This window comes from Eschrichtius robustus, chromosome 7, assembly GCF_028021215.1.
Source record: "Eschrichtius robustus isolate mEscRob2 chromosome 7, mEscRob2.pri, whole genome shotgun sequence".
Taxonomy (NCBI): domain Eukaryota; kingdom Metazoa; phylum Chordata; class Mammalia; order Artiodactyla; family Eschrichtiidae; genus Eschrichtius; species Eschrichtius robustus.
In genome coordinates this window covers 26,388,996-27,542,428 of record NC_090830.1, presented here as the reverse complement: position 1 = coordinate 27,542,428, position 1,153,433 = coordinate 26,388,996, and positions in this window count along the sequence as shown.

Sequence of the window (1,153,433 nt, the reverse complement as noted above, 5' to 3'; positions counted from 1 at the left end):
CCCTAGTAACCAAATTTGGTAAAGGAGAAATGCTGCCACCTTGTGGCCGTTTCCTGCAAGAGCAGCTTTAAAGTCACAGCTAATGGTCACTTAACATTCACAAGGACTCAGGGCTGTAAAGGACACCTGCCCTAAAAAATTGAGCTGAAGTAGGGAATGGACAAAAAAATTCAAAACAGGCAAATGTTTCAAGAAGAGATTATGAAGACTTAAGTTTTACTCACACACTTTTAAAAAAAAAGGAAAATGGATAAAAGCTCAACCTCAGGGTGTGTTAGACGCATGCAATCTAATCTACAAAAAGTTTCAACTTACATCAGTCGAATGACCATCAGCAAAAAGTATATAAACAATAAATGCTGAAGGGGTTTTAGAGAACTGTGTACCCTCTACCTGCTGGTGAGACGTAAAACGGTAACAGCCAATAATGAGAATCGAAAGGAGCTGTGTTTAAAAGTAAAAATGGAGGTATCATTCAACCCAGCAGGCGCACCATTGGACCTCTCACCTGAGAAGACAAGAATGGAGAAGACACAGGCCGCAAAAGCTGCAGTGCAGCCTTATTCACAATAGCCAAGACAGTGAAGCAACCAAAATGTCCACCAACAGGTGAATGGATAAAGAAGAAGTGGTCCATGTACACAATGGAATATTAGCCATGGAAGACAATGAACCACTGCTCTTTGACGCACCACAAATGAGTCTGGAGATAATCACGAAACATGAAGTAACTCGGAAAGCAAAAGACCTGTATTCTATGATATCACCTATAGGCGTTATCTAATAACTGACACAAATGAACATATTTCCACAGAGAAAGACACTCACAGATTTAGAAAACTATGCTCATCTAAAAGGAAAGGTGGAGTGAATGGATAAATTAAGATTAGTGTTACTATATGTATACAAACACATATTATATACATATCTCAAAAATACCGACCATACAGCAAGGAAGTCTGCGGAACCCTCTGTAATATTTTACATGGGAAGAGGATCTGTACTTGAATAGACATATATAATGTACAGATGAACCAGATTGTTTACACCTAGGAGAAACAATATTCTAAGCTTTACCCCAATTAAAAAAAAATTTAAAACCAAGAAGAAATAATGAGACATAAACTTATGGGGGTTTCTCCATGCACATTCCAATGTAATTTACAACCTAGGAACACGACTTCCAGAAAGGCTCTGCTGCCCTAGTAACCAGATTTGGGAATGGAGAAATGCTGCCTCCTTTAGGCCACTTCCCACAACAGCAGCTTTAAACACATTGTAAAGGTCACTAAATATTCACCAAACTTGCAGTTCGGGAAATGACACCTGCTCTCTAAAAAAAGTCTGAGGTGGAAAATCGACCAAAAAATTCAAAAGAGGGCAACCTTCCAAGAAGACAATATCAAGAGTTATAATGTACTCCCATTTGTTTCCTTTTTTTAACAGAAAAGAAAACGGCGGAGAAAAATGATGAGTTTTACGAATTTTCAAAGACATGCAAACCCAAATTACAAAACCCTATCAGCTCACAGCAGCCAGTAGGGGCATTGGCATAAATTCTGCAAACAATAAATGCTGAAGCGATTGTGGAGAAATGTGTACCCTCGATTCTAAAGGGGACGTAATAAGTGCCACTAATGAAAACACAAAGAAGGTGCTTTGAAAAGGGAAAAACGGTGCTACCAGTCAGTCAATCACACCCACTGCTGGGCCTATCACCTGAGAAAATGAGAATCAAAAAGTCACAGGCTGGCAATCCTGCACTCCAACAATATTTACCATAGCCAACACTTGGAAGCAATGAAAATGTCCATCAACCGAGGAATGCACAATGTAGAAGTGGTCCATGTACACAGTAGAAAATTACTCCAATAAAAAATAAAAATTACATGTAAAAATCCAACAAAAATAAGGAGACATCAGCTTGTGTGGGTTTCTCCAGGCACACTCCACTCTAATTTTTAACCGAGAAACACCACAAGCCGCAAGGGCTTTTCCCCATTTACCAGGGTGGGGAAAATAGAAAGGCTGCTGCCCTCTGGCAGTTACCTGCAAAAGCAGCTTTAAAGCCTGTGCTAATGGTCATTTCATAGGAACAAGTACTGCAGAACTGTAAATGAAAACTGCCCTCAAAATGTCTTGAGGGAGGTAATGGCCAAAACATTTCAAAATGTGACACATACTTTAAGAGAACACTTTGAAGAACTAAGGGGTAATCACAGCTTGAAAAATAAATAGGACATGCCTTAAAGCTCAATTTCAACGGATTTTGAGGCACATGCGAATTCAACCACAAAGAGGTATCAGCTCACAATTGCCAGAGTAACCATCAGCAAGAAAACTACAAACAATAAATGCTGAAGGTGTTGTGGAGAAATGTATACCCTCAACTTCAAGTGGGACGTAAGTTGGAAAGGGCCACAGATGAGAACAGAAAGGAGGTGCCTTAAAAAGGTAAACATTGAGCTACCATATGACCTAGCAGGCCCACTCCTCGACCTATAATCTAAGAAGACAGAATTGGAAAGACACAGGCAGGCAAATCTGCATTGCACAGTATCACAATAGCCAAGATATGGAAGTAACCAAAAAGTCCACCAACAGATGGGTGGACACAGAAGAACTCCTCCATGTACAGATGGAATATTCGCTACTGAAAAAAATGAAACAATGCCATTTGCAGCACCATAGATGAGTCTAGACGTAATCACGCCCCCTGTAGTAAGTGAGAAAGCAAAAGACACATATCCTATCATATCACTTTTAGGAGTTACTTAAAAATTGATACCAATGAAGATATTTCCACAGAGAAAGGCAATCACAGATTCATTAAAAAAACTTAGGCTCACCAAAAAGAAAGGGATGAGGATTGGATACATTACCATATTGGGGTTAACAGAGATATACAAACCATGTGAAATATATAATCACCAAAGGCGTACGGAAGACCAGGAGAAGACTACTCAACATTCTGTCATAACCTAAATGGGAAAAGGATGCGAGGAAGAGTAGATACACATATATGTGTGAAAGAACCACATCTTGCACACCAAGAAGAAACAAACCATTGTAATCAAATTTGCTGGGATAAAAAATAAAAAGTAAATTACAAATATGAACAAGAAGTAATGAGACATAAACTTAAAGGGCTTTTTCCTGGCACATTCCATTTTAATTTACAACCTAGAACACCACTTCCATTAAGGCTCTGTTTCCCTAGTAACCAAATTTGGTAAAGGAGAAATGCTGCCACCTTGTGGCCGTTTCCTGCAAGAGCAGCATTAAAGTCACAGCTAATGGTCACTTAACATTCACAAAGACTCAGGGCTGTAAAGGACACCTGCCCTAAAATATTGTGCTGAAGTAGGGAATGGACAAAAAAATTCAAAACAGGCAAATGTTTCAAGAAGAGATTATGAAGAGTTAAGTTTTACTCACACTCTTTTTTTAAAAAAAAAGGAACATGGATAAAAGCTCAACCTCAGGGAGTGTTAGACGCATGCAATCTAATCTACAAAAAGTTTCAACTTACACCAGTCGACTGACCATCAGCAAAAAGTCTACAAAAAATAAATGCTGAAGGGGTTTTACAGAACTGTGTACCCTCAACCTGCTGGTGAGACGTAAAACGGTAACAGCCAATAATGAGAATCGAAAGGAGCTGTGTTTAAAAGTAAAAATGGAGGTATCATTCAACCCAGCAGGCGCACCATTGGACCTCTCACCTGAGAAGACAAGAATGGAGAAGACACAGGCCGCAAAAGCTGCAGTGCAGCCTTATTCACAATAGCCAAGACAGTGAAGCAACCAAAATGTCCACCAACAGGTGAATGGATAAAGAAGAAGTGGTCCATGTACACAACGGAATATTAGCCATGGAAAACAATGAACCATTTCTCTCTGAGGCACCACAAATGAGTCTGGAGATAATCACGAAACATGAGGTAAGTCCAAAAGCAAAAGACCTATATTCTATGATATCACTTATAGGCGTTATCTAATAACTGACACAAATGAACATATTTCCACAGAGAAAGACACTCACAGACTTAGAAAACAAACTATGCTCATCTAAAAGGAAAGGTGGAGTGAATGGATAAATTAAGATTAGTGTTACTATATGTATACAAACACATATTATATACATATCTCAAAAAGACCGACCATATAGCAAGGGAGGTCTGCGGAACATTCTGTAACATTTTACATGGGAAGAGGATCTGTACTTGAATAGACATATATAATCTACAAATGAACCAGATTGTGTACACCTAGGACAAACAATATTCTAAGCTTTACCACAATTAAAAAAATTTTTAAAACCAAGAAGAAATAATGAGACATAAACTTATGGGGGTTTCTCCATGCACATTCCAATGTAATTTACAACCTAGGAACACGACTTCCAGAAAGGCTCTGCTGCTCTAGAAACCAGATTTGGAAATGGAGAAATGCTGCCTGCTTGAGGCCACTTCCCACAACAGCAGCTTTAAACCCATTTCTAAAGGTCAATAAATATTCACCAAACTTGCAGTTCGGGAAATGACACCTGCTCTCTAAAAAAACTCTGGGGTGGAAAATCGACCAAAAAATTCAAAAGAGGGCAACCTTCTAAGAAGACAGTTTCCAGAGTTATAATGCACTCCCATTTGTTTCCTTTTTGTAACAGAAAAGAAAACGGCGGAGAAAAATAATGAGTTTTACGAATTTTCAAATACATGCAAACCCAAATTACAAAAACCTATCAGCTCACAGCAGCCAGTAGGGCCATTAGCATAAATGCTGCAAACAATAAATGCTGAAGCGATTGTGGAGAAATGCGTACCCTCGATTCTAAGGGGGACGTGGTAAGAGCCACTAATGAAAACACAAAGGAGGTGCTTTGAAAAGGGAAACACGGTGCTACCAGTCAATGAATCACACACACTGCTGGGCCTATCACCTGAGAAAATGAGAATCAAAAAGTCACAGGCTGGCAATTCTGCACTCCAACAATATTTACCATAGCCAAGACTTGGAAGAAATGAAAATGTCCATCAACCGAGGAATGCACAAAGTAGAAGTGGTCCACGTACACAGTGGAAAATTACTCCAATAAAAAATAAAAATTACATTTAAAAATCCAACAAAAATAAGGAGACATCAGCTTGTGTGGGTTTGTCCAGGCACACTCCACTCTAATTTTTAACTGAGAAACACCACAGGCCGCAAGGGCTTTTCCCTAGTTACCAGGGTGGGGAACATAGAAAGGCTGCTGCCCTCTGGCAGTTACCTGCAAAAGCAGCTTTAAAGCCCGTGCTAATGGTCATTTCATAGGAACAAGTACTGCAGAACTGTAAATGAAACTTGCCCTCAAAATGTCTTGAGGGAGGTAATGGCCAAAATATTTCAAATGGTGACACATACTTTAAGAAAACACTTTGAAGAAATAAGCTCTAATCATAGCTGGAAAAATAAAAAGGACATGTCTAAAAGCTCAATTTCAACGCATTATGAGACACATGCAAATTCAACCACAAAGAGGTATCAGCTCACACCACTCAGAATAACCATCAGCAAAAACTGCAAAGAATAAATGCTGAAGGTGCTGGGAAGAAATGCATACCCTCAACTTTATGTGGGACGTAACCTGGAAAGAGCCACTAAAGAGAACAGAATAGAGGTGCCTTTAAAAGGTAAACATTGAGCTACCATAGGATCCAGCAGACCTATTCCTGGACCTATAAACTAAGAAGACAGAATTGGAAGGACACAGGTATGCAAATCTGCATTGCATAGTATTACAATAGCCAAGATACGGAAGTAACCAAAAAGTCCACCGACAGATGGGCGGACAAAGAAGAACTGCTACCTGTACAGATGGAATATGAGCTAGTGAAAAAATGAAACAATGCCATTTGCAGCACCATAGATGAGTCTAGACGTAATCACGCCACCTGTAGTAAGTGAGAAAGCAAAAGACACATATCCTATCATATCACTTTTAGGAGTTACTTAAAAATCGGTACCAATGAAGATATTTCCACAGAGAGAGGCAATCGCAGATTCATTAAAAAACTTATGGTTCACCAAATAGAAAGGGATGAGGATTGGATACATTACCATATTGGGGTTAACAGAGATATACAAACCATGTGAAATATATAACCACCAAAGACGTACGGAAGACCAGGAGAAGACTACTCAACATTGTGCCATAACCTACATGGGAAAAGGATGCGAGGAAAAATAGATACCTGTATATGTGTGAAAGAACCACATCTTGCACACCTAGAGCAAACAAACCATTGTAATCAAATTTGCTGGGATAAAAAATAAAAAAGTAAATTACAAATATGAACAAGAAGTAATGAGACATAAACTTAAAGGGCTTTTTCCTGGCATATTCCATTCTAATATACAACCTAGAACACCATTTCCATTAAGGCTCTGTTTCCCTAGTAACCAAATTTGGTAAAGGAGAAATGCTGCCACCTTGTGGCCGTTTCCTGCAAGAGCAGCTTTAAAGTCACAGCTAATGGTCACTTAACATTCACAAGGACTCAGGGCTGTAAAGGACACCTGCCCTAAAAAATTGAGCTGAAGTAGGGAATGGACAAAAAAATTCAAAACAGGCAAATGTTTCAAGAAGAGATTATGAAGACTTAAGTTTTACTCACACACTTTTAAAAAAAAAGGAAAATGGATAAAAGCTCAACCTCAGGGTGTGTTAGACGCATGCAATCTAATCTACAAAAAGTTTCAACTTACATCAGTCGAATGACCATCAGCAAAAAGTATATAAACAATAAATGCTGAAGGGGTTTTAGAGAACTGTGTACCCTCTACCTGCTGGTGAGACGTAAAACGGTAACAGCCAATAATGAGAATCGAAAGGAGCTGTGTTTAAAAGTAAAAATGGAGGTATCATTCAACCCAGCAGGCGCACCATTGGACCTCTCACCTGAGAAGACAAGAATGGAGAAGACACAGGCCGCAAAAGCTGCAGTGCAGCCTTATTCACAATAGCCAAGACAGTGAAGCAACCAAAATGTCCACCAACAGGTGAATGGATAAAGAAGAAGTGGTCCATGTACACAATGGAATATTAGCCATGGAAGACAATGAACCACTGCTCTTTGACGCACCACAAATGAGTCTGGAGATAATCACGAAACATGAAGTAACTCGGAAAGCAAAAGACCTGTATTCTATGATATCACCTATAGGCGTTATCTAATAACTGACACAAATGAACATATTTCCACAGAGAAAGACACTCACAGATTTAGAAAACTATGCTCATCTAAAAGGAAAGGTGGAGTGAATGGATAAATTAAGATTAGTGTTACTATATGTATACAAACACATATTATATACATATCTCAAAAATACCGACCATACAGCAAGGAAGTCTGCGGAACCCTCTGTAATATTTTACATGGGAAGAGGATCTGTACTTGAATAGACATATATAATGTACAGATGAACCAGATTGTTTACACCTAGGAGAAACAATATTCTAAGCTTTACCCCAATTAAAAAAAAATTTAAAACCAAGAAGAAATAATGAGACATAAACTTATGGGGGTTTCTCCATGCACATTCCAATGTAATTTACAACCTAGGAACACGACTTCCAGAAAGGCTCTGCTGCCCTAGTAACCAGATTTGGGAATGGAGAAATGCTGCCTCCTTTAGGCCACTTCCCACAACAGCAGCTTTAAACACATTGTAAAGGTCACTAAATATTCACCAAACTTGCAGTTCGGGAAATGACACCTGCTCTCTAAAAAAAGTCTGAGGTGGAAAATCGACCAAAAAATTCAAAAGAGGGCAACCTTCCAAGAAGACAATATCAAGAGTTATAATGTACTCCCATTTGTTTCCTTTTTTTAACAGAAAAGAAAACGGCGGAGAAAAATGATGAGTTTTACGAATTTTCAAAGACATGCAAACCCAAATTACAAAACCCTATCAGCTCACAGCAGCCAGTAGGGGCATTGGCATAAATTCTGCAAACAATAAATGCTGAAGCGATTGTGGAGAAATGTGTACCCTCGATTCTAAAGGGGACGTAATAAGTGCCACTAATGAAAACACAAAGAAGGTGCTTTGAAAAGGGAAAAACGGTGCTACCAGTCAGTCAATCACACCCACTGCTGGGCCTATCACCTGAGAAAATGAGAATCAAAAAGTCACAGGCTGGCAATCCTGCACTCCAACAATATTTACCATAGCCAACACTTGGAAGCAATGAAAATGTCCATCAACCGAGGAATGCACAATGTAGAAGTGGTCCATGTACACAGTAGAAAATTACTCCAATAAAAAATAAAAATTACATGTAAAAATCCAACAAAAATAAGGAGACATCAGCTTGTGTGGGTTTCTCCAGGCACACTCCACTCTAATTTTTAACCGAGAAACACCACAAGCCGCAAGGGCTTTTCCCCATTTACCAGGGTGGGGAAAATAGAAAGGCTGCTGCCCTCTGGCAGTTACCTGCAAAAGCAGCTTTAAAGCCTGTGCTAATGGTCATTTCATAGGAACAAGTACTGCAGAACTGTAAATGAAAACTGCCCTCAAAATGTCTTGAGGGAGGTAATGGCCAAAACATTTCAAAATGTGACACATACTTTAAGAGAACACTTTGAAGAACTAAGGGGTAATCACAGCTTGAAAAATAAATAGGACATGCCTTAAAGCTCAATTTCAACGGATTTTGAGGCACATGCGAATTCAACCACAAAGAGGTATCAGCTCACAATTGCCAGAGTAACCATCAGCAAGAAAACTACAAACAATAAATGCTGAAGGTGTTGTGGAGAAATGTATACCCTCAACTTCAAGTGGGACGTAAGTTGGAAAGGGCCACAGATGAGAACAGAAAGGAGGTGCCTTAAAAAGGTAAACATTGAGCTACCATATGACCTAGCAGGCCCACTCCTCGACCTATAATCTAAGAAGACAGAATTGGAAAGACACAGGCAGGCAAATCTGCATTGCACAGTATCACAATAGCCAAGATATGGAAGTAACCAAAAAGTCCACCAACAGATGGGTGGACACAGAAGAACTCCTCCATGTACAGATGGAATATTCGCTACTGAAAAAAATGAAACAATGCCATTTGCAGCACCATAGATGAGTCTAGACGTAATCACGCCCCCTGTAGTAAGTGAGAAAGCAAAAGACACATATCCTATCATATCACTTTTAGGAGTTACTTAAAAATTGATACCAATGAAGATATTTCCACAGAGAAAGGCAATCACAGATTCATTAAAAAAACTTAGGCTCACCAAAAAGAAAGGGATGAGGATTGGATACATTACCATATTGGGGTTAACAGAGATATACAAACCATGTGAAATATATAATCACCAAAGGCGTACGGAAGACCAGGAGAAGACTACTCAACATTCTGTCATAACCTAAATGGGAAAAGGATGCGAGGAAGAGTAGATACACATATATGTGTGAAAGAACCACATCTTGCACACCAAGAAGAAACAAACCATTGTAATCAAATTTGCTGGGATAAAAAATAAAAAGTAAATTACAAATATGAACAAGAAGTAATGAGACATAAACTTAAAGGGCTTTTTCCTGGCACATTCCATTTTAATTTACAACCTAGAACACCACTTCCATTAAGGCTCTGTTTCCCTAGTAACCAAATTTGGTAAAGGAGAAATGCTGCCACCTTGTGGCCGTTTCCTGCAAGAGCAGCATTAAAGTCACAGCTAATGGTCACTTAACATTCACAAAGACTCAGGGCTGTAAAGGACACCTGCCCTAAAATATTGTGCTGAAGTAGGGAATGGACAAAAAAATTCAAAACAGGCAAATGTTTCAAGAAGAGATTATGAAGAGTTAAGTTTTACTCACACTCTTTTTTTAAAAAAAAAGGAACATGGATAAAAGCTCAACCTCAGGGAGTGTTAGACGCATGCAATCTAATCTACAAAAAGTTTCAACTTACACCAGTCGACTGACCATCAGCAAAAAGTCTACAAAAAATAAATGCTGAAGGGGTTTTACAGAACTGTGTACCCTCAACCTGCTGGTGAGACGTAAAACGGTAACAGCCAATAATGAGAATCGAAAGGAGCTGTGTTTAAAAGTAAAAATGGAGGTATCATTCAACCCAGCAGGCGCACCATTGGACCTCTCACCTGAGAAGACAAGAATGGAGAAGACACAGGCCGCAAAAGCTGCAGTGCAGCCTTATTCACAATAGCCAAGACAGTGAAGCAACCAAAATGTCCACCAACAGGTGAATGGATAAAGAAGAAGTGGTCCATGTACACAACGGAATATTAGCCATGGAAAACAATGAACCATTTCTCTCTGAGGCACCACAAATGAGTCTGGAGATAATCACGAAACATGAGGTAAGTCCAAAAGCAAAAGACCTATATTCTATGATATCACTTATAGGCGTTATCTAATAACTGACACAAATGAACATATTTCCACAGAGAAAGACACTCACAGACTTAGAAAACAAACTATGCTCATCTAAAAGGAAAGGTGGAGTGAATGGATAAATTAAGATTAGTGTTACTATATGTATACAAACACATATTATATACATATCTCAAAAAGACCGACCATATAGCAAGGGAGGTCTGCGGAACATTCTGTAACATTTTACATGGGAAGAGGATCTGTACTTGAATAGACATATATAATCTACAAATGAACCAGATTGTGTACACCTAGGACAAACAATATTCTAAGCTTTACCACAATTAAAAAAATTTTTAAAACCAAGAAGAAATAATGAGACATAAACTTATGGGGGTTTCTCCATGCACATTCCAATGTAATTTACAACCTAGGAACACGACTTCCAGAAAGGCTCTGCTGCTCTAGAAACCAGATTTGGAAATGGAGAAATGCTGCCTGCTTGAGGCCACTTCCCACAACAGCAGCTTTAAACCCATTTCTAAAGGTCAATAAATATTCACCAAACTTGCAGTTCGGGAAATGACACCTGCTCTCTAAAAAAACTCTGGGGTGGAAAATCGACCAAAAAATTCAAAAGAGGGCAACCTTCTAAGAAGACAGTTTCCAGAGTTATAATGCACTCCCATTTGTTTCCTTTTTGTAACAGAAAAGAAAACGGCGGAGAAAAATAATGAGTTTTACGAATTTTCAAATACATGCAAACCCAAATTACAAAAACCTATCAGCTCACAGCAGCCAGTAGGGCCATTAGCATAAATGCTGCAAACAATAAATGCTGAAGCGATTGTGGAGAAATGCGTACCCTCGATTCTAAGGGGGACGTGGTAAGAGCCACTAATGAAAACACAAAGGAGGTGCTTTGAAAAGGGAAACACGGTGCTACCAGTCAATGAATCACACACACTGCTGGGCCTATCACCTGAGAAAATGAGAATCAAAAAGTCACAGGCTGGCAATTCTGCACTCCAACAATATTTACCATAGCCAAGACTTGGAAGAAATGAAAATGTCCATCAACCGAGGAATGCACAAAGTAGAAGTGGTCCACGTACACAGTGGAAAATTACTCCAATAAAAAATAAAAATTACATTTAAAAATCCAACAAAAATAAGGAGACATCAGCTTGTGTGGGTTTGTCCAGGCACACTCCACTCTAATTTTTAACTGAGAAACACCACAGGCCGCAAGGGCTTTTCCCTAGTTACCAGGGTGGGGAACATAGAAAGGCTGCTGCCCTCTGGCAGTTACCTGCAAAAGCAGCTTTAAAGCCCGTGCTAATGGTCATTTCATAGGAACAAGTACTGCAGAACTGTAAATGAAACTTGCCCTCAAAATGTCTTGAGGGAGGTAATGGCCAAAATATTTCAAATGGTGACACATACTTTAAGAAAACACTTTGAAGAAATAAGCTCTAATCATAGCTGGAAAAATAAAAAGGACATGTCTAAAAGCTCAATTTCAACGCATTATGAGACACATGCAAATTCAACCACAAAGAGGTATCAGCTCACACCACTCAGAATAACCATCAGCAAAAACTGCAAAGAATAAATGCTGAAGGTGCTGGGAAGAAATGCATACCCTCAACTTTATGTGGGACGTAACCTGGAAAGAGCCACTAAAGAGAACAGAATAGAGGTGCCTTTAAAAGGTAAACATTGAGCTACCATAGGATCCAGCAGACCTATTCCTGGACCTATAAACTAAGAAGACAGAATTGGAAGGACACAGGTATGCAAATCTGCATTGCATAGTATTACAATAGCCAAGATACGGAAGTAACCAAAAAGTCCACCGACAGATGGGCGGACAAAGAAGAACTGCTACCTGTACAGATGGAATATGAGCTAGTGAAAAAATGAAACAATGCCATTTGCAGCACCATAGATGAGTCTAGACGTAATCACGCCACCTGTAGTAAGTGAGAAAGCAAAAGACACATATCCTATCATATCACTTTTAGGAGTTACTTAAAAATCGGTACCAATGAAGATATTTCCACAGAGAGAGGCAATCGCAGATTCATTAAAAAACTTATGGTTCACCAAATAGAAAGGGATGAGGATTGGATACATTACCATATTGGGGTTAACAGAGATATACAAACCATGTGAAATATATAACCACCAAAGACGTACGGAAGACCAGGAGAAGACTACTCAACATTGTGCCATAACCTACATGGGAAAAGGATGCGAGGAAAAATAGATACCTGTATATGTGTGAAAGAACCACATCTTGCACACCTAGAGCAAACAAACCATTGTAATCAAATTTGCTGGGATAAAAAATAAAAAAGTAAATTACAAATATGAACAAGAAGTAATGAGACATAAACTTAAAGGGCTTTTTCCTGGCATATTCCATTCTAATATACAACCTAGAACACCATTTCCATTAAGGCTCTGTTTCCCTAGTAACCAAATTTGGTAAAGGAGAAATGCTGCCACCTTGTGGCCGTTTCCTGCAAGAGCAGCTTTAAAGTCACAGCTAATGGTCACTTAACATTCACAAGGACTCAGGGCTGTAAAGGACACCTGCCCTAAAAAATTGAGCTGAAGTAGGGAATGGACAAAAAAATTCAAAACAGGCAAATGTTTCAAGAAGAGATTATGAAGACTTAAGTTTTACTCACACACTTTTAAAAAAAAAGGAAAATGGATAAAAGCTCAACCTCAGGGTGTGTTAGACGCATGCAATCTAATCTACAAAAAGTTTCAACTTACATCAGTCGAATGACCATCAGCAAAAAGTATATAAACAATAAATGCTGAAGGGGTTTTAGAGAACTGTGTACCCTCTACCTGCTGGTGAGACGTAAAACGGTAACAGCCAATAATGAGAATCGAAAGGAGCTGTGTTTAAAAGTAAAAATGGAGGTATCATTCAACCCAGCAGGCGCACCATTGGACCTCTCACCTGAGAAGACAAGAATGGAGAAGACACAGGCCGCAAAAGCTGCAGTGCAGCCTTATTCACAATAGCCAAGACAGTGAAGCAACCAAAATGTCCACCAACAGGTGAATGGATAAAGAAGAAGTGGTCCATGTACACAATGGAATATTAGCCATGGAAGACAATGAACCACTGCTCTTTGACGCACCACAAATGAGTCTGGAGATAATCACGAAACATGAAGTAACTCGGAAAGCAAAAGACCTGTATTCTATGATATCACCTATAGGCGTTATCTAATAACTGACACAAATGAACATATTTCCACAGAGAAAGACACTCACAGATTTAGAAAACTATGCTCATCTAAAAGGAAAGGTGGAGTGAATGGATAAATTAAGATTAGTGTTACTATATGTATACAAACACATATTATATACATATCTCAAAAATACCGACCATACAGCAAGGAAGTCTGCGGAACCCTCTGTAATATTTTACATGGGAAGAGGATCTGTACTTGAATAGACATATATAATGTACAGATGAACCAGATTGTTTACACCTAGGAGAAACAATATTCTAAGCTTTACCCGAATTAAAAAAAATTTAAAACCAAGAAGAAATAATGAGACATAAACTTATGGGGGTTTCTCCATGCACATTCCAATGTAATTTACAACCTAGGAACACGACTTCCAGAAAGGCTCTGCTGCCCTAGTAACCAGATTTGGGAATGGAGAAATGCTGCCTCCTTTAGGCCACTTCCCACAACAGCAGCTTTAAACACATTGTAAAGGTCACTAAATATTCACCAAACTTGCAGTTCGGGAAATGACACCTGCTCTCTAAAAAAAGTCTGAGGTGGAAAATCGACCAAAAAATTCAAAAGAGGGCAACCTTCCAAGAAGACAATATCAAGAGTTATAATGTACTCCCATTTGTTTCCTTTTTTTAACAGAAAAGAAAACGGCGGAGAAAAATGATGAGTTTTACGAATTTTCAAAGACATGCAAACCCAAATTACAAAACCCTATCAGCTCACAGCAGCCAGTAGGGGCATTGGCATAAATTCTGCAAACAATAAATGCTGAAGCGATTGTGGAGAAATGTGTACCCTCGATTCTAAAGGGGACGTAATAAGTGCCACTAATGAAAACACAAAGAAGGTGCTTTGAAAAGGGAAAAACGGTGCTACCAGTCAGTCAATCACACCCACTGCTGGGCCTATCACCTGAGAAAATGAGAATCAAAAAGTCACAGGCTGGCAATCCTGCACTCCAACAATATTTACCATAGCCAACACTTGGAAGCAATGAAAATGTCCATCAACCGAGGAATGCACAATGTAGAAGTGGTCCATGTACACAGTAGAAAATTACTCCAATAAAAAATAAAAATTACATGTAAAAATCCAACAAAAATAAGGAGACATCAGCTTGTGTGGGTTTCTCCAGGCACACTCCACTCTAATTTTTAACCGAGAAACACCACAAGCCGCAAGGGCTTTTCCCCATTTACCAGGGTGGGGAAAATAGAAAGGCTGCTGCCCTCTGGCAGTTACCTGCAAAAGCAGCTTTAAAGCCTGTGCTAATGGTCATTTCATAGGAACAAGTACTGCAGAACTGTAAATGAAAACTGCCCTCAAAATGTCTTGAGGGAGGTAATGGCCAAAACATTTCAAAATGTGACACATACTTTAAGAGAACACTTTGAAGAACTAAGGGGTAATCACAGCTTGAAAAATAAATAGGACATGCCTTAAAGCTCAATTTCAACGGATTTTGAGGCACATGCGAATTCAACCACAAAGAGGTATCAGCTCACAATTGCCAGAGTAACCATCAGCAAGAAAACTACAAACAATAAATGCTGAAGGTGTTGTGGAGAAATGTATACCCTCAACTTCAAGTGGGACGTAAGTTGGAAAGGGCCACAGATGAGAACAGAAAGGAGGTGCCTTAAAAAGGTAAACATTGAGCTACCATATGACCTAGCAGGCCCACTCCTCGACCTATAATCTAAGAAGACAGAATTGGAAAGACACAGGCAGGCAAATCTGCATTGCACAGTATCACAATAGCCAAGATATGGAAGTAACCAAAAAGTCCACCAACAGATGGGTGGACACAGAAGAACTCCTCCATGTACAGATGGAATATTCGCTACTGAAAAAAATGAAACAATGCCATTTGCAGCACCATAGATGAGTCTAGACGTAATCACGCCCCCTGTAGTAAGTGAGAAAGCAAAAGACACATATCCTATCATATCACTTTTAGGAGTTACTTAAAAATTGATACCAATGAAGATATTTCCACAGAGAAAGGCAATCACAGATTCATTAAAAAAACTTAGGCTCACCAAAAAGAAAGGGATGAGGATTGGATACATTACCATATTGGGGTTAACAGAGATATACAAACCATGTGAAATATATAATCACCAAAGGCGTACGGAAGACCAGGAGAAGACTACTCAACATTCTGTCATAACCTAAATGGGAAAAGGATGCGAGGAAGAGTAGATACACAAATATGTGTGAAAGAACCACATCTTGCACACCAAGAAGAAACAAACCATTGTAATCAAATTTGCTGGGATAAAAAATAAAAAGTAAATTACAAATATGAACAAGAAGTAATGAGACATAAACTTAAAGGGCTTTTTCCTGGCACATTCCATTTTAATTTACAACCTAGAACACCACTTCCATTAAGGCTCTGTTTCCCTAGTAACCAAATTTGGTAAAGGAGAAATGCTGCCACCTTGTGGCCGTTTCCTGCAAGAGCAGCTTTAAAGTCACAGCTAATGGTCACTTAACATTCACAAAGACTCAGGGCTGTAAAGGACACCTGCCCTAAAATATTGTGCTGAAGTAGGGAATGGACAAAAAAATTCAAAACAGGCAAATGTTTCAAGAAGAGATTATGAAGAGTTAAGTTTTACTCACACTCTTTTTTTAAAAAAAAAGGAACATGGATAAAAGCTCAACCTCAGGGAGTGTTAGACGCATGCAATCTAATCTACAAAAAGTTTCAACTTACACCAGTCGACTGACCATCAGCAAAAAGTCTACAAAAAATAAATGCTGAAGGGGTTTTACAGAACTGTGTACCCTCAACCTGCTGGTGAGACGTAAAACGGTAACAGCCAATAATGAGAACCGAAAGGAGCTCTGTTTAAAAGTAAAAATGTAGGTACCATTCAGTCCAGCAGGCGCACCATTGGACCTCTCACCTGAGAAGACAAGAATGGAGAAGACACAGGCCTCAAAAGCTGCAGTGCAGCCTTATTCACAATAGCCAAGACAGTGAAGCAACCAAAATGTCCACCAACAGGTGAATGGATAAAGAAGAAGTGGTCCATGTACACAATGGAATATTAGCCATGGAAGACAATGAAACATTGCTCTTTGACGCACCACAAATGAGTCTGGAGATAATCACGAAACATGAGGTAACTCGGAAAGCAAAAGACCTGTATTCTATGATATCACTTATAGGCGTTATCTAATAACTGACACAAATGAACATATTTCCACAGAGAAAGACACTCACAGATTTAGAAAACTATGCTCATCTAAAAGGAAAGGTGGAGTGAATGGATAAATTAAGATTAGTGTTACTATATGTATACAAACACATATTATATACATATCTCAAAAATACCGACCATACAGCAAGGAAGTCTGCGGAACCCTCTGTAATATTTTACATGGGAAGAGGATCTGTACTTGAATAGACATATATAATCTACAAATGAACCAGATTGTTTACACCTAGGACAAACAATATTCTAAGCTTTACCCCAATTAAAAAATTTTTTAAAACCAAGAAGAAATAATGAGACATAAACTTATGGGGGTTTCTCCATGCACATTCCAATGTAATTTACAACCTAGGGACACGACTTCCAGAAAGGCTCTGCTGCCCTAGTAACCAGATTTGGGAATGGAGAAATGCTGCCTCCTTTAGGCCACTTCCCACAACAGCAGCTTTAAACGCATTGCTAAAGGTCACTAAATATTCACCAAACTTGCAGTTCGGGAAATGATACCTGCTCTCTAAAAAAAGTCTGAGGTGGAAAATCGACCAAAAAATTCAAAAGAGGGCAACCTTCCAAGAAGACAATATCAAGAGTTATAATGTACTCCCATTTGTTTCCTTTTTTTAACAGAAAAGAAAACGGCGGAGAAAAATGATGAGTTTTACGAATTTTCAAAGACATGCAAACACAAATTACAAAACCCTATCAGCTCACAGCAGCCAGTAGGGGCATTGGCATAAATTCTGCAAACAATAAATGCTGAAGCGATTGTGGAGAAATGTGTACCCTCGATTCTAAAGGGGACGTGGTAAGTGCCAGTAATGTAAACACAAAGAAGGTTCATTGAAAAGGGAAATACGGTGCTACCAGTCAGTCAATCACACCCACTGCTGGGCCTATCACCTGAGAAAATGAGAATCAAAAAGTCACAGGCTGGCAATCCTGCACTAAAACAATATTTACCATAGCCAACACTTGGAAGCAATGAAAATGTCCATCAACCGAGGAATGCACAAAGTAGAAGTGGTCCACGTACACAGTCGAAAATTACTCCAATAAAAAATAAACATTACATTTAAAAATCCAACAAAAATAAGGAGACATCAGCTTGTGTGGGTTTGTCCAGGCACACTCCACTCTAATTTATAACCGAGAAACCCCACAGGCCGCAAGGGCTTTTCCCTAGTTACCAGGGTAGGGAAAATAGAAAGGCTGCTGCCCTCTGGCAGTTACCTGCAAAAGCAGTTTTAAAGCCTGTGCTAATGGTCATTTCATAGGAACAAGTACTGCAGAACTGTAAATGAAAACTGCTCTCAAAATGTCTTGAGGGAGGTAATGGCCAAAACATTTCAAAATGTGACACATACTTTAAGAGAACACTTTGAAGAACTAAGGGGTAATCACAGCTTGAAAAATAAAAAGGACATGCCTTAAAGCTCAATTTCAACGGATTTTGAGGCACATGCGAATTCAACCACAAAGAGGTATCAGCTCACAATTGCCAGAGTAACCGTCAGCAAGAAAACTACAAACAATAAATGCTGAAGGTGTTGTGGAGAAATGTATACCCTCAACTTCAAGTGGGACGTAAGCTGGAAAGGGTCACAGATGAGAACAGAAAGGAGGTGCCTTAAAAAGGTAAACATTGAGCTACCATATGACCTAGCAGGCCCACTCCTCGACCTATAATCTAAGAAGACAGAATTGGAAAGACACAGGCAGGCAAATCTGCATTGCACAGTATCACAATAGCCAAGATATGGAAGTAACCAAAAAGTCCACCAACAGATGGGTGGACACAGAAGAACTCCTCCATGTACAGATGGAATATTCGCTACTGAAAAAAATGAAACAATGCCATTTGCAGCACCATAGATGAGTCTAGACATAATCACGCCCCCTGTAGTAAGTGAGAAAGCAAAAGACACATATCCTATCATATCACTTTTAGGAGTTACTTAAAAATTGATACCAATGAAGATATTTCCACAGAGAAAGGCAATCACAGATTCATTAAAAAAACTTAGGTTCACCAAATAGAAAGGTATGAGGATTGGATACATTACCATATTGGGGTTAACAGAGATATACAAACCATGTGAAATATATAATCACCAAAGGCGTACGGAAGACCAGGAGAAGACTACTCAACATTCTGTCATAACCTAAATGGGAAAAGGATGCGAGGAAGAATAGATACACATATATGTGTGAAAGAACCACATCTTGCACACCAAGAAGAAACAAACCATTGTAATCAAATTTGCTGGGATAAAAAATAAAAAGTAAATTACAAATATGAACAAGAAGTAATGAGACATAAACTTAAAGGGCTTTTTCCTGGCATATTCCATTCTAATATACAACCTAGAACACCACTTCCATTAAGGCTCTGTTTCCCTAGTAACCAAATTTGGTAAAGGAGAAATGCTGCCACCTTGTGGCCGTTTCCTGCAAGAGCAGCTTTAAAGTCACAGCTAATGGTCACTTAACATTCACAAGGACTCAGGGCTGTAAGGCCACCTGCCCTAAAAAATTGTGCTGAAGTAGGGAATGGACAAAAAATTTCAAAACAGGCAAATGTTTCAAGAAGAGAATATGAAGAGATACGTTTTACTGACGCTCTTTTAAAAAAAAAGGAAAATGGATAAAAGCTCAACCTCAGGGAGTGTTAGACCCATGCAATCTAATCTACAAAAAGTTTTCAACTTACACCAATCGACTGACCATCAGCAAAAAGTCTACGAACAATAAATGCTGAAGGGGTTTTAGAGAACTGTGAACCCTCTACCTGCTGTTGAGACGTAAAAGGGTAACAGCCAATAATGAGAATAGAAAGGAGCTGTGTTTAAAAGTAAAAATGGAGGTACCATTCAATCCAGCAGGCACGCCATTGGACCTCTCACCTGAGAAGACAAGAATCGAGAAGACACAGGCCGCAAAAGCTGCAGTGCAGCCTTATTCACAATAGCCAAGACCGTGAAGCAATCAAAATATCCAACAAGTGGTGAATGGATAAAGAAGAAGTGGTCCATGTACACAATGGAATATTAGCCATGGAAAACAATGAACCATTGCTCTCTGAGGCACCACAAATGAGTCTGGAGATAATCACGAAACATGAGGTAAGTCCAAAAGCAAAAGACCTATATTCTATGATATCACTTATAGGCGTTATCTAATAACTGACACAAATGAACATATTTCCACAGAGAAAGACACTCACAGACTTAGAAAACAAACTATGCTCATCTAAAAGGAAAGGTGGAGTGAATGGATAAATTAAGATTAGTGTTACTATATGTATACAAACACATATTATATACATATCTCAAAAAGACCGACCATATAGCAAGGGAGGTCTGCGGAACATTCTGTAACATTTTACATGGGAAGAGGATCTGCACTTGAATAGACATATATAATCTACAAATGAACCAGATTGTGTACACCTAGGACAAACAATATTCAAAGCTTTACCACAATTAAAAAAAAATTTTAAAACCAAGAAGAAATAATGAGACATAAACTTATGGGGGTTTCTCCATGCACATTCCAATGTAATTTACAACCTAGGAACACGACTTCCAGAAAGGCTCTGCTGCCCTAGAAACCAGATTTGGGAATGGAGAAATGCTGCCTGCTTGAGGCCACTTCCCACAACAGCAGCTTTAAACCCATTTCTAAAGGTCAATAAATATTCACCAAACTTGCAGTTCGGGAAATGACACCTGCTCTCTAAAAAAACTCTGGGGTGGAAAATCGACCAAAAAATTCAAAAGAGGGCAACCTTCTAAGAAGACAATTTGAAGAGTTATAATGTACTCCCATTTGTTTCCTTTTTGTAACAGAAAAGAAAACGGCGGAGAAAAATAATGAGTTTTACGAATTTTCAAATACATGCAAACCCAAATTACAAAAACCTATCAGCTCACAGCAGCCAGTAGGGCCATTAGCATAAATGCTGCAAACAATAAATGCTGAAGCGATTGTGGAGAAATGCGTACCCTCGATTCTAAGGGGGACGTGGTAAGAGCCACTAATGAAAACACAAAGGAGGTGCTTTGAAAAGGGAAACAAGGTGCTACCAGTCAATGAATCACACACACTGCTGGGCCTATCACCTGAGAAAATGAGAATCAAAAAGTCACAGGCTGGCAATTCTGCACTCCAACAATATTTACCATAGTCAACACTTGGAAGAAATGAAAATGTCCATCAACCGAGGAATGCACAAAGTAGAAGTGGTCCACGTACACAGTGGAAAATTACTCCAATAAAAAATAAAAATTACATTTAAAAATCCAACAAAAGTAAGGAGACATCAGCTTGTGTGGGTTTCTCCAGGCACACTCCACTCTAATTTTTAACCGAGAAACACCACAGGCCGCAAGGGCTTTTCCCTAGTTACCAGGGTGGGGAACATAGAAAGGCTGCTGCCCTCTGGCAGTTACCTGAAAAAGCAGCTTTAAAGCCCGTGCTAATGGTCATTTCATAGGAACAAGTACTGCAGAACTGTAAATGAAACTTGCCCTCAAAATGTCTTGAGGGAGGTAATGGCCAAAATATTTCAAATGGTGACACATACTTTAAGAAAACACTATGAAGAAATAAGCTCTAATCATTGCTGGAAAAATAAAAAGGACATGTCTAAAAGCCCAATTTCAACGCATTATGAGACACATGCAAATTCAACCACAAAGAGGTATCAGCTCACACCACTCAGAATAACCATCAGCAAAAACTACAAAGAATAAATGCTGAAGGTGCTGGGAAGAAATGCATACCCTCAACTTTATGTGGGACGTAACCTGGAAAGAGCCACTAAAGAGAACAGAATAGAGGTGCCTTTAAAAGGTAAACATTGAGCTACCATAGGATCCAGCAGACCTATTCCTGAACCTATAAACTAAGAAGACAGAATTGGAAGGACACAGGTATGCAAATCTGCATTGCATAGTATTACAATAGCCAAGATACGGAAGTAACCAAAAAGTCCACCGACAGATGGGCGGACAAAGAAGAACTGCTACCTGTACAGATGGAATATGAGCTAGTGAAAAAATGAAACAATGCCATTTGCAGCACCATAGATGAGTCTAGACGTAATCACGCCACCTGTAGTAAGTGAGAAAGCAAAAGACACATATCCTATCATATCACTTTTAGGAGTTACTTAAAAATTGATACCAATGAAGATATTTCCACAGAGAGAGGCAATCGCAGATTCATTTAAAAACTTATGGTTCACCAAATAGAAAGGGATGAGGATTGGATACATTACCATATTGGGGTTAACAGAGATATACAAACCATGTGAAATATATAACCACCAAAGACGTACGGAAGACCAGGAGAAGACTACTCAACATTGTGCCATAACCTACATGGGAAAAGGATGCGAGGAAAAATAGATACCTGTATATGTGTGAAAGAACCACATCTTGCACACCTAGAGCAAACAAACCATTGTAATCAAATTTGCTGGGATAAAAAATAAAAAGTAAATTACAAATATGAACAAGAAGTAATGACACATAAACTTAAAGGGCTTTTTCCTGGCATATTCCATTCTAATATACAACCTAGAACACCACTTCCATTAAGGCTCTGTTTCCCTAGTAACCAAATTTGGTAAAGGAGAAATGCTGCCACCTTGTGGCCGTTTCCTGCAAGAGCAGCTTTAAACTCACAGCTAATGGTCACTTAACATTCACAAGGACTCAGGGCTGTAAAGGACACCTGCCCTAAAAAATTGAGCTGAAGTAGGGAATGGACAAAAAAATTCAAAACAGGCAAATGTTTCAAGAAGAGATTATGAAGACTTAAGTTTTACTCACACACTTTTAAAAAAAAAGGAAAATGGATAAAAGCTCAACCTCAGGGAGTGTTAGACGCATGCAATCTAATCTACAAAAAGTTTCAACTTACATCAGTCGAATGACCATCAGCAAAAAGTCTATAAACAATAAATGCTGAAGGGGTTTTAGAGAACTGTGTACCCTCTACCTGCTGGTGAGACGTAAAACGGTAACAGCCAATAATGAGAACCAAAAGGAGCTGTGTTTAAAAGTAAAAATGGAGGTATCATTCAATCCAGCAGGCGCACCATTGGACCTCTCACCTGAGAAGACAAGAATGGAGAAGACACAGGCCGCAAAAGCTGCAGTGCAGCCTTATTCACAATAGCCAAAACAGTGAAGCAACCAAAATGTCCACCAACAGGTGAATGGATAAAGAAGAAGTGGTCCATGTACACAATGGAATATTAGCCATGCAAGACAATGAACCATTGCTCTTTGACGCACCACAAATGAGTCTGGAGATAATCACGAAACATGAGGTAACTCGGAAAGCAAAAGACCTGTATTCTATGATATCACCTATAGGCGTTATCTAATAACTGACACAAATGAACATATTTCCACAGAGAAAGACACTCACAGATTTAGAAAACTATGCTCATCTAAAAGGAAAGGTGGAGTGAATGGATAAATTAAGATTAGTGTTACTATATGTATACAAACACATATTATATACATATCTCAAAAATACCGACCATACAGCAAGGAAGTCTGCGGAACCCTCTGTAATATTTTACATGGGAAGAGGATCTGTACTTGAATAGACATATATAATGTACAGATGAACCAGATTGTTTACACCTAGGAGAAACAATATTCTAAGCTTTACCCCAATTAAAAAACAATTTAAAACCAAGAAGAAATAATGAGACATAAACTTATGGGGGTTTCTCCATGCACATTCCAATGTAATTTACAACCTAGGAACACGACTTCCAGAAAGGCTCTGCTGCCCTAGTAACCAGATTTGGGAATGGAGAAATGCTGCCTCCTTTAGGCCACTTCCCACAACAGCAGCTTTAAACACATTGCTAAAGTTCACTAAATATTCACCAAACTTGCAGTTCGGGAAATGACACCTGCTCTCTAAAAAAAGTCTGAGGTGGAAAATCGACCAAAAAATTCAAAAGAGGGCAACCTTCCAAGAAGACAATATCAAGAGTTATAATGTACTCCCATTTGTTTCCTTTTTTTAACAGAAAAGAAAACGGCGGAGAAAAATGATGAGTTTTACGAATTTTCAAAGACATGCAAACCCAAATTACAAAACCCTATCAGCTCACAGCAGCCAGTAGGGGCATTGGCATAAATTCTGCAAAGAATAAATGCTGAAGCGATTGTGGAGAAATGTGTACCCTCGATTCTAAAGGGGACGTAATAAGTGCCACTAATGAAAACACAAAGAAGGTGCTTTGAAAAGGGAAAAACGGTGCTACCAGTCAGTCAATCACACCCACTGCTGGGCCTATCACCTGAGAAAATGAGAATCAAAAAGTCACAGGCTGGCAATCCTGCACTCCAACAATATTTACCATAGCCAACACTTGGAAGCAATGAAAATGTCCATCAACCGAGGAATGCACAATGTAGAAGTGGTCCATGTACACAGTGGAAAATTCTCCAATAAAAAATAAAAATTACATGTAAAAATCCAACAAAAATAAGGAGACATCAGCTTGTGTGGGTTTCTCCAGGCACACTCCACTCTAATTTTTAACCGAGAAACACCACAAGCCGCAAGGGCTTTTCCCCATTTACCAGGGTGGGGAAAATAGAAAGGCTGCTGCCCTCTGGCAGTTACCTGCAAAAGCAGCTTTAAAGCCTGTGCTAATGGTCATTTCATAGGAACAAGTACTGCAGAACTGTAAATGAAACCTTCCCTCAAAATGTCTTGAGGGAGGTAATGGCCAAAACATTTCAAAATGTGACACATACTTTAAGAGAACACTTTGAAGAACTAAGGGGTAATCACAGTTGAAAAATAAAAAGGCCATGCCTTAAAGCTCAATTTCAACGGATTTTGAGGCACATGCGAATTCAACCACAAAGAGGTATCAGCTCACAATTGCCAGAGTAACCGTCAGCAAGAAAACTACAAACAATAAATGCTGAAGGTGTTGTGGAGAAATGTATAACCTCAACTTCAAGTGGGACGTAAGTTGGAAACGGCCACAGATGAGAACAGAAAGGAGGTGCCTTAAAAAGGTAAACATTGAGCTACCATATGACCTAGCAGGCCCACTCCTCGACCTATAATCTAAGAAGACAGAATTGGAAAGACACAGGCAGGCAAATCTGCATTGCACAGTATCACAATAGCCAAGATATGGAAGTAACCAAAAAGTCCACCAACAGATGGGTGGACACAGAAGAACTCCTCCATGTACAGATGGAATATTCGCTACTGAAAAAAATGAAACAATGCCATTTGCAGCACCATAGATGAGTCTAGACGTAATCACGCCCCCTGTAGTAAGTGAGAAAGCAAAAGACACATATCCTATCATATCACTTTTAGGAGTTAATTAAAAATTGATACCAATGAAGATATTTCCACAGAGAAAGGCAATCACAGATTCATTAAAAAAACTTAGGCTCACCAAAAAGAAAGGGATGAGGATTGGATACATTACCATATTGGGGTTAACAGAGATATACAAACCATGTGAAATATATAATCACCAAAGGCGTACGGAAGACCAGGAGAAGACTACTCAACATTCTGTCATAACCTAAATGGGAAAAGGATGCGAGGAAGAGTAGATACACATATATGTGTGAAAGAACCACATCTTGCACACCAAGAAGAAACAAACCATTGTAATCAAATTTGCTGGGATAAAAAATAAAAAGTATATTACAAATATGAACAAGAAGTAATGAGACATAAACTTAAAGGGCTTTTTCCTGGCACATTCCATTTTAATTTACAACCTAGAACACCACTTCCATCAAGGCTCTGTTTCCCTAGTAACCAAATTTGGTAAAGGAGAAATGCTGCCACCTTGTGGCCGTTTCCTGCAAGAGCAGCTTTAAAGTCACAGCTAATGGTCACTTAACATTCACAAGAACTCAAGGCTGTAAGGACACCTGCCCTAAAAAATTGTGCTGAAGTAGGGAATGGACAAAAAATTTCAAAACAGGCAAATGTTTCAAGAAGAGAATATGAAGAGTTACGTTTTACTGACGCTCTTTAAAAAAAAAAGGAAAATGGATAAAAGCTCCACCTCAGGGAGTGTTAGACCCATGCAATCTAATCTACAAAAAGTTTTCAACTTACACCAATCGACTGACCATCAGCAAAAAGTCTACGAACAATAAATGCTGAAGGGGTTTTAGAGAACTGTGAACCCTCTACCTGCTGTTGAGACGTAAAAGGGTAACAGCCAATAATGAGAATAGAAAGGAGCTGTGTTTAAAAGTAAAAATGGAGGTACCATTCAATCCAGCAGGCACGCCATTGGACCTCTCACCTGAGAAGACAAGAATCGAGAAGACACAGGCCGCAAAAGCTGCAGTGCAGCCTTATTCACAATAGCCAAGACCGTGAAGCAATCAAAATATCCAACAAGTGGTGAATGGATAAAGAAGAAGTGGTCCATGTACACAATGGAATATTAGCCATGGAAAACAATGAACCATTGCTCTCTGAGGCACCTCAAATGAGTCTGGAGATAATCACGAAACATGAGGTAAGTCCAAAAGCAAAAGACCTATATTCTATGATATCACTTATAGGCGTTATCTAATAACTGACACAAATGAACATATTTCCACAGAGAAAGACACTCACAGACTTAGAAAACAAACTATGCTCATCTAAAAGGAAAGGTGGAGTGAATGGATAAATTAAGATTAGTGTTACTACATGTATACAAACACATATTATATACATATCTCAAAAAGACCGACCATATAGCAAGGGAGGCCTGCGGAACATTCTGTAACATTTTACATGGGAAGAGGATCTGTACTTGAATAGACATATATAATCTACAAATGAACCAGATTGTGTACACCTAGGACAAACAATATTCTAAGCTTTACCACAATTAAAAAAATTTTTAAAACCAAGAAGAAATAATGAGACATAAACTTATGGGGGTTTCTCCATGCACATTCCAATGTAATTTACAACCTAGGAACACGACTTCCAGAAAGGCTCTGCTGCCCTAGAAACCAGATTTGGGAATGGAGAAATGCTGCCTGCTTGAGGCCACTTCCCACAACAGCAGCTTTAAACCCATTTCTAAAGGTCAATAAATATTCACCAAACTTGCAGTTCGGGAAATGACACCTGCTCTCTAAAAAAACTCTGGGGTGGAAAATCGACCAAAAAATTCAAAAGAGGGCAACCTTCTAAGAAGACAGTTTCCAGAGTTATAATGTACTCCCATTTGTTTCCTTTTTGTAACAGAAAAGAAAACGGCGGAGAAAAATAATGAGTTTTACGAATTTTCAAATACATGCAAACCCAAATTACAAAAACCTATCAGCTCACAGCAGCCAGTAGGGCCATTAGCATAAATGCTGCAAACAATAAATGCTGAAGCGATTGTGGAGAAATGCGTACCCTCGATTCTAAGGGGGACGTGGTAAGAGCCACTAATGAAAACACAAAGGAGGTGCTTTGAAAAGGGAAACACGGTGCTACCAGTCAATGAATCACACACACTGCTGGGCCTATCACCTGAGAAAATGAGAATCAAAAATTCACAGGCTGGCAATTCTGCACTCCAACAATATTTATCATAGCCAACACTTGGAAGAAATGAAAATGTCCATCAACCGAGGAATGCACAAAGTAGAAGTGGTCCACGTACACAGTGGAAAATTACTCCAATAAAAAATAAAAATTACATTTAAAAATCCAACAAAAATAAGGAGACATCAGCTTGTGTGCGTTTCTCCAGGCACACTACACTCTAATTTTTAACCGAGAAACACCACAGGCCGCAAGGGCTTTTCCCTAGTTACCAGGGTGGGGAACATAGAAAGGCTGCTGCCCTCTGGCAGTTACCTGCAAAAGCAGCTTTAAAGCCCGTGCTAATGGTCATTTCATAGGAACAAGTACTGCATAACTGTAAATGAAACTTGCCCTCAAAAGGTCTTGAGGGAGGTAATGGCCAAAATATTTCAAATGGTGACACATACTTTAAGAAAACACTTTGAAGAAATAAGCTCTAATCACAGATGGAAAAATAAAAAGGACATGCCTTAAAGCTCAATTTCAACGCATTATGAGACACATGCAAATTCAACCACAAAGAGGTATCAGCTCACAATTGCCAGAGTAACCGTCAGCAAGAAAACTACAAACAATAAATGCTGAAGGTGTTGTGGAGAAATGTATACCCTCAACTTCAAGTGGGACGTAAGTTGGAAAGGGTCACAGATGAGAACAGAAAGGAGGTGCCTTAAAAAGGTAAACATTGAGCTACCATATGACCTAGCAGGCCCATTCCTCGACCTATAATCTAAGAAGACAGAATTGGAAAGACACAGGCAGGCAAATCTGCATTGCACAGTATCACAATAGCCAAGATATGGAAGTAACCAAAAAGTCCACCAACAGATGGGTGGACACAGAAGAACTCCTCCATGTACAGATGGAATATTCGCTACTGAAAAAAATGAAACAATGCCATTTGCAGCACCATAGATGAGTCTAGACGTAATCACGCCCCCTGTAGTAAGTGAGAAAGCAAAAGACATATATCCTATCATATCACTTTTAGGAGTTACTTAAAAATTGATACCAATGAAGATATTTCCACAGAGAAAGGCAATCACAGATTCATTAAAAAAACTTAGGTTCACCAAATAGAAAGGGATGAGGATTGGATACATTCCCATATTGGGGTTAACAGAGATATACAAACCATGTGAAATATATAATCACCAAAGGCGTACGGAAGACCAGGAGAAGACTACTCAACATTCTGTCATAACCTAAATGGGAAAAGGATGCGAGGAAGAATAGATACACATATATGTGTGAAAGAACCACATCTTGCACACCAAGAAGAAACAAACCATTGTAATCAAATTTGCTGGGATAAAAAATAAAAAGTAAATTACAAATATGAACAAGAAGTAATGAGACATAAACTTAAAGGGCTTTTTCCTGGCATATTCCATTCTAATATACAACCTAGAACACCACTTCCATTAAGGCTCTGTTTCCCTAGTAACCAAATTTGGTAAAGGAGAAATGCTGCCACCTTGTGGCCGTTTCCTGCAAGAGCAGCTTTAAAGTCACAGCTAATGGTCACTTAACATTTACAAGGACTCAGGGCTGTAAAGGACACCTGCCCTAAAAAATTTAGCTGAAGTAGGGAATGGACAAAAAATTTCAAAACAGGCAAATGTTTCAAGAAGAGAATATGAAGAGTTACGTTTTACTGACGCTCTTTTAAAAAAAAAGGAAAATGGATAAAAGCTCAACCGCAGGGAGTGTTAGACGCATGCAATCTAATCTACAAAAAGTTTTCAACTTACACCAATCGACTGACCATCAGCAAAAAGTCTACGAACAATAAATGCTGAAGGGGTTTTAGAGAACTGTGAACCCTCTACCTGCTGTTGAGACGTAAAAGGGTAACAGCCAATAATGAGAATAGAAAGGAGCTGTGTTTAAAAGTAAAAATGGAGGTACCATTCAATCCAGCAGGCACACCATTGGACCTCTCACCTGAGAAGACAAGAATCGAGAAGACACAGACCGCAAAAGCTGCAGTGCAGCCTTATTCACAATAGCCAAGACCGTGAAGCAATCAAAATATCCAACAAGAGGTGAATGGATAAAGAAGAAGTGGTCCATGTACACAATGGAATATTAGCCATGGAAAACAATGAACCATTGCTCTCTGAGGCACCACAAATGAGTCTGGAGAAAATCACGAAACATGAGGTAAGTCCAAAAGCAAAAGACCTATATTCTATGATATCACTTATAGGCGTTATCTAATAACTGACACAAATGAACATATTTCCACAGAGAAAGACACTCACAGATTTAGAAAACTGTGCTCATCTAAAAGGAAAGGTGGAGTGAATGGATAAATTAAGATTAGTGTTACTATATGTATACAAACACATATTATATACATATCTCAAAAAGACCGACCATATAGCAAGGGAGGTCTGCGGAACATTCTGTAACATTTTACATGGGAAGAGGATCTGTACTTGAATAGACATATATAATCTACAAATGAACCAGATTGTTTACACCTAGGAGAAACAATATTCTAAGCTTTACCCCAATTAAAAAAAATTTTAAAACCAAGAAGAAATAATGAGGCATAAACTTATGGGGGTTTCTCCATGCACATTCCAATGTAATTTACAACCTAGGAACACGACTTCCAGAAAGGCTCTGCTGCCCTAGTAACCAGATTTGGGAATGGAGAAATGCTGCCTCCTTTAGGCCACTTCCCACAACAGCAGCTTTAAACACATTGCTAAAGGTCACTAAATATTCACCAAACTTGCAGTTCGGGAAATGACACCTGCTCTCTAAAAAAAGTCTGAGGTGGAAAATCGACAAAAAATTCAAAAGAGGGCAACCTTCCAAGAAGACAATATCAAGAGTTATAATGTACTCCCATTTGTTTCCTTTTTTTAACAGAAAAGAAAACGGCGGAGAAAAATGATGAGTTTTACGAATTTTCAAAGACATGCAAACCCAAATTACAAAACCCTATCAGCTCACAGCAGCCAGTAGGGGCATTGGCATAAATTCTGCAAAGAATAAATGCTGAAGCGATTGTGGAGAAATGTGTACCCTCGATTCTAAAGGGGACGTAATAAGTGCCACTAATGAAAACACAAAGAAGGTGCTTTGAAAAGGGAAAAACGTTGCTACCAGTCAGTCAATCACACCCACTGCTGGGCCTATCACCTGAGAAAATGAGAATCAAAAAGTCACAGGCTGGCAATCCTGCACTCCAACAATATTTACCATAGCCAACACTTGGAAGCAATGAAAATGTCCATCAACCGAGGAATGCACAATGTAGAAGTGGTCCATGTACACAGTGGAAAATTTTCCAATAAAAAATAAAAATTACATGTAAAAATCCAACAAAAATAAGGAGACATCAGCTTGTGTGGGTTTCTCCAGGCACACTCCACTCTAATTTTTAACCGAGAAACACCACAAGCCGCAAGGGCTTTTCCCCTTTTACCAGGGTGGGGAAAATAGAAAGGCTGCTGCCCTCTGGCAGTTACCTGCAAAAGCAGCTTTAAAGCCTGTGCTAATGGTCATTTCATAGGAACAAGTACTGCAGAACTGTAAATGAAACCTTCCCTCAAAATGTCTTGAGGGAGGTAATGGCCAAAACATTTCAAAATGTGACACATACTTTAAGAGAACACTTTGAAGAACTAAGGGGTAATCACAGCTTGAAAAATAAAAAGGACATGCCTTAAAGCTCAATTTCAACGGATTTTGAGGCACATGAGAATTCAACCACAAAGAGGTATCAGCTCACAATTGCCAGAGTAACCATCAGCAAGAAAACTACAAACAATAAATGCTGAAGGTGTTGTGGAGAAATGTATACCCTCAACTTCAAGTGGGACGTAAGTTGGAAAGGGCCACAGATGAGAACAGAAAGGAGGTGCCTTAAAAAGGTAAACATTGAGCTACCATATGACCTAGCAGGCCCACTCCTCGACCTATAATCTAAGAAGACAGAATTGGAAAGACACAGGCAGGCAAATCTGCATTGCACAGTATCACAATAGCCAAGATATGGAAGTAACCAAAAAGTCCACCAACAGATGGGTGGACACAGAAGAACTCCTCCATGTACAGATGGAATATTCGCTACTGAAAAAAATGAAACAATGCCATTTGCAGCACCATAGATGAGTCTAGACGTAATCACGCCCCCTGTAGTAAGTGAGAAAGCAAAAGACACATATCCTATCATATCACTTTTAGGAGTTACTTAAAAATTGATACCAATGAAGATATTTCCACAGAGAAAGGCAATCACAGATTCATTAAAAAAACTTAGGCTCACCAAAAAGAAAGGGATGAGGATTGGATACATTACCATATTGGGGTTAACAGAGATATACAAACCATGTGAAATATATAATCACCAAAGGCGTACGGAAGACCAGGAGAAGACTACTCAACATTCTGTCATAACCTAAATGGGAAAAGGATGCGAGGAAGAGTAGATACCCATATATGTGTGAAAGAACCACATCTTGCACAGCAAGAAGAAACAAACCATTGTAATCAAATTTGCTGGGATAAAAAATAAAAAGTATATTACAAATATGAACAAGAAGTAATGAGACATAAACTTAAAGGGCTTTTTCCTGGCACATTCCATTTTAATTTACAACCTAGAACACCACTTCCATTAAGGCTCTGTTTCCCTAGTAACCAAATTTGGTAAAGGAGAAATGCTGCCACCTTGTGGCCGTTTCCTGCAAGAGCAGCTTTAAAGTCACAGCTAATGGTGACTTAACATTCACAAGAACTCAAGGCTGTAAGGACACCTGCCCTAAAAAATTGTGCTGAAGTAGGGAATGGACAAAAAATTTCAAAACAGACAAATGTTTCAAGAAGAGAATATGAAGAGTTACGTTTTACTGACGCTCTTTAAAAAAAAAAGGAAAATGGATAAAAGCTCCACCTCAGGGAGTGTTAGACGCATGCAATCTAATCTACAAAAAGTTTTCAACTTACACCAATCGACTGACCATCAGCAAAAATCTACGAACAATAAATGCTGAAGGGGTTTTAGAGAACTGTGAACCCTCTACCTGCTGTTGAGACGTAAAAGGGTAACAGCCAATAATGAGAATAGAAAGGAGCTGTGTTTAAAAGTAAAAATGGAGGTACCATTCAATCCAGCAGGCACGCCATTGGACCTCTCACCTGAGAAGACAAGAATCGAGAAGACACAGGCCGCAAAAGCTGCAGTGCAGCCTTATTCACAATAGCCAAGACCGTGAAGCAATCAAAATATCCAACAAGTGGTGAATGGATAAAGAAGAAGTGGTCCATGTACACAATGGAATATTAGCCATGGAAAACAATGAACCATTGCTCTCTGAGGCACCACAAATGAGTCTGGAGATAATCACGAAACATGAGGTAAGTCCAAAAGCAAAAGACCTATATTCTATGATATCACTTATAGGCGTTATCTAATAACTGACACAAATGAACATATTTCCACAGAGAAAGACACTCACAGACTTAGAAAACAAACTATGCTCATCTAAAAGGAAAGGTGGAGTGAATGGATAAATTAAGATTAGTGTTACTATATGTATACAAACACATATTATATACATATCTCAAAAAGACCGACCATATAGCAAGGGAGGTCTGCGGAACATTCTGTAACATTTTACATGGGAAGAGGATCTGTACTTGAATAGACATATATAATCTACAAATGAACCAGATTGTGTACACCTAGGACAAACAATATTCTAAGCTTTACCACAATTAAAAAAATTTTTAAAACCAAGAAGAAATAATGAGACATAAACTTATGGGGGTTTCTCCATGCACATTCCAATGTAATTTACAACCTAGGAACACGACTTCCAGAAAGGCTCTGCTGCTCTAGAAACCAGATTTGGAAATGGAGAAATGCTGCCTGCTTGAGGCCACTTCCCACAACAGCAGCTTTAAACCCATTTCTAAAGGTCAATAAATATTCACCAAACTTGCAGTTCGGGAAATGACACCTGCTCTCTAAAAAAACTCTGGGGTGGAAAATCGACCAAAAAATTCAAAAGAGGGCAACCTTCTAAGAAGACAGTTTCCAGAGTTATAATGCACTCCCATTTGTTTCCTTTTTGTAACAGAAAAGAAAACGGCGGAGAAAAATAATGAGTTTTACGAATTTTCAAATACATGCAAACCCAAATTACAAAAACCTATCAGCTCACAGCAGCCAGTAGGGCCATTAGCATAAATGCTGCAAACAATAAATGCTGAAGCGATTGTGGAGAAATGCGTACCCTCGATTCTAAGGGGGACGTGGTAAGAGCCACTAATGAAAACACAAAGGAGGTGCTTTGAAAAGGGAAACACGGTGCTACCAGTCAATGAATCACACACACTGCTGGGCCTATCACCTGAGAAAATGAGAATCAAAAAGTCACAGGCTGGCAATTCTGCACTCCAACAATATTTACCATAGCCAAGACTTGGAAGAAATGAAAATGTCCATCAACCGAGGAATGCACAAAGTAGAAGTGGTCCACGTACACAGTGCAAAATTACTCCAATAAAAAATAAAAATTACATTTAAAAATCCAACAAAAATAAGGAGACATCAGCTTGTGTGGGTTTGTCCAGGCACACTCCACTCTAATTTTTAACCGAGAAACACCACAGGCCGCAAGGGCTTTTCCCTAGTTACCAGGGTGGGGAACATAGAAAGGCTGCTGCCCTCTGGCAGTTACCTGCAAAAGCAGCTTTAAAGCCCGTGCTAATGGTCATTTCATAGGAACAAGTACTGCAGAACTGTAAATGAAACTTGCCCTCAAAATGTCTTGAGGGAGGTAATGGCCAAAATATTTCAAATGGTGACACATACTTTAAGAAAACACTTTGAAGATATAAGCTCTAATCATAGCTGGAAAAATAAAAAGGACATGTCTAAAAGCTCAATTTCAACGCATTATGAGACACATGCAAATTCAACCACAAAGAGGTATCAGCTCACACCACTCAGAATAACCATCAGCAAAAACTGCAAAGAATAAATGCTGAAGGTGCTGGGAAGAAATGCATACCCTCAACTTTATGTGGGACGTAACCTGGAAAGAGCCACTAAAGAGAACAGAATAGAGGTGCCTTTAAAAGGTAAACATTGAGCTACCATAGGATCCAGCAGACCTATTCCTGGACCTATAAACTAAGAAGACAGAATTGGAAGGACACAGGTATGCAAATCTGCATTGCATAGTATTACAATAGCCAAGATACGGAAGTAACCAAAAAGTCCACCGACAGATGGGCGGACAAAGAAGAACTGCTACCTGTACAGATGGAATATGAGCTAGTGAAAAAATGAAACAATGCCATTTGCAGCACCATAGATGAGTCTAGACGTAATCACGCCACCTGTAGTAAGTGAGAAAGCAAAAGACACATATCCTATCATATCACTTTTAGGAGTTACTTAAAAATCGGTACCAATGAAGATATTTCCACAGAGAGAGGCAATCGCAGATTCATTAAAAAACTTATGGTTCACCAAATAGAAAGGGATGAGGATTGGATACATTACCATATTGGGGTTAACAGAGATATACAAACCATGTGAAATATATAACCACCAAAGACGTACGGAAGACCAGGAGAAGACTACTCAACATTGTGCCATAACCTACATGGGAAAAGGATGCGAGGAAAAATAGATACCTGTATATGTGTGAAAGAACCACATCTTGCACACCTAGAGCAAACAAACCATTGTAATCAAATTTGCTGGGATAAAAAATAAAAAAGTAAATTACAAATATGAACAAGAAGTAATGAGACATAAACTTAAAGGGCTTTTTCCTGGCATATTCCATTCTAATATACAACCTAGAACACCATTTCCATTAAGGCTCTGTTTCCCTAGTAACCAAATTTGGTAAAGGAGAAATGCTGCCACCTTGTGGCCGTTTCCTGCAAGAGCAGCTTTAAAGTCACAGCTAATGGTCACTTAACATTCACAAGGACTCAGGGCTGTAAAGGACACCTGCCCTAAAAAATTGAGCTGAAGTAGGGAATGGACAAAAAAATTCAAAACAGGCAAATGTTTCAAGAAGAGATTATGAAGACTTAAGTTTTACTCACACACTTTTAAAAAAAAAGGAAAATGGATAAAAGCTCAACCTCAGGGTGTGTTAGACGCATGCAATCTAATCTACAAAAAGTTTCAACTTACATCAGTCGAATGACCATCAGCAAAAAGTATATAAACAATAAATGCTGAAGGGGTTTTAGAGAACTGTGTACCCTCTACCTGCTGGTGAGACGTAAAACGGTAACAGCCAATAATGAGAATCGAAAGGAGCTGTGTTTAAAAGTAAAAATGGAGGTATCATTCAACCCAGCAGGCGCACCATTGGACCTCTCACCTGAGAAGACAAGAATGGAGAAGACACAGGCCGCAAAAGCTGCAGTGCAGCCTTATTCACAATAGCCAAGACAGTGAAGCAACCAAAATGTCCACCAACAGGTGAATGGATAAAGAAGAAGTGGTCCATGTACACAATGGAATATTAGCCATGGAAGACAATGAACCACTGCTCTTTGACGCACCACAAATGAGTCTGGAGATAATCACGAAACATGAAGTAACTCGGAAAGCAAAAGACCTGTATTCTATGATATCACCTATAGGCGTTATCTAATAACTGACACAAATGAACATATTTCCACAGAGAAAGACACTCACAGATTTAGAAAACTATGCTCATCTAAAAGGAAAGGTGGAGTGAATGGATAAATTAAGATTAGTGTTACTATATGTATACAAACACATATTATATACATATCTCAAAAATACCGACCATACAGCAAGGAAGTCTGCGGAACCCTCTGTAATATTTTACATGGGAAGAGGATCTGTACTTGAATAGACATATATAATGTACAGATGAACCAGATTGTTTACACCTAGGAGAAACAATATTCTAAGCTTTACCCCAATTAAAAAAAAATTTAAAACCAAGAAGAAATAATGAGACATAAACTTATGGGGGTTTCTCCATGCACATTCCAATGTAATTTACAACCTAGGAACACGACTTCCAGAAAGGCTCTGCTGCCCTAGTAACCAGATTTGGGAATGGAGAAATGCTGCCTCCTTTAGGCCACTTCCCACAACAGCAGCTTTAAACACATTGTAAAGGTCACTAAATATTCACCAAACTTGCAGTTCGGGAAATGACACCTGCTCTCTAAAAAAAGTCTGAGGTGGAAAATCGACCAAAAAATTCAAAAGAGGGCAACCTTCCAAGAAGACAATATCAAGAGTTATAATGTACTCCCATTTGTTTCCTTTTTTTAACAGAAAAGAAAACGGCGGAGAAAAATGATGAGTTTTACGAATTTTCAAAGACATGCAAACCCAAATTACAAAACCCTATCAGCTCACAGCAGCCAGTAGGGGCATTGGCATAAATTCTGCAAACAATAAATGCTGAAGCGATTGTGGAGAAATGTGTACCCTCGATTCTAAAGGGGACGTAATAAGTGCCACTAATGAAAACACAAAGAAGGTGCTTTGAAAAGGGAAAAACGGTGCTACCAGTCAGTCAATCACACCCACTGCTGGGCCTATCACCTGAGAAAATGAGAATCAAAAAGTCACAGGCTGGCAATCCTGCACTCCAACAATATTTACCATAGCCAACACTTGGAAGCAATGAAAATGTCCATCAACCGAGGAATGCACAATGTAGAAGTGGTCCATGTACACAGTAGAAAATTACTCCAATAAAAAATAAAAATTACATGTAAAAATCCAACAAAAATAAGGAGACATCAGCTTGTGTGGGTTTCTCCAGGCACACTCCACTCTAATTTTTAACCGAGAAACACCACAAGCCGCAAGGGCTTTTCCCCATTTACCAGGGTGGGGAAAATAGAAAGGCTGCTGCCCTCTGGCAGTTACCTGCAAAAGCAGCTTTAAAGCCTGTGCTAATGGTCATTTCATAGGAACAAGTACTGCAGAACTGTAAATGAAAACTGCCCTCAAAATGTCTTGAGGGAGGTAATGGCCAAAACATTTCAAAATGTGACACATACTTTAAGAGAACACTTTGAAGAACTAAGGGGTAATCACAGCTTGAAAAATAAATAGGACATGCCTTAAAGCTCAATTTCAACGGATTTTGAGGCACATGCGAATTCAACCACAAAGAGGTATCAGCTCACAATTGCCAGAGTAACCATCAGCAAGAAAACTACAAACAATAAATGCTGAAGGTGTTGTGGAGAAATGTATACCCTCAACTTCAAGTGGGACGTAAGTTGGAAAGGGCCACAGATGAGAACAGAAAGGAGGTGCCTTAAAAAGGTAAACATTGAGCTACCATATGACCTAGCAGGCCCACTCCTCGACCTATAATCTAAGAAGACAGAATTGGAAAGACACAGGCAGGCAAATCTGCATTGCACAGTATCACAATAGCCAAGATATGGAAGTAACCAAAAAGTCCACCAACAGATGGGTGGACACAGAAGAACTCCTCCATGTACAGATGGAATATTCGCTACTGAAAAAAATGAAACAATGCCATTTGCAGCACCATAGATGAGTCTAGACGTAATCACGCCCCCTGTAGTAAGTGAGAAAGCAAAAGACACATATCCTATCATATCACTTTTAGGAGTTACTTAAAAATTGATACCAATGAAGATATTTCCACAGAGAAAGGCAATCACAGATTCATTAAAAAAACTTAGGCTCACCAAAAAGAAAGGGATGAGGATTGGATACATTACCATATTGGGGTTAACAGAGATATACAAACCATGTGAAATATATAATCACCAAAGGCGTACGGAAGACCAGGAGAAGACTACTCAACATTCTGTCATAACCTAAATGGGAAAAGGATGCGAGGAAGAGTAGATACACAAATATGTGTGAAAGAACCACATCTTGCACACCAAGAAGAAACAAACCATTGTAATCAAATTTGCTGGGATAAAAAATAAAAAGTAAATTACAAATATGAACAAGAAGTAATGAGACATAAACTTAAAGGGCTTTTTCCTGGCACATTCCATTTTAATTTACAACCTAGAACACCACTTCCATTAAGGCTCTGTTTCCCTAGTAACCAAATTTGGTAAAGGAGAAATGCTGCCACCTTGTGGCCGTTTCCTGCAAGAGCAGCTTTAAAGTCACAGCTAATGGTCACTTAACATTCACAAAGAATCAGGGCTGTAAAGGACACCTGCCCTAAAATATTGTGCTGAAGTAGGGAATGGACAAAAAAATTCAAAACAGGCAAATGTTTCAAGAAGAGATTATGAAGAGTTAAGTTTTACTCACACTCTTTTTTTAAAAAAAAAGGAACATGGATAAAAGCTCAACCTCAGGGAGTGTTAGACGCATGCAATCTAATCTACAAAAAGTTTCAACTTACACCAGTCGACTGACCATCAGCAAAAAGTCTACAAAAAATAAATGCTGAAGGGGTTTTACAGAACTGTGTACCCTCAACCTGCTGGTGAGACGTAAAACGGTAACAGCCAATAATGAGAATCGAAAGGAGCTGTGTTTAAAAGTAAAAATGGAGGTATCATTCAACCCAGCAGGCGCACCATTGGACCTCTCACCTGAGAAGACAAGAATGGAGAAGACACAGGCCGCAAAAGCTGCAGTGCAGCCTTATTCACAATAGCCAAGACAGTGAAGCAACCAAAATGTCCACCAACAGGTGAATGGATAAAGAAGAAGTGGTCCATGTACACAACGGAATATTAGCCATGGAAAACAATGAACCATTGCTCTCTGAGGCACCACAAATGAGTCTGGAGATAATCACGAAACATGAGGTAAGTCCAAAAGCAAAAGACCTATATTCTATGATATCACTTATAGGCGTTATCTAATAACTGACACAAATGAACATATTTCCACAGAGAAAGACACTCACAGACTTAGAAAACAAACTATGCTCATCTAAAAGGAAAGGTGGAGTGAATGGATAAATTAAGATTAGTGTTACTATATGTATACAAACACATATTATATACATATCTCAAAAAGACCGACCATATAGCAAGGGAGGTCTGCGGAACATTCTGTAACATTTTACATGGGAAGAGGATCTGTACTTGAATAGACATATATAATCTACAAATGAACCAGATTGTGTACACCTAGGACAAACAATATTCAAAGCTTTACCACAATTAAAAAAAAATTTTAAAACCAAGAAGAAATAATGAGACATAAACTTATGGGGGTTTCTCCATGCACATTCCAATGTAATTTACAACCTAGGAACACGACTTCCAGAAAGGCTCTGCTGCCCTAGAAACCAGATTTGGGATTGGAGAAATGCTGCCTGCTTGAGGCCACTTCCCACAACAGCAGCTTTAAACCCATTTCTAAAGGTCAATAAATATTCACCAAACTTGCAGTTCGGGAAATGACACCTGCTCTCTAAAAAAACTCTGGGGTGGAAAATCGACCAAAAAATTCAAAAGAGGGCAACCTTCTAAGAAGACAGTTTCCAGAGTTATAATGTACTCCCATTTGTTTCCTTTTTGTAACAGAAAAGAAAACGGCGGAGAAAAATAATGAGTTTTACGAATTTTCAAATACATGCAAACCCAAATTACAAAAACCTATCAGCTCACAGCAGCCAGTAGGGCCATTAGCATAAATGCTGCAAACAATAAATGCTGAAGCGATTGTGGAGAAATGCGTACCCTCGATTCTAAGGGGGACGTGGTAAGAGCCACTAATGAAAACACAAAGGAGGTGCTTTGAAAAGGGAAACAAGGTGCTACCAGTCAATGAATCACACACACTGCTGGGCCTATCACCTGAGAAAATGAGAATCAAAAAGTCACAGGCTGGCAATTCTGCACTCCAACAATATTTACCATAGTCAACACTTGGAAGAAATGAAAATGTCCATCAACCGAGGAATGCACAAAGTAGAAGTGGTCCACGTACACAGTGGAAAATTACTCCAATAAAAAATAAAAATTACATTTAAAAATCCAACAAAAGTAAGGAGACATCAGCTTGTGTGGGTTTCTCCAGGCACACTCCACTCTAATTTTTAACCGAGAAACACCACAGGCCGCAAGGGCTTTTCCCTAGTTACCAGGGTGGGGAACATAGAAAGGCTGCTGCCCTCTGGCAGTTACCTGCAAAAGCAGCTTTAAAGCCCGTGCTAATGGTCATTTCATAGGAACAAGTACTGCAGAACTGTAAATGAAACTTGCCCTCAAAATGTCTTGAGGGAGGTAATGGCCAAAATATTTCAAATGGTGACACATACTTTAAGAAAACACTATGAAGAAATAAGCTCTAATCATTGCTGGAAAAATAAAAAGGACATGTCTAAAAGCCCAATTTCAACGCATTATGAGACACATGCAAATTCAACCACAAAGAGGTATCAGCTCACACCACTCAGAATAACCATCAGCAAAAACTACAAAGAATAAATGCTGAAGGTGCTGGGAAGAAATGCATACCCTCAACTTTATGTGGGACGTAACCTGGAAAGAGCCACTAAAGAGAACAGAATAGAGGTGCCTTTAAAAGGTAAACATTGAGCTACCATAGGATCCAGCAGACCTATTCCTGGACCTATAAACTAAGAAGACAGAATTGGAAGGACACAGGTATGCAAATCTGCATTGCATAGTATTACAATAGCCAAGATACGGAAGTAACCAAAAAGTCCACCGACAGATGGGCGGACAAAGAAGAACTGCTACCTGTACAGATGGAATATGAGCTAGTGAAAAAATGAAACAATGCCATTTGCAGCACCATAGATGAGTCTAGACGTAATCACGCCACCTGTAGTAAGTGAGAAAGCAAAAGACACATATCCTATCATATCACTTTTAGGAGTTACTTAAAAATTGATACCAATGAAGATATTTCCACAGAGAGAGGCAATCGCAGATTCATTTAAAAACTTATGGTTCACCAAATAGAAAGGGATGAGGATTGGATACATTACCATATTGGGGTTAACAGAGATATACAAACCATGTGAAATATATAACCACCAAAGACGTACGGAAGACCAGGAGAAGACTACTCAACATTGTGCCATAACCTACATGGGAAAAGGATGCGAGGAAAAATAGATACCTGTATATGTGTGAAAGAACCACATCTTGCACACCTAGAGCAAACAAACCATTGTAATCAAATTTGCTGGGATAAAAAATAAAAAGTAAATTACAAATATGAACAAGAAGTAATGAGACATAAACTTAAAGGGCTTTTTCCTGGCATATTCCATTCTAATATACAACCTAGAACACCACTTCCATTAAGGCTCTGTTTCCCTAGTAACCAAATTTGGTAAAGGAGAAATGCTGCCACCTTGTGGCCGTTTCCTGCAAGAGCAGCTTTAAACTCACAGCTAATGGTCACTTAACATTCACAAGGACTCAGGGCTGTAAAGGACACCTGCCCTAAAAAATTGAGCTGAAGTAGGGAATGGACAAAAAAATTCAAAACAGGCAAATGTTTCAAGAAGAGATTATGAAGACTTAAGTTTTACTCACACACTTTTAAAAAAAAAGGAAAATGGATAAAAGCTCAACCTCAGGGAGTGTTAGACGCATGCAATCTAATCTACAAAAAGTTTCAACTTACATCAGTCGAATGACCATCAGCAAAAAGTCTATAAACAATAAACGCTGAAGGGGTTTTAGAGAACTGTGTACCCTCTACCTGCTGGTGAGACGTAAAACGGTAACAGCCAATAATGAGAACCAAAAGGAGCTGTGTTTAAAAGTAAAAATGGAGGTATCATTCAATCCAGCAGGCGCACCATTGGACCTCTCACCTGAGAAGACAAGAATGGAGAAGACACAGGCCGCAAAAGCTGCAGTGCAGCCTTATTCACAATAGCCAAAACAGTGAAGCAACCAAAATGTCCACCAACAGGTGAATGGATAAAGAAGAAGTGGTCCATGTACACAATGGAATATTAGCCATGGAAGACAATGAACCATTGCTCTTTGACGCACCACAAATGAGTCTGGAGATAATCACGAAACATGAGGTAACTCGGAAAGCAAAAGACCTGTATTCTATGATATCACCTATAGGCGTTATCTAATAACTGACACAAATGAACATATTTCCACAGAGAAAGACACTCACAGATTTAGAAAACTATGCTCATCTAAAAGGAAAGGTGGAGTGAATGGATAAATTAAGATTAGTGTTACTATATGTATACAAACACATATTATATACATATCTCAAAAATACCGACCATACAGCAAGGAAGTCTGCGGAACCCTCTGTAATATTTTACATGGGAAGAGGATCTGTACTTGAATAGACATATATAATGTACAGATGAACCAGATTGTTTACACCTAGGAGAAACAATATTCTAAGCTTTACCCCAATTAAAAAACAATTTAAAACCAAGAAGAAATAATGAGACATAAACTTATGGGGGTTTCTCCATGCACATTCCAATGTAATTTACAACCTAGGAACACGACTTCCAGAAAGGCTCTGCTGCCCTAGTAACCAGATTTGGGAATGGAGAAATGCTGCCTCCTTTAGGCCACTTCCCACAACAGCAGCTTTAAACACATTGCTAAAGTTCACTAAATATTCACCAAACTTGCAGTTCGGGAAATGACACCTGCTCTCTAAAAAAAGTCTGAGGTGGAAAATCGACCAAAAAATTCAAAAGAGGGCAACCTTCCAAGAAGACAATATCAAGAGTTATAATGTACTCCCATTTGTTTCCTTTTTTTAACAGAAAAGAAAACGGCGGAGAAAAATGATGAGTTTTACGAATTTTCAAAGACATGCAAACCCAAATTACAAAACCCTATCAGCTCACAGCAGCCAGTAGGGGCATTGGCATAAATTCTGCAAAGAATAAATGCTGAAGCGATTGTGGAGAAATGTGTACCCTCGATTCTAAAGGGGACGTAATAAGTGCCACTAATGAAAACACAAAGAAGGTGCTTTGAAAAGGGAAAAACGGTGCTACCAGTCAGTCAATCACACCCACTGCTGGGCCTATCACCTGAGAAAATGAGAATCAAAAAGTCACAGGCTGGCAATCCTGCACTCCAACAATATTTACCATAGCCAACACTTGGAAGCAATGAAAATGTCCATCAACCGAGGAATGCACAATGTAGAAGTGGTCCATGTACACAGTGGAAAATTCTCCAATAAAAAATAAAAATTACATGTAAAAATCCAACAAAAATAAGGAGACATCAGCTTGTGTGGGTTTCTCCAGGCACACTCCACTCTAATTTTTAACCGAGAAACACCACAAGCCGCAAGGGCTTTTCCCCATTTACCAGGGTGGGGAAAATAGAAAGGCTGCTGCCCTCTGGCAGTTACCTGCAAAAGCAGCTTTAAAGCCTGTGCTAATGGTCATTTCATAGGAACAAGTACTGCAGAACTGTAAATGAAACCTTCCCTCAAAATGTCTTGAGGGAGGTAATGGCCAAAACATTTCAAAATGTGACACATACTTTAAGAGAACACTTTGAAGAACTAAGGGGTAATCACAGTTGAAAAATAAAAAGGACATGCCTTAAAGCTCAATTTCAACGGATTTTGAGGCACATGCGAATTCAACCACAAAGAGGTATCAGCTCACAATTGCCAGAGTAACCGTCAGCAAGAAAACTACAAACAATAAATGCTGAAGGTGTTGTGGAGAAATGTATAACCTCAACTTCAAGTGGGACGTAAGTTGGAAAGGGCCACAGATGAGAACAGAAAGGAGGTGCCTTAAAAAGGTAAACATTGAGCTACCATATGACCTAGCAGGCCCACTCCTCGACCTATAATCTAAGAAGACAGAATTGGAAAGACACAGGCAGGCAAATCTGCATTGCACAGTATCACAATAGCCAAGATATGGAAGTAACCAAAAAGTCCACCAACAGATGGGTGGACACAGAAGAACTCCTCCATGTACAGATGGAATATTCGCTACTGAAAAAAATGAAACAATGCCATTTGCAGCACCATAGATGAGTCTAGACGTAATCACGCCCCCTGTAGTAAGTGAGAAAGCAAAAGACACATATCCTATCATATCACTTTTAGGAGTTACTTAAAAATTGATACCAATGAAGATATTTCCACAGAGAAAGGCAATCACAGATTCATTAAAAAAACTTAGGCTCACCAAAAAGAAAGGGATGAGGATTGGATACATTACCATATTGGGGTTAACAGAGATATACAAACCATGTGAAATATATAATCACCAAAGGCGTACGGAAGACCAGGAGAAGACTACTCAACATTCTGTCATAACCTAAATGGGAAAAGGATGCGAGGAAGAGTAGATACACATATATGTGTGAAAGAACCACATCTTGCACACCAAGAAGAAACAAACCATTGTAATCAAATTTGCTGGGATAAAAAATAAAAAGTATATTACAAATATGAACAAGAAGTAATGAGACATAAACTTAAAGGGCTTTTTCCTGGCACATTCCATTTTAATTTACAACCTAGAACACCACTTCCATCAAGGCTCTGTTTCCCTAGTAACCAAATTTGGTAAAGGAGAAATGCTGCCACCTTGTGGCCGTTTCCTGCAAGAGCAGCTTTAAAGTCACAGCTAATGGTCACTTAACATTCACAAGAACTCAAGGCTGTAAGGACACCTGCCCTAAAAAATTGTGCTGAAGTAGGGAATGGACAAAAAATTTCAAAACAGGCAAATGTTTCAAGAAGAGAATATGAAGAGTTACGTTTTACTGACGCTCTTTAAAAAAAAAAGGAAAATGGATAAAAGCTCCACCTCAGGGAGTGTTAGACCCATGCAATCTAATCTACAAAAAGTTTTCAACTTACACCAATCGACTGACCATCAGCAAAAAGTCTACGAACAATAAATGCTGAAGGGGTTTTAGAGAACTGTGAACCCTCTACCTGCTGTTGAGACGTAAAAGGGTAACAGCCAATAATGAGAATAGAAAGGAGCTGTGTTTAAAAGTAAAAATGGAGGTACCATTCAATCCAGCAGGCACGCCATTGGACCTCTCACCTGAGAAGACAAGAATCGAGAAGACACAGGCCGCAAAAGCTGCAGTGCAGCCTTATTCACAATAGCCAAGACCGTGAAGCAATCAAAATATCCAACAAGTGGTGAATGGATAAAGAAGAAGTGGTCCATGTACACAATGGAATATTAGCCATGGAAAACAATGAACCATTGCTCTCTGAGGCACCTCAAATGAGTCTGGAGATAATCACGAAACATGAGGTAAGTCCAAAAGCAAAAGACCTATATTCTATGATATCACTTATAGGCGTTATCTAATAACTGACACAAATGAACATATTTCCACAGAGAAAGACACTCACAGACTTAGAAAACAAACTATGCTCATCTAAAAGGAAAGGTGGAGTGAATGGATAAATTAAGATTAGTGTTACTACATGTATACAAACACATATTATATACATATCTCAAAAAGACCGACCATATAGCAAGGGAGGCCTGCGGAACATTCTGTAACATTTTACATGGGAAGAGGATCTGTACTTGAATAGACATATATAATCTACAAATGAACCAGATTGTGTACACCTAGGACAAACAATATTCTAAGCTTTACCACAATTAAAAAAATTTTTAAAACCAAGAAGAAATAATGAGACATAAACTTATGGGGGTTTCTCCATGCACATTCCAATGTAATTTACAACCTAGGAACACGACTTCCAGAAAGGCTCTGCTGCCCTAGAAACCAGATTTGGGAATGGAGAAATGCTGCCTGCTTGAGGCCACTTCCCACAACAGCAGCTTTAAACCCATTTCTAAAGGTCAATAAATATTCACCAAACTTGCAGTTCGGGAAATGACACCTGCTCTCTAAAAAAACTCTGGGGTGGAAAATCGACCAAAAAATTCAAAAGAGGGCAACCTTCTAAGAAGACAGTTTCCAGAGTTATAATGTACTCCCATTTGTTTCCTTTTTGTAACAGAAAAGAAAACGGCGGAGAAAAATAATGAGTTTTACGAATTTTCAAATACATGCAAACCCAAATTACAAAAACCTATCAGCTCACAGCAGCCAGTAGGGCCATTAGCATAAATGCTGCAAACAATAAATGCTGAAGCGATTGTGGAGAAATGCGTACCCTCGATTCTAAGGGGGACGTGGTAAGAGCCACTAATGAAAACACAAAGGAGGTGCTTTGAAAAGGGAAACACGGTGCTACCAGTCAATGAATCACACACACTGCTGGGCCTATCACCTGAGAAAATGAGAATCAAAAATTCACAGGCTGGCAATTCTGCACTCCAACAATATTTATCATAGCCAACACTTGGAAGAAATGAAAATGTCCATCAACCGAGGAATGCACAAAGTAGAAGTGGTCCACGTACACAGTGGAAAATTACTCCAATAAAAAATAAAAATTACATTTAAAAATCCAACAAAAATAAGGAGACATCAGCTTGTGTGCGTTTCTCCAGGCACACTACACTCTAATTTTTAACCGAGAAACACCACAGGCCGCAAGGGCTTTTCCCTAGTTACCAGGGTGGGGAACATAGAAAGGCTGCTGCCCTCTGGCAGTTACCTGCAAAAGCAGCTTTAAAGCCCGTGCTAATGGTCATTTCATAGGAACAAGTACTGCATAACTGTAAATGAAACTTGCCCTCAAAAGGTCTTGAGGGAGGTAATGGCCAAAATATTTCAAATGGTGACACATACTTTAAGAAAACACTTTGAAGAAATAAGCTCTAATCACAGCTGGAAAAATAAAAAGGACATGCCTTAAAGCTCAATTTCAACGCATTATGAGACACATGCAAATTCAACCACAAAGAGGTATCAGCTCACAATTGCCAGAGTAACCGTCAGCAAGAAAACTACAAACAATAAATGCTGAAGGTGTTGTGGAGAAATGTATACCCTCAACTTCAAGTGGGACGTAAGTTGGAAAGGGTCACAGATGAGAACAGAAAGGAGGTGCCTTAAAAAGGTAAACATTGAGCTACCATATGACCTAGCAGGCCCATTCCTCGACCTATAATCTAAGAAGACAGAATTGGAAAGACACAGGCAGGCAAATCTGCATTGCACAGTATCACAATAGCCAAGATATGGAAGTAACCAAAAAGTCCACCAACAGATGGGTGGACACAGAAGAACTCCTCCATGTACAGATGGAATATTCGCTACTGAAAAAAATGAAACAATGCCATTTGCAGCACCATAGATGAGTCTAGACGTAATCACGCCCCCTGTAGTAAGTGAGAAAGCAAAAGACATATATCCTATCATATCACTTTTAGGAGTTACTTAAAAATTGATACCAATGAAGATATTTCCACAGAGAAAGGCAATCACAGATTCATTAAAAAAACTTAGGTTCACCAAATAGAAAGGGATGAGGATTGGATACATTCCCATATTGGGGTTAACAGAGATATACAAACCATGTGAAATATATAATCACCAAAGGCGTACGGAAGACCAGGAGAAGACTACTCAACATTCTGTCATAACCTAAATGGGAAAAGGATGCGAGGAAGAATAGATACACATATATGTGTGAAAGAACCACATCTTGCACACCAAGAAGAAACAAACCATTGTAATCAAATTTGCTGGGATAAAAAATAAAAAGTAAATTACAAATATGAACAAGAAGTAATGAGACATAAACTTAAAGGGCTTTTTCCTGGCATATTCCATTCTAATATACAACCTAGAACACCACTTCCATTAAGGCTCTGTTTCCCTAGTAACCAAATTTGGTAAAGGAGAAATGCTGCCACCTTGTGGCCGTTTCCTGCAAGAGCAGCTTTAAAGTCACAGCTAATGGTCACTTAACATTTACAAGGACTCAGGGCTGTAAAGGACACCTGCCCTAAAAAATTTAGCTGAAGTAGGGAATGGACAAAAAATTTCAAAACAGGCAAATGTTTCAAGAAGAGAATATGAAGAGTTACGTTTTACTGACGCTCTTTTAAAAAAAAAGGAAAATGGATAAAAGCTCAACCGCAGGGAGTGTTAGACGCATGCAATCTAATCTACAAAAAGTTTTCAACTTACACCAATCGACTGACCATCAGCAAAAAGTCTACGAACAATAAATGCTGAAGGGGTTTTAGAGAACTGTGAACCCTCTACCTGCTGTTGAGACGTAAAAGGGTAACAGCCAATAATGAGAATAGAAAGGAGCTGTGTTTAAAAGTAAAAATGGAGGTACCATTCAATCCAGCAGGCACACCATTGGACCTCTCACCTGAGAAGACAAGAATCGAGAAGACACAGACCGCAAAAGCTGCAGTGCAGCCTTATTCACAATAGCCAAGACCGTGAAGCAATCAAAATATCCAACAAGAGGTGAATGGATAAAGAAGAAGTGGTCCATGTACACAATGGAATATTAGCCATGGAAAACAATGAACCATTGCTCTCTGAGGCACCACAAATGAGTCTGGAGAAAATCACGAAACATGAGGTAAGTCCAAAAGCAAAAGACCTATATTCTATGATATCACTTATAGGCGTTATCTAATAACTGACACAAATGAACATATTTCCACAGAGAAAGACACTCACAGATTTAGAAAACTGTGCTCATCTAAAAGGAAAGGTGGAGTGAATGGATAAATTAAGATTAGTGTTACTATATGTATACAAACACATATTATATACATATCTCAAAAAGACCGACCATATAGCAAGGGAGGTCTGCGGAACATTCTGTAACATTTTACATGGGAAGAGGATCTGTACTTGAATAGACATATATAATCTACAAATGAACCAGATTGTTTACACCTAGGAGAAACAATATTCTAAGCTTTACCCCAATTAAAAAAAATTTTAAAACCAAGAAGAAATAATGAGGCATAAACTTATGGGGGTTTCTCCATGCACATTCCAATGTAATTTACAACCTAGGAACACGACTTCCAGAAAGGCTCTGCTGCCCTAGTAACCAGATTTGGGAATGGAGAAATGCTGCCTCCTTTAGGCCACTTCCCACAACAGCAGCTTTAAACACATTGCTAAAGGTCACTAAATATTCACCAAACTTGCAGTTCGGGAAATGACACCTGCTCTCTAAAAAAAGTCTGAGGTGGAAAATCGACAAAAAATTCAAAAGAGGGCAACCTTCCAAGAAGACAATATCAAGAGTTATAATGTACTCCCATTTGTTTCCTTTTTTTAACAGAAAAGAAAACGGCGGAGAAAAATGGTGAGTTTTACGAATTTTCAAAGACATGCAAACCCAAATTACAAAACCCTATCAGCTCACAGCAGCCAGTAGGGGCATTGGCATAAATTCTGCAAAGAATAAATGCTGAAGCGATTGTGGAGAAATGTGTACCCTCGATTCTAAAGGGGACGTAATAAGTGCCACTAATGAAAACACAAAGAAGGTGCTTTGAAAAGGGAAAAACGTTGCTACCAGTCAGTCAATCACACCCACTGCTGGGCCTATCACCTGAGAAAATGAGAATCAAAAAGTCACAGGCTGGCAATCCTGCACTCCAACAATATTTACCATAGCCAACACTTGGAAGCAATGAAAATGTCCATCAACCGAGGAATGCACAATGTAGAAGTGGTCCATGTACACAGTGGAAAATTTTCCAATAAAAAATAAAAATTACATGTAAAAATCCAACAAAAATAAGGAGACATCAGCTTGTGTGGGTTTCTCCAGGCACACTCCACTCTAATTTTTAACCGAGAAACACCACAAGCCGCAAGGGCTTTTCCCCTTTTACCAGGGTGGGGAAAATAGAAAGGCTGCTGCCCTCTGGCAGTTACCTGCAAAAGCAGCTTTAAAGCCTGTGCTAATGGTCATTTCATAGGAACAAGTACTGCAGAACTGTAAATGAAACCTTCCCTCAAAATGTCTTGAGGGAGGTAATGGCCAAAACATTTCAAAATGTGACACATACTTTAAGAGAACACTTTGAAGAACTAAGGGGTAATCACAGCTTGAAAAATAAAAAGGACATGCCTTAAAGCTCAATTTCAACGGATTTTGAGGCACATGAGAATTCAACCACAAAGAGGTATCAGCTCACAATTGCCAGAGTAACCATCAGCAAGAAAACTACAAACAATAAATGCTGAAGGTGTTGTGGAGAAATGTATACCCTCAACTTCAAGTGGGACGTAAGTTGGAAAGGGCCACAGATGAGAACAGAAAGGAGGTGCCTTAAAAAGGTAAACATTGAGCTACCATATGACCTAGCAGGCCCACTCCTCGACCTATAATCTAAGAAGACAGAATTGGAAAGACACAGGCAGGCAAATCTGCATTGCACAGTATCACAATAGCCAAGATATGGAAGTAACCAAAAAGTCCACCAACAGATGGGTGGACACAGAAGAACTCCTCCATGTACAGATGGAATATTCGCTACTGAAAAAAATGAAACAATGCCATTTGCAGCACCATAGATGAGTCTAGACGTAATCACGCCCCCTGTAGTAAGTGAGAAAGCAAAAGACACATATCCTATCATATCACTTTTAGGAGTTACTTAAAAATTGATACCAATGAAGATATTTCCACAGAGAAAGGCAATCACAGATTCATTAAAAAAACTTAGTCTCACCAAAAAGAAAGGGATGAGGATTGGATACATTACCATATTGGGGTTAACAGAGATATACAAACCATGTGAAATATATAATCACCAAAGGCGTACGGAAGACCAGGAGAAGACTACTCAACATTCTGTCATAACCTAAATGGGAAAAGGATGCGAGGAAGAGTAGATACCCATATATGTGTGAAAGAACCACATCTTGCACAGCAAGAAGAAACAAACCATTGTAATCAAATTTGCTGGGATAAAAAATAAAAAGTATATTACAAATATGAACAAGAAGTAATGAGACATAAACTTAAAGGGCTTTTTCCTGGCACATTCCATTTTAATTTACAACCTAGAACACCACTTCCATTAAGGCTCTGTTTCCCTAGTAACCAAATTTGGTAAAGGAGAAATGCTGCCACCTTGTGGCCGTTTCCTGCAAGAGCAGCTTTAAAGTCACAGCTAATGGTCACTTAACATTCACAAGAACTCAAGGCTGTAAGGACACCTGCCCTAAAAAATTGTGCTGAAGTAGGGAATGGACAAAAAATTTCAAAACAGACAAATGTTTCAAGAGGAGAATATGAAGAGTTACGTTTTACTGACGCTCTTTAAAAAAAAAAGGAAAATGGATAAAAGCTCCACCTCAGGGAGTGTTAGACGCATGCAATCTAATCTACAAAAAGTTTTCAACTTACACCAATCGACTGACCATCAGCAAAAAGTCTACGAACAATAAATGCTGAAGGGGTTTTAGAGAACTGTGAACCCTCTACCTGCTGTTGAGACGTAAAAGGGTAACAGCCAATAATGAGAATAGAAAGGAGCTGTGTTTAAAAGTAAAAATGGAGGTACCATTCAATCCAGCAGGCACGCCATTGGACCTCTCACCTGAGAAGACAAGAATCGAGAAGACACAGGCCGCAAAAGCTGCAGTGCAGCCTTATTCACAATAGCCAAGACCGTGAAGCAATCAAAATATCCAACAAGTGGTGAATGGATAAAGAAGAAGTGGTCCATGTACACAATGGAATATTAGCCATGGAAAACAATGAACCATTGCTCTCTGAGGCACCACAAATGAGTCTGGAGATAATCACGAAACATGAGGTAAGTCCAAAAGCAAAAGACCTATATTCTATGATATCACTTATAGGCGTTATCTAATAACTGACACAAATGAACATATTTCCACAGAGAAAGACACTCACAGACTTAGAAAACAAACTATGCTCATCTAAAAGGAAAGGTGGAGTGAATGGATAAATTAAGATTAGTGTTACTATATGTATACAAACACATATTATATACATATCTCAAAAAGACCGACCATATAGCAAGGGAGGTCTGCGGAACATTCTGTAACATTTTACATGGGAAGAGGATCTGTACTTGAATAGACATATATAATCTACAAATGAACCAGATTGTGTACACCTAGGACAAACAATATTCTAAGCTTTACCACAATTAAAAAAATTTTTAAAACCAAGAAGAAATAATGAGACATAAACTTATGGGGGTTTCTCCATGCACATTCCAATGTAATTTACAACCTAGGAACACGACTTCCAGAAAGGCTCTGCTGCTCTAGAAACCAGATTTGGAAATGGAGAAATGCTGCCTGCTTGAGGCCACTTCCCACAACAGCAGCTTTAAACCCATTTCTAAAGGTCAATAAATATTCACCAAACTTGCAGTTCGGGAAATGACACCTGCTCTCTAAAAAAACTCTGGGGTGGAAAATCGACCAAAAAATTCAAAAGAGGGCAACCTTCTAAGAAGACAGTTTCCAGAGTTATAATGCACTCCCATTTGTTTCCTTTTTGTAACAGAAAAGAAAACGGCGGAGAAAAATAATGAGTTTTACGAATTTTCAAATACATGCAAACCCAAATTACAAAAACCTATCAGCTCACAGCAGCCAGTAGGGCCATTAGCATAAATGCTGCAAACAATAAATGCTGAAGCGATTGTGGAGAAATGCGTACCCTCGATTCTAAGGGGGACGTGGTAAGAGCCACTAATGAAAACACAAAGGAGGTGCTTTGAAAAGTGAAACACGGTGCTACCAGTCAATGAATCACACACACTGCTGGGCCTATCACCTGAGAAAATGAGAATCAAAAAGTCACAGGCTGGCAATTCTGCACTCCAACAATATTTACCATAGCCAAGACTTGGAAGAAATGAAAATGTCCATCAACCGAGGAATGCACAAAGTAGAAGTGGTCCACGTACACAGTGGAAAATTACTCCAATAAAAAATAAAAATTACATTTAAAAATCCAACAAAAATAAGGAGACATCAGCTTGTGTGGGTTTGTCCAGGCACACTCCACTCTAATTTTTAACCGAGAAACACCACAGGCCGCAAGGGCTTTTCCCTAGTTACCAGGGTGGGGAACATAGAAAGGCTGCTGCCCTCTGGCAGTTACCTGCAAAAGCAGCTTTAAAGCCCGTGCTAATGGTCATTTCATAGGAACAAGTACTGCAGAACTGTAAATGAAACTTGCCCTCAAAATGTCTTGAGGGAGGTAATGGCCAAAATATTTCAAATGGTGACACATACTTTAAGAAAACACTTTGAAGATATAAGCTCTAATCATAGCTGGAAAAATAAAAAGGACATGTCTAAAAGCTCAATTTCAACGCATTATGAGACACATGCAAATTCAACCACAAAGAGGTATCAGCTCACACCACTCAGAATAACCATCAGCAAAAACTGCAAAGAATAAATGCTGAAGGTGCTGGGAAGAAATGCATACCCTCAACTTTATGTGGGACGTAACCTGGAAAGAGCCACTAAAGAGAACAGAATAGAGGTGCCTTTAAAAGGTAAACATTGAGCTACCATAGGATCCAGCAGACCTATTCCTGGACCTATAAACTAAGAAGACAGAATTGGAAGGACACAGGTATGCAAATCTGCATTGCATAGTATTACAATAGCCAAGATACGGAAGTAACCAAAAAGTCCACCGACAGATGGGCGGACAAAGAAGAACTGCTACCTGTACAGATGGAATATGAGCTAGTGAAAAAATGAAACAATGCCATTTGCAGCACCATAGATGAGTCTAGACGTAATCACGCCACCTGTAGTAAGTGAGAAAGCAAAAGACACATATCCTATCATATCACTTTTAGGAGTTACTTAAAAATCGGTACCAATGAAGATATTTCCACAGAGAGAGGCAATCGCAGATTCATTAAAAAACTTATGGTTCACCAAATAGAAAGGGATGAGGATTGGATACATTACCATATTGGGGTTAACAGAGATATACAAACCATGTGAAATATATAACCACCAAAGACGTACGGAAGACCAGGAGAAGACTACTCAACATTGTGCCATAACCTACATGGGAAAAGGATGCGAGGAAAAATAGATACCTGTATATGTGTGAAAGAACCACATCTTGCACACCTAGAGCAAACAAACCATTGTAATCAAATTTGCTGGGATAAAAAATAAAAAAGTAAATTACAAATATGAACAAGAAGTAATGAGACATAAACTTAAAGGGCTTTTTCCTGGCATATTCCATTCTAATATACAACCTAGAACACCATTTCCATTAAGGCTCTGTTTCCCTAGTAACCAAATTTGGTAAAGGAGAAATGCTGCCACCTTGTGGCCGTTTCCTGCAAGAGCAGCTTTAAAGTCACAGCTAATGGTCACTTAACATTCACAAGGACTCAGGGCTGTAAAGGACACCTGCCCTAAAAAATTGAGCTGAAGTAGGGAATGGACAAAAAAATTCAAAACAGGCAAATGTTTCAAGAAGAGATTATGAAGACTTAAGTTTTACTCACACACTTTTAAAAAAAAAGGAAAATGGATAAAAGCTCAACCTCAGGGTGTGTTAGACGCATGCAATCTAATCTACAAAAAGTTTCAACTTACATCAGTCGAATGACCATCAGCAAAAAGTATATAAACAATAAATGCTGAAGGGGTTTTAGAGAACTGTGTACCCTCTACCTGCTGGTGAGACGTAAAACGGTAACAGCCAATAATGAGAATCGAAAGGAGCTGTGTTTAAAAGTAAAAATGGAGGTATCATTCAACCCAGCAGGCGCACCATTGGACCTCTCACCTGAGAAGACAAGAATGGAGAAGACACAGGCCGCAAAAGCTGCAGTGCAGCCTTATTCACAATAGCCAAGACAGTGAAGCAACCAAAATGTCCACCAACAGGTGAATGGATAAAGAAGAAGTGGTCCATGTACACAATGGAATATTAGCCATGGAAGACAATGAACCACTGCTCTTTGACGCACCACAAATGAGTCTGGAGATAATCACGAAACATGAAGTAACTCGGAAAGCAAAAGACCTGTATTCTATGATATCACCTATAGGCGTTATCTAATAACTGACACAAATGAACATATTTCCACAGAGAAAGACACTCACAGATTTAGAAAACTATGCTCATCTAAAAGGAAAGGTGGAGTGAATGGATAAATTAAGATTAGTGTTACTATATGTATACAAACACATATTATATACATATCTCAAAAATACCGACCATACAGCAAGGAAGTCTGCGGAACCCTCTGTAATATTTTACATGGGAAGAGGATCTGTACTTGAATAGACATATATAATGTACAGATGAACCAGATTGTTTACACCTAGGAGAAACAATATTCTAAGCTTTACCCCAATTAAAAAAAAATTTAAAACCAAGAAGAAATAATGAGACATAAACTTATGGGGGTTTCTCCATGCACATTCCAATGTAATTTACAACCTAGGAACACGACTTCCAGAAAGGCTCTGCTGCCCTAGTAACCAGATTTGGGAATGGAGAAATGCTGCCTCCTTTAGGCCACTTCCCACAACAGCAGCTTTAAACACATTGTAAAGGTCACTAAATATTCACCAAACTTGCAGTTCGGGAAATGACACCTGCTCTCTAAAAAAAGTCTGAGGTGGAAAATCGACCAAAAAATTCAAAAGAGGGCAACCTTCCAAGAAGACAATATCAAGAGTTATAATGTACTCCCATTTGTTTCCTTTTTTTAACAGAAAAGAAAACGGCGGAGAAAAATGATGAGTTTTACGAATTTTCAAAGACATGCAAACCCAAATTACAAAACCCTATCAGCTCACAGCAGCCAGTAGGGGCATTGGCATAAATTCTGCAAACAATAAATGCTGAAGCGATTGTGGAGAAATGTGTACCCTCGATTCTAAAGGGGACGTAATAAGTGCCACTAATGAAAACACAAAGAAGGTGCTTTGAAAAGGGAAAAACGGTGCTACCAGTCAGTCAATCACACCCACTGCTGGGCCTATCACCTGAGAAAATGAGAATCAAAAAGTCACAGGCTGGCAATCCTGCACTCCAACAATATTTACCATAGCCAACACTTGGAAGCAATGAAAATGTCCATCAACCGAGGAATGCACAATGTAGAAGTGGTCCATGTACACAGTAGAAAATTACTCCAATAAAAAATAAAAATTACATGTAAAAATCCAACAAAAATAAGGAGACATCAGCTTGTGTGGGTTTCTCCAGGCACACTCCACTCTAATTTTTAACCGAGAAACACCACAAGCCGCAAGGGCTTTTCCCCATTTACCAGGGTGGGGAAAATAGAAAGGCTGCTGCCCTCTGGCAGTTACCTGCAAAAGCAGCTTTAAAGCCTGTGCTAATGGTCATTTCATAGGAACAAGTACTGCAGAACTGTAAATGAAAACTGCCCTCAAAATGTCTTGAGGGAGGTAATGGCCAAAACATTTCAAAATGTGACACATACTTTAAGAGAACACTTTGAAGAACTAAGGGGTAATCACAGCTTGAAAAATAAATAGGACATGCCTTAAAGCTCAATTTCAACGGATTTTGAGGCACATGCGAATTCAACCACAAAGAGGTATCAGCTCACAATTGCCAGAGTAACCATCAGCAAGAAAACTACAAACAATAAATGCTGAAGGTGTTGTGGAGAAATGTATACCCTCAACTTCAAGTGGGACGTAAGTTGGAAAGGGCCACAGATGAGAACAGAAAGGAGGTGCCTTAAAAAGGTAAACATTGAGCTACCATATGACCTAGCAGGCCCACTCCTCGACCTATAATCTAAGAAGACAGAATTGGAAAGACACAGGCAGGCAAATCTGCATTGCACAGTATCACAATAGCCAAGATATGGAAGTAACCAAAAAGTCCACCAACAGATGGGTGGACACAGAAGAACTCCTCCATGTACAGATGGAATATTCGCTACTGAAAAAAATGAAACAATGCCATTTGCAGCACCATAGATGAGTCTAGACGTAATCACGCCCCCTGTAGTAAGTGAGAAAGCAAAAGACACATATCCTATCATATCACTTTTAGGAGTTACTTAAAAATTGATACCAATGAAGATATTTCCACAGAGAAAGGCAATCACAGATTCATTTAAAAAACTTAGGCTCACCAAAAAGAAAGGGATGAGGATTGGATACATTACCATATTGGGGTTAACAGAGATATACAAACCATGTGAAATATATAATCACCAAAGGCGTACGGAAGACCAGGAGAAGACTACTCAACATTCTGTCATAACCTAAATGGGAAAAGGATGCGAGGAAGAGTAGATACACAAATATGTGTGAAAGAACCACATCTTGCACACCAAGAAGAAACAAACCATTGTAATCAAATTTGCTGGGATAAAAAATAAAAAGTAAATTACAAATATGAACAAGAAGTAATGAGACATAAACTTAAAGGGCTTTTTCCTGGCACATTCCATTTTAATTTACAACCTAGAACACCACTTCCATTAAGGCTCTGTTTCCCTAGTAACCAAATTTGGTAAAGGAGAAATGCTGCCACCTTGTGGCCGTTTCCTGCAAGAGCAGCTTTAAAGTCACAGCTAATGGTCACTTAACATTCACAAAGACTCAGGGCTGTAAAGGACACCTGCCCTAAAATATTGTGCTGAAGTAGGGAATGGACAAAAAAATTCAAAACAGGCAAATGTTTCAAGAAGAGATTATGAAGAGTTAAGTTTTACTCACACTCTTTTTTTAAAAAAAAAGGAACATGGATAAAAGCTCAACCTCAGGGAGTGTTAGACGCATGCAATCTAATCTACAAAAAGTTTCAACTTACACCAGTCGACTGACCATCAGCAAAAAGTCTACAAAAAATAAATGCTGAAGGGGTTTTACAGAACTGTGTACCCTCAACCTGCTGGTGAGACGTAAAACGGTAACAGCCAATAATGAGAATCGAAAGGAGCTGTGTTTAAAAGTAAAAATGGAGGTATCATTCAACCCAGCAGGCGCACCATTGGACCTCTCACCTGAGAAGACAAGAATGGAGAAGACACAGGCCGCAAAAGCTGCAGTGCAGCCTTATTCACAATAGCCAAGACAGTGAAGCAACCAAAATGTCCACCAACAGGTGAATGGATAAAGAAGAAGTGGTCCATGTACACAACGGAATATTAGCCATGGAAAACAATGAACCATTGCTCTCTGAGGCACCACAAATGAGTCTGGAGATAATCACGAAACATGAGGTAAGTCCAAAAGCAAAAGACCTATATTCTATGATATCACTTATAGGCGTTATCTAATAACTGACACAAATGAACATATTTCCACAGAGAAAGACACTCACAGACTTAGAAAACAAACTATGCTCATCTAAAAGGAAAGGTGGAGTGAATGGATAAATTAAGATTAGTGTTACTATATGTATACAAACACATATTATATACATATCTCAAAAAGACCGACCATATAGCAAGGGAGGTCTGCGGAACATTCTGTAACATTTTACATGGGAAGAGGATCTGTACTTGAATAGACATATATAATCTACAAATGAACCAGATTGTGTACACCTAGGACAAACAATATTCTAAGCTTTACCACAATTAAAAAAATTTTTAAAACCAAGAAGAAATAATGAGACATAAACTTATGGGGGTTTCTCCATGCACATTCCAATGTAATTTACAACCTAGGAACACGACTTCCAGAAAGGCTCTGCTGCTCTAGAAACCAGATTTGGAAATGGAGAAATGCTGCCTGCTTGAGGCCACTTCCCACAACAGCAGCTTTAAACCCATTTCTAAAGGTCAATAAATATTCACCAAACTTGCAGTTCGGGAAATGACACCTGCTCTCTAAAAAAACTCTGGGGTGGAAAATCGACCAAAAAATTCAAAAGAGGGCAACCTTCTAAGAAGACAGTTTCCAGAGTTATAATGCACTCCCATTTGTTTCCTTTTTGTAACAGAAAAGAAAACGGCGGAGAAAAATAATGAGTTTTACGAATTTTCAAATACATGCAAACCCAAATTACAAAAACCTATCAGCTCACAGCAGCCAGTAGGGCCATTAGCATAAATGCTGCAAACAATAAATGCTGAAGCGATTGTGGAGAAATGCGTACCCTCGATTCTAAGGGGGACGTGGTAAGAGCCACTAATGAAAACACAAAGGAGGTGCTTTGAAAAGGGAAACACGGTGCTACCAGTCAATGAATCACACACACTGCTGGGCCTATCACCTGAGAAAATGAGAATCAAAAAGTCACAGGCTGGCAATTCTGCACTCCAACAATATTTACCATAGCCAAGACTTGGAAGAAATGAAAATGTCCATCAACCGAGGAATGCACAAAGTAGAAGTGGTCCACGTACACAGTGGAAAATTACTCCAATAAAAAATAAAAATTACATTTAAAAATCCAACAAAAATAAGGAGACATCAGCTTGTGTGGGTTTGTCCAGGCACACTCCACTCTAATTTTTAACCGAGAAACACCACAGGCCGCAAGGGCTTTTCCCTAGTTACCAGGGTGGGGAACATAGAAAGGCTGCTGCCCTCTGGCAGTTACCTGCAAAAGCAGCTTTAAAGCCCGTGCTAATGGTCATTTCATAGGAACAAGTACTGCAGAACTGTAAATGAAACTTGCCCTCAAAATGTCTTGAGGGAGGTAATGGCCAAAATATTTCAAATGGTGACACATACTTTAAGAAAACACTTTGAAGATATAAGCTCTAATCATAGCTGGAAAAATAAAAAGGACATGTCTAAAAGCTCAATTTCAACGCATTATGAGACACATGCAAATTCAACCACAAAGAGGTATCAGCTCACACCACTCAGAATAACCATCAGCAAAAACTGCAAAGAATAAATGCTGAAGGTGCTGGGAAGAAATGCATACCCTCAACTTTATGTGGGACGTAACCTGGAAAGAGCCACTAAAGAGAACAGAATAGAGGTGCCTTTAAAAGGTAAACATTGAGCTACCATAGGATCCAGCAGACCTATTCCTGGACCTATAAACTAAGAAGACAGAATTGGAAGGACACAGGTATGCAAATCTGCATTGCATAGTATTACAATAGCCAAGATACGGAAGTAACCAAAAAGTCCACCGACAGATGGGCGGACAAAGAAGAACTGCTACCTGTACAGATGGAATATGAGCTAGTGAAAAAATGAAACAATGCCATTTGCAGCACCATAGATGAGTCTAGACGTAATCACGCCACCTGTAGTAAGTGAGAAAGCAAAAGACACATATCCTATCATATCACTTTTAGGAGTTACTTAAAAATCGGTACCAATGAAGATATTTCCACAGAGAGAGGCAATCGCAGATTCATTAAAAAACTTATGGTTCACCAAATAGAAAGGGATGAGGATTGGATACATTACCATATTGGGGTTAACAGAGATATACAAACCATGTGAAATATATAACCACCAAAGACGTACGGAAGACCAGGAGAAGACTACTCAACATTGTGCCATAACCTACATGGGAAAAGGATGCGAGGAAAAATAGATACCTGTATATGTGTGAAAGAACCACATCTTGCACACCTAGAGCAAACAAACCATTGTAATCAAATTTGCTGGGATAAAAAATAAAAAAGTAAATTACAAATATGAACAAGAAGTAATGAGACATAAACTTAAAGGGCTTTTTCCTGGCATATTCCATTCTAATATACAACCTAGAACACCATTTCCATTAAGGCTCTGTTTCCCTAGTAACCAAATTTGGTAAAGGAGAAATGCTGCCACCTTGTGGCCGTTTCCTGCAAGAGCAGCTTTAAAGTCACAGCTAATGGTCACTTAACATTCACAAGGACTCAGGGCTGTAAAGGACACCTGCCCTAAAAAATTGAGCTGAAGTAGGGAATGGACAAAAAAATTCAAAACAGGCAAATGTTTCAAGAAGAGATTATGAAGACTTAAGTTTTACTCACACACTTTTAAAAAAAAAGGAAAATGGATAAAAGCTCAACCTCAGGGTGTGTTAGACGCATGCAATCTAATCTACAAAAAGTTTCAACTTACATCAGTCGAATGACCATCAGCAAAAAGTATATAAACAATAAATGCTGAAGGGGTTTTAGAGAACTGTGTACCCTCTACCTGCTGGTGAGACGTAAAACGGTAACAGCCAATAATGAGAATCGAAAGGAGCTGTGTTTAAAAGTAAAAATGGAGGTATCATTCAACCCAGCAGGCGCACCATTGGACCTCTCACCTGAGAAGACAAGAATGGAGAAGACACAGGCCGCAAAAGCTGCAGTGCAGCCTTATTCACAATAGCCAAGACAGTGAAGCAACCAAAATGTCCACCAACAGGTGAATGGATAAAGAAGAAGTGGTCCATGTACACAATGGAATATTAGCCATGGAAGACAATGAACCACTGCTCTTTGACGCACCACAAATGAGTCTGGAGATAATCACGAAACATGAAGTAACTCGGAAAGCAAAAGACCTGTATTCTATGATATCACCTATAGGCGTTATCTAATAACTGACACAAATGAACATATTTCCACAGAGAAAGACACTCACAGATTTAGAAAACTATGCTCATCTAAAAGGAAAGGTGGAGTGAATGGATAAATTAAGATTAGTGTTACTATATGTATACAAACACATATTATATACATATCTCAAAAATACCGACCATACAGCAAGGAAGTCTGCGGAACCCTCTGTAATATTTTACATGGGAAGAGGATCTGTACTTGAATAGACATATATAATGTACAGATGAACCAGATTGTTTACACCTAGGAGAAACAATATTCTAAGCTTTACCCCAATTAAAAAAAAATTTAAAACCAAGAAGAAATAATGAGACATAAACTTATGGGGGTTTCTCCATGCACATTCCAATGTAATTTACAACCTAGGAACACGACTTCCAGAAAGGCTCTGCTGCCCTAGTAACCAGATTTGGGAATGGAGAAATGCTGCCTCCTTTAGGCCACTTCCCACAACAGCAGCTTTAAACACATTGTAAAGGTCACTAAATATTCACCAAACTTGCAGTTCGGGAAATGACACCTGCTCTCTAAAAAAAGTCTGAGGTGGAAAATCGACCAAAAAATTCAAAAGAGGGCAACCTTCCAAGAAGACAATATCAAGAGTTATAATGTACTCCCATTTGTTTCCTTTTTTTAACAGAAAAGAAAACGGCGGAGAAAAATGATGAGTTTTACGAATTTTCAAAGACATGCAAACCCAAATTACAAAACCCTATCAGCTCACAGCAGCCAGTAGGGGCATTGGCATAAATTCTGCAAACAATAAATGCTGAAGCGATTGTGGAGAAATGTGTACCCTCGATTCTAAAGGGGACGTAATAAGTGCCACTAATGAAAACACAAAGAAGGTGCTTTGAAAAGGGAAAAACGGTGCTACCAGTCAGTCAATCACACCCACTGCTGGGCCTATCACCTGAGAAAATGAGAATCAAAAAGTCACAGGCTGGCAATCCTGCACTCCAACAATATTTACCATAGCCAACACTTGGAAGCAATGAAAATGTCCATCAACCGAGGAATGCACAATGTAGAAGTGGTCCATGTACACAGTAGAAAATTACTCCAATAAAAAATAAAAATTACATGTAAAAATCCAACAAAAATAAGGAGACATCAGCTTGTGTGGGTTTCTCCAGGCACACTCCACTCTAATTTTTAACCGAGAAACACCACAAGCCGCAAGGGCTTTTCCCCATTTACCAGGGTGGGGAAAATAGAAAGGCTGCTGCCCTCTGGCAGTTACCTGCAAAAGCAGCTTTAAAGCCTGTGCTAATGGTCATTTCATAGGAACAAGTACTGCAGAACTGTAAATGAAAACTGCCCTCAAAATGTCTTGAGGGAGGTAATGGCCAAAACATTTCAAAATGTGACACATACTTTAAGAGAACACTTTGAAGAACTAAGGGGTAATCACAGCTTGAAAAATAAATAGGACATGCCTTAAAGCTCAATTTCAACGGATTTTGAGGCACATGCGAATTCAACCACAAAGAGGTATCAGCTCACAATTGCCAGAGTAACCATCAGCAAGAAAACTACAAACAATAAATGCTGAAGGTGTTGTGGAGAAATGTATACCCTCAACTTCAAGTGGGACGTAAGTTGGAAAGGGCCACAGATGAGAACAGAAAGGAGGTGCCTTAAAAAGGTAAACATTGAGCTACCATATGACCTAGCAGGCCCACTCCTCGACCTATAATCTAAGAAGACAGAATTGGAAAGACACAGGCAGGCAAATCTGCATTGCACAGTATCACAATAGCCAAGATATGGAAGTAACCAAAAAGTCCACCAACAGATGGGTGGACACAGAAGAACTCCTCCATGTACAGATGGAATATTCGCTACTGAAAAAAATGAAACAATGCCATTTGCAGCACCATAGATGAGTCTAGACGTAATCACGCCCCCTGTAGTAAGTGAGAAAGCAAAAGACACATATCCTATCATATCACTTTTAGGAGTTACTTAAAAATTGATACCAATGAAGATATTTCCACAGAGAAAGGCAATCACAGATTCATTAAAAAAACTTAGTCTCACCAAAAAGAAAGGGATGAGGATTGGATACATTACCATATTGGGGTTAACAGAGATATACAAACCATGTGAAATATATAATCACCAAAGGCGTACGGAAGACCAGGAGAAGACTACTCAACATTCTGTCATAACCTAAATGGGAAAAGGATGCGAGGAAGAGTAGATACACAAATATGTGTGAAAGAACCACATCTTGCACACCAAGAAGAAACAAACCATTGTAATCAAATTTGCTGGGATAAAAAATAAAAAGTAAATTACAAATATGAACAAGAAGTAATGAGACATAAACTTAAAGGGCTTTTTCCTGGCACATTCCATTTTAATTTACAACCTAGAACACCACTTCCATTAAGGCTCTGTTTCCCTAGTAACCAAATTTGGTAAAGGAGAAATGCTGCCACCTTGTGGCCGTTTCCTGCAAGAGCAGCTTTAAAGTCACAGCTAATGGTCACTTAACATTCACAAAGACTCAGGGCTGTAAAGGACACCTGCCCTAAAATATTGTGCTGAAGTAGGGAATGGACAAAAAAATTCAAAACAGGCAAATGTTTCAAGAAGAGATTATGAAGAGTTAAGTTTTACTCACACTCTTTTTTTAAAAAAAAAGGAACATGGATAAAAGCTCAACCTCAGGGAGTGTTAGACGCATGCAATCTAATCTACAAAAAGTTTCAACTTACACCAGTCGACTGACCATCAGCAAAAAGTCTACAAAAAATAAATGCTGAAGGGGTTTTACAGAACTGTGTACCCTCAACCTGCTGGTGAGACGTAAAACGGTAACAGCCAATAATGAGAATCGAAAGGAGCTGTGTTTAAAAGTAAAAATGGAGGTATCATTCAACCCAGCAGGCGCACCATTGGACCTCTCACCTGAGAAGACAAGAATGGAGAAGACACAGGCCGCAAAAGCTGCAGTGCAGCCTTATTCACAATAGCCAAGACAGTGAAGCAACCAAAATGTCCACCAACAGGTGAATGGATAAAGAAGAAGTGGTCCATGTACACAACGGAATATTAGCCATGGAAAACAATGAACCATTGCTCTCTGAGGCACCACAAATGAGTCTGGAGATAATCACGAAACATGAGGTAAGTCCAAAAGCAAAAGACCTATATTCTATGATATCACTTATAGGTGTTATCTAATAACTGACACAAATGAACATATTTCCACAGAGAAAGACACTCACAGACTTAGAAAACAAACTATGCTCATCTAAAAGGAAAGGTGGAGTGAATGGATAAATTAAGATTAGTGTTACTATATGTATACAAACACATATTATATACATATCTCAAAAAGACCGACCATATAGCAAGGGAGGTCTGCGGAACATTCTGTAACATTTTACATGGGAAGAGGATCTGTACTTGAATAGACATATATAATCTACAAATGAACCAGATTGTGTACACCTAGGACAAACAATATTCTAAGCTTTACCACAATTAAAAAAATTTTTAAAACCAAGAAGAAATAATGAGACATAAACTTATGGGGGTTTCTCCATGCACATTCCAATGTAATTTACAACCTAGGAACACGACTTCCAGAAAGGCTCTGCTGCTCTAGAAACCAGATTTGGAAATGGAGAAATGCTGCCTGCTTGAGGCCACTTCCCACAACAGCAGCTTTAAACCCATTTCTAAAGGTCAATAAATATTCACCAAACTTGCAGTTCGGGAAATGACACCTGCTCTCTAAAAAAACTCTGGGGTGGAAAATCGACCAAAAAATTCAAAAGAGGGCAACCTTCTAAGAAGACAGTTTCCAGAGTTATAATGCACTCCCATTTGTTTCCTTTTTGTAACAGAAAAGAAAACGGCGGAGAAAAATAATGAGTTTTACGAATTTTCAAATACATGCAAACCCAAATTACAAAAACCTATCAGCTCACAGCAGCCAGTAGGGCCATTAGCATAAATGCTGCAAACAATAAATGCTGAAGCGATTGTGGAGAAATGCGTACCCTCGATTCTAAGGGGGACGTGGTAAGAGCCACTAATGAAAACACAAAGGAGGTGCTTTGAAAAGGGAAACACGGTGCTACCAGTCAATGAATCACACACACTGCTGGGCCTATCACCTGAGAAAATGAGAATCAAAAAGTCACAGGCTGGCAATTCTGCACTCCAACAATATTTACCATAGCCAAGACTTGGAAGAAATGAAAATGTCCATCAACCGAGGAATGCACAAAGTAGAAGTGGTCCACGTACACAGTGGAAAATTACTCCAATAAAAAATAAAAATTACATTTAAAAATCCAACAAAAATAAGGAGACATCAGCTTGTGTGGGTTTGTCCAGGCACACTCCACTCTAATTTTTAACCGAGAAACACCACAGGCCGCAAGGGCTTTTCCCTAGTTACCAGGGTGGGGAACATAGAAAGGCTGCTGCCCTCTGGCAGTTACCTGCAAAAGCAGCTTTAAAGCCCGTGCTAATGGTCATTTCATAGGAACAAGTACTGCAGAACTGTAAATGAAACTTGCCCTCAAAATGTCTTGAGGGAGGTAATGGCCAAAATATTTCAAATGGTGACACATACTTTAAGAAAACACTTTGAAGATATAAGCTCTAATCATAGCTGGAAAAATAAAAAGGACATGTCTAAAAGCTCAATTTCAACGCATTATGAGACACATGCAAATTCAACCACAAAGAGGTATCAGCTCACACCACTCAGAATAACCATCAGCAAAAACTGCAAAGAATAAATGCTGAAGGTGCTGGGAAGAAATGCATACCCTCAACTTTATGTGGGACGTAACCTGGAAAGAGCCACTAAAGAGAACAGAATAGAGGTGCCTTTAAAAGGTAAACATTGAGCTACCATAGGATCCAGCAGACCTATTCCTGGACCTATAAACTAAGAAGACAGAATTGGAAGGACACAGGTATGCAAATCTGCATTGCATAGTATTACAATAGCCAAGATACGGAAGTAACCAAAAAGTCCACCGACAGATGGGCGGACAAAGAAGAACTGCTACCTGTACAGATGGAATATGAGCTAGTGAAAAAATGAAACAATGCCATTTGCAGCACCATAGATGAGTCTAGACGTAATCACGCCACCTGTAGTAAGTGAGAAAGCAAAAGACACATATCCTATCATATCACTTTTAGGAGTTACTTAAAAATCGGTACCAATGAAGATATTTCCACAGAGAGAGGCAATCGCAGATTCATTAAAAAACTTATGGTTCACCAAATAGAAAGGGATGAGGATTGGATACATTACCATATTGGGGTTAACAGAGATATACAAACCATGTGAAATATATAACCACCAAAGACGTACGGAAGACCAGGAGAAGACTACTCAACATTGTGCCATAACCTACATGGGAAAAGGATGCGAGGAAAAATAGATACCTGTATATGTGTGAAAGAACCACATCTTGCACACCTAGAGCAAACAAACCATTGTAATCAAATTTGCTGGGATAAAAAATAAAAAAGTAAATTACAAATATGAACAAGAAGTAATGAGACATAAACTTAAAGGGCTTTTTCCTGGCATATTCCATTCTAATATACAACCTAGAACACCATTTCCATTAAGGCTCTGTTTCCCTAGTAACCAAATTTGGTAAAGGAGAAATGCTGCCACCTTGTGGCCGTTTCCTGCAAGAGCAGCTTTAAAGTCACAGCTAATGGTCACTTAACATTCACAAGGACTCAGGGCTGTAAAGGACACCTGCCCTAAAAAATTGAGCTGAAGTAGGGAATGGACAAAAAAATTCAAAACAGGCAAATGTTTCAAGAAGAGATTATGAAGACTTAAGTTTTACTCACACACTTTTAAAAAAAAAGGAAAATGGATAAAAGCTCAACCTCAGGGTGTGTTAGACGCATGCAATCTAATCTACAAAAAGTTTCAACTTACATCAGTCGAATGACCATCAGCAAAAAGTATATAAACAATAAATGCTGAAGGGGTTTTAGAGAACTGTGTACCCTCTACCTGCTGGTGAGACGTAAAACGGTAACAGCCAATAATGAGAATCGAAAGGAGCTGTGTTTAAAAGTAAAAATGGAGGTATCATTCAACCCAGCAGGCGCACCATTGGACCTCTCACCTGAGAAGACAAGAATGGAGAAGACACAGGCCGCAAAAGCTGCAGTGCAGCCTTATTCACAATAGCCAAGACAGTGAAGCAACCAAAATGTCCACCAACAGGTGAATGGATAAAGAAGAAGTGGTCCATGTACACAATGGAATATTAGCCATGGAAGACAATGAACCACTGCTCTTTGACGCACCACAAATGAGTCTGGAGATAATCACGAAACATGAAGTAACTCGGAAAGCAAAAGACCTGTATTCTATGATATCACCTATAGGCGTTATCTAATAACTGACACAAATGAACATATTTCCACAGAGAAAGACACTCACAGATTTAGAAAACTATGCTCATCTAAAAGGAAAGGTGGAGTGAATGGATAAATTAAGATTAGTGTTACTATATGTATACAAACACATATTATATACATATCTCAAAAATACCGACCATACAGCAAGGAAGTCTGCGGAACCCTCTGTAATATTTTACATGGGAAGAGGATCTGTACTTGAATAGACATATATAATGTACAGATGAACCAGATTGTTTACACCTAGGAGAAACAATATTCTAAGCTTTACCCCAATTAAAAAAAAATTTAAAACCAAGAAGAAATAATGAGACATAAACTTATGGGGGTTTCTCCATGCACATTCCAATGTAATTTACAACCTAGGAACACGACTTCCAGAAAGGCTCTGCTGCCCTAGTAACCAGATTTGGGAATGGAGAAATGCTGCCTCCTTTAGGCCACTTCCCACAACAGCAGCTTTAAACACATTGTAAAGGTCACTAAATATTCACCAAACTTGCAGTTCGGGAAATGACACCTGCTCTCTAAAAAAAGTCTGAGGTGGAAAATCGACCAAAAAATTCAAAAGAGGGCAACCTTCCAAGAAGACAATATCAAGAGTTATAATGTACTCCCATTTGTTTCCTTTTTTTAACAGAAAAGAAAACGGCGGAGAAAAATGATGAGTTTTACGAATTTTCAAAGACATGCAAACCCAAATTACAAAACCCTATCAGCTCACAGCAGCCAGTAGGGGCATTGGCATAAATTCTGCAAACAATAAATGCTGAAGCGATTGTGGAGAAATGTGTACCCTCGATTCTAAAGGGGACGTAATAAGTGCCACTAATGAAAACACAAAGAAGGTGCTTTGAAAAGGGAAAAACGGTGCTACCAGTCAGTCAATCACACCCACTGCTGGGCCTATCACCTGAGAAAATGAGAATCAAAAAGTCACAGGCTGGCAATCCTGCACTCCAACAATATTTACCATAGCCAACACTTGGAAGCAATGAAAATGTCCATCAACCGAGGAATGCACAATGTAGAAGTGGTCCATGTACACAGTAGAAAATTACTCCAATAAAAAATAAAAATTACATGTAAAAATCCAACAAAAATAAGGAGACATCAGCTTGTGTGGGTTTCTCCAGGCACACTCCACTCTAATTTTTAACCGAGAAACACCACAAGCCGCAAGGGCTTTTCCCCATTTACCAGGGTGGGGAAAATAGAAAGGCTGCTGCCCTCTGGCAGTTACCTGCAAAAGCAGCTTTAAAGCCTGTGCTAATGGTCATTTCATAGGAACAAGTACTGCAGAACTGTAAATGAAAACTGCCCTCAAAATGTCTTGAGGGAGGTAATGGCCAAAACATTTCAAAATGTGACACATACTTTAAGAGAACACTTTGAAGAACTAAGGGGTAATCACAGCTTGAAAAATAAATAGGACATGCCTTAAAGCTCAATTTCAACGGATTTTGAGGCACATGCGAATTCAACCACAAAGAGGTATCAGCTCACAATTGCCAGAGTAACCATCAGCAAGAAAACTACAAACAATAAATGCTGAAGGTGTTGTGGAGAAATGTATACCCTCAACTTCAAGTGGGACGTAAGTTGGAAAGGGCCACAGATGAGAACAGAAAGGAGGTGCCTTAAAAAGGTAAACATTGAGCTACCATATGACCTAGCAGGCCCACTCCTCGACCTATAATCTAAGAAGACAGAATTGGAAAGACACAGGCAGGCAAATCTGCATTGCACAGTATCACAATAGCCAAGATATGGAAGTAACCAAAAAGTCCACCAACAGATGGGTGGACACAGAAGAACTCCTCCATGTACAGATGGAATATTCGCTACTGAAAAAAATGAAACAATGCCATTTGCAGCACCATAGATGAGTCTAGACGTAATCACGCCCCCTGTAGTAAGTGAGAAAGCAAAAGACACATATCCTATCATATCACTTTTAGGAGTTACTTAAAAATTGATACCAATGAAGATATTTCCACAGAGAAAGGCAATCACAGATTCATTAAAAAAACTTAGGCTCACCAAAAAGAAAGGGATGAGGATTGGATACATTACCATATTGGGGTTAACAGAGATATACAAACCATGTGAAATATATAATCACCAAAGGCGTACGGAAGACCAGGAGAAGACTACTCAACATTCTGTCATAACCTAAATGGGAAAAGGATGCGAGGAAGAGTAGATACACAAATATGTGTGAAAGAACCACATCTTGCACACCAAGAAGAAACAAACCATTGTAATCAAATTTGCTGGGATAAAAAATAAAAAGTAAATTACAAATATGAACAAGAAGTAATGAGACATAAACTTAAAGGGCTTTTTCCTGGCACATTCCATTTTAATTTACAACCTAGAACACCACTTCCATTAAGGCTCTGTTTCCCTAGTAACCAAATTTGGTAAAGGAGAAATGCTGCCACCTTGTGGCCGTTTCCTGCAAGAGCAGCTTTAAAGTCACAGCTAATGGTCACTTAACATTCACAAGGACTCAGGGCTGTAAAGGACACCTGCCCTAAAATATTGTGCTGAAGTAGGGAATGGACAAAAAAATTCAAAACAGGCAAATGTTTCAAGAAGAGATTATGAAGAGTTAAGTTTTACTCACACTCTTTTTTTAAAAAAAAAGGAACATGGATAAAAGCTCAACCTCAGGGAGTGTTAGACGCATGCAATCTAATCTACAAAAAGTTTCAACTTACACCAGTCGACTGACCATCAGCAAAAAGTCTACAAAAAATAAATGCTGAAGGGGTTTTACAGAACTGTGTACCCTCAACCTGCTGGTGAGACGTAAAACGGTAACAGCCAATAATGAGAACCGAAAGGAGCTCTGTTTAAAAGTAAAAATGTAGGTACCATTCAGTCCAGCAGGCGCACCATTGGACCTCTCACCTGAGAAGACAAGAATGGAGAAGACACAGGCCTCAAAAGCTGCAGTGCAGCCTTATTCACAATAGCCAAGACAGTGAAGCAACCAAAATGTCCACCAACAGGTGAATGGATAAAGAAGAAGTGGTCCATGTACACAATGGAATATTAGCCATGGAAGACAATGAAACATTGCTCTTTGACGCACCACAAATGAGTCTGGAGATAATCACGAAACATGAGGTAACTCGGAAAGCAAAAGACCTGTATTCTATGATATCACTTATAGGCGTTATCTAATAACTGACACAAATGAACATATTTCCACAGAGAAAGACACTCACAGATTTAGAAAACTATGCTCATCTAAAAGGAAAGGTGGAGTGAATGGATAAATTAAGATTAGTGTTACTATATGTATACAAACACATATTATATACATATCTCAAAAATACCGACCATACAGCAAGGAAGTCTGCGGAACCCTCTGTAATATTTTACATGGGAAGAGGATCTGTACTTGAATAGACATATATAATCTACAAATGAACCAGATTGTTTACACCTAGGACAAACAATATTCTAAGCTTTACCCCAATTAAAAAATTTTTTAAAACCAAGAAGAAATAATGAGACATAAACTTATGGGGGTTTCTCCATGCACATTCCAATGTAATTTACAACGTAGGGACACGACTTCCAGAAAGGCTCTGCTGCCCTAGTAACCAGATTTGGGAATGGAGAAATGCTGCCTCCTTTAGGCCACTTCCCACAACAGCAGCTTTAAACGCATTGCTAAAGGTCACTAAATATTCACCAAACTTGCAGTTCGGGAAATGATACCTGCTCTCTAAAAAAAGTCTGAGGTGGAAAATCGACCAAAAAATTCAAAAGAGGGCAACCTTCCAAGAAGACAATATCAAGAGTTATAATGTACTCCCATTTGTTTCCTTTTTTTAACAGAAAAGAAAACGGCGGAGAAAAATGATGAGTTTTACGAATTTTCAAAGACATGCAAACACAAATTACAAAACCCTATCAGCTCACAGCAGCCAGTAGGGGCATTGGCATAAATTCTGCAAACAATAAATGCTGAAGCGATTGTGGAGAAATGTGTACCCTCGATTCTAAAGGGGACGTGGTAAGTGCCACTAATGTAAACACAAAGAAGGTTCATTGAAAAGGGAAATACGGTGCTACCAGTCAGTCAATCACACCCACTGCTGGGCCTATCACCTGAGAAAATGAGAATCAAAAAGTCACAGGCTGGCAATCCTGCACTAAAACAATATTTACCATAGCCAACACTTGGAAGCAATGAAAATGTCCATCAACCGAGGAATGCACAAAGTAGAAGTGGTCCACGTACACAGTCGAAAATTACTCCAATAAAAAATAAACATTACATTTAAAAATCCAACAAAAATAAGGAGACATCAGCTTGTGTGGGTTTGTCCAGGCACACTCCACTCTAATTTATAACCGAGAAACCCCACAGGCCGCAAGGGCTTTTCCCTAGTTACCAGGGTAGGGAAAATAGAAAGGCTGCTGCCCTCTGGCAGTTACCTGCAAAAGCAGTTTTAAAGCCTGTGCTAATGGTCATTTCATAGGAACAAGTACTGCAGAACTGTAAATGAAAACTGCTCTCAAAATGTCTTGAGGGAGGTAATGGCCAAAACATTTCAAAATGTGACACATACTTTAAGAGAACACTTTGAAGAACTAAGGGGTAATCACAGCTTGAAAAATAAAAAGGACATGCCTTAAAGCTCAATTTCAACGGATTTTGAGGCACATGCGAATTCAACCACAAAGAGGTATCAGCTCACAATTGCCAGAGTAACCGTCAGCAAGAAAACTACAAACAATAAATGCTGAAGGTGTTGTGGAGAAATGTATACCCTCAACTTCAAGTGGGACGTAAGCTGGAAAGGGTCACAGATGAGAACAGAAAGGAGGTGCCTTAAAAAGGTAAACATTGAGCTACCATATGACCTAGCAGGCCCACTCCTCGACCTATAATCTAAGAACACAGAATTGGAAAGACACAGGCAGGCAAATCTGCATTGCACAGTATCACAATAGCCAAGATATGGAAGTAACCAAAAAGTCCACCAACAGATGGGTGGACACAGAAGAACTCCTCCATGTACAGATGGAATATTCGCTACTGAAAAAAATGAAACAATGCCATTTGCAGCACCATAGATGAGTCTAGACATAATCACGCCCCCTGTAGTAAGTGAGAAAGCAAAAGACACATATCCTATCATATCACTTTTAGGAGTTACTTAAAAATTGATACCAATGAAGATATTTCCACAGAGAAAGGCAATCACAGATTCATTAAAAAAACTTAGGTTCACCAAATAGAAAGGTATGAGGATTGGATACATTACCATATTGGGGTTAACAGAGATATACAAACCATGTGAAATATATAATCACCAAAGGCGTACGGAAGACCAGGAGAAGACTACTCAACATTCTGTCATAACCTAAATGGGAAAAGGATGCGAGGAAGAATAGATACACATATATGTGTGAAAGAACCACATCTTGCACACCAAGAAGAAACAAACCATTGTAATCAAATTTGCTGGGATAAAAAATAAAAAGTAAATTACAAATATGAACAAGAAGTAATGAGACATAAACTTAAAGGGCTTTTTCCTGGCATATTCCATTCTAATATACAACCTAGAACACCACTTCCATTAAGGCTCTGTTTCCCTAGTAACCAAATTTGGTAAAGGAGAAATGCTGCCACCTTGTGGCCGTTTCCTGCAAGAGCAGCTTTAAAGTCACAGCTAATGGTCACTTAACATTTACAAGGACTCAGGGCTGTAAAGGACACCTGCCCGAAAAAATTGAGCTGAAGTAGGGAATGGACAAAAAATTTCAAAACAGGCAAATGTTTCAAGAAGAGAATATGAAGAGTTACGTTTTACTGACGCTCTTTTAAAAAAAAAGGAAAATGGATAAAAGCTCAACCTCAGGGAGTGTTAGACCCATGCAATCTAATCTACAAAAAGTTTTCAACTTACACCAATCGACTGACCATCAGCAAAAAGTCTACGAACAATAAATGCTGAAGGGGTTTTAGAGAACTGTGAACCCTCTACCTGCTGTTGAGATGTAAAAGGGTAACAGCCAATAATGAGAATAGAAAGGAGCTGTGTTTAAAAGTAAAAATGGAGGTACCATTCAATCCAGCAGGCACACCATTGTACCTCTCACCTGAGAAGACAAGAATCGAGAAGACACAGGCCGCAAAAGCTGCAGTGCAGCCTTATTCACAATAGCCAAGACCGTGAAGCAATCAAAATATCCAACAAGAGGTGAATGGATAAAGAAGAAGTGGTCCATGTACACAATGGAATATTAGCCATGGAAAACAATGAACCATTGCTCTCTGAGGCACCACAAATGAGTCTGGAGAAAATCACGAAACATGAGGTAAGTCCAAAAGCAAAAGACCTATATTCTATGATATCACTTATAGGCGTTATCTAATAACTGACACAAATGAACATATTTCCACAGAGAAAGACACTCACAGACTTAGAAAACTGTGCTCATCTAAAAGGAAAGGTGGAGTGAATGGATAAATTAAGATTAGTGTTACTATATGTATACAAACACATATTATATACATATCTCAAAAAGACCGACCATGTAGCAAGGGAGGTCTGCGGAACATTCTGTAACATTTTACATGGGAAGAGGATCTGTACTTGAATAGACATATATAATCTACAAATGAACCAGATTGTTTACACCTAGGAGAAACAATATTCTAAGCTTTACCCCAATTAAAAAAAATTTTAAAACCAAGAAGAAATAATGAGGCATAAACTTATGGGGGTTTCTCCATGCACATTCCAATGTAATTTACAACCTAGGAACACGACTTCCAGAAAGGCTCTGCTGCCCTAGTAACCAGATTTGGGAATGGAGAAATGCTGCCTCCTTTAGGCCACTTCCCACAACAGCAGCTTTAAACACATTGCTAAAGGTCACTAAATATTCACCAAACTTGCAGTTCGGGAAATGACACCTGCTCTCTAAAAAAAGTCTGAGGTGGAAAATCGACAAAAAATTCAAAAGAGGGCAACCTTCCAAGAAGACAATATCAAGAGTTATAATGTACTCCCATTTGTTTCCTTTTTTTAACAGAAAAGAAAACGGCGGAGAAAAATGATGAGTTTTACGAATTTTCAAAGACATGCAAACCCAAATTACAAAACCCTATCAGCTCACAGCAGCCAGTAGGGGCATTGGCATAAATTCTGCAAAGAATAAGTGCTGAAGCGATTGTGGAGAAATGTGTACCCTCGATTCTAAAGGGGACGTAATAAGTGCCACTAATGAAAACACAAAGAAGGTGCTTTGAAAAGGGAAAAACGTTGCTACCAGTCAGTCAATCACACCCACTGCTGGGCCTATCACCTGAGAAAATGAGAATCAAAAAGTCACAGGCTGGCAATCCTGCACTCCAACAATATTTACCATAGCCAACACTTGGAAGCAATGAAAATGTCCATCAACCGAGGAATGCACAATGTAGAAGTGGTCCATGTACACAGTGGAAATTTTTCCAATAAAAAATAAAAATTACATTTAAAAATCCAACAAAAGTAAGGAGACATCAGCTTGTGTGGGTTTCTCCAGGCACACTCCACTCTAATTTTTAACCGAGAAACACCACAGGCCGCAAGGGCTTTTCCCTAGTTACCAGGGTGGGGAACATAGAAAGGCTGCTGCCCTCTGGCAGTTACCTGCAAAAGCAGCTTTAAAGCCCGTGCTAATGGTCATTTCATAGGAACAAGTACTGCAGAACTGTAAATGAAACTTGCCCTCAAAATGTCTTGAGGGAGGTAATGGCCAAAATATTTCAAATGGTGACACATACTTTAAGAAAACACTTTGAAGAAATAAGCTCTAATCATAGCTGGAAAAATAAATAGGACATGTCTAAAAGCTCAATTTCAACGCATTATGAGACACATGCAAATTCAACCACAAAGAGGTATCAGCTCACACCACTCAGAATAACCATCAGCAAAAACTACAAAGAATAAATGCTGAAGGTGCTGGGAAGAAATGCATACCCTCAACTTTATGTGGGACGTAACCTGGAAAGAGCCACTAAAGAGAACAGAATAGAGGTGCCTTTAAAAGGTAAACATTGAGCTACCATAGGATCCAGCAGACCTATTCCTGGACCTATAAACTAAGAAGACAGAATTGGAAGGACACAGGTATGCAAATCTGCATTGCATAGTATTACAATAGCCAAGATACGGAAGTAACCAAAAAGTCCACCGACAGATGGGTGGACAAAGAAGAACTGCTACCTGTACAGATGGAATATGAGCTAGTGAAAAAAAGAAACAATGCCATTTGCAGCACCATAGATGAGTCTAGACGTAATCACGCCACCTGTAGTAAGTGAGAAAGCAAAAGACACATATCCTATCATATCACTTTTAGGAGTTACTTAAAAATTGATACCAATGAAGATATTTCCACAGAGAAAGGCAATCGCAGATTCATTTAAAATCTTATGGTTCACCAAATAGAAAGGGATGAGGATTGGATACATTACCATATTGGGGTTAACAGAGATATACAAACCATGTGAAATATATAACCACCAAAGACGTACGGAAGACCAGGAGAAGACTACTCAACATTGTGCCATAACCTACATGGTTAAAGGATGCGAGGAAAAATAGATACCTGTATATGTGTGAAAGAACCACATCTTGCACACCTAGAGCAAACAAACCATTGTAATCAAATTTGCTGGGATAAAAAATAAAAAGTAAATTACAAATATGAACAAGAAGTAATGAGACATAAACTTAAAGGGATTTTTCCTGGCATATTCCATTCTAATATACAACCTAGAACACCACTTCCATTAAGGCTCTGTTTCCCTAGTAACCAAATTTGGTAAAGGAGAAATGCTGCCACCTTGTGGCCGTTTCCTGCAAGAGCAGCTTTAAACTCACAGCTAATGGTCACTTAACATTCACAAGGACTCAGGGCTGTGAAGGACACCTGCCCTAAAAAATTGTGCTGAAGTAGGGAATGGACAAAAAAATTCAAAACAGGCAAATGTTTCAAGAAGAGATTATGAAGACTTAAGTTTTACTCACACTTTTTAAAAAAAAGGAAAATGGATAAAAGCTCAACCTCAGGGAGTGTTAGACGCATGCAATCTAATCTACAAAAAGTTTCAACTTACATCAGTCGAATGACCATCAGCAAAAAGTCTATAAACAATAAATGCTGAAGGAGTTTTAGAGAACTGTGTACCCTCTACCTGCTGGTGAGACGTAAAACGGTAATAGCCAATAATGAGAACCGAAAGGAGCTCTGTTTAAAAGTAAAAATGGAGGTATCATTCAACCCAGCAGGCGCACCATTGGACCTCTCACCTGAGAAGACAAGAATGGAGAAGACACAGGCCTCAAAAGCTGCAGTGCAGCCTTATTCACAATAGCCAAGACAGTGAAGCAACCAAAATGTCCACCAACAGGTGAATGGATAAAGAAGAAGTGGTCCATGTACACAATGAAATATTAGCCATGGAAGACAATGAAACATTGCTCTTTTACGCACCACAAATGAGTCTGGAGATAATCACGGAACATGAGGTAACTCGGAAAGCAAAAGACCTGTATTCTATGATATCACTTATAGGCGTTATCTAATAACTGACACAAATGAACATATTTCCACAGAGAAAGACACTCACAGATTTAGAAAACTATGCTCATCTAAAAGGAAAGTTGGAGTGAATGGATAAATTAAGATTAGTGTTACTATATGTATACAAACACATATTATGTACATATCTCAAAAATACCGACCATACAGCAAGGAAGTCTGCGGAACCCTCTGTAATATTTTACATGGGAAGAGGATCTGTACTTGAATAGACATATATAATCTACAAATGAACCAGATTGTTTACACCTAGGACAAACAATATTCTAAGCTTTACCCCAATTAAAAAATTTTTTAAAACCAAGAAGAAATAATGAGACATAAACTTATGGGGGTTTCTCCATGCACATTACAATGTAATTTACAACGTAGGGACACGACTTCCAGAAAGGCTCTGCTGCCCTAGTAACCAGATTTGGGAATGGAGAAATGCTGCCTCCTTTAGGCCACTTCCCACAACAGCAGCTTTAAACGCATTGCTAAAGGTCACTAAATATTCACCAAACTTGCAGTTCGGGAAATAATACCTGCTCTCTAAAAAAAGTCTGAGGTGGAAAATCGACCAAAAAATTCAAAAGAGGGCAACCTTCCAAGAAGACAATATCAAGAGTTATAATGTACTCCCATTTGTTTCCTTTTTTTAACAGAAAAGAAAACGGCGGAGAAAAATGATGAGTTTTACGAATTTTCAAAGACATGCAAACACAAATTACAAAACCCTATCAGCTCACAGCAGCCAGTAGGGGCATTGGCATAAATTCTGCAAACAATAAATGCTGAAGCGATTGTGGAGAAATGTGTACCCTCGATTCTAAAGGGGACGTGGTAAGTGCCACTAATGTAAACACAAAGAAGGTTCATTGAAAAGGGAAATACAGTGCTACCAGTCAGTCAATCACACCCACTGCTGGGCCTATCACCTGAGAAAATGAGAATCAAAAAGTCACAGGCTGGCAATCCTGCACTAAAACAATATTTACCATAGCCAACACTTGGAAGCAATGAAAATGTCCATCAACCGAGGAATGCACAAAGTAGAAGTGGTCCACGTACACAGTCGAAAATTACTCCAATAAAAAATAAACATTACATTTAAAAATCCAACAAAAATAAGGAGACATCAGCTTGTGTGGGTTTGTCCAGGCACACTCCACTCTAATTTATAACCGAGAAACCCCACAGGCCGCAAGGGCTTTTCCCTAGTTACCAGGGTAGGGAAAATAGAAAGGCTGCTGCCCTCTGGCAGTTACCTGCAAAAGCAGTTTTAAAGCCTGTGCTAATGGTCATTTCATAGGAACAAGTACTGCAGAACTGTAAATGAAAACTGCCCTCAAAATGTCTTGAGGGAGGTAATGGCCAAAACATTTCAAAATGTGACACATACTTTAAGAGAACACTTTGAAGAACTAAGGGGTAATCACAGCTTGAAAAATAAAAAGGACATGCCTTAAAGCTCAATTTCAACGGATTTTGAGGCACATGCGAATTCAACCACAAAGAGGTATCAGCTCACAATTGCCAGAGTAACCGTCAGCAAGAAAACTACAAACAATAAATGCTGAAGGTGTTGTGGAGAAATGTATACCCTCAACTTCAAGTGGGACGTAAGTTGGAAAGGGTCACAGATGAGAACAGAAAGGAGGTGCCTTAAAAAGGTAAACATTGAGCTACCATATGACCTAGCAGGCCCATTCCTCGACCTATAATCTAAGAAGACAGAATTGGAAAGACACAGGCAGGCAAATCTGCATTGCACAGTATCACAATAGCCAAGATATGGAAGTAACCAAAAAGTCCACCAACAGATGGGTGGACACAGAAGAACTCCTCCATGTACAGATGGAATATTCGCTACTGAAAAAAATGAAACAATGCCATTTGCAGCACCATAGATGAGTCTAGACGTAATCACGCCCCCTGTAGTAAGTGAGAAAGCAAAAGACACATATCCTATCATATCACTTTTACGAGTTACTTAAAAATTGATACCAATGAAGATATTTCCACAGAGAAAGGCAATCACAGATTCATTAAAAAAACTTAGGTTCACCAAATAGAAAGGTATGAGGATTGGATACATTCCCATATTGGGGTTAACAGAGATATACAAACCATGTGAAATATATAATCACCAAAGGCGTACGGAAGACCAGGAGAAGACTACTCAACATTCTGTCATAACCTAAATGGGAAAAGGATGCGAGGAAGAATAGATACACATATATGTGTGAAAGAACCACATCTTGCACACCAAGAAGAAACAAACCATTGTAATCAAATTTGCTGGGATAAAAAATAAAAAGTAAATTACAAATATGAACAAGAAGTAATGAGACATAAACTTAAAGGGCTTTTTCCTGGCATATTCCATTCTAATATACAACCTAGAACACCACTTCCATTAAGGCTCTGTTTCCCTAGTAACCAAATTTGGTAAAGGAGAAATGCTGCCACCTTGTGGCCGTTTCCTGCAAGAGCAGCTTTAAAGTCACAGCTAATGGTCACTTAACATTTACAAGGACTCAGGGCTGTAAAGGACACCTGCCCTAAAAAATTGAGCTGAAGTAGGGAATGGACAAAAAATTTCAAAACAGGCAAATGTTTCAAGAAGAGAATATGAAGAGTTACGTTTTACTGACGCTCTTTTAAAAAAAAAGGAAAATGGATAAAAGCTCAACCTCAGGGAGTGTTAGACCCATGCAATCTAATCTACAAAAAGTTTTCAACTTACACCAATCGACTGACCATCAGCAAAAAGTCTACGAACAATAAATGCTGAAGGGGTTTTAGAGAACTGTGAACCCTCTACCTGCTGTTGAGACGTAAAAGGGTAACAGCCAATAATGAGAATAGAAAGGAGCTGTGTTTAAAAGTAAAAATGGAGGTACCATTCAATCCAGCAGGCACACCATTGGACCTCTCACCTGAGAAGACAAGAATCGAGAAGACACAGGCCGCAAAAGCTGCAGTGCAGCCTTATTCACAATAGCCAAGACCGTGAAGCAATCAAAATATCCAACAAGAGGTGAATGGATAAAGAAGAAGTGGTCCATGTACACAATGGAATATTAGCCATGGAAAACAATGAACCATTGCTCTCTGAGGCACCACAAATGAGTCTGGAGAAAATCACGAAACATGAGGTAAGTCCAAAAGCAAAAGACCTATATTGTATGATATCACTTATAGGCGTTATCTAATAACTGACACAAATGAACATATTTCCACAGAGAAAGACACTCACAGACTTAGAAAACTGTGCTCATCTAAAAGGAAAGGTGGAGTGAATGGATAAATTAAGATTAGTGTTACTATATGTATACAAACACATATTATATACATATCTCAAAAAGACAGACCATATAGCAAGGGAGGTCTGCGGAACATTCTGTAACATTTTACATGGGAAGAGGATCTGTACTTGAATAGACATATATAATCTACAAATGAACCAGATTGTTTACACCTAGGAGAAACAATATTCTAAGCTTTACCCCAATTAAAAAAAATTTTAAAACCAAGAAGAAATAATGAGGCATAAACTTATGGGGGTTTCTCCATGCACATTCCAATGTAATTTACAACCTAGGAACACGACTTCCAGAAAGGCTCTGCTGCCCTAGTAACCAGATTTGGGAATGGAGAAATGCTGCCTCCTTTAGGCCACTTCCCACAACAGCAGCTTTAAACACATTGTAAAGGTCACTAAATATTCACCAAACTTGCAGTTCGGGAAATGACACCTGCTCTCTAAAAAAAGTCTGAGGTGGAAAATCGACCAAAAAATTCAAAAGAGGGCAACCTTCCAAGAAGACAATATCAAGAGTTATAATGTACTCCCATTTGTTTCCTTTTTTTAACAGAAAAGAAAACGGCGGAGAAAAATGATGAGTTTTACGAATTTTCAAAGACATGCAAACCCAAATTACAAAACCCTATCAGCTCACAGCAGCCAGTAGGGGCATTGGCATAAATTCTGCAAAGAATAAATGCTGAAGCGATTGTGGAGAAATGTGTACCCTCGATTCTAAAGGGGACGTAATAAGTGCCACTAATGAAAACACAAAGAAGGTGCTTTGAAAAGGGAAAAACGTTGCTACCAGTCAGTCAATCACACCCACTGCTGGGCCTATCACCTGAGAAAATGAGAATCAAAAAGTCACAGGCTGGCAATCCTGCACTCCAACAATATTTACCATAGCCAACACTTGGAAGCAATGAAAATGTCCATCAACCGAGGAATGCACAATGTAGAAGTGGTCCATGTACACAGTGGAAAATTTTCCAATAAAAAATAAAAATTACATGTAAAAATCCAACAAAAATAAGGAGACATCAGCTTGTGTGGGTTTCTCCAGGCACACTCCACTCTAATTTTTAACCGAGAAACACCACAAGCCGCAAGGGCTTTTCCCCTTTTACCAGGGTGGGGAAAATAGAAAGGCTGCTGCCCTCTGGCAGTTACCTGCAAAAGCAGCTTTAAAGCCTGTGCTAATGGTCATTTCATAGGAACAAGTACTGCAGAACTGTAAATGAAACCTGCCCTCAAAATGTCTTGAGGGAGGTAATGGCCAAAACATTTCAAAATGTGACACATACTTTAAGAGAACACTTTGAAGAACTAAGGGGTAATCACAGCTTGAAAAATAAAAAGGACATGCCTTAAAGCTCAATTTCAACGGATTTTGAGGCACATGAGAATTCAACCACAAAGAGGTATCAGCTCACAATTGCCAGAGTAACCATCAGCAAGAAAACTACAAACAATAAATGCTGAAGGTGTTGTGGAGAAATGTATACCCTCAACTTCAAGTGGGACGTAAGTTGGAAAGGGCCACAGATGAGAACAGAAAGGAGGTGCCTTAAAAAGGTAAACATTGAGCTACCATATGACCTAGCAGGCCCACTCCTCGACCTATAATCTAAGAAGACAGAATTGGAAAGACACAGGCAGGCAAATCTGCATTGCACAGTATCACAATAGCCAAGATATGGAAGTAACCAAAAAGTCCACCAACAGATGGGTGGACACAGAAGAACTCCTCCATGTACAGATGGAATATTCGCTACTGAAAAAAATGAAACAATGCCATTTGCAGCACCATAGATGAGTCTAGACGTAATCACGCCCCCTGTAGTAAGTGAGAAAGCAAAAGACACATATCCTATCATATCACTTTTAGGAGTTACTTAAAAATTGATGCCAATGAAGATATTTCCACAGAGAAAGGCAATCACAGATTCATTAAAAAAACTTAGGCTCACCAAAAAGAAAGGGATGAGGATTGGATACATTACCATATTGGGGTTAACAGAGATATACAAACCATGTGAAATATATAATCACCAAAGGCGTACGGAAGACCAGGAGAAGACTACTCAACATTCTGTCATAACCTAAATGGGAAAAGGATGCGAGGAAGAGTAGATACCCATATATGTGTGAAAGAACCACATCTTGCACAGCAAGAAGAAACAAACCATTGTAATCAAATTTGCTGGGATAAAAAATAAAAAGTATATTACAAATATGAACAAGAAGTAATGAGACATAAACTTAAAGGGCTTTTTCCTGGCACATTCCATTTTAATTTACAACCTAGAACACCACTTCCATTAAGGCTCTGTTTCCCTAGTAACCAAATTTGGTAAAGGAGAAATGCTGCCACCTTGTGGCCGTTTCCTGCAAGAGCAGCTTTAAAGTCACAGCTAATGGTCACTTAACATTCATAAGAACTCAAGGCTGTAAGGACACCTGCCCTAAAAAATTGTGCTGAAGTAGGGAATGGACAAAAAATTTCAAAACAGGCAAATGTTTCAAGAAGAGAATATGAAGAGTTACGTTTTACTGACGCTCTTTAAAAAAAAAAGGAAAATGGATAAAAGCTCCACCTCAGGGAGTGTTAGACCCATGCAATCTAATCTACAAAAAGTTTTCAACTTACACCAATCGACTGACCATCAGCAAAAAGTCTACGAACAATAAATGCTGAAGGGGTTTTAGAGAACTGTGAACCCTCTACCTGCTGTTGAGACGTAAAAGGGTAACAGCCAATAATGAGAATAGAAAGGAGCTGTGTTTAAAAGCAAAAATGGAGGTACCATTCAATCCAGCAGGCACGCCATTGGACCTCTCACCTGAGAAGACAAGAATCGAGAAGACACAGGCCGCAAAAGCTGCAGTGCAGCCTTATTCACAATAGCCAAGACCGTGAAGCAATCAAAATATCCAACAAGTGGTGAATGGATAAAGAAGAAGTGGTCCATGTACACAATGGAATATTAGCCATGGAAAACAATGAACCATTGCTCTCTGAGGCACCACAAATGAGTCTGGAGATAATCACGAAACATGAGGTAAGTCCAAAAGCAAAAGACCTATATTCTATGATATCACTTATAGGCGTTATCTAATAACTGACACAAATGAACATATTTCCACAGAGAAAGACACTCGCAGACTTAGAAAACAAACTATGCTCATCTAAAAGGAAAGGTGGAGTGAATGGATAAATTAAGATTAGTGTTACTACATGTATACAAACACATATTATATACATATCTCAAAAAGACCGACCATATAGCAAGGGAGGCCTGCGGAACATTCTGTAACATTTTACATGGGAAGAGGATCTGTACTTGAATAGACATATATAATCTACAAATGAACCAGATTGTGTACACCTAGGACAAACAATATTCTAAGCTTTACCACAATTAAAAAAATTTTTAAAACCAAGAAGAAATAATGAGACATAAACTTATGGGGGTTTCTCCATGCACATTCCAATGTAATTTACAACCTAGGAACACGACTTCCAGAAAGGCTCTGCTGCCCTAGAAACCAGATTTGGGAATGGAGAAATGCTGCCTGCTTGAGGCCACTTCCCACAACAGCAGCTTTAAACCCATTTCTAAAGGTCAATAAATATTCACCAAACTTGCAGTTCGGGAAATGACACCTGCTCTCTAAAAAAACTCTGGGGTGGAAAATCGACCAAAAAATTCAAAAGAGGGCAACCTTCTAAGAAGACAGTTTCCAGAGTTATAATGTACTCCCATTTGTTTCCTTTTTGTAACAGAAAAGAAAACGGCGGAGAAAAATAATGAGTTTTACGAATTTTCAAATACATGCAAACCCAAATTACAAAAACCTATCAGCTCACAGCAGCCAGTAGGGCCATTAGCATAAATGCTGCAAACAATAAATGCTGAAGCGATTGTGGAGAAATGCGTACCCTGGATTCTAAGGGGGACGTGGTAAGAGCCACTAATGAAAACACAAAGGAGGTGCTTTGAAAAGGGAAACACGGTGCTACCAGTCAATGAATCACACACACTGCTGGGCCTATCACCTGAGAAAATGAGAATCAAAAAGTCACAGGCTGGCAATTCTGCACTCCAACAATATTTATCATAGCCAACACTTGGAAGAAATGAAAATGTCCATCAACCGAGGAATGCACAAAGTAGAAGTGGTCCACGTACACAGTGGAAAATTACTCCAATAAAAAATAAAAATTACATTTAAAAATCCAACAAAAATAAGGAGACATCAGCTTGTGTGCGTTTCTCCAGGCACACTACACTCTAATTTTTAACCGAGAAACACCACAGGCCGCAAGGGCTTTTCCCTAGTTACCAGGGTGGGGAACATAGAAAGGCTGCTGCCCTCTGGCAGTTACCTGCAAAAGCAGCTTTAAAGCCCGTGCTAATGGTCATTTCATAGGAACAAGTACTGCATAACTGTAAATGAAACTTGCCCTCAAAAGGTCTTGAGGGAGGTAATGGCCAAAATATTTCAAATGGTGACACATACTTTAAGAAAACACTTTGAAGAAAAAAGCTCTAATCACAGCTGGAAAAATAAAAAGGACATGCCTTAAAGCTCAATTTCAACGCATTATGAGACACATGCAAATTCAACCACAAAGAGGTATCAGCTCACAATTGCCAGAGTAACCGTCAGCAAGAAAACTACAAACAATAAATGCTGAAGGTGTTGTGGAGAAATGTATACCCTCAACTTCAAGTGGGACGTAAGTTGGAAAGGGTCACAGATGAGAACAGAAAGGAGGTGCCTTAAAAAGGTAAACATTGAGCTACCATATGACCTAGCAGGCCCATTCCTCGACCTATAATCTAAGAAGACAGAATTGGAAAGACACAGGCAGGCAAATCTGCATTGCACAGTATCACAATAGCCAAGATATGGAAGTAACCAAAAAGTCCACCAACAGATGGGTGGACACAGAAGAACTCCTCCATGTACAGATGGAATATTCGCTACTGAAAAAAATGAAACAATGCCATTTGCAGCACCATAGATGAGTCTAGACGTAATCACGCCCCCTGTAGTAAGTGAGAAAGCAAAAGACATATATCCTATCATATCACTTTTAGGAGTTACTTAAAAATTGATACCAATGAAGATATTTCCACAGAGAAAGGCAATCACAGATTCATTAAAAAAACTTAGGTTCACCAAATAGAAAGGGATGAGGATTGGATACATTCCCATATTGGGGTTAACAGAGATATACAAACCATGTGAAATATATAATCACCAAAGGCGTACGGAAGACCAGGAGAAGACTACTCAACATTCTGTCATAACCTAAATGGGAAAAGGATGCGAGGAAGAATAGATACACATATATGTGTGAAAGAACCACATCTTGCACACCAAGAAGAAACAAACCATTGTAATCAAATTTGCTGGGATAAAAAATAAAAAGTAAATTACAAATATGAACAAGAAGTAATGAGACATAAACTTAAAGGGCTTTTTCCTGGCATATTCCATTCTAATATACAACCTAGAACACCACTTCCATTAAGGCTCTGTTTCCCTAGTAACCAAATTTGGTAAAGGAGAAATGCTGCCACCTTGTGGCCGTTTCCTGCAAGAGCAGCTTTAAAGTCACAGCTAATGGTCACTTAACATTTACAAGGATTCAGGGCTGTAAAGGACACCTGCCCTAAAAAATTGAGCTGAAGTAGGGAATGGACAAAAAATTTCAAAACAGGCAAATGTTTCAAGAAGAGAATATGAAGAGTTACGTTTTACTGACGCTCTTTTAAAAAAAAAGGAAAATGGATAAAAGCTCAACCGCAGGGAGTGTTAGACGCATGCAATCTAATCTACAAAAAGTTTTCAACTTACACCAATCGACTGACCATCAGCAAAAAGTCTACGAACAATAAATGCTGAAGGGGTTTTAGAGAACTGTGAACCCTCTACCTGCTGTTGAGACGTAAAAGGGTAACAGCCAATAATGAGAATAGAAAGGAGCTGTGTTTAAAAGTAAAAATGGAGGTACCATTCAATCCAGCAGGCACACCATTGGACCTCTCACCTGAGAAGACAAGAATCGAGAAGACACAGACCGCAAAAGCTGCAGTGCAGCCTTATTCACAATAGCCAAGACCGTGAAGCAATCAAAATATCCAACAAGAGGTGAATGGATAAAGAAGAAGTGGTCCATGTACACAATGGAATATTAGCCATGGAAAACAATGAACCATTGCTCTCTGAGGCACCACAAATGAGTCTGGAGAAAATCACGAAACATGAGGTAAGTCCAAAAGCAAAAGACCTATATTCTATGATATCACTTATAGGCGTTATCTAATAACTGACACAAATGAACATATTTCCACAGAGAAAGACACTCACAGATTTAGAAAACTGTGCTCATCTAAAAGGTAAGGTGGAGTGAATGGATAAATTAAGATTAGTGTTACTATATGTATACAAACACATATTATATACATATCTCAAAAAGACCGACCATATAGCAAGGGAGGTCTGCGGAACATTCTGTAACATTTTACATGGGAAGAGGATCTGTACTTGAATAGACATATATAATCTACAAATGAACCAGATTGTTTACACCTAGGAGAAACAATATTCTAAGCTTTACCCCAATTAAAAAAAATTTTAAAACCAAGAAGAAATAATGAGGCATAAACTTATGGGGGTTTCTCCATGCACATTCCAATGTAATTTACAACCTAGGAACACGACTTCCAGAAAGGCTCTGCTGCCCTAGTAACCAGATTTGGGAATGGAGAAATGCTGCCTCCTTTAGGCCACTTCCCACAACAGCAGCTTTAAACACATTGCTAAAGGTCACTAAATATTCACCAAACTTGCAGTTCGGGAAATGACACCTGCTCTCTAAAAAAAGTCTGAGGTGGAAAATCGACAAAAAATTCAAAAGAGGGCAACCTTCCAAGAAGACAATATCAAGAGTTATAATGTACTCCCATTTGTTTCCTTTTTTTAACAGAAAAGAAAACGGCGGAGAAAAATGATGAGTTTTACGAATTTTCAAAGACATGCAAACCCAAATTACAAAACCCTATCAGCTCACAGCAGCCAGTAGGGGCATTGGCATAAATTCTGCAAAGAATAAATGCTGAAGCGATTGTGGAGAAATGTGTACCCTCGATTCTAAAGGGGACGTAATAAGTGCCACTAATGAAAACACAAAGAAGGTGCTTTGAAAAGGGAAAAACGTTGCTACCAGTCAGTCAATCACACCCACTGCTGGGCCTATCACCTGAGAAAATGAGAATCAAAAAGTCACAGGCTGGCAATCCTGCACTCCAACAATATTTACCATAGCCAACACTTGGAAGCAATGAAAATGTCCATCAACCGAGGAATGCACAAAGTAGAAGTGGTCCATGTACACAGTGGAAAATTTTCCAATAAAAAATAAAAATTACATGTAAAAATCCAACAAAAATAAGGAGACATCAGCTTGTGTGGGTTTCTCCAGGCACACTCCACTCTAATTTTTAACCGAGAAACACCACAAGCCGCAAGGGCTTTTCCCCTTTTACCAGGGTGGGGAAAATAGAAAGGCTGCTGCCCTCTGGCAGTTACCTGCAAAAGCAGCTTTAAAGCCTGTGCTAATGGTCATTTCATAGGAACAAGTACTGCAGAACTGTAAATGAAACCTGCCCTCAAAATGTCTTGAGGGAGGTAATGGCCAAAACATTTCAAAATGTGACACATACTTTAAGAGAACACTTTGAAGAACTAAGGGGTAATCACAGCTTGAAAAATAAAAAGGACATGCCTTAAAGCTCAATTTCAACGGATTTTGAGGCACATGAGAATTCAACCACAAAGAGGTATCAGCTCACAATTGCCAGAGTAACCATCAGCAAGAAAACTACAAACAATAAATGCTGAAGGTGTTGTGGAGAAATGTATACCCTCAACTTCAAGTGGGACGTAAGTTGGAAAGGGCCACAGATGAGAACAGAAAGGAGGTGCCTTAAAAAGGTAAACATTGAGCTACCATATGACCTAGCAGGCCCACTCCTCGACCTATAATCTAAGAAGACAGAATTGGAAAGACACAGGCAGGCAAATCTGCATTGCACAGTATCACAATAGCCAAGATATGGAAGTAACCAAAAAGTCCACCAACAGATGGGTGGACACAGAAGAACTCCTCCATGTACAGATGGAATATTCGCTACTGAAAAAAATGAAACAATGCCATTTGCAGCACCATAGATGAGTCTAGACGTAATCACGCCCCCTGTAGTAAGTGAGAAAGCAAAAGACACATATCCTATCATATCACTTTTAGGAGTTACTTAAAAATTGATGCCAATGAAGATATTTCCACAGAGAAAGGCAATCACAGATTCATTAAAAAAACTTAGGCTCACCAAAAAGAAAGGGATGAGGATTGGATACATTACCATATTGGGGTTAACAGAGATATACAAACCATGTGAAATATATAATCACCAAAGGCGTACGGAAGACCAGGAGAAGACTACTCAACATTCTGTCATAACCTAAATGGGAAAAGGATGCGAGGAAGAGTAGATACCCATATATGTGTGAAAGAACCACATCTTGCACAGCAAGAAGAAACAAACCATTGTAATCAAATTTGCTGGGATAAAAAATAAAAAGTATATTACAAATATGAACAAGAAGTAATGAGACATAAACTTAAAGGGCTTTTTCCTGGCACATTCCATTTTAATTTACAACCTAGAACACCACTTCCATTAAGGCTCTGTTTCCCTAGTAACCAAATTTGGTAAAGGAGAAATGCTGCCACCTTGTGGCCGTTTCCTGCAAGAGCAGCTTTAAAGTCACAGCTAATGGTCACTTAACATTCACAAGAACTCAAGGCTGTAAGGACACCTGCCCTAAAAAATTGTGCTGAAGTAGGGAATGGACAAAAAATTTCAAAACAGACAAATGTTTCAAGAAGAGAATATGAAGAGTTACGTTTTACTGACACTCTTTAAAAAAAAAAGGAAAATGGATAAAAGCTCCACCTCAGGGAGTGTTAGACGCATGCAATCTAATCTACAAAAAGTTTTCAACTTACACCAATCGACTGACCATCAGCAAAAAGTCTACGAACAATAAATGCTGAAGGGGTTTTAGAGAACTGTGAACCCTCTACCTGCTGTTGAGACGTAAAAGGGTAACAGCCAATAATGAGAATAGAAAGGAGCTGTGTTTAAAAGTAAAAATGGAGGTACCATTCAATCCAGCAGGCACGCCATTGGACCTCTCACCTGAGAAGACAAGAATCGAGAAGACACAGGCCGCAAAAGCTGCAGTGCAGCCTTATTCACAATAGCCAAGACCGTGAAGCAATCAAAATATCCAACAAGTGGTGAATGGATAAAGAAGAAGTGGTCCATGTACACAATGGAATATTAGCCATGGAAAACAATGAACCATTGCTCTCTGAGGCACCACAAATGAGTCTGGAGATAATCACGAAACATGAGGTAAGTCCAAAAGCAAAAGACCTATATTCTATGATATCACTTATAGGCGTTATCTAATAACTGACACAAATGAACATATTTCCACAGAGAAAGACACTCACAGACTTAGAAAACAAACTATGCTCATCTAAAAGGAAAGGTGGAGTGAATGGATAAATTAAGATTAGTGTTACTATATGTATACAAACACATATTATATACATATCTCAAAAAGACCGACCATATAGCAAGGGAGGTCTGCGGAATATTCTGTAACATTTTACATGGGAAGAGGATCTTTACTTGAATAGACATATATAATCTACTAATGAACCAGATTGTGTACACCTAGGACAAACAATATTCTAAGCTTTACCACAATTAAAAAAATTTTTAAAACCAAGAAGAAATAATGAGACATAAACTTATGGGGGTTTCTCCATGCACATTCCAATGTAATTTACAACCTAAGAACACGACTTCCAGAAAGGCTCTGCTGCTCTAGAAACCAGATTTGGAAATGGAGAAATGCTGCCTGCTTGAGGCCACTTCCCACAACAGCAGCTTTAAACCCATTTCTAAAGGTCAATAAATATTCACCAAACTTGCAGTTCGGGAAATGACACCTGCTCTCTAAAAAAACTCTGGGGTGGAAAATCGACCAAAAAATTCAAAAGAGGGCAACCTTCTAAGAAGACAGTTTCCAGAGTTATAATGCACTCCCATTTGTTTCCTTTTTGTAACAGAAAAGAAAACGGCGGAGAAAAATAATGAGTTTTACGAATTTTCAAATACATGCAAACCCAAATTACAAAAACCTATCAGCTCACAGCAGCCAGTAGGGCCATTAGCATAAATTCTGCAAACAATAAATGCTGAAGCGATTGTGGAGAAATGCGTACCCTCGATTCTAAGGGGGACGTGGTAAGAGCCACTAATGAAAACACAAAGGAGGTGCTTTGAAAAGGGAAACACGGTGCTACCAGTCAATGAATCACACACACTGCTGGGCCTATCACCTGAGAAAATGAGAATCAAAAAGTCACAGGCTGGCAATTCTGCACTCCAACAATATTTACCATAGCCAAGACTTGGAAGAAATGAAAATGTCCATCAACCGAGGAATGCACAAAGTAGAAGTGGTCCACGTACACAGTGGAAAATTACTCCAATAAAAAATAAAAATTACATTTAAAAATCCAACAAAAATAAGGAGACATCAGCTTGTGTGGGTTTGTCCAGGCACACTCCACTCTAATTTTTAACCGAGAAACACCACAGGCCGCAAGGGCTTTTCCCTAGTTACCAGGGTGGGGAACATAGAAAGGCTGCTGCCCTCTGGCAGTTACCTGCAAAAGCAGCTTTAAAGCCCGTGCTAATGGTCATTTCATAGGAACAAGTACTGCAGAACTGTAAATGAAACTTGCCCTCAAAATGTCTTGAGGGAGGTAATGGCCAAAATATTTCAAATGGTGACACATACTTTAAGAAAACACTTTGAAGATATAAGCTCTAATCATAGCTGGAAAAATAAAAAGGACATGTCTAAAAGCTCAATTTCAACGCATTATGAGACACATGCAAATTCAACCACAAAGAGGTATCAGCTCACACCACTCAGAATAACCATCAGCAAAAACTGCAAAGAATAAATGCTGAAGGTGCTGGGAAGAAATGCATACCCTCAACTTTATGTGGGACGTAACCTGGAAAGAGCCACTAAAGAGAACAGAATAGAGGTGCCTTTAAAAGGTAAACATTGAGCTACCATAGGATCCAGCAGACCTATTCCTGGACCTATAAACTAAGAAGACAGAATTGGAAGGACACAGGTATGCAAATCTGCATTGCATAGTATTACAATAGCCAAGATACGGAAGTAACCAAAAAGTCCACCGACAGATGGGCGGACAAAGAAGAACTGCTACCTGTACAGATGGAATATGAGCTAGTGAAAAAATGAAACAATGCCATTTGCAGCACCATAGATGAGTCTAGACGTAATCACGCCACCTGTAGTAAGTGAGAAAGCAAAAGACACATATCCTATCATATCACTTTTAGGAGTTACTTAAAAATCGGTACCAATGAAGATATTTCCACAGAGAGAGGCAATCGCAGATTCATTAAAAAACTTATGGTTCACCAAATAGAAAGGGATGAGGATTGGATACATTACCATATTGGGGTTAACAGAGATATACAAACCATGTGAAATATATAACCACCAAAGACGTACGGAAGACCAGGAGAAGACTACTCAACATTGTGCCATAACCTACATGGGAAAAGGATGCGAGGAAAAATAGATACCTGTATATGTGTGAAAGAACCACATCTTGCACACCTAGAGCAAACAAACCATTGTAATCAAATTTGCTGGGATAAAAAATAAAAAAGTAAATTACAAATATGAACAAGAAGTAATGAGACATAAACTTAAAGGGCTTTTTCCTGGCATATTCCATTCTAATATACAACCTAGAACACCATTTCCATTAAGGCTCTGTTTCCCTAGTAACCAAATTTGGTAAAGGAGAAATGCTGCCACCTTGTGGCCGTTTCCTGCAAGAGCAGCTTTAAAGTCACAGCTAATGGTCACTTAACATTCACAAGGACTCAGGGCTGTAAAGGACACCTGCCCTAAAAAATTGAGCTGAAGTAGGGAATGGACAAAAAAATTCAAAACAGGCAAATGTTTCAAGAAGAGATTATGAAGACTTAAGTTTTACTCACACACTTTTAAAAAAAAAGGAAAATGGATAAAAGCTCAACCTCAGGGTGTGTTAGACGCATGCAATCTAATCTACAAAAAGTTTCAACTTACATCAGTCGAATGACCATCAGCAAAAAGTATATAAACAATAAATGCTGAAGGGGTTTTAGAGAACTGTGTACCCTCTACCTGCTGGTGAGACGTAAAACGGTAACAGCCAATAATGAGAATCGAAAGGAGCTGTGTTTAAAAGTAAAAATGGAGGTATCATTCAACCCAGCAGGCGCACCATTGGACCTCTCACCTGAGAAGACAAGAATGGAGAAGACACAGGCCGCAAAAGCTGCAGTGCAGCCTTATTCACAATAGCCAAGACAGTGAAGCAACCAAAATGTCCACCAACAGGTGAATGGATAAAGAAGAAGTGGTCCATGTACACAATGGAATATTAGCCATGGAAGACAATGAACCACTGCTCTTTGACGCACCACAAATGAGTCTGGAGATAATCACGAAACATGAAGTAACTCGGAAAGCAAAAGACCTGTATTCTATGATATCACCTATAGGCGTTATCTAATAACTGACACAAATGAACATATTTCCACAGAGAAAGACACTCACAGATTTAGAAAACTATGCTCATCTAAAAGGAAAGGTGGAGTGAATGGATAAATTAAGATTAGTGTTACTATATGTATACAAACACATATTATATACATATCTCAAAAATACCGACCATACAGCAAGGAAGTCTGCGGAACCCTCTGTAATATTTTACATGGGAAGAGGATCTGTACTTGAATAGACATATATAATGTACAGATGAACCAGATTGTTTACACCTAGGAGAAACAATATTCTAAGCTTTACCCCAATTAAAAAAAAAATTAAAACCAAGAAGAAATAATGAGACATAAACTTATGGGGGTTTCTCCATGCACATTCCAATGTAATTTACAACCTAGGAACACGACTTCCAGAAAGGCTCTGCTGCCCTAGTAACCAGATTTGGGAATGGAGAAATGCTGCCTCCTTTAGGCCACTTCCCACAACAGCAGCTTTAAACACATTGTAAAGGTCACTAAATATTCACCAAACTTGCAGTTCGGGAAATGACACCTGCTCTCTAAAAAAAGTCTGAGGTGGAAAATCGACCAAAAAATTCAAAAGAGGGCAACCTTCCAAGAAGACAATATCAAGAGTTATAATGTACTCCCATTTGTTTCCTTTTTTTAACAGAAAAGAAAACGGCGGAGAAAAATGATGAGTTTTACGAATTTTCAAAGACATGCAAACCCAAATTACAAAACCCTATCAGCTCACAGCAGCCAGTAGGGGCATTGGCATAAATTCTGCAAACAATAAATGCTGAAGCGATTGTGGAGAAATGTGTACCCTCGATTCTAAAGGGGACGTAATAAGTGCCACTAATGAAAACACAAAGAAGGTGCTTTGAAAAGGGAAAAACGGTGCTACCAGTCAGTCAATCACACCCACTGCTGGGCCTATCACCTGAGAAAATGAGAATCAAAAAGTCACAGGCTGGCAATCCTGCACTCCAACAATATTTACCATAGCCAACACTTGGAAGCAATGAAAATGTCCATCAACCGAGGAATGCACAATGTAGAAGTGGTCCATGTACACAGTAGAAAATTACTCCAATAAAAAATAAAAATTACATGTAAAAATCCAACAAAAATAAGGAGACATCAGCTTGTGTGGGTTTCTCCAGGCACACTCCACTCTAATTTTTAACCGAGAAACACCACAAGCCGCAAGGGCTTTTCCCCATTTACCAGGGTGGGGAAAATAGAAAGGCTGCTGCCCTCTGGCAGTTACCTGCAAAAGCAGCTTTAAAGCCTGTGCTAATGGTCATTTCATAGGAACAAGTACTGCAGAACTGTAAATGAAAACTGCCCTCAAAATGTCTTGAGGGAGGTAATGGCCAAAACATTTCAAAATGTGACACATACTTTAAGAGAACACTTTGAAGAACTAAGGGGTAATCACAGCTTGAAAAATAAATAGGACATGCCTTAAAGCTCAATTTCAACGGATTTTGAGGCACATGCGAATTCAACCACAAAGAGGTATCAGCTCACAATTGCCAGAGTAACCATCAGCAAGAAAACTACAAACAATAAATGCTGAAGGTGTTGTGGAGAAATGTATACCCTCAACTTCAAGTGGGACGTAAGTTGGAAAGGGCCACAGATGAGAACAGAAAGGAGGTGCCTTAAAAAGGTAAACATTGAGCTACCATATGACCTAGCAGGCCCACTCCTCGACCTATAATCTAAGAAGACAGAATTGGAAAGACACAGGCAGGCAAATCTGCATTGCACAGTATCACAATAGCCAAGATATGGAAGTAACCAAAAAGTCCACCAACAGATGGGTGGACACAGAAGAACTCCTCCATGTACAGATGGAATATTCGCTACTGAAAAAAATGAAACAATGCCATTTGCAGCACCATAGATGAGTCTAGACGTAATCACGCCCCCTGTAGTAAGTGAGAAAGCAAAAGACACATATCCTATCATATCACTTTTAGGAGTTACTTAAAAATTGATACCAATGAAGATATTTCCACAGAGAAAGGCAATCACAGATTCATTAAAAAAACTTAGGCTCACCAAAAAGAAAGGGATGAGGATTGGATACATTACCATATTGGGGTTAACAGAGATATACAAACCATGTGAAATATATAATCACCAAAGGCGTACGGAAGACCAGGAGAAGACTACTCAACATTCTGTCATAACCTAAATGGGAAAAGGATGCGAGGAAGAGTAGATACACAAATATGTGTGAAAGAACCACATCTTGCACACCAAGAAGAAACAAACCATTGTAATCAAATTTGCTGGGATAAAAAATAAAAAGTAAATTACAAATATGAACAAGAAGTAATGAGACATAAACTTAAAGGGCTTTTTCCTGGCACATTCCATTTTAATTTACAACCTAGAACACCACTTCCATTAAGGCTCTGTTTCCCTAGTAACCAAATTTGGTAAAGGAGAAATGCTGCCACCTTGTGGCCGTTTCCTGCAAGAGCAGCTTTAAAGTCACAGCTAATGGTCACTTAACATTCACAAAGACTCAGGGCTGTAAAGGACACCTGCCCTAAAATATTGTGCTGAAGTAGGGAATGGACAAAAAAATTCAAAACAGGCAAATGTTTCAAGAAGAGATTATGAAGAGTTAAGTTTTACTCACACTCTTTTTTAAAAAAAAAGGAACATGGATAAAAGCTCAACCTCAGGGAGTGTTAGACGCATGCAATCTAATCTACAAAAAGTTTCAACTTACACCAGTCGACTGACCATCAGCAAAAAGTCTACAAAAAATAAATGCTGAAGGGGTTTTACAGAACTGTGTACCCTCAACCTGCTGGTGAGACGTAAAACGGTAACAGCCAATAATGAGAACCGAAAGGAGCTCTGTTTAAAAGTAAAAATGTAGGTACCATTCAGTCCAGCAGGCGCACCATTGGACCTCTCACCTGAGAAGACAAGAATGGAGAAGACACAGGCCTCAAAAGCTGCAGTGCAGCCTTATTCACAATAGCCAAGACAGTGAAGCAACCAAAATGTCCACCAACAGGTGAATGGATAAAGAAGAAGTGGTCCATGTACACAATGGAATATTAGCCATGGAAGACAATGAAACATTGCTCTTTGACGCACCACAAATGAGTCTGGAGATAATCACGAAACATGAGGTAACTCGGAAAGCAAAAGACCTGTATTCTATGATATCACTTATAGGCGTTATCTAATAACTGACACAAATGAACATATTTCCACAGAGAAAGACACTCACAGATTTAGAAAACTATGCTCATCTAAAAGGAAAGGTGGAGTGAATGGATAAATTAAGATTAGTGTTACTATATGTATACAAACACATATTATATACATATCTCAAAAATACCGACCATACAGCAAGGAAGTCTGCGGAACCCTCTGTAATATTTTACATGGGAAGAGGATCTGTACTTGAATAGACATATATAATCTACAAATGAACCAGATTGTTTACACCTAGGACAAACAATATTCTAAGCTTTACCCCAATTAAAAAATTTTTTAAAACCAAGAAGAAATAATGAGACATAAACTTATGGGGGTTTCTCCATGCACATTCCAATGTAATTTACAACCTAGGGACACGACTTCCAGAAAGGCTCTGCTGCCCTAGTAACCAGATTTGGGAATGGAGAAATGCTGCCTCCTTTAGGCCACTTCCCACAACAGCAGCTTTAAACGCATTGCTAAAGGTCACTAAATATTCACCAAACTTGCAGTTCGGGAAATGATACCTGCTCTCTAAAAAAAGTCTGAGGTGGAAAATCGACCAAAAAATTCAAAAGAGGGCAACCTTCCAAGAAGACAATATCAAGAGTTATAATGTACTCCCATTTGTTTCCTTTTTTTAACAGAAAAGAAAACGGCGGAGAAAAATGATGAGTTTTACGAATTTTCAAAGACATGCAAACACAAATTACAAAACCCTATCAGCTCACAGCAGCCAGTAGGGGCATTGGCATAAATTCTGCAAACAATAAATGCTGAAGCGATTGTGGAGAAATGTGTACCCTCGATTCTAAAGGGGATGTGGTAAGTGCCACTAATGTAAACACAAAGAAGGTTCATTGAAAAGGGAAATACGGTGCTACCAGTCAGTCAATCACACCCACTGCTGGGCCTATCACCTGAGAAAATGAGAATCAAAAAGTCACAGGCTGGCAATCCTGCACTAAAACAATATTTACCATAGCCAACACTTGGAAGCAATGAAAATGTCCATCAACCGAGGAATGCACAAAGTAGAAGTGGTCCACGTACACAGTCGAAAATTACTCCAATAAAAAATAAACATTACATTTAAAAATCCAACAAAAATAAGGAGACATCAGCTTCTGTGGGTTTGTCCAGGCACACTCCACTCTAATTTATAACCGAGAAACCCCACAGGCCGCAAGGGCTTTTCCCTAGTTACCAGGGTAGGGAAAATAGAAAGGCTGCTGCCCTCTGGCAGTTACCTGCAAAAGCAGTTTTAAAGCCTGTGCTAATGGTCATTTCATAGGAACAAGTACTGCAGAACTGTAAATGAAAACTGCCCTCAAAATGTCTTGAGGGAGGTAATGGCCAAAACATTTCAAAATGTGACACATACTTTAAGAGAACACTTTGAAGAACTAAGGGGTAATCACAGCTTGAAAAATAAAAAGGACATGCCTTAAAGCTCAATTTCAACGGATTTTGAGGCACATGCGAATTCAACCACAAAGAGGTATCAGCTCACAATTGCCAGAGTAACCGTCAGCAAGAAAACTACAAACAATAAATGCTGAAGGTGTTGTGGAGAAATGTATACCCTCAACTTCAAGTGGGACGTAAGTTGGAAAGGGTCACAGATGAGAACAGAAAGGAGGTGCCTTAAAAAGGTAAACATTGAGCTACCATATGACCTAGCAGGCCCATTCCTCGACCTATAATCTAAGAAGACAGAATTGGAAAGACACAGGCAGGCAAATCTGCATTGCACAGTATCACAATAGCCAAGATATGGAAGTAACCAAAAAGTCCACCAACAGATGGGTGGACACAGAAGAACTCCTCCATGTACAGATGGAATATTCGCTACTGAAAAAAATGAAACAATGCCATTTGCAGCACCATAGATGAGTCTAGACGTAATCACGCCCCCTGTAGTAAGTGAGAAAGCAAAAGACACATATCCTATCATATCACTTTTAGGAGTTACTTAAAAATTGATAACAATGAAGATATTTCCACAGAGAAAGGCAATCACAGATTCATTAAAAAAACTTAGGTTCACCAAATAGAAAGGTATGAGGATTGGATACATTACCATATTGGGGTTAACAGAGATATACAAACCATGTGAAATATATAATCACCAAAGGCGTACGGAAGACCAGGAGAAGACTACTCAACATTCTGTCATAACCTAAATGGGAAAAGGATGCGAGGAAGAATAGATACACATATATGTGTGAAAGAACCACATCTTGCACACCAAGAAGAAACAAACCATTGTAATCAAATTTGCTGGGATAAAAAATAAAAAGTAAATTACAAATATGAACAAGAAGTAATGAGACATAAACTTAAAGGGCTTTTTCCTGGCATATTCCATTCTAATATACAACCTAGAACACCACTTCCATTAAGGCTCTGTTTCCCTAGTAACCAAATTTGGTAAAGGAGAAATGCTGCCACCTTGTGGCCGTTTCCTGCAAGAGCAGCTTTAAAGTCACAGCTAATGGTCACTTAACATTTACAAGGACTCAGGGCTGTAAAGGACACCTGCCCTAAAAAATTGAGCTGAAGTAGGGAATGGACAAAAAATTTCAAAACAGGCAAATGTTTCAAGAAGAGAATATGAAGAGTTACGTTTTACTGACGCTCTTTTAAAAAAAAAGGAAAATGGATAAAAGCTCAACCTCAGGGAGTGTTAGACCCATGCAATCTAATCTACAAAAAGTTTTCAACTTACACCAATCGACTGACCATCAGCAAAAAGTCTACGAACAATAAATGCTGAAGGGGTTTTAGAGAACTGTGAACCCTCTACCTGCTGTTGAGACGTAAAAGGGTAACAGCCAATAATGAGAATAGAAAGGAGCTGTGTTTAAAAGTAAAAATGGAGGTACCATTCAATCCAGCAGGCACACCATTGGACCTCTCACCTGAGAAGACAAGAATCGAGAAGACACAGGCCGCAAAAGCTGCAGTGCAGCCTTATTCACAATAGCCAAGACCGTGAAGCAATCAAAATATCCAACAAGAGGTGAATGGATAAAGAAGAAGTGGTCCATGTACACAATGGAATATTAGCCATGGAAAACAATGAACCATTGCTCTCTGAGGCACCACAAATGAGTCTGGAGAAAATCACGAAACATGAGGTAAGTCCAAAAGCAAAAGACCTATATTCTATGATATCACTTATAGGCGTTATCTAATAACTGACACAAATGAACATATTTCCACAGAGAAAGACACTCACAGATTTAGAAAACTGTGCTCATCTAAAAGGAAAGGTGGAGTGAATGGATAAATTAAGATTAGTGTTACTATATGTATACAAACACATATTATATACATATCTCAAAAAGACCGACCATATAGCAAGGGAGGTCTGCGGAACATTCTGTAACATTTTACATGGGAAGAGGATCTGTACTTGAATAGACATATATAATCTACAAATGAACCAGATTGTTTACACCTAGGAGAAACAATATTCTAAGCTTTACCCCAATTAAAAAAAATTTTAAAACCAAGAAGAAATAATGAGGCATAAACTTATGGGGGTTTCTCCATGCACATTCCAATGTAATTTACAACCTAGGAACACGACTTCCAGAAAGGCTCTGCTGCCCTAGTAACCAGATTTGGGAATGGAGAAATGCTGCCTCCTTTAGGCCACTTCCCACAACAGCAGCTTTAAACACATTGCTAAAGGTCACTAAATATTCACCAAACTTGCAGTTCGGGAAATGACACCTGCTCTCTAAAAAAAGTCTGAGGTGGAAAATCGACAAAAAATTCAAAAGAGGGCAACCTTCCAAGAAGACAATATCAAGAGTTATAATGTACTCCCATTTGTTTCCTTTTTTTAACAGAAAAGAAAACGGCGGAGAAAAATGATGAGTTTTACGAATTTTCAAAGACATGCAAACCCAAATTACAAAACCCTATCAGCTCACAGCAGCCAGTAGGGGCATTGGCATAAATTCTGCAAAGAATAAATGCTGAAGCGATTGTGGAGAAATGTGTACCCTCGATTCTAAAGGGGACGTAATAAGTGCCACTAATGAAAACACAAAGAAGGTGCTTTGAAAAGGGAAAAACGTTGCTACCAGTCAGTCAATCACACCCACTGCTGGGCCTATCACCTGAGAAAATGAGAATCAAAAAGTCACAGGCTGGCAATCCTGCACTCCAACAATATTTACCATAGCCAACACTTGGAAGCAATGAAAATGTCCATCAACCGAGGAATGCACAATGTAGAAGTGGTCCATGTACACAGTGGAAAATTTTCCAATAAAAAATAAAAATTACATGTAAAAATCCAACAAAAATAAGGAGACATCAGCTTGTGTGGGTTTCTCCAGGCACACTCCACTCTAATTTTTAACCGAGAAACACCACAAGCCGCAAGGGCTTTTCCCCTTTTACCAGGGTGGGGAAAATAGAAAGGCTGCTGCCCTCTGGCAGTTACCTGCAAAAGCAGCTTTAAAGCCTGTGCTAATGGTCATTTCATAGGAACAAGTACTGCAGAACTGTAAATGAAACCTGCCCTCAAAATGTCTTGAGGGAGGTAATGGCCAAAACATTTCAAAATGTGACACATACTTTAAGAGAACACTTTGAAGAACTCAGGGGTAATCACAGCTTGAAAAGTAAAAAGGACATGCCTTAAAGCTCAATTTCAACGGATTATGTGGCACATGCAAATTCAACCACAAAGAGGTATCAGCTCACACTTGTCAAAATAACCATCAGCAAGAAAACTACAAACAATAAATGCTGAAGGTGTTGTGGAGGAATGCATACCCTCAACTTTAAGTGGGATGTAACTTGGAAAGTGCCACTAAAGAGAACAGAATGGAGGTGCCTTAAAAATGTAAACTTTGAGCTACCATATGACCCAGCAATTCCACTACTGGGTATACACCCAGAGAAAACCGTAATTCAAAAATACACATGCACCAGAATGTTTATTACAGCACTATTTACAATAGCCAGGTCATGTCATCAACCTAAATGCCCATCAACAGACGAATGGATAAAGAAGTTGTGGTACATATATAGAATGGAATATTACTCAGTCACAAAAAGGAGCCAAATTGAGTCATTTGTTGAGACGTGGATGGATGTAGAGACTGTCATACAGAGTGAAGTAAGTCAGAAAGAGAAAAACAAATATTTATATTAACGCTGGTATGTGGAACCGAGAAAATTGGTACAGATGAGCCAGTTTTCAGGGCAGAAGTTGAGACACAGATGTAGAGCGCAGACATATGGACACCAAGTGGGGAAAAATGTGGTGGGGTGGGGATGGTGTTGTGCTGAATTGGGCGATTGGGATTGACATGTATACACTGATGTGTATAAAATTGATGACTGATAAGAACCTGCAGTATAAAAAAACAAACAACTAATACTAAACTTTCATTCGGTTATTTTTATGGAAATATGTTAATATAAATGTTTCAGACATTACATGAAATTTCTAAAAATCTTATATGTTCTGGTATAATGTTATAATTCATAATCCTAGTTATTACTTTAAAATGTATATCTCAGAAATAACTAATTTTCTTGTCAACTGCATTATTATAAACTTTCATCAAATCTTTAACCATGGTCATTTTTAAGACTTTTGTCATTTACAGACAGTTCTGGGTGTACTCTGATGCTTTTGCAAATATGTTCCTATAAAAGCGTTTCATCTTCATGAAATTCATGGAAAAGACTCTGACAAGTACAGGTTTCTGGTAACTCTACTGTACTGCTGAACTGAATGAATAAGCATTTTCAGAACTCTAATGATAAAACTAATGAACTCATAAAAGTGCTAACAAAAGATCAAGATGAAAAAAAAATTAATTACATGGGACTGAGTGAACTGATGACGATAAGTATAATTTTTGTTACTTTCTGTTTGAATTAAAAAAAAAAATCCCACAAGGACTCAGAGGCAAAGAATATACAAATCAATTTTCACTGCAAAGTAAAGCAGCTGCTACAGTGAAGGATTACTGGACTGAATGTCAATATTATGACATAGTATGAGTGTGTTTCATGTTTGGTAATTGCAATCATTGTTGCTTTTGTTGTGATCATCCATGTACAATGCTTGATGTCAGTCTATTTATCTCTTATAAAAATAAAATACAGTGTGTGTGTTTGGAAAAAAAAAAAAAAAAGAACTAATGAGACATAAACTTATGGGGATTTCTCCTGGCAAACTCCATTCTAATTTACAACATAAGACAACGACTTCCAGAAAGGCTCTGCTGCCCTAGTACCTAGATTGGGGAATGGCGAAATGCTGCCTCCTTTTGGCAGTTTCCCACAACAGCGGCTTTAAACCCACTGCAAACGGTCACTAAATATTCACCAACTTGCAGTTCTGTAAATGACACCTGCCCTCCAAAAAAATTCTGGGGTCAAAAATCGAACAAAAAATTCAAAAGAGGGCAACCTTCGAAGAAGAAAATTTCAAGAGGTATATTGTGCTCACAGATTTTTCTTTTGATAAAAGAAAAAGATGTGGAAAAAATGATGAATTTTAGGAATTTTGAAAGATATGCAAACCCAAATTAAAAATACCTATCAGATCACAGCAGTCAGAATGGCCATCAGCAAAAATGGTGCAAACAATAAATGCTGAAGCGATTGTGGAGAAATGCGTACCCTCGGTTCTAAGGGGGACGTTGTAAAAGCCACTAATAAAAACACATTGGAGGTGCTTTGAAAAAGTAAACACTGAGTGACCAGTCCATCAATCACACCCACTGCTGGGCCTATCACCAGAGAAAATGAGAATCAAAAAGTCACAGGCTGGCAATCCTGCACTCCAGCAATATTTACCATAGGCAACACTTGGAAGCAACGAAAATGTCCATCAACAGAGGAATGCACCAAGAAGTGGTCCATGTACAAAATAGAATATTAACTCCAATAATAAATATAAAATAAATTTAAAAATCCAACAAAAGTAGGAGACATCAGCTTTTGTGTGTTTATCTGGGCACATTCTACTCTAATTTACAACCGAGGAACACCACTGGTTGTAAAGTCTGTTTCCCTAGTATCAGCGTGGGGAATGTAGAAAGGTAGCAGCCCTGTGGGCGTTACCTGCAAAAGCAGTTTAAAGCCTGTGCTAATGGTCACTTCATATGAACAAGTACTGTAGGGCTGGAAATGAAACCTGCCCTCAAAATGTCTTGAGGGAGGTAATGGCCAAAACATTTAAAAATTTGACACATACTTTAAGAAACCACTTTGAAGAACTAAGCTGTAATTACAGCTTGAAAAATAAAAATGACTTGCCTTAAAGCTCAATTGCAACAGAATATGAGACACATGCAAATTCAACCGTAAAGAGGTGTCAGCTCACACTCGTCAGAATAACCATCAGCAAAAACTACAAAGAATAAATGCTGAAGGTGCTGTGGAGAAATGCATACCCTCAACTTTAAGTGGGACGGAACCTGGAAAGAGCCACTAATGATAACAGAATGGAGGTACCTTTAAAAGGTAAACACTGAGCTACCATATGACCTAGCAGACCTATTCCTGGATCTATAACCGACGAAGACAGAATTGGAAGGACACAGGCAGGCAAATCTGCAATGCATACTATTACAATAGCCAATATATGGAAGTAACCAAAAAGTCCACTGACAAATGGGTGGACAAAGAAGAACTGCTACATGTACAGATGGAATATGAGATAGTGAAAAAACGAAACAATGCCATTTGCAGCACCATAGATGAGTCTAGAGGTAATCACACAACTTGTAGTAAGTGAGAAAGTGAAAGACACATATCCTATCATATCAGATATAGGCGTTACCTAAAAATTGATACAAACGAAGATATTTCCACAGAGAAAGGCAATCACAGATACATTAAAGAAACTTATGGTTCACCAGATGGAAAGGTGTGAGGATTGGATACATTACCATATTGAGGTTAACAGAGACATACAAACACATGTGAAATATATAATCACCAAAGAGCTACGCAATACCAAGAGAAGACTACTCAACATTGTGTCATAACCTACATGGGAAAAGGATCCGAAGAAGAATAGATATATGCATATGTGTGAAAGAACCACATCTTGCACACCTAGAACAAACAAAACATTGTAATCAAGTTTGCTGTGATAAAAAATAAAAATTAAGTTAAAAATACCAAAAAGAATTAATGAGACATAAACTTAAAGGGCTTTTTCCTGGCACATTCCATTCTAATTTGCAACCTAGACCACCACTTTCAGTAAGGCTCTGTTGCCCTAGTAACCAGATTTGGTAAAGGAGAAATGCTGCCGCCTTGTGGCCGTTTCCCGCAAGAGCGGCTTTAAACCCACAGCTAATGGTCACTTACCATTCACAAGGACTCAGGGCTGTAAAGGACACCTGCCGTCAAAAATTGTGCTGAGGTAGGGAACGGACAAAAAAATTTAATACAGGCAAATTTTTCAATAAAATTCTATGAAGAGGTAAATATTACTCACTGTCTTTAAAAAAAAAGGAGAATGGATTAAGGCTCAACCTCAGGAATTATTAGACTCATGCAATCTAATCAACAAAAAGGTTTCCAATCACACCAGTCGACTGACCATCAGCAAAAAGTCTACAAACCATAAATGCTGATGCGGTTGTAGAGAATTGTGTATCCTTCAGCTGCTGGTGAGATGCAAAGTGGTTAACAGCCAGTAATGAGAACAGAAAAGAGCTGCGTTTAAAAGCAAAAATTTAGGTACCATTCAATCCAGCAGGCGCACCATTGGACCTCTCACCTGAGAAGACAAGTATCGAGAAGACACAGGTTGCAAAAGCTGCAGTGCAGCATTATTCACAATAGTCAAGGCAGTGAAGCAATAAAAATGTCCATCAACAAGTGAATGGATATAGAATAAGTGGTCCAGGTACACAATGGAATATTAGCCATGGAAAACAATGAAACCCTGCTCTTTGAGGCACCACAAATGATCCTGGTGATAATCACAAATCATGAGGTAAGTCGGAAAGCAAAAGACTTATATCCTATGATATCACTTATAGGCGTTATCTAATAACTGACACAAATGAACACAATTCACAGAGAAATACCCTCACAAACTTAGAAAACCAACTTCGCTCATCTAAAGGGAAAGGTGGGGGGGAATGGATAAATGAAGATTAGTGTTACTATATGATATGGATATGATCCAAATACATATTATATACATATTACAAAAAGACCGACCATATAACAAGGGAGGTCTACAGAACACTCTGTAATAATTTACATGGGAAGAGGATCTCTACATAAATAGATATAAATAATGTGTAAATGAACCAGAGTGTGTACACCTTGGACAAACAACATTCTAACCATTACCCTGATTTAAAAAATTAAAACTACGAAAAAGAATTAATCAGACATAAACTTATGGGGCGTTTTCCAGCCCATTCCATTCAAATTTACAACCTAGGAAAACGACTTCCAGAACGGCTCTGCTGCCCTAGTAACCAGATTTGGTAATGGAGAAATGCTGCTGCCTTGTGGCCGTTTCGAACAACAGCATGTTAAACCTAGTGCTAATGGTCCCTAAATATTCACACTCATTGCAGGCCTGTAAATGACACCTACATTTCAAAACAATCCTGGGGTTGAAAATTGACCAAAAAATTCAAAAGAGGGCAACGTTCCACGAAGACACTTTCAAGACGGATATTGTACTCACACTTTTTTTTTCTTTTAACAGAAAAGAAAAAGGCGTGGAAAAATGATGAATTTTAGAATATTTAACGACATGCATACCCATATTACAAATACCTATCAGCTCACAGCAGTCAGAATGGACATTAGCAAAAATGCTGCAAAAAATAAATGCTGAAGGGATTGTGGAGAAATGCGTACACTTGGTTGTAAGGGGGGGCATGTTAAGAGTCACTAATGAAAACACAATGTAGGTGCTTTGAAAAGGGAAACATTGAGCTACCAGTCAATCAATCAAAACCACTGCTGGACCTATCACCTGAGAAAATGAGAATCAAAAAGTCACAGGCTGGCAATCCTTCACTCCAGCAATATTTACCATAGCCAACACTTGGAAGCAATGAAAATGTCCATCAACCGAGGAATGCACCAAGAAGAAGTGGTCCATGTACACAATGGAATATTACTCCAATACTAAATATAAATTAAATTTAAAAAAAAAACAAACAAAAGTAAGGAGACATCAGCAATTGTGGGTTTATCCGGGCACATTGCACTCTAATTTATAACCGAGGAACACCACAGGCCGGAAGGTCTGTTTCCCTAGTTACCAGAGTGGGGAATGTAGAAAGGCTGCCGCCCTCTGGCCGTTACCTGCAAAAGCAGCTTTAAAGCCTGTGCTAATGGTCACTTCATATGAACAAGTAATGCAGGGCTGTAAATGAAAACTGCCCTCAAAATGTCTCGAGGGAGGTAATGGCCAAAAATTTTCAAAATGTGACACATACTTTAAGAAAACACCTTGAAGAACTAAGCTGTAATCACTGTTTGATAAATAAAAAGGGCATGCTTTAAAGCTCAATTTCAACAGATTATGGGACACATGCAAATTCAACCACAAAGGGGTATCAGCTCACACCTGTCAGAATAACCCTCAGCAAGAAAACTACAAACAATAAATACTGAAGGTGTTTTGGAGAAATGCATACCCTCAACTTTAAGTTGGACGTAACCTGGAAAGAGCCACTAATGAGAACTGAATGGTGGTGCCTTTAAAACGTTCACACTGAGTTACCATATGATACAGCAAGCCCACTCCTTGGACTATAACATAAGAAGATAGAACTGGAAAGACATAGGCAAGCAAATGTGTATTGCAGCAGTATTACAATAGCCAAGACATGGAGACAACCAAAAAGTCCATCAAGAGGTGCGTGGCCAAAGAAGAACTGGTACACGTACAGATGGAATATTAGCCAGGGAAAAAAAGAAAACAATGCCATTTGCAGCACCATGTATGATTCTTGAGGTAATCAGGCAAATTGTACTAAGTCAGAAAGCAAAAGACACATATCCTATAATATCACTTATAGGTCTTAGCTAAAAATTGATACCAATGAAGATATTTCCACAGAGAAATGCAATCACAGATTCACTAAACTAACTTATGGTTCACCAAATGGAAAGGTGTGAGGATTGGATACATTAGGATATTGGGGTTAACACAGATATAGAAACAAATGTGAAATGTGTAATCACCAAAGACCTACGTAATACCAAAAGACGATTACTCAACATTGTATCATAACCTACATGGGAAAATGATCCAAAGAAGAATAGATATATGTATATGTTTAAAAGAACCACATCTTGCACACCTAGAAGTAACAAAACATTTTAATCAAATTTGCTCTGATAAAAAATAAAAATTAAATTAAAAAAAGAACAAGAAGTAATGAGAAATAAACTTAAGGGGCTTTTTGCTGGCACATTGCATTCTAATTTACAACCAGAACATGACTTCCATTAAGGCTCTGTCATCACTAATAAAGCAACTTTATAATCAATGTTGAAGGTAGCTTAAAAGAAGTCTCACTAATTATTGATAGTAACAAGAAAACAAAGAAAAGTAAAAATCTCACTGCAAAAAGTATACATAGAGTAAGTCAAGGTAGATCAAACACTTATTAAACTTCTGTAAAGAATAAAAGACAACAGTAGTATGTTTTTTTAAAAAGAGAGGGCCCAAATAAATCTGAAATGAAAGAGTTGATGTTACAACAGACCCCACAGAAATACAAAGTATCCTAAGATACACACAGGGTAACTCAGGGATCAGATTGGACAGAGCCCCCTCTCCAGTCCCCTGTACATGACTTACAGGAGCCTCAGGAACTGAGGAGGGGGTCCCTGAGGAGAGGCTTAAGATAGAATATGGTAGGCATTAACATGGCTCCATTCATCTTAAACATGCCTGAACTACATTCACACGAGATGATTTTGTCCTGTATGTACATCGGCACCTCTAGTCGGAACTGCAGATCTTTGGCTTCACCACCTCTACTGACAGCATTAGCTTCACCTGCTGTGGACCGTCTCCTATAGGATTTCTAGAACCACAAAGCATCGAAGCTTCACAGGACCCAGAGTCTGTGCAACTCCACGCAGAGTCTCAGAGTCTCAACTCCACTCAGATACTCCACTCTTGGAGGGCACACACAAAGTAGTGAGCACATCAGGACCCAGGGGAAGGAGCAGTGACCCCGTAGGAGAATGACCAGAACTACCTGATAGTTTTAGAGGGTCTCCTGCATAGGCAGGTGGTAGCTGTGGCTGTGGCTCACCGTGAGGACAACGACACTGGCAGCAGAAGTTCTGGGAAATACTCCTTGGTGTGAGCCCTCCCAGAGTCCGCCATTAACCCCACCAAGAGCAAGGTAGGCTCCAGTGCTGGGTCACCTCAGGCGAAACTACCAACAGGGAGGGAACCCAGACCCATGCATCAGCAGATAAGTGGATTAAACTTTTTATTAAAGTTTTATTTAATCTGCAGACAAGCAGATTAAAGCTTTGCCCACCAAAGCAACACCCAGCTCTACCCACCACCAGTCCCTCCCATCAGGAAGCTTGCACAAGCCTCTAAGATAGACTCATCCACTGGAGAGCAGACAGCAGAAGCAAGAAGAACTACAATTCTGCAGCCTGTGGAAGGAAAACCACATTCACAGAAAGATAGACAAAATGAAAAGGCAGAGGACTTTATACCAGATTAAGGAACACAATAAAACACTAGGAACAAAAACGAAATGAGGTGGAGATAGGGAACCTTCCAGAAAAAGAATTCAGAATAATGATAGTGAACATGATCCAAGACCTTGGCAAAAGAATGGAGGCAAAGATCGAGAAGATGCAAGAAATGCTTAACAAAGACCTAGAAGAATTAAGGAGCAAACACCTAGAAGAATTAAAGAACAAACAAACAGAGGTGAACAATATAATAACTGAAATGAAAAATATACTAGAAGGAATCAGTAGCAGAATGACTGTGGCAGAAGAACGGATAAGTGACCTGGAAGACAGAAAGGTGGAAATCACTGCATGAAACAGAATAAAGAAAAAGAATGAAAATAAATGAAAACACCCTAAGAGTCCTCTGGGACAACATTAAACGCAACAACATTCACATCATAGGGGTCCCAGAAGGAGAAGAGAGAGAGGAAGGACCCGAGAATACATTTGAAGAGATTATAGTCGAAAACTTCCCTAACATGGGAAAAGAAACAGCCACCCAAGTCCAGGAAGTGCAGAGAGTCCCAGTCAGGATAAATCAAAGGAGAAAAATGCCAAGACACATAGTAACCAAATTGACAAAAATTGAAGACAAAGAAAAATTATTGAAAGCAACAAGGGGAAAATGACAAATGACATACAAGGGAACTCCCATAAGGATAACAGCTGATTTCTCAGCAGAAAATCTACAAGCCAGAAGGGAGTGGCATAAATTTAAAGTGATGAAAGGGAAGAACCTACAACCAAGAGTACTCCACCCAGCAAGGATCTCATTCAGATTTGACAGAGAAATCATAAGCCCTACAGACAAGCCAAAGCTAAGAGAATTCAGCACCATGAAACCAGTTCTACAACAAATGCTAAAGGAACTTCTCTAAGTGGGAAACACAAGAGAAGAAAAGGACCCACCAAGACAAACCCATAACAATTAAGAAAATAGTAATAGGAACATACATATCAATAATTACCTTAAACGTGAATGGACTAAATGTTCCAACCAAAAGACACAGGCTCTCTGAATGGATACAAAAACAAGACCCATTTATATGCTGTCTACGAGAGACCCATTTCAGACCTAGGGACACATACAGACTGAAAGTGAGGCGATGGAAAAATATATTCTATGCAAATGAAAATCAAAAGAAAGCTGGAGTAGCAATACTCATATCAGATAAAATAGACTTTAAAATAAAGAATGTTACAAGAGACAAGGAAAGACACTACATAATGGTCAAGGGATCAATCCAAGAAGAAGATATAACAATTACAAATATATATGTGCCCAACATAGGAGCACCTCAATACATAAGGCAACTGCTAACAGCTATAAAAGAGGAAATCAACAGTAACACAATAATAGCAGGGGACTTTAACAGCTCACTTACACCAGTGGAGATCATCCAGACAGAAAATTAATAAGGAAACACAAGCTTTAAATGACACAATAGACCAGATATAGTTAATTGATATTTATAGGACATTCCATCCAAAAACAGCAGATTACACGTTCTTCTCAACTGCACACGGAACATTCTCCAGGATAGATCACATCTTGGGTCACAAATAAAGCCTCAGTAAATTTAAGAAAACTGAAATCATATCAAGCAGCTGTTCCGACCACAATGCTATGAGATTAGAAATCAATAACAGGGACAAAACCGTAAAAAACACAAACACATGGAGGCTAAACAATACGTTACTAAATAACCAAGAGATCACTGAAGAAATAAAAGAGGAAATCAAAAACTACCTAGAGACAAATGACAACAAAAACACGATGATCCAAAACCTATGGGATGCAGCAAAAGCAGTTCTAAGAGGGAAGTTTATAGCAATACAAGCCTACCTCAAGAAACAAGAAAAATCTCAAATAAACAATCTAACCTTACACCTAGAGGAACTAGAGAAAGAAGAACAAAACCCAAAGTTAGTAGAAGGAAAGAAATCATAAAGATCAAAGCAGAAATAAATGAAATAGAAGCAAAGAAAACAAAAGCAAAGATCAATAAAACTAAAAGCCGGTTCTTTGAGAAGATAAACAAAAATGATAAACCTTTAGCCAGACTCAAGAAAAAGAGGGAGAGGAATCAAATCAACAAAATTAGAAGAGAAAAAGGAGAAGTTACAACAGACACCACAGGAATACAAAGCATCCTAAGAGGCTACTACAAGCAACTCTATGCCAATAAAATGGACAACCTGGAAGAAATGGACAAATTCTTAGAAAGGGATAAACTTCCAAGACTGAACCAGGAAGAAATAGAAAATATGAACAAACCTATCACAAGCAATGAAATTGAAACTGTGATTAAAAATCTTCCAACAAACAAAAGTCCAGAACCAGATGGCATCACAGGTGAATTCTGTCAAACATTTAGAGAAGAGCTAACACCCAAACTTCTCAAATTCTTCAAAACAATTGCAGGGGAAGGAACACTCCCAAACTCATTCTATGAGACCACCGTCACCCTGATACCAAAACCAGACAAAGATACTACAAGGAAAGAAAATTATAGACCAATATCACTGATGAATATAGATGTAAAAATCCTCAACAAAATACTAGCAAACAGAATCGAACAACACATTAAAAGGATCATACACCATGATCAAGTGGGGTTTATCCCAGGGATGCAAGGATTCTTCAATATACACAAATCAATGTGATACACCATATTAACAAATTGTAGAATAAAACCATATGATCATCTCAATAGATGCAGGAAAAGATTTTGAGAAAATTCAACACCCATTTATGATAAAAACTTTGCAGAGTGTGGGCATAGAGGGAAACTACCTCAACATAATAAAGGCCATATATGACAAACCCACGGCAAACATCATTCTCAACGGTGAAAAACTGAAAACGTTTCCTCTAAGATCAGGAACAAGATGAGGATGTCCACTCTCACCACTACTATTCAACATAGTTTTGGAAGTCCTAGCCATGGCAATCAGAGAAGAAAAAGAAATAAAAGAAATACAAAAAGGAAAAGAAGAAGTAAAATTGCCACTGTTTGCAAATGACATCATATCATAGATAGAGAATCCTAAAGATGTCACCAGAAAACCACTGGAGCTAATCAATGAATTTGGTAAAGTTGCAGGATACAAAATTAATGCACAGAAATTGCTTGCATTCCTATACACTAACAATGAAAGAACAGAAAGATAAATTAGGGAAACAATCCCATTACCACTGCAACAAAAATAAAATACCTAGGAATAAACCTACCTAAGGAAGTAAAAGACCTGTACTCAGAAAACTATAAGACACTGATAAAACAAATCAAAGATGATATAAACAGATGGAGACATATACCATGTTCTTGGATTAGAAGAATCAATATTGTGAAAATGACTATACTACCCAAAGCAATCTACAGATTCAATGCAATCCCTATCAAAATACCTTTGGCATTTTCTACAGAACTAGAAAAAACAAATCTTAAAATTTGTAGGGAGACAAAAAAGACCCCGGATAGCCAAAGCAGTCTTGAGGGGAAAAAAAAAGAGCTGGAGGAATCCTACTTCCAGACTTCAGACTATATTACAAAGCTACAGTAATCAAGATAATATGGTACTGGCACAAAAACAGAAATATAGATCAATAGAACAGGATAGAAAGCACAGAGATAAACCCACGTACCTACGGTCCACTAATCTATGAAAAAGGAGGCAAGGGTATACAATGGAGAAAAGACAGTGTCTTCAGTAAGTGGTGCTGGGAAAACTGGACAGCTACATGTAAAAGAATGAAATTAGAACACTCCCTAACACCATACACAAAAATAAATTCAAAATGGATTAGAGACCTAAATGTAACACCAGCCACTATAAAACTCTTAGAGGAAAACATAAGCAGAACAGTCTATGACATAAATCACAGCAAGATCCTTTTTGACCCACCTCCTAGAGAAATGGAAATAAAAAGAAAAAATAAAAAATGGGACTTAATGAAATTTAAAATCTTTTGCACAGCAAAGGAAAACATAAGCAAGATGAAAAGACAACCATCATAATGGGAGAAAATAGTTTCAAATGAAGCAAATGGCAAAGGATTAACCTCCAAAAAGCAGCTCCTGTAGCTCAATATCACAAAAACAAACAACCCAATCCAAAAATGGGCAGAAGACCTAAAGAGACATTTCTCCAAAGAAGATATACAGGATGCCAACAAACACATGAAAGGATGTTGAACATCACTAATTATTAGAGAAATGCAAATCAAAACTACAATGAGGTATCACCTCACACCAGTCAGAATGGCCATCATCAAAAAATCTACCAACAATACATGCTGGAGAAGCATTTATTGGAGAAAAGGGAACCCTCTTGCACTGTTGGTGGGAATGTAAATTGATATAGCCACTAGGGAGAACGGTATGGGGGTTCCTTAAAAACTAAAAATAGAACAACCGTACAACCCAGCAATCCCACTACTGGACATTTACCCTGAGAAAACCATAATTCAAAAAGAGTCATGTACCACAATGTTCATTGTAGCTCTATTTACAATAGCCAGGACATGGAAGCAACCTAAGTGTCCATCAACAGATAACTGGATAAAGAAGATGTGGCACACATATACAATGGAACATTATTCAGTCAGAAAAAGAAACGAAATTGAGTTATTTGTAGTGAGGTGGGTGGATCTAGAGTCTGTCCTACAGAGTGAAGTAAGTCAGAAAGAAAAAAACAAATACAGTATGCTAACACATATATATGGAATCTAAAAGAAAAATGTTTATGAAGAACCTAGGGGCAGGAAAGGATTAAGGACACAGACGTAGAGAAAGGACTTGAGGACATGGGGAGGGGGAAGGGTAAGCTGGGACAAAGTGAGAGAGTGGTATGGACATATATACACTACCAAATGTAAAATTGATAGCTACTGGGAAGCAGCCACATAGCACAGGGAGATCAGCTCGGTGCTTTGTGACGACCTAAAGGGGTGGGATAAGCGAGTGAGAGGGAGGTGCAAGAGGGAGGGGATATGGTGTTATATGTATACGTATAGCTGATTCACTTTTTTATACAGCAGAAACTAACACACAATTGTAAAGCAATTATACTCCAATAAAGATGTAAAAGGAAAAAAAAAGAAAGCCCAGAGATAAACCTACACACCTATGGTCCACTAATCTATGAAAAAGGAGGCAAGGATATACAATGGAGAAAAGACAGTCTCTTCAATAAGTGGTGCTGGGAAAAATGGACAGCTACATGTAAAAGAATGAAATTAGAACACTCCCTAACACCATACACAAAAAATAAACTCAAAATGGATTAGAGACCGAAATGTAAGACCGGACACTATAAAACTCTTAGAGGAAAACATAGGAAGAATACTCTTTGACAAAAATCACAACAAGATCTTTTCTGATCCACCTACTAGAGTAATGGAATAAAAAACAAAAATAAACAAATGGGAGCAAACGAAACCTAAAAGCTTTTGCAAAGCAAAGGAAACTACAAACAAGACGAAAAGACAACCTCAGAATGGGAGAAAATATTTGCAAACGAATCAATGGACAAAGGATTAATCTCCAATATATATAAACGGCACATGCAGCTCAACAGTAAAAAAACAAACAACCCAATCCAAAAATGGGCAGATGACGTAAATAGACATTTGTCCCGAGAAGACATAAAGATGGCCAAGAAGCACATGAAAAGCTGCTCAACATCACTAATTATTAGAGAAATATAAACCAAAACTACAATGAGGTATCACCTCACACAAGTTAGAATGGGCATCATCAGAAAATCTACAAACAACAAATGCTGGAGAGGGTGTGGAGAAAAGGGAACCCTCTTACACTATTTGTGGGGATGTAAATTGATACAGTCACTATGGAGAACAGTATGGAGGTTCCTTAAAAAACTAAAAATAGAATTACCATATGACCCAGCAATCCCACTACTGGGCATATACCCAGAGAAAACCATAATTCAAAAAGATATTCACACAATGTTCATTGCAGCACTCTTTACAATAGCCAGGTCATGGAAGCAACCTAAATACCCATAGACAGACGAATGGAAAAGATGTGGTACATATATAAAATGGAATATTACTCAGCCATAAAAAGGAACGAAATTGGGTCATTTGTAGAGACATGGATAGATCTAGAGACTGTCATACTGAGTGAAGTAAGTCAGAAAGAGAAAAACAAATACCATATTTAAGCGCATACATGTGGAACCTAGAAAAATGGTACAGATGAACCGGTTTGCAAGGCAGAAATAGACACACAGATGTAGAGAACAAATGTATGGACACCAAGGGGGGAAAGTGGCAGGGTGGTGGTGGTGGGATGAATTGCGAGCCTGGGATTGACATATATACACTTATATGTATAAAATAGATAACCAATAAGAACCTGCTGTATAAAAAAATGAATAAAATTAAAACAAATAATATTTTAAAAAAATAAAACAGAAAAAAAGTTCTTTCCTTCCCATAGACGTATTTATATGAATGAATGATTTCCATGCTTATATCTATAAATACAAAAAGAGGAATAAAACCTACCTTGAACCAAAAAAGAAAAAAAAAACAGAACCCACTGGCCATACAGAGGAAAACCCTATCAGGGCACTTGCTCCAGTGGTGCCTGCAGGTCAGCCAGGATGGTCCTGGCCCCAGGCGCTCTTCTGGAAGCTTTCCATTTCCCTGCCTGTGGTACCCCTCCTGTCCCGGCCCCCACTGCTTTTTTCCTTCCTCACCTCTGCCCGGGTAGAAATTCCAGCAGCAGGTGTGGGTGACACATCCTCTTCTTTAGCAGGTGGCAGCCCGGCAACTCCTGCAGAAAGTCCAGCAGAGCCCCACTCACACGGGGCCACTCATAGAGCCGTGGGCGCTACTCCCTCCTACCAGCACAACCCCGAGACTGCTGACGGGGCAGAGAATATGGCGTCAGGCACAGCTGCAGAGGCTTTGGCTGCCTGGAGGGGTGTTTATATTGACCTCAACCCAGGCACACCTGGGAAGGGCTGGCCGGCAGGGTCAGGCTGCCCAGGTCAGCCAATCCTCTCCCCTCAGGGGCTCAGAGTTGCAGAAAATGGGCTTTGCTGCACCGGCCAGGTCCAAGGAACAGATGTAGGGTCCTGAGAGTCAGGATAGACAAGGGGTGGCAGCCCTGGCTTGTTTTCTAATCATTTTATCTGGTCCATGAGTGGGAGACAACTTCAAGAAGACCCTCTCCTAATTAGAGGAACCCAGGAGTCATGGAGAGGAGGGGTGGTGGATGGAGACAGAGGCCTGGTTCCCCGGCTGCAGTGGAAGCCCCTAGAAGACCAGGGGGAGGGAGGCCGCACAGAGAGAAGCCTAGGGTCACAGACCTGTCGGAGCTGATGTTTGTTAGTTCAAGCCCTGCTCTGAGGTGCTCTGTGTCAGCTCTGAGCGACAGGTGTGCTGTGGGTGCTCTGCAATGAGGGTTATGTGCACGATTCCTGTGTGCCCAGCTCTGCTGGGGTACCTGTCCAGGGGAGCTCCATATCCAGGGAGGGGCTTGCCCACGAGAGCCCCGTGAGCTGCTGGGTACCTGCCCAGGTGAGCTCCATATCCTGGGAGGTGCCTGCCCACGAGAGCCCCGTGGGCTGCTGGGTACCTACCCAGGTGAGCTCCATATCCTGGGAGGGGCCTGCCCACGAGAGCCCCGTGGGCTGCTGGGTACCTGCCCAGGTGAGCTCCATATCCTGGGAGGGGCCTGCCCACGAGAGCCCCGTGGGCTGCTGGGTATCTGCCCAGGTGAGCTCCATATCCTGGGAGGGGCCTGACAATGAGAGCCCCGTGGGCTGCTGGGTACCTGCACAGGTGAGCACCATATCTTGTGAGGGGCCTGACCATGAGAGCCCCGTGGGCTGCTGCGTACCTGCCCAGGTGAGTTCCATATCCTGGGAGGGGTCTGACCATAAGAGCCCCGTGGGCTGCTGGGGACCTGGTAAAGGACGCCAGGATAGTCAGTGAAGCCACAGAGGATATACATCCAGTAGTTCCTAATTCCTATACCCTGCTGGTCATTCTACCATCCCCCAGGACATGATATTCTGTATTAGACTTCAATGATGTCTTCTTCTGTATTCCATTAGTCCCAGAGTCACAAGAAATTTTGGCTATGAGTGGCAGGACTCAACGTACAACAAAAACAATACTGTTGGGCCGTCCTGCCCCAGGGGTTCAAAAATTCCCACACCATCTTTGGGGAAACGTTAGCTAAAGCCCTAAAAGATCTACCTCGGGAAAAGGGAACCCTCCTTCAATATGCAGACAACATTCTGATCACCAGCCCTACTAAGGAGGCCTCTGGACTACCTAGCCAATAAAAGATAGAAGGTGTCCAAGAAAAAGGCTCAAATATCACAGACTAAGGTGACCTGCCTGGGCTTCATTCTCACAGAAGATCGGAAAAGCCCATCCCAGGAAAGGGAAGAAGCCATTTGCAGCCTCACCCTTCCTAAAACTAGAAGACAGCTTAGGGGTTCCTGGGGAGACCGGGGTTTGCTGCATCTGGATCCCTAACTACAGTCTAATACCTGGGCCTCTATATGAAACACTGAAAGGAAAAGATGATGATCCTTTTGAATAGAATCCAGAAGCGGCCTTTCAAGAAAGGAAAGAACAGTCAATTCAGACCCTTGCCATGGACCTCCCTAATTTAGCTAAACCCTTTGACCTTTACATTCCTGGTCGAAGGCGAATCGCCCTTGGAGTATTAGTGCAAAAACTGGGACCACTTGAAATGGAAAAACGCAAGAATGCCCTCCAGGCATTGGCCAGCCACCCCATCCGACCAGGATACTGGGGGTATCTAAAAACCTGGAAATGAGCAGCCCGCAAGGCCAGCTCTCTCCTAAGGGAAAAGGACGCCACTTGGTGTTCCTAACCACCCACCATGCCCTGAAGTTGCAGGGATCGCTCCGTGGTCACAATGACCTCGAGTGAGGAGGCCCTCCAACTCCAACCTCCAGAGAGACAACCTGGGGCAATGGGTCCCCATGACGACTCGTGTGACCATCACTTGACCTGGAGCTTCTCTCAGAAAACCACAAGAGTGTGCCCCAAAAGAACAGACTATTGCTTGCAGGACTTACTGCACCCAGAGCGGAGCTAATAAACTTGGCAGGGGACCTGTAAATAACGCTGCCACCATAGAAAAGCCTACAGACACCACGGTGACGGCGACCAATGAGACCAGCTGGACTCCTGGCTACTTCAAAAGGCCGTTGACTGAGTGGCCGTCATGGTCCTGGATCACCACCGGCCCTGGACTGTCTGGGAGTTGAGCAGGCAGGGCTCTGACACCTGGTGCTGTTTGTACATTAATTCAGTGGCCTAACTGAAGAAAGCACAGACTACTGGTCAGAGCATCTAGGCTGGCAGAAACCGTCAGCCTAAGGGGGCCGAACCAATGTGGAGCAGGGTAAAACCGGCCCCCCCAGCGTCCCTGCGCATCTCTTTCCTGGACCCTTAAAGGTCATTAGAATCTATAAAACTTCCAACGCTGGTGCTCAGGCAGACGAGCAGTGAGGGAGGAGGCCTGGGGACAATCAACCTCACCTGGAGGCTGCTGGGGAGAAGTCCTGCCCCTCCCCCCGGGTATGAGGACACCCAACTCAGCACGAAGCATTTACAGAAGAGGTGTCTGCACCCTCAGCGCCCCAAGAATGTGGAATGGGACAAGAGGCAGAGGAGGGGTTTGTCACCGGCAAAGCCCATTAAAAATTCCTGGGAGATAAAAATAGAATCTGGGCAATAAAATAAAGTCTAACCTTTTTTTCCTTTGTGCTTTTTCTAATTTCACTTGTTCCTAGGTTTCCGCAGGCAGAGGTCCCACACCCGGCACTTCAGACCCGATTTCCTAGTGCAAGATGGCTGGGCCGACACCTCAGCTCTCCGGGCCCCGTGCAGACTCCGCCACATAGAGCCTGAGCTCCAGCCAACCCGGCCCTCGAGAGCTCCGCCCCGTCCCTCCCGCTGACGCTGACGGGATCCCTACACAGCAGCCCGGCCCACAGCCTGCGGGGGAGCGCACACTCTCACTTCTCCATTCTCTGATCAAAATATAAAGTTTACCTTTGCTTCTGAAGCAAACTCAGTCCGATCTTTTGGCTCCAATGACACTGGGCAGGGGGACCCTTGTTTGGGCCCACTCTGCAGGATCAGTAACAGAATTTGAGAACATTGTAACTTCAAAGAATAGATGCGTGAGCCAAACTGTTATTAACATAGAGCAGTGTATAAGGCTCGTGTAATATAAGATGTTTCTAACACTTCCACGTGATATTTCCATCACTTTATTATAAGCAAGTTCAGTGGAGGGGTTTGTCGTATTTGTCAGGTCAACATTAGAGAAATGCAGTGATTTCTTTCCAAGGATGTGGATCTACTAATCTTGGCTGAAGGTTTAATCTTATTTTGAATGATTTTCTATTGAAAATGATACCTCTCTTTCAGCTCCTGGATTTCTGCGAAGTATAAAATCTTATATATTTTATTACCAAAGGGTAAAGGTGGGAGGAGAGATAAATTAACAGTTTCGGATTAACATATACACACTTCTATGTATAAAATATATCATCAACAAGGAACTACTGTATAGCACAGGGAACTATACTCAATATTTTGTAATAACCCCTAAGGGGAAATAATCTGAAAAACAATAGATATCTATATCGACATCATGTATCAACTACAGATAAAAAGGAACATAAAGGAGGCCGATGGCGAGCATTTCTGACCCTGAAGACTTCACTCACCTAAATTTCGGACTCTGCTTACGGCCCAAGTCCCTTAATGAACATAAATGTACCAGTGGCTTAAAAATTCGCCAGATTGGGGTTCGGGGAGACACTGATTTGGAAAAATCCCTGGTGTTCTCCTTACATACATGGGAACTTTCCTAGAGCTAAAACATGCCTGTGACACCCAGAAGATGGTACACGGTTGGATCAGGAAGATTTTGGAAAAGGCACCTCATCTCTCAATCTCATGGTGGTCGAGTTCACCCCACCAGCCTCTTTCCTAACAATCTCCCCACTTGAGGATGTCAGCACCTTCTATGTCCTGTTGCACAGAGTTGGGAATTTGTCCACAGGATGAAGGGGAAGGAGGAGAAACAATGAGAGACAAGCCCTAGATGTTCGGACAGGCAAAATTCACTCTAATTTCCAATCAGGAAGAAGAATTAAGCAAAGGCTTAGCCTGCCGCCCGAAAACACAGTAGGGGCAGAAGCACACCACCGGTTTTGTGGCCAGCTCCCAAAAAAGCGAGTTGACAAATGAAGCTCAGGAAACTTCAATTCACAAATCTGCAGAATTATAAATTATGACTCTCCAAGCAAGCCGGAAATGCAAATCAGCAATACAAAGAAGTCTCACTTCCCATCGGTCAAAGGGGACCATGCTGAAAAAAGTGTAAAAACCAGAAATGCAGGACAGGCCATGGAGAAAAGGGAGCCTTGTTAGGCTGATGGGGGGGATGTAAACTGCCAAAGGCCACTCTGTAGAAGTGTATGGTGTTTCCTAAAACATCTAAAAAACAGAGCTAGAGAGCATAGGGCACTTACACTCATGGGCATATAAATTGGGAAATCTAAAAATAAACAAGACACGGGCACCCCAAAGTTTAGGGCTGCTCTGTTGACAAGAAACTCCAATTCGGTACACCTTAAATATCCCAGGAAAGAGAAAAATGGATAAAGAAGTTGTGGTACTTATGTACAATGGAATATCACTCAGCCATGTAAAAAATGTTATAAGGCTAGTAGCAGCATGCTGACTGGATTTACGTACGAAGTTTAGAAGTGAAATAAGTCACACAGAAAAAGACACTTATCATAAGAAATCACTTATAGAGGGAATGTAAAAATCGCTTCACAGGACATGCACTACAAAACAGAATAGAGCCACACATTTAGAGAACACACCATGGCTGCTTAACGGAAAGGTGAGGTGGGGTGAGGCATAAAACAAGGGTTTGAAATTAGCACAGATAGCGTTCCATAAACCACATATGTAACAGACAAGCCCTATTCCTTGCTCAGTGAACTGGACTCCAAACCCCCTTTTCAACGCACAAAAAATATATCTGACTAAGTAGGAATCTTAAAACCTATATATTGATATCTCTCTGTAAGTGAATCAAGTGGGTGTAAAATGGTATAAACACAGCAGTGAAAATCAGCTAAACCCCAGTATAAAACTAAATTTCAAAAAAAAATAAAAAACCACAAAGACATTAAAAGAGAGAGAAATTCTTACAGAGATCGTTAAGGGGATTTGAAGCAACCTGGATTGACCATATCTAGACACACAGCTGGACTAGACATAAGGCTGGAAACTGTTGGGGCTGAGAGGATTGGTGAGATTGGGTGAGCAAACGAAGACACTTTAAAGTAATACTGCGTGGTACCCATTCCATTTGTTGCAAATCTCCAGGTTCAAGGGAATCATCCTACAGCGAAAACATGCATGGGAAACCCAGATGATGATACACCGTGTGATCTGGAAAGGTTTCTAAAATGCACCTCATTTCACATCTCCCGGTGCTCGGGTTCCCCCCATCCAGCTGCTATACTAACAGTCTCCCCACGTAGAGAATCAGTACCTTTAACCTATTGTTTCATACAGGTTGCAGTTTGTCCTGAGGATGAATGGGATGAGGGGGAACCCATGAGAGACTAGCTCTAGGTATTGGGACAGGCACATGTCACTCTAATTTCCCATCAGGAAGAAGAATTAACGACAGGCTCAGCCTGCCCCATGGAACCAGAATAGTGCCTGAAGCAATCCTGCGGTTTTGCAGCCAGCTCCCAAAAAAGCCATTTGAAAAATGTAGCTCAGGGGCACTGTAATTCACAAACTTGCAGGGTTATAAATTATAACTCTCATCCAAAAATATACTAAGGGGTGGCAACGAACAGTACTTAAAAGCAAGGCAGAATTGCAGGAAACAGATATCAGAAGGAAGATACGAATCGTTTTTAAAGCACATGAAAAGCGGGAAAACGTCGAAAATGATGCACCTGGCCAAAAAGGGCGTATGCATTTTTTCCTGAATATATTTAGGAAAAACGCATACGCCCTTTTTGGCCAACCAAGCAACCCGGAAAGGAAAATCAGCACTACAAAGAAGTCTTACTTCCCATAGTTCAAAAGGGCCATCCTAAAAAAGTGTAAAAACAAGACATGCAGGCAGGACAGGCCAGGGAGAAAAGGGAGCCTTGTTATGCTGATGGGAGGGATGAAAACTGCCAATGGTCACTCGGGTATGGTGTTTCCTGAAACAACTAAAAAACACAGCTAGAGAGCATAGGGCACTTCCAATCATAGGTATATACAATGGAAAATCTAAAAATCAACAAGGCACGGGCACCCCAAAGTTTAGGGCTGCTCTGTTTACAAGAACCTACACTTCAGTAAATCTTAAATATCCCAGGAAAGAGAAAAATGGATAAATAAGTTGTGGTACTTATGTACAATGGAATATCACTCAGCCATGAAATCAACGTCATAAGGCTAGTAGCAGCATGATGAGTGGATCTAGGTACGACGATTGTAAGTGAAATAAGTCACACAGAAAAAGACACTTGTCATAAGATATCACTTATAGAGGGAATGGAAAAACCGCTACCCTTGAACTGAATTACAAAACAGAACAGAATCACAAGTTTAGAAAACACACTATAGCTGCTTAACGGGAAAGGTGAGGTGGGGTGATGCCTAAAACAAGGGTTTCAAATGAGCTCAGATACCGTTCCATAAACCCAATATGTTATAGACAAGACCTACTCCTTGCTCAGTGAACTGGACTCAACACCCCCTATTCACCGCCCAAGAATATATCTGACTAGAAAGAATCTTAAAACCTATGTACTGATATCTCTCTGTGAGTCAAGTGCGTGTAAAGCGGCATAAAGACAGCAGTGAAAAGCAGCTAAACCCCATTATAAAAATCAATAACTTTTAAAAACCCGTGAAACAAAGACAGTGAAAGAGAGAGAAATTCTGACAAAATTCGTTCAGGTGTGTGATGCCACCTGGATTGACCATATCTAGACCCACAGCTGATTGCGACATAAGGGTGGACACTCTTGGGGCTGAGAGGTTTGGTGAGGTTGGGTGAGCAAACGCAGACCCTTTAAAGTAATATTGCGTGGTACCCATCCCATGGGTCCCAAATCTCCAGGTTCAAGGGCATCTTCCTACATCGAAAACATGCATGAGAAACCCAGAAGATGGTACACCGTGTGATCGGGAAAGGTTGCTAAAACGCACCTCATTTCTCATCTGCTTGTGCTCGGGTTCGCCATTCCAGCCGCTTTACTAGCAATCTCCCTCCTTGGAGAATCAGCAGCTTTAACCTCCTGTTCCGTACAGGTTGCAATTTGTCCTGAGGATGAACCGGCAGAGGGGGAACCAATGGGAGACTAGCTCTAGGTGTTGGGACAGGCACAGGTCACTCTATTTTCCCATCAGGAAGAAGAATTAACCACAGGCTCAGCCGGCCGCCCGGAACCCGAATAGGGCCTGAAGCAATCCTGCGCTTTTGCGGCCAGCTCCCAAGAAAGCGAGTTGAAAAATGGAGCTCAGAGGCACTGCAATTCACAAACCTGCAGAGTTATAAAGGATAACTCTCGTCACAAATATATTCAGGGAAGGCAACGAAGAGGATTTGAAAGCAAGGCAGAATTTCAGGAAACAGATTTCAGGAGGTAGATTCGAATCGCCTTTAAAGCACAGGAAAAGCGGCAAAACCTCAACAATGATGCCCTTGGCCAAAAAGGGCGTATGCGTGTTTTCCTGAATATATTCAGGAAAACACGCATATGCGCTTTTTGGCCAACCAAGCAACCTGGAAAGGCAAATCAGCGCTACCAAGAAGTCTCGCTTCGCATCGGTCAAAAGGGCCATGCTGAATAAAGGGTCAAAACCAGAAATGCAGGACAGGCCATGGAGAAACGGGAGCCTTGCTACGCTGATGGGCGGGATGTAAATTGCCAACAGCCAATCTGGAGAAGTGTACGGTGTGTCCTGAAACATCTAAAAAACACAGCTTAGAGAGCATAGGGCACTTCCACTCATGGGCGTATACATTGGGAAAACTAAAAATCAGCAAGGCACAGGCACCCCAAAGTTTAGGGCTGCTCTGTTGACAAGAACCTCCACTTCGTTACACCTGAAATATCCCAGGAAAGAGAAAAATGGATAAAGAAGTTGTGATCCTTATGTACAAAGGAATATCACTCAGCCATGGAATCAACGTCATAAGGCTAGTAGCAGCATGATAAGTGGATTTAGGTACGACGATTCTAAGTGAAATGAGTCACACAGAAAAAGACACTTGCCATAAGATATCACTTATAGAGGGAATGGAAAAACCGCTACACTGGAACTGAATTACAAAACAGAACAGAGTCACACGTTTAGAAAACACACTATAGCTGCTTAACGGGAAAGGTGAGGTGGGGTGATGCCTAAAACAAGGGTTTCAATTTAGCTCAGATAACGTTCCATAAACCCAATATGTAATAGACAAGACCTACTCATTGCTTAGTGAACTGGACTCAACACCCCCTATTCACCGCCCAAGAATATGTCTGACTAGTAAGAATCTTAAAACCTATGTATTGATATCTCTCTGTGAGACAAGTGCGTGTAAAGCGGCATAAAGACAGCACTGAAAAGCAGCTAGACCCCATTATAAAAATCAATAACTTTTAAAAACCCGTGAAACAAAGACAGTGAAAGAGAGAGAAATTCTGACAAAATTCGTTCAGGGGCTGTGATGCCACCTGGATTGACCATATCTAGACCCACAGCTGATTGCGACATAAGGGTGGACACTCTTGGGGCTGAGAGGTTTGGTGAGGTTGGGTGAGCAAACGCAGACCCTTTAAAGTCATACTGCGTGGTACCCATCCCATGGGTCCCAAATCTCCAGGTTCAAGGGCATCTTCCTACATCGAAAACATGCATGAGAAACCCAGAAGATGGTACACCGTGTGATCGGGAAAGGTTTCTAAAACGCACCTCATTTCTCGTCTGATGGTGCTCGGGTTCGCCATTCCAGCCGCTTTACTAGCAATCTCCCTCCTTGGAGAATCAGCAGCTTTAACCTCCTGTTCCGTACAGGTTGCAATTTGTCCTGAGGATGAACGGGAAGAGGGGGAACCAATGGGAGACTAGCTCTAGGTGTTGGGAAAGGCACAGGTCACTCTATTTTCCCATCAGGAAGAAGAATTAACCACAGGCTCATCCTGCCGCCCGGAACCCGAATAGGGCCTGAAGCAATCCTGCGCTTTTGCGGCCAGCTCCCAAGAAAGCGAGTTGAAAAATGGAGCTCAGGGACACTGCAATTCACAAACCTGCAGAGTTATAAATGATAACTCTCGTCCACAAATATATTCAGGGAAGGCAACGAAGAGGATGTGAAAGCAAGGCAGAATTGCAGGAAACAGATTTCAGGAGGTAGATTCGAATCGCCTTTAAAGCACAGGAAAAGCGGCAAAACCTCAACAATGATGCCCTTGGCCAAAAAGGGCGTATGCGTTTTTTCCTGAATATATTCAGGAAAAAACGCATACGCCCTTTTTGGCCAACCAAGCAACCTGGAAAGGCAAATCAGCGCTACAAAGAAGTCTCGCTTCGCATCGGTCAAAAGGGCCATGCTGAATAAAGTGTGAAAACCAGAAATGCAGGACCGGCCATGGAGAAACGGGAGCCTTGCTACGCTGATGGGCGGGATGTAAATTGCCAACAGCCACTCTGGAGAAGTGTACGGTGTGTCCTGAAACATCTAAAAAACACAGCTTAGAGAGCATAGGGCACTTCCACTCATGGGCGTATACATTGGGAAAACTAAAAATCAGCAAGACACAGGCACCCCAAAGTTTAGGGCTGCTCTGTTGACAAGAACCTCCACTTCGTTACACCTTAAATATCCCAGGAAAGAGAAATATGGATAAAGAAGTTGTGGTCCTTATGTACAAAGGAATATCACTCAGCCATGAAATCAACGTCATAAGGCTAGTAACAGCATGATGAGTGGATTTAGGTACGACGATTCTAAGTGAAATAAGTCACACAGAAAAAGACACTTGCCATAAGATATCACTTATAGAGGGAATGTAAAAACCGCTACACTTGAACTGAATTACAAAACAGAACAGAGTCACACGTTTAGAAAACACACTATAGCTGCTTAACGGGAAAGGTGAGGTGGAGTGATGCCTAAAACAAGGGTTTCAAATTAGCTCAGATACCGTTCCATAAACCCAATATGTAATACACAAGACCTACTCCTTGCTCAGGGAACTGGACTCAACAGCCCCTATTCACCGCCCAAGAATATATCTGACTAGTAAGAATCTTAAAACCTATGTATTGATAACTCTCTGTAAGTGAGTCAAGTGGGTTTAAAGCGGCATAAAGACAGCAGTGAAAAGCAGCTAAACCCCATTATAAAAATCAAAAACTTTTAAAAACCCGTGAAACAAAGACAGTGAAAGAGAGAGAAATTCTTACAAAATTCGTTCAGGGGCTGTGATGCCACCTGGATTGACCATATCTAGACCCACAGCTGATTGCGACATAAGGGTGGACACTCTTGGGGCTGAGAGGTTTGGTGAGGTTGGGTGAGCAAACGCAGACCCTTTAAAGTCATACTGCGTGGTACCCATCCCATGGGTCCCAAATCTCCAGGTTCAAGGGCATCTTCCTACATCGAAAACATGCATGAGAAACCCAGAAGATGGTACACCGTGTGATCGGGAAAGGTTGCTAAAACGCACCTCATTTCTCGTCTGATGGTGCTCGGGTTCGCCATTCCAGCCGCTTTACTAGCAATCTCCCTCCTTGGAGAATCAGCAGCTTTAACCTCCTGTTCCGTACAGGTTGCAGTTTGTCCTGAGGATGAACGGGAAGAGGGGGAACCAATGGGAGACTAGCTCTAGGTGTTGGGACAGGCACAGGTCACTCTATTTTCCCATCAGGAAGAAGAATTAACCACAGGCTCATCCTGCCGCCCGGAACCCGAATAGGGCCTGAAGCAATCCTGCGCTTTTGCGGCCAGCTCCCAAGAAAGCGAGTTGAAAAATGGAGCTCAGGGGCACTGCAATTCACAAACCTGCAGAGTTATAAATGATAACTCTCGTCCACAAATATATTCAGGGAAGGCAACGAAGAGGATTTGAAAGCAAGGCAGAATTGCAGGAAACAGATTTCAGGAGGTAGATTCGAATCGCCTTTAAAGCACAGGAAAAGCGGCAAAACCTCGACAATGATGCCCTTGGCCAAAAAGGGCGTATGCGTTTTTTCCTGAATATATTCAGGAAAAAACGCATACGCCCTTTTTGGCCAACCAAGCAACCTGGAAAGGCAAATCAGCGCTACAAAGAAGTCTCGCTTCGCATCGGTCAAAAGGGCCATGCTGAATAAAGGGTCAAAACCAGAAATGCAGGACAGGCCATGGAGAAACGGGAGCCTTGCTACGCTGATGGGCGGGATGTAAATTGCCAACAGCCACTCTGGAGAAGTGTACGGTGTGTCCTGAAACATCTAAAAAACACAGCTTAGAGAGCATAGGGCACTTCCACTCATGGGCGTATACATTGGGAAAACTAAAAATCAGCAAGACACAGGCACCCCAAAGTTTAGGGCTGCTCTGTTGACAAGAAACTCCACTTCGTTACACCTTAAATATCCCAGGAAAGAGAAATATGGATAAAGAAGTTGTGGTCCTTATGTACAAAGGAATATCACTCAGCCATGAAATCAACGTCATAAGGCTAGTAACAGCATGATGAGTGGATTTAGGTATGACGATTCTAAGTGAAATAAGTCACACAGAAAAAGACACTTGCCATAAGATATCACTTATAGAGGGAATGTAAAAACCGCTACACTTGAACTGAATTACAAAACAGAACAGAGTCACACGTTTAGAAAACACACTATAGCTGCTTAACGGGAAAGGTGAGGTGGAGTGATGCCTAAAACAAGGGTTTCAAATTAGCTCAGATACCGTTCCATAAACCCAATATGTAATAGACAAGACCTACTCCTTGCTCAGGGAACTGGACTCAACACCCCCTATTCACCGCCCAAGAATATATCTGACTAGTAAGAATCTTAAAACCTATGTATTGATAACTCTCTGTAAGTGAGTCAAGTGGGTTTAAAGCGGCATAAAGACAGCAGTGAAAAGCAGCTAAACCCGATTATAAAAATCAATAACTTTTAAAAACCCGTGAAACAAAGACAGTGAAAGAGAGAGAAATTCTTACAAAATTCGTTCAGGGGCTGTGATGCCACCTGGATTGACCATATCTAGACCCACAGCTGATTGCGACATAAGGGTGGACACTCTTCGGGCTGAGAGGTTTGGTGAGGTTGGGTGAGCAAACGCAGACCCTTTAAAGTCATACTTCGTGGTACCCATCCCATGGGTCCCAAATCTCCAGGTTCAAGGGCATCTTCCTACATCGAAAACATGCATGAGAAACCCAGAAGATGGTACACCGTGTGATCCGGAAAGGTTGCTAAAACGCACCTCATTTCTCGTCTGATGGTGCTCGGGTTCGCCATTCCAGCCGCTTTACTAGCAATCTCCCTCCTTGGAGAATCAGCAGCTTTAACCTCCTGTTCCGTACAGGTTGCAATTTGTCCTGAGGATGAACGGGAAGAGGGGGAACCAATGGGAGACTAGCTCTAGGTGTTGGGACAGGCACAGGTCACTCTATTTTCCCATCAGGAAGAAGAATTAACCACAGGCTCATCCTGCCGCCCGGAACCCGAATAGGGCCTGAAGCAATCCTGCGCTTTTGCGGCCAGCTCCCAAGAAAGCGAGTTGAAAAATGGAGCTCAGGGGCACTGCAATTCACAAACCTGCAGAGTTATAAATGATAACTCTCGTCCACAAATATATTCAGGGAAGGCAACGAAGAGGATTTGAAAGCAAGGCAGAATTGCAGGAAACAGATTTCAGGAGGTAGATTCGAATCGCCTGTAAAGCACAGGAAAAGCGGCAAAACCTCGACAATGATGCCCTTGGCCAAAAAGGGCGTATGCGTTTTTTCCTGAATATATTCAGGAAAAAACGCATACGCCCTTTTTCGCCAACCAAGCAACCTGGAAAGGCAAATCAGCGCTATAAAGAAGTCTCGCTTCGCATTGGTCAAAAGGGCCATGCTAAATAAAGGGTCAAAACCAGAAATGCAGGACAGGCCATGGAGAAACGGGAGCCTTGCTACGCTGATGGGCGGGATGTAAATTGCCAACAGCCACTCTGGAGAAGTGTACGGTGTGTCCTGAAACATCTAAAAAACACAGCATAGAGAGCATAGGGCACTTCCACTCATGGGCGTATATATTGGGAAAACTAAAAATCAGCAAGACACAGGCACCCTAAAGTTTAGGGCTGCTCTGTTGACAAGAACCTCCACTTCGTTACACCTTAAATATCCCAGGAAAGAGAAAAATGGATAAAGAAGTTGTGCTCCTTATGTACAAAGGAATATCACTCAGCCATGAAATCAACGTCATAAGGCTAGTAGCAGCATGATGAGTGGATTTAGGTACGTCGATTCTAAGTGAAATAAGTCACACAGAAAAAGACACTTGCCATAAGATATCACTTATAGAGGGAATGTAAAAACCGCTACACTTGAACTGAATTACAAAACAGAACAGAGTCACACGTTTAGAAAACACACTATAGCTGCTTAACGGGAAAGGTGAGGTGGGGTGATGCCTAAAACAAGGGTTTCAAATTAGCTCAGATACCTTTCCATAAACCCAATATGTAATAGACAAGACCTACTCCTTGCTCAGTGAACTGGACTCAACACCCCCTATTCACCGCCCAAGAATATATCTGACTAGTAAGAAACTTAAAACCTATGTATTGATATCTCTCTGTAAGTGAGTCAAGTGCGTGTAAAGCGGCATAAAGATAGCAGTGAAAAGCAGCTAAACCCCATTATAAAAATCAAAAACTTTTAAAAACCTGTGAAACAAAGACAGTGAAAGAGAGAGAAATTCTTACAAAATTCGTTCAGGGGCTGTGATGCCACCTGGATTGACCATATCTAGACCCACAGCTGATTGCGACATAAGGGTGGACACTCTTGGGGCTGAGAGGTTTGGTGAGCTTGGGTGAGCAAACGCAGACCCTTTAAAGTCATACTGCGTGGTACCCATCCCATGGGTCCCAAATCTCCAGGTTCAAGGGCATCTTCCTACATCGAAAACATGCATGAGAAACCCAGAAGATGGTACACCGTGTGATCGGGAAAGGTTGCTAAAACGCACCTCATTTCTCGTCTGATGGTGCTCGGGTTCGCCATTCCAGCCGCTTTACTAGCAATCTCCCTCCTTGGAGAATCAGCAGCTTTAACCTCCTGTTCCGTACAGGTTGCAGTTTGTCCTGAGGATGAACGGGAAGAGGGGGAACCAATGGGAGACTAGCTCTAGGTGTTGGGAAAGGCACAGGTCACTCTATTTTCCCATCAGGAAGAAGAATTAACCACAGGCTCATCCTGCCGCCCGGAACCCGAATAGGGCCTGAAGCAATCCTGCGCTTTTGCGGCCAGCTCCCAAGAAAGCGAGTTGAAAAATGGAGCTCAGGGGCACTGCAATTCACAAACCTGCAGAGTTATAAATGATAACTCTCGTCCACAAATATATTCAGGGAAGGCAACGAAGAGGATTTGAAAGCAAGGCAGAATTGCAGGAAACAGATTTCAGGAGGTAGATTCGAATCGCCTTTAAAGCACAGGAAAAGCGGCAAAACCTCGACAATGATGCCCTTGGCCAAAAAGGGCGTATGCGTTTTTTCCTGAATATATTCAGGAAAAAACGCATACGCCCTTTTTGGCCAACCAAGCAACCTGGAAAGGCAAATCAGCGCTACAAAGAAGTCTCGCTTCGCATCGGTCAAAAGGGCCATGCTGAATAAAGGGTCAAAACCAGAAATGCAGGACAGGCCATGGAGAAACGGGAGCCTTGCTACGCTGATGGGCGGGATGTAAATTGCCAACAGCCACTCTGGAGAAGTGTACGGTGTGTCCTGAAACATCTAAAAAACACAGCTTAGAGAGCATAGGGCACTTCCACTCATGGGCGTATACATTGGGAAAACTAAAAATCAGCAAGACACAGGCACCCCAAAGTTTAGGGCTGCTCTGTTGACAAGAAACTCCACTTCGTTACACCTTAAATATCCCAGGAAAGAGAAATATGGATAAAGAAGTTGTGGTCCTTATGTACAAAGGAATATCACTCAGCCATGAAATCAACGTCATAAGGCTAGTAACAGCATGATGAGTGGATTTAGGTATGACGATTCTAAGTGAAATAAGTCACACAGAAAAAGACACTTGCCATAAGATATCACTTATAGAGGGAATGTAAAAACCGCTACACTTGAACTGAATTACAAAACAGAACAGAGTCACACGTTTAGAAAACACACTATAGCTGCTTAACGGGAAAGGTGAGGTGGAGTGATGCCTAAAACAAGGGTTTCAAATTAGCTCAGATACCGTTCCATAAACCCAATATGTAATAGACAAGACCTACTCCTTGCTCAGGGAACTGGACTCAACACCCCCTATTCACCGCCCAAGAATATATCTGACTAGTAAGAATCTTAAAACCTATGTATTGATAACTCTCTGTAAGTGAGTCAAGTGGGTTTAAAGCGGCATAAAGACAGCAGTGAAAAGCAGCTAAACCCGATTATAAAAATCAATAACTTTTAAAAACCCGTGAAACAAAGACAGTGAAAGAGAGAGAAATTCTTACAAAATTCGTTCAGGGGCTGTGATGCCACCTGGATTGACCATATCTAGACCCACAGCTGATTGCGACATAAGGGTGGACACTCTTCGGGCTGAGAGGTTTGGTGAGGTTGGGTGAGCAAACGCAGACCCTTTAAAGTCATACTGCGTGGTACCCATCCCATGGGTCCCAAATCTCCAGGTTCAAGGGCATCTTCCTACATCGAAAACATGCATGAGAAACCCAGAAGATGGTACACCGTGTGATCCGGAAAGGTTGCTAAAACGCACCTCATTTCTCGTCTGATGGTGCTCGGGTTCGCCATTCCAGCCGCTTTACTAGCAATCTCCCTCCTTGGAGAATCAGCAGCTTTAACCTCCTGTTCCGTACAGGTTGCAATTTGTCCTGAGGATGAACGGGAAGAGGGGGAACCAATGGGAGACTAGCTCTAGGTGTTGGGACAGGCACAGGTCACTCTATTTTCCCATCAGGAAGAAGAATTAACCACAGGCTCATCCTGCCGCCCGGAACCCGAATAGGGCCTGAAGCAATCCTGCGCTTTTGCGGCCAGCTCCCAAGAAAGCGAGTTGAAAAATGGAGCTCAGGGGCACTGCAATTCACAAACCTGCAGAGTTATAAATGATAACTCTCGTCCACAAATATATTCAGGGAAGGCAACGAAGAGGATTTGAAAGCAAGGCAGAATTGCAGGAAACAGATTTCAGGAGGTAGATTCGAATCGCCTGTAAAGCACAGGAAAAGCGGCAAAACCTCGACAATGATGCCCTTGGCCAAAAAGGGCGTATGCGTTTTTTCCTGAATATATTCAGGAAAAAACGCATACGCCCTTTTTCGCCAACCAAGCAACCTGGAAAGGCAAATCAGCGCTATAAAAAAGTCTCGCTTCGCATTGGTCAAAAGGGCCATGCTAAATAAAGGGTCAAAACCAGAAATGCAGGACAGGCCATGGAGAAACGGGAGCCTTGCTACGCTGATGGGCGGGATGTAAATTGCCAACAGCCACTCTGGAGAAGTGTACGGTGTGTCCTGAAACATCTAAAAAACACAGCTTAGAGAGCATAGGGCACTTCCACTCATGGGCGTATACATTGGGAAAACTAAAAATCAGCAAGACACAGGCACCCTAAAGTTTAGGGCTGCTCTGTTGACAAGAACCTCCACTTCGTTACACCTTAAATATCCCAGGAAAGAGAAAAATGGATAAAGAAGTTGTGCTCCTTATGTACAAAGGAATATCACTCAGCCATGAAATCAACGTCATAAGGCTAGTAGCAGCATGATGAGTGGATTTAGGTACGTCGATTCTAAGTGAAATAAGTCACACAGAAAAAGACACTTGCCATAAGATATCACTTATAGAGGGAATGTAAAAACCGCTACACTTGAACTGAATTACAAAACAGAACAGAGTCACACGTTTAGAAAACACACTATAGCTGCTTAACGGGAAAGGTGAGGTGGGGTGATGCCTAAAACAAGGGTTTCAAATTAGCTCAGATACCTTTCCATAAACCCAATATGTAATAGACAAGACCTACTCCTTGCTCAGTGAACTGGACTCAACACCCCCTATTCACCGCCCAAGAATATATCTGACTAGTAAGAAACTTAAAACCTATGTATTGATATCTCTCTGTAAGTGAGTCAAGTGCGTGTAAAGCGGCATAAAGATAGCAGTGAAAAGCAGCTAAACCCCATTATAAAAATCAAAAACTTTTAAAAACCTGTGAAACAAAGACAGTGAAAGAGAGAGAAATTCTTACAAAATTCGTTCAGGGGCTGTGATGCCACCTGGATTGACCATATCTAGACCCACAGCTGATTGCGACATAAGGGTGGACACTCTTGGGGCTGAGAGGTTTGGTGAGCTTGGGTGAGCAAACGCAGACCCTTTAAATTAATACTGCGTGGTACCCATCCCATGGGTCCCAAATCTCCAGGTTCAAGGGCATCTTCCTACATCGAAAGCATGCATGAGAAACCCAGAAGATGGTACACCGTGTGATCGGGAAAGGTTGCTAAAACACCTCATTTCTCGTCTGATGGTGCTCGGGTTCGCCATTCCAGCCACTTTACTAGCAATCTCCCTCCTTGGAGAATCAGCAGCTTTAACCTCCTGTTCCGTACAGGTTGCAATTTGTCCTGAGGATGAACGGGAAGAGGGGGAACCAATGGGAAACTAGCTCTAGGTGTTGGGACAGGCACAGGTCACTCTATTTTCTCATCAGGAAAAAGAATTAACCACAGGCTCAGCCTGCCGCCCGGAACCCGAATAGGACCTGAAGCAATCCTGCGCTTTTGCGGCCAGCTCCCAAGAAAGCGAGTTGAAAAATGGAGCTCAGGGGCACTGCAATTCACAAACCTGCAGAGTTATAAATGATAACTCTCGTCCACAAATATATTCAGGGAAGGCAACGAAGAGGATTTGAAAGCAAGGCAGATTTGCAGGAAACAGATTTCAGGAGGCTGATTCGAATCGCCTTGAAAGCACAGGAAAAGTGGCAAAACCTCGACAATGATGCCCTTGGCCAAAAAGGGCGTATGCGTTTTTTCCTGAATATATTCAGGAAAAAACGCATACGCCCTTTTTGGCCAACCAAGCAACCTGGAAAGGCAAATCAGCGCTACAAAGAAGTCTCGCTTCGCATCGGTCAAAAGGGCCATGCTGAATAAAGGGTCAAAACCAGAAATGCAGGACAGGCCATGGAGAAACGGGAGCCTTGCTACGCTGATGGGCGGGATGTAAATTGCCAACAGCCACTCTGGAGAAGTGTACGGTGTGTCCTGAAACATCTAAAAAACACAGCTTAGAGAGCATAGGGCACTTCCACTCATGGGCGTATACATTGGGAAAACTAAAAATCAGCAAGACACAGACACCCCAAAGTTTAGGGCTGCTCTGTTGACAAGAACCTCCACTTCGTTACACCTTAAATATCCCAGGAAAGAGAAAAATGGATAAAGAAGTTGTGGTCCTTATGTACAAAGGAATATCACTCAGCCATGAAATCAACGTCATAAGGCTCGTAGCAGCATGATGAGTGGATTTATGTACGACGATTCTAAGTGAAATAAGTCACACAGAAAAAGACACTTGCCATAAGATATCACTTATAGAGGGAATGTAAAAACCGCTACACTTGAACTGAATTACAAAACAGAACAGAGTCACACGTTTAGAAAACACACTATAGCTGCTTAACGCGAAAGGTGAGGTGGGGTGATGCCTAAAACAAGGGTTTCAAATTAGCTCAGATACCGTTCCATAAACCCAATATGTAATAGACAAGACCTACTCCTTGCTCAGGGAACTGGACTCAACACCCCCTATTCACCGCCCAAGAATATATCTGACTAGTAAGAATCTTAAAACCTATGTATTGATAACTCTCTGTAAGTGAGTCAAGTGGGTTTAAAGCGGCATAAAGACAGCAGTGAAAAGCAGCTAAACCCGATTATAAAAATCAATAACTTTTAAAAAACCGTGAAACAAAGACAGTGAAAGAGAGAGAAATTCTTACAAAATTCGTTCAGGGGCTGTGATGCCACCTGGATTGACCATATCTAGACCCACAGCTGATTGCGACATAAGGGTGGACACTCTTGGGGCTGAGAGGTTTGGTGAGGTTGGGTGAGCAAACGCAGACCCTTTAAAGTAATACTGCGTGGTACCCATCCCATGGGTCCCAAATCTCCAGGTTGAAGGGCATCTTCCTACATCGAAAACATGCATGAGAAACCCAGAAGATGGTACACTGTGTGATCGGGAAAGGTTGCTAAAACACACCTCATTTCTCGTCTGATGGTGCTCGGGTTCGCCATTCCAGCCGCTTTACTAGCAATCTCCCTCCTTGGAGAATCAGCAGCTTTAACCTCCTGTTCCGTACAGGTTGCAATTTGTCCTGAGGATGAACGGGAAGAGGGGGAACCAATGGGAGACTAGCTCTAGGTGTTGGGACAGGCACAGGTCACTCTATTTTCCCATCAGGAAGAAGAATTAACCACAGGCTCATCCTGCCGCCCGCAACCCAAATAGGGCCTGAAGCAATCCTGCGCTTTTGCGGCCAGCTCCCAAGAAAGCGAGTTGAAAAATGGAGCTCAGGGGCACTGCAATTCACAAAACTGCAGAGTTATAAATGATAACTCTCGTCCACAAATATATTCAGGGAAGGCAACGAAGAGGATTTGAAAGCAAGGCAGAATTGCAGGAAACAGATTTCAGGAGGTAGATTCGAATCGCCTTTAAAGCACAGGAAAAGCGGCAAAACCTCGACAATGATGCCCTTGGCCAAAAAGGGCGTATGCGTTTTTTCCTGAATATATTCAGGAAAAAACGCATACGCCCTTTTTGGCCAACCAAGCAACCTGGAAAGGCAAATCAGCGCTACAAAGAAGTCTCGCTTCCCATCGGTCAAAAGGGCCATGCTGAATAAAGTGTCAAAACCAGAAATGCAGGACAGGCCACGGAGAAACGGGAGCCTTGCTACGCTGATGGGCGGGATGTAAATTGCCAACAGCCACTCTGGAGAAGTGTACGGTGTGTCCTGAAACATTTACAAAACTCAGCTTAGAGAGCATAGGGCACTTCCACTCATGGCGTATAAATTGGGAAAACTAAAAATCAGCAAGATACAAGCACCCCAAAGTTTAGGGCTGCTCTGTTGACAAGAACCTCCACTTCGTTACACCTTAAATATCCCAGGAAAGAGAAAAATGGATAAAGAAGTTGTGCTCCTTATGTACAATGGAATATCACTCAGCCATGAAATCAACGTCATAAGGCTAGTAGCAGCATGATGAGTGCATTTAGGTACGACGATTCTAAGTGAAATAAGTCACACAGAAAAAGACACTTATCATAAGATATCACTTATAGAGGGAATGTAAAAACCGCTACCCTTGAACTGAATTACAAAACAGAACAGAGTCACAAGGTTAGAAAACACACTATGGCTGCCTAACGGGAAAGGTGAGGTGGGGTGATGCATAAAACAAGGGTTTCAAATTAGCTCAGATACCGTTCCATAAACCCAATATGTAATAGACAAGACCACTCCTTGCTCAGGGAACTGGACTCAACACCCCCTATTCACCGCCCAAGAATATATCTGACTAGTAAGAATCTTAAAACCTATGTATTGATATCTCTCTGTAAGTGAGTCAAGTGGGTGTAAAGCTGCATAAACACAGCAGTGAAAAGCAGCTAAACCCCATTATAAAACTCAATTAATTTTAAAAACCCGTGAAACAAAGACAGTGAAAGAGAGAGAAATTCTTACAAAATTCGTTCAGGGGCTGTGATGCCACCTGGATTGACCATGTCTAGACCCGCAGCTGATTGAGACATAAGGGTGGACACTCTTAGGGCTGAGAGGTTTGGTGAGGTTGGGTGAGCAAACGCAGACGCTTTAAAGTAATACTGCGTGGTACCCATCCCATGGGTCCCAAATCTCCAGGTTCAAGGGCATCTTCCTACATCGAAAACATGCATGAGAAACCCAGAAGATGGTCCACCGAGTGATCGGGAAAGGTTTCTAAAACGCACCTCATTTCTCATCTCCTTGTGCTCGGGTTCGCCATTCCAGCCGCTTTACTAGCAATCTCCCTCCTTGGAGAATCAGCACCTTTAACCTCCTGTTCCATACAGGTGGCAATTTGTCCTGAGGATCAACGGGAAGAGGGGGAACCAATGAGAGACTAGCTCTAGGTGTTGGGACAGGCACAGGTCACTCTATTTTCCCATCAGGAAGAAGAATTAACCAGAGGCTCAGTCTGCCGCCCGGAAGCAGAATAGTGCCTAAAGCAATCCTGCGCTTTTGCGGCCAGCTCCCAAGAGAGCGAGTTGAAAAATGGAGCTCAGGGGCACTGCAATTCACAAACCTGCAGACTTATAAATGAAAACTCTCGTCTACAAATATATTGAGGGAAGGCAACAAAGAGGATTTGAAAGCAAGGCAGAATTGCAGGAAACAGATTTCAGGAGGCAGATTCGAATCGCCTTTAAAGCACAGGAAAAGCGGCAAAACCTCGACAATGATGCCCTTGGCCAAAAAGGGCGTATGCGTTTTTTCCTGAATATATTCAGGAAAAAACGCATACGCCCTTTTTGTCCAACCAAGCAACCTGGAAAGGCAAATCAGCGCTACAAAGAAGTCTCGCTTCCCATCGGTCAAAAGGGCCATGCTGAATAAAGTGTCAAAACCAGAAATGCAGGACAGGCCACGGAGAAACGGGAGCCTTGCTACGCTGATGGGCGGGATGTAAATTGCCAACAGCCACTCTGGAGAAGTGTACGGTGTGTCCTGAAACATTTACAAAACTCAGCTTAGAGAGCATAGGGCACTTCCACTCATGGGCGTATACATTGGGAAAACTAAAAATCAGCAAGACACAAGCACCCCAAAGTTTAGGGCTGCTCTGTTGACAAGAACCTCCACTTCGTTACACCTTAAATATCCCAGGAAAGAGAAAAATGGATAAAGAAGTTGTGCTCCTTACGTACAATGGAATATCACTCAGCCATGAAATCAACGTCATAAGGCTAGTAGCAGCATGATGAGTGGATTTAGGTACGACGATTCTAAGTCAAATAAGTCACGCAGAAAAAGACACTTATCATAAGATATCACTTATAGAGGGAATGTAAAAACCGCTACCCTTGAACTAAATTACAAAACAGAACAGAGTCACACGGTTAGAAAAGACACTATGGCTGCCTAACGGGAAAGGTGAGGTGGGGTGATGCCTAAAACAAGGGTTTCAAATTAGCTCAGATACCGTTCCACAAACCCAATATGTAATAGACAAGACCTACTCCTTGCTCAGGGAACTGGACTCAACACCCCCTATTCACCGCCCAAGAATATATCTGACTAGTAAGAATCTTAAAACCTATGTATTGATATCTCTCTGTAAGTGAGTCAAGTGGGTGTAAAGCTGCATAAACACAGCAGTGAAAAGCAGCTAAACCCCATTATAAAACTCAATTAATTTTAAAAACCCGTGAAACAAAGACAGTGAAAGAGAGAGAAATTCTTACAAAATTCGTTCAGGGGCTGTGATGCCACCTGGATTGACCATGTCTAGACCCGCAGCTGATTGAGACATAAGGGTGGACACTCTTAGGGCTGAGAGGTTTGGTGAGGTTGGGTGAGCAAACGCAGACGCTTTAAAGTAATACTGCGTGGTACCCATCCCATGGGTCCCAAATCTCCAGGTTCAAGGGCATCTTCCTACATCGAAAACATGCATGAGAAACCCAGAAGATGGTCCACCGAGTGATCGGGAAAGGTTTCTAAAACGCACCTCATTTCTCATCTCCTTGTGCTCGGGTTCGCCATTCCAGCCGCTTTACTAGCAATCTCCCTCCTTGGAGAATCAGCACCTTTAACCTCCTGTTCCATACAGGTGGCAATTTGTCCTGAGGATCAACGGGAAGAGGGGGAACCAATGAGAGACTAGCTCTAGGTGTTGGGACAGGCACAGGTCACTCTATTTTCCCATCAGGAAGAAGAATTAACCAGAGGCTCAGTCTGCCGCCCGGAAGCAGAATAGTGCCTAAAGCAATCCTGCGCTTTTGCGGCCAGCTCCCAAGAAAGCGAGTTGAAAAATGGAGCTCAGGGGCACTGCAATTCACAAACCTGCAGAGTTATAAATGATAACTCTCGTCCACAAATATATTCAGGGAAGGCAACGAAGAGGATTTGAAAGCAAGGCAGAATTGCAGGAAACAGATTTCAGGAGGTAGATTCGAATCGCCTTTAAAGCACAGGAAAAGCGGCAAAACCTCGACAATGATGCCCTTGGCCAAAAAGGGCGTATGCGTTTTTTCCTGAATATATTCAGGAAAAAACGCATACGCCCTTTTTGGCCAACCAAGCAACCTGGAAAGGCAAATCAGCGCTACAAAGAAGTCTCGCTTCCCATCGGTCAAAAGGGCCATGCTGAATAAAGTGTCAAAACCAGAAATGCAGGACAGGCCACGGAGAAACGGGAGCCTTGCTACGCTGATGGGCGGGATGTAAATTGCCAACAGCCACTCTGGAGAAGTGTACGGTGTGTCCTGAAACATTTACAAAACTCAGCTTAGAGAGCATAGGGCACTTCCACTCATGGCGTATAAATTGGGAAAACTAAAAATCAGCAAGACACAAGCACCCCAAAGTTTAGGGCTGCTCTGTTGACAAGAACCTCCACTTCGTTACACCTTAAATATCCCAGGAAAGAGAAAAATGGATAAAGAAGTTGTGCTCCTTATGTACAATGGAATATCACTCAGCCATGAAATCAACGTCATAAGGCTAGTAGCAGCATGATGAGTGCATTTAGGTACGACGATTCTAAGTGAAATAAGTCACACAGAAAAAGACACTTATCATAAGATATCACTTATAGAGGGAATGTAAAAACCGCTACCCTTGAACTGAATTACAAAACAGAACAGAGTCACAAGGTTAGAAAACACACTATGGCTGCCTAACGGGAAAGGTGAGGTGGGGTGATGCATAAAACAAGGGTTTCAAATTAGCTCAGATACCGTTCCATAAACCCAATATGTAATAGACAAGACCACTCCTTGCTCAGGGAACTGGACTCAACACCCCCTATTCACCGCCCAAGAATATATCTGACTAGTAAGAATCTTAAAACCTATGTATTGATATCTCTCTGTAAGTGAGTCAAGTGGGTGTAAAGCTGCATAAACACAGCAGTGAAAAGCAGCTAAACCCCATTATAAAACTCAATTAATTTTAAAAACCCGTGAAACAAAGACAGTGAAAGAGAGAGAAATTCTTACAAAATTCGTTCAGGGGCTGTGATGCCACCTGGATTGACCATGTCTAGACCCGCAGCTGATTGAGACATAAGGGTGGACACTCTTAGGGCTGAGAGGTTTGGTGAGGTTGGGTGAGCAAACGCAGACGCTTTAAAGTAATACTGCGTGGTACCCATCCCATGGGTCCCAAATCTCCAGGTTCAAGGGCATCTGCCTACATCGAAAACATGCATGAGAAACCCAGAAGATGGTCCACCGAGTGATCGGGAAAGGTTTCTAAAACGCACCTCATTTCTCATCTCCTTGTGCTCGGGTTCGCCATTCCAGCCGCTTTACTAGCAATCTCCCTCCTTGGAGAATCAGCACCTTTAACCTCCTGTTCCATACAGGTGGCAATTTGAACTGAGGATGAACGGGAAGACGGGGAACCAATGAGAGACTAGCTCTAGGTGTTGGGACAGGCACAGGTCACTCTATTTTCCCATCAGGAAGAAGAATTAACCAGAGGCTCAGTCTGCCGCCCGGAAGCAGAATAGTGCCTAAAGCAATCCTGCGCTTTTGCGGCCAGCTCCCAAGAGAGCGAGTTGAAAAATGGAGCTCAGGGGCACTGCAATTCACAAACCTGCAGACTTATAAATGATAACTCTCGTCTACAAATATATTGAGGGAAGGCAACAAAGAGGATTTGAAAGCAAGGCAGAATTGCAGGAAACAGATTTCAGCAGGCAGATTCGAATCGCCTTTAAAGCACAGGAAAAGCGGCAAAACCTCGACAATGATGCCCTTGGCCAAAAAGGGCGTATGCGTTTTTTCCTGAATATATTCAGGAAAAAACGCATACGCCCTTTTTGTCCAACCAAGCAACCTGGAAAGGCAAATCAGCGCTACAAAGAAGTCTCGCTTCCCATCGGTCAAAAGGGCCATGCTGAATAAAGTGTCAAAACCAGAAATGCAGGACAGGCCACGGAGAAACGGGAGCCTTGCTACGCTGATGGGCGGGATGTAAATTGCCAACAGCCACTCTGGAGAAGTGTACGGTGTGTCCTGAAACATTTACAAAACTCAGCTTAGAGAGCATAGGGCACTTCCACTCATGGGCGTATACATTGGGAAAACTAAAAATCAGCAAGACACAAGCACCCCAAAGTTTAGGGCTGCTCTGTTGACAAGAACCTCCACTTCGTTACACCTTAAATATCCCAGGAAAGAGAAAAATGGATAAAGAAGTTGTGCTCCTTATGTACAATGGAATATCACTCAGCCATGAAATCAACGTCATAAGGCTAGTAGCAGCATGATGAGTGGATTTAGGTACGACGATTCTAAGTCAAATAAGTCACGCAGAAAAAGACACTTATCATAAGATATCACTTATAGAGGGAATGTAAAAACCGCTACCCTTGAACTGAATTACAAAACAGAACAGGGTCACACGGTTAGAAAAGACACTATGGCTGCCTAACGGGAAAGGTGAGGTGGGGTGATGCATAAAACAAGGGTTTCAAATTAGCTCAGATACCGTTCCATAAACCCAATACGTAATAGACAAGACCTACTCCTTGCTCAGGGAACTGGACTCAACACCCCCTATTCACCGCCCAAGAATATATCTGACTAGTAAGAATCTTAAAACCTATGTATTGATATCTCTCTGTAAGTGAGTCAAGTGGGTGTAAAGCTGCATAAACACAGCAGTGAAAAGCAGCTAAACCCCATTATAAAACTCAAATAATTTTAAAAACCCGTGAAACAAAGACAGTGAAAGAGAGAGAAATTCTTACAAAATTCGTTCAGGGGCTGTGATGCCACCTGGATTGACCATGTCTAGACCCGCAGCTGATTGAGACATAAGGGTGGACACTCTTAGGGCTGAGAGGTTTGGTGAGGTTGGGTGAGCAAACGCAGACACTTTAAAGTAATACTGCGTGGTACCCATCCCATGGGTCCCAAATCTCCAGGTTCAAGGGCATCTTCCTACATCGAAAACATGCATGAGAAACCCAGAAGATGGTCCACCGAGTGATCGGGAAAGGTTTCTAAAACACACCTCATTTCTCATCTCCTTGTGCTCGGGTTCGCCATTCCAGCCGCTTTACTAGCAATCTCCCTCCTTGGAGAATCAGCACCTTTAACCTCCTGTTCCATACAGGTGGCAATTTGAACTGAGGATGAACGGGAAGACGGGGAACCAATGATAATGAGAGACTAGCTCTAGGTGTTGGGACAGGCACAGGTCACTCTAGTTTCCCATCAGGAAGAAGACTTAACCACAGGCTCAGTCTGCCGCCCGGAAGCAGAATAGGGCCTAAAGCAATCCTGCGCTTTTGCGGCCAGCTCCCAAGAGAGCGAGTTGAAAAATGGAGCTCAGGGGCACTGCAATTCACAAACCTGCAGACTTATAAATGATAACTCTCGTCTACAAATATATTGAGGGAAGGCAACAAAGAGGATTTGAAAGCAAGGCAGAATTGCAGGAAACAGATTTCAGGAGGCAGATTCGAATCGCCTTTAAAGCACAGGAAAAGCGGCAAAACCTCGACAATGATGCCCTTGGCCAAAAAGGGCGTATGCGTTTTTTCCTGAATATATTCAGGAAAAAACGCATACGCCCTTTTTGGCCAACCAAGCAACCTGGAAAGGCAAATCAGCGCTACAAAGAAGTCTCGCTTCCCATCGGTCAAAAGGGCCATGCTGAATAAAGTGTCAAAACCAGAAATGCAGGACAGGCCACGGAGAAACGGGAGCCTTGCTACGCTGATGGGCGGGATGTAAATTGCCAACAGCCACTCTGGAGAAGTGTACGGTGTGTCCTGAAACATTTACAAAACTCAGCTTAGAGAGCATAGGGCACTTCCACTCATGGCGTATGAATTGGGAAAACTAAAAATCAGCAAGACACAAGCACCCCAAAGTTTAGGGCTGCTCTGTTGACAAGAACCTCCACTTCGTTACACCTTAAATATCCCAGGAAAGAGAAAAATGGATAAAGAAGTTGTGCTCCTTACGTACAATGGAATATCACTCAGCCATGAAATCAACGTCATAAGGCTAGTAGCAGCAGGATGAGTGGATTTAGGTACGACGATTCTAAGTGAAATAAGTCACACAGAAAAAGACACTTATCATAAGATATCACTTATAGAGGGAATGTAAAAACCGCTACCCTTGAACTGAATTACAAAACAGAACAGAGTCACACGGTTAGAAAACACACTATGGCTGCCTAACGGGAAAGGTGAGGTGGGGTGATGCCTAAAACAAGGGTTTCAAATTAGCTCAGATACCGTTCCATAAACCCAATACGTAATAGACAAGACCTACTCCTTGCTCAGGAACTGGACTCAACACCCCCTATTCACCGCCCAAGAATATATCTGACTAGTAAGAATCTTAAAACCTATGTATTGATATCTCTCTGTAAGTGAGTCAAGTGGGTGTAAAGCTGCATAAACACAGCAGTGAAAAGCAGCTAAACCCCATTATAAAACTCAAATAATTTTAAAAACCCGTGAAACAAAGACAGTGAAAGAGAGAGAAATTCTTACAAAATTCGTTCAGGGGCTGTGATGCCACCTGGATTGACCATGTCTAGACCCGCAGCTGATTGAGACATAAGGGTGGACACTCTTAGGGCTGAGAGGTTTGGTGAGGTTGGGTGAGCAAACGCAGACGCTTTAAAGTAATACTGCGTGGTACCCATCCCATGGGTCCCAAATCTCCAGGTTCAAGGGCATCTGCCTACATCGAAAACATGCATGAGAAACCCAGAAGATGGTCCACCGAGTGATCGGGAAAGGTTTCTAAAACGCACCTCATTTCTCATCTCCTTGTGCTCGGGTTCGCCATTCCAGCCGCTTTACTAGCAATCTCCCTCCTTGGAGAATCAGCACCTTTAACCTCCTGTTCCATACAGGTGGCAATTTGAACTGAGGATGAACGGGAAGACGGGGAACCAATGAGAGACTAGCTCTAGGTGTTGGGACAGGCACAGGTCACTCTATTTTTCCCATCAGGAAGAAGAATTAACCACAGGCTCAGTCTGCCGCCCGGAAGCAGAATAGGGCCTAAAGCAATCCTGCGCTTTTGCGGCCAGCTCCCAAGAGAGCGAGTTGAAAAATGGAGCTCAGGGGCACTGCAATTCACAAACCTGCAGACTTATAAATGATAACTCTCGTCTACAAATATATTGAGGGAAGGCAACAAAGAGGATTTGAAAGCAAGGCAGAATTGCAGGAAACAGATTTCAGGAGGCAGATTCGAATCGCCTTTAAAGCACAGGAAAAGCGGCAAAACCTCGACAATGATGCCCTTGGCCAAAAAGGGCGTATGCGTTTTTTCCTGAATATATTCAGGAAAAAACGCATACGCCCTTTTTGGCCAACCAAGCAACCTGGAAAGGCAAATCAGCGCTACAAAGAAGTCTCGCTTCCCATCGGTCAAAAGGGCCATGCTGAATAAAGTGTCAAAACCAGAAATGCAGGACAGGCCACGGAGAAACGGGAGCCTTGCTACGCTGATGGGCGGGATGTAAATTGCCAACAGCCACTCTGGAGAAGTGTACGGTGTGTCCTGAAACATTTACAAAACTCAGCTTAGAGAGCATAGGGCACTTCCACTCATGGGCGTATGAATTGGGAAAACTAAAAATCAGCAAGACACAAGCACCCCAAAGTTTAGGGCTGCTCTGTTGACAAGAACCTCCACTTCGTTACACCTTAAATATCCCAGGAAAGAGAAAAATGGATAAAGAAGTTGTGCTCCTTACGTACAATGGAATATCACTCAGCCATGAAATCAACGTCATAAGGCTAGTAGCAGCATGATGAGTGCATTTAGGTACGACGATTCTAAGTGAAATAAGTCACACAGAAAAAGACACTTATCATAAGATATCACTTATAGAGGGAATGTAAAAACCGCTACCCTTGAACTGAATTACAAAACAGAACAGAGTCACACGGTTAGAAAACACACTATGGCTGCCTAACGGGAAAGGTGAGGTGGGGTGTTGCCTAAAACAAGGGATTCAAATTAGCTCAGATACCATTCCATAAACCGAATACGTAATAGACAAGACCTACTCCTTGCTCAGGGAACTGGACTCAACACCCCCTATTCACCGCCCAAGAATATATCTGACTAGTAAGAATTTTAAAACCTATGTATTGATATCTCTCTGTAAGTGAGTCAAGTGGGTGTAAAGCTGCATAAACACAGCAGTGAAAAGCAGCTAAACCCCATTATAAAACTCAAATAATTTTAAAAACCCGTGAAACAACGACAGTGAAAGAGAGAGAAATTCTTACAAAATTCGTTCAGGGGCTGTGATGCCACCTGGATTGACCATGTCTAGACCCGCAGCTGATTGAGACATAAGGGTGGACACTCTTAGGGCTGAGAGTTTGGTGAGGTTGGGTGAGCAAACGCAGACGCTTTAAAGTAATACTGCGTGGTACCCATCCCATGGGTCCCAAATCTCCAGGTTCAAGGGCATCTTCCTACATCGAAAACATGCATGAGAAACCCAGAAAATGGTCCACCGAGTGATCGGGAAAGGTTTCTAAAACACACCTCATTTCTCATCTCCTTGTGCTCGGGTTCGCCATTCCAGCCGCTTTACTAGCAATCTCCCTCCTTGGAGAATCAGCACCGTTAACCTCCTGTTCCATACAGGTGGCAATTTGAACTGAGGATGAACGGGAAGACGGGGAACCAATGAGAGACTAGCTCTAGGTGTTGGGACAGGCACAGGTCACTCTAGTTTCCCATCAGGAAGAAGACTTAACCACAGGCTCAGTCTGCCGCCCGGAAGCAGAATAGGGCCTAAAGCAATCCTGCGCTTTTGCGGCCAGCTCCCAAGAGAGCGAGTTGAAAAATGGAGCTCAGGGGCACTGCAATTCACAAACCTGCAGACTTATAAATGATAACTCTCGTCTACAAATATATTGAGGGAAGGCAACAAAGAGGATTTGAAAGCAAGGCAGAATTGCAGGAAACAGATTTCAGGAGGCAGATTCGAATCGCCTTTAAAGCACAGGAAAAGCGGCAAAACCTCGACAATGATGCCCTTGGCCAAAAAGGGCGTATGCGTTTTTTCCTGAATATATTCAGGAAAAAACGCATACGCCCTTTTTGGCCAACCAAGCAACCTGGAAAGGCAAATCAGCGCTACAAAGAAGTCTCGCTTCCCAACGGTCAAAAGGGCCATGCTGAATAAAGTGTCAAAACCAGAAATGCAGGACAGGCCACGGAGAAACGGGAGCCTTGCTACGCTGATGGGCGGGATGTAAATTGCCAACAGCCACTCTGGAGAAGTGTACGGTGTGTCCTGAAACATTTACAAAACTCAGCTTAGAGAGCATAGGGCACTTCCACTCATGGGCGTATGAATTGGGAAAACGAAAAATCAGCAAGACACAAGCACCCCAAAGTTTAGGGCTGCTCTGTTGACAAGAACCTCCACTTCGTTACACCTTAAATATCCCAGGAAAGAGAAAAATGGATAAAGAAGTTGTGCTCCTTACGTACAATGGAATATCACTCAGCCATGAAATCAACGTCATAAGGCTAGTAGCAGCATGATGAGTGCATTTAGGTACGACGATTCTAAGTGAAATAAGTCACACAGAAAAAGACACTTATCATAAGATATCACTTATAGAGGGAATGTAAAAACCGCTACCCTTGAACTGAATTACAAAACAGAACAGAGTCACACGGTTAGAAAACACACTATGGCTGCCTAACGGGAAAGGTGAGGTGGGGTGATGCCTAAAACAAGGGTTTCAAATTAGCTCAGATACCATTCCATAAACCGAATACGTAATAGACAAGACCTACTCCTTGCTCAGGGAACTGGACTCAACACCCCCTATTCACCGCCCAAGAATATATCTGACTAGTAAGAATTTTAAAACCTATGTATTGATATCTCTCTGTAAGTGAGTCAAGTGGGTGTAAAGCTGCATAAACACAGCAGTGAAAAGCAGCTAAACCCCATTATAAAACTCAAATAATTTTAAAAACCCGTGAAACAAAGACAGTGAAAGAGAGAGAAATTCTTACAAAATTCGTTCAGGGGCTGTGATGCCACCTGGATTGACCATGTCTAGACCCGCAGCTGATTGAGACATAAGGGTGGACACTCTTAGGGCTGAGAGGTTTGGTGAGGTTGGGTGAGCAAACGCAGACGCTTTAAAGTAATACTGCGTGGTACCCATCCCATGGGTCCCAAATCTCCAGGTTCAAGGGCATCTTCCTACATCGAAAACATGCATGAGAAACCCAGAAGATGGTCCACCGAGTGATCGGGAAAGGTTTCTAAAACGCACCTCATTTCTCATCTCCTTGTGCTCGGGTTCGCCATTCCAGCCGCTTTACTAGCAATCTCCCTCCTTGGAGAATCAGCACCTTTAACCTCCTGTTCCATACAGGTGGCAATTTGAACTGAGGATGAACGGGAAGACGGGGAACCAATGAGAGACTAGCTCTAGGTGTTGGGACAGGCACAGGTCACTCTATTTTCCCATCAGGAAGAAGACTTAACCACAGGCTCAGTCTGCCGCCCGGAAGCAGAATAGGGCCTAAAGCAATCCTGCGCTTTTGCGGCCAGCTCCCAAGAGAGCGAGTTGAAAAATGGAGCTCAGGGGCACTGCAATTCACAAACCTGCAGACTTATAAATGATAACTCTCGTCTACAAATATATTGAGGGAAGGCAACAAAGAGGATTTGAAAGCAAGGCAGAATTGCAGGAAACAGATTTCAGGAGGCAGATTCGAATCGCCTTTAAAGCACAGGAAAAGCGGCAAAACCTCGACAATGATGCCCTTGGCCAAAAAGGGCGTATGCGTTTTTTCCTGAATATATTCAGGAAAAAACGCATACGCCCTTTTTGGCCAACCAAGCAACCTGGAAAGGCAAATCAGCGCTACAAAGAAGTCTCGCTTCCCATCGGTCAAAAGGGCCATGCTGAATAAAGTGTCAAAACCAGAAATGCAGGACAGGCCACGGAGAAACGGGAGCCTTGCTACGCTGATGGGCGGGATGTAAATTGCCAACAGCCACTCTGGAGAAGTGTACGGTGTGTCCTGAAACATTTACAAAACTCAGCTTAGAGAGCATAGGGCACTTCCACTCATGGGCGTATGAATTGGGAAAACTAAAAATCAGCAAGACACAAGCACCCCAAAGTTTAGGGCTGCTCTGTTGACAAGAACCTCCACTTCGTTACACCTTAAATATCCCAGGAAAGAGAAAAATGGATAAAGAAGTTGTGCTCCTTACGTACAATGGAATATCACTCAGCCATGAAATCAACGTCATAAGGCTAGTAGCAGCATGATGAGTGGATTTAGGTACGACGATTCTAAGTGAAATAAGTCACACAGAAAAAGACACTTATCATAAGATATCACTTATAGAGGGAATGTAAAAACCGCTACCCTTGAACTGAATTACAAAACAGAACAGAGTCACACGGTTAGAAAACACACTATGGCTGCCTAACGGGAAAGGTGAGGTGGGGTGATGCCTAAAACAAGGGTTTCAAATTAGCTCAGATACCGTTCCATAAACCCAATACGTAATAGACAAGACCTACTCCTTGCTCAGGGAACTGGACTCAACACCCCCTATTCACCGCCCAAGAATATATCTGACTAGTAAGAATCTTAAAACCTATGTATTGATATCTCTCTGTAAGTGAGTCAAGTGGGTGTAAAGCTGCATAAACACAGCAGTGAAAAGCAGCTAAACCCCATTATAAAACTCAAATAATTTTAAAAACCCGTGAAACAAAGACAGTGAAAGAGAGAGAAATTCTTACAAAATTCGTTCAGGGGCTGTGATGCCACCTGGATTGACCATGTCTAGACCCGCAGCTGATTGAGACATAAGGGTGGACACTCTTAGGGCTGAGAGGTTTGGTGAGGTTGGGTGAGCAAACGCAGACGCTTTAAAGTAATACTGCGTGGTACCCATCCCATGGGTCCCAAATCTCCAGGTTCAAGGGCATCTGCCTACATCGAAAACATGCATGAGAAACCCAGAAGATGGTCCACCGAGTGATCGGGAAAGGTTTCTAAAACGCACCTCATTTCTCATCTCCTTGTGCTCGGGTTCGCCATTCCAGCCGCTTTACTAGCAATCTCCCTCCTTGGAGAATCAGCACCTTTAACCTCCTGTTCCATACAGGTGGCAATTTGAACTGAGGATGAACGGGAAGACGGGGAACCAATGAGAGACTAGCTCTAGGTGTTGGGACAGGCACAGGTCACTCTATTTTCCCATCAGGAAGAAGAATTAACCACAGGCTCAGTCTGCCGCCCGGAAGCAGAATAGGGCCTAAAGCAATCCTGCGCTTTTGCGGCCAGCTCCCAAGAGAGCGAGTTGAAAAATGGAGCTCAGGGGCACTGCAATTCACAAACCTGCAGACTTATAAATGATAACTCTCGTCTACAAATATATTGAGGGAAGGCAACAAAGAGGATTTGAAAGCAAGGCAGAATTGCAGGAAACAGATTTCAGGAGGCAGATTCGAATCGCCTTTAAAGCACAGGAAAAGCGGCAAAACCTCGACAATGATGCCCTTGGCCAAAAAGGGCGTATGCGTTTTTTCCTGAATATATTCAGGAAAAAACGCATACGCCCTTTTTGGCCAACCAAGCAACCTGGAAAGGCAAATCAGCGCTACAAAGAAGTCTCGCTTCCCATCGGTCAAAAGGGCCATGCTGAATAAAGTGTCAAAACCAGAAATGCAGGACAGGCCACGGAGAAACGGGAGCCTTGCTACGCTGATGGGCGGGATGTAAATTGCCAACAGCCACTCTGGAGAAGTGTACGGTGTGTCCTGAAACATTTACAAAACTCAGCTTAGAGAGCATAGGGCACTTCCACTCATGGGCGTATGAATTGGGAAAACTAAAAATCAGCAAGACACAAGCACCCCAAAGTTTAGGGCTGCTCTGTTGACAAGAACCTCCACTTCGTTACACCTTAAATATCCCAGGAAAGAGAAAAATGGATAAAGAAGTTGTGCTCCTTACGTACAATGGAATATCACTCAGCCATGAAATCAACGTCATAAGGCTAGTAGCAGCATGATGAGTGCATTTAGGTACGACGATTCTAAGTGAAATAAGTCACACAGAAAAAGACACTTATCATAAGATATCACTTATAGGGGGAATGTAAAAACCGCTACCCTTGAACTGAATTACAAAACAGAACAGAGTCACACGGTTAGAAAACACACTATGGCTGCCTAACGGGAAAGGTGAGGTGGGGTGATGCCTAAAACAAGGGTTTCAAATTAGCTCAGATACCATTCCATAAACCGAATACGTAATAGACAAGACCTACTCCTTGTTCAGGGAACTGGACTCAACACCCCCTATTCACCGCCCAAGAATATATCTGACTAGTAAGAATTTTAAAACCTATGTATTGATATCTCTCTGTAAGTGAGTCAAGTGGGTGTAAAGCTGCATAAACACAGCAGTGAAAAGCAGCTAAACCCCATTATAAAACTCAAATAATTTTAAAAACCCGTGAAACAAAGACAGTGAAAGAGAGAGAAATTCTTACAAAATTCGTTCAGGGGCTGTGATGCCACCTGGATTGACCATGTCTAGACCCGCAGCTGATTGAGACATAAGGGTGGACACTCTTAGGGCTGAGAGGTTTGGTGAGGTTGGGTGAGCAAACGCAGACGCTTTAAAGTAATACTGCGTGGTACCCATCCCATGGGTCCCAAATCTCCAGGTTCAAGGGCATCTTCCTACATCGAAAACATGCATGAGAAACCCAGAAGATGGTCCACCGAGTAATCGGGAAAGGTTTCTAAAACGCACCTCATTTCTCATCTCCTTGTGCTCGGGTTTGCCATTCCAGCGGCTTTACTAGCAATCTCCCTCCTTGGAGAATCAGCACCTTTAACCTCCTGTTCCATACAGGTGGCAATTTGAACGGAGGATGAACGGGAAGACGGGGAACCAATGAGAGACTAGCTCTAGGTGTTGGGACAGGCACAGGTCACTCTATTTTCCCATCAGGAAGAAGAATTAACCACAGGCTCAGTCTGCCGCCCGGAAGCAGAATAGGGCCTAAAGCAATCCTGCGCTTTTGAGGCCAGCTCCCAAGAGAGCGAGTTGAAAAATGGAGCTCAGGGGCACTGCAATTCACAAACCTGCAGACTTATAAATGATAACTCTCGTCTACAAATATATTGAGGGAAGGCAACAAAGAGGATTTGAAAGCAAGGCAGAATTGCAGGAAACAGATTTCAGGAGGCAGATTCGAATCGCCTTTAAAGCACAGGAAAAGCGGCAAAACCTCGACAATGATGCCCTTGGCCAAAAAGGGCGTATGCGTTTTTCCTGAATATATTCAGGAAAAAACGCATACGCCCTTTTTGGCCAACCAAGCAACCTGGAAAGGCAAATCAGCGCTACAAAGAAGTCTCGCTTCCCATCGGTCAAAAGGGCCATGCTGTATAAAGTGTCAAAACCAGAAATGCAGGACAGGCCACGGAGAAACGGGAGCCTTGCTACGCTGATGGGCGGGATGTAAATTGCCAACAGCCACTCTGGAGAAGTGTACGGTGTGTCCTGAAACATTTACAAAACTCAGCTTAGAGAGCATAGGGCACTTCCACTCATGGGCGTATGAATTGGGAAAACTAAAAATCAGCAAGACACAAGCACCCCAAAGTTTAGGGCTGCTCTGTTGACAAGAACCTCCACTTCGTTACACCTTATATATCCCAGGAAAGAGAAAAATGGATAAAGAAGTTGTGCTCCTTACGTACAATGGAATATCACTCAGCCATGAAATCAACGTCATAAGTCTAGTAGCAGCATGATGAGTGCATTTAGGTACGACGATTCTAAGTGAAATAAGTCACACAGAAAAAGACACTTATCATAAGATATCACTTATAGAGGGAATGTAAAAACCGCTACCCTTGAACTGAATTACAAAACAGAACAGAGTCACACGGTTAGAAAACACACTATGGCTGCCTAACGGGAAAGGTGAGGTGGGGTGATGCATAAAACAAGGGTTTCAAATTAGCTCAGATACCGTTCCATAAACCCAATACGTAATAGACAAGACCTACTCCTTGCTCAGGGAACTTCACTCAACACCCCCTATTCACCGCCCAAGAATATATCTGATTAGTAAGAATCTTAAAACCTATGTATTGATATCTCTCTGTAAGGGAGTCAAGTGGGTGTAAAGCTGCATAAACACAGCAGTGAAAAGCAGCTAAACCCCATTATAAAACTCAAATAATTTTAAAAACCCGTGAAACAAAGACAGTGAAAGAGAGAGAAATTCTTACAAAATTCGTTCAGGGGCTGTGATGCCACCTGGATTGACCATGTCTAGACCCGCAGCTGATTGAGACATAAGGGTGGACACTCTTAGGGCTGAGAGGTTTAGTGAGGTTGGGTGAGCAAACACAGACGCTTTAAAGTAATACTGCGTGGTACCCATCCCATGGGTCCCAAATCTCCAGGTTCAAGGGCATCTGCCTACATCGAAAACATGCATGAGAAACCCAGAAGATGGTCCACTGAGTGATCGGGAAAGGTTTCTAAAACGCACCTCATTTCTCATCTCCTTGTGCTCGGGTTCGCCATTCCAGCGGCTTTACTAGCAATCTCCCTCCTTGGAGAATCAGCACCTTTAACCTCCTGTTCCATACAGGTGGCAATTTGAACTGAGGATGAACGGGAAGACGGGGAACCAATGAGAGACTAGCTCTAGGTGTTGGGACAGGCACAGGTCACTCTAGTTTCCCATCAGGAAGAAGACTTAACCACAGGCTCAGTCTGCCGCCCGGAAGCAGAATAGGGCCTAAAGCAATCCTGCGCTTTTGCGGCCTGCTCCCAAGAGAGCGAGTTGAAAAATGGAGCTCAGGGGCACTGCAATTCACAAACCTGCAGACTTATAAATGATAACTCTCGTCTACAAATATATTGAGGGAAGGCAACAAAGAGGATTTGAAAGCAAGGCAGAATTGCAGGAAACAGATTTCAGGAGGCAGATTCGAATCGCCTTTAAAACACAGGAAAAGCGGCAAAACCTCGACAATGATGCCCTTGGCCAAAAAGGGCGTATGCGTTTTTTCCTGAATATATTCAGGAAAAAACGCATACGCCCTTTTTGGCCAACCAAGCAACCTGGAAAGGCAAATCAGCGCTACAAAGAAGTCTTGCTTCCCATCGGTCAAAAGGGCCATGCTGAATAAAGTGTCAAAACCAGAAATGCAGGACAGGCCACGGAGAAACGGGAGCCTTGCTACGCTGATGGGCGGGATGTAAATTGCCAACAGCCACTCTGGAGAAGTGTACGGTGTGTCCTGAAACATTTACAAAACTCAGCTTAGAGAGCATAGGGCACTTCCACTCATGGGCGTATGAATTGGGAAAACTAAAAATCAGCAAGACACAAGCACCCCAAAGTTTAGGGCTGCTCTGTTGACAAGAACCTCCACTTCGTTACACCTTAAATATCCCAGGAAAGAGAAAAATGGATAAAGAAGTTGTGCTCCTTACGTACAATGGAATATCACTCAGCCATGAAATCAACGTCATAAGGCTAGTAGCAGCATGATGAGTGCATTTAGGTACGACGATTCTAAGTGAAATAAGTCACACAGAAAAAGACACTTATCATAAGATATCACTTATAGAGGGAATGTAAAAACCGCTACCCTTGAACTGAATTACAAAACAGAACAGAGTCACACGGTTAGAAAACACACTATGGCTGCCTAACGGGAAAGGTGAGGTGGGGTGATGCCTAAAACAAGGGTTTCAAATTAGCTCAGATACCGTTCCATAAACCCAATACGTAATAGACAAGACCTACTCCTTGCTCAGGGAACTGGACTCAACACCCCCTATTCACCGCCCAAGAATATATCTGACTAGTAAGAATCTTAAAACCTATGTATTGATATCTCTCTGTAAGTGAGTCAAGTGGGTGTAAAGCTGCATAAACACAGCAGTGAAAAGCAGCTAAACCCCATTATAAAACTCAAATAATTTTAAAAACCCGTGAAACAAAGACAGTGAAAGAGAGAGAAATTCTTACAAAATTCGTTCAGGGGCTGTGATGCCACCTGGATTGACCATGTCTAGACCCGCAGCTGATTGAGACATAAGGGTGGACACTCTTAGGGCTGAGAGGTTTGGTGAGGTTGGGTGAGCAAACACAGACGCTTTAAAGTAATACTGCGTGGTACCCAGCCCATGGGTCCCAAAACTCCAGGTTCAAGGGCATCTGCCTACATCGAAAACATGCATGAGAAACCCAGAAGATGGTCCACCGAGTGATCGGGAAAGGTTTCTAAAACGCACCTCATTTCTCATCTCCTTGTGCTCGGGTTCGCCATTCCAGCCGCTTTACTAGCAATCTCCCTCCTTGGAGAATCAGCACCTTTAACCTCCTGTTCCATACAGGTGGCAATTTGAACTGAGGATGAACGGGAAGACGGGGAACCAATGAGAGACTAGCTCTAGGTGTTGGGACAGGCACAGGTCACTCTATTTTCCCATCAGGAAGAAGAATTAACCACAGGCTCAGTCTGCCGCCCAGAAGCAGAATAGGGCCTAAAGCAATCCTGCGCTTTTGCGGCCAGCTCCCAAGAGAGCGAGTTGAAAAATGGAGCTCAGGGGCACTGCAATTCACAAACCTGCAGACTTATAAATGATAACTCTCGTCTACAAATATATTGAGGGAAGGCAACAAAGAGGATTTGAAAGCAAGGCAGAATTGCAGGAAACAGATTTCAGGAGGCAGATTCGAATCGCCTTTAAAGCACAGGAAAAGCGGCAAAACCTCGACAATGATGCCCTTGGCCAAAAAGGGCGTATGCGTTTTTCCTGAATATATTCAGGAAAAAACGCATACGCCCTTTTTGGCCAACCAAGCAACCTGGAAAGGCAAATCAGCGCTACAAAGAAGTCTCGCTTCCCATCGGTCAAAAGGGCCATGCTGTATAAAGTGTCAAAACCACAAATGCAGGACAGGCCACGGAGAAACGGGAGCCTTGCTACGCTGATGGGCGGGATGTAAATTGCCAACAGCTACTCTGGAGAAGTGTACGGTGTGTCCTGAAACATTTACAAAACTCAGCTTAGAGAGCATAGGGCACTTCCACTCATGGGCGTATGAATTGGGAAAACTAAAAATCAGCAAGACACAAGCACCCCAAAGTTTAGGGCTGCTCTGTTGACAAGAACCTCCACTTCGTTACACCTTATATATCCCAGGAAAGAGAAAAATGGATAAAGAAGTTGTGCTCCTTACGTACAATGGAATATCACTCAGCCATGAAATCAACGTCATAAGTCTAGTAGCAGCATGATGAGTGCATTTAGGTACGACGATTCTAAGTGAAATAAGTCACACAGAAAAAGACACTTATCATAAGATATCACTTATAGAGGGAATGTAAAAACCGCTACCCTTGAACTGAATTACAAAACAGAACAGAGTCACACGGTTAGAAAACACACTATGGCTGCCTAACGGGAAAGGTGAGGTGGGGTGATGCATAAAACAAGGGTTTCAAATTAGCTCAGATACCGTTCCATAAACCCAATACGTAATAGACAAGACCTACTCCTTGCTCAGGGAACTTCACTCAACACCCCCTATTCACCGTCCAAGAATATATCTGATTAGTAAGAATCTTAAAACCTATGTATTGATATCTCTCTGTAAGGGAGTCAAGTGGGTGTAAAGCTGCATAAACACAGCAGTGAAAAGCAGCTAAACCCCATTATAAAACTCAAATAATTTTAAAAACCCGTGAAACAAAGACAGTGAAAGAGAGAGAAATTCTTACAAAATTCGTTCAGGGGCTGTGATGCCACCTGGATTGACCATGTCTAGACCCGCAGCTGATTGAGACATAAGGGTGGACACTCTTAGGGCTGAGAGGTTTGGTGAGGTTGGGTGAGCAAACACAGACGCTTTAAAGTAATACTGCGTGGTACCCATCCCATGGGTCCCAAATCTCCAGGTTCAAGGGCATCTGCCTACATCGAAAACATGCATGAGAAACCCAGAAGATGGTCCACCGAGTGATCGGGAAAGGTTTCTAAAACGCACCTCATTTCTCATCTCCTTGTGCTCGGGTTCGCCATTCCAGCGGCTTTACTAGCAATCTCCCTCCTTGGAGAATCAGCACCTTTAACCTCCTGTTCCATACAGGTGGCAATTTGAACTGAGGATGAACGGGAAGACGGGGAACCAATGAGAGACTAGCTCTAGGTGTTGGGACAGGCACAGGTCACTCTAGTTTCCCATCAGGAAGAAGACTTAACCACAGGCTCAGTCTGCCGCCCGGAAGCAGAATAGGGCCTAAAGCAATCCTGCGCTTTTGCGGCCTGCTCCCAAGAGAGCGAGTTGAAAAATGGAGCTCAGGGGCACTGCAATTCACAAACCTGCAGACTTATAAATGATAACTCTCGTCTACAAATATATTGAGGGAAGGCAACAAAGAGGATTTGAAAGCAAGGCAGAATTGCAGGAAACAGATTTCAGGAGGCAGATTCGAATCGCCTTTAAAGCACAGGAAAAGCGGCAAAACCTCGACAATGATGCCCTTGGCCAAAAAGGGCGTATGCGTTTTTTCCTGAATATATTCAGGAAAAAACGCATAAGCCCTTTTTGGCCAACCAAGCAACCTGGAAAGGCAAATCAGCGCTACAAAGAAGTCTCGCTTCCCATCGGTCAAAAGGGCCATGCTGAATAAAGTGTCAAAACCAGAAATGCAGGACAGGCCACGGAGAAACGGGAGCCTTGCTACGCTGATGGGCGGGATGTAAATTGCCAACAGCCACTCTGGAGAAGTGTACGGTGTGTCCTGAAACATTTACAAAACTCAGCTTAGAGAGCATAGGGCACTTCCACTCATGGGCGTATAAATTGGGAAAACTAAAAATCAGCAAGACACAAGCACCCCAAAGTTTAGGGCTGCTCTGTTGACAAGAACCTCCACTTCGTTACACCTTAAATATCCCAGGAAAGATAAAAATGGATAAAGAAGTTGTGCTCCTTATGTACAATGGAATATCACTCAGCCATGAAATCAACGTCATAAGGCTAGTAGCAGCATGATGAGTGGATTTAGGTACGACGATTCTAAGTGAAATAAGTCACACAGAAAAAGACACTTATCATAAGATATCACTTATAGAGGGAATGTAAAAACCGCTACCCTTGAACTGAATTACAAAACAGAACAGAGTCACACGGTTAGAAAAGACACTATGGCTGCCTAACGGGAAAGGTGAGGTGGGGTGATGCATAAAACAAGGGTTTCAAATTAGCTCAGATACCGTTCCATAAACCCAATACGTAATAGACAAGACCTACTCCTTGCTCAGGGAACTGGACTCAACACCCCCTATTCACCGCCAAGTAATATATCTGACTAGTAAGAATCTTAAAACCTATGTATTGATATCTCTCTGTAAGTGAGTCAAGTGGGTGTAAAGCTGCATAAACACAGCAGTGAAAAGCAGCTAAACCCCATTATAAAACTCAAATAATTTTAAAAACCCGTGAAACAAAGACAGTGAAAGAGAGAGAAATTCTTACAAAATTCGTTCAGGGGCTGTGATGCCACCTGGATTGACCATGTCTAGACCCGCAGCTGATTGAGACATAAGGGTGGACACTGTTAGGGCTGAGAGGTTTGGTGAGGTTGGGTGAGCAAACGCAGACGCTTTAAAGTAATACTGCGTGGTACCCATCCCATGGGTCCCAAATCTCCAGGTTCAAGGGCATCTGCCTACATCGAAAACATGCATGAGAAACCCAGAAGATGGTCCACCGAGTGATCGGGAAAGGTTTCTAAAACGCACCTCATTTCTCATCTCCTTGTGCTCGGGTTCGCCATTCCAGCGGCTTTACTAGCAATCTCCCTCCTTGGAGAATCAGCACCTTTAACCTCCTGTTCCATACAGGTGGCAATTTGAACTGAGGATGAACGGGAAGACGGGGAACCAATGAGAGACTAGCTCTAGGTGTTGGGACAGGCACAGGTCACTCTAGTTTCCCATCAGGAAGAAGACTTAACCACAGGCTCAGTCTGCCGCCCGGAAGCAGAATAGGGCCTAAAGCAATCCTGCGCTTTTGCGGCCAGCTCCCAAGAGAGCGAGTTGAAAAATGGAGCTCAGGGGCACTGCAATTCACAAACTTGCAGACTTATAAATGATAACTCTCGTCTACAAATATATTGAGGGAAGGCAACAAAGAGGATTTGAAAGCAAGGCAGAATTGCAGGAAACAGATTTCAGGAGGCAGATTCGAATCGCCTTTAAAGCACAGGAAAAGCGGCAAAACCTCGACAATGATGCCCTTGGCCAAAAAGGGCGTATGCGTTTTTCCTGAATATATTCAGGAAAAAACGCATACGCCCTTTTTGGCCAACCAAGCAACCTGGAAAGGCAAATCAGCGCTACAAAGAAGTCTCGCTTCCCATCGGTCAAAAGGGCCATGCTGTATAAAGTGTCAAAACCAGAAATGCAGGACAGGCCACGGAGAAACGGGAGCCTTGCTACGCTGATGGGCGGGATGTAAATTGCCAACAGCCACTCTGGAGAAGTGTACGGTGTGTCCTGAAACATTTACAAAACTCAGCTTAGAGAGCATAGGGCACTTCCACTCATGGGCGTATGAATTGGGAAAACTAAAAATCAGCAAGACACAAGCACCCCAAAGTTTAGGGCTGCTCTGTTGACAAGAACCTCCACTTCGTTACACCTTATATATCCCAGGAAAGAGAAAAATGGATAAAGAAGTTGTGCTCCTTACGTACAATGGAATATCACTCAGCCATGAAATCAACGTCATAAGTCTAGTAGCAGCATGATGAGTGCATTTAGGTACGACGATTCTAAGTGAAATAAGTCACACAGAAAAAGACACTTATCATAAGATATCACTTATAGAGGGAATGTAAAAACCGCTACCCTTGAACTGAATTACAAAACAGAACAGAGTCACACGGTTAGAAAACACACTATGGCTGCCTAACGGGAAAGGTGAGGTGGGGTGATGCATAAAACAAGGGTTTCAAATTAGCTCAGATACCGTTCCATAAACCCAATACGTAATAGACAAGACCTACTCCTTGCTCAGGGAACTTCACTCAACACCCCCTATTCACCGCCCAAGAATATATCTGATTAGTAAGAATCTTAAAACCTATGTATTGATATCTCTCTGTAAGGGAGTCAAGTGGGTGTAAAGCTGCATAAACACAGCAGTGAAAAGCAGCTAAACCCCATTATAAAACTCAAATAATTTTAAAAACCCGTGAAACAAAGACAGTGAAAGAGAGAGAAATTCTTACAAAATTCGTTCAGGGGCTGTGATGCCACCTGGATTGACCATGTCTAGACCCGCAGCTGATTGAGACATAAGGGTGGACACTCTTAGGGCTGAGAGGTTTGGTGAGGTTGGGTGAGCAAACACAGACGCTTTAAAGTAATACTGCGTGGTACCCATCCCATGGGTCCCAAATCTCCAGGTTCAAGGGCATCTGCCTACATCGAAAACATGCATGAGAAACCCAGAAGATGGTCCACTGAGTGATCGGGAAAGGTTTCTAAAACGCACCTCATTTCTCATCTCCTTGTGCTCGGGTTCGCCATTCCAGCCGCTTTACTAGCAATCTCCCTCCTTGGAGAATCAGCACCTTTAACCTCCTGTTCCATACAGGTGGCAATTTGAACTGAGGATGAACGGGAAGACGGGGAACCAATGAGAGACTAGCTCTAGGTGTTGGGACAGGCACAGGTCACTCTAGTTTCCCATCAGGAAGAAGACTTAACCACAGGCTCAGTCTGCCGCCCGGAAGCAGAATAGGGCCTAAAGCAATCCTGCGCTTTTGCGGCCTGCTCCCAAGAGAGCGAGTTGAAAAATGGAGCTCAGGGGCACTGCAATTCACAAACCTGCAGACTTATAAATGATAACTCTCGTCTACAAATATATTGAGGGAAGGCAACAAAGAGGATTTGAAAGCAAGGCAGAATTGCAGGAAACAGATTTCAGGAGGCAGATTCGAATCGCCTTTAAAACACAGGAAAAGCGGCAAAACCTCGACAATGATGCCCTTGGCCAAAAAGGGCGTATGCGTTTTTTCCTGAATATATTCAGGAAAAAACGCATACGCCCTTTTTGGCCAACCAAGCAACCTGGAAAGGCAAATCAGCGCTACAAAGAAGTCTTGCTTCCCATCGGTCAAAAGGGCCATGCTGAATAAAGTGTCAAAACCAGAAATGCAGGACAGGCCACGGAGAAACGGGAGCCTTGCTACGCTGATGGGCGGGATGTAAATTGCCAACAGCCACTCTGGAGAAGTGTACGGTGTGTCCTGAAACATTTACAAAACTCAGCTTAGAGAGCATAGGGCACTTCCACTCATGGGCGTATGAATTGGGAAAACTAAAAATCAGCAAGACACAAGCACCCCAAAGTTTAGGGCTGCTCTGTTGACAAGAACCTCCACTTCGTTACACCTTAAATATCCCAGGAAAGAGAAAAATGGATAAAGAAGTTGTGCTCCTTACGTACAATGGAATATCACTCAGCCATGAAATCAACGTCATAAGGCTAGTAGCAGCATGATGAGTGCATTTAGGTACGACGATTCTAAGTGAAATAAGTCACACAGAAAAAGACACTTATCATAAGATATCACTTATAGAGGGAATGTAAAAACCGCTACCCTTGAACTGAATTACAAAACAGAACAGAGTCACACGGTTAGAAAACACACTATGGCTGCCTAACGGGAAAGGTGAGGTGGGGTGATGCCTAAAACAAGGGTTTCAAATTAGCTCAGATACCGTTCCATAAACCCAATACGTAATAGACAAGACCTACTCCTTGCTCAGGGAACTGGACTCAACACCCCCTATTCACCGCCCAAGAATATATCTGACTAGTAAGAATCTTAAAACCTATGTATTGATATCTCTCTGTAAGTGAGTCAAGTGGGTGTAAAGCTGCATAAACACAGCAGTGAAAAGCAGCTAAACCCCATTATAAAACTCAATTAATTTTAAAAACCCGTGAAACAAAGACAGTGAAAGAGAGAGAAATTCTTACAAAATTCGTTCAGGGGCTGTGATGCCACCTGGATTGACCATGTCTAGACCCGCAGCTGATTGAGACATAAGGGTGGACACTCTTAGGGCTGAGAGGTTTGGTGAGGTTGGGTGAGCAAACGCAGACGCTTTAAAGTAATACTGCGTGGTACCCATCCCATGGGTCCCAAATCTCCAGGTTCAAGGGCATCTTCCTACATCGAAAACATGCATGAGAAACCCAGAAGATGGTCCACCGAGTGATCGGGAAAGGTTTCTAAAACGCACCTCATTTCTCATCTCCTTGTGCTCGGGTTCGCCATTCCAGCCGCTTTACTAGCAATCTCCCTCCTTGGAGAATCAGCACCTTTAACCTCCTGTTCCATACAGGTGGCAATTTGAACTGAGGATGAACGGGAAGACGGGGAACCAATGAGAGACTAGCTCTAGGTGTTGGGACAGGCACAGTCACTCTATTTTCCCATCAGGAAGAAGAATTAACCAGAGGCTCAGTCTGCCGCCCGGAAGCAGAATAGGGCCTAAAGCAATCCTGCGCTTTTGCGGCCAGCTCCCAAGAGAGCGAGTTGAAAAATGGAGCTCAGGGGCACTGCAATTCACAAACCTGCAGACTTATAAATGATAACTCTCGTCTACAAATATATTGAGGGAAGGCAACAAAGAGGATTTGAAAGCAAGGCAGAATTGCAGGAAACAGATTTCAGGAGGCAGATTCGAATCGCCTTTAAAGCACAGGAAAAGCGGCAAAACCTCGACAATGATGCCCTTGGCCAAAAAGGGCGTATGCGTTTTTTCCTGAATATATTCAGGTAAAAACGCATACGCCCTTTTTGGCCAACCAAGCAACCTGGAAAGGCAAATCAGCGCTACAAAGAAGTCTCGCTTCCCATCGGTCAAAAGGGCCATGCTGAATAAAGTGTCAAAACCAGAAATGCAGGACAGGCCACGGAGAAACGGGAGCCTTGCTACGCTGATGGGCGGGATGTAAATTGCCAACAGCCACTCTGGAGAAGTGTACGGTGTGTCCTGAAACATTTACAAAACTCAGCTTAGAGAGCATAGGGCACTTCCACTCATGGGCGTATGAATTGGGAAAACTAAAAATCAGCAAGACACAAGCACCCCAAAGTTTAGGGCTGCTCTTTTGACAAGAACCTCCACTTCGTTACACCTTAAATATCCCAGGAAAGATAAAAATGGATAAAGAAGTTGTGCTCCTTATGTACAATGGAATATCACTCAGCCATGAAATCAACGTCTTAAGGCTAGTAGCAGCATGATGAGTGGATTTAGGTACGACGATTCTAAGTGAAATAAGTCACACAGAAAAAGACACTTATCATAAGATATCACTTATAGAGGGAATGTAAAAACCGCTACCCTTGAACTGAATTACAAAACAGAACAGAGTCACACGGTTAGAAAACACACTATGGCTGCCTAACGGGAAAGGTGAGGTGGGGTGATGCCTAAAACAAGGGTTTCAAATTAGCTCAGATACCGTTCCATAAACCCAATACGTAATAGACAAGACCTACTCCTTGCTCAGGGAACTGTACTCAACACCCCATATTCACCGCCCAAGAATATATCTGACTAGTAAGAATCTTAAAACCTATGTATTGATATCTCTCTGTAAGTGAGTCAAGTGGGTGTAAAGCTGCCTAAACACAGCAGTTAAAAGCAGCTAAACCCCATTATAAAACTCAATTAATTTTAAAAACCCGTGAAACAAAGACAGTGAAAGAGAGAGAAATTCTTACAAAATTCGTTCAGGGGCTGTGATGCCACCTGGATTGACCATGTCTAGACCCGCAGCTGATTGAGACATAAGGGTGGACACTCTTAGGGCTGAGGAGTTTGGTGAGGTTGGGTGAGCAAACGCAGACGCTTTAAAGTAATACTGCGTGGTACCCATCCCATGGGTCCCAAATCTCCAGGTTCAAGGGCATCTTCCTACATCGAAAACATGCATGAGAAACCCAGAAGATGGTCCACCGAGTGATCGGGAAAGGTTTCTAAAACGCACCTCATTTCTCATCTCCTTGTGCTCGGGTTCGCCATTCCAGCCGCTTTACTAGCAATCTCCCTCCGTGGAGAATCAGCACCTTTAACCTCCTGTTCCATACAGGTGGCAATTTGAACTGAGGATGAACGGGAAGACGGGGAACCAATGAGAGACTAGCTCTAGGTGTTGGGACAGGCACAGGTCACTCTATTTTCCCATCAGGAAAAAGACTTAACCACAGGCTCAGTCTGCCGCCCGGAAGCAGAATAGGGCCTAAAGCAATCCTGCGCTTTTGCGGCCAGCTCCCAAGAGAGCGAGTTGAAAAATGGAGCTCAGGGGCACTGCAATTCACAAACCTGCAGACTTATAAATGATAACTCTCGTCTACAAATATATTGAGGGAAGGCAACAAAGAGGATTTGAAAGCAAGGCAGAATTGCAGGAAACAGATTTCAGGAGGCAGATTCGAATCGCCTTTAAAGCACAGGAAAAGCGGCAAAACCTCGACAATGATGCCCTTGGCCAAAAAGGGCGTATGCGTTTTTTCCTGAATATATTCAGGACAAAACGCATACGCCCTTTTTGGCCAACCAAGCAACCTGGAAAGGCAAATCAGCGCTACAAAGAAGTCTCGCTTCCCATCGGTCAAAAGGGCCATGCTGAATAAAGTGTCAAAACCAGAAATGCAGGACAGGCCACGGAGAAACGGGAGCCTTGCTACGCTGATGGGCGGGATGTAAATTGCCAACAGCCACTCTGGAGAAGTGTACGGTGTGTCCTGAAACATTTACAAAACTCAGCTTAGAGAGCATAGGGCACTTCCACTCATGGGCGTATGAATTGGGAAAACTAAAAATCAGCAAGACACAAGCACCCCAAAGTTTAGGGCTGCTCTGTTGACAAGAACCTCCACTTCGTTACAACTTAAATATCCCAGGAAAGAGAAAAATGGATAAAGAAGTTGTGCTCCTTACGTACAATGGAATATCACTCAGCCATGAAATCAACGTCATAAGGCTAGTAGCAGCATGATGAGTGCATTTAGGTACGACGATTCTAAGTGAAATAAGTCACACAGAAAAAGACACTTATCATAAGATATCACTTATAGAGGGAATGTAAAAACCGCTACCCTTGAACTGAATTACAAAACAGAACAGAGTCACACGGTTAGAAAACACACTATGGCTGCCTAACGGGAAAGGTGAGGTGGGGTGATGCCTAAAACAAGGGTTTCAAATTAGCTCAGATACCGTTCCATAAACCCAATACGTAATAGACAAGACCTACACCTTGCTCAGGGAACTGGACTCAACACCCCCTATTCACCGCCCAAGAATATATCTGACTAGTAAGAATTTTAAAACCTATGTATTGATATCTCTCTGTAAGTGAGTCAAGTGGGTGTAAAGCTGCATAAACACAGCAGTGAAAAGCAGCTAAACCCCATTATAAAACTCAAATAATTTTAAAAACCCGTGAAACAAAGACAGTGAAAGAGAGAGAAATTCTTACAAAATTCGTTCAGGGGCTGTGATGCCACCTGGATTGACCATGTCTAGACCCGCAGCTGATTGAGACATAAGGGTGGACACTCTTAGGGCTGAGAGGTTTGGTGAGGTTGGGTGAGCAAACGCAGACGCTTTAAAGTAATACTGCGTGGTACCCATCCCATGGGTCCCAAATCTCCAGGTTCAAGGGCATCTTCCTACATCGAAAACATGCATGAGAAACCCAGAAAATGGTCCACCGAGTGATCGGGAAAGGTTTCTAAAACACACCTCATTTCTCATCTCCTTGTGCTCGGGTTCGCCATTCCAGCCGCTTTACTAGCAATCTCCCTCCTTGGAGAATCAGCACCGTTAACCTCCTGTTCCATACAGGTGGCAATTTGAACTGAGGATGAACGGGAAGACGGGGAACCAATGAGAGACTAGCTCTAGGTGTTGGGACAGGCACAGGTCACTCTAGTTTCCCATCAGGAAGAAGACTTAACCACAGGCTCAGTCTGCCGCCCGGAAGCAGAATAGGGCCTAAAGCAATCCTGCGCTTTTGCGGCCAGCTCCCAAGAGAGCGAGTTGAAAAATGGAGCTCAGGGGCACTGCAATTCACAAACCTGCAGACTTATAAATGATAACTCTCGTCTACAAATATATTGAGGGAAGGCAACAAAGAGGATTTGAAAGCAAGGCAGAATTGCAGGAAACAGATTTCAGGAGGCAGATTCGAATCGCCTTTAAAGCACAGGAAAAGCGGCAAAACCTCGACAATGATGCCCTTGGCCAAAAAGGGCGTATGCGTTTTTTCCTGAATATATTCAGGAAAAAACGCATACGCCCTTTTTGGCCAACCAAGCAACCTGGAAAGGCAAATCAGCGCTACAAAGAAGTCTCGCTTCCCATCGGTCAAAAGGGCCATGCTGAATAAAGTGTCAAAACCAGAAATGCAGGACAGGCCACGGAGAAACGGGAGCCTTGCTACGCTGATGGGCGGGATGTAAATTGCCAACAGCCACTCTGGAGAAGTGTACGGTGTGTCCTGAAACATTTACAAAACTCAGCTTAGAGAGCATAGGGCACTTCCACTCATGGGCGTATGAATTGGGAAAACTAAAAATCAGCAAGACACAAGCACCCCAAAGTTTAGGGCTGCTCTGTTGACAAGAACCTCCACTTCGTTACACCTTAAATATCCCAGGAAAGAGAAAAATGGATAAAGAAGTTGTGCTCCTTACGTACAATGGAATATCACTCAGCCATGAAATCAACGTCATAAGGCTAGTAGCAGCAGGATGAGTGGATTTAGGTACGACGATTCTAAGTGAAATAAGTCACACAGAAAAAGACACTTATCATAAGATATCACTTATAGAGGGAATGTAAAAACCGCTACCCTTGAACTGAATTACAAAACAGAACAGAGTCACACGGTTAGAAAACACACTATGGCTGCCTAACGGGAAAGGTGAGGTGGGGTGATGCCTAAAACAAGGGTTTCAAATTAGCTCAGATACCATTCCATAAACCCAATACGTAATAGACAAGACCTACTCCTTGCTCAGGGAACTGGACTCAACACCCCCTATTCACCGCGCAAGAATATATCTGACTAGTAAGAATCTTAAAACCTATGTATTGATATCTCTCTGTAAGTGAGTCAAGTGGGTGTAAAGCTGCATAAACACAGCAGTGAAAAGCAGCTAAACCCCATTATAAAACTCAAATAATTTTAAAAACGCGTGAAACAAAGACAGTGAAAGAGAGAGAAATTCTTACAAAATTCGTTCAGGGGCTGTGATGCCACCTGGATTGACCATGTCTAGACCCGCAGCTGATTGAGACATAAGGGTGGACACTCTTAGGGCTGAGAGGTTTGGTGAGGTTGGGTGAGCAAACGCAGACGCTTTAAAGTAATACTGCGTGGTACCCATCCCATGGGTCCCAAATCTCCAGGTTCAAGGGCATCTGCCTACATCGAAAACATGCATGAGAAACCCAGAAGATGGTCCACCGAGTGATCGGGAAAGGTTTCTAAAACGCACCTCATTTCTCATCTCCTTGTGCTCGGGTTCGCCATTCCAGCCGCTTTACTAGCAATCTCCCTCCTTGGAGAATCAGCACCTTTAACCTCCTGTTCCATACAGGTGGCAATTTGAACTGAGGATGAACGGGAAGACGGGGAACCAATGAGAGACTAGCTCTAGGTGTTGGGACAGGCACAGGTCACTCTATTTTCCCATCAGGAAGAAGAATTAACCACAGGCTCAGTCTGCCGCCCGGAAGCAGAATAGGGCCTAAAGCAATCCTGCGCTTTTGCGGCCAGCTCCCAAGAGAGCGAGTTGAAAAATGGAGCTCAGGGGCACTGCAATTCACAAACCTGCAGACTTATAAATGATAACTCTCGTCTACAAATATATTGAGGGAAGGCAACAAAGAGGATTTGAAAGCAAGGCAGAATTGCAGGAAACAGATTTCAGGAGACAGATTCGAATTGCCTTTAAAGCACAGGAAAAGCGGCAAAACCTCGACAATGATGCCCTTGGCCAAAAAGGGCGTATGCGTTTTTTCCTGAATATATTCAGGAAAAAACGCATACGCCCTTTTTGGCCAACCAAGCAACCTGGAAAGGCAAATCAGCGCTACAAAGAAGTCTCGCTTCCCATCGGTCAAAAGGGCCATGCTGAATAAAGTGTCAAAACCAGAAATGCAGGACAGGCCACGGAGAAACGGGAGCCTTGCTACGCTGATGGGCGGGATGTAAATTGCCAACAGCCACTCTGGAGAAGTGTACGGTGTGTCCTGAAACATTTACAAAACTCAGCTTAGAGAGCATAGGGCACTTCCACTCATGGGCGTATGAATTGGGAAAACTAAAAATCAGCAAGACACAAGCACCCCAAAGTTTAGGGCTGCTCTGTTGACAAGAACCTCCACTTCGTTACACCTTAAATATCCCAGGAAAGAGAAAAATGGATAAAGAAGTTGTGCTCCTTACGTACAATGGAATATCACTCAGCCATGAAATCAACGTCATAAGGCTAGTAGCAGCATGATGATTGCATTTAGGTACGACGATTCTAAGTGAAATAAGTCACACAGAAAAAGACACTTATCATAAGATATCACTTATAGAGGGAATGTAAAAACCGCTACCCTTGAACTGAATTACAAAACAGAACAGAGTCACACGGTTAGAAAACACACTATGGCTGCCTAACGGGAAAGGTGAGGTGGGGTGATGCCTAAAACAAGGGATTCAAATTAGCTCAGATACCATTCCATAAACCGAATACGTAATAGACAAGACCTACTCCTTGCTCAGGGAACTGGACTCAACACCCCCTATTCACCGCCCAAGAATATATCTGACTAGTAAGAATTTTAAAACCTATGTATTGATATCTCTCTGTAAGTGAGTCAAGTGGGTGTAAAGCTGCATAAACACAGCAGTGAAAAGCAGCTAAACCCCATTATAAAACTCAAATAATTTAAAAAACCCGTGAAACAACGACAGTGAAAGAGAGAGAAATTCTTACAAAATTCGTTCAGGGGCTGTGATGCCACCTGGATTGACCATGTCTAGACCCGCAGCTGATTGAGACATAAGGGTGGACACTCTTAGGGCTGAGAGGTTTGGTGAGGTTGGGTGAGCAAACGCAGACGCTTTAAAGTAATACTGCGTGGTACCCATCCCATGGGTCCCAAATCTCCAGGTTCAAGGGCATCTTCCTACATCGAAAACATGCATGAGAAACCCAGAAAATGGTCCACCGAGTGATCAGGAAAGGTTTCTAAAACACACCTCATTTCTCATCTCCTTGTGCTCGGGTTCGCCATTCCAGCCGCTTTACTAGCAATCTCCCTCCTTGGAGAATCAGCACCGTTAACCTCCTGTTCCATACAGGTGGCAATTTGAACTGAGGATGAACGGGAAGACGGGGAACCAATGAGAGACTAGCTCTAGGTGTTGGGACAGGCACAGGTCACTCTAGTTTCCCATCAGGAAGAAGACTTAACCACAGGCTCAGTCTGCCGCCCGGAAGCAGAATAGGGCCTAAAGCAATCCTGCGCTTTTGCGGCCAGCTCCCAAGAGAGCGAGTTGAAAAATGGAGCTCAGGGGCACTGCAATTCACAAACCTGCAGACTTATAAATGATAACTCTCGTCTACAAATATATTGAGGGAAGGCAACAAAGAGGATTTGAAAGCAAGGCAGAATTGCAGGAAACAGATTTCAGGAGGCAGATTCGAATCGCCTTTAAAGCACAGGAAAAGCGGCAAAACCTCGACAATGATGCCCTTGGCCAAAAAGGGCGTATGCGTTTTTTCCTGAATATATTCAGGAAAAAACGCATACGCCCTTTTTGGCCAACCAAGCAACCTGGAAAGGCAAATCAGCGCTACAAAGAAGTCTCGCTTCCCATCGGTCAAAAGGGCCATGCTGAATAAAGTGTCAAAACCAGAAATGCAGGACAGGCCACGGAGAAACGGGAGCCTTGCTACGCTGATGGGCGGGATGTAAATTGCCAACAGCCACTCTGGAGAAGTGTACGGTGTGTCCTGAAACATTTACAAAACTCAGCTTAGAGAGCATAGGGCACTTCCACTCATGGGCGTATGAATTGGGAAAACTAAAAATCAGCAAGACACAAGCACCCCAAAGTTTAGGGCTGCTCTGTTGACAAGAACCTCCACTTCGTTACACCTTAAATATCCCAGGAAAGAGAAAAATGGATAAAGAAGTTGTGCTCCTTACGTACAATGGAATATCACTCAGCCATGAAATCAACGTCATAAGGCTAGTAGCAGCAGGATGAGTGGATTTAGGTACGACGATTCTAAGTGAAATAAGTCACACAGAAAAAGACACTTATCATAAGATATCACTTATAGAGGGAATGTAAAAACCGCTACCCTTGAACTGAATTACAAAACAGAACAGAGTCACACGGTTAGAAAACACACTATGGCTGCCTAACGGGAAAGGTGAGGTGGGGTGATGCCTAAAACAAGGGTTTCAAATTAGCTCAGATACCGTTCCATAAACCCAATACGTAATAGACAAGACCTACTCCTTGCTCAGGGAACTGGACTCAACACCCCCTATTCACCGCCCAAGAATATATCTGACTAGTAAGAATCTTAAAACCTATGTATTGATATCTCTCTGTAAGTGAGTCAAGTGGGTGTAAAGCTGCATAAACACAGCAGTGAAAAGCAGCTAAACCCCATTATAAAACTCAAATAATTTTAAAAACCCGTGAAACAAAGACAGTGAAAGAGAGAGAAATTCTTACAAAATTCGTTCAGGGGCTGTGATGCCACCTGGATTGACCATGTCTAGACCCGCAGCTGATTGAGACATAAGGGTGGACACTCTTAGGGCTGAGAGGTTTGGTGAGGTTGGGTGAGCAAACGCAGACGCTTTAAAGTAATACTGCGTGGTACCCATCCCATGGGTCCCAAATCTCCAGGTTCAAGGGCATCTGCCTACATCGAAAACATGCATGAGAAACCCAGAAGATGGTCCACCGAGTGATCGGGAAAGGTTTCTAAAACGCACCTCATTTCTCATCTCCTTGTGCTCGGGTTCGCCATTCCAGCCGCTTTACTAGCAATCTCCCTCCTTGGAGAATCAGCACCTTTAACCTCCTGTTCCATACAGGTGGCAATTTGAACTGAGGATGAACGGGAAGACGGGGAACCAATGAGAGACTAGCTCTAGGTGTTGGGACAGGCACAGGTCACTCTATTTTCCCATCAGGAAGAAGAATTAACCACAGGCTCAGTCTGCCGCCCGGAAGCAGAATAGGGCCTAAAGCAATCCTGCGCTTTTGCGGCCAGCTCCCAAGAGAGCGAGTTGAAAAATGGAGCTCAGGGGCACTGCAATTCACAAACCTGCAGACTTATAAATGATAACTCTCGTCTACAAATATATTGAGGGAAGGCAACAAAGAGGATTTGAAAGCAAGGCAGAATTGCAGGAAACAGATTTCAGGAGGCAGATTCGAATCGCCTTTAAAGCACAGGAAAAGCGGCAAAACCTCGACAATGATGCCCTTGGCCAAAAAGGGCGTATGCGTTTTTTCCTGAATATATTCAGGAAAAAACGCATACGCCCTTTTTGGCCAACCAAGCAACCTGGAAAGGCAAATCAGCGCTACAAAGAAGTCTCGCTTCCCATCGGTCAAAAGGGCCATGCTGAATAAAGTGTCAAAACCAGAAATGCAGGACAGGCCACGGAGAAACGGGAGCCTTGCTACGCTGATGGGCGGGATGTAAATTGCCAACAGCCACTCTGGAGAAGTGTACGGTGTGTCCTGAAACATTTACAAAACTCAGCTTAGAGAGCATAGGGCACTTCCACTCATGGGCGTATGAATTGGGAAAACTAAAAATCAGCAAGACACAAGCACCCCAAAGTTTAGGGCTGCTCTGTTGACAAGAACCTCCACTTCGTTACACCTTAAATATCCCAGGAAAGAGAAAAATGGATAAAGAAGTTGTGCTCCTTACGTACAATGGAATATCACTCAGCCATGAAATCAACGTCATAAGGCTAGTAGCAGCATGATGAGTGCATTTAGGTACGACGATTCTAAGTGAAATAAGTCACACAGAAAAAGACACTTATCATAAGATATCACTTATAGAGGGAATGTAAAAACCGCTACCCTTGAACTGAATTACAAAACAGAACAGAGTCACACGGTTAGAAAACACACTATGGCTGCCTAACGGGAAAGGTGAGGTGGGGTGTTGCCTAAAACAAGGGATTCAAATTAGCTCAGATACCATTCCATAAACCGAATACGTAATAGACAAGACCTACTCCTTGCTCAGGGAACTGGACTCAACACCCCCTATTCACCGCCCAAGAATATATCTGACTAGTAAGAATTTTAAAACCTATGTATTGATATCTCTCTGTAAGTGAGTCAAGTGGGTGTAAAGCTGCATAAACACAGCAGTGAAAAGCAGCTAAACCCCATTATAAAACTCAAATAATTTTAAAAACCCGTGAAACAACGACAGTGAAAGAGAGAGAAATTCTTACAAAATTCGTTCAGGGGCTGTGATGCCACCTGGATTGACCATGTCTAGACCCGCAGCTGATTGAGACATAAGGGTGGACACTCTTAGGGCTGAGAGGTTTGGTGAGGTTGGGTGAGCAAACGCAGACGCTTTAAAGTAATACTGCGTGGTACCCATCCCATGGGTCCCAAATCTCCAGGTTCAAGGGCATCTTCCTACATCGAAAACATGCATGAGAAACCCAGAAAATGGTCCACCGAGTGATCGGGAAAGGTTTCTAAAACACACCTCATTTCTCATCTCCTTGTGCTCGGGTTCGCCATTCCAGCCGCTTTACTAGCAATCTCCCTCCTTGGAGAATCAGCACCGTTAACCTCCTGTTCCATACAGGTGGCAATTTGAACTGAGGATGAACGGGAAGACGGGGAACCAATGAGAGACTAGCTCTAGGTGTTGGGACAGGCACAGGTCACTCTAGTTTCCCATCAGGAAGAAGACTTAACCACAGGCTCAGTCTGCCGCCCGGAAGCAGAATAGGGCCTAAAGCAATCCTGCGCTTTTGCGGCCAGCTCCCAAGAGAGCGAGTTGAAAAATGGAGCTCAGGGGCACTGCAATTCACAAACCTGCAGACTTATAAATGATAACTCTCGTCTACAAATATATTGAGGGAAGGCAACAAAGAGGATTTGAAAGCAAGGCAGAATTGCAGGAAACAGATTTCAGGAGGCAGATTCGAATCGCCTTTAAAGCACAGGAAAAGCGGCAAAACCTCGACAATGATGCCCTTGGCCAAAAAGGGCGTATGCGTTTTTTCCTGAATATATTCAGGAAAAAACGCATACGCCCTTTTTGGCCAACCAAGCAACCTGGAAAGGCAAATCAGCGCTACAAAGAAGTCTCGCTTCCCAACGGTCAAAAGGGCCATGCTGAATAAAGTGTCAAAACCAGAAATGCAGGACAGGCCACGGAGAAACGGGAGCCTTGCTACGCTGATGGGCGGGATGTAAATTGCCAACAGCCACTCTGGAGAAGTGTACGGTGTGTCCTGAAACATTTACAAAACTCAGCTTAGAGAGCATAGGGCACTTCCACTCATGGGCGTATGAATTGGGAAAACGAAAAATCAGCAAGACACAAGCACCCCAAAGTTTAGGGCTGCTCTGTTGACAAGAACCTCCACTTCGTTACACCTTAAATATCCCAGGAAAGAGAAAAATGGATAAAGAAGTTGTGCTCCTTACGTACAATGGAATATCACTCAGCCATGAAATCAACGTCATAAGGCTAGTAGCAGCATGATGAGTGCATTTAGGTACGACGATTCTAAGTGAAATAAGTCACACAGAAAAAGACACTTATCATAAGATATCACTTATAGAGGGAATGTAAAAACCGCTACCCTTGAACTGAATTACAAAACAGAACAGAGTCACACGGTTAGAAAACACACTATGGCTGCCTAACGGGAAAGGTGAGGTGGGGTGATGCCTAAAACAAGGGTTTCAAATTAGCTCAGATACCATTCCATAAACCGAATACGTAATAGACAAGACCTACTCCTTGCTCAGGGAACTGGACTCAACACCCCCTATTCACCGCCCAAGAATATATCTGACTAGTAAGAATTTTAAAACCTATGTATTGATATCTCTCTGTAAGTGAGTCAAGTGGGTGTAAAGCTGCATAAACACAGCAGTGAAAAGCAGCTAAACCCCATTATAAAACTCAAATAATTTTAAAAACCCGTGAAACAAAGACAGTGAAAGAGAGAGAAATTCTTACAAAATTCGTTCAGGGGCTGTGATGCCACCTGGATTGACCATGTCTAGACCCGCAGCTGATTGAGACATAAGGGTGGACACTCTTAGGGCTGAGAGGTTTGGTGAGGTTGGGTGAGCAAACGCAGACGCTTTAAAGTAATACTGCGTGGTACCCATCCCATGGGTCCCAAATCTCCAGGTTCAAGGGCATCTTCCTACATCGAAAACATGCATGAGAAACCCAGAAGATGGTCCACCGAGTGATCGGGAAAGGTTTCTAAAACGCACCTCATTTCTCATCTCCTTGTGCTCGGGTTCGCCATTCCAGCCGCTTTACTAGCAATCTCCCTCCTTGGAGAATCAGCACCTTTAACCTCCTGTTCCATACAGGTGGCAATTTGAACTGAGGATGAACGGGAAGACGGGGAACCAATGAGAGACTAGCTCTAGGTGTTGGGACAGGCACAGGTCACTCTATTTTCCCATCAGGAAGAAGACTTAACCACAGGCTCAGTCTGCCGCCCGGAAGCAGAATAGGGCCTAAAGCAATCCTGCGCTTTTGCGGCCAGCTCCCAAGAGAGCGAGTTGAAAAATGGAGCTCAGGGGCACTGCAATTCACAAACCTGCAGACTTATAAATGATAACTCTCGTCTACAAATATATTGAGGGAAGGCAACAAAGAGGATTTGAAAGCAAGGCAGAATTGCAGGAAACAGATTTCAGGAGGCAGATTCGAATCGCCTTTAAAGCACAGGAAAAGCGGCAAAACCTCGACAATGATGCCCTTGGCCAAAAAGGGCGTATGCGTTTTTCCTGAATATATTCAGGAAAAAACGCATACGCCCTTTTTGGCCAACCAAGCAACCTGGAAAGGCAAATCAGCGCTACAAAGAAGTCTCGCTTCCCATCGGTCAAAAGGGCCATGCTGTATAAAGTGTCAAAACCACAAATGCAGGACAGGCCACGGAGAAACGGGAGCCTTGCTACGCTGATGGGCGGGATGTAAATTGCCAACAGCTACTCTGGAGAAGTGTACGGTGTGTCCTGAAACATTTACAAAACTCAGCTTAGAGAGCATAGGGCACTTCCACTCATGGGCGTATGAATTGGGAAAACTAAAAATCAGCAAGACACAAGCACCCCAAAGTTTAGGGCTGCTCTGTTGACAAGAACCTCCACTTCGTTACACCTTATATATCCCAGGAAAGAGAAAAATGGATAAAGAAGTTGTGCTCCTTACGTACAATGGAATATCACTCAGCCATGAAATCAACGTCATAAGTCTAGTAGCAGCATGATGAGTGCATTTAGGTACGACGATTCTAAGTGAAATAAGTCACACAGAAAAAGACACTTATCATAAGATATCACTTATAGAGGGAATGTAAAAACCGCTACCCTTGAACTGAATTACAAAACAGAACAGAGTCACACGGTTAGAAAACACACTATGGCTGCCTAACGGGAAAGGTGAGGTGGGGTGATGCATAAAACAAGGGTTTCAAATTAGCTCAGATACCGTTCCATAAACCCAATACGTAATAGACAAGACCTACTCCTTGCTCAGGGAACTTCACTCAACACCCCCTATTCACCGTCCAAGAATATATCTGATTAGTAAGAATCTTAAAACCTATGTATTGATATCTCTCTGTAAGGGAGTCAAGTGGGTGTAAAGCTGCATAAACACAGCAGTGAAAAGCAGCTAAACCCCATTATAAAACTCAAATAATTTTAAAAACCCGTGAAACAAAGACAGTGAAAGAGAGAGAAATTCTTACAAAATTCGTTCAGGGGCTGTGATGCCACCTGGATTGACCATGTCTAGACCCGCAGCTGATTGAGACATAAGGGTGGACACTCTTAGGGCTGAGAGGTTTGGTGAGGTTGGGTGAGCAAACACAGACGCTTTAAAGTAATACTGCGTGGTACCCATCCCATGGGTCCCAAATCTCCAGGTTCAAGGGCATCTGCCTACATCGAAAACATGCATGAGAAACCCAGAAGATGGTCCACCGAGTGATCGGGAAAGGTTTCTAAAACGCACCTCATTTCTCATCTCCTTGTGCTCGGGTTCGCCATTCCAGCGGCTTTACTAGCAATCTCCCTCCTTGGAGAATCAGCACCTTTAACCTCCTGTTCCATACAGGTGGCAATTTGAACTGAGGATGAACGGGAAGACGGGGAACCAATGAGAGACTAGCTCTAGGTGTTGGGACAGGCACAGGTCACTCTAGTTTCCCATCAGGAAGAAGACTTAACCACAGGCTCAGTCTGCCGCCCGGAAGCAGAATAGGGCCTAAAGCAATCCTGCGCTTTTGCGGCCTGCTCCCAAGAGAGCGAGTTGAAAAATGGAGCTCAGGGGCACTGCAATTCACAAACCTGCAGACTTATAAATGATAACTCTCGTCTACAAATATATTGAGGGAAGGCAACAAAGAGGATTTGAAAGCAAGGCAGAATTGCAGGAAACAGATTTCAGGAGGCAGATTCGAATCGCCTTTAAAGCACAGGAAAAGCGGCAAAACCTCGACAATGATGCCCTTGGCCAAAAAGGGCGTATGCGTTTTTTCCTGAATATATTCAGGAAAAAACGCATAAGCCCTTTTTGGCCAACCAAGCAACCTGGAAAGGCAAATCAGCGCTACAAAGAAGTCTCGCTTCCCATCGGTCAAAAGGGCCATGCTGAATAAAGTGTCAAAACCAGAAATGCAGGACAGGCCACGGAGAAACGGGAGCCTTGCTACGCTGATGGGCGGGATGTAAATTGCCAACAGCCACTCTGGAGAAGTGTACGGTGTGTCCTGAAACATTTACAAAACTCAGCTTAGAGAGCATAGGGCACTTCCACTCATGGGCGTATAAATTGGGAAAACTAAAAATCAGCAAGACACAAGCACCCCAAAGTTTAGGGCTGCTCTGTTGACAAGAACCTCCACTTCGTTACACCTTAAATATCCCAGGAAAGATAAAAATGGATAAAGAAGTTGTGCTCCTTATGTACAATGGAATATCACTCAGCCATGAAATCAACGTCATAAGGCTAGTAGCAGCATGATGAGTGGATTTAGGTACGACGATTCTAAGTGAAATAAGTCACACAGAAAAAGACACTTATCATAAGATATCACTTATAGAGGGAATGTAAAAACCGCTACCCTTGAACTGAATTACAAAACAGAACAGAGTCACACGGTTAGAAAACACACTATGGCTGCCTAACGGGAAAGGTGAGGTGGGGTGATGCCTAAAACAAGGGTTTCAAATTAGCTCAGATACCGTTCCATAAACCCAATACGTAATAGACAAGACCTACTCCTTGCTCAGGGAACTGGACTCAACACCCCCTATTCACCGCCCAAGAATATATCTGACTAGTAAGAATCTTAAAACCTATGTATTGATATCTCTCTGTAAGTGAGTCAAGTGGGTGTAAAGCTGCATAAACACAGCAGTGAAAAGCAGCTAAACCCCATTATAAAACTCAAATAATTTTAAAAACCCGTGAAACAAAGACAGTGAAAGAGAGAGAAATTCTTACAAAATTCGTTCAGGGGCTGTGATGCCACCTGGATTGACCATGTCTAGACCCGCAGCTGATTGAGACATAAGGGTGGACACTCTTAGGGCTGAGAGGTTTGGTGAGGTTGGGTGAGCAAACGCAGACGCTTTAAAGTAATACTGCGTGGTACCCAGCCCATGGGTCCCAAAACTCCAGGTTCAAGGGCATCTGCCTACATCGAAAACATGCATGAGAAACCCAGAAGATGGTCCACCGAGTGATCGGGAAAGGTTTCTAAAACGCACCTCATTTCTCATCTCCTTGTGCTCGGGTTCGCCATTCCAGCCGCTTTACTAGCAATCTCCCTCCTTGGAGAATCAGCACCTTTAACCTCCTGTTCCATACAGGTGGCAATTTGAACTGAGGATGAACGGGAAGACGGGGAACCAATGAGAGACTAGCTCTAGGTGTTGGGACAGGCACAGGTCACTCTATTTTCCCATCAGGAAGAAGAATTAACCAGAGGCTCAGTCTGCCGCCCGGAAGCAGAATAGGGCCTAAAGCAATCCTGCGCTTTTGCGGCCAGCTCCCAAGAGAGCGAGTTGAAAAATGGAGCTCAGGGGCACTGCAATTCACAAACCTGCAGACTTATAAATGATAACTCTCGTCTACAAATATATTGAGGGAAGGCAACAAAGAGGATTTGAAAGCAAGGCAGAATTGCAGGAAACAGATTTCAGGAGGCAGATTCGAATCGCCTTTAAAGCACAGGAAAAGCGGCAAAACCTCGACAATGATGCCCTTGGCCAAAAAGGGCGTATGCGTTTTTCCTGAATATATTCAGGAAAAAACGCATACGCCCTTTTTGGCCAACCAAGCAACCTGGAAAGGCAAATCAGCGCTACAAAGAAGTCTCGCTTCCCATCGGTCAAAAGGGCCATGCTGTATAAAGTGTCAAAACCACAAATGCAGGACAGGCCACGGAGAAACGGGAGCCTTGCTACGCTGATGGGCGGGATGTAAATTGCCAACAGCTACTCTGGAGAAGTGTACGGTGTGTCCTGAAACATTTACAAAACTCAGCTTAGAGAGCATAGGGCACTTCCACTCATGGGCGTATGAATTGGGAAAACTAAAAATCAGCAAGACACAAGCACCCCAAAGTTTAGGGCTGCTCTGTTGACAAGAACCTCCACTTCGTTACACCTTATATATCCCAGGAAAGAGAAAAATGGATAAAGAAGTTGTGCTCCTTACGTACAATGGAATATCACTCAGCCATGAAATCAACGTCATAAGTCTAGTAGCAGCATGATGAGTGCATTTAGGTACGACGATTCTAAGTGAAATAAGTCACACAGAAAAAGACACATATCATAAGATATCACTTATAGAGGGAATGTAAAAACCGCTACCCTTGAACTGAATTACAAAACAGAACAGAGTCACACGGTTAGAAAACACACTATGGCTGCCTAACGGGAAAGGTGAGGTGGGGTGATGCATAAAACAAGGGTTTCAAATTAGCTCAGATACCGTTCCATAAACCCAATACGTAATAGACAAGACCTACTCCTTGCTCAGGGAACTTCACTCAACACCCCCTATTCACCGTCCAAGAATATATCTGATTAGTAAGAATCTTAAAACCTATGTATTGATATCTCTCTGTAAGGGAGTCAAGTGGGTGTAAAGCTGCATAAACACAGCAGTGAAAAGCAGCTAAACCCCATTATAAAACTCAAATAATTTTAAAAACCCGTGAAACAAAGACAGTGAAAGAGAGAGAAATTCTTACAAAATTCGTTCAGGGGCTGTGATGCCACCTGGATTGACCATGTCTAGACCCGCAGCTGATTGAGACATAAGGGTGGACACTCTTAGGGCTGAGAGGTTTGGTGAGGTTGGGTGAGCAAACACAGACGCTTTAAAGTAATACTGCGTGGTACCCATCCCATGGGTCCCAAATCTCCAGGTTCAAGGGCATCTGCCTACATCGAAAACATGCATGAGAAACCCAGAAGATGGTCCACCGAGTGATCGGGAAAGGTTTCTAAAACGCACCTCATTTCTCATCTCCTTGTGCTCGGGTTCGCCATTCCAGCGGCTTTACTAGCAATCTCCCTCCTTGGAGAATCAGCACCTTTAACCTCCTGTTCCATACAGGTGGCAATTTGAACTGAGGATGAACGGGAAGACGGGGAACCAATGAGAGACTAGCTCTAGGTGTTGGGACAGGCACAGGTCACTCTAGTTTCCCATCAGGAAGAAGACTTAACCACAGGCTCAGTCTGCCGCCCGGAAGCAGAATAGGGCCTAAAGCAATCCTGCGCTTTTGCGGCCTGCTCCCAAGAGAGCGAGTTGAAAAATGGAGCTCAGGGGCACTGCAATTCACAAACCTGCAGACTTATAAATGATAACTCTCGTCTACAAATATATTGAGGGAAGGCAACAAAGAGGATTTGAAGCAAGGCAGAATTGCAGGAAACAGATTTCAGGAGGCAGATTCGAATCGCCTTTAAAGCACAGGAAAAGCGGCAAAACCTCGACAATGATGCCCTTGGCCAAAAAGGGCGTATGCGTTTTTTCCTGAATATATTCAGGACAAAACGCATACGCCCTTTTTGGCCAACCAAGCAACCTGGAAAGGCAAATCAGCGCTACAAAGAAGTCTCGCTTCCCATCGGTCAAAAGGGCCATGCTGAATAAAGTGTCAAAACCAGAAATGCAGGACAGGCCACGGAGAAACGGGAGCCTTGCTACGCTGATGGGCGGGATGTAAATTGCCAACAGCCACTCTGGAGAAGTGTACGGTGTGTCCTGAAACATTTACAAAACTCAGCTTAGAGAGCATAGGGCACTTCCACTCATGGGCGTATAAATTGGGAAAACTAAAAATCAGCAAGACACAAGCACCCCAAAGTTTAGGGCTGCTCTGTTGACAAGAACCTCCACTTCGTTACACCTTAAATATCCCAGGAAAGATAAAAATGGATAAAGAAGTTGTGCTCCTTATGTACAATGGAATATCACTCAGCCATGAAATCAACGTCATAAGGCTAGTAGCAGCATGATGAGTGGATTTAGGTACGACGATTCTAAGTGAAATAAGTCACACAGAAAAAGACACTTATCATAAGATATCACTTATAGAGGGAATGTAAAAACCGCTACCCTTGAACTGAATTACAAAACAGAACAGAGTCACACGGTTAGAAAAGACACTATGGCTGCCTAACGGGAAAGGTGAGGTGGGGTGATGCATAAAACAAGGGTTTCAAATTAGCTCAGATACCGTTCCATAAACCCAATACTTAATAGACAAGACCTACTCCTTGCTCAGGGAACTGGACTCAACACCCCCTATTCACCGCCAAGTAATATATCTGACTAGTAAGAATCTTAAAACCTATGTATTGATATCTCTCTGTAAGTGAGTCAAGTGGGTGTAAAGCTGCATAAACACAGCAGTGAAAAGCAGCTAAACCCCATTATAAAACTCAAATAATTTTAAAAACCCGTGAAACAAAGACAGTGAAAGAGAGAGAAATTCTTACAAAATTCGTTCAGGGGCTGTGATGCCACCTGGATTGACCATGTCTAGACCCGCAGCTGATTGAGACATAAGGGTGGACACTGTTAGGGCTGAGAGGTTTGGTGAGGTTGGGTGAGCAAACGCAGACGCTTAAAAGTAATACTGCGTGGTACCCATCCCATGGGTTCCAAATCTCCAGGTTCAAGGGCATCTGCCTACATCGAAAACATGCATGAGAAACCCAGAAGATGGTCCACCGAGTGATCGGGAAAGGTTTCTAAAACGCACCTCATTTCTCATCTCCTTGTGCTCGGGTTCGCCATTCCAGCGGCTTTACTAGCAATCTCCCTCCTTGGAGAATCAGCACCTTTAACCTCCTGTTCCATACAGGTGGCAATTTGAACTGAGGATGAATGGGAAGACGGGGAACCAATGAGAGACTAGCTCTAGGTGTTGGGACAGGCACAGGTCACTCTAGTTTCCCATCAGGAAGAAGACTTAACCACAGGCTCAGTCTGCCGCCCGGAAGCAGAATAGGGCCTAAAGCAATCCTGCGCTTTTGCGGCCAGCTCCCAAGAGAGCGAGTTGAAAAATGGAGCTCAGGGGCACTGCAATTCACAAACTTGCAGACTTATAAATGATAACTCTCGTCTACAAATATATTGAGGGAAGGCAACAAAGAGGATTTGAAAGCAAGGCAGAATTGCAGGAAACAGATTTCAGGAGGCAGATTCGAATCGCCTTTAAAGCACAGGAAAAGCGGCAAAACCTCGACAATGATGCCCTTGGCCAAAAAGGGCGTATGCGTTTTTTCCTGAATATATTCAGGAAAAAACGCATACGCCCTTTTTGGCCAATCAAGCAACCTGGAAAGGCAAATCAGCGCTACAAAGAAGTCTCGCTTCCCATCGGTCAAAAGGGCCATGCTGAATAAAGTGTCAAAACCAGAAATGCAGGACAGGCCACGGAGAAACGGGAGCCTTGCTACGCTGATGGGCGGGATGTAAATTGCCAACAGCCACTCAGGAGAAGTGTACGGTGTGTCCTGAAACATTTACAAAACTCAGCTTAGAGAGCATAGGGCACTTCCACTCATGGGCGTATAAATTGGGAAAACTAAAAATCAGCAAGACACAAGCACCCCAAAGTTTAGGGCTGCTCTGTTGACAAGAACCTCCACTTCGTTACACCTTAAATATCCCAGGAAAGAGAAAAATGGATAAAGAAGTTGTGCTCCTTATGTACAATGGAATATCACTCAGCCATGAAATCAACGTCATAAGGCTAGTAGCAGCATGATGAGTGGATTTAGGTACGACGATTCTAAGTGAAATAAGTCACACAGAAAAAGACACTTATCATAAGATATCACTTATAGAGGGAATGTAAAAACCGCTACCCTTGAACTGAATTACAAAACAGAACAGAGTCACACGGTTAGAAAAGACACTATGGCTGCCTAACGGGAAAGGTGAGGTGGGGTGATGCATAAAACAAGGGTTTCAAATTAGCTCAGATACCGTTCCATAAACCCAATACGTAATAGACAAGACCTACTCCTTGCTCAGGGAACTGGACTCAACACCCCCTATTCACCGCCCAAGAATATATCTGACTAGTAAGAATCTCAACACCTATGTATTGATATCTCTCTGTAAGTGAGTCAAGTGGGTGTAAAGCTGCATAAACACAGCAGTGAAAAGCAGCTAAACCCCATTATAAAACTCAATTAATTTCAAAAACCCGTGAAACAAAGACAGTGAAAGAGAGAGAAATTCTTACAAAATTCGTTCAGGGGCTGTGATGCCACCTGGATTGACCATGTCTAGACCCGCAGCTGATTGAGACATAAGGGTGGACACTCTTGGGGCTGAGAGGTTTGGTGAGGTTGGGTGAGCAAACGCAGACGCTTTAAAGTAATACTGCGTGGTACCCATCCCATGGGTCCCAAATCTCCAGGTTCAAGGGCATCTGCCTACATCGAAAACATCCATGAGAAACCCAGAAGATGGTCCACCGAGTGATCGGGAAAGGTTTCTAAAACGCACCTCATTTCTCATCTCCTTGTGCTCGGGTTCGCCATTCCAGCGGCTTTACTAGCAATCTCCCTCCTTGGAGAATCAGCACCTTTAACCTCCTGTTCCATACAGGTGGCAATTTGAACTGAGGATGAACGGGAAGACGGGGAACCAATGAGAGACTAGCTCTAGGTGTTGGGACAGGCACAGGTCACTCTAGTTTCCCATCAGGAAGAAGACTTAACCACAGGCTCAGTCTGCCGCCCGGAAGCAGAATAGGGCCTAAAGCAATCCTGCGCTTTTGCGGCCAGCTCCCAAGAGAGCGAGTTGAAAAATGGAGCTCAGGGGCACTGCAATTCACAAACCTGCAGACTTATAAATGATAACTCTCGTCTACAAATATATTGAGGGAAGGCAACAAAGAGGATTTGAAAGCAAGGCAGAATTGCAGGAAACAGATTTCAGGAGGCAGATTCGAATCGCCTTTAAAGCACAGGAAAAGCGGCAAAACCTCGACAATGATGCCCTTGGCCAAAAAGGGCGTATGCGTTTTTTCCTGAATATATTCAGGAAAAAACGCATATGCCCTTTTTGGCCAACCAAGCAACCTGGAAAGGCAAATCAGCGCTACAAAGAAGTCTCGCTTCCCATCGGTCAAAAGGGCCATGCTGAATAAAGTGTCAAAACCAGAAATGCAGGACAGGCCACGGAGAAACGGGAGCCTTGCTACGCTGATGGGCGGGATGTAAATTGCCAACAGCCACTCAGGAGAAGTGTACGGTGTGTCCTGAAACATTTACAAAACTCAGCTTAGAGAGCATAGGGCACTTCCACTCATGGGCGTATAAATTGGGAAAACTAAAAATCAGCAAGACACAAGCACCCCAAAGTTTAGGGCTGCTCTGTTGACAAGAACCTCCACTTCGTTACACCTTAAATATCCCAGGAAAGAGAAAAATGGATAAAGAAGTTGTGCTCCTTATGTACAATGGAATATCACTCAGCCATGAAATCAACGTCATAAGGCTAGTAGCAGCATGATGAGTGGATTTAGGTACGACGATTCTAAGTGAAATAAGTCACACAGAAAAAGACACTTATCATAAGATATCACTTATAGAGGGAATGTAAAAACCGCTACCCTTGAACTGAATTACAAAACAGAACAGAGTCACACGGTTAGAAAAGACACTATGGCTGCCTAACGGGAAAGGTGAGGTGGGGTGATGCATAAAACAAGGGTTTCAAATTAGCTCAGATACCGTTCCATAAACCCAATACGTAATAGACAAGACCTACTCCTTGCTCAGGGAACTGGACTCAACACCCCCTATTCACCGCCCAAGAATATATCTGACTAGTAAGAATCTCAACACCTATGTATTGATATCTCTCTGTAAGTGAGTCAAGTGGGTGTAAAGCTGCATAAACACAGCAGTGAAAAGCAGCTAAACCCCATTATAAAACTCAATTAATTTCAAAAACCCGTGAAACAAAGACAGTGAAATAGAGAGAAATTCTTACAAAATTCGTTCAGGGGCTGTGATGCCACCTGGATTGACCATATCTAGACCCGCAGCTGATTGAGACATAAGGGTGGACACTCTTGGGGCTGAGAGGTTTGGTGAGGTTGGGTGAGCAAACGCAGACGCTTTAAAGTAATACTGCGTGGTACCCATCCCATGGGTCCCAAATCTCCAGGTTCAAGGGCATCTGCCTACATCGAAAACATGCATGAGAAACCCAGAAGATGGTCCACCGAGTGATCGGGAAAGGTTTCTAAAACGCACCTCATTTCTCATCTCCTTGTGCTCGGGTTCGCCATTCCAGCCGCTTTACTAGCAATCTCCCTCCTTGGAGAATCAGCACCTTTAACCTCCTGTTCCATACAGGTTGCAATTTGTCCTGAGGATGAACGGGAAGAGGGGGAACCAATGAGAGACTAGCTCTAGGTGTTGGGACAGGCACAGGTCACTCTATTTTCCCATCAGGAAGAAGAATTAACCACAGGCTCAGTCTGCCGCCCGGAAGCAGAATAGGGCCTAAAGCAATCCTGCGCTTTTGCGGCCAGCTCCCAAGAGAGCGAGTTGAAAAATGGAGCTCAGGGGCACTGCAATTCACAAACCTGCAGACGTATAAATGATAACTCTCGTCTACAAATGTATTGAGGGAAGGCAACAACGAGGATTTGAAAGCAAGGCAGAATTGCAGGAAACAGATTTCAGGAGGCAGATTCGAATCGCCTTTAAAGCACAGGAAAAGCGGCAAAACCTCGACAATGATGCCCTTGGCCAAAAAGGGCGTATGCGTTTTTTCCTGAATATATTCAGGAAAAAACGCATACGCCCTTTTTGGCCAACCAAGCAACCTGGAAAGGCAAATCAGCGCTACAAAGAAGTCTCGCTTCCCATCGGTCAAAAGGGCCATGCTGAATAAAGTGTCAAAACCAGAAATGCAGGACAGGCCACGGAGAAACGGGAGCCTTGCTACACTGATGGGCGGGATGTAAATTGCCAACAGCCACTCTGGAGAAGTGTACGGTGTGTCCTGAAACATTTACAAAACTCAGCTTAGAGAGCATAGGGCACTTCCACTCATGGGCGTATAAATTGGGAAAACCAAAAATCAGCAAGACACAAGCACCCCAAAGTTTAGGGCTGCTCTGTTGACAAGAACCTCCACTTCGTTACACCTTAAATATCCCAGGAAAGATAAAAATGGATAAAGAAGTTGTGCTCCTTATGTACAATGGAATATCACTCAGCCATGAAATCAACGTCATAAGGCTAGTAGCAGCATGATGAGTGCATTTAGGTACGACGATTCTAAGTGAAATAAGTCACACAGAAAAAGACACTTATCATAAGATATCACTTATAGAGGGAATGTAAAAACCGCTACCCTTGAACTGAATTACAAAACAGAACAGAGTCACACGGTTAGAAAAGACACTATGGCTGCCTAACGGGAAAGGTGAGGTGGGGTGATGCATAAAACAAGGGTTTCAAATTAGCTCAGATACCGTTCCATAAACCCAATACGTAATAGACAAGACCTACTCCTTGCTCAGGGAACTGGACTCAACACCCCCTATTCACCGCCCAGGAATATATCTGACTAGTAAGAATCTTAAAACCTATGTATTGATATCTCTCTGTAAGTGAGTCAAGTGGGTGTAAAGCTGCATAAACACAGCAGTGAAAAGCAGCTAAACCCCATTATAAAACTCGATTAATTTTAAAAACCCGTGAAACAAAGACAGTGAAACAGAGAGAAATTCTTACAAAATTCGTTCAGGGGCTGTGATGCCACCTGGATTGACCATATCTAGACCCGAGGCTGATTGAGACATAAGGGTGGACACTCTTGGGGCTGAGAGGTTTGGTGAGGTTGGGTGAGCAAACGCAGACGCTTTAAAGTAATACTGCGTGGTACCCATCCCATGGGTCCCAAATCTCCAGGTTCAAGGGCATCTTCCTACATCGAAAACATGCATGAGAAACCCAGAAGATGGTCCACCGAGTGATCGGGAAAGGTTTCTAAAACGCACCTCATTTCTCATATCCTTGTGCTCGGGTTTGCCATTCCAGCCGCTTTACTAGCAATCTCCCTCCTTGGAGAATCAGCACCTTTAACCTCCTGTTCCATACAGGTGGCAATTTGAACTGAGGATGAACGGGAAGACGGGGAACCAATGAGAGACTAGCTCTAGGTGTTGGGACAGGCACAGGTCACTCTATTTTCCCATCAGGAAGAAGACTTAACCACAGGCTCAGTCTGCCGCCCGGAAGCAGAATAGGGCCTAAAGCAATCCTGCGCTTTTGCGGCCAGCTCCCAAGAGAGCGAGTTGAAAAATGGAGCTCAGGGGCACTGCAATTCACAAACCTGCAGACTTATAAATGATAACTCTCGTCTACAAATATATTGAGGGAAGGCAACAAAGAGGATTTGAAAGCAAGGCAGAATTGCAGGAAACAGATTTCAGGAGGCAGATTCGAATCGCCTTTAAAGCACAGGAAAAGCGGCAAAACCTCGACAATGATGCCCTTGGCCAAAAAGGGCGTATGCGTTTTTTCCTGAATATATTCAGGACAAAACGCATACGCCCTTTTTGGCCAACCAAGCAACCTGGAAAGGCAAATCAGCGCTACAAAGAAGTCTCGCTTCCCATCGGTCAAAAGGGCCATGCTGAATAAAGTGTCAAAACCAGAAATGCAGGACAGGCCACGGAGAAACGGGAGCCTTGCTACGCTGATGGGCGGGATGTAAATTGCCAACAGCCACTCTGGAGAAGTGTACGGTGTGTCCTGAAACATTTACAAAACTCAGCTTAGAGAGCATAGGGCACTTCCACTCATGGGCGTATAAAATGGGAAAACTAAAAATCAGCAAGACACAAGCACCCCAAAGTTTAGGGCTGCTCTGTTGACAAGAACCTCCACTTCGTTACACCTTAAATATCCCAGGAAAGAGAAAAATGGATAAAGAAGTTGTGCTCCTTATGTACAAAGGAATATCACTCAGCCATGAAATCAACGTCATAAGGCTAGTAGCAGCATGATGAGTGGATTTAGGTACGACAATTCTAAGTCAAATAAGTCACACAGAAAAAGACACTTATCATAAGATATCACTTATAGAGGGAATGTAAAAACCGCTACCCTTGAACTGAATTACAAAACAGAACAGAGTCACACGGTTAGAAAAGACACTATGGCTGCCTAACGGGAAAGGTGAGGTGGGGTGATGCCTAAAACAAGGGTTTCAAATTAGCTCAGATACCGTTCCATAAACCCAATACGTAATAGACAAGACCTACTCCTTGCTCAGGGAACTGGACTCAACACCCCCTATTCACCGCCCAGGAATATATCTGACTAGTAAGAATCTTAAAACCTATGTATTGATATCTCTCTGTAAGTGAGTCAAGTGGGTGTAAAGCTGCATAAACACAGCAGTGAAAAGCAGCTAAACCCCATTATAAAACTCAATTAATTTTAAAAACCCGTGAAACAAAGACAGTGAAACAGAGAGAAATTCTTACAAAATTCGTTCAGGGGCTGTGATGCCACCTGGATTGACCATATCTAGACCCGAGGCTGATTGAGACATAAGGGTGGACACTCTTGGGGCTGAGAGGTTTGGTGAGGTTGGGTGAGCAAACGCAGACGCTTTAAAGTAATACTGCGTGGTACCCATCCCATGGGTCCCAAATCTCCAGGCTCAAGGGCATCTTCCTACATCGAAAACATGCTTGAGAAACCCAGAAGATGGTCCACCGAGTGATCGGGAAAGGTTTCTAAAACGCACCTCCTTTCTCATCTCCTTGTGCTCGGGTTCGCCATTCCAGCCGCTTTACTAGCAATCTCCCTCCTTGGAGAATCAGCACCTTTAACCTCCTGTTCCATACAGGTGGCAATTTGAACTGAGGATGAACGGGAAGACGGGGAACCAATGAGAGACTAGCTCTAGGTGTTGGGACAGGCACAGGTCACTCTATTTTCCCATCAGGAAGAAGAATTAAGCACAGGATCAGTCTGCCGCCCGGAAGCAGAATAGGGCCTAAAGCAATCCTGCGCTTTTGCGGCCAGCTCCCAAGAGAGCGAGTTGAAAAATGGAGCTCAGGGGCACTGCAATTCACAAACCTGCAGACGTATAAATGATAACTCTCGTCTACAAATATATTGAGGGAAGGCAACAACGAGGATTTGAAAGCAAGGCAGAATTGCAGGAAACAGATTTCAGGAGGCAGATTCGAATCGCCTTTAAAGCACAGGAAAAGCGGCAAAACCTCGACAATGATGCCCTTGGCCAAAAAGGGCGTATGCGTTTTTTCCTGAATATATTCAGGAAAAAACGCATACGCCCTTTTTGGCCAACCAAGCAACCTGGAAAGGCAAATCAGCGCTACAAAGAAGTCTCGCTTCCCATCGGTCAAAAGGGCCATGCTGAATAAAGTGTCAAAACCAGAAATGCAGGACAGGCCACGGAGAAACGGGAGCCTTGCTACGCTGATGGGCGGGATGTAAATTGCCAACAGCCACTCTGGAGAAGTGTACGGTGTGTCCTGAAACATTTACAAAACTCAGTTTAGAGAGCATAGGGCACTTCCACTCATGGGCGTATAAAATGGGAAAACTAAAAATCAGCAAGACACAAGCACCCCAAAGTTTAGGGCTGCTCTGTTGACAAGAACCTCCACTTCGTTACACCTTAAATATCCCAGGAAAGAGAAAAATGGATAAAGAAGTTGTGGTCCTTATGTACAAAGGAATATCACTCAGCCATGAAATCAACGTCATAAGGCTAGTAGCAGCATGATGAGTGGATTTAGGTACGACGATTCTAAGTCAAATAAGTCACACAGAAAAAGACACTTATCATAAGATATCACTTATAGAGGGAATGTAAAAACCACTACCCTTGAACTGAATTACAAAACAGAACAGAGTCACACGGTTAGAAAACACACTATGGCTGCCTAACGGGAAAGGTGAGGTGGGGTGATGCCTAAAACAAGGGTTTCAAATTAGCTCAGATACCGTTCCATAAACCCAATACATAATAGACAAGACCTACTCCTTGCTCACGGAACTGGACTCAACACCCCCTATTCACCGCCCAGGAATATATCTGACTAGTAAGAATCTTAAAACCTATGTATTGATATCTCTCTGTAAGTGAGTCAAGTGGGTGTAAAGCTGCATAAACACAGCAGTGAAAAGCAGCTAAACCCCATTATAAAACTCAATTAATTTTAAAAACCCGTGAAACAAAGACAGTGAAACAGAGAGAAATTCTTACAAAATTCGTTCAGGGGCTGTGATGCCACCTGGATTGACCATATCTAGACCCGAGGCTGATTGAGACATAAGGGTGGACACTCTTGGGGCTGAGAGGTTTGGTGAGGTTGGGTGAGCAAACGCAGACGCTTTAAAGTAATACTGCGTGGTACCCATCCCATGGGTCCCAAATCGCCAGGTTCAAGGGCATCTTCCTACATCGAAAACATGCATGAGAAACCCAGAAGATGGTCCACCGAGTGATCGGGAAAGGTTTCTAAAACGCACCTCCTTTCTCATCTCCTTGTGCTCGGGTTCGCCATTCCAGCCGCTTTACTAGCAATCTCCCTCCTTGGAGAATCAGCACCTTTAACCTCCTGTTCCATACAGGTGGCAATTTGAACTGAGGATGAACGGGAAGACGGGGAACCAATGAGAGACTAGCTCTAGGTGTTGGGACAGGCACAGGTCACTCTATTTTCCCATCAGGAAGAAGACTTAACCACAGGCTCAGTCTGCCGCCCGGAAGCAGAATAGGGCCTAAAGCAATCCTGCGCTTTTGCGGCCAGCTCCCAAGAGAGCGAGTTGAAAAATGGAGCTCAGGGGCACTGCAATTCACAAACCTGCAGACTTATAAATGATAACTCTCGTCTACAAATATATTGAGGGAAGGCAACAAAGAGGATTTGAAAGCAAGGCAGAATTGCAGGAAACAGATTTCAGGAGGCAGATTCGAATCGCCTTTAAAGCACAGGAAAAGCGGCAAAACCTCGACAATGATGCCCTTGGCCAAAAAGGGCGTATGCGTTTTTCCTGAATATATTCAGGACAAAACGCATACGCCCTTTTTGGCCAACCAAGCAACCTGGAAAGGCAAATCAGCGCTACAAAGAAGTCTCGCTTCCCATCGGTCAAAAGGGCCATGCTGAATAAAGTGTCAAAACCAGAAATGCAGGACAGGCCACGGAGAAACGGGAGCCTTGCTACGCTGATGGGCGGGATGTAAATTGCCAACAGCCACTCTGGAGAAGTGTACGGTGTGTCCTGAAACATTTACAAAACTCAGCTTAGAGAGCATAGGGCACTTCCACTCATGGGCGTATAAAATGGGAAAACTAAAAATCAGCAAGACACAAGCACCCCAAAGTTTAGGGCTGCTCTGTTGACAAGAACCTCCACTTCGTTACACCTTAAATATCCCAGGAAAGAGAAAAATGGATAAAGAATTTGTGGTCCTTATGTACAATGGAATATCACTCAGCCATGAAATCAACGACATAAGGCTAATAGCAGCATGATGAGTCGATTTAGGTACGACGATTCTAAGTGAAATAAGTCACACAGAAAAAGACACTTATCATAAGATATCACTTATAGAGGGAATGTAAAAACCGCTACCCTTGAACTGAATTACAAAACAGAACAGAGTCACACGTTTAGAAAACACACTATGGCTGCCTAACGGGAAAGGTGAGGTGGGGTGATGCATAAAACAAGGGTTTCAAATTAGCTCAGATACCGTTCCATAAACCCAATATGTAATAGACAAGACCTACTACTTGCTCAGTGAACTGGACTCAACACCCCCTATTCACCGCCCAAGAATATATCTGACTAGTAAGAAACTTAAAACCTATGTATTGATATCTCTCTGTAAGTGAGTCAAGTGGGTGTAAAGCTGCATAAACACAGCAGTGAAAAGCAGCTAAACCCCATTATAAAAATCAATTAATTTTAAAAACCCGTGAAACAAAGACAGTGAAAGAGAGAGAAATTATTAAAAAATTCGTTCAGGGGCTGTGATGACACCTGGATAGACCATATCTAGACCCGCAGCTGATTGAGACATAAGGGTGGACACTCTTGGGGCTGAGAGGTTTGGTGAGGTTGGGTGAGCAAACGCAGACGCTTTAAAGTAATACTGCGTGGTACCCATCCCATGGGTCCCAAATCTCCAGGTTCAAGGGCATCTGCCTACATCGAAAACATGCATGAGAAACCCAGAAGATGGTCCACCGAGTGATCGGGAAAGGTTTCTAAAACGCACCTCATTTCTCATCTCCTTGTGCTCGGGTTCGCCATTCCAGCCGCTTTACTAGCAATCTCCCTCCTTGGAGAATCAGCACCTTTAACCTCCTGTTCCATACAGGTTGCAATTTGTCCTGAGGATGAACGGGAAGAGGGGGAACCAATGAGAGACTAGCTCTAGGTGTTGGGACAGGCACAGGTCACTCTATTTTCCCATCAGGAAGAAGAATTAACCACAGGCTCAGTCTGCCGCCCGGAAGCAGAATAGGGCCTAAAGCAATCCTGCGCTTTTGCGGCCAGCTCCCAAGAGAGCGAGTTGAAAAATGGAGCTCAGGGGCACTGCAATTCACAAACCTGCAGACGTATAAATGATAACTCTCGTCTACAAATGTATTGAGGGAAGGCAACAACGAGGATTTGAAAGCAAGGCAGAATTGCAGGAAACAGATTTCAGGAGGCAGATTCGAATCGCCTTTAAAGCACAGGAAAAGCGGCAAAACCTCGACAATGATGCCCTTGGCCAAAAAGGGCGTATGCGTTTTTTCCTGAATATATTCAGGAAAAAACGCATACGCCCTTTTTGGCCAACCAAGCAACCTGGAAAGGCAAATCAGCGCTACAAAGAAGTCTCGCTTCCCATCGGTCAAAAGGGCCATGCTGAATAAAGTGTCAAAACCAGAAATGCAGGACAGGCCACGGAGAAACGGGAGCCTTGCTACACTGATGGGCGGGATGTAAATTGCCAACAGCCACTCTGGAGAAGTGTACGGTGTGTCCTGAAACATTTACAAAACTCAGCTTAGAGAGCATAGGGCACTTCCACTCATGGGCGTATAAATTGGGAAAACTAAAAATCAGCAGGACACAAGCACCCCAAAGTTTAGGGCTGCTCTGTTGACAAGAACCTCCACTTCGTTACACCTTAAATATCCCAGGAAAGATAAAAATGGATAAAGAAGTTGTGCTCCTTATGTACAATGGAATATCACTCAGCCATGAAATCAACGTCATAAGGCTAGTAGCAGCATGATGAGTGGATTTAGGTACGACGATTCTAAGTCAAATAAGTCACACAGAAAAAGACACTTATCATAAGATATCACTTATAGAGGGAATGTAAAAACCGCTACCCTTGAACTGAATTACAAAACAGAACAGAGTCACACGGTTAGAAAACACACTATGGCTGCCTAACGGGAAAGGTGAGGTGGGGTGATGCCTAAAACAAGGGTTTCAAATTAGCTCAGATACCGTTCCATAAACCCAATACATAATAGACAAGACCTACTCCTTGCTCAGGGAACTGGACTCAACACCCCCTATTCACCGCCCAGGAATATATCTGACTAGTAAGAATCTAAAAACCTATGTATTGATATCTCTCTGTAAGTGAGTCAAGTGGGTGTAAAGCTGCATAAACACAGCAGTGAAAAGCAGCTAAACCCCATTATAAAACTCAATTAATTTTAAAAACCCGTGAAACAAAGACAGTGAAACAGAGAGAAATTCTTACAAAATTCGTTCAGGGGCTGTGATGCCACCTGGATTGACCATATCTAGACCCGAGGCTGATTGAGACATAAGGGTGGACACTCTTGGGGCTGAGAGGTTTGGTGAGGTTGGGTGAGCAAACGCAGACGCTTTAAAGTAATACTGCGTGGTACCCATCCCATGGGTCCCAAATCTCCAGGCTCAAGGGCATCTTCCTACATCGAAAACATGCTTGAGAAACCCAGAAGATGGTCCACCGAGTGATCGGGAAAGGTTTCTAAAACGCACCTCCTTTCTCATCTCCTTGTGCTCGGGTTCGCCATTCCAGCCGCTTTACGAGCAATCTCCCTCCTTGGAGAATCAGCACCTTTAACCTCCTGTTCCATACAGGTGGCAATTTGAACTGAGGATGAACGGGAAGACGGGGAACCAATGAGAGACTAGCTCTAGGTGTTGGGACAGGCACAGGTCACTCTATTTTCCCATCAAGAAGAAGACTTAACCACAGGCTCAGTCTGCCGCCCGGAAGCAGAATAGGGCCTAAAGCAATCCTGCGCTTTTGCGGCCAGCTCCCAAGAGAGCGAGTTGAAAAATGGAGCTCAGGGGCACTGCAATTCACAAACCTGCAGACTTATAAATGATAACTCTCGTCTACAAATATATTGAGGGAAGGCAACAAAGAGGATTTGAAAGCAAGGCAGAATTGCAGGAAACAGATTTCAGGAGGCAGATTCGAATCGCCTTTAAAGCACAGGAAAAGCGGCAAAACCTCGACAATGATGCCCTTGGCCAAAAAGGGCGTATGCGTTTTTTCCTGAATATATTCAGGACAAAACGCATACGCCCTTTTTGGCCAACCAAGCAACCTGGAAAGGCAAATCAGCGCTACAAAGAAGTCTCGCTTCCCATCGGTCAAAAGGGCCATGCTGAATAAAGTGTCAAAACCAGAAATGCAGGACAGGCCACGGAGAAACGGGAGCCTTGCTACGCTGATGGGCGGGATGTAAATTGCCAACAGCCACTCTGGAGAAGTGTACGGTGTGTCCTGAAACATTTACAAAACTCAGCTTAGAGAGCATAGGGCACTTCCACTCATGGGCGTATAAATTGGGAAAACTAAAAATCAGCAGGACACAAGCACCCCAAAGTTTAGGGCTGCTCTGTTGACAAGAACCTCCACTTCGTTACACCTTAAATATCCCAGGAAAGATAAAAATGGATAAAGAAGTTGTGCTCCTTATGTACAATGGAATATCACTCAGCCATGAAATCAACGTCATAAGGCTAGTAGCAGCATGATGAGTGCATTTAGGTACGACGATTCTAAGTGAAATAAGTCACACAGAAAAAGACACTTATCATAAGATATCACTTATAGAGGGAATGTAAAAACCGCTACCCTTGAACTGAATTACAAAACAGAACAGAGTCACACGGTTAGAAAAGACACTATGGCTGCCTAACGGGAAAGTTGAGGTGGGGTGATGCATAAAACAAGGGTTTCAAATTAGCTCAGATACCGTTCCATAAACCCAATACGTAATAGACAAGACCTACTCCTTGCTCAGGGAACTGGACTCAACACCCCCTATTCACCGCCCAGGAATATATCTGACTAGTAAGAATCTTAAAACCTATGTATTGATATCTCTCTGTAAGTGAGTCAAGTGGGTGTAAAGCTGCATAAACACAGCAGTGAAAAGCAGCTAAACCTCATTATAAAACTCAATTAATTTTAAAAACCCGTGAAACAAAGACAGTGAAACAGAGAGAAATTCTTACAAAATTCGTTCAGGGGCTGTGATGCCACCTGGATTGACCATATCTAGACCCGAGGCTGATTGAGACATAAGGGTGGACACTCTTGGGGCTGAGAGGTTTGGTGAGGTTGGGTGAGCAAACGCAGACGCTTTAAAGTAATACTGCGTGGTACCCATCCCATGGGTCCCAAATCTCCAAGTTCAAGGGCATCTTCCTACATCGAAAACATGCATGAGAAACCCAGAAGATGGTCCACCGAGTGATCGGGAAAGGTTTCTAAAACGCACCTCCTTTCTCATCTCCTTGTGCTCGGGTTCGCCATTCCAGCCGCTTTACTAGCAATCTCCCTCCTTGGAGAATCAGCACCTTTAACCTCCTGTTCCATACAGGTGGCAATTTGAACTGAGGATGAACGGGAAGACGGGGAACCAATGAGAGACTAGCTCTAGGTGTTGGGACAGGCACAGGTCACTCTATTTTCCCATCAGGAAGAAGACTTAACCACAGGCTCAGTCTGCCGCCCGGAAGCAGAATAGGGCCTAAAGCAATCCTGCGCTTTTGCGGCCAGCTCCCAAGAGAGCGAGTTGAAAAATGGAGCTCAGGGGCACTGCAATTCACAAACCTGCAGACTTATAAATGATAACTCTCGTCTACAAATATATTGAGGGAAGGCAACAAAGAGGATTTGAAAGCAAGGCAGAATTGCAGGAAACAGATTTCAGGAGGCAGATTCGAATCGCCTTTAAAGCACAGGAAAAGCGGCAAAACCTCGACAATGATGCCCTTGGCCAAAAAGGGCGTATGCGTTTTTTCCTGAATATATTCAGGACAAAACGCATACGCCCTTTTTGGCCAACCAAGCAACCTGGAAAGGCAAATCAGCGCTACAAAGAAGTCTCGCTTCCCATCGGTCAAAAGGGCCATGCTGAATAAAGTGTCAAAACCAGAAATGCAGGACAGGCCACGGAGAAACGGGAGCCTTGCTACGCTGATGGGCGGGATGTAAATTGCCAACAGCCACTCTGGAGAAGTGTACGGTGTGTCCTGAAACATTTACAAAACTCAGCTTAGAGAGCATAGGGCACTTCCACTCATGGGCGTATAAAATGGGAAAACTAAAAATCAGCAAGACACAAGCACCCCAAAGTTTAGGGCTGCTCTGTTGACAAGAACCTCCACTTCGTTACACCTTAAATATCCCAGGAAAGAGAAAAATGGATAAAGAAGTTGTGCTCCTTATGTACAAAGGAATATCACTCAGCCATGAAATCAACGTCATAAGGCTAGTAGCAGCATGATGAGTGGATTTAGGTACGACGATTCTAAGTCAAATAAGTCACACAGAAAAAGACACTTATCATAAGATATCACTTATAGAGGGAATGTAAAAACCGCTACCCTTGAACTGAATTACAAAACAGAACAGAGTCACACGGTTAGAAAAGACACTATGGCTGCCTAACGGGAAAGGTGAGGTGGGGTGATGCCTAAAACAAGGGTTTCAAATTAGCTCAGATACCGTTCCATAAACCCAATACGTAATAGACAAGACCTACTCCTTGCTCAGGGAACTGGACTCAACACCCCCTATTCACCGCCCAGGAATATATCTGACTAGTAAGAATCTTAAAACCTATGTATTGATATCTCTCTGTAAGTGAGTCAAGTGGGTGTAAAGCTGCATAAACACAGCAGTGAAAAGCAGCTAAACCCCATTATAAAACTCAATTAATTTTAAAAACCCGTGAAACAAAGACAGTGAAACAGAGAGAAATTCTTACAAAATTCGTTCAGGGGCTGTGATGCCACCTGGATTGACCATATCTAGACCCGAGGCTGATTGAGACATAAGGGTGGACACTCTTGGGGCTGAGAGGTTTGGTGAGGTTGGGTGAGCAAACGCAGACGCTTTAAAGTAATACTGCGTGGTACCCATCCCATGGGTCCCAAATCTCCAGGCTCAAGGGCATCTTCCTACATCGAAAACATGCTTGAGAAACCCAGAAGATGGTCCACCGAGTGATCGGGAAAGGTTTCTAAAACGCACCTCCTTTCTCATCTCCTTGTGCTCGGGTTCGCCATTCCAGCCGCTTTACTAGCAATCTCCCTCCTTGGAGAATCAGCACCTTTAACCTCCTGTTCCATACAGGTGGCAATTTGAACTGAGGATGAACGGGAAGACGGGGAACCAATGAGAGACTAGCTCTAGGTGTTGGGACAGGCACAGGTCACTCTATTTTCCCATCAGGAAGAAGAATTAAGCACAGGCTCAGTCTGCCGCCCGGAAGCAGAATAGGGCCTAAAGCAATCCTGCGCTTTTGCGGCCAGCTCCCAAGAGAGCGAGTTGAAAAATGGAGCTCAGGGGCACTGCAATTCACAAACCTGCAGACGTATAAATGATAACTCTCGTCTACAAATATATTGAGGGAAGGCAACAACGAGGATTTGAAAGCAAGGCAGAATTGCAGGAAACAGATTTCAGGAGGCAGATTCGAATCGCCTTTAAAGCACAGGAAAAGCGGCAAAACCTCGACAATGATGCCCTTGGCCAAAAAGGGCGTATGCGTTTTTTCCTGAATATATTCAGGACAAAACGCATACGCCCTTTTTGGCCAACCAAGCAACCTGGAAAGGCAAATCAGCGCTACAAAGAAGTCTCGCTTCCCATCGGTCAAAAGGGCCATGCTGAATAAAGTGTCAAAACCAGAAATGCAGGACAGGCCACGGAGAAACGGGAGCCTTGCTACGCTGATGGGCGGGATGTAAATTGCCAACAGCCACTCTGGAGAAGTGTACGGTGTGTCCTGAAACATTTACAAAACTCAGTTTAGAGAGCATAGGGCACTTCCACTCATGGGCGTATAAAATGGGAAAACTAAAAATCAGCAAGACACAAGCACCCCAAAGTTTAGGGCTGCTCTGTTGACAAGAACCTCCACTTCGTTACACCTTAAATATCCCAGGAAAGAGAAAAATGGATAAAGAAGTTGTGGTCCTTATGTACAAAGGAATATCACTCAGCCATGAAATCAACGTCATAAGGCTAGTAGCAGCATGATGAGTGGATTTAGGTACGACGATTCTAAGTCAAATAAGTCACACAGAAAAAGACACTTATCATAAGATATCACTTATAGAGGGAATGTAAAAACCGCTACCCTTGAACTGAATTACAAAACAGAACAGAGTCACACGGTTAGAAAACACACTATGGCTGCCTAACGGGAAAGGTGAGGTGGGGTGATGCCTAAAACAAGGGTTTCAAATTAGCTCAGATACCGTTCCATAAACCCAATACATAATAGACAAGACCTACTCCTTGCTCAGGGAACTGGACTCAACACCCCCTATTCACCGCCCAGGAATATATCTGACTAGTAAGAATCTTAAAACCTATGTATTGATATCTCTCTGTAAGTGAGTCAAGTGGGTGTAAAGCTGCATAAACACAGCAGTGAAAAGCAGCTAAACCCCATTATAAAACTCAATTAATTTTAAAAACCCGTGAAACAAAGACAGTGAAACAGAGAGAAATTCTTACAAAATTCGTTCAGGGGCTGTGATGCCACCTGGATTGACCATATCTAGACCCGAGGCTGATTGAGACATAAGGGTGGACACTCTTGGGGCTGAGAGGTTTGGTGAGGTTGGGTGAGCAAACGCAGACGCTTTAAAGTAATACTGCGTGGTACCCATCCCATGGGTCCCAAATCTCCAGGTTCAAGGGCATCTTCCTACATCGAAAACATGCATGAGAAACCCAGAAGATGGTCCACCGAGTGATCGGGAAAGGTTTCTAAAACGCACCTCCTTTCTCATCTCCTTGTGCTCGGGTTCGCCATTCCAGCCGCTTTACTAGCAATCTCCCTCCTTGGAGAATCAGCACCTTTAACCTCCTGTTCCATACAGGTGGCAATTTGAACTGAGGATGAACGGGAAGACGGGGAACCAATGAGAGACTAGCTCTAGGTGTTGGGACAGGCACAGGTCAGTCTATTTTCCCATCAGGAAGAAGACTTAACCACAGGCTCAGTCTGCCGCCCGGAAGCAGAATAGGGCCTAAAGCAATCCTGCGCTTTTGCGGCCAGCTCCCAAGAGAGCGAGTTGAAAAATGGAGCTCAGGGGCACTGCAATTCACAAACCTGCAGACTTATAAATGATAACTCTCGTCTACAAATATATTGAGGGAAGGCAACAAAGAGGATTTGAAAGCAAGGCAGAATTGCAGGAAACAGATTTCAGGAGGCAGATTCGAATCGCCTTTAAAGCACAGGAAAAGCGGCAAAACCTCGACAATGATGCCCTTGGCCAAAAAGGGCGTATGCGTTTTTTCCTGAATATATTCAGGACAAAACGCATACGCCCTTTTTGGCCAACCAAGCAACCTGGAAAGGCAAATCAGCGCTACAAAGAAGTCTCGCTTCCCATCGGTCAAAAGGGCCATGCTGAATAAAGTGTCAAAACCAGAAATGCAGGACAGGCCACGGAGAAACGGGAGCCTTGCTACGCTGATGGGCGGGATGTAAATTGCCAACAGCCACTCTGGAGAAGTGTACGGTGTGTCCTGAAACATTTACAAAACTCAGCTTAGAGAGCATAGGGCACTTCCACTCATGGGCGTATAAAATGGGAAAACTAAAAATCAGCAAGACACAAGCACCCCAAAGTTTAGGGCTGCTCTGTTGACAAGAACCTCCACTTCGTTACACCTTAAATATCCCAGGAAAGAGAAAAATGGATAAAGAAGTTGTGGTCCTTATGTACAATGGAATATCACTCAGCCATGAAATCAACGTCATAAGGCTAATAGCAGCATGATGAGTGGATTTAGGTACAACGATTCTAAGTGAAATAAGTCACACAGAAAAAGACACTTATCATAAGATATCACTTATAGAGGGAATGTAAAAACCGCTACCCTTGAACTGAATTACAAAACAGAACAGAGTCACACGTTTAGAAAACACACTATGGCTGCCTAACGGGAAAGGTGAGGTGGGGTGATGCATAAAACAAGGGTTTCAAATTAGCTCAGATACCGTTCCATAAACCCAATATGTAATAGACAAGACCTACTACTTGCTCAGTGAACTGGACTCAACACCCCCTATTCACCGCCCAAGAATATATCTGACTAGTAAGAAACTTAAAACCTATGTATTGATATCTCTCTGTAAGTGAGTCAAGTGGGTGTAAAGCTGCATAAACACAGCAGTGAAAAGCAGCTAAACCCCATTATAAAAATCAATTAATTTTAAAAACCCGTGAAACAAAGACAGTGAAAGAGAGAGAAATTATTACAAAATTCGTTCAGGGGCTGTGATGACACCTGGATAGACCATATCTAGACCCGCAGCTGATTGAGACATAAGGGTGGACACTCTTGGGGCTGAGAGTTTTGGTGAGGTTGGGTGAGCAAACGCAGACCCTTTACAGTAATACTGCGTGGTACCCAACCCAAGGGTCCCAAATCTCCAGGTTCAAGGGTATCTTCCTACATCGAAAACATGCATGAGAAACCCAGAAGATGGTACACCGAGTGATCGGGAAAGGTTTCTAAAACGCACCTCATTTCTCATCTCCTTGTGCTTGGGTTCGCCATTCCAGCCGCTTTACTAGCAATCTCCCTCCTTGGAGAATCAGCACCTTTAACCTCCTGTTCCATACAGGTTGCAATTTGTCCTGAGGATGTACGGGAAGAGGGGGAACCAATGAGAGACTAGCTCTATGTGTTGGGACAGGCACAGGTCACTCTATTTTCCCATCAGGAAGAAGAATTAACCACAGGCTCATTCTGCCGCCCGGAAGCAGAATAGGGCCTAAAGCAATCCTGCGCTTTTGCGGCCAGCTCCCAAGAGAGCGAGTTGAAAAATGGAGCTCAGGGTCACTGCAATTCACAAACCTGCAGACTTATAAATGATAACTCTCGTCTACAAATATATTGAGGGAAGGCAACAAATAGGATTTGAAAGCAAGGCAGAATTGCAGGAAACAGATTTCAGGAGGCAGATTCGAATCGCCTTTAAAGCACAGGAAAAGCGGCAAAACCTCGACAATGATGCCCTTGGCCAAAAAGGGCGTATGCGTTTTTTCCTGAATATATTCAGGAAAAAACGCATACGCCCTTTTTTGCCAACCAAGCAACCTGGAAAGGCAAATCAGCGCTACAAAGAAGGCTCGCTTCCCGTCGGTCAAAAGGGCCATGCTGAATAAAGTTTCAAAACCAGAAATGCAGGACAGGCCATGGAGAAACGGGAGCCTTGCTACGCTGATGGGCAGGATGTAAATTGCCAACAGCCACTCTGGAGAAGTGTACGGTGTGTCCTGAAACATCTACAAAACTCAGCTTAGAGAGCATAGGGCACTTCCACTCACGGGCGTATAAATTGGGAAAACTAAAAATCAGCAAGACACAGGCACCCCAAAGTTTAGGGCTGCTCTGTTGACAAGAACCTCCACTTCGTTACACCTTAAATATCCCAGGAAAGAGAAAAATGGATAAAGAAGTTGTGGTCCTTATGTACAATGGAATATCACTCAGCCATGAAATCAACGTCATAAGGCTAGTAGCAGCATGATGAGTGGATTTAGGTACGACGATTCTAAGTGAAATAAGTCACACAGAAAAAGACACTTATCGTAAGATATCACTTGTAGAGGGAATGTAAAAATCGCTGCCCTTGAACTGAATTACAAAACAGAACAGAGGCACACTTTAGAAAACACACTATGGCTGCTTATCGGGAAAGGTGAGGTGGGGTGATGCATAAAACAAGGGTTTCAAATTAGATCAGATACCGTTCCATAAACCCAATATGTAATAGACAAGACCTACTACTTGCTCAGTGAACTGGACTCAACACCCCCTATTCACCGCCCAAGAATATATCTGACTAGTAAGAAACTTAAAACCTATGTATTGATATCTCTCTGTAAGTGAGTCAAGTGGGTGTAAAGCTGCATAAACACAGCAGTGAAAAGCAGCTAAACCCCATTATAAAACTCAATTAATTTTAAAAACCCGTGAAACAAAGACAGTGAAACAGAGAGAAATTCTTACAAAATTCGTTCAGGGGCTGTGATGCCACCTGGATTGACCATATCTAGACCCGAGGCTGATTGAGACATAAGGGTGGACACTCTTGGGGCTGAGAGGTTTGGTGAGGTTGGGTGAGCAAACGCAGACGCTTTAAAGTAATACTGCGTGGTACCCATCCCATGGGTCCCAAATCTCCAGGCTCAAGGGCATCTTCCTACATCGAAAACATGCTTGAGAAACCCAGAAGATGGTCCACCGAGTGATCGGGAAAGGTTTCTAAAACGCACCTCCTTTCTCATCTCCTTGTGCTCGGGTTCGCCATTCCAGCCGCTTTACTAGCAATCTCCCTCCTTGGAGAATCAGCACCTTTAACCTCCTGTTCCATACAGGTGGCAATTTGAACTGAGGATGAACGGGAAGACGGGGAACCAATGAGAGACTAGCTCTAGGTGTTGGGACAGGCACAGGTCACTCTATTTTCCCATCAGGAAGAAGAATTAAGCACAGGATCAGTCTGCCGCCCGGAAGCAGAATAGGGCCTAAAGCAATCCTGCGCTTTTGCGGCCAGCTCCCAAGAGAGCGAGTTGAAAAATGGAGCTCAGGGGCACTGCAATTCACAAACCTGCAGACGTATAAATGATAACTCTCGTCTACAAATATATTGAGGGAAGGCAACAACGAGGATTTGAAAGCAAGGCAGAATTGCAGGAAACAGATTTCAGGAGGCAGATTCGAATCGCCTTTAAAGCACAGGAAAAGCGGCAAAACCTCGACAATGATGCCCTTGGCCAAAAAGGGCGTATGCGTTTTTTCCTGAATATATTCAGGACAAAACGCATACGCCCTTTTTGGCCAACCAAGCAACCTGGAAAGGCAAATCAGCGCTACAAAGAAGTCTCGCTTCCCATCGGTCAAAAGGGCCATGCTGAATAAAGTGTCAAAACCAGAAATGCAGGACAGGCCACGGAGAAACGGGAGCCTTGCTACGCTGATGGGCGGGATGTAAATTGCCAACAGCCACTCTGGAGAAGTGTACGGTGTGTCCTGAAACATTTACAAAACTCAGTTTAGAGAGCATAGGGCACTTCCACTCATGGGCGTATAAAATGGGAAAACTAAAAATCAGCAAGACACAAGCACCCCAAAGTTTAGGGCTGCTCTGTTGACAAGAACCTCCACTTCGTTACACCTTAAATATCCCAGGAAAGAGAAAAATGGATAAAGAAGTTGTGCTCCTTATGTACAAAGGAATATCACTCAGCCATGAAATCAACGTCATAAGGCTAGTAGCAGCATGATGAGTGGATTTAGGTACGACGATTCTAAGTCAAATAAGTCACACAGAAAAAGACACTTATCATAAGATATCACTTATAGAGGGAATGTAAAAACCGCTACCCTTGAACTGAATTACAAAACAGAACAGAGTCACACGGTTAGAAAACACACTATGGCTGCCTAACGGGAAAGGTGAGGTGGGGTGATGCCTAAAACAAGGGTTTCAAATTAGCTCAGATACCGTTCCATAAACCCAATACATAATAGACAAGACCTACTCCTTGCTCAGGGAACTGGACTCAACACCCCCTATTCACCGCCCAGGAATATATCTGACTAGTAAGAATCTTAAAACCTATGTATTGATATCTCTCTGTAAGTGAGTCAAGTGGGTGTAAAGCTGCATAAACACAGCAGTGAAAAGCAGCTAAACCCCATTATAAAACTCAAATAATTTTAAAAACCCGTGAAACAAAGACAGTGAAACAGAGAGAAATTCTTACAAAATTCGTTCAGGGGCTGTGATGCCACCTGGATTGACCATGTCTAGACCCGCAGCTGATTGAGACATAAGGGTGGACACTGTTAGGGCTGAGAGGTTTGGTGAGGTTGGGTGAGCAAACGCAGACGCTTTAAAGTAATACTGCGTGGTACCCATCCCATGGGTCCCAAATCTCCAGGTTCAAGGGCATCTGCCTACATCGAAAACATGCATGAGAAACCCAGAAGATGGTCCACCGAGTGATCGGGAAAGGTTTCTAAAACGCACCTCATTTCTCATCTCCTTGTGCTCGGGTTCGCCATTCCAGCGGCTTTACTAGCAATCTCCCTCCTTGGAGAATCAGCACCTTTAACCTCCTGTTCCATACAGGTGGCAATTTGAACTGAGGATGAACGGGAAGACGGGGAACCAATGAGAGACTAGCTCTAGGTGTTGGGACAGGCACAGGTCACTCTAGTTTCCCATCAGGAAGAAGACTTAACCACAGGCTCAGTCTGCCGCCCGGAAGCAGAATAGGGCCTAAAGCAATCCTGCGCTTTTGCACCCAGCTCCCAAGAGAGCGAGTTGAAAAATGGAGCTCAGGGGCACTGCAATTCACAAACTTGCAGACTTATAAATGATAACTCTCGTCTACAAATATATTGAGGGAAGGCAACAAAGAGGATTTGAAAGCAAGGCAGAATTGCAGGAAACAGATTTCAGGAGGCAGATTCGAATCGCCTTTAAAGCACAGGAAAAGCGGCAAAACCTCGACAATGATGCCCTTGGCCAAAAAGGGCGTATGCGTTTTTCCTGAATATATTCAGGAAAAAACGCATACGCCCTTTTTGGCCAACCAAGCAACCTGGAAAGGCAAATCAGCGCTACAAAGAAGTCTCGCTTCCCATCGGTCAAAAGGGCCATGCTGTATAAAGTGTCAAAACCAGAAATGCAGGACAGGCCACGGAGAAACGGGAGCCTTGCTACGCTGATGGGCGGGATGTAAATTGCCAACAGCCACTCTGGAGAAGTGTACGGTGTGTCCTGAAACATTTACAAAACTCAGCTTAGAGAGCATAGGGCACTTCCACTCATGGGCGTATGAATTGGGAAAACTAAAAATCAGCAAGACACAAGCACCCCAAAGTTTAGGGCTGCTCTGTTGACAAGAACCTCCACTTCGTTACACCTTATATATCCCAGGAAAGAGAAAAATGGATAAAGAAGTTGTGCTCCTTACGTACAATGGAATATCACTCAGCCATGAAATCAACGTCATAAGTCTAGTAGCAGCATGATGAGTGCATTTAGGTACGACGATTCTAAGTGAAATAAGTCACACAGAAAAAGACACTTATCATAAGATATCACTTATAGAGGGAATGTAAAAACCGCTACCCTTGAACTGAATTACAAAACAGAACAGAGTCACACGGTTAGAAAACACACTATGGCTGCCTAACGGGAAAGGTGAGGTGGGGTGATGCATAAAACAAGGGTTTCAAATTAGCTCAGATACCGTTCCATAAACCCAATACGTAATAGACAAGACCTACTCCTTGCTCAGGGAACTTCACTCAACACCCCCTATTCACCGCCCAAGAATATATCTGATTAGTAAGAATCTTAAAACCTATGTATTGATATCTCTCTGTAAGGGAGTCAAGTGGGTGTAAAGCTGCATAAACACAGCAGTGAAAAGCAGCTAAACCCCATTATAAAACTCAAATAATTTTAAAAACCCGTGAAACAAAGACAGTGAAAGAGAGAGAAATTCTTACAAAATTCGTTCAGGGGCTGTGATGCCACCTGGATTGACCATGTCTAGACCCGCAGCTGATTGAGACATAAGGGTGGACACTCTTAGGGCTGAGAGGTTTGGTGAGGTTGGGTGAGCAAACACAGACGCTTTAAAGTAATACTGCGTGGTACCCATCCCATGGGTCGCAAATCTCCAGGTTCAAGGGCATCTGCCTACATCGAAAACATGCATGAGAAACCCAGAAGATGGTCCACTGAGTGATCGGGAAAGGTTTCTAAAACGCACCTCATTTCTCATCTCCTTGTGCTCGGGTTCGCCATTCCAGCCGCTTTACTAGCAATCTCCCTCCTTGGAGAATCAGCACCTTTAACCTCCTGTTCCATACAGGTGGCAATTTGAACTGAGGATGAACGGGAAGACGGGGAACCAATGAGAGACTAGCTCTAGGTGTTGGGACAGGCACAGGTCACTCTAGTTTCCCATCAGGAAGAAGACTTAACCACAGGCTCAGTCTGCCGCCCGGAAGCAGAATAGGGCCTAAAGCAATCCTGCGCTTTTGCGGCCTGCTCCCAAGAGAGCGAGTTGAAAAATGGAGCTCAGGGGCACTGCAATTCACAAACCTGCAGACTTATAAATGATAACTCTCGTCTACAAATATATTGAGGGAAGGCAACAAAGAGGATTTGAAAGCAAGGCAGAATTGCAGGAAACAGATTTCAGGAGGCAGATTCGAATCGCCTTTAAAACACAGGAAAAGCGGCAAAACCTCGACAATGATGCCCTTGGCCAAAAAGGGCGTATGCGTTTTTTCCTGAATATATTCAGGAAAAAACGCATACGCCCTTTTTGGCCAACCAAGCAACCTGGAAAGGCAAATCAGCGCTACAAAGAAGTCTTGCTTCCCATCGGTCAAAAGGGCCATGCTGAATAAAGTGTCAAAACCAGAAATGCAGGACAGGCCACGGAGAAACGGGAGCCTTGCTACGCTGATGGGCGGGATGTAAATTGCCAACAGCCACTCTGGAGAAGTGTACGGTGTGTCCTGAAACATTTACAAAACTCAGCTTAGAGAGCATAGGGCACTTCCACTCATGGGCGTATGAATTGGGAAAACTAAAAATCAGCAAGACACAAGCACCCCAAAGTTTAGGGCTGCTCTGTTGACAAGAACCTCCACTTCGTTACACCTTAAATATCCCAGGAAAGAGAAAAATGGATAAAGAAGTTGTGCTCCTTACGTACAATGGAATATCACTCAGCCATGAAATCAACGTCATAAGGCTAGTAGCAGCATGATGAGTGCATTTAGGTACGACGATTCTAAGTGAAATAAGTCACACAGAAAAAGACACTTATCATAAGATATCACTTATAGAGGGAATGTAAAAACCGCTACCCTTGAACTGAATTACAAAACAGAACAGAGTCACACGGTTAGAAAACACACTATGGCTGCCTAACGGGAAAGGTGAGGTGGGGTGATGCCTAAAACAAGGGTTTCAAATTAGCTCAGATACCGTTCCATAAACCCAATACGTAATAGACAAGACCTACTCCTTGCTCAGGGAACTGGACTCAACACCCCCTATTCACCGCCCAAGAATATATCTGACTAGTAAGAATCTTAAAACCTATGTATTGATATCTCTCTGTAAGTGAGTCAAGTGGGTGTAAAGCTGCATAAACACAGCAGTGAAAAGCAGCTAAACCCCATTATAAAACTCAAATAATTTTAAAAACCCGTGAAACAAAGACAGTGAAAGAGAGAGAAATTCTTACAAAATTCGTTCAGGGGCTGTGATGCCACCTGGATTGACCATGTCTAGACCCGCAGCTGATTGAGACATAAGGGTGGACACTCTTAGGGCTGAGAGGTTTGGTGAGGTTGGGTGAGCAAACACAGACGCTTTAAAGTAATACTGCGTGGTACCCAGCCCATGGGTCCCAAAACTCCAGGTTCAAGGGCATCTGCCTACATCGAAAACATGCATGAGAAACCCAGAAGATGGTCCACCGAGTGATCGGGAAAGGTTTCTAAAACGCACCTCATTTCTCATCTCCTTGTGCTCGGGTTCGCCATTCCAGCCGCTTTACTAGCAATCTCCCTCCTTGGAGAATCAGCACCTTTAACCTCCTGTTCCATACAGGTGGCAATTTGAACTGAGGATGAACGGGAAGACGGGGAACCAATGAGAGACTAGCTCTAGGTGTTGGGACAGGCACAGGTCACTCTATTTTCCCATCAGGAAGAAGACTTAACCACAGGCTCAGTCTGCCGCCCGGAAGCAGAATAGGGCCTAAAGCAATCCTGCGCTTTTGCGGCCAGCTCCCAAGAGAGCGAGTTGAAAAATGGAGCTCAGGGGCACTGCAATTCACAAACCTGCAGACTTATAAATGATAACTCTCGTCTACAAATATATTGAGGGAAGGCAACAAAGAGGATTTGAAAGCAAGGCAGAATTGCAGGAAACAGATTTCAGGAGGCAGATTCGAATCGCCTTTAAAGCACAGGAAAAGCGGCAAAACCTCGACAATGATGCCCTTGGCCAAAAAGGGCGTATGCGTTTTTCCTGAATATATTCAGGAAAAAACGCATACGCCCTTTTTGGCCAACCAAGCAACCTGGAAAGGCAAATCAGCGCTACAAAGAAGTCTCGCTTCCCATCGGTCAAAAGGGCCATGCTGTATAAAGTGTCAAAACCACAAATGCAGGACAGGCCACGGAGAAACGGGAGCCTTGCTACGCTGATGGGCGGGATGTAAATTGCCAACAGCTACTCTGGAGAAGTGTACGGTGTGTCCTGAAACATTTACAAAACTCAGCTTAGAGAGCATAGGGCACTTCCACTCATGGGCGTATGAATTGGGAAAACTAAAAATCAGCAAGACACAAGCACCCCAAAGTTTAGGGCTGCTCTGTTGACAAGAACCTCCACTTCGTTACACCTTATATATCCCAGGAAAGAGAAAAATGGATAAAGAAGTTGTGCTCCTTACGTACAATGGAATATCACTCAGCCATGAAATCAACGTCATAAGTCTAGTAGCAGCATGATGAGTGCATTTAGGTACGACGATTCTAAGTGAAATAAGTCACACAGAAAAAGACACTTATCATAAGATATCACTTATAGAGGGAATGTAAAAACCGCTACCCTTGAACTGAATTACAAAACAGAACAGAGTCACACGGTTAGAAAAGACACTATGGCTGCCTAACGGGAAAGGTGAGGTGGGGTGATGCATAAAACAAGGGTTTCAAATTAGCTCAGATACCGTTCCATAAACCCAATACGTAATAGACAAGACCTACTCCTTGCTCAGGGAACTTCACTCAACACCCCCTATTCACCGTCCAAGAATATATCTGATTAGTAAGAATCTTAAAACCTATGTATTGATATCTCTCTGTAAGGGAGTCAAGTGGGTGTAAAGCTGCATAAACACAGCAGTGAAAAGCAGCTAAACCCCATTATAAAACTCAAATAATTTTAAAAACCCGTGAAACAAAGACAGTGAAAGAGAGAGAAATTCTTACAAAATTCGTTCAGGGGCTGTGATGCCACCTGGATTGACCATGTCTAGACCCGCAGCTGATTGAGACATAAGGGTGGACACTCTTAGGGCTGAGAGGTTTGGTGAGGTTGGGTGAGCAAACACAGACACTTTAAAGTAATACTGCGTGGTACCCATCCCATGGGTCCCAAATCTCCAGGTTCAAGGGCATCTGCCTACATCGAAAACATGCATGAGAAACCCAGAAGATGGTCCACTGAGTGATCGGGAAAGGTTTCTAAAACGCACCTCATTTCTCATCTCCTTGTGCTCGGGTTCGCCATTCCAGCCGCTTTACTAGCAATCTCCCTCCTTGGAGAATCAGCACCTTTAACCTCCTGTTCCATACAGGTGGCAATTTGAACTGAGGATGAACGGGAAGACGGGGAACCAATGAGAGACTAGCTCTAGGTGTTGGGACAGGCACAGGTCACTCTAGTTTCCCATCAGGAAGAAGACTTAACCACAGGCTCAGTCTGCCGCCCGGAAGCAGAATAGGGCCTAAAGCAATCCTGCGCTTTTGCGGCCTGCTCCCAAGAGAGCGAGTTGAAAAATGGAGCTCAGGGGCACTGCAATTCACAAACCTGCAGACTTATAAATGATAACTCTCGTCTACAAATATATTGAGGGAAGGCAACAAAGAGGATTTGAAAGCAAGGCAGAATTGCAGGAAACAGATTTCAGGAGGCAGATTCGAATCGCCTTTAAAACACAGGAAAAGCGGCAAAACCTCGACAATGATGCCCTTGGCCAAAAAGGGCGTATGCGTTTTTTCCTGAATATATTCAGGAAAAAACGCATACGCCCTTTTTGGCCAACCAAGCAACCTGGAAAGGCAAATCAGCGCTACAAAGAAGTCTTGCTTCCCATCGGTCAAAAGGGCCATGCTGAATAAAGTGTCAAAACCAGAAATGCAGGACAGGCCACGGAGAAACGGGAGCCTTGCTACGCTGATGGGCGGGATGTAAATTGCCAACAGCCACTCTGGAGAAGTGTACGGTGTGTCCTGAAACATTTACAAAACTCAGCTTAGAGAGCATAGGGCACTTCCACTCATGGGCGTATGAATTGGGAAAACTAAAAATCAGCAAGACACAAGCACCCCAAAGTTTAGGGCTGCTCTGTTGACAAGAACCTCCACTTCGTTACACCTTAAATATCCCAGGAAAGAGAAAAATGGATAAAGAAGTTGTGCTCCTTACGTACAATGGAATATCACTCAGCCATGAAATCAACGTCATAAGGCTAGTAGCAGCATGATGAGTGCATTTAGGTACGACGATTCTAAGTGAAATAAGTCACACAGAAAAAGACACTTATCATAAGATATCACTTATAGAGGGAATGTAAAAACCGCTACCCTTGAACTGAATTACAAAACAGAACAGAGTCACACGGTTAGAAAACACACTATGGCTGCCTAACGGGAAAGGTGAGGTGGGGTGATGCCTAAAACAAGGGTTTCAAATTAGCTCAGATACCGTTCCATAAACCCAATACGTAATAGACAAGACCTACTCCTTGCTCAGGGAACTGGACTCAACACCCCCTATTCACCGCCCAAGAATATATCTGACTAGTAAGAATCTTAAAACCTATGTATTGATATCTCTCTGTAAGTGAGTCAAGTGGGTGTAAAGCTGCATAAACACAGCAGTGAAAAGCAGCTAAACCCCATTATAAAACTCAAATAATTTTAAAAACCCGTGAAACAAAGACAGTGAAAGAGAGAGAAATTCTTACAAAATTCGTTCAGGGGCTGTGATGCCACCTGGATTGACCATGTCTAGACCCGCAGCTGATTGAGACATAAGGGTGGACACTCTTAGGGCTGAGAGGTTTGGTGAGGTTGGGTGAGCAAACGCAGACGCTTTAAAGTAATACTGCGTGGTACCCAGCCCATGGGTCCCAAAACTCCAGGTTCAAGGGCATCTGCCTACATCGAAAACATGCATGAGAAACCCAGAAGATGGTCCACCGAGTGATCGGGAAAGGTTTCTAAAACGCACCTCATTTCTCATCTCCTTGTGCTCGGGTTCGCCATTCCAGCCGCTTTACTAGCAATCTCCCTCCTTGGAGAATCAGCACCTTTAACCTCCTGTTCCATACAGGTGGCAATTTGAACTGAGAATGAACGGGAAGACGGGGAACCAATGAGAGACTAGCTCTAGGTGTTGGGACAGGCACAGGTCACTCTATTTTCCCATCAGGAAGAAGAATTAACCACAGGCTCAGTCTGCCGCCCGGAAGCAGAATAGGGCCTAAAGCAATCCTGCGCTTTTGCGGCCAGCTCCCAAGAGAGCGAGTTGAAAAATGGAGCTCAGGGGCACTGCAATTCACAAACCTGCAGACTTATAAATGATAACTCTCGTCTACAAATATATTGAGGGAAGGCAACAAAGAGGATTTGAAAGCAAGGCAGAATTGCAGGAAACAGATTTCAGGAGGCAGATTCGTATCGCCTTTAAAGCACAGGAAAAGCGGCAAAACCTCGACAATGATGCCCTTGGCCAAAAAGGGCGTATGCGTTTTTCCTGAATATATTCAGGAAAAAACGCATACGCCCTTTTTGGCCAACCAAGCAACCTGGAAAGGCAAATCAGCGCTACAAAGAAGTCTCGCTTCCCATCGGTCAAAAGGGCCATGCTGTATAAAGTGTCAAAACCACAAATGCAGGACAGGCCACGGAGAAACGGGAGCCTTGCTACGCTGATGGGCGGGATGTAAATTGCCAACAGCTACTCTGGAGAAGTGTACGGTGTGTCCTGAAACATTTACAAAACTCAGCTTAGAGAGCATAGGGCACTTCCACTCATGGGCGTATGAATTGGGAAAACTAAAAATCAGCAAGACACAAGCACCCCAAAGTTTAGGGCTGCTCTGTTGACAAGAACCTCCACTTCGTTACACCTTAAATATCCCAGGAAAGAGAAAAATGGATAAAGAAGTTGTGCTCCTTACGTACAATGGAATATCACTCAGCCATGAAATCAACGTCATAAGGCTAGTAGCAGCATGATGAGTGCATTTAGGTACGACGATTCTAAGTGAAATAAGTCACACAGAAAAAGACACTTATCATAAGATATCACTTATAGAGGGAATGTAAAAACCGCTACCCTTGAACTGAATTACAAAACAGAACAGAGTCACACGGTTAGAAAACACACTATGGCTGCCTAACGGGAAAGGTGAGGTGGGGTGATGCCTAAAACAAGGGTTTCAAATTAGCTCAGATACCGTTCCATAAACCCAATACGTAATAGACAAGACCTACTCCTTGCTCAGGGAACTGGACTCAACACCCCCTATTCACCGCCCAAGAATATATCTGACTAGTAAGAATCTTAAAACCTATGTATTGATATCTCTCTGTAAGTGAGTCAAGTGGGTGTAAAGCTGCATAAACACAGCAGTGAAAAGCAGCTAAACCCCATTATAAAACTCAAATAATTTTAAAAACCCGTGAAACAAAGACAGTGAAAGAGAGAGAAATTCTTACAAAATTCGTTCAGGGGCTGTGATGCCACCTGGATTGACCATGTCTAGACCCGCAGCTGATTGAGACATAAGGGTGGACACTCTTAGGGCTGAGAGGTTTGGTGAGGTTGGGTGAGCAAACGCAGACGCTTTAAAGTAATACTGCGTGGTACCCAGCCCATGGGTCCCAAAACTCCAGGTTCAAGGGCATCTGCCTACATCGAAAACATGCATGAGAAACCCAGAAGATGGTCCACCGAGTGATCGGGAAAGGTTTCTAAAACGCACCTCATTTCTCATCTCCTTGTGCTCGGGTTCGCCATTCCAGCCGCTTTACTAGCAATCTCCCTCCTTGGAGAATCAGCACCTTTAACCTCCTGTTCCATACAGGTGGCAATTTGAACTGAGGATGAACGGGAAGACGGGGAACCAATGAGAGACTAGCTCTAGGTGTTGGGACAGGCACAGGTCACTCTATTTTCCCATCAGGAAGAAGAATTAACCACAGGCTCAGTCTGCCGCCCGGAAGCAGAATAGGGCCTAAAGCAATCCTGCGCTTTTGCGGCCAGCTCCCAAGAGAGCGAGTTGAAAAATGGAGCTCAGGGGCACTGCAATTCACAAACCTGCAGACTTATAAATGATAACTCTCGTCTACAAATATATTGAGGGAAGGCAACAAAGAGGATTTGAAAGCAAGGCAGAATTGCAGGAAACAGATTTCAGGAGGCAGATTCGAATCGCCTTTAAAGCACAGGAAAAGCGGCAAAACCTCGACAATGATGCCCTTGGCCAAAAAGGGCGTATGCGTTTTTCCTGAATATATTCAGGAAAAAACGCATACGCCCTTTTTGGCCAACCAAGCAACCTGGAAAGGCAAATCAGCGCTACAAAGAAGTCTCGCTTCCCATCGGTCAAAAGGGCCATGCTGTATAAAGTGTCAAAACCACAAATGCAGGACAGGCCACGGAGAAACGGGAGCCTTGCTACGCTGATGGGCGGGATGTAAATTGCCAACAGCTACTCTGGAGAAGTGTACGGTGTGTCCTGAAACATTTACAAAACTCAGCTTAGAGAGCATAGGGCACTTCCACTCATGGGCGTATGAATTGGGAAAACTAAAAATCAGCAAGACACAAGCACCCCAAAGTTTAGGGCTGCTCTGTTGACAAGAACCTCCACTTCGTTACACCTTATATATCCCAGGAAAGAGAAAAATGGATAAAGAAGTTGTGCTCCTTACGTACAATGGAATATCACTCAGCCATGAAATCAACGTCATAAGTCTAGTAGCAGCATGATGAGTGCATTTAGGTACGACGATTCTAAGTGAAATAAGTCACACAGAAAAAGACACATATCATAAGATATCACTTATAGAGGGAATGTAAAAACCGCTACCCTTGAACTGAATTACAAAACAGAACAGAGTCACACGGTTAGAAAACACACTATGGCTGCCTAACGGGAAAGGTGAGGTGGGGTGATGCATAAAACAAGGGTTTCAAATTAGCTCAGATACCGTTCCATAAACCCAATACGTAATAGACAAGACCTACTCCTTGCTCAGGGAACTTCACTCAACACCCCCTATTCACCGTCCAAGAATATATCTGATTAGTAAGAATCTTAAAACCTATGTATTGATATCTCTCTGTAAGGGAGTCAAGTGGGTGTAAAGCTGCATAAACACAGCAGTGAAAAGCAGCTAAACCCCATTATAAAACTCAAATAATTTTAAAAACCCGTGAAACAAAGACAGTGAAAGAGAGAGAAATTCTTACAAAATTCGTTCAGGGGCTGTGATGCCACCTGGATTGACCATGTCTAGACCCGCAGCTGATTGAGACATAAGGGTGGACACTCTTAGGGCTGAGAGGTTTGGTGAGGTTGGGTGAGCAAACACAGACGCTTTAAAGTAATACTGCGTGGTACCCATCCCATGGGTCCCAAATCTCCAGGTTCAAGGGCATCTGCCTACATCGAAAACATGCATGAGAAACCCAGAAGATGGTCCACCGAGTGATCGGGAAAGGTTTCTAAAACGCACCTCATTTCTCATCTCCTTGTGCTCGGGTTCGCCATTCCAGCGGCTTTACTAGCAATCTCCCTCCTTGGAGAATCAGCACCTTTAACCTCCTGTTCCATACAGGTGGCAATTTGAACTGAGGATGAACGGGAAGACGGGGAACCAATGAGAGACTAGCTCTAGGTGTTGGGACAGGCACAGGTCACTCTAGTTTCCCATCAGGAAGAAGACTTAACCACAGGCTCAGTCTGCCGCCCGGAAGCAGAATAGGGCCTAAAGCAATCCTGCGCTTTTGCGGCCTGCTCCCAAGAGAGCGAGTTGAAAAATGGAGCTCAGGGGCACTGCAATTCACAAACCTGCAGACTTATAAATGATAACTCTCGTCTACAAATATATTGAGGGAAGGCAACAAAGAGGATTTGAAAGCAAGGCAGAATTGCAGGAAACAGATTTCAGGAGGCAGATTCGAATCGCCTTTAAAGCACAGGAAAAGCGGCAAAACCTCGACAATGATGCCCTTGGCCAAAAAGGGCGTATGCGTTTTTTCCTGAATATATTCAGGACAAAACGCATACGCCCTTTTTGGCCAACCAAGCAACCTGGAAAGGCAAATCAGCGCTACAAAGAAGTCTCGCTTCCCATCGGTCAAAAGGGCCATGCTGAATAAAGTGTCAAAACCAGAAATGCAGGACAGGCCACGGAGAAACGGGAGCCTTGCTACGCTGATGGGCGGGATGTAAATTGCCAACAGCCACTCTGGAGAAGTGTACGGTGTGTCCTGAAACATTTACAAAACTCAGCTTAGAGAGCATAGGGCACTTCCACTCATGGGCGTATAAATTGGGAAAACTAAAAATCAGCAAGACACAAGCACCCCAAAGTTTAGGGCTGCTCTGTTGACAAGAACCTCCACTTCGTTACACCTTAAATATCCCAGGAAAGATAAAAATGGATAAAGAAGTTGTGCTCCTTATGTACAATGGAATATCACTCAGCCATGAAATCAACGTCATAAGGCTAGTAGCAGCATGATGAGTGGATTTAGGTACGACGATTCTAAGTGAAATAAGTCACACAGAAAAAGACACTTATCATAAGATATCACTTATAGAGGGAATGTAAAAACCGCTACCCTTGAACTGAATTACAAAACAGAACAGAGTCACACGGTTAGAAAAGACACTATGGCTGCCTAACGGGAAAGGTGAGGTGGGGTGATGCATAAAACAAGGGTTTCAAATTAGCTCAGATACCGTTCCATAAACCCAATACGTAATAGACAAGACCTACTCCTTGCTCAGGGAACTGGACTCAACACCCCCTATTCACCGCCAAGTAATATATCTGACTAGTAAGAATCTTAAAACCTATGTATTGATATCTCTCTGTAAGTGAGTCAAGTGGGTGTAAAGCTGCATAAACACAGCAGTGAAAAGCAGCTAAACCCCATTATAAAACTCAAATAATTTTAAAAACCCGTGAAACAAAGACAGTGAAAGAGAGAGAAATTCTTACAAAATTCGTTCAGGGGCTGTGATGCCACCTGGATTGACCATGTCTAGACCCGCAGCTGATTGAGACATAAGGGTGGACACTGTTAGGGCTGAGAGGTTTGGTGAGGTTGGGTGAGCAAACGCAGACGCTTAAAAGTAATACTGCGTGGTACCCATCCCATGGGTCCCAAATCTCCAGGTTCAAGGGCATCTGCCTACATCGAAAACATGCATGAGAAACCCAGAAGATGGTCCACCGAGTGATCGGGAAAGGTTTCTAAAACGCACCTCATTTCTCATCTCCTTGTGCTCGGGTTCGCCATTCCAGCGGCTTTACTAGCAATCTCCCTCCTTGGAGAATCAGCACCTTTAACCTCCTGTTCCATACAGGTGGCAATTTGAACTGAGGATGAATGGGAAGACGGGGAACCAATGAGAGACTAGCTCTAGGTGTTGGGACAGGCACAGGTCACTCTAGTTTCCCATCAGGAAGAAGACTTAACCACAGGCTCAGTCTGCCGCCCGGAAGCAGAATAGGGCCTAAAGCAATCCTGCGCTTTTGCGGCCAGCTCCCAAGAGAGCGAGTTGAAAAATGGAGCTCAGGGGCACTGCAATTCACAAACTTGCAGACTTATAAATGATAACTCTCGTCTACAAATATATTGAGGGAAGGCAACAAAGAGGATTTGAAAGCAAGGCAGAATTGCAGGAAACAGATTTCAGGAGGCAGATTCGAATCGCCTTTAAAGCACAGGAAAAGCGGCAAAACCTCGACAATGATGCCCTTGGCCAAAAAGGGCGTATGCGTTTTTTCCTGAATATATTCAGGAAAAAACGCATACGCCCTTTTTGACCAATCAAGCAACCTGGAAAGGCAAATCAGCGCTACAAAGAAGTCTCGCTTCCCATCGGTCAAAAGGGCCATGCTGAATAAAGTGTCAAAACCAGAAATGCAGGACAGGCCACGGAGAAACGGGAGCCTTGCTACGCTGATGGGCGGGATGTAAATTGCCAACAGCCACTCAGGAGAAGTGTACGGTGTGTCCTGAAACATTTACAAAACTCAGCTTAGAGAGCATAGGGCACTTCCACTCATGGGCGTATAAATTGGGAAAACTAAAAATCAGCAAGACACAAGCACCCCAAAGTTTAGGGCTGCTCTGTTGACAAGAACCTCCACTTCGTTACACCTTAAATATCCAGGAAAGAGAAAAATGGATAAAGAAGTTGTGCTCCTTATGTACAATGGGAATATCACTCAGCCATGAAATCAACGTCATAAGGCTAGTAGCAGCATGATGAGTGGATTTAGGTACGACGATTCTAAGTGAAATAAGTCACACAGAAAAGACACTTATCATAAGATATCACTTATAGAGGGAATGTAAAAACCGCTACCCTTGAACTGAATTACAAAACAGAACAGAGTCACACGGTTAGAAAAGACACTATGGCTGCCTAACGGGAAAGGTGAGGTGGGGTGATGCATAAAACAAGGGTTTCAAATTAGCTCAGATACCGTTCCATAAACCCAATACGTAATAGACAAGACCTACTCCTTGCTCAGGGAACTGGACTCAACACCCCCTATTCACCGCCCAAGAATATATCTGACTAGTAAGAATCTCAACACCTATGTATTGATATCTCTCTGTAAGTGAGTCAAGTGGGTGTAAAGCTGCATAAACACAGCAGTGAAAAGCAGCTAAACCCCATTATAAAACTCAATTAATTTCAAAAACCCGTGAAACAAAGACAGTGAAAGAGAGAGAAATTCTTACAAAATTCGTTCAGGGGCTGTGATGCCACCTGGATTGACCATGTCTAGACCCGCAGCTGATTGAGACATAAGGGTGGACACTCTTGGGGCTGAGAGGTTTGGTGAGGTTGGGTGAGCAAACGCAGACGCTTTAAAGTAATACTGCGTGGTACCCATCCCATGGGTCCCAAATCTCCAGGTTCAAGGGCATCTGCCTACATCGAAAACATCCATGAGAAACCCAGAAGATGGTCCACCGAGTGATCGGGAAAGGTTTCTAAAACGCACCTCATTTCTCATCTCCTTGTGCTCGGGTTCGCCATTCCAGCGGCTTTACTAGCAATCTCCCTCCTTGGAGAATCAGCACCTTTAACCTCCTGTTCCATACAGGTGGCAATTTGAACTGAGGATGAACGGGAAGACGGGGAACCAATGAGAGACTAGCTCTAGGTGTTGGGACAGGCACAGGTCACTCTAGTTTCCCATCAGGAAGAAGACTTAACCACAGGCTCAGTCTGCCGCCCGGAAGCAGAATAGGGCCTAAAGCAATCCTGCGCTTTTGCGGCCAGCTCCCAAGAGAGCGAGTTGAAAAATGGAGCTCAGGGGCACTGCAATTCACAAACCTGCAGACTTATAAATGATAACTCTCGTCTACAAATATATTGAGGGAAGGCAACAAAGAGGATTTGAAAGCAAGGCAGAATTGCAGGAAACAGATTTCAGGAGGCAGATTCGAATCGCCTTAAAAGCACAGGAAAAGCGGCAAAACCTCGACAATGATGCCCTTGGCCAAAAAGGGCGTATGCGTTTTTTCCTGAATATATTCAGGAAAAAACGCATATGCCCTTTTTGGCCAACCAAGCAACCTGGAAAGGCAAATCAGCGCTACAAAGAAGTCTCGCTTCCCATCGGTCAAAAGGGCCATGCTGAATAAAGTGTCAAAACCAGAAATGCAGGACAGGCCACGGAGAAACGGGAGCCTTGCTACGCTGATGGGCGGGATGTAAATTGCCAACAGCCACTCAGGAGAAGTGTACGGTGTGTCCTGAAACATTTACAAAACTCAGCTTAGAGAGCATAGGGCACTTCCACTCATGGGCGTATAAATTGGGAAAACTAAAAATCAGCAAGACACAAGCACCCCAAAGTTTAGGGCTGCTCTGTTAACAAGAACCTCCACTTCGTTACACCTTAAATATCCCAGGAAAGAGAAAAATGGATAAAGAAGTTGTGCTCCTTATGTACAATGGAATATCACTCAGCCATGAAATCAACGTCATAAGGCTAGTAGCAGCATGATGAGTGGATTTAGGTACGACGATTCTAAGTGAAATAAGTCACACAGAAAAAGACACTTATCATAAGATATCACTTATAGAGGGAATGTAAAAACCGCTACCCTTGAACTGAATTACAAAACAGAACAGAGTCACACGGTTAGAAAAGACACTATGGCTGCCTAACGGGAAAGGTGAGGTGGGGTGATGCATAAAACAAGGGTTTCAAATTAGCTCAGATACCGTTCCATAAACCCAATACGTAATAGACAAGACCTACTCCTTGCTCAGGGAACTGGACTCAACACCCCCTATTCACCGCCCAAGAATATATCTGACTAGTAAGAATCTCAACACCTATGTATTGATATCTCTCTGTAAGTGAGTCAAGTGGGTGTAAAGCTGCATAAACACAGCAGTGAAAAGCAGCTAAACCCCATTATAAAACTCAATTAATTTCAAAAACCCGTGAAACAAAGACAGTGAAATAGAGAGAAATTCTTACAAAATTCGTTCAGGGGCTGTGATGCCACCTGGATTGACCATATCTAGACCCGCAGCTGATTGAGACATAAGGGTGGACACTCTTGGGGCTGAGAGGTTTGGTGAGGTTGGGTGAGCAAACGCAGACGCTTTAAAGTAATACTGCGTGGTACCCATCCCATGGGTCCCAAATCTCCAGGTTCAAGGGCATCTGCCTACATCGAAAACATCCATGAGAAACCCAGAAGATGGTCCACCGAGTGATCGGGAAAGGTTTCTAAAACGCACCTCATTTCTCATCTCCTTGTGCTCGGGTTCGCCATTCCAGCGGCTTTACTAGCAATCTCCCTCCTTGGAGAATCAGCACCTTTAACCTCCTGTTCCATACAGGTGGCAATTTGAACTGAGGATGAACGGGAAGACGGGGAACCAATGAGAGACTAGCTCTAGGTGTTGGGACAGGCACAGGTCACTCTAGTTTCCCATCAGGAAGAAGACTTAACCACAGGCTCAGTCTGCCGCCCGGAAGCAGAATAGGGCCTAAAGCAATCCTGCGCTTTTGCGGCCAGCTCCCAAGAGAGCGAGTTGAAAAATGGAGCTCAGGGGCACTGCAATTCACAAACCTGCAGACTTATAAATGATAACTCTCGTCTACAAATATATTGAGGGAAGGCAACAAAGAGGATTTGAAAGCAAGGCAGAATTGCAGGAAACAGATTTCAGGAGGCAGATTCGAATCGCCTTAAAAGCACAGGAAAAGCGGCAAAACCTCGACAATGATGCCCTTGGCCAAAAAGGGCGTATGCGTTTTTTCCTGAATATATTCAGGAAAAAACGCATATGCCCTTTTTGGCCAACCAAGCAACCTGGAAAGGCAAATCAGCGCTACAAAGAAGTCTCGCTTCCCATCGGTCAAAAGGGCCATGCTGAATAAAGTGTCAAAACCAGAAATGCAGGACAGGCCACGGAGAAACGGGAGCCTTGCTACGCTGATGGGCGGGATGTAAATTGCCAACAGCCACTCAGGAGAAGTGTACGGTGTGTCCTGAAACATTTACAAAACTCAGCTTAGAGAGCATAGGGCACTTCCACTCATGGGCGTATAAATTGGGAAAACTAAAAATCAGCAAGACACAAGCACCCCAAAGTTTAGGGCTGCTCTGTTAACAAGAACCTCCACTTCGTTACACCTTAAATATCCCAGGAAAGAGAAAAATGGATAAAGAAGTTGTGCTCCTTATGTACAATGGAATATCACTCAGCCATGAAATCAACGTCATAAGGCTAGTAGCAGCATGATGAGTGGATTTAGGTACGACGATTCTAAGTGAAATAAGTCACACAGAAAAAGACACTTATCATAAGATATCACTTATAGAGGGAATGTAAAAACCGCTACCCTTGAACTGAATTACAAAACAGAACAGAGTCACACGGTTAGAAAAGACACTATGGCTGCCTAACGGGAAAGGTGAGGTGGGGTGATGCATAAAACAAGGGTTTCAAATTAGCTCAGATACCGTTCCATAAACCCAATACGTAATAGACAAGACCTACTCCTTGCTCAGGGAACTGGACTCAACACCCCCTATTCACCGCCCAAGAATATATCTGACTAGTAAGAATCTCAACACCTATGTATTGATATCTCTCTGTAAGTGAGTCAAGTGGGTGTAAAGCTGCATAAACACAGCAGTGAAAAGCAGCTAAACCCCATTATAAAACTCAATTAATTTCAAAAACCCGTGAAACAAAGACAGTGAAATAGAGAGAAATTCTTACAAAATTCGTTCAGGGGCTGTGATGCCACCTGGATTGACCATATCTAGACCCGCAGCTGATTGAGACATAAGGGTGGACACTCTTGGGGCTGAGAGGTTTGGTGAGGTTGGGTGAGCAAACGCAGACGCTTTAAAGTAATACTGCGTGGTACCCATCCCATGGGTCCCAAATCTCCAGGTTCAAGGGCATCTGCCTACATCGAAAACATGCATGAGAAACCCAGAAGATGGTCCACCGAGTGATCGGGAAAGGTTTCTAAAACGCACCTCATTTCTCATCTCCTTGTGCTCGGGTTCGCCATTCCAGCCGCTTTACTAGCAATCTCCCTCCTTGGAGAATCAGCACCTTTAACCTCCTGTTCCATACAGGTTGCAATTTGTCCTGAGGATGAACGGGAAGAGGGGGAACCAATGAGAGACTAGCTCTAGGTGTTGGGACAGGCACAGGTCACTCTATTTTCCCATCAGGAAGAAGAATTAACCACAGGCTCAGTCTGCCGCCCGGAAGCAGAATAGGGCCTAAAGCAATCCTGCGCTTTTGCGGCCAGCTCCCAAGAGAGCGAGTTGAAAAATGGAGCTCAGGGGCACTGCAATTCACAAACCTGCAGACGTATAAATGATAACTCTCGTCTACAAATGTATTGAGGGAAGGCAACAACGAGGATTTGAAAGCAAGGCAGAATTGCAGGAAACAGATTTCAGGAGGCAGATTCGAATCGCCTTTAAAGCACAGGAAAAGCGGCAAAACCTCGACAATGATGCCCTTGGCCAAAAAGGGCGTATGCGTTTTTTCCTGAATATATTCAGGAAAAAACGCATACGCCCTTTTTGGCCAACCAAGCAACCTGGAAAGGCAAATCAGCGCTACAAAGAAGTCTCGCTTCCCATCGGTCAAAAGGGCCATGCTGAATAAAGTGTCAAAACCAGAAATGCAGGACAGGCCACGGAGAAACGGGAGCCTTGCTACACTGATGGGCGGGATGTAAATTGCCAACAGCCACTCTGGAGAAGTGTACGGTGTGTCCTGAAACATTTACAAAACTCAGCTTAGAGAGCATAGGGCACTTCCACTCATGGGCGTATAAATTGGGAAAACCAAAAATCAGCAAGACACAAGCACCCCAAAGTTTAGGGCTGCTCTGTTGACAAGAACCTCCACTTCGTTACACCTTAAATATCCCAGGAAAGATAAAAATGGATAAAGAAGTTGTGCTCCTTATGTACAATGGAATATCACTCAGCCATGAAATCAACGTCATAAGGCTAGTAGCAGCATGATGAGTGCATTTAGGTACGACGATTCTAAGTGAAATAAGTCACACAGAAAAAGACACTTATCATAAGATATCACTTATAGAGGGAATGTAAAAACCGCTACCCTTGAACTGAATTACAAAACAGAACAGAGTCACACGGTTAGAAAACACACTATGGCTGCCTAACGGGAAAGGTGAGGTGGGGTGATGCATAAAACAAGGGTTTCAAATTAGCTCAGATACCGTTCCATAAACCCAATACGTAATAGACAAGACCTACTCCTTGCTCAGGGAACTGGACTCAACACCCCCTATTCACCGCCCAGGAATATATCTGACTAGTAAGAATCTTAAAACCTATGTATTGATATCTCTCTGTAAGTGAGTCAAGTGGGTGTAAAGCTGCATAAACACAGCAGTGAAAAGCAGCTAAACCCCATTATAAAACTCGATTAATTTTAAAAACCCGTGAAACAAAGACAGTGAAACAGAGAGAAATTCTTACAAAATTCGTTCAGGGGCTGTGATGCCACCTGGATTGACCATATCTAGACCCGAGGCTGATTGAGACATAAGGGTGGACACTCTTGGGGCTGAGAGGTTTGGTGAGGTTGGGTGAGCAAACGCAGACGCTTTAAAGTAATACTGCGTGGTACCCATCCCATGGGTCCCAAATCTCCAGGTTCAAGGGCATCTTCCTACATCGAAAACATGCATGAGAAACCCAGAAGATGGTCCACCGAGTGATCGGGAAAGGTTTCTAAAACGCACCTCATTTCTCATATCCTTGTGCTCGGGTTTGCCATTCCAGCCGCTTTACTAGCAATCTCCCTCCTTGGAGAATCAGCACCTTTAACCTCCTGTTCCATACAGGTGGCAATTTGAACTGAGGATGAACGGGAAGACGGGGAACCAATGAGAGACTAGCTCTAGGTGTTGGGACAGGCACAGGTCACTCTATTTTCCCATCAGGAAGAAGACTTAACCACAGGCTCAGTCTGCCGCCCGGAAGCAGAATAGGGCCTAAAGCAATCCTGCGCTTTTGCGGCCAGCTCCCAAGAAGCGAGTTGAAAAATGGAGCTCAGGGGCACTGCAATTCACAAACCTGCAGACTTATAAATGATAACTCTCGTCTACAAATATATTGAGGGAAGGCAACAAAGAGGATTTGAAAGCAAGGCAGAATTGCAGGAAACAGATTTCAGGAGGCAGATTCGAATCGCCTTTAAAGCACAGGAAAAGCGGCAAAACCTCGACAATGATGCCCTTGGCCAAAAAGGGCGTATGCGTTTTTTCCTGAATATATTCAGGACAAAACGCATACGCCCTTTTTGGCCAACCAAGCAACCTGGAAAGGCAAATCAGCGCTACAAAGAAGTCTCGCTTCCCATCGGTCAAAAGGGCCATGCTGAATAAAGTGTCAAAACCAGAAATGCAGGACAGGCCACGGAGAAACGGGAGCCTTGCTACGCTGATGGGCGGGATGTAAATTGCCAACAGCCACTCTGGAGAAGTGTACGGTGTGTCCTGAAACATTTACAAAACTCAGCTTAGAGAGCATAGGGCACTTCCACTCATGGGCGTATAAAATGGGAAAACTAAAAATCAGCAAGACACAAGCACCCCAAAGTTTAGGGCTGCTCTGTTGACAAGAACCTCCACTTCGTTACACCTTAAATATCCCAGGAAAGAGAAAAATGGATAAAGAATTTGTGCTCCTTATGTACAAAGGAATATCACTCAGCCATGAAATCAACGTCATAAGGCTAGTAGCAGCATGATGAGTGGATTTAGGTACGACAATTCTAAGTCAAATAAGTCACACAGAAAAAGACACTTATCATAAGATATCACTTATAGAGGGAATGTAAAAACCGCTACCCTTGAACTGAATTACAAAACAGAACAGAGTCACACGGTTAGAAAAGACACTATGGCTGCCTAACGGGAAAGGTGAGGTGGGGTGATGCCTAAAACAAGGGTTTCAAATTAGCTCAGATACCGTTCCATAAACCCAATACGTAATAGACAAGACCTACTCCTTGCTCAGGGAACTGGACTCAACACCCCCTATTCACCGCCCAGGAATATATCTGACTAGTAAGAATCTTAAAACCTATGTATTGATATCTCTCTGTAAGTGAGTCAAGTGGGTGTAAAGCTGCATAAACACAGCAGTGAAAAGCAGCTAAACCCCATTATAAAACTCAATTAATTTTAAAAACCCGTGAAACAAAGACAGTGAAACAGAGAGAAATTCTTACAAAATTCGTTCAGGGGCTGTGATGCCACCTGGATTGACCATATCTAGACCCGAGGCTGATTGAGACATAAGGGTGGACACTCTTGGGGCTGAGAGGTTTGGTGAGGTTGGGTGAGCAAACGCAGACGCTTTAAAGTAATACTGCGTGGTACCCATCCCATGGGTCCCAAATCTCCAGGCTCAAGGGCATCTTCCTACATCGAAAACATGCTTGAGAAACCCAGAAGATGGTCCACCGAGTGATCGGGAAAGGTTTCTAAAACGCACCTCCTTTCTCATCTCCTTGTGCTCGGGTTCGCCATTCCAGCCGCTTTACTAGCAATCTCCCTCCTTGGAGAATCAGCACCTTTAACCTCCTGTTCCATACAGGTGGCAATTTGAACTGAGGATGAACGGGAAGACGGGGAACCAATGAGAGACTAGCTCTAGGTGTTGGGACAGGCACAGGTCACTCTATTTTCCCATCAGGAAGAAGAATTAAGCACAGGCTCAGTCTGCCGCCCGGAAGCAGAATAGGGCCTAAAGCAATCCTGCGCTTTTGCGGCCAGCTCCCAAGAGAGCGAGTTGAAAAATGGAGCTCAGGGGCACTGCAATTCACAAACCTGCAGACGTATAAATGATAACTCTCGTCTACAAATATATTGAGGGAAGGCAACAACGAGGATTTGAAAGCAAGGCAGAATTGCAGGAAACAGATTTCAGGAGGCAGATTCGAATCGCCTTTAAAGCACAGGAAAAGCGGCAAAACCTCGACAATGATGCCCTTGGCCAAAAAGGGCGTATGCGTTTTTTCCTGAATATATTCAGGAAAAAACGCATACGCCCTTTTTGGCCAACCAAGCAACCTGGAAAGGCAAATCAGCGCTACAAAGAAGTCTCGCTTCCCATCGGTCAAAAGGGCCATGCTGAATAAAGTGTCAAAACCAGAAATGCAGGACAGGCCACGGAGAAACGGGAGCCTTGCTACGCTGATGGGCGGGATGTAAATTGCCAACAGCCACTCTGGAGAAGTGTACGGTGTGTCCTGAAACATTTACAAAACTCAGTTTAGAGAGCATAGGGCACTTCCACTCATGGGCGTATAAAATGGGAAAACTAAAAATCAGCAAGACACAAGCACCCCAAAGTTTAGGGCTGCTCTGTTGACAAGAACCTCCACTTCGTTACACCTTAAATATCCCAGGAAAGAGAAAAATGGATAAAGAAGTTGTGGTCCTTATGTACAAAGGAATATCACTCAGCCATGAAATCAACGTCATAAGGCTAGTAGCAGCATGATGAGTGGATTTAGGTACGACGATTCTAAGTCAAATAAGTCACACAGAAAAAGACACTTATCATAAGATATCACTTATAGAGGGAATGTAAAAACCGCTACCCTTGAACTGAATTACAAAACAGAACAGAGTCACACGGTTAGAAAACACACTATGGCTGCCTAACGGGAAAGGTGAGGTGGGGTGATGCCTAAAACAAGGGTTTCAAATTAGCTCAGATACCGTTCCATAAACCCAATACATAATAGACAAGACCTACTCCTTGCTCAGGGAACTGGACTCAACACCCCCTATTCACCGCCCAGGAATATATCTGACTAGTAAGAATCTTAAAACCTATGTATTGATATCTCTCTGTAAGTGAGTCAAGTGGGTGTAAAGCTGCATAAACACAGCAGTGAAAAGCAGCTAAACCCCATTATAAAACTCAATTAATTTTAAAAACCCGTGAAACAAAGACAGTGAAACAGAGAGAAATTCTTACAAAATTCGTTCAGGGGCTGTGATGCCACCTGGATTGACCATATCTAGACCCGAGGCTGATTGAGACATAAGGGTGGACACTCTTGGGGCTGAGAGGTTTGGTGAGGTTGGGTGAGCAAACGCAGACGCTTTAAAGTAATACTGCGTGGTACCCATCCCATGGGTCCCAAATCTCCAGGTTCAAGGGCATCTTCCTACATCGAAAACATGCATGAGAAACCCAGAAGATGGTCCACCGAGTGATCGGGAAAGGTTTCTAAAACGCACCTCCTTTCTCATCTCCTTGTGCTCGGGTTCGCCATTCCAGCCGCTTTACTAGCAATCTCCCTCCTTGGAGAATCAGCACCTTTAACCTCCTGTTCCATACAGGTGGCAATTTGAACTGAGGATGAACGGGAAGACGGGGAACCAATGAGAGACTAGCTCTAGGTGTTGGGACAGGCACAGGTCACTCTATTTTCCCATCAGGAAGAAGACTTAACCACAGGCTCAGTCTGCCGCCCGGAAGCAGAATAGGGCCTAAAGCAATCCTGCGCTTTTGCGGCCAGCTCCCAAGAGAGCGAGTTGAAAAATGGAGCTCAGGGGCACTGCAATTCACAAACCTGCAGACTTATAAATGATAACTCTCGTCTACAAATATATTGAGGGAAGGCAACAAAGAGGATTTGAAAGCAAGGCAGAATTGCAGGAAACAGATTTCAGGAGGCAGATTCGAATCGCCTTTAAAGCACAGGAAAAGCGGCAAAACCTCGACAATGATGCCCTTGGCCAAAAAGGGCGTATGCGTTTTTTCCTGAATATATTCAGGACAAAACGCATACGCCCTTTTTGGCCAACCAAGCAACCTGGAAAGGCAAATCAGCGCTACAAAGAAGTCTCGCTTCCCATCGGTCAAAAGGGCCATGCTGAATAAAGTGTCAAAACCAGAAATGCAGGACAGGCCACGGAGAAACGGGAGCCTTGCTACGCTGATGGGCGGGATGTAAATTGCCAACAGCCACTCTGGAGAAGTGTACGGTGTGTCCTGAAACATTTACAAAACTCAGCTTAGAGAGCATAGGGCACTTCCACTCATGGGCGTATAAAATGGGAAAACTAAAAATCAGCAAGACACAAGCACCCCAAAGTTTAGGGCTGCTCTGTTGACAAGAACCTCCACTTCGTTACACCTTAAATATCCCAGGAAAGAGAAAAATGGATAAAGAAGTTGTGGTCCTTATGTACAATGGAATATCACTCAGCCATGAAATCAACGACATAAGGCTAATAGCAGCATGATGAGTCGATTTAGGTACGACGATTCTAAGTGAAATAAGTCACACAGAAAAAGACACTTATCATAAGATATCACTTATAGAGGGAATGTAAAAACCGCTACCCTTGAACTGAATTACAAAACAGAACAGAGTCACACGTTTAGAAAACACACTATGGCTGCCTAACGGGAAAGGTGAGGTGGGGTGATGCATAAAACAAGGGTTTCAAATTAGCTCAGATACCGTTCCATAAACCCAATATGTAATAGACAAGACCTACTACTTGCTCAGTGAACTGGACTCAACACCCCCTATTCACCGCCCAAGAATATATCTGACTAGTAAGAAACTTAAAACCTATGTATTGATATCTCTCTGTAAGTGAGTCAAGTGGGTGTAAAGCTGCATAAACACAGCAGTGAAAAGCAGCTAAACCCCATTATAAAAATCAATTAATTTTAAAAACCCGTGAAACAAAGACAGTGAAAGAGAGAGAAATTATTAAAAAATTCGTTCAGGGGCTGTGATGACACCTGGATAGACCATATCTAGACCCGCAGCTGATTGAGACATAAGGGTGGACACTCTTGGGGCTGAGAGGTTTGGTGAGGTTGGGTGAGCAAACGCAGACGCTTTAAAGTAATACTGCGTGGTACCCATCCCATGGGTCCCAAATCTCCAGGTTCAAGGGCATCTGCCTACATCGAAAACATGCATGAGAAACCCAGAAGATGGTCCACCGAGTGATCGGGAAAGGTTTCTAAAACGCACCTCATTTCTCATCTCCTTGTGCTCGGGTTCGCCATTCCAGCCGCTTTACTAGCAATCTCCCTCCTTGGAGAATCAGCACCTTTAACCTCCTGTTCCATACAGGTTGCAATTTGTCCTGAGGATGAACGGGAAGAGGGGGAACCAATGAGAGACTAGCTCTAGGTGTTGGGACAGGCACAGGTCACTCTATTTTCCCATCAGGAAGAAGAATTAACCACAGGCTCAGTCTGCCGCCCGGAAGCAGAATAGGGCCTAAAGCAATCCTGCGCTTTTGCGGCCAGCTCCCAAGAGAGCGAGTTGAAAAATGGAGCTCAGGGGCACTGCAATTCACAAACCTGCAGACGTATAAATGATAACTCTCGTCTACAAATGTATTGAGGGAAGGCAACAACGAGGATTTGAAAGCAAGGCAGAATTGCAGGAAACAGATTTCAGGAGGCAGATTCGAATCGCCTTTAAAGCACAGGAAAAGCGGCAAAACCTCGACAATGATGCCCTTGGCCAAAAAGGGCGTATGCGTTTTTTCCTGAATATATTCAGGAAAAAACGCATACGCCCTTTTTGGCCAACCAAGCAACCTGGAAAGGCAAATCAGCGCTACAAAGAAGTCTCGCTTCCCATCGGTCAAAAGGGCCATGCTGAATAAAGTGTCAAAACCAGAAATGCAGGACAGGCCACGGAGAAACGGGAGCCTTGCTACACTGATGGGCGGGATGTAAATTGCCAACAGCCACTCTGGAGAAGTGTACGGTGTGTCCTGAAACATTTACAAAACTCAGCTTAGAGAGCATAGGGCACTTCCACTCATGGGCGTATAAATTGGGAAAACTAAAAATCAGCAGGACACAAGCACCCCAAAGTTTAGGGCTGCTCTGTTGACAAGAACCTCCACTTCGTTACACCTTAAATATCCCAGGAAAGATAAAAATGGATAAAGAAGTTGTGCTCCTTATGTACAATGGAATATCACTCAGCCATGAAATCAACGTCATAAGGCTAGTAGCAGCATGATGAGTGGATTTAGGTACGACGATTCTAAGTCAAATAAGTCACACAGAAAAAGACACTTATCATAAGATATCACTTATAGAGGGAATGTAAAAACCGCTACCCTTGAACTGAATTACAAAACAGAACAGAGTCACACGGTTAGAAAACACACTATGGCTGCCTAACGGGAAAGGTGAGGTGGGGTGATGCCTAAAACAAGGGTTTCAAATTAGCTCAGATACCGTTCCATAAACCCAATACATAATAGACAAGACCTACTCCTTGCTCAGGGAACTGGACTCAACACCCCCTATTCACCGCCCAGGAATATATCTGACTAGTAAGAATCTAAAAACCTATGTATTGATATCTCTCTGTAAGTGAGTCAAGTGGGTGTAAAGCTGCATAAACACAGCAGTGAAAAGCAGCTAAACCCCATTATAAAACTCAATTAATTTTAAAAACCCGTGAAACAAAGACAGTGAAACAGAGAGAAATTCTTACAAAATTCGTTCAGGGGCTGTGATGCCACCTGGATTGACCATATCTAGACCCGAGGCTGATTGAGACATAAGGGTGGACACTCTTGGGGCTGAGAGGTTTGGTGAGGTTGGGTGAGCAAACGCAGACGCTTTAAAGTAATACTGCGTGGTACCCATCCCATGGGTCCCAAATCTCCAGGCTCAAGGGCATCTTCCTACATCGAAAACATGCTTGAGAAACCCAGAAGATGGTCCACCGAGTGATCGGGAAAGGTTTCTAAAACGCACCTCCTTTCTCATCTCCTTGTGCTCGGGTTCGCCATTCCAGCCGCTTTACTAGCAATCTCCCTCCTTGGAGAATCAGCACCTTTAACCTCCTGTTCCATACAGGTGGCAATTTGAACTGAGGATGAACGGGAAGACGGGGAACCAATGAGAGACTAGCTCTAGGTGTTGGGACAGGCACAGGTCACTCTATTTTCCCATCAAGAAGAAGACTTAACCACAGGCTCAGTCTGCCGCCCGGAAGCAGAATAGGGCCTAAAGCAATCCTGCGCTTTTGCGGCCAGCTCCCAAGAGAGCGAGTTGAAAAATGGAGCTCAGGGGCACTGCAATTCACAAACCTGCAGACTTATAAATGATAACTCTCGTCTACAAATATATTGAGGGAAGGCAACAAAGAGGATTTGAAAGCAAGGCAGAATTGCAGGAAACAGATTTCAGGAGGCAGATTCGAATCGCCTTTAAAGCACAGGAAAAGCGGCAAAACCTCGACAATGATGCCCTTGGCCAAAAAGGGCGTATGCGTTTTTTCCTGAATATATTCAGGACAAAACGCATACGCCCTTTTTGGCCAACCAAGCAACCTGGAAAGGCAAATCAGCGCTACAAAGAAGTCTCGCTTCCCATCGGTCAAAAGGGCCATGCTGAATAAAGTGTCAAAACCAGAAATGCAGGACAGGCCACGGAGAAACGGGAGCCTTGCTACGCTGATGGGCGGGATGTAAATTGCCAACAGCCACTCTGGAGAAGTGTACGGTGTGTCCTGAAACATTTACAAAACTCAGCTTAGAGAGCATAGGGCACTTCCACTCATGGGCGTATAAAATGGGAAAACTAAAAATCAGCAAGACACAAGCACCCCAAAGTTTAGGGCTGCTCTGTTGACAAGAACCTCCACTTCGTTACACCTTAAATATCCCAGGAAAGAGAAAAATGGATAAAGAAGTTGTGGTCCTTATGTACAATGGAATATCACTCAGCCATGAAATCAACGTCATAAGGCTAATAGCAGCATGATGAGTGGATTTAGGTACGACGATTCTAAGTGAAATAAGTCACACAGAAAAAGACACTTATCATAAGATATCACTTATAGAGGGAATGTAAAAACCGCTACCCTTGAACTGAATTACAAAACAGAACAGAGTCACACGTTTAGAAAACACACTATGGCTGCCTAACGGGAAAGGTGAGGTGGGGTGATGCATAAAACAAGGGTTTCAAATTAGCTCAGATACCGTTCCATAAACCCAATATGTAATAGACAAGACCTACTACTTGCTCAGTGAACTGGACTCAACACCCCCTATTCACCGCCCAAGAATATATCTGACTAGTAAGAAACTTAAAACCTATGTATTGATATCTCTCTGTAAGTGAGTCAAGTGGGTGTAAAGCTGCATAAACACAGCAGTGAAAAGCAGCTAAACCCCATTATAAAAATCAATTAATTTTAAAAACCCGTGAAACAAAGACAGTGAAAGAGAGAGAAATTATTAAAAAATTCGTTCAGGGGCTGTGATGACACCTGGATAGACCATATCTAGACCCGCAGCTGATTGAGACATAAGGGTGGACACTCTTGGGGCTGAGAGGTTTGGTGAGGTTGGGTGAGCAAACGCAGACGCTTTAAAGTAATACTGCGTGGTACCCATCCCATGGGTCCCAAATCTCCAGGTTCAAGGGCATCTGCCTACATCGAAAACATGCATGAGTAACCCAGAAGATGGTCCACCGAGTGATCGGGAAAGGTTTCTAAAACGCACCTCATTTCTCATCTCCTTGTGCTCGGGTTCGCCATTCCAGCCGCTTTACTAGCAATCTCCCTCCTTGGAGAATCAGCACCTTTAACCTCCTGTTCCATACAGGTTGCAATTTGTCCTGAGGATGAACGGGAAGAGGGGGAACCAATGAGAGACTAGCTCTAGGTGTTGGGACAGGCACAGGTCACTCTATTTTCCCATCAGGAAGAAGAATTAACCACAGGCTCAGTCTGCCGCCCGGAAGCAGAATAGGGCCTAAAGCAATCCTGCGCTTTTGCGGCCAGCTCCCAAGAGAGCGAGTTGAAAAATGGAGCTCAGGGGCACTGCAATTCACAAACCTGCAGACGTATAAATGATAACTCTCGTCTACAAATGTATTGAGGGAAGGCAACAACGAGGATTTGAAAGCAAGGCAGAATTGCAGGAAACAGATTTCAGGAGGCAGATTCGAATCGCCTTTAAAGCACAGGAAAAGCGGCAAAACCTCGACAATGATGCCCTTGGCCAAAAAGGGCGTATGCGTTTTTTCCTGAATATATTCAGGAAAAAACGCATACGCCCTTTTTGGCCAACCAAGCAACCTGGAAAGGCAAATCAGCGCTACAAAGAAGTCTCGCTTCCCATCGGTCAAAAGGGCCATGCTGAATAAAGTGTCAAAACCAGAAATGCAGGACAGGCCACGGAGAAACGGGAGCCTTGCTACACTGATGGGCGGGATGTAAATTGCCAACAGCCACTCTGGAGAAGTGTACGGTGTGTCCTGAAACATTTACAAAACTCAGCTTAGAGAGCATAGGGCACTTCCACTCATGGGCGTATAAATTGGGAAAACTAAAAATCAGCAGGACACAAGCACCCCAAAGTTTAGGGCTGCTCTGTTGACAAGAACCTCCACTTCGTTACACCTTAAATATCCCAGGAAAGATAAAAATGGATAAAGAAGTTGTGCTCCTTATGTACAATGGAATATCACTCAGCCATGAAATCAACGTCATAAGGCTAGTAGCAGCATGATGAGTGCATTTAGGTACGACGATTCTAAGTGAAATAAGTCACACAGAAAAAGACACTTATCATAAGATATCACTTATAGAGGGAATGTAAAAACCGCTACCCTTGAACTGAATTACAAAACAGAACAGAGTCACACGGTTAGAAAAGACACTATGGCTGCCTAACGGGAAAGTTGAGGTGGGGTGATGCATAAAACAAGGGTTTCAAATTAGCTCAGATACCGTTCCATAAACCCAATACGTAATAGACAAGACCTACTCCTTGCTCAGGGAACTGGACTCAACACCCCCTATTCACCGCCCAGGAATATATCTGACTAGTAAGAATCTTAAAACCTATGTATTGATATCTCTCTGTAAGTGAGTCAAGTGGGTGTAAAGCTGCATAAACACAGCAGTGAAAAGCAGCTAAACCTCATTATAAAACTCAATTAATTTTAAAAACCCGTGAAACAAAGACAGTGAAACAGAGAGAAATTCTTACAAAATTCGTTCAGGGGCTGTGATGCCACCTGGATTGACCATATCTAGACCCGAGGCTGATTGAGACATAAGGGTGGACACTCTTGGGGCTGAGAGGTTTGGTGAGGTTGGGTGAGCAAACGCAGACGCTTTAAAGTAATACTGCGTGGTACCCATCCCATGGGTCCCAAATCTCCAGGTTCAAGGGCATCTTCCTACATCGAAAACATGCATGAGAAACCCAGAAGATGGTCCACCGAGTGATCGGGAAAGGTTTCTAAAACGCACCTCCTTTCTCATCTCCTTGTGCTCGGGTTCGCCATTCCAGCCGCTTTACTAGCAATCTCCCTCCTTGGAGAATCAGCACCTTTAACCTCCTGTTCCATACAGGTGGCAATTTGAACTGAGGATGAACGGGAAGACGGGGAACCAATGAGAGACTAGCTCTAGGTGTTGGGACAGGCACAGGTCACTCTATTTTCCCATCAGGAAGAAGACTTAACCACAGGCTCAGTCTGCCGCCCGGAAGCAGAATAGGGCCTAAAGCAATCCTGCGCTTTTGCGGCCAGCTCCCAAGAGAGCGAGTTGAAAAATGGAGCTCAGGGGCACTGCAATTCACAAACCTGCAGACTTATAAATGATAACTCTCGTCTACAAATATATTGAGGGAAGGCAACAAAGAGGATTTGAAAGCAAGGCAGAATTGCAGGAAACAGATTTCAGGAGGCAGATTCGAATCGCCTTTAAAGCACAGGAAAAGCGGCAAAACCTCGACAATGATGCCCTTGGCCAAAAAGGGCGTATGCGTTTTTTCCTGAATATATTCAGGACAAAACGCATACGCCCTTTTTGGCCAACCAAGCAACCTGGAAAGGCAAATCAGCGCTACAAAGAAGTCTCGCTTCCCATCGGTCAAAAGGGCCATGCTGAATAAAGTGTCAAAACCAGAAATGCAGGACAGGCCACGGAGAAACGGGAGCCTTGCTACGCTGATGGGCGGGATGTAAATTGCCAACAGCCACTCTGGAGAAGTGTACGGTGTGTCCTGAAACATTTACAAAACTCAGCTTAGAGAGCATAGGGCACTTCCACTCATGGGCGTATAAAATGGGAAAACTAAAAATCAGCAAGACACAAGCACCCCAAAGTTTAGGGCTGCTCTGTTGACAAGAACCTCCACTTCGTTACACCTTAAATATCCCAGGAAAGAGAAAAATGGATAAAGAAGTTGTGCTCCTTATGTACAAAGGAATATCACTCAGCCATGAAATCAACGTCATAAGGCTAGTAGCAGCATGATGAGTGGATTTAGGTACGACGATTCTAAGTCAAATAAGTCACACAGAAAAAGACACTTATCATAAGATATCACTTATAGAGGGAATGTAAAAACCGCTACCCTTGAACTGAATTACAAAACAGAACAGAGTCACACGGTTAGAAAAGACACTATGGCTGCCTAACGGGAAAGGTGAGGTGGGGTGATGCCTAAAACAAGGGTTTCAAATTAGCTCAGATACCGTTCCATAAACCCAATACGTAATAGACAAGACCTACTCCTTGCTCAGGGAACTGGACTCAACACCCCCTATTCACCGCCCAGGAATATATCTGACTAGTAAGAATCTTAAAACCTATGTATTGATATCTCTCTGTAAGTGAGTCAAGTGGGTGTAAAGCTGCATAAACACAGCAGTGAAAAGCAGCTAAACCCCATTATAAAACTCAATTAATTTTAAAAACCCGTGAAACAAAGACAGTGAAACAGAGAGAAATTCTTACAAAATTCGTTCAGGGGCTGTGATGCCACCTGGATTGACCATATCTAGACCCGAGGCTGATTGAGACATAAGGGTGGACACTCTTGGGGCTGAGAGGTTTGGTGAGGTTGGGTGAGCAAACGCAGACGCTTTAAAGTAATACTGCGTGGTACCCATCCCATGGGTCCCAAATCTCCAGGCTCAAGGGCATCTTCCTACATCGAAAACATGCTTGAGAAACCCAGAAGATGGTCCACCGAGTGATCGGGAAAGGTTTCTAAAACGCACCTCCTTTCTCATCTCCTTGTGCTCGGGTTCGCCATTCCAGCCGCTTTACTAGCAATCTCCCTCCTTGGAGAATCAGCACCTTTAACCTCCTGTTCCATACAGGTGGCAATTTGAACTGAGGATGAACGGGAAGACGGGGAACCAATGAGAGACTAGCTCTAGGTGTTGGGACAGGCACAGGTCACTCTATTTTCCCATCAGGAAGAAGAATTAAGCACAGGCTCAGTCTGCCGCCCGGAAGCAGAATAGGGCCTAAAGCAATCCTGCGCTTTTGCGGCCAGCTCCCAAGAGAGCGAGTTGAAAAATGGAGCTCAGGGGCACTGCAATTCACAAACCTGCAGACGTATAAATGATAACTCTCGTCTACAAATATATTGAGGGAAGGCAACAACGAGGATTTGAAAGCAAGGCAGAATTGCAGGAAACAGATTTCAGGAGGCAGATTCGAATCGCCTTTAAAGCACAGGAAAAGCGGCAAAACCTCGACAATGATGCCCTTGGCCAAAAAGGGCGTATGCGTTTTTTCCTGAATATATTCAGGACAAAACGCATACGCCCTTTTTGGCCAACCAAGCAACCTGGAAAGGCAAATCAGCGCTACAAAGAAGTCTCGCTTCCCATCGGTCAAAAGGGCCATGCTGAATAAAGTGTCAAAACCAGAAATGCAGGACAGGCCACGGAGAAACGGGAGCCTTGCTACGCTGATGGGCGGGATGTAAATTGCCAACAGCCACTCTGGAGAAGTGTACGGTGTGTCCTGAAACATTTACAAAACTCAGTTTAGAGAGCATAGGGCACTTCCACTCATGGGCGTATAAAATGGGAAAACTAAAAATCAGCAAGACACAAGCACCCCAAAGTTTAGGGCTGCTCTGTTGACAAGAACCTCCACTTCGTTACACCTTAAATATCCCAGGAAAGAGAAAAATGGATAAAGAAGTTGTGGTCCTTATGTACAAAGGAATATCACTCAGCCATGAAATCAACGTCATAAGGCTAGTAGCAGCATGATGAGTGGATTTAGGTACGACGATTCTAAGTCAAATAAGTCACACAGAAAAAGACACTTATCATAAGATATCACTTATAGAGGGAATGTAAAAACCGCTACCCTTGAACTGAATTACAAAACAGAACAGAGTCACACGGTTAGAAAACACACTATGGCTGCCTAACGGGAAAGGTGAGGTGGGGTGATGCCTAAAACAAGGGTTTCAAATTAGCTCAGATACCGTTCCATAAACCCAATACATAATAGACAAGACCTACTCCTTGCTCAGGGAACTGGACTCAACACCCCCTATTCACCGCCCAGGAATATATCTGACTAGTAAGAATCTTAAAACCTATGTATTGATATCTCTCTGTAAGTGAGTCAAGTGGGTGTAAAGCTGCATAAACACAGCAGTGAAAAGCAGCTAAACCCCATTATAAAACTCAATTAATTTTAAAAACCCGTGAAACAAAGACAGTGAAACAGAGAGAAATTCTTACAAAATTCGTTCAGGGGCTGTGATGCCACCTGGATTGACCATATCTAGACCCGAGGCTGATTGAGACATAAGGGTGGACACTCTTGGGGCTGAGAGGTTTGGTGAGGTTGGGTGAGCAAACGCAGACGCTTTAAAGTAATACTGCGTGGTACCCATCCCATGGGTCCCAAATCTCCAGGTTCAAGGGCATCTTCCTACATCGAAAACATGCATGAGAAACCCAGAAGATGGTCCACCGAGTGATCGGGAAAGGTTTCTAAAACGCACCTCCTTTCTCATCTCCTTGTGCTCGGGTTCGCCATTCCAGCCGCTTTACTAGCAATCTCCCTCCTTGGAGAATCAGCACCTTTAACCTCCTGTTCCATACAGGTGGCAATTTGAACTGAGGATGAACGGGAAGACGGGGAACCAATGAGAGACTAGCTCTAGGTGTTGGGACAGGCACAGGTCACTCTAGTTTCCCATCAGGAAGAAGACTTAACCACAGGCTCAGTCTGCCGCCCGGAAGCAGAATAGGGCCTAAAGCAATCCTGCGCTTTTGCGGCCAGCTCCCAAGAGAGCGAGTTGAAAAATGGAGCTCAGGGGCACTGCAATTCACAAACCTGCAGACTTATAAATGATAACTCTCGTCTACAAATATATTGAGGGAAGGCAACAAAGAGGATTTGAAAGCAAGGCAGAATTGCAGGAAACAGATTTCAGGAGGCAGATTCGAATCGCCTTTAAAGCACAGGAAAAGCGGCAAAACCTCGACAATGATGCCCTTGGCCAAAAAGGGCGTATGCGTTTTTTCCTGAATATATTCAGGACAAAACGCATACGCCCTTTTTGGCCAACCAAGCAACCTGGAAAGGCAAATCAGCGCTACAAAGAAGTCTCGCTTCCCATCGGTCAAAAGGGCCATGCTGAATAAAGTGTCAAAACCAGAAATGCAGGACAGGCCACGGAGAAACGGGAGCCATGCTACGCTGATGGGCGGGATGTAAATTGCCAACAGCCACTCTGGAGAAGTGTACGGTGTGTCCTGAAACATTTACAAAACTCAGCTTAGAGAGCATAGGGCACTTCCACTCATGGGCGTATAAAATGGGAAAACTAAAAATCAGCAAGACACAAGCACCCCAAAGTTTAGGGCTGCTCTGTTGACAAGAACCTCCACTTCGTTACACCTTAAATATCCCAGGAAAGAGAAAAATGGATAAAGAAGTTGTGGTCCTTATGTACAATGGAATATCACTCAGCCATGAAATCAACGTCATAAGGCTAATAGCAGCATGATGAGTGGATTTAGGTACGACGATTCTAAGTGAAATAAGTCACACAGAAAAAGACACTTATCATAAGATATCACTTATAGAGGGAATGTAAAAACCGCTACCCTTGAACTGAATTACAAAACAGAACAGAGTCACACGTTTAGAAAACACACTATGGCTGCCTAACGGGAAAGGTGAGGTGGGGTGATGCATAAAACAAGGGTTTCAAATTAGCTCAGATACCGTTCCATAAACCCAATATGTAATAGACAAGACCTACTACTTGCTCAGTGAACTGGACTCAACACCCCCTATTCACCGCCCAAGAATATATCTGACTAGTAAGAAACTTAAAACCTATGTATTGATATCTCTCTGTAAGTGAGTCAAGTGGGTGTAAAGCTGCATAAACACAGCAGTGAAAAGCAGCTAAACCCCATTATAAAAATCAATTAATTTTAAAAACCCGTGAAACAAAGACAGTGAAAGAGAGAGAAATTATTACAAAATTCGTTCAGGGGCTGTGATGACACCTGGATTGACCATATCTAGACCCGCAGCTGATTGAGACATAAGGGTGGACACTCTTGGGGCTGAGAGGTTTGGTGAGGTTGGGTGAGCAAACGCAGACGCTTTAAAGTAATACTGCGTGGTACCCATCCCATGGGTCCCAAATCTCCAGGTTCAAGGGCATCTGCCTACATCGAAAACATGCATGAGAAACCCAGAAGATGGTCCACCGAGTGATCGGGAAAGGTTTCTAAAACGCACCTCATTTCTCATCTCCTTGTGCTCGGGTTCGCCATTCCAGCCGCTTTACTAGCAATCTCCCTCCTTGGAGAATCAGCACCTTTAACCTCCTGTTCCATACAGGTTGCAATTTGTCCTGAGGATGAACGGGAAGAGGGGGAACCAATGAGAGACTAGCTCTAGGTGTTGGGACAGGCACAGGTCACTCTATTTTCCCATCAGGAAGAAGACTTAACCACAGGCTCAGTCTGCCGCCCGGAAGCAGAATAGGGCCTAAAGCAATCCTGCGCTTTTGCGGCCAGCTCCCAAGAGAGCGAGTTGAAAAATGGAGCTCAGGGGCACTGCAATTCACAAACCTGCAGACTTATAAATGATAACTCTCGTCTACAAATATATTGAGGGAAGGCAACAAAGAGGATTTGAAAGCAAGGCAGAATTGCAGGAAACAGATTTCAGGAGGCAGATTCGAATCGCCTTTAAAGCACAGGAAAAGCGGCAAAACCTCGACAATGATGCCCTTGGCCAAAAAGGGCGTATGCGTTTTTTCCTGAATATATTCAGGACAAAACGCATACGCCCTTTTTGGCCAACCAAGCAACCTGGAAAGGCAAATCAGCGCTACAAAGAAGTCTCGCTTCCCATCGGTCAAAAGGGCCATGCTGAATAAAGTGTCAAAACCAGAAATGCAGGACAGGCCACGGAGAAACGGGAGCCTTGCTACGCTGATGGGCGGGATGTAAATTGCCAACAGCCACTCTGGAGAAGTGTACGGTGTGTCCTGAAACATTTACAAAACTCAGCTTAGAGAGCATAGGGCACTTCCACTCATGGGCGTATAAAATGGGAAAACTAAAAATCAGCAAGACACAAGCACCCCAAAGTTTAGGGCTGCTCTGTTGACAAGAACCTCCACTTCGTTACACCTTAAATATCCCAGGAAAGAGAAAAATGGATAAAGAAGTTGTGCTCCTTATGTACAAAGGAATATCACTCAGCCATGAAATCAACGTCATAAGGCTAGTAGCAGCATGATGAGTGGATTTAGGTACGACGATTCTAAGTCAAATAAGTCACACAGAAAAAGACACTTATCATAAGATATCACTTATAGAGGGAATGTAAAAACCGCTACCCTTGAACTGAATTACAAAACAGAACAGAGTCACACGGTTAGAAAAGACACTATGGCTGCCTAACGGGAAAGGTGAGGTGGGGTGATGCCTAAAACAAGGGTTTCAAATTAGCTCAGATACCGTTCCATAAACCCAATATGTAATAGACAAGACCTACTCCTTGCTCAGGGAACTGGACTCAACACCCCCTATTCACCGCCCAGGAATATATCTGACTAGTAAGAATCTTAAAACCTATGTATTGATATCTCTCTGTAAGTGAGTCAAGTAGGTGTAAAGCTGCATAAACACAGCAGTGAAAAGCAGCTAAACCCCATTATAAAACTCAATTAATTTTAAAAACCCGTGAAACAAAGACAGTGAAACAGAGAGAAATTCTTACAAAATTCGTTCAGGGGCTGTGATGCCACCTGGATTGACCATATCTAGACCCGAGGCTGATTGAGACATAAGGGTGGACACTCTTGGGGCTGAGAGGTTTGGTGAGGTTGGGTGAGCAAACGCAGACGCTTTAAAGTAATACTGCGTGGTACCCATCCCATGGGTCCCAAATCTCCAGGCTCAAGGGCATCTTCCTACATCGAAAACATGCTTGAGAAACCCAGAAGATGGTCCACCGAGTGATCGGGAAAGGTTTCTAAAACGCACCTCCTTTCTCATCTCCTTGTGCTCGGGTTCGCCATTCCAGCCGCTTTACTAGCAATCTCCCTCCTTGGAGAATCAGCACCTTTAACCTCCTGTTCCATACAGGTGGCAATTTGAACTGAGGATGAACGGGAAGACGGGGAACCAATGAGAGACTAGCTCTAGGTGTTGGGACAGGCACAGGTCACTCTATTTTCCCATCAGGAAGAAGAATTAAGCACAGGATCAGTCTGCCGCCCGGAAGCAGAATAGGGCCTAAAGCAATCCTGCGCTTTTGCGGCCAGCTCCCAAGAGAGCGAGTTGAAAAATGGAGCTCAGGGGCACTGCAATTCACAAACCTGCAGACGTATAAATGATAACTCTCGTCTACAAATATATTGAGGGAAGGCAACGAAGGGGATTTGAAAGCAAGGCAGAATTGCAGGAAACAGATTTCAGGAGGCAGATTCGAATCGCCTTTAAAGCACAGGAAAAGCGGCAAAACCTCGACAATGATGCCCTTGGCCAAAAAGGGCGTATGCGTTTTTTCCTGAATATATTCAGGACAAAACGCATACGCCCTTTTTGGCCAACCAAGCAACCTGGAAAGGCAAATCAGCGCTACAAAGAAGTCTCGCTTCCCGTCGGTCAAAAGGGCCATGCTGAATAAAGTGTCAAAACCAGAAATGCAGGACAGGCCACGGAGAAACGGGAGCCTTGCTACGCTGATGGGCGGGATGTAAATTGCCAACAGCCACTCTGGAGAAGTGTACGGTGTGTCCTGAAACATTTACAAAACTCAGTTTAGAGAGCATAGGGCACTTCCACTCATGGGCGTATAAATTGGGAAAACTAAAAATCAGCAAGACACAGGCACCCCAAAGTTTAGGGCTGCTCTGTTGACAAGAACCTCCACTTCGTTACACCTTAAATATCCCAGGAAAGAGAAAAATGGATAAAGAAGTTGTGGTCCTTATGTACAATGGAATATCACTCAGCCATGAAATCAACGTCATAAGGCTAGTAGCAGCATGATGAGTGGATTTAGGTACGACGATTCTAAGTCAAATAAGTCACACAGAAAAAGACACTTATCGTAAGATATCACTTATAGAGGGAATGTAAAAACCGCTACCCTTGAACTGAATTACAAAACAGAACAGAGTCACACGGTTAGAAAACACACTATGGCTGCCTAACGGGAAAGGTGAGGTGGGGTGATGCCTAAAACAAGGGTTTCAAATTAGCTCAGATACCGTTCCATAAACCCAATATGTAATAGACAAGACCTACTCCTTGCTCAGGGAACTGGACTCAACACCCCCTATTCACCGCCCAAGAATATATCTGACTAGTAAGAATCTCAACACCTATGTATTGATATCTCTCTGTAAGTGAGTCAAGTGGGTGTAAAGCTGCATAAACACAGCAGTGAAAAGCAGCTAAACCCCATTATAAAACTCAATTAATTTTAAAAACCCGTGAAACAAAGACAGTGAAAGAGAGAGAAATTCTTACAAAATTCGTTCAGGGGCTGTGATGCCACCTGGATTGACCATATCTAGACCCGAGGCTGATTGAGACATAAGGGTGGACACTCTTGGGGCTGAGAGGTTTGGTGAGGTTGGGTGAGCAAACGCAGACGCTTTAAAGTAATACTGCGTGGTACCCATCCCATGGGTCCCAAATCTCCAGGTTCAAGGGCATCTTCCTACATCGAAAACATGCATGAGAAACCCAGAAGATGGTCCACCGAGTGATCGGGAAAGGTTTCTAAAACGCACCTCCTTTCTCATCTCCTTGTGCTCGGGTTCGCCATTCCAGCCGCTTTACTAGCAATCTCCCTCCTTGGAGAATCAGCACCTTTAACCTCCTGTTCCATACAGGTGGCAATTTGAACTGAGGATGAACGGGAAGACGGGGAACCAATGAGAGACTAGCTCTAGGTGTTGGGACAGGCACAGGTCACTCTATTTTCCCATCAGGAAGAAGACTTAACCACAGGCTCAGTCTGCCGCCCGGAAGCAGAATAGGGCCTAAAGCAATCCTGCGCTTTTGCGGCCAGCTCCCAAGAGAGCGAGTTGAAAAATGGAGCTCAGGGGCACTGCAATTCACAAACCTGCAGACTTATAAATGATAACTCTCGTCTACAAATATATTGAGGGAAGGCAACAAAGAGGATTTGAAAGCAAGGCAGAATTGCAGGAAACAGATTTCAGGAGGCAGATTCGAATCGCCTTTAAAGCACAGGAAAAGCGGCAAAACCTCGACAATGATGCCCTTGGCCAAAAAGGGCGTATGCGTTTTTTCCTGAATATATTCAGGACAAAACGCATACGCCCTTTTTGGCCAACCAAGCAACCTGGAAAGGCAAATCAGCGCTACAAAGAAGTCTCGCTTCCCATCGGTCAAAAGGGCCATGCTGAATAAAGTGTCAAAACCAGAAATGCAGGACAGGCCACGGAGAAACGGGAGCCTTGCTACGCTGATGGGCGGGATGTAAATTGCCAACAGCCACTCTGGAGAAGTGTACGGTGTGTCCTGAAACATTTACAAAACTCAGCTTAGAGAGCATAGGGCACTTCCACTCATGGGCGTATAAAATGGGAAAACTAAAAATCAGCAAGACACAAGCACCCCAAAGTTTAGGGCTGCTCTGTTGACAAGAACCTCCACTTCGTTACACCTTAAATATCCCAGGAAAGAGAAAAATGGATAAAGAAATTGTGGTCCTTATGTACAATGGAATATCACTCAGCCATGAAATCAACGTCATAAGGCTAATAGCAGCATGATGAGTGGATTTAGGTACGACGATTCTAAGTGAAATAAGTCACACAGAAAAAGACACTTATCATAAGATATCACTTATAGAGGGAATGTAAAAACCGCTACCCTTGAACTGAATTACAAAACAGAACAGAGTCACACGTTTAGAAAACACACTATGGCTGCCTAACGGGAAAGGTGAGGTGGGGTGATGCATAAAACAAGGGTTTCAAATTAGCTCAGATACCGTTCCATAAACCCAATATGTAATAGACAAGACCTACTACTTGCTCAGTGAACTGGACTCAACACCCCCTATTCACCGCCCAAGAATATATCTGACTAGTAAGAAACTTAAAACCTATGTATTGATATCTCTCTGTAAGTGAGTCAAGTGGGTGTAAAGCTGCATAAACACAGCAGTGAAAAGCAGCTAAACCCCATTATAAAAATCAATTAATTTTAAAAACCCGTGAAACAAAGACAGTGAAAGAGAGATAAATTATTACAAAATTCGTTCAGGGGCTGTGATGACACCTGGATAGACCATATCTAGACCCGCAGCTGATTGAGACATAAGGGTGGACACTCTTGGGGCTGAGAGTTTTGGTGAGGTTGGGTGAGCAAACGCAGACCGTTTACAGTAATACTGCGTGGTACCCATCCCATGGGTCCCAAATCTCCAGGCTCAAGGGCATCTTCCTACATCGAAAACATGCTTGAGAAACCCAGAAGATGGTCCACCGAGTGATCGGGAAAGGTTTCTAAAACGCACCTCCTTTCTCATCTCCTTGTGCTCGGGTTCGCCATTCCAGCCGCTTTACTAGCAATCTCCCTCCTTGGAGAATCAGCACCTTTAACCTCCTGTTCCATACAGGTGGCAATTTGAACTGAGGATGAACGGGAAGACGGGGAACCAATGAGAGACTAGCTCTAGGTGTTGGGACAGGCACAGGTCACTCTATTTTCCCATCAGGAAGAAGAATTAAGCACAGGATCAGTCTGCCGCCCGGAAGCAGAATAGGGCCTAAAGCAATCCTGCGCTTTTGCGGCCAGCTCCCAAGAGAGCGAGTTGAAAAATGGAGCTCAGGGGCACTGCAATTCACAAACCTGCAGACGTATAAATGATAACTCTCGTCTACAAATATATTGAGGGAAGGCAACAACGAGGATTTGAAAGCAAGGCAGAATTGCAGGAAACAGATTTCAGGAGGCAGATTCGAATCGCCTTTAAAGCACAGGAAAAGCGGCAAAACCTCGACAATGATGCCCTTGGCCAAAAAGGGCGTATGCGTTTTTTCCTGAATATATTCAGGAAAAAACGCATACGCCCTTTTTGGCCAACCAAGCAACCTGGAAAGGCAAATCAGCGCTACAAAGAAGTCTCGCTTCCCATCGGTCAAAAGGGCCATGCTGAATAAAGTGTCAAAACCAGAAATGCAGGACAGGCCACGGAGAAACGGGAGCCTTGCTACGCTGATGGGCGGGATGTAAATTGCCAACAGCCACTCTGGAGAAGTGTACGGTGTGTCCTGAAACATTTACAAAACTCAGCTTAGAGAGCATAGGGCACTTCCACTCATGGGCGTATAAAATGGGAAAACTAAAAATCAGCAAGACACAAGCACCCCAAAGTTTAGGGCTGCTCTGTTGACAAGAACCTCCACTTCGTTACACCTTAAATATCCCAGGAAAGAGAAAAATGGATAAAGAAGTTGTGCTCCTTACGTACAATGGAATATCACTCAGCCATGAAATCAACGTCATAAGGCTAGTAGCAGCATGATGAGTGGATTTAGGTACGACGATTCTAAGTCAAATAAGTCACGCAGAAAAAGACACTTATCATAAGATATCACTTATAGAGGGAATGTAAAAACCGCTACCCTTGAACTGAATTACAAAACAGAACAGAGTCACACGGTTAGAAAACACACTATGGCTGCCTAACGGGAAAGGTGAGGTGGGGTGATGCATAAAACAAGGGTTTCAAATTAGCTCAGATACCGTTCCATAAACCCAATACGTAATAGACAAGACCTACTCCTTGCTCAGGGAACTGGACTCAACACCCTCTATTCACCGCCCAAGAATATATCTGACTAGTAAGAAACTTAAAACCTATGTATTGATATCTCTCTGTAAGTGAGTCAAGTGGGTGTAAAGCTGCATAAACACAGCAGTGAAAAGCAGCTAAACCCCATTATAAAAATCAATTAATTTTAAAAACCCGTGAAACAAAGACAGTGAAAGAGAGAGAAATTATTACAAAATTCGTTCAGGGGCTGTGATGACACCTGGATAGACCATATCTAGACCCGCAGCTGATTGAGACATAAGGGTGGACACTCTTGGGGCTGAGAGGTTTGGTTAGGTTGGGTGAGCAAACGCAGACGCTTTAAAGTAATACTGCGTGGTACCCATCCCATGGGTCCCAAATCTCCAGGTTCAAGGGCATCTGCCTACATCGAAAACATGCATGAGAAACCCAGAAGATGGTCCACCGAGTGATCGGGAAAGGTTTCTAAAACGCACCTCATTTCTCATCTCCTTGTGCTCGGGTTCGCCATTCCAGCCGCTTTACTAGCAATCTCCCTCCTTGGAGAATCAGCACCTTTAACCTCCTGTTCCATACAGGTTGCAATTTGTCCTGAGGATGAACGGGAAGAGGGGGAACCAATGAGAGACTAGCTCTAGGTGTTGGGACAGGCACAGGTCACTCTATTTTCCCATCAGGAAGAAGAATTAACCACAGGCTCAGTCTGCCGCCCGGAAGCAGAATAGGGCCTAAAGCAATCCTGCGCTTTTGCGGCCAGCTCCCAAGAGAGCGAGTTGAAAAATGGAGCTCAGGGGCACTGCAATTCACAAACCTGCAGACGTATAAATGATAACTCTCGTCTACAAATATATTGAGGGAAGGCAACAACGAGGATTTGAAAGCAAGGCAGAATTGCAGGAAACAGATTTCAGGAGGCAGATTCGAATCGCCTTTAAAGCACAGGAAAAGCGGCAAAACCTCGACAATGATGCCCTTGGCCAAAAAGGGCGTATGCGTTTTTTCCTGAATATATTCAGGAAAAAACGCATACGCCCTTTTTGGCCAACCAAGCAACCTGGAAAGGCAAATCAGCGCTACAAAGAAGTCTCGCTTCCCATCGGTCAAAAGGGCCATGCTGAATAAAGTGTCAAAACCAGAAATGCAGGACAGGCCACGGAGAAACGGGAGCCTTGCTACACTGATGGGCGGGATGTAAATTGCCAACAGCCACTCTGGAGAAGTGTACGGTGTGTCCTGAAACATTTACAAAACTCAGCTTAGAGAGCATAGGGCACTTCCACTCATGGGCGTATAAATTGGGAAAACTAAAAATCAGCAGGACACAAGCACCCCAAAGTTTAGGGCTGCTCTGTTGACAAGAACCTCCACTTCGTTACACCTTAAATATCCCAGGAAAGAGAAAAATGGATAAAGAAGTTGTGCTCCTTATGTACAAAGGAATATCACTCAGCCATGAAATCAACGTCATAAGGCTAGTAGCAGCATGATGAGTGGATTTAGGTACGACGATTCTAAGTCAAATAAGTCACACAGAAAAAGACACTTATCATAAGATATCACTTATAGAGGGAATGTAAAAACCGCTACCCTTGAACTGAATTACAAAACAGAACAGAGTCACACGGTTAGAAAAGACACTATGGCTGCCTAACGGGAAAGGTGAGGTGGGGTGATGCCTAAAACAAGGGTTTCAAATTAGCTCAGATACCGTTCCATAAACCCAATACATAATAGACAAGACCTACTCCTTGCTCAGGGAACTGGACTCAACACCCCCTATTCACCGCCCAGGAATATATCTGACTAGTAAGAATCTTAAAACCTATGTATTGATATCTCTCTGTAAGTGAGTCAAGTGGGTGTAAAGCTGCATAAACACAGCAGTGAAAAGCAGCTAAACCCCATTATAAAACTCAATTAATTTTAAAAACCCGTGAAACAAAGACAGTGAAACAGAGAGAAATTCTTACAAAATTCGTTCAGGGGCTGTGATGCCACCTGGATTGACCATATCTAGACCCGAGGCTGATTGAGACATAAGGGTGGACACTCTTGGGGCTGAGAGGTTTGGTGAGGTTGGGTGAGCAAACGCAGACGCTTTAAAGTAATACTGCGTGGTACCCATCCCATGGGTCCCAAATCTCCAGGCTCAAGGGCATCTTCCTACATCGAAAACATGCTTGAGAAACCCAGAAGATGGTCCACCGAGTGATCGGGAAAGGTTTCTAAAACGCACCTCCTTTCTCATCTCCTTGTGCTCGGGTTCGCCATTCCAGCCGCTTTACTAGCAATCTCCCTCCTTGGAGAATCAGCACCTTTAACCTCCTGTTCCATACAGGTGGCAATTTGAACTGAGGATGAACGGGAAGACGGGGAACCAATGAGAGACTAGCTCTAGGTGTTGGGACAGGCACAGGTCACTCTATTTTCCCATCAGGAAGAAGAATTAAGCACAGGATCAGTCTGCCGCCCGGAAGCAGAATAGGGCCTAAAGCAATCCTGCGCTTTTGCGGCCAGCTCCCAAGAGAGCGAGTTGAAAAATGGAGCTCAGGGGCACTGCAATTCACAAACCTGCAGACGTATAAATGATAACTCTCGTCTACAAATATATTGAGGGAAGGCAACAACGAGGATTTGAAAGCAAGGCAGAATTGCAGGAAACAGATTTCAGGAGGCAGATTCGAATCGCCTTTAAAGCACAGGAAAAGCGGCAAAACCTCGACAATGATGCCCTTGGCCAAAAAGGGCGTATGCGTTTTTTCCTGAATATATTCAGGAAAAAACGCATACGCCCTTTTTGGCCAACCAAGCAACCTGGAAAGGCAAATCAGCGCTACAAAGAAGTCTCGCTTCCCATCGGTCAAAAGGGCCATGCTGAATAAAGTGTCAAAACCAGAAATGCAGGACAGGCCACGGAGAAACGGGAGCCTTGCTACGCTGATGGGCGGGATGTAAATTGCCAACAGCCACTCTGGAGAAGTGTACGGTGTGTCCTGAAACATTTACAAAACTCAGTTTAGAGAGCATAGGGCACTTCCACTCATGGGCGTATAAAATGGGAAAACTAAAAATCAGCAAGACACAAGCACCCCAAAGTTTAGGGCTGCTCTGTTGACAAGAACCTCCACTTCGTTACACCTTAAATATCCCAGGAAAGAGAAAAATGGATAAAGAAGTTGTGGTCCTTATGTACAAAGGAATATCACTCAGCCATGAAATCAACGTCATAAGGCTAGTAGCAGCATGATGAGTGGATTTAGGTACGACGATTCTAAGTCAAATAAGTCACACAGAAAAAGACACTTATCATAAGATATCACTTATAGAGGGAATGTAAAAACCGCTACCCTTGAACTGAATTACAAAACAGAACAGAGTCACACGGTTAGAAAACACACTATGGCTGCCTAACGGGAAAGGTGAGGTGGGGTGATGCCTAAAACAAGGGTTTCAAATTAGCTCAGATACCGTTCCATAAACCCAATACGTAATAGACAAGACCTACTCCTTGCTCAGGGAACTGGACTCAACACCCCCTATTCACCGCCCAGGAATATATCTGACTAGTAAGAATCTTAAAACCTATGTATTGATATCTCTCTGTAAGTGAGTCAAGTGGGTGTAAAGCTGCATAAACACAGCAGTGAAAAGCAGCTAAACCCCATTATAAAACTCAATTAATTTTAAAAACCCGTGAAACAAAGACAGTGAAACAGAGAGAAATTCTTACAAAATTCGTTCAGGGGCTGTGATGCCACCTGGATTGACCATATCTAGACCCGAGGCTGATTGAGACATAAGGGTGGACACTCTTGGGGCTGAGAGGTTTGGTGAGGTTGGGTGAGCAAACGCAGACGCTTTAAAGTAATACTGCGTGGTACCCATCCCATGGGTCCCAAATCTCCAGGCTCAAGGGCATCTTCCTACATCGAAAACATGCTTGAGAAACCCAGAAGATGGTCCACCGAGTGATCGGGAAAGGTTTCTAAAACGCACCTCCTTTCTCATCTCCTTGTGCTCGGGTTCGCCATTCCAGCCGCTTTACTAGCAATCTCCCTCCTTGGAGAATCAGCACGTTTAACCTCCTGTTCCATACAGGTGGCAATTTGAACTGAGGATGAACGGGAAGACGGGGAACCAATGAGAGACTAGCTCTAGGTGTTGGGACAGGCACAGGTCACTCTATTTTCCCATCAGGAAGAAGAATTAAGCACAGGATCAGTCTGCCGCCCGGAAGCAGAATAGGGCCTAAAGCAATCCTGCGCTTTTGCGGCCAGCTCCCAAGAGAGCGAGTTGAAAAATGGAGCTCAGGGGCACTGCAATTCACAAACCTGCAGACGTATAAATGATAACTCTCGTCTACAAATATATTGAGGGAAGGCAAAAACGAGGATTTGAAAGCAAGGCAGAATTGCAGGAAACAGATTTCAGGAGGCAGATTCGAATCGCCTTTAAAGCACAGGAAAAGCGGCAAAACCTCGACAATGATGCCCTTGGCCAAAAAGGGCGTATGCGTTTTTTCCTGAATATATTCAGGAAAAAACGCATACGCCCTTTTTGGCCAACCAAGCAACCTGGAAAGGCAAATCAGCGCTACAAAGAAGTCTCGCTTCCCATCGGTCAAAAGGGCCATGCTGAATAAAGTGTCAAAACCAGAAATGCAGGACAGGCCACGGAGAAACGGGAGCCTTGCTACGCTGATGGGCGGGATGTAAATTGCCAACAGCCACTCTGGAGAAGTGTACGCTGTGTCCTGAAACATTTACAAAACTCAGCTTAGAGAGCATAGGGCACTTCCACTCATGGGCGTATAAAATGGGAAAACTAAAAATCAGCAAGACACAAGCACCCCAAAGTTTAGGGCTGCTCTGTTGACAAGAACCTCCACTTCGTTACACCTTAAATATCCCAGGAAAGAGAAAAATGGATAAAGAAGTTGTGCTCCTTACGTACAATGGAATATCACTCAGCCATGAAATCAACGTCATAAGGCTAGTAGCAGCATGATGAGTGGATTTAGGTACGACGATTCTAAGTCAAATAAGTCACGCAGAAAAAGACACTTATCATAAGATATCACTTATAGAGGGAATGTAAAAACCGCTACCCTTGAACTGAATTACAAAACAGAACAGAGTCACACGGTTAGAAAACACACTATGGCTGCCTAACGGGAAAGGTGAGGTGGGGTGATGCATAAAACAAGGGTTTCAAATTAGCTCAGATACCGTTCCATAAACCCAATACGTAATAGACAAGACCTACTCCTTGCTCAGGGAACAGGACTCAACACCCTCTATTCACCGCCCAAGAATATATCTGACTAGTAAGAAACTTAAAACCTATGTATTGATATCTCTCTGTAAGTGAGTCAAGTGGGTGTAAAGCTGCATAAACACAGCAGTGAAAAGCAGCTAAACCCCATTATAAAAATCAATTAATTTTAAAAACCCGTGAAACAAAGACAGTGAAACAGAGAGAAATTCTTACAAAATTCGTTCAGGGGCTGTGATGCCACCTGGATTGACCATATCTAGACCCGAGGCTGATTGAGACATAAGGGTGGACACTCTTGGGGCTGAGAGGTTTGGTGAGGTTGGGTGAGCAAACGCAGACGCTTTAAAGTAATACTGCGTGGTACCCATCCCATGGGTCCCAAATCTCCAGGTTCAAGGGCATCTGCCTACATCGAAAACATGCATGAGAAACCCAGAAGATGGTCCACCGAGTGATCGGGAAAGGTTTCTAAAACGCACCTCATTTCTCATCTCCTTGTGCTCGGGTTCGCCATTCCAGCCGCTTTACTAGCAATCTCCCTCCTTGGAGAATCAGCACCTTTAACCTCCTGTTCCATACAGGTTGCAATTTGTCCTGAGGATGAACGGGAAGAGGGGGAACCAATGAGAGACTAGCTCTAGGTGTTGGGACAGGCACAGGTCACTCTATTTTCCCATCAGGAAGAAGAATTAACCACAGGCTCAGTCTGCCGCCCGGAAGCAGAATAGGGCCTAAAGCAATCCTGCGCTTTTGCGGCCAGCTCCCAAGAGAGCGAGTTGAAAAATGGAGCTCAGGGGCACTGCAATTCACAAACCTGCAGACGTATAAATGATAACTCTCGTCTACAAATGTATTGAGGGAAGGCAACAACGAGGATTTGAAAGCAAGGCAGAATTGCAGGAAACAGATTTCAGGAGGCAGATTCGAATCGCCTTTAAAGCACAGGAAAAGCGGCAAAACCTCGACAATGATGCCCTTGGCCAAAAAGGGCGTATGCGTTTTTTCCTGAATATATTCAGGAAAAAACGCATACGCCCTTTTTGGCCAACCAAGCAACCTGGAAAGGCAAATCAGCGCTACAAAGAAGTCTCGCTTCCCATCGGTCAAAAGGGCCATGCTGAATAAAGTGTCAAAACCAGAAATGCAGGACAGGCCACGGAGAAACGGGAGCCTTGCTACACTGATGGGCGGGATGTAAATTGCCAACAGCCACTCTGGAGAAGTGTACGGTGTGTCCTGAAACATTTACAAAACTCAGCTTAGAGAGCATAGGGCACTTCCACTCATGGGCGTATAAATTGGGAAAACTAAAAATCAGCAGGACACAAGCACCCCAAAGTTTAGGGCTGCTCTGTTGACAAGAACCTCCACTTCGTTACACCTTAAATATCCCAGGAAAGATAAAAATGGATAAAGAAGTTGTGCTCCTTATGTACAATGGAATATCACTCAGCCATGAAATCAACGTCATAAGGCTAGTAGCAGCATGATGAGTGCATTTAGGTACGACGATTCTAAGTCAAATAAGTCACACAGAAAAAGACACTTATCATAAGATATCACTTATAGAGGGAATGTAAAAACCGCTACCCTTGAACTGAATTACAAAACAGAACAGAGTCACACGGTTAGAAAAGACACTATGGCTGCCTAACGGGAAAGGTGAGGTGGGGTGATGCATAAAACAAGGGTTTCAAATTAGCTCAGATACCGTTCCATAAACCCAATACGTAATAGACAAGACCTACTCCTTGCTCAGGGAACTGGACTCAACACCCCCTATTCACCGCCCAGGAATATATCTGACTAGTAAGAATCTTAAAACCTATGTATTGATATCTCTCTGTAAGTGAGTCAAGTGGGTGTAAAGCTGCATAAACACAGCAGTGAAAAGCAGCTAAACCCCATTATAAAACTCGATTAATTTTAAAAACCCGTGAAACAAAGACAGTGAAACAGAGAGAAATTCTTACAAAATTCGTTCAGGGGCTGTGATGCCACCTGGATTGACCATATCTAGACCCGAGGCTGATTGAGACATAAGGGTGGACACTCTTGGGGCTGAGAGGTTTGGTGAGGTTGGGTGAGCAAACGCAGACGCTTTAAAGTAATACTGCGTGGTACCCATCCCATGGGTCCCAAATCTCCAGGTTCAAGGGCATCTTCCTACATCGAAAACATGCATGAGAAACCCAGAAGATGGTCCACCGAGTGATCGGGAAAGGTTTCTAAAACGCACCTCCTTTCTCATCTCCTTGTGCTCGGGTTCGCCATTCCAGCCGCTTTACTAGCAATCTCCCTCCTTGGAGAATCAGCACCTTTAACCTCCTGTTCCATACAGGTGGCAATTTGAACTGAGGATGAACGGGAAGACGGGGAACCAATGAGAGACTAGCTCTAGGTGTTGGGACAGGCACAGGTCACTCTATTTTCCCATCAGGAAGAAGACTTAACCACAGGCTCAGTCTGCCGCCCGGAAGCAGAATAGGGCCTAAAGCAATCCTGCGCTTTTGCGGCCAGCTCCCAAGAGAGCGAGTTGAAAAATGGAGCTCAGGGGCACTGCAATTCACAAACCTGCAGACTTATAAATGATAACTCTCGTCTACAAATATATTGAGGGAAGGCAACAAAGAGGATTTGAAAGCAAGGCAGAATTGCAGGAAACAGATTTCAGGAGGCAGATTCGAATCGCCTTTAAAGCACAGGAAAAGTGGCAAAACCTCGACAATGATGCCCTTGGCCAAAAAGGGCGTATGCGTTTTTTCCTGAATATATTCAGGAAAAAACGCATACGCCCTTTTTGGCCAACCAAGCAACCTGGAAAGGCAAATCAGCGCTACAAAGAAGTCTCGTTTCCCATCGGTCAAAAGGGCCATGCTGAATAAAGTGTCAAAACCAGAAATGCAGGACAGGCCACGGAGAAACGGGAGCCTTGCTACGCTGATGGGCGGGATGTAAATTGCCAACAGCCACTCTGGAGAAGTGTACGGTGTGTCCTGAAACATTTACAAAACTCAGCTTAGAGAGCATAGGGCACTTCCACTCATGGGCGTATAAAATGGGAAAACTAAAAATCAGCAAGACACAAGCACCCCAAAGTTTAGGGCTGCTCTGTTGACAAGAACCTCCACTTCGTTACACCTTAAATATCCCAGGAAAGAGAAAAATGGATAAAGAAGTTGTGGTCCTTATGTACAATGGAATATCACTCAGCCATGAAATCAACGTCATAAGGCTAATAGCAGCATGATGAGTGGATTTAGGTACGACGATTCTAAGTGAAATAAGTCACACAGAAAAAGACACTTATCATAAGATATCACTTATAGAGGGAATGTAAAAACCGCTACCCTTGAACTGAATTACAAAACAGAACAGAGTCACACGTTTAGAAAACACACTATGGCTGCCTAACGGGAAAGGTGAGGTGGGGTGATGCATAAAACAAGGGTTTCAAATTAGCTCAGATACCGTTCCATAAACCCAATATGTAATAGACAAGACCTACTACTTGCTCAGTGAACTGGACTCAACACCCCCTATTCACCGCCCAAGAATATATCTGACTAGTAAGAAACTTAAAACCTATGTATTGATATCTCTCTGTAAGTGAGTCAAGTGGGTGTAAAGCTGCATAAACACAGCAGTGAAAAGCAGCTAAACCCCATTATAAAAATCAATTAATTTTAAAAACCCGTGAAACAAAGACAGTGAAACAGAGAGAAATTATTACAAAATTCGTTCAGGGGCTGTGATGACACCTGGATAGACCATATCTAGACCCGCAGCTGATTGAGACATAAGGGTGGACACTCTTGGGGCTGAGAGTTTTGGTGAGGTTGGGTGAGCAAACGCAGACCCTTTACAGTAATACTGCGTAGTACCCAACCCAAGGGTCCCAAATCTCCAGGTTCAAGGGCATCTTCCTACATCGAAAACATGCATGAGGAACCCAGAAGATGGTACACCGAGTGATCGGGAAAGGTTTCTAAAACGCACCTCATTTCTCATCTCCTTGTGCTTGGGTTCGCCATTCCAGCCGCTTTACTAGCAATCTCCCTCCTTGGAGAATCAGCACCTTTAACCTCCTGTTCCATACAGGTTGCAATTTGTCCTGAGGATGTACGGGAAGAGGGGGAACCAATGAGAGACTAGCTCTATGTGTTGGGACAGGCACAGGTCACTCTATTTTCCCATCAGGAAGAAGAATTAACCACAGGCTCATTCTGCCGCCCGGAAGCAGAATAGGGCCTAAAGCAATCCTGCGCTTTTGCGGCCAGCTCCCAAGAGAGCGAGTTGAAAAATGGAGCTCAGGGGCACTGCAATTCACAAACCTGCAGACTTATATATGATAACTCTCGTCTACAAATATATTGAGGGAAGGCAACGAAGGGGATTTGAAAGCAAGGCAGAATTGCAGGAAACAGATTTCAGGAGGCAGATTCGAATCGCCTTTAAAGCACAGGAAAAGCGGCAAAACCTCGACAATGATGCCCTTGGCCAAAAAGGGCGTATGCGTTTTTTCCTGAATATATTCAGGAAAAAACGCATACGCCCTTTTTTGCCAACCAAGCAACCTGGAAAGGCAAATCAGCGCTACAAAGAAGGCTCACTTCCCGTCGGTCAAAAGGGCCATGCTGAATAAAGTTTCAAAACCAGAAATGCAGGACAGGCCATGGAGAAACGGGAGCCTTGCTACGCTGATGGGCAGGATGTAAATTGCCAACAGCCACTCTGGAGAAGTTTACGGTGTGTCCTGAAACATCTACAAAACTCAGCTTAGAGAGCATAGGGCACTTCCACTCATGGGCGTATAAATTGGGAAAACTAAAAATCAGCAAGACACAGGCACCCCAAAGTTTAGGGCTGCTCTGTTGACAAGAACCTCCACTTCGTTACACCTTAAATATCCCAGGAAAGAGAAAAATGGATAAAGAAGTTGTGGTCCTTATGTACAATGGAATATCACTCAGCCATGAAATCAACGTCATAAGGCTAGTAGCAGCATGATGAGTGGATTTAGGTACGACGATTCTAAGTGAAATAAGTCACACAGAAAAAGACACTTATCGTAAGATATCACTTGTAGAGGGAATGTAAAAATCGCTACCCTTGAACTGAATTACAAAACAGAACAGAGGCACACTTTAGAAAACACACTATGGCTGCTTATCGGGAAAGGTGAGGTGGGGTGATGCATAAAACAAGGGTTTCAAATTAGATCAGATACCGTTCCATAAACCCAATATGTAATAGACAAGACCTACTCCTTGCTCAGTGAACTGGACTCAACACCACCTATTCACCGCCCAAGAATATATCTGACTAGTAAGAATCTCAACACCTATGTATTGATATCTCTCTGTAAGTGAGTCAAGTGGGTGTAAAGCTGCATAAACACAGCAGTGAAAAGCAGCTAAACCCCATTATAAAACTCAATTAATTTTAAAAACCCGTGAAACAAAGACAGTGAAAGAGAGAGAAATTCTTACAAAATTCGTTCAGGGGCTGTGATGCCACCTGGATTGACCATATCTAGACCCGCAGCTGATTGAGACATAAGGGTGGACACTCTTGGGGCTGAGAGGTTTGGTGAGGTTGGGTGAGCAAACGCAGACGCTTTAAAGTAATACTGCGTGGTACCCATCCCATGGGTCCCAAATCTCCAGGTTCAAGGGCATCTGCCTACATCGAAAACATGCATGAGAAACCCAGAAGATGGTCCACCGAGTGATCGGGAAAGGTTTCTAAAACGCACCTCATTTCTCATATCCTTGTGCTCGGGTTCGCCATTCCAGCCGCTTTACTAGCAATCTCCCTCCTTGGAGAATCAGCACCTTTAACCTCCTGTTCCATACAGGTTGCAATTTGTCCTGAGGATGAACGGGAAGAGGGGGAACCAATGAGAGACTAGCTCTATGTGTTGGGACAGGCACAGGTCACTCTATTTTCCCATCAGGAAGAAGAATTAACCACAGGCTCATTCTGCCGCCCGGAAGCAGAATAGGGCCTAAAGCAATCCTGCGCTTTTGCGGCCAGCTCCCAAGAGAGCGAGTTGAAAAATGGAGCTCAGGGGCACTGCAATTCACAAACCTGCAGACTTATATATGATAACTCTCGTCTACAAATATATTGAGGGAAGGCAACGAAGGGGATTTGAAAGCAAGGCAGAATTGCAGGAAACAGATTTCAGGAGGCAGATTCGAATCGCCTTTAAAGCACAGGAAAAGCGGCAAAACCTCGACAATGATGCCCTTGGCCAAAAAGGGCGTATGCGTTTTTTCCTGAATATATTCAGGAAAAAACGCATACGCCCTTTTTTGCCAACCAAGCAACCTGGAAAGGCAAATCAGCGCTACAAAGAAGGCTCACTTCCCGTCGGTCAAAAGGGCCATGCTGAATAAAGTTTCAAAACCAGAAATGCAGGACAGGCCATGGAGAAACGGGAGCCTTGCTACGCTGATGGGCAGGATGTAAATTGCCAACAGCCACTCTGGAGAAGTTTACGGTGTGTCCTGAAACATCTACAAAACTCAGCTTAGAGAGCATAGGGCACTTCCACTCATGGGCGTATAAATTGGGAAAACTAAAAATCAGCAAGACACAGGCACCCCAAAGTTTAGGGCTGCTCTGTTGACAAGAACCTCCACTTCGTTACACCTTAAATATCCCAGGAAAGAGAAAAATGGATAAAGAAGTTGTGGTCCTTATGTACAATGGAATATCACTCAGCCATGAAATCAACGTCATAAGGCTAGTAGCAGCATGATGAGTGGATTTAGGTACGACGATTCTAAGTGAAATAAGTCACACAGAAAAAGACACTTATCGTAAGATATCACTTGTAGAGGGAATGTAAAAATCGCTACCCTTGAACTGAATTACAAAACAGAACAGAGGCACACTTTAGAAAACACACTATGGCTGCTTATCGGGAAAGGTGAGGTGGGGTGATGCATAAAACAAGGGTTTCAAATTAGATCAGATACCGTTCCATAAACCCAATATGTAATAGACAAGACCTACTCCTTGCTCAGTGAACTGGACTCAACACCACCTATTCACCGCCCAAGAATATATCTGACTAGTAAGAATCTCAACACCTATGTATTGATATCTCTCTGTAAGTGAGTCAAGTGGGTGTAAAGCTGCATAAACACAGCAGTGAAAAGCAGCTAAACCCCATTATAAAACTCAATTAATTTTAAAAACCCGTGAAACAAAGACAGTGAAAGAGAGAGAAATTCTTACAAAATTCGTTCAGGGGCTGTGATGCCACCTGGATTGACCATATCTAGACCCGCAGCTGATTGAGACATAAGGGTGGACACTCTTGGGGCTGAGAGGTTCGGTGAGGTTGGGTGAGCAAACGCAGACGCTTTAAAGTAATACTGCGTGGTACCCATCCCATGGGTCCCAAATCTCCAGGTTCAAGGGCATCTGCCTACATCGAAAACATGCATGAGAAACCCAGAAGATGGTCCACCGAGTGATCGGGAAAGGTTTCTAAAACGCACCTCATTTCTCATATCCTTGTGCTCGGGTTCGCCATTCCAGCCGCTTTACTAGCAATCTCCCTCCTTGGAGAATCAGCACCTTTAACCTCCTGTTCCATACAGGTTGCAATTTGTCCTGAGGATGAACGGGAAGAGGGGGAACCAATGAGAGACTAGCTCTAGGTGTTGGGACAGGCACAGGTCACTCTATTTTCCCATCAGGAAGAAGAATTAACCACAGGCTCAGTCTGCCGCCCTGAAGCAGAATAGGGCCTAAAGCAATCCTGCGCTTTTGCGGCCAGCTCCCAAGAGAGCGAGTTGAAAAATGGAGCTCAGGGGCACTGCAATTCACAAACCTGCAGACGTATAAATGATAACTCTCGTCTACAAATATATTGAGGGAAGGCAACAAAGAGGATTTGAAAGCAAGGCAGAATTGCAGGAAACAGATTTCAGGAGGCAGATTCGAATCGCCTTTAAAGCACAGGAAAAGCGGCAAAACCTCGACAATGATGCCCTTGGCCAAAAAGGGCGTATGCGTTTTTTCCTGAATATATTCAGGACAAAACGCATACGCCCTTTTTGGCCAACCAAGCAACCTGGAAAGGCAAATCAGCGCTACAAAGAAGTCTCGCTTCCCATCGGTCAAAAGGGCCATGCTGAATAAAGTGTCAAAACCAGAAATGCAGGACAGGCCACGGAGAAACGGGAGCCTTGCTACGCTGATGGGCGGGATGTAAATTGCCAACAGCCACTCTGGAGAAGTGTACGGTGTGTCCTGAAACATTTACAAAACTCAGCTTAGAGAGCATAGGGCACTTCCACTCATGGGCGTATAAAATGGGAAAACTAAAAATCAGCAAGACACAAGCACCCCAAAGTTTAGGGCTGCTCTGTTGACAAGAACCTCCACTTCGTTACACCTTAAATATCCCAGGAAAGAGAAAAATGGATAAAGAAGTTGTGGTCCTTATGTACAATGGAATATCACTCAGCCATGAAATCAACGTCATAAGGCTAATAGCAGCATGATGAGTGGATTTAGGTACGACGATTCTAAGTGAAATAAGTCACACAGAAAAAGACACTTATCATAAGATATCACTTATAGAGGGAATGTAAAAACCGCTACCCTTGAACTGAATTACAAAACAGAACAGAGTCACACTGTTAGAAAACACACTATGGCTGCCTAACGGGAAAGGTGAGGTGGGGTGATGCCTAAAACAAGGGTTTCAAATTAGCTCAGATACCGTTCCATAAACCCAATACGTAATAGACAAGACCTACTCCTTGCTCAGGGAACTGGACTCAACACCCCCTATTCACCGCCCAGGAATATATCTGACTAGTAAGAATCTTAAAACCTATGTATTGATATCTCTCTGTAAGTGAGTCAAGTGGGTGTAAAGCTGCATAAACACAGCAGTGAAAAGCAGCTAAACCCCATTATAAAACTCGATTAATTTTAAAAACCCGTGAAACAAAGACAGTGAAACAGAGAGAAATTCTTACAAAATTCGTTCAGGGGCTGTGATGCCACCTGGATTGACCATATCTAGACCCGAGGCTGATTGAGACATAAGGGTGGACACTCTTGGGGCTGAGAGGTTTGGTGAGGTTGGGTGAGCAAACGCAGACGCTTTAAAGTAATACTGCGTGGTACCCATCCCATGGGTCCCAAATCTCCAGGTTCAAGGGCATCTTCCTACATCGAAAACATGCATGAGAAACCCAGAAGATGGTCCACCGAGTGATCGGGAAAGGTTTCTAAAACGCACCTCCTTTCTCATCTCCTTGTGCTCGGGTTCGCCATTCCAGCCGCTTTACTAGCAATCTCCCTCCTTGGAGAATCAGCACCTTTAACCTCCTGTTCCATACAGGTGGCAATTTGAACTGAGGATGAACGGGAAGACGGGGAACCAATGAGAGACTAGCTCTAGGTGTTGGGACAGGCACAGGTCACTCTATTTTCCCATCAGGAAGAAGACTTAACCACAGGCTCAGTCTGCCGCCCGGAAGCAGAATAGGGCCTAAAGCAATCCTGCGCTTTTGCGGCCAGCTCCCAAGAGAGCGAGTTGAAAAATGGAGCTCAGGGGCACTGCAATTCACAAACCTGCAGACTTATAAATGATAACTCTCGTCTACAAATATATTGAGGGAAGGCAACAAAGAGGATTTGAAAGCAAGGCAGAATTGCAGGAAACAGATTTCAGGAGGCAGATTCGAATCGCCTTTAAAGCACAGGAAAAGCGGCAAAACCTCGACAATGATGCCCTTGGCCAAAAAGGGCGTATGCGTTTTTTCCTGAATATATTCAGGACAAAACGCATACGCCCTTTTTGGCCAACCAAGCAACCTGGAAAGGCAAATCAGCGCTACAAAGAAGTCTCGCTTCCCATCGGTCAAAAGGGCCATGCTGAATAAAGTGTCAAAACCAGAAATGCAGGACAGGCCACGGAGAAACGGGAGCCTTGCTACGCTGATGGGCGGGATGTAAATTGCCAACAGCCACTCTGGAGAAGTGTACGGTGTGTCCTGAAACATTTACAAAACTCAGCTTAGAGAGCATAGGGCACTTCCACTCATGGGCGTATAAAATGGGAAAACTAAAAATCAGCAAGACACAAGCACCCCAAAGTTTAGGGCTGCTCTGTTGACAAGAACCTCCACTTCGTTACACCTTAAATATCCCAGGAAAGAGAAAAATGGATAAAGAAGTTGTGGTCCTTATGTACAATGGAATATCACTCAGCCATGAAATCAACGTCATAAGGCTAGTAGCAGCATGATGAGTGGATTTAGGTACGACGATTCTAAGTCAAATAAGTCACACAGAAAAAGACACTTATCATAAGATATCACTTATAGAGGGAATGTAAAAACCGCTACCCTTGAACTGAATTACAAAACAGAACAGAGTCACACGGTTAGAAAACACACTATGGCTGCCTAACGGGAAAGGTGAGGTGGGGTGATGCCTAAAACAAGGGTTTCAAATTAGCTCAGATACCGTTCCATAAACCCAATACGTAATAGACAAGACCTACTCCTTGCTCAGGGAACTGGACTCAACACCCCCTATTCACCGCCCAGGAATATATCTGACTAGTAAGAATCTTAAAACCTATGTATTGATATCTCTCTGTAAGTGAGTCAAGTAGGTGTAAAGCTGCATAAACACAGCAGTGAAAAGCAGCTAAACCCCATTATAAAACTCAATTAATTTTAAAAACCCATGAAACAAAGACAGTGAAACAGAGAGAAATTCTTACAAAATTCGTTCAGGGGCTGTGATGCCACCTGGATTGACCATATCTAGACCCGAGGCTGATTGAGACATAAGGGTGGACACTCTTGGGGCTGAGAGGTTTGGTGAGGTTGGGTGAGCAAACGCAGACGCTTTAAAGTAATACTGCGTGGTACCCATCCCATGGGTCCCAAATCTCCAGGCTCAAGGGCATCTTCCTACATCGAAAACATGCTTGAGAAACCCAGAAGATGGTCCACCGAGTGATCGGGAAAGGTTTCTAAAACGCACCTCCTTTCTCATCTCCTTGTGCTCGGGTTCGCCATTCCAGCCGCTTTACTAGCAATCTCCCTCCTTGGAGAATCAGCACCTTTAACCTCCTGTTCCATACAGGTGGCAATTTGAACTGAGGATGAACGGGAAGACGGGGAACCAATGAGAGACTAGCTCTAGGTGTTGGGACAGGCACAGGTCACTCTATTTTCCCATCAGGAAGAAGAATTAACCACAGGCTCAGTCTGCCGCCCGGAAGCAGAATAGGGCCTAAAGCAATCCTGCGCTTTTGCGGCCAGCTCCCAAGAGAGCGAGTTGAAAAATGGAGCTCAGGGGCACTGCAATTCACAAACCTGCAGACTTATAAATGATAACTCTCGTCTACAAATATATTGAGGGAAGGCAACAAAGAGGATTTGAAAGCAAGGCAGAATTGCAGGAAACAGATTTCAGGAGGCAGATTCGAATCGCCTTTAAAGCACAGGAAAAGCGGCAAAACCTCAACAATGATGCCCTTGGCCAAAAAGGGCGTATGCGTTTTTTCCTGAATATATTCAGGACAAAACGCATACGCCCTTTTTGGCCAACCAAGCAACCTGGAAAGGCAAATCAGCGCTACAAAGAAGTCTCGCTTCCCATCGGTCAAAAGGGCCATGCTGAATAAAGTGTCAAAACCAGAAATGCAGGACAGGCCACGGAGAAACGGGAGCCTTGCTACGCTGATGGGCGGGATGTAAATTGCCAACAGCCACTCTGGAGAAGTGTACGGTGTGTCCTGAAACATTTACAAAACTCAGCTTAGAGAGCATAGGGCACTTCCACTCATGGGCGTATAAAATGGGAAAACTAAAAATCAGCAAGACACAAGCACCCCAAAGTTTAGGGCTGCTCTGTTGACAAGAACCTCCACTTCGTTACACCTTAAATATCCCAGGAAAGAGAAAAATGGATAAAGAAGTTGTGGTCCTTATGTACAATGGAATATCACTCAGCCATGAAATCAACGTCATAAGGCTAGTAGCAGCATGATGAGTGGATTTAGGTACGACGATTCTAAGTCAAATAAGTCACACAGAAAAAGACACTTATCATAAGATATCACTTATAGAGGGAATGTAAAAACCGCTACCCTTGAACTGAATTACAAAACAGAACAGAGTCACACGGTTAGAAAAGACACTATGGCTGCCTAACGGGAAAGGTGAGGTGGGGTGATGCCTAAAACAAGGGTTTCAAATTAGCTCAGATACCGTTCCATAAACCCAATACGTAATAGACAAGACCTACTCCTTGCTCAGGGAACTGGACTCAACACCCCCTATTCACCGCCCAGGAATATATCTGACTAGTAAGAATCTTAAAACCTATGTATTGATATCTCTCTGTAAGTGAGTCAAGTGGGTGTAAAGCTGCATAAACACAGCAGTGAAAAGCAGCTAAACCCCATTATAAAACTCAATTAATTTTAAAAACCCGTGAAACAAAGACAGTGAAACAGAGAGAAATTCTTACAAAATTCGTTCAGGGGCTGTGATGCCACCTGGATTGACCATATCTAGACCCGAGGCTGATTGAGACATAAGGGTGGACACTCTTGGGGCTGAGAAGTTTGGTGAGGTTGGGTGAGCAAACGCAGACGCTTTAAAGTAATACTGTGTGGTACCCATCCCATGGGTCCCAAATCTCCAGGCTCAAGGGCATCTTCCTACATCGAAAACATGCTTGAGAAACCCAGAAGATGGTCCACCGAGTGATCGGGAAAGGTTTCTAAAACGCACCTCCTTTCTCATCTCCTTGTGCTCGGGTTCGCCATTCCAGCCGCTTTACTAGCAATCTCCCTCCTTGGAGAATCAGCACCTTTAACCTCCTGTTCCATACAGGTGGCAATTTGAACTGAGGATGAACGGGAAGACGGGGAACCAATGAGAGACTAGCTCTAGGTGTTGGGACAGGCACAGGTCACTCTATTTTCCCATCAGGAAGAAGAATTAAGCACAGGATCAGTCTGCCGCCCGGAAGCAGAATAGGGCCTAAAGCAATCCTGCGCTTTTGCGGCCAGCTCCCAAGAGAGCGAGTTGAAAAATGGAGCTCAGGGGCACTGCAATTCACAAACCTGCAGACGTATAAATGATAACTCTCGTCTACAAATATATTGAGGGAAGGCAACAACGAGGATTTGAAAGCAAGGCAGAATTGCAGGAAACAGATTTCAGGAGGCAGATTCGAATCGCCTTTAAAGCACAGGAAAAGCGGCAAAACCTCGACAATGATGCCCTTGGCCAAAAAGGGCGTATGCGTTTTTTCCTGAATATATTCAGGAAAAAACGCATACGCCCTTTTTGGCCAACCAAGCAACCTGGAAAGGCAAATCAGCGCTACAAAGAAGTCTCGCTTCCCATCGGTCAAAAGGGCCATGCTGAATAAAGTGTCAAAACCAGAAATGCAGGACAGGCCACGGAGAAACGGGAGCCTTGCTACGCTGATGGGCGGGATGTAAATTGCCAACAGCCACTCTGGAGAAGTGTACGGTGTGTCCTGAAACATTTACAAAACTCAGTTTAGAGAGCATAGGGCACTTCCACTCATGGGCGTATAAAATGGGAAAACTAAAAATCAGCAAGACACAAGCACCCCAAAGTTTAGGGCTGCTCTGTTGACAAGAACCTCCACTTCGTTACACCTTAAATATCCCAGGAAAGAGAAAAATGGATAAAGAAGTTGTGGTCCTTATGTACAAAGGAATATCACTCAGCCATGAAATCAACGTCATAAGGCTAGTAGCAGCATGATGAGTGGATTTAGGTACGACGATTCTAAGTCAAATAAGTCACACAGAAAAAGACACTTATCATAAGATATCACTTATAGAGGGAATGTAAAAACCGCTACCCTTGAACTGAATTACAAAACAGAACAGAGTCACACGGTTAGAAAACACACTATGGCTGCCTAACGGGAAAGGTGAGGTGGGGTGATGCCTAAAACAAGGGTTTCAAATTAGCTCAGATACCGTTCCATAAACCCAATACGTAATAGACAAGACCTACTCCTTGCTCAGGGAACTGGACTCAACACCCCCTATTCACCGCCCAGGAATATATCTGACTAGTAAGAATCTTAAAACCTATGTATTGATATCTCTCTGTAAGTGAGTCAAGTGGGTGTAAAGCTGCATAAACACAGCAGTGAAAAGCAGCTAAACCCCATTATAAAACTCAATTAATTTTAAAAACCCGTGAAACAAAGACAGTGAAACAGAGAGAAATTCTTACAAAATTCGTTCAGGGGCTGTGATGCCACCTGGATTGACCATATCTAGACCCGAGGCTGATTGAGACATAAGGGTGGACACTCTTGGGGCTGAGAGGTTTGGTGAGGTTGGGTGAGCAAACGCAGACGCTTTAAAGTAATACTGCGTGGTACCCATCCCATGGGTCCCAAATCTCCAGGTTCAAGGGCATCTTCCTACATCGAAAACATGCATGAGAAACCCAGAAGATGGTCCACCGAGTGATCGGGAAAGGTTTCTAAAACGCACCTCCTTTCTCATCTCCTTGTGCTCGGGTTCGCCATTCCAGCCGCTTTACTAGCAATCTCCCTCCTTGGAGAATCAGCACCTTTAACCTCCTGTTCCATACAGGTGGCAATTTGAACTGAGGATGAACGGGAAGACGGGGAACCAATGAGAGACTAGCTCTAGGTGTTGGGACAGGCACAGGTCACTCTATTTTCCCATCAGGAAGAAGACTTAACCACAGGCTCAGTCTGCCCCCCGGAAGCAGAATAGGGCCTAAAGCAATCCTGCGCTTTTGCGGCCAGCTCCCAAGAGAGCGAGTTGAAAAATGGAGCTCAGGGGCACTGCAATTCACAAACCTGCAGACTTATAAATGATAACTCTCGTCTACAAATATATTGAGGGAAGGCAACAAAGAGGATTTGAAAGCAAGGCAGAATTGCAGGAAACAGATTTCAGGAGGCAGATTCGAATCGCCTTTAAAGCACAGGAAAAGCGGCAAAACCTCGACAATGATGCCCTTGGCCAAAAAGGGCGTATGCGTTTTTTCCTGAATATATTCAGGACAAAACGCATACGCCCTTTTTGGCCAACCAAGCAACCTGGAAAGGCAAATCAGCGCTACAAAGAAGTCTCGCTTCCCATCGGTCAAAAGGGCCATGCTGAATAAAGTGTCAAAACCAGAAATGCAGGACAGGCCACGGAGAAACGGGAGCCTTGCTACGCTGATGGGCGGGATGTAAATTGCCAACAGCCACTCTGGAGAAGTGTACGGTGTGTCCTGAAACATTTACAAAACTCAGCTTAGAGAGCATAGGGCACTTCCACTCATGGGCGTATAAAATGGGAAAACTAAAAATCAGCAAGACACAAGCACCCCAAAGTTTAGGGCTGCTCTGTTGACAAGAACCTCCACTTCGTTACACCTTAAATATCCCAGGAAAGAGAAAAATGGATAAAGAAGTTGTGGTCCTTATGTACAATGGAATATCACTCAGCCATGAAATCAACGTCATAAGGCTAGTAGCAGCATGATGAGTGGATTTAGGTACGACGATTCTAAGTCAAATAAGTCACACAGAAAAAGACACTTATCATAAGATATCACTTATAGAGGGAATGTAAAAACCGCTACCCTTGAACTGAATTACAAAACAGAACAGAGTCACACGGTTAGAAAACACACTATGGCTGCCTAACGGGAAAGGTGAGGTGGGGTGATGCCTAAAACAAGGGTTTCAAATTAGCTCAGATACCGTTCCATAAACCCAATACGTAATAGACAAGACCTACTCCTTGCTCAGGGAACTGGACTCAACACCCCCTATTCACCGCCCAGGAATATATCTGACTAGTAAGAATCTTAAAACCTATGTATTGATATCTCTCTGTAAGTGAGTCAAGTGGGTGTAAAGCTGCATAAACACAGCAGTGAAAAGCAGCTAAACCCCATTATAAAACTCAATTAATTTTAAAAACCCGTGAAACAAAGACAGTGAAAGAGAGAGAAATTCTTACAAAATTCGTTCAGGGGCTGTGATGCCACCTGGATTGACGATATCTAGACCCGAGGCTGATTGAGACATAAGGGTGGACACTCTTGGGGCTGAGAGGTTTGGTGAGGTTGGGTGAGCAAACGCAGACGCTTTAAAGTAATACTGCGTGGTACCCATCCCATGGGTCCCAAATCTCCAGGTTCAAGGGCATCTTCCTACATCGAAAACATGCATGAGAAACCCAGAAGATGGTCCACCGAGTGATCGGGAAAGGTTTCTAAAACGCACCTCCTTTCTCATCTCCTTGTGCTCGGGTTCGCCATTCCAGCCGCTTTACTAGCAATCTCCCTCCTTGGAGAATCAGCACCTTTAACCTCCTGTTCCATACAGGTGGCAATTTGAACTGAGGATGAACGGGAAGACGGGGAACCAATGAGAGACTAGCTCTAGGTGTTGGGACAGGCACAGGTCACTCTATTTTCCCATCAGGAAGAAGACTTAACCACAGGCTCAGTCTGCCGCCCGGAAGCAGAATAGGGCCTAAAGCAATCCTGCGCTTTTGCGGCCAGCTCCCAAGAGAGCGAGTTGAAAAATGGAGCTCAGGGGCACTGCAATTCACAAACCTGCAGACTTATAAATGATAACTCTCGTCTACAAATATATTGAGGGAAGGCAACAAAGAGGATTTGAAAGCAAGGCAGAATTGCAGGAAACAGATTTCAGGAGGCAGATTCGAATCGCCTTTAAAGCACAGGAAAAGCGGCAAAACCTCGACAATGATGCCCTTGGCCAAAAAGGGCGTATGCGTTTTTTCCTGAATATATTCAGGACAAAACGCATACGCCCTTTTTGGCCAACCAAGCAACCTGGAAAGGCAAATCAGCGCTACAAAGAAGTCTCGCTTCCCATCGGTCAAAAGGGCCATGCTGAATAAAGTGTCAAAACCAGAAATGCAGGACCGGCCACGGAGAAACGGGAGCCTTGCTACGCTGATGGGCGGGATGTAAATTGCCAACAGCCACTCTGGAGAAGTGTACGGTGTGTCCTGAAACATTTACAAAACTCAGCTTAGAGAGCATAGGGCACTTCCACTCATGGGCGTATAAAATGGGAAAACTAAAAATCAGCAAGACACAAGCACCCCAAAGTTTAGGGCTGCTCTGTTGACAAGAACCTCCACTTCGTTACACCTTAAATATCCCAGGAAAGAGAAAAATGGATAAAGAAGTTGTGGTCCTTATGTACAATGGAATATCACTCAGCCATGAAATCAACGTCATAAGGCTAATAGCAGCATGATGAGTGGATTTAGGTACGACGATTCTAAGTGAAATAAGTCACACAGAAAAAGACACTTATCATAAGATATCACTTATAGAGGGAATGTAAAAACCGCTACCCTTGAACTGAATTACAAAACAGAACAGAGTCACACGTTTAGAAAACACACTATGGCTGCCTAACGGGAAAGGTGAGGTGGGGTGATGCCTAAAACAAGGGTTTCAAATTAGCTCAGATACCGTTCCATAAACCCAATATGTAATAGACAAGACCTACTACTTGCTCAGTGAACTGGACTCAACACCCCCTATTCACCGCCCAAGAATATATCTGACTAGTAAGAAACTTAAAACCTATGTATTGATATCTCTCTGTAAGTGAGTCAATTGGGTGTAAAGCTGCATAAACACAGCAGTGAAAAGCAGCTAAACCCCATTATAAAAATCAATTAATTTTAAAAACCCGTGAAACAAAGACAGTGAAAGAGAGAGAAATTATTACAAAATTCGTTCAGGGGCTGTGATGACACCTGGATAGACCATATCTAGACCCGCAGCTGATTGAGACATAAGGGTGGACACTCTTGGGGCTGAGAGTTTTGGTGAGGTTGGGTGAGCAAACGCAGACCCTTTACAGTAATACTGCGTGGTACCCAACCCAAGGGTCCCAAATCTCCAGGTTCAAGGGCATCTTCCTACATCGAAAACATGCATGAGAAACCCAGAAGATGGTCCACCGAGTGATCGGGAAAGGTTTCTAAAACGCACCTCATTTCTCATCTCCTTGTGCTTGGGTTCGCCATTCCAGCCGCTTTACTAGCAATCTCCCTCCTTGGAGAATCAGCACCTTTAACCTCCTGTTCCATACAGGTTGCAATTTGTCCTGAGGATGTACGGGAAGAGGGGGAACCAATGAGAGACTAGCTCTATGTGTTGGGACAGGCACAGGTCACTCTATTTTCCCATCAGGAAGAAGAATTAACCACAGGCTCATTCTGCCGCCCGGAAGCAGAATAGGGCCTAAAGCAATCCTGCGCTTTTGCGGCCAGCTCCCAAGAGAGCGAGTTGAAAAATGGAGCTCAGGGTCACTGCAATTCACAAACCTGCAGACTTATAAATGATAACTCTCGTCTACAAATATATTGAGGGAAGGCAACGAAGGGGATTTGAAAGCAAGGCAGAATTGCAGGAAACAGATTTCAGGAGGCAGATTCGAATCGCCTTTAAAGCACAGGAAAAGCGGCAAAACCTCGACAATGATGCCCTTGGCCAAAAAGGGCGTATGCGTTTTTTCCTGAATATATTCAGGAAAAAACGCATACGCCCTTTTTTGCCAACCAAGCAACCTGGAAAGGCAAATCAGCGCTACAAAGAAGGCTCGCTTCCCGTCGGTCAAAAGGGCCATGCTGAATAAAGTTTCAAAACCAGAAATGCAGGACAGGCCATGGAGAAACGGGAGCCTTGCTACGCTGATGGGCAGGATGTAAATTGCCAACAGCCACTCTGGAGAAGTTTACGGTGTGTCCTGAAACATCTACAAAACTCAGCTTAGAGAGCATAGGGCACTTCCACTCATGGGCGTATAAATTGGGAAAACTAAAAATCAGCAAGACACAGGCACCCCAAAGTTTAGGGCTGCTCTGTTGACAAGAACCTCCACTTCGTTACACCTTAAATATCCCAGGAAAGAGAAAAATGGATAAAGAAGTTGTGGTCCTTATGTACAATGGAATATCACTCAGCCATGAAATCAACGTCATAAGGCTAGTAGCAGCATGATGAGTGGATTTAGGTACGACGATTCTAAGTGAAATAAGTCACACAGAAAAAGACACTTATCGTAAGATATCACTTGTAGAGGGAATGTAAAAATCGCTACCCTTGAACTGAATTACAAAACAGAACAGAGGCACACTTTAGAAAACACACTATGGCTGCTTATCGGGAAAGGTGAGGTGGGGTGATGCATAAAACAAGGGTTTCAAATTAGATCAGATACCGTTCCATAAACCCAATATGTAATAGACAAGACCTACTCCTTGCTCAGTGAACTGGACTCAACACCCCCTATTCACCGCCCAAGAATATATCTGACTAGTAAGAATCTCAACACCTATGTATTGATATCTCTCTGTAAGTGAGTCAAGTGGGTGTAAAGCTGCATAAACACAGCAGTGAAAAGCAGCTAAACCCCATTATAAAACTCAATTAATTTTAAAAACCCGTGAAACAAAGACAGTGAAAGAGAGAGAAATTCTTACAAAATTCGTTCAGGGGCTGTGATGCCACCTGGATTGACCATATCTAGACCCGCAGCTGATTGAGACATAAGGGTGGACACTCTTGGGGCTGAGAGGTTTGGTGAGGTTGGGTGAGCAAACGCAGACTCTTTAAAGTAATACTGCGTGGTACCCATCCCATGGGTCCCAAATCTCCAGGTTCAAGGGCATCTGCCTACATCGAAAACATGCATGAGAAACCCAGAAGATGGTCCACCGAGTGATCGGGAAAGGTTTCTAAAACGCACCTCATTTCTCATATCCTTGTGCTCGGGTTCGCCATTCCAGCCGCTTTACTAGCAATCTCCCTCATTGGAGAATCAGCACCTTTAACCTCCTGTTCCATACAGGTTGCAATTTGTCCTGAGGATGAACGGGAAGAGGGGGAACCAATGAGAGACTAGCTCTAGGTGTTGGGACAGGCACAGGTCACTCTATTTTCCCATCAGGAAGAAGAATTAACCACAGGCTCAGTCTGCCGCCCGGAAGCAGAATAGGGCCTAAAGCAATCCTGCGCTTTTGCGGCCAGCTCCCAAGACAGCGAGTTGAAAAATGGAGCTCAGGGGCACTGCAATTCACAAACCTGCAGACGTATAAATGATAACTCTCGTCTACAAATATATTGAGGGAAGGCAACAACGAGGATTTGAAAGCAAGGCAGAATTGCAGGAAACAGATTTCAGGAGGCAGATTCGAATCGCCTTTAAAGCACAGGAAAAGCGGCAAAACCTCGACAATGATGCCCTTGGCCAAAAAGGGCGTATGCGTTTTTTCCTGAATATATTCAGGACAAAACGCATACGCCCTTTTTGGCCAACCAAGCAACCTGGAAAGGCAAATCAGCGCTACAAAGAAGTCTCGCTTCCCATCGGTCAAAAGGGCCATGCTGAATAAAGTGTCAAAACCAGAAATGCAGGACAGGCCACGGAGAAACGGGAGCCTTGCTACGCTGATGGGCGGGATGTAAATTGCCAACAGCCACTCTGGAGAAGTGTACGGTGTGTCCTGAAACATTTACAAAACTCAGCTTAGAGAGCATAGGGCACTTCCACTCATGGGCGTATAAAATGGGAAAACTAAAAATCAGCAAGACACAAGCACCCCAAAGTTTAGGGCTGCTCTGTTGACAAGAACCTCCACTTCGTTACACCTTAAATATCCCAGGAAAGAGAAAAATGGATAAAGAAGTTGTGGTCCTTATGTACAAAGGAATATCACTCAGCCATGAAATCAACGTCATAAGGCTAGTAGCAGCATGATGAGTGGACTTAGGTACGACGATTCTAAGTCAAATAAGTCACACAGAAAAAGACACTTATCATAAGATATCACTTATAGAGGGAATGTAAAAACCGCTACCCTTGAACTGAATTACAAAACAGAACAGAGTCACACGGTTAGAAAACACACTATGGCTGCCTAACGGGAAAGGTGAGGTGGGGTGATGCCTAAAACAAGGGTTTCAAATTAGCTCAGATACCGTTCCATAAACCCAATACGTAATAGACAAGACCTACTCCTTGCTCAGGGAACTGGACTCAACACCCCCTATTCACCGCCCAGGAATATATCTGACTAGTAAGAATCTTAAAACCTATGTATTGATATCTCTCTGTAAGTGAGTCAAGTGGGTGTAAAGCTGCATAAACACAGCAGTGAAAAGCAGCTAAACCCCATTATAAAACTCAATTAATTTTAAAAACCCGTGAAACAAAGACAGTGAAACAGAGAGAAATTCTTACAAAATTCGTTCAGGGGCTGTGATGCCACCTGGATTGACCATATCTAGACCCGAGGCTGATTGAGACATAAGGGTGGACACTCTTGGGGCTGAGAGGTTTGGTGAGGTTGGGTGAGCAAACGCAGACGCTTTAAAGTAATACTGCGTGGTACCCATCCCATGGGTCCCAAATCTCCAGGCTCAAGGGCATCTTCCTACATCGAAAACATGCATGAGAAACCCAGAAGATGGTCCACCGAGTGATCGGGAAAGGTTTCTAAAACGCACCTCCTTTCTCATCTCCTTGTGCTCGGGTTCGCCATTCCAGCCGCTTTACTAGCAATCTCCCTCCTTGGAGAATCAGCACCTTTAACCTCCTGTTCCATACAGGTGGCAATTTGAACTGAGGATGAACGGGAAGACGGGGAACCAATGAGAGACTAGCTCTAGGTGTTGGGACAGGCACAGGTCACTCTATTTTCCCATCAGGAAGAAGACTTAACCACAGGCTCAGTCTGCCGCCCGGAAGCAGAATAGGGCCTAAAGCAATCCTGCGCTTTTGCACCCAGCTCCCAAGAGAGCGAGTTGAAAAATGGAGCTCAGGGGCACTGCAATTCACAAACCTGCAGACGTATAAATGATAACTCTCGTCTACAAATATATTGAGGGAAGGCAACAACGAGGATTTGAAAGCAAGGCAGAATTGCAGGAAACAGATTTCAGGAGGCAGATTCGAATCGCCTTTAAAGCACAGGAAAAGCGGCAAAACCTCGACAATGATGCCCTTGGCCAAAAAGGGCGTATGCGTTTTTTCCTGAATATATTCAGGACAAAACGCATACGCCCTTTTTGGCCAACCAAGCAACCTGGAAAGGCAAATCAGCGCTACAAAGAAGTCTCGCTTCCCATCGGTCAAAAGGGCCATGCTGAATAAAGTGTCAAAACCAGAAATGCAGGACAGGCCACGGAGAAACGGGAGCCTTGCTACGCTGATGGGCGGGATGTAAATTGCCAACAGCCACTCTGGAGAAGTGTACGGTGTGTCCTGAAACATTTACAAAACTCAGCTTAGAGAGCATAGGGCACTTCCACTCATGGGCGTATAAAATGGGAAAACTAAAAATCAGCAAGACACAAGCACCCCAAAGTTTAGGGCTGCTCTGTTGACAAGAACCTCCACTTCGTTACACCTTAAATATCCCAGGAAAGAGAAAAATGGATAAAGAAGTTGTGGTCCTTATGTACAAAGGAATATCACTCAGCCATGAAATCAACGTCATAAGGCTAGTAGCAGCATGATGAGTGGATTTAGGTACGACGATTCTAAGTCAAATAAGTCACACAGAAAAAGACACTTATCATAAGATATCACTTATAGAGGGAATGTAAAAACCGCTACCCTTGAACTGAATTACAAAACAGAACAGAGTCACACGGTTAGAAAAGACACTATGGCTGCCTAACGGGAAAGGTGAGGTGGGGTGATGCCTAAAACAAGGGTTTCAAATTAGCTCAGATACCGTTCCATAAACCCAATACGTAATAGACAAGACCTACTCCTTGCTCAGGGAACTGGACTCAACACCCCCTATTCACCGCCCAGGAATATATCTGACTAGTAAGAATCTTAAAACCTATGTATTGATATCTCTCTGTAAGTGAGTCAAGTGGGTGTAAAGCTGCATAAACACAGCAGTGAAAAGCAGCTAAACCCCATTATAAAACTCGATTAATTTTAAAAACCCGTGAAACAAAGACAGTGAAACAGAGAGAAATTCTTACAAAATTCGTTCAGGGGCTGTGATGCCACCTGGATTGACCATATCTAGACCCGAGGCTGATTGAGACATAAGGGTGGACACTCTTGGGGCTGAGAGGTTTGGTGAGGTTGGGTGAGCAAACGCAGACGCTTTAAAGTAATACTGCGTGGTACCCATCCCATGGGTCCCAAATCTCCAGGTTCAAGGGCATCTTCCTACATCGAAAACATGCATGAGAAACCCAGAAGATGGTCCACCGAGTGATCGGGAAAGGTTTCTAAAACGCACCTCCTTTCTCATCTCCTTGTGCTCGGGTTCGCCATTCCAGCCGCTTTACTAGCAATCTCCCTCCTTGGAGAATCAGCACCTTTAACCTCCTGTTCCATACAGGTGGCAATTTGAACTGAGGATGAACGGGAAGACGGGGAACCAATGAGAGACTAGCTCTAGGTGTTGGGACAGGCACAGGTCACTCTATTTTCCCATCAGGAAGAAGACTTAACCACAGGCTCAGTCTGCCGCCCGGAAGCAGAATAGGGCCTAAAGCAATCCTGCGCTTTTGCGGCCAACTCCCAAGAGAGCGAGTTGAAAAATGGAGCTCAGGGTCACTGCAATTCACAAACCTGCAGACTTATAAATGATAACTCTCGTCTACAAATATATTGAGGGAAGGCAACAAAGAGGATTTGAAAGCAAGGCAGAATTGCAGGAAACAGATTTCAGGAGGCAGATTCGAATCGCCTTTAAAGCACAGGAAAAGCGGCAAAACCTCGACAATGATGCCCTTGGCCAAAAAGGGCGTATGCGTTTTTTCCTGAATATATTCAGGACAAAACGCATACGCCCTTTTTGGCCAACCAAGCAACCTGGAAAGGCAAATCAGCGCTACAAAGAAGTCTCGCTTCCCATCGGTCAAAAGGGCCATGCTGAATAAAGTGTCAAAACCAGAAATGCAGGACAGGCCACGGAGAAACGGGAGCCTTGCTACGCTGATGGGCGGGATGTAAATTGCCAACAGCCACTCTGGAGAAGTGTACGGTGTGTCCTGAAACATTTACAAAACTCAGCTTAGAGAGCATAGGGCACTTCCACTCATGGGCGTATAAATTGGGAAAACTAAAAATCAGCAAGACACAGGCACCCCAAAGTTTAGGGCTGCTCTGTTGACAAGAACCTCCACTTCGTTACACCTTAAATATCCCAGGAAAGAGAAAAATGGATAAAGAAGTTGTGGTCCTTATGTACAAAGGAATATCACTCAGCCATGAAATCAACGTCATAAGGCTAGTAGCAGCATGATGAGTGGATTTAGGTACGACGATTCTAAGTCAAATAAGTCACACAGAAAAAGACACTTATCATAAGATATCACTTATAGAGGGAATGTAAAAACCGCTACCCTTGAACTGAATTACAAAACAGAACAGAGTCACACGGTTAGAAAAGACACTATGGCTGCCTAACGGGAAAGGTGAGGTGGGGTGATGCCTAAAACAAGGGTTTCAAATTAGCTCAGATACCGTTCCATAAACCCAATACGTAATAGACAAGACCTACTCCTTGCTCAGGGAACTGGACTCAACACCCCCTATTCACCGCCCAGGAATATATCTGACTAGTAAGAATCTTAAAACCTATGTATTGATATCTCTCTGTAAGTGAGTCAAGTGGGTGTAAAGCTGCATAAACACAGCAGTGAAAAGCAGCTAAACCCCATTATAAAACTCAATTAATTTTAAAAACCCGTGAAACAAAGACAGTGAAACAGAGAGAAATTCTTACAAAATTCGTTCAGGGGCTGTGATGCCACCTGGATTGACCATATCTAGACCCGAGGCTGATTGAGACATAAGGGTGGACACTCTTGGGGCTGAGAGGTTTGGTGAGGTTGGGTGAGCAAACGCAGACGCTTTAAAGTAATACTGCGTGGTACCCATCCCATGGGTCCCAAATCTCCAGGCTCAAGGGCATCTTCCTACATCGAAAACATGCATGAGAAACCCAGAAGATGGTCCACCGAGTGATCGGGAAAGGTTTCTAAAACGCACCTCCTTTCTCATCTCCTTGTGCTCGGGTTCGCCATTCCAGCCGCTTTACTAGCAATCTCCCTCCTTGGAGAATCAGCACCTTTAACCTCCTGTTCCATACAGGTTGCAATTTGTCCTGAGGATGAACGGGAAGAGGGGGAACCAATGAGAGACTAGCTCTAGGTGTTGGGACAGGCACAGGTCACTCTATTTTCCCATCAGGAAGAAGAATTAACCACAGGCTCAGTCTGCCGCCCGGAAGCAGAATAGGGCCTAAAGCAATCCTGCGCTTTTGCGGCCAGCTCCCAAGAGAGCGAGTTGAAAAATGGAGCTCAGGGGCACTGCAATTCACAAACCTGCAGACGTATAAATGATAACTCTCGTCTACAAATATATTGAGGGAAGGCAACAACGAGGATTTGAAAGCAAGGCAGAATTGCAGGAAACAGATTTCAGGAGGCAGATTCGAATCGCCTTTAAAGCACAGGAAAAGCGGCAAAACCTCGACAATGATGCCCTTGGCCAAAAAGGGCGTATGCGTTTTTTCCTGAATATATTCAGGAAAAAACGCATACGCCCTTTTTGGCCAACCAAGCAACCTGGAAAGGCAAATCAGCGCTACAAAGAAGTCTCGCTTCCCATCGGTCAAAAGGGCCATGCTGAATAAAGTGTCAAAACCAGAAATGCAGGACAGGCCACGGAGAAACGGGAGCCTTGCTACGCTGATGGGCGGGATGTAAATTGCCAACAGCCACTCTGGAGAAGTGTACGGTGTGTCCTGAAACATTTACAAAACTCAGCTTAGAGAGCATAGGGCACTTCCACTCATGGGCGTATAAAATGGGAAAACTAAAAATCAGCAAGACACAAGCACCCCAAAGTTTAGGGCTGCTCTGTTGACAAGAACCTCCACTTCGTTACACCTTAAATATCCCAGGAAAGAGAAAAATGGATAAAGAAGTTGTGGTCCTTATGTACAAAGGAATATCACTCAGCCATGAAATCAACGTCATAAGGCTAGTAGCAGCATGATGAGTGGACTTAGGTACGACGATTCTAAGTCAAATAAGTCACACAGAAAAAGACACTTATCATAAGATATCACTTATAGAGGGAATGTAAAAACCGCTACCCTTGAACTGAATTACAAAACAGAACAGAGTCACACGGTTAGAAAACACACTATGGCTGCCTAACGGGAAAGGTGAGGTGGGGTGATGCCTAAAACAAGGGTTTCAAATTAGCTCAGATACCGTTCCATAAACCCAATATGTAATAGACAAGACCTACTCCTTGCTCAGGGAACTGGACTCAACACCCCCTATTCACTGCCCAGGAATATATCTGACTAGTAAGAATCTTAAAACCTATGTATTGATATCTCTCTGTAAGTGAGTCAAGTGGGTGTAAAGCTGCATAAACACAGCAGTGAAAAGCAGCTAAACCCCATTATAAAACTCAATTAATTTTAAAAACCCGTGAAACAAAGACAGTGAAACAGAGAGAAATTCTTACAAAATTCGTTCAGGGGCTGTGATGCCACCTGGATTGACCATATCTAGACCCGAGGCTGATTGAGACATAAGGGTGGACACTCTTGGGGCTGAGAGGTTTGGTGAGGTTGGGTGAGCAAACGCAGACGCTTTTAAGTAATACTGCGTGGTACCCATCCCATGGGTCCCAAATCTCCAGGTTCAAGGGCATCTTCCTACATCGAAAACATGCATGAGAAACCCAGAAGATGGTCCACCGAGTGATCGGGAAAGGTTTCTAAAACGCACCTCCTTTCTCATCTCCTTGTGCTCGGGTTCGCCAATCCAGCCGCTTTACTAGCAATCTCCCTCCTTGGAGAATCAGCACCTTTAACCTCCTGTTCCATACAGGTGGCAATTTGAACTGAGGATGAACGGGAAGACGGGGAACCAATGAGAGACTAGCTCTAGGTGTTGGGACAGGCACAGGTCACTCTATTTTCCCATCAGGAAGAAGACTTAACCACAGGCTCAGTCTGCCGCCCGGAAGCAGAATAGGGCCTAAAGCAATCCTGCGCTTTTGCGGCCAGCTCCCAAGAGAGCGAGTTGAAAAATGGAGCTCAGGGGCACTGCAATTCACAAACCTGCAGACTTATAAATGATAACTCTCGTCTACAAATATATTGAGGGAAGGCAACAAAGAGGATTTGAAAGCAAGGCAGAATTGCAGGAAACAGATTTCAGGAGGCAGATTCGAATCGCCTTTAAAGCACAGGAAAAGCGGCAAAACCTCGACAATGATGCCCTTGGCCAAAAAGGGCGTATGCGTTTTTTCCTGAATATATTCAGGACAAAACGCATACGCCCTTTTTGGCCAACCAAGCAACCTGGAAAGGCAAATCAGCGCTACAAAGAAGTCTCGCTTCCCATCGGTCAAAAGGGCCATGCTGAATAAAGTGTCAAAACCAGAAATGCAGGACAGGCCACGGAGAAACGGGAGCCTTGCTACGCTGATGGGCGGGATGTAAATTGCCAACAGCCACTCTGGAGAAGTGTACGGTGTGTCCTGAAACATTTACAAAACTCAGCTTAGAGAGCATAGGGCACTTGCACTCATGGGCGTATAAAATGGGAAAACTAAAAATCAGCAAGACACAAGCACCCCAAAGTTTAGGGCTGCTCTGTTGACAAGAACCTCCACTTCGTTACACCTTAAATATCCCAGGAAAGAGAAAAATGGATAAAGAAGTTGTGGTCCTTATGTACAAAGGAATATCACTCGGCCATGAAATCAACGTCATAAGGCTAGTAGCAGCATGATGAGTGGATTTAGGTACGACGATTCTAAGTCAAATAAGTCACACAGAAAAAGACACTTATCATAAGATATCACTTATAGAGGGAATGTAAAAACCGCTACCCTTGAACTGAATTACAAAACAGAACAGAGTCACACGGTTAGAAAAGACACTATGGCTGCCTAACGGGAAAGGTGAGGTGGGGTGATGCCTAAAACAAGGGTTTCAAATTAGCTCAGATACCGTTCCATAAACCCAATACGTAATAGACAAGACCTACTCCTTGCTCAGGGAACTGGACTCAACACCCCCTATTCACCGCCCAGGAATATATCTGACTAGTAAGAATCTTAAAACCTATGTATTGATATCTCTCTGTAAGTGAGTCAAGTGGGTGTAAAGCTGCATAAACACAGCAGTGAAAAGCAGCTAAACCCCATTATAAAACTCGATTAATTTTAAAAACCCGTGAAACAAAGACAGTGAAACAGAGAGAAATTCTTACAAAATTCGTTCAGGGGCTGTGATGCCACCTGGATTGACCATATCTAGACCCGAGGCTGATTGAGACATAAGGGTGGACACTCTTGGGGCTGAGAGGTTTGGTGAGGTTGGGTGAGCAAACGCAGACGCTTTAAAGTAATACTGCGTGGTACCCATCCCATGGGTCCCAAATCTCCAGGTTCAAGGGCATCTTCCTACATCGAAAACATGCATGAGAAACCCAGAAGATGGTCCACCGAGTGATCGGGAAAGGTTTCTAAAACGCACCTCCTTTCTCATCTCCTTGTGCTCGGGTTCGCCATTCCAGCCGCTTTACTAGCAATCTCCCTCCTTGGAGAATCAGCACCTTTAACCTCCTGTTCCATACAGGTGGCAATTTGAACTGAGGATGAACGGGAAGACGGGGAACCAATGAGAGACTAGCTCTAGGTGTTGGGACAGGCACAGGTCACTCTATTTTCCCATCAGGAAGAAGAATTAACCACAGGCTCAGTCTGCCGCCCGGAAGCAGAATAGGGCCTAAAGCAATCCTGCGCTTTTGCGGCCAACTCCCAAGAGAGCGAGTTGAAAAATGGAGCTCAGGGTCACTGCAATTCACAAACCTGCAGACTTATAAATGATAACTCTCGTCTACAAATATATTGAGGGAAGGCAACAAAGAGGATTTGAAAGCAAGGCAGAATTGCAGGAAACAGATTTCAGGAGGCAGATTCGAATCGCCTTTAAAGCACAGGAAAAGCGGCAAAACCTCGACAATGATGCCCTTGGCCAAAAAGGGCGTATGCGTTTTGTCCTGAATATATTCAGGACAAAACGCATACGCCCTTTTTGGCCAACCAAGCAACCTGGAAAGGCAAATCAGCGCTACAAAGAAGTCTCGCTTCCCATCGGTCAAAAGGGCCATGCTGAATAAAGTGTCAAAACCAGAAATGCAGGACAGGCCACGGAGAAACGGGAGCCTTGCTACGCTGATGGGCGGGATGTAAATTGCCAACAGCCACTCTGGAGAAGTGTACGGTGTGTCCTGAAACATTTACAAAACTCAGCTTAGAGAGCATAGGGCACTTCCACTCATGGGCGTATAAATTGGGAAAACTAAAAATCAGCAAGACACAGGCACCCCAAAGTTTAGGGCTGCTCTGTTGACAAGAACCTCCACTTCGTTACACCTTAAATATCCCAGGAAAGAGAAAAATGGATAAAGAAGTTGTGGTCCTTATGTACAAAGGAATATCACTCAGCCATGAAATCAACGTCATAAGGCTAGTAGCAGCATGATGAGTGGATTTAGGTACGACGATTCTAAGTCAAATAAGTCACACAGAAAAAGACACTTATCATAAGATATCACTTATAGAGGGAATGTAAAAACCGCTACCCTTGAACTGAATTACAAAACAGAACAGAGTCACACGGTTAGAAAAGACACTATGGCTGCCTAACGGGAAAGGTGAGGTGGGGTGATGCCTAAAACAAGGGTTTCAAATTAGCTCAGATACCGTTCCATAAACCCAATACGTAATAGACAAGACCTACTCCTTGCTCAGGGAACTGGACTCAACACCCCCTATTCACCGCCCAGGAATATATCTGACTAGTAAGAATCTTAAAACCTATGTATTGATATCTCTCTGTAAGTGAGTCAAGTGGGTGTAAAGCTGCATAAACACAGCAGTGAAAAGCAGCTAAACCCCATTATAAAACTCAATTAATTTTAAAAACCCGTGAAACAAAGACAGTGAAACAGAGAGAAATTCTTACAAAATTCGTTCAGGGGCTGTGATGCCACCTGGATTGACCATATCTAGACCCGAGGCTGATTGAGACATAAGGGTGGACACTCTTGGGGCTGAGAGGTTTGGTGAGGTTGGGTGAGCAAACGCAGACGCTTTAAAGTAATACTGCGTGGTACCCATCCCATGGGTCCCAAATCTCCAGGTTCAAGGGCATCTTCCTACATCGAAAACATGCATGAGAAACCCAGAAGATGGTCCACCGAGTGATCGGGAAAGGTTTCTAAAACGCACCTCCTTTCTCATCTCCTTGTGCTCGGGTTCGCCAATCCAGCCGCTTTACTAGCAATCTCCCTCCTTGGAGAATCAGCACCTTTAACCTCCTGTTCCATACAGGTGGCAATTTGAACTGAGGATGAACGGGAAGACGGGGAACCAATGAGAGACTAGCTCTAGGTGTTGGGACAGGCACAGGTCACTCTATTTTCCCATCAGGAAGAAGACTTAACCACAGGCTCAGTCTGCCGCCCGGAAGCAGAATAGGGCCTAAAGCAATCCTGCGCTTTTGCGGCCAGCTCCCAAGAGAGCGAGTTGAAAAATGGAGCTCAGGGGCACTGCAATTCACAAACCTGCAGACTTATAAATGATAACTCTCGTCTACAAATATATTGAGGGAAGGCAACAAAGAGGATTTGAAAGCAAGGCAGAATTGCAGGAAACAGATTTCAGGAGGCAGATTCGAATTGCCTTTAAAGCACAGGAAAAGCGGCAAAACCTCGACAATGATGCCCTTGGCCAAAAAGGGCGTATGCGTTTTTTCCTGAATATATTCAGGACAAAACGCATACGCCCTTTTTGGCCAACCAAGCAACCTGGAAAGGCAAATCAGCGCTACAAAGAAGTCTCGCTTCCCATCGGTCAAAAGGGCCATGCTGAATAAAGTGTCAAAACCAGAAATGCAGGACAGGCCACGGAGAAACGGGAGCCTTGCTACGCTGATGGGCGGGATGTAAATTGCCAACAGCCACTCTGGAGAAGTGTACGGTGTGTCCTGAAACATTTACAAAACTCAGCTTAGAGAGCATAGGGCACTTGCACTCATGGGCGTATAAAATGGGAAAACTAAAAATCAGCAAGACACAAGCACCCCAAAGTTTAGGGCTGCTCTGTTGACAAGAACCTCCACTTCGTTACACCTTAAATATCCCAGGAAAGAGAAAAATGGATAAAGAAGTTGTGGTCCTTATGTACAAAGGAATATCACTCGGCCATGAAATCAACGTCATAAGGCTAGTAGCAGCATGATGAGTGGATTTAGGTACGACGATTCTAAGTCAAATAAGTCACACAGAAAAAGACACTTATCATAAGATATCACTTATAGAGGGAATGTAAAAACCGCTACCCTTGAACTGAATTACAAAACAGAACAGAGTCACACGGTTAGAAAAGACACTATGGCTGCCTAACGGGAAAGGTGAGGTGGGGTGATGCCTAAAACAAGGGTTTCAAATTAGCTCAGATACCGTTCCATAAACCCAATACGTAATAGACAAGACCTACTCCTTGCTCAGGGAACTGGACTCAACACCCCCTATTCACCGCCCAGGAATATATCTGACTAGTAAGAATCTTAAAACCTATGTATTGATATCTCTCTGTAAGTGAGTCAAGTGGGTGTAAAGCTGCATAAACACAGCAGTGAAAAGCAGCTAAACCCCATTATAAAACTCGATTAATTTTAAAAACCCGTGAAACAAAGACAGTGAAACAGAGAGAAATTCTTACAAAATTCGTTCAGGGGCTGTGATGCCACCTGGATTGACCATATCTAGACCCGAGGCTGATTGAGACATAAGGGTGGACACTCTTGGGGCTGAGAGGTTTGGTGAGGTTGGGTGAGCAAACGCAGACGCTTTAAAGTAATACTGCGTGGTACCCATCCCATGGGTCCCAAATCTCCAGGTTCAAGGGCATCTTCCTACATCGAAAACATGCATGAGAAACCCAGAAGATGGTCCACCGAGTGATCGGGAAAGGTTTCTAAAACGCACCTCCTTTCTCATCTCCTTGTGCTCGGGTTCGCCATTCCAGCCGCTTTACTAGCAATCTCCCTCCTTGGAGAATCAGCACCTTTAACCTCCTGTTCCATACAGGTGGCAATTTGAACTGAGGATGAACGGGAAGACGGGGAACCAATGAGAGACTAGCTCTAGGTGTTGGGACAGGCACAGGTCACTCTATTTTCCCATCAGGAAGAAGAATTAACCACAGGCTCAGTCTGCCGCCCGGAAGCAGAATAGGGCCTAAAGCAATCCTGCGCTTTTGCGGCCAACTCCCAAGAGAGCGAGTTGAAAAATGGAGCTCAGGGTCACTGCAATTCACAAACCTGCAGACTTATAAATGATAACTCTCGTCTACAAATATATTGAGGGAAGGCAACAAAGAGGATTTGAAAGCAAGGCAGAATTGCAGGAAACAGATTTCAGGAGGCAGATTCGAATCGCCTTTAAAGCACAGGAAAAGCGGCAAAACCTCGACAATGATGCCCTTGGCCAAAAAGGGCGTATGCGTTTTGTCCTGAATATATTCAGGACAAAACGCATACGCCCTTTTTGGCCAACCAAGCAACCTGGAAAGGCAAATCAGCGCTACAAAGAAGTCTCGCTTCCCATCGGTCAAAAGGGCCATGCTGAATAAAGTGTCAAAACCAGAAATGCAGGACAGGCCACGGAGAAACGGGAGCCTTGCTACGCTGATGGGCGGGATGTAAATTGCCAACAGCCACTCTGGAGAAGTGTACGGTGTGTCCTGAAACATTTACAAAACTCAGCTTAGAGAGCATAGGGCACTTCCACTCATGGGCGTATAAATTGGGAAAACTAAAAATCAGCAAGACACAGGCACCCCAAAGTTTAGGGCTGCTCTGTTGACAAGAACCTCCACTTCGTTACACCTTAAATATCCCAGGAAAGAGAAAAATGGATAAAGAAGTTGTGGTCCTTATGTACAAAGGAATATCACTCAGCCATGAAATCAACGTCATAAGGCTAGTAGCAGCATGATGAGTGGATTTAGGTACGACGATTCTAAGTCAAATAAGTCACACAGAAAAAGACACTTATCATAAGATATCACTTATAGAGGGAATGTAAAAACCGCTACCCTTGAACTGAATTACAAAACAGAACAGAGTCACACGGTTAGAAAAGACACTATGGCTGCCTAACGGGAAAGGTGAGGTGGGGTGATGCCTAAAACAAGGGTTTCAAATTAGCTCAGATACCGTTCCATAAACCCAATACGTAATAGACAAGACCTACTCCTTGCTCAGGGAACTGGACTCAACACCCCCTATTCACCGCCCAGGAATATATCTGACTAGTAAGAATCTTAAAACCTATGTATTGATATCTCTCTGTAAGTGAGTCAAGTGGGTGTAAAGCTGCATAAACACAGCAGTGAAAAGCAGCTAAACCCCATTATAAAACTCAATTAATTTTAAAAACCCGTGAAACAAAGACAGTGAAACAGAGAGAAATTCTTACAAAATTCGTTCAGGGGCTGTGATGCCACCTGGATTGACCATATCTAGACCCGAGGCTGATTGAGACATAAGGGTGGACACTCTTGGGGCTGAGAGGTTTGGTGAGGTTGGGTGAGCAAACGCAGACGCTTTAAAGTAATACTGCGTGGTACCCATCCCATGGGTCCCAAATCTCCAGGCTCAAGGGCATCTTCCTACATCGAAAACATGCATGAGAAACCCAGAAGATGGTCCACCGAGTGATCGGGAAAGGTTTCTAAAACGCACCTCCTTTCTCATCTCCTTGTGCTCGGGTTCGCCATTCCAGCCGCTTTACTAGCAATCTCCCTCCTTGGAGAATCAGCACCTTTAACCTCCTGTTCCATACAGGTTGCAATTTGTCCTGAGGATGAACGGGAAGAGGGGGAACCAATGAGAGACTAGCTCTAGGTGTTGGGACAGGCACAGGTCACTCTATTTTCCCATCAGGAAGAAGAATTAACCACAGGCTCAGTCTGCCGCCCGGAAGCAGAATAGGGCCTAAAGCAATCCTGCGCTTTTGCGGCCAGCTCCCAAGAGAGCGAGTTGAAAAATGGAGCTCAGGGGCACTGCAATTCACAAACCTGCAGACGTATAAATGATAACTCTCGTCTACAAATGTATTGAGGGAAGGCAACAACGAGGATTTGAAAGCAAGGCAGAATTGCAGGAAACAGATTTCAGGAGGCAGATTCGAATCGCCTTTAAAGCACAGGAAAAGCGGCAAAACCTCGACAATGATGCCCTTGGCCAAAAAGGGCGTATGCGTTTTTTCCTGAATATATTCAGGAAAAAACGCATACGCCCTTTTTGGCCAACCAAGCAACCTGGAAAGGCAAATCAGCGCTACAAAGAAGTCTCGCTTCCCATCGGTCAAAAGGGCCATGCTGAATAAAGTGTCAAAACCAGAAATGCAGGACAGGCCACGGAGAAACGGGAGCCTTGCTACGCTGATGGGCGGGATGTAAATTGCCAACAGCCACTCTGGAGAAGTGTACGGTGTGTCCTGAAACATTTACAAAACTCAGCTTAGAGAGCATAGGGCACTTCCACTCATGGGCGTATAAAATGGGAAAACTAAAAATCAGCAAGACACAAGCACCCCAAAGTTTAGGGCTGCTCTGTTGACAAGAACCTCCACTTCGTTACACCTTAAATATCCCAGGAAAGAGAAAAATGGATAAAGAAGTTGTGGTCCTTATGTACAAAGGAATATCACTCAGCCATGAAATCAACGTCATAAGGCTAGTAGCAGCATGATGAGTGGACTTAGGTACGACGATTCTAAGTCAAATAAGTCACACAGAAAAAGACACTTATCATAAGATATCACTTATAGAGGGAATGTAAAAACCGCTACCCTTGAACTGAATTACAAAACAGAACAGAGTCACACGGTTAGAAAACACACTATGGCTGCCTAACGGGAAAGGTGAGGTGGGGTGATGCCTAAAACAAGGGTTTCAAATTAGCTCAGATACCGTTCCATAAACCCAATATGTAATAGACAAGACCTACTCCTTGCTCAGGGAACTGGACTCAACACCCCCTATTCACCGCCCAGGAATATATCTGACTAGTAAGAATCTTAAAACCTATGTATTGATATCTCTCTGTAAGTGAGTCAAGTGGGTGTAAAGCTGCATAAACACAGCAGTGAAAAGCAGCTAAACCCCATTATAAAACTCAATTAATTTTAAAAACCCGTGAAACAAAGACAGTGAAACAGAGAGAAATTCTTACAAAATTCGTTCAGGGGCTGTGATGCCACCTGGATTGACCATATCTAGACCCGAGGCTGATTGAGACATAAGGGTGGACACTCTTGGGGCTGAGAGGTTTGGTGAGGTTGGGTGAGCAAACGCAGACGCTTTAAAGTAATACTGCGTGGTACCCATCCCATGGGTCCCAAATCTCCAGGTTCAAGGGCATCTTCCTACATCGAAAACATGCATGAGAAACCCAGAAGATGGTCCACCGAGTGATCGGGAAAGGTTTCTAAAACGCACCTCCTTTCTCATCTCCTTGTGCTCGGGTTCGCCAATCCAGCCGCTTTACTAGCAATCTCCCTCCTTGGAGAATCAGCACCTTTAACCTCCTGTTCCATACAGGTGGCAATTTGAACTGAGGATGAACGGGAAGACGGGGAACCAATGAGAGACTAGCTCTAGGTGTTGGGACAGGCACAGGTCACTCTATTTTCCCATCAGGAAGAAGACTTAACCACAGGCTCAGTCTGCCGCCCGGAAGCAGAATAGGGCCTAAAGCAATCCTGCGCTTTTGCGGCCAGCTCCCAAGAGAGCGAGTTGAAAAATGGAGCTCAGGGGCACTGCAATTCACAAACCTGCAGACTTATAAATGATAACTCTCGTCTACAAATATATTGAGGGAAGGCAACAAAGAGGATTTGAAAGCAAGGCAGAATTGCAGGAAACAGATTTCAGGAGGCAGATTCGAATCGCCTTTAAAGCACAGGAAAAGCGGCAAAACCTCGACAATGATGCCCTTGGCCAAAAAGGGCGTATGCGTTTTTTCCTGAATATATTCAGGACAAAACGCATACGCCCTTTTTGGCCAACCAAGCAACCTGGAAAGGCAAATCAGCGCTACAAAGAAGTCTCGCTTCCCATCGGTCAAAAGGGCCATGCTGAATAAAGTGTCAAAACCAGAAATGCAGGACAGGCCACGGAGAAACGGGAGCCTTGCTACGCTGATGGGCGGGATGTAAATTGCCAACAGCCACTCTGGAGAAGTGTACGGTGTGTCCTGAAACATTTACAAAACTCAGCTTAGAGAGCATAGGGCACTTGCACTCATGGGCGTATAAAATGGGAAAACTAAAAATCAGCAAGACACAAGCACCCCAAAGTTTAGGGCTGCTCTGTTGACAAGAACCTCCACTTCGTTACACCTTAAATATCCCAGGAAAGAGAAAAATGGATAAAGAAGTTGTGGTCCTTATGTACAAAGGAATATCACTCGGCCATGAAATCAACTTCATAAGGCTAGTAGCAGCATGATGAGTGGATTTAGGTACGACGATTCTAAGTCAAATAAGTCACACAGAAAAAGACACTTATCATAAGATATCACTTATAGAGGGAATGTAAAAACCGCTACCCTTGAACTGAATTACAAAACAGAACAGAGTCACACGGTTAGAAAAGACACTATGGCTGCCTAACGGGAAAGGTGAGGTGGGGTGATGCCTAAAACAAGGGTTTCAAATTAGCTCAGATACCGTTCCATAAACCCAATACGTAATAGACAAGACCTACTCCTTGCTCAGGGAACTGGACTCAACACCCCCTATTCACCGCCCAGGAATATATCTGACTAGTAAGAATCTTAAAACCTATGTATTGATATCTCTCTGTAAGTGAGTCAAGTGGGTGTAAAGCTGCATAAACACAGCAGTGAAAAGCAGCTAAACCCCATTATAAAACTCAATTAATTTTAAAAACCCGTGAAACAAAGACAGTGAAACAGAGAGAAATTCTTACAAAATTCGTTCAGGGGCTGTGATGCCACCTGGATTGACCATATCTAGACCCGAGGCTGATTGAGACATAAGGGTGGACACTCTTGGGGCTGAGAGGTTTGGTGAGGTTGGGTGAGCAAACGCAGACGCTTTAAAGTAATACTGCGTGGTACCCATCCCATGGGTCCCAAATCTCCAGGCTCAAGGGCATCTTCCTACATCGAAAACATGCATGAGAAACCCAGAAGATGGTCCACCGAGTGATCGGGAAAGGTTTCTAAAACGCACCTCCTTTCTCATCTCCTTGTGCTCGGGTTCGCCATTCCAGCCGCTTTACTAGCAATCTCCCTCCTTGGAGAATCAGCACCTTTAACCTCCTGTTCCATACAGGTTGCAATTTGTCCAGAGGATGAACGGGAAGAGGGGGAACCAATGAGAGACTAGCTCTAGGTGTTGGGACAGGCACAGGTCACTCTATTTTCCCATCAGGAAGAAGAATTAACCACAGGCTCAGTCTGCCGCCCGGAAGCAGAATAGGGCCTAAAGCAATCCTGCGCTTTTGCGGCCAGCTCCCAAGAGAGCGAGTTGAAAAATGGAGCTCAGGGGCACTGCAATTCACAAACCTGCAGACGTTGACGTATAAATGATAACTCTCGTCTACAAATATATTGAGGGAAGGCAACAACGAGGATTTGAAAGCAAGGCAGAATTGCAGGAAACAGATTTCAGGAGGCAGATTCGAATCGCCTTTAAAGCACAGGAAAAGCGGCAAAACCTCGACAATGATGCCCTTGGCCAAAAAGGGCGTATGCGTTTTTTCCTGAATATATTCAGGAAAAAACGCATACGCCCTTTTTGGCCAACCAAGCAACCTGGAAAGGCAAATCAGCGCTACAAAGAAGTCTCGCTTCCCATCGGTCAAAAGGGCCATGCTGAATAAAGTGTCAAAACCAGAAATGCAGGACAGGCCACGGAGAAACGGGAGCCTTGCTACGCTGATGGGCGGGATGTAAATTGCCAACAGCCACTCTGAGAAGTGTACGGTGTGTCCTGAAACATTTACAAAACTCAGCTTAGAGAGCATAGGGCACTTCCACTCATGGGCGTATAAAATGGAAAACTAAAAATCAGCAAGACACAAGCACCCCAAAGTTTAGGGCTGCTCTGTTGACAAGAACCTCCACTTCGTTACACCTTAAATATCCCAGGAAAGAGAAAAATGGATAAAGAAGTTGTGGTCCTTATGTACAAAGGAATATCACTCAGCCATGAAATCAACGTCATAAGGCTAGTAGCAGCATGATGAGTGGACTTAGGTACGACGATTCTAAGTCAAATAAGTCACACAGAAAAAGACACTTATCATAAGATATCACTTATAGAGGGAATGTAAAAACCGCTACCCTTGAACTGAATTACAAAACAGAACAGAGTCACACGGTTAGAAAACACACTATGGCTGCCTAACGGGAAAGGTGAGGTGGGGTGATGCCTAAAACAAGGGTTTCAATTAGCTCAGATACCGTTCCATAAACCCAATATGTAATAGACAAGACCTACTCCTTGCTCAGGGAACTGGACTCAACACCCCTATTCACCGCCCAGGAATATATCTGACTAGTAAGAATCTTAAAACCTATGTATTGATATCTCTCTGTAAGTGAGTCAAGTGGGTGTAAAGCTGCATAAACACAGCAGTGAAAAGCAGCTAAACCCCATTATAAAACTCAATTAATTTTAAAAACCCGTGAAACAAAGACAGTGAAACAGAGAGAAATTCTTACAAAATTCGTTCAGGGGCTGTGATGCCACCTGGATTGACCATATCTAGACCCGAGGCTGATTGAGACATAAGGGTGGACACTCTTGGGGCTGAGAGGTTTGGTGAGGTTGGGTGAGCAAACGCAGACGCTTTAAAGTAATACTGCGTGGTACCCATCCCATGGGTCCCAAATCTCCAGGTTCAAGGGCATCTTCCTACATCGAAAACATGCATGAGAAACCCAGAAGATGGTCCACCGAGTGATCGGGAAAGGTTTCTAAAACGCACCTCCTTTCTCATCTCCTTGTGCTCGGGTTCGCCAATCCAGCCGCTTTACTAGCAATCTCCCTCCTTGGAGAATCAGCACCTTTAACCTCCTGTTCCATACAGGTGGCAATTTGAACTGAGGATGAACGGGAAGACGGGGAACCAATGAGAGACTAGCTCTAGGTGTTGGGACAGGCACAGGTCACTCTATTTTCCCATCAGGAAGAAGACTTAACCACAGGCTCAGTCTGCCGCCCGGAAGCAGAATAGGGCCTAAAGCAATCCTGCGCTTTTGCGGCCAGCTCCCAAGAGAGCGAGTTGAAAAATGGAGCTCAGGGGCACTGCAATTCACAAACCTGCAGACTTATAAATGATAACTCTCGTCTACAAATATTGAGGGAAGGCAACAAAGAGGATTTGAAAGCAAGGCAGAATTGCAGGAAACAGATTTCAGGAGGCAGATTCGAATCGCCTTTAAAGCACAGGAAAAGCGGCAAAACCTCGACAATGATGCCCTTGGCCAAAAAGGGCGTATGCGTTTTTTCCTGAATATATTCAGGACAAAACGCATACGCCCTTTTTGGCCAACCAAGCAACCTGGAAAGGCAAATCAGCGCTACAAAGAAGTCTCGCTTCCCATCGGTCAAAAGGGCCATGCTGAATAAAGTGTCAAAACCAGAAATGCAGGACAGGCCACGGAGAAACGGGAGCCTTGCTACGCTGATGGGCGGGATGTAAATTGCCAACAGCAACTCTGGAGAAGTGTACGGTGTGTCCTGAAACATTTACAAAACTCAGCTTAGAGAGCATAGGGCACTTGCACTCATGGGCGTATAAAATGGGAAAACTAAAAATCAGCAAGACACAAGCACCCCAAAGTTTAGGGCTGCTCTGTTGACAAGAACCTCCACTTCGTTACACCTTAAATATCCCAGGAAAGAGAAAAATGGATAAAGAAGTTGTGGTCCTTATGTACAAAGGAATATCACTCGGCCATGAAATCAACGTCATAAGGCTAGTAGCAGCATGATGAGTGGATTTAGGTACGACGATTCTAAGTCAAATAAGTCACACAGAAAAAGACACTTATCATAAGATATCACTTATAGAGGGAATGTAAAAACCGCTACCCTTGAACTGAATTACAAAACAGAACAGAGTCACACGGTTAGAAAAGACACTATGGCTGCCTAACGGGAAAGGTGAGGTGGGGTGATGCCTAAAACAAGGGTTTCAAATTAGCTCAGATACCGTTCCATAAACCCAATACGTAATAGACAAGACCTACTCCTTGCTCAGGGAACTGGACTCAACACCCCCTATTCACCGCCCAGGAATATATCTGACTAGTAAGAATCTTAAAACCTATGTATTGATATCTCTCTGTAAGTGAGTCAAGTGGGTGTAAAGCTGCATAAACACAGCAGTGAAAAGCAGCTAAACCCCATTATAAAACTCGATTAATTTTAAAAACCCGTGAAACAAAGACAGTGAAACAGAGAGAAATTCTTACAAAATTCGTTCAGGGGCTGTGATGCCACCTGGATTGACCATATCTAGACCCGAGGCTGATTGAGACATAAGGGTGGACACTCTTGGGGCTGAGAGGTTTGGTGAGGTTGGGTGAGCAAACGCAGACGCTTTAAAGTAATACTGCGTGGTACCCATCCCATGGGTCCCAAATCTCCAGGCTCAAGGGCATCTTCCTACATCGAAAACATGCATGAGAAACCCAGAAGATGGTCCACCGAGTGATCGGGAAAGGTTTCTAAAACGCACCTCCTTTCTCATCTCCTTGTGCTCGGGTTCGCCATTCCAGCCGCTTTACTAGCAATCTCCCTCCTTGGAGAATCAGCACCTTTAACCTCCTGTTCCATACAGGTGGCAATTTGAACTGAGGATGAACGGGAAGACGGGGAACCAATGAGAGACTAGCTCTAGGTGTTGGGACAGGCACAGGTCACTCTATTTTCCCATCAGGAAGAAGACTTAACCACAGGCTCAGTCTGCCGCCCGGAAGCAGAATAGGGCCTAAAGCAATCCTGCGCTTTTGCACCCAGCTCCCAAGAGAGCGAGTTGAAAAATGGAGCTCAGGGGCACTGCAATTCACAAACCTGCAGACGTATAAATGATAACTCTCGTCTACAAATATATTGAGGGAAGGCAACAACGAGGATTTGAAAGCAAGGCAGAATTGCAGGAAACAGATTTCAGGAGGCAGATTCGAATCGCCTTTAAAGCACAGGAAAAGCGGCAAAACCTCGACAATGATGCCCTTGGCCAAAAAGGGCGTATGCGTTTTTTCCTGAATATATTCAGGACAAAACGCATACGCCCTTTTTGGCCAACCAAGCAACCTGGAAAGGCAAATCAGCGCTACAAAGAAGTCTCGCTTCCCATCGGTCAAAAGGGCCATGCTGAATAAAGTGTCAAAACCAGAAATGCAGGACAGGCCACGGAGAAACGGGAGCCTTGCTACGCTGATGGGCGGGATGTAAATTGCCAACAGCCACTCTGGAGAAGTGTACGGTGTGTCCTGAAACATTTACAAAACTCAGCTTAGAGAGCATAGGGCACTTCCACTCATGGGCGTATAAAATGGGAAAACTAAAAATCAGCAAGACACAAGCACCCCAAAGTTTAGGGCTGCTCTGTTGACAAGAACCTCCACTTCGTTACACCTTAAATATCCCAGGAAAGAGAAAAATGGATAAAGAAGTTGTGGTCCTTATGTACAAAGGAATATCACTCAGCCATGAAATCAACGTCATAAGGCTAGTAGCAGCATGATGAGTGGATTTAGGTACGACGATTCTAAGTCAAATAAGTCACACAGAAAAAGACACTTATCATAAGATATCACTTATAGAGGGAATGTAAAAACCGCTACCCTTGAACTGAATTACAAAACAGAACAGAGTCACACGGTTAGAAAACACACTATGGCTGCCTAACGGGAAAGGTGAGGTGGGGTGATGCCTAAAACAAGGGTTTCAAATTAGCTCAGATACCGTTCCATAAACCCAATACGTAATAGACAAGACCTACTCCTTGCTCAGGGAACTGGACTCAACACCCCCTATTCACCGCCCAGGAATATATCTGACTAGTAAGAATCTTAAAACCTATGTATTGATATCTCTCTGTAAGTGAGTCAAGTGGGTGTAAAGCTGCATAAACACAGCAGTGAAAAGCAGCTAAACCCCATTATAAAACTCAATTAATTTTAAAAACCCGTGAAACAAAGACAGTGAAACAGAGAGAAATTCTTACAAAATTCGTTCAGGGGCTGTGATGCCACCTGGATTGACCATATCTAGACCCGAGGCTGATTGAGACATAAGGGTGGACACTCTTGGGGCTGAGAGGTTTGGTGAGGTTGGGTGAGCAAACGCAGACGCTTTAAAGTAATACTGCGTGGTACCCATCCCATGGGTCCCAAATCTCCAGGCTCAAGGGCATCTTCCTACATCGAAAACATGCATGAGAAACCCAGAAGATGGTCCACCGAGTGATCGGGAAAGGTTTCTAAAACGCACCTCCTTTCTCATCTCCTTGTGCTCGGGTTCGCCATTCCAGCCGCTTTACTAGCAATCTCCCTCCTTGGAGAATCAGCACCTTTAACCTCCTGTTCCATACAGGTGGCAATTTGAACTGAGGATGAACGGGAAGACGGGGAACCAATGAGAGACTAGCTCTAGGTGTTGGGACAGGCACAGGTCACTCTATTTTCCCATCAGGAAGAAGAATTAAGCACAGGATCAGTCTGCCGCCCGGAAGCAGAATAGGGCCTAAAGCAATCCTGCGCTTTTGCGGCCAGCTCCCAAGAGAGCGAGTTGAAAAATGGAGCTCAGGGGCACTGCAATTCACAAACCTGCAGACGTATAAATGATAACTCTCGTCTACAAATATATTGAGGGAAGGCAACAACGAGGATTTGAAAGCAAGGCAGAATTTCAGGAAACAGATTTCAGGAGGCAGATTCGAATCGCCTTTAAAGCACAGGAAAAGCGGCAAAACCTCGACAATGATGCCCTTGGCCAAAAAGGGCGTATGCGTTTTTTCCTGAATATATTCAGGAAAAAACGCATACGCCCTTTTTGGCCAACCAAGCAACCTGGAAAGGCAAATCGGCGCTAAAAAGAAGTCTCGCTTCCCATCGGTCAAAAGGGCCATGCTGAATAAAGTGTCAAAACCAGAAATGCAGGACAGGCCACGGAGAAACGGGAGCCTTGCTACGCTGATGGGCGGGATGTAAATTGCCAACAGCCACTCTGGAGAAGTGTACGGTGTGTCCTGAAACATTTACAAAACTCAGCTTAGAGAGCATAGGGCACTTCCACTCATGGGCGTATAAATTGGGAAAACTAAAAATCAGCAAGACACAAGCACCCCAAAGTTTAGGGCTGCTCTGTTGACAAGAACCTCCACTTCGTTACACCTTAAATATCCCAGGAAAGAGAAAAATGGATAAAGAAGTTGTGGTCCTTATGTACAAAGGAATATCACTCAGCCATGAAATCAACGTCATAAGGCTAGTAGCAGCATGATGAGTGGATTTAGGTACGACGATTCTAAGTCAAATAAGTCACACAGAAAAAGACACTTATCATAAGATATCACTTATAGAGGGAATGTAAAAACCGCTACCCTTGAACTGAATTACAAAACAGAACAGAGTCACACGGTTAGAAAAGACACTATGGCTGCCTAACGGGAAAGGTGAGGTGGGGTGATGCCTAAAACAAGGGTTTCAAATTAGCTCAGATACCGTTCCATAAACCCAATACGTAATAGACAAGACCTACTCCTTGCTCAGGGAACTGGACTCAACACCCCCTATTCACCGCCCAGGAATATATCTGACTAGTAAGAATCTTAAAACCTATGTATTGATATCTCTCTGTAAGTGAGTCAAGTGGGTGTAAAGCTGCATAAACACAGCAGTGAAAAGCAGCTAAACCCCATTATAAAACTCAATTAATTTTAAAAACCCGTGAAACAAAGACAGTGAAACAGAGAGAAATTCTTACAAAATTCGTTCAGGGGCTGTGATGCCACCTGGATTGACCATATCTAGACCCGAGGCTGATTGAGACATAAGGGTGGACACTCTTGGGGCTGAGAGGTTTGGTGAGGTTGGGTGAGCAAACGCAGACGCTTTAAAGTAATACTGCGTGGTACCCATCCCATGGGTCCCAAATCTCCAGGCTCAAGGGCATCTTCCTACATCGAAAACATGCATGAGAAACCCAGAAGATGGTCCACCGAGTGATCGGGAAAGGTTTCTAAAACGCACCTCCTTTCTCATCTCCTTGTGCTCGGGTTCGCCATTCCAGCCGCTTTACTAGCAATCTCCCTCCTTGGAGAATCAGCACCTTTAACCTCCTGTTCCATACAGGTTGCAATTTGTCCTGAGGATGAACGGGAAGAGGGGGAACCAATGAGAGACTAGCTCTAGGTGTTGGGACAGGCACAGGTCACTCTATTTTCCCATCAGGAAGAAGAATTAACCACAGGCTCAGTCTGCCGCCCGGAAGCAGAATAGGGCCTAAAGCAATCCTGCGCTTTTGCGGCCAGCTCCCAAGAGAGCGAGTTGAAAAATGGAGCTCAGGGGCACTGCAATTCACAAACCTGCAGACGTATAAATGATAACTCTCGTCTACAAATGTATTGAGGGAAGGCAACAACGAGGATTTGAAAGCAAGGCAGAATTGCAGGAAACAGATTTCAGGAGGCAGATTCGAATCGCCTTTAAAGCACAGGAAAAGCGGCAAAACCTCGACAATGATGCCCTTGGCCAAAAAGGGCGTATGCGTTTTTTCCTGAATATATTCAGGAAAAAACGCATACGCCCTTTTTGGCCAACCAAGCAACCTGGAAAGGCAAATCAGCGCTACAAAGAAGTCTCGCTTCCCATCGGTCAAAAGGGCCATGCTGAATAAAGTGTCAAAACCAGAAATGCAGGACAGGCCACGGAGAAACGGGAGCCTTGCTACGCTGATGGGCGGGATGTAAATTGCCAACAGCCACTCTGGAGAAGTGTACGGTGTGTCCTGAAACATTTACAAAACTCAGCTTAGAGAGCATAGGGCACTTCCACTCATGGGCGTATAAAATGGGAAAACTAAAAATCAGCAAGACACAAGCACCCCAAAGTTTAGGGCTGCTCTGTTGACAAGAACCTCCACTTCGTTACACCTTAAATATCCCAGGAAAGAGAAAAATGGATAAAGAAGTTGTGGTCCTTATGTACAAAGGAATATCACTCAGCCATGAAATCAACGTCATAAGGCTAGTAGCAGCATGATGAGTGGACTTAGGTACGACGATTCTAAGTCAAATAAGTCACACAGAAAAAGACACTTATCATAAGATATCACTTATAGAGGGAATGTAAAAACCGCTACCCTTGAACTGAATTACAAAACAGAACAGAGTCACACGGTTAGAAAACACACTATGGCTGCCTAACGGGAAAGGTGAGGTGGGGTGATGCCTAAAACAAGGGTTTCAAATTAGCTCAGATACCGTTCCATAAACCCAATATGTAATAGACAAGACCTACTCCTTGCTCAGGGAACTGGACTCAACACCCCCTATTCACCGCCCAGGAATATATCTGACTAGTAAGAATCTTAAAACCTATGTATTGATATCTCTCTGTAAGTGAGTCAAGTGGGTGTAAAGCTGCATAAACACAGCAGTGAAAAGCAGCTAAACCCCATTATAAAACTCAATTAATTTTAAAAACCCGTGAAACAAAGACAGTGAAACAGAGAGAAATTCTTACAAAATTCGTTCAGGGGCTGTGATGCCACCTGGATTGACCATATCTAGACCCGAGGCTGATTGAGACATAAGGGTGGACACTCTTGGGGCTGAGAGGTTTGGTGAGGTTGGGTGAGCAAACGCAGACGCTTTAAAGTAATACTGCGTGGTACCCATCCCATGGGTCCCAAATCTCCAGGTTCAAGGGCATCTTCCTACATCGAAAACATGCATGAGAAACCCAGAAGATGGTCCACCGAGTGATCGGGAAAGGTTTCTAAAACGCACCTCCTTTCTCATCTCCTTGTGCTCGGGTTCGCCAATCCAGCCGCTTTACTAGCAATCTCCCTCCTTGGAGAATCAGCACCTTTAACCTCCTGTTCCATACAGGTGGCAATTTGAACTGAGGATGAACGGGAAGACGGGGAACCAATGAGAGACTAGCTCTAGGTGTTGGGACAGGCACAGGTCACTCTATTTTCCCATCAGGAAGAAGACTTAACCACAGGCTCAGTCTGCCGCCCGGAAGCAGAATAGGGCCTAAAGCAATCCTGCGCTTTTGCGGCCAGCTCCCAAGAGAGCGAGTTGAAAAATGGAGCTCAGGGGCACTGCAATTCACAAACCTGCAGACTTATAAATGATAACTCTCGTCTACAAATATATTGAGGGAAGGCAACAAAGAGGATTTGAAAGCAAGGCAGAATTGCAGGAAACAGATTTCAGGAGGCAGATTCGAATCGCCTTTAAAGCACAGGAAAAGCGGCAAAACCTCGACAATGATGCCCTTGGCCAAAAAGGGCGTATGCGTTTTTTCCTGAATATATTCAGGACAAAACGCATACGCCCTTTTTGGCCAACCAAGCAACCTGGAAAGGCAAATCAGCGCTACAAAGAAGTCTCGCTTCCCATCGGTCAAAAGGGCCATGCTGAATAAAGTGTCAAAACCAGAAATGCAGGACAGGCCACGGAGAAACGGGAGCCTTGCTACGCTGATGGGCGGGATGTAAATTGCCAACAGCCACTCTGGAGAAGTGTACGGTGTGTCCTGAAACATTTACAAAACTCAGCTTAGAGAGCATAGGGCACTTGCACTCATGGGCGTATAAAATGGGAAAACTAAAAATCAGCAAGACACAAGCACCCCAAAGTTTAGGGCTGCTCTGTTGACAAGAACCTCCACTTCGTTACACCTTAAATATCCCAGGAAAGAGAAAAATGGATAAAGAAGTTGTGGTCCTTATGTACAAAGGAATATCACTCGGCCATGAAATCAACTTCATAAGGCTAGTAGCAGCATGATGAGTGGATTTAGGTACGACGATTCTAAGTCAAATAAGTCACACAGAAAAAGACACTTATCATAAGATATCACTTATAGAGGGAATGTAAAAACCGCTACCCTTGAACTGAATTACAAAACAGAACAGAGTCACACGGTTAGAAAAGACACTATGGCTGCCTAACGGGAAAGGTGAGGTGGGGTGATGCCTAAAACAAGGGTTTCAAATTAGCTCAGATACCGTTCCATAAACCCAATACGTAATAGACAAGACCTACTCCTTGCTCAGGGAACTGGACTCAACACCCCCTATTCACCGCCCAGGAATATATCTGACTAGTAAGAATCTTAAAACCTATGTATTGATATCTCTCTGTAAGTGAGTCAAGTGGGTGTAAAGCTGCATAAACACAGCAGTGAAAAGCAGCTAAACCCCATTATAAAACTCAATTAATTTTAAAAACCCGTGAAACAAAGACAGTGAAACAGAGAGAAATTCTTACAAAATTCGTTCAGGGGCTGTGATGCCACCTGGATTGACCATATCTAGACCCGAGGCTGATTGAGACATAAGGGTGGACACTCTTGGGGCTGAGAGGTTTGGTGAGGTTGGGTGAGCAAACGCAGACGCTTTAAAGTAATACTGCGTGGTACCCATCCCATGGGTCCCAAATCTCCAGGCTCAAGGGCATCTTCCTACATCGAAAACATGCATGAGAAACCCAGAAGATGGTCCACCGAGTGATCGGGAAAGGTTTCTAAAACGCACCTCCTTTCTCATCTCCTTGTGCTCGGGTTCGCCATTCCAGCCGCTTTACTAGCAATCTCCCTCCTTGGAGAATCAGCACCTTTAACCTCCTGTTCCATACAGGTTGCAATTTGTCCAGAGGATGAACGGGAAGAGGGGGAACCAATGAGAGACTAGCTCTAGGTGTTGGGACAGGCACAGGTCACTCTATTTTCCCATCAGGAAGAAGAATTAACCACAGGCTCAGTCTGCCGCCCGGAAGCAGAATAGGGCCTAAAGCAATCCTGCGCTTTTGCGGCCAGCTCCCAAGAGAGCGAGTTGAAAAATGGAGCTCAGGGGCACTGCAATTCACAAACCTGCAGACGTATAAATGATAACTCTCGTCTACAAATATATTGAGGGAAGGCAACAACGAGGATTTGAAAGCAAGGCAGAATTGCAGGAAACAGATTTCAGGAGGCAGATTCGAATCGCCTTTAAAGCACAGGAAAAGCGGCAAAACCTCGACAATGATGCCCTTGGCCAAAAAGGGCGTATGCGTTTTTTCCTGAATATATTCAGGAAAAAACGCATACGCCCTTTTTGGCCAACCAAGCAACCTGGAAAGGCAAATCAGCGCTACAAAGAAGTCTCGCTTCCCATCGGTCAAAAGGGCCATGCTGAATAAAGTGTCAAAACCAGAAATGCAGGACAGGCCACGGAGAAACGGGAGCCTTGCTACGCTGATGGGCGGGATGTAAATTGCCAACAGCCACTCTGGAGAAGTGTACGGTGTGTCCTGAAACATTTACAAAACTCAGCTTAGAGAGCATAGGGCACTTCCACTCATGGGCGTATAAAATGGGAAAACTAAAAATCAGCAAGACACAAGCACCCCAAAGTTTAGGGCTGCTCTGTTGACAAGAACCTCCACTTCGTTACACCTTAAATATCCCAGGAAAGAGAAAAATGGATAAAGAAGTTGTGGTCCTTATGTACAAAGGAATATCACTCAGCCATGAAATCAACGTCATAAGGCTAGTAGCAGCATGATGAGTGGACTTAGGTACGACGATTCTAAGTCAAATAAGTCACACAGAAAAAGACACTTATCATAAGATATCACTTATAGAGGGAATGTAAAAACCGCTACCCTTGAACTGAATTACAAAACAGAACAGAGTCACACGGTTAGAAAACACACTATGGCTGCCTAACGGGAAAGGTGAGGTGGGGTGATGCCTAAAACAAGGGTTTCAAATTAGCTCAGATACCGTTCCATAAACCCAATATGTAATAGACAAGACCTACTCCTTGCTCAGGGAACTGGACTCAACACCCCCTATTCACCGCCCAGGAATATATCTGACTAGTAAGAATCTTAAAACCTATGTATTGATATCTCTCTGTAAGTGAGTCAAGTGGGTGTAAAGCTGCATAAACACAGCAGTGAAAAGCAGCTAAACCCCATTATAAAACTCAATTAATTTTAAAAACCCGTGAAACAAAGACAGTGAAACAGAGAGAAATTCTTACAAAATTCGTTCAGGGGCTGTGATGCCACCTGGATTGACCATATCTAGACCCGAGGCTGATTGAGACATAAGGGTGGACACTCTTGGGGCTGAGAGGTTTGGTGAGGTTGGGTGAGCAAACGCAGACGCTTTAAAGTAATACTGCGTGGTACCCATCCCATGGGTCCCAAATCTCCAGGTTCAAGGGCATCTTCCTACATCGAAAACATGCATGAGAAACCCAGAAGATGGTCCACCGAGTGATCGGGAAAGGTTTCTAAAACGCACCTCCTTTCTCATCTCCTTGTGCTCGGGTTCGCCAATCCAGCCGCTTTACTAGCAATCTCCCTCCTTGGAGAATCAGCACCTTTAACCTCCTGTTCCATACAGGTGGCAATTTGAACTGAGGATGAACGGGAAGACGGGGAACCAATGAGAGACTAGCTCTAGGTGTTGGGACAGGCACAGGTCACTCTATTTTCCCATCAGGAAGAAGACTTAACCACAGGCTCAGTCTGCCGCCCGGAAGCAGAATAGGGCCTAAAGCAATCCTGCGCTTTTGCGGCCAGCTCCCAAGAGAGCGAGTTGAAAAATGGAGCTCAGGGGCACTGCAATTCACAAACCTGCAGACTTATAAATGATAACTCTCGTCTACAAATATATTGAGGGAAGGCAACAAAGAGGATTTGAAAGCAAGGCAGAATTGCAGGAAACAGATTTCAGGAGGCAGATTCGAATCGCCTTTAAAGCACAGGAAAAGCGGCAAAACCTCGACAATGATGCCCTTGGCCAAAAAGGGCGTATGCGTTTTTTCCTGAATATATTCAGGACAAAACGCATACGCCCTTTTTGGCCAACCAAGCAACCTGGAAAGGCAAATCAGCGCTACAAAGAAGTCTCGCTTCCCATCGGTCAAAAGGGCCATGCTGAATAAAGTGTCAAAACCAGAAATGCAGGACAGGCCACGGAGAAACGGGAGCCTTGCTACGCTGATGGGCGGGATGTAAATTGCCAACAGCAACTCTGGAGAAGTGTACGGTGTGTCCTGAAACATTTACAAAACTCAGCTTAGAGAGCATAGGGCACTTGCACTCATGGGCGTATAAAATGGGAAAACTAAAAATCAGCAAGACACAAGCACCCCAAAGTTTAGGGCTGCTCTGTTGACAAGAACCTCCACTTCGTTACACCTTAAATATCCCAGGAAAGAGAAAAATGGATAAAGAAGTTGTGGTCCTTATGTACAAAGGAATATCACTCGGCCATGAAATCAACGTCATAAGGCTAGTAGCAGCATGATGAGTGGATTTAGGTACGACGATTCTAAGTCAAATAAGTCACACAGAAAAAGACACTTATCATAAGATATCACTTATAGAGGGAATGTAAAAACCGCTACCCTTGAACTGAATTACAAAACAGAACAGAGTCACACGGTTAGAAAAGACACTATGGCTGCCTAACGGGAAAGGTGAGGTGGGGTGATGCCTAAAACAAGGGTTTCAAATTAGCTCAGATACCGTTCCATAAACCCAATACGTAATAGACAAGACCTACTCCTTGCTCAGGGAACTGGACTCAACACCCCCTATTCACCGCCCAGGAATATATCTGACTAGTAAGAATCTTAAAACCTATGTATTGATATCTCTCTGTAAGTGAGTCAAGTGGGTGTAAAGCTGCATAAACACAGCAGTGAAAAGCAGCTAAACCCCATTATAAAACTCGATTAATTTTAAAAACCCGTGAAACAAAGACAGTGAAACAGAGAGAAATTCTTACAAAATTCGTTCAGGGGCTGTGATGCCACCTGGATTGACCATATCTAGACCCGAGGCTGATTGAGACATAAGGGTGGACACTCTTGGGGCTGAGAGGTTTGGTGAGGTTGGGTGAGCAAACGCAGACGCTTTAAAGTAATACTGCGTGGTACCCATCCCATGGGTCCCAAATCTCCAGGCTCAAGGGCATCTTCCTACATCGAAAACATGCATGAGAAACCCAGAAGATGGTCCACCGAGTGATCGGGAAAGGTTTCTAAAACGCACCTCCTTTCTCATCTCCTTGTGCTCGGGTTCGCCATTCCAGCCGCTTTACTAGCAATCTCCCTCCTTGGAGAATCAGCACCTTTAACCTCCTGTTCCATACAGGTGGCAATTTGAACTGAGGATGAACGGGAAGACGGGGAACCAATGAGAGACTAGCTCTAGGTGTTGGGACAGGCACAGGTCACTCTATTTTCCCATCAGGAAGAAGACTTAACCACAGGCTCAGTCTGCCGCCCGGAAGCAGAATAGGGCCTAAAGCAATCCTGCGCTTTTGCACCCAGCTCCCAAGAGAGCGAGTTGAAAAATGGAGCTCAGGGGCACTGCAATTCACAAACCTGCAGACGTATAAATGATAACTCTCGTCTACAAATATATTGAGGGAAGGCAACAACGAGGATTTGAAAGCAAGGCAGAATTGCAGGAAACAGATTTCAGGAGGCAGATTCGAATCGCCTTTAAAGCACAGGAAAAGCGGCAAAACCTCGACAATGATGCCCTTGGCCAAAAAGGGCGTATGCGTTTTTTCCTGAATATATTCAGGACAAAACGCATACGCCCTTTTTGGCCAACCAAGCAACCTGGAAAGGCAAATCAGCGCTACAAAGAAGTCTCGCTTCCCATCGGTCAAAAGGGCCATGCTGAATAAAGTGTCAAAACCAGAAATGCAGGACAGGCCACGGAGAAACGGGAGCCTTGCTACGCTGATGGGCGGGATGTAAATTGCCAACAGCCACTCTGGAGAAGTGTACGGTGTGTCCTGAAACATTTACAAAACTCAGCTTAGAGAGCATAGGGCACTTCCACTCATGGGCGTATAAAATGGGAAAACTAAAAATCAGCAAGACACAAGCACCCCAAAGTTTAGGGCTGCTCTGTTGACAAGAACCTCCACTTCGTTACACCTTAAATATCCCAGGAAAGAGAAAAATGGATAAAGAAGTTGTGGTCCTTATGTACAAAGGAATATCACTCAGCCATGAAATCAACGTCATAAGGCTAGTAGCAGCATGATGAGTGGATTTAGGTACGACGATTCTAAGTCAAATAAGTCACACAGAAAAAGACACTTATCATAAGATATCACTTATAGAGGGAATGTAAAAACCGCTACCCTTGAACTGAATTACAAAACAGAACAGAGTCACACGGTTAGAAAACACACTATGGCTGCCTAACGGGAAAGGTGAGGTGGGGTGATGCCTAAAACAAGGGTTTCAAATTAGCTCAGATACCGTTCCATAAACCCAATACGTAATAGACAAGACCTACTCCTTGCTCAGGGAACTGGACTCAACACCCCCTATTCACCGCCCAGGAATATATCTGACTAGTAAGAATCTTAAAACCTATGTATTGATATCTCTCTGTAAGTGAGTCAAGTGGGTGTAAAGCTGCATAAACACAGCAGTGAAAAGCAGCTAAACCCCATTATAAAACTCAATTAATTTTAAAAACCCGTGAAACAAAGACAGTGAAACAGAGAGAAATTCTTACAAAATTCGTTCAGGGGCTGTGATGCCACCTGGATTGACCATATCTAGACCCGAGGCTGATTGAGACATAAGGGTGGACACTCTTGGGGCTGAGAGGTTTGGTGAGGTTGGGTGAGCAAACGCAGACGCTTTAAAGTAATACTGCGTGGTACCCATCCCATGGGTCCCAAATCTCCAGGCTCAAGGGCATCTTCCTACATCGAAAACATGCATGAGAAACCCAGAAGATGGTCCACCGAGTGATCGGGAAAGGTTTCTAAAACGCACCTCCTTTCTCATCTCCTTGTGCTCGGGTTCGCCATTCCAGCCGCTTTACTAGCAATCTCCCTCCTTGGAGAATCAGCACCTTTAACCTCCTGTTCCATACAGGTGGCAATTTGAACTGAGGATGAACGGGAAGACGGGGAACCAATGAGAGACTAGCTCTAGGTGTTGGGACAGGCACAGGTCACTCTATTTTCCCATCAGGAAGAAGAATTAAGCACAGGATCAGTCTGCCGCCCGGAAGCAGAATAGGGCCTAAAGCAATCCTGCGCTTTTGCGGCCAGCTCCCAAGAGAGCGAGTTGAAAAATGGAGCTCAGGGGCACTGCAATTCACAAACCTGCAGACGTATAAATGATAACTCTCGTCTACAAATATATTGAGGGAAGGCAACAACGAGGATTTGAAAGCAAGGCAGAATTTCAGGAAACAGATTTCAGGAGGCAGATTCGAATCGCCTTTAAAGCACAGGAAAAGCGGCAAAACCTCGACAATGATGCCCTTGGCCAAAAAGGGCGTATGCGTTTTTTCCTGAATATATTCAGGAAAAAACGCATACGCCCTTTTTGGCCAACCAAGCAACCTGGAAAGGCAAATCGGCGCTACAAAGAAGTCTCGCTTCCCATCGGTCAAAAGGCCCATGCTGAATAAAGTGTCAAAACCAGAAATGCAGGACAGGCCACGGAGAAACGGGAGCCTTGCTACGCTGATGGGCGGGATGTAAATTGCCAACAGCCACTCTGGAGACGTGTACGGTGTGTCCTGAAACATTTACAAAACTCAGCTTAGAGAGCATAGGGCACTTCCACTCATGGGCGTATAAAATGGGAAAACTAAAAATCAGCAAGACACAAGCACCCCAAAGTTTAGGGCTGCTCTGTTGACAAGAACTTCCACTTCGTTACACCTTAAATATCCCAGGAAAGAGAAAAATGGATAAAGAAGTTGTGGTCCTTATGTACAAAGGAATATCACTCAGCCATGAAATCAACGTCATAAGGCTAGTAGCAGCATGATGAGTGGATTTAGGTACGACGATTCTAAGTCAAATAAGTCACACAGAAAAAGACACTTATCATAAGATATCACTTATAGAGGGAATGTAAAAACCGCTACCCTTGAACTGAATTACAAAACAGAACAGAGTCACACGGTTAGAAAACACACTATGGCTGCCTAACGGGAAAGGTGAGGTGGGGTGATGCCTAAAACAAGGGTTTCAAATTAGCTCAGATACCGTTCCATAAACCCAATACGTAATAGACAAGACCTACTCCTTGCTCAGGGAACTGGACTCAACACCCCCTATTCACCGCCCAGGAATATATCTGACTAGTAAGAATCTTAAAACCTATGTATTGATATCTCTCTGTAAGTGAGTCAAGTGGGTGTAAAGCTGCATAAACACAGCAGTGAAAAGCAGCTAAACCCCATTATAAAACTCGATTAATTTTAAAAACCCGTGAAACAAAGACAGTGAAACAGAGAGAAATTCTTACAAAATTCGTTCAGGGGCTGTGATGCCACCTGGATTGACCATATCTAGACCCGCAGCTGATTGAGACATAAGGGTGGACACTCTTGGGGCTGAGAGGTTTGGTGAGGTTGGGTGAGCAAACGCAGACGCTTTAAAGTAATACTGCGTGGTACCCATCCCATGGGTCCCAAATCTCCAGGTTCAAGGGCATCTGCCTACATCGAAAACATGCATGAGAAACCCAGAAGATGGTCCACCGAGTGATCGGGAAAGGTTTCTAAAACGCACCTCATTTCTCATATCCTTGTGCTCGGGTTCGCCATTCCAGCCGCTTTACTAGCAATCTCCCTCCTTGGAGAATCAGCACCTTTAACCTCCTGTTCCATACAGGTTGCAATTTGTCCTGAGGATGAACGGGAAGAGGGGGAACCAATGAGAGACTAGCTCTAGGTGTTGGGACAGGCACAGGTCACTCTATTTTCCCATCAGGAAGAAGAATTAACCACAGGCTCAGTCTGCCGCCCGGAAGCAGAATAGGGCCTAAAGCAATCCTGCGCTTTTGCGGCCAGCTCCCAAGAGAGCGAGTTGAAAAATGGAGCTCAGGGGCACTGCAATTCACAAACCTGCAGACGTATAAATGATAACTCTCGTCTACAAATATATTGAGGGAAGGCAACAACAAGGATTTGAAAGCAAGGCAGAATTGCAGGAAACAGATTTCAGGAGGCAGATTCGAATCGCCTTTAAAGCACAGGAAAAGCGGCAAAACCTCGACAATGATGCCCTTGGCCAAAAAGGGCGTATGCGTTTTTTCCTGAATATATTCAGGACAAAACGCATACGCCCTTTTTGGCCAACCAAGCAACCTGGAAAGGCAAATCAGCGCTACAAAGAAGTCTCGCTTCCCATCGGTCAAAAGGGCCATGCTGAATAAAGTGTCAAAACCAGAAATGCAGGACAGGCCACGGAGAAACGGGAGCCTTGCTACGCTGATGGGCGGGATGTAAATTGCCAACAGCCACTCTGGAGAAGTGTACGGTGTGTCCTGAAACATTTACAAAACTCAGCTTAGAGAGCATAGGGCACTTCCACTCATGGGCGTATAAAATGGGAAAACTAAAAATCAGCAAGACACAAGCACCCCAAAGTTTAGGGCTGCTCTGTTGACAAGAACCTCCACTTCGTTACACCTTAAATATCCCAGGAAAGAGAAAAATGGATAAAGAAGTTGTGGTCCTTATGTACAAAGGAATATCACTCAGCCATGAAATCAACGTCATAAGGCTAGTAGCAGCATGATGAGTGGATTTAGGTACGACGATTCTAAGTCAAATAAGTCACACAGAAAAAGACACTTATCATAAGATATCACTTATAGAGGGAATGTAAAAACCGCTACCCTTGAACTGAATTACAAAACAGAACAGAGTCACACGGTTAGAAAACACACTACGGCTGCCTAACGGGAAAGGTGAGGTGGGGTGATGCATAAAACAAGGGTTTCAAATTAGCTCAGATACCGTTCCATAAACCCAATATGTAATAGACAAGACCTACTCCTTGCTCAGGGAACTGGACTCAACACCCCCTATTCACCGCCCAAGAATATATCTGACTAGTAAGAATCTTAAAACCTATGTATTCATATCTCCCTGTAAGTGAGTCAAGTGGGTGTAAAGCTGCATAAACACAGCAGTGAAAAGCAGCTAAACCCCATTATAAAACTCAATTAATTTTAAAAACCCGTGAAACAAAGACAGTGAAAGAGAGAGAAATTCTTACAAAATTCGTTCAGGGGCTGTGATGCCACCTGGATTGACCATATCTAGGCCTGCAGCTGATTGACACATAAGGGTGGACACTCTTGGGGCTGAGAGGTTTGGTGAGGTTGGGTGAGCCAACGCAGACGCTTTAAAGTAATACTGCGTGGTACCCATCCCATGGGTCCCAAATCTCCAGGTTCAAGGGCATCTTCCTACATCGAAAACATGCATGAGAAACCCAGAAGATGGTCCACCGAGTGATCGGGAAAGGTTTCTAAAACGCACCTCATTTCTCATCTCCTTGTGCTCGAGTTCGCCATTCCAGCCGCTTTACTAGCAATCTCCCTCCTTGGAGAATCAGCACCTTTAACCTCCTGTTCCATACAGGTTGCAATTTGTCCTGAGGATGAACGGGAAGAGGGGGAACCAATGAGAGACTAGCTCTAGGTGTTGGGACAGGCACAGGTCACTCTATTTTCCCATCAGGAAGAAGAATTAACCACAGGCTCAGTCTGCCGCCCGGAAGCAGAATAGGGCCTAAAGCAATCCTGCGCTTTTGCGGCCAGCTCCCAAGAGAGCGAGTTGAAAAATGGAGCTCAGGGGCACTGCAATTCACAAACCTGCAGACGTATAAATGATAACTCTCGTCTACAAATATATTGAGGGAAGGCAACAACGAGGATTTGAAAGCAAGGCAGAATTGCAGGAAACAGATTTCAGGAGGCAGATTCGAATCGCCTTTAAAGCACAGGAAAAGCGGCAAAACCTCGACAATGATGCCCTTGGCCAAAAAGGGCGTATGCGTTTTTTCCTGAATATATTCAGGACAAAACGCATACGCCCTTTTTGGCCAACCAAGCAACCTGGAAAGGCAAATCAGCGCTACAAAGAAGTCTCGCTTCCCATCGGTCAAAAGGGCCATGCTGAATAAAGTGTCAAAACCAGAAATGCAGGACAGGCCACGGAGAAACGGGAGCCTTGCTACGCTGATGGGCGGGATGTAAATTGCCAACAGCCACTCTGGAGAAGTGTACGGTGTGTCCTGAAACATTTACAAAACTCAGCTTAGAGAGCATAGGGCACTTCCACTCATGGGCGTATAAAATGGGAAAACTAAAAATCAGCAAGACACAAGCACCCCAAAGTTTAGGGCTGCTCTGTTGACAAGAACCTCCACTTCGTTACACCTTAAATATCCCAGGAAAGAGAAAAATGGATAAAGAAGTTGTGGTCCTTATGTACAAAGGAATATCACTCAGCCATGAAATCAACGTCATAAGGCTAGTAGCAGCATGATGAGTGGATTTAGGTACGACGATTCTAAGTCAAATAAGTCACACAGAAAAAGACACTTATCATAAGATATCACTTATAGAGGGAATGTAAAAACCGCTACCCTTGAACTGAATTACAAAACAGAACAGAGTCACACGGTTAGAAAAGACACTATGGCTGCCTAACGGGAAAGGTGAGGTGGGGTGATGCCTAAAACAAGGGTTTCAAATTAGCTCAGATACCGTTCCATAAACCCAATACGTAATAGACAAGACCTACTCCTTGCTCAGGGAACTGGACTCAACACCCCCTATTCACCGCCCAGGAATATATCTGACTAGTAAGAATCTTAAAACCTATGTATTGATATCTCTCTGTAAGTGAGTCAAGTGGGTGTAAAGCTGCATAAACACAGCAGTGAAAAGCAGCTAAACCCCATTATAAAACTCGATTAATTTTAAAAACCCGTGAAACAAAGACAGTGAAACAGAGAGAAATTCTTACAAAATTCGTTCAGGGGCTGTGATGCCACCTGGATTGACCATATCTAGACCCGAGGCTGATTGAGACATAAGGGTGGACACTCTTGGGGCTGAGAGGTTTGGTGAGGTTGGGTGAGCAAACGCAGACGCTTTAAAGTAATACTGCGTGGTACCCATCCCATGGGTCCCAAATCTCCAGGTTCAAGGGCATCTTCCTACATCGAAAACATGCATGAGAAACCCAGAAGATGGTCCACCGAGTGATCGGGAAAGGTTTCTAAAACGCACCTCCTTTCTCATCTCCTTGTGCTCGGGTTCGCCATTCCAGCCGCTTTACTAGCAATCTCCCTCCTTGGAGAATCAGCACCTTTAACCTCCTGTTCCATACAGGTGGCAATTTGAACTGAGGATGAACGGGAAGACGGGGAACCAATGAGAGACTAGCTCTAGGTGTTGGGACAGGCACAGGTCACTCTATTTTCCCATCAGGAAGAAGACTTAACCACAGGCTCAGTCTGCCGCCCGGAAGCAGAATAGGGCCTAAAGCAATCCTGCGCTTTTGCGGCCAGCTCCCAAGAGAGCGAGTTGAAAAATGGAGCTCAGGGGCACTGCAATTCACAAACCTGCAGACTTATAAATGATAACTCTCGTCTACAAATATATTGAGGGAAGGCAACAAAGAGGATTTGAAAGCAAGGCCGAATTGCAGGAAACAGATTTCAGGAGGCAGATTCGAATCGCCTTTAAAGCACAGGAAAAGCGGCAAAACCTCGACAATGATGCCCTTGGCCAAAAAGGGCGTATGCGTTTTTTCCTGAATATATTCAGGACAAAACGCATACGCCCTTTTTGGCCAACCAAGCAACCTGGAAAGGCAAATCAGCGCTACAAAGAAGTCTCGCTTCCCATCGGTCAAAAGGGCCATGCTGAATAAAGTGTCAAAACCAGAAATGCAGGACAGGCCACGGAGAAACGGGAGCCTTGCTACGCTGATGGGCGGGATGTAAATTGCCAACAGCCACTCTGGAGAAGTGTACGGTGTGTCCTGAAACATTTACAAAACTCAGCTTAGAGAGCATAGGGCACTTCCACTCATGGGCGTATAAATTGGGAAAACTAAAAATCAGCAAGACACAAGCACCCCAAAGTTTAGGGCTGCTCTGTTGACAAGAACCTCCACTTCGTTAACCTTAAATATCCCAAGAAAGAGAAAAATGGATAAAGAAGTTGTGGTCCTTATGTACAATGGAATATCACTCAGCCATGAAATCAACGTCATAAGGCTAGTAGCAGCATGATGAGTGGATTTAGGTACGACGATTCTAAGTCAAATAAGTCACACAGAAAAAGACACTTATCATAAGATATCACTTATAGAGGGAATGTAAAAACCGCTACCCTTGAACTGAATTACAAAACAGAACAGAGTCACACGTTTAGAAAACACACTATGGCTGCCTAACGGGAAAGGTGAGGTGGGGTGATGCATAAAACAAGGGTTTTAAATTAGCTCAGATACCGTTCCATAAACCCAATATGTAATAGACAAGACCTACTACTTGCTCAGTGAACTGGACTCAACACCCCCTATTCACCGCCCAAGAATATATCTGACTAGTAAGAAACTTAAAACCTATGTATTGATATCTCTCTGTAAGTGAGTCAAGTGGGTGTAAAGCTGCATAAACACAGCAGTGAAAAGCAGCTAAACCCCATTATAAAAATCAATTAATTTTAAAAACCCGTGAAACAAAGACAGTGAAAGAGAGAGAAATTCTTACAAAATTCGTTCAGGGGCTGTGATGACACCTGGATAGACCATATCTAGACCCGCAGCTGATTGAGACATAAGGGTGGACACTCTTGGGGCTGAGAGGTTTGGTGAGGTTGGGTGAGCAAACGCAGACGCTTTAAAGTAATACTGCGTGGTACCCATCCCATGGGTCCCAAATCTCCAGGTTCAAGGGCATCTTCCTACATCGAAAACATGCATGAGAAACCCAGAAGATGGTCCACCGAGTGATCGGGAAAGGTTTCTAAAACGCACCTCCTTTCTCATCTCCTTGTGCTCGGGTTCGCCATTCCAGCCGCTTTACTAGCAATCTCCCTCCTTGGAGAATCAGCACCTTTAACCTCCTGTTCCATACAGGTGGCAATTTGAACTGAGGATGAACGGGAAGACGGGGAACCAATGAGAGACTAGCTCTAGGTGTTGGGACAGGCACAGGTCACTCTATTTTCCCATCAGGAAGAAGACTTAACCACAGGCTCAGTCTGCCGCCCGGAAGCAGAATAGGGCCTAAAGCAATCCTGCGCTTTTGCGGCCAACTCCCAAGAGAGCGAGTTGAAAAATGGAGCTCAGGGTCACTGCAATTCACAAACCTGCAGACTTATAAATGATAACTCTCGTCTACAAATATATTGAGGGAAGGCAACAAAGAGGATTTGAAAGCAAGGCAGAATTGCAGGAAACAGATTTCAGGAGGCAGATTCGAATCGCCTTTAAAGCACAGGAAAAGCGGCAAAACCTCGACAATGATGCCCTTGGCCAAAAAGGGCGTATGCGTTTTTTCCTGAATATATTCAGGACAAAACGCATACGCCCTTTTTGGCCAACCAAGCAACCTGGAAAGGCAAATCAGCGCTACAAAGAAGTCTCGCTTCCCATCGGTCAAAAGGGCCATGCTGAATAAAGTGTCAAAACCAGAAATGCAGGACAGGCCACGGAGAAACGGGAGCCTTGCTACGCTGATGGGCGGGATGTAAATTGCCAACAGCCACTCTGGAGAAGTGTACGGTGTGTCCTGAAACATTTACAAAACTCAGCTTAGAGAGCATAGGGCACTTCCACTCATGGGCGTATAAATTGGGAAAACTAAAAATCAGCAAGACACAGGCACCCCAAAGTTTAGGGCTGCTCTGTTGACAAGAACCTCCACTTCGTTACACCTTAAATATCCCAGGAAAGAGAAAAATGGATAAAGAAGTTGTGGTCCTTATGTACAAAGGAATATCACTCAGCCATGAAATCAACGTCATAAGGCTAGTAGCAGCATGATGAGTGGATTTAGGTACGACGATTCTAAGTCAAATAAGTCACACAGAAAAAGACACTTATCATAAGATATCACTTATAGAGGGAATGTAAAAACCGCTACCCTTGAACTGAATTACAAAACAGAACAGAGTCACACGGTTAGAAAAGACACTATGGCTGCCTAACGGGAAAGGTGAGGTGGGGTGATGCCTAAAACAAGGGTTTCAAATTAGCTCAGATACCGTTCCATAAACCCAATACGTAATAGACAAGACCTACTCCTTGCTCAGGGAACTGGACTCAACACCCCCTATTCACCGCCCAGGAATATATCTGACTAGTAAGAATCTTAAAACCTATGTATTGATATCTCTCTGTAAGTGAGTCAAGTGGGTGTAAAGCTGCATAAACACAGCAGTGAAAAGCAGCTAAACCCCATTATAAAACTCAATTAATTTTAAAAACCCGTGAAACAAAGACAGTGAAACAGAGAGAAATTCTTACAAAATTCGTTCAGGGGCTGTGATGCCACCTGGATTGACCATATCTAGACCCGAGGCTGATTGAGACATAAGGGTGGACACTCTTGGGGCTGAGAGGTTTGGTGAGGTTGGGTGAGCAAACGCAGACGCTTTAAAGTAATACTGCGTGGCACCCATCCCATGGGTCCCAAATCTCCAGGCTCAAGGGCATCTTCCTACATCGAAAACATGCATGAGAAACCCAGAAGATGGTCCACCGAGTGATCGGGAAAGGTTTCTAAAACGCACCTCCTTTCTCATCTCCTTGTGCTCGGGTTCGCCATTCCAGCCGCTTTACTAGCAATCTCCCTCCTTGGAGAATCAGCACCTTTAACCTCCTGTTCCATACAGGTTGCAATTTGTCCTGAGGATGAACGGGAAGAGGGGGAACCAATGAGAGACTAGCTCTAGGTGTTGGGACAGGCACAGGTCACTCTATTTTCCCATCAGGAAGAAGAATTAACCACAGGCTCAGTCTGCCGCCCGGAAGCAGAATAGGGCCTAAAGCAATCCTGCGCTTTTGCGGCCAGCTCCCAAGAGAGCGAGTTGAAAAATGGAGCTCAGGGGCACTGCAATTCACAAACCTGCAGACGTATAAATGATAACTCTCGTCTACAAATATATTGAGGGAAGGCAACAACGAGGATTTGAAAGCAAGGCAGAATTGCAGGAAACAGATTTCAGGAGGCAGATTCGAATCGCCTTTAAAGCACAGGAAAAGCGGCAAAACCTCGACAATGATGCCCTTGGCCAAAAAGGGCGTATGCGTTTTTTCCTGAATATATTCAGGAAAAAACGCATACGCCCTTTTTGGCCAACCAAGCAACCTGGAAAGGCAAATCAGCGCTACAAAGAAGTCTCGCTTCCAATCGGTCAAAAGGGCCATGCTGAATAAAGTGTCAAAACCAGAAATGCAGGACAGGCCACGGAGAAACGGGAGCCTTGCTACGCTGATGGGCGGGATGTAAATTGCCAACAGCCACTCTGGAGAAGTGTACGGTGTGTCCTGAAACATTTACAAAACTCAGCTTAGAGAGCATAGGGCACTTCCACTCATGGGCGTATAAAATGGGAAAACTAAAAATCAGCAAGACACAAGCACCCCAAAGTTTAGGGCTGCTCTGTTGACAAGAACCTCCACTTCGTTACACCTTAAATATCCCAGGAAAGAGAAAAATGGATAAAGAAGTTGTGGTCCTTATGTACAAAGGAATATCACTCGGCCATGAAATCAACGTCATAAGGCTAGTAGCAGCATGATGAGTGGATTTAGGTACGACGATTCTAAGTCAAATAAGTCACACAGAAAAAGACACTTATCATAAGATATCACTTATAGAGGGAATGTAAAAACCGCTACCCTTGAACTGAATTACAAAACAGAACAGAGTCACACGGTTAGAAAAGACACTATGGCTGCCTAACGGGAAAGGTGAGGTGGGGTGATGCCTAAAACAAGGGTTTCAAATTAGCTCAGATACCGTTCCATAAACCCAATACGTAATAGACAAGACCTACTCCTTGCTCAGGGAACTGGACTCAACACCCCCTATTCACCGCCCAGGAATATATCTGACTAGTAAGAATCTTAAAACCTATGTATTGATATCTCTCTGTAAGTGAGTCAAGTGGGTGTAAAGCTGCATAAACACAGCAGTGAAAAGCAGCTAAACCCCATTATAAAACTCGATTAATTTTAAAAACCCGTGAAACAAAGACAGTGAAACAGAGAGAAATTCTTACAAAATTCGTTCAGGGGTTGTGATGCCACCTGGATTGACCATATCTAGACCCGAGGCTGATTGAGACATAAGGGTGGACACTCTTGGGGCTGAGAGGTTTGGTGAGGTTGGGTGAGCAAACGCAGACGCTTTAAAGTAATACTGCGTGGTACCCATCCCATGGGTCCCAAATCTCCAGGCTCAAGGGCATCTTCCTACATCGAAAACATGCATGAGAAACCCAGAAGATGGTCCACCGAGTGATCGGGAAAGGTTTCTAAAACGCACCTCCTTTCTCATCTCCTTGTGCTCGGGTTCGCCATTCCAGCCGCTTTACTAGCAATCTCCCTCCTTGGAGAATCAGCACCTTTAACCTCCTGTTCCATACAGGTGGCAATTTGAACTGAGGATGAACGGGAAGACGGGGAACCAATGAGAGACTAGCTCTAGGTGTTGGGACAGGCACAGGTCACTCTATTTTCCCATCAGGAAGAAGAATTAAGCACAGGATCAGTCTGCCGCCCGGAAGCAGAATAGGGCCTAAAGCAATCCTGCGCTTTTGCGGCCAGCTCCCAAGAGAGCGAGTTGAAAAATGGAGCTCAGGGGCACTGCAATTCACAAACCTGCAGACGTATAAATGATAACTCTCGTCTACAAATATATTGAGGGAAGGCAACAACGAGGATTTGAAAGCAAGGCAGAATTGCAGGAAACAGATTTCAGGAGGCAGATTCGAATCGCCTTTAAAGCACAGGAAAAGCGGCAAAACCTCGACAATGATGCCCTTGGCCAAAAAGGGCGTATGCGTTTTTTCCTGAATATATTCAGGACAAAACGCATACGCCCTTTTTGGCCAACCAAGCAACCTGGAAAGGCAAATCGGCGCTACAAAGAAGTCTCGCTTCCCATCGGTCAAAAGGGCCATGCTGAATAAAGTGTCAAAACCAGAAATGCAGGACAGGCCACGGAGAAACGGGAGCCTTGCTACGCTGATGGGCGGGATGTAAATTGCCAACAGCCACTCTGGAGAAGTGTACGGTGTGTCCTGAAACATTTACAAAACTCAGCTTAGAGAGCATAGGGCACTTCCACTCATGGGCGTATAAAATGGGAAAACTAAAAATCAGCAAGACACAAGCACCCCAAAGTTTAGGGCTGCTCTGTTGACAAGAACTTCCACTTCGTTACACCTTAAATATCCCAGGAAAGAGAAAAATGGATAAAGAAGTTGTGGTCCTTATGTACAAAGGAATATCACTCAGCCATGAAATCAACGTCATAAGGCTAGTAGCAGCATGATGAGTGGATTTAGGTACGACGATTCTAAGTCAAATAAGTCACACAGAAAAAGACACTTATCATAAGATATCACTTATAGAGGGAATGTAAAAACCGCTACCCTTGAACTGAATTACAAAACAGAACAGAGTCACACGGTTAGAAAACACACTATGGCTGCCTAACGGGAAAGGTGAGGTGGGGTGATGCCTAAAACAAGGGTTTCAAATTAGCTCAGATACCGTTCCATAAACCCAATACGTAATAGACAAGACCTACTCCTTGCTCAGGGAACTGGACTCAACACCCCCTATTCACCGCCCAGGAATATATCTGACTAGTAAGAATCTTAAAACCTATGTATTGATATCTCTCTGTAAGTGAGTCAAGTGGGTGTAAAGCTGCATAAACACAGCAGTGAAAAGCAGCTAAACCCCATTATAAAACTCGATTAATTTTAAAAACCCGTGAAACAAAGACAGTGAAACAGAGAGAAATTCTTACAAAATTCGTTCAGGGGCTGTGATGCCACCTGGATTGACCATATCTAGACCCGCAGCTGATTGAGACATAAGGGTGGACACTCTTGGGGCTGAGAGGTTTGGTGAGGTTGGGTGAGCAAACGCAGACGCTTTAAAGTAATACTGCGTGGTACCCATCCCATGGGTCCCAAATCTCCAGGTTCAAGGGCATCTGCCTACATCGAAAACATGCATGAGAAACCCAGAAGATGGTCCACCGAGTGATCGGGAAAGGTTTCTAAAACGCACCTCATTTCTCATATCCTTGTGCTCGGGTTCGCCATTCCAGCCGCTTTACTAGCAATCTCCCTCCTTGGAGAATCAGCACCTTTAACCTCCTGTTCCATACAGGTTGCAATTTGTCCTGAGGATGAACGGGAAGAGGGGGAACCAATGAGAGACTAGCTCTAGGTGTTGGGACAGGCACAGGTCACTCTATTTTCCCATCAGGAAGAAGAATTAACCACAGGCTCAGTCGGCCGCCCGGAAGCAGAATAGGGCCTAAAGCAATCCTGCGCTTTTGCGGCCAGCTCCCAAGAGAGCGAGTTGAAAAATGGAGCTCAGGGGCACTGCAATTCACAAACCTGCAGACGTATAAATGATAACTCTCGTCTACAAATATATTGAGGGAAGGCAACAACGAGGATTTGAAAGCAAGGCAGAATTGCAGGAAACAGATTTCAGGAGGCAGATTCGAATCGCCTTTAAAGCACAGGAAAAGCGGCAAAACCTCGACAATGATGCCCTTGGCCAAAAAGGGCGTATGCGTTTTTTCCTGAATATATTCAGGACAAAACGCATACGCCCTTTTTGGCCAACCAAGCAACCTGGAAAGGCAAATCAGCGCTACAAAGAAGTCTCGCTTCCCATCGGTCAAAAGGGCCATGCTGAATAAAGTGTCAAAACCAGAAATGCAGGACAGGCCACGGAGAAACGGGAGCCTTGCTACGCTGATGGGCGGGATGTAAATTGCCAACAGCCACTCTGGAGAAGTGTACGGTGTGTCCTGAAACATTTACAAAACTCAGCTTAGAGAGCATAGGGCACTTCCACTCATGGGCGTATAAAATGGGAAAACTAAAAATCAGCAAGACACAAGCACCCCAAAGTTTAGGGCTGCTCTGTTGACAAGAACCTCCACTTCGTTACACCTTAAATATCCCAGGAAAGAGAAAAATGGATAAAGAAGTTGTGGTCCTTATGTACAAAGGAATATCACTCAGCCATGAAATCAACGTCATAAGGCTAGTAGCAGCATGATGAGTGGATTTAGGTACGACGATTCTAAGTCAAATAAGTCACACAGAAAAAGACACTTATCATAAGATATCACTTATAGAGGGAATGTAAAAACCGCTACCCTTGAACTGAATTACAAAACAGAACAGAGTCACACGGTTAGAAAACACACTATGGCTGCCTAACGGGAAAGGTGAGGTGGGGTGATGCCTAAAACAAGGGTTTCAAATTAGCTCAGATACCGTTCCATAAACCCAATACGTAATAGACAAGACCTACTCCTTGCTCAGGGAACTGGACTCAACACCCCCTATTCACCGCCCAGGAATATATCTGACTAGTAAGAATCTTAAAACCTATGTATTGATATCTCTCTGTAAGTGAGTCAAGTGGGTGTAAAGCTGCATAAACACAGCAGTGAAAAGCAGCTAAACCCCATTATAAAACTCGATTAATTTTAAAAACCCGTGAAACAAAGACAGTGAAACAGAGAGAAATTCTTACAAAATTCGTTCAGGGGCTGTGATGCCACCTGGATTGACCATATCTAGACCCGAGGCTGATTGAGACATAAGGGTGGACACTCTTGGGGCTGAGAGGTTTGGTGAGGTTGGGTGAGCAAACGCAGACGCTTTAAAGTAATACTGCGTGGTACCCATCCCATGGGTCCCAAATCTCCAGGTTCAAGGGAATCTTCCTACATAGAAAACATGCATGAGAAACCCAGAAGATGGTCCACCGAGTGATCGGGAAAGGTTTCTAAAACGCACCTCCTTTCTCATCTCCTTGTGCTCGGGTTCGCCATTCCAGCCGCTTTACTAGCAATCTCCCTCCTTGGAGAATCAGCACCTTTAACCTCCTGTTCCATACAGGTGGCAATTTGAACTGAGGATGAACGGGAAGACGGGGAACCAATGAGAGACTAGCTCTAGGTGTTGGGACAGGCACAGGTCACTCTAGTTTCCCATCAGGAAGAAGACTTAACCACAGGCTCAGTCTGCCGCCCGGAAGCAGAATAGGGCCTAAAGCAATCCTGCGCTTTTGCGGCCAGCTCCCAAGAGAGCGAGTTGAAAAATGGAGCTCAGGGGCACTGCAATTCACAAACCTGCAGACTTATAAATGATAACTCTCGTCTACAAATATATTGAGGGAAGGCAACAAAGAGGATTTGAAAGCAAGGCAGAATTGCAGGAAACAGATTTCAGGAGGCAGATTCGAATCGCCTTTAAAGCACTGGAAAAGCGGCAAAACCTCGACAATGATGCCCTTGGCCAAAAAGGGCGTATGCGTTTTTTCCTGAATATATTCAGGACAAAACGCATACGCCCTTTTTGGCCAACCAAGCAACCTGGAAAGGCAAATCAGCGCTACACAGAAGTCTCGCTTCCCATCGGTCAAAAGGGCCATTCTGAATAAAGTGTCAAAACCAGAAATGCAGGACAGGCCACGGAGAAACGGGAGCCTTGCTACGCTGATGGGCGGGATGTAAATTGCCAACAGCCACTCTGGAGAAGTGTACGGTGTGTCCTGAAACATTTACAAAACTCAGCTTAGAGAGCATAGGGCACTTCCACTCATGGGCGTATAAAATGGGAAAACTAAAAATCAGCAAGACACAAGCACCCCAAAGTTTAGGGCTGCTCTGTTGACAAGAACCTCCACTTCGTTACACCTTAAATATCCCAGGAAAGAGAAAAATGGATAAAGAAGTTGTGGTCCTTATGGACAAAGGAATATCACTCAGCCATGAAATCAACGTCATAAGGCTAGTAGCAGCATGATGAGTGGATTTAGGTACGACGATTCTAAGTCAAATAAGTCACACAGAAAAAGACACTTATCATAAGATATCACTTATAGAGGGAATGTAAAAACCGCTACCCTTGAACTGAATTACAAAACAGAACAGAGTCACACGGTTAGAAAAGACACTATGGCTGCCTAACGGGAAAGGTGAGGTGGGGTGATGCCTAAAACAAGGGTTTCAAATTAGCTCAGATACCGTTCCATAAACCCAATACGTAATAGACAAGACCTACTCCTTGCTCAGGGAACTGGACTCAACAACCCCTATTCACCGCCCAGGAATATATCTGACTAGTAAGAATCTTAAAACCTATGTATTGATATCTCTCTGTAAGTGAGTCAAGTGGGTGTAAAGCTGCATAAACACAGCAGTGAAAAGCAGCTAAACCCCATTATAAAACTCAATTAATTTTAAAAACCCGTGAAACAAAGACAGTGAAAGAGAGAGAAATTCTTACAAAATTCGTTCAGGGGCTGTGATGCCACCTGGATTGACCATATCTAGACCCGAGGCTGATTGAGACATAAGGGTGGACACTCTTGGGGCTGAGAGGTTTGGTGAGGTTGGGTGAGCAAACGCAGACGCTTTAAAGTAATACTGCGTGGTACCCATCGCATGGGTCCCAAATCTCCAGGCTCAAGGGCATCTTCCTACATCGAAAACATGCATGAGAAACCCAGAAGATGGTCCACCGAGTGATCGGGAAAGGTTTCTAAAACGCACCTCCTTTCTCATCTCCTTGTGCTCGGGTTCGCCATTCCAGCCGCTTTACTAGCAATCTCCCTCCTTGGAGAATCAGCACCTTTAACCTCCTGTTCCATACAGGTGGCAATTTGAACTGAGGATGAACGGGAAGACGGGGAACCAATGAGAGACTAGCTCTAGGTGTTGGGACAGGCACAGGTCACTCTATTTTCCCATCAGGAAGAAGAATTAAGCACAGGATCAGTCTGCCGCCCGGAAGCAGAATAGGGCCTAAAGCAATCCTGCGCTTTTGCGGCCAGCTCCCAAGAGAGCGAGTTGAAAAATGGAGCTCAGGGGCACTGCAATTCACAAACCTGCAGACGTATAAATGATAACTCTCGTCTACAAATATATTGAGGGAAGGCAACAACGAGGATTTGAAAGCAAGGCAGAATTGCAGGAAACAGATTTCAGGAGGCAGATTCGAATCGCCTTTAAAGCACAGGAAAAGCGGCAAAACCTCGACAATGATGCCCTTGGCCAAAAAGGGCGTATGCGTTTTTTCCTGAATATATTCAGGAAAAAACGCATACGCCCTTTTTGGCCAACCAAGCAACCTGGAAAGGCAAATCAGCGCTACAAAGAAGTCTCGCTTCCCATCGGTCAAAAGGGCCATGCTGAATAAAGTGTCAAAACCAGAAATGCAGGACAGGCCACGGAGAAACGGAAGCCTTGCTACGCTGATGGGCAGGATGTAAATTGCCAACAGCCACTCTGGAGAAGTGTACGGTGTGTCCTGAAACATTTACAAAACTCAGCTTAGAGAGCATAGGGCACTTCCACTCATGGGCGTATAAAATGGGAAAACTAAAAATCAGCAAGACACAAGCACCCCAAAGTTTAGGGCTGCTCTGTTGACAAGAACCTCCACTTCGTTACACCTTAAATATCCCAGGAAAGAGAAAAATGGATAAAGAAGTTGTGGTCCTTATGTACAAAGGAATATCACTCAGCCATGAAATCAACGTCATAAGGCTAGTAGCAGCATGATGAGTGGATTTAGGTACGACGATTCTAAGTCAAATAAGTCACACAGAAAAAGACACTTATCATAAGATATCACTTATAGAGGGAATGTAAAAACCGCTACCCTTGAACTGAATTACAAAACAGAACAGAGTCACACGGTTAGAAAACACACTATGGCTGCCTAACGGGAAAGGTGAGGTGGGGTGATGCCTAAAACAAGGGTTTCAAATTAGCTCAGATACCGTTCCATAAACCCAATACGTAATAGACAAGACCTACTCCTTGCTCAGGGAACTGGACTCAACACCCCCTATTCACCGCCCAGGAATATATCTGACTAGTAAGAATCTTAAAACCTATGTATTGATATCTCTCTGTAAGTGAGTCAAGTGGGTGTAAAGCTGCATAAACACAGCAGTGAAAAGCAGCTAAACCCCATTATAAAACTCAATTAATTTTAAAAACCCGTGAAACAAAGACAGTGAAACAGAGAGAAATTCTTACAAAATTCGTTCAGGGGCTGTGATGCCACCTGGATTGACCATGTCTAGACCCGCAGCTGATTGAGACATAAGGGTGGACACTCTTGGGGCTGAGAGTTTTGGTGAGGTTGGGTGAGCAAACGCAGACGCTTTAAAGTAATACTGCGTGGTACCCATCCCATGGGTCCCAAATCTCCAGGTTCAAGGGCATCTTCCTACATCGAAAACATGCATGAGAAACCCAGAAAATGGTCCACCGAGTGATCGGGAAAGGTTTCTAAAACACACCTCATTTCTCATCTCCTTGTGCTCGGGTTCGCCATTCCAGCCGCTTTACTAGCAATCTCCCTCCTTGGAGAATCAGCACCGTTAACCTCCTGTTCCATACAGGTGGCAATTTGAACTGAGGATGAACGGGAAGACGGGGAACCAATGAGAGACTAGCTCTAGGTGTTGGGACAGGCACAGGTCACTCTAGTTTCCCATCAGGAAGAAGACTTAACCACAGGCTCAGTCTGCCGCCCGGAAGCAGAATAGGGCCTAAAGCAATCCTGCGCTTTTGCGGCCAGCTCCCAAGAGAGCGAGTTGAAAAATGGAGCTCAGGGGCACTGCAATTCACAAACCTGCAGACTTATAAATGATAACTCTCGTCTACAAATATATTGAGGGAAGGCAACAAAGAGGATTTGAAAGCAAGGCAGAATTGCAGGAAACAGATTTCAGGAGGCAGATTCGAATCGCCTTTAAAGCACAGGAAAAGCGGCAAAACCTCGACAATGATGCCCTTGGCCAAAAAGGGCGTATGCGTTTTTTCCTGAATATATTCAGGAAAAAACGCATACGCCCTTTTTGGCCAACCAAGCAACCTGGAAAGGCAAATCAGCGCTACAAAGAAGTCTCGCTTCCCATCGGTCAAAAGGGCCATGCTGAATAAAGTGTCAAAACCAGAAATGCAGGACAGGCCACGGAGAAACGGGAGCCTTGCTACGCTGATGGGCGGGATGTAAATTGCCAACAGCCACTCTGGAGAAGTGTACGGTGTGTCCTGAAACATTTACAAATCTCAGCTTAGAGAGCATAGGGCACTTCCACTCATGGGCGTATGAATTGGGAAAACTAAAAATCAGCAAGACACAAGCACCCCAAAGTTTAGGGCTGCTCTGTTGACAAGAACCTCCACTTCGTTACACCTTAAATATCCCAGGAAAGAGAAAAATGGATAAAGAAGTTGTGCTCCTTACGTACAATGGAATATCACTCAGCCATGAAATCAACGTCATAAGGCTAGTAGCAGCATGATGAGTGGATTTAGGTACGACGATTCTAAGTGAAATAAGTCACACAGAAAAAGACACTTATCATAAGATATCACTTATAGAGGGAATGTAAAAACCGCTACCCTTGAACTGAATTACAAAACAGAACAGAGTCACACGGTTAGAAAACACACTATGGCTGCCTAACGGGAAAGGTGAGGTGGGGTGATGCCTAAAACAAGGGTTTCAAATTAGCTCAGATACCGTTCCATAAACCCAATACGTAATAGACAAGACCTACTCCTTGCTCAGGGAACTGGACTCAACACCCCCTATTCACCGCCCAAGAATATATCTGACTAGTAAGAATCTTAAAACCTATGTATTGATATCTCTCTGTAAGTGAGTCAAGTGGGTGTAAAGCTGCATAAACACAGCAGTGAAAAGCAGCTAAACCCCATTATAAAACTCAAATAATTTTAAAAACCCGTGAAACAAAGACAGTGAAAGAGAGAGAAATTCTTACAAAATTCGTTCAGGGGCTGTGATGCCACCTGGATTGACCATGTCTAGACCCGCAGCTGATTGAGACATAAGGGTGGACACTCTTAGGGCTGAGAGGTTTGGTGAGGTTGGGTGAGCAAACGCAGACGCTTTAAAGTAATACTGCGTGGTACCCATCCCATGGGTCCCAAATCTCCAGGTTCAAGGGCATCTGCCTACATCGAAAACATGCATGAGAAACCCAGAAGATGGTCCACCGAGTGATCGGGAAAGGTTTCTAAAACGCACCTCATTTCTCATCTCCTTGTGCTCGGGTTCGCCATTCCAGCCGCTTTACTAGCAATCTCCCTCCTTGGAGAATCAGCACCTTTAACCTCCTGTTCCATACAGGTGGCAATTTGAACTGAGGATGAACGGGAAGACGGGGAACCAATGAGAGACTAGCTCTAGGTGTTGGGACAGGCACAGGTCACTCTATTTTCCCATCAGGAAGAAGAATTAACCACAGGCTCAGTCTGCCGCCCGGAAGCAGAATAGGGCCTAAAGCAATCCTGCGCTTTTGCGGCCAGCTCCCAAGAGAGCGAGTTGAAAAATGGAGCTCAGGGGCACTGCAATTCACAAACCTGCAGACTTATAAATGATAACTCTCGTCTACAAATATATTGAGGGAAGGCAACAAAGAGGATTTGAAAGCAAGGCAGAATTGCAGGAAACAGATTTCAGGAGGCAGATTCGAATCGCCTTTAAAGCACAGGAAAAGCGGCAAAACCTCGACAATGATGCCCTTGGCCAAAAAGGGCGTATGCGTTTTTTCCTGAATATATTCAGGAAAAAACGCATACGCCCTTTTTGGCCAACCAAGCAACCTGGAAAGGCAAATCAGCGCTACAAAGAAGTCTCGCTTCCCATCGGTCAAAAGGGCCATGCTGAATAAAGTGTCAAAACCAGAAATGCAGGACAGGCCACGGAGAAACGGGAGCCTTGCTACGCTGATGGGCGGGATGTAAATTGCCAACAGCCACTCTGGAGAAGTGTACGGTGTGTCCTGAAACATTTACAAAACTCAGCTTAGAGAGCATAGGGCACTTCCACTCATGGGCGTATGAATTGGGAAAACTAAAAATCAGCAAGACACAAGCACCCCAAAGTTTAGGGCTGCTCTGTTGACAAGAACCTCCACTTCGTTACACCTTAAATATCCCAGGAAAGAGAAAAATGGATAAAGAAGTTGTGCTCCTTACGTACAATGGAATATCACTCAGCCATGAAATCAACGTCATAAGGCTAGTAGCAGCATGATGAGTGCATTTAGGTACGACGATTCTAAGTGAAATAAGTCACACAGAAAAAGACACTTATCATAAGATATCACTTATAGGGGGAATGTAAAAACCGCTACCCTTGAACTGAATTACAAAACAGAACAGAGTCACACGGTTAGAAAACACACTATGGCTGCCTAACGGGAAAGGTGAGGTGGGGTGATGCCTAAAACAAGGGTTTCAAATTAGCTCAGATACCATTCCATAAACCGAATACGTAATAGACAAGACCTACTCCTTGTTCAGGGAACTGGACTCAACACCCCCTATTCACCGCCCAAGAATATATCTGACTAGTAAGAATTTTAAAACCTATGTATTGATATCTCTCTGTAAGTGAGTCAAGTGGGTGTAAAGCTGCATAAACACAGCAGTGAAAAGCAGCTAAACCCCATTATAAAACTCAAATAATTTTAAAAACCCGTGAAACAAAGACAGTGAAAGAGAGAGAAATTCTTACAAAATTCGTTCAGGGGCTGTGATGCCACCTGGATTGACCATGTCTAGACCCGCAGCTGATTGAGACATAAGGGTGGACACTCTTAGGGCTGAGAGGTTTGGTGAGGTTGGGTGAGCAAACGCAGACGCTTTAAAGTAATACTGCGTGGTACCCATCCCATGGGTCCCAAATCTCCAGGTTCAAGGGCATCTTCCTACATCGAAAACATGCATGAGAAACCCAGAAGATGGTCCACCGAGTAATCGGGAAAGGTTTCTAAAACGCACCTCATTTCTCATCTCCTTGTGCTCGGGTTTGCCATTCCAGCGGCTTTACTAGCAATCTCCCTCCTTGGAGAATCAGCACCTTTAACCTCCTGTTCCATACAGGTGGCAATTTGAACGGAGGATGAACGGGAAGACGGGGAACCAATGAGAGACTAGCTCTAGGTGTTGGGACAGGCACAGGTCACTCTATTTTCCCATCAGGAAGAAGAATTAAGCACAGGCTCAGTCTGCCGCCCGGAAGCAGAATAGGGCCTAAAGCAATCCTGCGCTTTTGAGGCCAGCTCCCAAGAGAGCGAGTTGAAAAATGGAGCTCAGGGGCACTGCAATTCACAAACCTGCAGACTTATAAATGATAACTCTCGTCTACAAATATATTGAGGGAAGGCAACAAAGAGGATTTGAAAGCAAGGCAGAATTGCAGGAAACAGATTTCAGGAGGCAGATTCGAATCGCCTTTAAAGCACAGGAAAAGCGGCAAAACCTCGACAATGATGCCCTTGGCCAAAAAGGGCGTATGCGTTTTTCCTGAATATATTCAGGAAAAAACGCATACGCCCTTTTTGGCCAACCAAGCAACCTGGAAAGGCAAATCAGCGCTACAAAGAAGTCTCGCTTCCCATCGGTCAAAAGGGCCATGCTGTATAAAGTGTCAAAACCAGAAATGCAGGACAGGCCACGGAGAAACGGGAGCCTTGCTACGCTGATGGGCGGGATGTAAATTGCCAACAGCCACTCTGGAGAAGTGTACGGTGTGTCCTGAAACATTTACAAAACTCAGCTTAGAGAGCATAGGGCACTTCCACTCATGGGCGTATGAATTGGGAAAACTAAAAATCAGCAAGACACAAGCACCCCAAAGTTTAGGGCTGCTCTGTTGACAAGAACCTCCACTTCGTTACACCTTAAATATCCCAGGAAAGAGAAAAATGGATAAAGAAGTTGTGCTCCTTACGTACAATGGAATATCACTCAGCCATGAAATCAACGTCATAAGGCTAGTAGCAGCATGATGAGTGCATTTAGGTACGACGATTCTAAGTGAAATAAGTCAGACAGAAAAAGACACTTATCATAAGATATCACTTATAGGGGGAATGTAAAAACCGCTACCCTTGAACTGAATTACAAAACAGAACAGAGTCACACGGTTAGAAAACACACTATGGCTGCCTAACGGGAAAGGTGAGGTGGGGTGATGCCTAAAACAAGGGTTTCAAATTAGCTCAGATACCATTCCATAAACCGAATATGTAATAGACAAGACCTACTCCTTGTTCAGGGAACTGGACTCAACACCCCCTATTCACCGCCCAAGAATATATCTGACTAGTAAGAATTTTAAAACCTATGTATTGATATCTCTCTGTAAGTGAGTCAAGTGGGTGTAAAGCTGCATAAACACAGCAGTGAAAAGCAGCTAAACCCCATTATAAAACTCAAATAATTTTAAAAACCCGTGAAACAAAGACAGTGAAAGAGAGAGAAATTCTTACAAAATTCGTTCAGGGGCTGTGATGCCACCTGGATTGACCATGTCTAGACCCGCAGCTGATTGAGACATAAGGGTGGACACTCTTAGGGCTGAGAGGTTTGGTGAGGTTGGGTGAGCAAACGCAGACGCTTTAAAGTAATACTGCGTGGTACCCATCCCATGGGTCCCAAATCTCCAGGTTCAAGGGCATCTTCCTACATCGAAAACATGCATGAGAAACCCAGAAGATGGTCCACCGAGTAATCGGGAAAGGTTTCTAAAACGCACCTCATTTCTCATCTCCTTGTGCTCGGGTTTGCCATTCCAGCGGCTTTACTAGCAATCTCCCTCCTTGGAGAATCAGCACCTTTAACCTCCTGTTCCATACAGGTGGCAATTTGAACGGAGGATGAACGGGAAGACGGGGAACCAATGAGAGACTAGCTCTAGGTGTTGGGACAGGCACAGGTCACTCTATTTTCCCATCAGGAAGAAGAATTAACCACAGGCTCAGTCTGCCGCCCGGAAGCAGAATAGGGCCTAAAGCAATCCTGCGCTTTTGAGGCCAGCTCCCAAGAGAGCGAGTTGAAAAATGGAGCTCAGGGGCACTGCAATTCACAAACCTGCAGACTTATAAATGATAACTCTCGTCTACAAATATATTGAGGGAAGGCAACAAAGAGGATTTGAAAGCAAGGCAGAATTGCAGGAAACAGATTTCAGGAGGCAGATTCGAATCGCCTTTAAAGCACAGGAAAAGCGGCAAAACCTCGACAATGATGCCCTTGGCCAAAAAGGGCGTATGCGTTTTTCCTGAATATATTCAGGAAAAAACGCATACGCCCTTTTTGGCCAACCAAGCAACCTGGAAAGGCAAATCAGCGCTACAAAGAAGTCTCGCTTCCCATCGGTCAAAAGGGCCATGCTGTATAAAGTGTCAAAACCAGAAATGCAGGACAGGCCACGGAGAAACGGGAGCCTTGCTACGCTGATGGGCGGGATGTAAATTGCCAACAGCCACTCTGGAGAAGTGTACGGTGTGTCCTGAAACATTTACAAAACTCAGCTTAGAGAGCATAGGGCACTTCCACTCATGGGCGTATGAATTGGGAAAACTAAAAATCAGCAAGACACAAGCACCCCAAAGTTTAGGGCTGCTCTGTTGACAAGAACCTCCACTTCGTTACACCTTATATATCCCAGGAAAGAGAAAAATGGATAAAGAAGTTGTGCTCCTTACGTACAATGGAATATCACTCAGCCATGAAATCAACGTCATAAGTCTAGTAGCAGCATGATGAGTGCATTTAGGTACGACGATTCTAAGTGAAATAAGTCACACAGAAAAAGACACTTATCATAAGATATCACTTATAGAGGGAATGTAAAAACCGCTACCCTTGAACTGAATTACAAAACAGAACAGAGTCACACGGTTAGAAAACACACTATGGCTGCCTAACGGGAAAGGTGAGGTGGGGTGATGCATAAAACAAGGGTTTCAAATTAGCTCAGATACCGTTCCATAAACCCAATACGTAATAGACAAGACCTACTCCTTGCTCAGGGAACTTCACTCAACACCCCCTATTCACCGCCCAAGAATATATCTGATTAGTAAGAATCTTAAAACCTATGTATTGATATCTCTCTGTAAGGGAGTCAAGTGGGTGTAAAGCTGCATAAACACAGCAGTGAAAAGCAGCTAAACCCCATTATAAAACTCAATTAATTTTAAAAACCCGTGAAACAAAGACAGTGAAAGAGAGAGAAATTCTTACAAAATTCGTTCAGGGGCTGTGATGCCACCTGGATTGACCATGTCTAGACCCGCAGCTGATTGAGACATAAGGGTGGACACTCTTAGGGCTGAGAGGTTTAGTGAGGTTGGGTGAGCAAACACAGACGCTTTAAAGTAATACTGCGTGGTACCCATCCCATGGGTCCCAAATCTCCAGGTTCAAGGGCATCTGCCTACATCGAAAACATGCATGAGAAACCCAGAAGATGGTCCACTGAGTGATCGGGAAAGGTTTCTAAAACGCACCTCATTTCTCATCTCCTTGTGCTCGGGTTCGCCATTCCAGCCGCTTTACTAGCAATCTCCCTCCTTGGAGAATCAGCACCTTTAACCTCCTGTTCCATACAGGTGGCAATTTGAACTGAGGATGAACGGGAAGACGGGGAACCAATGAGAGACTAGCTCTAGGTGTTGGGACAGGCACAGGTCACTCTAGTTTCCCATCAGGAAGAAGAATTAACCACAGGCTCAGTCTGCCGCCCGGAAGCAGAATAGGGCCTAAAGCAATCCTGCGCTTTTGCGGCCTGCTCCCAAGAGAGCGAGTTGAAAAATGGAGCTCAGGGGCACTGCAATTCACAAACCTGCAGACTTATAAATGATAACTCTCGTCTACAAATATATTGAGGGAAGGCAACAAAGAGGATTTGAAAGCAAGGCAGAATTGCAGGAAACAGATTTCAGGAGGCAGATTCGAATCGCCTTTAAAACACAGGAAAAGCGGCAAAACCTCGACAATGATGCCCTTGGCCAAAAAGGGCGTATGCGTTTTTTCCTGAATATATTCAGGAAAAAACGCATACGCCCTTTTTGGCCATCCAAGCAACCTGGAAAGGCAAATCAGCGCTACAAAGAAGTCTTGCTTCCCATCGGTCAAAAGGGCCATGCTGAATAAAGTGTCAAAACCAGAAATGCAGGACAGGCCACGGAGAAACGGGAGCCTTGCTACGCTGATGGGCGGGATGTAAATTGCCAACAGCCACTCTGGAGAAGTGTACGGTGTGTCCTGAAACATTTACAAAACTCAGCTTAGAGAGCATAGGGCACTTCCACTCATGGGCGTATGAATTGGGAAAACTAAAAATCAGCAAGACACAAGCACCCCAAAGTTTAGGGCTGCTCTGTTGACAAGAACCTCCACTTCGTTACACCTTAAATATCCCAGGAAAGAGAAAAATGGATAAAGAAGTTGTGCTCCTTACGTACAATGGAATATCACTCAGCCATGAAATCAACGTCATAAGGCTAGTAGCAGCATGATGAGTGCATTTAGGTACGACGATTCTAAGTGAAATAAGTCACACAGAAAAAGACACTTATCATAAGATATCACTTATAGAGGGAATGTAAAAACCGCTACCCTTGAACTGAATTACAAAACAGAACAGAGTCACACGGTTAGAAAACACACTATGGCTGCCTAACGGGAAAGGTGAGGTGGGGTGATGCCTAAAACAAGGGTTTCAAATTAGCTCAGATACCGTTCCATAAACCCAATACGTAATAGACAAGACCTACTCCTTGCTCAGGGAACTGGACTCAACACCCCCTATTCACCGCCCAAGAATATATCTGACTAGTAAGAATCTTAAAACCTATGTATTGATATCTCTCTGTAAGTGAGTCAAGTGGGTGTAAAGCTGCATAAACACAGCAGTGAAAAGCAGCTAAACCCCATTATAAAACTCAAATAATTTTAAAAACCCGTGAAACAAAGACAGTGAAAGAGAGAGAAATTCTTACAAAATTCGTTCAGGGGCTGTGATGCCACCTGGATTGACCATGTCTAGACCCGCAGCTGATTGAGACATAAGGGTGGACACTCTTAGGGCTGAGAGGTTTGGTGAGGTTGGGTGAGCAAACACAGACGCTTTAAAGTAATACTGCGTGGTACCCAGCCCATGGGTCCCAAAACTCCAGGTTCAAGGGCATCTGCCTACATCGAAAACATGCATGAGAAACCCAGAAGATGGTCCACCGAGTGATCGGGAAAGGTTTCTAAAACGCACCTCATTTCTCATCTCCTTGTGCTCGGGTTCGCCATTCCAGCCGCTTTACTAGCAATCTCCCTCCTTGGAGAATCAGCACCTTTAACCTCCTGTTCCATACAGGTGGCAATTTGAACTGAGGATGAACGGGAAGACGGGGAACCAATGAGAGACTAGCTCTAGGTGTTGGGACAGGCACAGGTCACTCTATTTTCCCATCAGGAAGAAGAATTAACCACAGGCTCAGTCTGCCGCCCGGAAGCAGAATAGGGCCTAAAGCAATCCTGCGCTTTTGCGGCCAGCTCCCAAGAGAGCGAGTTGAAAAATGGAGCTCAGGGGCACTGCAATTCACAAACCTGCAGACTTATAAATGATAACTCTCGTCTACAAATATATTGAGGGAAGGCAACAAAGAGGATTTGAAAGCAAGGCAGAATTGCAGGAAACAGATTTCAGGAGGCAGATTCGAATCGCCTTTAAAGCACAGGAAAAGCGGCAAAACCTCGACAATGATGCCCTTGGCCAAAAAGGGCGTATGCGTTTTTCCTGAATATATTCAGGAAAAAACGCATACGCCCTTTTTGGCCAACCAAGCAACCTGGAAAGGCAAATCAGCGCTACAAAGAAGTCTCGCTTCCCATCGGTCAAAAGGGCCATGCTGTATAAAGTGTCAAAACCACAAATGCATGACAGGCCACGGAGAAACGGGAGCCTTGCTACGCTGATGGGCGGGATGTAAATTGCCAACAGCTACTCTGGAGAAGTGTACGGTGTGTCCTGAAACATTTACAAAACTCAGCTTAGAGAGCATAGGGCACTTCCACTCATGGGCGTATGAATTGGGAAAACTAAAAATCAGCAAGACACAAGCACCCCAAAGTTTAGGGCTGCTCTGTTGACAAGAACCTCCACTTCGTTACACCTTATATATCCCAGGAAAGAGAAAAATGGATAAAGAAGTTGTGCTCCTTACGTACAATGGAATATCACTCAGCCATGAAATCAACGTCATAAGTCTAGTAGCAGCATGATGAGTGCATTTAGGTACGACGATTCTAAGTGAAATAAGTCACACAGAAAAAGACACTTATCATAAGATATCACTTATAGAGGGAATGTAAAAACCGCTACCCTTGAACTGAATTACAAAACAGAACAGAGTCACACGGTTAGAAAACACACTATGGCTGCCTAACGGGAAAGGTGAGGTGGGGTGATGCATAAAACAAGGGTTTCAAATTAGCTCAGATACCGTTCCATAAACCCAATACGTAATAGACAAGACCTACTCCTTGCTCAGGGAACTTCACTCAACACCCCCTATTCACCGTCCAAGAATATATCTGATTAGTAAGAATCTTAAAACCTATGTATTGATATCTCTCTGTAAGGGAGTCAAGTGGGTGTAAAGCTGCATAAACACAGCAGTGAAAAGCAGCTAAACCCCATTATAAAACTCAAATAATTTTAAAAACCCGTGAAACAAAGACAGTGAAAGAGAGAGAAATTCTTACAAAATTCGTTCAGGGGCTGTGATGCCACCTGGATTGACCATGTCTAGACCCGCAGCTGATTGAGACATAAGGGTGGACACTGTTAGGGCTGAGAGGTTTGGTGAGGTTGGGTGAGCAAACACAGACGCTTTAAAGTAATACTGCGTGGTACCCATCCCATGGGTCCCAAATCTCCAGGTTCAAGGGCATCTGCCTACATCGAAAACATGCATGAGAAACCCAGAAGATGGTCCACCGAGTGATCGGGAAAGGTTTCTAAAACGCACCTCATTTCTCATCTCCTTGTGCTCGGGTTCGCCATTCCAGCGGCTTTACTAGCAATCTCCCTCCTTGGAGAATCAGCACCTTTAACCTCCTGTTCCATACAGGTGGCAATTTGAACTGAGGATGAACGGGAAGACGGGGAACCAATGAGAGACTAGCTCTAGGTGTTGGGACAGGCACAGGTCACTCTAGTTTCCCATCAGGAAGAAGACTTAACCACAGGCTCAGTCTGCCGCCCGGAAGCAGAATAGGGCCTAAAGCAATCCTGCGCTTTTGCGGCCTGCTCCCAAGAGAGCGAGTTGAAAAATGGAGCTCAGGGGCACTGCAATTCACAAACCTGCAGACTTATAAATGATAACTCTCGTCTACAAATATATTGAGGGAAGGCAACAAAGAGGATTTGAAAGCAAGGCAGAATTGCAGGAAACAGATTTCAGGAGGCAGATTCGAATCGCCTTTAAAGCACAGGAAAAGCGGCAAAACCTCGACAATGATGCCCTTGGCCAAAAAGGGCGTATGCGTTTTTTCCTGAATATATTCAGGAAAAAACGCATAAGCCCTTTTTGGCCAACCAAGCAACCTGGAAAGGCAAATCAGCGCTACAAAGAAGTCTCGCTTCCCATCGGTCAAAAGGGCCATGCTGAATAAAGTGTCAAAACCAGAAATGCAGGACAGGCCACGGAGAAACGGGAGCCTTGCTACGCTGATGGGTGGGATGTAAATTGCCAACAGCCACTCTGGAGAAGTGTACGGTGTGTCCTGAAACATTTACAAAACTCAGCTTAGAGAGCATAGGGCACTTCCACTCATGGGCGTATAAATTGGGAAAACTAAAAATCAGCAAGACACAAGCACCCCAAAGTTTAGGGCTGCTCTGTTGACAAGAACCTCCACTTCGTTACACCTTAAATATCCCAGGAAAGATAAAAATGGATAAAGAAGTTGTGCTCCTTATGTACAATGGAATATCACTCAGCCATGAAATCAACGTCATAAGGCTAGTAGCAGCATGATGAGTGGATTTAGGTACGACGATTCTAAGTGAAATAAGTCACACAGAAAAAGACACTTATCATAAGATATCACTTATAGAGGGAATGTAAAAACCGCTACCCTTGAACTGAATTACAAAACAGAACAGAGTCACACGGTTAGAAAAGACACTATGGCTGCCTAACGGGAAAGGTGAGGTGGGGTGATGCATAAAACAAGGGTTTCAAATTAGCTCAGATACCGTTCCATAAACCCAATACGTAATAGACAAGACCTACTCCTTGCTCAGGGAACTGGACTCAACACCCCCTATTCACCGCCAAGTAATATATCTGACTAGTAAGAATCTTAAAACCTATGTATTGATATCTCTCTGTAAGTGAGTCAAGTGGGTGTAAAGCTGCATAAACACAGCAGTGAAAAGCAGCTAAACCCCATTATAAAACTCAAATAATTTTAAAAACCCGTGAAACAAAGACAGTGAAAGAGAGAGAAATTCTTACAAAATTCGTTCAGGGGCTGTGATGCCACCTGGATTGACCATGTCTAGACCCGCAGCTGATTGAGACATAAGGGTGGACACTGTTAGGGCTGAGAGGTTTGGTGAGGTTGGGTGAGCAAACGCAGACGCTTTAAAGTAATACTGCGTGGTACCCATCCCATGGGTCCCAAATCTCCAGGTTCAAGGGCATCTGCCTACATCGAAAACATGCATGAGAAACCCAGAAGATGGTCCACCGAGTGATCGGGAAAGGTTTCTAAAACGCACCTCATTTCTCATCTCCTTGTGCTCGGGTTCGCCATTCCAGCGGCTTTACTAGCAATCTCCCTCCTTGGAGAATCAGCACCTTTAACCTCCTGTTCCATACAGGTGGCAATTTGAACTGAGGATGAACGGGAAGACGGGGAACCAATGAGAGACTAGCTCTAGGTGTTGGGACAGGCACAGGTCACTCTAGTTTCCCATCAGGAAGAAGACTTAACCACAGGCTCAGTCTGCCGCCCGGAAGCAGAATAGGGCCTAAAGCAATCCTGCGCTTTTGCGGCCAGCTCCCAAGAGAGCGAGTTGAAAAATGGAGCTCAGGGGCACTGCAATTCACAAACCTGCAGACTTATAAATGATAACTCTCGTCTACAAATATATTGAGGGAAGGCAACAAAGTGGATTTGAAAGCAAGGCAGAATTGCAGGAAACAGATTTCAGGAGGCAGATTCGAATCGCCTTTAAAGCACAGGAAAAGCGGCAAAACCTCGACAATGATGCCCTTGGCCAAAAAGGGCGTATGCGTTTTTTCCTGAATATATTCAGGAAAAAACGCATAAGCCCTTTTTGGCCAACCAAGCAACCTGGAAAGGCAAATCAGCGCTACAAAGAAGTCTCGCTTCCCATCGGTCAAAAGGGCCATGCTGAATAAAGTGTCAAAACCAGAAATGCAGGACAGGCCACGGAGAAACGGGAGCCTTGCTACGCTGATGGGTGGGATGTAAATTGCCAACAGCCACTCTGGAGAAGTGTACGGTGTGTCCTGAAACATTTACAAAACTCAGCTTAGAGAGCATAGGGCACTTCCACTCATGGGCGTATAAATTGGGAAAACTAAAAATCAGCAAGACACAAGCACCCCAAAGTTTAGGGCTGCTCTGTTGACAAGAACCTCCACTTCGTTACACCTTAAATATCCCAGGAAAGATAAAAATGGATAAAGAAGTTGTGCTCCTTATGTACAATGGAATATCACTCAGCCATGAAATCAACGTCATAAGGCTAGTAGCAGCATGATGAGTGGATTTAGGTACGACGATTCTAAGTGAAATAAGTCACACAGAAAAAGACACTTATCATAAGATATCACTTATAGAGGGAATGTAAAAACCGCTACCCTTGAACTGAATTACAAAACAGAACAGAGTCACACGGTTAGAAAAGACACTATGGCTGCCTAACGGGAAAGGTGAGGTGGGGTGATGCATAAAACAAGGGTTTCAAATTAGCTCAGATACCGTTCCATAAACCCAATACGTAATAGACAAGACCTACTCCTTGCTCAGGGAACTGGACTCAACACCCCCTATTCACCGCCAAGTAATATATCTGACTAGTAAGAATCTTAAAACCTATGTATTGATATCTCTCTGTAAGTGAGTCAAGTGGGTGTAAAGCTGCATAAACACAGCAGTGAAAAGCAGCTAAACCCCATTATAAAACTCAAATAATTTTAAAAACCCGTGAAACAAAGACAGTGAAAGAGAGAGAAATTCTTACAAAATTCGTTCAGGGGCTGTGATGCCACCTGGATTGACCATGTCTAGACCCGCAGCTGATTGAGACATAAGGGTGGACACTGTTAGGGCTGAGAGGTTTGGTGAGGTTGGGTGAGCAAACGCAGACGCTTTAAAGTAATACTGCGTGGTACCCATCCCATGGGTCCCAAATCTCCAGGTTCAAGGGCATCTGCCTACATCGAAAACATGCATGAGAAACCCAGAAGATGGTCCACCGAGTGATCGGGAAAGGTTTCTAAAACGCACCTCATTTCTCATCTCCTTGTGCTCGGGTTCGCCATTCCAGCGGCTTTACTAGCAATCTCCCTCCTTGGAGAATCAGCACCTTTAACCTCCTGTTCCATACAGGTGGCAATTTGAACTGAGGATGAACGGGAAGACGGGGAACCAATGAGAGACTAGCTCTAGGTGTTGGGACAGGCACAGGTCACTCTAGTTTCCCATCAGGAAGAAGACTTAACCACAGGCTCAGTCTGCCGCCCGGAAGCAGAATAGGGCCTAAAGCAATCCTGCGCTTTTGCGGCCAGCTCCCAAGAGAGCGAGTTGAAAAATGGAGCTCAGGGGCACTGCAATTCACAAACCTGCAGACTTATAAATGATAACTCTCGTCTACAAATATATTGAGGGAAGGCAACAAAGAGGATTTGAAAGCAAGGCAGAATTGCAGGAAACAGATTTCAGGAGGCAGATTCGAATCGCCTTTAAAGCACAGGAAAAGCGGCAAAACCTCGACAATGATGCCCTTGGCCAAAAAGGGCGTATGCGTTTTTTCCTGAATATATTCAGGAAAAAACGCATACGCCCTTTTTGGCCAACCAAGCAACCTGGAAAGGCAAATCAGCGCTACAAAGAAGTCTCGCTTCCCATCGGTCAAAAGGGCCATGCTGAATAAAGTGTCAAAACCAGAAATGCAGGACAGGCCACGGAGAAACGGGAGCCTTGCTACGCTGATGGGCGGGATGTAAATTGCCAACAGCCACTCTGGAGAAGTGTACGGTGTGTCCTGAAACATTTACAAATCTCAGCTTAGAGAGCATAGGGCACTTCCACTCATGGGCGTATGAATTGGGAAAACTAAAAATCAGCAAGACACAAGCACCCCAAAGTTTAGGGCTGCTCTGTTGACAAGAACCTCCACTTCGTTACACCTTAAATATCCCAGGAAAGAGAAAAATGGATAAAGAAGTTGTGCTCCTTACGTACAATGGAATATCACTCAGCCATGAAATCAACGTCATAAGGCTAGTAGCAGCATGATGAGTGGATTTAGGTACGACGATTCTAAGTGAAATAAGTCACACAGAAAAAGACACTTATCATAAGATATCACTTATAGAGGGAATGTAAAAACCGCTACCCTTGAACTGAATTACAAAACAGAACAGAGTCACACGGTTAGAAAACACACTATGGCTGCCTAACGGGAAAGGTGAGGTGGGGTGATGCCTAAAACAAGGGTTTCAAATTAGCTCAGATACCGTTCCATAAACCCAATACGTAATAGACAAGACCTACTCCTTGCTCAGGGAACTGGACTCAACACCCCCTATTCACCGCCCAAGAATATATCTGACTAGTAAGAATCTTAAAACCTATGTATTGATATCTCTCTGTAAGTGAGTCAAGTGGGTGTAAAGCTGCATAAACACAGCAGTGAAAAGCAGCTAAACCCCATTATAAAACTCAAATAATTTTAAAAACCCGTGAAACAAAGACAGTGAAAGAGAGAGAAATTCTTACAAAATTCGTTCAGGGGCTGTGATGCCACCTGGATTGACCATATCTAGACCCGCAGCTGATTGAGACATAAGGGTGGACACTCTTAGGGCTGAGAGGTTTGGTGAGGTTGGGTGAGCAAACGCAGACGCTTTAAAGTAATACTGCGTGGTACCCATCCCATGGGTCCCAAATCTCCAGGTTCAAGGGCATCTGCCTACATCGAAAACATGCATGAGAAACCCAGAAGATGGTCCACCGAGTGATCGGGAAAGGTTTCTAAAACGCACCTCATTTCTCATCTCCTTGTGCTCGGGTTCGCCATTCCAGCCGCTTTACTAGCAATCTCCCTCCTTGGAGAATCAGCACCTTTAACCTCCTGTTCCATACAGGTGGCAATTTGAACTGAGGATGAACGGGAAGACGGGGAACCAATGAGAGACTAGCTCTAGGTGTTGGGACAGGCACAGGTCACTCTATTTTCCCATCAGGAAGAAGAATTAACCACAGGCTCAGTCTGCCGCCCGGAAGCAGAATAGGGCCTAAAGCAATCCTGCGCTTTTGCGGCCAGCTCCCAAGAGAGCGAGTTGAAAAATGGAGCTCAGGGGCACTGCAATTCACAAACCTGCAGACTTATAAATGATAACTCTCGTCTACAAATATATTGAGGGAAGGCAACAAAGAGGATTTGAAAGCAAGGCAGAATTGCAGGAAACAGATTTCAGGAGGCAGATTCGAATCGCCTTTAAAGCACAGGAAAAGCGGCAAAACCTCGACAATGATGCCCTTGGCCAAAAAGGGCGTATGCGTTTTTTCCTGAATATATTCAGGAAAAAACGCATACGCCCTTTTTGGCCAACCAAGCAACCTGGAAAGGCAAATCAGCGCTACAAAGAAGTCTCGCTTCCCATCGGTCAAAAGGGCCATGCTGAATAAAGTGTCAAAACCAGAAATGCAGGACAGGCCACGGAGAAACGGGAGCCTTGCTACGCTGATGGGCGGGATGTAAATTGCCAACAGCCACTCTGGAGAAGTGTACGGTGTGTCCTGAAACATTTACAAAACTCAGCTTAGAGAGCATAGGGCACTTCCACTCATGGGCGTATGAATTGGGAAAACTAAAAATCAGCAAGACACAAGCACCCCAAAGTTTAGGGCTGCTCTGTTGACAAGAACCTCCACTTCGTTACACCTTAAATATCCCAGGAAAGAGAAAAATGGATAAAGAAGTTGTGTTCCTTACGTACAATGGAATATCACTCAGCCATGAAATCAACGTCATAAGGCTAGTAGCAGCATGATGAGTGCATTTAGGTACGACGATTCTAAGTGAAATAAGTCACACAGAAAAAGACACTTATCATAAGATATCACTTATAGGGGGAATGTAAAAACCGCTACCCTTGAACTGAATTACAAAACAGAACAGAGTCACACGGTTAGAAAACACACTATGGCTGCCTAACGGGAAAGGTGAGGTGGGGTGATGCCTAAAACAAGGGTTTCAAATTAGCTCAGATACCATTCCATAAACCGAATACGTAATAGACAAGACCTACTCCTTGTTCAGGGAACTGGACTCAACACCCCCTATTCACCGCCCAAGAATATATCTGACTAGTAAGAATTTTAAAACCTATGTATTGATATCTCTCTGTAAGTGAGTCAAGTGGGTGTAAAGCTGCATAAACACAGCAGTGAAAAGCAGCTAAACCCCATTATAAAACTCAAATAATTTTAAAAACCTGTGAAACAAAGACAGTGAAAGAGAGAGAAATTCTTACAAAATTCGTTCAGGGGCTGTGATGCCACCTGGATTGACCATGTCTAGACCCGCAGCTGATTGAGACATAAGGGTGGACACTCTTAGGGCTGAGAGGTTTGGTGAGGTTGGGTGAGCAAACGCAGACGCTTTAAAGTAATACTGCGTGGTACCCATCCCATGGGTCCCAAATCTCCAGGTTCAAGGGCATCTTCCTACATCGAAAACATGCATGAGAAACCCAGAAGATGGTCCACCGAGTAATCGGGAAAGGTTTCTAAAACGCACCTCATTTCTCATCTCCTTGTGCTCGGGTTTGCCATTCCAGCGGCTTTACTAGCAATCTCCCTCCTTGGAGAATCAGCACCTTTAACCTCCTGTTCCATACAGGTGGCAATTTGAACGGAGGATGAACGGGAAGACGGGGAACCAATGAGAGACTAGCTCTAGGTGTTGGGACAGGCACAGGTCACTCTATTTTCCCATCAGGAAGAAGAATTAACCACAGGCTCAGTCTGCCGCCCGGAAGCAGAATAGGGCCTAAAGCAATCCTGCGCTTTTGAGGCCAGCTCCCAAGAGAGCGAGTTGAAAAATGGAGCTCAGGGGCACTGCAATTCACAAACCTGCAGACTTATAAAAGATAACTCTCGTCTACAAATATATTGAGGGAAGGCAACAAAGAGGATTTGAAAGCAAGGCAGAATTGCAGGAAACAGATTTCAGGAGGCAGATTCGAATCGCCTTTAAAGCACAGGAAAAGCGGCAAAACCTCGACAATGATGCCCTTGGCCAAAAAGGGCGTATGCGTTTTTCCTGAATATATTCAGGAAAAAACGCATACGCCCTTTTTGGCCAACCAAGCAACCTGGAAAGGCAAATCAGCGCTACAAAGAAGTCTCGCTTCCCATCGGTCAAAAGGGCCATGCTGTATAAAGTGTCAAAACCAGAAATGCAGGACAGGCCACGGAGAAACGGGAGCCTTGCTACGCTGATGGGCGGGATGTAAATTGCCAACAGCCACTCTGGAGAAGTGTACGGTGTGTCCTGAAACATTTACAAAACTCAGCTTAGAGAGCATAGGGCACTTCCACTCATGGGCGTATGAATTGGGAAAACTAAAAATCAGCAAGACACAAGCACCCCAAAGTTTAGGGCTGCTCTGTTGACAAGAACCTCCACTTCGTTACACCTTATATATCCCAGGAAAGAGAAAAATGGATAAAGAAGTTGTGCTCCTTACGTACAATGGAATATCACTCAGCCATGAAATCAACGTCATAAGTCTAGTAGCAGCATGATGAGTGCATTTAGGTACGACGATTCTAAGTGAAATAAGTCACACAGAAAAAGACACTTATCATAAGATATCACTTATAGAGGGAATGTAAAAACCGCTACCCTTGAACTGAATTACAAAACAGAACAGAGTCACACGGTTAGAAAACACACTATGGCTGCCTAACGGGAAAGGTGAGGTGGGGTGATGCATAAAACAAGGGTTTCAAATTAGCTCAGATACCGTTCCATAAACCCAATACGTAATAGACAAGACCTACTCCTTGCTCAGGGAACTTCACTCAACACCCCCTATTCACCGCCCAAGAATATATCTGATTAGTAAGAATCTTAAAACCTATGTATTGATATCTCTCTGTAAGGGAGTCAAGTGGGTGTAAAGCTGCATAAACACAGCAGTGAAAAGCAGCTAAACCCCATTATAAAACTCAAATAATTTTAAAAACCCGTGAAACAAAGACAGTGAAAGAGAGAGAAATTCTTACAAAATTCGTTCAGGGGCTGTGATGCCACCTGGATTGACCATGTCTAGACCCGCAGCTGATTGAGACATAAGGGTGGACACTCTTAGGGCTGAGAGGTTTAGTGAGGTTGGGTGAGCAAACACAGACGCTTTAAAGTAATACTGCGTGGTACCCATCCCATGGGTCCCAAATCTCCAGGTTCAAGGGCATCTGCCTACATCGAAAACATGCATGAGAAACCCAGAAGATGGTCCACTGAGTGATCGGGAAAGGTTTCTAAAACGCACCTCATTTCTCATCTCCTTGTGCTCGGGTTCGCCATTCCAGCCGCTTTACTAGCAATCTCCCTCCTTGGAGAATCAGCACCTTTAACCTCCTGTTCCATACAGGTGGCAATTTGAACTGAGGATGAACGGGAAGACGGGGAACCAATGAGAGACTAGCTCTAGGTGTTGGGACAGGCACAGGTCACTCTAGTTTCCCATCAGGAAGAAGACTTAACCACAGGCTCAGTCTGCCGCCCGGAAGCAGAATAGGGCCTAAAGCAATCCTGCGCTTTTGCGGCCTGCTCCCAAGAGAGCGAGTTGAAAAATGGAGCTCAGGGGCACTGCAATACACAAACCTGCAGACTTATAAATGATAACTCTCGTCTACAAATATATTGAGGGAAGGCAACAAAGAGGATTTGAAAGCAAGGCAGAATTGCAGGAAACAGATTTCAGGAGGCAGATTCGAATCGCCTTTAAAACACAGGAAAAGCGGCAAAACCTCGACAATGATGCCCTTGGCCAAAAAGGGCGTATGCGTTTTTTCCTGAATATATTCAGGAAAAAACGCATACGCCCTTTTTGGCCAACCAAGCAACCTGGAAAGGCAAATCAGCGCTACAAAGAAGTCTTGCTTCCCATCGGTCAAAAGGGCCATGCTGAATAAAGTGTCAAAACCAGAAATGCAGGACAGGCCACGGAGAAACGGGAGCCTTGCTACGCTGATGGGCGGGATGTAAATTGCCAACAGCCACTCTGGAGAAGTGTACGGTGTGTCCTGAAACATTTACAAAACTCAGCTTAGAGAGCATAGGGCACTTCCACTCATGGGCGTATGAATTGGGAAAACTAAAAATCAGCAAGACACAAGCACCCCAAAGTTTAGGGCTGCTCTGTTGACAAGAACCTCCACTTTGTTACACCTTAAATATCCCAGGAAAGAGAAAAATGGATAAAGAAGTTGTGCTCCTTACGTACAATGGAATATCACTCAGCCATGAAATCAACGTCATAAGGCTAGTAGCAGCATGATGAGTGCATTTAGGTACGACGATTCTAAGTGAAATAAGTCACACAGAAAAAGACACTTATCATAAGATATCACTTATAGAGGGAATGTAAAAACCGCTACCCATGAACTGAATTACAAAACAGAACAGAGTCACACGGTTAGAAAACACACTATGGCTGCCTAACGGGAAAGGTGAGGTGGGGTGATGCCTAAAACAAGGGTTTCAAATTAGCTCAGATACCGTTCCATAAACCCAATACGTAATAGACAAGACCTACTCCTTGCTCAGGGAACTGGACTCAACACCCCCTATTCACCGCCCAAGAATATATCTGACTAGTAAGAATCTTAAAACCTATGTATTGATATCTCTCTGTAAGTGAGTCAAGTGGGTGTAAAGCTGCATAAACACAGCAGTGAAAAGCAGCTAAACCCCATTATAAAACTCAAATAATTTTAAAAACCCGTGAAACAAAGACAGTGAAAGAGAGAGAAATTCTTACAAAATTCGTTCAGGGGCTGTGATGCCACCTGGATTGACCATATCTAGACCCGCAGCTGATTGAGACATAAGGGTGGACACTCTTAGGGCTGAGAGGTTTGGTGAGGTTGGGTGAGCAAACACAGACGCTTTAAAGTAATACTGCGTGGTACCCAGCCCATGGGTCCCAAAACTCCAGGTTCAAGGGCATCTGCCTACATCGAAAACATGCATGAGAAACCCAGAAGATGGTCCACCGAGTGATCGGGAAAGGTTTCTAAAACGCACCTCATTTCTCATCTCCTTGTGCTCGGGTTCGCCATTCCAGCCGCTTTACTAGCAATCTCCCTCCTTGGAGAATCAGCACCTTTAACCTCCTGTTCCATACAGGTGGCAATTTGAACTGAGGATGAACGGGAAGACGGGCAACCAATGAGAGACTAGCTCTAGGTGTTGGGACAGGCACAGGTCACTCTATTTTCCCATCAGGAAGAAGAATTAACCACAGGCTCAGTCTGCCGCCCGGAAGCAGAATAGGGCCTAAAGCAATCCTGCGCTTTTGCGGCCAGCTCCCAAGAGAGCGAGTTGAAAAATGGAGCTCAGGGGCACTGCAATTCACAAACCTGCAGACTTATAAATGATAACTCTCGTCTACAAATATATTGAGGGAAGGCAACAAAGAGGATTTGAAAGCAAGGCAGAATTGCAGGAAACAGATTTCAGGAGGCAGATTCGAATCGCCTTTAAAGCACAGGAAAAGCGGCAAAACCTCGACAATGATGCCCTTGGCCAAAAAGGGCGTATGCGTTTTTCCTGAATATATTCAGGAAAAAACGCATACGCCCTTTTTGGCCAACCAAGCAACCTGGAAAGGCAAATCAGCGCTACAAAGAAGTCTCGATTCCCATCGGTCAAAAGGGCCATGCTGTATAAAGTGTCAAAACCACAAATGCAGGACAGGCCACGGAGAAACGGGAGCCTTGCTACGCTGATGGGCGGGATGTAAATTGCCAACAGCTACTCTGGAGAAGTGTACGGTGTGTCCTGAAACATTTACAAAACTCAGCTTAGAGAGCATAGGGCACTTCCACTCATGGGCGTATGAATTGGGAAAACTAAAAATCAGCAAGACACAAGCACCCCAAAGTTTAGGGCTGCTCTGTTGACAAGAACCTCCACTTCGTTACACCTTATATATCCCAGGAAAGAGAAAAATGGATAAAGAAGTTGTGCTCCTTACGTACAATGGAATATCACTCAGCCATGAAATCAACGTCATAAGTCTAGTAGCAGCATGATGAGTGCATTTAGGTACGACGATTCTAAGTGAAATAAGTCACACAGAAAAAGACACTTATCATAAGATATCACTTATAGAGGGAATGTAAAAACCGCTACCCTTGAACTGAATTACAAAACAGAACAGAGTCACACGGTTAGAAAACACACTATGGCTGCCTAACGGGAAAGGTGAGGTGGGGTGATGCATAAAACAAGGGTTTCAAATTAGCTCAGATACCGTTCCATAAACCCAATACGTAATAGACAAGACCTACTCCTTGCTCAGGGAACTTCACTCAACACCCCCTATTCACCGTCCAAGAATATATCTGATTAGTAAGAATCTTAAAACCTATGTATTGATATCTCTCTGTAAGGGAGTCAAGTGGGTGTAAAGCTGCATAAACACAGCAGTGAAAAGCAGCTAAACCCCATTATAAAACTCAAATAATTTTAAAAACCCGTGAAACAAAGACAGTGAAAGAGAGAGAAATTCTTACAAAATTCGTTCAGGGGCTGTGATGCCACCTGGATTGACCATGTCTAGACCCGCAGCTGATTGAGACATAAGGGTGGACACTGTTAGGGCTGAGAGGTTTGGTGAGGTTGGGTGAGCAAACACAGACGCTTTAAAGTAATACTGCGTGGTACCCATCCCATGGGTCCCAAATCTCCAGGTTCAAGGGCATCTGCCTACATCGAAAACATGCATGAGAAACCCAGAAGATGGTCCACCGAGTGATCGGGAAAGGTTTCTAAAACGCACCTCATTTCTCATCTCCTTGTGCTCGGGTTCGCCATTCCAGCGGCTTTACTAGCAATCTCCCTCCTTGGAGAATCAGCACCTTTAACCTCCTGTTCCATACAGGTGGCAATTTGAACTGAGGATGAACGGGAAGACGGGGAACCAATGAGAGACTAGCTCTAGGTGTTGGGACAGGCACAGGTCACTCTAGTTTCCCATCAGGAAGAAGACTTAACCACAGGCTCAGTCTGCCGCCCGGAAGCAGAATAGGGCCTAAAGCAATCCTGCGCTTTTGCGGCCTGCTCCCAAGAGAGCGAGTTGAAAAATGGAGCTCAGGGGCACTGCAATTCACAAACCTGCAGACTTATAAATGATAACTCTTGTCTACAAATATATTGAGGGAAGGCAACAAAGAGGATTTGAAAGCAAGGCAGAATTGCAGGAAACAGATTTCAGGAGGCAGATTCGAATCGCCTTTAAAGCACAGGAAAAGCGGCAAAACCTCGACAATGATGCCCTTGGCCAAAAAGGGCGTATGCGTTTTTTCCTGAATATATTCAGGAAAAAACGCATAAGCCCTTTTTGGCCAACCAAGCAACCTGGAAAGGCAAATCAGCGCTACAAAGAAGTCTCGCTTCCCATCGGTCAAAAGGGCCATGCTGAATAAAGTGTCAAAACCAGAAATGCAGGACAGGCCACGGAGAAACGGGAGCCTTGCTACGCTGATGGGCGGGATGTAAATTGCCAACAGCCACTCTGGAGAAGTGTACGGTGTGTCCTGAAACATTTACAAAACTCAGCTTAGAGAGCATAGGGCACTTCCACTCATGGGCGTATAAATTGGGAAAACTAAAAATCAGCAAGACACAAGCACCCCAAAGTTTAGGGCTGCTCTGTTGACAAGAACCTCCACTTCGTTACACCTTAAATATCCCAGGAAAGATAAAAATGGATAAAGAAGTTGTGCTCCTTATGTACAATGGAATATCACTCAGCCATGAAATCAACGTCATAAGGCTAGTAGCAGCATGATGAGTGGATTTAGGTACGACGATTCTAAGTGAAATAAGTCACACAGAAAAAGACACTTATCATAAGATATCACTTATAGAGGGAATGTAAAAACCGCTACCCTTGAACTGAATTACAAAACAGAACAGAGTCACACGGTTAGAAAAGACACTATGGCTGCCTAACGGGAAAGGTGAGGTGGGGTGATGCATAAAACAAGGGTTTCAAATTAGCTCAGATACCGTTCCATAAACCCAATACGTAATAGACAAGACCTACTCCTTGCTCAGGGAACTGGACTCAACACCCCCTATTCACCGCCCAGGATAATATCTGACTAGTAAGAATCTTAAAACCTATGTATTGATATCTCTCTGTAAGTGAGTCAAGTGGGTGTAAAGCTGCATAAACACAGCAGTGAAAAGCAGCTAAACCCCATTATAAAACTCAATTAATTTTAAAAACCCGTGAAACAAAGACAGTGAAACAGAGAGAAATTCTTACAAAATTCGTTCAGGGGCTGTGATGCCACCTGGATTGACCATGTCTAGACCCGCAGCTGATTGAGACATAAGGGTGGACACTGTTAGGGCTGAGAGGTTTGGTGAGGTTGGGTGAGCAAACGCAGACGCTTTAAAGTAATACTGCGTGGTACCCATCCCATGGGTCCCAAATCTCCAGGTTCAAGGGCATCTGCCTACATCGAAAACATGCATGAGAAACCCAGAAGATGGTCCACCGAGTGATCGGGAAAGGTTTCTAAAACGCACCTCATTTCTCATCTCCTTGTGCTCGGGTTCGCCATTCCAGCGGCTTTACTAGCAATCTCCCTCCTTGGAGAATCAGCACCTTTAACCTCCTGTTCCATACAGGTGGCAATTTGAACTGAGGATGAACGGGAAGACGGGGAACCAATGAGAGACTAGCTCTAGGTGTTGGGACAGGCACAGGTCACTCTAGTTTCCCATCAGGAAGAAGACTTAACCACAGGCTCAGTCTGCCGCCCGGAAGCAGAATAGGGCCTAAAGCAATCCTGCGCTTTTGCGGCCAGCTCCCAAGAGAGCGAGTTGAAAAATGGAGCTCAGGGGCACTGCAATTCACAAACTTGCAGACTTATAAATGATAACTCTCGTCTACAAATATATTGAGGGAAGGCAACAAAGAGGATTTGAAAGCAAGGCAGAATTGCAGGAAACAGATTTCAGGAGGCAGATTCGAATCGCCTTTAAAGCACAGGAAAAGAGGCAAAACCTCGACAATGATGCCCTTGGCCAAAAAGGGCGTATGCGTTTTTCCTGAATATATTCAGGAAAAAACGCATACGCCCTTTTTGGCCAACCAAGCAACCTGGAAAGGCAAATCAGCGCTACAAAGAAGTCTCGCTTCCCATCGGTCAAAAGGGCCATGCTGTATAAAGTGTCAAAACCAGAAATGCAGGACAGGCCACGGAGAAACGGGAGCCTTGCTACGCTGATGGGCGGGATGTAAATTGCCAACAGCCACTCTGGAGAAGTGTACGGTGTGTCCTGAAACATTTACAAAACTCAGCTTAGAGAGCATAGGGCACTTCCACTCATGGGCGTATGAATTGGGAAAACTAAAAATCAGCAAGACACAAGCACCCCAAAGTTTAGGGCTGCTCTGTTGACAAGAACCTCCACTTCGTTACACCTTATATATCCCAGGAAAGAGAAAAATGGATAAAGAAGTTGTGCTCCTTACGTACAATGGAATATCACTCAGCCATGAAATCAACGTCATAAGTCTAGTAGCAGCATGATGAGTGCATTTAGGTACGACGATTCTAAGTGAAATAAGTCACACAGAAAAAGACACTTATCATAAGATATCACTTATAGAGGGAATGTAAAAACCGCTACCCTTGAACTGAATTACAAAACAGAACAGAGTCACACGGTTAGAAAACACACTATGGCTGCCTAACGGGAAAGGTGAGGTGGGGTGATGCATAAAACAAGGGTTTCAAATTAGCTCAGATACCGTTCCATAAACCCAATACGTAATAGACAAGACCTACTCCTTGCTCAGGGAACTGGACTCAACACCCCCTATTCACCGCCCAAGAATATATCTGACTAGTAAGAATCTTAAAACCTATGTATTGATATCTCTCTGTAAGTGAGTCAAGTGGGTGTAAAGCTGCATAAACACAGCAGTGAAAAGCAGCTAAACCCCATTATAAAACTCAAATAATTTTAAAAACCCGTGAAACAAAGACAGTGAAAGAGAGAGAAATTCTTACAAAATTCGTTCAGGGGCTGTGATGCCACCTGGATTGACCATGTCTAGACCCGCAGCTGATTGAGACATAAGGGTGGACACTCTTAGGGCTGAGAGGTTTGGTGAGGTTGGGTGAGCAAACACAGACGCTTTAAAGTAATACTGCGTGGTACCCAGCCCATGGGTCCCAAAACTCCAGGTTCAAGGGCATCTGCCTACATCGAAAACATGCATGAGAAACCCAGAAGATGGTCCACCGAGTGATCGGGAAAGGTTTCTAAAACGCACCTCATTTCTCATCTCCTTGTGCTCGGGTTCGCCATTCCAGCGGCTTTACTAGCAATCTCCCTCCTTGGAGAATCAGCACCTTTAACCTCCTGTTCCATACAGGTGGCAATTTGAACTGAGGATGAACGGGAAGACGGGGAACCAATGAGAGACTAGCTCTAGGTGTTGGGACAGGCACAGGTCACTCTATTTTCCCATCAGGAAGAAGAATTAACCACAGGCTCAGTCTGCCGCCCGGAAGCAGAATAGGGCCTAAAGCAATCCTGCGCTTTTGCGGCCAGCTCCCAAGAGAGCGAGTTGAAAAATGGAGCTCAGGGGCACTGCAATTCACAAACCTGCAGACTTATAAATGATAACTCTCGTCTACAAATATATTGAGGGAAGGCAACAAAGAGGATTTGAAAGCAAGGCAGAATTGCAGGAAACAGATTTCAGGAGGCAGATTCGAATCGCCTTTAAAGCACAGGAAAAGCGGCAAAACCTCGACAATGATGCCCTTGGCCAAAAAGGGCGTATGCGTTTTTTCCTGAATATATTCAGGAAAAAACGCATAAGCCCTTTTTGGCCAACCAAGCAACCTGGAAAGGCAAATCAGCGCTACAAAGAAGTCTCGCTTCCCATCGGTCAAAAGGGCCATGCTGAATAAAGTGTCAAAACCAGAAATGCAGGACAGGCCACGGAGAAACGGGAGCCTTGCTACGCTGATGGGCGGGATGTAAATTGCCAACAGCCACTCTGGAGAAGTGTACGGTGTGTCCTGAAACATTTACAAAACTCAGCTTAGAGAGCATAGGGCACTTCCACTCATGGGCGTATAAATTGGGAAAACTAAAAATCAGCAAGACACAAGCACCCCAAAGTTTAGGGCTGCTCTGTTGACAAGAACCTCCACTTCGTTACACCTTAAATATCCCAGGAAAGATAAAAATGGATAAAGAAGTTGTGCTCCTTATGTACAATGGAATATCACTCAGCCATGAAATCAACGTCATAAGGCTAGTAGCAGCATGATGAGTGGATTTAGGTACGACGATTCTAAGTGAAATAAGTCACACAGAAAAAGACACTTATCATAAGATATCACTTATAGAGGGAATGTAAAAACCGCTACCCTTGAACTGAATTACAAAACAGAACAGAGTCACACGGTTAGAAAAGACACTATGGCTGCCTAACGGGAAAGGTGAGGTGGGGTGATGCCTAAAACAAGGGTTTCAAATTAGCTCAGATACCGTTCCATAAACCCAATACGTAATAGACAAGACCTACTCCTTGCTCAGGGAACTGGACTCAACACCCCCTATTCACCGCCCAGGAATATATCTGACTAGTAAGAATCTTAAAACCTATGTATTGATATCTCTCTGTAAGTGAGTCAAGTGGGTGTAAAGCTGCATAAACACAGCAGTGAAAAGCAGCTAAACCCCATTATAAAACTCAATTAATTTTAAAAACCCGTGAAACAAAGACAGTGAAACAGAGAGAAATTCTTACAAAATTCGTTCAGGGGCTGTGATGCCACCTGGATTGACCATGTCTAGACCCGCAGCTGATTGAGACATAAGGGTGGACACTGTTAGGGCTGAGAGGTTTGGTGAGGTTGGGTGAGCAAACGCAGACGCTTTAAAGTAATACTGCGTGGTACCCATCCCATGGGTCCCAAATCTCCAGGTTCAAGGGCATCTGCCTACATCGAAAACATGCATGAGAAACCCAGAAGATGGTCCACCGAGTGATCGGGAAAGGTTTCTAAAACGCACCTCATTTCTCATCTCCTTGTGCTCGGGTTCGCCATTCCAGCGGCTTTACTAGCAATCTCCCTCCTTGGAGAATCAGCACCTTTAACCTCCTGTTCCATACAGGTGGCAATTTGAACTGAGGATGAACGGGAAGACGGGGAACCAATGAGAGACTAGCTCTAGGTGTTGGGACAGGCACAGGTCACTCTAGTTTCCCATCAGGAAGAAGACTTAACCACAGGCTCAGTCTGCCGCCCGGAAGCAGAATAGGGCCTAAAGCAATCCTGCGCTTTTGCGGCCAGCTCCCAAGAGAGCGAGTTGAAAAATGGAGCTCAGGGGCACTGCAATTCACAAACTTGCAGACTTATAAATGATAACTCTCGTCTACAAATATATTGAGGGAAGGCAACAAAGAGGATTTGAAAGCAAGGCAGAATTGCAGGAAACAGATTTCAGGAGGCAGATTCGAATCGCCTTTAAAGCACAGGAAAAGAGGCAAAACCTCGACAATGATGCCCTTGGCCAAAAAGGGCGTATGCGTTTTTCCTGAATATATTCAGGAAAAAACGCATACGCCCTTTTTGGCCAACCAAGCAACCTGGAAAGGCAAATCAGCGCTACAAAGAAGTCTCGCTTCCCATCGGTCAAAAGGGCCATGCTGTATAAAGTGTCAAAACCAGAAATGCAGGACAGGCCACGGAGAAACGGGAGCCTTGCTACGCTGATGGGCGGGATGTAAATTGCCAACAGCCACTCTGGAGAAGTGTACGGTGTGTCCTGAAACATTTACAAAACTCAGCTTAGAGAGCATAGGGCACTTCCACTCATGGGCGTATGAATTGGGAAAACTAAAAATCAGCAAGACACAAGCACCCCAAAGTTTAGGGCTGCTCTGTTGACAAGAACCTCCACTTCGTTACACCTTATATATCCCAGGAAAGAGAAAAATGGATAAAGAAGTTGTGCTCCTTACGTACAATGGAATATCACTCAGCCATGAAATCAACGTCATAAGTCTAGTAGCAGCATGATGAGTGCATTTAGGTACGACGATTCTAAGTGAAATAAGTCACACAGAAAAAGACACTTATCATAAGATATCACTTATAGAGGGAATGTAAAAACCGCTACCCTTGAACTGAATTACAAAACAGAACAGAGTCACACGGTTAGAAAACACACTATGGCTGCCTAACGGGAAAGGTGAGGTGGGGTGATGCATAAAACAAGGGTTTCAAATTAGCTCAGATACCGTTCCATAAACCCAATACGTAATAGACAAGACCTACTCCTTGCTCAGGGAACTGGACTCAACACCCCCTATTCACCGCCCAAGAATATATCTGACTAGTAAGAATCTTAAAACCTATGTATTGATATCTCTCTGTAAGTGAGTCAAGTGGGTGTAAAGCTGCATAAACACAGCAGTGAAAAGCAGCTAAACCCCATTATAAAACTCAAATAATTTTAAAAACCCGTGAAACAAAGACAGTGAAAGAGAGAGAAATTCTTACAAAATTCGTTCAGGGGCTGTGATGCCACCTGGATTGACCATGTCTAGACCCGCAGCTGATTGAGACATAAGGGTGGACACTGTTAGGGCTGAGAGGTTTGGTGAGGTTGGGTGAGCAAACGCAGACGCTTTAAAGTAATACTGCGTGGTACCCATCCCATGGGTCCCAAATCTCCAGGTTCAAGGGCATCTGCCTACATCGAAAACATGCATGAGAAACCCAGAAGATGGTCCACCGAGTGATCGGGAAAGGTTTCTAAAACGCACCTCATTTCTCATCTCCTTGTGCTCGGGTTCGCCATTCCAGCGGCTTTACTAGCAATCTCCCTCCTTGGAGAATCAGCACCTTTAACCTCCTGTTCCATACAGGTGGCAATTTGAACTGAGGATGAACGGGAAGACGGGGAACCAATGAGAGACTAGCTCTAGGTGTTGGGACAGGCACAGGTCACTCTAGTTTCCCATCAGGAAGAAGACTTAACCACAGGCTCAGTCTGCCGCCCGGAAGCAGAATAGGGCCTAAAGCAATCCTGCGCTTTTGCGGCCAGCTCCCAAGAGAGCGAGTTGAAAAATGGAGCTCAGGGGCACTGCAATTCACAAACTTGCAGACTTATAAATGATAACTCTCGTCTACAAATATATTGAGGGAAGGCAACAAAGAGGATTTGAAAGCAAGGCAGAATTGCAGGAAACAGATTTCAGGAGGCAGATTCGAATCGCCTTTAAAGCACAGGAAAAGAGGCAAAACCTCGACAATGATGCCCTTGGCCAAAAAGGGCGTATGCGTTTTTCCTGAATATATTCAGGAAAAAACGCATACGCCCTTTTTGGCCAACCAAGCAACCTGGAAAGGCAAATCAGCGCTACAAAGAAGTCTCGCTTCCCATCGGTCAAAAGGGCCATGCTGTATAAAGTGTCAAAACCAGAAATGCAGGACAGGCCACGGAGAAACGGGAGCCTTGCTACGCTGATGGGCGGGATGTAAATTGCCAACAGCCACTCTGGAGAAGTGTACGGTGTGTCCTGAAACATTTACAAAACTCAGCTTAGAGAGCATAGGGCACTTCCACTCATGGGCGTATGAATTGGGAAAACTAAAAATCAGCAAGACACAAGCACCCCAAAGTTTAGGGCTGCTCTGTTGACAAGAACCTCCACTTCGTTACACCTTATATATCCCAGGAAAGAGAAAAATGGATAAAGAAGTTGTGCTCCTTACGTACAATGGAATATCACTCAGCCATGAAATCAACGTCATAAGTCTAGTAGCAGCATGATGAGTGCATTTAGGTACGACGATTCTAAGTGAAATAAGTCACACAGAAAAAGACACTTATCATAAGATATCACTTATAGAGGGAATGTAAAAACCGCTACCCTTGAACTGAATTACAAAACAGAACAGAGTCACACGGTTAGAAAACACACTATGGCTGCCTAACGGGAAAGGTGAGGTGGGGTGATGCATAAAACAAGGGTTTCAAATTAGCTCAGATACCGTTCCATAAACCCAATACGTAATAGACAAGACCTACTCCTTGCTCAGGGAACTGGACTCAACACCCCCTATTCACCGCCCAAGAATATATCTGACTAGTAAGAATCTTAAAACCTATGTATTGATATCTCTCTGTAAGTGAGTCAAGTGGGTGTAAAGCTGCATAAACACAGCAGTGAAAAGCAGCTAAACCCCATTATAAAACTCAAATAATTTTAAAAACCCGTGAAACAAAGACAGTGAAAGAGAGAGAAATTCTTACAAAATTCGTTCAGGGGCTGTGATGCCACCTGGATTGACCATGTCTAGACCCGCAGCTGATTGAGACATAAGGGTGGACACTCTTAGGGCTGAGAGGTTTGGTGAGGTTGGGTGAGCAAACACAGACGCTTTAAAGTAATACTGCGTGGTACCCAGCCCATGGGTCCCAAAACTCCAGGTTCAAGGGCATCTGCCTACATCGAAAACATGCATGAGAAACCCAGAAGATGGTCCACCGAGTGATCGGGAAAGGTTTCTAAAACGCACCTCATTTCTCATCTCCTTGTGCTCGGGTTCGCCATTCCAGCGGCTTTACTAGCAATCTCCCTCCTTGGAGAATCAGCACCTTTAACCTCCTGTTCCATACAGGTGGCAATTTGAACTGAGGATGAACGGGAAGACGGGGAACCAATGAGAGACTAGCTCTAGGTGTTGGGACAGGCACAGGTCACTCTATTTTCCCATCAGGAAGAAGAATTAACCACAGGCTCAGTCTGCCGCCCGGAAGCAGAATAGGGCCTAAAGCAATCCTGCGCTTTTGCGGCCAGCTCCCAAGAGAGCGAGTTGAAAAATGGAGCTCAGGGGCACTGCAATTCACAAACCTGCAGACTTATAAATGATAACTCTCGTCTACAAATATATTGAGGGAAGGCAACAAAGAGGATTTGAAAGCAAGGCAGAATTGCAGGAAACAGATTTCAGGAGGCAGATTCGAATCGCCTTTAAAGCACAGGAAAAGCGGCAAAACCTCGACAATGATGCCCTTGGCCAAAAAGGGCGTATGCGTTTTTCCTGAATATATTCAGGAAAAAACGCATACGCCCTTTTTGGCCAACCAAGCAACCTGGAAAGGCAAATCAGCGCTACAAAGAAGTCTCGCTTCCCATCGGTCAAAAGGGCCATGCTGTATAAAGTGTCAAAACCACAAATGCAGGACAGGCCACGGAGAAACGGGAGCCTTGCTACGCTGATGGGCGGGATGTAAATTGCCAACAGCTACTCTGGAGAAGTGTACGGTGTGTCCTGAAACATTTACAAAACTCAGCTTAGAGAGCATAGGGCACTTCCACTCATGGGCGTATGAATTGGGAAAACTAAAAATCAGCAAGACACAAGCACCCCAAAGTTTAGGGCTGCTCTGTTGACAAGAACCTCCACTTCGTTACACCTTATATATCCCAGGAAAGAGAAAAATGGATAAAGAAGTTGTGCTCCTTACGTACAATGGAATATCACTCAGCCATGAAATCAACGTCATAAGTCTAGTAGCAGCATGATGAGTGCATTTAGGTACGACGATTCTAAGTGAAATAAGTCACACAGAAAAAGACACTTATCATAAGATATCACTTATAGAGGGAATGTAAAAACCGCTACCCTTGAACTGAATTACAAAACAGAACAGAGTCACACGGTTAGAAAACACACTATGGCTGCCTAACGGGAAAGGTGAGGTGGGGTGATGCATAAAACAAGGGTTTCAAATTAGCTCAGATACCGTTCCATAAACCCAATACGTAATAGACAAGACCTACTCCTTCCTCAGGGAACTTCACTCAACACCCCCTATTCACCGTCCAAGAATATATCTGATTAGTAAGAATCTTAAAACCTATGTATTGATATCTCTCTGTAAGGGAGTCAAGTGGGTGTAAAGCTGCATAAACACAGCAGTGAAAAGCAGCTAAACCCCATTATAAAACTCAAATAATTTTAAAAACCCGTGAAACAAAGACAGTGAAAGAGAGAGAAATTCTTACAAAATTCGTTCAGGGGCTGTGATGCCACCTGGATTGACCATGTCTAGACCCGCAGCTGATTGAGACATAAGGGTGGACACTCTTAGGGCTGAGAGGTTTGGTGAGGTTGGGTGAGCAAACACAGATGCTTTAAAGTAATACTGCGTGGTACCCATCCCATGGGTCCCAAATCTCCAGGTTCAAGGGCATCTGCCTACATCGAAAACATGCATGAGAAACCCAGAAGATGGTCCACCGAGTGATCGGGAAAGGTTTCTAAAACGCACCTCATTTCTCATCTCCTTGTGCTCGGGTTCGCCATTCCAGCGGCTTTACTAGCAATCTCCCTCCTTGGAGAATCAGCACCTTTAACCTCCTGTTCCATACAGGTGGCAATTTGAACTGAGGATGAACGGGAAGACGGGGAACCAATGAGAGACTAGCTCTAGGTGTTGGGACAGGCACAGGTCACTCTAGTTTCCCATCAGGAAGAAGACTTAACCACAGGCTCAGTCTGCCGCCCGGAAGCAGAATAGGGCCTAAAGCAATCCTGCGCTTTTGCGGCCTGCTCCCAAGAGAGCGAGTTGAAAAATGGAGCTCAGGGGCACTGCAATTCACAAACCTGCAGACTTATAAATGATAACTCTCGTCTACAAATATATTGAGGGAAGGCAACAAAGAGGATTTGAAAGCAAGGCAGAATTGCAGGAAACAGATTTCAGGAGGCAGATTCGAATCGCCTTTAAAGCACAGGAAAAGCGGCAAAACCTCGACAATGATGCCCTTGGCCAAAAAGGGCGTATGCGTTTTTTCCTGAATATATTCAGGAAAAAACGCATAAGCCCTTTTTGGCCAACCAAGCAACCTGGAAAGGCAAATCAGCGCTACAAAGAAGTCTCGCTTCCCATCGGTCAAAAGGGCCATGCTGAATAAAGTGTCAAAACCAGAAATGCAGGACAGGCCACGGAGAAACGGGAGCCTTGCTACGCTGATGGGCGGGATGTAAATTGCCAACAGCCACTCTGGAGAAGTGTACGGTGTGTCCTGAAACATTTACAAAACTCAGCTTAGAGAGCATAGGGCACTTCCACTCATGGGCGTATAAATTGGGAAAACTAAAAATCAGCAAGACACAAGCACCCCAAAGTTTAGGGCTGCTCTGTTGACAAGAACCTCCACTTCGTTACACCTTAAATATCCCAGGAAAGATAAAAATGGATAAAGAAGTTGTGCTCCTTATGTACAATGGAATATCACTCAGCCATGAAATCAACGTCATAAGGCTAGTAGCAGCATGATGAGTGGATTTAGGTACGACGATTCTAAGTGAAATAAGTCACACAGAAAAAGACACTTATCATAAGATATCACTTATAGAGGGAATGTAAAAACCGCTACCCTTGAACTGAATTACAAAACAGAACAGAGTCACACGGTTAGAAAAGACACTATGGCTGCCTAACGGGAAAGGTGAGGTGGGGTGATGCATAAAACAAGGGTTTCAAATTAGCTCAGATACCGTTCCATAAACCCAATACGTAATAGACAAGACCTACTCCTTGCTCAGGGAACTGGACTCAACACCCCCTATTCACCGCCAAGTAATATATCTGACTAGTAAGAATCTTAAAACCTATGTATTGATATCTCTCTGTAAGTGAGTCAAGTGGGTGTAAAGCTGCATAAACACAGCAGTGAAAAGCAGCTAAACCCCATTATAAAACTCAAATAATTTTAAAAACCCGTGAAACAAAGACAGTGAAAGAGAGAGAAATTCTTACAAAATTCGTTCAGGGGCTGTGATGCCACCTGGATTGACCATGTCTAGACCCGCAGCTGATTGAGACATAAGGGTGGACACTGTTAGGGCTGAGAGGTTTGGTGAGGTTGGGTGAGCAAACGCAGACGCTTTAAAGTAATACTGCGTGGTACCCATCCCATGGGTCCCAAATCTCCAGGTTCAAGGGAATCTGCCTACATCGAAAACATGCATGAGAAACCCAGAAGATGGTCCACCGAGTGATCGGGAAAGGTTTCTAAAACGCACCTCATTTCTCATCTCCTTGTGCTCGGGTTCGCCATTCCAGCGGCTTTACTAGCAATCTCCCTCCTTGGAGAATCAGCACCTTTAACCTCCTGTTCCATACAGGTGGCAATTTGAACTGAGGATGAACGGGAAGACGGGGAACCAATGAGAGACTAGCTCTAGGTGTTGGGACAGGCACAGGTCACTCTAGTTTCCCATCAGGAAGAAGACTTAACCACAGGCTCAGTCTGCCGCCCGGAAGCAGAATAGGGCCTAAAGCAATCCTGCGCTTTTGCGGCCAGCTCCCAAGAGAGCGAGTTGAAAAATGGAGCTCAGGGGCACTGCAATTCACAAACTTGCAGACTTATAAATGATAACTCTCGTCTACAAATATATTGAGGGAAGGCAACAAAGAGGATTTGAAAGCAAGGCAGAATTGCAGGAAACAGATTTCAGGAGGCAGATTCGAATCGCCTTTAAAGCACAGGAAAAGCGGCAAAACCTCGACAATGATGCCCTTGGCCAAAAAGGGCGTATGCGTTTTTTCCTGAATATATTCAGGAAAAAACGCATACGCCCTTTTTGGCCAATCAAGCAACCTGGAAAGGCAAATCAGCGCTACAAAGAAGTCTCGCTTCCCATCGGTCAAAAGGGCCATGCTGAATAAAGTGTCAAAACCAGAAATGCAGGACAGGCCACGGAGAAACGGGAGCCTTGCTACGCTGATGGGCGGGATGTAAATTGCCAACAGCCACTCAGGAGAAGTGTACGGTGTGTCCTGAAACATTTACAAAACTCAGCTTAGAGAGCATAGGGCACTTCCACTCATGGGCGTATAAATTGGGAAAACCAAAAATCAGCAAGACACAAGCACCCCAAAGTTTAGGGCTGCTCTGTTGACAAGAACCTCCACTTCGTTACACCTTAAATATCCCAGGAAAGAGAAAAATGGATAAAGAAGTTGTGCTCCTTATGTACAATGGAATATCACTCAGCCATGAAATCAACGTCATAAGGCTAGTAGCAGCATGATGAGTGGATTTAGGTACGACGATTCTAAGTGAAATAAGTCACACAGAAAAAGACACTTATCATAAGATATCACTTATAGAGGGAATGTAAAAACCGCTACCCTTGAACTGAATTACAAAACAGAACAGAGTCACACGGTTAGAAAAGACACTATGGCTGCCTAACGGGAAAGGTGAGGTGGGGTGATGCATAAAACAAGGGTTTCAAATTAGCTCAGATACCGTTCCATAAACCCAATACGTAATAGACAAGACCTACTCCTTGCTCAGGGAACTGGACTCAACACCCCCTATTCACCGCCCAAGAATATATCTGACTAGTAAGAATCTCAACACCTATGTATTGATATCTCTCTGTAAGTGAGTCAAGTGGGTGTAAAGCTGCATAAACACAGCAGTGAAAAGCAGCTAAACCCCATTATAAAACTCAATTAATTTCAAAAACCCGTGAAACAAAGACAGTGAAAGAGAGAGAAATTCTTACAAAATTCGTTCAGGGGCTGTGATGCCACCTGGATTGACCATGTCTAGACCCGCAGCTGATTGAGACATAAGGGTGGACACTCTTGGGGCTGAGAGGTTTGGTGAGGTTGGGTGAGCAAACGCAGACGCTTTAAAGTAATACTGCGTGGTACCCATCCCATGGGTCCCAAATCTCCAGGTTCAAGGGCATCTGCCTACATCGAAAACATGCATGAGAAACCCAGAAGATGGTCCACCGAGTGATCGGGAAAGGTTTCTAAAACGCACCTCATTTCTCATCTCCTTGTGCTCGGGTTCGCCATTCCAGCCGCTTTACTAGCAATCTCCCTCCTTGGAGAATCAGCACCTTTAACCTCCTGTTCCATACAGGTTGCAATTTGTCCTGAGGATGAACGGGAAGAGGGGGAACCAATGAGAGACTAGCTCTAGGTGTTGGGACAGGCACAGGTCACTCTATTTTCCCATCAGGAAGAAGAATTAACCACAGGCTCAGTCTGCCGCCCGGAAGCAGAATAGGGCCTAAAGCAATCCTGCGCTTTTGCGGCCAGCTCCCAAGAGAGCGAGTTGAAAAATGGAGCTCAGGGGCACTGCAATTCACAAACCTGCAGACGTATAAATGATAACTCTCGTCTACAAATGTATTGAGGGAAGGCAACAACGAGGATTTGAAAGCAAGGCAGAATTGCAGGAAACAGATTTCAGGAGGCAGATTCGAATCGCCTTTAAAGCACAGGAAAAGCGGCAAAACCTCGACAATGATGCCCTTGGCCAAAAAGGGCGTATGCGTTTTTTCCTGAATATATTCAGGAAAAAACGCATACGCCCTTTTTGGCCAACCAAGCAACCTGGAAAGGCAAATCAGCGCTACAAAGAAGTCTCGCTTCCCATCGGTCAAAAGGGCCATGCTGAATAAAGTGTCAAAACCAGAAATGCAGGACAGGCCACGGAGAAACGGGAGCCTTGCTACACTGATGGGCGGGATGTAAATTGCCAACAGCCACTCTGGAGAAGTGTACGGTGTGTCCTGAAACATTTACAAAACTCAGCTTAGAGAGCATAGGGCACTTCCACTCATGGGCGTATAAATTGGGAAAACCAAAAATCAGCAAGACACAAGCACCCCAAAGTTTAGGGCTGCTCTGTTGACAAGAACCTCCACTTCGTTACACCTTAAATATCCCAGGAAAGAGAAAAATGGATAAAGAAGTTGTGCTCCTTATGTACAATGGAATATCACTCAGCCATGAAATCAACGTCATAAGGCTAGTAGCAGCATGATGAGTGCATTTAGGTACGACGATTCTAAGTGAAATAAGTCACACAGAAAAAGACACTTATCATAAGATATCACTTATAGAGGGAATGTAAAAACCGCTACCCTTGAACTGAATTACAAAACAGAACAGAGTCACACGGTTAGAAAAGACACTATGGCTGCCTAACGGGAAAGGTGAGGTGGGGTGATGCATAAAACAAGGGTTTCAAATTAGCTCAGATACCGTTCCATAAACCCAATACGTAATAGACAAGACCTACTCCTTGCTCAGGGAACTGGACTCAACACCCCCTATTCACCGCCCAGGAATATATCTGACTAGTAAGAATCTTAAAACCTATGTATTGATATCTCTCTGTAAGTGAGTCAAGTGGGTGTAAAGCTGCATAAACACAGCAGTGAAAAGCAGCTAAACCCCATTATAAAACTCGATTAATTTTAAAAACCCGTGAAACAAAGACAGTGAAACAGAGAGAAATTCTTACAAAATTCGTTCAGGGGCTGTGATGCCACCTGGATTGACCATATCTAGACCCGAGGCTGATTGAGACATAAGGGTGGACACTCTTGGGGCTGAGAGGTTTGGTGAGGTTGGGTGAGCAAACGCAGACGCTTTAAAGTAATACTGCGTGGTACCCATCCCATGGGTCCCAAATCTCCAGGTTCAAGGGCATCTTCCTACATCGAAAACATGCATGAGAAACCCAGAAGATGGTCCACCGAGTGATCGGGAAAGGTTTCTAAAACGCACCTCCTTTCTCATCTCCTTGTGCTCGGGTTCGCCATTCCAGCCGCTTTACTAGCAATCTCCCTCCTTGGAGAATCAGCACCTTTAACCTCCTGTTCCATACAGGTGGCAATTTGAACTGAGGATGAACGGGAAGACGGGGAACCAATGAGAGACTAGCTCTAGGTGTTGGGACAGGCACAGGTCACTCTATTTTCCCATCAGGAAGAAGACTTAACCACAGGCTCAGTCTGCCGCCCGGAAGCAGAATAGGGCCTAAAGCAATCCTGCGCTTTTGCGGCCAGCTCCCAAGAGAGCGAGTTGAAAAATGGAGCTCAGGGGCACTGCAATTCACAAACCTGCAGACTTATAAATGATAACTCTCGTCTACAAATATATTGAGGGAAGGCAACAAAGAGGATTTGAAAGCAAGGCAGAATTGCAGGAAACAGATTTCAGGAGGCAGATTCGAATCGCCTTTAAAGCACAGGAAAAGCGGCAAAACCTCGACAATGATGCCCTTGGCCAAAAAGGGCGTATGCGTTTTGTCCTGAATATATTCAGGACAAAACGCATACGCCCTTTTTGGCCAACCAAGCAACCTGGAAAGGCAAATCAGCGCTACAAAGAAGTCTCGCTTCCCATCGGTCAAAAGGGCCATGCTGAATAAAGTGTCAAAACCAGAAATGCAGGACAGGCCACGGAGAAACGGGAGCCTTGCTACGCTGATGGGCGGGATGTAAATTGCCAACAGCCACTCTGGAGAAGTGTACGGTGTGTCCTGAAACATTTACAAAACTCAGCTTAGAGAGCATAGGGCACTTCCACTCATGGGCGTATAAAATGGGAAAACTAAAAATCAGCAAGACACAAGCACCCCAAAGTTTAGGGCTGCTCTGTTGACAAGAACCTCCACTTCGTTACACCTTAAATATCCCAGGAAAGAGAAAAATGGATAAAGAAGTTGTGCTCCTTATGTACAAAGGAATATCACTCAGCCATGAAATCAACGTCATAAGGCTAGTAGCAGCATGATGAGTGGATTTAGGTACGACGATTCTAAGTCAAATAAGTCACACAGAAAAAGACACTTATCATAAGATATCACTTATAGAGGGAATGTAAAAACCGCTACCCTTGAACTGAATTACAAAACAGAACAGAGTCACACGGTTAGAAAAGACACTATGGCTGCCTAACGGGAAAGGTGAGGTGGGCTGATGCCTAAAACAAGGGTTTCAAATTAGCTCAGATACCGTTCCATAAACCCAATACGTAATAGACAAGACCTACTCCTTGCTCAGGGAACTGGACTCAACACCCCCTATTCACCGCCCAGGAATATATCTGACTAGTAAGAATCTTAAAACCTATGTATTGATATCTCTCTGTAAGTGAGTCAAGTGGGTGTAAAGCTGCATAAACACAGCAGTGAAAAGCAGCTAAACCCCATTATAAAACTCAATTAATTTTAAAAACCCGTGAAACAAAGACAGTGAAACAGAGAGAAATTCTTACAAAATTCGTTCAGGGGCTGTGATGCCACCTGGATTGACCATATCTAGACCCGAGGCTGATTGAGACATAAGGGTGGACACTCTTGGGGCTGAGAGGTTTGGTGAGGTTGGGTGAGCAAACGCAGACGCTTTAAAGTAATACTGCGTGGTACCCATCCCATGGGTCCCAAATCTCCAGGCTCAAGGGCATCTTCCTACATCGAAAACATGCTTGAGAAACCCAGAAGATGGTCCACCGAGTGATCGGGAAAGGTTTCTAAAACGCACCTCCTTTCTCATCTCCTTGTGCTCGGGTTCGCCATTCCAGCCGCTTTACTAGCAATCTCCCTCCTTGGAGAATCAGCACCTTTAACCTCCTGTTCCATACAGGTGGCAATTTGAACTGAGGATGAACGGGAAGACGGGGAACCAATGAGAGACTAGCTCTAGGTGTTGGGACAGGCACAGGTCACTCTATTTTCCCATCAGGAAGAAGAATTAAGCACAGGCTCAGTCTGCCGCCCGGAAGCAGAATAGGGCCTAAAGCAATCCTGCGCTTTTGCGGCCAGCTCCCAAGAGAGCGAGTTGAAAAATGGAGCTCAGGGGCACTGCAATTCACAAACCTGCAGACGTATAAATGATAACTCTCGTCTACAAATATATTGAGGGAAGGCAACAACGAGGATTTGAAAGCAAGGCAGAATTGCAGGAAACAGATTTCAGGAGGCAGATTCGAATCGCCTTTAAAGCACAGGAAAAGCGGCAAAACCTCGACAATGATGCCCTTGGCCAAAAAGGGCGTATGCGTTTTTTCCTGAATATATTCAGGAAAAAACGCATACGCCCTTTTTGGCCAACCAAGCAACCTGGAAAGGCAAATCAGCGCTACAAAGAAGTCTCGCTTCCCATCGGTCAAAAGGGCCATGCTGAATAAAGTGTCAAAACCAGAAATGCAGGACAGGCCACGGAGAAACGGGAGCCTTGCTACGCTGATGGGCGGGATGTAAATTGCCAACAGCCACTCTGGAGAAGTGTACGGTGTGTCCTGAAACATTTACAAAACTCAGCTTAGAGAGCATAGGGCACTTCCACTCATGGGCGTATAAAATGGGAAAACTAAAAATCAGCAAGACACAAGCACCCCAAAGTTTAGGGCTGCTCTGTTGACAAGAACCTCCACTTCGTTACACCTTAAATATCCCAGGAAAGAGAAAAATGGATAAAGAAGTTGTGGTCCTTATGTACAATGGAATATCACTCAGCCATGAAATCAACGACATAAGGCTAATAGCAGCATGATGAGTCGATTTAGGTACGACGATTCTAAGTGAAATAAGTCACACAGAAAAAGACACTTATCATAAGATATCACTTATAGAGGGAATGTAAAAACCGCTACCCTTGAACTGAATTACAAAACAGAACAGAGTCACACGTTTAGAAAACACACTATGGCTGCCTAACGGGAAAGGTGAGGTGGGGTGATGCATAAAACAAGGGTTTCAAATTAGCTCAGATACCGTTCCATAAACCCAATATGTAATAGACAAGACCTACTACTTGCTCAGTGAACTGGACTCAACACCCCCTATTCACCGCCCAAGAATATATCTGACTAGTAAGAAACTTAAAACCTATGTATTGATATCTCTCTGTAAGTGAGTCAAGTGGGTGTAAAGCTGCATAAACACAGCAGTGAAAAGCAGCTAAACCCCATTATAAAAATCAATTAATTTTAAAAACCCGTGAAACAAAGACAGTGAAAGAGAGAGAAATTATTAAAAAATTCGTTCAGGGGCTGTGATGACACCTGGATAGACCATATCTAGACCCGCAGCTGATTGAGACATAAGGGTGGACACTCTTGGGGCTGAGAGGTTTGGTGAGGTTGGGTGAGCAAACGCAGACGCTTTAAAGTAATACTGCGTGGTACCCATCCCATGGGTCCCAAATCTCCAGGTTCAAGGGCATCTGCCTACATCGAAAACATGCATGAGAAACCCAGAAGATGGTCCACCGAGTGATCGGGAAAGGTTTCTAAAACGCACCTCATTTCTCATCTCCTTGTGCTCGGGTTCGCCATTCCAGCCGCTTTACTAGCAATCTCCCTCCTTGGAGAATCAGCACCTTTAACCTCCTGTTCCATACAGGTTGCAATTTGTCCTGAGGATGAACGGGAAGAGGGGGAACCAATGAGAGACTAGCTCTAGGTGTTGGGACAGGCACAGGTCACTCTATTTTCCCATCAGGAAGAAGAATTAACCACAGGCTCAGTCTGCCGCCCGGAAGCAGAATAGGGCCTAAAGCAATCCTGCGCTTTTGCGGCCAGCTCCCAAGAGAGCGAGTTGAAAAATGGAGCTCAGGGGCACTGCAATTCACAAACCTGCAGACGTATAAATGATAACTCTCGTCTACAAATGTATTGAGGGAAGGCAACAACGAGGATTTGAAAGCAAGGCAGAATTGCAGGAAACAGATTTCAGGAGGCAGATTCGAATCGCCTTTAAAGCACAGGAAAAGCGGCAAAACCTCGACAATGATGCCCTTGGCCAAAAAGGGCGTATGCGTTTTTTCCTGAATATATTCAGGAAAAAACGCATACGCCCTTTTTGGCCAACCAAGCAACCTGGAAAGGCAAATCAGCGCTACAAAGAAGTCTCGCTTCCCATCGGTCAAAAGGGCCATGCTGAATAAAGTGTCAAAACCAGAAATGCAGGACAGGCCACGGAGAAACGGGAGCCTTGCTACACTGATGGGCGGGATGTAAATTGCCAACAGCCACTCTGGAGAAGTGTACGGTGTGTCCTGAAACATTTACAAAACTCAGCTTAGAGAGCATAGGGCACTTCCACTCATGGGCGTATAAATTGGGAAAACTAAAAATCAGCAGGACACAAGCACCCCAAAGTTTAGGGCTGCTCTGTTGACAAGAACCTCCACTTCGTTACACCTTAAATATCCCAGGAAAGATAAAAATGGATAAAGAAGTTGTGCTCCTTATGTACAATGGAATATCACTCAGCCATGAAATCAACGTCATAAGGCTAGTAGCAGCATGATGAGTGGATTTAGGTACGACGATTCTAAGTCAAATAAGTCACACAGAAAAAGACACTTATCATAAGATATCACTTATAGAGGGAATGTAAAAACCGCTACCCTTGAACTGAATTACAAAACAGAACAGAGTCACACGGTTAGAAAACACACTATGGCTGCCTAACGGGAAAGGTGAGGTGGGGTGATGCCTAAAACAAGGGTTTCAAATTAGCTCAGATACCGTTCCATAAACCCAATACATAATAGACAAGACCTACTCCTTGCTCAGGGAACTGGACTCAACACCCCCTATTCACCGCCCAGGAATATATCTGACTAGTAAGAATCTAAAAACCTATGTATTGATATCTCTCTGTAAGTGAGTCAAGTGGGTGTAAAGCTGCATAAACACAGCAGTGAAAAGCAGCTAAACCCCATTATAAAACTCGATTAATTTTAAAAACCCGTGAAACAAAGACAGTGAAACAGAGAGAAATTCTTACAAAATTCGTTCAGGGGCTGTGATGCCACCTGGATTGACCATATCTAGACCCGAGGCTGATTGAGACATAAGGGTGGACACTCTTGGGGCTGAGAGGTTTGGTGAGGTTGGGTGAGCAAACGCAGACGCTTTAAAGTAATACTGCGTGGTACCCATCCCATGGGTCCCAAATCTCCAGGCTCAAGGGCATCTTCCTACATCGAAAACATGCTTGAGAAACCCAGAAGATGGTCCACCGAGTGATCGGGAAAGGTTTCTAAAACGCACCTCCTTTCTCATCTCCTTGTGCTCGGGTTCGCCATTCCAGCCGCTTTACTAGCAATCTCCCTCCTTGGAGAATCAGCACCTTTAACCTCCTGTTCCATACAGGTGGCAATTTGAACTGAGGATGAACGGGAAGACGGGGAACCAATGAGAGACTAGCTCTAGGTGTTGGGACAGGCACAGGTCACTCTATTTTCCCATCAGGAAGAAGACTTAACCACAGGCTCAGTCTGCCGCCCGGAAGCAGAATAGGGCCTAAAGCAATCCTGCGCTTTTGCGGCCAGCTCCCAAGAGAGCGAGTTGAAAAATGGAGCTCAGGGGCACTGCAATTCACAAACCTGCAGACTTATAAATGATAACTCTCGTCTACAAATATATTGAGGGAAGGCAACAAAGAGGATTTGAAAGCAAGGCAGAATTGCAGGAAACAGATTTCAGGAGGCAGATTCGAATCGCCTTTAAAGCACAGGAAAAGCGGCAAAACCTCGACAATGATGCCCTTGGCCAAAAAGGGCGTATGCGTTTTTTCCTGAATATATTCAGGACAAAACGCATACGCCCTTTTTGGCCAACCAAGCAACCTGGAAAGGCAAATCAGCGCTACAAAGAAGTCTCGCTTCCCATCGGTCAAAAGGGCCATGCTGAATAAAGTGTCAAAACCAGAAATGCAGGACAGGCCACGGAGAAACGGGAGCCTTGCTACGCTGATGGGCGGGATGTAAATTGCCAACAGCCACTCTGGAGAAGTGTACGGTGTGTCCTGAAACATTTACAAAACTCAGCTTAGAGAGCATAGGGCACTTCCACTCATGGGCGTATAAAATGGGAAAACTAAAAATCAGCAAGACACAAGCACCCCAAAGTTTAGGGCTGCTCTGTTGACAAGAACCTCCACTTCGTTACACCTTAAATATCCCAGGAAAGAGAAAAATGGATAAAGAAGTTGTGGTCCTTATGTACAATGGAATATCACTCAGCCATGAAATCAACGTCATAAGGCTAATAGCAGCATGATGAGTGGATTTAGGTACGACGATTCTAAGTGAAATAAGTCACACAGAAAAAGACACTTATCATAAGATATCACTTATAGAGGGAATGTAAAAACCGCTACCCTTGAACTGAATTACAAAACAGAACAGAGTCACACGTTTAGAAAACACACTATGGCTGCCTAACGGGAAAGGTGAGGTGGGGTGATGCATAAAACAAGGGTTTCAAATTAGCTCAGATACCGTTCCATAAACCCAATATGTAATAGACAAGACCTACTACTTGCTCAGTGAACTGGACTCAACACCCCCTATTCACCGCCCAAGAATATATCTGACTAGTAAGAAACTTAAAACCTATGTATTGATATCTCTCTGTAAGTGAGTCAAGTGGGTGTAAAGCTGCATAAACACAGCAGTGAAAAGCAGCTAAACCCCATTATAAAAATCAATTAATTTTAAAAACCCGTGAAACAAAGACAGTGAAAGAGAGAGAAATTATTAAAAAATTCGTTCAGGGGCTGTGATGACACCTGGATAGACCATATCTAGACCCGCAGCTGATTGAGACATAAGGGTGGACACTCTTGGGGCTGAGAGGTTTGGTGAGGTTGGGTGAGCAAACGCAGACGCTTTAAAGTAATACTGCGTGGTACCCATCCCATGGGTCCCAAATCTCCAGGTTCAAGGGCATCTGCCTACATCGAAAACATGCATGAGTAACCCAGAAGATGGTCCACCGAGTGATCGGGAAAGGTTTCTAAAACGCACCTCATTTCTCATCTCCTTGTGCTCGGGTTCGCCATTCCAGCCGCTTTACTAGCAATCTCCCTCCTTGGAGAATCAGCACCTTTAACCTCCTGTTCCATACAGGTTGCAATTTGTCCTGAGGATGAACGGGAAGAGGGGGAACCAATGAGAGACTAGCTCTAGGTGTTGGGACAGGCACAGGTCACTCTATTTTCCCATCAGGAAGAAGAATTAACCACAGGCTCAGTCTGCCGCCCGGAAGCAGAATAGGGCCTAAAGCAATCCTGCGCTTTTGCGGCCAGCTCCCAAGAGAGCGAGTTGAAAAATGGAGCTCAGGGGCACTGCAATTCACAAACCTGCAGACGTATAAATGATAACTCTCGTCTACAAATGTATTGAGGGAAGGCAACAACGAGGATTTGAAAGCAAGGCAGAATTGCAGGAAACAGATTTCAGGAGGCAGATTCGAATCGCCTTTAAAGCACAGGAAAAGCGGCAAAACCTCGACAATGATGCCCTTGGCCAAAAAGGGCGTATGCGTTTTTTCCTGAATATATTCAGGAAAAAACGCATACGCCCTTTTTGGCCAACCAAGCAACCTGGAAAGGCAAATCAGCGCTACAAAGAAGTCTCGCTTCCCATCGGTCAAAAGGGCCATGCTGAATAAAGTGTCAAAACCAGAAATGCAGGACAGGCCACGGAGAAACGGGAGCCTTGCTACACTGATGGGCGGGATGTAAATTGCCAACAGCCACTCTGGAGAAGTGTACGGTGTGTCCTGAAACATTTACAAAACTCAGCTTAGAGAGCATAGGGCACTTCCACTCATGGGCGTATAAATTGGGAAAACTAAAAATCAGCAGGACACAAGCACCCCAAAGTTTAGGGCTGCTCTGTTGACAAGAACCTCCACTTCGTTACACCTTAAATATCCCAGGAAAGATAAAAATGGATAAAGAAGTTGTGCTCCTTATGTACAATGGAATATCACTCAGCCATGAAATCAACGTCATAAGGCTAGTAGCAGCATGATGAGTGCATTTAGGTACGACGATTCTAAGTGAAATAAGTCACACAGAAAAAGACACTTATCATAAGATATCACTTATAGAGGGAATGTAAAAACCGCTACCCTTGAACTGAATTACAAAACAGAACAGAGTCACACGGTTAGAAAAGACACTATGGCTGCCTAACGGGAAAGTTGAGGTGGGGTGATGCATAAAACAAGGGTTTCAAATTAGCTCAGATACCGTTCCATAAACCCAATACGTAATAGACAAGACCTACTCCTTGCTCAGGGAACTGGACTCAACACCCCCTATTCACCGCCCAGGAATATATCTGACTAGTAAGAATCTTAAAACCTATGTATTGATATCTCTCTGTAAGTGAGTCAAGTGGGTGTAAAGCTGCATAAACACAGCAGTGAAAAGCAGCTAAACCTCATTATAAAACTCAATTAATTTTAAAAACCCGTGAAACAAAGACAGTGAAACAGAGAGAAATTCTTACAAAATTCGTTCAGGGGCTGTGATGCCACCTGGATTGACCATATCTAGACCCGAGGCTGATTGAGACATAAGGGTGGACACTCTTGGGGCTGAGAGGTTTGGTGAGGTTGGGTGAGCAAACGCAGACGCTTTAAAGTAATACTGCGTGGTACCCATCCCATGGGTCCCAAATCTCCAGGTTCAAGGGCATCTTCCTACATCGAAAACATGCATGAGAAACCCAGAAGATGGTCCACCGAGTGATCGGGAAAGGTTTCTAAAACGCACCTCCTTTCTCATCTCCTTGTGCTCGGGTTCGCCATTCCAGCCGCTTTACTAGCAATCTCCCTCCTTGGAGAATCAGCACCTTTAACCTCCTGTTCCATACAGGTGGCAATTTGAACTGAGGATGAACGGGAAGACGGGGAACCAATGAGAGACTAGCTCTAGGTGTTGGGACAGGCACAGGTCACTCTATTTTCCCATCAGGAAGAAGACTTAACCACAGGCTCAGTCTGCCGCCCGGAAGCAGAATAGGGCCTAAAGCAATCCTGCGCTTTTGCGGCCAGCTCCCAAGAGAGCGAGTTGAAAAATGGAGCTCAGGGGCACTGCAATTCACAAACCTGCAGACTTATAAATGATAACTCTCGTCTACAAATATATTGAGGGAAGGCAACAAAGAGGATTTGAAAGCAAGGCAGAATTGCAGGAAACAGATTTCAGGAGGCAGATTCGAATCGCCTTTAAAGCACAGGAAAAGCGGCAAAACCTCGACAATGATGCCCTTGGCCAAAAAGGGCGTATGCGTTTTGTCCTGAATATATTCAGGACAAAACGCATACGCCCTTTTTGGCCAACCAAGCAACCTGGAAAGGCAAATCAGCGCTACAAAGAAGTCTCGCTTCCCATCGGTCAAAAGGGCCATGCTGAATAAAGTGTCAAAACCAGAAATGCAGGACAGGCCACGGAGAAACGGGAGCCTTGCTACGCTGATGGGCGGGATGTAAATTGCCAACAGCCACTCTGGAGAAGTGTACGGTGTGTCCTGAAACATTTACAAAACTCAGCTTAGAGAGCATAGGGCACTTCCACTCATGGGCGTATAAAATGGGAAAACTAAAAATCAGCAAGACACAAGCACCCCAAAGTTTAGGGCTGCTCTGTTGACAAGAACCTCCACTTCGTTACACCTTAAATATCCCAGGAAAGAGAAAAATGGATAAAGAAGTTGTGCTCCTTATGTACAAAGGAATATCACTCAGCCATGAAATCAACGTCATAAGGCTAGTAGCAGCATGATGAGTGGATTTAGGTACGACGATTCTAAGTCAAATAAGTCACACAGAAAAAGACACTTATCATAAGATATCACTTATAGAGGGAATGTAAAAACCGCTACCCTTGAACTGAATTACAAAACAGAACAGAGTCACACGGTTAGAAAAGACACTATGGCTGCCTAACGGGAAAGGTGAGGTGGGCTGATGCCTAAAACAAGGGTTTCAAATTAGCTCAGATACCGTTCCATAAACCCAATACGTAATAGACAAGACCTACTCCTTGCTCAGGGAACTGGACTCAACACCCCCTATTCACCGCCCAGGAATATATCTGACTAGTAAGAATCTTAAAACCTATGTATTGATATCTCTCTGTAAGTGAGTCAAGTGGGTGTAAAGCTGCATAAACACAGCAGTGAAAAGCAGCTAAACCCCATTATAAAACTCAATTAATTTTAAAAACCCGTGAAACAAAGACAGTGAAAGAGAGAGAAATTCTTACAAAATTCGTTCAGGGGCTGTGATGCCACCTGGATTGACCATATCTAGACCCGAGGCTGATTGAGACATAAGGGTGGACACTCTTGGGGCTGAGAGGTTTGGTGAGGTTGGGTGAGCAAACGCAGACGCTTTAAAGTAATACTGCGTGGTACCCATCCCATGGGTCCCAAATCTCCAGGCTCAAGGGCATCTTCCTACATCGAAAACATGCTTGAGAAACCCAGAAGATGGTCCACCGAGTGATCGGGAAAGGTTTCTAAAACGCACCTCCTTTCTCATCTCCTTGTGCTCGGGTTCGCCATTCCAGCCGCTTTACTAGCAATCTCCCTCCTTGGAGAATCAGCACCTTTAACCTCCTGTTCCATACAGGTGGCAATTTGAACTGAGGATGAACGGGAAGACGGGGAACCAATGAGAGACTAGCTCTAGGTGTTGGGACAGGCACAGGTCACTCTATTTTCCCATCAGGAAGAAGAATTAAGCACAGGCTCAGTCTGCCGCCCGGAAGCAGAATAGGGCCTAAAGCAATCCTGCGCTTTTGCGGCCAGCTCCCAAGAGAGCGAGTTGAAAAATGGAGCTCAGGGGCACTGCAATTCACAAACCTGCAGACGTATAAATGATAACTCTCGTCTACAAATATATTGAGGGAAGGCAACAACGAGGATTTGAAAGCAAGGCAGAATTGCAGGAAACAGATTTCAGGAGGCAGATTCGAATCGCCTTTAAAGCACAGGAAAAGCGGCAAAACCTCGACAATGATGCCCTTGGCCAAAAAGGGCGTATGCGTTTTTTCCTGAATATATTCAGGACAAAACGCATACGCCCTTTTTGGCCAACCAAGCAACCTGGAAAGGCAAATCAGCGCTACAAAGAAGTCTCGCTTCCCATCGGTCAAAAGGGCCATGCTGAATAAAGTGTCAAAACCAGAAATGCAGGACAGGCCACGGAGAAACGGGAGCCTTGCTACGCTGATGGGCGGGATGTAAATTGCCAACAGCCACTCTGGAGAAGTGTACGGTGTGTCCTGAAACATTTACAAAACTCAGCTTAGAGAGCATAGGGCACTTCCACTCATGGGCGTATAAAATGGGAAAACTAAAAATCAGCAAGACACAAGCACCCCAAAGTTTAGGGCTGCTCTGTTGACAAGAACCTCCACTTCGTTACACCTTAAATATCCCAGGAAAGAGAAAAATGGATAAAGAAGTTGTGGTCCTTATGTACAATGGAATATCACTCAGCCATGAAATCAACGTCATAAGGCTAATAGCAGCATGATGAGTGGATTTAGGTACGACGATTCTAAGTGAAATATGTCACACAGAAAAAGACACTTATCATAAGATATCACTTATAGAGGGAATGTAAAAACCGCTACCCTTGAACTGAATTACAAAACAGAACAGAGTCACACGTTTAGAAAACACACTATGGCTGCCTAACGGGAAAGGTGAGGTGGGGTGATGCATAAAACAAGGGTTTCAAATTAGCTCAGATACCGTTCCATAAACCCAATATGTAATAGACAAGACCTACTACTTGCTCAGTGAACTGGACTCAACACCCCCTATTCACCGCCCAAGAATATATCTGACTAGTAAGAAACTTAAAACCTATGTATTGATATCTCTCTGTAAGTGAGTCAAGTGGGTGTAAAGCTGCATAAACACAGCAGTGAAAAGCAGCTAAACCCCATTATAAAAATCAATTAATTTTAAAAACCCGTGAAACAAAGACAGTGAAAGAGAGAGAAATTATTACAAAATTCGTTCAGGGGCTGTGATGACACCTGGATAGACCATATCTAGACCCGCAGCTGATTGAGACATAAGGGTGGACACTCTTGGGGCTGAGAGTTTTGGTGAGGTTGGGTGAGCAAACGCAGACCCTTTACAGTAATACTGCGTGGTACCCAACCCAAGGGTCCCAAATCTCCAGGTTCAAGGGTATCTTCCTACATCGAAAACATGCATGAGAAACCCAGAAGATGGTACACCGAGTGATCGGGAAAGGTTTCTAAAACGCACCTCATTTCTCATCTCCTTGTGCTTGGGTTCGCCATTCCAGCCGTTTTACTAGCAATCTCCCTCCTTGGAGAATCAGCACCTTTAACCTCCTGTTCCATACAGGTTGCAATTTGTCCTGAGGATGTACGGGAAGAGGGGGAACCAATGAGAGACTAGCTCTATGTGTTGGGACAGGCACAAGTCACTCTATTTTCCCATCAGGAAGAAGAATTAACCACAGGCTCATTCTGCCGCCCGGAAGCAGAATAGGGCCTAAAGCAATCCTGCGCTTTTGCGGCCAGCTCCCAAGAGAGCGAGTTGAAAAATGGAGCTCAGGGTCACTGCAATTCACAAACCTGCAGACTTATAAATGATAACTCTCGTCTACAAATATATTGAGGGAAGGCAACAAAGAGGATTTGAAAGCAAGGCAGAATTGCAGGAAACAGATTTCAGGAGGCAGATTCGAATCGCCTTTAAAGCACAGGAAAAGCGGCAAAACCTCGACAATGATGCCCTTGGCCAAAAAGGGCGTATGCGTTTTTTCCTGAATATATTCAGGAAAAAACGCATACGCCCTTTTTTGCCAACCAAGCAACCTGGAAAGGCAAATCAGCGCTACAAAGAAGGCTCGCTTCCCGTCGGTCAAAAGGGCCATGCTGAATAAAGTTTCAAAACCAGAAATGCAGGACAGGCCATGGAGAAACGGGAGCCTTGCTACGCTGATGGGCAGGATGTAAATTGCCAACAGCCACTCTGGAGAAGTTTACGGTGTGTCCTGAAACATCTACAAAACTCAGCTTAGAGAGCATAGGGCACTTCCACTCATGGGCGTATAAATTGGGAAAACTAAAAATCAGCAAGACACAGGCACCCCAAAGTTTAGGGCTGCTCTGTTGACAAGAACCTCCACTTCGTTACACCTTAAATATCCCAGGAAAGAGAAAAATGGATAAAGAAGTTGTGGTCCTTATGTACAATGGAATATCACTCAGCCATGAAATCAACGTCATAAGGCTAGTAGCAGCATGATGAGTGGATTTAGGTACGACGATTCTAAGTGAAATAAGTCACACAGAAAAAGACACTTATCGTAAGATATCACTTGTAGAGGGAATGTAAAAATCGCTACCCTTGAACTGAATTACAAAACAGAACAGAGGCACACTTTAGAAAACACACTATGGCTGCTTATCGGGAAAGGTGAGGTGGGGTGATGCATAAAACAAGGGTTTCAAATTAGATCAGATACCGTTCCATAAACCCAATATGTAATAGACAAGACCTACTCCTTGCTCAGGGAACTGGACTCAACACCCCCTATTCACCGCCCAGGAATATATCTGACTAGTAAGAATCTTAAAACCTATGTATTGATATCTCTCTGTAAGTGAGTCAAGTGGGTGTAAAGCTGCATAAACACAGCAGTGAAAAGCAGCTAAACCCCATTATAAAACTCAATTAATTTTAAAAACCCGTGAAACAAAGACAGTGAAACAGAGAGAAATTCTTACAAAATTCGTTCAGGGGCTGTGATGCCACCTGGATTGACCATATCTAGACCCGAGGCTGATTGAGACATAAGGGTGGACACTCTTGGGGCTGAGAGGTTTGGTGAGGTTGGGTGAGCAAACGCAGACGCTTTAAAGTAATACTGCGTGGTACCCATCCCATGGGTCCCAAATCTCCAGGTTCAAGGGCATCTTCCTACATCGAAAACATGCATGAGAAACCCAGAAGATGGTCCACCGAGTGATCGGGAAAGGTTTCTAAAACGCACCTCCTTTCTCATCTCCTTGTGCTCGGGTTCGCCATTCCAGCCGCTTTACTAGCAATCTCCCTCCTTGGAGAATCAGCACCTTTAACCTCCTGTTCCATACAGGTGGCAATTTGAACTGAGGATGAACGGGAAGACGGGGAACCAATGAGAGACTAGCTCTAGGTGTTGGGACAGGCACAGGTCACTCTATTTTCCCATCAGGAAGAAGACTTAACCACAGGCTCAGTCTGCCGCCCGGAAGCAGAATAGGGCCTAAAGCAATCCTGCGCTTTTGCGGCCAGCTCCCAAGAGAGCGAGTTGAAAAATGGAGCTCAGGGGCACTGCAATTCACAAACCTGCAGACTTATAAATGATAACTCTCGTCTACAAATATATTGAGGGAAGGCAACAAAGAGGATTTGAAAGCAAGGCAGAATTGCAGGAAACAGATTTCAGGAGGCAGATTCGAATCGCCTTTAAAGCACAGGAAAAGCGGCAAAACCTCGACAATGATGCCCTTGGCCAAAAAGGGCGTATGCGTTTTTTCCTGAATATATTCAGGACAAAACGCATACGCCCTTTTTGGCCAACCAAGCAACCTGGAAAGGCAAATCAGCGCTACAAAGAAGTCTCGCTTCCCATCGGTCAAAAGGGCCATGCTGAATAAAGTGTCAAAACCAGAAATGCAGGACAGGCCACGGAGAAACGGGAGCCTTGCTACGCTGATGGGCGGGATGTAAATTGCCAACAGCCACTCTGGAGAAGTGTACGGTGTGTCCTGAAACATTTACAAAACTCAGCTTAGAGAGCATAGGGCACTTCCACTCATGGGCGTATAAAATGGGAAAACTAAAAATCAGCAAGACACAAGCACCCCAAAGTTTAGGGCTGCTCTGTTGACAAGAACCTCCACTTCGTTACACCTTAAATATCCCAGGAAAGAGAAAAATGGATAAAGAAGTTGTGGTCCTTATGTACAATGGAATATCACTCAGCCATGAAATCAACGTCATAAGGCTAATAGCAGCATGATGAGTGGATTTAGGTACGACGATTCTAAGTGAAATAAGTCACACAGAAAAAGACACTTATCATAAGATATCACTTATAGAGGGAATGTAAAAACCGCTACCCTTGAACTGAATTACAAAACAGAACAGAGTCACACGTTTAGAAAACACACTATGGCTGCCTAACGGGAAAGGTGAGGTGGGGTGATGCATAAAACAAGGGTTTCAAATTAGCTCAGATACCGTTCCATAAACCCAATATGTAATAGACAAGACCTACTACTTGCTCAGTGAACTGGACTCAACACCCCCTATTCACCGCCCAGGAATATATCTGACTAGTAAGAATCTTAAAACCTATGTATTGATATCTCTCTGTAAGTGAGTCAAGTGGGTGTAAAGCTGCATAAACACAGCAGTGAAAAGCAGCTAAACCTCATTATAAAACTCAATTAATTTTAAAAACCCGTGAAACAAAGACAGTGAAACAGAGAGAAATTCTTACAAAATTCGTTCAGGGGCTGTGATGCCACCTGGATTGACCATATCTAGACCCGAGGCTGATTGAGACATAAGGGTGGACACTCTTGGGGCTGAGAGGTTTGGTGAGGTTGGGTGAGCAAACGCAGACGCTTTAAAGTAATACTGCGTGGTACCCATCCCATGGGTCCCAAATCTCCAGGTTCAAGGGCATCTTCCTACATCGAAAACATGCATGAGAAACCCAGAAGATGGTCCACCGAGTGATCGGGAAAGGTTTCTAAAACGCACCTCCTTTCTCATCTCCTTGTGCTCGGGTTCGCCATTCCAGCCGCTTTACTAGCAATCTCCCTCCTTGGAGAATCAGCACCTTTAACCTCCTGTTCCATACAGGTGGCAATTTGAACTGAGGATGAACGGGAAGACGGGGAACCAATGAGAGACTAGCTCTAGGTGTTGGGACAGGCACAGGTCACTCTATTTTCCCATCAGGAAGAAGACTTAACCACAGGCTCAGTCTGCCGCCCGGAAGCAGAATAGGGCCTAAAGCAATCCTGCGCTTTTGCGGCCAGCTCCCAAGAGAGCGAGTTGAAAAATGGAGCTCAGGGGCACTGCAATTCACAAACCTGCAGACTTATAAATGATAACTCTCGTCTACAAATATATTGAGGGAAGGCAACAAAGAGGATTTGAAAGCAAGGCAGAATTGCAGGAAACAGATTTCAGGAGGCAGATTCGAATCGCCTTTAAAGCACAGGAAAAGCGGCAAAACCTCGACAATGATGCCCTTGGCCAAAAAGGGCGTATGCGTTTTTTCCTGAATATATTCAGGACAAAACGCATACGCCCTTTTTGGCCAACCAAGCAACCTGGAAAGGCAAATCAGCGCTACAAAGAAGTCTCGCTTCCCATCGGTCAAAAGGGCCATGCTGAATAAAGTGTCAAAACCAGAAATGCAGGACAGGCCACGGAGAAACGGGAGCCTTGCTACGCTGATGGGCGGGATGTAAATTGCCAACAGCCACTCTGGAGAAGTGTACGGTGTGTCCTGAAACATTTACAAAACTCAGCTTAGAGAGCATAGGGCACTTCCACTCATGGGCGTATAAAATGGGAAAACTAAAAATCAGCAAGACACAAGCACCCCAAAGTTTAGGGCTGCTCTGTTGACAAGAACCTCCACTTCGTTACACCTTAAATATCCCAGGAAAGAGAAAAATGGATAAAGAAGTTGTGGTCCTTATGTACAATGGAATATCACTCAGCCATGAAATCAACGTCATAAGGCTAATAGCAGCATGATGAGTGGATTTAGGTACGACGATTCTAAGTGAAATAAGTCACACAGAAAAAGACACTTATCATAAGATATCACTTATAGAGGGAATGTAAAAACCGCTACCCTTGAACTGAATTACAAAACAGAACAGAGTCACACGGTTAGAAAACACACTATGGCTGCCTAACGGGAAAGGTGAGGTGGGGTGATGCCTAAAACAAGGGTTTCAAATTAGCTCAGATACCGTTCCATAAACCCAATACATAATAGACAAGACCTACTCCTTGCTCAGGGAACTGGACTCAACACCCCCTATTCACCGCCCAGGAATATATCTGACTAGTAAGAATCTAAAAACCTATGTATTGATATCTCTCTGTAAGTGAGTCAAGTGGGTGTAAAGCTGCATAAACACAGCAGTGAAAAGCAGCTAAACCCCATTATAAAACTCGATTAATTTTAAAAACCCGTGAAACAAAGACAGTGAAACAGAGAGAAATTCTTACAAAATTCGTTCAGGGGCTGTGATGCCACCTGGATTGACCATATCTAGACCCGAGGCTGATTGAGACATAAGGGTGGACACTCTTGGGGCTGAGAGGTTTGGTGAGGTTGGGTGAGCAAACGCAGACGCTTTAAAGTAATACTGCGTGGTACCCATCCCATGGGTCCCAAATCTCCAGGCTCAAGGGCATCTTCCTACATCGAAAACATGCTTGAGAAACCCAGAAGATGGTCCACCGAGTGATCGGGAAAGGTTTCTAAAACGCACCTCCTTTCTCATCTCCTTGTGCTCGGGTTCGCCATTCCAGCCGCTTTACTAGCAATCTCCCTCCTTGGAGAATCAGCACCTTTAACCTCCTGTTCCATACAGGTGGCAATTTGAACTGAGGATGAACGGGAAGACGGGGAACCAATGAGAGACTAGCTCTAGGTGTTGGGACAGGCACAGGTCACTCTATTTTCCCATCAGGAAGAAGACTTAACCACAGGCTCAGTCTGCCGCCCGGAAGCAGAATAGGGCCTAAAGCAATCCTGCGCTTTTGCGGCCAGCTCCCAAGAGAGCGAGTTGAAAAATGGAGCTCAGGGGCACTGCAATTCACAAACCTGCAGACTTATAAATGATAACTCTCGTCTACAAATATATTGAGGGAAGGCAACAAAGAGGATTTGAAAGCAAGGCAGAATTGCAGGAAACAGATTTCAGGAGGCAGATTCGAATCGCCTTTAAAGCACAGGAAAAGCGGCAAAACCTCGACAATGATGCCCTTGGCCAAAAAGGGCGTATGCGTTTTTTCCTGAATATATTCAGGACAAAACGCATACGCCCTTTTTGGCCAACCAAGCAACCTGGAAAGGCAAATCAGCGCTACAAAGAAGTCTCGCTTCCCATCGGTCAAAAGGGCCATGCTGAATAAAGTGTCAAAACCAGAAATGCAGGACAGGCCACGGAGAAACGGGAGCCTTGCTACGCTGATGGGCGGGATGTAAATTGCCAACAGCCACTCTGGAGAAGTGTACGGTGTGTCCTGAAACATTTACAAAACTCAGCTTAGAGAGCATAGGGCACTTCCACTCATGGGCGTATAAAATGGGAAAACTAAAAATCAGCAAGACACAAGCACCCCAAAGTTTAGGGCTGCTCTGTTGACAAGAACCTCCACTTCGTTACACCTTAAATATCCCAGGAAAGAGAAAAATGGATAAAGAAGTTGTGGTCCTTATGTACAATGGAATATCACTCAGCCATGAAATCAACGTCATAAGGCTAATAGCAGCATGATGAGTGGATTTAGGTACGACGATTCTAAGTGAAATAAGTCACACAGAAAAAGACACTTATCATAAGATATCACTTATAGAGGGAATGTAAAAACCGCTACCCTTGAACTGAATTACAAAACAGAACAGAGTCACACGTTTAGAAAACACACTATGGCTGCCTAACGGGAAAGGTGAGGTGGGGTGATGCATAAAACAAGGGTTTCAAATTAGCTCAGATACCGTTCCATAAACCCAATATGTAATAGACAAGACCTACTACTTGCTCAGTGAACTGGACTCAACACCCCCTATTCACCGCCCAAGAATATATCTGACTAGTAAGAAACTTAAAACCTATGTATTGATATCTCTCTGTAAGTGAGTCAAGTGGGTGTAAAGCTGCATAAACACAGCAGTGAAAAGCAGCTAAACCCCATTATAAAAATCAATTAATTTTAAAAACCCGTGAAACAAAGACAGTGAAAGAGAGAGAAATTATTAAAAAATTCGTTCAGGGGCTGTGATGACACCTGGATAGACCATATCTAGACCCGCAGCTGATTGAGACATAAGGGTGGACACTCTTGGGGCTGAGAGGTTTGGTGAGGTTGGGTGAGCAAACGCAGACGCTTTAAAGTAATACTGCGTGGTACCCATCCCATGGGTCCCAAATCTCCAGGTTCAAGGGCATCTGCCTACATCGAAAACATGCATGAGTAACCCAGAAGATGGTCCACCGAGTGATCGGGAAAGGTTTCTAAAACGCACCTCATTTCTCATCTCCTTGTGCTCGGGTTCGCCATTCCAGCCGCTTTACTAGCAATCTCCCTCCTTGGAGAATCAGCACCTTTAACCTCCTGTTCCATACAGGTTGCAATTTGTCCTGAGGATGAACGGGAAGAGGGGGAACCAATGAGAGACTAGCTCTAGGTGTTGGGACAGGCACAGGTCACTCTATTTTCCCATCAGGAAGAAGAATTAACCACAGGCTCAGTCTGCCGCCCGGAAGCAGAATAGGGCCTAAAGCAATCCTGCGCTTTTGCGGCCAGCTCCCAAGAGAGCGAGTTGAAAAATGGAGCTCAGGGGCACTGCAATTCACAAACCTGCAGACGTATAAATGATAACTCTCGTCTACAAATGTATTGAGGGAAGGCAACAACGAGGATTTGAAAGCAAGGCAGAATTGCAGGAAACAGATTTCAGGAGGCAGATTCGAATCGCCTTTAAAGCACAGGAAAAGCGGCAAAACCTCGACAATGATGCCCTTGGCCAAAAAGGGCGTATGCGTTTTTTCCTGAATATATTCAGGAAAAAACGCATACGCCCTTTTTGGCCAACCAAGCAACCTGGAAAGGCAAATCAGCGCTACAAAGAAGTCTCGCTTCCCATCGGTCAAAAGGGCCATGCTGAATAAAGTGTCAAAACCAGAAATGCAGGACAGGCCACGGAGAAACGGGAGCCTTGCTACACTGATGGGCGGGATGTAAATTGCCAACAGCCACTCTGGAGAAGTGTACGGTGTGTCCTGAAACATTTACAAAACTCAGCTTAGAGAGCATAGGGCACTTCCACTCATGGGCGTATAAATTGGGAAAACTAAAAATCAGCAGGACACAAGCACCCCAAAGTTTAGGGCTGCTCTGTTGACAAGAACCTCCACTTCGTTACACCTTAAATATCCCAGGAAAGATAAAAATGGATAAAGAAGTTGTGCTCCTTATGTACAATGGAATATCACTCAGCCATGAAATCAACGTCATAAGGCTAGTAGCAGCATGATGAGTGCATTTAGGTACGACGATTCTAAGTGAAATAAGTCACACAGAAAAAGACACTTATCATAAGATATCACTTATAGAGGGAATGTAAAAACCGCTACCCTTGAACTGAATTACAAAACAGAACAGAGTCACACGGTTAGAAAAGACACTATGGCTGCCTAACGGGAAAGTTGAGGTGGGGTGATGCATAAAACAAGGGTTTCAAATTAGCTCAGATACCGTTCCATAAACCCAATACGTAATAGACAAGACCTACTCCTTGCTCAGGGAACTGGACTCAACACCCCCTATTCACCGCCCAGGAATATATCTGACTAGTAAGAATCTTAAAACCTATGTATTGATATCTCTCTGTAAGTGAGTCAAGTGGGTGTAAAGCTGCATAAACACAGCAGTGAAAAGCAGCTAAACCTCATTATAAAACTCAATTAATTTTAAAAACCCGTGAAACAAAGACAGTGAAACAGAGAGAAATTCTTACAAAATTCGTTCAGGGGCTGTGATGCCACCTGGATTGACCATATCTAGACCCGAGGCTGATTGAGACATAAGGGTGGACACTCTTGGGGCTGAGAGGTTTGGTGAGGTTGGGTGAGCAAACGCAGACGCTTTAAAGTAATACTGCGTGGTACCCATCCCATGGGTCCCAAATCTCCAGGTTCAAGGGCATCTTCCTACATCGAAAACATGCATGAGAAACCCAGAAGATGGTCCACCGAGTGATCGGGAAAGGTTTCTAAAACGCACCTCCTTTCTCATCTCCTTGTGCTCGGGTTCGCCATTCCAGCCGCTTTACTAGCAATCTCCCTCCTTGGAGAATCAGCACCTTTAACCTCCTGTTCCATACAGGTGGCAATTTGAACTGAGGATGAACGGGAAGACGGGGAACCAATGAGAGACTAGCTCTAGGTGTTGGGACAGGCACAGGTCACTCTATTTTCCCATCAGGAAGAAGACTTAACCACAGGCTCAGTCTGCCGCCCGGAAGCAGAATAGGGCCTAAAGCAATCCTGCGCTTTTGCGGCCAGCTCCCAAGAGAGCGAGTTGAAAAATGGAGCTCAGGGGCACTGCAATTCACAAACCTGCAGACTTATAAATGATAACTCTCGTCTACAAATATATTGAGGGAAGGCAACAAAGAGGATTTGAAAGCAAGGCAGAATTGCAGGAAACAGATTTCAGGAGGCAGATTCGAATCGCCTTTAAAGCACAGGAAAAGCGGCAAAACCTCGACAATGATGCCCTTGGCCAAAAAGGGCGTATGCGTTTTGTCCTGAATATATTCAGGACAAAACGCATACGCCCTTTTTGGCCAACCAAGCAACCTGGAAAGGCAAATCAGCGCTACAAAGAAGTCTCGCTTCCCATCGGTCAAAAGGGCCATGCTGAATAAAGTGTCAAAACCAGAAATGCAGGACAGGCCACGGAGAAACGGGAGCCTTGCTACGCTGATGGGCGGGATGTAAATTGCCAACAGCCACTCTGGAGAAGTGTACGGTGTGTCCTGAAACATTTACAAAACTCAGCTTAGAGAGCATAGGGCACTTCCACTCATGGGCGTATAAAATGGGAAAACTAAAAATCAGCAAGACACAAGCACCCCAAAGTTTAGGGCTGCTCTGTTGACAAGAACCTCCACTTCGTTACACCTTAAATATCCCAGGAAAGAGAAAAATGGATAAAGAAGTTGTGCTCCTTATGTACAAAGGAATATCACTCAGCCATGAAATCAACGTCATAAGGCTAGTAGCAGCATGATGAGTGGATTTAGGTACGACGATTCTAAGTCAAATAAGTCACACAGAAAAAGACACTTATCATAAGATATCACTTATAGAGGGAATGTAAAAACCGCTACCCTTGAACTGAATTACAAAACAGAACAGAGTCACACGGTTAGAAAAGACACTATGGCTGCCTAACGGGAAAGGTGAGGTGGGCTGATGCCTAAAACAAGGGTTTCAAATTAGCTCAGATACCGTTCCATAAACCCAATACGTAATAGACAAGACCTACTCCTTGCTCAGGGAACTGGACTCAACACCCCCTATTCACCGCCCAGGAATATATCTGACTAGTAAGAATCTTAAAACCTATGTATTGATATCTCTCTGTAAGTGAGTCAAGTGGGTGTAAAGCTGCATAAACACAGCAGTGAAAAGCAGCTAAACCCCATTATAAAACTCAATTAATTTTAAAAACCCGTGAAACAAAGACAGTGAAAGAGAGAGAAATTCTTACAAAATTCGTTCAGGGGCTGTGATGCCACCTGGATTGACCATATCTAGACCCGAGGCTGATTGAGACATAAGGGTGGACACTCTTGGGGCTGAGAGGTTTGGTGAGGTTGGGTGAGCAAACGCAGACGCTTTAAAGTAATACTGCGTGGTACCCATCCCATGGGTCCCAAATCTCCAGGCTCAAGGGCATCTTCCTACATCGAAAACATGCTTGAGAAACCCAGAAGATGGTCCACCGAGTGATCGGGAAAGGTTTCTAAAACGCACCTCCTTTCTCATCTCCTTGTGCTCGGGTTCGCCATTCCAGCCGCTTTACTAGCAATCTCCCTCCTTGGAGAATCAGCACCTTTAACCTCCTGTTCCATACAGGTGGCAATTTGAACTGAGGATGAACGGGAAGACGGGGAACCAATGAGAGACTAGCTCTAGGTGTTGGGACAGGCACAGGTCACTCTATTTTCCCATCAGGAAGAAGAATTAAGCACAGGCTCAGTCTGCCGCCCGGAAGCAGAATAGGGCCTAAAGCAATCCTGCGCTTTTGCGGCCAGCTCCCAAGAGAGCGAGTTGAAAAATGGAGCTCAGGGGCACTGCAATTCACAAACCTGCAGACGTATAAATGATAACTCTCGTCTACAAATATATTGAGGGAAGGCAACAACGAGGATTTGAAAGCAAGGCAGAATTGCAGGAAACAGATTTCAGGAGGCAGATTCGAATCGCCTTTAAAGCACAGGAAAAGCGGCAAAACCTCGACAATGATGCCCTTGGCCAAAAAGGGCGTATGCGTTTTTTCCTGAATATATTCAGGACAAAACGCATACGCCCTTTTTGGCCAACCAAGCAACCTGGAAAGGCAAATCAGCGCTACAAAGAAGTCTCGCTTCCCATCGGTCAAAAGGGCCATGCTGAATAAAGTGTCAAAACCAGAAATGCAGGACAGGCCACGGAGAAACGGGAGCCTTGCTACGCTGATGGGCGGGATGTAAATTGCCAACAGCCACTCTGGAGAAGTGTACGGTGTGTCCTGAAACATTTACAAAACTCAGCTTAGAGAGCATAGGGCACTTCCACTCATGGGCGTATAAAATGGGAAAACTAAAAATCAGCAAGACACAAGCACCCCAAAGTTTAGGGCTGCTCTGTTGACAAGAACCTCCACTTCGTTACACCTTAAATATCCCAGGAAAGAGAAAAATGGATAAAGAAGTTGTGGTCCTTATGTACAATGGAATATCACTCAGCCATGAAATCAACGTCATAAGGCTAATAGCAGCATGATGAGTGGATTTAGGTACGACGATTCTAAGTGAAATAAGTCACACAGAAAAAGACACTTATCATAAGATATCACTTATAGAGGGAATGTAAAAACCGCTACCCTTGAACTGAATTACAAAACAGAACAGAGTCACACGTTTAGAAAACACACTATGGCTGCCTAACGGGAAAGGTGAGGTGGGGTGATGCATAAAACAAGGGTTTCAAATTAGCTCAGATACCGTTCCATAAACCCAATATGTAATAGACAAGACCTACTACTTGCTCAGTGAACTGGACTCAACACCCCCTATTCACCGCCCAAGAATATATCTGACTAGTAAGAAACTTAAAACCTATGTATTGATATCTCTCTGTAAGTGAGTCAAGTGGGTGTAAAGCTGCATAAACACAGCAGTGAAAAGCAGCTAAACCCCATTATAAAAATCAATTAATTTTAAAAACCCGTGAAACAAAGACAGTGAAAGAGAGAGAAATTATTACAAAATTCGTTCAGGGGCTGTGATGACACCTGGATAGACCATATCTAGACCCGCAGCTGATTGAGACATAAGGGTGGACACTCTTGGGGCTGAGAGTTTTGGTGAGGTTGGGTGAGCAAACGCAGACCCTTTACAGTAATACTGCGTGGTACCCAACCCAAGGGTCCCAAATCTCCAGGTTCAAGGGTATCTTCCTACATCGAAAACATGCATGAGAAACCCAGAAGATGGTACACCGAGTGATCGGGAAAGGTTTCTAAAACGCACCTCATTTCTCATCTCCTTGTGCTTGGGTTCGCCATTCCAGCCGTTTTACTAGCAATCTCCCTCCTTGGAGAATCAGCACCTTTAACCTCCTGTTCCATACAGGTTGCAATTTGTCCTGAGGATGTACGGGAAGAGGGGGAACCAATGAGAGACTAGCTCTATGTGTTGGGACAGGCACAGGTCACTCTATTTTCCCATCAGGAAGAAGAATTAACCACAGGCTCATTCTGCCGCCCGGAAGCAGAATAGGGCCTAAAGCAATCCTGCGCTTTTGCGGCCAGCTCCCAAGAGAGCGAGTTGAAAAATGGAGCTCAGGGTCACTGCAATTCACAAACCTGCAGACTTATAAATGATAACTCTCGTCTACAAATATATTGAGGGAAGGCAACAAAGAGGATTTGAAAGCAAGGCAGAATTGCAGGAAACAGATTTCAGGAGGCAGATTCGAATCGCCTTTAAAGCACAGGAAAAGCGGCAAAACCTCGACAATGATGCCCTTGGCCAAAAAGGGCGTATGCGTTTTTTCCTGAATATATTCAGGAAAAAACGCATACGCCCTTTTTTGCCAACCAAGCAACCTGGAAAGGCAAATCAGCGCTACAAAGAAGGCTCGCTTCCCGTCGGTCAAAAGGGCCATGCTGAATAAAGTTTCAAAACCAGAAATGCAGGACAGGCCATGGAGAAACGGGAGCCTTGCTACGCTGATGGGCAGGATGTAAATTGCCAACAGCCACTCTGGAGAAGTTTACGGTGTGTCCTGAAACATCTACAAAACTCAGCTTAGAGAGCATAGGGCACTTCCACTCATGGGCGTATAAATTGGGAAAACTAAAAATCAGCAAGACACAGGCACCCCAAAGTTTAGGGCTGCTCTGTTGACAAGAACCTCCACTTCGTTACACCTTAAATATCCCAGGAAAGAGAAAAATGGATAAAGAAGTTGTGGTCCTTATGTACAATGGAATATCACTCAGCCATGAAATCAACGTCATAAGGCTAGTAGCAGCATGATGAGTGGATTTAGGTACGACGATTCTAAGTGAAATAAGTCACACAGAAAAAGACACTTATCGTAAGATATCACTTGTAGAGGGAATGTAAAAATCGCTACCCTTGAACTGAATTACAAAACAGAACAGAGGCACACTTTAGAAAACACACTATGGCTGCTTATCGGGAAAGGTGAGGTGGGGTGATGCATAAAACAAGGGTTTCAAATTAGATCAGATACCGTTCCATAAACCCAATATGTAATAGACAAGACCTACTCCTTGCTCAGGGAACTGGACTCAACACCCCCTATTCACCGCCCAGGAATATATCTGACTAGTAAGAATCTTAAAACCTATGTATTGATATCTCTCTGTAAGTGAGTCAAGTGGGTGTAAAGCTGCATAAACACAGCAGTGAAAAGCAGCTAAACCCCATTATAAAACTCAATTAATTTTAAAAACCCGTGAAACAAAGACAGTGAAACAGAGAGAAATTCTTACAAAATTCGTTCAGGGGCTGTGATGCCACCTGGATTGACCATATCTAGACCCGAGGCTGATTGAGACATAAGGGTGGACACTCTTGGGGCTGAGAGGTTTGGTGAGGTTGGGTGAGCAAACGCAGACGCTTTAAAGTAATACTGCGTGGTACCCATCCCATGGGTCCCAAATCTCCAGGTTCAAGGGCATCTTCCTACATCGAAAACATGCATGAGAAACCCAGAAGATGGTCCACCGAGTGATCGGGAAAGGTTTCTAAAACGCACCTCCTTTCTCATCTCCTTGTGCTCGGGTTCGCCATTCCAGCCGCTTTACTAGCAATCTCCCTCCTTGGAGAATCAGCACCTTTAACCTCCTGTTCCATACAGGTGGCAATTTGAACTGAGGATGAACGGGAAGACGGGGAACCAATGAGAGACTAGCTCTAGGTGTTGGGACAGGCACAGGTCACTCTATTTTCCCATCAGGAAGAAGACTTAACCACAGGCTCAGTCTGCCGCCCGGAAGCAGAATAGGGCCTAAAGCAATCCTGCGCTTTTGCGGCCAGCTCCCAAGAGAGCGAGTTGAAAAATGGAGCTCAGGGGCACTGCAATTCACAAACCTGCAGACTTATAAATGATAACTCTCGTCTACAAATATATTGAGGGAAGGCAACAAAGAGGATTTGAAAGCAAGGCAGAATTGCAGGAAACAGATTTCAGGAGGCAGATTCGAATCGCCTTTAAAGCACAGGAAAAGCGGCAAAACCTCGACAATGATGCCCTTGGCCAAAAAGGGCGTATGCGTTTTTTCCTGAATATATTCAGGACAAAACGCATACGCCCTTTTTGGCCAACCAAGCAACCTGGAAAGGCAAATCAGCGCTACAAAGAAGTCTCGCTTCCCATCGGTCAAAAGGGCCATGCTGAATAAAGTGTCAAAACCAGAAATGCAGGACAGGCCACGGAGAAACGGGAGCCTTGCTACGCTGATGGGCGGGATGTAAATTGCCAACAGCCACTCTGGAGAAGTGTACGGTGTGTCCTGAAACATTTACAAAACTCAGCTTAGAGAGCATAGGGCACTTCCACTCATGGGCGTATAAAATGGGAAAACTAAAAATCAGCAAGACACAAGCACCCCAAAGTTTAGGGCTGCTCTGTTGACAAGAACCTCCACTTCGTTACACCTTAAATATCCCAGGAAAGAGAAAAATGGATAAAGAAGTTGTGGTCCTTATGTACAATGGAATATCACTCAGCCATGAAATCAACGTCATAAGGCTAATAGCAGCATGATGAGTGGATTTAGGTACGACGATTCTAAGTGAAATAAGTCACACAGAAAAAGACACTTATCATAAGATATCACTTATAGAGGGAATGTAAAAACCGCTACCCTTGAACTGAATTACAAAACAGAACAGAGTCACACGTTTAGAAAACACACTATGGCTGCCTAACGGGAAAGGTGAGGTGGGGTGATGCATAAAACAAGGGTTTCAAATTAGCTCAGATACCGTTCCATAAACCCAATATGTAATAGACAAGACCTACTACTTGCTCAGTGAACTGGACTCAACACCCCCTATTCACCGCCCAAGAATATATCTGACTAGTAAGAAACTTAAAACCTATGTATTGATATCTCTCTGTAAGTGAGTCAAGTGGGTGTAAAGCTGCATAAACACAGCAGTGAAAAGCAGCTAAACCCCATTATAAAAATCAATTAATTTTAAAAACCCGTGAAACAAAGACAGTGAAAGAGAGAGAAATTATTACAAAGTTCGTTCAGGGGCTGTGATGACACCTGGATTGACCATATCTAGACCCGCAGCTGATTGAGACATAAGGGTGGACACTCTTGGGGCTGAGAGGTTTGGTGAGGTTGGGTGAGCAAACGCAGACGCTTTAAAGTAATACTGCGTGGTACCCATCCCATGGGTCCCAAATCTCCAGGTTCAAGGGCATCTGCCTACATCGAAAACATGCATGAGAAACCCAGAAGATGGTCCACCGAGTGATCGGGAAAGGTTTCTAAAACGCACCTCATTTCTCATCTCCTTGTGCTCGGGTTCGCCATTCCAGCCGCTTTACTAGCAATCTCCCTCCTTGGAGAATCAGCACCTTTAACCTCCTGTTCCATACAGGTTGCAATTTGTCCTGAGGATGAACGGGAAGAGGGGGAACCAATGAGAGACTAGCTCTAGGTTTTGGGACAGGCACAGGTCACTCTATTTTCCCATCAGGAAGAAGACTTAACCACAGGCTCAGTCTGCCGCCCGGAAGCAGAATAGGGCCTAAAGCAATCCTGCGCTTTTGCGGCCAGCTCCCAAGAGAGCGAGTTGAAAAATGGAGCTCAGGGGCACTGCAATTCACAAACCTGCAGACTTATAAATGATAACTCTCGTCTACAAATATATTGAGGGAAGGCAACAAAGAGGATTTGAAAGCAAGGCAGAATTGCAGGAAACAGATTTCAGGAGGCAGATTCGAATCGCCTTTAAAGCACAGGAAAAGCGGCAAAACCTCGACAATGATGCCCTTGGCCAAAAAGGGCGTATGCGTTTTTTCCTGAATATATTCAGGAACAAAACGCATACGCCCTTTTTGGCCAACCAAGCAACCTGGAAAGGCAAATCAGCGCTACAAAGAAGTCTCGCTTCCCATCGGTCAAAAGGGCCATGCTGAATAAAGTGTCAAAACCAGAAATGCAGGACAGGCCACGGAGAAACGGGAGCCTTGCTACGCTGATGGGCGGGATGTAAATTGCCAACAGCCACTCTGGAGAAGTGTACGGTGTGTCCTGAAACATTTACAAAACTCAGTTTAGAGAGCATAGGGCACTTCCACTCATGGGCGTATAAAATGGGAAAACTAAAAATCAGCAAGACACAAGCACCCCAAAGTTTAGGGCTGCTCTGTTGACAAGAACCTCCACTTCGTTACACCTTAAATATCCCAGGAAAGAGAAAATGGATAAAGAAGTTGTGGTCCTTATGTACAAAGGAATATCACTCAGCCATGAAATCAACGTCATAAGGCTAGTAGCAGCATGATGAGTGGATTTAGGTACGACGATTCTAAGTCAAATAAGTCACACAGAAAAAGACACTTATCATAAGATATCACTTATAGAGGGAATGTAAAAACCGCTACCCTTGAACTGAATTACAAAACAGAACAGAGTCACACGGTTAGAAAACACACTATGGCTGCCTAACGGGAAAGGTGAGGTGGGGTGATGCCTAAAACAAGGGTTTCAAATTAGCTCAGATACCGTTCCATAAACCCAATACGTAATAGACAAGACCTACTCCTTGCTCAGGGAACTGGACTCAACACCCCCTATTCACCGCCCAGGAATATATCTGACTAGTAAGAATCTTAAAACCTATGTATTGATATCTCTCTGTAAGTGAGTCAAGTGGGTGTAAAGCTGCATAAACACAGCAGTGAAAAGCAGCTAAACCCCATTATAAAACTCAATTAATTTTAAAAACCCGTGAAACAAAGACAGTGAAACAGAGAGAAATTCTTACAAAATTCGTTCAGGGGCTGTGATGCCACCTGGATTGACCATATCTAGACCCGAGGCTGATTGAGACATAAGGGTGGACACTCTTGGGGCTGAGAGGTTTGGTGAGGTTGGGTGAGCAAACGCAGACGCTTTAAAGTAATACTGCGTGGTACCCATCCCATGGGTCCCAAATCTCCAGGCTCAAGGGCATCTTCCTACATCGAAAACATGCTTGAGAAACCCAGAAGATGGTCCACCGAGTGATCGGGAAAGGTTTCTAAAACGCACCTCCTTTCTCATCTCCTTGTGCTCGGGTTCGCCATTCCAGCCGCTTTACTAGCAATCTCCCTCCTTGGAGAATCAGCACCTTTAACCTCCTGTTCCATACAGGTGGCAATTTGAACTGAGGATGAACGGGAAGACGGGGAACCAATGAGAGACTAGCTCTAGGTGTTGGGACAGGCACAGGTCACTCTATTTTCCCATCAGGAAGAAGACTTAACCACAGGCTCAGTCTGCCGCCCGGAAGCAGAATAGGGCCTAAAGCAATCCTGCGCTTTTGCGGCCAGCTCCCAAGAGAGCGAGTTGAAAAATGGAGCTCAGGGGCACTGCAATTCACAAACCTGCAGACTTATAAATGATAACTCTCGTCTACAAATATATTGAGGGAAGGCAACAAAGAGGATTTGAAAGCAAGGCAGAATTGCAGGAAACAGATTTCAGGAGGCAGATTCGAATCGCCTTTAAAGCACAGGAAAAGCGGCAAAACCTCGACAATGATGCCCTTGGCCAAAAAGGGCGTATGCGTTTTTTCCTGAATATATTCAGGAAAAAACGCATACGCCCTTTTTGGCCAACCAAGCAACCTGGAAAGGCAAATCAGCGCTACAAAGAAGTCTCGCTTCCCATCGGTCAAAAGGGCCATGCTGAATAAAGTGTCAAAACCAGAAATGCAGGACAGGCCACGGAGAAACGGGAGCCTTGCTACGCTGATGGGCGGGATGTAAATTGCCAACAGCCACTCTGGAGAAGTGTACGGTGTGTCCTGAAACATTTACAAAACTCAGCTTAGAGAGCATAGGGCACTTCCACTCATGGGCGTATAAAATGGGAAAACTAAAAATCAGCAAGACACAAGCACCCCAAAGTTTAGGGCTGCTCTGTTGACAAGAACCTCCACTTCGTTACACCTTAAATATCCCAGGAAAGAGAAAAATGGATAAAGAAGTTGTGGTCCTTATGTACAATGGAATATCACTCAGCCATGAAATCAACGTCATAAGGCTAGTAGCAGCATGATGAGTGGATTTAGGTACGACGATTCTAAGTCAAATAAGTCACACAGAAAAAGACACTTATCATAAGATATCACTTATAGAGGGAATGTAAAAACCGCTACCCTTGAACTGAATTACAAAACAGAACAGAGTCACACGGTTAGAAAACACACTATGGCTGCCTAACGGGAAAGGTGAGGTGGGGTGATGCCTAAAACAAGGGTTTCAAATTAGCTCAGATACCGTTCCATAAACCCAATACGTAATAGACAAGACCTACTCCTTGCTCAGGGAACTGGACTCAACACCCCCTATTCACCGCCCAGGAATATATCTGACTAGTAAGAATCTTAAAACCTATGTATTGATATCTCTCTGTAAGTGAGTCAAGTGGGTGTAAAGCTGCATAAACACAGCAGTGAAAAGCAGCTAAACCCCATTATAAAACTCAATTAATTTTAAAAACCCGTGAAACAAAGACAGTGAAACAGAGAGAAATTCTTACAAAATTCGTTCAGGGGCTGTGATGCCACCTGGATTGACCATATCTAGACCCGAGGCTGATTGAGACATAAGGGTGGACACTCTTGGGGCTGAGAGGTTTGGTGAGGTTGGGTGAGCAAACGCAGACGCTTTAAAGTAATACTGCGTGGTACCCATCCCATGGGTCCCAAATCTCCAGGCTCAAGGGCATCTTCCTACATCGAAAACATGCTTGAGAAACCCAGAAGATGGTCCACCGAGTGATCGGGAAAGGTTTCTAAAACGCACCTCCTTTCTCATCTCCTTGTGCTCGGGTTCGCCATTCCAGCCGCTTTACTAGCAATCTCCCTCCTTGGAGAATCAGCACCTTTAACCTCCTGTTCCATACAGGTGGCAATTTGAACTGAGGATGAACGGGAAGACGGGGAACCAATGAGAGACTAGCTCTAGGTGTTGGGACAGGCACAGGTCACTCTATTTTCCCATCAGGAAGAAGAATTAAGCACAGGATCAGTCTGCCGCCCGGAAGCAGAATAGGGCCTAAAGCAATCCTGCGCTTTTGCGGCCAGCTCCCAAGAGAGCGAGTTGAAAAATGGAGCTCAGGGGCACTGCAATTCACAAACCTGCAGACGTATAAATGATAACTCTCGTCTACAAATATATTGAGGGAAGGCAACAACGAGGATTTGAAAGCAAGGCAGAATTGCAGGAAACAGATTTCAGGAGGCAGATTCGAATCGCCTTTAAAGCACAGGAAAAGCGGCAAAACCTCGACAATGATGCCCTTGGCCAAAAAGGGCGTATGCGTTTTTTCCTGAATATATTCAGGAAAAAACGCATACGCCCTTTTTGGCCAACCAAGCAACCTGGAAAGGCAAATCAGCGCTACAAAGAAGTCTCGCTTCCCATCGGTCAAAAGGGCCATGCTGAATAAAGTGTCAAAACCAGAAATGCAGGACAGGCCACGGAGAAACGGGAGCCTTGCTACGCTGATGGGCGGGATGTAAATTGCCAACAGCCACTCTGGAGAAGTGTACGGTGTGTCCTGAAACATTTACAAAACTCAGCTTAGAGAGCATAGGGCACTTCCACTCATGGGCGTATAAAATGGGAAAACTAAAAATCAGCAAGACACAAGCACCCCAAAGTTTAGGGCTGCTCTGTTGACAAGAACCTCCACTTCGTTACACCTTAAATATCCCAGGAAAGAGAAAAATGGATAAAGAAGTTGTGCTCCTTACGTACAATGGAATATCACTCAGCCATGAAATCAACGTCATAAGGCTAGTAGCAGCATGATGAGTGGATTTAGGTACGACGATTCTAAGTCAAATAAGTCACGCAGAAAAAGACACTTATCATAAGATATCACTTATAGAGGGAATGTAAAAACCGCTACCCTTGAACTGAATTACAAAACAGAACAGAGTCACACGGTTAGAAAACACACTATGGCTGCCTAACGGGAAAGGTGAGGTGGGGTGATGCATAAAACAAGGGTTTCAAATTAGCTCAGATACCGTTCCATAAACCCAATACGTAATAGACAAGACCTACTCCTTGCTCAGGGAACTGGACTCAACACCCTCTATTCACCGCCCAAGAATATATCTGACTAGTAAGAAACTTAAAACCTATGTATTGATATCTATCTGTAAGTGAGTCAAGTGGGTGTAAAGCTGCATAAACACAGCAGTGAAAAGCAGCTAAACCCCATTATAAAAATCAATTAATTTTAAAAACCCGTGAAACAAAGACAGTGAAAGAGAGAGAAATTATTACAAAATTCGTTCAGGGGCTGTGATGACACCTGGATAGACCATATCTAGACCCGCAGCTGATTGAGACATAAGGGTGGACACTCTTGGGGCTGAGAGGTTTGGTTAGGTTGGGTGAGCAAACGCAGACGCTTTAAAGTAATACTGCGTGGTACCCATCCCATGGGTCCCAAATCTCCAGGTTCAAGGGCATCTGCCTACATCGAAAACATGCATGAGAAACCCAGAAGATGGTCCACCGAGTGATCGGGAAAGGTTTCTAAAACGCACCTCATTTCTCATCTCCTTGTGCTCGGGTTCGCCATTCCAGCCGCTTTACTAGCAATCTCCCTCCTTGGAGAATCAGCACCTTTAACCTCCTGTTCCATACAGGTTGCAATTTGTCCTGAGGATGAACGGGAAGAGGGGGAACCAATGAGAGACTAGCTCTAGGTGTTGGGACAGGCACAGGTCACTCTATTTTCCCATCAGGAAGAAGAATTAACCACAGGCTCAGTCTGCCGCCCGGAAGCAGAATAGGGCCTAAAGCAATCCTGCGCTTTTGCGGCCAGCTCCCAAGAGAGCGAGTTGAAAAATGGAGCTCAGGGGCACTGCAATTCACAAACCTGAAGACGTATGAATGATAACTCTCGTCTACAAATGTATTGAGGGAAGGCAACAACGAGGATTTGAAAGCAAGGCAGAATTGCAGGAAACAGATTTCAGGAGGCAGATTCGAATCGCCTTTAAAGCACAGGAAAAGCGGCAAAACCTCGACAATGATGCCCTTGGCCAAAAAGGGCGTATGCGTTTTTTCCTGAATATATTCAGGACAAAACGCATACGCCCTTTTTGGCCAACCAAGCAACCTGGAAAGGCAAATCAGCGCTACAAAGAAGTCTCGCTTCCCATCGGTCAAAAGGGCCATGCTGAATAAAGTGTCAAAACCAGAAATGCAGGACAGGCCACGGAGAAACGGGAGCCTTGCTACGCTGATGGGCGGGATGTAAATTGCCAACAGCCACTCTGGAGAAGTGTACGGTGTGTCCTGAAACATTTACAAAACTCAGCTTAGAGAGCATAGGGCACTTCCACTCATGGGCGTATAAAATGGGAAAACTAAAAATCAGCAAGACACAAGCACCCCAAAGTTTAGGGCTGCTCTGTTGACAAGAACCTCCACTTCGTTACACCTTAAATATCCCAGGAAAGAGAAAAATGGATAAAGAAGTTGTGCTCCTTACGTACAATGGAATATCACTCAGCCATGAAATCAACGTCATAAGGCTAGTAGCAGCATGATGAGTGGATTTAGGTACGACGATTCTAAGTCAAATAAGTCACGCAGAAAAAGACACTTATCATAAGATATCACTTATAGAGGGAATGTAAAAACCGCTACCCTTGAACTGAATTACAAAACAGAACAGAGTCACACGGTTAGAAAACACACTATGGCTGCCTAACGGGAAAGGTGAGGTGGGGTGATGCCTAAAACAAGGGTTTCAAATTAGCTCAGATACCGTTCCATAAACCCAATACGTAATAGACAAGACCTACTCCTTGCTCAGGGAACTGGACTCAACACCCTCTATTCACCGCCCAAGAATATATCTGACTAGTAAGAAACTTAAAACCTATGTATTGATATCTCTCTGTAAGTGAGTCAAGTGGGTGTAAAGCTGCATAAACACAGCAGTGAAAAGCAGCTAAACCCCATTATAAAAATCAATTAATTTTAAAAACCCGTGAAACAAAGACAGTGAAAGAGAGAGAAATTATTACAAAATTCGTTCAGGGGCTGTGATGACACCTGGATAGACCATATCTAGACCCGCAGCTGATTGAGACATAAGGGTGGACACTCTTGGGGCTGAGAGGTTTGGTTAGGTTGGGTGAGCAAACGCAGACGCTTTAAAGTAATACTGCGTGGTACCCATCCCATGGGTCCCAAATCTCCAGGTTCAAGGGCATCTGCCTACATCGAAAACATGCATGAGAAACCCAGAAGATGGTCCACCGAGTGATCGGGAAAGGTTTCTAAAACGCACCTCATTTCTCATCTCCTTGTGCTCGGGTTCGCCATTCCAGCCGCTTTACTAGCAATCTCCCTCCTTGGAGAATCAGCACCTTTAACCTCCTGTTCCATACAGGTTGCAATTTGTCCTGAGGATGAACGGGAAGAGGGGGAACCAATGAGAGACTAGCTCTAGGTGTTGGGACAGGCACAGGTCACTCTATTTTCCCATCAGGAAGAAGAATTAAGCACAGGATCAGTCTGCCGCCCGGAAGCAGAATAGGGCCTAAAGCAATCCTGCGCTTTTGCGGCCAGCTCCCAAGAGAGCGAGTTGAAAAATGGAGCTCAGGGGCACTGCAATTCACAAACCTGCAGACGTATAAATGATAACTCTCGTCTACAAATATATTGAGGGAAGGCAACAACGAGGATTTGAAAGCAAGGCAGAATTGCAGGAAACAGATTTCAGGAGGCAGATTCGAATCGCCTTTAAAGCACAGGAAAAGCGGCAAAACCTCGACAATGATGCCCTTGGCCAAAAAGGGCGTATGCGTTTTTTCCTGAATATATTCAGGACAAAACGCATACGCCCTTTTTGGCCAACCAAGCAACCTGGAAAGGCAAATCAGCGCTACAAAGAAGTCTCGCTTCCCATCGGTCAAAAGGGCCATGCTGAATAAAGTGTCAAAACCAGAAATGCAGGACAGGCCACGGAGAAACGGGAGCCTTGCTACGCTGATGGGCGGGATGTAAATTGCCAACAGCCACTCTGGAGAAGTGTACGGTGTGTCCTGAAACATTTACAAAACTCAGTTTAGAGAGCATAGGGCACTTCCACTCATGGGCGTATAAAATGGGAAAACTAAAAATCAGCAAGACACAAGCACCCCAAAGTTTAGGGCTGCTCTGTTGACAAGAACCTCCACTTCGTTACACCTTAAATATCCCAGGAAAGAGAAAAATGGATAAAGAAGTTGTGGTCCTTATGTACAAAGGAATATCACTCAGCCATGAAATCAACGTCATAAGGCTAGTAGCAGCATGATGAGTGGATTTAGGTACGACGATTCTAAGTCAAATAAGTCACACAGAAAAAGACACTTATCATAAGATATCACTTATAGAGGGAATGTAAAAACCGCTACCCTTGAACTGAATTACAAAACAGAACAGAGTCACACGGTTAGAAAACACACTATGGCTGCCTAACGGGAAAGGTGAGGTGGGGTGATGCCTAAAACAAGGGTTTCAAATTAGCTCAGATACCGTTCCATAAACCCAATACGTAATAGACAAGACCTACTCCTTGCTCAGGGAACTGGACTCAACACCCCCTATTCACCGCCCAGGAATATATCTGACTAGTAAGAATCTTAAAACCTATGTATTGATATCTCTCTGTAAGTGAGTCAAGTGGGTGTAAAGCTGCATAAACACAGCAGTGAAAAGCAGCTAAACCCCATTATAAAACTCAATTAATTTTAAAAACCCGTGAAACAAAGACAGTGAAACAGAGAGAAATTCTTACAAAATTCGTTCAGGGGCTGTGATGCCACCTGGATTGACCATATCTAGACCCGAGGCTGATTGAGACATAAGGGTGGACACTCTTGGGGCTGAGAGGTTTGGTGAGGTTGGGTGAGCAAACGCAGACGCTTTAAAGTAATACTGCGTGGTACCCATCCCATGGGTCCCAAATCTCCAGGTTCAAGGGCATCTTCCTACATCGAAAACATGCATGAGAAACCCAGAAGATGGTCCACCGAGTGATCGGGAAAGGTTTCTAAAACGCACCTCCTTTCTCATCTCCTTGTGCTCGGGTTCGCCATTCCAGCCGCTTTACTAGCAATCTCCCTCCTTGGAGAATCAGCACCTTTAACCTCCTGTTCCATACAGGTGGCAATTTGAACTGAGGATGAACGGGAAGACGGGGAACCAATGAGAGACTAGCTCTAGGTGTTGGGACAGGCACAGGTCACTCTAGTTTCCCATCAGGAAGAAGACTTAACCACAGGCTCAGTCTGCCGCCCGGAAGCAGAATAGGGCCTAAAGCAATCCTGCGCTTTTGCGGCCAGCTCCCAAGAGAGCGAGTTGAAAAATGGAGCTCAGGGGCACTGCAATTCACAAACCTGCAGACTTATAAATGATAACTCTCGTCTACAAATATATTGAGGGAAGGCAACAAAGAGGATTTGAAAGCAAGGCAGAATTGCAGGAAACAGATTTCAGGAGGCAGATTCGAATCGCCTTTAAAGCACAGGAAAAGCGGCAAAACCTCGACAATGATGCCCTTGGCCAAAAAGGGCGTATGCGTTTTTTCCTGAATATATTCAGGACAAAACGCATACGCCCTTTTTGGCCAACCAAGCAACCTGGAAAGGCAAATCAGCGCTACAAAGAAGTCTCGCTTCCCATCGGTCAAAAGGGCCATGCTGAATAAAGTGTCAAAACCAGAAATGCAGGACAGGCCACGGAGAAACGGGAGCCTTGCTACGCTGATGGGCGGGATGTAAATTGCCAACAGCCACTCTGGAGAAGTGTACGGTGTGTCCTGAAACATTTACAAAACTCAGCTTAGAGAGCATAGGGCACTTCCACTCATGGGCGTATAAAATGGGAAAACTAAAAATCAGCAAGACACAAGCACCCCAAAGTTTAGGGCTGCTCTGTTGACAAGAACCTCCACTTCGTTACACCTTAAATATCCCAGGAAAGAGAAAAATGGATAAAGAAGTTGTGGTCCTTATGTACAATGGAATATCACTCAGCCATGAAATCAACGTCATAAGGCTAGTAGCAGCATGATGAGTGGATTTAGGTACGACGATTCTAAGTCAAATAAGTCACACAGAAAAAGACACTTATCATAAGATATCACTTATAGAGGGAATGTAAAAACCGCTACCCTTGAACTGAATTACAAAACAGAACAGAGTCACACGGTTAGAAAACACACTATGGCTGCCTAACGGGAAAGGTGAGGTGGGGTGATGCCTAAAACAAGGGTTTCAAATTAGCTCAGATACCGTTCCATAAACCCAATACGTAATAGACAAGACCTACTCCTTGCTCAGGGAACTGGACTCAACACCCCCTATTCACCGCCCAGGAATATATCTGACTAGTAAGAATCTTAAAACCTATGTATTGATATCTCTCTGTAAGTGAGTCAAGTGGGTGTAAAGCTGCATAAACACAGCAGTGAAAAGCAGCTAAACCCCATTATAAAACTCAATTAATTTTAAAAACCCGTGAAACAAAGACAGTGAAACAGAGAGAAATTCTTACAAAATTCGTTCAGGGGCTGTGATGCCACCTGGATTGACCATATCTAGACCCGAGGCTGATTGAGACATAAGGGTGGACACTCTTGGGGCTGAGAGGTTTGGTGAGGTTGGGTGAGCAAACGCAGACGCTTTAAAGTAATACTGCGTGGTACCCATCCCATGGGTCCCAAATCTCCAGGCTCAAGGGCATCTTCCTACATCGAAAACATGCTTGAGAAACCCAGAAGATGGTCCACCGAGTGATCGGGAAAGGTTTCTAAAACGCACCTCCTTTCTCATCTCCTTGTGCTCGGGTTCGCCATTCCAGCCGCTTTACTAGCAATCTCCCTCCTTGGAGAATCAGCACCTTTAACCTCCTGTTCCATACAGGTGGCAATTTGAACTGAGGATGAACGGGAAGACGGGGAACCAATGAGAGACTAGCTCTAGGTGTTGGGACAGGCACAGGTCACTCTATTTTCCCATCAGGAAGAAGAATTAAGCACAGGATCAGTCTGCCGCCCGGAAGCAGAATAGGGCCTAAAGCAATCCTGCGCTTTTGCGGCCAGCTCCCAAGAGAGCGAGTTGAAAAATGGAGCTCAGGGGCACTGCAATTCACAAACCTGCAGACGTATAAATGATAACTCTCGTCTACAAATATATTGAGGGAAGGCAACAACGAGGATTTGAAAGCAAGGCAGAATTGCAGGAAACAGATTTCAGGAGGCAGATTCGAATCGCCTTTAAAGCACAGGAAAAGCGGCAAAACCTCGACAATGATGCCCTTGGCCAAAAAGGGCGTATGCGTTTTTTCCTGAATATATTCAGGAAAAAACGCATACGCCCTTTTTGGCCAACCAAGCAACCTGGAAAGGCAAATCAGCGCTACAAAGAAGTCTCGCTTCCCATCGGTCAAAAGGGCCATGCTGAATAAAGTGTCAAAACCAGAAATGCAGGACAGGCCACGGAGAAACGGGAGCCTTGCTACGCTGATGGGCGGGATGTAAATTGCCAACAGCCACTCTGGAGAAGTGTACGGTGTGTCCTGAAACATTTACAAAACTCAGCTTAGAGAGCATAGGGCACTTCCACTCATGGGCGTATAAAATGGGAAAACTAAAAATCAGCAAGACACAAGCACCCCAAAGTTTAGGGCTGCTCTGTTGACAAGAACCTCCACTTCGTTACACCTTAAATATCCCAGGAAAGAGAAAAATGGATAAAGAAGTTGTGGTCCTTATGTACAATGGAATATCACTCAGCCATGAAATCAACGTCATAAGGCTAGTAGCAGCATGATGAGTGGATTTAGGTACGACGATTCTAAGTCAAATAAGTCACACAGAAAAAGACACTTATCATAAGATATCACTTATAGAGGGAATGTAAAAACCGCTACCCTTGAACTGAATTACAAAACAGAACAGAGTCACACGGTTAGAAAACACACTATGGCTGCCTAACGGGAAAGGTGAGGTGGGGTGATGCCTAAAACAAGGGTTTCAAATTAGCTCAGATACCGTTCCATAAACCCAATACGTAATAGACAAGACCTACTCCTTGCTCAGGGAACTGGACTCAACACCCCCTATTCACCGCCCAGGAATATATCTGACTAGTAAGAATCTTAAAACCTATGTATTGATATCTCTCTGTAAGTGAGTCAAGTGGGTGTAAAGCTGCATAAACACAGCAGTGAAAAGCAGCTAAACCCCATTATAAAACTCAATTAATTTTAAAAACCCGTGAAACAAAGACAGTGAAACAGAGAGAAATTCTTACAAAATTCGTTCAGGGGCTGTGATGCCACCTGGATTGACCATATCTAGACCCGAGGCTGATTGAGACATAAGGGTGGACACTCTTGGGGCTGAGAGGTTTGGTGAGGTTGGGTGAGCAAACGCAGACGCTTTAAAGTAATACTGCGTGGTACCCATCCCATGGGTCCCAAATCTCCAGGCTCAAGGGCATCTTCCTACATCGAAAACATGCTTGAGAAACCCAGAAGATGGTCCACCGAGTGATCGGGAAAGGTTTCTAAAACGCACCTCCTTTCTCATCTCCTTGTGCTCGGGTTCGCCATTCCAGCCGCTTTACTAGCAATCTCCCTCCTTGGAGAATCAGCACCTTTAACCTCCTGTTCCATACAGGTGGCAATTTGAACTGAGGATGAACGGGAAGACGGGGAACCAATGAGAGACTAGCTCTAGGTGTTGGGACAGGCACAGGTCACTCTATTTTCCCATCAGGAAGAAGAATTAAGCACAGGATCAGTCTGCCGCCCGGAAGCAGAATAGGGCCTAAAGCAATCCTGCGCTTTTGCGGCCAGCTCCCAAGAGAGCGAGTTGAAAAATGGAGCTCAGGGGCACTGCAATTCACAAACCTGCAGACGTATAAATGATAACTCTCGTCTACAAATATATTGAGGGAAGGCAACAACGAGGATTTGAAAGCAAGGCAGAATTGCAGGAAACAGATTTCAGGAGGCAGATTCGAATCGCCTTTAAAGCACAGGAAAAGCGGCAAAACCTCGACAATGATGCCCTTGGCCAAAAAGGGCGTATGCGTTTTTTCCTGAATATATTCAGGAAAAAACGCATACGCCCTTTTTGGCCAACCAAGCAACCTGGAAAGGCAAATCAGCGCTACAAAGAAGTCTCGCTTCCCATCGGTCAAAAGGGCCATGCTGAATAAAGTGTCAAAACCAGAAATGCAGGACAGGCCACGGAGAAACGGGAGCCTTGCTACGCTGATGGGCGGGATGTAAATTGCCAACAGCCACTCTGGAGAAGTGTACGGTGTGTCCTGAAACATTTACAAAACTCAGCTTAGAGAGCATAGGGCACTTCCACTCATGGGCGTATAAAATGGGAAAACTAAAAATCAGCAAGACACAAGCACCCCAAAGTTTAGGGCTGCTCTGTTGACAAGAACCTCCACTTCGTTACACCTTAAATATCCCAGGAAAGAGAAAAATGGATAAAGAAGTTGTGCTCCTTACGTACAATGGAATATCACTCAGCCATGAAATCAACGTCATAAGGCTAGTAGCAGCATGATGAGTGGATTTAGGTACGACGATTCTAAGTGAAATAAGTCACGCAGAAAAAGACACTTATCATAAGATATCACTTATAGAGGGAATGTAAAAACCGCTACCCTTGAACTGAATTACAAAACAGAACAGAGTCACACGGTTAGAAAACACACTATGGCTGCCTAACGGGAAAGGTGAGGTGGGGTGATGCATAAAACAAGGGTTTCAAATTAGCTCAGATACCGTTCCATAAACCCAATACGTAATAGACAAGACCTACTCCTTGCTCAGGGAACTGGACTCAACACCCCCTATTCACCGCCCAGGAATATATCTGACTAGTAAGAATCTTAAAACCTATGTATTGATATCTCTCTGTAAGTGAGTCAAGTGGGTGTAAAGCTGCATAAACACAGCAGTGAAAAGCAGCTAAACCCCATTATAAAACTCGATTAATTTTAAAAACCCGTGAAACAAAGACAGTGAAACAGAGAGAAATTCTTACAAAATTCGTTCAGGGGCTGTGATGCCACCTGGATTGACCATATCTAGACCCGAGGCTGATTGAGACATAAGGGTGGACACTCTTGGGGCTGAGAGGTTTGGTGAGGTTGGGTGAGCAAACGCAGACGCTTTAAAGTAATACTGCGTGGTACCCATCCCATGGGTCCCAAATCTCCAGGTTCAAGGGCATCTTCCTACATCGAAAACATGCATGAGAAACCCAGAAGATGGTCCACCGAGTGATCGGGAAAGGTTTCTAAAACGCACCTCCTTTCTCATCTCCTTGTGCTCGGGTTCGCCATTCCAGCCGCTTTACTAGCAATCTCCCTCCTTGGAGAATCAGCACCTTTAACCTCCTGTTCCATACAGGTGGCAATTTGAACTGAGGATGAACGGGAAGACGGGGAACCAATGAGAGACTAGCTCTAGGTGTTGGGACAGGCACAGGTCACTCTAGTTTCCCATCAGGAAGAAGACTTAACCACAGGCTCAGTCTGCCGCCCGGAAGCAGAATAGGGCCTAAAGCAATCCTGCGCTTTTGCGGCCAGCTCCCAAGAGAGCGAGTTGAAAAATGGAGCTCAGGGGCACTGCAATTCACAAACCTGCAGACTTATAAATGATAACTCTCGTCTACAAATATATTGAGGGAAGGCAAAAAAGAGGATTTGAAAGCAAGGCAGAATTGCAGGAAACAGATTTCAGGAGGCAGATTCGAATCGCCTTTAAAGCACAGGAAAAGCGGCAAAACCTCGACAATGATGCCCTTGGCCAAAAAGGGCGTATGCGTTTTTTCCTGAATATATTCAGGACAAAACGCATACGCCCTTTTTGGCCAACCAAGCAACCTGGAAAGGCAAATCAGCGCTACAAAGAAGTCTCGCTTCCCATCGGTCAAAAGGGCCATGCTGAATAAAGTGTCAAAACCAGAAATGCAGGACAGGCCACGGAGAAACGGGAGCCTTGCTACGCTGATGGGCGGGATGTAAATTGCCAACAGCCACTCTGGAGAAGTGTACGGTGTGTCCTGAAACATTTACAAAACTCAGCTTAGAGAGCATAGGGCACTTCCACTCATGGGCGTATAAAATGGGAAAACTAAAAATCAGCAAGACACAAGCACCCCAAAGTTTAGGGCTGCTCTGTTGACAAGAACCTCCACTTCGTTACACCTTAAATATCCCAGGAAAGAGAAAAATGGATAAAGAAGTTGTGGTCCTTATGTACAAAGGAATATCACTCAGCCATGAAATCAACGTCATAAGGCTAGTAGCAGCATGATGAGTGGATTTAGGTACGACGATTCTAAGTCAAATAAGTCACACAGAAAAAGACACTTATCATAAGATATCACTTATAGAGGGAATGTAAAAACCGCTACCCTTGAACTGAATTACAAAACAGAACAGAGTCACACGGTTAGAAAAGACACTATGGCTGCCTAACGGGAAAGGTGAGGTGGGGTGATGCCTAAAACAAGGGTTTCAAATTAGCTCAGATACCGTTCCATAAACCCAATACGTAATAGACAAGACCTACTCCTTGCTCAGGGAACTGGACTCAACACCCCCTATTCACCGCCCAGGAATATATCTGACTAGTAAGAATCTTAAAACCTATGTATTGATATCTCTCTGTAAGTGAGTCAAGTGGGTGTAAAGCTGCATAAACACAGCAGTGAAAAGCAGCTAAACCCCATTATAAAACTCAATTAATTTTAAAAACCCGTGAAACAAAGACAGTGAAACAGAGAGAAATTCTTACAAAATTCGTTCAGGGGCTGTGATGCCACCTGGATTGACCATATCTAGACCCGAGGCTGATTGAGACATAAGGGTGGACACTCTTGGGGCTGAGAGGTTTGGTGAGGTTGGGTGAGCAAACGCAGACGCTTTAAAGTAATACTGCGTGGTACCCATCCCATGGGTCCCAAATCTCCAGGCTCAAGGGCATCTTCCTACATCGAAAACATGCTTGAGAAACCCAGAAGATGGTCCACCGAGTGATCGGGAAAGGTTTCTAAAACGCACCTCCTTTCTCATCTCCTTGTGCTCGGGTTCGCCATTCCAGCCGCTTTACTAGCAATCTCCCTCCTTGGAGAATCAGCACCTTTAACCTCCTGTTCCATACAGGTGGCAATTTGAACTGAGGATGAACGGGAAGACGGGGAACCAATGAGAGACTAGCTCTAGGTGTTGGGACAGGCACAGGTCACTCTATTTTCCCATCAGGAAGAAGAATTAAGCACAGGATCAGTCTGCCGCCCGGAAGCAGAATAGGGCCTAAAGCAATCCTGCGCTTTTGCGGCCAGCTCCCAAGAGAGCGAGTTGAAAAATGGAGCTCAGGGGCACTGCAATTCACAAACCTGCAGACGTATAAATGATAACTCTCGTCTACAAATATATTGAGGGAAGGCAACAACGAGGATTTGAAAGCAAGGCAGAATTGCAGGAAACAGATTTCAGGAGGCAGATTCGAATCGCCTTTAAAGCACAGGAAAAGCGGCAAAACCTCGACAATGATGCCCTTGGCCAAAAAGGGCGTATGCGTTTTTTCCTGAATATATTCAGGAAAAAACGCATACGCCCTTTTTGGCCAACCAAGCAACCTGGAAAGGCAAATCAGCGCTACAAAGAAGTCTCGCTTCCCATCGGTCAAAAGGGCCATGCTGAATAAAGTGTCAAAACCAGAAATGCAGGACAGGCCACGGAGAAACGGGAGCCTTGCTACGCTGATGGGCGGGATGTAAATTGCCAACAGCCACTCTGGAGAAGTGTACGGTGTGTCCTGAAACATTTACAAAACTCAGTTTAGAGAGCATAGGGCACTTCCACTCATGGGCGTATAAAATGGGAAAACTAAAAATCAGCAAGACACAAGCACCCCAAAGTTTAGGGCTGCTCTGTTGACAAGAACCTCCACTTCGTTACACCTTAAATATCCCAGGAAAGAGAAAAATGGATAAAGAAGTTGTGGTCCTTATGTACAAAGGAATATCACTCAGCCATGAAATCAACGTCATAAGGCTAGTAGCAGCATGATGAGTGGATTTAGGTACGACGATTCTAAGTCAAATAAGTCACACAGAAAAAGACACTTATCATAAGATATCACTTATAGAGGGAATGTAAAAACCGCTACCCTTGAACTGAATTACAAAACAGAACAGAGTCACACGGTTAGAAAACACACTATGGCTGCCTAACGGGAAAGGTGAGGTGGGGTGATGCCTAAAACAAGGGTTTCAAATTAGCTCAGATACCGTTCCATAAACCCAATACGTAATAGACAAGACCTACTCCTTGCTCAGGGAACTGGACTCAACACCCCCTATTCACCGCCCAGGAATATATCTGACTAGTAAGAATCTTAAAACCTATGTATTGATATCTCTCTGTAAGTGAGTCAAGTGGGTGTAAAGCTGCATAAACACAGCAGTGAAAAGCAGCTAAACCCCATTATAAAACTCAATTAATTTTAAAAACCCGTGAAACAAAGACAGTGAAACAGAGAGAAATTCTTACAAAATTCGTTCAGGGGCTGTGATGCCACCTGGATTGACCATATCTAGACCCGAGGCTGATTGAGACATAAGGGTGGACACTCTTGGGGCTGAGAGGTTTGGTGAGGTTGGGTGAGCAAACGCAGACGCTTTAAAGTAATACTGCGTGGTACCCATCCCATGGGTCCCAAATCTCCAGGCTCAAGGGCATCTTCCTACATCGAAAACATGCTTGAGAAACCCAGAAGATGGTCCACCGAGTGATCGGGAAAGGTTTCTAAAACGCACCTCCTTTCTCATCTCCTTGTGCTCGGGTTCGCCATTCCAGCCGCTTTACTAGCAATCTCCCTCCTTGGAGAATCAGCACCTTTAACCTCCTGTTCCATACAGGTGGCAATTTGAACTGAGGATGAACGGGAAGACGGGGAACCAATGAGAGACTAGCTCTAGGTGTTGGGACAGGCACAGGTCACTCTATTTTCCCATCAGGAAGAAGAATTAAGCACAGGATCAGTCTGCCGCCCGGAAGCAGAATAGGGCCTAAAGCAATCCTGCGCTTTTGCGGCCAGCTCCCAAGAGAGCGAGTTGAAAAATGGAGCTCAGGGGCACTGCAATTCACAAACCTGCAGACGTATAAATGATAACTCTCGTCTACAAATATATTGAGGGAAGGCAACAACGAGGATTTGAAAGCAAGGCAGAATTGCAGGAAACAGATTTCAGGAGGCAGATTCGAATCGCCTTTAAAGCACAGGAAAAGCGGCAAAACCTCGACAATGATGCCCTTGGCCAAAAAGGGCGTATGCGTTTTTTCCTGAATATATTCAGGAAAAAACGCATACGCCCTTTTTGGCCAACCAAGCAACCTGGAAAGGCAAATCAGCGCTACAAAGAAGTCTCGCTTCCCATCGGTCAAAAGGGCCATGCTGAATAAAGTGTCAAAACCAGAAATGCAGGACAGGCCACGGAGAAACGGGAGCCTTGCTACGCTGATGGGCGGGATGTAAATTGCCAACAGCCACTCTGGAGAAGTGTACGGTGTGTCCTGAAACATTTACAAAACTCAGCTTAGAGAGCATAGGGCACTTCCACTCATGGGCGTATAAAATGGGAAAACTAAAAATCAGCAAGACACAAGCACCCCAAAGTTTAGGGCTGCTCTGTTGACAAGAACCTCCACTTCGTTACACCTTAAATATCCCAGGAAAGAGAAAAATGGATAAAGAAGTTGTGCTCCTTACGTACAATGGAATATCACTCAGCCATGAAATCAACGTCATAAGGCTAGTAGCAGCATGATGAGTGGATTTAGGTACGACGATTCTAAGTCAAATAAGTCACGCAGAAAAAGACACTTATCATAAGATATCACTTATAGAGGGAATGTAAAAACCGCTACCCTTGAACTGAATTACAAAACAGAACAGAGTCACACGGTTAGAAAACACACTATGGCTGCCTAACGGGAAAGGTGAGGTGGGGTGATGCATAAAACAAGGGTTTCAAATTAGCTCAGATACCGTTCCATAAACCCAATACGTAATAGACAAGACCTACTCCTTGCTCAGGGAACAGGACTCAACACCCTCTATTCACCGCCCAAGAATATATCTGACTAGTAAGAAACTTAAAACCTATGTATTGATATCTCTCTGTAAGTGAGTCAAGTGGGTGTACAGCTGCATAAACACAGCAGTGAAAAGCAGCTAAACCCCATTATAAAAATCAATTAATTTTAAAAACCCGTGAAACAAAGACAGTGAAAGAGAGAGAAATTATTACAAAATTCGTTCAGGGGCTGTGATGACACCTGGATAGACCATATCTAGACCCGCAGCTGATTGAGACATAAGGGTGGACACTCTTGGGGCTGAGAGGTTTGGTGAGGTTGGGTGAGCAAACGCAGACGCTTTAAAGTAATACTGCGTGGTACCCATCCCATGGGTCCCAAATCTCCAGGTTCAAGGGCATCTGCCTACATCGAAAACATGCATGAGAAACCCAGAAGATGGTCCACCGAGTGATCGGGAAAGGTTTCTAAAACGCACCTCATTTCTCATCTCCTTGTGCTCGGGTTCGCCATTCCAGCCGCTTTACTAGCAATCTCCCTCCTTGGAGAATCAGCACCTTTAACCTCCTGTTCCATACAGGTTGCAATTTGTCCTGAGGATGAACGGGAAGAGGGGGAACCAATGAGAGACTAGCTCTAGGTGTTGGGACAGGCACAGGTCACTCTATTTTCCCATCAGGAAGAAGAATTAACCACAGGCTCAGTCTGCCGCCCGGAAGCAGAATAGGGCCTAAAGCAATCCTGCGCTTTTGCGGCCAGCTCCCAAGAGAGCGAGTTGAAAAATGGAGCTCAGGGGCACTGCAATTCACAAACCTGCAGACGTATAAATGATAACTCTCGTCTACAAATGTATTGAGGGAAGGCAACAACGAGGATTTGAAAGCAAGGCAGAATTGCAGGAAACAGATTTCAGGAGGCAGATTCGAATCGCCTTTAAAGCACAGGAAAAGCGGCAAAACCTCGACAATGATGCCCTTGGCCAAAAAGGGCGTATGCGTTTTTTCCTGAATATATTCAGGAAAAAACGCATACGCCCTTTTTGGCCAACCAAGCAACCTGGAAAGGCAAATCAGCGCTACAAAGAAGTCTCGCTTCCCATCGGTCAAAAGGGCCATGCTGAATAAAGTGTCAAAACCAGAAATGCAGGACAGGCCACGGAGAAACGGGAGCCTTGCTACACTGATGGGCGGGATGTAAATTGCCAACAGCCACTCTGGAGAAGTGTACGGTGTGTCCTGAAACACTTACAAAACTCAGCTTAGAGAGCATAGGGCACTTCCACTCATGGGCGTATAAATTGGGAAAACTAAAAATCAGCAGGACACAAGCACCCCAAAGTTTAGGGCTGCTCTGTTGACAAGAACCTCCACTTCGTTACACCTTAAATATCCCAGGAAAGATAAAAATGGATAAAGAAGTTGTGCTCCTTATGTACAATGGAATATCACTCAGCCATGAAATCAACGTCATAAGGCTAGTAGCAGCATGATGAGTGCATTTAGGTACGACGATTCTAAGTGAAATAAGTCACACAGAAAAAGACACTTATCATAAGATATCACTTATAGAGGGAATGTAAAAACCGCTACCCTTGAACTGAATTACAAAACAGAACAGAGTCACACGGTTAGAAAAGACACTATGGCTGCCTAACGGGAAAGGTGAGGTGGGGTGATGCATAAAACAAGGGTTTCAAATTAGCTCAGATACCGTTCCATAAACCCAATACGTAATAGACAAGACCTACTCCTTGCTCAGGGAACTGGACTCAACACCCCCTATTCACCGCCCAGGAATATATCTGACTAGTAAGAATCTTAAAACCTATGTATTGATATCTCTCTGTAAGTGAGTCAAGTGGGTGTAAAGCTGCATAAACACAGCAGTGAAAAGCAGCTAAACCCCATTATAAAACTCGATTAATTTTAAAAACCCGTGAAACAAAGACAGTGAAACAGAGAGAAATTCTTACAAAATTCGTTCAGGGGCTGTGATGCCACCTGGATTGACCATATCTAGACCCGAGGCTGATTGAGACATAAGGGTGGACACTCTTGGGGCTGAGAGGTTTGGTGAGGTTGGGTGAGCAAACGCAGACGCTTTAAAGTAATACTGCGTGGTACCCATCCCATGGGTCCCAAATCTCCAGGTTCAAGGGCATCTTCCTACATCGAAAACATGCATGAGAAACCCAGAAGATGGTCCACCGAGTGATCGGGAAAGGTTTCTAAAACGCACCTCCTTTCTCATCTCCTTGTGCTCGGGTTCGCCATTCCAGCCGCTTTACTAGCAATCTCCCTCCTTGGAGAATCAGCACCTTTAACCTCCTGTTCCATACAGGTGGCAATTTGAACTGAGGATGAACGGGAAGACGGGGAACCAATGAGAGACTAGCTCTAGGTGTTGGGACAGGCACAGGTCACTCTATTTTCCCATCAGGAAGAAGACTTAACCACAGGCTCAGTCTGCCGCCCGGAAGCAGAATAGGGCCTAAAGCAATCCTGCGCTTTTGCGGCCAGCTCCCAAGAGAGCGAGTTGAAAAATGGAGCTCAGGGGCACTGCAATTCACAAACCTGCAGACTTATAAATGATAACTCTCGTCTACAAATATATTGAGGGAAGGCAACAAAGAGGATTTGAAAGCAAGGCAGAATTGCAGGAAACAGATTTCAGGAGGCAGATTCGAATCGCCTTTAAAGCACAGGAAAAGCGGCAAAACCTCGACAATGATGCCCTTGGCCAAAAAGGGCGTATGCGTTTTTTCCTGAATATATTCAGGACAAAACGCATACGCCCTTTTTGGCCAACCAAGCAACCTGGAAAGGCAAATCAGCGCTACAAAGAAGTCTCGCTTCCCATCGGTCAAAAGGGCCATGCTGAATAAAGTGTCAAAACCAGAAATGCAGGACAGGCCACGGAGAAACGGGAGCCTTGCTACGCTGATGGGCGGGATGTAAATTGCCAACAGCCACTCTGGAGAAGTGTACGGTGTGTCCTGAAACATTTACAAAACTCAGCTTAGAGAGCATAGGGCACTTCCACTCATGGGCGTATAAAATGGGAAAACTAAAAATCAGCAAGACACAAGCACCCCAAAGTTTAGGGCTGCTCTGTTGACAAGAACCTCCACTTCGTTACACCTTAAATATCCCAGGAAAGAGAAAAATGGATAAAGAAGTTGTGGTCCTTATGTACAAAGGAATATCACTCAGCCATGAAATCAACGTCATAAGGCTAGTAGCAGCATGATGAGTGGATTTAGGTACGACGATTCTAAGTCAAATAAGTCACACAGAAAAAGACACTTATCATAAGATATCACTTATAGAGGGAATGTAAAAACCGCTACCCTTGAACTGAATTACAAAACAGAACAGAGTCACACGGTTAGAAAAGACACTATGGCTGCCTAACGGGAAAGGTGAGGTGGGGTGATGCCTAAAACAAGGGTTTCAAATTAGCTCAGATACCGTTCCATAAACCCAATACGTAATAGACAAGACCTACTCCTTGCTCAGGGAACTGGACTCAACACCCCCTATTCACCGCCCAGGAATATATCTGACTAGTAAGAATCTTAAAACCTATGTATTGATATCTCTCTGTAAGTGAGTCAAGTGGGTGTAAAGCTGCATAAACACAGCAGTGAAAAGCAGCTAAACCCCATTATAAAACTCAATTAATTTTAAAAACCCGTGAAACAAAGACAGTGAAACAGAGAGAAATTCTTACAAAATTCGTTCAGGGGCTGTGATGCCACCTGGATTGAGCATATCTAGACCCGAGGCTGATTGAGACATAAGGGTGGACACTCTTGGGGCTGAGAGGTTTGGTGAGGTTGGGTGAGCAAACGCAGACGCTTTAAAGTAATACTGCGTGGTACCCATCCCATGGGTCCCAAATCTCCAGGCTCAAGGGCATCTTCCTACATCGAAAACATGCTTGAGAAACCCAGAAGATGGTCCACCGAGTGATCGGGAAAGGTTTCTAAAACGCACCTCCTTTCTCATCTCCTTGTGCTCGGGTTCGCCATTCCAGCCGCTTTACTAGCAATCTCCCTCCTTGGAGAATCAGCACCTTTAACCTCCTGTTCCATACAGGTGGCAATTTGAACTGAGGATGAACGGGAAGACGGGGAACCAATGAGAGACTAGCTCTAGGTGTTGGGACAGGCACAGGTCACTCTATTTTCCCATCAGGAAGAAGACTTAACCACAGGCTCAGTCTGCCGCCCGGAAGCAGAATAGGGCCTAAAGCAATCCTGCGCTTTTGCGGCCAGCTCCCAAGAGAGCGAGTTGAAAAATGGAGCTCAGGGGCACTGCAATTCACAAACCTGCAGACTTATAAATGATAACTCTCGTCTACAAATATATTGAGGGAAGGCAACAAAGAGGATTTGAAAGCAAGGCAGAATTGCAGGAAACAGATTTCAGGAGGCAGATTCGAATCGCCTTTAAAGCACAGGAAAAGTGGCAAAACCTCGACAATGATGCCCTTGGCCAAAAAGGGCGTATGCGTTTTTTCCTGAATATATTCAGGAAAAAACGCATACGCCCTTTTTGGCCAACCAAGCAACCTGGAAAGGCAAATCAGCGCTACAAAGAAGTCTCGCTTCCCATCGGTCAAAAGGGCCATGCTGAATAAAGTGTCAAAACCAGAAATGCAGGACAGGCCACGGAGAAACGGGAGCCTTGCTACGCTGATGGGCGGGATGTAAATTGCCAACAGCCACTCTGGAGAAGTGTACGGTGTGTCCTGAAACATTTACAAAACTCAGCTTAGAGAGCATAGGGCACTTCCACTCATGGGCGTATAAAATGGGAAAACTAAAAATCAGCAAGACACAAGCACCCCAAAGTTTAGGGCTGCTCTGTTGACAAGAACCTCCACTTCGTTACACCTTAAATATCCCAGGAAAGAGAAAAATGGATAAAGAAGTTGTGGTCCTTATGTACAATGGAATATCACTCAGCCATGAAATCAACGTCATAAGGCTAATAGCAGCATGATGAGTGGATTTAGGTACGACGATTCTAAGTGAAATAAGTCACACAGAAAAAGACACTTATCATAAGATATCACTTATAGAGGGAATGTAAAAACCGCTACCCTTGAACTGAATTACAAAACAGAACAGAGTCACACGTTTAGAAAACACACTATGGCTGCCTAACGGGAAAGGTGAGGTGGGGTGATGCATAAAACAAGGGTTTCAAATTAGCTCAGATACCGTTCCATAAACCCAATATGTAATAGACAAGACCTACTACTTGCTCAGTGAACTGGACTCAACACCCCCTATTCACCGCCCAAGAATATATCTGACTAGTAAGAAACTTAAAACCTATGTATTGATATCTCTCTGTAAGTGAGTCAAGTGGGTGTAAAGCTGCATAAACACAGCAGTGAAAAGCAGCTAAACCCCATTATAAAAATCAATTAATTTTAAAAACCCGTGAAACAAAGACAGTGAAACAGAGAGAAATTATTACAAAATTCGTTCAGGGGCTGTGATGACACCTGGATAGACCATATCTAGACCCGCAGCTGATTGAGACATAAGGGTGGACACTCTTGGGGCTGAGAGTTTTGGTGAGGTTGGGTGAGCAAACGCAGACCCTTTACAGTAATACTGCGTGGTACCCAACCCAAGGGTCCCAAATCTCCAGGTTCAAGGGCATCTTCCTACATCGAAAACATGCATGAGAAACCCAGAAGATGGTACACCGAGTGATCGGGAAAGGTTTCTAAAACGCACCTCATTTCTCATCTCCTTGTGCTTGGGTTCGCCATTCCAGCCGCTTTACTAGCAATCTCCCTCCTTGGAGAATCAGCACCTTTAACCTCCTGTTCCATACAGGTTGCAATTTGTCCTGAGGATGTACGGGAAGAGGGGGAACCAATGAGAGACTAGCTCTATGTGTTGGGACAGGCACAGGTCACTCTATTTTCCCATCAGGAAGAAGAATTAACCACAGGCTCATTCTGCCGCCCGGAAGCAGAATAGGGCCTAAAGCAATCCTGCGCTTTTGCGGCCAGCTCCCAAGAGAGCGAGTTGAAAAATGGAGCTCAGGGGCACTGCAATTCACAAACCTGCAGACTTATAAATGATAACTCTCGTCTACAAATATATTGAGGGAAGGCAACGAAGGGGATTTGAAAGCAAGGCAGAATTGCAGGAAACAGATTTCAGGAGGCAGATTCGAATCGCCTTTAAAGCACAGGAAAAGCGGCAAAACCTCGACAATGATGCCCTTGGCCAAAAAGGGCGTATGCGTTTTTTCCTGAATATATTCAGGAAAAAACGCATACGCCCTTTTTTGCCAACCAAGCAACCTGGAAAGGCAAATCAGCGCTACAAAGAAGGCTCACTTCCCATCGGTCAAAAGGGCCATGCTGAATAAAGTTTCAAAACCAGAAATGCAGGACAGGCCATGGAGAAACGGGAGCCTTGCTACGCTGATGGGCAGGATGTAAATTGCCAACAGCCACTCTGGAGAAGTTTACGGTGTGTCCTGAAACATCTACAAAACTCAGCTTAGAGAGCATAGGGCACTTCCACTCATGGGCGTATAAATTGGGAAAACTAAAAATCAGCAAGACACAGGCACCCCAAAGTTTAGGGCTGCTCTGTTGACAAGAACCTCCACTTCGTTACACCTTAAATATCCCAGGAAAGAGAAAAATGGATAAAGAAGTTGTGGTCCTTATGTACAATGGAATATCACTCAGCCATGAAATCAACGTCATAAGGCTAGTAGCAGCATGATGAGTGGACTTAGGTACGACGATTCTAAGTCAAATAAGTCACACAGAAAAAGACACTTATCATAAGATATCACTTATAGAGGGAATGTAAAAACCGCTACCCTTGAACTGAATTACAAAACAGAACAGAGTCACACGGTTAGAAAACACACTATGGCTGCCTAACGGGAAAGGTGAGGTGGGGTGATGCCTAAAACAAGGGTTTCAAATTAGCTCAGATACCGTTCCATAAACCCAATACGTAATAGACAAGACCTACTCCTTGCTCAGGGAACTGGACTCAACACCCCCTATTCACCGCCCAGGAATATATCTGACTAGTAAGAATCTTAAAACCTATGTATTGATATCTCTCTGTAAGTGAGTCAAGTGGGTGTAAAGCTGCATAAACACAGCAGTGAAAAGCAGCTAAACCCCATTATAAAACTCAATTAATTTTAAAAACCCGTGAAACAAAGACAGTGAAACAGAGAGAAATTCTTACAAAATTCGTTCAGGGGCTGTGATGCCACCTGGATTGAGCATATCTAGACCCGAGGCTGATTGAGACATAAGGGTGGACACTCTTGGGGCTGAGAGGTTTGGTGAGGTTGGGTGAGCAAACGCAGACGCTTTAAAGTAATACTGCGTGGTACCCATCCCATGGGTCCCAAATCTCCAGGCTCAAGGGCATCTTCCTACATCGAAAACATGCTTGAGAAACCCAGAAGATGGTCCACCGAGTGATCGGGAAAGGTTTCTAAAACGCACCTCCTTTCTCATCTCCTTGTGCTCGGGTTCGCCATTCCAGCCGCTTTACTAGCAATCTCCCTCCTTGGAGAATCAGCACCTTTAACCTCCTGTTCCATACAGGTGGCAATTTGAACTGAGGATGAACGGGAAGACGGGGAACCAATGAGAGACTAGCTCTAGGTGTTGGGACAGGCACAGGTCACTCTATTTTCCCATCAGGAAGAAGACTTAACCACAGGCTCAGTCTGCCGCCCGGAAGCAGAATAGGGCCTAAAGCAATCCTGCGCTTTTGCGGCCAGCTCCCAAGAGAGCGAGTTGAAAAATGGAGCTCAGGGGCACTGCAATTCACAAACCTGCAGACTTATAAATGATAACTCTCGTCTACAAATATATTGAGGGAAGGCAACAAAGAGGATTTGAAAGCAAGGCAGAATTGCAGGAAACAGATTTCAGGAGGCAGATTCGAATCGCCTTTAAAGCACAGGAAAAGTGGCAAAACCTCGACAATGATGCCCTTGGCCAAAAAGGGCGTATGCGTTTTTTCCTGAATATATTCAGGAAAAAACGCATACGCCCTTTTTGGCCAACCAAGCAACCTGGAAAGGCAAATCAGCGCTACAAAGAAGTCTCGCTTCCCATCGGTCAAAAGGGCCATGCTGAATAAAGTGTCAAAACCAGAAATGCAGGACAGGCCACGGAGAAACGGGAGCCTTGCTACGCTGATGGGCGGGATGTAAATTGCCAACAGCCACTCTGGAGAAGTGTACGGTGTGTCCTGAAACATTTACAAAACTCAGCTTAGAGAGCATAGGGTACTTCCACTCATGGGCGTATAAAATGGGAAAACTAAAAATCAGCAAGACACAAGCACCCCAAAGTTTAGGGCTGCTCTGTTGACAAGAACCTCCACTTCGTTACACCTTAAATATCCCAGGAAAGAGAAAAATGGATAAAGAAGTTGTGGTCCTTATGTACAATGGAATATCACTCAGCCATGAAATCAACGTCATAAGGCTAATAGCAGCATGATGAGTGGATTTAGGTACGACGATTCTAAGTGAAATAAGTCACACAGAAAAAGACACTTATCATAAGATATCACTTATAGAGGGAACGTAAAAACCGCTACCCTTGAACTGAATTACAAAACAGAACAGAGTCACACGTTTAGAAAACACACTATGGCTGCCTAACGGGAAAGGTGAGGTGGGGTGATGCATAAAACAAGGGTTTCAAATTAGCTCAGATACCGTTCCATAAACCCAATATGTAATAGACAAGACCTACTACTTGCTCAGTGAACTGGACTCAACACCCCCTATTCACCGCCCAAGAATATATCTGACTAGTAAGAAACTTAAAACCTATGTATTGATATCTCTCTGTAAGTGAGTCAAGTGGGTGTAAAGCTGCATAAACACAGCAGTGAAAAGCAGCTAAACCCCATTATAAAAATCAATTAATTTTAAAAACCCGTGAAACAAAGACAGTGAAACAGAGAGAAATTATTACAAAATTCGTTCAGGGGCTGTGATGACACCTGGATAGACCATATCTAGACCCGCAGCTGATTGAGACATAAGGGTGGACACTCTTGGGGCTGAGAGTTTTGGTGAGGTTGGGTGAGCAAACGCAGACCCTTTACAGTAATACTGCGTGGTACCCAACCCAAGGGTCCCAAATCTCCAGGTTCAAGGGCATCTTCCTACATCGAAAACATGCATGAGAAACCCAGAAGATGGTACACCGAGTGATCGGGAAAGGTTTCTAAAACGCACCTCATTTCTCATCTCCTTGTGCTTGGGTTCGCCATTCCAGCCGCTTTACTAGCAATCTCCCTCCTTGGAGAATCAGCACCTTTAACCTCCTGTTCCATACAGGTTGCAATTTGTCCTGAGGATGTACGGGAAGAGGGGGAACCAATGAGAGACTAGCTCTATGTGTTGGGACAGGCACAGGTCACTCTATTTTCCCATCAGGAAGAAGAATTAACCACAGGCTCATTCTGCCGCCCGGAAGCAGAATAGGGCCTAAAGCAATCCTGCGCTTTTGCGGCCAGCTCCCAAGAGAGCGAGTTGAAAAATGGAGCTCAGGGGCACTGCAATTCACAAACCTGCAGACTTATAAATGATAACTCTCGTCTACAAATATATTGAGGGAAGGCAACGAAGGGGATTTGAAAGCAAGGCAGAATTGCAGGAAACAGATTTCAGGAGGCAGATTCGAATCGCCTTTAAAGCACAGGAAAAGCGGCAAAACCTCGACAATGATGCCCTTGGCCAAAAAGGGCGTATGCGTTTTTTCCTGAATATATTCAGGAAAAAACGCATACGCCCTTTTTTGCCAACCAAGCAACCTGGAAAGGCAAATCAGCGCTACAAAGAAGGCTCACTTCCCGTCGGTCAAAAGGGCCATGCTGAATAAAGTTTCAAAACCAGAAATGCAGGACAGGCCATGGAGAAACGGGAGCCTTGCTACGCTGATGGGCAGGATGTAAATTGCCAACAGCCACTCTGGAGAAGTTTACGGTGTGTCCTGAAACATCTACAAAACTCAGCTTAGAGAGCATAGGGCACTTCCACTCATGGGCGTATAAATTGGGAAAACTAAAAATCAGCAAGACACAGGCACCCCAAAGTTTAGGGCTGCTCTGTTGACAAGAACCTCCACTTCGTTACACCTTAAATATCCCAGGAAAGAGAAAAATGGATAAAGAAGTTGTGGTCCTTATGTACAATGGAATATCACTCAGCCATGAAATCAACGTCATAAGGCTAGTAGCAGCATGATGAGTGGACTTAGGTACGACGATTCTAAGTCAAATAAGTCACACAGAAAAAGACACTTATCATAAGATATCACTTATAGAGGGAATGTAAAAACCGCTACCCTTGAACTGAATTACAAAACAGAACAGAGTCACACGGTTAGAAAACACACTATGGCTGCCTAACGGGAAAGGTGAGGTGGGGTGATGCCTAAAACAAGGGTTTCAAATTAGCTCAGATACCGTTCCATAAACCCAATACGTAATAGACAAGACCTACTCCTTGCTCAGGGAACTGGACTCAACACCCCCTATTCACCGCCCAGGAATATATCTGACTAGTAAGAATCTTAAAACCTATGTATTGATATCTCTCTGTAAGTGAGTCAAGTGGGTGTAAAGCTGCATAAACACAGCAGTGAAAAGCAGCTAAACCCCATTATAAAACTCAATTAATTTTAAAAACCCGTGAAACAAAGACAGTGAAACAGAGAGAAATTCTTACAAAATTCGTTCAGGGGCTGTGATGCCACCTGGATTGAGCATATCTAGACCCGAGGCTGATTGAGACATAAGGGTGGACACTCTTGGGGCTGAGAGGTTTGGTGAGGTTGGGTGAGCAAACGCAGACGCTTTAAAGTAATACTGCGTGGTACCCATCCCATGGGTCCCAAATCTCCAGGCTCAAGGGCATCTTCCTACATCGAAAACATGCTTGAGAAACCCAGAAGATGGTCCACCGAGTGATCGGGAAAGGTTTCTAAAACGCACCTCCTTTCTCATCTCCTTGTGCTCGGGTTCGCCATTCCAGCCGCTTTACTAGCAATCTCCCTCCTTGGAGAATCAGCACCTTTAACCTCCTGTTCCATACAGGTGGCAATTTGAACTGAGGATGAACGGGAAGACGGGGAACCAATGAGAGACTAGCTCTAGGTGTTGGGACAGGCACAGGTCACTCTATTTTCCCATCAGGAAGAAGACTTAACCACAGGCTCAGTCTGCCGCCCGGAAGCAGAATAGGGCCTAAAGCAATCCTGCGCTTTTGCGGCCAGCTCCCAAGAGAGCGAGTTGAAAAATGGAGCTCAGGGGCACTGCAATTCACAAACCTGCAGACTTATAAATGATAACTCTCGTCTACAAATATATTGAGGGAAGGCAACAAAGAGGATTTGAAAGCAAGGCAGAATTGCAGGAAACAGATTTCAGGAGGCAGATTCGAATCGCCTTTAAAGCACAGGAAAAGTGGCAAAACCTCGACAATGATGCCCTTGGCCAAAAAGGGCGTATGCGTTTTTTCCTGAATATATTCAGGAAAAAACGCATACGCCCTTTTTGGCCAACCAAGCAACCTGGAAAGGCAAATCAGCGCTACAAAGAAGTCTCGCTTCCCATCGGTCAAAAGGGCCATGCTGAATAAAGTGTCAAAACCAGAAATGCAGGACAGGCCACGGAGAAACGGGAGCCTTGCTACGCTGATGGGCGGGATGTAAATTGCCAACAGCCACTCTGGAGAAGTGTACGGTGTGTCCTGAAACATTTACAAAACTCAGCTTAGAGAGCATAGGGCACTTCCACTCATGGGCGTATAAATTGGGAAAACTAAAAATCAGCAAGACACAAGCACCCCAAAGTTTAGGGCTGCTCTGTTGACAAGAACCTCCACTTCGTTACACCTTAAATATCCCAGGAAAGAGAAAAATGGATAAAGAAGTTGTGGTCCTTATGTACAATGGAATATCACTCAGCCATGAAATCAACGTCATAAGGCTAATAGCAGCATGATGAGTGGATTTAGGTACGACGATTCTAAGTGAAATAAGTCACACAGAAAAAGACACTTATCATAAGATATCACTTATAGAGGGAATGTAAAAACCGCTACCCTTGAACTGAATTACAAAACAGAACAGAGTCACACGTTTAGAAAACACACTATGGCTGCCTAACGGGAAAGGTGAGGTGGGGTGATGCATAAAACAAGGGTTTCAAATTAGCTCAGATACCGTTCCATAAACCCAATATGTAATAGACAAGACCTACTACTTGCTCAGTGAACTGGACTCAACACCCCCTATTCACCGCCCAAGAATATATCTGACTAGTAAGAAACTTAAAACCTATGTATTGATATCTCTCTGTAAGTGAGTCAAGTGGGTGTAAAGCTGCATAAACACAGCAGTGAAAAGCAGCTAAACCCCATTATAAAAATCAATTAATTTTAAAAACCCGTGAAACAAAGACAGTGAAACAGAGAGAAATTATTACAAAATTCGTTCAGGGGCTGTGATGACACCTGGATAGACCATATCTAGACCCGCAGCTGATTGAGACATAAGGGTGGACACTCTTGGGGCTGAGAGTTTTGGTGAGGTTGGGTGAGCAAACGCAGACCCTTTACAGTAATACTGCGTGGTACCCAACCCAAGGGTCCCAAATCTCCAGGTTCAAGGGCATCTTCCTACATCGAAAACATGCATGAGAAACCCAGAAGATGGTACACCGAGTGATCGGGAAAGGTTTCTAAAACGCACCTCATTTCTCATCTCCTTGTGCTTGGGTTCGCCATTCCAGCCGCTTTACTAGCAATCTCCCTCCTTGGAGAATCAGCACCTTTAACCTCCTGTTCCATACAGGTTGCAATTTGTCCTGAGGATGTACGGGAAGAGGGGGAACCAATGAGAGACTAGCTCTATGTGTTGGGACAGGCACAGGTCACTCTATTTTCCCATCAGGAAGAAGAATTAACCACAGGCTCATTCTGCCGCCCGGAAGCAGAATAGGGCCTAAAGCAATCCTGCGCTTTTGCGGCCAGCTCCCAAGAGAGCGAGTTGAAAAATGGAGCTCAGGGGCACTGCAATTCACAAACCTGCAGACTTATAAATGATAACTCTCGTCTACAAATATATTGAGGGAAGGCAACGAAGGGGATTTGAAAGCAAGGCAGAATTGCAGGAAACAGATTTCAGGAGGCAGATTCGAATCGCCTTTAAAGCACAGGAAAAGCGGCAAAACCTCGACAATGATGCCCTTGGCCAAAAAGGGCGTATGCGTTTTTTCCTGAATATATTCAGGAAAAAACGCATACGCCCTTTTTTGCCAACCAAGCAACCTGGAAAGGCAAATCAGCGCTACAAAGAAGGCTCACTTCCCGTCGGTCAAAAGGGCCATGCTGAATAAAGTTTCAAAACCAGAAATGCAGGACAGGCCATGGAGAAACGGGAGCCTTGCTACGCTGATGGGCAGGATGTAAATTGCCAACAGCCACTCTGGAGAAGTTTACGGTGTGTCCTGAAACATCTACAAAACTCAGCTTAGAGAGCATAGGGCACTTCCACTCATGGGCGTATAAATTGGGAAAACTAAAAATCAGCAAGACACAGGCACCCCAAAGTTTAGGGCTGCTCTGTTGACAAGAACCTCCACTTCGTTACACCTTAAATATCCCAGGAAAGAGAAAAATGGATAAAGAAGTTGTGGTCCTTATGTACAATGGAATATCACTCAGCCATGAAATCAACGTCATAAGGCTAGTAGCAGCATGATGAGTGGATTTAGGTACGACGATTCTAAGTGAAATAAGTCACACAGAAAAAGACACTTATCGTAAGATATCACTTGTAGAGGGAATGTAAAAATCGCTACCCTTGAACTGAATTACAAAACAGAACAGAGGCACACTTTAGAAAACACACTATGGCTGCTTATCGGGAAAGGTGAGGTGGGGTGATGCATAAAACAAGGGTTTCAAATTAGATCAGATACCGTTCCATAAACCCAATATGTAATAGACAAGACCTACTCCTTGCTCAGTGAACTGGACTCAACACCCCCTATTCACCGCCCAAGAATATATCTGACTAGTAAGAATCTCAACACCTATGTATTGATATCTCTCTGTAAGTGAGTCAAGTGGGTGTAAAGCTGCATAAACACAGCAGTGAAAAGCAGCTAAACCCCATTATAAAACTCAATTAATTTTAAAAACCCGTGAAACAAAGACAGTGAAAGAGAGAGAAATTCTTACAAAATTCGTTCAGGGGCTGTGATGCCACCTGGATTGACCATGTCTAGACCCGCAGCTGATTGAGACATAAGGGTGGACACTCTTGGGGCTGAGAGGTTTGGTGAGGTTGGGTGAGCAAACGCAGACGCTTTAAAGTAATACTGCGTGGTACCCATCCCATGGGTCCCAAATCTCCAGGTTCAAGGGCATCTGCCTACATCGAAAACATGCATGAGAAACCCAGAAGATGGTCCACCGAGTGATCGGGAAAGGTTTCTAAAACGCACCTCATTTCTCATATCCTTGTGCTCGGGTTCGCCATTCCAGCCGCTTTACTAGCAATCTCCCTCCTTGGAGAATCAGCACCTTTAACCTCCTGTTCCATACAGGTTGCAATTTGTCCTGAGGATGAACGGGAAGAGGGGGAACCAATGAGAGACTAGCTCTAGGTGTTGGGACAGGCACAGGTCACTCTATTTTCCCATCAGGAAGAAGAATTAACCACAGGCTCAGTCTGCCGCCCTGAAGCAGAATAGGGCCTAAAGCAATCCTGCGCTTTTGCGGCCAGCTCCCAAGAGAGCGAGTTGAAAAATGGAGCTCAGGGGCACTGCAATTCACAAACCTGCAGACGTATAAATGATAACTCTCGTCTACAAATATATTGAGGGAAGGCAACAAAGAGGATTTGAAAGCAAGGCAGAATTGCAGGAAACAGATTTCAGGAGGCAGATTCGAATCGCCTTTAAAGCACAGGAAAAGCGGCAAAACCTCGACAATGATGCCCTTGGCCAAAAAGGGCGTATGCGTTTTTTCCTGAATATATTCAGGAAAAAACGCATACGCCCTTTTTGGCCAACCAAGCAACCTGGAAAGGCAAATCAGCGCTACAAAGAAGTCTCGCTTCCCATCGGTCAAAAGGGCCATGCTGAATAAAGTGTCAAAACCAGAAATGCAGGACAGGCCACGGAGAAACGGGAGCCTTGCTACGCTGATGGGCGGGATGTAAATTGCCAACAGCCACTCTGGAGAAGTGTACGGTGTGTCCTGAAACATTTACAAAACTCAGCTTAGAGAGCATAGGGCACTTCCACTCATGGGCGTATAAAATGGGAAAACTAAAAATCAGCAAGACACAAGCACCCCAAAGTTTAGGGCTGCTCTGTTGACAAGAACCTCCACTTCGTTACACCTTAAATATCCCAGGAAAGAGAAAAATGGATAAAGAAGTTGTGGTCCTTATGTACAATGGAATATCACTCAGCCATGAAATCAACGTCATAAGGCTAATAGCAGCATGATGAGTGGATTTAGGTACGACGATTCTAAGTGAAATAAGTCACACAGAAAAAGACACTTATCATAAGATATCACTTATAGAGGGAATGTAAAAACCGCTACCCTTGAACTGAATTACAAAACAGAACAGAGTCACACGGTTAGAAAACACACTATGGCTGCCTAACGGGAAAGGTGAGGTGGGGTGATGCCTAAAACAAGGGTTTCAAATTAGCTCAGATACCGTTCCATAAACCCAATACGTAATAGACAAGACCTACTCCTTGCTCAGGGAACTGGACTCAACACCCCCTATTCACCGCCCAGGAATATATCTGACTAGTAAGAATCTTAAAACCTATGTATTGATATCTCTCTGTAAGTGAGTCAAGTGGGTGTAAAGCTGCATAAACACAGCAGTGAAAAGCAGCTAAACCCCATTATAAAACTCGATTAATTTTAAAAACCCGTGAAACAAAGACAGTGAAACAGAGAGAAATTCTTACAAAATTCGTTCAGGGGCTGTGATGCCACCTGGATTGACCATATCTAGACCCGAGGCTGATTGAGACATAAGGGTGGACACTCTTGGGGCTGAGAGGTTTGGTGAGGTTGGGTGAGCAAACGCTGACGCTTTAAAGTAATACTGCGTGGTACCCATCCCATGGGTCCCAAATCTCCAGGTTCAAGGGCATCTTCCTACATCGAAAACATGCATGAGAAACCCAGAAGATGGTCCACCGAGTGATCGGGAAAGGTTTCTAAAACGCACCTCCTTTCTCATCTCCTTGTGCTCGGGTTCGCCATTCCAGCCGCTTTACTAGCAATCTCCCTCCTTGGAGAATCAGCACCTTTAACCTCCTGTTCCATACAGGTGGCAATTTGAACTGAGGATGAACGGGAAGACGGGGAACCAATGAGAGACTAGCTCTAGGTGTTGGGACAGGCACAGGTCACTCTAGTTTCCCATCAGGAAGAAGACTTAACCACAGGCTCAGTCTGCCGCCCGGAAGCAGAATAGGGCCTAAAGCAATCCTGCTCTTTTGCGGCCAGCTCCCAAGAGAGCGAGTTGAAAAATGGAGCTCAGGGGCACTGCAATTCACAAACCTGCAGACTTATAAATGATAACTCTCGTCTACAAATATATTGAGGGAAGGCAACAAAGAGGATTTGAAAGCAAGGCAGAATTGCAGGAAACAGATTTCAGGAGGCAGATTCGAATCGCCTTTAAAGCACAGGAAAAGCGGCAAAACCTCGACAATGATGCCCTTGGCCAAAAAGGGCGTATGCGTTTTTTCCTGAATATATTCAGGACAAAACGCATACGCCCTTTTTGGCCAACCAAGCAACCTGGAAAGGCAAATCAGCGCTACAAAGAAGTCTCGCTTCCCATCGGTCAAAAGGGCCATGCTGAATAAAGTGTCAAAACCAGAAATGCAGGACAGGCCACGGAGAAACGGGAGCCTTGCTACGCTGATGGGCGGGATGTAAATTGCCAACAGCCACTCTGGAGAAGTGTACGGTGTGTCCTGAAACATTTACAAAACTCAGCTTAGAGAGCATAGGGCACTTCCACTCATGGGCGTATAAAATGGGAAAACTAAAAATCAGCAAGACACAAGCACCCCAAAGTTTAGGGCTGCTCTGTTGACAAGAACCTCCACTTCGTTACACCTTAAATATCCCAGGAAAGAGAAAAATGGATAAAGAAGTTGTGGTCCTTATGTACAATGGAATATCACTCAGCCATGAAATCAACGTCATAAGGCTAATAGCAGCATGATGAGTGGATTTAGGTACGACGATTCTAAGTGAAATAAGTCACACAGAAAAAGACACTTATCATAAGATATCACTTATAGAGGGAATGTAAAAACCGCTACCCTTGAACTGAATTACAAAACAGAACAGAGTCACACGTTTAGAAAACACACTATGGCTGCCTAACGGGAAAGGTGAGGTGGGGTGATGCATAAAACAAGGGTTTCAAATTAGCTCAGATACCGTTCCATAAACCCAATATGTAATAGACAAGACCTACTACTTGCTCAGTGAACTGGACTCAACACCCCCTATTCACCGCCCAAGAATATATCTGACTAGTAAGAAACTTAAAACCTATGTATTGATATCTCTCTGTAAGTGAGTCAAGTGGGTGTAAAGCTGCATAAACACAGCAGTGAAAAGCAGCTAAACCCCATTATAAAAATCAATTAATTTTAAAAACCCGTGAAACAAAGACAGTGAAACAGAGAGAAATTATTACAAAATTCGTTCAGGGGCTGTGATGACACCTGGATAGACCATATCTAGACCCGCAGCTGATTGAGACATAAGGGTGGACACTCTTGGGGCTGAGAGTTTTGGTGAGGTTGGGTGAGCAAACGCAGACCCTTTACAGTAATACTGCGTGGTACCCAACCCAAGGGTCCCAAATCTCCAGGTTCAAGGGCATCTTCCTACATCGAAAACATGCATGAGAAACCCAGAAGATGGTACACCGAGTGATCGGGAAAGGTTTCTAAAACGCACCTCATTTCTCATCTCCTTGTGCTTGGGTTCGCCATTCCAGCCGCTTTACTAGCAATCTCCCTCCTTGGAGAATCAGCACCTTTAACCTCCTGTTCCATACAGGTTGCAATTTGTCCTGAGGATGTACGGGAAGAGGGGGAACCAATGAGAGACTAGCTCTATGTGTTGGGACAGGCACAGGTCACTCTATTTTCCCATCAGGAAGAAGAATTAACCACAGGCTCATTCTGCCGCCCGGAAGCAGAATAGGGCCTAAAGCAATCCTGCGCTTTTGCGGCCAGCTCCCAAGAGAGCGAGTTGAAAAATGGAGCTCAGGGGCACTGCAATTCACAAACCTGCAGACTTATAAATGATAACTCTCGTCTACAAATATATTGAGGGAAGGCAACGAAGGGGATTTGAAAGCAAGGCAGAATTGCAGGAAACAGATTTCAGGAGGCAGATTCGAATCGCCTTTAAAGCACAGGAAAAGCGGCAAAACCTCGACAATGATGCCCTTGGCCAAAAAGGGCGTATGCGTTTTTTCCTGAATATATTCAGGAAAAAACGCATACGCCCTTTTTTGCCAACCAAGCAACCTGGAAAGGCAAATCAGCGCTACAAAGAAGGCTCACTTCCCGTCGGTCAAAAGGGCCATGCTGAATAAAGTTTCAAAACCAGAAATGCAGGACAGGCCATGGAGAAACGGGAGCCTTGCTACGCTGATGGGCAGGATGTAAATTGCCAACAGCCACTCTGGAGAAGTTTACGGTGTGTCCTGAAACATCTACAAAACTCAGCTTAGAGAGCATAGGGCACTTCCACTCATGGGCGTATAAATTGGGAAAACTAAAAATCAGCAAGACACAGGCACCCCAAAGTTTAGGGCTGCTCTGTTGACAAGAACCTCCACTTCGTTACACCTTAAATATCCCAGGAAAGAGAAAAATGGATAAAGAAGTTGTGGTCCTTATGTACAATGGAATATCACTCAGCCATGAAATCAACGTCATAAGGCTAGTAGCAGCATGATGAGTGGATTTAGGTACGACGATTCTAAGTGAAATAAGTCACACAGAAAAAGACACTTATCGTAAGATATCACTTGTAGAGGGAATGTAAAAATCGCTACCCTTGAACTGAATTACAAAACAGAACAGAGGCACACTTTAGAAAACACACTATGGCTGCTTATCGGGAAAGGTGAGGTGGGGTGATGCATAAAACAAGGGTTTCAAATTAGATCAGATACCGTTCCATAAACCCAATATGTAATAGACAAGACCTACTCCTTGCTCAGTGAACTGGACTCAACACCCCCTATTCACCGCCCAAGAATATATCTGACTAGTAAGAATCTCAACACCTATGTATTGATATCTCTCTGTAAGTGAGTCAAGTGGGTGTAAAGCTGCATAAACACAGCAGTGAAAAGCAGCTAAACCCCATTATAAAACTCAATTAATTTTAAAAACCCGTGAAACAAAGACAGTGAAAGAGAGAGAAATTCTTACAAAATTCGTTCAGGGGCTGTGATGCCACCTGGATTGACCATGTCTAGACCCGCAGCTGATTGAGACATAAGGGTGGACACTCTTGGGGCTGAGAGGTTTGGTGAGGTTGGGTGAGCAAACGCAGACGCTTTAAAGTAATACTGCGTGGTACCCATCCCATGGGTCCCAAATCTCCAGGTTCAAGGGCATCTGCCTACATCGAAAACATGCATGAGAAACCCAGAAGATGGTCCACCGAGTGATCGGGAAAGGTTTCTAAAACGCACCTCATTTCTCATATCCTTGTGCTCGGGTTCGCCATTCCAGCCGCTTTACTAGCAATCTCCCTCCTTGGAGAATCAGCACCTTTAACCTCCTGTTCCATACAGGTTGCAATTTGTCCTGAGGATGAACGGGAAGAGGGGGAACCAATGAGAGACTAGCTCTAGGTGTTGGGACAGGCACAGGTCACTCTATTTTCCCATCAGGAAGAAGAATTAACCACAGGCTCAGTCTGCCGCCCTGAAGCAGAATAGGGCCTAAAGCAATCCTGCGCTTTTGCGGCCAGCTCCCAAGAGAGCGAGTTGAAAAATGGAGCTCAGGGGCACTGCAATTCACAAACCTGCAGACGTATAAATGATAACTCTCGTCTACAAATATATTGAGGGAAGGCAACAAAGAGGATTTGAAAGCAAGGCAGAATTGCAGGAAACAGATTTCAGGAGGCAGATTCGAATCGCCTTTAAAGCACAGGAAAAGCGGCAAAACCTCGACAATGATGCCCTTGGCCAAAAAGGGCGTATGCGTTTTTTCCTGAATATATTCAGGAAAAAACGCATACGCCCTTTTTGGCCAACCAAGCAACCTGGAAAGGCAAATCAGCGCTACAAAGAAGTCTCGCTTCCCATCGGTCAAAAGGGCCATGCTGAATAAAGTGTCAAAACCAGAAATGCAGGACAGGCCACGGAGAAACGGGAGCCTTGCTACGCTGATGGGCGGGATGTAAATTGCCAACAGCCACTCTGGAGAAGTGTACGGTGTGTCCTGAAACATTTACAAAACTCAGCTTAGAGAGCATAGGGCACTTCCACTCATGGGCGTATAAAATGGGAAAACTAAAAATCAGCAAGACACAAGCACCCCAAAGTTTAGGGCTGCTCTGTTGACAAGAACCTCCACTTCGTTACACCTTAAATATCCCAGGAAAGAGAAAAATGGATAAAGAAGTTGTGGTCCTTATGTACAATGGAATATCACTCAGCCATGAAATCAACGTCATAAGGCTAATAGCAGCATGATGAGTGGATTTAGGTACGACGATTCTAAGTGAAATAAGTCACACAGAAAAAGACACTTATCATAAGATATCACTTATAGAGGGAATGTAAAAACCGCTACCCTTGAACTGAATTACAAAACAGAACAGAGTCACACGGTTAGAAAACACACTATGGCTGCCTAACGGGAAAGGTGAGGTGGGGTGATGCCTAAAACAAGGGTTTCAAATTAGCTCAGATACCGTTCCATAAACCCAATACGTAATAGACAAGACCTACTCCTTGCTCAGGGAACTGGACTCAACACCCCCTATTCACCGCCCAGGAATATATCTGACTAGTAAGAATCTTAAAACCTATGTATTGATATCTCTCTGTAAGTGAGTCAAGTGGGTGTAAAGCTGCATAAACACAGCAGTGAAAAGCAGCTAAACCCCATTATAAAACTCGATTAATTTTAAAAACCCGTGAAACAAAGACAGTGAAACAGAGAGAAATTCTTACAAAATTCGTTCAGGGGCTGTGATGCCACCTGGATTGACCATATCTAGACCCGAGGCTGATTGAGACATAAGGGTGGACACTCTTGGGGCTGAGAGGTTTGGTGAGGTTGGGTGAGCAAACGCTGACGCTTTAAAGTAATACTGCGTGGTACCCATCCCATGGGTCCCAAATCTCCAGGTTCAAGGGCATCTTCCTACATCGAAAACATGCATGAGAAACCCAGAAGATGGTCCACCGAGTGATCGGGAAAGGTTTCTAAAACGCACCTCCTTTCTCATCTCCTTGTGCTCGGGTTCGCCATTCCAGCCGCTTTACTAGCAATCTCCCTCCTTGGAGAATCAGCACCTTTAACCTCCTGTTCCATACAGGTGGCAATTTGAACTGAGGATGAACGGGAAGACGGGGAACCAATGAGAGACTAGCTCTAGGTGTTGGGACAGGCACAGGTCACTCTAGTTTCCCATCAGGAAGAAGACTTAACCACAGGCTCAGTCTGCCGCCCGGAAGCAGAATAGGGCCTAAAGCAATCCTGCTCTTTTGCGGCCAGCTCCCAAGAGAGCGAGTTGAAAAATGGAGCTCAGGGGCACTGCAATTCACAAACCTGCAGACTTATAAATGATAACTCTCGTCTACAAATATATTGAGGGAAGGCAACAAAGAGGATTTGAAAGCAAGGCAGAATTGCAGGAAACAGATTTCAGGAGGCAGATTCGAATCGCCTTTAAAGCACAGGAAAAGCGGCAAAACCTCGACAATGATGCCCTTGGCCAAAAAGGGCGTATGCGTTTTTTCCTGAATATATTCAGGACAAAACGCATACGCCCTTTTTGGCCAACCAAGCAACCTGGAAAGGCAAATCAGCGCTACAAAGAAGTCTCGCTTCCCATCGGTCAAAAGGGCCATGCTGAATAAAGTGTCAAAACCAGAAATGCAGGACAGGCCACGGAGAAACGGGAGCCTTGCTACGCTGATGGGCGGGATGTAAATTGCCAACAGCCACTCTGGAGAAGTGTACGGTGTGTCCTGAAACATTTACAAAACTCAGCTTAGAGAGCATAGGGCACTTCCACTCATGGGCGTATAAAATGGGAAAACTAAAAATCAGCAAGACACAAGCACCCCAAAGTTTAGGGCTGCTCTGTTGACAAGAACCTCCACTTCGTTACACCTTAAATATCCCAGGAAAGAGAAAAATGGATAAAGAAGTTGTGGTCCTTATGTACAATGGAATATCACTCAGCCATGAAATCAACGTCATAAGGCTAGTAGCAGCATGATGAGTGGATTTAGGTACGACGATTCTAAGTCAAATAAGTCACACAGAAAAAGACACTTATCATAAGATATCACTTATAGAGGGAATGTAAAAACCGCTACCCTTGAACTGAATTACAAAACAGAACAGAGTCACACGGTTAGAAAACACACTATGGCTGCCTAACGGGAAAGGTGAGGTGGGGTGATGCCTAAAACAAGGGTTTCAAATTAGCTCAGATACCGTTCCATAAACCCAATACGTAATAGACAAGACCTACTCCTTGCTCAGGGAACTGGACTCAACACCCCCTATTCACCGCCCAGGAATATATCTGACTAGTAAGAATCTTAAAACCTATGTATTGATATCTCTCTGTAAGTGAGTCAAGTGGGTGTAAAGCTGCATAAACACAGCAGTGAAAAGCAGCTAAACCCCATTATAAAACTCGATTAATTTTAAAAACCCGTGAAACAAAGACAGTGAAACAGAGAGAAATTCTTACAAAATTCGTTCAGGGGCTGTGATGCCACCTGGATTGACCATATCTAGACCCGAGGCTGATTGAGACATAAGGGTGGACACTCTTGGGGCTGAGAGGTTTGGTGAGGTTGGGTGAGCAAACGCAGACGCTTTAAAGTAATACTGCGTGGTACCCATCCCATGGGTCCCAAATCTCCAGGCTCAAGGGCATCTTCCTACATCGAAAACATGCTTGAGAAACCCAGAAGATGGTCCACCGAGTGATCGGGAAAGGTTTCTAAAACGCACCTCCTTTCTCATCTCCTTGTGCTCGGGTTCGCCATTCCAGCCGCTTTACTAGCAATCTCCCTCCTTGGAGAATCAGCACCTTTAACCTCCTGTTCCATACAGGTGGCAATTTGAACTGAGGATGAACGGGAAGACGGGGAACCAATGAGAGACTAGCTCTAGGTGTTGGGACAGGCACAGGTCACTCTATTTTCCCATCAGGAAGAAGAATTAAGCACAGGCTCATTCTGCCGCCCGGAAGCAGAATAGGGCCTAAAGCAATCCTGCGCTTTTGCGGCCAGCTCCCAAGAGAGCGAGTTGAAAAATGGAGCTCAGGGGCACTGCAATTCACAAACCTGCAGACGTATAAATGATAACTCTCGTCTACAAATATATTGAGGGAAGGCAACGAAGGGGATTTGAAAGCAAGGCAGAATTGCAGGAAACAGATTTCAGGAGGCAGATTCGAATCGCCTTTAAAGCACAGGAAAAGCGGCAAAACCTCGACAATGATGCCCTTGGCCAAAAAGGGCGTATGCGTTTTTTCCTGAATATATTCAGGAAAAAACGCATACGCCCTTTTTGGCCAACCAAGCAACCTGGAAAGGCAAATCAGCGCTACAAAGAAGGCTCACTTCCCGTCGGTCAAAAGGGCCATGCTGAATAAAGTGTCAAAACCAGAAATGCAGGACAGGCCATGGAGAAACGGGAGCCTTGCTACGCTGATGGGCAGGATGTAAATTGCCAACAGCCACTCTGGAGAAGTTTACGGTGTGTCCTGAAACATCTACAAAACTCAGCTTAGAGAGCATAGGGCACTTCCACTCATGGGCGTATAAATTGGGAAAACTAAAAATCAGCAAGACACAGGCACCCCAAAGTTTAGGGCTGCTCTGTTGACAAGAACCTCCACTTCGTTACACCTTAAATATCCCAGGAAAGAGAAAAATGGATAAAGAAGTTGTGGTCCTTATGTACAATGGAATATCACTCAGCCATGAAATCAACGTCATAAGGCTAGTAGCAGCATGATGAGTGGATTTAGGTACGACGATTCTAAGTGAAATAAGTCACACAGAAAAAGACACTTATCGTAAGATATCACTTGTAGAGGGAATGTAAAAATCGCTACCCTTGAACTGAATTACAAAACAGAACAGAGGCACACTTTAGAAAACACACTATGGCTGCTTATCGGGAAAGGTGAGGTGGGGTGATGCATAAAACAAGGGTTTCAAATTAGATCAGATACCGTTCCATAAACCCAATATGTAATAGACAAGACCTACTCCTTGCTCAGTGAACTGGACTCAACACCCCCTATTCACCGCCCAAGAATATATCTGACTAGTAAGAATCTCAACACCTATGTATTGATATCTCTCTGTAAGTGAGTCAAGTGGGTGTAAAGCTGCATAAACACAGCAGTGAAAAGCAGCTAAACCCCATTATAAAACTCAATTAATTTTAAAAACCCGTGAAACAAAGACAGTGAAAGAGAGAGAAATTCTTACAAAATTCGTTCAGGGGCTGTGATGCCACCTGGATTGACCATGTCTAGACCCGCAGCTGATTGAGACATAAGGGTGGACACTCTTGGGGCTGAGAGGTTTGGTGAGGTTGGGTGAGCAAACGCAGACGCTTTAAAGTAATACTGCGTGGTACCCATCCCATGGGTCCCAAATCTCCAGGTTCAAGGGCATCTGCCTACATCGAAAACATGCATGAGAAACCCAGAAGATGGTCCACCGAGTGATCGGGAAAGGTTTCTAAAACGCACCTCATTTCTCATATCCTTGTGCTCGGGTTCGCCATTCCAGCCGCTTTACTAGCAATCTCCCTCCTTGGAGAATCAGCACCTTTAACCTCCTGTTCCATACAGGTTGCAATTTGTCCTGAGGATGAACGGGAAGAGGGGGAACCAATGAGAGACTAGCTCTAGGTGTTGGGACAGGCACAGGTCACTCTATTTTCCCATCAGGAAGAAGAATTAACCACAGGCTCAGTCTGCCGCCCTGAAGCAGAATAGGGCCTAAAGCAATCCTGCGCTTTTGCGGCCAGCTCCCAAGAGAGCGAGTTGAAAAATGGAGCTCAGGGGCACTGCAATTCACAAACCTGCAGACGTATAAATGATAACTCTCGTCTACAAATATATTGAGGGAAGGCAACAAAGAGGATTTGAAAGCAAGGCAGAATTGCAGGAAACAGATTTCAGGAGGCAGATTCGAATCGCCTTTAAAGCACAGGAAAAGCGGCAAAACCTCGACAATGATGCCCTTGGCCAAAAAGGGCGTATGCGTTTTTTCCTGAATATATTCAGGAAAAAACGCATACGCCCTTTTTGGCCAACCAAGCAACCTGGAAAGGCAAATCAGCGCTACAAAGAAGTCTCGCTTCCCATCGGTCAAAAGGGCCATGCTGAATAAAGTGTCAAAACCAGAAATGCAGGACAGGCCACGGAGAAACGGGAGCCTTGCTACGCTGATGGGCGGGATGTAAATTGCCAACAGCCACTCTGGAGAAGTGTACGGTGTGTCCTGAAACATTTACAAAACTCAGCTTAGAGAGCATAGGGCACTTCCACTCATGGGCGTATAAAATGGGAAAACTAAAAATCAGCAAGACACAAGCACCCCAAAGTTTAGGGCTGCTCTGTTGACAAGAACCTCCACTTCGTTACACCTTAAATATCCCAGGAAAGAGAAAAATGGATAAAGAAGTTGTGGTCCTTATGTACAATGGAATATCACTCAGCCATGAAATCAACGTCATAAGGCTAATAGCAGCATGATGAGTGGATTTAGGTACGACGATTCTAAGTGAAATAAGTCACACAGAAAAAGACACTTATCATAAGATATCACTTATAGAGGGAATGTAAAAACCGCTACCCTTGAACTGAATTACAAAACAGAACAGAGTCACACGGTTAGAAAACACACTATGGCTGCCTAACGGGAAAGGTGAGGTGGGGTGATGCCTAAAACAAGGGTTTCAAATTAGCTCAGATACCGTTCCATAAACCCAATACGTAATAGACAAGACCTACTCCTTGCTCAGGGAACTGGACTCAACACCCCCTATTCACCGCCCAGGAATATATCTGACTAGTAAGAATCTTAAAACCTATGTATTGATATCTCTCTGTAAGTGAGTCAAGTGGGTGTAAAGCTGCATAAACACAGCAGTGAAAAGCAGCTAAACCCCATTATAAAACTCGATTAATTTTAAAAACCCGTGAAACAAAGACAGTGAAACAGAGAGAAATTCTTACAAAATTCGTTCAGGGGCTGTGATGCCACCTGGATTGACCATATCTAGACCCGAGGCTGATTGAGACATAAGGGTGGACACTCTTGGGGCTGAGAGGTTTGGTGAGGTTGGGTGAGCAAACGCTGACGCTTTAAAGTAATACTGCGTGGTACCCATCCCATGGGTCCCAAATCTCCAGGTTCAAGGGCATCTTCCTACATCGAAAACATGCATGAGAAACCCAGAAGATGGTCCACCGAGTGATCGGGAAAGGTTTCTAAAACGCACCTCCTTTCTCATCTCCTTGTGCTCGGGTTCGCCATTCCAGCCGCTTTACTAGCAATCTCCCTCCTTGGAGAATCAGCACCTTTAACCTCCTGTTCCATACAGGTGGCAATTTGAACTGAGGATGAACGGGAAGACGGGGAACCAATGAGAGACTAGCTCTAGGTGTTGGGACAGGCACAGGTCACTCTAGTTTCCCATCAGGAAGAAGACTTAACCACAGGCTCAGTCTGCCGCCCGGAAGCAGAATAGGGCCTAAAGCAATCCTGCTCTTTTGCGGCCAGCTCCCAAGAGAGCGAGTTGAAAAATGGAGCTCAGGGGCACTGCAATTCACAAACCTGCAGACTTATAAATGATAACTCTCGTCTACAAATATATTGAGGGAAGGCAACAAAGAGGATTTGAAAGCAAGGCAGAATTGCAGGAAACAGATTTCAGGAGGCAGATTCGAATCGCCTTTAAAGCACAGGAAAAGCGGCAAAACCTCGACAATGATGCCCTTGGCCAAAAAGGGCGTATGCGTTTTTTCCTGAATATATTCAGGACAAAACGCATACGCCCTTTTTGGCCAACCAAGCAACCTGGAAAGGCAAATCAGCGCTACAAAGAAGTCTCGCTTCCCATCGGTCAAAAGGGCCATGCTGAATAAAGTGTCAAAACCAGAAATGCAGGACAGGCCACGGAGAAACGGGAGCCTTGCTACGCTGATGGGCGGGATGTAAATTGCCAACAGCCACTCTGGAGAAGTGTACGGTGTGTCCTGAAACATTTACAAAACTCAGCTTAGAGAGCATAGGGCACTTCCACTCATGGGCGTATAAAATGGGAAAACTAAAAATCAGCAAGACACAAGCACCCCAAAGTTTAGGGCTGCTCTGTTGACAAGAACCTCCACTTCGTTACACCTTAAATATCCCAGGAAAGAGAAAAATGGATAAAGAAGTTGTGGTCCTTATGTACAATGGAATATCACTCAGCCATGAAATCAACGTCATAAGGCTAGTAGCAGCATGATGAGTGGATTTAGGTACGACGATTCTAAGTCAAATAAGTCACACAGAAAAAGACACTTATCATAAGATATCACTTATAGAGGGAATGTAAAAACCGCTACCCTTGAACTGAATTACAAAACAGAACAGAGTCACACGGTTAGAAAACACACTATGGCTGCCTAACGGGAAAGGTGAGGTGGGGTGATGCCTAAAACAAGGGTTTCAAATTAGCTCAGATACCGTTCCATAAACCCAATACGTAATAGACAAGACCTACTCCTTGCTCAGGGAACTGGACTCAACACCCCCTATTCACCGCCCAGGAATATATCTGACTAGTAAGAATCTTAAAACCTATGTATTGATATCTCTCTGTAAGTGAGTCAAGTGGGTGTAAAGCTGCATAAACACAGCAGTGAAAAGCAGCTAAACCCCATTATAAAACTCGATTAATTTTAAAAACCCGTGAAACAAAGACAGTGAAACAGAGAGAAATTCTTACAAAATTCGTTCAGGGGCTGTGATGCCACCTGGATTGACCATATCTAGACCCGAGGCTGATTGAGACATAAGGGTGGACACTCTTGGGGCTGAGAGGTTTGGTGAGGTTGGGTGAGCAAACGCAGACGCTTTAAAGTAATACTGCGTGGTACCCATCCCATGGGTCCCAAATCTCCAGGCTCAAGGGCATCTTCCTACATCGAAAACATGCTTGAGAAACCCAGAAGATGGTCCACCGAGTGATCGGGAAAGGTTTCTAAAACGCACCTCCTTTCTCATCTCCTTGTGCTCGGGTTCGCCATTCCAGCCGCTTTACTAGCAATCTCCCTCCTTGGAGAATCAGCACCTTTAACCTCCTGTTCCATACAGGTGGCAATTTGAACTGAGGATGAACGGGAAGACGGGGAACCAATGAGAGACTAGCTCTAGGTGTTGGGACAGGCACAGGTCACTCTATTTTCCCATCAGGAAGAAGAATTAAGCACAGGATCAGTCTGCCGCCCGGAAGCAGAATAGGGCCTAAAGCAATCCTGCGCTTTTGCGGCCAGCTCCCAAGAGAGCGAGTTGAAAAATGGAGCTCAGGGGCACTGCAATTCACAAACCTGCAGACGTATAAATGATAACTCTCGTCTACAAATATATTGAGGGAAGGCAACAACGAGGATTTGAAAGCAAGGCAGAATTGCAGGAAACAGATTTCAGGAGGCAGATTCGAATCGCCTTTAAAGCACAGGAAAAGCGGCAAAACCTCGACAATGATGCCCTTGGCCAAAAAGGGCGTATGCGTTTTTTCCTGAATATATTCAGGACAAAACGCATACGCCCTTTTTGGCCAACCAAGCAACCTGGAAAGGCAAATCAGCGCTACAAAGAAGTCTCGCTTCCCATCGGTCAAAAGGGCCATGCTGAATAAAGTGTCAAAACCAGAAATGCAGGACAGGCCACGGAGAAACGGGAGCCTTGCTACGCTGATGGGCGGGATGTAAATTGCCAACAGCCACTCTGGAGAAGTGTACGGTGTGTCCTGAAACATTTACAAAACTCAGTTTAGAGAGCATAGGGCACTTCCACTCATGGGCGTATAAAATGGGAAAACTAAAAATCAGCAAGACACAAGCACCCCAAAGTTTAGGGCTGCTCTGTTGACAAGAACCTCCACTGCGTTACACCTTAAATATCCCAGGAAAGAGAAAAATGGATAAAGAAGTTGTGGTCCTTATGTACAAAGGAATATCACTCAGCCATGAAATCAACGTCATAAGGCTAGTAGCAGCATGATGAGTGGATTTAGGTACGACGATTCTAAGTCAAATAAGTCACACAGAAAAAGACACTTATCATAAGATATCACTTATAGAGGGAATGTAAAAACCGCTACCCTTGAACTGAATTACAAAACAGAACAGAGTCACACGGTTAGAAAACACACTATGGCTGCCTAACGGGAAAGGTGAGGTGGGGTGATGCCTAAAACAAGGGTTTCAAATTAGCTCAGATACCGTTCCATAAACCCAATACGTAATAGACAAGACCTACTCCTTGCTCAGGGAACTGGACTCAACACCCCCTATTCACCGCCCAGGAATATATCTGACTAGTAAGAATCTTAAAACCTATGTATTGATATCTCTCTGTAAGTGAGTCAAGTGGGTGTAAAGCTGCATAAACACAGCAGTGAAAAGCAGCTAAACCCCATTATAAAACTCAATTAATTTTAAAAACCCGTGAAACAAAGACAGTGAAACAGAGAGAAATTCTTACAAAATTCGTTCAGGGGCTGTGATGCCACCTGGATTGACCATATCTAGACCCGAGGCTGATTGAGACATAAGGGTGGACACTCTTGGGGCTGAGAGGTTTGGTGAGGTTGGGTGAGCAAACGCAGACGCTTTAAAGTAATACTGCGTGGTACCCATCCCATGGGTCCCAAATCTCCAGGTTCAAGGGCATCTTCCTACATCGAAAACATGCATGAGAAACCCAGAAGATGGTCCACCGAGTGATCGGGAAAGGTTTCTAAAACGCACCTCCTTTCTCATCTCCTTGTGCTCGGGTTCGCCATTCCAGCCGCTTTACTAGCAATCTCCCTCCTTGGAGAATCAGCACCTTTAACCTCCTGTTCCATACAGGTGGCAATTTGAACTGAGGATGAACGGGAAGACGGGGAACCAATGAGAGACTAGCTCTAGGTGTTGGGACAGGCACAGGTCACTCTATTTTCCCATCAGGAAGAAGACTTAACCACAGGCTCAGTCTGCCGCCCGGAAGCAGAATAGGGCCTAAAGCAATCCTGCGCTTTTGCGGCCAGCTCCCAAGAGAGCGAGTTGAAAAATGGAGCTCAGGGGCACTGCAATTCACAAACCTGCAGACTTATAAATGATAACTCTCGTCTACAAATATATTGAGGGAAGGCAACAAAGAGGATTTGAAAGCAAGGCAGAATTGCAGGAAACAGATTTCAGGAGGCAGATTCGAATCGCCTTTAAAGCACAGGAAAAGCGGCAAAACCTCGACAATGATGCCCTTGGCCAAAAAGGGCGTATGCGTTTTTTCCTGAATATATTCAGGACAAAACGCATACGCCCTTTTTGGCCAACCAAGCAATCTGGTAAGGCAAATCAGCGCTACAAAGAAGTCTCGCTTCCCATCGGTCAAAAGGGCCATGCTGAATAAAGTGTCAAAACCAGAAATGCAGGACAGGCCACGGAGAAACGGGAGCCTTGCTACGCTGATGGGCGGATGTAAATTGCCAACAGCCACTCTGGAGAAGTGTTACGGTGTGTCCTGAAACATTTACAAAACTCAGCTTAGAGAGCATAGGGCACTTCCACTCATGGGCGTATAAAATGGGAAAACTAAAAATCAGCAAGACACAAGCACCCCAAAGTTTAGGCTGCTCTGTTGACAAGAACCTCCACTTTCGTTACACCTTAAATATCCCAGGAAAGAGAAAAATGGATAAAGAAGTTGTGGTCCTTATGTACAATGGAATATCACTCAGCCATGAAATCAACGTCATAAGGCTAGTAGCAGCATGATGAGTGGATTTAGGTACGACGATTCTAAGTCAAATAAGTCACACAGAAAAAGACACTTATCATAAGATATCACTTATAGAGGGAATGTAAAAACCGCTACCCTTGAACTGAATTACAAAACAGAACAGAGTCACACGGTTAGAAAAGACACTATGGCTGCCTAACGGGAAAGGTGAGGTGGGGTGATGCCTAAAACAAGGGTTTCAAATTAGCTCAGATACCGTTCCATAAACCCAATACGTAATAGACAAGACCTACTCCTTGCTCAGGGAACTGGACTCAACACCCCCTATTCACCGCCCAGGAATATATCTGACTAGTAAGAATCTTAAAACCTATGTATTGATATCTCTCTGTAAGTGAGTCAAGTGGTGTAAAGCTGCATAAACACAGCAGTGAAAAGCAGCTAAACCCCATTATAAAACTCAATTAATTTTAAAAACCCGTGAAACAAAGACAGTGAAACAGAGAGAAATTCTTACAAAATTCGTTCAGGGGGCTGTGATGCCACCTGGATTGACCATATCTAGACCCGAGGCTGATTGAGACATAAGGGTGGACACTCTTGGGGCTGAGAGGTTTGGTGAGGTTGGGTGAGCAAACACAGACGCTTTAAAGTAATACTGCGTGGTACCCATCCCATGGGTCCCAAATCTCCAGGTTCAAGGGCATCTTCCTACATCGAAAACATGCATGAGAAACCCAGAAGATGGTCCACCGAGTGATCGGGGAAAGGTTTCTAAAACGCACCTCCTTTCTCATCTCCTTGTGCTCGGGTTCGCCATTCCAGCCGCTTTACTAGCAATCTCCCTCCTTGGAGAATCAGCACCTTTAACCTCCTGTTCCATACAGGTGGCAATTTGAACTGAGGATGAACGGGAAGACGGGGAACCAATGAGAGACTAGCTCTAGGTGTTGGGACAGGCACAGGTCACTCTAGTTTCCCATCAGGAAGAAGACTTAACCACAGGCTCAGTCTGCCGCCCGGAAGCAGAATAGGGCCTAAAGCAATCCTGCGCTTTTGCGGCCAGCTCCCAAGAGAGCGAGTTGAAAAATGGAGCTCAGGGGCACTGCAATTCACAAACCTGCAGACTTATAAATGATAACTCTCGTCTACAAATATATTGAGGGAAGGCAACAAAGAGGATTTGAAAGCAAGGCAGAATTGCAGGAAACAGATTTCAGGAGGCAGATTCGAATCGCCTTTAAAGCACAGGAAAAGCGGCAAAACCTCGACAATGATGCCCTTGGCCAAAAAGGGCGTATGCGTTTTTTCCTGAATATATTCAGGACAAAACGCATACGCCCTTTTTGGCCAACCAAGCAACCTGGAAAGGCAAATCAGCGCTACAAAGAAGTCTCGCTTCCCATCGGTCAAAAGGGCCATGCTGAATAAAGTGTCAAAACCAGAAATGCAGGACAGGCCACGGAGAAACGGGAGCCTTGCTACGCTGATGGGCGGGATGTAAATTGCCAACAGCCACTCTGGAGAAGTGTACGGTGTGTCCTGAAACATTTACAAAACTCAGCTTAGAGAGCATAGGGCACTTCCACTCATGGGCGTATAAAATGGGAAAACTAAAAATCAGCAAGACACAAGCACCCCAAAGTTTAGGGCTGCTCTGTTGACAAGAACCTCCACTTCGTTACACTTTAAATATCCCAGGAAAGAGAAAAATGGATAAAGAAGTTGTGGTCCTTATGTACAATGGAATATCACTCAGCCATGAAATCAACGTCATAAGGCTAGTAGCAGCATGATGAGTGGATTTAGGTACGACGATTCTAAGTCAAATAAGTCACACAGAAAAAGACACTTATCATAAGATATCACTTATAGAGGGAATGTAAAAACCGCTACCCTTGAACTGAATTACAAAACAGAACAGAGTCACACGGTTAGAAAAGACACTATGGCTGCCTAACGGGAAAGGTGAGGTGGGGTGATGCCTAAAACAAGGGTTTCAAATTAGCTCAGATACCGTTCCATAAACCCAATACGTAATAGACAAGACCTACTCCTTGCTCAGGGAACTGGACTCAACACCCCCTATTCACCGCCCAGGAATATATCTGACTAGTAAGAATCTTAAAACCTATGTATTGATATCTCTCTGTAAGTGAGTCAAGTGGGTGTAAAGCTGCATAAACACAGCAGTGAAAAGCAGCTAAACCCCATTATAAAACTCAATTAATTTTAAAAACCCGTGAAACAAAGACAGTGAAACAGAGAGAAATTCTTACAAAATTCGTTCAGGGGCTGTGATGCCACCTGGATTGACCATATCTAGACCCGAGGCTGATTGAGACATAAGGGTGGACACTCTTGGGGCTGAGAGGTTTGGTGAGGTTGGGTGAGCAAACGCAGACGCTTTAAAGTAATACTGCGTGGTACCCATCCCATGGGTCCCAAATCTCCAGGCTCAAGGGCATCTTCCTACATCGAAAACATGCTTGAGAAACCCAGAAGATGGTCCACCGAGTGATCGGGAAAGGTTTCTAAAACGCACCTCCTTTCTCATCTCCTTGTGCTCGGGTTCGCCATTCCAGCCGCTTTACTAGCAATCTCCCTCCTTGGAGAATCAGCACCTTTAACCTCCTGTTCCATACAGGTGGCAATTTGAACTGAGGATGAACGGGAAGACGGGGAACCAATGAGAGACTAGCTCTAGGTGTTGGGACAGGCACAGGTCACTCTATTTTCCCATCAGGAAGAAGAATTAAGCACAGGATCAGTCTGCCGCCCGGAAGCAGAATAGGGCCTAAAGCAATCCTGCGCTTTTGCGGCCAGCTCCCAAGAGAGCGAGTTGAAAAATGGAGCTCAGGGGCACTGCAATTCACAAACCTGCAGACTTATAAATGATAACTCTCGTCTACAAATATATTGAGGGAAGGCAACAACGAGGATTTGAAAGCAAGGCAGAATTGCAGGAAACAGATTTCAGGAGGCAGATTCGAATCGCCTTTAAAGCACAGGAAAAGCGGCAAAACCTCGACAATGATGCCCTTGGCCAAAAAGGGCGTATGCGTTTTTTCCTGAATATATTCAGGAAAAAACGCATACGCCCTTTTTGGCCAACCAAGCAACCTGGAAAGGCAAATCAGCGCTACAAAGAAGTCTCACTTCCCATCGGTCAAAAGGGCCATGCTGAATAAAGTGTCAAAACCAGAAATGCAGGACAGGCCACGGAGAAACGGGAGCCTTGCTACGCTGATGGGCGGGATGTAAATTGCCAACAGCCACTCTGGAGAAGTGTACGGTGTGTCCTGAAACATTTACAAAACTCAGTTTAGAGAGCATAGGGCACTTCCACTCATGGGCGTATAAAATGGGAAAACTAAAAATCAGCAAGACACAAGCACCCCAAAGTTTAGGGCTGCTCTGTTGACAAGAACCTCCACTTCGTTACACCTTAAATATCCCAGGAAAGAGAAAAATGGATAAAGAAGTTGTGGTCCTTATGTACAAAGGAATATCACTCAGCCATGAAATCAACGTCATAAGGCTAGTAGCAGCATGATGAGTGGATTTAGGTACGACGATTCTAAGTCAAATAAGTCACACAGAAAAAGACACTTATCATAAGATATCACTTATAGAGGGAATGTAAAAACCGCTACCCTTGAACTGAATTACAAAACAGAACAGAGTCACACGGTTAGAAAACACACTATGGCTGCCTAACGGGAAAGGTGAGGTGGGGTGATGCCTAAAACAAGGGTTTCAAATTAGCTCAGATACCGTTCCATAAACCCAATACGTAATAGACAAGACCTACTCCTTGCTCAGGGAACTGGACTCAACACCCCCTATTCACCGCCCAGGAATATATCTGACTAGTAAGAATCTTAAAACCTATGTATTGATATCTCTCTGTAAGTGAGTCAAGTGGGTGTAAAGCTGCATAAACACAGCAGTGAAAAGCAGCTAAACCCCATTATAAAACTCAATTAATTTTAAAAACCCGTGAAACAAAGACAGTGAAAGAGAGAGAAATTCTTACAAAATTCGTTCAGGGGCTGTGATGCCACCTGGATTGACGATATCTAGACCCGAGGCTGATTGAGACATAAGGGTGGACACTCTTGGGGCTGAGAGGTTTGGTGAGGTTGGGTGAGCAAACGCAGACGCTTTAAAGTAATACTGCGTGGTACCCATCCCATGGGTCCCAAATCTCCAGGCTCAAGGGCATCTTCCTACATCGAAAACATGCTTGAGAAACCCAGAAGATGGTCCACCGAGTGATCGGAAAGGTTTCTAAAACGCACCTCCTTTCTCATCTCCTTGTGCTCGGGTTCGCCATTCCAGCCGCTTTTACTAGCAATCTCCCTCCTTGGAGAATCAGCACCTTTAACCTCCTGTTCCATACAGGTGGCAATTTGAACTGAGGATGAACGGGAAGACGGGGAACCAATGAGAGACTAGCTCTAGGTGTTGGGACAGGCACAGGTCACTCTATTTTCCCATCAGGAAGAAGAATTAAGCACAGGATCAGTCTGCCGCCCGGAAGCAGAATAGGGCCTAAAGCAATCCTGCGCTTTTGCGGCCAGCTCCCAAGAGAGCGAGTTGAAAAATGGAGCTCAGGGGCACTGCAATTCACAAACCTGCAGACTTATAAATGATAACTCTCGTCTACAAATATATTGAGGGAAGGCAACAACGAGGATTTGAAAGCAAGGCAGAATTGCAGGAAACAGATTTCAGGAGGCAGATTCGAATCGCCTTTAAAGCACAGGAAAAGCGGCAAAACCTCGACAATGATTGCCCTTGGCCAAAAAGGGCGTATGCGTTTTTTTCCTGAATATATTCAGGAAAAAACGCATACGCCCTTTTTGGCCAACCCAAGCAACCTGGAAAGGCAAATCAGCGCTACAAAGAAGTCTCACTTCCCATCGGTCAAAAGGGCCATGCTGAATAAAGTGTCAAAACCAGAAATGCAGGACAGGCCACGGAGAAACGGGAGCCTTGCTACGCTGATGGGCGGGATGTAAATTGCCAACAGCCACTCTGGAGAAGTGTACGGTGTGTCCTGAAACATTTACAAAACTCAGTTTAGAGAGCATAGGGCACTTCCACTCATGGGCGTATAAAATGGGAAAACTAAAAATCAGCAAGACACAAGCACCCCAAAGTTTAGGGCTGCTCTGTTGACAAGAACCTCCACTTCGTTACACCTTAAATATCCCAGGAAAGAGAAAAATGGATAAAGAAGTTGTGGTCCTTATGTACAAAGGAATATCACTCAGCCATGAAATCAACGTCATAAGGCTAGTAGCAGCATGATGAGTGGATTTAGGTACGACGATTCTAAGTCAAATAAGTCACACAGAAAAAGACACTTATCATAAGATATCACTTATAGAGGGAATGTAAAAACCGCTACCCTTGAACTGAATTACAAAACAGAACAGAGTCACACGGTTAGAAAACACACTATGGCTGCCTAACGGGAAAGGTGAGGTGGGGTGATGCCTAAAACAAGGGTTTCAAATTAGCTCAGATACCGTTCCATAAACCCAATACGTAATAGACAAGACCTACTCCTTGCTCAGGGAACTGGACTCAACACCCCCTATTCACCGCCCAGGAATATATCTGACTAGTAAGAATCTTAAAACCTATGTATTGATATCTCTCTGTAAGTGAGTCAAGTGGGTGTAAAGCTGCATAAACACAGCAGTGAAAAGCAGCTAAACCCCATTATAAAACTCAATTAATTTTAAAAACCCGTGAAACAAAGACAGTGAAAGAGAGAGAAATTCTTACAAAATTCGTTCAGGGGCTGTGATGCCACCTGGATTGACGATATCTAGACCCGAGGCTGATTGAGACATAAGGGTGGACACTCTTGGGGCTGAGAGGTTTGGTGAGGTTGGGTGAGCAAACGCAGACGCTTTAAAGTAATACTGCGTGGTACCCATCCCATGGGTCCCAAATCTCCAGGCTCAAGGGCATCTTCCTACATCGAAAACATGCTTGAGAAACCCAGAAGATGGTCCACCGAGTGATCGGGAAAGGTTTCTAAAACGCACCTCCTTTCTCATCTCCTTGTGCTCGGGTTCGCCATTCCAGCCGCTTTACTAGCAATCTCCCTCCTTGGAGAATCAGCACCTTTAACCTCCTGTTCCATACAGGTGGCAATTTGAACTGAGGATGAACGGGAAGACGGGGAACCAATGAGAGACTAGCTCTAGGTGTTGGGACAGGCACAGGTCACTCTATTTTCCCATCAGGAAGAAGAATTAAGCACAGGATCAGTCTGCCGCCCGGAAGCAGAATAGGGCCTAAAGCAATCCTGCGCTTTTGCGGCCAGCTCCCAAGAGAGCGAGTTGAAAAATGGAGCTCAGGGGCACTGCAATTCACAAACCTGCAGACTTATAAATGATAACTCTCGTCTACAAATATATTGAGGGAAGGCAACAACGAGGATTTGAAAGCAAGGCAGAATTGCAGGAAACAGATTTCAGGAGGCAGATTCGAATCGCCTTTAAAGCACAGGAAAAGCGGCAAAACCTCGACAATGATGCCCTTGGCCAAAAAGGGCGTATGCGTTTTTTCCTGAATATATTCAGGAAAAAACGCATACGCCCTTTTTGGCCAACCAAGCAACCTGGAAAGGCAAATCAGCGCTACAAAGAAGTCTCACTTCCCATCGGTCAAAAGGGCCATGCTGAATAAAGTGTCAAAACCAGAAATGCAGGACAGGCCACGGAGAAACGGGAGCCTTGCTACGCTGATGGGCGGGATGTAAATTGCCAACAGCCACTCTGGAGAAGTGTACGGTGTGTCCTGAAACATTTACAAAACTCAGTTTAGAGAGCATAGGGCACTTCCACTCATGGGCGTATAAAATGGGAAAACTAAAAATCAGCAAGACACAAGCACCCCAAAGTTTAGGGCTGCTCTGTTGACAAGAACCTCCACTTCGTTACACCTTAAATATCCCAGGAAAGAGAAAAATGGATAAAGAAGTTGTGGTCCTTATGTACAAAGGAATATCACTCAGCCATGAAATCAACGTCATAAGGCTAGTAGCAGCATGATGAGTGGATTTAGGTACGACGATTCTAAGTCAAATAAGTCACACAGAAAAAGACACTTATCATAAGATATCACTTATAGAGGGAATGTAAAAACCGCTACCCTTGAACTGAATTACAAAACAGAACAGAGTCACACGGTTAGAAAACACACTATGGCTGCCTAACGGGAAAGGTGAGGTGGGGTGATGCCTAAAACAAGGGTTTCAAATTAGCTCAGATACCGTTCCATAAACCCAATACGTAATAGACAAGACCTACTCCTTGCTCAGGGAACTGGACTCAACACCCCCTATTCACCGCCCAGGAATATATCTGACTAGTAAGAATCTTAAAACCTATGTATTGATATCTCTCTGTAAGTGAGTCAAGTGGGTGTAAAGCTGCATAAACACAGCAGTGAAAAGCAGCTAAACCCCATTATAAAACTCAATTAATTTTAAAAACCCGTGAAACAAAGACAGTGAAACAGAGAGAAATTCTTACAAAATTCGTTCAGGGGCTGTGATGCCACCTGGATTGACCATATCTAGACCCGAGGCTGATTGAGACATAAGGGTGGACACTCTTGGGGCTGAGAGGTTTGGTGAGGTTGGGTGAGCAAACGCAGACGCTTTAAAGTAATACTGCGTGGTACCCATCCCATGGGTCCCAAATCTCCAGGTTCAAGGGCATCTTCCTACATCGAAAACATGCATGAGAAACCCAGAAGATGGTCCACCGAGTGATCGGGAAAGGTTTCTAAAACGCACCTCCTTTCTCATCTCCTTGTGCTCGGGTTCGCCATTCCAGCCGCTTTACTAGCAATCTCCCTCCTTGGAGAATCAGCACCTTTAACCTCCTGTTCCATACAGGTGGCAATTTGAACTGAGGATGAACGGGAAGACGGGGAACCAATGAGAGACTAGCTCTAGGTGTTGGGACAGGCACAGGTCACTCTATTTTCCCATCAGGAAGAAGACTTAACCACAGGCTCAGTCTGCCGCCCGGAAGCAGAATAGGGCCTAAAGCAATCCTGCGCTTTTGCGGCCAGCTCCCAAGAGAGCGAGTTGAAAAATGGAGCTCAGGGGCACTGCAATTCACAAACCTGCAGACTTATAAATGATAACTCTCGTCTACAAATATATTGAGGGAAGGCAACAAAGAGGATTTGAAAGCAAGGCAGAATTGCAGGAAACAGATTTCAGGAGGCAGATTCGAATCGCCTTTAAAGCACAGGAAAAGCGGCAAAACCTCGACAATGATGCCCTTGGCCAAAAAGGGCGTATGCGTTTTTTCCTGAATATATTCAGGACAAAACGCATACGCCCTTTTTGGCCAACCAAGCAACCTGGAAAGGCAAATCAGCGCTACAAAGAAGTCTCGCTTCCCATCGGTCAAAAGGGCCATGCTGAATAAAGTGTCAAAACCAGAAATGCAGGACAGGCCACGGAGAAACGGGAGCCTTGCTACGCTGATGGGCGGGATGTAAATTGCCAACAGCCACTCTGGAGAAGTGTACGGTGTGTCCTGAAACATTTACAAAACTCAGCTTAGAGAGCATAGGGCACTTCCACTCATGGGCGTATAAAATGGGAAAACTAAAAATCAGCAAGACACAAGCACCCCAAAGTTTAGGGCTGCTCTGTTGACAAGAACCTCCACTTCGTTACACCTTAAATATCCCAGGAAAGAGAAAAATCGATAAAAAAGTTGTGGTCCTTATGTACAATGGAATATCACTCAGCCATGAAATCAACGTCATAAGGCTAGTAGCAGCATGATGAGTGGATTTAGGTACGACGATTCTAAGTCAAATAAGTCACACAGAAAAAGACACTTATCATAAGATATCACTTATAGAGGGAATGTAAAAACCGCTACCCTTGAACTGAATTACAAAACAGAACAGAGTCACACGGTTAGAAAACACACTATGGCTGCCTAACGGGAAAGGTGAGGTGGGGTGATGCCTAAAACAAGGGTTTCAAATTAGCTCAGATACCGTTCCATAAACCCAATACGTAATAGACAAGACCTACTCCTTGCTCAGGGAACTGGACTCAACACCCCCTATTCACCGCCCAGGAATATATCTGACTAGTAAGAATCTTAAAACCTATGTATTGATATCTCTCTGTAAGTGAGTCAAGTGGGTGTAAAGCTGCATAAACACAGCAGTGAAAAGCAGCTAAACCCCATTATAAAACTCAATTAATTTTAAAAACCCGTGAAACAAAGACAGTGAAAGAGAGAGAAATTCTTACAAAATTCGTTCAGGGGCTGTGATGCCACCTGGATTGACGATATCTAGACCCGAGGCTGATTGAGACATAAGGGTGGACACTCTTGGGGCTGAGAGGTTTGGTGAGGTTGGGTGAGCAAACGCAGACGCTTTAAAGTAATACTGCGTGGTACCCATCCCATGGGTCCCAAATCTCCAGGTTCAAGGGCATCTTCCTACATCGAAAACATGCATGAGAAACCCAGAAGATGGTCCACCGAGTGATCGGGAAAGGTTTCTAAAACGCACCTCCTTTCTCATCTCCTTGTGCTCGGGTTCGCCATTCCAGCCGCTTTACTAGCAATCTCCCTCCTTGGAGAATCAGCACCTTTAACCTCCTGTTCCATACAGGTGGCAATTTGAACTGAGGATGAACGGGAAGACGGGGAACCAATGAGAGACTAGCTCTAGGTGTTGGGACAGGCACAGGTCACTCTATTTTCCCATCAGGAAGAAGACTTAACCACAGGCTCAGTCTGCCGCCCGGAAGCAGAATAGGGCCTAAAGCAATCCTGCGCTTTTGCGGCCAGCTCCCAAGAGAGCGAGTTGAAAAATGGAGCTCAGGGGCACTGCAATTCACAAACCTGCAGACTTATAAATGATAACTCTCGTCTACAAATATATTGAGGGAAGGCAACAAAGAGGATTTGAAAGCAAGGCAGAATTGCAGGAAACAGATTTCAGGAGGCAGATTCGAATCGCCTTTAAAGCACAGGAAAAGCGGCAAAACCTCGACAATGATGCCCTTGGCCAAAAAGGGCGTATGCGTTTTTTCCTGAATATATTCAGGACAAAACGCATACGCCCTTTTTTGCCAACCAAGCAACCTGGAAAGGCAAATCAGCGCTACAAAGAAGGCTCGCTTCCCGTCGGTCAAAAGGGCCATGCTGAATAAAGTTTCAAAACCAGAAATGCAGGACAGGCCATGGAGAAACGGGAGCCTTGCTACGCTGATGGGCAGGATGTAAATTGCCAACAGCCACTCTGGAGAAGTTTACGGTGTGTCCTGAAACATCTACAAAACTCAGCTTAGAGAGCATAGGGCACTTCCACTCATGGGCGTATAAATTGGGAAAACTAAAAATCAGCAAGACACAGGCACCCCAAAGTTTAGGGCTGCTCTGTTGACAAGAACCTCCACTTCGTTACACCTTAAATATCCCAGGAAAGAGAAAAATGGATAAAGAAGTTGTGGTCCTTATGTACAATGGAATATCACTCAGCCATGAAATCAACGTCATAAGGCTAGTAGCAGCATGATGAGTGGATTTAGGTACGACGATTCTAAGTGAAATAAGTCACACAGAAAAAGACACTTATCGTAAGATATCACTTGTAGAGGGAATGTAAAAATCGCTACCCTTGAACTGAATTACAAAACAGAACAGAGGCACACTTTAGAAAACACACTATGGCTGCTTATCGGGAAAGGTGAGGTGGGGTGATGCATAAAACAAGGGTTTCAAATTAGATCAGATACCGTTCCATAAACCCAATATGTAATAGACAAGACCTACTCCTTGCTCAGTGAACTGGACTCAACACCCCCTATTCACCGCCCAAGAATATATCTGACTAGTAAGAATCTCAACACCTATGTATTGATATCTCTCTGTAAGTGAGTCAAGTGGGTGTAAAGCTGCATAAACACAGCAGTGAAAAGCAGCTAAACCCCATTATAAAACTCAATTAATTTTAAAAACCCGTGAAACAAAGACAGTGAAAGAGAGAGAAATTCTTACAAAATTCGTTCAGGGGCTGTGATGCCACCTGGATTGACCATATCTAGACCCGCAGCTGATTGAGACATAAGGGTGGACACTCTTGGGGCTGAGAGGTTTGGTGAGGTTGGGTGAGCAAACGCAGACTCTTTAAAGTAATACTGCGTGGTACCCATCCCATGGGTCCCAAATCTCCAGGTTCAAGGGCATCTGCCTACATCGAAAACATGCATGAGAAACCCAGAAGATGGTCCGCCGAGTGATCGGGAAAGGTTTCTAAAACGCACCTCATTTCTCATATCCTTGTGCTCGGGTTCGCCATTCCAGCCGCTTTACTAGCAATCTCCCTCCTTGGAGAATCAGCACCTTTAACCTCCTGTTCCATACAGGTTGCAATTTGTCCTGAGGATGAACGGGAAGAGGGGGAACCAATGAGAGACTAGCTCTAGGTGTTGGGACAGGCACAGGTCACTCTATTTTCCCATCAGGAAGAAGAATTAACCACAGGCTCAGTCTGCCGCCCGGAAGCAGAATAGGGCCTAAAGCAATCCTGCGCTTTTGCGGCCAGCTCCCAAGACAGCGAGTTGAAAAATGGAGCTCAGGGGCACTGCAATTCACAAACCTGCAGACGTATAAATGATAACTCTCGTCTACAAATATATTGAGGGAAGGCAACAACGAGGATTTGAAAGCAAGGCAGAATTGCAGGAAACAGATTTCAGGAGGCAGATTCGAATCGCCTTTAAAGCACAGGAAAAGCGGCAAAACCTCGACAATGATGCCCTTGGCCAAAAAGGGCGTATGCGTTTTTTCCTGAATATATTCAGGAAAAAACGCATACGCCCTTTTTGGCCAACCAAGCAACCTGGAAAGGCAAATCAGCGCTACAAAGGAGTCTCGCTTCCCATCGGTCAAAAGGGCCATGCTGAATAAAGTGTCAAAACCAGAAATGCAGGACAGGCCACAGAGAAACGGGAGCCTTGCTACGCTGATGGGCGGGATGTAAATTGCCAACAGCCACTCTGGAGAAGTGTACGGTGTGTCCTGAAACATTTACAAAACTCAGCTTAGAGAGCATAGGGCACTTCCACTCATGGGCGTATAAAATGGGAAAACTAAAAATCAGCAAGACACATGCACCCCAAAGTTTAGGGCTGCTCTGTTGACAAGAACCTCCACTTCGTTACACCTTAAATATCCCAGGAAAGAGAAAAATGGATAAAGAAGTTGTGGTCCTTATGTACAAAGGAATATCACTCAGCCATGAAATCAACGTCATAAGGCTAGTAGCAGCATGATGAGTGGATTTAGGTACGACGATTCTAAGTCAAATAAGTCACACAGAAAAAGACACTTATCATAAGATATCACTTATAGAGGGAATGTAAAAACCGCTACCCTTGAACTGAATTACAAAACAGAACAGAGTCACACGGTTAGAAAACACACTATGGCTGCCTAACGGGAAAGGTGAGGTGGGGTGATGCCTAAAACAAGGGTTTCAAATTAGCTCAGATACCGTTCCATAAACCCAATACGTAATAGACAAGACCTACTCCTTGCTCAGGGAACTGGACTCAACACCCCCTATTCACCGCCCAGGAATATATCTGACTAGTAAGAATCTTAAAACCTATGTATTGATATCTCTCTGTAAGTGAGTCAAGTGGGTGTAAAGCTGCATAAACACAGCAGTGAAAAGCAGCTAAACCCCATTATAAAACTCAATTAATTTTAAAAACCCGTGAAACAAAGACAGTGAAACAGAGAGAAATTCTTACAAAATTCGTTCAGGGGCTGTGATGCCACCTGGATTGACCATATCTAGACCCGAGGCTGATTGAGACATAAGGGTGGACACTCTTGGGGCTGAGAGGTTTGGTGAGGTTGGGTGAGCAAACGCAGACGCTTTAAAGTAATACTGCGTGGTACCCATCCCATGGGTCCCAAATCTCCAGGTTCAAGGGCATCTTCCTACATCGAAAACATGCATGAGAAACCCAGAAGATGGTCCACCGAGTGATCGGGAAAGGTTTCTAAAACGCACCTCCTTTCTCATCTCCTTGTGCTCGGGTTCGCCAATCCAGCCGCTTTACTAGCAATCTCCCTCCTTGGAGAATCAGCACCTTTAACCTCCTGTTCCATACAGGTGGCAATTTGAACTGAGGATGAACGGGAAGACGGGGAACCAATGAGAGACTAGCTCTAGGTGTTGGGACAGGCACAGGTCACTCTATTTTCCCATCAGGAAGAAGACTTAACCACAGGCTCAGTCTGCCGCCCGGAAGCAGAATAGGGCCTAAAGCAATCCTGCGCTTTTGCGGCCAGCTCCCAAGAGAGCGAGTTGAAAAATGGAGCTCAGGGGCATTGCAATTCACAAACCTGCAGACTTATAAATGATAACTCTCGTCTACAAATATATTGAGGGAAGGCAACAAAGAGGATTTGAAAGCAAGGCAGAATTGCAGGAAACAGATTTCAGGAGGCAGATTCGAATCGCCTTTAAAGCACAGGAAAAGCGGCAAAACCTCGACAATGATGCCCTTGGCCAAAAAGGGCGTATGCGTTTTTTCCTGAATATATTCAGGACAAAACGCATACGCCCTTTTTGGCCAACCAAGCAACCTGGAAAGGCAAATCAGCGCTACAAAGAAGTCTCGCTTCCCATCGGTCAAAAGGGCCATGCTGAATAAAGTGTCAAAACCAGAAATGCAGGACAGGCCACGGAGAAACGGGAGCCTTGCTACGCTGATGGGCGGGATGTAAATTGCCAACAGCCACTCTGGAGAAGTGTACGGTGTGTCCTGAAACATTTACAAAACTCAGCTTAGAGAGCATAGGGCACTTCCACTCATGGGCGTATAAAATGGGAAAACTAAAAATCAGCAAGACACAAGCACCCCAAAGTTTAGGGCTGCTCTGTTGACAAGAACCTCCACTTCGTTACACCTTAAATATCCCAGGAAAGAGAAAAATGGATAAAGAAGTTGTGGTCCTTATGTACAAAGGAATATCACTCAGCCATGAAATCAACGTCATAAGGCTAGTAGCAGCATGATGAGTGGATTTAGGTACGACGATTCTAAGTCAAATAAGTCACACAGAAAAAGACACTTATCATAAGATATCACTTATAGAGGGAATGTAAAAACCGCTACCCTTGAACTGAATTACAAAACAGAACAGAGTCACACGGTTAGAAAAGACACTATGGCTGCCTAACGGGAAAGGTGAGGTGGGGTGATGCCTAAAACAAGGGTTTCAAATTAGCTCAGATACCGTTCCATAAACCCAATACGTAATAGACAAGACCTACTCCTTGCTCAGGGAACTGGACTCAACACCCCCTATTCACCGCCCAGGAATATATCTGACTAGTAAGAATCTTAAAACCTATGTATTGATATCTCTCTGTAAGTGAGTCAAGTGGGTGTAAAGCTGCATAAACACAGCAGTGAAAAGCAGCTAAACCCCATTATAAAACTCGATTAATTTTAAAAACCCGTGAAACAAAGACAGTGAAACAGAGAGAAATTCTTACAAAATTCGTTCAGGGGCTGTGATGCCACCTGGATTGACCATATCTAGACCCGAGGCTGATTGAGACATAAGGGTGGACACTCTTGGGGCTGAGAGGTTTGGTGAGGTTGGGTGAGCAAACGCAGACGCTTTAAAGTAATACTGCGTGGTACCCATCCCATGGGTCCCAAATCTCCAGGTTCAAGGGCATCTTCCTACATCGAAAACATGCATGAGAAACCCAGAAGATGGTCCACCGAGTGATCGGGAAAGGTTTCTAAAACGCACCTCCTTTCTCATCTCCTTGTGCTCGGGTTCGCCATTCCAGCCGCTTTACTAGCAATCTCCCTCCTTGGAGAATCAGCACCTTTAACCTCCTGTTCCATACAGGTGGCAATTTGAACTGAGGATGAACGGGAAGACGGGGAACCAATGAGAGACTAGCTCTAGGTGTTGGGACAGGCACAGGTCACTCTATTTTCCCATCAGGAAGAAGACTTAACCACAGGCTCAGTCTGCCGCCCGGAAGCAGAATAGGGCCTAAAGCAATCCTGCGCTTTTGCGGCCAAATCCCAAGAGAGCGAGTTGAAAAATGGAGCTCAGGGTCACTGCAATTCACAAACCTGCAGACTTATAAATGATAACTCTCGTCTACAAATATATTGAGGGAAGGCAACAAAGAGGATTTGAAAGCAAGGCAGAATTGCAGGAAACAGATTTCAGGAGGCAGATTCGAATCGCCTTTAAAGCACAGGAAAAGCGGCAAAACCTCGACAATGATGCCCTTGGCCAAAAAGGGCGTATGCGTTTTTTCCTGAATATATTCAGGACAAAACGCATACGCCCTTTTTGGCCAACCAAGCAACCTGGAAAGGCAAATCAGCGCTACAAAGAAGTCTCGCTTCCCATCGGTCAAAAGGGCCATGCTGAATAAAGTGTCAAAACCAGAAATGCAGGACAGGCCACGGAGAAACGGGAGCCTTGCTACGCTGATGGGCGGGATGTAAATTGCCAACAGCCACTCTGGAGAAGTGTACGGTGTGTCCTGAAACATTTACAAAACTCAGCTTAGAGAGCATAGGGCACTTCCACTCATGGGCGTATAAAATGGGAAAACTAAAAATCAGCAAGACACAAGCACCCCAAAGTTTAGGGCTGCTCTGTTGACAAGAACCTCCACTTCGTTACACCTTAAATATCCCAGGAAAGAGAAAAATGGATAAAGAAGTTGTGGTCCTTATGTACAAAGGAATATCACTCAGCCATGAAATCAACGTCATAAGGCTAGTAGCAGCATGATGAGTGGATTTAGGTACGACGATTCTAAGTCAAATAAGTCACACAGAAAAAGACACTTATCATAAGATATCACTTATAGAGGGAATGTAAAAACCGCTACCCTTGAACTGAATTACAAAACAGAACAGAGTCACACGGTTAGAAAAGACACTATGGCTGCCTAACGGGAAAGGTGAGGTGGGGTGATGCCTAAAACAAGGGTTTCAAATTAGCTCAGATACCGTTCCATAAACCCAATACGTAATAGACAAGACCTACTCCTTGCTCAGGGAACTGGACTCAACACCCCCTATTCACCGCCCAGGAATATATCTGACTAGTAAGAATCTTAAAACCTATGTATTGATATCTCTCTGTAAGTGAGTCAAGTGGGTGTAAAGCTGCATAAACACAGCAGTGAAAAGCAGCTAAACCCCATTATAAAACTCGATTAATTTTAAAAACCCGTGAAACAAAGACAGTGAAACAGAGAGAAATTCTTACAAAATTCGTTCAGGGGCTGTGATGCCACCTGGATTGACCATATCTAGACCCGAGGCTGATTGAGACATAAGGGTGGACACTCTTGGGGCTGAGAGGTTTGGTGAGGTTGGGTGAGCAAACGCAGACGCTTTAAAGTAATACTGCGTGGTACCCATCCCATGGGTCCCAAATCTCCAGGTTCAAGGGCATCTTCCTACATCGAAAACATGCATGAGAAACCCAGAAGATGGTCCACCGAGTGATCGGGAAAGGTTTCTAAAACGCACCTCCTTTCTCATCTCCTTGTGCTCGGGTTCGCCATTCCAGCCGCTTTACTAGCAATCTCCCTCCTTGGAGAATCAGCACCTTTAACCTCCTGTTCCATACAGGTGGCAATTTGAACTGAGGATGAACGGGAAGACGGGGAACCAATGAGAGACTAGCTCTAGGTGTTGGGACAGGCACAGGTCACTCTAGTTTCCCATCAGGAAGAAGACTTAACCACAGGCTCAGTCTGCCGCCCGGAAGCAGAATAGGGCCTAAAGCAATCCTGCGCTTTTGCGGCCAACTCCCAAGAGAGCGAGTTGAAAAATGGAGCTCAGGGGCACTGCAATTCACAAACCTGCAGACTTATAAATGATAACTCTCGTCTACAAATATATTGAGGGAAGGCAACAAAGAGGATTTGAAAGCAAGGCAGAATTGCAGGAAACAGATTTCAGGAGGCAGATTCGAATCGCCTTTAAAGCACAGGAAAAGCGGCAAAACCTCGACAATGATGCCCTTGGCCAAAGAGGGCGTATGCGTTTTTTCCTGAATATATTCAGGACAAAACGCATACGCCCTTTTTGGCCAACCAAGCAACCTGGAAAGGCAAATCAGCGCTACAAAGAAGTCTCGCTTCCCATCGGTCAAAAGGGCCATGCTGAATAAAGTGTCAAAACCAGAAATGCAGGACAGGCCACGGAGAAACGGGAGCCTTGCTACGCTGATGGGCGGGATGTAAATTGCCAACAGCCACTCTGGAGAAGTGTACGGTGTGTCCTGAAACATTTACAAAACTCAGCTTAGAGAGCATAGGGCACTTCCACTCATGGGCGTATAAATTGGGAAAACTAAAAATCAGCAAGACACAGGCACCCCAAAGTTTAGGGCTGCTCTGTTGACAAGAACCTCCACTTCGTTACACCTTAAATATCCCAGGAAAGAGAAAAATGGATAAAGAAGTTGTGGTCCTTATGTACAAAGGAATATCACTCAGCCATGAAATCAACGTCATAAGGCTAGTAGCAGCATGATGAGTGGATTTAGGTACGACGATTCTAAGTCAAATAAGTCACACAGAAAAAGACACTTATCATAAGATATCACTTATAGAGGGAATGTAAAAACCGCTACCCTTGAACTGAATTACAAAACAGAACAGAGTCACACGGTTAGAAAAGACACTATGGCTGCCTAACGGGAAAGGTGAGGTGGGGTGATGCCTAAAACAAGGGTTTCAAATTAGCTCAGATACCGTTCCATAAACCCAATACGTAATAGACAAGACCTACTCCTTGCTCAGGGAACTGGACTCAACACCCCCTATTCACCGCCCAGGAATATATCTGACTAGTAAGAATCTTAAAACCTATGTATTGATATCTCTCTGTAAGTGAGTCAAGTGGGTGTAAAGCTGCATAAACACAGCAGTGAAAAGCAGCTAAACCCCATTATAAAACTCGATTAATTTTAAAAACCCGTGAAACAAAGACAGTGAAACAGAGAGAAATTCTTACAAAATTCGTTCAGGGGCTGTGATGCCACCTGGATTGACCATATCTAGACCCGAGGCTGATTGAGACATAAGGGTGGACACTCTTGGGGCTGAGAGGTTTGGTGAGGTTGGGTGAGCAAACGCAGACGCTTTAAAGTAATACTGCGTGGTACCCATCCCATGGGTCCCAAATCTCCAGGCTCAAGGGCATCTTCCTACATCGAAAACATGCATGAGAAACCCAGAAGATGGTCCACCGAGTGATCGGGAAAGGTTTCTAAAACGCACCTCCTTTCTCATCTCCTTGTGCTCGGGTTCGCCATTCCAGCCGCTTTACTAGCAATCTCCCTCCTTGGAGAATCAGCACCTTTAACCTCCTGTTCCATACAGGTGGCAATTTGAACTGAGGATGAACGGGAAGACGGGGAACCAATGAGAGACTAGCTCTAGGTGTTGGGACAGGCACAGGTCACTCTAGTTTCCCATCAGGAAGAAGACTTAACCACAGGCTCAGTCTGCCGCCCGGAAGCAGAATAGGGCCTAAAGCAATCCTGCGCTTTTGCGGCCAACTCCCAAGAGAGCGAGTTGAAAAATGGAGCTCAGGGGCACTGCAATTCACAAACCTGCAGACTTATAAATGATAACTCTCGTCTACAAATATATTGAGGGAAGGCAACAAAGAGGATTTGAAAGCAAGGCAGAATTGCAGGAAACAGATTTCAGGAGGCAGATTCGAATCGCCTTTAAAGCACAGGAAAAGCGGCAAAACCTCGACAATGATGCCCTTGGCCAAAGAGGGCGTATGCGTTTTTTCCTGAATATATTCAGGACAAAACGCATACGCCCTTTTTGGCCAACCAAGCAACCTGGAAAGGCAAATCAGCGCTACAAAGAAGTCTCGCTTCCCATCGGTCAAAAGGGCCATGCTGAATAAAGTGTCAAAACCAGAAATGCAGGACAGGCCACGGAGAAACGGGAGCCTTGCTACGCTGATGGGCGGGATGTAAATTGCCAACAGCCACTCTGGAGAAGTGTACGGTGTGTCCTGAAACATTTACAAAACTCAGCTTAGAGAGCATAGGGCACTTCCACTCATGGGCGTATAAATTGGGAAAACTAAAAATCAGCAAGACACAGGCACCCCAAAGTTTAGGGCTGCTCTGTTGACAAGAACCTCCACTTCGTTACACCTTAAATATCCCAGGAAAGAGAAAAATGGATAAAGAAGTTGTGGTCCTTATGTACAAAGGAATATCACTCAGCCATGAAATCAACGTCATAAGGCTAGTAGCAGCATGATGAGTGGATTTAGGTACGACGATTCTAAGTCAAATAAGTCACACAGAAAAAGACACTTATCATAAGATATCACTTATAGAGGGAATGTAAAAACCGCTACCCTTGAACTGAATTACAAAACAGAACAGAGTCACACGGTTAGAAAAGACACTATGGCTGCCTAACGGGAAAGGTGAGGTGGGGTGATGCCTAAAACAAGGGTTTCAAATTAGCTCAGATACCGTTCCATAAACCCAATACGTAATAGACAAGACCTACTCCTTGCTCAGGGAACTGGACTCAACACCCCCTATTCACCGCCCAGGAATATATCTGACTAGTAAGAATCTTAAAACCTATGTATTGATATCTCTCTGTAAGTGAGTCAAGTGGGTGTAAAGCTGCATAAACACAGCAGTGAAAAGCAGCTAAACCCCATTATAAAACTCGATTAATTTTAAAAACCCGTGAAACAAAGACAGTGAAACAGAGAGAAATTCTTACAAAATTCGTTCAGGGGCTGTGATGCCACCTGGATTGACCATATCTAGACCCGAGGCTGATTGAGACATAAGGGTGGACACTCTTGGGGCTGAGAGGTTTGGTGAGGTTGGGTGAGCAAACGCAGACGCTTTAAAGTAATACTGCGTGGTACCCATCCCATGGGTCCCAAATCTCCAGGTTCAAGGGCATCTTCCTACATCGAAAACATGCATGAGAAACCCAGAAGATGGTCCACCGAGTGATCGGGAAAGGTTTCTAAAACGCACCTCCTTTCTCATCTCCTTGTGCTCGGGTTCGCCATTCCAGCCGCTTTACTAGCAATCTCCCTCCTTGGAGAATCAGCACCTTTAACCTCCTGTTCCATACAGGTGGCAATTTGAACTGAGGATGAACGGGAAGACGGGGAACCAATGAGAGACTAGCTCTAGGTGTTGGGACAGGCACAGGTCACTCTATTTTCCCATCAGGAAGAAGACTTAACCACAGGCTCAGTCTGCCGCCCGGAAGCAGAATAGGGCCTAAAGCAATCCTGCGCTTTTGCGGCCAGCTCCCAAGAGAGCGAGTTGAAAAATGGAGCTCAGGGGCACTGCAATTCACAAACCTGCAGACTTATAAATGATAACTCTCGTCTACAAATATATTGAGGGAAGGCAACAAAGAGGATTTGAAAGCAAGGCAGAATTGCAGGAAACAGATTTCAGGAGGCAGATTCGAATCGCCTTTAAAGCACAGGAAAAGCGGCAAAACCTCGACAATGATGCCCTTGGCCAAAGAGGGCGTATGCGTTTTTTCCTGAATATATTCAGGACAAAACGCATACGCCCTTTTTGGCCAACCAAGCAACCTGGAAAGGCAAATCAGCGCTACAAAGAAGTCTCGCTTCCCATCGGTCAAAAGGGCCATGCTGAATAAAGTGTCAAAACCAGAAATGCAGGACAGGCCACGGAGAAACGGGAGCCTTGCTACGCTGATGGGCGGGATGTAAATTGCCAACAGCCACTCTGGAGAAGTGTACGGTGTGTCCTGAAACATTTACAAAACTCAGCTTAGAGAGCATAGGGCACTTCCACTCATGGGCGTATAAATTGGGAAAACTAAAAATCAGCAAGACACAGGCACCCCAAAGTTTAGGGCTGCTCTGTTGACAAGAACCTCCACTTCGTTACACCTTAAATATCCCAGGAAAGAGAAAAATGGATAAAGAAGTTGTGGTCCTTATGTACAAAGGAATATCACTCAGCCATGAAATCAACGTCATAAGGCTAGTAGCAGCATGATGAGTGGATTTAGGTACGACGATTCTAAGTCAAATAAGTCACACAGAAAAAGACACTTATCATAAGATATCACTTATAGAGGGAATGTAAAAACCGCTACCCTTGAACTGAATTACAAAACAGAACAGAGTCACACGGTTAGAAAAGACACTATGGCTGCCTAACGGGAAAGGTGAGGTGGGGTGATGCCTAAAACAAGGGTTTCAAATTAGCTCAGATACCGTTCCATAAACCCAATACGTAATAGACAAGACCTACTCCTTGCTCAGGGAACTGGACTCAACACCCCCTATTCACCGCCCAGGAATATATCTGACTAGTAAGAATCTTAAAACATATGTATTGATATCTCTCTGTAAGTGAGTCAAGTGGGTGTAAAGCTGCATAAACACAGCAGTGAAAAGCAGCTAAACCCCATTATAAAACTCAATTAATTTTAAAAACCCGTGAAACAAAGACAGTGAAACAGAGAGAAATTCTTACAAAATTCGTTCAGGGGCTGTGATGCCACCTGGATTGACCATATCTAGACCCGAGGCTGATTGAGACATAAGGGTGGACACTCTTGGGGCTGAGAGGTTTGGTGAGGTTGGGTGAGCAAACGCAGACGCTTTAAAGTAATACTGCGTGGTACCCATCCCATGGGTCCCAAATCTCCAGGCTCAAGGGCATCTTCCTACATCGAAAACATGCATGAGAAACCCAGAAGATGGTCCACCGAGTGATCGGGAAAGGTTTCTAAAACGCACCTCCTTTCTCATCTCCTTGTGCTCGGGTTCGCCATTCCAGCCGCTTTACTAGCAATCTCCCTCCTTGGAGAATCAGCACCTTTAACCTCCTGTTCCATACAGGTTGCAATTTGTCCTGAGGATGAACGGGAAGAGGGGGAACCAATGAGAGACTAGCTCTAGGTGTTGGGACAGGCACAGGTCACTCTATTTTCCCATCAGGAAGAAGAATTAACCACAGGCTCAGTCTGCCGCCCGGAAGCAGAATAGGGCCTAAAGCAATCCTGCGCTTTTGCGGCCAGCTCCCAAGAGAGCGAGTTGAAAAATGGAGCTCAGGGGCACTGCAATTCACAAACCTGCAGACGTATAAATGATAACTCTCGTCTACAAATATATTGAGGGAAGGCAACAACGAGGATTTGAAAGCAAGGCAGAATTGCAGGAAACAGATTTCAGGAGGCAGATTCGAATCGCCTTTAAAGCACAGGAAAAGCGGCAAAACCTCGACAATGATGCCCTTGGCCAAAAAGGGCGTATGCGTTTTTTCCTGAATATATTCAGGAAAAAACGCATACGCCCTTTTTGGCCAACCAAGCAACCTGGAAAGGCAAATCAGCGCTACAAAGAAGTCTCGCTTCCAATCGGTCAAAAGGGCCATGCTGAATAAAGTGTCAAAACCAGAAATGCAGGACAGGCCACGGAGAAACGGGAGCCTTGCTACGCTGATGGGCGGGATGTAAATTGCCAACAGCCACTCTGGAGAAGTGTACGGTGTGTCCTGAAACATTTACAAAACTCAGCTTAGAGAGCATAGGGCACTTCCACTCATGGGCGTATAAAATGGGAAAACTAAAAATCAGCAAGACACAAGCACCCCAAAGTTTAGGGCTGCTCTGTTGACAAGAACCTCCACTTCGTTACACCTTAAATATCCCAGGAAAGAGAAAAATGGATAAAGAAGTTGTGGTCCTTATGTACAAAGGAATATCACTCAACCATGAAATCAACGTCATAAGGCTAGTAGCAGCATGATGAGTGGACTTAGGTACGACGATTCTAAGTCAAATAAGTCACACAGAAAAAGACACTTATCATAAGATATCACTTATAGAGGGAATGTAAAAACCGCTACCCTTGAACTGAATTACAAAACAGAACAGAGTCACACGGTTAGAAAACACACTATGGCTGCCTAACGGGAAAGGTGAGGTGGGGTGATGCCTAAAACAAGGGTTTCAAATTAGCTCAGATACCGTTCCATAAACCCAATACGTAATAGACAAGACCTACTCCTTGCTCAGGGAACTGGACTCAACACCCCCTATTCACCGCCCAGGAATATATCTGACTAGTAAGAATCTTAAAACCTATGTATTGATATCTCTCTGTAAGTGAGTCAAGTGGGTGTAAAGCTGCATAAACACAGCAGTGAAAAGCAGCTAAACCCCATTATAAAACTCAATTAATTTTAAAAACCCGTGAAACAAAGACAGTGAAACAGAGAGAAATTCTTACAAAATTCGTTCAGGGGCTGTGATGCCACCTGGATTGACCATATCTAGACCCGAGGCTGATTGAGACATAAGGGTGGACACTCTTGGGGCTGAGAGGTTTGGTGAGGTTGGGTGAGCAAACGCAGACGCTTTAAAGTAATACTGCGTGGTACCCATCCCATGGGTCCCAAATCTCCAGGTTCAAGGGCATCTTCCTACATCGAAAACATGCATGAGAAACCCAGAAGATGGTCCACCGAGTGATCGGGAAAGGTTTCTAAAACGCACCTCCTTTCTCATCTCCTTGTGCTCGGGTTCGCCAATCCAGCCGCTTTACTAGCAATCTCCCTCCTTGGAGAATCAGCACCTTTAACCTCCTGTTCCATACAGGTGGCAATTTGAACTGAGGATGAACGGGAAGACGGGGAACCAATGAGAGACTAGCTCTAGGTGTTGGGACAGGCACAGGTCACTCTATTTTCCCATCAGGAAGAAGACTTAACCACAGGCTCAGTCTGCCGCCCGGAAGCAGAATAGGGCCTAAAGCAATCCTGCGCTTTTGCGGCCAGCTCCCAAGAGAGCGAGTTGAAAAATGGAGCTCAGGGGCACTGCAATTCACAAACCTGCAGACTTATAAATGATAACTCTCGTCTACAAATATATTGAGGGAAGGCAACAAAGAGGATTTGAAAGCAAGGCAGAATTGCAGGAAACAGATTTCAGGAGGCAGATTCGAATCGCCTTTAAAGCACAGGAAAAGCGGCAAAACCTCGACAATGATGCCCTTGGCCAAAAAGGGCGTATGCGTTTTTTCCTGAATATATTCAGGACAAAACGCATACGCCCTTTTTGGCCAACCAAGCAACCTGGAAAGGCAAATCAGCGCTACAAAGAAGTCTCGCTTCCCATCGGTCAAAAGGGCCATGCTGAATAAAGTGTCAAAACCAGAAATGCAGGACAGGCCACGGAGAAACGGGAGCCTTGCTACGCTGATGGGCGGGATGTAAATTGCCAACAGCCACTCTGGAGAAGTGTACGGTGTGTCCTGAAACATTTACAAAACTCAGCTTAGAGAGCATAGGGCACTTGCACTCATGGGCGTATAAAATGGGAAAACTAAAAATCAGCAAGACACAAGCACCCCAAAGTTTAGGGCTGCTCTGTTGACAAGAACCTCCACTTCGTTACACCTTAAATATCCCAGGAAAGAGAAAAATGGATAAAGAAGTTGTGGTCCTTATGTACAAAGGAATATCACTCGGCCATGAAATTAACGTCATAAGGCTAGTAGCAGCATGATGAGTGGATTTAGGTACGACGATTCTAAGTCAAATAAGTCACACAGAAAAAGACACTTATCATAAGATATCACTTATAGAGGGAATGTAAAAACCGCTACCCTTGAACTGAATTACAAAACAGAACAGAGTCACACGGTTAGAAAAGACACTATGGCTGCCTAACGGGAAAGGTGAGGTGGGGTGATGCCTAAAACAAGGGTTTCAAATTAGCTCAGATACCGTTCCATAAACCCAATACGTAATAGACAAGACCTACTCCTTGCTCAGGGAACTGGACTCAACACCCCCTATTCACCGCCCAGGAATATATCTGACTAGTAAGAATCTTAAAACCTATGTATTGATATCTCTCTGTAAGTGAGTCAAGTGGGTGTAAAGCTGCATAAACACAGCAGTGAAAAGCAGCTAAACCCCATTATAAAACTCGATTAATTTTAAAAACCCGTGAAACAAAGACAGTGAAACAGAGAGAAATTCTTACAAAATTCGTTCAGGGGCTGTGATGCCACCTGGATTGACCATATCTAGACCCGAGGCTGATTGAGACATAAGGGTGGACACTCTTGGGGCTGAGAGGTTTGGTGAGGTTGGGTGAGCAAACGCAGACGCTTTAAAGTAATACTGCGTGGTACCCATCCCATGGGTCCCAAATCTCCAGGCTCAAGGGCATCTTCCTACATCGAAAACATGCATGAGAAACCCAGAAGATGGTCCACCGAGTGATCGGGAAAGGTTTCTAAAACGCACCTCCTTTCTCATCTCCTTGTGCTCGGGTTCGCCATTCCAGCCGCTTTACTAGCAATCTCCCTCCTTGGAGAATCAGCACCTTTAACCTCCTGTTCCATACAGGTGGCAATTTGAACTGAGGATGAACGGGAAGACGGGGAACCAATGAGAGACTAGCTCTAGGTGTTGGGACAGGCACAGGTCACTCTATTTTCCCATCAGGAAGAAGACTTAACCACAGGCTCAGTCTGCCGCCCGGAAGCAGAATAGGGCCTAAAGCAATCCTGCGCTTTTGCACCCAGCTCCCAAGAGAGCGAGTTGAAAAATGGAGCTCAGGGGCACTGCAATTCACAAACCTGCAGACGTATAAATGATAACTCTCGTCTACAAATATATTGAGGGAAGGCAACAACGAGGATTTGAAAGCAAGGCAGAATTGCAGGAAACAGATTTCAGGAGGCAGATTCGAATCGCCTTTAAAGCACAGGAAAAGCGGCAAAACCTCGACAATGATGCCCTTGGCCAAAAAGGGCGTATGCGTTTTTTCCTGAATATATTCAGGACAAAACGCATACGCCCTTTTTGGCCAACCAAGCAACCTGGAAAGGCAAATCAGCGCTACAAAGAAGTCTCGCTTCCCATCGGTCAAAAGGGCCATGCTGAATAAAGTGTCAAAACCAGAAATGCAGGACAGGCCACGGAGAAACGGGAGCCTTGCTACGCTGATGGGCGGGATGTAAATTGCCAACAGCCACTCTGGAGAAGTGTACGGTGTGTCCTGAAACATTTACAAAACTCAGCTTAGAGAGCATAGGGCACTTCCACTCATGGGCGTATAAAATGGGAAAACTAAAAATCAGCAAGACACAAGCACCCCAAAGTTTAGGGCTGCTCTGTTGACAAGAACCTCCACTTCGTTACACCTTAAATATCCCAGGAAAGAGAAAAATGGATAAAGAAGTTGTGGTCCTTATGTACAAAGGAATATCACTCAGCCATGAAATCAACGTCATAAGGCTAGTAGCAGCATGATGAGTGGATTTAGGTACGACGATTCTAATTCAAATAAGTCACACAGAAAAAGACACTTATCATAAGATATCACTTATAGAGGGAATGTAAAAACCGCTACCCTTGAACTGAATTACAAAACAGAACAGAGTCACACGGTTAGAAAACACACTATGGCTGCCTAACGGGAAAGGTGAGGTGGGGTGATGCCTAAAACAAGGGTTTCAAATTAGCTCAGATACCGTTCCATAAACCCAATACGTAATAGACAAGACCTACTCCTTGCTCAGGGAACTGGACTCAACACCCCCTATTCACCGCCCAGGAATATATCTGACTAGTAAGAATCTTAAAACCTATGTATTGATATCTCTCTGTAAGTGAGTCAAGTGGGTGTAAAGCTGCATAAACACAGCAGTGAAAAGCAGCTAAACCCCATTATAAAACTCGATTAATTTTAAAAACCCGTGAAACAAAGACAGTGAAACAGAGAGAAATTCTTACAAAATTCGTTCAGGGGCTGTGATGCCACCTGGATTGACCATATCTAGACCCGAGGCTGATTGAGACATAAGGGTGGACACTCTTGGGGCTGAGAGGTTTGGTGAGGTTGGGTGAGCAAACGCAGACGCTTTAAAGTAATACTGCGTGGTACCCATCCCATGGGTCCCAAATCTCCAGGCTCAAGGGCATCTTCCTACATCGAAAACATGCATGAGAAACCCAGAAGATGGTCCACCGAGTGATCGGGAAAGGTTTCTAAAACGCACCTCCTTTCTCATCTCCTTGTGCTCGGGTTCGCCAATCCAGCCGCTTTACTAGCAATCTCCCTCCTTGGAGAATCAGCACCTTTAACCTCCTGTTCCATACAGGTGGCAATTTGAACTGAGGATGAACGGGAAGACGGGGAACCAATGAGAGACTAGCTCTAGGTGTTGGGACAGGCACAGGTCACTCTATTTTCCCATCAGGAAGAAGAATTAAGCACAGGATCAGTCTGCCGCCCGGAAGCAGAATAGGGCCTAAAGCAATCCTGCGCTTTTGCGGCCAGCTCCCAAGAGAGCGAGTTGAAAAATGGAGCTCAGGGGCACTGCAATTCACAAACCTGCAGACGTATAAATGATAACTCTCGTCTACAAATATATTGAGGGAAGGCAACAACGAGGATTTGAAAGCAAGGCAGAATTTCAGGAAACAGATTTCAGGAGGCAGATTCGAATCGCCTTTAAAGCACAGGAAAAGCGGCAAAACCTCGACAATGATGCCCTTGGCCAAAAAGGGCGTATGCGTTTTTTCCTGAATATATTCAGGAAAAAACGCATACGCCCTTTTTGGCCAACCAAGCAACCTGGAAAGGCAAATCGGCGCTACAAAGAAGTCTCGCTTCCCATCGGTCAAAAGGGCCATGCTGAATAAAGTGTCAAAACCAGAAATGCAGGACAGGCCACGGAGAAACGGGAGCCTTGCTACGCTGATGGGCGGGATGTAAATTGCCAACAGCCACTCTGGAGAAGTGTACGGTGTGTCCTGAAACATTTACAAAACTCAGCTTAGAGAGCATAGGGCACTTCCACTCATGGGCGTATAAAATGGGAAAACTAAAAATCAGCAAGACACAAGCACCCCAAAGTTTAGGGCTGCTCTGTTGACAAGAACTTCCACTTCGTTACACCTTAAATATCCCAGGAAAGAGAAAAATGGATAAAGAAGTTGTGGTCCTTATGTACAAAGGAATATCACTCAGCCATGAAATCAACGTCATAAGGCTAGTAGCAGCATGATGAGTGGATTTAGGTACGACGATTCTAAGTCAAATAAGTCACACAGAAAAAGACACTTATCATAAGATATCACTTATAGAGGGAATGTAAAAACCGCTACCCTTGAACTGAATTACAAAACAGAACAGAGTCACACGGTTAGAAAACACACTATGGCTGCCTAACGGGAAAGGTGAGGTGGGGTGATGCCTAAAACAAGGGTTTCAAATTAGCTCAGATACCGTTCCATAAACCCAATACGTAATAGACAAGACCTACTCCTTGCTCAGGGAACTGGACTCAACACCCCCTATTCACCGCCCAGGAATATATCTGACTAGTAAGAATCTTAAAACCTATGTATTGATATCTCTCTGTAAGTGAGTCAAGTGGGTGTAAAGCTGCATAAACACAGCAGTGAAAAGCAGCTAAACCCCATTATAAAACTCGATTAATTTTAAAAACCCGTGAAACAAAGACAGTGAAACAGAGAGAAATTCTTACAAAATTCGTTCAGGGGCTGTGATGCCACCTGGATTGACCATATCTAGACCCGCAGCTGATTGAGACATAAGGGTGGACACTCTTGGGGCTGAGAGGTTTGGTGAGGTTTGGTGAGCAAACGCAGACGCTTTAAAGTAATACTGCGTGGTACCCATCCCATGGGTCCCAAATCTCCAGGCTCAAGGGCATCTTCCTACATCGAAAACATGCATGAGAAACCCAGAAGATGGTCCACCGAGTGATCGGGAAAGGTTTCTAAAACGCACCTCCTTTCTCATCTCCTTGTGCTCGGGTTCGCCATTCCAGCCGCTTTACTAGCAATCTCCCTCCTTGGAGAATCAGCACCTTTAACCTCCTGTTCCATACAGGTGGCAATTTGAACTGAGGATGAACGGGAAGACGGGGAACCAATGAGAGACTAGCTCTAGGTGTTGGGACAGGCACAGGTCACTCTATTTTCCCATCAGGAAGAAGACTTAACCACAGGCTCAGTCTGCCGCCCGGAAGCAGAATAGGGCCTAAAGCAATCCTGCGCTTTTGCACCCAGCTCCCAAGAGAGCGAGTTGAAAAATGGAGCTCAGGGGCACTGCAATTCACAAACCTGCAGACGTATAAATGATAACTCTCGTCTACAAATATATTGAGGGAAGGCAACAACGAGGATTTGAAAGCAAGGCAGAATTGCAGGAAACAGATTTCAGGAGGCAGATTCGAATCGCCTTTAAAGCACAGGAAAAGCGGCAAAACCTCGACAATGATGCCCTTGGCCAAAAAGGGCGTATGCGTTTTTTCCTGAATATATTCAGGACAAAACGCATACGCCCTTTTTGGCCAACCAAGCAACCTGGAAAGGCAAATCAGCGCTCCAAAGAAGTCTCGCTTCCCATCGGTCAAAAGGGCCATGCTGAATAAAGTGTCAAAACCAGAAATGCAGGACAGGCCACGGAGAAACGGGAGCCTTGCTACGCTGATGGGCGGGATGTAAATTGCCAACAGCCACTCTGGAGAAGTGTACGGTGTGTCCTGAAACATTTACAAAACTCAGCTTAGAGAGCATAGGGCACTTCCACTCATGGGCGTATAAAATGGGAAAACTAAAAATCAGCAAGACACAAGCACCCCAAAGTTTAGGGCTGCTCTGTTGACAAGAACCTCCACTTCGTTACACCTTAAATATCCCAGGAAAGAGAAAAATGGATAAAGAAGTTGTGGTCCTTATGTACAAAGGAATATCACTCAGCCATGAAATCAACGTCATAAGGCTAGTAGCAGCATGATGAGTGGATTTAGGTACGACGATTCTAAGTCAAATAAGTCACACAGAAAAAGACACTTATCATAAGATATCACTTATAGAGGGAATGTAAAAACCGCTACCCTTGAACTGAATTACAAAACAGAACAGAGTCACACGGTTAGAAAACACACTATGGCTGCCTAACGGGAAAGGTGAGGTGGGGTGATGCCTAAAACAAGGGTTTCAAATTAGCTCAGATACCGTTCCATAAACCCAATACGTAATAGACAAGACCTACTCCTTGCTCAGGGAACTGGACTCAACACCCCCTATTCACCGCCCAGGAATATATCTGACTAGTAAGAATCTTAAAACCTATGTATTGATATCTCTCTGTAAGTGAGTCAAGTGGGTGTAAAGCTGCATAAACACAGCAGTGAAAAGCAGCTAAACCCCATTATAAAACTCAATTAATTTTAAAAACCCGTGAAACAAAGACAGTGAAACAGAGAGAAATTCTTACAAAATTCGTTCAGGGGCTGTGATGCCACCTGGATTGACCATATCTAGACCCGAGGCTGATTGAGACATAAGGGTGGACACTCTTGGGGCTGAGAGGTTTGGTGAGGTTGGGTGAGCAAACGCAGACGCTTTAAAGTAATACTGCGTGGTACCCATCCCATGGGTCCCAAATCTCCAGGCTCAAGGGCATCTTCCTACATCGAAAACATGCATGAGAAACCCAGAAGATGGTCCACCGAGTGATCGGGAAAGGTTTCTAAAACGCACCTCCTTTCTCATCTCCTTGTGCTCGGGTTCGCCATTCCAGCCGCTTTACTAGCAATCTCCCTCCTTGGAGAATCAGCACCTTTAACCTCCTGTTCCATACAGGTGGCAATTTGAACTGAGGATGAACGGGAAGACGGGGAACCAATGAGAGACTAGCTCTAGGTGTTGGGACAGGCACAGGTCACTCTATTTTCCCATCAGGAAGAAGAATTAAGCACAGGATCAGTCTGCCGCCCGGAAGCAGAATAGGGCCTAAAGCAATCCTGCGCTTTTGCGGCCAGCTCCCAAGAGAGCGAGTTGAAAAATGGAGCTCAGGGGCACTGCAATTCACAAACCTGCAGACGTATAAATGATAACTCTCGTCTACAAATATATTGAGGGAAGGCAACAACGAGGATTTGAAAGCAAGGCAGAATTTCAGGAAACAGATTTCAGGAGGCAGATTCGAATCGCCTTTAAAGCACAGGAAAAGCGGCAAAACCTCGACAATGATGCCCTTGGCCAAAAAGGGCGTATGCGTTTTTTCCTGAATATATTCAGGAAAAAACGCATACGCCCTTTTTGGCCAACCAAGCAACCTGGAAAGGCAAATCGGCGCTACAAAGAAGTCTCGCTTCCCATCGGTCAAAAGGGCCATGCTGAATAAAGTGTCAAAACCAGAAATGCAGGACAGGCCACGGAGAAACGGGAGCCTTGCTACGCTGATGGGCGGGATGTAAATTGCCAACAGCCACTCTGGAGAAGTGTACGGTGTGTCCTGAAACATTTACAAAACTCAGCTTAGAGAGCATAGGGCACTTCCACTCATGGGCGTATAAAATGGGAAAACTAAAAATCAGCAAGACACAAGCACCCCAAAGTTTAGGGCTGCTCTGTTGACAAGAACTTCCACTTCGTTACACCTTAAATATCCCAGGAAAGAGAAAAATGGATAAAGAAGTTGTGGTCCTTATGTACAAAGGAATATCACTCAGCCATGAAATCAACGTCATAAGGCTAGTAGCAGCATGATGAGTGGATTTAGGTACGACGATTCTAAGTCAAATAAGTCACACAGAAAAAGACACTTATCATAAGATATCACTTATAGAGGGAATGTAAAAACCGCTACCCTTGAACTGAATTACAAAACAGAACAGAGTCACACGGTTAGAAAACACACTATGGCTGCCTAACGGGAAAGGTGAGGTGGGGTGATGCCTAAAACAAGGGTTTCAAATTAGCTCAGATACCGTTCCATAAACCCAATACGTAATAGACAAGACCTACTCCTTGCTCAGGGAACTGGACTCAACACCCCCTATTCACCGCCCAGGAATATATCTGACTAGTAAGAATCTTAAAACCTATGTATTGATATCTCTCTGTAAGTGAGTCAAGTGGGTGTAAAGCTGCATAAACACAGCAGTGAAAAGCAGCTAAACCCCATTATAAAACTCGATTAATTTTAAAAACCCGTGAAACAAAGACAGTGAAACAGAGAGAAATTCTTACAAAATTCGTTCAGGGGCTGTGATGCCACCTGGATTGACCATATCTAGACCCGAGGCTGATTGAGACATAAGGGTGGACACTCTTGGGGCTGAGAGGTTTGGTGAGGTTGGGTGAGCAAACGCAGACGCTTTAAAGTAATACTGCGTGGTACCCATCCCATGGGTCCCAAATCTCCAGGTTCAAGGGCATCTGCCTACATCGAAAACATGCATGAGAAACCCAGAAGATGGTCCACCGAGTGATCGGGAAAGGTTTCTAAAACGCACCTCATTTCTCATATCCTTGTGCTCGGGTTCGCCATTCCAGCCGCTTTACTAGCAATCTCCCTCCTTGGAGAATCAGCACCTTTAACCTCCTGTTCCATACAGGTTGCAATTTGTCCTGAGGATGAACGGGAAGAGGGGGAACCAATGAGAGACTAGCTCTAGGTGTTGGGACAGGCACAGGTCACTCTATTTTCCCATCAGGAAGAAGAATTAACCACAGGCTCAGTCTGCCGCCCGGAAGCAGAATAGGGCCTAAAGCAATCCTGCGCTTTTGCGGCCAGCTCCCAAGAGAGCGAGTTGAAAAATGGAGCTCAGGGGCACTGCAATTCACAAACCTGCAGACGTATAAATGATAACTCTCGTCTACAAATATATTGAGGGAAGGCAACAACGAGGATTTGAAAGCAAGGCAGAATTGCAGGAAACAGATTTCAGGAGGCAGATTCGAATCGCCTTTAAAGCACAGGAAAAGCGGCAAAACCTCGACAATGATGCCCTTGGCCAAAAAGGGCGTATGCGTTTTTTCCTGAATATATTCAGGACAAAACGCATACGCCCTTTTTGGCCAACCAAGCAACCTGGAAAGGCAAATCAGCGCTACAAAGAAGTCTCGCTTCCCATCGGTCAAAAGGGCCATGCTGAATAAAGTGTCAAAACCAGAAATGCAGGACAGGCCACGGAGAAACGGGAGCCTTGCTACGCTGATGGGCGGGATGTAAATTGCCAACAGCCACTCTGGAGAAGTGTACGGTGTGTCCTGAAACATTTACAAAACTCAGCTTAGAGAGCATAGGGCACTTCCACTCATGGGCGTATAAAATGGGAAAACTAAAAATCAGCAAGACACAAGCACCCCAAAGTTTAGGGCTGCTCTGTTGACAAGAACCTCCACTTCGTTACACCTTAAATATCCCAGGAAAGAGAAAAATGGATAAAGAAGTTGTGGTCCTTATGTACAAAGGAATATCACTCAGCCATGAAATCAACGTCATAAGGCTAGTAGCAGCATGATGAGTGGATTTAGGTACGACGATTCTAAGTCAAATAAGTCACACAGAAAAAGACACTTATCATAAGATATCACTTATAGAGGGAATGTAAAAACCGCTACCCTTGAACTGAATTACAAAACAGAACAGAGTCACACGGTTAGAAAACACACTATGGCTGCCTAACGGGAAAGGTGAGGTGGGGTGATGCCTAAAACAAGGGTTTCAAATTAGCTCAGATACCGTTCCATAAACCCAATACGTAATAGACAAGACCTACTCCTTGCTCAGGGAACTGGACTCAACACCCCCTATTCACCGCCCAGGAATATATCTGACTAGTAAGAATCTTAAAACTTTGTATTGATATCTCTCTGTAAGTGAGTCAAGTGGGTGTAAAGCTGCATAAACACAGCAGTGAAAAGCAGCTAAACCCCATTATAAAACTCGATTAATTTTAAAAACCCGTGAAACAAAGACAGTGAAACAGAGAGAAATTCTTACAAAATTCGTTCAGGGGCTGTGATGCCACCTGGATTGACCATATCTAGACCCGAGGCTGATTGAGACATAAGGGTGGACACTCTTGGGGCTGAGAGGTTTGGTGAGGTTGGGTGAGCAAACGCAGACGCTTTAAAGTAATACTGCGTGGTACCCATCCCATGGGTCCCAAATCTCCAGGTTCAAGGGCATCTTCCTACATCGAAAACATGCATGAGAAACCCAGAAGATGGTCCACCGAGTGATCGGGAAAGGTTTCTAAAACGCACCTCCTTTCTCATCTCCTTGTGCTCGGGTTCGCCATTCCAGCCGCTTTACTAGCAATCTCCCTCCTTGGAGAATCAGCACCTTTAACCTCCTGTTCCATACAGGTGGCAATTTGAACTGAGGATGAACGGGAAGACGGGGAACCAATGAGAGACTAGCTCTAGGTGTTGGGACAGGCACAGGTCACTCTATTTTCCCATCAGGAAGAAGACTTAACCACAGGCTCAGTCTGCCGCCCGGAAGCAGAATAGGGCCTAAAGCAATCCTGCGCTTTTGCGGCCAACTCCCAAGAGAGCGAGTTGAAAAATGGAGCTCAGGGTCACTGCAATTCACAAACCTGCAGACTTATAAATGATAACTCTCGTCTACAAATATATTGAGGGAAGGCAACAAAGAGGATTTGAAAGCAAGGCAGAATTGCAGGAAACAGATTTCAGGAGGCAGATTCGAATCGCCTTTAAAGCACAGGAAAAGCGGCAAAACCTCGACAATGATGCCCTTGGCCAAAAAGGGCGTATGCGTTTTTTCCTGAATATATTCAGGACAAAACGCATACGCCCTTTTTGGCCAACCAAGCAACCTGGAAAGGCAAATCAGCGCTACAAAGAAGTCTCGCTTCCCATCGGTCAAAAGGGCCATGCTGAATAAAGTGTCAAAACCAGAAATGCAGGACAGGCCACGGAGAAACGGGAGCCTTGCTACGCTGATGGGCGGGATGTAAATTGCCAACAGCCACTCTGGAGAAGTGTACGGTGTGTCCTGAAACATTTACAAAACTCAGCTTAGAGAGCATAGGGCACTTCCACTCATGGGCGTATAAATTGGGAAAACTAAAAATCAGCAAGACACAGCACCCCAAAGTTTAGGGCTGCTCTGTTGACAAGAACCTCCACTTCGTTACACCTTAAATATCCCAGGAAAGAGAAAAATGGATAAAGAAGTTGTGGTCCTTATGTACAAAGGAATATCACTCAGCCATGAAATCAACGTCATAAGGCTAGTAGCAGCATGATGAGTGGATTTAGGTACGACGATTCTAAGTCAAATAAGTCACACAGAAAAAGACACTTATCATAAGATATCACTTATAGAGGGAATGTAAAAACCGCTACCCTTGAACTGAATTACAAAACAGAACAGAGTCACACGGTTAGAAAAGACACTATGGCTGCCTAACGGGAAAGGTGAGGTGGGGTGATGCCTAAAACAAGGGTTTCAAATTAGCTCAGATACCGTTCCATAAACCCAATACGTAATAGACAAGACCTACTCCTTGCTCAGGGAACTGGACTCAACACCCCCTATTCACCGCCCAGGAATATATCTGACTAGTAAGAATCTTAAAACCTATGTATTGATATCTCTCTGTAAGTGAGTCAAGTGGGTGTAAAGCTGCATAAACACAGCAGTGAAAAGCAGCTAAACCCCATTATAAAACTCAATTAATTTTAAAAACCCGTGAAACAAAGACAGTGAAACAGAGAGAAATTCTTACAAAATTCGTTCAGGGGCTGTGATGCCACCTGGATTGACCATATCTAGACCCGAGGCTGATTGAGACATAAGGGTGGACACTCTTGGGGCTGAGAGGTTTGGTGAGGTTGGGTGAGCAAACGCAGACGCTTTAAAGTAATACTGCGTGGTACCCATCCCATGGGTCCCAAATCTCCAGGCTCAAGGGCATCTTCCTACATCGAAAACATGCATGAGAAACCCAGAAGATGGTCCACCGAGTGATCGGGAAAGGTTTCTAAAACGCACCTCCTTTCTCATCTCCTTGTGCTCGGGTTCGCCATTCCAGCCGCTTTACTAGCAATCTCCCTCCTTGGAGAATCAGCACCTTTAACCTCCTGTTCCATACAGGTTGCAATTTGTCCTGAGGATGAACGGGAAGAGGGGGAACCAATGAGAGACTAGCTCTAGGTGTTGGGACAGGCACAGGTCACTCTATTTTCCCATCAGGAAGAAGAATTAACCACAGGCTCAGTCTGCCGCCCGGAAGCAGAATAGGGCCTAAAGCAATCCTGCGCTTTTGCGGCCAGCTCCCAAGAGAGCGAGTTGAAAAATGGAGCTCAGGGGCACTGCAATTCACAAACCTGCAGACGTATAAATGATAACTCTCGTCTACAAATATATTGAGGGAAGGCAACAACGAGGATTTGAAAGCAAGGCAGAATTGCAGGAAACAGATTTCAGGAGGCAGATTCGAATCGCCTTTAAAGCACAGGAAAAGCGGCAAAACCTCGACAATGATGCCCTTGGCCAAAAAGGGCGTATGCGTTTTTTCCTGAATATATTCAGGACAAAACGCATACGCCCTTTTTGGCCAACCAAGCAACCTGGAAAGGCAAATCAGCGCTACAAAGAAGTCTCGCTTCCAATCGGTCAAAAGGGCCATGCTGAATAAAGTGTCAAAACCAGAAATGCAGGACAGGCCACGGAGAAACGGGAGCCTTGCTACGCTGATGGGCGGGATGTAAATTGCCAACAGCCACTCTGGAGAAGTGTACGGTGTGTCCTGAAACATTTACAAAACTCAGCTTAGAGAGCATAGGGCACTTCCACTCATGGGCGTATAAAATGGGAAAACTAAAAATCAGCAAGACACAAGCACCCCAAAGTTTAGGGCTGCTCTGTTGACAAGAACCTCCACTTCGTTACACCTTAAATATCCCAGGAAAGAGAAAAATGGATAAAGAAGTTGTGGTCCTTATGTACAAAGGAATATCACTCAGCCATGAAATCAACGTCATAAGGCTAGTAGCAGCATGATGAGTGGACTTAGGTACGACGATTCTAAGTCAAATAAGTCACACAGAAAAAGACACTTATCATAAGATATCACTTATAGAGGGAATGTAAAAACCGCTACCCTTGAACTGAATTACAAAACAGAACAGAGTCACACGGTTAGAAAACACACTATGGCTGCCTAACGGGAAAGGTGAGGTGGGGTGATGCCTAAAACAAGGGTTTCAAATTAGCTCAGATACCGTTCCATAAACCCAATACGTAATAGACAAGACCTACTCCTTGCTCAGGGAACTGGACTCAACACCCCCTATTCACCGCCCAGGAATATATCTGACTAGTAAGAATCTTAAAACCTATGTATTGATATCTCTCTGTAAGTGAGTCAAGTGGGTGTAAAGCTGCATAAACACAGCAGTGAAAAGCAGCTAAACCCCATTATAAAACTCAATTAATTTTAAAAACCCGTGAAACAAAGACAGTGAAACAGAGAGAAATTCTTACAAAATTCGTTCAGGGGCTGTGATGCCACCTGGATTGACCATATCTAGACCCGAGGCTGATTGAGACATAAGGGTGGACACTCTTGGGGCTGAGAGGTTTGGTGAGGTTGGGTGAGCAAACGCAGACGCTTTAAAGTAATACTGCGTGGTACCCATCCCATGGGTCCCAAATCTCCAGGTTCAAGGGCATCTTCCTACATCGAAAACATGCATGAGAAACCCAGAAGATGGTCCACCGAGTGATCGGGAAAGGTTTCTAAAACGCACCTCCTTTCTCATCTCCTTGTGCTCGGGTTCGCCATTCCAGCCGCTTTACTAGCAATCTCCCTCCTTGGAGAATCAGCACCTTTAACCTCCTGTTCCATACAGGTGGCAATTTGAACTGAGGATGAACGGGAAGACGGGGAACCAATGAGAGACTAGCTCTAGGTGTTGGGACAGGCACAGGTCACTCTATTTTCCCATCAGGAAGAAGACTTAACCACAGGCTCAGTCTGCCGCCCGGAAGCAGAATAGGGCCTAAAGCAATCCTGCGCTTTTGCGGCCAGCTCCCAAGAGAGCGAGTTGAAAAATGGAGCTCAGGGGCACTGCAATTCACAAACCTGCAGACTTATAAATGATAACTCTCGTCTACAAATATATTGAGGGAAGGCAACAAAGAGGATTTGAAAGCAAGGCCGAATTGCAGGAAACAGATTTCAGGAGGCAGATTCGAATCGCCTTTAAAGCACAGGAAAAGCGGCAAAACCTCGACAATGATGCCCTTGGCCAAAAAGGGCGTATGCGTTTTTTCCTGAATATATTCAGGACAAAACGCATACGCCCTTTTTGGCCAACCAAGCAACCTGGAAAGGCAAATCAGCGCTACAAAGAAGTCTCGCTTCCCATCGGTCAAAAGGGCCATGCTGAATAAAGTGTCAAAACCAGAAATGCAGGACAGGCCACGGAGAAACGGGAGCCTTGCTACGCTGATGGGCGGGATGTAAATTGCCAACAGCCACTCTGGAGAAGTGTACGGTGTGTCCTGAAACATTTACAAAACTCAGCTTAGAGAGCATAGGGCACTTCCACTCATGGGCGTATAAATTGGGAAAACTAAAAATCAGCAAGACACAAGCACCCCAAAGTTTAGGGCTGCTCTGTTGACAAGAACCTCCACTTCGTTAACCTTAAATATCCCAAGAAAGAGAAAAATGGATAAAGAAGTTGTGGTCCTTATGTACAATGGAATATCACTCAGCCATGAAATCAACGTCATAAGGCTAGTAGCAGCATGATGAGTGGATTTAGGTACGACGATTCTAAGTGAAATAAGTCACACAGAAAAAGACACTTATCATAAGATATCACTTATAGAGGGAATGTAAAAACCGCTACCCTTGAACTGAATTACAAAACAGAACAGAGTCACACGTTTAGAAAACACACTATGGCTGCCTAACGGGAAAGGTGAGGTGGGGTGATGCATAAAACAAGGGTTTCAAATTAGCTCAGATACCGTTCCATAAACCCAATATGTAATAGACAAGACCTACTACTTGCTCAGTGAACTGGACTCAACACCCCCTATTCACCGCCCAAGAATATATCTGACTAGTAAGAAACTTAAAACCTATGTATTGATATCTCTCTGTAAGTGAGTCAAGTGGGTGTAAAGCTGCATAAACACAGCAGTGAAAAGCAGCTAAACCCCATTATAAAAATCAATTAATTTTAAAAACCCGTGAAACAAAGGCAGTGAAAGAGAGAGAAATTCTTACAAAATTCGTTCAGGGGCTGTGATGACAACTGGATAGACCATATCTAGACCCGCAGCTGATTGAGACATAAGGGTGGACACTCTTGGGGCTGAGAGTTTTGGTGAGGTTGGGTGAGCAAACGCAGACGCTTTAAAGTAATACTGCGTGGTACCCATCCCATGGGTCCCAAATCTCCAGGTTCAAGGGCATCTTCCTACATCGAAAACATGCATGAGAAACCCAGAAGATGGTCCACCGAGTGATCGGGAAAGGTTTCTAAAACGCACCTCCTTTCTCATCTCCTTGTGCTCGGGTTCGCCATTCCAGCCGCTTTACTAGCAATCTCCCTCCTTGGAGAATCAGCACCTTTAACCTCCTGTTCCATACAGGTGGCAATTTGAACTGAGGATGAACGGGAAGACGGGGAACCAATGAGAGACTAGCTCTAGGTGTTGGGACAGGCACAGGTCACTCTATTTTCCCATCAGGAAGAAGACTTAACCACAGGCTCAGTCTGCCGCCCGGAAGCAGAATAGGGCCTAAAGCAATCCTGCGCTTTTGCGGCCAACTCCCAAGAGAGCGAGTTGAAAAATGGAGCTCAGGGTCACTGCAATTCACAAACCTGCAGACTTATAAATGATAACTCTCGTCTACAAATATATTGAGGGAAGGCAACAAAGAGGATTTGAAAGCAAGGCAGAATTGCAGGAAACAGATTTCAGGAGGCAGATTCGAATCGCCTTTAAAGCACAGGAAAAGCGGCAAAACTTCGACAATGATGCCCTTGGCCAAAAAGGGCGTATGCGTTTTTTCCTGAATATATTCAGGACAAAACGCATACGCCCTTTTTGGCCAACCAAGCAACCTGGAAAGGCAAATCAGCGCTACAAAGAAGTCTCGCTTCCCATCGGTCAAAAGGGCCATGCTGAATAAAGTGTCAAAACCAGAAATGCAGGACAGGCCACGGAGAAACGGGAGCCTTGCTACGCTGATGGGCGGGATGTAAATTGCCAACAGCCACTCTGGAGAAGTGTACGGTGTGTCCTGAAACATTTACAAAACTCAGCTTAGAGAGCATAGGGCACTTCCACTCATGGGCGTATAAATTGGGAAAACTAAAAATCAGCAAGACACAGCACCCCAAAGTTTAGGGCTGCTCTGTTGACAAGAACCTCCACTTCGTTACACCTTAAATATCCCAGGAAAGAGAAAAATGGATAAAGAAGTTGTGGTCCTTATGTACAAAGGAATATCACTCAGCCATGAAATCAACGTCATAAGGCTAGTAGCAGCATGATGAGTGGATTTAGGTACGACGATTCTAAGTCAAATAAGTCACACAGAAAAAGACACTTATCATAAGATATCACTTATAGAGGGAATGTAAAAACCGCTACCCTTGAACTGAATTACAAAACAGAACAGAGTCACACGGTTAGAAAAGACACTATGGCTGCCTAACGGGAAAGGTGAGGTGGGGTGATGCCTAAAACAAGGGTTTCAAATTAGCTCAGATACCGTTCCATAAACCCAATACGTAATAGACAAGACCTACTCCTTGCTCAGGGAACTGGACTCAACACCCCCTATTCACCGCCCAGGAATATATCTGACTAGTAAGAATCTTAAAACCTATGTATTGATATCTCTCTGTAAGTGAGTCAAGTGGGTGTAAAGCTGCATAAACACAGCAGTGAAAAGCAGCTAAACCCCATTATAAAACTCAATTAATTTTAAAAACCCGTGAAACAAAGACAGTGAAACAGAGAGAAATTCTTACAAAATTCGTTCAGGGGCTGTGATGCCACCTGGATTGACCATATCTAGACCCGAGGCTGATTGAGACATAAGGGTGGACACTCTTGGGGCTGAGAGGTTTGGTGAGGTTGGGTGAGCAAACGCAGACGCTTTAAAGTAATACTGCGTGGTACCCATCCCATGGGTCCCAAATCTCCAGGCTCAAGGGCATCTTCCTACATCGAAAACATGCATGAGAAACCCAGAAGATGGTCCACCGAGTGATCGGGAAAGGTTTCTAAAACGCACCTCCTTTCTCATCTCCTTGTGCTCGGGTTCGCCATTCCAGCCGCTTTACTAGCAATCTCCCTCCTTGGAGAATCAGCACCTTTAACCTCCTGTTCCATACAGGTTGCAATTTGTCCTGAGGATGAACGGGAAGAGGGGGAACCAATGAGAGACTAGCTCTAGGTGTTGGGACAGGCACAGGTCACTCTATTTTCCCATCAGGAAGAAGAATTAACCACAGGCTCAGTCTGCCGCCCGGAAGCAGAATAGGGCCTAAAGCAATCCTGCGCTTTTGCGGCCAGCTCCCAAGAGAGCGAGTTGAAAAATGGAGCTCAGGGGCACTGCAATTCACAAACCTGCAGACGTATAAATGATAACTCTCGTCTACAAATATATTGAGGGAAGGCAACAACGAGGATTTGAAAGCAAGGCAGAATTGCAGGAAACAGATTTCAGGAGGCAGATTCGAATCGCCTTTAAAGCACAGGAAAAGCGGCAAAACCTCGACAATGATGCCCTTGGCCAAAAAGGGCGTATGCGTTTTTTCCTGAATATATTCAGGACAAAACGCATACGCCCTTTTTGGCCAACCAAGCAACCTGGAAAGGCAAATCAGCGCTACAAAGAAGTCTCGCTTCCAATCGGTCAAAAGGGCCATGCTGAATAAAGTGTCAAAACCAGAAATGCAGGACAGGCCACGGAGAAACGGGAGCCTTGCTACGCTGATGGGCGGGATGTAAATTGCCAACAGCCACTCTGGAGAAGTGTACGGTGTGTCCTGAAACATTTACAAAACTCAGCTTAGAGAGCATAGGGCACTTCCACTCATGGGCGTATAAAATGGGAAAACTAAAAATCAGCAAGACACAAGCACCCCAAAGTTTAGGGCTGCTCTGTTGACAAGAACCTCCACTTCGTTACACCTTAAATATCCCAGGAAAGAGAAAAATGGATAAAGAAGTTGTGGTCCTTATGTACAAAGGAATATCACTCAGCCATGAAATCAACGTCATAAGGCTAGTAGCAGCATGATGAGTGGACTTAGGTACGACGATTCTAAGTCAAATAAGTCACACAGAAAAAGACACTTATCATAAGATATCACTTATAGAGGGAATGTAAAAACCGCTACCCTTGAACTGAATTACAAAACAGAACAGAGTCACACGGTTAGAAAACACACTATGGCTGCCTAACGGGAAAGGTGAGGTGGGGTGATGCCTAAAACAAGGGTTTCAAATTAGCTCAGATACCGTTCCATAAACCCAATACGTAATAGACAAGACCTACTCCTTGCTCAGGGAACTGGACTCAACACCCCCTATTCACCGCCCAGGAATATATCTGACTAGTAAGAATCTTAAAACCTATGTATTGATATCTCTCTGTAAGTGAGTCAAGTGGGTGTAAAGCTGCATAAACACAGCAGTGAAAAGCAGCTAAACCCCATTATAAAACTCAATTAATTTTAAAAACCCGTGAAACAAAGACAGTGAAACAGAGAGAAATTCTTACAAAATTCGTTCAGGGGCTGTGATGCCACCTGGATTGACCATATCTAGACCCGAGGCTGATTGAGACATAAGGGTGGACACTCTTGGGGCTGAGAGGTTTGGTGAGGTTGGGTGAGCAAACGCAGACGCTTTAAAGTAATACTGCGTGGTACCCATCCCATGGGTCCCAAATCTCCAGGTTCAAGGGCATCTTCCTACATCGAAAACATGCATGAGAAACCCAGAAGATGGTCCACCGAGTGATCGGGAAAGGTTTCTAAAACGCACCTCCTTTCTCATCTCCTTGTGCTCGGGTTCGCCAATCCAGCCGCTTTACTAGCAATCTCCCTCCTTGGAGAATCAGCACCTTTAACCTCCTGTTCCATACAGGTGGCAATTTGAACTGAGGATGAACGGGAAGACGGGGAACCAATGAGAGACTAGCTCTAGGTGTTGGGACAGGCACAGGTCACTCTATTTTCCCATCAGGAAGAAGACTTAACCACAGGCTCAGTCTGCCGCCCGGAAGCAGAATAGGGCCTAAAGCAATCCTGCGCTTTTGCGGCCAGCTCCCAAGAGAGCGAGTTGAAAAATGGAACTCAGGGGCACTGCAATTCACAAACCTGCAGACTTATAAATGATAACTCTCGTCTACAAATATATTGAGGGAAGGCAACAAAGAGGATTTGAAAGCAAGGCAGAATTGCAGGAAACAGATTTCAGGAGGCAGATTCGAATCGCCTTTAAAGCACAGGAAAAGCGGCAAAACCTCGACAATGATGCCCTTGGCCAAAAAGGGCGTATGCGTTTTTTCCTGAATATATTCAGGACAAAACGCATACGCCCTTTTTGGCCAACCAAGCAACCTGGAAAGGCAAATCAGCGCTACAAAGAAGTCTCGCTTCCCATCGGTCAAAAGGGCCATGCTGAATAAAGTGTCAAAACCAGAAATGCAGGACAGGCCACGGAGAAACGGGAGCCTTGCTACGCTGATGGGCGGGATGTAAATTGCCAACAGCCACTCTGGAGAAGTGTACGGTGTGTCCTGAAACATTTACAAAACTCAGCTTAGAGAGCATAGGGCACTTGCACTCATGGGCGTATAAAATGGGAAAACTAAAAATCAGCAAGACACAAGCACCCCAAAGTTTAGGGCTGCTCTGTTGACAAGAACCTCCACTTCGTTACACCTTAAATATCCCAGGAAAGAGAAAAATGGATAAAGAAGTTGTGGTCCTTATGTACAAAGGAATATCACTCGGCCATGAAATCAACGTCATAAGGCTAGTAGCAGCATGATGAGTGGATTTAGGTACGACGATTCTAAGTCAAATAAGTCACACAGAAAAAGACACTTATCATAAGATATCACTTATAGAGGGAATGTAAAAACCGCTACCCTTGAACTGAATTACAAAACAGAACAGAGTCACACGGTTAGAAAAGACACTATGGCTGCCTAACGGGAAAGGTGAGGTGGGGTGATGCCTAAAACAAGGGTTTCAAATTAGCTCAGATACCGTTCCATAAACCCAATACGTAATAGACAAGACCTACTCCTTGCTCAGGGAACTGGACTCAACACCCCCTATTCACCGCCCAGGAATATATCTGACTAGTAAGAATCTTAAAACCTATGTATTGATATCTCTCTGTAAGTGAGTCAAGTGGGTGTAAAGCTGCATAAACACAGCAGTGAAAAGCAGCTAAACCCCATTATAAAACTCGATTAATTTTAAAAACCCGTGAAACAAAGACAGTGAAACAGAGAGAAATTCTTACAAAATTCGTTCAGGGGCTGTGATGCCACCTGGATTGACCATATCTAGACCCGAGGTTGATTGAGACATAAGGGTGGACACTCTTGGGGCTGAGAGGTTTGGTGAGGTTGGGTGAGCAAACGCAGACGCTTTAAAGTAATACTGCGTGGTACCCATCCCATGGGTCCCAAATCTCCAGGCTCAAGGGCATCTTCCTACATCGAAAACATGCATGAGAAACCCAGAAGATGGTCCACCGAGTGATCGGGAAAGGTTTCTAAAACGCACCTCCTTTCTCATCTCCTTGTGCTCGGGTTCGCCATTCCAGCCGCTTTACTAGCAATCTCCCTCCTTGGAGAATCAGCACCTTTAACCTCCTGTTCCATACAGGTGGCAATTTGAACTGAGGATGAACGGGAAGACGGGGAACCAATGAGAGACTAGCTCTAGGTGATGGGACAGGCACAGGTCACTCTATTTTCCCATTAGGAAGAAGACTTAACCACAGGCTCAGTCTGCCGCCCGGAAGCAGAATAGGGCCTAAAGCAATCCTGCGCTTTTGCACCCAGCTCCCAAGAGAGCGAGTTGAAAAATGGAGCTCAGGGGCACTGCAATTCACAAACCTGCAGACGTATAAATGATAACTCTCGTCTACAAATATATTGAGGGAAGGCAACAACGAGGATTTGAAAGCAAGGCAGAATTGCAGGAAACAGATTTCAGGAGGCAGATTCGAATCGCCTTTAAAGCACAGGAAAAGCGGCAAAACCTCGACAATGATGCCCTTGGCCAAAAAGGGCGTATGCGTTTTTTCCTGAATATATTCAGGACAAAACGCATACGCCCTTTTTGGCCAACCAAGCAACCTGGAAAGGCAAATCAGCGCTACAAAGAAGTCTCGCTTCCCATCGGTCAAAAGGGCCATGCTGAATAAAGTGTCAAAACCAGAAATGCAGGACAGGCCACGGAGAAACGGGAGCCTTGCTACGCTGATGGGCGGGATGTAAATTGCCAACAGCCACTCTGGAGAAGTGTACGGTGTGTCCTGAAACATTTACAAAACTCAGCTTAGAGAGCATAGGGCACTTCCACTCATGGGCGTATAAAATGGGAAAACTAAAAATCAGCAAGACACAAGCACCCCAAAGTTTAGGGCTGCTCTGTTGACAAGAACCTCCACTTCGTTACACCTTAAATATCCCAGGAAAGAGAAAAATGGATAAAGAAGTTGTGGTCCTTATGTACAAAGGAATATCACTCAGCCATGAAATCAACGTCATAAGGCTAGTAGCAGCATGATGAGTGGATTTAGGTACGACGATTCTAAGTCAAATAAGTCACACAGAAAAAGACACTTATCATAAGATATCACTTATAGAGGGAATGTAAAAACCGCTACCCTTGAACTGAATTACAAAACAGAACAGAGTCACACGGTTAGAAAACACACTATGGCTGCCTAACGGGAAAGGTGAGGTGGGGTGATGCCTAAAACAAGGGTTTCAAATTAGCTCAGATACCGTTCCATAAACCCAATACGTAATAGACAAAACCTACTCCTTGCTCAGGGAACTGGACTCAACACCCCCTATTCACCGCCCAGGAATATATCTGAATAGTAAGAATCTTAAAACCTATGTATTGATATCTCTCTGTAAGTGAGTCAAGTGGGTGTAAAGCTGCATAAACACAGCAGTGAAAAGCAGCTAAACCGCATTATAAAACTCAATTAATTTTAAAAACCCGTGAAACAAAGACAGTGAAACAGAGAGAAATTCTTACAAAATTCGTTCAGGGGCTGTGATGCCACCTGGATTGACCATATCTAGACCCGAGGCTGATTGAGACATAAGGGTGGACACTCTTGGGGCTGAGAGGTTTGGTGAGGTTGGGTGAGCAAACGCAGACGCTTTAAAGTAATACTGCGTGGTACCCATCCCATGGGTCCCAAATCTCCAGGCTCAAGGGCATCTTCCTACATCGAAAACATGCATGAGAAACCCAGAAGATGGTCCACCGAGTGATCGGGAAAGGTTTCTAAAACGCACCTCCTTTCTCATCTCCTTGTGCTCGGGTTCGCCATTCCAGCCGCTTTACTAGCAATCTCCCTCCTTGGAGAATCAGCACCTTTAACCTCCTGTTCCATACAGGTGGCAATTTGAACTGAGGATGAACGGGAAGACGGGGAACCAATGAGAGACTAGCTCTAGGTGTTGGGACAGGCACAGGTCACTCTATTTTCCCATCAGGAAGAAGAATTAAGCACAGGATCAGTCTGCCGCCCGGAAGCAGAATAGGGCCTAAAGCAATCCTGCGCTTTTGCGGCCAGCTCCCAAGAGAGCGAGTTGAAAAATGGAGCTCAGGGGCACTGCAATTCACAAACCTGCAGACGTATAAATGATAACTCTCGTCTACAAATATATTGAGGGAAGGCAACAACGAGGATTTGAAAGCAAGGCAGAATTTCAGGAAACAGATTTCAGGAGGCAGATTCGAATCGCCTTTAAAGCACAGGAAAAGCGGCAAAACCTCGACAATGATGCCCTTGGCCAAAAAGGGCGTATGCGTTTTTTCCTGAATATATTCAGGAAAAAACGCATACGCCCTTTTTGGCCAACCAAGCAACCTGGAAAGGCAAATCGGCGCTAAAAAGAAGTCTCGCTTCCCATCGGTCAAAAGGGCCATGCTGAATAAAGTGTCAAAACCAGAAATGCAGGACAGGCCACGGAGAAACGGGAGCCTTGCTACGCTGATGGGCGGGATGTAAATTGCCAACAGCCACTCTGGAGAAGTGTACGGTGTGTCCTGAAACATTTACAAAACTCAGCTTAGAGAGCATAGGGCACTTCCACTCATGGGCGTATAAATTGGGAAAACTAAAAATCAGCAAGACACAAGCACCCCAAAGTTTAGGGCTGCTCTGTTGACAAGAACCTCCACTTCGTTAACCTTAAATATCCCAAGAAAGAGAAAAATGGATAAAGAAGTTGTGGTCCTTATGTACAATGGAATATCCCTCAGCCATGAAATCAACGTCATAAGGCTAGTAGCAGCATGATGAGTGGATTTAGGTACGACGATTCTAAGTGAAATAAGTCACACAGAAAAAGACACTTATCATAAGATATCACTTATAGAGGGAATGTAAAAACCGCTACCCTTGAACTGAATTACAAAACAGAACAGAGTCACACGTTTAGAAAACACACTATGGCTGCCTAACGGGAAAGGTGAGGTGGGGTGATGCATAAAACAAGGGTTTCAAATTAGCTCAGATACCGTTCCATAAACCCAATATGTAATAGACAAGACCTACTACTTGCTCAGTGAACTGGACTCAACACCCCCTATTCACCGCCCAAGAATATATCTGACTAGTAAGAAACTTAAAACCTATGTATTGATATCTCTCTGTAAGTGAGTCAAGTGGGTGTAAAGCTGCATAAACACAGCAGTGAAAAGCAGCTAAACCCCATTATAAAAATCAATTAATTTTAAAAACCCGTGAAACAAAGACAGTGAAAGAGAGAGAAATTCTTACAAAATTCGTTCAGGGGCTGTGATGACACCTGGATAGACCATATCTACACCCGCAGCTGATTGAGACATAAGGGTGGACACTCTTGGGGCTGAGAGTTTTGGTGAGGTTGGGTGAGCAAACGCAGACCCTTTACAGTAATACTGCGTGGTACCCATCCCATGGGTCCCAAATCTCCAGGTTCAAGGGCATCTTCCTACATCGAAAACATGCATGAGAAACCCAGAAGATGGTCCACCGAGTGATCGGGAAAGGTTTCTAAAACGCACCTCATTTCTCATCTCCTTGTGCTTGGGTTCGCCATTCCAGCCGCTTTACTAGCAATCTCCCTCCTTGGAGAATCAGCACCTTTAACCTCCTGTTCCATACAGGTTGCAATTTGTCCTGAGGATGAACGGGAAGACGGGGAACCAATGAGAGACTAGCTCTAGGTGTTGGGACAGGCACAGGTCACTATATTTTCCCATCAGGAAGAAGAATTAACCGCAGGCTCAGTCTGCTGACCGGAACCAGAATAGGGCCTGAAGCAATCCTGCGCTTTTTCGGCTAGCTCCCAAAACAGCGAGTTGAAAAATGGAGCTCAGGGGCACTGCAATTCACAAACCTGCAGAGTTATAAATGTTAACTCTCGTCCACAAATAGATTGAGGAAACGCAACGAAGAGGATTTGAAAGCAAGGCAGAATTGCAGGAAACAGATTTCAGGAGGCAGATTCGAATCGCCTTTAAAGCACAGGAAAAGCGGCAAAACCTCGACAATGATGCCCTTGGCCAAAAAGGGCGTATGCGTTTTTTCCTGAATATATTCAGGAAAAAACGCATACGCCCTTTTTGGCCAACCAAGCAACCTGGAAAGGCAAATCAGGGCTACAAAGAAGTCTCGCTTCCCATTGGTCAAAAGGGCCATGCTGAATAAAGTGTCAAAACCAGAAATGCAGGAAAGGCCACGGAGAAACGGGAGCCTTGCTACGCTGATGGGCGGGATGTAAATTGCCAACAGCCACTCTGGAGAAGTGTACGGTGTGTCCTGAAACATTTACAAAACTCAGCTTAGAGAGCATAGGGCACTTCCACTCATGGGCGTATAAAATGGGAAAACTAAAAATCAGCAAGACACAAGCACCCCAAAGTTTAGGGCTGCTCTGTTGACAAGAACCTCCACTTTGTTACACCTTAAATATCCCACGAAAGAGAAAAATGGATAAAGAAGTTTTGGTCCTTATGTACAATGGAATATCACTCAGCCATGAAATCAACGTCATAAGGCTAGTAGCAGCATGATGAGTGGATTTAGGTACGACGATTCTAAGTGAAATAAGTCACACAGAAAAAGACACTTATCATAAGATATCACTTATAGAGGGAATGTAAAAACCAATACCCTTGAACTGAATTACAAAACAGAACAGAGTCACACGTTTAGAAAACACACTATGGCTGCCTAACGGGAAAGGTGAGGTGGGGTGATGCATAAAACAAGGGTTTCAAATTAGCTCAGATACCGTTCCAAAAACCCAATATGTAATAGACAAGACCTACTCCTTGCTCAGTGAACTGGACTCAACACCCCCTATTCACCGCCCAAGAATATATCTGACTAGAAAGAATCTTAAAACCTATGTATTCTTATCTCTCTGTAAGTGAGTCAAGTGAGTGTAAAGCTGCATAAACACAGCAGTGAAAAGCAGCTAAACCCCATTATAAAACTCAATTAATTTTAAAAACCCGTGAAACAAAGACAGTGAAAGAGAGAGAAATTCTTACAAAATTCGTTCAGGGGCTGTGATGCCACCTGGGTTGACCATATCTAGACCTGCAGCTGATTGAGACATAAGGGTGGACACTCTTGGGGCTGAGAGGTTTGGTGACGTTGGGTGAGCAAACGCAGACGCTTTAAAGTAATACTGCGTGGTACCATCCCATGGGTCCCAAATCTCCAGGTTCAAGGGCATCTTCCTACATCGAAAACATGCATGAGAAACCCAGAAGACGGTACACCGAGTGATCGGGAAAGGTTTCTAAAACGCACCTCATTTCTCATCTCCTTGTGCTCGGGTTCGCCATTCCAGCCGCTTTAATAGCAATCTCCCTCCTTAGAGAATCAGCAGCTTTAACCTCCTGTTCCGTACAGGTTGCAATGTGTTCTGAGGATGAACGGGAAGAGGGGGAACCAATGAGAGACTAGCTCTAGGTGTTGCGACAGGCACAGATCACTCTATTTTCCCATCAGGAAGAAGAATTAACCACAGGCTCAGTCTGCCGCCCGGAAGCAGAATAGGGCCTAAAGCAATCCTGCGCTTTTGCGGCCAGCTCCCAAGAGAGCGAGTTGAAAAATGGAGCTCAGGGGCACTGCAATTCACAAACCTGCAGACGTATAAATGATAACTCTCGTCTACAAATGTATTGAGGGAAGGCAACAAAGAGGATTTGAAAGCAAGGCAGAATTGCAGGAAACAGATTTCAGGAGGCAGATTCGAATCGCCTTTAAACCACAGGAAAAGCGGCAAAACCTCGACAATGATGCCCTTGGCCAAAAAGGGCGTATGCGTTTTTTCCTGAATATATTCAGGAAAAAACGTACACGCCCTTTTTGGCCGTCCAAGCATCCTGGAAAGGCAAATCAGCGGTACAAAGAAGTCTCGCTTCCCATCGGTCAAAAGGGACATGCTGAATAAAGTGTCAAAACCAAAAACGCAGGACAGGCCATGGAGAAACGGAAGCCTTGCTACGTTGATGGGCAGGATGTAAATTGCCAACAGCCACTCTGGAGAATTGTACGGTGTGTCCTGAAACATCTACAAAACTCAGCTTAGAGAGCATAGGGCACTTCCACTCATGGGCGTATAAATTGGGAAAACCAAAAATCAGCAAGACACAAGCACCCCAAAGTTTAGGGCTGCTCTGTTGACAAGAACCTCCACTTTGTTACACCTTAAATATCCCAGGAAAGAGAAAAATGGATAAAGAAGTTGTGGTTCTTATGTACAATGGAATATCACTCAGCCATGAAATCAACGTCATAAGGCTAGTAGCAGCATGATGAGTGGATTTAGGTACGACGATTCTAAGTGAAATAAGTCACACAGAAAAAGACACTTATCATAAGATATCACTTATAGAGGGAATGTAAAAACCGCTACCCTTGAACTGAATTACAACACAGAACAGAGTCACACGTTTAGAAAACACACTATGGCTGCCTAACGGGAAAGGTGAGGTGGGGTGATGCATAAAACAAGGGTTTCAAATTAGCTCAGATACCGTTCCATAAACCCAATATGTAATAGACAAGACCTACTCCTTGCTCAGTGAACTGGACTCAACACCCCCTACTCACTGCCCAAGAATATACCTGACTAGTAAGAATCTTAAAACCTATGTATTGATATCTCTCTGTAAGTGAGTCAAGTGGGTGTAAAGCTGCATAAACACAGCAGTAAAAAGCAGCTAAACCCCATTATAAAACTCAATTAATTTTAAAAACCCGTGAAGCAAAGACAGTGAAAGAGAGAGAAATTCTTACAAAATTCGTTCAGGGGCTGTGATGCCACCTGGATTGACCATATCTAGACCTGCAGCTGATTGAGACATAAGGGTGGACACTCTTGGGGCTGAGAGGTTTGGTGAGGTTGGGTGAGCAAACGCAGACGCTTTAAAGTAATACTGCGTGGTACCCATCCCATGGGTCCCAAATCTCCAGGTTCAAGGGCATCTTCCTACATGGAAAACATGCATGAGAAACCCAGAAGATGGTCCACCGAGTGATCGGGAAAGGTTTCTAAAACGCACCTCATTTCTCATCTCCTTGTGCTCGGGTTCGCCATTCCAGCCGCTTTACTAGCAATCTCCCTCCTTGAAGAATCGGCACCTTTAACCTCCTATTCCGTACAGGTTGCAATGTTTCCTGAGGATGAACGGGAAGAGGGGGAACCAATGAGAGACTAGCTCTAGGTGTTGCGACAGGCACAGGTCACTCTATTTTCCCATCAGGAAGAAGAATTAACCACAGGCTCAGTCTGCCGCCCGGAAGCAGAATAGGGCCTGAAGCAATCCTGAGCTTTTGCGGCCAGCTCCCAAGAGAGCGAGTTGAAAAATGGAGCTCAGGGGCACTGCAATTCACAACCCTGCAGAGTTATAAATGATAACTCTCGTCCACAAATATATTGAGGGAATGCAACGAGGAGGATTAGAAAGCAAGGCAGAATTGCAGGAAACAGATTTCAGGAGTTAGATTCGAATCGCCTTTAAAGCACAGGAAAAGCGGCAAAACCTCGACAATGATGCCCTTGGCCAAAAAGGGCGTTTGCGTTTTTTCCTGAATATATTCAGGAAAAAACGCATACGCCCTTTTTGGCCAACCAAGCAACCTGGAAAGGCAAATCAGCGCTACAAAGAAGTCTCGCTTCCCATCGGTAAAAAGGGCCATGCTGAATAAAGTGTCAAAACCAGAAACGCAGGACAGGCCATGGAGAAACGCGAGACTTGCTACGCTGATGGGCGGGATGTAAATTGCCAAGAGGCACTCTGGGGAAGTGTACGGTGTGTCCTGAAACATCTGAAAAACTCAGCTTAGAGAGCATAGGGCACTTCCACTTATGGGCGTATAAATTGGGAAAACTAAAAATCAGCAAGGCACAAGCACCCCAAAGTTTAGGGCTGCTCTGTTGACAAGAACCTCCACTTCGTTACACCTTAAATATCCCAGGAAAGAGAAAAATGGATAAAAAATTTGTGATCCTTATGTACAATGGAATATCACTCAGCCATGAAATCAACGTCATAAAACTAGTAGCAGCATGATGAGTGGATTTAGGTACGACTATTCTAAGTGAAATACGTCACACAGAAAAAGACACTTATCATAAGATATCACTTATAGAGGGAATGTAAAAACCGCTACCCTTGAACTGAATTACAAAACAGAACAGAGTCACACGTTTAGAAAACACACTATGGCTGCCTAACGGGAAAGGTGAGGTGGGGTGACGCATAAAACAAGGGTTTCAAATTAGCTCAGATACCGTTCCATAAACCCAATACGTAATAGACAAGACCTACTCCTTGCTCAGTGAACTAGACTCAACACCCTCTATTCACCGCCCAAGAATATATCTGACTAGTAAGAATCTTAAAACCTATGTATTGATATCTCTCTGTAAGTGAGTCAAGTGGGTGTAAAGCTGCATAAACACAGCAGTAAAAAAGCAGCTAAACCCCATTATAAAACTCAATTAATTTTAAAAACCCGTGAAGCAAAGACAGTGAAAGAGAGAGAAATTCTTACAAAATTCGTTAAGGGGCTCTGATGCCACCTGGATTCACCATATCTAGACCCGCACCTGATTGAGACACAAGGGTGGACACTCTTGGGGCTGAGAGGTTTGGTGAGGTTGGGTGAGCAAACGCAGACCCATTAAAGTAATACTGCGTGGTACCCATCCCATGGGTGCCAAATCTCCAGGTTCAAGGGCATCTTCCTACATCGAAAACATGCATGAGAAACCCAGAAGATGGTACACCGAGTGATCGGGAAAGGTTTCTAAAACGCACCTCATTTCTCATCTCCTTGTGCTCGGGTTCGCCATTCCAGCCGCTTTACTAGCAATCTCCCTCCTTGGAGAATCAGCACCTTTAACCTCCTGTTCCATACAGGTGGCAGTTTGTCTTGAGGATGAACGGGAAGAGGGGGAACCAATGAGAGACTAGCTCTAGGTGTTGGGACAGGCACAGGTCACTCTATTTTCCCATCAGGAAGAAGAATTAACCACAGGCTCAGAGTGCCGCCCGGAAGCAGAATAGGGCCTAAAGAAATCCTGCGCTTCTGCGGCCAGCTCCCAAGAAACCGAGTTGAAAAATGGAGCTCAGGGTAACTGCAATTCACAAACCTGCAGACTTATAAATGATAACTCTCGTCTACAAATATATTGAGGGAAGGCAACGAAGAGGATTTGAAAGCAAGGCAGAATTGCAGGAAACAGATTTCAGGAGGCAGATTCGAATCGCCTTTAAAGCACAGGAAAAGCGGCAAAACCTCGACAATGATGCCCTTGACCAAAAAGAGCGTATGCGTTTTTTCCTGAATATATTCAGGAAAAAACGTACACGCCCTGTTTGGCCGTCCAAGCATCCTGGAAAGGCAAATCAGCGGTACAAAGAAATCTCGCTTCCCATCGGTCAAAAGGGACATGCTGAATAAAGTGTCAAAACCAAAAACGCAGGACAGGCCATGGAGAAACGGAAGCCTTGCTACGCTGATGGGCAGGATGTAAATTGCCAACAGCCACTCTGGAGAAGTGTACGGTGTGTCCTGAAACATCTACAAAACTCAGCTTAGAGAGCATAGGGCACTTCCACTCATGGGCGTATATATTGGGAAAACTAAAAATCAGCAAGACACAAGCACCCCAAAGTTTAGGGCTGCTCTGTTGACAAGAACCTCCACTTCGTTACACCTTAAATATCCCAGGAAAGAGAAAAATGGATAAAGAAGTTGTGCTCCTTATGTACAATGGAATATCACTCAGCCATGAAATCAACGTCATAAGGCTAGTAGCAGCATGATGAGTGGATTTAGGTACGACGATTCTAAGTGCAATAAGTCACACAGAAAAGGACACTTATCATAAGATATCACTTATAGAGGGAATGTAAAAACCTCTACCCTTGAACTGAATTACAAAACAGAACAGAGTCACACGTTTAGAAATCACACTATGGCTGCCTAACGGGAAAGGTGAGGTGAGGTGATGCATAAAACAAGGGTTTCAAATTAGCTCAGATACCGTTCCATAAACCCAATATGTAATAGACAAGTCCTACTCCTTGCTCAGGGAACTGGACTCAACACCCCCTATTCACCGCCCAAGAATATATCTGACTACTAAGAATCTTAAAACTTATGTATTGATATCTCTCTGTAAGTGAGTCAAGTGGGTGTAAAGCTGCATAAACACAGCAGTGAAAAGCAGCTAAACCCCATTATAAAACTCAATTAATTTTAAAAACCAGTGAAACAAAGACAGTGAAAGAGAGAGAAATTCTTACAAAATTCGTTCAGGGGCTGTGATGCGACCTGGATTGACCATATCTAGACCCGCAGCTGATTGAGACATAAGGGTGGACACTCTTGGGGCTGAGAGGTTTGGTGAGGTTGGGTGAGCAAACGCAGACGCTTTAAAGTAATACTGCGTTTTACCCATCCCATGGGTCCCAAATCTCCAGGTTCAAGGGCATCTTCCTACATCGAAAACATGCATGAGAAACCCAGAAGATGGTACACCAAGTGATCGGGAAAGGTTTCTAAAACGCACCTCATTTCTCATCTCCTTGTGCTCGGGTTCGCCATTCCAGCCGCTTTACTAGCAATCTCCCTCCTTGGAGAATCAGCACCTTTAACCTCCTGTTCCATACAGGTGGCAGTTTGTCTTGAGGATGAACGGGAAGAGGGGGAACCAATGAGAGACTACCTCTAGGTGTTGGGAAAGGCACAGGTCACTCTAATTTCCATCAGGAAGAAGAATTAACCAAAGGCTCAGCCTGCCCCAGGGAACCAGAATAGGTCCTTAAGCCATCCTGCGCTTTTGCGGCCAGCTCCCAAGAAAGCGAGTTGAAAAATGGAACTCAGGGGCACTGCAATTCACAAACCTGCAGAGTTATAAATGATCACTCTCGTCCAAAAATATATTGAGGTAAGGCAACGAAGAGGATTTTAAAGCAAGACAGAATTGCACTAAACAGTTTTTCACAGGTAGATTGGACTCGCCTTTAAAGCACATGAAATTCTGCAGATCTTCGACAATGATGCAGTTGGCCAAAAAGGGCGTCTGCGTTCTTTCCTGAATACATTTTGGAAAAAACGCAGATGCTCTTTTTGGCCAACTAAACAAGCGGGCAATGCAAATCAGCATTACAAAAATGTCTCACTTCGCATTGGTCAAAAGGCCCATGCTGAAAAAGTGTAAAACCCAGAAATGCAGGACAGGCCATGGAGAAAAGGGAGCCTTGTTATGCTGATCGGCGGGATGTAAATTGCCACCGGCCACTCTTGAGAATTGTATACTGTATCTTAAAACTTCTAAAACACAGAGCTACAGAGCATACAGCACTTCCCCTCATGGACGTATATCTTGGGAAAACCAAAAAATCGACAAGACACAGGCACCCCAAAGTTTAGGGCTGCTCTGTTTAGAAATGCCTCGATTTGGGTACAACTTACATGTCCTTGGAAGGAAAAAATGGATAAAGAAGATGTGGTACTTATGTACAATGGAATATTACTCAGCAATTAAATCAATGAAATAAGGCCAGTGGCAGCAACTCGTGGAGACTGAGGTACGATCATCCTAAGTGACATAAGTCAGACATAAAAAGAGACTTATCATAAGGTATCACTTATAGATAGTATCTAAAAATGCCTACACATGAACGCAATTACAAAACAGAAACGGAGTCACACATTTAGAAAACACACTTATTGCTGCTAAAGGAGAAAGGTGGGGCAGGGTGATGCATAAACCAGGAGGTTGAAATTAGCACAGATACGGTTCCATAAACAAAATAGGTATTCGACAGCACCTACTCTATAGCTCAAAGAGATGGACTCAGCACACTGTTATCACCAGAAAAGGATATATAAGACTGGTAAGAATCTGTAAAAGAATGTATTGATGTCTCTCTTTAAGTGAATCAAGTGGATAGATGTAGAGCAGGAAGAAACACAGTATTGAAAATCAGCTATACCCCATTATAAAATTAAATAACAAGAACAAAATAAAGACAGTGAGAGAGAGAGAGAAATTCTTACAAAATTTGTTCAAGGGCTGTGATGCAACCTGGACTGACCATATCTAGACACAGAGCTGGATGGGACCTAAGGCTCTACACTCGTTGGTCTGAGAGGCTTCGTGAGGATGGGACAGCAAATGCAGCACTTTTAGAGTAATACTGCCTGGCCCCCATTCCATGGGTCCCATACCTCCAGGTGCAGGGGACCCTTCCTACAGCTAAAACATGCATGGCACATCCAGAGGATGGTACACCGTCTGATCGGGAAGACTTTGGAAAAGTCACCTCATCTCCACGTCTCCTGGTATTCGGGTTCCCCAGCTCCTTTCCTTAGAGTCTCCCCACTTTGGGAAGGCAGCACACTCAACAGCCGGTTCTGCACGGCTTGGAATTTTCCGGTGAAGAAGGGGAATGGCGGGATGGAATGAGACACAAGCCTTAGATGTTTGGACAGGCATATGCTACTCTAGTTTCCTACATGGAAGAAGAATTTCCCTATCCTTCAGGTGCCCCAGTAACTGGAATGGGTCTGTAGAAATCCTGCCCCTTTGTGTCTGCTTCCCTAAACAAGTTGAAAACCGGTGCTCAGGGGCACTGCAATTCACAAACATGCAGGGTTGTAATGGACACCTCTAATGGAGTCATTTCTTGAGCCAAGTATTCGTAAAGGCCTTGTAAGCAAGGCAGAATTGCAGGAAAGGGATTTCAAGGGGTAGTTTGCACTCGTCATTAAAGCACATGCAAAGCTGCTGAACATCCCCAGTGATGCAGTTTGCCAAAAAGGCCGTATGCGTTATTCCTTAATATATTCAGGAAAAACCCTTACTCCATTTTTGACCAACAAAACAGGCGGGCAATGTAAATTAATACTACAAAGAGATATCACTTCACACCAGTCAGAATGGCCAACCTCACAAACTGTAAAACCTGAAATGCAGGACAGGGCGTGGAGAAAAGGGAACCCTGACAAGCTGATGGTGGGAATGTAAATTGCTAACAGCCACTCTGGAGAAGTGGGTGGTGATTCCTTAAAAATCTAAAAACCAGAGCTTCAGAGCATATGGCGCTTCCACTCCTGGGCCTGTATCTTGGAAAAAACGTAAATTGACAGGACCCAGGCACTCTAAAATTTATGCAGCCCTGTTTACAAGAGCCTCTACTCGGAAGCGACCTAAAAGTCCTTGGAAGGAAGAATGGATAAAGAAATTATGGTAGATATGTACAATGGAATATTACTCAGCCATGAAGTGAATGAAATAAGGCCATTTAGGGCCACTCAGAAGGACCTACATACATTCATACTAAGTGTCATAAATCAGGCAATGAAAAATATCATATGATATTACTTATCGGTGGAATCTAAAAATTGATAGAAAGGTACTATCTTACAACACCGAAACAGAGTCCCAGACTTAGAACACAAACTTCTGGTTACCAAACTGGAAAGGTGTGTTGGAGGTATAAATCATGAGGTTGGAGTTAGTATATACATATTTACAGAGAGAAAACTTGTAATCAACATGGACCTGCTGTAGAGCACTTGGAACTCTTCTCAACACCCTTTAGTAACCTCAATGGGAAAATAATTCTAAAAAGAATACATAGTTATCTCTGTATAAATGAATCATGTTGGTGTATGTCAAAAATGAACACAACATGATAAATCAACTATATACTCCATTATAAATTTAAAATTAAATTAAAGAAAAGAAAAATGATCACTAAATTTGTTTAGTCGCAGTGAATGTACTAGTGTCACATCCCTGGACACAGACACAATTTGGTCCCAAGGCTGGACTGTTGTGGGCCTGAGGACCTCGGGAGGATATGCCAGCTAATTCGCCCCCCTTGAACATGTAGTACCTGGTCCCCTCTGCATGGGATCACTATCTCCAGGTCTAAGTGTGCCCTCATACTACTAAACCAACCCTCTGACACCCAAAGGATGGTGGACTCTCTGGGCTGGATGACATTTGGAAAATCACCTGCTCTCAACATATCCTGGTGTTTGGGTTCCGACCTCCCGACTCCTTCGTAAGGGTCATCCCACTCTACAAGACAGCACCCTCAACAGGTGATTTTGCAGGGGTTTATACTTGTTCGGGGGATGAAGGGTAAGGGGGAAGAAGGAATGGGACAGGAGCCCTTACATGTTTGGTCAGGCACATTCCACTCTAATTTAATACCCAAGAACAGGACTTGCCCTTCATCTAAGGTTGTGTCAGTAACCAGAGAGGGACAGTAGAAATCCTGCCGCCTTCTGTTTCCCATAACAACAATTCTAAAACTGGACCTTATACGCACTTCATATTCACAACGCCTGGGGAGCTGTAAATGACAACAGCCCTCAAAAAATGTCTTGGGGTAGGTAATCGAAGTAGACTTCAAAACAAGGCAACCTTTCAATAACCCTTTTTCAAGGGATCAATCTTACTGACACTGTTCAAAAAAAAAAAAAAAAAACACATATGAAGATACTCACCATTGCTTTATGTTAGACAAATGCAAATCAGATGTACAAAGAAGTATCACCTGGAACCACTCAGAATAGCCATTATCACAATGTCTACAAACAAGAAATGCTTCAGAGGGTGTGGAAAAAAGAGAAATCTACTACTTATTTTTTTTTTAATCTGCGTTGGGTCTTCGTTGCTGCGCGTGGCATTTCTATAGTTGCAGCAAGCGGGGGCTACTCATCGTTGTGGTACGAAGCCTTCTCTTTGTGGTGGCTTCTCTTGTTGTGGAGCACAAGCTGTAGGCACACAGGCTTCAGTAGTTGTGGCTCGTGGGCTCTAGAGCGCAGACTGAGTAGTTGTGGTGCACGGGCTTACTTGTTCTGTGGCATGTGAGATCTTCCCGGGCCAGGGCTCGAACCTGTGTCCCCTGAACTGGCAGGCAGATTCTTAACCACTGCGCCACCAATTCTATGCTATCGGTGGCAATGCCAATTGGTAACAGCCACTATGGAGCACAGAATGGAGGTTACCAGAGTAAGAGGAGGTGGGAGGGATAAATTGGAAATTGGGATTGACATATACACACCACTATATATAAAAGAGATAACAAATAAGGGCTTACTGTATAGCACAGGGAACTCTACTCAATACTCTGTAATGACCTGTATGGGAAAGGAATCCAAAAAGGATTGGACATATGTATAACTGCTTCACTGTGCTGTGCAGCAGAAAGTAACACAACATTGTAAATCAACTCTATTCTAACAAAATTGAAACTTAAATGAAATGAAGTAAAATAAAATAAAATAAAATAGAGCTACCAGATGATCCAGCAAGTTCACTCCTGTGTGCATATCTGGAGGAAAGCATAAATCGAAAAGACACATCTTCCCCAATGTTCACTGCAACACTCTTTACAATAGCGAAGACATGGAAGCAACCAAAATGTCCATCAACATATGAATATAGGTAAAGAATATGTGATACATATATATAAAGGAATATGACTCAGCCATAAAATAGAAGAAAATAATGCCAGTTGCAGTAACATGGATGGACCTAGAGATGATTGTACTAAGTGAAGTAAGTCAGACAGAGTAAGACAAATATTGGGTGATATCACTTCTAGGTGGAAGCTAAAAATTGATACAAATGAACTAACTTACAAAACAGAGGCAGACTCACAGACTTGGAAAACAAACTTATGGTTACCAAAGGGGAGAGGTGGGGGGTAGGGATAAATCAGGAGCTTGGGGTAAACATACGAATATGACTATATATAACAGATAAGCAACAAGGACCTACTGTATAGCACAGGGAGCTCTACTCAGTATTCTGGGAATACCGTTATCAGAAAAGAATCTGAAAAAGAATGAATATATGCATATGTGTAACTGAATCACTTGCTGTGCAGCTGAAATGAACACAACACTGTAAATCAACTATACTCCAATAAAATTTAAATTTCAAAATAAAGAAAATCACCTATATTTCAAAAGAAAAAAAAAAAAAAAAGAATTCCCATCTCTTTATATGGCTTGATAGCTTACTTTTTTAGTGCTCAATATTATCCCATTCCCAGAATATATTAATACTATATCATTTCATTCACCTATTGGAGGACACCTTAGTTTCATTCACATTTTGGCAATATTGAATTAGGTGCTATAAATATCCATATGCAGGTTTTCCTCTGGAAGTATGTTTTTTAAACTACTTTCAGTAAATATCCATGAGAACACTTGACGGATTGTACAGTAAGGGAATGCTCAATATTCTAGCAAGTGTCAATCAGACTACCAAAGTAGCTGTATTATTTTTCATTTCCACCAATGACAAATGACATTTCCTATTGTTCCACATCTCCTACAGAATTTGTTCTTGTCATTGTTCACATTTTAGCCATTCTAAGTGTTACATAGTGGTATGTAATTGTATTTTTAATTTGCTTTTTCATGGCAGCATGTAATCTGGATTATTCTTCTGTATACTTATATGCTTAGTGTCTATTTTCTTTGGTGAGGTGTCCATAAAGTATATTGGTCCACATTTTATTTAGGTTGCTTTCATTTTTTTCTACCCAATCTGTATTTGTTTTATTTATTTTCGTGCCTTATTGCATTAGCAAGGACTTGGAGTAAAATATGGAAAAGGAGTCATGAAAGGGGACATCCTTGCTTTTACCTGAACTTAGTGGAAAAGCTTCATGGTTTTGACCATTAATCATGATGTAAGATAAAAGTTTCCTGTAAATCTTTGTTATCAACTTGAGAAAGCTCCAGTCTATTTCTTTAACTGAGAGTTTTTTATGAAGAATGGGTGTTAGATTTTTTCAAAGTTCTTCTGAATCTATTGATATGCTAATGATTGTCTTTAAGGTGTTGATGTGATGGATATAATTATTTGATTCTAGAATGTTGAGCAAGCCTTTCATACCTGGGATTATTTCCTCTCATTCATGATATAAAATTCTCTCAAAATATTGTTGGATTCGATTTGGTAATATTTTGTTGAGGATTTTTGCATTGATGTTCCTGAGAGATATTGGTCAGTTTTCTTTACTATTCATATGTTCTTCTAAGTTTGGATGTTGTGGATTTAGTGTCAGACATTCATTTGGGGAGATTCTCAGTCATTTTTAAAAAAAATATTTTCTGTTCTTTATTATCTTTATTCTCCTCCTGCTATACCCATTATGTATAGGTCACAGCATTTTTCATTGTTCCACAATTATTGATTACTCTGTTCTGTTGATTTCTTTCCTGCCCATTTTCTCTTTTCTTTTGAGATTTAAAGGTTTCTCCTGATATGTCTTCAAGCTCACAGGTATTTCTCCTCAGCCAGCTCTTTGACTGCTAAAACAAAATACGAGAGACTTGGTATTTTATAAACAACAGAATATTTTTGTTTTCTCATAATTGCTGAGGCTGAAAAGTTCAAGAACAAGTAACCAGGGGCTTCCCTGGAGGTGCAGTGGTTAAGAATCTGCCTACCAATAAAGGGGACAAGGGTTCGAGCCCTGGTCCAGGAAGATCCCACATGCCATGGAACAACTAAGCCCGTGCACCACAAATACTGAGCCTGTGCTCTAGAGTCCACAGGCCACAACTACTGAGCCCGTGAGCCACAACTACTGAAACCCACACGCCTAGAGCCCGTGCTCCACAACAAGAGAAGCCACTCAATGAGAAGCCCGCGCACCGCACCAAAGACCCAACACAGCCAAAAAATTAATTAATTAATTATCTAATTAATTTTTTTAAAAAAAGAACAAGTTGCCAGCTGACTTAGTGTCTGACGAGGGACCAATTTCTGGTTCATAGTGTGGGTCTTCTCGCTCGGCAATGAAATCATGGAATGGGCATAAGGTCTTCTGTGTGCTACATTTATTAGGTCACTAATCCCATGTTTGAGGTCTCTGGCCTCATAACCTAATCACCTCCCAAAAGCCCCACCTCCTAATACCATCAACATGGGAGCTGGGTTTCAAAAGTTTAAAATTAGAGGTACAAAATATTTACACCATAACAGGGACCACAGAGTTAACTGATTTTTCCTTTCATGTTAAAGGTTTGCACATTTATATTTATTATATAATCCCAAAACCCTTGTTTTTTTTTTTTTTTATAAGATTCTTTTTCCGTATACGCCAGTACAGACCACTGAGTAGAGTTCCCTGTGCTATAAAGCAGGTCTTTCTCTATTTTATATATAGTAGTGTGTATAAGTCAGTCCCAATCTCCCAATTTATCCCTTCCCCACTTATCCCCTGGTAACCATAAGTTTGTTTTCTATATCCATGATTCTATTTCTGTTGTGTAAATAAGTTCATTTGTACCTTTTTTTTTTCTTTTTTAGATTCCTCATATAAGCAATATCATATGATATCTGTCTTTCTGTGTCTGACTTGCTTCACTCAGTATAACAATCTCTAGGTCCATCCATGTTGCTACAAAACCCTTAATTGTTAAGGATAACTCTCAATTTTTCCCAGTATCATCAGCAATTCTTTCTGGCAGACACGTGATAACACTTTTTAAACAGGGATATTGAGACCAAGGCTCCTGACCTGCAAACAAACAAAACATCATTCATATAGTGAAAACTTTGCAAATCAAAGGATGAAAGCACTTGGTCTAAATCCCTTTGCACCCACTGCTGACAGAGGGCAGAGGAGTTTGACTCACTAATCTTCCTTACGTGCACTTCTTCCTAATGGGGTATTCCATCTAAAACTTATAAGAAGCGGGGATGTATCATGGAACACACCAATCGCTACTACAGATTCTGAAGCAGCAAAAAACAAACAAACAAAAAAAAAAACATGATGAATCCATCCAAAGGGTTCTGTCCACACTGTTACAATAGTTTCCCTCACACTGTGAACACTTTTCAAACCCTATCACTTGAACCTATTTTTATTTTTTTCAACAAAAATAATGTTAATCTGCAGTCAGACACTCCAGTAATATTACACTATCCCTTGTGCAAGTATGTAGGGATTTGAGGAGTTATGGGAGGCCACCATGAGAGGTTGCCTAGAGTAATTAGGACATTTCCTTTAATGTTGGTTCTTCTCCCTAAGATGTCTGCTATCCTCTTCTTTTTGTAGCTACTAGCATTGAGAAAGTGACCAAGATAAGGCCCTTCTCTTTTACTGCCCATGAATGCAACTGTGATTAACCCCACAGAACTTGGTGCTTCCAGAATCCCCTGAACCTACTGACCCTCCATGCATGGCATGGCATAGATAAGGATGGTGACGTGTATCCTTGTATAGAGCATGTTATAAAATGTTTGACTCTTCCCTTCCTCATAATTCCAAAGAATAGATTTCTTTGGATTTCTGCTTAATGCTGCTGGAGTTGGTACATAAGTTGAGGGAGGTATCAGGGCACACCAAAAGAGAGGGTAACTGCACAGAAAATACAAGCAGGTACATTTCTGTGTAGTTTCAAGCAGCTTATTTGCTATATCAACCATGGTGACATGTTGACCCTTCCTCTTTCTACTAGTAGTACAACAAACATAAAGGATATTTAGGCTGCTTGTTTTATCCCCACCTCTCACAATTGATCTGCATTAACATATAGGACAATGAAGGGCCCTTTCTACCATCTTAACCAATATTTGAGAACTAGAAAATGTCCAGATTTTTCTGGGGTTTATTTTCATATTCCCCAATCAGGCCTATGAAGGAATCTTACCTATTGTGTTTAATGAAGTCATATCTCTGACGGCATCCCATCATCAACAAAACTGGAAAGAAATTTGAAGGGTCTTCGATTTTACCATATTTGAAATAACAATATTTTAGCCTGAGACGTTTTTTGGATTTTAGAAAAAAATATTTTAAATGAGACAAAAAATCATTTTTATGACACAAGAAGACAGCAATAGTTTTATATTTGTATCTGTTCCACTTGCACACAAGTGTCTCATGGTGTTATGTAAAGCTCTCCTGTTGGGTGCTGTGCATGGTGCAAGTATGGATTAAAGCTTAGGAATCTTAAGCTTCAGTCACCTGAAATATTTAAATTAGGATGCAAGCAATCCTGTCCAACATTTGAAAAGAGCAAGACACTCTCTTTATTTTATTTGTTAGGTAATTAATCTGTCTTTTCCCCAAGGAGAGAAACAAGTGGCATCTTCCATCAATGTGTTGCACAAATATCTTTGAACAGAGAGTGCAAGCAGAGGATGATACAGGATGTGAAAAAAAAAAAAATGAGAGACCCTTGTGGCATTTTCTCCTAACTTATTGCAATCCTCCATTTAAAATGTGGGAATAATCAATCTTCTGAGGAAAAAGGCCCAAGGAAGGTTTTTCCTTCTGTGGAATAATGGGATTGCTAAAGATTTCAGGAGGCAAGACGAATTAGTGAGAATGACCATGAGAAATCAGAGAAAAGTCAGATCCATGGATGAAGTGATGTTTACCACTGTGAATCAATGAGAAGTAGGAGCAAATGAAAAGAAAGCTGATACAACATTTTCTGAATAAATGTAACCTTTCAGCTGTCATAGAAAAATTAATGCTCACTACGATACAACATATTTAGTTTAGAAAGTTAACTTAAATTTAAAGCTTAATAATTACATTTATTGAAGAAATGAAAACATATTTGTGGTTTAGAATAAATAATGTGTTCTGCTACAGGTAAGAAGACTACATAAATAAATAGAAATAAGACTAAATAAATAAAGAGGAAAATAACAAATTAGATGTTATTAACATTAAAAACTGACACTCATCTAAAGAAAGAGAAGGAGAGACAGAAAGAGAGAAGAACTCATCTCAAGCATGTATTAAAAACTCCTAAATAAGAAGTCTTCAGATGTTAAAAAAAAGGAAGTCTTCAATAAGAAGATAATGGAATAGCAAAATGGGGGAAATATACCAAAAGATATTTCAAAAAAGAGAGTACAGAATGTTAAGTAATCATATCAAAAGATGCTTGGCTTCTTAGTAGTCAATTAAATGCAAAAGCGTGATACCTGGAATTATCACTCACCAACCAGAAAGTTCAAATGAAAATGACAGGTATTATCAAGTTTGACAAGAATGTGTATAATCCTTGAATCTCATTCACTGCTGCTGAAGATGAAAAATCATACAAATGTTTTGAAAATATTTAGAAATATCTAAAAAGATAAACACAAGAAAGCTATGACTCGAAAATTTTACTACTACGTGTATACTGAACAATAATTTATACACACACCACCAAAGCTCAAGTTCTAGAATTTATATACCAGTGCTGTTCTCAATAGACACAAACTGAAAATCACTCATATTGTAATACACATTGGAATAAATTAATTAATAGTTAAATATTTACATTATGGAATCCTATGCAACAGTGGCAATGCATGATCACAACAACAGGCAACCATATAGGCATATTCACAAACAACATAAAATAAAAAAAGCCCAATCCAAAAGTGATTTTACTGTGCCATAACATTTATATAAAATACAAAATACAGGTAAAGTTATCTTTTTGTTAGATACCAGAACAATATTAAACCTTAAGGGGAGTCACTAGAATGGGACCAGGGGGCCTCTGAGTATCTGGCAATTTTCTGTGTCTTTATCTAGAAGCTATGTTTAGAGTGTATTCAGATGCTGAATTTTCTGAAATTTGTCATTTCCTTACAAACCATGCATGTTTTTCGTTGTTTTTTATACATAACAAAAACTAAAAAAGATAGACGAGGGAAGGTAATTGTATTAGCACTTTAATAGCCATGCTTTTCAAGGTGGAAGTGAAAAGTATTAAATACTTGACATTGTGATTACTTCTTAAAAGTAAGGTGAAAATTTGAGGTTAATAAATAAGACATACTTCTTCATATTTAATCCTCAAAGAGGAGGGGTAGAAAGGAGTATTATTTTTTTTTTCTTTAATACAGAATCGTTAAGATAGAAAATAATGAAAACAGACTAGGTTTAAAAAAGAGCACACTGGACTTCCCTGGTGGCACAGTGGGTAAGAATTTGCCTGCCAATGCAGGGAACAGGGGTTCCATCCCTGGTCTGGGAAGATCCCACATGCCGCAGTGCAACTAAGCCCGTGTGCCACAAGTACTGAGCCTGTGCTCTAGAGCCTGCAAGCAACAACTATTGAGCCTGCATGACACAACTATTGAAGCCCATGCACCTAGAGCCCATACTCCACAACAAGAGAAACCACTGCAAGGAGAAGCCCGTGCACCACAACGAAGAGTAAGCCCTGCTTCTCTAGTAACAACTGGAGAAACCCTGTGCAGCAACGAAGACCCAACACAACCAAAAATTTAAAAAATTAAATCTTTTGACTTCTGAGATGACTCACTCACGTGGCTGTAGGTAAGAGGCCTCAGTTCCTTGCCACATGGATCTCTCCTTAGGGCTGCTTGAGTGTCCTCATGACATGGCAGCTGGCTTACCCCAGGATGAGTGATCTAGCAGAAACCAAAGCAGAAGCTGCAATGTCTTTTATAACTTTGGAAGCTGCACTTTGTCATTTCTGCAATTTCTTATTAGTTAAACAGTCAACCCTTTTCAAGTGCGAGGAGCCACACTGGTACATGGAGACTGGGAGATAATTAGGGGATAATTAGGTCCATCTTGGAGGCTGGCTACCAAAGTGGTTGACTAGCCAAAGTCTGAATTTTGTTTTCTTCACTTCTGGAGAGAAAGTGGTCAGTGCACCTCATGGGTGGTCTTTGAGATGTACCAAAGCTACCTCTTGCTCTCACCCCCAGCTGTGTGGCTGACAGGGTCTTGGTGCTCCAGCCGGGTGTCAAGCCTGTGCCTCTGAGGTGGGAGAGCCGAGTTCAGGACATTGGTCTACCAGAGACCTCTGGCACCTTGTAATATCAAATAGCGAAAGCTCTCCCAGAGATATCCGTCTCAACGCTAAGAACCAGCTCCACTCAGAGACCAGCAAGATCCAGTGCTGGACATCCCATGCCAAACAACTAGCAAGACAGGAATGCAGGCCCACCCATTAGCAGAGAGGCTGCCAAAAATCACAATAAGGTCACAGACACCCCAAAACACACCACCAGATGCGGATCTGTCCACCAGAAAGACAAGATCCAGACACACCCACCAGAACACAGGCAGCAGTCCCCTCCATCAGAAAGCCTACACAACCCACTGAACCAAACTTAGCCACTGGGGGCAGACACCAAATACAACGCGAACTACGAATCTGCAGCCTCTGAAAAGGAGACCCCAAACACAGTCCCCAAAGCCAAATGAGAAGACACAGAAACACACAGCAGATGAAGGAGCAAGGTAAAAACCCACCAGACCAAACAAATGTGGAGGAAATAGGCAGTCTACCTGAAGAAGAATTCAGAGTAATGATGATCCCAAATCTTGGAACTGGAATGGAGAATAGACAAGAAACGTTTAACAAGGACCTACAAGAACTAAAGAGCAAACAAACAATGATGAACAACACAATAAATGGAATTAAAAATTCTCTAGAAGGAAACAATAGCAGAATAACTGAGGCAGAAGAATGGATAAATGACCTGGAAGATAAAATAGTGGAAATAACTACTGCAAAGCAAAATAAAGAAAAAAGAATGAAAAGAATTGAGGACAATCTGAGACATCTCTGGGAAAACATTAAACACACCAACATTCGAATATAGGGGTCCCAGAAGCAGAAGAGAAGAAGAAAGACACTGAGAAAATATTTAAAGAGATTTTAGTTGAAAACTTCCCTAATATGGGAAAGGATATTGTTAATCAAGTCCGGGAAGCGCAGGGAGTCCCATACAAGATAAACCCAAGGAGAAACATGCCAAAACATATATTAATCAAACTATCAAATATTAAATACAAAGAAAAAATATTAAAAGCAGCAAGGGAAAAACAACAAATAACATACAAGGCAATCCCCATAAGGTTAACAGCTTAACTTTCAGCAGAAACTCTGCAAGCCAGAAGGGACTGGCAGGACATATTTAAAGTAATGAAAGGGGAAAAGCTACAACCAAGATTACTCGACCCACCAAGGATCTCGTTCAGATTCGACAGAGAAATTAAAACCTTTACAGACAAGCAAAAGCTAAGAGAATTCAGCACCACCAAACCCGCTTTACAACAAATGCTAAAGGAACTTCTCTAGGCAGGAAACACAAGAGAAGGAAAAGACCTACAATAAGAAACCCAAAACAATTAAGAAAATGGTAATAAGAACATACATATCAATAATTACCTTAAATGTAAATGGATTAAATGCTCCAACCAAAAGACATAGACTGGCTGAATGGATCCGAAAACACGACCGGTATGTATGTGGTCTACAAGAGACCCACTTCAGACATAGGGACACATACAGATGGAAAGTGAGGGGATGGAATAAGATATTCCATGCAAATGGAAATCAAAAGAAAGCTAGAGTAGCAATTCTCATATCAGACAAAAAAGACTTTAAAATAAAGACTATTACAGGAGACAAAGAAGGACACTACATAATGATCAAGGGATCAATCCAAGAAGAAGATATAACAATTGTATATATTTATGCACCCAACATAGGAGCACCTCAATACATAAGGCAAATCCTAACAGCCATAAAAGGGGAAATCGACAGTAACAGAATCCTAGTAGGGGACTTTAGCACCCCTCTTTCACCAATGAACAGATCATCCACAATGAAAATAAATAAGGAAACACAAGCTTTAAATGTTACATTAAACAAGATGAACTTAATTGATATTTAGAGGACATTCCATCCAAAAACAACAGAATACACTTTTTCTCAGGTGCTCCTGGAACATTCTCCAGGATAGATCATACCTTGGGTCACAAATCAAGCCTTGGTAAATATAAGAAAATTGAAATCGTATCAAGTATCTTTTCTGACAACAATGCTATCAGACTAGATATCAATTACAGGAAAAAAATCTGTAAAAAATAGAAACACATGGACGCTCAACAATACACTACTTAATAACCAAGACATCACTGAAGAAATCAAAGAGGAAATAAAAAAATACCTAGAAACAAATGACAATGAAAACATGAAGACCCAAAACCTATGGGATGCAGCAAGAGCAGTTCTAAGAGAGAAGTTTATAGCAATACAATCCTACCTCAAGAAACAAGAAATATCTCAAATAAACAAGTTAACCTTACACCTAAAGCAATTAGAGAAAAAAAAAAACAAAAACAAAAACAAAGTCAGCAGAGGAAAGACATCATAAAGATCAGACCAGAAATAAATGAAACAGAAATGAAGGAAACAACAGCAAAGATCAAAAAAACTAAAAGCTGGTTCTTTGAGAAGATAAACAAAATTGATAAACCATTAGCCAGACTCATCAAGAAAAAAAGGGAGACGACTCAAATCAATAGAATTACAAATGAAAAAGGAGAAGTAACAACTGACACTGCAGACATACAAAGGATCATGAGAGATTACTGCAAGCAACTATATGCCAATAAAATGGACAACCTGGAAGAAATGGACAAATTCTTAGAAAAGCACAACCTTCCAAGACTGAACCAGGAAGAAATAGAAACTACAAACAAACCAATCCCAAGTACTGAACTTGAGACTGTGATTAAAAATCTTCCAACAAACAAAAGCCCAGGACCAGATGGCTTCACAGGCAAATTCTATCAAACATTTAGAGAAGAGTTAACACCTATCCTTCTCAAACTCTTCCAAAATATAGCAGAGGGAGGAACTCTCCCAAACTTATTCTATGAGACCACCATCTCCCTGACACCAAAACCAGACAAAGATGTCACAAAGAAAGAAAACTACAGGTCAATATCACTGATGAACATAGCTGCAAAAATCCACTGCACAATACTAGCAAACAGAATCCAACAGCGCCTTAAAAGGATCATACACCATGATCAAGTGGGGTTTATCCCAGGGATGCAAGGATTCTTCAATACATGCAAATCAATGTGATACACCATATTAAAAAACTGAAGGATATAAACCATATGGTCATCTCAATAGATGCAGAAAATGCTTTCGACAATATTAAACACCCATTTATCATAAAAACCCTCCAGAAAGTAGGCATAGAGGGAACTTTCCTCAACATAATAAAGGCCATATATGACAAACCCACAGCCAGCATCGTTCTCAATGGTGAAAAAGTGAAATCATTTCCACCAAGATCAGGAACAAGACAAGGTTGCCCACTCTCACCACTATTATTCCACACACTTTTGGAATTTTTAGCTACAGCAATCAGAGAAGAAAAAGAAATAAAAGGAATCCAAATCGGAAAAGAAGAAGTTAAGCTCTCACTGTTTGCAGATGACATGATACTATACATAGAGAATCCTAAAGATGCTACCAGAAACCTACTAGAGTTAATCAACGAACTGGTAAGGTTGCAGGATACAAAATTAACGTACAGATATCTCTTTCATTCCTATACACTAAAGATGAAAATTCTGAAAGAAAAATTAGGGAAACACTCCCATTTACCACTGCAACACAAAGAATAAAATACCTAGGAATAAACCTACCTAAGGAGACAAAAGACGTTTACTCAACAAACTATAAGACACTGATGAAAGAAATCAAAGATGACACAAACAGATACAGAGATATACCATGTTCTTGGATTGGAAGAATCAACATTGTGAAAATGACTCTACTACCCAACGCAATCTACAGATTCAATGCAATCCCTATCAAACTACCAATGGAATTTTCCAGAGAACTAGAACAAAAATATTTCACAATTTGTATGGAAACACAAAAGACCCCGAACAGCCAAAGCAATCTTGAGAAGAAAAACAGAGCTGGAGGAATCAGGCTCCCTGACTTCAGACAATACTACAAAGCTACAGTAGTCAAGACAGTATGGTACTGGCACAAAAACAGAAATATAGAGCAATGGAACAGGAGAGAAAGCCCAGACGTAAACCCATACACATATGGTCCCCTTATTTTTGATAAAGGAGGCAAGAATATACAATGGAGAAATCACAGCCTCTTCAATAAGTGGTGCTGGGAAAACTGGACAGCTACCGGTAAAAGAATGAAATTAGAATACTCCCTAACACCATACACAAAAATAAACTCAAAATGGATTAGAGACCTAAATATAAGACTGGACACTATAAAACTCTTAGAGGAAAACATAGGAAGAACACTCTTTGACATAAATCACAGCAAGATCTTTTTTGATCCACCTCCTAGAATAATGGAAATAAAAACAAAAATAAACAAGTGGGACCTAATGAAACTTCAAAGCTTTTGCACAGCAAAGGAAACCATAAACAAGACGAAAAGACAACCCTCAGAATGGGAGAAAATATTTGCAAATGAATCAACGGACAAAGGATTAATCTCCAAAATATATAAACAGCTCATTCAGCTCAATATTAAAGAAACAAACACCCCAATCCAAAAATGGGCAGAAGACCTAAATAGACATTTCTCCAAAGAAGACATACAGACGGCCATGAAGCACATGAAAAGATGCTCAACATCACTAATTATTAGAGAAATGCAAATCAAAACTACAATGAGGTATCACCTCACTCCTGTTAGAATGGGCATCATCAGAAAATCTACAAACCACAAATGCTGGAGAGGGTGTGGAGAAAAGGGAAACCTCTTGCACTGTTGGTGGGAATGTAAATTGATACAGCCACTATGGAGAACAATATGGAGGTTCCTTAAAAAACTAAAAATAGAATTACCATATGACCCAGCAATCCCACTACTGGGCATATACCCAGAGAAAACCGTAATTCAAAAAGACACACGCACCCGAATGTTCATTGCAGCACTATTTACAATAGCCAGGTCATGGAAGCAACCTAAATGCCCATCAACAGACGAATGGATAAAGAAGATGTGGTACGTATATACAATGGAATATTACTCAGCCATAAAAAGGAACGAAATTGAGTCATTTGTTGAGACGTGGATGGATCTAGAGACTGTCATACAGAGTGAAGTAAGTCAGAAAGAGAAAAACAAATATCGTATATTAATGCATGCATGTGGAACCTAGAAAAATGGTACAGATGAGCCAGTTTGCAGGGCAGAAGTTGAGACACAGATGTAGAGAATGAACATATGGACACCAAGGGGGGAAAAGTGCGGTGGGGTGGGGATGGTGGTGTGCTGAATTGGGCGATTGGGATTGGCATGTATACACTGATGTGTATAAAAGTGATGCCTAATAAGAACCTGCAGTATAAAAAAACAAACAAAACAACTAAAACTAAACTTTCATTGGGTTATTTGTATGGAAATATGTTAATATAAATGTTTCAGACATTACACGAAATTTCTAAAAATCTTATATTTGTATTTGTATGGAAATATGTATGGAAATATGTTAATATAAATGTTTCAGACATTACATGAAATTTCTAAAAATCTTATATGTTCTGGTATAATGTTATAAGTAATAATCCTAGTTATTACTTTAAAATGTATATCTCAGAAATAACTAATTTTCTTGTCAACTGCATTATTATGAACTTTCATCAAATCTTTAACCGTGGTCATTTTTAAGTCTTTTGTCATTTACAGACAGTTCTGGGTGTACTCTGATGATTTTGCAAATATGTTCCTGTAAAAGGTTTACATCTTCAAGAAATTCATGGAAAAGACTCTGACAAGTACAGGTTTCTGGTAACTGACTGTACTGCTGAACTGAATGAATAAGCATTTTCAGAACTCTAATGAAAAACTGATGAACTCATAAAAGTGCTAACAAAAGATGAAGATGAAAAAAAAAATTAATTACATGGGACTGAGTGAACTGATGAGGATGAGTATAATTTTTGTGACTTTCTGTCTGAATTAAAAAAAAAAAATCCCACAAGGACTCAGAGGCAAAGAATATACAAATCAATTTTCACTGCAAAGTAAAGGAGCTGTTACAGTGGAGGATTACTGGACTGAATGTCAATATTATGACATAGTATGAGTGTGTTTCATGTTTGGTAATTGCAATCACAATTTCACAATTTGTATGGAAACACAAAAGACCCCGAACAGCCAAAGCAATCTTGAGAAGAAAAACAGAGCTGGAGGAATCAGGCTCCCTGACTTCAGACAATACTACAAAGCTACAGTAGTCAAGACAGTACGGTACTGGCACAAAAACAGAAATATAGAGCAATGGAACAGGAGAGAAAGCCCAGACGTAAACCCATACACATATGGTCCCCTTATTTTTGATAAAGGAGGCAAGAATATACAATGGAGAAATCACAGGCTCTTCAATAAGTGGTGCTGGGAAAACTGGACAGCTACCGGTAAAAGAATGAAATTAGAAGACTCCCTAACACCATACACAAAAATAAACTCAAAGTGGATTAAAGACCTAAATGTAAGGCCAGACACTATCAAACTCTTAGAGGAAAACATAGGCAGAATACTCTATGACATCAATCACAGCAAGATCCTTTTTGACTCACCTCCTAGAAAACGGAAATTAAAAAGAAACATAAACAAATGAGACCTAAGGAGACTTAAAAGCTTTTGCACAGCAAAGGAAAACGTAAACAAGACGAAAAGGCCACCCTCAGAAGGGGAGAAAATATTTGCCAATGAAGCAGCTGACAAAGGATTAATCTCCAAACTTTACAAGCAGCCCATGCAGCTCAATATCAAAAAAAAAAAAAAAAAAACAACCCAATCCATAAATGGGCAGAAGACCTAAATAGACATTTCTTCAAAGAAGATATACAGATTGCCAACAAACACATGAAAGAATGCTCAACACCACTGATCATTAGAGAAATGCAACTCGAAATTACAATGAGGTATCACCACACACAGGTAAGAATGGCCATCATCAAAAAAATCTACAACCAATAAATGCTGCAGAGGTGTGGAAAAAAGGGAACCCCCTTGCACCGTTGGTGGGAGTGTAAATTGATACAGCCACTATCGAGAACGGTATTGAGGTTCCTTAAAAAACTAAAAATAGAACTACCATATGACACAACAATCCCACTACTGGGCATATACCTGGAGAAAACGATAATTCAAAAAGAGTCATGTTCCACAATGTTCATTGCAGCTCTATTTTCAATAGCCAGGACATGGAAGCAACCTAAGTGTCCATCAACTGATGAATGGGTAAAAAAGATGTTGCACGTCTTCAATATAAAATGGAATATTCCTCAGCCATAAAAAGAAATGAAATTGAGTTATTTGTAGTGAGATGGATGGACCTAGAGTCTGTCATACACAGTGAAGTAAGTCAGAAAGAGAAAAACAAATACTGTATGCTAACACATATATGTGGAATCTAAAAAGAAAAGGAAAAGAAACCGTTGGGAAGAACCTAGGGACAGGACAGGAATAAAGACGCAGACATAGAGAATGGACTTGAGGACATGGGGAGGGGGAAGGGTAAGCTGGGACGAAGTGAGAGAGTGGCATGGACTTATATATACTACCAAATGTAAAATAGCTAGCTAGTAGGAAACAGCTGCATAGAAGAGGGAGATCAGCTCAGTGCTTTATGACCACTTAGAGGGGTGGGATAGGGAGGGCGGGAGGAAGACGCAACAGGGAGGAGATATGGGGATATATGGATATGTATAGCTGATTCACTTTGTTCTAAAGCAGAGACTAACACACCATTGTAAAGCAATTATAGTCCAATAAAGATGTTAAAATTAAATAAATAAATAAATGAATAATTTATGCCCCCCCCAAATTAAATCTTTTTTAAAAATAAATAAATAAAAAAAGAGCACTCAATGACATGGAACGCTAAACCTAAGTATTTTCAGTACTATAGTAAATGTAAATGGATTAATATCTCCTATTAAAGTGTAATTTTTTATATTATGTGCAACTCAATTTTTTTCACAGTATACAGGTAAAATAAAAGAATTACATTAGAAAGGAGAAAACATTCCATGTATTTAAAAACAATAAAACAATAAGCATATAATAAGCATCTTAGATATATGTAGTCTTTAAGTTCAGAACAATTTGTCATTATTGGAATTAGTATTATTATACCAATTTCTTTAAAACATTTCAATACTTGTTGTATTTGAAAAAGTATTTTAATATTTTTTCTTCTCTCTTTTGTGGTCTAATACATGGTAAGTATTTAGCTGCTAACATAACTTAAAAATATATATATTTTTTACAGCCGAACAAAACTGAATCAAGAAGAAATAGATAACTTGAACATACTGATCACTAAAAGCAAAATAGAGGGCTTCCCTGGTGGCGCGGTGGTTGAGAATCTGCCTGCCAATGCAGGGGACACGGGTTCGAGCCCTGGTCTAGGAAGATCCCACATGCCGCGGAGCAACTGGGCCCGTGAGCCACAACTACTGAGCCTGAGCGTCTGGAGCCCGTGCTCCACAACAAGAGAGGCCACGATAGTGAGAGGCCCATGCACCGTGATGAAGAGTGGCCCCCGCTCGCTGCAACTAGAGAAAGCCCTCGCACAGAAATGAAGACCCAACACAGCCAAAATAAATAAATAAATAAATAGAATTTTTTAAAAAATAGAATCTGTAATTTAAAAAAACTCCCTACCAACAGAAGTCCAGGATCAGATGGTTTCACAGGCAAATTCTACCAAATATAAAAAGCAGAACTTACACAGATTCTTCTCAAACTCTTCGAAAAGATTGAAGAGTAAGGAATACTTCCAAAGACATTCTATGAAGCCACTATCACGCTGATATCAAAAACAGATGGGGAGGGGGGACTTCCCTGGTGGCACAGTGGTTAAGAATCTGTCTGCCACTGCAGGGGACATAGGTTCGAGACCTGGTCTGGAAAGATCCCACATGCCATGGAGCAACTAAGCCTGTGTGCCACAACTACTGAGCCTGCGCTCTACAGCCCACGAGCCACAACTACTGAGCCTGATAGCCACAACTGCTGAAGCCCACGCACCTAGAGCCCATGATGTGCAACAAAAGAAGCCACCACAATGAACAGCCTGCACACCACAACGAAGAGTAGCCCCCGCTCACCGCAACTAGAGAGAGCCCGAGCACAGCAACGAATGCCCAATGCATCCAAAAATAAATAAAGAAAGAAATTTACTTAAAAAAAAAAAAAAAAAAACAAATAAAACAGATGGGGACTTTTCTGGTGGTCCAGCAGTTAAGATTTCGCTTTCCAGTGCAGGGGGTGCGGGTTCAAGCCCTGGTTTTGGAGCTAAGATCCCACATGCCTCACAAACAAGAAACCAAAACATAAAACAGAAGCAATATTGGAACAAATTCAATAAAGACTTTAAAAAAAAAACACAGAAAAAGACACTACCAAAAAAGAAAACTGCAGGCCAATATCGTTGATAAATATAGATGCAAAAATTCTCAACTGAATATTAGAAAACCGAATCCGACAACACATAAGAGGATCATACACCATGACCAAATTTGATTCACCCCAGTTTCACAAAGCTGTTTCAAACATATGCAAATCAATCAACATGATACACCCCATCGACAAAGGAAAAACAAGAAACAAACGATCATCTCAATAGATGGCGAAAAAGCATTTGAAAAGCTGCAACATCCATTCATGGTAAAAACACTTACCAACGTGGGTACAGAGGAAATATATCTCAACATACTAAAAGCTATTTATGACAAACCCACAGCCAATATAATACTCAACGTTCATAAGCTGAAAGCCTTCCCGCTAAAATCTGGAACAAGACAAGGATGCCCACTCTCACGTCTTCTCTTCAACATAGTATTGGAAGTCCTAGCCACAACAATCAGGCAAGAAAAAGAAATAAAATCTAACCAAGTTGGAAGGGAAGAGGTAAAGTTGTCATTATATGCAGATGACATGATAATATATATAAAGGAAACCCTAAAAATTCCACACAAACACTACTAGAACTGATAAACAAATTCAGCAAAGTAGCAGGATACAAGATTAACATATATAAATTGGTTGCATTTCCTGGTTTTTCTTTCTTTTTTTTTTAAATTTATTTTGGCTGCATTGGGTCTTCATTGCTGTGCACGGGCTTTCTCTAGTTGTGGCCAGTGGGGACTAGACTTTCTTGTGGTGTGCAGGCTTCTCATTGCAGTGGCTTCTCTTGTTGTGGAGCACGGGCTCTAGGCATGCAGGCTTAAGTTGTGGCACATGGGCTCAGTATTTGTGGCTCACTGGCTCTAGAGTGCAGGCCAAGTAGTTGTGGCACACAGGTTTAGTTGCTCCACGGCATGTGAGATCTTCCTGCATCAGGGCTCAAACCCGTGTCCCCTGTATTGGCAGGCGGATTCTGAACCACGGAGCCACCAGGGAAGTCCCTGGTTGCATTTCTTTACACTAACAATGAAATATCAGAAAGGAAATGTAAACAAGCAATCCTTTTTTTAATGGCATCAAAAAAATTAAATGCTTAGGAATAAACCTCACCAAGGAGGTGAAAGACTTATATACTGAGAACTACAAAACATTAGTAAAGGAAGCTGAAGATGATTCAAAGAAATGGAAAGACATCCCACGCTCTTAGATGGGAGGAATTAATACTGTTAAAATGGCTACACTACCCAAAGCAATCTACAGATTTAATGTGATCCCTATCAAATTACCCATGACATTTTCCCCAGAACTAGAACAAATAATCCTAAAATGTATCCGGAACCATAAAAAGTCAGAAATGTGAACACAATCCCCAGGAAAAAGAACAAAGCAGGAGGCATAACCCTCCTAAACTTCAGAAAATACTACAAAGTTACAGTAATCAAAGCCGCATTGTATTGGCACAGAAAGAGATACATGGATCAATGGAATAGAATAGAGAGCTAAGAAATAAACCCACACACCTATGGGCAATTAACCTTTGACAAAGGAGGCAAGAATATACAATGGGGAAAAGACAGTCTCCTCAGCAAGTGGTGTTTTGAAAGTTGGAGAGCCGTATGCAAATCAGTGAAGTCAGAACATACCCTCACACCATACACAAAAATAAACTCAAAACGGCGTATATGCTTAAATATAAGATAGGACACCTTATAACTCCTAGAAGAGAGCATAAGCAAAACATTCTCTGACATAAGTCATACCAAAATTTTCCTAGGTAGTTCTCCCTAGGCAGTACAAATACAGTAAGTCACCTACATACGAACCTTCAAGTTGCAAACTTTCAAAGATGCAAACGTCCATTCGCGTGTCCAATCATGTAAGTTAGTTCACGTGTCTGGCATACATTGTCACGTGCGTGCTTCCTCTCTATGTGGTTGTGCTTTTGTGTACTTTACAGTACTGTATGGAGTACAGTAGTACAGTACATTTATTTCAAGCCCAAGATGTCTGGAAGCAAGCGTAAAAGCAGAGGTGATGTAGCTGGTACTGTTAAGAAGCGCCGAGCGATAATGACGGAAACAAAAGTGAAAGTAATTGAGAGAGTGGAGCGAGGCAAAAAGACGTTAGACATCGCTCATTCTTACAACATGAATCATTCAATCATTGGCACGAATCTAAAGAACAAGGACAAGATCATGGAACATGTGAAGTCTGCTGTGCCGACAATGTTGACACAATATCCAAGAAGCATGGAAAAGTGATGGAGGAGATGGAGAAACTTCTCAGTGTGCGGATGCAGGATCAACATCAGCGCTGAGTCCTGCTCAACTTAACGCTGATTCAAGAGAAAGCTAAAAGCCTTTATGAAGACTTGAAGAAGAAACACGGCAAAGAATCAGAGGGCACATCTTTTAATGCCAGCCATGGCTGGTTTCATCGGTTCAAGGCTAGAGCCAGCCTTCACAATGTAAAAGTAAGTGGAGAGACAGCAAGTGCAGATAGGGTAGCTGTCCAGGAACTTCCAGAAACACTTTGAGAAATTATTGATGATGGTGTGTATTTACCCAACCAGGTTTTTAATGTGGATGAGACACAACTGTACTGGAAGAGGATGCCAGACCGAAGTTACGTCAGTGAGGAGGAAAAGTTGATGCCGGGCTGTAAAGCAGCAAAGGATAGGCTAACTGTTGTTTGGTGGCAATGCTTCCGGTGAATTGAAGCTGAAACCTCTCTTAGTTTATCATTCACAGAACCCAAGAACCCTTAAAACCATAGCCAAGGGCTCTCTTCCTGTTGTGTGGAAGCGTAACCCCAAATCCCGGATTACACAGGCCACGTTCCAGGACTGGTTTTGCCACCACTTTATCCCAGATGTAGAGAAATATTGCTTGGAGAAAGACGTTCCAGCAAAACATTCTTTTGCTGCTCGACTATGCTCTGGGCCACCCCCCATTCATGGATGACTTTCATCCCAACGTCAAAGTACTGCATCTGTCACCAAATACTATGTTGCTCATCCAACCTATGGACCAGGGCGTTATAGCGACTTTCAAGAAATATTATTTATGTCACACTATTTGTCAGGCAGTAAAGGTAAGTGACAAATCAGGAACAACCTAGGGACAACTTTGGGAGGACTATAACATCTACAAGACCATAAAAAACATTGACTTTGCATGGTGTGAGGGTATGGCGGTCACGCTGAATGGGGTTTGGAAGAACCTTTGCCCACAGTTTGTTCATGATTTTTGTGGATTTGAGAAGGTAGATCAGAAGTCCGAAGAGGTCTTCAGCAACGTAGTGACCCTCAGCGAGAAGCTGGAGCTAGATCTGCAAGAGGACGATTTCGCTGAACTCCTTGCTGTGCAACATGAGGAGCTTACTGATGGAATTGGAGGCCCAGAGAAAGGATGAAGAGGGACAGGAGGAAGAAAAAGTAACTGAAGAACTGAAGAGATTCACGACACAGAAAATGGCAAGGGAATCTTCGTTACTTGAGGAAGCACTGTTAGTTTTTGAGGCACAGGACCCGAACCTAGAATGGGACCCAAAGGTGGCAGCAGCCATTCAGATTGCAATCCAGTGTTACCTTGTCATCTAAGATGAGAAAAACAGAGCTACTACCCAGACATCAATGGATCATTCTTTCAAGAGGGTAGATAGAATTAAATCCAGCAAGGAACCAGAACCTTTGCCATCAACGTCAGGTAGGAGTGAAATTGCAGCTTGCCCTCTGTCTCCTACTGCTGATAATCCTTCACCCCTACCATCTCCCACCTCCCCTCCCTCCTCCAATCAGTAACTCTGCTCGCCTGTTCCCTCGATGCCAGCCCGAGTATCCCAGCTGTTGTACTGTATTACTGTACTTTTCAAGTTACTGTACTGTAAGATTAAACATGCTTTCTTTGTTTTTGTGCTTGTTTTTTATGTATTGTTTGCGTGAAAAGTATTATAAACCTATTACGGTACAATACCATATAGCCGACTGTGTAAGTTGGGTACCTAGGCGAACTTTGTTGGACTTACAAACAAATTGAACTTACAAACGCACTCTTGGAACAGAACTTGTTCATATGTAGGGGACTTACTGTAAAAGCAAAAAAGAAACAGGAACTAATCAAACTTATAAGCTTTTGCACAGCAAAGGAAACCATAATCAAAATGAAAATACAACCTATGGACTGGGAGAAAATATTAGCAAATGATGAGACTGACAAGGGTTTAATTTCCAAACTATACAAACAGCTCATACAACTCAATAACAAAATAACAAATAACTCAATGGAAAAATGGGTAGAAGACCTAAATAAACATTTCTCCAAAGAAGACATACTGAGAGCCAATAGGCACATGAAAAGATGCTCATCATCACTAATTATTAGATAAATGCAAATCCAAATTACAATGAGGTATCACTTCACACTGATCAGAATGGCCATCATTAAAAAAAATCTACAATTAACAAATGCTGGAGGGGGTATGGAGAAAAGGGAACCCTTCTACACTGTCGGTGACCATGTAAGTTGGTGCAGCCACTATGGAAAACAGTATGGAGGTTCCTCAAAAAAACTATAAAGAGAGTTGCCATATGATCTAGCAATCCCACTTGTGGACATATATCTAGACAAAACTATAATTCAAAAAGATACATGAAACCCTATGTTCATAGCAGCACTATTTATAACAGCCAGGACATGGAAACAACCTAAATGTTCATTGAAAAATGAGTGTATAAAGAAGGTGTGGTATACGTATACAAAAGATATTACTCAGACATAAAAAAGAATGAAATAATGCCATTTGCAGCAACATGGATGGACCTAGAGATAATGATACTAAGTGAAGTAAGTCAGAGAGAGAAAGACAAATACCATATAATATCACTTATATGTGGAATCGAAAACAGGACACAAATGAGCATGTCAGCGAAACAGAAACAAACACACAGATATAGAAAAGAGAGTTGTGGTTGCCAAGGAGAGAGTGAAGGCAAGATTGGGAGTTTTGGAATAGCAGAAGCAAACTATTCTACATAGGATGGACAACCCACCAAGACCTACTGTATAGCACAGGAAACTATATTCAATATCCTGTGATAAACCATAATGGAAAAGAATAGATATATAGATATATAGATATAGATATATAGATATAGATAGATAGATATATAGATAGATATATATAAAACTGAGTCACGTTGCTGCACAGCAGAAATTAATACAACAATGTATAAAGGCTGCAGAGGGTGTGGAGAAAAGTGAACCCTCCTGAACTGTCGGTGGGAATGTAAACTGATACAGCCACTATGGAGAACAGTAGGGAGATTCCTTAAAAGCTAAAAAATAGAACTACCATATGACCCAGCAATCCCACTACTGGGCATATACCCGGAGAAAACCATAATTCAAAAAGATACATGTACCACAATGTTCACTGTAGCACTATTTACAATAGCCAGGACATAGAAGCAACCTAAGTGTCCATCGACAGATTAATATATAAAGAAGATGTGGCACATCTATACAATGGAGTATTACTCAGCCATAAAAAGGAACAAAATTGAGTTATTTGCAGTGAGGTGGTTGGACCTAGAGTCTGTCATACAGAGTGAAGTAAGTCAGAAAGAGAAAAACAAATACCGTACGCTAACACATATATATGGAATCTAGAAAAATGGTACTGACGAACCTAGTGACAGGGCAGGAATAAAGACACAGATGTAGAGAACGGACTTAAGGACACAGGGGTCAAGGGGAGACAGGGACGTAGTGAGAGAGTAGCACTGACATATATAGAGTACGAAATGTAAAACAGCTAGTGGTAAGCTGCCGCATAGCACAGGGAGATCAGCTCGGTGCTTTATGTCCCCCAGAGGGGTGGGATAGGGAGTGTGGGAGGGAGCCTCAAGGGGGGGGGGTATGGGGAATATATGTATACATATAGCTGATTCACTTTGTTGTAAAGCAGAAACTAATACGGTGTTATAAAGTAAGTATACTCCAATAAACATGTATTTAAAAAACCCACAACATTGTAAATCACCTACACTTGAAAATATTTCTTAAGTGCAAACAATTTTCTGAATGTAAGTTTTACTGTGTGTGTGTGTACCACAGGTTCAATATATATGAATTATGTCAAATTGATTACATTGCTTTTCAAAATAAAGAATTTTTGATATTTTACATCAGCCTCATGTTATAAATGCAGAAAAACTATATTATTTTTTTCTAAAGTTCAGAAATAGCCATTTTGCTCATTCGGTATGCTATAAACCATTAACTATTAAAAAGGGATTCGTGACCTCTTCCTTCCAAAGAAATATTTCTCCACTCACACAAGTTTAATAGAATGTTCCACCATGAACTGACTTCCCACCTTAGAGACATGAGATTTGCATCCTGAAATCTCTTTCTTGCAAAAATGTCCAATTATCATCCTAGCATTACAGAAAAGAAATGCTTTTTTCCAGATCTCAAATTCCATACAACTTTAGTCAAGACATCATGTATGTTTTTTTTTTCACACACACACAGACTGTATTTTATTTTTACAAGAGATAAATCAACTGACACCAAGCACTGCAAATGGATGACCACAACAAAAGCAACAATGATTGCAATTACCAAACACGAAACACACTCATACTATGTCATAGTATTGACATTCAGTCCAGTAATCCTCCACTGTAACAGCTCCTTTACTTTGCAGTGAAAGACATCATGCATTTTTAAATAATCAGCACTCACCTGAGGTCTTTAAAAATCAACATAAACATAATTTTGTGTTCTCTTTCATTTACTCTGGTTCTAAGTGGTCATTTCTAAACGAAAGTATTTAAGTATGTTAACGTCATCTTATAACATCATATTTCAAATGACTACCGTGTCTCCAAAGATGAAATATGAGGAACTCACAACTAGGCTCTCCAAAGTTTTGCTCTCTGAATGTGTATGACCCTTCTGCTGAACTCCACACTGTTCATTATTCTCTGAGAATATTCTTTTTCTTGTATGGCCATCTCACATGCTCTTTCATTTCATGAAGTTTTTTCCTACAATGTTATGCCTAGTTTATTTCTGAGAATATGCATTATTTCAGAATGATATTTATAGACACAAAGACTTCTCTATAATTCCCTGAGAGTTTCAAGAACTCCTTCTTTTTTTTTTTTTTTTAATACCTAGATTCTGAAGCTCTCCACAAAGCATTACTAAACTTGCATTTACATAAGTATCTACATATTAATCACATTAATGCATTCACAATTGCATTATGATTTATTGCTAATTTTGGAGCTGTCTTATTTACCACCCTCTTGGAAATCACTTTAATATTTGCACTTAGGACTTGAAAGAGAATGGATAAATAAAAACCTGAAAAATATGCAAATACAATTTATATATTTCTCATAAAATTAGGTGATTATCTAACCTTTATCCAGAAAAAAAGAAGAGCCCAGATACTCTGCAGGCATGATCCTCGAGAATGTGTGGTCTTCCAGCAGGAAAACATGCAGTAATCCATGTGGCAGAGTTTACCTGTGACCAGCTGGGTTTAGTGACCTATGCATTCCTTACATGCAACATATCAGGAGTGGAAAAAGGGAATTTGCCCGTTGTGGCAGTAAGTATAATGAAGATTTGTAGCAGGTCATGCTCATATGTTCAACACAGGTACAATCAAAAGTTTGCTCAATTCTGGTAGATCTAAGTCTGTATCTGTTACCTTGTCTTTAACGAGGAAATGTCAGAACTGACTTACCAAAAAAAAAAGTGTTTTGTTTGTTTGTTTGTTTTAATTAGAGTCACGGTGAGTAAGGCAGAGTTCAGAACAGCTAATGTGAATTAGTGATTCTCTCATCAGGAAATACAGTTTCTACTTCCCTGTTTATTCTCCACATCCTGTAGTAAGTAAAGTTTCAAGAAAGATAAATCTACAGCGTGAAAAGAAAAGAAAACTTACATGTGTTGATAAGGTCATTTTGACAGGTTTTACCACGTATGTCAGTGTTTCTGGGGATGGACACAAGCCAGAGCTCCCTACTCTGACATTTTCACTGATGTAATTCCCCTTGATCCTCAATTTGAAAGTGGATAAAAATGTTTTCTATGCTTTCTTCTTTAAGAAATTAAATAAAGAATGCTTTCTAGACATGATCCTCTAATGATTTGCAGTCAGTGGTCATCAACAGAGGAAAAGCACAGAATCTCATCCCCACAGAAGGGTGACATTCAGTCAGGTAAGAAAATTCTCCCCGAAATCAGAGCTTCATCTTTAACATGCAATCAAAGGCTTTCACAGGTTCTTCATCACTCTGCACTCAGCCCTACCATATGGGATTGGCTCTGAGAATCTCACATCAGATGACTGACAAACATGTCATAGTACACTGATCTGGTACCAGATCCTGCCTCTCTTAATGATCTCCCACAGGGACACTGGAATATTCTAGGATATTTCCTGGAGCCCTCTATTCTACACAGGTACACTTCCAAGTAGAAACAGAAGCTTGGATTCTCACTGGGACCCCTGCTCTGTCCAAGCAACCTCTCTAGAAATATGATGTTCTAATCTCTCCTGATTAGAACATTTCAAGGTCTCTCCCTGTGCTAATTTAGTAAAGGTAAAAGAGAAACAAGAAAGAGCAAACTATGCAGGGAGCAATATATAAGATTCCTTTACTTAACGTATTTATCTGATATACCCAAATACTGAGAAATATAGATTCATTTCATAATGTTCAAGAAAAGAGGAGGAGGAACCTCCATGCCAACAGTATATATAAAATGGAATCAATATTGCATAAGCTCCAGCTTAAGCTTAGCTACGAGGTACTAACCCTTCTCATAAAGAAGCAATAGTTCTCCATCATTTGAAGCACACTGAGGACTCAGACAGCTGGACACTGAAGGTGTAGCCTCCTCACTCGAATTCTGTACCTGCATCACAGAGCAGTGAAATATTCCCAAAGAATTATTAAGGATGAAGGGGGGAGGCAAAATAAAAAAAGATGAATCCATAGTCTGTCCTACCGTCTGTTCTGTTGGATATTACCACCATCTTGGCCCAATATGACCTTCCCACTTTTCTCTGGGTCTCCCTACTTTCCACCTCCATCCTCTCATTATATCTTACCTACACTTGGGAACGACTCTAGTTTTTCCACTTATCTTTATCAACAAGTAATCCAAATAGCAACTGTGTATATAACTCCTTAGAAACCTCAGGTCTGACTCAGTAATAATACATGACCTTTGAAGTCCAAAGTTTTCCTAATTCCCTTTATTATTTTTTTTTTCTAATTTCCATGTACTTACACTCTTAAGACCTCCACTGTTCTCAGGTTCGTCTTCCCTGCAAAATCTGTCAACCTAGACATAGACTTAAGTACCACCCTCTAATTATCTCCTAGGGAATCCAGTTTTTAAAAAAGCCTCAGCAAGCCTTATGGACTTTATTAAAGACTCTTTAAGATAACCCATGGGAGATAGCAGCACACCCACAGATATCTATCTAATACACCCTCAGAGTAATTTTTTTTTTCTCTTTTATAAAGTCTCTTCTGGCCAATGAAGACTCTCAGCTCTTCTTCTTCAACATATGCAGTGTCTCACCCTTCTGATTACTCTCTGCTCTATCCCAGGTCCACTCCCTTCCCTGATATTACATTCTTTCCCAATTTTGTATGTTGGTAAAATCAAATAACATAAAATATAACATGTTAGTTATTATAAAGTGCACCGTTCAGTGATACTAAATGCATTCATATTATTGGGCGATCAACATCACCATTTATCTTTCTAATTCTTTTCTACGTTTTAAAACTGTAACTCTATATCCTTTAAATATAACTTTCCTTTTTGTTCCATAACCACCTGAAAAGCGTCATTACCCTCCCAATTTCTATGGTTTTGACTACACTAAGTACCCCCATATAATTGAAATAAGTAGTTGTATTGTTATGACTCACTAAAAGTCACAAAAATGGCATTTTTGGTAGCTAAATTTCCTCAAGATTCATCCATGTTGTAACATATTCCTAGATCTTTTCCTTTTTAACACTGAATACTATTGTATTATATGGGTATACCACACTTTGTTTATCCAGGAACTAGTGGATGAACACTGAGGTTGCTTTCATATTTTAGCTACTGTGATTATTACTGCTCTAAACACTGGAGTACAAATATTTCTTTAAGACCCTGATTTCAATGCCTTTGGGTATACATCATAGTAAAATTCCTGGATCATGTAGTAATTCTATTTTTCAATATCTGAAAAATTGCCATACTCTTTTGCAAAGCAGCTGTATCATTCTGCATTCCCTCTGACATAGCACAATGGTTCCAACTCCCTCACATCCTCACCAATAGTTGTTTTCTGCTTGTGTATGTGTGTGTGTGCTTGTGTGTATATGCATGGACACAAACATATAAACATGCATTTAGTGATATGGAGCATCTATTCAAGTGCTTAGTCATTTGTACATCTTTTTGAAGAACCATCTATTCAAGTCTTTTATCCATTTTTGAATCAGGGTGTTTGTTTTTGTTCAGTTGCAGGAGTTCTCTGTATGTTCTGAATAGAAATCTCTTGTCAGATAGATGGCTCTGAAATATTTTCTCCCATCTTGTGGGTTGCCATTTTATTCTGTTTACATTTCTTTGATACACATTTTTTTTTAACTTATGTACTGCAAATTGTTTATTTTTTTGTTAGCTGTACCTTTGTTGTTCCTTCACTTCATATGGAGGAAAACACTGCCAAATCCAATATCATGAAGCTCTTGTCCTGTATCTTCTTCTAAGACGTTTTATATTATTAGGTCTTATATTTAGTTTCTTGATACGTTTTCATTAATTTTTACATATGATGTTAGGTAAGGGTCCATCTTCCTTCTTTTGCATGTTGCCCACAAGACTTCTCAGCACCATGTGTTGAAAATACTATCCTTTCTACTTTGAAAAGTCTTGGCAACTTGTCAAAAATCATTTGGCCATATATCAGGGTTTATTTCTGGGTGTTGTATTCTATTCTATTCTATTGGTCTTGAATAAGGGAGAAAATAGTATAACCTATCCAGGTTGATGAAGAACATAAAGAAAGACCAGGACTGAGAATGAAGAGGGCAATATAAAACAGCAGGGAGTAAAAGACAGTGTGAGAGAAGATCTTGTATTTGCGAGTTCATGGAAATAGGATCATGCTAAAACCACTAAACGCCTGACTTTGAACAATACGTTAAATGTGCCAGCAAGAAACATAACACTTACCCATCTCTGGGAAATATAGTATGGGCATAAAGATAAACTACACACAGATATATTAAAAAGGGAAGGGTTTTCATGGTGTGAGAATATTGTGGCATTTGAAATACAATTTACTTCTGTTCTACCATTGTCTCTAAAATTTATCAAAGTGTATATACAAGCAATTCCAATTCTGGTAATGTGCTTGGCAGGTTTATATATGAACTTCAGTAGAGCAGTAAATGTACATTCATAGTAGGACTGTTCCCTAAACCAAAAAACAAAACACAAAAACTGCAAAGACTAGAGTTCACTTTGTCAACACACATACAGATGCAATGATGGTTAAAGGTCCGAAAACAGAAGGTGAGCATGGGTGCAAGAGGTTAATCCCCAGGCTGGGGTGGGGTGCAGAGTTTGAGGGTAACACAAGTAGAAAAGGCTTTTGTCCTATCCTTGATTTTTGAGGTATGGAAATTCACAGGTCACTACCTTCATTTCAAACTGAATGAATGCACTATTCAATTTTTTTAAACAGGCGAAGTAAACATGAGTGATAATAAATTTCAAACTGTCGCTAATCAAATAAGATACTAAGAAAACTTAAATAATATGATTTCAGAATGAAGTAGAGAGATTGTCCAACATGGTAGCATTCAAAGACCCAGAGCTTGATGCCTCTCATGGGCACACCAAAGTCACAACTGTTTACAGAACAGCAATTGATGAAAAAGGCCGGGACCTACCATAAAAGATGTTTTACAGTTAAAGATATAAGGAAGGCACCTCGACAAGACAGAAAGGAAGGGCAAAATCTCAATAGAGTCAAGACCCATACCACCAAGTGGGTGGCCCACAAATGGGAGAATAATTACAATTTCAGAGGTGCTCCCAGGTAGCAAGGGGTATGAAGCCAACATCAGGCTCCCAAGCCCAGGGATCCTGTTGTGGAAAGAAGAGTTCCTAGAAAGTTGGGCTTTGAAGACAAGTAGTGCTTATTTTCCAGAGAGCCAGAGGGTTGTGGGAAATAGAGATTCCACTCTTAAAAGATGCTCACAAAATCCCACATGATCTGAGAATCAGAACAGAAGCAGTCATTTGAAAGGATCCCGGGTCACACCTACCTCCTGATCTTGGAGAGTCTCCCAGAGAGGCAAGAGGCAACTACAGCACAGCCTCAGGGACAGAGACACTGGCAGCAGCCATTCGTGGGAGCTCCTTCTACCTCGTGGACGCTGGTACCAGCAAGCATAATTTCAGAATCCTCCCTGTAGCTTATCGGCCTCAGGACCGAGCCCCACCCATTTCCACCAGACTACAGACACAAGTACTAGGATGTTGCAGGCCAAGCAACTAACTGAGCAGGGGCATAGCCCCATCCACCAGCAAACAGGCTGCCTTCAGGTCCTGTCAGTGCACAGCTGCCCCTGGACATGGGTCCAGCCACCAAAAGCCCCAGGACCAGCCTCCACACCTCAGTGGACAGGCACCAGCCCCAGAGTCCCTGGCCCCTCTGACAAGTGAGCCTGCTCTGTCCTTGGAGTCAGCCTCACCATCGGCAGGTGGTAACTGCACAGGGACTGGATGGAGCTTGGACCTACCCAACAGCAAACCTGCTTTAGCAGTGGGATCAGCCTCATACACCAACAGGCACACACCAGCTCCAGGAATACCACAGCCCAGCAGCCTGTGTAACCAGGCCACTTAATTGCAGGCCAGAAGCAGCCATGGACTCAGCTGGGTCCTGACCCTGCCCATCAGAATGCCAACACAAGATTAGGGATACCCCCGGCCCTGCAGAGAGCTGTGTCAGGAACAGTGATCCAACACCAACTCTGTGGCTCCTGGGCCCTGCAGCCAGAACGCAGAACCTGTCTCTTCCTCCCAGTAGCCAGCATAGCCCCAAAACCAGTGACTGGGCACTAGCCCTGATATCACCTGGACTGCAATCCTACCCATAAGTGAACCAGCACCAGATTTGGTGTCCCCCAGAGTTGTGCAGCCAGCTGCCTTATGATTTAGTCTCACCAAGCAGCACAGACAGCCTCCATACAAGGCAGAGCCTGGCAAACAAGCAGTCTGGGGGCAGCCAAGCCTACCAGGCTACCCACAGTAGTCAGCCCACCACAGCAGAAGAGCCCAAGCAGCCCACATAGGGGGTACACCTAGAATATATAGCTCTAGTGACCAGGGGAGAGGGGGCTGCTGGGACCCATGGGACAGCTCCTACAAAAGGCCACTTCCCCAAGGTCAGGAAATGTAACGAACCTACTGCACACATAGCAATAAAAACAGGATGTTAAGAAAAATGAGGTGACACAGAAACACAATCCAAATGAAGGACCAAGATAAGAATTCAGAAGAAGATCTAAGTGAGGTGGAGATAGCCAGTCTCCTCAACAAAGGGTTCAAGGTAATGACTGTAAAGATGATCAAAGAACTCAGGAGAAGAATGGACGACCAGAGCAAGAAGTTAGAAATTTTTTTAAAAAGAGTTAGACCATTAAAGAACAACAAAACAGAGATGAGGAATACAATAACTGAAATGAAAAGTACGTTAAAGGAAACTACTGTAGACTAAACGATACAGAGGAATGAATCAGAAAACTGAAGGACAGAGTACTGGCAATCACTGAAGATGAACGGTAAAACAATAGATTAAAATGAAATGAGGAAAGTTGAACAGACTTGTGAAACAACATCAAGTCTACTAATATTTGCATTATACTGGTCCCAGAAGCAAAAAGGAAAGACAAAGCAGTGTAGAACATACCTGAAGACATAAGAGTTGAAAACTTCCCTAACCTGGGAAAGAAAACAGACATCCAAGTCCAGTAAACACAGTAAGGCCAAAACAGGATCAACCCAAAGAGGACCACACCAAGACTCATTGTAATTAAAATGGAAAAAAAAAATAAAGATAAAAAGACACTATTAAAAGGAGCAAAGGAAAAGCAACAAGTTACAAACATGGGAAATTGCATAAAGTTATCTGCTGACTTTTCAGGATAACCTCTGCATGCCAGAAGGGAGTGGCATGGTATATTTAAAGTCATGAAAGGGAAAAGCCTATAAGCAAAAATACTCTACCCAGCAAGGCTCTCCTTCAGATTTGATGGTGAGATCTAAAGTTTTACAGAGAACCAAAACTAAAAGAGCTCAGCATCGCCAAACCAGCTTTATGAGAAATCTTAAAGGGGCTTTTCTAAGTGAAAAAGAAAAGGTCACGATTGAAATATAAAAATTAGGAAAGGAAACTTACTAAAGGAAAAACCTCATTGGTTAAGGCAAATATTCAACAAAGGTAGTAAATCAACCATGGACACAGCTAATAGGAAGGATGGGAAAAAAAAAAACAGTAATAAAATCATCTATATTCACAATAAGAAGTTAAGGGACACACAAAACAAGTAGATGTAAAATATAAGGTCAAATTCAGTAACTGTGGGGGAGCAGAGTAACAATGCAGGGTTTTCAGTGTCCATGTGAAATTAAGAGCTCAGCAACTTAAATAATCACACACACACACACACTCACACACACACACACACACATAAACAAAACTGAAAGAAATCCAAACATAATATTAAAGATAGTCCTCACATCACAGATGAAGGGAATAAAAGGGGAAGAAAGGAACACTGAAGAAATTAAAGAGGGATTCTAAAAATACCCAAGACAAATGAAAATGAACACACAATGATCCAAAATCTATGGGACACAGCCAACGCAGTTCACAGGGGGAAGTTATAGTGATACAAGCTTATTCTTAGGAATCAAGAAAAATATCAAATAAACAACCTAACATTACACCTGAAGGAATTAGAAAAAGAAGAAAAAACAAAACTCAAAGCTGTCAGAAAGAAAAATTAAGAAAACTATACCATATGCAATGACATCAAAAAGAATAAGATACCTAGGAATAAACACACCTAAGCAGGTAAAAGACATGTGCTCAGAAATCTATCAGCCATTGGTGAAAGAAGTTGAAGACAACACAAAAAGATGGAAAAATATAGCATGTGCATCGACTGGAAGAATTAATACTGTTAAAATAACCATACTACCAAAGACAATCTACAGATTTAATGCAATCCCTATCAGAATACCAAAGCATTTTCACAGAACTTGAAAAAGTAATTTTAAAATTTGTATAGAAACACAAAGACCCCAAATAGCCAAACAATCTTGAGAAAGAACACAGCTGGAGGCATCACGCACCTTGACTTCAGACTATACTGCAAAGCGACAGTAATCAAAGAGAAAGGTACCAGAGCAAAAACAGACACAAAGATCACTGGAATAGAATAGAGATCCCAGAAATAAGCCCACACACTTATATTTAATTGATTTATGACAAAGCAGGCAATATGGAGAAAAAACTGTCTCTTCAATAAGTGGTACTGGGAAAACTGGTCAGCTACATGGAAAAGAATAAAATTAGATTATTTTAGCACACCATATATAAAATAAATGCAAAACTGAATAAAGACCTAAATGTAGGACCAGAAACCATAAAACCCCTAGAGGAAAATATAGAACATTCTTCAACATAAATGATAGCAACAGTTTTAGGTTCAGTCTACTAAGGCAAATGAAACAAAAGCAAAAATAAACAAATGGGACTTCACTAAACTTAAAAGATTTTGCACAGCAAAGGAAACCAAAGACAAAATGAAAAGACAACCTGCTGAGGGAGAGACAATATTTGCACATGATAAGAGGTTAACATTCAAAAAAGATGACCAAGCAAGGGTTCATACCTAAACTACAGAAACAGCACATACAACTCAATATCAAAAAAACACCCAAAATCTTTTTTTAAAAAAATGAGAAGCCCCAAATAGACATTTTTTTCCAAGGAAAAACTACATATAGACAGCCAGAACTCACAAAGATGCTAAACATAACTAATCGGCAGTAAAATGCAAATCAAAACTATGAGATATATCACCTCAGTCTTGTCAGAATGGCTGTCATCCAAAAGATCACAAATAACAAAGGTTAGTGAGGATGTGGAGAAAGGGAAACTCTTGTACACTCTTGATGTGAATGTGAAGTAGTGCAGCTACTGTGGAGAGCAGAATGGAGGTTCCACAAAAAACTAAAAATAGAACTACCATAATATCCAGCAATTTCACTGTTGGGTATATCAGAAGAAAACAAAAACACTATTTCAAAAAAAAAAATAACTGCACACCAATGTTCATAACAGTGTTATTTGCCATAGCCAAGATATAGAGTCAAACTAAGTGTTCCTCAATAGCTTAGTGGATAAAAAAGATTTTTTATGATGACTTCAGCAAAAAATGAAATTTTGCCATTTGCAAGGACATGGATGGATTTGGAGGGTATTATGCTTAGTAAAATAAGCCGCAGAGAAAACAAGCATGGCATGTTATGAGAAAAAAAGCACGGTATGGTATGAGAAAACAAGCATGGCTATGTTATCACTTACACGTGGCATCTAAAAAATTGAATACAATAACAACAAAAAAACAGACTCACAGATTAAAGAACAGACTAGTGGTTACCAGCAGGGAGAGATAGGGTGGAGGAGCAAAATCGTGGTAGGAGATTTTGAGGTACAATCCACTATGTATAAAATCAATAATCTACAGTGATGTACTGTGTAGCATGGGGAATATAGCCACTCTTTTATAATAACTATAAATGGAGAAGAACCTAAACATTTATGAATCACTATGCTGTACCTCTGAAACTAATATAATAATGTAAATTAACTATAGATCAATAAAATATAAAGTAAGAAACAATAAAGGCGAGACACAGATTATTAGATAGAAATCAATTAAATAAACACAAGTTTTGGAAATCAAGGAATTAAAAAACAACACGTAAGACACAACATTGGCATTTAAAGTGTACAATCTATTTATTTAAAAGAAATCATTTAAGTGGTAAAAAATGGTACCCATTCTCACAATTTTGTGTATCTAGGATAAATTATTATCTACAAAAATATGTTACAAATATTCACTCAAAAAGAAAGAGAAAATTGGGATAAACCCATTTTAGTATCCAAATTTAATATCAAAGTCTCTATGCAAAATTGATTTGAATAAGTTCTGTTAGCCACTTCTAGTTTCTTTGTGATGTAAAATCTTTTAAAGCATAAAAATCAGCCTTTCTACATTATTCCATTAGACACACATAGAAGTTAAAAGAAATGAGAAGACAGAACAATCAACCAGGAAGGTGAATTTACTGAGAAACAGTCATTCGTTCTCCCTCCTCCTTTTCTTTTCCTCCTTTTCCAGGTCTCTTTCGGTTCCGATCAAGAGAAATCTTGAGAGTTCTGAGAATATTTCTTTGAGGGCTTCAAATCACCATACCTACATCCTCTGCCACAACTACACACACGGGGACAAAAATAAACCTCTGCTATCTACTCACGTAGGAGGGCTTCATGCAAAATAAACTCCTACATGGAGACCAACAGGTGAGTTTTCTACCTGTTCTTTCTAATGTCCTTCCATTATAGTAAATCCCACACATTATGAGGAAGAAATGGTTATGTGAGCTTTTCCTTGAAGTCAAAAAACTTGCCTTCATTTCAAGTACCTGGTGATCATAGGGTACAGCCAGGGAAGGTGCCATCCCCCTTGGGGGGAGGGGCGGTGGATGGGCTCCCGCACACATGCACCTCCTGATGCACAGATTCTGGAGAAACAAAGGGCGGTCACACCGCAGTTCAACCTGTCAGGCTGTCGGGCCACTGGGCAACCCGACCAGCCTGGAAGTGCCCCATCAGTTTGCTGAAAGCAAAACCCTGTCCCCCCTGTGAAGCCAGGCAATTTGGGTCAGAGAGTCAGAGGAGACCGGTAATCAACTCCTCCTCTCTGCTCACCTCCTTGGGGTTGCAGCAACCCTATCTCCAAACCCAAATCTGACCCTGGAGTGCCAAACTGGGAGTGGCAGGTGGGCTCTGCCGGTGCTTCAGCGCCCTCTGGAGGTTGTCTGCTCTAATGGCAACTCTCAGCCCTTCCTCCTCCTCCTTCCCTAGTCCTGGGGGCTGCCTTGGCCTCCTGCAGCTGCTGGCCTGAATTCATTCTTCTTTTTTCTCCAATTACAATGAAGTGTCTTACAGAGGTTTGGAATCTCTTGAAGAAGGAAGATCTTTTAGCCAATACACCTTAACCGTGAGAAGTTGGTTTCAAGAATGAACCTGAAATACTGTATTTTTCTCCTGATGATTCCAAGGAGAGACAGCTCAAGTTTTCTAAATCATAAGAAAAACCAAGGTAAATATGATATTCTGAGCCAGAGATGAAAAAGCAGTTTTTAGCACCCCCTCCTCATGTCATATGACCGGGATTTAAATCAATCAACTGCCACTGGTTTTTAAATCAAGTGACCCAACTTTAAATCCATCAGCTGCTTCCCTGTAACTCACGTGACTTGGCTTTGAATAGTAAGAAATGCAGAGGTATAAAAATGATGTTCTGAACAATAAATGGAAAGACAACATTTTAGAAAGTTTTTTCCTTTTCGAATGGACCATTCATTGCCTACAGAATAAAGGATTCCCTTGTGGATTTCTTGAACTGTAAACACATACATTGTCTCCGTTGGCTTGATTGACTTAGATTTTGGGTTTTGTTGTTGTTGTTGTTGTTGTTGTTGTTAACATCTTTATTGGAGTATAATTGCTTTACCTTGTTGTGTTAGCTTCTGCTGTATAACAAAGTGAATCAACTATTCGTATACATATATCCCCATATCCTCTCCCTCTTGTGTCTCCCTCCCACCTTCCCTATCCCACCCCTCTAGGTGATCACAAAGCACTGAGCTGATCTCCCTGTGCTATATGCAGCTGCTTCCCAATAGCTATCTATTTCACCTTTGGTAGTGTATATATGTCCATGCCACTCTCTCACTTCATCCCAGCTTACCCTTCCCCCTCCCTGTGTCCTCAGGTCCGTTCTCTACATCTACATCTTTATTCCTCTGCAGCGACTCCTGCTAGGGACGGATACTTCCTTTTATGCTCAGGGAAATCCCCTAGTTTGAATATGATTTGGGTTTGATCCTGTGAAACCATCAGAACTTCCCACCAGAGATAAATGAGGAGATTCTGGCCTTTATTAGTATGCATGATGAACACGGGTGTCCTGGCTGTACTTGCCAACCCTCCTATTTTATCCACCTATTTTTATCCACCTTCCTCCCTGTGAGTACCTTTGACCAACCCTGAGTTCAGACTCCTGACCTATTACAGTGACTTTGTCAGCCTTTCTTTAAAAATGGACAGGTAGGGCTTCCCTGGTGGTGCAGTGGTTAAGAATCCGCCTGCCAATTCAGGGGACACGGGTTCAATCCCTGGTCTGGGAGGATCCCACATGCCGCGGAGTGGCTGGGCCCGTGAGCCACAGTTGCTGAGCCTGCCTGCGCATCTGGAGTCTGTGCTCCGCAACAAGAGAGGCCGTGATAGTGAGAGGCCCGCACACCGCGATGAAGAGTGGCCCCCGCTTGCCACAACTAGAGAAAGCCCTCGCACAGAAACGAAGACACAACACAGCCATAAATAAATAAATAAATAAATAAATAAAAATATTAAAAAAAAAAAAAAAAAGGACAGGTAATAAAACGAATTTAACCTAGAAGCAGCAGCTCAGTAAGGGAAATAAAATCATCAGAAGTTATCTAATCACAGCCACAACCATCCAGGGCTCTGTCTTACCTGCTGGGTCATAAGAATGGGACCTTCCTAAACTTGAAGGGCATCCAATCAAATAAGTAAAGGTCTGCTCACCTCTGGCTCTTGGAGGGATTGCTAGGCACTCTACCCAGTGTATACTAACTGCAAAACACTGTCATGGTTGTGAAACACCTATGTTCCAGGAAAGCTTTTTGGGGTGCATGGGGAAGGTTTCTTTTTGACATCAAGCAAAAAATAAATCACCAAGCTCTTTGAGCACAGGGGTTCTTAAGAGGGCAGTAGAAGGAAGGAATGGGCAGAAAAGACGATCTCCGGTGAAGTGAAGGCCGTTTTTCCAAAAGAGTAGGATTTAGTCTCAGTTTAAGGAGAACACTTTTAAATAGCTGGGACAGCTCCAAACTGCAGTTTAGGGAACGAGTGCTTCAAAAGAACAGTGCTTTAAAAGTCCTGGCATGGCAGCAAGAGGATGAAGAGTTGGTTTTGCATAGTTTTGAACACAGGAGTAAAGAAGCAGAGGCATCTCTGACTAAAAGGCCCTGAGATCCTATGGCATCAATGGGTCAGTTGCAGGGGCAGGGGGTGTGGGGGGGCGATATTTCTCTCTCAACGTCTCCCAGGGCAGCCACCCCTCCCGACCCCACCCCCCCACTCCCTTCACCCTTCCTCCCTCCACTGTTGGGTCCCCAGGGACAGCACTTTTCAAGCTGGAGCCCTCAGGCACCATCTCTGCTGTCTGGATTCTTCCTGGAGCCTGGCAAGTTCTGGGACAGGAAGGCGGGTCTGCAAGGCCGCTGCGGTGCAGTCGGACCTGGAGGCCTGGAGGGGAACTGGAGCCCTGAAGCCCACCCACGTCCTTGAAGCCGAGGGAGGAACACATCCTCCTAACAGTACTTCTCAGGGGACAGCGTGCTCCCCACCCGACGGTGATCCATACTCACTTGAGGCAGCAAGGACTGACTCTAACTGGCCCCCTCGATTCCGCCTTAAGGGTCCTCGCACATGTGTGATAGCGCAGGCCCCGGATCTCTTTAGTCAGCTGAGGCCAGTGCTGCCGGCATCCCTCCAGTCCCATCCCCCAGCCCCTCCCTCTGGGACTGTATCTAATAGAAGAAAGAGCACAGAGGAATTGGCTGAATCAAGGGACCTGGGAGCCTGGGGATGAGTTTGAAGACCGAGAACCTAAGGCGCAATTACATATTATTGGAAACTCTTGTGGAGTGTGTGGGGGTGGGAGGTTAGGAGGCTGAGAGGCTGAGTCGACCTGGTGAGTCCAGCCCCAGGACACCACACAGCCCTGTCCCCCTTTCCCTGCCATCAGACAAGCAGTGCCGCAACTCCAGCAGGGACTCTGCACTTCCCCCTCCCTGATTCTCCAGAAGAGCAGGTGGCCCCCCTCTGAGGGCAGGGGCAAGACAACGGACCAAGTCCCCCTGCACTAAGGCGCTACTGGAATCTCTTCCTGAACAGCAGTGCTGGCTTGGAGCAAACCCGTGCACCGCCAAAGTTGGTCTCGTCTTGCAGCTGAGGGACGCAGGCTTTAAGTCAGCTGCCTTGGCTTTAAATCAATCAGTCCCCCCTTTAAGTCAGGTGACCCGACTTTAAATCACTGTGTGCCCCTCAAGCCTGACACTTCAAAAGTTGGGAACTTCACTTTGATCCCAGCACCTCACACAGCTGAATGCTGTAGTCAGCACTGTAGTCACCCCCAAGCCTGGCTTAGAGGCAGGATATAAGGTAAGGGGATGGGCTGCACACCTGGTGAGGAGGGTGCACTTCATGTACCAGGAGGGTCCAGGTACTCTGGGTACAACAAGCAGTGCACGATACAGCATCTCCCTGGCAAAGCTGGTGATGCACAGGGTGAGCAGGCACACCCAGGCACGCAGAGGTTCCAGGCCGGGAGCTGGGGCACAGCCAGCTGGGAGGGTGTGAAAGCCGAGGATCTGAGCCTTCTTGAGAAAGGCAGACACAGAGGACGGATGAGAAACAAAGACCAGATGAAACGTTGATTTGAAAAGCACACCCTGCTCTTGAAATTGGAGTGGGGTCACCCCAGATTTGAGTCTTCTTACGCCCCAGTACCTAGTGTTCTGGCATTTGCCCAATTACTTATAAAATGTGACTGATAATATCTAAACCATAGAATACTGCATTTGGAGTGGTTTTGCGTGTTTATGTTTCTAGAGTGGAATAATCTTTTCTACAAGAAAAATGTACACAATCTGAAATAAATTCAAACCCCTCTTTATAAAGTACTATATCGGACTTCCCTGGTGGCGCAGTGGTTAAGAATCTGCCTGCCAAGGCAGGGGACATGAGTTCGAGCCCTGGTCAGGGAAGATCCCACATGCCGCGGAGCAGCTAAGCCCATGGGCCACAACTACTGAGCCTGCAGACCACAACTACTGAAGCCCGCGCGCCTAGAACCGGTGCTCCACAACAAGCGCAGTAAGAGAAGCCACTGCAATGAGAAGCCCGCGCACCGCAACAAAGAGTAGCCCCAGCTTGCGGCAACTAGAGAAAGCCTGTGCATAGCAACGAAGACCCAACGCAGCCAAAAACAAATTAATTAATTAATTAGTTAACTATTTTAAAAAGGTACTGTATCCTTCTGTACAGCTTCTCTGGGAAGAACTGAGAGATGGTGTAGGAGAGTGAGAAAGACCAATATTTAGTGCGCATCTCTCATGCAGGTGCTCTGCTGGCTCAGATAGATTTATCCCCACTTTACAAAGGAGGAAATAGTCTCAGAGAGGTTTAGTAATTTTCCCAAAGCCAAACAGCTATGGAGTGGCAGAACCAAGATCTGAACCAAGTCTGTTACCTTCAAAGCTTAAGTCCTCATCACAACAAAACTCAATTAATATTTACATTTATCGAATTACATTGCAACCTGGGGAGTTCTTGGCGCAATCCTGAATAAGAGTGAGAAAGAAAGAAATAGCATTGTTCCTATAGTCAACCCAAATTTTGGAGCAGCTACTAGATGCCTGGCCCTTTTTGGGGTTCAGCAGTGATCAAGACAGGAAGAGTCCTGCTTTCATGAACCACGTATTGGGGAGGAGAGATGGGTGCAACTTGGGTGAGGGATTTCACCTTGCTGGACCTCTGTTTTCTCATCTGGAAAACGGGAAGGGTGTTCCTCATTTTCTGGGACTGTCCAGCCCTCACATTCTCTGATTCCATAAGAAGCATTTGTTTTCCTGTTTCTTTAGAATTCATTCAGGCCGTGAGCTGTGATGAATGTTGTTAGCTGCTCCCCAAAGCACTCTATTCCCACCCTTTTCCTGTGATCAGGTCTTTCCCGAAACATGACTCACAGTCAGTCAAGTCACAGAACCTAAGGGGCACCCAGCAGAAAAATTCCAACCCTTGCTTCCCAGGAGCTCTGCGGTCTACCTGCCAGGTAAACTTAACTCACCTGGCACAAGGTGGCCATCCCTGGTTTCACATCAACATGATCTCAGGCACAAACCTCCTTGTTTTTCCATTTTGTCTTTAAGTTACTTGTTGAAACAACTGCACAAATATGACACAGATATAAAATCAGGCATCTTCTACCCCCAGTGCCTACTAATAAATGATTTTCTGCCACTTTAATAATAAAGATAGAACATTTCAACATTCTGCTACCCTTATTATTTGTCATTTTTCTTGATATTTCTATTGACTACATCTTTCAATATTTTAACAAAGGAACATTTATTTAGGTTGTTTCAGACCCAGCCTTTAGTGGTAAAGGTTTTGTTGTTATATTTCTATTATGTTTCCTTTAAAAATCATTATCCTATTTAAATGGATTAAGTCACTTCTATAGGCATTTATCTTATGATATTGATGAAATTGATACATAGAGGGCAGTAGTACAAGTTGATTGGACTTGAGAACATCTATTAGCACAGTTAAGTATAAATATTATCTATATGTAAACCAAAGTACAAGCCGAGTGAGATTCTCTGACTTTTTTTCACTGTCTGCCCCTCAAGCCTGTGAGAAATGGAATATTTCTTGCCCTATCAGTAAACAAAGGATGTCACAGTCTTCAGCACTTGCAGCCCTCCAATGTGAGCCGGCGGGCCCTGAGGCACTCAGGATATGCAAATACAGAATGCAGGCCCCAGAGAGCGGAGGTGCATATCAAAGGAAGGATTTCAGTGAGCCCAGGCCAAGAAAAGCGCCACATTCCTCACCTTGGGAGAGCTGGTTTTCCTTAGTTAACAATCACCTTTTGATGTTCCCCATTACCTGCGCCAGTCCCCCGCCCTGTCCCCTCCCCCCGGTACTTTAGCTCAGGGAGGAAGGAGCGCAGAGGGACGCGGCTGAATAAGGGGCCTGCGCGCCTCGGGAGGAGTTTTCAGCCGCTTTCCCCGCAGTCGGGAGGAGGGGCGCTGACGCTGCAGCCGGACCCTGCGCCTCCCTTGCCCCGTTTCCCCTCAGGACGCTCAGGCCGACCCCCTCCCCACGCCCACCAGGCCTCGCGAGCCAGGCCGAGGGCAGGGGCGAGAGGAGGGACCGAAGTTCCCGGGGACCAGACGCTGGAGGCCGCTCTTTCTGCACAGCAGCGGCGGGTGGCAGCGAACCCCTGCCCCTCAGAAGCTGGTCTTGTGCTGCCGCCCGGGCACCGGACCAGGCGGAGGGCCGGCGCCCACTTACCCGGCCCGCCGTCCCCGCGACTGTCACGGCTTCGGCCGCCGGGGCACCTCCAGAGCCGGCAGCCTCAGTGAGGTCGCCCTCCCCTCGGGCTCCGGGGCAGTTCCGTGAAGGCGGAGGGAAGAGACCCCGCCCGAGCCGGGAGTTCCAGCTCTGAGGAAACGCGGGCTCTGTTCAGCGCGCAGTGGGTGGGACCGCTCTGCCCCGAGGCCTTCCGGGAGGGAGCGCGGCGGCGGGGGAGGGAGCCGCCAGGAGCGCAGGGCCCCGTCGGGGGCCCTTGAGGGGCGGCCCGGCCTGGGGGCCACGCCCTCTGTGGCCGCAGCCCAGGTCTTTTTCCTGGAATCCTACACGAAAAAGTTAGAAAGATACACAGTCTATAGTAAATATTCACAAATGATTGTTGCTGCTGTGCTCACTATTCTATTAAAGGTGTAAAATCCATACAACACTTTAAGTTCAAAATTAAATATGAATTTTTACCTTTCTAATGATGTCTCTGATATTCACAGTTGTGGTTAATGAATCAGAGACTGTGGCATCACTAGTTAAAAATGAGCTTGTTAAAAAAATAGAACTCAGGCCCACCGGACCTACTGAATCACAATCTGCACTTTTACAATCTCCCCAGTGTACTTGTGTACCCATGAATAGTTGAAAGGTACATTTCTACCTCGACATGTCTTTTCTGTATGAGAAATACACACATTTTATCCAGTTTGATATAAATAAAACACTCAAAAATGCATATGCCTGTGTTGAAACCATCATTTTATCATTTCTTTTCCAGACAAGTATAGTCTCTATACTGGTTTTGTGGATCACATGCCATACTCTTTTCTTGTACTTAGAAATAAGGTAGAGAAAGTTACTTTGTAAATATATATATATATATATGTATGCATGTATATATATTAGTGGATAATTGAAGACACTCTTCTAAATTAAAAGCAGTTCTCTTAACTTGCTCTTTTCTTCTTGGGTCACATTATGAACTCTTCCCGTGGCCACATGGCATGTGTACTTATAATTTCAGGGAACTGCTGACATTCCAGGATGTGGCCATAGATTTCTCTCAAGAGGAGTGAGAATGCCTGGACCAAGATCAATGGGAATTGTACAGGGATGTGATGTTAGAGAAGTATAGGAATCTGCTCTCCTTGGGTGAGGATACCTTCCTTCCAGAATTCCTTATCCAACCACAGGGTTTGGAGTCCTTCATTTGTAGAATGTCTCCTGAAATCTTCTGCTTCCTACAATAGGGTTTCAGATTGCAACGTTTCAGGAAAGATTGGGAGTTTGTGGGTATAAATTTTCTTATTCTTTTAAAATTGCAGCCTCCCTTTTAATATACTTTGTAACTTCTTGGGATGTGTCTATATGAACTGTGTACTATATGCTTCTGTTATAGTCCTTACAATATTTTATTGTCTTATTTTCTGTAACCGTTTTCCATGGATTCTTTGGGCTTAAGGTATATTAAAAGGGAGACTGCGATTCTCCCTTTAAAAGGGGACTTATTAAAAGGGGACTTCCCTGGTGATGCAGTGATTAAGAATTCGCCTGCCAATGCAGGGCACCCGGTTCGATCCCCGGCCCGGGAAGATCTCACGTGCCACGGAACAACTAAGCCAGTGGGCCACAACTACTGAGTCTGCACGCCACAACGACTGAAGCCGGTGTGTCTTGAGCCCGTGCGCCATTTATTTTTTGGAGAATAAAACCACTTCTGAGTGATTAAAATTTAGGCCAGCTAGTCAAAATGCTTTATCACCTGTTCTTCTAAAACACTGATCAATGGAACAAGTTTTACTAGGGATAACAGTGTAATTGTATTCTGGAGTTCATATGGGCAATATGGTTTATGACCTTGATGCTGGATCACGACATTTCAATGGTATAACTGCTCTTAATTGTCTGTTTGTTCAACGATTAAAGTCTCACGTGATCTGAGTTCAGACTGGAGTCATCCTGGTTGGTTTCTGTCTATTGCAGATTTCTTCCAGTATGAAAGAAAGGACAAGAGCAATACGGCTTACTTTACAAAATGTCTTCAAACTAAATGATGATATAATCTACATTCAATTAATTTATACATACCCTACTGTAGAACAGGGTTCGTTACGCGGGCAGAGCCCGGTAATTATGTAACACTGAAACTTTTTCTGCACTGGTTCAAGTCCTCTTCCTAAGAATATGTTTATAATCAACATTCTTTCACAAATTACCCAATTTAATTCACCATAGCATTCCTCATATTAACTAAATGGAAAATCCTAGGCTATATACAAATCCAGAAAGGGCCAAAAATCATCAGCCCCCATGGATGATTACAACCCATTGCTGAGGCATTCAAATTACTTATTAAAGAACCACTATGTCCATCAACATCATCAATTTATATATTATTGCCCCAATGCTAGCCTTAACCCTGGCTCTCACAACATGAATTCCTCTTCCCATATCTTATCCACTAATTAGTATAAATGTAGGCATATTATTTCTATTAGCCATATCACACCTAGCCATTTATTCCATCCTCAGATCTGGATGAACTTCACATTCAAAATACTCACTCACTGGAGCTCTAGGAACAATAGCACAGACAATCATCTCATATGAAGTAATGTAGCAGTTATTCTATTCTCAGTCTTATGGATAAATGGATCATTTACACTTTCAACAGTAATTATTACACAAGAACACCTATGACTAATTTTCTCCTGACCCCTACCCAGAATTTGATTATCTCCGCAGTAGCAGAAATCCAATGAAGCCCCACTTGATTTAACAGAAGTAGCATCAAAACCTGTATATGTCTTCAGTGTAGAAAACGTAGCAGGCCCATTCACCCCGTCCCTCCTAGAGAATATGTCAATTTCCCTATCATAAACATTTCCACAGCAATCTATTTTTAGGAGCATTCGACAATCCCTAGGTGCCAGAATTATAGATTCTTTCATCTTGTAAATATAGTTTTTTTCAAAAAATAATTTTTATAGTTTTACTACCTTTTTTTTTTTTTTTTAATAGTCCTCTTTATTTTTTTTTAAAGATTTATTTATTGATTGATTGATTACTATGTTGGGTCTTCCTTTCTGTGCTAGGGCTTCCTGTAGTTGTGGCAAGCGGGGGCTACTCTTCATCGCGGTGCGCGGACCTCTCACTATTGTGGCCTCTTTTGTTGCGGAGCACAGGCTCCAGACGCGCAGGCTCAGTAGTTGTGGCTCACGGGCCTACTTGCTCCGTGGCATGTGGGATCTTCCCAGACCAGGGCGCGAACCCGTGTCCCCTGCATTAGCAGGCAGATTCCCAACCACTGCGCCACCAGGGAAGCCCTAGTTTTACTACCTTTAAACAAAATGTACTCCATTGCTGTGGAATATTCCTTCATAGGGGCGTGCATGGTTCATTTCTGCATCCGCCTGTGATGGCCTTCAGGTTCTTTCAGGTTTGGCTCCTGTGGCTGCGAGTCCATGTCCGTGTGTCCTGGTGCAGGGCTGGTGGGTTTGTGTTCAACTGGGAGGAGCACTGTGGGTCTCTGTGCAGGGACTTCGCTATCTGAGGCCCGATTGTTTCAGAAGTGGTTGCATCCCCCCGTTGCGTACCAGGCTTTCCATTGCTCCACATCCTGCTGATATTTGATACTATGTCTTTCATGTCTGCCATTCTGGTAGGTGTATGCACAGTATTTTTCTTATGGCTTTAATCCCTCTGTTGTTAGTGAAGTTGTGCATCTTGTGGTATTCATGGACTATTTCCTGTTGTTTTTTTAAAAAGTTTTAAAAATTGTGGTCAGATATACATAACACAAAATTTACTATCTTAACCATTTTTAAGTGCACATTTCAGGGTCAAGAAGTAATTCACACTGTTGTGCAAACCTGACCACCATCATCCTCCAGAACTTTTTCATCTTGCAAAATTGAAACAGTCCCCATTAAACACTCACTCCCCATTGTCCCTCCCTCAGCCCCTGGCACTCAACATCCTACTTTATGTCTCTATGTTTCCGACTGCTCTAGGGGCCTTGTATGAGTGGATCAAGCACTGTTTGTTTTTTTGTGTCTAGCTTACATCACTGAGCATAATGCCCTCAAGGTTCATCCCTGCTGCAGCCTGTGTCAGAATTGCCTTCCTTTTTAGGCTGAATAGCATCCCCTTGTATTGACGGACCGTGTTTTTCTTCTCCATTCATCCATTAGTGGACACATGTAATATCTACATTCATTTCTCCTGTCATAATATTTGTGGAATAACATCAGAAAGTCCTATGAATCAAAAGTCATTTGCCATTAACTTTTTTCTTAAACTTTTTGTTGTGGAAAACATCAAGGCTAAGAAAAGGGAAAAATACATGTCAGCTTCACTTGTGTTCAGGAATTAAAGCTTTACGGATTCACTTTATTCCCTGTGTGTGTGCTATGCGTGCGCATGTGCCTGTTTGCATACATATGCTGTGCATGTGCATAGGTATGTGCACTTGCACACATTAGTGTGTGCATGGGCATATGCGTGCATGTGTGTTCTCATGCTAGTGTGTGAATATATTTGTGCTGTGCACGTGCATATGTTTGTGTGTGTGCTGTGCCTGCCTGTGCGCACACCTGTGTGTTTGCTGGAACCACTTGCAAGTTGGCTGCAGACTGAATTGTGCCCAAGATATATCCGCACGCAGCTGCTCTAACAATCCTGCGTAGCCACGTAATGGTCACAGATCTCAGGGATTTAAATGGATGGAGCAGGATATCCTGACACAGAGTTTGTCTTCCAGTGACTGTCACTGTCTCAGTAACATCCTTCACACCTTCTTTAAGCCCCATTCAGGGTCCAGTTTAGACTCCCATTACATTCAGTCGCCTGCCCCAGGTCCCCTAAAGCAACAATGTCACCGTTGGAGAGCCCGGCCAAGGCTGGGGGTGCCCCTCCTGTTGGCCTGGCCTCCAGGCCCTGCACTTGGCTCCTGTGTTCCCATCTCTCAGCCTGGCCCCGACTTGGATGGGGCCGCCACCTCTTTCCACACAGGGTCCCATCGCCCAGTCAAGGGGGTTCATTCTCCCCAAACACAGCATCAGGAGTGGGGGGGGGGTGACAGTCCCCACTGGGTCTCCTTCATGTGAGACCCTGTGCTGTTGAAAGAGCAGGCACCCAGCCCTCGGGGGTGGGGGGCTGGGGGGCGACATGCGGCCCACGATGGGCAGGCGGGTCTCCGGGTGGGGCGAGCCAGTGTGCAAGGAGTTCCGCGGTGGGTTCTCCTCTCCAACGGCTTCTGTGCCCCTACCTCTCCCCGTGCCTCCCCTCGAAGACAGCGCGGTGCCCGGGACGGGAGCCATGGGAGCCGTCAGCCACCGCCCCCTCTACACACACACACACACGCACACGCACACGCACACGCACACGCTGCAGGGAAGCAGGACCTGAGTGCAGGGCTCTCAGCGGCCCTGAGCGCCCCGCCCGGAATCGGACAGCCGAATGGACAGACCGGATCTCCTGGCCCGGACCATGCAGGACTCTCCTGCCTGGGCTTCCAGTGTGGCCGCCTCCTTCTGGAAGCCTGGGAGGCTGGAGTCAGGCCACTTCTTGTCTGTCCTGGCAGCAGACTGGGCTGCACGCTAAGAAGTTCGTGGCTCGCCCGTGGATCCTGACCATCAGGTGGCCAGAGAAACTGGGGACATTTCTGTTTTGCCTGTTGAAATGTTTAATGACAAAGATTTTGTTCAGTTTCCTGATGTGGGTGTCCAAAGATGAGAGACCCATGTGTGTGATCTGTACCTCCTATGAGATCAGCCCTAAGCTAGTTTAAACATGATCAAGTTGTGTCTACATGGCAGACTTCGACCTCTGCATGTCCTGTCTCCTGATTATGTTTAGAGCTGACCATGCGTTGTCTATAATAAGAAGATTTAGACCTGACCATGTTCTGTGTACGCTAGGACTATGGGGACCTGGGTAGAGACCCGGCCTGGCCTCAGTACTGGGAAGCTCCGTGCCTGAATCTGAATGTCAGTGCTTAGATGTCTGGGGTCTGGAGCTGAGGTGGGCTTGTCTACGTAACAGCCTCTCTTCTGAGTGTGGTGACCTGGTCCTCCCAAGGGTCAGTGCTATGGTCGGGGCCTTAGTCTTAATCCCTGCAAGGTTCACCTTCCCTGGGGCTCATGGAGAATCCTCAGGAGGACTACCTGGCAATAATTCCAATTTACCAGCACGTGCATGGTGCATAGGGAAGCAGGTTTAGCTGGTGAATTGATTGCAGGGCACGCAGATCGGGCAAAAGGCCGATGGGTGAGAGCTGAGGCTGCTGCGGAGCTCTCCCTCCAGTCTACCGTCCCTACTCAGCAGAGTCCAGAGCTGCCCCTCGGCTTTCAGCCCTGCTGTCCTGTGAGTTTTCTCAACGTGTAAGTGAGACGAGAAAGGACTGAGCATGCCAGCACCAGGGTCGTGTGTTCAACTCTAGTATGAAAGCTTTAAAAACAGTTAAAATCACACAGAACCAAAGTGAGAAGAGGAGGACTCCTCTGGGACAAGTGTGAGGAAAGGAGACCCACCTGACACTTTTTCCCATCCCAGGAGGTCCCAGGGACCCAGCTTGTTTCCACATTGGGGGAGCCCCCTGCAGAGCCATGGTGTCCTGACCAAGGGGACGTGTGACCCCAGGTGCAGGGTCTGGGGAGGTGAGGTCACCCTGGGACTGTGGACATGTGACCCAGGTGGAGGGGTCTGGGGAGGTGGGTCACCCTGGTGAGTGTGGATGTGTGGCCCCAGGTATAGGGTGCGGGGACTGTGTGGGTCTCACCATACCTGCATGCGTCAGGATCACATGTATGGGGAGACCGCATATGCGCTCTTTGCCTGCAGTGTGTCCTGTCCCCTTTGAGATTTCCAACCTCTGCATTAAGGGTGTTGTCCTGATGAACCTGTGGCTCCTTTTCTTCTCTTAATCTTGTCACAATCATATGAGGTCAGGCATGTTTGAGTGGGTTGCTGCTCTGTGTTCCGGTGAGTGACAACACTTGGTGGTATCATATTAATACTATAGCATATCATATGTCTAATCTATGGGGGTCACCACTGCCTGGGTCCCCCTGGACAGAGGTCAGGTGAGCACAGACTAGCCCCCCCTAAGAATGGTCTCCCACGTGCTCTGTGAGGGTACCGTGATGGCCCCTAAGGTAGGGGACTGTGTCTGGGCCTCCGACATTTGTGATGAAGGGGAGTCGAAATGGAAGCCCAATTAACAAGACATTATTTTAAGAATTTATTTTAAGTGAAATAAAACACACGTCACATACCCTTTACCATCATCACCATTTTAAGTGCACGTTTCTGAGGCATCAGATATATTCACTTTCTCGTGGAGCCATCACCACCATCCCTAGAACTTTTCATCTTGCAAAACCAAAATTCCACGACCATGAAAGTCTCATTCCCCATTCCCTCCCACTGCCCCTGGCACCGATATCCACTTCAGGCCCTGAGTTGTCGACTCCAGGGCACCCACTGGAGTGGAATCCTGCAGTGTTTGCTGACGGGTCATTTTGGAAGAGCTGACTTTCAGTCTGAAGCTCTGCCTGTCTGCATCTGAAGAATCTGCATTTAAGGAGAGGGTGTATGAGGAAGGGGGTGTATGCGGGACAAAGGTGTCCGGGGTGCAGGTGAGCCAGGACCTGACCAGCTGCCTTTTGGGTCCTCTGGTCCCATCTCTTGGTCTGTGCCTCATCTGCATCATCACTGTCCCCGCTGGCACCGCTGGGGTGTTGTTGTCTGAGTGAGAGTCCGCTGGTGCCCCTGCTCTCCTCCCCTCCTCCTGCTGGTTGGGGAGGGAACTGCTTGCTGTGTGGTCTCTACTCCTGAGGCATGAAGGACCCTGTAGCATGGACCTGCAGAGTTTGGGGTGTGGTGCCAAGAGCATGGGGCCCACATAGGACACGACATCGGGGCGTGACAAGTGCTAGGGCTGCCTCATCACTGACAGGGAATGTTGCCCAGATCCTGCTCGAGAGGGCGTGGTGGGTGGCCTGGGACCCTAGAGGCCCCATTCCTATACTGGAGCTTGGAGAGTGCATCCTCATGGGCTCCAGATTCACCCCATATCTTCAGCCATATCCCTCTGTCCTGTCTTTGAACTCAGGAAAACGAGCTCTCTTGTCCACAACATAGGCCTGGTCCTGTTGATATTAGGATTCTTTAAGTTAGGCGTCCTGGGATAGCAGCTCTTTTTAGGCCTGAGAAGGAACAACTCCGGAGTGTACAACAATTTCAGATGAAACTAATATTCAATGACTATCCCTAACTACTCGGTTGTTGACTTCTATTAGTCATTATTCTCCTGGTTTTAGCTCTGATGTGGGGATTACAGAGGAGTCAACATTTAAATCTTCATAATCTGTGTATTTGTAGCTTCAGTATCATTACTGACCCATAGTATTTTATGGTTTGGGAAGAGTTATTGATTTCATGTATCATGTAAAGGATTCACAATGATGATAGGGCAATTAAGATTACAATAATAGCTAGTAAATTGTTCACATTTTCTCTACCTGTGCATCTATTGTATGCATATGAGTTTAGATGTCAATATTAGTGAAATGATATAGAGGACTAGAGAACTTATTTTAAAAATCACTATTAATGTGTGATGAAGAAAATGTAAAAGTTCTTCCATAATCGGTGATGTTGTATCTTGAGAGCCTAGATGAAATTGATATGCCTTAGTGATATACAGGATTTTAGCCTATCATTTAACTTTGACAAAGCTACATCACTTTTTACTTTTATCTCATTTATTGAGGAAGACATAATTGTTATGGTGTTGGCTTGAAACTGGTTGAAAAGGACTTGAGTCCTTCCTTATTTTACATTTACATAGGTAGGATCTTGAAACATAGGATATGGTGGAGGACATCCGTGTAACCATTCTAGGTTAGGAGTAGCAATTTCCACTGCTAAGACTTCTTGTTTAGACACAAGTGCTTTTCAAAGTATGAAGATTATTAGCATTACTGCTGCTACTGAGATGAATGAGCCTAAAGACAAAATATTTCATGTTGTGTGTGCCTCAGGGTACTCAGACTAACGTAGTGACATCCCTGAGAGGCCACGAAAGTGCTGCAGGAAGTCATATTTACTACTACAAATATACTTGTGAAGTGAATTTTTGCTCATGCTGAGTTAACTGTATAACCTGAGAATAGTGGGAATCAGTGTAGGAAGCCTCCTATAATAGTGAAGACTGCTCCCATGGACATTAGGTCATGGAAGTGTGCTACTACATAGTATGTATCCTGGAGGACAATGTCTGGGGATGAGTTGGCTAAGATGATTCCTGTCAAACCACCTACTGTAAAAAGAAAAACTAAAGCCTAAAACTCATAATATAGTGGGAGGTCATATAGTATTACCTCCGTGAACAGTTGCTAACCAGGGACTTCCCTGGTGACACAGTGGTTAAGAATTTGCCTGCCAATGCAGGGGACACGGGTTCGAGCCCTTGTCTGGGAAGATTCCGCATGCCGCGGAGCAAAAAGCCCGTGTGCCACAACTACTGAGCCTGTCCTCTAGAGCCCGCAAGCCACAACCACTGAAGCCCACGTGCCTAGAGGCCGTGCTCTGCAACAAGAGAAGCCACTGCAATGATAGGGCCGCACACCGCAACGAAGAGTAGCTGCCGCTCAGCGCAACCAGAGAAAGCCCATGCGCAGCAACCAAGACCCAACTCAGCCAAAAAAAAAAAAAAAAAAGAAAAGAAAAAGAAAAATTAAATAAAGAGTTGCTAATCAGCTAGATACTTTTACTCCTGTAGGGATAGAAGTAATTACGGTAGCTGATGCAAAGTATGCTCCTGAGTCCACAGCTATCCCTATGGTAAACATATGATGGGCCCACAAGAGAACTCCTAAAAAACCAGTGGACATGACTCATACTATTCCCAGATAGCTGAAAGGCAATTTTTGTCCTAAATAGTATGCAGTGATATGTGAGTTTATAACAAACCCTGTTAGGCCATGAATACAGACTTCAGGGTGAGCAAAGTATCAAAATAGGTGTTGGTATAGGATTCGGTCTCCTCCTGCAGGGTCAAAGAAAGTAGTGTTTAGATTTCTATCTCTTAACAGCATGGCAATTCTGGCTGCTTGGACTGAGATTGGTAATTATAGTAATATGGCTATAGTTGGGGAAGATTAAACAAATAATGGTGTTTGGTATTGGGATATGACTGCTGCTTTTGTATTAAAGACTATAGTAATAAAAGTAATAATACCAAGAATTGAGGAGACACCTGCTAAATGTAAGGAGAAAACAGTTAGGTCGACAGAGGCTCCTGCATGGGCCAGATTGCAGGCTAGAGCTGAATACACGGTTCCACTGGTACCAGAACCAGCTTCTACTATTGGTGATATGAGTAGGAGTAAGAATGATGGGGGAAGTAGTCAAAAGTTTATATGATTTATTGGGGGAAATGCTACTTCAGGTGTCTGAGTTATTAGTGGCCCAAGTCAGTTTTCAAAGCCTGCAATCATAACGGGTACAGCTATAAAGACAATTATTACAAGTGCAGGGACTGCTATGACTACCTTACAGATTTGGGCATCTCCAAGTAGCGGTCCAGGTCAGCATAGCTCAGCCTGGATTAATACAATTAAGGTGCTGCCTGCTACTCCAGCTCAAGCACCAAATAGTAAATATAAAATGCCGATATCTTTGTGATTTGTTGAAAATAATCAGCAGTGTATGAACAGAGGTAAAATGACTGAGTTAGCATTAGACTGTAAATCTAAAGACAGAGATTGAGCCCTCTTTCTGGCAAACCCTGTGGTGAATCAACAAATTGAATTGTAACTTCAGAGAAGCAGCTTCAATTCTGCCAGTGATTTTCCTGCCTTTTTTTTTTTTTTTCTTTTTTTCTTTCTCAAATGAAGGAGAAGTAGACTGAAGCCAGTTGACTAGAGGATTCGCCTGTTAACTAAAGTTTCCTGGGGTTAAAACTCATCAATCTCGTAAAGATTTGGATTAAATACAGTGTTTGCTTTACATTCAATTGATGTAGGATAAAGTCTTGCAATCCTTATTTTTAGGAATTAAGTAAATTTCACTTGTTTAGGGTTTTGAAAGCTCTTGGTCTGAACTAACCTAAATTCCTAGTCCAGCACCGATAGAATGGGTGTTGTGTGTTGTAATCGTGTGGGTATTATGATTGGTTATGATAGGAAGGTTATTTCTTTGTATGTTCAAATTGGTTTGTGTTTGTGTTGTTTAATGAAAGGAATATAGTTAGTGATGTGGAGTATGTTAGCTGCAAGTAGAAATATATGCTGAGGCCTGCTATGATGGCTATTAGTGTTGGTAGAATGATGTTGTCGTTTTTGTTATCTCTTGGATAATTATTCATTTGGGTAGAAACCCTGATAGTGATGGTCGATGTCCTAATGATACTATAATGGTGAGGAAAATGATTGTGATGGGAGGTGTTTTATCTCATGTGTGTGATAATGATACTCTTGTAGTACATGATCTGGGCATAAATAAGAAGAAGATAGTGTTGTTATGATATAAATTAGTATGTTTAGGATTGTTATAATCTGAATATACATTATAATAGCTGTTATCCATCCTATATGGGCAATTGATGAGGAGGGTGTAATATTTTCCAGGTGAGTATGGCGAAGTCTGCCTCAGCCTCCAGCTATGATTTATAATATCACTATGATTAATAGTATATTTAGGTTGATGGATGGTGACATGTGGTATAAAACTGATAGGGGTGCAATTTTGTCATGCTGATAGCATCAGGTCTGCTGTTCATGGGATGCCTTGTGTGACTTCAGGCACTCAGAAGTGAAATGGGGAAAGTCCTACTTTTGTGACATTGGCGATTGTCATGAGGGTGGATGCTGCTGGATTAAAGATTTTTGTTATTCATGGTGCTCTTTGACCAGAGTATATTAGATTAATGATAATAGCCATTATAAGTAGTATTGATGTGGTGGACTGTTTTAGGAAATATTTGTTGGATGCTTCTGTAGCTTATGGGTTCATGTTTTTTATTAGAATGGGGATACCATTAACCAGTGTGAGCTTGTTATACAATTATATTTCCTGAGAAAACGGTCAGTAGAATGATGGTAAAAACAATGAGAGTTTATCAGCACAGGAAGGATATACAAAAATATTTTGGGGGTATGGGCCTGAAGCTTACTTAGAGAACTTTACTATATAGCATGTGGTGTAATGTGGTAGGTAGCATGGAGAATGTAAAATTATTAGGAAGAATTCAATTCCAGGAATAAGAGCATTGAAACCTCTATGATTTACTCTATCAAAGTAACTCTTTTGTCAGACATATTTCTTAAATTTGTGGTGGGTTGCCTGGTATGATGACAAGTAGTGAAAACTCTCATATACATAGGGTTAATGTTAATCGTAAAAAAAAAAAATTTATAAGAGATGTATGCGTTGATCATATCAAAATTGTAGGTAGGAGGCTCAAATTCATAGAAAGGAGATTGTTAGATGTGTTTTAATGATGACTTGGGCTGTATATAATTCTGGCACCTAGGGATTGTCGAATGCTCCTAAAAATAGATTGCTGTGGAAATGTTTATGATAGGGAAATTGACATATTCTCTAGGAGGGACGGGGTGAATGGGCCTGCTACATTTTCTACATTGAAGACATATACAGGTTTTGATGCTACTTCTGTTAAATCAAGTGGGGCTTCACTGGATTTCTGCTACTGCAGAGATAATCAAATTCTGGGTAGGGGTCAGGAGAAAATTACTCATAGGTGTTCTTGTGTAATAATTACTGTTGAAAGTGTAAATGATCCATTTATCAGTAAGACTAAAAATAGAATAACTGCTACATTACTTCATATGAGATGATTGTCTGTGCTACTGTTCCTAGAGCTCCAGTGAGTGAGTATTCTGAATGTGAAGTTCATCCAGATCTGAGGATGGAATAAATGGCTAGGTGTGATATGGCTAATAGAAATAATATGCCGACATTTATATTAATTAGTGGATAAGATATGGGAAGAGGAATTCATGTTGTGAGAGCCAGGGTTAAGGCTAGCATTGGGGTTAAGGCTAGCAAGAGAAGCCACCGCAATGAGAAGCCCGCGCACCGCAACAAAGAGTAGCCCCCGCTTGCGGCAACTAGAGAAAGCCTGTGCATAGCAACGAAGACCCAACGCAGCCAAAAACAAATTAATTAATTAATTAGTTAACTATTTTTAAAAAGTACTATATCCTTCTGTGCAGCTTCTCTGGGAAGAACAGAGAGATGGCGTAGGAGAGTGAGAAAGACCAATATTTAGTGCACATCTCTCATGCAGGTGATCTGCTGGCTCAGATAGATTTATCCCCACTTTACAAAGGAGGAAATAATCTCAGAGAGGTTTAGTAATTTTCCCAAAGCCAAACAGCTATGGAGTGGCAGAACCAAGATCTGAACCAAGTCTGTTACCTTCAAAGCCTAAGTCCTCATCACAACAAAACTCAATTAATATTTACATTTATCGAATTACATTGCAACCTGGGGAGTTCTTGGCACAATCCTGAATAAGAGTGAGAAAGAAAGAAATAGCATTGTTCCTACAGTCAACCCAAATTTTTGGAGCAGCTGCTAGATGCCTGGCCCTTTTTGGGGTTCAGCAGTGATCAAGACAGGAAGAGTCCTGCTTTCATGAACCACGTAGTGGGGAGGAGAGACGGGTGCAACTTGGGTGAGGGATTTCACCTTGCTGGACCTCTGTTTTCTCATCTGGAAAATGGGATGGGTGTTCCTCATTTTCTGGGACTGTCCAGCCCTCACATTCTCTGATTCCATAAGAAGCATTTGTTTTCCTGTTTCTTTAAAATTCATTCAGGCCGTGAGCTGTGATGAATGTTGTTAGCTGCTCCCCAAAGCACTCTATTCCCACCCTTTTCCTGTGATCAGGTCTTTCCCGAAACATGACTCACAGTCAGTCACTCAGTCAAGTCACAGAACCTAAGGGGCACCCAGCAGAAAAATTCCAACCCTTGCTTCCCAGGAGCTCTGCGGTCTACCTTCCAGGTAAACTTAACTCACCTGGCACAAGGTGGCCATCCCTGGTTTCACATCAACATGATCTCAGGCACAAACCTCCTTGTTTTTCCATTTTGTCTTTAAGTTACTTGTTGAAACAACTGCACAAGTATGACACAGATATAAAATCAGGCATCTTCTGCCCCCAGTGCCTACTAATAAATGATTCTCTGCCACTTTAATGATAAAGATAGAACATTTCAACATTCTGCTACCCTTATTATTTGTCGTTTTTGTTGATATTTCTATTGACTACATCTTTCAATATTTTAACAATGGAACATTTATTTAGGTTGTTCGAGACCCAGCCTTTAGTGGTAAAGGTTTTGTTGTTATATTTCTATTATGTTTCCTTTAAAAATCATTATCCTATTTAAATGGATTAAGTCAATTCTATAGGCATTTATCTTATGATATTGATGAAATTGATACATAGAGGGCAGTAGTACAAGTTGATTGGACTTGAGAACATCTATTAGCACAGTTAAGTATAAATATTATCTATATGTAAACCAAAGTACAAGCCGAGTGAGATTCTCTGACTTTTTTTCACTGTCTGCCCCTCAAGCCTGTGAGAAATGGAATATTTCTTGCCCTATCAGTAAACAAAGGATGTCACAGTCTTCAGCACTTGCAGCCCTCCAATGTGAGCCGGCGGGCCCTGAGGCACTCAGGATATGCAAATACAGAATGCAGGCCCCAGAGAGCGGAGGTGCATATCAAAGGAAGGATTTCAGTGAGCCCAGGCCAAGAAAAGCGCCACATTCCTCACCTTGGGAGAGCTGGTTTTCCTTAGTTAACAATCACCTTTTGATGTTCCCCATTACCTGCGCCAGTCCCCCGCCCTGTCCCCTCCCCCCGGTACTTTAGCTCAGGGAGGAAGGAGCGCAGAGGGACGCGGCTGAATAAGGGGCCTGCGCGCCTCGGGAGGAGTTTTCAGCCGCTTTCCCCGCAGTCGGGAGGAGGGGCGCTGACGCTGCAGCCGGACCCTGCGCCTCCCTTGCCCCGTTTCCCCTCAGGACGCTCAGGCCGACCCCCTCCCCACGCCCACCAGGCCTCGCGAGCCAGGCCGAGGGCAGGGGCGAGAGGAGGGACCGAAGTTCCCGGGGACCAGACGCTGGAGGCCGCTCTTTCTGCACAGCAGCGGCGGGTGGCAGCGAACCCCTGCCCCTCAGAAGCTGGTCTTGTGCTGCCGCCCGGGCACCGGACCAGGCGGAGGGCCGGCGCCCACTTACCCGGCCCGCCGTCCCCGCGACTGTCACGGCTTCGGCCGCCGGGGCACCTCCAGAGCCGGCAGCCTCAGTGAGGTCGCCCTCCCCTCGGGCTCCGGGGCAGTTCCGTGAAGGCGGAGGGAAGAGACCCCGCCCGAGCCGGGAGTTCCAGCTCTGAGGAAACGCGGGCTCTGTTCAGCGCGCAGTGGGTGGGACCGCTCTGCCCCGAGGCCTTCCGGGAGGGAGCGCGGCGGCGGGGGAGGGAGCCGCCAGGAGCGCAGGGCCCCGTCGGGGGCCCTTGAGGGGCGGCCCGGCCTGGGGGCCACGCCCTCTGTGGCCGCAGCCCAGGTCTTTTTCCTGGAATCCTACACGAAAAAGTTAGAAAGATACACAGTCTATAGTAAATATTCACAAATGATTGTTGCTGCTGTGCTCACTATTCTATTAAAGGTGTAAAATCCATACAACACTTTAAGTTCAAAATTAAATATGAATTTTTACCTTTCTAATGATGTCTCTGATATTCACAGTTGTGGTTAATGAATCAGAGACTGTGGCATCACTAGTTAAAAATGAGCTTGTTAAAAAAATAGAACTCAGGCCCACCGGACCTACTGAATCACAATCTGCACTTTTACAATCTCCCCAGTGTACTTGTGTACCCATGAATAGTTGAAAGGTACATTTCTACCTCGACATGTCTTTTCTGTATGAGAAATACACACATTTTATCCAGTTTGATATAAATAAAACACTCAAAAATGCATATGCCTGTGTTGAAACCATCATTTTATCATTTCTTTTCCAGACAAGTATAGTCTCTATACTGGTTTTGTGGATCACATGCCATACTCTTTTCTTGTACTTAGAAATAAGGTAGAGAAAGTTACTTTGTAAATATATATATATATATATATATGTATGCATGTATATATATTAGTGGATAATTGAAGACACTCTTCTAAATTAAAAGCAGTTCTCTTAACTTGCTCTTTTCTTCTTGGGTCACATTATGAACTCTTCCCGTGGCCACATGGCATGTGTACTTATAATTTCAGGGAACTGCTGACATTCCAGGATGTGGCCATAGATTTCTCTCAAGAAGAGTGAGAATGCCTGGACCAAGATCAATGGGAATTGTACAGGGATGTGATGTTAGAGAAGTATAGGAATCTGCTCTCCTTGGGTGAGGATACCTTCCTTCCAGAATTCCTTATCCAACCACAGGGTTTGGAGTCCTTCATTTGTAGAATGTCTCCTGAAATCTTCTGCTTCCTACAATAGGGTTTCAGATTGCAACGTTTCAGGAAAGATTGGGAGTTTGTGGGTATAAATTTTCTTATTCTTTTAAAATTGCAGCCTCCCTTTTAATATACTTTGTAACTTCTTGGGATGTGTCTATATGAACTGTGTACTATATGCTTCTGTTATAGTCCTTACAATATTTTATTGTCTTATTTTCTGTAACCGTTTTCCATGGATTCTTTGGGCTTAAGGTATATTAAAAGGGAGACTGCGATTCTCCCTTTAAAAGGGGACTTCCCTGGTGATGCAGTGATTAAGAATTCGCCTGCCAATGCAGGGCACCCGGTTCGATCCCCGGCCCGGGAAGATCTCACGTGCCACGGAACAACTAAGCCAGTGGGCCACAACTACTGAGTCTGCACGCCACAACGACTGAAGCCGGTGTGTCTTGAGCCCGTGCGCCATTTATTTTTTGGAGAATAAAACCACTTCTGAGTGATTAAAATTTAGGCCAGCTAGTCAAAATGCTTTATCACCTGTTCTTCTAAAACACTGATCAATGGAACAAGTTTTACTAGGGATAACAGTGTAATTGTATTCTGGAGTTCATATGGGCAATATGGTTTATGACCTTGATGCTGGATCACGACATTTCAATGGTATAACTGCTCTTAATTGTCTGTTTGTTCAACGATTAAAGTCTCACGTGATCTGAGTTCAGACTGGAGTCATCCTGGTTGGTTTCTGTCTATTGCAGATTTCTTCCAGTATGAAAGAAAGGACAAGAGCAATACGGCTTACTTTACAAAATGTCTTCAAACTAAATGATGATATAATCTACATTCAATTAATTTATACATACCCTACTGTAGAACAGGGTTCGTTACGCGGGCAGAGCCCGGTAATTATGTAACACTGAAACTTTTTCTGCACTGGTTCAAGTCCTCTTCCTAAGAATATGTTTATAATCAACATTCTTTCACAAATTACCCAATTTAATTCACCATAGCATTCCTCATATTAACTAAATGGAAAATCCTAGGCTATATACAAATCCAGAAAGGGCCAAAAATCATCAGCCCCCATGGATGATTACAACCCATTGCTGAGGCATTCAAATTACTTATTAAAGAACCACTATGTCCATCAACATCATCAATTTATATATTATTGCCCCAATGCTAGCCTTAACCCTGGCTCTCACAACATGAATTCCTCTTCCCATATCTTATCCACTAATTAGTATAAATGTAGGCATATTATTTCTATTAGCCATATCACACCTAGCCATTTATTCCATCCTCAGATCTGGATGAACTTCACATTCAAAATACTCACTCACTGGAGCTCTAGGAACAATAGCACAGACAATCATCTCATATGAAGTAATGTAGCAGTTATTCTATTCTCAGTCTTATGGATAAATGGATCATTTACACTTTCAACAGTAATTATTACACAAGAACACCTATGACTAATTTTCTCCTGACCCCTACCCAGAATTTGATTATCTCCGCAGTAGCAGAAATCCAATGAAGCCCCACTTGATTTAACAGAAGTAGCATCAAAACCTGTATATGTCTTCAGTGTAGAAAACGTAGCAGGCCCATTCACCCCGTCCCTCCTAGAGAATATGTCAATTTCCCTATCATAAACATTTCCACAGCAATCTATTTTTAGGAGCATTCGACAATCCCTAGGTGCCAGAATTATAGATTCTTTCATCTTGTAAATATAGTTTTTTTCAAAAAATAATTTTTATAGTTTTACTACCTTTTTTTTTTTTTTTTAATAGTCCTCTTTATTTTTTTTTAAAGATTTATTTATTGATTGATTGATTACTATGTTGGGTCTTCCTTTCTGTGCTAGGGCTTCCTGTAGTTGTGGCAAGCGGGGGCTACTCTTCATCGCGGTGCGCGGACCTCTCACTATTGTGGCCTCTTTTGTTGCGGAGCACAGGCTCCAGACGCGCAGGCTCAGTAGTTGTGGCTCACGGGCCTACTTGCTCCGTGGCATGTGGGATCTTCCCAGACCAGGGCGCGAACCCGTGTCCCCTGCATTAGCAGGCAGATTCCCAACCACTGCGCCACCAGGGAAGCCCTAGTTTTACTACCTTTAAACAAAATGTACTCCATTGCTGTGGAATATTCCTTCATAGGGGCGTGCATGGTTCATTTCTGCATCCGCCTGTGATGGCCTTCAGGTTTTTCAGGTTTGGCTCCTGTGGCTGCGAGTCCATGTCCGTGTGTCCTGGTGCAGGGCTGGTGGGTTTGTGTTCAACTGGGAGGAGCACTGTGGGTCTCTGTGCAGGGACTTCGCTATCTGAGGCCCGATTGTTTCAGAAGTGGTTGCATCCCCCCGTTGCGTACCAGGCTTTCCATTGCTCCACATCCTGCTGATATTTGATACTATGTCTTTCATGTCTGCCATTCTGGTAGGTGTATGCACAGTATTTTTCTTATGGCTTTAATCCCTCTGTTGTTAGTGAAGTTGTGCATCTTGTGGTATTCATGGACTATTTCCTGTTGTTTTTTTAAAAAGTTTTAAAAATTGTGGTCAGATATACATAACACAAAATTTACTATCTTAACCATTTTTAAGTGCACATTTCAGGGTCAAGAAGTAATTCACACTGTTGTGCAAACCTGACCACCATCATCCTCCAGAACTTTTTCATCTTGCAAAATTGAAACAGTCCCCATTAAACACTCACTCCCCATTGTCCCTCCCTCAGCCCCTGGCACTCAACATCCTACTTTATGTCTCTATGTTTCCGACTGCTCTAGGGGCCTTGTATGAGTGGATCAAGCACTGTTTGTTTTTTTGTGTCTAGCTTACATCACTGAGCATAATGCCCTCAAGGTTCATCCCTGCTGCAGCCTGTGTCAGAATTGCCTTCCTTTTTAGGCTGAATAGCATCCCCTTGTATTGACGGACCGTGTTTTTCTTCTCCATTCATCCATTAGTGGACACATGTAATATCTACATTCATTTCTCCTGTCATAATATTTGTGGAATAACATCAGAAAGTCCTATGAATCAAAAGTCATTTGCCATTAACTTTTTTCTTAAACTTTTTGTTGTGGAAAACATCAAGGCTAAGAAAAGGGAAAAATACATGTCAGCTTCACTTGTGTTCAGGAATTAAAGCTTTACGGATTCACTTTATTCCCTGTGTGTGTGCTATGCGTGCGCATGTGCCTGTTTGCATACATATGCTGTGCATGTGCATAGGTATGTGCACTTGCACACATTAGTGTGTGCATGGGCATATGCGTGCATGTGTGTTCTCATGCTAGTGTGTGAATATATTTGTGCTGTGCACGTGCATATGTTTGTGTGTGTGCTGTGCCTGCCTGTGCGCACACCTGTGTGTTTGCTGGAACCACTTGCAAGTTGGCTGCAGACTGAATTGTGCCCAAGATATATCCGCACGCAGCTGCTCTAACAATCCTGCGTAGCCACGTAATGGTCACAGATCTCAGGGATTTAAATGGATGGAGCAGGATATCCTGACACAGAGTTTGTCTTCCAGTGACTGTCACTGTCTCAGTAACATCCTTCACACCTTCTTTAAGCCCCATTCAGGGTCCAGTTTAGACTCCCATTACATTCAGTCGCCTGCCCCAGGTCCCCTAAAGCAACAATGTCACCGTTGGAGAGCCCGGCCAAGGCTGGGGGTGCCCCTCCTGTTGGCCTGGCCTCCAGGCCCTGCACTTGGCTCCTGTGTTCCCATCTCTCAGCCTGGCCCCGACTTGGATGGGGCCGCCACCTCTTTCCACACAGGGTCCCATCGCCCAGTCAAGGGGGTTCATTCTCCCCAAACACAGCATCAGGAGTGGGGGGGGGGTGACAGTCCCCACTGGGTCTCCTTCATGTGAGACCCTGTGCTGTTGAAAGAGCAGGCACCCAGCCCTCGGGGGTGGGGGGCTGGGGGGCGACATGCGGCCCACGATGGGCAGGCGGGTCTCCGGGTGGGGCGAGCCAGTGTGCAAGGAGTTCCGCGGTGGGTTCTCCTCTCCAACGGCTTCTGTGCCCCTACCTCTCCCCGTGCCTCCCCTCGAAGACAGCGCGGTGCCCGGGACGGGAGCCATGGGAGCCGTCAGCCACCGCCCCCTCTACACACACACACACACGCACACGCACACGCACACGCACACGCTGCAGGGAAGCAGGACCTGAGTGCAGGGCTCTCAGCGGCCCTGAGCGCCCCGCCCGGAATCGGACAGCCGAATGGACAGACCGGATCTCCTGGCCCGGACCATGCAGGACTCTCCTGCCTGGGCTTCCAGTGTGGCCGCCTCCTTCTGGAAGCCTGGGAGGCTGGAGTCAGGCCACTTCTTGTCTGTCCTGGCAGCAGACTGGGCTGCACGCTAAGAAGTTCGTGGCTCGCCCGTGGATCCTGACCATCAGGTGGCCAGAGAAACTGGGGACATTTCTGTTTTGCCTGTTGAAATGTTTAATGACAAAGATTTTGTTCAGTTTCCTGATGTGGGTGTCCAAAGATGAGAGACCCATGTGTGTGATCTGTACCTCCTATGAGATCAGCCCTAAGCTAGTTTAAACATGATCAAGTTGTGTCTACATGGCAGACTTCGACCTCTGCATGTCCTGTCTCCTGATTATGTTTAGAGCTGACCATGCGTTGTCTATAATAAGAAGATTTAGACCTGACCATGTTCTGTGTACGCTAGGACTATGGGGACCTGGGTAGAGACCCGGCCTGGCCTCAGTACTGGGAAGCTCCGTGCCTGCATCTGAATGTCAGTGCTTAGATGTCTGGGGTCTGGAGCTGAGGTGGGCTTGTCTACGTAACAGCCTCTCTTCTGAGTGTGGTGACCTGGTCCTCCCAAGGGTCAGTGCTATGGTCGGGGCCTTAGTCTTAATCCCTGCAAGGTTCACCTTCCCTGGGGCTCATGGAGAATCCTCAGGAGGACTACCTGGCAATAATTCCAATTTACCAGCACGTGCATGGTGCATAGGGAAGCAGGTTTAGCTGGTGAATTGATTGCAGGGCACGCAGATCGGGCAAAAGGCCGATGGGTGAGAGCTGAGGCTGCTGCGGAGCTCTCCCTCCAGTCTACCGTCCCTACTCAGCAGAGTCCAGAGCTGCCCCTCGGCTTTCAGCCCTGCTGTCCTGTGAGTTTTCTCAACGTGTAAGTGAGACGAGAAAGGACTGAGCATGCCAGCACCAGGGTCGTGTGTTCAACTCTAGTATGAAAGCTTTAAAAACAGTTAAAATCACACAGAACCAAAGTGAGAAGAGGAGGACTCCTCTGGGACAAGTGTGAGGAAAGGAGACCCACCTGACACTTTTTCCCATCCCAGGAGGTCCCAGGGACCCAGCTTGTTTCCACATTGGGGGAGCCCCCTGCAGAGCCATGGTGTCCTGACCAAGGGGACGTGTGACCCCAGGTGCAGGGTCTGGGGAGGTGAGGTCACCCTGGGACTGTGGACATGTGACCCAGGTGGAGGGGTCTGGGGAGGTGGGTCACCCTGGTGAGTGTGGATGTGTGGCCCCAGGTATAGGGTGCGGGGACTGTGTGGGTCTCACCATACCTGCATGCGTCAGGATCACATGTATGGGGAGACCGCATATGCGCTCTTTGCCTGCAGTGTGTCCTGTCCCCTTTGAGATTTCCAACCTCTGCATTAAGGGTGTTGTCCTGATGAACCTGTGGCTCCTTTTCTTCTCTTAATCTTGTCACAATCATATGAGGTCAGGCATGTTTGAGTGGGTTGCTGCTCTGTGTTCCGGTGAGTGACAACACTTGGTGGTATCATATTAATACTATAGCATATCATATGTCTAATCTATGGGGGTCACCACTGCCTGGGTCCCCCTGGACAGAGGTCAGGTGAGCACAGACTAGCCCCCCCTAAGAATGGTCTCCCACGTGCTCTGTGAGGGTACCGTGATGGCCCCTAAGGTAGGGGACTGTGTCTGGGCCTCCGACATTTGTGATGAAGGGGAGTCGAAATGGAAGCCCAATTAACAAGACATTATTTTAAGAATTTATTTTAAGTGAAATAAAACACACGTCACATACCCTTTACCATCATCACCATTTTAAGTGCACGTTTCTGAGGCATCAGATATATTCACTTTCTCGTGGAGCCATCACCACCATCCCTAGAACTTTTCATCTTGCAAAACCAAAATTCCACAACCATGAAAGTCTCATTCCCCATTCCCTCCCACTGCCCCTGGCACCGATATCCACTTCAGGCCCTGAGTTGTCGACTCCAGGGCACCCACTGGAGTGGAATCCTGCAGTGTTTGCTGACGGGTCATTTTGGAAGAGCTGACTTTCAGTCTGAAGCTCTGCCTGTCTGCATCTGAAGAATCTGCATTTAAGGAGAGGGTGTATGAGGAAGGGGGTGTATGCGGGACAAAGGTGTCCGGGGTGCAGGTGAGCCAGGACCTGACCAGCTGCCTTTTGGGTCCTCTGGTCCCATCTCTTGGTCTGTGCCTCATCTGCATCATCACTGTCCCCGCTGGCACCGCTGGGGTGTTGTTGTCTGAGTGAGAGTCCGCTGGTGCCCCTGCTCTCCTCCCCTCCTCCTGCTGGTTGGGGAGGGAACTGCTTGCTGTGTGGTCTCTACTCCTGAGGCATGAAGGACCCTGTAGCATGGACCTGCAGAGTTTGGGGTGTGGTGCCAAGAGCATGGGGCCCACATAGGACACGACATCGGGGCGTGACAAGTGCTAGGGCTGCCTCATCACTGACAGGGAATGTTGCCCAGATCCTGCTCGAGAGGGCGTGGTGGGTGGCCTGGGACCCTAGAGGCCCCATTCCTATACTGGAGCTTGGAGAGTGCATCCCCATGGGCTCCAGATTCACCCCATATCTTCAGCCATATCCCTCTGTCCTGTCTTTGAACTCAGGAAAACGAGCTCTCTTGTCCACAACATAGGCCTGGTCCTGTTGATATTAGGATTCTTTAAGTTAGGCGTCCTGGGATAGCAGCTCTTTTTAGGCCTGAGAAGGAACAACTCCGGAGTGTACAACAATTTCAGATGAAACTAATATTCAATGACTATCCCTAACTACTCGGTTGTTGACTTCTATTAGTCATTATTCTCCTGGTTTTAGCTCTGATGTGGGGATTACAGAGGAGTCAACATTTAAATCTTCATAATCTGTGTATTTGTAGCTTCAGTATCATTACTGACCCATAGTATTTTATGGTTTGGGAAGAGTTATTGATTTCATGTATCATGTAAAGGATTCACAATGATGATAGGGCAATTAAGATTACAATAATAGCTAGTAAATTGTTCACATTTTCTCTACCTGTGCATCTATTGTATGCATATGAGTTTAGATGTCAATATTAGTGAAATGATATAGAGGACTAGAGAACTTATTTTAAAAATCACTATTAATGTGTGATGAAGAAAATGTAAAAGTTCTTCCATAATCGGTGATGTTGTATCTTGAGAGCCTAGATGAAATTGATATGCCTTAGTGATATACAGGATTTTAGCCTATCATTTAACTTTGACAAAGCTACATCACTTTTTACTTTTATCTCATTTATTGAGGAAGACATAATTGTTATGGTGTTGGCTTGAAACTGGTTGAAAAGGACTTGAGTCCTTCCTTATTTTACATTTACATAGGTAGGATCTTGAAACATAGGATATGGTGGAGGACATCCGTGTAACCATTCTAGGTTAGGAGTAGCAATTTCCACTGCTAAGACTTCTTGTTTAGACACAAGTGCTTTTCAAAGTATGAAGATTATTAGCATTACTGCTGCTACTGAGATGAATGAGCCTAAAGACAAAATATTTCATGTTGTGTGTGCCTCAGGGTACACAGACTAACGTAGTGACATCCCTGAGAGGCCACGAAAGTGCTGCAGGAAGTCATATTTACTACTACAAATATACTTGTGAAGTGAATTTTTGCTCATGCTGAGTTAACTGTATAACCTGAGAATAGTGGGAATCAGTGTAGGAAGCCTCCTATAATAGTGAAGACTGCTCCCATGGACATTAGGTCATGGAAGTGTGCTACTACATAGTATGTATCCTGGAGGACAATGTCTGGGGATGAGTTGGCTAAGATGATTCCTGTCAAACCACCTACTGTAAAAAGAAAAACTAAAGCCTAAAACTCATAATATAGTGGGAGGTCATATAGTATTACCTCCGTGAACAGTTGCTAACCAGGGACTTCCCTGGTGACACAGTGGTTAAGAATTCGCCTGCCAATGCAGGGGACACGGGTTCGAGCCCTTGTCTGGGAAGATTCCGCATGCCGCGGAGCAAAAAGCCCGTGTGCCACAACTACTGAGCCTGTCCTCTAGAGCCCGCAAGCCACAACCACTGAAGCCCACGCGCCTAGAGGCCGTGCTCTGCAACAAGAGAAGCCACTGCAATGATAGGGCCGCACACCGCAACGAAGAGTAGCTGCCGCTCAGCGCAACCAGAGAAAGCCCATGTGCAGCAACCAAGACCCAACTCAGCCAAAAAAAAAAAAAAAAAAGAAAAGAAAAAGAAAAATTAAATAAAGAGTTGCTAATCAGCTAGATACTTTTACTCCTGTAGGGATAGAAGTAATTACGGTAGCTGATGCAAAGTATGCTCCTGAGTCCACAGCTATCCCTATGGTAAACATATGATGGGCCCACAAGAGAACTCCTAAAAAACCAGTGGACATGACTCATACTATTCCCAGATAGCTGAAAGGCAATTTTTGTCCTAAATAGTATGCAGTGATATGTGAGTTTATAACAAACCCTGTTAGGCCATGAATACAGACTTCAGGGTGAGCAAAGTATCAAAATAGGTGTTGGTATAGGATTCGGTCTCCTCCTGCAGGGTCAAAGAAAGTAGTGTTTAGATTTCTATCTCTTAACAGCATGGCAATTCTGGCTGCTTGGACTGAGATTGGTAATTATAGTAATATGGCTATAGTTGGGGAAGATTAAACAAATAATGGTGTTTGGTATTGGGATATGACTGCTGCTTTTGTATTAAAGACTATAGTAATAAAAGTAATAATACCAAGAATTGAGGAGACACCTGCTAAATGTAAGGAGAAAACAGTTAGGTCGACAGAGGCTCCTGCATGGGCCAGATTGCAGGCTAGAGCTGAATACACGGTTCCACTGGTACCAGAACCAGCTTCTACTATTGGTGATATGAGTAGGAGTAAGAATGATGGGGGAAGTAGTCAAAAGTTTATATGATTTATTGGGGGAAATGCTACTTCAGGTGTCTGAGTTATTAGTGGCCCAAGTCAGTTTTCAAAGCCTGCAATCATAACGGGTACAGCTATAAAGACAATTATTACAAGTGCAGGGACTGCTATGACTACCTTACAGATTTGGGCATCTCCAAGTAGCGGTCCAGGTCAGCATAGCTCAGCCTGGATTAATACAATTAAGGTGCTGCCTGCTACTCCAGCTCAAGCACCAAATAGTAAATATAAAATGCCGATATCTTTGTGATTTGTTGAAAATAATCAGCAGTGTATGAACAGAGGTAAAATGACTGAGTTAGCATTAGACTGTAAATCTAAAGACAGAGATTGAGCCCTCTTTCTGGCAAACCCTGTGGTGAATCAACAAATTGAATTGTAACTTCAGAGAAGCAGCTTCAATTCTGCCAGTGATTTTCCTGCCTTTTTTTTTTTTTTTCTTTTTTTCTTTCTCAAATGAAGGAGAAGTAGACTGAAGCCAGTTGACTAGAGGATTCGCCTGTTAACTAAAGTTTCCTGGGGTTAAAACTCATCAATCTCGTAAAGATTTGGATTAAATACAGTGTTTGCTTTACATTCAATTGATGTAGGATAAAGTCTTGCAATCCTTATTTTTAGGAATTAAGTAAATTTCACTTGTTTAGGGTTTTGAAAGCTCTTGGTCTGAACTAACCTAAATTCCTAGTCCAGCACCGATAGAATGGGTGTTGTGTGTTGTAATCGTGTGGGTATTATGATTGGTTATGATAGGAAGGTTATTTCTTTGTATGTTCAAATTGGTTTGTGTTTGTGTTGTTTAATGAAAGGAATATAGTTAGTGATGTGGAGTATGTTAGCTGCAAGTAGAAATATATGCTGAGGCCTGCTATGATGGCTATTAGTGTTGGTAGAATGATGTTGTCGTTTTTGTTATCTCTTGGATAATTATTCATTTGGGTAGAAACCCTGATAGTGATGGTCGATGTCCTAATGATACTATAATGGTGAGGAAAATGATTGTGATGGGAGGTGTTTTATCTCATGTGTGTGATAATGATACTCTTGTAGTACATGATCTGGGCATAAATAAGAAGAAGATAGTGTTGTTATGATATAAATTAGTATGTTTAGGATTGTTATAATCTGAATATACATTATAATAGCTGTTATCCATCCTATATGGGCAATTGATGAGGAGGGTGTAATATTTTCCAGGTGAGTATGGCGAAGTCTGCCTCAGCCTCCAGCTATGATTTATAATATCACTATGATTAATAGTATATTTAGGTTGATGGATGGTGACATGTGGTATAAAACTGATAGGGGTGCAATTTTGTCATGCTGATAGCATCAGGTCTGCTGTTCATGGGATGCCTTGTGTGACTTCAGGCACTCAGAAGTGAAATGGGGAAAGTCCTACTTTTGTGACAAGGGCGATTGTCATGAGGGTGGATGCTGCTGGATTAAAGATTTTTGTTATTCATGGTGCTCTTTGACCAGAGTATATTAGATTAATGATAATAGCCATTATAAGTAGTATTGATGTGGTGGACTGTTTTAGGAAATATTTGTTGGATGCTTCTGTAGCTTATGGGTTCATGTTTTTTATTAGAATGGGGATACCATTAACCAGTGTGAGCTTGTTATACAATTATATTTCCTGAGAAAACGGTCAGTAGAATGATGGTAAAAACAATGAGAGTTTATCAGCACAGGAAGGATATACAAAAATATTTTGGGGGTATGGGCCTGAAGCTTACTTAGAGAACTTTACTATATAGCATGTGGTGTAATGTGGTAGGTAGCATGGAGAATGTAAAATTATTAGGAAGAATTCAATTCCAGGAATAAGAGCATTGAAACCTCTATGATTTACTCTATCAAAGTAACTCTTTTGTCAGACATATTTCTTAAATTTGTGGTGGGTTGCCTGGTATGATGACAAGTAGTGAAAACTCTCATATACATAGGGTTAATGTTAATCGTAAAAAAAAAAAATTTATAAGAGATGTATGCGTTGATCATATCAAAATTGTAGGTAGGAGGCTCAAATTCATAGAAAGGAGATTGTTAGATGTGTTTTAATGATGACTTGGGCTGTATATAATTCTGGCACCTAGGGATTGTCGAATGCTCCTAAAAATAGATTGCTGTGGAAATGTTTATGATAGGGAAATTGACATATTCTCTAGGAGGGACGGGGTGAATGGGCCTGCTACATTTTCTACATTGAAGACATATACAGGTTTTGATGCTACTTCTGTTAAATCAAGTGGGGCTTCACTGGATTTCTGCTACTGCAGAGATAATCAAATTCTGGGTAGGGGTCAGGAGAAAATTACTCATAGGTGTTCTTGTGTAATAATTACTGTTGAAAGTGTAAATGATCCATTTATCAGTAAGACTAAAAATAGAATAACTGCTACATTACTTCATATGAGATGATTGTCTGTGCTACTGTTCCTAGAGCTCCAGTGAGTGAGTATTCTGAATGTGAAGTTCATCCAGATCTGAGGATGGAATAAATGGCTAGGTGTGATATGGCTAATAGAAATAATATGCCGACATTTATATTAATTAGTGGATAAGATATGGGAAGAGGAATTCATGTTGTGAGAGCCAGGGTTAAGGCTAGCATTGGGGTTAAGGCTAGCAAGAGAAGCCACCGCAATGAGAAGCCCGCGCACCGCAACAAAGAGTAGCCCCCGCTTGCGGCAACTAGAGAAAGCCTGTGCATAGCAACGAAGACCCAACGCAGCCAAAAACAAATTAATTAATTAATTAGTTAACTATTTTTAAAAAGTACTATATCCTTCTGTGCAGCTTCTCTGGGAAGAACAGAGAGATGGCGTAGGAGAGTGAGAAAGACCAATATTTAGTGCACATCTCTCATGCAGGTGATCTGCTGGCTCAGATAGATTTATCCCCACTTTACAAAGGAGGAAATAATCTCAGAGAGGTTTAGTAATTTTCCCAAAGCCAAACAGCTATGGAGTGGCAGAACCAAGATCTGAACCAAGTCTGTTACCTTCAAAGCCTAAGTCCTCATCACAACAAAACTCAATTAATATTTACATTTATCGAATTACATTGCAACCTGGGGAGTTCTTGGCACAATCCTGAATAAGAGTGAGAAAGAAAGAAATAGCATTGTTCCTACAGTCAACCCAAATTTTTGGAGCAGCTGCTAGATGCCTGGCCCTTTTTGGGGTTCAGCAGTGATCAAGACAGGAAGAGTCCTGCTTTCATGAACCACGTAGTGGGGAGGAGAGACGGGTGCAACTTGGGTGAGGGATTTCACCTTGCTGGACCTCTGTTTTCTCATCTGGAAAATGGGATGGGTGTTCCTCATTTTCTGGGACTGTCCAGCCCTCACATTCTCTGATTCCATAAGAAGCATTTGTTTTCCTGTTTCTTTAAAATTCATTCAGGCCGTGAGCTGTGATGAATGTTGTTAGCTGCTCCCCAAAGCACTCTATTCCCACCCTTTTCCTGTGATCAGGTCTTTCCCGAAACATGACTCACAGTCAGTCACTCAGTCAAGTCACAGAACCTAAGGGGCACCCAGCAGAAAAATTCCAACCCTTGCTTCCCAGGAGCTCTGCGGTCTACCTTCCAGGTAAACTTAACTCACCTGGCACAAGGTGGCCATCCCTGGTTTCACATCAACATGATCTCAGGCACAAACCTCCTTGTTTTTCCATTTTGTCTTTAAGTTACTTGTTGAAACAACTGCACAAGTATGACACAGATATAAAATCAGGCATCTTCTGCCCCCAGTGCCTACTAATAAATGATTCTCTGCCACTTTAATGATAAAGATAGAACATTTCAACATTCTGCTACCCTTATTATTTGTCGTTTTTGTTGATATTTCTATTGACTACATCTTTCAATATTTTAACAATGGAACATTTATTTAGGTTGTTCGAGACCCAGCCTTTAGTGGTAAAGGTTTTGTTGTTATATTTCTATTATGTTTCCTTTAAAAATCATTATCCTATTTAAATGGATTAAGTCAATTCTATAGGCATTTATCTTATGATATTGATGAAATTGATACATAGAGGGCAGTAGTACAAGTTGATTGAACTTGAGAACATCTATTAGCACAGTTAAGTATAAATATTATCTATATGTAAACCAAAGTACAAGCCGAGTGAGATTCTCTGACTTTTTTTCACTGTCTGCCCCTCAAGCCTGTGAGAAATGGAATATTTCTTGCCCTATCAGTAAACAAAGGATGTCACAGTCTTCAGCACTTGCAGCCCTCCAATGTGAGCCGGCGGGCCCTGAGGCACTCAGGATATGCAAATACAGAATGCAGGCCCCAGAGAGCGGAGGTGCATATCAAAGGAAGGATTTCAGTGAGCCCAGGCCAAGAAAAGCGCCACATTCCTCACCTTGGGAGAGCTGGTTTTCCTTAGTTAACAATCACCTTTTGATGTTCCCCATTACCTGCGCCAGTCCCCCGCCCTGTCCCCTCCCCCCGGTACTTTAGCTCAGGGAGGAAGGAGCGCAGAGGGACGCGGCTGAATAAGGGGCCTGCGCGCCTCGGGAGGAGTTTTCAGCCGCTTTCCCCGCAGTCGGGAGGAGGGGCGCTGACGCTGCAGCCGGACCCTGCGCCTCCCTTGCCCCGTTTCCCCTCAGGACGCTCAGGCCGACCCCCTCCCCACGCCCACCAGGCCTCGCGAGCCAGGCCGAGGGCAGGGGCGAGAGGAGGGACCGAAGTTCCCGGGGACCAGACGCTGGAGGACGCTCTTTCTGCACAGCAGCGGCGGGTGGCAGCGAACCCCTGCCCCTCAGAAGCTGGTCTTGTGCTGCCGCCCGGGCACCGGACCAGGCGGAGGGCCGGCGCCCACTTACCCGGCCCGCCGTCCCCGCGACTGTCACGGCTTCGGCCGCCGGGGCACCTCCAGAGCCGGCAGCCTCAGTGAGGTCGCCCTCCCCTCGGGCTCCGGGGCAGTTCCGTGAAGGCGGAGGGAAGAGACCCCGCCCGAGCCGGGAGTTCCAGCTCTGAGGAAACGCGGGCTCTGTTCAGCGCGCAGTGGGTGGGACCGCTCTGCCCCGAGGCCTTCCGGGAGGGAGCGCGGCGGCGGGGGAGGGAGCCGCCAGGAGCGCAGGGCCCCGTCGGGGGCCCTTGAGGGGCGGCCCGGCCTGGGGGCCACGCCCTCTGTGGCCGCAGCCCAGGTCTTTTTCCTGGAATCCTACACGAAAAAGTTAGAAAGATACACAGTCTATAGTAAATATTCACAAATGATTGTTGCTGCTGTGCTCACTATTCTATTAAAGGTGTAAAATCCATACAACACTTTAAGTTCAAAATTAAATATGAATTTTTACCTTTCTAATGATGTCTCTGATATTCACAGTTGTGGTTAATGAATCAGAGACTGTGGCATCACTAGTTAAAAATGAGCTTGTTAAAAAAATAGAACTCAGGCCCACCGGACCTACTGAATCACAATCTGCACTTTTACAATCTCCCCAGTGTACTTGTGTACCCATGAATAGTTGAAAGGTACATTTCTACCTCGACATGTCTTTTCTGTATGAGAAATACACACATTTTATCCAGTTTGATATAAATAAAACACTCAAAAATGCATATGCCTGTGTTGAAACCATCATTTTATCATTTCTTTTCCAGACAAGTATAGTCTCTATACTGGTTTTGTGGATCACATGCCATACTCTTTTCTTGTACTTAGAAATAAGGTAGAGAAAGTTACTTTGTAAATATATATATATATATATATGTATGCATGTATATATATTAGTGGATAATTGAAGACACTCTTCTAAATTAAAAGCAGTTCTCTTAACTTGCTCTTTTCTTCTTGGGTCACATTATGAACTCTTCCCGTGGCCACATGGCATGTGTACTTATAATTTCAGGGAACTGCTGACATTCCAGGATGTGGCCATAGATTTCTCTCAAGAAGAGTGAGAATGCCTGGACCAAGATCAATGGGAATTGTACAGGGATGTGATGTTAGAGAAGTATAGGAATCTGCTCTCCTTGGGTGAGGATACCTTCCTTCCAGAATTCCTTATCCAACCACAGGGTTTGGAGTCCTTCATTTGTAGAATGTCTCCTGAAATCTTCTGCTTCCTACAATAGGGTTTCAGATTGCAACGTTTCAGGAAAGATTGGGAGTTTGTGGGTATAAATTTTCTTATTCTTTTAAAATTGCAGCCTCCCTTTTAATATACTTTGTAACTTCTTGGGATGTGTCTATATGAACTGTGTACTATATGCTTCTGTTATAGTCCTTAGAATATTTTATTGTCTTATTTTCTGTAACCGTTTTCCATGGATTCTTTGGGCTTAAGGTATATTAAAAGGGAGACTGCGATTCTCCCTTTAAAAGGGGACTTCCCTGGTGATGCAGTGATTAAGAATTCGCCTGCCAATGCAGGGCACCCGGTTCGATCCCCGGCCCGGGAAGATCTCACGTGCCACGGAACAACTAAGCCAGTGGGCCACAACTACTGAGTCTGCACGCCACAACGACTGAAGCCGGTGTGTCTTGAGCCCGTGCGCCATTTATTTTTTGGAGAATAAAACCACTTCTGAGTGATTAAAATTTAGGCCAGCTAGTCAAAATGCTTTATCACCTGTTCTTCTAAAACACTGATCAATGGAACAAGTTTTACTAGGGATAACAGTGTAATTGTATTCTGGAGTTCATATGGGCAATATGGTTTATGACCTTGATGCTGGATCACGACATTTCAATGGTATAACTGCTCTTAATTGTCTGTTTGTTCAACGATTAAAGTCTCACGTGATCTGAGTTCAGACTGGAGTCATCCTGGTTGGTTTCTGTCTATTGCAGATTTCTTCCAGTATGAAAGAAAGGACAAGAGCAATACGGCTTACTTTACAAAATGTCTTCAAACTAAATGATGATATAATCTACATTCAATTAATTTATACATACCCTACTGTAGAACAGGGTTCGTTACGCGGGCAGAGCCCGGTAATTATGTAACACTGAAACTTTTTCTGCACTGGTTCAAGTCCTCTTCCTAAGAATATGTTTATAATCAACATTCTTTCACAAATTACCCAATTTAATTCACCATAGCATTCCTCATATTAACTAAATGGAAAATCCTAGGCTATATACAAATCCAGAAAGGGCCAAAAATCATCAGCCCCCATGGATGATTACAACCCATTGCTGAGGCATTCAAATTACTTATTAAAGAACCACTATGTCCATCAACATCATCAATTTATATATTATTGCCCCAATGCTAGCCTTAACCCTGGCTCTCACAACATGAATTCCTCTTCCCATATCTTATCCACTAATTAGTATAAATGTAGGCATATTATTTCTATTAGCCATATCACACCTAGCCATTTATTCCATCCTCAGATCTGGATGAACTTCACATTCAAAATACTCACTCACTGGAGCTCTAGGAACAATAGCACAGACAATCATCTCATATGAAGTAATGTAGCAGTTATTCTATTCTCAGTCTTATGGATAAATGGATCATTTACACTTTCAACAGTAATTATTACACAAGAACACCTATGACTAATTTTCTCCTGACCCCTACCCAGAATTTGATTATCTCCGCAGTAGCAGAAATCCAATGAAGCCCCACTTGATTTAACAGAAGTAGCATCAAAACCTGTATATGTCTTCAGTGTAGAAAACGTAGCAGGCCCATTCACCCCGTCCCTCCTAGAGAATATGTCAATTTCCCTATCATAAACATTTCCACAGCAATCTATTTTTAGGAGCATTCGACAATCCCTAGGTGCCAGAATTATAGATTCTTTCATCTTGTAAATATAGTTTTTTTCAAAAAATAATTTTTATAGTTTTACTACCTTTTTTTTTTTTTTTTTAATAGTCCTCTTTATTTTTTTTTAAAGATTTATTTATTGATTGATTGATTACTATGTTGGGTCTTCCTTTCTGTGCTAGGGCTTCCTGTAGTTGTGGCAAGCGGGGGCTACTCTTCATCGCGGTGCGCGGACCTCTCACTATTGTGGCCTCTTTTGTTGCGGAGCACAGGCTCCAGACGCGCAGGCTCAGTAGTTGTGGCTCACGGGCCTACTTGCTCCGTGGCATGTGGGATCTTCCCAGACCAGGGCGCGAACCCGTGTCCCCTGCATTAGCAGGCAGATTCCCAACCACTGCGCCACCAGGGAAGCCCTAGTTTTACTACCTTTAAACAAAATGTACTCCATTGCTGTGGAATATTCCTTCATAGGGGCGTGCATGGTTCATTTCTGCATCCGCCTGTGATGGCCTTCAGGTTCTTTCAGGTTTGGCTCCTGTGGCTGCGAGTCCATGTCCGTGTGTCCTGGTGCAGGGCTGGTGGGTTTGTGTTCAACTGGGAGGAGCACTGTGGGTCTCTGTGCAGGGACTTCGCTATCTGAGGCCCGATTGTTTCAGAAGTGGTTGCATCCCCCCGTTGCGTACCAGGCTTTCCATTGCTCCACATCCTGCTGATATTTGATACTATGTCTTTCATGTCTGCCATTCTGGTAGGTGTATGCACAGTATTTTTCTTATGGCTTTAATCCCTCTGTTGTTAGTGAAGTTGTGCATCTTGTGGTATTCATGGACTATTTCCTGTTGTTTTTTTAAAAAGTTTTAAAAATTGTGGTCAGATATACATAACACAAAATTTACTATCTTAACCATTTTTAAGTGCACATTTCAGGGTCAAGAAGTAATTCACACTGTTGTGCAAACCTGACCACCATCATCCTCCAGAACTTTTTCATCTTGCAAAATTGAAACAGTCCCCATTAAACACTCACTCCCCATTGTCCCTCCCTCAGCCCCTGGCACTCAACATCCTACTTTATGTCTCTATGTTTCCGACTGCTCTAGGGGCCTTGTATGAGTGGATCAAGCACTGTTTGTTTTTTTGTGTCTAGCTTACATCACTGAGCATAATGCCCTCAAGGTTCATCCCTGCTGCAGCCTGTGTCAGAATTGCCTTCCTTTTTAGGCTGAATAGCATCCCCTTGTATTGACGGACCGTGTTTTTCTTCTCCATTCATCCATTAGTGGACACATGTAATATCTACATTCATTTCTCCTGTCATAATATTTGTGGAATAACATCAGAAAGTCCTATGAATCAAAAGTCATTTGCCATTAACTTTTTTCTTAAACTTTTTGTTGTGGAAAACATCAAGGCTAAGAAAAGGGAAAAATACATGTCAGCTTCACTTGTGTTCAGGAATTAAAGCTTTACGGATTCACTTTATTCCCTGTGTGTGTGCTATGCGTGCGCATGTGCCTGTTTGCATACATATGCTGTGCATGTGCATAGGTATGTGCACTTGCACACATTAGTGTGTGCATGGGCATATGCGTGCATGTGTGTTCTCATGCTAGTGTGTGAATATATTTGTGCTGTGCACGTGCATATGTTTGTGTGTGTGCTGTGCCTGCCTGTGCGCACACCTGTGTGTTTGCTGGAACCACTTGCAAGTTGGCTGCAGACTGAATTGTGCCCAAGATATATCCGCACGCAGCTGCTCTAACAATCCTGCGTAGCCACGTAATGGTCACAGATCTCAGGGATTTAAATGGATGGAGCAGGATATCCTGACACAGAGTTTGTCTTCCAGTGACTGTCACTGTCTCAGTAACATCCTTCACACCTTCTTTAAGCCCCATTCAGGGTCCAGTTTAGACTCCCATTACATTCAGTCGCCTGCCCCAGGTCCCCTAAAGCAACAATGTCACCGTTGGAGAGCCCGGCCAAGGCTGGGGGTGCCCCTCCTGTTGGCCTGGCCTCCAGGCCCTGCACTTGGCTCCTGTGTTCCCATCTCTCAGCCTGGCCCCGACTTGGATGGGGCCGCCACCTCTTTCCACACAGGGTCCCATCGCCCAGTCAAGGGGGTTCATTCTCCCCAAACACAGCATCAGGAGTGGGGGGGGGTGACAGTCCCCACTGGGTCTCCTTCATGTGAGACCCTGTGCTGTTGAAAGAGCAGGCACCCAGCCCTCGGGGGTGGGGGGCTGGGGGGCGACATGCGGCCCACGATGGGCAGGCGGGTCTCCGGGTGGGGCGAGCCAGTGTGCAAGGAGTTCCGCGGTGGGTTCTCCTCTCCAACGGCTTCTGTGCCCCTACCTCTCCCCGTGCCTCCCCTCGAAGACAGCGCGGTGCCCGGGACGGGAGCCATGGGAGCCGTCAGCCACCGCCCCCTCTACACACACACACACACGCACACGCACACGCACACGCACACGCTGCAGGGAAGCAGGACCTGAGTGCAGGGCTCTCAGCGGCCCTGAGCGCCCCGCCCGGAATCGGACAGCCGAATGGACAGACCGGATCTCCTGGCCCGGACCATGCAGGACTCTCCTGCCTGGGCTTCCAGTGTGGCCGCCTCCTTCTGGAAGCCTGGGAGGCTGGAGTCAGGCCACTTCTTGTCTGTCCTGGCAGCAGACTGGGCTGCACGCTAAGAAGTTCGTGGCTCGCCCGTGGATCCTGACCATCAGGTGGCCAGAGAAACTGGGGACATTTCTGTTTTGCCTGTTGAAATGTTTAATGACAAAGATTTTGTTCAGTTTCCTGATGTGGGTGTCCAAAGATGAGAGACCCATGTGTGTGATCTGTACCTCCTATGAGATCAGCCCTAAGCTAGTTTAAACATGATCAAGTTGTGTCTACATGGCAGACTTCGACCTCTGCATGTCCTGTCTCCTGATTATGTTTAGAGCTGACCATGCGTTGTCTATAATAAGAAGATTTAGACCTGACCATGTTCTGTGTACGCTAGGACTATGGGGACCTGGGTAGAGACCCGGCCTGGCCTCAGTACTGGGAAGCTCCGTGCCTGCATCTGAATGTCAGTGCTTAGATGTCTGGGGTCTGGAGCTGAGGTGGGCTTGTCTACGTAACAGCCTCTCTTCTGAGTGTGGTGACCTGGTCCTCCCAAGGGTCAGTGCTATGGTCGGGGCCTTAGTCTTAATCCCTGCAAGGTTCACCTTCCCTGGGGCTCATGGAGAATCCTCAGGAGGACTACCTGGCAATAATTCCAATTTACCAGCACGTGCATGGTGCATAGGGAAGCAGGTTTAGCTGGTGAATTGATTGCAGGGCACGCAGATCGGGCAAAAGGCCGATGGGTGAGAGCTGAGGCTGCTGCGGAGCTCTCCCTCCAGTCTACCGTCCCTACTCAGCAGAGTCCAGAGCTGCCCCTCGGCTTTCAGCCCTGCTGTCCTGTGAGTTTTCTCAACGTGTAAGTGAGACGAGAAAGGACTGAGCATGCCAGCACCAGGGTCGTGTGTTCAACTCTAGTATGAAAGCTTTAAAAACAGTTAAAATCACACAGAACCAAAGTGAGAAGAGGAGGACTCCTCTGGGACAAGTGTGAGGAAAGGAGACCCACCTGACACTTTTTCCCATCCCAGGAGGTCCCAGGGACCCAGCTTGTTTCCACATTGGGGGAGCCCCCTGCAGAGCCATGGTGTCCTGACCAAGGGGACGTGTGACCCCAGGTGCAGGGTCTGGGGAGGTGAGGTCACCCTGGGACTGTGGACATGTGACCCAGGTGGAGGGGTCTGGGGAGGTGGGTCACCCTGGTGAGTGTGGATGTGTGGCCCCAGGTATAGGGTGCGGGGACTGTGTGGGTCTCACCATACCTGCATGCGTCAGGATCACATGTATGGGGAGACCGCATATGCGCTCTTTGCCTGCAGTGTGTCCTGTCCCCTTTGAGATTTCCAACCTCTGCATTAAGGGTGTTGTCCTGATGAACCTGTGGCTCCTTTTCTTCTCTTAATCTTGTCACAATCATATGAGGTCAGGCATGTTTGAGTGGGTTGCTGCTCTGTGTTCCGGTGAGTGACAACACTTGGTGGTATCATATTAATACTATAGCATATCATATGTCTAATCTATGGGGGTCACCACTGCCTGGGTCCCCCTGGACAGAGGTCAGGTGAGCACAGACTAGCCCCCCCTAAGAATGGTCTCCCACGTGCTCTGTGAGGGTACCGTGATGGCCCCTAAGGTAGGGGACTGTGTCTGGGCCTCCGACATTTGTGATGAAGGGGAGTCGAAATGGAAGCCCAATTAACAAGACATTATTTTAAGAATTTATTTTAAGTGAAATAAAACACACGTCACATACCCTTTACCATCATCACCATTTTAAGTGCACGTTTCTGAGGCATCAGATATATTCACTTTCTCGTGGAGCCATCACCACCATCCCTAGAACTTTTCATCTTGCAAAACCAAAATTCCACAACCATGAAAGTCTCATTCCCCATTCCCTCCCACTGCCCCTGGCACCGATATCCACTTCAGGCCCTGAGTTGTCGACTCCAGGGCACCCACTGGAGTGGAATCCTGCAGTGTTTGCTGACGGGTCATTTTGGAAGAGCTGACTTTCAGTCTGAAGCTCTGCCTGTCTGCATCTGAAGAATCTGCATTTAAGGAGAGGGTGTATGAGGAAGGGGGTGTATGCGGGACAAAGGTGTCCGGGGTGCAGGTGAGCCAGGACCTGACCAGCTGCCTTTTGGGTCCTCTGGTCCCATCTCTTGGTCTGTGCCTCATCTGCATCATCACTGTCCCCGCTGGCACCGCTGGGGTGTTGTTGTCTGAGTGAGAGTCCGCTGGTGCCCCTGCTCTCCTCCCCTCCTCCTGCTGGTTGGGGAGGGAACTGCTTGCTGTGTGGTCTCTACTCCTGAGGCATGAAGGACCCTGTAGCATGGACCTGCAGAGTTTGGGGTGTGGTGCCAAGAGCATGGGGCCCACATAGGACACGACATCGGGGCGTGACAAGTGCTAGGGCTGCCTCATCACTGACAGGGAATGTTGCCCAGATCCTGCTCGAGAGGGCGTGGTGGGTGGCCTGGGACCCTAGAGGCCCCATTCCTATACTGGAGCTTGGAGAGTGCATCCCCATGGGCTCCAGATTCACCCCATATCTTCAGCCATATCCCTCTGTCCTGTCTTTGAACTCAGGAAAACGAGCTCTCTTGTCCACAACATAGGCCTGGTCCTGTTGATATTAGGATTCTTTAAGTTAGGCGTCCTGGGATAGCAGCTCTTTTTAGGCCTGAGAAGGAACAACTCCGGAGTGTACAACAATTTCAGATGAAACTAATATTCAATGACTATCCCTAACTACTCGGTTGTTGACTTCTATTAGTCATTATTCTCCTGGTTTTAGCTCTGATGTGGGGATTACAGAGGAGTCAACATTTAAATCTTCATAATCTGTGTATTTGTAGCTTCAGTATCATTACTGACCCATAGTATTTTATGGTTTGGGAAGAGTTATTGATTTCATGTATCATGTAAAGGATTCACAATGATGATAGGGCAATTAAGATTACAATAATAGCTAGTAAATTGTTCACATTTTCTCTACCTGTGCATCTATTGTATGCATATGAGTTTAGATGTCAATATTAGTGAAATGATATAGAGGACTAGAGAACTTATTTTAAAAATCACTATTAATGTGTGATGAAGAAAATGTAAAAGTTCTTCCATAATCGGTGATGTTGTATCTTGAGAGCCTAGATGAAATTGATATGCCTTAGTGATATACAGGATTTTAGCCTATCATTTAACTTTGACAAAGCTACATCACTTTTTACTTTTATCTCATTTATTGAGGAAGACATAATTGTTATGGTGTTGGCTTGAAACTGGTTGAAAAGGACTTGAGTCCTTCCTTATTTTACATTTACATAGGTAGGATCTTGAAACATAGGATATGGTGGAGGACATCCGTGTAACCATTCTAGGTTAGGAGTAGCAATTTCCACTGCTAAGACTTCTTGTTTAGACACAAGTGCTTTTCAAAGTATGAAGATTATTAGCATTACTGCTGCTACTGAGATGAATGAGCCTAAAGACAAAATATTTCATGTTGTGTGTGCCTCAGGGTACTCAGACTAACGTAGTGACATCCCTGAGAGGCCACGAAAGTGCTGCAGGAAGTCATATTTACTACTACAAATATACTTGTGAAGTGAATTTTTGCTCATGCTGAGTTAACTGTATAACCTGAGAATAGTGGGAATCAGTGTAGGAAGCCTCCTATAATAGTGAAGACTGCTCCCATGGACATTAGGTCATGGAAGTGTGCTACTACATAGTATGTATCCTGGAGGACAATGTCTGGGGATGAGTTGGCTAAGATGATTCCTGTCAAACCACCTACTGTAAAAAGAAAAACTAAAGCCTAAAACTCATAATATAGTGGGAGGTCATATAGTATTACCTCCGTGAACAGTTGCTAACCAGGGACTTCCCTGGTGACACAGTGGTTAAGAATTTGCCTGCCAATGCAGGGGACACGGGTTCGAGCCCTTGTCTGGGAAGATTCCGCATGCCGCGGAGCAAAAAGCCCGTGTGCCACAACTACTGAGCCTGTCCTCTAGAGCCCGCAAGCCACAACCACTGAAGCCCACGTGCCTAGAGGCCGTGCTCTGCAACAAGAGAAGCCACTGCAATGATAGGGCCGCACACCGCAACGAAGAGTAGCTGCCGCTCAGCGCAACCAGAGAAAGCCCATGCGCAGCAACCAAGACCCAACTCAGACAAAAAAAAAAAAAAAAAAGAAAAGAAAAAGAAAAATTAAATAAAGAGTTGCTAATCAGCTAGATACTTTTACTCCTGTAGGGATAGAAGTAATTACGGTAGCTGATGCAAAGTATGCTCCTGAGTCCACAGCTATCCCTATGGTAAACATATGATGGGCCCACAAGAGAACTCCTAAAAAACCAGTGGACATGACTCATACTATTCCCAGATAGCTGAAAGGCAATTTTTGTCCTAAATAGTATGCAGTGATATGTGAGTTTATAACAAACCCTGTTAGGCCATGAATACAGACTTCAGGGTGAGCAAAGTATCAAAATAGGTGTTGGTATAGGATTCGGTCTCCTCCTGCAGGGTCAAAGAAAGTAGTGTTTAGATTTCTATCTCTTAACAGCATGGCAATTCTGGCTGCTTGGACTGAGATTGGTAATTATAGTAATATGGCTATAGTTGGGGAAGATTAAACAAATAATGGTGTTTGGTATTGGGATATGACTGCTGCTTTTGTATTAAAGACTATAGTAATAAAAGTAATAATACCAAGAATTGAGGAGACACCTGCTAAATGTAAGGAGAAAACAGTTAGGTCGACAGAGGCTCCTGCATGGGCCAGATTGCAGGCTAGAGCTGAATACACGGTTCCACTGGTACCAGAACCAGCTTCTACTATTGGTGATATGAGTAGGAGTAAGAATGATGGGGGAAGTAGTCAAAAGTTTATATGATTTATTGGGGGAAATGCTACTTCAGGTGTCTGAGTTATTAGTGGCCCAAGTCAGTTTTCAAAGCCTGCAATCATAACGGGTACAGCTATAAAGACAATTATTACAAGTGCAGGGACTGCTATGACTACCTTACAGATTTGGGCATCTCCAAGTAGCGGTCCAGGTCAGCATAGCTCAGCCTGGATTAATACAATTAAGGTGCTGCCTGCTACTCCAGCTCAAGCACCAAATAGTAAATATAAAATGCCGATATCTTTGTGATTTGTTGAAAATAATCAGCAGTGTATGAACAGAGGTAAAATGACTGAGTTAGCATTAGACTGTAAATCTAAAGACAGAGATTGAGCCCTCTTTCTGGCAAACCCTGTGGTGAATCAACAAATTGAATTGTAACTTCAGAGAAGCAGCTTCAATTCTGCCAGTGATTTTCCTGCCTTTTTTTTTTTCTTTTTTTCTTTCTCAAATGAAGGAGAAGTAGACTGAAGCCAGTTGACTAGAGGATTCGCCTGTTAACTAAAGTTTCCTGGGGTTAAAACTCATCAATCTCGTAAAGATTTGGATTAAATACAGTGTTTGCTTTACATTCAATTGATGTAGAATAAAGTCTTGCAATCCTTATTTTTAGGAATTAAGTAAATTTCACTTGTTTAGGGTTTTGAAAGCTCTTGGTCTGAACTAACCTAAATTCCTAGTCCAGCACCGATAGAATGGGTGTTGTGTGTTGTAATCGTGTGGGTATTATGATTGGTTATGATAGGAAGGTTATTTCTTTGTATGTTCAAATTGGTTTGTGTTTGTGTTGTTTAATGAAAGGAATATAGTTAGTGATGTGGAGTATGTTAGCTGCAAGTAGAAATATATGTTGAGGCCTGCTATGATGGCTATTAGTGTTGGTAGAATGATGTTGTCGTTTTTGTTATCTCTTGGATAATTATTCATTTGGGTAGAAACCCTGATAGTGATGGTCGATGTCCTAATGATACTATAATGGTGAGGAAAATGATTGTGATGGGAGGTGTTTTATCTCATGTGTGTGATAATGATACTCTTGTAGTACATGATCTGGGCATAAATAAGAAGAAGATAGTGTTGTTATGATATAAATTAGTATGTTTAGGATTGTTATAATCTGAATATACATTATAATAGCTGTTATCCATCCTATATGGGCAATTGATGAGGAGGGTGTAATATTTTCCAGGTGAGTATGGCGAAGTCTGCCTCAGCCTCCAGCTATGATTTATAATATCACTATGATTAATAGTATATTTAGGTTGATGGATGGTGACATGTGGTATAAAACTGATAGGGGTGCAATTTTGTCATGCTGATAGCATCAGGTCTGCTGTTCATGGGATGCCTTGTGTGACTTCAGGCACTCAGAAGTGAAATGGGGAAAGTCCTACTTTTGTGACAAGGGCGATTGTCATGAGGGTGGATGCTGCTGGATTAAAGATTTTTGTTATTCATGGTGCTCTTTGACCAGAGTATATTAGATTAATGATAATAGCCATTATAAGTAGTATTGATGTGGTGGACTGTTTTAGGAAATATTTGTTGGATGCTTCTGTAGCTTATGGGTTCATGTTTTTTATTAGAATGGGGATACCATTAACCAGTGTGAGCTTGTTATACAATTATATTTCCTGAGAAAACGGTCAGTAGAATGATGGTAAAAACAATGAGAGTTTATCAGCACAGGAAGGATATACAAAAATATTTTGGGGGTATGGGCCTGAAGCTTACTTAGAGAACTTTACTATATAGCATGTGGTGTAATGTGGTAGGTAGCATGGAGAATGTAAAATTATTAGGAAGAATTCAATTCCAGGAATAAGAGCATTGAAAACTCTATGATTTACTCTATCAAAGTAACTCTTTTGTCAGACATATTTCTTAAGTTTGTGGTGGGTTGCCTGGTATGATGACAAGTAGTGAAAACTCTCATATATATAGGGTTAATTTTAGTCGAAAAAAAAACTTTTTATAAGAGATGTATGCGTTGATCATATCAAAATTATAGGTAGGAGGCTCAAATTCATAGAAAGGAGATTGTTAGATGTGTTTTAATGATGACTTGGGCTGTAAATAATTCTGGCATCTAGAGATTGTCGGAAGCTACTAAAAATAGATTGCTGTGGAAATGTTTATCATAGGGAAATTGACATATTCTCTAGGAGGGACGGGGTGAATGGGCCTGATACATTTTCTACATTGAAGACATATACAGGATTGATGCTACTTCTGTTAAATCAAGTGGGGCTTCATTGGATTTCTGCTACTGCGGAGATAATCAAATTCTGGGTAGGGGTCAGGAGAAAATTAGTCATAGGTGTTCTTGTGTAATAATTACTGTTGAAAGTGTAAATGATCCATTTATCCATAAGACTGAGAATAGAATAACTGCTACATTACTTCATATGAGATGACTGTCTGTGCTATTGTTCCTACAGTTCCAGTGAGTGAGTATTCTGAATGTGAAGTTCATCCAGATCTGAGGATGGAATAAATGGCTAGGTGTGATATGGCTAATAGAAATAATATGCTGACATTTATATTAATTAGTGGATAAGATATGGGAAGAGGAATTCATGTTGTGAGAGCCAGGGTTAAGGCTAGCATTGGGGCAATAATATATAAATTGATGATATTGATGGACATAGTGGTTCTTTAATAAGTAATTTGAATGCCTCAGCAATGGGTTGTAATCATCCATGGGGGCTGATGATTTTTGGCCCTTTCTGGATTTGTATATAGCCTACGATTTTCCATTTAGTTAATATGAGGAATGTTATGGTGAATTAAATTGGGTAATTTGTGAAAGAATGTTGATTATAAACATATTCTTAGGAAGAGGACTTGAACCAGTGCAGAAAAAGTTTGTGTTACATAATTACCGGGCTCTGCCCGCGTAACGAACCCTGTTCTACAGTAGGGTATGTATAAATTATTTGAATGTAGATTATATCATCATTTAGTTTGAAGACATTTTGTAAAGTAAGCCGTATTGCTCTTGTCCTTTCTTTCATACTGGAAGAAATCTGCAATAGACAGAAACCAACCAGGATGACTCCAGTCTGAACTCAGATCACGTGAGACTTAATCGTTGAACAAACAGACAATTAAGAGCAGTTATACCATTGAAATGTCGTGATCCAGCATCAAGGTCATAAACCATATTGCCCATATGAACTCCAGAATACAATTACACTGTTATCCCTAGTAAAACTTGTTCCATTTATCAGTGTTTTAGAAGAACAGGTGATAAAGCATTTTGACTAGCTGGCCTAAATTTTAATCACTCAGAAGTGGTTTTATTCTCCAAAAAATAAATGGTGCACGGGCTCAAGACACACCGGCTTCAGTCGTGGTGGCGTGCAGACTCAGTAGTTGTGGCCCACTGGCTTAGTTGTTCCGTGGCAGGTGAGATCTTCCCGGGCCGGGTATCGAACCGGGTGCCCTGCATTGGCAGGCGAATTCTTAATCACTGCATCACCAGGGAAGTCCCCTTTTAATAAGTCCCCTTTTAAAGGGAGAATCGCAGTCTCCCTTTTAATATACCTTAAGCCCAAAGAATCCATGGAAAATGGTTACAGAAAATAAGACAATAAAATATTGTAAGGACTATAACAGAAGCATATAGTACACAGTTCATATAGACACATCCCAAGAAGTTACAAAGTATATTAAAAGGGAGGCTGCAATTTTAAAAGAATAAGAAAATTTATACCCACAAACTCCCAATCTTTCCTGAAACGTTGCAATCTGAAACCCTATTGTAGGAAGCAGAAGATTTCAGGAGACATTCTACAAATGAAGGACTCCAAACCCTGTGGTTGGATAAGGAATTCTGGAAGGAAGGTATCCTCACCCAAGGAGAGCAGATTCCTATACTTCTCTAACATCACATCCCTGTACAATTCCCATTGATCTTGGTCCAGGCATTCTCACTCCTCTTGAGAGAAATCTATGGCCACATCCTGGAATGTCAGCAGTCCCTGAAATTAAAAGTACACATGCCATGTGGCCACGGGAAGAGTTCATAATGTGACCCAAGAAGAAAAGAGCAAGTTAAGAGAACTGCTTTTAATTTAGAAGAGTGTCTTCAATTATCCACTAATATATATACATATATATATATATATATATATATATATATATATATATATATATATATATATATATATTTACAAAGTAACTTTCTCTACCTTATTTCTAAGTACAAGAAAAGAGTATGGCATGTGATCCACAAAACCAGTATAGAGACTATACTTGTCTGGAAAAGAAATGATAAAATGATGGTTTCAACACAGGCATATGCATTTTTGAGTGTTTTATTTATATCAAACTGGATAAAATGTGTGTATTTCTCATACAGAAAAGACATGTCGAGGTAGAAATGTACCTTTCAACTATTCATGGGTACACAAGTACACTGGGGAGATTGTAAAAGTGCAGATTGTGATTCAGTAGGTCCGGTGGGCCTGAGTTCTATTTTTTTAACAAGCTCATTTTTAACTAGTGATGCCACAGTCTCTGATTCATTAACCACAACTGTGAATATCAGAGACATCATTAGAAAGGTAAAAATTCATATTTAATTTTGAACTTAAAGTGTTGTATGGATTTTACACCTTTAATAGAATAGTGAGCACAGCAGCAACAATCATTTGTGAATATTTACTATAGACTGTGTATCTTTCTAACTTTTTCGTGTAGGATTCCAGGAAAAAGACCTGGGCTGCGGCCACAGAGGGCGTGGCCCCCAGGCCGGGCCGCCCCTCAAGGGCCCCGACGGGGCCCTGCGCTCCTGGCGGCTCCCTCCCCCGCCGCCGCGCTCCCTCCCGGAAGGCCTCGGGGCAGAGCGGTCCCACCCACTGCGCGCTGAACAGAGCCCGCGTTTCCTCAGAGCTGGAACTCCCGGCTCGGGCGGGGTCTCTTCCCTCCGCCTTCACGGAACTGCCCCGGAGCCCGAGGGGAGGGCGACCTCACTGAGGCTGCCGGCTCTGGAGGTGCCCCGGCGGCCGAAGCCGTGACAGTCGCGGGGACGGCGGGCCGGGTAAGTGGGCGCCGGCCCTCCGCCTGGTCCGGTGCCCGGGCGGCAGCACAAGACCAGCTTCTGAGGGGCAGGGGTTCGCTGCCACCCGCCGCTGCTGTGCAGAAAGAGCGGCCTCCAGCGTCTGGTCCCCGGGAACTTCGGTCCCTCCTCTCGCCCCTGCCCTCGGCCTGGCTCGCGAGGCCTGGTGGGCGTGGGGAGGGGGTCGGCCTGAGCGTCCTGAGGGGAAACGGGGCAAGGGAGGCGCAGGGTCCGGCTGCAGCGTCAGCGCCCCTCCTCCCGACTGCGGGGAAAGCGGCTGAAAACTCCTCCCGAGGCGCGCAGGCCCCTTATTCAGCCGCGTCCCTCTGCGCTCCTTCCTCCCTGAGCTAAAGTACCGGGGGGAGGGGACAGGGCGGGGGACTGGCGCAGGTAATGGGGAACATCAAAAGGTGATTGTTAACTAAGGAAAACCAGCTCTCCCAAGGTGAGGAATGTGGCGCTTTTCTTGGCCTGGGCTCACTGAAATCCTTCCTTTGATATGCACCTCCGCTCTCTGGGGCCTGCATTCTGTATTTGCATATCCTGAGTGCCTCAGGGCCCGCCGGCTCACATTGGAGGGCTGCAAGTGCTGAAGACTGTGACATCCTTTGTTTACTGATAGGGCAAGAAATATTCCATTTCTCACAGGCTTGAGGGGCAGACAGTGAAAAAAAGTCAGAGAATCTCACTCGGCTTGTACTTTGGTTTACATATAGATAATATTTATACTTAACTGTGCTAATAGATGTTCTCAAGTTCAATCAACTTGTACTACTGCCCTCTATGTATCAATTTCATCAATATCATAAGATAAATGCCTATAGAATTGACTTAATCCATTTAAATAGGATAATGATTTTTAAAGGAAACATAATAGAAATATAACAACAAAACCTTTACCACTAAAGGCTGGGTCTCGAACAACCTAAATAAATGTTCCATTGTTAAAATATTGAAAGATGTAGTCAATAGAAATATCAACAAAAACGACAAATAATAAGGGTAGCAGAATGTTGAAATGTTCTATCTTTATCATTAAAGTGGCAGAGAATCATTTATTAGTAGGCACTGGGGGCAGAAGATGCCTGATTTTATATCTGTGTCATACTTGTGCAGTTGTTTCAACAAGTAACTTAAAGACAAAATGGAAAAACAAGGAGGTTTGTGCCTGAGATCATGTTGATGTGAAACCAGGGATGGCCACCTTGTGCCAGGTGAGTTAAGTTTACCTGGAAGGTAGACCGCAGAGCTCCTGGGAAGCAAGGGTTGGAATTTTTCTGCTGGGTGCCCCTTAGGTTCTGTGACTTGACTGAGTGACTGACTGTGAGTCATGTTTCGGGAAAGACCTGATCACAGGAAAAGGGTGGGAATAGAGTGCTTTGGGGAGCAGCTAACAACATTCATCACAGCTCACGGCCTGAATGAATTTTAAAGAAACAGGAAAACAAATGCTTCTTATGGAATCAGAGAATGTGAGGGCTGGACAGTCCCAGAAAATGAGGAACACCCATCCCATTTTCCAGATGAGAAAACAGAGGTCCAGCAAGGTGAAATCCCTCACCCAAGTTGCACCCGTCTCTCCTCCCCACTACGTGGTTCATGAAAGCAGGACTCTTCCTGTCTTGATCACTGCTGAACCCCAAAAAGGGCCAGGCATCTAGCAGCTGCTCCAAAAATTTGGGTTGACTGTAGGAACAATGCTATTTCTTTCTTTCTCACTCTTATTCAGGATTGTGCCAAGAACTCCCCAGGTTGCAATGTAATTCGATAAATGTAAATATTAATTGAGTTTTGTTGTGATGAGGACTTAGGCTTTGAAGGTAACAGACTTGGTTCAGATCTTGGTTCTGCCACTCCATAGCTGTTTGGCTTTGGGAAAATTACTAAACCTCTCTGAGATTATTTCCTCCTTTGTAAAGTGGGGATAAATCTATCTGAGCCAGCAGATCACCTGCATGAGAGATGTGCACTAAATATTGGTCTTTCTCACTCTCCTACGCCATCTCTCTGTTCTTCCCAGAGAAGCTGCACAGAAGGATATAGTACTTTTTAAAAATAGTTAACTAATTAATTAATTAATTTGTTTTTGGCTGCGCTGGGTCTTCGTTGCTATGCACAGGCTTTCTCTAGTTGCCGCAAGCGGGGGCTACTCTTTGTTGCGGTGCGCGGGCTTCTCATTGCGGTGGCTTCTCTTACTGCGCTTGTTGTGGAGCACCGGTTCTAGGCGCGCGGGCTTCAGTAGTTGTGGTCTGCAGGCTCAGTAGTTGTGGCCCATGGGCTTAGCTGCTCCGCGGCATGTGGGATCTTCCCTGACCAGGGCTCGAACCCATGTCCCCTGCCTTGGCAGGCAGATTCTTAACCACTGCGCCACCAGGGAAGTCCGATATAGTACTTTATAAAGAGGGGTTTGAATTTATTTCAGATTGTGTACATTTTTCTTGTAGAAAAGATTATTCCACTCTAGAAACATAAACACGCAAAACCACTCCAAATGCAGTATTCTATGGTTTAGATATTATCAGTCACATTTTATAAGTAATTGGGCAAATGCCAGAACACTAGGTACTGGGGCGTAAGAAGATTCAAATCTGGGGTGACCCCACTCCAATTTCAAGAGCAGGGTGTGCTTTTCAAATCCACGTTTCATCTGGTCTTTGTTTCTCATCCGTCCTCTGTGTCTGCCTTTCTCAAGAAGGCTCAGATCCTCGGCTTTCACACCCTCCCAGCTGGCTGTGCCCCAGCTCCCGGCCTGGAACCTCTGCGTGCCTGGGTGTGCCTGCTCACCCTGTGCATCACCAGCTTTGCCAGGGAGATGCTGTATCGTGCACTGCTTGTTGTACCCAGAGTACCTGGACCCTCCTGGTACATGAAGTGCACCCTCCTCACCAGGTGTGCAGCCCATCCCCTTACCTTATATCCTGCCTCTAAGCCAGGCTTGGGGGTGACTACAGTGCTGACTACAGCATTCAGCTGTGTGAGGTGCTGGGATCAAAGTGAAGTTCCCAACTTTTGAAGTGTCAGGCTTGAGGGGCACACAGTGATTTAAAGTCGGGTCACCTGACTTAAAGGGGGGACTGATTGATTTAAAGCCAAGGCAGCTGACTTAAAGCCTGCGTCCCTCAGCTGCAAGACGAGACCAACTTTGGCGGTGCACGGGTTTGCTCCAAGCCAGCACTGCTGTTCAGGAAGAGATTCCAGTAGCGCCTTAGTGCAGGGGGACTTGGTCCGTTGTCTTGCCCCTGCCCTCAGAGGGGGGCCACCTGCTCTTCTGGAGAATCAGGGAGGGGGAAGTGCAGAGTCCCGGCTGGAGTTGCGGCACCGCTTGTCTGATGGCAGGGAAAGGGGGACAGGGCTGTGTGGTGTCCTGGGGCTGGACTCACCAGGTCGACTCAGCCTCTCAGCCTCCTAACCTCCCCCCCCCACACACTCCACAAGAGTTTCCAATAATATGTAATTGCGCCTTAGGTTCTCGGTCTTCAAACTCATCCCCAGGCTCCCAGGTCCCTTGATTCAGCCAATTCCTCTGTGCTCTTTCTTCTATTAGATACAGTCCCAGAGGGAGGGGCTGGGGGATGGGACTGGAGGGATGCCGGCAGCACTGGCCTCAGCTGACTAAAGAGATCCGGGGCCTGCGCTATCACACATGTGCGAGGACCCTTAAGGCGGAATCGAGGGGGCCAGTTAGAGGCAGTCCTTGCTGCCTCAAGTGAGTATGGATCACCGTCGGGTGGGGAGCACGCTGACCCCTGAGAAGTACTGTTAGGAGGATGTGTTCCTCCCTCGGCTTCAAGGACGTGGGTGGGCTTCAGGGCTCCAGTTCCCCACCAGGCCTCCAGGTCCGACTGCACCGCAGCGGCCTTGCAGACCCGCCTTCCTGCCCCAGAACTTGCCAGGCTCCAGGAAGAATCCAGACAGCAGAGATGGTGCCTGAGGGCTCCAGCTTGAAAAGTGCTGTCCCTGGGGACCCAACAGTGGAGGGAGGAAGGGTGAAGGGAGTGGGGGGGTGGGGTCGGGAGGGGTGGCTGCCCTGGGAGACGTTGAGAGAGAAATATCGCCCCCCCACACCCCCTGCCCCTGCAACTGACCCATTGATGCCATAGGATCTCAGGGCCTTTTAGTCAGAGATGCCTCTGCTTCTTTACTCCTGTGTTCAAAACTATGCAAAACCAACTCTTCATCCTCTTGCTGCCATGCCAGGACTTTTAAAGCACTGTTCTTTTGAAGCACTCGTTCCCTAAACTGCAGTTTGGAGCTGTCCCAGCTATTTAAAAGTGTTCTCCTTAAACTGAGACTAAATCCTACTCTTTTGGAAAAACGGCCTTCACTTCACCGGAGATCGTCTTTTCTGCCCATTCCTTCCTTCTACTGCCCTCTTAAGAACCCCTGTGCTCAAAGAGCTTGGTGATTTATTTTTTGCTTGATGTCAAAAAGAAACCTTCCCCATGCACCCCAAAAAGCTTTCCTGGAACATAGGTGTTTCACAACCATGACAGTGTTTTGCAGTTAGTATACACTGGGTAGAGTGCCTAGCAATCCCTCCAAGAGCCAGAGGTGAGCAGACCTTTACTTATTTGATTGGATGCCCTTCAAGTTTAGGAAGGTCCCATTCTTATGACCCAGCAGGTAAGACAGAGCCCTGGATGGTTGTGGCTGTGATTAGATAACTTCTGATGATTTTATTTCCCTTACTGAGCTGCTGCTTCTAGGTTAAATTCGTTTTATTACCTGTCCTTTTTTTTTTTTTTTTTAATATTTTTATTTATTTATTTATTTATGTATGGCTGTGTTGTGTCTTCGTTTCTGTGCGAGGGCTTTCTCTAGTTGTGGCAAGCGGGGGCCACTCTTCATCGCGGTGTGCGGGCCTCTCACTATCACGGCCTCTCTTGTTGCGGAGCACAGACTCCAGATGCGCAGGCAGGCTCAGCAACTGTGGCTCACGGGCCCAGCCGCTCCACGGCATGTGGGATCCTCCCCGACCAGGGATTGAACCCGTGTCCCCTGAATTGGCAGGCGGATTCTTAACCACTGCACCACCAGGGAAGCCCTACCTGTCCATTTTTAAAGAAAGGCTGACAAAGTCACTGTAATAGGTCAGGAGTCTGAACTCAGGGTTGGTCAAAGGTACTCACAGGGAGGAAGGTGGATAAAAATAGGTGGATAAAATAGGAGGGTTGGCAAGTACAGCCAGGACACCCGTGTTCATCATGCATACTAATAAAGGCCAGAATCTCCTCATTTATCTCTGGTGGGAAGTTCTGATGGTTTCACAGGATCAAACTCAAATCATATTCAAACTAGGGGATTTCCCTGAGCATAAAAGGAAGTATCCGTCCCTAGCAGGAGTCGCTGCAGAGGAATAAAGATGTAGATGTAGAGAACGGACCTGAGGACACAGGGAGGGGGAAGGGTAAGCTGGGATGAAGTGAGAGAGTGGCATGGACATATATACACTACCAAAGGTGAAATAGATAGCTATTGGGAAGCAGCTGCATATAGCACAGGGAGATCAGCTCAGTGCTTTGTGACCACCTAGAGGGGTGGGATAGGGAAGGTGGGAGGGAGACACAAGAGGGAGAGGATATGGGGATATATGTATATGAATAGTTGATTCACTTTGTTATACAGCAGAAGCTAACACAACAAGGTAAAGCAATTATACTCCAATAAAAATGTTAACAACAACAACAACAACAACAACAACAAAACCCAAAATCTAAGTCAATCAAGCCAACGGAGACAATGTATGTGTTTACAGTTCAAGAAATCCACAAGGGAATCCTTTATTCTGTAGGCAATGAATGGTCCATTCGAAAAGGAAAAAACTTTCTAAAATGTTGTCTTTCCATTTATTGTTCAGAACATCATTTTTATACCTCTGCATTTCTTACTATTCAAAGCCAAGTCACGTGAGTTACAGGGAAGCAGCTGATGGATTTAAAGTTGGGTCACTTGATTTAAAAACCAGTGGCAGTTGATTGATTTAAATCCCGGTCATATGACATGAGGAGGGGGTGCTAAAAACTGCTTTTTCATCTCTGGCTCAGAATATCATATTTACCTTGGTTTTTCTTATGATTTAGAAAACTTGAGCTGTCTCTCCTTGGAATCATCAGGAGAAAAATACAGTATTTCAGGTTCATTCTTGAAACCAACTTCTCACGGTTAAGGTGTATTGGCTAAAAGATCTTCCTTCTTCAAGAGATTCCAAACCTCTGTAAGACACTTCATTGTAATTGGAGAAAAAAGAAGAATGAATTCAGGCCAGCAGCTGCAGGAGGCCAAGGCAGCCCCCAGGACTAGGGAAGGAGGAGGAGGAAGGGCTGAGAGTTGCCATTAGAGCAGACAACCTCCAGAGGGCGCTGAAGCACCGGCAGAGCCCACCTGCCACTCCCAGTTTGGCACTCCAGGGTCAGATTTGGGTTTGGAGATAGGGTTGCTGCAACCCCAAGGAGGTGAGCAGAGAGGAGGAGTTGATTACCGGTCTCCTCTGACTCTCTGACCCAAATTGCCTGGCTTCACAGGGGGGACAGGGTTTTGCTTTCAGCAAACTGATGGGGCACTTCCAGGCTGGTCGGGTTGCCCAGTGGCCCGACAGCCTGACAGGCTGAACTGCGGTGTGACCGCCCTTTGTTTCTCCAGAATCTGTGCATCAGGAGGTGCATGGGTGCGGGAGCCCATCCACCGCCCCTCCCCCCAAGGGGGATGGCACCTTCCCTGGCTGTACCCTATGATCACCAGGTACTTGAAATGAAGGCAAGTTTTTTGACTTCAAGGAAAAGCTCACATAACCATTTCTTCCTCATAATGTGTGGGATTTACTATAATGGAAGGACATTAGAAAGAACAGGTAGAAAACTCACCTGTTGGTCTCCATGTAGGAGTTTATTTTGCATGAAGCCCTCCTACGTGAGTAGATAGCAGAGGTTTATTTTTGTCCCCGTGTGTGTAGTTGTGGCAGAGGATGTAGGTATGGTGATTTGAAGCCCTCAAAGAAATATTCTCAGAACTCTCAAGATTTCTCTTGATCGGAACCGAAAGAGACCTGGAAAAGGAGGAAAAGAAAAGGAGGAGGGAGAACGAATGACTGTTTCTCAGTAAATTCACCTTCCTGGTTGATTGCTCTGTCTTCTCATTTCTTTTAACTTCTATGTGTGTCTAATGGAATAATGTAGAAAGGCTGATTTTTATGCTTTAAAAGATTTTACATCACAAAGAAACTAGAAGTGGCTAACAGAACTTATTCAAATCAATTTTGCATAGAGACTTTGATATTAAATTTGGATACTAAAATGGGTTTATCCCAATTTTCTCTTTCTTTTTGAGTGAATATTTGTAACATATTTTTGTAGATAATAATTTATCCTAGATACACAAAATTGTGAGAATGGGTACCATTTTTTTACCACTTAAATGATTTCTTTTAAATAAATAGATTGTACACTTTAAATGCCAATGTTGTGTCTTACGTGTTGTTTTTTAATTCCTTGATTTCCAAAACTTGTGTTTATTTAATTGATTTCTATCTAATAATCTGTGTCTCGCCTTTATTGTTTCTTACTTTATATTTTATTGATCTATAGTTAATTTACATTATTATATTAGTTTCAGAGGTACAGCATAGTGATTCATAAATGTTTAGGTTCTTCTCCATTTATAGTTATTATAAAAGAGTGGCTATATTCCCCATGCTACACAGTACATCACTGTAGATTATTGATTTTATACATAGTGGATTGTACCTCAAAATCTCCTACCACGATTTTGCTCCTCCACCCTATCTCTCCCTGCTGGTAACCACTAGTCTGTTCTTTAATCTGTGAGTCTGTTTTTTTGTTGTTATTGTATTCAATTTTTTAGATGCCACGTGTAAGTGATAACATAGCCATGCTTGTTTTCTCATACCATACCGTGCTTTTTTTCTCATAACATGCCATGCTTGTTTTCTCTGCGGCTTATTTTACTAAGCATAATACCCTCCAAATCCATCCATGTCCTTGCAAATGGCAAAATTTCATTTTTTGCTGAAGTCATCATAAAAAATCTTTTTTATCCACTAAGCTATTGAGGAACACTTAGTTTGACTCTATATCTTGGCTATGGCAAATAACACTGTTATGAACATTGGTGTGCAGTTATTTTTTTTTTGAAATAGTGTTTTTGTTTTCTTCTGATATACCCAACAGTGAAATTGCTGGATATTATGGTAGTTCTATTTTTAGTTTTTTGTGGAACCTCCATTCTGCTTTCCACAGTAGCTGCACTACTTCACATTCACATCAAGAGTGTACAAGAGTTTCCCTTTCTCCACATCCTCACTAACCTTTGTTATTTGTGATCTTTTGGATGACAGCCATTCTGACAAGACTGAGGTGATATATCTCATAGTTTTGATTTGCATTTTACTGCCGATTAGTTATGTTTAGCATCTTTGTGAGTTCTGGCTGTCTATATGTAGTTTTTCCTTGGAAAAAAAATGTCTATTTAGGGCTTCTCATTTTTTTAAAAAAAGATTTTGGGTGTTTTTTTGATATTGAGTTGTATGTGCTGTTTCTGTAGTTTAGGTATGAACCCTTGCTTGGTCATCTTTTTTGATGTTAACCTCTTATCATGTGCAAATATTGTCTCTCCCTCAGCAGGTTGTCTTTTCATTTTGTCTTTGGTTTCCTTTGCTGTGCAAAATCTTTTAAGTTTAGTGAAGTCCCATTTGTTTATTTTTGCTTTTGTTTCATTTGCCTTAGTAGACTGAACCTAAAACTGTTGCTATCATTTATGTTGAAGAATGTTCTATATTTTCCTCTAGGGGTTTTATGGTTTCTGGTCCTACATTTAGGTCTTTATTCAGTTTTGCATTTATTTTATATATGGTGTGCTAAAATAATCTAATTTTATTCTTTTCCATGTAGCTGACCAGTTTTCCCAGTACCACTTATTGAAGAGACAGTTTTTTCTCCATATTGCCTGCTTTGTCATAAATCAATTAAATATAAGTGTGTGGGCTTATTTCTGGGATCTCTATTCTATTCCAGTGATCTTTGTGTCTGTTTTTGCTCTGGTACCTTTCTCTTTGATTACTGTCGCTTTGCAGTATAGTCTGAAGTCAAGGTGCGTGATGCCTCCAGCTGTGTTCTTTCTCAAGATTGTTTGGCTATTTGGGGTCTTTGTGTTTCTATACAAATTTTAAAATTACTTTTTCAAGTTCTGTGAAAATGCTTTGGTATTCTGATAGGGATTGCATTAAATCTGTAGATTGTCTTTGGTAGTATGGTTATTTTAACAGTATTAATTCTTCCAGTCGATGCGCATGCTATATTTTTCCATCTTTTTGTGTTGTCTTCAACTTCTTTCACCAATGGCTGATAGATTTCTGAGCACATGTCTTTTACCTGCTTAGGTGTGTTTATTCCTAGGTATCTTATTCTTTTTGATGTCATTGCATATGGTATAGTTTTCTTAATTTTTCTTTCTGACAGCTTTGAGTTTTGTTTTTTCTTCTTTTTCTAATTCCTTCAGGTGTAATGTTAGGTTGTTTATTTGATATTTTTCTTGATTCCTAAGAATAAGCTTGTATCACTATAACTTCCCCCTGTGAACTGCGTTGGCTGTGTCCCATAGATTTTGGATCATTGTGTGTTCATTTTCATTTGTCTTGGGTATTTTTAGAATCCCTCTTTAATTTCTTCAGTGTTCCTTTCTTCCCCTTTTATTCCCTTCATCTGTGATGTGAGGACATTATGTTTGGATTTCTTTCAGTTTTTTTTATGTGTGTGTGTGTGTGTGTGAGTGTGTGTGTGTGTGTGATTATTTAAGTTGCTGAGCTCTTAATTTCACATGGACACTGAAAACCCTGCATTGTTACTCTGCTCCCCCACAGTTACTGAATTTGACCTTATATTTTACATCTACTTGTTTTGTGTGTCCCTTAACTTCTTATTGTGAATATAGATGATTTTATTACTGTTTTTTTTTTCCCATCCTTCCTATTAGCTGTGTCCATGGTTGATTTACTACCTTTGTTGAATATTTGCCTTAACCAATGAGGTTTTTCCTTTAGTAAGTTTCCTTTCCTAATTTTTATATTTCAATCGTGACCTTTTCTTTTTCACTTAGAAAAGCCCCTTTAAGATTTCTCATAAAGCTGGTTTGGCGATGCTGAGCTCTTTTAGTTTTGCTTCTCTGTAAAACTTTAGATCTCACCATCAAATCTGAAGGAGAGCCTTGCTGGGTAGAGTATTTTTGTTTATAGGCTTTTCCCTTTCATGACTTTAAATATACCATGCCACTCCCTTCTGGCATGCAGAGGTTATCCTGAAAAGTCAGCAGATAACTTTATGCAATTTCCCATGTTTGTAACTTGTTGCTTTCCCTTTGCTCCTTTTAATAGTGTCTTTTTATCTTTATTTTTTTTTTTCCATTTTAATTACAATGAGTCTTGGTGTGGTCCTCTTTGGGTTGATCCTGTTTTGGCCTTACTGTGTTTACTGGACTTGGATGTCTGTTTTCTTTCCCAGGTTAGGGAAGTTTTCAACTCTTATGTCTTCAGGTATGTTCTACACTGCTTTGTCTTTCCTTTTTGCTTCTGGGACCAGTATAATGCAAATATTAGTAGACTTGATGTTGTTTCACAAGTCTGTTCAACTTTCCTCATTTCATTTTAATCTATTGTTTTACCGTTCATCTTCAGTGATTGCCAGTACTCTGTCCTTCAGTTTTCTGATTCATTCCTCTGTATCGTTTAGTCTACAGTAGTTTCCTTTAATGTATTTTTCATTTCAGTTATTGTATTCCTCATCTCTGTTTTGTTGTTCTTTAATGGTCTAACTCTTTTTAAAAAAAAATTTCTAACTTCTTGCTCTGGTCGTCCATTCTTCTCCTGAGTTCTTTGATCATCTTTACAGTCATTACCTTGAACCCTTTGTTGAGGAGATTGGCTATCTCCACTTCACTTAGATCTTCTTCTGAATTCTTATCTTGGTCCTTCATTTGGATTGTGTTTCTGTGTCACCTCATTTTTCTTAACATCCTGTTTTTATTGCTATGTGTGCAGTAGGTTCGTTACATTTCCTGACCTTGGGGAAGTGGCCTTTTGTAGGAGCTGTCCCATGGGTCCCAGCAGCCCCCTCTCCCCTGGTCACTAGAGCTATATATTCTAGGTGTACCCCCTATGTGGGCTGCTTGGGCTCTTCTGCTGTGGTGGGCTGACTACTGTGGGTAGCCTGGTAGGCTTGGCTGCCCCCAGACTGCTTGTTTGCCAGGCTCTGCCTTGTATGGAGGCTGTCTGTGCTGCTTGGTGAGACTAAATCATAAGGCAGCTGGCTGCACAACTCTGGGGGACACCAAATCTGGTGCTGGTTCACTTATGGGTAGGATTGCAGTCCAGGTGATATCAGGGCTAGTGCCCAGTCACTGGTTTTGGGGCTATGCTGGCTACTGGGAGGAAGAGACAGGTTCTGCGTTCTGGCTGCAGGGCCCAGGAGCCACAGAGTTGGTGTTGGATCACTGTTCCTGACACAGCTCTCTGCAGGGCCGGGGGTATCCCTAATCTTGTGTTGGCATTCTGATGGGCAGGGTCAGGACCAGCTGAGTCCATGGCTGCTTCTGGCCTGCAATTAAGTGGCCTGGTTACACAGGCTGCTGGGCTGTGGTATTCCTGGAGCTGGTGTGTGCCTGTTGGTGTATGAGGCTGATCCCACTGCTAAAGCAGGTTTGCTGTTGGGTAGGTCCAAGCTCCATCCAGTCCCTGTGCAGTTACCACCTGCCGATGGTGAGGCTGACTCCAAGGACAGAGCAGGCTCACTTGTCAGAGGGGCCAGGGACTCTGGGGCTGGTGCCTGTCCACTGAGGTGTGGAGGCTGGTCCTGGGGCTTTTGGTGGCTGGACCCATGTCCAGGGGCAGCTGTGCACTGACAGGACCTGAAGGCAGCCTGTTTGCTGGTGGATGGGGCTATGCCCCTGCTCAGTTAGTTGCTTGGCCTGCAGCATCCTAGTACTTGTGTCTGTAGTCTGGTGGAAATGGGTGGGGCTCGGTCCTGAGGCCGATAAGCTACAGGGAGGATTCTGAAATTATGCTTGCTGGTACCAGCGTCCACGAGGTAGAAGGAGCTCCCACGAATGGCTGCTGCCAGTGTCTCTGTCCCTGAGGCTGTGCTGTAGTTGCCTCTTGCCTCTCTGGGAGACTCTCCAAGATCAGGAGGTAGGTGTGACCCGGGATCCTTTCAAATGACTGCTTCTGTTCTGATTCTCAGATCATGTGGGATTTTGTGAGCATCTTTTAAGAGTGGAATCTCTATTTCCCACAACCCTCTGGCTCTCTGGAAAATAAGCACTACTGGTCTTCAAAGCCCAGCTTTCTAGGAACTCTTCTTTCCACAACAGGATCCCTGGGCTTGGGAGCCTGATGTTGGCTTCATACCCCTTGCTACCTGGGAGCACCTCTGAAATTGTAATTATTCTCCCATTTGTGGGCCACCCACTTGGTGGTATGGGTCTTGACTCTATTGAGATTTTGCCCTTCCTTTCTGTCTTGTCGAGGTGCCTTCCTTATATCTTTAGCTGTAAAACATCTTTTATGGTAGGTCCCGGCCTTTTTCATCAATTGCTGTTCTGTAAACAGTTGTGACTTTGGTGTGCCCTTGAGAGGCATCAAGCTCTGGGTCTTTGAATGCTACCATGTTGGACAATCTCTCTACTTCATTCTGAAATCATATTATTTAAGTTTTCTTAGTATCTTATTTGATTAGCGACAGTTTGAAATTTATTATCACTCATGTTTACTTCGCCTGTTTAAAAAAATTGAATAGTGCATTCATTCAGTTTGAAATGAAGGTAGTGACCTGTGAATTTCCATACCTCAAAAATCAAGGATAGGACAAAAGCCTTTTCTACTTGTGTTACCCTCAAACTCTGCACCCCACCCCAGCCTGGGGATTAACCTCTTGCACCCATGCTCACCTTCTGTTTTCGGACCTTTAACCATCATTGCATCTGTATGTGTGTTGACAAAGTGAACGCTAGTCTTTGCAGTTTTTGTGTTTTGTTTTTTGGTTTAGGGAACAGTCCTACTATGAATGTACATTTACTGCTCTACTGAAGTTCATATATAAACCTGCCAAGCACATTACCAGAATTGGAATTGCTTGTATATACACTTTGATAAATTTTAGAGACAATGGTAGAACAGAAGTAAATTGTATTTCAAATGCCACAATATTCTCACACCATGAAAACCCTTCCCTTTTTAATATATCTGTGTGTAGTTTATCTTTATGCCCATACTATATTTCCCAGAGATGGGTAAGTGTTATGTTTCTTGCTGGCACATTTAACGTATTGTTCAAAGTCAGGCGTTTAGTGGTTTTAGCATGATCCTATTTCCATGAACTCGCAAATACAAGATCTTCTCTCACACTGTCTTTTACTCCCTGCTGTTTTATATTGCCCTCTTCATTCTCAGTCCTGGTCTTTCTTTATGTTCTTCATCAACCTGGATAGGTTATACTATTTTCTCCCTTATTCAAGACCAATAGAATAGAATAGAATACAACACCCAGAAATAAACCCTGATATATGGCCAAATGATTTTTGACAAGTTGCCAAGACTTTTCAAAGTAGAAAGGATAGTATTTTCAACACATGGTGCTGAGAAGTCTTGTGGGCAACATGCAAAAGAAGGAAGATGGACCCTTACCTAACATCATATGTAAAAATTAATGAAAACGTATCAAGAAACTAAATATAAGACCTAATAATATAAAACGTCTTAGAAGAAGATACAGGACAAGAGCTTCATGATATTGGATTTGGCAGTGTTTTCCTCCATATGAAGTGAAGGAACAACAAAGGTACAGCTAACAAAAAAATAAACAATTTGCAGTACATAAGTTAAAAAAAAAATGTGTATCAAAGAAATGTAAACAGAATAAAATGGCAACCCACAAGATGGGAGAAAATATTTCAGAGCCATCTATCTGACAAGAGATTTCTATTCAGAACATACAGAGAACTCCTGCAACTGAACAAAAACAAACACCCTGATTCAAAAATGGATAAAAGACTTGAATAGATGGTTCTTCAAAAAGATGTACAAATGACTAAGCACTTGAATAGATGCTCCATATCACTAAATGCATGTTTATATGTTTGTGTGCATGCATATACACACAAGCACACACACACATACACAAGCAGAAAACAACTATTGGTGAGGATGTGAGGGAGTTGGAACCATTGTGCTATGTCAGAGGGAATGCAGAATGATACAGCTGCTTTGCAAAAGAGTATGGCAATTTTTCAGATATTGAAAAATAGAATTACTACATGATCCAGGAATTTTACTATGATGTATACCCAAAGGTATTGAAATCAGGGTCTTAAAGAAATATTTGTACTCCAGTGTTTAGAGCAGTAATAATCACAGTAGCTAAAATATGAAAGCAACCTCAGTGTTCATCCACTAGTTCCTGGATAAACAAAGTGTGGTATACCCATATAATACAATAGTATTCAGTGTTAAAAAGGAAAAGATCTAGGAATATGTTACAACATGGATGAATCTTGAGGAAATTTAGCTACCAAAAATGCCATTTTTGTGACTTTTAGTGAGTCATAACAATACAACTACTTATTTCAATTATATGGGGGTACTTAGTGTAGTCAAAACCATAGAAATTGGGAGGATAATGACGCTTTTCAGGTGGTTATGGAACAAAAAGGAAAGTTATATTTAAAGGATATAGAGTTACAGTTTTAAAACGTAGAAAAGGATTAGAAAGATAAATGGTGATGTTGATCGCCCAATAATATGAATGCATTTAGTATCACTGAACGGTGCACTTTATAATAACTAACATGTTATATTTTATGTTATTTGATTTTACCAACATACAAACTTGGGAAAGAATGTAATATCAGGGAAGGGAGTGGACCTGGGATAGAGCAGAGAGTAATCAGAAGGGTGAGACACTGCATATGTTGAAGAAGAAGAGCTGAGAGTCTTCATTGGCCAGAAGAGACTTTATAAAAGAGAAAAAAAAAATTACTCTGAGGGTGTATTAGATAGATACCTGTGGGTGTGCTGCTATCTCCCATGGGTTATCTTAAAGAGTCTTTAATAAAGTCCATAAAGCTTGCTGAGGCTTTTTTAAAAACTGGATTCCCTAGGAGATAATTAGAGGGTGGTACTTAAGTCTATGTCTAGGTTGACAGATTTTGCAGGGAAGACGAACCTGAGAACAGTGGAGGTCTTAAGAGTGTAAGTACATGGAAATTAGAAAAAAAAAAATAATAAAGGGAATTAGGAAAACTTTGGACTTCAAAGGTCATGTATTATTACTGAGTCAGACCTGAGGTTTCTAAGGAGTTATATACACAGTTGCTATTTGGATTACTTGTTGATAAAGATAAGTGGAAAAACTAGAGTCGTTCCCAAGTGTAGGTAAGATATAATGAGAGGATGGAGGTGGAAAGTAGGGAGACCCAGAGAAAAGTGGGAAGGTCATATTGGGCCAAGATGATGGTAATATCCAACAGAACAGACGGTAGGACAGACTATGGATTCATCTTTTTTTTATTTTGCCTCCCCCCTTCATCCTTAATAATTCTTTGGGAATATTTCACTGCTCTGTGATGCAGGTACAGAATTCGAGTGAGGAGGCTACACCTTCAGTGTCCAGCTGTCTGAGTCCTCAGTGTGCTTCAAATGATGGAGAACTATTGCTTCTTTATGAGAAGGGTTAGTACCTCGTAGCTAAGCTTAAGCTGGAGCTTATGCAATATTGATTCCATTTTATATATACTGTTGGCATGGAGGTTCCTCCTCCTCTTTTCTTGAACATTATGAAATGAATCTATATTTCTCAGTATTTGGGTATATCAGATAAATACGTTAAGTAAAGGAATCTTATATATTGCTCCCTGCATAGTTTGCTCTTTCTTGTTTCTCTTTTACCTTTACTAAATTAGCACAGGGAGAGACCTTGAAATGTTCTAATCAGGAGAGATTAGAACATCATATTTCTAGAGAGGTTGCTTGGACAGAGCAGGGGTCCCAGTGAGAATCCAAGCTTCTGTTTCTACTTGGAAGTGTACCTGTGTAGAATAGAGGGCTCCAGGAAATATCCTAGAATATTCCAGTGTCCCTGTGGGAGATCATTAAGAGAGGCAGGATCTGGTACCAGATCAGTGTACTATGACATGTTTGTCAGTCATCTGATGTGAGATTCTCAGAGCCAATCCCATATGGTAGGGCTGAGTGCAGAGTGATGAAGAACCTGTGAAAGCCTTTGATTGCATGTTAAAGATGAAGCTCTGATTTTGGGGAGAATTTTCTTACCTGACTGAATGTCACCCTTCTGTGGGGATGAGATTCTGTGCTTTTCCTCTGTTGATGACCACTGACTGCAAATCATTAGAGGATCATGTCTAGAAAGCATTCTTTATTTAATTTCTTAAAGAAGAAAGCATAGAAAACATTTTTATCCACTTTCAAATTGAGGATCAAGGGGAATTACATCAGTGAAAATGTCAGAGTAGGGAGCTCTGGCTTGTGTCCATCCCCAGAAACACTGACATACGTGGTAAAACCTGTCAAAATGACCTTATCAACACATGTAAGTTTTCTTTTCTTTTCACGCTGTAGATTTATCTTTCATTGAAACTTTACTTACTACAGGATGTGGAGAATAAACAGGGAAGTAGAAACTGTATTTCCTGATGAGAGAATGACTAAGTCACATTAGCTGTTCTGAACTCTGCCTTACTCACCGTGACTCTAATTAAAACAAACAAACAAACAAAACACTTTTTTTTTTGGTAAGTCAGTTCTGACATTTCCTCGTTAAAGACAAGGTAACAGATACAGACTTAAATCTACCAGAATTGAGCAAACTTTTGATTGTACCTGTGTTGAACATATGAGCATGACCTGCTACAAATCTTCATTATACTTATTGCCACAACGGGCAAATTCCCTTTTTCCACTCCTGATATGTTGCATGTAAGGAATGCATAGGTCACTAAACCCAGCTGGTCACAGGTAAACTCTGCCACATGGATTACTGCATGTTTTCCTGCTGGAAGACCACACATTCTCGAGGATCATGCCTGCAGAGTATCTGGGCTCTTCTTTTTTTCTGGATAAAGGTTAGATAATCACCTAATTTTATGAGTAATATATAAATTGTATTTGCATATTTTTCAGGTTTTTATTTATCCATTCTCTTTCAAGTCCTAAGTGCAAATATTAAAGTGATTTCCAAGAGGGTGGTAAATAAGACAGCTCCAAAATTAGCAATAAATCATAATGCAATTGTGAATGCATTAATGTGATTAATATGTAGATACTTATGTAAATGCAAGTTTAGTAATGCTTTGTGGAGAGCTTCAGAATCTAGGTATTAAAAAAAAAAAAAAAAAAGAAGGAGTTCTTGAAACTCTCAGGGAATTATAGAGAAGTCTTTGTGTCTATAAATATCATTCTGAAATAATGCATATTCTCAGAAATAAACTAGGCATAACATTGTAGGAAAAAACTTCATGAAATGAAAGAGCATGTGAGATGGCCATACAAGAAAAAGAATATTCTCAGAGAATAATGAACAGTGTGGAGTTCAGCAGAAGGGTCATACACATTCAGAGAGCAAAACTTTGGAGAGCCTAGTTGTGAGTTCCTCATATTTCATCTTTGGAGACACGGTAGTCATTTGAAATATGATGTTATAAGATGACGTTAACATACTTAAATACTTTCGTTTAGAAATGACCACTTAGAACCAGAGTAAATGAAAGAGAACACAAAATTATGTTTATGTTGATTTTTAAAGACCTCAGGTGAGTGCTGATTATTTAAAAATGCATGATGTCTTTCACTGCAAAGTAAAGGAGCTGTTACAGTGGAGGATTACTGGACTGAATGTCAATACTATGACATAGTATGAGTGTGTTTCGTGTTTGGTAATTGCAATCATTGTTGCTTTTGTTGTGGTCATCCATTTGCAGTGCTTGGTGTCAGTTGATTTATCTCTTGTAAAAATAAAATACAGTCTGTGTGTGTGTGAAAAAAAAAAAAAAACATACATGATGTCTTGACTAAAGTTGTATGGAATTTGAGATCTGGAAAAAAGCATTTCTTTTCTGTAATGCTAGGATGATAATTGGACATTTTTGCAAGAAAGAGATTTCAGGATGCAAATCTCGTGTCTCTAAGGTGGGAAGTCAGTTCATGGTGGAACATTCTATTAAACTTGTGTGAGTGGAGAAATATTTCTTTGGAAGGAAGAGGTCACGAATCCCTTTTTAATAGTTAATGGTTTATAGCATACCGAATGAGCAAAATGGCTATTTCTGAACTTTAGAAAAAAATAATATAGTTTTTCTGCATTTATAACATGAGGCTGATGTAAAATATCAAAAATTCTTTATTTTGAATAGCAATGTAATCAATTTGACATAATTCATATATATTGAACCTGTGGTACACACACACACAGTAAAACTTACATTCAGAAAATTGTTTGCACTTAAGAAATATTTTCAAGTGTAGGTGATTTACAATGTTGTGGGTTTTTTAAATACATGTTTATTGGAGTATACTTACTTTATAACACCGTATTAGTTTCTGCTTTACAACAAAGTGAATCAGCTATATGTATACATATATTCCCCATACCCTCCCCCCTTGAGGCTCCCTCCCACACTCCCTATCCCACCCCTCTGGGGGACATAAAGCACCGAGCTGATCTCCCTGTGCTATGCGGCAGCTTACCACTAGCTGTTTTACATTTCGTACTCTATATATGTCAGTGCTACTCTCTCACTACGTCCCTGTCTCCCCTTGCCCCCTGTGTCCTTAAGTCCGTTCTCTACATCTGTGTCTTTATTCCTGCCCTGTCACTAGGTTCGTCAGTACCATTTTTCTAGATTCCATATATATGTGTTAGCGTACGGTATTTGTTTTTCTCTTTCTGACTTACTTCACTCTGTATGACAGACTCTAGGTCCAACCACCTCACTGCAAATAACTCAATTTTGTTCCTTTTTATGGCTGAGTAATACTCCATTGTATAGATGTGCCACATCTTCTTTATATATTAATCTGTCGATGGACACTTAGGTTGCTTCTATGTCCTGGCTATTGTAAATAGTGCTACAGTGAACATTGTGGTACATGTATCTTTTTGAATTATGGTTTTCTCCGGGTATATGCCCAGTAGTGGGATTGCTGGGTCATATGGTAGTTCTATTTTTTAGCTTTTAAGGAATCTCCCTACTGTTCTCCATAGTGGCTGTATCAGTTTACATTCCCACCGACAGTTCAGGAGGGTTCACTTTTCTCCACACCCTCTGCAGCCTTTATACATTGTTGTATTAATTTCTGCTGTGCAGCAACGTGACTCAGTTTTATATATATCTATCTATATATCTATCTATCTATATCTATATATCTATATCTATATATCTATATATCTATTCTTTTCCATTATGGTTTATCACAGGATATTGAATATAGTTTCCTGTGCTATACAGTAGGTCTTGGTGGGTTGTCCATCCTATGTAGAATAGTTTGCTTCTGCTATTCCAAAACTCCCAATCTTGCCTTCACTCTCTCCTTGGCAACCACAACTCTCTTTTCTATATCTGTGTGTTTGTTTCTGTTTCGCTGACATGCTCATTTGTGTCCTGTTTTCGATTCCACATATAAGTGATATTATATGGTATTTGTCTTTCTCTCTCTGACTTACTTCACTTAGTATCATTATCTCTAGGTCCATCCATGTTGCTGCAAATGGCATTATTTCATTCTTTTTTATGTCTGAGTAATATCTTTTGTATACGTATACCACACCTTCTTTATACACTCATTTTTCAATGAACATTTAGGTTTTTTCCATGTCTTGGCTGTTATAAATAGTGCTGCTATGAACATAGGGTTTCATGTATCTTTTTGAATTATAGTTTTGTCTAGATATATGTCCACAAGTGGGATTGCTAGATCATATGGCAACTCTCTTTATAGTTTTTTTGAGGAACCTCCATACTGTTTTCCATAGTGGCTGCACCAACTTACATGGCCACCGACAGTGTAGAAGGGTTCCCTTTTCTCCATACCCCCTCCAGCATTTGTTAATTGTAGATTTTTTTTAATGATGGCCATTCTGATCAGTGTGAAGTGATACCTCATTGTAATTTGGATTTGCATTTATCTAATAATTAGTGATGATGAGCATCTTTTCATGTGCCTATTGGCTCTCAGTATGTCTTCTTTGGAGAAATGTTTATTTAGGTCTTCTACCCATTTTTCCATTGAGTTATTTGTTATTTTGTTATTGAGTTGTATGAGCTGTTTGTATAGTTTGGAAATTAAACCCTTGTCAGTCTCATCATTTGCTAATATTTTCTCCCAGTCCATAGGTTGTATTTTCATTTTGATTATGGTTTCCTTTGCTGTGCAAAAGCTTATAAGTTTGATTAGTTCCTGTTTCTTTTTTGCTTTTACAGTAAGTCCCCTACATATGAACAAGTTCTGTTCCAAGAGTGCGTTTGTAAGTTCAATTTGTTTGTAAGTCCAACAAAGTTCGCCTAGGTACCCAACTTACACAGTCGGCTATATGGTATTGTACCGTAATAGGTTTATAATACTTTTCACGCAAACAATACATAAAAAACAAGCACAAAAACAAAGAAAGCATGTTTAATCTTACAGTACAGTAACTTGAAAAGTACAGTAATACAGTACAACAGCTGGGATACTCGGGCTGGCATCGAGGGAACAGGCGAGCAGCGTTACTGATTGGAGGAGGGAGGGGAGGTGGGAGATGGTAGGGGTGAAGGATTATCAGCAGTAGGAGACAGAGGGCAAGCTGCAATTTCACTCCTACCTGACGTTGATGGCAAAGGTTCTGGTTCCTTGCTGGATTTAATTCTATCTACCCTCTTGAAAGAATGATCCATTGATGTCTGGGTAGTAGCTCTGTTTTTCTCATCTTAGATGACAAGGTAACACTGGATTGCAATCTGAATGGCTGCTGCCACCTTTGGGTCCCATTCTAGGTTCGGGTCCTGTGCCTCAAAAACTAACAGTGCTTCCTCAAGTAACGAAGATTCCCTTGCCATTTTCTGTGTCGTGAATCTCTTCAGTTCTTCAGTTACTTTTTCTTCCTCCTGTCCCTCTTCATCCTTTCTCTGGGCCTCCAATTCCATCAGTAAGCTCCTCATGTTGCACAGCAAGGAGTTCAGCGAAATCGTCCTCTTGCAGATCTAGCTCCAGCTTCTCGCTGAGGGTCACTACGTTGCTGAAGACCTCTTCGGACTTCTGATCTACCTTCTCAAATCCACAAAAATCATGAACAAACTGTGGGCAAAGGTTCTTCCAAACCCCATTCAGCGTGACCGCCATACCCTCACACCATGCAAAGTCAATGTTTTTTATGGTCTTGTAGATGTTATAGTCCTCCCAAAGTTGTCCCTAGGTTGTTCCTGATTTGTCACTTACCTTTACTGCCTGACAAATAGTGTGACATAAATAATATTTCTTGAAAGTCGCTATAACGCCCTGGTCCATAGGTTGGATGAGCAACATAGTATTTGGTGACAGATGCAGTACTTTGACGTTGGGATGAAAGTCATCCATGAATGGGGGGTGGCCCAGAGCATAGTCGAGCAGCAAAAGAATGTTTTGCTGGAACGTCTTTCTCCAAGCAATATTTCTCTACATCTGGGATAAAGTGGTGGCAAAACCAGTCCTGGAACGTGGCCTGTGTAATCCGGGATTTGGGGTTACGCTTCCACACAACAGGAAGAGAGCCCTTGGCTATGGTTTTAAGGGTTCTTGGGTTCTGTGAATGATAAACTAAGAGAGGTTTCAGCTTCAATTCACCGGAAGCATTGCCACCAAACAACAGTTAGCCTATCCTTTGCTGCTTTACAGCCCGGCATCAACTTTTCCTCCTCACTGACGTAACTTCGGTCTGGCATCCTCTTCCAGTACAGTTGTGTCTCATCCACATTAAAAACCTGGTTGGGTAAATACACACCATCATCAATAATTTCTCAAAGTGTTTCTGGAAGTTCCTGGACAGCTACCCTATCTGCACTTGCTGTCTCTCCACTTACTTTTACATTGTGAAGGCTGGCTCTAGCCTTGAACCGATGAAACCAGCCATGGCTGGCATTAAAAGATGTGCCCTCTGATTCTTTGCCGTGTTTCTTCTTCAAGTCTTCATAAAGGCTTTTAGCTTTCTCTTGAATCAGCGTTAAGTTGAGCAGGACTCAGCGCTGATGTTGATCCTGCATCCGCACACTGAGAAGTTTCTCCATCTCCTCCATCACTTTTCCATGCTTCTTGGATATTGTGTCAACATTGTCGGCACAGCAGACTTCACATGTTCCATGATCTTGTCCTTGTTCTTTAGATTCGTGCCAATGATTGAATGATTCATGTTGTAAGAATGAGCGATGTCTAACGTCTTTTTGCCTCGCTCCACTCTCTCAATTACTTTCACTTTTGTTTCCGTCATTATCGCTCGGCGCTTCTTAACAGTACCAGCTACATCACCTCTGCTTTTACGCTTGCTTCCAGACATCTTGGGCTTGAAATAAATGTACTGTACTACTGTACTCCATACAGTACTGTAAAGTACACAAAAGCACAACCACATAGAGAGGAAGCACGCACGTGACAATGTATGCCAGACACGTGAACTAACTTACATGATTGGACACGCGAATGGACGTTTGCATCTTTGAAAGTTTGCAACTTGAAGGTTCGTATGTAGGTGACTTACTGTATTTGTACTGCCTAGGGAGAACTACCTAGGAAAATTTTGGTATGACTTATGTCAGAGAATGTTTTGCTTATGCTCTCTTCTAGGAGTTATAAGGTGTCCTATCTTATATTTAAGCATATACGCCGTTTTGAGTTTATTTTTGTGTATGGTGTGAGGGTATGTTCTGACTTCACTGATTTGCATACGGCTCTCCAACTTTCAAAACACCACTTGCTGAGGAGACTGTCTTTTCCCCATTGTATATTCTTGCCTCCTTTGTCAAAGGTTAATTGCCCATAGGTGTGTGGGTTTATTTCTTAGCTCTCTATTCTATTCCATTGATCCATGTATCTCTTTCTGTGCCAATACAATGCGGCTTTGATTACTGTAACTTTGTAGTATTTTCTGAAGTTTAGGAGGGTTATGCCTCCTGCTTTGTTCTTTTTCCTGGGGATTGTGTTCACATTTCTGACTTTTTATGGTTCCGGATACATTTTAGGATTATTTGTTCTAGTTCTGGGGAAAATGTCATGGGTAATTTGATAGGGATCACATTAAATCTGTAGATTGCTTTGGGTAGTGTAGCCATTTTAACAGTATTAATTCCTCCCATCTAAGAGCGTGGGATGTCTTTCCATTTCTTTGAATCATCTTCAGCTTCCTTTACTAATGTTTTGTAGTTCTCAGTATATAAGTCTTTCACCTCCTTGGTGAGGTTTATTCCTAAGCATTTAATTTTTTTGATGCCATTAAAAAAAGGATTGCTTGTTTACATTTCCTTTCTGATATTTCATTGTTAGTGTAAAGAAATGCAACCAGGGACTTCCCTGGTGGCTCCGTGGTTCAGAATCCGCCTGCCAATACAGGGGACACGGGTTTGAGCCCTGATGCAGGAAGATCTCACATGCCGTGGAGCAACTAAACCTGTGTGCCACAACTACTTGGCCTGCACTCTAGAGCCAGTGAGCCACAAATACTGAGCCCATGTGCCACAACTACTTAAGCCTGCATGCCTAGAGCCCGTGCTCCACAACAAGAGAAGCCACTGCAATGAGAAGCCTGCACACCACAAGAAAGTCTAGTCCCCACTGGCCACAACTAGAGAAAGCCCGTGCACAGCAATGAAGACCCAATGCAGCCAAAATAAATTTAAAAAAAAAAGAAAGAAAAACCAGGAAATGCAACCAATTTATATATGTTAATCTTGTATCCTGCTACTTTGCTGAATTTGTTTATCAGTTCTAGTAGTGTTTGTGTGGAATTTTTAGGGTTTCCTTTATATATATTATCATGTCATCTGCATATAATGACAACTTTACCTCTTCCCTTCCAACTTGGTTAGATTTTATTTCTTTTTCTTGTCTGATTGTTGTGGCTAGGACTTCCAATACTATGTTGAAGAGAAGACGTGAGAGTGGGCATCCTTGTCTTGTTCCAGATTTTAGCGGGAAGGCTTTCAGCTTATGAACGTTGAGTATTATATTGGCTGTGGGTTTGTCATAAATAGCTTTTAGTATGTTGAGATATATTTCCTCTGTACCCACGTTGGTAAGTGTTTTTACCATGAATGGATGTTGCAGCTTTTCAAATGCTTTTTCGCCATCTATTGAGATGATCGTTTGTTTCTTGTTTTTCCTTTGTCGATGGGGTGTATCATGTTGATTGATTTGCATATGTTTGAAACAGCTTTGTGAAACTGGGGTGAATCAAATTTGGTCATGGTGTATGATCCTCTTATGTGTTGTCGGATTCGGTTTTCTAATATTCAGTTGAGAATTTTTGCATCTATATTTATCAACGATATTGGCCTGCAGTTTTCTTTTTTGGTAGTGTCTTTTTCTGTGTTTTTTTTTTTAAAGTCTTTATTGAATTTGTTCCAATATTGCTTCTGTTTTATGTTTTGGTTTCTTGTTTGTGAGGCATGTGGGATCTTAGCTCCAAAACCAGGGCTTGAACCCGCACCCCCTGCACTGGAAAGCGAAATCTTAACTGCTGGACCGCCAGAAAAGTCCCCATCTGTTTTATTTTATTTTTTTTTTTTTTAAGTAAATTTCTTTCTTTATTTATTTTTGGATGCATTGGGCATTCGTTGCTGTGCTCGGGCTCTCTCTAGTTGCGGTGAGCGGGGGCTACTCTTCGTTGTGGTGTGCAGGCTGTTCATTGTGGTGGCTTCTTTTGTTGCACATCATGGGCTCTAGGTGCGTGGGCTTCAGCAGTTGTGGCTATCAGGCTCAGTAGTTGTGGCTCGTGGGCTGTAGAGCGCAGGCTCAGTAGTTGTGGCACACAGGCATAGTTGCTCCATGGCATGTGGGATCTTTCCAGATCAGGTCTCGAACCTATGTCCCCTGCAGTGGCAGACAGATTCTTAACCACTGTGCCACCAGGGAAGTCCCCCCTCCCCATCTGTTTTTGATATCAGCGTGATAGTGGCTTCATAGAATGTCTTTGGAAGTATTCCTTACTCTTCAATCTTTTCGAAGAGTTTGAGAAGAATCTGTGTAAGTTCTGCTTTTTATATTTGGTAGAATTTGCCTGTGAAACCATCTGATCCTGGACTTCTGTTGGTAGGGAGTTTTTTTAAATTACAGATTCTATTTTTTAAAAAATTCTATTTATTTATTTATTTATTTTGGCTGTGTTGGGTCTTCATTTCTGTGCGAGGGCTTTCTCTAGTTGCAGCGAGCGGGGGCCACTCTTCATCACGGTGCATGGGCCTCTCACTATCGTGGCCTCTCTTGTTGTGGAGCACGGGCTCCAGACGCTCAGGCTCAGTAGTTGTGGCTCACGGGCCCAGTTGCTCCGCGGCATGTGGGATCTTCCTAGACCAGGGCTCGAACCCGTGTCCCCTGCATTGGCAGGCAGATTCTCAACCACCGCGCCACCAGGGAAGCCCTCTATTTTGCTTTTAGTGATCAGTATGTTCAAGTTATCTATTTCTTCTTGATTCAGTTTTGTTCGGCTGTAAAAAATATATATATTTTTTAAGTTATGTTAGCAGCTAAATACTTACCATGTATTAGACCACAAAAGAGAGAAGAAAAAATATTAAAATACTTTTTCAAATACAACAAGTATTGAAATGTTTTAAAGAAATTGGTATAATAATACTAATTCCAATAATGACAAATTGTTCTGAACTTAAAGACTACATATATCTAAGATGCTTATTATATGCTTATTGTTTTATTGTTTTTAAATACATGGAATGTTTTCTCCTTTCTAATGTAATTCTTTTATTTTACCTGTATACTGTGAAAAAAATTGAGTTGCACATAATATAAAAAATTACACTTTAATAGGAGATATTAATCCATTTACATTTACTATAGTACTGAAAATACTTAGGTTTAGCGTTCCATGTCATTGAGTGCTCTTTTTTTATTTATTTATTTTTAAAAAAGATTTAATTTGGGGGGGGCATAAATTATTCATTTATTTATTTATTTAATTTTAACATCTTTATTGGACTATAATTGCTTTACAATGGTGTGTTAGTCTCTGCTTTAGAACAAAGTGAATCAGCTATACATATCCATATATCCCCATATCTCCTCCCTGTTGCGTCTTCCTCCCGCCCTCCCTATCCCACCCCTCTAAGTGGTCATAAAGCACTGAGCTGATCTCCCTCTTCTATGCAGCTGTTTCCTACTAGCTAGCTATTTTACATTTGGTAGTATATATAAGTCCATGCCACTCTCTCACTTCGTCCCAGCTTACCCTTCCCCCTCCCCATGTCCTCAAGTCCATTCTCTATGTCTGCGTCTTTATTCCTGTCCTGTCCCTAGGTTCTTCCCAACGGTTTCTTTTCCTTTTCTTTTTAGATTCCACATATATGTGTTAGCATACAGTATTTGTTTTTCTCTTTCTGACTTACTTCACTGTGTATGACAGACTCTAGGTCCATCCATCTCACTACAAATAACTCAATTTCATTTCTTTTTATGGCTGAGGAATATTCCATTTTATATTGAAGACGTGCAACATCTTTTTTACCCATTCATCAGTTGATGGACACTTAGGTTGCTTCCATGTCCTGGCTATTGAAAATAGAGCTGCAATGAACATTGTGGAACATGACTCTTTTTGAATTATGGTTTTCTCCAGGTATATGCCCAGTAGTGGGATTGTTGTGTCATATGGTAGTTCTATTTTTAGTTTTTTAAGGAACCTCAATACCGTTCTCGATAGTGGCTGTATCAATTTACACTCCCACCAACGGTGCAAGGGGGTTCCCTTTTTTCCACACCTCTGCAGCATTTATTGGTTGTAGATTTTTTTGATGATGGCCATTCTTACCTGTGTGTGGTGATACCTCATTGTAATTTCGAGTTGCATTTCTCTAATGATCAGTGGTGTTGAGCATTCTTTCATGTGTTTGTTGGCAATCTGTATATCTTCTTTGAAGAAATGTCTATTTAGGTCTTCTGCCCATTTATGGATTGGGTTGTTGTTTTTTTTTTTTTTTTTTTTTTGATATTGAGCTGCATGGGCTGCTTGTAAAGTTTGGAGATTAATCCTTTGTCAGCTGCTTCATTGGCAAATATTTTCTCCCCTTCTGAGGGTGGCCTTTTCGTCTTGTTTACGTTTTCCTTTGCTGTGCAAAAGCTTTTAAGTCTCCTTAGGTCTCATTTGTTTATGTTTCTTTTTAATTTCCGTTTTCTAGGAGGTGAGTCAAAAAGGATCTTGCTGTGATTGATGTCATAGAGTATTCTGCCTATGTTTTCCTCTAAGAGTTTGATAGTGTCTGGCCTTACATTTAGGTCTTTAATCCACTTTGAGTTTATTTTTGTGTATGGTGTTAGGGAGTCTTCTAATTTCATTCTTTTACCGGTAGCTGTCCAGTTTTCCCAGCACCACTTATTGAAGAGCCTGTGATTTCTCCATTGTATATTCTTGCCTCCTTTATCAAAAATAAGGGGACCATATGTGTATGGGTTTACGTCTGGGCTTTCTCTCCTGTTCCATTGCTCTATATTTCTGTTTTTGTGCCAGTACCGTACTGTCTTGACTACTGTAGCTTTGTAGTATTGTCTGAAGTCAGGGAGCCTGATTCCTCCAGCTCTGTTTTTCTTCTCAAGATTGCTTTGGCTGTTCGGGGTCTTTTGTGTTTCCATACAAATTGTGAAATTGTGATTGCAATTACCAAACATGAAACACACTCATACTATGTCATAATATTGACATTCAGTCCAGTAATCCTCCACTGTAACAGCTCCTTTACTTTGCAGTGAAAATTGATTTGTATATTCTTTGCCTCTGAGTCCTTGTGGGATTTTTTTTTTTTAATTCAGACAGAAAGTCACAAAAATTATACTCATCCTCATCAGTTCACTCAGTCCCATGTAATTAATTTTTTTTTTCATCTTCATCTTTTGTTAGCACTTTTATGAGTTCATCAGTTTTTCATTAGAGTTCTGAAAATGCTTATTCATTCAGTTCAGCAGTACAGTCAGTTACCAGAAACCTGTACTTGTCAGAGTCTTTTCCATGAATTTCTTGAAGATGTAAACCTTTTACAGGAACATATTTGCAAAATCATCAGAGTACACCCAGAACTGTCTGTAAATGACAAAAGACTTAAAAATGACCACGGTTAAAGATTTGATGAAAGTTCATAATAATGCAGTTGACAAGAAAATTAGTTATTTCTGAGATATACATTTTAAAGTAATAACTAGGATTATTACTTATAACATTATACCAGAACATATAAGATTTTTAGAAATTTCATGTAATGTCTGAAACATTTATATTAACATATTTCCATACATATTTCCATACAAATACAAATATAAGATTTTTAGAAATTTCGTGTAATGTCTGAAACATTTATATTAACATATTTCCATACAAATAACCCAATGAAAGTTTAGTTTTAGTTGTTTTGTTTGTTTTTTTATACTGCAGGTTCTTATTAGGCATCACTTTTATACACATCAGTGTATACATGCCAATCCCAATCGCCCAATTCAGCACACCACCATCCCCACCCCACCGCACTTTTCCCCCCTTGGTGTCCATATGTTCATTCTCTACATCTGTGTCTCAACTTCTGCCCTGCAAACTGGCTCATCTGTACCATTTTTCTAGGTTCCACATGCATGCATTAATATACGATATTTGTTTTTCTCTTTCTGACTTACTTCACTCTGTATGACAGTCTCTAGATCCATCCACGTCTCAACAAATGACTCAATTTCGTTCCTTTTTATGGCTGAGTAATATTCCATTGTATATACGTACCACATCTTCTTTATCCATTCGTCTGTTGATGGGCATTTAGGTTGCTTCCATGACCTGGCTATTGTAAATAGTGCTGCAATGAACATTCGGGTGCGTGTGTCTTTTTGAATTACGGTTTTCTCTGGGTATATGCCCAGTAGTGGGATTGCTGGGTCATATGGTAATTCTATTTTTAGTTTTTTAAGGAACCTCCATATTGTTCTCCATAGTGGCTGTATCAATTTACATTCCCACCAACAGTGCAAGAGGTTTCCCTTTTCTCCACACCCTCTCCAGCATTTGTGGTTTGTAGATTTTCTGATGATGCCCATTCTAACAGGAGTGAGGTGATACCTCATTGTAGTTTTGATTTGCATTTCTCTAATAATTAGTGATGTTGAGCATCTTTTCATGTGCTTCATGGCCGTCTGTATGTCTTCTTTGGAGAAATGTCTATTTAGGTCTTCTGCCCATTTTTGGATTGGGGTGTTTGTTTCTTTAATATTGAGCTGAATGAGCTGTTTATATATTTTGGAGATTAATCCTTTGTCCGTTGATTCATTTGCAAATATTTTCTCCCATTCTGAGGGTTGTCTTTTCGTCTTGTTTATGGTTTCCTTTGCTGTGCAAAAGCTTTGAAGTTTCATTAGGTCCCACTTGTTTATTTTTGTTTTTATTTCCATTATTCTAGGAGGTGGATCAAAAAAGATCTTGCTGTGATTTATGTCAAAGAGTGTTCTTCCTATGTTTTCCTCTAAGAGTTTTATAGTGTCCAGTCTTATATTTAGGTCTCTAATCCATTTTGAGTTTATTTTTGTGTATGGTGTTAGGGAGTATTCTAATTTCATTCTTTTACCGGTAGCTGTCCAGTTTTCCCAGCACCACTTATTGAAGAGGCTGTGATTTCTCCATTGTATATTCTTGCCTCCTTTATCAAAAATAAGGGGACCATATGTGTATGGGTTTACGTCTGGGCTTTCTCTCCTGTTCCATTGCTCTATATTTCTGTTTTTGTGCCAGTACCATACTGTCTTGACTACTGTAGCTTTGTAGTATTGTCTGAAGTCAGGGAGCCTGATTCCTCCAGCTCTGTTTTTCTTCTCAAGATTGCTTTGGCTGTTCGGGGTCTTTTGTGTTTCCATACAAATTGTGAAATATTTTTGTTCTAGTTCTCTGGAAAATTCCATTGGTAGTTTGATAGGGATTGCATTGAATCTGTAGATTGCGTTGGGTAGTAGAGTCATTTTCACAATGTTGATTCTTCCAATCCAAGAACATGGTATATCTCTGTATCTGTTTGTGTCATCTTTGATTTCTTTCATCAGTGTCTTATAGTTTGTTGAGTAAACGTCTTTTGTCTCCTTAGGTAGGTTTATTCCTAGGTATTTTATTCTTTGTGTTGCAGTGGTAAATGGGAGTGTTTCCCTAATTTTTCTTTCAGAATTTTCATCTTTAGTGTATAGGAATGAAAGAGATATCTGTACGTTAATTTTGTATCCTGCAACCTTACCAGTTCGTTGATTAACTCTAGTAGGTTTCTGGTAGCATCTTTAGGATTCTCTATGTATAGTATCATGTCATCTGCAAACAGTGAGAGCTTAACTTCTTCTTTTCCGATTTGGATTCCTTTTATTTCTTTTTCTTCTCTGATTGCTGTAGCTAAAAATTCCAAAAGTGTGTGGAATAATAGTGGTGAGAGTGGGCAACCTTGTCTTGTTCCTGATCTTGGTGGAAATGATTTCACTTTTTCACCATTGAGAACGATGCTGGCTGTGGGTTTGTCATATATGGCCTTTATTATGTTGAGGAAAGTTCCCTCTATGCCTACTTTCTGGAGGGTTTTTATGATAAATGGGTGTTTAATATTGTCGAAAGCATTTTCTGCATCTATTGAGATGACCATATGGTTTATATCCTTCAGTTTTTTAATATGGTGTATCACATTGATTTGCATGTATTGAAGAATCCTTGCATCCCTGGGATAAACCCCACTTGATCATGGTGTATGATCCTTTTAAGGCGCTGTTGGATTCTGTTTGCTAGTATTGTGCAGTGGATTTTTGCAGCTATGTTCATCAGTGATATTGACCTGTAGTTTTCTTTCTTTGTGACATCTTTGTCTGGTTTTGGTGTCAGGGAGATGGTGGTCTCATAGAATAAGTTTGGGAGAGTTCCTCCCTCTGCTATATTTTGGAAGAGTTTGAGAAGGATAGGTGTTAACTCTTCTCTAAATGTTTGATAGAATTTGCCTGTGAAGCCATCTGGTCCTGGGCTTTTGTTTGTTGGAAGATTTTTAATCACAGTCTCAAGTTCAGTACTTGGGATTGGTTTGTTTGTAGTTTCTATTTCTTCCTGGTTCAGTCTTGGAAGGTTGTGCTTTTCTAAGAATTTGTCCATTTCTTCCAGGTTGTCCATTTTATTGGCATATAGTTGCTTGCAGTAATCTCTCATGATCCTTTGTATGTCTGCAGTGTCAGTTGTTACTTCTCCTTTTTCATTTGTAATTCTATTGATTTGAGTCGTCTCCCTTTTTTTCTTGATGAGTCTGGCTAATGGTTTATCAATTTTGTTTATCTTCTCAAAGAACCAGCTTTTAGTTTTTTTGATCTTTGCTGTTGTTTCCTTCATTTCTGTTTCATTTATTTCTGGTCTGATCTTTATGATGTCTTTCCTCTGCTGACTTTGTTTTTGTTTTTGTTTTTTTTTTTCTCTAATTGCTTTAGGTGTAAGGTTAACTTGTTTATTTGAGATATTTCTTGTTTCTTGAGGTAGGATTGTATTGCTATAAACTTCTCTCTTAGAACTGCTCTTGCTGCATCCCATAGGTTTTGGGTCTTCATGTTTTCATTGTCATTTGTTTCTAGGTATTTTTTTATTTCCTCTTTGATTTCTTCAGTGATGTCTTGGTTATTAAGTAGTGTATTGTTGAGCGTCCATGTGTTTCTATTTTTTACAGATTTTTTTCCTGTAATTGATATCTAGTCTGATAGCATTGTTGTCAGAAAAGATACTTGATACGATTTCAATTTTCTTATATTTACCAAGGCTTGATTTGTGACCCAAGGTATGATCTATCCTGGAGAATGTTCCAGGAGCACTTGAGAAAAAGTGTATTCTGTTGTTTTTGGATGGAATGTCCTCTAAATATCAATTAAGTTCATCTTGTTTAATGTAACATTTAAAGCTTGTGTTTCCTTATTTATTTTCATTGTGGATGATCTGTTCATTGGTGAAAGAGGGGTGCTAAAGTCCCCTACTAGGATTCTGTTACTGTCGATTTCCCCTTTTATGGCTGTTAGGATTTGCCTTATGTATTGAGGTGCTCCTATGTTGGGTGCATAAATATATACAATTGTTATATCTTCTTCTTGGATTGATCCCTTGATCATTATGTAGTGTCCTTCTTTGTCTCCTGTAATAGTCTTTATTTTAAAGTCTTTTTTGTCTGATATGAGAATTGCTACTCTAGCTTTCTTTTGATTTCCATTTGCATGGAATATCTTATTCCATCCCCTCACTTTCCATCTGTATGTGTCCCTATGTCTGAAGTGGGTCTCTTGTAGACCACATACATACCGGTCGTGTTTTCGGATCCATTCAGCCAGTCTATGTCTTTTGGTTGGAGCATTTAATCCATTTACATTTAAGGTAATTATTGATATGTATGTTCTTATTACCATTTTCTTAATTGTTTTGGGTTTCTTATTGTAGGTCTTTTCCTTCTCTTGTGTTTCCTGCCTAGAGAAGTTCCTTTAGCATTTGTTGTAAAGCGGGTTTGGTGGTGCTGAATTCTCTTAGCTTTTGCTTGTCTGTAAAGGTTTTAATTTCTCTGTCGAATCTGAACGAGATCCTTGGTGGGTCGAGTAATCTTGGTTGTAGCTTTTCCCCTTTCATTACTTTAAATATGTCCTGCCAGTCCCTTCTGGCTTGCAGAGTTTCTGCTGAAAGTTAAGCTGTTAACCTTATGGGGATTGCCTTGTATGTTATTTGTTGTTTTTCCCTTGCTGCTTTTAATATTTTTTCTTTGTATTTAATATTTGATAGTTTGATTAATATATGTTTTGGCATGTTTCTCCTTGGGTTTATCTTGTATGGGACTCCCTGCGCTTCCCGGACTTGATTAACAATATCCTTTCCCATATTAGGGAAGTTTTCAACTAAAATCTCTTTAAATATTTTCTCAGTGTCTTTCTTCTTCTCTTCTGCTTCTGGGACCCCTATATTCGAATGTTGGTGTGTTTAATGTTTTCCCAGAGATGTCTCAGATTGTCCTCAATTCTTTTCATTCTTTTTTCTTTATTTTGCTTTGCAGTAGTTATTTCCACTATTTTATCTTCCAGGTCATTTATCCATTCTTCTGCCTCAGTTATTCTGCTATTGTTTCCTTCTAGAGAATTTTTAATTCCATTTATTGTGTTGTTCATCATTGTTTGTTTGCTCTTTAGTTCTTGTAGGTCCTTGTTAAACGTTTCTTGTCTATTCTCCATTCCAGTTCCAAGATTTGGGATCATCATTACTCTGAATTCTTCTTCAGGTAGACTGCCTATTTCCTCCACATTTGTTTGGTCTGGTGGGTTTTTACCTTGCTCCTTCATCTGCTGTGTGTTTCTGTGTCTTCTCATTTGGCTTTGGGGACTGTGTTTGGGGTCTCCTTTTCAGAGGCTGCAGATTCGTAGTTCGCGTTGTATTTGGTGTCTGCCCCCAGTGGCTAAGTTTGGTTCAGTGGGTTGTGTAGGCTTTCTGATGGAGGGGACTGGTGCCTGTGTTCTGGTGGGTGTGTCTGGATCTTGTCTTTCTGGTGGACAGATCCGCATCTGGTGGTGTGTTTTGGGGTGTCTGTGACCTTATTGTGATTTTTGGCAGCCTCTCTGCTAATGGGTGGGCCTGCATTCCTGTCTTGCTAGTTGTTTGGCATGGGATGTCCAGCACTGGATCTTGCTGGTCTCTGAGTGGAGCTGGTTCTTAGCGTTGAGACGGATATCTCTGGGAGAGCTTTCGCTATTTGATATTACAAGGTGCCAGAGGTCTCTGGTAGACCAATGTCCTGAACTCGGCTCTCCCACCTCAGAGGCACAGGCTTGACACCCGGCTGGAGCACCAAGACCCTGTCAGCCACACAGCTGGGGGTGAGAGCAAGAGGTAGCTTTGGTACATCTCAAAGACCACCCATGAGGTGCACTGACCACTTTCTCTCCAGAAGTGAAGAAAACAAAATTCAGACTTTGGCTAGTCAACCACTTTGGTAGCCAGCCTCCAAGATGGACCTAATTATCCCCTAATTATCTCCCAGTCTCCATGTACCAGTGTGGCTCCTCGCACTTGAAAAGGGTTGACTGTTTAACTAATAAGAAATTGCAGAAATGACAAAGTGCAGCTTCCAAAGTTATAAAAGACATTGCAGCTTCTGCTTTGGTTTCTGCTAGATCACTCATCCTGGGGTAAGCCAGCTGCCATGTCATGAGGACACTCAAGCAGCCCTAAGGAGAGATCCATGTGGCAAGGAACTGAGGCCTCTTACCTACAGCCACGTGAGTGAGTCATCTCAGAAGTCAAAAGATTTAATTTTTTAAATTTTTGGTTGTGTTGGGTCTTCGTTGCTGCACAGGGTTTCTCCAGTTGTTACTAGAGAAGCAGGGCTTACTCTTCGTTGTGGTGCACGGGCTTCTCCTTGCAGTGGTTTCTCTTGTTGTGGAGTATGGGCTCTAGGTGCATGGGCTTCAATAGTTGTGTCATGCAGGCTCAATAGTTGTTGCTTGCAGGCTCTAGAGCACAGGCTCAGTACTTGTGGCACACGGGCTTAGTTGCACTGCGGCATGTGGGATCTTCCCAGACCAGGGATGGAACCCCTGTTCCCTGCATTGGCAGGCAAATTCTTACCCACTGTGCCACCAGGGAAGTCCAGTGTGCTCTTTTTTAAACCTAGTCTGTTTTCATTATTTTCTATCTTAACGATTCTGTATTAAAGAAAAAAAAAATAATACTCCTTTCTACCCCTCCTCTTTGAGGATTAAATATGAAGAAGTATGTCTTATTTATTAACCTCAAATTTTCACCTTACTTTTAAGAAGTAATCACAATGTCAAGTATTTAATACTTTTCACTTCCACCTTGAAAAGCATGGCTATTAAAGTGCTAATACAATTACCTTCCCTCGTCTATCTTTTTTAGTTTTTGTTATGTATAAAAAACAACGAAAAACATGCATGGTTTGTAAGGAAATGACAAATTTCAGAAAATTCAGCATCTGAATACACTCTAAACATAGCTTCTAGATAAAGACACAGAAAATTGCCAGATACTCAGAGGCCCCCTGGTCCCATTCTAGTGACTCCCCTTAAGGTTTAATATTGTTCTGGTATCTAACAAAAAGATAACTTTACCTGTATTTTGTATTTTATATAAATGTTATGGCACAGTAAAATCACTTTTGGATTGGGCTTTTTTTATTTTATGTTGTTTGTGAATATGCCTATATGGTTGCCTGTTGTTGTGATCATGCATTGCCACTGTTGCATAGGATTCCATAATGTAAATATTTAACTATTAATTAATTTATTCCAATGTGTATTACAATATGAGTGATTTTCAGTTTGTGTCTATTGAGAACAGCACTGGTATATAAATTCTAGAACTTGAGCTTTGGTGGTGTGTGTATAAATTATTGTTCAGTATACACGTAGTAGTAAAATTTTCGAGTCATAGCTTTCTTGTGTTTATCTTTTTAGATATTTCTAAATATTTTCAAAACATTTGTATGATTTTTCATCTTCAGCAGCAGTGAATGAGATTCAAGGATTATACACATTCTTGTCAAACTTGATAATACCTGTCATTTTCATTTGAACTTTCTGGTTGGTGAGTGATAATTCCAGGTATCACGCTTTTGCATTTAATTGACTACTAAGAAGCCAAGCATCTTTTGATATGATTACTTAACATTCTGTACTCTCTTTTTTGAAATATCTTTTGGTATATTTCCCCCATTTTGCTATTCCATTATCTTCTTATTGAAGACTTCCTTTTTTTTAACATCTGAAGACTTCTTATTTAGGAGTTTTTAATACATGCTTGAGATGAGTTCTTCTCTCTTTCTGTCTCTCCTTCTCTTTCTTTAGATGAGTGTCAGTTTTTAATGTTAATAACATCTAATTTGTTATTTTCCTCTTTATTTATTTAGTCTTATTTCTATTTATTTATGTAGTCTTCTTACCTGTAGCAGAACACATTATTTATTCTAAACCACAAATATGTTTTCATTTCTTCAATAAATGTAATTATTAAGCTTTAAATTTAAGTTAACTTTCTAAACTAAATATGTTGTATCGTAGTGAGCATTAATTTTTCTATGACAGCTGAAAGGTTACATTTATTCAGAAAATGTTGTATCAGCTTTCTTTTCATTTGCTCCTACTTCTCATTGATTCACAGTGGTAAACATCACTTCATCCATGGATCTGACTTTTCTCTGATTTCTCATGGTCATTCTCACTAATTCGTCTTGCCTCCTGAAATCTTTAGCAATCCCATTATTCCACAGAAGGAAAAACCTTCCTTGGGCCTTTTTCCTCAGAAGATTGATTATTCCCACATTTTAAATGGAGGATTGCAATAAGTTAGGAGAAAATGCCACAAGGGTCTCTCATTTTTTTTTTTTCACATCCTGTATCAGCCTCTGCTTGCACTCTCTGTTCAAAGATATTTGTGCAACACATTGATGGAAGATGCCACTTGTTTCTCTCCTTGGGGAAAAGACAGATTAATTACCTAACAAATAAAATAAAGAGAGTGTCTTGCTCTTTTCAAATGTTGGACAGGATTGCTTGCATCCTAATTTAAATATTTCAGGTGACTGAAGCTTAAGATTCCTAAGCTTTAATCCATACTTGCACCATGCACAGCACCCAACAGGAGAGCTTTACATAACACCATGAGACACTTGTGTGCAAGTGGAACAGATACAAATATAAAACTATTGCTGTCTTCTTGTGTCATAAAAATGATTTTTTGTCTCATTTAAAATATTTTTTTCTAAAATCCAAAAAACGTCTCAGGCTAAAATATTGTTATTTCAAATATGGTAAAATCGAAGACCCTTCAAATTTCTTTCCAGTTTTGTTGATGATGGGATGCCGTCAGAGATATGACTTCATTAAACACAATAGGTAAGATTCCTTCATAGGCCTGATTGGGGAATATGAAAATAAACCCCAGAAAAATCTGGACATTTTCTAGTTCTCAAATATTGGTTAAGATGGTAGAAAGGGCCCTTCATTGTCCTATATGTTAATGCAGATCAATTGTGAGAGGTGGGGATAAAACAAGCAGCCTAAATATCCTTTATGTTTGTTGTACTACTAGTAGAAAGAGGAAGGGTCAACATGTCACCATGGTTGATATAGCAAATAAGCTGCTTGAAACTACACAGAAATGTACCTGCTTGTATTTTCTGTGCAGTTACCCTCTCTTTTGGTGTGCCCTGATACCTCCCTCAACTTATGTACCAACTCCAGCAGCATTAAGCAGAAATCCAAAGAAATCTATTCTTTGGAATTATGAGGAAGGGAAGAGTCAAACATTTTATAACATGCTCTATACAAGGATACACGTCACCATCCTTATCTATGCCATGCCATGCATGGAGGGTCAGTAGGTTCAGGGGATTCTGGAAGCACCAAGTTCTGTGGGGTTAATCACAGTTGCATTCATGGGCAGTAAAAGAGAAGGGCCTTATCTTGGTCACTTTCTCAATGCTAGTAGCTACAAAAAGAAGAGGATAGCAGACATCTTAGGGAGAAGAACCAACATTAAAGGAAATGTCCTAATTACTCTAGGCAACCTCTCATGGTGGCCTCCCATAACTCCTCAAATCCCTACATACTTGCACAAGGGATAGTGTAATATTACTGGAGTGTCTGACTGCAGATTAACATTATTTTTGTTGAAAAAAATAAAAATAGGTTCAAGTGATAGGGTTTGAAAAGTGTTCACAGTGTGAGGGAAACTATTGTAACAGTGTGGACAGAACCCTTTGGATGGATTCATCATGTTTTTTTTTGTTTGTTTGTTTGTTTGTTTTTTGCTGCTTCAGAATCTGTAGTAGCGATTGGTGTGTTCCATGATACATCCCCGCTTCTTATAAGTTTTAGATGGAATACCCCATTAGGAAGAAGTGCACGTAAGGAAGATTAGTGAGTCAAACTCCTCTGCCCTCTGTCAGCAGTGGGTGCAAAGGGATTTAGACCAAGTGCTTTCATCCTTTGATTTGCAAAGTTTTCACTATATGAATGATGTTTTGTTTGTTTGCAGGTCAGGAGCCTTGGTCTCAATATCCCTGTTTAAAAAGTGTTATCACGTGTCTGCCAGAAAGAATTGCTGATGATACTGGGAAAAATTGAGAGTTATCCTTAACAATTAAGGGTTTTGTAGCAACATGGATGGACCTAGAGATTGTTATACTGAGTGAAGCAAGTCAGACACAGAAAGACAGATATCATATGATATTGCTTATATGAGGAATCTAAAAAAGAAAAAAAAAGGTACAAATGAACTTATTTACACAACAGAAATAGAATCATGGATATAGAAAACAAACTTATGGTTACCAGGGGATAAGTGGGGAAGGGATAAATTGGGAGATTGGGACTGACTTATACACACTACTATATATAAAATAGAGAAAGACCTGCTTTATAGCACAGGGAACTCTACTCAGTGGTCTGTACTGGCGTATACGGAAAAAGAATCTTATAAAAAAAAAAAAAAACAAGGGTTTTGGGATTATATAATAAATATAAATGTGCAAACCTTTAACATGAAAGGAAAAATCAGTTAACTCTGTGGTCCCTGTTATGGTGTAAATATTTTGTACCTCTAATTTTAAACTTTTGAAACCCAGCTCCCATGTTGATGGTATTAGGAGGTGGGGCTTTTGGGAGGTGATTAGGTTATGAGGCCAGAGACCTCAAACATGGGATTAGTGACCTAATAAATGTAGCACACAGAAGACCTTATGCCCATTCCATGATTTCATTGCCGAGCGAGAAGACCCACACTATGAACCAGAAATTGGTCCCTCGTCAGACACTAAGTCAGCTGGCAACTTGTTCTTTTTTTAAAAAAATTAATTAGATAATTAATTAATTAATTTTTTGGCTGTGTTGGGTCTTTGGTGCGGTGCGCGGGCTTCTCATTGAGTGGCTTCTCTTGTTGTGGAGCACGGGCTCTAGGCGTGTGGGTTTCAGTAGTTGTGGCTCACGGGCTCAGTAGTTGTGGCCTGTGGACTCTAGAGCACAGGCTCAGTATTTGTGGTGCACGGGCTTAGTTGTTCCATGGCATGTGGGATCTTCCTGGACCAGGGCTCGAACCCTTGTCCCCTTTATTGGTAGGCAGATTCTTAACCACTGCACCTCCAGGGAAGCCCCTGGTTACTTGTTCTTGAACTTTTCAGCCTCAGCAATTATGAGAAAACAAAAATATTCTGTTGTTTATAAAATACCAAGTCTCTCGTATTTTGTTTTAGCAGTCAAAGAGCTGGCTGAGGAGAAATATCTGTGAGCTTGAAGACATATCAGGAGAAACCTTTAAATCTCAAAAGAAAAGAGAAAATGGGCAGGAAAGAAATCAACAGAACAGAGTAATCAATAATTGTGGAACAATGAAAAATGCTGTGACCTATACATAATGGGTATAGCAGGAGGAGAATAAAGATAATAAAGAACAGAAAATATTTTTTTTAAAAATGACTGAGAATCTCCCCAAATGAATGTCTGACACTAAATCCACAACATCCAAACTTAGAAGAACATATGAATAGTAAAGAAAACTGACCAATATCTCTCAGGAACATCAATGCAAAAATCCTCAACAAAATATTACCAAATCGAATCCAACAATATTTTGAGAGAATTTTATATCATGAATGAGAGGAAATAATCCCAGGTATGAAAGGCTTGCTCAACATTCTAGAATCAAATAATTATATCCATCACATCAACACCTTAAAGACAATCATTAGCATATCAATAGATTCAGAAGAACTTTGAAAAAATCTAACACCCATTCTTCATAAAAAACTCTCAGTTAAAGAAATAGACTGGAGCTTTCTCAAGTTGATAACAAAGATTTACAGGAAACTTTTATCTTACATCATGATTAATGGTCAAAACCATGAAGCTTTTCCACTAAGTTCAGGTAAAAGCAAGGATGTCCCCTTTCATGACTCCTTTTCCATATTTTACTCCAAGTCCTTGCTAATGCAATAAGGCACGAAAATAAATAAAACAAATACAGATTGGGTAGAAAAAAATGAAAGCAACCTAAATAAAATGTGGACCAATATACTTTATGGACACCTCACCAAAGAAAATAGACACTAAGCATATAAGTATACAGAAGAATAATCCAGATTACATGCTGCCATGAAAAAGCAAATTAAAAATACAATTACATACCACTATGTAACACTTAGAATGGCTAAAATGTGAACAATGACAAGAACAAATTCTGTAGGAGATGTGGAACAATAGGAAATGTCATTTGTCATTGGTGGAAATGAAAAATAATACAGCTACTTTGGTAGTCTGATTGACACTTGCTAGAATATTGAGCATTCCCTTACTGTACAATCTGTCAAGTGTTCTCATGGATATTTACTGAAAGTAGTTTAAAAAACATACTTCCAGAGGAAAACCTGCATATGGATATTTATAGCACCTAATTCAATATTGCCAAAATGTGAATGAAACTAAGGTGTCCTCCAATAGGTGAATGAAATGATATAGTATTAATATATTCTGGGAATGGGATAATATTGAGCACTAAAAAAGTAAGCTATCAAGCCATATAAAGAGATGGGAATTCTTTTTTTTTTTTTTTTCTTTTGAAATATAGGTGATTTTCTTTATTTTGAAATTTAAATTTTATTGGAGTATAGTTGATTTACAGTGTTGTGTTCATTTCAGCTGCACAGCAAGTGATTCAGTTACACATATGCATATATTCATTCTTTTTCAGATTCTTTTCTGATAACGGTATTCCCAGAATACTGAGTAGAGCTCCCTGTGCTATACAGTAGGTCCTTGTTGCTTATCTGTTATATATAGTCATATTCGTATGTTTACCCCAAGCTCCTGATTTATCCCTACCCCCCACCTCTCCCCTTTGGTAACCATAAGTTTGTTTTCCAAGTCTGTGAGTCTGCCTCTGTTTTGTAAGTTAGTTCATTTGTATCAATTTTTAGCTTCCACCTAGAAGTGATATCACCCAATATTTGTCTTACTCTGTCTGACTTACTTCACTTAGTACAATCATCTCTAGGTCCATCCATGTTACTGCAACTGGCATTATTTTCTTCTATTTTATGGCTGAGTCATATTCCTTTATATATATGTATCACATATTCTTTACCTATATTCATATGTTGATGGACATTTTGGTTGCTTCCATGTCTTCGCTATTGTAAAGAGTGTTGCAGTGAACATTGGGGAAGATGTGTCTTTTCGATTTATGCTTTCCTCCAGATATGCACACAGGAGTGAACTTGCTGGATCATCTGGTAGCTCTATTTTATTTTATTTTATTTTACTTCATTTCATTTAAGTTTCAATTTTGTTGGAATAGAGTTGATTTACAATGTTGTGTTACTTTCTGCTGCACAGCACAGTGAAGCAGTTATACATATGTCCAATCCTTTTTGGATTCCTTTCCCATACAGGTCATTACAGAGTATTGAGTAGAGTTCCCTGTGCTATACAGTAAGCCCTTATTTGTTATCTCTTTTATATATAGTGGTGTGTATATGTCAATCCCAATTTCCAATTTATCCCTCCCACCTCCTCTTACTCTGGTAACCTCCATTCTGTGCTCCATAGTGGTTGTTACCAATTGGCATTGCCACCGATAGCATAGAATTGGTGGCGCAGTGGTTAAGAATCTGCCTGCCAGTTCAGGGGACACAGGTTCGAGCCCTGGCCCGGGAAGATCTCACATGCCACAGAACAAGTAAGCCCGTGCACCACAACTACTCAGTCTGCGCTCTAGAGCCCACGAGCCACAACTACTGAAGCCTGTGTGCCTACAGCTTGTGCTCCACAACAAGAGAAGCCACCACAAAGAGAAGGCTTCGTACCACAACGATGAGTAGTCCCCGCTTGTTGCAACTATAGAAATGCCACGCGCAGCAACGAAGACCCAACGCAGATTAAAAAAAAAAATAAGTAGTAGATTTCTCTTTTTTCCACACCCTCTGAAGCATTTCTTGTTTGTAGACATTGTGATGATGGCTATTCTGAGTGGTTCCAGGTGATACTTCTTTGTACATCTGATTTGCATTTGTCTAACATAAAGCAATGGTGAGTATCTTCATATGTGCTTTTTTTTTTTTTTTTTGAACAGTGTCAGTAAGATTGATCCCTTGAAAAAGGGTTATTGAAAGGTTGCCTTGTTTTGAAGTCTACTTCGATTACCTACCCCAAGACATTTTTTGAGGGCTGTTGTCATTTACAGCTCCCCAGGCGTTGTGAATATGAAGTGCGTATAAGGTCCAGTTTTAGAATTGTTGTTATGGGAAACAGAAGGCGGCAGGATTTCTACTGTCCCTCTCTGGTTACTGACACAACCTTAGATGTAGGGCAAGTCCTGTTCTTGGGTATTAAATTAGAGTGGAATGTGCCTGACCAAACATGTAAGGGCTTCTGTCCCATTCCTTCTTCCCCCTTACCCTTCATCCCCCGAACAAGTATAAACCCCTGCAAAATCACCTGTTGAGGGTGCTGTCTTGTAGAGTGGGATGACCCTTACGAAGGAGTCGGGAGGTCGGAACCCAAACACCAGGATATGTTGAGAGCAGGTGATTTTCCAAATGTCATCCAGCCCAGAGAGTCCACCATCCTTTGGGTGTCAGAGGGTTGGTTTAGTAGTATGAGGGCACACTTAGACCTGGAGATAGTGATCCCATGCAGAGGGGACCAGGTACTACATGTTCAAGGGGGGCGAATTAGCTGGCATATCCTCCCGAGGTCCTCAGGCCCACAACAGTCCAGCCTTGGGACCAAATTGTGTCTGTGTCCAGGGATGTGACACTAGTACATTCACTGCGACTAAACAAATTTAGTGATCATTTTTCTTTTCTTTAATTTAATTTTAAATTTATAATGGAGTATATAGTTGATTTATCATGTTGTGTTCATTTTTGACATACACCAACATGATTCATTTATACAGAGATAACTATATATTCTTTTTAGAATTATTTTCCCAGTGAGGTTACTAAAGGGTGTTGAGAAGAGTTCCAAGTTCTCTACAGCAGGTCCATGTTGATTACAAGTTTTCTCTCTGTAAATATGTATATACTAACTCCAACCTCATGATTTATACCTCCAACACACCTTTCCAGTTTGGTAACCAGAAGTTTGTGTTCTAAGTCTGGGACTCTGTTTCGGTGTTGTAAGATAGTACCTTTCTATCAATTTTTAGATTCCACCGATAAGTAATATCATATGATATTTTTCATTGCCTGATTTATGACACTTAGTATGAATGTATGTAGGTCCTTCTGAGTGGCCCTAAATGGCCTTATTTCATTCACTTCATGGCTGAGTAATATTCCATTGTACATATCTACCATAATTTCTTTATCCATTCTTCCTTCCAAGGACTTTTAGGTCGCTTCCGAGTAGAGGCTCTTGTAAACAGGGCTGCATAAATTTTAGAGTGCCTGGGTCCTGTCAATTTACGTTTTTTCCAAGATACAGGCCCAGGAGTGGAAGCGCCATATGCTCTGAAACTCTGGTTTTTAGATTTTTAAGGAATCACCACCCACTTCTCCAGAGTGGCTGTTAGCAATTTACATTCCCACCATCAGCTTGTCAGGGTTCCCTTTTCTCCACGCCCTGTCCTGCATTTCAGGTTTTACAGTTTGTGAGGTTGGCCATTCTGACTGGTGTGAAGTGATATCTCTTTGTAGTATTAATTTACATTGCCCGTCTGTTTTGTTGGTCAAAAATGGAGTAAGGGTTTTTCCTGAATATATTAAGGAATAACGCATACGGCCTTTTCGGCAAACTGCATCACTGGGGATGTTCAGCAGCTTTGCATGTGCTTTAATGACGAGTGCAAACTACCCCTTGAAATCCCTTTCCTGCAATTCTGCCTTGCTTACAAGGCCTTTACGAATACTTGGCTCAAGAAATGACTCCATTAGAGGTGTCCATTACAACCCTGCATGTTTGTGAATTGCAGTGCCCCTGAGCACCGGTTTTCAACTTGTTTAGGGAAGCAGACACAAAGGGGCAGGATTTCTACAGACCCATTCCAGTTACTGGGACACCTGAAGGATAGGGAAATTCTTCTTCCAGGTAGGAAACTAGAGTAGCATATGCCTGTCCAAACATCTAAGGCTTGTGTCTCATTCCATCCCGCTATTCCCCTTCTTCACCGGAAAATTCCAAGCCGTGCAGAACCGGCTGTTGAGTGTGCTGCCTTCCCAAAGTGGGGAGACTCTAAGGAAAGGAGCTGGGGAACCCGAATACCAGGAGACGTGGAGATGAGGTGACTTTTCCAAAGTCTTCCCGATCAGACGGTGTACCATCCTCTGGATGTGCCATGCATGTTTTAGCTGTAGGAAGGGTCCCCTGCACCTGGAGGTATGGGACCCATGGAATGGGGGCCAGGCAGTATTACTCTAAAAGTGCTGCATTTGCTGTCCCATCCTCACGAAGCCTCTCAGACCAACGAGTGTAGAGCCTTAGGTCCCATCCAGCTCTGTGTCTAGATATGGTCAGTCCAGGTTGCATCACAGCCCTTGAACAAATTTTGTAAGAATTTCTCTCTCTCTCTCACTGTCTTTATTTTGTTCTTGTTATTTAATTTTATAATGGGGTATAGCTGATTTTCAATACTGTGTTTCTTCCTGCTCTACATCTATCCACTTGATTCACTTAAAGAGAGACATCAATAAATTATTTTACAGATTCTTACCAGTCTTATATATCCTTTTCTGGTGATAACAGTGTGCTGAGTCCAGCTCTTTGAGCTATAGAGTAGGTGCTGTCGAATACCTATTTTGTTTATGGAACCGTATCTGTGCTAATTTCAACCTCCTGGTTTATGCATCACCCTGCCCCACCTTTCTCCTTTAGCAGCAATAAGTGTGTTTTCTAAATGTGTGACTCCGTTTCTGTTTTGTAATTGCGTTCATGTGTAGGCATTTTTAGATACTATCTATAAGTGATACCTTATGATAAGTCTCTTTTTATGTCTGACTTATGTCACTTAGGATGATCGTACCTCAGTCTCCACGAGTTGCTGCCACTGGCCTTATTTCATTGATTTAATTGCTGAGTAATATTCCATTGTACATAAGTACCACATCTTCTTTATCCATTTTTTCCTTCCAAGGACATGTAAGTTGTACCCAAATCGAGGCATTTCTAAACAGAGCAGCCCTAAACTTTGGGGTGCCTGTGTCTTGTCGATTTTTTGGTTTTCCCAAGATATACGTCCATGAGGGGAAGTGCTGTATGCTCTGTAGCTCTGTGTTTTAGAAGTTTTAAGATACAGTATACAATTCTCAAGAGTGGCCGGTGGCAATTTACATCCCGCCGATCAGCATAACAAGGCTCCCTTTTCTCCATGGCCTGTCCTGCATTTCTGGGTTTTACACTTTTTCAGCATGGGCCTTTTGACCAATGCGAAGTGAGACATTTTTGTAATGCTGATTTGCATTGCCCGCTTGTTTAGTTAGCCAAAAAGAGCATCTGCGTTTTTTCCAAAATTTATTCAGGAAAGAACGCAGACGCCCTTTTTGGCCAACTGCATCATTGTCGAAGATCTGCAGAATTTCATGTGCTTTAAAGGCGAGTCCAATCTACCTGTGAAAAACTGTTTCCTGCAATTCTGTCTTGCTTTGAAATCCTCTTCGTTGCCTTACCTCAATATATTTTTGGACGAGAGTGATCATTTATAACTCTGCAGGTTTGTGAATTGCAGTGCCCCTGAGTTCCATTTTTCTACTCGCTTTCTTGGGAGTTGGCCGCAAAAGCGCAGGATGGCTTCAGGACCTATTCTGGTTCCCTGGGGCAGGCTGAGCCTGTGGTTAATTCTTCTTCCTGATGGAAATTAGAGTGACCTGTGCCTTTCCCAACACCTAGAGCTAGCCTCTCATGGGTTCCCCCTCTTCCCATTCATCCTCAGGACAAATTGCAACCTGTACGAAACAGGAGGTTAAAGGTGCTGATTCTCCAAGTGGGGAGATTGTTAGTAAAGCGGATGGAATGGCGATCCCGAGCACCAGGAGATGAGGAATGAGGTGCGTTTCAGAAACCTTTCCCGATCACACTGTATACCATCCACTGGGTTTCCCATGCATTTTTTCGCTGTAAGAAGATTCCCTTAAACCTGGAGATTTGGGACCCATACAATGGGTACCACGCACTATTACTTTAAAGAGTAGGCTTTTGCTCACCCAACCTCACCAATCCTCTCAGCCCCAAGAGTGTCCAGCCTTATATCTAATCCAGCTGTGTGTCTGGATACGGTCGATCCAGGTTGCTTCACTGCCCCTGAACGAACTTTGTACGAATTTCTCTCTCTTTCACTGTCTTTGTTGGGGTTTTTTTTGTAATGTATTTTTACAATGGGGTTTAGCTGATTTTCACTGCTGTGTTTATGCCGCTTTTTACCGACTTGATTCATTTACAGAGAGATATCAATACATAGGTTTTAAGATTCTTACTAGTCAGATATACTCTTGTGTGGTGAATAGGGGGCGTTGAGTCCAGTTCACTGAGCAACGGGTAGGTGTTGTCTGTTACATATTTGGTTTATGGAACGGTATGTGTGCTAATTTCAAACCCTTGTTTTATGCCTCACCCCACCTCACCTTTCCAGTTAAGCAGCCAACCAGTGTTTTCTAAATGTGTGACTCTGTTCTGTTTTGTAATCAGGTCATGTGTAGCGATTTTTACTTTCCCTCTATAAGTGATATCTTATGATAAGTGTCTCTTTCTGTGTGACTTATTTCACTTAGAAACATCGTACCTAAATCCACTCATCATGCTTCTAGTAGCCGTATGACATTGATTTCATGGCTGAGTGATATTCCATTGTACATAAATACCACACTTCTTTATCCATTTTTCTCTATCCTGGCATATTTATGGTGTACTGAAGTGGAGGTTCTTGTAAACAGAGCAGGCCTAAACTTTGGGGTGCCTGTGTCTTGTTGATTTTTAGTTTTCCCATTTTATACGCCCACGAGTGGAAGGGCCCTATGCTCTCTAGCTGTGTTTTTTAGATGTTTTAGGAAACACCATGCACTTCTCCAGAGTGGCCGTTGGCAATTTACATCCCGCCCATCAGCCTAACAAGGCTCCCTTTTCTCCCTGGCCTGTCCTGCACTTCTGGTTTTTACACTGTTTTGGATGGCCTTTGGACGGATGGGAAGTGAGACTTATTTGTAGTGCTTATTTGAATATATTCAGGAAAAAACGCATACGCCGTTTTTGGCCAAGTGCATCATTGTAGACGTTTTGCCGCTTTTCATGTGCTCTAAAGGCGATTCTTATCTACCTCCTGAAATCTGGGGGCTTGTTCCCGCACATTCCTCTCTAATGTACAACCTGGGAACACTACCTCCAGGAAGACTCTGTTGCCCTAGTAACAAGGGTTGAGAACGTAATAATGCTGCCGCCTTGTGGCTGTTTCTCACAATAGCAGCTTTAAACCCAGAGCTAATGTTTGCTTAATAGTCAAAAGGACAGCAGGGCTGTAAATGACACCTCCCCTCAAAAAATGCCCTGGGGTAGGGAATAGGCAAGAAAATTCAACACATGACAAATTTTTCAAAAAGTCAATATGAAGAGAGAAGTTGTACTCACTCTTTAAAAAAAAAAAAAAAAAAAGAGGAAAAGAAAAAAAGGACATGCCTAAATCTCAGTATAAGGAATTATTAGCCACATGCAAATCCAACCTCCAAAAAGTTTCAGCTCACACCAGTCAAATGACCATCAGCAAAACGTTTACAAACTATAAATGCTGAAGGGGTTTTAGAGAACTTTGTACCTTCTAGCAGCTGGTGGGATGTAAAGTGGTAACAGCACTAACAAAAACTGAATGGAGCTGCTGTAAAAGGTAAAAATTGAGCTACCAGATGATGTGGCAGGGCACCTTTTGGGCCTATAATCTAAGACCACCAGAATCGGAAAGACAGAGGCAGGCAAATGTGCACTTCAGCAATATTGAAATAGCCAAGACATGGAAGCAAAAAAAAGGTCCATAAACAGATGAATTGACAAAGAAGAAGTGGTATATGTACAGAATGGAATAGTAGCCTCGGGAAGAAAACGAAGAGTGCCGTTTTCAGGATTAAAAATGAGCCTAGAAATAATCATATTAGGTAAAGTAAGTCAAAAGGGAATGACAAATATCCTATGATACCATTTATACAAGTGATCCTAAGATTGCTACCAATGAACATACTTCCACAGAAAAAGACACTCACAGACTTATAAAACAAACTAATGGTTAACCAAAATGAAAGGTGGAAGGATGGAAAAATTAGGATTCTGGGGCTAACCTAAATAGGCTAATGTATGTTAAATGTATATAAACACTTAACATATGAACTATATATATTTCATGCAATTCTGCCTTGCTTTCAAATCCTCTTCTTTGCCTTCCTTCAATATATTTTTGGACGAGAGTTACCATTTATAACTCTACAGGATTGTGAATTGCAGTGCCCCTGATCTCCATTTTTCAACTCGCTTTTTTGGAAGCTGGCCGAAAAACCGCAGGATTGCTTAAGGCCCTATTGTGGTTCCGTGGAGCAGGCTGAGCCTGTGGTTAATTCTTCTTCCTGATGGGAAATTAGAGTGACCTATACATGTCCCAACACCTAGAGCTTGCCTCTCATGGGTTCCTCCCTCTTCCCATTCATCCTCAGGACAAACTGCAACCTGTACGAAACAGGAGGTTAAAGGTGCTGATTCTCCAAGTGGCGAGATTGTTAGTAAAGCGGCTGGAATGGCGAACCCGAGCACAAGGAGATGAGAAATGAGGTGCGTTTCAGAAACCTTTCTCGATCACACTCTATACCATCCACTGGGTTTCCCATGCATTTTTTCGCTGTAGGAAGACTCCCTTGAACCTGGAGATTTGGGACCCATAGAATGGGTACCATGCAGTACTACTTTAAAGGGTCTGCGTTTGCTCACCCAACCTCACCAAACCTCTCAGCCCCAAGAGTGTCCACCCTTATGTGGCAATCAGCTGTGGGTCTAGATATGGTCAATCCAGGTGGCATCACAGCCCCTGAACGAATTTTGTAAGAATTTCTCTCTATTTCACTCTCTTTGTTTCACGGGTTTTTAAAAGTAATTGATTTTTATAATGGGGTTTAGCTGCTTTTCACTGTTGTGTTTATGCCGCTTTACACCCACTTGACTCACTTACAGAGAGATATCAATACATAGGTTTTAAGATTCTTACTAGTCAGATATATTCTTGGGCGGTGAATACGGGGTGTTGTGTCCAGTTCACTGAGCAAGGAGTAGGTCTTGTCTATTACGTATTGGGTTTATGGAACGGTATCTGAGATAATTTGAAACCCTTGTTTTATGCATCACCCCACCTCACCTTTCCCGTTAGGCAGCCATAGTGTGTTTTCTAAACGTGTGACCCTGTTCTGTTTTGTAATTCAGTTCAATGGTAGCGATTTTTACATTCCCTCTATAAGTGATATCTTATGATAAGTGTCTTTTTCTGTGTGACTTATTTCACTTAGAATCGTCGTACCTAAATCCACTCATCATGCTGCTACTAGCCTTATGACGTTGATTTCATGGCTGAGTGATATTCCATTGTACATAAGGACCACAACTTCTTTATCCATTTTTCTCTTTCCTGGGATATTTAAGGTGTAACGAAGTGGAGGTTCTTGTCAACAGAGCAGCCCTAAACTTTGGGGTGCCTGTGTCTTGCTGATTTTTAGTTTTCCCAATTTATACGCCCATGAGTGGAAGTGCCCTATGCTCTCTAAGCTGAGTTTTGTAGATGTTTCAGGACACACCGTAAACTTCTCCAGAGTGGCTGTTGGCAATTTACATCCTGCCCATCAGCGTAGCAAGGCTCCCGTTTCTCCATGGCCTGTCCTGCATTTCTGGTTTTGAAACTTTATTCAGCATGGCCCTTTTGACCGACGGGAAGCGAGCCTTCTTTGTAGCGCTGATTTGCCTTTCCAGGTTGCTTGGTTGGCAAAAAAGGGCGTATGCGTTTTTTCCTGAATATATTCAGGAAAAAACGCATACGCCCTTTTTGGCCAAGGGCATCATTGTCGAGGTTTTGCCGCTTTTCCTGTGCTTTAAAGGCGATTCGAATCTGCCTCCTGAAATCTGTTTCCTGCAATTCTGCCTTGCTTTCAAATCCCCTTCGTTGCCTTCCCTCAATATATTTGTAGACGAGAGTTATCATTTATAAGTCTGCAGGTTTGTGAATTGCAGTGCCCCTGAGCTCCATTTTTCAACTCGCTCTCTTGGGAGCTGGCCGCAAAAGCGCAGGATTGCTTTAGGCCCTATTCTGCTTCCGGGCGGCAGAATGAGCCTGTGGTTAATTCTTCTTCCTGATGGGAAAATAGAGTGACCTGTGCCTGTCCCAACACCTAGAGCTAGTCTCTCATTGGTTCCCCCTCTTCCCGTACATCCTCAGGACAAATTGCAACCTGTATGGAACAGGAGGTTAAAGGTGCTGATTCTCCAAGGAGGGAGATTGCTAGTAAAGCGGCTGGAATGGCGAACCCAAGCACAAGGAGATGAGAAATGAGGTGCGTTTTAGAAACCTTTCCCGATCACTCGGTGTACCATCTTCTGGGTTTCTCATGCATGTTTTCGATGTAGGAAGATGCCCTTGAACCTGGAGATTTGGGACCCTTGGGTTGGGTACCACGCAGTATTACTGTAAAGGGTCTGCGTTTGCTCACCCAACCTCACCAAAACTCTCAGCCCCAAGAGTGTCCACCCTTATGTCTCAATCAGCTGCGGGTGTAGATATGGTCTATCCAGGTGTCATCACAGCCCCTGAACGAATTTTGTAAGAATTTCTCTCTCTTTCACTCTCTTTGTTTCACGGGTTTTTAAAATTAATTGATTTTTATAATGGGGTTTAGCTGCTTTTCACTGCTGTGTTTATGCAGCTTTACACCCACTTGACTCACTTACAGAGAGATATCAATACATAGGTTTTAAGTTTCTTACTAGTCAGATATATTCTTGGGCGGTGAATAGGGGGTGTTGAGTCCAGTTCACTGAGCAAGTAGTAGGTCTTGTCTATTACATATTGGGTTTATGGAACGGTATCTGAGCTAATTTGAAACCCTTGTTTTATGCATCACCCCACCTCACCTTTCCCGTTAGGCAGCCATAGTGTGTTTTCTAAACGTGTGACTCTGTTCTGTTTTGTAATTCAGTTCAAGGGTAGCGGTATTTACATTCCCTCTATAAGTGATATCTTATGATAAGTGTCTTTTTCTGTGTGACTTATTTCACTTAGAATCGTCGTACCTAAATCCACTCATCATGCTGCTACTAGCCTTATGACGTTGATTTCATGGCTGAGTGATATTCCATTGTACATAAGGACCACAACTTCTTTATCCATTTTTCTCTTTCTTGGGATATTTAAGGTTAACGAAGTGGAGGTTCTTGTCAACAGAGCAGCCCTAAACTTTGGGGTGCTTGTGTCTTGCTGATTTTTAGTTTTCCCAATTTATACGCCCATGAGTGGAAGTGCCCTATGCTCTCTAAGCTGAGTTTTGTAAATGTTTCAGGACACACCGTACACTTCTCCAGAGTGGCTGTTGGCCATTTACATCCCGCCCATCAGCGTAGCAAGGCTCCCGTTTCTCCGTGGCCTGTCCTGCATTTCTGGTTTTGACACTTTATTCAGCATGGCCCTTTTGACCGATGGGAAGCGAGACTTCTTTGTAGCGCTGATTTGCCTTTCCAGGTTGCTTGGTTGGCCAAAAAGGGCGTATGCGTTTTTTCCTGAATATATTCAGGAAAAAACGCATACGCCCTTTTTGGCCAAGGGCATCATTGTCGAGGTTTTGCCGCTTTTCCTGTGCTTTAAAGGCGATTCGAATCTGCCTCCTGAAATCTGTTTCCTGCAATTCTGCCTTGCTTTCAAATCCTCGTTGTTGCCTTCCCTCAATATATTTGTAGACGAGAGTTATCATTTATACGTCTGCAGGTTTGTGAATTGCAGTGCCCCTGAGCTCCATTTTTCAACTCGCTCTCTTGGGAGCTGGCCGCAAAAGCGCAGGATTGCTTTAGGCCCTATTCTGCTTCCGGGCGGCAGACTGATCCTGTGCTTAATTCTTCTTCCTGATGGGAAAATAGAGTGACCTGTTCCTGTCCCAACACCTAGAGCTAGTCTCTCATTGGTTCCCCGTCTTCCCGTTCATCCTCAGTTCAAATTGCCACCTGTATGGAACAGGAGGTTAAAGGTGCTGATTCTCCAAGGAGGGAGATTGCTAGTAAAGCGGCTGGAATGGCGAACCCGAGCACAAGGAGATGAGAAAGGAGGTGCGTTTTAGAAACCTTTCCCGATCACTCGGTGGACCATCTTCTGGGTTTCTCATGCATGTTTTCGATGTAGGAAGATGCCCTTGAGCCAGGAGATTTGGGACCCATGGGATGGGTACCACGCAGTATTACTTTAAAGCGTCTGCGTTTGCTCACCCAACCTCACCAAACCTCTCAGCCCCAAGAGTGTCCACCCTTATGTCTCAATCAGCCTCGGGTGTAGATATGGTCAATCCAGGTGGCATCACAGCCCCTGAACGAATTTTGTAAGAATTTCTCTCTGTTTCACTGTCTTTGTTTCACGGGTTTTTAAAATTAATTGAGTTTTATAATGGGGTTTAGCTGCTTTTCACTGCTGTGTTTATGCAGCTTTACACCCACTTGACTCACTTACAGAGAGATATCAATACATAGGTTTTAAGATTCTTACTAGTCAGATATATTCCTGGGCGGTGAATAGGGGGTGTTGAGTCCAGTTCCCTGAGCAAGGAGTAGGTCTTGTCTATTACGTATTGGGTTTATGGAACGGTATCTGAGCTAATTTGAAACCCTTGTTTTAGGCATCACCCCACCTCACCTTTCCCGTTAGGCAGCCATAGTGTCTTTTCTAACCGTGTGACTCTGTTCTGTTTTGTAATTCAGTTCAAGGGTAGCGGTTTTTACATTCCCTCTATAAGTGATATCTTATGATAAGTGTCTTTTTCTGTGTGACTTATTTGACTTAGAATCGTCGTACCTAAATCCACTCATCATGCTGCTACTAGCCTTATGACGTTGATTTCATGGCTGAGTGATATTCCTTTGTACATAAGGACCACAACTTCTTTATCCATTTTTCTCTTTCCTGGGATATTTAAGGTGTAACGAAGTGGAGGTTCTTGTCAACAGAGCAGCCCTAAACTTTGGGGTGCTTGTGTCTTGCTGATTTTTAGTTTTCCCATTTTATACGCCCATGAGTGGAAGTGCCCTATGCTCTCTAAGCTGAGTTTTGTAAATGTTTCAGGACACACCGTACACTTCTCCAGAGTGGCTGTTGGCAATTTACATCCCGCCCATCAGCGTAGCAAGGCTCCCGTTTCTCCGTGGCCTGTCCTGCATTTCTGGTTTTGACACTTTATTCAGCATGGCCCTTTTGACCGATGGGAAGCGAGACTTCTGTGTAGCGCTGATTTGCCTTTCCAGGTTGCTTGGTTGGCCAAAAAGGGCGTATGCGTTTTGTCCTGAATATATTCAGGAAAAAACGCATACGCCCTTTTTGGCCAAGGGCATCATTGTCGAGGTTTTGCCGCTTTTCCAGTGCTTTAAAGGCGATTCGAATCTGCCTCCTGAAATCTGTTTCCTGCAATTCTGCCTTGCTTTCAAATCCTCTTTGTTGCCTTCCCTCAATATATTTGTAGACGAGAGTTATCATTTATAAGTCTGCAGGTTTGTGAATTGCAGTGCCCCTGAGCTCCATTTTTCAACTCGCTCTCTTGGGAGCTGGCCGCAAAAGCGCAGGATTGCTTTAGGCCCTATTCTGCTTCCAGGCGGCAGACTGAGCCTGTGGTTAAGTCTTCTTCCTGATGGGAAACTAGAGTGACCTGTGCCTGTCCCAACACCTAGAGCTAGTCTCTCATTGGTTCCCCGTCTTCCCGTTCATCCTCAGTTCAAATTGCCACCTGTATGGAACAGGAGGTTAAAGGTGCTGATTCTCCAAGGAGGGAGATTGCTAGTAAAGCCGCTGGAATGGCGAACCCGAGCACAAGGAGATGAGAAAGGAGGTGCGTTTTAGAAACCTTTCCCGATCACTCGGTGGACCATCTTCTGGGTTTCTCATGCATGTTTTCGATGTAGGAAGATGCCCTTGAACCTGGAGATTTGGGACCCATGGGATGGGTACCACGCAGTATTACTTTAAAGCGTCTGCGTTTGCTCACCCAACCTCACCAAACCTCTCAGCCCCAAGAGTGTCCAGCCTTATGTCTCAATCAGCCTCGGGTCTAGATATGGTCAATCCAGGTGGCATCACAGCCCCTGAACGAATTTTGTAAGAATTTCTCTCTGTTTCACTGTCTTTGTTTCACGGGTTTTTAAAATTAATCGAGTTTTATAATGGGGTTTAGCTGCTTTTCACTGCTGTGTTTATGCAGCTTTACACCCACTTGACTCACTTACAGAGAGATATCAATACATAGGTTTTAAGATTCTTACTAGTCAGATATATTCCTGGGCGGTGAATAGGGGGTGTTGAGTCCAGTTCCCTGAGCAAGGAGTAGGTCTTGTCTATTACGTATTGGGTTTATGGAACGGTATCTGAGCTAATTTGAAACCCTTGTTTTAGGCATCACCCCACCTCACCTTTCCCGTTAGGCAGCCATAGTGTCTTTTCTAACCGTGTGACTCTGTTCTGTTTTGTAATTCAGTTCAAGGGTAGCGGTTTTTACATTCCCTCTATAAGTGATATCTTATGATAAGTGTCTTTTTCTGTGTGACTTATTTCACTTAGAATCGTCGTACCTAAATCCACTCATCATGCTGCTACTAGCCTTATGACGTTGATTTCATGGCTGAGTGATATTCCATTGTACATAAGGACCACAACTTCTTTATCCATTTTTCTCTTTCCTGGGATATTTAAGGTGTAACGAAGTGGAGGTTCTTGTCAACAGAGCAGCCCTAAACTTTGGGGTGCCTGTGTCTTGCTGATTTTTAGTTTTCCCAATTTATACGCCCATGAGTGGAAGTGCCCTATGCTCTCTAAGCTGAGTTTTGTAGATGTTTCAGGACACACCGTAAACTTCTCCAGAGTGGCTGTTGGCAATTTACATCCTGCCCATCAGCGTAGCAAGGCTCCCGTTTCTCCATGGCCTGTCCTGCATTTCTGGTTTTGAAACTTTATTCAGCATGGCCCTTTTGACCGACGGGAAGCGAGCCTTCTTTGTAGCGCTGATTTGCCTTTCCAGGTTGCTTGGTTGGCAAAAAAGGGCGTATGCGTTTTTTCCTGAATATATTCAGGAAAAAACGCATACGCCCTTTTTGGCCAAGGGCATCATTGTCGAGGTTTTGCCGCTTTTCCTGTGCTTTAAAGGCGATTCGAATCTGCCTCCTGAAATCTGTTTCCTGCAATTCTGCCTTGCTTTCAAATCCCCTTCGTTGCCTTCCCTCAATATATTTGTAGACGAGAGTTATCATTTATAAGTCTGCAGGTTTGTGAATTGCAGTGCCCCTGAGCTCCATTTTTCAACTCGCTCTCTTGGGAGCTGGCCGCAAAAGCGCAGGATTGCTTTAGGCCCTATTCTGCTTCCGGGCGGCAGAATGAGCCTGTGGTTAATTCTTCTTCCTGATGGGAAAATAGAGTGACCTGTGCCTGTCCCAACACCTAGAGCTAGTCTCTCATTGGTTCCCCCTCTTCCCGTACATCCTCAGGACAAATTGCAACCTGTATGGAACAGGAGGTTAAAGGTGCTGATTCTCCAAGGAGGGAGATTGCTAGTAAAGCGGCTGGAATGGCGAACCCAAGCACAAGGAGATGAGAAATGAGGTGCGTTTTAGAAACCTTTCCCGATCACTCGGTGTACCATCTTCTGGGTTTCTCATGCATGTTTTCGATGTAGGAAGATGCCCTTGAACCTGGAGATTTGGGACCCTTGGGTTGGGTACCACGCAGTATTACTGTAAAGGGTCTGCGTTTGCTCACCCAACCTCACCAAAACTCTCAGCCCCAAGAGTGTCCACCCTTATGTCTCAATCAGCTGCGGGTGTAGATATGGTCTATCCAGGTGTCATCACAGCCCCTGAACGAATTTTGTAAGAATTTCTCTCTCTTTCACTCTCTTTGTTTCACGGGTTTTTAAAATTAATTGATTTTTATAATGGGGTTTAGCTGCTTTTCACTGCTGTGTTTATGCAGCTTTACACCCACTTGACTCACTTACAGAGAGATATCAATACATAGGTTTTAAGTTTCTTACTAGTCAGATATATTCTTGGGCGGTGAATAGGGGGTGTTGAGTCCAGTTCACTGAGCAAGTAGTAGGTCTTGTCTATTACATATTGGGTTTATGGAACGGTATCTGAGCTAATTTGAAACCCTTGTTTTATGCATCACCCCACCTCACCTTTCCCGTTAGGCAGCCATAGTGTGTTTTCTAAACGTGTGACTCTGTTCTGTTTTGTAATTCAGTTCAAGGGTAGCGGTATTTACATTCCCTCTATAAGTGATATCTTATGATAAGTGTCTTTTTCTGTGTGACTTATTTCACTTAGAATCGTCGTACCTAAATCCACTCATCATGCTGCTACTAGCCTTATGACGTTGATTTCATGGCTGAGTGATATTCCATTGTACATAAGGACCACAACTTCTTTATCCATTTTTCTCTTTCTTGGGATATTTAAGGTTAACGAAGTGGAGGTTCTTGTCAACAGAGCAGCCCTAAACTTTGGGGTGCTTGTGTCTTGCTGATTTTTAGTTTTCCCAATTTATACGCCCATGAGTGGAAGTGCCCTATGCTCTCTAAGCTGAGTTTTGTAAATGTTTCAGGACACACCGTACACTTCTCCAGAGTGGCTGTTGGCCATTTACATCCCGCCCATCAGCGTAGCAAGGCTCCCGTTTCTCCGTGGCCTGTCCTGCATTTCTGGTTTTGACACTTTATTCAGCATGGCCCTTTTGACCGATGGGAAGCGAGACTTCTTTGTAGCGCTGATTTGCCTTTCCAGGTTGCTTGGTTGGCCAAAAAGGGCGTATGCGTTTTTTCCTGAATATATTCAGGAAAAAACGCATACGCCCTTTTTGGCCAAGGGCATCATTGTCGAGGTTTTGCCGCTTTTCCTGTGCTTTAAAGGCGATTCGAATCTGCCTCCTGAAATCTGTTTCCTGCAATTCTGCCTTGCTTTCAAATCCTCGTTGTTGCCTTCCCTCAATATATTTGTAGACGAGAGTTATCATTTATACGTCTGCAGGTTTGTGAATTGCAGTGCCCCTGAGCTCCATTTTTCAACTCGCTCTCTTGGGAGCTGGCCGCAAAAGCGCAGGATTGCTTTAGGCCCTATTCTGCTTCCGGGCGGCAGACTGATCCTGTGCTTAATTCTTCTTCCTGATGGGAAAATAGAGTGACCTGTTCCTGTCCCAACACCTAGAGCTAGTCTCTCATTGGTTCCCCGTCTTCCCGTTCATCCTCAGTTCAAATTGCCACCTGTATGGAACAGGAGGTTAAAGGTGCTGATTCTCCAAGGAGGGAGATTGCTAGTAAAGCGGCTGGAATGGCGAACCCGAGCACAAGGAGATGAGAAAGGAGGTGCGTTTTAGAAACCTTTCCCGATCACTCGGTGGACCATCTTCTGGGTTTCTCATGCATGTTTTCGATGTAGGAAGATGCCCTTGAGCCAGGAGATTTGGGACCCATGGGATGGGTACCACGCAGTATTACTTTAAAGCGTCTGCGTTTGCTCACCCAACCTCACCAAACCTCTCAGCCCCAAGAGTGTCCACCCTTATGTCTCAATCAGCCTCGGGTGTAGATATGGTCAATCCAGGTGGCATCACAGCCCCTGAACGAATTTTGTAAGAATTTCTCTCTGTTTCACTGTCTTTGTTTCACGGGTTTTTAAAATTAATTGAGTTTTATAATGGGGTTTAGCTGCTTTTCACTGCTGTGTTTATGCAGCTTTACACCCACTTGACTCACTTACAGAGAGATATCAATACATAGGTTTTAAGATTCTTACTAGTCAGATATATTCCTGGGCGGTGAATAGGGGGTGTTGAGTCCAGTTCCCTGAGCAAGGAGTAGGTCTTGTCTATTACGTATTGGGTTTATGGAACGGTATCTGAGCTAATTTGAAACCCTTGTTTTAGGCATCACCCCACCTCACCTTTCCCGTTAGGCAGCCATAGTGTCTTTTCTAACCGTGTGACTCTGTTCTGTTTTGTAATTCAGTTCAAGGGTAGCGGTTTTTACATTCCCTCTATAAGTGATATCTTATGATAAGTGTCTTTTTCTGTGTGACTTATTTGACTTAGAATCGTCGTACCTAAATCCACTCATCATGCTGCTACTAGCCTTATGACGTTGATTTCATGGCTGAGTGATATTCCTTTGTACATAAGGACCACAACTTCTTTATCCATTTTTCTCTTTCCTGGGATATTTAAGGTGTAACGAAGTGGAGGTTCTTGTCAACAGAGCAGCCCTAAACTTTGGGGTGCTTGTGTCTTGCTGATTTTTAGTTTTCCCATTTTATACGCCCATGAGTGGAAGTGCCCTATGCTCTCTAAGCTGAGTTTTGTAAATGTTTCAGGACACACCGTACACTTCTCCAGAGTGGCTGTTGGCAATTTACATCCCGCCCATCAGCGTAGCAAGGCTCCCGTTTCTCCGTGGCCTGTCCTGCATTTCTGGTTTTGACACTTTATTCAGCATGGCCCTTTTGACCGATGGGAAGCGAGACTTCTGTGTAGCGCTGATTTGCCTTTCCAGGTTGCTTGGTTGGCCAAAAAGGGCGTATGCGTTTTGTCCTGAATATATTCAGGAAAAAACGCATACGCCCTTTTTGGCCAAGGGCATCATTGTCGAGGTTTTGCCGCTTTTCCAGTGCTTTAAAGGCGATTCGAATCTGCCTCCTGAAATCTGTTTCCTGCAATTCTGCCTTGCTTTCAAATCCTCTTTGTTGCCTTCCCTCAATATATTTGTAGACGAGAGTTATCATTTATAAGTCTGCAGGTTTGTGAATTGCAGTGCCCCTGAGCTCCATTTTTCAACTCGCTCTCTTGGGAGCTGGCCGCAAAAGCGCAGGATTGCTTTAGGCCCTATTCTGCTTCCAGGCGGCAGACTGAGCCTGTGGTTAAGTCTTCTTCCTGATGGGAAACTAGAGTGACCTGTGCCTGTCCCAACACCTAGAGCTAGTCTCTCATTGGTTCCCCGTCTTCCCGTTCATCCTCAGTTCAAATTGCCACCTGTATGGAACAGGAGGTTAAAGGTGCTGATTCTCCAAGGAGGGAGATTGCTAGTAAAGCCGCTGGAATGGCGAACCCGAGCACAAGGAGATGAGAAAGGAGGTGCGTTTTAGAAACCTTTCCCGATCACTCGGTGGACCATCTTCTGGGTTTCTCATGCATGTTTTCGATGTAGGAAGATGCCCTTGAACCTGGAGATTTGGGACCCATGGGATGGGTACCACGCAGTATTACTTTAAAGCGTCTGCGTTTGCTCACCCAACCTCACCAAACCTCTCAGCCCCAAGAGTGTCCAGCCTTATGTCTCAATCAGCCTCGGGTCTAGATATGGTCAATCCAGGTGGCATCACAGCCCCTGAACGAATTTTGTAAGAATTTCTCTCTGTTTCACTGTCTTTGTTTCACGGGTTTTTAAAATTAATCGAGTTTTATAATGGGGTTTAGCTGCTTTTCACTGCTGTGTTTATGCAGCTTTACACCCACTTGACTCACTTACAGAGAGATATCAATACATAGGTTTTAAGATTCTTACTAGTCAGATATATTCCTGGGCGGTGAATAGGGGGTGTTGAGTCCAGTTCCCTGAGCAAGGAGTAGGTCTTGTCTATTACGTATTGGGTTTATGGAACGGTATCTGAGCTAATTTGAAACCCTTGTTTTAGGCATCACCCCACCTCACCTTTCCCGTTAGGCAGCCATAGTGTGTTTTCTAACCGTGTGACTCTGTTCTGTTTTGTAATTCAGTTCAAGGGTAGCGGTTTTTACATTCCCTCTATAAGTGATATCTTATGATAAGTGTCTTTTTCTGTGTGACTTATTTGACTTAGAATCGTCGTACCTAAATCCACTCATCATGCTGCTACTAGCCTTATGACGTTGATGTCATGGCTGAGTGATATTCCTTTGTACATAAGGACCACAACTTCTTTATCCATTTTTCTCTTTCCTGGGATATTTAAGGTGTAACGAAGTGGAGGTTCTTGTCAACAGAGCAGCCCTAAACTTTGGGGTGCTTGTGTCTTGCTGATTTTTAGTTTTCCCATTTTATACGCCCATGAGTGGAAGTGCCCTATGCTCTCTAAGCTGAGTTTTGTAAATGTTTCAGGACACACCGTACACTTCTCCAGAGTGGCTGTTGGCAATTTACATCCCGCCCATCAGCGTAGCAAGGCTCCCGTTTCTCCGTGGCCTGTCCTGCATTTCTGGTTTTGACACTTTATTCAGCATGGCCCTTTTGACCGATGGGAAGCGAGACTTCTTTGTAGCGCTGATTTGCCTTTCCAGGTTGCTTGGTTGGCCAAAAAGGGCGTATGCGTTTTTTCCTGAATATATTCAGGAAAAAACGCATACGCCCTTTTTGGCCAAGGACATCATTGTCGAGGTTTTGCCGCTTTTCCTGTGCTTTAAATGCGATTCGAATCTGCCTCCTGAAATCTGTTTCCTGCAATTCTGCCTTGCTTTCAAATCCTCTTTGTTGCCTTCCCTCAATATATTTGTAGACGAGAGTTATCATTTATAAGTCTGCAGGTTTGTGAATTGCAGTGCCCCTGAGCTCCATTTTTCAACTCGCTCTCTTGGGAGCTGGCCGCAAAAGCGCAGGATTGCTTTAGGCCCTATTCTGCTTCCGGGCGGCAGACTGAGCCTGTGGTTAAGTCTTCTTCCTGATGGGAAACTAGAGTGACCTGTGCCTGTCCCAACACCTAGAGCTAGTCTCTCATTGGTTCCCCGTCTTCCCGTTCATCCTCAGTTCAAATTGCCACCTGTATGGAACAGGAGGTTAAAGGTGCTGATTCTCCAAGGAGGGAGATTGCTAGTAAAGCCGCTGGAATGGCGAACCCGAGCACAAGGAGATGAGAAAGGAGGTGCGTTTTAGAAACCTTTCCCGATCACTCGGTGGACCATCTTCTGGGTTTCTCATGCATGTTTTCGATGTAGGAAGATGCCCTTGAACCTGGAGATTTGGGACCCATGGGATGGGTACCACGCAGTATTACTTTAAAGCGTCTGCGTTTGCTCACCCAACCTCACCAAACCTCTCAGCCCCAAGAGTGTCCAGCCTTATGTCTCAATCAGCCTCGGGTCTAGATATGGTCAATCCAGGTGGCATCACAGCCCCTGAACGAATTTTGTAAGAATTTCTCTCTGTTTCACTGTCTTTGTTTCACGGGTTTTTAAAATTAATCGAGTTTTATAATGGGGTTTAGCTGCTTTTCACTGCTGTGTTTATGCAGCTTTACACCCACTTGACTCACTTACAGAGAGATATCAATACATAGGTTTTAAGATTCTTACTAGTCAGATATATTCCTGGGCGGTGAATAGGGGGTGTTGAGTCCAGTTCCCTGAGCAAGGAGTAGGTCTTGTCTATTACGTATTGGGTTTATGGAACGGTATCTGAGCTAATTTGAAACCCTTGTTTTAGGCATCACCCCACCTCACCTTTCCCGTTAGGCAGCCATAGTGTGTTTTCTAACCGTGTGACTCTGTTCTGTTTTGTAATTCAGTTCAAGGGTAGCGGTTTTTACATTCCCTCTATAAGTGATATCTTATGATAAGTGTCTTTTTCTGTGTGACTTATTTGACTTAGAATCGTCGTACCTAAATCCACTCATCATGCTGCTACTAGCCTTATGACGTTGATGTCATGGCTGAGTGATATTCCTTTGTACATAAGGACCACAACTTCTTTATCCATTTTTCTCTTTCCTGGGATATTTAAGGTGTAACGAAGTGGAGGTTCTTGTCAACAGAGCAGCCCTAAACTTTGGGGTGCTTGTGTCTTGCTGATTTTTAGTTTTCCCATTTTATACGCCCATGAGTGGAAGTGCCCTATGCTCTCTAAGCTGAGTTTTGTAAATGTTTCAGGACACACCGTACACTTCTCCAGAGTGGCTGTTGGCAATTTACATCCCGCCCATCAACGTAGCAAGGCTCCCGTTTCTCCGTGGCCTGTCCTGCATTTCTGGTTTTGACACTTTATTCAGCATGGCCCTTTTGACCGATGGGAAGCGAGACTTCTTTGTAGCGCTGATTTGCCTTTCCAGGTTGCTTGGTTGGCCAAAAAGGGCGTATGCGTTTTTTCCTGAATATATTCAGGAAAAAACGCATACGCCCTTTTTGGCCAAGGACATCATTGTCGAGGTTTTGCCGCTTTTCCTGTGCTTTAAATGCGATTCGAATCTGCCTCCTGAAATCTGTTTCCTGCAATTCTGCCTTGCTTTCAAATCCTCTTTGTTGCCTTCCCTCAATATATTTGTAGACGAGAGTTATCATTTATAAGTCTGCAGGTTTGTGAATTGCAGTGCCCCTGAGCTCCATTTTTCAACTCGCTCTCTTGGGAGCTGGCCGCAAAAGCGCAGGATTGCTTTAGGCCCTATTCTGCTTCCGGGCGGCAGACTGAGCCTGTGGTTAAGTCTTCTTCCTGATGGGAAAATAGAGTGACCTGTGCCTGTCCCAACACCTAGAGCTAGTCTCTCATTGGTTCCCCGTCTTCCCGTTCATCCTCAGTTCAAATTGCCACCTGTATGGAACAGGAGGTTAAAGGTGCTGATTCTCCACGGAGGGAGATTGCTAGTAAAGCGGCTGGAATGGCGAACCCGAGCACAAGGAGATGAGAAAGGAGGTGCGTTTTAGAAACCTTTCCCGATCACTCGGTGGACCATCTTCTGGGTTTCTCATGCATGTTTTCGATGTAGGAAGATGCCCTTGAACCTGGAGATTTGGGACCCATGGGATGGGTACCACGCAGTATTACTTTAAAGCGTCTGCGTTTGCTCACCCAACCTCACCAAACCTCTCAGCCCCAAGAGTGTCCACCCTTATGTCTCAATCAGCCTCGGGTCTAGATATGGTCAATCCAGGTGGCATCACAGCCCCTGAACGAATTTTGTAAGAATTTCTCTCTGTTTCACTGTCTTTGTTTCACGGGTTTTTAAAATTAATTGAGTTTTATAATGGGGTTTAGCTGCTTTTCACTGCTGTGTTTATGCAGCTTTACACCCACTTGACTCACTTACAGAGAGATATCAATACATAGGTTTTAAGATTCTTACTAGTCAGATATATTCCTGGGCGGTGAATAGGGGGTGTTGAGTCCAGTTCCCTGAGCAAGGAGTAGGTCTTGTCTATTACGTATTGGGTTTATGGAACGGTATCTGAGCTAATTTGAAACCCTTGTTTTAGGCATCACCCCACCTCACCTTTCCCGTTAGGCAGCCATAGTGTCTTTTCTAACCGTGTGACTCTGTTCTGTTTTGTAATTCAGTTCAAGGGTAGCGGTTTTTACATTCCCTCTATAAGTGATATCTTATGATAAGTGTCTTTTTCTGTGTGACTTATTTCACTTAGAATCGTCGTACCTAAATCCACTCATCATGCTGCTACTAGCCTTATGACGTTGATTTCATGGCTGAGTGATATTCCTTTGTACATAAGGACCACAACTTCTTTATCCATTTTTCTCTTTCCTGGGATATTTAAGGTGTAACGAAGTGGAGGTTCTTGTCAACAGAGCAGCTCTAAACTTTGGGGTGCTTGTGTCTTGCTGATTTTTAGTTTTCCCATTTTATACGCCCATGAGTGGAAGTGCCCTATGCTCTCTAAGCTGAGTTTTGTAAATGTTTCAGGACACACCGTACACTTCTCCAGAGTGGCTGTTGGCAATTTACATCCCGCCCATCAGCGTAGCAAGGCTCCCGTTTCTCCGTGGCCTGTCCTGCATTTCTGGTTTTGACACTTTATTCAGCATGGCCCTTTTGACCGATGGGAAGCGAGACTTCTTTGTAGCGCTGATTTGCCTTTCCAGGTTGCTTGGTTGGCCAAAAAGGGCGTATGCGTTTTTTCCTGAATATATTCAGGAAAAAACGCATACGCCCTTTTTGGCCAAGGGCATCATTGTCGAGGTTTTGCCGCTTTTCCTGTGCTTTAAAGGCGATTCGAATCTGCCTCCTGAAATCTGTTTCCTGCAATTCTGCCTTGCTTTCAAATCCTCGTTGTTGCCTTCCCTCAATATATTTGTAGACGAGAGTTATCATTTATACGTCTGCAGGTTTGTGAATTGCAGTGCCCCTGAGCTCCATTTTTCAACTCGCTCTCTTGGGAGCTGGCCGCAAAAGCGCAGGATTGCTTTAGGCCCTATTCTGCTTCCGGGCGGCAGACTGATCCTGTGCTTAATTCTTCTTCCTGATGGGAAAATAGAGTGACCTGTTCCTGTCCCAACACCTAGAGCTAGTCTCTCATTGGTTCCCCGTCTTCCCGTTCATCCTCAGTTCAAATTGCCACCTGTATGGAACAGGAGGTTAAAGGTGCTGATTCTCCAAGGAGGGAGATTGCTAGTAAAGCGGCTGGAATGGCGAACCCGAGCACAAGGAGATGAGAAAGGAGGTGCGTTTTAGAAACCTTTCCCGATCACTCGGTGGACCATCTTCTGGGTTTCTCATGCATGTTTTCGATGTAGGAAGATGCCCTTGAGCCAGGAGATTTGGGACCCATGGGATGGGTACCACGCAGTATTACGTTAAAGCGTCTGCGTTTGCTCACCCAACCTCACCAAACCTCTCAGCCCCAAGAGTGTCCACCCTTATGTCTCAATCAGCCTCGGGTGTAGATATGGTCAATCCAGGTGGCATCACAGCCCCTGAACGAATTTTGTAAGAATTTCTCTCTGTTTCACTGTCTTTGTTTCACGGGTTTTTAAAATTAATTGAGTTTTATAATGGGGTTTAGCTGCTTTTCACTGCTGTGTTTATGCAGCTTTACACCCACTTGACTCACTTACAGAGAGATATCAATACATAGGTTTTAAGATTCTTACTAGTCAGATATATTCCTGGGCGGTGAATAGGGGGTGTTGAGTCCAGTTCCCTGAGCAAGGAGTAGGTCTTGTCTATTACGTATTGGGTTTATGGAACGGTATCTGAGCTAATTTGAAACCCTTGTTTTAGGCATCACCCCACCTCACCTTTCCCGTTAGGCAGCCATAGTGTCTTTTCTAACCGTGTGACTCTGTTCTGTTTTGTAATTCAGTTCAAGGGTAGCGGTTTTTACATTCCCTCTATAAGTGATATCTTATGATAAGTGTCTTTTTCTGTGTGACTTATTTGACTTAGAATCGTCGTACCTAAATCCACTCATCATGCTGCTACTAGCCTTATGACGTTGATTTCATGGCTGAGTGATATTCCTTTGTACATAAGGACCACAACTTCTTTATCCATTTTTCTCTTTCCTGGGATATTTAAGGTGTAACGAAGTGGAGGTTCTTGTCAACAGAGCAGCCCTAAACTTTGGGGTGCTTGTGTCTTGCTGATTTTTAGTTTTCCCATTTTATACGCCCATGAGTGGAAGTGCCCTATGCTCTCTAAGCTGAGTTTTGTAAATGTTTCAGGACACACCGTACACTTCTCCAGAGTGGCTGTTGGCAATTTACATCCCGCCCATCAGCGTAGCAAGGCTCCCGTTTCTCCGTGGCCTGTCCTGCATTTCTGGTTTTGACACTTTATTCAGCATGGCCCTTTTGACCGATGGGAAGCGAGACTTCTGTGTAGCGCTGATTTGCCTTTCCAGGTTGCTTGGTTGGCCAAAAAGGGCGTATGCGTTTTTTCCTGAATATATTCAGGAAAAAACGCATACGCCCTTTTTGGCCAAGGGCATCATTGTCGAGGTTTTGCCGCTTTTCCAGTGCTTTAAAGGCGATTCGAATCTGCCTCCTGAAATCTGTTTCCTGCAATTCTGCCTTGCTTTCAAATCCTCTTTGTTGCCTTCCCTCAATATATTTGTAGACGAGAGTTATCATTTATAAGTCTGCAGGTTTGTGAATTGCAGTGCCCCTGAGCTCCATTTTTCAACTCGCTCTCTTGGGAGCTGGCCGCAAAAGCGCAGGATTGCTTTAGGCCCTATTCTGCTTCCGGGCGGCAGACTGAGCCTGTGGTTAAGTCTTCTTCCTGATGGGAAACTAGAGTGACCTGTGCCTGTCCCAACACCTAGAGCTAGTCTCTCATTGGTTCCCCGTCTTCCCGTTCATCCTCAGTTCAAATTGCCACCTGTATGGAACAGGAGGTTAAAGGTGCTGATTCTCCAAGGAGGGAGATTGCTAGTAAAGCCGCTGGAATGGCGAACCCGAGCACAAGGAGATGAGAAAGGAGGTGCGTTTTAGAAACCTTTCCCGATCACTCGGTGGACCATCTTCTGGGTTTCTCATGCATGTTTTCGATGTAGGAAGATGCCCTTGAACCTGGAGATTTGGGACCCATGGGATGGGTACCACGCAGTATTACTTTAAAGCGTCTGCGTTTGCTCACCCAACCTCACCAAACCTCTCAGCCCCAAGAGTGTCCAGCCTTATGTCTCAATCAGCCTCGGGTCTAGATATGGTCAATCCAGGTGGCATCACAGCCCCTGAACGAATTTTGTAAGAATTTCTCTCTGTTTCACTGTCTTTGTTTCACGGGTTTTTAAAATTAATCGAGTTTTATAATGGGGTTTAGCTGCTTTTCACTGCTGTGTTTATGCAGCTTTACACCCACTTGACTCACTTACAGAGAGATATCAATACATAGGTTTTAAGATTCTTACTAGTCAGATATATTCCTGGGCGGTGAATAGGGGGTGTTGAGTCCAGTTCCCTGAGCAAGGAGTAGGTCTTGTCTATTACGTATTGGGTTTATGGAACGGTATCTGAGCTAATTTGAAACCCTTGTTTTATGCATCACCCCACCTCACCTTTCCCGTTAGGCAGCCATAGTGTGTTTTCTAACCGTGTGACTCTGTTCTGTTTTGTAATTCAGTTCAAGGGTAGCGGTTTTTACATTCCCTCTATAAGTGATATCTTATGATAAGTGTCTTTTTCTGTGTGACTTATTTGACTTAGAATCGTCGTACCTAAATCCACTCATCATGCTGCTACTAGCCTTATGACGTTGATGTCATGGCTGAGTGATATTCCTTTGTACATAAGGACCACAACTTCTTTATCCATTTTTCTCTTTCCTGGGATATTTAAGGTGTAACGAAGTGGAGGTTCTTGTCAACAGAGCAGCCCTAAACTTTGGGGTGCTTGTGTCTTGCTGATTTTTAGTTTTCCCATTTTATACGCCCATGAGTGGAAGTGCCCTATGCTCTCTAAGCTGAGTTTTGTAAATGTTTCAGGACACACCGTACACTTCTCCAGAGTGGCTGTTGGCAATTTACATCCCGCCCATCAGCGTAGCAAGGCTCCCGTTTCTCCGTGGCCTGTCCTGCATTTCTGGTTTTGACACTTTATTCAGCATGGCCCTTTTGACCGATGGGAAGCGAGACTTCTTTGTAGCGCTGATTTGCCTTTCCAGGTTGCTTGGTTGGCCAAAAAGGGCGTATGCGTTTTTTCCTGAATATATTCAGGAAAAAACGCATACGCCCTTTTTGGCCAAGGACATCATTGTCGAGGTTTTGCCGCTTTTCCTGTGCTTTAAATGCGATTCGAATCTGCCTCCTGAAATCTGTTTCCTGCAATTCTGCCTTGCTTTCAAATCCTCTTTGTTGCCTTCCCTCAATATATTTGTAGACGAGAGTTATCATTTATAAGTCTGCAGGTTTGTGAATTGCAGTGCCCCTGAGCTCCATTTTTCAACTCGCTCTCTTGGGAGCTGGCCGCAAAAGCGCAGGATTGCTTTAGGCCCTATTCTGCTTCCGGGCGGCAGACTGAGCCTGTGGTTAAGTCTTCTTCCTGATGGGAAAATAGAGTGACCTGTGCCTGTCCCAACACCTAGAGCTAGTCTCTCATTGGTTCCCCGTCTTCCCGTTCATCCTCAGTTCAAATTGCCACCTGTATGGAACAGGAGGTTAAAGGTGCTGATTCTCCACGGAGGGAGATTGCTAGTAAAGCGGCTGGAATGGCGAACCCGAGCACAAGGAGATGAGAAAGGAGGTGCGTTTTAGAAACCTTTCCCGATCACTCGGTGGACCATCTTCTGGGTTTCTCATGCATGTTTTCGATGTAGGAAGATGCCCTTGAACCTGGAGATTTGGGACCCATGGGATGGGTACCACGCAGTATTACTTTAAAGCGTCTGCGTTTGCTCACCCAACCTCACCAAACCTCTCAGCCCCAAGAGTGTCCACCCTTATGTCTCAATCAGCCTCGGGTCTAGATATGGTCAATCCAGGTGGCATCACAGCCCCTGAACGAATTTTGTAAGAATTTCTCTCTGTTTCACTGTCTTTGTTTCACGGGTTTTTAAAATTAATTGAGTTTTATAATGGGGTTTAGCTGCTTTTCACTGCTGTGTTTATGCAGCTTTACACCCACTTGACTCACTTACAGAGAGATATCAATACATAGGTTTTAAGATTCTTACTAGTCAGATATATTCCTGGGCGGTGAATAGGGGGTGTTGAGTCCAGTTCCCTGAGTAAGGAGTAGGTCTTGTCTATTACGTATTGGGTTTATGGAACGGTATCTGAGCTAATTTGAAACCCTTGTTTTATGCATCACCCCACCTCACCTTTCCCGTTAGGCAGCCATAGTGTGTTTTCTAACCGTGTGACTCTGTTCTGTTTTGTAATTCAGTTCAAGGGTAGCGGTTTTTACATTCCCTCTATAAGTGATATCTTATGATAAGTGTCTTTTTCTGTGTGACTTATTTCACTTAGAATCGTCGTACCTAAATCCACTCATCATGCTGCTACTAGCCTTATGACGTTGATTTCATGGCTGAGTGATATTCCATTGTACATAAGGAGCACAACTTCTTTATCCATTTTTCTCTTTCCTGGGATATTTAAGGTGTAACGAAGTGGAGGTTCTTGTCAACAGAGCAGCCCTAAACTTTGGGGTGCTTGTGTCTTGCTGATTTTTAGTTTTCCCAATTTATACGCCCATGAGTGGAAGTGCCCTATGCTCTCTAAGCTGAGTTTTGTAAATGTTTCAGGACACACCGTACACTTCTCCTGAGTGGCTGTTGGCAATTTACATCCCGCCCATCAGCGTAGCAAGGCTCCCGTTTCTCCGTGGCCTGTCCTGCATTTCTGGTTTTGACACTTTATTCAGCATGGCCCTTTTGACCGATGGGAAGCGAGACTTCTGTGTAGCGCTGATTTGCCTTTCCAGGTTGCTTGGTTGGCCAAAAAGGGCGTATGCGTTTTTTCCTGAATATATTCAGGAAAAAACGCATACGCCCTTTTTGGCCAAGGGCATCATTGTCGTGGTTTTGCCGCTTTTCCTGTGCTTTAAAGGCGATTCGAATCTGCCTCCTGAAATCTGTTTCCTGCAATTCTGCCTTGCTTTCAAATCCTCTTTGTTGCCTTCCCTCAATATATTTGTAGACGAGAGTTATCATTTATAAGTCTGCAGGTTTGTGAATTGCAGTGCCCCTGAGCTCCATTTTTCAACTCGCTCTCTTGGGAGCTGGCCGCAAAAGCGCAGGATTGCTTTAGGCCCTATTCTGCTTCCGGGCGGCAGACTGAGCCTGTGGTTAAGTCTTCTTCCTGATGGGAAACTAGAGTGACCTGTGCCTGTCCCAACACCTAGAGCTAGTCTCTCATTGGTTCCCCGTCTTCCCGTTCATCCTCAGTTCAAATTGCCACCTGTATGGAACAGGAGGTTAAAGGTGCTGATTCTCCAAGGAGGGAGATTGCTAGTAAAGCGGCTGGAATGGCGAACCCGAGCACAAGGAGATGAGAAAGGAGGTGCGTTTTAGAAACCTTTCCCGATCACTCGGTGGACCATCTTCTGGGTTTCTCATGCATGTTTTCGATGTAGGAAGATGCCCTTGAACCTGGAGATTTGGGACCCATGGGATGGGTACCACGCAGTATTACTTTAAAGCGTCTGCGTTTGCTCACCCAACCTCACCAAACCTCTCAGCCCCAAGAGTGTCCACCCTTATGTCTCAATCAGCCTCGGGTCTAGATATGGTCAATCCAGGTGGCATCACAGCCCCTGAACGAATTTTGTAAGAATTTCTCTCTTTTTCACTGTCTTTGTTTCACGGGTTTTTAAAATTAATCGAGTTTTATAATGGGGTTTAGCTGCTTTTCACTGCTGTGTTTATGCAGCTTTACACCCACTTGACTCACTTACAGAGAGATATCAATACATAGGTTTTAAGATTCTTACTAGTCAGATATATTCCTGGGCGGTGAATAGGGGGTGTTGAGTCCAGTTCCCTGAGCAAGGAGTAGGTCTTGTCTATTACGTATTGGGTTTATGGAACGGTATCTGAGCTAATTTGAAACCCTTGTTTTAGGCATCACCCCACCTCACCTTTCCCGTTAGGCAGCCATAGTGTGTTTTCTAACCGTGTGACTCTGTTCTGTTTTGTAATTCAGTTCAAGGGTAGCGGTTTTTACATTCCCTCTATAAGTGATATCTTATGATAAGTGTCTTTTTCTGTGTGACTTATTTGACTTAGAATCGTCGTACCTAAATCCACTCATCATGCTGCTACTAGCCTTATGACGTTGATTTCATGGCTGAGTGATATTCCATTGTACATAAGGAGCACAACTTCTTTATCCATTTTTCTCTTTCCTGGGATATTTAAGGTGTAACGAAGTGGAGGTTCTTGTCAACAGAGCAGCCCTAAACTTTGGGGTGCTTGTGTCTTGCTGATTTTTAGTTTTCCCATTTTATACGCCCATGAGTGGAAGTGCCCTATGCTCTCTAAGCTGAGTTTTGTAAATGTTTCAGGACACACCGTACACTTCTCCAGAGTGGCTGTTGGCAATTTACATCCCGCCCATCAGCGTAGCAAGGCTCCCGTTTCTCCGTGGCCTGTCCTGCATTTCTGGTTTTGACACTTTATTCAGCATGGCCCTTTTGACCGATGGGAAGCGAGACTTCTTTGTAGCGCTGATTTGCCTTTCCAGGTTGCTTGGTTGGCCAAAAAGGGCGTATGCGTTTTTTCCTGAATATATTCAGGAAAAAACGCATACGCCCTTTTTGGCCAAGGGCATCATTGTCGAGGTTTTGCCGCTTTTCCTGTGCTTTAAAGGCGATTCGAATCTGCCTCCTGAAATCTGTTTCCTGCAATTCTGCCTTGCTTTCAAATCCTCGTTGTTGCCTTCCCCCAATATATTTGTAGACGAGAGTTATCATTTATACGTCTGCAGGTTTGTGAATTGCAGTGCCCCTGAGCTCCATTTTTCAACTCGCTCTCTTGGGAGCTGGCCGCAAATGCGCAGGATTGCTTTAGGCCCTATTCTGCTTCCGGGCGGCAGACTGAGCCTGTGGTTAATTCTTCTTCCTGATGGGAAAATAGAGTGACCTGTGCCTGTCCCAACACCTAGAGCTAGTCTCTCATTGGTTCCCCCTCTTCCCGTTCATCCTCAGGACAAATTGCAACCTGTATGGAACAGGAGGTTAAAGGTACTGATTCTCCAAGGAGGGAGATTGCTAGTAAAGCGGCTGGAATGGCGAACCCGAGCACAAGGATATGAGAAATGAGGTGCGTTTTAGAAACCTTTCCCGATCACTCGGTGGACCATCTTCTGGGTTTCTCATGCATGTTTTCGATGTAGGAAGATGCCCTTGAGCCTGGAGATTTGGGACCCATGGGATGGGTACCACGCAGTATTACTTTAAAGCGTCTGCGTTTGCTCACCCAACCTCACCAAACCTCTCAGCCCCAAGAGTGTCCACCCTTATGTCTCAATCAGCCTCGGGTCTAGATATGGTCAATCCAGGTGGCATCACAGCCCCTGAACGAATTTTGTAAGAATTTCTCTCTGTTTCACTGTCTTTGTTTCACGGGTTTTTAAAATTAATTGAGTTTTATAATGGGGTTTAGCTGCTTTTCACTGCTGTGTTTATGCAGCTTTACACCCACTTGACTCACTTACAGAGAGATATCAATACATAGGTTTTAAGATTCTTACTAGTCAGATATATTCCTGGGCGGTGAATAGGGGGTGTTGAGTCCAGTTCCCTGAGCAAGGAGTAGGTCTTGTCTATTACGTATTGGGTTTATGGAACGGTATCTGAGCTAATTTGAAACCCTTGTTTTAGGCATCACCCCACCTCACCTTTCCCGTTAGGCAGCCATAGTGTCTTTTCTAACCGTGTGACTCTGTTCTGTTTTGTAATTCAGTTCAAGGGTAGCGGTTTTTACATTCCCTCTATAAGTGATATCTTATGATAAGTGTCTTTTTCTGTGTGACTTATTTGACTTAGAATCGTCGTACCTAAATCCACTCATCATGCTGCTACTAGCCTTATGACGTTGATTTCATGGCTGAGTGATATTCCTTTGTACATAAGGACCACAACTTCTTTATCCATTTTTCTCTTTCCTGGGATATTTAAGGTGTAACGAAGTGGAGGTTCTTGTCAACAGAGCAGCCCTAAACTTTGGGGTGCTTGTGTCTTGCTGATTTTTAGTTTTCCCATTTTATACGCCCATGAGTGGAAGTGCCCTATGCTCTCTAAGCTGAGTTTTGTAAATGTTTCAGGACACACCGTACACTTCTCCAGAGTGGCTGTTGGCAATTTACATCCCGCCCATCAGCGTAGCAAGGCTCCCGTTTCTCCGTGGCCTGTCCTGCATTTCTGGTTTTGACACTTTATTCAGCATGGCCCTTTTGACCGATGGGAAGCGAGACTTCTTTGTAGCGCTGATTTGCCTTTCCAGGTTGCTTGGTTGGCCAAAAAGGGCGTATGCGTTTTGTCCTGAATATATTCAGGAAAAAACGCATACGCCCTTTTTGGCCAAGGGCATCATTGTCGAGGTTTTGCCGCTTTTCCTGTGCTTTAAAGGCGATTCGAATCTGCCTCCTGAAATCTGTTTCCTGCAATTCTGCCTTGCTTTCAAATCCTCTTTGTTGCCTTCCCTCAATATATTTGTAGACGAGAGTTATCATTTATAAGTCTGCAGGTTTGTGAATTGCAGTGCCCCTGAGCTCCATTTTTCAACTCGCTCTCTTGGGAGCTGGCCGCAAAAGCGCAGGATTGCTTTAGGCCCTATTCTGCTTCCGGGCGGCAGACTGAGCCTGTGGTTAAGTCTTCTTCCTGATGGGAAACTAGAGTGACCTGTGCCTGTCCCAACACCTAGAGCTAGTCTCTCATTGGTTCCCCGTCTTCCCGTTCATCCTCAGTTCAAATTGCCACCTGTATGGAACAGGAGGTTAAAGGTGCTGATTCTCCAAGGAGGGAGATTGCTAGTAAAGCGGCTGGAATGGCGAACCCGAGCACAAGGAGATGAGAAAGGAGGTGCGTTTTAGAAACCTTTCCCGATCACTCGGTGGACCATCTTCTGGGTTTCTCATGCATGTTTTCGATGTAGGAAGATGCCCTTGAACCTGGAGATTTGGGACCCATGGGATGGGTACCACGCAGTATTACTTTAAAGCGTCTGCGTTTGCTCACCCAACCTCACCAAACCTCTCAGCCCCAAGAGTGTCCACCCTTATGTCTCAATCAGCCTCGGGTCTAGATATGGTCAATCCAGGTGGCATCACAGCCCCTGAACGAATTTTGTAAGAATTTCTCTCTGTTTCACTGTCTTTGTTTCACGGGTTTTTAAAATTAATCGAGTTTTATAATGGGGTTTAGCTGCTTTTCACTGCTGTGTTTATGCAGCTTTACACCCACTTGACTCACTTACAGAGAGATATCAATACATAGGTTTTAAGATTCTTACTAGTCAGATATATTCCTGGGCGGTGAATAGGGGGTGTTGAGTCCAGTTCCCTGAGCAAGGAGTAGGTCTTGTCTATTACGTATTGGGTTTATGGAACGGTATCTGAGCTAATTTGAAACCCTTGTTTTATGCATCACCCCACCTCACCTTTCCCGTTAGGCAGCCATAGTGTGTTTTCTAACCGTGTGACTCTGTTCTGTTTTGTAATTCAGTTCAAGGGTAGCGGTTTTTACATTCCCTCTATAAGTGATATCTTATGATAAGTGTCTTTTTCTGTGTGACTTATTTCACTTAGAATCGTCGTACCTAAATCCACTCATCATGCTGCTACTAGCCTTATGACGTTGATTTCATGGCTGAGTGATATTCCATTGTACATAAGGAGCACAACTTCTTTATCCATTTTTCTCTTTCCTGGGATATTTAAGGTGTAACGAAGTGGAGGTTCTTGTCAACAGAGCAGCCCTAAACTTTGGGGTGCTTGTGTCTTGCTGATTTTTAGTTTTCCCAATTTATACGCCCATGAGTGGAAGTGCCCTATGCTCTCTAAGCTGAGTTTTGTAAATGTTTCAGGACACACCGTACACTTCTCCTGAGTGGCTGTTGGCAATTTACATCCCGCCCATCAGCGTAGCAAGGCTCCCGTTTCTCCGTGGCCTGTCCTGCATTTCTGGTTTTGACACTTTATTCAGCATGGCCCTTTTGACCGATGGGAAGCGAGACTTCTTTGTAGCGCTGATTTGCCTTTCCAGGTTGCTTGGTTGGCCAAAAAGGGCGTATGCGTTTTTTCCTGAATATATTCAGGAAAAAACGCATACGCCCTTTTTGGCCAAGGGCATCATTGTCGAGGTTTTGCCGCTTTTCCTGTGCTTTAAAGGCGATTCGAATCTGCCTCCTGAAATCTGTTTCCTGCAATTCTGCCTTGCTTTCAAATCCTCTTTGTTGCCTTCCCTCAATATATTTGTAGACGAGAGTTATCATTTATAAGTCTGCAGGTTTGTGAATTGCAGTGCCCCTGAGCTCCATTTTTCAACTCGCTCTCTTGGGAGCTGGCCGCAAAAGCGCAGGATTGCTTTAGGCCCTATTCTGCTTCCGGGCGGCAGACTGAGCCTGTGGTTAAGTCTTCTTCCTGATGGGAAACTAGAGTGACCTGTGCCTGTCCCAACACCTAGAGCTAGTCTCTCATTGGTTCCCCCTCTTCCCGTTCATCCTCAGGACAAATTGCAACCTGTATGGAACAGGAGGTTAAAGGTGCTGATTCTCCAAGGAGGGAGATTGCTAGTAAAGCGGCTGGAATGGCGAACCCGAGCACAAGGAGATGAGAAATGAGGTGCGTTTTAGAAACCTTTCCCGATCACTCGGTGGACCATCTTCTGGGTTTCTCATGCATGTTTTCGATGTAGGCAGATGCCCTTGAACCTGGAGATTTGGGACCCATGGGATGGGTACCACGCAGTATTACTTTAAAGCGTCTGCGTTTGCTCACCCAACCTCACCAAACCTCTCAGCCCCAAGAGTGTCCACCCTTATGTCTCAATCAGCCTCGGGTCTAGATATGGTCAATCCAGGTGGCATCACAGCCCCTGAACGAATTTTGTAAGAATTTCTCTCTGTTTCACTGTCTTTGTTTCACGGGTTTTTAAAATTAATTGAGTTTTATAATGGGGTTTAGCTGCTTTTCACTGCTGTGTTTATGCAGCTTTACACCCACTTGACTCACTTACAGAGAGATATCAATACATAGGTTTTAAGATTCTTACTAGTCAGATATATTCCTGGGCGGTGAATAGGGGGTGTTGAGTCCAGTTCCCTGAGCAAGGAGTAGGTCTTGTCTATTACGTATTGGGTTTATGGAACGGTATCTGAGCTAATTTGAAACCCTTGTTTTAGGCATCACCCCACCTCACCTTTCCCGTTAGGCAGCCATAGTGTCTTTTCTAACCGTGTGACTCTGTTCTGTTTTGTAATTCAGTTCAAGGGTAGCGGTTTTTACATTCCCTCTATAAGTGATATCTTATGATAAGTGTCTTTTTCTGTGTGACTTATTTCACTTAGAATCGTCGTACCTAAATCCACTCATCATGCTGCTACTAGCCTTATGACGTTGATTTCATGGCTGAGTGATATTCCTTTGTACATAAGGACCACAACTTCTTTATCCATTTTTCTCTTTCCTGGGATATTTAAGGTGTAACGAAGTGGAGGTTCTTGTCAACAGAGCAGCTCTAAACTTTGGGGTGCTTGTGTCTTGCTGATTTTTAGTTTTCCCATTTTATACGCCCATGAGTGGAAGTGCCCTATGCTCTCTAAGCTGAGTTTTGTAAATGTTTCAGGACACACCGTACACTTCTCCAGAGTGGCTGTTGGCAATTTACATCCCGCCCATCAGCGTAGCAAGGCTCCCGTTTCTCCGTGGCCTGTCCTGCATTTCTGGTTTTGACACTTTATTCAGCATGGCCCTTTTGACCGATGGGAAGCGAGACTTCTTTGTAGCGCTGATTTGCCTTTCCAGGTTGCTTGGTTGGCCAAAAAGGGCGTATGCGTTTTTTCCTGAATATATTCAGGAAAAAACGCATACGCCCTTTTTGGCCAAGGGCATCATTGTCGAGGTTTTGCCGCTTTTCCTGTGCTTTAAAGGCGATTCGAATCTGCCTCCTGAAATCTGTTTCCTGCAATTCTGCCTTGCTTTCAAATCCTCGTTGTTGCCTTCCCTCAATATATTTGTAGACGAGAGTTATCATTTATACGTCTGCAGGTTTGTGAATTGCAGTGCCCCTGAGCTCCATTTTTCAACTCGCTCTCTTGGGAGCTGGCCGCAAAAGCGCAGGATTGCTTTAGGCCCTATTCTGCTTCCGGGCGGCAGACTGATCCTGTGCTTAATTCTTCTTCCTGATGGGAAAATAGAGTGACCTGTTCCTGTCCCAACACCTAGAGCTAGTCTCTCATTGGTTCCCCGTCTTCCCGTTCATCCTCAGTTCAAATTGCCACCTGTATGGAACAGGAGGTTAAAGGTGCTGATTCTCCAAGGAGGGAGATTGCTAGTAAAGCGGCTGGAATGGCGAACCCGAGCACAAGGAGATGAGAAAGGAGGTGCGTTTTAGAAACCTTTCCCGATCACTCGGTGGACCATCTTCTGGGTTTCTCATGCATGTTTTCGATGTAGGAAGATGCCCTTGAGCCAGGAGATTTGGGACCCATGGGATGGGTACCACGCAGTATTACGTTAAAGCGTCTGCGTTTGCTCACCCAACCTCACCAAACCTCTCAGCCCCAAGAGTGTCCACCCTTATGTCTCAATCAGCCTCGGGTGTAGATATGGTCAATCCAGGTGGCATCACAGCCCCTGAACGAATTTTGTAAGAATTTCTCTCTGTTTCACTGTCTTTGTTTCACGGGTTTTTAAAATTAATTGAGTTTTATAATGGGGTTTAGCTGCTTTTCACTGCTGTGTTTATGCAGCTTTACACCCACTTGACTCACTTACAGAGAGATATCAATACATAGGTTTTAAGATTCTTACTAGTCAGATATATTCCTGGGCGGTGAATAGGGGGTGTTGAGTCCAGTTCCCTGAGCAAGGAGTAGGTCTTGTCTATTACGTATTGGGTTTATGGAACGGTATCTGAGCTAATTTGAAACCCTTGTTTTAGGCATCACCCCACCTCACCTTTCCCGTTAGGCAGCCATAGTGTCTTTTCTAACCGTGTGACTCTGTTCTGTTTTGTAATTCAGTTCAAGGGTAGCGGTTTTTACATTCCCTCTATAAGTGATATCTTATGATAAGTGTCTTTTTCTGTGTGACTTATTTGACTTAGAATCGTCGTACCTAAATCCACTCATCATGCTGCTACTAGCCTTATGACGTTGATTTCATGGCTGAGTGATATTCCTTTGTACATAAGGACCACAACTTCTTTATCCATTTTTCTCTTTCCTGGGATATTTAAGGTGTAACGAAGTGGAGGTTCTTGTCAACAGAGCAGCCCTAAACTTTGGGGTGCTTGTGTCTTGCTGATTTTTAGTTTTCCCATTTTATACGCCCATGAGTGGAAGTGCCCTATGCTCTCTAAGCTGAGTTTTGTAAATGTTTCAGGACACACCGTACACTTCTCCAGAGTGGCTGTTGGCAATTTACATCCCGCCCATCAGCGTAGCAAGGCTCCCGTTTCTCCGTGGCCTGTCCTGCATTTCTGGTTTTGACACTTTATTCAGCATGGCCCTTTTGACCGATGGGAAGCGAGACTTCTGTGTAGCGCTGATTTGCCTTTCCAGGTTGCTTGGTTGGCCAAAAAGGGCGTATGCGTTTTTTCCTGAATATATTCAGGAAAAAACGCATACGCCCTTTTTGGCCAAGGGCATCATTGTCGAGGTTTTGCCGCTTTTCCAGTGCTTTAAAGGCGATTCGAATCTGCCTCCTGAAATCTGTTTCCTGCAATTCTGCCTTGCTTTCAAATCCTCTTTGTTGCCTTCCCTCAATATATTTGTAGACGAGAGTTATCATTTATAAGTCTGCAGGTTTGTGAATTGCAGTGCCCCTGAGCTCCATTTTTCAACTCGCTCTCTTGGGAGCTGGCCGCAAAAGCGCAGGATTGCTTTAGGCCCTATTCTGCTTCCGGGCGGCAGACTGAGCCTGTGGTTAAGTCTTCTTCCTGATGGGAAACTAGAGTGACCTGTGCCTGTCCCAACACCTAGAGCTAGTCTCTCATTGGTTCCCCGTCTTCCCGTTCATCCTCAGTTCAAATTGCCACCTGTATGGAACAGGAGGTTAAAGGTGCTGATTCTCCAAGGAGGGAGATTGCTAGTAAAGCCGCTGGAATGGCGAACCCGAGCACAAGGAGATGAGAAAGGAGGTGCGTTTTAGAAACCTTTCCCGATCACTCGGTGGACCATCTTCTGGGTTTCTCATGCATGTTTTCGATGTAGGAAGATGCCCTTGAACCTGGAGATTTGGGACCCATGGGATGGGTACCACGCAGTATTACTTTAAAGCGTCTGCGTTTGCTCACCCAACCTCACCAAACCTCTCAGCCCCAAGAGTGTCCAGCCTTATGTCTCAATCAGCCTCGGGTCTAGATATGGTCAATCCAGGTGGCATCACAGCCCCTGAACGAATTTTGTAAGAATTTCTCTCTGTTTCACTGTCTTTGTTTCACGGGTTTTTAAAATTAATCGAGTTTTATAATGGGGTTTAGCTGCTTTTCACTGCTGTGTTTATGCAGCTTTACACCCACTTGACTCACTTACAGAGAGATATCAATACATAGGTTTTAAGATTCTTACTAGTCAGATATATTCCTGGGCGGTGAATAGGGGGTGTTGAGTCCAGTTCCCTGAGCAAGGAGTAGGTCTTGTCTATTACGTATTGGGTTTATGGAACGGTATCTGAGCTAATTTGAAACCCTTGTTTTATGCATCACCCCACCTCACCTTTCCCGTTAGGCAGCCATAGTGTGTTTTCTAACCGTGTGACTCTGTTCTGTTTTGTAATTCAGTTCAAGGGTAGCGGTTTTTACATTCCCTCTATAAGTGATATCTTATGATAAGTGTCTTTTTCTGTGTGACTTATTTGACTTAGAATCGTCGTACCTAAATCCACTCATCATGCTGCTACTAGCCTTATGACGTTGATGTCATGGCTGAGTGATATTCCTTTGTACATAAGGACCACAACTTCTTTATCCATTTTTCTCTTTCCTGGGATATTTAAGGTGTAACGAAGTGGAGGTTCTTGTCAACAGAGCAGCCCTAAACTTTGGGGTGCTTGTGTCTTGCTGATTTTTAGTTTTCCCATTTTATACGCCCATGAGTGGAAGTGCCCTATGCTCTCTAAGCTGAGTTTTGTAAATGTTTCAGGACACACCGTACACTTCTCCAGAGTGGCTGTTGGCAATTTACATCCCGCCCATCAGCGTAGCAAGGCTCCCGTTTCTCCGTGGCCTGTCCTGCATTTCTGGTTTTGACACTTTATTCAGCATGGCCCTTTTGACCGATGGGAAGCGAGACTTCTTTGTAGCGCTGATTTGCCTTTCCAGGTTGCTTGGTTGGCCAAAAAGGGCGTATGCGTTTTTTCCTGAATATATTCAGGAAAAAACGCATACGCCCTTTTTGGCCAAGGACATCATTGTCGAGGTTTTGCCGCTTTTCCTGTGCTTTAAATGCGATTCGAATCTGCCTCCTGAAATCTGTTTCCTGCAATTCTGCCTTGCTTTCAAATCCTCTTTGTTGCCTTCCCTCAATATATTTGTAGACGAGAGTTATCATTTATAAGTCTGCAGGTTTGTGAATTGCAGTGCCCCTGAGCTCCATTTTTCAACTCGCTCTCTTGGGAGCTGGCCGCAAAAGCGCAGGATTGCTTTAGGCCCTATTCTGCTTCCGGGCGGCAGACTGAGCCTGTGGTTAAGTCTTCTTCCTGATGGGAAAATAGAGTGACCTGTGCCTGTCCCAACACCTAGAGCTAGTCTCTCATTGGTTCCCCGTCTTCCCGTTCATCCTCAGTTCAAATTGCCACCTGTATGGAACAGGAGGTTAAAGGTGCTGATTCTCCACGGAGGGAGATTGCTAGTAAAGCGGCTGGAATGGCGAACCCGAGCACAAGGAGATGAGAAAGGAGGTGCGTTTTAGAAACCTTTCCCGATCACTCGGTGGACCATCTTCTGGGTTTCTCATGCATGTTTTCGATGTAGGAAGATGCCCTTGAACCTGGAGATTTGGGACCCATGGGATGGGTACCACGCAGTATTACTTTAAAGCGTCTGCGTTTGCTCACCCAACCTCACCAAACCTCTCAGCCCCAAGAGTGTCCACCCTTATGTCTCAATCAGCCTCGGGTCTAGATATGGTCAATCCAGGTGGCATCACAGCCCCTGAACGAATTTTGTAAGAATTTCTCTCTGTTTCACTGTCTTTGTTTCACGGGTTTTTAAAATTAATTGAGTTTTATAATGGGGTTTAGCTGCTTTTCACTGCTGTGTTTATGCAGCTTTACACCCACTTGACTCACTTACAGAGAGATATCAATACATAGGTTTTAAGATTCTTACTAGTCAGATATATTCCTGGGCGGTGAATAGGGGGTGTTGAGTCCAGTTCCCTGAGTAAGGAGTAGGTCTTGTCTATTACGTATTGGGTTTATGGAACGGTATCTGAGCTAATTTGAAACCCTTGTTTTATGCATCACCCCACCTCACCTTTCCCGTTAGGCAGCCATAGTGTGTTTTCTAACCGTGTGACTCTGTTCTGTTTTGTAATTCAGTTCAAGGGTAGCGGTTTTTACATTCCCTCTATAAGTGATATCTTATGATAAGTGTCTTTTTCTGTGTGACTTATTTCACTTAGAATCGTCGTACCTAAATCCACTCATCATGCTGCTACTAGCCTTATGACGTTGATTTCATGGCTGAGTGATATTCCATTGTACATAAGGAGCACAACTTCTTTATCCATTTTTCTCTTTCCTGGGATATTTAAGGTGTAACGAAGTGGAGGTTCTTGTCAACAGAGCAGCCCTAAACTTTGGGGTGCTTGTGTCTTGCTGATTTTTAGTTTTCCCAATTTATACGCCCATGAGTGGAAGTGCCCTATGCTCTCTAAGCTGAGTTTTGTAAATGTTTCAGGACACACCGTACACTTCTCCTGAGTGGCTGTTGGCAATTTACATCCCGCCCATCAGCGTAGCAAGGCTCCCGTTTCTCCGTGGCCTGTCCTGCATTTCTGGTTTTGACACTTTATTCAGCATGGCCCTTTTGACCGATGGGAAGCGAGACTTCTGTGTAGCGCTGATTTGCCTTTCCAGGTTGCTTGGTTGGCCAAAAAGGGCGTATGCGTTTTTTCCTGAATATATTCAGGAAAAAACGCATACGCCCTTTTTGGCCAAGGGCATCATTGTCGTGGTTTTGCCGCTTTTCCTGTGCTTTAAAGGCGATTCGAATCTGCCTCCTGAAATCTGTTTCCTGCAATTCTGCCTTGCTTTCAAATCCTCTTTGTTGCCTTCCCTCAATATATTTGTAGACGAGAGTTATCATTTATAAGTCTGCAGGTTTGTGAATTGCAGTGCCCCTGAGCTCCATTTTTCAACTCGCTCTCTTGGGAGCTGGCCGCAAAAGCGCAGGATTGCTTTAGGCCCTATTCTGCTTCCGGGCGGCAGACTGAGCCTGTGGTTAAGTCTTCTTCCTGATGGGAAACTAGAGTGACCTGTGCCTGTCCCAACACCTAGAGCTAGTCTCTCATTGGTTCCCCGTCTTCCCGTTCATCCTCAGTTCAAATTGCCACCTGTATGGAACAGGAGGTTAAAGGTGCTGATTCTCCAAGGAGGGAGATTGCTAGTAAAGCGGCTGGAATGGCGAACCCGAGCACAAGGAGATGAGAAAGGAGGTGCGTTTTAGAAACCTTTCCCGATCACTCGGTGGACCATCTTCTGGGTTTCTCATGCATGTTTTCGATGTAGGAAGATGCCCTTGAACCTGGAGATTTGGGACCCATGGGATGGGTACCACGCAGTATTACTTTAAAGCGTCTGCGTTTGCTCACCCAACCTCACCAAACCTCTCAGCCCCAAGAGTGTCCACCCTTATGTCTCAATCAGCCTCGGGTCTAGATATGGTCAATCCAGGTGGCATCACAGCCCCTGAACGAATTTTGTAAGAATTTCTCTCTTTTTCACTGTCTTTGTTTCACGGGTTTTTAAAATTAATCGAGTTTTATAATGGGGTTTAGCTGCTTTTCACTGCTGTGTTTATGCAGCTTTACACCCACTTGACTCACTTACAGAGAGATATCAATACATAGGTTTTAAGATTCTTACTAGTCAGATATATTCCTGGGCGGTGAATAGGGGGTGTTGAGTCCAGTTCCCTGAGCAAGGAGTAGGTCTTGTCTATTACGTATTGGGTTTATGGAACGGTATCTGAGCTAATTTGAAACCCTTGTTTTATGCATCACCCCACCTCACCTTTCCCGTTAGGCAGCCATAGTGTGTTTTCTAACCGTGTGACTCTGTTCTGTTTTGTAATTCAGTTCAAGGGTAGCGGTTTTTACATTCCCTCTATAAGTGATATCTTATGATAAGTGTCTTTTTCTGTGTGACTTATTTGACTTAGAATCGTCGTACCTAAATCCACTCATCATGCTGCTACTAGCCTTATGACGTTGATTTCATGGCTGAGTGATATTCCATTGTACATAAGGAGCACAACTTCTTTATCCATTTTTCTCTTTCCTGGGATATTTAAGGTGTAACGAAGTGGAGGTTCTTGTCAACAGAGCAGCCCTAAACTTTGGGGTGCTTGTGTCTTGCTGATTTTTAGTTTTCCCATTTTATACGCCCATGAGTGGAAGTGCCCTATGCTCTCTAAGCTGAGTTTTGTAAATGTTTCAGGACACACCGTACACTTCTCCAGAGTGGCTGTTGGCAATTTACATCCCGCCCATCAGCGTAGCAAGGCTCCCGTTTCTCCGTGGCCTGTCCTGCATTTCTGGTTTTGACACTTTATTCAGCATGGCCCTTTTGACCGATGGGAAGCGAGACTTCTTTGTAGCGCTGATTTGCCTTTCCAGGTTGCTTGGTTGGCCAAAAAGGGCGTATGCGTTTTTTCCTGAATATATTCAGGAAAAAACGCATACGCCCTTTTTGGCCAAGGGCATCATTGTCGAGGTTTTGCCGCTTTTCCTGTGCTTTAAAGGCGATTCGAATCTGCCTCCTGAAATCTGTTTCCTGCAATTCTGCCTTGCTTTCAAATCCTCGTTGTTGCCTTCCCCCAATATATTTGTAGACGAGAGTTATCATTTATACGTCTGCAGGTTTGTGAATTGCAGTGCCCCTGAGCTCCATTTTTCAACTCGCTCTCTTGGGAGCTGGCCGCAAATGCGCAGGATTGCTTTAGGCCCTATTCTGCTTCCGGGCGGCAGACTGAGCCTGTGGTTAATTCTTCTTCCTGATGGGAAAATAGAGTGACCTGTGCCTGTCCCAACACCTAGAGCTAGTCTCTCATTGGTTCCCCCTCTTCCCGTTCATCCTCAGGACAAATTGCAACCTGTATGGAACAGGAGGTTAAAGGTACTGATTCTCCAAGGAGGGAGATTGCTAGTAAAGCGGCTGGAATGGCGAACCCGAGCACAAGGATATGAGAAATGAGGTGCGTTTTAGAAACCTTTCCCGATCACTCGGTGGACCATCTTCTGGGTTTCTCATGCATGTTTTCGATGTAGGAAGATGCCCTTGAGCCTGGAGATTTGGGACCCATGGGATGGGTACCACGCAGTATTACTTTAAAGCGTCTGCGTTTGCTCACCCAACCTCACCAAACCTCTCAGCCCCAAGAGTGTCCACCCTTATGTCTCAATCAGCCTCGGGTCTAGATATGGTCAATCCAGGTGGCATCACAGCCCCTGAACGAATTTTGTAAGAATTTCTCTCTGTTTCACTGTCTTTGTTTCACGGGTTTTTAAAATTAATTGAGTTTTATAATGGGGTTTAGCTGCTTTTCACTGCTGTGTTTATGCAGCTTTACACCCACTTGACTCACTTACAGAGAGATATCAATACATAGGTTTTAAGATTCTTACTAGTCAGATATATTCCTGGGCGGTGAATAGGGGGTGTTGAGTCCAGTTCCCTGAGCAAGGAGTAGGTCTTGTCTATTACGTATTGGGTTTATGGAACGGTATCTGAGCTAATTTGAAACCCTTGTTTTAGGCATCACCCCACCTCACCTTTCCCGTTAGGCAGCCATAGTGTCTTTTCTAACCGTGTGACTCTGTTCTGTTTTGTAATTCAGTTCAAGGGTAGCGGTTTTTACATTCCCTCTATAAGTGATATCTTATGATAAGTGTCTTTTTCTGTGTGACTTATTTGACTTAGAATCGTCGTACCTAAATCCACTCATCATGCTGCTACTAGCCTTATGACGTTGATTTCATGGCTGAGTGATATTCCTTTGTACATAAGGACCACAACTTCTTTATCCATTTTTCTCTTTCCTGGGATATTTAAGGTGTAACGAAGTGGAGGTTCTTGTCAACAGAGCAGCCCTAAACTTTGGGGTGCTTGTGTCTTGCTGATTTTTAGTTTTCCCATTTTATACGCCCATGAGTGGAAGTGCCCTATGCTCTCTAAGCTGAGTTTTGTAAATGTTTCAGGACACACCGTACACTTCTCCAGAGTGGCTGTTGGCAATTTACATCCCGCCCATCAGCGTAGCAAGGCTCCCGTTTCTCCGTGGCCTGTCCTGCATTTCTGGTTTTGACACTTTATTCAGCATGGCCCTTTTGACCGATGGGAAGCGAGACTTCTTTGTAGCGCTGATTTGCCTTTCCAGGTTGCTTGGTTGGCCAAAAAGGGCGTATGCGTTTTGTCCTGAATATATTCAGGAAAAAACGCATACGCCCTTTTTGGCCAAGGGCATCATTGTCGAGGTTTTGCCGCTTTTCCTGTGCTTTAAAGGCGATTCGAATCTGCCTCCTGAAATCTGTTTCCTGCAATTCTGCCTTGCTTTCAAATCCTCTTTGTTGCCTTCCCTCAATATATTTGTAGACGAGAGTTATCATTTATAAGTCTGCAGGTTTGTGAATTGCAGTGCCCCTGAGCTCCATTTTTCAACTCGCTCTCTTGGGAGCTGGCCGCAAAAGCGCAGGATTGCTTTAGGCCCTATTCTGCTTCCGGGCGGCAGACTGAGCCTGTGGTTAAGTCTTCTTCCTGATGGGAAACTAGAGTGACCTGTGCCTGTCCCAACACCTAGAGCTAGTCTCTCATTGGTTCCCCGTCTTCCCGTTCATCCTCAGTTCAAATTGCCACCTGTATGGAACAGGAGGTTAAAGGTGCTGATTCTCCAAGGAGGGAGATTGCTAGTAAAGCGGCTGGAATGGCGAACCCGAGCACAAGGAGATGAGAAAGGAGGTGCGTTTTAGAAACCTTTCCCGATCACTCGGTGGACCATCTTCTGGGTTTCTCATGCATGTTTTCGATGTAGGAAGATGCCCTTGAACCTGGAGATTTGGGACCCATGGGATGGGTACCACGCAGTATTACTTTAAAGCGTCTGCGTTTGCTCACCCAACCTCACCAAACCTCTCAGCCCCAAGAGTGTCCACCCTTATGTCTCAATCAGCCTCGGGTCTAGATATGGTCAATCCAGGTGGCATCACAGCCCCTGAACGAATTTTGTAAGAATTTCTCTCTGTTTCACTGTCTTTGTTTCACGGGTTTTTAAAATTAATCGAGTTTTATAATGGGGTTTAGCTGCTTTTCACTGCTGTGTTTATGCAGCTTTACACCCACTTGACTCACTTACAGAGAGATATCAATACATAGGTTTTAAGATTCTTACTAGTCAGATATATTCCTGGGCGGTGAATAGGGGGTGTTGAGTCCAGTTCCCTGAGCAAGGAGTAGGTCTTGTCTATTACGTATTGGGTTTATGGAACGGTATCTGAGCTAATTTGAAACCCTTGTTTTATGCATCACCCCACCTCACCTTTCCCGTTAGGCAGCCATAGTGTGTTTTCTAACCGTGTGACTCTGTTCTGTTTTGTAATTCAGTTCAAGGGTAGCGGTTTTTACATTCCCTCTATAAGTGATATCTTATGATAAGTGTCTTTTTCTGTGTGACTTATTTCACTTAGAATCGTCGTACCTAAATCCACTCATCATGCTGCTACTAGCCTTATGACGTTGATTTCATGGCTGAGTGATATTCCATTGTACATAAGGAGCACAACTTCTTTATCCATTTTTCTCTTTCCTGGGATATTTAAGGTGTAACGAAGTGGAGGTTCTTGTCAACAGAGCAGCCCTAAACTTTGGGGTGCTTGTGTCTTGCTGATTTTTAGTTTTCCCAATTTATACGCCCATGAGTGGAAGTGCCCTATGCTCTCTAAGCTGAGTTTTGTAAATGTTTCAGGACACACCGTACACTTCTCCTGAGTGGCTGTTGGCAATTTACATCCCGCCCATCAGCGTAGCAAGGCTCCCGTTTCTCCGTGGCCTGTCCTGCATTTCTGGTTTTGACACTTTATTCAGCATGGCCCTTTTGACCGATGGGAAGCGAGACTTCTTTGTAGCGCTGATTTGCCTTTCCAGGTTGCTTGGTTGGCCAAAAAGGGCGTATGCGTTTTTTCCTGAATATATTCAGGAAAAAACGCATACGCCCTTTTTGGCCAAGGGCATCATTGTCGAGGTTTTGCCGCTTTTCCTGTGCTTTAAAGGCGATTCGAATCTGCCTCCTGAAATCTGTTTCCTGCAATTCTGCCTTGCTTTCAAATCCTCTTTGTTGCCTTCCCTCAATATATTTGTAGACGAGAGTTATCATTTATAAGTCTGCAGGTTTGTGAATTGCAGTGCCCCTGAGCTCCATTTTTCAACTCGCTCTCTTGGGAGCTGGCCGCAAAAGCGCAGGATTGCTTTAGGCCCTATTCTGCTTCCGGGCGGCAGACTGAGCCTGTGGTTAAGTCTTCTTCCTGATGGGAAACTAGAGTGACCTGTGCCTGTCCCAACACCTAGAGCTAGTCTCTCATTGGTTCCCCCTCTTCCCGTTCATCCTCAGGACAAATTGCAACCTGTATGGAACAGGAGGTTAAAGGTGCTGATTCTCCAAGGAGGGAGATTGCTAGTAAAGCGGCTGGAATGGCGAACCCGAGCACAAGGAGATGAGAAATGAGGTGCGTTTTAGAAACCTTTCCCGATCACTCGGTGGACCATCTTCTGGGTTTCTCATGCATGTTTTCGATGTAGGCAGATGCCCTTGAACCTGGAGATTTGGGACCCATGGGATGGGTACCACGCAGTATTACTTTAAAGCGTCTGCGTTTGCTCACCCAACCTCACCAAACCTCTCAGCCCCAAGAGTGTCCACCCTTATGTCTCAATCAGCTGCGGGTCTAGATATGGTCAATCCAGGTGGCATCACAGCCCCTGAACGAATTTTGTAAGAATTTCTCTCTCTTTCACTGTCTTTGTTTCACGGGTTTTTGAAATTAATTGAGTTTTATAATGGGGTTTAGCTGCTTTTCACTGCTGTGTTTATGCAGCTTTACACCCATTTGACTCACTTACAGAGAGATATCAATACATAGGTGTTGAGATTCTTACTAGTCAGATATATTCTTGGGCGGTGAATAGGGGGTGTTGAGTCCAGTTCCCTGAGCAAGGAGTAGGTCTTGTCTATTACATATTGGGTTTATGGAACGGTATCTGAGCTAATTTGAAACCCTTGTTTTATGCATCACCCCACCTCACCTTTCCCGTTAGGCAGCCATAGTGTCTTTTCTAACCGTGTGACTCTGTTCTGTTTTGTAATTCAGTTCAAGGGTAGCGGTTTTTACATTCCCTCTATAAGTGATATCTTATGATAAGTGTCTTTTTCTGTGTGACTTATTTCACTTAGAATCGTCGTACCTAAATCCACTCATCATGCTGCTACTAGCCTTATGACGTTGATTTCATGGCTGAGTGATATTCCATTGTACATAAGGAGCACAACTTCTTTATCCATTTTTCTCTTTCCTGGGATATTTAAGGTGTAACGAAGTGGAGGTTCTTGTCAACAGAGCAGCCCTAAACTTTGGGGTGCTTGTGTCTTGCTGATTTTTAGTTTTCCCAATTTATACGCCCATGAGTGGAAGTGCCCTATGCTCTCTAAGCTGAGTTTTGTAAATGTTTCAGGACACACCGTACACTTCTCCTGAGTGGCTGTTGGCAATTTACATCCCGCCCATCAGCGTAGCAAGGCTCCCGTTTCTCCGTGGCCTGTCCTGCATTTCTGGTTTTGACACTTTATTCAGCATGGCCCTTTTGACCGATGGGAAGCGAGACTTCTTTGTAGCGCTGATTTGCCTTTCCAGGTTGCTTGGTTGGCCAAAAAGGGCGTATGCGTTTTTTCCTGAATATATTCAGGAAAAAACGCATACGCCCTTTTTGGCCAAGGGCATCATTGTCGAGGTTTTGCCGCTTTTCCTGTGCTTTAAAGGCGATTCGAATCTGCCTCCTGAAATCTGTTTCCTGCAATTCTGCCTTGCTTTCAAATCCCCTTCGTTGCCTTCCCTGAATATATTTGTAGACGAGAGTTATCATTTATAAGTCTGCAGGTTTGTGAATTGCAGTGACCCTGAGCTCCATTTTTCAACTCGCTCTCTTGGGAGCTGGCCGCAAAAGCGCAGGATTGCTTTAGGCCCTATTCTGCTTCCGGGCGGCAGAATGAGCCTGTGGTTAATTCTTCTTCCTGATGGGAAAATAGAGTGACCTGTGCCTGTCCCAACACCTAGAGCTAGTCTCTCATTGGTTCCCCGTCTTCCCGTTCATCCTCAGTTCAAATTGCCACCTGTATGGAACAGGAGGTTAAAGGTGCTGATTCTCCAAGGAGGGAGATTGCTAGTAAAGCGGCTGGAATGGCGAACCCGAGCACAAGGAGATGAGAAATGAGGTGCGTTTTAGAAACCTTTCCCGATCACTCGGTGTACCATCTTCTGGGTTTCTCATGCATGTTTTCGATGTAGGAAGATGCCCTTGAACCTGGAGATTTGGGACCCTTGGGTTGGGTACCACGCAGTATTACTGTAAAGGGTCTGCGTTTGCTCACCCAACCTCACCAAAACTCTCAGCCCCAAGAGTGTCCACCCTTATGTCTCAATCAGCTGCGGGTCTAGATATGGTCTATCCAGGTGTCATCACAGCCCCTGAACGAATTTTGTAATAATTTCTCTCTCTTTCACTGTCTTTGTTTCACGGGTTTTTAAAATTAATTGATTTTTATAATGGGGTTTAGCTGCTTTTCACTGCTGTGTTTATGCAGCTTTACACCCACTTGACTCACTTACAGAGAGATATCAATACATAGGTTTTAAGTTTCTTACTAGTCAGATATATTCTTGGGCGGTGAATATGGGGTGTTGAGTCCAGTTCACTGAGCAAGTAGTAGGTCTTGTCTATTACATATTGGGTTTATGGAACGGTATCTGAGCTAATTTGAAACCCTTGTTTTATGCATCACCCCACCTCACCTTTCCCGTTAGGCAGCCATAGTGTGTTTTCTAAACGTGTGACCCTGTTCTGTTTTGTAATTCAGTTCAAGGGTAGCGGTTTTTACATTCCCTCTATAAGTGATATCTTATGATAAGTGTCTTTTTCTGTGTGACTTATTTCACTTAGAATCGTCGTACCTAAATCCACTCATCATGCTGCTACTAGCCTTATGACGTTGATTTCATGGCTGAGTGATATTCCATTGTACATAAGGAGCACAACTTCTTTATCCATTTTTCTCTTTCCTGGGATATTTAAGGTGTAACGAAGTGGAGGTTCTTGTCAACAGAGCAGCCCTAAACTTTGGGGTGCTTGTGTCTTGCTGATTTTTAGTTTTCCCAATTTATACGCCCATGAGTGGAAGTGCCCTATGCTCTCTAAGCTGAGTTTTGTAAATGTTTCAGGACACACCGTACACTTCTCCTGAGTGGCTGTTGGCAATTTACATCCCGCCCATCAGCGTAGCAAGGCTCCCGTTTCTCCGTGGCCTGTCCTGCATTTCTGGTTTTGACACTTTATTCAGCATGGCCCTTTTGACCGATGGGAAGCGAGACTTCTTTGTAGCGCTGATTTGCCTTTCCAGGTTGCTTGGTTGGCCAAAAAGGGCGTATGCGTTTTTTCCTGAATATATTCAGGAAAAAACGCATACGCCCTTTTTGGCCAAGGGCATCATTGTCGAGGTTTTGCCGCTTTTCCTGTGCTTTAAAGGCGATTCGAATCTGCCTCCTGAAATCTGTTTCCTGCAATTCTGCCTTGCTTTCAAATCCTCTTTGTTGCCTTCCCTCAATATATTTGTAGACGAGAGTTATCATTTATAAGTCTGCAGGTTTGTGAATTGCAGTGCCCCTGAGCTCCATTTTTCAACTCGCTCTCTAGGGAGCTGGCCGCAAAAGCGCAGGATTGCTTTAGGCCCTATTCTGCTTCCGGGCGGCAGACTGAGCCTGTGGTTAAGTCTTCTTCCTGATGGGAAACTAGAGTGACCTGTGCCTGTCCCAACACCTAGAGCTAGTCTCTCATTGGTTCCCCCTCTTCCCGTTCATCCTCAGGACAAATTGCAACCTGTATGGAACAGGAGGTTAAAGGTGCTGATTCTCCAAGGAGGGAGATTGCTAGTAAAGCGGCTGGAATGGCGAACCCGAGCACAAGGAGATGAGAAATGAGGTGCGTTTTAGAAACCTTTCCCGATCACTCGGTGGACCATCTTCTGGGTTTCTCATGCATGTTTTCGATGTAGGCAGATGCCCTTGAACCTGGAGATTTGGGACCCATGGGATGGGTACCACGCAGTATTACTTTAAAGCGTCTGCGTTTGCTCACCCAACCTCACCAAACCTCTCAGCCCCAAGAGTGTCCACCCTTATGTCTCAATCAGCTGCGGGTCTAGATATGGTCAATCCAGGTGGCATCACAGCCCCTGAACGAATTTTGTAAGAATTTCTCTCTCTTTCACTGTCTTTGTTTCACGGGTTTTTGAAATTAATTGAGTTTTATAATGGGGTTTAGCTGCTTTTCACTGCTGTGTTTATGCAGCTTTACACCCACTTGACTCACTTACAGAGAGATATCAATACATAGGTGTTGAGATTCTTACTAGTCAGATATATTCTTGGGCGGTGAATAGGGGGTGTTGAGTCCAGTTCCCTGAGCAAGGAGTAGGTCTTGTCTATTACATATTGGGTTTATGGAACGGTATCTGAGCTAATTTGAAACCCTTGTTTTATGCATCACCCCACCTCACCTTTCCCGTTAGGCAGCCATAGTGTCTTTTCTAACCGTGTGACTCTGTTCTGTTTTGTAATTCAGTTCAAGGGTAGCGGTTTTTACATTCCCTCTATAAGTGATATCTTATGATAAGTGTATTTTTCTGTGTGACTTATTTCACTTAGAATCGTCGTACCTAAATCCACTCATCATGCTGCTACTAGCCTTATGACGTTGATTTCATGGCTGAGTGATATTCCATTGTACATAAGGAGCACAACTTCTTTATCCATTTTTCTCTTTCCTGGGATATTTAAGGTGTAACGAAGTGGAGGTTCTTGTCAACAGAGCAGCCCTAAACTTTGGGGTGCTTGTGTCTTGCTGATTTTTAGTTTTCCCAATTTATACGCCCATGAGTGGAAGTGCCCTATGCTCTCTAAGCTGAGTTTTGTAAATGTTTCAGGACACACCGTACACTTCTCCTGAGTGGCTGTTGGCAATTTACATCCCGCCCATCAGCGTAGCAAGGCTCCCGTTTCTCCGTGGCCTGTCCTGCATTTCTGGTTTTGACACTTTATTCAGCATGGCCCTTTTGACCGATGGGAAGCGAGACTTCTTTGTAGCGCTGATTTGCCTTTCCAGGTTGCTTGGTTGGCCAAAAAGGGCGTATGCGTTTTTTCCTGAATATATTCAGGAAAAAACGCATACGCCCTTTTTGGCCAAGGGCATCATTGTCGAGGTTTTGCCGCTTTTCCTGTGCTTTAAAGGCGATTCGAATCTGCCTCCTGAAATCTGTTTCCTGCAATTCTGCCTTGCTTTCAAATCCTCTTTGTTGCCTTCCCTCAATATATTTGTAGACGAGAGTTATCATTTATAAGTCTGCAGGTTTGTGAATTGCAGTGCCCCTGAGCTCCATTTTTCAACTCGCTCTCTTGGGAGCTGGCCGCAAAAGCGCAGGATTGCTTTAGGCCCTATTCTGCTTCCGGGCGGCAGACTGAGCCTGTGGTTAAGTCTTCTTCCTGATGGGAAACTAGAGTGACCTGTGCCTGTCCCAACACCTAGAGCTAGTCTCTCATTGGTTCCCCCTCTTCCCGTTCATCCTCAGGACAAATTGCAACCTGTATGGAACAGGAGGTTAAAGGTGCTGATTCTCCAAGGAGGGAGATTGCTAGTAAAGCGGCTGGAATGGCGAACCCGAGCACAAGGAGATGAGAAATGAGGTGCGTTTTAGAAACCTTTCCCGATCACTCGGTGGACCATCTTCTGGGTTTCTCATGCATGTTTTCGATGTAGGCAGATGCCCTTGAACCTGGAGATTTGGGACCCATGGGATGGGTACCACGCAGTATTACTTTAAAGCGTCTGCGTTTGCTCACCCAACCTCACCAAACCTCTCAGCCCCAAGAGTGTCCACCCTTATGTCTCAATCAGCTGCGGGTCTAGATATGGTCAATCCAGGTGGCATCACAGCCCCTGAACGAATTTTGTAAGAATTTCTCTCTCTTTCACTGTCTTTGTTTCACGGGTTTTTGAAATTAATTGAGTTTTATAATGGGGTTTAGCTGCTTTTCACTGCTGTGTTTATGCAGCTTTACACCCACTTGACTCACTTACAGAGAGATATCAATACATAGGTGTTGAGATTCTTACTAGTCAGATATATTCTTGGGCGGTGAATAGGGGGTGTTGAGTCCAGTTCCCTGAGCAAGGAGTAGGTCTTGTCTATTACATATTGGGTTTATGGAACGGTATCTGAGCTAATTTGAAACCCTTGTTTTATGCATCACCCCACCTCACCTTTCCCGTTAGGCAGCCATAGTGTCTTTTCTAACCGTGTGACTCTGTTCTGTTTTGTAATTCAGTTCAAGGGTAGCGGTTTTTACATTCCCTCTATAAGTGATATCTTATGATAAGTGTCTTTTTCTGTGTGACTTATTTCACTTAGAATCGTCGTACCTAAATCCACTCATCATGCTGCTACTAGCCTTATGACGTTGATTTCATGGCTGAGTGATATTCCATTGTACATAAGGAGCACAACTTCTTTATCCATTTTTCTCTTTCCTGGGATATTTAAGGTGTAACGAAGTGGAGGTTCTTGTCAACAGAGCAGCCCTAAACTTTGGGGTGCTTGTGTCTTGCTGATTTTTAGTTTTCCCAATTTATACGCCCATGAGTGGAAGTGCCCTATGCTCTCTAAGCTGAGTTTTGTAAATGTTTCAGGACACACCGTACACTTCTCCTGAGTGGCTGTTGGCAATTTACATCCCGCCCATCAGCGTAGCAAGGCTCCCGTTTCTCCGTGGCCTGTCCTGCATTTCTGGTTTTGACACTTTATTCAGCATGGCCCTTTTGACCGATGGGAAGCGAGACTTCTTTGTAGCGCTGATTTGCCTTTCCAGGTTGCTTGGTTGGCCAAAAAGGGCGTATGCGTTTTTTCCTGAATATATTCAGGAAAAAACGCATACGCCCTTTTTGGCCAAGGGCATCATTGTCGAGGTTTTGCCGCTTTTCCTGTGCTTTAAAGGCGATTCGAATCTGCCTCCTGAAATCTGTTTCCTGCAATTCTGCCTTGCTTTCAAATCCTCTTTGTTGCCTTCCCTCAATATATTTGTAGACGAGAGTTATCATTTATAAGTCTGCAGGTTTGTGAATTGCAGTGCCCCTGAGCTCCATTTTTCAACTCGCTCTCTTGGGAGCTGGCCGCAAAAGCGCAGGATTGCTTTAGGCCCTATTCTGCTTCCGGGCGGCAGACTGAGCCTGTGGTTAAGTCTTCTTCCTGATGGGAAACTAGAGTGACCTGTGCCTGTCCCAACACCTAGAGCTAGTCTCTCATTGGTTCCCCGTCTTCCCGTTCATCCTCAGTTCAAATTGCCACCTGTATGGAACAGGAGGTTAAAGGTGCTGATTCTCCAAGGAGGGAGATTGCTAGTAAAGCCGCTGGAATGGCGAACCCGAGCACAAGGAGATGAGAAATGAGGTGCGTTTTAGAAACCTTTCCCGATCACTCGGTGGACCATCTTCTGGGTTTCTCATGCATGTTTTCGATGTAGGCAGATGCCCTTGAACCTGGAGATTTGGGACCCATGGGATGGGTACCACGCAGTATTACTTTAAAGCGTCTGCGTTTGCTCACCCAACCTCACCAAACCTCTCAGCCCTAAGAGTGTCCACCCTTATGTCTCAATCAGCTGCGGGTCTAGACATGGTCAATCCAGGTGGCATCACAGCCCCTGAACGAATTTTGTAAGAATTTCTCTCTCTTTCACTGTCTTTGTTTCACGGGTTTTTGAAATTAATTGAGTTTTATAATGGGGTTTAGCTGCTTTTCACTGCTGTGTTTATGCAGCTTTACACCCACTTGACTCACTTACAGAGAGATATCAATACATAGGTGTTGAGATTCTTACTAGTCAGATATATTCTTGGGCGGTGAATAGGGGGTGTTGAGTCCAGTTCCCTGAGCAAGGAGTAGGTCTTGTCTATTACGTATTGGGTTTATGGAACGGTATCTGAGCTAATTTGAAACCCTTGTTTTATGCATCACCCCACCTCACCTTTCCCGTTAGGCAGCCATAGTGTCTTTTCTAACCGTGTGACTCTGTTCTGTTTTGTAATTCAGTTCAAGGGTAGCGGTTTTTACATTCCCTCTATAAGTGATATCTTATGATAAGTGTCTTTTTCTGTGTGACTTATTTCACTTAGAATCGTCGTACCTAAATCCACTCATCATGCTGCTACTAGCCTTATGACGTTGATTTCATGGCTGAGTGATATTCCATTGTACATAAGGAGCACAACTTCTTTATCCATTTTTATCTTTCCTGGGATATTTAAGGTGTAACGAAGTGGAGGTTCTTGTCAACAGAGCAGCCCTAAACTTTGGGGTGCCTGTGTCTTGCTGATTTTTAGTTTTCCCAATTTATACGCCCATGAGTGGAAGTGCCCTATGCTCTCTAAGCTGAGTTTTGTAGATGTTTCAGGACACACCGTAAACTTCTCCAGAGTGGCTGTTGGCAATTTACATCCTGCCCATCAGCGTAGCAAGGCTCCCGTTTCTCCATGGCCTGTCCTGCATTTCTGGTTTTGAAACTTTATTCAGCATGGCCCTTTTGACCGACGGGAAGCGAGCCTTCTTTGTAGCGCTGATTTGCCTTTCCAGGTTGCTTGGTTGGCAAAAAAGGGCGTATGCGTTTTTTCCTGAATATATTCAGGAAAAAACGCATACGCCCTTTTTGGCCAAGGGCATCATTGTCGAGGTTTTGCCGCTTTTCCTGTGCTTTAAAGGCGATTCGAATCTGCCTCCTGAAATCTGTTTCCTGCAATTCTGCCTTGCTTTCAAATCCCCTTCGTTGCCTTCCCTCAATATATTTGTAGACGAGAGTTATCATTTATAAGTCTGCAGGTTTGTGAATTGCAGTGCCCCTGAGCTCCATTTTTCAACTCGCTCTCTTGGGAGCTGGCCGCAAAAGCGCAGGATTGCTTTAGGCCCTATTCTGCTTCCGGGCGGCAGAATGAGCCTGTGGTTAATTCTTCTTCCTGATGGGAAAATAGAGTGACCTGTGCCTGTCCCAACACCTAGAGCTAGTCTCTCATTGGTTCCCCCTCTTCCCGTACATCCTCAGGACAAATTGCAACCTGTATGGAACAGGAGGTTAAAGGTGCTGATTCTCCAAGGAGGGAGATTGCTAGTAAAGCGGCTGGAATGGCGAACCCGAGCACAAGGAGATGAGAAATGAGGTGCGTTTTAGAAACCTTTCCCGATCACTCGGTGTACCATCTTCTGGGTTTCTCATGCATGTTTTCGATGTAGGAAGATGCCCTTGAACCTGGAGATTTGGGACCCTTGGGTTGGGTACCACGCAGTATTACTGTAAAGGGTCTGCGTTTGCTCACCCAACCTCACCAAAACTCTCAGCCCCAAGAGTGTCCACCCTTATGTCTCAATCAGCTGCGGGTGTAGATATGGTCTATCCAGGTGTCATCACAGCCCCTGAACGAATTTTGTAAGAATTTCTCTCTCTTTCACTCTCTTTGTTTCACGGGTTTTTAAAATTAATTGATTTTTATAATGGGGTTTAGCTGCTTTTCACTGCTGTGTTTATGCAGCTTTACACCCACTTGACTCACTTACAGAGAGATATCAATACATAGGTTTTAAGTTTCTTACTAGTCAGATATATTCTTGGGCGGTGAATAGGGGGTGTTGAGTCCAGTTCACTGAGCAAGTAGTAGGTCTTGTCTATTACATATTGGGTTTATGGAACGGTATCTGAGCTAATTTGAAACCCTTGTTTTATGCATCACCCCACCTCACCTTTCCCGTTAGGCAGCCATAGTGTGTTTTCTAAACGTGTGACTCTGTTCTGTTTTGTAATTCAGTTCAAGGGTAGCGGTATTTACATTCCCTCTATAAGTGATATCTTATGATAAGTGTCTTTTTCTGTGTGACTTATTTCACTTAGAATCGTCGTACCTAAATCCACTCATCATGCTGCTACTAGCCTTATGACGTTGATTTCATGGCTGAGTGATATTCCATTGTACATAAGGACCACAACTTCTTTATCCATTTTTCTCTTTCTTGGGATATTTAAGGTTAACGAAGTGGAGGTTCTTGTCAACAGAGCAGCCCTAAACTTTGGGGTGCTTGTGTCTTGCTGATTTTTAGTTTTCCCAATTTATACGCCCATGAGTGGAAGTGCCCTATGCTCTCTAAGCTGAGTTTTGTAAATGTTTCAGGACACACCGTACACTTCTCCAGAGTGGCTGTTGGCAATTTACATCCCGCCCATCAGCGTAGCAAGGCTCCCGTTTCTCCGTGGCCTGTCCTGCATTTCTGGTTTTGACACTTTATTCAGCATGGCCCTTTTGACCGATGGGAAGCGAGACTTCTGTGTAGCGCTGATTTGCCTTTCCAGGTTGCTTGGTTGGCCAAAAAGGGCGTATGCGTTTTGTCCTGAATATATTCAGGAAAAAACGCATACGCCCTTTTTGGCCAAGGGCATCATTGTCGAGGTTTTGCCGCTTTTCCTGTGCTTTAAAGGCGATTCGAATCTGCCTCCTGAAATCTGTTTCCTGCAATTCTGCCTTGCTTTCAAATCCTCGTTGTTGCCTTCCCTCAATATATTTGTAGACGAGAGTTATCATTTATACGTCTGCAGGTTTGTGAATTGCAGTGCCCCTGAGCTCCATTTTTCAACTCGCTCTCTTGGGAGCTGGCCGCAAAAGCGCAGGATTGCTTTAGGCCCTATTCTGCTTCCGGGCGGCAGACTGATCCTGTGCTTAATTCTTCTTCCTGATGGGAAAATAGAGTGACCTGTTCCTGTCCCAACACCTAGAGCTAGTCTCTCATTGGTTCCCCGTCTTCCCGTTCATCCTCAGTTCAAATTGCCACCTGTATGGAACAGGAGGTTAAAGGTGCTGATTCTCCAAGGAGGGAGATTGCTAGTAAAGCGGCTGGAATGGCGAACCCGAGCACAAGGAGATGAGAAAGGAGGTGCGTTTTAGAAACCTTTCCCGATCACTCGGTGGACCATCTTCTGGGTTTCTCATGCATGTTTTCGATGTAGGAAGATGCCCTTGAGCCAGGAGATTTGGGACCCATGGGATGGGTACCACGCAGTATTACTTTAAAGCGTCTGCGTTTGCTCACCCAACCTCACCAAACCTCTCAGCCCCAAGAGTGTCCACCCTTATGTCTCAATCAGCCTCGGGTGTAGATATGGTCAATCCAGGTGGCATCACAGCCCCTGAACGAATTTTGTAAGAATTTCTCTCTGTTTCACTGTCTTTGTTTCACGGGTTTTTAAAATTAATTGAGTTTTATAATGGGGTTTAGCTGCTTTTCACTGCTGTGTTTATGCAGCTTTACACCCACTTGACTCACTTACAGAGAGATATCAATACATAGGTTTTAAGATTCTTACTAGTCAGATATATTCCTGGGCGGTGAATAGGGGGTGTTGAGTCCAGTTCCCTGAGCAAGGAGTAGGTCTTGTCTATTACGTATTGGGTTTATGGAACGGTATCTGAGCTAATTTGAAACCCTTGTTTTAGGCATCACCCCACCTCACCTTTCCCGTTAGGCAGCCATAGTGTCTTTTCTAACCGTGTGACTCTGTTCTGTTTTGTAATTCAGTTCAAGGGTAGCGGTTTTTACATTCCCTCTATAAGTGATATCTTATGATAAGTGTCTTTTTCTGTGTGACTTATTTGACTTAGAATCGTCGTACCTAAATCCACTCATCATGCTGCTACTAGCCTTATGACGTTGATGTCATGGCTGAGTGATATTCCTTTGTACATAAGGACCACAACTTCTTTATCCATTTTTCTCTTTCCTGGGATATTTAAGGTGTAACGAAGTGGAGGTTCTTGTCAACAGAGCAGCCCTAAACTTTGGGGTGCTTGTGTCTTGCTGATTTTTAGTTTTCCCATTTTATACGCCCATGAGTGGAAGTGCCCTATGCTCTCTAAGCTGAGTTTTGTAAATGTTTCAGGACACACCGTACACTTCTCCAGAGTGGCTGTTGGCAATTTACATCCCGCCCATCAGCGTAGCAAGGCTCCCGTTTCTCCGTGGCCTGTCCTGCATTTCTGGTTTTGACACTTTATTCAGCATGGCCCTTTTGACCGATGGGAAGCGAGACTTCTTTGTAGCGCTGATTTGCCTTTCCAGGTTGCTTGGTTGGCCAAAAAGGGCGTATGCGTTTTTTCCTGAATATATTCAGGAAAAAACGCATACGCCCTTTTTGGCCAAGGACATCATTGTCGAGGTTTTGCCGCTTTTCCTGTGCTTTAAATGCGATTCGAATCTGCCTCCTGAAATCTGTTTCCTGCAATTCTGCCTTGCTTTCAAATCCTCTTTGTTGCCTTCCCTCAATATATTTGTAGACGAGAGTTATCATTTATAAGTCTGCAGGTTTGTGAATTGCAGTGCCCCTGAGCTCCATTTTTCAACTCGCTCTCTTGGGAGCTGGCCGCAAAAGCGCAGGATTGCTTTAGGCCCTATTCTGCTTCCGGGCGGCAGACTGAGCCTGTGGTTAAGTCTTCTTCCTGATGGGAAACTAGAGTGACCTGTGCCTGTCCCAACACCTAGAGCTAGTCTCTCATTGGTTCCCCGTCTTCCCGTTCATCCTCAGTTCAAATTGCCACCTGTATGGAACAGGAGGTTAAAGGTGCTGATTCTCCAAGGAGGGAGATTGCTAGTAAAGCCGCTGGAATGGCGAACCCGAGCACAAGGAGATGAGAAAGGAGGTGCGTTTTAGAAACCTTTCCCGATCACTCGGTGGACCATCTTCTGGGTTTCTCATGCATGTTTTCGATGTAGGAAGATGCCCTTGAACCTGGAGATTTGGGACCCATGGGATGGGTACCACGCAGTATTACTTTAAAGCGTCTGCGTTTGCTCACCCAACCTCACCAAACCTCTCAGCCCCAAGAGTGTCCAGCCTTATGTCTCAATCAGCCTCGGGTCTAGATATGGTCAATCCAGGTGGCATCACAGCCCCTGAACGAATTTTGTAAGAATTTCTCTCTGTTTCACTGTCTTTGTTTCACGGGTTTTTAAAATTAATCGAGTTTTATAATGGGGTTTAGCTGCTTTTCACTGCTGTGTTTATGCAGCTTTACACCCACTTGACTCACTTACAGAGAGATATCAATACATAGGTTTTAAGATTCTTACTAGTCAGATATATTCCTGGGCGGTGAAAAGGGGTGTTGAGTCCAGTTCCCTGAGCAAGGAGTAGGTCTTGTCTATTACGTATTGGGTTTATGGAACGGTATCTGAGCTAATTTGAAACCCTTGTTTTAGGCATCACCCCACCTCACCTTTCCCGTTAGGCAGCCATAGTGTGTTTTCTAACCGTGTGACTCTGTTCTGTTTTGTAATTCAGTTCAAGGGTAGCGGTTTTTACATTCCCTCTATAAGTGATATCTTATGATAAGTGTCCTTTTCTGTGTGACTTATTTGACTTAGAATCGTCGTACCTAAATCCACTCATCATGCTGCTACTAGCCTTATGACGTTGATGTCATGGCTGAGTGATATTCCTTTGTACATAAGGACCACAACTTCTTTATCCATTTTTCTCTTTCCTGGGATATTTAAGGTGTAACGAAGTGGAGGTTCTTGTCAACAGAGCAGCCCTAAACTTTGGGGTGCTTGTGTCTTGCTGATTTTTAGTTTTCCCATTTTATACGCCCATGAGTGGAAGTGCCCTATGCTCTCTAAGCTGAGTTTTGTAAATGTTTCAGGACACACCGTACACTTCTCCAGAGTGGCTGTTGGCAATTTACATCCCGCCCATCAACGTAGCAAGGCTCCCGTTTCTCCGTGGCCTGTCCTGCATTTCTGGTTTTGACACTTTATTCAGCATGGCCCTTTTGACCGATGGGAAGCGAGACTTCTTTGTAGCGCTGATTTGCCTTTCCAGGTTGCTTGGTTGGCCAAAAAGGGCGTATGCGTTTTTTCCTGAATATATTCAGGAAAAAACGCATACGCCCTTTTTGGCCAAGGACATCATTGTCGAGGTTTTGCCGCTTTTCCTGTGCTTTAAATGCGATTCGAATCTGCCTCCTGAAATCTGTTTCCTGCAATTCTGCCTTGCTTTCAAATCCTCTTTGTTGCCTTCCCTCAATATATTTGTAGACGAGAGTTATCATTTATAAGTCTGCAGGTTTGTGAATTGCAGTGCCCCTGAGCTCCATTTTTCAAATCGCTCTCTTGGGAGCTGGCCGCAAAAGCGCAGGATTGCTTTAGGCCCTATTCTGCTTCCGGGCGGCAGACTGAGCCTGTGGTTAAGTCTTCTTCCTGATGGGAAAATAGAGTGACCTGTGCCTGTCCCAACACCTAGAGCTAGTCTCTCATTGGTTCCCCGTCTTCCCGTTCATCCTCAGTTCAAATTGCCACCTGTATGGAACAGGAGGTTAAAGGTGCTGATTCTCCACGGAGGGAGATTGCTAGTAAAGCGGCTGGAATGGCGAACCCGAGCACAAGGAGATGAGAAAGGAGGTGCGTTTTAGAAACCTTTCCCGATCACTCGGTGGACCATCTTCTGGGTTTCTCATGCATGTTTTCGATGTAGGAAGATGCCCTTGAACCTGGAGATTTGGGACCCATGGGATGGGTACCACGCAGTATTACTTTAAAGCGTCTGCGTTTGCTCACCCAACCTCACCAAACCTCTCAGCCCCAAGAGTGTCCAGCCTTATGTCTCAATCAGCCTCGGGTCTAGATATGGTCAATCCAGGTGGCATCACAGCCCCTGAACGAATTTTGTAAGAATTTCTCTCTGTTTCACTGTCTTTGTTTCACGGGTTTTTAAAATTAATCGAGTTTTATAATGGGGTTTAGCTGCTTTTCACTGCTGTGTTTATGCAGCTTTACACCCACTTGACTCACTTACAGAGAGATATCAATACATAGGTTTTAAGATTCTTACTAGTCAGATATATTCCTGGGCGGTGAATAGGGGGTGTTGAGTCCAGTTCCCTGAGCAAGGAGTAGGTCTTGTCTATTACGTATTGGGTTTATGGAACGGTATCTGAGCTAATTTGAAACCCTTGTTTTAGGCATCACCCCACCTCACCTTTCCCGTTAGGCAGCCATAGTGTCTTTTCTAACCGTGTGACTCTGTTCTGTTTTGTAATTCAGTTCAAGGGTAGCGGTTTTTACATTCCCTCTATAAGTGATATCTTATGATAAGTGTCTTTTTCTGTGTGACTTATTTGACTTAGAATCGTCGTACCTAAATCCACTCATCATGCTGCTACTAGCCTTATGACGTTGATTTCATGGCTGAGTGATATTCCTTTGTACATAAGGACCACAACTTCTTTATCCATTTTTCTCTTTCCTGGGATATTTAAGGTGTAACGAAGTGGAGGTTCTTGTCAACAGAGCAGCTCTAAACTTTGGGGTGCTTGTGTCTTGCTGATTTTTAGTTTTCCCATTTTATACGCCCATGAGTGGAAGTGCCCTATGCTCTCTAAGCTGAGTTTTGTAAATGTTTCAGGACACACCGTACACTTCTCCAGAGTGGCTGTTGGCAATTTACATCCCGCCCATCAGCGTAGCAAGGCTCCCGTTTCTCCGTGGCCTGTCCTGCATTTCTGGTTTTGACACTTTATTCAGCATGGCCCTTTTGACCGATGGGAAGCGAGACTTCTTTGTAGCGCTGATTTGCCTTTCCAGGTTGCTTGGTTGGCCAAAAAGGGCGTATGCGTTTTTTCCTGAATATATTCAGGAAAAAACGCATACGCCCTTTTTGGCCAAGGGCATCATTGTCGAGGTTTTGCCGCTTTTCCTGTGCTTTAAAGGCGATTCGAATCTGCCTCCTGAAATCTGTTTCCTGCAATTCTGCCTTGCTTTCAAATCCTCGTTGTTGCCTTCCCTCAATATATTTGTAGACGAGAGTTATCATTTATACGTCTGCAGGTTTGTGAATTGCAGTGCCCCTGAGCTCCATTTTTCAACTCGCTCTCTTGGGAGCTGGCCGCAAAAGCGCAGGATTGCTTTAGGCCCTATTCTGCTTCCGGGCGGCAGACTGATCCTGTGCTTAATTCTTCTTCCTGATGGGAAAATAGAGTGACCTGTTCCTGTCCCAACACCTAGAGCTAGTCTCTCATTGGTTCCCCGTCTTCCCGTTCATCCTCAGTTCAAATTGCCACCTGTATGGAACAGGAGGTTAAAGGTGCTGATTCTCCAAGGAGGGAGATTGCTAGTAAAGCGGCTGGAATGGCGAACCCGAGCACAAGGAGATGAGAAAGGAGGTGCGTTTTAGAAACCTTTCCCGATCACTCGGTGGACCATCTTCTGGGTTTCTCATGCATGTTTTCGATGTAGGAAGATGCCCTTGAACCTGGAGATTTGGGACCCATGGGATGGGTACCACGCAGTATTACTTTAAAGCGTCTGCGTTTGCTCACCCAACCTCACCAAACCTCTCAGCCCCAAGAGTGTCCACCCTTATGTCTCAATCAGCCTCGGGTCTAGATATGGTCAATCCAGGTGGCATCACAGCCCCTGAACGAATTTTGTAAGAATTTCTCTCTGTTTCACTGTCTTTGTTTCACGGGTTTTTAAAATTAATTGAGTTTTATAATGGGGTTTAGCTGCTTTTCACTGCTGTGTTTATGCAGCTTTACACCCACTTGACTCACTTACAGAGAGATATCAATACATAGGTTTTAAGATTCTTACTAGTCAGATATATTCCTGGGCGGTGAATAGGGGGTGTTGAGTCCAGTTCCCTGAGCAAGGAGTAGGTCTTGTCTATTACGTATTGGGTTTATGGAACGGTATCTGAGCTAATTTGAAACCCTTGTTTTAGGCATCACCCCACCTCACCTTTCCCGTTAGGCAGCCATAGTGTCTTTTCTAACCGTGTGACTCTGTTCTGTTTTGTAATTCAGTTCAAGGGTAGCGGTTTTTACATTCCCTCTATAAGTGATATCTTATGATAAGTGTCTTTTTCTGTGTGACTTATTTCACTTAGAATCGTCGTACCTAAATCCACTCATCATGCTGCTACTAGCCTTATGACGTTGATTTCATGGCTGAGTGATATTCCTTTGTACATAAGGACCACAACTTCTTTATCCATTTTTCTCTTTCCTGGGATATTTAAGGTGTAACGAAGTGGAGGTTCTTGTCAACAGAGCAGCTCTAAACTTTGGGGTGCTTGTGTCTTGCTGATTTTTAGTTTTCCCATTTTATACGCCCATGAGTGGAAGTGCCCTATGCTCTCTAAGCTGAGTTTTGTAAATGTTTCAGGACACACCGTACACTTCTCCAGAGTGGCTGTTGGCAATTTACATCCCGCCCATCAGCGTAGCAAGGCTCCCGTTTCTCCGTGGCCTGTCCTGCATTTCTGGTTTTGACACTTTATTCAGCATGGCCCTTTTGACCGATGGGAAGCGAGACTTCTTTGTAGCGCTGATTTGCCTTTCCAGGTTGCTTGGTTGGCCAAAAAGGGCGTATGCGTTTTTTCCTGAATATATTCAGGAAAAAACGCATACGCCCTTTTTGGCCAAGGGCATCATTGTCGAGGTTTTGCCGCTTTTCCTGTGCTTTAAAGGCGATTCGAATCTGCCTCCTGAAATCTGTTTCCTGCAATTCTGCCTTGCTTTCAAATCCTCGTTGTTGCCTTCCCTCAATATATTTGTAGACGAGAGTTATCATTTATACGTCTGCAGGTTTGTGAATTGCAGTGCCCCTGAGCTCCATTTTTCAACTCGCTCTCTTGGGAGCTGGCCGCAAAAGCGCAGGATTGCTTTAGGCCCTATTCTGCTTCCGGGCGGCAGACTGATCCTGTGCTTAATTCTTCTTCCTGATGGGAAAATAGAGTGACCTGTTCCTGTCCCAACACCTAGAGCTAGTCTCTCATTGGTTCCCCGTCTTCCCGTTCATCCTCAGTTCAAATTGCCACCTGTATGGAACAGGAGGTTAAAGGTGCTGATTCTCCAAGGAGGGAGATTGCTAGTAAAGCGGCTGGAATGGCGAACCCGAGCACAAGGAGATGAGAAAGGAGGTGCGTTTTAGAAACCTTTCCCGATCACTCGGTGGACCATCTTCTGGGTTTCTCATGCATGTTTTCGATGTAGGAAGATGCCCTTGAGCCAGGAGATTTGGGACCCATGGGATGGGTACCACGCAGTATTACTTTAAAGTGTCTGCGTTTGCTCACCCAACCTCACCAAACCTCTCAGCCCCAAGAGTGTCCACCCTTATGTCTCAATCAGCCTCGGGTGTAGATATGGTCAATCCAGGTGGCATCACAGCCCCTGAACGAATTTTGTAAGAATTTCTCTCTGTTTCACTGTCTTTGTTTCACGGGTTTTTAAAATTAATTGAGTTTTATAATGGGGTTTAGCTGCTTTTCACTGCTGTGTTTATGCAGCTTTACACCCACTTGACTCACTTACAGAGAGATATCAATACATAGGTTTTAAGATTCTTACTAGTCAGATATATTCCTGGGCGGTGAATAGGGGGTGTTGAGTCCAGTTCCCTGAGCAAGGAGTAGGTCTTGTCTATTACGTATTGGGTTTATGGAACGGTATCTGAGCTAATTTGAAACCCTTGTTTTAGGCATCACCCCACCTCACCTTTCCCGTTAGGCAGCCATAGTGTCTTTTCTAACCGTGTGACTCTGTTCTGTTTTGTAATTCAGTTCAAGGGTAGCGGTTTTTACATTCCCTCTATAAGTGATATCTTATGATAAGTGTCTTTTTCTGTGTGACTTATTTGACTTAGAATCGTCGTACCTAAATCCACTCATCATGCTGCTACTAGCCTTATGACGTTGATTTCATGGCTGAGTGATATTCCTTTGTACATAAGGACCACAACTTCTTTATCCATTTTTCTCTTTCCTGGGATATTTAAGGTGTAACGAAGTGGAGGTTCTTGTCAACAGAGCAGCCCTAAACTTTGGGGTGCTTGTGTCTTGCTGATTTTTAGTTTTCCCATTTTATACGCCCATGAGTGGAAGTGCCCTATGCTCTCTAAGCTGAGTTTTGTAAATGTTTCAGGACACACCGTACACTTCTCCAGAGTGGCTGTTGGCAATTTACATCCCGCCCATCAGCGTAGCAAGGCTCCCGTTTCTCCGTGGCCTGTCCTGCATTTCTGGTTTTGACACTTTATTCAGCATGGCCCTTTTGACCGATGGGAAGCGAGACTTCTGTGTAGCGCTGATTTGCCTTTCCAGGTTGCTTGGTTGGCCAAAAAGGGCGTATGCGTTTTTTCCTGAATATATTCAGGAAAAAACGCATACGCCCTTTTTGGCCAAGGGCATCATTGTCGAGGTTTTGCCGCTTTTCCAGTGCTTTAAAGGCGATTCGAATCTGCCTCCTGAAATCTGTTTCCTGCAATTCTGCCTTGCTTTCAAATCCTCTTTGTTGCCTTCCCTCAATATATTTGTAGACGAGAGTTATCATTTATAAGTCTGCAGGTTTGTGAATTGCAGTGCCCCTGAGCTCCATTTTTCAACTCGCTCTCTTGGGAGCTGGCCGCAAAAGCGCAGGATTGCTTTAGGCCCTATTCTGCTTCCGGGCGGCAGACTGAGCCTGTGGTTAAGTCTTCTTCCTGATGGGAAACTAGAGTGACCTGTGCCTGTCCCAACACCTAGAGCTAGTCTCTCATTGGTTCCCCGTCTTCCCGTTCATCCTCAGTTCAAATTGCCACCTGTATGGAACAGGAGGTTAAAGGTGCTGATTCTCCAAGGAGGGAGATTGCTAGTAAAGCCGCTGGAATGGCGAACCCGAGCACAAGGAGATGAGAAAGGAGGTGCGTTTTAGAAACCTTTCCCGATCACTCGGTGGACCATCTTCTGGGTTTCTCATGCATGTTTTCGATGTAGGAAGATGCCCTTGAACCTGGAGATTTGGGACCCATGGGATGGGTACCACGCAGTATTACTTTAAAGCGTCTGCGTTTGCTCACCCAACCTCACCAAACCTCTCAGCCCCAAGAGTGTCCAGCCTTATGTCTCAATCAGCCTCGGGTCTAGATATGGTCAATCCAGGTGGCATCACAGCCCCTGAACGAATTTTGTAAGAATTTCTCTCTGTTTCACTGTCTTTGTTTCACGGGTTTTTAAAATTAATCGAGTTTTATAATGGGGTTTAGCTGCTTTTCACTGCTGTGTTTATGCAGCTTTACACCCACTTGACTCACTTACAGAGAGATATCAATACATAGGTTTTAAGATTCTTACTAGTCAGATATATTCCTGGGCGGTGAATAGGGGGTGTTGAGTCCAGTTCCCTGAGCAAGGAGTAGGTCTTGTCTATTACGTATTGGGTTTATGGAACGGTATCTGAGCTAATTTGAAACCCTTGTTTTAGGCATCACCCCACCTCACCTTTCCCGTTAGGCAGCCATAGTGTGTTTTCTAACCGTGTGACTCTGTTCTGTTTTGTAATTCAGTTCAAGGGTAGCGGTTTTTACATTCCCTCTATAAGTGATATCTTATGATAAGTGTCTTTTTCTGTGTGACTTATTTGACTTAGAATCGTCGTACCTAAATCCACTCATCATGCTGCTACTAGCCTTATGACGTTGATGTCATGGCTGAGTGATATTCCTTTGTACATAAGGACCACAACTTCTTTATCCATTTTTCTCTTTCCTGGGATATTTAAGGTGTAACGAAGTGGAGGTTCTTGTCAACAGAGCAGCCCTAAACTTTGGGGTGCTTGTGTCTTGCTGATTTTTAGTTTTCCCATTTTATACGCCCATGAGTGGAAGTGCCCTATGCTCTCTAAGCTGAGTTTTGTAAATGTTTCAGGACACACCGTACACTTCTCCAGAGTGGCTGTTGGCAATTTACATCCCGCCCATCAGCGTAGCAAGGCTCCCGTTTCTCCGTGGCCTGTCCTGCATTTCTGGTTTTGACACTTTATTCAGCATGGCCCTTTTGACCGATGGGAAGCGAGACTTCTTTGTAGCGCTGATTTGCCTTTCCAGGTTGCTTGGTTGGCCAAAAAGGGCGTATGCGTTTTTTCCTGAATATATTCAGGAAAAAACGCATACGCCCTTTTTGGCCAAGGACATCATTGTCGAGGTTTTGCCGCTTTTCCTGTGCTTTAAATGCGATTCGAATCTGCCTCCTGAAATCTGTTTCCTGCAATTCTGCCTTGCTTTCAAATCCTCTTTGTTGCCTTCCCTCAATATATTTGTAGACGAGAGTTATCATTTATAAGTCTGCAGGTTTGTGAATTGCAGTGCCCCTGAGCTCCATTTTTCAACTCGCTCTCTTGGGAGCTGGCCGCAAAAGCGCAGGATTGCTTTAGGCCCTATTCTGCTTCCGGGCGGCAGACTGAGCCTGTGGTTAAGTCTTCTTCCTGATGGGAAAATAGAGTGACCTGTGCCTGTCCCAACACCTAGAGCTAGTCTCTCATTGGTTCCCCGTCTTCCCGTTCATCCTCAGTTCAAATTGCCACCTGTATGGAACAGGAGGTTAAAGGTGCTGATTCTCCACGGAGGGAGATTGCTAGTAAAGCGGCTGGAATGGCGAACCCGAGCACAAGGAGATGAGAAAGGAGGTGCGTTTTAGAAACCTTTCCCGATCACTCGGTGGACCATCTTCTGGGTTTCTCATGCATGTTTTCGATGTAGGAAGATGCCCTTGAACATGGAGATTTGGGACCCATGGGATGGGTACCACGCAGTATTACTTTAAAGCGTCTGCGTTTGCTCACCCAACCTCACCAAACCTCTCAGCCCCAAGAGTGTCCACCCTTATGTCTCAATCAGCCTCGGGTCTAGATATGGTCAATCCAGGTGGCATCACAGCCCCTGAACGAATTTTGTAAGAATTTCTCTCTGTTTCACTGTCTTTGTTTCACGGGTTTTTAAAATTAATTGAGTTTTATAATGGGGTTTAGCTGCTTTTCACTGCTGTGTTTATGCAGCTTTACACCCACTTGACTCACTTACAGAGAGATATCAATACATAGGTTTTAAGATTCTTACTAGTCAGATATATTCCTGGGCGGTGAATAGGGGGTGTTGAGTCCAGTTCCCTGAGTAAGGAGTAGGTCTTGTCTATTACGTATTGGGTTTATGGAACGGTATCTGAGCTAATTTGAAACCCTTGTTTTATGCATCACCCCACCTCACCTTTCCCGTTAGGCAGCCATAGTGTGTTTTCTAACCGTGTGACTCTGTTCTGTTTTGTAATTCAGTTCAAGGGTAGCGGTTTTTACATTCCCTCTATAAGTGATATCTTATGATAAGTGTCTTTTTCTGTGTGACTTATTTCACTTAGAATCGTCGTACCTAAATCCACTCATCATGCTGCTACTAGCCTTATGACGTTGATTTCATGGCTGAGTGATATTCCATTGTACATAAGGAGCACAACTTCTTTATCCATTTTTCTCTTTCCTGGGATATTTAAGGTGTAACGAAGTGGAGGTTCTTGTCAACAGAGCAGCCCTAAACTTTGGGGTGCTTGTGTCTTGCTGATTTTTAGTTTTCCCAATTTATACGCCCATGAGTGGAAGTGCCCTATGCTCTCTAAGCTGAGTTTTGTAAATGTTTCAGGACACACCGTACACTTCTCCTGAGTGGCTGTTGGCAATTTACATCCCGCCCATCAGCGTAGCAAGGCTCCCGTTTCTCCGTGGCCTGTCCTGCATTTCTGGTTTTGACACTTTATTCAGCATGGCCCTTTTGACCGATGGGAAGCGAGACTTCTGTGTAGCGCTGATTTGCCTTTCCAGGTTGCTTGGTTGGCCAAAAAGGGCGTATGCGTTTTTTCCTGAATATATTCAGGAAAAAACGCATACGCCCTTTTTGGCCAAGGGCATCATTGTCGTGGTTTTGCCGCTTTTCCTGTGCTTTAAAGGCGATTCGAATCTGCCTCCTGAAATCTGTTTCCTGCAATTCTGCCTTGCTTTCAAATCCTCTTTGTTGCCTTCCCTCAATATATTTGTAGACGAGAGTTATCATTTATAAGTCTGCAGGTTTGTGAATTGCAGTGCCCCTGAGCTCCATTTTTCAACTCGCTCTCTTGGGAGCTGGCCGCAAAAGCGCAGGATTGCTTTAGGCCCTATTCTGCTTCCGGGCGGCAGACTGAGCCTGTGGTTAAGTCTTCTTCCTGATGGGAAACTAGAGTGACCTGTGCCTGTCCCAACACCTAGAGCTAGTCTCTCATTGGTTCCCCGTCTTCCCGTTCATCCTCAGTTCAAATTGCCACCTGTATGGAACAGGAGGTTAAAGGTGCTGATTCTCCAAGGAGGGAGATTGCTAGTAAAGCGGCTGGAATGGCGAACCCGAGCACAAGGAGATGAGAAAGGAGGTGCGTTTTAGAAACCTTTCCCGATCACTCGGTGGACCATCTTCTGGGTTTCTCATGCATGTTTTCGATGTAGGAAGATGCCCTTGAACCTGGAGATTTGGGACCCATGGGATGGGTACCACGCAGTATTACTTTAAAGCGTCTGCGTTTGCTCACCCAACCTCACCAAACCTCTCAGCCCCAAGAGTGTCCACCCTTATGTCTCAATCAGCCTCGGGTCTAGATATGGTCAATCCAGGTGGCATCACAGCCCCTGAACGAATTTTGTAAGAATTTCTCTCTGTTTCACTGTCTTTGTTTCACGGGTTTTTAAAATTAATCGAGTTTTATAATGGGGTTTAGCTGCTTTTCACTGCTGTGTTTATGCAGCTTTACACCCACTTGACTCACTTACAGAGAGATATCAATACATAGGTTTTAAGATTCTTACTAGTCAGATATATTCCTGGGCGGTGAATAGGGGGTGTTGAGTCCAGTTCCCTGAGCAAGGAGTAGGTCTTGTCTATTACGTATTGGGTTTATGGAACGGTATCTGAGCTAATTTGAAACCCTTGTTTTATGCATCACCCCACCTCACCTTTCCCGTTAGGCAGCCATAGTGTGTTTTCTAACCGTGTGACTCTGTTCTGTTTTGTAATTCAGTTCAAGGGTAGCGGTTTTTACATTCCCTCTATAAGTGATATCTTATGATAAGTGTCTTTTTCTGTGTGACTTATTTCACTTAGAATCGTCGTACCTAAATCCACTCATCATGCTGCTACTAGCCTTATGACGTTGATTTCATGGCTGAGTGATATTCCATTGTACATAAGGAGCACAACTTCTTTATCCATTTTTCTCTTTCCTGGGATATTTAAGGTGTAACGAAGTGGAGGTTCTTGTCAACAGAGCAGCCCTAAACTTTGGGGTGCTTGTGTCTTGCTGATTTTTAGTTTTCCCATTTTATACGCCCATGAGTGGAAGTGCCCTATGCTCTCTAAGCTGAGTTTTGTAAATGTTTCAGGACACACCGTACACTTCTCCAGAGTGGCTGTTGGCAATTTACATCCCGCCCATCAGCGTAGCAAGGCTCCCGTTTCTCCGTGGCCTGTCCTGCATTTCTGGTTTTGACACTTTATTCAGCATGGCCCTTTTGACCGATGGGAAGCGAGACTTCTTTGTAGCGCTGATTTGCCTTTCCAGGTTGCTTGGTTGGCCAAAAAGGGCGTATGCGTTTTTTCCTGAATATATTCAGGAAAAAACGCATACGCCCTTTTTGGCCAAGGGCATCATTGTCGAGGTTTTGCCGCTTTTCCTGTGCTTTAAAGGCGATTCGAATCTGCCTCCTGAAATCTGTTTCCTGCAATTCTGCCTTGCTTTCAAATCCTCGTTGTTGCCTTCCCCCAATATATTTGTAGACGAGAGTTATCATTTATACGTCTGCAGGTTTGTGAATTGCAGTGCCCCTGAGCTCCATTTTTCAACTCGCTCTCTTGGGAGCTGGCCGCAAATGCGCAGGATTGCTTTAGGCCCTATTCTGCTTCCGGGCGGCAGACTGAGCCTGTGGTTAATTCTTCTTCCTGATGGGAAAATAGAGTGACCTGTGCCTGTCCCAACACCTAGAGCTAGTCTCTCATTGGTTCCCCCTCTTCCCGTTCATCCTCAGGACAAATTGCAACCTGTATGGAACAGGAGGTTAAAGGTACTGATTCTCCAAGGAGGGAGATTGCTAGTAAAGCGGCTGGAATGGCGAACCCGAGCACAAGGATATGAGAAATGAGGTGCGTTTTAGAAACCTTTCCCGATCACTCGGTGGACCATCTTCTGGGTTTCTCATGCATGTTTTCGATGTAGGAAGATGCCCTTGAGCCTGGAGATTTGGGACCCATGGGATGGGTACCACGCAGTATTACTTTAAAGCGTCTGCGTTTGCTCACCCAACCTCACCAAACCTCTCAGCCCCAAGAGTGTCCACCCTTATGTCTCAATCAGCCTCGGGTCTAGATATGGTCAATCCAGGTGGCATCACAGCCCCTGAACGAATTTTGTAAGAATTTCTCTCTGTTTCACTGTCTTTGTTTCACGGGTTTTTAAAATTAATTGAGTTTTATAATGGGGTTTAGCTGCTTTTCACTGCTGTGTTTATGCAGCTTTACACCCACTTGACTCACTTACAGAGAGATATCAATACATAGGTTTTAAGATTCTTACTAGTCAGATATATTCCTGGGCGGTGAATAGGGGGTGTTGAGTCCAGTTCCCTGAGCAAGGAGTAGGTCTTGTCTATTACGTATTGGGTTTATGGAACGGTATCTGAGCTAATTTGAAACCCTTGTTTTAGGCATCACCCCACCTCACCTTTCCCGTTAGGCAGCCATAGTGTCTTTTCTAACCGTGTGACTCTGTTCTGTTTTGTAATTCAGTTCAAGGGTAGCGGTTTTTACATTCCCTCTATAAGTGATATCTTATGATAAGTGTCTTTTTCTGTGTGACTTATTTGACTTAGAATCGTCGTACCTAAATCCACTCATCATGCTGCTACTAGCCTTATGACGTTGATTTCATGGCTGAGTGATATTCCTTTGTACATAAGGACCACAACTTCTTTATCCATTTTTCTCTTTCCTGGGATATTTAAGGTGTAACGAAGTGGAGGTTCTTGTCAACAGAGCAGCCCTAAACTTTGGGGTGCTTGTGTCTTGCTGATTTTTAGTTTTCCCATTTTATACGCCCATGAGTGGAAGTGCCCTATGCTCTCTAAGCTGAGTTTTGTAAATGTTTCAGGACACACCGTACACTTCTCCAGAGTGGCTGTTGGCAATTTACATCCCGCCCATCAGCGTAGCAAGGCTCCCGTTTCTCCGTGGCCTGTCCTGCATTTCTGGTTTTGACACTTTATTCAGCATGGCCCTTTTGACCGATGGGAAGCGAGACTTCTTTGTAGCGCTGATTTGCCTTTCCAGGTTGCTTGGTTGGCCAAAAAGGGCGTATGCGTTTTGTCCTGAATATATTCAGGAAAAAACGCATACGCCCTTTTTGGCCAAGGGCATCATTGTCGAGGTTTTGCCGCTTTTCCTGTGCTTTAAAGGCGATTCGAATCTGCCTCCTGAAATCTGTTTCCTGCAATTCTGCCTTGCTTTCAAATCCTCTTTGTTGCCTTCCCTCAATATATTTGTAGACGAGAGTTATCATTTATAAGTCTGCAGGTTTGTGAATTGCAGTGCCCCTGAGCTCCATTTTTCAACTCGCTCTCTTGGGAGCTGGCCGCAAAAGCGCAGGATTGCTTTAGGCCCTATTCTGCTTCCGGGCGGCAGACTGAGCCTGTGGTTAAGTCTTCTTCCTGATGGGAAACTAGAGTGACCTGTGCCTGTCCCAACACCTAGAGCTAGTCTCTCATTGGTTCCCCGTCTTCCCGTTCATCCTCAGTTCAAATTGCCACCTGTATGGAACAGGAGGTTAAAGGTGCTGATTCTCCAAGGAGGGAGATTGCTAGTAAAGCGGCTGGAATGGCGAACCCGAGCACAAGGAGATGAGAAAGGAGGTGCGTTTTAGAAACCTTTCCCGATCACTCGGTGGACCATCTTCTGGGTTTCTCATGCATGTTTTCGATGTAGGAAGATGCCCTTGAACCTGGAGATTTGGGACCCATGGGATGGGTACCACGCAGTATTACTTTAAAGCGTCTGCGTTTGCTCACCCAACCTCACCAAACCTCTCAGCCCCAAGAGTGTCCACCCTTATGTCTCAATCAGCCTCGGGTCTAGATATGGTCAATCCAGGTGGCATCACAGCCCCTGAACGAATTTTGTAAGAATTTCTCTCTGTTTCACTGTCTTTGTTTCACGGGTTTTTAAAATTAATCGAGTTTTATAATGGGGTTTAGCTGCTTTTCACTGCTGTGTTTATGCAGCTTTACACCCACTTGACTCACTTACAGAGAGATATCAATACATAGGTTTTAAGATTCTTACTAGTCAGATATATTCCTGGGCGGTGAATAGGGGGTGTTGAGTCCAGTTCCCTGAGCAAGGAGTAGGTCTTGTCTATTACGTATTGGGTTTATGGAACGGTATCTGAGCTAATTTGAAACCCTTGTTTTAGGCATCACCCCACCTCACCTTTCCCGTTAGGCAGCCATAGTGTGTTTTCTAACCGTGTGACTCTGTTCTGTTTTGTAATTCAGTTCAAGGGTAGCGGTTTTTACATTCCCTCTATAAGTGATATCTTATGATAAGTGTCTTTTTCTGTGTGACTTATTTGACTTAGAATCGTCGTACCTAAATCCACTCATCATGCTGCTACTAGCCTTATGACGTTGATGTCATGGCTGAGTGATATTCCTTTGTACATAAGGACCACAACTTCTTTATCCATTTTTCTCTTTCCTGGGATATTTAAGGTGTAACGAAGTGGAGGTTCTTGTCAACAGAGCAGCCCTAAACTTTGGGGTGCTTGTGTCTTGCTGATTTTTAGTTTTCCCATTTTATACGCCCATGAGTGGAAGTGCCCTATGCTCTCTAAGCTGAGTTTTGTAAATGTTTCAGGACACACCGTACACTTCTCCAGAGTGGCTGTTGGCAATTTACATCCCGCCCATCAGCGTAGCAAGGCTCCCGTTTCTCCGTGGCCTGTCCTGCATTTCTGGTTTTGACACTTTATTCAGCATGGCCCTTTTGACCGATGGGAAGCGAGACTTCTTTGTAGCGCTGATTTGCCTTTCCAGGTTGCTTGGTTGGCCAAAAAGGGCGTATGCGTTTTTTCCTGAATATATTCAGGAAAAAACGCATACGCCCTTTTTGGCCAAGGACATCATTGTCGAGGTTTTGCCGCTTTTCCTGTGCTTTAAATGCGATTCGAATCTGCCTCCTGAAATCTGTTTCCTGCAATTCTGCCTTGCTTTCAAATCCTCTTTGTTGCCTTCCCTCAATATATTTGTAGACGAGAGTTATCATTTATAAGTCTGCAGGTTTGTGAATTGCAGTGCCCCTGAGCTCCATTTTTCAACTCGCTCTCTTGGGAGCTGGCCGCAAAAGCGCAGGATTGCTTTAGGCCCTATTCTGCTTCCGGGCGGCAGACTGAGCCTGTGGTTAAGTCTTCTTCCTGATGGGAAAATAGAGTGACCTGTGCCTGTCCCAACACCTAGAGCTAGTCTCTCATTGGTTCCCCGTCTTCCCGTTCATCCTCAGTTCAAATTGCCACCTGTATGGAACAGGAGGTTAAAGGTGCTGATTCTCCACGGAGGGAGATTGCTAGTAAAGCGGCTGGAATGGCGAACCCGAGCACAAGGAGATGAGAAAGGAGGTGCGTTTTAGAAACCTTTCCCGATCACTCGGTGGACCATCTTCTGGGTTTCTCATGCATGTTTTCGATGTAGGAAGATGCCCTTGAACATGGAGATTTGGGACCCATGGGATGGGTACCACGCAGTATTACTTTAAAGCGTCTGCGTTTGCTCACCCAACCTCACCAAACCTCTCAGCCCCAAGAGTGTCCACCCTTATGTCTCAATCAGCCTCGGGTCTAGATATGGTCAATCCAGGTGGCATCACAGCCCCTGAACGAATTTTGTAAGAATTTCTCTCTGTTTCACTGTCTTTGTTTCACGGGTTTTTAAAATTAATTGAGTTTTATAATGGGGTTTAGCTGCTTTTCACTGCTGTGTTTATGCAGCTTTACACCCACTTGACTCACTTACAGAGAGATATCAATACATAGGTTTTAAGATTCTTACTAGTCAGATATATTCCTGGGCGGTGAATAGGGGGTGTTGAGTCCAGTTCCCTGAGTAAGGAGTAGGTCTTGTCTATTACGTATTGGGTTTATGGAACGGTATCTGAGCTAATTTGAAACCCTTGTTTTATGCATCACCCCACCTCACCTTTCCCGTTAGGCAGCCATAGTGTGTTTTCTAACCGTGTGACTCTGTTCTGTTTTGTAATTCAGTTCAAGGGTAGCGGTTTTTACATTCCCTCTATAAGTGATATCTTATGATAAGTGTCTTTTTCTGTGTGACTTATTTCACTTAGAATCGTCGTACCTAAATCCACTCATCATGCTGCTACTAGCCTTATGACGTTGATTTCATGGCTGAGTGATATTCCATTGTACATAAGGAGCACAACTTCTTTATCCATTTTTCTCTTTCCTGGGATATTTAAGGTGTAACGAAGTGGAGGTTCTTGTCAACAGAGCAGCCCTAAACTTTGGGGTGCTTGTGTCTTGCTGATTTTTAGTTTTCCCAATTTATACGCCCATGAGTGGAAGTGCCCTATGCTCTCTAAGCTGAGTTTTGTAAATGTTTCAGGACACACCGTACACTTCTCCTGAGTGGCTGTTGGCAATTTACATCCCGCCCATCAGCGTAGCAAGGCTCCCGTTTCTCCGTGGCCTGTCCTGCATTTCTGGTTTTGACACTTTATTCAGCATGGCCCTTTTGACCGATGGGAAGCGAGACTTCTGTGTAGCGCTGATTTGCCTTTCCAGGTTGCTTGGTTGGCCAAAAAGGGCGTATGCGTTTTTTCCTGAATATATTCAGGAAAAAACGCATACGCCCTTTTTGGCCAAGGGCATCATTGTCGTGGTTTTGCCGCTTTTCCTGTGCTTTAAAGGCGATTCGAATCTGCCTCCTGAAATCTGTTTCCTGCAATTCTGCCTTGCTTTCAAATCCTCTTTGTTGCCTTCCCTCAATATATTTGTAGACGAGAGTTATCATTTATAAGTCTGCAGGTTTGTGAATTGCAGTGCCCCTGAGCTCCATTTTTCAACTCGCTCTCTTGGGAGCTGGCCGCAAAAGCGCAGGATTGCTTTAGGCCCTATTCTGCTTCCGGGCGGCAGACTGAGCCTGTGGTTAAGTCTTCTTCCTGATGGGAAACTAGAGTGACCTGTGCCTGTCCCAACACCTAGAGCTAGTCTCTCATTGGTTCCCCGTCTTCCCGTTCATCCTCAGTTCAAATTGCCACCTGTATGGAACAGGAGGTTAAAGGTGCTGATTCTCCAAGGAGGGAGATTGCTAGTAAAGCGGCTGGAATGGCGAACCCGAGCACAAGGAGATGAGAAAGGAGGTGCGTTTTAGAAACCTTTCCCGATCACTCGGTGGACCATCTTCTGGGTTTCTCATGCATGTTTTCGATGTAGGAAGATGCCCTTGAACCTGGAGATTTGGGACCCATGGGATGGGTACCACGCAGTATTACTTTAAAGCGTCTGCGTTTGCTCACCCAACCTCACCAAACCTCTCAGCCCCAAGAGTGTCCACCCTTATGTCTCAATCAGCCTCGGGTCTAGATATGGTCAATCCAGGTGGCATCACAGCCCCTGAACGAATTTTGTAAGAATTTCTCTCTGTTTCACTGTCTTTGTTTCACGGGTTTTTAAAATTAATCGAGTTTTATAATGGGGTTTAGCTGCTTTTCACTGCTGTGTTTATGCAGCTTTACACCCACTTGACTCACTTACAGAGAGATATCAATACATAGGTTTTAAGATTCTTACTAGTCAGATATATTCCTGGGCGGTGAATAGGGGGTGTTGAGTCCAGTTCCCTGAGCAAGGAGTAGGTCTTGTCTATTACGTATTGGGTTTATGGAACGGTATCTGAGCTAATTTGAAACCCTTGTTTTATGCATCACCCCACCTCACCTTTCCCGTTAGGCAGCCATAGTGTGTTTTCTAACCGTGTGACTCTGTTCTGTTTTGTAATTCAGTTCAAGGGTAGCGGTTTTTACATTCCCTCTATAAGTGATATCTTATGATAAGTGTCTTTTTCTGTGTGACTTATTTCACTTAGAATCGTCGTACCTAAATCCACTCATCATGCTGCTACTAGCCTTATGACGTTGATTTCATGGCTGAGTGATATTCCATTGTACATAAGGAGCACAACTTCTTTATCCATTTTTCTCTTTCCTGGGATATTTAAGGTGTAACGAAGTGGAGGTTCTTGTCAACAGAGCAGCCCTAAACTTTGGGGTGCTTGTGTCTTGCTGATTTTTAGTTTTCCCATTTTATACGCCCATGAGTGGAAGTGCCCTATGCTCTCTAAGCTGAGTTTTGTAAATGTTTCAGGACACACCGTACACTTCTCCAGAGTGGCTGTTGGCAATTTACATCCCGCCCATCAGCGTAGCAAGGCTCCCGTTTCTCCGTGGCCTGTCCTGCATTTCTGGTTTTGACACTTTATTCAGCATGGCCCTTTTGACCGATGGGAAGCGAGACTTCTTTGTAGCGCTGATTTGCCTTTCCAGGTTGCTTGGTTGGCCAAAAAGGGCGTATGCGTTTTTTCCTGAATATATTCAGGAAAAAACGCATACGCCCTTTTTGGCCAAGGGCATCATTGTCGAGGTTTTGCCGCTTTTCCTGTGCTTTAAAGGCGATTCGAATCTGCCTCCTGAAATCTGTTTCCTGCAATTCTGCCTTGCTTTCAAATCCTCGTTGTTGCCTTCCCCCAATATATTTGTAGACGAGAGTTATCATTTATACGTCTGCAGGTTTGTGAATTGCAGTGCCCCTGAGCTCCATTTTTCAACTCGCTCTCTTGGGAGCTGGCCGCAAATGCGCAGGATTGCTTTAGGCCCTATTCTGCTTCCGGGCGGCAGACTGAGCCTGTGGTTAATTCTTCTTCCTGATGGGAAAATAGAGTGACCTGTGCCTGTCCCAACACCTAGAGCTAGTCTCTCATTGGTTCCCCCTCTTCCCGTTCATCCTCAGGACAAATTGCAACCTGTATGGAACAGGAGGTTAAAGGTACTGATTCTCCAAGGAGGGAGATTGCTAGTAAAGCGGCTGGAATGGCGAACCCGAGCACAAGGATATGAGAAATGAGGTGCGTTTTAGAAACCTTTCCCGATCACTCGGTGGACCATCTTCTGGGTTTCTCATGCATGTTTTCGATGTAGGAAGATGCCCTTGAGCCTGGAGATTTGGGACCCATGGGATGGGTACCACGCAGTATTACTTTAAAGCGTCTGCGTTTGCTCACCCAACCTCACCAAACCTCTCAGCCCCAAGAGTGTCCACCCTTATGTCTCAATCAGCCTCGGGTCTAGATATGGTCAATCCAGGTGGCATCACAGCCCCTGAACGAATTTTGTAAGAATTTCTCTCTGTTTCACTGTCTTTGTTTCACGGGTTTTTAAAATTAATTGAGTTTTATAATGGGGTTTAGCTGCTTTTCACTGCTGTGTTTATGCAGCTTTACACCCACTTGACTCACTTACAGAGAGATATCAATACATAGGTTTTAAGATTCTTACTAGTCAGATATATTCCTGGGCGGTGAATAGGGGGTGTTGAGTCCAGTTCCCTGAGCAAGGAGTAGGTCTTGTCTATTACGTATTGGGTTTATGGAACGGTATCTGAGCTAATTTGAAACCCTTGTTTTAGGCATCACCCCACCTCACCTTTCCCGTTAGGCAGCCATAGTGTCTTTTCTAACCGTGTGACTCTGTTCTGTTTTGTAATTCAGTTCAAGGGTAGCGGTTTTTACATTCCCTCTATAAGTGATATCTTATGATAAGTGTCTTTTTCTGTGTGACTTATTTGACTTAGAATCGTCGTACCTAAATCCACTCATCATGCTGCTACTAGCCTTATGACGTTGATTTCATGGCTGAGTGATATTCCTTTGTACATAAGGACCACAACTTCTTTATCCATTTTTCTCTTTCCTGGGATATTTAAGGTGTAACGAAGTGGAGGTTCTTGTCAACAGAGCAGCCCTAAACTTTGGGGTGCTTGTGTCTTGCTGATTTTTAGTTTTCCCATTTTATACGCCCATGAGTGGAAGTGCCCTATGCTCTCTAAGCTGAGTTTTGTAAATGTTTCAGGACACACCGTACACTTCTCCAGAGTGGCTGTTGGCAATTTACATCCCGCCCATCAGCGTAGCAAGGCTCCCGTTTCTCCGTGGCCTGTCCTGCATTTCTGGTTTTGACACTTTATTCAGCATGGCCCTTTTGACCGATGGGAAGCGAGACTTCTTTGTAGCGCTGATTTGCCTTTCCAGGTTGCTTGGTTGGCCAAAAAGGGCGTATGCGTTTTGTCCTGAATATATTCAGGAAAAAACGCATACGCCCTTTTTGGCCAAGGGCATCATTGTCGAGGTTTTGCCGCTTTTCCTGTGCTTTAAAGGCGATTCGAATCTGCCTCCTGAAATCTGTTTCCTGCAATTCTGCCTTGCTTTCAAATCCTCTTTGTTGCCTTCCCTCAATATATTTGTAGACGAGAGTTATCATTTATAAGTCTGCAGGTTTGTGAATTGCAGTGCCCCTGAGCTCCATTTTTCAACTCGCTCTCTTGGGAGCTGGCCGCAAAAGCGCAGGATTGCTTTAGGCCCTATTCTGCTTCCGGGCGGCAGACTGAGCCTGTGGTTAAGTCTTCTTCCTGATGGGAAACTAGAGTGACCTGTGCCTGTCCCAACACCTAGAGCTAGTCTCTCATTGGTTCCCCGTCTTCCCGTTCATCCTCAGTTCAAATTGCCACCTGTATGGAACAGGAGGTTAAAGGTGCTGATTCTCCAAGGAGGGAGATTGCTAGTAAAGCGGCTGGAATGGCGAACCCGAGCACAAGGAGATGAGAAAGGAGGTGCGTTTTAGAAACCTTTCCCGATCACTCGGTGGACCATCTTCTGGGTTTCTCATGCATGTTTTCGATGTAGGAAGATGCCCTTGAACCTGGAGATTTGGGACCCATGGGATGGGTACCACGCAGTATTACTTTAAAGCGTCTGCGTTTGCTCACCCAACCTCACCAAACCTCTCAGCCCCAAGAGTGTCCACCCTTATGTCTCAATCAGCCTCGGGTCTAGATATGGTCAATCCAGGTGGCATCACAGCCCCTGAACGAATTTTGTAAGAATTTCTCTCTGTTTCACTGTCTTTGTTTCACGGGTTTTTAAAATTAATCGAGTTTTATAATGGGGTTTAGCTGCTTTTCACTGCTGTGTTTATGCAGCTTTACACCCACTTGACTCACTTACAGAGAGATATCAATACATAGGTTTTAAGATTCTTACTAGTCAGATATATTCCTGGGCGGTGAATAGGGGGTGTTGAGTCCAGTTCCCTGAGCAAGGAGTAGGTCTTGTCTATTACGTATTGGGTTTATGGAACGGTATCTGAGCTAATTTGAAACCCTTGTTTTATGCATCACCCCACCTCACCTTTCCCGTTAGGCAGCCATAGTGTGTTTTCTAACCGTGTGACTCTGTTCTGTTTTGTAATTCAGTTCAAGGGTAGCGGTTTTTACATTCCCTCTATAAGTGATATCTTATGATAAGTGTCTTTTTCTGTGTGACTTATTTCACTTAGAATCGTCGTACCTAAATCCACTCATCATGCTGCTACTAGCCTTATGACGTTGATTTCATGGCTGAGTGATATTCCATTGTACATAAGGAGCACAACTTCTTTATCCATTTTTCTCTTTCCTGGGATATTTAAGGTGTAACGAAGTGGAGGTTCTTGTCAACAGAGCAGCCCTAAACTTTGGGGTGCTTGTGTCTTGCTGATTTTTAGTTTTCCCAATTTATACGCCCATGAGTGGAAGTGCCCTATGCTCTCTAAGCTGAGTTTTGTAAATGTTTCAGGACACACCGTACACTTCTCCTGAGTGGCTGTTGGCAATTTACATCCCGCCCATCAGCGTAGCAAGGCTCCCGTTTCTCCGTGGCCTGTCCTGCATTTCTGGTTTTGACACTTTATTCAGCATGGCCCTTTTGACCGATGGGAAGCGAGACTTCTTTGTAGCGCTGATTTGCCTTTCCAGGTTGCTTGGTTGGCCAAAAAGGGCGTATGCGTTTTTTCCTGAATATATTCAGGAAAAAACGCATACGCCCTTTTTGGCCAAGGGCATCATTGTCGAGGTTTTGCCGCTTTTCCTGTGCTTTAAAGGCGATTCGAATCTGCCTCCTGAAATCTGTTTCCTGCAATTCTGCCTTGCTTTCAAATCCTCTTTGTTGCCTTCCCTCAATATATTTGTAGACGAGAGTTATCATTTATAAGTCTGCAGGTTTGTGAATTGCAGTGCCCCTGAGCTCCATTTTTCAACTCGCTCTCTTGGGAGCTGGCCGCAAAAGCGCAGGATTGCTTTAGGCCCTATTCTGCTTCCGGGCGGCAGACTGAGCCTGTGGTTAAGTCTTCTTCCTGATGGGAAACTAGAGTGACCTGTGCCTGTCCCAACACCTAGAGCTAGTCTCTCATTGGTTCCCCCTCTTCCCGTTCATCCTCAGGACAAATTGCAACCTGTATGGAACAGGAGGTTAAAGGTGCTGATTCTCCAAGGAGGGAGATTGCTAGTAAAGCGGCTGGAATGGCGAACCCGAGCACAAGGAGATGAGAAATGAGGTGCGTTTTAGAAACCTTTCCCGATCACTCGGTGGACCATCTTCTGGGTTTCTCATGCATGTTTTCGATGTAGGCAGATGCCCTTGAACCTGGAGATTTGGGACCCATGGGATGGGTACCACGCAGTATTACTTTAAAGCGTCTGCGTTTGCTCACCCAACCTCACCAAACCTCTCAGCCCCAAGAGTGTCCACCCTTATGTCTCAATCAGCTGCGGGTCTAGATATGGTCAATCCAGGTGGCATCACAGCCCCTGAACGAATTTTGTAAGAATTTCTCTCTCTTTCACTGTCTTTGTTTCACGGGTTTTTGAAATTAATTGAGTTTTATAATGGGGTTTAGCTGCTTTTCACTGCTGTGTTTATGCAGCTTTACACCCACTTGACTCACTTACAGAGAGATATCAATACATAGGTGTTGAGATTCTTACTAGTCAGATATATTCTTGGGCGGTGAATAGGGGGTGTTGAGTCCAGTTCCCTGAGCAAGGAGTAGGTCTTGTCTATTACATATTGGGTTTATGGAACGGTATCTGAGCTAATTTGAAACCCTTGTTTTATGCATCACCCCACCTCACCTTTCCCGTTAGGCAGCCATAGTGTCTTTTCTAACCGTGTGACTCTGTTCTGTTTTGTAATTCAGTTCAAGGGTAGCGGTTTTTACATTCCCTCTATAAGTGATATCTTATGATAAGTGTCTTTTTCTGTGTGACTTATTTCACTTAGAATCGTCGTACCTAAATCCACTCATCATGCTGCTACTAGCCTTATGACGTTGATTTCATGGCTGAGTGATATTCCATTGTACATAAGGAGCACAACTTCTTTATCCATTTTTCTCTTTCCTGGGATATTTAAGGTGTAACGAAGTGGAGGTTCTTGTCAACAGAGCAGCCCTAAACTTTGGGGTGCTTGTGTCTTGCTGATTTTTAGTTTTCCCAATTTATACGCCCATGAGTGGAAGTGCCCTATGCTCTCTAAGCTGAGTTTTGTAAATGTTTCAGGACACACCGTACACTTCTCCTGAGTGGCTGTTGGCAATTTACATCCCGCCCATCAGCGTAGCAAGGCTCCCGTTTCTCCGTGGCCTGTCCTGCATTTCTGGTTTTGACACTTTATTCAGCATGGCCCTTTTGACCGATGGGAAGCGAGACTTCTTTGTAGCGCTGATTTGCCTTTCCAGGTTGCTTGGTTGGCCAAAAAGGGCGTATGCGTTTTTTCCTGAATATATTCAGGAAAAAACGCATACGCCCTTTTTGGCCAAGGGCATCATTGTCGAGGTTTTGCCGCTTTTCCTGTGCTTTAAAGGCGATTCGAATCTGCCTCCTGAAATCTGTTTCCTGCAATTCTGCCTTGCTTTCAAATCCCCTTCGTTGCCTTCCCTGAATATATTTGTAGACGAGAGTTATCATTTATAAGTCTGCAGGTTTGTGAATTGCAGTGACCCTGAGCTCCATTTTTCAACTCGCTCTCTTGGGAGCTGGCCGCAAAAGCGCAGGATTGCTTTAGGCCCTATTCTGCTTCCGGGCGGCAGAATGAGCCTGTGGTTAATTCTTCTTCCTGATGGGAAAATAGAGTGACCTGTGCCTGTCCCAACACCTAGAGCTAGTCTCTCATTGGTTCCCCGTCTTCCCGTTCATCCTCAGTTCAAATTGCCACCTGTATGGAACAGGAGGTTAAAGGTGCTGATTCTCCAAGGAGGGAGATTGCTAGTAAAGCGGCTGGAATGGCGAACCCGAGCACAAGGAGATGAGAAATGAGGTGCGTTTTAGAAACCTTTCCCGATCACTCGGTGTACCATCTTCTGGGTTTCTCATGCATGTTTTCGATGTAGGAAGATGCCCTTGAACCTGGAGATTTGGGACCCTTGGGTTGGGTACCACGCAGTATTACTGTAAAGGGTCTGCGTTTGCTCACCCAACCTCACCAAAACTCTCAGCCCCAAGAGTGTCCACCCTTATGTCTCAATCAGCTGCGGGTCTAGATATGGTCTATCCAGGTGTCATCACAGCCCCTGAACGAATTTTGTAATAATTTCTCTCTCTTTCACTGTCTTTGTTTCACGGGTTTTTAAAATTAATTGATTTTTATAATGGGGTTTAGCTGCTTTTCACTGCTGTGTTTATGCAGCTTTACACCCACTTGACTCACTTACAGAGAGATATCAATACATAGGTTTTAAGTTTCTTACTAGTCAGATATATTCTTGGGCGGTGAATATGGGGTGTTGAGTCCAGTTCACTGAGCAAGTAGTAGGTCTTGTCTATTACATATTGGGTTTATGGAACGGTATCTGAGCTAATTTGAAACCCTTGTTTTATGCATCACCCCACCTCACCTTTCCCGTTAGGCAGCCATAGTGTGTTTTCTAAACGTGTGACCCTGTTCTGTTTTGTAATTCAGTTCAAGGGTAGCGGTTTTTACATTCCCTCTATAAGTGATATCTTATGATAAGTGTCTTTTTCTGTGTGACTTATTTCACTTAGAATCGTCGTACCTAAATCCACTCATCATGCTGCTACTAGCCTTATGACGTTGATTTCATGGCTGAGTGATATTCCATTGTACATAAGGAGCACAACTTCTTTATCCATTTTTCTCTTTCCTGGGATATTTAAGGTGTAACGAAGTGGAGGTTCTTGTCAACAGAGCAGCCCTAAACTTTGGGGTGCTTGTGTCTTGCTGATTTTTAGTTTTCCCAATTTATACGCCCATGAGTGGAAGTGCCCTATGCTCTCTAAGCTGAGTTTTGTAAATGTTTCAGGACACACCGTACACTTCTCCTGAGTGGCTGTTGGCAATTTACATCCCGCCCATCAGCGTAGCAAGGCTCCCGTTTCTCCGTGGCCTGTCCTGCATTTCTGGTTTTGACACTTTATTCAGCATGGCCCTTTTGACCGATGGGAAGCGAGACTTCTTTGTAGCGCTGATTTGCCTTTCCAGGTTGCTTGGTTGGCCAAAAAGGGCGTATGCGTTTTTTCCTGAATATATTCAGGAAAAAACGCATACGCCCTTTTTGGCCAAGGGCATCATTGTCGAGGTTTTGCCGCTTTTCCTGTGCTTTAAAGGCGATTCGAATCTGCCTCCTGAAATCTGTTTCCTGCAATTCTGCCTTGCTTTCAAATCCTCTTTGTTGCCTTCCCTCAATATATTTGTAGACGAGAGTTATCATTTATAAGTCTGCAGGTTTGTGAATTGCAGTGCCCCTGAGCTCCATTTTTCAACTCGCTCTCTTGGGAGCTGGCCGCAAAAGCGCAGGATTGCTTTAGGCCCTATTCTGCTTCCGGGCGGCAGACTGAGCCTGTGGTTAAGTCTTCTTCCTGATGGGAAACTAGAGTGACCTGTGCCTGTCCCAACACCTAGAGCTAGTCTCTCATTGGTTCCCCCTCTTCCCGTTCATCCTCAGGACAAATTGCAACCTGTATGGAACAGGAGGTTAAAGGTGCTGATTCTCCAAGGAGGGAGATTGCTAGTAAAGCGGCTGGAATGGCGAACCCGAGCACAAGGAGATGAGAAATGAGGTGCGTTTTAGAAACCTTTCCCGATCACTCGGTGGACCATCTTCTGGGTTTCTCATGCATGTTTTCGATGTAGGCAGATGCCCTTGAACCTGGAGATTTGGGACCCATGGGATGGGTACCACGCAGTATTACTTTAAAGCGTCTGCGTTTGCTCACCCAACCTCACCAAACCTCTCAGCCCCAAGAGTGTCCACCCTTATGTCTCAATCAGCTGCGGGTCTAGATATGGTCAATCCAGGTGGCATCACAGCCCCTGAACGAATTTTGTAAGAATTTCTCTCTCTTTCACTGTCTTTGTTTCACGGGTTTTTGAAATTAATTGAGTTTTATAATGGGGTTTAGCTGCTTTTCACTGCTGTGTTTATGCAGCTTTACACCCACTTGACTCACTTACAGAGAGATATCAATACATAGGTGTTGAGATTCTTACTAGTCAGATATATTCTTGGGCGGTGAATAGGGGGTGTTGAGTCCAGTTCCCTGAGCAAGGAGTAGGTCTTGTCTATTACATATTGGGTTTATGGAACGGTATCTGAGCTAATTTGAAACCCTTGTTTTATGCATCACCCCACCTCACCTTTCCCGTTAGGCAGCCATAGTGTCTTTTCTAACCGTGTGACTCTGTTCTGTTTTGTAATTCAGTTCAAGGGTAGCGGTTTTTACATTCCCTCTATAAGTGATATCTTATGATAAGTGTCTTTTTCTGTGTGACTTATTTCACTTAGAATCGTCGTACCTAAATCCACTCATCATGCTGCTACTAGCCTTATGACGTTGATTTCATGGCTGAGTGATATTCCATTGTACATAAGGAGCACAACTTCTTTATCCATTTTTCTCTTTCCTGGGATATTTAAGGTGTAACGAAGTGGAGGTTCTTGTCAACAGAGCAGCCCTAAACTTTGGGGTGCTTGTGTCTTGCTGATTTTTAGTTTTCCCAATTTATACGCCCATGAGTGGAAGTGCCCTATGCTCTCTAAGCTGAGTTTTGTAAATGTTTCAGGACACACCGTACACTTCTCCTGAGTGGCTGTTGGCAATTTACATCCCGCCCATCAGCGTAGCAAGGCTCCCGTTTCTCCGTGGCCTGTCCTGCATTTCTGGTTTTGACACTTTATTCAGCATGGCCCTTTTGACCGATGGGAAGCGAGACTTCTTTGTAGCGCTGATTTGCCTTTCCAGGTTGCTTGGTTGGCCAAAAAGGGCGTATGCGTTTTTTCCTGAATATATTCAGGAAAAAACGCATACGCCCTTTTTGGCCAAGGGCATCATTGTCGAGGTTTTGCCGCTTTTCCTGTGCTTTAAAGGCGATTCGAATCTGCCTCCTGAAATCTGTTTCCTGCAATTCTGCCTTGCTTTCAAATCCTCTTTGTTGCCTTCCCTCAATATATTTGTAGACGAGAGTTATCATTTATAAGTCTGCAGGTTTGTGAATTGCAGTGCCCCTGAGCTCCATTTTTCAACTCGCTCTCTTGGGAGCTGGCCGCAAAAGCGCAGGATTGCTTTAGGCCCTATTCTGCTTCCGGGCGGCAGACTGAGCCTGTGGTTAAGTCTTCTTCCTGATGGGAAACTAGAGTGACCTGTGCCTGTCCCAACACCTAGAGCTAGTCTCTCATTGGTTCCCCCTCTTCCCGTTCATCCTCAGGACAAATTGCAACCTGTATGGAACAGGAGGTTAAAGGTGCTGATTCTCCAAGGAGGGAGATTGCTAGTAAAGCGGCTGGAATGGCGAACCCGAGCACAAGGAGATGAGAAATGAGGTGCGTTTTAGAAACCTTTCCCGATCACTCGGTGGACCATCTTCTGGGTTTCTCATGCATGTTTTCGATGTAGGCAGATGCCCTTGAACCTGGAGATTTGGGACCCATGGGATGGGTACCACGCAGTATTACTTTAAAGCGTCTGCGTTTGCTCACCCAACCTCACCAAACCTCTCAGCCCCAAGAGTGTCCACCCTTATGTCTCAATCAGCTGCGGGTCTAGATATGGTCAATCCAGGTGGCATCACAGCCCCTGAACGAATTTTGTAAGAATTTCTCTCTCTTTCACTGTCTTTGTTTCACGGGTTTTTGAAATTAATTGAGTTTTATAATGGGGTTTAGCTGCTTTTCACTGCTGTGTTTATGCAGCTTTACACCCACTTGACTCACTTACAGAGAGATATCAATACATAGGTGTTGAGATTCTTACTAGTCAGATATATTCTTGGGCGGTGAATAGGGGGTGTTGAGTCCAGTTCCCTGAGCAAGGAGTAGGTCTTGTCTATTACATATTGGGTTTATGGAACGGTATCTGAGCTAATTTGAAACCCTTGTTTTATGCATCACCCCACCTCACCTTTCCCGTTAGGCAGCCATAGTGTCTTTTCTAACCGTGTGACTCTGTTCTGTTTTGTAATTCAGTTCAAGGGTAGCGGTTTTTACATTCCCTCTATAAGTGATATCTTATGATAAGTGTATTTTTCTGTGTGACTTATTTCACTTAGAATCGTCGTACCTAAATCCACTCATCATGCTGCTACTAGCCTTATGACGTTGATTTCATGGCTGAGTGATATTCCATTGTACATAAGGAGCACAACTTCTTTATCCATTTTTCTCTTTCCTGGGATATTTAAGGTGTAACGAAGTGGAGGTTCTTGTCAACAGAGCAGCCCTAAACTTTGGGGTGCTTGTGTCTTGCTGATTTTTAGTTTTCCCAATTTATACGCCCATGAGTGGAAGTGCCCTATGCTCTCTAAGCTGAGTTTTGTAAATGTTTCAGGACACACCGTACACTTCTCCTGAGTGGCTGTTGGCAATTTACATCCCGCCCATCAGCGTAGCAAGGCTCCCGTTTCTCCGTGGCCTGTCCTGCATTTCTGGTTTTGACACTTTATTCAGCATGGCCCTTTTGACCGATGGGAAGCGAGACTTCTTTGTAGCGCTGATTTGCCTTTCCAGGTTGCTTGGTTGGCCAAAAAGGGCGTATGCGTTTTTTCCTGAATATATTCAGGAAAAAACGCATACGCCCTTTTTGGCCAAGGGCATCATTGTCGAGGTTTTGCCGCTTTTCCTGTGCTTTAAAGGCGATTCGAATCTGCCTCCTGAAATCTGTTTCCTGCAATTCTGCCTTGCTTTCAAATCCTCTTTGTTGCCTTCCCTCAATATATTTGTAGACGAGAGTTATCATTTATAAGTCTGCAGGTTTGTGAATTGCAGTGCCCCTGAGCTCCATTTTTCAACTCGCTCTCTTGGGAGCTGGCCGCAAAAGCGCAGGATTGCTTTAGGCCCTATTCTGCTTCCGGGCGGCAGACTGAGCCTGTGGTTAAGTCTTCTTCCTGATGGGAAACTAGAGTGACCTGTGCCTGTCCCAACACCTAGAGCTAGTCTCTCATTGGTTCCCCGTCTTCCCGTTCATCCTCAGTTCAAATTGCCACCTGTATGGAACAGGAGGTTAAAGGTGCTGATTCTCCAAGGAGGGAGATTGCTAGTAAAGCCGCTGGAATGGCGAACCCGAGCACAAGGAGATGAGAAATGAGGTGCGTTTTAGAAACCTTTCCCGATCACTCGGTGGACCATCTTCTGGGTTTCTCATGCATGTTTTCGATGTAGGCAGATGCCCTTGAACCTGGAGATTTGGGACCCATGGGATGGGTACCACGCAGTATTACTTTAAAGCGTCTGCGTTTGCTCACCCAACCTCACCAAACCTCTCAGCCCTAAGAGTGTCCACCCTTATGTCTCAATCAGCTGCGGGTCTAGACATGGTCAATCCAGGTGGCATCACAGCCCCTGAACGAATTTTGTAAGAATTTCTCTCTCTTTCACTGTCTTTGTTTCACGGGTTTTTGAAATTAATTGAGTTTTATAATGGGGTTTAGCTGCTTTTCACTGCTGTGTTTATGCAGCTTTACACCCACTTGACTCACTTACAGAGAGATATCAATACATAGGTGTTGAGATTCTTACTAGTCAGATATATTCTTGGGCGGTGAATAGGGGGTGTTGAGTCCAGTTCCCTGAGCAAGGAGTAGGTCTTGTCTATTACGTATTGGGTTTATGGAACGGTATCTGAGCTAATTTGAAACCCTTGTTTTATGCATCACCCCACCTCACCTTTCCCGTTAGGCAGCCATAGTGTCTTTTCTAACCGTGTGACTCTGTTCTGTTTTGTAATTCAGTTCAAGGGTAGCGGTTTTTACATTCCCTCTATAAGTGATATCTTATGATAAGTGTCTTTTTCTGTGTGACTTATTTCACTTAGAATCGTCGTACCTAAATCCACTCATCATGCTGCTACTAGCCTTATGACGTTGATTTCATGGCTGAGTGATATTCCATTGTACATAAGGAGCACAACTTCTTTATCCATTTTTATCTTTCCTGGGATATTTAAGGTGTAACGAAGTGGAGGTTCTTGTCAACAGAGCAGCCCTAAACTTTGGGGTGCTTGTGTCTTGCTGATTTTTAGTTTTCCCAATTTATACGCCCATGAGTGGAAGTGCCCTATGCTCTCTAAGCTGAGTTTTGTAAATGTTTCAGGACACACCGTACACTTCTCCAGAGTGGCTGTTGGCAATTTACATCCCGCCCATCAGCGTAGCAAGGCTCCCGTTTCTCCGTGGCCTGTCCTGCATTTCTGGTTTTGACACTTTATTCAGCATGGCCCTTTTGACCGATGGGAAGCGAGACTTCTTTGTAGCGCTGATTTGCCTTTCCAGGTTGCTTGGTTGGCCAAAAAGGGCGTATGCGTTTTTTCCTGAATATATTCAGGAAAAAACGCATACGCCCTTTTTGGCCAAGGGCATCATTGTCGAGGTTTTGCCGCTTTTCCTGTGCTTTAAAGGCGATTCGAATCTGCCTCCTGAAATCTGTTTCCTGCAATTCTGCCTTGCTTTCAAATCCTCGTTGTTGCCTTCCCTCAATATATTTGTAGACGAGAGTTATCATTTATAAGTCTGCAGGTTTGTGAATTGCAGTGCCCCTGAGCTCCATTTTTCAACTCGCTCTCTTGGGAGCTGGCCGCAAAAGCGCAGGATTGCTTTAGGCCCTATTCTGCTTCCGGGCGGCAGACTGAGCCTGTGGTTAAGTCTTCTTCCTGATGGGAAACTAGAGTGACCTGTGCCTGTCCCAACACCTAGAGCTAGTCTCTCATTGGTTCCCCGTCTTCCCGTTCATCCTCAGTTCAAATTGCCACCTGTATGGAACAGGAGGTTAAAGGTGCTGATTCTCCAAGGAGGGAGATTGCTAGTAAAGCGGCTGGAATGGCGAACCCGAGCACAAGGAGATGAGAAAGGAGGTGCGTTTTAGAAACCTTTCCCGATCACTCGGTGGACCATCTTCTGGGTTTCTCATGCATGTTTTCGATGTAGGAAGATGCCCTTGAACCTGGAGATTTGGGACCCATGGGATGGGTACCACGCAGTATTACTTTAAAGCGTCTGCGTTTGCTCACCCAACCTCACCAAACCTCTCAGCCCCAAGAGTGTCCACCCTTATGTCTCAATCAGCCTCGGGTCTAGATATGGTCAATCCAGGTGGCATCACAGCCCCTGAACGAATTTTGTAAGAATTTCTCTCTGTTTCACTGTCTTTGTTTCACGGGTTTTTAAAATTAATCGAGTTTTATAATGGGGTTTAGCTGCTTTTCACTGCTGTGTTTATGCAGCTTTACACCCACTTGACTCACTTACAGAGAGATATCAATACATAGGTTTTAAGATTCTTACTAGTCAGATATATTCCTGGGCGGTGAATAGGGGGTGTTGAGTCCAGTTCCCTGAGCAAGGAGTAGGTCTTGTCTATTACGTATTGGGTTTATGGAACGGTATCTGAGCTAATTTGAAACCCTTGTTTTAGGCATCACCCCACCTCACCTTTCCCGTTAGGCAGCCATAGTGTGTTTTCTAACCGTGTGACTCTGTTCTGTTTTGTAATTCAGTTCAAGGGTAGCGGTTTTTACATTCCCTCTATAAGTGATATCTTATGATAAGTGTCTTTTTCTGTGTGACTTATTTGACTTAGAATCGTCGTACCTAAATCCACTCATCATGCTGCTACTAGCCTTATGACGTTGATTTCATGGCTGAGTGATATTCCTTTGTACATAAGGACCACAACTTCTTTATCCATTTTTCTCTTTCCTGGGATATTTAAGGTGTAACGAAGTGGAGGTTCTTGTCAACAGAGCAGCCCTAAACTTTGGGGTGCTTGTGTCTTGCTGATTTTTAGTTTTCCCATTTTATACGCCCATGAGTGGAAGTGCCCTATGCTCTCTAAGCTGAGTTTTGTAAATGTTTCAGGACACACCGTACACTTCTCCAGAGTGGCTGTTGGCAATTTACATCCCGCCCATCAGCGTAGCAAGGCTCCCGTTTCTCCGTGGCCTGTCCTGCATTTCTGGTTTTGACACTTTATTCAGCATGGCCCTTTTGACCGATGGGAAGCGAGACTTCTTTGTAGCGCTGATTTGCCTTTCCAGGTTGCTTGGTTGGCCAAAAAGGGCGTATGCGTTTTTTCCTGAATATATTCAGGAAAAAACGCATACGCCCTTTTTGGCAAAGGGCATCATTGTCGAGGTTTTGCCGCTTTTCCTGTGCTTTAAAGGCGATTCGAATCTGCCTCCTGAAATCTGTTTCCTGCAATTCTGCCTTGCTTTCAAATCCTCGTTGTTGCCTTCCCCCAATATATTTGTAGACGAGAGTTATCATTTATACGTCTGCAGGTTTGTGAATTGCAGTGCCCCTGAGCTCCATTTTTCAACTCGCTCTCTTGGGAGCTGGCCGCAAAAGCGCAGGATTGCTTTAGGCCCTATTCTGCTTCCGGGCGGCAGACTGAGCCTGTGGTTAATTCTTCTTCCTGATGGGAAAATAGAGTGACCTGTGCCTGTCCCAACACCTAGAGCTAGTCTCTCATTGGTTCCCCCTCTTCCCGTTCATCCTCAGGACAAATTGCAACCTGTATGGAACAGGAGGTTAAAGGTACTGATTCTCCAAGGAGGGAGATTGCTAGTAAAGCGGCTGGAATGGCGAACCCGAGCACAAGGAGATGAGAAATGAGGTGCGTTTTAGAAACCTTTCCCGATCACTCGGTGTACCATCTTCTGGGTTTCTCATGCATGTTTTCGATGTAGGAAGATGCCCTTGAACCTGGAGATTTGGGACCCTTGGGTTGGGTACCACGCAGTATTACTGTAAAGGGTCTGCGTTTGCTCACCCAACCTCACCAAAACTCTCAGCCCCAAGAGTGTCCACCCTTATGTCTCAATCAGCTGCGGGTCTAGATATGGTCTATCCAGGTGTCATCACAGCCCCTGAACGAATTTTGTAATAATTTCTCTCTCTTTCACTGTCTTTGTTTCACGGGTTTTTAAAATTAATTGATTTTTATAATGGGGTTTAGCTGCTTTTCACTGCTGTGTTTATGCAGCTTTACACCCACTTGACTCACTTACAGAGAGATATCAATACATAGGTTTTAAGTTTCTTACTAGTCAGATATATTCTTGGGCGGTGAATAGGGGGTGTTGAGTCCAGTTCACTGAGCAAGTAGTAGGTCTTGTCTATTACATATTGGGTTTATGGAACGGTATCTGAGCTAATTTGAAACCCTTGTTTTATGCATCACCCCACCTCACCTTTCCCGTTAGGCAGCCATAGTGTGTTTTCTAAACGTGTGACCCTGTTCTGTTTTGTAATTCAGTTCAAGGGTAGCGGTTTTTACATTCCCTCTATAAGTGATATCTTATGATAAGTGTCTTTTTCTGTGTGACTTATTTCACTTAGAATCGTCGTACCTAAATCCACTCATCATGCTGCTACTAGCCTTATGACGTTGATTTCATGGCTGAGTGATATTCCATTGTACATAAGGAGCACAACTTCTTTATCCATTTTTCTCTTTCCTGGGATATTTAAGGTGTAACGAAGTGGAGGTTCTTGTCAACAGAGCAGCCCTAAACTTTGGGGTGCTTGTGTCTTGCTGATTTTTAGTTTTCCCAATTTATACGCCCATGAGTGGAAGTGCCCTATGCTCTCTAAGCTGAGTTTTGTAAATGTTTCAGGACACACCGTACACTTCTCCTGAGTGGCTGTTGGCAATTTACATCCCGCCCATCAGCGTAGCAAGGCTCCCGTTTCTCCGTGGCCTGTCCTGCATTTCTGGTTTTGACACTTTATTCAGCATGGCCCTTTTGACCGATGGGAAGCGAGACTTCTTTGTAGCGCTGATTTGCCTTTCCAGGTTGCTTGGTTGGCCAAAAAGGGCGTATGCGTTTTTTCCTGAATATATTCAGGAAAAAACGCATACGCCCTTTTTGGCCAAGGGCATCATTGTCGAGGTTTTGCCGCTTTTCCTGTGCTTTAAAGGCGATTCGAATCTGCCTCCTGAAATCTGTTTCCTGCAATTCTGCCTTGCTTTCAAATCCTCTTTGTTGCCTTCCCTCAATATATTTGTAGACGAGAGTTATCATTTATAAGTCTGCAGGTTTGTGAATTGCAGTGCCCCTGAGCTCCATTTTTCAACTCGCTCTCTTGGGAGCTGGCCGCAAAAGCGCAGGATTGCTTTAGGCCCTATTCTGCTTCCGGGCGGCAGACTGAGCCTGTGGTTAAGTCTTCTTCCTGATGGGAAACTAGAGTGACCTGTGCCTGTCCCAACACCTAGAGCTAGTCTCTCATTGGTTCCCCGTCTTCCCGTTCATCCTCAGTTCAAATTGCCACCTGTATGGAACAGGAGGTTAAAGGTGCTGATTCTCCAAGGAGGGAGATTGCTAGTAAAGCCGCTGGAATGGCGAACCCGAGCACAAGGAGATGAGAAATGAGGTGCGTTTTAGAAACCTTTCCCGATCACTCGGTGGACCATCTTCTGGGTTTCTCATGCATGTTTTCGATGTAGGCAGATGCCCTTGAACCTGGAGATTTGGGACCCATGGGATGGGTACCACGCAGTATTACTTTAAAGCGTCTGCGTTTGCTCACCCAACCTCACCAAACCTCTCAGCCCTAAGAGTGTCCACCCTTATGTCTCAATCAGCTGCGGGTCTAGACATGGTCAATCCAGGTGGCATCACAGCCCCTGAACGAATTTTGTAAGAATTTCTCTCTCTTTCACTGTCTTTGTTTCACGGGTTTTTGAAATTAATTGAGTTTTATAATGGGGTTTAGCTGCTTTTCACTGCTGTGTTTATGCAGCTTTACACCCACTTGACTCACTTACAGAGAGATATCAATACATAGGTGTTGAGATTCTTACTAGTCAGATATATTCTTGGGCGGTGAATAGGGGGTGTTGAGTCCAGTTCCCTGAGCAAGGAGTAGGTCTTGTCTATTACGTATTGGGTTTATGGAACGGTATCTGAGCTAATTTGAAACCCTTGTTTTATGCATCACCCCACCTCACCTTTCCCGTTAGGCAGCCATAGTGTCTTTTCTAACCGTGTGACTCTGTTCTGTTTTGTAATTCAGTTCAAGGGTAGCGGTTTTTACATTCCCTCTATAAGTGATATCTTATGATAAGTGTCTTTTTCTGTGTGACTTATTTCACTTAGAATCGTCGTACCTAAATCCACTCATCATGCTGCTACTAGCCTTATGACGTTGATTTCATGGCTGAGTGATATTCCATTGTACATAAGGACCACAACTTCTTTATCCATTTTTCTCTTTCCTGGGATATTTAAGGTGTAACGAAGTGGAGGTTCTTGTCAACAGAGCAGCCCTAAACTTTGGGGTGCCTGTGTCTTGCTGATTTTTAGTTTTCCCAATTTATACGCCCATGAGTGGAAGTGCCCTATGCTCTCTAAGCTGAGTTTTGTAGATGTTTCAGGACACACCGTAAACTTCTCCAGAGTGGCTGTTGGCAATTTACATCCTGCCCATCAGCGTAGCAAGGCTCCCGTTTCTCCATGGCCTGTCCTGCATTTCTGGTTTTGAAACTTTATTCAGCATGGCCCTTTTGACCGACGGGAAGCGAGCCTTCTTTGTAGCGCTGATTTGCCTTTCCAGGTTGCTTGGTTGGCAAAAAAGGGCGTATGCGTTTTTTCCTGAATATATTCAGGAAAAAACGCATACGCCCTTTTTGGCCAAGGGCATCATTGTCGAGGTTTTGCCGCTTTTCCTGTGCTTTAAAGGCGATTCGAATCTGCCTCCTGAAATCTGTTTCCTGCAATTCTGCCTTGCTTTCAAATCCCCTTCGTTGCCTTCCCTCAATATATTTGTAGACGAGAGTTATCATTTATAAGTCTGCAGGTTTGTGAATTGCAGTGACCCTGAGCTCCATTTTTCAACTCGCTCTCTTGGGAGCTGGCCGCAAAAGCGCAGGATTGCTTTAGGCCCTATTCTGCTTCCGGGCGGCAGAATGAGCCTGTGGTTAATTCTTCTTCCTGATGGGAAAATAGAGTGACCTGTGCCTGTCCCAACACCTAGAGCTAGTCTCTCATTGGTTCCCCGTCTTCCCGTTCATCCTCAGTTCAAATTGCCACCTGTATGGAACAGGAGGTTAAAGGTGCTGATTCTCCAAGGAGGGAGATTGCTAGTAAAGCGGCTGGAATGGCGAACCCGAGCACAAGGAGATGAGAAATGAGGTGCGTTTTAGAAACCTTTCCCGATCACTCGGTGTACCATCTTCTGGGTTTCTCATGCATGTTTTCGATGTAGGAAGATGCCCTTGAACCTGGAGATTTGGGACCCTTGGGTTGGGTACCACGCAGTATTACTGTAAAGGGTCTGCGTTTGCTCACCCAACCTCACCAAAACTCTCAGCCCCAAGAGTGTCCACCCTTATGTCTCAATCAGCTGCGGGTCTAGATATGGTCTATCCAGGTGTCATCACAGCCCCTGAACGAATTTTGTAATAATTTCTCTCTCTTTCACTGTCTTTGTTTCACGGGTTTTTAAAATTAATTGATTTTTATAATGGGGTTTAGCTGCTTTTCACTGCTGTGTTTATGCAGCTTTACACCCACTTGACTCACTTACAGAGAGATATCAATACATAGGTTTTAAGTTTCTTACTAGTCAGATATATTCTTGGGCGGTGAATAGGGGGTGTTGAGTCCAGTTCACTGAGCAAGTAGTAGGTCTTGTCTATTACATATTGGGTTTATGGAACGGTATCTGAGCTAATTTGAAACCCTTGTTTTATGCATCACCCCACCTCACCTTTCCCGTTAGGCAGCCATAGTGTGTTTTCTAAACGTGTGACCCTGTTCTGTTTTGTAATTCAGTTCAAGGGTAGCGGTTTTTACATTCCCTCTATAAGTGATATCTTATGATAAGTGTCTTTTTCTGTGTGACTTATTTCACTTAGAATCGTCGTACCTAAATCCACTCATCATGCTGCTACTAGCCTTATGACGTTGATTTCATGGCTGAGTGATATTCCATTGTACATAAGGAGCACAACTTCTTTATCCATTTTTCTCTTTCCTGGGATATTTAAGGTGTAACGAAGTGGAGGTTCTTGTCAACAGAGCAGCCCTAAACTTTGGGGTGCTTGTGTCTTGCTGATTTTTAGTTTTCCCAATTTATACGCCCATGAGTGGAAGTGCCCTATGCTCTCTAAGCTGAGTTTTGTAAATGTTTCAGGACACACCGTACACTTCTCCAGAGTGGCTGTTGGCAATTTACATCCCGCCCATCAGCGTAGCAAGGCTCCCGTTTCTCCGTGGCCTGTCCTGCATTTCTGGTTTTGACACTTTATTCAGCATGGCCCTTTTGACCGATGGGAAGCGAGACTTCTTTGTAGCGCTGATTTGCCTTTCCAGGTTGCTTGGTTGGCCAAAAAGGGCGTATGCGTTTTTTCCTGAATATATTCAGGAAAAAACGCATACGCCCTTTTTGGCCAAGGGCATCATTGTCGAGGTTTTGCCGCTTTTCCTGTGCTTTAAAGGCGATTCGAATCTGCCTCCTGAAATCTGTTTCCTGCAATTCTGCCTTGCTTTCAAATCCTCGTTGTTGCCTTCCCTCAATATATTTGTAGACGAGAGTTATCATTTATAAGTCTGCAGGTTTGTGAATTGCAGTGCCCCTGAGCTCCATTTTTCAACTCGCTCTCTTGGGAGCTGGCCGCAAAAGCGCAGGATTGCTTTAGGCCCTATTCTGCTTCCGGGCGGCAGACTGAGCCTGTGGTTAAGTCTTCTTCCTGATGGGAAACTAGAGTGACCTGTGCCTGTCCCAACACCTAGAGCTAGTCTCTCATTGGTTCCCCGTCTTCCCGTTCATCCTCAGTTCAAATTGCCACCTGTATGGAACAGGAGGTTAAAGGTGCTGATTCTCCAAGGAGGGAGATTGCTAGTAAAGCGGCTGGAATGGCGAACCCGAGCACAAGGAGATGAGAAAGGAGGTGCGTTTTAGAAACCTTTCCCGATCACTCGGTGGACCATCTTCTGGGTTTCTCATGCATGTTTTCGATGTAGGAAGATGCCCTTGAACCTGGAGATTTGGGACCCATGGGATGGGTACCACGCAGTATTACTTTAAAGCGTCTGCGTTTGCTCACCCAACCTCACCAAACCTCTCAGCCCCAAGAGTGTCCACCCTTATGTCTCAATCAGCCTCGGGTCTAGATATGGTCAATCCAGGTGGCATCACAGCCCCTGAACGAATTTTGTAAGAATTTCTCTCTGTTTCACTGTCTTTGTTTCACGGGTTTTTAAAATTAATCGAGTTTTATAATGGGGTTTAGCTGCTTTTCACTGCTGTGTTTATGCAGCTTTACACCCACTTGACTCACTTACAGAGAGATATCAATACATAGGTTTTAAGATTCTTACTAGTCAGATATATTCCTGGGCGGTGAATAGGGGGTGTTGAGTCCAGTTCCCTGAGCAAGGAGTAGGTCTTGTCTATTACGTATTGGGTTTATGGAACGGTATCTGAGCTAATTTGAAACCCTTGTTTTAGGCATCACCCCACCTCACCTTTCCCGTTAGGCAGCCATAGTGTGTTTTCTAACCGTGTGACTCTGTTCTGTTTTGTAATTCAGTTCAAGGGTAGCGGTTTTTACATTCCCTCTATAAGTGATATCTTATGATAAGTGTCTTTTTCTGTGTGACTTATTTGACTTAGAATCGTCGTACCTAAATCCACTCATCATGCTGCTACTAGCCTTATGACGTTGATTTCATGGCTGAGTGATATTCCTTTGTACATAAGGACCACAACTTCTTTATCCATTTTTCTCTTTCCTGGGATATTTAAGGTGTAACGAAGTGGAGGTTCTTGTCAACAGAGCAGCCCTAAACTTTGGGGTGCTTGTGTCTTGCTGATTTTTAGTTTTCCCATTTTATACGCCCATGAGTGGAAGTGCCCTATGCTCTCTAAGCTGAGTTTTGTAAATGTTTCAGGACACACCGTACACTTCTCCAGAGTGGCTGTTGGCAATTTACATCCCGCCCATCAGCGTAGCAAGGCTCCCGTTTCTCCGTGGCCTGTCCTGCATTTCTGGTTTTGACACTTTATTCAGCATGGCCCTTTTGACCGATGGGAAGCGAGACTTCTTTGTAGCGCTGATTTGCCTTTCCAGGTTGCTTGGTTGGCCAAAAAGGGCGTATGCGTTTTTTCCTGAATATATTCAGGAAAAAACGCATACGCCCTTTTTGGCAAAGGGCATCATTGTCGAGGTTTTGCCGCTTTTCCTGTGCTTTAAAGGCGATTCGAATCTGCCTCCTGAAATCTGTTTCCTGCAATTCTGCCTTGCTTTCAAATCCTCGTTGTTGCCTTCCCCCAATATATTTGTAGACGAGAGTTATCATTTATACGTCTGCAGGTTTGTGAATTGCAGTGCCCCTGAGCTCCATTTTTCAACTCGCTCTCTTGGGAGCTGGCCGCAAAAGCGCAGGATTGCTTTAGGCCCTATTCTGCTTCCGGGCGGCAGACTGAGCCTGTGGTTAATTCTTCTTCCTGATGGGAAAATAGAGTGACCTGTGCCTGTCCCAACACCTAGAGCTAGTCTCTCATTGGTTCCCCCTCTTCCCGTTCATCCTCAGGACAAATTGCAACCTGTATGGAACAGGAGGTTAAAGGTACTGATTCTCCAAGGAGGGAGATTGCTAGTAAAGCGGCTGGAATGGCGAACCCGAGCACAAGGAGATGAGAAATGAGGTGCGTTTTAGAAACCTTTCCCGATCACTCGGTGTACCATCTTCTGGGTTTCTCATGCATGTTTTCGATGTAGGAAGATGCCCTTGAACCTGGAGATTTGGGACCCTTGGGTTGGGTACCACGCAGTATTACTGTAAAGGGTCTGCGTTTGCTCACCCAACCTCACCAAAACTCTCAGCCCCAAGAGTGTCCACCCTTATGTCTCAATCAGCTGCGGGTCTAGATATGGTCTATCCAGGTGTCATCACAGCCCCTGAACGAATTTTGTAATAATTTCTCTCTCTTTCACTGTCTTTGTTTCACGGGTTTTTAAAATTAATTGATTTTTATAATGGGGTTTAGCTGCTTTTCACTGCTGTGTTTATGCAGCTTTACACCCACTTGACTCACTTACAGAGAGATATCAATACATAGGTTTTAAGTTTCTTACTAGTCAGATATATTCTTGGGCGGTGAATAGGGGGTGTTGAGTCCAGTTCACTGAGCAAGTAGTAGGTCTTGTCTATTACATATTGGGTTTATGGAACGGTATCTGAGCTAATTTGAAACCCTTGTTTTATGCATCACCCCACCTCACCTTTCCCGTTAGGCAGCCATAGTGTGTTTTCTAAACGTGTGACCCTGTTCTGTTTTGTAATTCAGTTCAAGGGTAGCGGTTTTTACATTCCCTCTATAAGTGATATCTTATGATAAGTGTCTTTTTCTGTGTGACTTATTTCACTTAGAATCGTCGTACCTAAATCCACTCATCATGCTGCTACTAGCCTTATGACGTTGATTTCATGGCTGAGTGATATTCCATTGTACATAAGGAGCACAACTTCTTTATCCATTTTTCTCTTTCCTGGGATATTTAAGGTGTAACGAAGTGGAGGTTCTTGTCAACAGAGCAGCCCTAAACTTTGGGGTGCTTGTGTCTTGCTGATTTTTAGTTTTCCCAATTTATACGCCCATGAGTGGAAGTGCCCTATGCTCTCTAAGCTGAGTTTTGTAAATGTTTCAGGACACACCGTACACTTCTCCTGAGTGGCTGTTGGCAATTTACATCCCGCCCATCAGCGTAGCAAGGCTCCCGTTTCTCCGTGGCCTGTCCTGCATTTCTGGTTTTGACACTTTATTCAGCATGGCCCTTTTGACCGATGGGAAGCGAGACTTCTTTGTAGCGCTGATTTGCCTTTCCAGGTTGCTTGGTTGGCCAAAAAGGGCGTATGCGTTTTTTCCTGAATATATTCAGGAAAAAACGCATACGCCCTTTTTGGCCAAGGGCATCATTGTCGAGGTTTTGCCGCTTTTCCTGTGCTTTAAAGGCGATTCGAATCTGCCTCCTGAAATCTGTTTCCTGCAATTCTGCCTTGCTTTCAAATCCTCTTTGTTGCCTTCCCTCAATATATTTGTAGACGAGAGTTATCATTTATAAGTCTGCAGGTTTGTGAATTGCAGTGCCCCTGAGCTCCATTTTTCAACTCGCTCTCTTGGGAGCTGGCCGCAAAAGCGCAGGATTGCTTTAGGCCCTATTCTGCTTCCGGGCGGCAGACTGAGCCTGTGGTTAAGTCTTCTTCCTGATGGGAAACTAGAGTGACCTGTGCCTGTCCCAACACCTAGAGCTAGTCTCTCATTGGTTCCCCGTCTTCCCGTTCATCCTCAGTTCAAATTGCCACCTGTATGGAACAGGAGGTTAAAGGTGCTGATTCTCCAAGGAGGGAGATTGCTAGTAAAGCCGCTGGAATGGCGAACCCGAGCACAAGGAGATGAGAAATGAGGTGCGTTTTAGAAACCTTTCCCGATCACTCGGTGGACCATCTTCTGGGTTTCTCATGCATGTTTTCGATGTAGGCAGATGCCCTTGAACCTGGAGATTTGGGACCCATGGGATGGGTACCACGCAGTATTACTTTAAAGCGTCTGCGTTTGCTCACCCAACCTCACCAAACCTCTCAGCCCTAAGAGTGTCCACCCTTATGTCTCAATCAGCTGCGGGTCTAGACATGGTCAATCCAGGTGGCATCACAGCCCCTGAACGAATTTTGTAAGAATTTCTCTCTCTTTCACTGTCTTTGTTTCACGGGTTTTTGAAATTAATTGAGTTTTATAATGGGGTTTAGCTGCTTTTCACTGCTGTGTTTATGCAGCTTTACACCCACTTGACTCACTTACAGAGAGATATCAATACATAGGTGTTGAGATTCTTACTAGTCAGATATATTCTTGGGCGGTGAATAGGGGGTGTTGAGTCCAGTTCCCTGAGCAAGGAGTAGGTCTTGTCTATTACGTATTGGGTTTATGGAACGGTATCTGAGCTAATTTGAAACCCTTGTTTTATGCATCACCCCACCTCACCTTTCCCGTTAGGCAGCCATAGTGTCTTTTCTAACCGTGTGACTCTGTTCTGTTTTGTAATTCAGTTCAAGGGTAGCGGTTTTTACATTCCCTCTATAAGTGATATCTTATGATAAGTGTCTTTTTCTGTGTGACTTATTTCACTTAGAATCGTCGTACCTAAATCCACTCATCATGCTGCTACTAGCCTTATGACGTTGATTTCATGGCTGAGTGATATTCCATTGTACATAAGGACCACAACTTCTTTATCCATTTTTCTCTTTCCTGGGATATTTAAGGTGTAACGAAGTGGAGGTTCTTGTCAACAGAGCAGCCCTAAACTTTGGGGTGCCTGTGTCTTGCTGATTTTTAGTTTTCCCAATTTATACGCCCATGAGTGGAAGTGCCCTATGCTCTCTAAGCTGAGTTTTGTAGATGTTTCAGGACACACCGTAAACTTCTCCAGAGTGGCTGTTGGCAATTTACATCCTGCCCATCAGCGTAGCAAGGCTCCCGTTTCTCCATGGCCTGTCCTGCATTTCTGGTTTTGAAACTTTATTCAGCATGGCCCTTTTGACCGACGGGAAGCGAGCCTTCTTTGTAGCGCTGATTTGCCTTTCCAGGTTGCTTGGTTGGCAAAAAAGGGCGTATGCGTTTTTTCCTGAATATATTCAGGAAAAAACGCATACGCCCTTTTTGGCCAAGGGCATCATTGTCGAGGTTTTGCCGCTTTTCCTGTGCTTTAAAGGCGATTCGAATCTGCCTCCTGAAATCTGTTTCCTGCAATTCTGCCTTGCTTTCAAATCCCCTTCGTTGCCTTCCCTCAATATATTTGTAGACGAGAGTTATCATTTATAAGTCTGCAGGTTTGTGAATTGCAGTGCCCCTGAGCTCCATTTTTCAACTCGCTCTCTTGGGAGCTGGCCGCAAAAGCGCAGGATTGCTTTAGGCCCTATTCTGCTTCCGGGCGGCAGAATGAGCCTGTGGTTAATTCTTCTTCCTGATGGGAAAATAGAGTGACCTGTGCCTGTCCCAACACCTAGAGCTAGTCTCTCATTGGTTCCCCGTCTTCCCGTTCATCCTCAGTTCAAATTGCCACCTGTATGGAACAGGAGGTTAAAGGTGCTGATTCTCCAAGGAGGGAGATTGCTAGTAAAGCGGCTGGAATGGCGAACCCGAGCACAAGGAGATGAGAAATGAGGTGCGTTTTAGAAACCTTTCCCGATCACTCGGTGTACCATCTTCTGGGTTTCTCATGCATGTTTTCGATGTAGGAAGATGCCCTTGAACCTGGAGATTTGGGACCCTTGGGTTGGGTACCACGCAGTATTACTGTAAAGGGTCTGCGTTTGCTCACCCAACCTCACCAAAACTCTCAGCCCCAAGAGTGTCCACCCTTATGTCTCAATCAGCTGCGGGTCTAGATATGGTCTATCCAGGTGTCATCACAGCCCCTGAACGAATTTTGTAATAATTTCTCTCTCTTTCACTGTCTTTGTTTCACGGGTTTTTAAAATTAATTGATTTTTATAATGGGGTTTAGCTGCTTTTCACTGCTGTGTTTATGCAGCTTTACACCCACTTGACTCACTTACAGAGAGATATCAATACATAGGTTTTAAGTTTCTTACTAGTCAGATATATTCTTGGGCGGTGAATAGGGGGTGTTGAGTCCAGTTCACTGAGCAAGTAGTAGGTCTTGTCTATTACATATTGGGTTTATGGAACGGTATCTGAGCTAATTTGAAACCCTTGTTTTATGCATCACCCCACCTCACCTTTCCCGTTAGGCAGCCATAGTGTGTTTTCTAAACGTGTGACCCTGTTCTGTTTTGTAATTCAGTTCAAGGGTAGCGGTTTTTACATTCCCTCTATAAGTGATATCTTATGATAAGTGTCTTTTTCTGTGTGACTTATTTCACTTAGAATCGTCGTACCTAAATCCACTCATCATGCTGCTACTAGCCTTATGACGTTGATTTCATGGCTGAGTGATATTCCATTGTACATAAGGAGCACAACTTCTTTATCCATTTTTCTCTTTCCTGGGATATTTAAGGTGTAACGAAGTGGAGGTTCTTGTCAACAGAGCAGCCCTAAACTTTGGGGTGCTTGTGTCTTGCTGATTTTTAGTTTTCCCAATTTATACGCCCATGAGTGGAAGTGCCCTATGCTCTCTAAGCTGAGTTTTGTAAATGTTTCAGGACACACCGTACACTTCTCCTGAGTGGCTGTTGGCAATTTACATCCCGCCCATCAGCGTAGCAAGGCTCCCGTTGCTCCGTGGCCTGTCCTGCATTTCTGGTTTTGACACTTTATTCAGCATGGCCCTTTTGACCGATGGGAAGCGAGACTTCTTTGTAGCGCTGATTTGCCTTTCCAGGTTGCTTGGTTGGCCAAAAAGGGCGTATGCGTTTTTTCCTGAATATATTCAGGAAAAAACGCATACGCCCTTTTTGGCCAAGGGCATCATTGTCGAGGTTTTGCCGCTTTTCCTGTGCTTTAAAGGCGATTCGAATCTGCCTCCTGAAATCTGTTTCCTGCAATTCTGCCTTGCTTTCAAATCCTCTTTGTTGCCTTCCCTCAATATATTTGTAGACGAGAGTTATCATTTATAAGTCTGCAGGTTTGTGAATTGCAGTGCCCCTGAGCTCCATTTTTCAACTCGCTCTCTTGGGAGCTGGCCGCAAAAGCGCAGGATTGCTTTAGGCCCTATTCTGCTTCCGGGCGGCAGACTGAGCCTGTGGTTAAGTCTTCTTCCTGATGGGAAACTAGAGTGACCTGTGCCTGTCCCAACACCTAGAGCTAGTCTCTCATTGGTTCCCCCTCTTCCCGTTCATCCTCAGGACAAATTGCAACCTGTATGGAACAGGAGGTTAAAGGTGCTGATTCTCCAAGGAGGGAGATTGCTAGTAAAGCGGCTGGAATGGCGAACCCGAGCACAAGGAGATGAGAAATGAGGTGCGTTTTAGAAACCTTTCCCGATCACTCGGTGGACCATCTTCTGGGTTTCTCATGCATGTTTTCGATGTAGGCAGATGCCCTTGAACCTGGAGATTTGGGACCCATGGGATGGGTACCACGCAGTATTACTTTAAAGCGTCTGCGTTTGCTCACCCAACCTCACCAAACCTCTCAGCCCCAAGAGTGTCCACCCTTATGTCTCAATCAGCTGTGGGTCTAGATATGGTCAATCCAGGTGGCATCACAGCCCCTGAACGAATTTTGTAAGAATTTCTCTCTCTTTCACTGTCTTTGTTTCACGGGTTTTTGAAATTAATTGAGTTTTATAATGGGGTTTAGCTGCTTTTCACTGCTGTGTTTATGCAGCTTTACACCCACTTGACTCACTTACAGAGAGATATCAATACATAGGTGTTGAGATTCTTACTAGTCAGATATATTCTTGGGCGGTGAATAGGGGGTGTTGAGTCCAGTTCCCTGAGCAAGGAGTAGGTCTTGTCTATTACATATTGGGTTTATGGAACGGTATCTGAGCTAATTTGAAACCCTTGTTTTATGCATCACCCCACCTCACCTTTCCCGTTAGGCAGCCATAGTGTATTTTCTAACCGTGTGACTCTGTTCTGTTTTGTAATTCAGTTCAAGGGTAGCGGTTTTTACATTCCCTCTATAAGTGATATCTTATGATAAGTGTCTTTTTCTGTGTGACTTATTTCACTTAGAATCGTCGTACCTAAATCCACTCATCATGCTGCTACTAGCCTTATGACGTTGATTTCATGGCTGAGTGATATTCCATTGTACATAAGGACCACAACTTCTTTATCCATTTTTCTCTTTCCTGGGATATTTAAGGTGTAACGAAGTGGAGGTTCTTGTCAACAGAGCAGCCCTAAACTTTGGGGTGCCTGTGTCTTGCTGATTTTTAGTTTTCCCAATTTATACGCCCATGAGTGGAAGTGCCCTATGCTCTCTAAGCTGAGTTTTGTAGATGTTTCAGGACACACCGTAAACTTCTCCAGAGTGGCTGTTGGCAATTTACATCCTGCCCATCAGCGTAGCAAGGCTCCCGTTTCTCCATGGCCTGTCCTGCATTTCTGGTTTTGAAACTTTATTCAGCATGGCCCTTTTGACCGACGGGAAGCGAGCCTTCTTTGTAGCGCTGATTTGCCTTTCCAGGTTGCTTGGTTGGCAAAAAAGGGCGTATGCGTTTTTTCCTGAATATATTCAGGAAAAAACGCATACGCCCTTTTTGGCCAAGGGCATCATTGTCGAGGTTTTGCCGCTTTTCCTGTGCTTTAAAGGCGATTCGAATCTGCCTCCTGAAATCTGTTTCCTGCAATTCTGCCTTGCTTTCAAATCCCCTTCGTTGCCTTCCCTCAATATATTTGTAGACGAGAGTTATCATTTATAAGTCTGCAGGTTTGTGAATTGCAGTGCCCCTGAGCTCCATTTTTCAACTCGCTCTCTTGGGAGCTGGCCGCAAAAGCGCAGGATTGCTTTAGGCCCTATTCTGCTTCCGGGCGGCAGACTGAGCCTGTGGTTAAGTCTTCTTCCTGATGGGAAACTAGAGTGACCTGTGCCTGTCCCAACACCTAGAGCTAGTCTCTCATTGGTTCCCCCTCTTCCCGTTCATCCTCAGGACAAATTGCAACCTGTATGGAACAGGAGGTTAAAGGTGCTGATTCTCCAAGGAGGGAGATTGCTAGTAAAGCGGCTGGAATGGCGAACCCGAGCACAAGGAGATGAGAAATGAGGTGCGTTTTAGAAACCTTTCCCGATCACTCGGTGGACCATCTTCTGGGTTTCTCATGCATGTTTTCGATGTAGGCAGATGCCCTTGAACCTGGAGATTTGGGACCCATGGGATGGGTACCACGCAGTATTACTTTAAAGCGTCTGCGTTTGCTCACCCAACCTCACCAAACCTCTCAGCCCCAAGAGTGTCCACCCTTATGTCTCAATCAGCTGCGGGTCTAGATATGGTCAATCCAGGTGGCATCACAGCCCCTGAACGAATTTTGTAAGAATTTCTCTCTCTTTCACTGTCTTTGTTTCACGGGTTTTTGAAATTAATTGAGTTTTATAATGGGGTTTAGCTGCTTTTCACTGCTGTGTTTATGCAGCTTTACACCCACTTGACTCACTTACAGAGAGATATCAATACATAGGTGTTGAGATTCTTACTAGTCAGATATATTCTTGGGCGGTGAATAGGGGGTGTTGAGTCCAGTTCCCTGAGCAAGGAGTAGGTCTTGTCTATTACGTATTGGGTTTATGGAACGGTATCTGAGCTAATTTGAAACCCTTGTTTTATGCATCACCCCACCTCACCTTTCCCGTTAGGCAGCCATAGTGTCTTTTCTAACCGTGTGACTCTGTTCTGTTTTGTAATTCAGTTCAAGGGTAGCGGTTTTTACATTCCCTCTATAAGTGATATCTTATGATAAGTGTCTTTTTCTGTGTGACTTATTTCACTTAGAATCGTCGTACCTAAATCCACTCATCATGCTGCTACTAGCCTTATGACGTTGATTTCATGGCTGAGTGATATTCCATTGTACATAAGGACCACAAATTCTTTATCCATTTTTCTCTTTCCTGGGATATTTAAGGTGTAACGAAGTGGAGGTTCTTGTCAACAGAGCAGCCCTAAACTTTGGGGTGCCTGTGTCTTGCTGATTTTTAGTTTTCCCAATTTATACGCCCATGAGTGGAAGTGCCCTATGCTCTCTAAGCTGAGTTTTGTAGATGTTTCAGGACACACCGTAAACTTCTCCAGAGTGGCTGTTGGCAATTTACATCCTGCCCATCAGCGTAGCAAGGCTCCCGTTTCTCCATGGCCTGTCCTGCATTTCTGGTTTTGAAACTTTATTCAGCATGGCCCTTTTGACCGACGGGAAGCGAGCCTTCTTTGTAGCGCTGATTTGCCTTTCCAGGTTGCTTGGTTGGCAAAAAAGGGCGTATGCGTTTTTTCCTGAATATATTCAGGAAAAAACGCATACGCCCTTTTTGGCCAAGGGCATCATTGTCGAGGTTTTGCCGCTTTTCCTGTGCTTTAAAGGCGATTCGAATCTGCCTCCTGAAATCTGTTTCCTGCAATTCTGCCTTGCTTTCAAATCCCCTTCGTTGCCTTCCCTCAATATATTTGTAGACGAGAGTTATCATTTATAAGTCTGCAGGTTTGTGAATTGCAGTGACCCTGAGCTCCATTTTTCAACTCGCTCTCTTGGGAGCTGGCCGCAAAAGCGCAGGATTGCTTTAGGCCCTATTCTGCTTCCGGGCGGCAGAATGAGCCTGTGGTTAATTCTTCTTCCTGATGGGAAAATAGAGTGACCTGTGCCTGTCCCAACACCTAGAGCTAGTCTCTCATTGGTTCCCCGTCTTCCCGTTCATCCTCAGTTCAAATTGCCACCTGTATGGAACAGGAGGTTAAAGGTGCTGATTCTCCAAGGAGGGAGATTGCTAGTAAAGCGGCTGGAATGGCGAACCCGAGCACAAGGAGATGAGAAATGAGGTGCGTTTTAGAAACCTTTCCCGATCACTCGGTGTACCATCTTCTGGGTTTCTCATGCATGTTTTCGATGTAGGAAGATGCCCTTGAACCTGGAGATTTGGGACCCTTGGGTTGGGTACCACGCAGTATTACTGTAAAGGGTCTGCGTTTGCTCACCCAACCTCACCAAAACTCTCAGCCCCAAGAGTGTCCACCCTTATGTCTCAATCAGCTGCGGGTCTAGATATGGTCTATCCAGGTGTCATCACAGCCCCTGAACGAATTTTGTAATAATTTCTCTCTCTTTCACTGTCTTTGTTTCACGGGTTTTTAAAATTAATTGATTTTTATAATGGGGTTTAGCTGCTTTTCACTGCTGTGTTTATGCAGCTTTACACCCACTTGACTCACTTACAGAGAGATATCAATACATAGGTTTTAAGTTTCTTACTAGTCAGATATATTCTTGGGCGGTGAATAGGGGGTGTTGAGTCCAGTTCACTGAGCAAGTAGTAGGTCTTGTCTATTACATATTGGGTTTATGGAACGGTATCTGAGCTAATTTGAAACCCTTGTTTTATGCATCACCCCACCTCACCTTTCCCGTTAGGCAGCCATAGTGTGTTTTCTAAACGTGTGACCCTGTTCTGTTTTGTAATTCAGTTCAAGGGTAGCGGTTTTTACATTCCCTCTATAAGTGATATCTTATGATAAGTGTCTTTTTCTGTGTGACTTATTTCACTTAGAATCGTCGTACCTAAATCCACTCATCATGCTGTTACTAGCCTTATGACGTTGATTTCATGGCTGAGTGATATTCCATTGTACATAAGGAGCACAACTTCTTTATCCATTTTTCTCTTTCCTGGGATATTTAAGGTGTAACGAAGTGGAGGTTCTTGTCAACAGAGCAGCCCTAAACTTTGGGGTGCTTGTGTCTTGCTGATTTTTAGTTTTCCCAATTTATACGCCCATGAGTGGAAGTGCCCTATGCTCTCTAAGCTGAGTTTTGTAAATGTTTCAGGACACACCGTACACTTCTCCTGAGTGGCTGTTGGCAATTTACATCCCGCCCATCAGCGTAGCAAGGCTCCCGTTTCTCCGTGGCCTGTCCTGCATTTCTGGTTTTGACACTTTATTCAGCATGGCCCTTTTGACCGATGGGAAGCGAGACTTCTTTGTAGCGCTGATTTGCCTTTCCAGGTTGCTTGGTTGGCCAAAAAGGGCGTATGCGTTTTTTCCTGAATATATTCAGGAAAAAACGCATACGCCCTTTTTGGCCAAGGGCATCATTGTCGAGGTTTTGCCGCTTTTCCTGTGCTTTAAAGGCGATTCGAATCTGCCTCCTGAAATCTGTTTCCTGCAATTCTGCCTTGCTTTCAAATCCTCTTTGTTGCCTTCCCTCAATATATTTGTAGACGAGAGTTATCATTTATAAGTCTGCAGGTTTGTGAATTGCAGTGCCCCTGAGCTCCATTTTTCAACTCGCTCTCTTGGGAGCTGGCCGCAAAAGCGCAGGATTGCTTTAGGCCCTATTCTGCTTCCGGGCGGCAGACTGAGCCTGTGGTTAAGTCTTCTTCCTGATGGGAAACTAGAGTGACCTGTGCCTGTCCCAACACCTAGAGCTAGTCTCTCATTGGTTCCCCGTCTTCCCGTTCATCCTCAGTTCAAATTGCCACCTGTATGGAACAGGAGGTTAAAGGTGCTGATTCTCCAAGGAGGGAGATTGCTAGTAAAGCCGCTGGAATGGCGAACCCGAGCACAAGGAGATGAGAAATGAGGTGCGTTTTAGAAACCTTTCCCGATCACTCGGTGGACCATCTTCTGGGTTTCTCATGCATGTTTTCGATGTAGGCAGATGCCCTTGAACCTGGAGATTTGGGACCCATGGGATGGGTACCACGCAGTATTACTTTAAAGCGTCTGCGTTTGCTCACCCAACCTCACCAAACCTCTCAGCCCTAAGAGTGTCCACCCTTATGTCTCAATCAGCTGCGGGTCTAGACATGGTCAATCCAGGTGGCATCACAGCCCCTGAACGAATTTTGTAAGAATTTCTCTCTCTTTCACTGTCTTTGTTTCACGGGTTTTTGAAATTAATTGAGTTTTATAATGGGGTTTAGCTGCTTTTCACTGCTGTGTTTATGCAGCTTTACACCCACTTGACTCACTTACAGAGAGATATCAATACATAGGTGTTGAGATTCTTACTAGTCAGATATATTCTTGGGCGGTGAATAGGGGGTGTTGAGTCCAGTTCCCTGAGCAAGGAGTAGGTCTTGTCTATTACGTATTGGGTTTATGGAACGGTATCTGAGCTAATTTGAAACCCTTGTTTTATGCATCACCCCACCTCACCTTTCCCGTTAGGCAGCCATAGTGTCTTTTCTAACCGTGTGACTCTGTTCTGTTTTGTAATTCAGTTCAAGGGTAGCGGTTTTTACATTCCCTCTATAAGTGATATCTTATGATAAGTGTCTTTTTCTGTGTGACTTATTTCACTTAGAATCGTCGTACCTAAATCCACTCATCATGCTGCTACTAGCCTTATGACGTTGATTTCATGGCTGAGTGATATTCCATTGTACATAAGGACCACAACTTCTTTATCCATTTTTCTCTTTCCTGGGATATTTAAGGTGTAACGAAGTGGAGGTTCTTGTCAACAGAGCAGCCCTAAACTTTGGGGTGCCTGTGTCTTGCTGATTTTTAGTTTTCCCAATTTATACGCCCATGAGTGGAAGTGCCCTATGCTCTCTAAGCTGAGTTTTGTAGATGTTTCAGGACACACCGTAAACTTCTCCAGAGTGGCTGTTGGCAATTTACATCCTGCCCATCAGCGTAGCAAGGCTCCCGTTTCTCCGTGGCCTGTCCTGCATTTCTGGTTTTGAAACTTTATTCAGCATGGCCCTTTTGACCGACGGGAAGCGATCCTTCTTTGTAGCGCTGATTTGCCTTTCCAGGTTGCTTGGTTGGCCAAAAAGGGCGTATGCGTTTTTTCCTGAATATATTCAGGAAAAAACGCATACGCCCTTTTTGGCCAAGGGCATCATTGTCGAGGTTTTGCCGCTTTTCCTGTGCTTTAAAGGCGATTCGAATCTGCCTCCTGAAATCTGTTTCCTGCAATTCTGCCTTGCTTTCAAATCCCCTTCGTTGCCTTCCCTCAATATATTTGTAGACGAGAGTTATCATTTATAAGTCTGCAGGTTTGTGAATTGCAGTGACCCTGAGCTCCATTTTTCAACTCGCTCTCTTGGGAGCTGGCCGCAAAAGCGCAGGATTGCTTTAGGCCCTATTCTGCTTCCGGGCGGCAGAATGAGCCTGTGGTTAATTCTTCTTCCTGATGGGAAAATAGAGTGACCTGTGCCTGTCCCAACACCTAGAGCTAGTCTCTCATTGGTTCCCCGTCTTCCCGTTCATCCTCAGTTCAAATTGCCACCTGTATGGAACAGGAGGTTAAAGGTGCTGATTCTCCAAGGAGGGAGATTGCTAGTAAAGCGGCTGGAATGGCGAACCCGTGCACAAGGAGATGAGAAATGAGGTGCGTTTTAGAAACCTTTCCCGATCACTCGGTGGACCATCTTCTGGGTTTCTCATGCATGTTTTCGATGTAGGCAGATGCCCTTGAACCTGGAGATTTGGGACCCATGGGATGGGTACCACGCAGTATTACTTTAAAGCGTCTGCGTTTGCTCACCCAACCTCACCAAACCTCTCAGCCCTAAGAGTGTCCACCCTTATGTCTCAATCAGCTGCGGGTCTAGACATGGTCAATCCAGGTGGCATCACAGCCCCTGAACGAATTTTGTAAGAATTTCTCTCTCTTTCACTGTCTTTGTTTCACGGGTTTTTGAAATTAATTGAGTTTTATAATGGGGTTTAGCTGCTTTTCACTGCTGTGTTTATGCAGCTTTACACCCACTTGACTCACTTACAGAGAGATATCAATACATAGGTGTTGAGATTCTTACTAGTCAGATATATTCTTGGGCGGTGAATAGGGGGTGTTGAGTCCAGTTCCCTGAGCAAGGAGTAGGTCTTGTCTATTACGTATTGGGTTTATGGAACGGTATCTGAGCTAATTTGAAACCCTTGTTTTATGCATCACCCCACCTCACCTTTCCCGTTAGGCAGCCATAGTGTCTTTTCTAACCGTGTGACTCTGTTCTGTTTTGTAATTCAGTTCAAGGGTAGCGGTTTTTACATTCCCTCTATAAGTGATATCTTATGATAAGTGTCTTTTTCTGTGTGACTTATTTCACTTAGAATCGTCGTACCTAAATCCACTCATCATGCTGCTACTAGCCTTATGACGTTGATTTCATGGCTGAGTGATATTCCATTGTACATAAGGACCACAACTTCTTTATCCATTTTTCTCTTTCCTGGGATATTTAAGGTGTAACGAAGTGGAGGTTCTTGTCAACAGAGCAGCCCTAAACTTTGGGGTGCCTGTGTCTTGCTGATTTTTAGTTTTCCCAATTTATACGCCCATGAGTGGAAGTGCCCTATGCTCTCTAAGCTGAGTTTTGTAGATGTTTCAGGACACACCGTAAACTTCTCCAGAGTGGCTGTTGGCAATTTACATCCTGCCCATCAGCGTAGCAAGGCTCCCGTTTCTCCATGGCCTGTCCTGCATTTCTGGTTTTGAAACTTTATTCAGCATGGCCCTTTTGACCGACGGGAAGCGATCCTTCTTTGTAGCGCTGATTTGCCTTTCCAGGTTGCTTGGTTGGCAAAAAAGGGCGTATGCGTTTTTTCCTGAATATATTCAGGAAAAAACGCATACGCCCTTTTTGGCCAAGGGCATCATTGTCGAGGTTTTGCCGCTTTTCCTGTGCTTTAAAGGCGATTCGAATCTGCCTCCTGAAATCTGTTTCCTGCAATTCTGCCTTGCTTTCAAATCCCCTTCGTTGCCTTCCCTCAATATATTTGTAGACGAGAGTTATCATTTATAAGTCTGCAGGTTTGTGAATTGCAGTGACCCTGAGCTCCATTTTTCAACTCGCTCTCTTGGGAGCTGGCCGCAAAAGCGCAGGATTGCTTTAGGCCCTATTCTGCTTCCGGGCGGCAGAATGAGCCTGTGGTTAATTCTTCTTCCTGATGGGAAAATAGAGTGACCTGTGCCTGTCCCAACACCTAGAGCTAGTCTCTCATTGGTTCCCCGTCTTCCCGTTCATCCTCAGTTCAAATTGCCACCTGTATGGAACAGGAGGTTAAAGGTGCTGATTCTCCAAGGAGGGAGATTGCTAGTAAAGCGGCTGGAATGGCGAACCCGTGCACAAGGAGATGAGAAATGAGGTGCGTTTTAGAAACCTTTCCCGATCACTCGGTGTACCATCTTCTGGGTTTCTCATGCATGTTTTCGATGTAGGAAGATGCCCTTGAACCTGGAGATTTGGGACCCTTGGGTTGGGTACCACGCAGTATTACTGTAAAGGGTCTGCGTTTGCTCACCCAACCTCACCAAAACTCTCAGCCCCAAGAGTGTCCACCCTTATGTCTCAATCAGCTGCGGGTCTAGATATGGTCTATCCAGGTGTCATCACAGCCCCTGAACGAATTTTGTAATAATTTCTCTCTCTTTCACTGTCTTTGTTTCACGGGTTTTTAAAATTAATTGATTTTTATAATGGGGTTTAGCTGCTTTTCACTGCTGTGTTTATGCAGCTTTACACCCACTTGACTCACTTACAGAGAGATATCAATACATAGGTTTTAAGTTTCTTACTAGTCAGATATATTCTTGGGCGGTGAATAGGGGGTGTTGAGTCCAGTTCACTGAGCAAGTAGTAGGTCTTGTCTATTACATATTGGGTTTATGGAACGGTATCTGAGCTAATTTGAAACCCTTGTTTTATGCATCACCCCACCTCACCTTTCCCGTTAGGCAGCCATAGTGTGTTTTCTAAACGTGTGACCCTGTTCTGTTTTGTAATTCAGTTCAAGGGTAGCGGTTTTTACATTCCCTCTATAAGTGATATCTTATGATAAGTGTCTTTTTCTGTGTGACTTATTTCACTTAGAATCGTCGTACCTAAATCCACTCATCATGCTGCTACTAGCCTTATGACGTTGATTTCATGGCTGAGTGATATTCCATTGTACATAAGGAGCACAACTTCTTTATCCATTTTTCTCTTTCCTGGGATATTTAAGGTGTAACGAAGTGGAGGTTCTTGTCAACAGAGCAGCCCTAAACTTTGGGGTGCTTGTGTCTTGCTGATTTTTAGTTTTCCCAATTTATACGCCCATGAGTGGAAGTGCCCTATGCTCTCTAAGCTGAGTTTTGTAAATGTTTCAGGACACACCGTACACTTCTCCTGAGTGGCTGTTGGCAATTTACATCCCGCCCATCAGCGTAGCAAGGCTCCCGTTTCTCCGTGGCCTGTCCTGCATTTCTGGTTTTGACACTTTATTCAGCATGGCCCTTTTGACCGATGGGAAGCGAGACTTCTTTGTAGCGCTGATTTGCCTTTCCAGGTTGCTTGGTTGGCCAAAAAGGGCGTATGCGTTTTTTCCTGAATATATTCAGGAAAAAACGCATACGCCCTTTTTGGCCAAGGGCATCATTGTCGAGGTTTTGCCGCTTTTCCTGTGCTTTAAAGGCGATTCGAATCTGCCTCCTGAAATCTGTTTCCTGCAATTCTGCCTTGCTTTCAAATCCTCTTTGTTGCCTTCCCTCAATATATTTGTAGACGAGAGTTATCATTTATAAGTCTGCAGGTTTGTGAATTGCAGTGCCCCTGAGCTCCATTTTTCAACTCGCTCTCTTGGGAGCTGGCCGCAAAAGCGCAGGATTGCTTTAGGCCCTATTCTGCTTCCGGGCGGCAGACTGAGCCTGTGGTTAAGTCTTCTTCCTGATGGGAAACTAGAGTGACCTGTGCCTGTCCCAACACCTAGAGCTAGTCTCTCATTGGTTCCCCCTCTTCCCGTTCATCCTCAGGACAAATTGCAACCTGTATGGAACAGGAGGTTAAAGGTGCTGATTCTCCAAGGAGGGAGATTGCTAGTAAAGCGGCTGGAATGGCGAACCCGAGCACAAGGAGATGAGAAATGAGGTGCGTTTTAGAAACCTTTCCCGATCACTCGGTGGACCATCTTCTGGGTTTCTCATGCATGTTTTCGATGTAGGCAGATGCCCTTGAACCTGGAGATTTGGGACCCATGGGATGGGTACCACGCAGTATTACTTTAAAGCGTCTGCGTTTGCTCACCCAACCTCACCAAACCTCTCAGCCCCAAGAGTGTCCACCCTTATGTCTCAATCAGCTGCGGGTCTAGATATGGTCAATCCAGGTGGCATCACAGCCCCTGAACGAATTTTGTAAGAATTTCTCTCTCTTTCACTGTCTTTGTTTCACGGGTTTTTGAAATTAATTGAGTTTTATAATGGGGTTTAGCTGCTTTTCACTGCTGTGTTTATGCAGCTTTACACCCACTTGACTCACTTACAGAGAGATATCAATACATAGGTGTTGAGATTCTTACTAGTCAGATATATTCTTGGGCGGTGAATAGGGGGTGTTGAGTCCAGTTCCCTGAGCAAGGAGTAGGTCTTGTCTATTACATATTGGGTTTATGGAACGGTATCTGAGCTAATTTGAAACCCTTGTTTTATGCATCACCCCACCTCACCTTTCCCGTTAGGCAGCCATAGTGTCTTTTCTAACCGTGTGACTCTGTTCTGTTTTGTAATTCAGTTCAAGGGTAGCGGTTTTTACATTCCCTCTATAAGTGATATCTTATGATAAGTGTCTTTTTCTGTGTGACTTATTTCACTTAGAATCGTCGTACCTAAATCCACTCATCATGCTGCTACTAGCCTTATGACGTTGATTTCATGGCTGAGTGATATTCCATTGTACATAAGGACCACAACTTCTTTATCCATTTTTCTCTTTCCTGGGATATTTAAGGTGTAACGAAGTGGAGGTTCTTGTCAACAGAGCAGCCCTAAACTTTGGGGTGCCTGTGTCTTGCTGATTTTTAGTTTTCCCAATTTATACGCCCATGAGTGGAAGTGCCCTATGCTCTCTAAGCTGAGTTTTGTAGATGTTTCAGGACACACCGTAAACTTCTCCAGAGTGGCTGTTGGCAATTTACATCCTGCCCATCAGCGTAGCAAGGCTCCCGTTTCTCCATGGCCTGTCCTGCATTTCTGGTTTTGAAACTTTATTCAGCATGGCCCTTTTGACCGACGGGAAGCGAGCCTTCTTTGTAGCGCTGATTTGCCTTTCCAGGTTGCTTGGTTGGCCAAAAAGGGCGTATGCGTTTTTTCCTGAATATATTCAGGAAAAAACGCATACGCCCTTTTTGGCCAAGGGCATCATTGTCGAGGTTTTGCCGCTTTTCCTGTGCTTTAAAGGCGATTCGAATCTGCCTCCTGAAATCTGTTTCCTGCAATTCTGCCTTGCTTTCAAATCCCCTTCGTTGCCTTCCCTCAATATATTTGTAGACGAGAGTTATCATTTATAAGTCTGCAGGTTTGTGAATTGCAGTGACCCTGAGCTCCATTTTTCAACTCGCTCTCTTGGGAGCTGGCCGCAAAAGCGCAGGATTGCTTTAGGCCCTATTCTGCTTCCGGGCGGCAGAATGAGCCTGTGGTTAATTCTTCTTCCTGATGGGAAAATAGAGTGACCTGTGCCTGTCCCAACACCTAGAGCTAGTCTCTCATTGGTTCCCCGTCTTCCCGTTCATCCTCAGTTCAAATTGCCAACTGTATGGAACAGGAGGTTAAAGGTGCTGATTCTCCAAGGAGGGAGATTGCTAGTAAAGCGGCTGGAATGGCGAACCCGAGCACAAGGAGATGAGAAATGAGGTGCGTTTTAGAAACCTTTCCCGATCACTCGGTGTACCATCTTCTGGGTTTCTCATGCATGTTTTCGATGTAGGAAGATGCCCTTGAACCTGGAGATTTGGGACCCTTGGGTTGGGTACCACGCAGTATTACTGTAAAGGGTCTGCGTTTGCTCACCCAACCTCACCAAAACTCTCAGCCCCAAGAGTGTCCACCCTTATGTCTCAATCAGCTGCGGGTCTAGATATGGTCTATCCAGGTGTCATCACAGCCCCTGAACGAATTTTGTAATAATTTCTCTCTCTTTCACTGTCTTTGTTTCACGGGTTTTTAAAATTAATTGATTTTTATAATGGGGTTTAGCTGCTTTTCACTGCTGTGTTTATGCAGCTTTACACCCACTTGACTCACTTACAGAGAGATATCAATACATAGGTTTTAAGTTTCTTACTAGTCAGATATATTCTTGGGCGGTGAATAGGGGGTGTTGAGTCCAGTTCACTGAGCAAGTAGTAGGTCTTGTCTATTACATATTGGGTTTATGGAACGGTATCTGAGCTAATTTGAAACCCTTGTTTTATGCATCACCCCACCTCACCTTTCCCGTTAGGCAGCCATAGTGTGTTTTCTAAACGTGTGACCCTGTTCTGTTTTGTAATTCAGTTCAAGGGTAGCGGTTTTTACATTCCCTCTATAAGTGATATCTTATGATAAGTGTCTTTTTCTGTGTGACTTATTTCACTTAGAATTGTCGTACCTAAATCCACTCATCATGCTGCTACTAGCCTTATGACGTTGATTTCATGGCTGAGTGATATTCCATTGTACATAAGGAGCACAACTTCTTTATCCATTTTTCTCTTTCCTGGGATATTTAAGGTGTAACGAAGTGGAGGTTCTTGTCAACAGAGCAGCCCTAAACTTTGGGGTGCTTGTGTCTTGCTGATTTTTAGTTTTCCCAATTTATACGCCCATGAGTGGAAGTGCCCTATGCTCTCTAAGCTGAGTTTTGTAAATGTTTCAGGACACACCGTACACTTCTCCTGAGTGGCTGTTGGCAATTTACATCCCGCCCATCAGCGTAGCAAGGCTCCCGTTTCTCCGTGGCCTGTCCTGCATTTCTGGTTTTGACACTTTATTCAGCATGGCCCTTTTGACCGATGGGAAGCGAGACTTCTTTGTAGCGCTGATTTGCCTTTCCAGGTTGCTTGGTTGGCCAAAAAGGGCGTATGCGTTTTTTCCTGAATATATTCAGGAAAAAACGCATACGCCCTTTTTGGCCAAGGGCATCATTGTCGAGGTTTTGCCGCTTTTCCTGTGCTTTAAAGGCGATTCGAATCTGCCTCCTGAAATCTGTTTCCTGCAATTCTGCCTTGCTTTCAAATCCCCTTCGTTGCCTTCCCTCAATATATTTGTAGACGAGAGTTATCATTTATAAGTCTGCAGGTTTGTGAATTGCAGTGACCCTGAGCTCCATTTTTCAACTCGCTCTCTTGGGAGCTGGCCGCAAAAGCGCAGGATTGCTTTAGGCCCTATTCTGCTTCCGGGCGGCAGAATGAGCCTGTGGTTAATTCTTCTTCCTGATGGGAAAATAGAGTGACCTGTGCCTGTCCCAACACCTAGAGCTAGTCTCTCATTGGTTCCCCGTCTTCCCGTTCATCCTCAGTTCAAATTGCCACCTGTATGGAACAGGAGGTTAAAGGTGCTGATTCTCCAAGGAGGGAGATTGCTAGTAAAGCGGCTGGAATGGCGAACCCGAGCACAAGGAGATGAGAAATGAGGTGCGTTTTAGAAACCTTTCCCGATCACTCGGTGTACCATCTTCTGGGTTTCTCATGCATGTTTTCGATGTAGGAAGATGCCCTTGAACCTGGAGATTTGGGACCCTTGGGTTGGGTACCACGCAGTATTACTGTAAAGGGTCTGCGTTTGCTCACCCAACCTCACCAAAACTCTCAGCCCCAAGAGTGTCCACCCTTATGTCTCAATCAGCTGCGGGTCTAGATATGGTCTATCCAGGTGTCATCACAGCCCCTGAACGAATTTTGTAATAATTTCTCTCTCTTTCACTGTCTTTGTTTCACGGGTTTTTAAAATTAATTGATTTTTATAATGGGGTTTAGCTGCTTTTCACTGCTGTGTTTATGCAGCTTTACACCCACTTGACTCACTTACAGAGAGATATCAATACATAGGTTTTAAGTTTCTTACTAGTCAGATATATTCTTGGGCGGTGAATAGGGGGTGTTGAGTCCAGTTCACTGAGCAAGTAGTAGGTCTTGTCTATTACATATTGGGTTTATGGAACGGTATCTGAGCTAATTTGAAACCCTTGTTTTATGCATCACCCCACCTCACCTTTCCCGTTAGGCAGCCATAGTGTGTTTTCTAAACGTGTGACCCTGTTCTGTTTTGTAATTCAGTTCAAGGGTAGCGGTTTTTACATTCCCTCTATAAGTGATATCTTATGATAAGTGTCTTTTTCTGTGTGACTTATTTCACTTAGAATCGTCGTACCTAAATCCACTCATCATGCTGTTACTAGCCTTATGACGTTGATTTCATGGCTGAGTGATATTCCATTGTACATAAGGAGCACAACTTCTTTATCCATTTTTCTCTTTCCTGGGATATTTAAGGTGTAACGAAGTGGAGGTTCTTGTCAACAGAGCAGCCCTAAACTTTGGGGTGCTTGTGTCTTGCTGATTTTTAGTTTTCCCAATTTATACGCCCATGAGTGGAAGTGCCCTATGCTCTCTAAGCTGAGTTTTGTAAATGTTTCAGGACACACCGTACACTTCTCCTGAGTGGCTGTTGGCAATTTACATCCCGCCCATCAGCGTAGCAAGGCTCCCGTTTCTCCGTGGCCTGTCCTGCATTTCTGGTTTTGACACTTTATTCAGCATGGCCCTTTTGACCGATGGGAAGCGAGACTTCTTTGTAGCGCTGATTTGCCTTTCCAGGTTGCTTGGTTGGCCAAAAAGGGCGTATGCGTTTTTTCCTGAATATATTCAGGAAAAAACGCATACGCCCTTTTTGGCCAAGGGCATCATTGTCGAGGTTTTGCCGCTTTTCCTGTGCTTTAAAGGCGATTCGAATCTGCCTCCTGAAATCTGTTTCCTGCAATTCTGCCTTGCTTTCAAATCCTCTTTGTTGCCTTCCCTCAATATATTTGTAGACGAGAGTTATCATTTATAAGTCTGCAGGTTTGTGAATTGCAGTGCCCCTGAGCTCCATTTTTCAACTCGCTCTCTTGGGAGCTGGCCGCAAAAGCGCAGGATTGCTTTAGGCCCTATTCTGCTTCCGGGCGGCAGACTGAGCCTGTGGTTAAGTCTTCTTCCTGATGGGAAACTAGAGTGACCTGTGCCTGTCCCAACACCTAGAGCTAGTCTCTCATTGGTTCCCCGTCTTCCCGTTCATCCTCAGTTCAAATTGCCACCTGTATGGAACAGGAGGTTAAAGGTGCTGATTCTCCAAGGAGGGAGATTGCTAGTAAAGCGGCTGGAATGGCGAACCCGAGCACAAGGAGATGAGAAATGAGGTGCGTTTTAGAAACCTTTCCCGATCACTCGGTGGACCATCTTCTGGGTTTCTCATGCATGTTTTCGATGTAGGCAGATGCCCTTGAACCTGGAGATTTGGGACCCATGGGATGGGTACCACGCAGTATTACTTTAAAGCGTCTGCGTTTGCTCACCCAACCTCACCAAACCTCTCAGCCCTAAGAGTGTCCACCCTTATGTCTCAATCAGCTGCGGGTCTAGACATGGTCAATCCAGGTGGCATCACAGCCCCTGAACGAATTTTGTAAGAATTTCTCTCTCTTTCACTGTCTTTGTTTCACGGGTTTTTGAAATTAATTGAGTTTTATAATGGGGTTTAGCTGCTTTTCACTGCTGTGTTTATGCAGCTTTACACCCACTTGACTCACTTACAGAGAGATATCAATACATAGGTGTTGAGATTCTTACTAGTCAGATATATTCTTGGGCGGTGAATAGGGGGTGTTGAGTCCAGTTCCCTGAGCAAGGAGTAGGTCTTGTCTATTACGTATTGGGTTTATGGAACGGTATCTGAGCTAATTTGAAACCCTTGTTTTATGCATCACCCCACCTCACCTTTCCCGTTAGGCAGCCATAGTGTCTTTTCTAACCGTGTGACTCTGTTCTGTTTTGTAATTCAGTTCAAGGGTAGCGGTTTTTACATTCCCTCTATAAGTGATATCTTATGATAAGTGTCTTTTTCTGTGTGACTTATTTCACTTAGAATCGTCGTACCTAAATCCACTCATCATGCTGCTACTAGCCTTATGACGTTGATTTCATGGCTGAGTGATATTCCATTGTACATAAGGACCACAACTTCTTTATCCATTTTTCTCTTTCCTGGGATATTTAAGGTGTAACGAAGTGGAGGTTCTTGTCAACAGAGCAGCCCTAAACTTTGGGGTGCCTGTGTCTTGCTGATTTTTAGTTTTCCCAATTTATACGCCCATGAGTGGAAGTGCCCTATGCTCTCTAAGCTGAGTTTTGTAGATGTTTCAGGACACACCGTAAACTTCTCCAGAGTGGCTGTTGGCAATTTACATCCTGCCCATCAGCGTAGCAAGGCTCCCGTTTCTCCATGGCCTGTCCTGCATTTCTGGTTTTGAAACTTTATTCAGCATGGCCCTTTTGACCGACGGGAAGCGATCCTTCTTTGTAGCGCTGATTTGCCTTTCCAGGTTGCTTGGTTGGCAAAAAAGGGCGTATGCGTTTTTTCCTGAATATATTCAGGAAAAAACGCATACGCCCTTTTTGGCCAAGGGCATCATTGTCGAGGTTTTGCCGCTTTTCCTGTGCTTTAAAGGCGATTCGAATCTGCCTCCTGAAATCTGTTTCCTGCAATTCTGCCTTGCTTTCAAATCCCCTTCGTTGCCTTCCCTCAATATATTTGTAGACGAGAGTTATCATTTATAAGTCTGCAGGTTTGTGAATTGCAGTGACCCTGAGCTCCATTTTTCAACTCGCTCTCTTGGGAGCTGGCCGCAAAAGCGCAGGATTGCTTTAGGCCCTATTCTGCTTCCGGGCGGCAGAATGAGCCTGTGGTTAATTCTTCTTCCTGATGGGAAAATAGAGTGACCTGTGCCTGTCCCAACACCTAGAGCTAGTCTCTCATTGGTTCCCCGTCTTCCCGTTCATCCTCAGTTCAAATTGCCACCTGTATGGAACAGGAGGTTAAAGGTGCTGATTCTCCAAGGAGGGAGATTGCTAGTAAAGCGGCTGGAATGGCGAACCCGTGCACAAGGAGATGAGAAATGAGGTGCGTTTTAGAAACCTTTCCCGATCACTCGGTGGACCATCTTCTGGGTTTCTCATGCATGTTTTCGATGTAGGCAGATGCCCTTGAACCTGGAGATTTGGGACCCATGGGATGGGTACCACGCAGTATTACTTTAAAGCGTCTGCGTTTGCTCACCCAACCTCACCAAACCTCTCAGCCCTAAGAGTGTCCACCCTTATGTCTCAATCAGCTGCGGGTCTAGACATGGTCAATCCAGGTGGCATCACAGCCCCTGAACGAATTTTGTAAGAATTTCTCTCTCTTTCACTGTCTTTGTTTCACGGGTTTTTGAAATTAATTGAGTTTTATAATGGGGTTTAGCTGCTTTTCACTGCTGTGTTTATGCAGCTTTACACCCACTTGACTCACTTACAGAGAGATATCAATACATAGGTGTTGAGATTCTTACTAGTCAGATATATTCTTGGGCGGTGAATAGGGGGTGTTGAGTCCAGTTCCCTGAGCAAGGAGTAGGTCTTGTCTATTACGTATTGGGTTTATGGAACGGTATCTGAGCTAATTTGAAACCCTTGTTTTATGCATCACCCCACCTCACCTTTCCCGTTAGGCAGCCATAGTGTCTTTTCTAACCGTGTGACTCTGTTCTGTTTTGTAATTCAGTTCAAGGGTAGCGGTTTTTACATTCCCTCTATAAGTGATATCTTATGATAAGTGTCTTTTTCTGTGTGACTTATTTCACTTAGAATCGTCGTACCTAAATCCACTCATCATGCTGCTACTAGCCTTATGACGTTGATTTCATGGCTGAGTGATATTCCATTGTACATAAGGACCACAACTTCTTTATCCATTTTTCTCTTTCCTGGGATATTTAAGGTGTAACGAAGTGGAGGTTCTTGTCAACAGAGCAGCCCTAAACTTTGGGGTGCCTGTGTCTTGCTGATTTTTAGTTTTCCCAATTTATACGCCCATGAGTGGAAGTGCCCTATGCTCTCTAAGCTGAGTTTTGTAGATGTTTCAGGACACACCGTAAACTTCTCCAGAGTGGCTGTTGGCAATTTACATCCTGCCCATCAGCGTAGCAAGGCTCCCGTTTCTCCATGGCCTGTCCTGCATTTCTGGTTTTGAAACTTTATTCAGCATGGCCCTTTTGACCGACGGGAAGCGATCCTTCTTTGTAGCGCTGATTTGCCTTTCCAGGTTGCTTGGTTGGCAAAAAAGGGCGTATGCGTTTTTTCCTGAATATATTCAGGAAAAAACGCATACGCCCTTTTTGGCCAAGGGCATCATTGTCGAGGTTTTGCCGCTTTTCCTGTGCTTTAAAGGCGATTCGAATCTGCCTCCTGAAATCTGTTTCCTGCAATTCTGCCTTGCTTTCAAATCCCCTTCGTTGCCTTCCCTCAATATATTTGTAGACGAGAGTTATCATTTATAAGTCTGCAGGTTTGTGAATTGCAGTGACCCTGAGCTCCATTTTTCAACTCGCTCTCTTGGGAGCTGGCCGCAAAAGCGCAGGATTGCTTTAGGCCCTATTCTGCTTCCGGGCGGCAGAATGAGCCTGTGGTTAATTCTTCTTCCTGATGGGAAAATAGAGTGACCTGTGCCTGTCCCAACACCTAGAGCTAGTCTCTCATTGGTTCCCCGTCTTCCCGTTCATCCTCAGTTCAAATTGCCACCTGTATGGAACAGGAGGTTAAAGGTGCTGATTCTCCAAGGAGGGAGATTGCTAGTAAAGCGGCTGGAATGGCGAACCCGTGCACAAGGAGATGAGAAATGAGGTGCGTTTTAGAAACCTTTCCCGATCACTCGGTGTACCATCTTCTGGGTTTCTCATGCATGTTTTCGATGTAGGAAGATGCCCTTGAACCTGGAGATTTGGGACCCTTGGGTTGGGTACCACGCAGTATTACTGTAAAGGGTCTGCGTTTGCTCACCCAACCTCACCAAAACTCTCAGCCCCAAGAGTGTCCACCCTTATGTCTCAATCAGCTGCGGGTCTAGATATGGTCTATCCAGGTGTCATCACAGCCCCTGAACGAATTTTGTAATAATTTCTCTCTCTTTCACTGTCTTTGTTTCACGGGTTTTTAAAATTAATTGATTTTTATAATGGGGTTTAGCTGCTTTTCACTGCTGTGTTTATGCAGCTTTACACCCACTTGACTCACTTACAGAGAGATATCAATACATAGGTTTTAAGTTTCTTACTAGTCAGATATATTCTTGGGCGGTGAATAGGGGGTGTTGAGTCCAGTTCACTGAGCAAGTAGTAGGTCTTGTCTATTACATATTGGGTTTATGGAACGGTATCTGAGCTAATTTGAAACCCTTGTTTTATGCATCACCCCACCTCACCTTTCCCGTTAGGCAGCCATAGTGTGTTTTCTAAACGTGTGACCCTGTTCTGTTTTGTAATTCAGTTCAAGGGTAGCGGTTTTTACATTCCCTCTATAAGTGATATCTTATGATAAGTGTCTTTTTCTGTGTGACTTATTTCACTTAGAATCGTCGTACCTAAATCCACTCATCATGCTGCTACTAGCCTTATGACGTTGATTTCATGGCTGAGTGATATTCCATTGTACATAAGGAGCACAACTTCTTTATCCATTTTTCTCTTTCCTGGGATATTTAAGGTGTAACGAAGTGGAGGTTCTTGTCAACAGAGCAGCCCTAAACTTTGGGGTGCTTGTGTCTTGCTGATTTTTAGTTTTCCCAATTTATACGCCCATGAGTGGAAGTGCCCTATGCTCTCTAAGCTGAGTTTTGTAAATGTTTCAGGACACACCGTACACTTCTCCTGAGTGGCTGTTGGCAATTTACATCCCGCCCATCAGCGTAGCAAGGCTCCCGTTTCTCCGTGGCCTGTCCTGCATTTCTGGTTTTGACACTTTATTCAGCATGGCCCTTTTGACCGATGGGAAGCGAGACTTCTTTGTAGCGCTGATTTGCCTTTCCAGGTTGCTTGGTTGGCCAAAAAGGGCGTATGCGTTTTTTCCTGAATATATTCAGGAAAAAACGCATACGCCCTTTTTGGCCAAGGGCATCATTGTCGAGGTTTTGCCGCTTTTCCTGTGCTTTAAAGGCGATTCGAATCTGCCTCCTGAAATCTGTTTCCTGCAATTCTGCCTTGCTTTCAAATCCTCTTTGTTGCCTTCCCTCAATATATTTGTAGACGAGAGTTATCATTTATAAGTCTGCAGGTTTGTGAATTGCAGTGCCCCTGAGCTCCATTTTTCAACTCGCTCTCTTGGGAGCTGGCCGCAAAAGCGCAGGATTGCTTTAGGCCCTATTCTGCTTCCGGGCGGCAGACTGAGCCTGTGGTTAAGTCTTCTTCCTGATGGGAAACTAGAGTGACCTGTGCCTGTCCCAACACCTAGAGCTAGTCTCTCATTGGTTCCCCCTCTTCCCGTTCATCCTCAGGACAAATTGCAACCTGTATGGAACAGGAGGTTAAAGGTGCTGATTCTCCAAGGAGGGAGATTGCTAGTAAAGCGGCTGGAATGGCGAACCCGAGCACAAGGAGATGAGAAATGAGTTGCGTTTTAGAAACCTTTCCCGATCACTCGGTGGACCATCTTCTGGGTTTCTCATGCATGTTTTCGATGTAGGCAGATGCCCTTGAACCTGGAGATTTGGGACCCATGGGATGGGTACCACGCAGTATTACTTTAAAGCGTCTGCGTTTGCTCACCCAACCTCACCAAACCTCTCAGCCCCAAGAGTGTCCACCCTTATGTCTCAATCAGCTGCGGGTCTAGATATGGTCAATCCAGGTGGCATCACAGCCCCTGAACGAATTTTGTAAGAATTTCTCTCTCTTTCACTGTCTTTGTTTCACGGGTTTTTGAAATTAATTGAGTTTTATAATGGGGTTTAGCTGCTTTTCACTGCTGTGTTTATGCAGCTTTACACCCACTTGACTCACTTACAGAGAGATATCAATACATAGGTGTTGAGATTCTTACTAGTCAGATATATTCTTGGGCGGTGAATAGGGGGTGTTGAGTCCAGTTCCCTGAGCAAGGAGTAGGTCTTGTCTATTACATATTGGGTTTATGGAACGGTATCTGAGCTAATTTGAAACCCTTGTTTTATGCATCACCCCACCTCACCTTTCCCGTTAGGCAGCCATAGTGTCTTTTCTAACCGTGTGACTCTGTTCTGTTTTGTAATTCAGTTCAAGGGTAGCGGTTTTTACATTCCCTCTATAAGTGATATCTTATGATAAGTGTCTTTTTCTGTGTGACTTATTTCACTTAGAATCGTCGTACCTAAATCCACTCATCATGCTGCTACTAGCCTTATGACGTTGATTTCATGGCTGAGTGATATTCCATTGTACATAAGGACCACAACTTCTTTATCCATTTTTCTCTTTCCTGGGATATTTAAGGTGTAACGAAGTGGAGGTTCTTGTCAACAGAGCAGCCCTAAACTTTGGGGTGCCTGTGTCTTGCTGATTTTTAGTTTTCCCAATTTATACGCCCATGAGTGGAAGTGCCCTATGCTCTCTAAGCTGAGTTTTGTAGATGTTTCAGGACACACCGTAAACTTCTCCAGAGTGGCTGTTGGCAATTTACATCCTGCCCATCAGCGTAGCAAGGCTCCCGTTTCTCCATGGCCTGTCCTGCATTTCTGGTTTTGAAACTTTATTCAGCATGGCCCTTTTGACCGACGGGAAGCGATCCTTCTTTGTAGCGCTGATTTGCCTTTCCAGGTTGCTTGGTTGGCAAAAAAGGGCGTATGCGTTTTTTCCTGAATATATTCAGGAAAAAACGCATACGCCCTTTTTGGCCAAGGGCATCATTGTCGAGGTTTTGCCGCTTTTCCTGTGCTTTAAAGGCGATTCGAATCTGCCTCCTGAAATCTGTTTCCTGCAATTCTGCCTTGCTTTCAAATCCCCTTCGTTGCCTTCCCTCAATATATTTGTAGACGAGAGTTATCATTTATAAGTCTGCAGGTTTGTGAATTGCAGTGACCCTGAGCTCCATTTTTCAACTCGCTCTCTTGGGAGCTGGCCGCAAAAGCGCAGGATTGCTTTAGGCCCTATTCTGCTTCCGGGCGGCAGAATGAGCCTGTGGTTAATTCTTCTTCCTGATGGGAAAATAGAGTGACCTGTGCCTGTCCCAACACCTAGAGCTAGTCTCTCATTGGTTCCCCGTCTTCCCGTTCATCCTCAGTTCAAATTGCCACCTGTATGGAACAGGAGGTTAAAGGTGCTGATTCTCCAAGGAGGGAGATTGCTAGTAAAGCGGCTGGAATGGCGAACCCGTGCACAAGGAGATGAGAAATGAGGTGCGTTTTAGAAACCTTTCCCGATCACTCGGTGGACCATCTTCTGGGTTTCTCATGCATGTTTTCGATGTAGGCAGATGCCCTTGAACCTGGAGATTTGGGACCCATGGGATGGGTACCACGCAGTATTACTTTAAAGCGTCTGCGTTTGCTCACCCAACCTCACCAAACCTCTCAGCCCTAAGAGTGTCCACCCTTATGTCTCAATCAGCTGCGGGTCTAGACATGGTCAATCCAGGTGGCATCACAGCCCCTGAACGAATTTTGTAAGAATTTCTCTCTCTTTCACTGTCTTTGTTTCACGGGTTTTTGAAATTAATTGAGTTTTATAATGGGGTTTAGCTGCTTTTCACTGCTGTGTTTATGCAGCTTTACACCCACTTGACTCACTTACAGAGAGATATCAATACATAGGTGTTGAGATTCTTACTAGTCAGATATATTCTTGGGCGGTGAATAGGGGGTGTTGAGTCCAGTTCCCTGAGCAAGGAGTAGGTCTTGTCTATTACGTATTGGGTTTATGGAACGGTATCTGAGCTAATTTGAAACCCTTGTTTTATGCATCACCCCACCTCACCTTTCCCGTTAGGCAGCCATAGTGTCTTTTCTAACCGTGTGACTCTGTTCTGTTTTGTAATTCAGTTCAAGGGTAGCGGTTTTTACATTCCCTCTATAAGTGATATCTTATGATAAGTGTCTTTTTCTGTGTGACTTATTTCACTTAGAATCGTCGTACCTAAATCCACTCATCATGCTGCTACTAGCCTTATGACGTTGATTTCATGGCTGAGTGATATTCCATTGTACATAAGGACCACAACTTCTTTATCCATTTTTCTCTTTCCTGGGATATTTAAGGTGTAACGAAGTGGAGGTTCTTGTCAACAGAGCAGCCCTAAACTTTGGGGTGCCTGTGTCTTGCTGATTTTTAGTTTTCCCAATTTATACGCCCATGAGTGGAAGTGCCCTATGCTCTCTAAGCTGAGTTTTGTAGATGTTTCAGGACACACCGTAAACTTCTCCAGAGTGGCTGTTGGCAATTTACATCCTGCCCATCAGCGTAGCAAGGCTCCCGTTTCTCCATGGCCTGTCCTGCATTTCTGGTTTTGAAACTTTATTCAGCATGGCCCTTTTGACCGACGGGAAGCGATCCTTCTTTGTAGCGCTGATTTGCCTTTCCAGGTTGCTTGGTTGGCAAAAAAGGGCGTATGCGTTTTTTCCTGAATATATTCAGGAAAAAACGCATACGCCCTTTTTGGCCAAGGGCATCATTGTCGAGGTTTTGCCGCTTTTCCTGTGCTTTAAAGGCGATTCGAATCTGCCTCCTGAAATCTGTTTCCTGCAATTCTGCCTTGCTTTCAAATCCCCTTCGTTGCCTTCCCTCAATATATTTGTAGACGAGAGTTATCATTTATAAGTCTGCAGGTTTGTGAATTGCAGTGACCCTGAGCTCCATTTTTCAACTCGCTCTCTTGGGAGCTGGCCGCAAAAGCGCAGGATTGCTTTAGGCCCTATTCTGCTTCCGGGCGGCAGAATGAGCCTGTGGTTAATTCTTCTTCCTGATGGGAAAATAGAGTGACCTGTGCCTGTCCCAACACCTAGAGCTAGTCTCTCATTGGTTCCCCGTCTTCCCGTTCATCCTCAGTTCAAATTGCCACCTGTATGGAACAGGAGGTTAAAGGTGCTGATTCTCCAAGGAGGGAGATTGCTAGTAAAGCGGCTGGAATGGCGAACCCGTGCACAAGGAGATGAGAAATGAGGTGCGTTTTAGAAACCTTTCCCGATCACTCGGTGTACCATCTTCTGGGTTTCTCATGCATGTTTTCGATGTAGGAAGATGCCCTTGAACCTGGAGATTTGGGACCCTTGGGTTGGGTACCACGCAGTATTACTGTAAAGGGTCTGCGTTTGCTCACCCAACCTCACCAAAACTCTCAGCCCCAAGAGTGTCCACCCTTATGTCTCAATCAGCTGCGGGTCTAGATATGGTCTATCCAGGTGTCATCACAGCCCCTGAACGAATTTTGTAATAATTTCTCTCTCTTTCACTGTCTTTGTTTCACGGGTTTTTAAAATTAATTGATTTTTATAATGGGGTTTAGCTGCTTTTCACTGCTGTGTTTATGCAGCTTTACACCCACTTGACTCACTTACAGAGAGATATCAATACATAGGTTTTAAGTTTCTTACTAGTCAGATATATTCTTGGGCGGTGAATAGGGGGTGTTGAGTCCAGTTCACTGAGCAAGTAGTAGGTCTTGTCTATTACATATTGGGTTTATGGAACGGTATCTGAGCTAATTTGAAACCCTTGTTTTATGCATCACCCCACCTCACCTTTCCCGTTAGGCAGCCATAGTGTGTTTTCTAAACGTGTGACCCTGTTCTGTTTTGTAATTCAGTTCAAGGGTAGCGGTTTTTACATTCCCTCTATAAGTGATATCTTATGATAAGTGTCTTTTTCTGTGTGACTTATTTCACTTAGAATCGTCGTACCTAAATCCACTCATCATGCTGCTACTAGCCTTATGACGTTGATTTCATGGCTGAGTGATATTCCATTGTACATAAGGAGCACAACTTCTTTATCCATTTTTCTCTTTCCTGGGATATTTAAGGTGTAACGAAGTGGAGGTTCTTGTCAACAGAGCAGCCCTAAACTTTGGGGTGCTTGTGTCTTGCTGATTTTTAGTTTTCCCAATTTATACGCCCATGAGTGGAAGTGCCCTATGCTCTCTAAGCTGAGTTTTGTAAATGTTTCAGGACACACCGTACACTTCTCCTGAGTGGCTGTTGGCAATTTACATCCCGCCCATCAGCGTAGCAAGGCTCCCGTTTCTCCGTGGCCTGTCCTGCATTTCTGGTTTTGACACTTTATTCAGCATGGCCCTTTTGACCGATGGGAAGCGAGACTTCTTTGTAGCGCTGATTTGCCTTTCCAGGTTGCTTGGTTGGCCAAAAAGGGCGTATGCGTTTTTTCCTGAATATATTCAGGAAAAAACGCATACGCCCTTTTTGGCCAAGGGCATCATTGTCGAGGTTTTGCCGCTTTTCCTGTGCTTTAAAGGCGATTCGAATCTGCCTCCTGAAATCTGTTTCCTGCAATTCTGCCTTGCTTTCAAATCCTCTTTGTTGCCTTCCCTCAATATATTTGTAGACGAGAGTTATCATTTATAAGTCTGCAGGTTTGTGAATTGCAGTGCCCCTGAGCTCCATTTTTCAACTCGCTCTCTTGGGAGCTGGCCGCAAAAGCGCAGGATTGCTTTAGGCCCTATTCTGCTTCCGGGCGGCAGACTGAGCCTGTGGTTAAGTCTTCTTCCTGATGGGAAACTAGAGTGACCTGTGCCTGTCCCAACACCTAGAGCTAGTCTCTCATTGGTTCCCCCTCTTCCCGTTCATCCTCAGGACAAATTGCAACCTGTATGGAACAGGAGGTTAAAGGTGCTGATTCTCCAAGGAGGGAGATTGCTAGTAAAGCGGCTGGAATGGCGAACCCGAGCACAAGGAGATGAGAAATGAGTTGCGTTTTAGAAACCTTTCCCGATCACTCGGTGGACCATCTTCTGGGTTTCTCATGCATGTTTTCGATGTAGGCAGATGCCCTTGAACCTGGAGATTTGGGACCCATGGGATGGGTACCACGCAGTATTACTTTAAAGCGTCTGCGTTTGCTCACCCAACCTCACCAAACCTCTCAGCCCCAAGAGTGTCCACCCTTATGTCTCAATCAGCTGCGGGTCTAGATATGGTCAATCCAGGTGGCATCACAGCCCCTGAACGAATTTTGTAAGAATTTCTCTCTCTTTCACTGTCTTTGTTTCACGGGTTTTTGAAATTAATTGAGTTTTATAATGGGGTTTAGCTGCTTTTCACTGCTGTGTTTATGCAGCTTTACACCCACTTGACTCACTTACAGAGAGATATCAATACATAGGTGTTGAGATTCTTACTAGTCAGATATATTCTTGGGCGGTGAATAGGGGGTGTTGAGTCCAGTTCCCTGAGCAAGGAGTAGGTCTTGTCTATTACATATTGGGTTTATGGAACGGTATCTGAGCTAATTTGAAACCCTTGTTTTATGCATCACCCCACCTCACCTTTCCCGTTAGGCAGCCATAGTGTCTTTTCTAACCGTGTGACTCTGTTCTGTTTTGTAATTCAGTTCAAGGGTAGCGGTTTTTACATTCCCTCTATAAGTGATATCTTATGATAAGTGTCTTTTTCTGTGTGACTTATTTCACTTAGAATCGTCGTACCTAAATCCACTCATCATGCTGCTACTAGCCTTATGACGTTGATTTCATGGCTGAGTGATATTCCATTGTACATAAGGACCACAACTTCTTTATCCATTTTTCTCTTTCCTGGGATATTTAAGGTGTAACGAAGTGGAGGTTCTTGTCAACAGAGCAGCCCTAAACTTTGGGGTGCCTGTGTCTTGCTGATTTTTAGTTTTCCCAATTTATACGCCCATGAGTGGAAGTGCCCTATGCTCTCTAAGCTGAGTTTTGTAGATGTTTCAGGACACACCGTAAACTTCTCCAGAGTGGCTGTTGGCAATTTACATCCTGCCCATCAGCGTAGCAAGGCTCCCGTTTCTCCATGGCCTGTCCTGCATTTCTGGTTTTGAAACTTTATTCAGCATGGCCCTTTTGACCGACGGGAAGCGAGCCTTCTTTGTAGCGCTGATTTGCCTTTCCAGGTTGCTTGGTTGGCAAAAAAGGGCGTATGCGTTTTTTCCTGAATATATTCAGGAAAAAACGCATACGCCCTTTTTGGCCAAGGGCATCATTGTCGAGGTTTTGCCGCTTTTCCTGTGCTTTAAAGGCGATTCGAATCTGCCTCCTGAAATCTGTTTCCTGCAATTCTGCCTTGCTTTCAAATCCCCTTCGTTGCCTTCCCTCAATATATTTGTAGACGAGAGTTATCATTTATAAGTCTGCAGGTTTGTGAATTGCAGTGACCCTGAGCTCCATTTTTCAACTCGCTCTCTTGGGAGCTGGCCGCAAAAGCGCAGGATTGCTTTAGGCCCTATTCTGCTTCCGGGCGGCAGAATGAGCCTGTGGTTAATTCTTCTTCCTGATGGGAAAATAGAGTGACCTGTGCCTGTCCCAACACCTAGAGCTAGTCTCTCATTGGTTCCCCGTCTTCCCGTTCATCCTCAGTTCAAATTGCCACCTGTATGGAACAGGAGGTTAAAGGTGCTGATTCTCCAAGGAGGGAGATTGCTAGTAAAGCGGCTGGAATGGCGAACCCGAGCACAAGGAGATGAGAAATGAGGTGCGTTTTAGAAACCTTTCCCGATCACTCGGTGTACCATCTTCTGGGTTTCTCATGCATGTTTTCGATGTAGGAAGATGCCCTTGAACCTGGAGATTTGGGACCCTTGGGTTGGGTACCACGCAGTATTACTGTAAAGGGTCTGCGTTTGCTCACCCAACCTCACCAAAACTCTCAGCCCCAAGAGTGTCCACCCTTATGTCTCAATCAGCTGCGGGTCTAGATATGGTCTATCCAGGTGTCATCACAGCCCCTGAACGAATTTTGTAATAATTTCTCTCTCTTTCACTGTCTTTGTTTCACGGGTTTTTAAAATTAATTGATTTTTATAATGGGGTTTAGCTGCTTTTCACTGCTGTGTTTATGCAGCTTTACACCCACTTGACTCACTTACAGAGAGATATCAATACATAGGTTTTAAGTTTCTTACTAGTCAGATATATTCTTGGGCGGTGAATAGGGGGTGTTGAGTCCAGTTCACTGAGCAAGTAGTAGGTCTTGTCTATTACATATTGGGTTTATGGAACGGTATCTGAGCTAATTTGAAACCCTTGTTTTATGCATCACCCCACCTCACCTTTCCCGTTAGGCAGCCATAGTGTGTTTTCTAAACGTGTGACCCTGTTCTGTTTTGTAATTCAGTTCAAGGGTAGCGGTTTTTACATTCCCTCTATAAGTGATATCTTATGATAAGTGTCTTTTTCTGTGTGACTTATTTCACTTAGAATCGTCGTACCTAAATCCACTCATCATGCTGCTACTAGCCTTATGACGTTGATTTCATGGCTGAGTGATATTCCATTGTACATAAGGAGCACAACTTCTTTATCCATTTTTCTCTTTCCTGGGATATTTAAGGTGTAACGAAGTGGAGGTTCTTGTCAACAGAGCAGCCCTAAACTTTGGGGTGCTTGTGTCTTGCTGATTTTTAGTTTTCCCAATTTATACGCCCATGAGTGGAAGTGCCCTATGCTCTCTAAGCTGAGTTTTGTAAATGTTTCAGGACACACCGTACACTTCTCCTGAGTGGCTGTTGGCAATTTACATCCCGCCCATCAGCGTAGCAAGGCTCCCGTTTCTCCGTGGCCTGTCCTGCATTTCTGGTTTTGACACTTTATTCAGCATGGCCCTTTTGACCGATGGGAAGCGAGACTTCTTTGTAGCGCTGATTTGCCTTTCCAGGTTGCTTGGTTGGCCAAAAAGGGCGTATGCGTTTTTTCCTGAATATATTCAGGAAAAAACGCATACGCCCTTTTTGGCCAAGGGCATCATTGTCGAGGTTTTGCCGCTTTTCCTGTGCTTTAAAGGCGATTCGAATCTGCCTCCTGAAATCTGTTTCCTGCAATTCTGCCTTGCTTTCAAATCCTCTTTGTTGCCTTCCCTCAATATATTTGTAGACGAGAGTTATCATTTATAAGTCTGCAGGTTTGTGAATTGCAGTGCCCCTGAGCTCCATTTTTCAACTCGCTCTCTTGGGAGCTGGCCGCAAAAGCGCAGGATTGCTTTAGGCCCTATTCTGCTTCCGGGCGGCAGACTGAGCCTGTGGTTAAGTCTTCTTCCTGATGGGAAACTAGAGTGACCTGTGCCTGTCCCAACACCTAGAGCTAGTCTCTCATTGGTTCCCCCTCTTCCCGTTCATCCTCAGGACAAATTGCAACCTGTATGGAACAGGAGGTTAAAGGTGCTGATTCTCCAAGGAGGGAGATTGCTAGTAAAGCGGCTGGAATGGCGAACCCGAGCACAAGGAGATGAGAAATGAGGTGCGTTTTAGAAACCTTTCCCGATCACTCGGTGGACCATCTTCTGGGTTTCTCATGCATGTTTTCGATGTAGGCAGATGCCCTTGAACCTGGAGATTTGGGACCCATGGGATGGGTACCACGCAGTATTACTTTAAAGCGTCTGCGTTTGCTCACCCAACCTCACCAAACCTCTCAGCCCCAAGAGTGTCCACCCTTATGTCTCAATCAGCTGCGGGTCTAGATATGGTCAATCCAGGTGGCATCACAGCCCCTGAACGAATTTTGTAAGAATTTCTCTCTCTTTCACTGTCTTTGTTTCACGGGTTTTTGAAATTAATTGAGTTTTATAATGGGGTTTAGCTGCTTTTCACTGCTGTGTTTATGCAGCTTTACACCCACTTGACTCACTTACAGAGAGATATCAATACATAGGTGTTGAGATTCTTACTAGTCAGATATATTCTTGGGCGGTGAATAGGGGGTGTTGAGTCCAGTTCCCTGAGCAAGGAGTAGGTCTTGTCTATTACATATTGGGTTTATGGAACGGTATCTGAGCTAATTTGAAACCCTTGTTTTATGCATCACCCCACCTCACCTTTCCCGTTAGGCAGCCATAGTGTCTTTTCTAACCGTGTGACTCTGTTCTGTTTTGTAATTCAGTTCAAGGGTAGCGGTTTTTACATTCCCTCTATAAGTGATATCTTATGATAAGTGTCTTTTTCTGTGTGACTTATTTCACTTAGAATCGTCGTACCTAAATCCACTCATCATGCTGCTACTAGCCTTATGACGTTGATTTCATGGCTGAGTGATATTCCATTGTACATAAGGACCACAACTTCTTTATCCATTTTTCTCTTTCCTGGGATATTTAAGGTGTAACGAAGTGGAGGTTCTTGTCAACAGAGCAGCCCTAAACTTTGGGGTGCCTGTGTCTTGCTGATTTTTAGTTTTCCCAATTTATACGCCCATGAGTGGAAGTGCCCTATGCTCTCTAAGCTGAGTTTTGTAGATGTTTCAGGACACACCGTAAACTTCTCCAGAGTGGCTGTTGGCAATTTACATCCTGCCCATCAGCGTAGCAAGGCTCCCGTTTCTCCATGGCCTGTCCTGCATTTCTGGTTTTGAAACTTTATTCAGCATGGCCCTTTTGACCGACGGGAAGCGAGCCTTCTTTGTAGCGCTGATTTGCCTTTCCAGGTTGCTTGGTTGGCAAAAAAGGGCGTATGCGTTTTTTCCTGAATATATTCAGGAAAAAACGCATACGCCCTTTTTGGCCAAGGGCATCATTGTCGAGGTTTTGCCGCTTTTCCTGTGCTTTAAAGGCGATTCGAATCTGCCTCCTGAAATCTGTTTCCTGCAATTCTGCCTTGCTTTCAAATCCCCTTCGTTGCCTTCCCTCAATATATTTGTAGACGAGAGTTATCATTTATAAGTCTGCAGGTTTGTGAATTGCAGTGACCCTGAGCTCCATTTTTCAACTCGCTCTCTTGGGAGCTGGCCGCAAAAGCGCAGGATTGCTTTAGGCCCTATTCTGCTTCCGGGCGGCAGAATGAGCCTGTGGTTAATTCTTCTTCCTGATGGGAAAATAGAGTGACCTGTGCCTGTCCCAACACCTAGAGCTAGTCTCTCATTGGTTCCCCGTCTTCCCGTTCATCCTCAGTTCAAATTGCCACCTGTATGGAACAGGAGGTTAAAGGTGCTGATTCTCCAAGGAGGGAGATTGCTAGTAAAGCGGCTGGAATGGCGAACCCGAGCACAAGGAGATGAGAAATGAGGTGCGTTTTAGAAACCTTTCCCGATCACTCGGTGTACCATCTTCTGGGTTTCTCATGCATGTTTTCGATGTAGGAAGATGCCCTTGAACCTGGAGATTTGGGACCCTTGGGTTGGGTACCACGCAGTATTACTGTAAAGGGTCTGCGTTTGCTCACCCAACCTCACCAAAACTCTCAGCCCCAAGAGTGTCCACCCTTATGTCTCAATCAGCTGCGGGTCTAGATATGGTCTATCCAGGTGTCATCACAGCCCCTGAACGAATTTTGTAATAATTTCTCTCTCTTTCACTGTCTTTGTTTCACGGGTTTTTAAAATTAATTGATTTTTATAATGGGGTTTAGCTGCTTTTCACTGCTGTGTTTATGCAGCTTTACACCCACTTGACTCACTTACAGAGAGATATCAATACATAGGTTTTAAGTTTCTTACTAGTCAGATATATTCTTGGGCGGTGAATAGGGGGTGTTGAGTCCAGTTCACTGAGCAAGTAGTAGGTCTTGTCTATTACATATTGGGTTTATGGAACGGTATCTGAGCTAATTTGAAACCCTTGTTTTATGCATCACCCCACCTCACCTTTCCCGTTAGGCAGCCATAGTGTGTTTTCTAAACGTGTGACCCTGTTCTGTTTTGTAATTCAGTTCAAGGGTAGCGGTTTTTACATTCCCTCTATAAGTGATATCTTATGATAAGTGTCTTTTTCTGTGTGACTTATTTCACTTAGAATCGTCGTACCTAAATCCACTCATCATGCTGCTACTAGCCTTATGACGTTGATTTCATGGCTGAGTGATATTCCATTGTACATAAGGAGCACAACTTCTTTATCCATTTTTCTCTTTCCTGGGATATTTAAGGTGTAACGAAGTGGAGGTTCTTGTCAACAGAGCAGCCCTAAACTTTGGGGTGCTTGTGTCTTGCTGATTTTTAGTTTTCCCAATTTATACGCCCATGAGTGGAAGTGCCCTATGCTCTCTAAGCTGAGTTTTGTAAATGTTTCAGGACACACCGTACACTTCTCCTGAGTGGCTGTTGGCAATTTACATCCCGCCCATCAGCGTAGCAAGGCTCCCGTTTCTCCGTGGCCTGTCCTGCATTTCTGGTTTTGACACTTTATTCAGCATGGCCCTTTTGACCGATGGGAAGCGAGACTTCTTTGTAGCGCTGATTTGCCTTTCCAGGTTGCTTGGTTGGCCAAAAAGGGCGTATGCGTTTTTTCCTGAATATATTCAGGAAAAAACGCATACGCCCTTTTTGGCCAAGGGCATCATTGTCGAGGTTTTGCCGCTTTTCCTGTGCTTTAAAGGCGATTCGAATCTGCCTCCTGAAATCTGTTTCCTGCAATTCTGCCTTGCTTTCAAATCCTCTTTGTTGCCTTCCCTCAATATATTTGTAGACGAGAGTTATCATTTATAAGTCTGCAGGTTTGTGAATTGCAGTGCCCCTGAGCTCCATTTTTCAACTCGCTCTCTTGGGAGCTGGCCGCAAAAGCGCAGGATTGCTTTAGGCCCTATTCTGCTTCCGGGCGGCAGACTGAGCCTGTGGTTAAGTCTTCTTCCTGATGGGAAACTAGAGTGACCTGTGCCTGTCCCAACACCTAGAGCTAGTCTCTCATTGGTTCCCCCTCTTCCCGTTCATCCTCAGGACAAATTGCAACCTGTATGGAACAGGAGGTTAAAGGTGCTGATTCTCCAAGGAGGGAGATTGCTAGTAAAGCGGCTGGAATGGCGAACCCGAGCACAAGGAGATGAGAAATGAGGTGCGTTTTAGAAACCTTTCCCGATCACTCGGTGGACCATCTTCTGGGTTTCTCATGCATGTTTTCGATGTAGGCAGATGCCCTTGAACCTGGAGATTTGGGACCCATGGGATGGGTACCACGCAGTATTACTTTAAAGCGTCTGCGTTTGCTCACCCAACCTCACCAAACCTCTCAGCCCCAAGAGTGTCCACCCTTATGTCTCAATCAGCTGCGGGTCTAGATATGGTCAATCCAGGTGGCATCACAGCCCCTGAACGAATTTTGTAAGAATTTCTCTCTCTTTCACTGTCTTTGTTTCACGGGTTTTTGAAATTAATTGAGTTTTATAATGGGGTTTAGCTGCTTTTCACTGCTGTGTTTATGCAGCTTTACACCCACTTGACTCACTTACAGAGAGATATCAATACATAGGTGTTGAGATTCTTACTAGTCAGATATATTCTTGGGCGGTGAATAGGGGGTGTTGAGTCCAGTTCCCTGAGCAAGGAGTAGGTCTTGTCTATTACGTATTGGGTTTATGGAACGGTATCTGAGCTAATTTGAAACCCTTGTTTTATGCATCACCCCACCTCACCTTTCCCGTTAGGCAGCCATAGTGTCTTTTCTAACCGTGTGACTCTGTTCTGTTTTGTAATTCAGTTCAAGGGTAGCGGTTTTTACATTCCCTCTATAAGTGATATCTTATGATAAGTGTCTTTTTCTGTGTGACTTATTTCACTTAGAATCGTCGTACCTAAATCCACTCATCATGCTGCTACTAGCCTTATGACGTTGATTTCATGGCTGAGTGATATTCCATTGTACATAAGGACCACAACTTCTTTATCCATTTTTCTCTTTCCTGGGATATTTAAGGTGTAACGAAGTGGAGGTTCTTGTCAACAGAGCAGCCCTAAACTTTGGGGTGCCTGTGTCTTGCTGATTTTTAGTTTTCCCAATTTATACGCCCATGAGTGGAAGTGCCCTATGCTCTCTAAGCTGAGTTTTGTAGATGTTTCAGGACACACCGTAAACTTCTCCAGAGTGGCTGTTGGCAATTTACATCCTGCCCATCAGCGTAGCAAGGCTCCCGTTTCTCCATGGCCTGTCCTGCATTTCTGGTTTTGAAACTTTATTCAGCATGGCCCTTTTGACCGACGGGAAGCGAGCCTTCTTTGTAGCGCTGATTTGCCTTTCCAGGTTGCTTGGTTGGCAAAAAAGGGCGTATGCGTTTTTTCCTGAATATATTCAGGAAAAAACGCATACGCCCTTTTTGGCCAAGGGCATCATTGTCGAGGTTTTGCCGCTTTTCCTGTGCTTTAAAGGCGATTCGAATCTGCCTCCTGAAATCTGTTTCCTGCAATTCTGCCTTGCTTTCAAATCCCCTTCGTTGCCTTCCCTCAATATATTTGTAGACGAGAGTTATCATTTATAAGTCTGCAGGTTTGTGAATTGCAGTGACCCTGAGCTCCATTTTTCAACTCGCTCTCTTGGGAGCTGGCCGCAAAAGCGCAGGATTGCTTTAGGCCCTATTCTGCTTCCGGGCGGCAGAATGAGCCTGTGGTTAATTTTTCTTCCTGATGGGAAAATAGAGTGACCTGTGCCTGTCCCAACACCTAGAGCTAGTCTCTCATTGGTTCCCCGTCTTCCCGTTCATCCTCAGTTCAAATTGCCACCTGTATGGAACAGGAGGTTAAAGGTGCTGATTCTCCAAGGAGGGAGATTGCTAGTAAAGCGGCTGGAATGGCGAACCCGAGCACAAGGAGATGAGAAATGAGGTGCGTTTTAGAAACCTTTCCCGATCACTCGGTGTACCATCTTCTGGGTTTCTCATGCATGTTTTCGATGTAGGAAGATGCCCTTGAACCTGGAGATTTGGGACCCTTGGGTTGGGTACCACGCAGTATTACTGTAAAGGGTCTGCGTTTGCTCACCCAACCTCACCAAACCTCTCAGCCCCAAGAGTGTCCACCCTTATGTCTCAATCAGCTGCGGGTCTAGATATGGTCTATCCAGGTGTCATCACAGCCCCTGAACGAATTTTGTAATAATTTCTCTCTCTTTCACTGTCTTTGTTTCACGGGTTTTTAAAATTAATTGATTTTTATAATGGGGTTTAGCTGCTTTTCACTGCTGTGTTTATGCAGCTTTACACCCACTTGACTCACTTACAGAGAGATATCAATACATAGGTTTTAAGTTTCTTACTAGTCAGATATATTCTTGGGCGGTGAATAGGGGGTGTTGAGTCCAGTTCACTGAGCAAGTAGTAGGTCTTGTCTATTACATATTGGGTTTATGGAACGGTATCTGAGCTAATTTGAAACCCTTGTTTTATGCATCACCCCACCTCACCTTTCCCGTTAGGCAGCCATAGTGTGTTTTCTAAACGTGTGACCCTGTTCTGTTTTGTAATTCAGTTCAAGGGTAGCGGTTTTTACATTCCCTCTATAAGTGATATCTTATGATAAGTGTCTTTTTCTGTGTGACTTATTTCACTTAGAATCGTCGTACCTAAATCCACTCATCATGCTGCTACTAGCCTTATGACGTTGATTTCATGGCTGAGTGATATTCCATTGTACATAAGGAGCACAACTTCTTTATCCATTTTTCTCTTTCCTGGGATATTTAAGGTGTAACGAAGTGGAGGTTCTTGTCAACAGAGCAGCCCTAAACTTTGGGGTGCTTGTGTCTTGCTGATTTTTAGTTTTCCCAATTTATACGCCCATGAGTGGAAGTGCCCTATGCTCTCTAAGCTGAGTTTTGTAAATGTTTCAGGACACACCGTACACTTCTCCTGAGTGGCTGTTGGCAATTTACATCCCGCCCATCAGCGTAGCAAGGCTCCCGTTTCTCCGTGGCCTGTCCTGCATTTCTGGTTTTGACACTTTATTCAGCATGGCCCTTTTGACCGATGGGAAGCGAGACTTCTTTGTAGCGCTGATTTGCCTTTCCAGGTTGCTTGGTTGGCCAAAAAGGGCGTATGCGTTTTTTCCTGAATATATTCAGGAAAAAACGCATACGCCCTTTTTGGCCAAGGGCATCATTGTCGAGGTTTTGCCGCTTTTCCTGTGCTTTAAAGGCGATTCGAATCTGCCTCCTGAAATCTGTTTCCTGCAATTCTGCCTTGCTTTCAAATCCTCTTTGTTGCCTTCCCTCAATATATTTGTAGACGAGAGTTATCATTTATAAGTCTGCAGGTTTGTGAATTGCAGTGCCCCTGAGCTCCATTTTTCAACTCGCTCTCTTGGGAGCTGGCCGCAAAAGCGCAGGATTGCTTTAGGCCCTATTCTGCTTCCGGGCGGCAGACTGAGCCTGTGGTTAAGTCTTCTTCCTGATGGGAAACTAGAGTGACCTGTGCCTGTCCCAACACCTAGAGCTAGTCTCTCATTGGTTCCCCCTCTTCCCGTTCATCCTCAGGACAAATTGCAACCTGTATGGAACAGGAGGTTAAAGGTGCTGATTCTCCAAGGAGGGAGATTGCTAGTAAAGCGGCTGGAATGGCGAACCCGAGCACAAGGAGATGAGAAATGAGGTGCGATTTAGAAACCTTTCCCGATCACTCGGTGGACCATCTTCTGGGTTTCTCATGCATGTTTTCGATGTAGGCAGATGCCCTTGAACCTGGAGATTTGGGACCCATGGGATGGGTACCACGCAGTATTACTTTAAAGCGTCTGCGTTTGCTCACCCAACCTCACCAAACCTCTCAGCCCCAAGAGTGTCCACCCTTATGTCTCAATCAGCTGCGGGTCTAGATATGGTCAATCCAGGTGGCATCACAGCCCCTGAACGAATTTTGTAAGAATTTCTCTCTCTTTCACTGTCTTTGTTTCACGGGTTTTTGAAATTAATTGAGTTTTATAATGGGGTTTAGCTGCTTTTCACTGCTGTGTTTATGCAGCTTTACACCCACTTGACTCACTTACAGAGAGATATCAATACATAGGTGTTGAGATTCTTACTAGTCAGATATATTCTTGGGCGGTGAATAGGGGGTGTTGAGTCCAGTTCCCTGAGCAAGGAGTAGGTCTTGTCTATTACATATTGGGTTTATGGAACGGTATCTGAGCTAATTTGAAACCCTTGTTTTATGCATCACCCCACCTCACCTTTCCCGTTAGGCAGCCATAGTGTCTTTTCTAACCGTGTGACTCTGTTCTGTTTTGTAATTCAGTTCAAGGGTAGCGGTTTTTACATTCCCTCTATAAGTGATATCTTATGATAAGTGTCTTTTTCTGTGTGACTTATTTCACTTAGAATCGTCGTACCTAAATCCACTCATCATGCTGCTACTAGCCTTATGACGTTGATTTCATGGCTGAGTGATATTCCATTGTACATAAGGAGCACAACTTCTTTATCCATTTTTCTCTTTCCTGGGATATTTAAGGTGTAACGAAGTGGAGGTTCTTGTCAACAGAGCAGCCCTAAACTTTGGGGTGCTTGTGTCTTGCTGATTTTTAGTTTTCCCAATTTATACGCCCATGAGTGGAAGTGCCCTATGCTCTCTAAGCTGAGTTTTGTAAATGTTTCAGGACACACCGTACACTTCTCCTGAGTGGCTGTTGGCAATTTACATCCCGCCCATCAGCGTAGCAAGGCTCCCGTTTCTCCGTGGCCTGTCCTGCATTTCTGGTTTTGACACTTTATTCAGCATGGCCCTTTTGACCGATGGGAAGCGAGACTTCTTTGTAGCGCTGATTTGCCTTTCCAGGTTGCTTGGTTGGCCAAAAAGGGCGTATGCGTTTTTTCCTGAATATATTCAGGAAAAAACGCATACGCCCTTTTTGGCCAAGGGCATCATTGTCGAGGTTTTGCCGCTTTTCCTGTGCTTTAAAGGCGATTCGAATCTGCCTCCTGAAATCTGTTTCCTGCAATTCTGCCTTGCTTTCAAATCCTCTTTGTTGCCTTCCCTCAATATATTTGTAGACGAGAGTTATCATTTATAAGTCTGCAGGTTTGTGAATTGCAGTGCCCCTGAGCTCCATTTTTCAACTCGCTCTCTTGGGAGCTGGCCGCAAAAGCGCAGGATTGCTTTAGGCCCTATTCTGCTTCCGGGCGGCAGACTGAGCCTGTGGTTAAGTCTTCTTCCTGATGGGAAACTAGAGTGACCTGTGCCTGTCCCAACACCTAGAGCTAGTCTCTCATTGGTTCCCCGTCTTCCCGTTCATCCTCAGTTCAAATTGCCACCTGTATGGAACAGGAGGTTAAAGGTGCTGATTCTCCAAGGAGGGAGATTGCTAGTAAAGCGGCTGGAATGGCGAACCCGAGCACAAGGAGATGAGAAAGGAGGTGCGTTTTAGAAACCTTTCCCGATCACTCGGTGGACCATCTTCTGGGTTTCTCATGCATGTTTTCGATGTAGGAAGATGCCCTTGAGCCTGGAGATTTGGGACCCATGGGATGGGTACCACGCAGTATTACTTTAAAGCGTCTGCGTTTGCTCACCCAACCTCACCAAACCTCTCAGCCCCAAGAGTGTCCACCCTTATGTCTCAATCAGCCTCGGGTCTAGATATGGTCAATCCAGGTGGCATCACAGCCCCTGAACGAATTTTGTAAGAATTTCTCTCTGTTTCACTGTCTTTGTTTCACGGGTTTTTAAAATTAATCGAGTTTTATAATGGGGTTTAGCTGCTTTTCACTGCTGTGTTTATGCAGCTTTACACCCACTTGACTCACTTACAGAGAGATATCAATACATAGGTTTTAAGATTCTTACTAGTCAGATATATTCCTGGGCGGTGAATAGGGGGTGTTGAGTCCAGTTCCCTGAGCAAGGAGTAGGTCTTGTCTATTACGTATTGGGTTTATGGAACGGTATCTGAGCTAATTTGAAACCCTTGTTTTAGGCATCACCCCACCTCACCTTTCCCGTTAGGCAGCCATAGTGTCTTTTCTAACCGTGTGACTCTGTTCTGTTTTGTAATTCAGTTCTAAATAAGCTCTAATCACAGCTGGAAAAATAAAAAGGACATGTCTAAAAGCTCAATTTCAACGCATTATGAGACACATGCAAATTCAACCACAAAGAGGTATCAGCTCACACCACTCAGAATAACCATCAGCAAAAACTACAAAGAATAAATGCTGAAGGTGCTGGGAAGAAATGCATACCCTCAACTTTATGTGGGACGTAACCTGGAAAGAGCCACTAAAGAGAACAGAATAGAGGTGCCTTTAAAAGGTAAACATTTAGCTACCATAGCATCCAGCAGACCTATTCCTGGACCTATAAACTAAGAAGACAGAATTGGAAGGACACAGGTACGCAAATCTGCATTGCATAGTATTCCCATAGCCAAGATATGGAAGTAACCAGAAAGTCCACCGACAGATGGGCGGACAAAGAAGAACTGCTACATGTACAGATGGAATATGAGCTTGTGAAAAAATGAAACAATGCCATTTGCAGCACCATAGATGAGTCTAGATGTAATCATGCCACTTGGAGTAAGTGAGAAAGCGAAAGACCCATATCCTATCATATCACATATAGGTGTTACCTAAAAAATGATACAAACAAAGATATTTCCACAGAGAAACACTATCATAGCTTCATTAAAAAAACTTATGGTTCACCAAATGGAAAGGTGTGAGGATTGGATACATTACCATATTGAGGTTAACAGAGAGATACAAACACATGTGAAATATATAATCACCAAAGACCTACGCAATACCAAGAGGAGACTACTCAACATTGTGTCATAACCGACATGGGAAAAGGATCCGAAGAAGAATAGATATATGCGTATGTGTGAAAGAACCACATCTTTCACACTTAGAACAAACAAAACATTGTAATCAAGTTTGCTGTGATGAAAAATAAAAATTAATTTAAAAATACCAACAAGAAGTAATGAGACATAAACTTAAAGGGCTTTTTCCTCGCACATTCCATTCTAATTTACAACCTAGAACACCACTTCCAGTAAGGCTCTGTTGCCCTAGTAACCAGATTTGGTAAAGGAGAAATGCTGCCGCCTTGTGGCCGATTCCCGCAAGAGCAGCTTTTAACCCACAGCTAATGGTCACTTACCATTCACAAGGACTCAGGGCTGTAAAGGACACCTGCCCTAAAAAAGTGTGCTGAGGTAGGGAATGGATAAAAAAAAATTAAAAACACGCAGGATTTTCAAGATAGTATAAAGAGGTAAGTTTTACTCACTCTCTTTTTAAAGAAAGGAAAATGGATAAAAGTTCCACCTCAGGAAGTATGAGACTCATGCAATCTAATCTACAAAAAGTTTTCAACTCACACCAGTCGACTGACCATTGGCAAAAAGTCTACAAACAATAAATGCTGAAGAGGTTTTAGAGATCTGTGTACCCTGTAGCTGCTGGTGAGATGTAAAAGGGTTAAATGCTAATAATGCGAACAGAAAGGAGCTGCGCTGAAAAGGAAAAACTGAGGTACCTTTCAATCCAGCAGGATCACCAATGGGCCTCTCACCTGAGAAGACCAGAATGAAGAAGACCCGGGTTGCAAAAGCTGCACTGCAGCCTTATTCACAATAGACAAGACAGTGAAGCAACCAAAATGTCCATCAACAGATGAAAGGATAAAGAAAAAGTGGTCCATGTACACAATGAATACTAGCCATGGAAAACAGTGAAACACTGCTCTTTGAGGCACCATAGATGATCTTGGAGATAATCACAGAACATGAGGTAAGTCGGAAAGCAAAAGTCCTATATCCTATGATATCACTTATAGGCGTTATCTAATAACGGACACAAATGAACATATTTCCACAAAGAAAGTCAATCACAGACTTATTTAAAAAAAAAAAAACTATGCTTATCTAAAAGGAAAGGTGGGGGGGATGGATAAATGAAGATTAGCGTTACCATATGTATACAAATACATATTATATACATATATCAAAAGGACCGACCCTATAGCAAGGAAGGTTTAGAGAACACTCTGTAATAATTTACAGGGGAAGAGGATCTCTACATAAACAGGTATATAGAATATGTAGATGAACCAGAGTGTGTACACCTTGGACAAGCAACATTCTAACCATTACCCCAATTGAAAAAATTAAAACAACGAACTAGGAGTAATGAGACATAAACTTGTGGGGGGTTTTCCTGGCACATTCCATCCAAATTTACAACCTAGGCAAACGACTTCCAGAACGGCTCTGCTGCCCTAGTACCCAGATTTGGGAATGGAGAAATGCTGCATCCTTGTGGCCGTTTCCCACAACAGCAGCTTTAAACCCACTGCCAAAGGTCACTAAATATTCACCAATGGCAGTTCTGTAAATGGCACCTGCCCTCCAAAAAATACTGAGGTCGAAAATCGACCAAAAAATTCTAGAGTGCAACCTTCCAAAAAGAAAATTTGAAGAGGTATATTATACTCACACTTTTTTTCTTTTTTCTTTTAACAGAAAAGTAAAAGGCGTGGAAAAATGATGAATTGTAGGAATTTTGACAGGCATGTAAACCCAAATTACAAAAACCTATCAGCTCACACCAGTCAGAATGGCCATCAACAAAAATCCTGCAAACAATATATGCTGACGTGATTGTGGAGAAATGCGTCCCCTCGATTCTAAGGGGGACGTGGTAAGAGTCACTAATGAAAGGACAATTGAGGTGCCTTGAAAAGGTAAACGTTGAGCTACCATAGCAGTCAATCAATCATACCCACTGCTGGGTCTATCACCTGAGAAAATGAAAATCAATAATCACAGGCTGGCAATCCTGCACTCCAGCAATATTTACCATAGGCAACACTTGGAAGCAACGGACATGTCCATCAACAGAGGAATGCACCAAGAAGAAGTGGTCCATGTACACAATGGAATATTAGCCATGGAAAACCTTGAAGCACTGCTCTTTGAGGCACCATAGATGAGCCTGGAGATAATCACAAAACATGAAGTAGGTCGGAAAGCCAAAGACCTATAGCCTATATTATCACTTATGGCATTATCTAATAACTGACACAGATGAAAATATTTCCAAAGAGAAAGACACTCACAGGCTTAGAAAACAAACTATGCTCATCTAAAAGGAAAGGAGGGGGGAAATTGAGAAATGAAGATTAGTGTTACTATACATATACAAATACATATTATATCCATGTATCAAAAAGACCGAACATATAGCAAGGGAGGTCGACGGAACACTGTAATATTTTACATGGGAAGAGGATCTGTACATTCATAGACATACATAATGTACAAATGAACCAGATTGTGTACACCTAGGACAGACAATGTTCCAAACTTTACCCAGATTAAAAAAAATTTAAAAACCAAGAAGAAGTAATGAGACATAAACTTATGGGGATTTCTCCTGGCAAATTCCATTCTAATTTACAACCTAGGACAATGACTTCCAGAAAGGCTCTGCTGCCCTAGTACCCAGATTGGGGAATGGAGAAATGCTACCTCCTTGTGGCCGTTTCCCACAACAGCAGCTTTGAACCCACTGCAAAAGGTCACTAAATTTTCACCAACTTGCAGTTCTGTAAATGGCACCCGCCCTCCAGAAAATTTCTGCGGTCAAAAATCGACCAAAAAATTCAAAAGAGAGCAACCTTCGAAGAAGACAATTTCAAGAGCTATATTGTACTCACGGTTTTTTCTTTTAAGAGAAAAGACAAAGGCGTAGGAATATGATGAATTTTAAAAATTTTAATGACATGCATACCCATATTACAAAACCTATCAGCTCACAGCAGTCAGAATGGCCATTAGGAAAAATGCTGCAAAAAATAAATGGTGAAGGGAGTGTGGAGAAATGCGTACCCTCGGTTGTAAGGGGGGGCATGTAAAGAGCCACTAATGAAAACACAATGTAGGCGCTTTGAACAGGGAAACATTGAGCTACCAGTCAATCAATCAAAACCACTGCTTGGCCTATCACCTGAGAAAATGAGAATCAAAAAGTCACAGGTTGGCAAACCTGTACGCCAGCAAGATTTACCATAGCCAGCACTTGGAAGCAATGAAAATATCCATCAACCGAGGAATGCACCAAGAAGAAGTGGTCCACGTACACAATGGAATATTACTCTAATAATAAATATAAATTAAATTTAAAAACAAACAAAAGCAAGGAGACATCAACATTTGTGGGTTTATCCGGGCACATTGCACTCCAGTTTACAACCGAAGAACACCACTGGCCGTTAGGTCTGTTTCCCTGGTACCAGCATGGGGAACGTAGAAAGGCTGCCGCTCTCTGGCCGTTACCTGCAAAAGCAGGTTTAAAGCCTGAGCTAATGGTCACTTCATATGAACAAGTACTGCAGGGCTGTAAATGAAACCTGCCCTCAAAATATCTTGAGGGAGATAATGGCCAAAATATTTCAAATGGTGACACATACTTTAAGAAAACACTTTGAAGAAATAAGCTCTAATCACAGCTGGAAAAATAAAAAGGACATGTCTAAAAGCTCAATTTCAACGCATTATGAGACACATGCAAATTCAACCACAAAGAGGTATCAGCTCACACCACTCAGAATAACCATCAGCAAAAACTACAAAGAATAAATGCTGAAGGTGCTGGGAAGAAATGCATACCCTCAACTTTATGTGGGACGTAACCTGGAAAGAGCCACTAAAGAGAACAGAATAGAGGTGCCTTTAAAAGGTAAACATTTAGCTACCATAGCATCCAGCAGACCTATTCCTGGACCTATAAACTAAGAAGACAGAATTGGAAGGACACAGGTACGCAAATCTGCATTGCATAGTATTCCCATAGCCAAGATATGGAAGTAACCAGAAAGTCCACCGACAGATGGGCGGACAAAGAAGAACTGCTACATGTACAGATGGAATATGAGCTTGTGAAAAAATGAAACAATGCCATTTGCAGCACCATAGATGAGTCTAGATGTAATCATGCCACTTGGAGTAAGTGAGAAAGCGAAAGACCCATATCCTATCATATCACATATAGGTGTTACCTAAAAAATGATACAAACAAAGATATTTCCACAGAGAAACACTATCATAGCTTCATTAAAAAAACTTATGGTTCACCAAATGGAAAGGTGTGAGGATTGGATACATTACCATATTGAGGTTAACAGAGAGATACAAACACATGTGAAATATATAATCACCAAAGACCTACGCAATACCAAGAGGAGACTACTCAACATTGTGTCATAACCGACATGGGAAAAGGATCCGAAGAAGAATAGATATATGCGTATGTGTGAAAGAACCACATCTTTCACACTTAGAACAAACAAAACATTGTAATCAAGTTTGCTGTGATGAAAAATAAAAATTAATTTAAAAATACCAACAAGAAGTAATGAGACATAAACTTAAAGGGCTTTTTCCTCGCACATTCCATTCTAATTTACAACCTAGAACACCACTTCCAGTAAGGCTCTGTTGCCCTAGTAACCAGATTTGGTAAAGGAGAAATGCTGCCGCCTTGTGGCCGATTCCCGCAAGAGCAGCTTTTAACCCACAGCTAATGGTCACTTACCATTCACAAGGACTCAGGGCTGTAAAGGACACCTGCCCTAAAAAAGTGTGCTGAGGTAGGGAATGGATAAAAAAAAATTCAAAACACGCAGGATTTTCAAGATAGTATAAAGAGGTAAGTTTTACTCACTCTCTTTTTAAAGAAAGGAAAATGGATAAAAGTTCCACCTCAGGAAGTATGAGACTCATGCAATCTAATCTACAAAAAGTTTTCAACTCACACCAGTCGACTGACCATTGGCAAAAAGTCTACAAACAATAAATGCTGAAGAGGTTTTAGAGATCTGTGTACCCTGTAGCTGCTGGTGAGATGTAAAAGGGTTAAATGCTAATAATGCGAACAGAAAGGAGCTGCGCTGAAAAGGAAAAACTGAGGTACCTTTCAATCCAGCAGGATCACCAATGGGCCTCTCACCTGAGAAGACCAGAATGAAGAAGACCCGGGTTGCAAAAGCTGCACTGCAGCCTTATTCACAATAGACAAGACAGTGAAGCAACCAAAATGTCCATCAACAGATGAAAGGATAAAGAAAAAGTGGTCCATGTACACAATGAATACTAGCCATGGAAAACAGTGAAACACTGCTCTTTGAGGCACCATAGATGATCTTGGAGATAATCACAGAACATGAGGTAAGTCGGAAAGCAAAAGTCCTATATCCTATGATATCACTTATAGGCGTTATCTAATAACGGACACAAATGAACATATTTCCACAAAGAAAGTCAATCACAGACTTATTTAAAAAAAAAAAACTATGCTTATCTAAAAGGAAAGGTGGGGGGGATGGATAAATGAAGATTAGCGTTACCATATGTATACAAATACATATTATATACATATATCAAAAGGACCGACCCTATAGCAAGGAAGGTTTAGAGAACACTCTGTAATAATTTACAGGGGAAGAGGATCTCTACATAAACAGGTATATAGAATATGTAGATGAACCAGAGTGTGTACACCTTGGACAAGCAACATTCTAACCATTACCCCAATTGAAAAAATTAAAACAACGAACTAGGAGTAATGAGACATAAACTTGTGGGGGGTTTTCCTGGCACATTCCATCCAAATTTACAACCTAGGCAAACGACTTCCAGAACGGCTCTGCTGCCCTAGTACCCAGATTTGGGAATGGAGAAATGCTGCATCCTTGTGGCCGTTTCCCACAACAGCAGCTTTAAACCCACTGCCAAAGGTCACTAAATATTCACCAATGGCAGTTCTGTAAATGGCACCTGCCCTCCAAAAAATACTGAGGTCGAAAATCGACCAAAAAATTCTAGAGTGCAACCTTCCAAAAAGAAAATTTGAAGAGGTATATTATACTCACACTTTTTTTCTTTTTTCTTTTAACAGAAAAGTAAAAGGCGTGGAAAAATGATGAATTGTAGGAATTTTGACAGGCATGTAAACCCAAATTACAAAAACCTATCAGCTCACACCAGTCAGAATGGCCATCAACAAAAATCCTGCAAACAATATATGCTGACGTGATTGTGGAGAAATGCGTCCCCTCGATTCTAAGGGGGACGTGGTAAGAGTCACTAATGAAAGGACAATTGAGGTGCCTTGAAAAGGTAAACGTTGAGCTACCATAGCAGTCAATCAATCATACCCACTGCTGGGTCTATCACCTGAGAAAATGAAAATCAATAATCACAGGCTGGCAATCCTGCACTCCAGCAATATTTACCATAGGCAACACTTGGAAGCAACGGACATGTCCATCAACAGAGGAATGCACCAAGAAGAAGTGGTCCATGTACACAATGGAATATTAGCCATGGAAAACCTTGAAGCACTGCTCTTTGAGGCACCATAGATGAGCCTGGAGATAATCACAAAACATGAAGTAGGTCGGAAAGCCAAAGACCTATAGCCTATATTATCACTTATGGCATTATCTAATAACTGACACAGATGAAAATATTTCCAAAGAGAAAGACACTCACAGGCTTAGAAAACAAACTATGCTCATCTAAAAGGAAAGGAGGGGGGAAATTGAGAAATGAAGATTAGTGTTACTATACATATACAAATACATATTATATCCATGTATCAAAAAGACCGAACATATAGCAAGGGAGGTCGACGGAACACTGTAATATTTTACATGGGAAGAGGATCTGTACATTCATAGACATACATAATGTACAAATGAACCAGATTGTGTACACCTAGGACAGACAATGTTCCAAACTTTACCCAGATTAAAAAAAATTTAAAAACCAAGAAGAAGTAATGAGACATAAACTTATGGGGATTTCTCCTGGCAAATTCCATTCTAATTTACAACCTAGGACAATGACTTCCAGAAAGGCTCTGCTGCCCTAGTACCCAGATTGGGGAATGGAGAAATGCTACCTCCTTGTGGCCGTTTCCCACAACAGCAGCTTTGAACCCACTGCAAAAGGTCACTAAATTTTCACCAACTTGCAGTTCTGTAAATGGCACCCGCCCTCCAGAAAATTTCTGCGGTCAAAAATCGACCAAAAAATTCAAAAGAGAGCAACCTTCGAAGAAGACAATTTCAAGAGCTATATTGTACTCACGGTTTTTTCTTTTAAGAGAAAAGACAAAGGCGTAGGAATATGATGAATTTTAAAAATTTTAATGACATGCATACCCATATTACAAAACCTATCAGCTCACAGCAGTCAGAATGGCCATTAGGAAAAATGCTGCAAAAAATAAATGGTGAAGGGAGTGTGGAGAAATGCGTACCCTCGGTTGTAAGGGGGGGCATGTAAAGAGCCACTAATGAAAACACAATGTAGGCGCTTTGAACAGGGAAACATTGAGCTACCAGTCAATCAATCAAAACCACTGCTTGGCCTATCACCTGAGAAAATGAGAATCAAAAAGTCACAGGTTGGCAAACCTGTACGCCAGCAAGATTTACCATAGCCAGCACTTGGAAGCAATGAAAATATCCATCAACCGAGGAATGCACCAAGAAGAAGTGGTCCACGTACACAATGGAATATTACTCTAATAATAAATATAAATTAAATTTAAAAACAAACAAAAGCAAGGAGACATCAACATTTGTGGGTTTATCCGGGCACATTGCACTCCAGTTTACAACCGAAGAACACCACTGGCCGTTAGGTCTGTTTCCCTGGTACCAGCATGGGGAACGTAGAAAGGCTGCCGCTCTCTGGCCGTTACCTGCAAAAGCAGGTTTAAAGCCTGAGCTAATGGTCACTTCATATGAACAAGTACTGCAGGGCTGTAAATGAAACCTGCCCTCAAAATATCTTGAGGGAGATAATGGCCAAAATATTTCAAATGGTGACACATACTTTAAGAAAACACTTTGAAGAAATAAGCTCTAATCACAGCTGGAAAAATAAAAAGGACATGTCTAAAAGCTCAATTTCAACGCATTATGAGACACATGCAAATTCAACCACAAAGAGGTATCAGCTCACACCACTCAGAATAACCATCAGCAAAAACTACAAAGAATAAATGCTGAAGGTGCTGGGAAGAAATGCATACCCTCAACTTTATGTGGGACGTAACCTGGAAAGAGCCACTAAAGAGAACAGAATAGAGGTGCCTTTAAAAGGTAAACATTTAGCTACCATAGCATCCAGCAGACCTATTCCTGGACCTATAAACTAAGAAGACAGAATTGGAAGGACACAGGTACGCAAATCTGCATTGCATAGTATTCCCATAGCCAAGATATGGAAGTAACCAGAAAGTCCACCGACAGATGGGCGGACAAAGAAGAACTGCTACATGTACAGATGGAATATGAGCTTGTGAAAAAATGAAACAATGCCATTTGCAGCACCATAGATGAGTCTAGATGTAATCATGCCACTTGGAGTAAGTGAGAAAGCGAAAGACCCATATCCTATCATATCACATATAGGTGTTACCTAAAAAATGATACAAACAAAGATATTTCCACAGAGAAACACTATCATAGCTTCATTAAAAAAACTTATGGTTCACCAAATGGAAAGGTGTGAGGATTGGATACATTACCATATTGAGGTTAACAGAGAGATACAAACACATGTGAAATATATAATCACCAAAGACCTACGCAATACCAAGAGGAGACTACTCAACATTGTGTCATAACCGACATGGGAAAAGGATCCGAAGAAGAATAGATATATGCGTATGTGTGAAAGAACCACATCTTTCACACTTAGAACAAACAAAACATTGTAATCAAGTTTGCTGTGATGAAAAATAAAAATTAATTTAAAAATACCAACAAGAAGTAATGAGACATAAACTTAAAGGGCTTTTTCCTCGCACATTCCATTCTAATTTACAACCTAGAACACCACTTCCAGTAAGGCTCTGTTGCCCTAGTAACCAGATTTGGTAAAGGAGAAATGCTGCCGCCTTGTGGCCGATTCCCGCAAGAGCAGCTTTTAACCCACAGCTAATGGTCACTTACCATTCACAAGGACTCAGGGCTGTAAAGGACACCTGCCCTAAAAAAGTGTGCTGAGGTAGGGAATGGATAAAAAAAAATTCAAAACACGCAGGATTTTCAAGATAGTATAAAGAGGTAAGTTTTACTCACTCTCTTTTTAAAGAAAGGAAAATGGATAAAAGTTCCACCTCAGGAAGTATGAGACTCATGCAATCTAATCTACAAAAAGTTTTCAACTCACACCAGTCGACTGACCATTGGCAAAAAGTCTACAAACAATAAATGCTGAAGAGGTTTTAGAGATCTGTGTACCCTGTAGCTGCTGGTGAGATGTAAAAGGGTTAAATGCTAATAATGCGAACAGAAAGGAGCTGCGCTGAAAAGGAAAAACTGAGGTACCTTTCAATCCAGCAGGATCACCAATGGGCCTCTCACCTGAGAAGACCAGAATGAAGAAGACCCGGGTTGCAAAAGCTGCACTGCAGCCTTATTCACAATAGACAAGACAGTGAAGCAACCAAAATGTCCATCAACAGATGAAAGGATAAAGAAAAAGTGGTCCATGTACACAATGAATACTAGCCATGGAAAACAGTGAAACACTGCTCTTTGAGGCACCATAGATGATCTTGGAGATAATCACAGAACATGAGGTAAGTCGGAAAGCAAAAGTCCTATATCCTATGATATCACTTATAGGCGTTATCTAATAACGGACACAAATGAACATATTTCCACAAAGAAAGTCAATCACAGACTTATTTAAAAAAAAAAAACTATGCTTATCTAAAAGGAAAGGTGGGGGGGATGGATAAATGAAGATTAGCGTTACCATATGTATACAAATACATATTATATACATATATCAAAAGGACCGACCCTATAGCAAGGAAGGTTTAGAGAACACTCTGTAATAATTTACAGGGGAAGAGGATCTCTACATAAACAGGTATATAGAATATGTAGATGAACCAGAGTGTGTACACCTTGGACAAGCAACATTCTAACCATTACCCCAATTGAAAAAATTAAAACAACGAACTAGGAGTAATGAGACATAAACTTGTGGGGGGTTTTCCTGGCACATTCCATCCAAATTTACAACCTAGGCAAACGACTTCCAGAACGGCTCTGCTGCCCTAGTACCCAGATTTGGGAATGGAGAAATGCTGCATCCTTGTGGCCGTTTCCCACAACAGCAGCTTTAAACCCACTGCCAAAGGTCACTAAATATTCACCAATGGCAGTTCTGTAAATGGCACCTGCCCTCCAAAAAATACTGAGGTCGAAAATCGACCAAAAAATTCTAGAGTGCAACCTTCCAAAAAGAAAATTTGAAGAGGTATATTATACTCACACTTTTTTTCTTTTTTCTTTTAACAGAAAAGTAAAAGGCGTGGAAAAATGATGAATTGTAGGAATTTTGACAGGCATGTAAACCCAAATTACAAAAACCTATCAGCTCACACCAGTCAGAATGGCCATCAACAAAAATCCTGCAAACAATATATGCTGACGTGATTGTGGAGAAATGCGTCCCCTCGATTCTAAGGGGGACGTGGTAAGAGTCACTAATGAAAGGACAATTGAGGTGCCTTGAAAAGGTAAACGTTGAGCTACCATAGCAGTCAATCAATCATACCCACTGCTGGGTCTATCACCTGAGAAAATGAAAATCAATAATCACAGGCTGGCAATCCTGCACTCCAGCAATATTTACCATAGGCAACACTTGGAAGCAACGGACATGTCCATCAACAGAGGAATGCACCAAGAAGAAGTGGTCCATGTACACAATGGAATATTAGCCATGGAAAACCTTGAAGCACTGCTCTTTGAGGCACCATAGATGAGCCTGGAGATAATCACAAAACATGAAGTAGGTCGGAAAGCCAAAGACCTATAGCCTATATTATCACTTATGGCATTATCTAATAACTGACACAGATGAAAATATTTCCAAAGAGAAAGACACTCACAGGCTTAGAAAACAAACTATGCTCATCTAAAAGGAAAGGAGGGGGGAAATTGAGAAATGAAGATTAGTGTTACTATACATATACAAATACATATTATATCCATGTATCAAAAAGACCGAACATATAGCAAGGGAGGTCGACGGAACACTGTAATATTTTACATGGGAAGAGGATCTGTACATTCATAGACATACATAATGTACAAATGAACCAGATTGTGTACACCTAGGACAGACAATGTTCCAAACTTTACCCAGATTTAAAAAAATTTAAAAACCAAGAAGAAGTAATGAGACATAAACTTATGGGGATTTCTCCTGGCAAATTCCATTCTAATTTACAACCTAGGACAATGACTTCCAGAAAGGCTCTGCTGCCCTAGTACCCAGATTGGGGAATGGAGAAATGCTACCTCCTTGTGGCCGTTTCCCACAACAGCAGCTTTGAACCCACTGCAAAAGGTCACTAAATTTTCACCAACTTGCAGTTCTGTAAATGGCACCCGCCCTCCAGAAAATTTCTGCGGTCAAAAATCGACCAAAAAATTCAAAAGAGAGCAACCTTCGAAGAAGACAATTTCAAGAGCTATATTGTACTCACGTTTTTTTCTTTTAAGAGAAAAGACAAAGGCGTAGGAATATGATGAATTTTAAAAATTTTAATGACATGCATACCCATATTACAAAACCTATCAGCTCACAGCAGTCAGAATGGCCATTAGGAAAAATGCTGCAAAAAATAAATGGTGAAGGGAGTGTGGAGAAATGCGTACCCTCGGTTGTAAGGGGGGGCATGTAAAGAGCCACTAATGAAAACACAATGTAGGCGCTTTGAACAGGGAAACATTGAGCTACCAGTCAATCAATCAAAACCACTGCTTGGCCTATCACCTGAGAAAATGAGAATCAAAAAGTCACAGGTTGGCAAACCTGTACGCCAGCAAGATTTACCATAGCCAGCACTTGGAAGCAATGAAAATATCCATCAACCGAGGAATGCACCAAGAAGAAGTGGTCCACGTACACAATGGAATATTACTCTAATAATAAATATAAATTAAATTTAAAAACAAACAAAAGCAAGGAGACATCAACATTTGTGGGTTTATCCGGGCACATTGCACTCCAGTTTACAACCGAAGAACACCACTGGCCGTTAGGTCTGTTTCCCTGGTACCAGCATGGGGAACGTAGAAAGGCTGCCGCTCTCTGGCCGTTACCTGCAAAAGCAGGTTTAAAGCCTGAGCTAATGGTCACTTCATATGAACAAGTACTGCAGGGCTGTAAATGAAACCTGCCCTCAAAATATCTTGAGGGAGATAATGGCCAAAATATTTCAAATGGTGACACATACTTTAAGAAAACACTTTGAAGAAATAAGCTCTAATCACAGCTGGAAAAATAAAAAGGACATGTCTAAAAGCTCAATTTCAACGCATTATGAGACACATGCAAATTCAACCACAAAGAGGTATCAGCTCACACCACTCAGAATAACCATCAGCAAAAACTACAAAGAATAAATGCTGAAGGTGCTGGGAAGAAATGCATACCCTCAACTTTATGTGGGACGTAACCTGGAAAGAGCCACTAAAGAGAACAGAATAGAGGTGCCTTTAAAAGGTAAACATTTAGCTACCATAGCATCCAGCAGACCTATTCCTGGACCTATAAACTAAGAAGACAGAATTGGAAGGACACAGGTACGCAAATCTGCATTGCATAGTATTCCCATAGCCAAGATATGGAAGTAACCAGAAAGTCCACCGACAGATGGGCGGACAAAGAAGAACTGCTACATGTACAGATGGAATATGAGCTTGTGAAAAAATGAAACAATGCCATTTGCAGCACCATAGATGAGTCTAGATGTAATCATGCCACTTGGAGTAAGTGAGAAAGCGAAAGACCCATATCCTATCATATCACATATAGGTGTTACCTAAAAAATGATACAAACAAAGATATTTCCACAGAGAAACACTATCATAGCTTCATTAAAAAAACTTATGGTTCACCAAATGGAAAGGTGTGAGGATTGGATACATTACCATATTGAGGTTAACAGAGAGATACAAACACATGTGAAATATATAATCACCAAAGACCTACGCAATACCAAGAGGAGACTACTCAACATTGTCTCATAACCTACATGGGAAAAGGATCCGAAGAAGAATAGATATATGCGTATGTGTGAAAGAACCACATCTTTCACACTTAGAACAAACAAAACATTGTAATCAAGTTTGCTGTGATGAAAAATAAAAATTAATTTAAAAATACCAACAAGAAGTAATGAGACATAAACTTAAAGGGCTTTTTCCTCGCACATTCCATTCTAATTTACAACCTAGAACACCACTTCCAGTAAGGCTCTGTTGCCCTAGTAACCAGATTTGGTAAAGGAGAAATGCTGCCGCCTTGTGGCCGATTCCCGCAAGAGCAGCTTTTAACCCACAGCTAATGGTCACTTACCATTCACAAGGACTCAGGGCTGTAAAGGACACCTGCCCTAAAAAAGTGTGCTGAGGTAGGGAATGGATAAAAAAAAATTCAAAACACGCAGGATTTTCAAGATAGTATAAAGAGGTAAGTTTTACTCACTCTCTTTTTAAAGAAAGGAAAATGGATAAAAGTTCCACCTCAGGAAGTATGAGACTCATGCAATCTAATCTACAAAAAGTTTTCAACTCACACCAGTCGACTGACCATTGGCAAAAAGTCTACAAACAATAAATGCTGAAGAGGTTTTAGAGATCTGTGTACCCTGTAGCTGCTGGTGAGATGTAAAAGGGTTAAATGCTAATAATGCGAACAGAAAGGAGCTGCGCTGAAAAGGAAAAACTGAGGTACCTTTCAATCCAGCAGGATCACCAATGGGCCTCTCACCTGAGAAGACCAGAATGAAGAAGACCCGGGTTGCAAAAGCTGCACTGCAGCCTTATTCACAATAGACAAGACAGTGAAGCAACCAAAATGTCCATCAACAGATGAAAGGATAAAGAAAAAGTGGTCCATGTACACAATGAATACTAGCCATGGAAAACAGTGAAACACTGCTCTTTGAGGCACCATAGATGATCTTGGAGATAATCACAGAACATGAGGTAAGTCGGAAAGCAAAAGTCCTATATCCTATGATATCACTTATAGGCGTTATCTAATAACGGACACAAATGAACATATTTCCACAAAGAAAGTCAATCACAGACTTATTTAAAAAAAAAAACTATGCTTATCTAAAAGGAAAGGTGGGGGGGATGGATAAATGAAGATTAGCGTTACCATATGTATACAAATACATATTATATACATATATCAAAAGGACCGACCCTATAGCAAGGAAGGTTTAGAGAACACTCTGTAATAATTTACAGGGGAAGAGGATCTCTACATAAACAGGTATATAGAATATGTAGATGAACCAGAGTGTGTACACCTTGGACAAGCAACATTCTAACCATTACCCCAATTGAAAAAATTAAAACAACGAACTAGGAGTAATGAGACATAAACTTGTGGGGGGTTTTCCTGGCACATTCCATCCAAATTTACAACCTAGGCAAACGACTTCCAGAACGGCTCTGCTGCCCTAGTACCCAGATTTGGGAATGGAGAAATGCTGCATCCTTGTGGCCGTTTCCCACAACAGCAGCTTTAAACCCACTGCCAAAGGTCACTAAATATTCACCAATGGCAGTTCTGTAAATGGCACCTGCCCTCCAAAAAATACTGAGGTCGAAAATCGACCAAAAAATTCTAGAGTGCAACCTTCCAAAAAGAAAATTTGAAGAGGTATATTATACTCACACTTTTTTTCTTTTTTCTTTTAACAGAAAAGTAAAAGGCGTGGAAAAATGATGAATTGTAGGAATTTTGACAGGCATGTAAACCCAAATTACAAAAACCTATCAGCTCACACCAGTCAGAATGGCCATCAACAAAAATCCTGCAAACAATATATGCTGACGTGATTGTGGAGAAATGCGTCCCCTCGATTCTAAGGGGGACGTGGTAAGAGTCACTAATGAAAGGACAATTGAGGTGCCTTGAAAAGGTAAACGTTGAGCTACCATAGCAGTCAATCAATCATACCCACTGCTGGGTCTATCACCTGAGAAAATGAAAATCAATAATCACAGGCTGGCAATCCTGCACTCCAGCAATATTTACCATAGGCAACACTTGGAAGCAACGGACATGTCCATCAACAGAGGAATGCACCAAGAAGAAGTGGTCCATGTACACAATGGAATATTAGCCATGGAAAACCTTGAAGCACTGCTCTTTGAGGCACCATAGATGAGCCTGGAGATAATCACAAAACATGAAGTAGGTCGGAAAGCCAAAGACCTATAGCCTATATTATCACTTATGGCATTATCTAATAACTGACACAGATGAAAATATTTCCAAAGAGAAAGACACTCACAGGCTTAGAAAACAAACTATGCTCATCTAAAAGGAAAGGAGGGGGGAAATTGAGAAATGAAGATTAGTGTTACTATACATATACAAATACATATTATATCCATGTATCAAAAAGACCGAACATATAGCAAGGGAGGTCGACGGAACACTGTAATATTTTACATGGGAAGAGGATCTGTACATTCATAGACATACATAATGTACAAATGAACCAGATTGTGTACACCTAGGACAGACAATGTTCCAAACTTTACCCAGATTTAAAAAAATTTAAAAACCAAGAAGAAGTAATGAGACATAAACTTATGGGGATTTCTCCTGGCAAATTCCATTCTAATTTACAACCTAGGACAATGACTTCCAGAAAGGCTCTGCTGCCCTAGTACCCAGATTGGGGAATGGAGAAATGCTACCTCCTTGTGGCCGTTTCCCACAACAGCAGCTTTGAACCCACTGCAAAAGGTCACTAAATTTTCACCAACTTGCAGTTCTGTAAATGGCACCCGCCCTCCAGAAAATTTCTGCGGTCAAAAATCGACCAAAAAATTCAAAAGAGAGCAACCTTCGAAGAAGACAATTTCAAGAGCTATATTGTACTCACGGTTTTTTCTTTTAAGAGAAAAGACAAAGGCGTAGGAATATGATGAATTTTAAAAATTTTAATGACATGCATACCCATATTACAAAACCTATCAGCTCACAGCAGTCAGAATGGCCATTAGGAAAAATGCTGCAAAAAATAAATGGTGAAGGGAGTGTGGAGAAATGCGTACCCTCGGTTGTAAGGGGGGGCATGTAAAGAGCCACTAATGAAAACACAATGTAGGCGCTTTGAACAGGGAAACATTGAGCTACCAGTCAATCAATCAAAACCACTGCTTGGCCTATCACCTGAGAAAATGAGAATCAAAAAGTCACAGGTTGGCAAACCTGTACGCCAGCAAGATTTACCATAGCCAGCACTTGGAAGCAATGAAAATATCCATCAACCGAGGAATGCACCAAGAAGAAGTGGTCCACGTACACAATGGAATATTACTCTAATAATAAATATAAATTAAATTTAAAAACAAACAAAAGCAAGGAGACATCAACATTTGTGGGTTTATCCGGGCACATTGCACTCCAGTTTACAACCGAAGAACACCACTGGCCGTTAGGTCTGTTTCCCTGGTACCAGCATGGGGAACGTAGAAAGGCTGCCGCTCTCTGGCCGTTACCTGCAAAAGCAGGTTTAAAGCCTGAGCTAATGGTCACTTCATATGAACAAGTACTGCAGGGCTGTAAATGAAACCTGCCCTCAAAATATCTTGAGGGAGATAATGGCCAAAATATTTCAAATGGTGACACATACTTTAAGAAAACACTTTGAAGAAATAAGCTCTAATCACAGCTGGAAAAATAAAAAGGACATGTCTAAAAGCTCAATTTCAACGCATTATGAGACACATGCAAATTCAACCACAAAGAGGTATCAGCTCACACCACTCAGAATAACCATCAGCAAAAACTACAAAGAATAAATGCTGAAGGTGCTGGGAAGAAATGCATACCCTCAACTTTATGTGGGACGTAACCTGGAAAGAGCCACTAAAGAGAACAGAATAGAGGTGCCTTTAAAAGGTAAACATTTAGCTACCATAGCATCCAGCAGACCTATTCCTGGACCTATAAACTAAGAAGACAGAATTGGAAGGACACAGGTACGCAAATCTGCATTGCATAGTATTCCCATAGCCAAGATATGGAAGTAACCAGAAAGTCCACCGACAGATGGGCGGACAAAGAAGAACTGCTACATGTACAGATGGAATATGAGCTTGTGAAAAAATGAAACAATGCCATTTGCAGCACCATAGATGAGTCTAGATGTAATCATGCCACTTGGAGTAAGTGAGAAAGCAAAAGACCCATATCCTATCATATCACATATAGGTGTTACCTAAAAAATGATACAAACAAAGATATTTCCACAGAGAAACACTATCATAGCTTCATTAAAAAAACTTATGGTTCACCAAATGGAAAGGTGTGAGGATTGGATACATTACCATATTGAGGTTAACAGAGAGATACAAACACATGTGAAATATATAATCACCAAAGACCTACGCAATACCAAGAGGAGACTACTCAACATTGTCTCATAACCTACATGGGAAAAGGATCCGAAGAAGAATAGATATATGCGTATGTGTGAAAGAACCACATCTTTCACACTTAGAACAAACAAAACATTGTAATCAAGTTTGCTGTGATGAAAAATAAAAATTAATTTAAAAATACCAACAAGAAGTAATGAGACATAAACTTAAAGGGCTTTTTCCTCGCACATTCCATTCTAATTTACAACCTAGAACACCACTTCCAGTAAGGCTCTGTTGCCCTAGTAACCAGATTTGGTAAAGGAGAAATGCTGCCGCCTTGTGGCCGATTCCCGCAAGAGCAGCTTTTAACCCACAGCTAATGGTCACTTACCATTCACAAGGACTCAGGGCTGTAAAGGACACCTGCCCTAAAAAAGTGTGCTGAGGTAGGGAATGGATAAAAAAAAATTCAAAACACGCAGGATTTTCAAGATAGTATAAAGAGGTAAGTTTTACTCACTCTCTTTTTAAAGAAAGGAAAATGGATAAAAGTTCCACCTCAGGAAGTATGAGACTCATGCAATCTAATCTACAAAAAGTTTTCAACTCACACCAGTCGACTGACCATTGGCAAAAAGTCTACAAACAATAAATGCTGAAGAGGTTTTAGAGATCTGTGTACCCTGTAGCTGCTGGTGAGATGTAAAAGGGTTAAATGCTAATAATGCGAACAGAAAGGAGCTGCGCTGAAAAGGAAAAACTGAGGTACCTTTCAATCCAGCAGGATCACCAATGGGCCTCTCACCTGAGAAGACCAGAATGAAGAAGACCCGGGTTGCAAAAGCTGCACTGCAGCCTTATTCACAATAGACAAGACAGTGAAGCAACCAAAATGTCCATCAACAGATGAAAGGATAAAGAAAAAGTGGTCCATGTACACAATGAATACTAGCCATGGAAAACAGTGAAACACTGCTCTTTGAGGCACCATAGATGATCTTGGAGATAATCACAGAACATGAGGTAAGTCGGAAAGCAAAAGTCCTATATCCTATGATATCACTTATAGGCGTTATCTAATAACGGACACAAATGAACATATTTCCACAAAGAAAGTCAATCACAGACTTATTTAAAAAAAAAAACTATGCTTATCTAAAAGGAAAGGTGGGGGGGATGGATAAATGAAGATTAGCGTTACCATATGTATACAAATACATATTATATACATATATCAAAAGGACCGACCCTATAGCAAGGAAGGTTTAGAGAACACTCTGTAATAATTTACAGGGGAAGAGGATCTCTACATAAACAGGTATATAGAATATGTAGATGAACCAGAGTGTGTACACCTTGGACAAGCAACATTCTAACCATTACCCCAATTGAAAAAATTAAAACAACGAACTAGGAGTAATGAGACATAAACTTGTGGGGGGTTTTCCTGGCACATTCCATCCAAATTTACAACCTAGGCAAACGACTTCCAGAACGGCTCTGCTGCCCTAGTACCCAGATTTGGGAATGGAGAAATGCTGCATCCTTGTGGCCGTTTCCCACAACAGCAGCTTTAAACCCACTGCCAAAGGTCACTAAATATTCACCAATGGCAGTTCTGTAAATGGCACCTGCCCTCCAAAAAATACTGAGGTCGAAAATCGACCAAAAAATTCTAGAGTGCAACCTTCCAAAAAGAAAATTTGAAGAGGTATATTATACTCACACTTTTTTTCTTTTTTCTTTTAACAGAAAAGTAAAAGGCGTGGAAAAATGATGAATTGTAGGAATTTTGACAGGCATGTAAACCCAAATTACAAAAACCTATCAGCTCACACCAGTCAGAATGGCCATCAACAAAAATCCTGCAAACAATATATGCTGACGTGATTGTGGAGAAATGCGTCCCCTCGATTCTAAGGGGGACGTGGTAAGAGTCACTAATGAAAGGACAATTGAGGTGCCTTGAAAAGGTAAACGTTGAGCTACCATAGCAGTCAATCAATCATACCCACTGCTGGGTCTATCACCTGAGAAAATGAAAATCAATAATCACAGGCTGGCAATCCTGCACTCCAGCAATATTTACCATAGGCAACACTTGGAAGCAACGGACATGTCCATCAACAGAGGAATGCACCAAGAAGAAGTGGTCCATGTACACAATGGAATATTAGCCATGGAAAACCTTGAAGCACTGCTCTTTGAGGCACCATAGATGAGCCTGGAGATAATCACAAAACATGAAGTAGGTCGGAAAGCCAAAGACCTATAGCCTATATTATCACTTATGGCATTATCTAATAACTGACACAGATGAAAATATTTCCAAAGAGAAAGACACTCACAGGCTTAGAAAACAAACTATGCTCATCTAAAAGGAAAGGAGGGGGGAAATTGAGAAATGAAGATTAGTGTTACTATACATATACAAATACATATTATATCCATGTATCAAAAAGACCGAACATATAGCAAGGGAGGTCGACGGAACACTGTAATATTTTACATGGGAAGAGGATCTGTACATTCATAGACATACATAATGTACAAATGAACCAGATTGTGTACACCTAGGACAGACAATGTTCCAAACTTTACCCAGATTAAAAAAAATTTAAAAACCAAGAAGAAGTAATGAGACATAAACTTATGGGGATTTCTCCTGGCAAATTCCATTCTAATTTACAACCTAGGACAATGACTTCCAGAAAGGCTCTGCTGCCCTAGTACCCAGATTGGGGAATGGAGAAATGCTACCTCCTTGTGGCCGTTTCCCACAACAGCAGCTTTGAACCCACTGCAAAAGGTCACTAAATTTTCACCAACTTGCAGTTCTGTAAATGGCACCCGCCCTCCAGAAAATTTCTGCGGTCAAAAATCGACCAAAAAATTCAAAAGAGAGCAACCTTCGAAGAAGACAATTTCAAGAGCTATATTGTACTCACGGTTTTTTCTTTTAAGAGAAAAGACAAAGGCGTAGGAATATGATGAATTTTAAAAATTTTAATGACATGCATACCCATATTACAAAACCTATCAGCTCACAGCAGTCAGAATGGCCATTAGGAAAAATGCTGCAAAAAATAAATGGTGAAGGGAGTGTGGAGAAATGCGTACCCTCGGTTGTAAGGGGGGGCATGTAAAGAGCCACTAATGAAAACACAATGTAGGCGCTTTGAACAGGGAAACATTGAGCTACCAGTCAATCAATCAAAACCACTGCTTGGCCTATCACCTGAGAAAATGAGAATCAAAAAGTCACAGGTTGGCAAACCTGTACGCCAGCAAGATTTACCATAGCCAGCACTTGGAAGCAATGAAAATATCCATCAACCGAGGAATGCACCAAGAAGAAGTGGTCCACGTACACAATGGAATATTACTCTAATAATAAATATAAATTAAATTTAAAAACAAACAAAAGCAAGGAGACATCAACATTTGTGGGTTTATCCGGGCACATTGCACTCCAGTTTACAACCGAAGAACACCACTGGCCGTTAGGTCTGTTTCCCTGGTACCAGCATGGGGAACGTAGAAAGGCTGCCGCTCTCTGGCCGTTACCTGCAAAAGCAGGTTTAAAGCCTGAGCTAATGGTCACTTCATATGAACAAGTACTGCAGGGCTGTAAATGAAACCTGCCCTCAAAATATCTTGAGGGAGATAATGGCCAAAATATTTCAAATGGTGACACATACTTTAAGAAAACACTTTGAAGAAATAAGCTCTAATCACAGCTGGAAAAATAAAAAGGACATGTCTAAAAGCTCAATTTCAACGCATTATGAGACACATGCAAATTCAACCACAAAGAGGTATCAGCTCACACCACTCAGAATAACCATCAGCAAAAACTACAAAGAATAAATGCTGAAGGTGCTGGGAAGAAATGCATACCCTCAACTTTATGTGGGACGTAACCTGGAAAGAGCCACTAAAGAGAACAGAATAGAGGTGCCTTTAAAAGGTAAACATTTAGCTACCATAGCATCCAGCAGACCTATTCCTGGACCTATAAACTAAGAAGACAGAATTGGAAGGACACAGGTACGCAAATCTGCATTGCATAGTATTCCCATAGCCAAGATATGGAAGTAACCAGAAAGTCCACCGACAGATGGGCGGACAAAGAAGAACTGCTACATGTACAGATGGAATATGAGCTTGTGAAAAAATGAAACAATGCCATTTGCAGCACCATAGATGAGTCTAGATGTAATCATGCCACTTGGAGTAAGTGAGAAAGCGAAAGACCCATATCCTATCATATCACATATAGGTGTTACCTAAAAAATGATACAAACAAAGATATTTCCACAGAGAAACACTATCATAGCTTCATTAAAAAAACTTATGGTTCACCAAATGGAAAGGTGTGAGGATTGGATACATTACCATATTGAGGTTAACAGAGAGATACAAACACATGTGAAATATATAATCACCAAAGACCTACGCAATACCAAGAGGAGACTACTCAACATTGTGTCATAACCGACATGGGAAAAGGATCCGAAGAAGAATAGATATATGCGTATGTGTGAAAGAACCACATCTTTCACACTTAGAACAAACAAAACATTGTAATCAAGTTTGCTGTGATGAAAAATAAAAATTAATTTAAAAATACCAACAAGAAGTAATGAGACATAAACTTAAAGGGCTTTTTCCTCGCACATTCCATTCTAATTTACAACCTAGAACACCACTTCCAGTAAGGCTCTGTTGCCCTAGTAACCAGATTTGGTAAAGGAGAAATGCTGCCGCCTTGTGGCCGATTCCCGCAAGAGCAGCTTTTAACCCACAGCTAATGGTCACTTACCATTCACAAGGACTCAGGGCTGTAAAGGACACCTGCCCTAAAAAAGTGTGCTGAGGTAGGGAATGGATAAAAAAAAATTCAAAACACGCAGGATTTTCAAGATAGTATAAAGAGGTAAGTTTTACTCACTCTCTTTTTAAAGAAAGGAAAATGGATAAAAGTTCCACCTCAGGAAGTATGAGACTCATGCAATCTAATCTACAAAAAGTTTTCAACTCACACCAGTCGACTGACCATTGGCAAAAAGTCTACAAACAATAAATGCTGAAGAGGTTTTAGAGATCTGTGTACCCTGTAGCTGCTGGTGAGATGTAAAAGGGTTAAATGCTAATAATGCGAACAGAAAGGAGCTGCGCTGAAAAGGAAAAACTGAGGTACCTTTCAATCCAGCAGGATCACCAATGGGCCTCTCACCTGAGAAGACCAGAATGAAGAAGACCCGGGTTGCAAAAGCTGCACTGCAGCCTTATTCACAATAGACAAGACAGTGAAGCAACCAAAATGTCCATCAACAGATGAAAGGATAAAGAAAAAGTGGTCCATGTACACAATGAATACTAGCCATGGAAAACAGTGAAACACTGCTCTTTGAGGCACCATAGATGATCTTGGAGATAATCACAGAACATGAGGTAAGTCGGAAAGCAAAAGTCCTATATCCTATGATATCACTTATAGGCGTTATCTAATAACGGACACAAATGAACATATTTCCACAAAGAAAGTCAATCACAGACTTATTTAAAAAAAAAAAACTATGCTTATCTAAAAGGAAAGGTGGGGGGGATGGATAAATGAAGATTAGCGTTACCATATGTATACAAATACATATTATATACATATATCAAAAGGACCGACCCTATAGCAAGGAAGGTTTAGAGAACACTCTGTAATAATTTACAGGGGAAGAGGATCTCTACATAAACAGGTATATAGAATATGTAGATGAACCAGAGTGTGTACACCTTGGACAAGCAACATTCTAACCATTACCCCAATTGAAAAAATTAAAACAACGAACTAGGAGTAATGAGACATAAACTTGTGGGGGGTTTTCCTGGCACATTCCATCCAAATTTACAACCTAGGCAAACGACTTCCAGAACGGCTCTGCTGCCCTAGTACCCAGATTTGGGAATGGAGAAATGCTGCATCCTTGTGGCCGTTTCCCACAACAGCAGCTTTAAACCCACTGCCAAAGGTCACTAAATATTCACCAATGGCAGTTCTGTAAATGGCACCTGCCCTCCAAAAAATACTGAGGTCGAAAATCGACCAAAAAATTCTAGAGTGCAACCTTCCAAAAAGAAAATTTGAAGAGGTATATTATACTCACACTTTTTTTCTTTTTTCTTTTAACAGAAAAGTAAAAGGCGTGGAAAAATGATGAATTGTAGGAATTTTGACAGGCATGTAAACCCAAATTACAAAAACCTATCAGCTCACACCAGTCAGAATGGCCATCAACAAAAATCCTGCAAACAATATATGCTGACGTGATTGTGGAGAAATGCGTCCCCTCGATTCTAAGGGGGACGTGGTAAGAGTCACTAATGAAAGGACAATTGAGGTGCCTTGAAAAGGTAAACATTGAGCTACCATAGCAGTCAATCAATCATACCCACTGCTGGGTCTATCACCTGAGAAAATGAAAATCAATAATCACAGGCTGGCAATCCTGCACTCCAGCAATATTTACCATAGGCAACACTTGGAAGCAACGGACATGTCCATCAACAGAGGAATGCACCAAGAAGAAGTGGTCCATGTACACAATGGAATATTAGCCATGGAAAACCTTGAAGCACTGCTCTTTGAGGCACCATAGATGAGCCTGGAGATAATCACAAAACATGAAGTAGGTCGGAAAGCCAAAGACCTATAGCCTATATTATCACTTATGGCATTATCTAATAACTGACACAGATGAAAATATTTCCAAAGAGAAAGACACTCACAGGCTTAGAAAACAAACTATGCTCATCTAAAAGGAAAGGAGGGGGGAAATTGAGAAATGAAGATTAGTGTTACTATACATATACAAATACATATTATATCCATGTATCAAAAAGACCGAACATATAGCAAGGGAGGTCGACGGAACACTGTAATATTTTACATGGGAAGAGGATCTGTACATTCATAGACATACATAATGTACAAATGAACCAGATTGTGTACACCTAGGACAGACAATGTTCCAAACTTTACCCAGATTAAAAAAAATTTAAAAACCAAGAAGAAGTAATGAGACATAAACTTATGGGGATTTCTCCTGGCAAATTCCATTCTAATTTACAACCTAGGACAATGACTTCCAGAAAGGCTCTGCTGCCCTAGTACCCAGATTGGGGAATGGAGAAATGCTACCTCCTTGTGGCCGTTTCCCACAACAGCAGCTTTGAACCCACTGCAAAAGGTCACTAAATTTTCACCAACTTGCAGTTCTGTAAATGGCACCCGCCCTCCAGAAAATTTCTGCGGTCAAAAATCGACCAAAAAATTCAAAAGAGAGCAACCTTCGAAGAAGACAATTTCAAGAGCTATATTGTACTCACGGTTTTTTCTTTTAAGAGAAAAGACAAAGGCGTAGGAATATGATGAATTTTAAAAATTTTAATGACATGCATACCCATATTACAAAACCTATCAGCTCACAGCAGTCAGAATGGCCATTAGGAAAAATGCTGCAAAAAATAAATGGTGAAGGGAGTGTGGAGAAATGCGTACCCTCGGTTGTAAGGGGGGGCATGTAAAGAGCCACTAATGAAAACACAATGTAGGCGCTTTGAACAGGGAAACATTGAGCTACCAGTCAATCAATCAAAACCACTGCTTGGCCTATCACCTGAGAAAATGAGAATCAAAAAGTCACAGGTTGGCAAACCTGTACGCCAGCAAGATTTACCATAGCCAGCACTTGGAAGCAATGAAAATATCCATCAACCGAGGAATGCACCAAGAAGAAGTGGTCCACGTACACAATGGAATATTACTCTAATAATAAATATAAATTAAATTTAAAAACAAACAAAAGCAAGGAGACATCAACATTTGTGGGTTTATCCGGGCACATTGCACTCCAGTTTACAACCGAAGAACACCACTGGCCGTTAGGTCTGTTTCCCTGGTACCAGCATGGGGAACGTAGAAAGGCTGCCGCTCTCTGGCCGTTACCTGCAAAAGCAGGTTTAAAGCCTGAGCTAATGGTCACTTCATATGAACAAGTACTGCAGGGCTGTAAATGAAACCTGCCCTCAAAATATCTTGAGGGAGATAATGGCCAAAATATTTCAAATGGTGACACATACTTTAAGAAAACACTTTGAAGAAATAAGCTCTAATCACAGCTGGAAAAATAAAAAGGACATGTCTAAAAGCTCAATTTCAACGCATTATGAGACACATGCAAATTCAACCACAAAGAGGTATCAGCTCACACCACTCAGAATAACCATCAGCAAAAACTACAAAGAATAAATGCTGAAGGTGCTGGGAAGAAATGCATACCCTCAACTTTATGTGGGACGTAACCTGGAAAGAGCCACTAAAGAGAACAGAATAGAGGTGCCTTTAAAAGGTAAACATTTAGCTACCATAGCATCCAGCAGACCTATTCCTGGACCTATAAACTAAGAAGACAGAATTGGAAGGACACAGGTACGCAAATCTGCATTGCATAGTATTCCCATAGCCAAGATATGGAAGTAACCAGAAAGTCCACCGACAGATGGGCGGACAAAGAAGAACTGCTACATGTACAGATGGAATATGAGCTTGTGAAAAAATGAAACAATGCCATTTGCAGCACCATAGATGAGTCTAGATGTAATCATGCCACTTGGAGTAAGTGAGAAAGCGAAAGACCCATATCCTATCATATCACATATAGGTGTTACCTAAAAAATGATACAAACAAAGATATTTCCACAGAGAAACACTATCATAGCTTCATTAAAAAAACTTATGGTTCACCAAATGGAAAGGTGTGAGGATTGGATACATTACCATATTGAGGTTAACAGAGAGATACAAACACATGTGAAATATATAATCACCAAAGACCTACGCAATACCAAGAGGAGACTACTCAACATTGTGTCATAACCGACATGGGAAAAGGATCCGAAGAAGAATAGATATATGCGTATGTGTGAAAGAACCACATCTTTCACACTTAGAACAAACAAAACATTGTAATCAAGTTTGCTGTGATGAAAAATAAAAATTAATTTAAAAATACCAACAAGAAGTAATGAGACATAAACTTAAAGGGCTTTTTCCTCGCACATTCCATTCTAATTTACAACCTAGAACACCACTTCCAGTAAGGCTCTGTTGCCCTAGTAACCAGATTTGGTAAAGGAGAAATGCTGCCGCCTTGTGGCCGATTCCCGCAAGAGCAGCTTTTAACCCACAGCTAATGGTCACTTACCATTCACAAGGACTCAGGGCTGTAAAGGACACCTGCCCTAAAAAAGTGTGCTGAGGTAGGGAATGGATAAAAAAAAATTCAAAACACGCAGGATTTTCAAGATAGTATAAAGAGGTAAGTTTTACTCACTCTCTTTTTAAAGAAAGGAAAATGGATAAAAGTTCCACCTCAGGAAGTATGAGACTCATGCAATCTAATCTACAAAAAGTTTTCAACTCACACCAGTCGACTGACCATTGGCAAAAAGTCTACAAACAATAAATGCTGAAGAGGTTTTAGAGATCTGTGTACCCTGTAGCTGCTGGTGAGATGTAAAAGGGTTAAATGCTAATAATGCGAACAGAAAGGAGCTGCGCTGAAAAGGAAAAACTGAGGTACCTTTCAATCCAGCAGGATCACCAATGGGCCTCTCACCTGAGAAGACCAGAATGAAGAAGACCCGGGTTGCAAAAGCTGCACTGCAGCCTTATTCACAATAGACAAGACAGTGAAGCAACCAAAATGTCCATCAACAGATGAAAGGATAAAGAAAAAGTGGTCCATGTACACAATGAATACTAGCCATGGAAAACAGTGAAACACTGCTCTTTGAGGCACCATAGATGATCTTGGAGATAATCACAGAACATGAGGTAAGTCGGAAAGCAAAAGTCCTATATCCTATGATATCACTTATAGGCGTTATCTAATAACGGACACAAATGAACATATTTCCACAAAGAAAGTCAATCACAGACTTATTTAAAAAAAAAAAACTATGCTTATCTAAAAGGAAAGGTGGGGGGGATGGATAAATGAAGATTAGCGTTACCATATGTATACAAATACATATTATATACATATATCAAAAGGACCGACCCTATAGCAAGGAAGGTTTAGAGAACACTCTGTAATAATTTACAGGGGAAGAGGATCTCTACATAAACAGGTATATAGAATATGTAGATGAACCAGAGTGTGTACACCTTGGACAAGCAACATTCTAACCATTACCCCAATTGAAAAAATTAAAACAACGAACTAGGAGTAATGAGACATAAACTTGTGGGGGGTTTTCCTGGCACATTCCATCCAAATTTACAACCTAGGCAAACGACTTCCAGAACGGCTCTGCTGCCCTAGTACCCAGATTTGGGAATGGAGAAATGCTGCATCCTTGTGGCCGTTTCCCACAACAGCAGCTTTAAACCCACTGCCAAAGGTCACTAAATATTCACCAATGGCAGTTCTGTAAATGGCACCTGCCCTCCAAAAAATACTGAGGTCGAAAATCGACCAAAAAATTCTAGAGTGCAACCTTCCAAAAAGAAAATTTGAAGAGGTATATTATACTCACACTTTTTTTCTTTTTTCTTTTAACAGAAAAGTAAAAGGCGTGGAAAAATGATGAATTGTAGGAATTTTGACAGGCATGTAAACCCAAATTACAAAAACCTATCAGCTCACACCAGTCAGAATGGCCATCAACAAAAATCCTGCAAACAATATATGCTGACGTGATTGTGGAGAAATGCGTCCCCTCGATTCTAAGGGGGACGTGGTAAGAGTCACTAATGAAAGGACAATTGAGGTGCCTTGAAAAGGTAAACGTTGAGCTACCATAGCAGTCAATCAATCATACCCACTGCTGGGTCTATCACCTGAGAAAATGAAAATCAATAATCACAGGCTGGCAATCCTGCACTCCAGCAATATTTACCATAGGCAACACTTGGAAGCAACGGACATGTCCATCAACAGAGGAATGCACCAAGAAGAAGTGGTCCATGTACACAATGGAATATTAGCCATGGAAAACCTTGAAGCACTGCTCTTTGAGGCACCATAGATGAGCCTGGAGATAATCACAAAACATGAAGTAGGTCGGAAAGCCAAAGACCTATAGCCTATATTATCACTTATGGCATTATCTAATAACTGACACAGATGAAAATATTTCCAAAGAGAAAGACACTCACAGGCTTAGAAAACAAACTATGCTCATCTAAAAGGAAAGGAGGGGGGAAATTGAGAAATGAAGATTAGTGTTACTATACATATACAAATACATATTATATCCATGTATCAAAAAGACCGAACATATAGCAAGGGAGGTCGACGGAACACTGTAATATTTTACATGGGAAGAGGATCTGTACATTCATAGACATACATAATGTACAAATGAACCAGATTGTGTACACCTAGGACAGACAATGTTCCAAACTTTACCCAGATTAAAAAAAATTTAAAAACCAAGAAGAAGTAATGAGACATAAACTTATGGGGATTTCTCCTGGCAAATTCCATTCTAATTTACAACCTAGGACAATGACTTCCAGAAAGGCTCTGCTGCCCTAGTACCCAGATTGGGGAATGGAGAAATGCTACCTCCTTGTGGCCGTTTCCCACAACAGCAGCTTTGAACCCACTGCAAAAGGTCACTAAATTTTCACCAACTTGCAGTTCTGTAAATGGCACCCGCCCTCCAGAAAATTTCTGCGGTCAAAAATCGACCAAAAAATTCAAAAGAGAGCAACCTTCGAAGAAGACAATTTCAAGAGCTATATTGTACTCACGGTTTTTTCTTTTAAGAGAAAAGACAAAGGCGTAGGAATATGATGAATTTTAAAAATTTTAATGACATGCATACCCATATTACAAAACCTATCAGCTCACAGCAGTCAGAATGGCCATTAGGAAAAATGCTGCAAAAAATAAATGGTGAAGGGAGTGTGGAGAAATGCGTACCCTCGGTTGTAAGGGGGGGCATGTAAAGAGCCACTAATGAAAACACAATGTAGGCGCTTTGAACAGGGAAACATTGAGCTACCAGTCAATCAATCAAAACCACTGCTTGGCCTATCACCTGAGAAAATGAGAATCAAAAAGTCACAGGTTGGCAAACCTGTACGCCAGCAAGATTTACCATAGCCAGCACTTGGAAGCAATGAAAATATCCATCAACCGAGGAATGCACCAAGAAGAAGTGGTCCACGTACACAATGGAATATTACTCTAATAATAAATATAAATTAAATTTAAAAACAAACAAAAGCAAGGAGACATCAACATTTGTGGGTTTATCCGGGCACATTGCACTCCAGTTTACAACCGAAGAACACCACTGGCCGTTAGGTCTGTTTCCCTGGTACCAGCATGGGGAACGTAGAAAGGCTGCCGCTCTCTGGCCGTTACCTGCAAAAGCAGGTTTAAAGCCTGAGCTAATGGTCACTTCATATGAACAAGTACTGCAGGGCTGTAAATGAAACCTGCCCTCAAAATATCTTGAGGGAGATAATGGCCAAAATATTTCAAATGGTGACACATACTTTAAGAAAACACTTTGAAGAAATAAGCTCTAATCACAGCTGGAAAAATAAAAAGGACATGTCTAAAAGCTCAATTTCAACGCATTATGAGACACATGCAAATTCAACCACAAAGAGGTATCAGCTCACACCACTCAGAATAACCATCAGCAAAAACTACAAAGAATAAATGCTGAAGGTGCTGGGAAGAAATGCATACCCTCAACTTTATGTGGGACGTAACCTGGAAAGAGCCACTAAAGAGAACAGAATAGAGGTGCCTTTAAAAGGTAAACATTTAGCTACCATAGCATCCAGCAGACCTATTCCTGGACCTATAAACTAAGAAGACAGAATTGGAAGGACACAGGTACGCAAATCTGCATTGCATAGTATTCCCATAGCCAAGATATGGAAGTAACCAGAAAGTCCACCGACAGATGGGCGGACAAAGAAGAACTGCTACATGTACAGATGGAATATGAGCTTGTGAAAAAATGAAACAATGCCATTTGCAGCACCATAGATGAGTCTAGATGTAATCATGCCACTTGGAGTAAGTGAGAAAGCGAAAGACCCATATCCTATCATATCACATATAGGTGTTACCTAAAAAATGATACAAACAAAGATATTTCCACAGAGAAACACTATCATAGCTTCATTAAAAAAACTTATGGTTCACCAAATGGAAAGGTGTGAGGATTGGATACATTACCATATTGAGGTTAACAGAGAGATACAAACACATGTGAAATATATAATCACCAAAGACCTACGCAATACCAAGAGGAGACTACTCAACATTGTGTCATAACCGACATGGGAAAAGGATCCGAAGAAGAATAGATATATGCGTATGTGTGAAAGAACCACATCTTTCACACTTAGAACAAACAAAACATTGTAATCAAGTTTGCTGTGATGAAAAATAAAAATTAATTTAAAAATACCAACAAGAAGTAATGAGACATAAACTTAAAGGGCTTTTTCCTCGCACATTCCATTCTAATTTACAACCTAGAACACCACTTCCAGTAAGGCTCTGTTGCCCTAGTAACCAGATTTGGTAAAGGAGAAATGCTGCCGCCTTGTGGCCGATTCCCGCAAGAGCAGCTTTTAACCCACAGCTAATGGTCACTTACCATTCACAAGGACTCAGGGCTGTAAAGGACACCTGCCCTAAAAAAGTGTGCTGAGGTAGGGAATGGATAAAAAAAAATTCAAAACACGCAGGATTTTCAAGATAGTATAAAGAGGTAAGTTTTACTCACTCTCTTTTTAAAGAAAGGAAAATGGATAAAAGTTCCACCTCAGGAAGTATGAGACTCATGCAATCTAATCTACAAAAAGTTTTCAACTCACACCAGTCGACTGACCATTGGCAAAAAGTCTACAAACAATAAATGCTGAAGAGGTTTTAGAGATCTGTGTACCCTGTAGCTGCTGGTGAGATGTAAAAGGGTTAAATGCTAATAATGCGAACAGAAAGGAGCTGCGCTGAAAAGGAAAAACTGAGGTACCTTTCAATCCAGCAGGATCACCAATGGGCCTCTCACCTGAGAAGACCAGAATGAAGAAGACCCGGGTTGCAAAAGCTGCACTGCAGCCTTATTCACAATAGACAAGACAGTGAAGCAACCAAAATGTCCATCAACAGATGAAAGGATAAAGAAAAAGTGGTCCATGTACACAATGAATACTAGCCATGGAAAACAGTGAAACACTGCTCTTTGAGGCACCATAGATGATCTTGGAGATAATCACAGAACATGAGGTAAGTCGGAAAGCAAAAGTCCTATATCCTATGATATCACTTATAGGCGTTATCTAATAACGGACACAAATGAACATATTTCCACAAAGAAAGTCAATCACAGACTTATTTAAAAAAAAAAAACTATGCTTATCTAAAAGGAAAGGTGGGGGGGATGGATAAATGAAGATTAGCGTTACCATATGTATACAAATACATATTATATACATATATCAAAAGGACCGACCCTATAGCAAGGAAGGTTTAGAGAACACTCTGTAATAATTTACAGGGGAAGAGGATCTCTACATAAACAGGTATATAGAATATGTAGATGAACCAGAGTGTGTACACCTTGGACAAGCAACATTCTAACCATTACCCCAATTGAAAAAATTAAAACAACGAACTAGGAGTAATGAGACATAAACTTGTGGGGGGTTTTCCTGGCACATTCCATCCAAATTTACAACCTAGGCAAACGACTTCCAGAACGGCTCTGCTGCCCTAGTACCCAGATTTGGGAATGGAGAAATGCTGCATCCTTGTGGCCGTTTCCCACAACAGCAGCTTTAAACCCACTGCCAAAGGTCACTAAATATTCACCAATGGCAGTTCTGTAAATGGCACCTGCCCTCCAAAAAATACTGAGGTCGAAAATCGACCAAAAAATTCTAGAGTGCAACCTTCCAAAAAGAAAATTTGAAGAGGTATATTATACTCACACTTTTTTTCTTTTTTCTTTTAACAGAAAAGTAAAAGGCGTGGAAAAATGATGAATTGTAGGAATTTTGACAGGCATGTAAACCCAAATTACAAAAACCTATCAGCTCACACCAGTCAGAATGGCCATCAACAAAAATCCTGCAAACAATATATGCTGACGTGATTGTGGAGAAATGCGTCCCCTCGATTCTAAGGGGGACGTGGTAAGAGTCACTAATGAAAGGACAATTGAGGTGCCTTGAAAAGGTAAACGTTGAGCTACCATAGCAGTCAATCAATCATACCCACTGCTGGGTCTATCACCTGAGAAAATGAAAATCAATAATCACAGGCTGGCAATCCTGCACTCCAGCAATATTTACCATAGGCAACACTTGGAAGCAACGGACATGTCCATCAACAGAGGAATGCACCAAGAAGAAGTGGTCCATGTACACAATGGAATATTAGCCATGGAAAACCTTGAAGCACTGCTCTTTGAGGCACCATAGATGAGCCTGGAGATAATCACAAAACATGAAGTAGGTCGGAAAGCCAAAGACCTATAGCCTATATTATCACTTATGGCATTATCTAATAACTGACACAGATGAAAATATTTCCAAAGAGAAAGACACTCACAGGCTTAGAAAACAAACTATGCTCATCTAAAAGGAAAGGAGGGGGGAAATTGAGAAATGAAGATTAGTGTTACTATACATATACAAATACATATTATATCCATGTATCAAAAAGACCGAACATATAGCAAGGGAGGTCGACGGAACACTGTAATATTTTACATGGGAAGAGGATCTGTACATTCATAGACATACATAATGTACAAATGAACCAGATTGTGTACACCTAGGACAGACAATGTTCCAAACTTTACCCAGATTAAAAAAAATTTAAAAACCAAGAAGAAGTAATGAGACATAAACTTATGGGGATTTCTCCTGGCAAATTCCATTCTAATTTACAACCTAGGACAATGACTTCCAGAAAGGCTCTGCTGCCCTAGTACCCAGATTGGGGAATGGAGAAATGCTACCTCCTTGTGGCCGTTTCCCACAACAGCAGCTTTGAACCCACTGCAAAAGGTCACTAAATTTTCACCAACTTGCAGTTCTGTAAATGGCACCCGCCCTCCAGAAAATTTCTGCGGTCAAAAATCGACCAAAAAATTCAAAAGAGAGCAACCTTCGAAGAAGACAATTTCAAGAGCTATATTGTACTCACGGTTTTTTCTTTTAAGAGAAAAGACAAAGGCGTAGGAATATGATGAATTTTAAAAATTTTAATGACATGCATACCCATATTACAAAACCTATCAGCTCACAGCAGTCAGAATGGCCATTAGGAAAAATGCTGCAAAAAATAAATGGTGAAGGGAGTGTGGAGAAATGCGTACCCTCGGTTGTAAGGGGGGGCATGTAAAGAGCCACTAATGAAAACACAATGTAGGCGCTTTGAACAGGGAAACATTGAGCTACCAGTCAATCAATCAAAACCACTGCTTGGCCTATCACCTGAGAAAATGAGAATCAAAAAGTCACAGGTTGGCAAACCTGTACGCCAGCAAGATTTACCATAGCCAGCACTTGGAAGCAATGAAAATATCCATCAACCGAGGAATGCACCAAGAAGAAGTGGTCCACGTACACAATGGAATATTACTCTAATAATAAATATAAATTAAATTTAAAAACAAACAAAAGCAAGGAGACATCAACATTTGTGGGTTTATCCGGGCACATTGCACTCCAGTTTACAACCGAAGAACACCACTGGCCGTTAGGTCTGTTTCCCTGGTACCAGCATGGGGAACGTAGAAAGGCTGCCGCTCTCTGGCCGTTACCTGCAAAAGCAGGTTTAAAGCCTGAGCTAATGGTCACTTCATATGAACAAGTACTGCAGGGCTGTAAATGAAACCTGCCCTCAAAATATCTTGAGGGAGATAATGGCCAAAATATTTCAAATGGTGACACATACTTTAAGAAAACACTTTGAAGAAATAAGCTCTAATCACAGCTGGAAAAATAAAAAGGACATGTCTAAAAGCTCAATTTCAACGCATTATGAGACACATGCAAATTCAACCACAAAGAGGTATCAGCTCACACCACTCAGAATAACCATCAGCAAAAACTACAAAGAATAAATGCTGAAGGTGCTGGGAAGAAATGCATACCCTCAACTTTATGTGGGACGTAACCTGGAAAGAGCCACTAAAGAGAACAGAATAGAGGTGCCTTTAAAAGGTAAACATTTAGCTACCATAGCATCCAGCAGACCTATTCCTGGACCTATAAACTAAGAAGACAGAATTGGAAGGACACAGGTACGCAAATCTGCATTGCATAGTATTCCCATAGCCAAGATATGGAAGTAACCAGAAAGTCCACCGACAGATGGGCGGACAAAGAAGAACTGCTACATGTACAGATGGAATATGAGCTTGTGAAAAAATGAAACAATGCCATTTGCAGCACCATAGATGAGTCTAGATGTAATCATGCCACTTGGAGTAAGTGAGAAAGCGAAAGACCCATATCCTATCATATCACATATAGGTGTTACCTAAAAAATGATACAAACAAAGATATTTCCACAGAGAAACACTATCATAGCTTCATTAAAAAAACTTATGGTTCACCAAATGGAAAGGTGTGAGGATTGGATACATTACCATATTGAGGTTAACAGAGAGATACAAACACATGTGAAATATATAATCACCAAAGACCTACGCAATACCAAGAGGAGACTACTCAACATTGTGTCATAACCTACATGGGAAAAGGATCCGAAGAAGAATAGATATATGCGTATGTGTGAAAGAACCACATCTTTCACACTTAGAACAAACAAAACATTGTAATCAAGTTTGCTGTGATGAAAAATAAAAATTAATTTAAAAATACCAACAAGAAGTAATGAGACATAAACTTAAAGGGCTTTTTCCTCGCACATTCCATTCTAATTTACAACCTAGAACACCACTTCCAGTAAGGCTCTGTTGCCCTAGTAACCAGATTTGGTAAAGGAGAAATGCTGCCGCCTTGTGGCCGATTCCCGCAAGAGCAGCTTTTAACCCACAGCTAATGGTCACTTACCATTCACAAGGACTCAGGGCTGTAAAGGACACCTGCCCTAAAAAAGTGTGCTGAGGTAGGGAATGGATAAAAAAAAATTCAAAACACGCAGGATTTTCAAGATAGTATAAAGAGGTAAGTTTTACTCACTCTCTTTTTAAAGAAAGGAAAATGGATAAAAGTTCCACCTCAGGAAGTATGAGACTCATGCAATCTAATCTACAAAAAGTTTTCAACTCACACCAGTCGACTGACCATTGGCAAAAAGTCTACAAACAATAAATGCTGAAGAGGTTTTAGAGATCTGTGTACCCTGTAGCTGCTGGTGAGATGTAAAAGGGTTAAATGCTAATAATGCGAACAGAAAGGAGCTGCGCTGAAAAGGAAAAACTGAGGTACCTTTCAATCCAGCAGGATCACCAATGGGCCTCTCACCTGAGAAGACCAGAATGAAGAAGACCCGGGTTGCAAAAGCTGCACTGCAGCCTTATTCACAATAGACAAGACAGTGAAGCAACCAAAATGTCCATCAACAGATGAAAGGATAAAGAAAAAGTGGTCCATGTACACAATGAATACTAGCCATGGAAAACAGTGAAACACTGCTCTTTGAGGCACCATAGATGATCTTGGAGATAATCACAGAACATGAGGTAAGTCGGAAAGCAAAAGTCCTATATCCTATGATATCACTTATAGGCGTTATCTAATAACGGACACAAATGAACATATTTCCACAAAGAAAGTCAATCACAGACTTATTTAAAAAAAAAAACTATGCTTATCTAAAAGGAAAGGTGGGGGGGATGGATAAATGAAGATTAGCGTTACCATATGTATACAAATACATATTATATACATATATCAAAAGGACCGACCCTATAGCAAGGAAGGTTTAGAGAACACTCTGTAATAATTTACAGGGGAAGAGGATCTCTACATAAACAGGTATATAGAATATGTAGATGAACCAGAGTGTGTACACCTTGGACAAGCAACATTCTAACCATTACCCCAATTGAAAAAATTAAAACAACGAACTAGGAGTAATGAGACATAAACTTGTGGGGGGTTTTCCTGGCACATTCCATCCAAATTTACAACCTAGGCAAACGACTTCCAGAACGGCTCTGCTGCCCTAGTACCCAGATTTGGGAATGGAGAAATGCTGCATCCTTGTGGCCGTTTCCCACAACAGCAGCTTTAAACCCACTGCCAAAGGTCACTAAATATTCACCAATGGCAGTTCTGTAAATGGCACCTGCCCTCCAAAAAATACTGAGGTCGAAAATCGACCAAAAAATTCTAGAGTGCAACCTTCCAAAAAGAAAATTTGAAGAGGTATATTATACTCACACTTTTTTTCTTTTTTCTTTTAACAGAAAAGTAAAAGGCGTGGAAAAATGATGAATTGTAGGAATTTTGACAGGCATGTAAACCCAAATTACAAAAACCTATCAGCTCACACCAGTCAGAATGGCCATCAACAAAAATCCTGCAAACAATATATGCTGACGTGATTGTGGAGAAATGCGTCCCCTCGATTCTAAGGGGGACGTGGTAAGAGTCACTAATGAAAGGACAATTGAGGTGCCTTGAAAAGGTAAACGTTGAGCTACCATAGCAGTCAATCAATCATACCCACTGCTGGGTCTATCACCTGAGAAAATGAAAATCAATAATCACAGGCTGGCAATCCTGCACTCCAGCAATATTTACCATAGGCAACACTTGGAAGCAACGGACATGTCCATCAACAGAGGAATGCACCAAGAAGAAGTGGTCCATGTACACAATGGAATATTAGCCATGGAAAACCTTGAAGCACTGCTCTTTGAGGCACCATAGATGAGCCTGGAGATAATCACAAAACATGAAGTAGGTCGGAAAGCCAAAGACCTATAGCCTATATTATCACTTATGGCATTATCTAATAACTGACACAGATGAAAATATTTCCAAAGAGAAAGACACTCACAGGCTTAGAAAACAAACTATGCTCATCTAAAAGGAAAGGAGGGGGGAAATTGAGAAATGAAGATTAGTGTTACTATACATATACAAATACATATTATATCCATGTATCAAAAAGACCGAACATATAGCAAGGGAGGTCGACGGAACACTGTAATATTTTACATGGGAAGAGGATCTGTACATTCATAGACATACATAATGTACAAATGAACCAGATTGTGTACACCTAGGACAGACAATGTTCCAAACTTTACCCAGATTAAAAAAAATTTAAAAACCAAGAAGAAGTAATGAGACATAAACTTATGGGGATTTCTCCTGGCAAATTCCATTCTAATTTACAACCTAGGACAATGACTTCCAGAAAGGCTCTGCTGCCCTAGTACCCAGATTGGGGAATGGAGAAATGCTACCTCCTTGTGGCCGTTTCCCACAACAGCAGCTTTGAACCCACTGCAAAAGGTCACTAAATTTTCACCAACTTGCAGTTCTGTAAATGGCACCCGCCCTCCAGAAAATTTCTGCGGTCAAAAATCGACCAAAAAATTCAAAAGAGAGCAACCTTCGAAGAAGACAATTTCAAGAGCTATATTGTACTCACGTTTTTTTTCTTTTAAGAGAAAAGACAAAGGCGTAGGAATATGATGAATTTTAAAAATTTTAATGACATGCATACCCATATTACAAAACCTATCAGCTCACAGCAGTCAGAATGGCCATTAGGAAAAATGCTGCAAAAAATAAATGGTGAAGGGAGTGTGGAGAAATGCGTACCCTCGGTTGTAAGGGGGGGCATGTAAAGAGCCACTAATGAAAACACAATGTAGGCGCTTTGAACAGGGAAACATTGAGCTACCAGTCAATCAATCAAAACCACTGCTTGGCCTATCACCTGAGAAAATGAGAATCAAAAAGTCACAGGTTGGCAAACCTGTACGCCAGCAAGATTTACCATAGCCAGCACTTGGAAGCAATGAAAATATCCATCAACCGAGGAATGCACCAAGAAGAAGTGGTCCACGTACACAATGGAATATTACTCTAATAATAAATATAAATTAAATTTAAAAACAAACAAAAGCAAGGAGACATCAACATTTGTGGGTTTATCCGGGCACATTGCACTCCAGTTTACAACCGAAGAACACCACTGGCCGTTAGGTCTGTTTCCCTGGTACCAGCATGGGGAACGTAGAAAGGCTGCCGCTCTCTGGCCGTTACCTGCAAAAGCAGGTTTAAAGCCTGAGCTAATGGTCACTTCATATGAACAAGTACTGCAGGGCTGTAAATGAAACCTGCCCTCAAAATATCTTGAGGGAGATAATGGCCAAAATATTTCAAATGGTGACACATACTTTAAGAAAACACTTTGAAGAAATAAGCTCTAATCACAGCTGGAAAAATAAAAAGGACATGTCTAAAAGCTCAATTTCAACGCATTATGAGACACATGCAAATTCAACCACAAAGAGGTATCAGCTCACACCACTCAGAATAACCATCAGCAAAAACTACAAAGAATAAATGCTGAAGGTGCTGGGAAGAAATGCATACCCTCAACTTTATGTGGGACGTAACCTGGAAAGAGCCACTAAAGAGAACAGAATAGAGGTGCCTTTAAAAGGTAAACATTTAGCTACCATAGCATCCAGCAGACCTATTCCTGGACCTATAAACTAAGAAGACAGAATTGGAAGGACACAGGTACGCAAATCTGCATTGCATAGTATTCCCATAGCCAAGATATGGAAGTAACCAGAAAGTCCACCGACAGATGGGCGGACAAAGAAGAACTGCTACATGTACAGATGGAATATGAGCTTGTGAAAAAATGAAACAATGCCATTTGCAGCACCATAGATGAGTCTAGATGTAATCATGCCACTTGGAGTAAGTGAGAAAGCGAAAGACCCATATCCTATCATATCACATATAGGTGTTACCTAAAAAATGATACAAACAAAGATATTTCCACAGAGAAACACTATCATAGCTTCATTAAAAAAACTTATGGTTCACCAAATGGAAAGGTGTGAGGATTGGATACATTACCATATTGAGGTTAACAGAGAGATACAAACACATGTGAAATATATAATCACCAAAGACCTACGCAATACCAAGAGGAGACTACTCAACATTGTGTCATAACCTACATGGGAAAAGGATCCGAAGAAGAATAGATATATGCGTATGTGTGAAAGAACCACATCTTTCACACTTAGAACAAACAAAACATTGTAATCAAGTTTGCTGTGATGAAAAATAAAAATTAATTTAAAAATACCAACAAGAAGTAATGAGACATAAACTTAAAGGGCTTTTTCCTCGCACATTCCATTCTAATTTACAACCTAGAACACCACTTCCAGTAAGGCTCTGTTGCCCTAGTAACCAGATTTGGTAAAGGAGAAATGCTGCCGCCTTGTGGCCGATTCCCGCAAGAGCAGCTTTTAACCCACAGCTAATGGTCACTTACCATTCACAAGGACTCAGGGCTGTAAAGGACACCTGCCCTAAAAAAGTGTGCTGAGGTAGGGAATGGATAAAAAAAAATTCAAAACACGCAGGATTTTCAAGATAGTATAAAGAGGTAAGTTTTACTCACTCTCTTTTTAAAGAAAGGAAAATGGATAAAAGTTCCACCTCAGGAAGTATGAGACTCATGCAATCTAATCTACAAAAAGTTTTCAACTCACACCAGTCGACTGACCATTGGCAAAAAGTCTACAAACAATAAATGCTGAAGAGGTTTTAGAGATCTGTGTACCCTGTAGCTGCTGGTGAGATGTAAAAGGGTTAAATGCTAATAATGCGAACAGAAAGGAGCTGCGCTGAAAAGGAAAAACTGAGGTACCTTTCAATCCAGCAGGATCACCAATGGGCCTCTCACCTGAGAAGACCAGAATGAAGAAGACCCGGGTTGCAAAAGCTGCACTGCAGCCTTATTCACAATAGACAAGACAGTGAAGCAACCAAAATGTCCATCAACAGATGAAAGGATAAAGAAAAAGTGGTCCATGTACACAATGAATACTAGCCATGGAAAACAGTGAAACACTGCTCTTTGAGGCACCATAGATGATCTTGGAGATAATCACAGAACATGAGGTAAGTCGGAAAGCAAAAGTCCTATATCCTATGATATCACTTATAGGCGTTATCTAATAACGGACACAAATGAACATATTTCCACAAAGAAAGTCAATCACAGACTTATTTAAAAAAAAAAACTATGCTTATCTAAAAGGAAAGGTGGGGGGGATGGATAAATGAAGATTAGCGTTACCATATGTATACAAATACATATTATATACATATATCAAAAGGACCGACCCTATAGCAAGGAAGGTTTAGAGAACACTCTGTAATAATTTACAGGGGAAGAGGATCTCTACATAAACAGGTATATAGAATATGTAGATGAACCAGAGTGTGTACACCTTGGACAAGCAACATTCTAACCATTACCCCAATTGAAAAAATTAAAACAACGAACTAGGAGTAATGAGACATAAACTTGTGGGGGGTTTTCCTGGCACATTCCATCCAAATTTACAACCTAGGCAAACGACTTCCAGAACGGCTCTGCTGCCCTAGTACCCAGATTTGGGAATGGAGAAATGCTGCATCCTTGTGGCCGTTTCCCACAACAGCAGCTTTAAACCCACTGCCAAAGGTCACTAAATATTCACCAATGGCAGTTCTGTAAATGGCACCTGCCCTCCAAAAAATACTGAGGTCGAAAATCGACCAAAAAATTCTAGAGTGCAACCTTCCAAAAAGAAAATTTGAAGAGGTATATTATACTCACACTTTTTTTCTTTTTTCTTTTAACAGAAAAGTAAAAGGCGTGGAAAAATGATGAATTGTAGGAATTTTGACAGGCATGTAAACCCAAATTACAAAAACCTATCAGCTCACACCAGTCAGAATGGCCATCAACAAAAATCCTGCAAACAATATATGCTGACGTGATTGTGGAGAAATGCGTCCCCTCGATTCTAAGGGGGACGTGGTAAGAGTCACTAATGAAAGGACAATTGAGGTGCCTTGAAAAGGTAAACGTTGAGCTACCATAGCAGTCAATCAATCATACCCACTGCTGGGTCTATCACCTGAGAAAATGAAAATCAATAATCACAGGCTGGCAATCCTGCACTCCAGCAATATTTACCATAGGCAACACTTGGAAGCAACGGACATGTCCATCAACAGAGGAATGCACCAAGAAGAAGTGGTCCATGTACACAATGGAATATTAGCCATGGAAAACCTTGAAGCACTGCTCTTTGAGGCACCATAGATGAGCCTGGAGATAATCACAAAACATGAAGTAGGTCGGAAAGCCAAAGACCTATAGCCTATATTATCACTTATGGCATTATCTAATAACTGACACAGATGAAAATATTTCCAAAGAGAAAGACACTCACAGGCTTAGAAAACAAACTATGCTCATCTAAAAGGAAAGGAGGGGGGAAATTGAGAAATGAAGATTAGTGTTACTATACATATACAAATACATATTATATCCATGTATCAAAAAGACCGAACATATAGCAAGGGAGGTCGACGGAACACTGTAATATTTTACATGGGAAGAGGATCTGTACATTCATAGACATACATAATGTACAAATGAACCAGATTGTGTACACCTAGGACAGACAATGTTCCAAACTTTACCCAGATTAAAAAAAATTTAAAAACCAAGAAGAAGTAATGAGACATAAACTTATGGGGATTTCTCCTGGCAAATTCCATTCTAATTTACAACCTAGGACAATGACTTCCAGAAAGGCTCTGCTGCCCTAGTACCCAGATTGGGGAATGGAGAAATGCTACCTCCTTGTGGCCGTTTCCCACAACAGCAGCTTTGAACCCACTGCAAAAGGTCACTAAATTTTCACCAACTTGCAGTTCTGTAAATGGCACCCGCCCTCCAGAAAATTTCTGCGGTCAAAAATCGACCAAAAAATTCAAAAGAGAGCAACCTTCGAAGAAGACAATTTCAAGAGCTATATTGTACTCACGTTTTTTTCTTTTAAGAGAAAAGACAAAGGCGTAGGAATATGATGAATTTTAAAAATTTTAATGACATGCATACCCATATTACAAAACCTATCAGCTCACAGCAGTCAGAATGGCCATTAGGAAAAATGCTGCAAAAAATAAATGGTGAAGGGAGTGTGGAGAAATGCGTACCCTCGGTTGTAAGGGGGGGCATGTAAAGAGCCACTAATGAAAACACAATGTAGGCGCTTTGAACAGGGAAACATTGAGCTACCAGTCAATCAATCAAAACCACTGCTTGGCCTATCACCTGAGAAAATGAGAATCAAAAAGTCACAGGTTGGCAAACCTGTACGCCAGCAAGATTTACCATAGCCAGCACTTGGAAGCAATGAAAATATCCATCAACCGAGGAATGCACCAAGAAGAAGTGGTCCACGTACACAATGGAATATTACTCTAATAATAAATATAAATTAAATTTAAAAACAAACAAAAGCAAGGAGACATCAACATTTGTGGGTTTATCCGGGCACATTGCACTCCAGTTTACAACCGAAGAACACCACTGGCCGTTAGGTCTGTTTCCCTGGTACCAGCATGGGGAACGTAGAAAGGCTGCCGCTCTCTGGCCGTTACCTGCAAAAGCAGGTTTAAAGCCTGAGCTAATGGTCACTTCATATGAACAAGTACTGCAGGGCTGTAAATGAAACCTGCCCTCAAAATATCTTGAGGGAGATAATGGCCAAAATATTTCAAATGGTGACACATACTTTAAGAAAACACTTTGAAGAAATAAGCTCTAATCACAGCTGGAAAAATAAAAAGGACATGTCTAAAAGCTCAATTTCAACGCATTATGAGACACATGCAAATTCAACCACAAAGAGGTATCAGCTCACACCACTCAGAATAACCATCAGCAAAAACTACAAAGAATAAATGCTGAAGGTGCTGGGAAGAAATGCATACCCTCAACTTTATGTGGGACGTAACCTGGAAAGAGCCACTAAAGAGAACAGAATAGAGGTGCCTTTAAAAGGTAAACATTTAGCTACCATAGCATCCAGCAGACCTATTCCTGGACCTATAAACTAAGAAGACAGAATTGGAAGGACACAGGTACGCAAATCTGCATTGCATAGTATTCCCATAGCCAAGATATGGAAGTAACCAGAAAGTCCACCGACAGATGGGCGGACAAAGAAGAACTGCTACATGTACAGATGGAATATGAGCTTGTGAAAAAATGAAACAATGCCATTTGCAGCACCATAGATGAGTCTAGATGTAATCATGCCACTTGGAGTAAGTGAGAAAGCGAAAGACCCATATCCTATCATATCACATATAGGTGTTACCTAAAAAATGATACAAACAAAGATATTTCCACAGAGAAACACTATCATAGCTTCATTAAAAAAACTTATGGTTCACCAAATGGAAAGGTGTGAGGATTGGATACATTACCATATTGAGGTTAACAGAGAGATACAAACACATGTGAAATATATAATCACCAAAGACCTACGCAATACCAAGAGGAGACTACTCAACATTGTCTCATAACCTACATGGGAAAAGGATCCGAAGAAGAATAGATATATGCGTATGTGTGAAAGAACCACATCTTTCACACTTAGAACAAACAAAACATTGTAATCAAGTTTGCTGTGATGAAAAATAAAAATTAATTTAAAAATACCAACAAGAAGTAATGAGACATAAACTTAAAGGGCTTTTTCCTCGCACATTCCATTCTAATTTACAACCTAGAACACCACTTCCAGTAAGGCTCTGTTGCCCTAGTAACCAGATTTGGTAAAGGAGAAATGCTGCCGCCTTGTGGCCGATTCCCGCAAGAGCAGCTTTTAACCCACAGCTAATGGTCACTTACCATTCACAAGGACTCAGGGCTGTAAAGGACACCTGCCCTAAAAAAGTGTGCTGAGGTAGGGAATGGATAAAAAAAAATTCAAAACACGCAGGATTTTCAAGATAGTATAAAGAGGTAAGTTTTACTCACTCTCTTTTTAAAGAAAGGAAAATGGATAAAAGTTCCACCTCAGGAAGTATGAGACTCATGCAATCTAATCTACAAAAAGTTTTCAACTCACACCAGTCGACTGACCATTGGCAAAAAGTCTACAAACAATAAATGCTGAAGAGGTTTTAGAGATCTGTGTACCCTGTAGCTGCTGGTGAGATGTAAAAGGGTTAAATGCTAATAATGCGAACAGAAAGGAGCTGCGCTGAAAAGGAAAAACTGAGGTACCTTTCAATCCAGCAGGATCACCAATGGGCCTCTCACCTGAGAAGACCAGAATGAAGAAGACCCGGTTTGCAAAAGCTGCACTGCAGCCTTATTCACAATAGACAAGACAGTGAAGCAACCAAAATGTCCATCAACAGATGAAAGGATAAAGAAAAAGTGGTCCATGTACACAATGAATACTAGCCATGGAAAACAGTGAAACACTGCTCTTTGAGGCACCATAGATGATCTTGGAGATAATCACAGAACATGAGGTAAGTCGGAAAGCAAAAGTCCTATATCCTATGATATCACTTATAGGCGTTATCTAATAACGGACACAAATGAACATATTTCCACAAAGAAAGTCAATCACAGACTTATTTAAAAAAAAAAACTATGCTTATCTAAAAGGAAAGGTGGGGGGGATGGATAAATGAAGATTAGCGTTACCATATGTATACAAATACATATTATATACATATATCAAAAGGACCGACCCTATAGCAAGGAAGGTTTAGAGAACACTCTGTAATAATTTACAGGGGAAGAGGATCTCTACATAAACAGGTATATAGAATATGTAGATGAACCAGAGTGTGTACACCTTGGACAAGCAACATTCTAACCATTACCCCAATTGAAAAAATTAAAACAACGAACTAGGAGTAATGAGACATAAACTTGTGGGGGGTTTTCCTGGCACATTCCATCCAAATTTACAACCTAGGCAAACGACTTCCAGAACGGCTCTGCTGCCCTAGTACCCAGATTTGGGAATGGAGAAATGCTGCATCCTTGTGGCCGTTTCCCACAACAGCAGCTTTAAACCCACTGCCAAAGGTCACTAAATATTCACCAATGGCAGTTCTGTAAATGGCACCTGCCCTCCAAAAAATACTGAGGTCGAAAATCGACCAAAAAATTCTAGAGTGCAACCTTCCAAAAAGAAAATTTGAAGAGGTATATTATACTCACACTTTTTTTCTTTTTTCTTTTAACAGAAAAGTAAAAGGCGTGGAAAAATGATGAATTGTAGGAATTTTGACAGGCATGTAAACCCAAATTACAAAAACCTATCAGCTCACACCAGTCAGAATGGCCATCAACAAAAATCCTGCAAACAATATATGCTGACGTGATTGTGGAGAAATGCGTCCCCTCGATTCTAAGGGGGACGTGGTAAGAGTCACTAATGAAAGGACAATTGAGGTGCCTTGAAAAGGTAAACGTTGAGCTACCATAGCAGTCAATCAATCATACCCACTGCTGGGTCTATCACCTGAGAAAATGAAAATCAATAATCACAGGCTGGCAATCCTGCACTCCAGCAATATTTACCATAGGCAACACTTGGAAGCAACGGACATGTCCATCAACAGAGGAATGCACCAAGAAGAAGTGGTCCATGTACACAATGGAATATTAGCCATGGAAAACCTTGAAGCACTGCTCTTTGAGGCACCATAGATGAGCCTGGAGATAATCACAAAACATGAAGTAGGTCGGAAAGCCAAAGACCTATAGCCTATATTATCACTTATGGCATTATCTAATAACTGACACAGATGAAAATATTTCCAAAGAGAAAGACACTCACAGGCTTAGAAAACAAACTATGCTCATCTAAAAGGAAAGGAGGGGGGAAATTGAGAAATGAAGATTAGTGTTACTATACATATACAAATACATATTATATCCATGTATCAAAAAGACCGAACATATAGCAAGGGAGGTCGACGGAACACTGTAATATTTTACATGGGAAGAGGATCTGTACATTCATAGACATACATAATGTACAAATGAACCAGATTGTGTACACCTAGGACAGACAATGTTCCAAACTTTACCCAGATTAAAAAAAATTTAAAAACCAAGAAGAAGTAATGAGACATAAACTTATGGGGATTTCTCCTGGCAAATTCCATTCTAATTTACAACCTAGGACAATGACTTCCAGAAAGGCTCTGCTGCCCTAGTACCCAGATTGGGGAATGGAGAAATGCTACCTCCTTGTGGCCGTTTCCCACAACAGCAGCTTTGAACCCACTGCAAAAGGTCACTAAATTTTCACCAACTTGCAGTTCTGTAAATGGCACCCGCCCTCCAGAAAATTTCTGCGGTCAAAAATCGACCAAAAAATTCAAAAGAGAGCAACCTTCGAAGAAGACAATTTCAAGAGCTATATTGTACTCACGGTTTTTTCTTTTAAGAGAAAAGACAAAGGCGTAGGAATATGATGAATTTTAAAAATTTTAATGACATGCATACCCATATTACAAAACCTATCAGCTCACAGCAGTCAGAATGGCCATTAGGAAAAATGCTGCAAAAAATAAATGGTGAAGGGAGTGTGGAGAAATGCGTACCCTCGGTTGTAAGGGGGGGCATGTAAAGAGCCACTAATGAAAACACAATGTAGGCGCTTTGAACAGGGAAACATTGAGCTACCAGTCAATCAATCAAAACCACTGCTTGGCCTATCACCTGAGAAAATGAGAATCAAAAAGTCACAGGTTGGCAAACCTGTACGCCAGCAAGATTTACCATAGCCAGCACTTGGAAGCAATGAAAATATCCATCAACCGAGGAATGCACCAAGAAGAAGTGGTCCACGTACACAATGGAATATTACTCTAATAATAAATATAAATTAAATTTAAAAACAAACAAAAGCAAGGAGACATCAACATTTGTGGGTTTATCCGGGCACATTGCACTCCAGTTTACAACCGAAGAACACCACTGGCCGTTAGGTCTGTTTCCCTGGTACCAGCATGGGGAACGTAGAAAGGCTGCCGCTCTCTGGCCGTTACCTGCAAAAGCAGGTTTAAAGCCTGAGCTAATGGTCACTTCATATGAACAAGTACTGCAGGGCTGTAAATGAAACCTGCCCTCAAAATATCTTGAGGGAGATAATGGCCAAAATATTTCAAATGGTGACACATACTTTAAGAAAACACTTTGAAGAAATAAGCTCTAATCACAGCTGGAAAAATAAAAAGGACATGTCTAAAAGCTCAATTTCAACGCATTATGAGACACATGCAAATTCAACCACAAAGAGGTATCAGCTCACACCACTCAGAATAACCATCAGCAAAAACTACAAAGAATAAATGCTGAAGGTGCTGGGAAGAAATGCATACCCTCAACTTTATGTGGGACGTAACCTGGAAAGAGCCACTAAAGAGAACAGAATAGAGGTGCCTTTAAAAGGTAAACATTTAGCTACCATAGCATCCAGCAGACCTATTCCTGGACCTATAAACTAAGAAGACAGAATTGGAAGGACACAGGTACGCAAATCTGCATTGCATAGTATTCCCATAGCCAAGATATGGAAGTAACCAGAAAGTCCACCGACAGATGGGCGGACAAAGAAGAACTGCTACATGTACAGATGGAATATGAGCTTGTGAAAAAATGAAACAATGCCATTTGCAGCACCATAGATGAGTCTAGATGTAATCATGCCACTTGGAGTAAGTGAGAAAGCGAAAGACCCATATCCTATCATATCACATATAGGTGTTACCTAAAAAATGATACAAACAAAGATATTTCCACAGAGAAACACTATCATAGCTTCATTAAAAAAACTTATGGTTCACCAAATGGAAAGGTGTGAGGATTGGATACATTACCATATTGAGGTTAACAGAGAGATACAAACACATGTGAAATATATAATCACCAAAGACCTACGCAATACCAAGAGGAGACTACTCAACATTGTGTCATAACCTACATGGGAAAAGGATCCGAAGAAGAATAGATATATGCGTATGTGTGAAAGAACCACATCTTTCACACTTAGAACAAACAAAACATTGTAATCAAGTTTGCTGTGATGAAAAATAAAAATTAATTTAAAAATACCAACAAGAAGTAATGAGACATAAACTTAAAGGGCTTTTTCCTCGCACATTCCATTCTAATTTACAACCTAGAACACCACTTCCAGTAAGGCTCTGTTGCCCTAGTAACCAGATTTGGTAAAGGAGAAATGCTGCCGCCTTGTGGCCGATTCCCGCAAGAGCAGCTTTTAACCCACAGCTAATGGTCACTTACCATTCACAAGGACTCAGGGCTGTAAAGGACACCTGCCCTAAAAAAGTGTGCTGAGGTAGGGAATGGATAAAAAAAAATTCAAAACACGCAGGATTTTCAAGATAGTATAAAGAGGTAAGTTTTACTCACTCTCTTTTTAAAGAAAGGAAAATGGATAAAAGTTCCACCTCAGGAAGTATGAGACTCATGCAATCTAATCTACAAAAAGTTTTCAACTCACACCAGTCGACTGACCATTGGCAAAAAGTCTACAAACAATAAATGCTGAAGAGGTTTTAGAGATCTGTGTACCCTGTAGCTGCTGGTGAGATGTAAAAGGGTTAAATGCTAATAATGCGAACAGAAAGGAGCTGCGCTGAAAAGGAAAAACTGAGGTACCTTTCAATCCAGCAGGATCACCAATGGGCCTCTCACCTGAGAAGACCAGAATGAAGAAGACCCGGGTTGCAAAAGCTGCACTGCAGCCTTATTCACAATAGACAAGACAGTGAAGCAACCAAAATGTCCATCAACAGATGAAAGGATAAAGAAAAAGTGGTCCATGTACACAATGAATACTAGCCATGGAAAACAGTGAAACACTGCTCTTTGAGGCACCATAGATGATCTTGGAGATAATCACAGAACATGAGGTAAGTCGGAAAGCAAAAGTCCTATATCCTATGATATCACTTATAGGCGTTATCTAATAACGGACACAAATGAACATATTTCCACAAAGAAAGTCAATCACAGACTTATTTAAAAAAAAAAACTATGCTTATCTAAAAGGAAAGGTGGGGGGGATGGATAAATGAAGATTAGCGTTACCATATGTATACAAATACATATTATATACATATATCAAAAGGACCGACCCTATAGCAAGGAAGGTTTAGAGAACACTCTGTAATAATTTACAGGGGAAGAGGATCTCTACATAAACAGGTATATAGAATATGTAGATGAACCAGAGTGTGTACACCTTGGACAAGCAACATTCTAACCATTACCCCAATTGAAAAAATTAAAACAACGAACTAGGAGTAATGAGACATAAACTTGTGGGGGGTTTTCCTGGCACATTCCATCCAAATTTACAACCTAGGCAAACGACTTCCAGAACGGCTCTGCTGCCCTAGTACCCAGATTTGGGAATGGAGAAATGCTGCATCCTTGTGGCCGTTTCCCACAACAGCAGCTTTAAACCCACTGCCAAAGGTCACTAAATATTCACCAATGGCAGTTCTGTAAATGGCACCTGCCCTCCAAAAAATACTGAGGTCGAAAATCGACCAAAAAATTCTAGAGTGCAACCTTCCAAAAAGAAAATTTGAAGAGGTATATTATACTCACACTTTTTTTCTTTTTTCTTTTAACAGAAAAGTAAAAGGCGTGGAAAAATGATGAATTGTAGGAATTTTGACAGGCATGTAAACCCAAATTACAAAAACCTATCAGCTCACACCAGTCAGAATGGCCATCAACAAAAATCCTGCAAACAATATATGCTGACGTGATTGTGGAGAAATGCGTCCCCTCGATTCTAAGGGGGACGTGGTAAGAGTCACTAATGAAAGGACAATTGAGGTGCCTTGAAAAGGTAAACGTTGAGCTACCATAGCAGTCAATCAATCATACCCACTGCTGGGTCTATCACCTGAGAAAATGAAAATCAATAATCACAGGCTGGCAATCCTGCACTCCAGCAATATTTACCATAGGCAACACTTGGAAGCAACGGACATGTCCATCAACAGAGGAATGCACCAAGAAGAAGTGGTCCATGTACACAATGGAATATTAGCCATGGAAAACCTTGAAGCACTGCTCTTTGAGGCACCATAGATGAGCCTGGAGATAATCACAAAACATGAAGTAGGTCGGAAAGCCAAAGACCTATAGCCTATATTATCACTTATGGCATTATCTAATAACTGACACAGATGAAAATATTTCCAAAGAGAAAGACACTCACAGGCTTAGAAAACAAACTATGCTCATCTAAAAGGAAAGGAGGGGGGAAATTGAGAAATGAAGATTAGTGTTACTATACATATACAAATACATATTATATCCATGTATCAAAAAGACCGAACATATAGCAAGGGAGGTCGACGGAACACTGTAATATTTTACATGGGAAGAGGATCTGTACATTCATAGACATACATAATGTACAAATGAACCAGATTGTGTACACCTAGGACAGACAATGTTCCAAACTTTACCCAGATTAAAAAAAATTTAAAAACCAAGAAGAAGTAATGAGACATAAACTTATGGGGATTTCTCCTGGCAAATTCCATTCTAATTTACAACCTAGGACAATGACTTCCAGAAAGGCTCTGCTGCCCTAGTACCCAGATTGGGGAATGGAGAAATGCTACCTCCTTGTGGCCGTTTCCCACAACAGCAGCTTTGAACCCACTGCAAAAGGTCACTAAATTTTCACCAACTTGCAGTTCTGTAAATGGCACCCGCCCTCCAGAAAATTTCTGCGGTCAAAAATCGACCAAAAAATTCAAAAGAGAGCAACCTTCGAAGAAGACAATTTCAAGAGCTATATTGTACTCACGGTTTTTTCTTTTAAGAGAAAAGACAAAGGCGTAGGAATATGATGAATTTTAAAAATTTTAATGACATGCATACCCATATTACAAAACCTATCAGCTCACAGCAGTCAGAATGGCCATTAGGAAAAATGCTGCAAAAAATAAATGGTGAAGGGAGTGTGGAGAAATGCGTACCCTCGGTTGTAAGGGGGGGCATGTAAAGAGCCACTAATGAAAACACAATGTAGGCGCTTTGAACAGGGAAACATTGAGCTACCAGTCAATCAATCAAAACCACTGCTTGGCCTATCACCTGAGAAAATGAGAATCAAAAAGTCACAGGTTGGCAAACCTGTACGCCAGCAAGATTTACCATAGCCAGCACTTGGAAGCAATGAAAATATCCATCAACCGAGGAATGCACCAAGAAGAAGTGGTCCACGTACACAATGGAATATTACTCTAATAATAAATATAAATTAAATTTAAAAACAAACAAAAGCAAGGAGACATCAACATTTGTGGGTTTATCCGGGCACATTGCACTCCAGTTTACAACCGAAGAACACCACTGGCCGTTAGGTCTGTTTCCCTGGTACCAGCATGGGGAACGTAGAAAGGCTGCCGCTCTCTGGCCGTTACCTGCAAAAGCAGGTTTAAAGCCTGAGCTAATGGTCACTTCATATGAACAAGTACTGCAGGGCTGTAAATGAAACCTGCCCTCAAAATATCTTGAGGGAGATAATGGCCAAAATATTTCAAATGGTGACACATACTTTAAGAAAACACTTTGAAGAAATAAGCTCTAATCACAGCTGGAAAAATAAAAAGGACATGTCTAAAAGCTCAATTTCAACGCATTATGAGACACATGCAAATTCAACCACAAAGAGGTATCAGCTCACACCACTCAGAATAACCATCAGCAAAAACTACAAAGAATAAATGCTGAAGGTGCTGGGAAGAAATGCATACCCTCAACTTTATGTGGGACGTAACCTGGAAAGAGCCACTAAAGAGAACAGAATAGAGGTGCCTTTAAAAGGTAAACATTTAGCTACCATAGCATCCAGCAGACCTATTCCTGGACCTATAAACTAAGAAGACAGAATTGGAAGGACACAGGTACGCAAATCTGCATTGCATAGTATTCCCATAGCCAAGATATGGAAGTAACCAGAAAGTCCACCGACAGATGGGCGGACAAAGAAGAACTGCTACATGTACAGATGGAATATGAGCTTGTGAAAAAATGAAACAATGCCATTTGCAGCACCATAGATGAGTCTAGATGTAATCATGCCACTTGGAGTAAGTGAGAAAGCGAAAGACCCATATCCTATCATATCACATATAGGTGTTACCTAAAAAATGATACAAACAAAGATATTTCCACAGAGAAACACTATCATAGCTTCATTAAAAAAACTTATGGTTCACCAAATGGAAAGGTGTGAGGATTGGATACATTACCATATTGAGGTTAACAGAGAGATACAAACACATGTGAAATATATAATCACCAAAGACCTACGCAATACCAAGAGGAGACTACTCAACATTGTGTCATAACCTACATGGGAAAAGGATCCGAAGAAGAATAGATATATGCGTATGTGTGAAAGAACCACATCTTTCACACTTAGAACAAACAAAACATTGTAATCAAGTTTGCTGTGATGAAAAATAAAAATTAATTTAAAAATACCAACAAGAAGTAATGAGACATAAACTTAAAGGGCTTTTTCCTCGCACATTCCATTCTAATTTACAACCTAGAACACCACTTCCAGTAAGGCTCTGTTGCCCTAGTAACCAGATTTGGTAAAGGAGAAATGCTGCCGCCTTGTGGCCGATTCCCGCAAGAGCAGCTTTTAACCCACAGCTAATGGTCACTTACCATTCACAAGGACTCAGGGCTGTAAAGGACACCTGCCCTAAAAAAGTGTGCTGAGGTAGGGAATGGATAAAAAAAAATTCAAAACACGCAGGATTTTCAAGATAGTATAAAGAGGTAAGTTTTACTCACTCTCTTTTTAAAGAAAGGAAAATGGATAAAAGTTCCACCTCAGGAAGTATGAGACTCATGCAATCTAATCTACAAAAAGTTTTCAACTCACACCAGTCGACTGACCATTGGCAAAATGTCTACAAACAATAAATGCTGAAGAGGTTTTAGAGATCTGTGTACCCTGTAGCTGCTGGTGAGATGTAAAAGGGTTAAATGCTAATAATGCGAACAGAAAGGAGCTGCGCTGAAAAGGAAAAACTGAGGTACCTTTCAATCCAGCAGGATCACCAATGGGCCTCTCACCTGAGAAGACCAGAATGAAGAAGACCCGGGTTGCAAAAGCTGCACTGCAGCCTTATTCACAATAGACAAGACAGTGAAGCAACCAAAATGTCCATCAACAGATGAAAGGATAAAGAAAAAGTGGTCCATGTACACAATGAATACTAGCCATGGAAAACAGTGAAACACTGCTCTTTGAGGCACCATAGATGATCTTGGAGATAATCACAGAACATGAGGTAAGTCGGAAAGCAAAAGTCCTATATCCTATGATATCACTTATAGGCGTTATCTAATAACGGACACAAATGAACATATTTCCACAAAGAAAGTCAATCACAGACTTATTTAAAAAAAAAAAACTATGCTTATCTAAAAGGAAAGGTGGGGGGGATGGATAAATGAAGATTAGCGTTACCATATGTATACAAATACATATTATATACATATATCAAAAGGACCGACCCTATAGCAAGGAAGGTTTAGAGAACACTCTGTAATAATTTACAGGGGAAGAGGATCTCTACATAAACAGGTATATAGAATATGTAGATGAACCAGAGTGTGTACACCTTGGACAAGCAACATTCTAACCATTACCCCAATTGAAAAAATTAAAACAACGAACTAGGAGTAATGAGACATAAACTTGTGGGGGGTTTTCCTGGCACATTCCATCCAAATTTACAACCTAGGCAAACGACTTCCAGAACGGCTCTGCTGCCCTAGTACCCAGATTTGGGAATGGAGAAATGCTGCATCCTTGTGGCCGTTTCCCACAACAGCAGCTTTAAACCCACTGCCAAAGGTCACTAAATATTCACCAATGGCAGTTCTGTAAATGGCACCTGCCCTCCAAAAAATACTGAGGTCGAAAATCGACCAAAAAATTCTAGAGTGCAACCTTCCAAAAAGAAAATTTGAAGAGGTATATTATACTCACACTTTTTTTCTTTTTTCTTTTAACAGAAAAGTAAAAGGCGTGGAAAAATGATGAATTGTAGGAATTTTGACAGGCATGTAAACCCAAATTACAAAAACCTATCAGCTCACACCAGTCAGAATGGCCATCAACAAAAATCCTGCAAACAATATATGCTGACGTGATTGTGGAGAAATGCGTCCCCTCGATTCTAAGGGGGACGTGGTAAGAGTCACTAATGAAAGGACAATTGAGGTGCCTTGAAAAGGTAAACGTTGAGCTACCATAGCAGTCAATCAATCATACCCACTGCTGGGTCTATCACCTGAGAAAATGAAAATCAATAATCACAGGCTGGCAATCCTGCACTCCAGCAATATTTACCATAGGCAACACTTGGAAGCAACGGACATGTCCATCAACAGAGGAATGCACCAAGAAGAAGTGGTCCATGTACACAATGGAATATTAGCCATGGAAAACCTTGAAGCACTGCTCTTTGAGGCACCATAGATGAGCCTGGAGATAATCACAAAACATGAAGTAGGTCGGAAAGCCAAAGACCTATAGCCTATATTATCACTTATGGCATTATCTAATAACTGACACAGATGAAAATATTTCCAAAGAGAAAGACACTCACAGGCTTAGAAAACAAACTATGCTCATCTAAAAGGAAAGGAGGGGGGAAATTGAGAAATGAAGATTAGTGTTACTATACATATACAAATACATATTATATCCATGTATCAAAAAGACCGAACATATAGCAAGGGAGGTCGACGGAACACTGTAATATTTTACATGGGAAGAGGATCTGTACATTCATAGACATACATAATGTACAAATGAACCAGATTGTGTACACCTAGGACAGACAATGTTCCAAACTTTACCCAGATTAAAAAAAATTTAAAAACCAAGAAGAAGTAATGAGACATAAACTTATGGGGATTTCTCCTGGCAAATTCCATTCTAATTTACAACCTAGGACAATGACTTCCAGAAAGGCTCTGCTGCCCTAGTACCCAGATTGGGGAATGGAGAAATGCTACCTCCTTGTGGCCGTTTCCCACAACAGCAGCTTTGAACCCACTGCAAAAGGTCACTAAATTTTCACCAACTTGCAGTTCTGTAAATGGCACCCGCCCTCCAGAAAATTTCTGCGGTCAAAAATCGACCAAAAAATTCAAAAGAGAGCAACCTTCGAAGAAGACAATTTCAAGAGCTATATTGTACTCACGGTTTTTTCTTTTAAGAGAAAAGACAAAGGCGTAGGAATATGATGAATTTTAAAAATTTTAATGACATGCATACCCATATTACAAAACCTATCAGCTCACAGCAGTCAGAATGGCCATTAGGAAAAATGCTGCAAAAAATAAATGGTGAAGGGAGTGTGGAGAAATGCGTACCCTCGGTTGTAAGGGGGGGCATGTAAAGAGCCACTAATGAAAACACAATGTAGGCGCTTTGAACAGGGAAACATTGAGCTACCAGTCAATCAATCAAAACCACTGCTTGGCCTATCACCTGAGAAAATGAGAATCAAAAAGTCACAGGTTGGCAAACCTGTACGCCAGCAAGATTTACCATAGCCAGCACTTGGAAGCAATGAAAATATCCATCAACCGAGGAATGCACCAAGAAGAAGTGGTCCACGTACACAATGGAATATTACTCTAATAATAAATATAAATTAAATTTAAAAACAAACAAAAGCAAGGAGACATCAACATTTGTGGGTTTATCCGGGCACATTGCACTCCAGTTTACAACCGAAGAACACCACTGGCCGTTAGGTCTGTTTCCCTGGTACCAGCATGGGGAACGTAGAAAGGCTGCCGCTCTCTGGCCGTTACCTGCAAAAGCAGGTTTAAAGCCTGAGCTAATGGTCACTTCATATGAACAAGTACTGCAGGGCTGTAAATGAAACCTGCCCTCAAAATATCTTGAGGGAGATAATGGCCAAAATATTTCAAATGGTGACACATACTTTAAGAAAACACTTTGAAGAAATAAGCTCTAATCACAGCTGGAAAAATAAAAAGGACATGTCTAAAAGCTCAATTTCAACGCATTATGAGACACATGCAAATTCAACCACAAAGAGGTATCAGCTCACACCACTCAGAATAACCATCAGCAAAAACTACAAAGAATAAATGCTGAAGGTGCTGGGAAGAAATGCATACCCTCAACTTTATGTGGGACGTAACCTGGAAAGAGCCACTAAAGAGAACAGAATAGAGGTGCCTTTAAAAGGTAAACATTTAGCTACCATAGCATCCAGCAGACCTATTCCTGGACCTATAAACTAAGAAGACAGAATTGGAAGGACACAGGTACGCAAATCTGCATTGCATAGTATTCCCATAGCCAAGATATGGAAGTAACCAGAAAGTCCACCGACAGATGGGCGGACAAAGAAGAACTGCTACATGTACAGATGGAATATGAGCTTGTGAAAAAATGAAACAATGCCATTTGCAGCACCATAGATGAGTCTAGATGTAATCATGCCACTTGGAGTAAGTGAGAAAGCGAAAGACCCATATCCTATCATATCACATATAGGTGTTACCTAAAAAATGATACAAACAAAGATATTTCCACAGAGAAACACTATCATAGCTTCATTAAAAAAACTTATGGTTCACCAAATGGAAAGGTGTGAGGATTGGATACATTACCATATTGAGGTTAACAGAGAGATACAAACACATGTGAAATATATAATCACCAAAGACCTACGCAATACCAAGAGGAGACTACTCAACATTGTGTCATAACCTACATGGGAAAAGGATCCGAAGAAGAATAGATATATGCGTATGTGTGAAAGAACCACATCTTTCACACTTAGAACAAACAAAACATTGTAATCAAGTTTGCTGTGATGAAAAATAAAAATTAATTTAAAAATACCAACAAGAAGTAATGAGACATAAACTTAAAGGGCTTTTTCCTCGCACATTCCATTCTAATTTACAACCTAGAACACCACTTCCAGTAAGGCTCTGTTGCCCTAGTAACCAGATTTGGTAAAGGAGAAATGCTGCCGCCTTGTGGCCGATTCCCGCAAGAGCAGCTTTTAACCCACAGCTAATGGTCACTTACCATTCACAAGGACTCAGGGCTGTAAAGGACACCTGCCCTAAAAAAGTGTGCTGAGGTAGGGAATGGATAAAAAAAAATTCAAAACACGCAGGATTTTCAAGATAGTATAAAGAGGTAAGTTTTACTCACTCTCTTTTTAAAGAAAGGAAAATGGATAAAAGTTCCACCTCAGGAAGTATGAGACTCATGCAATCTAATCTACAAAAAGTTTTCAACTCACACCAGTCGACTGACCATTGGCAAAAAGTCTACAAACAATAAATGCTGAAGAGGTTTTAGAGATCTGTGTACCCTGTAGCTGCTGGTGAGATGTAAAAGGGTTAAATGCTAATAATGCGAACAGAAAGGAGCTGCGCTGAAAAGGAAAAACTGAGGTACCTTTCAATCCAGCAGGATCACCAATGGGCCTCTCACCTGAGAAGACCAGAATGAAGAAGACCCGGGTTGCAAAAGCTGCACTGCAGCCTTATTCACAATAGACAAGACAGTGAAGCAACCAAAATGTCCATCAACAGATGAAAGGATAAAGAAAAAGTGGTCCATGTACACAATGAATACTAGCCATGGAAAACAGTGAAACACTGCTCTTTGAGGCACCATAGATGATCTTGGAGATAATCACAGAACATGAGGTAAGTCGGAAAGCAAAAGTCCTATATCCTATGATATCACTTATAGGCGTTATCTAATAACGGACACAAATGAACATATTTCCACAAAGAAAGTCAATCACAGACTTATTTAAAAAAAAAAAACTATGCTTATCTAAAAGGAAAGGTGGGGGGGATGGATAAATGAAGATTAGCGTTACCATATGTATACAAATACATATTATATACATATATCAAAAGGACCGACCCTATAGCAAGGAAGGTTTAGAGAACACTCTGTAATAATTTACAGGGGAAGAGGATCTCTACATAAACAGGTATATAGAATATGTAGATGAACCAGAGTGTGTACACCTTGGACAAGCAACATTCTAACCATTACCCCAATTGAAAAAATTAAAACAACGAACTAGGAGTAATGAGACATAAACTTGTGGGGGGTTTTCCTGGCACATTCCATCCAAATTTACAACCTAGGCAAACGACTTCCAGAACGGCTCTGCTGCCCTAGTACCCAGATTTGGGAATGGAGAAATGCTGCATCCTTGTGGCCGTTTCCCACAACAGCAGCTTTAAACCCACTGCCAAAGGTCACTAAATATTCACCAATGGCAGTTCTGTAAATGGCACCTGCCCTCCAAAAAATACTGAGGTCGAAAATCGACCAAAAAATTCTAGAGTGCAACCTTCCAAAAAGAAAATTTGAAGAGGTATATTATACTCACACTTTTTTTCTTTTTTCTTTTAACAGAAAAGTAAAAGGCGTGGAAAAATGATGAATTGTAGGAATTTTGACAGGCATGTAAACCCAAATTACAAAAACCTATCAGCTCACACCAGTCAGAATGGCCATCAACAAAAATCCTGCAAACAATATATGCTGACGTGATTGTGGAGAAATGCGTCCCCTCGATTCTAAGGGGGACGTGGTAAGAGTCACTAATGAAAGGACAATTGAGGTGCCTTGAAAAGGTAAACATTGAGCTACCATAGCAGTCAATCAATCATACCCACTGCTGGGTCTATCACCTGAGAAAATGAAAATCAATAATCACAGGCTGGCAATCCTGCACTCCAGCAATATTTACCATAGGCAACACTTGGAAGCAACGGACATGTCCATCAACAGAGGAATGCACCAAGAAGAAGTGGTCCATGTACACAATGGAATATTAGCCATGGAAAACCTTGAAGCACTGCTCTTTGAGGCACCATAGATGAGCCTGGAGATAATCACAAAACATGAAGTAGGTCGGAAAGCCAAAGACCTATAGCCTATATTATCACTTATGGCATTATCTAATAACTGACACAGATGAAAATATTTCCAAAGAGAAAGACACTCACAGGCTTAGAAAACAAACTATGCTCATCTAAAAGGAAAGGAGGGGGGAAATTGAGAAATGAAGATTAGTGTTACTATACATATACAAATACATATTATATCCATGTATCAAAAAGACCGAACATATAGCAAGGGAGGTCGACGGAACACTGTAATATTTTACATGGGAAGAGGATCTGTACATTCATAGACATACATAATGTACAAATGAACCAGATTGTGTACACCTAGGACAGACAATGTTCCAAACTTTACCCAGATTAAAAAAAATTTAAAAACCAAGAAGAAGTAATGAGACATAAACTTATGGGGATTTCTCCTGGCAAATTCCATTCTAATTTACAACCTAGGACAATGACTTCCAGAAAGGCTCTGCTGCCCTAGTACCCAGATTGGGGAATGGAGAAATGCTACCTCCTTGTGGCCGTTTCCCACAACAGCAGCTTTGAACCCACTGCAAAAGGTCACTAAATTTTCACCAACTTGCAGTTCTGTAAATGGCACCCGCCCTCCAGAAAATTTCTGCGGTCAAAAATCGACCAAAAAATTCAAAAGAGAGCAACCTTCGAAGAAGACAATTTCAAGAGCTATATTGTACTCACGGTTTTTTCTTTTAAGAGAAAAGACAAAGGCGTAGGAATATGATGAATTTTAAAAATTTTAATGACATGCATACCCATATTACAAAACCTATCAGCTCACAGCAGTCAGAATGGCCATTAGGAAAAATGCTGCAAAAAATAAATGGTGAAGGGAGTGTGGAGAAATGCGTACCCTCGGTTGTAAGGGGGGGCATGTAAAGAGCCACTAATGAAAACACAATGTAGGCGCTTTGAACAGGGAAACATTGAGCTACCAGTCAATCAATCAAAACCACTGCTTGGCCTATCACCTGAGAAAATGAGAATCAAAAAGTCACAGGTTGGCAAACCTGTACGCCAGCAAGATTTACCATAGCCAGCACTTGGAAGCAATGAAAATATCCATCAACCGAGGAATGCACCAAGAAGAAGTGGTCCACGTACACAATGGAATATTACTCTAATAATAAATATAAATTAAATTTAAAAACAAACAAAAGCAAGGAGACATCAACATTTGTGGGTTTATCCGGGCACATTGCACTCCAGTTTACAACCGAAGAACACCACTGGCCGTTAGGTCTGTTTCCCTGGTACCAGCATGGGGAACGTAGAAAGGCTGCCGCTCTCTGGCCGTTACCTGCAAAAGCAGGTTTAAAGCCTGAGCTAATGGTCACTTCATATGAACAAGTACTGCAGGGCTGTAAATGAAACCTGCCCTCAAAATATCTTGAGGGAGATAATGGCCAAAATATTTCAAATGGTGACACATACTTTAAGAAAACACTTTTGAAGAAATAAGCACTAATCACAGCTGGAAAAATAAAAAGGACATGTCTAAAAGCTCAATTTCAACGCAGTATGAGACACATGGAAATTCAACCACAAATAGGTATCAGCTCACACCACTCAGAATAACCATCAGCAAAAACTACAAAGAATAAATGCTGAAGGTGCTGGGAAGAAATGCATACCCTCAACTTTATGTGGGACGTAACCTGGAAAGAGCCACTAAAGAGAACAGAATAGAGGTGCCTTTAAAAGGTAAACATTGAGCTACCATAGCATCCAGCAGACCTATTCCTGGACCTATAAACTAAGAAGACAGAATTGGAAGGACACAGGTACGCAAATCTGCATTGCATAGTATTCCCATAGCCAAGATATGGAAGTAACCAAAAAGTCCACCGACAGATGGGCGGACAAAGAAGAACTGCTACATGTACAGATGGAATATGAGCTTGTGAAAAAATGAAACAATGCCATTTGCAGCACCATAGATGAGTCTAGAAGTAATCACGCCACTTGGAGTAAGTGAGAAAGCGAAAGACCCATATCCTATCATATCACATATAGCTGTTACCTAAAAAATGATACAAACAAAGATATTTCCACAGAGAAACACTATCATAGCTTCATTAAAAAAACTTATGGTTCACCAAATGGAAAGGTGTGAGGACTGGATACATTACCATATTGAGGTTAACAGAGAGATACAAACACATGTGAAATATATAATCACCAAAGACCTACGCAATACCAAGAGGAGACTACTCAACATTGTGTCATAACCTACATGGAAAAAGGATCCGAAGAAGAATAGATATATGCATATGTGTGAAAGAACCACATCTTGCACACCTAGAACAAACAAATCATTGTAATCAAGTTTGCTGTGATGAAAAATAAAAATTAAGTTAAAAATACCAACAAGAAGTAATGAGACATAACTTAAAGGGCTTTTTCCTCGTACATTCAATTCTAATTTACAACCTAGAACACCACTTCCAGTAAGGCTCTGTTGCCCTAGTAACCAGATATGGTAAAGGAGAAATGCTGCCGCCTTGTGGCCGATTCCCGCAAGAGCAGCTTTTAATCCACGGCTAATGGTCACTTACCATTCACAAGGACTCAGGGCTTTAAAGCACACCTGCCCTAAAAAAGTGTGCTGAGTTAGGGAATGGATAAAAAAATTCAAAACAGGCAGAATTTTCAAGAAGATAGTATAAAGAGGTAAGTTTTACTCACTCTCTTTTTAAAGAAAGGAAAATGGATAAAAGTTCCACCTCAGGAAGTATTCGACTCATGCAATCTAATCTACAGAAAGTTTTCAACTCACACCAGTCGACTGACCATTGGCAAAAAGTCTACAAACAATAAATGCTGAAGAGGTTTTAGAGAACTGTGTATCCTCTAGCTGCTGGTGAGATGTAAAAGGGTTAAACGCTAATAATGAGAACAGAAAGGAGCTGCTTTGAAAAGGAATAATTGAGATACCATTCAATCCAGCAGGCTCACCAATGGGCCTCTCACATGAGAAGGCCAGAATGAAGAAGACCCGGGCTGCAAAAGCTGCACTGCAGCCTTATTCACAATAGACAAGACAGTGAAGCAACCAAAATGTCCATCAACAGATGAAAGGATAAAGAAGAAGTGGTCCATGTACACAATGAATACTAGCCATGGAAAACTGTGAAACACTGCTCTTTGAGGAACCATAGATGATCTTGGAGATAATCACAGAACATGAGGTAAGTCGGAAAGCAAAATCCTATATCCTATGATATCCCTTATAGGCGTTATCTAATAACTGACACAGATGAACATATTTCCATAGAGAAAGTCAATCACAGACTTATTAAAAAAACCTATGCTTATCTAAAAGGAAAGGTGGGGGGAATGGATAAATGAAGATTAGCGTTACCATATGTATACAAATACATATTATATACATATATCAAAAAGACCGACCCTATAGCAAGGAAGGTTTACGGAACACTCTGTTATAATTTACAGGGGAAGAGGATCTCTACATAAATAAGTATATAGAATATATAGATGAACCAGAGTGTGTACACCTTGGACAAGCAACATTCTAACCATTACCCCAATTGAAAAAATTTAAACAACGAACTAGGAGTAATGAGACATAAACTTATGGGGGGTTTTCCTGGCACATTCCATGCAAATTTACAACCTAGGCAAACGACTTCCAGAACGGCTCTGCTGCGCTAGTACCCAGATTCGGGAATGGAGAAATGCTGCATTCTTGTGGCCGTTTCCCACAACAGCAGCTTTAAACCCACTGCCAAAGGTCACTAAATATTCACCAATGGCAGTTCTGTAAATGACACCTGCCTTCCAAAAAATACTGAGGTCGAAAATCGACCAATAAATTCTAGAGTGCAACCTTCCAAAAAGAAAATTTGAAGAGGTATATTATACTCACACTTTTTTTCTTTTTTCTTTAAACAGAAAAGAAAAAGGCGTGGAAAAATGATGAATTGTAGGAATTTTTACAGGCATGTAAACCCAAATTACAAAAACCTATCAGCTCACACCAGTCAGAATGGCCATCAACAAAAATGCTGCAAACAATAAATGCTGACGTGATTGTGGAGAAATGCGTACCCTCGATTCTAAGGGGGACGTGGTAAGAGCCACTAATGAAAGCACAATTGAGGTGCCTTGAAAAGGTAAACCTTGAGCTACCATACCAGTCAATCAATCATACCCACTGCTGGGTCTATCACCTGAGAAAATGAAAATCAAAAATCACAGGCTGGCAATCCTGCACTCCAGCAATATTTACCATAGGCAACACTTGGAAGCAACGAACCTGTCCATCAACAGAGGAATGCACCAAGAAGAAGTGATCCATGTACACAATGGAATATAAGCCATGGAAAACAATGAAGCACTGCTCTTTGAGGCACCATAGATGAGCCTGGAGATAATCTCTAAACATGAGGTAGGTCGCAAAGCAAAAGAGCTATACCCTATGTTATCACTTATGGGATCATCTAATAACTGACAGAAATGAACAGATTTCCAAAGAGAAAGACACTCACGTGCTTAGAAATCAAACTCTGCTCATGTATAAGGAAAGGTGGGGGCAATGGATAAATGTAGATTAGTGTTACTATACATATATAAATACATATTATATACATTTATCAAAAAGCCAGACCATATATTAAGGGGGGTCTACGGAACACTCTGTAATATTTTACATGGGAAGAGGATCTGTACATGAATAGACGTATATAATGTATAAATGAACCAGACTGTGTACACTTAGGACAAACAATATTCTAATCTTAACCCCGATTTTAAAAATTTAAAAAACCAAGAAGAAGTAATGAGACATAAACATATGGGGCTATCTCCTGGCACATTCCATTCTAATTTACAACCTAGGAACACGACTTCCAGAAAGGCTCTTGCCCTAGTACCCAGATTTGGGAATGGAGAAATGCTACCTCATTGTAGCCGTTTCCCACAACAGAAGCTTTAAACCCATTGCTTAAGGTCACTAAGTATTCAGATAACCGCAGGCCTGTAAATGACACCTACCCTCCACAACAATCCTGGGGTTGAAAATTGACCAAAAAATTCAAATGAGGGCAACGTTTCAAGAAGACACTTTCAAGAGGTATATTGTATTCACAATTTTTTCTTTTTTTTTTTTTTTAACAGAAAAAAAGGTGTGGAAAACTGATGAATTTTAGAAATTTTAATGACATGAATACCCATATTACAAAAACCTATCAGCTCACAGCAGTCAGAATGGCCATTAGGAAAAATGCTGCAAAAAATAAATGCTGAAGGGAGTGTGGAGAAATGCGTACCCTCGGTTGTAAGGGGGGGCATGTAAAGAGCCACTAATGAAAACACAATGTAGGTGCTTTGAAAAGGGAAACATTGAGCTACCAGTCCATCAGTCACAACCACTGCTGGGCCTATCACCTGAGAAAATGAAAATCATAAAGTCACAGGCTGGCAATCCGGCACTCCAGCACTATTTACCATAGCCAACACTTGGAAGCAACAAAAATGTCCATCAACCGAGGAATGCACCAAGACGAAGTGGTCCATGTACACAATGGAATATTACTCCAATAATAAATATAAATTAAATCTAAAAAACAAAACAAAAGTAAGGAGACATCAGCATTTGTGGGTTTATCCGGGCACATTGCACTCTAATTTATAACCGAGGGCCACCAGTGGCCGGAAGGTGTTTTTCCCTAGTTACCAGAGTGGGGAACATAGAAAGGCTGCCGCCTTCTGGCCGTTACCTGCAAAAGCAGCCTTAAAGCCTGTGCTAATGGTCACTTCATATGAACAAGTACTGCAGGGCTGTAAATGAAAACTGCCCTCAAAATGTCTTGAGGGAGGTAATGGCCAAAAAATTTCAAAATGTGACACATACTTTAAGTAAACACTTTGAAGAACTAAGCTGTAATCACAGTTTGATAAATAAAAAGGACATGCTTTAAAGCTCAATTTCAACAGATTATGGGGCACATGCAAGTTCAACCACAAAGAGGTCTCAGCTCGTACCTGTCAGAATAACCATCAGCAATAAAACTACTAACAATAAATACTGAAGGTGTTGTGGAGAAATGCATACCCTCAACTTTAAGTTGGACGTAACCTGGAAAGAGCCACTAATGAGAACTGAATGGTGGTGCCTTTAAAACGTACACACTGAGCTACCATATGATACAGCAAGCCCACTCCTTGGCCTATAACATAGGAAGATAGATCTGGAAAGACACAGGCAAGCAAATGTGCATTGCAGCAGTATTACAATAGCCAAGACATGGATGCAACCAAAAAGTCCATCAAGAGTTGCGTGGCCAAAGAAGAACTGGTTCATGTACAGATGGAATATTAGCCAGGGAAAAAAATGAAACAATGCCATTTGCAGCACCATGTATGATTCCTGAGGTAATCAGGCAAATTGTACTAAGTCAGAAAACAAAAGACACATATCCTATAATATCACTTATAGGTCTTAGCTAAAAATTGATACCAATGAAGATATTTCCACAGAGAAATGCAATCACAGATTCATTAAAGAAACTTATGTTTCACCAAATGGAAAGGTGTGAGGATTGGATACATTAGGATACTGGGGTTAACATAGATATAGAAACACATGTGAAATATGTAATCACCAAAGACCTACGTAATACCAAGAGAAGATTACTCAACATTGTGTCATAACCTACATGGGAAAATGATCCAAAGAAGAATAGATATATGTATATTTTTAAAAGAACCACATCTTGCACACCTAGAGGAAACAAAACATTTTAATAAAATTTGCTCTGATAAAAAATAAAAATTAAATTAAAAAAAGAACAAGAAGTAATGAGTAAACTTAAGGGGCTTTTGCTGGCACATTGCATTCTACTTTACAACCAGAACATGACTTCCATTAAGGCTCTGTCATCACTAATAAAGCAGCTTTATAAGCAATGTTGAAGATAGCTTAAAGGAAGTCTCACTAATTATTGATAGTAGCAAGAAAACAAAGTAAAGTAAAAATCTCACTGCAAAAAGTATACATAGAGTGAGGATAGTAGATCAAACACTTATTACACTTCTGTAAAGAATAAAAGACAACAATAGTATGTTTTTTTTAAAAAAAAAAGAAAGGGCCCAAATAAATCTGAAATGAAAGAGATGATGTTACAACAGACACCACAGAAATACAAAGTATCCTAAGATACACACAGGGTAACTCAGGGCTCAGACTGGACAGAGCCCACTCTCCAGTCCCCTTTACATGACTTACAGGAGCCTCAGGAACTGAGGAGGGGGTCCCTGAGGAGAGGCTCAAGATAGAATATGGTAGGCATTAACATGGCTCCATTCTTCTTAAACATGCCTGAACTACATTCACACGAGATGATTTTGTCCTGTATGTACAGCGGCACCTCTAGTTGGAACTGCAGATCTTTGGCTTCATCACCTCTACTGAGAGCATTAGCTTCACCTGCTGTGGACCGTCTCCTATAGGATTTCTAGAACCACAAAACATCGAAGCTTCACAGGACCCAGAGTCTGTGCGACTCCACGCAGAGTCTCAGAGTCTCAACTCCACTCAGATACTCCACTCTTGGAGGACACACACAAAGTAGTGTGCACATCAGGGCCCAGGGGAAGGAGCAGTGACCCCGTAGGAGAATGACCAGAACTACCTGATAGTTTTAGAGGGTCTCCTGCAGAGGCAGGTGGTGGCTGTGGTTGTGGCTCACCATGAGGACAACGACACTGGCAGCAGAAGTTCTGGGAAATACTCCTTGGTGTGAGCCCTCCCAGAGTCCGCCATTAGCCCCACCAAGAGCAATGTAGGCTCCAGTGCTGGGTCGCCTCAGGCCAAACAACCAACAGGGAGGGAACCCAGCCCCATGGATCAGCAGACAAGCGGATTAAACTTTTTATTAAAGTTTTATTTAATCCGCAGACAAGCGGATTAAAGCTCTGCCCACCAAAGTAACACCCAGCTCTACCCACCACCAGTCCCTCCCATCAGGAAGCTTGCACAAGCCTCTAAGATAGACTCATCCACTGGAGAGCAGACAGCAGAAGCAAGAAGAACTACAATTCTGAAGCCTGTGGAAGGAAAACCACATTCACAGAAAGATAGACAAAATGAAAAGGCAGAGGACTTTATACCAGATCAAGGAACAAGATAGCGCCCCAGAAAAAAAACGAAATGAGGCGGAGATAGGGAACCTTCCAGAAAAAGAATCAGAATAAAGATAGTGAAGATGATCCAAGACCTTGGCAAAAGAATGGAGGCAAAAACGAAAAGAATAAAATATCTAGGAATAAACCTACCTAAGGAGACAAAAGACCTGTATGCAGAAAATTATAGGACACTGATGAAAGAAATTAAAGATGATACAAATAGATGGAGAGAGATACCATGTTCTTGGATTGGAAGAATCAACATTGTGAAAATGACTCTACTACCCAAAGCAATCTACAGATTCAATGCAATCCCTATCAAATTACCACTGGCATTTTTCACAGAACTAGAACAAAAAATTTCACAATTTGCATGGAGGCACAAAAGACCCCGAATAGCCAAAGCAATCTTGAGAATGAAAAATGGAGCTGGAGGAATCAGGCTCCCTGACTTCAGACTATATTACAAAGCTACAGTAATCAAGACAGTTTGGTACTGGCACAAAAACAGAAATATAGATCAATGGAACAGGATAGAAAGCCCAGAGATTAACCCACGCACATATGGTCACCTTATCTTTGATAAAGGAGGCAAGCATATACAGTGGAGAAAAGACAGCCTCTTCAATAAGTGGTGCTGGGAAAATTGGACATGTACATGTAAAAGTATGAAATTAGAACACTCCCTGACACCATACACAAAAATAAACTCAAAATGGATTAAAGACCTAAGTGTAAAGCCAGACACTATCAAACTCTTAGAGGAAAACATAGGCAGAACACTCTATGACATACATCACAGTAAGATCCTTTTTGACCCAGGTCCTAGAGAAATGGAAATAAACACACAAATAAACAAATGGGACCTAATGAAACTTAAAAGCTTTTGCACAGCAAAGGAAACCATAAACAAGACCAAAAGACAACCCTCATAATGGGAGAAAATATTTGCAAATGAAGCAAATGACAAAGGATTAATCTCCAAGATTTACAAGCAGCTCATGCAGCTCAATAACAAAAAAACAAACAACCCAATCCAAAAATGGGCAGAAGACCTAAATAGACATTTCTCCAAAGAAGATATACAGATGGCCAACAGACACATGAAAGAATGCTCAACATCATTAATCATTAGAGAAATGCAAATCAAAACTACAATGAGGTATCATCTCACACCGGTCAGAATGGCCATCATCAAAAAATCTAGAAATAATAAATGCTGGAGAGGTTGTGGAGAAAAGGGAACACTCTTGCTCTGTTGGTGGGAATGTAAATTGATGCAGCCACTATGGAGAACAGTATGGAGGTTCCTTAAAAAACTAAAAATAGAACTACCATACGACCCAGCAATCGCACTACTGGGCATATACCCTGAGAAAACCATAATTCAAAAAGAGTCATGTACCAAAATGTTCATTGCACTTCTATTTACAATAGCCAGGACATGGAAGCAACCTAAGTGTCCATCATCGGATGAATGGATAAAGAAGATGTGGCACATATATACAATGGAATATTACTCAGCCAGAAAAAGAAATGAAATGGAGGTATTTGTAATGAAGTGGATGGAGTTAGAGTCTGTCATACAGAGTGAAGTAAGTCAGAAAGAGAAAAACAAATACAGTATGCTAACACATATATATGGAATCTAAGGGGAAAAAAAGGTCATGAAGAACCTAGTGGCAAGATGGGAATAAAGACACAGACCTACTAAAGAATGGACTTGAGGATATGGGGAGGGGGAGGGGTGAGATGTGACAGGGTGACAGAGTGTCATGGACATATATACACCAAATGTAAAATAGATGGCTAGTGGGAAGCAGCCACATAGCACAGGGAGATCAGCTCGGTGCTTTGTGACCGCCTGCGGGGGTGGGATGGGGAGGGTGGGAGGGAGGGAGATGTGGGAGGGAGGAGATATTGGAACGTGTGTATATGTGTAGCTGATTCACTTTGTTATAAAGCAGAAACTAACACACCATTGTGAAGCAATTATACTTCAATAAAGATGTTTAAAAAAAACGTAAAAAAAAAATTAAAAAAAAAAAAAAGAATGGGGACAAAGATCGAGAAGATGCAAGAAATGCTTAACAAAGACCTAGAAGAATTAAGGAACACACACCTAGAAGAATTAAAGAACAAACAAACAGAGGTGAATAATATAATAACTGAAATGAAAAATACACTAGAAGGAATCAGTAGCAGAATAACTGTGGCAGAAGAACGGATAAGTGACCTGGAAGACAGAAAGGTGGAAATCACTGCCATGGAACAGAATAAAGAAAAAGAATGAAAATAAATGAAGACACCCTAAGAGTCCTCTGGGACAACATTAAATGCAACAACATTCACATTATAGGGGTCCCAGAAGGAGAAGAGAGAGAGAAAGGACGCAAGAATATATTTGAAGAGATTATAGTCAAAAACTTCCCTAGCATGGGAAAAGAAATAGCCACCCAAGTCCAGGAAGCGCAGAGAGTCCCAGGCAGGATAAATCAAAGGAGAAAAATGCCAAGACACATAGTAACCAAATTGACAAAAATTAAAGACAAAGAAAAATTATTGAAAGCAACAAGGGAAAAATGACAAATAACATAAAAGGGAACTCCCATAACAGCTGATTTCTCAGCAGAAAATCTACAAGCCAGAAGGGAGTGGCATGATAAATTTAAAGTGATGAAAGGGAAGAACCGACAACCAAGAGTACTCCATCCAGCAAGGATCTCTTTCAGATTTCACAGAGAAATCAAAAGTCCTACAGACAAGAAAAAGCTAAGAGAATTCAGCACCATGAAACCAGCTCTACACCAAATGCTAAAGGAAATTCTCTAAGTGGGAAACACAAGAGAAGAAAAGGACCCAACAAGACAAACCCGTAACAATTAAGAAAATAGTAATATACATATCAATAATTACCTTAAACATGAATGGACTAAATGTTCCAACCAAAAGATACAGCCTCTCTGAATGGATACAAAAACAAGACCTATATATATGCTGTCTACAAGAGACCCATTTCAGACCTAGGGACACATACAGACTGAAAGTGAGGCGATGGAAAAATATATTCTATGCAAATGAAAATCAAAAGAAAGCTGGAGTAGCAATACTCATATCAGATAAAATAGACTTTAAAATAAAGAATGTTACAAGAGACAAGGAAAGACACTACATAACGGTCAAGGGATCAATCCAAGAAGAAGATATAACAATTATAAATATATATGTACCCAACATAGGAGCACCTCAATATATAAGGCAACTGCTAACAGCTATAAAAGAGGACATTGACAGTAACACAATAATAGCGGGGGACTTTAACAGCTCACTTACACCAGTGGAGATCATCCAGAAAGAAAATTAATAAGGAAACACAAGCTTTAAATGACACAATAGACCAGATAGAGTTAACTGATATTTATAGGACATTCCATCCAAAAACAGCAGATTACACGTTCTTCTCAACTGCACACGGAACATTCTCCAGGATAGATCACATCTCGGGTCACAAAAAAGCCTCAGTAAATTAAAGAAAACTGAAATCATATCAAGCAGCTGTTCCGACCACAATGCTATGAGATTAGAAATCAATTACAGGGAAAAATCCGTAAAAAACAAAAAACATGGAGGCTAAACAATACGTTACTAAATAACCAAGAGATCACTGAAGAATAAAAGAGGAAATCAAAAACTACCTAGAGACAAATGACAACAAAAACACGATGATCCAAAACCTATGGGATGCAGCAAAAGCAGTTCTAAGAGGGAAGTTTATAGCAATACAAGCCTACCTCAAGAAACAAGAAAAATCTCAAATAAACAATCTAACCTTACACCTAGAGGAACTAGAGAAAGAGGAACAAAACCCAAAGTTAGTAGAAGGAAAGGAATCATAAAGATCAGAGCAGAAATAAATGGAATAGAAACAAAGAAAATGAAAGCAAAGATCAATAAAACTAAAAGCTGGTTCTTTGAGAAGATCAACAAAAATGATAAGCCTTTAGCCAGACCCAAGAAAAAGAGGGAGAGGACTCAAATCAACAAAATTAGAAGTGAAAAATGAGAAGTTACAACAGACACCACAGGAATACAAAGCATCCTAAGAGACTACTACAAGCAACTCTATGCCAATAAAATGGACAACCTGGAAGAAATGGACAAATTCTTAGAAAGGGATAACTTTCCAAGACTGAATCAGGAAGAAATAGAGAATATGAACAAACCTATCACAAGCAATGAAATTGAAACTGTGATTAAAAATCTTCCAACAAACAAAAGTCCAGAACCAGATGGCATCACAGGTGAATTCTATCAAATATTTAGAGAAGAGCTAGCGCCCAACCTTCTCAAATTCTTCAAAACAATTGCAGGGGAAGGAACACTCCCAAACTCATTCTATGAGACCACCATCACCCTGATACCAAAACCAGACAAAGATACTACAAGGAAAGTAAATTATAGACCAATATCACTGATGAATATAGATGTAAAAATCCTCAACAAAATACTAGCAAACAGAATCGAACAACACGTTAAAAGGATCATACACCATGATCAAGTGGGGTTTATCCCAGGGATGCAAGGATTCTTCAATATACACAAATCAATGTGATACACCATATTAACAAATTGTAGAATAAAACCATATGATCATCTCAATAGATGCAGGAAAAGATTTTGAGAAAATTCAACATCCATTTATGATAAAAAACTCTGCAGAGTGTGGGCATAGAGGGAAACTACCTCAACCTTATAAAGGCCATATATGACAAACCCACAGCGAACAGCATTCTCAATGGTGAAAAACTGAAAGCGTTTCCTCTAAGATCAGGAACAAGACGAGGATGTCCACTCTCACCACTACTATTCAACATAGTTTTGGAAGTCCTAGCCATGGCAATCAGAGAAGAAAAAGAAATAAAAGGAATACAAAAAGGAAAAGAAGAAGTAAAATTGTCACTGTTTGCAGATGACATCATATCATAGATAGAGAATCCTAAAGATGCCACCAGAAAACCACTGGAGCTAATCAATGAATTTGGTAAAGTTGCAGGATACAAAATTAATGCACAGAAATATTTTGCATTCCTATACACTAACAATGAAAGAACAGAAAGAGAAATTAAGGAAACAATCCCATTACCACTGCAACAAAAAGAATAAACTACCTAGGAATAAACCTACCTAAGGAAGTAAAAGACCTGTACTCAGAAAACTATAAGACACTGATGAAAGAAATCAAAGATGATATAAACAGATGGAGACATATACCATGCTCTTGGATTAGAAGAATCAATATTGTGAAAATGACTATACTACCGAAAGCAATCTACAGATTCAATGCAATCCCTATCAAAATACCTTTGGCATTTTCTACAGAACTAGAAAAAAAAATCTTAAAATTTGTAGGGAGACACAAAAGACCCCAGATAGCCAAAGCAGCCTTGAGGGGAAAAAAAATGAGCTGGAGGAATCAGACTTCCAGACTTCAGACTATATTATAAAGCTACAGTAACCAAGATGATATGGTACTGACACAAAAACAGAAATATAGATCAATAGAACAGGATAGAAAGCACAGAGATAAACCCACGTACCTATGGTTAACTAATCTATGACAAAGGAGGCAAGGGTATACAATGGAGAAAAGACAGTGTCTTCAGTAGGTGGTGCGGGGAAAACTGGACAGCTACATGTAAAAGAATGAAATTAGAACACTCCCTAACACCATACACAAAAATAAACTCAAAATGGATTAGAGACCTAAATGTAAGACCAGCCACTATAAAGCTCTTAGAGGAAAACCTAAGCAGAACAGTCTATGACATAAATCACAGCAAGATCCTTTTTGACCCACCTCCTAGGGAAATGGAAATAAAAACAAAAATAAAAAAATGGGACCTAATGAAACTTAAAATCTTTTGCACAGCAAAGGAAAGCATAAGCAAGATGAAAAGACAACCATCAGAATGGGAGAAAATATTTTCAAATGAAGCAAATGGCAAAGGATTAATCTCCAAAAAGCAGCTCATGTAGCTCAATATCACAAAACCAAACAACCCAATCCAAAAATGGGCAGAAGACCTAAAGAGACATTTCTCCAAAGAAGATATACAGGTTGCCAACAAACACATGAAAGGATGTTGAACATCACTAATCATTAGAGAAATGCAAATCAAAACTACAGTGAGATATCACCTCACACCAGTCAGAATGGCCATCATCAAAAAATCTACAAACAATAAATGCTGGAGAGGCATTTATTGGAAAAAAGGGAACCCTCTTGCACTGTTGGTGGGAATGTAAATTGATATAGCTACTAGGGATAACGGTATGGGGTTTCCTTAAAAACTAAAAATAGAACAACCGTACAACCCAGCAATCCCACTACTGGATATTTACCCTGAGAAAACCATAATTCAAAAAGAGTCATGTACCACAATGTTCATTGTAGCTCTATTTACAATAGCCAGGACATGGAAGCAACCTAAGTGTCCATCAACAGATAACTGGATAAAGAAGATGTGGCACATATATACAATGGAACATTATTCAGCCATAAAAAGAAACGAAATTGATTTATTTGTAGTGAGGTGGATGGATCTAGAGTCTGTCCTACAGAGTGAAGTAAGTCAGAAAGAGAAAAACAAATACCATATGCTAACACATATATATGGAATCTAAAAGAAAAATGTTTATGAAGAACCTAGGGGCAGGAAAGGATTAAGGACACAGACGTAGAGAAAGGACTTGAGGACATGGGGAGGGGGAAGGGTAAGCTGGGACAAAGTGAGAGAGTGGTATGGACATATATACACTACCAAATGTAAAATTGATAGCTACTGGGAAGCAGCCACATAACACAGGGAGATCAGCTCGGTGCTTTGTGACCACCTAAAGGGGTGGGATAAGGGAGTGAGAGGGAAGTGCAAGAGGGAGGGGATATGGTGTTATATGTATACGTATAGCTGATTCACTTTTTCATACAGCAGAAACTAATACACAATTGTAAAGCAATTATACTCCAATAAAGATGTAAAAGAAAAAAAAAAAAAAAAAGAAAGCCCAGAGACAAACCTACACACCTATGGTCCACTAATCTATGACAAAGGAGGCAAGGATATACAATGGAGAAAAGACAGTCTCTTCAATAAGTGGTGCTGGGAAAAATGGACAGCTACATGTAAAAGAATGAAATTAGAACACTCCCTAACACCATACACAAAAAATAAACTCAAAATGGATTAGAGACCGAAATGTTAGACCGGACACTATAAAACTCTTAGAGGAAAACATAGGAAGAATACTCTTTGACATAAATCACAGCAAGATCTTTTTTGATCCACCTCCTAGAGTAATGGAATAAAAAACAAAAATAAACAAATGGGATCAAATGAAACCTAAAAGCTTTTGGAAAGCAAAGGAAACTACAAAGATGACGAAAAGACAACCCTCAGAATGGGAGAAAATATTTGCAAACGAATCAATGGACAAAGGATTAATCTCCAATATATATAAACAGCACATGCACAACAACAGTAAAAAAACAGACAACCCAATCCAAAAATGGGCAGATGACGTAAACAGACATTTGTCCCAAGAAGACATACAGATGGCCAAGAAGCACATGAAAAGCTGCTCAACATCACTAATTATTAGAGAAATATAAACCAAAACTACAATGAGGTATCACCTCACACAAGTTAGAATGGGCATCATCAGAAAATCTACAAACAACAAATGCTGGAGAGGGTGTGGAAAAAGGGAACCCTCTTACACTATTTGTGGGAATGTAAATTGATACAGTCACTATGGAGAACAGTATGGAGGTTCCTTAAAAAACTAAAAATAGAATTACCATATGACCCAGCAATCCCACTACTGGGCATATACCCAGAGAAAACCATAATTCAAAAAGACACATTCACCACAATGTTCATTGCAGCACTATTTACAATAGCCAGGTCATGGAAGCAATCTAAATGCCCATAGATAGACAAATGGAAAATATGTGGTACATATATAAAATGGAATATTACTCAGCCATAAAAAGGAATGAAATTGGGTCATTTCTAGAGACGTGGATAGATCTAGAGACTGTCATACAGAGTGAAGTAAGTCAGAAAAAGAAAAACAAATATCGTATATTAACGCATACATGTGGAAACTAGAAAAATGGTACAGATGAACCGGTTTGCAAGGCAGAAATAGAGACACAGATGTAGAGAACAAATGTATGGTCACCAAGGGGGGAAAGTGGCAGGGTGGTGGTGGTGGGATGAATTGCGAGCCTGGGATTGACATATATACACTTATATGTATAAAATAGATAACCAATAAGACCCTGCTGTATAAAAAAATGAATAAAATAAAATTTAAAAATTAAAAAAAAAATATTTAAAAACATAAAACAGGAAAAAAAAGTTCTGTCCTTCCCATAGACGTATTTATATGAATGAATTATTTCCATGCTTATATCTATAAATACAAAAAGAGGAATAAAACCTACCTTGAACCAAAAATGAAAAAAAAAAAAAAAACAGAACCCACTGTTCATACAGAGGAAAACCCTATCAGGGCACTTGCTCCAGTGGTAAACAGTTCTGAAGTTGGTCAGAGGTGGGGAATCGTCTCCCATCCCGCCAGCAGCTCCCCCGCAAGGAGCGTCCTCATTGCAAAGCTGGGGAACCGTGAGGAGGCGTCTCTGAGTAAACGTGAGCTGAGCCTCAGGCCAGCTGCTGCTGAACTTTTTCCACCCTTCCCAGGTAAAACACCTGAATGTATGCAAAGACTTTAAAGCCTAGAGGAAAGGGCTTGGAGTCACACCAGCGACAGCACACAGGCCGACTTGGTGCCTGCAGGCCAGCCAGGACGGTCCTGGCCCCGGGCGCTCTTCTGGAAGCTTTCCATTTCCCTGCCTGAGGTACCCCTCCTGTCCCGGTCCCCACTGCTTTTTTCCTTCCTCACCTCTGCCCGGGGAGGAATTCCAGCAGCAGGTATGGGTGACACATCCTCTTCTTTAGCAGGTGGCAGCCCGGCAACTCCTGCAGAAAGTCCAGCAGAGCCCCACTCACACGGGGCCACTCATAGAGCACTGGGCCCTACTCCCTCCCACCAGCACAACCCCGAGACTGCTGACGGGGCAGAGAATATGGCGTCAGGCACAGCTGCAGAGGCTTTTGCTGCCTGGAGGGGTGTTTATATTGACCTCAACCCAGGCACACCTGGGAAGGGCTGGCCGGCCAGGTCAGGCTGCCCAGGTCAGCCAATCCTCGCCCCTCAGGGGCTCAGAGTTGCAGATAATGGGCCTTGCTGCACCGGCCAGATCCAAGGAACAGGTGTAGGGTCCCGAGAGTCAGGATAGACAAGGGGCGGCAGCCCTGGATTGTTTTCTAATCATTTTATCTGGTCCATGAGTGGAAGACAACTTCAAGAAGACCCTCTCCTAACGAGAGGAAACCAGGAGTCAGGGAGAGGAGGGTTGATGGGTGGAGACAGAGGCCTGGTGCCCCGGCTGCAGTGGAAGCCCCTGGAAGACCAGGTGGAGGGAGGCCGCACAGAGTGAAGCCTAGGGTCACAGACATGTCGGAGCTGCTGTTTGTTAGTTCAAGCCCTGCTCTGAGGTGCTCTCTGTCAGCTCTGAGCGACAGGTGTGCTGGGGGTGCTCTGCAATGAGGGCTATGTGCACGGTTCCTGTGTGCCCAGCTCTGCCGGGGTACCTGTCCAAGGGAGCTCCATATCCAGGGAGGGGCCTGCCCACGAGAGCCCCGTGAGCTGCTGGGTACCTGCCCAGGTGAGCTCCATATCCTGGGAGAGGCCTGACAATGAGAGCCCCGTGGGCTGCTGGGTACCTGCACAGGTGAGCTCCATATCCTGGGAGGGGCCTAACCACGAGAGCCCCGTGGGCTGCTGGCTACCTGCACAGGTGAGCTCCATATCCTGGGAGGGGCCTGACCATGAGAGCCCCGTGGGCTTCTGGGGACCTGGTAAAGGACGCCAAGACAGTCAGTGAAGCCACAGAGGATATACATCCAGTAGTTCCTAATTCCTACACCCTGCTGGTCATTCTACCATCCACCAGGACATGGTATTCTGTATTAGACTTCAATGATGCCTTCTTCTGTATTCCCTTAGTCCCAGAGTCACAAGAAATTTTGGCTGTGAGTGGCAGGACTCAACATACAACAAAAACAATACTGCTTGGCCGTCCTGCCCCAGGGGTTCAAAAATTCCCACACCATCTTTGGGGAAACGTTAGCTAAAACCCTAAAAGATCTACCTCTGGAGAAGTGAACCCTCCTTCAATATGCAGACGACATTCTGGGCTTCCCTGGTGGTGCAGTGGTTGAGAATCTGCCTGCCAATGCAGGGGACACAGGTTCGAACCCTGGTCTGAGAAGAACCCATATGCCGCGGAGCAACTAGGCCCGTGAGCCACAATTACTGAGCCTGCGCGTCTGGAGCCTGTGCTCCACAATAAGAGAGGCTGCGATAGTGAGAGGCCCGCGCACCACGATGAAGAGTGGCCCCCGCTTGCCGCAACTAGAGAAAGCCCTCGCACAGAAACGAAGACCCAACACAGCCATAAATAATAAATGAATAAATTTAAAAAAAATATGCAGAGGACATTCTGATCGCCAGCCCTACAAAGGAGGCCTCTGGACTACCTAGCCAATAAAAGATAGAAGGCGTCCAAGAAAAAGGCTCAAATATCACAGACTAAGGTGACCTGCCTGGGCTTCATTCTCACAAAGATCGGAGAAGCCCATCCCAGGAAAGGGAAGAAGCCATTTGCAGCCTCACCCTTCCTAAAACTAGAAGACAGCTTAGGGGTTCCTGGGGAGACCGGGGTTTGCTGCATCTGGATCCCTAACTACAGTCTAATACCTGGGGCTCTATATGAAACACTGAAAGGAAAAGATGATGATCCTTTTGAATAGAATCCAGAAGCGGCCTTTCAAGAATGGAAAGAGCAGTCAATTCAGACCCTTGCCCTGGACCTCCCTAATTTAGCTAAACCCTTTGACCTTTACATTCCTGGTCGAAGGCGAATCGCCCTTGGAGTTTTAGTGCAAAAACTGGGACCACTTGAAATGGAACAACGCAAGAATGCCTTCCAGGCATTGGCCAGCCACCCCATCCGACCAGGATACTGGGGGTATCTAAAAACCTGGAAATGAGCAGCCTGCAAGGCCAGCTCCCTCCTAAGGGTAAAGGACGCCACTTGGTGATGCTAACCACCCACCATGCCCTGAAGTTGCAGGGATCGCTCCGTGGGCACAATGACCTCGAGTGAGGAGGCCCTCCAACTCCAACCTCCAGAGAGACAACCTGGGGCAACAGGCCCCCATGACGACTCGTGTGACCATCACTTGACCTGGAGCTTCTCTCAGAAAACCAAAAGAGTGTGCCCCAAAAGAACAGACTATTGCTTGCAGGACTTACTGCACCCAGAGCGAAGCTAATAAACCTGGCAGGGGACCCGTAAATAACGCTGCCACCATAGAAAAGCCTACAGACACCACGGTGACGGCGGCCAATGAGACCAGATGTACTCCTGGTTACTTCAAAAGGGCGGTGACTGAGTGGCCGTCATGGTCCTGGATCACCACCGGCCCTGGACTGTCTGGGAGTTGAGCAGGCAGGGCTCTGACACCTGGTGCTGTTTGTACGTTAATTCAGTGGCCTAACTGAAGAAAGCGCAGACTACTGGTAAGAACATCTAGGCTGGCAGAAACCGTCAGCCTAAGGGGGCCGAACCAATGTGGAGCAGGGTAAAACCGGCCCCCCCAGCGTCCCTGCGCATCTCTTTCCTGGACCCTTAAAGGTCATTAGAATCTATAAAACTTCCAACGCTGGTGCTCAGGCAGACGAGCAGTGAGGGAGGAGGCATGGGGACAATCAACCTCACCTGGAGGCTGCTGGGGAGAAGTCCTGCCCCTCCCCCCGGGTATGAGGACACCCAACTCAGCACGAAGCATTTACAGAAGAGGTGTCTGCACCCTCAGCACCCCAAGAATGTGGAATGGGACAAGAGGCAGAGGAGGGGTTTGTCACCGGCAAAGCCCATTAAAAATTCCTGGGAGATAAAAATAGAATCTGGGCAATAAAATAAAGTCTAACCTTTTTTTCCTTTGTGCTTTTTCTAATTTCACTTGTTCCTAGGTTTCCACAGGCAGAGGTCCCACAACTGGCACTTCAGACCCGATTTCCTAGTGCAAAATGGCTGGGCCGACACCTCAGCTCTCGGGGCCCCGTGCAGACTCCGCCACATAGAGCCTGAGCTCCAGGCAACCCGGCCCTCGAGAGCTCCGCCCCATCCCTCCCGCTGACGCTGACGGGATCCCTACACAGCAGCCCGGCCCACAGCCCGCGGGGGAGCGCACGCTCTCACCTCTCCATTCTCTGATCAAAATATAAAGTTTTCCTTTGCTTCTGAACCAAACTCAGTCTCGATCTCTTGGCTCCAATGACACTGGGCAGGGGGACACTTGTTGGGGCCGACTCTGCAGGATCAGTAACAGAATTTGAGAACATTGTAACTTCAATAAACAGATGTGTGAGCCAAATATTGTAACTTCAATGAACAGATGTGTGACCCAAACTGTAATTAACATAGAGCAGTGTATAAGGCTCGTGTAAAATAAAGTATTTCTAACACTTCCATTTGATATTTCCATCACTTTATTATAAGCAAGTTCAGTGGAGGGGTTTGTCGTATTTGTCAGGTCAACATTAGAGAAATGCAGTGATTTCTTTCCAAGGATGTGGATCTACTAATCTTGGCTGAAGTTTCAATCTTGTTTTGAATGATTTTCTATTGAAAATGATACCTCTCTTTCAGCTCCTAGATTTCTGAGAAGTATAAAATCTTGTATTTTTTTATTACCAAAGGGGAAAGTTGGGAGGAGGGATAAATTAACAGTTTCGGATTAACATATACACACTGCTATGTATAAAATATATCATCAACAAGGAACTGCTGTATAGCACAGGGAACTATACTCAATATTTTGTAATAACCCCTAAGGGGAAATAATCTGAAAAACAATAGATATCTATATCGACATCATCTATCAACTACAGATAAAATGGAAGCTAAAGGAGGCCGATGGTGAGCGTTTCTGACCATGAAGACTTCAATCCTCTAAAGTTCGGACTCTGCCTACAGCCCACTCCCTTAATGAACATACATGTACCAGTAGCTTAAAAATTCCCCAGATAGGGGTTCAGGGAGACACTGATTTGAAAAAATCCCTGGTGTTCTCCTTACATACATGGGACCTTTCCTACAGCTAAAACATGCCTGTGACACCCAGAAGATGGTACACGGTTGGATCAGGAAGATTTTGGAAAAAGGCACCTCATCTCCTAATCCCCTGGTTGTCGGGTTCACCCCTCCAGCCTCTTTCCTAACATTCTCCACAATTGAGGATGTCAGCACTTTCAACATCCTGTTGCACAGAGTTTGGAATTTGTCCAGAGGATGAAGGGGAAGGAGGAGAAACAATGAAAGACAAGCCCTAGATGTTCGGACAGGCACAGGTCACTCTAATTTCCCATCAAGAAGAAAAATTAACCACAGGCTCAGCCTGCCCCACCGAAGCAGTATACGGCCTAAAGCAATCTTGCGGTTTTGCAGCCAGCTCACAAAAAAGCGAGTTGAAAAATGGAGCTCAGGGGCACTGCAATTCACAAACATGCAGAGTTATAAATGATCACTCTCGTCCAAAAACATATTGAGGGAAGGCAACGAAGAGGATTTGAAAGCAAGGCAGAATTGCAGGAAACAAATTTCAGGAGGTAGATTCGAATCGCCTTTAAAGCACATGAAAAGCGGTAAAACGTCGACAATGATGCCCTTGGCCAAAGAGGGCGTATACCTTTTTTCCTGAATATATTCAGGAAAAAACGCATACGCCTTTTTTGGCCAACCAAGCAAGCCGGAAATGCAAATGAGCACTAAAAAGAAGTCTCAATTCCCAGGGGTCAAAAGAGCCATTCGAAAAGACTGTAAAACACAGAAATGCAGGACAGGCCAGGGAGAAAAGAGAGCCATGTTAGGTTGATGGGCGGGATGTAATTTGCCAACGGCCACTCAGGAGAAGTGTATGGTGATTCCTTAAACATCTAAAAAACACAGCTAGAGAGCATAGGACACTTCTACTCATGGGCGTATAAAATGGGAAAAATAAAAATCAACAAGACACAGGCACCCTCAAATGTTTAGGGCTGCTCTGTTTACAAGAACCTCCACTTCAGTACACCTTTAATATGCAAGGATAGAGAAAAATGGATAAAGAAGTTGTGGTACTTATGTACAAAGGAATATCACTCAGCCATGAACTCAATATCATACGGCTAGTAGCAGCATGATGAGTGGATTTAGGCACGATGTTTCTAAGTGAAATAAGTCACACAGAAAAAGACACTTATCATAAGATATTACTTATACAGGGAATGTAAAAACAGCTACACTTGAACTGAATTACAAAACAGAACAGAGTCACACGTTTAGAAAACACACTATGGCTGCCTAACGGGAAAGGTGAGGTGGGGTGATGCATAAAACAAGGGTTTCAAATTAGCTCAGATACCGTTCCATAAACCGAATATGTAATAGACAAGACCTACACCTTGCTCAGTGAACTGGACTCAACACCCCTTATTCAAGGCACAAGAATATAACTGACTAGTAAGAATCGTAAAACCTATGTATTGATATCTCTCTGTAAGTGAGTCAAATGGGTGTAAAGCAGCATAAACACAGCAGTGAAAATCAGCTAAACCCCATTCTAAAAATAAATTACAAAAAAAACCCGAACAAATACAATGAAAGAGAGAGAAATTAGTAATAAGTTCGTTCAGGGGCAGTGAAGCAACCTGGATTGACCATATCTAGAGCCACGGCTGGGTTACACATAAGGATGGACACTCTTGGGGCTGAGAGGACTGGTAAGGTTGGGTGAGCAAACGCAGACCCTTTAAAGTAATATTGCGTGGTACCCATCCCATGGGTCCCAAATCTCCAGGTTCAAGGGCGTCTTCCTACATCGAAAACATGCATGAGAAACCCAGAAGAAGGTACACCGTGTGATCGGGAAAGGTTTCTAAAACGCACCTCGTTTCTCATTTCCTTGTGCTCGGGTTCGCCATTCCAGCCGCTTTACTAGCAATCTCCCTCCTTGGAGAATCAGCACCTTCAACCTCCTGTTCCGTACAGGTTGCAATTTGTGCTGAGGATGTAAGGGAAGAGGGGGAACCAATGAGAGACTAGCTCTAGGTGTTGGGACAGGCACGGCACAGGTCACTCTATTATCCAATCAGGAAGAAGAATTAACCACGCGGTCAGTCTGCCGCCCGGAACCAGAATAGGGCCTGAAGAAAACCTTGCGCTTTTGCGGCCAGCTCCCAAGAGAGCGAGTTGAAAAATTGAGCTCAGGGGCACTGCAATTCACAAACCTGCAGACTTATAAATGTTAACTCTCGTCTACAAATATATTGAGGGAAGGCAACAAAGAGGATTTGAAAGCAAGGCAGAATTGCAGGAAACAGATTTCAGGAGGCAGATTCGAATCGCCTTTAAAGCACAGGAAAAGCGGCAAAACCTCGACAATGATGTCCTTGGCCAAAAAGGGCGTATGCGTTTTTTCCTGAATATATTCAGGAAAAAACGCATACGCCCTTTTTGGCCAACCAAGCAACCTGGAAAGGCAAATCAGCGCTACAACGAAGTCTCGCTTCCCATCGGTCAAAAGGGCCATGCTGAATAAAGTGTCAAAACCAGAAATGCAGGACAGGCCACGGAGAAACGGGAGCCTTGCTACGCTGATGGGCGGGATGTAAATTGCCAACAGCCACTCTGGAGAAGTGTACGGTGTGTCCTGAAACATTTACAAAACTCAGCTTAGAGAGCATAGGGCACTTCCACTCATGGGCGTATAAATTGGGAAAACTAAAAATCAGCAGGACACAAGCACCCCAAAGTTTAGGGCTGCTCTGTTGACAAGAACCTCCACTTCGTTACACCTTAAATATCCCAGGAAAGGGAAAAATGGATAAAGAAGTTGTGGTCCTTATGTACAATGGAATATCACTCAGCCATGAAATCAACATCATAAGGCTAGTGGCAGCATGATGAGTGGATTTAGGTACGACGATTCTAAGTGAAATAAGTCACACAGAAAAAGACACTTATCGTAAGATATCACTTATAGAGGGAATGTAAAAACCGCTACCCTTGAACTGAATTACAAAACAGTACAGAGTCACACGGTTAGAAAACACACTATGGCTGCCTAACGGCAAAGGTGAGGTGGGGTGATGCATAAAACAAGGGTTTCAAATTAGCTCAGATACCGTTCCATAAACCCAATATGTAATAGACAAGACCTACTCCTTGCTCAGGGAACTGGACTCAACACCCCCTATTCACCGCCCAAGAATATATCTGACTAGTAAGAATCTTAAAACTTATGTATTGATATCTCTCTGTAAGTGAGTCAAGTGGGTGTAAAGCTGCATAAACACAGCAGTGAAAAGCAGCTAAACCCCATTATAAAACTCAATTAATTTTAAAAACCCGTGAAACAAAGACAGTGAAAGAGAGAGAAATTCTCACAAAATTCGTTCAGGGGCTGTGATGCCACCTCGATTGACCATATCTAGACCTGCAGCCGATTGAGACATAAGGGTGGACACTCTTGGGGCTGAGAGGTTTGGTGAGGTTGGGTGAGCAAACGCAGACGTTTTAAAGTAATACTGCGTGGTACCCATCCCATGGGTCCCAAATCTCCAGGTTCAAGGGCATCTGCCTACATCGAAAACATGCATGAGAAACCCAGAAGATGGTACATCGAGTGATCGGGAAAGGTTTCTAAAACGCACCTCATTTCTCATCTCCTTGTGCTCGGGTTCGCCATTCCAGCCGCTTTACTAGCAATCTCCCTCCGTGGAGAATCAGCACCTTTAACCTCCTGTTCCATACAGGTTGCAATTTGTCCTGAGGGTGAACGGGAAGAGGGGGAACCAATGAGAGACTAGCTCTAGGTGTTGGGACAGGCACAGGTCACTCTATTTTCCCATCAGGAAGAAGAATTAACCACAGGCTCAGTCTGCCGCCCGGAAGCAGAATAGGGCCTAAAGAAAACCTTGCGCTTTTGCGGCCAGCTCCCAAGAGAGCGAGTTGAAAAATGGAGCTCAGGGGCACTGCAATTCACAAACCTGCAGACTTATAAATGATAACTCTCGTCTACAAATATATTGAGGGAAGGCAACAAAGAGGATTTGAAAGCAAGGCAGAATTGCAGGAAACAGATTTCAGGAGGCAGATTCGAATCGCCTTTAAAGCACAGGAAAAGCGGCAAAACCTCGACAATGATGCCCTTGGCCAAAAAGGGCGTATGCGTTTTTTCCTGAATATATTCAGGAAAAAACGTACACGCCCTTTTTGGCCAACCAAGCAACCTGGAAAGGCAAATCAGCGCTACAAAGAAGTCTCGCTTCCCATCGGTCAAAAGGGCCATGCTGAATAAAGTGTCAAAACCAGAAATGCAGGACAGGCCACGGAGAAACGGGAGCCTTGCTACGCTGATGGGCGGGATGTAAATTGCAAACAGCCACTCTGGAGAAGTGTACGGTGTGTCCTGAAATATTTACAAAACTCAGCTTAGAGAGCATAGGGCACTTCCACTCATGGGCGTATAAATTGGGAAAACTACAAATCAGCAAGACACAAGCACCCCAAAGTTTAGGGCTGCTCTGTTGACAAGAACCTCCACTTCGTTACACCTTAAATATCCCAGGAAAGAGAAAAATGGATAAAGAAGTTGTGGTCCTTATGTACAATGGAATATCACTCAGCCATGAAATCAACGTCATAAGGCTAGTAGCAGCATGATGAGTGGATTTAGGTACTACGATTCTAAGTGAAATAAGTCACACAGAAAAAGACACTTATCGTAAGATATCACTTATAGAGGGAATGTAAAAACCGCTACCCTTGAACTGAATTACAACACAGAACAGAGTCACACGGTTAGAAAACACACTATGGCTGCCTAACGGGAAAGGTGAGGTGGGGTGATGCATAAAACAAGGGTTTCAAATTAGCTCAGATACCGTTCCATAAACCCAATATGTAATAGACAAGACCTACTCCTTGCTCAGTGAACTGGACTCAACACCCCCTACTCACTGCCCAAGAATATACCTGACTAGTAAGAATCTTAAAACCTATGTATTGATATCTCTCTGTAAGTGAGTCAAGTGGGTGTAAAGCTGCATAAACACAGCAGTAAAAAGCAGCTAAACCCCATTATAAAACTCAATTAATTTTAAAAACCCGTGAAGCAAAGACAGTGAAAGAGAGAGAAATTCTTACAAAATTCGTTCAGGGGCTGTGATGCCACCTGGATTGACCATATCTAGACCTGCAGCTGATTGAGACATAAGGGTGGACACTCTTGGGGCTGACAGGTTTGGTGAGGTTGGGTGAGCAAACGCAGACGCTTTAAAGTAATACTGCGTGGTACCCATCCCATGGGTCCCAAATCTCCAGGTTCAAGGGCATCTTCCTACATGGAAAACATGCATGAGAAACCCAGAAGATGGTCCACCGAGTGATCGGGAAAGGTTTCTTAAACGCACCTCATTTCTCATCTCCTTGTGCTCGGGTTCGCCATTCCAGCCGCTTTACTAGCAATCTCCCTCCTTGGAGAATCAGCACCTTTAACCTCCTGTTCCATACAGGTTGCAATTTGTCCTGAGGATGAACGGGAAGAGGGGGAACCAATGAGAGACTAGCTCTAGGTGTTGGGACAGGCACAGGTCACTATATTTTCCCATCAGGAAGAAGAATTAACCGCAGGCTCAGTCTGCTGACCGGAACCAGAATAGGGCCTGAAGCAATCCTGCGCTTTTGCGGCTAGCTCCCAAAACAGCGAGTTGAAAAATGGAGCTCAGGGGCACTGCAATTCACAAACCTGCAGAGTTATAAATGTTAACTCTCGTCCACAAATAGATTGAGGAAACGCAACGAAGAGGATTTGAAAGCAAGGCAGAATTGCAGGAAACAGATTTCAGGAGGCAGATTCGAATCGCCTTTAAAGCACAGGAAAAGCGGCAAAACCTCGACAATGATGCCCTTGGCCAAAAAGGGCGTATGCGTTTTTTCCTGAATATATTCAGGAAAAAACGCATACGCCCTTTTTGGCCAACCAAGCAACCTGGAAAGGCAAATCAGGGCTACAAAGAAGTCTCGCTTCCCATTGGTCAAAAGGGCCATGCTGAATAAAGTGTCAAAACCAGAAATGCAGGAAAGGCCACGGAGAAACGGGAGCCTTGCTACGCTGATGGGCGGGATGTAAATTGCCAACAGCCACTCTGGAGAAGTGTACGGTGTGTCCGGAAACATTTACAAAACTCAGCTTAGAGAGCATAGGGCACTTCCACTCATGGGCGTATAAAATGGGAAAACTAAAAATCAGCAAGACACAAGCACCCCAAAGTTTAGGGCTGCTCTGTTGACAAGAACCTCCACTTTGTTACACCTTAAATATCCCACGAAAGAGAAAAATGGATAAAGAAGTTCTGGTCCTTATGTACAATGGAATATCACTCAGCCATGAAATCAACGTCATAAGGCTAGTAGCAGCATGATGAGTGGATTTAGGTACGACGATTCTAAGTGAAATAAGTCACACAGAAAAAGACACTTATCATAAGATATCACTTATAGAGGGAATGTAAAAACCAATACCCTTGAACTGAATTACAAAACAGAACAGAGTCACACGTTTAGAAAACACACTATGGCTGCCTAACGGGAAAGGTGAGGTGGGGTGATGCATAAAACAAGGGTTTCAAATTAGCTCAGATACCGTTCCAAAAACCCAATATGTAATAGACAAGACCTACTCCTTGCTCAGTGAACTGGACTCAACACCCCCTATTCACCGCCCAAGAATATATCTGACTAGAAAGAATCTTAAAACCTATGTATTCTTATCTCTCTGTAAGTGAGTCAAGTGAGTGTAAAGCTGCATAAACACAGCAGTGAAAAGCAGCTAAACCCCATTATAAAACTCAATTAATTTTAAAAACCCGTGAAACAAAGACAGTGAAAGAGAGAGAAATTCTTACAAAATTCGTTCAGGGGCTGTGATGCCACCTGGGTTGACCATATCTAGACCTGCAGCTGATTGAGACATAAGGGTGGACACTCTTGGGGCTGAGAGGTTTGGTGACGTTGGGTGAGCAAACGCAGACGCTTTAAAGTAATACTGCGTGGTACCATCCCTTGGGTCCCAAATCTCCAGGTTCAAGGGCATCTTCCTACATCGAAAACATGCATGAGAAACCCAGAAGGCGGTACACCGAGTGATCGGGAAAGGTTTCTAAAACGCACCTCATTTCTCATCTCCTTGTGCTCGGGTTCGCCATTCCAGCCGCTTTACTAGCAATCTCCCTCCTTAGAGAATCAGCAGCTTTAACCTCCTGTTCCGTACAGGTTGCAATGTGTTCTGAGGATGAACGGGAAGAGGGGGAACCAATGAGAGACTAGCTCTAGGTGTTGCGACAGGCACAGATCACTCTATTTTCCCATCAGGAAGAAGAATTAACCACAGGCTCAGTCTGCCGCCCGGATGCAGAATAGGGCCTAAAGCAATCCTGCGCTTTTTCGGCCAGCTCCCAAGAGAGCGAGTTGAAAAATGGAGCTCAGGGGCACTGCAATTCACAAACCTGCAGAATTATAAATGATAACTCTCGTCTAAAAATATATTGAGGGAAGGCAACAAAGAGGATTTGAAAGCAAGGCAGAATTGCAGGAAACAGATTTCAGGAGGCAGATTCGAATCGCCTTTAAACCACAGGAAAAGCGGCAAAACCTCGACAATGATGCCCTTGGCCAAAAAGGGCGTATGCGTTTTTTCCTGAATATATTCAGGAAAAAACGTACACGCCCTTTTTGGCCGTCCAAGCATCCTGGAAAGGCAAATCAGCGGTACAAAGAAGTCTCGCTTCCCATCGGTCAAAAGGGACATGCTGAATAAAGTGTCAAAACCAAAAACGCAGGACAGGCCATGGAGAAACAGAAGCCTTGCTACGCTGATGGGCAGGATGTAAATTGCCAACAGCCACTCTGGAGAATTGTACGGTGTGTCCTGAAACATCTACAAAACTCAGCTTAGAGAGCATAGGGCACTTCCACTCATGGGCGTATAAATTGGGAAAACCAAAAATCAGCAAGACACAAGCACCCCAAAGTTTAGGGCTGCTCTGTTGACAAGAACCTCCACTTTGTTACACCTTAAATATCCCACGAAAGAGAAAAATGGATAAAGAAGTTGTGGTCCTTATGTACAATGGAATATCACTCAGCCATGAAATCAACGTCATAAGGCTAGTAGCAGCATGATGAGTGGATTTAGGTACGACGATTCTAAGTGAAATAAGTCACACAGAAAAAGACACTTATCATAAGATATCACTTATAGAGGGAATGTAAAAACCGCTACCCTTGAACTGAATTACAACACAGAACAGAGTCACACGTTTAGAAAACACACTATGGCTGCCTAACGGGAAAGGTGAGGTGGGGTGATGCATAAAACAAGGGTTTCAAATTAGCTCAGATACCGTTCCATAAACCCAATATGTAATAGACAAGACCTACTCCTTGCTCAGTGAACTGGACTCAACACCCCCTACTCACTGCCCAAGAATATACCTGACTAGTAAGAATCTTAAAACCTATGTATTGATATCTCTCTGTAAGTGAGTCAAGTGGGTGTAAAGCTGCATAAACACAGCAGTGAAAAGCAGCTAAACCCCATTATAAAACTCAATTAATTTTAAAAACCCGTGAAGCAAAGACAGTGAAAGAGAGAGAAATTCTTACAAAATTCGTTCAGGGGCTGTGATGCCACCTGGATTGACCATATCTAGACCTGCAGCTGATTTAGACATAAGGGTGGACACTCTTGGGGCTGACAGGTTTGGTGAGGTTGGGTGAGCAAACGCAGACGCTTTAAAGTAATACTGCGTGGTACCCATCCCATGGGTCCCAAATCTCCAGGTTCAAGGGCATCTTCCTACATGGAAAACATGCATGAGAAACCCAGAAGATGGTCCACCGAGTGATCGGGAAAGGTTTCTAAAACGCACCTCATTTCTCATCTCCTTGTGCTCGGGTTCGCCATTCCAGCCGCTTTACTAGCAATCTCCCTCCTTGGGGAATCAGCACCTTTAACCTCCTGTTCCATACAGGTTGCAATTTGTCCTGAGGATGAACGGGAAGAGGGGGAACCAATGAGAGACTAGCTCTAGGTGTTGGGACAGACACAGGTCCCTATATTTTCCCATCAGGAAGAAGAATTAACCGCAGGCTCAGTCTGCTGACCGGAACCAGAATAGGGCCTGAAGCAATCCTGCGCTTTTGCGGCTAGCTCCCAAAACAGCGAGTTGAAAAATGGAGCTCAGGGGCACTGCAATTCACAAACCTGCAGAGTTATAAATGTTAACTCTCGTCCACAAATAGATTGAGGAAACGCAACGAAGAGGATTTGAAAGCAAGGCAGAATTGCAGGAAACAGATTTCAGGAGGCAGATTCGAATCGCCTTTAAAGCACAGGAAAAGCGGCAAAACCTCGACAATGATGCCCTTGGCCAAAAAGGGCGTATGCGTTTTTTCCTGAATATATTCAGGAAAAAACGCATACGCCCTTTTTGGCCAACCAAGCAACCTGGAAAGGCAAATCAGGGCTACAAAGAAGTCTCGCTTCCCATTGGTCAAAAGGGCCATGCTGAATAAAGTGTCAAAACCAGAAATGCAGGAAAGGCCACGGAGAAACGGGAGCCTTGCTACGCTGATGGGCGGGATGTAAATTGCCAACAGCCACTCTGGAGAAGTGTACGGTGTGTCCGGAAACATTTACAAAACTCAGCTTAGAGAGCATAGGGCACTTCCACTCATGGGCGTATAAAATGGGAAAACTAAAAATCAGCAAGACACAAGCACCCCAAAGTTTAGGGCTGCTCTGTTGACAAGAACCTCCACTTTGTTACACCTTAAATATCCCACGAAAGAGAAAAATGGATAAAGAAGTTCTGGTCCTTATGTACAATGGAATATCACTCAGCCATGAAATCAACGTCATAAGGCTAGTAGCAGCATGATGAGTGGATTTAGGTACGACGATTCTAAGTGAAATAAGTCACACAGAAAAAGACACTTATCATAAGATATCACTTATAGAGGGAATGTAAAAACCAATACCCTTGAACTGAATTACAAAACAGAACAGAGTCACACGTTTAGAAAACACACTATGGCTGCCTAACGGGAAAGGTGAGGTGGGGTGATGCATAAAACAAGGGTTTCAAATTAGCTCAGATATCGTTCCAAAAACCCAATATGTAATAGACAAGACCTACTCCTTGCTCAGTGAACTGGACTCAACACCCCCTATTCACCGCCCAAGAATATATCTGACTAGAAAGAATCTTAAAACCTATGTATTCTTATCTCTCTGTAAGTGAGTCAAGTGAGTGTAAAGCTGCATAAACACAGCAGTGAAAAGCAGCTAAACCCCATTATAAAACTCAATTAATTTTAAAAACCCGTGAAACAAAGACAGTGAAAGAGAGAGAAATTCTTACAAAATTCGTTCAGGGGCTGTGATGCCACCTGGGTTGACCATATCTAGACCTGCAGCTGATTGAGACATAAGGGTGGACACTCTTGGGGCTGAGAGGTTTGGTGACGTTGGGTGAGCAAACGCAGACGCTTTAAAGTAATACTGCGTGGTACCATCCCTTGGGTCCCAAATCTCCAGGTTCAAGGGCATCTTCCTACATCGAAAACATGCATGAGAAACCCAGAAGGCGGTACACCGAGTGATCGGGAAAGGTTTCTAAAACGCACCTCATTTCTCATCTCCTTGTGCTCGGGTTCGCCATTCCAGCCGCTTTACTAGCAATCTCCCTCCTTAGAGAATCAGCAGCTTTAACCTCCTGTTCCGTACAGGTTGCAATGTGTTCTGAGGATGAACGGGAAGAGGGGGAACCAATGAGAGACTAGCTCTAGGTGTTGCGACAGGCACAGATCACTCTATTTTCCCATCAGGAAGAAGAATTAACCACAGGCTCAGTCTGCCGCCCGGATGCAGAATAGGGCCTAAAGCAATCCTGCGCTTTTTCGGCCAGCTCCCAAGAGAGCGAGTTGAAAAATGGAGCTCAGGGGCACTGCAATTCACAAACCTGCAGAATTATAAATGATAACTCTCGTCTAAAAATATATTGAGGGAAGGCAACAAAGAGGATTTGAAAGCAAGGCAGAATTGCAGGAAACAGATTTCAGGAGGCAGATTCGAATCGCCTTTAAACCACAGGAAAAGCGGCAAAACCTCGACAATGATGCCCTTGGCCAAAAAGGGCGTATGCGTTTTTTCCTGAATATATTCAGGAAAAAACGTACACGCCCTTTTTGGCCGTCCAAGCATCCTGGAAAGGCAAATCAGCGGTACAAAGAAGTCTCGCTTCCCATCGGTCAAAAGGGACATGCTGAATAAAGTGTCAAAACCAAAAACGCAGGACAGGCCATGGAGAAACAGAAGCCTTGCTACGCTGATGGGCAGGATGTAAATTGCCAACAGCCACTCTGGAGAATTGTACGGTGTGTCCTGAAACATCTACAAAACTCAGCTTAGAGAGCATAGGGCACTTCCACTCATGGGCGTATAAATTGGGAAAACCAAAAATCAGCAAGACACAAGCACCCCAAAGTTTAGGGCTGCTCTGTTGACAAGAACCTCCACTTTGTTACACCTTAAATATCCCAGGAAAGAGAAAAATGGATAAAGAAGTTGTGGTCCTTATGTACAATGGAATATCACTCAGCCATGAAATCAACGTCATAAGGCTAGTAGCAGCATGATGAGTGGATTTAGGTACGACGATTCTAAGTGAAATAAGTCACACAGAAAAAGACACTTATCATAAGATATCACTTATAGAGGGAATGTAAAAACCGCTACCCTTGAACTGAATTACAACACAGAACAGAGTCACACGTTTAGAAAACACACTATGGCTGCCTAACGGGAAAGGTGAGGTGGGGTGATGCATAAAACAAGGGTTTCAAATTAGCTCAGATACCGTTCCATAAACCCAATATGTAATAGACAAGACCTACTCCTTGCTCAGTGAACTGGACTCAACACCCCCTACTCACTGCCCAAGAATATACCTGACTAGTAAGAATCTTAAAACCTATGTATTGATATCTCTCTGTAAGTGAGTCAAGTGGGTGTAAAGCTGCATAAACACAGCAGTGAAAAGCAGCTAAACCCCATTATAAAACTCAATTAATTTTAAAAACCCGTGAAGCAAAGACAGTGAAAGAGAGAGAAATTCTTACAAAATTCGTTCAGGGGCTGTGATGCCACCTGGATTGACCATATCTAGACCTGCAGCTGATTGAGACATAAGGGTGGACACTCTTGGGGCTGAGAGGTTTGGTGAGGTTGGGTGAGCAAACGCAGACGCTTTAAAGTAATACTGCGTGGTACCCATCCCATGGGTCCCAAATCTCCAGGTTCAAGGGCATCTTCCTACATGGAAAACATGCATGAGAAACCCAGAAGATGGTCCACCGAGTGATCGGGAAAGGTTTCTAAAACGCACCTCATTTCTCATCTCCTTGTGCTCGGGTTCGCCATTCCAGCCGCTTTACTAGCAATCTCCCTCCTTGGAGAATCAGCACCTTTAACCTCCTGTTCCATACAGGTTGCAATTTGTCCTGAGGATGAACGGGAAGAGGGGGAACCAATGAGAGACTAGCTCTAGGTGTTGGGACAGACACAGGTCCCTATATTTTCCCATCAGGAAGAAGAATTAACCGCAGGCTCAGTCTGCTGACCGGAACCAGAATAGGGCCTGAAGCAATCCTGCGCTTTTGCGGCTAGCTCCCAAAACAGCGAGTTGAAAAATGGAGCTCAGGGGCACTGCAATTCACAAACCTGCAGAGTTATAAATGTTAACTCTCGTCCACAAATAGATTGAGGAAACGCAACGAAGAGGATTTGAAAGCAAGGCAGAATTGCAGGAAACAGATTTCAGGAGGCAGATTCGAATCGCCTTTAAAGCACAGGAAAAGCGGCAAAACCTCGACAATGATGCCCTTGGCCAAAAAGGGCGTATGCGTTTTTTCCTGAATATATTCAGGAAAAAACGCATACGCCCTTTTTGGCCAACCAAGCAACCTGGAAAGGCAAATCAGGGCTACAAAGAAGTCTCGCTTCCCATTGGTCAAAAGGGCCATGCTGAATAAAGTGTCAAAACCAGAAATGCAGGAAAGGCCACGGAGAAACGGGAGCCTTGCTACGCTGATGGGCGGGATGTAAATTGCCAACAGCCACTCTGGAGAAGTGTACGGTGTGTCCTGAAACATTTACAAAACTCAGCTTAGAGAGCATAGGGCACTTCCACTCATGGGCGTATAAAATGGGAAAACTAAAAATCAGCAAGACACAAGCACCCCAAAGTTTAGGGCTGCTCTGTTGACAAGAACCTCCACTTTGTTACACCTTAAATATCCCACGAAAGAGAAAAATGGATAAAGAAGTTCTGGTCCTTATGTACAATGGAATATCACTCAGCCATGAAATCAACGTCATAAGGCTAGTAGCAGCATGATGAGTGGATTTAGGTACGACGATTCTAAGTGAAATAAGTCACACAGAAAAAGACACATATCATAAGATATCACTTATAGAGGGAATGTAAAAACCGCTACCCTTGAACTGAATTACAACACAGAACAGAGTCACACGTTTAGAAAACACACTATGGCTGCCTAACGGGAAAGGTGAGGTGGGGTGATGCATAAAACAAGGGTTTCAAATTAGCTCAGATATCGTTCCAAAAACCCAATATGTAATAGACAAGACCTACTCCTTGCTCAGTGAACTGGACTCAACACCCCCTATTCACCGCCCAAGAATATATCTGACTAGAAAGAATCTTAAAACCTATGTATTCTTATCTCTCTGTAAGTGAGTCAAGTGAGTGTAAAGCTGCATAAACACAGCAGTGAAAAGCAGCTAAACCCCATTATAAAACTCAATTAATTTTAAAAACCCGTGAAACAAAGACAGTGAAAGAGAGAGAAATTCTTACAAAATTCGTTCAGGGGCTGTGATGCCACCTGGATTGACCATATCTAGACCTGCAGCTGATTGAGACATAAGGGTGGACACTCTTGGGGCTGAGAGGTTTGGTGACGTTGGGTGAGCAAACGCAGACGCTTTAAAGTAATACTGCGTGGTAACATCCCATGGGTCCCAAATCTCCAGGTTCAAGGGCATCTTCCTACATCGAAAACATGCATGAGAAACCCAGAAGACGGTACACCGAGTGATCGGGAAAGGTTTCTAAAACGCACCTCATTTCTCATCTCCTTGTGCTCGGGTTCGCCATTCCAGCCGCTTTACTAGCAATCTCCCTCCTTAGAGAATCAGCAGCTTTAACCTCCTGTTCCGTACAGGTTGCAATGTGTTCTGAGGATGAACGGGAAGAGGGGGAACCAATGAGAGACTAGCTCTAGGTGTTGCGACAGGCACAGATCACTCTATTTTCCCATCAGGAAGAAGAATTAACCACAGGCTCAGTCTGCCGCCCGGATGCAGAATAGGGCCTAAAGCAATCCTGCGCTTTTTCGGCCAGCTCCCAAGAGAGCGAGTTGAAAAATGGAGCTCAGGGGCACTGCAATTCACAAACCTGCAGAATTATAAATGATAACTCTCGTCTAAAAATATATTGAGGGAAGGCAACAAAGAGGATTTGAAAGCAAGGCAGAATTGCAGGAAACAGATTTCAGGAGGCAGATTCGAATCGCCTTTAAACCACAGGAAAAGCGGCAAAACCTCGACAATGATGCCCTTGGCCAAAAAGGGCGTATGCGTTTTTTCCTGAATATATTCAGGAAAAAACGTACACGCCCTTTTTGGCCGTCCAAGCATCCTGGAAAGGCAAATCAGCGGTACAAGAAGTCTCGCTTCCCATCGGTCAAAAGGGACATGCTGAATAAAGTGTCAAAACCAAAAACGCAGGACAGGCCATGGAGAAATGGAAGCCTTGCTACGCTGATGGGCAGGATGTAAATTGCCAACAGCCACTCTGGAGAATTGTACGGTGTGTCCTGAAACATCTACAAAACTCAGCTTAGAGAGCATAGGGCACTTCCACTCATGGGCGTATAAATTGGGAAAACCAAAAATCAGCAAGACACAAGCACCCCAAAGTTTAGGGCTGCTCTGTTGACAAGAACCTCCACTTTGTTACACCTTAAATATCCCAGGAAAGAGAAAAATGGATAAAGAAGTTGTGGTCCTTATGTACAATGGAATATCACTCAGCCATGAAATCAACGTCATAAGGCTAGTAGCAGCATGATGAGTGGATTTAGGTACGACGATTCTAAGTGAAATAAGTCACACAGAAAAAGACACTTATCATAAGATATCACTTATAGAGGGAATGTAAAAACCGCTACCCTTGAACTGAATTACAACACAGAACAGAGTCACACGTTTAGAAAACACACTATGGCTGCCTAACGGGAAAGGTGAGGTGGGGTGATGCATAAAACAAGGGTTTCAAATTAGCTCAGATACCGTTCCATAAACCCAATATGTAATAGACAAGACCTACTCCTTGCTCAGTGAACTGGACTCAACACCCCCTACTCACTGCCCAAGAATATACCTGACTAGTAAGAATCTTAAAACCTATGTATTGATATCTCTCTGTAAGTGAGTCAAGTGGGTGTAAAGCTGCATAAACACAGCAGTAAAAAGCAGCTAAACCCCATTATAAAACTCAATTAATTTTAAAAACCCGTGAAGCAAAGACAGTGAAAGAGAGAGAAATTATTACAAAATTCGTTCAGGGGCTGTGATGCCACCTGGATTGACCATATCTAGACCTGCAGCTGATTTAGACATAAGGGTGGACACTCTTGGGGCTGACAGGTTTGGTGAGGTTGGGTGAGCAAACGCAGACGCTTTAAAGTAATACTGCGTGGTACCCATCCCATGGGTCCCAAATCTCCAGGTTCAAGGGCATCTTCCTACATGGAAAACATGCATGAGAAACCCAGAAGATGGTCCACCGAGTGATCGGGAAAGGTTTCTAAAACGCACCTCATTTCTCATCTCCTTGTGCTCGGGTTCGCCATTCCAGCCGCTTTACTAGCAATCTCCCTCCTTGGAGAATCAGCACCTTTAACCTCCTGTTCCATACACGTTGCAATTTGTCCTGAGGATGAACGGGAAGAGGGGGAACCAATGAGAGACTAGCTCTAGGTGTTGGGACAGACACAGGTCCCTATATTTTCCCATCAGGAAGAAGAATTAACCGCAGGCTCAGTCTGCTGACCGGAACCAGAATAGGGCCTGAAGCAATCCTGCGCTTTTGCGGCTAGCTCCCAAAACAGCGAGTTGAAAAATGGAGCTCAGGGGCACTGCAATTCACAAACCTGCAGAGTTATAAATGTTAACTCTCGTCCACAAATAGATTGAGGAAACGCAACGAAGAGGATTTGAAAGCAAGGCAGAATTGCAGGAAACAGATTTCAGGAGGCAGATTCGAATCGCCTTTAAAGCACAGGAAAAGCGGCAAAACCTCGACAATGATGCCCTTGGCCAAAAAGGGCGTATGCGTTTTTTCCTGAATATATTCAGGAAAAAACGCATACGCCCTTTTTGGCCAACCAAGCAACCTGGAAAGGCAAATCAGGGCTACAAAGAAGTCTCGCTTCCCATTGGTCAAAAGGGCCATGCTGAATAAAGTGTCAAAACCAGAAATGCAGGAAAGGCCACGGAGAAACGGGAGCCTTGCTACGCTGATGGGCGGGATGTAAATTGCCAACAGCCACTCTGGAGAAGTGTACGGTGTGTCCGGAAACATTTACAAAACTCAGCTTAGAGAGCATAGGGCACTTCCACTCATGGGCGTATAAAATGGGAAAACTAAAAATCAGCAAGACACAAGCACCCCAAAGTTTAGGGCTGCTCTGTTGACAAGAACCTCCACTTTGTTACACCTTAAATATCCCACGAAAGAGAAAAATGGATAAAGAAGTTCTGGTCCTTATGTACAATGGAATATCACTCAGCCATGAAATCAACGTCATAAGGCTAGTAGCAGCATGATGAGTGGATTTAGGTACGACGATTCTAAGTGAAATAAGTCACACAGAAAAAGACACTTATCATAAGATATCACTTATAGAGGGAATGTAAAAACCAATACCCTTGAACTGAATTACAAAACAGAACAGAGTCACACGTTTAGAAAACACACTATGGCTGCCTAACGGGAAAGGTGAGGTGGGGTGATGCATAAAACAAGGGTTTCAAATTAGCTCAGATACCGTTCCAAAAACCCAATATGTAATAGACAAGACCTACTCCTTGCTCAGTGAACTGGACTCAACACCCCTATTCACCGCCCAAGAATATATCTGACTAGAAAGAATCTTAAAACCTATGTATTCTTATCTCTCTGTAAGTGAGTCAAGTGAGTGTAAAGCTGCATAAACACAGCAGTGAAAAGCAGCTAAACCCCATTATAAAACTCAATTAATTTTAAAAACCCGTGAAACAAAGACAGTGAAAGAGAGAGAAATTCTTACAAAATTCGTTCAGGGGCTGTGATGCCACCTGGGTTGACCATATCTAGACCTGCAGCTGATTGAGACATAAGGGTGGACACTCTTGGGGCTGAGAGGTTTGGTGACGTTGGGTGAGCAAACGCAGACGCTTTAAAGTAATACTGCGTGGTACCATCCCATGGGTCCCAAATCTCCAGGTTCAAGGGCATCTTCCTACATCGAAAACATGCATGAGAAACCCAGAAGACGGTACACCGAGTGATCGGGAAAGGTTTCTAAAACGCACCTCATTTCTCATCTCCTTGTGCTCGGGTTCGCCATTCCAGCCGCTTTACTAGCAATCTCCCTCCTTAGAGAATCAGCAGCTTTAACCTCCTGTTCCGTACAGGTTGCAATGTGTTCTGAGGATGAACGGGAAGAGGGGGAACCAATGAGAGACTAGCTCTAGGTGTTGCGACAGGCACAGATCACTCTATTTTCCCATCAGGAAGAAGAATTAACCACAGGCTCAGTCTGCCGCCCGGATGCAGAATAGGGCCTAAAGCAATCCTGCGCTTTTTCGGCCAGCTCCCAAGAGAGCGAGTTGAAAAATGGAGCTCAGGGGCACTGCAATTCACAAACCTGCAGAATTATAAATGATAACTCTCGTCTAAAAATATATTGAGGGAAGGCAACAAAGAGGATTTGAAAGCAAGGCAGAATTGCAGGAAACAGATTTCAGGAGGCAGATTCGAATCGCCTTTAAACCACAGGAAAAGCGGCAAAACCTCGACAATGATGCCCTTGGCCAAAAAGGGCGTATGCGTTTTTTCCTGAATATATTCAGGAAAAAACGTACACGCCCTTTTTGGCCGTCCAAGCATCCTGGAAAGGCAAATCAGCGGTACAAAGAAGTCTCGCTTCCCATCGGTCAAAAGGGACATGCTGAATAAAGTGTCAAAACCAAAAACGCAGGACAGGCCATGGAGAAACGGAAGCCTTGCTACGCTGATGGGCAGGATGTAAATTGCCAACAGCCACTCTGGAGAATTGTACGGTGTGTCCTGAAACATCTACAAAACTCAGCTTAGAGAGCATAGGGCACTTCCACTCATGGGCGTATAAATTGGGAAAACCAAAAATCAGCAAGACACAAGCACCCCAAAGTTTAGGGCTGCTCTGTTGACAAGAACCTCCACTTTGTTACACCTTAAATATCCCAGGAAAGAGAAAAATGGATAAAGAAGTTGTGGTCCTTATGTACAATGGAATATCACTCAGCCATGAAATCAACGTCATAAGGCTAGTAGCAGCATGATGAGTGGATTTAGGTACGACGATTCTAAGTGAAATAAGTCACACAGAAAAAGACACTTATCATAAGATATCACTTATAGAGGGAATGTAAAAACCGCTACCCTTGAACTGAATTACAACACAGAACAGAGTCACACGTTTAGAAAACACACTATGGCTGCCTAACGGGAAAGGTGAGGTGGGGTGATGCATAAAACAAGGGTTTCAAATTAGCTCAGATACCGTTCCATAAACCCAATATGTAATAGACAAGACCTACTCCTTGCTCAGTGAACTGGACTCAACACCCCCTACTCACTGCCCAAGAATATACCTGACTAGTAAGAATCTTAAAACCTATGTATTGATATCTCTCTGTAAGTGAGTCAAGTGGGTGTAAAGCTGCATAAACACAGCAGTAAAAAGCAGCTAAACCCCATTATAAAACTCAATTAATTTTAAAAACCCGTGAAGCAAAGACAGTGAAAGAGAGAGAAATTCTTACAAAATTCGTTCAGGGGCTGTGATGCCACCTGGATTGACCATATCTAGACCTGCAGCTGATTGAGACATAAGGGTGGACACTCTTGGGGCTGAGAGGTTTGGTGAGGTTGGGTGAGCAAACGCAGACGCTTTAAAGTAATACTGCGTGGTACCCATCCCATGGGTCCCAAATCTCCAGGTTCAAGGGCATCTTCCTACATGGAAAACATGCATGAGAAACCCAGAAGATGGTCCACCGAGTGATCGGGAAAGGTTTCTAAAACGCACCTCATTTCTCATCTCCTTGTGCTCGGGTTCGCCATTCCAGCCGCTTTACTAGCAATCTCCCTCCGTGGAGAATCAGCACCTTTAACCTCCTGTTCCATACAGGTTGCAATTTGTCCTGAGGGTGAACGGGAAGAGGGGGAACCAATGAGAGACTAGCTCTAGGTGTTGGGACAGGCACAGGTCACTCTATTTTCCCATCAGGAAGAAGAATTAACCACAGGCTCAGTCTGCCGCCCGGAAGCAGAATAGGGCCTAAAGAAAACCTTGCGCTTTTGCGGCCAGCTCCCAAGAGAGCGAGTTGAAAAATGGAGCTCAGGGGCACTGCAATTCACAAACCTGCAGACTTATAAATGATAACTCTCGTCTACAAATATATTGAGGGAAGGCAACAAAGAGGATTTGAAAGCAAGGCAGAATTGCAGGAAACAGATTTCAGGAGGCAGATTCGAATCGCCTTTAAAGCACAGGAAAAGCGGCAAAACCTCGACAATGATGCCCTTGGCCAAAAAGGGCGTATGCGTTTTTTCCTGAATATATTCAGGAAAAAACGTACACGCCCTTTTTGGCCAACCAAGCAACCTGGAAAGGCAAATCAGCGCTACAAAGAAGTCTCGCTTCCCATCGGTCAAAAGGGCCATGCTGAATAAAGTGTCAAAACCAGAAATGCAGGACAGGCCACGGAGAAACGGGAGCCTTGCTACGCTGATGGGCGGGATGTAAATTGCAAACAGCCACTCTGGAGAAGTGTACGGTGTGTCCTGAAATATTTACAAAACTCAGCTTAGAGAGCATAGGGCACTTCCACTCATGGGCGTATAAATTGGGAAAACTACAAATCAGCAAGACACAAGCACCCCAAAGTTTAGGGCTGCTCTGTTGACAAGAACCTCCACTTCGTTACACCTTAAATATCCCAGGAAAGAGAAAAATGGATAAAGAAGTTGTGGTCCTTATGTACAATGGAATATCACTCAGCCATGAAATCAACGTCATAAGGCTAGTAGCAGCATGATGAGTGGATTTAGGTACTACGATTCTAAGTGAAATAAGTCACACAGAAAAAGACACTTATCGTAAGATATCACTTATAGAGGGAATGTAAAAACCGCTACCCTTGAACTGAATTACAACACAGAACAGAGTCACACGGTTAGAAAACACACTATGGCTGCCTAACGGGAAAGGTGAGGTGGGGTGATGCATAAAACAAGGGTTTCAAATTAGCTCAGATACCGTTCCATAAACCCAATATGTAATAGACAAGACCTACTCCTTGCTCAGTGAACTGGACTCAACACCCCCTACTCACTGCCCAAGAATATACCTGACTAGTAAGAATCTTAAAACCTATGTATTGATATCTCTCTGTAAGTGAGTCAAGTGGGTGTAAAGCTGCATAAACACAGCAGTAAAAAGCAGCTAAACCCCATTATAAAACTCAATTAATTTTAAAAACCCGTGAAGCAAAGACAGTGAAAGAGAGAGAAATTCTTACAAAATTCGTTCAGGGGCTGTGATGCCACCTGGATTGACCATATCTAGACCTGCAGCTGATTGAGACATAAGGGTGGACACTCTTGGGGCTGACAGGTTTGGTGAGGTTGGGTGAGCAAACGCAGACGCTTTAAAGTAATACTGCGTGGTACCCATCCCATGGGTCCCAAATCTCCAGGTTCAAGGGCATCTTCCTACATGGAAAACATGCATGAGAAACCCAGAAGATGGTCCACCGAGTGATCGGGAAAGGTTTCTTAAACGCACCTCATTTCTCATCTCCTTGTGCTCGGGTTCGCCATTCCAGCCGCTTTACTAGCAATCTCCCTCCTTGGAGAATCAGCACCTTTAACCTCCTGTTCCATACAGGTTGCAATTTGTCCTGAGGATGAACGGGAAGAGGGGGAACCAATGAGAGACTAGCTCTAGGTGTTGGGACAGGCACAGGTCACTATATTTTCCCATCAGGAAGAAGAATTAACCGCAGGCTCAGTCTGCTGACCGGAACCAGAATAGGGCCTGAAGCAATCCTGCGCTTTTGCGGCTAGCTCCCAAAACAGCGAGTTGAAAAATGGAGCTCAGGGGCACTGCAATTCACAAACCTGCAGAGTTATAAATGTTAACTCTCGTCCACAAATAGATTGAGGAAACGCAACGAAGAGGATTTGAAAGCAAGGCAGAATTGCAGGAAACAGATTTCAGGAGGCAGATTCGAATCGCCTTTAAAGCACAGGAAAAGCGGCAAAACCTCGACAATGATGCCCTTGGCCAAAAAGGGCGTATGCGTTTTTTCCTGAATATATTCAGGAAAAAACGCATACGCCCTTTTTGGCCAACCAAGCAACCTGGAAAGGCAAATCAGGGCTACAAAGAAGTCTCGCTTCCCATTGGTCAAAAGGGCCATGCTGAATAAAGTGTCAAAACCAGAAATGCAGGAAAGGCCACGGAGAAACGGGAGCCTTGCTACGCTGATGGGCGGGATGTAAATTGCCAACAGCCACTCTGGAGAAGTGTACGGTGTGTCCGGAAACATTTACAAAACTCAGCTTAGAGAGCATAGGGCACTTCCACTCATGGGCGTATAAAATGGGAAAACTAAAAATCAGCAAGACACAAGCACCCCAAAGTTTAGGGCTGCTCTGTTGACAAGAACCTCCACTTTGTTACACCTTAAATATCCCACGAAAGAGAAAAATGGATAAAGAAGTTCTGGTCCTTATGTACAATGGAATATCACTCAGCCATGAAATCAACGTCATAAGGCTAGTAGCAGCATGATGAGTGGATTTAGGTACGACGATTCTAAGTGAAATAAGTCACACAGAAAAAGACACTTATCATAAGATATCACTTATAGAGGGAATGTAAAAACCAATACCCTTGAACTGAATTACAAAACAGAACAGAGTCACACGTTTAGAAAACACACTATGGCTGCCTAACGGGAAAGGTGAGGTGGGGTGATGCATAAAACAAGGGTTTCAAATTAGCTCAGATACCGTTCCAAAAACCCAATATGTAATAGACAAGACCTACTCCTTGCTCAGTGAACTGGACTCAACACCCCCTATTCACCGCCCAAGAATATATCTGACTAGAAAGAATCTTAAAACCTATGTATTCTTATCTCTCTGTAAGTGAGTCAAGTGAGTGTAAAGCTGCATAAACACAGCAGTGAAAAGCAGCTAAACCCCATTATAAAACTCAATTAATTTTAAAAACCCGTGAAACAAAGACAGTGAAAGAGAGAGAAATTCTTACAAAATTCGTTCAGGGGCTGTGATGCCACCTGGGTTGACCATATCTAGACCTGCAGCTGATTGAGACATAAGGGTGGACACTCTTGGGGCTGAGAGGTTTGGTGACGTTGGGTGAGCAAACGCAGACGCTTTAAAGTAATACTGCGTGGTACCATCCCTTGGGTCCCAAATCTCCAGGTTCAAGGGCATCTTCCTACATCGAAAACATGCATGAGAAACCCAGAAGGCGGTACACCGAGTGATCGGGAAAGGTTTCTAAAACGCACCTCATTTCTCATCTCCTTGTGCTCGGGTTCGCCATTCCAGCCGCTTTACTAGCAATCTCCCTCCTTAGAGAATCAGCAGCTTTAACCTCCTGTTCCGTACAGGTTGCAATGTGTTCTGAGGATGAACGGGAAGAGGGGGAACCAATGAGAGACTAGCTCTAGGTGTTGCGACAGGCACAGATCACTCTATTTTCCCATCAGGAAGAAGAATTAACCACAGGCTCAGTCTGCCGCCCGGATGCAGAATAGGGCCTAAAGCAATCCTGCGCTTTTTCGGCCAGCTCCCAAGAGAGCGAGTTGAAAAATGGAGCTCAGGGGCACTGCAATTCACAAACCTGCAGAATTATAAATGATAACTCTCGTCTAAAAATATATTGAGGGAAGGCAACAAAGAGGATTTGAAAGCAAGGCAGAATTGCAGGAAACAGATTTCAGGAGGCAGATTCGAATCGCCTTTAAACCACAGGAAAAGCGGCAAAACCTCGACAATGATGCCCTTGGCCAAAAAGGGCGTATGCGTTTTTTCCTGAATATATTCAGGAAAAAACGTACACGCCCTTTTTGGCCGTCCAAGCATCCTGGAAAGGCAAATCAGCGGTACAAAGAAGTCTCGCTTCCCATCGGTCAAAAGGGACATGCTGAATAAAGTGTCAAAACCAAAAACGCAGGACAGGCCATGGAGAAACAGAAGCCTTGCTACGCTGATGGGCAGGATGTAAATTGCCAACAGCCACTCTGGAGAATTGTACGGTGTGTCCTGAAACATCTACAAAACTCAGCTTAGAGAGCATAGGGCACTTCCACTCATGGGCGTATAAATTGGGAAAACCAAAAATCAGCAAGACACAAGCACCCCAAAGTTTAGGGCTGCTCTGTTGACAAGAACCTCCACTTTGTTACACCTTAAATATCCCACGAAAGAGAAAAATGGATAAAGAAGTTGTGGTCCTTATGTACAATGGAATATCACTCAGCCATGAAATCAACGTCATAAGGCTAGTAGCAGCATGATGAGTGGATTTAGGTACGACGATTCTAAGTGAAATAAGTCACACAGAAAAAGACACTTATCATAAGATATCACTTATAGAGGGAATGTAAAAACCGCTACCCTTGAACTGAATTACAACACAGAACAGAGTCACACGTTTAGAAAACACACTATGGCTGCCTAACGGGAAAGGTGAGGTGGGGTGATGCATAAAACAAGGGTTTCAAATTAGCTCAGATACCGTTCCATAAACCCAATATGTAATAGACAAGACCTACTCCTTGCTCAGTGAACTGGACTCAACACCCCCTACTCACTGCCCAAGAATATACCTGACTAGTAAGAATCTTAAAACCTATGTATTGATATCTCTCTGTAAGTGAGTCAAGTGGGTGTAAAGCTGCATAAACACAGCAGTGAAAAGCAGCTAAACCCCATTATAAAACTCAATTAATTTTAAAAACCCGTGAAGCAAAGACAGTGAAAGAGAGAGAAATTCTTACAAAATTCGTTCAGGGGCTGTGATGCCACCTGGATTGACCATATCTAGACCTGCAGCTGATTTAGACATAAGGGTGGACACTCTTGGGGCTGACAGGTTTGGTGAGGTTGGGTGAGCAAACGCAGACGCTTTAAAGTAATACTGCGTGGTACCCATCCCATGGGTCCCAAATCTCCAGGTTCAAGGGCATCTTCCTACATGGAAAACATGCATGAGAAACCCAGAAGATGGTCCACCGAGTGATCGGGAAAGGTTTCTAAAACGCACCTCATTTCTCATCTCCTTGTGCTCGGGTTCGCCATTCCAGCCGCTTTACTAGCAATCTCCCTCCTTGGGGAATCAGCACCTTTAACCTCCTGTTCCATACAGGTTGCAATTTGTCCTGAGGATGAACGGGAAGAGGGGGAACCAATGAGAGACTAGCTCTAGGTGTTGGGACAGACACAGGTCCCTATATTTTCCCATCAGGAAGAAGAATTAACCGCAGGCTCAGTCTGCTGACCGGAACCAGAATAGGGCCTGAAGCAATCCTGCGCTTTTGCGGCTAGCTCCCAAAACAGCGAGTTGAAAAATGGAGCTCAGGGGCACTGCAATTCACAAACCTGCAGAGTTATAAATGTTAACTCTCGTCCACAAATAGATTGAGGAAACGCAACGAAGAGGATTTGAAAGCAAGGCAGAATTGCAGGAAACAGATTTCAGGAGGCAGATTCGAATCGCCTTTAAAGCACAGGAAAAGCGGCAAAACCTCGACAATGATGCCCTTGGCCAAAAAGGGCGTATGCGTTTTTTCCTGAATATATTCAGGAAAAAACGCATACGCCCTTTTTGGCCAACCAAGCAACCTGGAAAGGCAAATCAGGGCTACAAAGAAGTCTCGCTTCCCATTGGTCAAAAGGGCCATGCTGAATAAAGTGTCAAAACCAGAAATGCAGGAAAGGCCACGGAGAAACGGGAGCCTTGCTACGCTGATGGGCGGGATGTAAATTGCCAACAGCCACTCTGGAGAAGTGTACGGTGTGTCCGGAAACATTTACAAAACTCAGCTTAGAGAGCATAGGGCACTTCCACTCATGGGCGTATAAAATGGGAAAACTAAAAATCAGCAAGACACAAGCACCCCAAAGTTTAGGGCTGCTCTGTTGACAAGAACCTCCACTTTGTTACACCTTAAATATCCCACGAAAGAGAAAAATGGATAAAGAAGTTCTGGTCCTTATGTACAATGGAATATCACTCAGCCATGAAATCAACGTCATAAGGCTAGTAGCAGCATGATGAGTGGATTTAGGTACGACGATTCTAAGTGAAATAAGTCACACAGAAAAAGACACTTATCATAAGATATCACTTATAGAGGGAATGTAAAAACCAATACCCTTGAACTGAATTACAAAACAGAACAGAGTCACACGTTTAGAAAACACACTATGGCTGCCTAACGGGAAAGGTGAGGTGGGGTGATGCATAAAACAAGGGTTTCAAATTAGCTCAGATATCGTTCCAAAAACCCAATATGTAATAGACAAGACCTACTCCTTGCTCAGTGAACTGGACTCAACACCCCCTATTCACCGCCCAAGAATATATCTGACTAGAAAGAATCTTAAAACCTATGTATTCTTATCTCTCTGTAAGTGAGTCAAGTGAGTGTAAAGCTGCATAAACACAGCAGTGAAAAGCAGCTAAACCCCATTATAAAACTCAATTAATTTTAAAAACCCGTGAAACAAAGACAGTGAAAGAGAGAGAAATTCTTACAAAATTCGTTCAGGGGCTGTGATGCCACCTGGGTTGACCATATCTAGACCTGCAGCTGATTGAGACATAAGGGTGGACACTCTTGGGGCTGAGAGGTTTGGTGACGTTGGGTGAGCAAACGCAGACGCTTTAAAGTAATACTGCGTGGTACCATCCCTTGGGTCCCAAATCTCCAGGTTCAAGGGCATCTTCCTACATCGAAAACATGCATGAGAAACCCAGAAGGCGGTACACCGAGTGATCGGGAAAGGTTTCTAAAACGCACCTCATTTCTCATCTCCTTGTGCTCGGGTTCGCCATTCCAGCCGCTTTACTAGCAATCTCCCTCCTTAGAGAATCAGCAGCTTTAACCTCCTGTTCCGTACAGGTTGCAATGTGTTCTGAGGATGAACGGGAAGAGGGGGAACCAATGAGAGACTAGCTCTAGGTGTTGCGACAGGCACAGATCACTCTATTTTCCCATCAGGAAGAAGAATTAACCACAGGCTCAGTCTGCCGCCCGGATGCAGAATAGGGCCTAAAGCAATCCTGCGCTTTTTCGGCCAGCTCCCAAGAGAGCGAGTTGAAAAATGGAGCTCAGGGGCACTGCAATTCACAAACCTGCAGAATTATAAATGATAACTCTCGTCTAAAAATATATTGAGGGAAGGCAACAAAGAGGATTTGAAAGCAAGGCAGAATTGCAGGAAACAGATTTCAGGAGGCAGATTCGAATCGCCTTTAAACCACAGGAAAAGCGGCAAAACCTCGACAATGATGCCCTTGGCCAAAAAGGGCGTATGCGTTTTTTCCTGAATATATTCAGGAAAAAACGTACACGCCCTTTTTGGCCGTCCAAGCATCCTGGAAAGGCAAATCAGCGGTACAAAGAAGTCTCGCTTCCCATCGGTCAAAAGGGACATGCTGAATAAAGTGTCAAAACCAAAAACGCAGGACAGGCCATGGAGAAACAGAAGCCTTGCTACGCTGATGGGCAGGATGTAAATTGCCAACAGCCACTCTGGAGAATTGTACGGTGTGTCCTGAAACATCTACAAAACTCAGCTTAGAGAGCATAGGGCACTTCCACTCATGGGCGTATAAATTGGGAAAACCAAAAATCAGCAAGACACAAGCACCCCAAAGTTTAGGGCTGCTCTGTTGACAAGAACCTCCACTTTGTTACACCTTAAATATCCCAGGAAAGAGAAAAATGGATAAAGAAGTTGTGGTCCTTATGTACAATGGAATATCACTCAGCCATGAAATCAACGTCATAAGGCTAGTAGCAGCATGATGAGTGGATTTAGGTACGACGATTCTAAGTGAAATAAGTCACACAGAAAAAGACACTTATCATAAGATATCACTTATAGAGGGAATGTAAAAACCGCTACCCTTGAACTGAATTACAACACAGAACAGAGTCACACGTTTAGAAAACACACTATGGCTGCCTAACGGGAAAGGTGAGGTGGGGTGATGCATAAAACAAGGGTTTCAAATTAGCTCAGATACCGTTCCATAAACCCAATATGTAATAGACAAGACCTACTCCTTGCTCAGTGAACTGGACTCAACACCCCCTACTCACTGCCCAAGAATATACCTGACTAGTAAGAATCTTAAAACCTATGTATTGATATCTCTCTGTAAGTGAGTCAAGTGGGTGTAAAGCTGCATAAACACAGCAGTGAAAAGCAGCTAAACCCCATTATAAAACTCAATTAATTTTAAAAACCCGTGAAGCAAAGACAGTGAAAGAGAGAGAAATTCTTACAAAATTCGTTCAGGGGCTGTGATGCCACCTGGATTGACCATATCTAGACCTGCAGCTGATTGAGACATAAGGGTGGACACTCTTGGGGCTGAGAGGTTTGGTGAGGTTGGGTGAGCAAACGCAGACGCTTTAAAGTAATACTGCGTGGTACCCATCCCATGGGTCCCAAATCTCCAGGTTCAAGGGCATCTTCCTACATGGAAAACATGCATGAGAAACCCAGAAGATGGTCCACCGAGTGATCGGGAAAGGTTTCTAAAACGCACCTCATTTCTCATCTCCTTGTGCTCGGGTTCGCCATTCCAGCCGCTTTACTAGCAATCTCCCTCCTTGGAGAATCAGCACCTTTAACCTCCTGTTCCATACAGGTTGCAATTTGTCCTGAGGATGAACGGGAAGAGGGGGAACCAATGAGAGACTAGCTCTAGGTGTTGGGACAGACACAGGTCCCTATATTTTCCCATCAGGAAGAAGAATTAACCGCAGGCTCAGTCTGCTGACCGGAACCAGAATAGGGCCTGAAGCAATCCTGCGCTTTTGCGGCTAGCTCCCAAAACAGCGAGTTGAAAAATGGAGCTCAGGGGCACTGCAATTCACAAACCTGCAGAGTTATAAATGTTAACTCTCGTCCACAAATAGATTGAGGAAACGCAACGAAGAGGATTTGAAAGCAAGGCAGAATTGCAGGAAACAGATTTCAGGAGGCAGATTCGAATCGCCTTTAAAGCACAGGAAAAGCGGCAAAACCTCGACAATGATGCCCTTGGCCAAAAAGGGCGTATGCGTTTTTTCCTGAATATATTCAGGAAAAAACGCATACGCCCTTTTTGGCCAACCAAGCAACCTGGAAAGGCAAATCAGGGCTACAAAGAAGTCTCGCTTCCCATTGGTCAAAAGGGCCATGCTGAATAAAGTGTCAAAACCAGAAATGCAGGAAAGGCCACGGAGAAACGGGAGCCTTGCTACGCTGATGGGCGGGATGTAAATTGCCAACAGCCACTCTGGAGAAGTGTACGGTGTGTCCTGAAACATTTACAAAACTCAGCTTAGAGAGCATAGGGCACTTCCACTCATGGGCGTATAAAATGGGAAAACTAAAAATCAGCAAGACACAAGCACCCCAAAGTTTAGGGCTGCTCTGTTGACAAGAACCTCCACTTTGTTACACCTTAAATATCCCACGAAAGAGAAAAATGGATAAAGAAGTTCTGGTCCTTATGTACAATGGAATATCACTCAGCCATGAAATCAACGTCATAAGGCTAGTAGCAGCATGATGAGTGGATTTAGGTACGACGATTCTAAGTGAAATAAGTCACACAGAAAAAGACACATATCATAAGATATCACTTATAGAGGGAATGTAAAAACCGCTACCCTTGAACTGAATTACAACACAGAACAGAGTCACACGTTTAGAAAACACACTATGGCTGCCTAACGGGAAAGGTGAGGTGGGGTGATGCATAAAACAAGGGTTTCAAATTAGCTCAGATATCGTTCCAAAAACCCAATATGTAATAGACAAGACCTACTCCTTGCTCAGTGAACTGGACTCAACACCCCCTATTCACCGCCCAAGAATATATCTGACTAGAAAGAATCTTAAAACCTATGTATTCTTATCTCTCTGTAAGTGAGTCAAGTGAGTGTAAAGCTGCATAAACACAGCAGTGAAAAGCAGCTAAACCCCATTATAAAACTCAATTAATTTTAAAAACCCGTGAAACAAAGACAGTGAAAGAGAGAGAAATTCTTACAAAATTCGTTCAGGGGCTGTGATGCCACCTGGATTGACCATATCTAGACCTGCAGCTGATTGAGACATAAGGGTGGACACTCTTGGGGCTGAGAGGTTTGGTGACGTTGGGTGAGCAAACGCAGACGCTTTAAAGTAATACTGCGTGGTAACATCCCATGGGTCCCAAATCTCCAGGTTCAAGGGCATCTTCCTACATCGAAAACATGCATGAGAAACCCAGAAGACGGTACACCGAGTGATCGGGAAAGGTTTCTAAAACGCACCTCATTTCTCATCTCCTTGTGCTCGGGTTCGCCATTCCAGCCGCTTTACTAGCAATCTCCCTCCTTAGAGAATCAGCAGCTTTAACCTCCTGTTCCGTACAGGTTGCAATGTGTTCTGAGGATGAACGGGAAGAGGGGGAACCAATGAGAGACTAGCTCTAGGTGTTGCGACAGGCACAGATCACTCTATTTTCCCATCAGGAAGAAGAATTAACCACAGGCTCAGTCTGCCGCCCGGATGCAGAATAGGGCCTAAAGCAATCCTGCGCTTTTTCGGCCAGCTCCCAAGAGAGCGAGTTGAAAAATGGAGCTCAGGGGCACTGCAATTCACAAACCTGCAGAATTATAAATGATAACTCTCGTCTAAAAATATATTGAGGGAAGGCAACAAAGAGGATTTGAAAGCAAGGCAGAATTGCAGGAAACAGATTTCAGGAGGCAGATTCGAATCGCCTTTAAACCACAGGAAAAGCGGCAAAACCTCGACAATGATGCCCTTGGCCAAAAAGGGCGTATGCGTTTTTTCCTGAATATATTCAGGAAAAAACGTACACGCCCTTTTTGGCCGTCCAAGCATCCTGGAAAGGCAAATCAGCGGTACAAGAAGTCTCGCTTCCCATCGGTCAAAAGGGACATGCTGAATAAAGTGTCAAAACCAAAAACGCAGGACAGGCCATGGAGAAATGGAAGCCTTGCTACGCTGATGGGCAGGATGTAAATTGCCAACAGCCACTCTGGAGAATTGTACGGTGTGTCCTGAAACATCTACAAAACTCAGCTTAGAGAGCATAGGGCACTTCCACTCATGGGCGTATAAATTGGGAAAACCAAAAATCAGCAAGACACAAGCACCCCAAAGTTTAGGGCTGCTCTGTTGACAAGAACCTCCACTTTGTTACACCTTAAATATCCCAGGAAAGAGAAAAATGGATAAAGAAGTTGTGGTCCTTATGTACAATGGAATATCACTCAGCCATGAAATCAACGTCATAAGGCTAGTAGCAGCATGATGAGTGGATTTAGGTACGACGATTCTAAGTGAAATAAGTCACACAGAAAAAGACACTTATCATAAGATATCACTTATAGAGGGAATGTAAAAACCGCTACCCTTGAACTGAATTACAACACAGAACAGAGTCACACGTTTAGAAAACACACTATGGCTGCCTAACGGGAAAGGTGAGGTGGGGTGATGCATAAAACAAGGGTTTCAAATTAGCTCAGATACCGTTCCATAAACCCAATATGTAATAGACAAGACCTACTCCTTGCTCAGTGAACTGGACTCAACACCCCCTACTCACTGCCCAAGAATATACCTGACTAGTAAGAATCTTAAAACCTATGTATTGATATCTCTCTGTAAGTGAGTCAAGTGGGTGTAAAGCTGCATAAACACAGCAGTAAAAAGCAGCTAAACCCCATTATAAAACTCAATTAATTTTAAAAACCCGTGAAGCAAAGACAGTGAAAGAGAGAGAAATTCTTACAAAATTCGTTCAGGGGCTGTGATGCCACCTGGATTGACCATATCTAGACCTGCAGCTGATTTAGACATAAGGGTGGAAACTCTTGGGGCTGACAGGTTTGGTGAGGTTGGGTGAGCAAACGCAGACGCTTTAAAGTAATACTGCGTGGTACCCATCCCATGGGTCCCAAATCTCCAGGTTCAAGGGCATCTTCCTACATGGAAAACATGCATGAGAAACCCAGAAGATGGTCCACCGAGTGATCGGGAAAGGTTTCTAAAACGCACCTCATTTCTCATCTCCTTGTGCTCGGGTTCGCCATTCCAGCCGCTTTACTAGCAATCTCCCTCCTTGGAGAATCAGCACCTTTAACCTCCTGTTCCATACACGTTGCAATTTGTCCTGAGGATGAACGGGAAGAGGGGGAACCAATGAGAGACTAGCTCTAGGTGTTGGGACAGACACAGGTCCCTATATTTTCCCATCTGGAAGAAGAATTAACCGCAGGCTCAGTCTGCTGACCGGAACCAGAATAGGGCCTGAAGCAATCCTGCGCTTTTGCGGCTAGCTCCCAAAACAGCGAGTTGAAAAATGGAGCTCAGGGGCACTGCAATTCACAAACCTGCAGAGTTATAAATGTTAACTCTCGTCCACAAATAGATTGAGGAAACGCAACGAAGAGGATTTGAAAGCAAGGCAGAATTGCAGGAAACAGATTTCAGGAGGCAGATTCGAATCGCCTTTAAAGCACAGGAAAAGCGGCAAAACCTCGACAATGATGCCCTTGGCCAAAAAGGGCGTATGCGTTTTTTCCTGAATATATTCAGGAAAAAACGCATACGCCCTTTTTGGCCAACCAAGCAACCTGGAAAGGCAAATCAGGGCTACAAAGAAGTCTCGCTTCCCATTGGTCAAAAGGGCCATGCTGAATAAAGTGTCAAAACCAGAAATGCAGGAAAGGCCACGGAGAAACGGGAGCCTTGCTACGCTGATGGGCGGGATGTAAATTGCCAACAGCCACTCTGGAGAAGTGTACGGTGTGTCCGGAAACATTTACAAAACTCAGCTTAGAGAGCATAGGGCACTTCCACTCATGGGCGTATAAAATGGGAAAACTAAAAATCAGCAAGACACAAGCACCCCAAAGTTTAGGGCTGCTCTGTTGACAAGAACCTCCACTTTGTTACACCTTAAATATCCCACGAAAGAGAAAAATGGATAAAGAAGTTCTGGTCCTTATGTACAATGGAATATCACTCAGCCATGAAATCAACGTCATAAGGCTAGTAGCAGCATGATGAGTGGATTTAGGTACGACGATTCTAAGTGAAATAAGTCACACAGAAAAAGACACTTATCATAAGATATCACTTATAGAGGGAATGTAAAAACCAATACCCTTGAACTGAATTACAAAACAGAACAGAGTCACACGTTTAGAAAACACACTATGGCTGCCTAACGGGAAAGGTGAGGTGGGGTGATGCATAAAACAAGGGTTTCAAATTAGCTCAGATACCGTTCCAAAAACCCAATATGTAATAGACAAGACCTACTCCTTGCTCAGTGAACTGGACTCAACACCCCTATTCACCGCCCAAGAATATATCTGACTAGAAAGAATCTTAAAACCTATGTATTCTTATCTCTCTGTAAGTGAGTCAAGTGAGTGTAAAGCTGCATAAACACAGCAGTGAAAAGCAGCTAAACCCCATTATAAAACTCAATTAATTTTAAAAACCCGTGAAACAAAGACAGTGAAAGAGAGAGAAATTCTTACAAAATTCGTTCAGGGGCTGTGATGCCACCTGGGTTGACCATATCTAGACCTGCAGCTGATTGAGACATAAGGGTGGACACTCTTGGGGCTGAGAGGTTTGGTGACGTTGGGTGAGCAAACGCAGACGCTTTAAAGTAATACTGCGTGGTACCATCCCATGGGTCCCAAATCTCCAGGTTCAAGGGCATCTTCCTACATCGAAAACATGCATGAGAAACCCAGAAGACGGTACACCGAGTGATCGGGAAAGGTTTCTAAAACGCACCTCATTTCTCATCTCCTTGTGCTCGGGTTCGCCATTCCAGCCGCTTTACTAGCAATCTCCCTCCTTAGAGAATCAGCAGCTTTAACCTCCTGTTCCGTACAGGTTGCAATGTGTTCTGAGGATGAACGGGAAGAGGGGGAACCAATGAGAGACTAGCTCTAGGTGTTGCGACAGGCACAGATCACTCTATTTTCCCATCAGGAAGAAGAATTAACCACAGGCTCAGTCTGCCGCCCGGATGCAGAATAGGGCCTAAAGCAATCCTGCGCTTTTTCGGCCAGGTCCCAAGAGAGCGAGTTGAAAAATGGAGCTCAGGGGCACTGCAATTCACAAACCTGCAGAATTATAAATGATAACTCTCGTCTAAAAATATATTGAGGGAAGGCAACAAAGAGGATTTGAAAGCAAGGCAGAATTGCAGGAAACAGATTTCAGGAGGCAGATTCGAATCGCCTTTAAACCACAGGAAAAGCGGCAAAACCTCGACAATGATGCCCTTGGCCAAAAAGGGCGTATGCGTTTTTTCCTGAATATATTCAGGAAAAAACGTACACGCCCTTTTTGGCCGTCCAAGCATCCTGGAAAGGCAAATCAGCGGTACAAAGAAGTCTCGCTTCCCATCGGTCAAAAGGGACATGCTGAATAAAGTGTCAAAACCAAAAACGCAGGACAGGCCATGGAGAAACGGAAGCCTTGCTACGCTGATGGGCAGGATGTAAATTGCCAACAGCCACTCTGGAGAATTGTACGGTGTGTCCTGAAACATCTACAAAACTCAGCTTAGAGAGCATAGGGCACTTCCACTCATGGGCGTATAAATTGGGAAAACCAAAAATCAGCAAGACACAAGCACCCCAAAGTTTAGGGCTGCTCTGTTGACAAGAACCTCCACTTTGTTACACCTTAAATATCCCAGGAAAGAGAAAAATGGATAAAGAAGTTGTGGTCCTTATGTACAATGGAATATCACTCAGCCATGAAATCAACGTCATAAGGCTAGTAGCAGCATGATGAGTGGATTTAGGTACGACGATTCTAAGTGAAATAAGTCACACAGAAAAAGACACTTATCATAAGATATCACTTATAGAGGGAATGTAAAAACCGCTACCCTTGAACTGAATTACAACACAGAACAGAGTCACACGTTTAGAAAACACACTATGGCTGCCTAACGGGAAAGGTGAGGTGGGGTGATGCATAAAACAAGGGTTTCAAATTAGCTCAGATACCGTTCCATAAACCCAATATGTAATAGACAAGACCTACTCCTTGCTCAGTGAACTGGACTCAACACCCCCTACTCACTGCCCAAGAATATACCTGACTAGTAAGAATCTTAAAACCTATGTATTGATATCTCTCTGTAAGTGAGTCAAGTGGGTGTAAAGCTGCATAAACACAGCAGTAAAAAGCAGCTAAACCCCATTATAAAACTCAATTAATTTTAAAAACCCGTGAAGCAAAGACAGTGAAAGAGAGAGAAATTCTTACAAAATTCGTTCAGGGGCTGTGATGCCACCTGGATTGACCATATCTAGACCTGCAGCTGATTGAGACATAAGGGTGGACACTCTTGGGGCTGAGAGGTTTGGTGAGGTTGGGTGAGCAAACGCAGACGCTTTAAAGTAATACTGCGTGGTACCCATCCCATGGGTCCCAAATCTCCAGGTTCAAGGGCATCTTCCTACATGGAAAACATGCATGAGAAACCCAGAAGATGGTCCACCGAGTGATCGGGAAAGGTTTCTAAAACGCACCTCATTTCTCATCTCCTTGTGCTCGGGTTCGCCATTCCAGCCGCTTTACTAGCAATCTCCCTCCTTGGAGAATCAGCACCTTTAACCTCCTGTTCCATACAGGTTGCAATTTGTCCTGAGGATGAACGGGAAGAGGGGGAACCAATGAGAGACTAGCTCTAGGTGTTGGGACAGGCACAGGTCACTATATTTTCCCATCAGGAAGAAGAATTAACCGCAGGCTCAGTCTGCTGACCGGAACCAGAATAGGGCCTGAAGCAATCCTGCGCTTTTGCGGCTAGCTCCCAAAACAGCGAGTTGAAAAATGGAGCTCAGGGGCACTGCAATTCACAAACCTGCAGAGTTATAAATGTTAAATCTCGTCCACAAATAGATTGAGGAAACGCAACGAAGAGGATTTGAAAGCAAGGCAGAATTGCAGGAAACAGATTTCAGGAGGCAGATTCGAATCGCCTTTAAAGCACAGGAAAAGCGGCAAAACCTCGACAATGATGCCCTTGGCCAAAAAGGGCGTATGCGTTTTTTCCTGAATATATTCAGGAAAAAACGCATACGCCCTTTTTGGCCAACCAAGCAACCTGGAAAGGCAAATCAGGGCTACAAAGAAGTCTCGCTTCCCATTGGTCAAAAGGGCCATGCTGAATAAAGTGTCAAAACCAGAAATGCAGGAAAGGCCACGGAGAAACGGGAGCCTTGCTACGCTGATGGGCGGGATGTAAATTGCCAACAGCCACTCTGGAGAAGTGTACGGTGTGTCCGGAAACATTTACAAAACTCAGCTTAGAGAGCATAGGGCACTTCCACTCATGGGCGTATAAAATGGGAAAACTAAAAATCAGCAAGACACAAGCACCCCAAAGTTTAGGGCTGCTCTGTTGACAAGAACCTCCACTTTGTTACACCTTAAATATCCCACGAAAGAGAAAAATGGATAAAGAAGTTCTGGTCCTTATGTACAATGGAATATCACTCAGCCATGAAATCAACGTCATAAGGCTAGTAGCAGCATGATGAGTGGATTTAGGTACGACGATTCTAAGTGAAATAAGTCACACAGAAAAAGACACTTATCATAAGATATCACTTATAGAGGGAATGTAAAAACCAATACCCTTGAACTGAATTACAAAACAGAACAGAGTCACACGTTTAGAAAACACACTATGGCTGCCTAACGGGAAAGGTGAGGTGGGGTGATGCATAAAACAAGGGTTTCAAATTAGCTCAGATACCGTTCCAAAAACCCAATATGTAATAGACAAGACCTACTCCTTGCTCAGTGAACTGGACTCAACACCCCCTATTCACCGCCCAAGAATATATCTGACTAGAAAGAATCTTAAAACCTATGTATTCTTATCTCTCTGTAAGTGAGTCAAGTGAGTGTAAAGCTGCATAAACACAGCAGTGAAAAGCAGCTAAACCCCATTATAAAACTCAATTAATTTTAAAAACCCGTGAAACAAAGACAGTGAAAGAGAGAGAAATTCTTACAAAATTCGTTCAGGGGCTGTGATGCCACCTGGGTTGACCATATCTAGACCTGCAGCTGATTGAGACATAAGGGTGGACACTCTTGGGGCTGAGAGGTTTGGTGACGTTGGGTGAGCAAACGCAGACGCTTTAAAGTAATACTGCGTGGTACCATCCCATGGGTCCCAAATCTCCAGGTTCAAGGGCATCTTCCTACATCGAAAACATGCATGAGAAACCCAGAAGGCGGTACACCGAGTGATCGGGAAAGGTTTCTAAAACGCACCTCATTTCTCATCTCCTTGTGCTCGGGTTCGCCATTCCAGCCGCTTTACTAGCAATCTCCCTCCTTAGAGAATCAGCAGCTTTAACCTCCTGTTCCGTACAGGTTGCAATGTGTTCTGAGGATGAACGGGAAGAGGGGGAACCAATGAGAGACTAGCTCTAGGTGTTGCGACAGGCACAGATCACTCTATTTTCCCATCAGGAAGAAGAATTAACCACAGGCTCAGTCTGCCGCCCGGATGCAGAATAGGGCCTAAAGCAATCCTGCGCTTTTTCGGCCAGCTCCCAAGAGAGCGAGTTGAAAAATGGAGCTCAGGGGCACTGCAATTCACAAACCTGCAGAATTATAAATGATAACTCTCGTCTAAAAATATATTGAGGGAAGGCAACAAAGAGGATTTGAAAGCAAGGCAGAATTGCAGGAAACAGATTTCAGGAGGCAGATTCGAATCGCCTTTAAAGCACAGGAAAAGCGGCAAAACCTCGACAATGATGCCCTTGGCCAAAAAGGGCGTATGCGTTTTTTCCTGAATATATTCAGGAAAAAACGTACACGCCCTTTTTGGCCGTCCAAGCATCCTGGAAAGGCAAATCAGCGGTACAAAGAAGTCTCGCTTCCCATCGGTCAAAAGGGACATGCTGAATAAAGTGTCAAAACCAAAAACGCAGGACAGGCCATGGAGAAACGGAAGCCTTGCTACGCTGATGGGCAGGATGTAAATTGCCAACAGCCACTCTGGAGAATTGTACGGTGTGTCCTGAAACATCTACAAAACTCAGCTTAGAGAGCATAGGGCACTTCCACTCATGGGCGTATAAATTGGGAAAACCAAAAATCAGCAAGACACAAGCACCCCAAAGTTTAGGGCTGCTCTGTTGACAAGAACCTCCACTTTGTTACACCTTAAATATCCCACGAAAGAGAAAAATGGATAAAGAAGTTGTGGTCCTTATGTACAATGGAATATCACTCAGCCATGAAATCAACGTCATAAGGCTAGTAGCAGCATGATGAGTGGATTTAGGTACGACGATTCTAAGTGAAATAAGTCACACAGAAAAAGACACTTATCATAAGATATCACTTATAGAGGGAATGTAAAAACCGCTACCCTTGAACTGAATTACAACACAGAACAGAGTCACACGTTTAGAAAACACACTATGGCTGCCTAACGGGAAAGGTGAGGTGGGGTGATGCATAAAACAAGGGTTTCAAATTAGCTCAGATACCGTTCCATAAACCCAATATGTAATAGACAAGACCTACTCCTTGCTCAGTGAACTGGACTCAACACCCCCTACTCACTGCCCAAGAATATACCTGACTAGTAAGAATCTTAAAACCTATGTATTGATATCTCTCTGTAAGTGAGTCAAGTGGGTGTAAAGCTGCATAAACACAGCAGTAAAAAGCAGCTAAACCCCATTATAAAACTCAATTAATTTTAAAAACCCGTGAAGCAAAGACAGTGAAAGAGAGAGAAATTCTTACAAAATTCGTTCAGGGGCTGTGATGCCACCTGGATTGACCATATCTAGACCTGCAGCTGATTGAGACATAAGGGTGGACACTCTTGGGGCTGACAGGTTTGGTGAGGTTGGGTGAGCAAACGCAGACGCTTTAAAGTAATACTGCGTGGTACCCATCCCATGGGTCCCAAATCTCCAGGTTCAAGGGCATCTTCCTACATGGAAAACATGCATGAGAAACCCAGAAGATGGTACACCGAGTGATCGGGAAAGGTTTCTTAAACGCACCTCATTTCTCATCTCCTTGTGCTCGGGTTCGCCATTCCAGCCGCTTTACTAGCAATCTCCCTCCTTGGAGAATCAGCACCTTTAACCTCCTGTTCCATACACGTTGCAATTTGTCCTGAGGATGAACGGGAAGAGGGGGAACCAATGAGAGACTAGCTCTAGGTGTTGGGACAGGCACAGGACACTATATTTTCCCATCAGGAAGAAGAATTAACCGCAGGCTCAGTCTGCTGACCGGAACCAGAATAGGGCCTGAAGCAATCCTGCGCTTTTGCGGCTAGCTCCCAAAACAGCGAGTTGAAAAATGGAGCTCAGGGGCACTGCAATTCACAAACCTGCAGAGATATAAATGTTAACTCTCGTCCACAAATAGATTGAGGAAACGCAACGAAGAGGATTTGAAAGCAAGGCAGAATTGCAGGAAACAGATTTCAGGAGGCAGATTCGAATCGCCTTTAAAGCACAGGAAAAGCGGCAAAACCTCGACAATGATGCCCTTGGCCAAAAAGGGCGTATGCGTTTTTTCCTGAATATATTCAGGAAAAAACGCATACGCCCTTTTTGGCCAACCAAGCAACCTGGAAAGGCAAATCAGGGCTACAAAGAAGTCTCGCTTCCCATTGGTCAAAAGGGCCATGCTGAATAAAGTGTCAAAACCAGAAATGCAGGAAAGGCCACGGAGAAACGGGAGCCTTGCTACGCTGATGGGCGGGATGTAAATTGCCAACAGCCACTCTGGAGAAGTGTACGGTGTGTCCGGAAACATTTACAAAACTCAGCTTAGAGAGCATAGGGCACTTCCACTCATGGGCGTATAAAATGGGAAAACTAAAAATCAGCAAGACACAAGCACCCCAAAGTTTAGGGCTGCTCTGTTGACAAGAACCTCCACTTTGTTACACCTTAAATATCCCACGAAAGAGAAAAATGGATAAAGAAGTTCTGGTCCTTATGTACAATGGAATATCACTCAGCCATGAAATCAACGTCATAAGGCTAGTAGCAGCATGATGAGTGGATTTAGGTACGACGATTCTAAGTGAAATAAGTCACACAGAAAAAGACACTTATCATAAGATATCACTTATAGAGGGAATGTAAAAACCAATACCCTTGAACTGAATTACAAAACAGAACAGAGTCACACGTTTAGAAAACACACTATGGCTGCCTAACGGGAAAGGTGAGGTGGGGTGATGCATAAAACAAGGGTTTCAAATTAGCTCAGATACCGTTCCAAAAACCCAATATGTAATAGACAAGACCTACTCCTTGCTCAGTGAACTGGACTCAACACCCCCTATTCACCGCCCAAGAATATATCTGACTAGAAAGAATCTTAAAACCTATGTATTCTTATCTCTCTGTAAGTGAGTCAAGTGAGTGTAAAGCTGCATAAACACAGCAGTGAAAAGCAGCTAAACCCCATTATAAAACTCAATTAATTTTAAAAACCCGTGAAACAAAGACAGTGAAAGAGAGAGAAATTCTTACAAAATTCGTTCAGGGGCTGTGATGCCACCTGGGTTGACCATATCTAGACCTGCAGCTGATTGAGACATAAGGGTGGACACTCTTGGGGCTGAGAGGTTTGGTGACGTTGGGTGAGCAAACGCAGACGCTTTAAAGTAATACTGCGTGGTACCATCCCATGGGTCCCAAATCTCCAGGTTCAAGGGCATCTTCCTACATCGAAAACATGCATGAGAAACCCAGAAGGCGGTACACCGAGTGATCGGGAAAGGTTTCTAAAACGCACCTCATTTCTCATCTCCTTGTGCTCGGGTTCGCCATTCCAGCCGCTTTACTAGCAATCTCCCTCCTTAGAGAATCAGCAGCTTTAACCTCCTGTTCCGTACAGGTTGCAATGTGTTCTGAGGATGAACGGGAAGAGGGGGAACCAATGAGAGACTAGCTCTAGGTGTTGCGACAGGCACAGATCACTCTATTTTCCCATCAGGAAGAAGAATTAACCACAGGCTCAGTCTGCCGCCCGGATGCAGAATAGGGCCTAAAGCAATCCTGCGCTTTTTCGGCCAGCTCCCAAGAGAGCGAGTTGAAAAATGGAGCTCAGGGGCACTGCAATTCACAAACCTGCAGAATTATAAATGATAACTCTCGTCTAAAAATATATTGAGGGAAGGCAACAAAGAGGATTTGAAAGCAAGGCAGAATTGCAGGAAACAGATTTCAGGAGGCAGATTCGAATCGCCTTTAAACCACAGGAAAAGCGGCAAAACCTCGACAATGATGCCCTTGGCCAAAAAGGGCGTATGCGTTTTTTCCTGAATATATTCAGGAAAAAACGTACACGCCCTTTTTGGCCGTCCAAGCATCCTGGAAAGGCAAATCAGCGGTACAAAGAAGTCTCGCTTCCCATCGGTCAAAAGGGACATGCTGAATAAAGTGTCAAAACCAAAAACGCAGGACAGGCCATGGAGAAACAGAAGCCTTGCTACGCTGATGGGCAGGATGTAAATTGCCAACAGCCACTCTGGAGAATTGTACGGTGTGTCCTGAAACATCTACAAAACTCAGCTTAGAGAGCATAGGGCACTTCCACTCATGGGCGTATAAATTGGGAAAACCAAAAATCAGCAAGACACAAGCACCCCAAAGTTTAGGGCTGCTCTGTTGACAAGAACCTCCACTTTGTTACACCTTAAATATCCCAGGAAAGAGAAAAATGGATAAAGAAGTTGTGGTCCTTATGTACAATGGAATATCACTCAGCCATGAAATCAACGTCATAAGGCTAGTAGCAGCATGATGAGTGGATTTAGGTACGACGATTCTAAGTGAAATAAGTCACACAGAAAAAGACACTTATCATAAGATATCACTTATAGAGGGAATGTAAAAACCGCTACCCTTGAACTGAATTACAACACAGAACAGAGTCACACGTTTAGAAAACACACTATGGCTGCCTAACGAGAAAGGTGAGGTGGGGTGATGCATAAAACAAGGGTTTCAAATTAGCTCAGATACCGTTCCATAAACCCAATATGTAATAGACAAGACCTACTCCTTGCTCAGTGAACTGGACTCAAAACCCCCTACTCACTGCCCAAGAATATACCTGACTAGTAAGAATCTTAAAACCTATGTATTGATATCTCTCTGTAAGTGAGTCAAGTGGGTGTAAAGCTGCATAAACACAGCAGTGAAAAGCAGCTAAACCCCATTATAAAACTCAATTAATTTTAAAAACCCGTGAAGCAAAGACAGTGAAAGAGAGAGAAATTCTTACAAAATTCGTTCAGGGGCTGTGATGCCACCTGGATTGACCATATCTAGACCTGCAGCTGATTTAGACATAAGGGTGGACACTCTTGGGGCTGACAGGTTTGGTGAGGTTGGGTGAGCAAACGCAGACGCTTTAAAGTAATACTGCGTGGTACCCATCCCATGGGTCCCAAATCTCCAGGTTCAAGGGCATCTTCCTACATGGAAAACATGCATGAGAAACCCAGAAGATGGTCCACCGAGTGATCGGGAAAGGTTTCTAAAACGCACCTCATTTCTCATCTCCTTGTGCTCGGGTTCGCCATTCCAGCCGCTTTACTAGCAATCTCCCTCCTTGGAGAATCAGCACCTTTAACCTCCTGTTCCATACAGGTTGCAATTTGTCCTGAGGATGAACGGGAAGACGGGGAACCAATGAGAGACTAGCTCTAGGTGTTGGGACAGGCACAGGTCACTATATTTTCCCATCAGGAAGAAGAATTAACCGCAGGCTCAGTCTGCTGACCGGAACCAGAATAGGGCCTGAAGCAATCCTGCGCTTTTGCGGCTAGCTCCCAAAACAGCGAGTTGAAAAATGGAGCTCAGGGGCACTGCAATTCACAAACCTGCAGAGTTATAAATGTTAACTCTCGTCCACAAATAGATTGAGGAAACGCAACGAAGAGGATTTGAAAGCAAGGCAGAATTGCAGGAAACAGATTTCAGGAGGCAGATTCGAATCGCCTTTAAAGCACAGGAAAAGCGGCAAAACCTCGACAATGATGCCCTTGGCCAAAAAGGGCGTATGCGTTTTTTCCTGAATATATTCAGGAAAAAACGCATACGCCCTTTTTGGCCAACCAAGCAACCTGGAAAGGCAAATCAGGGCTACAAAGAAGTCTCGCTTCCCATTGGTCAAAAGGGCCATGCTGAATAAAGTGTCAAAACCAGAAATGCAGGAAAGGCCACGGAGAAACGGGAGCCTTGCTACGCTGATGGGCGGGATGTAAATTGCCAACAGCCACTCTGGAGAAGTGTACGGTGTGTCCGGAAACATTTACAAAACTCAGCTTAGAGAGCATAGGGCACTTCCACTCATGGGCGTATAAAATGGGAAAACTAAAAATCAGCAAGACACAAGCACCCCAAAGTTTAGGGCTGCTCTGTTGACAAGAACCTCCACTTTGTTACACCTTAAATATCCCACGAAAGAGAAAAATGGATAAAGAAGTTCTGGTCCTTATGTACAATGGAATATCACTCAGCCATGAAATCAACGTCATAAGGCTAGTAGCAGCATGATGAGTGGATTTAGGTACGACGATTCTAAGTGAAATAAGTCACACAGAAAAAGACACTTATCATAAGATATCACTTATAGAGGGAATGTAAAAACCAATACCCTTGAACTGAATTACAAAACAGAACAGAGTCACACGTTTAGAAAACACACTATGGCTGCCTAACGGGAAAGGTGAGGTGGGGTGATGCATAAAACAAGGGTTTCAAATTAGCTCAGATACCGTTCCAAAAACCCAATATGTAATAGACAAGACCTACTCCTTGCTCAGTGAACTGGACTCAACACCCCCTATTCACCGCCCAAGAATATATCTGACTAGAAAGAATCTTAAAACCTATGTATTCTTATCTCTCTGTAAGTGAGTCAAGTGAGTGTAAAGCTGCATAAACACAGCAGTGAAAAGCAGCTAAACCCCATTATAAAACTCAATTAATTTTAAAAACCCGTGAAACAAAGACAGTGAAAGAGAGAGAAATTCTTACAAAATTCGTTCAGGGGCTGTGATGCCACCTGGGTTGACCATATCTAGACCTGCAGCTGATTGAGACATAAGGGTGGACACTCTTGGGGCTGAGAGGTTTGGTGACGTTGGGTGAGCAAACGCAGACGCTTTAAAGTAATACTGCGTGGTACCATCCCATGGGTCCCAAATCTCCAGGTTCAAGGGCATCTTCCTACATCGAAAACATGCATGAGAAACCCAGAAGGCGGTACACCGAGTGATCGGGAAAGGTTTCTAAAACGCACCTCATTTCTCATCTCCTTGTGCTCGGGTTCGCCATTCCAGCCGCTTTACTAGCAATCTCCCTCCTTAGAGAATCAGCAGCTTTAACCTCCTGTTCCGTACAGGTTGCAATGTGTTCTGAGGATGAACGGGAAGAGGGGGAACCAATGAGAGACTAGCTCTAGGTGTTGCGACAGGCACAGATCACTCTATTTTCCCATCAGGAAGAAGAATTAACCACAGGCTCAGTCTGCCGCCCGGATGCAGAATAGGGCCTAAAGCAATCCTGCGCTTTTTCGGCCAGCTCCCAAGAGAGCGAGTTGAAAAATGGAGCTCAGGGGCACTGCAATTCACAAACCTGCAGAATTATAAATGATAACTCTCGTCTAAAAATATATTGAGGGAAGGCAACAAAGAGGATTTGAAAGCAAGGCAGAATTGCAGGAAACAGATTTCAGGAGGCAGATTCGAATCGCCTTTAAACCACAGGAAAAGCGGCAAAACCTCGACAATGATGCCCTTGGCCAAAAAGGGCGTATGCGTTTTTTCCTGAATATATTCAGGAAAAAACGTACACGCCCTTTTTGGCCGTCCAAGCATCCTGGAAAGGCAAATCAGCGGTACAAAGAAGTCTCGCTTCCCATCGGTCAAAAGGGACATGCTGAATAAAGTGTCAAAACCAAAAACGCAGGACAGGCCATGGAGAAACAGAAGCCTTGCTACGCTGATGGGCAGGATGTAAATTGCCAACAGCCACTCTGGAGAATTGTACGGTGTGTCCTGAAACATCTACAAAACTCAGCTTAGAGAGCATAGGGCACTTCCACTCATGGGCGTATAAATTGGGAAAACCAAAAATCAGCAAGACACAAGCACCCCAAAGTTTAGGGCTGCTCTGTTGACAAGAACCTCCACTTTGTTACACCTTAAATATCCCAGGAAAGAGAAAAATGGATAAAGAAGTTGTGGTCCTTATGTACAATGGAATATCACTCAGCCATGAAATCAACGTCATAAGGCTAGTAGCAGCATGATGAGTGGATTTAGGTACGACGATTCTAAGTGAAATAAGTCACACAGAAAAAGACACTTATCATAAGATATCACTTATAGAGGGAATGTAAAAACCGCTACCCTTGAACTGAATTACAACACAGAACAGAGTCACACGTTTAGAAAACACACTATGGCTGCCTAACGAGAAAGGTGAGGTGGGGTGATGCATAAAACAAGGGTTTCAAATTAGCTCAGATACCGTTCCATAAACCCAATATGTAATAGACAAGACCTACTCCTTGCTCAGTGAACTGGACTCAAAACCCCCTACTCACTGCCCAAGAATATACCTGACTAGTAAGAATCTTAAAACCTATGTATTGATATCTCTCTGTAAGTGAGTCAAGTGGGTGTAAAGCTGCATAAACACAGCAGTGAAAAGCAGCTAAACCCCATTATAAAACTCAATTAATTTTAAAAACCCGTGAAGCAAAGACAGTGAAAGAGAGAGAAATTCTTACAAAATTCGTTCAGGGGCTGTGATGCCACCTGGATTGACCATATCTAGACCTGCAGCTGATTTAGACATAAGGGTGGACACTCTTGGGGCTGACAGGTTTGGTGAGGTTGGGTGAGCAAACGCAGACGCTTTAAAGTAATACTGCGTGGTACCCATCCCATGGGTCCCAAATCTCCAGGTTCAAGGGCATCTTCCTACATGGAAAACATGCATGAGAAACCCAGAAGATGGTCCACCGAGTGATCGGGAAAGGTTTCTAAAACGCACCTCATTTCTCATCTCCTTGTGCTCGGGTTCGCCATTCCAGCCGCTTTACTAGCAATCTCCCTCCTTGGAGAATCAGCACCTTTAACCTCCTGTTCCATACAGGTTGCAATTTGTCCTGAGGATGAACGGGAAGACGGGGAACCAATGAGAGACTAGCTCTAGGTGTTGGGACAGGCACAGGTCACTATATTTTCCCATCAGGAAGAAGAATTAACCGCAGGCTCAGTCTGCTGACCGGAACCAGAATAGGGCCTGAAGCAATCCTGCGCTTTTGCGGCTAGCTCCCAAAACAGCGAGTTGAAAAATGGAGCTCAGGGGCACTGCAATTCACAAACCTGCAGAGTTATAAATGTTAACTCTCGTCCACAAATAGATTGAGGAAACGCAACGAAGAGGATTTGAAAGCAAGGCAGAATTGCAGGAAACAGATTTCAGGAGGCAGATTCGAATCGCCTTTAAAGCACAGGAAAAGCGGCAAAACCTCGACAATGATGCCCTTGGCCAAAAAGGGCGTATGCGTTTTTTCCTGAATATATTCAGGAAAAAACGCATACGCCCTTTTTGGCCAACCAAGCAACCTGGAAAGGCAAATCAGGGCTACAAAGAAGTCTCGCTTCCCATTGGTCAAAAGGGCCATGCTGAATAAAGTGTCAAAACCAGAAATGCAGGAAAGGCCACGGAGAAACGGGAGCCTTGCTACGCTGATGGGCGGGATGTAAATTGCCAACAGCCACTCTGGAGAAGTGTACGGTGTGTCCTGAAACATTTACAAAACTCAGCTTAGAGAGCATAGGGCACTTCCACTCATGGGCGTATAAAATGGGAAAACTAAAAATCAGCAAGACACAAGCACCCCAAAGTTTAGGGCTGCTCTGTTGACAAGAACCTCCACTTTGTTACACCTTAAATATCCCAGGAAAGAGAAAAATGGATAAAGAAGTTGTGGTCCTTATGTACAATGGAATATCACTCAGCCATGAAATCAACGTCATAAGGCTAGTAGCAGCATGATGAGTGGATTTAGGTACGACGATTCTAAGTGAAATAAGTCACACAGAAAAAGACACTTATCATAAGATATCACTTATAGAGGGAATGTAAAAACCGCTACCCTTGAACTGAATTACAACACAGAACAGAGTCACACGTTTAGAAAACACACTATGGCTGCCTAACGGGAAAGGTGAGGTGGGGTGATGCATAAAACAAGGGTTTCAAATTAGCTCAGATACCGTTCCAAAAACCCAATATGTAATAGACAAGACCTACTCCTTGCTCAGTGAACTGGACTCAACACCCCCTACTCACTGCCCAAGAATATACCTGACTAGTAAGAATCTTAAAACCTATGTATTGATATCTCTCTGTAAGTGAGTCAAGTGGGTGTAAAGCTGCATAAACACAGCAGTAAAAAGCAGCTAAACCCCATTATAAAACTCAATTAATTTTAAAAACCCGTGAAGCAAAGACAGTGAAAGAGAGAGAAATTCTTACAAAATTCGTTCAGGGGCTGTGATGCCACCTGGATTGACCATATCTAGACCTGCAGCTGATTGAGACATAAGGGTGGACACTCTTGGGGCTGAGAAGGTTTGGTGAGGTTGGGTGAGCAAACGCAGACGCTTTAAAGTAATACTGCGTGGTACCCATCCCATTGGTCCCAAATCTCCAGGTTCAAGGGCATCTTCCTACATGGAAAACATGCATGAGAAACCCAGAAGATGGTCCACCGAGTGATCGGGAAAGGTTTCTAAAACGCACCTCATTTCTCATCTCCTTGTGCTCGGGTTCGCCATTCCAGCCGCTTTACTAGCAATCTCCCTCCTTGGAGAATCAGCACCTTTAACCTCCTGTTCCATACAGGTTGCAATTTGTCCTGAGGATGAACGGGAAGACGGGGAACCAATGAGAGACTAGCTCTAGGTGTTGGGACAGGCACAGGTCACTATATTTTCCCATCAGGAAGAAGAATTAACCGCAGGCTCAGTCTGCTGACCGGAACCAGAATAGGGTCTGAAGCAATCCTGCGCTTTTGCGGCTAGCTCCCAAAACAGCGAGTTGAAAAATGGAGCTCAGGGGCACTGCAATTCACAAACCTGCAGAGTTATAAATGTTAACTCTCGTCCACAAATAGATTGAGGAAACGCAACGAAGAGGATTTGAAAGCAAGGCAGAATTGCAGGAAACAGATTTCAGGAGGCAGATTCGAATCGCCTTTAAAGCACAGGAAAAGCGGCAAAACCTCGACAATGATGCCCTTGGCCAAAAAGGGCGTATGCGTTTTTTCCTGAATATATTCAGGAAAAAACGCATACGCCCTTTTTGGCCAACCAAGCAACCTGGAAAGGCAAATTAGGGCTACAAAGAAGTCTCGCTTCCCATTGGTCAAAAGGGCCATGCTGAATAAAGTGTCAAAACCAGAAATGCAGGAAAGGCCACGGAGAAACGGGAGCCTTGCTACGCTGATGGGCGGGATGTAAATTGCCAACAGCCACTCTGGAGAAGTGTACGGTGTGTCCTGAAACATTTACAAAACTCAGCTTAGAGAGCATAGGGCACTTCCACTCATGGGCGTATAAAATGGGAAAACTAAAAATCAGCAAGACACAAGCACCCCAAAGTTTAGGGCTGCTCTGTTGACAAGAACCTCCACTTTGTTACACCTTAAATATCCCACGAAAGAGAAAAATGGATAAAGAAGTTCTGGTCCTTATGTACAATGGAATATCACTCAGCCATGAAATCAACGTCATAAGGCTAGTAGCAGCATGATGAGTGGATTTAGGTACGACGATTCTAAGTGAAATAAGTCACACAGAAAAAGACACTTATCATAAGATATCACTTATAGAGGGAATGTAAAAACCAATACCCTTGAACTGAATTACAACACAGAACAGAGTCACACGTTTAGAAAACACACTATGGCTGCCTAACGGGAAAGGTGAGGTGGGGTGATGCATAAAACAAGGGTTTCAAATTAGCTCAGATACCGTTCCAAAAACCCAATATGTAATAGACAAGACCTACTCCTTGCTCAGTGAACTGGACTCAACACCCCCTATTCACCGCCCAAGAATATATCTGACTAGAAAGAATCTTAAAACCTATGTATTCTTATCTCTCTGTAAGTGAGTCAAGTGAGTGTAAAGCTGCATAAACACAGCAGTGAAAAGCAGCTAAACCCCATTATAAAACTCAATTAATTTTAAAAACCCGTGAAACAAAGACAGTGAAAGAGAGAGAAATTCTTACAAAATTCGTTCAGGGGCTGTGATGCCACCTGGGTTGACCATATCTAGACCTGCAGCTGATTGAGACATAAGGGTGGACACTCTTGGGGCTGAGAGGTTTGGTGACGTTGGGTGAGCAAACGCAGACGCTTTAAAGTAATACTGCGTGGTACCATCCCATGGGTCCCAAATCTCCAGGTTCAAGGGCATCTTCCTACATCGAAAACATGCATGAGAAACCCAGAAGGCGGTACACCGAGTGATCGGGAAAGGTTTCTAAAACGCACCTCATTTCTCATCTCCTTGTGCTCGGGTTCGCCATTCCAGCCGCTTTACTAGCAATCTCCCTCCTTAGAGAATCAGCAGCTTTAACCTCCTGTTCCGTACAGGTTGCAATGTGTTCTGAGGATGAACGGGAAGAGGGGGAACCAATGAGAGACTAGCTCTAGGTGTTGCGACAGGCACAGATCACTCTATTTTCCCATCAGGAAGAAGAATTAACCACAGGCCCAGTCTGCCGCCCGGATGCAGAATAGGGCCTAAAGCAATCCTGCGCTTTTTCGGCCAGCTCCCAAGAGAGCGAGTTGAAAAATGGAGCTCAGGGGCACTGCAATTCACAAACCTGCAGAATTATAAATGATAACTCTCGTCTAAAAATATATTGAGGGAAGGCAACAAAGAGGATTTGAAAGCAAGGCAGAATTGCAGGAAACAGATTTCAGGAGGCAGATTCGAATCGCCTTTAAACCACAGGAAAAGCGGCAAAACCTCGACAATGATGCCCTTGGCCAAAAAGGGCGTATGCGTTTTTTCCTGAATATATTCAGGAAAAAACGTACACGCCCTTTTTGGCCGTCCAAGCATCCTGGAAAGGCAAATCAGCGGTACAAAGAAGTCTCGCTTCCCATCGGTCAAAAGGGACATGCTGAATAAAGTGTCAAAACCAAAAACGCAGGACAGGCCATGGAGAAACAGAAGCCTTGCTACGCTGATGGGCAGGATGTAAATTGCCAACAGCCACTCTGGAGAATTGTACGGTGTGTCCTGAAACATCTACAAAACTCAGCTTAGAGAGCATAGGGCACTTCCACTCATGGGCGTATAAATTGGGAAAACCAAAAATCAGCAAGACACAAGCACCCCAAAGTTTAGGGCTGCTCTGTTGACAAGAACCTCCACTTTGTTACACCTTAAATATCCCAGGAAAGAGAAAAATGGATAAAGAAGTTGTGGTCCTTATGTACAATGGAATATCACTCAGCCATGAAATCAACGTCATAAGGCTAGTAGCAGCATGATGAGTGGATTTAGGTACGACGATTCTAAGTGAAATAAGTCACACAGATAAAGACACTTATCATAAGATATCACTTATAGAGGGAATGTAAAAACCGCTACCCTTGAACTGAATTACAACACAGAACAGAGTCACACGTTTAGAAAACACACTATGGCTGCCTAACGGGAAAGGTGAGGTGGGGTGATGCATAAAACAAGGGTTTCAAATTAGCTCAGATACCGTTCCAAAAACCCAATATGTAATAGACAAGACCTACTCCTTGCTCAGTGAACTGGACTCAACACCCCCTACTCACTGCCCAAGAATATACCTGACTAGTAAGAATCTTAAAACCTATGTATTGATATCTCTCTGTAAGTGAGTCAAGTGGGTGTAAAGCTGCATAAACACAGCAGTAAAAAGCAGCTAAACCCCATTATAAAACTCAATTAATTTTAAAAACCCGTGAAGCAAAGACAGTGAAAGAGAGAGAAATTCTTACAAAATTCGTTCAGGGGCTGTGATGCCACCTGGATTGACCATATCTAGACCTGCAGCTGATTGAGACATAAGGGTGGACACTCTTGGGGCTGAGAGGTTTGGTGAGGTTGGGTGAGCAAACGCAGACGCTTTAAAGTAATACTGCGTGGTACCCATCCCATGGGTCCCAAATCTCCAGGTTCAAGGGCATCTTCCTACATGGAAAACATGCATGAGAAACCCAGAAGATGGTCCACCGAGTGATCGGGAAAGGTTTCTAAAACGCACCTCATTTCTCATCTCCTTGTGCTCGGGTTCGCCATTCCAGCCGCTTTACTAGCAATCTCCCTCCTTGGAGAATCAGCACCTTTAACCTCCTGTTCCATACAGGTTGCAATTTGTCCTGAGGATGAACGGGAAGACGGGGAACCAATGAGAGACTAGCTCTAGGTGTTGGGACAGGCACAGGTCACTATATTTTCCCATCAGGAAGAAGAATTAACCGCAGGCTCAGTCTGCTGACCGGAACCAGAATAGGGCCTGAAGCAATCCTGCGCTTTTGCGGCTAGCTCCCAAAACAGCGAGTTGAAAAATGGAGCTCAGGGGCACTGCAATTCACAAACCTGCAGAGTTATAAATGTTAACTCTCGTCCACAAATAGATTGAGGAAACGCAACGAAGAGGATTTGAAAGCAAGGCAGAATTGCAGGAAACAGATTTCAGGAGGCAGATTCGAATCGCCTTTAAAGCACAGGAAAAGCGGCAAAACCTCGACAATGATGCCCTTGGCCAAAAAGGGCGTATGCGTTTTTTCCTGAATATATTCAGGAAAAAACGCATACGCCCTTTTTGGCCAACCAAGCAACCTGGAAAGGCAAATCAGGGCTACAAAGAAGTCTCGCTTCCCATTGGTCAAAAGGGCCATGCTGAATAAAGTGTCAAAACCAGAAATGCAGGAAAGGCCACGGAGAAACGGGAGCCTTGCTACGCTGATGGGCGGGATGTAAATTGCCAACAGCCACTCTGGAGAAGTGTACGGTGTGTCCTGAAACATTTACAAAACTCAGCTTAGAGAGCATAGGGCACTTCCACTCATGGGCGTATAAAATGGGAAAACTAAAAATCAGCAAGACACAAGCACCCCAAAGTTTAGGGCTGCTCTGTTGACAAGAACCTCCACTTTGTTACACCTTAAATATCCCAGGAAAGAGAAAAATGGATAAAGAAGTTGTGGTCCTTATGTACAATGGAATATCACTCAGCCATGAAATCAACGTCATAAGGCTAGTAGCAGCATGATGAGTGGATTTAGGTACGACGATTCTAAGTGAAATAAGTCACACAGAAAAAGACACTTATCATAAGATATCACTTATAGAGGGAATGTAAAAACCAATACCCTTGAACTGAATTACAAAACAGAACAGAGTCACACGTTTAGAAAACACACTATGGCTGCCTAACGGGAAAGGTGAGGTGGGGTGATGCATAAAACAAGGGTTTCAAATTAGCTCAGATACCGTTCCAAAAACCCAATATGTAATAGACAAGACCTACTCCTTGCTCAGTGAACTGGACTCAACACCCCCTATTCACCGCCCAAGAATATATCTGACTAGAAAGAATCTTAAAACCTATGTATTCTTATCTCTCTGTAAGTGAGTCAAGTGAGTGTAAAGCTGCATAAACACAGCAGTGAAAAGCAGCTAAACCCCATTATAAAACTCAATTAATTTTAAAAACCCGTGAAACAAAGACAGTGAAAGAGAGAGAAATTCTTACAAAATTCGTTCAGGGGCTGTGATGCCACCTGGGTTGACCATATCTAGACCTGCAGCTGATTGAGACATAAGGGTGGACACTCTTGGGGCTGAGAGGTTTGGTGACGTTGGGTGAGCAAACGCAGACGCTTTAAAGTAATACTGCGTGGTACCATCCCATGGGTCCCAAATCTCCAGGTTCAAGGGCATCTTCCTACATCGAAAACATGCATGAGAAACCCAGAAGGCGGTACACCGAGTGATCGGGAAAGGTTTCTAAAACGCACCTCATTTCTCATCTCCTTGTGCTCGGGTTCGCCATTCCAGCCGCTTTACTAGCAATCTCCCTCCTTAGAGAATCAGCAGCTTTAACCTCCTGTTCCGTACAGGTTGCAATGTGTTCTGAGGATGAACGGGAAGAGGGGGAACCAATGAGAGACTAGCTCTAGGTGTTGCGACAGGCACAGATCACTCTATTTTCCCATCAGGAAGAAGAATTAACCACAGGCTCAGTCTGCCGCCCGGATGCAGAATAGGGCCTAAAGCAATCCTGCGCTTTTTCGGCCAGCTCCCAAGAGAGCGAGTTGAAAAATGGAGCTCAGGGGCACTGCAATTCACAAACCTGCAGAATTATAAATGATAACTCTCGTCTAAAAATATATTGAGGGAAGGCAACAAAGAGGATTTGAAAGCAAGGCAGAATTGCAGGAAACAGATTTCAGGAGGCAGATTCGAATCGCCTTTAAACCACAGGAAAAGCGGCAAAACCTCGACAATGATGCCCTTGGCCAAAAAGGGCGTATGCGTTTTTTCCTGAATATATTCAGGAAAAAACGTACACGCCCTTTTTGGCCGTCCAAGCATCCTGGAAAGGCAAATCAGCGGTACAAAGAAGTCTCGCTTCCCATCGGTCAAAAGGGACATGCTGAATAAAGTGTCAAAACCAAAAACGCAGGACAGGCCATGGAGAAACAGAAGCCTTGCTACGCTGATGGGCAGGATGTAAATTGCCAACAGCCACTCTGGAGAATTGTACGGTGTGTCCTGAAACATCTACAAAACTCAGCTTAGAGAGCATAGGGCACTTCCACTCATGGGCGTATAAATTGGGAAAACCAAAAATCAGCAAGACACAAGCACCCCAAAGTTTAGGGCTGCTCTGTTGACAAGAACCTCCACTTTGTTACACCTTAAATATCCCAGGAAAGAGAAAAATGGATAAAGAAGTTGTGGTCCTTATGTACAATGGAATATCACTCAGCCATGAAATCAACGTCATAAGGCTAGTAGCAGCATGATGAGTGGATTTAGGTACGACGATTCTAAGTGAAATAAGTCACACAGAAAAAGACACTTATCATAAGATATCACTTATAGAGGGAATGTAAAAACCGCTACCCTTGAACTGAATTACAACACAGAACAGAGTCACACGTTTAGAAAACACACTATGGCTGCCTAACGAGAAAGGTGAGGTGGGGTGATGCATAAAACAAGGGTTTCAAATTAGCTCAGATACCGTTCCATAAACCCAATATGTAATAGACAAGACCTACTCCTTGCTCAGTGAACTGGACTCAAAACCCCCTACTCACTGCCCAAGAATATACCTGACTAGTAAGAATCTTAAAACCTATGTATTGATATCTCTCTGTAAGTGAGTCAAGTGGGTGTAAAGCTGCATAAACACAGCAGTGAAAAGCAGCTAAACCCCATTATAAAACTCAATTAATTTTAAAAACCCGTGAAGCAAAGACAGTGAAAGAGAGAGAAATTCTTACAAAATTCGTTCAGGGGCTGTGATGCCACCTGGATTGACCATATCTAGACCTGCAGCTGATTTAGACATAAGGGTGGACACTCTTGGGGCTGACAGGTTTGGTGAGGTTGGGTGAGCAAACGCAGACGCTTTAAAGTAATACTGCGTGGTACCCATCCCATGGGTCCCAAATCTCCAGGTTCAAGGGCATCTTCCTACATGGAAAACATGCATGAGAAACCCAGAAGATGGTCCACCGAGTGATCGGGAAAGGTTTCTAAAACGCACCTCATTTCTCATCTCCTTGTGCTCGGGTTCGCCATTCCAGCCGCTTTACTAGCAATCTCCCTCCTTGGAGAATCAGCACCTTTAACCTCCTGTTCCATACAGGTTGCAATTTGTCCTGAGGATGAACGGGAAGACGGGGAACCAATGAGAGACTAGCTCTAGGTGTTGGGACAGGCACAGGTCACTATATTTTCCCATCAGGAAGAAGAATTAACCGCAGGCTCAGTCTGCTGACCGGAACCAGAATAGGGCCTGAAGCAATCCTGCGCTTTTGCGGCTAGCTCCCAAAACAGCGAGTTGAAAAATGGAGCTCAGGGGCACTGCAATTCACAAACCTGCAGAGTTATAAATGTTAACTCTCGTCCACAAATAGATTGAGGAAACGCAACGAAGAGGATTTGAAAGCAAGGCAGAATTGCAGGAAACAGATTTCAGGAGGCAGATTCGAATCGCCTTTAAAGCACAGGAAAAGCGGCAAAACCTCGACAATGATGCCCTTGGCCAAAAAGGGCGTATGCGTTTTTTCCTGAATATATTCAGGAAAAAACGCATACGCCCTTTTTGGCCAACCAAGCAACCTGGAAAGGCAAATCAGGGCTACAAAGAAGTCTCGCTTCCCATTGGTCAAAAGGGCCATGCTGAATAAAGTGTCAAAACCAGAAATGCAGGAAAGGCCACGGAGAAACGGGAGCCTTGCTACGCTGATGGGCGGGATGTAAATTGCCAACAGCCACTCTGGAGAAGTGTACGGTGTGTCCTGAAACATTTACAAAACTCAGCTTAGAGAGCATAGGGCACTTCCACTCATGGGCGTATAAAATGGGAAAACTAAAAATCAGCAAGACACAAGCACCCCAAAGTTTAGGGCTGCTCTGTTGACAAGAACCTCCACTTTGTTACACCTTAAATATCCCAGGAAAGAGAAAAATGGATAAAGAAGTTGTGGTCCTTATGTACAATGGAATATCACTCAGCCATGAAATCAACGTCATAAGGCTAGTAGCAGCATGATGAGTGGATTTAGGTACGACGATTCTAAGTGAAATAAGTCACACAGAAAAAGACACTTATCATAAGATATCACTTATAGAGGGAATGTAAAAACCAATACCCTTGAACTGAATTACAACACAGAACAGAGTCACACGTTTAGAAAACACACTATGGCTGCCTAACGGGAAAGGTGAGGTGGGGTGATGCATAAAACAAGGGTTTCAAATTAGCTCAGATACCGTTCCAAAAACCCAATATGTAATAGACAAGACCTACTCCTTGCTCAGTGAACTGGACTCAACACCCCCTACTCACTGCCCAAGAATATACCTGACTAGTAAGAATCTTAAAACCTATGTATTGATATCTCTCTGTAAGTGAGTCAAGTGGGTGTAAAGCTGCATAAACACAGCAGTAAAAAGCAGCTAAACCCCATTATAAAACTCAATTAATTTTAAAAACCCGTGAAGCAAAGACAGTGAAAGAGAGAGAAATTCTTACAAAATTCGTTCAGGGGCTGTGATGCCACCTGGATTGACCATATCTAGACCTGCAGCTGATTGAGACATAAGGGTGGACACTCTTGGGGCTGAGAAGGTTTGGTGAGGTTGGGTGAGCAAACGCAGACGCTTTAAAGTAATACTGCGTGGTACCCATCCCATTGGTCCCAAATCTCCAGGTTCAAGGGCATCTTCCTACATGGAAAACATGCATGAGAAACCCAGAAGATGGTCCACCGAGTGATCGGGAAAGGTTTCTAAAACGCACCTCATTTCTCATCTCCTTGTGCTCGGGTTCGCCATTCCAGCCGCTTTACTAGCAATCTCCCTCCTTGGAGAATCAGCACCTTTAACCTCCTGTTCCATACAGGTTGCAATTTGTCCTGAGGATGAACGGGAAGACGGGGAACCAATGAGAGACTAGCTCTAGGTGTTGGGACAGGCACAGGTCACTATATTTTCCCATCAGGAAGAAGAATTAACCGCAGGCTCAGTCTGCTGACCGGAACCAGAATAGGGTCTGAAGCAATCCTGCGCTTTTGCGGCTAGCTCCCAAAACAGCGAGTTGAAAAATGGAGCTCAGGGGCACTGCAATTCACAAACCTGCAGAGTTATAAATGTTAACTCTCGTCCACAAATAGATTGAGGAAACGCAACGAAGAGGATTTGAAAGCAAGGCAGAATTGCAGGAAACAGATTTCAGGAGGCAGATTCGAATCGCCTTTAAACCACAGGAAAAGCGGCAAAACCTCGACAATGATGCCCTTGGCCAAAAAGGGCGTATGCGTTTTTTCCTGAATATATTCAGGAAAAAACGCATACGCCCTTTTTGGCCAACCAAGCAACCTGGAAAGGCAAATCAGGGCTACAAAGAAGTCTCGCTTCCCATTGGTCAAAAGGGCCATGCTGAATAAAGTGTCAAAACCAGAAATGCAGGAAAGGCCACGGAGAAACGGGAGCCTTGCTACGCTGATGGGCGGGATGTAAATTGCCAACAGCCACTCTGGAGAAGTGTACGGTGTGTCCTGAAACATTTACAAAACTCAGCTTAGAGAGCATAGGGCACTTCCACTCATGGGCGTATAAAATGGGAAAACTAAAAATCAGCAAGACACAAGCACCCCAAAGTTTAGGGCTGCTCTGTTGACAAGAACCTCCACTTTGTTACACCTTAAATATCCCACGAAAGAGAAAAATGGATAAAGAAGTTCTGGTCCTTATGTACAATGGAATATCACTCAGCCATGAAATCAACGTCATAAGGCTAGTAGCAGCATGATGAGTGGATTTAGGTACGACGATTCTAAGTGAAATAAGTCACACAGAAAAAGACACTTATCATAAGATATCACTTATAGAGGGAATGTAAAAACCAATACCCTTGAACTGAATTACAACACAGAACAGAGTCACACGTTTAGAAAACACACTATGGCTGCCTAACGGGAAAGGTGAGGTGGGGTGATGCATAAAACAAGGGTTTCAAATTAGCTCAGATACCGTTCCAAAAACCCAATATGTAATAGACAAGACCTACTCCTTGCTCAGTGAACTGGACTCAACACCCCCTATTCACCGCCCAAGAATATATCTGACTAGAAAGAATCTTAAAACCTATGTATTCTTATCTCTCTGTAAGTGAGTCAAGTGAGTGTAAAGCTGCATAAACACAGCAGTGAAAAGCAGCTAAACCCCATTATAAAACTCAATTAATTTTAAAAACCCGTGAAACAAAGACAGTGAAAGAGAGAGAAATTCTTACAAAATTCGTTCAGGGGCTGTGATGCCACCTGGGTTGACCATATCTAGACCTGCAGCTGATTGAGACATAAGGGTGGACACTCTTGGGGCTGAGAGGTTTGGTGACGTTGGGTGAGCAAACGCAGACGCTTTAAAGTAATACTGCGTGGTACCATCCCATGGGTCCCAAATCTCCAGGTTCAAGGGCATCTTCCTACATCGAAAACATGCATGAGAAACCCAGAAGGCGGTACACCGAGTGATCGGGAAAGGTTTCTAAAACGCACCTCATTTCTCATCTCCTTGTGCTCGGGTTCGCCATTCCAGCCGCTTTACTAGCAATCTCCCTCCTTAGAGAATCAGCAGCTTTAACCTCCTGTTCCGTACAGGTTGCAATGTGTTCTGAGGATGAACGGGAAGAGGGGGAACCAATGAGAGACTAGCTCTAGGTGTTGCGACAGGCACAGATCACTCTATTTTCCCATCAGGAAGAAGAATTAACCACAGGCTCAGTCTGCCGCCCGGATGCAGAATAGGGCCTAAAGCAATCCTGCGCTTTTTCGGCCAGCTCCCAAGAGAGCGAGTTGAAAAATGGAGCTCAGGGGCACTGCAATTCACAAACCTGCAGAATTATAAATGATAACTCTCGTCTAAAAATATATTGAGGGAAGGCAACAAAGAGGATTTGAAAGCAAGGCAGAATTGCAGGAAACAGATTTCAGGAGGCAGATTCGAATCGCCTTTAAACCACAGGAAAAGCGGCAAAACCTCGACAATGATGCCCTTGGCCAAAAAGGGCGTATGCGTTTTTTCCTGAATATATTCAGGAAAAAACGTACACGCCCTTTTTGGCCGTCCAAGCATCCTGGAAAGGCAAATCAGCGGTACAAAGAAGTCTCGCTTCCCATCGGTCAAAAGGGACATGCTGAATAAAGTGTCAAAACCAAAAACGCAGGACAGGCCATGGAGAAACAGAAGCCTTGCTACGCTGATGGGCAGGATGTAAATTGCCAACAGCCACTCTGGAGAATTGTACGGTGTGTCCTGAAACATCTACAAAACTCAGCTTAGAGAGCATAGGGCACTTCCACTCATGGGCGTATAAATTGGGAAAACCAAAAATCAGCAAGACACAAGCACCCCAAAGTTTAGGGCTGCTCTGTTGACAAGAACCTCCACTTTGTTACACCTTAAATATCCCAGGAAAGAGAAAAATGGATAAAGAAGTTGTGGTCCTTATGTACAATGGAATATCACTCAGCCATGAAATCAACGTCATAAGGCTAGTAGCAGCATGATGAGTGGATTTAGGTACGACGATTCTAAGTGAAATAAGTCACACAGAAAAAGACACTTATCATAAGATATCACTTATAGAGGGAATGTAAAAACCGCTACCCTTGAACTGAATTACAACACAGAACAGAGTCACACGTTTAGAAAACACACTATGGCTGCCTAACGAGAAAGGTGAGGTGGGGTGATGCATAAAACAAGGGTTTCAAATTAGCTCAGATACCGTTCCATAAACCCAATATGTAATAGACAAGACCTACTCCTTGCTCAGTGAACTGGACTCAAAACCCCCTACTCACTGCCCAAGAATATACCTGACTAGTAAGAATCTTAAAACCTATGTTTTGATATCTCTCTGTAAGTGAGTCAAGTGGGTGTAAAGCTGCATAAACACAGCAGTGAAAAGCAGCTAAACCCCATTATAAAACTCAATTAATTTTAAAAACCCGTGAAGCAAAGACAGTGAAAGAGAGAGAAATTCTTACAAAATTCGTTCAGGGGCTGTGATGCCACCTGGATTGACCATATCTAGACCTGCAGCTGATTTAGACATAAGGGTGGACACTCTTGGGGCTGACAGGTTTGGTGAGGTTGGGTGAGCAAACGCAGACGCTTTAAAGTAATACTGCGTGGTACCCATCCCATGGGTCCCAAATCTCCAGGTTCAAGGGCATCTTCCTACATGGAAAACATGCATGAGAAACCCAGAAGATGGTCCACCGAGTGATCGGAAAGGTTTCTAAAACGCACCTCATTTCTCATCTCCTTGTGCTCGGGTTCGCCATTCCAGCCGCTTTACTAGCAATCTCCCTCCTTGGAGAATCAGCACCTTTAACCTCCTGTTCCATACAGGTTGCAATTTGTCCTGAGGATGAACGGGAAGACGGGGAACCAATGAGAGACTAGCTCTAGGTGTTGGGACAGGCACAGGTCACTATATTTTCCCATCAGGAAGAAGAATTAACCGCAGGCTCAGTCTGCTGACCGGAACCAGAATAGGGCCTGAAGCAATCCTGCGCTTTTGCGGCTAGCTCCCAAAACAGCGAGTTGAAAAATGGAGCTCAGGGGCACTGCAATTCACAAACCTGCAGAGTTATAAATGTTAACTCTCGTCCACAAATAGATTGAGGAAACGCAACGAAGAGGATTTGAAAGCAAGGCAGAATTGCAGGAAACAGATTTCAGGAGGCAGATTCGAATCGCCTTTAAAGCACAGGAAAAGCGGCAAAACCTCGACAATGATGCCCTTGGCCAAAAAGGGCGTATGCGTTTTTTCCTGAATATATTCAGGAAAAAACGCATACGCCCTTTTTGGCCAACCAAGCAACCTGGAAAGGCAAATCAGGGCTACAAAGAAGTCTCGCTTCCCATTGGTCAAAAGGGCCATGCTGAATAAAGTGTCAAAACCAGAAATGCAGGAAAGGCCACGGAGAAACGGGAGCCTTGCTACGCTGATGGGCGGGATGTAAATTGCCAACAGCCACTCTGGAGAAGTGTACGGTGTGTCCTGAAACATTTACAAAACTCAGCTTAGAGAGCATAGGGCACTTCCACTCATGGGCGTATAAAATGGGAAAACTAAAAATCAGCAAGACACAAGCACCCCAAAGTTTAGGGCTGCTCTGTTGACAAGAACCTCCACTTTGTTACACCTTAAATATCCCAGGAAAGAGAAAAATGGATAAAGAAGTTGTGGTCCTTATGTACAATGGAATATCACTCAGCCATGAAATCAACGTCATAAGGCTAGTAGCAGCATGATGAGTGGATTTAGGTACGACGATTCTAAGTGAAATAAGTCACACAGAAAAAGACACTTATCATAAGATATCACTTATAGAGGGAATGTAAAAACCAATACCCTTGAACTGAATTACAACACAGAACAGAGTCACACGTTTAGAAAACACACTATGGCTGCCTAACGGGAAAGGTGAGGTGGGGTGATGCATAAAACAAGGGTTTCAAATTAGCTCAGATACCGTTCCAAAAACCCAATATGTAATAGACAAGACCTACTCCTTGCTCAGTGAACTGGACTCAACACCCCCTATTCACCGCCCAAGAATATATCTGACTAGAAAGAATCTTAAAACCTATGTATTCTTATCTCTCTGTAAGTGAGTCAAGTGAGTGTAAAGCTGCATAAACACAGCAGTGAAAAGCAGCTAAACCCCATTATAAAACTCAATTAATTTTAAAAACCCGTGAAACAAAGACAGTGAAAGAGAGAGAAATTCTTACAAAATTCGTTCAGGGGCTGTGATGCCACCTGGGTTGACCATATCTAGACCTGCAGCTGATTGAGACATAAGGGTGGACACTCTTGGGGCTGAGAGGTTTGGTGACGTTGGGTGAGCAAACGCAGACGCTTTAAAGTAATACTGCGTGGTACCATCCCATGGGTCCCAAATCTCCAGGTTCAAGGGCATCTTCCTACATCGAAAACATGCATGAGAAACCCAGAAGGCGGTACACCGAGTGATCGGGAAAGGTTTCTAAAACGCACCTCATTTCTCATCTCCTTGTGCTCGGGTTCGCCATTCCAGCCGCTTTACTAGCAATCTCCCTCCTTAGAGAATCAGCAGCTTTAACCTCCTGTTCCGTACAGGTTGCAATGTGTTCTGAGGATGAACGGGAAGAGGGGGAACCAATGAGAGACTAGCTCTAGGTGTTGCGACAGGCACAGATCACTCTATTTTCCCATCAGGAAGAAGAATTAACCACAGGCCCAGTCTGCCGCCCGGATGCAGAATAGGGCCTAAAGCAATCCTGCGCTTTTTCGGCCAGCTCCCAAGAGAGCGAGTTGAAAAATGGAGCTCAGGGGCACTGCAATTCACAAACCTGCAGAATTATAAATGATAACTCTCGTCTAAAAATATATTGAGGGAAGGCAACAAAGAGGATTTGAAAGCAAGGCAGAATTGCAGGAAACAGATTTCAGGAGGCAGATTCGAATCGCCTTTAAACCACAGGAAAAGCGGCAAAACCTCGACAATGATGCCCTTGGCCAAAAAGGGCGTATGCGTTTTTTCCTGAATATATTCAGGAAAAAACGTACACGCCCTTTTTGGCCGTCCAAGCATCCTGGAAAGGCAAATCAGCGGTACAAAGAAGTCTCGCTTCCCATCGGTCAAAAGGGACATGCTGAATAAAGTGTCAAAACCAAAAACGCAGGACAGGCCATGGAGAAACAGAAGCCTTGCTACGCTGATGGGCAGGATGTAAATTGCCAACAGCCACTCTGGAGAATTGTACGGTGTGTCCTGAAACATCTACAAAACTCAGCTTAGAGAGCATAGGGCACTTCCACTCATGGGCGTATAAATTGGGAAAACCAAAAATCAGCAAGACACAAGCACCCCAAAGTTTAGGGCTGCTCTGTTGACAAGAACCTCCACTTTGTTACACCTTAAATATCCCAGGAAAGAGAAAAATGGATAAAGAAGTTGTGGTCCTTATGTACAATGGAATATCACTCAGCCATGAAATCAACGTCATAAGGCTAGTAGCAGCATGATGAGTGGATTTAGGTACGACGATTCTAAGTGAAATAAGTCACACAGATAAAGACACTTATCATAAGATATCACTTATAGAGGGAATGTAAAAACCGCTACCCTTGAACTGAATTACAACACAGAACAGAGTCACACGTTTAGAAAACACACTATGGCTGCCTAACGGGAAAGGTGAGGTGGGGTGATGCATAAAACAAGGGTTTCAAATTAGCTCAGATACCGTTCCAAAAACCCAATATGTAATAGACAAGACCTACTCCTTGCTCAGTGAACTGGACTCAACACCCCCTACTCACTGCCCAAGAATATACCTGACTAGTAAGAATCTTAAAACCTATGTATTGATATCTCTCTGTAAGTGAGTCAAGTGGGTGTAAAGCTGCATAAACACAGCAGTAAAAAGCAGCTAAACCCCATTATAAAACTCAATTAATTTTAAAAACCCGTGAAGCAAAGACAGTGAAAGAGAGAGAAATTCTTACAAAATTCGTTCAGGGGCTGTGATGCCACCTGGATTGACCATATCTAGACCTGCAGCTGATTGAGACATAAGGGTGGACACTCTTGGGGCTGAGAGGTTTGGTGAGGTTGGGTGAGCAAACGCAGACGCTTTAAAGTAATACTGCGTGGTACCCATCCCATGGGTCCCAAATCTCCAGGTTCAAGGGCATCTTCCTACATGGAAAACATGCATGAGAAACCCAGAAGATGGTCCACCGAGTGATCGGGAAAGGTTTCTAAAACGCACCTCATTTCTCATCTCCTTGTGCTCGGGTTCGCCATTCCAGCCGCTTTACTAGCAATCTCCCTCCTTGGAGAATCAGCACCTTTAACCTCCTGTTCCATACAGGTTGCAATTTGTCCTGAGGATGAACGGGAAGACGGGGAACCAATGAGAGACTAGCTCTAGGTGTTGGGACAGGCACAGGTCACTATATTTTCCCATCAGGAAGAAGAATTAACCGCAGGCTCAGTCTGCTGACCGGAACCAGAATAGGGCCTGAAGCAATCCTGCGCTTTTGCGGCTAGCTCCCAAAACAGCGAGTTGAAAAATGGAGCTCAGGGGCACTGCAATTCACAAACCTGCAGAGTTATAAATGTTAACTCTCGTCCACAAATAGATTGAGGAAACGCAACGAAGAGGATTTGAAAGCAAGGCAGAATTGCAGGAAACAGATTTCAGGAGGCAGATTCGAATCGCCTTTAAAGCACAGGAAAAGCGGCAAAACCTCGACAATGATGCCCTTGGCCAAAAAGGGCGTATGCGTTTTTTCCTGAATATATTCAGGAAAAAACGCATACGCCCTTTTTGGCCAACCAAGCAACCTGGAAAGGCAAATCAGGGCTACAAAGAAGTCTCGCTTCCCATTGGTCAAAAGGGCCATGCTGAATAAAGTGTCAAAACCAGAAATGCAGGAAAGGCCACGGAGAAACGGGAGCCTTGCTACGCTGATGGGCGGGATGTAAATTGCCAACAGCCACTCTGGAGAAGTGTACGGTGTGTCCTGAAACATTTACAAAACTCAGCTTAGAGAGCATAGGGCACTTCCACTCATGGGCGTATAAAATGGGAAAACTAAAAATCAGCAAGACACAAGCACCCCAAAGTTTAGGGCTGCTCTGTTGACAAGAACCTCCACTTTGTTACACCTTAAATATCCCAGGAAAGAGAAAAATGGATAAAGAAGTTGTGGTCCTTATGTACAATGGAATATCACTCAGCCATGAAATCAACGTCATAAGGCTAGTAGCAGCATGATGAGTGGATTTAGGTACGACGATTCTAAGTGAAATAAGTCACACAGAAAAAGACACTTATCATAAGATATCACTTATAGAGGGAATGTAAAAACCAATACCCTTGAACTGAATTACAACACAGAACAGAGTCACACGTTTAGAAAACACACTATGGCTGCCTAACGGAAAGGTGAGGTGGGGTGATGCATAAAACAAGGGTTTCAAATTAGCTCAGATACCGTTCCAAAAACCCAATATGTAATAGACAAGACCTACTCCTTGCTCAGTGAACTGGACTCAACACCCCCTATTCACCGCCCAAGAATATATCTGACTAGAAAGAATCTTAAAACCTATGTATTCTTATCTCTCTGTAAGTGAGTCAAGTGAGTGTAAAGCTGCATAAACACAGCAGTGAAAAGCAGCTAAACCCCATTATAAAACTCAATTAATTTTAAAAACCCGTGAAACAAAGACAGTGAAAGAGAGAGAAATTCTTACAAAATTCGTTCAGGGGCTGTGATGCCACCTGGGTTGACCATATCTAGACCTGCAGCTGATTGAGACATAAGGGTGGACACTCTTGGGGCTGAGAGGTTTGGTGACGTTGGGTGAGCAAACGCAGACGCTTTAAAGTAATACTGCGTGGTACCATCCCATGGGTCCCAAATCTCCAGGTTCAAGGGCATCTTCCTACATCGAAAACATGCATGAGAAACCCAGAAGGCGGTACACCGAGTGATCGGGAAAGGTTTCTAAAACGCACCTCATTTCTCATCTCCTTGTGCTCGGGTTCGCCATTCCAGCCGCTTTACTAGCAATCTCCCTCCTTAGAGAATCAGCAGCTTTAACCTCCTGTTCCGTACAGGTTGCAATGTGTTCTGAGGATGAACGGGAAGAGGGGGAACCAATGAGAGACTAGCTCTAGGTGTTGCGACAGGCACAGATCACTCTATTTTCCCATCAGGAAGAAGAATTAACCACAGGCCCAGTCTGCCGCCCGGATGCAGAATAGGGCCTAAAGCAATCCTGCGCTTTTTCGGCCAGCTCCCAAGAGAGCGAGTTGAAAAATGGAGCTCAGGGGCACTGCAATTCACAAACCTGCAAAATTATAAATGATAACTCTCGTCTAAAAATATATTGAGGGAAGGCAACAAAGAGGATTTGAAAGCAAGGCAGAATTGCAGGAAACAGATTTCAGGAGGCAGATTCGAATCGCCTTTAAACCACAGGAAAAGCGGCAAAACCTCGACAATGATGCCCTTGGCCAAAAAGGGCGTATGCGTTTTTTCCTGAATATATTCAGGAAAAAACGTACACGCCCTTTTTGGCCGTCCAAGCATCCTGGAAAGGCAAATCAGCGGTACAAAGAAGTCTCGCTTCCCATCGGTCAAAAGGGACATGCTGAATAAAGTGTCAAAACCAAAAACGCAGGACAGGCCATGGAGAAACAGAAGCCTTGCTACGCTGATGGGCAGGATGTAAATTGCCAACAGCCACTCTGGAGAATTGTACGGTGTGTCCTGAAACATCTACAAAACTCAGCTTAGAGAGCATAGGGCACTTCCACTCATGGGCGTATAAATTGGGAAAACCAAAAATCAGCAAGACACAAGCACCCCAAAGTTTAGGGCTGCTCTGTTGACAAGAACCTCCACTTTGTTACACCTTAAATATCCCAGGAAAGAGAAAAATGGATAAAGAAGTTGTGGTCCTTATGTACAATGGAATATCACTCAGCCATGAAATCAACGTCATAAGGCTAGTAGCAGCATGATGAGTGGATTTAGGTACGACGATTCTAAGTGAAATAAGTCACACAGATAAAGACACTTATCATAAGATATCACTTATAGAGGGAATGTAAAAACCGCTACCCTTGAACTGAATTACAACACAGAACAGAGTCACACGTTTAGAAAACACACTATGGCTGCCTAACGGGAAAGGTGAGGTGGGGTGATGCATAAAACAAGGGTTTCAAATTAGCTCAGATACCGTTCCAAAAACCCAATATGTAATAGACAAGACCTACTCCTTGCTCAGTGAACTGGACTCAACACCCCCTACTCACTGCCCAAGAATATACCTGACTAGTAAGAATCTTAAAACCTATGTATTGATATCTCTCTGTAAGTGAGTCAAGTGGGTGTAAAGCTGCATAAACACAGCAGTAAAAAGCAGCTAAACCCCATTATAAAACTCAATTAATTTTAAAAACCCGTGAAGCAAAGACAGTGAAAGAGAGAGAAATTCTTACAAAATTCGTTCAGGGGCTGTGATGCCACCTGGATTGACCATATCTAGACCTGCAGCTGATTGAGACATAAGGGTGGACACTCTTGGGGCTGAGAGGTTTGGTGAGGTTGGGTGAGCAAACGCAGACGCTTTAAAGTAATACTGCGTGGTACCCATCCCATGGGTCCCAAATCTCCAGGTTCAAGGGCATCTTCCTACATGGAAAACATGCATGAGAAACCCAGAAGATGGTCCACCGAGTGATCGGGAAAGGTTTCTAAAACGCACCTCATTTCTCATCTCCTTGTGCTCGGGTTCGCCATTCCAGCCGCTTTACTAGCAATCTCCCTCCTTGGAGAATCAGCACCTTTAACCTCCTGTTCCATACAGGTTGCAATTTGTCCTGAGGATGAACGGGAAGACGGGGAACCAATGAGAGACTAGCTCTAGGTGTTGGGACAGGCACAGGTCACTATATTTTCCCATCAGGAAGAAGAATTAACCGCAGGCTCAGTCTGCTGACCGGAACCAGAATAGGGCCTGAAGCAATCCTGCGCTTTTGCGGCTAGCTCCCAAAACAGCGAGTTGAAAAATGGAGCTCAGGGGCACTGCAATTCACAAACCTGCAGAGTTATAAATGTTAACTCTCGTCCACAAATAGATTGAGGAAACGCAACGAAGAGGATTTGAAAGCAAGGCAGAATTGCAGGAAACAGATTTCAGGAGGCAGATTCGAATCGCCTTTAAAGCACAGGAAAAGCGGCAAAACCTCGACAATGATGCCCTTGGCCAAAAAGGGCGTATGCGTTTTTTCCTGAATATATTCAGGAAAAAACGCATACGCCCTTTTTGGCCAACCAAGCAACCTGGAAAGGCAAATCAGGGCTACAAAGAAGTCTCGCTTCCCATTGGTCAAAAGGGCCATGCTGAATAAAGTGTCAAAACCAGAAATGCAGGAAAGGCCACGGAGAAACGGGAGCCTTGCTACGCTGATGGGCGGGATGTAAATTGCCAACAGCCACTCTGGAGAAGTGTACGGTGTGTCCTGAAACATTTACAAAACTCAGCTTAGAGAGCATAGGGCACTTCCACTCATGGGCGTATAAAATGGGAAAACTAAAAATCAGCAAGACACAAGCACCCCAAAGTTTAGGGCTGCTCTGTTGACAAGAACCTCCACTTTGTTACACCTTAAATATCCCAGGAAAGAGAAAAATGGATAAAGAAGTTGTGGTCCTTATGTACAATGGAATATCACTCAGCCATGAAATCAACGTCATAAGGCTAGTAGCAGCATGATGAGTGGATTTAGGTACGACGATTCTAAGTGAAATAAGTCACACAGAAAAAGACACTTATCATAAGATATCACTTATAGAGGGAATGTAAAAACCAATACCCTTGAACTGAATTACAACACAGAACAGAGTCACACGTTTAGAAAACACACTATGGCTGCCTAACGGGAAAGGTGAGGTGGGGTGATGCATAAAACAAGGGTTTCAAATTAGCTCAGATACCGTTCCAAAAACCCAATATGTAATAGACAAGACCTACTCCTTGCTCAGTGAACTGGACTCAACACCCCCTATTCACCGCCCAAGAATATATCTGACTAGAAAGAATCTTAAAACCTATGTATTCTTATCTCTCTGTAAGTGAGTCAAGTGAGTGTAAAGCTGCATAAACACAGCAGTGAAAAGCAGCTAAACCCCATTATAAAACTCAATTAATTTTAAAAACCCGTGAAACAAAGACAGTGAAAGAGAGAGAAATTCTTACAAAATTCGTTCAGGGGCTGTGATGCCACCTGGGTTGACCATATCTAGACCTGCAGCTGATTGAGACATAAGGGTGGACACTCTTGGGGCTGAGAGGTTTGGTGACGTTGGGTGAGCAAACGCAGACGCTTTAAAGTAATACTGCGTGGTACCATCCCATGGGTCCCAAATCTCCAGGTTCAAGGGCATCTTCCTACATCGAAAACATGCATGAGAAACCCAGAAGGCGGTACACCGAGTGATCGGGAAAGGTTTCTAAAACGCACCTCATTTCTCATCTCCTTGTGCTCGGGTTCGCCATTCCAGCCGCTTTACTAGCAATCTCCCTCCTTAGAGAATCAGCAGCTTTAACCTCCTGTTCCGTACAGGTTGCAATGTGTTCTGAGGATGAACGGGAAGAGGGGGAACCAATGAGAGACTAGCTCTAGGTGTTGCGACAGGCACAGATCACTCTATTTTCCCATCAGGAAGAAGAATTAACCACAGGCCCAGTCTGCCGCCCGGATGCAGAATAGGGCCTAAAGCAATCCTGCGCTTTTTCGGCCAGCTCCCAAGAGAGCGAGTTGAAAAATGGAGCTCAGGGGCACTGCAATTCACAAACCTGCAGAATTATAAATGATAACTCTCGTCTAAAAATATATTGAGGGAAGGCAACAAAGAGGATTTGAAAGCAAGGCAGAATTGCAGGAAACAGATTTCAGGAGGCAGATTCGAATCGCCTTTAAACCACAGGAAAAGCGGCAAAACCTCGACAATGATGCCCTTGGCCAAAAAGGGCGTATGCGTTTTTTCCTGAATATATTCAGGAAAAAACGTACACGCCCTTTTTGGCCGTCCAAGCATCCTGGAAAGGCAAATCAGCGGTACAAAGAAGTCTCGCTTCCCATCGGTCAAAAGGGACATGCTGAATAAAGTGTCAAAACCAAAAACGCAGGACAGGCCATGGAGAAACAGAAGCCTTGCTACGCTGATGGGCAGGATGTAAATTGCCAACAGCCACTCTGGAGAATTGTACGGTGTGTCCTGAAACATCTACAAAACTCAGCTTAGAGAGCATAGGGCACTTCCACTCATGGGCGTATAAATTGGGAAAACCAAAAATCAGCAAGACACAAGCACCCCAAAGTTTAGGGCTGCTCTGTTGACAAGAACCTCCACTTTGTTACACCTTAAATATCCCAGGAAAGAGAAAAATGGATAAAGAAGTTGTGGTCCTTATGTACAATGGAATATCACTCAGCCATGAAATCAACGTCATAAGGCTAGTAGCAGCATGATGAGTGGATTTAGGTACGACGATTCTAAGTGAAATAAGTCACACAGATAAAGACACTTATCATAAGATATCACTTATAGAGGGAATGTAAAAACCGCTACCCTTGAACTGAATTACAACACAGAACAGAGTCACACGTTTAGAAAACACACTATGGCTGCCTAACGGGAAAGGTGAGGTGGGGTGATGCATAAAACAAGGGTTTCAAATTAGCTCAGATACCGTTCCAAAAACCCAATATGTAATAGACAAGACCTACTCCTTGCTCAGTGAACTGGACTCAACACCCCCTACTCACTGCCCAAGAATATACCTGACTAGTAAGAATCTTAAAACCTATGTATTGATATCTCTCTGTAAGTGAGTCAAGTGGGTGTAAAGCTGCATAAACACAGCAGTAAAAAGCAGCTAAACCCCATTATAAAACTCAATTAATTTTAAAAACCCGTGAAGCAAAGACAGTGAAAGAGAGAGAAATTCTTACAAAATTCGTTCAGGGGCTGTGATGCCACCTGGATTGACCATATCTAGACCTGCAGCTGATTGAGACATAAGGGTGGACACTCTTGGGGCTGAGAGGTTTGGTGAGGTTGGGTGAGCAAACGCAGACGCTTTAAAGTAATACTGCGTGGTACCCATCCCATGGGTCCCAAATCTCCAGGTTCAAGGGCATCTTCCTACATGGAAAACATGCATGAGAAACCCAGAAGATGGTCCACCGAGTGATCGGGAAAGGTTTCTAAAACGCACCTCATTTCTCATCTCCTTGTGCTCGGGTTCGCCATTCCAGCCGCTTTACTAGCAATCTCCCTCCTTGGAGAATCAGCACCTTTAACCTCCTGTTCCATACAGGTTGCAATTTGTCCTGAGGATGAACGGGAAGACGGGGAACCAATGAGAGACTAGCTCTAGGTGTTGGGACAGGCACAGGTCACTATATTTTCCCATCAGGAAGAAGAATTAACCGCAGGCTCAGTCTGCTGACCGGAACCAGAATAGGGCCTGAAGCAATCCTGCGCTTTTGCGGCTAGCTCCCAAAACAGCGAGTTGAAAAATGGAGCTCAGGGGCACTGCAATTCACAAACCTGCAGAGTTATAAATGTTAACTCTCGTCCACAAATAGATTGAGGAAACGCAACGAAGAGGATTTGAAAGCAAGGCAGAATTGCAGGAAACAGATTTCAGGAGGCAGATTCGAATCGCCTTTAAAGCACAGGAAAAGCGGCAAAACCTCGACAATGATGCCCTTGGCCAAAAAGGGCGTATGCGTTTTTTCCTGAATATATTCAGGAAAAAACGCATACGCCCTTTTTGGCCAACCAAGCAACCTGGAAAGGCAAATCAGGGCTACAAAGAAGTCTCGCTTCCCATTGGTCAAAAGGGCCATGCTGAATAAAGTGTCAAAACCAGAAATGCAGGAAAGGCCACGGAGAAACGGGAGCCTTGCTACGCTGATGGGCGGGATGTAAATTGCCAACAGCCACTCTGGAGAAGTGTACGGTGTGTCCTGAAACATTTACAAAACTCAGCTTAGAGAGCATAGGGCACTTCCACTCATGGGCGTATAAAATGGGAAAACTAAAAATCAGCAAGACACAAGCACCCCAAAGTTTAGGGCTGCTCTGTTGACAAGAACCTCCACTTTGTTACACCTTAAATATCCCAGGAAAGAGAAAAATGGATAAAGAAGTTGTGGTCCTTATGTACAATGGAATATCACTCAGCCATGAAATCAACGTCATAAGGCTAGTAGCAGCATGATGAGTGGATTTAGGTACGACGATTCTAAGTGAAATAAGTCACACAGAAAAAGACACTTATCATAAGATATCACTTATAGAGGGAATGTAAAAACCGCTACCCTTGAACTGAATTACAACACAGAACAGAGTCACACGTTTAGAAAACACACTATGGCTGCCTAACGGGAAAGGTGAGGTGGGGTGATGCATAAAACAAGGGTTTCAAATTAGCTCAGATACCGTTCCAAAAACCCAATATGTAATAGACAAGACCTACTCCTTGCTCAGTGAACTGGACTCAACACCCCCTACTCACTGCCCAAGAATATACCTGACTAGTAAGAATCTTAAAACCTATGTATTGATATCTCTCTGTAAGTGAGTCAAGTGGGTGTAAAGCTGCATAAACACAGCAGTAAAAAGCAGCTAAACCCCATTATAAAACTCAATTAATTTTAAAAACCCGTGAAGCAAAGACAGTGAAAGAGAGAGAAATTCTTACAAAATTCGTTCAGGGGCTGTGATGCCACCTGGATTGACCATATCTAGACCTGCAGCTGATTGAGACATAAGGGTGGACACTCTTGGGGCTGAGAAGGTTTGGTGAGGTTGGGTGAGCAAACGCAGACGCTTTAAAGTAATACTGCGTGGTACCCATCCCATGGGTCCCAAATCTCCAGGTTCAAGGGCATCTTCCTACATGGAAAACATGCATGAGAAACCCAGAAGATGGTCCACCGAGTGATCGGGAAAGGTTTCTAAAACGCACCTCATTTCTCATCTCCTTGTGCTCGGGTTCGCCATTCCAGCCGCTTTACTAGCAATCTCCCTCCTTGGAGAATCAGCACCTTTAACCTCCTGTTCCATACAGGTTGCAATTTGTCCTGAGGATGAACGGGAAGACGGGGAACCAATGAGAGACTAGCTCTAGGTGTTGGGACAGGCACAGGTCACTATATTTTCCCATCAGGAAGAAGAATTAACCGCAGGCTCAGTCTGCTGACCGGAACCAGAATAGGGCCTGAAGCAATCCTGCGCTTTTGCGGCTAGCTCCCAAAACAGCGAGTTGAAAAATGGAGCTCAGGGGCACTGCAATTCACAAACCTGCAGAGTTATAAATGTTAACTCTCGTCCACAAATAGATTGAGGAAACGCAACGAAGAGGATTTGAAAGCAAGGCAGAATTGCAGGAAACAGATTTCAGGAGGCAGATTCGAATCGCCTTTAAAGCACAGGAAAAGCGGCAAAACCTCGACAATGATGCCCTTGGCCAAAAAGGGCGTATGCGTTTTTTCCTGAATATATTCAGGAAAAAACGCATACGCCCTTTTTGGCCAACCAAGCAACCTGGAAAGGCAAATCAGGGCTACAAAGAAGTCTCGCTTCCCATTGGTCAAAAGGGCCATGCTGAATAAAGTGTCAAAACCAGAAATGCAGGAAAGGCCACGGAGAAACGGGAGCCTTGCTACGCTGATGGGCGGGATGTAAATTGCCAACAGCCACTCTGGAGAAGTGTACGGTGTGTCCTGAAACATTTACAAAACTCAGCTTAGAGAGCATAGGGCACTTCCACTCATGGGCGTATAAAATGGGAAAACTAAAAATCAGCAAGACACAAGCACCCCAAAGTTTAGGGCTGCTCTGTTGACAAGAACCTCCACTTTGTTACACCTTAAATATCCCAGGAAAGAGAAAAATGGATAAAGAAGTTGTGGTCCTTATGTACAATGGAATATCACTCAGCCATGAAATCAACGTCATAAGGCTAGTAGCAGCATGATGAGTGGATTTAGGTACGACGATTCTAAGTGAAATAAGTCACACAGAAAAAGACACTTATCATAAGATATCACTTATAGAGGGAATGTAAAAACCGCTACCCTTGAACTGAATTACAACACAGAACAGAGTCACACGTTTAGAAAACACACTATGGCTGCCTAACGGGAAAGGTGAGGTGGGGTGATGCATAAAACAAGGGTTTCAAATTAGCTCAGATACCGTTCCAAAAACCCAATATGTAATAGACAAGACCTACTCCTTGCTCAGTGAACTGGACTCAACACCCCCTACTCACTGCCCAAGAATATACCTGACTAGTAAGAATCTTAAAACCTATGTATTGATATCTCTCTGTAAGTGAGTCAAGTGGGTGTAAAGCTGCATAAACACAGCAGTAAAAAGCAGCTAAACCCCATTATAAAACTCAATTAATTTTAAAAACCCGTGAAGCAAAGACAGTGAAAGAGAGAGAAATTCTTACAAAATTCGTTCAGGGGCTGTGATGCCACCTGGATTGACCATATCTAGACCTGCAGCTGATTGAGACATAAGGGTGGACACTCTTGGGGCTGAGAAGGTTTGGTGAGGTTGGGTGAGCAAACGCAGACGCTTTAAAGTAATACTGCGTGGTACCCATCCCATGGGTCCCAAATCTCCAGGTTCAAGGGCATCTTCCTACATGGAAAACATGCATGAGAAACCCAGAAGATGGTCCACCGAGTGATCGGGAAAGGTTTCTAAAACGCACCTCATTTCTCATCTCCTTGTGCTCGGGTTCGCCATTCCAGCCGCTTTACTAGCAATCTCCCTCCTTGGAGAATCAGCACCTTTAACCTCCTGTTCCATACAGGTTGCAATTTGTCCTGAGGATGAACGGGAAGACGGGGAACCAATGAGAGACTAGCTCTAGGTGTTGGGACAGGCACAGGTCACTATATTTTCCCATCAGGAAGAAGAATTAACCGCAGGCTCAGTCTGCTGACCGGAACCAGAATAGGGCCTGAAGCAATCCTGCGCTTTTGCGGCTAGCTCCCAAAACAGCGAGTTGAAAAATGGAGCTCAGGGGCACTGCAATTCACAAACCTGCAGAGTTATAAATGTTAACTCTCGTCCACAAATAGATTGAGGAAACGCAACGAAGAGGATTTGAAAGCAAGGCAGAATTGCAGGAAACAGATTTCAGGAGGCAGATTCGAATCGCCTTTAAAGCACAGGAAAAGCGGCAAAACCTCGACAATGATGCCCTTGGCCAAAAAGGGCGTATGCGTTTTTTCCTGAATATATTCAGGAAAAAACGCATACGCCCTTTTTGGCCAACCAAGCAACCTGGAAAGGCAAATCAGGGCTACAAAGAAGTCTCGCTTCCCATTGGTCAAAAGGGCCATGCTGAATAAAGTGTCAAAACCAGAAATGCAGGAAAGGCCACGGAGAAACGGGAGCCTTGCTACGCTGATGGGCGGGATGTAAATTGCCAACAGCCACTCTGGAGAAGTGTACGGTGTGTCCTGAAACATTTACAAAACTCAGCTTAGAGAGCATAGGGCACTTCCACTCATGGGCGTATAAAATGGGAAAACTAAAAATCAGCAAGACACAAGCACCCCAAAGTTTAGGGCTGCTCTGTTGACAAGAACCTCCACTTTGTTACACCTTAAATATCCCACGAAAGAGAAAAATGGATAAAGAAGTTCTGGTCCTTATGTACAATGGAATATCACTCAGCCATGAAATCAACGTCATAAGGCTAGTAGCAGCATGATGAGTGGATTTAGGTACGACGATTCTAAGTGAAATAAGTCACACAGAAAAAGACACTTATCATAAGATATCACTTATAGAGGGAATGTAAAAACCAATACCCTTGAACTGAATTACAAAACAGAACAGAGTCACACGTTTAGAAAACACACTATGGCTGCCTAACGGGAAAGGTGAGGTGGGGTGATGCATAAAACAAGGGTTTCAAATTAGCTCAGATACCGTTCCAAAAACCCAATATGTAATAGACAAGACCTACTCCTTGCTCAGTGAACTGGACTCAACACCCCCTATTCACCGCCCAAGAATATATCTGACTAGAAAGAATCTTAAAACCTATGTATTCTTATCTCTCTGTAAGTGAGTCAAGTGAGTGTAAAGCTGCATAAACACAGCAGTGAAAAGCAGCTAAACCCCATTATAAAACTCAATTAATTTTAAAAACCCGTGAAACAAAGACAGTGAAAGAGAGAGAAATTCTTACAAAATTCGTTCAGGGGCTGTGATGCCACCTGGGTTGACCATATCTAGACCTGCAGCTGATTGAGACATAAGGGTGGACACTCTTGGGGCTGAGAGGTTTGGTGACGTTGGGTGAGCAAACGCAGACGCTTTAAAGTAATACTGCGTGGTACCATCCCATGGGTCCCAAATCTCCAGGTTCAAGGGCATCTTCCTACATCGAAAACATGCATGAGAAACCCAGAAGGCGGTACACCGAGTGATCGGGAAAGGTTTCTAAAACGCACCTCATTTCTCATCTCCTTGTGCTCGGGTTCGCCATTCCAGCCGCTTTACTAGCAATCTCCCTCCTTAGAGAATCAGCAGCTTTAACCTCCTGTTCCGTACAGGTTGCAATGTGTTCTGAGGATGAACGGGAAGAGGGGGAACCAATGAGAGACTAGCTCTAGGTGTTGCGACAGGCACAGATCACTCTATTTTCCCATCAGGAAGAAGAATTAACCACAGGCTCAGTCTGCCGCCCGGATGCAGAATAGGGCCTAAAGCAATCCTGCGCTTTTTCGGCCAGCTCCCAAGAGAGCGAGTTGAAAAATGGAGCTCAGGGGCACTGCAATTCACAAACCTGCAGAATTATAAATGATAACTCTCGTCTAAAAATATATTGAGGGAAGGCAACAAAGAGGATTTGAAAGCAAGGCAGAATTGCAGGAAACAGATTTCAGGAGGCAGATTCGAATCGCCTTTAAACCACAGGAAAAGCGGCAAAACCTCGACAATGATGCCCTTGGCCAAAAAGGGCGTATGCGTTTTTTCCTGAATATATTCAGGAAAAAACGTACACGCCCTTTTTGGCCGTCCAAGCATCCTGGAAAGGCAAATCAGCGGTACAAAGAAGTCTCGCTTCCCATCGGTCAAAAGGGACATGCTGAATAAAGTGTCAAAACCAAAAACGCAGGACAGGCCATGGAGAAACAGAAGCCTTGCTACGCTGATGGGCAGGATGTAAATTGCCAACAGCCACTCTGGAGAATTGTACGGTGTGTCCTGAAACATCTACAAAACTCAGCTTAGAGAGCATAGGGCACTTCCACTCATGGGCGTATAAATTGGGAAAACCAAAAATCAGCAAGACACAAGCACCCCAAAGTTTAGGGCTGCTCTGTTGACAAGAACCTCCACTTTGTTACACCTTAAATATCCCAGGAAAGAGAAAAATGGATAAAGAAGTTGTGGTCCTTATGTACAATGGAATATCACTCAGCCATGAAATCAACGTCATAAGGCTAGTAGCAGCATGATGAGTGGATTTAGGTACGACGATTCTAAGTGAAATAAGTCACACAGAAAAAGACACTTATCATAAGATATCACTTATAGAGGGAATGTAAAAACCGCTACCCTTGAACTGAATTACAACACAGAACAGAGTCACACGTTTAGAAAACACACTATGGCTGCCTAACGAGAAAGGTGAGGTGGGGTGATGCATAAAACAAGGGTTTCAAATTAGCTCAGATACCGTTCCATAAACCCAATATGTAATAGACAAGACCTACTCCTTGCTCAGTGAACTGGACTCAAAACCCCCTACTCACTGCCCAAGAATATACCTGACTAGTAAGAATCTTAAAACCTATGTATTGATATCTCTCTGTAAGTGAGTCAAGTGGGTGTAAAGCTGCATAAACACAGCAGTGAAAAGCAGCTAAACCCCATTATAAAACTCAATTAATTTTAAAAACCCGTGAAGCAAAGACAGTGAAAGAGAGAGAAATTCTTACAAAATTCGTTCAGGGGCTGTGATGCCACCTGGATTGACCATATCTAGACCTGCAGCTGATTTAGACATAAGGGTGGACACTCTTGGGGCTGACAGGTTTGGTGAGGTTGGGTGAGCAAACGCAGACGCTTTAAAGTAATACTGCGTGGTACCCATCCCATGGGTCCCAAATCTCCAGGTTCAAGGGCATCTTCCTACATGGAAAACATGCATGAGAAACCCAGAAGATGGTCCACCGAGTGATCGGGAAAGGTTTCTAAAACGCACCTCATTTCTCATCTCCTTGTGCTCGGGTTCGCCATTCCAGCCGCTTTACTAGCAATCTCCCTCCTTGGAGAATCAGCACCTTTAACCTCCTGTTCCATACAGGTTGCAATTTGTCCTGAGGATGAACGGGAAGACGGGGAACCAATGAGAGACTAGCTCTAGGTGTTGGGACAGGCACAGGTCACTATATTTTCCCATCAGGAAGAAGAATTAACCGCAGGCTCAGTCTGCTGACCGGAACCAGAATAGGGCCTGAAGCAATCCTGCGCTTTTGCGGCTAGCTCCCAAAACAGCGAGTTGAAAAATGGAGCTCAGGGGCACTGCAATTCACAAACCTGCAGAGTTATAAATGTTAACTCTCGTCCACAAATAGATTGAGGAAACGCAACGAAGAGGATTTGAAAGCAAGGCAGAATTGCAGGAAACAGATTTCAGGAGGCAGATTCGAATCGCCTTTAAAGCACAGGAAAAGCGGCAAAACCTCGACAATGATGCCCTTGGCCAAAAAGGGCGTATGCGTTTTTTCCTGAATATATTCAGGAAAAAACGCATACGCCCTTTTTGGCCAACCAAGCAACCTGGAAAGGCAAATCAGGGCTACAAAGAAGTCTCGCTTCCCATTGGTCAAAAGGGCCATGCTGAATAAAGTGTCAAAACCAGAAATGCAGGAAAGGCCACGGAGAAACGGGAGCCTTGCTACGCTGATGGGCGGGATGTAAATTGCCAACAGCCACTCTGGAGAAGTGTACGGTGTGTCCTGAAACATTTACAAAACTCAGCTTAGAGAGCATAGGGCACTTCCACTCATGGGCGTATAAAATGGGAAAACTAAAAATCAGCAAGACACAAGCACCCCAAAGTTTAGGGCTGCTCTGTTGACAAGAACCTCCACTTTGTTACACCTTAAATATCCCAGGAAAGAGAAAAATGGATAAAGAAGTTGTGGTCCTTATGTACAATGGAATATCACTCAGCCATGAAATCAACGTCATAAGGCTAGTAGCAGCATGATGAGTGGATTTAGGTACGACGATTCTAAGTGAAATAAGTCACACAGAAAAAGACACTTATCATAAGATATCACTTATAGAGGGAATGTAAAAACCGCTACCCTTGAACTGAATTACAACACAGAACAGAGTCACACGTTTAGAAAACACACTATGGCTGCCTAACGGGAAAGGTGAGGTGGGGTGATGCATAAAACAAGGGTTTCAAATTAGCTCAGATACCGTTCCAAAAACCCAATATGTAATAGACAAGACCTACTCCTTGCTCAGTGAACTGGACTCAACACCCCCTACTCACTGCCCAAGAATATACCTGACTAGTAAGAATCTTAAAACCTATGTATTGATATCTCTCTGTAAGTGAGTCAAGTGGGTGTAAAGCTGCATAAACACAGCAGTAAAAAGCAGCTAAACCCCATTATAAAACTCAATTAATTTTAAAAACCCGTGAAGCAAAGACAGTGAAAGAGAGAGAAATTCTTACAAAATTCGTTCAGGGGCTGTGATGCCACCTGGATTGACCATATCTAGACCTGCAGCTGATTGAGACATAAGGGTGGACACTCTTGGGGCTGAGAAGGTTTGGTGAGGTTGGGTGAGCAAACGCAGACGCTTTAAAGTAATACTGCGTGGTACCCATCCCATTGGTCCCAAATCTCCAGGTTCAAGGGCATCTTCCTACATGGAAAACATGCATGAGAAACCCAGAAGATGGTCCACCGAGTGATCGGGAAAGGTTTCTAAAACGCACCTCATTTCTCATCTCCTTGTGCTCGGGTTCGCCATTCCAGCCGCTTTACTAGCAATCTCCCTCCTTGGAGAATCAGCACCTTTAACCTCCTGTTCCATACAGGTTGCAATTTGTCCTGAGGATGAACGGGAAGACGGGGAACCAATGAGAGACTAGCTCTAGGTGTTGGGACAGGCACAGGTCACTATATTTTCCCATCAGGAAGAAGAATTAACCGCAGGCTCAGTCTGCTGACCGGAACCAGAATAGGGTCTGAAGCAATCCTGCGCTTTTGCGGCTAGCTCCCAAAACAGCGAGTTGAAAAATGGAGCTCAGGGGCACTGCAATTCACAAACCTGCAGAGTTATAAATGTTAACTCTCGTCCACAAATAGATTGAGGAAACGCAACGAAGAGGATTTGAAAGCAAGGCAGAATTGCAGGAAACAGATTTCAGGAGGCAGATTCGAATCGCCTTTAAAGCACAGGAAAAGCGGCAAAACCTCGACAATGATGCCCTTGGCCAAAAAGGGCGTATGCGTTTTTTCCTGAATATATTCAGGAAAAAACGCATACGCCCTTTTTGGCCAACCAAGCAACCTGGAAAGGCAAATCAGGGCTACAAAGAAGTCTCGCTTCCCATTGGTCAAAAGGGCCATGCTGAATAAAGTGTCAAAACCAGAAATGCAGGAAAGGCCACGGAGAAACGGGAGCCTTGCTACGCTGATGGGCGGGATGTAAATTGCCAACAGCCACTCTGGAGAAGTGTACGGTGTGTCCTGAAACATTTACAAAACTCAGCTTAGAGAGCATAGGGCACTTCCACTCATGGGCGTATAAAATGGGAAAACTAAAAATCAGCAAGACACAAGCACCCCAAAGTTTAGGGCTGCTCTGTTGACAAGAACCTCCACTTTGTTACACCTTAAATATCCCACGAAAGAGAAAAATGGATAAAGAAGTTCTGGTCCTTATGTACAATGGAATATCACTCAGCCATGAAATCAACGTCATAAGGCTAGTAGCAGCATGATGAGTGGATTTAGGTACGACGATTCTAAGTGAAATAAGTCACACAGAAAAAGACACTTATCATAAGATATCACTTATAGAGGGAATGTAAAAACCAATACCCTTGAACTGAATTACAACACAGAACAGAGTCACACGTTTAGAAAACACACTATGGCTGCCTAACGGGAAAGGTGAGGTGGGGTGATGCATAAAACAAGGGTTTCAAATTAGCTCAGATACCGTTCCAAAAACCCAATATGTAATAGACAAGACCTACTCCTTGCTCAGTGAACTGGACTCAACACCCCCTATTCACCGCCCAAGAATATATCTGACTAGAAAGAATCTTAAAACCTATGTATTCTTATCTCTCTGTAAGTGAGTCAAGTGAGTGTAAAGCTGCATAAACACAGCAGTGAAAAGCAGCTAAACCCCATTATAAAACTCAATTAATTTTAAAAACCCGTGAAACAAAGACAGTGAAAGAGAGAGAAATTCTTACAAAATTCGTTCAGGGGCTGTGATGCCACCTGGGTTGACCATATCTAGACCTGCAGCTGATTGAGACATAAGGGTGGACACTCTTGGGGCTGAGAGGTTTGGTGACGTTGGGTGAGCAAACGCAGACGCTTTAAAGTAATACTGCGTGGTACCATCCCATGGGTCCCAAATCTCCAGGTTCAAGGGCATCTTCCTACATCGAAAACATGCATGAGAAACCCAGAAGGCGGTACACCGAGTGATCGGGAAAGGTTTCTAAAACGCACCTCATTTCTCATCTCCTTGTGCTCGGGTTCGCCATTCCAGCCGCTTTACTAGCAATCTCCCTCCTTAGAGAATCAGCAGCTTTAACCTCCTGTTCCGTACAGGTTGCAATGTGTTCTGAGGATGAACGGGAAGAGGGGGAACCAATGAGAGACTAGCTCTAGGTGTTGCGACAGGCACAGATCACTCTATTTTCCCATCAGGAAGAAGAATTAACCACAGGCTCAGTCTGCCGCCCGGATGCAGAATAGGGCCTAAAGCAATCCTGCGCTTTTTCGGCCAGCTCCCAAGAGAGCGAGTTGAAAAATGGAGCTCAGGGGCACTGCAATTCACAAACCTGCAGAATTATAAATGATAACTCTCGTCTAAAAATATATTGAGGGAAGGCAACAAAGAGGATTTGAAAGCAAGGCAGAATTGCAGGAAACAGATTTCAGGAGGCAGATTCGAATCGCCTTTAAACCACAGGAAAAGCGGCAAAACCTCGACAATGATGCCCTTGGCCAAAAAGGGCGTATGCGTTTTTTCCTGAATATATTCAGGAAAAAACGTACACGCCCTTTTTGGCCGTCCAAGCATCCTGGAAAGGCAAATCAGCGGTACAAAGAAGTCTCGCTTCCCATCGGTCAAAAGGGACATGCTGAATAAAGTGTCAAAACCAAAAACGCAGGACAGGCCATGGAGAAACAGAAGCCTTGCTACGCTGATGGGCAGGATGTAAATTGCCAACAGCCACTCTGGAGAATTGTACGGTGTGTCCTGAAACATCTACAAAACTCAGCTTAGAGAGCATAGGGCACTTCCACTCATGGGCGTATAAATTGGGAAAACCAAAAATCAGCAAGACACAAGCACCCCAAAGTTTAGGGCTGCTCTGTTGACAAGAACCTCCACTTTGTTACACCTTAAATATCCCAGGAAAGAGAAAAATGGATAAAGAAGTTGTGGTCCTTATGTACAATGGAATATCACTCAGCCATGAAATCAACGTCATAAGGCTAGTAGCAGCATGATGAGTGGATTTAGGTACGACAATTCTAAGTGAAATAAGTCACACAGAAAAAGACACTTATCATAAGATATCACTTATAGAGGGAATGTAAAAACCGCTACCCTTGAACTGAATTACAACACAGAACAGAGTCACACGTTTAGAAAACACACTATGGCTGCCTAACGAGAAAGGTGAGGTGGGGTGATGCATAAAACAAGGGTTTCAAATTAGCTCAGATACCGTTCCATAAACCCAATATGTAATAGACAAGACCTACTCCTTGCTCAGTGAACTGGACTCAAAACCCCCTACTCACTGCCCAAGAATATACCTGACTAGTAAGAATCTTAAAACCTATGTATTGATATCTCTCTGTAAGTGAGTCAAGTGGGTGTAAAGCTGCATAAACACAGCAGTGAAAAGCAGCTAAACCCCATTATAAAACTCAATTAATTTTAAAAACCCGTGAAGCAAAGACAGTGAAAGAGAGAGAAATTCTTACAAAATTCGTTCAGGGGCTGTGATGCCACCTGGATTGACCATATCTAGACCTGCAGCTGATTGAGACATAAGGGTGGACACTCTTGGGGCTGAGAAGGTTTGGTGAGGTTGGGTGAGCAAACGCAGACGCTTTAAAGTAATACTGCGTGGTACCCATCCCATGGGTCCCAAATCTCCAGGTTCAAGGGCATCTTCCTACATGGAAAACATGCATGAGAAACCCAGAAGATGGTCCACCGAGTGATCGGGAAAGGTTTCTAAAACGCACCTCATTTCTCATCTCCTTGTGCTCGGGTTCGCCATTCCAGCCGCTTTACTAGCAATCTCCCTCCTTGGAGAATCAGCACCTTTAACCTCCTGTTCCATACAGGTTGCAATTTGTCCTGAGGATGAACGGGAAGACGGGGAACCAATGAGAGACTAGCTCTAGGTGTTGGGACAGGCACAGGTCACTATATTTTCCCATCAGGAAGAAGAATTAACCGCAGGCTCAGTCTGCTGACCGGAACCAGAATAGGGCCTGAAGCAATCCTGCGCTTTTGCGGCTAGCTCCCAAAACAGCGAGTTGAAAAATGGAGCTCAGGGGCACTGCAATTCACAAACCTGCAGAGTTATAAATGTTAACTCTCGTCCACAAATAGATTGAGGAAACGCAACGAAGAGGATTTGAAAGCAAGGCAGAATTGCAGGAAACAGATTTCAGGAGGCAGATTCGAATCGCCTTTAAAGCACAGGAAAAGCGGCAAAACCTCGACAATGATGCCCTTGGCCAAAAAGGGCGTATGCGTTTTTTCCTGAATATATTCAGGAAAAAACGCATACGCCCTTTTTGGCCAACCAAGCAACCTGGAAAGGCAAATCAGGGCTACAAAGAAGTCTCGCTTCCCATTGGTCAAAAGGGCCATGCTGAATAAAGTGTCAAAACCAGAAATGCAGGAAAGGCCACGGAGAAACGGGAGCCTTGCTACGCTGATGGGCGGGATGTAAATTGCCAACAGCCACTCTGGAGAAGTGTACGGTGTGTCCTGAAACATTTACAAAACTCAGCTTAGAGAGCATAGGGCACTTCCACTCATGGGCGTATAAAATGGGAAAACTAAAAATCAGCAAGACACAAGCACCCCAAAGTTTAGGGCTGCTCTGTTGACAAGAACCTCCACTTTGTTACACCTTAAATATCCCAGGAAAGAGAAAAATGGATAAAGAAGTTGTGGTCCTTATGTACAATGGAATATCACTCAGCCATGAAATCAACGTCATAAGGCTAGTAGCAGCATGATGAGTGGATTTAGGTACGACGATTCTAAGTGAAATAAGTCACACAGAAAAAGACACTTATCATAAGATATCACTTATAGAGGGAATGTAAAAACCGCTACCCTTGAACTGAATTACAACACAGAACAGAGTCACACGTTTAGAAAACACACTATGGCTGCCTAACGGGAAAGGTGAGGTGGGGTGATGCATAAAACAAGGGTTTCAAATTAGCTCAGATACCGTTCCAAAAACCCAATATGTAATAGACAAGACCTACTCCTTGCTCAGTGAACTGGACTCAACACCCCCTACTCACTGCCCAAGAATATACCTGACTAGTAAGAATCTTAAAACCTATGTATTGATATCTCTCTGTAAGTGAGTCAAGTGGGTGTAAAGCTGCATAAACACAGCAGTAAAAAGCAGCTAAACCCCATTATAAAACTCAATTAATTTTAAAAACCCGTGAAGCAAAGACAGTGAAAGAGAGAGAAATTCTTACAAAATTCGTTCAGGGGCTGTGATGCCACCTGGATTGACCATATCTAGACCTGCAGCTGATTGAGACATAAGGGTGGACACTCTTGGGGCTGAGAAGGTTTGGTGAGGTTGGGTGAGCAAACGCAGACGCTTTAAAGTAATACTGCGTGGTACCCATCCCATGGGTCCCAAATCTCCAGGTTCAAGGGCATCTTCCTACATGGAAAACATGCATGAGAAACCCAGAAGATGGTCCACCGAGTGATCGGGAAAGGTTTCTAAAACGCACCTCATTTCTCATCTCCTTGTGCTCGGGTTCGCCATTCCAGCCGCTTTACTAGCAATCTCCCTCCTTGGAGAATCAGCACCTTTAACCTCCTGTTCCATACAGGTTGCAATTTGTCCTGAGGATGAACGGGAAGACGGGGAACCAATGAGAGACTAGCTCTAGGTGTTGGGACAGGCACAGGTCACTATATTTTCCCATCAGGAAGAAGAATTAACCGCAGGCTCAGTCTGCTGACCGGAACCAGAATAGGGCCTGAAGCAATCCTGCGCTTTTGCGGCTAGCTCCCAAAACAGCGAGTTGAAAAATGGAGCTCAGGGGCACTGCAATTCACAAACCTGCAGAGTTATAAATGTTAACTCTCGTCCACAAATAGATTGAGGAAACGCAACGAAGAGGATTTGAAAGCAAGGCAGAATTGCAGGAAACAGATTTCAGGAGGCAGATTCGAATCGCCTTTAAAGCACAGGAAAAGCGGCAAAACCTCGACAATGATGCCCTTGGCCAAAAAGGGCGTATGCGTTTTTTCCTGAATATATTCAGGAAAAAACGCATACGCCCTTTTTGGCCAACCAAGCAACCTGGAAAGGCAAATCAGGGCTACAAAGAAGTCTCGCTTCCCATTGGTCAAAAGGGCCATGCTGAATAAAGTGTCAAAACCAGAAATGCAGGAAAGGCCACGGAGAAACGGGAGCCTTGCTACGCTGATGGGCGGGATGTAAATTGCCAACAGCCACTCTGGAGAAGTGTACGGTGTGTCCTGAAACATTTACAAAACTCAGCTTAGAGAGCATAGGGCACTTCCACTCATGGGCGTATAAAATGGGAAAACTAAAAATCAGCAAGACACAAGCACCCCAAAGTTTAGGGCTGCTCTGTTGACAAGAACCTCCACTTTGTTACACCTTAAATATCCCAGGAAAGAGAAAAATGGATAAAGAAGTTGTGGTCCTTATGTACAATGGAATATCACTCAGCCATGAAATCAACGTCATAAGGCTAGTAGCAGCATGATGAGTGGATTTAGGTACGACGATTCTAAGTGAAATAAGTCACACAGAAAAAGACACTTATCATAAGATATCACTTATAGAGGGAATGTAAAAACCAATACCCTTGAACTGAATTACAAAACAGAACAGAGTCACACGTTTAGAAAACACACTATGGCTGCCTAACGGGAAAGGTGAGGTGGGGTGATGCATAAAACAAGGGTTTCAAATTAGCTCAGATACCGTTCCAAAAACCCAATATGTAATAGACAAGACCTACTCCTTGCTCAGTGAACTGGACTCAACACCCCCTATTCACCGCCCAAGAATATATCTGACTAGAAAGAATCTTAAAACCTATGTATTCTTATCTCTCTGTAAGTGAGTCAAGTGAGTGTAAAGCTGCATAAACACAGCAGTGAAAAGCAGCTAAACCCCATTATAAAACTCAATTAATTTTAAAAACCCGTGAAACAAAGACAGTGAAAGAGAGAGAAATTCTTACAAAATTCGTTCAGGGGCTGTGATGCCACCTGGGTTGACCATATCTAGACCTGCAGCTGATTGAGACATAAGGGTGGACACTCTTGGGGCTGAGAGGTTTGGTGACGTTGGGTGAGCAAACGCAGACGCTTTAAAGTAATACTGCGTGGTACCATCCCATGGGTCCCAAATCTCCAGGTTCAAGGGCATCTTCCTACATCGAAAACATGCATGAGAAACCCAGAAGGCGGTACACCGAGTGATCGGGAAAGGTTTCTAAAACGCACCTCATTTCTCATCTCCTTGTGCTCGGGTTCGCCATTCCAGCCGCTTTACTAGCAATCTCCCTCCTTAGAGAATCAGCAGCTTTAACCTCCTGTTCCGTACAGGTTGCAATGTGTTCTGAGGATGAACGGGAAGAGGGGGAACCAATGAGAGACTAGCTCTAGGTGTTGCGACAGGCACAGATCACTCTATTTTCCCATCAGGAAGAAGAATTAACCACAGGCTCAGTCTGCCGCCCGGATGCAGAATAGGGCCTAAAGCAATCCTGCGCTTTTTCGGCCAGCTCCCAAGAGAGCGAGTTGAAAAATGGAGCTCAGGGGCACTGCAATTCACAAACCTGCAGAATTATAAATGATAACTCTCGTCTAAAAATATATTGAGGGAAGGCAACAAAGAGGATTTGAAAGCAAGGCAGAATTGCAGGAAACAGATTTCAGGAGGCAGATTCGAATCGCCTTTAAACCACAGGAAAAGCGGCAAAACCTCGACAATGATGCCCTTGGCCAAAAAGGGCGTATGCGTTTTTTCCTGAATATATTCAGGAAAAAACGTACACGCCCTTTTTGGCCGTCCAAGCATCCTGGAAAGGCAAATCAGCGGTACAAAGAAGTCTCGCTTCCCATCGGTCAAAAGGGACATGCTGAATAAAGTGTCAAAACCAAAAACGCAGGACAGGCCATGGAGAAACAGAAGCCTTGCTACGCTGATGGGCAGGATGTAAATTGCCAACAGCCACTCTGGAGAATTGTACGGTGTGTCCTGAAACATCTACAAAACTCAGCTTAGAGAGCATAGGGCACTTCCACTCATGGGCGTATAAATTGGGAAAACCAAAAATCAGCAAGACACAAGCACCCCAAAGTTTAGGGCTGCTCTGTTGACAAGAACCTCCACTTTGTTACACCTTAAATATCCCAGGAAAGAGAAAAATGGATAAAGAAGTTGTGGTCCTTATGTACAATGGAATATCACTCAGCCATGAAATCAACGTCATAAGGCTAGTAGCAGCATGATGAGTGGATTTAGGTACGACGATTCTAAGTGAAATAAGTCACACAGAAAAACACTTATCATAAGATATCACTTATAGAGGGAATGTAAAAACCGCTACCCTTGAACTGAATTACAACACAGAACAGAGTCACACGTTTAGAAAACACACTATGGCTGCCTAACGAGAAAGGTGAGGTGGGGTGATGCATAAAACAAGGGTTTCAAATTAGCTCAGATACCGTTCCATAAACCCAATATGTAATAGACAAGACCTACTCCTTGCTCAGTGAACTGGACTCAAAACCCCCTACTCACTGCCCAAGAATATACCTGACTAGTAAGAATCTTAAAACCTATGTATTGTTATCTCTCTGTAAGTGAGTCAAGTGGGTGTAAAGCTGCATAAACACAGCAGTGAAAAGCAGCTAAACCCCATTATAAAACTCAATTAATTTTAAAAACCCGTGAAGCAAAGACAGTGAAAGAGAGAGAAATTCTTACAAAATTCGTTCAGGGGCTGTGATGCCACCTGGATTGACCATATCTAGACCTGCAGCTGATTTAGACATAAGGGTGGACACTCTTGGGGCTGACAGGTTTGGTGAGGTTGGGTGAGCAAACGCAGACGCTTTAAAGTAATACTGCGTGGTACCCATCCCATGGGTCCCAAATCTCCAGGTTCAAGGGCATCTTCCTACATGGAAAACATGCATGAGAAACCCAGAAGATGGTCCACCGAGTGATCGGGAAAGGTTTCTAAAACGCACCTCATTTCTCATCTCCTTGTGCTCGGGTTCGCCATTCCAGCCGCTTTACTAGCAATCTCCCTCCTTGGAGAATCAGCACCTTTAACCTCCTGTTCCATACAGGTTGCAATTTGTCCTGAGGATGAACGGGAAGACGGGGAACCAATGAGAGACTAGCTCTAGGTGTTGGGACAGGCACAGGTCACTATATTTTCCCATCAGGAAGAAGAATTAACCGCAGGCTCAGTCTGCTGACCGGAACCAGAATAGGGCCTGAAGCAATCCTGCGCTTTTGCGGCTAGCTCCCAAAACAGCGAGTTGAAAAATGGAGCTCAGGGGCACTGCAATTCACAAACCTGCAGAGTTATAAATGTTAACTCTCGTCCACAAATAGATTGAGGAAACGCAACGAAGAGGATTTGAAAGCAAGGCAGAATTGCAGGAAACAGATTTCAGGAGGCAGATTCGAATCGCCTTTAAAGCACAGGAAAAGCGGCAAAACCTCGACAATGATGCCCTTGGCCAAAAAGGGCGTATGCGTTTTTTCCTGAATATATTCAGGAAAAAACGCATACGCCCTTTTTGGCCAACCAAGCAACCTGGAAAGGCAAATCAGGGCTACAAAGAAGTCTCGCTTCCCATTGGTCAAAAGGGCCATGCTGAATAAAGTGTCAAAACCAGAAATGCAGGAAAGGCCACGGAGAAACGGGAGCCTTGCTACGCTGATGGGCGGGATGTAAATTGCCAACAGCCACTCTGGAGAAGTGTACGGTGTGTCCTGAAACATTTACAAAACTCAGCTTAGAGAGCATAGGGCACTTCCACTCATGGGCGTATAAAATGGGAAAACTAAAAATCAGCAAGACACAAGCACCCCAAAGTTTAGGGCTGCTCTGTTGACAAGAACCTCCACTTTGTTACACCTTAAATATCCCAGGAAAGAGAAAAATGGATAAAGAAGTTGTGGTCCTTATGTACAATGGAATATCACTCAGCCATGAAATCAACGTCATAAGGCTAGTAGCAGCATGATGAGTGGATTTAGGTACGACGATTCTAAGTGAAATAAGTCACACAGAAAAAGACACTTATCATAAGATATCACTTATAGAGGGAATGTAAAAACCGCTACCCTTGAACTGAATTACAACACAGAACAGAGTCACACGTTTAGAAAACACACTATGGCTGCCTAACGGGAAAGGTGAGGTGGGGTGATGCATAAAACAAGGGTTTCAAATTAGCTCAGATACCGTTCCAAAAACCCAATATGTAATAGACAAGACCTACTCCTTGCTCAGTGAACTGGACTCAACACCCCCTACTCACTGCCCAAGAATATACCTGACTAGTAAGAATCTTAAAACCTATGTATTGATATCTCTCTGTAAGTGAGTCAAGTGGGTGTAAAGCTGCATAAACACAGCAGTAAAAAGCAGCTAAACCCCATTATAAAACTCAATTAATTTTAAAAACCCGTGAAGCAAAGACAGTGAAAGAGAGAGAAATTCTTACAAAATTCGTTCAGGGGCTGTGATGCCACCTGGATTGACCATATCTAGACCTGCAGCTGATTGAGACATAAGGGTGGACACTCTTGGGGCTGAGAAGGTTTGGTGAGGTTGGGTGAGCAAACGCAGACGCTTTAAAGTAATACTGCGTGGTACCCATCCCATGGGTCCCAAATCTCCAGGTTCAAGGGCATCTTCCTACATGGAAAACATGCATGAGAAACCCAGAAGATGGTCCACCGAGTGATCGGGAAAGGTTTCTAAAACGCACCTCATTTCTCATCTCCTTGTGCTCGGGTTCGCCATTCCAGCCGCTTTACTAGCAATCTCCCTCCTTGGAGAATCAGCACCTTTAACCTCCTGTTCCTTACAGGTTGCAATTTGTCCTGAGGATGAACGGGAAGACGGGGAACCAATGAGAGACTAGCTCTAGGTGTTGGGACAGGCACAGGTCACTATATTTTCCCATCAGGAAGAAGAATTAACCGCAGGCTCAGTCTGCTGACCGGAACCAGAATAGGGCCTGAAGCAATCCTGCGCTTTTGCGGCTAGCTCCCAAAACAGCGAGTTGAAAAATGGAGCTCAGGGGCACTGCAATTCACAAACCTGCAGAGTTATAAATGTTAACTCTCGTCCACAAATAGATTGAGGAAACGCAACGAAGAGGATTTGAAAGCAAGGCAGAATTGCAGGAAACAGATTTCAGGAGGCAGATTCGAATCGCCTTTAAAGCACAGGAAAAGCGGCAAAACCTCGACAATGATGCCCTTGGCCAAAAAGGGCGTATGCGTTTTTTCCTGAATATATTCAGGAAAAAACGCATACGCCCTTTTTGGCCAACCAAGCAACCTGGAAAGGCAAATCAGGGCTACAAAGAAGTCTCGCTTCCCATTGGTCAAAAGGGCCATGCTGAATAAAGTGTCAAAACCAGAAATGCAGGAAAGGCCACGGAGAAACGGGAGCCTTGCTACGCTGATGGGCGGGATGTAAATTGCCAACAGCCACTCTGGAGAAGTGTACGGTGTGTCCTGAAACATTTACAAAACTCAGCTTAGAGAGCATAGGGCCCTTCACTCATGGGCGTATAAAATGGGAAAACTAAAAATCAGCAAGACACAAGCACCCCAAAGTTTAGGGCTGCTCTGTTGACAAGAACCTCCACTTTGTTACACCTTAAATATCCCAGGAAAGAGAAAAATGGATAAAGAAGTTGTGGTCCTTATGTACAATGGAATATCACTCAGCCATGAAATCAACGTCATAAGGCTAGTAGCAGCATGATGAGTGGATTTAGGTACGACGATTCTAAGTGAAATAAGTCACACAGAAAAAGACACTTATCATAAGATATCACTTATAGAGGGAATGTAAAAACCAATACCCTTGAACTGAATTACAAAACAGAACAGAGTCACACGTTTAGAAAACACACTATGGCTGCCTAACGGGAAAGGTGAGGTGGGGTGATGCATAAAACAAGGGTTTCAAATTAGCTCAGATACCGTTCCAAAAACCCAATATGTAATAGACAAGACCTACTCCTTGCTCAGTGAACTGGACTCAACACCCCCTATTCACCGCCCAAGAATATATCTGACTAGAAAGAATCTTAAAACCTATGTATTCTTATCTCTCTGTAAGTGAGTCAAGTGAGTGTAAAGCTGCATAAACACAGCAGTGAAAAGCAGCTAAACCCCATTATAAAACTCAATTAATTTTAAAAACCCGTGAAACAAAGACAGTGAAAGAGAGAGAAATTCTTACAAAATTCGTTCAGGGGCTGTGATGCCACCTGGGTTGACCATATCTAGACCTGCAGCTGATTGAGACATAAGGGTGGACACTCTTGGGGCTGAGAGGTTTGGTGACGTTGGGTGAGCAAACGCAGACGCTTTAAAGTAATACTGCGTGGTACCATCCCATGGGTCCCAAATCTCCAGGTTCAAGGGCATCTTCCTACATCGAAAACATGCATGAGAAACCCAGAAGGCGGTACACCGAGTGATCGGGAAAGGTTTCTAAAACGCACCTCATTTCTCATCTCCTTGTGCTCGGGTTCGCCATTCCAGCCGCTTTACTAGCAATCTCCCTCCTTAGAGAATCAGCAGCTTTAACCTCCTGTTCCGTACAGGTTGCAATGTGTTCTGAGGATGAACGGGAAGAGGGGGAACCAATGAGAGACTAGCTCTAGGTGTTGCGACAGGCACAGATCACTCTATTTTCCCATCAGGAAGAAGAATTAACCACAGGCTCAGTCTGCCGCCCGGATGCAGAATAGGGCCTAAAGCAATCCTGCGCTTTTTCGGCCAGCTCCCAAGAGAGCGAGTTGAAAAATGGAGCTCAGGGGCACTGCAATTCACAAACCTGCAGAATTATAAATGATAACTCTCGTCTAAAAATATATTGAGGGAAGGCAACAAAGAGGATTTGAAAGCAAGGCAGAATTGCAGGAAACAGATTTCAGGAGGCAGATTCGAATCGCCTTTAAACCACAGGAAAAGCGGCAAAACCTCGACAATGATGCCCTTGGCCAAAAAGGGCGTATGCGTTTTTTCCTGAATATATTCAGGAAAAAACGTACACGCCCTTTTTGGCCGTCCAAGCATCCTGGAAAGGCAAATCAGCGGTACAAAGAAGTCTCGCTTCCCATCGGTCAAAAGGGACATGCTGAATAAAGTGTCAAAACCAAAAACGCAGGACAGGCCATGGAGAAACGGAAGCCTTGCTACGCTGATGGGCAGGATGTAAATTGCCAACAGCCACTCTGGAGAATTGTACGGTGTGTCCTGAAACATCTACAAAACTCAGCTTAGAGAGCATAGGGCACTTCCACTCATGGGCGTATAAATTGGGAAAACCAAAAATCAACAAGACACAAGCACCCCAAAGTTTAGGGCTGCTCTGTTGACAAGAACCTCCACTTTGTTACACCTTAAATATCCCAGGAAAGAGAAAAATGGATAAAGAAGTTGTGGTCCTTATGTACAATGGAATATCACTCAGCCATGAAATCAACGTCATAAGGCTAGTAGCAGCATGATGAGTGGATTTAGGTACGACGATTCTAAGTGAAATAAGTCACACAGAAAAAGACACTTATCATAAGATATCACTTATAGAGGGAATGTAAAAACCGCTACCCTTGAACTGAATTACAACACAGAACAGAGTCACACGTTTAGAAAACACACTATGGCTGCCTAACGGGAAAGGTGAGGTGGGGTGATGCATAAAACAAGGGTTTCAAATTAGCTCAGATACCGTTCCATAAACCCAATATGTAATAGACAAGACCTACTCCTTGCTCAGTGAACTGGACTCAAAACCCCCTACTCACTGCCCAAGAATATACCTGACTAGTAAGAATCTTAAAACCTATGTATTGATATCTCTCTGTAAGTGAGTCAAGTGGGTGTAAAGCTGCATAAACACAGCAGTGAAAAGCAGCTAAACCCCATTATAAAACTCAATTAATTTTAAAAACCCGTGAAGCAAAGACAGTGAAAGAGAGAGAAATTCTTACAAAATTCGTTCAGGGGCTGTGATGCCACCTGGATTGACCATATCTAGACCTGCAGCTGATTTAGACATAAGGGTGGACACTCTTGGGGCTGACAGGTTTGGTGAGGTTGGGTGAGCAAACGCAGACGCTTTAAAGTAATACTGCGTGGTACCCATCCCATGGGTCCCAAATCTCCAGGTTCAAGGGCATCTTCCTACATGGAAAACATGCATGAGAAACCCAGAAGATGGTCCACCGAGTGATCGGGAAAGGTTTCTAAAACGCACCTCATTTCTCATCTCCTTGTGCTCGGGTTCGCCATTCCAGCCGCTTTACTAGCAATCTCCCTCCTTGGAGAATCGGCACCTTTAACCTCCTGTTCCGTACAGGTTGCAATTTGTCCTGAGGATGAACGGGAAGACGGGGAACCAATGAGAGACTAGCTCTAGGTGTTGGGACAGGCACAGGTCACTATATTTTCCCATCAGGAAGAAGAATTAACCGCAGGCTCAGTCTGCTGACCGGAACCAGAATAGGGCCTGAAGCAATCCTGCGCTTTTGCGGCTAGCTCCCAAAACAGCGAGTTGAAAAATGGAGCTCAGGGGCACTGCAATTCACAAACCTGCAGAGTTATAAATGTTAACTCTCGTCCACAAATAGATTGAGGAAACGCAACGAAGAGGATTTGAAAGCAAGGCAGAATTGCAGGAAACAGATTTCAGGAGGCAGATTCGAATCGCCTTTAAAGCACAGGAAAAGCGGCAAAACCTCGACAATGATGCCCTTGGCCAAAAAGGGCGTATGCGTTTTTTCCTGAATATATTCAGGAAAAAACGCATACGCCCTTTTTGGCCAACCAAGCAACCTGGAAAGGCAAATCAGGGCTACAAAGAAGTCTCGCTTCCCATTGGTCAAAAGGGCCATGCTGAATAAAGTGTCAAAACCAGAAATGCAGGAAAGGCCACGGAGAAACGGGAGCCTTGCTACGCTGATGGGCGGGATGTAAATTGCCAACAGCCACTCTGGAGAAGTGTACGGTGTGTCCTGAAACATTTACAAAACTCAGCTTAGAGAGCATAGGGCACTTCCACTCATGGGCGTATAAAATGGGAAAACTAAAAATCAGCAAGACACAAGCACCCCAAAGTTTAGGGCTGCTCTGTTGACAAGAACCTCCACTTTGTTACACCTTAAATATCCCAGGAAAGAGAAAAATGGATAAAGAAGTTGTGGTCCTTATGTACAATGGAATATCACTCAGCCATGAAATCAACGTCATAAGGCTAGTAGCAGCATGATGAGTGGATTTAGGTACGACGATTCTAAGTGAAATAAGTCACACAGAAAAAGACACTTATCATAAGATATCACTTATAGAGGGAATGTAAAAACCGCTACCCTTGAACTGAATTACAACACAGAACAGAGTCACACGTTTAGAAAACACACTATGGCTGCCTAACGGGAAAGGTGAGGTGGGGTGATGCATAAAACAAGGGTTTCAAATTAGCTCAGATACCGTTCCAAAAACCCAATATGTAATAGACAAGACCTACTCCTTGCTCAGTGAACTGGACTCAACACCCCCTACTCACTGCCCAAGAATATACCTGACTAGTAAGAATCTTAAAACCTATGTATTGATATCTCTCTGTAAGTGAGTCAAGTGGGTGTAAAGCTGCATAAACACAGCAGTAAAAAGCAGCTAAACCCCATTATAAAACTCAATTAATTTTAAATACCCGTGAAGCAAAGACAGTGAAAGACAGAGAAATTCTTACAAAATTCGTTCAGGGGCTGTGATGCCACCTGGATTGACCATATCTAGACCTGCAGCTGATTGAGACATAAGGGTGGACACTCTTGGGGTTGAGAGGTTTGGTGAGGTTGGGTGAGCAAACGCAGACGCTTTAAAGTAATACTGCGTGGTACCCATCCCATGGGTCCCAAATCTCCAGGTTCAAGGGCATCTTCCTACATGGAAAACATGCATGAGAAACCCAGAAGATGGTCCACCGAGTGATCGGGAAAGGTTTCTAAAACGCACCTCATTTCTCATCTCCTTGTGCTCGGGTTCGCCATTCCAGCCGCTTTACTAGCAATCTCCCTCCTTGGAGAATCAGCACCTTTAACCTCCTGTTCCATACAGGTTGCAATTTGTCCTGAGGATGAACGGGAAGACGGGGAACCAATGAGAGACTAGCTCTAGGTGTTGGGACAGGCACAGGTCACTATATTTTCCCATCAGGAAGAAGAATTAACCGCAGGCTCAGTCTGCTGACCGGAACCAGAATAGGGCCTGAAGCAATCCTGCGCTTTTTCGGCTAGCTCCCAAAACAGCGAGTTGAAAAATGGAGCTCAGGGGCACTGCAATTCACAAACCTGCAGAGTTATAAATGTTAACTCTCGTCCACAAATAGATTGAGGAAACGCAACGAAGAGGATTTGAAAGCAAGGCAGAATTGCAGGAAACAGATTTCAGGAGGCAGATTCGAATCGCCTTTAAAGCACAGGAAAAGCGGCAAAACCTCGACAATGATGCCCTTGGCCAAAAAGGGCGTATGCGTTTTTTCCTGAATATATTCAGGAAAAAACGCATACGCCCTTTTTGGCCAACCAAGCAACCTGGAAAGGCAAATCAGGGCTACAAAGAAGTCTCGCTTCCCATTGGTCAAAAGGGCCATGCTGAATAAAGTGTCAAAACCAGAAATGCAGGAAAGGCCACGGAGAAACGGGAGCCTTGCTACGCTGATGGGCGGGATGTAAATTGCCAACAGCCACTCTGGAGAAGTGTACGGTGTGTCCTGAAACATTTACAAAACTCAGCTTAGAGAGCATAGGGCACTTCCACTCATGGGCGTATAAAATGGGAAAACTAAAAATCAGCAAGACACAAGCACCCCAAAGTTTAGGGCTGCTCTGTTGACAAGAACCTCCACTTTGTTACACCTTAAATATCCCACGAAAGAGAAAAATGGATAAAGAAGTTTTGGTCCTTATGTACAATGGAATATCACTCAGCCATGAAATCAACGTCATAAGGCTAGTAGCAGCATGATGAGTGGATTTAGGTACGACGATTCTAAGTGAAATAAGTCACACAGAAAAAGACACTTATCATAAGATATCACTTATAGAGGGAATGTAAAAACCAATACCCTTGAACTGAATTACAAAACAGAACAGAGTCACACGTTTAGAAAACACACTATGGCTGCCTAACGGGAAAGGTGAGGTGGGGTGATGCATAAAACAAGGGTTTCAAATTAGCTCAGATACCGTTCCAAAAACCCAATATGTAATAGACAAGACCTACTCCTTGCTCAGTGAACTGGACTCAACACCCCCTATTCACCGCCCAAGAATATATCTGACTAGAAAGAATCTTAAAACCTATGTATTCTTATCTCTCTGTAAGTGAGTCAAGTGAGTGTAAAGCTGCATAAACACAGCAGTGAAAAGCAGCTAAACCCCATTATAAAACTCAATTAATTTTAAAAACCCGTGAAACAAAGACAGTGAAAGAGAGAGAAATTCTTACAAAATTCGTTCAGGGGCTGTGATGCCACCTGGGTTGACCATATCTAGACCTGCAGCTGATTGAGACATAAGGGTGGACACTCTTGGGGCTGAGAGGTTTGGTGACGTTGGGTGAGCAAACGCAGACGCTTTAAAGTAATACTGCGTGGTACCATCCCATGGGTCCCAAATCTCCAGGTTCAAGGGCATCTTCCTACATCGAAAACATGCATGAGAAACCCAGAAGACGGTACACCGAGTGATCGGGAAAGGTTTCTAAAACGCACCTCATTTCTCATCTCCTTGTGCTCGGGTTCGCCATTCCAGCCGCTTTACTAGCAATCTCTCTCCTTAGAGAATCAGCAGCTTTAACCTCCTGTTCCGTACAGGTTGCAATGTGTTCTGAGGATGAACGGGAAGAGGGGGAACCAATGAGAGACTAGCTCTAGGTGTTGCGACAGGCACAGATCACTCTATTTTCCCATCAGGAAGAAGAATTAACCACAGGCTCAGTCTGCCGCCCGGAAGCAGAATAGGGCCTAAAGAAATCCTGCGCTTTTGCGGCCAGCTCCCAAGAGAGCGAGTTGAAAAATGGAGCTCAGGGGCACTGCAATTCACAAACCTGCAGACGTATAAATGATAACTCTCGTCTACAAATGTATTGAGGGAAGGCAACAAAGAGGATTTGAAAGCAAGGCAGAATTGCAGGAAACAGATTTCAGGAGGCAGATTCGAATCGCCTTTAAACCACAGGAAAAGCGGCAAAACCTCGACAATGATGCCCTTGGCCAAAAAGGGCGTATGCGTTTTTTCCTGAATATATTCAGGAAAAAACGTACACGCCCTTTTTGGCCGTCCAAGCATCCTGGAAAGGCAAATCAGCGGTACAAAGAAGTCTCGCTTCCCATCGGTCAAAAGGGACATGCTGAATAAAGTGTCAAAACCAAAAACGCAGGACAGGCCATGGAGAAACGGAAGCCTTGCTACGTTGATGGGCAGGATGTAAATTGCCAACAGCCACTCTGGAGAATTGTACGGTGTGTCCTGAAACATCTACAAAACTCAGCTTAGAGAGCATAGGGCACTTCCACTCATGGGCGTATAAATTGGGAAAACCAAAAATCAGCAAGACACAAGCACCCCAAAGTTTAGGGCTGCTCTGTTGACAAGAACCTCCACTTTGTTACACCTTAAATATCCCAGGAAAGAGAAAAATGGATAAAGAAGTTGTGGTTCTTATGTACAATGGAATATCACTCAGCCATGAAATCAACGTCATAAGGCTAGTAGCAGCATGATGAGTGGATTTAGGTACGACGATTCTAAGTGAAATAAGTCACACAGAAAAAGACACTTATCATAAGATATCACTTATAGAGGGAATGTAAAAACCGCTACCCTTGAACTGAATTACAACACAGAACAGAGTCACACGTTTAGAAAACACACTATGGCTGCCTAACGGGAAAGGTGAGGTGGGGTGATGCATAAAACAAGGGTTTCAAATTAGCTCAGATACCGTTCCATAAACCCAATATGTAATAGACAAGACCTACTCCTTGCTCAGTGAACTGGACTCAACACCCCCTACTCACTGCCCAAGAATATACCTGACTAGTAAGAATCTTAAAACCTATGTATTGATATCTCTCTGTAAGTGAGTCAAGTGGGTGTAAAGCTGCATAAACACAGCAGTAAAAAGCAGCTAAACCCCATTATAAAACTCAATTAATTTTAAAAACCCGTGAAGCAAAGACAGTGAAAGAGAGAGAAATTCTTACAAAATTCGTTCAGGGGCTGTGATGCCACCTGGATTGACCATATCTAGACCTGCAGCTGATTGAGACATAAGGGTGGACACTCTTGGGGCTGAGAGGTTTGGTGAGGTTGGGTGAGCAAACGCAGACGCTTTAAAGTAATACTGCGTGGTACCCATCCCATGGGTCCCAAATCTCCAGGTTCAAGGGCATCTTCCTACATGGAAAACATGCATGAGAAACCCAGAAGATGGTCCACCGAGTGATCGGGAAAGGTTTCTAAAACGCACCTCATTTCTCATCTCCTTGTGCTCGGGTTCGCCATTCCAGCCGCTTTACTAGCAATCTCCCTCCTTGAAGAATCGGCACCTTTAACCTCCTATTCCGTACAGGTTGCAATGTTTCCTGAGGATGAACGGGAAGAGGGGGAACCAATGAGAGACTAGCTCTAGGTGTTGCGACAGGCACAGGTCACTCTATTTTCCCATCAGGAAGAAGAATTAACCACAGGCTCAGTCTGCCGCCCGGAAGCAGAATAGGGCCTGAAGCAATCCTGAGCTTTTGTGGCCAGCTCCCAAGAGAGCGAGTTGAAAAATGGAGCTCAGGGGCACTGCAATTCACAACCCTGCAGAGTTATAAATGATAACTCTCGTCCACAAATATATTGAGGGAATGCAACGAGGAGGATTAGAAAGCAAGGCAGAATTGCAGGAAACAGATTTCAGGAGTTAGATTCGAATCGCCTTTAAAGCACAGGAAAAGCGGCAAAACCTCGACAATGATGCCCTTGGCCAAAAAGGGCGTTTGCGTTTTTTCCTGAATATATTCAGGAAAAAACGCATACGCCCTTTTTGGCCAACCAAGCAACCTGGAAAGGCAAATCAGCGCTACAAAGAAGTCTCGCTTCCCATCGGTAAAAAGGGCCATGCTGAATAAAGTGTCAAAACCAGAAACGCAGGACAGGCCATGGAGAAACGCGAGACTTGCTACGCTGATGGGCGGGATGTAAATTGCCAAGAGGCACTCTGGGGAAGTGTACGGTGTGTCCTGAAACATCTGAAAAACTCAGCTTAGAGAGCATAGGGCACTTCCACTTATGGGCGTATAAATTGGGAAAACTAAAAATCAGCAAGGCACAAGCACCCCAAAGTTTAGGGCTGCTCTGTTGACAAGAACCTCCACTTCGTTACACCTTAAATATCCCAGGAAAGAGAAAAATGGATAAAAAATTTGTGATCCTTATGTACAATGGAATATCACTCAGCCATGAAATCAACGTCATAAAACTAGTAGCAGCATGATGAGTGGATTTAGGTACGACTATTCTAAGTGAAATACGTCACACAGAAAAAGACACTTATCATAAGATATCACTTATAGAGGGAATGTAAAAACCGCTACCCTTGAACTGAATTACAAAACAGAACAGAGTCACACGTTTAGAAAACACACTATGGCTGCCTAACGGGAAAGGTGAGGTGGGGTGACGCATAAAACAAGGGTTTCAAATTAGCTCAGATACCGTTCCATAAACCCAATACGTAATAGACAAGACCTACTCCTTGCTCAGTGAACTAGACTCAACACCCTCTATTCACCGCCCAAGAATATATCTGACTAGTAAGAATCTTAAAACCTATGTATTGATATCTCTCTGTAAGTGAGTCAAGTGGGTGTAAAGCTGCATAAACACAGCAGTAAAAAAGCAGCTAAACCCCATTATAAAACTCAATTAATTTTAAAAACCCGTGAAGCAAAGACAGTGAAAGAGAGAGAAATTCTTACAAAATTCGTTAAGGGGCTCTGATGCCACCTGGATTCACCATATCTAGACCCGCACCTGATTGAGACACAAGGGTGGACACTCTTGGGGCTGAGAGGTTTGGTGAGGTTGGGTGAGCAAACGCAGACCCATTAAAGTAATACTGCGTGGTACCCATCCCATGGGTGCCAAATCTCCAGGTTCAAGGGCATCTTCCTACATCGAAAACATGCATGAGAAACCCAGAAGATGGTACACCGAGTGATCGGGAAAGGTTTCTAAAACGCACCTCATTTCTCATCTCCTTGTGCTCGGGTTCGCCATTCCAGCCGCTTTACTAGCAATCTCCCTCCTTGGAGAATCAGCACCTTTAACCTCCTGTTCCATACAGGTGGCAGTTTGTCTTGAGGATGAACGGGAAGAGGGGGAACCAATGAGAGACTAGCTCTAGGTGTTGGGACAGGCACAGGTCACTCTATTTTCCCATCAGGAAGAAGAATTAACCACAGGCTCAGAGTGCCGCCCGGAAGCAGAATAGGGCCTAAAGAAATCCTGCGCTTCTGCGGCCAGCTCCCAAGAAACCGAGTTGAAAAATGGAGCTCAGGGTAACTGCAATTCACAAACCTGCAGACTTATAAATGATAACTCTCGTCTACAAATATATTGAGGGAAGGCAACGAAGAGGATTTGAAAGCAAGGCAGAATTGCAGGAAACAGATTTCAGGAGGCAGATTCGAATCGCCTTTAAAGCACAGGAAAAGCGGCAAAACCTCGACAATGATGCCCTTGACCAAAAAGAGCGTATGCGTTTTTTCCTGAATATATTCAGGAAAAAACGTACACGCCCTGTTTGGCCGTCCAAGCATCCTGGAAAGGCAAATCAGCGGTACAAAGAAGTCTCGCTTCCCATCGGTCAAAAGGGACATGCTGAATAAAGTGTCAAAACCAAAAACGCAGGACAGGCCATGGAGAAACGGAAGCCTTGCTACGCTGATGGGCAGGATGTAAATTGCCAACAGCCACTCTGGAGAAGTGTACGGTGTGTCCTGAAACATCTACAAAACTCAGCTTAGAGAGCATAGGGCACTTCCACTCATGGGCGTATATATTGGGAAAACTAAAAATCAGCAAGACACAAGCACCCCAAAGTTTAGGGCTGCTCTGTTGACAAGAACCTCCACTTCGTTACACCTTAAATATCCCAGGAAAGAGAAAAATGGATAAAGAAGTTGTGCTCCTTATGTACAATGGAATATCACTCAGCCATGAAATCAACGTCATAAGGCTAGTAGCAGCATGATGAGTGGATTTAGGTACGACGATTCTAAGTGCAATAAGTCACACAGAAAAGGACACTTATCATAAGATATCACTTATAGAGGGAATGTAAAAACCTCTACCCTTGAACTGAATTACAAAACAGAACAGAGTCACACGTTTAGAAATCACACTATGGCTGCCTAACGGGAAAGGTGAGGTGAGGTGATGCATAAAACAAGGGTTTCAAATTAGCTCAGATACCGTTCCATAAACCCAATATGTAATAGACAAGTCCTACTCCTTGCTCAGGGAACTGGACTCAACACCCCCTATTCACCGCCCAAGAATATATCTGACTACTAAGAATCTTAAAACTTATGTATTGATATCTCTCTGTAAGTGAGTCAAGTGGGTGTAAAGCTGCATAAACACAGCAGTGAAAAGCAGCTAAACCCCATTATAAAACTCAATTAATTTTAAAAACCAGTGAAACAAAGACAGTGAAAGAGAGAGAAATTCTTACAAAATTCGTTCAGGGGCTGTGATGCCACCTGGATTGACCATATCTAGACCCGCAGCTGATTGAGACATAAGGGTGGACACTCTTGGGGCTGAGAGGTTTGGTGAGGTTGGGTGAGCAAACGCAGACGCTTTAAAGTAATACTGCGTTTTACCCATCCCATGGGTCCCAAATCTCCAGGTTCAAGGGCATCTTCCTACATCGAAAACATGCATGAGAAACCCAGAAGATGGTACACCAAGTGATCGGGAAAGGTTTCTAAAACGCACCTCATTTCTCATCTCCTTGTGCTCGGGTTCGCCATTCCAGCCGCTTTACTAGCAATCTCCCTCCTTGGAGAATCAGCACCTTTAACCTCCTGTTCCATACAGGTGGCAGTTTGTCTTGAGGATGAACGGGAAGAGGGGGAACCAATGAGAGACTACCTCTAGGTGTTGGGAAAGGCACAGGTCACTCTAATTTCCATCAGGAAGAAGAATTAACCAAAGGCTCAGCCTGCCCCAGGGAACCAGAATAGGTCCTGAAGCCATCCTGCGCTTTTGCGGCCAGCTCCCAAGAAAGCGAGTTGAAAAATGGAACTCAGGGGCACTGCAATTCACAAACCTGCAGAGTTATAAATGATCACTCTCGTCCAAAAATATATTGAGGTAAGGCAACGAAGAGGATTTTAAAGCAAGACAGAATTGCACTAAACAGTTTTTCACAGGTAGATTGGACTCGCCTTTAAAGCACATGAAATTCTGCAGATCTTCGACAATGATGCAGTTGGCCAAAAAGGGCGTCTGCGTTCTTTCCTGAATACATTTTGGAAAAAACGCAGATGCTCTTTTTGGCCAACTAAACAAGCGGGCAATGCAAATCAGCATTACAAAAATGTCTCACTTCGCATTGGTCAAAAGGCCCATGCTGAAAAAGTGTAAAACCCAGAAATGCAGGACAGGCCATGGAGAAAAGGGAGCCTTGTTATGCTGATCGGCGGGATGTAAATTGCCACCGGCCACTCTTGAGAATTGTATACTGTATCTTAAAACTTCTAAAACACAGAGCTACAGAGCATACAGCACTTCCCCTCATGGACGTATATCTTGGGAAAACCAAAAAATCGACAAGACACAGGCACCCCAAAGTTTAGGGCTGCTCTGTTTAGAAATGCCTCGATTTGGGTACAACTTACATGTCCTTGGAAGGAAAAAATGGATAAAGAAGATGTGGTACTTATGTACAATGGAATATTACTCAGCAATTAAATCAATGAAATAAGGCCAGTGGCAGCAACTCGTGGAGACTGAGGTACGATCATCCTAAGTGACATAAGTCAGACATAAAAAGAGACTTATCATAAGGTATCACTTATAGATAGTATCTAAAAATGCCTACACATGAACGCAATTACAAAACAGAAACGGAGTCACACATTTAGAAAACACACTTATTGCTGCTAAAGGAGAAAGGTGGGGCAGGGTGATGCATAAACCAGGAGGTTGAAATTAGCACAGATACGGTTCCATAAACAAAATAGGTATTCGACAGCACCTACTCTATAGCTCAAAGAGATGGACTCAGCACACTGTTATCACCAGAAAAGGATATATAAGACTGGTAAGAATCTGTAAAAGAATGTATTGATGTCTCTCTTTAAGTGAATCAAGTGGATAGATGTAGAGCAGGAAGAAACACAGTATTGAAAATCAGCTATACCCCATTATAAAATTAAATAACAAGAACAAAATAAAGACAGTGAGAGAGAGAGAGAAATTCTTACAAAATTTGTTCAAGGGCTGTGATGCAACCTGGACTGACCATATCTAGACACAGAGCTGGATGGGACCTAAGGCTCTACACTCGTTGGTCTGAGAGGCTTCGTGAGGATGGGACAGCAAATGCAGCACTTTTAGAGTAATACTGCCTGGCCCCCATTCCATGGGTCCCATACCTCCAGGTGCAGGGGACCCTTCCTACAGCTAAAACATGCATGGCACATCCAGAGGATGGTACACCGTCTGATCGGGAAGACTTTGGAAAAGTCACCTCATCTCCACGTCTCCTGGTATTCGGGTTCCCCAGCTCCTTTCCTTAGAGTCTCCCCACTTTGGGAAGGCAGCACACTCAACAGCCGGTTCTGCACGGCTTGGAATTTTCCGGTGAAGAAGGGGAATGGCGGGATGGAATGAGACACAAGCCTTAGATGTTTGGACAGGCATATGCTACTCTAGTTTCCTACATGGAAGAAGAATTTCCCTATCCTTCAGGTGCCCCAGTAACTGGAATGGGTCTGTAGAAATCCTGCCCCTTTGTGTCTGCTTCCCTAAACAAGTTGAAAACCGGTGCTCAGGGGCACTGCAATTCACAAACATGCAGGGTTGTAATGGACACCTCTAATGGAGTCATTTCTTGAGCCAAGTATTCGTAAAGGCCTTGTAAGCAAGGCAGAATTGCAGGAAAGGGATTTCAAGGGGTAGTTTGCACTCGTCATTAAAGCACATGCAAAGCTGCTGAACATCCCCAGTGATGCAGTTTGCCAAAAAGGCCGTATGCGTTATTCCTTAATATATTCAGGAAAAACCCTTACTCCATTTTTGACCAACAAAACAGGCGGGCAATGTAAATTAATACTACAAAGAGATATCACTTCACACCAGTCAGAATGGCCAACCTCACAAACTGTAAAACCTGAAATGCAGGACAGGGCGTGGAGAAAAGGGAACCCTGACAAGCTGATGGTGGGAATGTAAATTGCTAACAGCCACTCTGGAGAAGTGGGTGGTGATTCCTTAAAAATCTAAAAACCAGAGCTTCAGAGCATATGGCGCTTCCACTCCTGGGCCTGTATCTTGGAAAAAACGTAAATTGACAGGACCCAGGCACTCTAAAATTTATGCAGCCCTGTTTACAAGAGCCTCTACTCGGAAGCGACCTAAAAGTCCTTGGAAGGAAGAATGGATAAAGAAATTATGGTAGATATGTACAATGGAATATTACTCAGCCATGAAGTGAATGAAATAAGGCCATTTAGGGCCACTCAGAAGGACCTACATACATTCATACTAAGTGTCATAAATCAGGCAATGAAAAATATCATATGATATTACTTATCGGTGGAATCTAAAAATTGATAGAAAGGTACTATCTTACAACACCGAAACAGAGTCCCAGACTTAGAACACAAACTTCTGGTTACCAAACTGGAAAGGTGTGTTGGAGGTATAAATCATGAGGTTGGAGTTAGTATATACATATTTACAGAGAGAAAACTTGTAATCAACATGGACCTGCTGTAGAGCACTTGGAACTCTTCTCAACACCCTTTAGTAACCTCAATGGGAAAATAATTCTAAAAAGAATACATAGTTATCTCTGTATAAATGAATCATGTTGGTGTATGTCAAAAATGAACACAACATGATAAATCAACTATATACTCCATTATAAATTTAAAATTAAATTAAAGAAAAGAAAAATGATCACTAAATTTGTTTAGTCGCAGTGAATGTACTAGTGTCACATCCCTGGACACAGACACAATTTGGTCCCAAGGCTGGACTGTTGTGGGCCTGAGGACCTCGGGAGGATATGCCAGCTAATTTGCCCCCCTTGAACATGTAGTACCTGGTCCCCTCTGCATGGGATCACTATCTCCAGGTCTAAGTGTGCCCTCATACTACTAAACCAACCCTCTGACACCCAAAGGATGGTGGACTCTCTGGGCTGGATGACATTTGGAAAATCACCTGCTCTCAACATATCCTGGTGTTTGGGTTCCGACCTCCCGACTCCTTCGTAAGGGTCATCCCACTCTACAAGACAGCACCCTCAACAGGTGATTTTGCAGGGGTTTATACTTGTTCGGGGGATGAAGGGTAAGGGGGAAGAAGGAATGGGACAGGAGCCCTTACATGTTTGGTCAGGCACATTCCACTCTAATTTAATACCCAAGAACAGGACTTGCCCTTCATCTAAGGTTGTGTCAGTAACCAGAGAGGGACAGTAGAAATCCTGCCGCCTTCTGTTTCCCATAACAACAATTCTAAAACTGGACCTTATACGCACTTCATATTCACAACGCCTGGGGAGCTGTAAATGACAACAGCCCTCAAAAAATGTCTTGGGGTAGGTAATCGAAGTAGACTTCAAAACAAGGCAACCTTTCAATAACCCTTTTTCAAGGGATCAATCTTACTGACACTGTTCAAAAAAAAAAAAAAGCACATATGAAGATACTCACCATTGCTTTATGTTAGACAAATGCAAATCAGATGTACAAAGAAGTATCACCTGGAACCACTCAGAATAGCCATTATCACAATGTCTACAAACAAGAAATGCTTCAGAGGGTGTGGAAAAAAGAGAAATCTACTACTTATTTTTTTTTTAATCTGCGTTGGGTCTTCGTTGCTGCGCGTGGCATTTCTATAGTTGCAGCAAGCGGGGGCTACTCATCGTTGTGGTACGAAGCCTTCTCTTTGTGGTGGCTTCTCTTGTTGTGGAGCACAAGCTGTAGGCACACAGGCTTCAGTAGTTGTGGCTCGTGGGCTCTAGAGCGCAGACTGAGTAGTTGTGGTGCACGGGCTTACTTGTTCTGTGGCATGTGAGATCTTCCCGGGCCAGGGCTCGAACCTGTGTCCCCTGAACTGGCAGGCAGATTCTTAACCACTGCGCCACCAATTCTATGCTATCGGTGGCAATGCCAATTGGTAACAGCCACTATGGAGCACAGAATGGAGGTTACCAGAGTAAGAGGAGGTGGGAGGGATAAATTGGAAATTGGGATTGACATATACACACCACTATATATAAAAGAGATAACAAATAAGGGCTTACTGTATAGCACAGGGAACTCTACTCAATACTCTGTAATGACCTGTATGGGAAAGGAATCCAAAAAGGATTGGACATATGTATAACTGCTTCACTGTGCTGTGCAGCAGAAAGTAACACAACATTGTAAATCAACTCTATTCTAACAAAATTGAAACTTAAATGAAATGAAGTAAAATAAAATAAAATAAAATAGAGCTACCAGATGATCCAGCAAGTTCACTCCTGTGTGCATATCTGGAGGAAAGCATAAATCGAAAAGACACATCTTCCCCAATGTTCACTGCAACACTCTTTACAATAGCGAAGACATGGAAGCAACCAAAATGTCCATCAACATATGAATATAGGTAAAGAATATGTGATACATATATATAAAGGAATATGACTCAGCCATAAAATAGAAGAAAATAATGCCAGTTGCAGTAACATGGATGGACCTAGAGATGATTGTACTAAGTGAAGTAAGTCAGACAGAGTAAGACAAATATTGGGTGATATCACTTCTAGGTGGAAGCTAAAAATTGATACAAATGAACTAACTTACAAAACAGAGGCAGACTCACAGACTTGGAAAACAAACTTATGGTTACCAAAGGGGAGAGGTGGGGGGTAGGGATAAATCAGGAGCTTGGGGTAAACATACGAATATGACTATATATAACAGATAAGCAACAAGGACCTACTGTATAGCACAGGGAGCTCTACTCAGTATTCTGGGAATACCGTTATCAGAAAAGAATCTGAAAAAGAATGAATATATGCATATGTGTAACTGAATCACTTGCTGTGCAGCTGAAATGAACACAACACTGTAAATCAACTATACTCCAATAAAATTTAAATTTCAAAATAAAGAAAATCACCTATATTTCAAAAGAAAAAAAAAAAAAAAGAATTCCCATCTCTTTATATGGCTTGATAGCTTACTTTTTTAGTGCTCAATATTATCCCATTCCCAGAATATATTAATACTATATCATTTCATTCACCTATTGGAGGACACCTTAGTTTCATTCACATTTTGGCAATATTGAATTAGGTGCTATAAATATCCATATGCAGGTTTTCCTCTGGAAGTATGTTTTTTAAACTACTTTCAGTAAATATCCATGAGAACACTTGACGGATTGTACAGTAAGGGAATGCTCAATATTCTAGCAAGTGTCAATCAGACTACCAAAGTAGCTGTATTATTTTTCATTTCCACCAATGACAAATGACATTTCCTATTGTTCCACATCTCCTACAGAATTTGTTCTTGTCATTGTTCACATTTTAGCCATTCTAAGTGTTACATAGTGGTATGTAATTGTATTTTTAATTTGCTTTTTCATGGCAGCATGTAATCTGGATTATTCTTCTGTATACTTATATGCTTAGTGTCTATTTTCTTTGGTGAGGTGTCCATAAAGTATATTGGTCCACATTTTATTTAGGTTGCTTTCATTTTTTTCTACCCAATCTGTATTTGTTTTATTTATTTTCGTGCCTTATTGCATTAGCAAGGACTTGGAGTAAAATATGGAAAAGGAGTCATGAAAGGGGACATCCTTGCTTTTACCTGAACTTAGTGGAAAAGCTTCATGGTTTTGACCATTAATCATGATGTAAGATAAAAGTTTCCTGTAAATCTTTGTTATCAACTTGAGAAAGCTCCAGTCTATTTCTTTAACTGAGAGTTTTTTATGAAGAATGGGTGTTAGATTTTTTCAAAGTTCTTCTGAATCTATTGATATGCTAATGATTGTCTTTAAGGTGTTGATGTGATGGATATAATTATTTGATTCTAGAATGTTGAGCAAGCCTTTCATACCTGGGATTATTTCCTCTCATTCATGATATAAAATTCTCTCAAAATATTGTTGGATTCGATTTGGTAATATTTTGTTGAGGATTTTTGCATTGATGTTCCTGAGAGATATTGGTCAGTTTTCTTTACTATTCATATGTTCTTCTAAGTTTGGATGTTGTGGATTTAGTGTCAGACATTCATTTGGGGAGATTCTCAGTCATTTTTAAAAAAAATATTTTCTGTTCTTTATTATCTTTATTCTCCTCCTGCTATACCCATTATGTATAGGTCACAGCATTTTTCATTGTTCCACAATTATTGATTACTCTGTTCTGTTGATTTCTTTCCTGCCCATTTTCTCTTTTCTTTTGAGATTTAAAGGTTTCTCCTGATATGTCTTCAAGCTCACAGGTATTTCTCCTCAGCCAGCTCTTTGACTGCTAAAACAAAATACGAGAGACTTGGTATTTTATAAACAACAGAATATTTTTGTTTTCTCATAATTGCTGAGGCTGAAAAGTTCAAGAACAAGTAACCAGGGGCTTCCCTGGAGGTGCAGTGGTTAAGAATCTGCCTACCAATAAAGGGGACAAGGGTTCGAGCCCTGGTCCAGGAAGATCCCACATGCCATGGAACAACTAAGCCCGTGCACCACAAATACTGAGCCTGTGCTCTAGAGTCCACAGGCCACAACTACTGAGCCCGTGAGCCACAACTACTGAAACCCACACGCCTAGAGCCCGTGCTCCACAACAAGAGAAGCCACTCAATGAGAAGCCCGCGCACCGCACCAAAGACCCAACACAGCCAAAAAATTAATTAATTAATTATCTAATTAATTTTTTTAAAAAAAGAACAAGTTGCCAGCTGACTTAGTGTCTGACGAGGGACCAATTTCTGGTTCATAGTGTGGGTCTTCTCGCTCGGCAATGAAATCATGGAATGGGCATAAGGTCTTCTGTGTGCTACATTTATTAGGTCACTAATCCCATGTTTGAGGTCTCTGGCCTCATAACCTAATCACCTCCCAAAAGCCCCACCTCCTAATACCATCAACATGGGAGCTGGGTTTCAAAAGTTTAAAATTAGAGGTACAAAATATTTACACCATAACAGGGACCACAGAGTTAACTGATTTTTCCTTTCATGTTAAAGGTTTGCACATTTATATTTATTATATAATCCCAAAACCCTTGTTTTTTTTTTTTTATAAGATTCTTTTTCCGTATACGCCAGTACAGACCACTGAGTAGAGTTCCCTGTGCTATAAAGCAGGTCTTTCTCTATTTTATATATAGTAGTGTGTATAAGTCAGTCCCAATCTCCCAATTTTTCCCTTCCCCACTTATCCCCTGGTAACCATAAGTTTGTTTTCTATATCCATGATTCTATTTCTGTTGTGTAAATAAGTTCATTTGTACCTTTTTTTTTTCTTTTTTAGATTCCTCATATAAGCAATATCATATGATATCTGTCTTTCTGTGTCTGACTTGCTTCACTCAGTATAACAATCTCTAGGTCCATCCATGTTGCTACAAAACCCTTAATTGTTAAGGATAACTCTCAATTTTTCCCAGTATCATCAGCAATTCTTTCTGGCAGACACGTGATAACACTTTTTAAACAGGGATATTGAGACCAAGGCTCCTGACCTGCAAACAAACAAAACATCATTCATATAGTGAAAACTTTGCAAATCAAAGGATGAAAGCACTTGGTCTAAATCCCTTTGCACCCACTGCTGACAGAGGGCAGAGGAGTTTGACTCACTAATCTTCCTTACGTGCACTTCTTCCTAATGGGGTATTCCATCTAAAACTTATAAGAAGCGGGGATGTATCATGGAACACACCAATCGCTACTACAGATTCTGAAGCAGCAAAAAACAAACAAACAAAAAAAAAAACATGATGAATCCATCCAAAGGGTTCTGTCCACACTGTTACAATAGTTTCCCTCACACTGTGAACACTTTTCAAACCCTATCACTTGAACCTATTTTTATTTTTTTCAACAAAAATAATGTTAATCTGCAGTCAGACACTCCAGTAATATTACACTATCCCTTGTGCAAGTATGTAGGGATTTGAGGAGTTATGGGAGGCCACCATGAGAGGTTGCCTAGAGTAATTAGGACATTTCCTTTAATGTTGGTTCTTCTCCCTAAGATGTCTGCTATCCTCTTCTTTTTGTAGCTACTAGCATTGAGAAAGTGACCAAGATAAGGCCCTTCTCTTTTACTGCCCATGAATGCAACTGTGATTAACCCCACAGAACTTGGTGCTTCCAGAATCCCCTGAACCTACTGACCCTCCATGCATGGCATGGCATAGATAAGGATGGTGACGTGTATCCTTGTATAGAGCATGTTATAAAATGTTTGACTCTTCCCTTCCTCATAATTCCAAAGAATAGATTTCTTTGGATTTCTGCTTAATGCTGCTGGAGTTGGTACATAAGTTGAGGGAGGTATCAGGGCACACCAAAAGAGAGGGTAACTGCACAGAAAATACAAGCAGGTACATTTCTGTGTAGTTTCAAGCAGCTTATTTGCTATATCAACCATGGTGACATGTTGACCCTTCCTCTTTCTACTAGTAGTACAACAAACATAAAGGATATTTAGGCTGCTTGTTTTATCCCCACCTCTCACAATTGATCTGCATTAACATATAGGACAATGAAGGGCCCTTTCTACCATCTTAACCAATATTTGAGAACTAGAAAATGTCCAGATTTTTCTGGGGTTTATTTTCATATTCCCCAATCAGGCCTATGAAGGAATCTTACCTATTGTGTTTAATGAAGTCATATCTCTGACGGCATCCCATCATCAACAAAACTGGAAAGAAATTTGAAGGGTCTTCGATTTTACCATATTTGAAATAACAATATTTTAGCCTGAGACGTTTTTTGGATTTTAGAAAAAAATATTTTAAATGAGACAAAAAATCATTTTTATGACACAAGAAGACAGCAATAGTTTTATATTTGTATCTGTTCCACTTGCACACAAGTGTCTCATGGTGTTATGTAAAGCTCTCCTGTTGGGTGCTGTGCATGGTGCAAGTATGGATTAAAGCTTAGGAATCTTAAGCTTCAGTCACCTGAAATATTTAAATTAGGATGCAAGCAATCCTGTCCAACATTTGAAAAGAGCAAGACACTCTCTTTATTTTATTTGTTAGGTAATTAATCTGTCTTTTCCCCAAGGAGAGAAACAAGTGGCATCTTCCATCAATGTGTTGCACAAATATCTTTGAACAGAGAGTGCAAGCAGAGGATGATACAGGATGTGAAAAAAAAAAAAAAATGAGAGACCCTTGTGGCATTTTCTCCTAACTTATTGCAATCCTCCATTTAAAATGTGGGAATAATCAATCTTCTGAGGAAAAAGGCCCAAGGAAGGTTTTTCCTTCTGTGGAATAATGGGATTGCTAAAGATTTCAGGAGGCAAGACGAATTAGTGAGAATGACCATGAGAAATCAGAGAAAAGTCAGATCCATGGATGAAGTGATGTTTACCACTGTGAATCAATGAGAAGTAGGAGCAAATGAAAAGAAAGCTGATACAACATTTTCTGAATAAATGTAACCTTTCAGCTGTCATAGAAAAATTAATGCTCACTACGATACAACATATTTAGTTTAGAAAGTTAACTTAAATTTAAAGCTTAATAATTACATTTATTGAAGAAATGAAAACATATTTGTGGTTTAGAATAAATAATGTGTTCTGCTACAGGTAAGAAGACTACATAAATAAATAGAAATAAGACTAAATAAATAAAGAGGAAAATAACAAATTAGATGTTATTAACATTAAAAACTGACACTCATCTAAAGAAAGAGAAGGAGAGACAGAAAGAGAGAAGAACTCATCTCAAGCATGTATTAAAAACTCCTAAATAAGAAGTCTTCAGATGTTAAAAAAAAGGAAGTCTTCAATAAGAAGATAATGGAATAGCAAAATGGGGGAAATATACCAAAAGATATTTCAAAAAAGAGAGTACAGAATGTTAAGTAATCATATCAAAAGATGCTTGGCTTCTTAGTAGTCAATTAAATGCAAAAGCGTGATACCTGGAATTATCACTCACCAACCAGAAAGTTCAAATGAAAATGACAGGTATTATCAAGTTTGACAAGAATGTGTATAATCCTTGAATCTCATTCACTGCTGCTGAAGATGAAAAATCATACAAATGTTTTGAAAATATTTAGAAATATCTAAAAAGATAAACACAAGAAAGCTATGACTCGAAAATTTTACTACTACGTGTATACTGAACAATAATTTATACACACACCACCAAAGCTCAAGTTCTAGAATTTATATACCAGTGCTGTTCTCAATAGACACAAACTGAAAATCACTCATATTGTAATACACATTGGAATAAATTAATTAATAGTTAAATATTTACATTATGGAATCCTATGCAACAGTGGCAATGCATGATCACAACAACAGGCAACCATATAGGCATATTCACAAACAACATAAAATAAAAAAAGCCCAATCCAAAAGTGATTTTACTGTGCCATAACATTTATATAAAATACAAAATACAGGTAAAGTTATCTTTTTGTTAGATACCAGAACAATATTAAACCTTAAGGGGAGTCACTAGAATGGGACCAGGGGGCCTCTGAGTATCTGGCAATTTTCTGTGTCTTTATCTAGAAGCTATGTTTAGAGTGTATTCAGATGCTGAATTTTCTGAAATTTGTCATTTCCTTACAAACCATGCATGTTTTTCGTTGTTTTTTATACATAACAAAAACTAAAAAAGATAGACGAGGGAAGGTAATTGTATTAGCACTTTAATAGCCATGCTTTTCAAGGTGGAAGTGAAAAGTATTAAATACTTGACATTGTGATTACTTCTTAAAAGTAAGGTGAAAATTTGAGGTTAATAAATAAGACATACTTCTTCATATTTAATCCTCAAAGAGGAGGGGTAGAAAGGAGTATTATTTTTTTTTTCTTTAATACAGAATCGTTAAGATAGAAAATAATGAAAACAGACTAGGTTTAAAAAAGAGCACACTGGACTTCCCTGGTGGCACAGTGGGTAAGAATTTGCCTGCCAATGCAGGGAACAGGGGTTCCATCCCTGGTCTGGGAAGATCCCACATGCCGCAGTGCAACTAAGCCCGTGTGCCACAAGTACTGAGCCTGTGCTCTAGAGCCTGCAAGCAACAACTATTGAGCCTGCATGACACAACTATTGAAGCCCATGCACCTAGAGCCCATACTCCACAACAAGAGAAACCACTGCAAGGAGAAGCCCGTGCACCACAACGAAGAGTAAGCCCTGCTTCTCTAGTAACAACTGGAGAAACCCTGTGCAGCAACGAAGACCCAACACAACCAAAAATTTAAAAAATTAAATCTTTTGACTTCTGAGATGACTCACTCACGTGGCTGTAGGTAAGAGGCCTCAGTTCCTTGCCACATGGATCTCTCCTTAGGGCTGCTTGAGTGTCCTCATGACATGGCAGCTGGCTTACCCCAGGATGAGTGATCTAGCAGAAACCAAAGCAGAAGCTGCAATGTCTTTTATAACTTTGGAAGCTGCACTTTGTCATTTCTGCAATTTCTTATTAGTTAAACAGTCAACCCTTTTCAAGTGCGAGGAGCCACACTGGTACATGGAGACTGGGAGATAATTAGGGGATAATTAGGTCCATCTTGGAGGCTGGCTACCAAAGTGGTTGACTAGCCAAAGTCTGAATTTTGTTTTCTTCACTTCTGGAGAGAAAGTGGTCAGTGCACCTCATGGGTGGTCTTTGAGATGTACCAAAGCTACCTCTTGCTCTCACCCCCAGCTGTGTGGCTGACAGGGTCTTGGTGCTCCAGCCGGGTGTCAAGCCTGTGCCTCTGAGGTGGGAGAGCCGAGTTCAGGACATTGGTCTACCAGAGACCTCTGGCACCTTGTAATATCAAATAGCGAAAGCTCTCCCAGAGATATCCGTCTCAACGCTAAGAACCAGCTCCACTCAGAGACCAGCAAGATCCAGTGCTGGACATCCCATGCCAAACAACTAGCAAGACAGGAATGCAGGCCCACCCATTAGCAGAGAGGCTGCCAAAAATCACAATAAGGTCACAGACACCCCAAAACACACCACCAGATGCGGATCTGTCCACCAGAAAGACAAGATCCAGACACACCCACCAGAACACAGGCAGCAGTCCCCTCCATCAGAAAGCCTACACAACCCACTGAACCAAACTTAGCCACTGGGGGCAGACACCAAATACAACGCGAACTACGAATCTGCAGCCTCTGAAAAGGAGACCCCAAACACAGTCCCCAAAGCCAAATGAGAAGACACAGAAACACACAGCAGATGAAGGAGCAAGGTAAAAACCCACCAGACCAAACAAATGTGGAGGAAATAGGCAGTCTACCTGAAGAAGAATTCAGAGTAATGATGATCCCAAATCTTGGAACTGGAATGGAGAATAGACAAGAAACGTTTAACAAGGACCTACAAGAACTAAAGAGCAAACAAACAATGATGAACAACACAATAAATGGAATTAAAAATTCTCTAGAAGGAAACAATAGCAGAATAACTGAGGCAGAAGAATGGATAAATGACCTGGAAGATAAAATAGTGGAAATAACTACTGCAAAGCAAAATAAAGAAAAAAGAATGAAAAGAATTGAGGACAATCTGAGACATCTCTGGGAAAACATTAAACACACCAACATTCGAATATAGGGGTCCCAGAAGCAGAAGAGAAGAAGAAAGACACTGAGAAAATATTTAAAGAGATTTTAGTTGAAAACTTCCCTAATATGGGAAAGGATATTGTTAATCAAGTCCGGGAAGCGCAGGGAGTCCCATACAAGATAAACCCAAGGAGAAACATGCCAAAACATATATTAATCAAACTATCAAATATTAAATACAAAGAAAAAATATTAAAAGCAGCAAGGGAAAAACAACAAATAACATACAAGGCAATCCCCATAAGGTTAACAGCTTAACTTTCAGCAGAAACTCTGCAAGCCAGAAGGGACTGGCAGGACATATTTAAAGTAATGAAAGGGGAAAAGCTACAACCAAGATTACTCGACCCACCAAGGATCTCGTTCAGATTCGACAGAGAAATTAAAACCTTTACAGACAAGCAAAAGCTAAGAGAATTCAGCACCACCAAACCCGCTTTACAACAAATGCTAAAGGAACTTCTCTAGGCAGGAAACACAAGAGAAGGAAAAGACCTACAATAAGAAACCCAAAACAATTAAGAAAATGGTAATAAGAACATACATATCAATAATTACCTTAAATGTAAATGGATTAAATGCTCCAACCAAAAGACATAGACTGGCTGAATGGATCCGAAAACACGACCGGTATGTATGTGGTCTACAAGAGACCCACTTCAGACATAGGGACACATACAGATGGAAAGTGAGGGGATGGAATAAGATATTCCATGCAAATGGAAATCAAAAGAAAGCTAGAGTAGCAATTCTCATATCAGACAAAAAAGACTTTAAAATAAAGACTATTACAGGAGACAAAGAAGGACACTACATAATGATCAAGGGATCAATCCAAGAAGAAGATATAACAATTGTATATATTTATGCACCCAACATAGGAGCACCTCAATACATAAGGCAAATCCTAACAGCCATAAAAGGGGAAATCGACAGTAACAGAATCCTAGTAGGGGACTTTAGCACCCCTCTTTCACCAATGAACAGATCATCCACAATGAAAATAAATAAGGAAACACAAGCTTTAAATGTTACATTAAACAAGATGAACTTAATTGATATTTAGAGGACATTCCATCCAAAAACAACAGAATACACTTTTTCTCAGGTGCTCCTGGAACATTCTCCAGGATAGATCATACCTTGGGTCACAAATCAAGCCTTGGTAAATATAAGAAAATTGAAATCGTATCAAGTATCTTTTCTGACAACAATGCTATCAGACTAGATATCAATTACAGGAAAAAAATCTGTAAAAAATAGAAACACATGGACGCTCAACAATACACTACTTAATAACCAAGACATCACTGAAGAAATCAAAGAGGAAATAAAAAAATACCTAGAAACAAATGACAATGAAAACATGAAGACCCAAAACCTATGGGATGCAGCAAGAGCAGTTCTAAGAGAGAAGTTTATAGCAATACAATCCTACCTCAAGAAACAAGAAATATCTCAAATAAACAAGTTAACCTTACACCTAAAGCAATTAGAGAAAAAAAAAAAAAAAAAAAAAAAAACAAAGTCAGCAGAGGAAAGACATCATAAAGATCAGACCAGAAATAAATGAAACAGAAATGAAGGAAACAACAGCAAAGATCAAAAAAACTAAAAGCTGGTTCTTTGAGAAGATAAACAAAATTGATAAACCATTAGCCAGACTCATCAAGAAAAAAAGGGAGACGACTCAAATCAATAGAATTACAAATGAAAAAGGAGAAGTAACAACTGACACTGCAGACATACAAAGGATCATGAGAGATTACTGCAAGCAACTATATGCCAATAAAATGGACAACCTGGAAGAAATGGACAAATTCTTAGAAAAGCACAACCTTCCAAGACTGAACCAGGAAGAAATAGAAACTACAAACAAACCAATCCCAAGTACTGAACTTGAGACTGTGATTAAAAATCTTCCAACAAACAAAAGCCCAGGACCAGATGGCTTCACAGGCAAATTCTATCAAACATTTAGAGAAGAGTTAACACCTATCCTTCTCAAACTCTTCCAAAATATAGCAGAGGGAGGAACTCTCCCAAACTTATTCTATGAGACCACCATCTCCCTGACACCAAAACCAGACAAAGATGTCACAAAGAAAGAAAACTACAGGTCAATATCACTGATGAACATAGCTGCAAAAATCCACTGCACAATACTAGCAAACAGAATCCAACAGCGCCTTAAAAGGATCATACACCATGATCAAGTGGGGTTTATCCCAGGGATGCAAGGATTCTTCAATACATGCAAATCAATGTGATACACCATATTAAAAAACTGAAGGATATAAACCATATGGTCATCTCAATAGATGCAGAAAATGCTTTCGACAATATTAAACACCCATTTATCATAAAAACCCTCCAGAAAGTAGGCATAGAGGGAACTTTCCTCAACATAATAAAGGCCATATATGACAAACCCACAGCCAGCATCGTTCTCAATGGTGAAAAAGTGAAATCATTTCCACCAAGATCAGGAACAAGACAAGGTTGCCCACTCTCACCACTATTATTCCACACACTTTTGGAATTTTTAGCTACAGCAATCAGAGAAGAAAAAGAAATAAAAGGAATCCAAATCGGAAAAGAAGAAGTTAAGCTCTCACTGTTTGCAGATGACATGATACTATACATAGAGAATCCTAAAGATGCTACCAGAAACCTACTAGAGTTAATCAACGAACTGGTAAGGTTGCAGGATACAAAATTAACGTACAGATATCTCTTTCATTCCTATACACTAAAGATGAAAATTCTGAAAGAAAAATTAGGGAAACACTCCCATTTACCACTGCAACACAAAGAATAAAATACCTAGGAATAAACCTACCTAAGGAGACAAAAGACGTTTACTCAACAAACTATAAGACACTGATGAAAGAAATCAAAGATGACACAAACAGATACAGAGATATACCATGTTCTTGGATTGGAAGAATCAACATTGTGAAAATGACTCTACTACCCAACGCAATCTACAGATTCAATGCAATCCCTATCAAACTACCAATGGAATTTTCCAGAGAACTAGAACAAAAATATTTCACAATTTGTATGGAAACACAAAAGACCCCGAACATCCAAAGCAATCTTGAGAAGAAAAACAGAGCTGGAGGAATCAGGCTCCCTGACTTCAGACAATACTACAAAGCTACAGTAGTCAAGACAGTATGGTACTGGCACAAAAACAGAAATATAGAGCAATGGAACAGGAGAGAAAGCCCAGACGTAAACCCATACACATATGGTCCCCTTATTTTTGATAAAGGAGGCAAGAATATACAATGGAGAAATCACAGCCTCTTCAATAAGTGGTGCTGGGAAAACTGGACAGCTACCGGTAAAAGAATGAAATTAGAATACTCCCTAACACCATACACAAAAATAAACTCAAAATGGATTAGAGACCTAAATATAAGACTGGACACTATAAAACTCTTAGAGGAAAACATAGGAAGAACACTCTTTGACATAAATCACAGCAAGATCTTTTTTGATCCACCTCCTAGAATAATGGAAATAAAAACAAAAATAAACAAGTGGGACCTAATGAAACTTCAAAGCTTTTGCACAGCAAAGGAAACCATAAACAAGACGAAAAGACAACCCTCAGAATGGGAGAAAATATTTGCAAATGAATCAACGGACAAAGGATTAATCTCCAAAATATATAAACAGCTCATTCAGCTCAATATTAAAGAAACAAACACCCCAATCCAAAAATGGGCAGAAGACCTAAATAGACATTTCTCCAAAGAAGACATACAGACGGCCATGAAGCACATGAAAAGATGCTCAACATCACTAATTATTAGAGAAATGCAAATCAAAACTACAATGAGGTATCACCTCACTCCTGTTAGAATGGGCATCATCAGAAAATCTACAAACCACAAATGCTGGAGAGGGTGTGGAGAAAAGGGAAACCTCTTGCACTGTTGGTGGGAATGTAAATTGATACAGCCACTATGGAGAACAATATGGAGGTTCCTTAAAAAACTAAAAATAGAATTACCATATGACCCAGCAATCCCACTACTGGGCATATACCCAGAGAAAACCGTAATTCAAAAAGACACACGCACCCGAATGTTCATTGCAGCACTATTTACAATAGCCAGGTCATGGAAGCAACCTAAATGCCCATCAACAGACGAATGGATAAAGAAGATGTGGTACGTATATACAATGGAATATTACTCAGCCATAAAAAGGAACGAAATTGAGTCATTTGTTGAGACGTGGATGGATCTAGAGACTGTCATACAGAGTGAAGTAAGTCAGAAAGAGAAAAACAAATATCGTATATTAATGCATGCATGTGGAACCTAGAAAAATGGTACAGATGAGCCAGTTTGCAGGGCAGAAGTTGAGACACAGATGTAGAGAATGAACATATGGACACCAAGGGGGGAAAAGTGCGGTGGGGTGGGGATGGTGGTGTGCTGAATTGGGCGATTGGGATTGGCATGTATACACTGATGTGTATAAAAGTGATGCCTAATAAGAACCTGCAGTATAAAAAAACAAACAAAACAACTAAAACTAAACTTTCATTGGGTTATTTGTATGGAAATATGTTAATATAAATGTTTCAGACATTACACGAAATTTCTAAAAATCTTATATTTGTATTTGTATGGAAATATGTATGGAAATATGTTAATATAAATGTTTCAGACATTACATGAAATTTCTAAAAATCTTATATGTTCTGGTATAATGTTATAAGTAATAATCCTAGTTATTACTTTAAAATGTATATCTCAGAAATAACTAATTTTCTTGTCAACTGCATTATTATGAACTTTCATCAAATCTTTAACCGTGGTCATTTTTAAGTCTTTTGTCATTTACAGACAGTTCTGGGTGTACTCTGATGATTTTGCAAATATGTTCCTGTAAAAGGTTTACATCTTCAAGAAATTCATGGAAAAGACTCTGACAAGTACAGGTTTCTGGTAACTGACTGTACTGCTGAACTGAATGAATAAGCATTTTCAGAACTCTAATGAAAAACTGATGAACTCATAAAAGTGCTAACAAAAGATGAAGATGAAAAAAAAAATTAATTACATGGGACTGAGTGAACTGATGAGGATGAGTATAATTTTTGTGACTTTCTGTCTGAATTAAAAAAAAAAAATCCCACAAGGACTCAGAGGCAAAGAATATACAAATCAATTTTCACTGCAAAGTAAAGGAGCTGTTACAGTGGAGGATTACTGGACTGAATGTCAATATTATGACATAGTATGAGTGTGTTTCATGTTTGGTAATTGCAATCACAATTTCACAATTTGTATGGAAACACAAAAGACCCCGAACAGCCAAAGCAATCTTGAGAAGAAAAACAGAGCTGGAGGAATCAGGCTCCCTGACTTCAGACAATACTACAAAGCTACAGTAGTCAAGACAGTACGGTACTGGCACAAAAACAGAAATATAGAGCAATGGAACAGGAGAGAAAGCCCAGACGTAAACCCATACACATATGGTCCCCTTATTTTTGATAAAGGAGGCAAGAATATACAATGGAGAAATCACAGGCTCTTCAATAAGTGGTGCTGGGAAAACTGGACAGCTACCGGTAAAAGAATGAAATTAGAAGACTCCCTAACACCATACACAAAAATAAACTCAAAGTGGATTAAAGACCTAAATGTAAGGCCAGACACTATCAAACTCTTAGAGGAAAACATAGGCAGAATACTCTATGACATCAATCACAGCAAGATCCTTTTTGACTCACCTCCTAGAAAACGGAAATTAAAAAGAAACATAAACAAATGAGACCTAAGGAGACTTAAAAGCTTTTGCACAGCAAAGGAAAACGTAAACAAGACGAAAAGGCCACCCTCAGAAGGGGAGAAAATATTTGCCAATGAAGCAGCTGACAAAGGATTAATCTCCAAACTTTACAAGCAGCCCATGCAGCTCAATATCAAAAAAAAAAAAAAAAAAAAAAAAAAAAAAAAAAAAAAACAACAACCCAATCCATAAATGGGCAGAAGACCTAAATAGACATTTCTTCAAAGAAGATATACAGATTGCCAACAAACACATGAAAGAATGCTCAACACCACTGATCATTAGAGAAATGCAACTCGAAATTACAATGAGGTATCACCACACACAGGTAAGAATGGCCATCATCAAAAAAATCTACAACCAATAAATGCTGCAGAGGTGTGGAAAAAAGGGAACCCCCTTGCACCGTTGGTGGGAGTGTAAATTGATACAGCCACTATCGAGAACGGTATTGAGGTTCCTTAAAAAACTAAAAATAGAACTACCATATGACACAACAATCCCACTACTGGGCATATACCTGGAGAAAACGATAATTCAAAAAGAGTCATGTTCCACAATGTTCATTGCAGCTCTATTTTCAATAGCCAGGACATGGAAGCAACCTAAGTGTCCATCAACTGATGAATGGGTAAAAAAGATGTTGCACGTCTTCAATATAAAATGGAATATTCCTCAGCCATAAAAAGAAATGAAATTGAGTTATTTGTAGTGAGATGGATGGACCTAGAGTCTGTCATACACAGTGAAGTAAGTCAGAAAGAGAAAAACAAATACTGTATGCTAACACATATATGTGGAATCTAAAAAGAAAAGGAAAAGAAACCGTTGGGAAGAACCTAGGGACAGGACAGGAATAAAGACGCAGACATAGAGAATGGACTTGAGGACATGGGGAGGGGGAAGGGTAAGCTGGGACGAAGTGAGAGAGTGGCATGGACTTATATATACTACCAAATGTAAAATAGCTAGCTAGTAGGAAACAGCTGCATAGAAGAGGGAGATCAGCTCAGTGCTTTATGACCACTTAGAGGGGTGGGATAGGGAGGGCGGGAGGAAGACGCAACAGGGAGGAGATATGGGGATATATGGATATGTATAGCTGATTCACTTTGTTCTAAAGCAGAGACTAACACACCATTGTAAAGCAATTATAGTCCAATAAAGATGTTAAAATTAAATAAATAAATAAATGAATAATTTATGCCCCCCCCAAATTAAATCTTTTTTAAAAATAAATAAATAAAAAAAGAGCACTCAATGACATGGAACGCTAAACCTAAGTATTTTCAGTACTATAGTAAATGTAAATGGATTAATATCTCCTATTAAAGTGTAATTTTTTATATTATGTGCAACTCAATTTTTTTCACAGTATACAGGTAAAATAAAAGAATTACATTAGAAAGGAGAAAACATTCCATGTATTTAAAAACAATAAAACAATAAGCATATAATAAGCATCTTAGATATATGTAGTCTTTAAGTTCAGAACAATTTGTCATTATTGGAATTAGTATTATTATACCAATTTCTTTAAAACATTTCAATACTTGTTGTATTTGAAAAAGTATTTTAATATTTTTTCTTCTCTCTTTTGTGGTCTAATACATGGTAAGTATTTAGCTGCTAACATAACTTAAAAATATATATATTTTTTACAGCCGAACAAAACTGAATCAAGAAGAAATAGATAACTTGAACATACTGATCACTAAAAGCAAAATAGAGGGCTTCCCTGGTGGCGCGGTGGTTGAGAATCTGCCTGCCAATGCAGGGGACACGGGTTCGAGCCCTGGTCTAGGAAGATCCCACATGCCGCGGAGCAACTGGGCCCGTGAGCCACAACTACTGAGCCTGAGCGTCTGGAGCCCGTGCTCCACAACAAGAGAGGCCACGATAGTGAGAGGCCCATGCACCGTGATGAAGAGTGGCCCCCGCTCGCTGCAACTAGAGAAAGCCCTCGCACAGAAATGAAGACCCAACACAGCCAAAATAAATAAATAAATAAATAGAATTTTTTAAAAAATAGAATCTGTAATTTAAAAAAACTCCCTACCAACAGAAGTCCAGGATCAGATGGTTTCACAGGCAAATTCTACCAAATATAAAAAGCAGAACTTACACAGATTCTTCTCAAACTCTTCGAAAAGATTGAAGAGTAAGGAATACTTCCAAAGACATTCTATGAAGCCACTATCACGCTGATATCAAAAACAGATGGGGAGGGGGGACTTCCCTGGTGGCACAGTGGTTAAGAATCTGTCTGCCACTGCAGGGGACATAGGTTCGAGACCTGATCTGGAAAGATCCCACATGCCATGGAGCAACTATGCCTGTGTGCCACAACTACTGAGCCTGCGCTCTACAGCCCACGAGCCACAACTACTGAGCCTGATAGCCACAACTGCTGAAGCCCACGCACCTAGAGCCCATGATGTGCAACAAAAGAAGCCACCACAATGAACAGCCTGCACACCACAACGAAGAGTAGCCCCCGTCACCGCAACTAGAGAGAGCCCGAGCACAGCAACGAATGCCCAATGCATCCAAAAATAAATAAAGAAAGAAATTTACTTAAAAAAAAAAAAAAACAAATAAAACAGATGGGGACTTTTCTGGCGGTCCAGCAGTTAAGATTTCGCTTTCCAGTGCAGGGGGTGCGGGTTCAAGCCCTGGTTTTGGAGCTAAGATCCCACATGCCTCACAAACAAGAAACCAAAACATAAAACAGAAGCAATATTGGAACAAATTCAATAAAGACTTTAAAAAAAAAACACAGAAAAAGACACTACCAAAAAAGAAAACTGCAGGCCAATATCGTTGATAAATATAGATGCAAAAATTCTCAACTGAATATTAGAAAACCGAATCCGACAACACATAAGAGGATCATACACCATGACCAAATTTGATTCACCCCAGTTTCACAAAGCTGTTTCAAACATATGCAAATCAATCAACATGATACACCCCATCGACAAAGGAAAAACAAGAAACAAACGATCATCTCAATAGATGGCGAAAAAGCATTTGAAAAGCTGCAACATCCATTCATGGTAAAAACACTTACCAACGTGGGTACAGAGGAAATATATCTCAACATACTAAAAGCTATTTATGACAAACCCACAGCCAATATAATACTCAACGTTCATAAGCTGAAAGCCTTCCCGCTAAAATCTGGAACAAGACAAGGATGCCCACTCTCACGTCTTCTCTTCAACATAGTATTGGAAGTCCTAGCCACAACAATCAGACAAGAAAAAGAAATAAAATCTAACCAAGTTGGAAGGGAAGAGGTAAAGTTGTCATTATATGCAGATGACATGATAATATATATAAAGGAAACCCTAAAAATTCCACACAAACACTACTAGAACTGATAAACAAATTCAGCAAAGTAGCAGGATACAAGATTAACATATATAAATTGGTTGCATTTCCTGGTTTTTCTTTCTTTTTTTTTTAAATTTATTTTGGCTGCATTGGGTCTTCATTGCTGTGCACGGGCTTTCTCTAGTTGTGGCCAGTGGGGACTAGACTTTCTTGTGGTGTGCAGGCTTCTCATTGCAGTGGCTTCTCTTGTTGTGGAGCACGGGCTCTAGGCATGCAGGCTTAAGTAGTTGTGGCACATGGGCTCAGTATTTGTGGCTCACTGGCTCTAGAGTGCAGGCCAAGTAGTTGTGGCACACAGGTTTAGTTGCTCCACGGCATGTGAGATCTTCCTGCATCAGGGCTCAAACCCGTGTCCCCTGTATTGGCAGGCGGATTCTGAACCACGGAGCCACCAGGGAAGTCCCTGGTTGCATTTCTTTACACTAACAATGAAATATCAGAAAGGAAATGTAAACAAGCAATCCTTTTTTTAATGGCATCAAAAAAATTAAATGCTTAGGAATAAACCTCACCAAGGAGGTGAAAGACTTATATACTGAGAACTACAAAACATTAGTAAAGGAAGCTGAAGATGATTCAAAGAAATGGAAAGACATCCCACGCTCTTAGATGGGAGGAATTAATACTGTTAAAATGGCTACACTACCCAAAGCAATCTACAGATTTAATGTGATCCCTATCAAATTACCCATGACATTTTCCCCAGAACTAGAACAAATAATCCTAAAATGTATCCGGAACCATAAAAAGTCAGAAATGTGAACACAATCCCCAGGAAAAAGAACAAAGCAGGAGGCATAACCCTCCTAAACTTCAGAAAATACTACAAAGTTACAGTAATCAAAGCCGCATTGTATTGGCACAGAAAGAGATACATGGATCAATGGAATAGAATAGAGAGCTAAGAAATAAACCCACACACCTATGGTCAATTAACCTTTGAGAAAGGAGGCAAGAATATACAATGGGGAAAAGACAGTCTCTTCAGCAAGTGGTGTTTTGAAAGTTGGAGAGCCGTATGCAAATCAGTGAAGTCAGAACATACCCTCACACCATACACAAAAATAAACTCAAAACGGCGTATATGCTTAAATATAAGATAGGACACCTTATAACTCCTAGAAGAGAGCATAAGCAAAACATTCTCTGACATAAGTCATACCAAAATTTTCCTAGGTAGTTCTCCCTAGGCAGTACAAATACAGTAAGTCACCTACATACGAACCTTCAAGTTGCAAACTTTCAAAGATGCAAACGTCCATTCGCGTGTCCAATCATGTAAGTTAGTTCACGTGTCTGGCATACATTGTCACGTGCGTGCTTCCTCTCTATGTGGTTGTGCTTTTGTGTACTTTACAGTACTGTATGGAGTACAGTAGTACAGTACATTTATTTCAAGCCCAAGATGTCTGGAAGCAAGCGTAAAAGCAGAGGTGATGTAGCTGGTACTGTTAAGAAGCGCCGAGCGATAATGACGGAAACAAAAGTGAAAGTAATTGAGAGAGTGGAGCGAGGCAAAAAGATGTTAGACATCGCTCATTCTTACAACATGAATCATTCAATCATTGGCACGAATCTAAAGAACAAGGACAAGATCATGGAACATGTGAAGTCTGCTGTGCCGACAATGTTGACACAATATCCAAGAAGCATGGAAAAGTGATGGAGGAGATGGAGAAACTTCTCAGTGTGCGGATGCAGGATCAACATCAGCGCTGAGTCCTGCTCAACTTAACGCTGATTCAAGAGAAAGCTAAAAGCCTTTATGAAGACTTGAAGAAGAAACACGGCAAAGAATCAGAGGGCACATCTTTTAATGCCAGCCATGGCTGGTTTCATCGGTTCAAGGCTAGAGCCAGCCTTCACAATGTAAAAGTAAGTGGAGAGACAGCAAGTGCAGATAGGGTAGCTGTCCAGGAACTTCCAGAAACACTTTGAGAAATTATTGATGATGGTGTGTATTTACCCAACCAGGTTTTTAATGTGGATGAGACACAACTGTACTGGAAGAGGATGCCAGACCGAAGTTACGTCAGTGAGGAGGAAAAGTTGATGCCGGGCTGTAAAGCAGCAAAGGATAGGCTAACTGTTGTTTGGTGGCAATGCTTCTGGTGAATTGAAGCTGAAACCTCTCTTAGTTTATCATTCACAGAACCCAAGAACCCTTAAAACCATAGCCAAGGGCTCTCTTCCTGTTGTGTGGAAGCGTAACCCCAAATCCCGGATTACACAGGCCACGTTCCAGGACTGGTTTTGCCACCACTTTATCCCAGATGTAGAGAAATATTGCTTGGAGAAAGACGTTCCAGCAAAACATTCTTTTGCTGCTCGACTATGCTCTGGGCCACCCCCCATTCATGGATGACTTTCATCCCAACGTCAAAGTACTGCATCTGTCACCAAATACTATGTTGCTCATCCAACCTATGGACCAGGGCGTTATAGCGACTTTCAAGAAATATTATTTATGTCACACTATTTGTCAGGCAGTAAAGGTAAGTGACAAATCAGGAACAACCTAGGGACAACTTTGGGAGGACTATAACATCTACAAGACCATAAAAAACATTGACTTTGCATGGTGTGAGGGTATGGCGGTCACGCTGAATGGGGTTTGGAAGAACCTTTGCCCACAGTTTGTTCATGATTTTTGTGGATTTGAGAAGGTAGATCAGAAGTCCGAAGAGGTCTTCAGCAACGTAGTGACCCTCAGCGAGAAGCTGGAGCTAGATCTGCAAGAGGACGATTTCGCTGAACTCCTTGCTGTGCAACATGAGGAGCTTACTGATGGAATTGGAGGCCCAGAGAAAGGATGAAGAGGGACAGGAGGAAGAAAAAGTAACTGAAGAACTGAAGAGATTCACGACACAGAAAATGGCAAGGGAATCTTCGTTACTTGAGGAAGCACTGTTAGTTTTTGAGGCACAGGACCCGAACCTAGAATGGGACCCAAAGGTGGCAGCAGCCATTCAGATTGCAATCCAGTGTTACCTTGTCATCTAAGATGAGAAAAACAGAGCTACTACCCAGACATCAATGGATCATTCTTTCAAGAGGGTAGATAGAATTAAATCCAGCAAGGAACCAGAACCTTTGCCATCAACGTCAGGTAGGAGTGAAATTGCAGCTTGCCCTCTGTCTCCTACTGCTGATAATCCTTCACCCCTACCATCTCCCACCTCCCCTCCCTCCTCCAATCAGTAACTCTGCTCGCCTGTTCCCTCGATGCCAGCCCGAGTATCCCAGCTGTTGTACTGTATTACTGTACTTTTCAAGTTACTGTACTGTAAGATTAAACATGCTTTCTTTGTTTTTGTGCTTGTTTTTTATGTATTGTTTGCGTGAAAAGTATTATAAACCTATTACGGTACAATACCATATAGCCGACTGTGTAAGTTGGGTACCTAGGCGAACTTTGTTGGACTTACAAACAAATTGAACTTACAAACGCACTCTTGGAACAGAACTTGTTCATATGTAGGGGACTTACTGTAAAAGCAAAAAAGAAACAGGAACTAATCAAACTTATAAGCTTTTGCACAGCAAAGGAAACCATAATCAAAATGAAAATACAACCTATGGACTGGGAGAAAATATTAGCAAATGATGAGACTGACAAGGGTTTAATTTCCAAACTATACAAACAGCTCATACAACTCAATAACAAAATAACAAATAACTCAATGGAAAAATGGGTAGAAGACCTAAATAAACATTTCTCCAAAGAAGACATACTGAGAGCCAATAGGCACATGAAAAGGTGCTCATCATCACTAATTATTAGATAAATGCAAATCCAAATTACAATGAGGTATCACTTCACACTGATCAGAATGGCCATCATTAAAAAAAATCTACAATTAACAAATGCTGGAGGGGGTATGGAGAAAAGGGAACCCTTCTACACTGTCGGTGGCCATGTAAGTTGGTGCAGCCACTATGGAAAACAGTATGGAGGTTCCTCAAAAAAACTATAAAGAGAGTTGCCATATGATCTAGCAATCCCACTTGTGGACATATATCTAGACAAAACTATAATTCAAAAAGATACATGAAACCCTATGTTCATAGCAGCACTATTTATAACAGCCAAGACATGGAAACAACCTAAATGTTCATTGAAAAATGAGTGTATAAAGAAGGTGTGGTATACGTATACAAAAGATATTACTCAGACATAAAAAAGAATGAAATAATGCCATTTGCAGCAACATGGATGGACCTAGAGATAATGATACTAAGTGAAGTAAGTCAGAGAGAGAAAGACAAATACCATATAATATCACTTATATGTGGAATCGAAAACAGGACACAAATGAGCATGTCAGCGAAACAGAAACAAACACACAGATATAGAAAAGAGAGTTGTGGTTGCCAAGGAGAGAGTGAAGGCAAGATTGGGAGTTTTGGAATAGCAGAAGCAAACTATTCTACATAGGATGGACAACCCACCAAGACCTACTGTATAGCACAGGAAACTATATTCAATATCCTGTGATAAACCATAATGGAAAAGAATAGATATATAGATATATAGATATAGATATATAGATATAGATAGATAGATATATAGATAGATATATATAAAACTGAGTCACGTTGCTGCACAGCAGAAATTAATACAACAATGTATAAAGGCTGCAGAGGGTGTGGAGAAAAGTGAACCCTCCTGAACTGTCGGTGGGAATGTAAACTGATACAGCCACTATGGAGAACAGTAGGGAGATTCCTTAAAAGCTAAAAAATAGAACTACCATATGACCCAGCAATCCCACTACTGGGCATATACCCGGAGAAAACCATAATTCAAAAAGATACATGTACCACAATGTTCACTGTAGCACTATTTACAATAGCCAGGACATAGAAGCAACCTAAGTGTCCATCGACAGATTAATATATAAAGAAGATGTGGCACATCTATACAATGGAGTATTACTCAGCCATAAAAAGGAACAAAATTGAGTTATTTGCAGTGAGGTGGTTGGACCTAGAGTCTGTCATACAGAGTGAAGTAAGTCAGAAAGAGAAAAACAAATACCGTACGCTAACACATATATATGGAATCTAGAAAAATGGTACTGACGAACCTAGTGACAGGGCAGGAATAAAGACACAGATGTAGAGAACGGACTTAAGGACACAGGGGGCAAGGGGAGACAGGGACGTAGTGAGAGAGTAGCACTGACATATATAGAGTACGAAATGTAAAACAGCTAGTGGTAAGCTGCCGCATAGCACAGGGAGATCAGCTCGGTGCTTTATGTCCCCCAGAGGGGTGGGATAGGGAGTGTGGGAGGGAGCCTCAAGGGGGGGGGGTATGGGGAATATATGTATACATATAGCTGATTCACTTTGTTGTAAAGCAGAAACTAATACGGTGTTATAAAGTAAGTATACTCCAATAAACATGTATTTAAAAAACCCACAACATTGTAAATCACCTACACTTGAAAATATTTCTTAAGTGCAAACAATTTTCTGAATGTAAGTTTTACTGTGTGTGTGTGTACCACAGGTTCAATATATATGAATTATGTCAAATTGATTACATTGCTTTTCAAAATAAAGAATTTTTGATATTTTACATCAGCCTCATGTTATAAATGCAGAAAAACTATATTATTTTTTTCTAAAGTTCAGAAATAGCCATTTTGCTCATTCGGTATGCTATAAACCATTAACTATTAAAAAGGGATTCGTGACCTCTTCCTTCCAAAGAAATATTTCTCCACTCACACAAGTTTAATAGAATGTTCCACCATGAACTGACTTCCCACCTTAGAGACATGAGATTTGCATCCTGAAACCTCTTTCTTGCAAAAATGTCCAATTATCATCCTAGCATTACAGAAAAGAAATGCTTTTTTCCAGATCTCAAATTCCATACAACTTTAGTCAAGACATCATGTATGTTTTTTTTTTCACACACACACAGACTGTATTTTATTTTTACAAGAGATAAATGAACTGACACCAAGCACTGCAAATGGATGACCACAACAAAAGCAACAATGATTGCAATTACCAAACACGAAACACACTCATACTATGTCATAGTATTGACATTCAGTCCAGTAATCCTCCACTGTAACAGCTCCTTTACTTTGCAGTGAAAGACATCATGCATTTTTAAATAATCAGCACTCACCTGAGGTCTTTAAAAATCAACATAAACATAATTTTGTGTTCTCTTTCATTTACTCTGGTTCTAAGTGGTCATTTCTAAACGAAAGTATTTAAGTATGTTAACGTCATCTTATAACATCATATTTCAAATGACTACCGTGTCTCCAAAGATGAAATATGAGGAACTCACAACTAGGCTCTCCAAAGTTTTGCTCTCTGAATGTGTATGACCCTTCTGCTGAACTCCACACTGTTCATTATTCTCTGAGAATATTCTTTTTCTTGTATGGCCATCTCACATGCTCTTTCATTTCATGAAGTTTTTTCCTACAATGTTATGCCTAGTTTATTTCTGAGAATATGCATTATTTCAGAATGATATTTATAGACACAAAGACTTCTCTATAATTCCCTGAGAGTTTCAAGAACTCCTTCTTTTTTTTTTTTTTTTTAATACCTAGATTCTGAAGCTCTCCACAAAGCATTACTAAACTTGCATTTACATAAGTATCTACATATTAATCACATTAATGCATTCACAATTGCATTATGATTTATTGCTAATTTTGGAGCTGTCTTATTTACCACCCTCTTGGAAATCACTTTAATATTTGCACTTAGGACTTGAAAGAGAATGGATAAATAAAAACCTGAAAAATATGCAAATACAATTTATATATTTCTCATAAAATTAGGTGATTATCTAACCTTTATCCAGAAAAAAAGAAGAGCCCAGATACTCTGCAGGCATGATCCTCGAGAATGTGTGGTCTTCCAGCAGGAAAACATGCAGTAATCCATGTGGCAGAGTTTACCTGTGACCAGCTGGGTTTAGTGACCTATGCATTCCTTACATGCAACATATCAGGAGTGGAAAAAGGGAATTTGCCCGTTGTGGCAATAAGTATAATGAAGATTTGTAGCAGGTCATGCTCATATGTTCAACACAGGTACAATCAAAAGTTTGCTCAATTCTGGTAGATCTAAGTCTGTATCTGTTACCTTGTCTTTAACGAGGAAATGTCAGAACTGACTTACCAAAAAAAAAAGTGTTTTGTTTGTTTGTTTGTTTTAATTAGAGTCACGGTGAGTAAGGCAGAGTTCAGAACAGCTAATGTGAATTAGTGATTCTCTCATCAGGAAATACAGTTTCTACTTCCCTGTTTATTCTCCACATCCTGTAGTAAGTAAAGTTTCAAGAAAGATAAATCTACAGCGTGAAAAGAAAAGAAAACTTACATGTGTTGATAAGGTCATTTTGACAGGTTTTACCACGTATGTCAGTGTTTCTGGGGATGGACACAAGCCAGAGCTCCCTACTCTGACATTTTCACTGATGTAATTCCCCTTGATCCTCAATTTGAAAGTGGATAAAAATGTTTTCTATGCTTTCTTCTTTAAGAAATTAAATAAAGAATGCTTTCTAGACATGATCCTCTAATGATTTGCAGTCAGTGGTCATCAACAGAGGAAAAGCACAGAATCTCATCCCCACAGAAGGGTGACATTCAGTCAGGTAAGAAAATTCTCCCCGAAATCAGAGCTTCATCTTTAACATGCAATCAAAGGCTTTCACAGGTTCTTCATCACTCTGCACTCAGCCCTACCATATGGGATTGGCTCTGAGAATCTCACATCAGATGACTGACAAACATGTCATAGTACACTGATCTGGTACCAGATCCTGCCTCTCTTAATGATCTCCCACAGGGACACTGGAATATTCTAGGATATTTCCTGGAGCCCTCTATTCTACACAGGTACACTTCCAAGTAGAAACAGAAGCTTGGATTCTCACTGGGACCCCTGCTCTGTCCAAGCAACCTCTCTAGAAATATGATGTTCTAATCTCTCCTGATTAGAACATTTCAAGGTCTCTCCCTGTGCTAATTTAGTAAAGGTAAAAGAGAAACAAGAAAGAGCAAACTATGCAGGGAGCAATATATAAGATTCCTTTACTTAACGTATTTATCTGATATACCCAAATACTGAGAAATATAGATTCATTTCATAATGTTCAAGAAAAGAGGAGGAGGAACCTCCATGCCAACAGTATATATAAAATGGAATCAATATTGCATAAGCTCCAGCTTAAGCTTAGCTACGAGGTACTAACCCTTCTCATAAAGAAGCAATAGTTCTCCATCATTTGAAGCACACTGAGGACTCAGACAGCTGGACACTGAAGGTGTAGCCTCCTCACTCGAATTCTGTACCTGCATCACAGAGCAGTGAAATATTCCCAAAGAATTATTAAGGATGAAGGGGGGAGGCAAAATAAAAAAAGATGAATCCATAGTCTGTCCTACCGTCTGTTCTGTTGGATATTACCACCATCTTGGCCCAATATGACCTTCCCACTTTTCTCTGGGTCTCCCTACTTTCCACCTCCATCCTCTCATTATATCTTACCTACACTTGGGAACGACTCTAGTTTTTCCACTTATCTTTATCAACAAGTAATCCAAATAGCAACTGTGTATATAACTCCTTAGAAACCTCAGGTCTGACTCAGTAATAATACATGACCTTTGAAGTCCAAAGTTTTCCTAATTCCCTTTATTATTTTTTTTTTCTAATTTCCATGTACTTACACTCTTAAGACCTCCACTGTTCTCAGGTTCGTCTTCCCTGCAAAATCTGTCAACCTAGACATAGACTTAAGTACCACCCTCTAATTATCTCCTAGGGAATCCAGTTTTTAAAAAAGCCTCAGCAAGCCTTATGGACTTTATTAAAGACTCTTTAAGATAACCCATGGGAGATAGCAGCACACCCACAGATATCTATCTAATACACCCTCAGAGTAATTTTTTTTTTCTCTTTTATAAAGTCTCTTCTGGCCAATGAAGACTCTCAGCTCTTCTTCTTCAACATATGCAGTGTCTCACCCTTCTGATTACTCTCTGCTCTATCCCAGGTCCACTCCCTTTCCTGATATTACATTCTTTCCCAATTTTGTATGTTGGTAAAATCAAATAACATAAAATATAACATGTTAGTTATTATAAAGTGCACCGTTCAGTGATACTAAATGCATTCATATTATTGGGCGATCAACATCACCATTTATCTTTCTAATTCTTTTCTACGTTTTAAAACTGTAACTCTATATCCTTTAAATATAACTTTCCTTTTTGTTCCATAACCACCTGAAAAGCGTCATTACCCTCCCAATTTCTATGGTTTTGACTACACTAAGTACCCCCATATAATTGAAATAAGTAGTTGTATTGTTATGACTCACTAAAAGTCACAAAAATGGCATTTTTGGTAGATAAATTTCCTCAAGATTCATCCATGTTGTAACATATTCCTAGATCTTTTCCTTTTTAACACTGAATACTATTGTATTATATGGGTATACCACACTTTGTTTATCCAGGAACTAGTGGATGAACACTGAGGTTGCTTTCATATTTTAGCTACTGTGATTATTACTGCTCTAAACACTGGAGTACAAATATTTCTTTAAGACCCTGATTTCAATGCCTTTGGGTATACATCATAGTAAAATTCCTGGATCATGTAGTAATTCTATTTTTCAATATCTGAAAAATTGCCATACTCTTTTGCAAAGCAGCTGTATCATTCTGCATTCCCTCTGACATAGCACAATGGTTCCAACTCCCTCACATCCTCACCAATAGTTGTTTTCTGCTTGTGTATGTGTGTGTGTGCTTGTGTGTATATGCATGCACACAAACATATAAACATGCATTTAGTGATATGGAGCATCTATTCAAGTGCTTAGTCATTTGTACATCTTTTTGAAGAACCATCTATTCAAGTCTTTTATCCATTTTTGAATCAGGGTGTTTGTTTTTGTTCAGTTGCAGGAGTTCTCTGTATGTTCTGAATAGAAATCTCTTGTCAGATAGATGGCTCTGAAATATTTTCTCCCATCTTGTGGGTTGCCATTTTATTCTGTTTACATTTCTTTGATACACATTTTTTTTTAACTTATGTACTGCAAATTGTTTATTTTTTTGTTAGCTGTACCTTTGTTGTTCCTTCACTTCATATGGAGGAAAACACTGCCAAATCCAATATCATGAAGCTCTTGTCCTGTATCTTCTTCTAAGACGTTTTATATTATTAGGTCTTATATTTAGTTTCTTGATACGTTTTCATTAATTTTTACATATGATGTTAGGTAAGGGTCCATCTTCCTTCTTTTGCATGTTGCCCACAAGACTTCTCAGCACCATGTGTTGAAAATACTATCCTTTCTACTTTGAAAAGTCTTGGCAACTTGTCAAAAATCATTTGGCCATATATCAGGGTTTATTTCTGGGTGTTGTATTCTATTCTATTCTATTGGTCTTGAATAAGGGAGAAAATAGTATAACCTATCCAGGTTGATGAAGAACATAAAGAAAGACCAGGACTGAGAAGGAAGAGGGCAATATAAAACAGCAGGGAGTAAAAGACAGTGTGAGAGAAGATCTTGTATTTGCGAGTTCATGGAAATAGGATCATGCTAAAACCACTAAACGCCTGACTTTGAACAATACGTTAAATGTGCCAACAAGAAACATAACACTTACCCATCTCTGGGAAATATAGTATGGGCATAAAGATAAACTACACACAGATATATTAAAAAGGGAAGGGTTTTCATGGTGTGAGAATATTGTGGCATTTGAAATACAATTTACTTCTGTTCTACCATTGTCTCTAAAATTTATCAAAGTGTATATACAAGCAATTCCAATTCTGGTAATGTGCTTGGCAGGTTTATATATGAACTTCAGTAGAGCAGTAAATGTACATTCATAGTAGGACTGTTCCCTAAACCAAAAAACAAAACACAAAAACTGCAAAGACTAGAGTTCACTTTGTCAACACACATACAGATGCAATGATGGTTAAAGGTCCGAAAACAGAAGGTGAGCATGGGTGCAAGAGGTTAATCCCCAGGCTGGGGTGGGGTGCAGAGTTTGAGGGTAACACAAGTAGAAAAGGCTTTTGTCCTATCCTTGATTTTTGAGGTATGGAAATTCACAGGTCACTACCTTCATTTCAAACTGAATGAATGCACTATTCAATTTTTTTAAACAGGCGAAGTAAACATGAGTGATAATAAATTTCAAACTGTCGCTAATCAAATAAGATACTAAGAAAACTTAAATAATATGATTTCAGAATGAAGTAGAGAGATTGTCCAACATGGTAGCATTCAAAGACCCAGAGCTTGATGCCTCTCATGGGCACACCAAAGTCACAACTGTTTACAGAACAGCAATTGATGAAAAAGGCCGGGACCTACCATAAAAGATGTTTTACAGTTAAAGATATAAGGAAGGCACCTCGACAAGACAGAAAGGAAGGGCAAAATCTCAATAGAGTCAAGACCCATACCACCAAGTGGGTGGCCCACAAATGGGAGAATAATTACAATTTCAGAGGTGCTCCCAGGTAGCAAGGGGTATGAAGCCAACATCAGGCTCCCAAGCCCAGGGATCCTGTTGTGGAAAGAAGAGTTCCTAGAAAGTTGGGCTTTGAAGACAAGTAGTGCTTATTTTCCAGAGAGCCAGAGGGTTGTGGGAAATAGAGATTCCACTCTTAAAAGATGCTCACAAAATCCCACATGATCTGAGAATCAGAACAGAAGCAGTCATTTGAAAGGATCCCGGGTCACACCTACCTCCTGATCTTGGAGAGTCTCCCAGAGAGGCAAGAGGCAACTACAGCACAGCCTCAGGGACAGAGACACTGGCAGCAGCCATTCGTGGGAGCTCCTTCTACCTCGTGGACGCTGGTACCAGCAAGCATAATTTCAGAATCCTCCCTGTAGCTTATCGGCCTCAGGACCGAGCCCCACCCATTTCCACCAGACTACAGACACAAGTACTAGGATGTTGCAGGCCAAGCAACTAACTGAGCAGGGGCATAGCCCCATCCACCAGCAAACAGGCTGCCTTCAGGTCCTGTCAGTGCACAGCTGCCCCTGGACATGGGTCCAGCCACCAAAAGCCCCAGGACCAGCCTCCACACCTCAGTGGACAGGCACCAGCCCCAGAGTCCCTGGCCCCTCTGACAAGTGAGCCTGCTCTGTCCTTGGAGTCAGCCTCACCATCGGCAGGTGGTAACTGCACAGGGACTGGATGGAGCTTGGACCTACCCAACAGCAAACCTGCTTTAGCAGTGGGATCAGCCTCATACACCAACAGGCACACACCAGCTCCAGGAATACCACAGCCCAGCAGCCTGTGTAACCAGGCCACTTAATTGCAGGCCAGAAGCAGCCATGGACTCAGCTGGGTCCTGACCCTGCCCATCAGAATGCCAACACAAGATTAGGGATACCCCCGGCCCTGCAGAGAGCTGTGTCAGGAACAGTGATCCAACACCAACTCTGTGGCTCCTGGGCCCTGCAGCCAGAACGCAGAACCTGTCTCTTCCTCCCAGTAGCCAGCATAGCCCCAAAACCAGTGACTGGGCACTAGCCCTGATATCACCTGGACTGCAATCCTACCCATAAGTGAACCAGCACCAGATTTGGTGTCCCCCAGAGTTGTGCAGCCAGCTGCCTTATGATTTAGTCTCACCAAGCAGCACAGACAGCCTCCATACAAGGCAGAGCCTGGCAAACAAGCAGTCTGGGGGCAGCCAAGCCTACCAGGCTACCCACAGTAGTCAGCCCACCACAGCAGAAGAGCCCAAGCAGCCCACATAGGGGGTACACCTAGAATATATAGCTCTAGTGACCAGGGGAGAGGGGGCTGCTGGGACCCATGGGACAGCTCCTACAAAAGGCCACTTCCCCAAGGTCAGGAAATGTAACGAACCTACTGCACACATAGCAATAAAAACAGGATGTTAAGAAAAATGAGGTGACACAGAAACACAATCCAAATGAAGGACCAAGATAAGAATTCAGAAGAAGATCTAAGTGAGGTGGAGATAGCCAGTCTCCTCAACAAAGGGTTCAAGGTAATGACTGTAAAGATGATCAAAGAACTCAGGAGAAGAATGGACGACCAGAGCAAGAAGTTAGAAATTTTTTTAAAAAGAGTTAGACCATTAAAGAACAAGAAAACAGAGATGAGGAATACAATAACTGAAATGAAAAATACATTAAAGGAAACTACTGTAGACTAAACGATACAGAGGAATGAATCAGAAAACTGAAGGACAGAGTACTGGCAATCACTGAAGATGAACGGTAAAACAATAGATTAAAATGAAATGAGGAAAGTTGAACAGACTTGTGAAACAACATCAAGTCTACTAATATTTGCATTATACTGGTCCCAGAAGCAAAAAGGAAAGACAAAGCAGTGTAGAACATACCTGAAGACATAAGAGTTGAAAACTTCCCTAACCTGGGAAAGAAAACAGACATCCAAGTCCAGTAAACACAGTAAGGCCAAAACAGGATCAACCCAAAGAGGACCACACCAAGACTCATTGTAATTAAAATGGAAAAAAAAAATAAAGATAAAAAGACACTATTAAAAGGAGCAAAGGAAAAGCAACAAGTTACAAACATGGGAAATTGCATAAAGTTATCTGCTGACTTTTCAGGATAACCTCTGCATGCCAGAAGGGAGTGGCATGGTATATTTAAAGTCATGAAAGGGAAAAGCCTTTAAGCAAAAATACTCTACCCAGCAAGGCTCTCCTTCAGATTTGATGGTGAGATCTAAAGTTTTACAGAGAACCAAAACTAAAAGAGCTCAGCATCGCCAAACCAGCTTTATGAGAAATCTTAAAGGGGCTTTTCTAAGTGAAAAAGAAAAGGTCACGATTGAAATATAAAAATTAGAAAAGGAAACTTACTAAAGGAAAAACCTCATTGGTTAAGGCAAATATTCAACAAAGGTAGTAAATCAACCATGGACACAGCTAATAGGAAGGATGGGAAAAAAAAAAACAGTAATAAAATCATCTATATTCACAATAAGAAGTTAAGGGACACACAAAACAAGTAGATGTAAAATATAAGGTCAAATTCAGTAACTGTGGGGGAGCAGAGTAACAATGCAGGGTTTTCAGTGTCCATGTGAAATTAAGAGCTCAGCAACTTAAATAATCACACACACACACACACTCACACACACACACACACACATAAACAAAACTGAAAGAAATCCAAACATAATATTAAAGATAGTCCTCACATCACAGATGAAGGGAATAAAAGGGGAAGAAAGGAACACTGAAGAAATTAAAGAGGGATTCTAAAAATACCCAAGACAAATGAAAATGAACACACAATGATCCAAAATCTATGGGACACAGCCAACGCAGTTCACAGGGGGAAGTTATAGTGATACAAGCTTATTCTTAGGAATCAAGAAAAATATCAAATAAACAACCTAACATTACACCTGAAGGAATTAGAAAAAGAAGAAAAAACAAAACTCAAAGCTGTCAGAAAGAAAAATTAAGAAAACTATACCATATGCAATGACATCAAAAAGAATAAGATACCTAGGAATAAACACACCTAAGCAGGTAAAAGACATGTGCTCAGAAATCTATCAGCCATTGGTGAAAGAAGTTGAAGACAACACAAAAAGATGGAAAAATATAGCATGTGCATCGACTGGAAGAATTAATACTGTTAAAATAACCATACTACCAAAGACAATCTACAGATTTAATGCAATCCCTATCAGAATACCAAAGCATTTTCACAGAACTTGAAAAAGTAATTTTAAAATTTGTATAGAAACACAAAGACCCCAAATAGCCAAACAATCTTGAGAAAGAACACAGCTGGAGGCATCACGCACCTTGACTTCAGACTATACTGCAAAGCGACAGTAATCAAAGAGAAAGGTACCAGAGCAAAAACAGACACAAAGATCACTGGAATAGAATAGAGATCCCAGAAATAAGCCCACACACTTATATTTAATTGATTTATGACAAAGCAGGCAATATGGAGAAAAAACTGTCTCTTCAATAAGTGGTACTGGGAAAACTGGTCAGCTACATGGAAAAGAATAAAATTAGATTATTTTAGCACACCATATATAAAATAAATGCAAAACTGAATAAAGACCTAAATGTAGGACCAGAAACCATAAAACCCCTAGAGGAAAATATAGAACATTCTTCAACATAAATGATAGCAACAGTTTTAGGTTCAGTCTACTAAGGCAAATGAAACAAAAGCAAAAATAAACAAATGGGACTTCACTAAACTTAAAAGATTTTGCACAGCAAAGGAAACCAAAGACAAAATGAAAAGACAACCTGCTGAGGGAGAGACAATATTTGCACATGATAAGAGGTTAACATCAAAAAAGATGACCAAGCAAGGGTTCATACCTAAACTACAGAAACAGCACATACAACTCAATATCAAAAAAACACCCAAAATCTTTTTTTAAAAAAATGAGAAGCCCCAAATAGACATTTTTTTCCAAGGAAAAACTACATATAGACAGCCAGAACTCACAAAGATGCTAAACATAACTAATCGGCAGTAAAATGCAAATCAAAACTATGAGATATATCACCTCAGTCTTGTCAGAATGGCTGTCATCCAAAAGATCACAAATAACAAAGGTTAGTGAGGATGTGGAGAAAGGGAAACTCTTGTACACTCTTGATGTGAATGTGAAGTAGTGCAGCTACTGTGGAGAGCAGAATGGAGGTTCCACAAAAAACTAAAAATAGAACTACCATAATATCCAGCAATTTCACTGTTGGGTATATCAGAAGAAAACAAAAACACTATTTCAAAAAAAAAATAACTGCACACCAATGTTCATAACAGTGTTATTTGCCATAGCCAAGATATAGAGTCAAACTAAGTGTTCCTCAATAGCTTAGTGGATAAAAAAGATTTTTTATGATGACTTCAGCAAAAAATGAAATTTTGCCATTTGCAAGGACATGGATGGATTTGGAGGGTATTATGCTTAGTAAAATAAGCCGCAGAGAAAACAAGCATGACATGTTATGAGAAAAAAAGAACGGTATGGTATGAGAAAACAAGCATGGCTATGTTATCACTTACACGTGGCATCTAAAAAATTGAATACAATAACAACAAAAAAACAGACTCACAGATTAAAGAACAGACTAGTGGTTACCAGCAGGGAGAGATAGGGTGGAGGAGCAAAATCGTGGTAGGAGATTTTGAGGTACAATCCACTATGTATAAAATCAATAATCTACAGTGATGTACTGTGTAGCATGGGGAATATAGCCACTCTTTTATAATAACTATAAATGGAGAAGAACCTAAACATTTATGAATCACTATGCTGTACCTCTGAAACTAATATAATAATGTAAATTAACTATAGATCAATAAAATATAAAGTAAGAAACAATAAAGGCGAGACACAGATTATTAGATAGAAATCAATTAAATAAACACAAGTTTTGGAAATCAAGGAATTAAAAAACAACACGTAAGACACAACATTGGCATTTAAAGTGTACAATCTATTTATTTAAAAGAAATCATTTAAGTGGTAAAAAATGGTACCCATTCTCACAATTTTGTGTATCTAGGATAAATTATTATCTACAAAAATATGTTACAAATATTCACTCAAAAAGAAAGAGAAAATTGGGATAAACCCATTTTAGTATCCAAATTTAATATCAAAGTCTCTATGCAAAATTGATTTGAATAAGTTCTGTTAGCCACTTCTAGTTTCTTTGTGATGTAAAATCTTTTAAAGCATAAAAATCAGCCTTTCTACATTATTCCATTAGACACACATAGAAGTTAAAAGAAATGAGAAGACAGAACAATCAACCAGGAAGGTGAATTTACTGAGAAACAGTCATTCGTTCTCCCTCCTCCTTTTCTTTTCCTCCTTTTCCAGGTCTCTTTCGGTTCCGATCAAGAGAAATCTTGAGAGTTCTGAGAATATTTCTTTGAGGGCTTCAAATCACCATACCTACATCCTCTGCCACAACTACACACACGGGGACAAAAATAAACCTCTGCTATCTACTCACGTAGGAGGGCTTCATGCAAAATAAACTCCTACATGGAGACCAACAGGTGAGTTTTCTACCTGTTCTTTCTAATGTCCTTCCATTATAGTAAATCCCACACATTATGAGGAAGAAATGGTTATGTGAGCTTTTCCTTGAAGTCAAAAAACTTGCCTTCATTTCAAGTACCTGGTGATCATAGGGTACAGCCAGGGAAGGTGCCATCCCCCTTGGGGGGAGGGGCGGTGGATGGGCTCCCGCACCCATGCACCTCCTGATGCACAGATTCTGGAGAAACAAAGGGCGGTCACACCGCAGTTCAGCCTGTCAGGCTGTCGGGCCACTGGGCAACCCGACCAGCCTGGAAGTGCCCCATCAGTTTGCTGAAAGCAAAACCCTGTCCCCCCTGTGAAGCCAGGCAATTTGGGTCAGAGAGTCAGAGGAGACCGGTAATCAACTCCTCCTCTCTGCTCACCTCCTTGGGGTTGCAGCAACCCTATCTCCAAACCCAAATCTGACCCTGGAGTGCCAAACTGGGAGTGGCAGGTGGGCTCTGCCGGTGCTTCAGCGCCCTCTGGAGGTTGTCTGCTCTAATGGCAACTCTCAGCCCTTCCTCCTCCTCCTTCCCTAGTCCTGGGGGCTGCCTTGGCCTCCTGCAGCTGCTGGCCTGAATTCATTCTTCTTTTTTCTCCAATTACAATGAAGTGTCTTACAGAGGTTTGGAATCTCTTGAAGAAGGAAGATCTTTTAGCCAATACACCTTAACCGTGAGAAGTTGGTTTCAAGAATGAACCTGAAATACTGTATTTTTCTCCTGATGATTCCAAGGAGAGACAGCTCAAGTTTTCTAAATCATAAGAAAAACCAAGGTAAATATGATATTCTGAGCCAGAGATGAAAAAGCAGTTTTTAGCACCCCCTCCTCATGTCATATGACCGGGATTTAAATCAATCAACTGCCACTGGTTTTTAAATCAAGTGACCCAACTTTAAATCCATCAGCTGCTTCCCTGTAACTCACGTGACTTGGCTTTGAATAGTAAGAAATGCAGAGGTATAAAAATGATGTTCTGAACAATAAATGGAAAGACAACATTTTAGAAAGTTTTTTCCTTTTCGAATGGACCATTCATTGCCTACAGAATAAAGGATTCCCTTGTGGATTTCTTGAACTGTAAACACATACATTGTCTCCGTTGGCTTGATTGACTTAGATTTTGGGTTTTGTTGTTGTTGTTGTTGTTGTTGTTGTTAACATCTTTATTGGAGTATAATTGCTTTACCTTGTTGTGTTAGCTTCTGCTGTATAACAAAGTGAATCAACTATTCGTATACATATATCCCCATATCCTCTCCCTCTTGTGTCTCCCTCCCACCTTCCCTATCCCACCCCTCTAGGTGATCACAAAGCACTGAGCTGATCTCCCTGTGCTATATGCAGCTGCTTCCCAATAGCTATCTATTTCACCTTTGGTAGTGTATATATGTCCATGCCACTCTCTCACTTCATCCCAGCTTACCCTTCCCCCTCCCTGTGTCCTCAGGTCCGTTCTCTACATCTACATCTTTATTCCTCTGCAGCGACTCCTGCTAGGGACGGATACTTCCTTTTATGCTCAGGGAAATCCCCTAGTTTGAATATGATTTGAGTTTGATCCTGTGAAACCATCAGAACTTCCCACCAGAGATAAATGAGGAGATTCTGGCCTTTATTAGTATGCATGATGAACACGGGTGTCCTGGCTGTACTTGCCAACCCTCCTATTTTATCCACCTATTTTTATCCACCTTCCTCCCTGTGAGTACCTTTGACCAACCCTGAGTTCAGACTCCTGACCTATTACAGTGACTTTGTCAGCCTTTCTTTAAAAATGGACAGGTAGGGCTTCCCTGGTGGTGCAGTGGTTAAGAATCCGCCTGCCAATTCAGGGGACACAGGTTCAATCCCTGGTCTGGGAGGATCCCACATGCCGCGGACTGGCTGGGCCCGTGAGCCACAGTTGCTGAGCCTGCCTGCGCATCTGGAGTCTGTGCTCCGCAACAAGAGAGGCCGTGATAGTGAGAGGCCCGCACACCGCGATGAAGAGTGGCCCCCGCTTGCCACAACTAGAGAAAGCCCTCGCACAGAAACGAAGACACAACACAGCCATAAATAAATAAATAAATAAATAAAAATATTAAAAAAAAAAAAAAAAAAAGGACAGGTAATAAAACGAATTTAACCTAGAAGCAGCAGCTCAGTAAGGGAAATAAAATCATCAGAAGTTATCTAATCACAGCCACAACCATCCAGGGCTCTGTCTTACCTGCTGGGTCATAAGAATGGGACCTTCCTAAACTTGAAGGGCATCCAATCAAATAAGTAAAGGTCTGCTCACCTCTGGCTCTTGGAGGGATTGCTAGGCACTCTACCCAGTGTATACTAACTGCAAAACACTGTCATGGTTGTGAAACACCTATGTTCCAGGAAAGCTTTTTGGGGTGCATGGGGAAGGTTTCTTTTTGACATCAAGCAAAAAATAAATCACCAAGCTCTTTGAGCACAGGGGTTCTTAAGAGGGCAGTAGAAGGAAGGAATGGGCAGAAAAGACGATCTCCGGTGAAGTGAAGGCCGTTTTTCCAAAAGAGTAGGATTTAGTCTCAGTTTAAGGAGAACACTTTTAAATAGCTGGGACAGCTCCAAACTGCAGTTTAGGGAACGAGTGCTTCAAAAGAACAGTGCTTTAAAAGTCCTGGCATGGCAGCAAGAGGATGAAGAGTTGGTTTTGCATAGTTTTGAACACAGGAGTAAAGAAGCAGAGGCATCTCTGACTAAAAGGCCCTGAGATCCTATGGCATCAATGGGTCAGTTGCAGGGGCAGGGGGTGTGGGGGGGCGATATTTCTCTCTCAACGTCTCCCAGGGCAGCCACCCCTCCCGACCCCACCCCCCCACTCCCTTCACCCTTCCTCCCTCCACTGTTGGGTCCCCAGGGACAGCACTTTTCAAGCTGGAGCCCTCAGGCACCATCTCTGCTGTCTGGATTCTTCCTGGAGCCTGGCAAGTTCTGGGACAGGAAGGCGGGTCTGCAAGGCCGCTGCGGTGCAGTCGGACCTGGAGGCCTGGAGGGGAACTGGAGCCCTGAAGCCCACCCACGTCCTTGAAGCCGAGGGAGGAACACATCCTCCTAACAGTACTTCTCAGGGGACAGCGTGCTCCCCACCCGACGGTGATCCATACTCACTTGAGGCAGCAAGGACTGACTCTAACTGGCCCCCTCGATTCCGCCTTAAGGGTCTTCGCACATGTGTGATAGCGCAGGCCCCGGATCTCTTTAGTCAGCTGAGGCCAGTGCTGCCGGCATCCCTCCAGTCCCATCCCCCAGCCCCTCCCTCTGGGACTGTATCTAATAGAAGAAAGAGCACAGAGGAATTGGCTGAATCAAGGGACCTGGGAGCCTGGGGATGAGTTTGAAGACCGAGAACCTAAGGCGCAATTACATATTATTGGAAACTCTTGTGGAGAGTGTGGGGGGGGGGAGGTTAGGAGGCTGAGAGGCTGAGTCGACCTGGTGAGTCCAGCCCCAGGACACCACACAGCCCTGTCCCCCTTTCCCTGCCATCAGACAAGCGGTGCCGCAACTCCAGCCGGGACTCTGCACTTCCCCCTCCCTGATTCTCCAGAAGAGCAGGTGGCCCCCCTCTGAGGGCAGGGGCAAGACAACGGACCAAGTCCCCCTGCACTAAGGCGCTACTGGAATCTCTTCCTGAACAGCAGTGCTGGCTTGGAGCAAACCCGTGCACCGCCAAAGTTGGTCTCGTCTTGCAGCTGAGGGACGCAGGCTTTAAGTCAGCTGCCTTGGCTTTAAATCAATCAGTCCCCCCTTTAAGTCAGGTGACCCGACTTTAAATCACTGTGTGCCCCTCAAGCCTGCCACTTCAAAATTTGGGAACTTCACTTTGATCCCAGCACCTCACACAGCTGAATGCTGTAGTCAGCACTGTAGTCACCCCCAAGCCTGGCTTAGAGGCAGGATATAAGGTAAGGGGATGGGCTGCACACCTGGTGAGGAGGGTGCACTTCATGTACCAGGAGGGTCCAGGTACTCTGGGTACAACAAGCAGTGCACGATACAGCATCTCCCTGGCAAAGCTGGTGATGCACAGGGTGAGCAGGCACACCCAGGCACGCAGAGGTTCCAGGCCGGGAGCTGGGGCACAGCCAGCTGGGAGGGTGTGAAAGCCGAGGATCTGAGCCTTCTTGAGAAAGGCAGACACAGAGGACGGATGAGAAACAAAGACCAGATGAAACGTGGATTTGAAAAGCACACCCTGCTCTTGAAATTGGAGTGGGGTCACCCCAGATTTGAGTCTTCTTACGCCCCAGTACCTAGTGTTCTGGCATTTGCCCAATTACTTATAAAATGTGACTGATAATATCTAAACCATAGAATACTGCATTTGGAGTGGTTTTGCGTGTTTATGTTTCTAGAGTGGAATAATCTTTTCTACAAGAAAAATGTACACAATCTGAAATAAATTCAAACCCCTCTTTATAAAGTACTATATCGGACTTCCCTGGTGGCGCAGTGGTTAAGAATCTGCCTGCCAAGGCAGGGGACATGAGTTCGAGCCCTGGTCAGGGAAGATCCCACATGCCGCGGAGCAGCTAAGCCCATGGGCCACAACTACTGAGCCTGCAGACCACAACTACTGAAGCCCGCGTGCCTAGAACCGGTGCTCCACAACAAGCGCAGTAAGAGAAGCCACCGCAATGAGAAGCCCGCGCACCGCAACAAAGAGTAGCCCCAGCTTGCGGCAACTAGAGAAAGCCTGTGCATAGCAACGAAGACCCAACGCAGCCAAAAACAAATTAATTAATTAATTAGTTAACTATTTTAAAAAGGTACTGTATCCTTCTGTACAGCTTCTCTGGGAAGAACTGAGAGATGGTGTAGGAGAGTGAGAAAGACCAATATTTAGTGCGCATCTCTCATGCAGGTGCTCTGCTGGCTCAGATAGATTTATCCCCACTTTACAAAGGAGGAAATAGTCTCAGAGAGGTTTAGTAATTTTCCCAAAGCCAAACAGCTATGGAGTGGCAGAACCAAGATCTGAACCAAGTCTGTTACCTTCAAACCTTAAGTCCTCATCACAACAAAACTCAATTAATATTTACATTTATCGAATTACATTGCAACCTGGGGAGTTCTTGGCGCAATCCTGAATAAGAGTGAGAAAGAAAGAAATAGCATTGTTCCTATAGTCAACCCAAATTTTGGAGCAGCTACTAGATGCCTGGCCCTTTTTGGGGTTCAGCAGTGATCAAGACAGGAAGAGTCCTGCTTTCATGAACCACGTATTGGGGAGGAGAGATGGGTGCAACTTGGGTGAGGGATTTCAACTTGCTGGACCTCTGTTTTCTCATCTGGAAAACGGGATGGGTGTTCCTCATTTTCTGGGACTGTCCAGCCCTCACATTCTCTGATTCCATAAGAAGCATTTGTTTTCCTGTTTCTTTAGAATTCATTCAGGCCGTGAGCTGTGATGAATGTTGTTAGCTGCTCCCCAAAGCACTCTATTCCCACCCTTTTCCTGTGATCAGGTCTTTCCCGAAACATGACTCACAGTCAGTCAAGTCACAGAACCTAAGGGGCACCCAGCAGAAAAATTCCAACCCTTGCTTCCCAGGAGCTCTGCGGTCTACCTGCCAGGTAAACTTAACTCACCTGGCACAAGGTGGCCATCCCTGGTTTCACATCAACATGATCTCAGGCACAAACCTCCTTGTTTTTCCATTTTGTCTTTAAGTTACTTGTTGAAACAACTGCACAAGTATGACACAGATATAAAATCAGGCATCTTCTGCCCCCAGTGCCTACTAATAAATGATTCTCTGCCACTTTAATGATAAAGATAGAACATTTCAACATTCTGCTACCCTTATTATTTGTCGTTTTTGTTGATATTTCTATTGACTACATCTTTCAATATTTTAACAATGGAACATTTATTTAGGTTGTTCGAGACCCAGCCTTTAGTGGTAAAGGTTTTGTTGTTATATTTCTATTATGTTTCCTTTAAAAATCATTATCCTATTTAAATGGATTAAGTCAATTCTATAGGCATTTATCTTATGATATTGATGAAATTGATACATAGAGGGCAGTAGTACAAGTTGATTGGACTTGAGAACATCTATTAGCACAGTTAAGTATAAATATTATCTATATGTAAACCAAAGTACAAGCCGAGTGAGATTCTCTGACTTTTTTTCACTGTCTGCCCCTCAAGCCTGTGAGAAATGGAATATTTCTTGCCCTATCAGTAAACAAAGGATGTCACAGTCTTCAGCACTTGCAGCCCTCCAATGTGAGCCGGCGGGCCCTGAGGCACTCAGGATATGCAAATACAGAATGCAGGCCCCAGAGAGCGGAGGTGCATATCAAAGGAAGGATTTCAGTGAGCCCAGGCCAAGAAAAGCGCCACATTCCTCACCTTGGGAGAGCTGGTTTTCCTTAGTTAACAATCACCTTTTGATGTTCCCCATTACCTGCGCCAGTCCCCCGCCCTGTCCCCTCCCCCCGGTACTTTAGCTCAGGGAGGAAGGAGCGCAGAGGGACGCGGCTGAATAAGGGGCCTGCGCGCCTCGGGAGGAGTTTTCAGCCGCTTTCCCCGCAGTCGGGAGGAGGGGCGCTGACGCTGCAGCCGGACCCTGCGCCTCCCTTGCCCCGTTTCCCCTCAGGACGCTCAGGCCGACCCCCTCCCCACGCCCACCAGGCCTCGCGAGCCAGGCCGAGGGCAGGGGCGAGAGGAGGGACCGAAGTTCCCGGGGACCAGACGCTGGAGGCCGCTCTTTCTGCACAGCAGCGGCGGGTGGCAGCGAACCCCTGCCCCTCAGAAGCTGGTCTTGTGCTGCCGCCCGGGCACCGGACCAGGCGGAGGGCCGGCGCCCACTTACCCGGCCCGCCATCCCCGCGACTGTCACGGCTTCGGCCGCCGGGGCACCTCCAGAGCCGGCAGCCTCAGTGAGGTCGCCCTCCCCTCGGGCTCCGGGGCAGTTCCGTGAAGGCGGAGGGAAGAGACCCCGCCCGAGCCGGGAGTTCCAGCTCTGAGGAAACGCGGGCTCTGTTCAGCGCGCAGTGGGTGGGACCGCTCTGCCCCGAGGCCTTCCGGGAGGGAGCGCGGCGGCGGGGGAGGGAGCCGCCAGGAGCGCAGGGCCCCGTCGGGGGCCCTTGAGGGGCGGCCCGGCCTGGGGGCCACGCCCTCTGTGGCCGCAGCCCAGGTCTTTTTCCTGGAATCCTACACGAAAAAGTTAGAAAGATACACAGTCTATAGTAAATATTCACAAATGATTGTTGCTGCTGTGCTCACTATTCTATTAAAGGTGTAAAATCCATACAACACTTTAAGTTCAAAATTAAATATGAATTTTTACCTTTCTAATGATGTCTCTGATATTCACAGTTGTGGTTAATGAATCAGAGACTGTGGCATCACTAGTTAAAAATGAGCTTGTTAAAAAAATAGAACTCAGGCCCACCGGACCTACTGAATCACAATCTGCACTTTTACAATCTCCCCAGTGTACTTGTGTACCCATGAATAGTTGAAAGGTACATTTCTACCTCGACATGTCTTTTCTGTATGAGAAATACACACATTTTATCCAGTTTGATATAAATAAAACACTCAAAAATGCATATGCCTGTGTTGAAACCATCATTTTATCATTTCTTTTCCAGACAAGTATAGTCTCTATACTGGTTTTGTGGATCACATGCCATACTCTTTTCTTGTACTTAGAAATAAGGTAGAGAAAGTTACTTTGTAAATATATATATATATATATATATATATATATATATATATATATATATATATATGTATATATATTAGTGGATAATTGAAGACACTCTTCTAAATTAAAAGCAGTTCTCTTAACTTGCTCTTTTCTTCTTGGGTCACATTATGAACTCTTCCCGTGGCCACATGGCATGTGTACTTTTAATTTCAGGGACTGCTGACATTCCAGGATGTGGCCATAGATTTCTCTCAAGAGGAGTGAGAATGCCTGGACCAAGATCAATGGGAATTGTACAGGGATGTGATGTTAGAGAAGTATAGGAATCTGCTCTCCTTGGGTGAGGATACCTCCCTTCCAGAATTCCTTATCCAACCACAGGGTTTGGAGTCCTTCATTTGTAGAATGTCTCCTGAAATCTTCTGCTTCCTACAATAGGGTTTCAGATTGCAACGTTTCAGGAAAGATTGGGAGTTTGTGGGTATAAATTTTCTTATTCTTTTAAAATTGCAGCCTCCCTTTTAATATACTTTGTAACTTCTTGGGATGTGTCTATATGAACTGTGTACTATATGCTTCTGTTATAGTCCTTACAATATTTTATTGTCTTATTTTCTGTAACCATTTTCCATGGATTCTTTGGGCTTAAGGTATATTAAAAGGGAGACTGCGATTCTCCCTTTAAAAGGGGACTTATTAAAAGGGGACTTCCCTGGTGATGCAGTGATTAAGAATTCGCCTGCCAATGCAGGGCACCCGGTTCGATCCCCGGCCCGGGAAGATCTCACGTGCCACGGAACAACTAAGCCAGTGGGCCACAACTACTGAGTCTGCACGCCACAACGACTGAAGCCGGTGTGTCTTGAGCCCGTGCGCCATTTATTTTTTGGAGAATAAAACCACTTCTGAGTGATTAAAATTTAGGCCAGCTAGTCAAAATGCTTTATCACTTGTTCTTCTAAAACACTGATCAATGGAACAAGTTTTACTAGGGATAACAGTGTAATTGTATTCTGGAGTTCATATGGGCAATATGGTTTATGACCTTGATGCTGGATCACGACATTTCAATGGTATAACTGCTCTTAATTGTCTGTTTGTTCAACGATTAAAGTCTCACGTGATCTGAGTTCAGACTGGAGTCATCCTGGTTGGTTTCTGTCTATTGCAGATTTCTTCCAGTATGAAAGAAAGGACAAGAGCAATACGGCTTACTTTACAAAATGTCTTCAAACTAAATGATGATATAATCTACATTCAATTAATTTATACATACCCTACTGTAGAACAGGGTTCGTTACGCGGGCAGAGCCCGGTAATTATGTAACACTGAAACTTTTTCTGCACTGGTTCAAGTCCTCTTCCTAAGAATATGTTTATAATCAACATTCTTTCACAAATTACCCAATTTAATTCACCATAGCATTCCTCATATTAACTAAATGGAAAATCCTAGGCTATATACAAATCCAGAAAGGGCCAAAAATCATCAGCCCCCATGGATGATTACAACCCATTGCTGAGGCATTCAAATTACTTATTAAAGAACCACTATGTCCATCAACATCATCAATTTATATATTATTGCCCCAATGCTAGCCTTAACCCTGGCTCTCACAACATGAATTCCTCTTCCCATATCTTATCCACTAATTAGTATAAATGTAGGCATATTATTTCTATTAGCCATATCACACCTAGCCATTTATTCCATCCTCAGATCTGGATGAACTTCACATTCAAAATACTCACTCACTGGAGCTCTAGGAACAATAGCACAGACAATCATCTCATATGAAGTAATGTAGCAGTTATTCTATTCTCAGTCTTATGGATAAATGGATCATTTACACTTTCAACAGTAATTATTACACAAGAACACCTATGACTAATTTTCTCCTGACCCCTACCCAGAATTTGATTATCTCCGCAGTAGCAGAAATCCAATGAAGCCCCACTTGATTTAACAGAAGTAGCATCAAAACCTGTATATGTCTTCAGTGTAGAAAACGTAGCAGGCCCATTCACCCCGTCCCTCCTAGAGAATATGTCAATTTCCCTATCATAAACATTTCCACAGCAATCTATTTTTAGGAGCATTCGACAATCCCTAGGTGCCAGAATTATAGATTCTTTCATCTTGTAAATATAGTTTTTTTCAAAAAATAATTTTTATAGTTTTACTACCTTTTTTTTTTTTTTTAATAGTCCTCTTTATTTTTTTTTAAAGATTTATTTATTGATTGATTGATTACTATGTTGGGTCTTCCTTTCTGTGCTAGGGCTTCCTGTAGTTGTGGCAAGCGGGGGCTACTCTTCATCGCGGTGCGCGGACCTCTCACTATTGTGGCCTCTTTTGTTGCGGAGCACAGGCTCCAGACGCGCAGGCTCAGTAGTTGTGGCTCACGGGCCTACTTGCTCCGTGGCATGTGGGATCTTCCCAGACCAGGGCACGAACCCGTGTCCCCTGCATTAGCAGGCAGATTCCCAACCACTGCGCCACCAGGGAAGCCCTAGTTTTACTACCTTTAAACAAAATGTACTCCATTGCTGTGGAATATTCCTTCATAGGGGCGTGCATGGTTCATTTCTGCATCCGCCTGTGATGGCCTTCAGGTTCTTTCAGGTTTGGCTCCTGTGGCTGCGAGTCCATGTCCGTGTGTCCTGGTGCAGGGCTGGTGGGTTTGTGTTCAACTGGGAGGAGCACTGTGGGTCTCTGTGCAGGGACTTCGCTATCTGAGGCCCGATTGTTTCAGAAGTGGTTGCATCCCCCCATTGCGTACCAGGCTTTCCATTGCTCCACATCCTGCTGATATTTGATACTATGTCTTTCATGTCTGCCATTCTGGTAGGTGTATGCACAGTATTTTTCTTATGGCTTTAATCCCTCTGTTGTTAGTGAAGTTGTGCATCTTGTGGTATTCATGGACTATTTCCTGTTGTTTTTTTAAAAAGTTTTAAAAATTGTGGTCAGATATACATAACACAAAATTTACTATCTTAACCATTTTTAAGTGCACATTTCAGGGTCAAGAAGTAATTCACACTGTTGTGCAAACCTGACCACCATCATCCTCCAGAACTTTTTCATCTTGCAAAATTGAAACAGTCCCCATTAAACACTCACTCCCCATTGTCCCTCCCTCAGCCCCTGGCACTCAACATCCTACTTTATGTCTCTATGTTTCCGACTGCTCTAGGGGCCTTGTATGAGTGGATCAAGCACTGTTTGTTTTTTTGTGTCTAGCTTACATCACTGAGCATAATGCCCTCAAGGTTCATCCCTGCTGCAGCCTGTGTCAGAATTGCCTTCCTTTTTAGGCTGAATAGCATCCCCTTGTATTGACGGACCGTGTTTTTCTTCTCCATTCATCCATTAGTGGACACATGTAATATCTACATTCATTTCTCCTGTCATAATATTTGTGGAATAACATCAGAAAGTCCTATGAATCAAAAGTCATTTGCCATTAACTTTTTTCTTAAACTTTTTGTTGTGGAAAACATCAAGGCTAAGAAAAGGGAAAAATACATGTCAGCTTCACTTGTGTTCAGGAATTAAAGCTTTACGGATTCACTTTATTCCCTGTGTGTGTGCTATGCGTGCGCATGTGCCTGTTTGCATACATATGCTGTGCATGTGCATAGGTATGTGCACTTGCACACATTAGTGTGTGCATGGGCATATGCGTGCATGTGTGTTCTCATGCTAGTGTGTGAATATATTTGTGCTGTGCACGTGCATATGTTTGTGTGTGTGCTGTGCCTGCCTGTGCGCACACCTGTGTGTTTGCTGGAACCACTTGCAAGTTGGCTGCAGACTGAATTGTGCCCAAGATATATCCGCACGCAGCTGCTCTAACAATCCTGCGTAGCCACGTAATGGTCACAGATCTCAGGGATTTAAATGGATGGAGCAGGATATCCTGACACAGAGTTTGTCTTCCAGTGACTGTCACTGTCTCAGTAACATCCTTCACACCTTCTTTAAGCCCCATTCAGGGTCCAGTTTAGACTCCCATTACATTCAGTCGCCTGCCCCAGGTCCCCTAAAGCAACAATGTCACCGTTGGAGAGCCCGGCCAAGGCTGGGGGTGCCCCTCCTGTTGGCCTGGCCTCCAGGTCCTGCACTTGGCTCCTGTGTTCCCATCTCTCAGCCTGGCCCCGACTTGGATGGGGCCGCCACCTCTTTCCACACAGGGTCCCATCGCCCAGTCAAGGGGGTTCATTCTCCCCAAACACAGCATCAGGAGTGGGGGGGGGTGACAGTCCCCACTGGGTCTCCTTCATGTGAGACCCTGTGCTGTTGAAAGAGCAGGCACCCAGCCCTCGGGGGTGGGGGGCTGGGGGGCGACATGCGGCCCACGATGGGCAGGCGGGTCTCCGGGTGGGGCGAGCCAGTGTGCAAGGAGTTCCGCGGTGGGTTCTCCTCTCCAACGGCTTCTGTGCCCCTACCTCTCCCCGTGCCTCCCCTCGAAGACAGCGCGGTGCCCGGGACGGGAGCCATGGGAGCCGTCAGCCACCGCCCCCTCTACACACACACACACACGCACACGCACACGCACACGCACACGCTGCAGGGAAGCAGGACCTGAGTGCAGGGCTCTCAGCGGCCCTGAGCGCCCCGCCCGGAATCGGACAGCCGAATGGACAGACCGGATCTCCTGGCCCGGACCATGCAGGACTCTCCTGCCTGGGCTTCCAGTGTGGCCGCCTCCTTCTGGAAGCCTGGGAGGCTGGAGTCAGGCCACTTCTTGTCTGTCCTGGCAGCAGACTGGGCTGCACGCTAAGAAGTTCGTGGCTCGCCCGTGGATCCTGACCATCAGGTGGCCAGAGAAACTGGGGACATTTCTGTTTTGCCTGTTGAAATGTTTAATGACAAAGATTTTGTTCAGTTTCCTGATGTGGGTGTCCAAAGATGAGAGACCCATGTGTGTGATCTGTACCTCCTATGAGATCAGCCCTAAGCTAGTTTAAACATGATCAAGTTGTGTCTACATGGCAGACTTCGACCTCTGCATGTCCTGTCTCCTGATTATGTTTAGAGCTGACCATGCGTTGTCTATAATAAGAAGATTTAGACCTGACCATGTTCTGTGTACGCTAGGACTATGGGGACCTGGGTAGAGACCCGGCCTGGCCTCAGTACTGGGAAGCTCCGTGCCTGCATCTGAATGTCAGTGCTTAGATGTCTGGGGTCTGGAGCTGAGGTGGGCTTGTCTACGTAACAGCCTCTCTTCTGAGTGTGGTGACCTGGTCCTCCCAAGGGTCAGTGCTATGGTCGGGGCCTTAGTCTTAATCCCTGCAAGGTTCACCTTCCCTGGGGCTCATGGAGAATCCTCAGGAGGACTACCTGGCAATAATTCCAATTTACCAGCACGTGCATGGTGCATAGGGAAGCAGGTTTAGCTGGTGAATTGATTGCAGGGCACGCAGATCGGGCAAAAGGCCGATGGGTGAGAGCTGAGGCTGCTGCGGAGCTCTCCCTCCAGTCTACCGTCCCTACTCAGCAGAGTCCAGAGCTGCCCCTCGGCTTTCAGCCCTGCTGTCCTGTGAGTTTTCTCAACGTGTAAGTGAGACGAGAAAGGACTGAGCATGCCAGCACCAAGGTCGTGTGTTCAACTCTAGTATGAAAGCTTTAAAAACAGTTAAAATCACACAGAACCAAAGTGAGAAGAGGAGGACTCCTCTGGGACAAGTGTGAGGAAAGGAGACCCACCTGACACTTTTTCCCATCCCAGGAGGTCCCAGGGACCCAGCTTGTTTCCACATTGGGGGAGCCCCCTGCAGAGCCATGGTGTCCTGACCAAGGGGACGTGTGACCCCAGGTGCAGGGTCTGGGGAGGTGAGGTCACCCTGGGACTGTGGACATGTGACCCAGGTGGAGGGGTCTGGGGAGGTGGGTCACCCTGGTGAGTGTGGATGTGTGGTCCCAGGTATAGGGTGCGGGGACTGTGTGGGTCTCACCATACCTGCATGCGTCAGGATCACATGTATGGGGAGACCGCATATGCGCTCTTTGCCTGCAGTGTGTCCTGTCCCCTTTGAGATTTCCAACCTCTGCATTAAGGGTGTTGTCCTGATGAACCTGTGGCTCCTTTTCTTCTCTTAATCTTGTCACAATCATATGAGGTCAGGCATGTTTGAGTGGGTTGCTGCTCTGTGTTCCGGTGAGTGACAACACTTGGTGGTATCATATTAATACTATAGCATATCATATGTCTAATCTATGGGGGTCACCACTGCCTGGGTCCCCCTGGACAGAGGTCAGGTGAGCACAGACTAGCCCCCCCTAAGAATGGTCTCCCACGTGCTCTGTGAGGGTACCGTGATGGCCCCTAAGGTAGGGGACTGTGTCTGGGCCTCCGACATTTGTGATGAAGGGGAGTCGAAATGGAAGCCCAATTAACAAGACATTATTTTAAGAATTTATTTTAAGTGAAATAAAACACACGTCACATACCCTTTACCATCATCACCATTTTAAGTGCACGTTTCTGAGGCATCAGATATATTCACTTTCTCGTGGAGCCATCACCACCATCCCTAGAACTTTTCATCTTGCAAAACCAAAATTCCACAACCATGAAAGTCTCATTCCCCATTCCCTCCCACTGCCCCTGGCACCGATATCCACTTCAGGCCCTGAGTTGTCGACTCCAGGGCACCCACTGGAGTGGAATCCTGCAGTGTTTGCTGACGGGTCATTTTGGAAGAGCTGACTTTCAGTCTGAAGCTCTGCCTGTCTGCATCTGAAGAATCTGCATTTAAGGAGAGGGTGTATGAGGAAGGGGGTGTATGCGGGACAAAGGTGTCCGGGGTGCAGGTGAGCCAGGACCTGACCAGCTGCCTTTTGGGTCCTCTGGTCCCATCTCTTGGTCTGTGCCTCATCTGCATCATCACTGTCCCCGCTGGCACCGCTGGGGTGTTGTTGTCTGAGTGAGAGTCCGCTGGTGCCCCTGCTCTCCTCCCCTCCTCCTGCTGGTTGGGGAGGGAACTGCTTGCTGTGTGGTCTCTACTCCTGAGGCATGAAGGACCCTGTAGCATGGACCTGCAGAGTTTGGGGTGTGGTGCCAAGAGCATGGGGCCCACATAGGACACGACATCGGGGCGTGACAAGTGCTAGGGCTGCCTCATCACTGACAGGGAATGTTGCCCAGATCCTGCTCGAGAGGGCGTGGTGGGTGGCCTGGGACCCTAGAGGCCCCATTCCTATACTGGAGCTTGGAGAGTGCATCCCCATGGGCTCCAGATTCACCCCATATCTTCAGCCATATCCCTCTGTCCTGTCTTTGAACTCAGGAAAACGAGCTCTCTTGTCCACAACATAGGCCTGGTCCTGTTGATATTAGGATTCTTTAAGTTAGGCGTCCTGGGATAGCAGCTCTTTTTAGGCCTGAGAAGGAACAACTCCGGAGTGTACAACAATTTCAGATGAAACTAATATTCAATGACTATCCCTAACTACTCGGTTGTTGACTTCTATTAGTCATTATTCTCCTGGTTTTAGCTCTGATGTGGGGATTACAGAGGAGTCAACATTTAAATCTTCATAATCTGTGTATTTGTAGCTTCAGTATCATTACTGACCCATAGTATTTTATGGTTTGGGAAGAGTTATTGATTTCATGTATCATGTAAAGGATTCACAATGATGATAGGGCAATTAAGATTACAATAATAGCTAGTAAATTGTTCACATTTTCTCTACCTGTGCATCTATTGTATGCATATGAGTTTAGATGTCAATATTAGTGAAATGATATAGAGGACTAGAGAACTTATTTTAAAAATCACTATTAATGTGTGATGAAGAAAATGTAAAAGTTCTTCCATAATCGGTGATGTTGTATCTTGAGAGCCTAGATGAAATTGATATGCCTTAGTGATATACAGGATTTTAGCCTATCATTTAACTTTGACAAAGCTACATCACTTTTTACTTTTATCTCATTTATTGAGGAAGACATAATTGTTATGGTGTTGGCTTGAAACTGGTTGAAAAGGACTTGAGTCCTTCCTTATTTTACATTTACATAGGTAGGATCTTGAAACATAGGATATGGTGGAGGACATCCGTGTAACCATTCTAGGTTAGGAGTAGCAATTTCCACTGCTAAGACTTCTTGTTTAGACACAAGTGCTTTTCAAAGTATGAAGATTATTAGCATTACTGCTGCTACTGAGATGAATGAGCCTAAAGACAAAATATTTCATGTTGTGTGTGCCTCAGGGTACTCAGACTAACGTAGTGACATCCCTGAGAGGCCACAAAAGTGCTGCAGGAAGTCATATTTACTACTACAAATATACTTGTGAAGTGAATTTTTGCTCATGCTGAGTTAACTGTATAACCTGAGAATAGTGGGAATCAGTGTAGGAAGCCTCCTATAATAGTGAAGACTGCTCCCATGGACATTAGGTCATGGAAGTGTGCTACTACATAGTATGTATCCTGGAGGACAATGTCTGGGGATGAGTTGGCTAAGATGATTCCTGTCAAACCACCTACTGTAAAAAGAAAAACTAAAGCCTAAAACTCATAATATAGTGGGAGGTCATATAGTATTACCTCCGTGAACAGTTGCTAACCAGGGACTTCCCTGGTGACACAGTGGTTAAGAATTTGCCTGCCAATGCAGGGGACACGGGTTCGAGCCCTTGTCTGGGAAGATTCCGCATGCCGCGGAGCAAAAAGCCCGTGTGCCACAACTACTGAGCCTGTCCTCTAGAGCCCGCAAGCCACAACCACTGAAGCCCACGTGCCTAGAGGCCGTGCTCTGCAACAAGAGAAGCCACTGCAATGATAGGGCCGCACACCGCAACGAAGAGTAGCTGCCGCTCAGCGCAACCAGAGAAAGCCCATGCGCAGCAACCAAGACCCAACTCAGCCAAAAAAAAAAAAAAAAAAGAAAAGAAAAAGAAAAATTAAATAAAGAGTTGCTAATCAGCTAGATACTTTTACTCCTGTAGGGATAGAAGTAATTACGGTAGCTGATGCAAAGTATGCTCCTGAGTCCACAGCTATCCCTATGGTAAACATATGATGGGCCCACAAGAGAACTCCTAAAAAACCAGTGGACATGACTCATACTATTCCCAGATAGCTGAAAGGCAATTTTTGTCCTAAATAGTATGCAGTGATATGTGAGATTATAACAAACCCTGTTAGGCCATGAATACAGACTTCAGGGTGAGCAAAGTATCAAAATAGGTGTTGGTATAGGATTCGGTCTCCTCCTGCAGGGTCAAAGAAAGTAGTGTTTAGATTTCTATCTCTTAACAGCATGGCAATTCTGGCTGCTTGGACTGAGATTGGTAATTATAGTAATATGGCTATAGTTGGGGAAGATTAAACAAATAATGGTGTTTGGTATTGGGATATGACTGCTGCTTTTGTATTAAAGACTATAGTAATAAAAGTAATAATACCAAGAATTGAGGAGACACCTGCTAAATGTAAGGAGAAAACAGTTAGGTCGACAGAGGCTCCTGCATGGGCCAGATTGCAGGCTAGAGCTGAATACACGGTTCCACTGGTACCAGAACCAGCTTCTACTATTGGTGATATGAGTAGGAGTAAGAATGATGGGGGAAGTAGTCAAAAGTTTATATGATTTATTGGGGGAAATGCTACTTCAGGTGTCTGAGTTATTAGTGGCCCAAGTCAGTTTTCAAAGCCTGCAATCATAACGGGTACAGCTATAAAGACAATTATTACAAGTGCAGGGACTGCTATGACTACCTTACAGATTTGGGCATCTCCAAGTAGCGGTCCAGGTCAGCATAGCTCAGCCTGGATTAATACAATTAAGGTGCTGCCTGCTACTCCAGCTCAAGCACCAAATAGTAAATATAAAATGCCGATATCTTTGTGATTTGTTGAAAATAATCAGCAGTGTATGAACAGAGGTAAAATGACTGAGTTAGCATTAGACTGTAAATCTAAAGACAGAGATTGAGCCCTCTTTCTGGCAAACCCTGTGGTGAATCAACAAATTGAATTGTAACTTCAGAGAAGCAGCTTCAATTCTGCCAGTGATTTTCCTGCCTTTTTTTTTTTCTTTTTTTCTTTCTCAAATGAAGGAGAAGTAGACTGAAGCCAGTTGACTAGAGGATTCGCCTGTTAACTAAAGTTTCCTGGGGTTAAAACTCATCAATCTCGTAAAGATTTGGATTAAATACAGTGTTTGCTTTACATTCAATTGATGTAGGATAAAGTCTTGCAATCCTTATTTTTAGGAATTAAGTAAATTTCACTTGTTTAGGGTTTTGAAAGCTCTTGGTCTGAACTAACCTAAATTCCTAGTCCAGCACCGATAGAATGGGTGTTGTGTGTTGTAATCGTGTGGGTATTATGATTGGTTATGATAGGAAGGTTATTTCTTTGTATGTTCAAATTGGTTTGTGTTTGTGTTGTTTAATGAAAGGAATATAGTTAGTGATGTGGAGTATGTTAGCTGCAAGTAGAAATATATGCTGAGGCCTGCTATGATGGCTATTAGTGTTGGTAGAATGATGTTGTCGTTTTTGTTATCTCTTGGATAATTATTCATTTGGGTAGAAACCCTGATAGTGATGGTCGATGTCCTAATGATACTATAATGGTGAGGAAAATGATTGTGATGGGAGGTGTTTTATCTCATGTGTGTGATAATGATACTCTTGTAGTACATGATCTGGGCATAAATAAGAAGAAGATAGTGTTGTTATGATATAAATTAGTATGTTTAGGATTGTTATAATCTGAATATACATTATAATAGCTGTTATCCATCCTATATGGGCAATTGATGAGGAGGGTGTAATATTTTCCAGGTGAGTATGGCGAAGTCTGCCTCAGCCTCCAGCTATGATTTATAATATCACTATGATTAATAGTATATTTAGGTTGATGGATGGTGACATGTGGTATAAAACTGATAGGGGTGCAATTTTGTCATGCTGATAGCATCAGGTCTGCTGTTCATGGGATGCCTTGTGTGACTTCAGGCACTCAGAAGTGAAATGGGGAAAGTCCTACTTTTGTGACAAGGGCGATTGTCATGAGGGTGGATGCTGCTGGATTAAAGATTTTTGTTATTCATGGTGCTCTTTGACCAGAGTATATTAGATTAATGATAATAGCCATTATAAGTAGTATTGATGTGGTGGACTGTTTTAGGAAATATTTGTTGGATGCTTCTGTAGCTTATGGGTTCATGTTTTTTATTAGAATGGGGATACCATTAACCAGTGTGAGCTTGTTATACAATTATATTTCCTGAGAAAACGGTCAGTAGAATGATGGTAAAAACAATGAGAGTTTATCAGCACAGGAAGGATATACAAAAATATTTTGGGGGTATGGGCCTGAAGCTTACTTAGAGAACTTTACTATATAGCATGTGGTGTAATGTGGTAGGTAGCATGGAGAATGTAAAATTATTAGGAAGAATTCAATTCCAGGAATAAGAGCATTGAAAACTCTATGATTTACTCTATCAAAGTAACTCTTTTGTCAGACATATTTCTTAAGTTTGTGGTGGGTTGCCTGGTATGATGACAAGTAGTGAAAACTCTCATATATATAGGGTTAATTTTAGTCGAAAAAAAAACTTTTTATAAGAGATGTATGCGTTGATCATATCAAAATTATAGGTAGGAGGCTCAAATTCATAGAAAGGAGATTGTTAGATGTGTTTTAATGATGACTTGGGCTGTAAATAATTCTGGCATCTAGAGATTGTCGGAAGCTACTAAAAATAGATTGCTGTGGAAATGTTTATCATAGGGAAATTGACATATTCTCTAGGAGGGACGGGGTGAATGGGCCTGATACATTTTCTACATTGAAGACATATACAGGATTGATGCTACTTCTGTTAAATCAAGTGGAGCTTCATTGGATTTCTGCTACTGCGGAGATAATCAAATTCTGGGTAGGGGTCAGGAGAAAATTAGTCATAGGTGTTCTTGTGTAATAATTACTGTTGAAAGTGTAAATGATCCATTTATCCATAAGACTGAGAATAGAATAACTGCTACATTACTTCATATGAGATGACTGTCTGTGCTATTGTTCCTACAGCTCCAGTGAGTGAGTATTCTGAATGTGAAGTTCATCCAGATCTGAGGATGGAATAAATGGCTAGGTGTGATATGGCTAATAGAAATAATATGCTGACATTTATATTAATTAGTGGATAAGATATGGGAAGAGGAATTCATGTTGTGAGAGCCAGGGTTAAGGCTAGCATTGGGGCAATAATATATAAATTGATGATATTGATGGACATAGTGGTTCTTTAATAAGTAATTTGAATGCCTCAGCAATGGATTGTAATCATCCATGGGGGCTGATGATTTTTGGCCCTTTCTGGATTTGTATATAGCCTACGATTTTCCATTTAGTTAATATGAGGAATGTTATGGTGAATTAAATTGGGTAATTTGTGAAAGAATGTTGATTATAAACATATTCTTAGGAAGAGGACTTGAACCAGTGCAGAAAAAGTTTGTGTTACATAATTACCGGGCTCTGCCCGCGTAACGAACCCTGTTCTACAGTAGGGTATGTATAAATTATTTGAATGTAGATTATATCATCATTTAGTTTGAAGACATTTTGTAAAGTAAGCCGTATTGCTCTTGTCCTTTCTTTCATACTGGAAGAAATCTGCAATAGACAGAAACCAACCAGGATGACTCCAGTCTGAACTCAGATCACGTGAGACTTAATCGTTGAACAAACAGACAATTAAGAGCAGTTATACCATTGAAATGTCGTGATCCAGCATCAAGGTCATAAACCATATTGCCCATATGAACTCCAGAATACAATTACACTGTTATCCCTAGTAAAACTTGTTCCATTGATCAGTGTTTTAGAAGAACAGGTGATAAAGCATTTTGACTAGCTGGCCTAAATTTTAATCACTCAGAAGTGGTTTTATTCTCCAAAAAATAAATGGTGCACGGGCTCAAGACACACCGGCTTCAGTCGTGGTGGCGTGCAGACTCAGTAGTTGTGGCCCACTGGCTTAGTTGTTCCGTGGCAGGTGAGATCTTCCCGGGCCGGGTATCGAACCGGGTGCCCTGCATTGGCAGGCGAATTCTTAATCACTGCATCACCAGGGAAGTCCCCTTTTAATAAGTCCCCTTTTAAAGGGAGAATCGCAGTCTCCCTTTTAATATACCTTAAGCCCAAAGAATCCATGGAAAATGGTTACAGAAAATAAGACAATAAAATATTGTAAGGACCATAACAGAAGCATATAGTACACAGTTCATATAGACACATCCCAAGAAGTTACAAAGTATATTAAAAGGGAGGCTGCAATTTTAAAAGAATAAGAAAATTTATACCCACAAACTCCCAATCTTTCCTGAAACGTTGCAATCTGAAACCCTATTGTAGGAAGCAGAAGATTTCAGGAGACATTCTACAAATGAAGGACTCCAAACCCTGTGGTTGGATAAGGAATTCTGGAAGGAAGGTATCCTCACCCAAGGAGAGCAGATTCCTATACTTCTCTAACATCACATCCCTGTACAATTCCCATTGATCTTGGTCCAGGCATTCTCACTCCTCTTGAGAGAAATCTATGGCCACATCCTGGAATGTCAGCAGTCCCTGAAATTAAAAGTACACATGCCATGTGGCCACGGGAAGAGTTCATAATGTGACCCAAGAAGAAAAGAGCAAGTTAAGAGAACTGCTTTTAATTTAGAAGAGTGTCTTCAATTATCCACTAATATATATACATATATATATATATATATATATATATATATTTACAAAGTAACTTTCTCTACCTTATTTCTAAGTACAAGAAAAGAGTATGGCATGTGATCCACAAAACCAGTATAGAGACTATACTTGTCTGGAAAAGAAATGATAAAATGATGGTTTCAACACAGGCATATGCATTTTTGAGTGTTTTATTTATATCAAACTGGATAAAATGTGTGTATTTCTCATACAGAAAAGACATGTCGAGGTAGAAATGTACCTTTCAACTATTCATGGGTACACAAGTACACTGGGGAGATTGTAAAAGTGCAGATTGTGATTCAGTAGGTCCGGTGGGCCTGAGTTCTATTTTTTTAACAAGCTCATTTTTAACTAGTGATGCCACAGTCTCTGATTCATTAACCACAACTGTGAATATCAGAGACATCATTAGAAAGGTAAAAATTCATATTTAATTTTGAACTTAAAGTGTTGTATGGATTTTACACCTTTAATAGAATAGTGAGCACAGCAGCAACAATCATTTGTGAATATTTACTATAGACTGTGTATCTTTCTAACTTTTTCGTGTAGGATTCCAGGAAAAAGACCTGGGCTGCGGCCACAGAGGGCGTGGCCCCCAGGCCGGGCCGCCCCTCAAGGGCCCCCGACGGGGCCCTGCGCTCCTGGCGGCTCCCTCCCCCACCGCCGCGCTCCCTCCCGGAAGGCCTCGGGGCAGAGCGGTCCCACCCACTGCGCGCTGAACAGAGCCCGCGTTTCCTCAGAGCTGGAACTCCCGGCTCGGGCGGGGTCTCTTCCCTCCGCCTTCACGGAACTGCCCCGGAGCCCGAGGGGAGGGCGACCTCACTGAGGCTGCCGGCTCTGGAGGTGCCCCGGCGGCCGAAGCCGTGACAGTCGCGGGGACGGCGGGCCGGGTAAGTGGGCGCCGGCCCTCCGCCTGGTCCGGTGCCCGGGCGGCAGCACAAGACCAGCTTCTGAGGGGCAGGGGTTCGCTGCCACCCGCCGCTGCTGTGCAGAAAGAGCGGCCTCCAGCGTCTGGTCCCCGGGAACTTCGGTCCCTCCTCTCGCCCCTGCCCTCGGCCTGGCTCGCGAGGCCTGGTGGGCGTGGGGAGGGGGTCGGCCTGAGCGTCCTGAGGGGAAACGGGGCAAGGGAGGCGCAGGGTCCGGCTGCAGCGTCAGCGCCCCTCCTCCCGACTGCGGGGAAAGCGGCTGAAAACTCCTCCCGAGGCGCGCAGGCCCCTTATTCAGCCGCGTCCCTCTGCGCTCCTTCCTCCCTGAGCTAAAGTACCGGGGGGAGGGGACAGGGCGGGGGACTGGCGCAGGTAATGGGGAACATCAAAAGGTGATTGTTAACTAAGGAAAACCAGCTCTCCCAAGGTGAGGAATGTGGCGCTTTTCTTCGCCTGGGCTCACTGAAATCCTTCCTTTGATATGCACCTCCGCTCTCTGGGGCCTGCATTCTGTATTTGCATATCCTGAGTGCCTCAGGGCCCGCCGGCTCACATTGGAGGGCTGCAAGTGCTGAAGACTGTGACATCCTTTGTTTACTGATAGGGCAAGAAATATTCCATTTCTCACAGGCTTGAGGGGCAGACAGTGAAAAAAAGTCAGAGAATCTCACTCGGCTTGTACTTTGGTTTACATATAGATAATATTTATACTTAACTGTGCTAATAGATGTTCTCAAGTTCAATCAACTTGTACTACTGCCCTCTATGTATCAATTTCATCAATATCATAAGATAAATGCCTATAGAATTGACTTAATCCATTTAAATAGGATAATGATTTTTAAAGGAAACATAATAGAAATATAACAACAAAACCTTTACCACTAAAGGCTGGGTCTCGAACAACCTAAATAAATGTTCCATTGTTAAAATATTGAAAGATGTAGTCAATAGAAATATCAACAAAAACGACAAATAATAAGGGTAGCAGAATGTTGAAATGTTCTATCTTTATCATTAAAGTGGCAGAGAATCATTTATTAGTAGGCACTGGGGGCAGAAGATGCCTGATTTTATATCTGTGTCATACTTGTGCAGTTGTTTCAACAAGTAACTTAAAGACAAAATGGAAAAACAAGGAGGTTTGTGCCTGAGATCATGTTGATGTGAAACCAGGGATGGCCACCTTGTGCCAGGTGAGTTAAGTTTACCTGGAAGGTAGACCGCAGAGCTCCTGGGAAGCAAGGGTTGGAATTTTTCTGCTGGGTGCCCCTTAGGTTCTGTGACTTGACTGAGTGACTGACTGTGAGTCATGTTTCGGGAAAGACCTGATCACAGGAAAAGGGTGGGAATAGAGTGCTTTGGGGAGCAGCTAACAACATTCATCACAGCTCACGGCCTGAATGAATTTTAAAGAAACAGGAAAACAAATGCTTCTTATGGAATCAGAGAATGTGAGGGCTGGACAGTCCCAGAAAATGAGGAACACCCATCCCATTTTCCAGATGAGAAAACAGAGGTCCAGCAAGGTGAAATCCCTCACCCAAGTTGCACCCGTCTCTCCTCCCCACTACGTGGTTCATGAAAGCAGGACTCTTCCTGTCTTGATCACTGCTGAACCCCAAAAAGGGCCAGGCATCTAGCAGCTGCTCCAAAAATTTGGGTTGACTGTAGGAACAATGCTATTTCTTTCTTTCTCACTCTTATTCAGGATTGTGCCAAGAACTCCCCAGGTTGCAATGTAATTCGATAAATGTAAATATTAATTGAGTTTTGTTGTGATGAGGACTTAGGCTTTGAAGGTAACAGACTTGGTTCAGATCTTGGTTCTGCCACTCCATAGCTGTTTGGCTTTGGGAAAATTACTAAACCTCTCTGAGATTATTTCCTCCTTTGTAAAGTGGGGATAAATCTATCTGAGCCAGCAGATCACCTGCATGAGAGATGTGCACTAAATATTGGTCTTTCTCACTCTCCTACGCCATCTCTCTGTTCTTCCCAGAGAAGCTGCACAGAAGGATATAGTACTTTTTAAAAATAGTTAACTAATTAATTAATTAATTTGTTTTTGGCTGCGCTGGGTCTTCGTTGCTATGCACAGGCTTTCTCTAGTTGCCGCAAGCGGGGGCTACTCTTTGTTGCGGTGCGCGGGCTTCTCATTGCCGTGGCTTCTCTTACTGCGCTTGTTGTGGAGCACCGGTTCTAGGCGCGCGGGCTTCAGTAGTTGTGGTCTGCAGGCTCAGTAGTTGTGGCCCATGGGCTTAGCTGCTCCGCGGCATGTGGGATCTTCCCTGACCAGGGCTCGAACCCATGTCCCCTGCCTTGGCAGGCAGATTCTTAACCACTGCGCCACCAGGGAAGTCCGATATAGTACTTTATAAAGAGGGGTTTGAATTTATTTCAGATTGTGTACATTTTTCTTGTAGAAAAGATTATTCCACTCTAGAAACATAAACACGCAAAACCACTCCAAATGCAGTATTCTATGGTTTAGATATTATCAGTCACATTTTATAAGTAATTGGGCAAATGCCAGAACACTAGGTACTGGGGCGTAAGAAGATTCAAATCTGGGGTGACCCCACTCCAATTTCAAGAGCAGGGTGTGCTTTTCAAATCCACGTTTCATCTGGTCTTTGTTTCTCATCCGTCCTCTGTGTCTGCCTTTCTCAAGAAGGCTCAGATCCTCGGCTTTCACACCCTCCCAGCTGGCTGTGCCCCAGCTCCCGGCCTGGAACCTCTGCGTACCTGGGTGTGCCTGCTCACCCTGTGCATCACCAGCTTTGCCAGGGAGATGCTGTATCGTGCACTGCTTGTTGTACCCAGAGTACCTGGACCCTCCTGGTACATGAAGTGCACCCTCCTCACCAGGTGTGCAGCCCATCCCCTTACCTTATATCCTGCCTCTAAGCCAGGCTTGGGGGTGACTACAGTGCTGACTACAGCATTCAGCTGTGTGAGGTGCTGGGATCAAAGTGAAGTTCCCAACTTTTGAAGTGTCAGGCTTGAGGGGCACACAGTGATTTAAAGTCGGGTCACCTGACTTAAAGGGGGGACTGATTGATTTAAAGCCAAGGCAGCTGACTTAAAGCCTGCGTCCCTCAGCTGCAGGACGAGACCAACTTTGGCGGTGCACGGGTTTGCTCCAAGCCAGCACTGCTGTTCAGGAAGAGATTCCAGTAGCGCCTTAGTGCAGGGGGACTTGGTCCGTTGTCTTGCCCCTGCCCTCAGAGGGGGGCCACCTGCTCTTCTGGAGAATCAGGGAGGGGGAAGTGCAGAGTCCCGGCTGGAGTTGCGGCACCGCTTGTCTGATGGCAGGGAAAGGGGGACAGGGCTGTGTGGTGTCCTGGGGCTGGACTCACCAGGTCGACTCAGCCTCTCAGCCTCCTAACCTCCACCCCCCACACACTCCACAAGAGTTTCCAATAGTATGTAATTGCGCCTTAGGTTCTCGGTCTTCAAACTCATCCCCAGGCTCCCAGGTCCCTTGATTCAGCCAATTCCTCTGTGCTCTTTCTTCTATTAGATACAGTCCCAGAGGGAGGGGCTGGGGGATGGGACTGGAGGGATGCCGGCAGCACTGGCCTCAGCTGACTAAAGAGATCCGGGGCCTGCGCTATCACACATGTGCGAGGACCCTTAAGGCGGAATCGAGGGGGCCAGTTAGAGGCAGTCCTTGCTGCCTCAAGTGAGTATGGATCACCGTCGGGTGGGGAGCACGCTGACCCCTGAGAAGTACTGTTAGGAGGATGTGTTCCTCCCTCGGCTTCAAGGACGTGGGTGGGCTTCAGGGCTCCAGTTCCCCACCAGGCCTCCAGGTCCGACTGCACCGCAGCGGCCTTGCAGACCCGCCTTCCTGCCCCAGAACTTGCCAGGCTCCAGGAAGAATCCAGACAGCAGAGATGGTGCCTGAGGGCTCCAGCTTGAAAAGTGCTGTCCCTGGGGACCCAACAGTGGAGGGAGGAAGGGTGAAGGGAGTGGGGGGGTGGGGTCGGGAGGGGTGGCTGCCCTGGGAGACGTTGAGAGAGAAATATCGCCCCCCCACACCCCCTGCCCCTGCAACTGACCCATTGATGCCATAGGATCTCAGGGCCTTTTAGTCAGAGATGCCTCTGCTTCTTTACTCCTGTGTTCAAAACTATGCAAAACCAACTCTTCATCCTCTTGCTGCCATGCCAGGACTTTTAAAGCACTGTTCTTTTGAAGCACTCGTTCCCTAAACTGCAGTTTGGAGCTGTCCCAGCTATTTAAAAGTGTTCTCCTTAAACTGAGACTAAATCCTACTCTTTTGGAAAAACGGCCTTCACTTCACCGGAGATCGTCTTTTCTGCCCATTCCTTCCTTCTACTGCCCTCTTAAGAACCCCTGTGCTCAAAGAGCTTGGTGATTTATTTTTTGCTTGATGTCAAAAAGAAACCTTCCCCATGCACCCCAAAAAGCTTTCCTGGAACATAGGTGTTTCACAACCATGACAGTGTTTTGCAGTTAGTATACACTGGGTAGAGTGCCTAGCAATCCCTCCAAGAGCCAGAGGTGAGCAGACCTTTACTTATTTGATTGGATGCCCTTCAAGTTTAGGAAGGTCCCATTCTTATGACCCAGCAGGTAAGACAGAGCCCTGGATGGTTGTGGCTGTGATTAGATAACTTCTGATGATTTTATTTCCCTTACTGAGCTGCTGCTTCTAGGTTAAATTCGTTTTATTACCTGTCCTTTTTTTTTTTTTTTTTTTTAATATTTTTATTTATTTATTTATTTATGTATGGCTGTGTTGTGTCTTCGTTTCTGTGCGAGGGCTTTCTCTAGTTGTGGCAAGCGGGGGCCACTCTTCATCGCGGTGTGCGGGCCTCTCACTATCACGGCCTCTCTTGTTGCGGAGCACAGACTCCAGATGCGCAGGCAGGCTCAGCAACTGTGGCTCACGGGCCCAGCCGCTCCACGGCATGTGGGATCCTCCCAGACCAGGGATTGAACCCGTGTCCCCTGAATTGGCAGGCGGATTCTTAACCACTGCACCACCAGGGAAGCCCTACCTGTCCATTTTTAAAGAAAGGCTGACAAAGTCACTGTAATAGGTCAGGAGTCTGAACTCAGGGTTGGTCAAAGGTACTCACAGGGAGGAAGGTGGATAAAAATAGGTGGATAAAATAGGAGGGTTGGCAAGTACAGCCAGGACACCCGTGTTCATCATGCATACTAATAAAGGCCAGAATCTCCTCATTTATCTCTGGTGGGAAGTTCTGATGGTTTCACAGGATCAAACTCAAATCATATTCAAACTAGGGGATTTCCCTGAGCATAAAAGGAAGTATCCGTCCCTAGCAGGAGTCGCTGCAGAGGAATAAAGATGTAGATGTAGAGAACGGACCTGAGGACACAGGGAGGGGGAAGGGTAAGCTGGGATGAAGTAAGAGAGTGGCATGGACATATATACACTACCAAAGGTGAAATAGATAGCTATTGGGAAGCAGCTGCATATAGCACAGGGAGATCAGCTCAGTGCTTTGTGACCACCTAGAGGGGTGGGATAGGGAAGGTGGGAGGGAGACACAAGAGGGAGAGGATATGGGGATATATGTATACGAATAGTTGATTCACTTTGTTATACAGCAGAAGCTAACACAACAAGGTAAAGCAATTATACTCCAATAAAAATGTTAACAACAACAACAACAACAACAACAACAAAACCCAAAATCTAAGTCAATCAAGCCAACGGAGACAATGTATGTGTTTACAGTTCAAGAAATCCACAAGGGAATCCTTTATTCTGTAGGCAATGAATGGTCCATTCGAAAAGGAAAAAACTTTCTAAAATGTTGTCTTTCCATTTATTGTTCAGAACATCATTTTTATACCTCTGCATTTCTTACTATTCAAAGCCAAGTCACGTGAGTTACAGGGAAGCAGCTGATGGATTTAAAGTTGGGTCACTTGATTTAAAAACCAGTGGCAGTTGATTGATTTAAATCCCAGTCATATGACATGAGGAGGGGGTGCTAAAAACTGCTTTTTCATCTCTGGCTCAGAATATCATATTTACCTTGGTTTTTCTTATGATTTAGAAAACTTGAGCTGTCTCTCCTTGGAATCATCAGGAGAAAAATACAGTATTTCAGGTTCATTCTTGAAACCAACTTCTCACGGTTAAGGTGTATTGGCTAAAAGATCTTCCTTCTTCAAGAGATTCCAAACCTCTGTAAGACACTTCATTGTAATTGGAGAAAAAAGAAGAATGAATTCAGGCCAGCAGCTGCAGGAGGCCAAGGCAGCCCCCAGGACTAGGGAAGGAGGAGGAGGAAGGGCTGAGAGTTGCCATTAGAGCAGACAACCTCCAGAGGGCGCTGAAGCACCGGCAGAGCCCACCTGCCACTCCCAGTTTGGCACTCCAGGGTCAGATTTGGGTTTGGAGATAGGGTTGCTGCAACCCCAAGGAGGTGAGCAGAGAGGAGGAGTTGATTACCGGTCTCCTCTGACTCTCTGACCCAAATTGCCTGGCTTCACAGGGGGGACAGGGTTTTGCTTTCAGCAAACTGATGGGGCACTTCCAGGCTGGTCGGGTTGCCCAGTGGCCCGACAGCCTGACAGGCTGAACTGCGGTGTGACCGCCCTTTGTTTCTCCAGAATCTGTGCATCAGGAGGTGCATGGGTGCGGGAGCCCATCCACCGCCCCTCCCCCCAAGGGGGATGGCACCTTCCCTGGCTGTACCCTATGATCACCAGGTACTTGAAATGAAGGCAAGTTTTTTGACTTCAAGGAAAAGCTCACATAACCATTTCTTCCTCATAATGTGTGGGATTTACTATAATGGAAGGACATTAGAAAGAACAGGTAGAAAACTCACCTGTTGGTCTCCATGTAGGAGTTTATTTTGCATGAAGCCCTCCTACGTGAGTAGATAGCAGAGGTTTATTTTTGTCCCCGTGTGTGTAGTTGTGGCAGAGGATGTAGGTATGGTGATTTGAAGCCCTCAAAGAAATATTCTCAGAACTCTCAAGATTTCTCTTGATCGGAACCGAAAGAGACCTGGAAAAGGAGGAAAAGAAAAGGAGGAGGGAGAACGAATGACTGTTTCTCAGTAAATTCACCTTCCTGGTTGATTGTTCTGTCTTCTCATTTCTTTTAACTTCTATGTGTGTCTAATGGAATAATGTAGAAAGGCTGATTTTTATGCTTTAAAAGATTTTACATCACAAAGAAACTAGAAGTGGCTAACAGAACTTATTCAAATCAATTTTGCATAGAGACTTTGATATTAAATTTGGATACTAAAATGGGTTTATCCCAATTTTCTCTTTCTTTTTGAGTGAATATTTGTAACATATTTTTGTAGATAATAATTTATCCTAGATACACAAAATTGTGAGAATGGGTACCATTTTTTTACCACTTAAATGATTTCTTTTAAATAAATAGATTGTACACTTTAAATGCCAATGTTGTGTCTTACGTGTTGTTTTTTAATTCCTTGATTTCCAAAACTTGTGTTTATTTAATTGATTTCTATCTAATAATCTGTGTCTCGCCTTTATTGTTTCTTACTTTATATTTTATTGATCTATAGTTAGTTTACATTATTATATTAGTTTCAGAGGTACAGCATAGTGATTCATAAATGTTTAGGTTCTTCTCCATTTATAGTTATTATAAAAGAGTGGCTATATTCCCCATGCTACACAGTACATCACTGTAGATTATTGATTTTATACATAGTGGATTGTACCTCAAAATCTCCTACCACGATTTTGCTCCTCCACCCTATCTCTCCCTGCTGGTAACCACTAGTCTGTTCTTTAATCTGTGAGTCTGTTTTTTTGTTGTTATTGTATTCAATTTTTTAGATGCCACGTGTAAGTGATAACATAGCCATGCTTGTTTTCTCATACCATACCGTGCTTTTTTTCTCATAACATGCCATGCTTGTTTTCTCTGCGGCTTATTTTACTAAGCATAATACCCTCCAAATCCATCCATGTCCTTGCAAATGGCAAAATTTCATTTTTTGCTGAAGTCATCATAAAAAATCTTTTTTATCCACTAAGCTATTGAGGAACACTTAGTTTGACTCTATATCTTGGCTATGGCAAATAACACTGTTATGAACATTGGTGTGCAGTTATTTTTTTTTGAAATAGTGTTTTTGTTTTCTTCTGATATACCCAACAGTGAAATTGCTGGATATTATGGTAGTTCTATTTTTAGTTTTTTGTGGAACCTCCATTCTGCTTTCCACAGTAGCTGCACTACTTCACATTCACATCAAGAGTGTACAAGAGTTTCCCTTTCTCCACATCCTCACTAACCTTTGTTATTTGTGATCTTTTGGATGACAGCCATTCTGACAAGACTGAGGTGATATATCTCATAGTTTTGATTTGCATTTTACTGCCGATTAGTTATGTTTAGCACCTTTGTGAGTTCTGGCTGTCTATATGTAGTTTTTCCTTGGAAAAAAAATGTCTATTTAGGGCTTCTCATTTTTTTAAAAAAAGATTTTGGGTGTTTTTTTGATATTGAGTTGTATGTGCTGTTTCTGTAGTTTAGGTATGAACCCTTGCTTGGTCATCTTTTTTGATGTTAACCTCTTATCATGTGCAAATATTGTCTCTCCCTCAGCAGGTTGTCTTTTCATTTTGTCTTTGGTTTCCTTTGCTGTGCAAAATCTTTTAAGTTTAGTGAAGTCCCATTTGTTTATTTTTGCTTTTGTTTCATTTGCCTTAGTAGACTGAACCTAAAACTGTTGCTATCATTTATGTTGAAGAATGTTCTATATTTTCCTCTAGGGGTTTTATGGTTTCTGGTCCTACATTTAGGTCTTTATTCAGTTTTGCATTTATTTTATATATGGTGTGCTAAAATAATCTAATTTTATTCTTTTCCATGTAGCTGACCAGTTTTCCCAGTACCACTTATTGAAGAGACAGTTTTTTCTCCATATTGCCTGCTTTGTCATAAATCAATTAAATATAAGTGTGTGGGCTTATTTCTGGGATCTCTATTCTATTCCAGTGATCTTTGTGTCTGTTTTTGCTCTGGTACCTTTCTCTTTGATTACTGTCGCTTTGCAGTATAGTCTGAAGTCAAGGTGCGTGATGCCTCCAGCTGTGTTCTTTCTCAAGATTGTTTGGCTATTTGGGGTCTTTGTGTTTCTATACAAATTTTAAAATTACTTTTTCAAGTTCTGTGAAAATGCTTTGGTATTCTGATAGGGATTGCATTAAATCTGTAGATTGTCTTTGGTAGTATGGTTATTTTAACAGTATTAATTCTTCCAGTCGATGCGCATGCTATATTTTTCCATCTTTTTGTGTTGTCTTCAACTTCTTTCACCAATGGCTGATAGATTTCTGAGCACATGTCTTTTACCTGCTTAGGTGTGTTTATTCCTAGGTATCTTATTCTTTTTGATGTCATTGCATATGGTATAGTTTTCTTAATTTTTCTTTCTGACAGCTTTGAGTTTTGTTTTTTCTTCTTTTTCTAATTCCTTCAGGTGTAATGTTAGGTTGTTTATTTGATATTTTTCTTGATTCCTAAGAATAAGCTTGTATCACTATAACTTCCCCCTGTGAACTGCGTTGGCTGTGTCCCATAGATTTTGGATCATTGTGTGTTCATTTTCATTTGTCTTGGGTATTTTTAGAATCCCTCTTTAATTTCTTCAGTGTTCCTTTCTTCCCCTTTTATTCCCTTCATCTGTGATGTGAGGACATTATGTTTGGATTTCTTTCAGTTTTTTTTATGTGTGTGTGTGTGTGTGTGAGTGTGTGTGTGTGTGTGATTATTTAAGTTGCTGAGCTCTTAATTTCACATGGACACTGAAAACCCTGCATTGTTACTCTGCTCCCCCACAGTTACTGAATTTGACCTTATATTTTACATCTACTTGTTTTGTGTGTCCCTTAACTTCTTATTGTGAATATAGATGATTTTATTACTGTTTTTTTTTTCCCATCCTTCCTATTAGCTGTGTCCATGGTTGATTTACTACCTTTGTTGAATATTTGCCTTAACCAATGAGGTTTTTCCTTTAGTAAGTTTCCTTTCCTAATTTTTATATTTCAATCGTGACCTTTTCTTTTTCACTTAGAAAAGCCCCTTTAAGATTTCTCATAAAGCTGGTTTGGCGATGCTGAGCTCTTTTAGTTTTGCTTCTCTGTAAAACTTTAGATCTCACCATCAAATCTGAAGGAGAGCCTTGCTGGGTAGAGTATTTTTGCTTATAGGCTTTTCCCTTTCATGACTTTAAATATACCATGCCACTCCCTTCTGGCATGCAGAGGTTATCCTGAAAAGTCAGCAGATAACTTTATGCAATTTCCCATGTTTGTAACTTGTTGCTTTCCCTTTGCTCCTTTTAATAGTGTCTTTTTATCTTTATTTTTTTTTTCCATTTTAATTACAATGAGTCTTGGTGTGGTCCTCTTTGGGTTGATCCTGTTTTGGCCTTACTGTGTTTACTGGACTTGGATGTCTGTTTTCTTTCCCAGGTTAGGGAAGTTTTCAACTCTTATGTCTTCAGGTATGTTCTACACTGCTTTGTCTTTCCTTTTTGCTTCTGGGACCAGTATAATGCAAATATTAGTAGACTTGATGTTGTTTCACAAGTCTGTTCAACTTTCCTCATTTCATTTTAATCTATTGTTTTACCGTTCATCTTCAGTGATTGCCAGTACTCTGTCCTTCAGTTTTCTGATTCATTCCTCTGTATCGTTTAGTCTACAGTAGTTTCCTTTAATGTATTTTTCATTTCAGTTATTGTATTCCTCATCTCTGTTTTCTTGTTCTTTAATGGTCTAACTCTTTTTAAAAAAATTTCTAACTTCTTGCTCTGGTCGTCCATTCTTCTCCTGAGTTCTTTGATCATCTTTACAGTCATTACCTTGAACCCTTTGTTGAGGAGATTGGCTATCTCCACTTCACTTAGATCTTCTTCTGAATTCTTATCTTGGTCCTTCATTTGGATTGTGTTTCTGTGTCACCTCATTTTTCTTAACATCCTGTTTTTATTGCTATGTGTGCAGTAGGTTCGTTACATTTCCTGACCTTGGGGAAGTGGCCTTTTGTAGGAGCTGTCCCATGGGTCCCAGCAGCCCCCTCTCCCCTGGTCACTAGAGCTATATATTCTAGGTGTACCCCCTATGTGGGCTGCTTGGGCTCTTCTGCTGTGGTGGGCTGACTACTGTGGGTAGCCTGGTAGGCTTGGCTGCCCCCAGACTGCTTGTTTGCCAGGCTCTGCCTTGTATGGAGGCTGTCTGTGCTGCTTGGTGAGACTAAATCATAAGGCAGCTGGCTGCACAACTCTGGGGGACACCAAATCTGGTGCTGGTTCACTTATGGGTAGGATTGCAGTCCAGGTGATATCAGGGCTAGTGCCCAGTCACTGGTTTTGGGGCTATGCTGGCTACTGGGAGGAAGAGACAGGTTCTGCGTTCTGGCTGCAGGGCCCAGGAGCCACAGAGTTGGTGTTGGATCACTGTTCCTGACACAGCTCTCTGCAGGGCCGGGGGTATCCCTAATCTTGTGTTGGCATTCTGATGGGCAGGGTCAGGACCAGCTGAGTCCATGGCTGCTTCTGGCCTGCAATTAAGTGGCCTGGTTACACAGGCTGCTGGGCTGTGGTATTCCTGGAGCTGGTGTGTGCCTGTTGGTGTATGAGGCTGATCCCACTGCTAAAGCAGGTTTGCTGTTGGGTAGGTCCAAGCTCCATCCAGTCCCTGTGCAGTTACCACCTGCCGATGGTGAGGCTGACTCCAAGGACAGAGCAGGCTCACTTGTCAGAGGGGCCAGGGACTCTGGGGCTGGTGCCTGTCCACTGAGGTGTGGAGGCTGGTCCTGGGGCTTTTGGTGGCTGGACCCATGTCCAGGGGCAGCTGTGCACTGACAGGACCTGAAGGCAGCCTGTTTGCTGGTGGATGGGGCTATGCCCCTGCTCAGTTAGTTGCTTGGCCTGCAGCATCCTAGTACTTGTGTCTGAAGTCTGGTGGAAATGGGTGGGGCTCGGTCCTGAGGCCGATAAGCTACAGGGAGGATTCTGAAATTATGCTTGCTGGTACCAGCGTCCACGAGGTAGAAGGAGCTCCCACGAATGGCTGCTGCCAGTGTCTCTGTCCCTGAGGCTGTGCTGTAGTTGCCTCTTGCCTCTCTGGGAGACTCTCCAAGATCAGGAGGTAGGTGTGACCCGGGATCCTTTCAAATGACTGCTTCTGTTCTGATTCTCAGATCATGTGGGATTTTGTGAGCATCTTTTAAGAGTGGAATCTCTATTTCCCACAACCCTCTGGCTCTCTGGAAAATAAGCACTACTGGTCTTCAAAGCCCAGCTTTCTAGGAACTCTTCTTTCCACAACAGGATCCCTGGGCTTGGGAGCCTGATGTTGGCTTCATACCCCTTGCTACCTGGGAGCACCTCTGAAATTGTAATTATTCTCCCATTTGTGGGCCACCCACTTGGTGGTATGGGTCTTGACTCTATTGAGATTTTGCCCTTCCTTTCTGTCTTGTCGAGGTGCCTTCCTTATATCTTTAGCTGTAAAACATCTTTTATGGTAGGTCCCGGCCTTTTTCATCAATTGCTGTTCTGTAAACAGTTGTGACTTTGGTGTGCCCTTGAGAGGCATCAAGCTCTGGGTCTTTGAATGCTACCATGTTGGACAATCTCTCTACTTCATTCTGAAATCATATTATTTAAGTTTTCTTAGTATCTTATTTGATTAGCGACAGTTTGAAATTTATTATCACTCATGTTTACTTCGCCTGTTTAAAAAAATTGAATAGTGCATTCATTCAGTTTGAAATGAAGGTAGTGACCTGTGAATTTCCATACCTCAAAAATCAAGGATAGGACAAAAGCCTTTTCTACTTGTGTTACCCTCAAACTCTGCACCCCACCCCAGCCTGGGGATTAACCTCTTGCACCCATGCTCACCTTCTGTTTTCGGACCTTTAACCATCATTGCATCTGTATGTGTGTTGACAAAGTGAACGCTAGTCTTTGCAGTTTTTGTGTTTTGTTTTTTGGTTTAGGGAACAGTCCTACTATGAATGTACATTTACTGCTCTACTGAAGTTCATATATAAACCTGCCAAGCACATTACCAGAATTGGAATTGCTTGTATATACACTTTGATAAATTTTATAGACAATGGTAGAACAGAAGTAAATTGTATTTCAAATGCCACAATATTCTCACACCATGAAAACCCTTCCCTTTTTAATATATCTGTGTGTAGTTTATCTTTATGCCCATACTATATTTCCCAGAGATGGGTAAGTGTTATGTTTCTTGCTGGCACATTTAACGTATTGTTCAAAGTCAGGCGTTTAGTGGTTTTAGCATGATCCTATTTCCATGAACTCGCAAATACAAGATCTTCTCTCACACTGTCTTTTACTCCCTGCTGTTTTATATTGCCCTCTTCATTCTCAGTCCTGGTCTTTCTTTATGTTCTTCATCAACCTGGATAGGTTATACTATTTTCTCCCTTATTCAAGACCAATAGAATAGAATAGAATACAACACCCAGAAATAAACCCTGATATATGGCCAAATGATTTTTGACAAGTTGCCAAGACTTTTCAAAGTAGAAAGGATAGTATTTTCAACACATGGTGCTGAGAAGTCTTGTGGGCAACATGCAAAAGAAGGAAGATGGACCCTTACCTAACATCATATGTAAAAATTAATGAAAACGTATCAAGAAACTAAATATAAGACCTAATAATATAAAACGTCTTAGAAGAAGATACAGGACAAGAGCTTCATGATATTGGATTTGGCAGTGTTTTCCTCCATATGAAGTGAAGGAACAACAAAGGTACAGCTAACAAAAAAATAAACAATTTGCAGTACATAAGTTAAAAAAAAAATGTGTATCAAAGAAATGTAAACAGAATAAAATGGCAACCCACAAGATGGGAGAAAATATTTCAGAGCCATCTATCTGACAAGAGATTTCTATTCAGAACATACAGAGAACTCCTGCAACTGAACAAAAACAAACACCCTGATTCAAAAATGGATAAAAGACTTGAATAGATGGTTCTTCAAAAAGATGTACAAATGACTAAGCACTTGAATAGATGCTCCATATCACTAAATGCATGTTTATATGTTTGTGTGCATGCATATACACACAAGCACACACACACATACACAAGCAGAAAACAACTATTGGTGAGGATGTGAGGGAGTTGGAACCATTGTGCTATGTCAGAGGGAATGCAGAATGATACAGCTGCTTTGCAAAAGAGTATGGCAATTTTTCAGATATTGAAAAATAGAATTACTACATGATCCAGGAATTTTACTATGATGTATACCCAAAGGTATTGAAATCAGGGTCTTAAAGAAATATTTGTACTCCAGTGTTTAGAGCAGTAATAATCACAGTAGCTAAAATATGAAAGCAACCTCAGTGTTCATCCACTAGTTCCTGGATAAACAAAGTGTGGTATACCCATATAATACAATAGTATTCAGTGTTAAAAAGGAAAAGATCTAGGAATATGTTACAACATGGATGAATCTTGAGGAAATTTAGCTACCAAAAATGCCATTTTTGTGACTTTTAGTGAGTCATAACAATACAACTACTTATTTCAATTATATGGGGGTACTTAGTGTAGTCAAAACCATAGAAATTGGGAGGGTAATGACGCTTTTCAGGTGGTTATGGAACAAAAAGGAAAGTTATATTTAAAGGATATAGAGTTACAGTTTTAAAACGTAGAAAAGGATTAGAAAGATAAATGGTGATGTTGATCGCCCAATAATATGAATGCATTTAGTATCACTGAACGGTGCACTTTATAATAACTAACATGTTATATTTTATGTTATTTGATTTTACCAACATACAAAATTGGGAAAGAATGTAATATCAGGAAAGGGAGTGGACCTGGGATAGAGCAGAGAGTAATCAGAAGGGTGAGACACTGCATATGTTGAAGAAGAAGAGCTGAGAGTCTTCATTGGCCAGAAGAGACTTTATAAAAGAGAAAAAAAAAATTACTCTGAGGGTGTATTAGATAGATATCTGTGGGTGTGCTGCTATCTCCCATGGGTTATCTTAAAGAGTCTTTAATAAAGTCCATAAAGCTTGCTGAGGCTTTTTTAAAAACTGGATTCCCTAAGAGATAATTAGAGGGTGGTACTTAAGTCTATGTCTAGGTTGACAGATTTTGCAGGGAAGACGAACCTGAGAACAGTGGAGGTCTTAAGAGTGTAAGTACATGGAAATTAGAAAAAAAAAATAATAAAGGGAATTAGGAAAACTTTGGACTTCAAAGGTCATGTATTATTACTGAGTCAGACCTGAGGTTTCTAAGGAGTTATATACACAGTTGCTATTTGGATTACTTGTTGATAAAGATAAGTGGAAAAACTAGAGTCGTTCCCAAGTGTAGGTAAGATATAATGAAAGGATGGAGGTGGAAAGTAGGGAGACCCAGAGAAAAGTGGGAAGGTCATATTGGGCCAAGATGATGGTAATATCCAACAGAACAGACGGTAGGACAGACTATGGATTCATCTTTTTTTTATTTTGCCTCCCCCCTTCATCCTTAATAATTCTTTGGGAATATTTCACTGCTCTGTGATGCAGGTACAGAATTCGAGTGAGGAGGCTACACCTTCAGTGTCCAGCTGTCTGAGTCCTCAGTGTGCTTCAAATGATGGAGAACTATTGCTTCTTTATGAGAAGGGTTAGTACCTCGTAGCTAAGCTTAAGCTGGAGCTTATGCAATATTGATTCCATTTTATATATACTGTTGGCATGGAGGTTCCTCCTCCTCTTTTCTTGAACATTATGAAATGAATCTATATTTCTCAGTATTTGGGTATATCAGATAAATACGTTAAGTAAAGGAATCTTATATATTGCTCCCTGCATAGTTTGCTCTTTCTTGTTTCTCTTTTACCTTTACTAAATTAGCACAGGGAGAGACCTTGAAATGTTCTAATCAGGAGAGATTAGAACATCATATTTCTAGAGAGGTTGCTTGGACAGAGCAGGGGTCCCAGTGAGAATCCAAGCTTCTGTTTCTACTTGGAAGTGTACCTGTGTAGAATAGAGGGCTCCAGGAAATATCCTAGAATATTCCAGTGTCCCTGTGGGAGATCATTAAGAGAGGCAGGATCTGGTACCAGATCAGTGTACTATGACATGTTTGTCAGTCATCTGATGTGAGATTCTCAGAGCCAATCCCATATGGTAGGGCTGAGTGCAGAGTGATGAAGAACCTGTGAAAGCCTTTGATTGCATGTTAAAGATGAAGCTCTGATTTTGGGGAGAATTTTCTTACCTGACTGAATGTCACCCTTCTGTGGGGATGAGATTCTGTGCTTTTCCTCTGTTGATGACCACTGACTGCAAATCATTAGAGGATCATGTCTAGAAAGCATTCTTTATTTAATTTCTTAAAGAAGAAAGCATAGAAAACATTTTTATCCACTTTCAAATTGAGGATCAAGGGGAATTACATCAGTGAAAATGTCAGAGTAGGGAGCTCTGGCTTGTGTCCATCCCCAGAAACACTGACATACGTGGTAAAACCTGTCAAAATGACCTTATCAACACATGTAAGTTTTCTTTTCTTTTCACGCTGTAGATTTATCTTTCATTGAAACTTTACTTACTACAAGATGTGGAGAATAAACAGGGAAGTAGAAACTGTATTTCCTGATGAGAGAATGACTAAGTCACATTAGCTGTTCTGAACTCTGCCTTACTCACCGTGACTCTAATTAAAACAAACAAACAAACAAAACACTTTTTTTTTTGGTAAGTCAGTTCTGACATTTCCTCGTTAAAGACAAGGTAACAGATACAGACTTAAATCTACCAGAATTGAGCAAACTTTTGATTGTACCTGTGTTGAACATATGAGCATGACCTGCTACAAATCTTCATTATACTTATTGCCACAACGGGCAAATTCCCTTTTTCCACTCCTGATATGTTGCATGTAAGGAATGCATAGGTCACTAAACCCAGCTGGTCACAGGTAAACTCTGCCACATGGATTACTGCATGTTTTCCTGCTGGAAGACCACACATTCTCGAGGATCATGCCTGCAGAGTATCTGGGCTCTTCTTTTTTTCTGGATAAAGGTTAGATAATCACCTAATTTTATGAGTAATATATAAATTGTATTTGCATATTTTTCAGGTTTTTATTTATCCATTCTCTTTCAAGTCCTAAGTGCAAATATTAAAGTGATTTCCAAGAGGGTGGTAAATAAGACAGCTCCAAAATTAGCAATAAATCATAATGCAATTGTGAATGCATTAATGTGATTAATATGTAGATACTTATGTAAATGCAAGTTTAGTAATGCTTTGTGGAGAGCTTCAGAATCTAGGTATTAAAAAAAAAAAAAAAAAAAGAAGGAGTTCTTGAAACTCTCAGGGAATTATAGAGAAGTCTTTGTGTCTATAAATATCATTCTGAAATAATGCATATTCTCAGAAATAAACTAGGCATAACATTGTAGGAAAAAACTTCATGAAATGAAAGAGCATGTGAGATGGCCATACAAGAAAAAGAATATTCTCAGAGAATAATGAACAGTGTGGAGTTCAGCAGAAGGGTCATACACATTCAGAGAGCAAAACTTTGGAGAGCCTAGTTGTGAGTTCCTCATATTTCATCTTTGGAGACACGGTAGTCATTTGAAATATGATGTTATAAGATGACGTTAACATACTTAAATACTTTCGTTTAGAAATGACCACTTAGAACCAGAGTAAATGAAAGAGAACACAAAATTATGTTTATGTTGATTTTTAAAGACCTCAGGTGAGTGCTGATTATTTAAAAATGCATGATGTCTTTCACTGCAAAGTAAAGGAGCTGTTACAGTGGAGGATTACTGGACTGAATGTCAATACTATGACATAGTATGAGTGTGTTTCGTGTTTGGTAATTGCAATCATTGTTGCTTTTGTTGTGGTCATCCATTTGCAGTGCTTGGTGTCAGTTGATTTATCTCTTGTAAAAATAAAATACAGTCTGTGTGTGTGTGAAAAAAAAAAAACATACATGATGTCTTGACTAAAGTTGTATGGAATTTGAGATCTGGAAAAAAGCATTTCTTTTCTGTAATGCTAGGATGATAATTGGACATTTTTGCAAGAAAGAGATTTCAGGATGCAAATCTCGTGTCTCTAAGGTGGGAAGTCAGTTCATGGTGGAACATTCTATTAAACTTGTGTGAGTGGAGAAATATTTCTTTGGAAGGAAGAGGTCACGAATCCCTTTTTAATAGTTAATGGTTTATAGCATACCGAATGAGCAAAATGGCTATTTCTGAACTTTAGAAAAAAATAATATAGTTTTTCTGTATTTATAACATGAGGCTGATGTAAAATATCAAAAATTCTTTATTTTGAATAGCAATGTAATCAATTTGACATAATTCATATATATTGAACCTGTGGTACACACACACACAGTAAAACTTACATTCAGAAAATTGTTTGCACTTAAGAAATATTTTCAAGTGTAGGTGATTTACAATGTTGTGGGTTTTTTAAATACATGTTTATTGGAGTATACTTACTTTATAACACCGTATTAGTTTCTGCTTTACAACAAAGTGAATCAGCTATATGTATACATATATTCCCCATACCCTCCCCCCTTGAGGCTCCCTCCCACACTCCCTATCCCACCCCTCTGGGGGACATAAAGCACCGAGCTGATCTCCCTGTGCTATGCGGCAGCTTACCACTAGCTGTTTTACATTTCGTACTCTATATATGTCAGTGCTACTCTCTCACTACGTCCCTGTCTCCCCTTGCCCCCTGTGTCCTTAAGTCCGTTCTCTACATCTGTGTCTTTATTCCTGCCCTGTCACTAGGTTCGTCAGTACCATTTTTCTAGATTCCATATATATGTGTTAGCGTACGGTATTTGTTTTTCTCTTTCTGACTTACTTCACTCTGTATGACAGACTCTAGGTCCAACCACCTCACTGCAAATAACTCAATTTTGTTCCTTTTTATGGCTGAGTAATACTCCATTGTATAGATGTGCCACATCTTCTTTATATATTAATCTGTCGATGGACACTTAGGTTGCTTCTATGTCCTGGCTATTGTAAATAGTGCTACAGTGAACATTGTGGTACATGTATCTTTTTGAATTATGGTTTTCTCCGGGTATATGCCCAGTAGTGGGATTGCTGGGTCATATGGTAGTTCTATTTTTTAGCTTTTAAGGAATCTCCCTACTGTTCTCCATAGTGGCTGTATCAGTTTACATTCCCACCGACAGTTCAGGAGGGTTCACTTTTCTCCACACCCTCTGCAGCCTTTATACATTGTTGTATTAATTTCTGCTGTGCAGCAACGTGACTCAGTTTTATATATATCTATCTATATATCTATCTATCTATATCTATATATCTATATCTATATATCTATATATCTATTCTTTTCCATTATGGTTTATCACAGGATATTGAATATAGTTTCCTGTGCTATACAGTAGGTCTTGGTGGGTTGTCCATCCTATGTAGAATAGTTTGCTTCTGCTATTCCAAAACTCCCAATCTTGCCTTCACTCTCTCCTTGGCAACCACAACTCTCTTTTCTATATCTGTGTGTTTGTTTCTGTTTCGCTGACATGCTCATTTGTGTCCTGTTTTCGATTCCACATATAAGTGATATTATATGGTATTTGTCTTTCTCTCTCTGACTTACTTCACTTAGTATCATTATCTCTAGGTCCATCCATGTTGCTGCAAATGGCATTATTTCATTCTTTTTTATGTCTGAGTAATATCTTTTGTATACGTATACCACACCTTCTTTATACACTCATTTTTCAATGAACATTTAGGTTGTTTCCATGTCTTGGCTGTTATAAATAGTGCTGCTATGAACATAGGGTTTCATGTATCTTTTTGAATTATAGTTTTGTCTAGATATATGTCCACAAGTGGGATTGCTAGATCATATGGCAACTCTCTTTATAGTTTTTTTGAGGAACCTCCATACTGTTTTCCATAGTGGCTGCACCAACTTACATGGCCACCGACAGTGTAGAAGGGTTCCCTTTTCTCCATACCCCCTCCAGCATTTGTTAATTGTAGATTTTTTTTAATGATGGCCATTCTGATCAGTGTGAAGTGATACCTCATTGTAATTTGGATTTGCATTTATCTAATAATTAGTGATGATGAGCACCTTTTCATGTGCCTATTGGCTCTCAGTATGTCTTCTTTGGAGAAATGTTTATTTAGGTCTTCTACCCATTTTTCCATTGAGTTATTTGTTATTTTGTTATTGAGTTGTATGAGCTGTTTGTATAGTTTGGAAATTAAACCCTTGTCAGTCTCATCATTTGCTAATATTTTCTCCCAGTCCATAGGTTGTATTTTCATTTTGATTATGGTTTCCTTTGCTGTGCAAAAGCTTATAAGTTTGATTAGTTCCTGTTTCTTTTTTGCTTTTACAGTAAGTCCCCTACATATGAACAAGTTCTGTTCCAAGAGTGCGTTTGTAAGTTCAATTTGTTTGTAAGTCCAACAAAGTTCGCCTAGGTACCCAACTTACACAGTCGGCTATATGGTATTGTACCGTAATAGGTTTATAATACTTTTCACGCAAACAATACATAAAAAACAAGCACAAAAACAAAGAAAGCATGTTTAATCTTACAGTACAGTAACTTGAAAAGTACAGTAATACAGTACAACAGCTGGGATACTCGGGCTGGCATCGAGGGAACAGGCGAGCAGCGTTACTGATTGGAGGAGGGAGGGGAGGTGGGAGATGGTAGGGGTGAAGGATTATCAGCAGTAGGAGACAGAGGGCAAGCTGCAATTTCACTCCTACCTGACGTTGATGGCAAAGGTTCTGGTTCCTTGCTGGATTTAATTCTATCTACCCTCTTGAAAGAATGATCCATTGATGTCTGGGTAGTAGCTCTGTTTTTCTCATCTTAGATGACAAGGTAACACTGGATTGCAATCTGAATGGCTGCTGCCACCTTTGGGTCCCATTCTAGGTTCGGGTCCTGTGCCTCAAAAACTAACAGTGCTTCCTCAAGTAACGAAGATTCCCTTGCCATTTTCTGTGTCGTGAATCTCTTCAGTTCTTCAGTTACTTTTTCTTCCTCCTGTCCCTCTTCATCCTTTCTCTGGGCCTCCAATTCCATCAGTAAGCTCCTCATGTTGCACAGCAAGGAGTTCAGCGAAATCGTCCTCTTGCAGATCTAGCTCCAGCTTCTCGCTGAGGGTCACTACGTTGCTGAAGACCTCTTCGGACTTCTGATCTACCTTCTCAAATCCACAAAAATCATGAACAAACTGTGGGCAAAGGTTCTTCCAAACCCCATTCAGCGTGACCGCCATAACCTCACACCATGCAAAGTCAATGTTTTTTATGGTCTTGTAGATGTTATAGTCCTCCCAAAGTTGTCCCTAGGTTGTTCCTGATTTGTCACTTACCTTTACTGCCTGACAAATAGTGTGACATAAATAATATTTCTTGAAAGTCGCTATAACGCCCTGGTCCATAGGTTGGATGAGCAACATAGTATTTGGTGACAGATGCAGTACTTTGACGTTGGGATGAAAGTCATCCATGAATGGGGGGTGGCCCAGAGCATAGTCGAACAGCAAAAGAATGTTTTGCTGGAACGTCTTTCTCCAAGCAATATTTCTCTACATCTGGGATAAAGTGGCGGCAAAACCAGTCCTGGAACGTGGCCTGTGTAATCCGGGATTTGGGGTTACGCTTCCACACAACAGGAAGAGAGCCTTTGGCTATGGTTTTAAGGGTTCTTGGGTTCTGTGAATGATAAACTAAGAGAGGTTTCAGCTTCAATTCACCGGAAGCATTGCCACCAAACAACAGTTAGCCTATCCTTTGCTGCTTTACAGCCTGGCGTCAACTTTTCCTCCTCACTGACGTAACTTCGGTCTGGCATCCTCTTCCAGTACAGTTGTGTCTCATCCACATTAAAAACCTGGTTGGGTAAATACACACCATCATCAATAATTTCTCAAAGTGTTTCTGGAAGTTCCTGGACAGCTACCCTATCTGCACTTGCTGTCTCTCCACTTACTTTTACATTGTGAAGGCTGGCTCTAGCCTTGAACCGATGAAACCAGCCATGGCTGGCATTAAAAGATGTGCCCTCTGATTCTTTGCCGTGTTTCTTCTTCAAGTCTTCATAAAGGCTTTTAGCTTTCTCTTGAATCAGCGTTAAGTTGAGCAGGACTCAGCGCTGATGTTGATCCTGCATCCGCACACTGAGAAGTTTCTCCATCTCCTCCATCACTTTTCCATGCTTCTTGGATATTGTGTCAACATTGTCGGCACAGCAGACTTCACATGTTCCATGATCTTGTCCTTGTTCTTTAGATTCGTGCCAATGATTGAATGATTCATGTTGTAAGAATGAGCGATGTCTAACATCTTTTTGCCTCGCTCCACTCTCTCAATTACTTTCACTTTTGTTTCCGTCATTATCGCTCGGCGCTTCTTAACAGTACCAGCTACATCACCTCTGCTTTTACGCTTGCTTCCAGACATCTTGGGCTTGAAATAAATGTACTGTACTACTGTACTCCATACAGTACTGTAAAGTACACAAAAGCACAACCACATAGAGAGGAAGCACGCACGTGACAATGTATGCCAGACACGTGAACTAACTTACATGATTGGACACGTGAATGGACGTTTGCATCTTTGAAAGTTTGCAACTTGAAGGTTCGTATGTAGGTGACTTACTGTATTTGTACTGCCTAGGGAGAACTACCTAGAAAAATTTTGGTATGACTTATGTCAGAGAATGTTTTGCTTATGCTCTCTTCTAGGAGTTATAAGGTGTCCTATCTTATATTTAAGCATATACGCCGTTTTGAGTTTATTTTTGTGTATGGTGTGAGGGTATGTTCTGACTTCACTGATTTGCATACGGCTCTCCAACTTTCAAAACACCACTTGCTGAAGAGACTGTCTTTTCCCCATTGTATATTCTTGCCTCCTTTGTCAAAGGTTAATTGCCCATAGGTGTGTGGGTTTATTTCTTAGCTCTCTATTCTATTCCATTGATCCATGTATCTCTTTCTGTGCCAATACAATGCGGCTTTGATTACTGTAACTTTGTAGTATTTTCTGAAGTTTAGGAGGGTTATGCCTCCTGCTTTGTTCTTTTTCCTGGGGATTGTGTTCACATTTCTGACTTTTTATGGTTCCAGATACATTTTAGGATTATTTGTTCTAGTTCTGGGGAAAATGTCATGGGTAATTTGATAGGGATCACATTAAATCTGTAGATTGCTTTGGGTAGTGTAGCCATTTTAACAGTATTAATTCCTCCCATCTAAGAGCGTGGGATGTCTTTCCATTTCTTTGAATCATCTTCAGCTTCCTTTACTAATGTTTTGTAGTTCTCAGTATATAAGTCTTTCACCTCCTTGGTGAGGTTTATTCCTAAGCATTTAATTTTTTTGATGCCATTAAAAAAAGGATTGCTTGTTTACATTTCCTTTCTGATATTTCATTGTTAGTGTAAAGAAATGCAACCAGGGACTTCCCTGGTGGCTCCGTGGTTCAGAATCCGCCTGCCAATACAGGGGACATGGGTTTGAGCCCTGATGCAGGAAGATCTCACATGCCGTGGAGCAACTAAACCTGTGTGCCACAACTACTTGGCCTGCACTCTAGAGCCAGTGAGCCACAAATACTGAGCCCATGTGCCACAACTACTTAAGCCTGCATGCCTAGAGCCTGTGCTCCACAACAAGAGAAGCCACTGCAATGAGAAGCCTGCGCACCACAAGAAAGTCTAGTCCCCACTGGCCACAACTAGAGAAAGCCCGTGCACAGCAATGAAGACCCAATGCAGCCAAAATAAATTTAAAAAAAAAAGAAAGAAAAACCAGGAAATGCAACCAATTTATATATGTTAATCTTGTATCCTGCTACTTTGCTGAATTTGTTTATCAGTTCTAGTAGTGTTTGTGTGGAATTTTTAGGGTTTCCTTTATATATATTATCATGTCATCTGCATATAATGACAACTTTACCTCTTCCCTTCCAACTTGGTTAGATTTTATTTCTTTTTCTTGTCTGATTGTTGTGGCTAGGACTTCCAATACTATGTTGAAGAGAAGACGTGAGAGTGGGCATCCTTGTCTTGTTCCAGATTTTAGCGGGAAGGCTTTCAGCTTATGAACGTTGAGTATTATATTGGCTGTGGGTTTGTCATAAATAGCTTTTAGTATGTTGAGATATATTTCCTCTGTACCCACGTTGGTAAGTGTTTTTACCATGAATGGATGTTGCAGCTTTTCAAATGCTTTTTCGCCATCTATTGAGATGATCGTTTGTTTCTTGTTTTTCCTTTGTCGATGGGGTGTATCATGTTGATTGATTTGCATATGTTTGAAACAGCTTTGTGAAACTGGGGTGAATCAAATTTGGTCATGGTGTATGATCCTCTTATGTGTTGTCGGATTCGGTTTTCTAATATTCAGTTGAGAATTTTTGCATCTATATTTATCAACGATATTGGCCTGCAGTTTTCTTTTTTGGTAGTGTCTTCTTCTGTGTTTTTTTTTTAAAGTCTTTATTGAATTTGTTCCAATATTGCTTCTGTTTTATGTTTTGGTTTCTTGTTTGTGAGGCATGTGGGATCTTAGCTCCAAACCCAGGGCTTGAACCCGCACCCCCTGCACTGGAAAGCGAAATCTTAACTGCTGGACCACCAGAAAAGTCCCCATCTGTTTTATTTGTTTTTTTTTTTTTAAGTAAATTTCTTTCTTTATTTATTTTTGGATGCATTGGGCATTCGTTGCTGTGCTCGGGCTCTCTCTAGTTGCGGTGAGCGGGGGCTACTCTTCGTTGTGGTGTGCAGGCTGTTCATTGTGGTGGCTTCTTTTGTTGCACATCATGGGCTCTAGGTGCGTGGGCTTCAGCAGTTGTGGCTATCAGGCTCAGTAGTTGTGGCTCGTGGGCTGTAGAGCGCAGGCTCAGTAGTTGTGGCCCACAGGCTTAGTTGCTCCATGGCATGTGGGATCTTTCCAGACCAGGTCTCGAACCTATGTCCCCTGCAGTGGCAGACAGATTCTTAACCACTGTGCCACCAGGGAAGTCCCCCCTCCCCATCTGTTTTTGATATCAGCGTGATAGTGGCTTCATAGAATGTCTTTGGAAGTATTCCTTACTCTTCAGTCTTTTCGAAGAGTTTGAGAAGAATCTGTGTAAGTTCTGCTTTTTATATTTGGTAGAATTTGCCTGTGAAACCATCTGATCCTGGACTTCTGTTGGTAGGGAGTTTTTTTAAATTACAGATTCTATTTTTTAAAAAATTCTATTTATTTATTTATTTATTTTGGCTGTGTTGGGTCTTCATTTCTGTGCGAGGGCTTTCTCTAGTTGCAGCGAGCGGGGGCCACTCTTCATCACGGTGCATGGGCCTCTCACTATCGTGGCCTCTCTTGTTGTGGAGCACGGGCTCCAGACGCTCAGGCTCAGTAGTTGTGGCTCACGGGCCCAGTTGCTCCGCGGCATGTGGGATCTTCCTAGACCAGGGCTCGAACCCGTGTCCCCTGCATTGGCAGGCAGATTCTCAACCACCGCGCCACCAGGGAAGCCCTCTATTTTGCTTTTAGTGATCAGTATGTTCAAGTTATCTATTTCTTCTTGATTCAGTTTTGTTCGGCTGTAAAAAATATATATATTTTTAAGTTATGTTAGCAGCTAAATACTTACCATGTATTAGACCACAAAAGAGAGAAGAAAAAATATTAAAATACTTTTTCAAATACAACAAGTATTGAAATGTTTTAAAGAAATTGGTATAATAATACTAATTCCAATAATGACAAATTGTTCTGAACTTAAAGACTACATATATCTAAGATGCTTATTATATGCTTATTGTTTTATTGTTTTTAAATACATGGAATGTTTTCTCCTTTCTAATGTAATTCTTTTATTTTACCTGTATACTGTGAAAAAAATTGAGTTGCACATAATATAAAAAATTACACTTTAATAGGAGATATTAATCCATTTACATTTACTATAGTACTGAAAATACTTAGGTTTAGCGTTCCATGTCATTGAGTGCTCTTTTTTATTTATTTATTTTTAAAAAAGATTTAATTTGGGGGGGGCATAAATTATTCATTTATTTATTTAATTTTAACATCTTTATTGGACTATAATTGCTTTACAATGGTGTGTTAGTCTCTGCTTTAGAACAAAGTGAATCAGCTATACATATCCATATATCCCCATATCTCCTCCCTGTTGCGTCTTCCTCCCGCCCTCCCTATCCCACCCCTCTAAGTGGTCATAAAGCACTGAGCTGATCTCCCTCTTCTATGCAGCTGTTTCCTACTAGCTAGCTATTTTACATTTGGTAGTATATATAAGTCCATGCCACTCTCTCACTTCGTCCCAGCTTACCCTTCCCCCTCCCCATGTCCTCAAGTCCATTCTCTATGTCTGCGTCTTTATTCCTGTCCTGTCCCTAGGTTCTTCCCAACGGTTTCTTTTCCTTTTCTTTTTAGATTCCACATATATGTGTTAGCATACAGTATTTGTTTTTCTCTTTCTGACTTACTTCACTGTGTATGACAGACTCTAGGTCCATCCATCTCACTACAAATAACTCAATTTCATTTCTTTTTATGGCTGAGGAATATTCCATTTTATATTGAAGACGTGCAACATCTTTTTTACCCATTCATCAGTTGATGGACACTTAGGTTGCTTCCATGTCCTGGCTATTGCAAATAGAGCTGCAATGAACATTGTGGAACATGACTCTTTTTGAATTATGGTTTTCTCCAGGTATATGCCCAGTAGTGGGATTGCTGTGTCATATGGTAGTTCTATTTTTAGTTTTTTAAGGAACCTCAATACCGTTCTCGATAGTGGCTGTATCAATTTACACTCCCACCAACGGTGCAAGAGGGTTCCCTTTTTTCCACACCTCTGCAGCATTTATTGGTTGTAGATTTTTTTGATGATGGCCATTCTTACCTGTGTGTGGTGATACCTCATTGTAATTTCGAGTTGCATTTCTCTAATGATCAGTGGTGTTGAGCATTCTTTCATGTGTTTGTTGGCAATCTGTATATCTTCTTTGAAGAAATGTCTATTTAGGTCTTCTGCCCATTTATGGATTGGGTTTTTTTTTTTTTTTTTTTTTTTTTTTTTTTTTTTTTTTTTTTTTTTTTTTTGATATTGAGCTGCATGGGCTGCTTGTAAAGTTTGGAGATTAATCCTTTGTCAGCTGCTTCATTGGCAAATATTTTCTCCCCTTCTGAGGGTGGCCTTTTCGTCTTGTTTACGTTTTCCTTTGCTGTGCAAAAGCTTTTAAGTCTCCTTAGGTCTCATTTGTTTATGTTTCTTTTTAATTTCCGTTTTCTAGGAGGTGGGTCAAAAAGGATCTTGCTGTGATTGATGTCATAGAGTGTTCTGCCTATGTTTTCCTCTAAGAGTTTGATAGTGTCTGGCCTTACATTTAGGTCTTTAATCCACTTTGAGTTTATTTTTGTGTATGGTGTTAGGGAGTCTTCTAATTTCATTCTTTTACCGGTAGCTGTCCAGTTTTCCCAGCACCACTTATTGAAGAGGCTGTGATTTCTCCATTGTATATTCTTGCCTCCTTTATCAAAAATAAGGTGACCATATGTGTATGGGTTTACGTCTGGGCTTTCTCTCCTGTTCCATTGCTCTATATTTCTGTTTTTGTGCCAGTACCGTACTGTCTTGACTACTGTAGCTTTGTAGTATTGTCTGAAGTCAGGGAGCCTGATTCCTCCAGCTCTGTTTTTCTTCTCAAGATTGCTTTGGCTGTTCGGGGTCTTTTGTGTTTCCATACAAATTGTGAAATTGTGATTGCAATTACCAAACATGAAACACACTCATACTATGTCATAATATTGACATTCAGTCCAGTAATCCTCCACTGTAACAGCTCCTTTACTTTGCAGTGAAAATTGATTTGTATATTCTTTGCCTCTGAGTCCTTGTGGGATTTTTTTTTTTTTAATTCAGACAGAAAGTCACAAAAATTATACTCATCCTCATCAGTTCACTCAGTCCCATGTAATTAATTTTTTTTTTCATCTTCATCTTTTGTTAGCACTTTTATGAGTTCATCAGTTTTTCATTAGAGTTCTGAAAATGCTTATTCATTCAGTTCAGCAGTACAGTCAGTTACCAGAAACCTGTACTTGTCAGAGTCTTTTCCATGAATTTCTTGAAGATGTAAACCTTTTACAGGAACATATTTGCAAAATCATCAGAGTACACCCAGAACTGTCTGTAAATGACAAAAGACTTAAAAATGACCACGGTTAAAGATTTGATGAAAGTTCATAATAATGCAGTTGACAAGAAAATTAGTTATTTCTGAGATATACATTTTAAAGTAATAACTAGGATTATTACTTATAACATTATACCAGAACATATAAGATTTTTAGAAATTTCATGTAATGTCTGAAACATTTATATTAACATATTTCCATACATATTTCCATACAAATACAAATATAAGATTTTTAGAAATTTCGTGTAATGTCTGAAACATTTATATTAACATATTTCCATACAAATAACCCAATGAAAGTTTAGTTTTAGTTGTTTTGTTTGTTTTTTTATACTGCAGGTTCTTATTAGGCATCACTTTTATACACATCAGTGTATACATGCCAATCCCAATCGCCCAATTCAGCACACCACCATCCCCACCCCACCGCACTTTTCCCCCCTTGGTGTCCATATGTTCATTCTCTACATCTGTGTCTCAACTTCTGCCCTGCAAACTGGCTCATCTGTACCATTTTTCTAGGTTCCACATGCATGCATTAATATACGATATTTGTTTTTCTCTTTCTGACTTACTTCACTCTGTATGACAGTCTCTAGATCCATCCACGTCTCAACAAATGACTCAATTTCGTTCCTTTTTATGGCTGAGTAATATTCCATTGTATATACGTACCACATCTTCTTTATCCATTCGTCTGTTGATGGGCATTTAGGTTGCTTCCATGACCTGGCTATTGTAAATAGTGCTGCAATGAACATTCGGGTGCGTGTGTCTTTTTGAATTACGGTTTTCTCTGGGTATATGCCCAGTAGTGGGATTGCTGGGTCATATGGTAATTCTATTTTTAGTTTTTTAAGGAACCTCCATATTGTTCTCCATAGTGGCTGTATCAATTTACATTCCCACCAACAGTGCAAGAGGTTTCCCTTTTCTCCACACCCTCTCCAGCATTTGTGGTTTGTAGATTTTCTGATGATGCCCATTCTAACAGGAGTGAGGTGATACCTCATTGTAGTTTTGATTTGCATTTCTCTAATAATTAGTGATGTTGAGCATCTTTTCATGTGCTTCATGGCCGTCTGTATGTCTTCTTTGGAGAAATGTCTATTTAGGTCTTCTGCCCATTTTTGGATTGGGGTGTTTGTTTCTTTAATATTGAGCTGAATGAGCTGTTTATATATTTTGGAGATTAATCCTTTGTCCGTTGATTCATTTGCAAATATTTTCTCCCATTCTGAGGGTTGTCTTTTCGTCTTGTTTATGGTTTCCTTTGCTGTGCAAAAGCTTTGAAGTTTCATTAGGTCCCACTTGTTTATTTTTGTTTTTATTTCCATTATTCTAGGAGGTGGATCAAAAAAGATCTTGCTGTGATTTATGTCAAAGAGTGTTCTTCCTATGTTTTCCTCTAAGAGTTTTATAGTGTCCAGTCTTATATTTAGGTCTCTAATCCATTTTGAGTTTATTTTTGTGTATGGTGTTAGGGAGTATTCTAATTTCATTCTTTTACCGGTAGCTGTCCAGTTTTCCCAGCACCACTTATTGAAGAGGCTGTGATTTCTCCATTGTATATTCTTGCCTCCTTTATCAAAAATAAGGGGACCATATGTGTATGGGTTTACGTCTGGGCTTTCTCTCCTGTTCCATTGCTCTATATTTCTGTTTTTGTGCCAGTACCATACTGTCTTGACTACTGTAGCTTTGTAGTATTGTCTGAAGTCAGGGAGCCTGATTCCTCCAGCTCTGTTTTTCTTCTCAAGATTGCTTTGGATGTTCGGGGTCTTTTGTGTTTCCATACAAATTGTGAAATATTTTTGTTCTAGTTCTCTGGAAAATTCCATTGGTAGTTTGATAGGGATTGCATTGAATCTGTAGATTGCGTTGGGTAGTAGAGTCATTTTCACAATGTTGATTCTTCCAATCCAAGAACATGGTATATCTCTGTATCTGTTTGTGTCATCTTTGATTTCTTTCATCAGTGTCTTATAGTTTGTTGAGTAAACGTCTTTTGTCTCCTTAGGTAGGCTTATTCCTAGGTATTTTATTCTTTGTGTTGCAGTGGTAAATGGGAGTGTTTCCCTAATTTTTCTTTCAGAATTTTCATCTTTAGTGTATAGGAATGAAAGAGATATCTGTACGTTAATTTTGTATCCTGCAACCTTACCAGTTCGTTGATTAACTCTAGTAGGTTTCTGGTAGCATCTTTAGGATTCTCTATGTATAGTATCATGTCATCTGCAAACAGTGAGAGCTTAACTTCTTCTTTTCCGATTTGGATTCCTTTTATTTCTTTTTCTTCTCTGATTGCTGTAGCTAAAAATTCCAAAAGTGTGTGGAATAATAGTGGTGAGAGTGGGCAACCTTGTCTTGTTCCTGATCTTGGTGGAAATGATTTCACTTTTTCACCATTGAGAACGATGCTGGCTGTGGGTTTGTCATATATGGCCTTTATTATGTTGAGGAAAGTTCCCTCTATGCCTACTTTCTGGAGGGTTTTTATGATAAATGGGTGTTTAATATTGTCGAAAGCATTTTCTGCATCTATTGAGATGACCATATGGTTTATATCCTTCAGTTTTTTAATATGGTGTATCACATTGATTTGCATGTATTGAAGAATCCTTGCATCCCTGGGATAAACCCCACTTGATCATGGTGTATGATCCTTTTAAGGCGCTGTTGGATTCTGTTTGCTAGTATTGTGCAGTGGAGTTTTGCAGCTATGTTCATCAGTGATATTGACCTGTAGTTTTCTTTCTTTGTGACATCTTTGTCTGGTTTTGGTGTCAGGGAGATGGTGGTCTCATAGAATAAGTTTGGGAGAGTTCCTCCCTCTGCTATATTTTGGAAGAGTTTGAGAAGGATAGGTGTTAACTCTTCTCTAAATGTTTGATAGAATTTGCCTGTGAAGCCATCTGGTCCTGGGCTTTTGTTTGTTGGAAGATTTTTAATCACAGTCTCAAGTTCAGTACTTGGGATTGGTTTGTTTGTAGTTTCTATTTCTTCCTGGTTCAGTCTTGGAAGGTTGTGCTTTTCTAAGAATTTGTCCATTTCTTCCAGGTTGTCCATTTTATTGGCATATAGTTGCTTGCAGTAATCTCTCATGATCCTTTGTATGTCTGCAGTGTCAGTTGTTACTTCTCCTTTTTCATTTGTAATTCTATTGATTTGAGTCGTCTCCCTTTTTTTCTTGATGAGTCTGGCTAATGGTTTATCAATTTTGTTTATCTTCTCAAAGAACCAGCTTTTAGTTTTTTTGATCTTTGCTGTTGTTTCCTTCATTTCTGTTTCATTTATTTCTGGTCTGATCTTTATGATGTCTTTCCTCTGCTGACTTTGTTTTTTTTTTTTTTTTTTTTTTTTCTCTAATTGCTTTAGGTGTAAGGTTAACTTGTTTATTTGAGATATTTCTTGTTTCTTGAGGTAGGATTGTATTGCTATAAACTTCTCTCTTAGAACTGCTCTTGCTGCATCCCATAGGTTTTGGGTCTTCATGTTTTCATTGTCATTTGTTTCTAGGTATTTTTTTATTTCCTCTTTGATTTCTTCAGTGATGTCTTGGTTATTAAGTAGTGTATTGTTGAGCGTCCATGTGTTTCTATTTTTTACAGATTTTTTTCCTGTAATTGATATCTAGTCTGATAGCATTGTTGTCAGAAAAGATACTTGATACGATTTCAATTTTCTTATATTTACCAAGGCTTGATTTGTGACCCAAGGTATGATCTATCCTGGAGAATGTTCCAGGAGCACTTGAGAAAAAGTGTATTCTGTTGTTTTTGGATGGAATGTCCTCTAAATATCAATTAAGTTCATCTTGTTTAATGTAACATTTAAAGCTTGTGTTTCCTTATTTATTTTCATTGTGGATGATCTGTTCATTGGTGAAAGAGGGGTGCTAAAGTCCCCTACTAGGATTCTGTTACTGTCGATTTCCCCTTTTATGGCTGTTAGGATTTGCCTTATGTATTGAGGTGCTCCTATGTTGGGTGCATAAATATATACAATTGTTATATCTTCTTCTTGGATTGATCCCTTGATCATTATGTAGTGTCCTTCTTTGTCTCCTGTAATAGTCTTTATTTTAAAGTCTTTTTTGTCTGATATGAGAATTGCTACTCTAGCTTTCTTTTGATTTCCATTTGCATGGAATATCTTATTCCATCCCCTCACTTTCCATCTGTATGTGTCCCTATGTCTGAAGTGGGTCTCTTGTAGACCACATACATACCGGTCGTGTTTTCGGATCCATTCAGCCAGTCTGTGTCTTTTGGTTGGAGCATTTAATCCATTTACATTTAAGGTAATTATTGATATGTATGTTCTTATTACCATTTTCTTAATTGTTTTGAGTTTCTTATTGTAGGTCTTTTCCTTCTCTTGTGTTTCCTGCCTAGAGAAGTTCCTTTAGCATTTGTTGTAAAGCGGGTTTGGTGGTGCTGAATTCTCTTAGCTTTTGCTTGTCTGTAAAGGTTTTAATTTCTCTGTCGAATCTGAACCAGATCCTTGGTGGGTCGAGTAATCTTGGTTGTAGCTTTTCCCCTTTCATTACTTTAAATATGTCCTGCCAGTCCCTTCTGGCTTGCAGAGTTTCTGCTGAAAGTTAAGCTGTTAACCTTATGGGGATTGCCTTGTATGTTATTTGTTGTTTTTCCCTTGCTGCTTTTAATATTTTTTCTTTGTATTTAATATTTGATAGTTTGATTAATATATGTTTTGGCATGTTTCTCCTTGGGTTTATCTTGTATGGGACTCCCTGCGCTTCCCGGACTTGATTAACAATATCCTTTCCCATATTAGGGAAGTTTTCAACTAAAATCTCTTTAAATATTTTCTCAGTGTCTTTCTTCTTCTCTTCTGCTTCTGGGACCCCTATATTCGAATGTTGGTGTGTTTAATGTTTTCCCAGAGATGTCTCAGATTGTCCTCAATTCTTTTCATTCTTTTTTCTTTATTTTGCTTTGCAGTAGTTATTTCCACTATTTTATCTTCCAGGTCATTTATCCATTCTTCTGCCTCAGTTATTCTGCTATTGTTTCCTTCTAGAGAATTTTTAATTCCATTTATTGTGTTGTTCATCATTGTTTGTTTGCTCTTTAGTTCTTGTAGGTCCTTGTTAAACGTTTCTTGTCTATTCTCCATTCCAGTTCCAAGATTTGGGATCATCATTACTCTGAATTCTTCTTCAGGTAGACTGCCTATTTCCTCCACATTTGTTTGGTCTGGTGGGTTTTTACCTTGCTCCTTCATCTGCTGTGTGTTTCTGTGTCTTCTCATTTGGCTTTGGGGACTGTGTTTGGGGTCTCCTTTTCAGAGGCTGCAGATTCGTAGTTCGCGTTGTATTTGGTGTCTGCCCCCAGTGGCTAAGTTTGGTTCAGTGGGTTGTGTAGGCTTTCTGATGGAGGGGACTGCTGCCTGTGTTCTGGTGGGTGTGTCTGGATCTTGTCTTTCTGGTGGACAGATCCGCATCTGGTGGTGTGTTTTGGGGTGTCTGTGACCTTATTGTGATTTTTGGCAGCCTCTCTGCTAATGGGTGGGCCTGCATTCCTGTCTTGCTAGTTGTTTGGCATGGGATGTCCAGCACTGGATCTTGCTGGTCTCTGAGTGGAGCTGGTTCTTAGCGTTGAGACGGATATCTCTGGGAGAGCTTTCGCTATTTGATATTACAAGGTGCCAGAGGTCTCTGGTAGACCAATGTCCTGAACTCGGCTCTCCCACCTCAGAGGCACAGGCTTGACACCCGGCTGGAGCACCAAGACCCTGTCAGCCACACAGCTGGGGGTGAGAGCAAGAGGTAGCTTTGGTACATCTCAAAGACCACCCATGAGGTGCACTGACCACTTTCTCTCCAGAAGTGAAGAAAACAAAATTCAGACTTTGGCTAGTCAACCACTTTGGTAGCCAGCCTCCAAGATGGACCTAATTATCCCCTAATTATCTCCCAGTCTCCATGTACCAGTGTGGCTCCTCGCACTTGAAAAGGGTTGACTGTTTAACTAATAAGAAATTGCAGAAATGACAAAGTGCAGCTTCCAAAGTTATAAAAGACATTGCAGCTTCTGCTTTGGTTTCTGCTAGATCACTCATCCTGGGGTAAGCCAGCTGCCATGTCATGAGGACACTCAAGCAGCCCTAAGGAGAGATCCATGTGGCAAGGAACTGAGGCCTCTTACCTACAGCCACGTGAGTGAGTCATCTCAGAAGTCAAAAGATTTAATTTTTTAAATTTTTGGTTGTGTTGGGTCTTCGTTGCTGCACAGGGTTTCTCCAGTTGTTACTAGAGAAGCAGGGGTTACTCTTCGTTGTGGTGCACGGGCTTCTCCTTGCAGTGGTTTCTCTTGTTGTGGAGTATGGGCTCTAGGTGCATGGGCTTCAATAGTTGTGTCATGCAGGCTCAATAGTTGTTGCTTGCAGGCTCTAGAGCACAGGCTCAGTACTTGTGGCACACGGGCTTAGTTGCACTGCGGCATGTGGGATCTTCCCAGACCAGGGATGGAACCCCTGTTCCCTGCATTGGCAGGCAAATTCTTACCCACTGTGCCACCAGGGAAGTCCAGTGTGCTCTTTTTTAAACCTAGTCTGTTTTCATTATTTTCTATCTTAACGATTCTGTATTAAAGAAAAAAAAAATAATACTCCTTTCTACCCCTCCTCTTTGAGGATTAAATATGAAGAAGTATGTCTTATTTATTAACCTCAAATTTTCACCTTACTTTTAAGAAGTAATCACAATGTCAAGTATTTAATACTTTTCACTTCCACCTTGAAAAGCATGGCTATTAAAGTGCTAATACAATTACCTTCCCTCGTCTATCTTTTTTAGTTTTTGTTATGTATAAAAAACAACGAAAAACATGCATGGTTTGTAAGGAAATGACAAATTTCAGAAAATTCAGCATCTGAATACACTCTAAACATAGCTTCTAGATAAAGACACAGAAAATTGCCAGATACTCAGAGGCCCCCTGGTCCCATTCTAGTGACTCCCCTTAAGGTTTAATATTGTTCTTGTATCTAACAAAAAGATAACTTTACCTGTATTTTGTATTTTATATAAATGTTATGGCACAGTAAAATCACTTTTGGATTGGGCTTTTTTTATTTTATGTTGTTTGTGAATATGCCTATATGGTTGCCTGTTGTTGTGATCATGCATTGCCACTGTTGCATAGGATTCCATAATGTAAATATTTAACTATTAATTAATTTATTCCAATGTGTATTACAATATGAGTGATTTTCAGTTTGTGTCTATTGAGAACAGCACTGGTATATAAATTCTAGAACTTGAGCTTTGGTGGTGTGTGTATAAATTATTGTTCAGTATACACGTAGTAGTAAAATTTTCGAGTCATAGCTTTCTTGTGTTTATCTTTTTAGATATTTCTAAATATTTTCAAAACATTTGTATGATTTTTCATCTTCAGCAGCAGTGAATGAGATTCAAGGATTATACACATTCTTGTCAAACTTGATAATACCTGTCATTTTCATTTGAACTTTCTGGTTGGTGAGTGATAATTCCAGGTATCACGCTTTTGCATTTAATTGACTACTAAGAAGCCAAGCATCTTTTGATATGATTACTTAACATTCTGTACTCTCTTTTTTGAAATATCTTTTGGTATATTTCCCCCATTTTGCTATTCCATTATCTTCTTATTGAAGACTTCCTTTTTTTTAACATCTGAAGACTTCTTATTTAGGAGTTTTTAATACATGCTTGAGATGAGTTCTTCTCTCTTTCTGTCTCTCCTTCTCTTTCTTTAGATGAGTGTCAGTTTTTAATGTTAATAACATCTAATTTGTTATTTTCCTCTTTATTTATTTAGTCTTATTTCTATTTATTTATGTAGTCTTCTTACCTGTAGCAGAACACATTATTTATTCTAAACCACAAATATGTTTTCATTTCTTCAATAAATGTAATTATTAAGCTTTAAATTTAAGTTAACTTTCTAAACTAAATATGTTGTATCATAGTGAGCATTAATTTTTCTATGACAGCTGAAAGGTTACATTTATTCAGAAAATGTTGTATCAGCTTTCTTTTCATTTGCTCCTACTTCTCATTGATTCACAGTGGTAAACATCACTTCATCCATGGATCTGACTTTTCTCTGATTTCTCATGGTCATTCTCACTAATTCGTCTTGCCTCCTGAAATCTTTAGCAATCCCATTATTCCACAGAAGGAAAAACCTTCCTTGGGCCTTTTTCCTCAGAAGATTGATTATTCCCACATTTTAAATGGAGGATTGCAATAAGTTAGGAGAAAATGCCACAAGGGTCTCTCATTTTTTTTTTTTCACATCCTGTATCAGCCTCTGCTTGCACTCTCTGTTCAAAGATATTTGTGCAACACATTGATGGAAGATGCCACTTGTTTCTCTCCTTGGGGAAAAGACAGATTAATTACCTAACAAATAAAATAAAGAGAGTGTCTTGCTCTTTTCAAATGTTGGACAGGATTGCTTGCATCCTAATTTAAATATTTCAGGTGACTGAAGCTTAAGATTCCTAAGCTTTAATCCATACTTGCACCATGCACAGCACCCAACAGGAGAGCTTTACATAACACCATGAGACACTTGTGTGCAAGTGGAACAGATACAAATATAAAACTATTGCTGTCTTCTTGTGTCATAAAAATGATTTTTTGTCTCATTTAAAATATTTTTTTCTAAAATCCAAAAAACGTCTCAGGCTAAAATATTGTTATTTCAAATATGGTAAAATCAAAGACACTTCAAATTTCTTTCCAGTTTTGTTGATGATGGGATGCCGTCAGAGATATGACTTCATTAAACACAATAGGTAAGATTCCTTCATAGGCCTGATTGGGGAATATGAAAATAAACCCCAGAAAAATCTGGACATTTTCTAGTTCTCAAATATTGGTTAAGATGGTAGAAAGGGCCCTTCATTGTCCTATATGTTAATGCAGATCAATTGTGAGAGGTGGGGATAAAACAAGCAGCCTAAATATCCTTTATGTTTGTTGTACTACTAGTAGAAAGAGGAAGGGTCAACATGTCACCATGGTTGATATAGCAAATAAGCTGCTTGAAACTACCCAGAAATGTACCTGCTTGTATTTTCTGTGCAGTTACCCTCTCTTTTGGTGTGCCCTGATACCTCCCTCAACTTATGTACCAACTCCAGCAGCATTAAGCAGAAATCCAAAGAAATCTATTCTTTGGAATTATGAGGAAGGGAAGAGTCAAACATTTTATAACATGCTCTATACAAGGATACATGTCACCATCCTTATCTATGCCATGCCATGCATGGAGGGTCAGTAGGTTCAGGGGATTCTGGAAGCACCAAGTTCTGTGGGGTTAATCACAGTTGCATTCATGGGCAGTAAAAGAGAAGGGCCTTATCTTGGTCACTTTCTCAATGCTAGTAGCTACAAAAAGAAGAGGATAGCAGACATCTTAGGGAGAAGAACCAACATTAAATGAAATGTCCTAATTACTCTAGGCAACCTCTCATGGTGGCCTCCCATAACTCCTCAAATCCCTACATACTTGCACAAGGGATAGTGTAATATTACTGGAGTGTCTGACTGCAGATTAACATTATTTTTGTTGAAAAAAATAAAAATAGGTTCAAGTGATAGGGTTTGAAAAGTGTTCACAGTGTGAGGGAAACTATTGTAACAGTGTGGACAGAACCCTTTGGATGGATTCATCATGTTTTTTTTTGTTTGTTTGTTTGTTTGTTTTTTGCTGCTTCAGAATCTGTAGTAGCGATTGGTGTGTTCCATGATACATCCCCGCTTCTTATAAGTTTTAGATGGAATACCCCATTAGGAAGAAGTGCACGTAAGGAAGAATAGTGAGTCAAACTCCTCTGCCCTCTGTCAGCAGTGGGTGCAAAGGGATTTAGACCAAGTGCTTTCATCCTTTGATTTGCAAAGTTTTCACTATATGAATGATGTTTTGTTTGTTTGCAGGTCAGGAGCCTTGGTCTCAATATCCCTGTTTAAAAAGTGTTATCACGTGTCTGCCAGAAAGAATTGCTGATGATACTGGGAAAAATTGAGAGTTATCCTTAACAATTAAGGGTTTTGTAGCAACATGGATGGACCTAGAGATTGTTATACTGAGTGAAGCAAGTCAGACACAGAAAGACAGATATCATATGATATTGCTTATATGAGGAATCTAAAAAAGAAAAAAAAAGGTACAAATGAACTTATTTACACAACAGAAATAGAATCATGGATATAGAAAACAAACTTATGGTTACCAGGGGATAAGTGGGGAAGGGATAAATTGGGAGATTGGGACTGACTTATACACACTACTATATATAAAATAGATAAAGACCTGCTTTATAGCACAGGGAACTCTACTCAGTGGTCTGTACTGGCGTATACGGAAAAAGAATCTTATAAAAAAAAAAAACAAGGGTTTTGGGATTATATAATAAATATAAATGTGCAAACCTTTAACATGAAAGGAAAAATCAGTTAACTCTGTGGTCCCTGTTATGGTGTAAATATTTTGTATCTCTAATTTTAAACTTTTGAAACCCAGCTCCCATGTTGATGGTATTAGGAGGTGGGGCTTTTGGGAGGTGATTAGGTTATGAGGCCAGAGACCTCAAACATGGGATTAGTGACCTAATAAATGTAGCACACAGAAGACCTTATGCCCATTCCATGATTTCATTGCCGAGCGAGAAGACCCACACTATGAACCAGAAATTGGTCCCTCGTCAGACACTAAGTCAGCTGGCAACTTGTTCTTTTTTTAAAAAAATTAATTAGATAATTAATTAATTAATTTTTTGGCTGTGTTGGGTCTTTGGTGCGGTGCGCGGGCTTCTCATTGAGTGGCTTCTCTTGTTGTGGAGCACGGGCTCTAGGCGTGTGGGTTTCAGTAGTTGTGGCTCACGGGCTCAGTAGTTGTGGCCTGTGGACTCTAGAGCACAGGCTCAGTATTTGTGGTGCACGGGCTTAGTTGTTCCATGGCATGTGGGATCTTCCTGGACCAGGGCTCGAACCCTTGTCCCCTTTATTGGTAGGCAGATTCTTAACCACTGCACCTCCAGGGAAGCCCCTGGTTACTTGTTCTTGAACTTTTCAGCCTCAGCAATTATGAGAAAACAAAAATATTCTGTTGTTTATAAAATACCAAGTCTCTCGTATTTTGTTTTAGCAGTCAAAGAGCTGGCTGAGGAGAAATATCTGTGAGCTTGAAGACATATCAGGAGAAACCTTTAAATCTCAAAAGAAAAGAGAAAATGGGCAGGAAAGAAATCAACAGAACAGAGTAATCAATAATTGTGGAACAATGAAAAATGCTGTGACCTATACATAATGGGTATAGCAGGAGGAGAATAAAGATAATAAAGAACAGAAAATATTTTTTTTAAAAATGACTGAGAATCTCCCCAAATGAATGTCTGACACTAAATCCACAACATCCAAACTTAGAAGAACATATGAATAGTAAAGAAAACTGACCAATATCTCTCAGGAACATCAATGCAAAAATCCTCAACAAAATATTACCAAATCGAATCCAACAATATTTTGAGAGAATTTTATATCATGAATGAGAGGAAATAATCCCAGGTATGAAAGGCTTGCTCAACATTCTAGAATCAAATAATTATATCCATCACATCAACACCTTAAAGACAATCATTAGCATATCAATAGATTCAGAAGAACTTTGAAAAAATCTAACACCCATTCTTCATAAAAAACTCTCAGTTAAAGAAATAGACTGGAGCTTTCTCAAGTTGATAACAAAGATTTACAGGAAACTTTTATCTTACATCATGATTAATGGTCAAAACCATGAAGCTTTTCCACTAAGTTCAGGTAAAAGCAAGGATGTCCCCTTTCATGACTCCTTTTCCATATTTTACTCCAAGTCCTTGCTAATGCAATAAGGCACGAAAATAAATAAAACAAATACAGATTGGGTAGAAAAAAATGAAAGCAACCTAAATAAAATGTGGACCAATATACTTTATGGACACCTCACCAAAGAAAATAGACACTAAGCATATAAGTATACAGAAGAATAATCCAGATTACATGCTGCCATGAAAAAGCAAATTAAAAATACAATTACATACCACTATGTAACACTTAGAATGGCTAAAATGTGAACAATGACAAGAACAAATTCTGTAGGAGATGTGGAACAATAGGAAATGTCATTTGTCATTGGTGGAAATGAAAAATAATACAGCTACTTTGGTAGTCTGATTGACACTTGCTAGAATATTGAGCATTCCCTTACTGTACAATCCGTCAAGTGTTCTCATGGATATTTACTGAAAGTAGTTTAAAAAACATACTTCCAGAGGAAAACCTGCATATGGATATTTATAGCACCTAATTCAATATTGCCAAAATGTGAATGAAACTAAGGTGTCCTCCAATAGGTGAATGAAATGATATAGTATTAATATATTCTGGGAATGGGATAATATTGAGCACTAAAAAAGTAAGCTATCAAGCCATATAAAGAGATGGGAATTCTTTTTTTTTTTTTTTTCTTTTGAAATATAGGTGATTTTCTTTATTTTGAAATTTAAATTTTATTGGAGTATAGTTGATTTACAGTGTTGTGTTCATTTCAGCTGCACAGCAAGTGATTCAGTTACACATATGCATATATTCATTCTTTTTCAGATTCTTTTCTGATAACGGTATTCCCAGAATACTGAGTAGAGCTCCCTGTGCTATACAGTAGGTCCTTGTTGCTTATCTGTTATATATAGTCATATTCGTATGTTTACCCCAAGCTCCTGATTTATCCCTACCCCCCACCTCTCCCCTTTGGTAACCATAAGTTTGTTTTCCAAGTCTGTGAGTCTGCCTCTGTTTTGTAAGTTAGTTCATTTGTATCAATTTTTAGCTTCCACCTAGAAGTGATATCACCCAATATTTGTCTTACTCTGTCTGACTTACTTCACTTAGTACAATCATCTCTAGGTCCATCCATGTTACTGCAACTGGCATTATTTTCTTCTATTTTATGGCTGAGTCATATTCCTTTATATATATGTATCACATATTCTTTACCTATATTCATATGTTGATGGACATTTTGGTTGCTTCCATGTCTTCGCTATTGTAAAGAGTGTTGCAGTGAACATTGGGGAAGATGTGTCTTTTCGATTTATGCTTTCCTCCAGATATGCACACAGGAGTGAACTTGCTGGATCATCTGGTAGCTCTATTTTATTTTATTTTATTTTACTTCATTTCATTTAAGTTTCAATTTTGTTAGAATAGAGTTGATTTACAATGTTGTGTTACTTTCTGCTGCACAGCACAGTGAAGCAGTTATACATATGTCCAATCCTTTTTGGATTCCTTTCCCATACAGGTCATTACAGAGTATTGAGTAGAGTTCCCTGTGCTATACAGTAAGCCCTTATTTGTTATCTCTTTTATATATAGTGGTGTGTATATGTCAATCCCAATTTCCAATTTATCCCTCCCACCTCCTCTTACTCTGGTAACCTCCATTCTGTGCTCCATAGTGGCTGTTACCAATTGGCATTGCCACCGATAGCATAGAATTGGTGGCGCAGTGGTTAAGAATCTGCCTGCCAGTTCAGGGGACACAGGTTCGAGCCCTGGCCCGGGAAGATCTCACATGCCACAGAACAAGTAAGCCCGTGCACCACAACTACTCAGTCTGCGCTCTAGAGCCCACGAGCCACAACTACTGAAGCCTGTGTGCCTACAGCTTGTGCTCCACAACAAGAGAAGCCACCACAAAGAGAAGGCTTCGTACCACAACGATGAGTAGCCCCCGCTTGCTGCAACTATAGAAATGCCACGCGCAGCAACGAAGACCCAACGCAGATTAAAAAAAAAATAAGTAGTAGATTTCTCTTTTTTCCACACCCTCTGAAGCATTTCTTGTTTGTAGACATTGTGATAATGGCTATTCTGAGTGGTTCCAGGTGATACTTCTTTGTACATCTGATTTGCATTTGTCTAACATAAAGCAATGGTGAGTATCTTCATATGTGGTTTTTTTTTTTTTTTTTGAACAGTGTCAGTAAGATTGATCCCTTGAAAAAGGGTTATTGAAAGGTTGCCTTGTTTTGAAGTCTACTTCGATTACCTACCCCAAGACATTTTTTGAGGGCTGTTGTCATTTACAGCTCCCCAGGCGTTGTGAATATGAAGTGCGTATAAGGTCCAGTTTTAGAATTGTTGTTATGGGAAACAGAAGGCGGCAGGATTTCTACTGTCCCTCTCTGGTTACTGACACAACCTTAGATGAAGGGCAAGTCCTGTTCTTGGGTATTAAATTAGAGTGGAATGTGCCTGACCAAACATGTAAGGGCTCCTGTCCCATTCCTTCTTCCCCCTTACCCTTCATCCTCCGAACAAGTATAAACCCCTGCAAAATCACCTGTTGAGGGTGCTGTCTTGTAGAGTGGGATGACCCTTACGAAGGAGTCGGGAGGTCGGAACCCAAACACCAGGATATGTTGAGAGCAGGTGATTTTCCAAATGTCATCCAGCCCAGAGAGTCCACCATCCTTTGGGTGTCAGAGGGTTGGTTTAGTAGTATGAGGGCACACTTAGACCTGGAGATAGTGATCCCATGCAGAGGGGACCAGGTACTACATGTTCAAGGGGGGCGAATTAGCTGGCATATCCTCCCGAGGTCCTCAGGCCCACAACAGTCCAGCCTTGGGACCAAATTGTGTCTGTGTCCAGGGATGTGACACTAGTACATTCACTGCGACTAAACAAATTTAGTGATCATTTTTCTTTTCTTTAATTTAATTTTAAATTTATAATGGAGTATATAGTTGATTTATCATGTTGTGTTCATTTTTGACATACACCAACATGATTCATTTATACAGAGATAACTATGTATTCTTTTTAGAATTATTTTCCCATTGAGGTTACTAAAGGGTGTTGAGAAGAGTTCCAAGTGCTCTACAGCAGGTCCATGTTGATTACAAGTTTTCTCTCTGTAAATATGTATATACTAACTCCAACCTCATGATTTATACCTCCAACACACCTTTCCAGTTTGGTAACCAGAAGTTTGTGTTCTAAGTCTGGGACTCTGTTTCGGTGTTGTAAGATAGTACCTTTCTATCAATTTTTAGATTCCACCGATAAGTAATATCATATGATATTTTTCATTGCCTGATTTATGACACTTAGTATGAATGTATGTAGGTCCTTCTGAGTGGCCCTAAATGGCCTTATTTCATTCACTTCATGGCTGAGTAATATTCCATTGTACATATCTACCATAATTTCTTTATCCATTCTTCCTTCCAAGGACTTTTAGGTCGCTTCCGAGTAGAGGCTCTTGTAAACAGGGCTGCATAAATTTTAGAGTGCCTGGGTCCTGTCAATTTACGTTTTTTCCAAGATACAGGCCCAGGAGTGGAAGCGCCATATGCTCTGAAGCTCTGGTTTTTAGATTTTTAAGGAATCACCACCCACTTCTCCAGAGTGGCTGTTAGCAATTTACATTCCCACCATCAGCTTGTCAGGGTTCCCTTTTCTCCACGCCCTGTCCTGCATTTCAGGTTTTACAGTTTGTGAGGTTGGCCATTCTGACTGGTGTGAAGTGATATCTCTTTATAGTATTAATTTACATTGCCCGCCTGTTTTGTTGGTCAAAAATGGAGTAAGGGTTTTTCCTGAATATATTAAGGAATAACGCATACGGCCTTTTTGGCAAACTGCATCACTGGGGATGTTCAGCAGCTTTGCATGTGCTTTAATGACGAGTGCAAACTACCCCTTGAAATCCCTTTCCTGCAATTCTGCCTTGCTTACAAGGCCTTTACGAATACTTGGCTCAAGAAATGACTCCATTAGAGGTGTCCATTACAACCCTGCATGTTTGTGAATTGCAGTGCCCCTGAGCACCGGTTTTCAACTTGTTTAGGGAAGCAGACACAAAGGGGCAGGATTTCTACAGACCCATTCCAGTTACTGGGGCACCTGAAGGATAGGGAAATTCTTCTTCCATGTAGGAAACTAGAGTAGCATATGCCTGTCCAAACATCTAAGGCTTGTGTCTCATTCCATCCCGCCATTCCCCTTCTTCACCGGAAAATTCCAAGCCGTGCAGAACCGGCTGTTGAGTGTGCTGCCTTCCCAAAGTGGGGAGACTCTAAGGAAAGGAGCTGGGGAACCCGAATACCAGGAGACGTGGAGATGAGGTGACTTTTCCAAAGTCTTCCCGATCAGACGGTGTACCATCCTCTGGATGTGCCATGCATGTTTTAGCTGTAGGAAGGGTCCCCTGCACCTGGAGGTATGGGACCCATGGAATGGGGGCCAGGCAGTATTACTCTAAAAGTGCTGCATTTGCTGTCCCATCCTCACGAAGCCTCTCAGACCAACGAGTGTAGAGCCTTAGGTCCCATCCAGCTCTGTGTCTAGATATGGTCAGTCCAGGTTGCATCACAGCCCTTGAACAAATTTTGTAAGAATTTCTCTCTCTCTCTCACTGTCTTTATTTTGTTCTTGTTATTTAATTTTATAATGGGGTATAGCTGATTTTCAATACTGTGTTTCTTCCTGCTCTACATCTATCCACTTGATTCACTTAAAGAGAGACATCAATACATTCTTTTACAGATTCTTACCAGTCTTATATATCCTTTTCTGGTGATAACAGTGTGCTGAGTCCATCTCTTTGAGCTATAGAGTAGGTGCTGTCGAATACCTATTTTGTTTATGGAACCGTATCTGTGCTAATTTCAACCTCCTGGTTTATGCATCACCCTGCCCCACCTTTCTCCTTTAGCAGCAATAAGTGTGTTTTCTAAATGTGTGACTCCGTTTCTGTTTTGTAATTGCGTTCATGTGTAGGCATTTTTAGATACTATCTATAAGTGATACCTTATGATAAGTCTCTTTTTATGTCTGACTTATGTCACTTAGGATGATCGTACCTCAGTCTCCACGAGTTGCTGCCACTGGCCTTATTTCATTGATTTAATTGCTGAGTAATATTCCATTGTACATAAGTACCACATCTTCTTTATCCATTTTTTCCTTCCAAGGACATGTAAGTTGTACGCAAATCGAGGCATTTCTAAACAGAACAGCCCTAAACTTTGGGGTGCCTGTGTCTTGTCGATTTTTTGGTTTTCCCAAGATATACGTCCATGAGGGGAAGTGCTGTATGCTCTGTACCTCTGTGTTTTAGAAGTTTTAAGATACAGCATACACTTCTCAAGAGTGGCCGGTGGCAATTTACATACCGCCGATCAGCATAACAAGGCTCCCTTTTCTCCATGGCCTGTCCTGCATTTCTGGGTTTTACACTTTTTCAGCATGGGCCTTTTGACCAATGCGAAGTGAGACATTTTTGTAATGCTGATTTGCATTCCCCGCTTGTTTAGTTGGCCAAAAAGAGCATCTGCGTTTTTTCCAAAATTTATTCAGGAAAGAACGCAGACGCCCTTTTTGGCCAACTGCATCATTGTCGAAGATCTGCAGAATTTCATGTGCTTTAAAGGCGAGTCCAATCTACCTGTGAAAAACTGTTTCCTGCAATTCTGTCTTGCTTTAAAATCCTCTTCATTGCCTTACCTCAATATATTTTTGGACGAGAGTGATCATTTATAACTCTGCAGGTTTGTGAATTGCAGTGCCCCTGAGTTCCATTTTTCAACTCGCTTTCTTGGGAGCTGGCCGCAAAAGCGCAGGATGGCTTCAGGACCTATTCTGGTTCCCTGGGGCAGGCTGAGCCTTTGGTTAATTCTTCTTCCTGATGGAAATTAGAGTGACCTGTGCCTTTCCCAACACCTAGAGCTAGTCTCTCATTGGTTCCCCCTCTTCCCGTTCATCCTCAAGACAAACTGCCACCTGTATGGAACAGGAGGTTAAAGGTGCTGATTCTCCAAGGAGGGAGATTGCTAGTAAAGCGGCTGGAATGGCGAACCCGAGCACAAGGAGATGAGAAATGAGGTGCGTTTTAGAAACCTTTCCCGATCACTTGGTGTACCATCTTCTGGGTTTCTCATGCATGTTTTCGATGTAGGAAGATGCCCTTGAACCTGGAGATTTGGGACCCATGGGATGGGTAAAACGCAGTATTACTTTAAAGCGTCTGTGTTTGCTCACCCAACCTCACCAAACCTCTCAGCCCCAAGAGTGTCCACCCTTATGTCTCAATCAGCTGCGGGTCTAGATATGGTAAATCCAGGTCGCATCACAGCCCCTGAACGAATTTTGTAAGAATTTCTCTCTCTTTCACTGTCTTTGTTTCACTGGTTTTTAAAATTAATTGAGTTTTATAATGGGGTTTAGCTGCTTTTCACTGCTGTGTTTATGCAGCTTTACACCCACTTGACTCACTTACAGAGAGATATCAATACATAAGTTTAAGATTCTTAGTAGTCAGATATATTCTTGGGCGGTGAATAGGGGGTGTTGAGTCCAGTTCCCTGAGCAAGGAGTAGGACTTGTCTATTACATATTGGGTTTATGGAACGGTATCTGAGCTAATTTGAAACCCTTGTTTTATGCATCACCTCACCTCACCTTTCCCGTTAGGCAGCCATAGTGTGATTTCTAAACGTGTGACTCTGTTCTGTTTTGTAATTCAGTTCAAGGGTAGAGGTTTTTACATTCCCTCTATAAGTGATATCTTATGATAAGTGTCCTTTTCTGTGTGACTTATTGCACTTAGAATCGTCGTACCTAAATCCACTCATCATGCTGCTACTAGCCTTATGACGTTGATTTCATGGCTGAGTGATATTCCATTGTACATAAGGAGCACAACTTCTTTATCCATTTTTCTCTTTCCTGGGATATTTAAGGTGTAACGAAGTGGAGGTTCTTGTCAACAGAGCAGCCCTAAACTTTGGGGTGCTTGTGTCTTGCTGATTTTTAGTTTTCCCAATTTATACGCCCATGAGTGGAAGTGCCCTATGCTCTCTAAGCTGAGTTTTGTAGATGTTTCAGGACACACCGTACACTTCTCCAGAGTGGCTGTTGGCAATTTACATCCCGCCCATCAGCGTAGCAAGGCTTCCGTTTCTCCATGGCCTGTCCTGCGTTTTTGGTTTTGACACTTTATTCAGCATGTCCCTTTTGACCGATGGGAAGCGAGACTTCTTTGTACCGCTGATTTGCCTTTCCAGGATGCTTGGACGGCCAAACAGGGCGTGTACGTTTTTTCCTGAATATATTCAGGAAAAAACGCATACGCTCTTTTTGGCCAAGGGCATCATTGTCGAGGTTTTGCCGCTTTTCCTGTGCTTTAAAGGCGATTCGAATCTGCCTCCTGAAATCTGTTTCCTGCAATTCTGCCTTGCTTTCAAATCCTCTTCGTTGCCTTCCCTCAATATATTTGTAGACGAGAGTTATCATTTATAAGTCTGCAGGTTTGTGAATTGCAGTGACCCTGAGCTCCATTTTTCAACTCGGTTTCTTGGGAGCTGGCCGCAGAAGCGCAGGATTTCTTTAGGCCCTATTCTGCTTCCGGGCGGCACTCTGAGCCTGTGGTTAATTCTTCTTCCTGATGGGAAAATAGAGTGACCTGTGCCTGTCGCAACACCTAGAGGCTAGTCTCTCACTGGTTCCCCCTCTTCCCGTTCATCCTCAGGAAACATTGCAACCTGTATGGAATAGGAGGTTAAAGGTGCCGATTCTTCAAGGAGGGAGATTGCTAGTAAAGCGGCTGGAATGGCGAAACCGAGCACAAGGAGATGAGAAATGAGGTGCGTTTTAGAAACCTTCCCCAATCACACGGTGTACCATCTTCTGGGTTTTTCATGCATGTTTTCGATGTAGGAAGATGCCCTTGAACCTGGAGATTTGGGACCCATGGGATGGGTACCACGCAGTATTACTTTAAAGGGTCTGCGTTTGCTCACCCAACCTAACCAAAACTCTCAGCCCCAAGAGTGTCCACCCTTATGACGCAATCAGCTGTGGGTCTAGATATGGCCAATCCAGGTGGCATCACAGCCCCTGAACGAATTTTGTAAGACTTTCTCTCTCTTTCACTGTCTTTGCTTCACGGGTTTTTAAAAGTAATTGATTTTTATAATGGGGTTTAGCTGCTTTTCACTGCTATGTTTATGTCTCTTTACACCGTCTTGACTCACTTACAGGGAGATATCAATGCATAGGTTTTAAGAGTCTTACTAGTCAGATATATTTTTGGGCGGTGAATAGGGGGTGTTGAGTCCAGTTCACTGAGCAAGGAGTAGGTCTTGTCTATTACATATTGGGTTTATGGAACGGTATCTGAGCAAATTAGAAACCCTTTTTTTATGCATCACCCCACCTCACCTTTCCCGTTAAGCAGCCATAGTGTGTTTTCTAAACGTGTGACTCTGTTCTGTTTTGTAATTCAGTTCAAAGGTAGAGGTTTTTACATTCCCTCTATAAGTGATATCTTATGATAAGTGTCTTTTTCTGTGTGACTTATTTCACTTAGAATCGTCGTACCTAAATCCACTCATCATGCTGCTACTAGCCTTATGACATTGATTTCATGGCTGAGTGATATTCCATTGTACATAAGGACCATAACTTCTTTATTCATTTTTCTCTTTCCTGGGATATTTAAGGTGTAACAAAGTGGAGGTTCTTGTCAACAGAGCAGCCCTAAACTTTGGGGTGCCTGTGTCTTGCTGATTTTTAGTTTTCCCAATTTATACGCCCATGAGTGGAAGTGCCCTATGCTCTCTAAGCTGAGTTTTTTAGATGTTTCAGGACACACCGTACACTTCTCCAGAGTGGCTGTTGGCAATTTACATCCCGCCCATCAGCGTAGCAAGGCTCCCGTTTCTCTATGGCCTGTCCTGCATTTCTGGTTTTGACACTTTATTCAGCATGGCCCTTTTGACCGATGGGAAGCGAGACATCTTTGTAGCGCTGTTTTGCCTTTCCAGGTTGCTTGGTTGGCCAAAAAGGGCGTATGCGTTTTTTCCTGAATATATTCAGGAAAAAACGCATACGCCCTTTTTGGCCAAGGGCATCATTGTCGAGGTGTTGCCACTTTTCCTGTGTTTTAAAGGCAATTCGAATCTACCTCCTGAAATCTGTTTCCTGCAATTCTGCCTTGCTTTCTAATCCTCCTCGTTGCCTTCCCTCAATATATTTGTGGACGAGAGTTATCATTTATAACTCTGCAGGTTTGTGAATTGCAGTGCCCCTGAGCTCCACTTTTCGACTCGCTTTCTTGTTTGCTGGCAGAAAAAGCACAGGATTGCTTCAGGCCCTATTCTGCTTCCGGGCGTCAGACTGAGCCTGTGGTTAATTATTCTTCCTCATGGGAAAATAGAGTGACCTGTGCCTGTCCCAACACCTAGAGCTACTCTCTCATTGGTTCCCCCTCTTCCCGTTCATCCTCAGGACAAATTGCAACCTGTATGGAACAGGAGGCTAAAGGTGCTGATTCTCCAAGGAGGGAAATTGCTAGTAAAGCGGCTGGAATGGCGAACCCGAGCACAAGGAGATGAGAAATGAGGTGCGTTTTAGAAACCTTTCCCGATCACTCGGTGTACCATCTTCTGGGTTTCTCATGCATGTTTTCGATGTAGGAAGATGCCCTTGAACCTGGAGATTTGGGACCCATGCGATGGGTACCACGCAGTATTACTTTAAAGCGTCTGCGTTTGCTCACCCAACCTCACCAAAACTCTCAGCCCCAAGAGTGTCCACCCTTATGTCTCAATCAGCTGCAGGTCTAGATATGGTCAATCCAGGTGGCATCACAGCCCCTTAACGAATTTTGTAAGAATTTCTCTCTCTTTCACTGTCTTTGTGTCACGGGTTTTTAAAATTAATTGAGTTTTATAATGGGGTTTAGCTGCTTTTCACTGCTGTGTTTATGCAGCTTTACACCCACTTGACTCACTTACAGAGAGATATCTATACATAGGTTTTAAGATTCTTACTAGTCAGATATATTCTTGGGCGGTTAATAGGGGGTGTTGAGTCCAGTTCACTGAGCAAGGAGTAGGTCTTGTCTATTACATATTGGGTTTTTGGAACGGTATCTGAGCTAATTTGAAACCCTTGTTTTATGCATCACCCCACCTCACCTTTCCCGTTAGGCAGCCATAGTGTGTTTTCTAAACGTGTGACTCTGTTCTGTTTTGTAATTCAGTTCAAGGGTATTGGTTTTTACATTCCCTCTATAAGTGATATCTTATGATAAGTGTCTTTTTCTGTGTGACTTATTTCACTTAGAATCGTCGTACCTAAATCCACTCATCATGCTGCTACTAGCCTTATGACGTTGATTTCATGGCTGAGTGATATTCCATTGTACATAAGGACCAGAACTTCTTTATCCATTTTTCTCTTTCGTGGGATATTTAAGGTGTAACAAAGTGGAGGTTCTTGTCAACAGAGCAGCCCTAAACTTTGGGGTGCTTGTGCCTTGCTGATTTTTAGTTTTCCCATTTTATACGCCCATGAGTGGAAGTGCCCTATGCTCTCTAAGCTGAGTTTTGTAAATGTTTCCGGACACACCGTACACTTCTCCAGAGTGGCTGTTGGCAATTTACATCCCGCCCATCAGCGTAGCAAGGCTCCCGTTTCTCCGTGGCCTTTCCTGCATTTCTGGATTTGACACTTTATTCAGCATGGCCCTTTTGACCAATGGGAAGCGAGACTTCTTTGTAGCCCTGATTTGCCTTTCCAGGTTGCTTGGTTGGCCAAAAAGGGCGTATGCGTTTTTTCCTGAATATATTCAGGAAAAAACGCATACGCCCTTTTTGGCCAAGGGCATCATTGTCGAGGTTTTGCCGCTTTTCCTGTGCTTTAAAGGCGATTCGAATCTGCCTCCTGAAATCTGTTTCCTGCAATTCTGCCTTGCTTTCAAATCGTCTTCGTTGCGTTTCCTCAATCTATTTGTGGACGAGAGTTAACATTTATAACTCTGCAGGTTTGTGAATTGCAGTGCCCCTGAGCTCCATTTTTCAACTCGCTGTTTTGGGAGCTAGCCGCAAAAGCGCAGGATTGCTTCAGGCCCTATTCTGGTTCCGGTCAGCAGACTGAGCCTGCGGTTAATTCTTCTTCCTGATGGGAAAATATAGTGACCTGTGCCTGTCCCAACACCTAGAGCTAGTCTCTCATTGGTTCCCCGTCTTCCCGTTCATCCTCAGGACAAATTGCAACCTGTATGGAACAGGAGGTTAAAGGTGCTGATTCTCCAAGGAGGGAGATTGCTAGTAAAGCGGCTGGAATGGCGAACCCGAGCACAAGGAGATGAGAAATGAGGTGCGTTTTAGAAACCTTTCCCGATCACTCGGTGGACCATCTTCTGGGTTTCTCATGCATGTTTTCCATGTAGGAAGATGCCCTTGAACCTGGAGATTTGGGACCCATGGGATGGGTACCACGCAGTATTACTTTAAAGCGTCTGCGTTTGCTCACCCAACCTCACCAAACCTCTCAGCCCCAAGAGTGTCCACCCTTATGTCTCAATCAGCTGCAGGTCTAGATATGGTCAATCCAGGTGGCATCACAGCCCCTGAACGAATTTTGTAAGAAATTCTCTCTCTTTCACTGTCTTTGCTTCACGGGTTTTTAAAATTAATTGAGTTTTATAATGGGGTTTAGCTGCTTTTTACTGCTGTGTTTATGCAGCTTTACACCCACTTGACTCACTTACAGAGAGATATCAATACATAGGTTTTAAGATTCTTACTAGTCAGGTATATTCTTGGGCAGTGAGTAGGGGGTGTTGAGTCCAGTTCACTGAGCAAGGAGTAGGTCTTGTCTATTACATATTGGGTTTATGGAACGGTATCTGAGCTAATTTGAAACCCTTGTTTTATGCATCACCCCACCTCACCTTTCCCGTTAGGCAGCCATAGTGTGTTTTCTAAACGTGTGACTCTGTTCTGTGTTGTAATTCAGTTCAAGGGTAGCGGTTTTTACATTCCCTCTATAAGTGATATCTTATGATAAGTGTCTTTTTCTGTGTGACTTATTTCACTTAGAATCGTCGTACCTAAATCCACTCATCATGCTGCTACTAGCCTTATGACGTTGATTTCATGGCTGAGTGATATTCCATTGTACATAAGGACCACAACTTCTTTATCCATTTTTCTCTTTCCTGGGATATTTAAGGTGTAACAAAGTGGAGGTTCTTGTCAACAGAGCAGCCCTAAACTTTGGGGTGCTTGTGTCTTGCTGATTTTTGGTTTTCCCAATTTATACGCCCATGAGTGGAAGTGCCCTATGCTCTCTAAGCTGAGTTTTGTAGATGTTTCAGGACACACCGTACAATTCTCCAGAGTGGCTGTTGGCAATTTACATCCTGCCCATCAGCGTAGCAAGGCTTCCGTTTCTCCATGGCCTGTCCTGCGTTTTTGGTTTTGACACTTTATTCAGCATGTCCCTTTTGACCGATGGGAAGCGAGACTTCTTTGTACCGCTGATTTGCCTTTCCAGGATGCTTGGACGGCCAAAAAGGGCGTGTACGTTTTTTCCTGAATATATTCAGGAAAAAACGCATACGCCCTTTTTGGCCAAGGGCATCATTGTCGAGGTTTTGCCGCCTTTACTGTGGTTTAAAGGCGATTCGAATCTGCCTCCTGAAATCTGTTTCCTGCAATTCTGCCTTGCTTTCAAATCCTCTTTGTTGCCTTCCCTCAATATATTTTTAGACGAGAGTTATCATTTATAATTCTGCAGGTTTGTGAATTGCAGTGCCCCTGAGCTCCATTTTTCAACTCGCTCTCTTGGGAGCTGGCCGAAAAAGCGCAGGATTGCTTTAGGCCCTATTCTGCATCCGGGCGGCAGACTGAGCCTGTGGTTAATTCTTCTTCCTGATGGGAAAATAGAGTGATCTGTGCCTGTCGCAACACCTAGAGCTAGTCTCTCATTGGTTCCCCCTCTTCCCGTTCATCCTCAGAACACATTGCAACCTGTACGGAACAGGAGGTTAAAGCTGCTGATTCTCTAAGGAGGGAGATTGCTAGTAAAGCGGCTGGAATGGCGAACCCGAGCACAAGGAGATGAGAAATGAGGTGCGTTTTAGAAACCTTTCCCGATCACTCGGTGTACCGCCTTCTGGGTTTCTCATGCATGTTTTCGATGTAGGAAGATGCCCTTGAACCTGGAGATTTGGGACCCATGGGATGGTACCACGCAGTATTACTTTAAAGCGTCTGCGTTTGCTCACCCAACGTCACCAAACCTCTCAGCCCCAAGAGTGTCCACCCTTATGTCTCAATCAGCTGCAGGTCTAGATATGGTCAACCCAGGTGGCATCACAGCTCCTGAACGAATTTTGTAAGAATTTCTCTCTCTTTCACTGTCTTTGTTTCACGGGTTTTTAAAATTAATTGAGTTTTATAATGGGGTTTAGCTGCTTTTCACTGCTGTGTTTATGCGGCTTTACACTCACTTGACTCACTTACAGAGAGATAAGAATACATAGGTTTTAAGATTCTTTCTAGTCAGATATATTCTTGGGCGGTGAATAGGGGGTGTTGAGTCCAGTTCACTGAGCAAGGAGTAGGTCTTGTCTATTACATATTGGGTTTTTGGAACGGTATCTGAGCTAATTTGAAACCCTTGTTTTATGCATCACCCCACCTCACCTTTCCCGTTAGGCAGCCATAGTGTGTTTTCTAAACGTGTGACTCTGTTCTGTTTTGTAATTCAGTTCAAGGGTATTGGTTTTTACATTCCCTCTATAAGTGATATCTTATGATAAGTGTCTTTTTCTGTGTGACTTATTTCACTTAGAATCGTCGTACCTAAATCCACTCATCATGCTGCTACTAGCCTTATGACGTTGATTTCATGGCTGAGTGATATTCCATTGTACATAAGGACCAGAACTTCTTTATCCATTTTTCTCTTTCGTGGGATATTTAAGGTGTAACAAAGTGGAGGTTCTTGTCAACAGAGCAGCCCTAAACTTTGGGGTGCTTGTGTCTTGCTGATTTTTAGTTTTCCCATTTTATACGCCCATGAGTGGAAGTGCCCTATGCTCTCTAAGCTGAGTTTTGTAAATGTTTCCGGACACACCGTACACTTCTCCAGAGTGGCTGTTGGCAATTTACATCCCGCCCATCAGCGTAGCAAGGCTCCCGTTTCTCCGTGGCCTTTCCTGCATTTCTGGTTTTGACACTTTATTCAGCATGGCCCTTTTGACCAATGGGAAGCGAGACTTCTTTGGAGCCCTGATTTGCCTTTCCAGGTTGCTTGGTTGGCCAAAAAGGGCGTATGCGTTTTTTCCTGAATATATTCAGGAAAAAACGCATACGCCCTTTTTGGCCAAGGGCATCATTGTCGAGGTTTTGCCGCTTTTCCTGTGCTTTAAAGGCGATTCGAATCTGCCTCCTGAAATCTGTTTCCTGCAATTCTGCCTTGCTTTCAAATCCTCTTCGTTGCGTTTCCTCAATCTATTTGTGGACGAGAGTTAACATTTATAACTCTGCAGGTTTGTGAATTGCAGTGCCCCTGAGCTCCATTTTTCAACTCGCTGTTTTGGGAGCTAGCCGCAAAAGCGCAGGATTGCTTCAGGCCCTATTCTGGTTCCGGTCAGCAGACTGAGCCTGCGGTTAATTCTTCTTCCTGATGGGAAAATATAGTGACCTGTGCCTGTCCCAACACCTAGAGCTAGTCTCTCATTGGTTCCCCGTCTTCCCGTTCATCCTCAGGACAAATTGCAACCTGTATGGAACAGGAGGTTAAAGGTGCTGATTCTCCAAGGAGGGAGATTGCTAGTAAAGCGGCTGGAATGGCGAACCCGAGCACAAGGAGATGAGAAATGAGGTGCGTTTTAGAAACCTTTCCCGATCACTCGGTGGACCATCTTCTGGGTTTCTCATGCATGTTTTCCATGTAGGAAGATGCCCTTGAACCTGGAGATTTGGGACCCATGGGATGGGTACCACGCAGTATTACTTTAAAGCGTCTGCGTTTGCTCACCCAACCTCACCAAACCTGTCAGCCCCAAGAGTGTCCACCCTTATGTCTCAATCAGCTGCAGGTCTAGATATGGTCAATCCAGGTGGCATCACAGCCCCTGAACGAATTTTGTAAGAATTTCTCTCTCTTTCACTGTCTTTGCTTCACGGGTTTTTAAAATTAATTGAGTTTTATAATGGGGTTTAGCTGCTTTTCACTGCTGTGTTTATGCAGCTTTACACCCACTTGACTCACTTACAGAGAGATATCAATACATAGGTTTTAAGATTCTTACTAGTCAGGTATATTCTTGGGCAGTGAGTAGGGGGTTTTGAGTCCAGTTCACTGAGCAAGGAGTAGGTCTTGTCTATTACATATTGGGTTTATGGAACGGTATCTGAGCTAATTTGAAACCCTTGTTTTATGCATCACCCCACCTCACCTTTCCCGTTAGGCAGCCATAGTGTGTTTTCTAAACGTGTGACTCTGTTCTGTGTTGTAATTCAGTTCAAGGGTAGCGGTTTTTACATTCCCTCTATAAGTGATATCTTATGATAAGTGTCTTTTTCTGTGTGACTTATTTCACTTAGAATCGTCGTACCTAAATCCACTCATCATGCTGCTACTAGCCTTATGACGTTGATTTCATGGCTGAGTGATATTCCATTGTACATAAGGACCACAACTTCTTTATCCATTTTTCTCTTTCCTGGGATATTTAAGGTGTAACAAAGTGGAGGTTCTTGTCAACAGAGCAGCCCTAAACTTTGGGGTGCTTGTGTCTTGCTGATTTTTGGTTTTCCCAATTTATACGCCCATGAGTGGAAGTGCCCTATGCTCTCTAAGCTGAGTTTTGTAGATGTTTCAGGACACACCGTACAATTCTCCAGAGTGGCTGTTGGCAATTTACATCCTACCCATCAGCGTAGCAAGGCTTCTGTTTCTCCATGGCCTGTCCTGCGTTTTTGGTTTTGACACTTTATTCAGCATGTCCCTTTTGACCGATGGGAAGCGAGACTTCTTTGTACCGCTGATTTGACTTTCCAGGATGCTTGGACGGCCAAAAAGGGCGTGTACGTTTTTTCCTGAATATATTCAGGAAAAAACGCATACGCCCTTTTTGGCCAAGGGCATCATTGTCGAGGTTTTGCCGCTTTTCCTGTGGTTTAAAGGCGATTCGAATCTGCCTCCTGAAATCTGTTTCCTGCAATTCTGCCTTGCTTTCAAATCCTCTTTGTTGCCTTCCCTCAATATATTTTTAGACGAGAGTTATCATTTATAATTCTGCAGGTTTGTGAATTGCAGTGCCCCTGAGCTCCATTTTTCAACTCGCTCTCTTGGGAGCTGGCCGAAAAAGCGCAGGATTGCTTTAGGCCCTATTCTGCATCCGGGCGGCAGACTGAGCCTGTGGTTAATTCTTCTTCCTGATGGGAAAATAGAGTGATCTGTGCCTGTCGCAACACCTAGAGCTAGTCTCTCATTGGTTCCCCCTCTTCCCGTTCATCCTCAGAACACATTGCAACCTGTACGGAACAGGAGGTTAAAGCTGCTGATTCTCTAAGGAGGGAGATTGTTAGTAAAGCGGCTGGAATGGCGAACCCGAGCACAAGGAGATGAGAAATGAGGTGCGTTTTAGAAACCTTTCCCGATCACTCGGTGTACCGCCTTCTGGGTTTCTCATGCATGTTTTCGATGTAGGAAGATGCCCTTGAACCTGGAGATTTGGGACCCATGGGATGGTACCACGCAGTATTACTTTAAAGCGTCTGCGTTTGCTCACCCAACGTCACCAAACCTCTCAGCCCCAAGAGTGTCCACCCTTATGTCTCAATCAGCTGCAGGTCTAGATATGGTCAACCCAGGTGGCATCACAGCCCCTGAACGAATTTTGTAAGAATTTCTCTCTCTTTCACTGTCTTTGTTTCACGGGTTTTTAAAATTAATTGAGTTTTATAATGGGGTTTAGCTGCTTTTCACTGCTGTGTTTATGCAGCTTTACACTCACTTGACTCACTTACAGAGAGATAAGAATACATAGGTTTTAAGATTCTTTCTAGACAGATATATTCTTGGGCGGTGAATAGGGGGTGTTGAGTCCAGTTCACTGAGCAAGGAGTAGGTCTTGTCTATTACATATTGGGTTTTTGGAACGGTATCTGAGCTAATTTGAAACCCTTGTTTTATGCATCACCCCAACTCACCTTTCCCGTTAGGCAGCCATAGTGTGTTTTCTAAACGTGTGACTCTGTTCTGTTTTGTAATTCAGTTCAAGGGTATTGGTTTTTACATTCCCTCTATAAGTGATATCTTATGATAAGTGTCTTTTTCTGTGTGACTTATTTCACTTAGAATCGTCGTACCTAAATCCACTCATCATGCTGCTACTAGCCTTATGACGTTGATTTCATGGCTGAGTGATATTCCATTGTACATAAGGACCAGAACTTCTTTATCCATTTTTCTCTTTCGTGTGATATTTAAGGTGTAACAAAGTGGAGGTTCTTGTCAACAGAGCAGCCCTAAACTTTGGGGTGCTTGTGTCTTGCTGATTTTTAGTTTTCCCATTTTATAAGCCCATGAGTGGAAGTGCCCTATGCTCTCTAAGCTGAGTTTTGTAAATGTTTCCGGACACACCGTACACTTCTCCAGAGTGGCTGTTGGCAATTTACATCCCGCCCATCAGCGTAGCAAGGCTCCCGTTTCTCCGTGGCCTTTCCTGCATTTCTGGATTTGACACTTTATTCAGCATGGCCCTTTTGACCAATGGGAAGCGAGACTTCTTTGTAGCCCTGATTTGCCTTTCCAGGTTGCTTGGTTGGCCAAAAAGGGCGTATGCGTTTTTTCCTGAATATATTCAGGAAAAAACGCATACGCCCTTTTTGGCCAAGGGCATCATTGTCGAGGTTTTGCCGCTTTTCCTGTGCTTTAAAGGCGATTCGAATCTGCCTCCTGAAATCTGTTTCCTGCAATTCTGCCTTGCTTTCAAATCGTCTTCGTTGCGTTTCCTCAATCTATTTGTGGACGAGAGTTAACATTTATAACTCTGCAGGTTTGTGAATTGCAGTGCCCCTGAGCTCCATTTTTCAACTCGCTGTTTTGGGAGCTAGCCGCAAAAGCGCAGGATTGCTTCAGGCCCTATTCTGGTTCCGGTCAGCAGACTGAGCCTGCGGTTAATTCTTCTTCCTGATGGGAAAATATAGTGACCTGTGCCTGTCCCAACACCTAGAGCTAGTCTCTCATTGGTTCCCCGTCTTCCCGTTCATCCTCAGGACAAATTGCAACCTGTATGGAACAGGAGGTTAAAGGTGCTGATTCTCCAAGGAGGGAGATTGCTAGTAAAGCGGCTGGAATGGCGAACCCGAGCACAAGGAGATGAGAAATGAGGTGCGTTTTAGAAACCTTTCCCGATCACTCGGTGGACCATCTTCTGGGTTTCTCATGCATGTTTTCCATGTAGGAAGATGCCCTTGAACCTGGAGATTTGGGACCCATGGGATGGGTACCACGCAGTATTACTTTAAAGCGTCTGCGTTTGCTCACCCAACCTCACCAAACCTCTCAGCCCCAAGAGTGTCCACCCTTATGTCTCAATCAGCTGCAGGTCTAGATATGGTCAATCCAGGTGGCATCACAGCCCCTGAACGAATTTTGTAAGAATTTCTCTCTCTTTCACTGTCTTTGCTTCACGGGTTTTTAAAATTAATTGAGTTTTATAATGGGGTTTAGCTGCTTTTTACTGCTGTGTTTATGCAGCTTTACACCCACTTGACTCACTTACAGAGAGATATCAATACATAGGTTTTAAGATTCTTACTAGTCAGGTATATTCTTGGGCAGTGAGTAGGGGGTGTTGAGTCCAGTTCACTGAGCAAGGAGTAGGTCTTGTCTATTACATATTGGGTTTATGGAACGGTATCTGAGCTAATTTGAAACCCTTGTTTTATGCATCACCCCACCTCACCTTTCCCGTTAGGCAGCCATAGTGTGTTTTCTAAACGTGTGACTCTGTTCTGTGTTGTAATTCAGTTCAAGGGTAGCGGTTTTTACATTCCCTCTATAAGTGATATCTTATGATAAGTGTCTTTTTCTGTGTGACTTATTTCACTTAGAATCGTCGTACCTAAATCCACTCATCATGCTGCTACTAGCCTTATGACGTTGATTTCATGGCTGAGTGATATTCCATTGTACATAAGGACCACAACTTCTTTATCCATTTTTCTCTTTCCTGGGATATTTAAGGTGTAACAAAGTGGAGGTTCTTGTCAACAGAGCAGCCCTAAACTTTGGGGTGCTTGTGTCTTGCTGATTTTTGGTTTTCCCAATTTATACGCCCATGAGTGGAAGTGCCCTATGCTCTCTAAGCTGAGTTTTGTAGATGTTTCAGGACACACCGTACAATTCTCCAGAGTGGCTGTTGGCAATTTACATCCTGCCCATCAGCGTAGCAAGGCTTCCGTTTCTCCATGGCCTGTCCTGCGTTTTTGGTTTTGACACTTTATTCAGCATGTCCCTTTTGACCGATGGGAAGCGAGACTTCTTTGTACCGCTGATTTGCCTTTCCAGGATGCTTGGACGGCCAAAAAGGGCGTGTACGTTTTTTCCTGAATATATTCAGGAAAAAACGCATACGCCCTTTTTGGCCAAGGGCATCATTGTCGAGGTTTTGCCGCTTTTCCTGTGGTTTAAAGGCGATTCGAATCTGCCTCCTGAAATCTGTTTCCTGCAATTCTGCCTTGCTTTCAAATCCTCTTTGTTGCCTTCCCTCAATATATTTTTAGACGAGAGTTATCATTTATAATTCTGCAGGTTTGTGAATTGCAGTGCCCCTGAGCTCCATTTTTCAACTCGCTCTCTTGGGAGCTGGCCGAAAAAGCGCAGGATTGCTTTAGGCCCTATTCTGCATCCGGGCGGCAGACTGAGCCTGTGGTTAATTCTTCTTCCTGATGGGAAAATAGAGTGATCTGTGCCTGTCGCAACACCTAGAGCTAGTCTCTCATTGGTTCCCCCTCTTCCCGTTCATCCTCAGAACACATTGCAACCTGTACGGAACAGGAGGTTAAAGCTGCTGATTCTCTAAGGAGGGAGATTGCTAGTAAAGCGGCTGGAATGGCGAACCCGAGCACAAGGAGATGAAAAATGAGGTGCGTTTTAGAAACCTTTCCCGATCACTCGGTGTACCGTCTTCTGGGTTTCTCATGCATGTTTTCGATGTAGGAAGATGCCCTTGAACCTGGAGATTTGGGACCCATGGGATGGTACCACGCAGTATTACTTTAAAGCGTCTGCGTTTGCTCACCCAACGTCACCAAACCTCTCAGCCCCAAGAGTGACCACCCTTATGTCTCAATCAGCTGCAGGTCTAGATATGGTCAACCCAGGTGGCATCACAGCCCCTGAACGAATTTTGTAAGAATTTCTCTCTCTTTCACTGTCTTTGTTTCACGGGTTTTTAAAATTAATTGAGTTTTATAATGGGGTTTAGCTGCTTTTCACTGCTGTGTTTATGCGGCTTTACACTCACTTGACTCACTTACAGAGAGATAAGAATACATAGGTTTTAAGATTCTTTCTAGTCAGATATATTCTTGGGCGGTGAATAGGGGGTGTTGAGTCCAGTTCACTGAGCAAGGAGTAGGTCTTGTCTATTACATATTGGGTTTTTGGAACGGTATCTGAGCTAATTTGAAACCCTTGTTTTATGCATCACCCCACCTCACCTTTCCCGTTAGGCAGCCATAGTGTGTTTTCTAAACGTGTGACTCTGTTCTGTTTTGTAATTCAGTTCAAGGGTATTGGTTTTTACATTCCCTCTATAAGTGATATCTTATGATAAGTGTCTTTTTCTGTGTGACTTATTTCACTTAGAATCGTCGTACCTAAATCCACTCATCATGCTGCTACTAGCCTTATGACGTTGATTTCATGGCTGAGTGATATTCCATTGTACATAAGGACCAGAACTTCTTTATCCATTTTTCTCTTTCGTGGGATATTTAAGGTGTAACAAAGTGGAGGTTCTTGTCAACAGAGCAGCCCTAAACTTTGGGGTGCTTGTGTCTTGCTGATTTTTAGTTTTCCCATTTTATACGCCCATGAGTGGAAGTGCCCTATGCTCTCTAAGCTGAGTTTTGTAAATGTTTCCGGACACACCGTACACTTCTCCAGAGTGGCTGTTGGCAATTTACATCCCACCCATCAGCGTAGCAAGGCTCCCGTTTCTCCGTGGCCTTTCCTGCATTTCTGGTTTTGACACTTTATTCAGCATGGCCCTTTTGACCAATGGGAAGCGAGACTTCTTTGTAGCCCTGATTTGCCTTTCCAGGTTGCTTGGTTGGCCAAAAAGGGCGTATGCGTTTTTTCCTGAATATATTCAGGAAAAAACGCATACGCCCTTTTTGGCCAAGGGCATCATTGTCGAGGTTTTGCCGCTTTTCCTGTGCTTTAAAGGCGATTCGAATCTGCCTCCTGAAATCTGTTTCCTGCAATTCTGCCTTGCTTTCAAATCCTCTTCGTTGCGTTTCCTCAATCTATTTGTGGACGAGAGTTAACATTTATAACTCTGCAGGTTTGTGAATTGCAGTGCCCCTGAGCTCCATTTTTCAACTCGCTGTTTTGGGAGCTAGCCGCAAAAGCGCAGGATTGCTTCAGGCCCTATTCTGGTTCCGGTCAGCAGACTGAGCCTGCGGTTAATTCTTCTTCCTGATGGGAAAATATAGTGACCTGTGCCTGTCCCAACACCTAGAGCTAGTCTCTCATTGGTTCCCCCTCTTCCCGTTCATCCTCAGGACAAATTGCAACCTGTATGGAACAGGAGGTTAAAGGTGCTGATTCTCCAAGGAGGGAGATTGCTAGTAAAGCGGCTGGAATGGCGAACCCGAGCACAAGGAGATGAGAAATGAGGTGCGTTTTAGAAACCTTTCCCGATCACTCGGTGGACCATCTTCTGGGTTTCTCATGCATGTTTTCCATGTAGGAAGATGCCCTTGAACCTGGAGATTTGGGACCCATGGGATGGGTACCACGCAGTATTACTTTAAAGCGTCTGCGTTTGCTCACCCAACCTCACCAAACCTCTCAGCCCCAAGAGTGTCCACCCTTATGTCTCAATCAGCTGCAGGTCTAGATATGGTCAATCCAGGTGGCATCACAGCCCCTGAACGAATTTTGTAAGAATTTCTCTCTCTTTCACTGTCTTTGCTTCACGGGTTTTTAAAATTAATTGAGTTTTATAATGGGGTTTAGCTGCTTTTCACTGCTGTGTTTATGCAGCTTTACACCCACTTGACTCACTTACAGAGAGATATCAATACATAGGTTTTAAGATTCTTACTAGTCAGGTATATTCTTGGGCAGTGAGTAGGGGGTTTTGAGTCCAGTTCACTGAGCAAGGAGTAGGTCTTGTCTATTACATATTGGGTTTATGGAACGGTATCTGAGCTAATTTGAAACCCTTGTTTTATGCATCACCCCACCTCACCTTTCCCGTTAGGCAGCCATAGTGTGTTTTCTAAACGTGTGACTCTGTTCTGTGTTGTAATTCAGTTCAAGGGTAGCGGTTTTTACATTCCCTCTATAAGTGATATCTTATGATAAGTGTCTTTTTCTGTGTGACTTATTTCACTTAGAATCGTCGTACCTAAATCCACTTATCATGCTGCTACTAGCCTTATGACGTTGATTTCATGGCTGAGTGATATTCCATTGTACATAAGGACCACAACTTCTTTATCCATTTTTCTCTTTCCTGGGATATTTAAGGTGTAACAAAGTGGAGGTTCTTGTCAACAGAGCAGCCCTAAACTTTGGGGTGCTTGTGTCTTGCTGATTTTTGGTTTTCCCAATTTATACGCCCATGAGTGGAAGTGCCCTATGCTCTCTAAGCTGAGTTTTGTAGATGTTTCAGGACACACCGTACAATTCTCCAGAGTGGCTGTTGGCAATTTACATCCTACCCATCAGCGTAGCAAGGCTTCTGTTTCTCCATGGCCTGTCCTGCGTTTTTGGTTTTGACACTTTATTCAGCATGTCCCTTTTGACCGATGGGAAGCGAGACTTCTTTGTACCGCTGATTTGCCTTTCCAGGATGCTTGGACGGCCAAAAAGGGCGTGTACGTTTTTTCCTGAATATATTCAGGAAAAAACGCATACGCCCTTTTTGGCCAAGGGCATCATTGTCGAGGTTTTGCCGCTTTTCCTGTGGTTTAAAGGCGATTCGAATCTGCCTCCTGAAATCTGTTTCCTGCAATTCTGCCTTGCTTTCAAATCCTCTTTGTTGCCTTCCCTCAATATATTTTTAGACGAGAGTTATCATTTATAATTCTGCAGGTTTGTGAATTGCAGTGCCCCTGAGCTCCATTTTTCAACTCGCTCTCTTGGGAGCTGGCCGAAAAAGCGCAGGATTGCTTTAGGCCCTATTCTGCATCCGGGCGGCAGACTGAGCCTGTGGTTAATTCTTCTTCCTGATGGGAAAATAGAGTGATCTGTGCCTGTCGCAACACCTAGAGCTAGTCTCTCTTTGGTTCCCCCTCTTCCCGTTCATCCTCAGAACACATTGCAACCTGTACGGAACAGGAGGTTAAAGCTGCTGATTCTCTAAGGAGGGAGATTGCTAGTAAAGCGGCTGGAATGGCGAACCCGAGCACAAGGAGATGAGAAATGAGGTGCGTTTTAGAAACCTTTCCCTATCACTCGGTGTACCGCCTTCTGGGTTTCTCATGCATGTTTTCGATGTAGGAAGATGCCCTTGAACCTGGAGATTTGGGACCCATGGGATGGTACCACGCAGTATTACTTTAAAGCGTCTGCGTTTGCTCACCCAACGTCACCAAACCTCTCAGCCCCAAGAGTGTCCACCCTTATGTCTCAATCAGCTGCAGGTCTAGATATGGTCAACCCAGGTGGCATCACAGCCCCTGAACGAATTTTGTAAGAATTTCTCTCTCTTTCACTGTCTTTGTTTCACGGGTTTTTAAAATTAATTGAGTTTTATAATGGGGTTTAGCTGCTTTTCACTGCTGTGTTTATGCAGCTTTACACTCACTTGACTCACTTACAGAGAGATAAGAATACATAGGTTTTAAGATTCTTTCTAGACAGATATATTCTTGGGCGGTGAATAGGGGGTGTTGAGTCCAGTTCACTGAGCAAGGAGTAGGTCTTGTCTATTACATATTGGGTTTTTGGAACGGTATCTGAGCTAATTTGAAACCCTTGTTTTATGCATCACCCAACTCACCTTTCCCGTTAGGCAGCCATAGTGTGTTTTCTAAACGTGTGACTCTGTTCTGTTTTGTAATTCAGTTCAAGGGTATTGGTTTTTACATTCCCTCTATAAGTGATATCTTATGATAAGTGTCTTTTTCTGTGTGACTTATTTCACTTAGAATCGTCGTACCTAAATCCACTCATCATGCTGCTACTAGCCTTATGACGTTGATTTCATGGCTGAGTGATATTCCATTGTACATAAGGACCAGAACTTCTTTATCCATTTTTCTCTTTCGTGTGATATTTAAGGTGTAACAAAGTGGAGGTTCTTGTCAACAGAGCAGCCCTAAACTTTGGGGTGCTTGTGTCTTGCTGATTTTTAGTTTTCCCATTTTATACGCCCATGAGTGGAAGTGCCCTATGCTCTCTAAGCTGAGTTTTGTAAATGTTTCCGGACACACCGTACACTTCTCCAGAGTGGCTGTTGGCAATTTACATCCCGCCCATCAGCGTAGCAAGGCTCCCGTTTCTCCGTGGCCTTTCCTGCATTTCTGGTTTTGACACTTTATTCAGCATGGCCCTTTTGACCAATGGGAAGCGAGACTTCTTTGTAGCCCTGATTTGCCTTTCCAGGTTGCTTGGTTGGCCAAAAAGGGCGTATGCGTTTTTTCCTGAATATATTCAGGAAAAAACGCATACGCCCTTTTTGGCCAAGGGCATCATTGTCGAGGTTTTGCCGCTTTTCCTGTGCTTTAAAGGCGATTCGTATCTGCCTCCTGAAATCTGTTTCCTGCAATTCTGCCTTGCTTTCAAATCCTCTTCGTTGCGTTTCCTCAATCTATTTGTGGACGAGAGTTAACATTTATAACTCGGCAGGTTTCTGAATTGCAGTGCCCCTGAGCTCCATTTTACAACTCGCTGTTTTGGGAGCTAGCCGCAAAAGCGCAGGATTGCTTCAGGCCCTATTCTGGTTCCGGTCAGCAGACTGAGCCTGCGGTTAATTCTTCTTCCTGATGGGAAAATAGAGTGACCTGTGCCTGTCCCAACACCTAGAGCTAGTCTCTCATTGGTTCCCCGTCTTCCCGTTCACCCTCAGTTCAAATTGCCACCTGTATGGAACAGGAGGTTAAAGGTGCTGATTCTCCAAGGAGGGAGATTGCTAGTAAAGCGGCTGGAATGGCGAACCCGAGCACAAGGAGATGAGAAATGAGGTGCGTTTTAGAAACCTTTCCCGATCACTCGGTGTACCGCCTTCTGGGTTTCTCATGCATGTTTTCGATGTAGGAAGATGCCCTTGAACCTGGAGATTTGGGACCCATGGGATGGTACCACGCAGTATTACTTTAAAGCGTCTGCGTTTGCTCACCCAACGTCACCAAACCTCTCAGCCCCAAGAGTGTCCACCCTTATGTCTCAATCAGCTGCAGGTCTAGATATGGTCAACCCAGGTGGCATCACAGCCCCTGAACGAATTTTGTAAGAATTTCTCTCTCTTTCACTGTCTTTGCTTCACGGGTTTTTAAAATTAATTGAGTTTTATAATGGGGTTTAGCTGCTTTTTACTGCTGTGTTTATGCAGCTTTACACCCACTTGACTCACTTACAGAGAGATATCAATACATAGGTTTTAAGATTCTTACTAGTCAGGTATATTCTTGGGCAGTGAGTAGGGGGTGTTGAGTCCAGTTCACTGAGCAAGGAGTAGGTCTTGTCTATTACATATTGGGTTTATGGAACGGTATCTGAGCTAATTTGAAACCCTTGTTTTATGCATCACCCCACCTCACCTTTCCCGTTAGGCAGCCATAGTGTGTTTTCTAAACGTGTGACTCTGTTCTGTGTTGTAATTCAGTTCAAGGGTAGCGGTTTTTACATTCCCTCTATAAGTGATATCTTATGATAAGTGTCTTTTTCTGTGTGACTTATTTCACTTAGAATCGTCGTACCTAAATCCACTCATCATGCTGCTACTAGCCTTATGACGTTGATTTCATGGCTGAGTGATATTCCATTGTACATAAGGACCACAACTTCTTTATCCATTTTTCTCTTTCCTGGGATATTTAAGGTGTAACAAAGTGGAGGTTCTTGTCAACAGAGCAGCCCTAAACTTTGGGGTGCTTGTGTCTTGCTGATTTTTGGTTTTCCCAATTTATACGCCCATGAGTGGAAGTGCCCTATGCTCTCTAAGCTGAGTTTTGTAGATGTTTCAGGACACACCGTACAATTCTCCAGAGTGGCTGTTGGCAATTTACATCCTGCCCATCAGCGTAGCAAGGCTTTCTTTTCTCCATGGCCTGTCCTGCGTTTTTGGTTTTGACACTTTATTCAGCATGTCCCTTTTGACCGATGGGAAGCGAGACTTCTTTGTACCGCTGATTTGCCTTTCCAGGATGCTTGGACGGCCAAAAAGGGCGTGTACGTTTTTTCCTGAATATATTCAGGAAAAAACGCATACGCCCTTTTTGGCCAAGGGCATCATTGTCGAGGTTTTGCCGCTTTTCCTGTGGTTTAAAGGCGATTCGAATCTGCCTCCTGAAATCTGTTTCCTGCAATTCTGCCTTGCTTTCAAATCCTCTTTGTTGCCTTCCCTCAATATATTTTTAGACGAGAGTTATCATTTATAATTCTGCAGGTTTGTGAATTGCAGTGCCCCTGAGCTCCATTTTTCAACTCGCTCTCTTGGGAGCTGGCCGAAAAAGCGCAGGATTGCTTTAGGCCCTATTCTGCATCCGGGCGGCAGACTGAGCCTGTGGTTAATTCTTCTTCCTGATGGGAAAATAGAGTGATCTGTGCCTGTCGCAACACCTAGAGCTAGTCTCTCATTGGTTCCCCCTCTTCCCGTTCATCCTCAGAACACATTGCAACCTGTACGGAACAGGAGGTTAAAGCTGCTGATTCTCTAAGGAGGGAGATTGCTAGTAAAGCGGCTGGAATGGCGAACCCGAGCACAAGGAGATGAAAAATGAGGTGCGTTTTAGAAACCTTTCCCGATCACTCGGTGTACCGTCTTCTGGGTTTCTCATGCATGTTTTCGATGTAGGAAGATGCCCTTGAACCTGGAGATTTGGGACCCATGGGATGGTACCACGCAGTATTACTTTAAAGCGTCTGCGTTTGCTCACCCAACGTCACCAAACCTCTCAGCCCCAAGAGTGTCCACCCTTATGTCTCAATCAGCTGCAGGTCTAGATATGGTCAACCCAGGTGGCATCACAGCCCCTGAACGAATTTTGTAAGAATTTCTCTCTCTTTCACTGTCTTTGTTTCACGGGTTTTTAAAATTAATTGAGTTTTATAATGGGGTTTAGCTGCTTTTCACTGCTGTGTTTATGCGGCTTTACACTCACTTGACTCACTTACAGAGAGATAAGAATACATAGGTTTTAAGATTCTTTCTAGTCAGATATATTCTTGGGCGGTGAATAGGGGGTGTTGAGTCCAGTTCACTGAGCAAGGAGTAGGTCTTGTCTATTACATATTGGGTTTTTGGAACGGTATCTGAGCTAATTTGAAACCCTTGTTTTATGCATCACCCCACCTCACCTTTCCCGTTAGGCAGCCATAGTGTGTTTTCTAAACGTGTGACTCTGTTCTGTTTTGTAATTCAGTTCAAGGGTATTGGTTTTTACATTCCCTCTATAAGTGATATCTTATGATAAGTGTCTTTTTCTGTGTGACTTATTTCACTTAGAATCGTCGTACCTAAATCCACTCATCATGCTGCTACTAGCCTTATGACGTTGATTTCATGGCTGAGTGATATTCCATTGTACATAAGGACCAGAACTTCTTTATCCATTTTTCTCTTTCGTGGGATATTTAAGGTGTAACAAAGTGGAGGTTCTTGTCAACAGAGCAGCCCTAAACTTTGGGGTGCTTGTGTCTTGCTGATTTTTAGTTTTCCCATTTTATACGCCCATGAGTGGAAGTGCCCTATGCTCTCTAAGCTGAGTTTTGTAAATGTTTGCGGACACACCGTACACTTCTCCAGAGTGGCTGTTGGCAATTTACATCCCGCCCATCAGCATAGCAAGGCTCCCGTTTCTCCGTGGCCTTTCCTGCATTTCTGGTTTTGACACTTTATTCAGCATGGCCCTTTTGACCAATGGGAAGCGAGACTTCTTTGTAGCCCTGATTTGCTTTTCCAGGTTGCTTGGTTGGCCAAAAAGGGCGTATGCGTTTTTTCCTGAATATATTCAGGAAAAAACGCATACGCCCTTTTTGGCCAAGGGCATCATTGTCGAGGTTTTGCCGCTTTTCCTGTGCTTTAAAGGCGATTCGAATCTGCCTCCTGAAATCTGTTTCCTGCAATTCTGCCTTGCTTTCAAATCCTCTTCGTTGCGTTTCCTCAATCTATTTGTGGACGAGAGTTAACATTTATAACTCTGCAGGTTTGTGAATTGCAGTGCCCCTGAGCTCCATTTTTCAACTCGCTGTTTTGGGAGCTAGCCGCAAAAGCGCAGGATTGCTTCAGGCCCTATTCTGGTTCCGGTCAGCAGACTGAGCCTGCGGTTAATTCTTCTTCCTGATGGGAAAATATAGTGACCTGTGCCTGTCCCAACACCTAGAGCTAGTCTCTCATTGGTTCCCCCTCTTCCCGTTCATCCTCAGGACAAATTGCAACCTGTATGGAACAGGAGGTTAAAGGTGCTGATTCTCCAAGGAGGGAGATTGCTAGTAAAGCGGCTGGAATGGCGAACCCGAGCACAAGGAGATGAGAAATGAGGTGCGTTTTAGAAACCTTTCCCGATCACTCGGTGTACCGCCTTCTGGGTTTCTCATGCATGTTTTCGATGTAGGAAGATGCCCTTGAACCTGGAGATTTGGGACCCATGGGATGGTACCACGCAGTATTACTTTAAAGCGTCTGCGTTTGCTCACCCAACGTCACCAAACCTCTCAGCCCCAAGAGTGTCCACCCTTATGTCTCAATCAGCTGCAGGTCTAGATATGGTCAACCCAGGTGGCATCACAGCCCCTGAACGAATTTTGTAAGAATTTCTCTCTCTTTCACTGTCTTTGCTTCACGGGTTTTTAAAATTAATTGAGTTTTATAATGGGGTTTAGCTGCTTTTTACTGCTGTGTTTATGCAGCTTTACACCCACTTGACTCACTTACAGAGAGATATCAATACATAGGTTTTAAGATTCTTACTAGTCAGGTATATTCTTGGGCAGTGAGTAGGGGGTGTTGAGTCCAGTTCACTGAGCAAGGAGTAGGTCTTGTCTATTACATATTGGGTTTATGGAACGGTATCTGAGCTAATTTGAAACCCTTGTTTTATGCATCACCCCACCTCACCTTTCCCGTTAGGCAGCCATAGTGTGTTTTCTAAACGTGTGACTCTGTTCTGTGTTGTAATTCAGTTCAAGGGTAGCGGTTTTTACATTCCCTCTATAAGTGATATCTTATGATAAGTGTCTTTTTCTGTGTGACTTATTTCACTTAGAATCGTCGTACCTAAATCCACTCATCATGCTGCTACTAGCCTTATGACGTTGATTTCATGGCTGAGTGATATTCCATTGTACATAAGGACCACAACTTCTTTATCCATTTTTCTCTTTCCTGGGATATTTAAGGTGTAACAAAGTGGAGGTTCTTGTCAACAGAGCAGCCCTAAACTTTGGGGTGCTTGTGTCTTGCTGATTTTTGGTTTTCCCAATTTATACGCCCATGAGTGGAAGTGCCCTATGCTCTCTAAGCTGAGTTTTGTAGATGTTTCAGGACACACCGTACAATTCTCCAGAGTGGCTGTTGGCAATTTACATCCTGCCCATCAGCGTAGCAAGGCTTCCTTTTCTCCATGGCCTGTCCTGCGTTTTTGGTTTTGACACTTTATTCAGCATGTCCCTTTTGACCGATGGGAAGCGAGACTTCTTTGTACCGCTGATTTGCCTTTCCAGGATGCTTGGACGGCCAAAAAGGGCGTGTACGTTTTTTCCTGAATATATTCAGGAAAAAACGCATACGCCCTTTTTGGCCAAGGGCATCATTGTCGAGGTTTTGCCGCTTTTCCTGTGGTTTAAAGGCGATTCGAATCTGCCTCCTGAAATCTGTTTCCTGCAATTCTGCCTTGCTTTCAAATCCTCTTTGTTGCCTTCCCTCAATATATTTTTAGACGAGAGTTATCATTTATAATTCTGCAGGTTTGTGAATTGCAGTGCCCCTGAGCTCCATTTTTCAACTCGCTCTCTTGGGAGCTGGCCGAAAAAGCGCAGGATTGCTTTAGGCCCTATTCTGCATCCGGGCGGCAGACTGAGCCTGTGGTTAATTCTTCTTCCTGATGGGAAAATAGAGTGATCTGTGCCTGTCGCAACACCTAGAGCTAGTCTCTCATTGGTTCCCCCTCTTCCCGTTCATCCTCAGAACACATTGCAACCTGTACGGAACAGGAGGTTAAAGCTGCTGATTCTCTAAGGAGGGAGATTGCTAGTAAAGCGGCTGGAATGGCGAACCCGAGCACAAGGAGATGAAAAATGAGGTGCGTTTTAGAAACCTTTCCCGATCACTCGGTGTACCGTCTTCTGGGTTTCTCATGCATGTTTTCGATGTAGGAAGATGCCCTTGAACCTGGAGATTTGGGACCCATGGGATGGTACCACGCAGTATTACTTTAAAGCGTCTGCGTTTGCTCACCCAACGTCACCAAACCTCTCAGCCCCAAGAGTGTCCACCCTTATGTCTCAATCAGCTGCAGGTCTAGATATGGTCAACCCAGGTGGCATCACAGCCCCTGAACGAATTTTGTAAGAATTTCTCTCTCTTTCACTGTCTTTGTTTCACGGGTTTTTAAAATTAATTGAGTTTTATAATGGGGTTTAGCTGCTTTTCACTGCTGTGTTTATGCGGCTTTACACTCACTTGACTCACTTACAGAGAGATAAGAATACATAGGTTTTAAGATTCTTTCTAGTCAGATATATTCTTGGGCGGTGAATAGGGGGTGTTGAGTCCAGTTCACTGAGCAAGGAGTAGGTCTTGTCTATTACATATTGGGTTTTTGGAACGGTATCTGAGCTAATTTGAAACCCTTGTTTTATGCATCACCCCACCTCACCTTTCCCGTTAGGCAGCCATAGTGTGTTTTCTAAACGTGTGACTCTGTTCTGTTTTGTAATTCAGTTCAAGGGTATTGGTTTTTACATTCCCTCTATAAGTGATATCTTATGATAAGTGTCTTTTTCTGTGTGACTTATTTCACTTAGAATCGTCGTACCTAAATCCACTCATCATGCTGCTACTAGCCTTATGACGTTGATTTCATGGCTGAGTGATATTCCATTGTACATAAGGACCAGAACTTCTTTATCCATTTTTCTCTTTCGTGGGATATTTAAGGTGTAACAAAGTGGAGGTTCTTGTCAACAGAGCAGCCCTAAACCTTGGGGTGCTTGTGTCTTGCTGATTTTTAGTTTTCCCATTTTATACGCCCATGAGTGGAAGTGCCCTATGCTCTCTAAGCTGAGTTTTGTAAATGTTTCCGGACACACCGTACACTTCTCCAGAGTGGCTGTTGGCAATTTACATCCCGCCCATCAGCATAGCAAGGCTCCCGTTTCTCCGTGGCCTTTCCTGCATTTCTGGTTTTGACACTTTATTCAGCATGGCCCTTTTGACCAATGGGAAGCGAGACTTCTTTGTAGCCCTGATTTGCTTTTCCAGGTTGCTTGGTTGGCCAAAAAGGGCGTATGCGTTTTTTCCTGAATATATTCAGGAAAAAACGCATACGCCCTTTTTGGCCAAGGGCATCATTGTCGAGGTTTTGCCGCTTTTCCTGTGCTTTAAAGGCGATTCGAATCTGCCTCCTGAAATCTGTTTCCTGCAATTCTGCCTTGCTTTCAAATCCTCTTCGTTGCGTTTCCTCAATCTATTTGTGGACGAGAGTTAACATTTATAACTCTGCAGGTTTGTGAATTGCAGTGCCCCTGAGCTCCATTTTTCAACTCGCTGTTTTGGGAGCTAGCCGCAAAAGCGCAGGATTGCTTCAGGCCCTATTCTGGTTCCGGTCAGCAGACTGAGCCTGCGGTTAATTCTTCTTCCTGATGGGAAAATATAGTGACCTGTGCCTGTCCCAACACCTAGAGCTAGTCTCTCATTGGTTCCCCCTCTTCCCGTTCATCCTCAGGACAAATTGCAACCTGTATGGAACAGGAGGTTAAAGGTGCTGATTCTCCAAGGAGGGAGATTGCTAGTAAAGCGGCTGGAATGGCGAACCCGAGCACAAGGAGATGAGAAATGAGGTGCGTTTTAGAAACCTTTCCCGATCACTCGGTGGACCATCTTCTGGGTTTCTCATGCATGTTTTCGATGTAGGAAGATGCCCTTGAACCTGGAGATTTGGGACCCATGGGATGGGTACCACGCAGTATTACTTTAAAGCGTCTGCGTTTGCTCACCCAACCTCACCAAACCTGTCAGCCCCAAGAGTGTCCACCCTTATGTCTCAATCAGCTGCAGGTCTAGATATGGTCAATCCAGGTGGCATCACAGCCCCTGAACGAATTTTGTAAGAATTTCTCTCTCTTTCACTGTCTTTGCTTCACGGGTTTTTAAAATTAATTGAGTTTTATAATGGGGTTTAGCTGCTTTTCACTGCTGTGTTTATGCAGCTTTACACCCACTTGACTCACTTACAGAGAGATATCAATACATAGGTTTTAAGATTCTTACTAGTCAGGTATATTCTTGGGCAGTGAGTAGGGGGTTTTGAGTCCAGTTCACTGAGCAAGGAGTAGGTCTTGTCTATTACATATTGGGTTTATGGAACGGTATCTGAGCTAATTTGAAACCCTTGTTTTATGCATCACCCCACCTCACCTTTCCCGTTAGGCAGCCATAGTGTGTTTTCTAAACGTGTGACTCTGTTCTGTGTTGTAATTCAGTTCAAGGGTAGCGGTTTTTACATTCCCTCTATAAGTGATATCTTATGATAAGTGTCTTTTTCTGTGTGACTTATTTCACTTAGAATCGTCGTACCTAAATCCACTCATCATGCTGCTACTAGCCTTATGACGTTGATTTCATGGCTGAGTGATATTCCATTGTACATAAGGACCACAACTTCTTTATCCATTTTTCTCTTTCCTGGGATATTTAAGGTGTAACAAAGTGGAGGTTCTTGTCAACAGAGCAGCCCTAAACTTTGGGGTGCTTGTGTCTTGCTGATTTTTGGTTTTCCCAATTTATACGCCCATGAGTGGAAGTGCCCTATGCTCTCTAAGCTGAGTTTTGTAGATGTTTCAGGACACACCGTACAATTCTCCAGAGTGGCTGTTGGCAATTTACATCCTACCCATCAGCGTAGCAAGGCTTCTGTTTCTCCATGGCCTGTCCTGCGTTTTTGGTTTTGACACTTTATTCAGCATGTCCCTTTTGACCGATGGGAAGCGAGACTTCTTTGTACCGCTGATTTGCCTTTCCAGGATGCTTGGACGGCCAAAAAGGGCGTGTACGTTTTTTCCTGAATATATTCAGGAAAAAACGCATACGCCCTTTTTGGCCAAGGGCATCATTGTCGAGGTTTTGCCGCTTTTCCTGTGGTTTAAAGGCGATTCGAATCTGCCTCCTGAAATCTGTTTCCTGCAATTCTGCCTTGCTTTCAAATCCTCTTTGTTGCCTTCCCTCAATATATTTTTAGACGAGAGTTATCATTTATAATTCTGCAGGTTTGTGAATTGCAGTGCCCCTGAGCTCCATTTTTCAACTCGCTCTCTTGGGAGCTGGCCGAAAAAGCGCAGGATTGCTTTAGGCCCTATTCTGCATCCGGGCGGCAGACTGAGCCTGTGGTTAATTCTTCTTCCTGATGGGAAAATAGAGTGATCTGTGCCTGTCGCAACACCTAGAGCTAGTCTCTCATTGGTTCCCCCTCTTCCCGTTCATCCTCAGAACACATTGCAACCTGTACGGAACAGGAGGTTAAAGCTGCTGATTCTCTAAGGAGGGAGATTGCTAGTAAAGCGGCTGGAATGGCGAACCCGAGCACAAGGAGATGAGAAATGAGGTGCGTTTTAGAAACCTTTCCCGATCACTCGGTGTACCGCCTTCTGGGTTTCTCATGCATGTTTTCGATGTAGGAAGATGCCCTTGAACCTGGAGATTTGGGACCCATGGGATGGTACCACGCAGTATTACTTTAAAGCGTCTGCGTTTGCTCACCCAACGTCACCAAACCTCTCAGCCCCAAGAGTGTCCACCCTTATGTCTCAATCAGCTGCAGGTCTAGATATGGTCAACCCAGGTGGCATCACAGCCCCTGAACGAATTTTGTAAGAATTTCTCTCTCTTTCACTGTCTTTGTTTCACGGGTTTTTAAAATTAATTGAGTTTTATAATGGGGTTTAGCTGCTTTTCACTGCTGTGTTTATGCAGCTTTACACTCACTTGACTCACTTACAGAGAGATAAGAATACATAGGTTTTAAGATTCTTTCTAGTCAGATATATTCTTGGGCGGTGAATAGGGGGTGTTGAGTCCAGTTCACTGAGCAAGGAGTAGGTCTTGTCTATTACATATTGGGTTTTTGGAACGGTATCTGAGCTAATTTGAAACCCTTGTTTTATGCATCACCCCACCTCACCTTTCCCGTTAGGCAGCCATAGTGTGTTTTCTAAACGTGTGACTCTGTTCTGTTTTGTAATTCAGTTCAAGGGTATTGGTTTTTACATTCCCTCTATAAGTGATATCTTATGATAAGTGTCTTTTTCTGTGTGACTTTTTTCACTTAGAATCGTCGTACCTAAATCCACTCATCATGCTGCTACTAGCCTTATGACGTTGATTTCATGGCTGAGTGATATTCCATTGTACATAAGGACCAGAACTTCTTTATCCATTTTTCTCTTTCGTGGGATATTTAAGGTGTAACAAAGTGGAGGTTCTTGTCAACAGAGCAGCCCTAAACTTTGGGGTGCTTGTGTCTTGCTGATTTTTAGTTTTCCCATTTTATACGCCCATGAGTGGAAGTGCCCTATGCTCTCTAAGCTGAGTTTTGTAAATGTTTCAGGACACACCGTACACTTCTCCAGAGTGGCTGTTGGCAATTTACATCCCGCCCATCAGCGTAGCAAGCCTCCCGTTTCTCCGTGGTCTTTCCTGCATTTCTGGTTTTGACACTTTATTCAGCATGGCCCTTTTGACCAATGGGAAGCGAGACTTCTTTGTAGCCCTGATTTGCCTTTCCAGGTTGCTTGGTTGGCCAAAAAGGGCGTATGCGTTTTTTCCTGAATATATTCAGGAAAAAACGCATACGCCCTTTTTGGCCAAGGGCATCATTGTCGAGGTTTTGCCGCTTTTCCTGTGCTTTAAAGGCGATTCGAATCTGCCTCCTGAAATCTGTTTCCTGCAATTCTGCCTTGCTTTCAAATCCTCTTCGTTGCGTTTCCTCAATCTACTTGTGGACGAGAGTTAACATTTATAACTCTGCAGGTTTGTGAATTGCAGTGCCCCTGAGCTCCATTTTTCAACTCGCTGTTTTGGGAGCTAGCCGCAAAAGCGCAGGATTGCTTCAGGCCCTATTCTGGTTCCGGTCAGCAGACTGAGCCTGCGGTTAATTCTTCTTCCTGATGGGAAAATATAGTGACCTGTGCCTGTCCCAACACCTAGAGCTAGTCTCTCATTGGTTCCCCCTCTTCCCGTTCATCCTCAGGACAAATTGCAACCTGTATGGAACAGGAGGTTAAAGGTGCTGATTCTCCAAGGAGGGAGATTGCTAGTAAAGCGGCTGGAATGGCGAACCCGAGCACAAGGAGATGAGAAATGAGGTGCGTTTAAGAAACCTTTCCCGATCACTCGGTGTACCATCTTCTGGGTTTCTCATGCATGTTTTCCATGTAGGAAGATGCCCTTGAACCTGGAGATTTGGGACCCATGGGATGGGTACCACGCAGTATTACTTTAAAGCGTCTGCGTTTGCTCACCCAACCTCACCAAACCTCTCAGCCCCAAGAGTGTCCACCCTTATGTCTCAATCAGCTGCAGGTCTAGATATGGTCAATCCAGGTGGCATCACAGCCCCTGAACGAATTTTGTAAGAATTTCTCTCTCTTTCACTGTCTTTGCTTCACGGGTTTTTAAAATTAATTGAGTTTTATAATGGGGTTTAGCTGCTTTTTACTGCTGTGTTTATGCAGCTTTACACCCACTTGACTCACTTACAGAGAGATATCAATACATAGGTTTTAAGATTCTTACTAGTCAGGTATATTCTTGGGCAGTGAGTAGGGGGTGTTGAGTCCAGTTCACTGAGCAAGGAGTAGGTCTTGTCTATTACATATTGGGTTTATGGAACGGTATCTGAGCTAATTTGAAACCCTTGTTTTATGCATCACCCCACCTCACCTTTCCCGTTAGGCAGCCATAGTGTGTTTTCTAAACGTGTGACTCTGTTCTGTGTTGTAATTCAGTTCAAGGGTAGCGGTTTTTACATTCCCTCTATAAGTGATATCTTATGATAAGTGTCTTTTTCTGTGTGACTTATTTCACTTAGAATCGTCGTACCTAAATCCACTCATCATGCTGCTACTAGCCTTATGACGTTGATTTCATGGCTGAGTGATATTCCTTTGTACATAAGGACCACAACTTCTTTATCCATTTTTCTCTTTCCTGGGATATTTAAGGTGTAACAAAGTGGAGGTTCTTGTCAACAGAGCAGCCCTAAACTTTGGGGTGCTTGTGTCTTGCTGATTTTTGGTTTTCCCAATTTATACGCCCATGAGTGGAAGTGCCCTATGCTCTCTAAGCTGAGTTTTGTAGATGTTTCAGGACACACCGTACAATTCTCCAGAGTGGCTGTTGGCAATTTACATCCTGCCCATCAGCGTAGCAAGGCTTCCGTTTCTCCATGGCCTGTCCTGCGTTTTTGGTTTTGACACTTTATTCAGCATGGCCCTTTTGACCGATGGGAAGCGAGACTTCTTTGTACCGCTGATTTGCCTTTCCAGGATGCTTGGACGGCCAAAAAGGGCGTGTACGTTTTTTCCTGAATATATTCAGGAAAAAACGCATACGCCCTTTTTGGCCAAGGGCATCATTGTCGAGGTTTTGCCGCTTTTCCTGTGGTTTAAAGGCGATTCGAATCTGCCTCCTGAAATCTGTTTCCTGCAATTCTGCCTTGCTTTCAAATCCTCTTTGTTGCCTTCCCTCAATATATTTTTAGACGAGAGTTATCATTTATAATTCTGCAGGTTTGTGAATTGCAGTGCCCCTGAGCTCCATTTTTCAACTCGCTCTCTTGGGAGCTGGCCGAAAAAGCGCAGGATTGCTTTAGGCCCTATTCTGCATCCGGGCGGCAGACTGAGCCTGTGGTTAATTCTTCTTCCTGATGGGAAAATAGAGTGATCTGTGCCTGTCGCAACACCTAGAGCTAGTCTCTCATTGGTTCCCCCTCTTCCCGTTCATCCTCAGAACACATTGCAACCTGTACGGAACAGGAGGTTAAAGCTGCTGATTCTCTAAGGAGGGAGATTGCTAGTAAAGCGGCTGGAATGGCGAACCCGAGCACAAGGAGATGAGAAATGAGGTGCGTTTTAGAAACCTTTCCCGATCACTCGGTGTACCGTCTTCTGGGTTTCTCATGCATGTTTTCGATGTAGGAAGATGCCCTTGAACCTGGAGATTTGGGACCCATGGGATGGTACCACGCAGTATTACTTTAAAGCGTCTGCGTTTGCTCACCCAACGTCACCAAACCTCTCAGCCCCAAGAGTGTCCACCCTTATGTCTCAATCAGCTGCAGGTCTAGATATGGTCAACCCAGGTGGCATCACAGCCCCTGAACGAATTTTGTAAGAATTTCTCTCTCTTTCACTGTCTTTGTTTCACGGGTTTTTAAAATTAATTGAGTTTTATAATGGGGTTTAGCTGCTTTTCACTGCTGTGTTTATGCAGCTTTACACTCACTTGACTCACTTACAGAGAGATAAGAATACATAGGTTTTAAGATTCTTTCTAGACAGATATATTCTTGGGCGGTGAATAGGGGGTGTTGAGTCCAGTTCACTGAGCAAGGAGTAGGTCTTGTCTATTACATATTGGGTTTTTGGAACGGTATCTGAGCTAATTTGAAACCCTTGTTTTATGCATCACCCCACCTCACCTTTCCCGTTAGGCAGCCATAGTGTGTTTTCTAAACGTGTGACTCTGTTCTGTTTTGTAATTCAGTTCAAGGGTATTGGTTTTTACATTCCCTCTATAAGTGATATCTTATGATAAGTGTCTTTTTCTGTGTGACTTATTTCACTTAGAATCGTCGTACCTAAATCCACTCATCATGCTGCTACTAGCCTTATGACGTTGATTTCATGGCTGAGTGATATTCCATTGTACATAAGGACCAGAACTTCTTTATCCATTTTTCTCTTTCGTGGGATATTTAAGGTGTAACAAAGTGGAGGTTCTTGTCAACAGAGCAGCCCTAAACTTTGGGGTGCTTGTGTCTTGCTGATTTTTAGTTTTCCCATTTTATACGCCCATGAGTGGAAGTGCCCTATGCTCTCTAAGCTGAGTTTTGTAAATGTTTCCGGACACACCGTACACTTCTCCAGAGTGGCTGTTGGCAATTTACATCCCGCCCATCAGCGTAGCAAGGCTCCCGTTTCTCCGTGGCCTTTCCTGCATTTCTGGTTTTGACACTTTATTCAGCATGGCCCTTTTGACCAATGGGAAGCGAGACTTCTTTGTAGCCCTGATTTGCCTTTCCAGGTTGCTTGGTTGGCCAAAAAGGGCGTATGCGTTTTTTCCTGAATATATTCAGGAAAAAACGCATACGCCCTTTTTGGCCAAGGGCATCATTGTCGAGGTTTTGCCGCTTTTCCTTTGCTTTAAAGGCGATTCGAATCTGCCTCCTGAAATCTGTTTCCTGCAATTCTGCCTTGCTTTCAAATCCTCTTCGTTGCGTTTCCTCAATCTATTTGTGGACGAGAGTTAACATTTATAACTCTGCAGGTTTGTGAATTGCAGTGCCCCTGAGCTCCATTTTTCAACTCGCTGTTTTGGGAGCTAGCCGCAAAAGCGCAGGATTGCTTCAGGCCCTATTCTGGTTCCGGTCAGCAGACTGAGCCTGCGGTTAATTCTTCTTCCTGATGGGAAAATATAGTGACCTGTGCCTGTCCCAACACCTAGAGCTAGTCTCTCATTGGTTCCCCCTCTTCCCGTTCATCCTCAGGACAAATTGCAACCTGTATGGAACAGGAGGTTAAAGGTGCTGATTCTCCAAGGAGGGAGATTGCTAGTAAAGCGGCTGGAATGGCGAACCCGAGCACAAGAAGATGAGAAATGAGGTGCGTTTTAGAAACATTTCCCGATCACTCGGTGGACCATCTTCTGGGTTTCTCATGCATGTTTTCCATGTAGGAAGATGCCCTTGAACCTGGAGATTTGGGACCCATGGGATGGGTACCACGCAGTATTACTTTAAAGCGTCTGCGTTTGCTCACCCAACCTCACCAAACCTGTCAGCCCCAAGAGTGTCCACCCTTATGTCTAAATCAGCTGCAGGTCTAGATATGGTCAATCCAGGTGGCATCACAGCCCCTGAACGAATTTTGTAAGAATTTCTCTCTCTTTCACTGTCTTTGCTTTACGGGTTTTTAAAATTAATTGAGTTTTATAATGGGGTTTAGCTGCTTTTTACTGCTGTGTTTATGCAGCTTTACACCCACTTGACTCACTTACAGAGAGATATCAATACATAGGTTTTAAGATTCTTACTAGTCAGGTATATTCTTGGGCAGTGAGTAGGGGGTGTTGAGTCCAGTTCACTGAGCAAGGAGTAGGTCTTGTCTATTACATATTGGGTTTATGGAACGGTATCTGAGCTAATTTGAAACCCTTGTTTTATGCATCACCCCACCTCACCTTTCCCGTTAGGCAGCCATAGTGTGTTTTCTAAACGTGTGACTCTGTTCTGTGTTGTAATTCAGTTCAAGGGTAGCGGTTTTTACATTCCCTCTATAAGTGATATCTTATGATAAGTGTCTTTTTCTGTGTGACTTATTTCACTTAGAATTGTCGTACCTAAATCCACTCATCATGCTGCTACTAGCCTTATGACGTTGATTTCATGGCTGAGTGATATTCCATTGTACATAAGGACCACAACTTCTTTATCCATTTTTCTCTTTCCTGGGATATTTAAGGTGTAACAAAGTGGAGGTTCTTGTCAACAGAGCAGCCCTAAACTTTGGGGTGCTTGTGTCGTGTCTTGCTGATTTTTGGTTTTCCCAATTTATACGCCCATGAGTGGAAGTGCCCTATGCTCTCTAAGCTGAGTTTTGTAGATGTTTCAGGACACACCGTACAATTCTCCAGAGTGGCTGTTGGCAATTTACATCCTGCCCATCAGCGTAGCAAGGCTTCCGTTTCTCCATGGCCTGTCCTGCGTTTTTGGTTTTGACACTTTATTCAGCATGTCCCTTTTGACCGATGGGAAGCGAGACTTCTTTGTACCGCTGATTTGCCTTTCCAGGATGCTTGGACGGCCAAAAAGGGCGTGTACGTTTTTTCCTGAATATATTCAGGAAAAAACGCATACGCCCTTTTTGGCCAAGGGCATCATTGTCGAGGTTTTGCCGCTTTTCCTGTGGTTTAAAGGCGATTCGAATCTGCCTCCTGAAATCTGTTTCCTGCAATTCTGCCTTGCTTTCAAATCCTCTTTGTTGCCTTCCCTCAATATATTTTTAGACGAGAGTTATCATTTATAATTCTGCAGGTTTGTGAATTGCAGTGCCCCTGAGCTCCATTTTTCAACTCGCTCTCTTGGGAGTTGGCCGAAAAAGCGCAGGATTGCTTTAGGCCCTATTCTGCATCCGGGCGGCAGACTGAGCCTGTGGTTAATTCTTCTTCCTGATGGGAAAATAGAGTGATCTGTGCCTGTCGCAACACCTAGAGCTAGTCTCTCATTGGTTCCCCCTCTTCCCGTTCATCCTCAGAACACATTGCAACCTGTACGGAACAGGAGGTTAAAGCTGCTGATTCTTTAAGGAGGGAGATTGCTAATAAAGCGGCTGGAATGGCGAACCCGAGCACAAGGAGATGAAAAATGAGGTGCGTTTTAGAAACCTTTCCCGATCACTCGGTGTACCGCCTTCTGGGTTTCTCATGCATATTTTCGATGTAGGAAGATGCCCTTGAACCTGGAGATTTGGGACCCATGGGATGGTACCACGCAGTATTACTTTAAAGCGTCTGCGTTTGCTCACCCAACGTCACCAAACCTCTCAGCCCCAAGAGTGTCCACCCTTATGTCTCAATCAGCTGCAGGTCTAGATATGGTCAACCCAGGTGGCATCACAGCCCCTGAACGAATTTTGTAAGAATTTCTCTCTCTTTCACTGTCTTTGTTTCACGGGTTTTTAAAATTATTTGAGTTTTATAATGGGGTTTAGCTGCTTTTCACTGCTGTGTTTATGCAGCTTTACACTCACTTGACTCACTTACAGAGAGATAAGAATACATAGGTTTTAAGATTCTTTCTAGTCAGATATATTCTTGGGCGGTGAATAGGGGGTGTTGAGTCCAGTTCACTGAGCAAGGAGTAGGTCTTGTCTATTACATATTGGGTTTTTGGAACGATATCTGAGCTAATTTGAAACCCTTGTTTTATGCATCACCCCACCTCACCTTTCCCGTTAGGCAGCCATAGTGTGTTTTCTAAACGTGTGACTCTGTTCTGTTTTGTAATTCAGTTCAAGGGTATTGGTTTTTACATTCCCTCTATAAGTGATATCTTATGATAAGTGTCTTTTTCTGTGTGACTTATTTGACTTAGAATCGTCGTACCTAAATCCACTCATCATGCTGCTACTAGCCTTATGACGTTGATTTCATGGCTGAGTGATATTCCATTGTACATAAGGACCACAACTTCTTTATCCATTTTTCTCTTTCCTGGGATATTTAAGGTGTAACAAAGTGGAGGTTCTTGTCAACAGAGCAGCCCTAAACTTTGGGGTGCTTGTGTCTTGCTGATTTTTGGTTTTCCCAATTTATACGCCCATGAGTGGAAGTGCCCTATGCTCTCTAAGCTGAGTTTTGTAGATGTTTCAGGACACACCGTACAATTCTCCAGAGTGGCTGTTGGCAATTTACATCCTGCCCATCAGCGTAGCAAGGCTTCTGTTTCTCCATGGCCTGTCCTGCGTTTTTGGTTTTGACACTTTATTCAGCATGTCCCTTTTGACCGATGGGAAGCGAGACTTCTTTGTACCGCTGATTTGCCTTTCCAGGATGCTTGGACGGCCAAAAAGGGCGTGTACGTTTTTTCCTGAATATATTCAGGAAAAAACGCATACGCCCTTTTTGGCCAAGGGCGTCATTGTCGAGGTTTTGCCGCTTTTCCTGTGGTTTAAAGGCGATTCGAATCTGCCTCCTGAAATCTGTTTCCTGCAATTCTGCCTTGCTTTCAAATCCTCTTTGTTGCCTTCCCTCAATATATTTTTAGACGAGAGTTATCATTTATAATTCTGCAGGTTTGTGAATTGCAGTGCCCCTGAGCTCCATTTTTCAACTCGCTCTCTTGGGAGCTGGCCGAAAAAGCGCAGGATTGCTTTAGGCCCTATTCTGCATCCGGGCGGCAGACTGAGCCTGTGGTTAATTCTTCTTCCTTATGGGAAAATAGAGTGATCTGTGCCTGTCGCAACACCTAGAGCTAGTCTCTCATTGGTTCCCCCTCTTCCCGTTCATCCTCAGAACACATTGCAACCTGTACGGAACAGGAGGTTAAAGCTGCTGATTCTCTAAGGAGGGAGATTGCTAGTAAAGCGGCTGGAATGGCGAACCCGAGCACAAGGAGATGAGAAATGAGGTGCGTTTTAGAAACCTTTCCCGATCACTCGGTGTACCGCCTTCTGGGTTTCTCATGCATGTTTTCGATGTAGGAAGATGCCCTTGAACCTGGAGATTTGGGACCCATGGGATGGTACCACGCAGTATTACTTTAAAGCGTCTGCGTTTGCTCACCCAACGTCACCAAACCTCTCAGCCCCAAGAGTGTCCACCCTTATGTGTCAATCAGCTGCAGGTCTAGATATGGTCAACCCAGGTGGCATCACAGCCCCTGAACGAATTTTGTAAGAATTTCTCTCTCTTTCACTGTCTTTGTTTCACGGGTTTTTAAAATTAATTGAGTTTTATAATGGGGTTTAGCTGCTTTTCACTGCTGTGTTTATGCAGCTTTACACTCACTTGACTCACTTACAGAGAGATAAGAATACATAGGTTTTAAGATTCTTTCTAGTCAGATATATTCTTGGGCGGTGAATAGGGGGTGTTGAGTCCAGTTCACTGAGCAAGGAGTAGGTCTTGTCTATTACATATTGGGTGTTTGGAACGGTATCTGAGCTAATTTGAAACCCTTGTTTTATGCATCACCCCACCTCACCTTTCCCGTTAGGCAGCCATAGTGTGTTTTCTAAACGTGTGACTCTGTTCTGTTTTGTAATTCAGTTCAAGGGTATTGGTTTTTACATTCCCTCTATAAGTGATATCTTATGATAAGTGTCTTTTTCTGTGTGACTTATTTCACTTAGAATCGTCGTACCTAAATCCACTCATCATGCTGCTACTACCCTTATGACGTTGATTTCATGGCTGAGTGATATTCCATTGTACATAAGGACCAGAACTTCTTTATCCATTTTTCTCTTTCGTGGGATATTTAAGGTGTAACAAAGTGGAGGTTCTTGTCAACAGAGCAGCCCTAAACTTTGGGGTGCTTGTGTTTTGCTGATTTTTAGTTTTCCCATTTTATACGCCCATGAGTGGAAGTGCCCTATGCTCTCTAAGCTGAGTTTTGTAAATGTTTCAGGACACACCGTACACTTCTCCAGAGTGGCTGTTGGCAATTTACATCCCGCCCATCAGCGTAGCAAGGCTCCCGTTTCTCCGTGGCCATTCCTGCATTTCTGGTTTTGACACTTTATTCAGCATGGCCCTTTTGACCAATGGGAAGCGAGACTTCTTTGTAGCCCTGATTTGCCTTTCCAGGTTGCTTGGTTGGCCAAAAAGGGCGTATGCGTTTTTTCCTGAATATATTCAGGAAAAAACGCATACGCCCTTTTTGGCCAAGGGCATCATTGTCGAGGTTTTGCCGCTTTTCCTGTGCTTTAAAGGCGATTCGAATCTGCCTCCTGAAATCTGTTTCCTGCAATTCTGCCTTGCTTTCAAATCCTCTTCGTTGCGTTTCCTCAATCTATTTGTGGACGAGAGTTAACATTTATAACTCTGCAGGTTTGTGAATTGCAGTGCCCCTGAGCTCCATTTTTCAACTCGCTGTTTTGGGAGCTAGCCGCAAAAGCGCAGGATTGCTTCAGGCCCTATTCTGGTTCCGGTCAGCAGACTGAGCCTGCGGTTAATTCTTCTTCCTGATGGGAAAATATAGTGACCTGTGCCTGTCCCAACACCTAGAGCTAGTCTCTCATTGGTTCCCCCTCTTCCCGTTCATCCTCAGGACAAATTGCAACCTGTATGGAACAGGAGGTTAAAGGTGCTGATTCTCCAAGGAGGGAGATTGCTAGTAAAGCGGCTGGAATGGCGAACCCGAGCACAAGGAGATGAGAAATGAGGTGCGTTTTAGAAACCTTTCCCGATCACTCGGTGGACCATCTTCTGGGTTTCTCATGCATGTTTTCCATGTAGGAAGATGCCCTTGAACCTGGAGATTTGGGACCCATGGGATGGGTACCACGCAGTATTACTTTAAAGTGTCTGCGTTTGCTCACCCAACCTCACCAAACCTGTCAGCCCCAAGAGTGTCCACCCTTATGTCTCAATCAGCTGCAGGTCTAGATATGGTCAATCCAGGTGGCATCACAGCCCCTGAACGAATTTTGTAAGAATTTCTCTCTCTTTCACTGTCTTTGCTTCACGGGTTTTTAAAATTAATTGAGTTTTATAATGGGGTTTAGCTGCTTTTCACTGCTGTGTTTATGCAGCTTTACACCCACTTGACTCACTTACAGAGAGATATCAATACATAGGTTTTAAGATTCTTACTAGTCAGGTATATTCTTGGGCAGTGAGTAGGGGGTGTTGAGTCCAGTTCACTGAGCAAGGAGTAGGTCTTGTCTATTACATATTGGGTTTATGGAACGGTATCTGAGCTAATTTGAAACCCTTGTTTTATGCATCACCCCACCTCACCTTTCCCGTTAGGCAGCCATAGTGTGTTTTCTAAACGTGTGACTCTGTTCTGTGTTGTAATTCAGTTCAAGGGTAGCGGTTTTTACATTCCCTCTATAAGTGATATCTTATGATAAGTGTCTTTTTCTGTGTGACTTATTTCACTTAGAATTGTCGTACCTAAATCCACTCATCATGCTGCTACTAGCCTTATGACGTTGATTTCATGGCTGAGTGATATTCCATTGTACATAAGGACCACAACTTCTTTATCCATTTTTCTCTTTCCTGGGATATTTAAGGTGTAACAAAGTGGAGGTTCTTGTCAACAGAGCAGCCCTAAACTTTGGGGTGCTTGTGTCTTGCTGATTTTTGGTTTTCCCAATTTATACGCCCATGAGTGGAAGTGCCCTATGCTCTCTAAGCTGAGTTTTGTAGATGTTTCAGGACACACCGTACAATTCTCCAGAGTGGCTGTTGGCAATTTACATCCTGCCCATCAGCGTAGCAAGGCTTCTGTTTCTCCATGGCCTGTCCTGCGTTTTTGGTTTTGACACTTTATTCAGCATGTCCCTTTTGACCGATGGGAAGCGAGACTTCTTTGTACCGCTGATTTGCCTTTCCAGGATGCTTGGACGGCGAAAAAGGGCGTGTACGTTTTTTCCTGAATATATTCAGGAAAAAACGCATACGCCCTTTTTGGCCAAGGGCATCATTGTCGAGGTTTTGCCGCTTTTCCTGTGGTTTAAAGGCGATTCGAATCTGCCTCCTGAAATCTGTTTCCTGCAATTCTGCCTTGCTTTCAAATCCTCTTTGTTGCCTTCCCTCAATATATTTTTAGACGAGAGTTATCATTTATAATTCTGCAGTTTTGTGAATTGCAGTGCCCCTGAGCTCCATTTTTCAACTCGCTCTCTTGGGAGCTGGCCGAAAAAGCGCAGGATTGCTTTAGGCCCTATTCTGCATCCGGGCGGCAGACTGAGCCTGTGGTTAATTCTTCTTCCTGATGGGAAAATAGAGTGATCTGTGCCTGTCGCAACACCTAGAGCTAGTCTCTCATTGGTTCCCCCTCTTCCCGTTCATCCTCAGAACACATTGCAACCTGTACGGAACAGGAGGTTAAAGCTGCTGATTCTCTAAGGAGGGAGATTGCTAGTAAAGCGGCTGGAATGGCGAACCCGAGCACAAGGAGATGAGAAATGAGGTGCGTTTTAGAAACCTTTCCCGATCACTCGGTGTACCGCCTTCTGGGTTTCTCATGCATGTTTTCGATGTAGGAAGATGCCCTTGAACCTGGAGATTTGGGACCCATGGGATGGTACCACGCAGTATTACTTTAAAGCGTCTGCGTTTGCTCACCCAACGTCACCAAACCTCTCAGCCCCAAGAGTGTCCACCCTTATGTCTCAATCAGCTGCAGGTCTAGATATGGTCAACCCAGGTGGCATCACAGCCCCTGAACGAATTTTGTAAGAATTTCTCTCTCTTTCACTGTCTTTGTTTCACGGGTTTTTAAAATTAATTGAGTTTTATAATGGGGTTTAGCTGCTTTTCACTGCTGTGTTTATGCAGCTTTACACTCACTTGACTCACTTACAGAGAGATAAGAATACATAGGTTTTAAGATTCTTTCTAGTCAGATATATTCTTGGGCGGTGAATAAGGGGTGTTGAGTCCAGTTCACTGAGCAAGGAGTAGGTCTTGTCTATTACATATTGGGTTTTTGGAACGGTATCTGAGCTAATTTGAAACCCTTGTTTTATGCATCACCCCACCTCACCTTTCCCGTTAGGCAGCCATAGTGTGTTTTCTAAACGTGTGACTCTGTTCTGTTTTGTAATTCAGTTCAAGGGTATTGGTTTTTACATTCCCTCTATAAGTGATATCTTATGATAAGTGTCTTTTTCTGTGTGACTTATTTCACTTAGAATCGTCGTACCTAAATCCACTCATCATGCTGCTACTAGCCTTATGACGTTGATTTCATGGCTGAGTGATATTCCATTGTACATAAGGACCAGAACTTCTTTATCCATTTTTCTCTTTCGTGGGATATTTAAGGTGTAACAAAGTGGAGGTTCTTGTCAACAGAGCAGCCCTAAACTTTGGGGTGCTTGTGTCTTGCTGATTTTTAGTTTTCCCATTTTATACGCCCATGAGTGGAAGTGCCCTATGCTCTCTAAGCTGAGTTTTGTAAACGTTTCAGGACACACCGTACACTTCTCCAGAGTGGCTGTTGGCAATTTACATCCCGCCCATCAGCGTAGCAAGGCTCCCGTTTCTCCGTGGTCTTTCCTGCATTTCTGGTTTTGACACTTTATTCAGCATGGCCCTTTTGACCAATGGGAAGCGAGACTTCTTTGTAGCCCTGATTTGCCTTTCCAGGTTGCTTGGTTGGCCAAAAAGGGCGTATGCGTTTTTTCCTGAATATATTCAGGAAAAAACGCATACGCCCTTTTTGGCCAAGGGCATCATTGTCGAGGTTTTGCCGCTTTTCCTGTGCTTTAAAGGCGATTCGAATCTGCCTCCTGAAATCTGTTTCCTGCAATTCTGCCTTGCTTTCAAATCCTCTTCGTTGCGTTTCCTCAATCTATTTGTGGACGAGAGTTAACATTTATAACTCTGCAGGTTTGTGAATTGCAGTGCCCCTGAGCTCCATTTTTCAACTCGCTGTTTTGGGAGCTAGCCGCAAAAGCGCAGGATTGCTTCAGGCCCTATTCTGGTTCCGGTCAGCAGACTGAGCCTGCGGTTAATTCTTCTTCCTGATGGGAAAATATAGTGACCTGTGCCTGTCCCAACACCTAGAGCTAGTCTCTCATTGGTTCCCCCTCTTCCCGTTCATCCTCAGGACAAATTGCAACCTGTATGGAACAGGAGGTTAAAGGTGCTGATTCTCCAAGGAGGGAGATTGCTAGTAAAGCGGCTGGAATGGCGAACCCGAGCACAAGGAGATGAGAAATGAGGTGCGTTTAAGAAACCTTTCCCGATCACTCGGTGTACCATCTTCTGGGTTTCTCATGCATGTTTTCCATGTAGGAAGATGCCCTTGAACCTGGAGATTTGGGACCCATGGGATGGGTACCACGCAGTATTACTTTAAAGCGTCTGCGTTTGCTCACCCAACCTCACCAAACCTCTCAGCCCCAAGAGTGTCCACCCTTATGTCTCAATCAGCTGCAGGTCTAGATATGGTCAATCCAGGTGGCATCACAGCCCCTGAACGAATTTTGTAAGACTTTCTCTCTCTTTCACTGTCTTTGCTTCACGGGTTTTTAAAATTAATTGAGTTTTATAATGGGGTTTAGCTGCTTTTTACTGCTGTGTTTATGCAGCTTTACACCCACTTGACTCACTTACAGAGAGATATCAATACATAGGTTTTAAGATTCTTACTAGTCAGGTATATTCTTGGGCAGTGAGTAGGGGGTGTTGAGTCCAGTTCACTGAGCAAGGAGTAGGTCTTGTCTATTACATATTGGGTTTATGGAACGGTATCTGAGCTAATTTGAAACCCTTGTTTTATGCATCACCCCACCTCACCTTTCCCGTTAGGCAGCCATAGTGTGTTTTCTAAACGTGTGACTCTGTTCTGTGTTGTAATTCAGTTCAAGGGTAGCGGTTTTTACATTCCCTCTATAAGTGATATCTTATGATAAGTGTCTTTTTCTGTGTGACTTATTTCACTTAGAATCGTCGTACCTAAATCCACTCATCATGCTGCTACTAGCCTTATGACGTTGATTTCATGGCTGAGTGATATTCCATTGTACATAAGGACCACAACTTCTTTATCCATTTTTCTCTTTCCTGGGATATTTAAGGTGTAACAAAGTGGAGGTTCTTGTCAACAGAGCAGCCCTAAACTTTGGGGTGCTTGTGTCTTGCTGATTTTTGGTTTTCCCAATTTATACGCCCATGAGTGGAAGTGCCCTATGCTCTCTAAGCTGAGTTTTGTAGATGTTTCAGGACACACCGTACAATTCTCCAGAGTGGCTGTTGGCAATTTACATCCTGCCCATCAGCGTAGCAAGGCTTCCATTTCTCCATGGCCTGTCCTGCGTTTTTGGTTTTGACACTTTATTCAGCATGTCCCTTTTGACCGATGGGAAGCGAGACTTCTTTGTACCGCTGATTTGCCTTTCCAGGATGCTTGGACGGCCAAAAAGGGCGTGTACGTTTTTTCCTGAATATATTCAGGAAAAAACGCATACGCCCTTTTTGGCCAAGGGCATCATTGTCGAGGTTTTGCCGCTTTTCCTGTGCTTTAAAGGCGATTCGAATCTGCCTCCTGAAATCTGTTTCCTGCAATTCTGCCTTGCTTTCAAATCCTCTTTGTTGCCTTCCCTCAATATATTTTTAGACGAGAGTTATCATTTATAATTCTGCAGGTTTGTGAATTGCAGTGCCCCTGAGCTCCATTTTTCAACTCGCTCTCTTGGGAGCTGGCCGAAAAAGCGCAAGGATTGCTTTAGGCCCTATTCTGCATCCGGGCGGCAGACTGAGCCTGTGGTTAATTCTTCTTCCTGATGGGAAAATAGAGTGATCTGTGCCTGTCGCAACACCTAGAGCTAGTCTCTCATTGGTTCCCCCTCTTCCCGTTCATCCTCAGAACACATTGCAACCTGTACGGAACAGGAGGTTAAAGCTGCTGATTCTCTAAGGAGGGAGATTGCTAGTAAAGCGGCTGGAATGGCGAACCCGAGCACAAGGAGATGAGAAATGAGGTGCGTTTTAGAAACCTTTCCCGATCACTCGGTGTACCGTCTTCTGGGTTTCTCATGCATGATTTCGATGTAGGAAGATGCCCTTGAACCTGGAGATTTGGGGCCCATGGGATGGTACCACGCAGTATTACTTTAAAGCGTCTGCGTTTGCTCACCCAACGTCACCAAACCTCTCAGCCCCAAGAGTGTCCACCCTTATGTCTCAATCAGCTGCAGGTCTAGATATGGTCAACCCAGGTGGCATCACAGCCCCTGAACGAATTTTGTAAGAATTTCTCTCTCTTTCACTGTCTTTGTTTCACGGGTTTTTAAAATTAATTGAGTTTTATAATGGGGTTTAGCTGCTTTTCACTGCTGTGTTTATGCAGCTTTACACTCACTTGACTCACTTACAGAGAGATAAGAATACATAGGTTTTAAGATTCTTTCTAGACAGATATATTCTTGGGCGGTGAATAGGGGGTGTTGAGTCCAGTTCACTGAGCAAGGAGTAGGTCTTGTCTATTACATATTGGGTTTTTGGAACGGTATCTGAGCTAATTTGAAACCCTTGTTTTATGCATCACCCCACCTCACCTTTCCCGTTAGGCAGCCATAGTGTGTTTTCTAAACGTGTGACTCTGTTCTGTTTTGTAATTCAGTTCAAGGGTATTGGTTTTTACATTCCCTCTATAAGTGATATCTTATGATAAGTGTCTTTTTCTGTGTGACTTATTTCACTTAGAATCGTCGTACCTAAATCCACTCATCATGCTGCTACTAGCCTTATGACGTTGATTTCATGGCTGAGTGATATTCCATTGTACATAAGGACCAGAACTTCTTTATCCATTTTTCTCTTTCGTGTGATATTTAAGGTGTAACAAAGTGGAGGTTCTTGTCAACAGAGCAGCCCTAAACTTTGGGGTGCTTGTGTCTTGCTGATTTTTAGTTTTCCCATTTTATACGCCCATGAGTGGAAGTGCCCTATGCTCTCTAAGCTGAGTTTTGTAAATGTTTCCGGACACACCGTACACTTCTCCAGAGTGGCTGTTGGCAATTTACATCCCGCCCATCAGCGTAGCAAGGCTCCCGTTTCTCCGTGGCCTTTCCTGCATTTCTGGTTTTGACACTTTATTCAGCATGGCCCTTTTGACCAATGGGAAGCGAGACTTCTTTGTAGCCCTGATTTGCCTTTCCAGGTTGCTTGGTTGGCCAAAAAGGGCGTATGCGTTTTTTCCTGAATATATTCAGGAAAAAACGCATACGCCCTTTTTGGCCAAGGGCATCATTGTCGAGGTTTTGCCGCTTTTCCTGTGCTTTAAAGGCGATTCGAATCTGCCTCCTGAAATCTGTTTCCTGCAATTCTGCCTTGCTTTCAAATCCTCTTCGTTGCGTTTCCTCAATCTATTTGTGGACGAGAGTTAACATTTATAACTCTGCAGGTTTCTGAATTGCAGTGCCCCTGAGCTCCATTTTTCAACTCGCTGTTTTGGGAGCTAGCCGCAAAAGCGCAGGATTGCTTCAGGCCCTATTCTGGTTCCGGTCAGCAGACTGAGCCTGCGGTTAATTCTTCTTCCTGATGGGAAAATATAGTGACCTGTGCCTGTCCCAACACCTAGAGCTAGTCTCTCATTGGTTCCCCCTCTTCCCGTTCATCCTCAGGACAAATTGCAACCTGTATGGAACAGGAGGTTAAAGGTGCTGATTCTCCAAGGAGGGAGATTGCTAGTAAAGCGGCTGGAATGGCGAACCCGAGCACAAGGAGATGAGAAATGAGGTGCGTTTTAGAAACCTTTCCCGATCACTCGGTGGACCATCTTCTGGGTTTCTCATGCATGTTTTCCATGTAGGAAGATGCCCTTGAACCTGGAGATTTGGGACCCATGGGATGGGTACCACGCAGTATTACTTTAAAGCGTCTGCGTTTGCTCACCCAACCTCACCAAACCTCTCAGCCCCAAGAGTGTCCACCCTTATGTCTCAATCAGCTGCAGGTCTAGATATGGTCAATCCAGGTGGCATCACAGCCCCTGAACGAATTTTGTAAGAATTTCTCTCTCTTTCACTGTCTTTGCTTCACGGGTTTTTAAAATTAATTGAGTTTTATAATGGGGTTTAGCTGCTTTTTACTGCTGTGTTTATGCAGCTTTACACCCACTTGTCTCACTTACAGAGATATATCAATACATAGGTTTTAAGATTCTTACTAGTCAGGTATATTCTTGGGCAGTGAGTAGGGGGTGTTGAGTCCAGTTCACTGAGCAAGGAGTAGGTCTTGTCTATTACATATTGGGTTTATGGAACGGTATCTGAGCTAATTTGAAACCCTTGTTTTATGCATCACCCCACCTCACCTTTCCCGTTAGGCAGCCATAGTGTGTTTTCTAAACGTGTGACTCTGTTCTGTGTTGTAATTCAGTTCAAGGGTAGCGGTTTTTACATTCCCTCTATAAGTGATATCTTATGATAAGTGTCTTTTTCTGTGTGACTTATTTCACTTAGAATCTTCGTACCTAAATCCACTCATCATGCTGCTACTAGCCTTATGACGTTGATTTCATGGCTGAGTGATATTCCATTGTACATAAGGACCACAACTTCTTTATCCATTTTTCTCTTTCCTGGCATATTTAAGGTGTAACAAAGTGGAGGTTCTTGTCAACAGAGCAGCCCTAAACTTTGGGGTGCTTGTGTCTTGCTGATTTTTGGTTTTCCCAATTTATACGCCCATGAGTGGAAGTGCCCTATGCTCTCTAAGCTGAGTTTTGTAGATGTTTCAGGACACACCGTACAATTCTCCAGAGTGGCTGTTGGCAATTTACATCCTGCCCATCAGCGTAGCAAGGCTTCCGTTTCTCCATGGCCTGTCCTGCGTTTTTGGTTTTGACACTTTATTCAGCATGTCCCTTTTGACCGATGGGAAGCGAGACTTCTTTGTACCGCTGATTTGCCTTTCCAGGATGCTTGGACGGCCAAAAAGGGCGTGTACGTTTTTTCCTGAATATATTCAGGAAAAAACGCATACGCCCTTTTTGGCCAAGGGCATCATTGTCGAGGTTTTGCCGCTTTTCCTGTGGTTTAAAGGCGATTCGAATCTGCCTCCTGAAATCTGTTTCCTGCAATTCTGCCTTGCTTTCAAATCCTCTTTGTTGCCTTCCCTCAATATATTTTTAGACGAGAGTTATCATTTATAATTCTGCAGGTTTGTGAATTGCAGTACCCCTGAGCTCCATTTTTCAACTCGCTCTCTTGGGAGCTGGCCGCAAAAGCGCAGGATTGCTTTAAGCCCTATTCTGCTTCCGGGCGGCAGACTGAGCTTGTGGTTAATTCTTCTTCCTGATGGGAAAAAAGAGTGACCTGTGCCTGTCCCAACACCTAGAGCTAGTCTCTCATTGGTTCCCCCTCTTCCCGTTCATCCTCAGGACAAATTGCAACCTGTATGGAACAGGAGGTTAAAGGTGCTGATTCTCCAAGGAGGGAGATTGCTAGTAAAGCGGCTGGAATGGCGAACCTGAGCACAAGGAGATGAGAAATGAGGTGTGTTTTAGAAACCTTTCCTGATCACTCGATGGACCATCTTCTGGGTTTCTCATGCATGTTTTCGATGTAGGAAGATGCCCTTGAACCTGGAGATTTGGGACCCATGGGATGGGTACCACGCAGTATTACTTTAAAGCGTCTGCGTTTGCTCACCCAACCTCACCAAACCTCTCAGCCCCAAGAGTGTCCACCCTTATGTCTCAATCAGCTGCAGGTCTAGATATGGTCAATCCAGGTGGCATCACAGCCCCTGAACGAATTTTGTAAGAATTTCTCTCTCTTTCACTGTCTCTGTTTCACGGGTTTTTAAAATTAATTGAGTTTTATAATGGGGTTTAGCTGCTTTTCACTGCTGTGTTTATGCAGCTTTACACCCACTTGACTCACTTACAGAGAGATATCAATACATAGGTTTTAAGATTCTTACTAGTCAGATATATTCTTGGGCGGTGAATAGGGGGTGTTGAGTCCAGTTCCCTGAGCAAGGAGTAGGTCTTGTCTATTACTTATTGGGTTTATGGAACGGTATCTGAGCTAATTTGAAACCCTTGTTTTATGCATCACCCCACCTCACCTTTCCCGTTAGGCAGCCATAGTGTATTTTCTAACCGTGTGACTCTGTTCTGTTTTGTAATTCAGTTCAAGGGTAGCGGTTTTTACATTCCCTCTATAAGTGATATCTTATGATAAGTGTCTTTTTCTGTGTGACTTATTTGACTTAGAATCGTCGTACCTAAATCCACTCATCATGCTGCTACTAGCCTTATGACGTTGATTTCATGGCTGAGTGATGTTCCATTGTACATAAGGACCACAACTTCTTTATCCATTTTTCTCTTTCCTGGGATATTTAAGGTGTAACGATGTGGAGATTCTTGTCAACAGAGCAGCCCTAAACTTTGGGGTGCTTGTGTCTTGCTGATTTTTCTTTTCCCAATTTATACGCCCATGAGTGGAAGTGCCCTATGCTCTCTAAGCTGAGTTTTGTAAATGTTTCAGGACACACCGTACACTTCTCCAGAGTGGCTGTTGGCAATGTACATCCCGCCCATCAGCGTAGCAAGGCTCCCGTTTCTCCGTGGCCTGTCCTGCATTTCTGGTTTTGACACTTTATTCAGCATGGCCCTTTTGACCGATGGGAAGCGAGACTTCTTTGTAGCGCTGATTTGCCTTTCCAGGTTGCTTGGTTGGCCAAAAAGGGCGTATGCGTTTTTTCCTGAATATATTCAGGAAAAAACGCATACGCCCTTTTTGGCCAAGGGCATCATTGTCGAGGTTTTGCCGCTTTTCCTGTGCTTTAAAGGCGATTCGAATCTGCCTCCTGAAATCTGTTTCCTGCAATTCTGCCTTGCTTTCAAATCCTCTTCGTTGCCTTCCCTCAATATATTTGTAGACGAGAGTTATCATTTATAAGTCTGCAGGTTTGTGAATTGCAGTGCCCCTGAGCTCCATTTTTCAACTCGCTCTCTTGGGAGCTGGCCGCAAAAGCGCAGGATTGCTTTAGGCCCTATTCTGCTTCCGGGCGGCAGACTGAGCTGGTGGTTAATTCCTCTTCCTGATGGGAAAATAGAGTGACCTCTGCCTGTCCCAACACCTAGAGCTAGTCTCTCATTGGTTCCCCCTCTTCCCGTTCATCCTCAGGACAAATTGCAACCTGTATGGAACAGGAGGTTAAAGGTGCTGATTCTCCAAGGAGGGAGATTGCTAGTAAAGCGGCTGGAATGGCGAACCCGAGCACAAGGAGATGAGAAATGAGGTGCGTTTTAGAAACCTTTCCCGATCACTCGGTGGACCATCTTCTGGGTTTCTCATGCATGTTTTCGATGTAGGAAGATGCCCTTGAACCTGGAGATTTGGGACCCATGGGATGGGTACCACGCAGTATTACTTTAAAGCGTCTGTGTTTGCTCACCCAACCTCACCAAACCTCTCAGCCCCAAGAGTGTCCACCCTTATGTCTCAATCAGCTGCAGGTCTAGATATGGTCAATCCAGGTGGCATCACAGCCCCTGAACGAATTTTGTAAGAATTTCTCTCTCTTTCACTGTCTTTGTTTCACGGGTTTTTAAAATTAATTGAGTTTTATAATGGGGTTTAGCTGATTTTCACTGCTGTGTTTATGCAGCTTTACACCCACTTGACTCACTTACAGAGAGATATCAATACATAGGTTTTAAGATTCTTACTAGTCAGATATATTCTTGGGTGGTGAATAGGGGGTGTTGAGTCCAGTTCCCTGAGCAAGGAGTAGGTCTTGTCTATTACGTATTGGGTTTATGGAACGGTATCTGAGCTAATTTGAAACCCTTGTTTTATGCATCACCCCACCTCACCTTTCCCGTTAGGCAGCCATAGTGTGTTTTCTAACCGTGTGACTCTGTTCTGTTTTGTAATTCAGTTCAAGGGTAGCGGTTTTTACATTCCCTGTATAAGTGATATCTCATGATAAGTGTCTTTTTCTGTGTGACTTATTTCAATTAGAATCGTCGTGCCTAAATCCACTCATCATGCTGCTACTAGCCTTATGACGTTGATTTCATGGCTGAGTGATATTCCATTGTACATAAGGAGCACAACATCTTTATCCATTTTTGTCTTTCCTGGAATATTTAAGGTGTAACAAAGTGGAGGTTCTTGTCAACAGAGCAGCCCTAAACTTTGGGGTGCCTGTGTCTTGCTGATTTTTAGTTTTCCCAATGTATACGCCCATGAGTGGAAGTGCCCTATGCTCTCTAAGCTGAGTTTTGTAAATGTTTCAGGACACACCGTACACTTCTCCAGAGTGGCTGTTGGCAATTTACATCCCGCCCATCAGCGTAGCAAGGCTCCCGTTTCTCCGTGGCCTGTCCTGCATTTCTGGTTTTGACCCTTTATTCAGCATGGCCCTTTTGACCGATGGGAAGCGAGACTTCTTTGTAGCGCTGATTTGCCTTTCCAGGTTGCTTGGTTGGCCAAAAAGGGCGTATGCGTTTTTTCCTGAATATATTCAGGAAAAAACGCATACGCCCTTTTTGGCCAAGGGCATCATTGTCGAGGTTTTGCCGCTTTTCCTGTGCTTTAAAGGCGATTCGAATCTGCCTCCTGAAATCTGTTTCCTGCCATTCTGCCTTGCTTTCAAATCCTCTTTGTTGCCTTCCCTCAATCAATTTGTAGACGAGAGTTATCATTTATAAGTCTGCAGGTTTGTGAATTGCAGTGCCCCTGAGCTCCATTTTTCAACTCGCTCTCTTGGGAGCTGGCCGCAAAAGCGCAGGATTGCTTTAGGCCCTATTCTGCTTCCGGGCGGCAGACTGAGCTTGTGGTTAATTCTTCTTCCTGATGGGAAAAAAGAGTGACCTGTGCCTGTCCCAACACGTAGAGCTAGTCTCTCATTGGTTCCCCCTCTTCCCGTTCATCCTCAGGACAAATTGCAACCTGTATGGAACAGGAGGTTAAAGGTGCTGATTCTCCAAGGAGGGAGATTGCTAGTAAAGCGGCTGGAATGGCGAACCCGAGCAGAAGGAGATGAGAAATGAGGTGCGTTTTAAAAAACTTTCCCGATCACTCGGTGGACCATCTTCTGGGTTTCTCATGCATGTTTTCGATGTAGGAAGATGCCCTTGAACCTGGATATTTGGGACCCATGGGATGGGTACCACGCAGTATTACTTTAAAGCGTCTGCGTTTGCTCACCCAACCTCACCAAACCTCTCAGCCCCAAGAGTGTCCACCCTTATGTCTCAATCAGCTGCGGGTCTAGATATGGTCAATCCAGGTGGCATCACAGCCCCTGAACGAATTATGTAAGAATTTCTCTCTCTTTCACTGTCTTTGTTTCACGGGTATTTAAAATTAATTGAGTTTTATAATGGGGTTTAGCTGCTGTTCACTGCTGTGTTTATGCAGCTTTACACCCACTTGACTCACTTACAGAGAGATATCAATACATAGGTTTTAAGATTCTTACTAGTCAGATATATTCTTGGGCGGTGAATAGGGGGTGTTGAGTCCAGTTCCCTGAGCAAGGAGTAGGTCTTGTCTATTACGTATTGGGTTTATGGAACGGTATCTGAGCTAATTTGAAACCCTTGTTTTATGCATCACCCCACCTCACCTTTCCCGTTAGGCAGCCATAGTGTGTTTTCTAACCGTGTGACTCTGTTCTGTTTTGTAATTCAGTTCAAGGGTATTGGTTTTTACATTCCCTCTATAAGTGATATCTTATGATAAGTGTCTTTTTCTGTGTGACTTATTTCACTTAGAATCGTCGTACCTAAATCCACTCATCATGCTGCTACAAGCCTTATGACGTTGATTTCATGGCTGAGTGATATTCCATTGTACATATGGACCACAACTTCTTTATCCATTTTTCTCTTTCGTGAGATATTTAAGGTGTAACAAAGTGGAGGTTCTCGTCAACAGAGCAGCCCTAAACTTTGGGGTGTTTGTGTCTTGCTGATTTTTAGTTTTCCCAATTTATACGCCCATGAGTGGAAGTGCCCTATGCTCTCTAAACTGAGTTTTGTAAATGTTTCAGGACACACCGTACACTTCTCCAGAGTGGCTGTTGGCAATTTACATCCCGCCCATCAGCGTAGCAAGGCTCCCGTTTCTCCGTGGCCTTTCCTGCATTTCTGGTTTTGACACTTTATTCAGCATGGCCCTTTTGACCGATGGGAAGCGAGACTTCTTTGTAGCCCTGATTTGCCTTTCCAGGTTGCTTGGTTGGCCAAAAAGGGCGTATGCGTTTTTTCCTGAATATATTCAGGAAAAAACGCATACGCCCTTTTTGGCCAAGGGCATCATTGTCGAGGTTTTCCCACTTTTCCTGTGCTTTAAAGGTGATTCGAATCGGCCTCCTGAAATTTGTTTCCTGCAATTCTGCCTTGCGTTCAAATCCTCTTCGTTGCTTTCCCTCAATCTATTTGTGGACGAGAGTTAACATTTATAACTCTGCAGGTTTGTGAGTTGCAGTGACCCTGAGCTCCATTTTTCAACTCGCTTTTTTGGGAGCTAGCCGCAAAAGCGCTGGATTCCTTCAGGCCCTATTCTGGTTCCAGTCAGCAGACTGAGCTTGCGGTTAATTCTTCTTCCTGATGGGAAAATAGAGTGACCTGTGCCTGTCCCAACACCTAGAGCTAGTCTCTCATTGGTTCTCCCTCTTCCCGTACATAGTCAGGACAAATTGAAACCTGTATGGAACAGGAGGTTAAAGGTGCTGATTCTCCAAGGAGGGAGATTGCTAGTAAAGCGGCTGGAATGGCGAACCCGAGCACAAGGAGACGAGAAATGAGGTGCGTTTTAGAAACCTTTCCCGATCACTCGGTGGACCATCTTCTGGGTTTCTCATGCATGTTTTCGATGTAGGAAGATGCCCTTGAACCTGGAGATTTGGGACCCATGGGATGGTACCACGCAGTATTACTTTAAAGCGTCTGCGTTTGCTCACCCAACGTCACCAAACCTCTCAGCCCCAAGAGTGTCCACCCTTATGTGTCAATCAGCTGCAGGTCTAGATATGGTCAACCCAGGTGGCATCACAGCCCCTGAACGAATTTTGTAAGAATTTCTCTCTCTTTCACTGTCTTTGTTTCACGGGTTTTTAAAAGTAATTGATTTTTATAATGGGGTTTAGCTGCTTTTCACTGCTGTGTTTATGCCGCTTTACACCCACTTGACTCACTTACAGAGAGATATCAATACATAGGTTTTAAGATTCTTACTAGTCAGATATGTTCTTGGTCGGTGAATAGGGGGTGTTGAGTCCAGTTCCCTGAGCAAGGAGTAGGTCTTGTCTATTACATATTGGGTTTATGGAACGGTATCTGAGCTAATTTGAAACCCTTGTTTTATGCATCACCCCACCTCACCTTTCCCGTTAGGCAGGCATAGTGTGTTTTCTAACCGTGTGACTCTGTTCTGTTTTGTAATTCAGTTCAAGGGTAGCGGTTTTTACATTCCCTCTATAAGTGATATCTCATGATAAGTGTCTTTTTCTGTGTGACTTATTTCACTTAGAATCGTCGTACCTAAATCCACTCATCATGCTGCTACTAGCCTTATGACGTTGATTTCATGGCTGAGTGATATTCCATTGTACATAAGGAGCACAACATCTTTATCCATTTTTCTCTTTCCTGGGATATTTAAGGTGTAACGAAGTGGAGGTTCTTGTCAACAGAGCAGCCCTAAACTTTGGGGTGCTTGTGTCTTGCTGATTTTTAGTTTTCCCAATGTATACGCCCATGAGTGGAAGTGCCCTATGCTCTCTAAGCTGAGTTTTGTAAATGTTTCAGGACACACCGTACACTTCTCCAGAGTGGCTGTTGGCAATTTACATCCCGCCCATCAGCGTAGCAAGGCTCCCGTTTCTCCGTGGCCTGTCCTGCATTTCTGGTTTTGACACTTTATTCAGCATGGCCCTTTTGACCGATGGGAAGCGAGACTTCTTTGTAGCGCTGATTTGCCTTTCCAGGTTGCTTGGTTGGCCAAAAAGGGCGTATGCGTTTTTTCCTGAATATATTCAGGAAAAAACGCATACGCCCTTTTTGGCCAAGGGCATCATTGTCGAGGTTTTGCCGCTTTTCCTGTGCTTTAAAGGCGATTCGAATCTGCCTCCTGAAATCTGTTTCCTGCCATTCTGCCTTGCTTTCAAATCCTCTTTGTTGCCTTCCCTCAATCAATTTGTAGACGAGAGTTATCATTTATAAGTCTGCAGGTTTGTGAATTGCAGTGCCCCTGAGCTCCATTTTTCAACTCGCTCTCTTGGGAGCTGGCCGCAAAAGCGCAGGATTGCTTTAGGCCCTATTCTGCTTCCGGGCGGCAAACTGAGCTTGTGGTTAATTCTTCTTCCTGATGGGAAAAAAGAGTGACCTGTGCCTGTCCCAACACCTAGAGCTAGTCTCTCATTGGTTCCCCCTCTTCCCGTTCATCCTCAGGACAAATTGCAACCTGTATGGAACAGGAGGTTAAAGGTGCTGATTCTCCAAGGAGGGAGATTGTTAGTAAAGCGGCTGGAATGGCGAACCCGAGCACAAGGAGATGAGAAATGAGGTGCGTTTTAGAAACCTTTCCCGTTCACACGGTGTAACTTCTTCTGGGTTTCTCATGCATGGTTTCGATGTAGGAAGATGCCCTTGAACCTGGAGATTTGGGACCAATGGGATGGGTACCACGCAGTATTACTTTAAAGCGTCTGCGTTTGGTCACCCAATCTCACCAAACCTCTCAGCCCCAAGAGTGTCCACCCTTATGTCTCAATCAGGTGTGGGTCTAGATATGGTGAATCCAGGTGGCATCACAGCCCCTGAACGAATTTTATAAGAATTTCTCTCTCTTTCATTGTCTTTGCTTCACGGGTTTTTAAAAGTAATTATTTTTTATAATGGGGTTTAGCTGCTTTTCACTGCTGTGTTTATGCCGCTTTACACCCACTTGACTGACTTACAGAGAGATATCAATACATGGGATTTAAGATTCTTACTAGTCAGATATACTCTTGGGCGGTGAATAGGGGGTGTTGAGTCCAGTTCCCTGAGCAAGGAGTAGGTCTTGTCTATTACGTATTGGGTTTATGGAACGGTATCTGAGCTAATTTGAAACCCTTGTTTTAGGCATCACCCCACCTCACCTTTCCCGTTAGGCAGCCATAGTGTCTTTTCTAACCGTGTGACTCTGTTCTGTTTTGTAATTCAGTTCAAGGGTAGCGGTTTTTACATTCCCTCTATAAGTGATATCTCATGATAAGTGTCTTTTTCTGTGTGACTTATTTCACTTAGAATCGTCGTACCTAAATCCACTCATCATGCTGCTACTAGCCTTATGACGTTGATTTCATGGCTGAGTGATATTCCATTGTACATAAGGAGCACAACATCTTTATCCATTTTTCTCTTTCCTGGGATATTTAAGGTGTAACGAAGTGGAGGTTCTTGTCAACAGAGCAGCCCTAAACTTTGGGGTGCTTGTGTCTTGCTGATTTTTAGTTTTCCCAATGTATACGCCCATGAGTGGAAGTGCCCTATGCTCTCTAAGCTGAGTTTTGTAAATGTTTCAGGACACACCGTACACTTCTCCAGAGTGGCTGTTGGCAATTTACATCCCGCCCATCAGCGTAGCAAGGCTCCCGTTTCTCCGTGGCCTGTCCTGCATTTCTGGTTTTGACACTTTATTCAGCATGGCCCTTTTGAACGATGGGAAGCGAGACTTCTTTGTAGCGCTGATTTGCCTTTCCAGGTTGCTTGGTTGGCCAAAAAGGGCGTATGCGTTTTTTCCTGAATATATTCAGGAAAAAACGCATACGCCCTTTTTGGCCAAGGGCATCATTGTCGAGGTTTTGCCGCTTTTCCTGTGCTTTAAAAGCGATTCGAATCTGCCTCCTGAAATCTGTTGCCTGCAAATCTGCCTTGCTTTCAAATCCTCTTTGTTGCCTTCCCTCAATATATTTGTAGACGAGAGTTATCATTTATAAGTCTGCAGGTTTGTGAATTGCAGTGCCCCTGAGCTCCATTTTTCAACTCGCTCTCTTGGGAGCTGGCCGCAAAAGCGCAGGATTGCTTTAGGCCCTATTCTGCTTCCGGGCGGCAGACTGAGCTTGTGGTTAATTCTTCTTCCTGATTGGCAAAAAGAGTGACCTGTGCCTGTCCCAACACCTAGAGCTAGTCTCTCATTGGTTCCCCCTCTTCCCGTTCATCCTCAGGACAAATTGCAACCTGTATGGAACAGGAGGTTACAGGTGCTGATTCTCCAAGGAGGGAGATTGCTAGTAAAGCGGCTGGAATGGCGAACCCGAGCACAAGGAGATGAGAAATGAGGTGCGTTTTAGAAACCTTTCCCGATCACTCGGTGGACCATCTTCTGGGTTTCTCATGCATGTTTTCGATGTAGGAAGATGCCCTTGAACCTGGAGATTTGGGACCCATGGGATGGGTACCACGCAGTATTACTTTAAAGCGTCTGCGTTTGCTCACCCAACCTCACCAAACCTCTCAGCCCCAAGAGTGTCCACCCTTATGTCTCAATCAGCTGCGGGTCTAGATATGGTCAATCCAGGTGGCATCACAGCCCCTGAACGAATTTTGTAAGAATTTCTCTCTCTTTCACTGTCTTTGTTTCACGGGTTTTTAAAATTAATTGAGTTTCATAATGGGGTTTAGCTGCTTTTCACTGCTGTGTTTATGCAGCTTTACACCCACTTGACTCACTTACAGAGAGATATCAATACATAGGTTTTAAGATTCTTACTAGTCAGATATATTCTTGGGCGGTGAATAGGGGGTGTTGAGTCCAGTTCCCTGAGCAAGGAGTAGGTCTTGTCTATTACGTATTGGGTTTATGGAACGGTATCTGAGCTAATTTGAAACCCTTGTTTTATGCATCACCCCACCTCACCTTTCCCGTTAGGCAGCCATAGTGTGTTTTCTAACCGTGTGACTCTGTTCTGTTTTGTAATTCAGTTCAAGGGTAGCGGTTTTTACATTCCCTCTATAAGTGATATCTTATGATAAGTGTCTTTTTCTGTGTGACTTATTTCACTTAGAATCGTCGTACCTAAATCCACTCATCATGCTGCTACTAGCCTTATGACGTTGATTTCATGGCTGAGTGATATTCCATTGTACATAAGGAGCACAACATCTTTATCCATTTTTCTCTTTCCTGGGATATTTAAGGTGTAACGAAGTGGAGGTTCTTGTCAACAGAGCAGCCCTAATCTTTGGGGTGCTTGTGTCTTGCTGATTTTTAGTTTTCCCAATGTATACGCCCATGAGTGGAAGTGCCCTATGCTCTCTAAGCTGAGTTTTGTAAATGTTTCAGGACACACCGTACACTTCTCCAGAGTGGCTGTTGGCAATTTACATCCCGCCCATCAGCGTAGCAAGGCTCCCGTTTCTCCGTGGCCTTTCCTGCATTTCTGGTTTTGACACTTTATTCAGCATGGCCCTTTTGACCGATGGGAAGCGAGACTTCTTTGTAGCCATGATTTGCCTTTCCAGGTTGCTTGGTTGGCCAAAAAGGGCGTATGCGTTTTTTCCTGAATATATTCAGGAAAAAACGCATACGCCCTTTTTGGCCAAGGGCATCATTGTCGAGGTTTTCCCACTTTTCCTGTGCTTTAAAGGCGATTCGAATCTGCCTCCTGAAATTTGTTTCCTGCAATTCTGCCTTGCGTTCAAATCCTCTTCGTTGCTTTCCCTCAATCTATTTGTGGACGAGAGTTAACATTTATAACTCTGCAGGTTTGTGAGTTGTAGTGACCCTGAGCTCCATTTTTCAACTCGCTTATTTGGGAGCTAGCCGCAAAAGCGCTGGATTCCTTCAGGCCCTATTCTGGTTCCAGTCAGCAGACTGAGCTTGCGGTTAATTCTTCTTCCTGATGGGAAAATAGAGTGACCTGTGCCTGTCCCAACACCTAGAGCTAGTCTCTCATTGGTTCTCCCTCTTCCCGTACATAGTCATGACAAATTGAAACCTGTATGGAACAGGAGGTTAAAGGTGCTGATTCTCCAAGGAGGGAGATTGCTAGTAAAGCGGCTGGAATGGCGAACCCGAGCACAAGGAGATGAGAAATGAGGTGCGTTTTAGAAACCTTTCCCGATCACTCGGTGGACCATCTTCTGGGTTTCTCATGCATGTTTTCGATGTAGGAAGATGCCCTTGAACCTGGAGATTTGGGACCCATGGGATGGGTACCACGCAGTATTACTTTAAAGCGTCTGCGTTTGCTCACCCAACCTCACCAAACCTCTCAGCCCCAAGAGTGTCCACCCTTATGTCTCAATCAGCTGCGGGTCTAGATATGGTCAATCCAGGTGGCATCACAGCCCCTGAACGAATTTTGTAAGAATTTCTCTCTCTTTCACTGTCTTTGTTTCACGGGTTTTTAAAATTAATTGAGTTTTATAATGCGGTTTAGCTGCTTTTCACTGCTGTGTTTATGCAGCTTTACACCCACTTGACTCACTTACAGACAGATATCAATACATAAGTTTTAAGATTCTTACTAGTCAGATATATTCTTGGGCGGTGAATAGGGGGTGTTGAGTCCAGTTCCCTGAGCAAGGAGTAGGTCTTGTCTATTACATATTGGGTTTATGGAACGGTATCTGAGCTAATTTGAAACCCTTGTTTTATGCATCACCCCACCTCACCTTTGCCGTTAGGCAGCCATAGTGTGTTTTCTAACCGTGTGACTCTGTTCTGTTTTGTAATTCAGTTCAAGGGCAGCGGCTTTTACATTCCCTCTATAGGTGATATCTTATGATAAGTGTCTTTTTCTGTGTGACTTATTTGACTTAGAATCGTCGTACCTAAATCCACTCATCATGCTGCTACTAGCCTTATGACGTTGATTTCATGGCTGAGTGATATTCCATTGTACATAAGGACCACAACTTCTTTATCCATGTTTCTCTTTCCTGGGATATTTAAGGTGTAACGAAGTGGAGGTTCTTGTCAACAGAGCAGCCCTAAACTTTGGGGTGCTTGTGTCTTGCTGATTTTTAGTTTTCCCAATTTATACGCCCATGAGTGGAAGTGCCCTATGCTCTCTAAGCTGAGTTTTGTAAATGTTTCAGGACACACCGTACACTTCTCCAGAGTGGTTGTTGGCAATTTACATCCCGCCCATCAGCGTAGCAAGGCTCCCGTTTCTCCGTGGCCTGTCCTGCATTTCTGGTTTTGACACTTTACTCAGCATGGCCCTTTTGACCGATGGGAAGCGAGACTTCTTTGTAGCGCTGATTTGCCTTTCCAGGTTGCTTGGTTGGCCAAAAAGGGCGTATGCGTTTTTTCCTGAATATATTCAGGAAAAAACGCATACGCCCTTTTTGGCCAAGGGCATCATTGTCGAGGTTTTGCCGCTTTTCCTGTGCTTTAAAGGCGATTCGAATCTGCCTCCTGAAATCTGTTGCCTGCAATTCTGCCTTGCTTTCAAATCCTCTTTGTTGCCTTCCCTCAATATATTTGTAGACGAGAGTTATCATTTATAAGTCTGCAGGTTTGTGAATTGCAGTGCCCCCGAGCTCCATTTTTCAACTCGCTCTCTTGGGAGCTGGCCGCAAAAGCGCAGGATTGCTTTAGGCCCTATTCTGCTTCCTGGCGGCAGACTGAGCCTGTGGTTAATTCTTCTTCCTGATGGGAAAATAGAGTGACCTGTGCCTGTCCCAACACCTAGAGCTAGTCTCTCATTGGTTCCCCGTCTTCCCGTTCACCCTCAGTTCAAATTGCCACCTGTATGGAACAGGAGGTTAAAGGTGCTGATTCTCCAAGGAGGGAGATTGCTAGTAAAGCGGCTGGAATGGCGAACCCGAGCACAAGGAGACGAGAAATGAGGTGCGTTTTAGAAACCTTTCCCAATCACTCGGTGGACCGTCTTCTGGGTTTCTCATGCATGTTTTCGATGTAGGAAGATGCCCTTGAACCTGGAGATTTGGGACCCATGGGATGGGTACCACGCAGTATTACTTTAAAGCGTCTGCGTTTGCTCACCGAACCTCACCAAACCCCTCAGCCCCAAGAGTGTCCACCCTTATGTCTCAATCAGCTGCGGGTCTAGATATGGTCAATCCAGGTGGCATCACAGCGCCTGAACGAATTTTGTAAGAATTTCTCTCCCTTTCACTGTCTTTGTTTCACGGGTTTTTAAAATTAATTGAGTTTTATAATGGGGTTTAGCTGCTTTTCACTGCTGTGTTTATGCAGCTTTACACCCACTTGACTCACTTACAGAGAGATATCAATACATAAGTTCTAAGATTCTTACTAGTCAGATATATTCTTGGGCGGTGAATAGGGGGTGTTGAGTCCAGTTCCCTGAGCAAGGAGTAGGTCTTGTCTATTACATATTGGGTTTATGGAACGGTATCTGAGCTAATTTGAAACCCTTGTTTTATGCATCACCCCACCTCACCTTTGCCGTTAGGCAGCCATAGTGTGTTTTCTAACCGTGTGACTCTGTTCTGTTTTGTAATTCAGTTCAAGGGCAGCGGCTTTTACATTCCCTCTATAGGTGATATCTTATGATAAGTGTCTTTTTCTGTGTGACTTATTTGACTTAGAATCGTCGTACCTAAATCCACTCATCATGCTGCTACTAGCCTTATGACGTTGATTTCATGGCTGAGTGATATTCCATTGTACATAAGGACCACAACTTCTTTATCCATGTTTCTCTTTCCTGGGATATTTAAGGTGTAACGAAGTGGAGGTTCTTGTCAACAGAGCAGCCCTAAACTTTGGGGTGCTTGTGTCTTGCTGATTTTTAGTTTTCCCAATTTATACGCCCATGAGTGGAAGTGCCCTATGCTCTCTAAGCTGAGTTTTGTAAATGTTTCAGGACACACCGTACACTTCTCCAGAGTGGTTGTTGGCAATTTACATCCCGCCCATCAGCGTAGCAAGGCTCCCGTTTCTCCGTGGCCTGTCCTGCATTTCTGGTTTTGACACTTTACTCAGCATGGCCCTTTTGACCGATGGGAAGCGAGACTTCTTTGTAGCGCTGATTTGCCTTTCCAGGTTGCTTGGTTGGCCAAAAAGGGCGTATGCGTTTTTTCCTGAATATATTCAGGAAAAAACGCATACGCCCTTTTTGGCCAAGGGCATCATTGTCGAGGTTTTGCCGCTTTTCCTGTGCTTTAAAGGCGATTCGAATCTGCCTCCTGAAATCTGTTTCCTGCAATTCTGCCTTGCTTTCAAATCCTCTTTGTTGCCTTCCCTCAATATATTTGTAGACGAGAGTTATCATTTATAAGTCTGCAGGTTTGTGAATTGCAGTGCCCCCGAGCTCCATTTTTCAACTCGCTCTCTTGGGAGCTGGCCGCAAAAGCGCAGGATTGCTTTAGGCCCTATTCTGCTTCCGGGCGGCAGACTGAGCCTGTGGTTAATTCTTCTTCCTGATGGGAAAATAGAGTGACCTGTGCCTGTCCCAACACCTAGAGCTAGTCTCTCATTGGTTCCCCCTCTTCCCGTTCATCCTCAGGACAAATTGCAACCTGTATGGAACAGGAGGTTACAGGTGCTGATTCTCCAAGGAGGGAGATTGCTAGTAAAGCGGCTGGAATGGCGAACCCGAGCACAAGGAGATGAGAAATGAGGTGCGTTTTAGAAACCTTTCCCGATCACTCGGTGGACCATCTTCTGGGTTTCTCATGCATGTTTTCGATGTAGGAAGATGCCCTTGAACCTGGAGATTTGGGACCCATGGGATGGGTACCACGCAGTATTACTTTAAAGCGTCTGCGTTTGCTCACCCAACCTCACCAAACCTCTCAGCCCCAAGAGTGTCCACCCTTATGTCTCAATCAGCTGCGGGTCTAGATATGGTCAATCCAGGTGGCATCACAGCCCCTGAACGAATTTTGTAAGAATTTCTCTCTCTTTCACTGTCTTTGTTTCACGGGTTTTTAAAATTAATTGAGTTTCATAATGGGGTTTAGCTGCTTTTCACTGCTGTGTTTATGCAGCTTTACACCCACTTGACTCACTTACAGAGAGATATCAATACATAGGTTTTAAGATTCTTACTAGTCAGATATATTCTTGTGCGGTGAATAGGGGGTGTTGAGTCCAGTTCCCTGAGCAAGGAGTAGGTCTTGTCTATTACGTATTGGGTTTATGGAACGGTATCTGAGCTAATTTGAAACCCTTGTTTTATGCATCACCCCACCTCACCTTTCCCGTTAGGCAGCCATAGTGTGTTTTCTAACCGTGTGACTCTGTTCTGTTTTGTAATTCAGTTCAAGGGTAGCGGTTTTTACATTCCCTCTATAAGTGATATCTTATGATAAGTGTCTTTTTCTGTGTGACTTATTTCACTTAGAATCGTCGTACCTAAATCCACTCATCATGCTGCTACTAGCCTTATGACGTTGATTTCATGGCTGAGTGATATTCCATTGTACATAAGGAGCACAACATCTTTATCCATTTTTCTCTTTCCTGGGATATTTAAGGTGTAACGAAGTGGAGGTTCTTGTCAACAGAGCAGCCCTAATCTTTGGGGTGCTTGTGTCTTGCTGATTTTTAGTTTTCCCAATGTATACGCCCATGAGTGGAAGTGCCCTATGCTCTCTAAGCTGAGTTTTGTAAATGTTTCAGGACACACCGTACACTTCTCCAGAGTGGCTGTTGGCAATTTACATCCCGCCCATCAGCGTAGCAAGGCTCCCGTTTCTCCGTGGCCTTTCCTGCATTTCTGGTTTTGACACTTTATTCAGCATGGCCTTTTTGACCGATGGGAAGCGAGACTTCTTTGTAGCCATGATTTGCCTTTCCAGGTTGCTTGGTTGGCCAAAAAGGGCGTATGCGTTTTTTCCTGAATATATTCAGGAAAAAACGCATACGCCCTTTTTGGCCAAGGGCATCATTGTCGAGGTTTTCCCACTTTTCCTGTGGTTTAAAGGCGATTCGAATCTGCCTCCTGAAATTTGTTTCCTGCAATTCTGCCTTGCGTTCAAATCCTCTTCGTTGCTTTCCCTCAATCTATTTGTGGACGAGAGTTAACATTTATAACTCTGCAGGTTTGTGAGTTGCAGTGACCCTGAGCTCCATTTTTCAACTCGCTTATTTGGGAGCTAGCCGCAAAAGCGCTGGATTCCTTCAGGCCCTATTCTGGTTCCAGTCAGCAGACTGAGCTTGCGGTTAATTCTTCTTCCTGATGGGAAAATAGAGTGACCTGTGCCTGTCCCAACACCTAGAGCTAGTCTCTCATTGGTTCTCCCTCTTCCCGTACATAGTCATGACAAATTGAAACCTGTATGGAACAGGAGGTTAAAGGTGCTGATTCTCCAAGGAGGGAGATTGCTAGTAAAGCGGCTGGAATGGCGAACCCGAGCACAAGGAGATGAGAAATGAGGTGCGTTTTAGAAACCTTTCCCGATCACTCGGTGGACCATCTTCTGGGTTTCTCATGCATGTTTTCGATGTAGGAAGATGCCCTTGAACCTGGAGATTTGGGACCCATGGGATGGGTACCACGCAGTATTACTTTAAAGCGTCTGCGTTTGCTCACCCAACCTCACCAAACCTCTCAGCCCCAAGAGTGTCCACCCTTATGTCTCAATCAGCTGCGGGTCTAGATATGGTCAATCCAGGTGGCATCACAGCCCCTGAACGAATTTTGTAAGAATTTCTCTCTCTTTCACTGTCTTTGTTTCACGGGTTTTTAAAATTAATTGAGTTTTATAATGGGGTTTAGCTGCTTTTCACTGCTGTGTTTATGCAGCTTTACACCCACTTGACTCACTTACAGACAGATATCAATACATAAGTTTTAAGATTCTTACTAGTCAGATATATTCTTGGGCGGTGAATAGGGGGTGTTGAGTCCAGTTCCCTGAGCAAGGAGTAGGTCTTGTCTATTACATATTGGGTTTATGGAACGGTATCTGAGCTAATTTGAAACCCTTGTTTTATGCATCACCCCACCTCACCTTTGCCGTTAGGCAGCCATAGTGTGTTTTCTAACCGTGTGACTCTGTTCTGTTTTGTAATTCAGTTCAAGGGCAGCGGTTTTTACATTCCCTCTATAAGTGATATCTTATGATAAGTGTCTTTTTCTGTGTGACTTATTTGACTTAGAATCGTCGTACCTAAATCCACTCATCATGCTGCTACTAGCCTTATGACGTTGATTTCATGGCTGAGTGATATTCCATTGTACATAAGGACCACAACTTCTTTATCCATGTTTCTCTTTCCTGGGATATTTAAGGTGTAACGAAGTGGAGGTTCTTGTCAACAGAGCAGCCCTAAACTTTGGGGTGCTTGTGTCTTGCTGATTTTTAGTTTTCCCAATTTATACGCCCATGAGTGGAAGTGCCCTATGCTCTCTAAGCTGAGTTTTGTAAATGTTTCAGGACACACCGTACACTTCTCCAGAGTGGCTGTTGGCAATTTACATCCCGCCCATCAGCGTAGCAAGGCTCCCGTTTCTCCGTGGCCTGTCCTGCATTTCTGGTTTTGACCCTTTATTCAGCATGGCCCTTTTCACCGATGGGAAGCGAGACTTCTTTGTAGCGCTGATTTGCCTTTCCAGGTTGCTTGGTTGGCCAAAAAGGGCGTATGCGTTTTTTCCTGAATATATTCAGGAAAAAACGCATACGCCCTTTTTGGCCAAGGGCATCATTGTCGAGGTTTTGCCGCTTTTCCTGTGCTATAAAGGCGATTCGAATCTGCCTCCTGAAATCTGTTTCCTGCAATTCTGCCTTGCTTTCAAATCCTCTTTGTTGCCTTCCCTCAATATATTTGTAGACGAGAGTTATCATTTATAAGTCTGCAGGTTTGTGAATTGCAGTGCCCCCGAGCTCCATTTTTCAACTCGCTCTCTTGGGAGCTGGCCGCAAAAGCGCAGGATTGCTTTAGGCCCTATTCTGCTTCCGGGCGGCAGACTGAGCCTGTGGTTAATTCTTCTTCCTGATGGGAAAATAGAGTGACCTGTGCCTGTCCCAACACCTAGAGCTAGTCTCTCATTGGTTCCCCGTCTTCCCGTTCACCCTCAGTTCAAATTGCCACCTGTATGGAACAGGAGGTTAAAGGTGCTGATTCTCCAAGGAGGGAGATTGCTAGTAAAGCGGCTGGAATGGCGAACCCGAGCACAAGGAGACGAGAAATGAGGTGCGTTTTAGAAACCTTTCCCAATCACTCGGTGGACCGTCTTCTGGGTTTCTCATGCATGTTTTCGATGTAGGAAGATGCCCTTGAACCTGGAGATTTGGGACCCATGGGATGGGTACCACGCAGTATTACTTTAAAGCGTCTGCGTTTGCTCACCGAACCTCACCAAACCCCTCAGCCCCAAGAGTGTCCACCCTTATGTCTCAATCAGCTGCGGGTCTAGATATGGTCAATCCAGGTGGCATCACAGCGCCTGAACGAATTTTGTAAGAATTTCTCTCCCTTTCACTGTCTTTGTTTCACGGGTTTTTAAAATTAATTGAGTTTTATAATGGGGTTTAGCTGCTTTTCACTGCTGTGTTTATGCAGCTTTACATCCACTTGACTCACTTACAGAGAGATATCAATACATAAGTTCTAAGATTCTTACTAGTCAGATATATTCTTGGGCGGTGAATAGGGGGTGTTGAGTCCAGTTCCCTGAGCAAGGAGTAGGTCTTGTCTATTACATATTGGGTTTATGGAACGGTATCTGAGCTAATTTGAAACCCTTGTTTTATGCATCACCCCACCTCACCTTTGCCGTTAGGCAGCCATAGTGTGTTTTCTAACCGTGTGACTCTGTTCTGTTTTGTAATTCAGTTCAAGGGCAGCGGCTTTTACATTCCCTCTATAGGTGATATCTTATGATAAGTGTCTTTTTCTGTGTGACTTATTTGACTTAGAATCGTCGTACCTAAATCCACTCATCATGCTGCTACTAGCCTTATGACGTTGATTTCATGGCTGAGTGATATTCCATTGTACATAAGGACCACAACTTCTTTATCCATGTTTCTCTTTCCTGGGATATTTAAGGTGTAACGAAGTGGAGGTTCTTGTCAACAGAGCAGCCCTAAACTTTGGGGTGCTTGTGTCTTGCTGATTTTTAGTTTTCCCAATTTATACGCCCATGAGTGGAAGTGCCCTATGCTCTCTAAGCTGAGTTTTGTAAATGTTTCAGGACACACCGTACACTTCTCCAGAGTGGTTGTTGGCAATTTACATCCCGCCCATCAGCGTAGCAAGGCTCCCGTTTCTCCGTGGCCTGTCCTGCATTTCTGGTTTTGACACTTTACTCAGCATGGCCCTTTTGACCGATGGGAAGCGAAACTTCTTTGTAGCGCTGATTTGCCTTTCCAGGTTGCTTGGTTGGCCAAAAAGGGCGTATGCGTTTTTTCCTGAATATATTCAGGAAAAAACGCATACGCCCTTTTTGGCCAAGGGCATCATTGTCGAGGTTTTGCCGCTTTTCCTGTGCTTTAAAGGCGATTCGAATCTGCCTCCTGAAATCTGTTTCCTGCAATTCTGCCTTGCTTTCAAATCCTCTTTGTTGCCTTCCCTCAATATATTTGTAGACGAGAGTTATCATTTATAAGTCTGCAGGTTTGTGAATTGCAGTGCCCCCGAGCTCCATTTTTCAACTCGCTCTCTTGGGAGCTGGCCGCAAAAGCGCAGGATTGCTTTAGGCCCTATTCTGCTTCCTGGCGGCAGACTGAGCCTGTGGTTAATTCTTCTTCCTGATGGGAAAATAGAGTGACCTGTGCCTGTCCCAACACCTAGAGCTAGTCTCTCATTGGTTCCCCGTCTTCCCGTTCACCCTCAGTTCAAATTGCCACCTGTATGGAACAGGAGGTTAAAGGTGCTGATTCTCCAAGGAGGGAGATTGCTAGTAAAGCGGCTGGAATGGCGAACCCGAGCACAAGGAGACGAGAAATGAGGTGCGTTTTAGAAACCTTTCCCAATCACTCGGTGGACCGTCTTCTGGGTTTCTCATGCATGTTTTCGATGTAGGAAGATGCCCTTGAACCTGGAGGTTTGGGACCCATGGGATGGGTACCACGCAGTATTACTTTAAAGCGTCTGCGTTTGCTCACCGAACCTCACCAAACCCCTCAGCCCCAAGAGTGTCCACCCTTATGTCTCAATCAGCTGCGGGTCTAGATATGGTCAATCCAGGTGGCATCACAGCCCCTGAACGAATTTTGTAAGAATTTCTCTCTCTTTCACTGTCTTTGTTTCACGGGTTTTTAAAATTAATTGAGTTTTATAATGGGGTTTAGCTGCTTTTCACTGCTGTGTTTATGCAGCTTTACACCCACTTGACTCACTTACAGACAGATATCAATACATAAGTTTTAAGATTCTTACTAGTCAGATATATTCTTGGGCGGTGAATAGGGGGTGTTGAGTCCAGTTCCCTGAGCAAGGAGTAGGTCTTGTCTATTACATATTGGGTTTATGGAACGGTATCTGAGCTAATTTGAAACCCTTGTTTTATGCATCACCCCACCTCACCTTTGCCGTTAGGCAGCCATAGTGTGTTTTCTAACCGTGTGACTCTGTTCTGTTTTGTAATTCAGTTCAAGGGCAGCGGTTTTTACATTCCCTCTATAAGTGATATCTTATGATAAGTGTCTTTTTCTGTGTGACTTATTTGACTTAGAATCGTCGTACCTAAATCCACTCATCATGCTGCTACTAGCCTTATGACGTTGATTTCATGGCTGAGTGATATTCCATTGTACATAAGGACCACAACTTCTTTATCCATGTTTCTCTTTCCTGGGATATTTAAGGTGTAACGAAGTGGAGGTTCTTGTCAACAGAGCAGCCCTAAACTTTGGGGTGCTTGTGTCTTGCTGATTTTTAGTTTTCCCAATTTATACGCCCATGAGTGGAAGTGCCCTATGCTCTCTAAGCTGAGTTTTGTAAATGTTTCAGGACACACCGTACACTTCTCCAGAGTGGCTGTTGGCAATTTACATCCCGCCCATCAGCGTAGCAAGGCTCCCGTTTCTCCGTGGCCTGTCCTGCATTTCTGGTTTTGACCCTTTATTCAGCATGGCCCTTTTCACCGATGGGAAGCGAGACTTCTTTGTAGCGCTGATTTGCCTTTCCAGGTTGCTTGGTTGGCCAAAAAGGGCGTATGCGTTTTTTCCTGAATATATTCAGGAAAAAACGCATACGCCCTTTTTGGCCAAGGGCATCATTGTCGAGGTTTTGCCGCTTTTCCTGTGCTATAAAGGCGATTCGAATCTGCCTCCTGAAATCTGTTTCCTGCAATTCTGCCTTGCTTTCAAATCCTCTTTGTTGCCTTCCCTCAATATATTTGTAGACGAGAGTTATCATTTATAAGTCTGCAGGTTTGTGAATTGCAGTGCCCCCGAGCTCCATTTTTCAACTCGCTCTCTTGGGAGCTGGCCGCAAAAGCGCAGGATTGCTTTAGGCCCTATTCTGCTTCCGGGCGGCAGACTGAGCCTGTGGTTAATTCTTCTTCCTGATGGGAAAATAGAGTGACCTGTGCCTGTCCCAACACCTAGAGCTAGTCTCTCATTGGTTCCCCGTCTTCCCGTTCACCCTCAGTTCAAATTGCCACCTGTATGGAACAGGAGGTTAAAGGTGCTGATTCTCCAAGGAGGGAGATTGCTAGTAAAGCGGCTGGAATGGCGAACCCGAGCACAAGGAGACGAGAAATGAGGTGCGTTTTAGAAACCTTTCCCAATCACTCGGTGGACCGTCTTCTGGGTTTCTCATGCATGTTTTCGATGTAGGAAGATGCCCTTGAACCTGGAGATTTGGGACCCATGGGATGGGTACCACGCAGTATTACTTTAAAGCGTCTGCGTTTGCTCACCGAACCTCACCAAACCCCTCAGCCCCAAGAGTGTCCACCCTTATGTCTCAATCAGCTGCGGGTCTAGATATGGTCAATCCAGGTGGCATCACAGCGCCTGAACGAATTTTGTAAGAATTTCTCTCCCTTTCACTGTCTTTGTTTCACGGGTTTTTAAAATTAATTGAGTTTTATAATGGGGTTTAGCTGCTTTTCACTGCTGTGTTTATGCAGCTTTACACCCACTTGACTCACTTACAGAGAGATATCAATACATAAGTTCTAAGATTCTTACTAGTCAGATATATTCTTGGGCGGTGAATAGGGGGTGTTGAGTCCAGTTCCCTGAGCAAGGAGTAGGTCTTGTCTATTACATATTGGGTTTATGGAACGGTATCTGAGCTAATTTGAAACCCTTGTTTTATGCATCACCCCACCTCACCTTTGCCGTTAGGCAGCCATAGTGTGTTTTCTAACCGTGTGACTCTGTTCTGTTTTGTAATTCAGTTCAAGGGCAGCGGCTTTTACATTCCCTCTATAGGTGATATCTTATGATAAGTGTCTTTTTCTGTGTGACTTATTTGACTTAGAATCGTCGTACCTAAATCCACTCATCATGCTGCTACTAGCCTTATGACGTTGATTTCATGGCTGAGTGATATTCCATTGTACATAAGGACCACAACTTCTTTATCCATGTTTCTCTTTCCTGGGATATTTAAGGTGTAACGAAGTGGAGGTTCTTGTCAACAGAGCAGCCCTAAACTTTGGGGTGCTTGTGTCTTGCTGATTTTTAGTTTTCCCAATTTATACGCCCATGAGTGGAAGTGCCCTATGCTCTCTAAGCTGAGTTTTGTAAATGTTTCAGGACACACCGTACACTTCTCCAGAGTGGTTGTTGGCAATTTACATCCCGCCCATCAGCGTAGCAAGGCTCCCGTTTCTCCGTGGCCTGTCCTGCATTTCTGGTTTTGACACTTTACTCAGCATGGCCCTTTTGACCGATGGGAAGCGAGACTTCTTTGTAGCGCTGATTTGCCTTTCCAGGTTGCTTGGTTGGCCAAAAAGGGCGTATGCGTTTTTTCCTGAATATATTCAGGAAAAAACGCATACGCCCTTTTTGGCCAAGGGCATCATTGTCGAGGTTTTGCCGCTTTTCCTGTGCTTTAAAGGCGATTCGAATCTGCCTCCTGAAATCTGTTTCCTGCAATTCTGCCTTGCTTTCAAATCCTCTTTGTTGCCTTCCCTCAATATATTTGTAGACGAGAGTTATCATTTATAAGTCTGCAGGTTTGTGAATTGCAGTGCCCCCGAGCTCCATTTTTCAACTCGCTCTCTTGGGAGCTGGCCGCAAAAGCGCAGGATTGCTTTAGGCCCTATTCTGCTTCCGGGCGGCAGACTGAGCCTGTGGTTAATTCTTCTTCCTGATGGGAAAATAGAGTGACCTGTGCCTGTCCCAACACCTAGAGCTAGTCTCTCATTGGTTCCCCGTCTTCCCGTTCACCCTCAGTTCAAATTGCCACCTGTATGGAACAGGAGGTTAAAGGTGCTGATTCTCCAAGGAGGGAGATTGCTAGTAAAGCGGCTGGAATGGCGAACCCGAGCACAAGGAGACGAGAAATGAGGTGCGTTTTAGAAACCTTTCCCAATCACTCGGTGGACCGTCTTCTGGGTTTCTCATGCATGTTTTCGATGTAGGAAGATGCCCTTGAACCTGGAGGTTTGGGACCCATGGGATGGGTACCACGCAGTATTACTTTACAGCGTCTGCGTTTGCTCACCGAACCTCACCAAACCCCTCAGCCCCAAGAGTGTCCACCCTTATGTCTCAATCAGCTGCGGGTCTAGATATGGTCAATCCAGGTGGCATCACAGCGCCTGAACGAATTTTGTAAGAATTTCTCTCCCTTTCACTGTCTTTGTTTCACGGGTTTTTAAAATTAATTGAGTTTTATAATGGGGTTTAGCTGCTTTTCACTGCTGTGTTTATGCAGCTTTACACCCACTTGACTCACTTACAGAGAGATATCAATACATAGGTTTTAAGATTCTTACTAGTCAGATATAATCTTGGGCGGTGAATAGGGGGTGTTGAGTCCAGTTCCCTGAGCAAGGAGTAGGTCTTGTCTATTACGTATTGGGTTTATGGAACGGTATCTGAGCTAATTTGAAACCCTTGTTTTATGCATCACCCCACCTCACCTTTCCCGTTAGGCAGCCATAGTGTGTTTTCTAACCGTGTGAATCTGTTCTGTTTTGTAATTCAGTTCAAGGGTAGCGGTTTTTACATTCCCTCTATAGGTGATAACTTATGATAAGTGTCTTTTTCTGTGTGACTTATTTGAGTTAGAATTGTCGTACCTAAATCCACTCATCATGCTGCTACTAGCCTTATGACGTTGATTTCATGGCTGAGTGATATTCCATTGTACATAAGGACCACAACTTCTTTATCCATGTTTCTCTTTCCTGGGATATTTAAGGTGTAACGAAGTGGAGGTTCTTGTCAACAGAGCAGCCCTAAACTTTGGGGTGCTTGTGTCTTGCTGATTTTTAGTTTTCCCAATTTATACGCCCATGAGTGGAAGTGCCCTATGCTCTCTAAGCTGAGTTTTGTAAATGTTTCAGGACACACCGTACACTTCTCCAGAGTGGCTGTTGGCAATTTACATCCCGCCCATCAGCGTAGCAAGGCTCCCGTTTCTCCGTGGCCTGTCCTGCATTTCTGGTTTTGACCCTTTATTCAGCATGGCCCTTTTCACCGATGGGAAGCGAGACTTCTTTGTAGCGCTGATTTGCCTTTCCAGGTTGCTTGGTTGGCCAAAAAGGGCGTATGCGTTTTTTCCTGAATATATTCAGGAAAAAACGCATACGCCCTTTTTGGCCAAGGGCATCATTGTCGAGGTTTTGCCGCTTTTCCTGTGCTTTAAAGGCGATTCGAATCTGCCTCCTGAAATCTGTTTCCTGCAATTCTGCCTTGCTTTCAAATCCTCTTTGTTGCCTTCCCTCAATATATTTGTAGACGAGAGTTATCATTTATAAGTCTGCAGGTTTGTGAATTGCAGTGCCCCCGAGCTCCATTTTTCAACTCGCTCTCTTGGGAGCTGGCCGCAAAAGCGCAGGATTGCTTTAGGCCCTATTCTGCTTCCGGGCGGCAGACTGAGCCTGTGGTTAATTCTTCTTCCTGATGGGAAAATAGAGTGACCTGTGCCTGTCCCAACACCTAGAGCTAGTCTCTCATTGGTTCCCCGTCTTCCCGTTCACCCTCAGTTCAAATTGCCACCTGTATGGAACAGGAGGTTAAAGGTGCTGATTCTCCAAGGAGGGAGATTGCTAGTAAAGCGGCTGGAATGGCGAACCCGAGCACAAGGAGACGAGAAATGAGGTGCGTTTTAGAAACCTTTCCCAATCACTCGGTGGACCGTCTTCTGGGTTTCTCATGCATGTTTTCGATGTAGGAAGATGCCCTTGAACCTGGAGATTTGGGACCCATGGGATGGGTACCACGCAGTATTACTTTAAAGCGTCTGCGTTTGCTCACCGAACCTCACCAAACCCCTCAGCCCCAAGAGTGTCCACCCTTATGTCTCAATCAGCTGCGGGTCTAGATATGGTCAATCCAGGTGGCATCACAGCGCCTGAACGAATTTTGTAAGAATTTCTCTCCCTTTCACTGTCTTTGTTTCACGGGTTTTTAAAATTAATTGAGTTTTATAATGGGGTTTAGCTGCTTTTCACTGCTGTGTTTATGCAGCTTTACACCCACTTGACTCACTTACAGAGAGATATCAATACATAGGTTTTAAGATTCTTACTAGTCAGATATAATCTTGGGCGGTGAATAGGGGGTGTTGAGTCCAGTTCCCTGAGCAAGGAGTAGGTCTTGTCTATTAAGTATTGGGTTTATGGAACGGTATCTGATCTAATTTGAAACCCTTGTTTTATGCATCACCCCACCTCACCTTTCCCGTTAGGCAGCCATAGTGTGTTTTCTAACCGTGTGAATCTGTTCTGTTTTGTAATTCAGTTCAAGGGTAGCGGTTTTTACATTCCCTCTATAGGTGATAACTTATGATAAGTGTCTTTTTCTGTGTGACTTATTTGAGTTAGAATCGTCGTACCTAAATCCACTCATCATGCTGCTACTAGCCTTATGACGTTGATTTCATGGCTGAGTGATATTCCATTGTACATAAGGACCACAACTTCTTTATCCATGTTTCTCTTTCCTGGGATATTTAAGGTGTAACGAAGTGGAGGTTCTTGTCAACAGAGCAGCCCTAAACTTTGGGGTGCTTGTGTCTTGCTGATTTTTAGTTTTCCCAATGTATACGCCCATGAGTGGAAGTGCCCTATGCTCTCTAAGCTGAGTTTTGTAAATGTTTCAGTACACACCGTACACTTCTCCAGAGTGGCTGTTGGCAATTTACATCCCGCCCATCAGCGTAGCAAGGCTCCCGTTTCTCCGTGGCCTGTCCTGCATTTCTGGTTTTGACACTTTATTCAGCATGGCCCTTTTGACCGATGGGAAGCGAGACTTCTTTGTAGCGCTGATTTGCCTTTCCAGGTTGCTTGGTTGGCCAAAAAGGGCGTATGCGTTTTTTCCTGAATATATTCAGGAAAAAACGCATACGCCCTTTTTGGCCAAGGGCATCATTGTCGAGGTTTTGCCGCTTTTCCTGTGCTTTAAAGGCGATTCGAATCTGCCTCCTGAAATCTGTTTCCTGCAATTCTGCCTAGCTTTCAAATCCTCTTTGTTGCCTTCCCTCAATATATTTGTAGACGAGAGTTATCATTTATAAGTCTGCAGGTTTGTGAATTGCAGTGCCCCTGAGCTCCATTTTTCAACTCGCTCTCTTGGGAGCTGGCCGCAAAAGCGCAGGATTGCTTTAGGCCCTATTCTGCTTCCGGGCGGCAGACTGAGCCTGTGGTTAATTCTTCTTCCTGATGGGAAAATAGAGTGACCTGTGCCTGTCCCAACACCTAGAGCTAGTCTCTCATTGGTTCCCCCTCTTCCCGTTCACCCTCAGGACAAATTGCCACCTGTATGGAACAGGAGGTTAAAGGTGCTGATTCTCCAAGGAGGGAGATTGCTAGTAAAGCGGCTGGAATGGCGAACCCGAGCACAAGGAGATGAGAAATGAGGTGCGTTTTAGAAACCTTTCCCGATCACTCGGTGGACCATCTTCTGGGTTTCTCATGCATGTTTTCGATGTAGGAAGATGCCCTTGAACCTGGAGATTTGGGACCCATGGGATGGGTACCACGCAGTATTACTTTAAAGCGTCTGCGTTTGCTCACCCAACCTCACCAAACCTCTCAGCCCCAAGAGTGTCCACCCTTATGTCTCAATCAGCTGCGGGTCTAGATATGGTCAATCCAGGTGGCATCACAGCCCCTGAACGAATTTTGTAAGAATTTCTCTCTCTTTCACTGTCTTTGTTTCACGGGTTTTTAAAATTAATTGAGTTTTATAATGGGGTTTAGCTGCTTTTCACTGCTGTGTTTATGCAGCTTTACACCCACTTGACTCACTTACAGAGAGATATCAATACATAAGTTCTAAGATTCTTACTAGTCAGATATATTCTTGGGCGGTGAATAGGGGGTGTTGAGTCCAGTTCCCTGAGCAAGGAGTAGGTCTTGTCTATTACATATTGGGTTTATGGAACGGTATCTGAGCTAATTTGAAACCCTTGTTTTATGCATCACCCCACCTCACCTTTGCCGTTAGGCAGCCATAGTGTGTTTTCTAACCGTGTGACTCTGTTCTGTTTTGTAATTCAGTTCAAGGGCAGCGGTTTTTACATTCCCTCTATAGGTGATATCTTATGATAAGTGTCTTTTTCTGTGTGACTTATTTGACTTAGAATCGTCGTACCTAAATCCACTCATCATGCTGCTACTAGCCTTATGACGTTGATTTCATGGCTGAGTGATATTCCATTGTACATAAGGACCACAACTTCTTTATCCATGTTTCTCTTTCCTGGGATATTTAAGGTGTAACGAAGTGGAGGTTCTTGTCAACAGAGCAGACCTAAACTTTGGGGTGCTTGTGTCTTGCTGATTTTTAGTTTTCCCAATTTATACGCCCATGAGTGGAAGTGCCCTATGCTCTCTAAGCTGAGTTTTGTAAATGTTTCAGGACACACCGTACACTTCTCCAGAGTGGTTGTTGGCAATTTACATCCCGCCCATCAGCGTAGCAAGGCTCCCGTTTCTCCGTGGCCTGTCCTGCATTTCTGGTTTTGACACTTTACTCAGCATGGCCCTTTTGACCGATGGGAAGCGAGACTTCTTTGTAGCGCTGATTTGCCTTTCCAGGTTGCTTGGTTGGCCAAAAAGGGCGTATGCGTTTTTTCCTGAATATATTCAGGAAAAAACGCATACGCCCTTTTTGGCCAAGGGCATCATTGTCGAGGTTTTGCCGCTTTTCCTGTGCTTTAAAGGCGATTCGAATCTGCCTCCTGAAATCTGTTTCCTGCAATTCTGCCTTGCTTTCAAATCCTCTTTGTTGCCTTCCCTCAATATATTTGTAGACGAGAGTTATCATTTATAAGTCTGCAGGTTTGTGAATTGCAGTGCCCCCGAGCTCCATTTTTCAACTCGCTCTCTTGGGAGCTGGCCGCAAAAGCGCAGGATTGCTTTAGGCCCTATTCTGCTTCCGGGCGGCAGACTGAGCCTGTGGTTAATTCTTCTTCCTGATGGGAAAATAGAGTGACCTGTGCCTGTCCCAACACCTAGAGCTAGTCTCTCATTGGTTCCCCGTCTTCCCGTTCACCCTCAGTTCAAATTGCCACCTGTATGGAACAGGAGGTTAAAGGTGCTGATTCTCCAAGGAGGGAGATTGCTAGTAAAGCGGCTGGAATGGCGAACCCGAGCACAAGGAGACGAGAAATGAGGTGCGTTTTAGAAACCTTTCCCAATCACTCGGTGGACCGTCTTCTGGGTTTCTCATGCATGTTTTCGATGTAGGAAGATGCCCTTGAACCTGTAGATTTGGGACCCATGGGATGGGTACCACGCAGTATTACTTTAAAGCGTCTGCGTTTGCTCACCGAACCTCACCAAACCCCTCAGCCCCAAGAGTGTCCACCCTTATGTCTCAATCAGCTGCGGGTCTAGATATGGTCAATCCAGGTGGCATCACAGCGCCTGAACGAATTTTGTAAGAATTTCTCTCCCTTTCACTGTCTTTGTTTCACGGGTTTTTAAAATTAATTGAGTTTTATAATGGGGTTTAGCTGCTTTTCACTGCTGTGTTTATGCAGCTTTACACCCACTTGACTCACTTACAGAGAGATATCAATACATAGGTTTTAAGATTCTTACTAGTCAGATATAATCTTGGGCGGTGAATAGGGGGTGTTGAGTCCAGTTCCCTGAGCAAGGAGTAGGTCTTGTCTTTTACGTATTGGGTTTATGGAACGGTATCTGAGCTAATTTGAAACCCTTGTTTTATGCATCACCCCACCTCACCTTTCCCGTTAGGCAGCCATAGTGTGTTTTCTAACCGTGTGAATCTGTTCTGTTTTGTAATTCAGTTCAAGGGTAGCGGTTTTTACATTCCCTCTATAGGTGATAACTTATGATAAGTGTCTTTTTCTGTGTGACTTATTTGAGTTAGAATTGTCGTACCTAAATCCACTCATCATGCTGCTACTAGCCTTATGACGTTGATTTCATGGCTGAGTGATATTCCATTGTACATAAGGACCACAACTTCTTTATCCATTTTTCTCTTTCCTGGGATATTTAAGGTGTAACGAAGTGGAGGTTCTTGTCAACAGAGCAGCCCTAAACTTTGGGGTGCTTGTGTCTTGCTGATTTTTAGTTTTCCCAATTTATACGCCCATGAGTGGAAGTGCCCTATGCTCTCTAAGCTGAGTTTTGTAAATGTTTCAGGACACACCGTACACTTCTCCAGAGTGGCTGTTGGCAATTTACATCCCGCCCATCAGCGTAGCAAGGCTCCCGTTTCTCCGTGGCCTGTCCTGCATTTCTGGTTTTGACACTTTATTCAGCATGGCCCTTTTGACCGATGGGAAGCGAGACTTCTTTGTAGCGCTGATTTGCCTTTCCAGGTTGCTTGGTTGGCCAAAAAGGGCGTATGCGTTTTTTCCTGAATATATTCAGGAAAAAACGCATACGCCCTTTTTGGCCAAGGGCATCATTGTCGAGGTTTTGCCGCTTTTCCTGTGCTTTAAAGGCGATTCGAATCTGCCTCCTGAAATCTGTTTCCTGCAATTCTGCCTTGCTTTCAAATCCTCTTTGTTGCCTTCCCTCAATATATTTGTAGACGAGAGTTATCATTTATAAGTCTGCAGGTTTGTGAATTGCAGTGCCCCCGAGCTCCATTTTTCAACTCGCTCTCTTGGGAGCTGGCCGCAAAAGCGCAGGATTGCTTTAGGCCCTATTCTGCTTCCGGGCGGCAGACTGAGCCTGTGGTTAATTCTTCTTCCTGATGGGAAAATAGAGTGACCTGTGCCTGTCCCAACACCTAGAGCTAGTCTCTCATTGGTTCCCCGTCTTCCCGTTCACCCTCAGTTCAAATTGCCACCTGTATGGAACAGGAGGTTAAAGGTGCTGATTCTCCAAGGAGGGAGATTGCTAGTAAAGCGGCTGGAATGGCGAACCCGAGCACAAGGAGACGAGAAATGAGGTGCGTTTTAGAAACCTTTCCCAATCACTCGGTGGACCGTCTTCTGGGTTTCTCATGCATGTTTTCGATGTAGGAAGATGCCCTTGAACCTGGAGATTTGGGACCCATGGGATGGGTACCACGCAGTATTACTTTAAAGCGTCTGCGTTTGCTCACCGAACCTCACCAAACCCCTCAGCCCCAAGAGTGTCCACCCTTATGTCTCAATCAGCTGCGGGTCTAGATATGGTCAATCCAGGTGGCATCACAGCGCCTGAACGAATTTTGTAAGAATTTCTCTCCCTTTCACTGTCTTTGTTTCACGGGTTTTTAAAATTAATTGAGTTTTATAATGGGGTTTAGCTGCTTTTCACTGCTGTGTTTATGCAGCTTTACACCCACTTGACTCACTTACAGAGAGATATCAATACATAGGTTTTAAGATTCTTACTAGTCAGATATAATCTTGGGCGGTGAATAGGGGGTGTTGAGTCCAGTTCCCTGAGCAAGGAGTAGGTCTTGTCTATTACGTATTGGGTTTATGGAACGGTATCTGAGCTAATTTGAAACCCTTGTTTTATGCATCACCCCACCTCACCTTTCCCGTTAGGCAGCCATAGTGTGTTTTCTAACCGTGTGAATCTGTTCTGTTTTGTAATTCAGTTCAAGGGTAGCGGTTTTTACATTCCCTCTATAGGTGATAACTTATGATAAGTGTCTTTTTCTGTGTGACTTATTTGAGTTAGAATTGTCGTACCTAAATCCACTCATCATGCTGCTACTAGCCTTATGACGTTGATTTCATGGCTGAGTGATATTCCATTGTACATAAGGACCACAACTTCTTTATCCATTTTTCTCTTTCCTGGGATATTTAAGGTGTAACGAAGTGGAGGTTCTTGTCAACAGAGCAGCCCTAAACTTTGGGGTGCTTGTGTCTTGCTGATTTTTAGTTTTCCCAATTTATACGCCCATGAGTGGAAGTGCCCTATGCTCTCTAAGCTGAGTTTTGTAAATGTTTCAGGACACACCGTACACTTCTCCAGAGTGGCTGTTGGCAATTTACATCCCGCCCATCAGCGTAGCAAGGCTCCCGTTTCTCCGTGGCCTGTCCTGCATTTCTGGTTTTGACACTTTATTCAGCATGGCCCTTTTGACCGATGGGAAGCGAGACTTCTTTGTAGCGCTGATTTGCCTTTCCAGGTTGCTTGGTTGGCCAAAAAGGGCGTATGCGTTTTTTCCTGAATATATTCAGGAAAAAACGCATACGCCCTTTTTGGCCAAGGGCATCATTGTCGAGGTTTTGCCGCTTTTCCTGTGCTTTAAAGGCGATTCGAATCTGCCTCCTGAAATCTGTTTCCTGCAATTCTGCCTTGCTTTCAAATCCTCTTTGTTGCCTTCCCTCAATATATTTGTAGACGAGAGTTATCATTTATAAGTCTGCAGGTTTGTGAATTGCAGTGCCCCCGAGCTCCATTTTTCAACTCGCTCTCTTGGGAGCTGGCCGCAAAAGCGCAGGATTGCTTTAGGCCCTATTCTGCTTCCGGGCGGCAGACTGAGCCTGTGGTTAATTCTTCTTCCTGATGGGAAAATAGAGTGACCTGTGCCTGTCCCAACACCTAGAGCTAGTCTCTCATTGGTTCCCCGTCTTCCCGTTCACCCTCAGTTCAAATTGCCACCTGTATGGAACAGGAGGTTAAAGGTGCTGATTCTCCAAGGAGGGAGATTGCTAGTAAAGCGGCTGGAATGGCGAACCCGAGCACAAGGAGACGAGAAATGAGGTGCGTTTTAGAAACCTTTCCCAATCACTCGGTGGACCGTCTTCTGGGTTTCTCATGCATGTTTTCGATGTAGGAAGATGCCCTTGAACCTGGAGATTTGGGACCCATGGGATGGGTACCACGCAGTATTACTTTAAAGCGTCTGCGTTTGCTCACCGAACCTCACCAAACCCCTCAGCCCCAAGAGTGTCCACCCTTATGTCTCAATCAGCTGCGGGTCTAGATATGGTCAATCCAGGTGGCATCACAGCGCCTGAACGAATTTTGTAAGAATTTCTCTCCCTTTCACTGTCTTTGTTTCACGGGTTTTTAAAATTAATTGAGTTTTATAATGGGGTTTAGCTGCTTTTCACTGCTGTGTTTATGCAGCTTTACACCCACTTGACTCACTTACAGAGAGATATCAATACATAGGTTTTAAGATTCTTACTAGTCAGATATAATCTTGGGCGGTGAATAGGGGGTGTTGAGTCCAGTTCCCTGAGCAAGGAGTAGGTCTTGTCTATTAAGTATTGGGTTTATGGAACGGTATCTGATCTAATTTGAAACCCTTGTTTTATGCATCACCCCACCTCACCTTTCCCGTTAGGCAGCCATAGTGTGTTTTCTAACCGTGTGAATCTGTTCTGTTTTGTAATTCAGTTCAAGGGTAGCGGTTTTTACATTCCCTCTATAGGTGATAACTTATGATAAGTGTCTTTTTCTGTGTGACTTATTTGAGTTAGAATCGTCGTACCTAAATCCACTCATCATGCTGCTACTAGCCTTATGACGTTGATTTCATGGCTGAGTGATATTCCATTGTACATAAGGACCACAACTTCTTTATCCATGTTTCTCTTTCCTGGGATATTTAAGGTGTAACGAAGTGGAGGTTCTTGTCAACAGAGCAGCCCTAAACTTTGGGGTGCTTGTGTCTTGCTGATTTTTAGTTTTCCCAATGTATACGCCCATGAGTGGAAGTGCCCTATGCTCTCTAAGCTGAGTTTTGTAAATGTTTCAGGACACACCGTACACTTCTCCAGAGTGGCTGTTGGCAATTTACATCCCGCCCATCAGCGTAGCAAGGCTCCCGTTTCTCCGTGGCCTGTCCTGCATTTCTGGTTTTGACACTTTATTCAGCATGGCCCTTTTGACCGATGGGAAGCGAGACTTCTTTGTAGCGCTGATTTGCCTTTCCAGGTTGCTTGGTTGGCCAAAAAGGGCGTATGCGTTTTTTCCTGAATATATTCAGGAAAAAACGCATACGCCCTTTTTGGCCAAGGGCATCATTGTCGAGGTTTTGCCGCTTTTCCTGTGCTTTAAAGGCGATTTGAATCTGCCTCCTGAAATCTGTTTCCTGCAATTCTGCCTTGCTTTCAAATCCTCTTTGTTGCCTTCCCTCAATATATTTGTAGACGAGAGTTATCATTTATAAGTCTGCAGGTTTGTGAATTGCAGTGCCCCTGAGCTCCATTTTTCAACTCGCTCTCTTGGGAGCTGGCCGCAAAAGCGCAGGATTGCTTTAGGCCCTATTCTGCTTCCGGGCGGCAGACTGAGCCTGTGGTTAATTCTTCTTCCTGATGGGAAAATAGAGTGACCTGTGCCTGTCCCAACACCTAGAGCTAGTCTCTCATTGGTTCCCCCTCTTCCCGTTCACCCTCAGGACAAATTGCCACCTGTATGGAACAGGAGGTTAAAGGTGCTGATTCTCCAAGGAGGGAGATTGCTAGTAAAGCGGCTGGAATGGCGAACCCGAGCACAAGGAGATGAGAAATGAGGTGCGTTTTAGAAACCTTTCCCGATCACTCGGTGGACCATCTTCTGGGTTTCTCATGCATGTTTTCGATGTAGGAAGATGCCCTTGAACCTGGAGATTTGGGACCCATGGGATGGGTACCACGCAGTATTACTTTAAAGCGTCTGCGTTTGCTCACCCAACCTCACCAAACCTCTCAGCCCCAAGAGTGTCCACCCTTATGTCTCAATCAGCTGCGGGTCTAGATATGGTCAATCCAGGTGGCATCACAGCCCCTGAACGAATTTTGTAAGAATTTCTCTCTCTTTCACTGTCTTTGTTTCACGGGTTTTTAAAATTAATTGAGTTTTATAATGGGGTTTAGCTGCTTTTCACTGCTGTGTTTATGCAGCTTTACACCCACTTGACTCACTTACAGAGAGATATCAATACATAAGTTCTAAGATTCTTACTAGTCAGATATATTCTTGGGCGGTGAATAGGGGGTGTTGAGTCCAGTTCCCTGAGCAAGGAGTAGGTCTTGTCTATTACATATTGGGTTTATGGAACGGTATCTGAGCTAATTTGAAACCCTTGTTTTATGCATCACCCCACCTCACCTTTGCCGTTAGGCAGCCATAGTGTGTTTTCTAACCGTGTGACTCTGTTCTGTTTTGTAATTCAGTTCAAGGGCAGCGGTTTTTACATTCCCTCTATAGGTGATATCTTATGATAAGTGTCTTTTTCTGTGTGACTTATTTGACTTAGAATCGTCGTACCTAAATCCACTCATCATGCTGCTACTAGCCTTATGACGTTGATTTCATGGCTGAGTGATATTCCATTGTACATAAGGACCACAACTTCTTTATCCATGTTTCTCTTTCCTGGGATATTTAAGGTGTAACGAAGTGGAGGTTCTTGTCAACAGAGCAGCCCTAAACTTTGGGGTGCTTGTGTCTTGCTGATTTTTAGTTTTCCCAATTTATACGCCCATGAGTGGAAGTGCCCTATGCTCTCTAAGCTGAGTTTTGTAAATGTTTCAGGACACACCGTACACTTCTCCAGAGTGGTTGTTGGCAATTTACATCCCGCCCATCAGCGTAGCAAGGCTCCCGTTTCTCCGTGGCCTGTCCTGCATTTCTGGTTTTGACACTTTACTCAGCATGGCCCTTTTGACCGATGGGAAGCGAGACTTCTTTGTAGCGCTGATTTGCCTTTCCAGGTTGCTTGGTTGGCCAAAAAGGGCGTATGCGTTTTTTCCTGAATATATTCAGGAAAAAACGCATACGCCCTTTTTGGCCAAGGGCATCATTGTCGAGGTTTTGCCGCTTTTCCTGTGCTTTAAAGGCGATTCGAATCTGCCTCCTGAAATCTGTTTCCTGCAATTCTGCCTTGCTTTCAAATCCTCTTTGTTGCCTTCCCTCAATATATTTGTAGACGAGAGTTATCATTTATAAGTCTGCAGGTTTGTGAATTGCAGTGCCCCCGAGCTCCATTTTTCAACTCGCTCTCTTGGGAGCTGGCCGCAAAAGCGCAGGATTGCTTTAGGCCCTATTCTGCTTCCGGGCGGCAGACTGAGCCTGTGCTTAATTCTTCTTCCTGATGGGAAAATAGAGTGACCTGTGCCTGTCCCAACACCTAGAGCTAGTCTCTCATTGGTTCCCCGTCTTCCCGTTCACCCTCAGTTCAAATTGCCACCTGTATGGAACAGGAGGTTAAAGGTGCTGATTCTCCAAGGAGGGAGATTGCTAGTAAAGCGGCTGGAATGGCGAACCCGAGCACAAGGAGACGAGAAATGAGGTGCGTTTTAGAAACCTTTCCCAATCACTCGGTGGACCGTCTTCTGGGTTTCTCATGCATGTTTTCGATGTAGGAAGATGCCCTTGAACCTGGAGATTTGGGACCCATGGGATGGGTACCACGCAGTATTACTTTAAAGCGTCTGCGTTTGCTCACCGAACCTCACCAAACCCCTCAGCCCCAAGAGTGTCCACCCTTATGTCTCAATCAGCTGCGGGTCTAGATATGGTCAATCCAGGTGGCATCACAGCGCCTGAACGAATTTTGTAAGAATTTCTCTCCCTTTCACTGTCTTTGTTTCACGGGTTTTTAAAATTAATTGAGTTTTATAATGGGGTTTAGCTGCTTTTCACTGCTGTGTTTATGCAGCTTTACACCCACTTGACTCACTTACAGAGAGATATCAATACATAGGTTTTAAGATTCTTACTAGTCAGATATAATCTTGGGCGGTGAATAGGGGGTGTTGAGTCCAGTTCCCTGAGCAAGGAGTAGGTCTTGTCTATTACGTATTGGGTTTATGGAACGGTATCTGAGCTAATTTGAAACCCTTGTTTTATGCATCACCCCACCTCACCTTTCCCGTTAGGCAGCCATAGTGTGTTTTCTAACCGTGTGAATCTGTTCTGTTTTGTAATTCAGTTCAAGGGTAGCGGTTTTTACATTCCCTCTATAGGTGATAACTTATGATAAGTGTCTTTTTCTGTGTGACTTATTTGAGTTAGAATTGTCGTACCTAAATCCACTCATCATGCTGCTACTAGCCTTATGACGTTGATTTCATGGCTGAGTGATATTCCATTGTACATAAGGACCACAACTTCTTTATCCATTTTTCTCTTTCCTGGGATATTTAAGGTGTAACGAAGTGGAGGTTCTTGTCAACAGAGCAGCCCTAAACTTTGGGGTGCTTGTGTCTTGCTGATTTTTAGTTTTCCCAATTTATACGCCCATGAGTGGAAGTGCCCTATGCTCTCTAAGCTGAGTTTTGTAAATGTTTCAGGACACACCGTACACTTCTCCAGAGTGGCTGTTGGCAATTTACATCCCGCCCATCAGCGTAGCAAGGCTCCCGTTTCTCCGTGGCCTGTCCTGCATTTCTGGTTTTGACACTTTATTCAGCATGGCCCTTTTGACCGATGGGAAGCGAGACTTCTTTGTAGCGCTGATTTGCCTTTCCAGGTTGCTTGGTTGGCCAAAAAGGGCGTATGCGTTTTTTCCTGAATATATTCAGGAAAAAACGCATACGCCCTTTTTGGCCAAGGGCATCATTGTCGAGGTTTTGCCGCTTTTCCTGTGCTTTAAAGGCGATTCGAATCTGCCTCCTGAAATCTGTTTCCTGCAATTCTGCCTTGCTTTCAAATCCTCTTTGTTGCCTTCCCTCAATATATTTGTAGACGAGAGTTATCATTTATAAGTCTGCAGGTTTGTGAATTGCAGTGCCCCCGAGCTCCATTTTTCAACTCGCTCTCTTGGGAGCTGGCCGCAAAAGCGCAGGATTGCTTTAGGCCCTATTCTGCTTCCGGGCGGCAGACTGAGCCTGTGGTTAATTCTTCTTCCTGATGGGAAAATAGAGTGACCTGTGCCTGTCCCAACACCTAGAGCTAGTCTCTCATTGGTTCCCCGTCTTCCCGTTCACCCTCAGTTCAAATTGCCACCTGTATGGAACAGGAGGTTAAAGGTGCTGATTCTCCAAGGAGGGAGATTGCTAGTAAAGCGGCTGGAATGGCGAACCCGAGCACAAGGAGACGAGAAATGAGGTGCGTTTTAGAAACCTTTCCCAATCACTCGGTGGACCGTCTTCTGGGTTTCTCATGCATGTTTTCGATGTAGGAAGATGCCCTTGAACCTGGAGATTTGGGACCCATGGGATGGGTACCACGCAGTATTACTTTAAAGCGTCTGCGTTTGCTCACCGAACCTCACCAAACCCCTCAGCCCCAAGAGTGTCCACCCTTATGTCTCAATCAGCTGCGGGTCTAGATATGGTCAATCCAGGTGGCATCACAGCGCCTGAACGAATTTTGTAAGAATTTCTCTCCCTTTCACTGTCTTTGTTTCACGGGTTTTTAAAATTAATTGAGTTTTATAATGGGGTTTAGCTGCTTTTCACTGCTGTGTTTATGCAGCTTTACACCCACTTGACTCACTTACAGAGAGATATCAATACATAGGTTTTAAGATTCTTACTAGTCAGATATAATCTTGGGCGGTGAATAGGGGGTGTTGAGTCCAGTTCCCTGAGCAAGGAGTAGGTCTTGTCTATTACGTATTGGGTTTATGGAACGGTATCTGAGCTAATTTGAAACCCTTGTTTTATGCATCACCCCACCTCACCTTTCCCGTTAGGCAGCCATAGTGTGTTTTATAACCGTGTGAATCTGTTCTGTTTTGTAATTCAGTTCAAGGGTAGCGGTTTTTACATTCCCTCTATAGGTGATAACTTATGATAAGTGTCTTTTTCTGTGTGACTTATTTGAGTTAGAATTGTCGTACCTAAATCCACTCATCATGCTGCTACTAGCCTTATGACGTTGATTTCATGGCTGAGTGATATTCCATTGTACATAAGGACCACAACTTCTTTATCCATTTTTCTCTTTCCTGGGATATTTAAGGTGTAACGAAGTGGAGGTTCTTGTCAACAGAGCAGCCCTAAACTTTGGGGTGCTTGTGTCTTGCTGATTTTTAGTTTTCCCAATTTATACGCCCATGAGTGGAAGTGCCCTATGCTCTCTAAGCTGAGTTTTGTAAATGTTTCAGGACACACCGTACACTTCTCCAGAGTGGCTGTTGGCAATTTACATCCCGCCCATCAGCATAGCAAGGCTCCCGTTTCTCCGTGGCCTGTCCTGCATTTCTGGTTTTGACACTTTATTCAGCATGGCCCTTTTGACCGATGGGAAGCGAGACTTCTTTGTAGCGCTGATTTGCCTTTCCAGGTTGCTTGGTTGGCCAAAAAGGGCGTATGCGTTTTTTCCTGAATATATTCAGGAAAAAACGCATACGCCCTTTTTGGCCAAGGGCATCATTGTCGAGGTTTTGCCGCTTTTCCTGTGCTTTAAAGGCGATTCGAATCTGCCTCCTGAAATCTGTTTCCTGCAATTCTGCCTTGCTTTCAAATCCTCTTTGTTGCCTTCCCTCAATATATTTGTAGACGAGAGTTATCATTTATAAGTCTGCAGTTTTGTGAATTGCAGTGCCCCCGAGCTCCATTTTTCAACTCGCTCTCTTGGGAGCTGGCCGCAAAAGCGCAGGATTGCTTTAGGCCCTATTCTGCTTCCGGGCGGCAGACTGAGCCTGTGGTTAATTCTTCTTCCTGATGGGAAAATAGAGTGACCTGTGCCTGTCCCAACAACTAGAGCTAGTCTCTCATTGGTTCCCCGTCTTCCCGTTCACCCTCAGTTCAAATTGCCACCTGTATGGAACAGGAGGTTAAAGGTGCTGATTCTCCAAGGAGGGAGATTGCTAGTAAAGCGGCTGGAATGGCGAACCCGAGCACAAGGAGATGAGAAATGAGGTGCGTTTTAGAAACCTTTCCCAATCACTCGGTGGACCGTCTTCTGGGTTTCTCATGCATGTTTTCGATGTAGGAAGATGCCCTTGAACCTGGAGATTTGGGACCCATGGGATGGGTACCACGCAGTATTACTTTAAAGCGTCTGCGTTTGCTCACCGAACCTCACCAAACCCCTCAGCCCCAAGAGTGTCCACCCTTATGTCTCAATCAGCTGCGGGTCTAGATATGGTCAATCCAGGTGGCATCACAGCGCCTGAACGAATTTTGTAAGAATTTCTCTCCCTTTCACTGTCTTTGTTTCACGGGTTTTTAAAATTAATTGAGTTTTATAATGGGGTTTAGCTGTTTTTCACTGCTGTGTTTATGCAGCTTTACACCCACTTGACTCACTTACAGAGAGATATCAATACATAGGTTTTAAGATTCTTACTAGTCAGATATAATCTTGGGCGGTGAATAGGGGGTGTTGAGTCCAGTTCCCTGAGCAAGGAGTAGGTCTTGTCTATTACGTATTGGGTTTATGGAACGGTATCTGATCTAATTTGAAACCCTTGTTTTATGCATCACCCCACCTCACCTTTCCCGTTAGGCAGCCATAGTGTGTTTTCTAACCGTGTGAATCTGTTCTGTTTTGTAATTCAGTTCAAGGGTAGCGGTTTTTACATTCCCTCTATAGGTGATAACTTATGATAAGTGTCTTTTTCTGTGTGACTTATTTGAGTTAGAATCGTCGTACCTAAATCCACTCATCATGCTGCTACTAGCCTTATGACGTTGATTTCATGGCTGAGTGATATTCCATTGTACATAAGGACCACAACTTCTTTATCCATTTTTCTCTTTCCTGGGATATTTAAGGTGTAACGAAGTGGAGGTTCTTGTCAACAGAGCAGCCCTAAACTTTGGGGTGCTTGTGTCTTGCTGATTTTTAGTTTTCCCAATGTATACGCCCATGAGTGGAAGTGCCCTATGCTCTCTAAGCTGAGTTTTGTAAATGTTTCAGGACACACCGTACACTTCTCCAGAGTGGCTGTTGGCAATTTACATCCCGCCCATCAGCGTAGCAAGGCTCCCGTTTCTCCGTGGCCTGTCCTGCATTTCTGGTTTTGACACTTTATTCAGCATGGCCCTTTTGACCGATGGGAAGCGAGACTTCTTTGTAGCGCTGATTTGCCTTTCCAGGTTGCTTGGTTGGCCAAAAAGGGCGTATGCGTTTTTTCCTGAATATATTCAGGAAAAAACGCATACGCCCTTTTTGGCCAAGGGCATCATTGTCGAGGTTTTGCCGCTTTTCCTGTGCTTTAAAGGCGATTTGAATCTGCCTCCTGAAATCTGTTTCCTGCAATTCTGCCTTGCTTTCAAATCCTCTTTGTTGCCTTCCCTCAATATATTTGTAGACGAGAGTTATCATTTATAAGTCTGCAGGTTTGTGAATTGCAGTGCCCCTGAGCTCCATTTTTCAACTCGCTCTCTTGGGAGCTGGCCGCAAAAGCGCAGGATTGCTTTAGGCCCTATTCTGCTTCCGGGCGGCAGACTGAGCCTGTGGTTAATTCTTCTTCCTGATGGGAAAATAGAGTGACCTGTGCCTGTCCCAACACCTAGAGCTAGTCTCTCATTGGTTCCCCCTCTTCCCGTTCACCCTCAGGACAAATTGCCACCTGTATGGAACAGGAGGTTAAAGGTG